At 47.9% G+C, this 1,136,246-nt stretch overlaps 37 protein-coding genes and 2 long non-coding RNA genes across 118 annotated transcripts; 21 read left to right on the top strand and 18 right to left on the bottom strand.

The window, feature by feature from the left end:
* Positions 1 to 235,230: 235,230 nt before the first annotated feature.
* Positions 235,231 to 522,042, bottom strand: EBF1 (EBF transcription factor 1). Of its 10 annotated transcripts, XM_080398542.1 has the most exons (18): positions 521,625 to 522,042; positions 516,834 to 516,952; positions 515,280 to 515,436; positions 514,898 to 514,961; positions 514,578 to 514,633; positions 505,360 to 505,433; positions 498,262 to 498,330; positions 341,700 to 341,781; positions 333,621 to 333,762; positions 310,949 to 311,082; positions 303,078 to 303,204; positions 269,926 to 270,014; positions 250,611 to 250,676; positions 249,831 to 250,008; positions 247,838 to 248,017; positions 243,984 to 244,178; positions 243,549 to 243,617; positions 235,231 to 238,429 (listed from the first exon to the last, which is right to left on the bottom strand). In XM_080398542.1, exons 2-17 carry the CDS (start codon positions 516,923 to 516,925, stop codon positions 243,550 to 243,552), a joined length of 1,773 nt encoding a protein of 590 aa, XP_080254668.1. In that variant the 5' UTR covers positions 516,926 to 516,952; positions 521,625 to 522,042; the 3' UTR covers positions 235,231 to 238,429; position 243,549. The 10 variants fall into 10 exon arrangements, with proteins under 10 accessions (XP_080254668.1, XP_080254664.1, XP_080254665.1 ...); XM_080398538.1 differs by lacking the exon at positions 521,625 to 522,042 and having other exon boundaries at positions 333,645 to 333,762; positions 516,834 to 521,587; XM_080398539.1 differs by lacking the exon at positions 521,625 to 522,042 and having other exon boundaries at positions 310,949 to 311,079; positions 333,645 to 333,762; positions 516,834 to 521,587.
* Positions 522,043 to 535,078: 13,036 nt separating this feature from the next.
* Positions 535,079 to 587,661, bottom strand: RNF145 (ring finger protein 145). 3 transcript variants are annotated; one of them, XM_080398534.1, is made up of 11 exons: positions 584,194 to 587,661; positions 571,210 to 571,423; positions 559,730 to 559,838; positions 553,963 to 554,054; positions 548,806 to 549,041; positions 545,244 to 545,419; positions 542,462 to 542,602; positions 540,955 to 541,137; positions 538,950 to 539,097; positions 537,866 to 538,222; positions 535,079 to 536,717 (listed from the first exon to the last, which is right to left on the bottom strand). In XM_080398534.1, the coding sequence occupies exons 2-11, from the start codon at positions 571,391 to 571,393 to the stop codon at positions 536,274 to 536,276; spliced, it is 2,070 nt and encodes a 689-aa protein (XP_080254660.1). In that variant the 5' UTR covers positions 571,394 to 571,423; positions 584,194 to 587,661; the 3' UTR covers positions 535,079 to 536,273. The 3 variants fall into 3 exon arrangements, with proteins under 3 accessions (XP_080254660.1, XP_080254659.1, XP_080254658.1); XM_080398533.1 differs by lacking the exon at positions 584,194 to 587,661 and adding an exon at positions 580,124 to 580,327; XM_080398532.1 differs by lacking the exon at positions 584,194 to 587,661 and adding an exon at positions 579,744 to 580,008.
* Positions 587,662 to 587,788: 127 nt separating this feature from the next.
* Positions 587,789 to 600,031, top strand: UBLCP1 (ubiquitin like domain containing CTD phosphatase 1). 4 transcript variants are annotated; one of them, XM_080398545.1, is made up of 11 exons: positions 587,789 to 587,880; positions 590,432 to 590,625; positions 591,027 to 591,118; positions 591,531 to 591,616; positions 591,711 to 591,826; positions 592,933 to 593,031; positions 594,002 to 594,039; positions 596,231 to 596,329; positions 596,791 to 596,907; positions 598,260 to 598,387; positions 599,009 to 600,031. In XM_080398545.1, the coding sequence occupies exons 2-11, from the start codon at positions 590,472 to 590,474 to the stop codon at positions 599,034 to 599,036; spliced, it is 957 nt and encodes a 318-aa protein (XP_080254671.1). In that variant the 5' UTR covers positions 587,789 to 587,880; positions 590,432 to 590,471; the 3' UTR covers positions 599,037 to 600,031. The 4 variants fall into 4 exon arrangements, with proteins under 4 accessions (XP_080254671.1, XP_080254673.1, XP_080254672.1 ...); XM_080398547.1 differs by having other exon boundaries at positions 587,811 to 587,880; positions 590,435 to 590,625; XM_080398546.1 differs by having other exon boundaries at positions 587,841 to 587,989.
* LOC308068258 (serine protease inhibitor Kazal-type 6-like) lies at positions 599,138 to 619,886 on the bottom strand. The gene is made up of 4 exons (XM_080398551.1): positions 619,759 to 619,886; positions 617,544 to 617,569; positions 616,593 to 616,705; positions 599,138 to 615,816 (listed from the first exon to the last, which is right to left on the bottom strand). The coding sequence occupies exons 1-4, from the start codon at positions 619,814 to 619,816 to the stop codon at positions 615,771 to 615,773; spliced, it is 243 nt and encodes an 80-aa protein (XP_080254677.1). The 5' UTR covers positions 619,817 to 619,886; the 3' UTR covers positions 599,138 to 615,770.
* Positions 619,887 to 623,167: 3,281 nt separating this feature from the next.
* On the bottom strand, positions 623,168 to 628,733 carry LOC308068257 (double-headed protease inhibitor, submandibular gland-like). 2 transcript variants are annotated; one of them, XM_080398549.1, is made up of 8 exons: positions 627,359 to 628,733; positions 626,876 to 626,898; positions 626,184 to 626,308; positions 625,899 to 625,944; positions 624,862 to 624,989; positions 624,676 to 624,721; positions 623,829 to 623,947; positions 623,168 to 623,351 (listed from the first exon to the last, which is right to left on the bottom strand). In XM_080398549.1, the coding sequence occupies exons 1-8, from the start codon at positions 627,414 to 627,416 to the stop codon at positions 623,306 to 623,308; spliced, it is 591 nt and encodes a 196-aa protein (XP_080254675.1). In that variant the 5' UTR covers positions 627,417 to 628,733; the 3' UTR covers positions 623,168 to 623,305. The 2 variants fall into 2 exon arrangements, with proteins under 2 accessions (XP_080254675.1, XP_080254676.1); XM_080398550.1 differs by having other exon boundaries at positions 623,829 to 623,944.
* A 40-nt stretch (positions 628,734 to 628,773) lies between these two features.
* On the bottom strand, positions 628,774 to 672,021 carry LOC308068360 (ovoinhibitor-like). Its single transcript, XM_080398805.1, has 23 exons — positions 671,968 to 672,021; positions 664,971 to 671,510; positions 664,148 to 664,167; positions 663,165 to 663,298; positions 662,924 to 662,984; positions 662,285 to 662,418; positions 661,785 to 661,836; positions 660,611 to 660,747; positions 660,117 to 660,177; positions 659,183 to 659,319; positions 658,667 to 658,727; positions 657,346 to 657,479; positions 657,209 to 657,269; positions 655,801 to 655,937; positions 655,356 to 655,416; positions 654,876 to 654,991; positions 642,093 to 642,223; positions 641,112 to 641,131; positions 640,201 to 640,337; positions 639,632 to 639,689; positions 639,193 to 639,329; positions 638,546 to 638,606; positions 628,774 to 637,513 (listed from the first exon to the last, which is right to left on the bottom strand). Exons 2-23 carry the CDS (start codon positions 665,023 to 665,025, stop codon positions 637,202 to 637,204), a joined length of 2,217 nt encoding a protein of 738 aa, XP_080254931.1. The 5' UTR covers positions 665,026 to 671,510; positions 671,968 to 672,021; the 3' UTR covers positions 628,774 to 637,201.
* LOC308068364 (serine protease inhibitor Kazal-type 5-like) lies at positions 671,519 to 753,084 on the bottom strand. The gene is made up of 12 exons (XM_080398813.1): positions 731,949 to 753,084; positions 684,647 to 691,514; positions 684,078 to 684,144; positions 682,302 to 682,429; positions 682,078 to 682,129; positions 679,647 to 679,777; positions 678,969 to 679,050; positions 678,384 to 678,451; positions 677,426 to 677,516; positions 675,562 to 675,689; positions 675,131 to 675,194; positions 671,519 to 672,020 (listed from the first exon to the last, which is right to left on the bottom strand). Exons 2-12 carry the CDS (start codon positions 684,763 to 684,765, stop codon positions 672,015 to 672,017), a joined length of 936 nt encoding a protein of 311 aa, XP_080254939.1. The 5' UTR covers positions 684,766 to 691,514; positions 731,949 to 753,084; the 3' UTR covers positions 671,519 to 672,014.
* LOC308068373 (pancreatic secretory trypsin inhibitor-like) lies at positions 714,263 to 731,955 on the top strand. Its single transcript, XM_080398823.1, has 4 exons — positions 714,263 to 725,802; positions 727,264 to 727,304; positions 727,912 to 728,024; positions 730,683 to 731,955. Exons 1-4 carry the CDS (start codon positions 725,748 to 725,750, stop codon positions 730,762 to 730,764), a joined length of 291 nt encoding a protein of 96 aa, XP_080254949.1. The 5' UTR covers positions 714,263 to 725,747; the 3' UTR covers positions 730,765 to 731,955.
* HRH2 (histamine receptor H2) lies at positions 753,084 to 776,363 on the top strand (the record flags this gene model as incomplete). 5 transcript variants are annotated; one of them, XR_013929942.1, is made up of 3 exons in its annotated part: positions 753,084 to 770,743; positions 774,100 to 774,247; positions 776,168 to 776,281. XR_013929942.1 is itself a non-coding variant. In XM_080398811.1 (3 exons), exons 2-3 carry the CDS (start codon positions 769,647 to 769,649, stop codon positions 776,361 to 776,363), a joined length of 1,293 nt encoding a protein of 430 aa, XP_080254937.1. In that variant the 5' UTR covers positions 753,084 to 763,465; positions 769,217 to 769,646. The 5 variants fall into 5 exon arrangements, 3 of the variants coding, with proteins under 3 accessions (XP_080254937.1, XP_080254936.1, XP_080254938.1); XR_013929943.1 differs by having other exon boundaries at positions 774,100 to 774,261; positions 776,168 to 776,216; XM_080398811.1 differs by lacking the exon at positions 774,100 to 774,247 and having other exon boundaries at positions 753,084 to 763,465; positions 769,217 to 770,743; positions 776,168 to 776,363.
* A 31,902-nt stretch (positions 776,364 to 808,265) lies between these two features.
* Positions 808,266 to 812,306, top strand: CPLX2 (complexin 2). The gene is made up of 3 exons (XM_080398821.1): positions 808,266 to 808,373; positions 808,868 to 809,043; positions 809,216 to 812,306. Exons 1-3 carry the CDS (start codon positions 808,343 to 808,345, stop codon positions 809,411 to 809,413), a joined length of 405 nt encoding a protein of 134 aa, XP_080254947.1. The 5' UTR covers positions 808,266 to 808,342; the 3' UTR covers positions 809,414 to 812,306.
* Positions 811,861 to 815,527, bottom strand: THOC3 (THO complex subunit 3). Its single transcript, XM_080398814.1, has 6 exons — positions 815,266 to 815,527; positions 814,698 to 814,854; positions 813,643 to 813,847; positions 813,131 to 813,292; positions 812,940 to 813,040; positions 811,861 to 812,610 (listed from the first exon to the last, which is right to left on the bottom strand). Exons 1-6 carry the CDS (start codon positions 815,446 to 815,448, stop codon positions 812,447 to 812,449), a joined length of 972 nt encoding a protein of 323 aa, XP_080254940.1. The 5' UTR covers positions 815,449 to 815,527; the 3' UTR covers positions 811,861 to 812,446.
* Positions 815,471 to 823,666, top strand: SIMC1 (SUMO interacting motifs containing 1). Of its 8 annotated transcripts, none has more exons than XM_080398796.1 (11): positions 815,471 to 815,671; positions 816,513 to 816,644; positions 817,275 to 818,018; positions 818,258 to 818,478; positions 819,083 to 819,152; positions 819,587 to 819,732; positions 820,155 to 820,352; positions 820,848 to 820,976; positions 821,959 to 822,115; positions 822,196 to 822,280; positions 823,192 to 823,666. In XM_080398796.1, the coding sequence occupies exons 1-11, from the start codon at positions 815,603 to 815,605 to the stop codon at positions 823,425 to 823,427; spliced, it is 2,187 nt and encodes a 728-aa protein (XP_080254922.1). In that variant the 5' UTR covers positions 815,471 to 815,602; the 3' UTR covers positions 823,428 to 823,666. The 8 variants fall into 8 exon arrangements, with proteins under 8 accessions (XP_080254922.1, XP_080254925.1, XP_080254924.1 ...); XM_080398799.1 differs by having other exon boundaries at positions 816,510 to 816,644; positions 820,173 to 820,352; positions 823,207 to 823,666; XM_080398798.1 differs by having other exon boundaries at positions 816,510 to 816,644; positions 820,173 to 820,352.
* A 1,844-nt stretch (positions 823,667 to 825,510) lies between these two features.
* Positions 825,511 to 833,292, bottom strand: KIAA1191. Its single transcript, XM_080398815.1, has 7 exons — positions 833,132 to 833,292; positions 832,860 to 833,050; positions 831,403 to 831,529; positions 829,602 to 829,726; positions 828,259 to 828,365; positions 827,799 to 827,935; positions 825,511 to 827,335 (listed from the first exon to the last, which is right to left on the bottom strand). The coding sequence occupies exons 1-7, from the start codon at positions 833,157 to 833,159 to the stop codon at positions 827,127 to 827,129; spliced, it is 924 nt and encodes a 307-aa protein (XP_080254941.1). The 5' UTR covers positions 833,160 to 833,292; the 3' UTR covers positions 825,511 to 827,126.
* Positions 833,293 to 833,315: 23 nt separating this feature from the next.
* On the top strand, positions 833,316 to 837,026 carry ARL10 (ARF like GTPase 10). The gene is made up of 4 exons (XM_080398816.1): positions 833,316 to 834,322; positions 834,927 to 835,089; positions 835,286 to 835,461; positions 835,914 to 837,026. The coding sequence occupies exons 1-4, from the start codon at positions 834,137 to 834,139 to the stop codon at positions 836,088 to 836,090; spliced, it is 702 nt and encodes a 233-aa protein (XP_080254942.1). The 5' UTR covers positions 833,316 to 834,136; the 3' UTR covers positions 836,091 to 837,026.
* A 281-nt stretch (positions 837,027 to 837,307) lies between these two features.
* NOP16 (NOP16 nucleolar protein) lies at positions 837,308 to 840,027 on the bottom strand. The gene is made up of 5 exons (XM_080398820.1): positions 839,866 to 840,027; positions 839,574 to 839,688; positions 838,823 to 838,892; positions 838,005 to 838,111; positions 837,308 to 837,744 (listed from the first exon to the last, which is right to left on the bottom strand). Exons 1-5 carry the CDS (start codon positions 839,970 to 839,972, stop codon positions 837,601 to 837,603), a joined length of 543 nt encoding a protein of 180 aa, XP_080254946.1. The 5' UTR covers positions 839,973 to 840,027; the 3' UTR covers positions 837,308 to 837,600.
* Positions 840,028 to 840,173: 146 nt separating this feature from the next.
* HIGD2A (HIG1 hypoxia inducible domain family member 2A) lies at positions 840,174 to 840,986 on the top strand. The gene is made up of 2 exons (XM_080398824.1): positions 840,174 to 840,354; positions 840,625 to 840,986. The coding sequence occupies exons 1-2, from the start codon at positions 840,240 to 840,242 to the stop codon at positions 840,789 to 840,791; spliced, it is 282 nt and encodes a 93-aa protein (XP_080254950.1). The 5' UTR covers positions 840,174 to 840,239; the 3' UTR covers positions 840,792 to 840,986.
* Positions 840,987 to 844,419: 3,433 nt separating this feature from the next.
* Positions 844,420 to 849,887, bottom strand: CLTB (clathrin light chain B; the record flags this gene model as incomplete). 2 transcript variants are annotated; one of them, XM_080398817.1, is made up of 6 exons in its annotated part: positions 844,420 to 844,784; positions 845,282 to 845,335; positions 846,232 to 846,343; positions 846,647 to 846,764; positions 848,048 to 848,094; positions 849,704 to 849,887. In XM_080398817.1, the coding sequence occupies 6 exons, from the start codon at positions 849,885 to 849,887 to the stop codon at positions 844,613 to 844,615; spliced, it is 687 nt and encodes a 228-aa protein (XP_080254943.1). In that variant the 3' UTR covers positions 844,420 to 844,612. The 2 variants fall into 2 exon arrangements, with proteins under 2 accessions (XP_080254943.1, XP_080254944.1); XM_080398818.1 differs by lacking the exon at positions 845,282 to 845,335.
* A 776-nt stretch (positions 849,888 to 850,663) lies between these two features.
* Positions 850,664 to 866,542, top strand: FAF2 (Fas associated factor family member 2). 2 transcript variants are annotated; one of them, XM_080398806.1, is made up of 11 exons: positions 850,664 to 850,795; positions 858,052 to 858,120; positions 858,550 to 858,684; positions 859,374 to 859,450; positions 860,535 to 860,673; positions 861,993 to 862,078; positions 862,159 to 862,250; positions 863,682 to 863,859; positions 864,763 to 864,934; positions 865,159 to 865,302; positions 865,775 to 866,542. In XM_080398806.1, exons 1-11 carry the CDS (start codon positions 850,733 to 850,735, stop codon positions 865,955 to 865,957), a joined length of 1,338 nt encoding a protein of 445 aa, XP_080254932.1. In that variant the 5' UTR covers positions 850,664 to 850,732; the 3' UTR covers positions 865,958 to 866,542. The 2 variants fall into 2 exon arrangements, with proteins under 2 accessions (XP_080254932.1, XP_080254933.1); XM_080398807.1 differs by lacking the exon at positions 850,664 to 850,795 and adding an exon at positions 850,833 to 851,263.
* Positions 866,543 to 867,752: 1,210 nt separating this feature from the next.
* Positions 867,753 to 878,441, bottom strand: RNF44 (ring finger protein 44). The gene is given in 14 exon segments (XM_080398803.1): positions 867,753 to 870,768; positions 870,883 to 870,982; positions 871,098 to 871,219; positions 871,348 to 871,435; positions 871,603 to 871,727; positions 871,809 to 871,970; positions 872,168 to 872,344; positions 872,527 to 872,694; positions 873,220 to 873,436; positions 873,838 to 874,018; positions 877,069 to 877,180; positions 877,183 to 877,294; positions 877,296 to 877,430; positions 877,432 to 878,441. Coding segments are annotated over 14 exon segments (1,824 nt in total). The 5' UTR covers positions 877,494 to 878,441; the 3' UTR covers positions 867,753 to 870,705.
* Positions 878,442 to 886,436: 7,995 nt separating this feature from the next.
* CDHR2 (cadherin related family member 2) lies at positions 886,437 to 898,383 on the top strand. Of its 7 annotated transcripts, XM_080398794.1 has the most exons (33): positions 886,437 to 887,400; positions 887,740 to 887,818; positions 888,281 to 888,339; positions 888,763 to 888,828; positions 888,918 to 889,057; positions 889,328 to 889,381; positions 889,617 to 889,706; positions 890,300 to 890,389; positions 890,732 to 890,854; positions 890,932 to 891,075; positions 891,217 to 891,292; positions 891,497 to 891,603; positions 891,683 to 891,913; positions 892,005 to 892,160; positions 892,386 to 892,553; positions 892,822 to 892,883; positions 892,977 to 893,217; positions 893,322 to 893,558; positions 893,837 to 893,906; positions 893,994 to 894,608; positions 894,872 to 894,943; positions 895,228 to 895,277; positions 895,392 to 895,543; positions 895,766 to 895,868; positions 895,949 to 896,037; positions 896,254 to 896,328; positions 896,723 to 896,800; positions 896,886 to 896,946; positions 897,052 to 897,176; positions 897,309 to 897,422; positions 897,590 to 897,667; positions 897,771 to 897,828; positions 898,034 to 898,383. In XM_080398794.1, exons 3-33 carry the CDS (start codon positions 888,294 to 888,296, stop codon positions 898,151 to 898,153), a joined length of 3,891 nt encoding a protein of 1,296 aa, XP_080254920.1. In that variant the 5' UTR covers positions 886,437 to 887,400; positions 887,740 to 887,818; positions 888,281 to 888,293; the 3' UTR covers positions 898,154 to 898,383. The 7 variants fall into 7 exon arrangements, with proteins under 7 accessions (XP_080254920.1, XP_080254914.1, XP_080254919.1 ...); XM_080398788.1 differs by having other exon boundaries at positions 890,932 to 891,292; positions 893,837 to 894,608; positions 895,228 to 895,543; positions 896,886 to 897,176; XM_080398793.1 differs by having other exon boundaries at positions 893,837 to 894,608; positions 895,228 to 895,543; positions 896,886 to 897,176; positions 897,771 to 898,128.
* An 89-nt stretch (positions 898,384 to 898,472) lies between these two features.
* GPRIN1 (G protein regulated inducer of neurite outgrowth 1) lies at positions 898,473 to 903,677 on the bottom strand. Its single transcript, XM_080398804.1, has 3 exons — positions 903,223 to 903,677; positions 901,976 to 902,070; positions 898,473 to 901,772 (listed from the first exon to the last, which is right to left on the bottom strand). The coding sequence occupies exons 1-3, from the start codon at positions 903,508 to 903,510 to the stop codon at positions 900,353 to 900,355; spliced, it is 1,803 nt and encodes a 600-aa protein (XP_080254930.1). The 5' UTR covers positions 903,511 to 903,677; the 3' UTR covers positions 898,473 to 900,352.
* A 2,634-nt stretch (positions 903,678 to 906,311) lies between these two features.
* On the top strand, positions 906,312 to 914,318 carry LOC308068375. The gene is made up of 3 exons (XR_013929944.1): positions 906,312 to 911,820; positions 912,189 to 912,251; positions 912,897 to 914,318. It is a non-coding gene; the product is annotated as an uncharacterized lncRNA (long non-coding RNA).
* Positions 914,319 to 914,410: 92 nt separating this feature from the next.
* SNCB (synuclein beta) lies at positions 914,411 to 918,683 on the bottom strand. Its single transcript, XM_080398822.1, has 6 exons — positions 918,567 to 918,683; positions 918,302 to 918,429; positions 916,781 to 916,819; positions 916,314 to 916,432; positions 915,389 to 915,478; positions 914,411 to 915,160 (listed from the first exon to the last, which is right to left on the bottom strand). Exons 2-6 carry the CDS (start codon positions 918,420 to 918,422, stop codon positions 915,128 to 915,130), a joined length of 402 nt encoding a protein of 133 aa, XP_080254948.1. The 5' UTR covers positions 918,423 to 918,429; positions 918,567 to 918,683; the 3' UTR covers positions 914,411 to 915,127.
* A 301-nt stretch (positions 918,684 to 918,984) lies between these two features.
* On the top strand, positions 918,985 to 921,158 carry EIF4E1B (eukaryotic translation initiation factor 4E family member 1B). The gene is made up of 6 exons (XM_080398819.1): positions 918,985 to 919,849; positions 919,952 to 920,047; positions 920,185 to 920,248; positions 920,451 to 920,564; positions 920,675 to 920,814; positions 920,938 to 921,158. Exons 1-6 carry the CDS (start codon positions 919,713 to 919,715, stop codon positions 921,050 to 921,052), a joined length of 666 nt encoding a protein of 221 aa, XP_080254945.1. The 5' UTR covers positions 918,985 to 919,712; the 3' UTR covers positions 921,053 to 921,158.
* Positions 921,159 to 929,814: 8,656 nt separating this feature from the next.
* On the top strand, positions 929,815 to 943,685 carry UNC5A (unc-5 netrin receptor A). 6 transcript variants are annotated; one of them, XM_080398012.1, is made up of 16 exons: positions 929,815 to 930,345; positions 938,534 to 938,755; positions 938,897 to 939,040; positions 939,116 to 939,219; positions 939,347 to 939,527; positions 939,641 to 939,808; positions 940,000 to 940,164; positions 940,250 to 940,438; positions 941,045 to 941,344; positions 941,443 to 941,530; positions 941,608 to 941,776; positions 941,858 to 942,091; positions 942,202 to 942,351; positions 942,435 to 942,599; positions 942,685 to 942,863; positions 943,089 to 943,685. In XM_080398012.1, exons 1-16 carry the CDS (start codon positions 929,922 to 929,924, stop codon positions 943,252 to 943,254), a joined length of 3,048 nt encoding a protein of 1,015 aa, XP_080254138.1. In that variant the 5' UTR covers positions 929,815 to 929,921; the 3' UTR covers positions 943,255 to 943,685. The 6 variants fall into 6 exon arrangements, with proteins under 6 accessions (XP_080254138.1, XP_080254139.1, XP_080254136.1 ...); XM_080398013.1 differs by lacking the exon at positions 939,641 to 939,808; XM_080398010.1 differs by having other exon boundaries at positions 941,608 to 942,091.
* HK3 (hexokinase 3) lies at positions 943,607 to 948,852 on the bottom strand (the record flags this gene model as incomplete). 11 transcript variants are annotated; one of them, XM_080397994.1, is made up of 18 exons in its annotated part: positions 948,627 to 948,852; positions 948,387 to 948,549; positions 947,912 to 948,060; positions 947,631 to 947,750; positions 947,418 to 947,513; positions 947,234 to 947,333; positions 946,965 to 947,148; positions 946,639 to 946,794; positions 946,288 to 946,521; positions 945,898 to 946,202; positions 945,681 to 945,820; positions 945,414 to 945,533; positions 945,232 to 945,327; positions 945,009 to 945,108; positions 944,691 to 944,874; positions 944,459 to 944,614; positions 944,053 to 944,286; positions 943,755 to 943,933 (listed from the first exon to the last, which is right to left on the bottom strand). In XM_080397994.1, exons 2-18 carry the CDS (start codon positions 948,508 to 948,510, stop codon positions 943,771 to 943,773), a joined length of 2,661 nt encoding a protein of 886 aa, XP_080254120.1. In that variant the 5' UTR covers positions 948,511 to 948,549; positions 948,627 to 948,852. The 11 variants fall into 11 exon arrangements, with proteins under 11 accessions (XP_080254125.1, XP_080254123.1, XP_080254124.1 ...); XM_080397993.1 differs by having other exon boundaries at positions 947,418 to 947,750; positions 948,387 to 948,703; XM_080398002.1 differs by having other exon boundaries at positions 945,414 to 945,820; positions 947,418 to 947,750; positions 948,387 to 948,703.
* Positions 948,853 to 949,952: 1,100 nt separating this feature from the next.
* Positions 949,953 to 989,396, bottom strand: UIMC1 (ubiquitin interaction motif containing 1). 12 transcript variants are annotated; one of them, XM_080398018.1, is made up of 14 exons: positions 988,833 to 989,003; positions 985,845 to 985,965; positions 984,538 to 984,695; positions 977,413 to 977,503; positions 972,095 to 972,219; positions 970,590 to 971,747; positions 966,989 to 967,053; positions 964,419 to 964,507; positions 963,417 to 963,496; positions 959,979 to 960,147; positions 954,373 to 954,451; positions 952,713 to 952,833; positions 950,900 to 950,963; positions 949,953 to 950,457 (listed from the first exon to the last, which is right to left on the bottom strand). In XM_080398018.1, exons 3-14 carry the CDS (start codon positions 984,685 to 984,687, stop codon positions 950,201 to 950,203), a joined length of 2,448 nt encoding a protein of 815 aa, XP_080254144.1. In that variant the 5' UTR covers positions 984,688 to 984,695; positions 985,845 to 985,965; positions 988,833 to 989,003; the 3' UTR covers positions 949,953 to 950,200. The 12 variants fall into 12 exon arrangements, with proteins under 12 accessions (XP_080254144.1, XP_080254145.1, XP_080254146.1 ...); XM_080398019.1 differs by lacking the exons at positions 985,845 to 985,965; positions 988,833 to 989,003 and adding an exon at positions 989,260 to 989,396; XM_080398020.1 differs by lacking the exons at positions 985,845 to 985,965; positions 988,833 to 989,003 and adding an exon at positions 989,010 to 989,233.
* Positions 989,397 to 989,489: 93 nt separating this feature from the next.
* On the top strand, positions 989,490 to 997,175 carry ZNF346 (zinc finger protein 346; the record flags this gene model as incomplete). Its single annotated transcript, XM_080398026.1, has 7 exons — positions 989,490 to 989,607; positions 989,709 to 989,812; positions 989,902 to 989,997; positions 991,044 to 991,194; positions 992,723 to 992,962; positions 995,471 to 995,564; positions 996,874 to 997,175. 7 exons carry the CDS (start codon positions 989,490 to 989,492, stop codon positions 996,977 to 996,979), a joined length of 909 nt encoding a protein of 302 aa, XP_080254152.1. The 3' UTR covers positions 996,980 to 997,175.
* Positions 997,158 to 1,011,033, top strand: FGFR4 (fibroblast growth factor receptor 4). Of its 5 annotated transcripts, none has more exons than XM_080397988.1 (18): positions 997,158 to 997,874; positions 998,861 to 1,004,869; positions 1,005,837 to 1,006,106; positions 1,006,214 to 1,006,303; positions 1,006,451 to 1,006,617; positions 1,006,707 to 1,006,830; positions 1,007,109 to 1,007,299; positions 1,007,413 to 1,007,551; positions 1,007,636 to 1,007,829; positions 1,008,067 to 1,008,212; positions 1,008,472 to 1,008,593; positions 1,008,694 to 1,008,804; positions 1,008,951 to 1,009,141; positions 1,009,548 to 1,009,670; positions 1,009,750 to 1,009,820; positions 1,010,066 to 1,010,203; positions 1,010,276 to 1,010,381; positions 1,010,468 to 1,011,033. In XM_080397988.1, exons 2-18 carry the CDS (start codon positions 1,004,797 to 1,004,799, stop codon positions 1,010,612 to 1,010,614), a joined length of 2,403 nt encoding a protein of 800 aa, XP_080254114.1. In that variant the 5' UTR covers positions 997,158 to 997,874; positions 998,861 to 1,004,796; the 3' UTR covers positions 1,010,615 to 1,011,033. The 5 variants fall into 5 exon arrangements, with proteins under 5 accessions (XP_080254114.1, XP_080254113.1, XP_080254116.1 ...); XM_080397987.1 differs by having other exon boundaries at positions 998,856 to 1,004,869; XM_080397990.1 differs by having other exon boundaries at positions 997,158 to 1,004,385; positions 1,004,764 to 1,004,869.
* Positions 1,011,034 to 1,016,028: 4,995 nt separating this feature from the next.
* Positions 1,016,029 to 1,085,913, top strand: NSD1 (nuclear receptor binding SET domain protein 1). 6 transcript variants are annotated; one of them, XM_080399596.1, is made up of 23 exons: positions 1,016,029 to 1,019,100; positions 1,020,239 to 1,020,936; positions 1,037,225 to 1,037,360; positions 1,040,358 to 1,040,530; positions 1,042,961 to 1,045,541; positions 1,049,040 to 1,049,161; positions 1,049,292 to 1,049,574; positions 1,051,355 to 1,051,482; positions 1,052,554 to 1,052,623; positions 1,053,375 to 1,053,493; positions 1,058,276 to 1,058,419; positions 1,058,815 to 1,058,938; positions 1,059,523 to 1,059,723; positions 1,061,151 to 1,061,330; positions 1,061,662 to 1,061,818; positions 1,062,115 to 1,062,320; positions 1,062,918 to 1,063,030; positions 1,065,667 to 1,065,936; positions 1,067,239 to 1,067,355; positions 1,068,748 to 1,068,889; positions 1,069,325 to 1,069,431; positions 1,072,622 to 1,072,826; positions 1,076,937 to 1,085,913. In XM_080399596.1, the coding sequence occupies exons 2-23, from the start codon at positions 1,020,259 to 1,020,261 to the stop codon at positions 1,079,264 to 1,079,266; spliced, it is 8,586 nt and encodes a 2,861-aa protein (XP_080255722.1). In that variant the 5' UTR covers positions 1,016,029 to 1,019,100; positions 1,020,239 to 1,020,258; the 3' UTR covers positions 1,079,267 to 1,085,913. The 6 variants fall into 6 exon arrangements, with proteins under 6 accessions (XP_080255722.1, XP_080255723.1, XP_080255720.1 ...); XM_080399597.1 differs by having other exon boundaries at positions 1,018,430 to 1,019,100; positions 1,042,961 to 1,045,172; XM_080399594.1 differs by having other exon boundaries at positions 1,018,431 to 1,019,100; positions 1,051,376 to 1,051,482.
* On the top strand, positions 1,053,503 to 1,056,657 carry LOC308068653. The gene is made up of 3 exons (XR_013930047.1): positions 1,053,503 to 1,054,220; positions 1,054,954 to 1,055,316; positions 1,056,135 to 1,056,657. It is a non-coding gene; the product is annotated as an uncharacterized lncRNA (long non-coding RNA).
* A 127-nt stretch (positions 1,085,914 to 1,086,040) lies between the features above and the next one.
* Positions 1,086,041 to 1,089,026, bottom strand: RAB24 (RAB24, member RAS oncogene family; the record flags this gene model as incomplete). Its single annotated transcript, XM_080399600.1, has 8 exons — positions 1,086,041 to 1,086,469; positions 1,086,981 to 1,087,043; positions 1,087,150 to 1,087,200; positions 1,087,623 to 1,087,722; positions 1,087,873 to 1,087,940; positions 1,088,084 to 1,088,162; positions 1,088,259 to 1,088,327; positions 1,088,748 to 1,089,026. 8 exons carry the CDS (start codon positions 1,089,024 to 1,089,026, stop codon positions 1,086,405 to 1,086,407), a joined length of 774 nt encoding a protein of 257 aa, XP_080255726.1. The 3' UTR covers positions 1,086,041 to 1,086,404.
* On the top strand, positions 1,088,987 to 1,090,941 carry PRELID1 (PRELI domain containing 1). Its single transcript, XM_080399602.1, has 5 exons — positions 1,088,987 to 1,089,183; positions 1,089,475 to 1,089,700; positions 1,089,777 to 1,089,890; positions 1,090,154 to 1,090,232; positions 1,090,667 to 1,090,941. Exons 1-5 carry the CDS (start codon positions 1,089,092 to 1,089,094, stop codon positions 1,090,801 to 1,090,803), a joined length of 648 nt encoding a protein of 215 aa, XP_080255728.1. The 5' UTR covers positions 1,088,987 to 1,089,091; the 3' UTR covers positions 1,090,804 to 1,090,941.
* A 107-nt stretch (positions 1,090,942 to 1,091,048) lies between these two features.
* Positions 1,091,049 to 1,092,575, bottom strand: MXD3 (MAX dimerization protein 3). 2 transcript variants are annotated; one of them, XM_080399603.1, is made up of 5 exons: positions 1,092,317 to 1,092,571; positions 1,092,208 to 1,092,237; positions 1,091,986 to 1,092,100; positions 1,091,714 to 1,091,879; positions 1,091,049 to 1,091,637 (listed from the first exon to the last, which is right to left on the bottom strand). In XM_080399603.1, the coding sequence occupies exons 1-5, from the start codon at positions 1,092,526 to 1,092,528 to the stop codon at positions 1,091,528 to 1,091,530; spliced, it is 633 nt and encodes a 210-aa protein (XP_080255729.1). In that variant the 5' UTR covers positions 1,092,529 to 1,092,571; the 3' UTR covers positions 1,091,049 to 1,091,527. The 2 variants fall into 2 exon arrangements, with proteins under 2 accessions (XP_080255729.1, XP_080255730.1); XM_080399604.1 differs by lacking the exon at positions 1,092,208 to 1,092,237 and having other exon boundaries at positions 1,092,317 to 1,092,575.
* Positions 1,092,576 to 1,092,826: 251 nt separating this feature from the next.
* LOC308068274 (lateral signaling target protein 2 homolog) lies at positions 1,092,827 to 1,097,843 on the bottom strand. 3 transcript variants are annotated; one of them, XM_080398577.1, is made up of 11 exons: positions 1,096,201 to 1,097,842; positions 1,095,987 to 1,096,124; positions 1,095,619 to 1,095,854; positions 1,095,440 to 1,095,529; positions 1,095,243 to 1,095,332; positions 1,095,005 to 1,095,106; positions 1,094,664 to 1,094,912; positions 1,094,434 to 1,094,558; positions 1,094,005 to 1,094,355; positions 1,093,631 to 1,093,743; positions 1,092,827 to 1,093,548 (listed from the first exon to the last, which is right to left on the bottom strand). In XM_080398577.1, the coding sequence occupies exons 1-11, from the start codon at positions 1,097,053 to 1,097,055 to the stop codon at positions 1,093,417 to 1,093,419; spliced, it is 2,481 nt and encodes an 826-aa protein (XP_080254703.1). In that variant the 5' UTR covers positions 1,097,056 to 1,097,842; the 3' UTR covers positions 1,092,827 to 1,093,416. The 3 variants fall into 3 exon arrangements, 2 of the variants coding, with proteins under 2 accessions (XP_080254703.1, XP_080254702.1); XR_013929921.1 differs by having other exon boundaries at positions 1,093,516 to 1,093,548; positions 1,093,631 to 1,094,103; positions 1,094,242 to 1,094,355; positions 1,096,201 to 1,097,843; XM_080398576.1 differs by having other exon boundaries at positions 1,092,827 to 1,093,746; positions 1,095,619 to 1,095,821; positions 1,096,201 to 1,097,843.
* Positions 1,097,844 to 1,097,846: 3 nt separating this feature from the next.
* On the top strand, positions 1,097,847 to 1,107,814 carry FAM193B (family with sequence similarity 193 member B). The gene is made up of 10 exons (XM_080398575.1): positions 1,097,847 to 1,099,540; positions 1,101,464 to 1,101,703; positions 1,102,425 to 1,102,647; positions 1,102,845 to 1,103,054; positions 1,103,351 to 1,103,765; positions 1,104,759 to 1,104,954; positions 1,105,361 to 1,105,597; positions 1,106,090 to 1,107,116; positions 1,107,252 to 1,107,327; positions 1,107,432 to 1,107,814. The coding sequence occupies exons 1-10, from the start codon at positions 1,099,214 to 1,099,216 to the stop codon at positions 1,107,526 to 1,107,528; spliced, it is 3,048 nt and encodes a 1,015-aa protein (XP_080254701.1). The 5' UTR covers positions 1,097,847 to 1,099,213; the 3' UTR covers positions 1,107,529 to 1,107,814.
* Positions 1,107,815 to 1,107,851: 37 nt separating this feature from the next.
* DDX41 (DEAD-box helicase 41) lies at positions 1,107,852 to 1,113,318 on the top strand (the record flags this gene model as incomplete). The annotated part of the gene is made up of 17 exons (XM_080398584.1): positions 1,107,852 to 1,108,022; positions 1,108,111 to 1,108,209; positions 1,108,299 to 1,108,458; positions 1,108,542 to 1,108,616; positions 1,108,972 to 1,109,032; positions 1,109,666 to 1,109,802; positions 1,110,057 to 1,110,129; positions 1,110,306 to 1,110,459; positions 1,110,573 to 1,110,709; positions 1,110,903 to 1,111,065; positions 1,111,166 to 1,111,297; positions 1,111,459 to 1,111,530; positions 1,111,820 to 1,111,916; positions 1,112,273 to 1,112,422; positions 1,112,573 to 1,112,644; positions 1,112,835 to 1,112,945; positions 1,113,182 to 1,113,318. The coding sequence occupies exons 1-17, from the start codon at positions 1,107,999 to 1,108,001 to the stop codon at positions 1,113,316 to 1,113,318; spliced, it is 1,854 nt and encodes a 617-aa protein (XP_080254710.1). The 5' UTR covers positions 1,107,852 to 1,107,998.
* A 119-nt stretch (positions 1,113,319 to 1,113,437) lies between these two features.
* On the top strand, positions 1,113,438 to 1,117,123 carry DOK3 (docking protein 3). Of its 2 annotated transcripts, none has more exons than XM_080398589.1 (5): positions 1,113,438 to 1,113,558; positions 1,115,505 to 1,115,795; positions 1,115,908 to 1,116,001; positions 1,116,087 to 1,116,259; positions 1,116,341 to 1,117,123. In XM_080398589.1, the coding sequence occupies exons 1-5, from the start codon at positions 1,113,472 to 1,113,474 to the stop codon at positions 1,117,064 to 1,117,066; spliced, it is 1,371 nt and encodes a 456-aa protein (XP_080254715.1). In that variant the 5' UTR covers positions 1,113,438 to 1,113,471; the 3' UTR covers positions 1,117,067 to 1,117,123. The 2 variants fall into 2 exon arrangements, with proteins under 2 accessions (XP_080254715.1, XP_080254716.1); XM_080398590.1 differs by lacking the exon at positions 1,113,438 to 1,113,558 and adding an exon at positions 1,113,984 to 1,114,125.
* Positions 1,117,124 to 1,117,276: 153 nt separating this feature from the next.
* PDLIM7 (PDZ and LIM domain 7) lies at positions 1,117,277 to 1,133,826 on the top strand. 7 transcript variants are annotated; one of them, XM_080398602.1, is made up of 13 exons: positions 1,117,277 to 1,117,418; positions 1,118,731 to 1,118,837; positions 1,122,421 to 1,122,572; positions 1,122,886 to 1,122,916; positions 1,124,574 to 1,124,594; positions 1,129,385 to 1,129,526; positions 1,129,901 to 1,129,937; positions 1,131,024 to 1,131,082; positions 1,131,221 to 1,131,455; positions 1,131,533 to 1,131,713; positions 1,131,900 to 1,132,020; positions 1,132,485 to 1,132,600; positions 1,132,872 to 1,133,826. In XM_080398602.1, exons 2-13 carry the CDS (start codon positions 1,118,733 to 1,118,735, stop codon positions 1,132,956 to 1,132,958), a joined length of 1,287 nt encoding a protein of 428 aa, XP_080254728.1. In that variant the 5' UTR covers positions 1,117,277 to 1,117,418; positions 1,118,731 to 1,118,732; the 3' UTR covers positions 1,132,959 to 1,133,826. The 7 variants fall into 7 exon arrangements, with proteins under 7 accessions (XP_080254728.1, XP_080254722.1, XP_080254724.1 ...); XM_080398596.1 differs by lacking the exons at positions 1,124,574 to 1,124,594; positions 1,129,385 to 1,129,526; positions 1,129,901 to 1,129,937 and adding an exon at positions 1,123,622 to 1,123,794; XM_080398601.1 differs by lacking the exons at positions 1,117,277 to 1,117,418; positions 1,118,731 to 1,118,837; positions 1,122,421 to 1,122,572; positions 1,122,886 to 1,122,916; positions 1,124,574 to 1,124,594 and adding exons at positions 1,124,602 to 1,125,226; positions 1,128,045 to 1,128,199; positions 1,128,556 to 1,128,592 and having other exon boundaries at positions 1,129,372 to 1,129,526.
* Positions 1,133,827 to 1,136,246: the final 2,420 nt, after the last annotated feature.

Genomic DNA, 1,136,246 nt, shown 5'->3' with positions numbered 1-1,136,246 from the left:
AAATAACTCTGGAGGAGGAAAAAAGTATACAGATCTTGAGGAGCAGGGAATAGGCCATCTGGCTGAACATGCCGCCTGTTAAAATGTACCTTAATCCCCGCTTCCTGCTTTTCTGCCATATGCTTCGCTGTGTGAAAAGTCAGGTACAAAGCGGAGCCCTTAAAAGAGAAGTTTAATTCCTGGTCACCTAAAAAGGTGACTCCTAATTAAATCCAAAAGAGGCATTTTATATTCATCATAGTAGACTTACTCACATCTTTATTTTCCAATAAAATGCACTTGCTCCTCATGTCCTTGTGGCATGACTGATGTCACTTCCCACCCAAGAAGTTTCTGGAGGAAGGACTTTTTCTTCTCCTTTTTTACACAACTTAAAATTTGCTTTACTGTTTTTGATAGTAGAAGTCCAGCACCATTTGTGTCCTGGTGTAGTTAATGTTCTCATTCTCAAAGGAGGTACACCAAGGGCCTTGAGTTGAAATGGAAGTTATACCCTGTGCGCCTGCTTCCTTTGCAGTCAACATTTAATGATTTGTAAGTAGCAATAATATATTAGCAAAGGAGAGAAGATGCTTAAATGCAGTGCTAAGCAATTGCGAAGGCAAATTAGTTTTTGGGTCTGTCACAAACAGGGTTTTATTGATACAGGTTTTGGAACATACTGGACTGGGCTTGACACCGAGGAGCATTCCTTAAACTTTGTGATTGTCAAGCTTCGTAAACTTCTCAAGCTTTAAAAGCAAATCTTCAAGCCCAGGCTAGTTTACTGGTCTTCCTGCAAGTTGGTCCAGACTTTTTATATGGCTTTGATGCTGGAACTTGTGTCTCACAGTATCACAGAGTTAGACCAAGACAGGGACCCCTTGGAAAGGGCTGTTAAGCCCTTTAAAAACTAATGGGAACCAAGGAACTTGAAAATCTGTGAATAAGCTCAACCATCCATACATTGCGTCTCTTGCATAGGATAGTCCAGAAGAGTGGTGGGACAAGCAGGCAGTTTGCCCCAGGTCCCTTGTTTAGTGGGATATAGACGGGGCCACTACACTATCGTATTTCCGAATGTGCAATAGATGGCACGAACTACAACACTCCTTTCCTCCAGGTGCACATGATACAGAGAGCTCCTGTTGTTGTTTTGGGTTCTTTATTTTTAGGTTCAGTAGATTTTACTGGGTTATTTTCCTATCCTGTGAACACAGGCACCAGGTAGTCAATAACAATCGCTCCATTAAAAAGGAAAAATAAAATCTTCAGTGTTAGCTGCACACACTAGAAATAAAAAAAAAAAAAAGGAAGGGGGAAAGATGAAGGGAAAAACAGATGCCAAACATTGTTTTACATGTCACGGAGGCTGCTGTTCTATAGATTCATGTCTTCAAATAAGTGCAAGTAAAATGTTACAGAAAAGGCGCATTGCATTGCATTCTTCTTCTACTCTTTGATATTGTCACCTCTGAAAATCAAAATGCTTATTTGACAGTGGCATTATCTTAAATTAACTTCAGGCTTCCAATCTGAGAACGTTTTGGCCCAAAAAAGACTATTCTGAGGTTACAAACAAAGCAATAGGAGGGCCAGGAACAGAAGACAAATAGGCCTTCTGCACTCCTTTTAGCTACCAGACCTCCTTCGGCTCAAAATCACATTGCATCTGAACCCGTAGCCAAGTGAACACTGGGATTTTAGTCCCAGAAAGAATGAGCTCCAGTTCCTGCTCTCCCATTCCCTGGAAGTGCTTGGTTGGCATTCAGCACCTCCTGGGCTGTACCCTCCCTTAATGCTGCTTCTTCCACTGTCTCCACAAAAAGCAAAAAAAAAAAAAAACAACCCACCCATGTCTTCTGCTCCTAAGCGTTTGGCTTCGAGCACCAGTCACAACTGGTTTGTGTTCCGTGCTTGCTTCTGCCATTGAAGTTTTATTTAGGCTTGATAGTGAGTGAAACAGTCAGGTGTAAGATTTTAAGTCTCCACTCAGACGAATCGTGCACGGTACATGCCAAGCAGCCCGAGTGTTTACAACAGCCTGTGACAGAACATGTTACTCGTTGCAACTTGAGGCACTGCCATAGAAATATGGCACATTGCACAGAAATTGCTTTTGCAACAAGCTGAAAGTTGTGTTATTAGGGTCTGCTACTGGATTAACCCATGGACTTGCAATCTAACCTGATACCAGCAGCGAGGATTTATTACCAGCTGTGACTTTCAGTCCCATCAGAGCTCATAATGAAATCGCAGGGTGTGGGTATGGGTGTTTTTGTGCGTGTGTGTCTGTGTGCATGGTTGCTGTGAGGGACAGAGAGGGTCACCCACCTGTAAGGGAGCTGTGAGCGGGTTCCTGTGGTGTGGCACCGCAGCTGGGGCCCCTTGCAGCATGTAATTTTCTGTGCTTGGGGTTAAAATCTTCTCCAGTGGTGCTCATTCGCAAATTATTTGTGTCACTGGAAGGCACTTGGGGATAAAGGAGGGGTGTAATTTGTGTCTTGGTTACACAGATGGAACCTGTTGAGGTTATGGAATAACTGGGGGTAGTGGTAGGTCCCAAAGTCTTTCCCGTGTAGTTCACCAGCCCTATGAATATTCAGATTACATCCTCTCCACTGATGCTGCCACCCAGAGTGCCAATTTGTTTCAAAGCTGTTAGTGTTTTGGGGGAGATATGAACACCTGTCCAGGGGGATCTGGGCAGAGATACCACCCGTCCAGTTTGTGTATAGCCCGGCAGCCTGCTGACAGATGGCACTGATTTTCAGCCACAGTTCGCCGACTGTCACCAGTTTCTTACCTGCAACTAAAGCACCCAAAAGCTCCGTCCTTCACTGCCACCTAGGATCAGCTATAATTTACCTCTTTTAGCCATGCAAATAGTTTAGAAAAAAGCAAAATATTTCTACTTTTCCTCTCAGCTGTTTGACAGATGTCCCATCACCCCTTCACTCCAATCCTGTGAAATACAAATAGTCATTTCGTTAAGAAATGGCAATTTTTCTCAATTACCAACCTGTGAGTAACCAGATCACCATTGTACCTGGTAATAATGAGCAAGTTTTAATGTAAAAAAAAAAGAAGCCAACTAATGAGGTAATTAACCAGTTATTATATGATAATGACTATGCACTTGCATGCTTGATGGCTTCAATGTAATTAAAAACTTCTAATATGTGCCTGTTTGTGACCTGTAAAACAATTAAGAGGTTCTGAGGGTTTGGGCATTTCTTTCTTTCTTCAGTTTTTATACATAGAGTTTTTCTGTCTTTGAGCCCTTTGATTTGAAAGCAGTAAAATTACATCTGAGACTGAGAAATAGATTTGACTCTATGCAAATTCTTTGGAGGAGTTAGAGGACTGCAGCCTCCACACCAGTGACCATTGCGACCTCAATGACATTGCTTTCCTCAATGGGGAAAAGAGTATCTGTTTTGGATTAAATCACAGTGAGTTAAGAGACACTGTAATTTTAATCTTTGATTTAGGAGAAGATTTAGGCTGCTGCCATACAGTACTTCAATACTTTAATTTAAATCTGAGCATGATTATTTCTGAAATAAGTGGAACTGCTGATGGGTTCAAGTTAAGCATATGCTTAAAATATTGCTGAATCAGCTGGGACCATCTAAAAGGCTGCCCTTTCTTAAACTTTAAATCCACAAAAGGAATAGCCTTCTTCTGAGTAACGTGTACCTTGTTGAGTTTGTATCCTGAATGCCTCTGTCTAACAGCACTGGGGATCAATAACTTCATATTTCTTCTGAATATTTTTTTCCTGTATTTAAGACTGCGCTTGTTGCCACAAGAGTCTTTTTCCTCCTCCTTTAGATGTCCCTCCCCAATTGGTAATTTATTATTATTTTAAATCAGTACAAACATAAACATTGCTATTTTAATTAGGGAGAAGCAAACAGAAGTCACAGGCTATAAGGCACTGCGAGTACGCTTGCTACTCTCACATTTTAATTATTTATTGGAGTAAATAAAATTAAATATTTTCATAGCGATCCAGAACAGGATTTGAAGTAATTACTCTGTCAAATTCATCAAAAATTCCCTCATCAAAATAAAAACCTTGATGTCATTGAATAATTTATAGTACAAATACACAGAAATTGTAAAGTATTATAAATAGAAAACTGCAGGGTAAGTGAACATGAATTAGTTAAGGGTTATGTTTCTGAAAGAGCCTGTCATAAGCTGTATAAATTTTTAATAAGTGTTTTTGAGGCCTAATTTTCAGTGTACAGTATATACCAACAACTACAGGAAACAACCCGAAAATGGTGATTTAGAAACACAGCTGTTTATGGTAGAGGCCAGATTGTGACTCCTCTTCCTGGGCCTTTCTCTCACACAATTTGAACTAATGATGTTTGCCACTGAATGCCGATGGCTTAGCATGAATCATCTGCCTAAATAGCAAATACATTAAGTAAACCTAATTTTTATTATTATGTATGAATACCAAATGCTGGGATGATATCTAGCCTATTAAACCCCCAACTGTTTGGTGAGACATCTGTATGCCGATGACTTGACACCAGCCTGCCCGTGCTCAGCCTCTGATAGGGTTTCTGGTGTGACTGAGGATCTCTTTTCCTTGTGCAGAAGCTGGAAAGAGCTATTGGTCTTCCCTGACACCCACAGGGCCTGATCCTGCAAGCTGCCATCTCCCCACCAAGTGTAAAAGGAGCTGGAAGCACTCAGCACCTTGCAGGTTGATAGTAACTTTTGCATTTGCTCTTGTAATGCCAAAGGTGACTCTCCACTTTACTGGTAGCTAAGGATGTCTCAGAGGCAAAAGCTCTGATCTTGAGTCCCCTGACTTTACTGCTTTTCTTTCTAATCCTATTGAGTTCTGGATCAAAATTCTTTGCTAAAGGCCTCCCATAAAACAAATTAGCAACAGATCTGGACCTTACCATGCTAAAGCCATTGTTTTCAGTGGATCTAAGATGGATACAAATATCAACAGCGTTTTTACAAAACTACCATTGTCAATTCATGGTAGATTTGAAAAATAAAACTTCCTCCTTCCCAGTCAAATGAAACCTGAGATTTATGGTGGGATCTGGATCTAAGGCAGCAAAGGAAACCTGCTGCAGCTCCACTGATGCTGGGGGAGTTCTGGATGCAGCAGTGTAAGGCTGAGGTAAGGCCACTGGAGTCACTGGATTTGTTCTGACTTAATCCCATCCTAATGAAGCCTGGAATTCCTTTTTCACTTTCTTGTTATAAAGGTCATTATGCAAATTCTATTTCTATTCCTAAAAGTAGTTCTGGGAATTGAAGAAAATAGATTTGGTGCCATTTTCTGTTTATTCTATTTTAAGAGGGATCATTTAAGGGAGGTTTTTTTCCTTGGCTTTCTTGTAGCACATCACCATTTTGGTAGACATGTCAGTTCAGATCATATCTGGCTAAAACTTTGTTTTTTGAGAACCAGTAAGAAGCACGCACTTTTTTGATCGATACGCGTTACAGAAATAGACACAGGTAATGATTTTCAGACAGCTAAGCCAAGGAAGCTTTATCAGATGTAGAATATGCTATCTCATTTCATGCATGCATCTACCCCTGGCAAAGTTCTTTCTATTTCTGGGACCTAAAGGGCCTCAGCAAGGTAGTTCTGCTTGTAAATCTCTGCTACATCAGAAAGGTCAATATACAAGATTCAGAGCAGGCACAGAATGACAGGAAGTGGGAGCAGGATTGGAACAAGTTGCAATCCTTCGCTGTTAGAAAATGAAAAGCCATGTACGGAACTCATGGGAACAGTTAGGAAGTACTCAGGAAGCTTTGGAAACCTTTGACTTACACAAACTTAAATGGAGCCTAAATTTTGCATTGTTTCTTTGTACAAGATGAAAAACACCCAGCTTCGATATAGTGCAAGATAAATCTATTGACAGCAGAATAGAGATAGGAATTTATTGCTGTACTGTTTCTCTTCCCAGTCATCACCCAAGATTTTCCTAACTGGCTGCATAAGCAGTGCTACCAAGCATTTTGTGGAGATTTTCAGTGACTCAGGAATTTAGTCCTCAGTGTCACTACTGCCTAATTCTCTGTCTTCCATTCTGGATGATGTGGGAAAAATTTGCCTAGTACCCCAAAGATTATGTTGCTTTACATCAGATTGATATCAAACAAGTTTTTTAATGACTATTTAATTAATAAGAAACCATTTGGTTTTTTTTAAACTTAAATTTTATCTATAATAAAGCTTCCTCTTCTCATAAATCTAGGCTACCGAAGTCTGCATGGAGCACAGAGATGGAGGCTTCGAGGCATTAGTTATTCTCTGGGTCCTTCCTTTCTCTCTGTTTAATAATTGATAGGCACAATCGTTCCTCCTACTTCTTCACTGTAGTCAATAGTGTGTCATCCTCTGCTGTCATCTGAGGTCACCTTCCTGAACTGCTTAGGTTTAGGAGTCAAGTCTGGTATAGACAAGTTAAAACTTTTGATAGTAGAAAGAGATATTCATTTAATATGTTGGTTGCTAATCATTATCAACTCATTTTAAAATGAGAAACTAGCTCGTATAGGGAATCGCTTAATTTCCCTAAGCACATTTGGGTCTCACTTGCTTTAAAGACGTGCTCTTAGCTTGATTTTTCTCTTTGGGTTTGGGGTCTTTAACATTTCCTCTTCTGTTGCTTGTGGTTTCATTGTAACATTATTCTTACCGCTTTTCCTCTTCCATCTATTTCGCTTTCTACTCCACAAGGATATTGTAGTTTTTTTGGACGTCAAATGGAACGACAAAGGGAAAAAATCCCCGCAATTCTTTTTTCAAACTATGAATAGTTTTCCTTTAAAAAAAAAAGTTCTGGTTCATCTGCAGCCAAGTTTATTGGAAATGACAGCTCAAAAGTTCAGTGAGTGAGTGAAGTTCCTAGAGATCAGAAGCCCTCTGCTGTGTCTACTGTTTCCAGGCCTCAATACAAGGGCACCTTTTGGAAGTTTCAAGGTCAGCTGTAGGTCTATTATTATGTTGAATGGAAAGGAAATAATTTTGCACTTGTATCCAACTTCTTGTCATCTTTCTCCTTACCCTACTTGGGTTCTTTGTAGTACTTGAAGGCCTCAGCTCCATCTCTTTTGGCCATTGTAAATGGTTTGATTGGTGTTGGCCATCCTATCCCTTCTTTCCTCTTTATAAAAAGCAAATGATCATGTTGCATTGAAGAAACCATTATTGCCATCAAACAATCTGCCTTAATTTTCACCTTCTCCGAAAGTTTCAACTCCTCATCAACATTTCAGAAGGGAGTAACTGTGTTGGTTTTCAGTGACTCTGAGAAACCCTACCAGTTCTGATCCACACTTTGGATAAGTCATAGCACAGAGACCACTTTGGACAAAGGATGCACTGGTCTTTTCCTTTTATTTTTTCCTCTTTGCTGCTTCTGTTTTTTTTTTTTTTTTTGAAGCATTTGTTCAAGCCCCCTGAAGCTAAGGCAGAGACATGAATCTGTACAAAGTTCCATTAACCAACCATCTCTCCTAACTGGCAACACGGAGCACTCTAGGATAAAAATTGTGTATGTTATGCCCAGAACTGCAGCTTTGTCTTCCTCTGAAGGACTTAGGCTGGTGTGTTGGAATCAAGCATTTGCAGGAAGTCCACCCACAGATATTTTTTCTCAAACATCTCTTGGCAGCTTCTCCTTCGTCTGTGCCCAAGAGAATATTGCTATAGTTGGTACATTAGTCTGGCTCAGCCCTGTCTGACTGTCTGAAACATAACACCAATTCAGCGACATGCTCCTTGCCCTACCTCCCTTTTTCTGATTCACAGCAAAGATAAACGGGACACCAGGACATGTCCCTCTGAGTTACTATTTCTGCCAGTGACTGGTTTTAAACCAGGGCTCAGGATTTAAAAAGTGCTGCTGTGCCCTAAAGCACCTTCTGCATTTTGCTTGGCACACAGAGTTAGCAGCGGCTTCTTAACCACTTGGTTTTGTATATGGTCGCTGGGGCTGAGTGTGGGGCCACAGAGCATCTTCAGCTCTTAGGTCTGTTGAGTTCCTTTGCTTTTATGGAATTACTCCTAACTGATATCAGTGTCACAGGGATAAGGACTTGAGCCTTCTGTCATCCCCAAACCACTGGAATGATTCGCTCTTCAGAGCTTACATGGTGCTTTTCATGTATTATACCTGAAGTGCAGTATACGTTTGTCTGAAAACTAAAGGCTAAAGGCACACTTCAAGTCTGAGAGGTTTTAATTACAGGTCAAAGGGAGCAACAGAGAAAAGAATAAATATATAGAGAAGGAACTGTGTGAGGGACTTGCCTGGCAATAGCAATCATCTTAAGTAAAATGATGGGAAGTGCCTTCAGGCAGCTTTGGTTGTACATGCTTATTTATGACTATCTCCCACTTTCACACTGCTAGAAGCAGTGGCAGCACCTGATCTCAGGGACTGCAGTGTCGTGTGACGATTACTATCCAGAAAGATATGAGAAGGCTCTATAATTTTCCTAGGAGAAAAGAAAAAAATGGCACAAGCTCAGACTGGTGGGCAAGCTTACTGCTACTCTGACATGCCTAGAGTGGTTTGGCAGGTGTGAGGAAGTCGCATTAGCTCCCAGCTACATATCAAGTGGATTTTCAAAGAGCTTGTGATAACTTATAAAACAGAACATGGTTTGGGGTTTGAGTATTTATCTGAGCAGCTGTCTCCCTCTGTATGGGCCTAAGCACTGTTTGACATCATCTAAAGCTGTTTTATTGGCCATTCCAAAACAAACGAAACGCAAATAGGCTTAACACCTTTGGAAGGCAACTGCTTAGTTATTGTGTGGAATTAATTTTGGGCTGGGGATCCGTAAAGCTGAGTCAATATGTTGATCTGAATCTAAGCTGCAAGCTTACCTTTTAACCTGCACTTGTTCCTTCTTCTAATAGAGCTTTTTTTTGAACCACATATTATTGTGCCTTTATTGTCAACTGCCTTGCATGCATTTACATGAGAAATACTGTGGGCTTTTGCTTTGAGTTCATACTGCCTAGGAAAGAGTTTGAAATAAAACCTGCACTTCTGGTCCTGGTCTTCTTGGTTTACAGAGGGATACTCTTGGGCTGATAACTTGAAGATCTGGAGCTCTTTCACATCCTTAGCATCCACTGCCTTTTCTGGAAGGCCTGACCATTGGGCAGCTACACTGTTTTCCCTTGAGGAATCTCAGAGGGTTATACTGAGCAAGTCCTCCTCGTCTCTTGTGCAGCTGCTGCTGAAGTGCTGCTGGGTGCTTTACTGGTGATACCAGGGGCTGTGATGTCTTCAGCTTATCAATAACCTGCATTAAGCTGCCATTGCTTTTAGAACAGCCTAGGCAATGACTGAGAGGATTGACTCAAAGGATGAAAGTTATCTGGCTGGAAGTCTGCTCAGGTCAGACAGATAATACTTACAGGAAGGAGGCAATGTCTGGTGAGCTAGAAGTAAAGGGCAGCAAGGGGAGCTGAATCCTTCCTTCCTATTTGCTGCTTTGATGATATTAAATCTGGTGACATGAAGTATGCCTATTTCCTTTCCTAGGATCTTCCTAGGAAGCATTTTATATCTGGGCTTACAGGCATGGTGCCAAGACATTATTTTCTTATGAAGTATGGTCACTGCTTGTGTTTTGGAATGGCTATGCATCTTGAAGGGTTTAAACTTAGCCTAAAAAATCTATCTCAGACTTTCCAGACCTAAATCTAGAAAGTCAGGTTCATATTTAGAAGGTGCTTGTTTGTTTTGCTATTTTAATTTACTTGATTTTTCTTGTGGTGTGCCCTGAGACACTTCATGTCATCATGCTTTGAGCTGGCAGCTGGGCAGGAGGGGGACATTATGAGTTCCTCAGTGTCTTCATTGTCCTCTATTTCCCTCTGTTTCCCTGGTAAGAGTCATGAGCACCTTTGTATTTCTTTAGCACTCTAGGAAAATAAGAGCAATGTGGTAGTGTAATTTCTTCAGAAAAGAAGTGAACTGTCTGGGCTCCTTGGGCCAAAATTCAAGGAAGAAAATACAGATTTTGGGTGCTTACTGTGAAAAACCTTTAATAGCTGAAATACTGGGAATTAAATCTGGGCGTGACTCTCAGCAAAAATCAGCCATCTGAAAAACCAGGCTCTGGAAACTGAGTGCTGCATAAAGGGGAAACATGCCCAAACTTTCTGAAAGTCTCTGGCAGTGCCACGTTATGGAAACAGGGACCTGTCAATTTGTGTGTTGGTTAGGTAAGGTCCTTGTGTGACCTCCATTCCTGGGTCATCTCAGTACCTTAAGATCTTTTATAATTTTTGTGTTCATGGGGCCAGATTTACATAACAGAATATATCTGATTAAAATCAACAGGATATAACTGATTCCCTAACTAAAACGGTCTTTACACAGTCTTTGCTTGCATTTCTTCTGAAGTCACTTTTGCTGGAATTTTGCAAAGTGCAACCAGAATCCCCCAAAACAGAGCACAAACACATGCACTGGAATAGATATGTGACCCCTTCACCTTGTGTTCCCACATGGCAGCACTTACAGTTGCCACAATGCCACTGCATTGGCTCTTACAAATGATTCTGCCACCCCACACCATGATTAAGTATTGCTGTTATAAACCAGGTACCTCTCATGTTAATAACAACATCTGTTAACTAACAAATTGCTCATTAACCAAGAGTAGCAGTGGATTTCACCAGATTACAGCTCTGCAGGTCTTTTATGAAAGAGCTATCAACAAAATGTTGTGCCTTTCTTATTCTTTAAAGATTCAAAGTAATTTTCTTTTTAGTATTGCGTTTCTTAAAGCAGTGGTTATCCCATACACTTCTGTATTATGTAAAAGCACTGTAAGATGATATTTAAAAAGAACCGGTACTTTCCCTTACCATTTTGCAGAATAAAATGTCTTTTCTATATGCCATCTTTGAATGGATTCCTGAACAATGCACCAAAACTTAGCTATAAACACACTACTGTCATATAACAGACCCTATACTTCATGATATCTACAGGGAATCACTTTTTAAAGTCTATAACATACAGTAGTCTTTTTATATGACTGAATCATATAAAAATAAAAATTGATAAAAAATAGTAATAAATCTGGATTTTATATCATGCACTGAGCAAAGTCTAAATTAAACTACTGTATTAAACCTTCTATGAAGTAGACCTAATTAATTAAAAACACCACGGTGAAGCAATTTAGCCATCAATCTCTTTGCTTAAGTGGGGGATGAGGTACATATGGTAGTTTACTGAGAAAGAAAAATGAAAGACCTGTTCTCTCCAGACTCACATTGACATGATCTAGGGGAGGTTAAATATGAGCTGCTATTCCCAGGGAGACTTCTCCTACAGTTCCTCCAGCAAGATGACTTTCCCAAAGCCCTCAGCAAGTTGGAGTGTGTCACTTATCTCCTGCTTCCAGAACAGCGAGTGGAACAAAGCAGGCTTGCAATGCTTTTCTGAACGAGTCAAATGTTGATTGAAACGGCAGTGGTGCCACAGAAGAGGGATTTCTCTATGAGTGCAGACTAGCTAGTTACATTGCTCATGCAACGGAGTTTGCCAGCACTCCTAGGAAGGAAAAGGAGATGCCAGTGTTTCCTGCCTCTCCAGAGATGTGTCCTGGCCCTAGCAGCATTGCTCTTGCATGCTGGACACTGGGGCTGAGGGTGATACTCAAACTGAGAGGGTAACGGGGCTGGAGGGTGGCCAGCAGTACCCTTTCAGAAAGGCAGCCCAGTGACTTGATGTATCGTTTCAGTTTCCAAATTGTCAGTGCCTTTATAAGAAGGGGGCAGCTCAGGAAACGGCTAGCTGAAAATTTTCCATTCAACCCTCCCTCACCACATTCCCTCCAACTGTCTACTTTGGTTTTGTGAAAAAAAATTGAGATTATTTTTGTTGCAAGCCCTCTGTTTTTCATGGAATGACCAAATGCCCAAGAGATGAAACTTCTAGGATCTAGTTCATTTCTAAATTCAGATTTGATGTGCCTTTTCACATGGCTCCTGCCAAAACAATGGTGATGGAAGAAGCAAAATATGTTGCTGCACATTAATGAATGAAGAACCCCCAACACTGATGAGACCTACTTTTTCAGTCTTTGGCTCTTCACCATCACAGATGCTACAAATAAGAAGAGATTTCCTAGGCCCCTCCTCAACAAGGGCACAGGCATTCAGCTGGGTTGCTTGTGGATGAAGCTGTGGGTAGTGACATGGCTGGGCCTTGGGGGGCTAAGTTTAGGAGAAGATCATGGAGTTTCTTTAATTTTCTTGGGTCCCACAGAGAGAATTGTTGTTTGGTGCTCCTGGCCTTTTTAGTAAAATCATCGTGTTCCATGTGTAGATAACAGTACGCTTAGTATAGTATTTTCATAATTTCCCACTCTTTAATTGGATCCCATTCCGTCAAATCTTGCAGCCTCCCAGGGTGACCATACAGAAAATGAATGTAGCTGTATCACCCCCATCAAGATGCTGCAATTGCCCAAGAGAAAAACTCTTAGCAAAGGCCTTTGCATGGAAGTAGAAATGAAATTCAATAGTATTTGGACTTGGATGTCAAAAAGCGATGCAAATTATAAGCAAGCCATACATTGCTTGATGATTTGCTCAAAACTTCTCAAATATCACATAGTTGGACTTTCTGAATGCTTAAACAGTGGACTGGAAGTTAAGCATCCACTGTGTAACACGTTATCAGTTCCTCGTACCATTCTTTTAATTTACTATTTCTTCATCCACTTGTATCTTTCATGAAACCTTGAATCAATGTGACAATTAATATTGCATGCACATGAAGGCCATCTACCTTTTTCACCTCCCTGCTACTTTTTTTTTTTGCCCCAGACAAGCTAAAGGTGAGGTTTCATGTTGCACTGAGAAGCTCTGATGAAGAGCTGTACCCAAAATCAGATTGACTCCTGCTGTATGCAGAAATCCCCCTTTGGATCAGATGTGTCCTTATGGGATATGTCGATCCAAGTGGTTGATTCAGCAGAAAAATATTAATTTAATTTGTAAGTCAACCAGATGTCTGAGCTGCCCAGTGACCATATAATGAATACATCCATCAAGGAAGGGAGAGGTAGAGGTTTGTGGCTGTAGATAAAGGCTGAAGTGGGATCCTCCTTTTGGCAAGGGCTTTGTATTTGACCAACTTGGCTGTAATGTGAAGATGCACCCATGGAGTACCAAAGATCCCCCACACCAACGCCAGGAGTTAAGCTTGTTTGCAGGCTTTTGAGACAGCAGCTGTATTTGTGGTTGGAGATGCACTTCAGAGCTCAAGTGGCATTGGGAACACTCTGCATAATGTGCAGCCCACTTGAGCTGAGCTAGTGAATATAGGCAGCCGCTGGGAATCACACGGTGGCTCTTAGAGGAAGTCCCAAACCTTGAAGATCTTGCTCATTATTTCATATTCATCCTGTATTCAAGCAAACCCTTCATTCTGTAGAGGAGATTGAAACTAACGAAGGACCCTGAGACTTGGCCTCCTATAAAAAAAAAGTTTACAGGCACTTGTCTCTCAGAGATCCTTTAAAAGAAATTATTCAGTGGTATGTGCTCCTACAGACATGGCCTTTTAGCTCAGGATTGTTATGGATCTAGCATCCTAAAATCAATACTTCATAAAGGGGATTCTAGGTATATCAGCTAGGTCCCTAAGATAAGATGGGATAAATTCCTCATCTCAATAAAGAGAAATAAGACCCTCTTGAGCTTCATTCAAGCTACTTAAAATCTAATTCTCTCCTGTTGGTGCATCTCTCTCTTCTTTGCCTGCTTGGGAAGCCAAGAGTGACAGTTCCCAACTTCGGGGGACGTTGCACACAATGAAACCTGGCAGATGTGTGTGATAAGGACTTGAGTTGGCATTTTTGGAAATATCATAAACTTTTGAAGTGAACTCAGCACACACAAAATGCATTTATCTGGAAATAGTGCATGTAACTCTCCTTTTAGTGTTACCTAACTTCACTGCTGGCAAATCCTGGTGAATAAAAAATAAAAGTGTTACCAGTGCAGCACTGGTCTTTTACATTTATAAACAAGGAAGCCAGAACAGAGGGATCAACAGAGCAGGCTAAAAATGTATCTTAATGCGCCTGCAGGGACCTTTGCAAAAAGTCACTAAGATAAGGGCATTTTGACATGACACAGTGAGCCATGAAGGAGCTACTTTAAAAAGAAACAATACATTTGAATATTCAGACTAAGCACTGAGCAGTAAGTCAAAAAGAAACTACTACACTCAAATCTTCTGCAGCTTAGAGCTAATTAGACCTGTGCCTCGGAATGGCCCGAGCCTCATGCAATGTGGCAATGGTTATGATAATTATATTTTCATCCTGTGTTGGGCTGTGAGTTATATGTATATTGCCTATAAATGCTAATAGGAGCTATGTATGTAAATCCCCTCCTCAATGAGGTGAGATTATGCTCTGATGTATCTTAAGTAGCATGTAAATGCAGCCATTGGGGTGGTGACTGCTCAAGACTGGAAAATGGAGGGCTTTGCAAACCTTGAAAAGGAAGCGATAGCTGTGTGGTCAGGCTGTTTACTGGTGAAGGTGGGAAGGGGCAACCTGAAAATCTGGAATTAGCAGTGATCACACTGATTTCCTTAGCATGCATTTCCCACCAAATGTAACTAGTGGTAGTGATACAAAACCAATATCAATGTCCTATATGTAGTAAGAACTTTATCTGCATAGGTACATACAATTACAGATTTCTAAGATAGCTGATGAATTATATATGATCTACTGATGCTAGTTACGTCACCTGGACTGAAGAAAGTTAGCATTTCTGATTGCATGACCATTCCTTCCTCTCAGCAACTTATTTGCTACCTGAAGACTAATTAAAGTGGTCTGTTGGTGCCTAGCTAGCCACCTGTGCCCATAATGATGTTAATAATACATACAAATGAGATAATGATGTGCAAAGAGACATAGCTTCCTCTGTCCTGTAGTCTGCTGACTGTAGGGCTGCTCACACATTATTTCTGTTATGCCCTGACTTGTACCTTGATGTACAGTGTCTCTAGATCCCTGCTGCACCATTCCTGCATTTTAGCTAGAAACTTCGGGCTTTGTTCCAGTCACTGCCCGGGGCCTGGAAGCAGTCAGTCTTCTGAGAAACATGCAGAAAACTAGATCCTCCACTTTCCCAGTGTATCACCAGCTTTCCTTGGTGTGCCGCGCATCCTTGCTTCTCCAAACAGACACAGATCTGACCTACAGTGGGGCAGGTCCAAACCCATATGGGCCTGAGCAGCTTGGTGCTTTTCAGTAGAAGCCTGTCCCAAAGTGGCTGAAAAAGCCCGGGGGAGGCAGAGGAGAAATTCCCTTTGTTGGAGGAATTTCCCACATCAAGGACCTAAATCAGGCACGTCAATTTGTCACACCACCCTCTGCAGCGTTTGAGAGTTCATAAAGTTTCCAAGCTGTTTTCTGGTATCTGGCCTCAAACAGCAGAGCTGGAGTAAAGAAGGGAAGGTTAGGGTCACACTGTCTTTGTGACAGCTGCTGAGGTGATGGCAGGGGTCTTGGGCTCCTATCCTGGTATCTGCTTTCCATTAGGATGAATCCACTGACCTCAGCAAAGCAACTTTTGATTTGCTCTACTTGTACGTTTGAGGGGTGCCAGGCTCAGAGCCTGTTTAATAATAAATAACAGCAAACCACATACAGGAGGTTTCATGACCTGGATAAAGACCTTTCCAGAGTGTGCTCTGAGACCCGCAACTCCATGAAGTTTGGACTGAAGCAAGGCAGGAGGGGAGAGGCTGGATTTTCTTTTGGGAAGCGTTCCTTCATACAAAGAAATGCGCATCAGCTGAATGGCACAAATGAACTCCAAGGTGAACGGTCCTGAGCAGCACTTGAATAGTAATGTCTCCCATTCTGCCCCTTTCTTTGTATTACTCTGTTCTTATTCTAAGTATTTATTTACTGATTATGAGAAGAAACACACGACCTCACAGGACCCCCAGCAGGTGCTCACAGCCTCCACGGGCTCCTCGAACAACCATGGTATTCTCTCCCTGCCTTATTATGGTCCTTTCTCGAATGTGGGAATGTAGAGTTCAGACCTGCTGGAGTATTTGGGGAGATTGCAAGATATAAATAAGCCAGCTGGGGCTTCAACCCACCAGCTCAGCAACATTATATCGTGCTAGTCTTTGTTTTCACTGTATCACCTATTTTTCGGACCAGCGGTATAACCAAGTTGTAAACTGCACACCTTACAAATCAGTCTATCCTGACATTGCTGGAGCGTTCATTACAAGCTGTAAAAAAACACTAGCAAGGAAGGTTTCAGTTCTGCAGCCCAATTTTCCATTGCAATAACCCAATTAACTGGTGTGTGTTTGTTTTACAAAGCTCTAAGCTACAATAAACCATGCCGATACACAGGCTGCAGAAAGCTTCGTAATTAGGACAAGGTGTACAAATTAAACCACTCTTTTTAAACTTCAAACCAGCTAACTTCTGACATACTGTACTGCTGGGGCTTCTGGGACTAAACCCAATTAACATCTTAGTATTTTATAAGCATCGTTTTAATTGCATTTGTATGCAATCTTCTCTCCAAGAGCCTTTCAAGGTGCTAGCCCTCGTTCAGATTTTATTACTTTAGTGATTTAAATCTCCTCTATCTGTGCTTCCCGTTAATAATGACTAGTGCTACTTCAAATGCCGGCCCAACATAAAACTGAGCTCTCCAAAGAATTATACTTTAAAACAGTTACATTTAACTTTATTATTACATTTTTAATTTTTTTTCTCCCTCTGTTTGAACATTATGCCTTGAACCATTTTATCAAGCTGTCAGTGTAGTAAGTGCTGGAAGAGTGAATGTTTTACTTCTCAGTGCTTTGCTATGGCACAGCCTCTTGGCCTACACATGACTCCGTTTGAGCTGCACGACATTGTCTTGGAAAAAGAGCTTTTCTAGGGGCAGCTTAACCACTTGCATGTCCATGGATTTTCAAGATGCAGGGGGGTGGGGGGGAGGTATAATTTTATGAGAGACAGCAAAGCTGATCCCTCAGGCTGAGTCGCTTTTGTCTTTTTTTAGGACAAGACCTGCCCTCCTTCCCTGCTCATCAGAATTGAGCCCTGTGAAGCTTTACTTATGTTAGTAGTTTTACTGACTGTAATGGGGTTGCTCAAGTTTGGATGAACTGGGCCTTGATGGGAGCAGTGGAACATTCCATGGAAAATCTGATGTGCTCTAAGGAATGTCAATTCCCATCACTATAATTTCTCCCTGTATAAAATTCTCTCAAGTGCTCTGTTTTTCTTTATGCATCTGCTTCTTTGGAAAATGACCTGCATTTCAGAGTTAGGTGGGATTTGAAAAGAACTATAGAAGCATTAAGTAGTATAATGGAATGCCCTCAGCCCAATTAATAAAATAATATATAAAATGTGTCCTGAGATCCTTTTTCCAGCACATTATTATCCTGTTTCGCATTCTTCCAAGGAAGGAAAAAAGAAACAGGAATGTGTTGGATCTTATTGAAATGATGAAATGAATAAAATGTTTATTTTAAAATGCTGGCAGCCAAACTCAAAATATTTTCCTCCTTGCAAAATGCAACTTAGGGTGAATATAGACTAATGTTACTCTCATTTAGGATTTCTGTTATGTGGATACAAATATTGGGTCTTAAAAATGCAGAAGGTTCCTCCTGAAATATTTTGAACCTTTTCACTTGATTGAGTATCTTGTCAAACAAAACTGGCAGCAGATCTCTTGGAACTGCCTGAATCTATGCAGATACGATTTCTATCATGCCCTTATTATGTGTAGTCCATAATAAGGATGAGCATGTATAAATCATTTCTGGCTGGCACTTAGGATGCAATACTCAAAGGAGAAAGACATTTCTGTCTTCAAATGTCTAGCAATTTCTGATATTATACAGTAAGTCTCCCCAGAACCATACAATCCTCAATTCGACGCAGCCCTCTTACGAAAGAATGAGACTTTCATATCTTCCTTGCAAGAGCCACCAGTGAGATAAGAATTGTGCAGTTCAGATGTGTGCTGTGCTTCAGCCAGGGTGGCTATATTGAACTTTCATTTGCAAAGCCTTCGCTAACAAAATTGCACAGAGATGAAGGTTTTTGCCTCTGTCATTCCTATATACAATTATCTATGAGTAAGCATTACGTTATATATAGTAGATTATATAGTTATATATTATAGGAACACATTTCCCATGGAATGATCTTCTATGTGCACACCTATAATGTGCACTAAAATAAACACATATATTGTGTGAATGTGTTTGTGTTTTCTCAGCAGTGATAATCTAGCTAAGCTTTGGTATTGTAAAATGTAATAGCATATGAAATGATAGGTGATCTGAAAAGTTCTAACAAATCATGCCTTCCCCAGATACAGAAATGCAGAGAGCTGGTCAAAACTAAAGAAGCCATTTTACGAAAATAGTATAAAAAGATATACGTCGTCTATTTTCCAGGACTAGATTTATAGTTATTTTACGCTCCAGCTCTTTAAAAAATATTTTTCTGCAACATATTCCAACACCCCCCCCCACCACCACCCCCCGTCCTTCTCCAGAATCCTTTTCAATGTTCTTCTTTTTTTATGGGACTTTCCAGGAGAAAAATATGGGATTTGGAAAACAAATTTTTAAGTAATTTGAAACATCATTCTGATCAAATCTTTAATAACAGTATCAGCAGAAACAGACAGAGGGAATGCCAAGGAAAATGGATTATGTTAATTAAGTTAACAATTTTTAATGACAAATTTTGTTTCAAGGAGTAAAGGTGATTTTTTTTTTTATTAAAAGCATTTTGTGCAAAATATTTCAACCACTCTATAAAAACATAAAAGACTAGATATTTTCTATGAAACAGTTCTTCACTGTAAGATGATGAGTGATATCTTTAGTATTATAGTTATACATAATAAAATGTTTTTTTGTCAGGCTTTATACATTTTATATCTGATTCATTTATACAAAAATATGTATGTTACAGTGGAAAGAAATCTATATTGATATTTTACTTGACAGATTCTGATTGTTTCCTAATATGCAAACAACTAGAATGTCTCAATGAAGGGTTTAGTTGTTAGGAATGTGAAAAGCAGAGGGCATTTTAGACCAGGAGTTCAGTGTATGGAACTGTCAGACTTGATATCCCTGAATTTTAGGTGAATCGGAGCACCTTGTTCCTACAGAGGTTGTTCTAAAGGGGACTAATGTCTTTTGGGAGCCAAGCTCTAGGGAGTGAGGGGCAGAGAGCATGAGAATATTTTATGCAAAAGAACCGTCTGTCGAGAATGGAATAGAAAATTACACTTCTTTAATGACAAGCTTTTTGTAAAATATGGGGAGCCATGGGGAAGCACATTATTCGGTTTTCTTTCTTTCTATACAGTGGAAAATAAGAGGTGTCACAGTGAGTTATCAAGTGCAGTGACCACTAATGCTCCTGTTTAGTGTACAATTGCCTGCCACATTACACACAATCACATGTGTCATTATATTAACTGGGTTTATATACTGTTCACCTGACTTCACCTAACAGTGCTTGCATAATTATAGCAAAAGGAAGAAGATCATTTGCTAAGGGAGGTTGCTTATAATTCTGTCTTCTGCCCTTTTAAAATGATGGGACCACAGAAAAAAGAACAACAAACCCTTCCCCCCGAAAGAAACCTTTATGAAAACTAACACTTTCTTAAAAACCTGTCAGAGGGCAGATCCAAGTCTCATTCATGCCAGTCCAGCGGGTGCTGCATTAGGCCCTGACCTCTTTTGCCTTCCCTGCAGGTTCAGCAGATGGAGTACTTCTCGAGCAAAAAAAAATAAAGCTGCAAGATTTCCACAGCAAAGTACGTACAAAATTGGTGTATTGCATAGCTTTGAGTGCAGTTTTGATAGCACAGTGATAAATAAATACAAACTAATTTGCAGTAATTGACAGAACAATTAGCAAAGCTGCAGTTGCAGAGTCTTTATTCCTGGTGGCAACGGAAAGAACTCAAAGTCACTTTCAGATCTCAGGTTTAATTTGGAACTAAAAAGGCAATCCTTTGTGTGCCAGCTAAGACAATTTTCTGGGAAGTCACTAAGATACAGTAAATGTGGAACCCAGTAATACCATTTCTAGAGCTCCTTTTCAGAACAAAATGGCACTTTCACTGCAGTTAGAAATGCTGATAAGGGTATTCTGGGATTTGAGCTGCAGTTCAGGCTTTGTGGAACAATGGGAAAAGCAAAAATGAGTCTAGTGATGCAGTACTTGCTGGGAATCAATATCCAGCTACTGGTGTGCACCCTGCGAGTGTGTGCACTGATGGCAGCTCCCTGACCTGGCCACGACCCCCTTGTGCTGCGGTGTGTGGTGCACAAAGCCACACCAGACTGGGAGAGCCAGAGCATCCCCAGCTGCCCCTTACAAACAAATCCTCATTGTATGAAGTTCATATGGCTTTATCATACTTCTAGACACTAGGAACAAAGTATCCTGGAAAATGCTGGGAAGCAGAAATCCAAAGCAATTGATGTTTTTTCACTCCTGTTTCCCCCAGAATTAAATGTAGATAGCAATTTCCACACCACAGAGGAATCTGTCATGGCACATCCAGTTCTATGGCAATGGTGCTTCAACCACAGCATGCCCAAGCTGGAGCTCAGTCATTACTCCTGGCAGCAAGTACTATATGTGAGGACACTCAGATTCCAAAATCATCTCCAGTTACACCCTCTCTGCTCAGCAAATGTCAGATGTAGCTCTACCAGTGGTGTTACTAGAGCATTTTGGGCTTCTCTTGAGAAGGCAGCTGAGGACAGGGACAGGCAAAATGTTGCACAGGCACAGAGACTGTGAAAAGCCTGACTACAGTGACCTGGAAGGTGTCTGGGAGAAGCGGCAATGGCCAGCGCCACTGATCCGTGGGTTGTATTGCCTAGCAAGAAGCCCTTTTATCTGCGTTTGTCCTGAGTCTCCACTGCCCAGTCATCTGGCTCCTGTGGTGGGGCTCTGGCTTAACAACAGCAGTGCAATGCCGCAGCCAAGTGCCCTGGCTTCCCGAGGTGTTGACTGGTTTGTGTTTCCAAGTGTTACTTTAAGAAACCCAGAGAAGTTGAAGTGTGAAAGTTTTATGTTACGTGAGAGAAGAGGTCAGCAGGCATCTGAGTTAGAAAGAAACAGTGAGCGTGTTTTATTTCTGAAGCTGATGGTAAGAGCTTCAGAGCCGCTCTTTCAGCAGAGGACTTTGTCCTGCAGACAGTGGGGCTCTTTAAGAAGTGAAGGGGTGGGGGATGGGCGGTGGGGGGTTGGGGAGACCACAATATTTAGTCTGCTACAAAAGCTTTAGTTTCCAAGGGTCAAGATGGACTTTGGAAAGGTCTTTTTATCCAGTACTGTTGACTGTGTGCACACAAGGCTTAGCACGAGCTTCAGCTGTCTTCAGTGAGGTGTGAGAGGTGGCCTGCCTCTCTCAGGTGACAAACAATGACGAAATGTCCTGTTCTGACTCTTCAGGCTGTGAGGAGTACTGCTGGGGTCACCTGGTTTAGAGTGGAGTCAGGCAGAGTAGATACTCAGTCACAAGGTCAGTAATCCATCTTTTTTCACCTTGGTATTGTGTTGACACCTTTGGAAATGGGTGCTGGCCACGTCAGCTTTGCCCCAGACTCCTTCACTTAGGGTGAGAAATGGTGCAAGAAAGCATGTTGGATTCAGCTCCCTTTGGTGGCTAATACCCAGCTTGAAAACAGCACCCCTGGTAAGTGCTCCTGGAGCAGGGGAGGTCAGGGCTGTTAACTTGCTCTGCTACCACGTGAAGACCTTATAGTCATGACACAAATGCAGTGGGCAAACGCACACATCTGCCAAAGGCGTTTCTGCAGCCCTCTCACTGCAACGCTTCGGTGCGATCTTCAAGGTACCACCTTCCATCTCGGCAGGAGCAGCAGAGAGAAGAGCATGGCACTACCTGCACAATTGTTTCACAGTTGTTTTTTCTTTTAAATGTAGCTCTCATTTCTAAGGCAAGTCTTTACAAAGCAACAATTCAGTATTTAGAATACCGAACAGAGCTTTTGTGGCTCTTCTCCAAGCTTAGCAGGCTCTGCAGCCTGGGGAGGCCTGAGCTTGCTTTCTGTGAAATTCTCCCTCTCTCCCACATTATCCTCTTCATTATTTGTCTGCAAAAGGATTACAAAATACTCAGTTATTTCACGTTGGGCCCGATCCAACACCACCAGCTCAACGAACAACCACCTTGCTGTCCTCACTGGGGGCTGGCTCGGCTCTTGTTTGAAATGGCTTGCAAGTCACTTCATCGTCTTGTTCAGAGCTCTTCAGAGGGCACAGCTCATACAATGGACGGTGGCGGTCCAGCAAAACGTTGTGCAAAGGCAAGGGGTGGGTTTTTTTCCCCTTCTGAATGCCTACTCTGACATTTCTTGCCCCCCCTGTCCTGCAGCATGCACTGGGCATTTGTCACCACAAGCTTCTGAACCAGGTGGTGCCTAGAACCGCTGGGGAAGGCAACAACAACAACAAGAAGACAAACAAACACAAAGCCTGTCCCTGCAACGAAGCCTCTCCACCAGGGCTGCTGGAAAAGGGGCTGTCGGGCGCCGTGTGGCCCTTCGCAGGTGGCCCGGGGCCCAAGCCCAGGGGGGATGTGGGGGGATGCGGGAGGATGCGGGGGTATGCGGGAGGATGCCGGGGGATGCGGGGGGATGCGGGGGGATGCGGGAGGATGAGGGGGGATGCGGGGGGATGCGGCTGCAGCGCCGCTCCAGCCGTCCGGCGGGGTGGCGCAGGAAGGCCAATAAGCGGCTTTTTGGGTAAGAGGGAGGCTGCCGGGGGGCTGTCGGGCGGCGGCGGGCCCTGCCCGGCTAGGTGGCGCTGGCAGCCCAGGAACGGCCCCGCCGCGGCCGCCCGCAGCCGCCGGGAGCAGCCCCGGAGCCGGGAGCAGCCCCGGAGCCGGCGGGAGCAGCCCCGGAGCCGCGCTCCCCGCAGCAGCGCGCACACACACACACACACACACACACACAGAGCACCCCCTCCCCCAGATGTGCCCTGAATTATGTATAGGTTTTAATAGATTGTGTCACACATCTGAAGTTATAGGGATTTGATATAAACCCACCATGCAGTAATTATGAGTGTAAAATACATTTGGGGGAAAACATTTTGCAGACTTGCCAAGACTAACAGCTTACAAATAAAGACCCATTCCTGCTCTGGCCTCGAGCTGTGCCCTGGAGAATTTGCACATGCATTTGAAATGAAACAATCCCCATATCTCTGTGTTTACTGGGGGGGGGGCGAAAAACCCCAAACGCTTCCTTCCATAGGTCCTTCTATAAATACGTTCCTGGCACTGGGCAGTTTGCAGTCAGACAGACTGCTGGTCTTTAATGTGTAATAATGCAAGGTTTTTAAGCAAAAAGTTGGCTGCTCAAATTAATTGGTGTCTTATTTTCCCGGCTGGAGCTGCTGTTTGCGAGTGAGTGCCACATGAACGGTCCCACCGTCTGTAGCGTGCAAATCAGGCCTGTGAACAGCAGATCCCACTGTATTACACTGGCAAAGATGGGAGAAGGCAGGGAAGAGACAGACAGGCGACAGAAGGAAGGAAGAGGGGGAGAGAAAGCAAGACAGGACTATCGAAAAGGATTTAAGATGGAAAAAAAACTGAATGGGAGGGTGGAAAAGAAGAGGATGGAAACAGGACAGAAGAGAGTTGAGGGGGAGATAAGAGAGGATTAGAAGAGAGAAATGAACCCAAGGGAGGTGAGGCTGAGCTGGGAGCAGAGGAAGGGCCAGGGTGGACTGTGACCAGGGTCTGGAGTAGGCTGTGACCAGGGTCCATCATTTTGACAGTAGTGTGTGCAGGGCATTGCCTTCACTTCATAGCCTGTAAAGAGTAGCCATGTCTGATGCAGAGGATGGATGCTCTACTGTGATGTTCAAACCATGGTTCATTAACTCCCACGGTATTCATAGGAGCTTTCAATGGGATTTGCAAAAGGAAATCAAGAAAAACAAGTTTACAGCCAGTCAGCTCACACATGCAGCCATATTTTTAGGAACATGTAATGAGAACAAGGTTGAAAACCACAGGTAGAGAATATTCCACAGTGAGGAAGAAATGAGGTTTGGGGATGGGACCACTCTTTTGTGCTCAAGTGCTGTGGCAGACCTCCCATTCCCTTACATGTACCATTTTTGCTTTGTGTATAGCAACATCCCATCTATCACTTTTCTCTCCTCAGGGCTTCCTTCTCCAAGCTTGCCAATATGGTTTCACAGTTACTCAGAGCTCAGGATTTATTTTAGGGATGATCATCCAGTGAACAGAAGTAGCATGAGGCCATGGAACAATCTTAAACCTGCCTGTGCCTTATTTTTGAGGTTCAGGCAGAACTTCAGTGGCACCTAATTCCCATGAGACATCTCTTGTTCCTAGTGCTGCATGTACTGCTGCTGGGTTGTGGCCATTTTAAGTAGAAATGTGAGCACGTGCATCAACACACTTCTTACAAAATGAACGTATCTTTAAATAGAAAATGACCTGTTCGTTGCAATGTTGTTCAGTGGCCAGTTTCTGGCATATTAATACCTTGTTTCCCAATATATTAAACTGCCTTCCTTCCCAATAGGAAATGAAGGATTTCTACAAGATTGCCAAATCCTCGCTGCCACAGTTCCATTTCTTCCCACAGTCTTTGCTGTTGGAGGAGGAGGAAAAAAAGAAAAACAGAAAGAAAGAGAAGGAGAGGGGAGCCTGGTGGACTAAGGATAGAGCAGGAGCTGAGATTGTTTTTTCTGGCTGACACACTTAGTGTTGCTGGTGCATTTGCTGCTTCCTTGAAAGGCCAGTGGGGGGAAAAAAGAGATTAAGGTCATCAAGATAATACAAAGAATATTCAAACTGGAAGCAGAGGGGAAATATAGAAGGTCTGTTTTTCCAATAGTAAGTAATCAGAGTACAGGAGGATGTAATTTGCAGATTAGAAAAATGAACAAAGACTATAAAATTAACTTTATGACAGAGAGGAGAACAGTCCATTTGAAGGGGGGGAATAAACCAACCTCCATAAAGCTTTATGACTGATACAATCAGTATGTTGGTTTAAACTAAATAGGAAATACCAGCAAATAATCAACCATGGGGCAGTCTTCAAGCCCCGGTTGTGTTGTAAGCTGGATTGGATGTGACACACAACCCAAGCCTGGGATTTTGTGGCAGTGAAGTCTCCACAAATTTCCAGTCCTGGCCATGTGGGTGTGCTTAGGGGTGGGGAGCAGGAGGGGAGTGCTAATGTGTGCCAAACCTGTTGCTGACAGCTGTCAATCATCTGTCCTCTCTTCCTCTGGTGACTTTTTTCCAAGCAAACAAAGCTCAACCCTGTAAATGTGCTTCCTTCCCAATGAAATCAAATTGTCTCTCGCACTCATGCCAGCCTGGGAGCAGCTCAGTGGCTGGATTGGAAACAAAAGCTTTTAATTAGCAAGGGGACTGCAAGTTAGTTACAGAGCAGGTTGCTATAACAGGGACCCCGCCATCTCAGTGATAGAAACTGTGCTCAGCTCAGAAGAAACCATAGACATCTTCAAGGAAAATGTCTCATTTTCCTCACAAGAGGAGCTGTCCTCTTGAATCGCTCAGTGATGAGCTCCTGGTCTGGTCCAAATGAATGATGTTGCCAAAGTGGAGCAGAAAGAGATTTTTCTTACATGATCTTCAAATTTCATCCTAACTTTTATTCCATTCGCTGTCATTCTTGTTTCTCCTTTGACTATTTTTTTTTAAGGTGAAAAGAAGGAAAAGGAGGAGTAACTCACACTTGGTAGATTCTGTTGTTCCTGTTATTCACGCCTGTAAATAACATTTCCAGTAGCCTGTGAGCCTATGACAAGTTTTATAGGACTCAAATGCAAGCCCTCTGAGGAGCTGTAACTCCAGAGCCATGTTCTCTGAAGGACAATTCTCTTATGTCTCTTTGCTATTTCATTTTCTAGCAGAGAGGAAAAAATACAAGGGAAATAAACAAATATATCCAAAAAAGGCAAGTGAGGGGCTGATTTGTCCTCTCATGAAATTCAAGGTAAATATTTAGGAGTAGCTCCAAAGGTTTTAATGAAGGTGCCTGGATGTAAAATTGCTGTAAGCTCACTAGTAAATCTCCCTGGCTGCTTAAAAAGGAGGAAAAGCAAGTTTGCTCAAGAAGCAAGTTCGCTCAAGAAGAGAATTCTCCTCACTTGTGTGACAAGTTCCCACAACAAGATGCTCAAATTTAAACAGTTTTTTCTTTTCATTTTAAATAAAGTGCCTGATCGTGAATCTTTGTGATACTGCTGTTCCTGAGGTCTATATACTCTCTTCAGAAATAGAGAGCAAAACTCTATAGGCTTGGGAAAGGTCAAGTGGCCTCAATAAAATACAAACAGATTCCAACAGTTGTTCAAACAATACAAGACAAAAGTATAAAAATCCTGAAGAATTAAATAGTCCTTTTGGTAAGAATGAGAAAGTTCTGCTACTAACAACATTTTTTTCCAATTTGCTTTACATTTTATTATCCCTGGAGATTTTCCTCAGGTGTTAAAAACAAAAGGTGTTAGAAACTTTTTGTGAACTTCTATTTTCTTGACATTTTGGGTTTGTCTTTGTAAAGCAGTTGTCTTCAGCTTTTTGAGTTGGGTCAATTGAAATTCAGGAAAAATCCCTAATAACTTTTTAATTTCCTCATTAAAAAAAAAAAAAAAAGAGAAAGAAATAAACATTCAGCAAGCTCTGTGAAATCCTTTTCAGTTATCAAGAAAAAAAACCAACAAAAAAAATGTGCCTTTGAAAACATGCAACCTGCTTTCTTTGTGCAAAACTTTCAGCATTAGTGGGCTTATATTTAGAATTAAGAATATGATTTTTTCCCATTGAAGTTGGTAAAATTTCAGAGCCACTTTTATGGTAGAGATTTTGAAGCTTTGCTAGTTGTGTTTCATTAAACGACCGCGCTTGTCACATGGATGTACATCTTACTCCTTTAATGGGTCGTCCTGCCCCTTGTGATTAGCAGACGGAAGCAGTTTGATATATTTGTCAAAAAGACTGTCCTTTGTGAGCCAAAATAAAATGAATTCTCTGATATGCAAGAAGTTAAATACTTTTAGACTGGCTTGGCTTGGGATCTGACATCTTTTAATAATACTTATTTTTAGGTGGAATCAGTAGTCAGAGACCTTAAAGGCAAGGGCAAGGTTTCAAGACAGATTTATGCTCTTGAACACTTTGAAAAGTGTATGTGTGTATACACACATGTATCATTGCATTTATAGTACCATGCTGTAACTATCTGCAATACTCCAGCTGCAATGCATCTGAATGCCATGCGGTCTTCAGTGCTTTTCACCTTTGTAGCTCCCTTGGGAGTTGAGAAAGTGCTATTTTTCCTATTTTACAGATGGGAAACAGAGGTTCATGGACAAGTAGGAAGACTGACAGTGTGAGGCATTATGCACAACTTTTCCATGACAAAAACTGTGGATGTTTTTGTCTAGTGATCCCAAACACCGGGCTTCCTCAGTTTGAGACAGGAAGGGTAGTTTAAGAGGCTAAAGAAGTCGCCGGAAAGCTCAAAGTTTACCTGCAAGAGGCAGACCCCTGAAAATGAATAGCAGTGTCAGGTCCCCCCAAACCCACCACTCCCTTACTATGGATGGTCTTTCCAAGGGATGCAGGGGGCGGTGGGGGTGTGCAGACACAGAGGAGGGAAAGGAAGAGCTCCCCTGGTGTCCCAGAGGTCAGGATCTTACCTTGTTTCATAACTTGGCAGTTCTCCTGCTGACCTCAAGAAGTGCTGATGCTCACGTGGAAGAGCACATTTCCAGAAATGACAATCATAAAAGAGGAGAGAAAAAAAAAACCCACCAAAAAACCAAAACCAAATTCCAGTATGTTTTGCAGGAAAGTGTTTTATAGCTCTCCATCTAGACTACCAGGCATGCACCAGGCACTTCTAGGGGCCATTCCCTTGCCTACATTGTGGACACTTCCCAACTGGAGCAACTATTAATACTGACCACGCTGTAGGCCTGGATGTCTCACTGAGAGCAAGTGCTCAAGCTGAGGACAGCGGGGTGTTTGCATAGTGCTGGGCAGAAGGGGTTTGCACCATCTGCAGTGCAGCAGTATGAGGCAAACTGGTGCTCAGTGCCTGGCCGTGCAGCAGGGTGAGCACTGGGTCAGTGCACTGTGGGGATGCAGGACAAAAAGGGTGGCTCCCACGTCAAGAGACTGCAAGCTGAATTCCTTCTTTCTGTCTTTAAGGTACATAGCCATTGCTAATTTTTCAAATTTTTCCCCAACTATTCTTTCCACTTCAAACATAACACGTCTGAATTGTTTGTGTGGAAATGTACACAAACCCAGACTTTCCACCCTGCTGAGATTTTTGCCTCATTTGACAGCACAATGATACTCGCCTATTTTGAATGAACCTTAACAACCCCTCTTTGCTGCTTGATTTAGCCTTTGTTCATACTGTGTTTAGAACTTTGGCTTGACTGAGTTAGACAGTGACTTGCGTGATGAGTTTTCCCACTGAGGAAGCCTCTGAAAGGTATGAAGAGGGTGGGTTAGCACCAGTCCTCCCCACTAACGTTGCTGTTGCCCTCCCCAGTGGCTTGATGTTGCATACGGATGTTACACACATGGCGGAGCATTGCCTGTCGCAGCTGAGTCAGCACAACCGATTGTCTCCAGTCAATCTTCATTTTCTGTAACTGGAGTGGCATTTCAGCCCTCTGTGGCTGGTGGAGGTGACACTAAGAATATGGTCCTTTTGAGGACCAAGGTGGGACCCTGCCCATCTTGGGCTCCATACTGACGGTAGGTGGGAGCCCAGGGAGGGGAACGCAGTCCCCTTTTCTGTTTCATGGTTCATGCCACCACGGGTCAGGGTGCTTCCTCCATGCAGCCCTGTGTTACCCTTGCTAGGTGTCCTGGCAAGCTGAACTGTGATGGTCTAGCCCCTCTGTTTTGTTTGCATTATATTCACATTATTTCCGAACCTTAAGGTTGGTGAGTTTGCAGAGAAACAGATGCTGCTGGTTCTGCTCTTACTTGCTACTTTCGGAGGATGCAGGCAGTGAGCTGAGGCTGTGAAGGGGGAGAGCTGGGTTGTTACTGCCTGCCTCGAAGCCCAGGCAGGCAGTGCTCACTGCAGCATGCAATACGGCAATTCATAAAACGTGACATTCGCGTTGGCGGGACACTGCTGTGAGCCTATTTTACTCTGTGATAAAGACTACATCTGTCAGGGTTCATCTCCTTGTCGCCGGGTCCGTCGGGCAATCACGCAGGGCAAACTTGTTATATGCAGGGGAGAGGATTGGCTCCGCAGCGCGGGTACCCCCAGCCTGTGTTAGCGGATTATCTCTTGGAGGAGCTACTGCTGCAGAGACTCTCTGCATAGCCCAGGTTACATAGAGCCTTATCCTGCTGGGTGCTGGGTGGGATATCATCATCTAAACCTCTTCAGGAACCACTCAACACCGCAATTCCTCTAGGCTTGAAAGGAAAAACCCATTGTGCATTACAAAGCCAAGATTTTAGGAACAAAAATGAACCTTTTAATTGCATTTTTCACTTAGGAATGTGAAGGAATCACTGCGAACCTTGAAAGTTTGATATGTACCAGACCAGTAAATAGATTTGGCTTTGTTTTTTTACTGTTTTGCATACTTTGTTTTTCAAACTTTCACCAGCTCTGCTTTGTTTCAGTTAATGAAATTCTTCTGTTGCAGCACTGGGACTTTTAAAGCATTTTCGTAACCTCCTGTCTTGGTCTCCAAGGTATAAACATTATTTTATAATTAGCCTTCACAACTATGTTATACATTTGAAAAGGAGGAAAAAAATGTTTTTTCCCCATTTTTATATAGGGGAATTACAGTTTCTATCTGGGGACTGAAAGAATGTGTGTGTATGCGCGCGCAGGAGAGAGAGAGAGAGAGAGAGAGATTCAATCTGTTGAAATTTCATCTCCTGCCAGTTACACATGAAATCATCGTTTCGGAGAGAGAGTGGGAAATTACCGAATGCATTAGAAAAATCCTCACTCTGTCCTTAATGAAACTGCATTAAAATATGATGGGAGAAGGAAGACTTGGGGACATTTCTGTTCTACCAAAAAACCACGGGGAAAGAACAGTGACTTTTCACCCCCTGTTATGTAACTTGGCATCAGGCTCTCACTAGCTGATACTGATGGGAACTAATTTGTCTCTTGGCCTTATTCCTGCCAATCCCCTATGGTGTTTTCTTATGGTGACTTCATATCGGAGTAAAGCTGTCACCAAGGTAACCACATGTGCATATGCACAATCAAGTACATGAACTGTGTAATTAAGTCCAAGTGTAAATAATAGCATTCACCATAGTGTACAGTACTTGAGTGATGCTGCTGAAGGAGCCCTCACAATCTGCCTTCTGTAGAGTGTTAGCGTCACATTTTTATAAGATGGGGAAACTGAGTCACGGAGGAAGAGGGGAGCCTTCCAGGTGCAGGGAGAGGCAGTGCATCAGTCGGAACCGGGGAACTCAGTTCCCTGCAGTGTGGGGAGAACACCCAGCTTTTTCCATAGGCACCACTTATTTAATGCAGCCACTGATCTTTAAGCTCAGGTCCTTTGAAGCACTTCTGCCAAGTTTACTCTCATCCAGGCAGAATTTTCTGTGCATGAAATTAGTTGTAGACAGAAAAGCTTCTTCTCCATCCAGCCTGGGAAGGATACACATGGACTCATGTAAGGATCCTTGCCTTAATTTCAGTAAGATTTGGATCCAGTCCCAATGATCTCTCCAGCCTTTGCAGCAGGGAACAGCCCCACACGAAGGGAAGCTGCTTTGAATCCTTTTTGAAGTGGTAGCTTTCCTTGCTGTACTAAATTTTCGAAATATTTTCAACAGAGAGAACAAATCCATAGAAGAGGGATGGCTTAATGGACTTTGAATTTTCTAATAGGGAGTATGCCAAGTCTTTCCCAATAGAAATGTCCCCTTGAATCTTTCATTCAGGTATATGGCAGATGCTTGAGTTACTGTACATTTCCAAAGGTTTGTAGTTTGTTGGTTTTTTTTTCTGTGGAGAAAGATGCTCAGCCAAAACTTAACCTAGAGGGAAGCTTTTACAGATAAAAGAGTGATCCAAGGAAGAGGAATATGTGGGAATCAAGTGGTTAATTTATGTTTTCAGCAATCTCAGAGAGAAAAATACATGTGGGCATGGAAAAATATTAGTCTATCTCTTTTGGAAGCCTCCAAAAAGATTTGTCTGAAGTGTGCATTTAAATGGGAAGGATACAGGTGTTTTCAGAGCTCTTCTAGCCTACAAGCAGGCCTGGGGCAAACCTGAGCATACAGTATAATGTAACGAGAAACATTCCTCCATGCTTCAGTGGGAAAATGCAAACAGGCTCATTTCCTCTTTTGAGGAGGACTTTAGATGAGGCGATCCTGGAGCAAAGTAACCTGTTTGCTGTCTTCCCTGCCTGGAATATTGCGGTGAGAGAGGAGCGAGTGGCACACACTGAGCCACACAGTGCAGCAGCAGCACGGCCACTGTGCTACAGCCAATTCCCACTGCTCTCTGCACCAGTTATCCACAAGATTTGTTGGGTGCCAATTTTGCACAGCTCCCTCTACCCCTCTCTCTTTTCTCTCTGTCCATGCCTGCACATGCACGCGTTGAGCTGCTGTCATTTGGGAACTACCAAAACTTGAAAATAAGTTGCCCAGGTGAGAAGTGCAGCAGAGACCTGAGTCCTGCCTGCCATGGAATAAAGCATCTGTGCTTTGCTGGAGTCTGTCTGGCTTCTGCTCCCCCTCCTCCTCCCACCCCATCCCTTTCAAGGAAATGCTCTGAAATATGTTTTGATTTCATTTTGCAAGTAGTCTGCAAAAAACATTTCAGCCTTTTGTCTAAGTTTGTTTTCTTTGCTAGTTCAGCCTTTAGAAGAAACAACAACTTTCTTTTTTTCTGTACCCATTAAGAATAATATTTTTTTCAAAAGTTTAGGCAGAATCCAATAGCATATACTTCATTGCAAGAGCTAAAATGGGAAGGCAGCTCTTCTGAAAAATCTAGCCTCAGCTGTGACTGCTAAGCTATGCAGGTAACCAGCAAATAATTAAGGCTCGCACAGAAATTCAGTATCAGTTGGGTGACAAAATTCCCTTTCCACCAAAGAGAATCCCAGGTGAAAAGAAGATTATTTTAATTACGATGGTTTTTTTCAGAAGGTTTACAAAGTATTCCCCCTTCACCTCTCACTGAATGATGTTAATAATTCTTGGAAAATAGCAATTGCCATCAACTCTTGCCTTTGCTTTTTTTTTTTTTTGGTTATTAGTTTTGTATAATCCATGACTGTGGATGGCAAAGCAGTTAATATGTTCCCTAAAGCTCCAGCTCTAGGCATCATGTAAATACCTGCTTTTGTGGCAAAGCAGAAAACATGCTGGCAGGGGGAAGAACTCTAGTTAATCCTTGCGCAGCCTTAAATAAAGGCAGGAAAGGATTCTAAATATTTTTCTTCATATTCATCATACTTGAGGACCTGATTCATGGTGTCTGAAGACTTGAGCTTGACAATGCTACATTGATTGTGATATGATTTTTGTGTAATAGAGCAGAAAAAGGACTAGACTCGAATTCAGCTTGCCTAACTAGATGTTGATGTCTTTCATCAAAGAAAAATACTGACTTGCTATTTAGGGTTGCTCAGTTCAGTTTACAGAGCAGCTCTTCTATTTTTAAAAGTTAAAATATCTTTTCGTTTTGCTTTAAAAATAAACCGACCAATAACCAACCAACAAACCAGTAATATATCTAATTTATATAGACATTTCAAAGAACTAAAAGAAAATGGTAAGCTAAGTGTTCCCTTATATAAAATAAGTATTTTCAGTGAAAATTTCCATCTGCTTCTGAAATATAGGAAACTCAAAATTATCACTGGCATTCACACGCCAATTATTGAACTCGATTGCATGATTCTGAATTTCCACTGATTTAATTAAGAGTAACATTTGGCCCTAGCTAGAAGCAATAATAAGTGCCTCTTCATTAGGTGTTTTTGTGGTAATTTCTTAAGGGAAAAGATAGATGCTTCTCAATCTGTCATTTGGTGAACTGTTCTGTGTAATATATTAGAGCCATTGATTAGTGTAATATGGCAAAAAGCAAAGCCTGATTGATCATCCATTGCAGTCAATGGGTGTCTTTGATTAAGTCCAAAAATAGCAATATAAAATCACGGTAATTCCAGGCAATATAGAGACGCACTTCTGGCTTGCATCCCTAATTCCGCTTCAGGGTCTGTCAGTACCTAATCTAGACTTCCTGGGAAGTGGCAATCCCATCTCATGGTGGCTTTCAAGGTTGCAACATTTCCCTTTTGTTCTACAGAGGAAGGAAAACCAGACCAGTTAAAGTCACAGGCACATAACCAAGTTTTGTTGAGGCATCTGTTGGCAGCTGCTAAAGGTCAGGGGGGTTTGTTTCATAGAGGCATGGAGGAGAAGAGCCCTCCCAGGTCAGTGAGTCAAATCTTTGCCTATAGTGGGCAACCAAGTCTTGAAGTCTTGGTCTTCAGCGCTCTGAAGGTGACTTTGAGATCAGAAACCCCCAGAAATGTATCTCCAGGAGACATTTTGGCTTCTGTGACAGTGTTGACATCCGTACACCTCATTTTGCACTGACAATGTCATGACCAGCTCTTCCTTGAACCCTCCGGAGTGCTGTGGGCTTCAGCGAGGCTGTGTGTGGCCACAGCAGGCATTAGCACATCCTCACACAGGATGGGATGTGACCTCTGCGAGCTATTGCCTATCCACTCGGAGCAGTGATGAGGCTCATTATTGCTACATAATTAGTTTATTCAACAAAATTTCAAAAATATTTAACCTGGCTGTTTGCTACTTCATCTCCTGGGTTCAAACTGCTTTGTTTTACATCAGCACTAGTATGAAGGTTATCCCTTTAATCAATGGGTAAGTCATGTTTTTTTCTTATGTGCCATTGCACCTAGTTTTTCACAGAGAACAGAGACACCAATAAGCACTTACAGGCATTTACAAGAGTTAAGTGAATTAGGTGCCTGATTTACTTTGCTGTTCATTTAGGATTAAGCACTTACTTGCCAAGTTGGTTTTGTACATCCTGCTGCATCCCTGACTACCTAAAGACCTTTAAAACTGACTCCATAAGCTTTTGATCTGGCCTCTGTGTTTTTCCCTAAAGTACAAAATGCTCCTTTCTACGGAAGCATTGGTATGTGCTAGCTATCTGTCTGGATGCTGTGTGATGAGGAGGGGAGGGAAATGGCCAGTGACAATGATTTCTCTTGCTGATTGTTTCCCCCCACACACACACATAATTTAAATCAAAATATCTAAACCTCAGACCTGAAACCAACTTCACAGTCTTACTTTGTATGTAAAAATATTCCATTTAAATCAGCAGTAAAGCTAACATGAAAGTGCCAATAAATAATATATGCAAAGAGTTTTTTTTATCAATATATAAAGAAATGTGGAGTTGTGAAGCTGCTGAAAACAAGCATTAGGAAATGTAATGAAGCAAGAATTAGAACAGCATAGTTCCTCTGGCCATTATAAATGAGAACGCCAGGTACCTGGAGAACAGGAAAACTGATGAGTACAGTCTGTTCAGGAGAGAAGGAGGAAAATTTCCCCCAGGAACACATTTCAAATTACTTATTTATGAACTGATGAACTGGGAGACCACCTATAGAGAGACAGGAGCAAGCAGTCTGCTGCAGACAGCTACAGAACTCCAGCTAATTGTGCTGCTGTTTTCTGTTATAACTCCTGCTCTCCAGCTGGGCTTCGGAGGCAGGAAATTTAGGCATTGACTAGAAGTTGCACTTTCCCTCCTTCTTGTCGGCATAAATATATACATGTATATTTTAATCTGCTGGAATAATTCAGCAAAGGCCTGGGAAAACAGCTGCTGCTTTTGTCATGACAGTGTTAGGGAGTTTGTGGGGTAGGGCTTCCAAGGGAAAAGTTCCTAAGCATGAGCCCATTGCTTGACAAAGGTCACCCCAAAATTTGGAGATATTCCTGGAATTGGAAATGTGGAATGTGCCCTTTATTTTCTTCTCTGCATGTCACTGTCAGGATATTAACTACACATACACAGAAATAGAAGCATGCATGCATATATAACAGCTAAATACAACATGTATTAACCATGTAAATGCATGGGGGAGGGTGCATACAGATATACTTCATATAAATTTCCTACATAAATCCCTGCCGGCGGATATTCTTTTCTCTGTCCATGCTCATATATACATAAGCATCAAAATATTATTTCATTTACACTGGTGTAAGCATAGAGTGGCTCCAGTTTGCTCCTTAATACAGAAATCAGAATGTAGCCCAAGTTACAAGATTTTTTAAAGCATATTAGAAAAGAAAAAAAAATAGCTTTAGGTACTTGTTAATGTGATAGAATAAGATAGAGAAGAGATAGTTAGTTTACTGTAAATATTCAGTAGTTGAAAATTAATTTCAGTAGACCTCATACCAGTTGAAGCACAGGAGCTTTTAACAAAGAATTCAGTTTATCAGCTTAGAAAACAGAATTTAGATGTCTGGCTTGTAGGAAGCAAAGAGAGACAGATGAACCGTCGTCAGAGGACCGTGAGGCTCTGATATTATTTGTATGGTTCAACAGTCTCAGCCTGTGTTGTGATTTAGCACATGGGCTCTACATGGTGCTATCCAGTGTTTTGACTCATGACCCACTAAAACTCCCCCAACTGATGGCTCACAAGACATGGCATGTCTGGCCAGCCTTGAGGGCAAATATAGAAGACCAAAGGACTGAGGAACAATGAGCACAAGACCGTATATGCCTTCCCGGAAGAAAGCAAATTTGATTGCCCTCAATGAAAATCAGCCTGAATATCTCACTGCTTTCTCACTGAGGGTACTGTGCTTCCTCAGGTAGTCAGGGACCAGATGACTGAAGGGTTGGTAATCGTATATTGGGACCTCAGACTGTTCCTGGCATTCATGTGGTGGCTAGCACACGTCACAGAGCACTGGTGCAATGTCCTGCCTGCATGAACTGGCTCCTAAGAAGTTGTCTGCTGGATTCGGCACTGGCTGCAGCTTCTAAATGCAGCTGATTCAGGATGCGCTGCCTTTAGCCCTCTGCAACGTGGTGAAGGCAGAGAGTGAAGGAGTGAGAGACATGTCTGAAAGAGGAGGATGCAATCATTTGCCATGTACTGGGTAATAAGGTGTGCCTGGTGAATACTGAAACTTGTACCTTATAGAGGTTTAGAAGAAATGTCAATGATTCAAACCTGCCAAGTACCAAGCATGGTTTCAGTGGGACCTGGGAGTGCTCTGATACAGAACAGAGACTATGTTCCTTTCTTCTTTCCTGTAGGTACATTGGTAAGTCAATATAGAGAAAATGTGCAGTGCAGTTGCTGGGGCTGCATATGTTCCATGAATAGAGAATACAGTTTGCCACGCTGTCATTTATTGTAAAATGCTAACAAGAATGGGACTGGAGTGACACAGTGGATCTATCCCTACTCTTCATTAAGTTAGACACCAAGAACATTTAACAGTTTGCTGCAATAGGACCTAGAAAAACTATTAACCCCAATAAAACCCCTGTAAGGATGTGAAGAGATAAAAGGGAACTTCAACAAAGTGGGAATTTTTATAGAAATGAGAAGAGAGAGAGAAGGGCATCAAGATTTATTGCAAATGACTCTAGTAGCAAGAGGTTCAAGCATTAGCTAATTTTTATTTGCTTCTTTTATCATAGAAGTAGCTGAATTTTAAATAATCAAAGAATCAGTGATGATACTAACACCGCTTCAATGAGGAAACTTAAATTCTTTCATTTTTGCTTCTGTTCTTGAAAAAAATTCCTTCTGCTGAAATGAATATGTAACAGCGTTACACCTCAGTGAAACTTTTTTCTTTCAGTATTCAGAACATTTTGTGAGGCTGATCAATTGGGATTTTATTTTTTTTTTTTAATACTCGACTTGGTTACACTGGCAGGTATTCACAAGTGACAATTATTTCAACATTAATTTGATAGCTCCCGACAGCCTCGGAGATGGGGTAGAATCACCTGGAAGCTGGCATTTTGCATTGTACCACTCTGTCTATATAGTAACTGTCATCTTCCATTCAATATGGTAAATGCTATCTGCATACAGGCTTCTAAAAAGTTATAATTTCTTCTAAGTGATTGAAACTCATAGATCTCTCTTTCTCTCTCCCTTTTCAAGCTACACCTGAGAGGTAGCAATGATGACAGGCTGGTTTAACGCAGCTCTTGCCGAGATTAAGTAGTTGTCAGACAGATATCATTGGAGACTAAGGGATTGCTTTTGGAAGTCATTCTGAATTGCTAACTAACGGGGAGCTTGTTCCTAGACGGGTGTCGATTCTTTTGTTTCCAGGGATTGACACATCTGCAATAACAATGGAGCATGCACTCCTTGCCTGATACCTGATTTGTGCTGGCCACCTTTCTATCTGGAAAAGAGGATCTAATGAATGTCCCTTTCACCACTGATTTGCAAAAGCAGAAAACGCCCCAAGCTGCTATTTTTGGACTGGTGGCTTAAAAAATTTGATTATTTATAGCTAGGTGAATATGTTTGCAGCAATACTGTTCGTCTGTTAGAACAGACTTAAATATTGGATGAACCTATGTGGAGGTTCAACAATAATCTCTCCACTGTCAGCTCTGCCAGTTTTTAAGCAGGCTGTTTGGGAGGAATGTGTGTGTAACTGCCTGTTGTATTCTGCTCACCTCCCGTTTCATATACATCCAGTGACAGACAGCCCCCAATGAACAGGGAGTAGCTGAGGCTGACAGGTCAGCTGTAACACAACAAGTTGTCACTGTCATGGGAACATGGCAAGTGAAAAGTAGATGAAGTTGCCTAGAGGATGTTTTCATCAATTTAGTGTTATATACAAGCTAATAAATCTGCAGACACTCTCACTATACACAACGGGTGTGAGAGAGAAAATGACTGAGCTTTGGCTCTGTTGGCATTTACCGGACTAGCTGCAGTAGCCACTTGAGCTAATAGTGTGAATGATTTAACTCCTTTCACTCCCTGTCTTTCCTAACAAAGTATTTCCCATGGGACTTCAGACTGAAAAGTTTATTTTTAAGCATGGGAGAGAGAGCAACTCTCTAGAGAGCTTCGGGAGTTGCAGGAGGCTGCTTTCTCAGAAGAGGATGAGTTTGGTGGGAGGTAAGGGGATGCCTCCACCACTGGAATCAGAAAAGGTGGCAATTCGTGGGACAGGGAAGAGCTCATTTGCCAGAAACCCTGGAAAACACCCTAGACCCCCAGAACTGCCTGTGTTGGCTGCTTGGACATTCTTATATTGATCAAAATTTCCAGACCCTTGGCATGAGCACTCCCAGATATTAAAAAGGTGAACTCCAGCATAGCAGAAAGTAACACACTGGGGGATACAGATATTATAATAATTACTTAAGGAGCCCTGCTGGATGTTCTGCCATCATTCTGGATTATCTGCAATGTGCATGCTAGTTTATTAAAGTATATTCTTTACAGAACAGTAGAGATTGTTTAAATTGTATAGTGAAGTAGTCTACCTTTATGAACAGCTCGTGGATAATTTGTAGCAAATATTGAAAGTTCAGAGTTGTGCTCTGTTGTGTTAGTTTAATAATTTGTACAGTATAATTTCTTTTTCCTACATGATTGACTACTCATTCAATTGACATAGCGCAAAAATTGAGTGATACAATCAAATAGACAGTTTGCAAGAGGCATTCAGTGACTTTTGAGTATTTATCCTTGTGGATGAACATGGGAAAACATACTGCTCTAGGTTAGATTTCTGTACTGTTGGGTTCAGCCACCACCAACTGATTTGTAGCAGATATACTGAGTAGTATCACTTCTTACGTGTTAGCACTTATCTACCGGAATCCCTGATTATTTCACAGTAATAAAGCATGCTTTCAGCTATAGAAGGGTCTTGACTGAACCCTTGCACTGGTATCATGCAAATAGTTCCATTGATTTAAAATAGAATTTTCTAATATATTCACTGTGGCATTATAACTTTGTTCAAAAGAAGCCTAAAATACCCCATAATTTAAAACTCTTTTATATCTGTAACTCTTGTCCCAGTGTCTTCTTGGTACAGAACCTGTGCAAGCCATTAACTCTCAGTTCAAAGTTATGTACATTGAAGAACTTTGTGAATAAGGCTGAGATAGCAGTTCGATATGTAAATTCAACCTCAGTATCCTCAAAATGCTCTAGTAAATCAATGTTAATGATAGTAGTTTCCCATATAACATATTTAATTCTTCCTCTCCAAAGCATTTTACAAAGAAACTCCATTTTACAGTAAATACACAAAGTACAGAGTACAGGAAACAGAGGGAAAAGGAAATTGGTAGTCTGAAAAAATGGAAATAGGTTTAGAAACAAAAATTTTCACATAAGTGAAAAATTAGAATTTTGAGATTTTAAGAAATGTGACTATCTCTTGTTAGAAAAATGAAGGCTATAAAGCAATTTGGAAAATTTTATCAATTTCTACCTTAATTTTTAAACATAATAAAAATGTGAGAGTACAGGTACTTCAGGCAGAACTATGGTTTCAAGAGGGCATCAGCAGTGGCAACTAGCCACTCCCATTGCCTGTAAACTAGCATTTGCTTTCTGCAATATCACAGTTTTAAAAAAAAGAAAGGAAAAAGCACCCCATACCTTAAAAACAACTGAAAATAAAAAACCCACTACTACCACTCTTTTACACTTACTCACACAGTATTTCCTGTACCTCCCCTGCAATAATGAAGCCTCTGCAAGTTTGCAAAATTATGTGTAAATATGAAACTGACACACTATTCAGAGACTGTTAAATACTGTCGCCTGACAAAGACTGGCTATATACTAAAATATTACTGCTCTGTATAATATTGCACACTATATACTAATCTGCGTATGTCAGTTGACACGAGACAATAAGTATAGTTATTAAAAAAACATGCAAATTACGTAAATAGTCTTAGATAAACCTACACTACCATTGCATTTTGTGACACCAAAAACTGTTCAATCCATCTACTACCATTGCAAATTGTTCCTTTAGATCTCAGTTCCGAGGCAAGAAATGGCATTACAGGGTAATTTGATCTATCATGTGATTATGTCCTCCTAACCATGCCTTTAACACACCAGACTGAATTGTCTCTGTGAGTAACTCCAGTGCCACAAAAGCGTTACACCAGTGGAGGCTTTGTCCCCCCAAAATGTACCAAATCAAGGGCATGCAAAACCCAGCAGATTTCCATTATAACATGCACAAGGAAATGCATTTAAAGCCAGCTGAGCTTATGTATTTTAGGATTCCCTATCAGACAGTGCATGTCAGAAAAGATCTAAGGCCATGCTAACTTTTGCTTGGGTCGCTTTTTCTCCCCACTGGCCTGCAGGCTGAACAGAAACGGTTATAGCACTGACATAAAGACATTTATTCCGCTTGCCCCTGTTCCTGCATTGAGTAAAAAGCAGCTCATGAACCCTATATTTAAACTTTCTCTTCTGATTTTTTTATTCACTGATCCTTCCAGAAAAATCATGTTATGGCAAATGAAGTTTCCTAGGGATTTTTTTTTTTGGCAAGGAGAGGGTCTAAAATAGGTCAGTGACAGATGAAAAATTGCATTCACCTCATATTCATTCGCTGAAGGAGACTGAAATATCTCCTGAGCACTGCTTCAATTTCATTTTCTTATTCTTGCCCCAAGTTTCCTCTGTTAGGACTTTTTTACGACAAGAAATGACTCAAAACTCAATCAGTGTGGGACTTGTATAGTTAAAAACCAGTTTGCCACAACAACAACAAAATGGCTGTTGTTTTGTACCTCACTGATAAATGGATGTCTATTGTTCTTCCACTCTGGAAATTAATAACTGGACCAGTTGCCTTAGAGACAGCCAGGCAGCCATTAGCAATCAGTAAAAATTAATGTACTGCAGGGAATTTAGCAAGGCGATGTGTTTAAGTGTGTAGGGGCACCTTAACCACCCGTCCAATACAGGTGAGTGCCGGCAGTCCCCAAGCTGTTCCCGCTGCCGTGCCGTACCGATGCCTTCAGATACAGACAAGATGTGCTCAACAGCAAGGGGGGTCCCTGCTAGAGCCATAGCTCGGTGAGGAGCACTGTGTTTTCTGGACTTTCCTTGCCTTGAAAGCATGCCTGCTGCTTTGGGCAACGTTGTAATACAGCGTTTTCACGGGGAGAGGTAAATCTGGGGATGCAGAGGGCCCAACACGGCAGCAGCTCTTTGTTCCCCCCCCAGTGCTCCGGCTCTTCCCGTCTGCACGGCTGTGGCTCCTGCCCCATGAAAGGTTCTCTCAGACGGGTTAGCTGTGTTTTAAAAAGTCCCTGAGCGCTTTTAAAACTGTCAGCACCATTATCATTCATGATGCAACTGGTTTCCAAGCCCGGCTTCTGTTTTTCCAGTGGGCAGCTAAAGTCCCCCTAGATAATTACCTTGGTTGTGCAGTAGCTGAGCTGGTGAGACCAAGTCAATTACTGGAGGTGTCTTTGTGCCGTGGATGCAGGGTGCTGTGAGTGCTACCGGTGTGGCCGCTCCGCAGCGGGGGCTGTGCCTGCCACGCTCTGCCTGGCCCCAGGACAATCCTGGGGGATGCCCTGGACACTCCCAGCCCTGCTTTCCAGTACTGGACTGGATTTGCACTGCAAGGAGCCCTCTTCCTGCAAGGGGAGCAGCTAAGGCTCGTGCAGGGTTTGCATTTTGCTCTTGCCCCCTCCTGTTTCTCCATCCTCGATACGATACGAATGTGATTGCAAATGGGTGCTTAGAGTCTGGGAGGGTACGGCTGAGTCTGAACATTTGGTTTCCTGATGATAGCTGCCCTGTCCTGTGGTAGGACAAGCTGTCGTTAAATGATTACAAACTGTAATTAAAAGATCTGGTTTACAGGGGTTCAGACAGATCTAGCGAGGGCATAATCACTGCATCTGCACAAGGCTTCCACTGGCTGCCTTCCTCCTCTCTTCCTTATATCTTTGCAAGGGGGGTTGGCCGCCTTCTGCCTCTGCAGTTGCAGGGGAATTTCACCTTGATGTTGACCGCACGTGGTTCAGGAATATAACAAATCGGCTGGCAAGTGCCCTCCCGAGGGAACTCATTGCAGCATGGGAATGACCACTTTTGTACAGACGCTTGGAACAGAGCTAGACTGATCCGTCGGTAACACACGCATAAGTCCTGTTAAAGTCAGTGGCAACAGTGAGTCAGCAAATGAGAACAGAATCTGATACCTTAATGTCCAGAAGCACGGTTGCTTTATAGAAGTAGGTGAGTAAACAAGAGAAGCGGAGCTCTGTGAAATAACGAAGGAAAAAAAAAAAAAAAAAAAAGAAAGTTTGCAAATGCAAAACACTGAGGAGTTGCTGGCAGTCATTGCTTCCTGTAAAATCTGGCAAATGGGCAGGACGGCTGAATTAAATTATCTTCTGATTTTAGGGGGGAGTTAGAAAATTAATACTAGAGTGTCACCCACAGTTCTTCTCCAGCACAGCTAGAGAAAATGGCATCCAGAAATTCCTGGCCTTGAAACTTAGGGTGGTAGGAAAGGCTATCTCCAAAACTGGCTGATTTTTTGTCAGATGCCATCAATAGATCAGTCATTCAGGGACACCGAAAGGAGTTAGACTAACTAAAGGGAACTTTACCACATCCTACTGGCAAATAGACTGGTCTGAGCAGATAGTCTCCCAACAACCGCATATTTTTTTTTTAGAGTTTCTTGGAAAACTTCTTGTGTCATCGGTGTCAGACAAACCAGATGGGAGTTCTGAGTTGATGATCACATTTTGAGGCTGGAATGCAACATCTGGAGTTGGTCAGCATTCCTAACAAACTGATCAATCATTAGGTGGAACTGATTACTACCATCTCCTCCTTTTACTCTTGAATCACTTAGAATTGTTTTTTTTTTTCTTTTTATGAAAAAAAAGAAGACAGAAAGCATGAAACACAGCTGCTTTATAGGGACTGAGGTTATGTGAGTCACAGTGACTAACCCATTACACATATCTCTTGTTGCAGTATCGAATGGAGTAGGGATGAGATAGATCTGCTCTAGTAAATATAAAATATCATGGGTCATATTACTCAGCAACAGTGATTTTGCAGCAGCAGCAGTTTTAAAGTAAGACCTTTTCAATAAGTCACTATATATAGAAAGATTAGGACTAATGCTACTAGCGTCAGTGTCTGAGATCAGGGTTATTTAGGAGTATGCTAACGTTTGATACAAACACACTCGACACACCATGCTGTGCCAGCCTCGCCACAAGCTAAATCAGAATTGCAAAACACCAAAATAATGTTCCAGCCCCTGAAAAGTCTATCATCTTCCATGCATTTGTCTTCCAGGAAAGAGAAAATGACAAGGCAATGTGCAAACCAGGCCACATGTGTACTTCACTGTCCTCACATGTGTTTCATATATCGGTGCTATTGTCAGACACTGCAACCACTTCCCAAGTGGTGATAAAACCAGCTCCATCACTGCTCTCCAGGAGAACCCCCCATCTTGCCTCTCCCCATGCATCCCAGAGGTGTGCTGGAGGACCACATCTTTTGCATTGCCGGTATGCCACACAGCACAACAGACACACAGTTCAGCGCTGCATGGTCTGTGTTTCCAGCACGTGGCTCTAGAAAGACTGAAAGAACATACACAAACCAAGCCTGATATTTGGGTGGCATGTGCACATCTCCGCTGAGTTTGGACCTGTGTATCCCAGTGGATATTCCTGCACCCAGTATGGTTTGTGGAGGTGCAGATAAACTGCTCAAGAGAAAATGGACTGTGACTGAAACTGGGCAAAATGTCCATTGTGAAAGCTGAACATGACCCCATTTTAGGACTATCTTAATGTAACTCACTTTTGCTGCTTTTTTTTTTTTATCACAAGAAACTCAGGTCGGGTTCATTGCATAGTTCCTGAGCACCGTTGCTATGAAACTTCCTTGCTTACTGTGGCATACATCAGGAATTCCCCACTGAAATCAGGAAAAAGTTTGATTAGGATCTTTCCTTAAGCCAGCTGATGGTTTTTCATAGAAAGTGCGAGCATTTTGTGGATTTTCCTGGATTTAAAACAAAGACCAAAGAAATGTGGTGGTTTCCAATGAGTTTTGCTTTGAGGTTCTGGGTCTGTTCATTATTTCATGCCCAAAATGAAACATGAGAAGTGAAAAAACAGAACTTGTGTCATGAAACTGAACAAAATGTTCCCATGAACTTTAAGTGAAAGAAACCACAGAGTAACCTGCAAGCTTTAGAGAGATGTGACCACGCAACTCACTTCCCACTGCTGAGTCAGGGTTCCCACGCGGTACTGCAGCCCTGGAAATGGACTGTACCCCTGAACCTCTGTGACCCAATCTCTCCCATCTCTCCTTTGTGCTCTTGCCATTAACAATGTGCATTTTGGGAGTTCTGCAAACTCTGAAGCCAGATCTGAGTTCCTGTGTGCTAGTGACTGGATGTGGAGAAAAGTGCTACCCAAACATCAGAGGACTTACAATTTTCCCATCACTAAGCAGTTATCTGGATGATTTTCCTGATAAAGACACAGGCATTTGTTTTGAAAATAGCTGAATACTGATGGCACAAGAGGTTATTTATCTGGTTCTAAAGAAACAAAACAGAAGGAGACAATAATTAACACAGACATATTCAATGACTCACCTAAGGTAAGTCAGGGAGCTTTTGGCAAAACCAAAAGCCAAACTTGTTCCTTGGAGTCCCTGCCTTGTCACAGGAACATCTCTCCAGACACTTTAATTCTGAATTTGATACCGTGCGTTTTCAGTTCTAACACTTTTAACAGCTCAACTTTTCAGACTGAGTAGTATTATAGGAGAACAATAACCCTGTAGCAGTGAAGGCAACTGTAAGCAAGGAAATGCAGTGCTGTTCCTGTGAATTCCTGCAGCCCATTCCATCAGGATCTTCACATGCTAGCTATCCAAGAGAGAGATGAATTAAAACATTTAAACTGAAGTTAGGATTTTCCCAGGGAAAGGAAAAGGGTTATGCACAGTTTTCTCCCTTTCAAAGTGACTTTGTTTGTTTACTATTTTAAAATTATTGCAAATGCTTTTTAAAAAGGGATAATGAAGTAGCAAGGAAGTTGACAAACAGCTGATTATAGATAAAAGCTTCTTAACAGCAGTGTCAGCTAGAGCAAAATGAAGAGAATTGTGTTCAGAGACATTAGCTGGCATCGGCAGCCTGCTTCTCTCCAGAGCTTTGATCCCGTTCATGCGTAAGATGGTGATTTCCCCGAGAGGAGAGCTTGTCCCCACGGTGCCTGACACAAGCATCTGCCTTCTCTTCTAGCATCACCATACACCCACAAATTTCCTGGCTGGGAGTGCACTTGGACAACTCACCCAGGACATCCTAAAGGGCTCTGTGTTTCTGGCAGCTTGGGAATTACAGGATTTAGGATTGACATGCAGAGCAGTGTCTCCTGTAAGAGCAGTAAGTCCTCCACTGCCCCGTTGTGGGGTGTAACAAAGCACCTCTTAGATATGGAACGAGAAGGGTTGCGTGCATTTACTAAAGAAGCAAAAATACACATGAAATGTAAGCAGTAATGTGCACAAACAAGATACAGCCTAGAGAGCACAACACATGGGATTCAAACATTCTTAGTTCAATGGTTTTACACCCCAAAGCTCCTTCAGCACTTGTTGTATTCATAGTCATACTGTACGTGAAATTCATCTGAATCTTGTTTCCTTGGCCTATGGGGTATTTTCATGTACAAATTAGGCTGGCCAACATTCCCTTTCTGCAAAAATTCCCAGGAGTGCAACTTAAATGTTATTAAAAAGCCTAATAAAAGAAGAGTGCACATTTAATAATGTTAGAATAACACAGCCATTGCAGTGTGGTGTGCCTGCAGTTCCAAGCACAGTGAGAATATGGAGGCACTAATGAGCTTATTCAGAAAAAACCCTGTAATTATCAACAGCTAGGAAGGACCATTGATGCCATGCAGAATGCACAGAAACATTTTCAGGACCTCCAGCTTGGACCTTGGCCATGACCTCCTTGTTTGGCCAGGATCTGGGCGCACTCCTGGCTGAACGGAGACTGTCCCGTTCCTGTGTGCAGTCCATGAAAGTCAGTGGCCACCGAGGCCAGTGCACTAGTGCCTCCCCCACAAGCATTAGCCCAGTTTCCCTTATCTGAGCCAGCTGATTACTATCAGTAGATGGTGCAAATTTTGCACCTTCATCAGCTACCATGCTGTGATACTTCTCTGTGCATTTTTCCTTCACCTTCACAGCAACATCTTCTCCTGACATTTATCCTTCCTCTACACCATGCCATGCTTTCCTCCCACTTACATATCCTAGGTTGACTTTTCTCCAGGGCACAAAGTCTTGACGCAAGACCTAGATATCAACTCAGGCCCACTTGTTGGAGGGATTAAATAGAGCACTTTCATGGCATTAATTAGCAACCACTCCTTCAGTAGGAGCAATGAAACCATGTACGAAACCAGAAGGGTGGGTGGTTTTGCTGAAGGGAAGGGAAGAGAAGCTTCAGGGCATGACCTCCTCCAAACCAAGCTTCAGATCTCCATAGCTTCTCCCCAAAGGCTCTATCCACCAGCCCACACCACCTCCCCAGAGCAGAAAGCAGTAAGCAGTATCCTTGGAAAAGTAAAGCCTCATGAACCAAAATTTAATCCACTGCAAATAAATACCCTATATAAGAAACAAACCTTTAAAAAACAAAACAAAACCTGGAACAGCAGGCCAGTATCTGAGGTTTGAATAGAAATGGATTTAGTTTGGCTGTGGCACAATGACAGCAGGAGTGTTCAAAGAGCTGCAAGCCGCACGCAGGGACTCTGGTGGGGACGCTTCCTTCGAGGCAGGAATCCTCCCGCACACAATGACATTGTTATGCATTAAGCAATTTTTTTTTTTTCCTCTTGGGGTGCGGGGGTGTGATGGGAGAGGGGAAGGCTCACTCGCTTTGCGATGTGGTCACGTCAGCCACACTATGTTTGCTTAGAAATGAGTACTCCCCAGTTCAGCACCATGCTGGTGTTTTGTTTTTGGTTTGGTGTTTTTTTCTTCTTTTTTTCTTCTCCTTTTTTTCCTCTTCTTTTCCCCTAGGTTAAGCAAATAACAGCCCCCTCCCCCCCACCAACTGACTCCTTTGCAGGGGGCAGGCCCTACTTGCTGGTATTTCAGACCCTCAGAAAAATCGACAATTTTGAGAAAGCAAAATGAAACACTGGCACTTTACTCCTGCAAAGGAGAGAGAGAAGTGGGGCTGGGGTGGTGTAGAAGGAACTTGCATTTTCTTATTGCTTTTCTAGTTCAAAGTGAAGAAAATACAGAGCAGTGTGACAGGGGAAGGTGCTCTTAGCGGATGCTTCTCTCTAACAGTCCCACGTACTTTTCTGTCCTGACATGCGAGTAGTGGGGCTCCACAGTTCTGACTAGAGTGAGCCCCTACAGCCTCTTTGTCTTGTGTAGCTTCATATGGCTTTTTTCTGCCTAGAACACTTTCTCCCTATCCTCCTCCAGACCTGCTAGTTGTCTTTTGCAGAAAGTCGAAGAGAATGTCTGAAAAAAAATACAGGAAGTTGATCAAGCTGGGTTTGAGTTACAGACCATTAAAGTTCACTGTAAGATGAAATTTTTACTGTATAAATACTGTTAAAGCCTAGACTACCAGCCAAATGTATCCATGAACCATGGGAAGCTCAGGAGCAGTGGAGGCAGGTAAACCTCAGCAGATCTATGCGAGATGCTTGTGCAATGCTTTCCTTGCTTGTTAAAGGAAAAGAGCAGTTGAAGACACTTTAACGTTAAAATTTAATACTATTGGGCTTGGTTACTTTAGGTAGACAAGATGACACTTCTTCCTGTAGGCTTTTTGTGCCTAGTAAAATCCAGCCACTGAGGGATTTTTTCTGCTTTTACATTTCAGCTCTAACATTAACAAATGCAAAGGTAATGAGATTTTCTGTCTTTTTAAAAACTAATTTTGCAAGTAAACTCCCCTGAATTCTTTGAACATGTCGCTCAAAATTTTATGGTCATATCCTCTGGGATTATTTAAAACACTTTAGGTTTGAAGAATATGTTTTCTTTTCAAGTGTTATTTGTAGCGAGTATGGGAGAGAAAGGGTTAATTTTTTTTCTGGGGCTTATATGTAAGTGAAATGACATTTTAACAATCTCTTTAGTATAGCCTTGCTGTGCTGGGACCTCTGTTGCCTGCTGTCTTACTTCTTGGCCTCTAAATAGAGAGTTATTTTCAATTTCTCCAGTTCCTAATGTTTTAAATGGAACTACTGTTCCCCTTAGAGCACCCAGTGGCTGGCTGGAGACCTTTATTGATATATATAAATTACTCCATTCCCCAGGGCTAGCTACAGATCCAATCATATTGAGCTAATGCGCATATAAATAAAAACCTGGAAGTATGGTTTATGGCAATAAGTAGTGCAGTAGAAGTTTATACCATCCTGCAAAGACACCTTGATACATTGCTGATAATCTCTATAATGTATTTAAAGTGGCAGTCTGTAGATTCAAGGCTGAAAATTTCACTCATCAAAGCCATAAATCTCGGTGAGCTTCTGCTGATTGGCCTGGAAAAAAAGGCATTTCCCCAGTCCATAGAAGAGCCAAAATTAAAGGATGTCGGTTGGCCTTTTGGTGGAAGGCACCAAGCAGGGTGATGCCAGTGTGTAAGTCAAGTGCACCTGGCCCAGCAGCTGGGCAAGGTTAAAGAGGTTGCCTGATTACTTTGATGTTTGTCCAGTTGCCAGCTTTTACAGTTCACAGATGATTCTCACTTTTGCATAGAATGATTTGCTGCCCTCTAAACAAAATGACAATAATCTGATGTCCAGCTGATAAAGCTGCCAGCAACTGACTTATTCAGGCAAGCAGTCGTTTCTCTAGGCAGGTGAAAACAAATTTCAAGGGTTAGGTTGAACCTTCAGGCTAAACCCTGAACGGAGCGTGCAGCAAGTAACCGTTTTCCACTCAGGGCATCTCTGGGACGGGTACGGGACCCAGGCAGTCACACCACTGGCCTCTTGCTGCATTGGGAAGGTCACTCACTGCAGCCTCGGAAAGGCGCGGCTACATCTCAGCATCTCCCAGACCTTTCCTGAATCTGGATCTTGCTGGGTTTAAACACCTCAGCTGTTAAATTTCATTATCACTCAAACACACCAACGGTGGGACAGTGACACCCTGGGCAGAGCTGGTCCTTATGACTCACCGGTGTCTCTTCTCTTCAGCAGTGGGCACTAGGGAAGGGACTGTGGTTTTTTTTTCCCCTGCAGCGTCCAGGAGAATGACCATGGTGCCTCATCACTGTGGCTCTGCACAGAAAGCAAGGAGCAAACCTCAAACTGCTGATGACACTAATCTAGTAATTCCTGTTAGTAACCAGGAGTGCCTTGAGCAGAAAAGGTAATAGATGGACCCATTATCAGTGCTTGGGATGGTCTTAAGAAGGCCTGGGGGTGACTGAAAGGGACTGGAAGGGAGCAGGATGGGTACCAGTGTGGCAGCCCGGGCCGTCATGCCACACTTGCTCTGTTTGCTGCTTTGAAGTTGCCAGAAGCAGAGCAGTAGCTTTATTAATAAACCACTGTACCATGGCATGGCAATAGGGTCTTGAGGCAACTTTGGCAGGTGTAAGACAGGGCATTATAAATATAACTGGTGCTCGATGAGCACTGTAAGATACTGCCAACTTTACACAACTTTATTTCTTCATTTTCAGATCCTTCAGGCACCAATTTTACTGCTTCAGAAAAATGATTGTAACTTAAAGGAAAACTCCAGTATGAGTTGTCAAAGCAGCCTTTAGAAATACTTGTCACTCTTTCAGTAGCATAGTCTGTGGAGCTGTCATTGCTGTCTCTGGGTGCTGCCATTTTAATGTCACCTCTGCTTTCCCTCTCAGAAAGTCATGGAGGAACCAAGAAAAAAAAAAGGTTTCTAAGTTCTTGTTAAGTCTCCTGGAGTGTTGAACCCAGCAGAGTCCAATGAATGTGAGAGCTGCAGAGATTTACTCTAGAAAACCATTTATCAGTAGTCAGCTGAATACTTAAAAATTGTACAGAACAATAAAGAAAGGAAATATATCAGGTTGTGGAAGTGATTCTGAGTCTCAGTGGACAAGGTTCAGTGTGTCCAGTGTGTTTAGCCAGGTGCCGTGTCACCATCCTATATTTAATGATCTTGCTGTATTTAAGGGTTTTTCCACATTTACATGTAAGGTGGTTTGACTGAAACTGGGTTTAAAACTTGGTTTAGTTAAACTTGTGCATAGTACGGCATGGCTACTTGCAGAACAATTTAAAGTTAGTGCAGTTTAATTTAGTAAGGAATCATGAAGCCAATTCAATTTAAAACCATTAAAACAATTTTAGAGTGTCTGCCCAAGGGTTTTGCATGTTTTCACTAAATGAGTTTTAAAAATACATTTAGTTAAACTGATGGAACTTTAAGTATCAATAAAGGCTTTATCTTACAAACACTAATGCTTGTCTTCAACGAATTCTTTGCATCTGCTTAGATGTCTGTCTCCAGGATTAGGTCATTATCAGTTATCATATTTAAGAAAAAGATTTATTTTTGATCTCTGCCAAATGAACCTCTTCAAGGAAATGTCTTTATCTTTCTCTCCTGTTTTTGGGGTGAGACGATCTGATCTTTGCTTCCCTGGGCTGAAGTTTATGTGCTGAAAACTCAGTCTTGCTTCTAAATCACATGAACCTGTCCGGCAGGAGTGGGCATGGTACCCAGAAACTTTTTCTCTCAGTCACACAGATCACAGTGGAGGTAAATAGCTCAGGCCAGAGCCTCTTCAAACCAAAGCAGTACCTACTCATCCAAAAGATGGTAAGATCCATACATCTATTTCTCCTCAACAAAACTTTCACCTTTAGAGTTTTATTAAGCCCATTTAATCTCATGGTTGGTTGGAAAAGGTTTGCTACAGTCTCTGCATCTCATTTTTTCTTTTTCTCATCTGGTCCAGGCAACTGACTTTGTGCAACTTATTTTCTAGGACATAATTTTTAAGCCTGGGTCTAGGTTAGGTATGGTGAGAGTGGCTTTTGTAGTCTTAATCTCTGAAATTTTTTCTCCTCTCTGCTGCAATGCTATGAGCTCTGTTGATCGGACTGCATGTACTTAAGGACAATATCAAGCAGATGAAGTGAGATGTATTTATGAAAAATAATACTGCAACTCACTCTTTTATGGTCCCAATTTTTTCTCCACTTCTGAGAAAAAAAAAATGAAACTGAGACAAGTAAATACAAGTTAGAAATTCAGAAGGAGTTTTCATGTCCCAGGATCCTTGGGCTCCCACAGAAACCTTCTGCAAGATCTCCAAGGGATTTGTGTATGATAAATGTTGAGGACAAGGGAACCAGCAGCTTTTCTTTCAATTAGCAGCACAGCAGCAAAAGACTGGAGGGCACCTCCCGAGTCACTGTGTCCAGTGCTTTCTGGTTGCAAACAAACAATGGCACATAATCCCTTTAATAAAACTATCACATTCTGCTTTGAAAGCCACTAGGTTTCGGGGGCAGGAATGATCCCTACTGCTAACCCTGTGAAGCCCAGAACAAATATCTGAGCTCAAGATAATGCTACTTACAACAGGATTAAATCCCTGCTGGGTGCCCTATAGTTGCAACCACAGGGGAACTCTGCCAGTAGCAGCACAGCTTTGGCACTCCATGTCCATGTAAGGGTAAAATTTGCTCTATTCTTCCTCATAATTAGGTGCAGTGACTAGACCAGGCTTTACATTGCATCATACTTGCTTCTATGCAGGGGCAGATGCAGCATGAAACGAAGAGCTGAGGAGCCACGTGACATGGGGACATGTGTGGTACAGACAGCACCGGAGGGATGCTCCATTCCCTTTGGTGCCCTCCAATTCCCAGTGCTCACGCTGGGTAACGACCATCAGTTGGGATTTTGTGCATCATCCTCCTATGAGCGAGGCTAGTTCACGGTCCCAGGAGAGAGCTGTGTGGTGAACGGGATGCAGGCAAAGGTAAATGCCTGCTTTCTGCTAAAGGTATTGCTTCGTCTCCTTCTCTTGAAGGACCTGATCCACATGGCACTGAAATCTGCAGAACTCAGCTCACTTGAGGCAGATTTGGATCAGCGCCTGGGGCTCTTCCGCTGTGGGAATTCCTGCCATGCCTTCTCAGACAAAGAGGGCAACCACATCCTTACATCATGCACGTTGTTTAGTTTGGACTGAGGGAACCAAACTGTCGAACAGGCAAACAAGTGGGCATGAGCCAAAGGGCTGGCAGGAGAGGTGGGATGACCCAGTGGTTAGGCTATAATGGTCCCTATAAGACTATAAGGAAAACCCATGTTCTTTTATGCTATGTGGTCAGTAGCAGTCATGTACTCTCTCCAGTTCAGTGTAGGGAGGGGTGGAGAAAGGTCTTCCGAGCCGTGCCTCCACCGCGGACCCAGAGCAGGAACATTGCATATGTGGGATGCTAATGGGATGCTGCAGCCCCTACAGCTCTGCTAAATGCCCTCCTGCCCTCTCTCCTGGGTGGTGCACAAATGCATGAGGGGGTGCCACCCCACAACAGGAGTGCAGAGAGCTGTAAGGAGGAGAGACAGGCTGGGTGCTCCTGCATATGGCCCAGCATCAGAGCTGAATGCTGGCCTCGCTCATGTGGCTGTGCTGAAGCCCACTCTGTAGGAGTTTAAAGGTGCAGAGTGCAGCAAAGGCAGCTGCAGGGCCATAATGTCACCTCACGCGGGAGCCCACACGGTTTCCTTGGCTGCCAGCTCTCTTTTTGATGCCCTAACCTGCTGACCTGAGCCCTGCCCCTATCTCCTCATGTGCCTTGCGGAGTTGCCACCTGCTTAGTTGCTTTGTTTTCAAAAGAAAAGGTTTTTGGACAAACAGAAGTGCCGTTACTTCTCTTCTACCCTGAAAACCTCAGTCTTGTGGAACCTGCGGGGACCTGCGGCAGTGGGAAGCGTGCACGGGAGTTGCAGCAGTTGGGACCTGCAGACCTGGCCCTGCTGCTGACGGGGCAGTTGGTGAGGGGGCGGGGCAGCCCTTTGCAGCGCGGGGGGAGACGCGTGGGGTGGGAGCGGTGCAGGCACTGGTGGGCTTGCTGAGTTTAAAGAAAGGCTATAAAAATGGGACAGAGCAATGGGTAGGAGATGTTGCCGTGACCACTTGTGTTGAAGATGAGCCATTTAATGCAAGCTTGGTCCAAAAAAAGAGAAACACAAAACCTCACTGACTTCAGCGGGGGACAGTCTCGCCCTGTCTAGGTTTTCATAGGACCCCATCCCACTCACAGTGGAAGGCCTCCTTCAGTTGCTTACATCCTCCACAAGCATTAAATTCATGCAAAAGGGGGTAAGGGGGAAAGGAAATGAATATTGTATACTGTCTGGATTTCAGAGATCCACACTATTTGTATCCTTCAAGCGATCACAAGCAATCTATGAGCAGTCTCCACAAGCACATGCAGACCCAACCATTAACATAATTCTCTCTTTTATTCCTCATCACTGTGGTACCGTATGCTACAGTCTTAAACATTATTTGTTTTATCCACTTTTCAGCATTTTAAGCTCATACTATGCTGGCTAAAAAAAAAATAAATCCCATTTTTATCTCATCTGATTTGATATTCATCTGTCCCTCACTGATTTTTTTCTCCTCCTTTACCATAATTTTGGTTGGTATTTTTTTTACCTTAGAGAACATTGAGAACTCTGTCTCAAGGCTTCCAGATTAGACAGAAGACTGATAGGATAATGATGATAGTATGTTAAATGCTATCTATGTAAATCAGCTCTCTCCATCAATGGATACAAGATGCAGCTACATTAGATCCCTTTTTGACATACATTTTCATTTTTTAAGGAAGAGAATATTGGATTGTTATTAAGCTACTTTAGAAAAATCTTTGCATTACCAGCCACATTACTATTGTGCATAAAGTCATATTAAATTTTGGGATGATGTACAACATCATTTTCTTTTAAAGGCTGCTTTTAACCTCGAAGTATCTTCTTTTTAGCTTCTGCTGAGGGATTTGTTTATGATAACCAATGACTGGGGGAGGGGGGAAAGGGTGTTTTTTATTAAGCTTCTTGTAGTAGATAAATCTGAATTTGCACCTCTGATAGGAAACTGGCCCTGGCTAAGGGAAAAAACTGCTGTTACAACTCATCTGTTTCAAATGCCTGGGAAAATAGCTCAGCAGATAGCCTAAAAGTCAGACTCAGTCTGCCTTGGACTCAGTTGGAAGCCACTTGCAAAATCAAGACCCATTCAGTGGAAAAATCTTGCCAACTAACCCCTCCCACTTCGACTTTTTTTTTCGAAAAAGGCTATTTTTGTTTTCCTCTTTGAACTCATCAATGCAGGAATGAATATGTTCCCAACAATAATAAGGAGTAAAGTGGTGAAAATCAGCTTTGCTTTATTCACGCCTGTAGACGCATGCTGATTTTCAGTGGCAGAGGAACTGGCCAGCTAAAAATATATCATTAAAATCCATTTTCAGCCTGTCAGTAATTTCGGGAATTTCATCTCAAATGTAGAGTGGGCTTTGTTTACTAATTTATACGAGAATGTGCAGGCAACTCTTAATTTTTTAGTTATCTTTGGCTGCGGTGGCCCAGAGCAAACTAAATCCAGATTATCCAATTTTTTCCATAGCAGCAGGACTGATGAGCTCGGATTCCAGCATTTCTTTTCTGCATTCGCTCTCTAGCATCTAATAAAGGGTGAGTGTATTGGTATTTTCTCTGTGGAAGGCATTAATAAGAGCAGTTTCCTCTATCCAGGAATCTATTTTCATAAAACCTGCGTGAACTTCATATCTCTGAGACCTCAGTTGCTCTGTCAAATTTTCTTTGAAATTAACCACTGCATCTTAAAGTTATTAAATGGGGACCTACAGCCATAAACACACGCAGTTACACACAGCGTGATAAATCTCATTTCTCCATTAGAAGAACAATGAGAGTACAGCAGAAAAAAGCTGGTGGTACTGGCGATCAGAGGCAGAACTGCCAGGCTAGCGGTGATCTGAGCGGAGATCCAGCCTAATGCAAACACCGTGTATAGCTGTGCTGTTTCCCAGGCTGGCTCACAGAAACCAGCTGAAGTCTCCCTGTACTTGTGACACTGGTACCCATAAGTAAGTGTTAAGGGTTGGGGTGGGGATTGGAGTGTGATAATCCAGGCTAGCGGTTTCACCTGAAAGGATGGGAGGCTTTAATAGGGCTGGGGTTCAAAATGCAGACCAAGAGTAAAGCAGAGCTAGGAGGGGAGCCCGGCAGAACTGGAGCAAGAGGCTCAGGAGTGTGGTCAGACTGCAGGGAAATGACTTACACATTCACCTTTCCAAATCCACTTACTCTTCTGGAGGTCTTGTCTGCTGAGTGTCCCCGTAAGTCACTTCCTCAGGGGTAAGGTAAGGGTTTGAGTTCGTGCTTTTTTGGGGAGGAGAGCTGTGGCTCAAAATAACTTGGATGGCCCATCAATGAAGATGTAACTATAATTATAAGACAGTTTAGTAGTTGTGCAAAGCATATCTGTGTTCGCACGTTTGTGTGTATCCTTTGGCATATAGCTATGTTTCCGCTGTGTTTTAAGTTATAGGTTAACCTTTTATGCATGCAAAATCTTCAATATATCTCAGGAACACTGAACTGAAGGCTGAGCTTATCATAGCAGGAGATGTTAATTTGTAGCTTTGTGGAGGATGGTGGAGATGTGGGGGTTTTTTGACTGAGCACCCCAGTCTCTAGATCTGAACACAACCCTGCAGTCCTGCCCATTACAGCTGTGCATCCAGCTGTGTGCCTGGGTCACTACTGTGGGCAGGCATGTGTGCACTTAAACCATGGCCCACTGGTGCCATTATGTCAGAAGGGATCAGAGCTGGAGTCACTCTGAAGGCATAAGTATTTTTCTTAACACGTCCTAAATGGCAAAATTCACATTGAATAATTTTGGTAATAAATGGCAACCTAAATATGTCAGGAATGATTTAGTACCTGTGAACCATGTAGCTGAAAATGTAGATGAGGCTAATTAGCCGATTCCTTATCCCAGCTCTCCCTTTCCTCTCCCTCTCCCTCCACCAAAAAAGTTGTGGTTTTTTTTCCCCCTGCTGTTTTCAGAACATACAGGGTTGGGTTACAGCTTTGGCATTGCTCTGGTTATTTTGTCTATGTGTCCTATGCTTAACACAAATAAGTAGAGACAAGAAGCTTGAGAGCAAGGTATGCCGCCAATTTCAGAGTGAGTAACGCAGGCGCTGAGGCAAAAAGGAGGTCAAGAAGAGCATTTGCAGGCAATGCTATGCAAAAAGGATGCTTCACCGCTACCTCTGTGCGAAGCTCCTGCCATTAGCCGCACGACGCTCTTGCGCTTTGTCCAGTTATTATACACAGAGGTGAAGCAGGATCAAAAATCAATTGCTGACTTGGAGAGATTTCTAACGCACCTCTGCCTGGGCCCAAGCTGCATGGTGCAGTCTGTGCTTTAGAGATGTGTGAATAATTAATTTTTCAGCTTGTTCACCATTTTAAGAGAACACAAAGCAAGTTTTCTTCTGAAATAGCTCTCACCACTGTCATCTCTTCTGAAAACTATCACTTTGAATTATGCAAAACATGTTGTTTTGTTCTGTTTGGAAAAAAAATATACCTCTCTATATAAAAAGTCTGAGTTTGAGCAAATTTGGTCTCAAAACCTTCCTGTTGAAATATGGAGCTGTAACATTTCATTTTCAAAATGTCAAACAAAATGATTGGACTTTTTCCTAAAAAATATTGGATAATTTTTTTTTTTTTTTTTAATCTGGAGCTGTGTAACCCTTAGCTGCATTTTCTGGATGAGTAAACTAATTACCTAGGAACTTGTCACTACCTCTGCACACAGACCCAGAGCTCTCACCTGGTTTAGCTGGACATGTGGAGAGCCTCAGAAAGGTGCACAGGTGGGGCTGCAGGCTCATGACCTCTGCATTTCCAATATGCACATCATACAAAAATACTTTCCTAGAGTAATTTGTGATGCCAAGGTGAAGGAGGCTTGAGCTAGTACCTCTCACCCAAAGCACACAGGGCTTGGAGGCATCTATGTATCTGCACCCCTATCATCCCCTCTCCTAGGGAAGGGAGGTTAGTCAGCACCCTAAAAAATACTGGGGTGAAAAAACAGAGACAAGGAAGAAAACCTCTTTGTCTGGTGTGAGGGATTTTTCCTTCCTTGATGGCTTCCCTTTCGGGTCTGACTCTTGCTCACCTGTGTATGACCAGTGGCATAGATAGAGCCTGATACATCTGTCGTGCAGATGTGCAATGGTCCCTGCTGACAGCCAGCAGCCACTGGATTTTTGCTGCAGTGATGCTGCAGCAAGCTGAAAAGAGCATTTTGCATGAACTGGGACCTCATCCTTCTGAACTAAAGGTGCACTCTGAGCCAGAGTAGCATGTTCTGCTGCTCTTCTCCAGTTTTGAGCTTCTCTCAGGCCTGTTCTTCAGCTTTCTGGAAGAAGGGAGGGGGATGAAATAGCCATCACATGGTGCTAACACTAGTTTCTCCCAGGCACAAGAAGTGGCCTGGCTGAGGCATTACAATGAATAAAAGCAGGAAGCAACTCTTGCCAAACAGCTGGCTGGCATAAGGAGGAGCTCTTGCTGGTAGGAGAATTTGGGAACAAATATTTGTCTTGTGCCAGCTCTGCTGAGCTACGCAGCTGATCACGTGTCAGCCCCAGTGCTTCCAATTCAGCAGACTGGAGCAGTGCTGCTGACTCAAAACTGAATCCTGTGTGGGTCACCTCAAAGCATGGAGGTGGAACACACCAGAAGTTTCACCTACCATCTAGATAGGGGAGTGACAATAACCCTGTTGGTATCTGCTCACTGTGACTGTGTGTAATGGATGTGCAAAGCAGCCTGTGGTTTGCCCTGGATGCTGTCCTAGTCCCTGTCACCAGTAACTGCAGGCAGGACCCACTGCTGGGATGCTGCAGCTGGTACTCCCTGGTGCTCAAGGGGACACGCTTTCCTCTGCAACAGGAAGGACTGTGGCACTTTGTGATGCTTCCAGCTTTACCCTCTGCCTGTGCAATGCTGCTGTGTGGCAGGAAGGTGACCAGAGCCCCTCTCTGAGAGGGCTGGGGCTGCTTGCTGCAAGGGCTGGTGGCACCTGCGAACTCCACCACGCCTGGGGTAACTTGTATCCATGTCGGCCCCTGGTAGTTCTTTAACTAGTTGAAGACAGCCACCAGGATCCGTGCTGCCCCAATGCGGGGTCTCTGTGATGGCTTTAGCTCCCAAATCCCAACCGCTGGGGTGAGTGTCTGTTCTGAGCTGTGGGACAGAGCAAGCCTTGGCAGAGTGAAGGGTCTGACTATGAGAGTTCAGCAACGTGCTGCTGCTTCTGTCTCCTGTGATCTGTGCTTCTAGGACCTGAGAGCCTTGACTGTAAACACACAACTGTATCATCTCATCCTTCCCAGAGCATTGTTTGTTTGGGGTCAACTTATCTCCTCTTCAAGAACAGGATGTTTAGGAAAAAATGAAATAAAATATAAAGCCTATCTGTAATAGTCTTAATTGTAAACCAGCCTCTATACTTTCAGACTGGAACCTAATTAATCATTGGCTGTACAGGGAATTGATTAATTGCTTTGGTGCTCTTTACTCATATAAATCTTTGATTTAGTGATTACTGCATTTTGATTTATTGCTTACTACACAAGTAATCAATATTTATGATGAATGGAAAAATTCAAGTACCACCCATTTTGCAATGTTATATATATAATGTGATATATAAACCACATATTGTTTTTAATGTTTCTTTCTAATTATTCAAACTGGAAATATGTTTTTTACCCACAGTGATGTCTGTTTTCTGACAGTATCTTACAATGTTGTAAAGTAGGAGTAACCTTGTTATGACTGAAGTAGTGATAAAGAATCATCCGGGTTTGGGATAGAGAAAACATTCAAAGGGGAAAAGAACTTGTGCAAATAAAAAATTTGCTGAAGAAAAGGCCTCACGCTTTTGCTAAAAACCCTTATAGGGACAGACCTTTTAGTAGTGTAAACTGGTATAGATCCTGGCCTAATTCTCATTGTGTATCTTTCTTCAAAGTCCTTCAATTCAATGTGAATCTGATCTCAGGGATTATTACACAGGAGTCTGACTGTCTGCAGTCCTTCAGAATTACAAACTAATTGTGGGATAAGAGCTATATATAATTTACTAGCTATGGATTTGTTTTCCTGCTTTCAGAAGTCAGTTTACGCTGCCTCCCCCTAGTAGCTGAACATGGTTTGGGTGAGAATGGGACCACAGTGGTGGCAACTCATCAGAAGCCCAGTGAATATGGTCACTCCAGACTCTGGGAGGGGGTAGGGGGTTGGTAGTTAGTGGGGAAGAGCCCCGTTCTGGGGTCTGACAGGGTTCAAACCCCCTGGCAATAAGACACAGTTGATAATGCTTTTGCTCTAATCCCACAAGTGTGAGTAGCTATTACGGTAAAGAGAATCTGCCTGGCCCATTGCCTCTTGAAGGAAATAGAGGGGTCTCATCAGCGTGGACCCCAGCCTGCTCTGAGAGCAGCATCTTCCTGTCCTTGCTGCGGAGAAAGGTACCTCACCAGTGAGTCATTCAGCTGTGAGCCTGGGCTGGGTCCAAGGCCAGCTGAAGTTGATGGAAGGACTCTTGCTGTCTTCAAAGGATCTGCGATCAGGTTTTTGTGCTTGCAAATGCTCTCAGGAAGGGATGATCCCCTCTGGTCCTTTCATTGCCACATGGCTGCTCGTGCAATGGAAGGCCCAGTGGAAAGCTAAAGCAGGTATGTGCCCTTTTTTAAGGTTTATGTTAAGGCTTTGATCCATTTGAGGACACTCACTTATACAGTCAAAGGTCAGACTGGTTCATCCTGAAGCTTTTGGTAGAGCTGGGAAACCAGTAGACATCCATCTCTTTCATTGCTGCATACCAGTTTTATTCCTGTCACACCGGCCGTTGTCCCCTCTTGCAGTAGGGAGCCACCCCAGCTCTTGTGGCTGCCAGCATTTCTCAAGAGGTCTCAGGTCGCAGCAAGTGTTTTGAGGTGTGATATATAGAAAAGGGATGTTCTTCTTCAGGGTTCTCGTGATAAAACCAGGAGGTTTACTGTAATCCTTGCCCACAGGTGGTGGCGGAGTGTTTCTGAAAGGTGGCAAGGATGAAATGGGTAATGAAAAACCTGAGGGCAACTTGTAGACAACAGTCAGGGCACTGCTCTGCCTGTCACAGGGAGTATCTCCTCCATTCTGTTTCTGGCTTGTCTGTCTAGACCAGAAGGTCTTCATGGGAGCCTTTTAGTAGCTCTGTGAGGTACTGATTTTACCTGGTAATTATGAGTGGTGGCATAAAGCACACAGTGAGAAATGCAGCCTCTCAGTTTTCCCATAGTGCTCCCTATTTGTCTTAAACTATTTTACCAAACAAATCTGCTCCCTAATAGAAGGAACTTTGGCATTTTATATAGGCCTATTTATCACCTGGAATACCTCAGTATAGTTCCTGTGATGTTCACATCACTATGGAAAATTAACTTGATACTCATTTAGAAAGGTATGTTGCTCTTCTGGGGAGTTGTGTTAAAAAAGGAGTGAGTCAGTTGGTTTTAAGGTTTCTTTCTTGGTTGTTTTTTTCCCCCCCCCACCTCCTATAGACGTTCAGGTAAAAGTAGATGCTTACCGCAAGCAGAAGGGAGAGAGAAGCTCCTTGTCTGCAGTGTGTTTAGACTCAACTCTCCTGCTCCAAGCAGCCGGTGAGCCCAGCACTTCTCATTATTTATTTTGTTCTGGGGCACTGTCCAAGAGTTATGACCAATGTTCTTGAGATACGGATATATATTACATGTGCTTAGAGGAAACCTATTCATCTGTTCCCTGTCTCTCTCCCCCAGAGCCCGGATTTCCTTGATTGTAAAGGAAGATAAAGCTGCTATCTTGACTTTAAAGACTCTGGGAAGAAATGTGTTCATGATCGCCCTCTCTCCAATGTACTATGCATCCTCTCTGTGATGGACACTATTTTTTTTCTCCCTCCAGCTTCCTCCATGCTTGCCTAAATGGCTGAGAGTTTTCTAACTGAAGTGTTAAGAACCTTTTTCCTCCAGAGACTAATATATTCCCACCCCTTTGCTTTTGGATGAAGAAGGTAGAAGGTCAGTGTCCCACTGTGTTTGTCCCATCTCTCCTGAAGCGATGTTGATGCCCCACTGAGGAGTATTCGTCTGGCACGTGCAACGGTTGGGTTATGTCTCTGGCGAAACAGTTGGTATGTCCAGGTTTCAGGTGTATTTATGGTATCCTACAGGCTAGAAGAAGGCAAAAGGGCCCTGTTTTCCACTGTGTTATTGCACAAGGCATGGCAGCTGCTGCTGTTGTAGCTAGGATGGAGAGCCACAGAAGTCTACATAGGTGGAATTAAAGGAGGGAAGTAAAAAAAAAAAAAAAAAAAAAGGAAACAGAGCTAGGGAAGCTTTTGCAACTGGAAAAAAGATAATAAATCCATGAGCTATGCACAGCCCTAGGGCTTTATGACCATGAGCAGGCATGAGGGAATGACTTGAACTTAACCAAAGCCGTTAATTACCTGGCTGAGATCAAAAGCATAAGTAAGGGAGTATATTTACGATGCACCTTACAGGATATGTTTCAACTTTCTAGATTTTTTTTATTAATTGGTTTGATTAAATAGATTTAAAGAGCCTGGGCAGAGGCTCCTAAATCATACTCCATATTGATCTAATGAAATACTCAATAAATTTGCTAATATGGCTCCTTTGCTTTGTGCAGTCTGAAAGGAAATGCCACTCTAAATGGCGATAACTCAATGTGGAGCCTCAATAGTGACTCATGGCGAGCAGGGAGGATGCCGGGAAAAGGCTCTCCTGTGATTTGCAGGAGAGCTCAGAGTTTAACAGCAGTTCCAGGCTCCTGTCCACTCTGCCCCACACCAGGCTTTCCTACCAATTTTCCATCGTACTGACCAGCTTTTTCTGTGACTTCTAGATTTCACTGACATTCACCAGCTTGCTAAAGCATGTGCGTGTTCAATATATGGCTCAGTTGAGACCTCCCCAAGCAGAACTGTATTTCAGAGGACTCTGCTTTATAAATACACCACACAATGTGTGGTCTAAATAAAATAAATCCCGTGCAGCTCAGGGTAGGTCTAATGTAGGAAATGTATGATGTTTATTCCCTCCTGATGCAATAAATTGAGAATGACTGGATGGAAAGTTTACGGTTTTTCAGCATTCTGTTATATTGATGAAAATCAAGAGTTTGGGCAAGGACAAGCCCTTCCTGCCCCAGGGCAGGAGGTTGTTATCATGTGGTCTCTTTTGGCTGTAGTTTTGCTGGCTGAGGACATCGCCATCTCCTGCTGCTGCCCCCTTCCATAGCTGGCTACTTCCTTAAGCACTGTTCAGCTATTCGTGTGTGGGGATCCTTAGACCTGTTTCTGCCTAAATGTGCTAACTCAGTGAAGGCTACTTAAATGGCTTTACCAAGCTGCAGCCATGTGGGTGCTCCGGCTGGCAGGCATATCGGTAAGGGGGCAAAGAAGGAGCCTGGAGGTGGTGACAAGGCACTAAAAGCAGTGCCTCCTGGTTCAGCCTCCAGCCCCGGCCACATACAGCACCTCAGCTGGGTGACCTGGATTGTTTGACCATTTAAACTTTCTTGAGCTAAACAAGTTAGTGTCCATTTAGCGTGTGGCTGGGAAATGCTAATGCAAACTAATCTGCTAGAAGCGAAGTTTAAACACGTGCCAGTCTGTCTGTACAGAGCTCTGGTAATTTGGAGTTGAATTTCACCAAATAATTACAGGACTTCCCAGTGGTTTGTGTGAGCAACCATTGCTTCTGGCAAATCAACAATTTCATTCATATGTAACTTTTGTGTTATGCTGAAATATAGTTTTAATAGTCTAACAGGGTCCTTAATTTTTTTAATCTTCTCTATAGCTCAATTAATAAATTGAGAACAATATGTTTTTGAGCATTGTGACTCAAAGCCAGTGTATGGCATCAGGGCTCTCCCCGTAAATTGGGCAGACTGTTCAGTCTCATCCAAACATTCATGTGATTTCTCTCTTTCTTACTTATTCTTTTTATTATCTTTTTTCTTTGGCACTTTTCTCCCTTCATCCTCTTTTCTAGGATGAAATTGATTTTTAACTATAAACATAAATCCTAGAGAAGAGATCCCACTGGTGATGTATTTACTAATGGCTGTGAAAATCAGAACCAGAGAGAGGCAGGAAAGGAGGAAGATGGCAAAGACAAATATATTTGGAAACAGCCAACCAAGGAACAAATTAAAAATGCCCTTTGAGTAAAAACAAAACAAATAAACAAAAGAGGCTCCCCTCTGAAGAACGTAACCTCAAATCTTTTGTCTGGCTTTATTAAATCTGCATCCCCGGATCTTGGGAACTGCTTATAACTTTTGTCTGCTAGAAAATAACTGCTGACATTAAGCAAAAAAGTCAGAGCTTTCTTGGTCTCTCAAAACCTACAGTCCTCTCCTGTAGAGAGGTGCGGGTTTGTGATAGGTTGTGATGCATCTCAGATTCTGAGAATGAAAATGAGAAAGGAAAAGGATGAAACGGGTCTTACTTGCAAGATGACTTAAGGCCACAGCTTTGTGGGGGCCAGTGCTGGGGTAAATGCCCATCTAAAGCCTACTTCTGCTTGCACAGCTCTGCAGTCAGTTAACTTTTGCCCAAGGGATAACATGAAGTGTAACTCATAGCCCCAGTGTAGTTCCACTAATATCTGCTTGTTCCAGAGAGTTATGTCATGGTTCCCAAGGTAAGGGATGGCCGTAGGGACTTTGGTGTCCCTTAGTGTGGGAAACTTCTACCTTGTGCATCCATATGCCGATGGATTTTTTTAATTTTTTATTTTTTCTCCATCCTCCCAAGCAGGCAAGTCCTGACTGCATCTGCAGTGAAAAGCCATAGCAGTGGCCCAAGTCCTCTTTGACAATCCCACGGGAGTTGCTTACTCCTGGAGTAAGTGCTGCAGATCTCCTGGTTGAGGTCTTGCCAGTATTTGCCCAGACAGGACTAGGATGTCAAAAGGTATGAATGTTCCCAGGCATTGAGGGTTGGTCAGTAGGCATAAGCAAGTAGGCCCAGGAGAGAATCAAAGGCTCTTGCATGACTTGGTCTGACCCCTGATCTTTTCCTGTTTCGCTGCCTCCTGTTTATTGCATACCTCACGGTGTGTAGCACGGGGGGCTGATGCACCTCCCACATTCATACAAAGCTCTTTCTCCAATGACTCTTTACAGCAGATGTTTCCATGTGTTTAGTTCTCTTCCTTGCAATTTTTTCACCTCCATGAACAGTAAACTACCATGCTTATTCCTTTTTAGATAGTTATATGATACCCATGCTACTGATGCTCCTTGTTTCCCATCTTTGCTTCTGGCTTACAGAAACAGTTATTGCCCTTCTACATTTTCATTCAGTAAGGAAACTGTGGCTCTTTGGAAAATGTGCTAAGATCAAAAGGAGAATATGAACTTGCTACACTGATGCAATCAGCAACGTCCACTGGTGGTAGGGATTGGGAGCAGGATCAGAGTGGTGCTCCTTCCTCCTTTGGTAAGCATGCCTTCATCTCTCTGATGTGCAGCCATTCGATTCCTTTTAACACCGCTGGCTTATTCTGACCGATACTCACAAGAGCAGAAGGGACTTCTTTGTTTCCAAGAAAAAAAGTTGAGGACTCCATACATACCCATACCTAGGTATTTGCTACAGAGGCATCTTAAGTTTCTGACAGGAAAAAATACCCACAGAATACACCTGAAAATAATTTCTGAGTTTACAAGGCAACACGCGGCTTCTCAACACATGATCAAATGTTGCTGTTTCTGAAGGTAAACACAATAAAAGGCGTCTAGGAAAGACTTGGTGAAGTTATCAGATTTCTGCATGAAAAAAACAAAACAAAACACCCCCACCCCCGAACCACTAAGATGCTCTAGCCATGATCTCAGGGTGTGTGGCTGTTGTGTGGGCCACCAGGGGATATAACACCTATGTGGAATGTGGTCCCAAGGAATTCACCACTTGCCTGTGAAAGGAACCAAAAGCTGTAATCAACTTACCCACTGTATTTGCTCCTGCTGTTCACTAATGAGTGAAGACAAAGCAAACAGCACACTTTCAACTCGATCAGACTGAGATATTTACCTGTAGCCAGTGAGTCCCTAATCAAAATTAAAGCAAAACAGGCAAAATTAGCATGTTAGCATTTTTCTTTGTTAGCACTGGAGAAATGTCACTTTTTGCCTGGGGCAGTTTTGGTAGCTTTACCACGAAGGGAAAAGCAATTGTACCAGCTATGTCCCTAAACATTTAGTCCTGGGCATTCAAACATAGTAAGAGTGATGATATGACACTTTTCTATTAATTTATGCAGAAAAGGAAGGAGGCTGGGGACGGGGCAGAGCAGTTCCTTGGCTCAAAGCATAACGTAACTGGCAACTAACAAGCACTTCTTAGTTGTCTTTGATGTATGGATTTCTAACTTTTTTTCTAACAGAGAGATGACCCTTTGTAGAATAATTTTAAGCCCATTGGAAATAGATTTGCTTCTCTTAGTTATAATTTCTGTGTCCTTTGGGAATAATCTTCACAGGCTAAAGATCTGATTCTCTTTCTTGTTTGTTGTGACAATCAGCATGCAAGTTTGGGCTATTTCGCTTCTTTCTCCAAGCCCCCTCTACAGCCAAAAGCAGAAGGTCTGTATTAGTCCTTGGGAAGAGGTCTTGTCTTGGGGGAGGGTGCTCGGTTGCTCAGAGCCCCCAAACTTGTAAGACTTGTATTTAGTTTCCACCTCTGCCATAGATTCCCAGTATCACCTCAGGCAGGTCTCTTCTCTGCTTGGTACTTCAGCTCCCTGCCTGTAATACCAAGACAGCACCAGATCCCAAAGCTTGATAATCAGTAGGTGAGCAAGTGGGACATGATCCAGTAGTGGAGGCTGGTGTTAAATAGATATGCTGATGACATTTTTAGTGAGTAGGCTGAAATTGCTCCTAAGGCTACAAGAGCTTTTGAGTTTGCTGGCCAGTTCATGCAGAAGCAGAGGCATAAGTCAGCCTGACGGAGGAGAAGCTACAGAAAACAACGTGGACTTGGGAAAGCCGGGAATCTGTGTTAAAACAACAGGAAACAGTCCCCGTGCACAACAGTGCTGGCATTCAGAGTGAAGGTAGAGAGTCCCTGCCAGTCTTTAACTCACCAGAAAGAGCTTCAGCACTGCACAGTCATCTACTAGCAGAAAAGTGAAAATAAATTCTTTAGACAGCAGCTAACTGAATTGTTAATAACTAGATAAGGGGTTTCTAAAAAAGTGCCAAGCCCCAGTGCCTCCATTCACAGTGCCAATGCCACAAGCACAGTAACTTGGTGTGTATAACTTGGATCACCTCCGCAATTTGCAAACGTGCAAAGAATAACCATATCTCTGTAAGCAAATACTGCAGAAGTGGTAGCGGCCACTGGTATAGCTGTAACTGAACTAGTGTTACTAGTGCACTTCCAATACCAGCAAAAACATCCTGGAAATTGGAGAATGTGTATCTAAGGCAACTCTTTAAAGCATTATTGCCTGTGCCTAGCTAAGTCTCAACAGCTGGTCTTTTATTATGCAGGGTAATACGGGGTAGGGGACAGTGGAAAACTCAGATGAGGGCTCTGTTTTTGTGAGGCAGGGCTCCTAGGGCAGAATAAGACAGAAACCATTTCTACTGGTGAGTGAAAGGGTGCTGCTGAGTTCATAAATCACTGCGTCTGAGCCAATATCAACCATGCTGAGAGCCCAAACCAGCCCGGACAGGGCAGCTGGGGTGCTTGCTCCCCCTGCCAGGCTGATCCAGCCCAGAAGAGCCCCTGTGGACAGCAGAGAATTGATTCTCCTGTCTTTTGGTGGTGAGCTGCTCACAGAGGCACAAGGTCTACGCCAAATTGCCTTCTTCCAAAACGAAGCCCTGTCTTTATTATTTGTCTAAAATACAGCCCTGGAATCAGCACATCCCTAAATGTTCCCTGTTTTAATATATTTTAAATAACACTGCTGATATAAGGCACTTTTGGAATAACATTAACATCTGGGCTGACCCCGCCTCCCTACCAAGTTTCAGCCTGATGTTAATTAAAACAGGCAAGTTATAAACCCCAGGAAATGGCAGCTGACCCTTGACTATGAATGTAATGCTGTAATAATATGCAGTAAAAAAGAAGCATAGTCAAATTGCTGCCCAGTTCATTCCTAGAATGATGCTCTTGCTCTTTCTTTCTCACCACTGTGCTCCCTCGCTCCCAGAAGTGAGACCATTACCTCACCGGCACCTTTGATGGGCTGCTCTCCATTTTCAGGGTGGTAGGTGGCAAGGAGGCAGCCTGCAAGCTCTGAGTCACCCACAAGGAAATTATCCCAGTGTGACAGAGAAGCTGCCTCTCAGAAATCTGAAAACTGTTTCCTGACAACCTGTGGTTGCTGAGGGTCCTGTGATGCTCTTTGTCAGGACAGAGTTAGCCAGAGCATCCCTAATGTCTGGAAAAATATGGAGGATTATTTTTTTCTTTCTGCTCCGTATTCCCAGCTGGACATGAATGGGGAGGGTGGAGGAGGATGGCCCTGGGAAAGGTGGATATAAACCCCACAGCCGAGGGCAGAGTGGAGGTTTGCTGTGTGCCACCTCCACAGATGCCATCCTGGCTTTGCGCCGGAGCAGCAAGAGGCTGCACTTTTTACTTGCAGGTGTCCATCACTGTAACTGGCCTTTCTTTGGTGGTCCATAGGTGGTGTAGGTGGCTACAGTGGTGAGCCAGCTAACAGCTGAGGGCCAGGGTGGTGAGACAGGGTTGGGGTAGAACTGCAGAAACTCCTCAGATGCATTGCCACATCTCTCCCTGACTCAATATTAGATGTGATTTGGAAGTCATTAAAGGAACATTTTTGTTGTTGTTGGAAAATGCAGTACTGTTGAAATTGGAGTGTTTCCTCTCAAGATGTTACTTTTTGTCAAGCTATGAATGAAAAAAAAAAAACAACCCAACCCAAAAAACCCCTCCCAAAACAAAACAACCAAATCCAAAAGGCTCCTTGCCCTGCAAACCCCTCTGAATAGACCCTACAGGTTTCAGTTCCTGTGGCACATCAGAATCCAGCCCAGCAGCATTCGCAGGGTCCCAGAGAATACGTCCCATTGTTTGTAAACAAATTAAACTTGCTTTGAGCAGATACATTTTATCTTCTCTGTGAGCTGAAGGAACCAGGATATGAGCCTACGAAAGACTGGGTTGTAATGGATACACCCCTGCCCCTTCTCTCTTTGAGGCATGGGAAAGGTCAACTTTTGTCCTCTAAAATGTGTCACTGCTATAAATATGACTGTATAATTTATTGCAAATTGTTTAGCAAATTTATTGCAAACTATTAATAAACCTCCCTGAAACAGCACAATGAGAGTGTGCAATAAACAAGGAAAATATTTGCTTGATTCAAACCACATTGGATGATGTTAAATTAATGTTGAATAGATACATTTTGAAGGCCTAGAGGGATGAGTGCAGCCAGCAAGTGGATGCTGCATCGCTCGCCCAGAGCACACATGTCAGAAAATGTCGGGGAAGTGACCAAACCTTTTTGTCAATGGCTTAAAGCTGAGATAAGCCCCGAGTGTTTAAATTGGCAATTCTAATAGCTACCTGAATCCAATCCAATTCACAGCAGCTTGGCTTGTAAGGCAATCGGTGATACAGTGTTAATGCCAACTAATCTGATAAAAATTGACACAATGACAACGTTGGGCCATTAGTTACCAGCAGTTTTTATGTCTGTGTAAATCCATCGTGTTTTACAAGGTGCAGGGGATTCTGGGAGTCGGGGAATCTTTTTCTTTTTTTTTTTTTTTTTTTTTCTTTCTCTTTCTAACTGTGGAAATAAAGTGGTTTTGCCAGTGAAGCAAACTCATCCTCTTGCTGTGTGTGCTGCCTCTGAGCACGAGAGTGTTAAATGGCAAAATTCATCACAACTAATTTCTATTTGCCGTCTATTAGGCTACATTGTTTTGTCCTCAACGTCAGGTTAAATAATGAACCTCTCGGAATAGAGTAAATTAACCTCCACTTTATGTTCATGTCATTGTCAAATGGAAACATCACTTGTACAAATGAAAAAGATTCATTAGTAAAGCTAATGCATAGGCTCCACTCCAGTAAAAGATAAGAGCGATTGAGGCCTTGTCATAATGCAGTGTCGAACTGCTGGCTTGTTATTTATGATGCCTGCCATAATCTTTGGAGATTATTTTCAGCAATGGTAATTAGCACACAATGCATCAGGAACAATTATGGAACAATGTCTTAGCTTGACAGGTATGCCACCCTGCTGCAGGCGAGCTATGATCCATGAGAAATTCAATCAAATCTGCATGCTGCAGGGAGTTTATTAATATTTCTCCTTCCGAGGCAGTTTGAAAGGCAGCTATGCTTGACCAGCCACCCAAAAATACTTAACGGTGTGATATGAGTGTGCTCCTTGTTAATACACACCTATCTGCACAGAGCCTTCCTATGCACTTACAGCTGATTGAAATAATATCTGTGAGTTTGCTGTTTGCTGTGGTGAAGAGAAAATTGCTACCTCTTCTAGCTGGCCACAGGGCCTCATTCAGGGTAGGTTGTTGCTAAAGGAGCTCTGTAACGAAGTGGCAAATTCCTGAACTGACACAAATCGTGTAAGTCTGCTAGAAGCAGTGGGACTATGCTGATTTACAGCTCCTTACATCCCAGTTTAGGAATCAAAGTGTCCCTGATGAAGGCAATTTTCCACTGAATAGCACAGATGCAACAGCGTGGCAGTTTCTTGTTTCAGGCATCCCAACAACCCTTGTGAAGCCTCTCCAGAGAGATCTGGCGCATCAACAGTGCACAAAGGAGAGATGTGGTTGAGGAGCACTGCACACGGATGGCAAGCGTGGGGCAGTTTAAAGGCTGGACACTAAAGTAAATGATCTTCCTTGGAGCGATGGTGGTTATTTGGCTTTACAGGCAGGATCAGGGTGGAGCAAGAAGTCTTATTTTGCTGCTCTGTTTGAGTTGGAAAGTGGTCTCTTGCCCAAAAAAAACCCCAAACTTCCAATTGCCAGGTGGCTGAATGCACTTCCCACCACAGGATGCAGGAGCCCAGGACCCCAGGGTGGGGCTGTGGGAGTTACCAGCTCCTGTAGAGTTATAGGAGAGGAGTGGGAAGAAGGATGTGTCCTTGGCAGAGCTGGCTTTGCAAAGCTCAAGGTTTGGGTCAGTCTTCCTTCCCACCAGCTATTCACATGATTCATAGCAACACCTCATTTCACCGGGCAGCGGAAGGGTCATCTCTTTTCCCAGACTAACTGGGCTAGCTTAGAGCTCCATAAAAGCCAGGCAGTAGCAGGAGGCAGAGGTCACTGAATGCAGGTAGAGCCTGATTTTTTCTGGGGCTGTAGGAGGTAGAACCCCAAATGCATTTAGGAGTGTTGGCGTGAGTACCAGGAACAACAGATGACATAGAAAGTTTTGAACAAGAGACTCAAAGATTGCTCTCCCAACACTTTTTCTCCTGCATTTAGCTGTTTGTTCAAGCTTTTCTCCATGAAGGGAAATTCAAAGAAGGCTGCACCTCTGTGCCTGGCAAGATCATGGAGCAGTTCCTCCTGGAAACTGCTAAGGCACATGGAAAATAAGGCAATTGGTGACAGCTAACATGACTTCACTAAGGGCAAATTGTGCCTGACAGATTTGGTGGACTCCTACAATGGGGTTACAGCATTGGCAGATGAGGGAGGAGCAGCTGATATCATCTACATGGACTTGTGCAAAGCATTTGACACTGTCCCACATGACTTCCTTGTCTCTAAACTGTAAAGACATGGATTTAATAGATGGACCACTCGGTGGATAAGGAATTGGCTGGATGGTCACACTCAAAGAGTTGTGGTCAACAGCTTGATCTCCCAGTGGAGACTGGTGATGAGTGGCGGTCCTTGGGGGTCCATGCTGGGACTAGCATTATTCAGCATCTTTGTCAGCAACATGGACAGTGGGATCGAGGGCACCCTCAGCCAGTTTGCCAATGACACCAAGCTGTGTTGTGTGGTTTACACGCTGGAGGGAAGGGATGCCATCTGGAGGGACCTTGACAGGCTTGAGAGGTGGGTCAAGTGCAAGGTCCTGCATGTGGGTCGGGACAATCCTGTATCGCAAATACAGGCTGAGCAGGGAATGGTTTGAGGCAAGCCCTGAGAAGATAGACTTGGGGATTTTGGTGGATGAGAAGCTCAATGTGCACATGCAGCCCAGAAAGCCAACGGAATCCTGGGCTGCATCACCAGCAGCATGACCAGCAGGGCGAGGGAGGGGATTCTCCCCTCTGCTCTGCTCTGGTGAGACCCCCCCTGCAGTGCTGCGTGCAGCTCTGGGGCCCCCAACATAAGGAGGACACGGACCCGTTGCAGCGAGGCCAGAGGAGGCCATGAAGGTGACCAGAGGGCTGCAGCACCTCTCCCGTGAAGACAGGCTGAGAGAGAGCTGGAGTTGTTCAGCCTGGAGAAGAGAAGGCTCCGGGGACAATATGCAACCTTCCAATATCCAACGGGGGCCTACAGGAAAGCTGGAGGGGGACTTTTTACAAGGGCACGTAGTGACAGGGCAAGGGTGAATGTCTTTAAACTGAAACAGGGTAGATTTAGATTAATATTAGGAAGAAATTATTTACTGTGAGGGTGGTGAGACACTGGCACAGGTTGCCCAGAGGAGCTGTGGATGCCCCATCCCTGGCAGTGTTCAAGGCCAGGCTGGACGGGGCTCTGAGCAACCTGGGCTAGTGAAAGCTGTTCCAGTGCATGGCAGGATGATCTTGAAGGTCCCTTCCAACCCAGACCATTCTATGATTCCGTATCTTTGCCCTGCTTATGGTGGGAGACAGAACCTGGGGTCACAAGCGCCTTGCCAGCGGATAGCTGAGGCACTGCCTATCTGCTCAGCTGTGCCTGGTCCAGCCTTCTTTGTGCCCGGCTGCTGTCCTGTTCAGTAAAAACAGGTGCTTTGCTTTACAGAGGGTGGCAGAGGATTTCTCAGCCTTGTAAATAAAGACATCCCACTTGGATGGTCAAATCCTGACCTCAAAGAAATCAGGAATAATCCACTGGCTTCAGGAGAGCAATTCACACCCACATCCCTCCAGCCTGACCCAGTCCAGAAGGTGTAATGGGAACATTAGTGTTGGTCTTCCCAGTTTGCTTTCTCTGGGCTCAGGGGGAAGAACTGGCCCTCAGCTGGGCAGTTCCCCAGAGACAAAAGCAGCTTCCAATAAACATGGAGCTTCCCATTTTCAATGCTGCCTTGAGTCTGTCTAACAAGTAGAATGGGCTCTGGTTTGCCTTCGAGAATAAATAGTGCCTGAAGAGATGACTACAGATGCTCTGAAAGAGGGAAAATACTTCCCCCTTTCTGGTCCTCTGCCCAGACATCATTCACAGGAGGAAGCCTCATCACTGTGGTACACAAGCACTTCCCAGTGTGACACATGCAGAGATCGTTTCTAGCCTGTAGGTGCTGTCTGAAAGTGTGGAGATATCTGGGTGGTGGGCATAGTCAATACTAGCATCACTTCACAAGGACAACTTGCTAAAAAGTCCTGCTTAAGCAGGACAGGGCTCAGGTCTGCATTTACAGCTTGCAAACTCCTGAGAGCCAGGACCAGCCACCTGCAGTAGCTGTCAGCCTCTGTAGCTCCAGGTGACTCCAGCTGATCTGCCATGAACAGTTTTTTCCCATAGAATTGCTGCCATGTGGCTGCTCGTCCTGGCACTTACCAGAGCCAGCACAGAGCTAATGTGAATATGTGGCACACGTCGTGGTTGTAGCCACCCCTTGCAGTGTAGATGTAGCTTCTGTGGCTACAACTGATTTTAGTACCTGCTGAATAATCCTTCTGGTATTTTAGAGACAATTTCACAGGCACTGTTGGCTTTTGTCAGTAGCGACACGAGGATCTTCCAGCCAACTTCTAGACCTGCCCAGGAGTGCATGGCAGAACTGTACAAGCCAAGCTGAGGTGAGGAGATACACAAATCACATACCAGTCTTTGGAAATACAGTTGTTTTCAAACTTTATTAAAAAAATAACACTACAAAGCCAGAGCACGCTTTGGCCAGGTCTTGTAGAACTTTGACTTCATGTTTTCTGAGTGTGCAGATTGAGATAACTTCCTGATAAATACGGTTTAACATCTTCTTTGGTTACTAATAGACTGGGGAATACTTCATCATCCTCATTTAATAAAAACGCATGTCTGCTTCTTTCTACATGCAGAAGTGGAAGTGCTAACTGCACATTTCTGTGCATTCTGCATCATTACTAATGATTTATCATTGTCATCGTTTAATGGGCTTATATAATTATTAGGATTTCTTTTGTTCTTAATAATGCTTAAAGATCATTAAGAAAGAGAATTCATGTGCACGTGTCAGCGGGTGAAGAGACACCCTTAAAATAGGGGGAGAGTTGTGGGTGGATGGCAGGAGTGTGGGCTGGTTGCATTTAGCAGCACCGACCATATTATAAAATCATCAGTCAGAAAGGAATTGTTGCTTTTTGTTTATTTTAACATTATTTTCCATGGGGACTGCTGCTAGGGCCTGAAAGGCATGTCTAAGTTGGTTTTTTTATAATGCAAACATTGTTTGGTATTTCTGTTGCACACAAGCTCTTTCCTTCCTCTTGTTTGGTATTTAAATGTATGGATGGCTTGTGATTAGGAGCAGGTGGAGGGGGAGAACAGGACAAAGTGATTTTAAGTCACTCCTCTTTTGTGCCACCATCTGTTCCTAGGCTGGAGTGAAACTGAATGCACAAAAAACTGATCGCCACCATAACTTTTCCAAAGAAAATGAGGATGATCAGGAGAATCCCAAGGGACATAGGCCTGATGGGAGAGGTCACACCCTCCTCCTCTATACCCTGACAGATTGCTGTGCTGCTTTTCTGCTTAGAACAGACAAGCCGCCATTTATTAATTATGGGTTGTTCTGCTGCTGAACTTAAAAATCGGGACCCCCCTGTGCTCGGTGCTGTATTAACACAGAGCTCAGTGGCAGTCATTGGCCCCAAAGACCTTACAGTTTGCATGTAAGAATAAAGAAAACAGATGGATACAACAAACCGACTGCGGGAGCATGAAGTAACCATGAGACAATTATGATCCGTTAAACTATTCAGGTCAGGAAATGCACTGCAATACTATCCTCAATTGAAACACTAGAAGGATGCTAAATGGGCAGAGGGCAGAGTGTAATGATTAGATTTGGGACAATGGATCGAACGTTCTATTGCAGAGACTGCCACAGGATTTTTAATGACCAGTTGTGATCATGGCTTGCGTTTTACATACTACCCAAGGAAATTGTGTCTCCAGTTGCTTTATGCCTTCTTGATGTGCACCTTGTGAAGGCCTGGAGGGCTGGTATTTAACACATTAACTTTGATGAGATAGTCTGCAATAACAAAGCAGCAATCAGCACTAACTGATCACTGCAGCTTACGCATCCCCGAAGTTGAGTACTTCCCCTCAGAAAACAGTTTTTCCTTGCCGTGGTCATCCCTGCAAAAATACCTGCCGCTCCACATACCTAAGAGCACTGAAAATCGTTTGGGAACCGGCTCGGGATGTTCCAAGGGCATTTGCTTAGTGTGCCTGTGTGTCAGCTCAAGGTGAGGGACCTTTAAAGGGCACTGAGAAATACCTGGCTGTGTGTCTGGCTTCTGCAGTGATGGTGCGGTGGATGTGGCACTTGGCAGAAGGAAGCCTGCGCTTATTCCCACCCCAGATTTAGCACAGTGACTGTGCTTGACTTGGATAGAGCCTAAAAGGAGTGCAGCTAGCCCAGAAGCTGGAGGTACGTGAGGTGCATGCAGCTGTCTGCAGGTCTCCTGTGCTGTCCCTGTGCTCTGGGACACCCTAAGCTCTGCATGCTCCTCGCTTGCCTTCTGCCCAGCACCTGCTTGCTTAGTGCAGAGCAACACCAGGCATGGCTGCTGTTTTGCCCAGCAGAAAAGATCCCTATGGACATTCTTGAGGGACTGAAGACAGTACCAACCTACCAAGCTCATGAGTGCTTTCCACCTCGAGGGGGACTGAGGTCCTTCAACAGCTGAATGTTAGTTCCTAGGTGGACTTCTCTGAAGGTGATGCTGGCCTGAGATTTTCAGTGATGCCCGATGCAAACCTCCCGTGAATAAGGACAGGCTTTGAATAATTCATTGGTCAGAGCAAAGCGCCTGCCTGATGCTGAAGGAGCCTGTCCAGACTGCAGGGTTCACTGTGCTTGTACTCACCTTCTGTGAATGTTTGGCTTGGTTCCAGCCTATTGTAGCTCTCCAGTTTTACATCTTTCAATCAGTTATTCAGTGCTCTTTAGACTCCATGTTGGTCCAAACGGCCAAACCCTGACAAAAACTGTTTAATGCTTTATACAAGTATTTTCTTTTTTAACGATTCCGGCCAGAGATGCTGAGTTGAAGAACCAAACTAATTTCATGTGCTTCTCCAACACCCCATTATGACATTTATGACATATTTTTCTGTTTAGAGGGATGATTTTTTCCAGATGCCAGCACATCTAAAACTACCTAATGAGATTTCCACAGATGTAGAGCTTAAAACCATCTACGGTATTTTTATTTTTCTCTCTAAGTGATGCTGCTTTCCAACTGAAACATTTCCCGTATAAAGCACTAGAAACAGTTGAATGTGCATCAGGTTCATAGACAGGAGAGCTTGTTCATTGGAAGGCAGGTATTATGATTGAGTCTTGGCTTTTCTGACACTTGATTTAAAATGAGTTTTATTTTCTTTGGTGTTGGTCAAGATTTAAAGACTAAATTTCAGATCTAGAGTTCAAGGTGGACAGGGAGTACTTCAAAGGCCCTGTAGCTCTTCTGTGCAGTAACACCACCTCCCTACATACAGTGCCTTGCCTTGCACGTTGCCGAGGAGGTATTACTGGCCATGTTTTACGTGGGAAAAGACAGGAACAGAAAGATGAAGTGACCAAAGGGGGAATCTTCTTCTTTTCTGCATGGGTGGGAGAAGCCTCTGATTCCTTGAGGACAGTTAATGCTTTCCTTGTCTTGTATTTTCATCCTTTGCGGGAGGGTGATGATAAGTGGCTTGTGCAGGGTGGACTCTACCCCTCTGCTCCATGCTCTTCTTCCCTTCCCTAATCTGCCCATTTAGGAGGGAGGAAACCAGGCCCACGAGTGTGACCTCACCAGACAAGGTACTGTGCAAGGTCATTTAGGGTCCCCAGAAGAAAACTGAGAATATGTAATGTGGTTATCTGACCTGAGCCTGAGCAAGGCAAGATGTTTATATTGCTGCTGGATGGTCATTTTCACCACTTTTGTTCTTCACACTTTTCTTTCCTAATGCAGCTGATGAGACCCATAGTTTGTTCAGGATCAGGAAAAGCATCTGACTCCATGAGAGCCATTCCCTCAGCAAATATGGAATAACACAGGGAAAGGATCCCGTGTTATTCTGTGGCTGTCACTGGGATTACTGGCTTGGGCGTGATACCCAGGATGTGGAGACATGAGGAAGCTGTTTAACCGTGTATTGGGTGGGTGTGAGTCTTGCTATCTACTGCTTCCCCACATTTCTTCTGCTTTCACACAGAACAATTATTATATTCTTTCAGTGAAGAATGACCCCTATTACACTTAAAATAAATTGCAGCATTGTCTGGAAATATTTAAGCTGAATCTCTCTCTGTCTTGTAAGAGCAGAACACCCACAACCAAGGAAGGGAGGCTGGGCCGTTCCAGCGCTGAACTCAGCCTTGCAGATGTCTGTCACCTGTTTCTAAGGAAATGTGCAAGTGTTTGGGAAAGAGCTGGGCTTCGTTGTTATTGTGGGAATCTGAAACCACTCTGAACTTTGCCCTTCTATCCCCTTTCCAAATTTCTTCTGTTTTTTTACAGAAGAGAAATTGCTAGGCTCATACTTCACTAACTGGTTTGCATTAAGGGCTCTATTCTGCGAAGTGCCAAGTGCTCTTAACTCCTGCCCAAGCCAAAGTTGCTCATGACCTTGCCAGGACTGAACCATGAGATTCCAATTTGGGCCATAAGCTAGAAAGTCAATCTCCAAGTCGTGTTAACTGATCTGTTCAGACAACTCCCCCAGTCCTGGCTGGGGAAGGGTGTCATTCGGCATGACACATGGTATTAATACATAAGAACAGGCTGTACCTGCAGCAGCTTTTCCACTCATGGGGCCCACACCTTTTTCCCTACTAGGCAGTGTGCTGGGCAGGACAGCAGTGAGTAGCATGCCTCCTACCTGCTGATGGGGGCTGCTGAACAAAAAGCTATTGGGCCCTCATGGGAAAAGGCAGAAGCTGGATGCCTGCAGAACAGGAGGGAAAATCTGGTCTGGATCTGGCCCCTGTTTTCTTTCTGAACAGCCCACAGCTAGGTTACTCCCTTTCCACCTTTCACCTGCTGCATGCGACTCTACTGTACTCCATCACTAAAATCCCATTCTTTCAACCCACTGGCTTGGCAGGTCACTGTGCTTCTCAGGAATGTGATTAAGAGAAAGCCTTAGCAAGTGAAAAGCATGGTATGATGCTCATCGAGAGGAATCTTCCCAAAATCATGCATGCTATTGTTATGCAGGAGTCTGTCCTCAGCCACAGAATGTCCTGGAGAAGCTGCTTTCCAGGCTCCAGATTGTGCGGGCAGAGCTCAACCGACTCCACTTCTCCATGGGAAAGAAACACACTGCAGAGTTGGATGTTGTTTTACAGGAGAGGTGCCCCACATCTGGTACAACCTCATGGACACCAATTTTAATAAATTAAGAGCAGGATCAAGACCATCATCCAAATGCTGCATTGGGTGGGACTGCCAGCTGAGATCATTTTGGATTCAGAAGCAGGTTCATGTCCCAGCTAACGAAAGAGGTATGGGTTTACTTGGACTTAAAGCCAACTTGAGTATCTGCCTACCACTCACTCATTGGAATGTTTTGAAACCATCTTGAAGAGGGTGTGAATATTGTGCACCTTTGCATTTCATGTAATAAAATGGTTCCTGGTCAGCTACCCTGTCAGTTAAGAATTACGCATCCACCGCTTTGCACGATTAATCAGATGTCAGGATGTATGTGCTCTCCCAGCATATCATCCCATGGCAGGCAGCAGCATGTTTACAAATGTAGAAAGAAAAAAAAAAAAAAAGAAAAAGCAATAATAGGAAAAAGAATTATTTTTATGTGTACTTGTCTTAAGACATATTTTTCCATTCAGTAATTTGAAAAAAATAACCATCTGGAAAAAATCATATTATGGACAAGGCGTGTCATGACATTTACAGCAAATATTTTTGCTGCTAGTATCAAAACCAGCTCTTTACTCTGTCAAGGGCTGAATATTCGTATACACATAAATGTTCAGTAAATAAAAGGGCCTCTGCAGAAACTCAGCGCTGGGCGATCTTGTGCTTCCAACATTCACATTCTCATTTGTTTATACTTTTTTCAAAACCATATTTTTTGCATCTCAGATGTAAGTGCCTGTAGTTCCTTTTTTTTTGCCCTTTTGGTCTCAGGAGAATGACAATAAATGGCACTACCGTGGAAGAAGTCCTGATGTAAGTAAAGGTATCAGGAGGTTACAAGGTCATGAGCATAAATGAGGCAAAGTTTCCAAGGAAATCACCAAGACGATTTATAATCATGGGCAGCCTAGTTCAGCCAGAAGAAGAAATGAAATGTGTGCACCGTGCACCAGGTTTTGAGAGGGAGCAGAGAAAGAAACCAAACAGCTTCTGTCATCTTCTAGATTGGTTGGGCCTCCTAATGATGGTGCTGGTCCCTGCAAGCCACCCTCTGGCAGCAGTGCTTGGGGTCGAATGACAACTCCCCCCTCTCTGGCACTCCTCCGACTGAGGTGAAAGAGCCTTTATTAAAGCTCAGTGCTCTTTTGAAGTCTGGAGGCTAGTGCATGGTTTACATGGGGTGTAAGCCTTGCACAAGGTCCCTTCACATGGGCAGGCTGTATGTACAGCACCAACTTTAGGTTCTCCGCAGCCTGTGCATCCCACAGGCAGCACCTGGAGCCCATTCCCAGGGTGCTGCAATGTCCAGTATCCCTACAAGTGTCAACTGCAGCCCTGTCCAAAGCAGCAGCTCTGAGGGTACCGTTTCGGTAAGGAACATGCCTTGAAAACGTGAATGGAAGTGAGATATCAGCGTCTACTTTGGGGTGGTGAAAAGAAGGAAATGATGGCTTTGCTTTACAGAATAGGGACAGGGGCAATGGTGACACTGACGGCCGGGTGTTCCCAGGGTGTGGGTGTTTGGATGCACAGGTTTCCCAGAGTCTAACCTCTGTCTGTACATGGGTTATGGGCTGTAATACCCACTACAGCTTGTAATGTCCAATTACATATGTGCTATAAACTCATATACATCATAGGCTTTAAATGTCGCTCTTAAAATACAATTTAAAATATTAAATAAAACTACAGAAATTGTCAGGTAGTACTGATGTATTTATCATATGTATTACCATGCTTTTAAAATCTAAAATGTTCCAGAAATTCTTCCTTTGGTTTGCATGGGTTTTGAACATAACGTACTATTTTACACAAAACAGGAACTTTGCAAATATTATGGTTGATTTTAGGTCTTTTAATTTAATGTTGCCTTTTAACATCTCATGACCACTGTTTCCTAAGGTGCGTCCACAAAACACAGAGGTAGCAGGCAAGCTGTTCTGTTTAGTCCATGCTTACAAACCCTGAGTGTACCAAAATCTCCTTGAAATGGTAACGTGGTAATTCTTAATCGCAACATGTTACTACTTTGACATAAAGGAAGGGTGATTCTTTGTCTGGGAGGAGGGTCAGTGGAAATGAATCTCCTTAACAAAAATCAATACCCCAAAATTTGAAATCAGTTGATGCAACTATCTGCAATTCAACTTGCTTATTAGCAGACCTGACCAATGAGTTCCATGTTCTCCTTGTTGCTAAATTGCCTCCATAAACAAATTGATTAATTGATTTTTTTTTTTTTCCCCCAAGGCCTTTTAGTGTATAAGCAGGTCAGGCAGCTATGATTTCATTTTGCTTGTCTATTCAGTGCTGGCTTTGTAAATCAGTTTAGAATCCCAGTTCTTCACCTCAAAGATCAGTGGTGTCGTCTGCAAGCTCAGATGGAGAGGTGGATCCATGGAGAAACTTCAGTTCTCTGGGAAGATGGGGAGAGAGTGGGACTGGGTTTCAATGGGAGTGGAAACTATCCGCCCTGTCCCTGAATTTGGAGCACTTGGGTCAGAACCTGTCCTGATGGCTTCAAGCCTAGGTTGAAATGGAAAAAAAACCCACCCCAGCTACGGAATAAAAGTTTTTAATTTGGCTTTTACTTCCAGTTGTTTCTGAGCGAGATCTTGACTGAAAGTCTGTCTCAACCGGCTAATATTAGTCTGCTTCGATAATGTGAGTCCAGATTCTAGTAAGAACAGTGTCTGAGATTTTAGAGATGTCACATGTGCCCTAGGCCTCAGTTTGCTGTTAGATTTGTGATATACCTCACCTGCACAGAAAGGAACCTTTGCAGGTCATCCTGGTAGCCCTATTGCTGGGCGCACTTAGGAGCTGGGTCTGTTTTGCTCAGTATGTTACTGCTTGAGAATTCACTGCTGTGTTTTTGAATCTGTGTTCCTGATCAGGCAGAAAGGCAACCAGAGCAAGTCTGTTGCAGTTTCAAAGTCAGAAAACAGGGATATGCCTATGTTACACTAAACAAAAATAATAATAATAAAAAAGGCCATGGGCAGAAGAGGAAACCTAGAGTCTTCACTGGGTCAGCAGTAAGAAAGGAGAAACAAAGGGCCAGGGTCTGGAGCTAGCATAATCACAAGGAAAGGAAGAACCACAGCTGCCTGTTATTGCTAATGATGCAGAATGATGCAAGCTGGTTGCAGGCAACCCCTTTTACAACTTCCTTAAGCCCCATTTCTCTTCTTGTCATTCGACCCTACACGATGGGCTGTTTTGAGAAGTAATAAAAGCATCTTGCTGAATGGCTTTGGAGGCTTGTTGTCACTAGCAGAATATTTAGCTCCTTAGCAAATGTTTTCTGCACTGCTGTTTTTTTATTAATCTACTTGATTAGTCATAGTTGTATTGAACGAATCCCTAGTCTTAAAGCTGACCGGGAAGCAGCGGTGTTCCAGGACTAGGTACTGCAGGATCAATGCAAATGGTAATTGCTACCATGGAGGTATGTGAAAGGTCCGGCTGGTGTGCGGCTTGGCAGGTTGTTGTTAATGAGGGAACAGGTTAACAGGAATGGATAGTATTTTAGGAGACTGGCAAAACGGGCTTGTGTCTACTGGATGTCCTAGGAAAGAGATCAACCCCAAAATGTTTTAGCCAAAATTTGTAATTCTTTTAACCATGAAAGCATACCTTCCCTGAATCTGGCAACACACAACAAATTGGGTATCCTGTGGGTATTTTGGGAAACCAGCAATTTCAAAATATTAATAGTTTGTGTGTTGGCACTTCAGATTACTACTTTACTTTCTGCTCCCCTACACCCCACGTAGATGAAGAAGCCCAAGAAGGCAAGAACATCCATATCTTTCTGGAATGGGTCCTCCTGTACCTCCCTCATTTTTACTTCACCCTGAAAGTTAAAATTGTGGGGTTTGTGTGGTTTTTTTCTTCAGGGAAAAAAAAACCACCACACCCCCCCCCCCCCCCCCCAAACAAACAAACAAAAAAAGCAGAAAGAAAACTAGAAAAAAAGGCCAGTAAAAATGGAAGAAAAACACTAGGGAAATACCAATGATTCCGTCACACTCAGTGGCAAAACCTAGTGAAAAAGAAAAAATAAGAAAAAAAAAAAAAGGCTTAAATAAATGACCCCAAATATTTCAAAGTTAAAAGTTTTGGAAGGGAAAACCATGGTATTTTTTAACAGTTTTTCTTTTTCTATTTGTTTAAATTGGTTCCAGTGTTATCAAATTAGCTTAGAAACATAAGTGTTGGAGTCAAAGAGATTCAAAATGTAGTCTTCTAAACATCAAATTGAATTTCCAGAAGTATTTCATGGTCTTTGGTAAAGAAAGATGGATGCTTTGGGGGAGTCCAGTTTTGGACTAGGCTTCTGGTTTAAGGCTGAAATCTTGCAAACTTGGTTTCTGCAGACTTTGGCTGTGCAGCCGCAAACATCTTGCTCCATTATCTCAATTTGCAAAAGCATCACAAAAGTAGTTGCTCTAATAAGCTGTTGGTCCTTTTCCCATTTTAGGTTAGATGCGAAACCAAAATACTGGTGGCTAATTCAGACCTTGGGATTTGAGCCTGAACTTATCCCAGAATGTAGAAACATTAATCTTCAAGATTTTGGCTTTTACCTATCTCCAGTGAAAATATGTTTTGCATGACTTCATCACTTAGTTAAGTAAATTGAAGGCAGTTAATTCTTTGTTTCTTTCTTTATTCTCAAAATAATTAAAAGTTAATTCTCTCCATAGCTGAAACAATATTCTGAACCAGAAAAAATTAAGTTTTTATTACTAGCAAGGGTTTTGTTATCGATCCTAACAATATAATTATGCCTGTCTTCAAGGTGATTCAAGGTAATAATGCCTTTTCTCCGTAAATTTGAGGTCTCACCAAACATTAATTGAATACCTGCGCTGGTTTTGGCTGGGGTAGAGTTAATTTTCTTCGTAGTAGCTAGAATGGGGCTATATTTTGGATTTGTGCTGGAAACAGTGATGATAATACAGGGATATTTTGTTACAGCTGAGCAGTGCTTACACAGAGTCAAGGCCTTTTCTGCTTCTCACATCACTCCACCAGCGAGTAGGCTGGGGGTGCACAAAAAGTTGGGAGGAGATACAGCCAGAACAGCTGACCAAAGGTCATATTCCATATCACCCCATACGACTCCATTCCATATGACGTGTGCATACCAGCATGTGAAGCTGGGGGAAGGAGGAGGGGGGGACATTCAGAGTGATGGCGTTTGTCTTCCCAAGTCACCACTAGGTGTGATGGAGCCCTGCTTTCCTGGAGACGGCTGAACGTGCCTGCCCATGGGAAGGAGTGAATGAATTCCTTGTTTTGCTTCACTTGTGCGCGTGGCTTTGGCTTTACCCATTAAACTGTCTTTATCTCAACCCATGAGTTTTCTCTCTTTCACTCTCCCAATTCTCTCCCCCATCCCATGGCGGGGGAGTGAGTGGCTGTGTGGGGCTTAGTTGCCAGCTGGGGTTAAATCACAACAATACCTCACCTATGAAACAAGACGGGCTAAAGCTTGTGTGCTATGGTGGATATTAGTATTACATCAGCTTTAAATGTAGGCAAACTGTGGCATAACCTTGCCAAGGAACACCTACAAGCATTGCTCTCTGCATCCTTACAGCCAGCCAAAGAAAGGCATGCAACAGTCCCTGGGCTGGTGCTGCTCTTGCCCTCAGTAGGACCATGCTGGTGGCCTCAGAGGTGGTCTGGATCCCGCCAGCTGGGACAGCCATGGGCTGTGCCCCGTTTCATAGAGCAGATAGGATCCCAGAGCTGAATACAACTGAAGAATGACAGGCCCATGTATATTTAGGAGTAGCAAAAGAAGATCTTCCAGTCTCCATCCATCCTTTCTCAGGCTGTCAGCAAGAAGATCAGTTCATCAACAGGACATGGCATACCCCTCCTACCTTGTGAGGCAGCCATGGCCTTTCCCTGGTACTTGCTAATTTTTTTTTTTTTCTGTCCTCTTGCCACTTTGACCCTTATATACATTTCTTCAGTGTACTAGAAATTTCTTTTATATATCAAAGAAAAGAGCCTTAAAAGATCCCTTCAAATGCCAGAACCTCAGAAACAGTGGAGAAATGTAGCATGACATTCAAGTTTAGGCATGTTTTTCCTTTGACTGCCTCTTTTAACCTCTAGAGGAAAGAGGGACTTTTTAATATGGGTCTTGTTGGGTATTCATTTTCTTTTCAGAGGTAGGGCGCTAACTCTGCCATCCCCAGGAGTGTATGACCTCTATTCCTCAATAAATATGACAGACAAAACCACCCATCATCATTAATCTTAAACTTTATCTCTGATTAGAGCATCAACAAAACAACCTTTTCTTATGCCACCGTTTGATATGCTGGACATATGTCAGAAAGACATGGGCCATCCATATCTTATCTTACATTAAGAAGAGTTATCCAGAAATGTACCTTCATTACTGCGACAGTCATGTCAAAAAGAATCGATTTATTGTCAACGCATCTAACCTAACGATGTTAATGGACTCTTCAGACATCTTCTCCTTCTCATTTGTTTCCTACATGCCTATCAAAGAGACAAAGCAAGATAGTTACCAAGCTCTGGGGAGTGGGGTGTGTGTGTTAAGAGAGTCCGTGACTGCTCCTTGGGCTGCCTGTAATGAAGCGACATGGGGGTGCAGGAGAAGGAATCAGGAGCAGGTTTCTCCAACACTGGGGCAGACCTAGAATAGAACTTCATCTTTCTCTGCCACTGTATTTTCTCCAAGTTTAACAGTTCTTTGGGGATTAGTTAACAATGAGGTTGGTTACTCCACTAGTTAGTGATATCTGGAAAGGATTTACCTGTGTTTCACCACTGCTTATTTACTTGCGGCTCTGATGCAGACAAAAGCTTGAGCTGATGGTACTCAGCACCACTGTGAAGGACATATGTCCTCTGGAGCTGTCAAAAGGTGAATGTTTGATATTGGGCAGAAGTGTTTTCTATGTTGCGTCTTTGCCAAGTCAGTCACTGGGAAACCTATTCTGAGAAAGACTCTGCATTCCTGTTATGAATGAACTCGCCTTTTGCCAAAGTATGACTGGCTGTCTGGTGCTAATCAGTGGTAACAGGATGACCTTTGCAAGTGAATAGAGCAAAAGGCAATTTGTCTTATAGAACTTGTACAACTGTTTTGTTTAATGAAACAACATGATTATAATCTTCCCACAAAGGCACATAAACAATTACAGTAAATCTCCCTCACATGTTGCTAGGTGTTTACATAACTCATCCTTCTCTCTTATCAAATGATGTGTACAATGCACTCCTGACTCTGGCAGAATTTGGATCGCGTAAGCTTAATCAAACCTGATAAACAAATGTGTTTCCTATAATGCTGGAACAGTATCAGCACAAGTCAGCACACATTTATTTATGCACCCAGGTTTTGTTTTAAAAAAGACTTCCAGTCACCAGTGTGCAGTATTTAAACAGCTAGAGGGAGTGCAGAAATGTATGCTATTACTAAGGGCATAGATACTACTCTCTTGGTGCCTGTTACGTTCTTCACTTACTCAGAACTGCCAGTTTTGGATTTGAGTTTGTTATTCGAAAGATGATCGAGAGGGCCAGGTCATCGGTACTTGTGTTTTTTTATTTCAGGTTAAAGCTATCATGAAATTATTTGTTTACAAGCATTTACTAAGTGTACGCTGAAGAAGGCATGTGCAGATGTCTGCTGCCTACTTTGACACTGTCCTGCTGCATCTGGTCTTGGTTCATTCAAATGTCATTTCACAGGGACTGAACAGATCAAACTGCTCACATAGCCCTAAGGTCTGAGTCTTAAAAGTTTTCTTTTTCTCTTTCTTTTCTTTTTTTTTTTTTTTTTTTTTTTGTTCCCACCACTTTATGTGAGAAAACTACAGAACCTACTTTCAGTGCACAGGAAAAAGTGTGTTAATGTGCCAACATCAAGTGAATTCCACGAGTCTTCTATTCATTAAACTCCCAGTTCCTCTGCATATAATTTATGTCAGTTCAGTTATGCTCCTCCAGGGTGTGCTACTAAAAGAAAAAAGAAACAGGTATTTAGCCAAAAAGAGGTGTTTTTGGCTCCAGAAATCAACTTGCACCTACTGACAAAGGAAAAACAGACATGTTTTGCCAAAAAAACAAATAACCAGGCATATTATTTAAAGCCTGCAGTCAGAAGGTATAACATTTACATTGTTCTTTAGTGATTCCCTTTTCCTAACACATACACAAAACAAACAAACCCCCTCCTATTTCTCTCCGTGATCGGACTTGTACAAACACGACCCGGCTCATAATATCTAGTGGTGAATTCATGCTTGTGGAGGACTGGTGACAACTCTGACCCAGACCCTGGGCCCAAATGCAGCGCGGCAGCTGGGAATGATTAACTGCGCCCAGGTTTGGGCTTGGGCTTCTGGATAGTGAAGCTGGGGGGATCGGATAGTGTGAGACAGACCGAGTCCAGAGCTCTTAGCCAAATACAGTAATGCTAAAACAAAGGGCTAAATTACTTCTGCTCACGGAAAAGTACTTTCATGATGAGCAAAACTTTGAGATTCCTGCTCCCCCTCTCCCCTTGTTCTGGCCCCCTCCCCAAAACCAGTCGGGTCCTCCTGGGTTTCCTTGAAGCCCAGGATCTGGGGGCTGGGGAGACCTTGTGAGGCTGATTTGCTGGGAGGTATCAGGTTGCACAGTGCCCTTTGTTAGACTCTCTAAATTAATTATGCTAATTGGAGCCCTGAGATTCCTCAAACCTGCTATGTTAAACTTGTCTGCTTCCTCTATGGCAGAGCCGGGACTGGCGCTGTACAAGACCCTCTGCAGCCCTAGGGATGCAGGAGCAGATGGACACTTAGGGAGAGGGACTGGCTGCTGGGCTGCCTTGTGGTGGGGGCTGAGGAGGAGACGTGCTGTGAGAGTATCTGAACCTGGTTTCTGAGGTCCTGGCTGAATCCATGTTACTTCCCTCTATAAATTCTGGCAGACTCTGAAGCCTCATCTATTAAAGAAAGTGAGAGACAGAGAAACTCCAAAGACAGGCTCTGAGTGGGTGGGAGACTTGATTAATTGCAATGTCAGACAAAAAGAGAAGGACATATTTTAAAGTAACAGCAAGACCTTTCCACTGAAATAAAGTAATTCTTAAATCTGCTCTGCTACATGGGCATTAATCTCCAGGCCCTCCTAGAAAGCCAATGGAGGTGATGAGGGCTGGCAGGGGGAAAGTGAGAACAGGAGCGAGAGTGTAAGCACAGGGAGAAACAGGGCGAAGGGGAGGAACACTTTCCCTTTCTCTGGGGCATTTAATTGACTGGCATTTGGATAAACCCCTCCTGTTGGAGCAACATGCCCTACTCCATCCTCTACTGACCCGTTATGTCTTTAAAGCAAATGCTTTAAATCTGTAAGTCGGGAAACTCCTGAGCTTTATATTTATTGTCTTAGTATTTGGAAGAATCATGTAAACCACAATAACAGGGAGTGCAAATTGTTCAAAATTGTCTCCTTAATGAATTTCTTCCAGGTGAACTCTCTGATATAGCATGTAAGGGGTCAGAGTGCCCCTCCCTTCCCATATGCCCATTCAATAAAGCAGGAGGGAGAAAAGAAACCTTCCTTACTTTTACTAGTTGTGTCCACAGAAGTCCCATCTCTCTAATCTCTCATGGGAGGAACTAAGGAGTAGCTCTTTGTAATGTTTAGAAATTTATAGAGCTGGAGACAGGGAAAGCATTTACTGTTAATGGGTAGCATCATTTGCAACAATTGCCTGTACTTGAGAAGTTACATGGGTAAATCTCACTGAATGCCAAACCCCAAGAAAAACACACTACGGGAGGAAGAAATGTGCTTAGTTTCCAGAAACCTTACCCAAACATGCACAGTTAAAAGGTTAGAGTCCTTTACAGTTTAAATGCCATTTACCTTGCTAAGGTGCCCCGGTTTTGATTTAATTGCCTTTTGATGCTTTTAAGATAAAGCTGGAAATAAAAGAGCATGGTTTGGAGATCATTGGTGTCAACAGGAGTTGCTTAATTCACTTCAGTAGCCTTTGGTGTCAAACTTAAATGAAGAGATCTGAACCGGGATGCAACCTATAGCTCATTGAGGCCAGTGGAAAAACAGACACTAATTTTAATGAATTTTGAACCAGACCAAAACGGACTGCTTGGGTGGGTGAAGTTAAATGCATATGCTGAATCTCAGGGATCAAAGCTTAAAAGCATACTCAGAATGCAAACCTGTATTTAGTGAAAGGCCAGTCATCATCAGACAGATAACTCCTTAGATTTCAGTTCAACTAATCCCAAACGGGTGGAGAGTCAGTTTGGCCAAATATCTGAACATCAGTCACTCCTTCAATAACTATTACAATGCGATCTCTGGACTGACTTGCCGGTTATTAAGATACAGGTTCAGGATGGGCTTCCCCCTATTCATGCTGATGATATGATATGGTATGTACTGTACTTGCTGAAGGAAGTGCAGAAAAGTGCTCTCCTTTAGCTGTTAATCAGCTTACCAGTTCTTGCACAGAAAATGCTGTATCCCGGACTGTGATCCTGGCAAATAACCAAAGGGGAAGTGGATTTTCAGATGCTTATTTTATTAATCTTTAAATATCACCTCGCTAGGGCTCCAGGTGCTGAGTGGTTTATAACACTCTAAATTGTAATCATGGATAATTTTTAATCCTGTGCATACATTCCCTACTGTAGCTGAATGGGGATCTCACATACTGTAAAATGGAGAAGAGCTGCTTACCAGATCTGTTCCTTGTCTCTGGCACAGCAGTACAAAGGAAATTTCCTGCTAAACCATCAAGTACTTGAATGATTTGTAAAATACCATAAGAGTCTGAGAGCATTTAAAAGGAGGAGAAAGATACAGAATCACACGTTCCTGCCCCCGGCACATCAGCCAAGTGGGACCTAATCCAACCACCCCCTGTAGTTAAATGAAGAACTTGACTAATTTTTGGATCAAACCCAGGTAGCGCACTGCCTCACATTAAGAGCAGTTCCACTTATCTTTGGGTTGTATTTTCCTTACTTTGTTTCTGTACAGATGGTTATTTTCTTGAGGGCTGGAGGATTTGCAGACCAACAATACTTGGTATTTTCACCACTATCTTCATGTTTCAGGCACGTTTTTACAAGGAATGTAGGGGCCCTGCATTATGACATTAAGTTTATTAAGTTGGCACAAGAGATATTTACGGAGGACTTTGGCTCACCCTCTTTTCAACATTTATTAACTCAAGGGTACAAGGAGCAGACCTGATCACCTATTGACTGTGGCTTCCTTCCAGCAGAGGGAAGCTGGTATAAGTGATGATTTTTTTGAATTGCGGAAAGGAATGGACATAGGTCTGTTTGACTGAGGAATAAGTGTTGGCGGTAAAGGAATGGGGCTGGCAGCTGGCAGGGTTTGGGGAGATGGGGCAAAATTTCATTGCGAATTGAATTATAAGAGGATCTATGTGATAAAAGGAAGCCTTCTAATGGAGGTTAGTGCTCGCTCCCTGTGAAAAGCCATCAAGGTTTGGATGGCTGGCATTTCTAATTCTGTTAAGTGTCAAAATCGATGCTTGATGGGTCTGCAGGAGCCAGGCGATGGGCATGCCTGTGCTGACATACCGATTTGGTACAAGAAAGGGATGAGGAAGGGACTTCCCCGAATAAGAGTGAGACATCTCTTGAAATTTAATTTGCTTAATAAGGTTTTAAAAGCATTAAAAAAAATTAATTAAATAACAAGACCATTTCTACCCTCCTTCTAAAATAAACCTTGAGCTTCGTTTGCAGTTTTCCACTTGTAAGCGACACATGTAAGCGAAGGGCCTGTTGTTTCAACCCTGGAATGCTCCCAAGCAAATGATGCTTCCTTATTGAAAGCAAATGAAGAAAAAAGAGAATCTGTCAAGGGGAGAGAACAGTTTAATTGGATTAAAACCTATAAGCGTGTACAGTAGGGGAGGAGAGAGCTCCTCTATCCCTGATTCCTGTGGAGAAGGCAAGGAGATTACCGGGGGTGAAGCGAGAGCTATGCAACACGGCACAAGCAGGCATCCAAAGCCTGGAGTTAGCCAGTGCAGGGGCCCCGGAGGAATTGCCGGTTTCTTTTGGGTGGCTGGGGAGTTCTCCCTAGAAAAGGGTGGCTGGCAGTGCTCATTAGAGAGAGTGCAGGTCTCCTCTGGCACGGAATGCAAATTAAGGAGCAATGTTTGTGTTTCATAAGCAGTCAAGTGGTTTGTCCAAAATACATTTTGCATTTTCTCTAAAGGGACAGCTTGTAGATTCAAGCCTGAGATTTCTTCTGCATTTCAAATGACTTACTCTAGCCTTGGTCTTTCATCCCCACACTGTTATTTAAAAGAACACAGAGTTCTGGATTCTTTTTCATCGGCTCTCGGAAAAGCAGAGACTTTTCACGGGAAGGTACAGTTATGCTGTACAGCTAAAGTGGGAGGGTATAGAAAGTCACTTGGTTCGATGTGCTTGGATTAAAATATGGATGAAGAGGATCTTTGCAAATTCAAAGTTTTACTGCAAAGCCATGGCTCATGATGGTCCAGGGTCAAACCATTCCACCAAACTGTTTCTGAGCTTTCAGGCTGATATCTCAGTTCTGGACCCTGTAGGCAAAATTTCTGAAGGGCTTAGCATTTTAAGAGCTTTTCTCAGTGATGGGTCTGGATCCTTGGCAATGTGGGTCCTGAGCCACTTCTGGAATACCACCTGAGACACGTGGTGGACCATGCCAGTGTTACGCTTCTGAAGTGTGGTTCTTGAAGTAAGCTGAAATTTTGAGGCCTGGGATGTGGTGCTGAGTTGATCCTGAAGTGCTGCTACCCCTCCCCCTCCCCCTGCCCCCCCTCCCACTGCCACCAGAAGGGACAGAAAGTAAAACTTGGATGGGCAGTTGCACAGCGAGACAGGGACAGGGAAAGGAGGAAGTTTTGTAGGCTGGGTTGGGGGAAGGGGCTTTGATTTGAATACGAAGAAGCATTTGGAGCCAAACCAGCAGCAGATTGTGGTACCTTCTTAATTCTGTGAGCCACACATGAATGACCTTTTTGTCTGCCTCCGCCTGCCTGCAGTAGGGGGTTCTCCCCCCTGCCTTTCCCCACCACACACACTCATTGATAATATACATGTGCTAAATAGGATTAACTCTCCCTCATCTGCATGAGTTGTTTCTCTCCCTTGCGCCACTCAACTTGGCTTCCCCCTCTCCCCTCCCACACCCTCCAGCCCCCCAGCTCCTTCTGGAGCTCCATGTGGGCCTTGTGTGGAGTTTAGCTCCCTCATTGTAGGGCAGCTGGTAATGGGAGCGGGGCTGAAAAGCCGGCTGTCAGGCTCAGTGCTCAGGAAGAATAGGCGGACGTCTGCTCCGCAGCTTTCCCTTTGATAGACGAGGATAATCCCTGCTATGAGAAGGCTGAGTCAAATGGAAAGGGAGAGTGAGCCCAGCGCCCTCCCACAGCCCCAAAGCAGCACAAATTGCAAATCCTGGGATTTGAGGGGAGAGGGCTCATCCCTCTAAGCACCTTGTGATGAATCCATTTCTTCCCGGAGATGTCTTTTTCTGGGAGGAAAGGGAGGCCGTGAAGCCAGCTCTCTGGTGAGAGGTGCCCTGTGGCAGCCGAGCACAGAGCTGGGAATAGCCCTTGGTGGGAGCTGAGGGCAGGGTGCGGGGGGGCTGTGCCCCCTCCCCTCCGTCCATGCTTCGCTGGGGAGCACTCCTGGCTGCCACGTGCAATTAGGCAGCGAGGGGAGTCTGGGAAACAAAGTCCCTCAAGACAGCCAGGAGCAAGACCTCCCAGATTTCCTCTCCAGCAGGAGCCATTCCATGCTGGAATTCATTCCGTGAATCAGGAAACCAGTGAGGGGACATGGCTCCAGGTGGGGATCCGGGGTGGCAGCCAAGAGGGGAGCAAGTCCCGAGGAAGACGCACTGGTGTTTGAGAGCCTCCTGCACAGCCAGAGCATGATGCTCACACAGCTGGATCAGGAATAGGGTGAAGGAGAGACCCAGTGGGGGAAATATTGCAGAGGTGGGAGCTGGTTGTTTGAATCTCAGTCCCAGTGTGCGAGATGTGATAGTTTATTGGCATCCCGTCAGTTAGGGACTCACCCTAGGAGGCAACCCCCCTGGTTCAAAGTTCCTTTCCATCTCAAGCGGTCTGGAAACTTGGATTCCCATCGCCCAGGTGGGTGCCTCGCCCTCTGTCAGGCACTGGTTGGGTGTCTCTGACTATATCTCACTTGCTGCAAAAGAGTTTTGAAAAGTCTTGATGTTGAGATGTTCATCTGGCAGGAAACGGTGATTTAAAATTAACCCAGAAAGGAGCCTTTTTCTTTTTTGCATCTAAGTGGTATGGGGCTGGCATTCCCTAGCGTGTATCCAGAGGTTTAAGACAATGTTCAGGCAGGATGTTAAATAATTTTATTCACTGATGTTTACAAAAACCCATGGTTTAGGACTTGGGCCAAGTATTACCATGTTGCTTGGTAACACCCATGGCCCACTGAGAGAAGATGATGAGGCAGAGCCAGAACAAGAAACAAGAAAATATAAACCAGCGAGAAACAAGCAGGGCTTTTTAGCTGATCTTTGAATTTCTTTTGCGTATTATATTGAATCTACTCTGTTATTCACTAATGGTGCAGCCAGTCCTTGAGATGCGTAATGTTTATCTCCAGATTAAACACCTTGTTCCCTCACATCTTCCAATGGTGAACATTCACCTCTGCTCAATGAACTTTTCCGATGAAAAAACTTTGGCTTAATGTTTCCGCAAAACAGGTTTCTTGCAAGCTCTCTCTTCTTCCAGCCAGCCTGGGAGGGCACTGGTAAAAAAGCTGCTATCCCAGTGTTTTAGAGTCTGCTCTCCCATATGGGATCCAAAAATGGAGCAGTGTAATAAGCAAATGGGTGGCACTAACCGAGCATTTGAGAACCTGGAAGGAACTTTTATTTCCAATTCAGCTTTCAAAAGAGGCAAAAGGCCAAGGGCTTTCACATTATTTATTCCAAGCCATTTTCCCATCCTTACTTGAGGCTCAAACAAAAGTGGCCCGTGCCGAGTCTTGCAGATGGATTAGCAATCAAGCATACAGCTGCACATACCTGGCACTCAAGCGTTCATGCTAGCCAGCCTCCTAAGAGCCGATCTCATTTTTACTTTTTGGGTGCTGGAATGTTGGAGTGGGTGGAAGGTCCAGGATGTGAGAAGCCTCCACAGATGTTTTACAAGAAGGAAGTGAACCTACAGTTTAGACAATCTGATTTACTTGAATCTCCAGATTGTTTTCTTGGAGGATTATTTGAGTTTTACTGGAATATCTGATGGCAGTTTGGGCCATAGCTTATTTTATTGAAATTGATTTTCCTATGTACTTTTATATAGTCTTCCTCTCCTCCTCTGGAGACTATCCTGATCATCTGGAAGTGAGAATCTGACCTTACTGCATAAGCAATCACAGATATGGCAGCTTGCCTCCAACATAAAAGTCTTCATCATGTCACGAACAGCTTTATCATTATCATCCTAGATATACCTCGGAAGCCTTTCCCTAATTAATTTCAAAATGTCGAGGTTCCTTATTCAGAAAGACCTACCCACTGAATACCAGCTAAAGGCAGCTCAGCGTGTCACCCTGCTGTGTTAATCCAAGGGAGCAGTCTGCTGGACAGCAAGTTCCCCACCAAAGCAGCAGAGTGCTCAAAATACTGACAGCGGTTCAGGTAAAACTCATAGGCTTGTTACAACTGTGAGTGTAACTCTGTTGACAGGCTTGCATGTTGAAACCTGGCTGATAGCAGGCTGGAAACCACACGCACCTCATATGGTGCCACCTAGACAAGGAGTATTGCAGAGGCTGCCAGAGTCGAGTGAGATTTCAACTGAGATTTTGGCTTTGTTCAAATCCAGAAACTTCAAAACGCAAATTCAGGGAACAAGAAACAGAGTAAGCTGGAAACAAAAAGCGTGGGGTTGGATTTGCTCAGAGGAATGTGATGCTGAGAAGGGCAATGGGGCTTCATTGCAAGGGGCTTTCTGCTGGCTTTAGAAATGCCCAGCCCAACAGAAACGCTTTGCCACAGTCTGTACTGGGCAAAGACCCTCCCCCACTGGAAATCCAAGGATTGTATCAAGGTGTACAAGGTGCCCTCTGTGTGGCCAGATCCCTGCCTTTGTCCATGTGCTTTGAGCAGAGGTCAACAAAATGTTGCAGGAAAGATGCTGCATGCCTGTATGCACACACCAGGTTGTAAAAATCTGTGAAACTCTTTCACGGAAAACTAATGGGCAGGCCTCCCTGTAATGCAAAGCAGCCTGTGTTCTGTTTGCACTTGGAAAGCTTGGAAATAGGAGTGAGGTCTGTGTTGGCGCAGGGAAAATCTTGAATCCTCACAGCCAGCAGTGCTGGCAGCCGGAGATGATCATTGTCAATAATACGCAGGAAGATTGTGCTCCATTGTTGCGGTTCATTATTAAATTACATAATTTTCATTTTTTCCATCCTTAAGCTTTACCACTTAAAATGGTTTGTCCTCTGCAATCAAATGTGATCCTTGAGCCTCAGCTTAAAACCCCAATAACAATGAGCATTCTCTGGAATGAAAAAATAGAAAGAAAATAAAGGGGCTATATACTAATTCACTTAAATATATGTGCAGAATCTAACTGAGAGCCTGATACAAAAATACCGAGTGAACTGCATCCAGACCACTGCTTTGAGGACACAGATATAACATCTTGGTGCTGGGGTCAGACTGATTTCATAGCCCAGGAAGAAATACCTCTGGCATGGGGGTGGGCGTCAGGCAAGATAATTTTCTCGGTGACTTTACTAGCTCCCTGATGAGAAATTTGATAATAGTTTAAGCTCCCCAGTGTAGTGTTTGCAATGGACTTCAAGTTTTGACATGGTGGTCCCTGTGCCTCAGCTGGAGAGAGGTAACTTTTAAAGTTAAGTAAGAGTCTAAACCCAGTTATCATACTCCAAGAATTAGTTGCTAATGGCTCCATGCAAGTACCCAGATACATTTTGGTCCCATCCCCCCACCCCATACCAGCAGCTCTCTGTAATACAGGTTCAAGTGTGCTGTGAAATGTTGCTGCAATTCATTGCCCTGAGATTTCAGCTAACCACCAAACGCTTGCTGTACTCAATGCCTTTTGATGTTCTCCTTTTTGAATCCAGTTTCTGCTGGTTTTGTGGGAATTTATATCCAACATCACACCCTTCTCCCCCACTACTAATGACAGGTCTTATGGTATCTGAGTTTGGATTTCCAGCCAAGGTCCATTTCTAGTTATGGAAAATAGTACGTTGCCAGTTGGGGAGATACTGGAAAAATAGACTCCGAGTGCTTATCTTCAGCCCCTCAGTGGTTATCCTTACTTGGTGTGTTCCTTCTCTTGTCCAACTGGGATGGAAGGTGTTTAGATGAGTTCTTGTTGACAGATTAAATACACATCCCCACAGTCTGTGTAGGGAGAGCACAGGGCAGACATCCCACCGTGGTGGCTGGCTGCTTGTGTCCATCTGGAAGAAGTGCCTTTTGTTTTCATGGCCCTGTTGTTCTAGTGTGCCAAGGCCTGAGCTGCAACCTTTTTCTGGTACTTTCACTTGCCAGATCCTGGTCTGTGCTAGCCATTGGGAATTGCATAGATTGCCTCCTTCCAGGCCAAGTCAGAACTGATGAAAATTAGCAATACCGCATTAAAAACAAAACTGAAACAAAGCAATCTTGTTCTGAGGTGCTCTGGACCAATCTTTTTTGTCAGGTAGAGATGACAGGAAATTTCTGAGTTCTCCCAAAAGCCGCATCAGTGATTTTATGATTCTGGAGGTTTTGATTTTTTCTTTTCTGTGGAGGGCGACTGACCTGAACTCAAATACCCTAAGCGGAGAGAGGAAGCAATGGAGTGAGCCTACACACACAAAGGGGCAAGCAGGAGCGAGATTTCAGCAGACCAAGCTGCCGTGTCGCAAGGATCTACTTAAGAGCTAGTGATTCACACTGGAAAAGTTGTTCCACTTTTTCTGTCTTTCTTCCCCCTCCTGCCTCTTTGTTTGGTTTTGTTGCATTGCTCCTGGGACGTTCAGAGTGACAATAAGGCAATTGTTCCTTCATGAACAGGGCTCAATGAAACAGTGCAAAAAAAGCGACATGGCAAGAAAATATGACAAATATTCTGTACTTCTATGCAGAATACTGCCATTTCCCCAGTATGTAATCCTGAGAAAAATATCCATCAAGATATTTATTTTAAACAGGGAGTTGCCATTGTGTTTTTCCTCTTTCTGAAAATATAAAGCTCAGATCTCTCCCTTGCCTGCCCTGTAAGGAGAAAACGCACCTAATATCAATTACGTTTTTAATCTCTAAGACCCAGTCTCCAAATGTGTTTGTGTCTGTATATACACACAAACTGTTTTCCCTTTGTCTTCCTATCCAAAATGCAAAAGCATCTCAGATGTTGTGATTCCTCCAGGTTTTTCCCCCGTGGGAGGATGGAAACATGTAACATTATCTTCTAGCTGCCTACTGCCTGTCTCTGAAATTAGCATTTCAGTGACTGAAAGGTAGTTAGTTTCCACACACACCAAAAAAAAAAAAAAAAAAGAAAAAAAAAAGAAAGAAAGAAAGAAATGGAGGGTTAGTACAAGGCTGACACTAATAGTAATAGGAGATCAGGGAGAGGGTACGGGACATGTTGGATTACTAAATGAAAACTGTGATTTTATCAGACGTGCTAACAGAACAATGAAAGGGGTTTTTACAGAATAAATTAACTCTTTGAGTTTCTGTAATTAGCTACCTCATGAAGGAAAAGCTTCACAGGGCACGTTAACACAGAGTTAATGGAAGGCTCTTTTGCTATCTAAATCCAGGGGTTTTTTTAAGTGTTCTAGTTTTTATTTCTGGAATATTCTCCAGATGAGCAAGGGCAGAGTAGGTGCTATTGGATGTAAAACTGAGGAACAACACAGACGCTCCGATCTCATGTTAATTAATGGAGTCTGTTTATGGCTGTCATGCCAACAAATCACTCTTTGTGCAGAAATTAATCACACCTCCTGCGTGGGGCTGGGGGGCCGAGTGGCTGGGCTTCACCAGCAAAGGCTCAAGCTGAAGTTCTCGCTTTCTGAGCGGGGTAGCGAGGGCTGGGGCTGCGGTTTGGCAGCTGGCTTTGCTAGGCTCAGCTCAGAGAGGCAGGAGTTGGAGGGGCACTAAGGAAAAAGAGTCTAAAGAAAACTTGTCCTTTCTCTTTCTCCTTCTTTCCCAAAAGACTCCATGTTTTTCCTGTGGCTGAAGATGCTCCTGTCCCAAATCAGTAACATGAGGCTTCCAGCCTTCTCCCGTTGCTATTAGCAAGTTCGCCTCTCTTGCTGCTGGGTAGTGGAGAGGGAATATGGTGGAAATCTTGGTCTTGGCTTTTTCTTCCCAGCTGAACTCTTCAGAGCCTGTAGCCAGGGGAAAAGATTTGCTCTGTGCTGCTCTTCTGAGCAGAAATCCTCAGGGATCTGCTGGCTGCCTATGGAGATCAGAGGGACATCCCCAGTGTATGCCAATGTCCCTCAAGAAACTTCACAGATTGGCATTGCTGGGCATCAGTGGCGTCACATCAGACGCAGAGCGGTTATTGAGTGTGAACATCCAAGTAAGGCCTCAAGGATGGACTTAAGTAGTCATACCTGGAAAGGACTTGGTCACTGCCATAAGGCAGATGTAGAGGTGCGAAGTACCTGTGGTATTTTTTTGATGTGTTTCCATCTTTTTATTTAAAAAAGCCTGAAAAAAATCTAACACACCCACACCTGAGCCAAACCCATAGGGAAAAGAGAGTTGGGGGGGGAGAGATTATATCTTTGAAATCTCACAAAAAGATGTTAAGTTGAAGGAGTGAAAAAAAATCCAAACTCTTTTCCTCAACACACTCATTCATTAGGTGCCTTTAAGATCAGGCATTGTACAATCCACCCTGCTCCAGCAGATTTCAGACACCCCAAAAAATAAAATGTCCTGGTAGGGATAGACGAGCAGAGGAATGTTTCTACTCTTGGGTGTTCCAGTTCCAGCTGGGTTCAGATATGGGTGGCAATACTGGGGAATGCTGGCTGCTGCCACACTCTGCGGATGGCCGGTTCATCAGCCTGTGAGCTTGTTCTGCAGTAGGCAGAGTACAAGCTTCTATGTATTTTAGGAAATGAATTAGAAGAATAATAAACTCTCCTGAAGTTTGAAATATTCAGAAGCTAGGTCTGTATGCAAATTTCCTAAATAGACTTACTGCTTTCCTCAGCAAGCTCCTGCCCAGTGGAGGCTGATCCTTGGGCTGCTGGAGTTTCCCCAGTGCTGTCCATGACCCAGGAGGTGGGCTGGGGGTGGGGGGCACAGGCACAGTCTGTATCCCCCCAAAAATATCCCTCCTTGGGAGCTGAGGGGAAGCATGGAAGATGGGATGGGGTGGAGTGGGTGGGATGTCTCCTGTTCTTCATAGGAATCTAATAGTTTCTGACCTGTTGTGTGGAAACAATGACTTTGGCAATCCCTGTTTGGAGTGGAATGCTTTCATTTGGTTTCACCACTCGCTACCCCTCTTGGAAAGCGAGAACTTCAGCTTGAGCCTTTGCTGGTGAAGCCCAGCCACTCGGCCCCCCAGCCCCACACAGGAGGTGTGATTAATTTCTGCACAAAGAGTGATTTGTTGGCATGACAGTCATAAGATCATGGCTTACTGCGGAGCCTAAAATAGATAGATGTTGGTCCCTAGCCTGATGTTACCCAGCGTGGGACTGCACAACGCAGTATATTTTATCCCTGCTGGGATGGTGGCTTCCCAGATGGCCAACAGGGACAAGTTGGGGATCGCTTCAGACTGTCTGAGCTCCAGTTGCAGAGGGGCTGACGTCTGGTAGTGCTGGAGAGTGGGTGAACCAAATTCCTTGCTGTTCCCTTAGCCTTGGATGCTGTGTGGTAGCTGTCTGAACCTGCTGCAGGCACCCTCAACTGTGCTCTGAATTAGGAGTGCTAATCTCCTGGTTTAGGAGGTTTTTGGATGAGCTATCCAAACTCATGGTTACCTTTTAATAATCTATTTCTCTTTTTTATTATTGTTTTGAGGAGGTCCTCCTGCTTTTTCATGGGGGGAGGGAGCTTTGCAGGTGGGAAAAATAGGAATAATATTTATATTTGATGTTTCTTCCTAGCTGATATTTAAACTTGATAACTGGAGCATTCACAAGGAAAAATTAACAGCCTCTGCTCATGAGCTTGCCTATTTAAATCAGCAAGGGGCTCTGCTGGCTGTGGATATTTGGTCTCCATTGGCAGCTGGAGGCTCAGGCGGGTGCAGGATGAGTTCATCATACCCTGCACAAGGAAGACCTTGTCTCCAGAGGTGGGATAGGCCAAGGGAGAGAGCGAGGGCAGAGCCCCTGGGGATGGTTGGTGTGCTTTCCTGCAGACAGTGTCCTCCGGGGTAGGAAATGGGGCTGCTGGCTTCCTAGCACAGATAGTAGCATCCACTGTGCTGGACTCCTACAGCCAGTGTAAAGGGAAACAGTATTAAGTGCCTTTAGCAACTTGGGAAGAAAATTTTGGGAAAAATAGCTTTTGGAAGACTTAAAATAATAGTTCACTTGTCCCCCAAAGGATTTAAAAGTAAATTCTTTTTTAGTGCTTGAATACTCTAAGTAATGGATGGTGTATTTACATGTACATCTCGTGTAGGTGGATGGTGCTGTTTGCTCTGCCTGTAGCCCAGGTGGCATGGCAAGGAGCCAGGCTGCTCAAAAGCAACGGGAGCATCGTGTGGGGTTTGAGCTCCTCTCAGGGTAGATAAGCAGTGCTTTGCTTACAGAGATTCCTTCGTCTCAGCAAGACCATGATTCCGATGCCTGATTTTAGGCACCGGCTTTGGTAGTGGGAGGATCAGCTGCAAGATTTGCAGCTTCCACCAGTGTCCCAGACCCCATATGAAACTGAAACTCTGGAGGATGGTTTGTAGCCTTTCGTGCCACAATTAAGAATGTTGTGTTTAATACTAAATGTGCATTCATTTTTAATCCAGAAGCCTGGCTTTCTGTTCTCAAATAACCCATTTGTAATGGATTCTTCATCCAAGCAGGGGAAAGAAATACTCGGTCCTGGAAGCTAGCTCCATAAAGAAACACAAAGAGTATCTTTCTGAATAGCACACAAGTGTGAAAGGAAACATGCAATTGCTGGAGAAATGGAATCATTTGTACTCAGTGAAGGGAAAAAGAAAAAGAAAAAGAAAAAAAAAAAAGCAAAAGCTTTTCAAAAGGAGATCTGTGACTGAAGCTCTCCAGAACTGTTTAACCTGTTGGGGATATTTAGCAGATGAATTCTGACCCACGTTCTCCACTTTGCTATACCCTGTGACAGAGCGACGCAGCATCTGCCGCTTGTGTTCCTCTCCAGACACACTCACAATGCCGGAGGAAACGGGGGAGAAAATTATGCAAATTGCTCTGAGCAGATTACTTTGACCAGCTGCTCTTCTTCCTCCTCAATCAAAGGTCTGCCTGGGAAAGCCAATCTAGATTATATATGTCAGTCGCATACTCTGAGGCTGAGCCACTGCCTCTTGGTTTCTTTCTCCCCAAACAGGGACATTTCTTACAGTGAGGCAAAATGCAAAGCGCTGGGGATATCAATTGCTCAAAAGAGGGCACAAGGGGATGGGAATTCCTTTTGCTTTTTGTGTGGTAGCACCTTGCCAGGTCGCTTGCTGGTTTTTCAGGGCTATTCCCAGAGAAAGTTGTTCATCTCGACACTAGCAATTATTGAATTTTATTATTAAGCATGATGAAATGTGGCAAAGAGAAAAAAAATGAGCGAAAAGCCTCCCTAGACAGCATGTTCATGGCATGGCCTTAGGTGGTGTTATTAAGCGCATGGGCTGAAAGCTGAGTAGCTTTACCCTATGCAGCCAGGGGTGTTGCTGGCTCTTTTTTTTTTTTTTTTTTTGTTGCTTTTGCAAAGTGAAATTTATTCATGAACACAAACTAGAGGCCAACCCGCTGACGTGTGTTTCGCAAACCAGCCAGACATGGCTCTGACGTTGCTCTCAGACTGAGAGCTCCAGCCGTGTCCGGCTGCTCCAGGCTGAAGCTCCTCTCCCTCCCTGCCCTCTCCTGCCACACACTGCCTACCCTGCGCCTTTAACAATGTTCAGAGTCCAGACGAGACTCCACAGCTTCATAAATGATTAATATATTCTTAAGTTAAAAAAAAAAAAAAAAAAAAAAAAGAATGCTGCTGAACCAGAGAGCACCTAACCCTGGCAGAAAAAAATACAGTCCTGTCACAGTCTTGTGGCAAGCCAGATTTCACTGCATTAAATCACCATTAAGGTGTTCCGTGAGTTTGATGGAAACTTCTTTTTTTTTATCCCATATACAAATCAAAGAAAGTCCCATGTTAGCATGTGATAAAACACACACATATAAATATGTGAGCTGAACCTCGCTGCAGATCCATTGGGACGCATCCTCCAGAGGGTGCAGTTCCAGTAAGAGAGCCCTTACTGTGGTTTAGAGAGATTAATAATTCTTTTGCCCTGGTTTATTTTTTTATTGGTTCTATCCCATAGATTTTTCCCAGTAGATGCCGGAATTGCTGAAGATTTTAGCATTTCAATATACATCCCCTCCCCTGAATTTCTAATCCGTTTCAGCACGGCACTTCAGCAGGTGCTGAAGAGCAGGCATGCACCAAGGCTTGGAGCTGCTTTGCTGAGCTGGGGTCTTGGATCAAGGGGTTTAGCAGTTTGGCTCACTTTTTGCTGTTTTTACTTATTTTGTGTTCACCCGGTTAGTAGGGGAGTGTGTGTGATTAGTGTAAAAAAAAGTTAGTTAAGCAAGCAAATTTAAATGAGAGGGCCAAAGATTCCTGACAAAAACCGTGTCTGTGAAGATGCTCAAGGCAGTCAGCACAAAAGTGCAGACCTTGCCTTGCTTTCCATGTCACATGCTAATGGTGAAGACATTTTAAAAATCTGAATCAGCACAAATTATTTTAGTTTTTAATCGTGTGTTGTGAAAACTAGCTGAAATAAGTTAATGCAACCGAATATAGAATCCTTTTTTCTTCTCTTGGTTTTAAGATTGCTTTTTTAAAGGTGTATCCTGATATTTTTCCAGAGTTTAAAACCATGATTTGATGCTCTGGCATCATCCAGTAAAATTATTATTAGCTGTGTATTTCTGTGTACCACACTTTTAACATTCTGTGCAGAAAATGTTTATAAAAAGGAGACAGTGACAAATAAAACCCACCGTAGGTCTGCCCTATTATTTCTGGCTTGCCCGTAGCGCTTGCCTCGGTGGCACAGGATACGCGCTGACAACAGAAGAGTCTATGGGACTTGCTGCTTCGTCTAATTTCTGTTTGCTGCCGGATAAGTCTGAGCAGCCCCTGTTCAGGGAAAAGTTGCAATTATAGCTGTGATCCTGACACCAGAGTTCACCTGCTTTTCGGGAGAAGTTTACAGAGGTTTGGAAGCTAATGAGCTGCAGCCAAAGCAGGGGGAGCTCTGCAGCTACTTCTTTAGGGGGGTTTAAGTTCCTCGACACTGTGTGTTATTTAGCTTTTCTGGCTTGCTCTGGGCCCACAGAGTGCATGTTCTCCCTTTATTTTTCCAAGCCTTGGCTCTATTCTGCTTTATCAGGACTGTCTTGTACCAAGAATTGCTGCAGTGTATTGACAGAATGAAAGTTACCAGTAAAAAAAACCCAGCCCTTGAGATATGATGAATTAGCTGCAATTTCAGTGGTAAAAGCGGTCTCTCATAGCTGGCTATTAACTACACTCTGGTGAATACATTTTCATGCAAGAGATGGTTTGCTATTTCAAAGGAGTCTCATTCAGACTTGATCAAGTTATTTTCAAAAGTTTGAAGTATTATTAGATGGTAAATCCTACTGCTCAATTTTACAGTCGTATTTTTTATTTGCTGTTGCTTCTCTGTGTACGTTGAATGAAGATGCCTGGGTGGGTACCAAAGGAAAAGTGAAGCTAACTACCCTGAAGAAACGGGGAAAAAATAGAAATACTTTGCTGTTAATCTAGCTTAAAGGAGGTATGACCTTGTATTTCATGGTACTGTGGAGATGCCTGGAAATCACTCCCTCACCAGCAGGCTTGCATTTCAAAGCTGTGGCCAGGATTCTCCTTAGTTTTTACAGAGCACAGGCACTGATGTGCCATTACGGGTCATTTGTTAAAAAAATCTGTTTGCTATTTTTGACACACAATCAAGATTTTGTTTTGTTTTATTTTGGTTTTAGGTTAATAATTGAAAGGAAAAAGCTAGCCAGCAGGATAGCTCAGAAAGTTAAGTAAAATGATTGCCTTTCAGATCAACATCTCTAAAAGAGGAAAGAGCGACAGAGGTTGCTGCCTGAGAGCCCATCTGTGGCAAGTGGGAACCTGAGCAAGCTTGGGAGATGGACGTTACTCAAGAGCCACCGATCAAAACAATTATAATTGGCTATTTGGCAGAGTGGCTAATGAGTTATGTATGAAACAGCTATCCTCTCACCTGAAGAAAGAAGTTTCTTTCCAGATCTAGACTGGACTTGACTGTTTCTGCAAATGATCTGAAGGCATCTCAGATGCACTAATGCCATCGGAAATTTGAAATCTGTAAGGTGTTGGATCATCCTGTATTTACTGTGTCTCTGCAGGGAACCTTAATTACAGAGAGGAAATTACTTGCCAGCATTTGCACTTTCCTGCTTTGCCATTGAATTCATCATGGTCAGTGTTTTCCTTGTCTACTTCCAGTTTACTGAGGCTGTAACTTCAGTGGATTCTTCACTCAGTCCCAGTTAGCCCAGACCAGTGCATGGTTAGGAGATGTCCAAAGGAAAGCTCAAGAGTCAAGTGATTTCTGTTGAACCAAGGGTATTTCAGGGGCATGTTCTTATTGGCTCCATGGTGTATGCATGGTGTAATTCTTATCCACATTCAGTGAGTAAATGAGGGGTGTTAACTTCTAAGCCCTACCTAAATTCTAACTCCTGCCCTCCCTGAAACCTGCAATTTCAGGTGGATAAAATGTACTTCAGTGATCTATGGCTATTTTTTCCTCATGACAGTTCTTTTTTGTCTTGCATCCCAGAATTTACTGCATTTCACCATGAAATAATTGCTGAACAAATCCATAAACGTATAGACAACTGGGTGATCCCATGAGCTCATTATTTCCTGGTTCACACAAGTCTTAAAAAGTTGTATCTTGTTTCCATATCTGGTCTTGGGAAAGGCACTGACAATAGAACACTGCCCAGTTAAGAAGTAGTTTCTGAGCTGACCAGTGCCGCTGTCAGGGGCTGTGGGACACGGGGCTGGGCAGGATATGGAAATGGAGATCTGCTCTGTTGCAGCCCTGCTGCCCCGTCTCCTTTTCTCCTTCTTCTGAGGCATCCTTTGGATCTAAAAGCAATTCTGTCACAGTGGCACATGGTTCTTTCTCTCAGGATGCCTTGTGAGTTGGACCTACATAGTCTGTGTCAAGTTGCTGTCTGTGGCATGGTCAGAAGAACAGAGCAAACAGTGGGAGGGAAGAACATGCTGTTTTGCTCAGCCTGTCACACTGAGGTGCACTATGGTTTGCTTGCTAAGTTCCTCCTGGCTTTACTCTAGCACCGGAGACCAATTAATGTGGATTTATCCCATTTCATTTTCAGATGCACAAGCTGGACTTAAAGCTGGAATCAGTGGATGCAGCTGTTCCCGGCCTTCAGAGAGAGCCTGCTCAACGGGAGCATCAGCAAGGGAGAGTAAGGACAGAGAGGCACTCTGATATCATGATCACTCCTTAACCCACCTCCTTGATGCTTCTGAGTGGGATCACAACAGAAGCAAGGAAGCAAGGAAGCAAGCGTTTCTCTGTCAACTTGGTCCTGCAATCCCCACCCCCACCCCTTCTTTCTCTGCCCCCTTCCCAAAATCCCCAGGAAGGCAGTGAAATCTGATAGGCAGTGAAATCAAAGCTCTGTCCTGTTACCAGGTTACCCACCACTAAATCTGTGAGAGACTTGGGACATTCTCTATGACTGAACAAGTGAATGCTGTGTCCTGGGGGTATAAATCTAATGCAAGCTTGTCAGCATAAGCCTTGTATATTTATGGGAAGCTTTCAGATGAACTGCACAGGATCAGAGTTTCTGTTCAGCTCCAAGACACAGCATCCCCTGGCATGCCTGCGAATGCAGAGGCATGTCCCAGGCACAAGCCACTGCCTCACTGCCTCGCCCTGAAGAGCAGTGATGCATTTGTACTGATTTGTCACTTCTGGAACTGGTGTAAGAGACCCAGAGTGGGAGCATGAAGGATGGAAGTGACACCAGGGTAAGGGCAAGGAACATTCACACTATATTTAGTGCAGAAGCAGATAGTGGTAACAATTGCAGGGATCATATATAATGCAGTAAAACTGTCTACCTGAAATATAAACAAAACCCCTTTCCTGAGGCAGTGTGGGGTCATCAGTTATGTTGACAGTCTCCTCAGCTAAGCAGCCAGGACATCTCATTCAGAAAGCGCGGACAAAGTGTAGGGCACTGCTTATTCCTTTAACGGCATCCTGGAAACAGGGTCTTTGCTCTGCTGCAGCCTAATGAGTCCTCTTCAGACATTTCATGTGGGCCTCATGAGTGCATGCTAGCACCTTTGGTGTTTGCTACACCCTGAACAGCATGAGGGTGGTATACATGCCAGGACGCAGCAGAAGACTGGAGAATTTGACTTAGAGTATGCTCTAAATCTGAGCCACTTGTTCAAAGATATATGCTGATCAACTGTATTGTATCCCAGATCAAAACATTAATTTCACTCCTGGATGCATTCATTCTGCTTCTAGTGCAGTTCCTTTAGCAAACAAAACAGCACAAACCCCAGCAGAATTCAGTCCTGCACAAATATGCCTCAGACCTGAGGAATGGACTCTGCTTTGATCTGCCCTTTCACATATTTTTTTCAGCCCACATAGATCAAACATACTAAAAAATTTCAGCATGCTTTCTATACTGTTTTTTTACCCTTTCCCAAGACATCCATTTTTGGCCACTGTCAGTGAGAAGGTGCTGGCTGGGTCTCAGCCAGTACATCTTTACCTATGTTGCTCTGAGAAGGAAGACTGCCCTCATTCTTTGAGGAGTGGAAAGTAGGCAGATGCCATCCATTGCTTCTCAGGGTAATTCCCACGTTCAGGAGAGCATCATCTTTTCCGGGCAGCACCCACAGTGCCGATAATAGTGACAGAAAGCTCTGTGAGCTGCAGGCTGCTCAGTGTGCTCCCTGTTTCATGCTAATTCTTTACACGGTCTACTTTTAAAAGTCTCAGAAGAATGAAATTCCACTCTGAGATATCCAGATACAATTCAAGAACAAGCCCTTCAAAGTGGTAGATGGAAAGTAAGAGATACAGGGGGAACCTGAGCCCCAGCCTCCGCACACAGGAGGAAGGCATTTGATTGCAGTTTTATTGTTCTGCATGTCAAAACTGACAGACTGTTAGGAACAAGGGGCTGTCTCTGGGGAAAAGCGGCCCATGGCTGGGTTAGCAGCGGTTTCTCTGGGTCCAAGAGTGAGTGGCGGCGAGAGGCTGGGGCTGGGACTGGTGGCAGCCAGTCCCTGAACTGCCAAGCGTTACTGGGGCTTGAACTAGCAAAGTACCCCCTTCCTATCTGTTCCCTGTCTTGGCTACCAGCCCTTCATTTACACTCATAGGAAATTAACTTATTAATTGGAAGAAGTAAATATGATGAGCTTTTGATGCAGTTCAAAGGAGCAATAGCCAGTTTCTTGATTCCCAGGCTGGCAACTGTCCTTCCTGCATGCCCTAGAATCAAAGTGCAGCTCTTGCTCCAGCAACTGTCAGGTTTTTTACATCTTTTGATCAAAAGCCTGGCTGCAGAAAGAAAAAAAAAAAACAAAAACCAACCACCACCCAACTGTTTGGATCTTTTTTCCCTACAATTATTATCACATCCATTACTCAGCAGAAGCCTGGGATGCCCTTTCATTCTTACACAAATACTTTCTTTTGGGATTCATTTAAAGTTTCCTTGTGCATGAAGTGGTCACTTGTCAGCTATCCACCTGAAGGGGTGAGGCAGAGAAAGCACAGTCAGCTAAAAAGGAACCCTGACTTCAAGCATTTAAAATGAATATTGACAAAAAAAGAGGGGGGTGGAGTGGGAATGAAAAGCTTGAAAAATGCTGATTAGGTGAAACCTGACTGCCTCCTGCCTGTGGTAGGAAATGGCATCATTAGGAGGGATGCAACAGGGCTGGCATTATGCAATGCCTGGTCAGGAGCAGCGAATGGCACAGCAGTAACTCCCGCCCAGACCAGAAAAGTAGGGGATTGCCCTTTTGTCTGGCCTGTGAAATTTCAGCCCTGGAAAAACCCCAGGCTCTGGTGGTCCCCAAACTGCATCACACTTGTGGTCCGTGCAACTCGGGCTCAGGTGCTCGCTTGCACAGATCAACAGTAGGAGCCCTGGAGTAGGCACGGCTGGGATAGTTTGTCTCCTTATTGCAGATTACATCAAACCCTGTGTTAGTTAAACCGTAGAGTCTGGTGTTTCTATTCCTTCTTGTATTTTACCTCTTACCTAAGGTGGTGAGTGGTGGCATCACCAATAGACCAGGTGACTCCCCGGATGGAGCAGCACCTCTGGCTGCTGGAGACCTCGGAAGAGACAGGGGTTGGGTACACAGAGGGCTGAGCATCCTGCACGGGGCCTTCCCTCTGCAGGGATGTGATGGGAAGTCGTGATGATCAGCCATTATTGGTTATTAAAGGCCTCTCAGCTAGTGAATGGTGCTCTCAGGCTGGCTGTGTTCACAGTATAAAGGAAAAGCATCAGGACTGGCATCTCCTAGCAGTGCAGTGCTCAGAGAGATGGAGTTAACTTTATTTTGGTTTTTATTTAAATAATCTCCAAGCATTTATCATAAGTCAGGGCCGAGACACTGGAAGGGAAAGCTGCAGCACTGCTTCCCATGTACTCACTTCTGTGCTGAGCAGATCCAGGCCCCTGGGATATGGATTTCAAGAGCAATAAATTCAATCTAAAAATTTAAAGAGGATGACGCAGAAAACTTCAAAAAACCAGACAAACCAGCTCCACACAATAAAAGCCATTTCTCTCCTGACGTCTCTCTCTAGTTACGACATGACACATCAAGGTCAGATACCCTGTCCCACAGGAACACGGCTTTGTACAGGGTGAAAATCGTCCCCTGATGGTGTGTGATGTCTGGTGTTTCATAACGATAAACTGTGCTTATATAAACCCCAGGATTTTCATAGTGGGATATCATTTATAGCCAGCCTTCCCCCTCACAGGGCAGGGAAGCTCTGAGCTGAAGTGCCTTCAGGAGGTAGGAAGTGTCGAAGAGATATTTAACCTGCAATTGCTGATCCCAGGCCCTGTTGTCTATCTCCTATATCATACTGCCTTCCTCATGTAAAGGAGAGCTCACATCTGTAGCTCAATAAATTAGCCATTCATACCAGGAGGTTTCTCTATGGCAGAAGCTGAACTCAACAGCAAGAATAATAATCCATATGTTTGTTATTGTGATCAGCTCCTCTGGAAGATAAAACTTAGAAAGCTCTGCTGGAGCATCATGAATGCTGCAGTGCTCAAGGCCCCCAGTGCTTTCTGTCAAGGAAGGGGATGGGAAAAAGGAGCCCCTGCCTGCCTACAGCATTTCCACCCCACCAGTCTCCTCCACGGCTTGTTCAGCTTCTCTGCCATACTGATTTTTAGAAAATCTCAGGTTTTTTTGCTTTTAATGCAGTGGGTTTTCTCGTGCATAGTCTCCTAAATGAATGCACAGGCTGTTTCTGGCATGCTTTAAAGCTTCATGCATTTTTAATGATTTACAAGGAAAAGAATTTTTTCTCTCTTTCTCTCTCTCTCTCTCTCTTCCCCCCTTTTCCTCCTCCTTGTTTCTTTCTTTTTCTTCAAAAAAAAAAAAAAAAAAAAGAAGAAGTAATGACTTAATACATATCAAGTGGAATTGTTGGTTTGTGGTGACGGTTTTATAATTCCAGGTTCAAGTTTTTTCTATTTAATTATGCACTATAATTCTCATGAACTATAATGCAATAACAAAAGCATGCACCAGAGTTGGCATAAGTCTGTTCTTTATTAGTATGGGTATGGGTACCGTGCTTTATGTGTGAAATAAAATATTTGGAACTAATGCTGAGACTGTTTCTTTAGAATTACACAGAACATGTCTTCCTTTAAAACACTGAAACTGGGTTCTCTGTTCCCTATTTGGCCTGCTTCCCCACTGATAAATTCAATTCTACTTCATTTCATGATGCCTTACTTGTTTGCAACTGCCTTTGTAATACCTTAATTGAATAGAGGGTTCATACATTAACCTGAAGTCCTCTATAGTATCTTAGTTTATGAAGGTTAAAAGTGATTAACTGATGAAAGGCTGCTTGCTGTAAATATTGACATTTCCCCAACCTGCCAGGGTTTTGATTAGCTCCTGAAGTTGCCCTAACATTTTTGTTTATCAGGTTATCTGCAGTTCCAAAAGCTTATAAGCATCAGGACTTTTCTCGTGCCAATAATTGCTGATGTTTCAGACATTGAAGGCAAATGCACAGAAATATATGGCTGAGTACATTCATCACCTTTGAGCAGGAGGGTGTGTGTAATAGTAAGCTTGACTGTAAATATTTGCGCAAATGGGACTAATTTTGCAAAAATTAATTTCTCTTTCTTGCAGGCACTTTATTTCCTTTTCAATCAGTTTTGATGATAATATTTGTAAGTCATTTTGGTTTCTGGAAAGTAGAATAGTTTCTGGAGCAAGCAAGATTGCTTTTTACAGCTGCAAATGGTTTATGTGCAAGATCCTGCCTTGCCCAAAAGCAGCTCAGATTTGACAGCAAGTGCTGGTGAACTTTGTAACATTTGTAGCTGGTATTTTAGAGAATTCCTCTGAAATCTGCCTTTGGTCCCAGCTCTGACTTCTTCAGCATTTCCTTAAGTGTGTCTGGCAATGAATATTTAACCCTTCTGTTTACCAGAATGCTCGTAGAGATTAAAAACTCCTCAATCTGTAAAAAGTCAGATTTGGTGAGAAGGCTACCTTTGAAATGCCTTGTAGGCAGCAAAACAATAGCAGGTAACTTCAGTAACCCATCACGCAGCTTGTAAAGTCAATACTATATATATCACATACTTTTAGCACTTTTTACTGCAAACTGCTCACAGGTGACCTAGGAGCTTCACAAACAGGAGGGGAAACCCTCCCACCCCCGGGAATAATGGGGCAAATTTAGTCAGGGTTGTGATGCGGGGTGGCTCCCTGGGGTGGGAGCTGTGGAGGGGTGCAGGGATGCTGCCACTGGTGCTGGGCTTGCAGCTGCCCTGAGCTGAGGGTCTCCCTCTCCTCTGAATGGCACAGGGGCACAGCAGCAAAGACCCTCCTGGCTCTTTGCCAAGTGGCTTTCAAATGCTGTCAGCTGCTTTGTTTTAAATTAAGCATTGCTATTGTGGGTTCAGGATCCATCCTTTGTATGCTTGTTCCTACCTAGGTATGTTGGGGAGGGGATTGCCTTGCTTTTTATTAGCTTGTGATGTTCATGATTTGCTGAGATGTAAAATCCCCTTGGGTGTGACCCAGCCTGACTTTCCTCAGGTGTTCAGACCATTTCTAGCCCTCTTGCATAAGTCCTGTCCTTGTTGCCTATGCCAGGCTGTTTCTCAACAAACAGCAGCTGTACAAAGAGTGGATGCTAAGAAGTGTTAAACTCTGGTTTCTCTTTTGATTTAAAAAAAAAAATAAATCATAGGCACCTGTGACTTTATTTTTATGGCTTCTTTTCTCATGCAGAGGGGACGTTTCTTAGCTATGATTGGTAAGATGTTCTTTATAACATTAAATATCTGTTTTCATAGTTGTGTTTTACTTTACAAACTGTGACTTGGCTGTGATGTGACCTGCCTAAAGGTGTTTTGTTAAGATTTTCAGAATCCTCAAAAACTATATAATGTAGCTGTGATTTCATCCCTGGCCATGGTAAAGAAATACAGAAGCACATGAATGATGCTTCTGACTTTTCTTGCAAGAGAAACAATTTGTAATCTAAAAATATTTAAGGTAATTGGGTTCTTCTGTGTAAGCGGAATTTCAAGGTTTGGGGCTTCTCTCTCCACACACCCCCACGCCCCCCAACAAGTTACTATGCCTGTGTTCATTTCTGTCATCCTGCTCTGAACTTCACAAGGGCTTACTTTGCACTAGAAGAATGAATGCTGAAAGTATTAGTTATGGCATTCATAAACTTCACCCTTAAGAGCTGCAACACATTGCAGACTTACTTGTAAGTGGACAGGGTATTTCTCAGTGAGTCCCAGAGTTGTGACACCATCAAGGAGCACTTGCAAAGAAAGCTGTGTGCTGAAGCTTGGATTGAAGCATAACATCAAAGAAGAATTCCTTGGTTTTTTTGTTAGGTGACAAATCTAACAATTGTTTAGATTACCAGTCTTTCATTGATTCAGGGCAATGCTCAGTAGACAGTGAGATGTGATGATTTTGACTGAGTTCTGCTGTCCTTCTCCATCCTTGACTGCATTTACTTTCCCACAACTCCTTAGCTTAACTAAGCCTTGCTTGTACACTGCACGTTGTTTCCATGCAACCACAGGGGATAAACATCTGGACACAGACACACTTCAGTTTCATCAGCCAGAAGCATGATGCAAAGGTCTCCAATCCATGCATTGTCCTGTGTCCCTGGAAAAAAGGCAAGTAAATAAAGCATCTTCTTTTTATGTATAAATGCTGTTTATACTGAAATAGTGCTGCATGTTAATAAACACACTATATGGTGTGTTGCTTTAATCTTAAGAGGAAAATAGCTTTAGTTTTTTGCCACTTCATATGTTCCTAAGGGTATGCTGCACATTCAGTTGCTGGTTTACTTCTGATGGGGAAACTTTACATTTTAAGCTCTCCTCGACACCTGTTTCTACTCTCATGCTCAGGCTTTAAAGTGAACCCATGGGCTGAGTGCTGCAAGGATGGAATGGCTTCCTAAATGCTGTCCTTGAGCCTCATATATGTGGAAAAGATGTGTCGCTGCCTGCTCTAAGGGGTGGGCACTGTACTTGGGTGGATAAAGCAAAGGCATTGCCAACATCTGTCTGGCATTAAAGGCAGGAAGATTTCAAAGGCATCAAAGCAGTCAAGTTCCTCTGGAAGTGAATGGGTGTATACCATCTCCTTGAACTCCTTGCAGAACCCAAGCCCTGTTTGCTGGGAAAAGGAAGTGTAACCTTTCGCATCAGCTCCGCCTCCTTCACCTCTTTATGATGCACTGAAAAGTAATTCTGTGCCTCCCTGAAAGATCAGATCTCCCTGAACACCCATCCTGCAAGGGTGAGCCACTTGCATGAGTCATGGTTGTAGAGGCTTCTCATCCTTTTGATTGAAAGGTGTTTAATGACTATCATCATAAATGTATCTTGAATTAGTAACAGCCAGGCAGATGTAGATATTCTGGTGTTGGGTGTCAAAAAAAGAAGGGGGGTGGGGTGGGAAAAGAAAGGCACTTTATGCATCTGAGCCTCCGGAAGGATGAAGGCACAGAGCTGCTGCTCTGCCACGTTGGATCCCATTACAGCTGCAGCAGCCCCATCCAGTCCTGTTACCTCCCCCTGGCTTGCAGCAGGGTGACACCCTGTGCAGCTCAGTTCGCTGCGGCATGGCACAGCCTTCCCTGATGGGATGTATTATTGATGCTGAGGAAATGCAAGTGTTACAAGGGCTTTGTTCAGAGCCGCTGAGCCAACTAACAGTGCAGAAGTAGCTAAAAGCAGGGAGTGCCCATAAATTCACAAATGCACTTGTTTAGCCATTGATTTAGATGTCTGACCCTTTATTCCAGTTGCCCAAACCTCCAGTTGTATTTTTCTTGTATCTGCAATGAGGACTGTAAGTGTTACAGGGAGTCCTGTGGAGAAAGCAGGACCTCAAAGGCAGCTGCAGAGGAGTATTGCCTGTAAAGCTGGCCTCAGAGGTGAAAAGGGGGCAGGGGGGGAAAAAGGACATAAAGATGTGTGTGCCTCCACAAACCTGGTTCTAGTCACCAGGGAGAATCAGGAGCAAAACCTATAGCTGAAGAAATCTGTACGATTTTCATGTCTTGTATAAGATGGTGACTGTTCATGGTGTAAGTTGGCATTAAAGTTTGGAGAGAGTCCCTGAAGGATGGCACAAGTGCCTTGCCATGCTGCCCAGCCACGCTGCCCCTGTCTCTCCGTGTACCTGTCACGGGTGCGGAGCTGGTCTCTGCCGCGTGGCAACGCTGCTTGCTGGAAAGATTATGAAAGTCATAAAAATGTCAGCTTCTGTATTTCAGTTCTGTAAACTACACGTGCACAACACTCCCCTCGCATCCTGTACAATCAGCACGGGTTGCCTTTGGCTTTCTGCTTGAATAACAACGGGGACATCTCCCACCATCCTGATGAGGGTCTGTGGTGCAGACATCTCCCTGCCATTGCTGCCCTCAGACTGTTCTGGATGCAGCTCAAAGGGGTTTTGGGGCAGGAAGGTGTCGCCAGCTGCCACTAAATTAAAATAGGATGTGATGGAAAAAAGTTAGCTGGAGTTTTTAATGCTGCTGGTGCAGCTGCATGAAACATGTATTGCTACTGATTGTTACTGGTGCCGAATGGGCTGGGTATTTCAGGAAGTTACTGCAGTTGCTGGTTTGCTTTGAACAGTATTAGAGCTGTTGTTTCAAAAGATGGCCCTCTAAAATGCATTATTAAAGTAATGTACAGCCGGTGGTAGTAAACCCCGCATTTTAGGGGGTGAATCTTGACAGCTGCCCATGAAAAGCAAAGCCCTACTTTCGTTTTGAAGGGGGGGAAGAGGCAGACGAATACTGTGGAGCACGGACCTGTGAGCGACTGTAGGCACCAGGTCTATCAAACCTCTCAGCGCACACTTAGGTTTAACATCCATCCTTACTTGGCAAAACCAGAAGTGTTTAGGCAGATACTTACTGGTTTTCTGGGCTGGATGCAGGACACAGCTGTGGGTCATACAGGGACTGTGCGGCTGCTCTACCTGTCACGTATCCCTGCATCAGGTAGGGCTTACAGTAAACCACAGCCCCTTTATCCCCCAAAGCAGGGCTTCAAGGGGAGTTGAAGGAGTCGGGAGCATGCGTTAACTGCTGTGCAAAAGGTCAGGTCTTTGGAGCCTGAGCCGCGTTCTGTTAGACTCCATATGAGCCTCTCCATTGATTTCAGGGCTTTGTATTGGTCCCTTATCTGTGATTAAAATTTTTTTCAAATGGAACTTGGCATGAAAGCCAGGTGTGAGTGTTATGTTCCTGGCACAGAGCCAGCGCAGCCCGTGGTCTCCAAAGGTTGGTGGCCTTGGGTTTTGCACTACGTTGCCTATTGTTAGAGCAATGTCCTTCTGTTACGGAATGGTGGTGGCTTTTTTTTTTTTTTTTTTTTTTTTTTTGCTATTTGCAAAAGCGACTGGCTTTGCACACATGGAAGTTTTAATAATTATTCCCAAGCAGCTCTGAGACTTTTTTAACATGGAAACAAGTTCTACATTTCTCGTTAAATTGGTCAAATTTCAATAAAGTCAGGAAAACATCTTGAAAACAGCATGAATATAATTTACAAAGAAAACAATCCAAGCGTTACTGCCAAAGAGTTTTCCAACAGGAAGGAAGAAAAAATTTCTCTTTCCCCCCACACAGAATGACTGTACTGTACGTTAAATTAGTGGGTTTTGGAGTGAAGGAAGCCACCACAGGATCCTCAATGTTAATAAGAGTGAAGCTGGTACCCGATGTGAAGATAGGTCTTACTACTTTGTTATCTTCCTGGGATGGTTGTATGAATCCTGGTTGCCAATATTCATATTCCTGTAAGTAGCTCTATATCGGCCTCTTTATCTTAGGTAAGCTCATTTGCTGTGTTTTTAAATCTAGCAATCAATATTCGCAGACACGCTGAAGTTTGGCAGAGGGGGCCTGGGTTCTTGGCAAACGTTGAAGTGAATGTGATACCCCCTTCCCCTAACATCACATTGTCCTTTAATTAATCTGCTGAAATTGTGTGAACCAAGTGCAGAACCATGGGCTGATGTGCCTGCTGCAAACCTCTCTGGAGTCCTCTGGGCCACTGGTCTTGGTTGGAGGGTCTCATCGCAGGTGAAACCCGTGTCGATTTTCCTACTCAGAGTTCAAAGTAAAAAGATGGGAATATACCAGAGCATTAATAGCAAATTTCACGCTTATTTCTTAACGAAGTAGTTTCAAACATATACATGCCATGCTGCATATACACAGCCATGTGCAGGGGTTGTCACAAACAGGTATTGACTGGAGGCATTATTGTTGTAATTACTTGTACTATCAACTCCACTACCTGAAAGGGAAATGTAAAGCAGACCTAAACTTGTCCGATCATAGAACTGGATGTAAAACTACAACTGTGTCTGGTGACCACATTTTGCAATTTTGAGATGTTTTTGTGCTGACATGAAAAGTAATCTTTCCAAGTTTTTTGCAATATAAAACTCAGACTTCAAGATCAGGGTCTGGACTGATTGCACATTCTCCCCTTCTTTCATTGAGAGGGACAAGTTAGTCCACCCTGAACTTCACAAAATTTTCCGTTGAAATCTTGGGAAAAATCAAGATTATTTTTGCAAAATATTTAAGCTTTGGTAACAGGGTGTTTTGTTGCTTTGTTTTGTGGGTTTTTTTTTTTTTGGTTCCTTTTTATTTTTTTTTTTTTCCTTAAAAAAACCCCAAACCAACAAACCTTTCAGTAGAAACAGTTCCAACACATTTTCTCTGTCAATTTGTATATAGTCTTCCCTTGAGGTTCCTTTGCAACTGATACGAACACAGAGGGGCGGGGGGAGAGAGGCTGTGCAAAACCCACAAACACATTTTTGGAAGTGCTGCGTTTTGCAACGAGGCTGCTGCACTGTTTAGTTTGACACTTTCTGAAATGTTGTGAGGTTTAATTAACTAAAGCACTTCATCATCATTAGAGAAATGGAGTTCTACAAGGTTATTAGTAGACTTTTTAAGGGTGACATCTGTATAGGAAAAATTAAAATCTCAAACTATGTTTCTCACCAATAGCATTGTAGGGAGAAACATGGAAAGGGCACAGCTACTAATTAAATTATTGTGTGCTACCCCCCCCTCCCCCCCTTCACTGTTAGTTTAACAGCTGTGCTCCATCTCTGAGGCATATTTGTCTTTATCTTTGGCCACTTTGTCAGAGTTGGCAGAAGGAATCTTAGGTGGGGTTGTTCTCTTAGCAAATTAAACAATGACCAAAACTTTGCTCATTTCTTCCATGATTATTTCAGATTTCCATGTCTTCATTTTGACTTAGCAATATAGAGGCAGTATCTCTCTGTTCTTGAATATGGAGCAAGGGGTGGGGGCAGCTCAAGGGCTGTAGAGCCTACAAGGGTTTGCCTTTTTCATAAGGGTGTTCAGGGTCTGCTCTATGCACCGTACCATCCACCTACACATAAAAACAATATAGTAAAATGTTTTTACAGCATTTTAAGTGCATAAAAAAGCCCAGGTCTACAGCTTGAGCTCAGGCAGACTAATGCGTTGCTGAGATGGATTTTGTCTCAGCTAGGTGACTATTAGGGGTAGTAAACATTATTTCATATAAGTTATTTGAGGTCCAAACAGTTCCAGTATTTTCTATTTCTTCATTTTAATGCATAACAACCATCAGATGATTTAATTTGTCAATAAACTAAACAAATACCCAAGCCACCTCCATCTGCTGCTGTGACAGAATACAATTAACAGGAAAACCCCAGGCACTTGCCTTTGTTAATCTTTCAAGTCTCCTGGCCAGTTTGGCAAACTTGTGTAAGAAATCTGACTTTGAAGCTTAGGCTTGCATTCCGCCTTGTTTGGTTGGTTGTACCATTCTCAGCCGAGAATGCAGGTGAGGGGGGAAGGAGCAGGACAGGTAAAACCAGCACGAAGAAACACCAGGAGATGAATCTGAGTAGAATTCAAGGAAGCAAAAGCAGGTAGTGGGAGCAGTGGGAGGAGAAGGGGGCGAGGGCCAGAACACGGGACCCTGGATGCTCTGTGTCTTTTGTACAGAAAGTCCCATGTCTGTAATATCCCCGGGACCTAGGTGATGGCAGGGTTGCTTATTGCTGTAACAGATTTCAGGCATGTCCCAGGAAGACCTTTCCATCTGATGTTCAATCAAGAAAAAATGAAGGCCGGGTTCTGACGTTTAAATAGATGCTGGTTCATGTCCCCTGGTATCAGCAGGCCCGTTTGCAGCTGGTCAGTTTGGCTGAAGAGTGTGTGCTTGTTTTGTGCATTGGTTTGTGGCTGATGAGGTCTTGGGCTGAGAAGCTTGATCGCAGGGTGTCAGCCACAGCCTGGGCTTCCCTTCCTTTCCCTTCCCCTTGCAAAACTTCAAAATCAAATAAGCAAAAACCTCCTGGGCCAGACAGGCTAAACCACCTGCAAACTGCTCCAAAAAGAAGAAAAAAAAAAATAATTACTTGAAATCTGAAGATACCTGTGGGTGTGCTGGGCAAGGTTTTCTGGGCTTAATGATGCTGACCAGCAGGTATGTTGTGGTGTAGTGCTGGAGATACCTCAGAGGACTGGAGCAGGACATACTCTGACGCAGCCTTCCTCTGACTGAGATCGATGTAAATCTGCAGGGAAAAGGCACTATCTCACTCAGCTGCTGACAGCCGCATCCCTGTGAGCTATTCCCAGTTGTACACCCAGAGCTGAATGTTGGCGTGTCTGGGAGGATGACAACTGCTCTGGTGCCATGAGAGCTGCCCATCTCTACTAGAAAATACAGTCCATGCCTGCACATGACAAAACCATCCTGAAGTAACCTACTCACCCAGTAATGCTTGCTGGTGTCCCCTGTCACCCTTACCAGTGGCGTGCTGAAATGCTGGGTGAACGTTATGATGATATTTTGGCAACCCCCAATGGAAGAAATAGAACACCAATTTAAAACACAAAGAAAAGGCTCAAAGAATCTATCATTATTAATCCTGCTGTCAGTTTTAATTTTGGGGACATTACCTCACTCAACACTCGTTGGAGAGAGCTGCCAAAACTGGTGATGTCATCATCACCAGGCACATCTGACCCTGGCTGCTGATTGCCAGTGTTGAGTGCAAGTTAATAAATCCCCTGGTACCTAGATACACATTGGAGTTTTATTACAATGCAGGCATTCCGCGATACCCTGGTAATTAAATGGTCTGGGGCGGAAAGAAACCAAGCCACTATTTTCTCCTGTTTCAAGAAAATGTAAAATAGAATTGTCTTTCAGATCAGCTTCCTTCAACTGTCATGTAAACCTGTGTTTTGGTTGTACTGAAAGGCTAGGAGGGAAACTTGGATGTAGGCAGAAATGTGAGATGAAATATAGGTGTGAGATCAGATCTGCTTCCCCAGGACTGGTACTTGCAGACCAAGGTGGCTCCTAAGTTTGTGCATCCAGGCAGAAGCCTGAGGTCCCAAAGCAGCGAGGTGGTGGCTGCGGGACCAGCTCGGGGCAGGGGGTGTCTCTGACAGCTCCGTGTGTGTCTGTTAGTGCTGGTGGCCACCCATCCACCTCTATCAGTCTGTCAGCTTGGCTGCTGCTGTCCTGAAACCCTATGGCAGGAAGAGGGAAGAATAGTTATTTTGTGATCTGGCTGGTGGAGGCTCATATGATGAGAGTCAACCCATGCCAGCCTGAAGCCCCCCTCGCACCATGGTACCTACATGGTGTGGTGCAGGCAGTGCTGTGCTGGTCCCCTGGCCTCCACAGCCACCCAGCCTGCCTTCTCTAAATGCTGGTGTCTCAGGCTCTGAATCTCCTCCCTCGGTGGGTTGCAGGATCTGGCCCAAGGTGCTGGACTGGTCCCCCGATGCCTGGTCTGCCCAGACCATAGCAGCAAGAGCTGGACTTGCCTTCAGGTGCTGAGCTTGCCAGATCTTCCTTCCCCTGGGAGCTTGGGGGAGGATGCTCCCAAATGTGGTCTAGGATGGCCTCATTGTGCAGCCTTGGGGACTTGCAGCGCAGATAGTGAAGGTGAGCTTTGAACCAAGCCTGACAATCAGGGCACTCCACCTCCAAGAGCCAGAAATATTTTGATTTCTAAGGAAAACTGCAATTCTGGCATCTCCCTGTGGACTCAGGAGCAAGGATCCCACCACAGCCATGCCTCTACCTCCCTGCCACCCCTGTGAGCTACTTGCCACGGGGATTCTGGGTGCTGTTCTCTAGCAGAACTGCAGGGTATCCAGGTCTAAGCCCTGCCTGAAGTCCTGAATAGGAGCAATATATATTGCTTATGAGTAATGGATCTGCATTTTTACTCTTAGCCCATCTCCAGACGTAGCCGCAAGATGAGACAAAGTATTCATAGAGTTGCCACATTCCCATGGCAGTAGCAGCGTAACTACTCCCAAATTTATAGAGCCCATTGAATAAAAGAGCAATTGAAGAAGTCATGTTGACGAAGAAAAGCCTTTGAAAGTGGGAGCAGAGCTGGGGACTTTCACACTAAAGAAAGCTTTCAAGTCACGCTTGTTTGGAGCCGACATCTGTTTACCTTTAAAGGTCTATAAATAATATTACCTTTCCTCTTTACTGACTACTGGAGATGATGGTTTGCTTCTGTTTATGGACCCTCTCCTCCTCTGTCTTGATATTGGAGTTATCTGGCTGAGTGATTTGACATCATCATCATCATCACAGACGTTTCCCCTATCTCTATAGTAACAAATGATGATGCCACAAACAGAGGATTGTGCAATCTGTGTAGGCTCAGATGGAAGAAGAGGCAGGGCTGGGAGCTCTGATTTAAACACAAATGTCTCTAATAACAGTAAGGGGAATACAGAAACTTGTTGGCAAAGGAAATGTTTTTTTGTATAAACATTCTCATTTTCCAAGTCTTGCTCCAATGGGAAAGTCACTCCTTAAAGTCCTCATACGTGTATATATGTATGTATTATAAATACACATTCACACACAGATATGCATATTTCTGTGTAAATGAATATATGCAAATGCAGTTTTGTTCCCAGCATTGTGCAGGGAGATATTGGCAGCTCCCTATGCACAAACTCCTCTAACAGATCCAGGATCTACTGTGCTTCACTCACCCTGAGAGCAAAGGTACGGTGGGTCTGCCTAGACCTCACACTCCCTCATCAGCAGAGTGTCCTCTGGATGTCCTCTTTCCCACCTGGGCTTGTTTGTGCCTTGGCCAGACGGGATCAGCAGCCTCCTTGTTCACACTCACCCTGTCTTGTCTCTACCAGGTTTGTCCTGTGGTTAAAGCAGAGGAGGAGAAGCATAAAGGCAGTTTTAAGTCTCTGTCCTCTCAAAAAATTTTTAACAGAACCTAAGAAAATGCCTTTGAAGCACTCTGTGCCTCAGTTGCTCCGAGAAGATGAATCTCATTCATAAGGAGGCGGTGAGGATAACTTCTCTTGTTTCTGAGTGCTCTGACTCTTTGGTGAAGGGCTCCATGGAGACTCTGGAAAACATGCTTGTGGGCATTTCTTCTATGTTTATCTTATTTTTATTGAACATACGAATGCGTCCTATCTAGCACATGTTGTCAGAATCAATAACTGTGCCTTGTTAGCAGTTTTTCCATTTATGGCATATTGTCCTGACATAGCTGTAAAACCTCAATGAATATGGTTTTAATAACCCAATGGTATTTAACGTACAATCGCTGTCTTATTAAGTCTAAATTAAATCCTTACTTGAGACACTTAATTTAAAGTGTGACTGATCTTTTCCTGGCCTGGAAGGAGATACTTAAGTGACACTTCTTCCAATTTGGCCACATGGCTGAGGGGGTGGGATTTAAATAATGTATTTTGATGATACTACTCATCTGGTTAAAGCTGAATTGCATCATTTTATGAACACTCAGAGACAGGATCAAATTAAACCCAACTTCCCACCAAGTTAACTCAGCTGAGCTTCGGAGCTTAGCACTGTATTCAAAACACACACTTATTGTGACTATCCACTCATCAGCATCTGCTTGGCTTTTCCAAAGGAAAAAATGAAGTGCACCATATTTTTCTACTCAGAGCCTCTTGTGGGGTGCCTTTTGAGTTGACAAAGACAAGACTTACATTCTGCTGTGGGCACACTAATAAAATAAACCTAATAAAATAAACATTACATGCAATAACGATGCTACTAAATCTAAGTTCAATGTGTAGCTAAAGTGTTACCCACAGATCTATTTAGAGTGATGTGCTTGGACTTCTTTCCATCCTTTTCCAACCAAGAGTCACAAAAACATTCGCTAAATTGAAAGCATCATCAGGACCAATGGGAGCTCCGCAAGCAACTTTGGCATATGCAAAGCTGAGGAGGATGCAGAGCTCACAGATAAATGATGTGCTGTCACTTCTGCATGCCAAGGCCACCACTGAAGAATGACCAGGCCTGAGGGTTTGGAATAAAAATTCTGAACAAAAGTGCCAGGCAAGGCACTGGGAACTATCTCATACATTGCTTCTTTGCTTTGTGTTTGGGCAACAAAATAATCATTTTGTGGGATTAATGAGAGTTGTGTAGTTGAAGGCGTGTGGGAAAGGAAAGCATCCTTTAGTACAGGCAGATATGGGGCCTTCAGGTTTATGTCTGTAAAGAGAGTGCAGCCAGGGGACTAGGGCACTGCACTGGGAGCCAGAAGAAGTAGGAACGCTGGGCACTGGGGAGACTTCAGGCAGGACTTCAGTTCCCCCATCTGTTCAGCCTCTAGTCCTTTGACAGCATTGATGGACACTTGGGCGGTTCTATCATTATTGTAGTTTGCAGCACACATTCTAGCTGCATCCTAAACTAGTCTCTCTGTATTATTTATTGAAAATTTGAGTTCATTTTTGAATGGAATATTTGAGTTCATTTTTCAGTATAAAGCGGAAGCTTGTTCCAAAAAAGAAATAGGAATGAGAATTCCTAGAATTGCAGAAATCTTTTTATCTGTGCTAAAACTCTGCTAAAAAGGCCTCTTTAGATTTGCCTGCTGTTGTGGCGAATGATGTGGCTCAGCCCCTATGCTGGCTACCGCACTGTGGCTCTTTAGGCAGTTACTGGAAGGATATGGTGGAACGGCCAGAGAATACATCCTCAAGAGGTGGTCTGGACAGGCTGTTTCATGGCTGTCTCCATATCGACCAAATTTGGTGAGTCGTGCTTGCTTGCTAGTGAGCTTGGTGGTGTTGCCCACTTTTAGGACGAATTTGTGCTTTGCAGTACTTCAAGATCTTCCTTTATCAAAGCCCAGGATGCTGGATTTATGGGTTGATGCAAGAGCACCTGTTGTCATTCAGGAGACCAATGGAAAACTCAGGTCCAAGTGATTTCAGGGGAAGGATTCAAAGTGTGACCAAACGCAGAGGTTAAGCATGAGGATAATGTAAGGATATTCCTCCTTTAAAGACCTCAAAGTTATCTGTGAAGCATTGTCATGACTGCTTTAGAGACTTGATTCCATGATGTCAAGTGCTTAGAATTGGCAATACTGCTGCTGTATGCAAATAAAGGGGCAAGACAAGGTCAGTTAGTTGCAAGGGTCTCTCTGAGGTGGCTCACCATGAAGGTGCTTGGAGGTCTGCTGGCCAGGCAGCTGCTGGAGAGTAATCAGTGCTGTCTCTCACAATTAAAAACTTTGGGGTTTTGCAATGCCTATTACTGGGTGTGACCTCACAAGGGGCTTGGGATAAAGAAAATGTTATTGCTGTGTAATCCTCTGGAAAAAAATTTGAAAGCACAGTCTGTCCACAGAAAGCAAGGAGAATGTGCATTTTTTTAACACCACCACCAGTAGAGTCTACACGGAGGGCAGTATAAGACTTCAAGTGAAAATACTTGTTTTTCTATTATGTCTTCCATCCAAGAATTTAACTGCTGTTTGGTTCAGTTCAGTCTTGATGATTGATTTTTCTTGGATGCTGGGGTGAGAATTGTTTTAACAGTTTACAGATGGACAAATGAAACAGGGAGGTGTTCAATGTATTGTCCAGCACTGTAAACTAAGCCAGTGGCAGAATGATTGCATCCCTGTTTGATCCCAGCCAGGTTTGATCCCCTTTTTTCCTTTTGTAAAAATTTGACTTCCTCCCTAGCATGTGTACATTTTAATAGCTGAATCACAGCAGTAGAAAATGATGAGGCTGAAGACACTGATGAAGACCTTTCACAGCAATATTTATTCTTGTTCTAAATCTGGAACAATCCCTATTGCAATAATTCCAGTTCTGTGAGATGTATTAGCTGTGCACTCTTGTTGTTGCTGCTACTATGCCTATGTATTAAACAGTTTTCCAAATAATTTACTGAAGCTCACAAGTTTTAAGAGCTTTTCCAGGATGAAAGAGAAGGGAAAGGAATGTGCTCACCCAGAGTGTTTTCTCTATACCTCTTTTGTCTATTATTAATTAGGAAGGGTTTCAAGTGATAAAACCAGCTTGTTATAAGTCATCCACATGCTAAATTAAAGTGGGCAAACTGACATGGCAGTTAAACCCTCAAAGCCTGAAGTCAATCAATAAAATCTATGGAAAATTACTCTGAGCAAATTAACATCCTTTAATACATAAATGCAGATTTTTTTTTCATGTCTCTGCATAATAACTATGCACAATTCTCCTGTCCATCCCAATCTCATCTCAAGCCAGGCACCACACATTCTCTTCTTTCCACCAGTACATCTTCACAGGACTCCATAAGTCTCCGGAGCTGAGTGCCAGCTGGGGTAAAGCAGCACGTAGGCTGGAAGCCAGGCTGGCTGGGGACACTGTGCCCCAGCAACATGTCATTCAATGGTCTCAGAGTGATCCACTTTAGGAAAACCTACGCAGGAAAGTGTTGAGGTTAATTCAGCTCTTTTTGACAGAGCCAAGCTACAGAGCAGCTATAGGGGACAGGAATGTCAGTGGGTTGGGAGGGGGCAGGAAAGGATGGTGAGTACCTGGAGGCAGGAAAAATTCCTCATGTATGTTTGCTGTGCTGTTACCTGCAGAGTTAGTGCCTGATGCCTCTTGGTACTTGCCTGAATCCATGGCTGAGAGCAGCAGAGAGGAGCTGGAAGAGCAGGCTGGGGACAGCCAGCCACGGTGCCCACCAGCAGCGACCCCCTGCCCTGAACCAGGTCTGTGGTGTGTCCTCTGTTTCTAGTAGATTTTCTCCAAACCATCTTTTTAACTCTTTCCTTAAATTTACCAATCCCAACACCACTGAATATGCATGCCTGGATGCAAACAACTTTGGAGCGCAGAGCTAGCAGATCAGATGGGTTTGCAGGGCAATGGAACTGAATGGCTTCTGGGCGCTAAGGACACATGCCATCCATCTCTCTATGTACCTTTGCAAGCACTCGGCATTAATATCTGAGGGCCTTTTATTGCCACTGAAGAATTTATTCTCAACCGCCACTGGGAGAAAGAGGATTTCATAGCTCTGATTTCAGTTTAAGTGGGAATTTGAGAAACTGAGCCATAAAGTTATTGCTTTCCACTTAGCTCCTGTCTGTGGATATCATCAAAAGATTACAAAGCTAGACAGGTGAACTAGAGAGTATCCCATGAATTTTATTCCCTTCCTAAGCATCAGTGTTTCTAGACATCTAAGGACTCAGTGTATTTAATTGTTTCAGATGATTTGGGCTAAGTCACCAGAGACAGAAAGTGCCAACAAACTAAAGGATTTGAGGTATTTTTAATTGTACGGTCAAAAGCTGACTGTTTGCTGAAGGAGAAAAGAGTCCGAAGTTATGAAATGCAGGAGTTCATTTCCTTGCCAATAAAGCTCTGGAATGGGTTTTCTAGATGTTTCCTATCAAGAAATTGTTCTAATAAAAATTTGTCTTTACGCAAATTGAAATTTTCTGCAGGAAAATTCTGACTTTGCTGAGTTGCCCCCTCGCCTTGGGAAAATTTAAACAGGGCTTCCTGGCTTCCTGCTGGGAAGATTTTTGCCAATTTTATTTTCTGCCTGAAGGGAAAAAAACAAATTGATGCATGTTTTCCGACAGCCAGCAGAGCTGGGAGGAGGAAGGAAAGGCCAAGTGCCCTGGCTCTCTGCCTGCCACACAGCGCAGTCACCTCTGCCCGTTGGGCTGGGCAGGAGAAAAGGGAGGCAAGGGTCCTGGAGGACTGGGCTCTGGAAGCCTACCCAAAATTTTATTGTCGGTTTGAATTTTAACCTATTAAAAAAGCCGTTTTCAAACGTCCTCTAACCCATATTTTTTCATGGAGCGAAAGATGCAGATTTGTTCAATTTTTTTTGGTTTTTTTTTTCCTTTCGAATGGATTTGCATTTTCTGGGCTGCTCCCCTCGCATGACAGCTACAAGAAAGCTGAAAGGACAATTGCTTTTGAGCAGAAGTCTACAATACCTTGGCAGCTGGAATTCCATCAGATAAGCAATATTTGATTAATATTGGACAGTAGGAGGAGACAAAAAAGGATAGTATGGACATATTGGAAAAACACTCACAAGAGCTACTCATGGATTTGCAATATTGCAGTACAGATTGCCAATGTTGCATTAAAATATTGCCTCAGAAGCAATTCCCTAGACCCAGTGCAGGATAAGCTGATGAACAACCCCCTCCTCCGTTCCACACATCTCCTTCAATGATATTGCCACCCATTCCCTCTGTCTATTGCCAGTGGCTTGAGTAAGGTTGGTTCAAATGAATTTAAAGCAGGGATAAATATTGTCAATTCAAATCACGGCTTTGCAGCCTGTCCCCAGGATTGTCCCCAGGGCAGGCATCCCTTGCTGAAACAGGTCATATCCCCTCTTTAAATGAGGGGAACGAGGTGAGGGGTGGTAAGGAAAAGGCAGGAAAGAGAGAAAAGCAGCAAGCAAGCAAACGATTTACAGAGCAAGGACAGTCAAGCTTTTGCATTTCTTTTCTCATTGTAGTTTATTCCAAATCCTGGCGCAGCCTTCCTGGAGGAGGGGGAAGGGTATCGGCTGATTTGCATCTTATGTTACTGCTGACAGTAGGAGGTCTTAATTGGGGCACCAAAGAGCAGGTGTATGCTAACGTTAATCTTCCCTTTCACCTGTCACTCATGCAATGAATATGATCTCTCCCTCTCATTAGCAGCCCTCTGTCACATGCCAGGGAGCTTTGGAAGGGTCCCTCTGAAACTTGTTGGGATTGATTTTGCTGCCTGCACTAGGTTATTACCGCCAAACCCTGGACAACCGCTCCCTAGGAACATAGCCGTGCAGTGGAGGTATGGATGAGCACCGCCTAATAGCCTCAAATCATATGTGCCTTGTGGAAAAATGAACGGTAATTCGTAAATCAGCCTTGTGATAAACAGATAAAGACTGGCAGATTTTGAAAATAACACATCAAGTGCTTGAGTGTTACAGAGATGACCTTAGGAGGAAAGTTAATTTAGCAATTCAATATTCAATTTGGTATTATCTTCAAATGTTGATTCCTGGAATCATTACTCACTCCATAGTCAGGCAAAACTTCCTTGGATTTCAAGGACTCCAGCTGGAGCCAAGAGGAAATTGGCTTGGGAGAGGATGAAATAGTAACTCTAGAATTTGAACCTCCATCTCTTGCATTTCACCTATCACAGCAACAAAAGCCTAATCCTTTGCTTGAGTGAGGCAGAATATTAGGAAACAATTATGGGCGGCCAAGAGCAACTAAACCTGTTTTGTTTTGCTCTTTGTGCACTGTGAACTCCGCGTCTCGTGAGGAACCTGCAGAAAGGACAATGATCTCTGTCTCCCAGCCACGCATTCCTCGCAAAGAGAAGGGAAAGAAGGAAAATAATATTGCAAAGCGTTTATCTAAGCTTTTTACATTCTGCTAGTGCTGCTCTGGAATAAGTTCCACTTTGGTTCATTCAGAGGTGAAATAAATAATTACTGTTGGGGGAAAAAATTCAGATGGTTAAAAAGTATTATATTCAGAGAGCGAGTTAGTTGGCTGTGAGTGTGATCCAGGGGGATGAGCATCAGCTGCAGCCCGTGTTCTGAGTCAGAGCAGAGTCCCGTGGGAATCACAGCTGCTTCAGGGCCCTGGTGCTGCTGGATTTTCTTTAGGATGATGATGGTTGGCCTCTTCTTTTACTTTTATCGTTCTCATCAGTTGTAGGGAGGTGGCTTGCTTTATCATCAGATTCCTTCCAAAAGCAGTAATACTGTGATTCAATATAATGTAAACCAAGAAACAAATGGGAATGACACATTAATAATGTAATTCTAACTGATAATTTGTTTTTTTCCTCGCTGAGATTGGGTCATAGTATGAGACTTTTCTCTTTCCTGAGATTAGGGAAAGAAAGCCCAGTAGTAGTAGCTAATTGCTTAGCCCTTTTCAGGATAAAATACCTCTGGAAAAGCACAGGGAGAAGCCCTGCCTTTCCCTCCAAGAGAGCACATTTGGGAGCAACCTGCCTTGTTCAGACAGTCCATTAGCAATGCAGAACTCTCCTGCCTGCTAATATTGCTCCTGGACACGCTTCTGCAAGGGCCAGGCTGCTGGCAAACACCCTGTTAAAAGCTAGGGTGGTTTTGAAATCTTCCAATATTATTTCTGGTATGAGGAAGAGGCGCCATGTCCCAGCCACCCAGATCAGATGCCACAAATTGCTGTTGCTTCTGCCTGTGGGTCTTTTCCCCAACCCGTGCTGCAAGGGGAGACTGAACAGCCCTGTAGACAGGACAGGGGCTGGTGGTCAGGATCAGGACCCACATTTGCAGACCCCACATTTACCATCATCTACTACTGCTTAACTAGAAAAGATTCTCCAACAGCCACAGCCTAAATTTAATTACACTCCTGATTTGCAAGAGTGTTATTTGAATCAAACTTTCCAGGGTTAATCATGTGTAAAACTGAGGCTAATTATATCCCATAATGGTCCAATCTGCAATAGTGAGATGAAGTTAAGGGGAGGAAAGTGAGCTTTCTTTAGCTGTGCAATTGTCTTTCCCAGGAGCTTGCAGCAGCTGGCAGATGTCCTCTGTGTCTGCATCTTTCATATCAGCTTGGGAAATACCAGAGAGATGAACAGGCATTCTCCTGCTTTCCTGTTGGGTTTATCTATGGTCTTTATGTCTGTGTATGGTCTTTACTGCTACAAACTTACCTGCACTGGTGGAAGGATGCAGGAACTTTATGGCCTTTTTCACATCTAATTTCAGTAGTCCAGTGATGACGTGAGAGCTGCTGACCTGACAAAGGGCTGCAAAAGCACTTTGAGATCAGTAGGGGAGGGTCAAAAACTGATGGTGTCACGTGCTTCCTAAAAGCCCGTGTGAAGGAAGTAAATATTTCCCATTAAAAGTTTTGAAAGAAAGCTTTCGTTTTGAAAATTTTTCAATGTGCTTTTCTCCAATGACAAATGGAAACTTCAAAATCAATTCTGAGTTGATGCATTTATATTTTTGAACTCTTTTATTCTAAAGTTTTGCATTCAGCTGTCCAGCGGAGGGAAAAAAAGGACCTTTACAAGAAGAACCCATGTTCAGCTGAAGGCAGGGGGAGAAAACCTGTGAAGGCAACCCTACTCTGATTGTAATTTCTCCATTGGGCAATGGAAGACATTTTATTTTAAATCCACAACCTCCTTATTGTCTTTCAGTGAATTTTGATAAACATGTTCTTCAGCTCCTGTGTTTGTCTAGCGTCCTATAATCAAGTAATTACCAAAATTATAAGGGATAATGATAGAATCATAATGCCTAAGTGCACGAGGAATAACGTGACTGATTTTAAGCATATGAATATTACAGATTTCATATGCCTGGTGAAGTGGGGCGAGGCAGCACCAGAGTCAGTGAAATACCTCATGTGCTTAATAGTAAGCCTGTGCTTAACCGTGTTCCTGGATGGGGAGTCTAAAATCTGTTATTCCAGTCTGTGAATGTGTTGTCTTGAAATGTACAAGCTGCAATTAAGAGCTATTGGATAATAACTATGCCATGAAAATGTCCTAAACTATTAAAGAGCTGAAGATGATAGTGTGCTTTTAATGTTTCACATAAACCATTTGGGATTTGAGAAACTTTCAGTGCTCATGAGGAAGGCAGAATGTATGCTTGCTTGGGTTAAAGGGAAGGAAGAGAAAAAGCCCTGAATTAAATTTTTGAGCTCGACAACCTCCATTTTTCTACATGTTGCTCAACTCTAAACAGGGGAAATAAAATCAGCTTTGTTCGTGAGCATATGCTTTTGACATTTTTTCTTCTTGGAGCCTGTGAATTATTAATAAACTAATTTCTCTTTATAGTTCAATCTTTGGAGACTTTAAGTGCTCACTCAAATGCACTGAACAAGAGGAATGCTTCAGCTCCAATCATCTCCTGTCTTCTTTGGAAATGCTGGCCTTGAGGTATCTTTGAGTCTTTGAAAGCAATCTTTTATTCAACCAGGAATTTCTGATGGCTTGGAGGTTTAGTCTGTTAATTCTGCCTAATGCCCTGTTTAAGTTCAGGGCGTTTCAATCAGCCGATTTTCTGCAGTTACTTTGCTGAGGGACTAAGAGCATCCCTCTCCCCCTTTGCCACACCCCTTGTTCCTTTGTCACCAAGCGGAAACAAAAACGTTTGTTGGGCTCAACAAGTAAGTAGGGGGTGGGATGATCTAGAAAATACCCAGAGTGGCACCTAGGTGAGATCTCACTGAGTTTTTCAAAGCCAATTTAATACAGGTTGATCTCCAGGATCAGGAGTGCAGGTATCGAAGGGATGCCTGCACTCTCTCTTACAGCCTTTTATTGCTACTGCCTCAGCTAAGGGTTTCTCATGCTGCTGGCATCAGTAGCACTCCCACAAGGAAGCCAGAGGAGCCAGGGAAATCAGGGAAAGAAGGGCGTCAGGGCAGGGCCCCGAAGTCCTGTGCACACCAACCGTCCAGGATTCGGAATAGGCTGCAGTAACTGAGCTGTCCAGTTTTGTTTGCTGCCCTCTGAATAATTTGGACAAAATGTGAACCATAGGGTAAGCCTGTGACATCTACCGCAGAGTGCTAACGAGAACCAGAAATTGCAAGGTTAGGAGCCTTCGCCAATAAATTGTGATCTCCTCTTCACCAGAGCCTGGGCTGAGAGCTGAACAAACTCATTTCACTTGTGATCCTGTGTGCATGTAAAACAAAAGCTCTCGGTGATAAAGCAACATTGTTTGGTCCTTCCATTCTCATGCTTCTAAAAAAAACAAGCAAATGACCGAAGAAGGTCTATATGAAATATAAAAATAGACGGAGGGACTGGGTTACAAGTCACTGAGCTCCATGTGGTCAAATAAAACCAACAATAACAACAACAAAAATGACAGTGCTAAATTAAACTGTACAACAGAATTTCGTTTACCAGAAATGTTTAACTGAAGAAAAACACATTACGCAGTGACCTCATTAACAAAAATGTCCTGTGCAGAGGTGGCTTCCCAGTTAACACTGGGGGGACGAAGATCTGACTCCTGAAAGAAACTGAAAAAAATGGTTAAAGAAAAAACATCTGGGTTTCTTTCACATGTCTGATGTATTTTTCTTCCTTAGTCCTCATTACTGAGGTGATTTGCATGAAAACTGTGGGCCAGACGCTTGCTTTCCTTTACGCTGGGGTAAATCTGGAGCAGCTCCGCCGGGTGATGCAGAGCTCGGTGCCAGCTCGGAGCTCTGGTGGTGCAGAGCCATAGCATTGAGCAGTGACAGGGGTAGCACAGAGGGGCACAGCAGTGTTTGCTGTGCATGATTTATTTTCCAGCTCTCTCTGAGGCCTCGGCAGATTTGCAAGGCTAGGAAAACATGTCCGAACTTGGCAGAGGGAAATATTTGACTTTGCTGGTGTGCAGGGGGATTCCCAGCGAGGGATAAAAGCGATTTGGTTCCAGCCTCCCATTCAAGTTGATGGGATTTGAGCACCTCAGCCCATGAAGGTCTTTGGGAAATTCCAGCCATGAAGGTTAATTGTAAGCCTTTAATTAATCAGACATTCACTGTGGGCTGAAGTGGTCTGGCTGTCTGAGCACCAGCCTGGGAGCCGGGAGGTCCGTAATTAACAGTGCCACTCTCGGCAGCAGGGGAGCGGGGTGACTTTGAGGCAGCTGCAGGTCTCCTGTGAAGGGTGGGTTGTAGGGGACCGGTGCTGGAGATGCTGCAGGGCCAGGGCTGAGCGTTGGGTTGGTGGCAGTGGTTTGTGCCATGGGTACCAAGTCTGTGAGTGGGCTCCATCGGGCTCCCCAGAAGTGATCAGGAGACAGCATTTATCTGTAGAACAAGTTGTAGAACACAGGGGAAAATTTGAGGGTTTTATTATACCTTATGCACTGAAAAATTAGAATACATTGGCAGCTGGAATTAAAAATCCAAACTGGCTAGCTCACTTTGCAAAGCCTTTTGAAAGAGGCTTTTTTTAAATTTAAAAATGCCTAAAAATTAAGGTAGCAATAAATGACATCTCTGCACTTTTTTTTTATACGTGTGAAGAATAATTACAGAACTAACGCAAGACTATATCCTCTGTTGGTCTTCCCTGGCTGGTTAAAGAAACTAACATGTGGCTGGTGCTCCGGTGGTACCTGCAGCAGGGAGGGACTTGGCTCTTTCTTTGCAGAATATGGGCTGAGAGAGAACTTCTGGCCTCCCTCAAACCCGTGGCGAAGTAGCATTGACTTCAGGGGGTCTGGGATTTCTCTCAAGTAATGTTATTAGCAATGTTTCAATACCCTTTAACTTAATAAAAACAAAATGGCAGCACTAACTAGAGAGAGATGCTGACAAGGGAGGAAAAAAGCCATTTCTTTTCTCCCAAAATCACAGGAATACTATATTTTTTTTTCTTCAAACATATGCTGCATTTCTTAGTAAGAGGTAAAAATATGACGTGGGAGAAAATAACTTTCAGTTGATGCACCGAAACATTTTTAACTATCAAAATGATGGAAGCCGCATCCATGAGAAAATCATCGAGGACTCCTAAAACAATATGAGGCCAACAGAAAAAAGGAAATAAATATCCCCATTCCTGGAGGTTGCCTGTTTCTTTAAGCAGCTGTTTCTTGTCTCTGAGGTAACAAAGTTGTCATGTGATGCATCTGTTACCATGGCAATAATCTGTAATTGTGCAGAAAATCCACCAAAGTAGCGTGCAACTCCTTAGTGAATTGGAGGGAGAGAAAAATCACCCCTGTGCAAACCTTGAATTGATGATGTTGTGAAACTGCATTGGCCAAATAGGCCCAGTTTCACCTCCAATGAATTTCCTGTAGTTATTCGCTCTGGTTCTGGTGTCTAGCGTTCGCTCAGTCTTTAAATGTGCTCCTTGCTCGTGCATTCATGGCTGGTAAATGGTGTGCATCTTCACGTGCGCTTCCACCTTCCCCTGTTGCATTCAGGGCATTTTTTATAAAGGGTCTGGGCACTCCTGCTGTTTTGGCCAAGGGTGCAAGAACTGTAATTGTTGAGCCATTCTTGTCAAGCACAGGTGATAAAATGGCATTAAATATCATGCCCTGCTAGACTTGCAATGGGAAGGGGTTTCCTATAATTATTTTATTTTACTCTCCCAAAGGGGCAGCCCCAACATCTGCGTTGTCTCTGTCTCTTCATCAGAATGAGTTGTTCCACCAGTACCTTGGGAACGACTCCCACACACTCTCATGTGCATGCAACGTTTTTATTTATATATAATATACAAATTTAAATAAATCTGCTGGCAGGCCAAGTTCAGTATCCTTTAAAAACCAACTGAAAATAGAAACGCAGAAGGGTGAGAAGATGAAATCTGTAAAACTTTCTTCCCGCTTTAGTCGTAAAATAAACTGCTGGAATTTACAAAGAAAATCCTTGAACATTTTGAGTCATCTGCTCATGATATCATTGGGCTAAAAGTGCTTGCTACTATCCAAATCAAAACGCCAGAGAAATCTCATGAGAATATGCCTCGTGGGCAAATCCCAAAGGGAGAACATCTGGATTTAAAATGCCATTGCCCTATACTTAACCTTAAGCCACTGAGAAAAATGACTATCCTCCTGCTCTCACTCTTGATATGTTATTAGTAAATATTTATACTATACAAGCACCCAAAGGCCTCAGATGAGAGTAGACTTCCATCTTGAGGCTTGTGCAGGCCTAACAGAGAGGAGAGACCCCCCTCTGCTTCTAGGAGCTTGCTCGTTATTTATTTTTCCTTTCGGCTACGGTGTGATAAGCTGGCCCACGCCCAGCAGCTGACTGTGGTTTCATGTTCCTGGCCATTAGATGAGACCTCAGTTCTTCCATATGAAAATAAAAGGTATTGTGTTCAGTGGTGTTAGTCCAACTGAGGCACCTTAGAATCAGTAAAAACTCTCTTAAATTGTTCCCACGCCAACAGTGCTACCTTTGGCTTTGTCTACCCAGCCTCTAATGTAACTCATTTAGCCTGAGTTAATAACATAAAACTGCTTTGTCTTCCCTTGTAGTGTAGAAGGTGTTAATTAGACTGGTGTGGATGATTTAACACCACGTCACACTGAAATTCAAGCATGAACCAGACCTTCCCACAGCCCAGCATTTGCGGTGCGTAGGTTGGAGTTTCCCCCACCCATGTAAGTCCCTGCCTGTATTTTAAGGGCAATGCGAGTGTCTCATTTGCAGAAGTGTACCTGAGGGTGGAAAGACCTTACAGAAAGTATTTTGCTCTCTAGGATGTGTCCCAGCAGTTGAACCCAACCCCACTGAGTGGGCAACCTGAGATCTGCCTTTTTCCAGCCAATTTTGAAAGAAGGAATTGGACATCTGAGTTGTGGGAGCCTCACCAGGTCGTAACCAGAGCCTCCTGCAACCATTTCGGAAGAGGAGAGGTATGACCTCAGTGTAAAACAGAAGGAGCTTCCAAACAGCCATAGGGCCTTTGTTTCATATGGAGAGTTTGCTTCCAGACTCCTTCACCTGGTGGTTTCTGATGAGATGGAAACAAGCCAGTAACACCCTGGATGAACCTTCCCATTACTGACGATGTCCCACCTCTGTGCACACCTCAACACACCTGACAAAGGGAAAACACAATTAACATAATTAATTGAAGCAGGGTGGGGGCTGGCCTTCCTCAATATTTTTAACGAGGAGCAGATCAAGCTGATGTTGTGCACCTGAGCAGCCTGAGCTTACAAAGGTTTTGGGCCAAACAGAAGGGAGCTGGTGGTTGAGATGTGCTGCTTGGAGGTGGCTTCTTTTGTTGTGAAGCTTTGCTTCTGCCTAGGCACAACATGAGTGTTGAGAGGTGCCTGAGAAACTACGTTCCTCTTTCCCTGGGGAAGCTGCAGAAGAGGTAAAGGGGTGGTGTGTGGATGTGCTGAATTTGGGAGGTCTCTAAGGGAAGGAATTGGCTTGGAGCAACACAGGGCTGGGTCTTTCAGGGCTTCTGAGCCTGGCCCCCTAACAGTTGGCTCTACCACAAGGGTCTGCTGCTCCTCTCCTATCTCTTAGCAACTTTTCTGCTGGACATGCTGAAACATTTCACCTCTGGAAAGAGCCTCCTTGAGATGACTCACCGTGCTCCTCCTGTCCTGTGAGATAGGAAAGCTGGTGGCCACTGTGGGAAGCCAGGAAGCGGCAGCCGAGGCAGAGCTGCTCTGAAATAAGTGCTTAGGAATGCTCTGACCTCTTGCCTCACTGAAGCACCGTTTTTTTTTTTTTCCTTCTTAGTCTTCTTTTTTTTCCAGAGAGCACATTAAAAGAGCTATTTGTACATAGCTTTAATCTGTGTGCACACATACATGGATTCAGCCTGGGTGGGGGGAGAGGAAAAGGGATCACAGCTCTGCCAGTTGTAGGCGTTTGGGGCTCTAGACAGCTGTGACAAACTGCAGCCTTTTTACTACCTTAAAAAACATAATGGGCCACTTTTGTAATTTTAGCTGTAAATGCACTTCTGCTGTATCACAGGACAGTGCTTGAGTATGAGAAAAGAGAGAGAAATACAAGAAGTGCAGAAATAATGTGGTGACAGGCCAAAGAACAGAGCTTATAACACACCCACGGAGTGTTTCCTGTGAAAACAATATTCTCCTGGTTCTGTTGGAGATGGTCTTTCTTGCCTGCTTTAAGGAGTAATTTCTTAAAGCTGTGTTTTAGATGTTTGGCTCTTGTAAACTCTTCACAGTTTAATACATTGCTGCTTTTCTGCTTGCTGAGTTTGAGTCACTGGATTAAAATTGTACCCACCGCCACAGTCATCAATATTACTGTCAAAGTCCTGTCTCCTCTTGTCCCAGGCTCTGCCTAATGATGGCAACCTGTGTTCCCGGTTTGTGCTGCATAAATGACTAAAGCAGCTTGTAGATCTCAGCTTTTCCATGATTTGGAAGAAACAGATAAATAAGGTGAGTGGTATGTGTGTAAAAGTGAATTCAGGTGAAGCTCACGAAGTAGCAGGAATCCTTGTGGCATGTGGTCATAGCCTGAAGAGAAAGATGAAAGCTGTGATGGTGTCCGCCTGAGGGAGGGATGGCACTCGGGAAGGGTGTCTGTTAGTGTGCTGCTGCTGCTACAGCAGAAGCTTTGAGTGTCTGCACAGACTGCAATGATTGCTGGATCTCTAGCTGGGATGACATTTTTTCCTGGATGAAGTTACCAGACTTGACGTCACTAGGGATGTAGCATGCAGTATGGTTCACAGGGTAGGACCTCCTAAGGAGTTCTTACCCACTGAGTCCCTGCCCTGATGGGGCTTAAGGTGCTGCTGCACTCCATGTTGCGGTCACAACCCATCGGTGGTGGACATTGCACTGCTGGTGGCACGCTGTGGCGGGAGTGCAGGCCCTGTGGGGGGCAAAAGCTTGAGCGAGGGATGCAACAGCTCCTTCTAGTCTCAAAGTCTGTGAAATGAAAATCAAAGGAAAAAAAGGATTCAAACAAGAAGCTGAGTTGTGGCTGTATTGGGTTTTACGTTGTTGCTTGATGGTCAGTAGAGACTGGCTGGCAGCAAGGCTGGCGGTGTGGTGGAAAAAGGCTCAGGAAGGGCTTCATTAGCACCAACGCAGCATGAGGCCCTGCTTGTAGCTAAATGCTCTGGAAATTTGTGTAGCAAGGAAGGTGGTGGTGTTAGCGGGAGCCTGAAAGGCCAAACCTGAGCTTTGGGAGGCCTCGGTATTTGAATAAAGCCAACTGGGGATGCACCAAATGGAGGTGGGGATGTGGGATCAGAGGAGGAGACTTTAAGGTTGTTTAAATCTTTTAACAGAAATCTCAAGGAGCAACAGCTATAAATGGAAACATTTCACTGTAAGTCAATAAAACTGATCCAGTTTTTGTTAAAAAAAAAAAAAAAACAAAACAAAAAAAAAAACCAAAAAAACACAACACACCCCTTCAAGCCATTAAAACTAACAGTTCAAATTCCTTAAGGCAGCCTGCTACACAGGCTTGTCTTTCCATAGGGGCTTACTGGCAGATTGCACCCGCTGCCTTCCATGCCTTGTTGGAAGGGATGCTGGCTCTTCAGGCATGTATTTCTGGTACAAGTCCTCCTCAAAAAGTGTTTGGATCTGTGTGCCATCTGAATGGTGGTGGCTAAAGCAGCCCATATGGCTCCACATCAGGAGAATGTGGGGCTGGACGTCCTGGGAGGTCATCTCGTCCCCCATGCTGGGACACCAGTTCTCCTCCAAAGGCTGAGTCACTTGCTCGGTTAGGGCTGTGACTGAGTGTTACAGCTGTCCCTGCTGGGCTCGCCTGCACTGCTGGCTGGGGCAGCAGGGAAGAACAGAGCTGCAGAGGGTGGAGGAGAGGAAACTTATTTCTTCTTTCCCAAATGTAGATGTGGATACCTACAGACATCTCTACCCTTCCTCCCCCTGCCTTTCTTCCTGAGCTGTGAGGTTTGGGCATAATGTTTTTATATTGCCTCTGAAATCAATCTGTTCGGTAACCTGACTGAGAATAAGTAATGCAGCTACGTACTTCTGAATAGTTATATGCACACGATCTGTTTGTACGATATGCTCCAGTCTTCCCAACATCTGTTTCTAGCCAGTTGCTATCAGCCCCTTGGTTTTATAAGCACTAAATTCACTCAGGTTTTAATGCGGGGAGGGGGGAAATACAGCCCAAAGAGCATAACGTTTACAAGCATTTCTTGTGGGAGTGGAGACAGGAGGCCAAGTTCTGCTCTCAGACAGAGTCCAGCCTTTGCATTTTTGGGCGGGCCTCTAAAACCATATTTTTTCCTTAAGATGCCTCCTTTTCAGCCAAACTAAACTGATTCCTGTCAACTGTTATCACTGCAGTATGAATGGGTTTGGCATAAAGACTCAAGGGAGGGTCAGTAAGATGGCTTTTCGGGATGCACTTCAAATACTAACTGAACTGTTGTACAGCAGTGTGCCTGCATGCCCTGGCTTCTAGGGGGGAGGGGGGACGGGCAGGGGGACACAAGGACAGGGTGGCTTCATGTTTCTGGTGGCCTAGCCTTTGTGCCTCCTCACCTGGTGTCCACAGAGTGCTGTGGAGCTACGGGGAGATAACTTGTGACTGCCCCAGCAGCTGCAGCATCCCAGGGCCCCTCTCCAGGGTGGGTTCAGTGCAGCCCTGAACATGTAAGAGAAGACCTTTATTTTCCAAAGCCACCTGCTCAGAATCAGCAGAGACAACTAAGGGCAAATTCTTATTAAGCACATATGAGAGTGGATGGTCCAAAAACACAGGGCAGCCTGACAGGCTCATTGAAATCCCTCAGTAAGAAACCCAAGCATCTACAAAACCACTGCCACCGAGCCAGCTGCTGACACAAGCAGCAAACCCATCAATGATGAGATACATAAAAACCACTCAAACCCTTGGATAACCCAAACTCATGTTATCTACACGCAGTTTACAAGAGGGCTGGCCAGCTGCTGGTGTGCTTTTGTAGCCAAATCACCTTTCTACTATTGTGTTATCCTTTGTCTTTTCATCTGTTTGGCATTTACCCTCTTCTCCTGTGCTAAGACTCTAAGGGATGAGAACTGCCCTTAAATAATTTGAATGATTACTGTCCTGAATAATTTGAATCAGATTAAGGCCACTAAAAACTTTAACAAAGTTAATTCTAATACAAATGCCACATACCTGTGGTCCTGTTTACTGTGCAAGGGGAACAGAAGTGCATTTGGGGGAGAAAGGGAGACAGCAAACCCAGAAATTTCTCATACTTTAAGTCACTGAAGGGTTGTGATTCACATATGGATGAAGTTTGGCTCTGGAATAACAAAATGTAGTTATAAGTGGAATAAATCTGGCCCACTAATTCTTTTTCTGCCTGTTTTGTTTTAAAAGACAAACTATCTTCGCTTTACATATGCACATAAAACGTGGGTAGTTGAAACAGGTAACTGTAAGCCTCTGAGAGGGACTTGCTGGGGTTTTTTGGCCAAGCCTTACTGTCTGGAAAGGATCAGAGTGAACAGACACATGTCCTTGTAGAGGTCCTGCCTGTCTGCTCCTGAACTCTGACTGTTAATCGTGTGGCACTAATTCAGATTCTGCAGAATTGCATATAGGTTTCCACAGTTATATTTCTGTTGTTACCAAACACTTGAAGTAAGGCTATTCTGTGCTCGTATAGACAGGAAAAATGACATCATGCTTAAAACCACTAATCCAAAAGCTTTGGAATCTGAAAGACAAACTATATTCTAATTAAGAACAAAAAACAGTGACATTTGAAATGAAGAAATTTCTTGGATTGTTATTATTTTTAAATCCTTCCCAGCTTCCTTCCCAGTCAAAGCTGTGACAAGTGCATTGGAGCTGATAATAAACATATACCTCTGAGGTCACAGCTAGGATTTTTAATTTAAATAAATAAATAAGGATGAATTTTCTGGTCTCCAGGGATCCAGCACTCGGGAATGTGCAACAGAGTCTGCTCTGCAGGGTCAGTGTGGAAGATAGGGGGTTTCTGCTGTTTAGCATAGCTGTTTTTTTCCATTATTTGAAAATACAAAACAGCCTCATTCTATACTTCTTCTCCCTCCAAGGTTGGTAGGTAGCAGCAACAGGCTCTGGGATGGTGATGTTTTGTAGGGATTATTCACTGTGTGGGGAAAAACCAGAATTACTCACAGCAGCCACACTGTTTGAGGAGGTCAGCAGATGTGATCGACTCATCCTGCTAGGGATGAGGAGAGCTGGTTGAGGAAGTGTTGGAGAACCTGTGTTCCACCTGCAGTTGGGTCCTGCATGTCTCTGCTGCTGCACCTTCTGGAAATGAGTCAACTTTTTTTATGGGGGAAAACAGGGTGGAGGAATTCAGATAGTGTTAAAATTAATTTTTTGACACACAAAAAAGAAAAAGCTATTTCTTAATCTGAAACAAATTTTCTTTTAAATTTCTTAGCATTTTGTGGAAATCAAAACAGAAATGAAATATTTAATTCATCCAGAAAAGCTACTTTATTTTTTTCCTTAGAAACTTCTTTTGCAGAAAACTGAATTTTGGGTGAAGAGGAGGGTGTAGTTATTTAGAAGATAGCAACACTTTGAACTCCTGATTATAAATTCCTTGAGAAATGCACCTTCCACCCTTAAGCCAGGTCACATCATTTCCTGCCTGAGGCAAAATCATTACCCAAATGCATCAAAGCCTGCCATCACCTTCCCCCCTCCCCACAATGAGGTCCCCGTAATACCCAAAGATGCATTGCAGAAGCTGGTGTCTACAGAGACACTTGAACCAATGCTGTATGTCATCCCCACTCAGGAAATTCAATTTGAGTGGTCCTTTGATTTTGCGTGACCAGTTACACTGCATGTTAGGCAAATGGGCTTTCCATCTCTGTCCTCTGCCCCTGCTCGCTTTACCGCTGTTCCCATCTGGAGAATAATATAATGAGAATAGTTATAGAGGTTGTTGCAAGGAGTCGCATACTATCATGCACCTGCCAACAGGGTGGATTAACTGTCTGGTTCTTTTAGGAACAGAATAAATCCTGACACATTTTGGAAATGCATCCTCACTTGCTTCTGAATTTGTGTTCTGCTTGGTTTCATCTCAGTCATAGCTGGTTTTCTAAAAGTGCCACTATTCATATTGAATTTGCACCTTGCAGGCACCTGCAGGCTTATTGTTTGGCGTGGACTGGTTTTTATTGATTTGCTTTTTTTTCTGTTGTGTTCTGTTTTGTGTTATAACATTTCATGGTGTAGACAGCAACTTTACGGGGACTGGGCTAGCCTGCTAATTGGTTTCACATCCCTCTTTGAGTGTGAATTTAGCAGGGTCTTTGCAGATTCTTGCTCATTTCTTTTTCCTGCAGAAATGAAAGCAAGAAGTAGCTTGGTAACGTTATAGTGCCATCCTTCCTATGTACACTGAGTACACTACCTCCTGTAGCTGCCTCCGTGCAGAACAGCACAATTGTTTAGCTGCTGAGAGGGGGCAGATGGCATGAGGTCCTCTAGATGAAGTATTCCATGTGGCAGAGAAGGTCTCTTCCAGTGTCACTGGGGAGGGAGAAGGAGCAAGGCTGGTCCCAGCCCTGGATGTTGGCACACAGACACCTCTGAAAGCCAGCGCAGGGGCCTCGGCTGTGCCATGGTGACCACGCAGATCCTTAGTGCCAGGAGGAGCTTGTGGGACTCTTTCACAGCGGGCGTTTCTTGGGATCAAAGCGCTCAACTTATTGTTCTGTCCTTTCACAGTATGGGAGGTGCATTTTTGGAGGCCCTTCGCTGTGGTGTGCAAGGGGCTATATAAGAGCATCACCCCGACTCAGGGCGGCCTCGTGCCTGTTAGAAGCAGCCCCTCAGCCCTGAGCTGGGGTCAGTCTCGTTCCTGCCAGATAAACAAGCTGTCACTCCCCAGTGATCGCTGCTCAGGTTCTGACATCAGTCTTAACTGCTTTTTTCTAACCTTGTCTAAAGCAGACTTTTTAAAAAGTGAAAAACAGATGTCTGCATTTATAAATTACAATTAAGTGATGAAATTATTTATACCTGTGTATTCATTTACTACAGTTACTGTTTTGGAAACTAAATGTGTCCTGACAATATTATGTCTCCGGCTTTGACTTATGTGGCAAGTAGGCTTTTCTAGAGACTATTTAAGAAAATGAATGCTAGGATTATATCACTAGTTTACTTTTGCCAACTAATAATGACAATGGTGCTTGGTTATGGGGAACAAAAGTCAGATGAAATAAGACATCCTTGTAATAGCATATACTGTTCTTCATGGTACTTAAGACACACACGAACAACAATAAAACAACTTTAGGTGAAGGGCCAGTGAATGAGAACACTGGGCTTCATTCTTTTTCCTTCAGAATAAATTCCCTTCTGTCTGCAAGCATCTCATTTGCTGTTTGTACAGAAAGTCCTTTGTTAGTCATTTCTCATTACAGCTATTGATAAGGCTTGTCTAAAAACACGCCAAAGTGCTTTTGTAAGTTAGGTATTTTACATCAGGTACCAACAGCTAGTAATCATATAGTGGGTCTCTCTTAAAAACTTTTTCACTGTTGCTTTTTTATTTAGATAATGTTGCCCTGATACTTACAGGAGGGGGATAGCCTGAATACTTCAGTATGGTATTTGGTCAGAAAAGTGACTGAGAATGCCTTAACTGTTAGGAAGGAAACTAATTAACTTGATTTCAAATATTACTACTTGTACGATATGAATGTCTTGTATTATAAGGACATTTGTTTCAATGAAAACAATATTGAAGACAGGAGCACCTTTCTTCTGTGTTCCTAAGATACTATCACAGCAAAAAATTTAAGTGAATAGTATTTTCTCACATTTATACAGCTTTAATAAATATGTATGAAAATAGTAAAAGTCCATTTATTTATTTATCGTATATATGCAAAGTCACTTCCCTTCCCCTCTAAGTCTGATCTTTCTTGCAAACCTTTGCACATTTGTTTGCAATTTGCAACTTCAGTACTTTCCAGTATTGTCTATCCATTGCCAGTCTAAAATAAGCAGTGATACGGAAAATGATTGTTGGGAATGGTTATTAGCCATTTCTCATAACATGAAACAGTACCACATGAAATGATTGCGCAACAGGCTGTAAACAAACAAAATCTACTTTTTCACACAATGCGTAATTAAATTGTGGAACTCATTGCCACAGGATATCGTAGATATCTAAAGTTCAACAAGCAACTAAGCAAGTGAATGGAAGCAAAGGTTTCTAAAGGGCTATTAAATGACATGACGCAGATGTAGGCTACAGTTCAGGAAGCCCTTAAACCACAAATTTCTTGAAATGTCGAAGATACGGAGAATTTCATACTTGCATCACTTTTTATACACTTTCTTCTAAATGCTCATTACTAGTCATTTCCAAAGACAGGGTATTGTGTCAGATGGGCATTTGGCATGGCCTGGTCCAAGGTTTCTTATGTGTGCCTGTGTCCCCTGGGGAACACCAGTAGGCACATCCCTGAGCACAGGAAGAGGAGCAGGGGTTTTCATTCAGGTTAGCCACAAAGATAATTTTTTCAGGTGTCTATGATCTAAAAAAAAATCTAAATCTCCTTTTAGGCGTATTAGAAATCTGTGAGTCTCCAGCTACCAAGAACCTTGGGCTCTGCTAGTTCCTTTAAGCTCAAGTCTTTGGGGAGAGAAACTGAGATGATGTTACATATCAGGCTGGAAAATGTCTACCTTCTTGGGAAAAGCCTTCAGCAGTGTGTGTGAACCACAAGTGGAAAAATGTGGTGGGCTGGGCTGTGCTGAGAACAAGAGGAGATGGTGACAGCCTGGCTAAATTACTCATTATCTCTGCTTTGGTGGCCATGCTGTGGCATGGAGTCCTTCAGGTTCCAACTAAAGTCAAGTCCCAGGCACTTCAATAGCCCATCTGTCTCCCAAGGGTTTCCTTACTCAGAAAAACTAACCATGGGCTGAAGAAAGAGATGAGGAAATATATGATTCTTTGCTTCAGAAATTTCAGAGGCCCAGAGAAATGAAATTACTTTAAGGAGTATTGGATTTTTCTTAGTTTTTCTTCGTTTTTAGGGAACGTGAGACATTTTCTTTGGCAGTAGTTGTGACGGAGAGTAATGAAGGTGGTATTTGCTTTTATTTTAAAGTAAGACCACATATCTCACTTGAAGAACCAAGATAGGTGTACCAGTCTCCATTCAGTCCATTTTATATTGACTTTAAGGAGACCAATTATGGGAAGCAAGAGACTTTCTCTTCTGAAAATAAACGTTAAGCTTCCCTCATTGGACACAAAGCAAAACAGCTACATTTTCAGGCTCCAGCTGCCAAGGACACCTATGAGCATTTTCCTACCACAGACATTTTGCAGGCAATGTGGAAAACATGTCAAATGCCAAAGGCATTAAAAGAAGGAGCCAATCATGAATAATTCATTTGGAATTCACTATAATGACATTAGTCATAATGAAACCTAAGCTGGTATTAACATGTGGGTAATAGGTACAGCACTTCCTGAGGAATCACTCTTTATTAGGAGGGAGTATTAAGGAGAGCTTGGAAAAGGGGTACTGTTTCTACCATCATGATGCCCTGGTCTAGGGATAGTGGTGCCTGATTGTCTCCAGGAAAATATACAAACTATGTTGGCTGTGATCGCAGTTATGAGGTCTTCAGCCTTCTAGTTTAAAAAGAAATTGCTTACAAAATGACTATATGGCAGCTGCATAAAGCAGCGGTAGATGCGCCAGTAGGAGTTTTGGTTCAAAAGAATAAGTGATCTGATCGTATTTCTGTGCCTTTCTTGTTCTTCTTCCAACAAGCTTCTGTGCAAATGAGGTGGTTTTGTGTTTGCTTCACAGCTGCTGGGGGAACAGAAGAGCCTGTTGTTGCGTGGGGAGAGGAGGGTCGGTGTGTTAGGCTGGCCTTTGTCCTGGCTGGTCTGCCGGAGGGTAGAGCTTGGTCCCCAAAGGGAGGTGACATGCTGCTCTGGCACGCTGGGTGCTGGCATGCAGTCATTCACAGCGTAATTCACCAGGGAACAAAAAGCCTGTACTGTACAACTTTGGTAATGAGGTGATCCAGAATCAGTCAAGCCTTTAAGGATGTGCTTATGCTCTGTTGAAAGCCTGTGATGATCAGGTTTGGGTTTTTTCCCTAGTCTTTGAAATAACTGAGCAGTAGGTGTGTGTTTGGAGTTGAGTGCTCTTGAACTGGGACTGCGTAAGGAGTAATGAAAGTCAAAGTAAATGGTTCACAGGCCACTCTAGTTGAAATGCGCTTGCATAAAGTTGTTATCAGAGTAAATCTGCAGAACAAGATGTGAATGATTCAGAAACAGGTGTAAGGGCTAAACCATTCATTCTAAATAATTTGTTTTGCTTTAGCCAAGACTATTCTAAATCTCAGCTTTGTCCAGTTACGTTAGACCGGCGTTCGCTGAGAGGGCAGGCTTACAGTTCAATTTTCATCATCCCTTCTGTTGCCATAATCCATATACAGTGACCACAGAGCCCTTTCTAGAGATGCCCTGGACTGAGAAGGCAATCCGTTCAGGTAATGAACATCCTGCAAAGTTTAATTATGAGACCTTTGCCTCATGAGGTAGGACTAATTAACCAAAAGACTAAAATCATAGTAGAAGTTAGGAATAGTTACTTAATGCAAGCAAGCCCCACAAGGTGTGTGGTTACAATATCACACGTGTAATCGTCAGGTGTAGCAAAGCACACGGCTCAGCGGGCAAGGCCAGGAGGATGCCACAATGGTATGTTGGAGCCTTCCCTGCTGCATATTATTGTTTGTGCTTACTGTGCGCCGAGCAATACAGCTCCATTTCTTCAGTGTAAGAACTTGCAAAATAAAGGATGGAGGGAAGAAGAGTATTGTTCGTCTTTCCTTTATTTTCTGACACCAGAACTACAGGTCTGAAAAAAACAAAGGGCTTGACATTTACCATTCATAAATTCTGCAGAACAGAGATCCAGGCTCTGAAGCTGCAGGAGTGAAAGAATACAAAGTTCATCACCTGCTGACACTTGTCTTGAAAGGAGAGAGTCAGAGACAAATCCTGCCAGTTAGGACTGAGTGCCCAAGATAAGTGTCAGGTTCCAGATCTTTTGCAGCATGAATAGGATAGGTCTTCTATTGTGAGCCTGCAGAGATGCCAGGACCTGCACATGTCTGGACACAAAAGGGAAAAAGCCTTTTTCTTCCTCCTTGAAGATTATGACTCAGCTGGGCTTGGTAGGGACCCTGCAGACATCACAAGGCTGCCCCTCATCCCACCCTGTTCCACACATACCCAAAGGGCCATCAGCATGAAAATTAAGCTGGTCTGGGTTTGTTTTGTTATTCTAATGTTTTTCTGAAGAGGGTCCCAGGATACAGTACCTGTCAGCACACTGCTTCCCCTGTAAATGCTGAAGGAAGAGCTCTCTGAGAAGAAATTCCGAGTACCTCAGTGAGAACCCTGCTCAAAGTTGCCCACAGATGAGTTTATCCCTATTTGTTAATCATAGTGGCAACCTAGACATTCAAGTGTTTTTGGGGTAAGCCATATGTTTTAGTTCTCTAATGACTTCTTGTGACTTGGCTTTCTGTTCACATCAGGAAACTGAACTTGCTTGGAGGTAACAGACAGATTCTGGGTGGATTTCCCACCACTGGTAAGACTGTGTGTGCAAGCAACACCCTGACTTCATGCTTGAGGGCTCTCTGAATCAACAGTGCTGATGCTCAGGGTGGCCAGTGACTGCTTCCTTCTATCCATCTGCAGGAATGCAGGATTTTCCAAGAAGAACAGAGGGAAATACGTGTATCTCTTATCCCAAGCATTGGCCTATGAGTTATGTCAGGCAAACACACGTGCTTCAGGGAATTCTAGCTCAGGTTATTATGAAGTACTGAATAATTGCCTCTGTTTTACCTTCCTCACCTTCTCTGTTAATGATACAACTTATCCTCTGGGGATCTAAACCTATCAGTGTCAGTAAATCCAGGTAATTCCAATAATAATTTTAAACTTTTGTCTTTCTTTACATTGTCAGGGTTATGGTATAATCTTTTCCTAGATGGCTGTATGATACAGGCAGGGTGTGCTTTGGAAGATGTAGAAACTGGGTGGGGTTTGTTATGGAGTAAGAGCAAACGAGGATTTGGATTTCCTTTCTTCTGAATGCGAAATCTTCTTTCCATTCCCATGGGAATCTGCTAGAACCTTCCCTCTACTACATTCACTTTTCTTAGCTCAGATTGGACTAAATGCTTGAGATCATTACTTGTCCATGTAATTGAGACCTACTGCTGATTACAAAAATCATACATAGCTGTAAACATCTTTAATTCTAATAACTTTAAACAAAATAATTAGTGGTTTAACTAAGTGAGCTTCACAACAACTTTTTAAAATAGGAATGACTTTCCCTATTTTACGAATGTTAATTTGTGGCGAACAGATTATGTGATTTACTGATGGTGACACAGTGAATGTGTAGTAAAGCCAGAAAATGGTTCCAAGACTCCGACGAGGACACGAGCAAGCTGTCTCAACAGAGAAATATTTGCACCAAAAGTAGAGCTCAGCCAAACATGATTTTGGTGTGGGTAGGAGATTATGTTTTATTACATTTGCCATTTTATGGGAAAATTGTAAGAAAAAGCAACCCAGAACATTATTTTAAAGTCAAATTCTCATTTTGAATTTTGAGAATGCTTATGTTAATATTTTCCCATTTATTCTAGTGATTTTCACCAGTGATTGTGTTAGAATTAATTTTAGTTTGAAAGTTGGAATCCTGTTTTCTTTTTCATGCACATGATTTCCAGAGAATGTTTTTTGTATTTGTTTCTTGTCCTAAATTGCTGCATGCTTTCCTCTGCGTGCTTCGAGAGCTACTGTATGTCTCCTTATGATGGATGTTAAGAAAAAGTGATTTTTTTTTTTTAATGTTTGATGAAAAGTTCTTTCAATGGAATACAATGTCTGAAGATAGTGTGATATACATTTAAGACTAGATGTCGTGAAAACGGCAGTACAGGCTAGTGTTCTGTGTGGAGTATTTCCTTCACATTGGTAGTACTTGGGCTGCCTCCTGCTCCCTTCCTATGCTGTGCTAGGCTTCTGGCCTTTTTGGTTCTTGAGATCTGAATTTGGTGATGAGGCAATAATCATGGGTTGACTGATGGATTTACTAGGCACTTCAAAGATGGACTTATTCAGGATGTCCTGAGGAACTGCATTAGATGACCCAAATTTTTATTTTCATTCCCAGTTTTCAAGACACTGTCCCTCTGTGTTGTTCAATACATCAGGCAGGTAAAAATTCTGAACTTTCATTCAAATACATGCAATGTGTCCCTTTTTAAGAAATAAAGAATGTGGCAAATCCATGAGGCAATGGCTAGAACAGCTTGGGAAGAAAAATTCAGGAGACTCACTCCACTAAAATGGAGGTATTTCTATTTGTGAAGTGTTACTGTTCCTGTTATTTTTAGCATGCTTCTTAAAAGGTGGGGTTTTTTTATATTAAGTTGTATATATTGCCGTTGATGCCCTGTAGATTTTTTTTTTTTTTGTACAATGGCATGTGCTAAGGAGCTGTGCCTTGTAATGCAGCGTGGAGTACAGGAATGTATGTATCACTTTATGCAAGTACTTTGGACATCCTCATTTTATTTATACATATCCTTAGAAAAGTGCCACTTTTGGTGCTGCCAGCTAAGAACTGTTGGATTCCCATACTAAGATTTGAAGTATTAAATTAAGTAGACACTGTGCTGAGTTCTAGTAGAACTATAGCGCAAATTCACACAATTTGCATGAGCATCATTAATTTTTCAGTTAATGATGCTGTTTGTTATGCTTACAGATTCCACATGTGCTTTGTATACAGTGCACAAGCATACAAAATATAGGTATCTGGGAGTGCTGCAAAAACATACGTATATGCGCTGTGTTTAAGGCCTTTGAATGGAATTCCTGGGAAATTTGTTTTAATGGTAACACAATGGCTCTAAGCTAACGTAGTCCCAGGTAACTGGCCAACTGCAAGCCAGAACAGTAAAATTACAAACTTCAGAAGCCATCTTAGGAACAGATAACCACATGGCGAAGCTGCACTCATTTGGAATATTACCAGAAACAGAGAAAAGTGTGTAGGCATAATGAAGTATTTCCTGTGCTGTGTATTGTATGTTTAATGGACCACACAAGATTTTACCAGAAAATCCTATTTCACAAATGTTTTAAATCCACAAATGCCTGGTGATGACATAGCCGTAAAATACAGCTTTTAAAAATCCTCCATCAAGGGGATAGGTCCTCTGTTGCTTTATATCAGCAACATTGATTTAAACAATGAAGAATTGATTATAAAATTGGATTCCAAATTGAACTCTGTGAGTAAATCCAGATCTGTGCTCAAACCTCAGTTTCAGCTGGAAGATCTGGACTGTGTTTGGTTTGGGAAACAGAACCTCTGGGTCTTCGGTGAGGTCCTGCTGCCACTGTTAGAGACGCTGTTTACATAAAATTAAATGGAAACAAATCCAGGCATGGTTTAAAGAGAAATCAAGTTTGACTGCATAGCATGTACAGGATATAGGTACCCTGCCAATGCTTAACCATCTTTTGTAACATAAGTAAGTGTTTGTAACACCTTGATGTGTGTTTAACTGTTAAATTTAGGAAACTACATTTCTGTATCAGTGCAGAGTGACAGCTCTGAAAACTTTACATCTCCACTGTTGTGGATACTTCTCAGCCCTGACAGACCACAGAAAGGGGGGACGTGAAAAGGTCAGAGATGAAAAGACAAAGCTACGATGTGCCAGGAGCACGTTGCCTCCCAGAGCCATGGGCTGTCTTGCAGGCGGTGAAATTCCACCAAAACCACTGGAGCTTCCTGGCTTCTGCTCCTTAAGACCACGACATGTATGTTATTGCACAAGTAGTAGCCTGATTTTAGCTCTGGTTCTTGCACTGCTCCTGATGAAGCTCCTCTCAGAGGTAAAGTCATCGATGTGATTCTCAGGTTCCTCCCGAGCCATGAGCTCCTCATAACCTGTCATCTTTAGATGCAGAGTGCTTTGCCTGTGACAGCTGGCTGCATCAAAACCGCTTGGTGTGACATTTTGTTGCATGAATCAAGTCTCTTAACACTTGGCAGGTGGTGCTTGGTTGCAGTTATGTTTGTTGCATGACTTTTAGTTCACTACATTTAAAATGCCTTCCCTCTTTTCTTTGGGCAGTGTATTCCCAGCTCCTGTTCAAAGAGAAAAGGTAGAAAGTCCTTTAGCTAACATGGTTTGTAGGCACGAGCGTGATCCCACTCTGTGGGTGGAAACCGCTGTTCTGTAGCACCAATAAGGCACAAGTCGCCTTTCTTGATATCTCAGGGAAGTCCAGAGGTTGCAGAAATCAGCTTGCCCCATTAGAAAGGGTGACCCTACTGTGGGGAGCTGTAGGAGGGAGTCTGACTCTGCCAGCCCCTCGCTTCGGTGCATCCTCAACAGTTACCAGCGACCTTTGCAACGCAGATGAAAATCTGCTAACCGAAAAGTTTTTATTTTCCTCTGCTGGACTCCGGATCAGTTGTATGAAACACCCCAGAGACCTGCTATGGTGTGGTATAACCAGTGCTGTGGAAGCCTGGGGAGATCTACCTTTCTCCCTGGGAAGCAGACAAAGCTGATGGACTTTTTGGACTTCTGTGCATCGCCAGGTGTGTGTTGCCACTGCGTCACGATGCACAGTGCTTTGGTAGCATTACAAGACTCTGCCAGCGGAGAGGCAGGAATTCATTCCTGACCCCATGAGTCACCCTCCTATGTCATGGAGTGTGCGGTTTCATCACCCTTGCCATTATTTTACCTTTCAGCTGAGTAGTTACAGGTACCATTAATCTGTAAAATAGATGTAGGCAGACAGGAGGACGTCATGTAAGGTCTGCAGAGACACAGAACCAACAGACACACACACACACAAAAAAAAAAAAAAAAAAGGAAAAAAGAAAAGCCAGCTTGAAAACATGACCCCAACTTTTTACTGCCGTACGTTCCACAGAAATGATTTATTGTTGGCATGTACCCATGTCACACTGATACTCAGGACAAAGTAAAAGTCATGGTAGTCACTCAGGCCCTTGCTTCTGTCATTGTATTTTCAGATATTTCAAGGAATGAGGTAATGACTTTAAGATCAAGGTCATTTTCAGCTGCATCAATTATTTCACTTTCTCCTGGCAAAAGCATCTGCATACCTCTGCACAATGCTAACTACCAGGCAAACATTTCACTGGAAAACCTGACTGTTCTCAGCCATACAGAGTGCCTGGTTCATACATTAAATTGGTTTAATCATTTAAACTTTTACCATGTAACTTAGAAACTGGTATGCAGCAACACTGCATGTAACCAATTTAACGCATTTAAAACAAATTTAAGCGGGTTCCAATGTACTTAGTCATTGCTATACAAAGGAGAGACCCCATATTTCAAATAACAAGGCTGCAGCAGAGAGATGACGTTAGTGGTGGGTAATAAGCTGAACTATCTATCAAGATATCAAGTATGAAACAGATGGTGAGGAAAAAAAGGTCCAGATACATTTACAAGCCTTTTAACATGCTCGCCCATTTAATTCACCACAAGGTCACGATTTGATGTCTTAGACATGCAATCTCCTCTTCAGCTAGAAACGAAAGCAGAGTTTAAAAAAAAAGGTCTGTTACAGAAGACTTTGTGGGGTGTAGCCAGTGTTTCTGGGAAGGGGAAATGGCCCATCGTCAAACCTTACAGATCTTTGCTTGCCAGCACTGAATCTTGAATATATGACTTGTAGACCTGTATGCATTGATTCCTCCAGTGGCTCAGTACATTAGGAGTGATTTGCTGTAATGATTCAGCTCTGAAAAATTCATACCCTTCCTTTAGGACAATAATTTTGGGGGTTGGGAATGTTCTTGGTTGTACCTCTTGTGGTTTTGTGTTCATAAAGATTTGTGCTTGATCAGTCAGGTGTTCCCCTCTCCTAATCTCTTAAACCACCCGCTCGCGTATCTGAGCGCTCATCAACAGGTCGTGAAGGTCACCTCTCTTTGGCTTGTGGGGTTCTCTCTCTTACACCCCATCCTCGAATTCTGATGCTGTACAACCTGACTATGTACACACTTTCTCATAGCATAGATTAAAATGTTAAAGAACCTCTAGTAAAAGTTATACTTTCAGTTAAAGCCTTCATTCTAGTAGCTGGGGAATTGATGTCAGATGGAAAATGATTTCCCAATGGTTTGGTTTTGTAGCAAAAGTCTTCAACTTTTATGTAGATAGTCTTTGAAGTTAGAAATTGTTGTTAGACTATCAAATATTGTTTGAGGTGTCACTCATTTTTTTTTTTCCTCTTTCTATTATGGGAATGGGATCTTAGCAAGGAATTATTGTGGTAGAAAATGAATGTATGACTGACACTGGAAAGGAAGGTGTTTATGGGGCATATACAAGGGGAATTGTTGTGGAACCTAGACCTGTCAATATAATCTCGGTTAATTCTCCAAGTGTCTGGTTTCTCACTCAAAGAAGGCAGGGTTAAATCTCCAAAGGCATAATACTTGAATATGTCATCCATGGTGGGGAATATTTTCTAAAATATCTTTCTGCTGGTGTAATTTCATGTTGCTGGTGTATCTGAGTCACACCCGTACATTGAAACGGGGGGTATGACTGCCTTTTGGGCTGCAGTTGGCTCAACCTGCCTAGAGAAATACATGTCCTTTCCCTGTTTTCTGGACAGCTTTGCCATACGCGATCCCTGGCCTCCCACCTCCTGCTTTCTGGCCCTGCACAACTCTTCCACCGCTGCTTTTGTCTGAAGAAGAACTGAGCATGGGTTGGACCGATAGGTGGCACACAGGGAGCTCTGAAGTAGGCTGAAAAAAATTATACAAAGAGAAAATGAAAATAATAATACTTTAAATACCACAGAAAAGATTCCAGTTCTGGGTTAGTTTTTTTTTTTCTTTTTTTTTTTTTTTTCACATCCTCTGGCTTTTTATTTTGCCTTTGCTTTTGAAATTCCAACCAGGTCTGGCTATCCAAACGAGTCATTAACACTATACTGCCTGTCCAAAAGTGAATGTGATCCTTCTGTGCAAATATCTACACGACACAGCTAGTGTCTTAAGTACTTCCATCACGTGTGTTGCTTTAGCATCTCGGGCCAGGCACCAACATCCCGCTCCACTAACAAAATCCTCTTGTCCTAAAGAGCTCGCCAGCAAAGTATGAAATAATAAATCAGATGGTACAGGCAAGCAGAAGAGTACAAGGGAAAACTGAGACAGCAGTCATCAGCACGATGGGTCTTAACAGTATTTTGGTTTAAACAACAAATTTGCAAGCTCCAGGGAATGTCCAGTTGCCCTGAAGTCCTACAAAGAACAGTGCTTTGGATTTTTCCCAGTGTTTTGAAATATATTCAGCATCTTCGGACTTCCCAAATAGAGCTAGAGCTTAAAGCAGTACCTCCAGGAACAGAGGGTTCAGTGACCTTTCCTTTGACTCCTGTTGGACTCAGATGACCAGGAAAAAAAAATGCACAAGCCACTCATCCACGTAAAGGAGATGAGAGCCTAAATTCAGACAAGCAAATTAATGATTGGTGGGATGGGTAAAGGCTAGATGAAATATGAAAGAAAATCTGGGTCCAGGTAACACAATCCCCATAGAACCTGAATCACAAGTCTTCAAGAGCACTGCTGGAGTTTTCATGCCATCCCTGGTGAGCCTCCTTGGGAAAGAGTGCAGTCGGGCTTTGTGCATTTTCACACCTCTAAAAGCACAGGAGACAGTCTATAAAAAAGGGATGGCTGTCTTGAGATTACCCCCCCTCCTCTATGTTCTGAAGGCGACAGAACGGAGTGGATAGCGAGCAACCTGCTTGCCTTGGGTGCAGATGGCTTTAATTGTCATTCCCAGATGTTCTGCCTCTTGAAGGTCAAATTCACCTTGTATAAATCGGGCTGGAACCATCCAGAGAAAGCACAGACATTTTATTTGAAAAAATGTAATAAAAGAATGTCCTTCTTTCTTGTTATTTCCTTCCTTGTAAATTTAAAGGGAACAGATTGAGAGGGAGGCCTGGCTGGCACAGGTCATGGTAACGGTATATAGAAGCTTTTGTCTGGAAGATGTGTGTTCCAATCCAGCTCTATATCACTGTGGTTAAAATATTATATTTTGGCTGGTGTAGCTCAGCTGTAGGTTTCTCGCTGCCGCATCTGACAGCGTCACTTTTTATACATGGCAATACAAAAGCTAGACTCAAAAAAAGAGTTGCTAGATGAAACATTCATTGTATCAGGAAAGGACGTGTGTCATTAAGGCCAGACATGCCGGGAAACCGATGATGCTTTTGCCTAGTCTCTACTTGCTTCGTAGGGGTGTAGGTCGCTTTGGTCTCCAAACTGGCATGTTGTGCATCTTTCTCACAAATGCACCAACCTCCATCCTAAAACTACTTTGGCTGTTTCTCCTTCTTCTTCTTCTACTCCTGTAGGAAGTCTGGTTCGTCAACTCACTCCACTGGGGTTGGAAACGTTTTTCTTCTGTCCAATGTAATTTATTAGCAGACATACATATATCCACTTGTTTTTGTGTCAGTAATGCACAGTGTACTTTTTAAGTGTACTGTAATTAGGTGGAAACATACTGTTATGTCAGGCATCACCAGATGGGGCTTTTACACATAGTCTGTAAAGCTTTTTTTTTTTTTTTTTTTGAAAGCGCATGTGCAAGCTTTGACTCTGGGGAGGACGTACTGCAGAGTTGTTTAAAGTTATTTAGGTGTCTGTAGAGGCAGCTTTAAGAGCATTAAGATGTTACTTTTCTTGAGCTTGGATTAGAACCAGTTACTGAGACAGGAACCAAACTTCAGATTTAGATGTCCTCAGATGTCTCAAACAGCACCAAGAAGGGAGAGGCAGCCAGAATTACTAGATATCTTTTAAAATCTCAGGCAAAACCTATATTTTTCCAAGATGACTGTATATTCCATATTGTCTTACTGCAGATACAAAAGAAATGAATTTTCAGAATTGCAGCCTTGTCCGTTGATGGTTTCTTTGGGCAATTTTTGAAGAAAGGAATGAAAATTATACATGTGATAAATGTGGATTTTAATGGAGAAACAGCTAGAAATTCTAAAGGTGATTAATTAAAGGAAAATTAAGATGCCATTAAGCAACTGTTCAGGGCAATTTCACACTGGAAAATTTACAGATTCAAACACAACACTTTGTAAATATAAGCCATGAGATGAATAGAGAATTTTTATGTGTGACATTTATTCTCTTACTTTTCTTGTGGACTGAGATATTTTGCCTCCATGGTCTCAGAAGTTCTGAAATCCCAACTATCTTTGATTCATATTCCCATACTTTATGCTGCAGGCAGAGAACACTGGAATGAGACATTTGGTGGATAATTCAAGATACTGAGAAAATATATCAAAGAACTATTATGCATGCCAGGTCCTGTACTATAAGTTGTGTTCAGTGCCAGAACAGTCAGTTTGCTGCACACACAGACCCCAAAGTGCTGCCTGACCCCGTGACTGGGAGAGCAGCATGAAAAGCAGTGCAAGTAAACGTTGAAAATCTGGAGGAGACATCAATCTGCAGAGAAAAGGGAGTTTATGCAATTTAATGAGCATGGAGGTATCCGTATGGGAGTGTAACTGAGGCCAAGGTGAGAGTTGAGATGTCCAGCAACTAGAAGAGCTGGGGTTTGTTCAGGTACTTGCTGTTTATCCATGTTCCACCCTTGGTCTATTGGTTGTACTGGTGAATGCATATTTGTGCCGGCTATTTGCTGGGAGGGGATGGTTTAGCTGCTATTGAAGGTCGAAGTCATGGGTCTGTGTGGCACGGTGGATGCTTGTGAGTGGGGTCAGTGTAGATGAGCTTTAGATTAGAGGTCTGAGAAGAAAAAACGAAAAGAAACCCAGCTGCTGTCTTACTGCTCTTTTATGCGTTCATGAAGTGAAGTCTTATGCTTGGGGTGGAAGTTCTTGTTCATGCCAGTTTGCCCTCTGACCAGTGAGTTCATCATGGAACCCAGGTTCCTTTTCTTCCTGATCCTTAAATTGTATTGGGCAGCATGCAGTCCCCCAGCCTTTATCTGGAGACATGTCATGAGTAGAAATGTCAGCGCATATAGTAATACAGGAGGGCTGGGGACTGCCCAAATGGGAGTGGAGCGGTCAGCAAGCGGCCACTGTGTGCGCCGCTCACTGCAGGTCCTGCAGTCACTAATGCTCTACAGAATTGTGCAGAGCACAGGTTTGCTCTTAACGCTGCTTGGCTATGCTAATGTCTTTGCTGAGCTCTCATTACTTTTCTGTGTGTTTCAAAACTGCACTGGGAATGAACTTGTAACTGAAAATTTTTGTACCACAACCAGACTAGCACAGTAGTGACAGATCGGAGCTCACCTTGTTTGCACTGTTCTAGCACTGGGTTAACACTAGTCCCTAAAGTTCCCCAAGATCTTGGTGCAATAATGGTGAAGCCACCATGTGGATACTTTAAACAAATAAGGAGGAAAAGCCAGGATAGAAGGAACTAATAAGTACACAACAAAACTGTTCTGCTCTGCAGTGTGTTTGAGAGGGAGGAAAAAAAAAAGATTTAAAAAATAAAAAACCCAGAAGTAACAGATGTATCTGCCAGAAGTTAAATACACATCTGTTAAGGACGCTCTTCTCATATTTGGGGTCAGAAAAATATGTACAAATGTAGCACCTTGCTGATTGACAGAAAATCCTCAGTTCTGGCACTGAGAATCTTGTTTTCTTGACAGCACTTTGTTTTAAGGCTAGAGGCAGAAAAATGTCTTATGCTTGTCCTTAAACTGGAAGGCCCTTTGTTCAGGATACTTATACCATTTGCAGATAATGATGTGCATTGCAGTTTCAGCTGTCTGCATATGCATTTTTATGTTTTTTTATGACAGCTCTGCGTACTGAACTAAAAGGCCATTTAGAGCTGTCAGGAAGTGACAAGCATTACCCTTTACATTTACAATTCTGTTAGCATGCGTTGTCAGGTGGGCTCACCATTCCACCGACATACGATTTTCTTTGAAACCTATGTATGACTTTAATTTAATACAGCAGTCTCCAAAAAAATAGGAAAAGAGAAAAGAACCTTATTAATATTTCCTTTTCCATTTATCTACTTTTTTTCTTTCAAGTAGTTCTTTTTTCCACTCTTCCCTTCTTTTTACTGTTTTCTTAAGCAAGAAACAGGGAGAGAGACAAAAGTAGTTGTGTAGCCTGGAATACTGCAGCAAGCTCTTCCATTCCAGCCTGTGATGTTACATAGAAAAGAGTTCATTTTTAGTCCGTTGACTTAGGAAAAAAATAATGCTACCAGCATATGCTAAATATTGAACCAACTTCTGAAAGCAGGAAGATCAGAACACCTGTAACTTACAATCTTGACGTGAACTACAATAAATCTATATGACTTTTTTTTCTTCGCCAGCAATATAACAATCCAGCCAAGACCAGTTTCCATCCCTATGGGTCAATTTTGAATGCCCTCGGTGAGCTGTGCCCTGGTCTGTTTTCTGTTGGTTCACGTTGCTGTCTAGTGGTTGCACTGTAGCTAGCCTTCAAAGGTCCTCTTTAGCTTCCAAAAAGTCACTGTCCCCCAACTGTGTTTTGAGCAGGAACTGGCTTATTAATGGGTTAACAAGGTTCCACCTGAGAAAGACCCATTCTTGGAAGCACCAACCATCAGAGCCAGTCTCCCCTGAGGGTACAGTCCAAGTAGATACATACAAGTGAGGGAGGGAAATGAAGGCACAGAGCTGTGAAGAAGGTTCAGCTTTATTCTCAGCTGGAGAGAAAGTGGTTAGGAGCATCCAAGTGACAATTAAAGCAACAATCTCCGTGTGAGCAGATTTTTGGCTGTATTTTTTATATGGTGATGATACGGATATATTATTTAACTGCTGACAGTATGTTCAGTCTCCCACAAGCCCCAGCAGAAGATGCATCCCCAAAAAGCTTGTAGTCCAGGCAGGTGCAACTGTCTAAATTGCAATCCCTGGATTGCACAGATTGGTGTGGTGGTTATTGAGAGTTGTTTGACTCATACCACTTCAGATCGAGTCGTCAGTATTGTATGGCTGGAAGGACTGGGTAATATTAAAAATAACGCAAGTATATTTACCCTAGGATTTCAGTTTGCTTGTTGGATTTGTTCTGAAAGTTTTTTGGGTTTTGGGGTTTTTGTTTTTGTTTTTGTTTTTTTGTTTGTTTGTTTGTTTTTATATTATATGCAGGTCAGCCCAAATGGCAGGGTCATTAGCTCAGCAAATCCGTTTGTTATTGGTAGGTAGTGTGGAGAGATCTGTATGGATGGATTTGTAGTTCAAGAAGGCATCGTAAGAATTAAGGATCAGAGCATAGTGTGCTTTGGAGTAAAATAACACATGTGGCTAAATGCTCAGGCAACTTTGACACTGAATTCCTTTCCTGTCATTGCGTAAAGGCAAACCCTAAACATTATTTTTAAGCAGCTGTTTTTATGCATACTAGCTGACACATCTGAATCCATGTTTCTATACTTCCTAAGCTCTTCATCTGTCTTGAATATATGCTACTGATGTGTTGCATACCCAGGCAGACACAGACTCAGTGAGGTCATCTCTGAATGTAAGCCATCCTCCATTTCTTCTGAGGATCTTTACTTACAATGCCCTAAGGTATTTTTTTCCTGTTGTAGTTTGTGAGTGTGCACGTTTATTTGGGAAGTTTAGGTGAGCAACTTGACTCTGATTCACCTGAAGTCAGTGGCAATATCCATACTTCAGTGGAAGAAAGCCAGATTTTTCAGGCTTGAGGAAGGAAAATGGCAATAAATATCCGACAGGCTAATTGAGATAGAGATTGGTGAAATAATATACTGAAATAAATGATCCAAATGGGCTGGCATAGACAGTGAGAACTGTTATTCTACAGTGCATGCTCAAAGATACAGGGTCACAATCTGAAGTGCTTCAACACCCCTGGAGCTGCTGTGCAATTCCCATTGACCTGCAACGAGACCCTGCGTGGTCTCCTTTGAATGCAGGAGGAAAATAAGTAGTCCTTTAAAATTTCTGACTCTTAGTTTGGTCCCTGCTTGCAAGAGGAGGCAAGAACTGCTTGCACCAGCCTCCTCTGCTCTTGGCTGTTCTTAATAAAAAGTGGAAAATTTCCCATGTATTCATTCCTCCTTCTCCTTTGTCACTATCTAACATTTTGCCCTAACCTGTAATACTCTGCAGAGACCAATTACATTATTCCAACATAGACGTTTTCCATTAACTGCCTTTACAAGGTTTTCTTATTCTCTTCATCGACATTCTGACTTTATATCAAATTTCAGTTCCTTGCAAGTAAAGAAAGAGTCTGTATGTGCTCATAATCCTGTATCTGCATATAAATGTGTATATTGTAGGCAAATATTTGTCTTTACAAGGTATCCTTGAATATGGACCAGATTCCTCCTTTGCAGGTGTCCATTCCTCAAGGCCATGAAGCACTTAATGTTTTTCTTCCTCCTACATTTTTCCTGTGCATTTTCCTACAGCTAATTCTTATACTTTATTTATTGCTTTTCAAGAGGTACTTAGCCTGGTCCTTACCAAAGTCCTGAAGTCATTAAATCTTGATTGTATTCACTAGTTTTTACTTCAGAGACTGGAAATTCTCTATTGGACCTTCCTCTACACACAGTTCTCCAAAACTAGCTCAGAAGTGTGACCTCGAGACGTATTTTCAGAAGTCCTCCAGCACCATTCTTTCCTTTTAGTAGCAGCTCCAGGCTTCGGAATAACTTTTTTAATTGTCTCAAGCTTGTATTTGTCAGAAGCAGTTTGGAGGAAGATTCCCCCAATACTTTGGTGGATATTTTAATAAGATCTTGCAGATGTGAGCAACTATCATACAGCAGGTCACAGAGGAGCACGAAAGGCACTGAGCAGCTCCCCCTCCCTCTCTGCGTGAATATGTATGTGAGGTAGGAAAGGGAAGAGGGGGCTGTGAGAGTAACTCTGTCATGAGAAGACGTGTAAAACCCTTACCAGGTGAAGCAGATTACAAACTCCAAATGGTTCAGCTCCTTAGAAGTTCTGAAGTGCTTATATTTTATTTTCTGGAAGGCACTTGTGCAGTTGAGAGCTGAGAACGCTCTAGGAGACCCATGATACCTAGACTATAGCAGACTCCCCTCACAGAAATGAGGGGAACAAAAATCCGGTTCACTGTTGGTCAACCTCACTGCAGCATCTCTGAAGGTATAACAAGCCCAGGGTAACGTCTATGGATATTTGAACAGTTTCTGATTAGTTGTGTGGGTTGCAACAGAAAACCCCCGAGGATAAGGCAGTATTCATCCTGCTTTTGTGTGAATTGCAGAAGCAGGAGGACCATGTTCTCAGAGGCTTCACAGGCTAATGGAGGACGGGGAGAGTGGAAACCCAGGCACAGAGAGCAGATGCGACTTGTCCATAGTTATGTGAGCAGTGATAGTGTTAGAAGCAGAGCCTGGGTCTTGAAACTTAGGTACTAAGCCATTGCTGCTTCTTGTCACTGACATATCTGTATGCCCTTGGAAGGCAGACCAGTGTGGTGTATTCATATATTTGTCCACAAGAAAGGTGCAATCATCTAGCAGAGGTCCCAGAGCTGGTTGCACAAGTGCTGTCCTGGGGCTGGAAGCAGAGTAACTCCATTCAAGGTGTACCTTAGCCAAGGAGGAGAGCTTGCTCCTTAGGTGCAGCCCCACATGAGCCTGGTTGTGCCAGTTGTGCAGCTGTGGGCTACGTCAGAAGGTGCTCTGGGATATCTAACACCTATGGGGCTCCAGCAGCACAGGGGTCTCCATTGCCCAGTGTGGACAGACCACCAGTCACCTGAGAGCCAGCTATTTCTTAGATAAGGCTCAGGAGTGAGAAATGCTGCTAGAAGGCTCCACTCGGGCCAAACTGAAGTCCCAGAGAGAAAGACCCAAACTGAAGAGAATCCCCCAGTGCTTCCCCTCTTGATTCTTCCTGCTGACTCTGCAGCCTGGTGTGGTCCTAAGTGTGTTTTTTGCAAGGATTAGGACATCTTTGAAGTAGGATCAAGACTGAAATAATGTTTAATGCAAATTTGCTAAAAGCTGGGGTTCTCTCTTCTTGCTGACCCACCAAAGAGCCTGGTTAAGGCTTTCTGTGACATCTAAACCTATTAAAGACAAGTTAAATTTTAATTACATTTCATTTTAACAGTCTGTGCAGGGAGGCACCCATAAACTGTCAAGAGACGCGTGTAAATAGTGATGATGACACAGTTATCAAGAGGTTATATGATCTTTTTCTTGGACACACCAGTTAACTTGCATGAAGTGTGGGGGATTCTTTGCAGCAAATCTGAATTATTCATAGCATTTCTATGGGATCATAGGAATTGCCATGGTGGATCAGATTGCTTGTCCGTCTAGTTCAGTACCCTGTCTCTCACAGTGAAGAGTACAAAACAAGACATTTCAGAGAAGGATCCAAGAAATCTCAGGGACAGCAGTCATGGAATGACCTGCCTATGGGGAAAATTTCTTCCTCCCTGCCTTCCCCTCAGGCAGCTGGTGGGTTGGATATGCCCTGCGGCAAGCTGGCTTATATCACGTATTCAGGTTTAATCCCATTATTTTTATTTGTTATTTGGATTGCAGTGGTTTCTAGAGGAAGTCAGCTGGGTCAGGTCCCCTGATTGTAGGCACTGTACAAACACAAGGAAAATGACAGTCCTTGCATAATGCCATTGTAGTTGCTTTCATTACCCATGTTGTCATCTCTACATATTCATCATTTAAGCTTCCTCTGGAGTTGCTTCAGCAGTTCGGAGGAATTCATCATGCTGTTTCTCTAGGACTCCTTACGTCCTGAAGTAGCTTGTTAGTTAACCACTCTGATTACAGATTTCTTTACAGAAATCTGAATAGAAGCAGCAGGGCACCAGTGGTGGAAGTGCATCAGTGTTTCTGAAAGTTTATTAGTCTGAATTAAAGAAGAAGGAAAACACCCAACCCCAAAACCTGTGATGACATTGACTCTGTCCGGGAGCCTCTTCTCTTCTCTGTAGTGTGTGCTGAATTCTAAAGCTGAAGTGATATTTGCTATAACACATACCCACACCCCAAGCTTGCCTCCCTCATGCGGCCAGCGTGCATTAAGGCATTAAGCTTTGCACTCAATCTTGTTGTTTTGTTCTGAAACTCTTTTTGCACAAAACTTGTAACTTTGTTGTAAAACTACTATATGACATTTTAACACCGCTGTCTAAGAAAAGATATTTCGGCTTCATTTTAGCCACGGATATTGACCTAGTATTCTGCAAAAGAATCTTAATGGGGGCTCTGAAAACCATTTAGTAAATTGTCTACAGGTAAAGCTTTCCGAGAGGACAACAGCTGTCCTGTGCTGCCACTTTCTTGGAAGAAAATCACAGTACGGCACCTTTCCTAAGGGCTATATGCATCTACTTCCAGAATAGGAATAGAAGTGGAGTTTGATTGGATTAATTTTTCTGGTCAGGTTTTGGGGGATTTTTTTGTTTTTCTGTTTCACAGATTAGCCAAATATTTAATTTTAATGTAAGACCAAACCACAGAAGTTGAAATAAAACTGGCTGAACATAACCCAAAGGACTTTCCCCACCTGGGTTTTTAGCTTTTCAATTAGATGAAATGCATATATATTTTTTTTTAAAAGGAGGAAACAAACCTTTTGTGTTTGAGAAATATTTTTTCAAAACCACTAAAAGTTTTGTGGGTTTTGGTGTTTTTTTTTTAGCAACTTTCAACCACTTCTAGTGTCTACAGGTATTTTGCTGGGAATTCTTTTGCAGGGGACTTCTTTCTCAGGTGTTTCATCCAACAGCTTTCTTCATTACAGATTTCTGTAGGCCTCCTGTTGTGTCCATTCAAGGTTATGCAGTTATAAGAGGATGGGGTTTTTAAGCTCTATTACTTAAGTAATATTAGTGCAGACAGCTGATGAAGCAATCTCCTGCCTCCTCGCTGTCATTACATGTCTTGTAAATGGTGAGCATTTGTAACCCTTTATTCCATACGTGAGTTTCAGCTATCAAAAGAAAGAAATTAAACTCAAAACTTCAAATATAACAATTACAAACAAGATGCAAAATGTTTTAGATACAATTTGTACAGGTGGGGAGGGGGATAGAAAATAGCGATGGTCACTTGAAGTCTTGAGAGACATGAACTCCTACAGTAGCTGTAAAATTCCGTTTCAGAGAAAAAGGGAGAAATGAAAAAATCATTCCTTCAAGCCCAGTGGAGCTTTTTCCTACATGAAATTTCAGCAGATTCTGAGCATCAAGTGCACAGACAGCAAATTATTATTTTATAGGTTTACTCATTAAATGACGTGTATTTCCACAGCTTGTCAGAGCAATTAGAGTAACAGATAAGATGGCTGAAGACCCCTTGATGTTAAAACAAAAGGTTGGCATGATGCTCAGAGAGCAACTTCAGAGTGTGTCCTGAGGGACTCTCTTCAGGAGTGTACATGGATGCTCAGGATTGCAGTGGTGGGGCAGGGCTTCCTGGGGATAATGGGGTCACGGGAACATGCACTTCTTAGTTACGACTTTAGGTCAGCCTGAACTTAGGCACAATAATGGCTCAACATTACTGCGCAAAGTGATGGTGTCCAGCCTCTCATACGTGTCATGGGAGCTGGGGCAGCAGGGTAGAGAAAGAATCATAGAATCATTTAGGTTGGAAAGACATCTAAGATCATCAAGTCCAACTGTTAACCCTGGACTGCCAAGTCCATCACTAAACCAGGTCCCTAAGCACCGCATCTACCTGTTCTTTAAGCACCTCCAGGAATGGTGGTTCCACCACCTCCCTGGACAGCCTGTTTCAATGCTTCACCACCCTTTCAGGGAAGAAATTTTTCCTAATATCCAATCTAAACCTCCCCTGGCATAACTTGAGACTATTCCCTCTTGTTCTGTTGCTTGTTACTTAGGAGAAGAGACCAATCCCCACATGCCTACAGCCTCCTCTCAGACAGCTGTAGAGAGCAATAAGGTTCCCCCTGACTTTTCCTCTCCAGACTGAAGAACCCCAGTTCCCTCAGCCTCTGCTGATAAGATTTGTTCTCCAGACCCTTCCCCAGCTCCACTGCCCTTCTCTGGACATGCTCCAGCACCTCTATGTCCCTTTTGAAACAAAGAGCCCAAACCCCAACACAGTGTTCGCGGTGCAGCCTCACCAGTGCAGAGCACAGGGGGATGGTCACTGCCCTGGCCCTGCTGGCCACAGTTTCTGACACAAGCCAGGGTGCTGTTTGCCTTCTTGGGCAAATTTGCATTGCCTGATGGGTCTGGCACACCCTGTTTGGGGACAAATACAGTAAAATCTTTATTTGCTTTAGAAGACTTGCTCTCTGCATTTGTATTTCATTTCTGCCTGCTCATTTTCAGGCACTGTTCTATTTATATCCACATCTTTTGGGAAGCAGAAAATTGCTTTACTTGGACCTTTCAATCATGATCTTTTCCATATGGGTTGATCTTTGCAATTTTCCAAGTGCAGGTAACTCCTCCCGCAACAGCCAGAGCCGTCTGATGGCATTGGGTTGTAAGGAGAAATCTGGTGGTCTGCTGCAAACAGTGGCCAAGCACAGGCTTCAGTAGTCTCTCTTCTTGTCCTCTGGAAAAACAGATTGGCACACTGAATTTATTATATGGGCTGTTCATAATGAATCCCATGCTCACAGATTGCCGGGCTAGTGCAGAACAGAAATTTCTAAACCGTGATCTAAGAATTAGCACTATTTATTTGTATGCTGTAGCAGCCTCAGCCCGGGGCTAAATTCAAGGTCCCGCTGTGATGAGGGCCAGGCAAACGCTCTGTCAGCCTGATTTGCCCCAAAGATCTGCAGCCGAAGGGGAGAAGATGGAGCCAGGGCTGGAGGAAGGCTTGCTGGTGGTCTTGAGAGCACTTGCTGGAGTTCCTCAAAGCTGATTGATCACTCGGTGCTGGCAGGCCTCCTCCTTTCCAGCTGGTAAATGTCATTAAAAGACAGCTATAAATACATTAAATACTTTCCTAATATTACTTTTCCATGTGATCCGCTGCTGCTGTTGCCACAGGGAAGCTGATCAAGAATGTGAGAGGAGGTGATCTCGGCGGCTGCGGGGGTGGGGTGGGGGCTGCGCAGCCCAGCCTCTCCGTTAGGACGTGATCCGCACAGCGCAATAACCTGCGAAGGCAGAGGAGAGTCAGCGAAGGAACATTTGTCTGTTGGTTACTACTCATTGATTACTTAAGACAAAAAAGCTTGGCTCTGGGTCTTTGCTCAGCAAATTATGTCATTCTTGTCTGCAAAAGGGAGAGCTTACAGTACGGTTTCTAAATTAAAGCTGGTGTTTCAAAATTAAAAGCAGACAGGGCAGATGTGCCTAGGAGAAATTTATATCCATATCTTTTGGGAATTGGTTAATCGCTCTGCCAGGACTTCAAATCAGCCTTTCCTGTGTAGGACTCGATTGCACCACACCTATACAAGCCACATTGAATAATGTGGAATTAAAATGTTACCAGATATTTCCTTAACTTTGCCATGTGAAAAATGAGGGCAAATGTTGATGAAACCCAGAAATTCCAGGGCTCCAACAACATGATTTAATATTACTCAAGATGATTTTACAAAGAGAGAAGGAGTTCAGAGTCCAAGTGATCATCTCTAGCTTAATAGGCAGACATGTAAGATACTAAAAGATTGATTAGAAACATCTGAAACTGGAACATATAGTATTACTGATAATTCCTGCACAGATATTGCAAGACAGACACATTTATTTTGGATCTCAGGTACATTATAGTGATGCTATATTGTTTTAGAGTAAAACTTGGCCCGAGCAGGTCAAAGAAAAGTCATTCTTCTTCTCTCTTACTCCAAAACAGACATTTTATGGAAGATGTTAAAAATGAGAATCTGCTATCAATTTGCAGAGTTCAGAATGGACTCATTTGCTGTTTCAGTTATATTTTTCCTATATTTTCCCCTTTAAGAATACCCTAATGAAATTCAGGGTTCATTAGTGAATTGGGATATAAGCATGATAAAAATATTAATAAAAAAATCTGAAGCATTTTCTAAAATAGGATTTTTTTAATAAGGTCAAATATATTTGGAAAATGTTTCACTTACTATAAATGATGTTATATTCTAAGAAAAAGCTAATTTTCTCAAAATTTTACTAAGACCATTGCCTGGAAATGTGTTATATATTGATATATAAGTATATAAATGAGCATACAGTAAACAATATGTACATATGCATTTGTTGACTTCTGATGTTAAACTCCTTGTCTGTTGACCCTGATCACTTGGTCACTGGGGCCAGCTGCCAGTGTTCAAGGGGGGAGCGCGGTTTTATACCAGCCGCTGGAGTGCATTGGCAGAGGGGAAAGTGATTTATCTGTGATAAATGCCCCCTCTATCAGAGATCTGTGCCTTCAGGCCCTTCAACTCCTCCTTGCTGTAGGTGACTGCTGGCTGGAAACGGTGCGGGGTCTGGAGTACCTCTTTAGTAGCCTTCATTACAGACCCCAGCACCTCTGATTTGCAACCTTCAGCAAAGGATGAGGCTTTGCCCCTCTTTTTGAGCATGTCCTGCATGTACATTTTACGTGAGATGGAAACACATCCTTCAGAAACATTTCAATTTTAGGAAGTATTTTAAATATTTTTTTTAAAAATATGTTTTTACAATTGACTGTTTTTGAAATCCCTCCTTAAAAGTTGTGGGGTCTTAGCTTTCTGTCAGAGTACAAATGACAAAGAAAAACACTAATGCATTTTAAACACACCTGAAAGACAGCATAAAGTAGCTTCTTTATACAGCAAAGATATCACAGCTTTGAGGGCAGTTAGCCTGGATCCTTTCTGGGAATCTCTTTTTTTTCAATAATATAAAGTTTGATGAAGTTTCTAGCCCTGCTGTTTCATGAGAATTTGAATTGTAAATCTGTCCCTGCTTCAGGAGTCAGACTAAATAATCCAGCCGTGGGCCCCTGGCCAGTGTGAATGCTGGGAGGGGAAATGTTGCTGTTAGAGGATGAAAAAAAGGAACTATTTCTCCTGTGTTTTTTTTTTTTTTTTTTTTGTATTATTTTTATTTTATTTTTAAATAGCAGCTGTGTGAATCTGCTGATGGGTTTGGAAAGTTGGAAGTGGCCCTTGGGGAACAGGTTTTGAGGGCAGCCTGCAGGTGGAGGGAGGTGGGGGGGGCTGCGGAGCCATGTGTGTTCCCTGCACCCAAAATCACAGCCCGCCATGTGGGTGCCATGCTGCTACACGTGCTGTGCCTCTGTCACTGCCATCCCTATATATGCACTGAGACCTTCAGCACACACCCCTGTGTGCCACATAGCAAGCGGCTGGCATTGAGCTGCCTGTGCGTGGATACAGCTTCTGGCAGTGCATGGTGCCCCAGATGTGGCTTTTCTTGGCAGGGAGGGGTCTGGCCCTGCTCCTTTTTTCTTTTCTGGGGTGTACAGCTCCCCATGAGCAGCCCAAGCTGTACAGGAGCCCCTGCCATCTTCTCCAGGGCTTTGAAAGCACAGGGTCCTGGACCGTGCCGGCGGTGGTGTGTGTTTGGGGCAGAGGCACCAGCCCAGCACAGTTTGTGCTCTTTGAGATGTTGCCCACCAGCAGGTCCGGTGTAAGAAGTGTCCCTTGCTATAGGTGTCAGGGTGCTGCAGGTAGTGTCACTGGGCAGGACAGGGGACAAGCGGGCTCTCTGCTCACTGTGGCTCCAGTGGAGCCAGCTTGCGAATGGGCTTATGGTATGGATCACAAGCAGCCTGATCCTGCTGGCGTATGGATCTGCATTTCCCTGGTAGCATAGGGAGGTCCATAGTGGTGAAGATGCCCCAAAATCCAGGAGCTAAGAAGCCCTTCAATCCCAGGATGCAACACCTCCTCCGTAGGATCAATCTGCTGATGTTGCTGAGGTATGTCCATAGAGCTGCAGCTGTTTTTGTTTGGTTTTGGTTTGTTTTTAAGGGCTTTTCATCACCAGGAGAACTGTCAGTAGGGCTGCTGTGAACACAGGAGAAGTGCAATCACCCAGCTCTACAGCGTGAGCACTGAGTGCTCGTGCTGGCAGCAAGACAGGCTTCAGAAGCCACAGCATGCAAACCCTGGGGCACTGCGCCTCCTGTTTCATCCTTCAGTCTAGGAGAGTAGAAACGTCCAACTGAAGTCTGACGGGAAGAATGCACATGCCCTTTGAGCGGGCAACGAAACCCTGCCAAGCCTTGCAGACTTGAGAGGATGCGGGTACAATACAGACAGCGTAGGGGAAAAAAAACAAAACTCAACCTTCCCAAGGCTCAGTGTGTCTGGAGCACGCGAAGCTGAGGACAAAATGAAACTATCGGGCAGTTTATGTGCTGGTGAGCGTGATGTCGCAAGTTACCCTGTGGCCCCTCTGCTCCTCCAGCAGCACAGGGTGCTGTGTGGGCCAGGCTGGTTGAGGGTACCCAGGGCAGAGCCAATGTCCTGCCTGACGATGCTGTGCCAGCCTGCTCTCAACCTCCACCCTCCAGGAAGACCAGGTGCCACAAAGTGGTGGGTCACAGCCCACTCTCTCATTACCTGGGAGACCTGAGGCAGGACATAAATCAAAGCAGCCCTGAGGGAGCCGTAACTTAAACTAGGGCTGTGCCTTGTAAGGGCCAAGATGTAGGGAGTTTATAGGCAGTCCAGAGTTTTGTGATCATGCCCTCCATCTCCCAGGGGTCGTCTCCTGAAAGTAGAGTTTGGACAGCACAAGGATGATTTCAGACAAGAAAGATTTCGCCAAACTCATAGGGACCCTACTGTTTTCCTAGTCATGTTAGCTGTTTTCTGATAACAATATTATTTGCTGTTGGTCTTATGGGAGTGCCACTGACATCATTAATCAAAACCCCATGCTGCTTACCAGTACCGAAGTATCCGTACTACATCATCAATCATAAATGCAGCGAAGGGTGCACTCTGGGTATCTAAAGAGAGCAGGCGGTAGCATGGTGGGGTGAGGGGAGGGAAAAGGAAAGAGCCTTAATTATCCAGTGGTCTTTGGTCCATCACTTACATTGGAAGCATCTCTACAGCTCTATTCTGGTTGTATCTCCCTTTTAAATCCTTGTAAACAGCAGTTAAGATAGAAAGCTTCATTCCGCCGCACAGGGTACCCCACTGCTTCTCGAGCTATTATTTTAATAAGGCCTATTTTACAATTAAGGCACCATGGGCTTTAAATTACATATAAAATAAAATGTGGAAATTGAAGCATTAAGCGCGTGGCTGCCGTTGGAGGCTCGGCAGCCTCGCATTAAGCAGCTGCCTGTTCTTAAACAGAGTAACAGAAGGTAGAGGGCTTGTGCTACGGAAGGAGACGAACAATAACAGCCCCTTGCCTCTGGGGAAGGCGCTGCCATGGGATCTGCTCAGGGCTGTGCTGCCCCCCGGGCTGGGTGGGGTGACCGCAGCAGTGGGCACCGGCTGGGGACCCCGAGGAGGTGGCTCTTCCCTTCACCCTCCTCCTCCAGCTCTAGGCGAGGTGCCTGGCACAGCCTCGTAAAGCCCGGCAGTTTCAGTTACGCTTGTTGCCATTGCTGCGGTCCGCTGTGATATGAGGAGCAACTCTCGCTCCAGATGGTTGTAAAGGTTAACGAGGAATTTATGCAGAGCTATATACAAATCAGACTGAATCTTCTGGCTGGGAACAACGAGCCGCCGACATAAATTCAGTTTTCTGAACATATGTAGCTTGATCACTAAGGGAAACTGGAGAATGGCAAGCTACTCTGCAGAACGTCACCTCTCGCTGCTGCAGCAGCAGGGAGGGGACAGCGCTGCCCACGGCACAGGAGGGGTCCTGGGGTTTCGGGGCTGCTGCGAAACAGTCGCTTCACCTGGAGCCCCAGAACTCAGCCTCAGGTGTGAGATGCTCAGGGGCCATGGGACATGGGGCTTGTGTTCCCAGAACCAAAGGAGAGGTTGGTGTTTCATGCGTATCCCTCCACGTGGCACTGCCCTTGCATCAAAGCAGTCCAAAGGAGCTGCTTTCCTCAGGGCAGGGTGCGGCCCTTGCATGAAGGGGGAAGGAACCGGGTCTTTGGCTCAAAGCATGAGCTACAGCCTTTCACCCCCTCACTGGTAAAAGGCTCTGGCATCTCCTCTGAAGGAAAGGGAATGATGGAGCCACTTTTCTCTTCCTGTGCATGCACGTAGGCATTAGAAAGGTAACAGCTGGTTGGGCAAAGATAAAATTGTAAAACTTAAAGGATTTACATTTCCAGTGAGCACCTGGGAAGTGCTGTATTAATGTTCAGATTCATTGCAAGTGGGCACAACCCTTCATAGTGATACTCCCTGCCAGTCCCTACAAACTGTGCCTGCCTCTCTGTATCCATGGTGCACAGATGTCCCTGTGCCACCTTGGTAAGGTGGTCCAGGTCCCACACTTCTCCTCTGGCTGTTTTTCACCTTCTCTTCACTTAAGTGCATGAGCTTGGGGCATTTGTCTTCTACCCTGCTCTGCCAAAAGCTCTCTTGCTCCTTTCAGAAACAATGGTCATGATGGCATGGGACTTATGTTTTCAGTTATTTGTCTATTTTTTTACGTTATAAACAGATCAAAGCCGGATGCAGCAGAGGCAGCTAAAGGGATTCCCTGTTGGCTTGTTGCATTCAGGAGCTGATGAGTTCCTCTGACGAGCTGGTTGTGCTGGGGACAGGGAAGCCAGCTGGAATTTAACCTCAGGATTGCATCTCCTCTGCGAGAGCAGGGGAAGGAGAGAGGAGGCTCCTGCTTTGTCTCCTTAGGATTAACCCGGATCACAAGGATGTTGGCAAACAGTCTCCCCACTGAAAAAGAAATGTGTATGTTGATATGATATGCAATAGGAGATAGAGTAATGCTTTTTTTTGGTGAATGTTTCTCAAATTTAGTAGAGTATAATTTTTAATTTTTCTGGGCATCTTAACTCTGGGTCTCAAGTGCTTTATTGAATTAATCTCTTTGCTTACTTAGGCTTAAGGATCTTCTATTTGCAGTTCTCCCCCTTGCCTTGCATGCAGCGGAATGGGGCTGTCAGGACTTTCTTGTGTGGGTCTTTCGGGGGGCACAGGGTGTTATTGACTTGCTGCTGGCTGGGCCTGCAGGAGAGACTGAAATGTGAATAGTTGCTGCTCTGTGCAGTGAGATGATGGCTGGTGGCTTTACTTATAACACAGAAGCAATGAAAATGTTCAGTGCAAGATTGCCTTCCCGATCTGTATAACCTCATGCAATAATGTGTACAAGCAGAAATACTCTGAGCCTGTTTTCAAGCCCATGTTCCCAATACCCTGCCCTGCTTCACTCATCTGTGGGCTTTATCAACCCCTCTGCAGTTCCCTGCCAGTCTCCCTGTGTGGCTTTTCCTCCTGCCGTACAGTCCTACCTGCAGACACCTTGGCATCGGGCATCCCTGAAGTCTGTGGGCATAGATGGCACTGACGCGATTATAGATCCAGTGCTGACCATGAGCACAGGAAATAATTTCAATCCCTGTGTCTAACAGTGGGAAAAGCCTCCCACGACCACACAAGCTGCTTCTTATTGTACAATGCTCTGGGCCACAAACCAGATTCATAAAGAGCCCAGCTCCACCCTGTCTGGGCTCACAAGGCTTTTTTGGCAGCATCTCTGTCATTTGAAGATGGGCTAGGGGCATCCTGGAGAAGACTCCCCGCTCTCAAAGAGGCACCTCCAGTGGGAGTCTCTTCCCGAGGAGTTGATGGCTGACCAGAGGTAGCTCTGCTCCAGCTTTCTCTGCCGCTTTTCCTCTTTTGCATCTGAAGGAAACAGCAGATTCCAGAAAATACCCGACAGCCCTGGCTCCTTCCCCCTGCATCAGTAAGCCCAGGCAGATTTTCACTGGCTAGCATTTCCAACCATACTCCAGTTTACCAGGCTTGAGGCTTGTCAACCCAAACAAGACTGAGGCTTTCCTTCTGCAATATTAAAAAAGCAAAAAAATAGTCATAAATCCTCCTGGCCCTGCTGGCTCACACCACCAAGCTATTCCATGCCAGTCCTATTGTTAAACTGTAAGCATCAGTTTCAATACTGTAATAAAATACTGCATTTGAAATTTTACAGTTCCCCATTAACCTCCTTTCTCCCTCTCTCCCCCACCTATTACATCATCCCTCTCTCTTATCCAGCCTGACATTGCTCTGACATAAAACTTGAAACTTCCCCACCTTTCACTTTTCCATTCTTCCCCTCTTTTTCAGAGCCTTTAGCTGTCACTTGTGCAATAGAACAGCTGAGCCAAAGCAATAAAGTGCCGCATACCGTCCCCGAACAGCCTGAGCAATTTTTGAAGACATCCATGCCAAATACCACTGCTTCCCACACTCGTGCGCACACCCCATCTCGTCCTCAGCCTTGATTCTACCCAGTACATTTACTTGAAAACTGGATTTTTCTCTCTGTGCATGCACCAGCAGCCTGAAAACAACCCTGCTTTCACAACTTCTCCTGCCAGGGCAGTGCTTTGTTCTTCTTTCTGTTTAGTTGTTCCTTTCTGCATGAACTGCCAGGCTTTTACTTAACAATAGGCACCAGGCTTTTTATTCCCAGGAACACCCTGTTTGAGGATGCCTTGTGGTCCCCCAGGACCTGGGCAAATGGCAGCTTCATCATGTACCATCCAAGTCCATCACCATGTGGTGCGCCAGTTCTCTCCATCCTGCAGTCTTCTTCCTCCACACAAAGGTAACCTCCCTGAAACCAGTGAAGCCCCCATAGCAGAGGAGCTAGGCCAGTATCTGATGGCTGTGATCTTCGTGAATTACCTTGTTTCACATGTTCTCTCCTCCTCGCTCCTCTAATTTGTCTAATATGAGCCTGATGTAAGGGTGGGCAGGGGGTAGCACTGCAGCACTGAGCCAGGAGAAGACGTTTCCAGTCCCAGCATGATCCAGTTGGTCAAATTGAGTGGAAATGTTGTCGTTGACTTTGCTGGTCTTTGTGCGATGAGTCTCCTTTGCAGTTACGTCAGCTGAGAAATCTGGGGGCAGTAATAGAAGTGGTCTATGAAGAACAGAAAGTGATTCTGGTTGAATGATGGTCGAGTGTGTTTTTATGTCCAAAGAACCGTGGGGATGTTCACTGCTGGGAACTAATGACGCTGCTGGGTGGCCCACCCGCGTGGACCAGTGCCATCCTTTTTTTGACAGACACGAGACCTGGGGCAGGATGGGGAGCAGTTTGCCTTGGGTGCAGGGCTGTGTGATGGGGTGAGAGTGCCCGTGCCGAGGGTGCTGTGCCGCTGCGAGCTGCCGCCAGCCTCCGGCCCTTCTCAGCCAGCCTGGCTGCCAGTGCCCTGCTATAGAAAAAGCTCAAAGCCCAAACCTAACCTTAGAGGATGCCCTGACAGTGACAACAATGAAGAGTTTGTGAAAATGCTGAAATGAGTCGTCTTCTATTTTGGGGGGTAGTTGTGGGTTTTTGGTTTTTTTTTTTTTTTTTTTTTTTGGGGGGGGGGTGGTTTGGTTGTGGGTTTCTTTTTTTTCTTTTTAACTTTACCTCCTCAGGTTGGTTTTCTTATATGTTTGGTGTCAAATGAGAAGAAATTTTTAAATGGCTGCTATTTCAGTTTTGTTTGTCCTGCATAATAATGTGATTTTCTGATGGTTTTTCCTGGTGTATGAGCTGGGAATATCGAAGACTGGCTGTATTGTGAGCTCTCCCTGTTCCTGCTTTTTATACACACACACACTCTCTCTCTCTCTCTCTCTCTCTCTCACTGATCCGCCAGTGATCTTGAGCCTACCTAGACGGACCGCTCTCTCTAGGGATGTGTCTGCTGCATCTGCCTCAGGCTTTTCCTGAAGAGAGACAACTAATTGGGAAAAATTATGTTGCGTTACGTGTGGCGGCTCTGTGATGTGGACTCTGGTCTGAGGCCTCCCAAACTCGCTGCAAGCTTACAACTTGGGAATGCTGTGAGGGCTTGCAAAGTGTGGAGTATCGGGCAGATGTTTGTGCTTTGTGACCTGAGGTGGAGGATTTTCTGCTTCACAATTAATTAATGAATGAGCCCGGTATGTGGGCTGAACTGTTAACATTAGGTCTGACAACGGACATCCAGGCTTTTCAAATGCTCTAATTGATAAGTTTACTTTTAGAGGCTCAAGGGTCTTATTTACCTTTCAGAGTTTCAGTCTACATGCTGTTTTTATTTTGGGTGGAAAAAAGTGCTTTGACATATAGGTTGAACTCAGCTACCTGCATGCCTGTGTTTAGCTTGCTTTCCTTCCAACCTCCCCAAGGGTGCAGAAGAGAGAGGGGGAAAGATGAAGGAGGCAGTGACTATCAAATTAATTACAGATGCTGGGTTAACTGCAAAAAATAGCAGAGAAGGAGGAAGCAGGGGAATAAAGTCTGACCTCATCTACGCTTTTCTCTAAAAGAAATTAGCAGGTAGACTGTCACAGAGAGGCTGCGAGCGAGACCCCAGCACCGCTCTGCTGGTTTCAGCGGAGGATGCCAAATCACACGATCCGAGATTTAGCCTACAAAGGTTTCATAGGCTATAAATATAATTTAAGACAATGGGGGAAGAACCATATGTTTGGGAAAGGGCAGAGCTTCCCCCAGACAAACAAATACTGAGATTAATCTAAAAATAGCAAAATAAGTTAGGTGACTCCCCAGTTGCTTTGAATTATGTGGCAGGGTGATATTTGTCCTCACATGGAGCTTGTCCCACGTCTCTGACCGGTTGTGACTGAGCAAGGGGACATTGCTGTATTTGTTTTCTTTCTGTTGATTTCAACCAGATTGCCCCTGCTCTGCTTAATGTAGTGCCTGCTGTAGAAGTGGGACAAATATTCAGTCACATTAAAAATAAATCCAGAAATAGCAGCTTATAAATTTGGATTTTTCTCCTATTATTATTTATGGGTGAATCCTGTCAGATGCATAAATGCAATATCTTTGTAGGACGATGCTGGGATTTATATCAAAGGGGTTCTAACATATACTTCATGTACTCAGCTGCAACTATTATAAGCTATTTCATGTACAGCTAGAGACAAATGATCTCTCCCATGTTTGTCTTAACTTAAAATGCAGTTGGGTTGCCTGAATTCACTTCCATAGCTCCTGCGTGGGGGAGGTGGGCAGGAGATTTATGCCCCTTTAATATAATCAATTCTAAGCATATCTTTAGACAAATTATTTAGAAATCTATGCATCGAGAAACACCTCTATTAATTTTAAGATACACCGTTTTATGCATTTTTTATGTGCATTAAAAAAAGGATTAAATTTTTAAAAATAAAAGCCCTTACTCTGTTAAGAAAGCAAATTCTAACAAGAACATTTTGAAATAAAATCCCAGAAGGCAACAATCCCTCCAACAATTAAACTGGGAGAAGGTCCCCTGAGGGCAGACCAACAAAATTTAGTAAAAATAATTGCCGTGCTGGGTCCTTGCTCTATTTTAGCTGAGTATAAGCAGACACACAAAAAATAACCTACTGAGAGCAAGAACATTCCTACATGAAACAGGCTAACAACAGAGCCATGTAACTACCTGGCCACACCACTCGGCTTTTGCTGGCACGGAACACAGATTTTTATACTTCAGCCAATATAAAATAACAATCAGGCTATTTACAAGGCTCTGCCAAATATTAACCTTATATCCAATTCTCTTCAAACCTTTCAAAGTCTCTAATGTGAACCATGCAAGTTCCTCATTACTTGATAATATTCTGTAACTACAATGTTATGGGCTAGTTATATTTTTTAAAAGATGGTGTGTTTATGCAAAGATAATGATGCGGTGTGTTTTATGCTGAAAAACTCGACAATTAATTAATTTATAATCCCCCTTACTCTTCACCCCCCTTCCTCAAAAAAAGAGTAAAATAAAAGATTAATTTGTTGAAGAAAACAGGTTCATGTTTGCCCTTAAGACAGGGGACAAAATTACTTTAGCATGTGTACTGTGGTTAAAACAAGTTAGATGCATGCACGTTCACAACCAGGTGAGAGCTGTTGTAAAAGGGAGTTGAGAATGAAGAAAGCACAGAGCCGGCTATTAAAAACTGAAGGTTACCTCCAAAAAGCAACATCGGGTGTGCAAGGAGCTGTCAGGGTTACTAATTGTGAGAGAAAGGCTTTGCGTCTGGTGGTGGGTAGCACTGTGTGGGAAAGGGGGCACTAGCAGAAGGGTGGTGGGAGGGAGGAGGAGGCACGGAGGGACCCTTTAGACCCCTCTTCTGTGTCAGATGCACACCTTTGTATTAAAAAAAAATACTTGCTGCCTTGCCAAATTTTCTATTGTGGTCCCTTGGAGCTCTTTAATTATTTAAAGTGACTGTCTGCGGGTAGAGAAGGGTGAGCAGGGCAATGGGAGGCACTTGCCCATAGCAGGCCAGCCGGCCACATGCTGCCCCAGCAGCCGAGACGCCGGTGCTGGAGCCACGCAGGTGCCCAGGCAGCCACCCTGGGCCACCGCGGCTGCTCACGGGCTGGCATTGTGCCCTCCCGGCACTGTCCGAAACGGGGACCCGTCACCTGCGGAGGAAGCGCTTCTTCCCACAGCTCGGTGAGATCTTCCTAATCGGGCTCCTCTTTTCTCCCTAAACATCTGTGAATATCATTTTGGAAATAGGTTGTATCGAATATTGGGTTTCTTATTTTAAAGGGAGCCTTTAAGTCTATTTTTTTAGACACATTTTTACCAGCAGTACTTTTAACAATAGGTTACCAGATCCATCACACAATCTGACTAAAAGCCCATATTTATTTCCCTAATTTTATAAACATTTAATAGGTCCTTATTAAACACATCAGCCAGCATGATTTAATAACACAATCAGTCTAGAAGTTCAAGAAAATTGAAAACAGGATTTGAATGTAATACAGCCACAATTACCGGAGATTATAGGCAATCATTTCCATATGTCTGCAATGGGGAGCTGCTAATCTCTGTTTGCGTGGAGGTGATTTCCTCTGGAACACTTCCCAGCCTTCAACAGCGCTAGTGCTGAACAAATTAGATTTGAAAGTCCCCAATTTTATGACTAAGGTAATATACTCTGTGTATTTAGAGAAACACTGATTTCCTATTTTAACTGGCTTCCAAATGCTGGACAGAGACCTCAGCTTCATTTAGTTTGGCTCTGCTAGGTATATGGTAAAATATATATATTTTTTTAAAAAAGGGTCAGCACGTGTATTTTTGGGTGTCTCGGAGATACACCACAAGTTCCCTCCATCCATAGGAGGGAAAGAGTTAGCATCACGATCCAGTGACATCACGGCTGAGGAATGCGCAGCAATTAGCCCTGCAGTACTGCAGGCAGCCTACGGCCAGGGGACCAGCAGCTCCCTCCTGCTAAACTTTAGGAGTCCTAACACCTTATTCCCTGACCTACCGCTTATGAGATCCTGAATAGCGTCACTTGTGTTTTGTGGGAATTCATCTGGTAAACTAGGCTTTTTGTGCGTGGCCTTGGCTCAGCTTTGGCAGTTACTGTTGAGAATAGGACTGCTGTTGGGAAAGATTTCCTGTGCGGAGCGGCCAGGAGCTGGGCTGGTTTCAGTGGGAGCCAGTGACTGGTGGAGATGGGAGAGCTGCGGGGAGCTTCACAGCTGCCAACGTGCCAGCCCCTTTGGGCGATGTCGGGGGGCTGCCTGGCCTGATGGCATCCGAGGCATTTTTAGAATTTATTTTGTCACATGATTCACATTTATGAAATGTTTATGGCAGCTGCATGGTAAAGAACCCAAATAAGAAAGTCAGAAAGGAAATCTGTGCCAGCCAGTAATGGGAGAAAAGCAAAGGGACGAGTAGATTCCCTGTGTGCACGCACACGTTTGCAAATGGCATCACTCATTGCACCTCCCTGTTGCTGCTCCACGGTGTTGTGAGCACTTTGAACAAGCCTCGAAAGGGAGAGATCAGCTCTGCTGGGGAGGGAAGGAAGGGTGCGCAGACAGCTGAATGTCTAGAGCCCTTATCTATTGAGTGTTTGTATTTGCAAAGCTCATAGCATCCTTGTATCACTACAAAAAGCTTTTCTTCACGGGATTTGGCCCTGCAGACTGAGGTTGTCCCTCTGCTATTTCATTAAATCAGAAAGCTGATACTTGTGTGCCAGACTAGGAAATGATAAAGCAGATGCCTCCACTGGAAATGCTTGTTTGTGGCTAGATGATCTCCTTCCTCAGCTGAAGGAGGGAAAAGTGGCCCTTAACAGCCCTAAGTCAGGACTTCAGCCCATACTTAACTCTTATCACTGTTCCGGAAAGGACTTCAGCACATACCTGACTTAAAACTCGTGTTTAAATCACCTTGACTTCAATTCATTCAAGGTGCAGAACAACACGCAATGTCTGGACACTGACTTTGCTAAATATGACACATGGTTTTTCAGTTGAGGGCATGATTAAGGACTTCCCTGAATCAGAGCCCTAATCTGAAATTTAGGTTTCTATTTTGCTGATTTGGGCCTTAGCAAAAGTTAGTACACGTGGACAGAAAATATGAAAAAGTTAAAGGAAGAAGGTCTCTCACACTATTCTTGCTAAAAATACCAATAAACTGAAAAAATCCTTAAAAAAATTCCATGCAGAATAAAGCAATACATAGTATGGAAATACATTATGACTAGGAGTTGGCTTGTGGCAATTGCAAGCAAACTTTTACAGTGACCAGAGCTAGCACTTTCCACCTGCAGTGACACTAGAGAAGCCACGAAAGCGGATTTTGCTACCTGTTGTCCCGATATAACTGCAATGGAAGTTATGAATGCTGAGGTGTCAGGGTGATACATGGCACAAAACCTGCCGTAGACCAATCTTGGCCGTAACAACTGACCCAGACTGAAATTCTATATAATGAATTAAACAGGGACAGGATTAAGTAGATAAAGATAGCAGGTCTGTCCTTTTCATTTCCAGCTAGCACAGAACGGATCTGAACATATAACACAGTATTCATTTGCAAAGCTTGCTGCTATGATCCGTCCTCAGCTTGGTTAGACCAAAAGGAAAGGAACACATTGGTTCTTGTAATAAAATAAATGTACAATCCCTGCACATTACTGCCTTTGTAGTTGCTTTTACCCTAAAAAAGCCCAGCTCTAGTGCACAGTATATTTTTCATCATAAACTTGCTCGTGTATGCATTCCAGATGGCGTGAAGAAGGGATTCAGGAATTCTAGTGGCAACCGCTAGTATTACGAAAATAAAGGTAGGGCCTGGTTTTATGATGAACCTTGATCTTAAGGAGTTTATAACTAGACTGGCTCCAAGTTATACTTGGAATACATGGATACATTTATTACATCAGTGGATTCCTTCACCCACTTAAAAAAAAAAAACAACCCAAAAAAACCCTGCCTTGGGTTTTTTTGAGTGAAGAGGTTGCTTGCAGTTTTAAGATGTTTCATGGCCTTCATTCCATATAAAAAAAAAAAGTTGATTAAAAGGAAGTTGGCAAGACAACAACCCCCGGAATATTGTAATCATTCTCAATTTGGAAACAAAACATTCTCCCACATTCCAACTATCTAGGCTGATTAACTTTGCAAAGCATTACGGTGTACAACTATGCTAACTCATTTTGCTATGTATTTTTGATATGAAATACAATCTTTGCCTTAAAAAGGCCCATTAATAAATATTTGCATCAATACTCAAAAAGATGGCAATTAAGGATGCTAGAGTGGTCTGTTAAGTTCAACTTTTATGGGAAAGGTTTTTTCCTTCTTTTTGTTTTTAAGTCCTTGCCAACAAGAAACATAAGCTCCACCGAAATAGTTTTTAGGAAGAGGGAGGCAATAGGCCCCCATTCAGGAAAGGCTTTCAGCACATGCTTATGTTCCATTGCTTTCACTGGGGTTTAAGCACATTCTTAATTTATTTGTGAACAGAGTTGGGTTTTTTTATGAGGAAATCTTTACAGTGGACACTTTTTTTATGATAACGTGTTTGAGGCTACAGCCTCGTAAACTGGAATAAGGGTGGCATGGTGTGAGGCAGGAACCAAACCTGGGAGACAGAACCAGGGATGTGGGGCTGGGCTGCTGGAAAACAATGTGGGGACAGAGCATCCATCTGGAGGGAAATCAGGGATACGGCTAGGAGCAAAGCCCACTGCGGGTGCAGGTCTGCTGTGTTACAGGGCCACTGAAGGTCGTAGTAATTTCTTGTAGTTTTGCCAAAGAAAGTCTGCTGCAGTTGTCTAGACTATGTATAACCCGGAGGGAACTCGCCCCACCTGAAGGTCATCACATCACCTTTCTGAGATGCACTTTGGTTACAGCAGGCTGCTTCAGGAGATGCTGTTCTGTTTTTCGTGATGAAGGGGGAGCCCAGGTGATGGCTCCAGCTGGATGAATCCCATCCCAGCTCTCTGACTTCATAGCTCTTCTTTTCTGTTTTCATGAAAAAAGGAATCCATCAAAAATGTTTGTTTACCCCTCCAGCAGTGACTGGAGCAAGGAAAGGAATGGCCTTATTTAGTAAATTATTTTTTTTGTTGAATAATTAAGTGCATTACCTTGAAACAAGCTCCTAACGCACCCATGCTACTGAGCACAAAGGAACTGGAAGTCAGTCTGTCTGTCTGCAATGCTTCCTTGGTTCTGATTTGTCTTCTGGGCTGTGGCTTCAAGATTCAAGCACATCTTGGGGTAAGACATAAGCGAGTAAGCTAAACATGAGGCAGAAGCCTTTGCAGTAAATATCCTGGCTTGGGTTATTTTTTTGCTCTTTGAACTCTAAAAGCAGCTATTTGTCATTTATTTGATATCCCTTGACAATAAACATGATGTCTGTGGAGAAATAGCTACTGATAAGCTATCCAATAAGGTCAAAACATGCAAACAAATGACAGCAACAATAATATAAATGTTAACCACTGCATCCCTCTTTTTTACATAACTGTTTAGGTTGTACACTACTGTATTTTTGTTGGAAGCATGTGGTACTATTGCTTCTGCAATAATTTGTCTTCATGCACAGCAAACAGAAAGGATTTCAAGCGTTTTATTTCCTTGTCAGCTTCAATAAATGCAAAACACCAAACAATTTACCTAAAAGAGCAAAATATCAGGACCAAATTTTTCAAAGCTTTCCTTTTTGTTGTTTTGTCATTCAGAAAGCAAACTGTAACTGTATAAGCAGACAAACAAAAAAAAAGTTGTTTGTTGGGTTTTTTTCTGCATAACTTATAAGCTCATTTCCTTTGATTCCTGCAAGTGATGTCATGGAGCCCAGCTGTTGTGTTGCTGCGATGATTTCCCTTACTCATGTTTCACCCAGTCATTTCAGGCCCTAATGGAATTACTTTGAGTGAAACCTGTTTTTTTCATGGTTCACCTCCCACATCAGCTGATACCAGGAACTCCTCTCTGGGATGCATGGAGAGTAGGCACAGGCAATTAAGTAGATTTGAAAGAATGTTATTCTGGTTTGTTTATAATCAACCCCTCACCCCAATGCAGATCAGCACGCCGTGGGCATAGGGGCCAGTAAGGGACGCAGACATAAAATTTAATGTTGTCTAGTTTTCCTGTGCTTGGTTTCTCTGTGGAGTCCAGCAGCCTGGACATGCGTGTGGGCTCCCCAGCTGATGCTGGGGAGAGTTAGAACCCTCCTGTAGATTTTTGGTGTGATGGAGGGAATTTTGATTACTAGTTTTGACCACGTTTATTGGCTATGCTTTGCTAATGAAAACCACTATGCACAGGACTGATTATTCATTCCTACCACTCAGGCACCTCCCCGGACTTCAGTATAGCACCTTTGCCTACTCGTGCAGGGACTTCATCTGGCAAATATTTTCTCTTTAAAAAAATTGGGTGATATGGCTACTATCCTTCCATACCAACACCTAAATGTAACAACACTCCCTGGGTTAGAGGGAATAACAGTTCAGTGCCCTTTGAGTGGTTCAAATCCACGTGTATCCTCTCCCAGGAGACTGTCCAATGCACTCAGGTGTGGAGTTATCTGACCCAAGGTGTAGCAGGTAGGTAGTAAATAACACAATCAGGGACCTGCAGAGCTGTTTTAGACTCAGGATTTTTGGTGCTTGAGACATCATTCATGGAAAAATTAGGTTTCTCTGAAATATATAAACTATGTGTGCTTTCTCATGGAGTAATTGCATGAGCAATGCCTAGATTAAATGCTTGCATACTTTATGTCCTTCACGTCCATCTTTGGCTGACCTGGATTATCAGTTGTGTGGACTTCTAAGAGCTTGAATTTGTGAGACCTTTAGTGTCTTCGTGGAGCCATTTTAGATGCAATATTCAATGAGTGTGTGTTTATATATAAATATATGTGGAAAACTATCTTGTTTTCTTTGCACTTGGGTTTTTTTAGGCTTTTTACTATTGCTGTTATTCTCTACTTGCTGCTAAGATGTTTTCATTTTGCCGTTATTTGTATTCCAATGTTGACTGGAGGCATCAGTGAAGACTGAGCTGACATGCCAAATTGAAGAGACAAAGCGCAGGAAGGGGACCACCGGCATGGGGAGATGCAGTGATAAGCCAGCAAGTACAGAAAATCACTCATCCCGCCTTTAGCTGAGGCACCTGTATTAAGGACACGTGGTTCCTGCAAAGTCAGGGGGGAGACTGGTGATTCCAGAGTGACTTAGCCCCTTCAGAGACCCGAAGGGGAGATGCCTCCCCTTCACCATTAGCAGCTACAGTGATTGAGTCTGACCCGTGGAGCTCAACCTGCTCTAACGTGCTCTTCTGCCAACCCTTACTTAGTGTGGACCCTTCCAGCCTGTCCCCTTCCCATTTACTGTGGGGCCTCCGCTCTGCTTTGCAAAAAAAAAAAAAAAAACCAAACACAACCCCCCCCCCAAAAAAAAAAACTATTAGAAAAAGATGGAGCATGAAGAATTCCAGCCTGAGAGGGGAATGTAAGTGAGTTAATCTCTCCTGGTGAGGAGGAAATGATTTTTGTTACTAGCAAAGGTTGTTTTTTCATTGGCATTTTCCCCCCAAACCTTTCAGACTTCCCTCAAAAACCCAACAGCTTAATTTCTGTAGATACAGTGTTTCACTTTTTAGTTGCCAAATAACCTCACATATTTAATTTTCCAGATTTTTTAGATGCTTTCAGGAAGTTGTCACAAAAGACCCTCCCTGGATAAATTTCCTTTTCCAAGAAATCCACTTTAAAAAAAAAAAAATAAATAACCTAAACAGAACAAAGATGATTCAAGCAGTTTTGTCCTACCCAGAAACAATGCTGCAGCTAAGCTTTGACTGCCTTTTATTAAACTCGGTCAGAATCTTTCTGGCCCTTTTTGTGTGCCAAGGGTGGGGGCTAATGATCCACTCTGCTTTTGCTACAGCTTGGCAGCCTGGCCTGGCTCAAGCAGGGACCCAAACTAGCTGCTTTTCAGCTGTGCCTGTCCTCTTCTCCCCCTTTCCTTTTTGTTAAATGGAAGTTGACGTAACAGAAGAGAAGAGCCTGCCAGGAGGGTGTCAGAGTCAGCAACGATCACAATCAGACGTTGCAATCAGATTGCTCTACCAACTCCTTAGGAAGAAATAACCATCTGTTTCAATGGTTATGGGGGCGGGCGGTAGAATAAAAAGAATAATATAAAAAAATAAAGAAAAAAGACTGAGCAATAACCAGGATTTTGCATGGCAAACAGTGCCTTATTGCCTGTCAGAAAGCATTGAAATAGGGTTTGATAGTGGTGCAAGTTCAGGGCCTTTTGTACCAGAGGCAAACATCCAGCGCTCAGCTAATGTGCAGTAAAATTGGGTACGGTGCATATGACAGTTTAAGTATTTCCATGTTCCTTCTGGGACCTGAGTTGGACAGTAGCCTGGGACATCTATGGAGCGGGCTTAGCCCATCTGGCCAATGGATTTCCAGCCCTTGTTTGCTCCAAAATACACTGTGAAAAGCCTCTTGCTGTGATTGGGAGCGGCTTGGTCTGCTGGGGTAGGTGGGGGTCTGCAGTCCTCCCCCTCGCCTGTACCCCATCCTGCACAGGTGGCTGCCCGGCGGTGGCTGCACATTGCCCTCACTGCATGATGTCCTCCAAGCCCAGTAAATATTCCAGGCCACAGAGCACTACCGTGCATGCAACAAAGGCAAAATTCATTTATTCACTCAGGCAGGTGATGGATAGTCTGTCAATGTTTATACAGTAGACACAAGCCTAATTTTCAGGTATTAGTTGATTAACACTTGAGTCATAGTGTGTGTCCTGTGTCCAGTAATGTGGAACATCGAATGTGTGAAAAAGATTAATAGTGTGCACAGATGTTACTCAGAGGATCAATTTGTCTGGGGTTTGAAGAGGTGGTACCCTGCAGATCAATAGGAAAGGAGAAAATGAGAGTAATATGTTGAAAGAAATCACAGCCGAGTCTATGCATGGCTGGGTTATCTGCTCCAAATACTCCGCTTCTCGTAAAGACTTTCAAAGACTGCAACAAAATGTTAGGCACATTCTCCTGTAAATTTTTTTGTTGTTGTTTCTTACAGACCTACAGCTTCCCCAAATGGCAAGCCCTTAGCAAGGGACACAAAGCAGCCCTTGTGCGATGGGCTGAGCAGCCCAGGAAAACTTTTCCCTGGCATTTTGTATGAAAAACACTTCCCTATATTATAAATAGCAACAGGCAGGAGGGCAATAGAAATAAATGTTGCTCTGTAAATAAGAGAACCAAAGTTGGACTGCAGAAGGGCTCTTTCTGGACAAGCTCAAGTTTTCCTAAGTTTTAAAGGAGAAATGTTATGGTATCTCTTTTCCCTGCTGTCTCCAAGTGCTGCCTGATGGGAGCTGCATGGCAGCAGAGTACCAGGGAGGATGGAGCAGGTTCAGGCACTTGCACCCCCATAGGGGTTACTGTGCTGCAACACTCCTGGGCTGCCCACCCCCTGACCTGCCTGTGCAGAAAGGATATAAGCATCAAACATTCTCAGACCAACCTATAGGGAACCTTTTTCTGCAATGGCAGAACCGTGTCTCGGGAATTTAATGCTCATTTTCCATAGCCGAGTGCTCCCATCCCTTCACTCTGTGCAGCAGAGGGTTACGAGCTGCCCAAGGGTGTTACAGCCCCGTTGCCCATCGCTGGGTTATGCAGCCTCTTGCAGGAGAGCGCTTTGAGATCTAGGAGTCTGTGGAAAGTTCCCCCGCAGGAGAAGGACAGGTTTCTGTTATCTTAAATAGCCAAGAGTGGCTGGGCAAAGCTCTGGAGAGGACACTCCACCAAACTTCCCCGCATCTGTGGGCACAGTGGGGCCCCTCTTTGACCTTTTCCTTCCTCACCATGGTTGCAAGCGATGCAAAGCTGTAAAGGTCTGAAAGGAGGGAGAAATTGTCTGGGGTCTGTTGTCCCGTGGGCAATGCCAACCCCATCCCCTGCCCAGCCGGGGCGAGGTGCGGAGGCTGCACCTCCCTCCCGCGATAGCTGCGGAGTGCAGGGCAGCCTGCCCACGGCTGGCACACACCCTGCCAAGTAACAGCACAGGGGTTCTGCATATCTGTTTATCTCTGTTATTCAGAAACGGTTTCTTGCCACTGAGACAGAAAGCAGCTTTGGACAGAAATTTCAGCATATGATGGGAATGTCAGCACTGTTATGCTCTTTCATATTTTTTTTAAAAGCCTGGCTTTCTGCAAACTGACATATTTACATGCTTGCTTTATAACATTGGCATGGGATTTATGAAATCTCCTTAAAATTAATGTCTATTTCTAACAAATTTAAATTAAAAATGACCGTACCCACATGAGGAATAGGATAGGAAATTTAATTTAAGGGAAAGCTGGGAGTGTGCATATTTCTGTTGCATATATTTCAGACTATTTCTGTTGCAACCTAATAGCATGTGTGAATGAGTGCCTGATCCTTCAAACATAACCTATGGAGGGTTGTACTTGTACAAGAAGTTGCTTTGTGAAATTAGCAGGAAAGCTCAGAAAGTAAGAACTACATTTTGTAGCAGATTTTTTGCAGGTGTGTGAGTTCATCTTCCTGGGGAGCCACTCACCCAAAACAGGAGTAAGGAGGGTAAAGAGAGGGGCCGAGGTAGGGGGCAGGTGCTGGGCTACAAACAGCAGGAGGAAGAGGCAGGGTTAACAACAGGCCGGACAGAAATGCCTTTTCCCTTCCCTGCACGGGTCCAGGTCAGCCACTCAGTGTCATTAGGAGCCCTTTATACGTACCCCTGCTTCGAGAAACAGCCATAGCTTCCTTGCTGAGGATTGGCGTAAACTGCTCTGAACCATCATAAAAACAGTATATACTCATTTTCTCAGCACAGGCAGTAGCAGCTGAGCTTACATGCCCCAGACCAAAGTCCAGAAGCCAGGCTTGGCGATATGTTTCCTGCACAATATATTTATATAGACAGCTAACCCGTCGCTAGTCTGCTGGCAGTTTTGCATTTTCCTTGTAAACTGTTCTTATGTGCTACAACACATCTGGGCATTCTTAATTCTGCCTCTCACTTCATTACCTTTCATAGGAGACTCTGGGTTTACAGCAAAAGAATCAATAGTTTGAAAGTTTTAAAAAGTGCAATATTAAAAATTTAAAAGAAACCAGGAAATCATAGTTTCCATTCAGAGGAGGGAAAAAAAACCCAACACAAAACCTTTTTCTTTAGGTAAGGATCGGGGCTCACAATTAATTATCTTTATACATAGCAGTTTGGGATTTCTTCAGATATTTTACTAAATCTATGTGTGAGCATGTTTGTCTTCCGGAATCCATATTAAATATATTAAAAGAGTTTAGACACGACACGGTTTGCTGGCAGCATTCATGCAAAGTGGACTCCAGCAAACAATCTGTTGCTATTTACAGGACTGGAAAGAAGGGTCCCGGAGCAGGGGGAAGCAGGGGGTCTGTGGGGCACGTCCCGCTGCCCAGCCGCTGCCGGCGCGGCCAGGAGCCCCAGCCCGATGAGGCTGACTTCAGCGGAGGATCAATTCCCCGCTGCAGTATTTCTTTCCCTTGAGCAGATCTAATTGAAATCAGATCTTTGTGCTGTGTTAGGATTCCTCTGGCAAAGCCGGTCTTGGCATTGTTTGCTTTACCATTTTTCCTATTATTGTTAGTACCAATCACCAGAACAAGGCAGCAAGGAACAGAAGAGAAAAGCAACATGCTGTGAAATTGTTGAAATAATTCAAAGGTTTCCACAGGAAACATCATCTCCAAATGCTTGAACACAGCCTCCCAGATATAAATATAGTGCAGGGAAAGGGGGGTGGGGGGTGAAAAGGGAAGGGAGAAAGAGATTTAGTGATATTAAGAGGCTAAAGCAATCAGAGCAATTTGTAAATTATATGGGCAGTCGTGTTCCCCGTGCAACATGCTTCGTGTAGCGCTGGGGAAAGCAGCAGATGTCCCGACAGTGCTTAACAGCCTGGTTTAACCTGGGTCTGTGGTCTGCGGCACCCTCCTTGCTTTGTTTTAAGGAGTATCAGTAGACTCTTTCCATTTTTTTTCTTGGAAAGTGAAAGTTTGAAAAATGAAAGTTGATTACCACACAATAACGTGCTCCGTTCAAAGGGGATCCTTCAGCACGTGCTGAGAGCAGCATCGATATTATCCGTGTATTTATTGATCATCAGCATCTTTCAATCATTCAAGGAAACATTTTGGTTTTAGCAGATGGCATCCTTTCAGTATAATCCATTCAAGCTGATAGTAGCTGTATCATTTTACTATCTATAACGCTAAAATGTGCTATATTTTAAAACGAAAAGTCAATTCACTTATTTTAAGAAACAAAGCAAGCTTATTTTCTAAGCCTGAATAGGCAGGTTAGATTTCCAAATTAGTAATTTGGTTCCTAGATGTAATATATTTGATTTGTAGAAGTGTACATTTTGGGAATGGTTAAATAATTCTATATTAAAACTGGTTTTTAATGGAAAAAATAACTATTCACTTAATCAGAATTTCCCAGAAGCAACAGTTATTCTTTCTGGAGGAAATTCTGTTTTGTATAGAAAAAATGGAACTGCGTTCTGTTTTTGAAACCATCGTTTTGGAGGGTTTGTAGTTTGAGCAAGAAAGATAAATTCTACACGGGAACATTTTAATGAAAATAATTTTTATTCAATTTTGGCTGCAATTTTGTAGTGAGAGGGAGGGGACCTTTCTGCAGCTAGTGCTTCTGAGTAGCCAAAAATCCCCATGCCATCCGTGGGAGTAGCTTACACTTTGGAAATTATATCTTGGATGGGAAACAGCCACGTTTGAAGCACTTGCCTTAGGAAGTTGCCTGACAAGAGCAGGAAATCCATCTCTCCTATTGTCTTCAGGAGCTCAGCAAATTCTGGGAACCCCCAGCACCCCCCACACAGGCTCTCTTTGTCTGTAAACAAACTTCAGCGTGACTCCCCCACCTCCAGCTTTCTAATCCTTCGCATGAAATCATTACCAGCTACTTGCAATGAACATGCCATTCTTCAACTCACAATTGTTGTTGTCAGCTTCACATAACAGTTCATCCCTTTTCTGCTTAATCAGAGGCATTAGATTTCAGGTATTCGTGGAAATGGAGAGGAGGTTTGAGGTTTCCAAATACTTCGTTTAATGAATCTTGTGATATTTTTAACAAAGAGGTCAGAGATACATATTTTCTTCTTTTCCAAATGTTAACAAAATACAGAAAAGAAAGAAAGAAGGGGTGGGGGAAGCAAGTTTCCAATGATTTTAGTCTGGTGACTGGATGTCCTTTGTGCATCTGTTCAAGTATTTTGTGGTTTGCATTTACGTCTGTATTTGCCCAATTTACAGCTTAAAAAAAATCAATAGTAATGTTATATTTTCATGAAACCAGCATTTTTTAACTGAGATCTCATGAGTAAATTAAATTTCATCCAAGCTGGATTGCATCCAAGTTGGATTACAGTTGCAGGCCCCGATCCTGCAAATGCTTATGCACAGGAATATTCCCGCTTAGTTTATACCTTGGTCTGGGACTTGAGAGACCTGGAACCTCGTTCTAGGTTTGCTAAAGACACCCTCTTCCCCAAGACCCCTATTTGCTCTGAAACACAGTTTCTACTATGTACTAAAAAAAAAAAAAGCAACAAAGAGAAAAAATGTGCTAATATTGGCAGTTGACTTAATGTTGGTGTTGCATATAGTTTTCATATATATTTATGAGATATTACTTGCTATGATCATATATGAGCTGTGAAATCAGAAAATATATCAAATATTATGGTAAAACAAGCTTTATTAGCTATGTTCATCCCAGACTGTCCTGAAAACTAAAGTTAGTCTGTGACAGAAAAGCTCCTGTTGAGGATTCACTGCTTCTGCTCTTGTTCTTTGATATCCTGTTGTTTCTCCATCCTCCTGCTCTTGGCATAGGCAGACAAATTAAACAAGAGCACGGCTAAGTTCTGCCATGCAGGGCCCCTCTTTTTAGTCTGTATACTTCTTTGGGCTGGCAAAATGAAGCTGTCATATTACAAATAAATACTAATATTAGGAATACATTCCAGTACAGAGCTTCAAAGAAGCAAATGTTATGTCAAAAAAGAGAACCGCTGCAGCAGGTGGACACAAATGCTACAATGCAACGTACAGAACAAAATTGCCCATGTGGCTGAGAGATGATCTTTGCTGTAGGCAGTTCTCTAGGCTACAACATAAGGTAGTACATGAATTAAGAGAGGCTCTTGAGCCTTAGAGACATTAAATGTGACTTAATATATTTACTGCATGTCAGCTGAGCTACTGTAACTGCTTGTGTATCAACTCTGCCTCAGTGCCTTTCATGCCAGGCTCGGGGAAGCCATACCACCCCGTACCTGCTGTAAGGGCTAAGAGCTCAATACATTGACTGTTGCCATAGCTCAGCTGAGGTATCGTAATTTGTTCTGCCACAGTGATCTGGGCTTGTTCCTGAAACCCTTGTGATCTGTGAAGGTCTCAGAAGTAGCTTGAGGGGAAATGGGGAGAAGGAGTTTTACCCATTTGTTTGTTTGCAGCAAGATAAAATAGCAGGCTGCCAAGCCATCCTTAAAATAGATGTTGGTGAAGAGATTGCCTTCTGAAAGATGTAAATGTCCTAAGAATGATGTTTTTTACTATTCACCATAGTACAGGTGACAGCACTTATAGTGCAGGTGAGGAGAGGTCCCACTGCAATAGACCCTGTGCAAGCAAGGGAGTAAAAATCCAGATCCCTGAAGAGTTCACAGTCAGCGATGACTAACCAGCCCAAGGGCCTGGAAAGTAGGAATGAAACATGCTGCTTAACCCTTCACTGGTCTGGGAAGCATTGTAGTGTGTGGCATGCGCCAAATTTCTTTTGAATGTTCATTAAGGTTAGCACGTTCCTTTGCAGTTTGCAGTTTTTATTGTGGGTGTTCTGTGATGCAGAAAACCCTGATCACTTTGCCCCAAAGTGGAATTGAAGTTCATTTGATCAAGCCCAAGTGCTAGAAAGTGAATATAGCAAATACATAAACAAATACATGCAAAACGGAGACGATGAAATTAATTTCTCTATTCTCCCCAGATGTCTTATAATATTGCTGTCTTTATGAAATTCAGCTCTGTGAGGTAACACAGCTGATCAGATATTGAACATTAGGTATACCAAATTATATGCATATATTCCTTACTAAAACACCAGACATATATCTATGCATATAAAATAACTTCTCTATATAAAGCCTATACATCCGATGCATCTTTTTGAGTGCATTACATTGCTTTTCCTCCTCACTAAACATCAATGACTGCAGGACACAGACCTCCCTTCCAATCAATGTATGCACATCCCCTCCTTGAAAGAAGACCATTATCCTACGGTATTTAGGTGAAGAAGTACACGATAGGATCTTAGAGTGGCTGTGGCAAAAAAGATCCACTGTGATTTATGCAAGGTGCATTGGGAGCTGTCTGATGTGAAGTCAGCAGCTGAAGGGCAATGAATAATTCAGCACTAGGATCCGTCACATCATCTCTCTTCCCATGTTATTGCTGTTTTTACGTAATTGCAAAATGAAAAATAAATTGATGTCATAAAGAAAGCTGCATCATTTGTCTAGAAATACACATAAGAGTTATAGGTACCTTTCTGCTGCTTTGTGAGCCCTGTATGATCTTACTGTGTGCAAAATTAAAAATGTGTCTTTATTAACACCTTCTGTAGGGTTAGATGGGTGATCCATGCAGCATGACATCTTTTACATTGGTGTTAGTAGCCTGCATTGATAGAGAATGATGTCTCTGAATTGCTTCCTGCAAGCACTCCAGTGCCATTGCCCTTGCTCTGTGCCTCCCTAGCCAAGCTTTAATGCAGACCTGGAACTAAGGCGCCTGCCTGTGTCGTATGGGAAATTTTGTTTGTCGAACTGCAGACAGAAATAAAGCTGGGTAGAAGGGTTCACCTGCCTCGGGGGGGAATTTGGAAAGAGGAGTTGTGTGCAACGTTGCATTTTTTTTTACTTTGTGCATCCAAAATAAAGAACCCAACAAAAAGGTAGAATTTGGTCAGTGGGCTTGCTGATTCTGTACAATGTAAAAAGCTCAGCAGGGTGGCTAGGTACATACACACAGAGATATACATAAACACATATATCTCGTGCTTTCATAGAGTCCTTAGTGTTCATAGGAATTGGGGAGCGGAAGAGCCAGGTCAAGGGATGCTTTCCTTGCCTGTAAAATGGGCTGGTATTTTGTAGTGACTCTCAAGGTTTAGGTTGTATGAGAACCTTGAATGCCCCACAATTCTTGCACTTGAGGCTGGAAGTTTAGGTTTTGCCCCTTCAGAGGTACATCTGAAAAGCAGAGTTCAGACCAGGACCAAAGAGACTGGCATATGGACTGGGTAAAGATCTGACTGATTTGTTCTCATTTTATGGTGAAGAGTGCATTATCCATCATTGTGTTTAAGTGTGACTTGTGCTCAATGCCTTTCTTGCTGTTATTATTTTGTGACTGGAAGAAAAAAAACAGCTTTGGTGTATTTCTGCCTTTTAATCTGAATTGTTCCAAAAGATGTCATAACCATCTCCAACCCCTGACTCTCCTGTCTCCCTTACAAAGCACAGTCCCTTCTCTGTTCTTGACTTTGTCCTTGCCTCACTAATGCAAGGCTGGTGTGAGCAAATGCTATTTCTTAGGAAAGTTCTGACTCAACAATGTAAGCTTTTCAAAGAAGAATGAATGCAATCTGTGAACTGAATTGGCAATGCAGGCAGATTAGAGGAAATGCTATGCAATACCCAGATCATGCCATTTTAATATCTAAAGATGATTGCTTTTAGGAAGGAGACAATAGGTTTAGCATAAAGGTGACAAAACATATTCTTTTTGCCTTTGCTCTTGGTAAACAAACTTCTTTCAGAGATGAAATGAAGCTGTATTATGCAACGGTGATGGAAAGGGGAAGACGTGGTACAGGGGCTGTCCTCCAGCTGGTAAGATAATAGGTATTTACCAACAGGAGCCAGTGGGCTGCAGAGACCTGCTGATACCTTTTGTCCTGCAGGGCTTCACATTCTTTAAGTTAGGTTGTCAAAACTGTGTGATTTTTGTTCATTGATATTAGTTGCTTTTCTCAAAGGCCAGGTCAGCTGGAGAAGCCATCAGTTTTAGGGTCAATCATCCCTCAGAAGCAGGATTTAAAGGAGGGCTGGTGAGCGGGAAGAGCAGCAGAGGGATGCTGAAATAAGGGAAGAGACCTAGAGTTAAAGCAGTGTGAGGGGTAATACAGGTTGGAAGAAAATTATTTAACAAACAAGATCTGCAATTCTTAGTAGTTAGGTAAAACACCTCTGCAAAAGAATCATTTGGAGTTCTCAGCATTTCCAGCTGATCATACAAGATCAGATTTTTATCCAAAGCTTCCTTAATTTGTCTCTGTTCTCTTCCAGCCCTGCCTTGGGTAGTGGAGGTTGATATTGGCTTTCTTACCTTTCATACTGATGTTAATCAGTAGAGAAAGGAATGACTCTATTGTATGCTCTGCTTTCCATCAGCTGAAGTAATGGAGGGCTGGGATAGGCTGATTGTAGGAAAATGAGGATAATATAGTTATTATTCCTTCTGGATGCTAGAGAAAAAGTCTTGACAGAAGAATTAAAAAAGGGAAGTGTATAGATCACCAGCTGGATGGTGTAGTAGAGTTTTCTTCATTATCAAATCCTGAACATCATATGTGACTACCCTGTGATGATCTATAGTATCACCAACCTACATACACTGGTTGTTAACCCAGTGTAAAAAACGTGATACTTGATTAATGCTCAGTGGTTTATAATTTCTAAAAACATTGTAATTCTTTGGTTTTGCCTATGGGCTCCAGGCCTTCAGTACATGTGTTTTTAAATGTTTCTCAAGCACAGTGACACAGTGAAACATCATGCACCTCCTTTTTAAAGAAAAAAAATAATAAAGAAAAAGAAGAAGAAAAAAGAAATAAAAAAGAAAGAAACCTAAATAATTATAAAGCTACTGAAGTCAAAGAACTGGAGGTGTTCTAGGAAATTAAAGTTTGCCAGTATCTCAGTAACATGGTGAAGTTTGGCAACACTGCAGGAATTTTGAACTGAGCAGTTTCTTACCAGAATTAAAATAAGACAGAAAAAGTAGAATTTTAAAAGGTCTTTTTTCTCTTATTGCTGCTACAACTGTTTTTTGCGTTTTTTTCCCCTTGGTTTTCTTCCCCCCCACTTCCCCCCTACCTCAGCCTGTTAGTTTAATGCTACAGGTTGGCCCTCCCTGCCAGGTGATCCTCTCTCTTGCTGGTCCTTAGCCCAGGTTCTCCTGCTTTATTCAGTGCTCTCAGGTCTCTGTTGCATTTTCATTCTCTCTGCGGTCCTTCTGGCAGTGTTAGCAAGTGAGCCTCTTCTAGGTCTTGCACCAACATACTTCTCTTCTGCTTGCAAAGGCAGCTCTGCCCCATCTTCCCTTGTCATCTCCTGTTTCTAGCCAGTACTTCTCCCACTGAAGGACAGAATGTAAGTGACCGCCTTTATTTGCACTGGCTTAAGTGACCCTGCACCAAAGCAGTTTTGCTCCTTAACTGCCCCTATGACACAACAAATCGCAGGTCCGAGGCACAGGTTACTCCAATGGTAAGTAACAGGGATTACTTCCCTAGCTCAAGCAAAATATTATTTTTGCCCAGGATTCCTGGAAACTTACTGGTAATTGAAGCAAAGATTTGCGCATATGAGGAACTCTAATCTTTTTCCATGGAAATAAAGAAGTGACAAAGCTATGAAACAAGAAAAGTTTGTAGCTGGCTTCCAAATACCAAAAAAGTGGCAAAGATAGCCACCTACCTTAAAGTGTCCTTTATAATCTCTTTTTAGAAAAAGTGCTTTGCCTTCTTGAAAATAAAATCTCAAGCAAATAACAACCTCCTCCTGCTCACTCCCATACCAGCAATCTTGAATATTTCAGGGATTGTAAATAATGACGACTCAGTTATCTTCATGGAGATGATGTTGTTCTTGAAAACACTTAACTGGGGTCTTGGTTTTAAGGAGAAATATTCCTCAGTGCATTATTGCTGTGAGTTGTAAGTGCTGAGTTTCCAAGTATTTCCAAGCACATGCTTCACATTAAAATGTAGGGGTTTCGTCTAATTTCTCATCCATTAATGGATAAACTCTACTGGGGTTTTGAATGCAAAGGCATCAGAAAAACACGTGGATAATTTATTTTAGTTTATAAGCAAAGTTTTCCTAAAGTCACTTGCGTGTATTGTCTTGTAGCTGGTCAGACAAAAAGTAAACCAGAGCTGTCACCTGAATTCTATTTTATTACATGTACCTTTAACACTAAGGAACTGTATAATCCAATATAGGATGTAGGTGAGAAGAGTCTAATCCAAACCAGTGGCTGATATTGTATTCCTTTTTCTGATGCTTAATTTCTAGCAGTTCCATGAAAAGTTTTGTAGACGCTTTCCTGATGTGGATAAAAAGGTCATTTCAAGTGCGTGTTACCTGGACTGCGCTCCCTTGGATCTGTCTGGGGTGGAGAACAAAGTTTACTTCTATCTGATGCTGTAATTGTTTTGCACAAAATATATAGGGGAGGGGAACGCCCAACAATTCAGCTGTTGTGTTCTTGCAAGTTTAATTTGGAAAGCAATCATATGTTTCCTATAAAGCCTGTTATAGCTATTTGGGGAGGGAACTGGGGAAGGGGTCTTGTTTGTTTTTATGCCCGGATTAGTTTCCAAGGAATGCTTTCCTTTCCGTTTGTCAGATAACTGCAGCACAGTATTGCTGAAAGCAGAACACTGGTGAGTTGACCTAGTCTACTGGTTCCAGTTTGGTGTGAATCCCAGGGATAAGTAAATGCAATTGCTGAAGTCCAGTAAGCTCAGAAAAATCTGCCAGGACCAACCATCACTGAATGAGGGATGTAGGAATGTAGCCTTTCTGCTTCGACAGAATCTGACTGAAGCAGGAACCACAGGAGGCTGGAGCAGAGGCTTTAAGCTGTGACTTTATTGCTTCTGTTGTTAAAATAGAGTATTACCACAAATTGTGCAGCCCGGGTCACTAGCTTTGAGGCTCCAGTCTCAGTCACCACATACAGCGTTTTCATTGATCCTTATCTAGACAAGCAACTTGTTTTGCTGCTAGGATTATAATCTTCTTTAAGACAGAGCATCCCGTGTTCTTTCCTCCAGCGCAAAAATATACTCTAATTAAAAATGTTTCTCAGCAGCTGGCACTGGTGTGCAACACTAAAAGAAGTTCAGCACTTCTGTGGAGGGGAAAGGGAATCCCAGGAACAGAAGAGTTTATTGTCAATCACTTAAGGTCAACAAGAATGCTTTGAGGTTTGGGTCTTTTTGTTCGTGTTGCTAATAAGAGTCATTTAGAATATGACTCTTTCAAGCAAATTCTTTTCCCAGAAAACACAAACCAAATGAAACTGGAACATTTAGTTCAAGCCTGTAAAGTGGCATACTAATTAATCTGTAAAAATTAATTAGTATAAGGAAGAGTAACATACGGTGGACCAAATTCTTTGGTGACGTCAATGGGAGAAGTGCCCGTATACCTGAGGGTGGTGTTTAGATTGCCCTTTGATCTTAACTTCTGGAGCTCAAGTGCCAAACTTTATTAAAGATTAATTCTTAGAGCCCATTTTTAAAGTACAGACAGCCATTCCCAGAAGCAGATGCATCCAGCCTGTGGCTGGGGGAAAGGTGACACTACAGATCTTGCAGAAAGCAGCTTCATAAGGCTGGGGACCTCGGCAGTGCTAAAGTGCAGCTTCAGACCCTGTAATCCCACTTCTTCCAGCAATTAGGCACCTGATTTCTGTTCTCATGAGATGACTAAATGGTGCTGCCCCTTTGTGCACTGAGGAAAAAAGGCAAGTTGCCCTGTCTTATTTCAGTCATTTGTGGACATTTATAGTTAAAGAAACTAGAACAGCATCATCCCACCACATACAGGCATCTTGGATATGGCTCTTCAGTGGGGGTTTGTTAATTGATTTTTTTTTTCTCCCTGTAATTGTTTTACTTTTTTTCTATTGTTCTAAGATACTAGATTTTTCTCTCCGTCAGCTCTTATATGTCACACCCATCTCTGCCCTGGGGGCTGCTGACACCCAAGTGTGACAAATGCAGAATCGGCAGTTTACGTGGCAGTGCCCTCACGGAGGCAGGAAGCTGTGGTATGGCAGAGTGATGATAAAAATTTTTAAACCAGGTTTCCTTTCAGACTAATTCTCAGTTGAGTTTGCAGTTTTGAAATATCTGAAATAAAGCAACTGCCTCCCCTCCCTCAGATGCCGCAATAGGCTATTATTTTTTGCAGAATATCTGAAAGAATTATAAATTTGGATATTTATGTAGTGATAAAGATTTCGTTCTATCATTGGCATAGAATTAAATATAACTTGGCAATATTTGATGTACATGCTGCCATCACTCTTCTGGGTAGTGTTGTTATTCCTGGTTTTCAGATGACAGGCTAGGGAAACCCACAAAGCTCTGACAGAAATCAGGAGTCGAGTGCTGAAGTGTTTTTCTGGGCCCATCTATATCACTTGTCCACAGTGAGGTGGGAAAAGGAGGACTGGTTCCAGGCTGAGAAAGTTTCTCAGTACCTGTCCTGGTGTCCACTCCCTTGAGTTGGGAGCTCCATCCCAGGGAAAGTTCTACCTTGTGATCTCAGGGATTTCTGGTCAAGCAGCTTGGCTACAGGTAGACAACAGAGTTCCTCCTACAGCATTTGGAAAATGGTCCATTACTGGTTTGTGTGCCTGGCATGGAGAGGTCAGATGGCTGAGGCATTTGTGAAATAAGTATCCTTGGAAATCAGAATGGAATTTCTCAAGGATTGCATCTGACTTGAGTAATGACAGTGTTGCCTGGATGAACATGTTGCTAATGTAAAAGAGCTCCCTTTCTGGCCATACAATTTTCTGGTATATGTAATTTTTTTTAATTTAATAAAGAGAGCTTTTATTTGCTCACTTTTGGGATAACGTAACTTTGAGCTCATGACTTTTCCCCCTCCAAACAGTGTCAGGTCAGGGTGGTTTGGGTGATGCTCCCAGTGTCCCAGCAGAGTCACGGCTCAAGGGCTTCTCTTTTCTTTTTTGGCAGTTGGGGTGTGGGATGCTGATCCAACATCCTAGGAGAATGATCCTTTTCTTCCTTCACATATCTCCTCAGCTGCTGAGCAGCTGAAGAGCTGACAGAATTAAATTACATTGCTGCTGCTGCTATTAACAAAGAGTAAAGAGAAACTGTTACATCTGGCTCCACTTCTTTGCCAGAGTCTTCATTTAATTGTTTTCTAATTTGAAGAAAACCACAAATGACAAGATGAAACTGCTAGAAATGTAAATACAAGAGTAAAATTGCTCTTGTCAGATTTCTAGTTCGCAAACCACGGTAATGTGATTCTGCATATCTGACCAATAAATAAGGGTTGCAGCCGAGTGGTTGCTGTAGATTTCTATCTCCAAATTCTCAGTCCCCTCACTCACAGTCAACAAAAATTCTTTCATTTGAAAGAACATTGAACATGCTGAATTTGAGGATCCAGGCTGACAGCTGCAAACTTCTTCAGTGCACGCTCCAGGACAGTGTTCCTCCTTGGCAGTAAATGGGGAATCCAGATTGAGCTGGCTGGAAAAGCTTTCATTATTTATTCTCCGCCACTTATACAATGATTCCCCCTCCCCCCCCATTTCAGTCAGGTAATGGTGGAATATATTTGAAGAATACAGAAAGCTTAATAGGCTGTGGTGTGAAGGGTCATCCGATTTCTAAATGCATGATCAAAAGCCAGTAGTTGTGCTCTTTCCTGAAAAAAACCCAAACAAAATAGTACCACTTAGTCAAAGATTTTTCTCTAATAAATTTGCAAAAAGTTTGATCCTCAGATAAGAAATTTAAAGCAAAGTATTCCTGAACAGATTGTGGGTGAAGAATAAGGTTTATGCTTTGTAAAGTCCTTTGGAACACGTTAGTTTACAAATGGTTTGTTAGTCAAAAATAAGAAGTTGACAGGTAAAATACAGGAATGCAGAAAAAATCTGCAAGCTAATGTTTCTCTTCAAATTAATGTCTGACACTTACAAACTTAGTCATGGTCCTGAGCTCAGCTGGGCACGTTTACGCAGTCAAATAATGAGATCAATCACCGCTAAGGGATTCCCTGGCTGAAAGAAATTCCCAGGGAACTTGAGGACCCTTTATTCCTTTACAAACGGGTTGCAGCCTATGGCGATGGCAGCGCCTGGCAGATAGCTGACCCTTTGTGAGATGTCCTCATTGCAGCGTTGAATGACACCCTTGCCCAAGTTGCTGAAACTCATATATTTTCTTGGAAGCTGCCCCATTGCAGAGGCTAACAACCTTACTGGCTTGATCCCTATCTGCTGCACAGGTCAGCTAGCAGGTCGGTTTGAAGGACAGCTTGTAGGGTCTGCAATGTCATGTGTGGAGGGTTATCAAAATGTTGTTTTTCCAATCTGTTTGGTTTGTTTGCTGTGGAGTTCTTGCAGCAAAGCTAAACATTGCTCGTGACGTGACTTAAACACAGAGCTGCAAGAGGGGAGCAGAGCCCTGGGGGGGCAGAGAGGAGCACAGCCAACAAGCACCAGTAGAAAGTGCAGCTGTCACAGAAGAGAGAGAAGTTAAAGAGGAAAGGGGGGAAAAAAAAGCCTTGACTGTCCCTCAGGGGCAGGGGCTGCTGTCGTTCCAAATGCCGACAGCTTTCCAAACCTAAACCAAAGCTATAAAATATGAAATATAATGAACAAAACTTGGCACCCACCCATGTGTAGCTGTCAACCTAATAAAAACAAAACTATCTGGCAGCTGGCACTTAGGTGCTGGGAGATGCCAGCCCTGGACTCCTGCAGAACAGGTCTTGCCTTTGCTTTCTACTTCTCGATGTTTGCTAGATTTTAAAATGTGCACCAGAGAGTGAGGAAAGAGGAACCTCCATGTCTAGGCAGACCTTGGTCATCAAAATGAGCATCTCCAAACTATGTGTCCCTTCACACTTTCCTGCTTAGAGAGGGCAAACAGAAAGGGAGCGGTGGAGACTGAAGTTACCAACATTTTGGTTCCACGTTCCCTGTCATTTATTTGTTAAGCACTGGTCTAAGCTGTTGAGCTGGCCACAGTGAGTGGAACTGACTTGCTTTTGATGTGGACAATTGGCAGATTTGGTGGCACAAAGCTGGTGAAGGGCAAAACCCCAAATCACGACACTTACCAATTTTCTAAAGGAAATATATATATTAAAAAAAAAAAATTAAAAAAAAATACTAGACCATCTAAGATTCAATCAGAATTGGGATTCATGGGGGGAAAGGAGTCACCAGTCTTTCCTTTCACCAGTGCTGGGGCAAGTGTACAGTCTTTCTATATTAATAATTAATTCCAGACAGTTAGAGAGATGAGTAGGTCAAAGCAGCTGATGATGGCACCCCTACATCTCCACTCTGTGAGAGCTTTACTCTGGATTAGACTTGGACCTGATTAGGTGTCCTCATGTCACACGTGATTTGAAGAGGTCTGAATGATCAGGTACCCATCTGGACTTCATGTTCCACAAGAAGCTGGGCCACATCTGGCGTTCACCTGGACTGGAGCATCTCATGTAGTTTCCTCCAAAAGAGATCCCATGCCTAAGTGGAGAAACTGCCCTGTGACTGAAAGCGATGCATGGTAGGTGGGGCTGGGCAACGGAGTCACTTCAGAGCTGCACCGCTGCACCAGGCTGGCACGCTAGCACAGACAGAATCGGGGCGCTACACAATCGGGGTGCTGCACCATGCTATAAGCAAAGAATACGTTTAAGAGCAGAATGTGTTATTTGGGAAGCAATCAGGTTGCAATGCTTTGGTGTTTTAGCCTGTGCTCACCGGGGAGCCTGGTTCCCCAGCCCTGGCTGAGAGGCAGGCTGCTTTCTGAGCCGACACTAGCACAGTAAGGTACCATGTGTGGGAGGAATCGTGGCAAACCCAGGCCTTTAATTCCGATGTAATCCTAAGATATTATACCTGCTTTGTGCCCCCACACTCCAGGAATAAATAGCTACCTGCAACTGCATTGCAGGCATGTTTTTTTACATTTTCTCTGAAAACTGCTTCTCAGTACAGAAGAATCTACCTTGAGTGTGTCTCACTCCACATAGACAAATTGCTCGGTGGCATCTCCTGTGAATCTCCCCCTCTGTAGGTTAGAAAGTATTTGTTCATTTTTATGAAGGGCAGCCTCTTGATATTTAGTGCAAACAGACCATCCCTCAGGCACCTGACACTCATGGCAAACAGACAAGTCTTTCGGTAAATGACAGTGCCCCTGCAGAGTGGGGAGAGCAGTTGGTTACAGATGTTCAAGGGCAGAGAGTGAAGCTTTCCATTGCAGGGACGACACACTCATGGCTGGGTGCAGCCTCCTTTGCTCGTCTGCCAGCAGAACTGACCATGCTTTAAGGGTCTGGGACTTGTTCCTGTTTTTAATACAATAGGTTCTTTCTTAGCTGCCATGAATTTGTCAGCCATCCCCTCCCAGCTTTCGCTGGCGCTGAACCAATCTGCACGGCTCATCCCACTGGCTCATGGGCTCTGATGGTGATAGAGACAACACGCTTCCTATCGGAAAGGTTGGCTTCATACTATGCACTTCAGCTGTATAGATTATCACGGAAAAAACAGAGATTCTACGGAGAGAATCTGAGAGGATCTCCTGTTGTCATTGTGTACTATGATGTCTGCACTGAGGGCTTTGTAGTTAAGGGAATTCTGCAAACAGGCACTTACAAATGTAGTGCTTCTCTCAGGTCTAAGTAAATATGACACCCAAGGTCCTCTCTCCTCTGAAACGTGTCCACCATGTGCACATACATACAGCATATGCATGCATGTAATCCTGTATAGCTGTTTAGGAGCATTTGCATGGCCTCAGAGGTTTTCAGGAATGAAAGGAAATTTTCATTAGAAATAACCCATGTGAAGATGTGATCTGTCATCGCCAGCCTACAAATGGTTAGTTGCAGTATACGTAAATAGGTGTGCTATGTACTGTTTATCTGGCTCTTATGTGCAATTAAGGTTGCTGTAGAAAGATTTGCTTCCAGTTCACTCTGCCTGTGGGTCTGTCTAATGTCGGCTGAGATCCCTGCTTTATGTCACTCTTTGCAGTTGGGAGGCTCTTACATATCAATATGCTCTTGTGTCAAGATAATGAAGGAGCAACAATGGATGTGTTTGTATAGCAAACATGAAGATCCAGGTGAAGCTATAAGGGCAGCCAATCTGGGTTTAAACCATGGATCCTTTTCACTTACTGGAGTTTTAAATGGTAACCATGTAATTTTTTTTTTTTTCTGGCACCAGAGATTACATTAATTTTTCACACAAGGTATGCTGAAAACCCCAGGAAAGGGAATTTTGGCATGGATATCAGATATGAAATATTGTCAGTGAGGGTGACCCACTGCTGGAACCTGCTTCCATCACTGTGGGAGACTCTGGTCTCATTTTAGCTTTTAGCTTTTAAAAATGTGTTCATATTAAGCTAGTTCTCCCGTATCCCATAAAGGTTAGCAGTGAGAAAGGCACCTTCAGGCTCAATCCAGCCAGCCGGTCCTGGGATGTGTGGAAAATCCTTGAAGAGTCTGTGTCTCTCCACAGACTGCTGAAGGAGATTTAAGGAGTAATTTAGAGAGTTAACTGCTAGAGAGCTGAATTTGGATTATGGCAGGTCAGTCCTGCCCATAGAGGCTTTGCAAGACAAGCTCTCACTGAACCCCTGGTGTCCTGGTTTAGATGTCTGCATCACTGACTGCAAACCATGGGATGTGCGATACAGGACCACAGGCTGGATAACAGCTTGGATAACCAAAATGGCCCGTTCTTCCCTTAAAAGTCTCAGATCTGGTGGTCTGGCCAGTACTGCAGTGTGCAGCTTGCATATTCCGTTGAAAAAGTCAGGACGGAGGGAAAAGCAGCATGATCCACAGAGGTGCTCTCTGAAGCTGCAGATGCTTTTCCAGATAGGAGATCTGCATATGGGGAGAGCTCGAACAATGGACCATTCAGGATGGTCTCTCTGGGACAGCACGCGGGTTGTTTTGGCTGCAGAGAGACTCTCCTTTGGAGAAGATATTCTTTCCTCGCTCTTGAGAGAGTGAGACAGAGTAATGTCACTGAAACAATGCCTCAGAAAGACCTTCTAGGGAGGTTTCTCTTTAGTCTCATTTGAAATGCTAGAAGCCCAAATTTTTTTGTGTGTTTTTGTTTTAATGATACATTCTTGCAAGGATTCAATCTGTCATCAGAGGGTGTATGAAATTCCCTCTGACAATTATGGGGGTTCCACCCATAGATCAAAAAAAAAAAAAAGAAAGAAAAGAGGAAGAAAGAATAGCTCCCTGTCTGTCAGCAGCCCAAGCCCCACGTTTGCGCTGTGCCAAAGGCTGCACAGCATGTAAGTTGTTGTGATCATTCCCATCAGAAAACAAAATTGTTAGCTAGGAACAACTCAAAAGATTTCGCATGAGTAGCGCTTGCACGCACCCAAATTAGTAGCAGGTGTTCCAGCCTATTGTATGTTAGTTTTGCGGTGGAAAGAACATACTGCCAGGTCAGCGATAAAAGGGGTTCATGCCTCTTCCTCACCCCCCTCCATTCTTCAGCTTCCAATCCACGCGGATCCCTGGCTTGGCCATCCTGCATGCTTTCTTGTCATCAGCACCATCAGTAATGGTTTCCTCGCTTCGGGTATGAGTCGGGTTGTGCTCCGTGCCAGAATGCTTTGGAAGGAAATCATTCCGAGTCAGCCTAATGCCATAACAAGCTCTGCAACAGCTGCAGCAGTGATATGCTGGCAAGCTGTGTTGACCTTTTAAAATGAATAAAGAATGACTATTTCCACAGTACATATAACTCTTGTCCCAAACCCTATCTGTGTGCCCAGACAGCACAGGCATGCCACTGAATTTGCAAGGAAGCGTTTTTTATTTTTCCTTTTTTTTTAATGTCACATTTTATCAAAGCCTGTAAAATTATTTTACAAAGGTTAATCCTCTGAAGTTTAAAGTCAAAATATCCCATTCTAGAGGATGGCAAACAGGCTCTGAGAGGTTGAGGAACTTTGTAACGATCATACAGTGCACTTGTAACAGGCATGAGAATAAAACCTGGAACTTTCAGGTCTCAGTTCCCTCTTAATCCAGGCTCCATCCTTTAAAGAAATGTGTAATTGAAGAAACAGGGTGTGTATACACAGTGATCTTTTCCAGCAGCCTGCAGTCTAGAGATTTCCCAAGCCAGAGAATCTGAAACCCAAATCTTGTTTACTAGACTCTTAGCAAGCTCCTCCACAGGTTTCCCTTTCATCCAACATCTGTTGTTGTCCTATAAGCCAGGGTGGTGGTCAGATGTTTGGAGACCTTCACTCCACAGCTGGTAATCCGGCACCATCCCTTGGAGAAGAAAGACTACTGAAAAACTCCAATTAAAAAAGGTTGTATCCCAATTCAGGGGAGACTTACTGGTTTCACCAAGCTCCTGGTTACCTGTCAGCTCACCCAGAGAGATTTTCAAGGTCCTCAGCCCTATAGTACCCCACCAGGGAGACAGCCCTAGGGTTGCATCCATGGGGTACACAGGTTTATTGCCCTGCAGCAGTCCTTCAGGCTGGGATGCTCTACATCCTGCCACATTTCCAATGTTGAAATTTTGGGAGCTTCATTCCAAATTTAAGAAAACGCCAAACACCAAGCTAGCTTTTTCATCAGTGACCTCTCATTGATGAAAGCAACCTGAGAGCCCTCTGTTCTGTACCACTGGCACTGGTTCAGAAACCTGGAAACCCAGCCATTATTTTTTGCTCAGTCAAGAAGCTTGCTGTATGACCTGAAGAAAACCACGTATTTGTGTGTCTTGATTACCCTTGACAAAAAAAGGAGACAATAGCACTTAAGCTCACCAAATCATGGCAATGAAGACAGTGGGGCACTCAAGTTCTGGAGCTGCTTAGAGTTCTAAAATTGGGCTAAGTATGTATTGAATTTTAGCCATTTCAGTGATGCAATAGGAAAAATCCATCTATTGACCCAATGCATAAGAGACACCAAGCTAATGGGAAATAAATATATTTCCATTAGTGTGTCTTCATATTACATCTACATTCAAAAAATGTTGATGAAATTGTTACAACTGCATTGTCAGGAATGTGGACTCATTGGAACTGCTATTTTCTTGCTGGAAAGAGGGCTAATTTAACAAAGTTTTCATCACTAGATAATTTTTTTTAATGTTCCAAATTATCAAAATGCTTGCTTTCAATATTTTCCAAATTAATTTTTTTTCCTGATTTTTTGGAACAAAAAGTCACTCAATGCCTACAAAAATAGTAATAATTAAATGAAACATTTTAAAACTGTTTGAGACAAAATGTTTCACTTGGCCTGAACTGTGTCTCCCACTCGCAGCAATCGTCATATTAGACTTTCATCTCAATTCAGGATACAACTTCTTTTCTAAAACTGTGACTATCTTCATGATGAAAAAAAAAAATAATCCCATGCAATGTTAGTGTCCACATAAGAACACAAAAGCTATTTTTTTATGGAGATGCACTAAAATCAAGGCTGTTGTCGATGGATCATGAAAGTGGGCTTGCTTGTTGATGTTTCCATAATTCTCTAGGAAAACTCTTATTTTCTACCTCAATCTGTACAGGCAAACAATGTCTGCTGGAGACATTGTGGTCCATATGGAGAGGAATGTTGAACCCAAGCCAGATGTTTGTAAACGTTAACTTTGAAATGTGGCACAATACCACAAGCTGTCAAGTTGTGTAAAAGCTTAAGCAAAGACAAAAACAGAACGTAATATTTACCAGATGAGATTTCTCTGTAATCTTGTTGGAATTTTGGGAGTATCCAACTTTCATGGATTTTGAAATGAGCCCTGTATCTTTTTTTTTTTTTTCCCTCTCTTATGAAGAGGGATAAGGAAAAAAAAACCATGCTAATAAAAAGGAAACATCTTACATGGGCAAACAATGGACTTAGAATGTCCTTGGGCAATTTCAGATGGGTATATATTTCCTTGAAGACTGAATCCCATGGAAGATGCACATTTTTGGCATCATGTTTAAAGACTTCTCCTGAAAAAAAAATAAATCTATTTCTGGAACAATTTACTAAATTGGTAGTAAGTAGGACAATACTATAGTATTAACAACATTTTTCATAATGCCTGAATTATTGCTGTAACATACGTTAAAACAGTGCAAAGCTATCCAACATATTTTACATCTTTTGCCAAAAATATTTTAATTCATCCATATAAAAAGATGAGTAAAATATTTCACTACTTGAATTAAAGACATATGACTCAATCCAGAAATCAAATACTAACTCAAGGAGTTCGTATGTTTTGCTCTCTGCTGAGGAGCTTCTTATCGTTGTCAGTTTCCTGGTTTTAATTTTTGTGTGAGCCCCCAATATTTCCAAGGTGCTGTTCTCTACAGCACTTGGCTGGTATCCTAATAGACCTCTTCCACTGCTATTTAAAAACTAAAGGCCTGTCTGTAGATGTGATCCCAAGGCTTTTTACACCGCTCGCCTAGCCCAAGAGAAGCTGGACTCGGGTTAACGAGAAAGTGCTGAGACCTCACCTGGGAGCAGGGAATGGGTATCTGAGGACAGCATTCCCACCCTGCAGAGACGTTATTGCCTCTGAGCCTCAAATTAATAGTGCCTGGGTGGGGGGAGCAACCAGTTTCTGCCATGTCTCAGCTGGCAGAAGACCAATAAAGGATTCTGTCCAGCTGGCATAATTTATTGCAGCCACTGGGCTGCTCAATATCACCCTGGATGGGATTGGCAGGGATTGTGCTGTAGAATCTGGGATGTCTCCAGTGCTTTGACACACCTCCCCGGTACTTCGGTTTGCTGTAAAAGAGATACATAGCATATCTGTTGTGGTGGTGAAGAAAACATTTGTTGAAGGAGTCCCTGAATTGGTGCCAGCAGTTCTGTCTTTTTCAAAATATCCTCGAGATCCAAAAATAGCAAATGCACAAATCTGTGAAGAATGATGGGCTATTTTGAGGGTTTTGTTGGATCTGATTCCCAGCATCAAGGAAACGAGAGCAGTGCATTCTGTTGACTCTCTGCTAAAACATAACTGAGAACAGCGATTTGTATCACTTTATACTCACCAGAATCATAGAGATTGTTGTTTGTGTTGCTTTGTTTTGCTGGTTGTGCCAACAGCAATTGAATTTAAGGACTTCATTTTCCAGGAAGTCTCCATCCAGCTACTGAATCGGTGTGCGCATCATTTGCATGCTCAAACAATAGAATGCGAATATACAAATAGTATTTGTGTGCACAAATCAAGTCATTAGCATGTTAGTTAATTTGCATTGCAAATTGAGTGCCAGACTTGCAATATTTGGCTCTCATTTAAGGCTATGAGATAGAGGAAAAGAAAGAAATACAGAAATCTTGAGGCTTTCTTTTCTGAGTTTTCCAAACACTGTAAAACGTGATTATTGACATTTCTGCAAGTGTATTTAGTTGCATGGAATATACAGCCCATGTGTATATACTCAAACTAATCTACTTCAGGCAGGTGGAGACCCAAGTTAGATGGCAAATATAGGAACATGAGGCAAACTCATGAAGCAAATATAGGAATAAACGCATCTCCAGGTTGTTTACTCAAAGTACATAAATCAGATCTCTGAAATAGCCAGAAATGTAGGATATGATGACTTTGCTTACCGCTGTGTTGAAGCAATACTGAATCACAAAAAGCTTGTCACCTCCCTCCCCCTGCCCCCATCTTCTAGAGCATCAGGATGCTGTAAGATCAACTAACAGCTAAGTAGGTTTTTCAGGACGTGACTGTGGGCACAAAGATCTCCCTCATTCTGAGCAAACAGTAGCTTCCATTTTCCCCAGCAGTTGCTGGTTTGAGATTGTAATGCGAGTTCCCACACAGCAACCCCCCAAGTTCCTGGGTAAGATTTCAGCTGGAATAGTTTCCTTCTAATGGAGCACAGTCCTTTATTTAAATATTATTCACTTGATTCCTTTCCTAAAGACTTTGCCCAGTGGGACTTCCACAAGCAAAATTCTTGTAGGACCGCAGCTTGTGTTTTCCCTGGAAAAATAAGTATTTGTTAAATGATCAGTAAGTCATGTGAGATCAACAGGCAGCTCACTTCCCTTATTTCCAGTAAAAATAACTCCTGGAAACTCTAATTCTAGGAAAGGATTAGGATCATATTTTCTGGTTGTGCTTGACGAAAAGATAGGACTTACAGATTGGATCAAGGTCACGTATCACCCACTTCAATACCCAGCATCCCAGATGTTTTCTCAGGGAAGTGAGGAATCTCTGATGCCTGCAGATGCTGTCCATTTTCCGCCAAGAAAACCTGGGGACATCTAAGTCCCCAGTAGGTAGAAATGGGCATAAAACCCAAACCAAGAAGTTCAGCATCCTTCCTGGAAGCTGTGTGTTTTTAAAGTACTTCGTTAGCACTCATTACCCATTGATGGATGGATGGAAGTGTCTTATTAATGAGGAGCCAGAGATAAAGGTCCAAAATTTCTATGTTTTAAAAGTGGGCAAGATGGTTTATATCACTGCTATAGAGATGAAGGTGGAAGAAAAATGTTCGAGATCAGTGAAGATTTGGGTGTGATTTGCCTTTGAATAAAGGGTTTCATTCATCTCAAGGTGAGCTAATACAGCTTGTGCTAAAAGGGATATACAGAAGGACACTGCAGATGGCGAGTGAGGTGGAAGGAGTGCTGTACTAATGCCTTTAAAATCACTTTCTACAAAGTAGATTTTTAATTTAGAGTTGTTGTCGTAGCTGCTATTTTTTAATAGAAGACTGAGCCAGAAGACACATGAGATGTAATAATTACCCATCAAGACTTGACTTTAAAAAAAAAAAAAAAAAAAGGAAAAACAACAACCTGAAAACAGAAATAGGAGTTGTGAGGAAAGTGGGGAAAATAGGAAATGTAATTCATTTATTCAATGCTGGTATTAAGGGAAAACCAAGGTTAAAAAGAAAGGGGAAAAAAAAAAAAAAAAAGTATGTCTTTGCAAAACTCTAATAGATATGCCAGATCCTCTCTCTTGCTTTCAGCAATTGTGGTGCATATTGTTGGCAGTGGTTCAAAGAAATGAAGTGTTCGTTCCCTGGGAATTGTCTTTCACACAAAAAAAGTAATTAGAGGAATAAAAGAATATGATGTATTAGAAAATGGGAGCCATAACAAACTACCAAGTAAGCTGCCATGGCTAATTCTTCTTAACATTCTTTTAACTGCTCTCAAACTTGTAACACATCCTAAACATTTCACATTTTCTATATCTTGTCGAAAAATTCTGTATGGCCCATCTGATGAGGGCAGAGATGTCAAACATCTAAGTGCGTATTGTGTGTCCTAGTGACAAATATGTTCCCTTGGTGTAGGAAGAGGGCCAGAAGGTACAAAGGGAGAGAGAGTAATCTATTTATAACTTTTACAATGCCTTGTAAGAGGAGATCTTGGGAACTCTTCTCCTGGGGTGGCTGATTGTGCTTTCTCTGATGTGGACTCTGCTAAGTACGGGTAGGAATCCTATTACTGACCACTACAAAGGACTGTGTGGTTTAGTTCAGAATATAAAATTCATATTATGAATGCTGTATGGGGGCGGAGGGGGAGAGGGAAGTAATATTAGCCTTCTGAAGAAGAGGAGACTGTCATGAATCATGCAACAGTGGCTCTCCGGGAGCCACACAAATGGATCAGATTTAAGATTCCTTTCCCAGTGATAAGGTCATCCATAGGGATGCTTTACATTTCTGCAGCACTTCCCAGGTACGGGTCTCAAAGCACTGTGAAGCTCATAAAGGGCTGCGATTTCACAGAACCTGAGAGGCAGGCAAGTGTGAGTACACCCCGGGTCCAAATGTGAGGAAAGGGCAGGAACACACAGAAGCAGAGCAGATCCCTGAGTTGGCACCGGCAGAGCCAGCACCACCCAGCTCTGCCCCCCGCTTTGGGATGTGTTCGGTCAGGGGTCGTTGAGCCCGTGTCTCAGTGCCAGCACAGTATCTATGAGGGTCGGATGGAAGTCTGTGTCAGTGACTGTCCCAGGATAGGGGTTTTGAAAAACTCCAGGGAAATCTGGTGTCTCACATCAGCCACTGGGTCCTCAGGGCTGTCAGTGTCGTTGCCGGTGGTTTTGCATGGGGCTGTACAGAGGAGAGAGAAGCTGCATCCTGATGGCAGCATCCCAGCCATTTTCAGCATGGACCTGACAGCCTATGGAGCCCCTTCCCACCGCCTGCTTTGGACCTACACAGCCAAAGGCCTCCTGGGACAGCTGGGATGTGTCAGCCGAGGCATGTGGGCACCTTCAGCACAGCCCTGGCTATGGCCGCGGGACAGTGGCCGGGGGGGCACCGCTCCTGAGGGATGAGCGCGCCTGGCCAGCTTTGGGCACAACTCCTAGTGATGTTACCCTGTCCATTCAGGATGGATAAAGCAGAAATATCAGACAGAGCCTGCGTGCTGCTTCACTGCCGTGTAACTTCCACTGCTACCACCTACCTTAGGAGTCAATATTGGATACAGAAACAATGACTCCCTGGGAAAAACCTGTAACCCGTGGCTCAGAGTCCCATCAGCTGAGTGCCAGCACTGTGGCAGTTGCATGCTGATACAATATTTCTGTGTGTTTTGGGTAGAGACTAAACACTTTTTGTTGCTTTTTTTTTTTTTTAAACCTGAACTAACGGCAGCAATAATGAAGTGGGAACACGTCTTTACATTAAAGAATATCCTTGATAGTCTGTGCTAACACCATCTGCAACAGTTCATAACTTAATGTGGACAAATAGAAGGATATCATCTTCAGGGAAGGTTATAACTTGCTCTCTCCTGTGGAGCTGAGTCTATAAGAAGTCAGACCATTTTACTAAGAATAAGCATTGACCCAGGAGAGATTTGTAAGTAAACACCGATAATACAATGTGCTTTAGAAAAAACAGCATTTTTCTGCCCCTTGATCTCACTCAGTCTTAAGCCAATTTTGGCAGGTACTGCTGTATTAAGTGGTCAGTACCCCATAGTGGTCACACACTGTTTTACTGGAGGTCTGACAACAGCTATAGGAGAGATAAAATTAACCCTTTGGCTCCAATGGATCTTATTGCCCACAACAGGGAACACATCAAGAATTTCTAGCTCTTGGCCTCATGGGGTTAATGGCAATCTGTTGCTGATTTCCCTGGACAATCAGAGTAGCAAACACTGGGCTTTTTAATGAGCCCCAGAGGACAATGCTGGCACACAAGGCTGTGAAGATCTGGACAAACCAAGGAAAAGTAAAATGAAAACAAACATGGACGTTTATTTTCTTAACTCACCAGTTGCAAACAAAATTTCATTTAATAAACCATGAAATGATTCACAGAGTTTCTGTATATTATTGTAAGAGCAGCTGGGTAATGTAAAAGTTACTTTCCCTCCTCTTTGTTATGCCATCCCATATCCAGTTCTCATCCAAACAAAGCTGTATTTATTTATATGTTAATATATTTATCATCTTACTCCTTACCATGCTTTTCTGAAATGAGTTTAGTTGTGACTGAAGTCATCATCACACGTAGGGTCTCCAACACGGAGAAGCACCAGCGAATTGCTGGGGTTGGAAGGGACATCAGGAGGTCTCCAGTTCAGCCCCCCTCTCCCCCTGCTCAAAGCAGAGCCAACCTGGAAATTGCATTAGGCTGCTCATAATAGAGCATGAAGGAAAAGCTTTTTCTGGTCATGGAATGGGGCAGATTTTGTGGTGAACTGGTGAGAAAACAGTTAGCCGAGTTCCAGTCTGCTTTTTCCCCCCCTATTTGAAACAAACTGGAATTTACATAAATGTTTTTCAATTATCCTAAGGGAGAAAAATCAGCATGTATTTCCTATATCAGGAAATTATCCGTACTCAGAGGAACACATAAAAAAGTGCTGAATTTTAGCATGTACTTGAGTCCCACTGTGGTAAACGAGCACATGCTTTGAGTTAATCTCCTACTGAAGTACTTTCCTGATTCAGGATGACATACTGCTTGTGAACAATTTTTCTTGTACACATCCTTGATGCATACATAATGCTTGGTACCTGATTTTTTACTGATACCCCCTGTTTTGTTTTTGTTCCTTGATTGGATGAATGTAAACTAGTGGAAAGGGCAATAAATCAAGAGACATTTCAAGACAGCAGAGAAAACTCTGTCACTGTAAATCTGTGAATTAACACAAGATATCTGCAAGACTTTTCTGTCGTTTAGCGAACCAAAAATTCTGTCATAATAATTCAGGGGTTTCACTTGTTCATATGTTTAGAGAAGTCATAGCATTTGGTTAAAGCTAGTTTGTAGCAAGCTGCTGTCCAGAACGAGTGAATGTCGGCTTTGTCTCACAAGTTTTATAAGGTTGCACTGAATTATGGTAGAACAATTAGTTGCATTCCAACATGATGAGGTTCTTATTTCTTTCAAAACTTCCCTCACTGCCAAATATGCAAACACATCCACTTAAAACAATACAATTACTATTAGATTAAAAGAAAAAATAATAAAATTCTAGACTCTTCTAGTGAGCATCTCCAAAACTTCCCTGTAGGAGAAGATCAATGGGTGCATTTGTAACAGCTCTGTGTGCTTGAGAATATGATACTGATCTAATTGCGTGGTGTTACTGAAACCCATTTCCACACATCTGGGCATATGAGATAGAACACGAGATACTCCTGTCCTGCCCTTTTAAACACACAGTGATCCCACTGGACTGAGGAATGAAGCAGAAGGGAATTGGTGCTATGTGGCAAATTCAGATAAGCATCGTGAAGGCAATAACACCTGCGATTTCATGCACAATGGCAAATGAATGACCAATTAGCAAGAGGGACAGTGTAATGTGGCACTATAATTACGCTCATTAATGGCACTGCAGGATTATATCTTCACTCTGTGGTTTCTGTCTTTTGGAAGGGAGTAAAGCGTGGCTGAAGTGCGGCAATTGAAGGGGATTTTAGTAGGGATAAAGGTAAAAGCAAACTGGGTACTGGTTTTCAGCTTGTAGCCAGTGAACTGATGGAGCTTCATGGACTAAAGATCGGTGAGAAGCAGCTGTTGTCAGTATGATGCGCCTGTGGTCTGCCACTCAGAAAAGGTTAGGAGACTCCTGGCTACTCCATGGCTATGGCCAAAAGCAGCAGGAAAACTCCTGTTTGCCAAGTGCTGGATGTGGCGATGGCAGAGTGGGCTCGGCGTGGGTCCAGCCCCAGCTTTGGCAGCAGAAATAGGTTTCTTTTTAACCAGGCAGTTAACAGTCACTTTTGCTACCTCCCTCTGAAACACCTGAGCAAACTCAACAGGCAGGCAAGACAAGATGGATGGGTAGTTTAATCCAGTTTTATACACCTGCAGGAGCTGACTCACAGAAGGCTTGTACCTAATCTTTCTATTTGGCATCACAACTCCCATCCCTGTTTCGGTGGGAAATTGTGCTGTTCGGCGATGAGAGACCGAACCAGCCCGATGGACTGGGACCAAGTGGTGGGCAGGACACTCCGGAGACTCCCAGGCTCTGTGAAGGAGCATGGTAACCTTCACAATTCCCAGCCCAAATGACAGCAAGAAAACTTTTCTGGGTCTCCTCGTTCACCTTTAATTTAATTTTTAAACATTTAGTAAACACAATTGTCAGGCTTCTCATTAACTTTGGAATCTTATAGTCATAATTTTTGATACACAACATTACTTACCAATTAGCTTGTCTTGTTCGTTTAAATTTCTTCGCTCATATTTTAATGGGAGCTAATGATGCCTTTGTTGACTTATTTAATGTTATGTAAATGTGGCTATAAACTGTGAAGGGTTTAAAGAGCAGCTCTTTTTTTGCTTACTCGTCAGTTTTCAGAAAATGTTTGGGATTCTCACAATCTGCACACATCACCCTGATGAATAGCAGGAACTAAGAAGGCAAATAATAATAATTCTGTAAGATAAGCAGCGAGAAGTATTGTGTAAAATTTGATTTCTTCTCTTTACTGATGGTTACTCTTTCTTTTTTTTTTTTTTTTTTTTTTTTCAATGGAGCCTAAGGGGACTTTGTGGCAGCTAATCTAGTTTATCAGGATATTAAGAAACTGTTAAACATAGGTGGATGTTTAGATTCTGCCACACTCAGGTTGCCAGTTCATGAGGACAGCTTGCTTAATTTTGCTTCACAAAACAGAACCTCTCATGTGTGGTAGTACAGGGACTTTTAATTCAATGTACACTTCCTCTTAAACTGAGATACACACAAGTACATATGGGTGTATATGGAAAATACTCACACACAAACATACATGTGTATATGACACACACACACTTTTCTGCAATAGGTAAATGTAGTTACCGCTACAAAAAAATACATCTTTACTAAAGAAAGCATTGCCTCTTGCACATATCTCTGACATTTAGCCCTCTGGAGAAAGCAATGCAGCTTATTCAATATCCCCTTTCTTCTCTAAAGCTCGGGACTACTTCCCTTTGTCCCCTTCCCACCGAGCTTTACTGGCTACCAAAGGTCAGCCAAAGGGGATTCCTAGAAACTCAGAGCGAAGCAGGCAGTGCAGCCTGTATTTGGTTACAATTACACTATTGCGTGTAAGAGCTATCCTGATTGCTAACAAACATGTAGAAGGTGGGGAGCAGGGAGGCTTGTGAAACTCTTCAGCAAGGAGTTTGTAACCAATTGAGTACTGATTTCTCAAATCTCATGATAACGCTTTGAAAATGCACTTCAAACATATCGTGAAAATTTAAATGTTTAAATAGTCATTTATTCTAATTTTCCTTTTGATAGGTACCAGCCAGTAGGCATACATTTCAGCAACTATGGAGATCTACAGCACACTGTCTATCAATGTGGATTTTAGCACAATTCACTGTAGATTAGGGAACGATTTTAAGGTCCTTATCAATGTTTCAGGAGCTCCTTTCGTTCGATATTTAACAATTGAGGGCTGAGAAGGAACACTTCAAACCATGAATGAATACGTTTTACTTCCTGTTACTATGTAAGATCTGTTCTAAAGGTTGGGGAGCATGTGGCTGTTTTTCTTTAGAACAGATGCTATTTTTACCGCTGTGGATTTACAGAGACAACAGGTCTAAAAGTACATGTGCAATAAACTCTTTAAAAATTCTTCAGGGATTTGACTTAAAAAAATAAAAGTCAAGCAGATGTGACATTCAAATGATCTGTACATTTTACATGATACATATAAAATCAAAATGCCATATTTTGTCATTGAGGTGTGTCCCGCACTATGTTGTCAAGACTTAAATGTTCCCTACCCTAGTAGTCATCTAATAATGAAAGTAATATTAGCATATTAAATCTGTCATGCCATAACTGCTAGAGAAACAAGTTTAGTGCAGGAGATGTCAGTGATATTATAATAATGCTATCTTTGATTGCCAGTATATTGTTTCTTGGATTTTTGCTTTCTTATGACGATTGTCAACTCTTTTATATGCATTTTCAAACTTCCACACTGTTTTTTGTTAAGGATGTTCTGTTGAGCACTGAAAACATACTTCACTTTTTTACCTAGTATGGCGAACAACAAATATATCTGGATATTTTACTAGCAGAAATGTGGAAATATGTATGTATTCTCTTTGATTAACTGTTTGCTATTAGATGAGTTCAAAAGCTCATGTCAAATGCACAGTGGTGCTATTAGTTTCACTGGTATGAAGTTTTAACAGCATCCATTTGCAGGAGACGCAGTACTCGTCACTGGTGGGCTTTGAAACTCGTTTCAAACGAGCAATACTGAATCCTTTATACCATAGCCCAGTGCTATCCGTACCAAACGTAGCAAATTCTTAAATCCTCTCTGGCATAACAAAACTTTCTAAGACATGTTGTTCTATTTAAGTTTCCCATGAATGCGATAGAAGCTATGCTGATATGAAGTTCGGTTCTGCAATTACTGGGAACTATTATCTTGTACTGTTTGTTGTCGTTTATTTGTGTAATACAGTCACAGTGCCAATTGGTGCATGTCATGTGTCTTTAGCATAATCCCATTTTCACTTCTTTGCAAGCCCATTGCTTTCTGGGGTCTTTCACTGCTGAAAGGTGGCTTTTTGTGAGTACATCATCAGTGTAAAGTTCTTCAAGGCGTGCAAAAATATCTGAGCAGACTAATGCAGACTGCAAAACATGAGTGCCTTCTAAAAGGAATACTGTTACAATGAATGACCCGTAATTGACATTTCAAACATACTTCTCTCCCTCCTCTTATTTTATAATCCAGTTGTTATGTGAAAAGAGGGTGGATTATTTTTTTTTTCATAAAACATCTTTCGTAATAAGCAGATAATAAATTCTGTGGAGGTTACTGTTATGATTTTTCGGTAGGAAATCTCATTAATAAAGGTGATAGAAGGATGCTTAGATATTAGTTCTTGAGGGATATTTATTAATTTTTGTGTTTACTGGAAGCAGATGTTAGAAGTACTGTTCCTTGCTCTCAGATTAAATTCATTCTGCCAGTCTCAGCTGCCCAGCAGTCTCTGGCAGAACGTTATGTAGTTTTGGGGAAAAAAATGGAGTCCCGGTCCGTGGTGAGTGGAAGTCAAGCTTATATAGCCCACAGTTAAATGGAAAATTATCGGGGCTGTGACTGAACATGCAGATTTCACAAGGTCCCAGGAGTTCACATAAATTCAGATCAGTCCCCAGGCTTTTGCTTCTTCTTCAAGTTTGATCTAAAGTGTCTTAATCTCAGGGGTTTTGAAAGTAGAGCAGGAAAACCTGATGAAAACAGGGTTCTGTTAGCAGACTACTTCTAACTGCTCCTGCTGAGGCTGAAAGTTAGGAAATAACAAATTCATCTGGAAGCTTGGTTGAGAGACTAGGATTGCTGTATCACACTTCTCTTCAAAGCGAGAGGGGTGAAAGAGCGTGCAGGCAAGGAGCCTGATGACCGAGAAAGTGCACCACAGATCATAACAAATACAGGCATTGCAGCCTATTTAGGTTACTCGCTGGGAGTAACCATGCCTTTTGTGCTGAGATCACCTTGTATGTGCTGTGTATGTACACGAGCAGACGGGGAGAGGAAGGGAGAAGGCTGTATTTTCTTGCAGGCAGGTAGAGGTGAGGGTGTTTTGTAATCACACACTCAAAGGACAGAGACAGATAAAAAGACTAAAAAAACCACCGCAATTTCTGCTGCCTGTACTGAAAGAAGCCGTCTTACCATAGCTGCCTCCTTTACTTTTTCTGTCCTTTGTTTATACTTCATCACAGAATTCACTTGTGTAACACTTTGCATTAATTAAATCGTGCAAAGGCTAGGCACTTGTGCCTTACCAGAGCTAGAAGCACCCTGTGATTTTAAAATGAGTTGTGTGCAGAACGTACGAAACCCCTGCTATTCAATCTTACTTCTAATACAACAAAATGCAGCTTAGATCTGCAACAGGCCACTGCGCTTCAGACCCAGCCCTGCTTAGCCCACTCCATCTGCAGTTGCTGGCAAGTGAAACCAGAGGCCATTAAGAAAGCTAATGCTTAGCCATTTTTGTTGATGGATTCAGCACTAGAACAATATTTTGCAGGGAAGCTGGACAAAAATGCTGTTAGTTCTCATTAGAGATGGAAGAACTTTGTGAAGCTAGAGGTTTTTGCAAATCAATCATATTGCTTTTTAGGTACACAAACTGAGCCTGACTTCACAAACCATTTTTTTTCCCTGTCATTGAATTCTCAGGGGGTTTCCCCCTCCCTATACCACCGATGATTAATAAAAAGGAAAAAAAAAATATATCCAAATGTTTTTCTAGCTCAGAGGAAACCTGTTCCTTGTGTTAGCAACAGTAATGCCCACCCTTTACAAAAGTAGACCTTGAAGAAAATAGGATAGGCTTTCTCGCTGGTATTTTTACTTCTGTTTTTATCATTTATGCTTTTAATTCTCTCTTTTTTTCCTTTGTGATCACTCTCTGTTCCCAGCTGTATGCTAGCCCAGCTCCTCTCCTTTTGCACCCATGCTTTCCTCACTCATAAATAAATTTCCCATTGAGGTTTCTATTTGAGTCCGATTTCCAGTTCCATTTTTTTCATACAAAATGAGTTTGTGTGTTTACTAAATCTTATGGGTCGTTAAGTGCCATTGTAATAAGGCCTTCGTGGTTAATGTACATATTTTCTAGAAGCCCGTCACGCTGTTGCTATAGCTGAGTACCCAAGCCTCCCATAAGGGGAAACTCAAGATGCAGGGGAGGGAAGGGGTAAACACCAGACAGATTTACTGGGGGGCTAATGGGCCTTTGGAGCCCATAATACTCCTCATCTTTGCAGTGCTGGCAGCCCCTTCCTCCCAGCAGCTTCCCTCTGGCTGCTCGGTCCCATCAGCTAAATGCAGCTGACTGGCCCGTGACCAATACATCTGGCACAGGAGTTGTTGGAGCAGAGAAAGTGCAGCAAATGCCTCTTTTTCTCCTCTCTCTCAACCCTCCTCTCCAACTTGGCTGAGCTTTTCTCCCAGGAGGGGAGCGTGCCTGCCCCTAGGCATACCGTGGGCTGGCTCCATGCCATCTTCTTGGCGTGAGCTTTGCATACCTGACCCAAAAGGTGAGCATGTGGGCAGGCTGGGGAGGTGGAGAGGGGTGGACATGCTCTGCCGTGATATGGCAGGACCGTGGCCATGCAGACGAACAGCCCTGTGTCTGCTTCTGTCAGGGAATAACTCTGCCCACCTCATTGCACAGATCCCGTATATTCTGTAGTAACCCTTACGCATGGTCGCTCCTGGCATACGGATGCAATACACATACTGCACCGCAGTGGCACCGAGCACAAATCATTGGAGGGGGGTGGGGGTAGAACATGCTTCAGCTTTGCAAAATACGCTGTTAAATATTTATTCTAAGTGTATCTGTACCATTGTGTGATTAAACCTTCTCCATTATTCACAGCAATAGATCCGCTTATCATAATGACATGCCATCTTTTGAGCATTAAATACCATCTCCAAGTTGCTGTTTGAGTTTTTTTTCTCCCCCTTTTAAAAAATACTGAGCTATAACAGTCTGTTTCTTACTGAATGAGTTGCCACTCATAAGTGAGCAATCAGCATTATCTAAATAAATGAAATATTCTTCGGGGCTCAACAAAACGCTTGTTAGGTTGAAACTAATCTGTAGGAAATGAATGGCGTTTGTTAGTCTTTGAGAACACAGAAGAGATTCAGTTCGCGTTAGTATTTCCAATAGTGCCAACATAAATGTGCGAGTCTCTCAGATACAGAGCTTGTTATTGTTATCAGGTGAGGGGTGGAAAGGAATGTGGCGTTATGTAATTCAGAATTATTATTTAACACGGAAATAGGCTGCAGAATCCATTCAGAAAAACTAGTTAAAATGTCCAGCGGATGCTCTTTAGGGGCAGCAGAAACAGCCCTGTATGCTGGAGGATCCCAGGATGCTGCAAATCCAGAGTCTGTGGAAGCCACTTGGACTCAGCACCCTGGAAAAATCAGTCCAAAATGTGATTTACTGAGTGGTTGTGCTGTTTCATGTTGTGTGTTTTTCATTATTGTTTTTGCAAGCAAAGGCAGGCTGATAGGAGCTGCTCTCTTGAGGAGCATAATGAGTGTGTGATAGCAAGCTGGCCTGCACTGCCACGGCCCCCGGGCTCTGAGAAAGCTGCACCACTTTCAGACCTCACAAATTCCCAGAGACCACCGTGCAGCTTTATCATAAAACTTCTGATTGAAAACACGCAACATCTCACACTGCTTCACAGCCCGTATTTGGCCCTTTGAACATAGCTTGGACCACCACTCACCCACAAAATGCTGTTCAGAAACAAGCCGTGGACCTGCTGGTTTCACTCTCACCTACCTTCCACTAGCATGGTGCTTTCTACATTGCTTTGTGTTTCATGTTCTGTGTTTCTTTTTATGTCCAAAATAGCTTCTTAAGAGTAACAAGTGTCTTTGTATTTTCGGTCCTTCGTAGACCACATTCCCTGGTAGACTTTTCAAGCCATAGTGAGAGGAGAGATGATCCAGTGCTATGAGTCAGGGGACGGTCTTGCTTGACAAGAGCCTTCTGTGGGACCTTGGCAAGTCATTTAGGCTGAAATAAAGGTACTGGGGAACGTAAGCCAGGTGAGCTGCCCTTTGGAGCTGCTGCTTGCGAAGTGGCTAGCAAGGAAGCTGCCTCTATCGGATGTTTAAATTTAGACTTCTGGAGATGAGCCTCACCTTCAGTAATTAAGAGATGGCAGTTGGAGACCTGGACTGGTTTTTGACTCTGCTGGGGTGAAAGGATCCATTTTCCATCATCAGCTCCTGTGCAGTTCTGAGCTAAGATATTTTCAGTCACAAACTTTTAGGTACAAAAGCAATTTGCAACTTAGAGGGGAAAAGACCTGACATTTTAAAGGCAAACTATCAACTAAAATAAAGTGAAAGGATTATTATGTGCATATGAAGGATGGGGAATAAATGAGATATTTGTAAGTGACATATACAGATTGTTCATGGAAAAATGATTGCTATGAGTAACATGAAAATTAGCACGGTACTGCACTTTGGCATGCTCATGATTTTGCTTCTATCTTTAGAGCTTGCTTTTATACTATGGCCATCTCAGTAGTGCCTGAAGTTTCTCTTCCTCTCTGTTTTTGAAGATATTTCTTTTGGACTTGTGAAGGCATTAGATTATGCTAGGTAGCACAATTCCTGATATTGAAGTCTCAGCACTGACCTGAAACCTTAAAAAGTTTTCTGTCATTCTGAAAAGCCTGAAAATTCAGTTGGAAGAATTTCCTGAAGACCAAGCAGGTGGTGGACCAAGGTGCCCTTCTTTGGCCCTAGATCTATAACACTAAAATGAACACCCGTGTCCAACCCTGTGCCTTCAAAGTTCTGCAGGATGTGCTCAACGTTTAGCAAGGTCTTATCTACCATCAAAGCCAAACTGAAGCACGTCCCTGCACACTTTGTTGAGCAAAGAGCCTTCAGAGGTGTCTACAGCCCCAGGCTAACGGCCTTCTCTTTCCCAGATGTACTAATTTCCACCATTAGTCTGTCCCTCAAAATAAACATGTAGCATGTTTCTTAAACAGGAGGACCAAGCTGGAAAGAGGATGAAAGACCTTAGAGGAGGGAGTGTGAAAAAGTATGGTTATTAGGAGGTCAAAGTCAAAGAAAAATAGAGCTGCCTCGTCTCTGAACAGTGTGTTTGTGCTAAGAACTTCTAGCACTGTTTAGTTTTGTTTTTCTATCTGCCATTGACTGTCACATTTTACAAGTTAAGAAACATGTTATTTCTTTGTTTATTTTGTCAGTCTTAGATAGTCTCTGGAGGGAAATTATATCACTGTTTCAGTGGAATAGATTTAATTTGTTTGTGTCTTGTTGTCTATAGCATCTATCTAACTACTTATCTCTGAAGTTACCTCTCAGTCAAAGGTTTTCTGTTTTGTTCACATTTTAACAGGAGGGAATTTGCACTTGATTGCTTTGAACATTTTCTAAGTTTGGTCAGCTATCTATGTATTTATTTTTCTGTTCTAGTGAGAGAAAATGGGAATTTAAAATGTATGGAGCCAGCAGAGGTTTAGCTGCGATTTGTTTCTAATGTAGAGGAAAATTGCCCAAGTAATCTTATCCCATTCATACAACTAATATGGCTATGAGGCTCTGATGTGTTGAACAGTAAACACCATGCAACATACCCTTAAGAACTGTGGCTTAAAAGATTTCTTATTTTCCATCACACGGTTCTAGCTTTCGATGAATAAATATCAGGTCCTGCTTGCATTAACGTCCATGGGAGTTTTCATGGGTTTAAACAGGAGTAATAGAAGTTCCTAGTTTATAAGCATATTTTATAAAAATGATAGTTATAATGTGTTATGGAGTTAAATGGTACCACTGGGTAGCTACGCGAGAAGAAATATTTCTGATGCAAGCAGGCTACAACAGCCAATTCAGATTGAGAGTATATAAACCCACTATGAACATTTGGGCCAGGGACATCATGCATTCTCCAAGAGATGAGGGCTTGAAATCTGGAATAAATTTTTACTGTACTCTCCAAAAACCAAAAATTGAGATATCCATGCAAGGAAATGCTCTGACCCGTGTGATACACAAGACGTTTTAGATGACTACGGCAATTTGTTTGGGCTTAATATCTGTGGGTCAGCTCACTCACACCTTCATCAGGCAACATGATCTTTGAGCAAACTTTTATATGTGCATCAAAATCCCAGGGCTAGGATTGGAGAAGGTGTAGGAAAGCATGGAGGAAAGAAAGCATTACATGTATCACCTTCCATACCAAACCATAGGAAGTCAGACCTTGTCCCACTATCATCATTAATGCAGTTTTCAACTGGCACATGCTGAAATATTTAATTCTCTTTACGAAAGTCAATGTGAAGCACATAGGCTACGTTTGAATCCCGTCTTTGCAGAATTTTAGGGACTCTCTCCCCTAATCAAATCTTATTAATCAAAATACCTTGTGACATTTGGCTCTGGCATTTCACACCCGATGCCAAGCATGTTGCTAAGTGGCAATTTAACACATTGTCTTGCAGGACTTTTAATGGATCAGACCTCATACAGTGCCTCGTTCTTCCAAAATGGTGGGAGAAACTGGCAGTTGGCTAACCTGGGGCTTTGCAGAAGGGGTGGTTTTAGGCACTAACCCCACCATATTTTATATTTATCTTTTGTAAAATTCTTCCCTGAAAATACAAAATATTAAATGTTGCTCATTCATCTGATGAAACCTACACATTTGACTACAATTCTATTTCCTATATGGCACCTACCTCCTTTGCCATGTCCCCACTGTTCCTTTGAATCTTTTCCAGATCCAGTGGTCATTGAATTTACATTCTTCTCTGGGCTGTTAATGAGTATATTGATTAATACTGGCTCTGGTATCAATCCCTGTGGGAGACCAATTGATACTTCTCTCTCTTTTGACATAAAACCATTGATGATAACTCACTGGCTCCTAGCTGTTGGATAGATTTTTGTCTACCTTATTGTATTATTATGCAGGCTATGCAGCTCCATCCTTCCTATTGAGTTCATGTGTAGCTCTAAACTAACAATTTACTAAAAATCCAACTATGTTACGTCTGCCTTAATTAATTAAATTCTCAGTATAATTGGGCCTGAGCATCTATTCACAGACCTGTACAAGCTATTACATGGTTCTACATAATCTTCACCATTTATTTTAGGTTTTATATCCATAGAATTATGGGATAAATTATGTTGGAAGGGGCTACGGAGGTCGCCTAGTCCAAGCCCCTACTCAGAGCAGGTTCTATTACATCAGGTTGGTCAGGACTGTGTCCAGTCAAGTCTTGAGCACCTCCAGTGGCGGGGGTTACACAAGCTCTCTGGTCAACCTGGTCCCATATTTGATCACTTTCATGGTTAAAAAAAACACCCCACCCTTCCTTGTATTTGATATTCCTTCTGTTGTTCCACCTTGTGTCCATTGCCTCCTGTCTTACTGCTGTGCACCTCCAAGAGGTATCTGACTCCATCTTTTCTGTATCAGGCAGTTGCAGGCAGCAATAGACTCTCCCCTTTATCTTCTTTTTTCCAGGATGAGCAAGTCCAGCTCACACAGTTTCTCAGCTCCAGCACTCAACCAAACTTGTGGCTTCTCTGGGATTTGCTCCAGTATGTCCATGTCCCTGTGGTAACTGGGAACCCCAAACTGGACACAGCACTACAGATGTGGTCTCACAACTGCCAGACAGAGGGGACCACATTCCTAAGACCTGCTGGCTGCTCTTTTGCTAATACAGCCCAGGATGGAGTTGACTTTCTCTGCTGCTTCCTAGAGAGCCAGCCTGCAGTCTGTACTGCTGCATAAGGCTATTTTATCCCACATGTCGAGAATTTTTGGTTTTGCTGAACCTCATGAGGCTTCTGCCAGCACATTTCTCCAGCCTGTCCAGGTCTGTCTGAAGGGTAGCCCTGCCTTCTGGCATATTGAACACTCTCCCGGCTCTTTGGTGTCATCTACAAACTTGCTGAGAGTGCACTGCATCCCATCATGAGGTCATTAATGAAGACATTAAGCAGTAGTGGTCCCAGTACTGATCCCTGAGGGATGCCATGACTTACTGGCTGTTTTCTCTAGAAGCGTGATAGCTGATTTACCTCTCATGGTGGCAAGAACTAACGGTAAGAGCCAGGGACAGTGGAAGGAGCTCACTGGCATCAGCATGTGAATGAGAAATTGTGACACTTCTTAGCTGAAAGCACTCAGGATCTGCCCGGAGAGCTGGGGTTAGGCTGCTAGCTGGCAGCTGAGTCTCAGAGCAGCTAGGTGTTTGGGGGGAGACAAAACTAGTGCTGCCTTGAGGGGCAGATTCAATACCCAGACAACTCAGTGAATCTGTGGTTCTGTAGATTGGGCATTTCATGGTGTTATCACACACCAGTTCCAGCTCCCAAACTGATGGGCAACAGATGCAACAGAGGCTGTTGCCGTCTGTCAAAGGCAGTGTGGACACAGCCCTGGGCTGTCTGTGCTATGGGCAAAGTTCATATTTCCAGTTTTACGTGGACCCATACGCATTGGGACAGTGGAATGGACCCACCAGATCGAAGGACTTCCCAAGACATCCCTGCTGTCCTCTGCAAGCGCAGGCTTGCCTCCTGGACCTGTTGCCATACCAAGCACACTCAGCACAGCTTGCATAAATATTTGCTTACTCTGGAGGCTGTGATGTTGCTCCTTATCCAACTATCTTTCTAAGTGATTATGATGTGGGAAAAGAGCCTTTTCTTAATACCTCTGACACAATAAACATTCAGCTCCAGTAACTGAGGCCCTGATTCAGTGGGAACCCTTACTGGGGAGGAGTGCTTAAGCAAATTATATCTCCACGGAATCAATAGGACCGTGGCATATGCTGAATGTTTAAGCATGTGCTGAAGTGTTTACTATTCAGCCCCTCATTTAGTTCCCATTTAATTAAACAGAATCAGATTCTCAACATAAGTAAATCACTGGAGTTTGTCCCAAAGGAGTTTTCCCAGTTTGCAATAACTGAAGAGTTGATCTAATGTCCCAACTCTACTTTTTTTCAAACATCTAGGTACCTATCTGTCTGTCTGTCTGCCTGCATGCTCATCTGTGCTATTTTTACCTCCTAAGTGATAAACTATTCAAAGGAGAGGCACTGTCAGAAGCAGCCCAGAGGGACACAGGTCTCATTAGTTACAAACGAAGTTCTGAGCCTCTGGTAAATGAAACGAAACTTTTCTATTACTGTTCCTCAAGTCGAAGCTGATACAAGCATCTCTGCTTCTCCTAATACAGGCAAGGATTTCTTTGGAAGTTTCGTGCTTCCACTCCAGATAAAAGCAAGTCATTTGCTTCTTTCATCATGTCACTACTAATTTCCAAACAGTCAAAGCTGCTGCTAATTTATTTACTGAACACTGAAGCCCTGTTAGCAGGGGCTGCTACTGAAACTGCTTTCTGGCCTTCGGCTTTTGTTTGTTGACAGCCTGATTTCCCAGTAGGCCGTTTCCACCTGTGTTTCTGTTGTTTTTAGTGCATGTCTTTCTTTCTTCTTCCCAGTGACTGTCTCCCAAATGGCTCCTGAAGGCTTTTCTCATCTTCCCTGGCTCTCTCATCCCCTTCTCCCTCCCAGCTGCAAGGACTCTCAGCTCTGCTTTCAGTCATTCTGCAGTTAGTGGTTGTCTACACTGCCGAGCTCCCATGGGGCACTAATTTTTGTTTCAAGGACAAGATTCAAAAGAGTTTGCTACACACAGGTTGCAGGGTGCACCTTCAGATGTGCCTTCAAATAGACTTTGGAGATTTGAATATATGAGCTTCTGAAAATCAGTTTTTAAATTGCAAGGGAGGCCTATTAAGTGCTGTAAAAAAATTTTTTTTTTGCTTTTCTATTTTAAAAGCTGCATTAAAAAAATGATTTTTTTTCCCCTTTCCTCTCTCCCATGACATTGGGTGGAAATAGAAATTAGGAGACTGGCATTTCCCTTTAACTTCATGCATATCAAAGGGAGAGAGATGACAGGATAAAATGATTCAGAGAATGGGCAGCGCACTCTGTATCTGGAGGAGCTAGTGAAGAAGCTATTGAGATGTTGCAACGGTTTCTTTGCAACAAGTCGGTGTGCCAGGAGTTTTAAGTGTGCAAGAAAGGTTCTAAGATGATTTCCATGAATTGAAAAATTTGGAGACTGCACAGCGTTGAGGTTTTATATACTATGATTTTCTTTTAATTTTGCTACTTAAAATTCTCTGGCCTCCTGTGTGTGTGTGTGGGGGGGAGGGGTCATATGCACTTCATTTCATACGTAACTTCTGGTTTACACTTACTTCACTGTGAATCCAGCAATGTATGTAAATCTTCCTGAGGTCCATTATGAAAGGGCTCACAACTAATGTCTGTTATACTGGGCTTCAAAAAATCTCCTTTGCTTGCATGTTAAATTCAAGTGGGATTTTATGGCTTCAGTTTTGCTTGAAGACTTGGTTTCTAATGAGTCCATAAAACTCAGCACACAACTGCTTATCTTCTGGCTTAAACCAGAAACTGCGGCTTGAGCGGGGGGGTGTTCGGGTTAAAACTGCTGAGCCTTTGATTTCTCAAACTCGATGCTCACATCCAGTGAGTACTTCAGATATATTTTTTTTTTCACTTTGCCTCAGTTTCCCATTTGTAAAACAGAGGTGGTAAGACTGTCTGACACCAAATAGGCAGTGTGACATTGTTCAGAAATAAATATTGATGGGAAAATTTCCAAAACAGTCCTCAAAGCAAAGCTGGAGGAGTGCGCAGCGAGCCTCGAATGCCCAAAGACACGTGCTGTGCCAGGAAAGCATGCCTGCCCGCAGAACTGCAGGCTGGACATCCAAGCTATAATCCACTGACCTTGAGTGAGTCTCTTAACTCCTGTGTCTCTCCAGTTCCCCAAAATATTACGATAAGACTAATATTTACTTACCTCACCGTCACATAGTCAGAATGAATTAATGTTTATAAAGTACTTGGAAGTCCTCAGGTGAATGGTTTCATAGAAGCGCGGAGCAGAGCACGCATTGTCATTTCCTTGTAGAGAAATACGTATCATTTACATGGGTGTACGGAGCTGTTCACACAAGCATATGCAGTGTCTCATCTCAGTGCACTCAGGTTAGCGCAGGATATAAGAACAAACCCAACAGTCCTTGACAATTCATGTCATTTTGCTTTGAAATGAGTATATTTTCTCTGAGAACAGAGCTTATCATGTAATCTCCAATGAAAGTTATGTTCTGCCTTTTTACAGTTGCCATGATGCAAATGTCATTTGTACTCTCCTTCTTTATGAAAGTTAACGGTTATTTAAGAGATCAAAGTTAATTATCACTAAGGAGATCATTTTTACCTATCAACCCACTTTTGTAACCCCACTATCACAAGTAGAAGCTTTATGCTAATCAGTTTTCTAATTTCCATAAATTACTGATAGAGTTACTTTTTTTTTTTTTTTTAGCATGAAAGTAGATCTGTTGGTGAAAGCTCTTGAGAGGTAAAGAGACAGAGACAAAATGAGGTAAGGTGCATTTTCAAGAGTTCACCAGCTAAATGTGGTACCAAGAAAATAAAACCCAAATCGTTAGTTTCATCACATCACAAAACTTGTAGATGCTACAGTTCCCCTGCACTGCAGAAATCTGATGCACACACATTGTTTCAATTTAACATGGTGATAGGAATGGAATCGAACGTGAGGATCACTGTGTGACCCTATTACATGTGAAGTGTCTCTATTAGAGCTGCAAAGACAGCATGCCAGAGGAGCTGAAATCTGTTGATAGAAACAAACAGATATACCTTTTTAAAAGCAGCAGTCGGAAACTGCAGTGTGATCTAAGCGTGTTCTGCTGGAGAGGGCAAGATAGTCTGTCCTAGGGGAAGATGATATTAAGAAAGAAACCCCTTCCACTCCATCACAACACTTTCTGTACAGTGAGATTGCCAAATGGAAGCTGCTGCTGTGGAAGTTGTTACTGCCATGACTGACAGCTGCTGTAAAATAACCTCAGCTATAGCACGGAAGGAACAATAAGAAATCAAAATGAAACAGATGCGGGTATTTTGGGTAGCACCTTGGTCTAAAAGTTGAGTAAAATAATTGCTTAGTAATTAACAAGCTTGTTGCTATGCTGCCTCAGCCTTTTAGACCGATGCTGTTGAATTCCAGCATAAATTAAACCATCTCCAACTCAGAATCTACAACCTAGAGCTGAAATTGTATCCATGTGTCAATTGAACCACATCGTGCTTTTGGAGCTTTGTTTTGGGTTGGTAACAGAGCAGTTTGTCTTCTGGTGGGCATCAGTAGATTTCTGTTTGACCACTGCTCTCTAGAGTAGGGAGGGACCTGTGCTGTCATTTTGATCATGTTGAAGTCCCAGTGTCTTCTGTCATTGCCATGTGTCTGTGGCATTTTCTACAGCATCCCTCTTAAGCCAGCTGAAGAGCTCAGCTGTTGGTCTAAGTGCCTGAAGCACTTTCCCTTTCCCCAGCTCCAGGAAGCGGTAGGGCAAAGCCCAGAGGGACCACGATCAGTGCCGCATCCCCCCTCTCTGTCACAGGCATCCTGTATCCCTCAGAGCATCGCCAGAGCGGCCCTGCCACCCCAATGGGTCTCCAGAGCAGAATGTAAGGGGCACCTGAACACACCCCAGAAAGAGGCAGTCACAGAGGAAACTGGAAGGACCTTAGCTTGCCCCTGGCTGTGAGTTTTTGTGTCACTGCTTAGTGAAAAGACACACAAAATCATATTCTCTCTCCGTTTTTTACTCGTTGACCTTCACCTCTCCTGCATGCACGCACCTATTTCTCTTCAAACGCATGAGCCATCCCACTGAAGCCAGCGGGACCCTTCCAGTGCTTCAAGTGAAGCATGCATATGCCTGGATCTAGTCGATATTTACAGAAGGCTCCTTTTGAATTGCCTTTTGATTATACACCTGTGTCAGAGGGTTGTCCCTTATTGCATCTGTGGACAGTGAGGATCAGTGTGACTTGTCTCCGTGTGAGAAAGATGGCAAAAGATTGCAAATATAACCTTTAACATTACAGGCCTTTTTTAACTGTCATGTACTACACTGAACTGTGTATTTGTGGTTGAAAGGGAACATAAACTATGATGCAGAGCACTAAAGGATTTGGAAAATGTAACCTTTGAGCGTATGGTTTGGGTTTTATTATCCCATTTATTTATTCTGCTGGATATCTGTAGGATAATATGATCAATGAGTTGGAATCCTTCTTGTTTCTACCAACAACAAATCAAACCTTTAATAGGCCAATAAAACCCCAGGATTTGGAGAGAGGGGAGGAGGGGAAGTAATTGCATTGTTCTGATGCTAACGAGGCACATCTATCTTGAAATAACTGATTAAAGCTGGTCTCGACACGAGGCCCTTGCACAAAAAAGCGTGTTGCTAACGTACAAGGTGTGTAGTGCTGGGGCTGCGGGAACACGAAGTCGGGGTGGCAGCTCTGTGTTTACTGCACGCACTGTGCAAGTGGGATGTGGGAAGCATCTCTGCTTAGGGGGATTTCATCCTGGTTAACCCTTTCTGTACAGCATAGCGACAGGCTCACAGCCCGGTGGGTCAGGAGCAGGCAGGGTTCATGGGGCACGTTGTGCGGCTGATAAATAGTTCCAGAGATGCGTGATTGCATAATGATAGCCACATTCATTCACCTGCCTATCAAAAGCGATGCATTAAAGTTTGAGTTCTCTTCCCCTGGGTCCACGAAGAGACATTTGAGTGTTAGCTTATAGTCTTTAACATTCCTCCTAGCAGTGGGCTAAGTGCAGTGGGGTTAAACAGAGTCCCTTTTGCTTAGTAATCCATTAGCTAATGGGTGTGTAAGCCCATCAATTTTCTGTTTATTCCCTAACCCCATTAGGGTACACCTGCTGTGCATAAAAAATACACCTGACAAATCAGAGTGATAGTTGAGATAAAATAAATATCAAGTGTTGTTATAGCTGATCCATAGTGTTTAAAGCAGAAAGGGCATAACAGTGATTTGTGATGGTGGAACAAAATAGTGCGTGCCGGCTCACAGTAGCTCGTGCAGGTTGATGTAAATCCTCCTGTGATCTTGCTCGTTCACCTGTAGACTCCAGCACGAGACTGCCTCTTTCACCAGCCCCACGGGCCCCTCTGGAGGGCTGGAGTTCACCTTCAAACACCATCTCCAAGCGCCTTCTGGAGATCCACAGCACTGCTAAGTGATAAATTAATTATTTGGGGGAGGGAGGGTGAGAGCTTGCAGGCTGCTCTCCCACGAAGGCAGCCAGAAGCTTCAAATCTGTCTCCAATACCAGGCCATTTGTTTTGTCACTTCATAGGCTTTATTTATTTATTTATCTTACAGCTCGCCTTGTGATTAAAACTGTTGAAACAGCTGTTAGCTGGTAGCAACTTTCGCTGTGCCGTTTCCTGACGTCAATCAGGCGATGGTGGGGCCGCAGCAGTGATGGGAGCTGCCCCGCGATGCTCTGCTGGGGCTGGGCGAGGGGCAGCAGCATCCCCAGCTGCCCCCGGCCCCCCCGGGGCTGCTCCCATCAGGCAGGGACGGTTGCAGCAGCCGCACACCCCATGGCACAAGGGGTAAATAAGGGGATAACAGCAATGAACCTGCAGAAGTCGTTGCCAAAAGCCGTTACTGAAATTTAGAGGTTATCCGAAATTTGGGTAGAATGGGGGGTTTATGTTTAAAAAAAGAAAAAGCACACCATCGCCTCCAGCTGGGGGGCTGATGATAATAAGATGAGCAGGGTTCTTGGTTCAAGGTGGTTGGTCCAGTGTGGAAAATTCCCTGGGGTAAATGAATGGGCTTTGAATGAGCCGGTCTTAGGCTTTATGGACGGGAGCTGGATGCCCTCTGCCATCAGGGTACTGAACAGCTGGGCCAGGGAGAGCAAATGGAGAACAACATGGTCAGAGAGTCACTGCCGTCAGGGATAGCAGAGGTGCAGTCGTGGTTGGGGAAATGTGCACAGAACGCCTCTCAGGCTGGGGAAAGCTTAGGAGCAGGATTCTTGTACCAGGGGCACAGTGTAACCTCAGGTGTGAAGGCAGCCGTGACCACAAACGCTGCTACTCCTTCTGCTGTTGGAGAAAGCAAACATTGTGCAGGCTTCCTGCAATCACATCAGGCACCTCAGGGCTGGGCGTGCTGGCTGTGACAGGCCTGCTGACAGCTGCTCAATCCACAGTTGAGCAAGCTGAAGAGCTCAGCTTGCATTTCAAAAAAAAAAACCACCAACTGAAAGGGAGTGAGAGAGACCAGGTCAACCCAGTCCTGCACTGGAGCCAGCAACTTGCCCAAACGCTCCGTTTGGGTAAGGCGGTGGAGGGAGGGTTTGGGAATCTGGCCTGGGTTGCCCAGACTGTGCAGATTGCCAGCGCCGCTGATGGGCTAAGGAGCAGTGATAAAGTGAACAAAGCAGGTCATTGCTGTTGGGTTGTATTATCCACAGGCTTTGGCATTTTCCAGCCGAGTGCTTTCCTCTTCCTTCCCGGCCCACTGCTGCTATTACTTTTACATCATAACTGTTGAGGAGTGTATCATTCATAACATACCTATCACAGAGAGACTCCTTTTTAAATGCTTAGGGAGATAGAGGGCTACAAACCCTGGGAAATCAGCTATGCCTAATATATTATGTAGAAGTTCTGTAATCATTATTGAACTAAAGTGCATTGAGTAAGTGGATAAAATCAGTCCCACTGTAGCATAAGTCTCCAGAGAGCACAGATAAAAATGCCTCGCACTTAAGTAGAAAAAGGTAACAAAATATTTCCAGTCCCGGCAACTGCATTTTCCCCTCTATATAAATAGGGAACCCTCAGGAGAAGGCAATGATGCAGCAGAGGTTGAAGGCAAAGTTAATGGTGGCAAGGTGGGGGAGCGAGGCAGTGCCTGGGGCAGGCTGACGGTGAGCAATGCGAGCAATGTGAGCAATGCTCTGTGGAGATGCGGCTGAAGGCAGAGCCCTTCCCGGCAGAGGCAGCCAGCGGGGAGGCAGCAGGGCACTGGGCAGGACCTCTGCAAAGCTGGGGGGACAGTGTGGGTCGGGGAGGGAGCAGAGGTGAAAGTTGCAAGACAAGAACCTTCCAGATGAGCCTCTGTGCACTGTTTGTGCTCCCCTTTCCTCTAAACACTGCAGAAAAGTGAACTTTTATGACAGAGTTCATCTTGGGGCTTGCTTCCCAGAGCTTTCCCAGGTTCTCATACAGTGTCCCACCTCAACACACACACACACATCTCGGCATTTTTGCACCTCCTGGGCTGAGCTGTCGCCTTCTTGCAGGGAGGCAGCCTTTCTGGCAAATTTTTCTTGAGGTCATCCTCAACCAGACAACCTGTGCCCCTTCAGAGCACACTTGCAAGTAGCTACAGACATAATCGGTCCCTGCCTTTCTCGTACGCTTGGTCAAGAGCTGCCAGGCTGCAGTGAATCACCACAACATGGTGAGTTTCTCGTACACCAGCTGTAAACCCACTGAAACCCTTGTAAGGGCTTCCAGTGTAAGATACACTTTGACATGAATAAATGTGGGAAAATCAGCGATTCAGATACTTTAACAAAAAAGGAAGCGAACAATTTCATCCCCCTTATACAAAACAGTTTGACTGGATTGGCATGTGTAGGACAGAGTTTCTGTGTGTTTCAGGAAAGGGTTAGGAGATCATCTAAATAATGATTTTGATGGAGATCTTCGAATGTGCATCCACATTAGTGATGAAGTTTGGGTCATCCATTGAAAATAAGGAGAAAAATATGTGTCAGAGCATTGTAATTGCTATTCTTGTTGTAGGCCTACACAAAAAAAAGCCACATGGAATTGCAGTCCCTGCTGTTAGGCTGTGACCTGGGTAGTTATCGGCATTCGCATCCTGGAATGACTGTATTAAAGTTTTCTAAGATGTGTGCTATTTCACATGACCTGCCAATCATGTTGGAGCAGTGCCATAAGCTCTGCTCTGGCTGTATCCTCAAGGGCACCAAAGAGAGGAAGAGAGAAGGGGGTTGCGGAGCTGGAACTATTACTTATTTATCTAAAGTATTGACCTGACCTTCCCTACTGAAATATCAGCATTAGATGCTGGGGAAAAGGGATACCAGAGCTAGCTCCTTCTGGGAAACAGAGGTGTCAAATGAGGCCCAAATGAGGCAGCATCCCCTTGAGATAATGGCGGGGGCAGGGAGGGCAGGCAGGAGGTGGCAACGACATGAAGGAATACAGCTGGTGGGTGGGCAAAGAGGCAGCAACCCAACTGACCAGGTATCTTGCTGAAGCTCTGTGTCGGGCTGCTTCACAGCATGTCTGAGATGTGGTCTTATTGTATGGAGTGGGCTTTGGATGTTCGCTGGTAAGTTTTGAACTTTTTATTAGTACAATGGTAATGAGGTGTGTTTGTGAAGGGAGAAGGAAAGAAGCGAGTAGAAAGTGGCATCTCTGTAGTTTTGCTGTGGATGGATGGAGCTAAGCAAGTAAAGGGTCACAGCTCTAAGATGGTGGGATGGACAGTCCTCGTGGACTCCCCATCACCCGGTCCGAGATATGCACCCAGGCCTGAGCAAGAAAAGTACAGAGTGAAATGGAATTGGGAAAAAAAGCCACTGGGATTCTCCATGAAAAGGAGGGCAACTCTCAATACGATACTAGAAGAGCTTGGCTTGCTTAGCACAGCAAAGCAAAGACTGTAGCAGCATTTGCTGTATATTTCAGAGGAGAGCTAACACAGGTGAGAAGATATTCAAAAGCACAGTGCTGGTGCAGGACGAAACTGTGTAATTTTCTGTGCACTAGAGGAACGGGCTTCAGGGACAACCTCCCTAAAAGAGTAATGAGGGCAAGTAAACTAAGATGCATTTTTGAAAAGCCTCGGGTGATGTGGTGTTTGCTAAAGCTTTTCCAAAACCTTCTGTCCCCTGAAACTGGAGGAGTCTGGAGCTGAGTTGGGGACCATGGACTCTGTGGGAGGCCTCCAACCCATCTTTAGTACAGCAGCACAATGTGTATATTTACAAGAGGACTGGGGAACAAGGGGTAGCTGCTAACAGGAAGGAGCTGAGGAAATCAAGTGTGTAACGTGAAATGTGTCTTTAGCTAACCCATGAAATGGCAGAAGATACACGGGCTGTGATGCTAAGCAGGGTTATGTAAATGATTACATGAAGCAGCTGTGGCAAGAGCCTGTAGAGACAGACTCCAAAGGGAATAAGCAGACACACAGACAAGGCCAGGAAGCAAACAGAGAAGGTAGCTCATTTTGCTGAGGTGTCTTTAAGCTAAATAAAAAATTCAGATGCATGCCCATACAAAAATACAACCAATCCCACTGCCAGATGCAAACTGTTAAGTCAAAATTACTACTACAGTTGCTGAAAAATTAAAGAAGCCACCAGTCTGGAGGGAGCAATAAGCCTGGCTGTGACACACCTTACCCTAAGCCCCCACGCCTACATATTCTCTGTGCTGTAACAGAAGACACTCCACTCCCTTTTAGCATATGACCCACCAGGGGATCTGTGTCTCACTGCAGCTATACCTGAATGTGCACCCTGCCACTGGTCCTCACGTGGTTTGGGCTTTGGGGGCTTTTCTTCTGGCATCAAAAAAGCAATGCATCACCTATAACAGTACTGTCACCCCAGGCGAGCTCAGTTTGGGTTGTCAGATGAATTGGTGGGGCTGACCAGCAGGCTTCAGCATCCGTCTGAACGAGAAGCCTGATGGTTCATGCCATCTTACCTCCCCTAGCACCCGCCACCTCCCCTTCTTTTTCAATGTGGCTGAAATTTCAGACAAAAACATTCTCACTGGATCCAAAGGGCTGGAGCAGTGCTCTGGTTCTGCTGCTCCTAGGACAGGTTGCCTAATATTACATCCTGAATTCCATCTTTAAGACGGTTTTTCAGCCACATGTGACCCAACATCTTCCTAGCAAGCTGAGCACTCCTAGAGCCCTCGGCTGCAGTGAGAGCTGCCAATATTCACACCATTTGAAAGAGAACCAGGAGAATTATCTCAGGCAGAAGAAACAGATCTCTTGTGCTGAAAGAGTAAACACAGTTAGGGTCTGACTTTGCCAACAGCTCTCTTTAATAACTACTGGAGTGCATCTGCTGCCATTTAAGAGCTATCCAACGCTTCACATTGCAAGAAGCCAGTCCTAGCTGCCTACGTTTTTAGCAAATTTATTTTTTTGAAGTAAAATTTAATTTAATTTAAACTGCAACCCCAACATCCCTATTCCTACCTTGGAAATGCTTGGAGCCTTGCCTTAGGTGTGGTGTTTAGAGAGTTTTGATTGTCCCCATACAGGTCTTCTGTATGACAGCCACGCTTCAGGCCCGGTTTAGTGCCATTATGTCAACCTTCCACATGCCAAAGGTAAAGCTCCTTATGGTCCTCTCCTGCCAGAGGAGTACAGAATGAAATTAAATGCCTGGAGTCAATTTAGCAGCTGACGGATTTGTCATTTTGGAAGGGGTAGCAGAATGGAAATGCTTTAGAAGAGCCTCCTTCATGGTCAAGCCAAGGAGCTAGTTACAGCTCAACATACTTTGATACAGTTCTTGGGGCTGGCCTTAAACAGGTCACTTAAGACCTGATCCTGGAGGTGCTGCTTAAATAATACCAAGATGCAAACCTAAATCTCCCTGGGACTCTGGCACTGGATCTAATATGCCTTTGTCTTGAACCTCATGGTCACTGAGTTCAGAGAAACACAACTGGGTACCTAAGGCTCGATAGGCTCCTGAAATGCGCTAGAAAAATACATTGGCCCTTCAGGCAATCATTAGACTAAAGCAATGAAAATAATAACAATAACCATAACAGGACGAGCGTTCAGCGTTATAAGTGAGGATCCTTTGAAATCCAGTAGCGACAGAGGAAGGAGAGTTTCTGTGCACGAGCGTTCACCATGTTTCACTGTGCAATTCCATGAATTTCTGCTTCTCCTTAATTTCAGAAAGACAATTCAGTAGCCTCTGGCTTCTATATTTTATTTTTTCTCATCTACCAGCTAGCAGAAGCAGAAAAATAAACACACAACTAGGAGCTGTATTCACAGACAGGAAGTAACTTTAATTAAATATTGTGAAAGTTGAAAAGTTTTTACAGCTTGAATTTCTGCAAAAAAATTATAACAATCTCTACAGTAGTTAGTTTCTCTAACAATAGAACTGTACAGTGTGTGTGTCTATTCAAAAAGATTTAGATAAGAAGGTGAAAGGTTAGTAGTTTCAGAGATGACTTCATTTTAGCTGCATCCTAGTACAACTGTGAGGAAATAGGCATACTTTATGCAATCCAGTCATTGTGAAGCTTCACCTTGTTAAAACTGAAATCTGAATGTTTCCACTTAAAGCCATATTCTGTAAACAGCTGTATCTTTTACTTTGTAAAAGATAAGGGTGGCACAGGGGAGATTTTTATAAATTCCCATTCATCAGATCACTATAAATAGCTGCAACAAAACAAAACTATGCACATTGTCAAAGGATCTTTGGACACTGGCGTAGAAGACTACAAACATTGATGGCTAAAACTGGTGTCAAAATTGCTATGATTTTGAGTGGAGCTCTACAGGGGTAATTGATGGTGTCACTGGACAAAATATGGCTTTAAATTTGATTACAGTGTCGTGCTGTTGCTTACTATGTGAATTAGAATAATCGCTTGGAATACAGAGAAGCAATTAACTGATGTCTCTCACATTTTCCAGTTTTCTCTCCTTTTATTTTCTCACCATGAAAAAAAAATCCTGTTTTCTTCCCTTCCCCCCAGAGATCACATTGTGACATTCTAGTGAAAACCATTGCAAAATTCATACAGGAAGCATGCACAGTTGCAGCATCGTTGTAAATGATTTCTTGCTCGACTAGAAAAAAGTTATATTGTTTTAAGGTAACAAAACAGTTCTTTTGTGCTTTTCAATTCCTTTTTTTTTTTTTTTTCTTAGAATGTTAGTGATGATTGACAGTTCTGGTGCACAGTACAATGTACAAGTGAAATGAATATGATTTGCATTGTTAAGGCATCCAATCTGCTGGTTTATATTTATGTGAAAGACAGAGAAATATACAAGCAGACTTAAGAAAGAAAGTATTTTCATTGAGTTCTATGAAGTTTCTCCCCATATTTAATGCACAAAAATGCGTCACTCCAAAGAGGAGAAATCCCATGCATATTAATAGAGTAAAACAGCATTAGTTTTTGTTAAGCCTCAAAAGCAAAGGATACATTTTTTTTTTAAAATCTACATAACTAAATGCTACAAGAATAATATGCTACTTTTTGCCATATATTGGAAAAAACTTCTTAACTTACAAATAATACAAAAATAGACAATGGCTTTTGGGTGGAAATTAAAAAAAATGGAAGCATGGTTTTAAACAATACTAAAAAAAACCCAAACAAACTATAAATGAAATGTTTTAAAATCACATTTAAACAGCTAATACAACGGTGAATGACCAAACAAATCAGCACTTTTCACATAGCAAACATACACAATAAAATAAACTTGTAGGGGACAAAAAGCAATGTACAAATTCCAAAGATAAATACATTATTTATATGGATATTTTACAAAATCCCCTTTAAAACAAACAAACAAAAAACAGAAACAAAAAGCTTTTTTTTCTTTAATTAATTTTGCAAGTATGTGCAAGCTAAAGGTAGTGAGCTCTTTTTGCAAAATATGCAGTAAAATTCTTTTTTTGTGATATTGAAAAACTGTCTTAAGACATTAAAATGTATAAATAGAACAACAACTTTGGCAAAAAATCACAAAAAATCTACAGTATTTATAACTACATACAAAACACAACAGCAAAGAAAAAATATCAGGTAATGCATCTTCAGAGCTTTGCTGCCTCTTTGACTAATAGTTTTTAAGAACACTTCCCAGATAATGATAGCAAAATTTTTGTAAAACAGAAGCTATGGTTTTGATTTGAAACCTTCCTAACAGCCCCACCACCACCCACCCCCCCCCAAACTCAGGTTTTCATTTACTATTCAAAAGCAGTTACCTGTTGTTTAATATATTATGATACAAACTGAGGGGGTCGACTGATACAGGAGCAATCCTAGTGGGAGGCTGACAAAAACATTTGCTTTTAGCTTGTGAGGGTGCAGAACCGTGGACCAGCCTGTTCTCAGTCTGCCCTGTTAAGACCGAGTAGGTCGAGGGGAGAGGGGCTGCGCTGAAAACACCCCACGGTGGTGGCCGCAGCCCGTGTCGTTCGGTGGCTGTGCAAAACCCAAGTGGCATTTTATGCACAGCTCAGGTGACACTGAGCTTCAAGAAGGCCACTCATTTGGAAAGATTCTGATATACAAGCTAGAGAGCCACACTCGTCCAGTTCTGCAGTTGTAGCAGTGTACCTAGAGGCACTGGATTTTCAGTTCAAGAGGAAACGTGTTTGTTACTCGCATCCTTACCTTCCTTTTCACCAACCTTTCTTGTTGCGTTATTTACAGAATTACTTAGCCTGATATTAAAGACAGAGGCTACTAATCCCACCCCTCTTCCCACCCTCGTCATCCAAAAATACCAGCTTTCTAGGGAGTTATATCTATTTAATTAGTACATTAAAAATGCATCATATTAGCAAGTCACCACTGGATAAGCAACCTATATGAGCCGACCCTTAATTAAATGGCCATAATTCTTCTACGAAAAACTAACTGGCACTTCTATTCTGTCCCATACAGACTTGTATGTAAATGACACCACTTCATTTTTCTTTACATAGCTTTTAAAAAAAAAATACCATAAATTAAAATTGTGGAGTTCCATTTCTAGTGTCCCTTGTGTAATTGTATGATTTATAAAAGACAAATGGTGTTGAGTTAAATCAAGCCTTAAAAAACAATAAAAACCAGAAGGAAATAAAAGCAAGCCCCCACTCCCCCCCCAAAAAAAAAAAAAAAAAAAAGGTGGATTTTTTTAATCAACATACAATAAATATATCTCCCAGGTATTTGGGATGGACAACTTGAATCAACACCTTGCAATTGTAGATTGTTAATTTCAGTATTTGCAAGGATGGTGATTTTTGTTTTGTTTAAAAATCCGCAGTTATTGTAAGATCCTTCTTTATTTCTTTTTTATTTTTAAAAAGGCCTGAGTAAAAAGTTCCACTCTGGGACTTGTATCAGATTCTCTCTGAAGCAGAATTCAACCTCTTCATTAATAAAATTCTTCAAGGCAATTCTTTCACATGGGGGGAACAATCATGCCAGATATAGCTGTCAGAAGGAAAGGGGAAGAGGGGGGAGAAAGAGAGAGAGAGAGGAAATAAGTTACTTTTGTGCATTATCAAGCAACTTTTAAATCCTCAGAGCTTTTAAACATCTACTAGCAATGTACTTATCTGAACTATGGATTAAATTAATATATAAGTTATCAACCAGTAGAGACAACTATGTGCACAGTAATCATGGGAAGCTTCATTCTGATCAGAAAGTGGTTTAAATCGCAAGTGACTCTGCTGAAATTAGTGATTTTCTTGCAGAAAAAGTGCTCTTCCCCTGATGTCAGAATCGGATCCCAACTTAATTTTCTGATTTTAGCTTCAAGATCTCAAAATGCACTGGGGGCTTAAACCTGACCCAGCCATTGCCACACATTCTGCTACTCTTTAAAGCAAAGCAGATACTTGTTCCACATGAGAGAATGGCTGAGGTCCCACAGGGCACCAGTATTACCGACCTGGCAGGGTGCTTGTTGCGTGAGGCACACCAGCAGTGGGTCATTCTCCTATGCCAGCTTTCTCTTACAAGTTCAATGTTCAAGCCAGGGACATACGTATGTATTTCCAGGTACTCAGAAAAGGACTTAAACTCTCAAATCCAATTTTCAAACTGCAATATGGCATTAACTGGTGATTTGGCAGACTGGCGTCTCATGGGTTTCATGACACTTGTAGCAGACATCACCAACTACATTGAGTGAGGCTTATGATAGTGTTCATTTAGAATGTCTTCTCTTTTGTTGGCCAAGTTGAATCATCAGTATTTCTTTGTTATTATTATTATTCTATGTTGCTTCCCAACCTAATTTTCTATGAAATTACCACTCCTCACACTCCTTAAAACTCAGCAGGTACAGTCTTCCTCATAGTTTGACCTCCAGCTTGGTCTCCCTCTATTTACCAGGGACTCTACGCAGATCAGACATACCAAGTGTCCAAGTGACATACTGTGAGCAAGCACATCATTACAGGAGGTAGACATGCAAGTTTATGATGAAAACTGTAACAACAATGGATCTTAAAAATGCCAGTTGTACGGTTGTTTGCCAAAAGGTAGAAAACAGTCACCTTCATGGGCACATTATTTAAATGCTAGAAGTGCCTGCCATCTCAGACATCTGGACATGTAATTTCTTAAGGAAGAACTCAACCCTGTGACTGGTGCTGATTCATTGTGCTTTAATTACAGCTGCAATTATTTGATAAGAACAGAGCCAAAGTAAAAGACTCACAGATTTGGGGTTGGAGGGGGAGAGGAGGGAAATGTTTTCTGCACAAACACCACCATATGTGCAAGAATTACAAGTCTAATCAGCAAGGGGAGAACAGCTCGAGTAAACTGCACTGATTAAATGAAATAAAATGAGAGGAGAAAGTGAGAATGCAAAACACATCCACATGTTTGCAACAGGCCATCCTCAGAGGTGACATGTTGCAACTATACAGCAGCATTTCGATTCTTGGAATTTATCATTCAGCAATGGTTTTACGCGGAATCACTGGACTGAGTGTTTCTGCTCCAGTAAGGGCTCTTCAAGGAGCTGAGAATGAGGATAAAAGGGATAGAGAGATGACTTAAGTTGCTTTAAGCCCTACAGGAAGACACTTAAGTGAGTAGCATCGAGGACGTGTCTGAGACTTTCCTTGTTGAGGTGTTTCTTGTCGTGGGCTTTTTTTGGCTCCACCATGGACATAATCTGAGGATGCATTTTCACATTATCTCCACAGCTATGCTGTCTCCTTCATCTCAATCGCAGGATGAATTTGATATTGCCTTTTTTAGAATCCTTGCTGATTTAATCAACACTGGGTGAAAAAACCCAGCAGCTTTGTTTAAAAGAATTCTCAAAAGGTTTTACCTCACCAGTGTCTCAGACAATAAGTTCCAAATCCTCACAATTGCGCTGTCCCCATGGTACATGTGACTGAAAATGAAGCCAACCCAAGCCAAGCAATGCTCTCCCTGCTCTGCTTTTGGGATTCTTACACGTGGAGCAGGGTATGGACCCTGAACCACAGACCTCTATGGCATCAATAAAATAGGTGTCCAGCAATGGACACAGTCAACCAGACTGTAGTTCTGCTGTGGCAGCCCTTCAAGGCAGCAACCTGCAGTTAAGGGTGAGAGCGGAATTTTCCCTTCCTGAATATATGAAAGACTCATGTAGGCAGGGACCTGAGACACAGGTTTTGTCCCAGTTCTCCTTCTCGCTCATTGTATTAGATCAAGCAATTTGATTTGTTTCTGTTTCTTACCTGAGGATAACAATTTTTATCCCCATTAGTTATGCACTTGCAGACTTCTGGATGGCAGTTGTTTAGCAGAATACAGGGGTGGGACTGCAGTGCTTGGATGTCGGTGCTGTACGTTACAGCGCAGAGAAAAGCAAACCTGACAACAGTGCTCCCTCCTTTGCTGCTCAAATAGGCAAGTTAAGCGATAGGAACGGGTAGTCTTCCTAGATGTGATGAGTGCAACTGAGCAGAGTCAAATGGATAATTACTCCTCTGTGCATAATACTTAAAACTTTTTTGTCCTTTTCAGCCCTTGCTAAATTCTAAATTTAGCAAAACTGTAAAACAAGATGTTGTTTTGCTTTAGAAAAACTATCTACGCTTCAGAAAATGTCAAAATATTATTCCAACAAAAAAATATTGCAAGCTAAATGATTAATCAGAACCAAATCAATTTCACCAAAAAGTGGTCAAGAGTTGGCTCTCTCAGGACAGCACAGCTGTCCACCCTGGGTCAGAGCCCGAATAAAGGTGACATAATTGCAGCTCCTCCCTTTATGACTCAGACGTTTCCCTGTAGTTACATACCAGCCATGCACCTTTTGCCATTGGAAACAAATAGTACAGCTGCAGATCTTAGCTCATTTTTTTTCAAAGCGTTATTGTTTTTGAAGAGCTCTGAAATTCTGAATTAAATTACAAGGCAAATGGATATGATATCTTTTCTGCCTAAAAGCTTTGATATTTCCATTCTTTCCAAGCCTTCATTTATTTCACTCTATAAGTGTATCACATAAGTGCTGCATCTAGTCATGCAAATTCTCTCAGCTGTAGCATGTTATTGATCCTGAAAACAGAGATATCAGTGGGAAACAGTGTAGGTATGAGATCACACCACCTCCAAAAAGGGAGGGCAGAGAGTAGAAAAACTCCCACCAACAGCCATTACTTCTTGCATCATATACTAATTTGTATTTGCTGCTAGCAGATTACAGAAATAATGTATTTTGAGTTTTCCAAAATTGCATGGCAAAGAGAACAACGGATAAGCCTAGCTGTTGTTTTAGTGAGTTCTGCTGATATCTAAGCTACATAAGGAAAGCTTGATTGCTTTCTGATGTATCCGGAAGCCCAAGAGAGATAAGACAGCCTCCTTATACATGGTTGTTTATTTAAGCAATAAGGCACAACAGGCAGTGCATTTCTGAGTGATTATTACAAGCCTCAGGTGGTGTCAGAAGGCATGGGACTAAAGGCTGTGTGTCTTTAACTCACCAAGAAGTTCAGTGATGACCTAGAAATGAACCATTTCTTGGTGTCTCATTCCTAGTATAAAAACAGAGTTGCTAAATAAAAATTAGGGGGAACACTCAGATCTGTGTGGTTTCTGGGCATTACAGGTGTGGATGTGACATAATGAGGAGGCAATCAGCAAGACCCAGTTGTGTTCAGTGCTCTCAGCTTGTTCCATAATTGTTTTTCGTAACCGAGTATGCGGAATCCAAGAATTCTGTGTCTTGTGAAAGGAAAACAGTGCCTGAAAAAGCTTTCTGCTGTTATTTGCTTTTTCTCTCCACCCGCAACAGCAAGCTGGGACAAGGTAAAGAGAAGAAAAAAACATTAACATGTTCAAAAGCTTCTAGCAGTCAAGTCTTAGCTCCTTTTTTTTATTATTTTTTTTAATTTGGAGGTGAAATGTTTTTAGCTGTTGCCTTTAAAATTTGTAGTATGTCAGCAGTGCCAAATTTTTAAAATGCACAAAACTTAACCTCCTAAATGCTACAGCTCATCTGAGAATTTTGTTGTGTTTTATTCCTGGCACAGTCTGTGTTTATAACAAAGTCCTGACCAAAGGTACCTAACTTCTGCTTACACATTCCTAGTATTTTCACAATTTCTGTGTGCATGTGTGTACATCTGCAAGGATTCCTCCCTCCAGTTCACCAATGTAAAACACACTGAGGACAACTCTTTCCTTCAGTCACAATAGCTCCCAGCTTTTATGAATTAATTCCTTCCACTCTACTTGTATATAGGCTTTTTTGGCTGTTAACGGTGCTATCAACATCATGCCCGCAAGCCCAGTGCTTCTCTTTCCAAAGGCCGTAGAGTGACATGTGGAGCCTGTGGAACAATCCTGCCCCTGCTCTGCACAGCTCCTTATAAACATGGTTTTTAAAATGATGGGTTTTATTCCCGGTTTGATGTTCTTTGGATAATTTGCACAGGGACATGGAAAAAAAACCCAGAGCTCAGGTCTGGGGGAAGCACAATGCGTACCGCACCATCTTTCCCACCTCTGGCACAGTTGGAGGCTGCTGGCTGCATCTGTTTTAGGGAAACTCCTCCGTCTAAGCGAGCATGAAAATATCTCTCCCAGCACACTAAGGCACAGTGAGGTAATTACACAGGAAGGTTGAGGCACAGTGTTGTAAAACAGGCTGAACCAAACAATGAAATGGGCAGTGCTGGCCTTTGCAGCATCCTCGGTTTGACAAGCTTTTGTCTGTCACTGCCTCGGCTTGCATCAACGCTTGAAAACGCATTTAGGTGCTAATGTTGGAATACTTTGTAATGAGAGGGGAAGGGATGCAGAAAGGAGCAGCCCCTTGATACCAACAGTTGAATAGGCTTTCAAAAAGGCCCTGCGCCATTTATGGAATTAATTGGCATAGAAGTACATTAATCGGTGGAAACTAATGTTTGCCCTGGTATGAGTTAAACTGGAAAATGCTGCTGTTAGTTTGTAATGTGTCTTCTATTTATGAAAGGCAAAGGTTTCTGCCAAGCTCTGTAACGGTCTATTTGCTCTCAGTAGGATTTCTGCACAAGTGTACTATGACAAAGGAAAAAAAGGAAGGGAAGATTGAGTGACGTACTTCAGGAGAAGGCCAGCCCCTGGAGAGACCCTGCAGTGGAGTACTTGCTAGAGTCCACAAAAGACTGGTCTGATAAAGGACGACAACAGGGAATAAGAGAGGAAAGAAAGAAAAAGGATGGTATTAGTAAGCTGAAATATTACTCGTTTTTATCATAACAGTAGGTCTGTGCTTTAAAAGACACAGCCTCTCAATTCAGCAGTATTAGTCGAGTTAGAGATAGGGTGGTTGCCAAATACCTGCATGGTACTAGGTGGGCTGGTGGTGGAGTCCAGTTACTCTTTACAGGAGGAAATTTTAGGACAGAGACCACCAGCAATCCCCCATTGTCTTCTATCCCCTTTGACAACTCAGTGTCGCTTAGAGCCTCGCAAGGCACCAGGAACTCGTGGTTTTGAGAGCAGCCATCTACGCTCCAGACTTGGTTTCACCTACCTTGCAGGCTATTGCCATTGGTGCTGGTGCAGGTGGGAGGAGGAGAAGTTTGCGGTCTCACAACAGGCGCAAAAGCACTCTTCTGTTTCACCGCTGAGACCATGTTGGCTGGTGAGAAGGAGAAAATCCCAGAGGAACTGCTACAGTTTGAGGGGAGGCTAGTGGACGAGGCCATTGTTGGACTTGATGGCACAACTAGAGGAAAAAAAGACACCCCGAGAGGCATTCCTTAGCATTAGATAATCAGTAGGCTGCAGAAACAAAAGAACTCTTCTTTTTGGATGCACTGGGTCTGATTTCAAATGGCCAAGGCCTTTACTGCAGTTAGATTTCGGGTTGTTCACAAAGTATGATCGATCACTACAGGAAACCTGCTTGCTTTGTTTTGTTTTGCAGGTCTTCAGAAGCCATAATTCTAGGAGCTTTTAAACACTCACTTAATTCTCTGTCACTGCAACTCTTCATTCTTACAACAGCCCTGCCCTGCCATCCCATTTCAAACTTTTCTAATGAGTGGTATTAGCCAGTGCCTTGGTCTGAAATGGTAACGTCTTTGTGTAGGTGGATAAGAGGGAATCCAGACTGTGTAGGTAACTCAGGGATTACAAAGCTGATGGGAAAGAACAGTGATTGAAGTATGAATCTGAATCTGGAATTTTTAACTTGGAAAGGTTTGAGTTTTTAACTGGCCTCCAAACCCACCATTTTAAGCCATGCTTTCCTTGTAGCAAGATGGTTCCAGAAAGACCTACAGGGTTTCAAGCAAATTTGCAGAAGGTAGAAAGTTCTTAGTGGTGACCCAGTCAACGTGCTTGCCAAAAGTCAGCAAAAATGGTTGGATTTCTTTCCTCTCTCAAACCCTGAAAGAACTAGGGTTTAGAGGAGTTATTCTGAAAGCTGTGAATATATATACACAAACATATATATACATGGAGGCTGTCCAGCATGAAGCAACCAGTGAGATGGCTGCTCTGACAGTTTTATAGTCCTTTGGTCTCCTGGCTCTAGTGTGTTCAGTTTCTGTTGCACAAAAGAATGTGTGGATAACTGACAGAAGTCATGTGTGGGGTTTTTTTTATTTCTCTAAAAGGGAGAAACCACTAGAACCTTTCTCACAATGGCCACAGATGTTTTCCATGTTATAACTACTAGCACTAAAATCAGTCTCCACCTTCTCTGTATCCATCAGCTTTGGGAAAGTTTCTGCTGTGGGGACTTCCTAGGAATTCTCAGTGACATGAAAACCAGTCATATTTCTCACATGACCATTTTATTTATGCACAGGAATGGAGCTGAATTCACCTGAAACGGAGAATTTTGAAAATGAAAGTCTGTTTTATAATGGTCAAGACAATTCTCCCAGAGGATCTATGATCAGCATCTGAATGAATACAGTCAATACAACATTCTCATTCAGAGCCATTGACTGGAATCTCAGCTGGAATAGGTAAGCAATTCTGGTATGCATCAGATGAAGATCTGGCTTTAACTACAAGATTGACTATAATAAGAGTCTTTTCTAAGTAAGTGTAGATCCTTTTTTTTTTTGTTTTTGTTTTGGTTTTTTTTTTTCAAAACTGAATTGATTGTCCAAAATGCAAAGCTTTTATATAGGAGATTCAGTTTGTAAACACATATTTATCATTGAGGTTTTAAGTGAATTTGTTTTTATGAAAATAAAGCCAATTACTTTTATAGGCAGACAATACTGCCAGTTTCCCCTTATCCAACGAAAAATAAAAAGGAAAGGACCAATAGTAAGATCCCATACTTTCATTGTTCATCCTGTTTAGAAACTGCTTATATGCACAAGGAGACTATGAATAATTACATATTATAGAGTAAAATTCCTATAATCTGGGTTTTGCATTATTATTTTACTTGCATTTTACGTAGATAAAAATCACCCTATTTAAGTTCTTATTTGAGAATCTGATATCATATTTGTTAACACTGAGGAAATCAATTAATGGAAATTAAATGTTCAAAGTTTCACAGTCTGACAGATACAATCTTAGTCTGAAGTCACTCTATGTCTGGAAGTACTTGCTAAGGGAGAGCAATCAAAGCACCTAAATTGAATTGCTACTATACAGCAATTAGTTTATTGATTTAATTAAGAATGCCACCTTTTAATTTTCAGGTCATGATTGAAGTATTTTCTGATTCAATGGATTAGGCATTAGCAGAATGACAGATCAACCAAGAAAACCTCCCAAAATATAACTAGAATAGAGGAGCAGGGCTGGGAAGTGAAGTGCTATTCTAAAGAGGACTTTGTTCATAAATATGAAATAATACACTGCTAGAGTATTTTAAATGCATTACTGGCATCTGCTTCCAAAAAGAGATGTCTCATCAATCATGTTATATTATGAATTCAGAGTGCACAGATTCTATGACAGTAAATTCAACTTAATAAGTAAGGTACTTTGTAACATTACATGTTACATTATTATTAGAGTACAAAAATAATAACTGGTTAGCAATTCCCACTTACAAGTACTAGTTATGTGGGTAAATATTTTCTTCTAAATTTGCAGCAGCTAAGAAGCCTTGGAAGTAATTTTTTAAATCAGGGTTACTATTCCGTTTTTAATTCTGAACTCTAGCAATGCGATTCACAATATTTCATTACTGCTGTTACATCATTAAACTTAAGATTTGCTGCGTAAACCTTGGTATGTTCAGTAGTCTGTTTGTCCTGTCCACACTAGGGTCTCAGCCTGTAAACCTATTTATATGATAAGACCTTCTGGCCTGATTCTGCTAGCAGCTTTCTACAGATGTCAGTGGAATCCTTTATCCCACGTGAGTAAAGTCGGAGGAATTGGACAGGTCCTTTTCATTTAATTTTCTCATGTGAATAGGGACTACTGATCTGTGTGACAGGCTGCAGAAGACGTTCATAGGCCTTTACCAATAGAAATGTATTTATATTTAAACAGGTTACTAAACCTTTAATATCAAAATGCAGAAAGTTAGTCCTACACATAAATATTTCCATAACTGGGACTGCAGACCATAAGCTCTTTACACCATGGAATATATGATTTGTATGACTTACGTCTTTGTGGCATTCGCTGTACAGACACTAAAACACAGGCTCTAAGAGCCATTGTCACATTTTACTGACTAATACTAAGCTCTTAGTGAAGTCAGTGTAATACCTACTTACAAAGCAAATGGAGTATAAGCAATCAAGATTAGGCCCAATAGTAATTCATAATTTCTATAAAGGTTATGAACATATTATTTGCTCAGAGGTCTCAGAAACATCATCATGCAGCTTATGGAAATGTCAGTCTTATTACAGTAAACTTTTCTGCCCTTCACATCTTACAGCTGGAAAAAAAAATTATTCCTGCAGCAAATATCCTTAGCTTCCTTTCATACCCACTTCAGCAAGTTGTGTGCTGACAACTGACCATTAATCCACTCCAACAGACCTTAAGTCACCTGTGCCTTCCCTGATTTCTAGCAATGTTGAGGACAAGGTTTCTTATTTACAGAGTATATGTTAAGTTATGAAACTATCAACCCAAATCATGAGAGACATTATCCTTTTTAAGCTCTTATGAGACTCCCTGATGATGATGATAATAATAATAGTGATAATAATAATAATAGTCATAACAACAGCAATAATAATAATAATAAAAACCAGATAAAAGCATTGCTGGCAACACTAATGTCTTCAAACCGCTTCAAAGGTCAGTGCCTTGGGGAGGAGAGAAAGGACCAAGCTCTGTTTCAGTGCTCAAAATAGAAACTAAATATTGAGTATCACAGAAAAGTCACCATCTCCTTCTAATGAAAATATGCAAACTACAGAAAAGCCATATAATACTCACTGGCATAGGGAGAATTGGCAGCAGATCCATTCAGGAAGGTTGGAGAACCGCCTAAATTCGACATTCCAGCATTCCCATAGCCATTCATGCTTGTTGTGACAGAATTATAATTTGTCTGCTGAGGGGTGGTGCTTGGCACATAGCCATGAGGCGACACGCTGCTTGAGTTGCGAGTAAAACCTTTTGTGGGGAGGGAACATATTTAGAAATTGGTATTAGCCCGATGACAGTTTCTTACACAAACAGCTACAAGCAAGTAACTCTGGGCTACCAAGCCAGCAGCCTAGTCCAGCCATGGTGCGCGTGGGAGTGCCAGGGCTGACCACCACTACCACCGAGTAACTCAATTTTATAGAATCAGACTCACGCAATGGTTTGGGTTGGATGATCATCTAGTTCCAAACTCCCTGCCATGGGCAGGGGCACCTTCCACTAGACTAGGCTGCTCCAAGCCTGGAGCACCTCCAGGGATGGGGCATCCACAGCTGCTCTGGGCAACCTGTGCCAGTGTCTCGCCACCCTCACAGTAAAGAATTTCTTCCTCATCTAATCTAAATCTACCTCTCTTTTAGTTTAAAAACATTACCCTTTGTCTTGTTGCTACAGACTCTACTAAAAAGTCTGTTCCCATCTTTCTTAGAATGGTGAACCTTCGCTGCTGGGAGCTCAAAGGGGGAGGAGGGAGCCTACAGCCTTCAAAGCTCCTCAGGCAACCCCCACCCTCAAGCAAAGGCTTAGGTATTACAGGAACACTCCCTCTAGTAGAGGTGTTTGTAGGAAATAGAGTTAAACATGACCTACATTTTCAAAGTGAGGAGTACATAGCAACTTCAGATACGTTAACCCTCTTCTGATGTCGCTCTCATTTAATGCATCTCAAATGAGATGCTCACTGCACACTTTAGAAAATGTAGGGTGTATTTCTCAAAGTAGTGGGATATCCTCAGTCTTTTTGCCCTGGTCTGGTCATCATGTTGGTAGAAAATGACTATCAAATTTGGCACCAAGTTAAAATTTTAATCTCTGCCTAATTGTGGAAAATACTTTGGGGAAAATTAACATGCAAACATGAAAAAAGGAAGATTTGTTTCTAGAAGCACAGAAATAAAAAATGCATCTTCACTCCTAGAAGAAAAAAATGCCAACTTTTCTTCCTACCACACAGTAGATCCATAAAATATTTTAATCTACAAATCACTTCTATTTTTTTAATGTAATGCAAAATAATTTTGTCTGCCTTTCTAGAAAGCAGCCTTATTCTAATACTTTCACATTAAAGTGAATTTTTAAGTTGGATAATAAATAGACCAGAGCAAAGGAGAGGGGAAAATGCAAAGGGTTCTTACAAAAATGTTCTTCACATTTTTTAGAATTATTCTTAACTGTAGGAATTAAAACAATATTGCTGTTACATAAAGTGAAACCCACTTTATTCTAAAAATTAAATAAGCTCTGAAAATGTCTTTGTAAATATTTCTATTTTTTGCTAGTTTCAAAATCTAGAAAAATCTCAAACTCGGGGGAAAAAAAAAATCAGTGCCTATATTATGTCTCTTGCAAAACCAAACCAAGCAGAGAAACATTCAAGGGATACTTTTGTGTTATAAAGAAAAGCTACATCAGCCCAGACTCAGAGATCATCCATGCTCAGGAAAATATATAAGCAAGTACTTAACACTAAGTACACACTAAAGTCGATAGAAATCCTTTTAAAATTAGTGGGATTTAAACACAGATACAAGTGTTACTCTGAGCAGAAGGAAAAGCTATTTAGATGTACGCAGAAGTGCTTTTCCTGATTTGGGGCAAAAGTCACTAAAGGCCCATCTCAGCATTGTGTCACTCAAAAGCTGTGCCTGCACACGGGATGGTGCCTGCCTGGATGTGCTCCTAGCCTTCAGTTCTGAACCATCCCTCCTCCACTGCTCTGCACATGTCCCTGACTCTTATCAGAAAAGGTTCATAGAGAGAGGAAGACGAGTCTTCTCCTGACCCTGGTTGGTTGCTTGTGAGGCTTCGGAAACATTGACAGCTAGTTGACCACTAAAGGAATTCACTCCCATCATTCCTGCATGGACTGACGTGTTAGCAAGGGCGGGGAGCTGGTTGTGATTGCGGGGGACGCTGTAGAGTGCTTCTGCGATGTCTGCTGCTCTTTTCAGGATTATTTCCTGGAGGATAAGAAGGGAAAAAAAGAGTAAAAGTTACCAATGTGACTCTGACAAACCTTTCCTTACACACTAAAATGAAATGCTTCCCTGACCAAAGGCAAACACTAGATGCTTTTCTTTCCCAACCAGCTGGCTGACTGATAGCTAATTCCCATAAGATCTGCTGCCTTCGTGATAAATCCTGGCATCGGTGGTAAGAGAGTTGTTGGAAGTTTCAGTCCCAGCAGCCAGGCTTCTGTGTAACAAGACCAACTGGCAGAAAGGGGCTAGAGCCTAGACTTACTCCACCGTAAAGCTGTCTTTAGGGTAAGATTGAAAAATCCCAGGTGGCAAGACATAACGCATATCATTGCCCGTATTATATAGTATCTGGTCAAAGTGGGCAAATGCCTCCAGGGTTAATAACACACTGCTTTTGCAAGCACTAAATTCACACCCTTTAAAAAAGAAAACAAGCAAACTAAACTCCACTCCAGATATGACATTGCCCTCTGTATTTATTCTTGTCTCACATTGTAGTATCACATACCTTTAGCCTCTGATCTATCTATACATCTAAGAAATAGCCATGTTTAAGAATTGCTGAAGTAGAATGCATTTACCTGGTTATTATGTGGCATACCATAGAGTGCTTCTACTAAATCAGCAGCCCTCTTAAGTATTACTTCCTGTCAATATAAAAACAGATGCATTCCTCTGAGTTCAGTACACTCCTTGTGGGGGAAAACAAATATTAGAATCTTTCATACTCTTCTATGAGTTGCACTGTGTTTTGTGGATCTTTTTCTTTCCCTCCCACCAGGTACTCCTTAATGGTAACAACTCTCAGCAACCACTGAATGGTGTTAAATCACTAGTTCATCCTATTCACACACACGCTTAATCAAGTCAAAAGGTGAGAATCATTGGTGCTGCAAAATAAAATACATCACTCAATTGTCTCTACCATCTGCACTATAAAACACTCATCAGTTTATTGCAGAATACAATCCTGAGGTCATTTACTAGATTACTGCAATCAATGTCATTCAGAGCATGTTATGAATCCCTTCAATGTGTTTATTTTATTCTTAATTGCATACTGCAGGAATTGTGACCTTACCCAGCAGGCCACATTCAAAAGATATCCAATCAGTCCTATGCTACTGGTAACACAACCTTTCAACTTCTTCAATTTGTATCCTGATACGATGGGTCAGGGTAGGATCCATGTACATAAAATGATGCACAAGAGGAAAACACATGTGGTATGAGAGAATGGCCCAGTACGGTGCCGTGATTCCTGGAAAAATTCCCTGCAAGGACAGCATAATTTAAAACAGTCTGGGATTTAGTTCTCTACTTTGGGCATTTTTATTTTTCTCCATTTTTCTAGTTGTTCCTTTTCACTTAATATTTCTTGGAGCATTTTAAACTGGCATTCAAGTAATAACAGCGTTTCCTGTGTTCTTACTTTTTACAGTCTGGAAAAAATCCCTATGAGCAGTCCTGATAGAAAATGTAAAAATGCATTACAGAATTAACCCAGAAGAATTTTTTATTATTATTATTATTTCAAAACATCTAGCAGATTCCCAATTGCCTGAACAAAACCAGTCGAGACTGTCCTTTGAGAAAAACAATGTATTTTTGTAATTCCCAATCCCTAAGTATTGCTCTAATATACTAACACAATCCTATTCACCATGGCATATTTCTGCAGGTAGCTTACAAAAATAGTACCAGTTCTAAGGATTTTACAGTTTTCTACAAAGTTAAACTTTTTAACTTAAAATATTTTACACAATAGCCATATTTTATACCAAAAAGAAACAGTAATGCTCAATTTTCATATACTGTAGACTTTGATCAGAAAATAGAGATATAATTGCATTCATTTTGCTGTCACCATAACCTCTTCAAAAATCCTTGAACAACTCTTCAAATGACAAGCTTTTAGATGCATATTAGCATTTTTTTCAATTTTAAATTCTCTATAATATAAGATAAAATAGTTGTCATACTGCAGTAACTACTTATGACATATATAATGTCCTAAATTCAAAAATGAGATGGAGGATTCTTGTACTCCCAGTAAACATTTAGGCTTACCTTCTGCTGCACACACCCCTCTCTCAGAACACACGTTGAAATTATTTTCCACATAAGAAGTGAGATGTAATATATAATTGATGGATTTTTAAGTCACTGCATTTGAAACAGATCCTGAGGAGTTAAGTTGCTACAGCCTTTTTCTGGTGTGTTTGTTTTTTGTTTTGTTTTCTTTTCTTTTCTTTTTCTTTTTCTTTCTGTTGTGGTTGTTGTTTTGGGATCTTTTTGTGTACCTTGACCACAACAGTTACCAGTACAATCATGGACAGACAGAGTACAAACAAATTCCAGGTACAATCAATCCTTGTTGCTTTACCAGAATCATCCAAACACTAAGTTGCCCTTTTTTGCCTCATACTGGAGGGACAAACTAGAGAAGAATAGAGATGTTACTGAAAAATGTTACCTTTTTCAATCCATGATTTTAGGTGGAAAATTACTGCACAGGTGTTTGACTTTGCAAACTAGGATTTATTTCACTTCAGTAGAAAGTGTTTGCACTATATATTTCACTAACGGAAAATTAGAATGTGATAGAGAGCCCACAAACTGCTTTGGAATATTGTTAACCTAAGCTGTCATTATGCCAAATTACTAAAAAAAAAAAAAAGAAAGTTTAAATAGTCACTTCTGCTCTACCTGACTAATCATAGTTATTTATGTAATGCTGAGCTAAAAACCTTAGAATGCATCTAAAAAGAGATTGAAGACCATGCTAAAAAATAAGGTAATTACATGGAATCTTACAGCCGCTCTACCTAATATCAAATATATTGCATTTCTTAAACACTGGAAGTTCTTTGATGCCATATCATATTGCATGTAAATAAAACTAATTGCCATGGTGGTTTACTGAAATATGCTTGACAAGTAGCATTCAATTTTCCCAGCCAGTCAATGGTTATATTTTTTTCAACATTTTCAGAGTCTGTAAATTTGAGTTTCATACTTTCTCTAACAATATTTTCACACAATAAAAGTATTTCTTTTTTATGACATTTTCAGATCACACAAAGTAGATGTTGCACAAAAACTCCTGTGTCAAATAGTAGTATCTTCTATTCCAGAGCTGACGGTAGTTCTTATAGACACAAACTAGGTTTAAAAATACAAATAAAATGCTAGTAGAGACATTCTCAAGATATTAACTTCTTATTTTCTGAATCCATCTTAAACCCTTCACAGCTCTGCTTAAATTACCATAGAAGCTACTGTTACAACTCGACATACAAAGGAGCCCCAAAAGTCCTCTATAAGTTAGAGCAACAGACCTTGCAAGGTGCTTGGATTGCAGTGACCAGAAAATTGTTCTCACCTCCATGTCATTACGCTCACAGTGAAGCAGCCCCCGAGCATGTTTGTGTTCGGGATCTAATATATTGCCTTTCAATCAGAGCTGAGAGCCACTGAACACATAGACAGAACATGACGAGCAGGTCAGGAAAGCAATAAAGATTTTACAGAGCTGTCCAAGGTGCTAAATTTACTCAATAATGGGTTTGGCACCATAGTGTTAACCTCTCATTTACTACCAGTTTGAGGGACTAAATTGAAGTAGCTGACTTCATTTACCTTGAAATGTATATTTTATGACATTATGTAAGTAGATTGAAAGGGCACTGCAGTTTTAACAATTTAAAGGCTAGAGCATGTTTAAGATGAAGCCCGAATATTTATTGTATATTGCACTTAAACTATATTGTATATTAAAATGCATTGATTAAATTTGTAAAAGGTATTATAAAAAAGGACAGCTAATATAAAAGATCTATATCGTTTAAAATGCAATTGATACTGCATGTTACCACTGCAATGGTGATAGATAAACAGATAGATAGGTGGACAGAGCAGCAGACAGACATATCAAAAAGTGAGTGAAACTCACATTCTATAAAAAGAAATCCCTGCATAAGCTCAAGGTCTGTTATTCCAGATATTCTTTTGTTCACAGAAATTTTTTTTGCCTTCATCTCAGAAGCCTAGATTTTCATAGCAGTAAGTGGGCATCATGTAAGGTCCTTCCAATTGAATATGCAAGTGGAAATATTTCCTGAGAGAGACAGAGTTTGACTAAAGCTAATATCTAATTTATGGGGGCATTTTTCAAGAAAGATCCACTCTTCTATTAAGGCTAAAAGTCTGACAGCTTTTGGTTTAGAATAAAGGACTTTGCAGCATGTAGTTAGAGCTAAAGGGAGGGTCTTCTTGTCTTGCATTTTATTTCAAATGAGCATCATTTTAGTTCTATAAAAATAACAATTGAGCAAATATTGAAGAGAGGAAAGATTAGTGATTAAATACCATGCATCAGAAATCTGCCCTCCATGCAGCTACACACCACAGATCCAGAGTCCATTTTTTGCCCCAAAAGAAGCTGATATTATACCGAGTGATTTTTACTTTTTAAATTTTTGAAACAGGAATGCAGTTAAGTATTTTAATCAAATTTTCTTCCTGAAAATACTAAGGGGTGTTTACATAAGCAAAAGAGGAGGTTGGGTAGTGATGTCTGCTGCAGCTTTGCACATTCCAAGATTATTGTAGGAAAGATTATATAAATCATAGCTGAATGACTGTGGTTTTGAAGCACAAAGACTGAAATTCAGACTGAATCCACTTCTGACAGAACGTACCTTGAACCAACATTACAGCAACTTTGCACATTTTGTTTGTGGCATGCACTTCCTTCAGAAGGCACTCATTAAAATAATGAAACTTGCATTTCAAGTTTTATCATGACAAAATCATTTTGTTCCAGCTTTAAAAAAGATGGGATATTTTTTCTGTTGACAACTCCTTACTTTTCATTCACCAACTAGTGAAAAAATATCCACTCTCTGTCCCAAAAGAGCTGTGAGTCTAGTCAGCTAAAGGGTATCTAGAGTAACTCTTATTCGGCTTAAGTAATTAAATTAGATAATGTTCAAGGTATTTCTTAAATCTAAATGAATTTTGTCAAGAAGAAGCTGACCACAATACATAATACTCATCAGCCACATATTGTATTATTGAGACCACCAAAGGATTTATGTACTTATGGAGGGTGTGGGGGAGAAGCTGTTCTAGCATACTCTGAGGCATTTATCTTATGTGTTGTCTAGATATCATATCACCTTCTAATGCTCTTTAGCATTGTAATACAAGAGAGAGCTCATTCATCTTCTGAGAGGGTACTTAGGGATGATGATGTCATTCATACTTCCTTGACTCTTATGTCTGACCTCCTGGCTCTGCCTTCTAACTTCCTACTCTCATGGCTACTTGCAAGAACACTCCTCTGCAGAGTCAAAACGCTGAACATCAGACTCCAGTTCCCTTCTTTACCATGCAAAGGTCACATTCTGAAATTTCAAGTCAAAATTACAATAATTTGTGCTCAAACTTTTCTTCTGATTTTCAATGGGTGAAACTATATATGTGCTAGTTAAAGATCTGTGTTAGAACTAAGTTTTAAGCATACACATGAAATTTGTCTATGCATTATATTTTAATAGATAAAGATAAAATTGTGAACACCTCTTTCAAGTGCAATGGGAAAACCAGCATGTTGGTAGAGAGCCATTTAGAAGGATGCCACAGATCTAAAATGCCAGTCATCTAGCTTGATATACAAGAGTTTCAGCCTGTCCAGAACCTCCCTTCTCTCCGCATCTACACTGAGCACTGCATTATTGTATCATTTTCAGCAATTATAGTTTTATAAAGACTCATAAAAGCCATTCAAAATGTAAAGATCCTCCATTTACTGTAAAACTGAGGGAACTATGCCAGCCTAATGGGAAGTATAAAATAACAGGGCCATTTCACTAAAAAGGTATTTGTACTCACACAAAGATGAAAACTTCTCTAGCAAACAAGCAACTGAATTGTTTCCATATATTATAATTGAATCATACTGAAGAAGTAAACACCATATAGACATTAGAAAGACAGGAAGGCAAAATGAGAGAGAAAGAGAACATACTTCACTTGAGGGGTAAAAAAACCCCTTCTGTTTACCGCTGCCTATAAGATGGAAGTGCACTGAATTCCTGCCACTGAATTTCAGTGGCAACTTCCAGAAAATAAGTCTACAGTGGGAGCCGGAACCTTAGCTTTTCCAAGCCATTGTAGTCTCATCAGCCTCCACCCAAACTGAAAATCACAGCCTAAATCTACAGCACTAAAAACAGTCATGCATGACCTTACCACCTGCTCCACAATGAGCCAACCTTATAAATAAAATATAGAAAGCCTATATGAGGCAGCAGAAAGAACAAACACTGAAGTGCAAATGCGAGCAGGCATCTAGCCATAAACATTGAGAATCGATGATTAAAACACCTCTTAACCACAAAGGTGATAAATGCGTTGCAATAGGGAAAACACAGCCTATTCAAACAGTCTCTGTTGCAAACTCTGCTGACAAAAGAAGGAACAAAATTATGATGATCACCTGTAAGTCTGTCCTTGCAAGTCTCCCATCTTACCCCTATTATCCTTCTGTTAACGGGGTATTCTTAGATACTAAAAAAAGGTATCAGCCTCTCCACACAACTCATTCTGCTGGTCTTCATTTCCATAAATGATGGGCACATAACAATGGCAACAGAATTAGTAGCTAGCACAGATGTGTACTTCATCTAGATACACAGTAGCCTGGAATAAACTGGCATTAATATAGTTGCATTGGAATAACTTTGAATAAACTGACATTTTAGAGTCTGGATGCTCCCACCATATTATCATCAACTGAAGCATCTGGCAAGTAATTTGGAGAGTTTTGTTGCTAAAAGCTCTGGGGTTCTCTGCTAATGTTAGGTCTCTAAGTCAAAGGGAGAAGAGTGGGGTGTGTGAAAGGAGATACGCAGAACTAAAATCACTCTGCCAGTGCTTAGATCACCTCTTTTGTGGACTTTATCCAACCATGAACGCATGACTCACATCTACGTCCCTCTGATAGCTGTAGAACTTTGATCCTCCCAAGTGCATTTACGGTATGCCTCGCCCTAGACCTCTAAGTTTACCAGAAAAAGGCACTTACAGCGACCTGCAAGAACCTTCAAAACTGTCAAATTTTTACTCATGAGGCCGATCTACCTTCTGTGAATGCAGCGCAGGGCTGGTAGATATTACTATATAGTACTTTTATATCTATCCACATCCTACAACACATTACCTGGTAGCTGGTAGATGTCAGTCATATTTGGGACTTACTAACACTGTCATTAAGAAATCAACACTATGGTAATTCTCTGGCATCTCCTACAGCATTTCCCACAGGTTCTCCTGCAAGATCCCCCTGAGGATCTAAGGACAGATCCCCTCACTTTGAAACATAGCAAGATCACAAAAGCAAACACATTTTCCATGCTGTACCAAAGGCTGCAGTATTTATTGTAGCATGTAAAGGCAGTTCCTCTGCACCACTTTCCAATGACTCACACTATTCCTGTCTATCTAGACAACAAAAAGATTATTCCTGATTTATCCATGAACATATGAACAAACATTCTATTCTTCGATCTGACCTCAAAGGTTTGACACAATGACTTAAAAGCACATTTTGCACTATAAAGTTTCCTCATGTGCCACAGATACCTTCAGTCCCCGGGCAAAATATTCAGACACGTGTAGAAAGCAATCTCAGATAGGAACCTCAGATATTTTTATTTGAAAATTTACCCCAAACTATTTGTACCAGGATCTACAATACTGTGAAGCAGATGTTCATTATTGAGATTAATGAGCTTTTTAGGTTTGGGTCTTTTGTTTTTTTTTTTTTTTTTTGTTTTGTTTTGTTTTGCACATGTAAGATTTTCTGATAATTCTTCCTCTGCTCTTCATAGTATTAACATTCCTATTTTTGAAAACAGCTGCAGATGAGAGTTGCAAGAGAAAAGAAGAAAATAAAAGAGTTATTACTCAAAGTCTTGTCATGACCATTTTATAACCATATATTTTTGGAAAATTGTCAAAGTCCCCTTATGGAAGGAGAAGAATGTTTTGAATTATTTGAAGGGTCTGGACTTAAGTAAACTTAAAAAGAATTTGGAAAAATGAACAGAGACACTAAATTCTGAGACTGTCATTCAAAGATACTGCACAGGCTGGTTTAGAAGCTCTATTTTATAGATCATATTATTGTGCCCATTAGAAAAAAACCCTGGAATGCTGGGGATTAAAAAAAGACTAAATGTGGCTTGTGATTTTGTGTGTGGCACAATGTATCTGTATGAGTGAAAAACATTTTACTTGGCAAATAGACAGGCTGATACCTATTTTTTATAATTTATATACACAAAGACTTTCTAAACACAGGTCAATTTGTATCACTTTTAAATTGTTTTCCCATTAGGCCAATCTAGAAGTTATTGGGTGGCATAATTCACTTGGCTTCATTTAAATCTATAGAGATATATAACTATGTTTGGTATTACAAAGCAAGAATGTTTGCTGAGTTAAATCAGCAGAGCCATCTAGCAATTAAAATGTAAATTGTACATACGTGGTTTGTCCATTTAATTTTCAGAGTTGTTTTTTATTAATGCATTTATTGATACAAATACCTAAATATGCCAACCTAGCTATGTTCTGTAAAAACCAAGTGTTCACCTATATGCAATTAAAGACCCATCCACATTTTCTTCTAATGAAGGGGAAAAAACCTCAACAAACCAAAACAAACAAAAAAACCTCCAGCATATCAGTAAGATTTGTGAAACTCACACTTTTCTGGATTGTACGCTTAAGGTAGGAAACGTTAGTAGTTAGAAATTGAGAGTTCATGTTACTTTTAATAGCAGGAGGAAAACTGAAAAATAAGACACATTAAAATTCTGACCTACACCGATATTCCACTCCGTGCTGCGGAGAGTGAGTGCATAAAAACGTTGAAATAGAGACTGGAATAACTTTGGTAGGTTTTAGTATTACAGTTAAAACACTGCTCAGTCATAACCCCTACAAATGACTACTTTCACTTACATTTTATCATCGGTATAATTAAAAGAAGTCTCATGAAAGGGGCATTCTCATTACAACGAAGGACCACTTCAGACCCAATTGAAATGAAAAGACAGACCATAGATTAGGTGTAGATACCAAGTGGTAATTTCCAGGGAAGCATAAAATGCCAAATGTGTAACAACTGTATTTTATAACTATGTGTTCAAAGGACTTACAGTATTTTATTGTACAAAGAGGCTTTGGCTCAGAAAGACTACTCCAATGAAATGCCTCCTAGAATATATTCTAAAATATTTTCAACTTTACCAGAAACACAAGATATTTTGTTCCTGATATTATTATTTTTAATTTACAGCCTTAAAAATTCAGCTGAAATTATCCAAAGCAGGTGTAAATGTTGAATAACCATGTAATTAATAAACTAAATTTATCCAACATTTCACCGAGATAACACTACCCTTCTGTGTACACCTTCACAGTGTAAAAGCAGAGGCACCACTTTACACAATCCAGGGCTCCTCTTCCAGTGGTGAGTGAAGAGATCACCACTGTCACTCGCCAACAGATTTTATGGAAGTGCTTCAAAACTCGCCACTGATTTTTCAAAATGTATCAATATTTCAGTAACTTTTTTGATTATCAAAAAACTCTTAGCTCTCACTAGTTTAAAGCTGAAAAAAAAGAAGACAATTCATATTATTAAAATATTAGTATTATTTCCTATTGATTAAAAAATACTTTTACACACATTTCACTTGTCAGAAGATCATCTCTGGAAAAATTAACCACCTCTATTCTGTAAAATGTTAGGAGTTCCAGACAAGATGCTATGTCCAGATGAAATTACAGATATAGCATTATTACTAAAGACGCTTAGGTCATTCTAAAGAACAAAATTTAACAGAGTCAAATTCCAAAATTTCTGTCTCTTAGATCTCCCATAATATATGAACAAAATACGTGTTACACATATGTGGCACTGCTTTAAAAAAATGCTTCTGTGTTTTGTTTTCATTCTCCACTCAGCAAGCATATCATTTGTCATCTATAGCCACAAATATATTCCAAAAGCTTCTTTAAAATAAATCCAAAATGCATATCCGTGTTTATACAAGTAGCATGAGATTGCATGCTATTGTACTTAGAGGACATTTCAGTCCAGTTGAGTTATATCAACATAAGTTACATGATTGACTTTTACAACAGAAAGAAAAGGTTGTACTCAAACAACTGTTATTGCCTCGATGGAAAAAAAAATCAATGAAAGTAAAATGAACAAGAGATTTTGTCAGAGTTGCAGTTAATACTACTGAAGAGCTATGGATATTAAAAGGTCAACAAATAAATTAGTCCAAGTGTTATGAAATGAATGATTTGGCTTATAATTGTATTGAGTGCAAATTGTTCACTGCCTATTAGACCAGGTAATTTTTAACCATGGTGCCTCAATTACTGTTCCATAAGCAATAATACAGTTGTAAGAGCCACTGGTTCGATCGAGTGACCTATGAGACGCGCCAGGACAGCTGACTTTGCTATGATGGATCACTGAGCCTGATCTCCAAATGGTGCCAAACCTTCCTTTCCTGTGAGGAGATCTCATAAAAGAAACATTACTGCTTGATTCATTTTACCAAAATGTTTGAGTTTTCTAGTGTCAGCAGTTGAGTATAGATTGTGAAGCTCTGTATTTCTTAGAAGAATTACGACAACAGGCATCCTATTGCTTCCAGCACTCTCTGCTAAATGGCATCATGATGGTTAGGAGGATGCTTTTTCTGCTACTCAATTGGACTGTGTTGTGCGAAATACACAGCAATCATATTTTACATCACCACGTAAACCCCTGCATAACACCTAAAACTGGGCTAGAAATGGAAACTGTAGGTGAGATTATAGACATTACTTCACACTTTTGCAATGCCCTGCATTCAAAGATCTCAAAGCACCGCTTTAATGGGAACAAATTAAACTTCACAACATACTTTCTAGGAAAATATTCTCTCTCCCCCATCTTCATCAGAGACAGCCTTAAAGTGTAGCTGTTTGGCTTAAGTCACAATGGTCTACGGTTACAACCAAGGCAAGTTTTGTAGGGTGAGGTAATATCTTTTATTGGATCCACTGATAACAGGCGAGAAAAGGTGCAGTCAGCATGCAGGAGGCAAGGCTCGGGTGTCCAAAAGCTTCTCTGCTTTTTTCCAGTTATATCAGTTAGTCTAATAGAAGACCTTACCACTCCCTACAAATCCTGATAGCCTTAAACAGGGAAAAGAAATTGATCTGATACTGCTTTCACGATATGAAGTAACATACATGGCGCTTCACGAGAAGGAAAAGCAGCAGCTGCGTTTCCCCATTGCTCCTAAGGGAACGGTGTTCCCTGCGAGCCAGGGCTCAAAATACAGCCAGAAAGGTCTCACCACACTTCCCACAGGACTGGGCCCTCAAGGGCTGTAGCTCCGCAGTAACTACGCCTATCTGCTCTCTGCCCATACATAAACCAAACTGAAGATGCAAATGCAAATCCTGAAATATCAATTAATCGGTGCAGAAGAAACCACAATAATAAAAGCCTAATTAGAATAGATTGTACCACATACAACCAAATGCTGTTTATACTGTCAGTCTGCTATATTTTTGATAAATCACTACATTCAAACAGTCTGTTGGGAGGGTGATTTTCCATTTCATCTCTCCATTGAGCAAAAAAGTGCCATGTGACTGGAGTCTGGATTTCAATTTCACCAGCATACAGTTGAACTGAATATTATTTGGCACAATACAGTGTACAACTGAGCCACTAAATGGCTGATTTACTAAATTATTATTAGATGAGCTCTTGCTGTTCCAAGTGAAAGTGCAGTCACTGTCTCTCTTCATGGTGTGTTCAAATTGTTCTGTGTTTAAATATTCAGCATGAGGCTAATGTGAACTGATGAACTGAGACTACAAACACTCACTTTCAATACAGACAGAGAGACAGAGATGCAACGTATCATGTGGCCTGCAGAGGTGAAAATGATTTATATTTAAGGATGCTGCTGCCTACTTCCATTACGATAAGATAGTCTTAATTAGCTTTGTGTTTGATTCAGGAGTTTGGAAATGTAGCTAAAACCTAGCCCCAAAACCAAACTAGCTGCGTAGCTACAGAGGGTTCTGAATCCTGGGGAAGTGGGACTTGAGCCTGGATCTCTGTCAATAAAGTGCATGAGCTGCCACCATAGTTTCACACATTACTACCTTTAGCATTTGAGTTGCAACTTAAAAGCATCACCTGCATTTCCACCCTCAGCATCAGAACCCCCAGAAAATGTAGAGGACTGACCATGTTGTGTAATGCTATGACTTTTGGAGGCGAGGGAAGATAGGGAAAAAGGAAAATAATAATTTAAAAAAAAAAAAAAAAAAAAAGATGAAAAAAAAAAGAAACAATTTCTTTACTGCCACCTGCTGGAGCTAACAATAACCCTTTGTCCCACCGAAAGAACAAGCATCTTCACTGAGGACAGTTACGGCAAGCATTTAAAATACTGTGATCCCAGACACTTACAGTAGATTAGAATTTTTTATTGGTGCCGTGTTGCCATAACAACATAAAGACAGCAGATGACTTAAGCTAAGCTTGCAAAGCAAAAGGCTGCTCATCTGGCAGTTAAAATGAATACAGTTCACTTCACAAGTTCCCCATATGGACCCTTAGTGTATGGTAATGAGGATACCATATGGTGGGAGAAAATGCACAGAGAACAATTGTGCTCTGCTGGATGAGTGAAGTGAGCAGGAAGTTATGAGGAAACGCAGGAGAGAGATTTGTGCGTGTGCTCTCTAACTCAAGGGTTTCTTTCAGAGGGGGGTTCTCTCTCTCCTTAATCTTCTTCTTAATATATACATGCACAGAAATGACAGAGAAACATCTTGTACGTTTTGCAACATCATTCATCATAAACTGTCAGCTATGTTTGTAAATCAGCTTGGTAAGATCTTAGAAATTTGTAATTCTTAAAAGGTAAAAGTGCTAAGTTTTTAGATGAAGTGCAGGAAAATTTAAGCACTTCTGACAAGTAGAAACATTAGTGGTAATCATTTTAAAAATGCTTGCATCTTTCTGCCTGCATGTTTAGCTGTAAATAATGCCGCAATGAATAAAAGCTTTAAAAAGGGGAGGGGATGATGAAATGGAATAAATATTTTTTATTTTATTTCCAAAAGGATAAAAAGTAATAGGTGATCAGAACCATATGCATGCAAGATTCTGCTGTAAATGTACATATGCTATACAGTAAGCTGTACTAACCAGATCCTAAACCTGGTAAGACAGCTTGCTAAAGGCTGCAAAGTCAATTTTGTACTACACATGCTTCATAAAAGATGAATATAAATGCATTAGTTAGACACGGTGAGCTAAATTAGAAGGTCAGGCAGGGCTGGAAGGGCTGAAATATCACACAACCAATGACTGTAATTACTCTTTTTTTAAGTCTATTAAGTGGTGTTGTTCTATCAAGGCTCAGGGGTATAGGACATGAAGTACAAGATAAAGTAATGTGTATTTATTACTCCCACGGGATCAATTTACTAGATATTTTCAGCTCCGTGGAGCAAAATACACAAATGCAGCCTTTGTTACTTTCTTCAAACTGTGGCTTTTTCCTTCAGAAGCTCTGCTCCTCCAAAGGACCATGTTTACCTGTTTGGTACCTTCCTGGAACCCTCAGTTAATTGTTGTATTTAAAAACAATAACAATAAGGATACAGGAAGAGAGAAACGTGGGGATCCCTCTTACAGGATGTTCAAACAAGTGGTTCAAGTTGCTGAGACGGAATGTGCAGACTAGAAAATCCAATCCCAGGCATGATTTTTACCCCAAGGCAAAGCAGAAATCAGGAACAAAGAATGGCACAGAGCTCCTTGTCATCATGTTAGCCCTGATCTATTAAAAGTTTTGTCATAGATTCTAAATTACACCATCTGCTCTAATCATTTGCTGAGTAAATGCTGACCCACTTATAAAGAAAATTCACTGAAATGTGTATGCACGCCGTTGACCTTCAGAAAGGAAAGGGCTCCTTGCCAGCCATTTGTATGTGGCTCTGCCCTTCAGCGAGCAGCGTGGCTCGGTCTCTCAGCTCTCTCTCATTTCAGAACCTTTGCATATTCCCAGACATACCTCTGACCTGCACCACACCATAAAGGTGATACTTGCATAGCCGCTTCAGGCATCTTGGTCATCTTCCTCTCAATAGTTTTGAATCTCTCTCCCTGAACGTTTTCAGTAGGATAAATTCAAAACCAAACTGCCAAAAAAACTAAACAAGTCCCTCAACCAACTAAATGCCCAAATTGGTAGGAAATGAAAAAAACCCAACTGTTAAGGGTTCAATACCAACCTGAACTCTGGTCTCACATTCTTATGAATTTTACAGTACAGTGTAAAAACCACCAAGCATATCTCATGCCCTCCTTGCTATACAGATGAAGTCCAACAGCTCCTCTCCACATGCTCTCCCTTCCTGCCCGTGGTCTTAGTATAGAATATACTAGGTATAGAAGTCTTCTATAGTCTTAGTATAGAATATACTTAGTATAGAAGTCTTCTAACAGCCCTCTTGTTGCACTGGGTGGGAAAAAAAACCCCAAAATATGTGTTTTCGTAGCTGAAAGTTACTAACTTAAGTTAAAATGCAGTATCTTGAGTTAGCAGATGGAGATCCTTTCTGGAATTTCCATCGGCTGTGTCTGAAGCAGCAAACCTGAGTTGCCCTGACTTCATTGCTCTTCAAAACTCTGCTAGCAAGCCTGGGCCAACCCACCCACATTTAGTGACAACCTTCATTTGCAATATAAACAATATCCATGTCATGATGGATAAAGGGCAGATCTGTGGGATCTCATTATGGAAAAAGACAACTGCTTTTGCCAGCCACTGGTTCCCAATAACCACCTGTCCTCTATGAGTGTCTTAAATGCGGAGGTGGGGATATGTCTGGTGTGTTGTGTGTGTTGTGTATCTAACGAGTGACCAGAGAAAGGAGCTAAAGGGAAGGTGGAACCTGGTTATGTGTGCTGTCTGCTCAGCAGGGAGGCATGTGAGAGACAGAGACATGCTCCACCTTCATCTGCATGAAGAGAAACCAAAAGTAAAGGTCCCTTTCAGGATAAGGGGTGTCCTAGACAGAGCATTTAAGCAACAGACTGGGAGGAAGAGGACATCAGATCATGGAGGGGGCTGATGCAATGACTTGCTTCTCAACAGAGTGAACAGTCTTGAGCTTAATTTAAATACAAGTGATGAGTTGTAAGAGTGGTGGAAATGGCAAATAAATTCTAGGAAATTGCATATAAAGAGGAATCGTTGTTATTAAATCATTTAGGATGGATGTGTTTCAAATCTAGCTCACAGTTGAAACTGTTTTACAGCTATAGCTGTGGAGTTTTAACAAAATTGCAGAATCACAATGTATCTGCCAGGGATTTATTTTAAGGATTGTAGGGCAGTTACATGAATGAACCTCAGTAGACTCAACATGTTGTTGTGATCTGAACTCTTTAGTGATTTCCACTGCAGTTATGTATGCAAAAACCAGCAACACATGTATATTTGTGTGCACATATACAAACACATGAGACGGGGAAATTGCACACACATGTGCAGGCTTATTCCCCAGCTCCACAGGCAGGCTTTCTACTGACTGCTTCTACAGGACAACAGTACGATTTCTTAACATTAGCATCGTGGTATTTCTTTTCACTTCTCCCCAGAGATCTCTTGTTTCCTCTGATCTGCCTCCTGTCTGTATTAGAAAGGAAAGACTATACTGCCCAGCACACTCCTGGTACTTGATCTCACTCCAAGCTTTGGGTGCTAATCCCACCACCTCTGTACTGCCTGTCTCTCGTCGTGGTGCATGTGTTTCTGCGTGTGTGTGTATGTACAGACATGCACATCTGCTAGTCACAGCCCGACACTGGCTGCTTTCCCTGACCTGCTCTGTACAAGAAGGGAACACAACTCTGGCCCATAGCTAGCTCCATAGCCCAGCTGCCAACATCAGCTCCCACTCTTTTTTCTCCAGAAACTATATATTGCATTTTTACTTTAAACACATCAACTGTTGGTCTAGCAGTCCAAAGACCCTAGTTCCCAGGTGCTCCTGTTCTCCCCACTGTGGGAGAACATTCTCTGCTGGAATTTGGCTACTGAAGCACTGGGAGACAGAAAAAAAAAATCAAAATCTCACTTTTTTTCTTTGCCTACTTCCAGCAGATAGCTGGAACATTTCAAAAAATTCATCCCAAGCATGAACAATGAACACTTCTGAAACCAGTCATTCTAAACTAGTGGAGATTAAACTTCTCAAATAGCCTCAATGGTTTTAGAAATGCCTGTTGACACAGATATGGCTGTTACCTTCTCAGCTCATGGGGGTAAAGCATGTGCTAACACTCACCTGATGGTCTCAGCAATTCACCTTGACTACAGGGATAAGTCACACAGCAGAATGTTCTTGGTCCATGGGAAGGACTGCATGCCCTTATGAACACAAAAATTATAACCATTGCTGCTTCTTGAAAGATCTCTAATTCATCAGTAGGTTTCAATGGAATAATGGCCACAAACCCTAGCAGCATTTATAGAAATGTGTTTTGTTTTATTTATTTAATGCATAATACAAGCTTTTTAATGAACAGAAAGTTATGATGAACTGGCAGGACAATGGGGGAAATGGAGGCAAGGATACTGAAAGCTTTAACCACTGCTCTCCTCTCTGCTGTCTCTCTGTCTCTGCTAAATTTGCCCTCTCTGCCCGTGGTTCCACTGTGGAAGCCATATGGCTTCCAACTCTCTTCTAAGTAGCCACTGAGAATTGTCTATAGTGGAATACTGCCAAAGCCCTTCCTGGTTTAATGACATGGGGAAGAGCGCTGCTCACCCAGCACAGAGACTCACTGCGTCCTTGATTATGATCCTGGAGCCAGCAAGCGATGCTGGGAATTGAACCATCAGTGCCTCAAATACAGAAGTCGACATGTGCCAACCCCTGCTGCATTCAGCCTCTGTGCGTGGCATATTAATGAGTCTTGAACTTGAGGTCCAACCTTCAAGCTTGCACAGAAGGAATTACCCAAAGACAAAAAGTTAAAAAAAAAAAAAAAAGATCCTCTTCATCCTGTTTCCCTCTAACCTTGCATAGTGATACCAGCTTCTTCCCTGAGTTTGTTCTTTCCTTAAGCTGTAACTTTTTTTTTAGGCCATCAAATCATACCTCTGCATATATAACCACAATTTCCCTTGATTTAAAGATTTAAAAAAACAACTTGAAAAGATACTCAGAATAAACACATTAAGCAAAGAGGGTATATGAGGGGACAGATGACTTGGTACTAACCCTCACTGTCATACTCCATCCATAAATACCTGCTAAATGTTGGAATCAGGATATGGAGCTAGATGGAGCCTTCTGCTGTTTTTGTGTCCCGTGACACTAGATAGCAGGAGTGTGTGGTTATCAGTGTGGTAACAGCCTCAGTCTAAATGGGAAAGAGGAAGGTGCTCAGCCTGATGGCTGCATTCCCATATCAGCACAAAAGAGCATCGCTGGGGTCCCCCTCAGTGCCACAGGTGTCAGAAGGGCACCCCAATACCTCCAGAAGCTGGGGATGTACTATAGCCCCCAGCTGTGCAACCCAATTTGGAATTGCTCAGTCTTACTTTACTTCAATCTCTTGATTTGGAGGCAAGCCACAGCCATCTACTAATCAGCTGGAACTTTGGGTTCAGGGAAGTTTTGCAGTGTTTCTTTTGGGCTTTGCGAATGCCTAATGCATAGTGAAGGCTGGGCTCTATTTTCTGAGAAACAGGTTTTATCCCCCCCAAAAATATCTGCACATTTGGTAGCAGAGGCACAATGCAGATGAAAGAGCCCCTACATAAGGATGCTCTCTTTCTTTGGAAAGGGTTGCATCTCTGGAGGGAAATTTGACAACCTATGAAAGCTGTGTCCTGCTGCAAATCTATCCAAAAGTCAAAGAAAGGGACAGCTTGTAGAGAGTGAACAGAGCCAATGTAAAATGTAACTCTCCAGGACAGCATGTTTCACTGGTGGTAAGAGGGAAGGACAACACATCATTGACCCTAAAACCACAGTCTACAGCCTTCCTAGGCAAAGATAAAAGGCTTAACAAGCCTGTAAAAATATCACATACTGAATTTTATTTCTGTCAAGATATAAAACAAAGGAAGTTATGTTGTTCATGAAATCTTCTCACCTTTGAGACACTAGAAATTTAACTAATCAAAGCCCACAACAATCCCTGATGAAAGTCTATTGATGGCCAAGGAAGCTACAGAAGAAAGGTCACAAGATTTACCCCACCGCTATACTGGATGTGCATCATTCGAGGGATCTGGCCTGAGGCATCAAACCCAATTTGTTCTGCGTCTCAGGTCTGAAAATTCATATCTTCCTTTCCACCAGTCAAAGGCGGTGGTCTTCAAATAACACACACTTGGCCTATTCGACTCTCCAGCTCACTTAGTAACAGCCATGATGCTATAGTAGATAAAACACATGGTGGAAGTTGGTCACATAGAATAATTTATGTTGGAAAAGACCTTTGAGATCATCAAGTCCAACCGATAACCCTGGACTATCAAGTCCATCACTAAACCATGTCCCTAAGCACCACATCTATGTGGTTTTTAAGCACCTCCAGGAATGGTGGTTCCACCACCTCCCTGGGCAGCCTGTTCCAATGTTTCACCACCCTTTCAGTGATTTTTTTTTTCCCCCAACATCCAATCTAAACCTCCCCTGGCATAACTTGAGGCCATTTCCTCTTGTCCTGTTGCTTGTTAATTAGAAGAGACTGATGCCCACCTACCTACAGCCTCCTTCCCAGCAGCTGTAGAGAGCAATAAAATCCCCCCAGGTCTCCTCCTCTCCAGACTAAATGACCTTAACGTTCCTCATAAGACTTGTTCTCTAGACCCTTCACCAGCTTCGCTGCCCTAAAAACAAAGGCAAGGTGTACGTGCCCTAAATGCACAGACAGCGACTCCAGCTCATGCATGCTATTGCTCAGGGTTCCTGTGGAAAGCACAACACTTTTTCAAATGCCCCACCTCTTTCTCCAGTATATCACAAAATTCACCACAAATTCTCACCAGAGAAAGTACAGTATGGCAAGGTAGCAAGAACAGATGTGAGTGCAGACCCAGACAGCATTTTCACAGTACAAGACAGCAGTACTAGAAGCCTATGTGAACTATTCTGTTTCTTCATCATCTTTTACTTGACAGAAATCAACAAAAAACTCTCACTAATTTTTCTGGGAACAAACACCAAATCACTTCATTATGCATTGCTCTAATTATTTCAGCAATCCTGAAATAAAGCCATATATAATAATTAATATCCTAAACCAATACATGGTGCAACAGCAGCAGACACACGTTCCCTGAAGATCCAAATAACTTGATTTTATCAATGGTGAAGTTCTCAAAATTATACTGGCAAGTACTACTGTGATACCAAAACCAAGAAGAGTCATTCTTCTATGAATAAGCTGTTCAGGTTCCAAAATACCAACCGAAAATGTGTTCTTCGTTAAGTATTTCAGAACAGAGTAAGATTTGCTTTTAAGAAAGGCAACAGCTCTTTGAGTTAGCTGGGACTCAGAAAGTCACAGAAGTCTCATAAGCCTACAGTGACAGTGGCTGACTGGGCTTTATTGATCATGCCTCTGTCTCAGCTCATCCGCATTGGGTACCAAACCGGGACCGTTACATTTACAGATTCTTCCCCTTTCAAACAAAAACATGCAGCAATCAGCTTTACCATATTTAAGAAAACAACAAACTTTGTACTGACCTTTGGCAAGCGTTCAGGGTCACCAGGGTGCCGGGGGATAACCTTCTGTAACCTTTGGAAACCGTAGTCAATGGTGGGTTCGTTCAGAGCTGAAACAACGACAAACAACGTGATGTGACATACGCAGAGCAAGCAGGTGCCGTTGCACTGTAACAATTGGCAACACATTGCAAGACCAAGGAAGGATCCCAGCAAAATTCCCTTTTACTGAAATTGGCACTGACTACCAAGTCTTGGTTCAAACACTGCTTGAGGTTGGTTCAAACAGCAACGCAAACCTTCCCACTTGAGTTCCTAAGTCAAGGTAACTGGAAAAACCGGGGAGGCTGCATACATCTTCTAAAGAGGAAGCAATTATTACCTCTGAAAGCCATGGTGAAATTAATTGTATAAATACTTTGCACCTTATGTTTTCTGCTGGATTTTTCCTGCTTTCGTATTATGAGGAAGGTCCTTTGTGATTGGAAGACAAAAGAAGTAACTATTAGGGAGTCTCTCTTGTTCCAGATTCTATTATGCATTTAATACGTTCCATGTGCAATGATCACATATAATTTTGTTGTGAGCTACAGGCATTTGTCTTGGCAGAGGCTTTATTTTTTACTCATTGTCACCAACTTCAGCAGCCCAGCTCGGGCTCTGATCAGCACTAAACTGATCCAAAAGATTTAATGAATTTAAGAAAGAAAAAAAAAAGTATGTTTTTAGTTCATCTTTCCCCAGTCCTTGTTCAATAAAATGGAGGAGAGAAATGATGGAAGTGGAACACTTTAATCTTCATGAAAATGCTGGTCTGTCTCCATTAATCGAAGCTCTGATTGTGCCAAGCCTTTAAGCACATGCTTATCTGTAAGCACATACTTAAACCCATTGCTTTCAGCAAAGCAAATTTGAGCATATTATGTTTTTTATATGAATGCCTATAATTACAGAGGACTGCACTGAATGACCTCCTAGCTATATTTCTAGTCATATGATCACTTTAAAACTCAGATGTTAGTGAGACTCCAACATGTGCTTAAAATTTCCTAAGTGCTTTGGTGAACTGGAACAACAGTCAAGCATTCTCAAGCATCTCTAAACAACAGCGCATCTTGACTCTCCCATGCCAATAGAGATGATGAAATTTTCCACAGTAATTTGTTTGCAATTTTTTTGAGTTAAATGAAAAAATATTTTTCTCCAATATGGATTTTTATATTTTCAGCTTTTTTTTTTCAGTGGGAAGGAAATATATTTTTTTATTATTATTATTATTGGGTCACTTTAAAATTTTTCTTGTTTTGTCTTAGCTTATTAATAGCAAAAATTATTTCTTGCACAAGGTCTGCCTACAAAATTATTATGAATATATCTTGCACCTTTATGATGGTTTTATTATGAACTCTATTACGTGGCTAGAATGATGCCATCTGATTCTTGCAAAGAGATTTAGCATTGAACTGTATCTCCCAGTCTCACTTGTGTCAGCACTCTCATGTGGCTCAATGATGCTTATCCCACAGCAAGTTGCACAACTCCATCAGTCTGATCAACGTGGCAATTTGTCCACACTTCCACCGTTTAAGTGAAGAGAATGTTTTTTCATACTCCTAATGTTCAAGGTCTTTAGCCAGACCACGTCATTATCATGAAAATAATATCTAATCCCCGGTTTGTTTTTAATTAATTGGTGTTCTACAAACAATCCCACAAAACAGTCCAGTTTTTAAAGAAACTGTTCAATTTAAAGTGTTATTTTCAAACAACATTTCCACAGCAGATGGTCCTATTAGCATCCAGTGTGTCAGATTTTTATATCCACCTGGACTTTCAGTACATCCCACCTCCATAAGCAGGCCCGGCAATGCCACTGGAAATTGAGGCAGAAGGAAGGTGGTGTAGAAGAATCCAAGCCTACCCAAGAGCAGTGAAACAGCAGTGTGTGGATGATGGCCACTGGCAGGAGAGGCACACAGCCCAGCAGAATCTCAACATCTAATATCAGAAAGGAATCTTCTGAGTATGTCCTGAAATTACCATTACGGTATTCTGGTAACATCAGACTAGAAATCTTTCAGGATTTTACTTTCTGGGTGATTGTCAGAAATTTTTTATTGCCCCAGAGTTCATGGCATCCCTCTAGTCTCCTCTATTTTTTTTCACGCGTTTCCTTTTATCAAGAATATCTGAATTTGGTATTTTATTTATATTCACATCATTGTATGGAAGGGGTGGGAATAAGGCTTTTGCCCTGCTTGTGCCCTTTTTGTGTTTTGGATGGTTGGGCCTTTTTTCCACGTGTTTCCTTTCACACCTTGGCCACACGATGTCCACTCTGTTGTGTGGCTTTGCAGAAAATATCACAGTACCTGGCTTTCTAAATTCCTGGTTTCATTACCTTTGAGTTTCCCTACATAGCCTCTTATCATGGACCCATTTAGTGTAGACTTTCTTCAATTTTTGCAATAAATTAATTTACTGCTATTTATATTTATTATCAAAAATAGCTGTTATTTGAGAAGATGAAAAAAAAACCCTACAGTTCTAATTTACATTTCTTTTGCAAATATGCTAGAAGATTTTAGTGCAGTTCTGTCAAATGTGTTTCTTCTCTAATTCAGACTAGTTTATGGCCATTTTCCCTTTACATCCTTTGGGAAAGTAGTTACTAAATTCTACAATATTATAAATGGAGGCCAGTTCTGAAATCCCCCCAGAGATCGCAGTCATTTTCTCATATCTTCCCACACATTCAACACATTTGAAATCCACAGAGTATTTCCTGTGAGTATTTTCTGAACTAAATGACCAAAAAAAATGTTAATTTTATGGTCCAATCTCACAAGGCATCAAGCATCCTCGGAGAGATACTGCAAACTTTCTGCTTCAAATAGCTTCAGCTTTACTTTAGTGGTGGGGAGAGGCTGCACACAGCAATTTGCAGGATCAGGTCCTAAACTGTAGTTGTCAAATATCACTCATTAGTCTATAATCATTCAACACCACCAATCTTAAATAAAATGAAAAAAAGAAATCTTTAGCTGCCTGAACGTCTAACCACAGACTGGACAACATCAGCCCTCCATTCCTGAGTTCATTTATAATCCAAGTCAAATGTAATTAGTCATATCTCAAAGATAAGAACCCTGTTTAAATATTTCACCCCACCTGCAGCATTAGGGCCACATTGGTTTGGGTGTCAGTAGCTGGCAAAACTCCCAAGAAAAGGTGATATCCTGATCTCCCAGCACTGCAGAAGAGCCAGTGCTCAGGTCCCCGTTAGTGGCACCTAAGGTACATGGCCAGACCCCAGCTCCAGGGAAGGTTTTGCCTCTGTCCCCAGCACAAGTGAGCCTGTCCCTGCCTTGGAAGTCCAGTCACAGTAACGCTTTTCGCAGTTGTCTAGTTCAAAGAAGGGTTTTTTTTTCCATGATTGGAAAAAAAAAAAAAAAAAAAAAAAGAATCAATAAGAAATACAAACTCTATTTGTGTTCTTGACATCCATACATTAAAAACAAGCTAACACATACTGTACTTAAAATGCATTCCCATTACCCTAAATTTTAAAAGTACTATTGAAAGTACTACTAACTTTAAAAAACTGTACTAAATTCAAATAGGTCCCAAGGCTAATGGAAGCAATTTGTATACCAACCCAAACTGACTGGCCCACTTTTCAAAATACAGGTATGATAATCTTGTGGTTTTAAAAGGACATTTAAATTGAAAGACTGTGAATTTAGTACATAATTATACCAATAGAACCCTTTAACTTGTCAACTTGTAAATCTAAAAGGCTATCAATCATTTCTAAAGAGGAAATAAACCTTAAAATTCTTTGATTGACAGTGCTTACTTTTTATGTGGAGAAAAAAAAAAAAAAAAAAAAGAGTAAAGTGGCCAGAAATCCATTTACAAAAGTACATTGTTTTACATAGGTGAGTAAAAAGCCAATAATTACACCTCCAAAAGACATATAAATCAAAGTAAGTACTTTTCCCTCACTTACATATTTTAAGTTGCAGTAAACTTCAGGTAACTTTTTATTAAAATACTTTTCCAAATGCAAAGCTTATTGAAGCCATTAATAGAGTAGCATTTTCATTTAAGCTAATATAATCATTTTTGCAAATACAAGATTTAAGCCATTTTTCTCCTTCCAAACAATAAACTTTCAGCCTGTCTCTTGTGTGAATTAACTAAAATTACACCCAGGTGTACAAAATCTGTCTATCTATCCTAGTGTATGAGTTAAGGCACAATATTTATTATTCTTACCATTTTATGAATTACTTCTTAAACCCTTGAGGAAGAACTTTCTTTCAAATTAGACTCTAACAGAATAAGCCATGAAGCTCTTTATGCAGCAACTCTAAAGCCATAGCTCATAAAATCTAAGGCTTTTAATCAAGAAAATGCACAATGTCTATGGAAATAAGGATGTGTACATTATATTCATCTTTTCAAAGTCCAACTTATTTTTCAACAGAAATGCTGCTTATGCCTCTGAGAAAAATGTTTCCACCATAACTATAATTTCAAATCCTGCACAAATAATTTTAATAACTACATGTAGATAATCCACCATCTTTAAAAGTCTCTCTCTCTTTTTTTTTTTTTTTAACTAGTCGGCAGAGGGCTTTTTTTTAATATTTCACATAATGAATTCCTACTGTGTCAATAAAGCTTTGGTCGTTAATTGAATGACTGTCTGATGTATCTGAGAGAGGAATTTGTTTCTGTGGCCACGCTGCCAACTTACAGCAGAATGATCGACACTTAATATCAGCAATTAAAAGGACCTGTTCAAATATCATATGGAATTCGTAGCTTGGGGTAGCATAGGAGAACTCTTCACCAAGGAAAACTCATTCAGTGAATGCACAGAGTAATTGAATTAGACACATTTTAACATTATTATTCAAAGAAAAATAAACACACACTACATAGAAGCATTATGGAAATATTTCAGAACGTAAAACATATCCAGTTAATTTGTTTCCCATGCACTCATGGTTTCATTTATTCCTTTTATTTTTCAGCCCTTGTTTCTTTTTCATTCTGTTTGACCCAAAACCAATGAGAAAGAAGCACTTAGACCTATGAACTTCCCATATGCTTTTCCAGTGGAAAAAGCTGCAAGGAAAGGGAAGGGACACTAAGGGCTCAAATAACAAAAATGAAAAAAGGCTGAAGGCTACAAACAAATTGGCCTCAGGTCCACAGGTCTGACCATCCCTCTGCCAGATGAAAAATCTGGTCCTGATTGTTTTACATGAAAAGCACATGGGAATTAACTGTCCCATGGTGCTTGCTCCTGTGGTGCACCAGGGAGTCGCTGGTTTTCTTAGAAGGTAGAGGAATTGTTGGGAGAGTTTGAGGAAGGTAAGAATGACCTGCAGAAGCGTCGAGCTATAAAGGCTTCAGATTATGTCCAGGAGTTAGAGGCTACAACAGTGGAATGGCAGAAGATGCTTTAGACTCTGCCTTGGTCTGTTCACACATACATTTTTTTTTTTTTAAATTTGGTTCTACCACACAATTAGACACCTAGGACACCTAGTGACAAGTCCTGAACTACAATGTCAAAGAGATGGGGCTTTGGAGTCTACAATGCAGATGTTTTGAGTGTTTTCCTCTCTGATGAGAGAAACTTCATGCCAACGTAAATAGAAGCTGACTCTGTGGCCAAGATACACAGTGTTACTGATCTCAACGCCTCACAGCCATAAAAGAGTATTAATTAATCCATGCAAAAATGCTGCAGCACTGTCACAGCAACGAAGGCCAGGCCAGGAACACATTTAACATGTCTCTCTGTGCCCAGATTAAACGAGGTCAGAACATCTGAAGGCACAGGGAATGAATATTTTAAATAATAAGAAAGGCAGTGAGGAGAGTAGACTCTTCAACAGAAGCCTTGCAGTCTTAGCATCTTCAGAGGCATTTTATAGCTAAGGACCTCTTTTCTCATGGACATTTGGCCTCTTCCTCCATCAACTCAGAAACCCACCTCTGTAATCAGTTCTCTTCCTTTTTAATCTGTACTTCTCTCTGTATTTCCACACTGCTGAGAAACAGCAGTATGGAGTGCAAGTGGCAACGACTGAGAGTAGTCATGCCAAAGGCTGTGGTTTCCCACCCCCCACTTTTACCAAGCACGGACTCTACGAGAAGATGGAAAGCAGGAGCTCCTGCCTCTTGTAGAGGCGAGATGCTGCAGCAGAGCCGATCCAGGGTATTTGCCTTCGCTAACAGCCTGTGGCTCCTGTCTCCAAACTCTGGGTGATTTCTGCTAGAAGCCTCTGTGACTCTAGCAAAACAAAACCTCACGCTGGGAGATAGGGGTAGAGCAGAGCAGACCATACTAATATCAAAGTCCATGTGCCAAAACACCTTACTAAGGCCCTGCTGTGCACAATACTGACAATGGGTGATGTTATAAAGCAACATCTTGACATGGCGTGTTGTAAGCAAACCTGACCCAACAACTCTTATGCACAGTGGCTTCTTTATGCCTGCTCTACAAAGACAGAAAAAAAAAAAATCCACTTCAAAACCCCATCATCAAATGAAAAAAAGTCTGTTTTGCAAATCTCCCTGCAAAGACTATTCCTTTGCTAATTAAAGACTGTTAAATGAAAACATGCAAGCATTTGAGCTAGTTGTTGTTGTTGTGAATTTGGCTTGCTTTTTATAAAGTTTCCTTTCCACTGACTTTCCCTGGGGTGTTTATTCCCACAAGCAATGGAAAATGGAAGCGGGTGGGACAGTGAGAGCCTGCACAGAGAGGTCTGAGCTCGAAAGGCCCTTGCAGTGCTAACTCAGAATTGTCTTGCAATTCTGGTCTCAGTACTCCCGCACTAAAACATAGTCTCGTGCATTGAATTTCCATTTTTAAAATCAAACTGTGATATGATGTCATTTTTTGAAAATTAGATCTAGAAAGAGATAGAGATACCGGAACTGTAATTCCTATATTTTATTGCCATGTCATGCCCTGACACCATGTGTATGCACCAAGCAGTAAGAAAAATGCAGAGCTGAGTCAAATGACAAATCTAACACCTAGATCTCTTGAGTTTCCCTAGTGACTGCTCTTTACTTGAACTAAAAACGCAATAGTCCAGCATTAGAGGCAGCTCCACTGTGTTCATCAGTGTTATTACAAACGTGATAGACAGCGTGATATTTTCTTCCTGATAACAATTTTTCTCCAGCAACTAAGAACCAGAGGAGTTACTCCCTTCCCACCTAGCCTAGTCTCTGCAGCCAGTGGGGCTGCCGAAGATCCAAAGAATGCATGTCTTGAGCCCAATTCTTATATGAAAGTTACAGAATGAGATTACTAGATCTGTCTAGCAAGAATCATGTGTTGGTTTCTCGAAATACATGAACCCTGAATGTTCACTCTGAGCAACCTGCAATCTGGCTTAAAAAAAAAGTCAAAAATTTGTGAGCTTTGCAGTTTCTTCTTCCTCTGACTGCGCTGACCTCTCGTCTAATGGGGAAGATTTGGCCTTAAGGGAGTCTGAAACGGAGTCCAGTTTCAGGCACTGGAATTTAAAAATACCAATTTCAGAACAGGCTGGTAGAATTCACTGGGGATATGTATACAGAGGGTCAGAAGGAAATCAATGCATGTTGGTTACTTCGTCTAGTCATCTAGGTTAATTGATGCATCTTTGGCAGTCATTATAAAAAGGGAAAGAACAGCATTTACATGTGAATATCTTCCTGTTTCTCAGACACATTCTGGTAACGCACATGAGCATGTAGCAAAAAATTTACTGAAAATGGCTAGCTCTCAATGGATTATTCTTTCATTTAAATAAATAAATACATGTGTACACATACACACAAGCATGAAAATGCACACAAGTCAGGATTGAAAATAATGGGTGCCTAAGGTTAGCTAAAAGATCTATATTTAGGTCTACTTAAAAACATTTAAAAAATAAAGACGTTGCATTTATTTTTAAACTGTTGGCTCAGAAACTGCTGCAGAGATGTACCATACAGAGTGTAGGAAATGCTAAAATGTCACCTCATGTAACCTTTTCTTTCATTTTTTACTAAGCATATTTTCAACATCTTTCCTTTGCATGGAATCCTCAAATTCTATAATGTAGGTGTAGCCACCTTTAAAATTTTCATACAGATGATTTAGTATAATGTACAGGATGTTTTTTTTTCTTTTTGTCACCCTTCACAAACTCCTTGGGGTAGACAGCACTGAAAACCATTGTTGGAACATGTTAGTATGTAGAAATCTTTCCTTTTGAATAAACCATATCCCTCTATCACTTTTAACCCTGTTATTTCTCATCTTCTTTTCAGATTATTTAAAAAAAAATAATTATTATCAGGGGATGCATAAATGAAAAACTCAGTGTCCTATCTGAAATGCCAAAACCATTCCTATCAGAAAGCATCTTAGCCTAAATCTGGCTGTCTCTCAAAATTGTAGACTTGTGATGTGCAAGTGCACTATGGTCAGAGCAAAAAGACTCTTCAAGAGAGAAAATGGGAAAAACACCAGCTATCACATCCCAAATCTCTGCAAATGAGATTCACGGAGAAATACAAGTAGAGCTGAATCATAAAAATGAGATGAATTGTGCCTAGCTGTAATGAACATTATAGGTGTGATGTTCTTGGAAGGGACTGACCTCCTGTGAGGTTTAATTTAGGTCTTTAATCCCTCTCCATAACTAAGCTTAAATCCCTTGAGAAAACAATAGTTTCCAAAAATCTTTATTTCTAAACATTAGCTTTGATTTGTCTACACAAAATTGCGATAAGGCTACTCACTCAAAAGCAAAAGGACCATTTTGGCTATATCCTTGATGATATAGCAAATTGTTTAAAATTAAAACAGTTGGGTTTGTTGTTTGCTTAGTTTGTAACATCTAAATAGAAATGTATAATTTGGGAGCTCTCTCAATTTTAGCTGATTTTAGCAGCAGTTATATCACCTGATTCTATAATTGTTCAGGGTTTGGTGTTTGTTTGGTTTTTTTTGCAAAAATTTTAACAAAAACTCTTATCAAGGGAAAAAAAAAAAAAAGAAAATCATACCAGCCTGTCTGATAAACATGTTTCCCTGCCCTCACACCCCAGTGAGCACTGTGACACTATACTTTTATCATCTAGTGTGTGCTCAGAATGAGCTTAGAACAGCAATTGCCAGGAATAGGCAGGCGATAAACTGCATTGATTTAACACATCTTGTTTTCAATCATGCTCGGATTTTCTGAGCACGCATTTTTCCTGTACTCCAGCTTGTAGCTTTTATCTGACGAGCTGATCCCTTTTCACTGGAAAATGAAAAGGTCGCACAATAAGACACGGTTTACTGGAACTTGAGCACGCACCAGGGAAAGTATTTTAGATAAATACTGTCAGACATAGTGGAGCTGAATTTCAACAACACAATTGCTAAACAACAATACTTATTACTCTCTAGAACAAGCCTACAAGCAACTTATGGCTCACAGCGGGGGAGATCTCAGAGTTAGGCTCAATAGTTAAAGAAACGTTATTCAAGCCTGTTTGAAGATGCAGTATTGCTTTTGCCTTGCATACACCGACTAGCCATACCTCAGGACCACACTAAATGCCTCCTCAGTTGCTTTCCTAGGTAATTTATAAATTACAGAAAAGCATATCAACGACTTTTTTCTTTTTTCTCTTTTTGGCGGAAGGGGATTGACTACGTGCTTGATTGAATTTAATCAAATGGGGTACTGGGTGGTGGTAAAAAGAAAATTATCTGTATGCAAAAGTAATTTACCTGAAACTAATTAATTAACCAAGGTGAGTTGCTGAGGAGGTCAGTAAACAAGCAAGGAATAATATGGCATGACCCATCTACCAACGGCCAAGGTACAGTAGGCTTATAACAATAACTCTAATTTATTTTTTGCCTCCCTCTGAAGTGACTGCAATGATCCTGACCAATACAGTACTGGAAGCAAAATATCTTTACTTATTCCTATCAGAAGGAGCAAAGAAATCTTCCAAATTATTCTTTACTGCATTGAATATACCCAAGAAAAGATCTCATCAAGTAAACAGGGAACCTGAATTAATTTTTTGCCCTCGGCCTGAGTGGACTAACACCCTTTTTCCTGCAAAGACTCAGCTGCCAACCCAACGCCAGGGAGGGGGGATTGATTTATCCAGCTCAGCCCCCTCGCAGCACCTCCTTCCCACACCTCGTGTGCATGCATGCACAGAAGGAGTTGCTCTCCCAGCAGCCTTTCTCAGGAGAGGGACCCTGGTTTTCACGAGCCCCAAACAGTCCCCAGACCTCCCCACGCATTTACAGGTATTTCTGCGCCGCTGGCCCAAAGCCAGCCCAGCCCCTCATGAATAACTCGGACTGTGGGTGAGAAGGGCACGTTCAGCAGAGGGATTCCTTCGACAGGCTGCTCTGGCAGCAGTGGGTTCAGCCCCACCGCATCACTCTAAGCGTGTGTCATGCCCTGCAAGCTCACTCACGTAAGCACTCATACGTGGCAAAAATATTGCAAATGGGTGATGTCTGCAGGTTAAAGCAGCCATCCTGCCCTTTCTTTTCTCTCTGATATATCACCATTCATCACTTTTGCTTACAATTATGTAGAGTCTCCCAATCTCTGCAAAGAGAAAACGGGGGTAAGAAACTCCAACCCCTGCTCCAATCTACCCTTTTGGAGAAAGTGGCCACGCTTCTCCAGGTGGCTGGTCACTAAGAGACGGTCAGCTGCTGGCTCAGCTTAGTTACAGCAGCTAAGGAGACACAGGGATACCACCTATCCCTTTAGGAAGCTGCAATACAAAGGGAAGTCCCCCAAAACAAACTATTATCCCCACAACCATCCTTCCCAGTTGTCAGCAATGTCTGTGCAAAACTGGTGTGAAATATTTATGTATTCCTTGCTTCTTCTGAATGTGCTTATTAGTCATTCAGGTCCAGCATAAACACGTTTATTAAATTCACCTTTTGCAACATCCTTTAACCAGTAAAGCAGAAATATTCTGGCAATTTTTCTGAAACTATACTGATACTGGCTGGAAACTCTAAAGACTGGAGCTTAGTTTATATTTTGCATATATATATATCAGCCAAGTCTTCACCTCTAGAGATACACCCATCTTTCTCTGATGTTCTGTTCACATTGTAAGTCTTACAGAAAGAATATGGTAAATATTATTTAAATGACATTTTAAATTATAGGTTTAGATAGAAAAGTCACAAGCAAAGTGATAGGCCTGAAGAAAACTACAAAGTAAAATCCAACTTTGCATGCAATGACACTTTACATTCAGCCCTGTGAGCCTCTCTGCAAGAGAACTCCTACAAGCATTGATTTCTCCCTCTCACCTGGAAACTTTGTTTTTGCTAGATGAGTAAGTTGAAAACCCGTGCTGCATTTTAGGGTTATCTCATGCAACACAGGCAGAATTCTGATATGCCTTCTTCATTAAGTGCTCATAATCCCAGAAATGAAAGTAACTCATTTCTTCCCAGGGTGCCTGTTAACTGAGAAACTCATCTTAATTGAATGCACAGATCAGTTAACCATCTTCAGATTCACAAACCATTAGTGCCCCATTTGCACAGCAGCTTTGCTGGCAGGTCTCCTCCCACCACTGCGCTTCGGGGGGATCTGAGGTTCAGCAGAGGGGAGGTGCTGCAGCAATGAGCAAGCACCATCAAGGGCTTGCTCATGACAAAATGAGTCCTCGGGGCGAACAGGCCTTTGCTAAATTGTCAGCGCTAGATCACCTTGCAAGTCAGTTACAGAGAACAAATACTGCAGCTCTGCTCCCAAATAAGAGGTAAGGAATCTCCAAACACACCTACAGAGAGATCACCGATCTGGAATCTGGAGCCTCACAGGCCTAAGAGGAGGAAGTAAAAATAACTCTTTGTTATCACACTCTTCCCATCTTGCCTTTCCCCCACCATCACAAATTACCATCTAGAATACACCTGGTAAACCAGTGAAGATGAGTATGGAAATAAAAATATCCCAGGTACAACCGTTTGCTTATAAAGCTGATGCTTCAAAAAGAAACTGTAAAAGGTGAGGCAGTGAGGAACCAGACTGAAACTCCCCATCCTGTTATGAAACATTTCCAACAATTTCATATCCAGTTGGAGTGAACCAACCTTTGGTTCTTTGGTAGTCACTGCTGAGTTTAGGATAGGCAGCAAAACATCTCTGCTGGTCAGTAGCACCCCACTCATCCCCCAACTAACGCTGTTCTGAGGGAATTGAAACTTTTCTCCACTCAAATTCTCTCCAGTCAAATTATTTTGATTTGATTTTAAAAAAATATTTCATGTGTTACTTGATTAATTTTTCCTAAGCCAGAAATACAATAATTTCCCTAATTCAAGGCAGAGGTAGAATAAACAGATTAAAGACTACAAGATGAGCAGAAAATAGAGTAGAAGATATAAAGCTACCACCGATAACTAGAAATGATCAAACAGGTTCATAACCGTGCATTTGTGCTTGTTCCAAATTTTCTAGGCATCATTGGCAGCCTGTAGGAAAATTCAGATCCCAGCTCTGAAGCTATCAATAAAATACCTTCAGAGTAGCATGGTATTGCCCATTTTCTCTTGTATAAAACAAATACCTTCCTTCCATCCAACCCAAAACAAAAACCAAACCCCACTGTAACGGATTACATTATTCCGTACAAATCTGTTTCTAGTAGATTTAATGAGAACTGTTGTCATCATAAAAAATTGCCACCAAAATATATGTGTATCATATTAGTATGTCTCAAAGTTCAATACTGACACAAACAGTATCATCAGGTGATAAAAACAAAGATGCTGCAAGCGTGACATGAAAAAAGAGTATAAAAATGTTAAAATCTAATTTAGCAATTTGCAAATTGCCGGTCTAAAAGGAGGAATTTAACATTAATCTTGCTGGAAGTGGCATATTTATCAGCAACTGATTTGTAGCTTTCCAGGCAGTAAGCAATATATATAAATACGCTTCTGGGTCCATCAGCAGTATGCAAGAATGCGCTTAAACAGACAGACTCACTAAGGCCCTGAGTGTGCAAAGTATTAAGCACCTGGCTGCCAGAGTTAATTAGTCTGCGCAGAGCCATGCACTGATGCTGCTGCTCCTGCTCCAAACCAGCTCCATCACAAGTGGCCTGGGGCATCTCTGCTTTCTGTTCTCCTGTGCTGTGTATATGCAATGCAAGAGCGAAGCTTTTTCTTCCTCCCCCACAACCCCCGTGCATGCCAAGCCCACCATCTTGGTATCTAACCACTTGCTGTAAGAACATCTCAGCTCACCAAGGAGGACACAGGAACAGAGGTGGGAAGGACTGGCCTCCTGCACCACCCCTCAGGCACTGCACACTTAAAAGAGGAGCTACTCGTCCTTTGGCCAATAACACATCTAGCTGCTGTGCGAAGCAGGCACAAAGGTTATCAGAAACTGGCTCCATGCAGGGGAGAACTTGCAAAGATGTTCAGTGGCTTGGGCTTCAGGGCAAATCGCTTTGGTTTTGCACTGAGAAGACTGAAGATGCCTGGCAGCCCTCGTGTGTTGCTGGGCTAGTGCCTATACTTGCAGAGTCTGGGGACAGCCAGGGGGGCATAGACCACCCCTTGGATGTCTCTCAAGAAAGGAGATTCCCACCAGTGGAGTTTACTTTGTTGGCGTTGAGTTTTACGTTCTGTGTGGTCTCTTCCCTAACTGAGCAGATGACACACGTTCAGTGGCAAAGGTAATTGTTCAAAATAAATCTAAATTGCAGCTGATTGAGTAAAAAATGGACACTGACAAGATACCATGTCATATTAAACACTAACATGCTTGCATAATTGATTGTCTCAAAAAATGTGCTATTTTTACATCTTTACGTAACAAAGATCTAAGAATCTTCTCCTAAATGAAGCCATATAAAAACATCATCTATATGTATGTGTGTGTGTTGTGTGGCTGAAAATGTGTTATCTGCATCTCCTAGCAGCTAATTTTGCATATGCTGTATATCTGTGCGTACAGAGGCTCAGAAAGGGGACAATCCTTCCTCCAGCCTGTAGCAAGTGGCAGATTATTGCTGGAGCAGATGCAGCTGAGCTCATCATAGCCAAAGCTGGGAAAGCCACAGCATTAATATTTAAGTCTAGGACTGGCAAACCAGTAGATGCTTTCTCCAAATAGCAAAGGGAAATATAATGTCACTTCTTTCTTCCAAACTTTGCTTGTTGCACAAAACAAAAGTGAATGAGCAAAAGAAAAGAGGCAAAAAAATTCCCACAGGATTCTCCTGCTCTACTCAAGACAACTCAGACCTGTCATTCCCCTTTGTTCCTTTTCCTTCTGCAATTTGCCCACACCAGCAGCATGACAGACCAAGTCCCCTTCAAAACCTACTGTTTCAGTAGTTTATCACAACTATAAACTAAACCATGTACTGAAACACATATAAAAGGAAACTAAATACAGCACTTCCTGCACACCTAGAACAAAACTAGGAAAAAATACTTTTTTCCTCAACATTCAAATATACAGAAATTAAGTTATTGGAAAGGGAGAGATGGGACTAATCCAGCTCTGTTTTAAAGCTTGTTATACTGTGAAATACCATATTATTCTACAGGCAGTATTCATCTTACTTCAGCTAATCGTGTATGATGGACACTGACCCACCAAAGTTTGGTGTAAGTATCAGATGGCAGAATTCAGTTTCAAGTATTCTTGAAAAAGTGCTCAGGGTTGATTTTTATTACGTTTAACTGCTAAGCATGCAAATCACTATTTATTATTGGTTAGGCTCTTCAATCCCACTGGATTAAAGAACACATTACATGATTTGGGAAGATGTTTTTTCTTTCAGCATTAAAAGCTCTGTATTTCAATCAGGTTATGGCTGTGGGGCCCTTAAGTTTCAGGGTATTTCCCCAGCAATGAAGATGTATTTTCAATAGCAAGAGTAAAGTAACCTTCTTTGTCAGGTACCTGTGCAGTGGTTTCTTGACTTAGCATAAGAGCTCTTTACACATTACTTGGCATCTGGGCAACAAACAGCCACGAAGCTATAAAATTTAGGTACCTATGCCTATTTAAAAATCCCAGCAGGCACCTAAATGAACTTTCAGGACTCTAAATATAATTAAAATTCTGCCTGTAAGTAACAGAGTCAAAATCAAACAAGAAGCCTGAGACTATAAAAAAAGTTTTCTGCAATTGGATGACAAGCTACTTCCACCAGTACTGTGGCTCTGCAGTTTGCAGTGTCTGGTAAGTGGTCACTAGCAGCATCAGGTGGTATCAAGAACCTGCTATCAATCAAGTTTTAGCTGGCTAAATATGTGAACAATCACAAGGGACAAGATTTAAAATTCATTACTCTGTGCTGTGATGGGCAAGGATAAAAGAGTTACCTGTTGGGCACAACTTTTCAGTAGCCAACTGCATAGGAAAGGAGCTTTGAGTCAATGATTACCTCCCATTCCAAAGCAAAAAAAGTTTTCTAACTTCTCCTTAAGACACTAATGAGTAAAAATGAGTACTATTGCCTTCAAGTAAAACTTATTCTATTGTATTTTTTATTGTATTTTTACTTTTAATTTATTCCCAGCCCTTATGAAATCTTTTGGAAACATGTAACATCCCAGAGAAAAAGACATTTAGTGACTGTCACTAATTTCCCATTAAAATAACAGGATCTACAAAGGAAAGATCAGTATTTTTCAACTTGCAAAGTACAAACCTCCAGGACCTCAGAAGTCCCACAACCATTTCTTGGTGGTCCATGAAAGGGAACTGAGAAAGATGCAAGGCTATTGTCAGCAGGCTTAAAGTCATTGCACAATTCATTGTTCAAAGGTCTGCATTTGTACTGGAAAATATTTAGGTGTCCACAACCCTGAAAAATGTTGAAAAATGTTGAAAAGACACAGCGATAGATGGTTTTTTGGCACAAGCTTTCCTCCCACTGGAAGATTTGCTACATACATTGAGGCACCAGTTTGGAAGACTGTGGATATTTTCTGCTGAATGGGGCCCTTGGAGAGGAAATATTTGATTTACTGCAGAGTTCTCATTTCCCTGAATTGCAAATAAAGTGTAATTTGATTAAATGTAAATGAATTCTACAATACTTTTGGTGGCTTGTCTGAAACAATTGATTGTAATGGGCATCCATCATTTGGCTTGATTTTAATTCAGAGGCAAAAAAGGCAAAATGAGAAAACTAAAGCAGGTGCTACTAACATTCTAGAGCTGCAGCAGTCGAGATTCCTGGTGCTGGACTGTCATTTCCATTGTTCTTGGAAAGCAAGCAATGCAGTATAGGGGAAACGCAACAGCAAAAGAAAAAGAATAATGTGAAACGCATACACAGAAATAGATCTAGAAGAAAATCCAGATTTTTCGCAATGAATTCCATTAAATCAGCTTAAAGAGCATAATTTGTTAAATTTATTTTAACACTGATATTCTAAAACAAATGATTAAGGAAGATAAATACTGTTCTGTGTTTCTCTGTTAGAAGAAAAGCTTTGTTTTTATAGATCACCCAATTCTTTTTTCACCAAGACAGTTTCCAAGTGCACAATACTGGTTTCAGCAGCTCTTGTGGTCTGAAATAATAAAAGAGAAGTGAAATTTTTGATAGTGACACAAGCTTGATGAACTTTTGGTGTCATTTTCTTTAAATGTGGAACTACTCCAACCACAGAGATAATTATGGATGACCAGATTGTAACTGCTTTATTGCTTCTTTTTTCTCATAAATTTTAATTTTGGAAAGTTAAGTGAAAAATGTGGTTTCAGTTTCCTACAAATTGCACACAATTTGGTTTCAACAAGAAAACAGAAAGAGGTGGTACGTTCTTTGGAGTGAATTACGGAGAGAAGTTGTTTCTTTGTCTTTCAGCATCATCAGAATAACAAAATGCAAAATGCAAAAAAGATGACTGAAAAAAAAAAAAAGCAACTGTACAATGTACTAAGAAAAGCACCAAGCAATTCTTTACCTGAATAAGCTCTGAGCAATTTGATAAGGTAATACAATTGCTCTAGCCTTTCTCCCCTCTGTTTTACCAGAATAGTGCTTAAAAGAAATTAAGCTGCACACACGTTACAGCAAATCTTCTAATAAGAAAATGTTGCGTCCATAACCATCTTGCTCTCTCAGAAGGTACCAGCAACTGCCCAAGTGCCATGCAAAGCAGCCCTATTCAGACCATATTAAAAAGGCTTGGATAATTACTTACTAACAAAGTAAGTGCAGAAATGAAAGCCAACAGATGACAAGTCAGTATTTATTTTGCCCAAGAAGTATGTGGGACTCAAATCAGTGTGTGCCTTTACCTACTGTACCCATACCTATAATGACAATACACATATTAGGATCTTAAATCATATGAAAGGCTACCCAGCTTTCCATCAGCAACAATGGTCCAACTGATGTTTTAAAGGAGGTAGAAGATTCCCTAGAGTAGGTAAGAGCAGCAAAAAAAAAAAAAAAAATATATATATATATATAATTGGTCAGCATGGCTATGAAATGGGATGCTGGAGATCAAAATACAAGATGCTTTTAGTCAGGCAGTGAAGACTTACTGGAAGGACTGCAGGTATCACAATTCTTAGAATAATCCCACAAAATTTTGCAAAGGTTGACAATTAGATTCCTAATTTAATGGAGGACTTAAGTATCCTAAAGAGTTTCCTTGACTTTCACCAGGTTGTTTAGCTGCTTCTAAATAAGGATGCTCTTGACACTTAAAGGATACCAATTGATTTGAGTTGCTTTTAATGAAAATAATAGCGAAAATTAACTAGTATGAAAATATGGAGCCTTTATCCGTTTTCGTTCAAATATTTAAAAGTGTGCAGAGCTTCTGGAAAGAAGTACTAAATAAACAAAAGGGATGCTTTTTAAACAAATTTTAGTGCAAAAGAAATTTTTATTACAAGAGCATATGTGTGAAAATCAATTTCCCTGAAAAAAATTCTGGCACTGTACTTTGGGAAAAATAGAAAAAACTTCCCTAAAATATAAAATTACAAAATCTGTGAAATCTAAAGGGATAAAAGTGATTAGGAAATTTGAGAAAATATCTGTGATGACTTTCATGCAGCTTCAGACTTTATTACACAAATCCCTAGGAAATTTTTTTGTAAGAAAACTTTCATAGGCCAACAACAATGTCTCAAACTGTTTTCTAAAAAAAACACATGTATGAGAAACTGCTTAACTGCTCTGCTGACACCCCATGCCATAGCCGTTTCCTGGGTTAGCCATAACACACATTTCTTGTCTGTCCTATCACTGTAATCACCAAAGGCAGAAAAATCCCACAAACATTGTCAGTGCCTTAAAAAGATGCTACACCACAAACACCTTGACCCACAAGAAAATAATTCTCTCAGCGAGTAGAAAGGCACAGTCCTACCTCTTTTCCAGAGGCAAGAGTTGTTTTGTCAGAATTTTTGTCAGATTGCAGTTGTCCCTTCCTGACTGTAGATGCAAAGAGTGCAGGAGAAGAGGGTTTTCTTCACCCCACGCGTCCCCGCAGAGTTGGAACACACACCTCAGTCATTTATCATCATGCCACCTCAACCTGCCAGCTTGACAATGATTTTGCCCCTGGGGTTTCTAAACTAGAAATGTTATTTAGGTTACGAAAACAATTGCACGTTTTCTGCTTCCTGAGCCCGCACAGACCTGCAAGCATGCAACCGAAAGGGATCTTAAACCTGCCAGGGCTGTGCCCAGCACGCAGTTCTCAGCCCCCCTTGCCCAGGGAAACACGCGCCGATGGAGGGAGAACCTGTGCCTGGGAAAGCAGCACACGGGGAGATGCTGTGGCCATCGCAGCCTGCGCTCGCTTCAGCATCAACAGTTCAAGAGCCTTACTGAAGGGCCTGGCAGTTTAAAGAAAGCAATTTTCTTTGGCCTCCGCATTGGCCATAGATTATTTTCCTCCTTTCATTTTTCCTCCCTTCGCCCCGTTCCTTGATCAGAAGTGTCTTTCACTCTCCCCCGCCTCCCCTGTATGGATTAAAGGGGAAAAAAGGGCAAACCTTGCAAGCCCAACAATGCTGAGGATCCAGTGCAGATCCTGCAGATCAATGTTAGCCAAAATTTGCAGGCGGCCTGATCTGTTCAGAACTTGCTCATCTGGTCTGGCTCATATTTCTAGGTAATGTCATGGGGGACGCAGTAAGTTTGCAGGCAAGTGCAAAGCAGCTTCCTCACAGAGCAGGATGCACGTTTGTCTTCACAAGTGCTAAAACGTTGCCCTGTTACAGGAGTTCACTACTTTTTACCTGGCACAATTTCTTACTACTTAATTTTTCTTTTAACATAGGTAAATCTTATCTCTCCTCATTATAAAATTTTTGCTGCTAAATTATTTATGCCAAACAATCAAGTGTGATACCTTTGCAGATGTCAGCAGATAAACAGAAATGCAATGTTGCATGATGGAGTTTAATGCTGTGGAAATGTCGGGGCACTTATTTTAAAATTCCACTGACCTTTGCTGTCCTTTTTTCAATGTTTGCTTATTGCCACAGTAAGGAAACACTGCAATAAGAGCAGGAATTTTTATATGTGGATCCTGAAAGTCAATATTTAAGGGAAGCATGTTTCCTCAATTACACCATTTCTGATTACGTGCTATCAGGAGAGACAGTACAGAGGTACCATTTACACGGAACACAGGCAATACATGTCATAGGGTGAAAAGCGTAAGATCAAAAACACTTGAGCAAAGCCAAGCTACAGGATTGTCATAAGAGGAGCATGGGAGCACAATGTCTGCATGTTGTTACAGTGGGATACTGTGGCATTAAGATATTACAGGTTTGTGGTTATTTTGGGGGTTCCTCTCTTTCCCTGCTGGCAGCCCAGGCTCTGTGGGACCTGTGTAACAAGGCAGTAGTGTCTGTGAAATAATGAGCAGGGGAATGCGGTGCTGTTCTTCCATTGCAATGTTAGGTGCGATGTTGCACACTAAAGCATCGGATCAATACTTCCAGCAGCAAGCCGTTCAATACACCTGAATTATTGCTTCATTTTTCTTCTTATTATAGATGAGTTGTGTTATTATTTTCCCCAAATCGATATTTTACAACCTTTTTTATCCGTTTCTCCATAAATTTTGTGATTACTTTAAACTGGGAATTCCGGTACACTAAATAAGATGCAGTATCTGAGAGGCAGTGAATGTACCAACACGATTTTTTACTGAAGACACTGCTTAAAGGCAGATCCTAATCAATAACTAAGTAGGAAAAATTTTATGTAAGAAAGTTGGACGCAGTGCTACTCTTACAAAATCAAAATTCACATTCCTCGAAAATATTAGCTACAAGAGAAGACTATTTTAGAAGTACAGGGAAAAAGAGGTCTGATGGGCACTTTGCGTGGGAAATTTAATTCCAAACAAATACGCTTTTTACTTCCCCTCAGCTAAAGGGTGACCATAATTCACTGAAATTGTTTCTTACAAAGCAGATAATCCTGTGCACCTTAGAGTGATTTAATTAGCTTCCATAGCTGTCTCCTGCTAAGTGTTTAAAGCATCTGCAAATCAAATCATGTTAACTCATCTGCTGCACACTTTCTTTGTTCTATGCATAGGACCTTCCTAATAGCATTAATAGGAGCATGAGTTTCCCTGGAGAGGGGAGTAGCAAAGTGAGTTAATTACATAGTTATTGTAAAATTGTGTACATTATTCCACAGAACATGCTGGGTAAGTATTAAGGTGCTACACAGAAAATAATGACAATTTTGGGTGATCCCAAGGACCTCAGTGTTGTAATTTGAAAGGATAATGCAGATTCCCACTGAAGTTGGAGGAATTCTACCAAATTCCAAGACATAGTCTGCCTGGCCCAGCTGCTCACGGACTCCAGTGCATGCCTATTCCCTACACACTGGCTACAATTTCTATCCTCACGTTTACTGCAGAATTACAAGATTGAACAGTAGGAGGTACAGTAATCTCCATTCAATGTTTTATAACACTTTAAAAATTTTTAAAGGAAAAAAAACAAAACCCTGCCCTGGGATTTTCTGCTATAAATTCTACAGATTTCTGCTCATATCCATTTGGTCTAATTAGGCAGACCCCTCAAAAAGCAAGTCCAGCAACTTCTTTGGATCTGGGCATCAGCACTACAGTGGAGCAAATAATTCAGAACAAACATCTCCCCCTCACTAACTGTCCAGAGATATCTTTTACTCCAACTAACTTGTTAGCTGAAAGTATTTGTCAAATAGTTTTTCTGATTAACCTTATCCTTACAGATAGATCATGAAAGAGCGGGCTGTTACAAATTTTTGGATTAAATTCTCCATTTATAGCCTATGTTCAGAGAAGGCACCACCCCACCTGTGTGTTTGCTGGTTGCAAGTCAAGCTTTCTCAACACCCAACAGTGAGTTTTACATCCTTTTGTTCAGGCAGAGACACATACACTACGGAAAGTTTACTTCCCATAGTACGCTCTGAGTTTTTCTTAAAACGGACTGTCTCAGCTCACTCACTTGATCAAACATTCACAGGGAGCAAAACACTACAGGGAAACTGAAGGAAATTCATTGCCAAAAACAAATGAATATTCATGGTCCACAGAAATACCCTTATTTCCCAGCTCTAATCAGCATGAACATCTGTGAAAAAAAGTCTAATGGGGGAAATTGGAGAGGGGAGGGGGTCATTTCCATCCTTTCCCTTAGGCTCCAATTTAAAGAAGGTTCATTTGTCTTTTTAACAGAACTTGCAAGCGATGCAAGGATGAACAGTTTTGGTGAAGAAACAATGTGCAGACTGGCCTTGTCTTTGGGAAATTTGAACTAAATTCTTCATTCCAGGCCAAAAGATACCTAGTGCAGATTCTTGTTCCTGTCCCTGACCTGTCAGACCCATGCACTGCCCTGAGAGCCCCTCCATCAATAACAGAGCCTGAGCTGCCAAAAACACCCAGGGAGAATACAGTCTAAGGCAAACAGGCATGGTTCACTCTCTTCTTTTTAAATAAATGACATGCACATTTCAATGCAAGATTTAAGGGAACAAAAAGCACCTCACAATTAAAAAGCTGTAGAGAAAATACTGTTTTTCAGTATGATGGCCACTTGAAGATCTATTTTTAGGAACAACAATGTAACAACTATTTCTAGTAGCTGTGCACAATGTGCATGTCAACTCTGGGGGAGAGTTCTTTTTGGAATGGTGAAACAAGTCAGAGATCTCCATTTGGAAAAAAATTTCCCTTGCAGAAGTGACCTTTCAACATGAATTCATGGTGACTTCTGGCAGTAAAATCTTGCCTTTCATTTTTGCAAATACAAGCTTGCTGCTAGAACTGCCTGAGCATACAAACTACGTATTTTTATATGATGAGTTGTAGTCTTCTAAGGAAAGTACCCCACCAAAACCTAAAGATAGGATATAAGTTAGGAGAAAAAAAAAAAACCACCACAAAACAACAAACCCACAAAAAGGGGATAATAAGCACATGTATTTCAGAAACTCATGGGATTGTAATACTTGGGGCTATAGTTACTTTCCTACACAGCACATAGCATGCAGAGTCACTGAGATTGTAATGTTTCTCACCCAGCTTCAGTCACCCAAGTGCATATTTGAACACTCGTTTAGAGCCCATCTGCAGACAGAGGACAGAGTTTCCTGATGGTGATACACCCACTTCAAAGATGATGTCTGAGACGGTCAAGGAGGTCCAAAGGGAGCTCACTAGAGTGCACTGGATTTCTGTCCCTTATGCAGACAAGGTAAAAAGAGGACCTTATCACACTGAAAAAGGATAAAATCCACCCTGGAAGATGCTGCAGTACTAAAAAGTGACAGCAAGTTTCACAATTATTCATAGACATCATAGGGTTTGCTCTGTAATTTTCAGACTTAAAATGGAGAGTTTGGTGCAACTCTCTGTTTTAACAAATGCATTTTTGCTAGATGAATGTTACAACAGCTTAATTTCCACATGCATTTTCTATCCCATGGGGACTTAAAAAAATACCATTCTTAATCGATTGTGTTGGGTTTTCTCTTGGTTTTGTCTTTTTTTTTTTTAATTAACCCTCTGTCTGCTGGCAATGGGGTTTCCTCTTGTTAACCGCCAATGCTGACACCTGGTGCTATGCAAGAGCAGTTCAAGTCCACAAGTCTTCATGCAGAGAGGTTAACCACAATTTATGCCAACAGGAAAAAGATTAAAAAGTCACATTTGGAAGGGAAGGGATAAGAAGGAAATTAAAGAAGATACTGAAAGACAAAATAACAGCAGGTATGGTCATGCAAATACGTTAGGGCAAACGATGCAAGACTGTAGGGCTTCAAGGGTAACTGCCCCAAATCAGGCTCTTTATTGTGATACTGGATGGATGGTGCACACATCTCCCCACAGTGTAAACTCCCATGAACTACCTGGTGCTTGGCAGTCTAAGCACAGCATGTGAATGAAAGAAGTTCACGCAGAATAGTTGACTTGCTGCAAATCCACAGTCTAATTTACATCATGCTAACATGTTTGTGTACTAATATATTAAATAATTTCTGTCCTACCTTGAGGAATAAAAGAGCTGCATATGCTTGGCTTGGCAGAATTAAGTAAGAATATACAGTTTTATACTTCTGTAATTAACTGCAGAGCTCACAACAGACCAATGGCAAGATCCAATAGCAAAACACCTTTCATTGAACGTAATATAATTATATACAGACCTCAAACAATTGTGCTTGAGATATTTCTGTTGGGCTCGAGATTTTTTTTTTTTGGGGGGGAGGGGGAAGTTGGAGAATTTTGTTTTAAAAAAATGCAGTAGCATTAACAACACAATGTTCTTTCCTTAGCGACATCAGCAATGTGTGATGATCAAGACCTGCCAGAAGGTTCTTGGGAAGTTTGTTGAGATTGTTGAAACTTTTGTGCAGATTGAATCTTAAAGGAAATTCTACTTTGACACCTTAGTCAGCCATTATCATTAAATAAATGTGCACTACTGCCAAATGCCTCAGATAATTTAAAACATCATGGTTACAATTCCCTTCTTTTCTGAGTTGCTTCTTTCTCTCTGTTGGCTCTTGTGGTGCTAGCTGTATCAAGACCATGTCTGCACTGCAGACTGCAATATGTTACATACAGAAACACTCAAACTGACTTTAAATAAAACAACAATGAACACTGCAACCTGCACCAGGAGATAACATTTTGGGCAAGCCCAAGAAGCTACCAGGATTGAGCCTAGTCATACCGGGAAAACTGTTTCCAGCATCTCTATCTAGACACCATGGCAGACCACATCAGTTATGCACTTGATATCTTCATAACTAAGTGAAAGAGACTGTGTGAGTTCTTGCAAGGTAGCAGAAAAGTACAAAGAGCTTCACACTCTATGCAATAAATTGCTCTTGCATCCACTGAGATGAAAGGCTGCAAGTACAAGATTTTCCTTTTATCTATATATTAACAAAAAAAAGTCTGAATCTGTAGACATGAGCTATATTGGGGCACATCTACTCTGTAGTCATTGCTGTCAGCGAGCTTTAACCAGGCTAGATAAGCATTACTGGCTGTTAGGGATGCTAGTACAAGCGCAAAGCAAGTGAGGCTGCCCAAGTCCTGCCTCCGGGGAATGATGGCTGCACACCACACTCCAGTCTGAGCCAGCTGTACAGCATTCACTTGTGTAACAAAATGCCTCAGCAAAATGAACCCTCACTAACAAGCACCTCAAAGGATTAAGCACATCTTAAGGAGGCTATTTTGCAGGTAGTGCTGTGCAAGAGCGTGCCTCAGGCGGCCATGCACTAAATTCCCATTCCGGCTTCCTCGCTGGAGTCAGCGTGCTATGTGCATGGGCACCTCTGACAGTCTAGCCCACAGCTTGGCCATTTTTCAACAACACACAGTAAATCCAGCACACAGTTCCAGGCAGAAATCAAAACCTGCTGTACCCCATGAGAAGCACAGGGAGGATGAGTTAGGTACGTACGTACCCGCAAGGCAGCCAGAATTCCCAGCTACCATCTATGAAATATTTCAGTGGCAACAAGTAGCCGAGGAGTCGGCTTCCTGGACCAGCAAAAAGATAGTGCCTTGTCCCTCTTCCCAGGGGACAGGATCAAAATGCATTAAGGTAAGCAGTACGGCCACTGTTGCTACTATAAACTGTCCATTTCTGTGGCATTTGTCTAATCTGAATACCCATACATTAAGAAACAAGACAGTGAAGCCCCCTGTAGAAACAGAGCACAATTCTGGCTTTTTAGAAATTCATCTCAGCTCTCTGTTTTATTGGCCATTTTTTTAAAAGAGGGAATAATACCTTATCAACTGACATGAGCTAAAAGGAGAATAAAAAAAGATTAACAATTTCAGTCTGGAATAAGAGAGTTTTGAAGCAAAGGCATGAAAATTTAAAGGTTTTGGGGTGGGGATAAAGAAAAGAATTTACAAGGCTTATTTTGTGAACCCAGAGGGTTAATTTATCATGGAGTGAGTCTGGAACTTGAAAAGCAAAAAATGGTTTATTGGCTTTGAAGGTCAGATAACTATGTTATATCATATTCAATAGGGTAAGGTTCCAAGGGTCTACAGGGTTTCATGACAATTGCAGGAATCCTTATAAAGTCTAGTTTATACCTTTATCGTTAATAGCTTTCTAATCCTTTACCGCAAATTTATAGTTTAGAAATGGCAACACATCTTAAAGATTAAAGGTATGTGACAAACAGTTCATGTCCTTTAATAATCAAATCACATAGCTTAGATTGGGGGCTTATCAGGCTTTTTCCTACTCTATGGTTTCATAGGTAGAGAATACTTTATATCCCTATTACATGAATGATGAATGGGACCATTGGTTATGGGCTGTTATTTGCTTGGCTGTAGTCAATATGTTTTCTTTGGACAGGGACTTCAGTGATTTATTTCTCTTTTGGCCTTATCACTTATTAACTCAGGGCAGACAGAAACAGCCAAGGTTGTGAATAAGGACTAGTGCCCATTTAGACTTCTAATATCAGAGAAAATATTCTTTTTAATGATCCAGCTACCCTTTGCTGCGTAGACTCTGATTGCACTTCCCTCTAACTAGAAAATAAAGGTCATATTTCTTGGAAAGTGTATACATAAAATATGCAAAATAATATGTTTCCTTCACAGCCAGCTTTATTCTGACGGTTGCTGTAATTGCTTTCATTTTGCAGCTGTCCTACAGGTACGCTGCACACTTTCAGTGATTGTTTTTTGCAGTGTGTTATGGTGCTGCCAGTGTTTAAGAAATACCAAAGATATGAGAGTTCTGTGCTCCTATTAGCATACAAAAGGGATTTTCCAGTCTACCTCCACCGCCTCCTCACTGTCTGAAGCACCTTTTCCCTGCAATCGATTAGGATTCCTCCCAGCTTCCTTTCCTGAATTTCTGCAAACCAAATCAACAATCCTAATATTCCTAATATCCCCATCAGCCAACTCTGATAACTCTCTGTACTTCATTCCACTGGGCACGTCCTACCAAACTTCAGAACAAACACTTTTGTAACAACATTAACCCTCAAGCCCACCACAAATAATAAAGACTGAGGTTATTTCATCTAGGAGAGCTTGTTTTAAAACAATTGCAACCATTTTTTTTCCCCTCTAAAAATTGCTAGACAGGCCAGGCAGACCAGGTATCAATGCTGACTCGGCAGAGCAACTAAGTTAATGGACTGGAACTCAGAAAGGGCCAGGTTCAGGCTTCAAATAGAGATTTCCTGAGGGCAACTTTCCTTTTGAAGGGCAAGTAAGACCCAAGATCACATCACTGATGTGGGCACCTGGAAGGAGAGAATTCACCAATCCCTCCCTTGTTTTCCCACCTGTACTTTACCTGCAAGCATCCTGGACTCAGCAGTGGTGCCATGAGGACCTAGTTCTTCAGTGCCTATGGCAAACTCCTACAATAGCAGAAAGCCCAACGCACCAGACCCAAGACAGGTCCATCCCTGAGCTCCGCACACCACCTGATGCCGCTGGTGTCCCCACAGCAAGGTCCAGGTGGGAACAAGCACTCGGCATGACAAGATGAAGGGGGAACCTAGTGAACTCTGCATTAGGACATTTTTCAGAGAGCTGTTATGAGAGGTTCTTTGCTTCTTTCCAGAAGCATTATTAAATCCACCAGTACAAGCCTACATTTACAAAGGATTTAATTTCATTCTTCCTTACTTGATTGCACTTATAGTTAGGATTTACCATCTCTCCTCTGTCCTTTGTAGAGTCTGTCTGAGATCAGGATCAGACTTTACCTTGAGCATCCAAAGCACAGGATAACCTGCAGTGGAGGGCTCTCCTGCTTTTAAGAACAGACACCAGCTCTTATTTTAAACCTTATACATTTCTTTGTATTGAGGGATTTTGTTCTGTTCTTCTGTAGCACTCTGTGACTATTTAACTTCAAGACATCTGATACTTTTTATTCTACCACTGCTATTAATATTTACTAGTGAAAGGCAGATAAAAACTGCTGTTAAAAACAAATGGTATTCATTTGCTAGCTACCAGATCTCATAGCTGGTCACTCTTCTGGAGAAGTGATGTGCTCTATATTTCATTTCAGATTAATGATCATCATATCTTTGTGGGTGAAGAATTTTATAAACACATCAGGATAAAACCCAAGACAGCATCAGAGATGCTGGGGGTTTTATTTTATTTTTATTGTTCTATTGATGATGGCCTTCTCTCCTTATTTATACTAATCAGCTATTTAAGTGCTCATGATTTAATAATAAACACACATGAATGAGGCATTGTAAAACTAATGAGGTTGTGTATTACTGATGTTGAGAACAACTGCCACTAGGTTTTAACATTTCTCAGGAACTAACAGATACCCAGCTATGGCCAAGGTTAGCTGGTGGAAGGGTCAAACTTTAGCCTACAGGGATCAAGAAAGGCTCCAGTGGGGCTACAGGAACCTCTTGACAGCCAGCCTGTCTCTCATCACTGCTTCTTTTTTCTTCTTCTTTTTTTTTTTTCCCCCTTTCTTTTTTTTCTTTTTTTTTTTAGTCTACAAACTCCAGAACTCTCCATTCTGAAAACTGATTGCTTCATTGATTGTGTACCTTTTGAACTTTGCATAGTTATTGGTGCCTTCTTGAAAAAAGAAAACTTCCCTAACAAGGGAATCACTGAAATTTACCAGGCTGGAAACTTTAGGGACTGGAGACCACCTTGCAAGTGGTTTCAATTCTGATCAACTCTGTGTATGTGTACGTAAGTTAAACCTCTGCTTCTTGGGCCATGGACTGAGATTTTAAATGGTGATGGGTAGTTTATGGTCTCTTACTCTTAGAGGTATTTGACTAAGGAAATGAAAAGAGAACAATTCTCAGAAGACAACTACCCCTATGCTGCTGTAAATTAAACCATTTAAAGATAAAAACCTAAAAATGAAGCCACCAAAAACTGAGGCTTTTGACAATGTTACCCAAATCATCTGTGATCTGCAAGGCTCTTCCTGTTTGTACACAGACTCAAATGTTTTTGGAAGTAAGTAAAGGGTGAAATGAGGATGGAGCAGGGATTTTTCCACATGAGGCTATTTCTTCTTTGTAGCAACTAGGGGAGTGAAAAGTTCTCTGAGAAGCCCTATGACATTTCAGAGGAAGAGGCAGTTTCCCAGAAATTCTGCGAATATCTTGACCTTCACAGTGCTAGCATTTCTACATCACTCTACACACAATGGCCCACAAGCGTAATGCAAACACTGGTCAGTCTCAGCAGTGCTCCTCTCTGACCTACTCAGCCTTCGTCATAATTATCCTGGAGGATCGGTGCTCAGCATCTGCGTTATTCACACTGCACAGCAAGCCCTATGTGTCTATGTTGACCTTACATCCACCCGTTCCTGCTAGTCGCACTTCTAGAGACATACCATATCCTATAGCTTATAACAAACCCCAAACGAACTGGGGGGCGGACTCGCCTGTTTCTCTAGGGATCCTATCAGCACACAAACGGTTTAGCCCACAGCCTCCCTGCAAAACTAAACCAAATGAAAATGGTCCCTAAATTCCAACCCGTATTCAACCCCATAACCAATTTTCAAAAAAAGGAACCTTTGGGGTATTGCTCAGCCAAGAATCTGAATTAACCCCATATTGTATACATAACCCCAGTGGCAAAGCTATATACTTCTAGCCCCTATATAGTCCTTTGCTCTAGCTTGGGAACAAAAGCACAAAACCTTAAACTGAGCAGGTGGTAGAAGACCCAGCATAACACATGTTTATGGACCTTCCATATGTCCTGTCCAATATGCAGTGAGAAAAATCCTCCCTTCACTTACATTCATGCAGTCCCACTCAAATCTCATGGTTTAGTACCATAGCAAAACTCATCTGTAAAAATCATGCTGTCCATGATGCATTCATTTTTTAAAACTAAAACAAACCAAAACAAATCTCAAAGGCCTGTCTAGGTATCACAAGTTTGCACCAGATCTTATCCCTTATTTTAACTCAACATATGCCCTGACTCACCTTGGCAAACTACCTACGGATTTGTATCCCTGGTGGCTTCTCCCTGTATCTCAGTTTCTCCAGTCCTAAAATAATGATAGTGATACATACCTGACTCCTAAGTTGTGACATGAGGCTTAATTCATTCAGTGCTCGTCATTACTAGAAGGCACTTACAAATGAAGGGTGCCATAGGGAAATACTGACCACCACATCTGGGTATCTGGTACCTGTGTGCAATATGGACTTCTAATTTTATTCCAAAATGAACACACATGCAAGATGTGTTCAGACTTCTGTATTTCTTATAACATTCTCTCAGGAATGTCAAAGCTTAAAATCTAAGAATTACTCTGTAAGTGCATGCTAATGGATTGCTTTGTAGATGGAAAATAAAAAACTTATGTTTTCTTGTAAGCACAGGGTTGACACTGGTTTATTTCTTTCAAAAATACTTATAAAAGCCAGGATTTCTCTGTATATATGTGACCTTGATTCCTAGATGGCACATGGGCTACTTAGAGATCATGTTACTAAGTTATTTGCAGTTAAAGGGGAAAAAAAGGCTAAAATTAATGGGTCACTGGGTATTTTCTTCTGAGAACTTAAGTACTTAACAGTAAGAAAAAAACAGTTTACAGCCAGGTGGCTTGAGGGGATATTTTGTTGAACACTGATTAAAAATAATTTCTTCTAAATGAGACCTGACCACAAAATGGGACCATTAACGAGCAGGGACATTCTCACCAGAAAGGAAACTACGCTTGATCAACTCCTGCACCGCCCACAAACCCCAGGTCTTTTTCTCTCTCACACACTCTTTTTTTTTTTCTTCCCTTTTTCTCCTCTTCCCTTCTCTTGTTCTTAATAGCAGGGTAAATAAGCAGCAAGTGATGCTGAAATGTTTTCGGCCAAAAACAGAGGCCAAACTCCTCTGAGAAAACATTTGGCCTCTGTGGTTTTGTAATATGTTCCAGAACACTGAGTTCACTGAAGAACATTGTGAAAAACTCCCATCGGCTGGAGTGATGCTGGGGAATGTTACTGTATCCCAACTTCCAATTGGTCCATTTCCTGCAGGCCTTGTTAAAAAAAAAAAAAAAAAAAAAAGAAAAGAAAAAAAATAGTGCTATGTGGGAGTTAAAACTAAGTTCTCATGGGAAAAATGAATGGCAAGAAATTCTATCTTTAAAAGAAACAGCTAATCTGCTAGTTTGATTGTTCTTCAAAACTTACAATGAACCAATAATCCTAATTAAAAACACTTGGCCTAGTTCTCTAAAGCATCATAGCTTTTTCTATGCTTCGTTTGTACACACCATAGACTATTAGGTTTTTTTCTAGTGCTCACTAACAAAGTGCTGACTTTGTTGGGATGGCTGAGCTAATTTCGTGAACTCAGTGTGAAACCTTAGCTAAACAAAATTGTGGTAATTTTCCTTAATTTGTAAAAGTGATTGGAGTGCAAACAAAATTTTCCTCTTGGGTCAATCCTATAATTTTCAATTAACTAAAACTAATCGGCAGGCGTGTACTGAACCTGCATTTTGTTTAAAGGGCTGGAAGGCACTTCTGAAGGTCAGGATGCATTAATTGTTTTTATTTTAGTTTCATTTAGTCCTTTTAAAAAAGCCACATTTAAGTTCAGGCTGCCTTTAAAAGGAAAATGCAAATCGTGTGAGGTACGATTTCAGTCACAATAGCTTTTCTGTATCTACCGTAACTCCATAAAACCTGCATAAGTAAGAGAATTGTCCATGGATTGGATCCCCCTTGATTTTATCATTCTTTTGTATTTCATAACTTTCATTTGCTGAATGAAAAATAATGTGATTTAAACAGTAACCTGAAAATGCATATATGGAAACAGTCTCCCTACTGGGACACCTTATTTCCACATTTAGCCATCTGCTTCTGGGTAGACGGGCTAAACTGCTGCCCTCCTTTTTACTGGAAAAGCTAATTAATGATGATCTGAAAAGCTAAACCAAAACGGGTCCAAGCCACTTTTACATTTGAATTGCAAAACAAAGTCCCCCAAAATGTCTTCTCAAAGTCGAGAAGGGCATGTTTCCTCCCTTTCTTCTTCCTCTACATGCATACTTGCCATTTCACCAGTCCATGAGGCAGCCACCCGAGTGGCTTGACAACAAGCCGGACAGCACAACTTATTGTGAGTGAGAAAGTGAGAAGGGAAAGGATTTGTGGTCAAACTGGCCAGAGCTCTGGCTGACACTTTCATGTGGTATACACTGGCAGTTTGCACCAGCTGGCAATTTGACCCTTTGGTTTTTCTTTTTCTTTTGTTCCAATACATTCAAACCCTAAATAACCTTTTTGGTATGGTGTGTTGTTGTCCAATATATGAATTTCCCACACATTGTTGAAATCATAATGATCGCAAATACACACAGCCTCCACAAATGCCTGCAGCTCAGCCAGCAAGGCGATACATGAACACTTTAAGACCCAGTTTAAAGAAACCCAGTGCATAATCCCAACTAGGGGAGAGGGTATTTGAAAAAGACAACAAAGCTTTATAAGGCACCTTTGTTCAACTCGCTCAGTGTTAAGAAAAATCAAATGAGAGCTTTTGCTACCCAGCTGGAGCACAGAAGTCTCTCCTCTGCCTTGAGTCCCTGTGTGTACGTTCCGAGTTGGAGCAATATACATGCCCAGTGTAATTCAGAATGCCTCATAGCCACAACTTTTTGTGATATATGTTATTCTTAAAGTTTTGGGGCCAACCAAGAATGAGGAAAGGAATTACACTGGATTGTGATGAACCACAGTTCAGGCAGTTACAGAAGTAGTCCTGTCTGCATGTGTCAAACAACAAGCACATAAAAGGACAAGCATATCAAAACCCGGAGCAAGGCACTAATTCTTGTAGCATGCGTACCTTCCACGGAATCAGTGACACACAGTCTTTTTGAAACGTTATGCTGCTACCTGATTTATTTCCCAGGCCATTCTTATCACTACTGAGAGTGGTTTAACATTGACAGCACCTGCAATGTCCTAGTGTGGGTTTTTTGTTAATAATTCTTCAGGCCAAACCACTCAGCTTAGTGGCCTCAGTGTGGGCTGCACTGCACCCCAAAATACACGGCAAGTCACTATGTCTGCAGCACCGGCTGTGCTGAAGGCTACTGAGCCTCCCTGGAAGCCAAAGACAAGTATGTTACAGTGAGATGGGCAGGCAAACAGGCAGCTGCTTTGAACGCTTGCAACACTTGGCTGACAACATGAGATGGAGATATTTAGCAGGATGCTCCTTGGAAGGCAAGTTTGTGATTGCACTAGTATGCCTAGCTCTTTATGCTTGCAGTCTTCCTCTGTTTAAATACCTCAATATCTGTTTTTCTCCTTCCTCCCTGCTCCTGGGTAAAGAGATGTCTTACTGCAAGGACAAACAAGCAAACAAAAATCCCACACTGGTATGTTTTCAGATTCACCTCTACAGTCATCCATTTCTGAAATCCAACCTAAAGCGGTACTTTCAATGATGTGCTCAGCCAAAATAATAAAATACAGTACAGTTTTTAATGATGAAAGCAGAAGCCTTAGCAAGTGTGATATATTGCCTGCCCTATTTCTTTACATTATATCTAGTACTAAAGCATCCTTACCTGTGTAAATGAATCTTCCAGGCGTTCCCTTGCAAAATTGCTTAGACTTGTAGGACAATGTGACTTCTACAACCCCTGGGATATGTCGGGGAGGCGTCTGTACACGGATAGCATGAGGAGTAATCAGCTAGAGGAAAACATTGAGAAGGGAGAAGAAAGGGGGAAAAAAGCACTGTTAGATACTGAGCACTTCTTTAATAACACTTTCCTCTCAGATCACAGTAAACAAGCTCTGAAACATGTAATTAACCTGTCAATGTTTGAATACAATCTTGATGTAACCCACACAAAAGCCGGTGACTATAATATTTACAAGAATTCTCCTTCTCAGCCATAACAACATTATTTCTGTTTTCATACATGGCAGGCACGTGCTTCCTAGTACAAGCATTAGCTCAGATTTAATGCAATAACTTCAGCTTACAGCAGCAAGATGCCTGTGTTGGCTCAGGTGAACACTGGGGTCATGACAGTGTCCAACAAATCTGATTGATAAACGATACACAGTTATATGTGTGAACATGGCAGAGCACAAGCCCAGAAAGGCTTTTACATGTACTAGTCCCCAGCTGACATCTGTACACTGCAAAAGCACCATGTGCTGCTGTGTCAATTTTGTATTCATTTTGTGTTCGTATAAATGATTACTGCAGAAATGTAAAGTTTGGCTTTTGAAGGATGCTAGATCTTTCCTTGGAAATGATGGGAGCACTCAAAAGAGATATACCAAATATAACCATCTAACCATCACTTCCAGTCTGCCTTTACTGCAATGACTGACACACATCTGAGACAGCTCCCGCAGATGTGGATTTACACAGTAGTAAGTAGAAAAACTTAATTTTCTTGCTGTTGGGGCTGGAGATCCTGATCTTCTTAAGACAAAAGGTTAGGGTGGGTCAGTGCTGCAATTTCCAGGCTCTAGACCATTTTTGCTCTTTCAAGATTCTGGAACGGATTTAAAACATAGTCCCTGAAATTAACACTAGAGCCATCTAGGAGATCACTGATTTACAGCAGGTTAACTCAAATCTCTGCTTCACTCAGAAACTACAACATTGTCCTCCCCATCACTGAAATGTCCTCTTTTCACTCATCATTCTCCCTCAGACAAGAATAGTAAAAAGAGATACATAGAAAATGTGACATGATTGTGTCCAGCATCCAAGATACAGCTCTGGCACATGGATAATCCTTCTCTAACTGACTGCAGAACATTAACATACTTCTAGAGAGGCAAACAAGACCAAGACCATAACTAGCCTCGACAGTCAGCAAAGCCATGGGCACCTATGCAGACAATCAACTACTCTGTGTTAATGGTTGAATTGTGTCCTGGATTAGGGAGTACATTTTGATAGAGAAAAAGATAAATAAAAAGCTAATTTTGTTCTTATTTTTACTAGGAACCAAATATTTCAAAATTGTAGTAAGGTCCTACCAAAAAAATGGACCTTTAACCAGTTCTTTGTTTAGGGCACAGGACTAAAAAAGCACAGAAGGAGAGTAATATCTGTCAGAGCCATCTGCGTTACTGAGGGAAATGGCATACACAGTAGGAAGTTCTCCACATTTAAAATAAGAAAATTAATATTAAATCAAGTTGAAGATTAAAACCATAACTACCAGCATCAAATGCTCCAAAAGTTTTCCAGACACACGGAAGTCATAAGTCATATGTCATTTTAGAAATGATCATGTAGGAATTGATGCCTTCTTGTTTGTGAGCTCCAAAGAAGAAGTTTTCAGGCTCTGCTTTGAAATCAAGTGATTTAGAAACTTACTTATTTTTAAAAGAAACCTGCTGCTTTTTTTTTTTTTTTTCTAAATTACTCACTCTATCAACTGGGTGAAAAAAAAAACCCACCCAAAACCAAATCCCAAACTTCCAAGGATTGTTTTTTCTTAAATTAAGTTGGCTTACAGTTGGGCTGACCAAAGACTAAAAATCTAGGGCAATTCTCTACACACCCTCAACAGCCAGCAGAGGCAGAAAGCACCACCAAAAAGCCATTTATTTCCACTGCTTTAGGCACCTCGCACGTTGGGATGAACACCTCTCACGTTGGGATGAACTGCTCTCTGTGGAAGCATCTACCTTTCTCCAATGAACCAAGATGACAAGTTTAGACTAGATACTTAACTGTAGGCAGCCAAACATAGCTGAGATAAATTTCATCCTCAAGTGGTTCTAGTTAACTGGGTGAACTGGCAAGATGAGAAAAGTTTCATGACATTTTTAGGGGGGAAATATTTGTAAAAACAGCCAAGGATTTTAATAGTAAAGGTTAACATGCTAGTCTTACTACATCAGCATGTGCCTTGCACCCCTCTCCCCCATTCTGGCATGAGCTATACAGGCAGCTTCTGGTTGTATCTTTGAATTTCCCAGCATTTACTGGTCTGTCACCACTTTAATGTTCTTTAAACATAATTTGTGGCATTTTCCAATACTCATCTTCCTTGGTTCCCAAGAAATGTCTGACCTATTTATGGTCCATTGTTACAGAGAGCTGGGGAGAGTTAAGCAAGTTTCCTGGTTTGTTCTCCACAAACAGTTTGGTTTTCCTTTGTGCTCTGAAGTAAATAAGTTTAACTGTGTTTAAAACCACAAATATACAATAATGTCGCCCACACATTCCCAAAGGGTGAACATTATGTCTGAAGTCCTATGGTTTATGATGCTCAGGATGTATTTTACTCATCTCTTCTCTAGAACTAAAGCTTGGGAGGTATACCAGGAGAGTACCCGTGCCTTTTCCTTTTGCTTTTTCTCCTCAGCAACTGTCATTGACCCTTGTCAGTGACATAGTGCTGAGCTAGAAGGATCTTTGTTCCACATCAGCCTTCAGTTCTCATACACACAGAAAGGAACTGGCTAGCTTGGTCACATCCCAGCAGTCCCCTATATTGCTGTCATACCAAGAAATGGTCTTTAAGGAACAAACAGTGTCCCCTTGCACATCAACACTGGCCCTCTGGAACCCACCTTTTGTCTCAAACTCTGATTCCCCTGCACTACAGTCCAGGACCAGCTCCCCGAATTGAGCTGGCTCTGTTTTGCAATCTCAGTGACCCAATGGGTGCTGCACCAGTCTGGGTACTCCAGGGCCACCCACGGCAACAGCAAACCTTCCCTTGACTTCAACAGCTCGAAGATTAGTGGATGGTTCCTGTCGACACTGTCAACCTGTGACCTGACCTTGGGAACCCACTCCACCTTTTCCTAGCATGTTTTCTCCCCTCACACTGACATAGCCTGTATCTTCTTCAAGACACAACCCATCTCATATCTGCACGTAAAGCATCTGGAAGAGGGGAACTATTAGCTCAAGGGATATTAAAAGTAAAGAGACCACTTCTGGAAGCCTCTGAGCCCCAGACAGGTGGAGACTGGTAGAGTGTTCTGGGGAAGCATCACGACATGCTCACCCTGGTTTTTTTATAGACATCTGTCAGTGCCCACTGCCGAACACAAGACACTGAGCTAGGTGAACCTCCATGTCTGACCCAGTAAGGCCAATTTTATGCCCTAACCTCAGGTAGGAATTCTTAGCGCATTAACAGACATCAAAACAACCGTAGCAATGACATGCCAAGAACTAAGAATTTGTAAAGATGAGTTACATACATTTCTGAACACATTTTTTAATTGTAAATCTTGAGCAAGGCATTAATGTGTGATTTGGACATGAACCCACTGGCCAAAATCCCAGATCCAGCTTCCTCTTCCATTCCAGCACTTGGCAAATTGAGATCTGGAGCTGAACATAAAACTAGTAACTGGATCATTTCTCCCAAGGCATTGTCAAGTGAATTGGTCTGATACTTGGCAACTGCATTAGCTGTTTGATATAAACTCTTACATGTCAATTGGGACATGCTGTGGATTGCATTAAAACCTGAGTTAGAGATCTTCAGAATGGAGGAAGGTGCATGTCCTTCAACGTCCAAAACACATTTGGTTTGAGTCTGTACAACAAGCCTCTTTCTGTGGTTTGCTAATATATTCTAGACATTCTTGTGTGATGCAGCATCATTTCACACTCTTCAGAGTGCCAGGTTACTTTCTTTTTTTAAAAGTGACATTTTATAAGGAGATGTCATTAATCTGAGTCACTAGTTTATTTCTGCATGCTTGAGCTCTGGTTTGTGGTTAGGGAAATGGTGACAATCAGTCATAACTTTAACTTGGACTCTGTGTGAAGAGGACCTTAGGACAGGAATGAAGAAAAATCCTACCAGCTGAAGGTAATGACAGCTTTCAGTGAGAACAGGACCTTTAAGGAACCTATATTTTTAAAAATGACCAATGACTTTGCATGCCTCAATTCTGGGCATCCATATGCTGCTTAATAAGCTTGGGTTTTCAAAAAGAGGGTGCCTTCTCATTTTTTAAAAATGAGTCAGACCTCCAAAATAAGCACTCAAAAACAGAAACTTCCAAAATCAATAATAAACATAAAAAGCAAAATAAAAAACTGTGTCACAGAATTTGATTCGGCAGCATTAAAAAAAAAAAACCACAACCAACACAAAAAAACCCAACCACAAACCAAAAAAAATCTTCTGTTTTTGTGCTGTACAAAGGTGAAAAACTGATGTTTCAGTGCTTCATCTTTTCTTAATACAAAAGAAAAAGAAGTTGTTTCCATCTGACTCTGTACAGCTGGAAGAATGTTCTTGGCAGGAAAATGTTTGAAGAAATAGTTCATTTTAAGCAAATATTGCGGAATATTTATAAGAAACTAATTTTGTCTTCACAATCGTGTATTTGCCCTGAAACTCGACTCTTGGAGTTTCAGCCCCCTAGTAAGAGAGAGAAACAACAGAGGATTTTTATCAGCAGCTCAGATCTGGAATATTTGCAACAACGCACAGACTGAGAACGTAAAAACCTGCAAATAACAACTCCGTCTGGCTGGGGAGTGGACAAACAGACAGGCAGCGGCTCTGGCAAACAGACGATTGCAGGGAGTTGTCTGTCCAGATCCAGCATGTGCACAGAATCTACCAATGTCGTTTGTTGATTATGAAAGTGCCTTGAAAAAAAAAGGCATTAGATAGCCCATTTTGCTGTACTCTAAAAATATCAAGGACTTTTAAAGTCATTTTTATAAAGTAATATGGGAGTTAAGGATTAATTGAACCTACTGGCTTAGGGTATCTGTATTTCTGCACAAAATTAATGTGACAAATTAAGTTTTTATTTAGTTCTCCCTGGCTGAGAAAGGTTGTAATTATGTTAGAGTGTTTACAGCTCAAATATATGTTTAAATAATAAATATGTGTTTCAGAAACCATTTCAAACCTCCTTTTTTAACACAGTCAACTCCATTTCAAGCATATAAATATTTCAATTACAAAACTTGAATACATGTAAAATAAATTAAAAATATATTATTTACATTTCAAATTATTTATAGCATATGCTGCTTGACAGCAACAAATTCAACCTTAAAATGAATAATTTTTTTTTTTTTACTTGTAACTTTGCTTCTGAACTGTGATAGGATTTATATTTTAAATATCCATGCATCTCAGGTACTTACATGGATTTTGCTATAATAAAATCTGAGTAATATAGGACCTTTAAGACAATTATCTTCACAGCACCTCTCCAAAGAAGGTGACTAATCTTATTACTACGTTACAGAAAGAGAATTGAACTTTAAGCAGATTATGTGATTTGCCCAAGGTTCCATGCAAAGTCTGTGGCAAAATGATGCTTAATTTAAATATTAGACTTCACCCCCAAAACCACCTGCAATTATAACCGAAAATAAAGCTAGAAAAATCCATGCAAAAATGCTCTGCAAGACTCACTCTTTTTCTTTAGTTTCCACTTATCTTGTCTTGTTTTGGATTTTTTGCAGCTCCGTTAAAATCATGTTTTCTTTGGGTCCATGAAACAACTTGAAAATTCTACTTGAATTCACTGACTAAATAACCCGGCCAGGTTTGCTGAAAACTGAGCCTGACTGGCAGCTCAGGGGGAACCTGCTCTGGGTTTGAAATAGTACTGAAATTTAGAAGACTGACAGTTCAATTCTATACTCTGTTAAAGTAAAACAAAAATATTTTTCCTGGATACTGAAAATGCACTAGACATTTTTAGAAACAGGAAGGCAAACGAAAGAACTTATTTTGTACTTCATAGGTGGCTAGTAAGTGTAATTTGAAATATTTATAGATGACTATTATTTAGGGATCATTGAGACAGCTCACGTATTTCTGCACTTGTTTAGCATGTTTGTCTGCTTCTCTTAGAAATAATTTCTTTTCCCCTATAGGGTTTTCCATTGCTCTCACAGGTGATGAAACTGAGAAGCAATTCAGTAAGGGAGAGACAGTGGAACAGTTTTCACTCAAAGCGAACTTGCAGCCCGTTATAGCAACAAACTGACTTTGGTCTGGACCCTCTCTAACATTATTAATTTTATGACAAGACCTTGCAACCATCAGCAACAATGTTTTGACCAGAACTAGCTCTCCTGAGATTAGAAACGGCCAATTAATGGCTTCCACTAATAAATAGAATCAAGATTTATAATGAAAGATCCAATCCTGCAGTACCAAAATCAGAGCACTTTCCTCCCAGCCTCTTCACCTTTCCCTGTTAAACGTCTGTAGCCATAATGGCTTCAATCCTAACACACAAAATGCTTACACTGGACCCAGGGGGCACTTTCATGATCACATAAGGGCTTCAGAATAGGGCTTATTTAATATATCTCCTTTTCTGGAATGCCCTTTCACTCACACTTGTCCTCAAGTGGAAGGATGAGAGAGAGAGAGTGAGAACAGTGAAGCCCTGGAAGGACATTAGAGAATACCCTTCATATGGAAAAAATGCTGCCATATGTGCAATGGCATCAGTAGGGAGAATGTGCTGGATATGAATTAAGCTGTAACGTTGATTTAATATTTATAGGATATAAGGTAAAACATCAGAAGATCCTTACATCACTGGGTAAGCATTGCATAGCTATTTTGGAGATGCTGATTTGTCTGTTGGTGTGTGTATTTCAGTACTAAAATAATGAAAATAACAATTTCTTATAAAACCTCAATAATGCTTTCGGAAAGCCATAAATGCAAAACGTAAACCTTTCCTCAGAGCTGTGTTCCCATGCCAGTGAAGCCTGTGGAAACTCTGCCCCAACTTCTACAGCCCTGCACACTGGAAGTGGCCATTTGGGTGATGCTGCCTGGGTTTTAACATTCCACAGGCTTTTGCAGGATATCAGACTCCACATTTAATTATGTGCCAGAAGAAGAGAGGATTTAGGAAACTGGGAGGAACAGCAACAGCAAAAATGGGTAAGAAACAAAAAAAGGGTTACTGTGAAACTACAGAGGCCCCTGCTAGGTATGAAGAATCTGTACTTTCCACTGTGGATACAATACTGTGTATTTGGTTGCTATTATGAAAATGACACACCAAGCATCTACACTTTAAGGATATGTTATTCAGAGGTGCTGAATTTCTGCAATCTCCACCTCAGTGAGCTGCAGCTACAAGCAGCCGGTTTCCCTGGAAAGCAGGATCACCTAAATGTTTGTTTCCTGTGGGCCCTTAGCTATTGTAGTGCTAAATGCAGAATTATTCACACAGGCATTTATCCTTCCCTTTTCTTGGAATAAAAGACACTGTGCTAAATTCTGGGCCAGTGAGAGGAGGTGCAAATCCCCTGGCTATAAATGATCTCTGCCACAGGTAAATTTGACTAATTATTTTCATAAAGCTGAACGAGGAAAGGATGCACATCTCAACATTTGTTGCTGATTTAGCATGTGGCATAGAAAAAGGACAGGCTAGCTATAAGCTAGACAAAGCTATTAGACATTACCGTTCAGACAACACCTACCTCACTCCAAACCAGCATGGTGCCGAATATGACCTGTAACCCATCAAAGAAATTGTCTCCTATGATGATGACAGTGGCACCTCCTGTAGTCCATCCTTCACTTGGACTGATGGCTTTGATACATGGTGTAGCTGCTTTTCAACACACATGAAAAAGAGAAGTATTCTGCTGTTAGAACCAGATTTTAATGATAGAAGACTTGAGAAAAATAAAATAAAAGGAGCTTTCATTTTCCCCCCCTTACTAACACAAAGATTTCAGCAATCATGTTCTTTCTAGTACATGCACATGACCTCAAACTGTATCTTTGGAAGCATTTTTTTTTCTCAATTAATTTGTTTGGGTTTGTTATCTGCATTGGAAAAAATAACTTGTTTTAAACCTATATTAACAAAAAAAAAAAAAAAAAATCACAGCGTGATGGGCAGAGACCAGTTGGAAATCAGGACAAATCCCTATCTTTATTCTATATTAAATGCACAGTTAACCTGAGTTAATAAAACAATCTCCAGTGAGCTTGCTTTATTATCCATTATAACCTGAATTTATCACGGAAACTCCTATAAATATTAAGGCAAATACTGTCTAAATAAAAAAAGGGTGTAACCCTCAGCATTTCTTTAACTGTTCTGTAATCAGATCCAGGTTGTTGTAGTAATAACCACCCTGCCCTGCTTAATGGTATGGCTACTACTACAAAAAAACAACCCAAACCCAAACCAAAATCCATAACCCTGCCATATAGTCATTCCAGTACTCTGCATCTACTGGATAATTAAGTGTGTGCAATGCATTCTGCCGTATTCACAGGGTCCATCCCCACTTTCACTAGCCACTTTCTTGGCACCATCTGTACTAAGCGCCTCCTGAGAGGATATTGAAAACTCAAGCACTGCTCAAAGTGGTAAACTCAAATCTTGGTGTAAGATCTTCTGGTTAAAGACTATCTAAGCAGAAACACACTCAACTTTATATATTGTGGGATAGGGCAATATAAATGTCCACATACTGAATCTCCTCCTCTGCAGCACTGGAGTACATCAGAATTTAACTGTGCTGAAGCAACAGGAATAACATTACCATTAAAAAAAAACCAAACAACTGAATAAGACAAAAAGCCCAGGGTAAGTCTCAGCTGTGGAGTCTCAGGGTGGTCAGATGGGTTGATGAAAAGAAGCAACTCCATCCCGAATGTGACCAACTTCTCCTTGCTAACACAGCACGAAGTGAAAATATGACACCATACCATTAGATAACATTTTAAGTAAAGTAGGTACCTCAACAAATTCATTAGCCATGAAAAACGGATTCCTTAAGGAGCAGCAAAACTCCACCAGTCAACCTCAATACTGGAAGGAAAGATTTTTTCTTTTAGATAGGAACCCAGTCCTCAGCAGAGAGAAGAGGGTGGCTCCTCTGAAAACACATAAAGGACTGCCATTGCCCACGCTGATTTTGCAATGTCAATCAGGTGTCAAACAGCAGGACAGACTTTGTTAGCTGCATATATATATATATTTCTCTCTGCATCTATACCTTTTCTTTTAGGATTGTTGGCATTTGGCTGTGAATTGCTACTTTGTTGAAAGGTTGCCTCAGCTGCTAATTTGGTTTGTTACTCTGAGTATTTGATGACACTCAAGAGAGAGCACTCAGGCACTTCATCAGGTAAGGATTTACTTGGAAGATAGGGTGTGAAATCCACCCACTTGTTAGCACCTTCCAGGACAACACCCTTGCACCCATGAATTACTTAACGTGGCTATGTAGTGCCACAGCCCCTGCCCTACACTCTTCTAATTGTACAGACAGTAAATTAATTCAATCACAGAAACCTAGTTTAAAATGCTCCAGAGACCCTGTGCATCTTTATGATTATTTCGTGAAGTTCTGCTAATGGTTTAGTGAAGTGCTAATTGCATGTGTTGGTGAGGCTGCTGAGAAGCTCCTTGCTCCCAGCCCCTGGGCAGGGTGGGCAGGCGTGGAGCTGGGAAGCCAGAGGGACCTGGAAAAGGAGCCATTGAGTCACCCTTAGCAGTGAGTTTCTGTGGGCACTGCTGCAGACTAGCACCACCGGTGATGGAACGCATGCATGGGGAGCAAACAGACCCCATCCCTACCTACAAAAGGTTGTAAGTGTCAGGCAAAACTTTTCCACTACTTAAGCTGGTGGAGATGCCAGCTCTAGTGAAAAACACAAACACACAGAGGCAGAAAAAAATCATTACCCTACTCCAAACTTGGCAGAGCATAGCCATTAACTTTTACATGAGCTAACAAAAGAAACATCCTAACATTACCGTCATGAAAATGTAGTGCACACACAGAAGTAACTTCAATATGTTTAATTTGGATTCAAGTTACTTGCATAAAACTGTGCATAAAAAACATTGCAAAGTCCAAAACCAAATGCTTTCATTTCAGCCGAGCTCACAGCAACGGATTTACAGTGAAAGCAGCTTTTCAAAATGCCATCTAGCCCTTTCACAGAATCAAACTTTTTCATAAATAAAAATTAAAACCACTTCCAAATTACACACTTTCCAGCATTTCCAGTTGTTTGTGGATGCACACCCCCCACAATAAAACCTGAAGATAATCAGTTTCCCACGTGTCAGAGACTGAGCTACTTTTCTTAAAGACTACAAGCAACATTTTTTTTCCAGAATACCAGTGAATAAAAACTGTTTGAGACCATAAGCCATTAACAGAAAACATATGCAGCCTTCAAAATTATAGAGTCAATTCATCTTTCAAATGAATGCAAGACACTGTTCTGCAGTTACAGGTCCCCACTAAAGGTCTTACTGTTTATCTTGTGATGTTCTTTGCGGTCCCTACATTGCACTCAGAGGTGCGAGGTGCTGCACTGTCTGTGCTGCCTCATGTATTTGATTCTGATACTTTATACATACATGTGCTTAATATCAAATACAAGCCAAGTCCCACGGCAGCCAGGGGGACTTTGAGCAGACACTCAGGTCCTTGTGCTGAACTGGGGCTGTGGGTTGTTCACTGGGACACTCTCGTCTGCAAAGTCAATGTGACCACTCGCATGTGTAATTTTATTTAAATATGTAGCAATTATGCTGAATCAGTGCCTCACCCAAACTGCTGGCAATAGCCCAGGACATCTCCTCTGAGGACAAAAAGTCAGGACTTGGTGGTTTAATAAGCAGGGCAGGTTGGTGCCCTTTGCAGGCACTGCCTGAGAAGCAGTGAGAGCTGCTTCCCAAAAGATTCCAGGGCATTATTTTCCCTTGGGAGCTGTCACAGAAACCAATGGAACTTCCCCACTTTCACCACACAGTTTCTCTTATCTCAAAACCTAAGTGTCTGTAAAGACTGGAAGGGCTGCATGAAGGTGCAAGGGAAGCTGCACTGGAGGGCTGCATCCCAAGGCAGCCTGTGGAGACATGCTGAAGGGGGCATCCAGACCGCCACCTGTTTTGAAGGCACAAAGCATGTTTATACAATGACATGTTGGCAATAGCCAGTGTCATTTGGAGCACTGGCCTTACGAAATCTTTGCCCTTCCCAGGTCTTTTCCTTGGGGCACCAGGAGGGAGGATGGAAGAATTAGGTCCCATTTGCCAGCATCACCACAGGTAACGCTGAGAGGGGAGGGGGGCAAGGCAATGACCTCAGCTCTATTTATGCCCCTGGTACAACTGTCTGGCCAGCTCGGGCCTTTAGCTCTTCATACTTCTTCTGTTAATCATTTGGCAACTTTCAAAGCGCTGTCTGGAAGGTGTTTACTTCTGTGCAATCCTAGAAAAACAGAGCTAGGCACAATAATCTTTTCACCGGGGACCCTGATTTTTCTACATTTTGTTTTGGTCACAAGAGAAAACAAAATTCAGAACATTTCTTTTGCAGAATGCAAAGTTCAAGAATCTCTATCTGGAATTAACTATTACACTTTTTAATATTTCCAAGAAAACCAAAATATTTTGTTTCAAAACATTATCACTTAACGTGCCCTTCTGTAACACCAAAGCATCATTTCTAAAATGGTGTTTTTAAAACAAATAGAAAAGAGTTACATAAAATTTAGGGGGCTTCTGTAGAAAAAGTGATTTTAGTCAAGGTCTAAAACTTCGCTTCTACAAAAAATGCAGGACCAGTTCTAATAAAGCCAATGAAGTGTGTATGATTGATAACATGAACAGATTTTTATGTCCAGAGAAGAATTATAATTTTTTTAAAAAAAGGATAATTACATATTCTCACACATATCAACTTCTTTTTAAAATGAACATTTGGGAGCCAACTAGAACCAGAATGAAAAGTTTGGTAGCCTAACTATCAGATAAGATTTTAAGGGTCTTTGGTGTGAGCATATTGCATTCAGTGCATGTTTTCAGAAGTCGTTGGGCTGAGGAAAGACTAAATATTACTCCTCCAACTGCAGGCGTGGACCTTGCAGCAACTTGCTGAAGGTGATGAGGCCACATCCTCCACCTGCTGAAATGGCCTAACGGTTATGAGCCTTAATGAGCTGTTCTCCTTCTTTGCATAATATCAAGGCAAATCAGTGTTAACACCTGACATGTTCCATCATGCTGCTCCTGCGGTTTGAGTTAACAGAGAGAGGAGGTAGAAGGAGGCACTGCAATCCCAGACTTATTGAAGCCAATGGGAATTTTGCCACTGACTTCAAAGCTAGGGTCTCTGTCAAAGTGTTGGGCTAAAGGCTGGACTTGATAATCTTAAAGGTCTTTTCCAACCTAAACAATTCTACAATTCTATGATTTTAAGGATTTAAGAGCAAAAACCTTAATGACTTTCAAGGGAAACAATGTTCTTTGGAAATCTTCATCTTTTCTCAGAATACACAGTGTTGAAATCTTATCACCTTCCATACAAAGGGTGGTAGGTACCAACTTCAGCACACAGGTAGCAAAAAAGAAAAGTTTTTTGTTGCGTGCTGTGTGTGTCAAGTGTGTTCCTCTACTCCCCCAGCTACTGATATACAGGGGATTTTTCTTCCTTCAAACTGTGACAATAAAATGATTACCCCGCCACAGTTTAGCATAATGGTTCAGAAATGCTTGTGGCATATTGCAGAGTTAAAGTGGAAATTATTAGGTAGCTCTTCTTTGTTATAATAATGATCACTCCACAAATAAAAGCTCTTCTCCCAAAGGTACTGCAAGGCACAAAATGCTAATTCTGAAGATTATGTGTGCGCTTTTATTAAATATTACTATGCCCTGTCTGTTTGAGGGCTTCACTGCTCTGATTGTTTTATGAGTGCCATGTTAATGTCAGCCCCATCTTGCTAGCAGCAGGCACACATTTTAGCTTTTGTATGAGAGTTGATCAAAGGCCACGTGCTGAGGGAATTGCTGAGAAAACACGGACAAGCGATAAAAATCTAACAGATTAATTGGTTTAAATTTCATTTCAGGGCGTTGAACTTTGGCTCAGGACACTAGTACTACACTACCAGGCAGGGCCTAATTACCACATTTCCAATTTGCCTCTGAACAATGCTTGGAAGGGAGAATAATAACAGTACTAATAATACTAATAACAATAATAATAATAATAATAATAACAGCAGCAACAACAAAATAACAGCAATACCATCTCCTCGTATCTTCTTGTACATGTTTAACAACTTTGTGTGCAGGGAATTGCACTAGGAAACCCCTCTCCCCCACATCACCATCCCTCTGCCTCCTGAGCATTTCCACCTGCCTCAAATAGCAACTGAAGACAGAAGAAATAGCAGATGCCCTCAGGAGCATCAAACATCTGAATTTACAGAATCAGTGAGGTCCCAATTCAAGCCCCTCACAAACACACACTGGACATCTCATATTCTTAATTAAGGACCTGCATTTATAAACAAAGAGAGCATTTTATTCCGCAACAGAAATTATCTATTCCATTGATAGAAAACAGAGGCTGGAGGAAAAAAACCCCACACATATTTACTACAAAGTTTATGGGTGGCCTTGGAATAAGGGTTAATTGAGCTTAGAGGTAAATGTTCACTGAGGTGAATTAGTGGGATGCACATCTATCAGCAGGGCTCTGGGACTGCTCTTATTTAGCTTCTGAAATGTATCTGCTCTATGATTAATATCCAGTTTGTACTAGTGACTGTAAGAATGACCTCGCCTGCAGTTTTTATCATGAAGTGTGGTTTCATCCTCCATTATTCCATGGATGAGGCTCTGACAACAGTTGCTACATCACAACAGGAGTTTAAATGATGGGGTGCATGCTTTTATTTTTCTTCTCTTTAAGAGTATTGTGACACACAAGGAGAGTTGCATAAAGGCAGTTAAAATTGGGAATTCAGAGGAAAAGGGAATTTATACCCCATCTTAGAGGAAGTACTGAAAATATCTGGAGTTAAATTTTCCTTTTTTTCCTTGGGTAAAACCTAATTCCAGGTTAAGTATATAAATGACCCACAGATTAACCCATGGTTTATGGGTCTGATCCTGCACCCTGTTAAATGCTTTCGCCAAACTACTGATTTTCAGAATATCAAGACAAATCAGTCATAAGCACTCAAAACCATGACTTCTTATTAAGTTGTGCTTCAACAAAACCACTTGAGTGCTTAAAAACCCAGCTGAAGAAGTTGCAAAACAGGGGCTAGATTTTGTTAAGGTAGTTGGGAAGTCCTCTGGGCAAAGCTGTCAAGAGCTATGTAATGGATACAGAACTAGGGTTTCCATTTCAAAAACCATTCAGGTTACATGTAGACCATCCTGCACAGTGCAGGGCTCATCCAGCCTGACACTAGCAGCAGCAGAGCCAACATACTCATGCCAATGTGCTGATTTCAGGAACTAAGCTGCTATGTCTACTCAGAGTTGCAAACTGTCAAATGTAGCAGTGACTCAGTGCTAACTCTGGGATTTCTAGAGCAGTTTTATATCATCTGGTGGAGATCTTCCCTCAGGTACCTCATAGCTATTGAAATCACGTAGGGTTTGTGACACTCAGCAAGGCAGTGCCCAGGAATGGTCTGAGCCCAAATTCCTTTCCCACAGCACGCTGGAGCTGAAGGCACACAGCACTTGTTGGGATGCCCAAGGCCTTTTTGATCTACACTTTTAGTTTGGCAAGGTATGTTTCTCTTTAACAGGGGAGAAATCCACTATTCCTTCCCTTCTTGAGTTATAAATTTACAGAGATGTTATACAGGGAGGGAAGGGTTACTCCATTCATCATTGTTTATTGTGGATTTTTCACATTAAGCACTTCAACAGATTGACTTTATCTTGGAGGGAGTGGTTTTTTTTTCAGAACTGAAAATTATTGTTTTTCCACAATTTGTCAGTTTGAGAGAATGAACCAAATATTGTGTGTGCATGTGTGTGAGAGAGTTGGGATGGGTTGTTTTGGGTGGGTTGGTTGGTTTGTTTTTTCAAAAATAAGATTCTCATTCCTGAGAAGCAGGAGTTGCCATTGTCTGCCCACCTACTTTGAGCATCCTGAAAGGGTGAACGCTAAAAATCTTGTGTGCTCATGCAATGGTACCGTTCCAGTCTAGTGTGTAGAGGCGTTGCCGGAGCTGTATGCAGCACAAGCAACTGAAGTTTACAGAACCAGCCTGGATTGGAAAAGTCTATAGGACCAGTTAGTCATAGACACTTCAGGGAAAGGGAATGCGGCAGAGTTTTTACATATTGTACTGGAGCATTAAATCTTCACTCTTAAGCTAAACAATGCATTTGCTGTTTATCTTAGTAAAGTGATGATCTTCCTGCTTTCCTTTTTCATATCGCAGCCTGCTCCCTTTCCTATTCTCTCCTGACAATAAGCAGCTGCTGTGCAGGAAACAGGGTAACAGAGGTTTCCCTCTTGAGGAGATAACTCACGCAGCTTTATGCAACACAGGCACGAGGATGTGATGCCCTACTCCCCCTTCCCAGCTCCCTCCTTTACAGCATCTTGATATTTGGGACTTACCATTTGCAAGCTTTAAAGATTAGAACACCCTGCCAAAAATGGCAACCTCCTCCTGGTTCTTCGTGACATCTGCACTGGGTGAAATCACTGAACCAAAAATATACACGCCATGCAATCCCTCCAGGTTGGGGGAAGGGAGGGAAGGTTGCCTTTGTTTCTGTTTTCAAGTAGTGAAATTAAAGGTATTGGCTGTGATTTTCTGCCTAACATTTCGGATGCTTAGTTCCCATTAATGGGAATTGAAAATGTAAATTACCTGGGATAATATTCCACCTACAATCAATACTTAAGCCAGTGTTTCTCTCTTATCCCTGCTGATGCCTCAGCTAGCAAAGTTACATTTCATGGAGTCCTCTGTGTTTCTCTTTCCCTAATGATTTCCAAAGCTCTCAGTTGTTGATCACTGCCTGAAAAATGACTGCATGGAAAAAGGAGGCAATCTGGAATAATGAGAGACGTGTTACAAAGAAATTTGCTCTGTACTTTACTTAAAACATTTCCATAAAAATAATAATTGTTATCTCTATATGACTGCAATAAATGTATTTTCATTCATTCTTCTAAACCCTTTCACACCACAGAGGAAGTTCTGAAGTTCTGATTTATTTGGGGCTTTTTTGCTTCTGTTTTGGTTTTTTTTGTTTTTTTTTTTTTTAATTTTAGGAAGCAACTCCTGGTTTCAAAAAATTAATAAAACAGTAAGAGCCCTTAGCATCTCACTGCAAGTTGGTAAAACTTGACTTCAAAAAGAGAGCTCTGTCATGTTTGTTTGGCAAATAATAAATTCCCCAAGAAAAATGCAATTTCACAAAACACTTAAAAATTTTATTAAATTCAATATATAGGTAAAGCCAAAGGTATAGCTAAAACATGAAGATATATATATAAAATAATACGTATGTTATTATTCTTGAAAAATTTTATATGCACCCTCTCTATATAAATACATAGATAGATAGATATTTCAAGAAGCCTAACAATTTTATTGCGAGATTTTTTGACGCACTGTTCCGATTTTTTATTTCAAGGAAATTTCAGGCAGATTTTAAGCTGTAATTTTTGCATTCATTATTTTTGCCCCAAAGTTGGAAGATCATCATTTTGAGTCAGCCATGAAGAAAATGTAGTGGATAGCCTAAACCAATGCAGCTACTCAGCTCCGGCACTGACATAAGTCTCTGTCATCTTGAGCAGCTTGGTTGCACAGGGGATACACACACAGTAGACCAGAAGAAACATCCAAGAATATTGCAGAGGGTCTACCAAATATTGGCAGCACTTCCAGCTGCACAACTGGGGATAAGTTTGCTCAGACCCAAGCACCAAACCAGTGACTGCTTCAGTGCACTGTCCTTCCTCAGGGAGAACATCTCAGGGATGCACAGGCACATTCTGACCCCAAGCAAGATAAATGCTTTACTATGAGTCCCCAGATTATTGCACCTCAATTTCTTCACTCCTTCCTCCATCCCACAGGGTCACTTGAAAAGGTAGAGGAACAGTGTTCCTAAAAGATGGGAAGCCAAAGGCAATAGCATGCAGGGGACTAAGGTGTGATGTACGCATGGGATTGCACCATTTTATCTCAGTGCGGACTTTAAAAGCTTTGTTAGTACAACAGTGAAAAAATCCTATATGCCTCTCCTGTTTCAGTTTCAATGGCTTCCTACTGATTCAACTACTGATTTAACGCTGATGAAGTTACAGAGCCCATCTAAGCCAGTATGACTATTTTAAAAACAATAAGCATGTCCAGAAAGGAGACTACAGCTGTTTAAGTACACTGAAGTTTAAAAATAGCTGCACAGATGCAATTTCTGAGTGAGGATGAAGGCAACCCTGCGAATGGATGCCCAAAATGTGTAATATAAATCAACCCTAAAAGTTTGTCAAAATAAACATTGCTGCATACCTTGCATACTCTAAAACCTACTTAATTTAACTGACCAGTCCTTCAGTGCTGCTAACTAAGGTCCTGAACCAGCAAAGCATTTTATAGGATGGAACCAGTCATTTGCTTAATGTTAACCCTGTGGTTTACTGTTTTGCTGAATCCCAACCTCATGGACAGGCAGGTGGGTGCTACTTCTGAATTCATGTTTTGTTCACCATCACCCTGGTCTCATTTTCTCTCTTTTATTTTCTATCAGTACCTTAACAAAACTGTAAATGTCTCACAGCAAATCTCTCTAGAGTCAGAACATAGGACTACATAAAAGCTCCTGAGCCACAGCATCCCATCCCTGCAGGGTGTAAAAAGTTCAGCATCTGGAGCACAACAGCAGCAAGTCTTGATGTTCAGATGGACACAGGCACATTATGGCCACACTGGCAAGGTTTAGTCAATAATACACAGAAACTATTCTAGATGAAATGTAGAGTTCAATCTAAATCTAAATTCTCACTCCCCTGGACTAAATATTAGTATCGATTAAACTTTTATGGAATCTTTCACTATCACAAAGAAAAAAACAGAACCCCACCCCCCCAAAATCAGTTAAAACCCCCACTGTATTATATAGCGCAACCATTAGAAAGTTCACCTGAGATGGATTCTACAGCAAAGAATTTATTTCATACTGATAAAAACAAGAGCCCCCACTAAAATTAATTTTTAGTTGAAGTCTCTTTGTTCAGTAGAATTGAGAAAGTCTGCCCACAGCTCACAGTAATCGTCTTTCACAAACAGAACAACCCGCGTAGAAACACAAAGCAGTTGTGGCAGGGACAGGGAGTGCCTGTAATCCAGTTTCTTCAAGGGAAATTCAAGTACCCTAAGAGTTCTTATTCCTCATCTGATTTCTCTCACAAATCACAGGCTGCTCTCTAATGCAATTTTCTGGAGTCTGAGAATCATAAAGTCAAATATGAACAAGTCTAGTGGAAAATCTGTGACGCTAATCTTGGCCTACGTTGTATTTTTAACAGGCACTGAATGTGTGCGCCGGATTATCCAGATGGCCATACAGGAATCATCCTGATAGGATTAAACCTTTGTGCTGAACTCTGCTCCATCTGTTCTCGGAGGTTTGCCTATCGCTATCAGAATACGAATGTTCAGCCCACGTCTAGCACCGCGACTGCAAGCGCCTGTTTACCACACACATGCACACACATATGTAGATGTGCACATACATATTCTTGAGTACTTGATTAGTAATGTGAGATGAAGTTAGTCTGAAATTTACCACTAAAGAAACATATTGGTTTTATTATTTGTTCGAAGAACAAAGTATGCAATATCTAAATTCAAACAAAAGAGCATTTTTGTTGTTGTTCTGGGACTTGTTCAATTCATTAAACCATAGTACTGCCATAAATTTATAGATGAAGGCATGACTAAACATAAAGCAGCAAGGCTCTTCATCTTTGAAATCTATTAGCGTATGAGAATGTATGACACAATTGCACTTTGAAGATATCATGGTTAAATATTTCAGATTAAAAACCAGCCAACAACAAAACACATGTGTGCACACAGCGTTGGTAGCTGTTATTTGTGGCTCAATCTAGTCACAGGCCAAGAACAAAAAAAAAGTAATAATCAGTCCCAGTAAAAGAAAAGCTTATTCCCATTAATGTTGCTTTCTGCTTTTATTATCTATTAATGACAGTCTTCTGCATTCATTGTTGCAGCCTGGCAGATGCAGCAAAGATCCATATTCATCACGTGCAAAAAATTGTGCTCAGGCTGTCTCCGTGACAGGTTACGCAGAGCTGCCAACGGAGAGACCAAGGTCCGATGGACAGCCTCAGGTTTCCAGGCCCTGGGCCAAGGGAAAAGGTAGGGAATCTGGCTCTTCCGTAAGAAAAGCATCCCAGTGATCTTAAGGTTTAACTAAATTGCTGTCCTGGCCAGAAATACACTACAAACTAATGACTACCTGGGATGGGAACAGTGGCTAAGGAAAATAAACAAAATAATGCAACTGTTGTTATTATTGTTGTTGTTGTTATTAGGGAGGTTTGATTCAGAAATGCAATATAATACTCAGCCCGTGTTTGTGATGGCAGCGGGACAGCAGTGGAGGCAATGTAACCTGAATTGCATTGCAAGCAGAAGCTCTGTGATCCCCTTGTCTCCCCTGTGCAGTGTCTTTCAGACTGTTTCATCCCGTTGTTTGTGCTGCTCTGAATGCAGGGTCAAGCACACCTTCGCAGCCATTTAGGCTTGCAAAAACACAAGCATAAAAAAATATTTATAGTTCATAGTATTTGTCCAGCAATGACACCACATAAAACCAGCACACTGAAAATCTGAGGAGTGAATACTTTGGACTCAAGCCTACAAATGCTTAGAGAAGTTTTTCTTTCAATGTGTCTGATAAAGTCATGCTATGTTTTTATTTATTTATTTAGGGCTGTATTCAGACCACCTACCTAAGGCATTACAGCATGTAAAAAGTCAGACTCCAGCTCTGGCTGGGCAAGTCAGTCTGCCTAAACTGGGATCTTCTTTGCGCTATACAATGAGCAGAGATGGGCAGACGCCTTTGGAAGCCTGGAGACCCAGGAGTTCCACACTGGCTCCCAAAAGTACCAAGGGACCTCGGCAAGATGATATGTAGGTAGGAAGCAGCCAGATGCAACCCCGTAAAAAATATTTGGCGGCTGATATTGAACAGGCACCTGACTGGGCTTTCCAGCAGGCATCTCTGCTCAGACTCAGTGCTGAATGAGGAGGCAGCACTCACTGTTGCCTTCAAGGTCACAATCCCAGGAAGGGGATAATTTTCCCCAAAGGGCCTCTGATCAGAGTTGCTTTATCTTTCAGTGCCTCAGAAAGCCAAACCTGGTCATAAATAGTTGAGTGACGTTCTCACCTGAATGTACTGCGGCAAAGCGCGGTGACCTCAAACCCCAACCCACTAAATAAAGCTGCAGCTGGAAAGATGAGCAGCGTTGTGGTCAGGCTTGCGATTTACCTCCGAGTGCTGGCCTTCCCTCTCAGCATGGATCAGGTAGCACCAAACCTATGAATTCCATCTGCAAGCCCAGGTTTTCTGTGAACAGTAGCACGAGCTTTCTGTTCCATCTCCAGCAGCAGGGGAGAGATCTGCTGCCATTTCACAACCCAAAAGGGACCTCTGTGGGAAACGCACTTTGCTTTTTCATGGGATAGATACAGAACCTCTGAGAGAGTTGCTGCAAAACCATAATGATATGGTATTAACCAAACATAATTAATTTTTAATTTCCTTATACATCCATTGCTAACAGACACTTCCAACAGTAGCACAGTAAAAAGCACACAGGTTCCTGCAGCATTTGGGACCAAATTTTTGGAAGCATCCATCTATCCTGTGGTTCCAGTAAGCATCTGATGGAATTTTCAAAGCACCTGGCAGACAGGCATAGAAATTCTGTAGCCAGAGTTTTAAAATTCCCACTAAATATCTATCCACAGCTTTAGGCACCTTGGTGCTTTGAGAGTTAGGATTTAGGTCCAAGAATTTCCAAAAAGATTGCTTTGGGGTACCTACTCTTTTGGGTAACCACTTGACTCTCAAAAATTGATCAGAAAGTCCTAAACATCCACCTCATGAAGGACAGTATCTTGTTAAGCAGCTCACACTGGCCCTTCCACCTTAATTTGCAGATCTAAATGTTTGCATTGCTTTTGAGAAATAGTTTTAAACTGCTAAATTTCAGACAAGTTTTTCATAAAACTTTATTCTTGATCTTTTTAATAAACTTCCTAACCCTATTCGCTTCCCTCAATGAGGTCATAAACCAGTGCTGCTTATATTACAGTCACTTCCATGCTAAAGATTTGTCACAAAGAGAACTATAAATTCATGGAATGAAGGTGGAAAGCAGAAAGGACTAATTGTGAGACACAAAGCTTTCTGGTTATGCTCAGCAAACAGTTTGGGTTAGGATTCTAAAAAACACTTTATGAAGTTGTACTACTGGCTTTAATGAAAGCACGCTTTTTGCAATGCCATGCACTCCTGAAAATCCTGTATTCTGGATCTGGGCCAAACACAAAGCCTGTCTCCATTCCAGTATTAATTATTAGTAGTTTATTTTTATTCTTTACTACTAACATTAATAATTTTCAGATGGCAACCTAGATTAGAATAACCGCTCCAAACATCCCACCCTGGTGGGTTCCATTTTCTGCATCAGTTTCCTGGCTTATGCTGTTAACTTATTTCCTTGGATCTGGGGGAGCTTCGTCAAACACTCGTTTTGCTGGGGAAACACTTGGCAGGCACCCTGCAATGGACAGTAAGGGACAGACTTGAATGCTCACACCAGCCTTCTCTCAGTTCAATGAGACTACGTACAGCCTGAGACGCAAAAAATACTGAGCTCATTATTTGTGAAGCTTTCTAATCAGAATATTCTACATGACAATTTGGTGGAAAATTTTCATCTAAATAAAACTTTGACCTTGAGATTGTTAGCACTCAGCTGATTCACACATGGACACATGGGAACAGAGACCTTTCATAGTCACCAGTTGCTTTGGGGTATTTAAATACTGGGATGCCTAACATGAAACATTTGGAAGTGTCCAGATACCTGCAAACTGCTGTGAATAGCATTCCTTGATAATCATGACCTTTCAGGACATCCACATGAATCCTCAAAAAATCACTAGTTCTTGGCTTTCATTTACAAACCACAATTCACAAAACCCTTTTCCTTTGTACTCTGCCCAAATCAGCAGGGGACTGGAGAGAAAAAAGCATCTTTTCCCTACATAACAACAATAAAGGTATCCTATAATAAAAAGCTAAGTTAAAGGAAATTGTTGAGAAATAATATTAATCATAGTACAATAATACAATGTTTCATCATTTGCTAGTGTGCACATTTTGGAAGGCTGGAAAAACAATGTCTGGCAAAACTTCCCTGCCATACGGTGCAGTATCTCTCAAACATTTCTCTAATCCTAATGTCATTCTTCTCCCCTACGATGCCATTGTATTAGTGACATGGTGGCCAGCATAGCAAATTGAAATGTAATGAATGCTCATTATCTATGAATATTCATTGCCTATTTGAGTGCTACCGAGTGTTCTCCTGTAGTGGTAGCTGTGAAGCTTCTGCCAAACAGAGTAGCTAAGGTTTTTCTACTTGCATGACTGTACTCTGATTCCTCTGAGGTCTGGAGAGAAACCTCAAACCTTCAGAAAGTGGTTGGTCTAACTCTCCAAATAAGAGCCAACTCTCATGGTGGTTGGAGAACTTCCATCTGAAATTTTCTCCCTTATCTGTCTGCTGTTACAAAATAGGGTTTTTTCACCTGCATCTAAATCTGCATCAAATTTTAATGACAGTTTTCCCCGTGTTTTCTTCTTTTTGCAAATTTAGGAACACAGTTCGAAAGCTCCTATGGGAAATTCACACAGTGTGCTCTTTCTTCATCCAGGTACTATTTTTCCATGAATTCATGACATCCTCGTAACAACAGAGGGTAACAACATATCACAGCTTGACATTGTTCAGGTATTCTGGGGGAAGGGTTGTTTTATTTTTCATTTACTTGAAAAACATAAAGGGCAGCTGCTCACAGCTAGGAAATGCCACACCTTATCTTTTTAAAATCCAGGCGTGCCCTGCTTCTGTTGTAGCATTTTTTCCTTTTTCAATTAGACATGACACTAGGTCCTTGATATGGGACTGTCAAGCAGGAATCTTTTCTAACTGTGGCAACTGAACTACCCAAACTTGACTTTTCAGGAGGCATTTCCATGGGCATTATATACCAGCAATCCTTTTTATTAGAGACTAGAATACTTCAAATGGAATCTCTTAAGTCTCCTGCAACATGGTGGCAGCAGTTAGTACATATATGTTATGACATAATGTTTATGTAGTGAAAAAAAAATAATCAGAAACTCACACCTCCGACTTCAAGAAATACCTACAGCATAACAGCAGAACTGAAATTCTGGAAACTCCTTATCCAAATCAACCATTAAAAATCCACTTGGCAAAAAATTGTTTAAATCTTGTTTACATTTAGCCTCAGACTAAAAATAAATTTTGAAAGATCAAAATTGCTGCAGCCAGATATTCTAAGCTTTTGAGTACCTCTCCTTAATGGCTGATTTATGACCTAGACAAATAGAAACAGATGATTTTTTGCTTTCTGTTTTATATGACTGGCTGTGAGAAGGGGCAGCTCCACCTACCCACCCACCCAGTTCTTGTGAAATTCTCAGTAATACTCAACAAGGAAGCAGGAGGCTGGGCCTGCAGATCGCTACTCTGCCCTGGTGAAGATTAAAAAAAAGACATCAGCATAATTCAGTGGGGCATAATTTCGTTAACATAGTTTTGACTACCTAAATTGGAGCTGCACAGATCTGAGCTCTGCTGTGGTTTGCCAACATGATGGATCCCATGATTTGCTCCTGAAGGGACCATCTCGATCACACAGCCTGACATCCTGCGCAGCACCCACCAAAGAGCCTCACCCAGGAATTCCTGGATGAGGAATTACTCAAATCTTTAACACCTCTCCCTGAGCTGCCATACACTTTTTAGGAAGACACCATGTCCTAACTTAACATTTGCAACCTGCAGGAAACCTGCCACAGTTTTGGCAATTTACTTCAACGGTCCCCAGAGTTAAAATCTTGTTGAGATCATATTGAAGTCTTTATCTTCAAATTCTCTCAAGTGAAGCACCTTAACTTTCTGGCCATGTTTTGTCTCTTCAGAAGGACAAATTCTCTAGCTTCATCTGAGTGCACATACTGGACTAATCCAGCCCTGGTGTGCTCGCTTAGAAACATACAGTAAGCCCAAAGGACAGTGAAGAGGTTAATATTATATGCTCGGTAAGGTCAAGCTCCAAGAACACATAACAAGTCATTATGTAAAAAATTGCCTGAATTTATGACTCACTGCATTTATGAAGGAACCGATATGAAAAAGACAACTTGGCAAAAGTGAAGAAAATGATTTCCAGCTTGAAGTTTTGCAATCCTTCAGTATATCAAGGCTCACTTATTGTTATTACTATCCATGTTGTGCAATGTTCTGAAAGTCACATTTTTTCCCTTGTGTATGCATAGAGATGTCCAACAACCCTAGGTATTCTTCCCTCATACAAAATAAATTAGAAAGCAGACGTAACTCAGAAAAACATACAAGATCCCCTCAAGTAGAGTGGTAGAATCCTAATATTTTTATTCAATATTTCCCTTCTAAATAATAAATCAACCCCACTGCATTTCTCTATGCAGAATGATATGGTGCAGCAAAGCTTGTGTGTTTATATTTTTCACATAATCATGAAAACATTAAGTGAAACACTAAGATATAACAAGTGCTTCCACCCATAGATTAAACAAGTCAAACATTAAAGTCTCTTTGTTTAAACCTGGCCAGTTTGTGAATGCAGTAGTCCCTTACTTTGATTAAGAACCTGAACCTATACCATCTAAGGGTAAAATGTATCAAGTTTTGAACATTAACCTTTCTCAGCTTGCTAGTATTTTTTGCTTCAGTCAATATTCTGTCTTGTATTAACAATTCCATCAACTACCATGGGCACATGCAACACCAAGGGATTCAGGGTTAAAATGGAACTGATAGGGGCATCCTCTTCATGACTCAACGTTGTGGCAAAGCCATTTATAGCACAAAAAACAGGTCACAACATCAGATTTCTGAGCATCTTTCAGGAATCGCCAACTGGTGGGCCTAGCACATGCAGCTAAATTCAAGGTATACAATAACCATTCTCAACAATTTTGTTCCAGTCAGACTAGGTAACAATGATACTTAAAGGCACTCAGTCTCAAGGCTTTATTTTAAAGATTATTGTCTCAAAATAGTTCACAAGGGGGAGGGAAACTTTCCTTTTTTATTAACCTAAATAGAAAGCCTCTAGTCAACTAAGACACAGCCTAGTGATCATTTTTGCTTTCAAATCTGAAGATTTAGTGGAAAATCTGTGAACATACCTACTGTGGTGACTATGGGCTCTCAGATTGCCCAGGATAGGCAGGATTGGCAAGAAAAGCTCTTTACATCTTCCACTGTTAACAAGAGGGTCTACCTGATGTACCCAGCTGAGGCACAGCAACTACTACTCTTAATTTGCTGCAGGAGGTTTTGCACCTGCAGACAGCAAACTGTCTGAATCACTCATTACTATCGTGTACTAAAACAACATTGTAAAAGCTTGACTCTCTCACGTACCACAATAGAGTGATCAAATAATCCAGCCATGCACTATCATTTCCAGTATAAGTATAATAATAATGGTTTTGTTATATATTGACCTATTTTAGATACATACACACACACACACACAGATTTATGTATATTTCATAGTAAAGTAATGGCAGGACTTTGCTTTAAAAATCATGGTTGTCTCTGCTTCCATCTTCAAATTCTGACATAGTCTTACAATTTGTCCCTATTTCTACCCTGCATCTTTCCTTCTTTTGCTGCTGTTGAGCTGACTCAGAACTGAATCGCCAACAAACCTCACCAACCACCTAATTCTTCAGCGCTTTCCTATGGAGGAAGAGGAGGAAAGAAAAGGAAAAGAAATAAAACTGTCCCTTTAAAAACTCAAGCATTTAAGCTGCTTGTCAGTTGTCTTCCTGACAAGGCCACTTGAATGTATTCAGGAATATTTGCATAAATGCTCACAGTGAGTTCACCGTGGCAGCTAGCGCTAATGGTACATAAAGTAATTTAGTCACTTCTCTTAGGCATCCTGTCAGGGTGATAAGCACCCCCTCTTTGCCTTGTTGCATATTAGATCATTAGATAATAAAGTGTTAGAGCATGCAAACTGACAGGGTCTCGGGGACTATCATTTTTTGAGGGCATTGCATTCTGCCAGTGAGGAAAAATAATAGAGAAACTGATGCTGCAATTGGCTTTACATTCTTGTAAAGTCATTCAAAGATTTGGGGTAAAAAAGAATTTTTACTTTGCAGCAATATGAGAGTTTTAACTGGAACCTTTGCAGACATCTGCAGTGGTGGACTTCATGCTGGTAAACTTGAAAAGAGTTGTTGCAAACCCTGTCAGAATTCCCCCCTTCCATAAGCTAGTCACTTCAATTGCATTGGCAAGATTTTGCTTTTAAAATTGACACCCTGGAATGAACTACAAGCTGAAATACATTCTACTGGTTGGGGCCTATTGGCTCTTCACTATACATCTTACTTTATATGTACAATTTAGAAAGGTCAACCACACCGGCTTTCTGGTTTACCATAAAAACAAAATAAGCGAGGATCCAACTATTAGTGAATGAAAAAGTGATAATTATTGAAAACCCACAGATTACTGTGGCTTACCCTATTTATGCCACACAGAGATGTATGAAATAATTGGCCTCTGCCAGCTATTACTTTTGAAAGATAGATATATTTATTTGAAATACAAGCTTCTTAACCCACTGGTTTCAAGGAGGACAGTGTGTGGATATGTAACCATGATCGAGGTTCCTAATTATACTCAGAGACAAGCTACAAAAAGGAACTTTCATTTTACTGTCTGACAAGCAAGATATAAATAGACATGTGTTGGATGTCCCAAAAATAATCCAGGCTACCTGCTAATGAGATGGTAAAACCCAAATGTGGAGACACCAGGCTCCTGCGTGGCTCAGGAGATAAAGCTTTCTTTCCAGCTTTTTGGCACCAAAAGTCTCTTTTAGGTGTCACAAACTGCAACTCCACGTTTAAGAGCAACATGTCCCAACACAACTTTGTAAGGAAAAATAATCTGGGTAGTGTCTAACTAAACTAGGCAACCAGCACACGTCTTGCTACATCCTCTCTCCTCTTTTGCCTATCCTTGCACAGCCAGGCTTTTATCTCTATTGCAACTGGATATTTGCGCTGAAAAGCTAAACATCTAGAAAAGTACATGGGAATACATTTGGTCAAGGGCATATTACAGTTAGAGCCCAGTGATCGTAAGTTGCTCACCAAATCAGTGAAGCAGAGACCGACAGCCATGACTACATTAGTTTCCCATCTGACCACTTACAGATACTGCTCAGGTCAACCTGCCTCCCCCAAAAGGGGGCAGAAAAGCTGGAAAGAGGAAAGGTGAACAGTCTCTGCTGCTTACACTTGAAGATAACACCAAAGACAAAAAGTCCAAAACCTGAAGAAAAATAATATACTTCAGGTCTCAAACTAAAAGTAAAAATTAATTTCAGTGGAGGAAACTGTCATCTGTTCCAACGCATCTTAAGGTTTGTGGTCGTTGCCCAAAATTCAATAGCATTAATTTCATTTGAGACATTTTTTATTTTTATTCAAGTTAAGTATTTTAGACATCTAATAACAACACTTAAAACAGTTACTGGATTATTTTTTTATAACTTTTTCCCCCCTGTCTCTTGGACTCAGATGTGCATAGAATACCTGGATTGAAGGTTTTAGGTTAAAAAGAAAGGTTCCCTCAAGCCTTTGGGAAGAGTGTAATTTTGTAGTGTGGAGGTTGCTATTCAAAAGCAAGAATTTACTAGCGGTTGCTTTATGAGGTTGCTTGAGAGGTGCCTGAGAAAGTAGATTAGAAAAGTCACCTTTCCCACAAAATGTACACACACAGATATTTTGCAGATGTTGACTTTTAATGTTAGCATAGTAACTTAGGTTTATGTAGAGACGTAAGCATAGCATTATCTTTTTTTTGTTTCTTTTTGCTAACAGAATCCCTCAGGTAGTAGGAGTGGGAACAGCAGCTGTGATAAAATGAGATGCTATTACACCATGCATGGGGATAAGAACGTTTACATATGAGAAAGTTAAGTATTGCCTTGACCAAAAGCATGCACTGAGAAGACTGCAATGAGGGGTGGGGGTGGGGGGAAAAAAAAGATATATTCCTGCTAAGTAGATGCCAAGTAAAAAACAGGGGTGTTTTTTTGAAAGACTAGACTTAATGGAAACATTAAAAAGTTGAACAGAGAGGTTTCCTTTTGTAAATTTCTGCTTTCTGCTAATTAATAGAGACAGAGTTCGTATATTCTTTAGAAAAATTCAAGAAAAATTATGACAGTGGTTTGTTTATTAAATTAGGTTGTTGGCAGGATGAAAAAAATTTCTATAACATGAATTATGGCTGAAAATGGCTCATAGCCTACATAAAAAGTTAGAGCTAAATAAATACAGATGTAAGTTATGTTTATATAATGAGAAATGCTGCTGAGCTAAGAATTTTAGGTTAGTAAGTGTGAACTACAGACCCGATTCTGCAAACACTTATCAATACCCTCAACTTTACTGACACAAGAAGCCTCATTGATCCCAACAGGACCATATGTGTGCATAATCTTAAATATATGCATAAGTGCTTGCAGGGCTGATGCCTGAAAGCATAAACAGAATAGAAAGCTATTTCCACAAGAATTCACTGAGTAGTAGAAACCTGCTCATTTGCCCATTTCTCAGTATTAATAATTTCTTTTAACATATCTAGTTAACATTTTTCTGAGTGGCATTTGCTTTCCCAGAGAAAATTTTATCTGGTTTCTTCAAACTCTTTGGAAAAATCTATTTAATTATTCATCAGATCCTTGGCAAATATTTGTGAAAGAAACCAGCATAAAGGATTGGTGCCTTCTACACACAACTACTTCAATGGAAGCTGAGGATACACATCTCTTAGAGGAGCAAGCACCTATTGAATTTAGGATTACAAACAGCTTTGAAGACAAAGAGCTATTCTACAGAGCTGGAACAGGGAGAAGGGAGTGAAATGCCCTCTGTTTTTGTTTTGTTTTTCAGTAGTAGTCATCAACTTTAAGGACAAAGAGCAAAACAAAACATTAATCAAATCCAGATTTTTCCAAGTACATTTGCACTCAACAACTCTCATTTTAAGCACCTACAGTCACCAGCAGATGTTCTCTTCCAGGACCAGCTGATTTTACGGAAGATTACTGTCCCTCAGGCTGCTTCTAGCCACGTGCCCCCATCCCACCCTTCCTGGGGTTTATTGTCCTTTCAGAAAAGCCAGACAAATTGCCTTGCACCATTTCTCCTTCAATCATTTCAACAAAATAAGCTAGACTGGCAAAGAGTTATTATTTAGACAGTTTAACTCAAATTAACTTATTTGGACTGAAGAAGACTAGGGAGCAAGCAGACAACTATCTTAGCTGGCATGTCCATGGTGGAGAATAGCCTGCAGCGGGGAGGAGATACAAGCAGCTGTGGCATGCAGGGAAGAGCAGCTTCCGCAGCTGGCACAGCTGGAGCCAGAAGAGAACAGTCATCCATGGCTTGAGTACTCAGATGGATTTCCAAAAGGGCTCTGCTTTCATTTAGGGCAATTCAAAAGAACAGCTGTATCTCCTAGAGAGCTCAGCCCTCCATAGCTAGAAGAAATCCAATCTGAAATTTGGGTGCTGAGCACTTCAGAAAATATGCAACATTCCTTTAGATGCAGAGTCAAAAATAAAGGTAATTTGGGAAAGACCAGACTCCAACTTTGGGTGCTGAATAGATGCAACCAAAAACAAAAAAGAAGAAATCACCACACTTTGCTGACACACAGGAGAGACTCTGCACCCACATTTGCTTGCTGGTTTGTCATTTCACTACATTTACGGTTGACCAACTTCAAAGATTCCCCTTTTGGTCTGGAGGCCAGTCTCTTTAAAATATGCAGTCCAAAAGGTATAAAGTGTTACAGGACAATTTGAAACCACTAGCCAGAGACACAAACCAAATAAATCCACATTTAAAGTAGCAATGCCAACCAATGAAAATGATATGCCTACCATGTTCCAGATAAGAAGGCGTACCTTCCGAGGGATCAAGTCTTCGAGCTCTCCGCCCGTGCTTGGAATTGTTGTGTACAAACATATTGTCCGACACTGCCAACACATGGCCATCAACATTGACTGTTGTAGACACCACGACCTGCAAGCACAAGAACAAAATGGAGGAAAATTTGGAGAGATATATGTATGTTTTTTAAGAAGCACAGAGTGTAATAAACTCAGTTAAATAAATAACAGCTGGGAGCTGTAGAAAATTGCATAGCTATTTCGCATAATAACTGGTGCTTATGCTGTACAAATCTAACAAGAGACGCTATTGATGAGTGGGTCTTTGGCATTGAAAGCTTTTGATGCAGTTTTAAGTCAAATTGCAGAGTTTGTAGCTGCATGGCAGACGGCACACTGTTAACCATCATTTTAACAAGAGGATCTTTATTAAGTATTTTTTTCCCCTATATACAAGGGCAGCTGTGTTTCACCCTAAATTATCCTTCGGTTTCCATGCTGAAGTAGATAGAGCTGTTGACATTGCAAATGAGAATTGATTCAGAATAAAAGAAAACAAAAGTTATTTTGTGAAGCTGTAATGAGAGTTGTTGCATGCCTCCCCCCCCCCACCCCCCCCCCCCCCCACACACACTACTTTTCACTCAGTACAGTCACTACAGGTTGATGAACTCGCCCAAATTTCTCCTGAGCTCTATCTTAGGGAGTACATATAGGTATGTTTGTGTACACATGCATGCTTGACAGTGGGGTCTTGATGTGGAGAACACAACCCTATTCATCCAGCGTTAGAATTATTTGTATTTCTCAACTTATCTCAATGTCAACACCTGGGATCCGGTTTGAGACCAGGGGAGGGAGACAGAGAAGCAGTGCCCTGGAGGCAGGTTCCGACACTTCTGCTCCCCAGAGCAGCCAGGAGCAAGAGAGGAGCCAACTCAGTGGAGCCAAACAGGGAAGTGTTGGGTCCACAGCAGAAGACCCAATCGCTCAGGGCTGCCCAGAGGAACCTCTCACCCTTGAGGCTCAGCAAGCACCATCCTATAGGAAATCCCTGTTCAGGCTGAGGGCACCCAAGCCATGAACCATTGCGGAGGAAATGAGGGGATGCGTGAGGCGAGTCCCTGGCAGAGCCCAGAGCTCATCACACCAGGTCCCCTCCCACCCCACTCAGACCAAGCAACCTCATCGCCTCCTTGGCTTTCATTCAGCCACCCTCTCCCACAGTCTTTTCCCAACAAAGTATGCCATTCCCAGGGTTTTACCCCTGCCAAAGATTTGGCCTTCAGCTGGCTGCTGGTTTGCCAGGAGTCTGCATCGCCTTCGAGAACTTCAACTAAAACAATAAGAAGAAATGACCTACACTTCTCCTTACATTAAACAGGGAAAGGGATTAAAAACTGAAACCCACAGAGATATGTTTATTCATGCGACCTCTTACAACCAAATATAATAATTGTCTGTTAATTGCAGTTTCAGCTCCCACCTCATGCTTCGACATGTGAAACAGCAATCAGCAGCTCCTGTTTAATCCACCTATTATGTTGACTAATTAACTTTGCTCGACAGTTTATTTCTTCCTCCATTATCAGCCCCTGTCAGCCGCAAGCACACTGCCGCAAAGGGGGACCTCAGCCCTTTTGATTGATCACCGATAGATTGACATGCAGATTAATTTAATTAGAATCACCTCACTTGAGAAATGAAAGACAATGGCAAGGGGGCTAATAGATCTGCTCTTATAATGAGGCAAGCCTCCAGAGCCACGGCAGAGGATTTCTGATTTATTTTGCTGAATTCCCCAGTCGCTCTGAAAGGCTCTCGCTTTAATTGTTCTTGGTTTTGAGAGGCTTTAGCCTCTGAAGAGGTGAAATGCTTTACAAGGATTGGCAAACATTGCTTCAACTCTCTCAGGAAGCTGCTGCCTCTCAAAGTTGGTCAAATGGGGACACTTAAAGGATCGCTTACAACAATTCAATTTCATCATTTGAATTGGATCTAAAAAAAAAAAGTTAAAGAAAAAAAATTCCATCTATTTCTCACCACCAATTAACATGCTCAAAAATATAAAGTAAGCAAAGCTGCTAAACTGCCCATAGCTAATCCTGAAGTCTTTGTCTTTAAAAAGAGGAATACAAAAGAGAGTAGATTACATCTAAAGGATCCTAAAACCCTCTGACAGAATGGCATTCCAGGCAATAGATTTTTGTGCATGTTTTAAGTGAAAGATATTAAAATACAGAATAAATGATTCCAGAGCTCTTACAGATGGAAATTTGGGAAAAAGAAAGCACCAAACACTACAGGTAAGTTTTTCTGAAATCAAACTAAAGGAGAAAAAAACCCAAGCCCTATATATAAAATTCCAAAAGGGATTTCAAAAGTAATTTATCCATTGCATTCCTTAGGGATAGAATAAAGTTTATGATATTTTCAATAAAATATGATCTTATAGTAAGTGGCTTAGGGTTTGCAATCTTATTTGTGCACTTGCAACTATTATCAATTCTTTGCAACTGGGATTTTGAGCCACCAAATCCTTAGCTGGCATTGCCTGTCATAGCTCCATGATTTATGCCAGCTCCTTATCTTCTTCTATGGGTCTGCTTAGATGCATATGAAAATTAACATTATTACAATTAATAACAATGGCTACAACGTAAAATATTTTCCCCAATCCTAAAGCCATATAGGTACACATAGATTTCCCACTGAAGCTGATCAATACTGTGCTGAAATCTGAACTTTTGAATGCTTCTAGAAATAGGATTCCAGAAAAATAATGGCTCACAAGTAATAATAGCAAGGTAAGCCTCAAACCTGTGAAAGCTGTATACACCAGTAGCTGTCTCTACACATGCACCTTTCTAGGGAAGAACCTGAGGAAACAATCCTAGTGAGGTCAGTTTCATGTGAGTAGAAATCTACATTTAATTTCCCCCCTCTCAGGTTTCTGAAACTGTTGATGCAACATATTTTGAATTACTTAACAGTGCCTTCCTACCTGCCTCCTGAACAGAGTTTGATTTACTACAAAGAAACCACATTGGTGTGGTTCTTCAGTGTCGTTAGCAGAAGCAACTATAAAAGGAATCCCCAAGAGAAACTGTTTCTAGTCTCAGGAAATGCAGGGGGAAAAAAAAAAAAAAAAAGTGGTTACTCTTATGTATCTGTCTGGAAAAAAAATGATTATTCATAGTGCACCTGTAAGAAGCAGTACATGCTTACTACTCAATTCTTTAAATGCAAAATATCATTAATACAGGAATGCTGAACCAACACTGCACTAACGAAATATTATTGTCCCTGATGATTAAAAGAGAAAAAATATACCTTGAATATTGTGTGCCACGGTTACATACTTGGATTGCTACAGAGCACTTACATACTTACAAGTTCTACTCATATTTTTTAATCTAAAAAAATACTACACTCTTCTCATTTTGATTTTGAAACAACTGGGATATGTTCAAGTTAAAGCACATGCTAAAACTAATTTGTGGAGAAATCATAAAATTAGGGGGAGGGGAGAGCCAAAGTATATGTGGAATGGGCACCGAGGCATCCTAAAACACACACCATAGCAAGAGGGAAAGGCACACTACAGTTTAATAAATGATTAATGAGGTGCTGACACATTAATGTAAGCACAGGGACAACCAGGCCTGCCAAATCTCAAACCTTTCCAAATTTTGTCAACAAAACACAGTTTTAATTTGGGACAGGCAAACATGGAAAATGATTTTGAGCTTTAGCTTTAGCCCTTCATAGATTTCGAATTTAAATCCTGTATCAACACCAGGCAGACAGAGGTATGAAAGAAACACACCAGTTTACAACTTTCTTCAATGAAGTTGGCACTATCAACTGCATTAACATATCATGGCTCTGTGAATTGTTCTGCCTGCCATTAAATAGTTCAGTTTGTGAATACTTTGGGCTTAGTTAAAAAAAAAATAAAGAAATATTCAGACACCAGGAGCCTGGAGATCAAGCTATTTATCCACGTTTAGCACTCGACCTGTTTATTTGTTATAGTACTTCACCTAATATATCAAAATTAAGCATTGCATGACTCCTCATTTTTAACCACAGCCCATTAAGCTTTGCTAACTGATTAAGACATAGCATGTTCCTTGTGCTTTCAATTTTCTCCAATGTATGGTGAGGGATCTGATATTTTTGTGATGTCCCCAACATCTAGCGGCAAAGGCAGAAAAAATCTGATTAATACGATTTTCAGGTTTGAAGCTTGTTGCCAACGTTAAAGTAACTCCACCATTTGCTGCTCCTCCGAAAGCTCTGCAGAAACAGCCAGAGCAACATCTTTATTTCCATCACCACTTGGTGACCTCTTTCTACAATGTGTTGACTTCTTTAGTCTAGTAACTAAAAATCACTCTCAATTTAACAAGACACTTAAAAAGGTGCCTAACTTAAAGCACATAAGTACAACACATTCAGTAATTTTGCTCACGTGCTCAAGGACAGGCTGGGCACTTAATTACCTTGTTGAATTGGGCCACAGCTCTCACAGCTATTTTCCAGCCTCTTTTTTTTTGTTTCCCCTTTCCCTTCTCTGGGGATGGAGCCTTGTATGTCCAAATTCCATTATCTGGGATTCATGAAGCGTCATCTCTGTCTCTTATGCAAATTTGCAGTAAGACACAAGTGGCTTCATTTCAAGCATGAGTGGCAGCATCCCATGGAGGCAAACTAGCAGCCTAGGCCGAGGAAGAAGTTGTGGTAACAGAATGAAACAGCATGGCAATTTCTAACTGACTTTCAAGGTTTTCATAATAAATGAATGTTTGGGGGTTTATGCAGTGACTCAGTCTGAAAAGTTTCCTCTAAATTAAAACTTGACATGTGTCAGTTTGCAAGCAGTTGTGTTAAAACAAGAACAAGATAACTAGGGCACCTGGGTTTCATTAATTACAATAACATACAAAACTGTTTAGGTTGTATAAACGAGTTTTTAGTGCTGAAAAATAAAATCTGTGTCGAGTTCACTCATGTTACTGTTTACTTGGTAGTATTATTATTACCAATAATTGGGGCACTACAGCCCATCCCACTGATACTGATGACTTATTGTGATGAAGAATACAAAACTAGACTGAGCATTTGCTCCATGGGGTTTCTGGAATAAAAAGGATAGGCTGGACAAAGGTGACAATACCTCATATCACCAAATGTTTTGTGCAGCTGGGCTGATGAAACACAGATTAAATGATTTTCTCAAGGACAAGCAAAGAGTCTGTAGCAAGTTGCAAGCTCAACTGTCTTGAATGCCTGCACAGTACTTGACTTCTCTCTGTCTCCTTCTGCTAATAGAGACATAACTAATGCAGCCAGGGCCAGCACTGCTCCAACACACACTTTTGCTGGCACTTGACACTACTCCAGTTGTCACATGCCTGGACATCTCAGACATACAGAGAAATGTATTTCCTTCCAAGCCCACAAATGCTCTTATATTAGTCTTTTTACACTACTATATTTGCACGCAAAGTTCAGGATAAAACTTCCTAATTGATTTCTATATATGAGTCTGAATGAAGTTTCACACACAGGTCACCCGAACCAAGATATAATCTGCCACTTTCCTGTACTTTCTTAACCTCTCTTATACCATATGGTAATCAGACAATTCCCTACTGAAGGAAAAAAATATAAAACCTACTAAGAAAGGAAATTTTCTGCAAGGCCAGTCCTTAGTGCAAGACTTGTGTCCCTGGCCCTTCACTGTTTCTTCTACGAAAACCATACCTGCATTCTAACAACTCCTGGCAACTTTTGGGGACTGATGAATGAGGGACCACAGCCAAAAGATGGACAAATCTCTGGGCAGTCCAGCACAGACAGGGGAATGAAGTAAAGGAAGGGAAAGTCTCCTTTTTTGTGTATGTAAAATTAGTTATGTCAGTATTTCAAAAGTATCTGGAAATACCTTACTCTTATGGCTTTTAATCGGAACTTTGACATAACTATTAGAGACCTTATAAGTCACTGGCAACTTTTCAAAGGTAGCTGATAGCAAACCTTCCACTGACTTCACAGGGGCCCAGATTCCCTTCAGTTTCTATACAGCATTGTATCAAACATCTATGTGTATCATATCATTGAGATATGCTTGGTCCTTTTTATCCTAAGAAATGATAGATGAAGCCTGGTCTCTAGAGTCTGGCTGTCTTATTTTAAGAAGTCTATTGCTAAAAGAGCAACAAGTTCAAAATAAATTAAAAAAAAGAAGAAAAAAAAAAAAAGAAAAGAAAAGAAACAAAAGCAGCTATTGTAAAACAATAAGCCTGGGCACTTAACAGAATGCTACAAGCTTCAATACAACCCTGTATTATAGTATGAGTGTTTCGCTTGGCTGAAAGTGATTAATTTCTTGAAAATGCTAAGGTCACACTAATTGACATGACCTGCGTAATTAAGCAGTCTCTGTTTACACACGGAAAGCTCAACTGCTGTGAAGCTGGGTTTGTATGACAGAATGTCTTTACAAGTCAAGAGATCAACAACCTTTCCTATGTCTTACCTACTCGCCGACACAGGCTCCTGATTGCTGTTCTGAGAGAACATGCAAAGGCATTACCATATGAAAATCAGCCTCAAGGCTGGACAAGCACAAACCCAGCAGAGTGCACATGTTGTGAAGCAAACTCTGACAGGCCCCAGGGGTGACTGCTTGGCCTAAATCCCTGTGCTGGTGTGAGTCCTTTTTCCACTTTCTCTTTCAATGATAACGCCCTCTTGAACCACATAAGAAACATGACGGAGGGAGGAGTGATGGTGTGAGAAGCTGAGGGCTCTGCCATGCTAATGCTAGCTCTTATACTGATTAATTTAATCCCTGTGGCCACATCTCCTCACTTCTGCACTTCTAAGCTCAGAGGGCAAATAACACCCTTCTGCCTTCCAGCATTGTTGCAATTAAACAGTTCAATAACAGACATATGTTCTACATATAAATAATATTCCCATTTACATAGCATTTAGCACTTTTATTTAAGTGTGACAATGCTGGAAAAGAAGCACAAAGGTCCTGAGCTACTGCAGAGAGCAGCCATCTTTTGGAGTTGTCTTCCTCCAGTGACCCATGTAGTCTATGGGACAAATCTCCTATTTCTTCTTCAGAACCCTGAGGCCAGTCCCCACTGACAGACTCTATCATAAACACTGCTCCCATCAAAAGAGAAGGTCCTTTGGCTCTCTACCCTGTATTTTTATTCAGCACATACTCAGGCAAAGCATTATTAGCACAGTCAAAGGACCACACCGTCAGTAAAGGGGTTGGAGCAGCTATTTCCCAGCATTGCCACTACACCACTCTGAAGCCAGCACTGGGGAATGCAAGTGCAGAGCATCTTCCCAAGGGACAGTGTTGTACTTGATCCCAAAAGTAGTCGTGGCCATAGGTGTGTGTAGAATAAAAAAATGTCCTTGGCCATCTGAAGCTATGTTGATACTACAGTTCCCAAGCCCCACTGCCACATGCTGCAACAGTGGGGAAACAGCAGCCCAAAACATCCCAAGAAAGACACACCCAATGGTAGTTTTCTCCAAGTGCTGATTACAGGGATGGATGGACCTTGATTCCATTGATACACATTTAGGAGTCTATAACGTTGCTGAAGTATAGCTGCTGAAGTGTAGCCACAAACCTAATTTTATTAATTGCTCCTATACTGTCCTCTGCCTCTTCCAACAAACATGGTGCTCACTTAGTGTTTACGTGAAAGCAACTAGTTCCCCAGGCAGAACAGAATATCTCAGAGCAGGGTAGCTCCATAACCTATAACAACAGTGAGGTCATTTTGATTTTTCCTTTTCATGCTTTCACTTCCCGTGGAGATGACATTATCTTCAAGAGTTCTCTTGTCCAAAGCAAGAAACCCCAACTACTTCCTGCCAATTCTGCTGTGACAAGAAGTCCTCAGGCAATATTCTGTGACCTTATGTTTTTAGCATCTTCCAGTGAATTACTAGGTTAGTTTGGGTCAAAGTACTTCTGTCCCTAACAGCTGCTGATTTTTAAAGGAGGAAGCGTGTCTGACTGACCTGGAATCGACGCATGTCTCGAGGGTTTCCTGCATTTTTTAGGCAATTTTGGTTACATTTGAGGAAAAATTTCAAGAAGAACCTGTGGAGAAAAAGAAATGGACATTAACATCTTATAACCAGTGCATAGTAGTACTACGTAACATCTGCACATTTGGTCCAACAAAGCCTTATTTACATTAGTATTCCCAACCAGACAAATCATCCCACTGACAGTCCAGAGGGAGCAGAGCTTGCACGGGCCCCAATCCAGCAAAATATGTAAGCATGTCCTAAACATTTAAGCATTAAATTAATAGATCTGTTGTGTCACAGCCATTAAAGTTTGCAGAGTCAGTCCTTGTATCACGCTAAATGGCCAGCCTCACTGTGCCATCCATAGCAGCAAGGAGGTAAGAGACATATTTCAGCACAGCAAAAAGAGGACAGAAAAATGCCAGCCAAGAAATTTCCCTTGCACATAAATGGTGTTTTGTTTCACAAGTTTGCTGTCGTGGGCAAATTTTGATTTAATACAAAAATACTGAAAATGTTCCATACAGTTGAAATCTCCCTTCCACAATTAAACCCAGTTTGTGCATAAAATTCATGCTTAAATAGTGGTTAATGGGAGACCAAAACCCTGAGAGGAAAGGGGGGAAGGCTAGGTTAAAAGACTGACTTCATGGAAAAATGAAATATTTTCAATGCAGTCTATTTCCTGACCATACACAGTTCACTGAAGTAGCTATATGACCTTGACATATATCTCTAAGAAAAGACACTGCATTTTACAAAGCCAAAGAAAAAAGCAAACATTTCACTGAAAATATTTCCTTCAGTGTTATGCATCAGTGGACTGTAAACTCATAAAGACAAGTCAATGAATAATAGTGGGTCTCAGATTCCAGGCTTCCTCCCTGAGAGCCAAAGTTTATCAACATTTTGTCCAAAATAAACCAAAGACTAAGGTCTACTAAAGCTCAGCTGTGCAAAATTTAATCCTATAGCAAGTTTAAAACCTAGCACAACCAGACAGAGCAGCATTACAACTTGCAATAACCATCAGTTGACTAAGCAGAAACTAATCTGACCTGTTTCTATATACAAAACAGAGGGTAGGGAATTGTCTGATCCTGGTTTACTTTTAATCAGAAAGTTAACTTTTGCAAGCTTCCATCTTTTAGCATCCAAACTGAATGCTAGGTCAGCAGAATTTGCACATACTGCCAGCAAGAAAGGCAAAATTGCAGGGTAAACAGCTTCAGAAAATCCTTTTTGGATGAGCAGCATTCTTTGCCCTGCTCTAGTTGTGATGCCACCGCTCAACAAGGCAAGTTTTGGTGCTTGTTCCCCTGTGCCAAGAAAATCATACTAGGCAAATGGCTGCAATGACAAATTGAAACTATCAGGGACTGTTTTCATTACAGAAAAGTGAGGTAATGAAGAGGATTATAAAATGTGATGCTTGGGATTATCAAGGACTGGATCTCCTGACCTAGGAAGTCCCTTCTAGACCTGTGCTTCTAAATAAGAAGCAGCAATCAACATAAAATAAACAGCCGCCACACTTGAACAGGGGATTTGGAGACACCGTGTTTGTTTACGCTAAAATAAAGAGCAGTGTAAGCCATTACATTTTCTCATCAAGCAGGTTCTGATATTCAATAAGGGAAAGTTGGTGCTATTTGTTGTACATGTGTGTGTCTTTTTAAGCCTCTAATGGCCAGCTGTGACAGCCTGACTCAGATTGTGTAGAAGGAGCTGTCAGCACAAATCTTGGCATCTCGAATCCAGACAACTGCTTGCCACCAGGCGAGGGTTTGTACTCGTGCCAGAATGGATTTTGAGAGACAAGCAAATAGGGCATTAATTCCGCCAAAGAAAAACGAAAAGCGGGGAGAGTTCAGGATCTTACACTTCAGATGATGGCTTTCCTGTCAACAGCTCGTCATTTAGCTCATGAGCTATGAAGGGCATGGACATCAGATCCCTCTTGCCCTAAGCTGGCCCTGTCATGCGAAATGCTGGCAGGATCCAGAGACCACCCCTCCACACAAGATTGCTTGCTGAAATAAAAAGCCCAGCCATCTGTTGGGAGGCAAAGACATCCCTGTCAGCTGGTGCCTACAGCCTCGAACAGGCCCTTATGTGGCAAAACCTCTCGGAGCCACTTATGCTTTGGGGAGAAGCTGGCGCTGCCCCGGGTTTGCCAGGGGATTTTTGGTGGCTTTGCCAAGCACCAAGCTCAGCAGCTGCCCGCTTGGTCTGCCGCAGCCCTGGAGCAACACCTAAGCCCTGAGGGGAGCTGGGACATGGAATAGTTAAAAATACCTGTGCTGAAAGGCAGTGTCAGCCATGCAAATGTGGGAAGCACCTTCCCCTTGTGGCTTTGCACAGCATGCAGGCGTGCTGGGCAGCGGAGGCTGGCAGGTTGACTCAAGGGCCCCCAAAGAGATGGAAAGCTCTTTGAGAAACTCTCCGCAGAAACACTGGGCCTTCCCTTCCCTTACAAATTCTGAGCTCACATCAGCTCAAAGGCTTGGAAAATCACTGTGAAATACAAGAGTTGGCTTTTGGGGTTCGCAAACTCTAACCCAAAGTTTTGAAGTCTGACTCCATTTGCACTGCGCTATCTCCACCAAATTCTACAGAAGTTTCACCAAAATAAACTGCAGAAGAAATGAAGCTCATCTATTTAAACCTACAAAAAAACCTCAGGCAGGCAAGCAAGCAAACAAAACTTCCTTTGAATTAAATCAACTACAGAAAAAATTAACTTAAAATAAGAGTATTTTCAGAGGAACTTTCAAGACCCCAAGCTTACACAGCCAAGTTCGCTCACTGCATTTTAAGTAAAAAATCACCAGTTTACAGAACATATTATGCCAAGCGCCATATTTTTATTCCACTGAAAGACAAAACAAACTATAGGCTGCACTTTGTTTTGGAACACACCAGAGCTGGAGTCCTCCTGGCTACGCAAAAGCATCTCACGCTCATCTAGGCAAGCGCCGAGCAGCTCCTGAGCTGGCGTGGCACGAAGCGGCTGACGGTCTCCCCCTGCTTTGGCAGGAGGACAGACACGAACAGATTAAGACAAGGAGTGGAGCGGTTTGATTCATGGGGTTCAGCCCAGTCTCTCGGTTCCTGCTCTAAACCGCTTGTTCAGGTGCTGCCTTTACCTCAAGTCCGGTCCTGCCAACCTTGCTCATTAGCAACACTTCACTCTGCAAATATTTCAGATCAAGATTGACAGGACTGGTCCAGGAGAAGTGCCAATGGAGCTGAGCTCTTTGTAAGCACAAACCTCCATCTCCGTTTGTTTGCATCTAACTTCTTTACAGTGGGTTATTTTTTTCAGTTCTAACTTTCTCTGCACTTGGCAGGGCTGTATAGCATTAATACTAACCACAGAGGATATATAGCATTAATACTAACCACTGGGGTCTGAAATTCATTCCCAAGATGAAAAAAATGTGCAAAACACAGGAGTGTCAATAAAATCTTCAATAAAATCTTCGACTTTCACTCTCTCCAAACTTATGTGATTACTGAACACCAGCTCTTCTGCCACACAAGACTCAGTCATCAATTACACTTATTGCTACCACTGAAGGTTTATTTTTTTGCATGAATCCAGCAAAACATATTTTCTGACTCCCTTCCTGGCTACTAACATTCCTGGTGTGAAAGGCATTTGTGCGTAAGGAGCAGAGAAGCACCAGCCAGTTCCATGTGAGCCAGCTCAGGTCCAGAAACACAGAAACTTTTTCAAAGCGTTTGGATTTACTGACTTGCGTTGCTATTAAATCAAAGGACTCCATGCTTCACCCCTTATCCCACAGAGACACGGCTGGATGGCATGGGAGTGCAGTTTTGGAGAAAGCAAGTTATTTATAGATAACATTTAGGTATGCTGAGATACAGCTCAGTGCAGGCTGCAAAAACACTCAAGGAGTGAAGCTGCTGAGCAGTTAACCTGTGCCATGGCACCATATTACCACAGATCTTTAGGTAACTGCAAGGACCAGTGCAGAAAGACACCCTCCAGCTAAATACAAGCCTCCAGTCTGAATCAGGCCCCAAATGAACATGAACTTCTGTCTGCCAGGCAGAAGCTCTAACAAACGGGGTATTAGCTCTTCTGGGAGTATTCTCTCCTCTTCTCACAACTCAATAGAAAATTTGGTTTTGGAGATGATTTTTTTCCTAACAAAACTGCTGCATTCCCCAAAAGACTTTGATGTCAGCAGGACTAGGCTCTCACCATTACCCTCTACTCTCTGCTAGTGAGGGACTTGTACCCCAGCCCAGCCTGAGTTCCCTGGTTGCCTTTGCTGTCTTCCCATCCTGCTACACAGAAGTCCTGACACTGGCTCCCTCCTTGCTCCTGTTCCTTCCATCCTCTGTTTCCCCCCATTCAGCTGAAGGATCTAGCGAGCATGCTACAGCTGGAGGTCACTCCACCTGGATAAAATACTCCCTGCCGTTCATGTCTAGCTATCTTGTCCACCACACTCCAAACCCTTTGGGTTTGTGTAATACCCTCCCCTGCAGCATCCCTCTCTTTGTCACTACTACCTGCCACAGTGATTTAAATTAAATAAATACACATCAGGAACAGAAATACTAGTAATAAAGATGTAATAGCATTTTGCTCTCCTACTTTTCTTGCCCCTACAAATTAATACCATGTTTATTAAAAATAAACAAAGAGTTAAATTAAAGCAAGCAAGCTCTGACATGATCTAGGTTGGGTCTCCTGTCACTTCCCTGAAGGAAATTTAAAGGAACTTAAACACGAAGGCTTAGCAGTAGGATTTGCTTGCCATTGCCACAATAAATATGTCTGTGGAAGGAGAAAAAAATAGTTGGAAAGAAGACCTGCTGAATTCCTGATGCTGAAGAAAAGCTTGTTTGTTCCCAATACATTGGAGAAGTTGTTCAAGAACAGTTCACCCATGTGAAAATACGACAGCTGTCATGCTGCCAAGGTCAGCCAGACCAGTGGCTATCCAGAAAGTGAGTGCCGGTTATACAACTTAAACCTGGCTAGGGCAAACAAAATTGACAAAATGCACCTTTTCTGAGGTATAAACACATTTGATAGAAGAGGGCAACTTTAGACTCCCAGATAAAGCACAGCAGTAAGTATACATGGGTTTGCAAATTTAGTAAAACCAAAATACATGGGCCAGTGCAATAATTAGCAACTGTCCATCAGATAAAAGGATTGCATGCTCATTCTGTATGACATACCAATTCAGCAGAGTACTAAATATGTGCATAAATTTAAATACACAAGCAGTACTGATGGAGACAAAGGTACTACTCACATACTTCAGTACCTCACAGAACCAGCCCTGCTGTCAGCCTATCTGCTTTCTTTGGTTGTCCTCCCAGCAGAAAAGGATGCTGGGGATGTGATACGACAAATACAGTTGTCTCAAATAACATCTGACGGGTAATTTTATTTCTGGTGAAAACTTGGCATATCAAAAAATACTGAAGCCAATATAGGGGTGAGTCCACAGGTCACCAAGAGACAGACAGTACATGCACTTCAGTAATTTCATTTGCTTCTTCAGGTTTTTCTGGGCACTTTTCACACACTTCTCTCTTTCTCAGTCAGTAACTTCTGCTACTTCTACTGGTAACTAGATCCGGTTAGTAATATGCCACTAAAATAAAAATATAGGTAAAATGCATTGTTTAATGTAATTTTGTTTGGAAAAATAAATTATCAAGATGTAGAAATGTCCCTTTAGAATTTTCAGAAGGACAAAGCTCACTTTTTTTTTCCCTTTCATGTTGACTCTTCTCATCAATACTCCTATTGTACAAAGGAAAATTCCCAAATTTTAAAAAAATTAAGCTAAAATAAAGCATTTAATTTTTCTTGAGCAACCATTTATTCAATTTTTCTACATTTTTAAACTTTACTGGAAGGAAGCACTTTTTTATTCCACTTTGCCAGAGAAAATTTGTCAAAATAATGGAATTTCGTACACTATAGAAAATCTGAACTTAGCACAGCTCTACTAATAACTGCAGAAAAAGGAGGGGGAAAAATTCCTTAGCATTTTAGGTATGAAGATTCCCATTTACTAACAAGTCTATTGTTGCAAAGTTTTATTTCTGGGTTGGTTTGTTTTGTGGATTTTTTCTTCACAGACCTTTTCACATACAACTAACTAGTCATGTCAGGTATTCTATTCACAAAAGAAAAATTAAGACTTACACTGATATTTACCAGTGTGAGGCTGTACATAGAAATCAAACATAAGCACGGGGAAAACTTCCTATTACCCACATGTTCACAGCTGGATTTTACTTGGCTCTTTAGTCAATAAACAGCAGTAGCTACCTTTTGTGGCATTTTTACAACAGGAAATTTATTCTGCAGAAGAGAAATTAAACACCAGATACAGCCATCTAACTCTCTTCTAAACATAACTTTGAGTTGTCAAACATCCTAATTACGGAAAAAAAGAAAAAAAATATCCCAGATCTGCTCTCCCTGGATTCGGTGTTCTCACTGATTTAAAATGGAAGCAGAATCAGACCTGTATTTTGCATTTATGGGACGCTAAACAATTCACTAAAAACAAAATAAAAAAGCCGAAACCAAAATCCTGGAAGATTATTTATTTTACTAGCAAATATATACCTTCCTCCTGAACCACAGAAAAGGTCCAAGAAAGGCAACGTGACACAGAGAATAAGCCTCAAGCAGTCAGAGTCTATTCCCTGAGATTCTTCAGGCAATGCCATAATAATAGAAACAGAATAGTCTACATTATTTTTGTGACTTGCTCTGACTCCTGGAGCCAGCATTGCCAGGGTTTGGTACTATCAATACAGTAAATATTCAGCTCAGCACAGCAAATAGCTGAGGAGGCATCCACATAATCACCAAATCAGAAGGTAGGACTGCCCAAAACAGCCTTAAATTACTCATTGCTCACTTCAGCAAGTGTTCCCAGTCACTTTTCCTCAGGTCTGTGCGTTCTGCACAGTGAAGCACAGCATATCAATTTTTCATCTTGCATCTTCTGGACTTCTCTCGCTTTCTGATACTGAGTTATAATGCATCAGAGAAATTTCGAGTAGTTTGGGAAAGTCTGTTTGGCATTTTCTCCCATGAGTGAGTTAAAATCCCAGAGAGACTGTTTTTGGTTTCTTCTCCCAGACTTTTAATAACAAAAGAAAGAGATAACACCACCAAAAAACAACATCACAAAACAGAATTAAAAATAGTCCTGAGGCAGGTTGGAGTGCTCAGTTTTCTGTAATTTAATTTTGCCCCCGGGTGTGACTTTTTAATATTTTTTTTCTTAAAGTAGTGAAAATCTGAATTTTCTTGTATCTCCTTATTTGTGCCCATCTCCATGATCTAAAGTTTTTATTAAATTCGAACCACAGCTACCTTCCAATCACCAAAAAAAAAAAAAAAAGCTGGAAGGAGTTTATGCCATCTGTGTACATAAACCCATAGTATTTGGTTTATGACAGCTAGATGCAAGACAACTGAGCATACACACATCCTTTACACTATACTGACACGAAGAGCACTGTGTGATAAGCTGTGAGCGCACGCACGCCCATGCCCCACGCACGGCTCCGGTTGTGTGTGTGTTTACACAGCACAGAAGCCTCCCAGCTCTGCCTTTCTTTGCACGCTCCAAATCACAGACTGCTCCTTACTAGCTGATGGGACAGTGCTTTAGCTGAATTGTGACAGACTTTCCAGCATCAGAGTGCTCTACTATCAAGTGAGTGCAGTCACATAACCAATAGAACTTACCCTTATCTATTTAGTAAAAAAGCCCAATACTAAATCGATTCGTTTCCGTTTAGATACTTTTCCCTTCGCTCTTTCCCCATGTCACTCCTGTTTCACCCCTCAAATATGAGGATATAAAAGCAGGATAACGATTTTTATTTTTTACTGAAGATGCTAGACTTATTGGGAAAAAAATACAAACCAGCTCTGCGGTCTGTCATAGTTCACACAATGCCACTGAATTAGCAGCCCTTCCAGAGTCATACTTTTGCTAAAAGAACCTCTGTTCATTGTAAGTGATGACAGATAACAGCATTACTGTTATTGTAATACGATATCAGTATTCGGTTGCCTACTACCTCAAGGTAAACTACTGTAACCTTAGCATGGTTACCAAAAAGCATCAGCAGTATCAAAGTCATAGCATGTCAGAGCGCAGTGTTAATCCAGCCATCTGAAGCTGTTTTCCTCACAGCAGGCACGGGACCCTAAAACTTGTCATATTGAGCTGAGGGTGCTGATGACATACTTCTTTCATCAGCTTACTGAGAAAGTTATAAAGATTGACATGGTAAATATTTCATGTGTGGGAAACACATTTCCCACCTGTCCCTGGATCAGGCACATGTAATCACCTGCATGTAAAATTGTGTGCAACCTGCCTACACATACAATAATTAACGATTCCTCAAATAACCTGACACCAAGAATACCCTTAAGTAACAGTGATGCACCAGTGCCATCATCCAAATCTGCAAAACCCAGAGGGTCAGGCTATTCAAAGGACATGTGTGCGCAGCATACATCCTGGCCTGTCTGAGCTTCTACAGCACTGAGGTGGAGTGCTACTCAAAATCCGTCTGAACAGATGTATCCTTGAATGTCTACACTGGGTGGAGGCATTATGTTACAACGGTGTTCCCTCCCCAGACCTGGCTCAGAACCTGCTCCATTTTGTTCTCAAGATTTTTTTTCTTTTTTTCTTTTAAGTGGAAGATGCTTAATGTTAGAAAAAGCCAGGAGGTCTGCTCAGCCTGATATGGAAATTATTTTCAACCAGATTTATATGCAGGACTGATGGCCTGAAGAGAGAGAAATGAAAAGAAGGATGCTGTCCCATCTCTTATTTACAATAACCAGTAGTATACGACAATAATGAACCAGAAGCACATAAGAAATTAAGAAAGTGATTATTGAGTTCATTCATGTATCAAAATCATTATAAATACACAATTCAAGGAACTTCCAGCCCCAGAGAGATGTAACAGAAACTTAGCACACATGCTGAAGTATGCCCATGAGATGCTGACTCTGTGCAAACTCGGGGGCTCTCAGCTGCAGCTGCTCCACTGCCTTGGGATCATTGCCAGCAAGACAGACACTGCAAGACCGTGGGATTTACTGCTGGGATGACACCCCAGGCTCAGCTTTTGCATCACCAAATCCTCAGCAGAACTGCAAAAGCGATGGACAACTTAGAAATGCAACTATAAATCTCCTGTTCGCACAGTCCTGCTATGAAAAATAGCGGAACTTACCTCACCTGACCCATCTCAGTAATTACAGAGAAATTTTTGCAAAGTGTCAATACAGTGAAAGATTGATTGCATCCCCTCCTAAGACAACTTTTGCTTCAAAAAGCAAATTGTTTGCTTCAAGTAGCAGCAGTAAAGGACCAGGGATGGGGCGGGGGGGTGAGGAGGGAAGGGAGGAGTAACTTAAAAGTTACTAAAAGCAAACTTTTAACAAATTAAAAACTAGACTAAATGGGGAACCTGGTCAGGGTTGGTGACAAAGGACAATCTGACAGAGATTCTGCTGGCAGATTTGGTTTTACTTTTTGTAATAAACTTTTATTGGCTCTCTCACAAAAAAAAAACAAAAAAACCAAAAAAAACCAAACCAAAACAAAAAAAAACCAACACCAACAACAAAAGAAACCTCCAACAATTAAAAGGAATATTTTACAGAAACTAGTAAGGGTGACTCTAGAATTAGCTGCCCAGAAAAAAAATAAATATGCAAATGTATGTTTGTATTTATTCAAGAAAAGATCAAGCACAAAAGTGCTGTGGAAGAAAGTCAAGTGCTGCCTTCGGCTCCTGCCCACAAGCTGGACATTCCATCCAGGGGTTCCCATTGTTCCATGATATTTAAGAGAATAAAGCTCTCACTTCCTTTACAGCAGGGAGTTCTCCCAATGAGGACGGGATCCGGAGTAGAGTTGCTATTTTGAGTGCTGGAAGGAAGCAAAGAGCTGTTCTGTGGAAAGGTGGAGGCACTTGGAGCTGTGCATGTGGTGGTTCAGCAAGAGAAGATATTCCAGCAGCCTTTTAAGGGGATTGTGAACTGGCTCTAGGTATAAAATGCTGCAGATTTTTTTTTTTTTGGGGGGTATAGGCAAGCAACACAGACACTGTAAAATTCATTGTAAGTCACTACAGAAAGGGGAAGACTGAAAGAGAAAGGAGAAAGAGAATTTTTGATGTGATGGTGAAGAGGAACATACTATATGTAATGCTGGAGTTGTCATCAATAAATATTGTGTGTGTGTGCTACCTTTAACATGACATTGAAAGAGCTTAATTAATCTTAGAAATAATGACCTCTGCAGCAAACATGTAGAATCACATCATACCTGCTTATATCACAAGTTTTGGATTAAGTATTTCAGATTTTTTCTTAAAGCAATGGGCCTTAAATATGTAGGAAAAATACTTTTGCTGATGCCCTCTTCTGTGTCAGAGAGATGTGGAAAAGGCATTATAGCCTGCAGCTATACAGTTATCTTTTTTTGCACCCACCCGGAAAGGTGATGCAGCTAACCAGAGTATTTTCTTCTGACAACCATCCAGTGAGGGCACCCAAGCTGAAGGGCAAAACCAAATGTTTCAAAACTGAACTGGTGCTAGTGACAAGTTACAACTGGAGCAAGGTAAGGGCATGAGTTGGCTGTAATAAAATACATTATGCTCATGCCACTGTGTACTTCATTGGTTGGAATTATGAGAAACAGCATATTTAGCACAGAATTAAACAGACCAAAGACATTGTAAGGACAGAGGCACAGCATTAGATACCCCACACAAGGGAGCAGGGAGCAATATGCATTATCATCTTTGGAAAGAAGGTGACCTCTGTTAGCAGCTACAGCCATCTTCCATGGGTGTTAAAACATAGTCAAGAGTTGGGATCTCTCCTGTATTTCTGGATATCTGGCTGTGTCACCGAGATGCCTTTCTGTGTGAAAGCAGGGATGATACCTGTGATCAGGAGCATTCGTATCCACAAATCTCAGAGCATGAGAGTTTACAAAGTCCTATATAAGTACTGCATAATTATTATTTTTCTGTATCACTGTAGAGGAGTAAGGACAGCATCAATGATGGAAAAAAGGTTTACAATGAGCTGTTAAGTAACCTTGCCAGATGGTCAGGGCAGAAAGGTTCAGGTTCTTGTTCACCTATATCATACCAATGAAAGTCACAATTAATTCAGCAGACCAGGAAGTGCTTGCAACTTAACAACCTTTTACTCTTTAAGTCTATTTTATGTTCTATTTTTCATCTTTTGAGAGCAATTGTGCTGGCAACTGGCAAAGAGTAAAGAGGATCAGCAAAAACTTACAGTTGCCCCTCTCTAGCACCTCCTTGGAAAAAATAAATTCTTTATTAATGTAAACATAACTAATAAATCTCACCCAAAGTTTTCTAACTAGACAATAGCTTCAAATTATCAAGAACTCTACATGAGTACTGCATATTGATCATTCTTTTTTCACTCAATTCTGTAGCTCTGACAAAGTTCCACTAAAGACCTAATTGCATTATAATTAACTTAAATGTTGAAACACATTACCCTTTCTGTAATACACACACATCACTAATGAAAAGGGTGAAATCCTTCAAGATCACTGGCTAAACAAAGTGAACTTAGAAGACAACATCAGAGCCTGATCTCAGAGATACTAATATAAACCTAGAGAAAACATGAACTTTCACCTTCTTTAGTAAGGCAAGACTCCAGGCCCAGAGTTAACTAATGCAGGAAATAAAACCACAGCCACATGCCCAATGGCTTGATGAACCTCACTTGCTGAACATACAATAGCAAGTTTTAAATCCCTGCTTAATCTCCAAATAAAAATTAAGGGGGAGTTTGAAGAAATACTGTGCAGTGCCAATGACATCCTTATGAGCAGACACCTGTTAGACAACATGCTAAAATACCCTCACATCAACCTGTCAACAATAACCACCAACTAATAGACAACCCTGAAAAAATAATACTCAGGGCTTAATTAAAAATGAAGAGGAAAATAACAGATAAATGTACATTATCTAAACTAGTTGTATGTGACTTCAGTGTCTATAAACTTAAATAACATTACTCCAATTTCAGAAGTACGAAACAATCTGACTTCAGTGTCTAGAAAATTAAATAACATTACTCCAAGTTCAGAAGTACAAAACAATGTGATTACAACTGAATGACCAAGTTTCTGCCCTCAAAGCTTTCTTCCACCATGCAGAACTATGACAAGCACAAAATCATTGCAGGTTCCTGCTGCTGTAATGAAGCTTTTCTGCCACCCCGGAGCTGAAGTGTTACCTATCTACAGCCAGATTTAGCCCTGGCACCTTCTCAGTCCTCCACCCACTTTTTGCACAGAGTAAGTGCATGGATATAAACAGGCAGGCTTGGCTCACTGTATTTAAGAGAGCATGAAGATCCCTTCATCTAAAAGATTCCTGATGCTCAGTACAAGCAGCTAGCTGGAACTAGCAAGGACACTGAGGAGAAAACTTTTATCTTTGCAGTAAGTGTCTTGGGACTTGTTACAACTACAGGTGGCCAGGCACTTGACTGTGTCTCTCCTGAAAGACAGCACCTCCAGCAACGCAGTACTCCCTAGTGTGACACCTCTTCAGTAGCATCTAAAAGGGAAGCGTACCTCCTACTGAGTCACCAAACACTGCTTCCTACAGTAGCAAGGCTTTTCCTTAGAGGACTCTTATTTTAAAATAAAAATTGTCAGTCTAGTGATGCAGTGCCAATAAATCCATGTGCTTTTACTTTTGTATATTCTGAGGGCTGCTTTTAAAAAATGGGATTCATTACATACAGGTTATAGCCAACCGATGTGTCACAAGTTTTGAACTGATACAATTTTTTCTGCAACTGGACATGGTCTCCTTGATCTCCATCCAGTCATTTAGAAGGCACATTTTACTGTTCACCTACAAGTCTCTTAAAACAAGAGACAAATACAGTCTGTTACTTTGGTAACAGTTTTAGGTTACTTTTTAAATTCCACTTCTAGAGATCACAAAACAATGAAATAAAAATTTGGTTTTTTTTATTCTTTAATCAAAGGAATCTTTGTATTGAATTGTAGGCAATAATGCATTTGAGATACAGAAACCAAGAACGGAAGCAGAGCTGGCAGAACACCCACAGAAATGTCTTGCCTTCATCCCATAGAGAATCATGCTTTTAAAATGTCCAGGCAGAAAATTTTCTAGAATTTTAAATACGTTAATAGTTCAAAGTACTAATGACTCCAAGCCAAAACCCCAAATTGGAAAGTTCCTGAGCTCTGGGCAACATTCAGTCTGCAGTTGTAAAAAGAGTGAAACAGAAATTCAGACGGGAACACGCACACCTTTTGTGAAGGTCCAATTGAGGTTGGCCCCTGTTCAGAAATAACCGGTTCAGACCCCATCCTGGAGACCTGACCCCAGGACCCAGATGTCTCTAAAATAAAATGGAAATGTCTTCCTGAAATGTGAGAGAGGCTGGTTTCTCTCTTGTCGCACTGTCTTTTTCCAAACTATCTCCACCCATAACTTTTTAAAGGACATTGGCAAATGGCACCCCTTAGGCTGTATAAATTTCTGCAGAAGGAACAGCATAATTTTTCTCCCATCACAAACCTTCCAGTCTAATGTTTGACAGCCTAGATCAGGTGCTGTCCAAACATTTATTAAAACATTTTAAATGATGAATATATCCAATTATTACTATTAATGCAGCTAATACTGACTAATGAGGGGGAAACATACTAGCTTGTGTCCCGCAATTCATTACCCCTGCCTTGTCAACAATTCAAAGCCCAAAACCTAATCATCCATACCGGGCCCTGTTATATTTCACACGTCACATTTAATAAGTCACTCAGTGCCTATAAATTAATGTAACATGTCGGCGTTTATGAGTGCGGCTTTGTCGCTGTTAACAAATGATGTGCTGGCCTGGTCTGCTGCAGCTCAGCAGTGACGAATGATGGAGGATGATTTCTCTCCAAACTATAAACTACACACTGGGGACCACTGCAACACACAGATACATGTATATACACGGGCACATGTGTGCACACACATGTACATGCATACTGTGTACGGAAATGGTATATAACACAAAGACTGCACATGCATGTGCCTTTATAGGTGTACTTCATACATTTTGATGCAGAATGTTTTTCAGCCTGGTCATTATATTTTATCAACATATATCATACCTATTCATATATGCATATATATGCACACTAGATACCACACAGTATTACAGGAATGTATATACAACTCTTCGGCAAGTTTACAAAAACCACACCCACTGTACAATTTATTGCAATTTCACTTGCACTAGTTCAAGCCAAACAATTTTATAGAACAATACTGCGTACAGGTGGGGCCAAGCCAGATGTACAATTAGCCTGAATACCTGTAATATTTCCATGCTTAGTGCTTCCATAGCCAGCCACAGCCTGAAACAGAAATGAAACACCGTAGACTTGTATTGCAAAATGTGATGTTAACTGCAGACTGGCACAGCACCAATGGTTTATTTCCTTTTTCTGGAGCAAAACCGATTTTTTCTTTTTTTTAAACACCATGAATACATAACTTAAAAACTTAAAGGCACACAGTATACGAAGAAAAAACGTACATGGGATATACATGAACTTTTAAACACACTTCTTCCTATTTTCATGCAAGAAGTATAAGCATTGGAAAGTAACAGGGAAAATGTCGGTGTCTTTTTGGTTACTTTGGTTGCAGCTGTGGCAGATTCAGGATTGATGAAAGACATCTGGATCTACATACGGCTGCATTAAGTACTATATGCAGTAATAAAACTGCATGTTGCAAATGCACACTGTGGCCAGGAGGGAAGCTGTCACTGGAAGCAGCTTTTATAGAGCTCAACTGGTTTGTGAGCAGCAGAGGAAGATGACAGATAAGGAAAGGACCTCCTAGAGCTGAGCTCCTAGCCCCTAGGAAAGCTAAGTCTTACCAAATCACAGACCAGGACCTCAGTTTTGTCTTTGTCTTTGCAATAAAGCTTTCCAATGGCAATGCCAGTTTTACCCTTTTGTTCTTTTTTACGTCAATGTATCCTGTGTTGAAGCAACAGATTCCTTACAAAACGAAATGTATCTGAATACCCGCGATAATTTGAAATGTTTAACTGAGATGTGAATGCATTGGTGATGAGCCCACAGTCAGTCTGGGAGTGATAGATCTGTGAATTCTCAGGATACTTTTTTGCCTCTGTGGGGAAATGACAGTCTGTAAAAAAGAAACTTTTGTGGGAAAGAGTCACGGAGTCATGTCTAAAGGTCTGCCAGTATGAAAAACATCTTCAGAGAGAAACTTCCAGTGTGTTAAAATATGATCATCAGTTAGTTTATAAATTAAAAGCATCCTTTCCTGGTAAAATAGAAATCTTGCTTGCAAATTTTAACTAAAGTAGGAAAAAAAAAAGAAAGTAGAAATACATTTAAAAGGTTGACATAGAAAGGATAGTATTTTCAGTCACAAACTTCCCTTCTGTCTTGGACCATTGACTCACAAATAGCACAGTGATTCTGGTTGTGGGTTGTTGGGGTTTTTCTAATCCTGGTTTCAAACCAGAAAACACTTGAAAGGCCTCTGGACCTGGAGAAAGGTTTCCTGCATAGGTCTAGCAAAAATCCTATAGAATGTTGCACGGTGAGCCCCTGGGGCTCAAGCCACTGAAGCTAACCACATCTCTGAAGGGGGCATCATGCTTCTAGCAACACTGCAACATAGGAACCCCTGCACAACTACATTGCACTGAATCTGGGACCAGTCACAGCTTTAAATTTGCCTCTTAGGAACAAACAGCAAACAACACATGGAGCAGTGCTGACAGCACTAAGGTCCCCTCTGCCAGCCAGGGCTGGGAGACCTTCCCAAGCTTTCCGCTCAGGCAGCACAGAGATGGGTTTCTCCAGAGGGCAGTTCTGGGCAGGAGCCCAGCACAAGCACTCCGAATTGTCTTTGGAAAGTTTGTCTTTCCATGGCCTCTGTGGAGTGTGGCCAGCTTCCCGTTTTGGGCTTTTCCACTGTGCTCCAGGACTAAGTTGTGCAAATACCCCCTTGAACGATGCCTTCTTACAGAATGGGAAATTTTAACCTTTCTATAAATATTGTCTCCAAAATGTATATACTTAAACCGTGCTCAAAACACTTCAGGTTTCAACCACTGACAAAGGTTTGCTCTTCGCTTAATGTCAGCAACCATGACTCAGTGCTTCCATGTCCTATTGAAGCAGTAAAACTGAACAACAGTGCAGCAAAAAGTCATACTTTCCAAAATCAATCCACCCTGGAAGTGCCATCCAATGGTTAAAGTACTAGACCAGAACAAAGAAGACCTAGATTCGTGTCTCTGCTTCACATACTTTGTAAGCCGCCAAGTTGCTTTTAGGCTGCTAAAGATGCAATTAAGCCCTCTTGAAAGTCCTACTGCACATTTTACTGCATCTTTAGAAGTCAAAACACCTTTAAAAATCTAGCTTTAAATCTCTCTGTGTCTTCTCTTCCCATCTTTAAAATAGGGATCATGACACTTCCCTAGCACACAGGTACTGTAAGGATAAAGACAAAGACACTTTCTAAAAGGTGTCATACATATCTAGGATTCTCTCATGTATTGCTGGCATTAAATTTTTTTTTTAGATATTTTTAAAGACTTCTGATACATAAAGGAGGAAACGATGTAGGATTTCATAGACTTTTTTTTAAAAAAAACATCTCTAAGAATATTACTCAGTACAGGCAGTATCAGTGAAAGAAGCGCACTTACCAATTTGTTTTTCTAGGTCGCGTACCTTTTTATTTTGGCACTTCATACATTTAGACTAATAGTTATGGTAAAATGTTGTTGAAGGGCTTGAGCATCGCTGCTCCTACACTCTATGTAATTGGGCATCACCCCGTGCTGAAGGAAACTGTTTCAGAGGACTGTCTGAGGGCAGCCACGGCACGGCAGGTGTGGCACAGAGCAGCAATGGCCACTTGACCAGTTAAAGCAAAGTGATGCCTTGGTGTCCCTGCCTGCCATTTGCACAGTGTTAAAGGTAATAAAGACCCTGAAAACTCAGGACCACGTTCCAGCCAAACAATAAGGAGACCTTTAATCAGACAAAATAGTGGAGGGCCAAAAACAAGACCCTCAAAATATTAAATATTTTAACAATTTCAGTAAAGAAAATATATTTGTAATTGGCTATTAAAATGCATGTTATTTTCCCTAAAAGCAATATTGTATTTTCAGCACCTAACTCAGAAATTATATGGTGCAAACCCTCCCTCCAAGTAACTCTGTGACAACATCTAGGCGAGCAGAACTTGAGACCATTATTCCCAACGAAAACAAAACTGCATGAGCAGCTTATCTGTACAGCACTCCCCATCACTTTTTTTTTTTTTAAATCCCTTTCTCCTTAGTATCCTGTCATTCATTTACCATCTTTAGTCCTCTCAGTCATACATTTTGTGTGGCAATATCGTATTATTTGTACAGAAATCTCACCTACCAGAGACCTCCAGATACTACTGCAAAACACACAATACATAAGAACAATTTTTTTTTCTCCTTACATTCACATTAAGCTCTAAATGGGCAGGAAGAAAAGTAAAAAGCAAGCTGAGTGCCAACATGAAAGCTTAGTAATATACGCATGCCACAACAGTCACGCTCTAAAAATTTAGAAAACTCCTTGAGGAAGGTGGAGACTTTGCAATAAAGCTATCACACTGGCACTGCTGGAGAAAGCTTTAAAAAAAGGGTGAAAAAAAGTAGAATTACCCTGTTGCACGGGATTCATGGAATCTCTGAAATCTTGAAGAAAAGAAGAGAAATCTGCATGACAATAACATTGTTTCCTTCTCTGAGGGACTCACAGGGCTCACAAAATCGTACAAAAAAGAACACATCTCTTTTCAATACAGCCCATTGTATAGAACGGTGAATGTCACAAGGTTTATTTTATAATGATTTATTATCAAGAAAAATAAGGGCTCAGGCAAAGATATATTTTCTCAAGAATTTATTGTTCGCCAGAATGGTTTGTTTTGCAGAAATATTTCTTTTTGCTCTATTTTTTTTCTGGCAGTTCCTTTTGGCTTCATCCTAGAACTGCCTTCATCCATACTTTGCTTTGCAAGAGCTAAATTTTAAATCTTCACCTCTTCTGCTGCCTGCTGCTCTCAGACTTACCCTGAACAGGGATGCTGCATCTGTAATCACTGCTAAGCCACCACCTTCTCTTCCTTGCACAGTACCTATCTGGCTCCTCCCTTCTGAAACATCAGAGATCACTCAGACCTCTAAAGAGCCAAGAAGGGAGCAATGCACTGCCAATACAAGACTCAGTCCACTGCCACCAGAGACAGCGGTACATGCCTGAATCCCACAGTGAGGATCTCCTTTGCTGAGCTATGCTAGCAGAATCACTGCTGGGGAATACCCAGGTGGCCCAGGAGGACAGAAACAGCCCAAGCCCGTGAGCTGGAGCAGAGGCTGGTGCTGGTGTTTGGGAACTGGCTCCCTGAGAGAAACAGCCAAGCAGAAACTCGGAGGGAGGAACATCCTTCCTGATCCGTGTGTGAGCAGCGAAACGAGTTACACTGAAATGAAGGGCTTTAACCAGCTCCCCTTACCACCGGCCTGCATGAACTAGCACCTCTACAAAAACCCTGGCCAGGTGTGTTTTGCATGATCCTGTGCTATTTCAGTGCCACCACAGACTTCAGCAGTCTTCCTTTCCTACATGTTCTTACTGTACTTCCTTATTATAGCAGAGGGGCAGTTTATAATCTTTATGTACTTAATCCCTATAGCCATCATGACAGTTAAGGAAATGCCAACATTCACTTTTCACAGAGGAGGAAAATAAGTGACTTCATAAGGCCATGCAAAAGCTTTTCAGAAAGGAAGGGAAGGTGTTCCAGTGCACGGACTAGTACTCTGGGTCTGCTAGTGACAGAATTTCTACTCCAGAAATTATTTCTTTTAATTAGAAAAGCAGAAGGATTAAAAAAATAAAATAAAGTCTACCTCAGCTGCATTTTCCACCTAGAACTAGCACTTGGTTCAGAAAGTAGACAAACCAAAAACTGAGCAGGCAAAGAAAACTCCAAATGTATTGAATGTCCAAGCAAATTGATGCAATTCCACATATTCAGTAAAAAAAATAAAGTCAAAAGTATGTCAGAAAAGCTGACAGAATTAATCACAGAAAAGATGAATAGGAAATTTGATGGAAAGAAGATCACTGTTCATGATGAATTCATAGTCAGTGTTTAATTGAGTACAATGAACTTGAAAATACACTTGGTGAATGTCTGCATTAGCTGGACTTCTGAATGTTTATTAGCAGTTAAGATACACAAACTGATCAATAGTGTAAAACAAAGGAGCTCAGGTATGCATGTGTACTCATACATCACTTCAATAAATTATCCTGGGTGTTACAGCTGGGGGAAGGAAGGGGGGTGGATTTAGAACAATCATTTTGGGATCAAGAGCTAAATCATTTCAACCACATCTTGATTTCTGCAAAACTCGGCAGGAATTATGAGGCTTAACAGCATCTCAACAATTAGCATATTATAAATACAAAAATGATATATTAAAGCAAGAGGAGAAAAAGGCCAGCATTTTACACCTACAGTAATATAATTCCACTACTTAATGCAAAGTAACAGGCATTAGAGTGTTTGGGATCCTCTTGTATAGTGTTATCTGTTCTATCAGTAAATGAGACTATGTGAACAGTACAACCTATAAATAATTCAAGGCCTGAGATGGCAATTATAGAACCATGCACAACCAGCATGAATATTTTATGAAGGCTAAAACAGCCCTCAGAATGAATCATGGATAGATGAACACACACACATACACACACACTCAGCTGTTGGCCAAGTATTGCTTCCAGACATGGCTTATATCTGATCCTTAGCGCATCTAAAAAGAAATACCCTGAATACAAAAGTCAGAAGTTACATCTGTATTTTAATATATTAAAAGGTATTAAAAAAATAAAGTGACTGTAGAAAAAAAAATTATATATTGATGAGGGAGAATGTTTGTTTCTTTCCAAAGATTCTGGTAGGAATTCTAAACAACTTTTCCCTATGCACAAAATGTGGTTGACAAAAGCAAACTATGATGTACAAAATAAGGGCCCACAAGGGCTGTGTAGTACATTGGTCTGCAAAATCTGCCCCTAAAGAAGGACTTGCCTACATGAAGATATTTGCCAGTAGAGATATACTGGTATAACTTCCCATATGGGCACTATTATTGCAGCACAAGAGCATTCACATGGGAGTTACAGCAGTATAACTACCCCAGCATAATTATATGGGTATAATTATGCCAGTAAATTTCCCTGTATTAGCAAGCCCAGAGAAAACCTCTCTGTAAGGAGCACAGCACTGCTGTATCCTGTACCAGCACACACCAACGGGCCTGCAGAGAAATACCACTCGGAGCAGAGGTCCCCAAATCCTGCTCCCAAGACAGGGCGCTCAGTGGCACATGAGTAAATTGAGAACACACCAGCAAAAAAAACCCCAAACTTTCACATGCATATCACGCACATAGACACAAAGACATGTATGTGCACACATACACACTATAGATACGTTTATACTATACATAAATATAGTATATAAAAATATACATACTTTTTTTAGAATTTACATTTTAGAACATATGTGTTATATACACTGTCTGATTAGTCCAAAGATCACTTCTTTGAAATGAGGATGTATAATTTCTCCCATTCTCTCACTGGTAAAACTAAAATACACAGTTAAAACACCACCAGCTATTAAAAGAAACTGGGCTGGAACCCGAGTAACCATAAGATAACTCTTCTATGCCAAATATAAACAGATCTTCAATAGTTTGAAGATTTCACATGTGTGAATATAACTGATGAGGCTGGTTTTGGGTGCAGAGCAGTCTACACACATGCTTGAGAAATAAAGATTAAGACTGAAAACAGAAAAACGATAGGGCTAAGGAGGTAGCATCAGATGTTTCTTAGTAATCTTAATACATTTTTGCCCCATCCCCCCCCCCTTTTTTTTAAACTCTAATTGAGTCTTTCATTTGCATCTAAAAAAGGATCTTTTAAGGCTACAATTTAAAACGATGCATTGCAGACAGGCTGCCGAGTCCTCCTGCAAGGATGTGCCCATGAATAGGGTCACAGTGTCACAGACAGCACAGAGAGCACGAACTCACCCATCTCACTGCCTTTTCCTGCATAACCCCTATAATTTTGTGGGTTTGGCAAACGCAAGGGGCAATTGTGTCAGCCAGGGTCAAGCTGCCATTGTGGGGGGTTTGTGGGCAGGACTGGTATCTGAGGAAGAGGGGTTGTGTCATACTGGGCCAAGATACTGCAATTGTGGGTGCCAATTTGGCAGCTACTAGGTGGGTTGCAGTTGTTTTCCAGGGAGGGAAGAGACAGGCATACAGGCAGCTCTGGAAGACGTAGTTTGAACTGAAGCTGTTTCTAGAAGGTTTGGCACCGAGAAGAAAGTGAAGTTAGTTCAAGGAAGCTGGGAGATCGCAGAGGTATGAAGCGTCTGTTAGGATATCTGTAAGGGAAGATGCAGCCTCTAAGGGGATCGGTGCCTTCAGCAACCTTTATTGCCATAAGTATAATATCTTATCCATCAAATAGGTGCATCTTCCTCAGCAGAAGAACCTGGAAAATACGCGTCCCTCAGCATGTATGTCCATGAGAAACTGCTGTACTGGGGGAGGTGTTTCACAGCCTAATTCTGCTTTGTTTGCAACCACTTCCTACCTTAGCCTTTTCTCTCTCACCTGCCCATGCATTTAGAGATGCTGAATTGTGAGTCAATCTAACTTGAACATGATCAAAATGCTGGTACATATGGATCCAGCAAAGCAGAACTGTGGAGTTTGTTTTTTTCTCATTTAAAGACAGCAAATAAATAAAAAAAAAATCATGAACAGAAATGCATACCTTAATACCACAAGTCCAAAGGAAATACTCTGCTAATTGCAAGGGTGTATTAAAGTCATGAACTAAGTAAACTAATTTGCTCTTGGCATACTTTCTATACCTCCCAGGTTTCTGTTTAGAACCTCTGTTTAGACATTTCACAATCTAAATCTGGTGAAGTCTGAAAAAGGCCTTCAGAAGAAGGGGAAAGGAAAACAGGCAACTGGTGTAATAAGCAGCTTTTGGAACTTGATCTGGCTTTCTATTAATTTGCAATATAGATTTGATTTCTAACTCAAAAAAATCTCAATGGTTAATTTCTTATTTTCATTATTTTGACATTTCTGTTTACCTTTTAGAAATGCTATCAGAGGCACAATGTGGCATTGGAAAGCTAAATGCTAACACATGGAGTCCTCTACGACTGCAAAAATTTCTCTCATACTTTTGCAAATACCACAGCCAAAATCAACAGTACAAGTTTGATTTTCTTCATCATGAATTGACAGCTTATTTATCTCTAAGGAAGAAATTTCTAAACGCCTTAAGCTTCCAAACAACTGAGGAAGGATTCTGCTGACTATTCAAAAATATTTGTGCCTCATAAAATTATAAGCTAAATTATTCAATTCTTTGTGTGTTCCTTCCAAAAGAAAAGAAGTATGCACTATGAATTGCAACAGACTTAATGAAAACAAAAGTCAAAAGAGTGGTCTGCCAAAAAAGTTTCTTATTAGCATGGCATCTTCCATCATTTGATATTAAACTTGTGTTTATCCATACTATGCATAAAGTCCAGCTAAACAGACTTCATGGCATCAGCTGATCTTAAATACATATAGACCTTCAAACACTTGGTCAAGTCTCATTAAAGTCAAAGTTTAACATGCTTCAGTATGTGCAGAACAATGATGGATTTACATTAAATGCTCAATTGCTTTCCTGAATTATGGCCTTAACCACTTCATACTCTAGTGAAGGTAAACATGATCCTCCCCATAATGCTGGATAATGCCAATGCTTTATTACAGCAAAGAGAGCACAGGCATTGCCAAATTGCCATTGCCTGCAGCAGCAATAATGGTTTCTGGTGACTGTTAGACAGAGTGAGATGGTACATAAACACTGTCCTGGAGCCATACAGGAGAGAACATAAACTTGCCGCTGCAGTACCCGACTAAAGCAAACCCAGACTCTGTCAGCTGCTAACTGTGCATCACCATCTCCCACGAATGCTGCCTTCCAGTTCGCTAACTGCTTGTTTGCAGTAGAGACTTTATATCAATACACGGGAATAAAAGTATCCAGCAATGCTAACAGATCAAGTATTCAAAATGTGGAATCCAAGTAACGTTTCGCTTGCCAGTAAAACACCCAGCGTAACTCATTCACCCATGAAAAGAGCTGTGTCTGAAGTCATCTTTATTTACAATGTGTTTGTGCCATATGTTTGTTTGGAAAGTGGAGGACGAGTTGGAGTAGGTGGCATCTCTCATAGCTTCCTTTTCACACACTCTGAATTCAGACTCCAAAGGTCTGAGCCTCACAAGGCAGTTACTGAGGAGCAGAGCCAGGCACGCATTTATTTGCACCAACACTACATAACGTATTTGCTGTGAAAGTGGTCTGTTTGCCTGAACTTGCAAATCAGGAATTCCCTATGCAAAATGTTGAGTTAGTCTGTTCTAAAACTGGTGTAACACAGAAAATGGACCATGTGATGCTTGATTTCCACAGCCCAAACTGCAAAGTGGGTATAAAAATTACCAGTCATCCAGGAATACGCTAATAGACTATGAGTTTTTCAGAACATCTAGCTGGTCAAAATTCAGAATTTTTGTTTGACTTCAAAGCCTGCAATTCTGAAGTTTGTTTTAATCTGAAATCAAAATAAAAAACCAGCATGCTGTGAAACACTAGAAATTGCACCTGGAATATCAAAATCACCTTATGTAAGGCATGATAGAAGTACACAATATGGTGGGAAATCTGTCATTTCCTCAGACATCCTGCTGGCCACTGTGATGTATGCCATAGTCAAGTGAAACTTGATAACAGGAAAAAATCCCACAGACTTCAGGTTTTCCTGTTTCAAGCTCTCAGACCACCCTATCCTTGGAGCTAATGGAGAAATCTCAGATAGCAGGAGAGAGCCCACAAGGAAAACATAAAACCGCCAGGAGCAAGGGGTGTCTCCAGCTATGTCATCCAAAGTATCATATAACACTTTCATCCACTTCTTTTTCTAAAGTAACAGACCCTTTTTCACCACAGACTGCAAGTAAAACATCACACCATAAAATTAAATAAGTGTTAAAACCATGTTTGAATGTATTTGATTAAAAAAGCTATTATTGAAAGCAGCGTTCCATCCTGAAACTGGTATTTTTGTAAGCAATTGGATCCAAAAGGGATGGCTTGTTTCTAGGTTACTCTGCAGAGTGGCTGTCTCAGGAGAGATGAAAGAGCAAAGGTAGGTCTTTCCTGTATATCCCGATCGAGATATTAATGGATGTGATGGGTGAAAGCCTGAAGTGATGTCACTGGAGGCAGAATGCACACAGTGTTATATGGATTCCATAATGGAGCAGGAGAGACAAGCCACAGACACGAGAGAGGGAAAATGCTGATGAAAATCAGGTAAACAACAGCAAAATAGGACTTCAGTTGGAATAGAAGCTTTTGTGAAATTGGATAAATGAACACAGTTAAGTCCTCACTGAGGGGACATAGACCATATGAAGAAGCAGAAAAAAATAGCATCTGATACTATAAAATAAGTCCCTACAAGAGACTGCAACATTCAGAGGGTCCTAAACCCACATGTCCCACACTGTGAGCCCATTCAAAAATGGCATCCTGTAGGGCCTTTCTCACCTACCGCAACGCAACACACGTAGGATTTTTGTAAGTCAGCAAAGTAACTCATTTTTGAGGATTGTCACAAAACAACAGGAAATGCATCTTGCAGCATGAATGGTGATCCAGCATAGAAAGGAGATTTTGTGTTGAAGTTATACCTGTGTACACATAAAACCAGTTCCCTGGGGTAAGAGACATTACATAACAACCCCACTATTTACTAAATGTAATTTCTGTTTTACTGAAATAAACGAAGACAGGTAACCACTGTAACTGCAGAATCATAATAATGAACCGGCCAACAGATGGCAGCTGAACCAAATCACCTGATTTAAATAAGATCTGCATTCTCTTCAATCAGGCAAGTTTTGCAAACAGATTTAAGTCAACTGCCAGATAAAAATCAAGCAATTTCAGAGTCATGCTTGCTTTTAATGGTTTATAACTTTATTATGAATTATGTCTCTGAACCTGCATGTTTACAAAACCAAACAGTACTACTGTGGCAACTGAAGGGGGGTATTATCACTCTAATTTTGCTCACCAATGATATCATAGATACAATGAAAATAATGTGCTGTGCATGAATCCAGCTTCTGATGGCAGCACTTTGGTGAGAGACTGAGAAAACACAAAGCAGAAACAGAGTCCTCAGGCAGTCAGTGAATATGAATAATAAAAAAAAAAAAAAAAACCAACCAAAACAAAAAAACACAAGAGAGCTTTCTGGCCTGAGGTTAGAGGCAGAGGTTGGCATTATTTTACATTAGAAACAATTCACATTCAAAACTGTAATTGATAGCAGTGAAGTGTTAGGGAAGAGAGACTGTGGTGTTCAGGCAGGCTGACCTGCCAATCAAACCCAACCTTTCTTTGAATGAATAAAAGCTTCATTGCCCTATTATGTGGATCTGGGCAGGCAGCACTAAAGTACCCTGTTTGTCAAGTTTATGTGCACTGCCCCAAGCTACTCAGACACCCATGCTCAATAATAACTTGAAATCATCAGTGATTTTTGATAGGGTTTCTTTTAAAACATTTAGTGTTAATTTTACTAAGTCCCTGGGACTTAAAGAAAGAGGAGGGCAATATTTCCACTCTGCTTTGTACAAAGACTGACAGACAATTGTGCTGCTGCTATAGTTAAGGTAGAGAGAGGCTGTCGGCTGGTTTGTTTTTTTTTAAACATCTGTGAAACCGTGTAGTCTGAACGCTGCAGGCAATAGCTCCTTATCATTACAGGGAGGAAATGCTTGTCTTGATACTTTTTTTTTTTTTTCCCCCGCTCCTCCAGGCAGGAAAGCTCTTGTAAATAGAACAATTGGCCCTTTGCTAACCATTTGATGGCAGACTTTGGTTTTTCATGATTCCTTTCCTCTCCCAGTTGCTGCCAGTCCATTATGCCCCTTCAGCACCAAATCCAGTGCTGCTCTTACCCTGATGCACTTATGAGGGCTGAAGACAACAGAATTATTTACTGCAATCAAGTTGGTCTTTTTGTTTGCAAAAGGACCACCTTTAGAGGTCTGTTTGCCTGTCTCTGCTGAGAGGTATGGTGAGTGTCTAATGCTGAATTTGGCCAAACTGGTTGGTCACCTAAACCACAGGGTGCTGTTTCTACTCCTTGTTTGGGGAATACCACCTTGACTCATGCAAACCATTAGGAAGCTGATCTTTCAGGAGAGAGGATGGGGGAAAGGTCTGTAAGCAGACAATACACAGGCCTAGGGTGTTTAAGAAAGGACCTCACTGCCCTGCTCCACAATCTCCCAATTTCTTTCCTACGATCCCCTTCCTGCTAGCGGTCTTTATCTCTTAAATGGGAAGTGGGTGTCTGGCCACTACGGAATTCAGGTCAGTGTTTCTGTGCAATGAGCACTGTTAGATCTCTGCAAGGTCAGATGACAGGGGAGTTGAGGACTGATTCCGACACCTCTGTTTGCTGAGGGAAGGGCTGAAAGCTCCTCACCCTGCATATGAACGCTGACAAATGCTCTCCAGGCAGAGGATCTGCCTGCACAGCTCACTCCCCTTTTTACTTGATTAATTTGTGTGAGAACCACTTGCTCTCACAGCCTGTGCAGTTTCTTTTTACACAAAGCCATTTTAATTCAGATGTGCCCACATTTGAAGTTTCTTGTAAAGTTGCAAGAAAAACTCCTGCTGGGAAATTAGTTCACTGTGTCCAGATATTCTTGTTGATATATAAATATGACAAACTACATAGAAATACAAATAAGAGTTCCTCCCAGAGTACAACAAAAAAAATGGTGCCACAACGAGAAAGCTGCCCTCCAAAGCCAGCTCAATTTCGAAACCTGATTTAGCAAGCAAAGTTTCTGATTACATTCAGCCACTACTTTTCCAGTTCTCTTCACAAGTGATTGAGGGGAAAAGCTACTTTTGTAAGTAAAAACTGAATGTTGCAGCAAACAAGAGGGGCAGTAGTCCGTGGCTAGAAGAAGTAGCAAGGAAACCTTTCTTAAAATTCTTACAAAGCTATTAAAGGAGACACAGAAAAGAAAGTGAAGTAGAAATGAAGAGTATTCACCCAACTTCTGCCTTTTAAACCACTGTCCCTCTTCCTTAGCCTATTGTCTCCCAGGTTTTAAATATCTTCTAAGCTGTATTTTCAAAGAGGAAGCTCTGTGTACCAGCAAACAGACAAGTTGGTTGAAAATAGATTCATCAGGCTTCAAAGCATTATTGTTTGCAAAGAGATAGTACAAACATTACTATTTCACAGTACAGCTATGACATTATTAACCTACTGTGCAAGGATTTTATTGCCAGATTGGTTCATTTATCAAAAAAAAGGAAATTCAAAGCACCATAAGGAAGCTAGATTTCAGCAGGCTTGGCTTTCACTTAACGTCATTAATCTATCTATTTACACAAGAGGCAAAAGTGTTCGTTTAGTGGTGTCTCGCAGTTCAGCAGAAGAGCTTTGATTCAGTTTCTGAGCAGCAGTACATCAATACTGCACTTGGCAGAAAAAAAAATAGTATTTTTGCTATTTTTTTTTTTTTTACTTGCAGCGTCCCTTCCCTAGCTAAGTGCTGGGAAGAGGATGACAGTTGCTATATGTGAGGAATGTATATGTGCAGAAATACAGCTAACACTTGAGAGAAGAAAAAGATATTCAAATACTGCAATATACATGTCATTAAAAGAATGGAAACTTTTACATGTAAGAATTTGTGTCTTCATGTCATGATATCACAAGGTAAAAGCAAAGAGTGTGCTGGGAAGAAAACATCGAACAATGACTTTTTTTTAAAAAAAAAAAAAAAAAGAAACTGATGGCAAACATCTCAATAATTCATGAAGAAGCAATTGATTTTTTTGGCTGGAAGGACTGGCTCCTTTCGACTTGTCCTCTCCAGAGAAAAAGCTCATTAACACAGAGGTGTGGGGGGCGGGGTGTGCATGCATGCACGTGTACATGTGTATATTCTGTATGTGTGTGCATGTGTGCACATACTATGTGCATATTTTTATCTAACTTCTAGGCATCTCACAGAAATGTGATATTAAGTTCTTATTTATACAAAGACTAGAGATACAAATGCACAAATACACATACACACCGTGAAGATACCCTTATGGATTTTCATTACTGTATTCAGACTTCCCTATTCCCAAAGACTTTCATGAAGACCCTAAATTACAGCCTTTTAATTGACCCACCAACAAAGCATGCTGAGTGCTGAGATCCCAAGATGCATATAGTATTTTTGCAATACATTATGGGTCAAATTCATTTCAGGTACAATCCCTTTGCAGTGACTACTTATATCTTTTGAGAATGTTAGCCCCCAGAGTACAGTGACAGCAATTACCCCTATTTTCCTGCAGGAAATATTACAATATATCTGAACACTACTGAAAGCCCAGGAAAATATGCTTATAGTCATGGCTCCCTCAGATGCCTAATAATGGAAATTATAATAATGTCTCCAATTCAGCCTACTGGGTTTTGACCCCAACGGTCAAGACATAAGAGGAAAGGTTTGCCTTTTTTTTTTTTTTTTATAACCCTCTGCTTTTATCATTGTTTTAAAGATTTTTTTTATTTATTAAGAGCTTTTGCAACTTGCTGGAAAAGTAGCATGCAGCACCCAGCACTTTATGACTGGCCTTACTTAATCCCACACAGTCAAGGCATACAGAAGTTGCACTAAAGCTGTGACTTCATCCTCATGCCTGGATACTGCAAGTTCACGCGCTTACATATCATGTGTTGCATACGTTGCAACAGGCTGGTAGAAAAGTGGAGACATAAAAAAAAGTTACTAGCCTTAGACTTGAAAGATATACTCTCTGCATGGTGTTCAGAGTATATGTGGTTATTCTCAATGAAGAACATGCAATCCACCTCCTATAGTAACCTGAACTTCAGCTATAGCTCATATGGTCAGAAGGTATTCTAGCAGTGATCCATTACGAGCAGTGGTCCATTAACTCTGTGAAACCAATGAATTTACTCCTCTGCCACCCACCACTTGACAGTTTCCTCCCTAGTTTCCCATCTCCTTCCCTTGCTCCTTTTCTTCCCCTCTTTTCATTTCACCCTCACAGACAGAAAACCCTTTCTGATCAGAGCACTCACCCAGTGAGTTGGGTGGGTGCAGTGTGACACCGCCCACACAGTCCAGATTTTACATGCTCCCACAAACAGGACTGAGCTGTACCCACCCACAACAAAACATTGTTTTCAAAATGTTGACAGCAGCCCACAGTATGGGGGCACTGGGCTATCCAGTGCTCCTCATGCCCAATACCCATTTCTGGACTAAGATGCCTCAGTTCCCAGCTCACTCTCCACTCACAATGTATTCACTTATAATGGGATATATTCCCTATACTGGGAAACTGGTGTGTTGGGGCTCAGCTATTTCTATACAGAACATACAACAAACCCAAGAAGGTATGGATTATTTATCCTCTTTCCCATATATGCCTTACCACAGCAAAGCAAAGAGAGCTTCATCATATTTAATGCACATTCTTCTGGGTATATAACTATTGTCTTGAATTACTTACTTTTAAACAATATGAGGGACCAAACAACACTGCCTTCGATAGTTTAAAGTTTAGCAGCATGTTTTTAAACTCGGAAGATGGGGAATTATTTTGGTTTTCGCCGACTATGAATTGCAAACCCAAATGATTAACCTCTCCGCTGGGCTCCCTGTTTCCAGGGGAAACAGCAGAAAGGACGATTTCTATGCTTAAATCTCTAAATCAGATTGCACAGAGCAGTGCTGGCAGGTGATAGCTGAGCAGAGGATACATCCTTTTGTCATCAAAACCTTACAAATTATTTATTTGATCAGGAAAGAGAGCTGCAAAAGGCATCATATATTGATAGTTACTATTTCAGGGTGGATTGCCATACTTTTCCAGTTGCTGTAAGAATAAAAGAACCACTTTTAAAATACACTCAACCTTCCATACATTGTATTTTTTTGTGTGGATGAACACTGAACTTACAGCTCAGACCACAAAGCTACAACATCTCTCTGTAATGGATTTGTGTAGCATATGATCCCATCAGCTGTGCCCCAGAAACCCTGGGCTTGTTTTTTGGCTTTGCCACTGATCCATTGTGTGAGTTTCGGCTAATCACTTTATCTAGTTGTGCCTCTCTCTGTTCTCTTCTTCCCCACTGTTGTCTGTCTTTTACTGCTTATGTACAGTGAGGATGTCCAAGAACAGGAACTGGTTTCTACTGTGTATAGAAATGTTATTTAGCATCCTGATTTTTGCTAAAGACATTATAAGCTACTTCACAAATAAGTCATAACAACATGCTTATCCATGTATCTATTCATTCATGTACCCTCAATCAACCCCAACTGGCATACTGTGCATTTTGGGGCCCATCTCCTCCAGGGAACGGTTCACAGACACAGAATAGTTTTCATTAGCTGACTTACTGCAAAACGAACACTTTGCTGACCATCATACAAGACTGTAAATAGAAAGAAACTAGTATTTCTATATTTAAAAATCTTCTGATTTTATATTCAATCTCATTATTCTGGAGGGAGCTAGTGTTAGAGCACCCTGGGTTGTAACATTCCCAACCTGACAGATTCAAGATCCCAAGGAGACAAAAAGGATTTCAGATCTGCAGCTCCCTCCAGAAGCAGGGCTTTTCTTGAAGTCTTTCAAAGCATAATATCCACAAAATACTTTCTTCCATAAAGGCAGATGCCAAGAGCCAAGCATCTGTCCCAAAAGCGGCCACACTAGCTATGTGAAAGGAGAAAACAGGAACATGGACAGCATATCCGACTGTGCTCCCCAAGCATCCAGCAATGAAAGTTTCAGGGCTCCCTTAGCCCTCATATTTAATAGGCTTTGTCAGATTTATCCTCCTTAAACTTCTATCTCTTTGAAGTCATTTACAGATTTGATGTCCACAACATCCTGTTGCAATGTGTTCCACAATTTAATTATGCATTGTGTGAAAAAGTACTTCCTCTGTTTGTGTTAAACCTGCTATCTGATCAATTAACAGGGAAATTTTTACTCCCTGTGTTGGGAATTGTGAATACTCATTCCATACTCCCATTGATAATTTGATAGTCTTGATATATCTACCTTCATTCATCTCTTTTCCATCCTAAAGATTCCTGGTCTCTACAGTCTCTTCTCATACATGAATCATTCCACAATCCTGAATATCCCTCTTCCCACCTCCTGCCTCTCGTCACCACAAAGATACCTCCTTCCTTCACTTATTTCTTCTGATTAGGATGCTGGAAAGTGAAATCATATTGGTAAATGTTTTGCTCACACAACTCTTTTTAGTATGTATTTTTAAATTTGGTTCTGCAAGATTTCATTTTCTAAGTATTGGGAGAATAAAACAAATCTTTTCCTTAAAATGTCATCCCTTCTCTCAAACATGAACTTAACTGCTAGGCATTTACAAACAAACCCAAATACAATATTTCAAAAATTACAATATGGCCATTGCAAAATTGCCAATGAATGCAAAGATGCTGAGTGAAGGGTAGGTGCACAGAAGACAAGTTCTTGTAAAATGTAGTTTGACAGCCCCTGGAGTCCAGAGTTTATCAAGGAAGGGATTTTACTAATCTTGGTTACTTTCCATTTCCCTCCTGTAATACAGTAAGGGATGCTCCTTTATTTACTTGTGCTATTTGAATTTGATCCCCTTGATCCCACCATCTTGACAGCCTCGCACTTACTCCCAGTTTTGCATCACAAATAAAGATAATTAGGTTTGTGAGTTACCATGAGTTATTCCACTCTGTCTTGAGCTACTGAGAAGAATTTTTAGCTATTTGTTCCTGACCATGATATCAACAGCTATCTAATGCATAGCTCTGTAGATTAGTTTCTTATGCAAAGAGCTAATTAAAGTTCATCTCTATAAACATGAAGTTCTTGGCTTATCTCCACTCTTAACTGCTACTTTGTATCTATTCTTGACCATTTTGTTGGAGTTGGATCCCTCTACACAGAGGTCAAAATCCATTCATTACCTTTTAGCTGCTGCCTTATATTTAATAATACAGCCAAGGCAGGGAAGGGGATAACAATGCCTTCATGATCGAACTGCATAGTCTACCGTCCATCAGGTGGGGAGACAACAATGTCAACAGAGATGCCACCTGGCTTGGACCTAGACATCACCAACTTCTTCCAAGCAGCACAAAGAAGAAAGGAGAGGCTAAATTTGTCTAAGCACAAATTCGGCATTGATAACATCTCACCTGGAGCAGATGGGGAACAGCATCCAAGTACTGTCTCTGAGTTACAGGTCTCTGGCTACTCCAGAGCCTTGTGCTGAGATTCACAGTTGTTCCTTAATGCATTCCCCTGCTTCCTTCTCCAAACTCCAACTCAGTTTTCCTGGTTTTCCTATGAAGACTGTTGTGAGCATTTCCCTGCTGCAGATTTCAGAGCTTGCAGGGTGCAGTCACCCAGAGCTCCTTTTTCTGGGTTATGATAAATGAGCAACTTCAAAGTATTTTCACCCTTTAGACTTCAGGGACACGATCTGACTTGTCCAAAGCTTCACCTACTCTTTCCACGACTTGCAAAAGTCCTTCCTATTTCTTGTTACTGAATGTATAGCTGAAGCATATCAGTCAATGGCATCTCTCTAGGATTTCCTTTTGTCAGCTGTGAGGGGCAAAGGAGTCTTTCAAAACTTTATAGCAACCTCCTGGTCTTCTGTCAAGAAATTCCTTGTCATCTGTCAGAGGACTCTACTTCGTCCTTAAAGCTTCTTCCCTTGGATGTGAAATATTTCTGACTGTGGGGACTTTGGGCTTTTCTAAGTAGGAAGTTCCTTTACCAGCTGTGCTTATACAATTTTAAAACTTCCCTCTAGTTCATTTTGCAGTCTCAGCTGCCACTTGGCAGCCTTCAGGTTTCCTTACCAGTTTTTTAATTCTCTTGCTCATTTCTGTTGCCTTTTTTTATGCTTAGCATATTGATTACATGAGAACACACACAACTAATTCCTCTTTGGCTGACAGCAAGGCTTGGAGACAGGTTCTTCAGAGCCAACAGTGGGACCTTGCACAGCTCGACTCAGAAGATTAGGACTTGCAAATGCCTTATCTGGACAGCCACAAGATGGGGACAAAAGCCACAGCACCTTCCCTGAATGGGCCATACATTTTTGCAGGCATTGAACTACAATGTACCAACTCCTGTTACTCATTTGCCTCCCTACACTGCAACTTCAAAAATTATCATTTCTTCCAAAATACATAAACGTTCGATGTAGCATTATGGCCACTCTATTCAGCCTTCAGTAAACACAAATATCCAAACATTCTTCACTTCAAAATGAATCCTCTGCATAACGTCAACATTCAGAAATTAATCTCTCTAATTTCCTCTCACACCATGCTGTAGTGTGACGTAACAAAATAGGAAGAGGCAGGGGAATCTGCACCAACCAAAAACCCCAAAACAAAGTAAACCCATCACCAATAAAACTAAAAGCATAGCAAGGATTTTAATACTTGTAACACAAAAGGTTTTCTGTCATCTTCTTTGCCATTCAAGTTCCATGTCTTTTATGCTGCCTGTAAATTTTCCATTCCTGATATGCCATGGGTTTTGGCACGGGAAGAAAGCGCTTGTACCAGGAGAAGATGCAGCAAAACTGGCCACAAGTAGGAAAGCAAAGGAGATGGCTTCAAGCTGTGTAAATGACAAGCAGTGGAACATAAACAATGCTGTCAGTCATGATGCCCTCTTTAGGCTTTTGAGTTAAATGTCAAGCTAACTAGGACACTATACTTCTACGAACTTTTGTTTCAAGTACCTGGCAAACTCCAGCAAAAACCTTTGCATCTCTTTCCACTCACTTAGAGATGTAAGAGTTGCCCCTATCAATCTGAGAACCAATCCCCTACTACTTGACTCAGAGATTGAGGAAAATTTGCCCTAATGTGAAAGGAGGGCATTCGGCAACCTGGGAAATGCAGTCACAAGGGACACAGCAGGCAGAAAATTTCAACATAAGGAAGAAGGCTGAAATAATAGAATTGTGGTCTCTTGGCAAAGATGAAGCAGACAAAAATGTGAACTTGATGAAGCAACTCAAAGTGGAGAATAAGAAGCAGGAAGAAAAGGATAAAGGACTGATTCCAAAGAGAAGAAGTTCCAGCAGATCTTCGAAGAGGTGTTACCGAATGCGAAGACAAAAGACTGATCAGAGACCCACAGCAGGAACCAACAGCTGGAAGAAAATGAACAGATCAGGAAGGAGTATGTGTGATTATCTGAATATGGTTAATGGGGGAGAAGAGGTCCTTGAACTTGTCTAGGGTGAGGTCAGCATCAGTGACGTTAGCTCTGCAGAGCAGTACCATTGTTCTCCCTGAAGCCTTCCCCTTTGGACGGTCAAAAGAAAATAACTGTTTTCACCATCTTCTCTTTTGATTTCAAGACACGATGCTTCAGCTCCAGCTGTTTCCACACCCTGCTTTACATCTATGGTCCATGTGACCTCTTCTCCCTCCTCCACCCCCACCCATTTCCTCTCTGAGCTCTTCAGAACAGCTTATACCAAACAATATTTAGCCCTAATTCATTCTTGCTCCATTTGGTTACTTCTCTCAGCTACAAAACACAAAATAGCTGCACTTCCCTGATGAGACAAACACAAAAACCTAACAAAAATATTGGCACTGTTAATTTTTTCTAACATGAGAGTCAATGCTCCCCCAGCCCCCTCTCCCTCATTTTCAATCTCTATCATATATATTATTAACCACCTTTTTTATTTTGCTGCTTATGAAAAAATACATGGTCGATGCGATCTTGCATCCCTGGGATTAGAAGTTAAGACATCCCCTATAAATCAGTGTAATCTTTGTAACAGGACATTGTTGCATTGAGCATTCCTGTCTGTATGATGCATTTTCAATTACTCTACATGTTTTCTACTTAGTAAGCCAGCTTAATTCTTCGCTATGTCACAATATTAGAACATGTCCCAGGTTAGAAAAAAGGAGCAATCTTAGAGCCCTTGTAAGTTGTTTAGCCTCTGGCACTTATAAATCCAAAAACACAAGGGAAATCCCTTTTCCTTGCTTGTAATATGCCTTTAGATTTATTACTTAAAGAATCTGTTCACTTAATCCTCAGCTGAGGTCAGGGTTCATCTGCATTCTAATAAAGGTTTTAGTAAGAGTAAGACAAAATAAAAAAATCAACGAGCTGTATATGTCTGTATAAGCAAGCAATGCTGCAGATAAAGTATATTCCCAAGCAAATTCTTCACCAAGAAAGAAAACGAAGCAGAAAAAAAAAAAGCAGGATGCTTTAAATTACTCTACACAAATCCAGACCATCTATCTTGGGCTGCTCTCTTCGACAGCTTGGCCAGGGTGGGCAGGCAAGGCAGAGGCTAAAGAGCTCTTTAGGGACCAAATTACTGTTTCAAAATGGGCCTGCTGCTCCAAGTATATGACAATATTATCTGAGAAATGTTACAGACATTGTGTGTCCTTCAGAGTTCTGCTAACACATCTCCTGTGATTGGAGGCATGTGTCACTACAAAAAAAATACAAGAAAAGATGTTCATTATAAATAGACTCAAGGATATCTGGATGTAGAATTAGGAAAATGACCAAAATATGGCTATGAAACTTATTAGCATTTTATGTTGATGATCACGTTTAGATTTCCAGAAAACTAGTGCACAGATGTTTTATGTTGCCTCTGTCTTTTTAGGGGGGCTTATTTAATTCATTGGGTTTTGTGGTGGAACAAAACAGTGCTACAAACTCCCTAAGAGATACAACAAGAAAGAAAGAAGCAAGATGATGCAGAAAAGTTATCTTAGCCCATATTTCTAAGAACCTGGGTGTGAATGAGCACATCTGTGTACATACATCTGTGTGTGCAATGAAAATTATTTTTCATTATTTCAAGTGAAAGTCTCTCTCGTTTTTGAGGAAAGACCTCAGAAAAATGTATACATACCCTGAGTTCTAGCTGATTCCACTGAAATTCAGACAAATCTGAGTCCACTGAAATCACGGCCATTTCTGTATTTATGGACCAAAGCTACTGTAGACACAGCACACATTCTGCACCTCAACTTTTTGATTTAGGAGAATGGCTCTGTCCCACAAGCCTCCCCACAACCACCCCTCTGCAAAAATCTTTAGTGATGTTCCTGGGGTAGTGATGCATGACTCTTTCCAGCAGCAAGGGATAGAAATCTGCTCACCTCGCTGCATCCCATGAGAAGCTATCCAAGTATACTGGTTTTCAGTGACCAGCTCACACACCTGATGCACTCTGAGCCAATAAGAACCAAAGCCTACAGATTTTGTTGTCAAGCCAGAGATACCTGCCTCAAAACACAATGCACTGAGTAGTGTTTGTTTCCAGGAACACAAGCAGATATCTGCATCACAGAAATATTTTAACACAAGCAAATACTCCATATCTGACAAGTATTTAACAGATCACTTGTGCAAATGCTACCAATACAAAATTTATTTGTATTTTGTAGTTTACTGCAAGGTCTTAATCCCAGCCCTGCAGATAAAAGCACCTGCATCTATCTGCACAGCATTTACAGGGTTTCTGTAGAAGAACCTACCACCCTTGGTGCTACAGGTGTTTCATGAATGAATGAAGTCCAATTGCAACTACCAGCACTAACTGACATAATGTTGCTACATAGAATGTTGAAGATGCAAATTCAGCCACATGCAATTTGCCCTTTTTTCAGAGATGTTACTGTATGGAGCATCCCTCATCCATACTATTGTGATATAAAGCATGGCTTCTGAAGTGGAAGAGAGGAAATCTCACATTGCTTCACTTTTTCCTAGATCACCTCCTCCAAACTCCAGACCAAGTTTCTACAGAAAGGTGAGAACACAAATTTGAGGGGACAAGAGAATTCCTCTCTTTTTACTGGGTCCTCCACCTGGCTTTACCTTGCAAGTTCCTGGGCCCTGATCTGGCAGTCTGATACTACATTCAAATTGAAAGTCTTCTGCATCAGCATAAAGAACCCAATGTAGGAACACAGAAGGAGCTAACTTATAAGCTTTCCAGGAAAAGGACTGCATTTAATCATGTTTTCTCCAGCACAAGCCCATTATCTACAATAACAAACAAAACTTACATTCCTGAATTATACCAGGTAGAACAGTCATTTATTCATTAGGTTAGAAAAATTGCTAAGTTGTCAGAAGACACCTACTGTGAAATGTTTGCAGAACTATGTTCAGCTCTGTTTACAAACAGAAGATAAGAGGATTCAGAGGGAAATAAGCATCTATTAGGACTACTTGTTCTGCTGGTATACCATGTTTATTTTCATTTACTTCAGTCTCCAGGAAAAAAAAAATCAACAACTACAAAAAAAAAAAAAGAAAAAAGAAAAAAATCACTCTTCACTAGAGAGGAACTCAGAAATCAGATGCCAAGCTAAGAACACCATTCTACTCCCAGTAGCATCGAAACTTCAGTTCAGCACATGCTGATATTGCAAAGGGCCTTTCCTGCCTTTCCAAAACCAGACACAGAACACATTTAAGATAACCCATCTCCAAATTCAGTTATTTTTTCACAGTTATGGGTAATGAAGGACTGATTTATTTTTTTCTTAATCTGTGATACATGACAAAGCCCACTTCTGTTTTTATACAGATTTATACCATTATAGTGCTCCTGACCTCCATATCACTTCTGTTTATTTACACCACAAGACATTAGGAGCAAGCACATCTTTTTCTTGCTCATGTGTGTGGTCCTCCCTGGCACACAAACAGGTTGAGAGACATTATATTATGATATATACTAACTGAGTACATTATACTAACTGAGTTCTCTTTGTCAGCTGGCACTGGGCCTCTCCAGAGCTGTGTGAGTGCATGAGGAGATGTTTCCATGTCACTGAGAAAAGAACTGATTAGTTGAAAAATATAGGTTATATTAACACTTTGATATGATTATAAATGCAATTCCCCAACTCTTCAATCAGGTAAACTCTTTACCAATAAGAACATTTCCACAGCATATAAGCAAACAGTTTTCTGAGGTATTCCTGATTTTCTGGACATAGTTTAAATTACAGCTCCTCCTGGGAAGCAAATTATTCCTATTCTGGTCAGAGCTCATGCTCCAATCCTAAAAGGAGCTGACTGCCTTCTGTTGGCTGTCTTTCCTCAACCTCTAAAGGCTTAACTCAAGCCACAAAAGTTAGTGGCTGGAAACCAAAGGCAATCACCCTTCTCCCGATTAAATCCCAAATTGCCATCTAAAGTTCTCCACATTCAGCTTTCCAATCCCCTTATTAGACTATTTTAAAAGCAAATCACAGTGGGGTTCCAACAAAGACCATGTCTCATTGTTACAGGCTTGACTGTCAGTAACTAAAGATGTCACACATGCAGAGTGTGCCCTGTGATGAGCAACCATGTCAAAGGAGGTTCTCTGTTAAAACACTGATACTTTAAGAGTGGGATTTTCAAAAGCACTCAGCATTCACATAACTGTTCAATGGCAATGCTCCCCAGTTAGGCCAATATTCAACACTTTTGAAAATCCCATCCTACATGTTTACACAGTCTTTTAATCATTTCTGCCCAGGCTTGCAGGCCCTGGGTGCTGGAGAGAGAAGAAAAGGATTTAACAAAGCAGAAATAAAAATACGGAAAAAAAAATATCTAGGTACAACAACTCCTTTAATAAAAGGTTGTTGCTTTTAAAGGGTAAAATAATTCACATTTTTAACCCAAAGCAGTTAACTGTCAAAAAACATCCACAAATAAAGCAGTACTCCAGCAGCATCAAATAGGCCAGCCTGGGTACACATTTAAAGTCAAAGACTTAATAACTAAATGAAAGAATACTGAATATCATTAGAAATGAAGACAGCATGTTCTGTAATATCAGGGAGAGCTGATTAAATGGGCAGTTTGTTCTACAATTTGGTCAGTGGCATTTTGGCATTAGTATAAATGGGTGAGGATTAAGTCATTTCTCAGCTTTCCTTGGCAGAGTCTTTTATTATTTACACTATTTACTTCAGGGAAATCTTGGCGTATGTCATATTTATCTTGCTGAAAAATGGGCCTGTAAATGCATATCACCTCTTGAATAAAGCAAAGCATTGTGATACTAATTTGGTTCATGAAGTATGTAATTCAGCCTCTTTGCACAGGGGCAACATTTGTCTCCTGCTTTATTAAACAACTATAAAACCATTTTTTCACTTGTACTGAAAGAGGCCAGGCCACTGCCACACACACATTGGCCTTTTGGAGGGCTGCCTGCACATAGGAATTGTCATCTTTCAGCATGCACCCACCACCATCAGTGTGAACACAGACGGGACTGCAAGACCAGAAGGCATGTATAGATCAAGCACTTTCAGCAGCTGGGGATAACAGTGTGGCAAGTCCTCAGTGACAAAGAGAAACTCTCTGCTAACCTCTTTTCTTCATTCCCACAACAATCAGCTAGTCCCACCCAAATTCTCAGTTCAGACAACAGCTCTTGCTGCAAAGGGTTCATCTTACCAGCCCAGCTAACAAGATCTGGGTCCAGAAGGTTAGGGTACAGGGTGAGCACAGAGCCTGCTCACTTCAGGGCGATGATCTGGGGATGATGGCAAGTAAAGCCATGCCATATACTCCCAGAGCACCAACACAGCAAAACCCAGAAGTGTTACCAACTGCACCTTCTGGCAAAAATTCCCTCTCCCACCAGCAGAAATGCACAGCATTGACACCCATGGAATCCAGATTTTCCCATATCATTGCAGACTGCTGTTTTACTTTTTAGCAGTCACATCTCTAATGACCACTTCCACCCATCGAGAGCTCTTTCATGCTTCATTTCAGACTAAGTCCTAAATGAGATCTTCACTACCCCACCTACAACATATGCCTTAGGAGCTCTACACCAGCTTGGTGTTTATTGCCACCTGCAGTATGAAATACATAAAGTGCTGTAAAGGAGAAGAAAAAAAAGAGATGGAGAAGACAAAAAGGCAACCTCCAGTTATGTACTTCTTTTTCTAAAGCAGACATACACAAATGGTTTAGAAGTAATTTGATATTACAGAGCAACCAAGTATGGGGGAGGGAGGAATGATATGTGCAGCTTACAAATGCAGAGAATAAATACACATTTTTAGTGAATTGAGAGTGTTTAAAATAATTTCACAGACAAGATTCACTTATCACCACAGGTGGCCTGTGTAATAGATGTTTTAGTTGAAGATGCAAAAATTCGGAATAGCAGGAATTGTTGATTACAAGCAAGACTGTTTGCATTTAAAATCTTATCAAAACTGATCTTTGTAAGTAAATAATATTAGACTAATCTATTCTCCAAAGGTTATTAAGTGTGTATTCAGAAAATGGCATTGTCGTAGTGTTAATTAATTTGAGTAAATGGGGTAAGGGGGAAAGGAATTGCTTTCATGAAAGTTTCTCATTTCATCTTCAGAAATAAGTTAGAACAAGAGATGATCATAATAATAAATAACTAGGTTTCAAGTGTTGTTTTCCATTAAAAAGATTATGCTAATACTTCCTTTACATGTGAAACTATTATGATTGATATTCTAAGTAAGAGACCAACCAGAAAGAGACCAAAAACCCAAACTAAAGGCAAGAGCTCTGCATCCCCTCATTATCCAAACTGCGTCCCATGCACTGTTATGTACCAGCTTAGGACTCACCATCTGGGTTTTTTCCGAGATGCTTTTGGGACATACGGCATTCCATACAGGAAAAGATCACAGGGTCAAGACCCAAACTACCAACAACCTAGCTCAGAGCCTGCTCCTGATGAGGCAGTCACCTCCCATTAAAAAGAAAGAAAGAGAAGAGGCAAGAAATGATGGGATGAGAGACATTAAAATAAAGCCAAGTGCTTTAGAATTTTAGAGCAAAGATATTGCTTTGATGCCCTTTCATCCACAGCACCCACTTTGTGTAGCTACTTGAGTGACATTGCTTTTGGGTCCCAGGCCAGCAAAGCAAGCACACAAGAATTACTGAGTGCTGTCTACCATTCTCCCCTCCTGTACTTTAGTTTGACAGCCCTTTTTCCTTGCTTGACTTGTTCCAAAATTAGGATGTCATGCTTTCCTTAGCCACACTTGAAGATGATAGAACAGCACCTCTCCTTATCCACAAGCCAAAACATATTACAGTAACAATTAACTAAAGCTGTTAGCTATCAGTCTATTTTTCTCATCTTTGTGCTCCATCCTATTTCTCCATTTTCCTTTTATAAAACAAGCATTCTCTTCAAGCCACCAAGTTCCTACCATCGTGCTGCCTCATAAGCTTCCTATGCTGTTTCCTGTCAATGAATTTCTCTTTCTCTTCAACAAAGATTTTTTACAGGTGCTAGCTACCTGGGATTTGTTGCACCCAGCAGGAAAAGGCACAGGTTGACTGATGGTCATCTAAACGACAAAGACAACTGATACTGCAGGCTGCTTTCCCTGGAGTATTGTCTGGGAAGATGTGGCACTGGTGGTGAGAGCTTGAAAGATTGACTCATGCACCCAGTCACTTTCAGAAAATTACAGAGGACGAAAGCACATATAAAGAAGTGGCATTAAAATGCAATGATGTGTGTGCATATAAGAACAGAAAAAGGCAGTTTTGTCCTAGGAAGTTTTAAGTGCCATTTGTCTGAAAAATTCACGTATCTCAGCCATTAGTTCTAAGTACTACAACTTTCCTTAACAGAGGAGGACAAAAGCCAGATAGCCTCCATGACACGCTTAGCATCAAATACAATGGCTTCTATTAAAGAACGTGGTTCTGTTTTTTCATTATTGTGTTCCATATATATGGAATATGCCATGAAATAATAGCAATAATGCTATGAAAAGATGGTCATTTCTATTGTTACTACAAAAAGAGGAACCAACGATTTCCATTTATCTAGAATATATAGTCATAAAGCCACTATCTGAGAAAAAAGAAAAAAAATAATAATTTAAAAGTGCATTGGTGGGTTTATGCGTTACTTGGTCCCCATGGTCTTGTGTAGATCCCGAAAGCAAACATCTAACGTAGCAAAACCTGCCATGTACTGCTCAGATGATATTAAGGACAGGTACATATTACATCCATCTTGCAGAGATAAGAAGCAGTATAAATACACATAGCAGAAAGTGAGAAAATACAGATCTTTTATCAATCTGTGGTTCAAATCCTGAAACTGCTGCACAAACAGAAGATCCAATCTATGACAGTTTTGCATCCACAGACACTGTATGGAATTAGCTTCTACCATAGTTACTAATGCAATAGATGCAAATTTTTCCTTTCAATTTTTCTATTAAAAAAAATAACATGTGGCTATTTCATGCATTTGCTTTTCAGCTGCCAGCAATCTATTGCTTGCAACCAGCTCGTAGCAATTACAGGCAGTGGCCATAATATATGCATGAATATCCTATATACCATGCTTTTCATATTCTGAACACTGAAAATAATAATAAAGGGGCATGGTCAAGCTGACAATAAACTTTGTAACAGACTGAAATTAAGATTAGGAGTTTTTCAGCAGAAAAACAGCCATAAAATCCTTCCGTAAGAAAAACTTCCTCAAAACAGTGCCTATCCAGTGCCAACCAAATCTGCTCGCTTTCTTCCATGCATCAATGCCACTTCGTTCAGACTGGCTGGCTTTTTCTGCAGTGACCCCATCTTGCCTTCTGTATTATTTAAAAAGATTTATAGCCGGGTGTCTCATGTGGTGAAACATGAGCTCTGACCCTCAGGCTTGGAAGTTGTCAGGCAGAAACATTAATATTATGCCACATTAGGAAAGAAAACTCATCAGTAGCAGCAAACCAAATGACAAAGTGAAACATGATGCTTCTTGTCATACATGACACTGAACAGTTAAACATACCCAAAAAGTTGTGCCCTCTAATGTGTCACCTGCTATGTTGCACCAATGCAACAACTAGTGGTCCAAATTTCAGCTCTTGTGCCTCAGTTAGCGTTGGCACCACTCAGGGTGACACAGAAGAACCTACAGTCACTGCAAACAACAGTCAAATCTCACAGCGTCACGCAAAAACATAAGTACAGACAATTCTTGTCAAAAAGAACTTAACATCTAGATAGTTAGGGTGGAGGATGGAGAGGTACATAACCTACAAGCAGGGCTTTAAGAGTCAGAACTCAGAGATGTGAAATGGCTTCTCCGAAAACGCATTAGAAATCTATGCCGGAGCAAGGCACTCTCCTGAGACCCCATCTAGTAACCCTACACCACAAGACTCTTCTTCACCGAAATACTCTACAATGCTTACATAGCCAGGAAAATAATTTTATCAACAAATGTCCGTGTTTCAAGATAGTGTGCTGCCCACAAAACAGCACAAAAACCTAAACCAAGACTTTAGAAAGGCCTGGCTTATTTTAATGACTTGTAAAATCAGTTGTGATGCTTCATGTTAAAAATAGGCTCAAACAACCTAAGTTTCAGTGAATAATCAGATTGCACACAGGTAAGCAAGGATTTTCCTACCCAAATCCCATAGACGGAGCTTTGGTTTGGCAGAATACCTGAAGCAAGCACACACACATACATGTGCATATCTAGAATCTTTTCTCCATTTCCATACACACTGATGTCAGTAACATGTAAGATTATATAGATTCAGGGTCTGAATTAGAAATGCAGAATTTGCTGTGTCATAAATGTAGTAACTAAAGATTCAAAATATCATCCCCACACATTTTGCTCAGATGTGTGTTTTGTACACAACCATTTGTCAATAATTAATGAAAAAAAAAAAAAAAGAAAAAGAAACTATAAAAGAAAGAGAAGGGAAAAGGATGGGTCAGGAGAAGAATAGGAATTAAGGGAAAGGCAAAGGCAAAATGAGAAACTCTTGCTGTCTCTCTGCTTCTTAGCACTGGTCTCAAAAAGTCCTGTGAGCTTGAGCTACCTTGATGAAATTAGAGGAGTAAAGATGTGTATGTTTAATCACTGAGGCAGATATGACTTTTTAAAAACCATATATTTTATTTAAATATGATTTCCTTTTCATAATAAAAAATGTATTAATATGTACTTTCTGACTAATCTCAGCAATACCTGGTAATTTTCCCATATCTTTAAATATTTCTTAGAACAAATGGTCTCAGGTCTTAGCATATAACATGTGAATGGGTGTATGAGTGTGAAGAAGGTCTTGTTCCTCATTTGAGAATCCAAATTTGCTTTCTCAAGACCTATTCATTTTACGTACCACTTTCTAATGTACAGAAAACAAAAAATGGAGCAGGCAAGAGTTTTCTTCAGACATTAATCAGAGAGGCTCCAATTCTTAAGGCAAAATAAGGCACATGCTGGCATTTCCACCAGCTTCATGTGTTGGTTTTGTACCTTACTAAGTTCTAAAATTCTGGCACGCCAGAACAGCTGTGGAGCCCTATCACAATTTGGACCTCTCCTGATACACAGCTAATACCGTAACTTATATGCACCACTATGCATGGACACAGCCCCTCTTCTTCTGAATGGTCTACTCACTAGATGCATACAGGGATATATATGATGGAGAAGTCTACTGCATCAAAAGTCAAGTATCAAGAGTATTTCTGGTCTTTATAGAGTGTACAAAATAAAATATCATCTTGGTTGCAAGGCCAAAAGCCTGGCTTCTATAAAAGGTATACATCAGCAACGGCTTACATATTTCTTTCAAAAAACATCTGCTCTTTTAATTAAAAGCCTAAGACAGTTTGTGGTGTAGCATGTAAATCCTGGAAGTTCTGGGGTACAAACTGTTACTGTCTAAATATAGCTAATTGAAAAAAACCTTTCCATTATAATCAAATTTTATATATATTCTCCTGACTTTTCAAAAACTCACACAACCTAAAAAAAATTCTGAAAAGTTTGACCTAAGTCACACTCAAAAATACCAAGGTGTGGGGCATGCAAGATTTTCAGTTTCTGAGAAAATGAAACAACATGAATACCGAATTTTCCTGGCTCTTTCCGTCTATCCTACTACACTAGTAGCAGGATACCTACCTTCTGCTACATTCAGAAGTTTTATATACACACCATGAAAAAAAAAAAAAAAAAAAAAAAAGGACTACATTTAGAGAAGCAGGGGATGAGAAGAAAAAGGCATGTAACTAACACAAGAATAGAAGTCCATATTGCCTTGAGATAACAGCACATTTAAGCTATGATTTTTATTAATATTTTTTTCCCCGATTAAATAGGGAAATCCACCTTTGGCCTAGAAAGTGTAAAGACATGGGACAATTTAGAAACGCCTCGTAAGTACAGAGAAAAAACTGGCAGCCAGGAGACAAATGCTAAAATCATGTGCTTTCCAAGCCTGCAGACTTTCAGTTAAATTAATTCTGAATACATTAGCAAATATCAAGAGCATAATCATAATACAAACATAAAGGAAGGGAATATTTTCAACAGATCTGTTATTTGAAAAGCATGGTCAACTGTCTATACAACAACCATAACTATTCAGTTGAAATTTCGCAAATGCTGATCAGGGATACAGTTTTTCAATGATTTTTCAGATCAAGTAAACTGAGAAGTTCAGAGAGACCTACTACATTTTAGGAATTTTTGGCTGAAGGGAGTTTGTCACACCAGTCTACAGAAAGATTTTTTTTTTTTTTTGTCTGGGTATTTCCACACACACATGTACAGCCAGAAAGTTGGGCTTACCACCCAAGAAGGACCCAGCATGCACAAAACTCGAGCAGAGATGAGTGTTGCACAATGCTGATGCCATCTCCTTTGTGCATTTAGAAAAGGCAAGTAAGTCCTGACAAAACTGATCAGAAAGAGCATTTGGCCTAGGGAACTGTGGATAAGGCCAAGACTGTATATGTTGCAATCTGATAGTCTGGGACAGATAAACAGTGCATGCACAGGTCTAAGTTCACAAGGACCAACATGCTGAAATTGTTGATCCTGCAATGAAGTTGCTCTGCATGCATGTTGTAAACCTGTTGTGTTGAACTTGCCACACGGGTAGACTGAATGCGCTACCAAGGAGTGCACAGTAGCCACAAAAAAAAAAAACAGGAAAAATTACATGGCACATGGATTTCACATATGGTGAGGCACTCACCCATGTACACGATATAAAGAATAACGCCTACCCCTGGGTTCAAGACACCGTGTTTCAGAGCCCACACTCTCCTAGCAAGTCTCATGCCAAAGCTGAAGATGCCTCCTCCCCCACAGATGGACTGACACAGCAGAAGCGCCAACAAAATCTGAGGTTTCTTTACAGAAACCTAAGTCTGCCACAGGGCAACTGGCCAGCACTGAAGAGTATTTTACAGGATGGCCAAACTTCTCCAAAAACAGTCGAGTCCATACACTGTACTGGTAACTTAAAAGCTTCCTGCAGGCTCTCAAATGGGTTGAAGTATTTTTTTTCCATGTCTCTCTCTATCCAGCAACCCCCCTTATCCCTGAAAACACCTCTGTTAGATATCTCACCAATAATAAAGAACTCTTACAAAGACAATATAGCCCCTTGTGAATTTCACAGTTTATGCAGAAAATCAAAGTTAATAGTTTTTCAATACTATTTTCATTTCCTGCCTGTGATCCCACTGCAGCAAAGTATTTAAGCATGTGCTTTAAACTTTGTCCTAAAAATGCATTTATGCTCATGCACAAGATGCTTTTCTACCTGGTGTTTTCCCCGACTCCAAAAAGAAGTGCAGAAGAAGGGTAACACAGGATAATTAACATTTGCAGTACACATTCCTTTCATTTGAATTTCACTTTCTGCTCGAAAAGCACACTTGTCATTTCCACACTGCTATTAAGAGTAACTTTCAATCAATATGGCAGTTTAAAAAATGATTTAACATGATATGTAAACAGCCTGAAGCAAATGCATCCACAAAAAAAAAATTGCAAATAGAAACACCAAAGATTTTCATTTCACTCTTGAAAATAAAAGAAACTTGTTCATTTACCTTGTTTTGAAGCAACGTATTTCTCCAAGAAAATATTTTTTATTTTTATTTTTTTAAGATGAATGAGTTGACAGATGTTTTACTAAAATCATTAAGACAAGATGGCAATAATTTCTGGGTATGTTAACTAAACAATTGCTATCTGGATCATGTGATGCATGACAACACAGTTTTCACGTTAGGTGCGGAAGCAATTTAACAGTTTGAAAGTCAATCACGTAAGTATCCTATGCACTAGCTTTCATATTCATAATCTAGAACACCATCAATAAAGGGACAGATACAAATATACCTGCATGTAACTTTAGCAATAGATTTAAGGTAGGTACTTATTAATATCATGAAGATATGATTCTTAATTATCTGGGAGCACAGCCTTATATAGGTTTGAATAATGACATTGTCTCAATGCATGCATAGTTTGTGCTTTTGTCTCAGACGGGTTCATTTTTCACTGGAGGGGAAAGGTTCATATCGCACGAGGGGGGTAACCAGTTGATGTTACAAGGCTGACGATTAGCCCCCTCGCTGTTCCACATGACACTGGGAAGGACTCCAGCAGGCATCCTTAATGCCTGCTTCAGCATCTTGAAGAAATTAATGAACACAGCTTCGATGGCAAAACATTTCAATCAACCCCAACCAGCTGTGCCTACCATTTAAAAAAAAAAAAAAAAAGTAATAATTTATCTGTTTATTTAAAAACAGGCTTATCAAAAGTTTCTTCGAAGGATACAAGTTATTTTGGCAGTGAGAGAGGGAGGAATAAAAAGGAAGAAGGACAATGGTGGTTAGTGCCAAAAGATGTGTGATGGCCCCCGTGTTTGTTGAACAAATTAAGCACGTTCTGGTTTTTCACCTGCTGAAGTAGCAGCAGTGCATATGGCCCAGAAGTTAAAAATAAGGAAATATGCATACATTACCATACTTAATGGAAGACCCTCTCCATTTAATATGCAAATTTCCTGAAATATTACTGAATGCCGTCTGTTCTAAATGAATAAATTTGAATTGCAATTAGAATAATCCTTTATAATTAATGAAAACTGTCAATTTTGGTTCATAAGTAATTTGATTAACAGGATGATGGGACACTTATCAAGTTCACTGGACTGCTAGGGTATGAGAAAGCTGACAGGGAAAATAAGGTGGTCCAGGCACTTAGGCACCACTGGAATATTATCCTAAATTATTGATAACACAAGCTAATGAACTTCAGAAAGTGAACTCTGCATGCTTTATTTAAAGGGACAGTGCACTGGGGTGATAAGTACTAGTTTGGTCATGATAGCCTTCTCCAAAATACAGTCATGCCATTACCCACTCTCTGAAAGGAAGGCAGGGGGGTGGGGGGGGGGGGTGGGCAGGGAAAGATCCACAGGCAACAACACACACCTACTTAAAGCTGAAATTTACACTTTCCAGCTGCTTCCAGAGAGGGAAAAAATGTTCACACCATAAATGTAAGAAAGGGACAATGCAAGCCAGGTGGAACACAGTTTATATAATGTACCACAGACACTATTTTATGTTCTATTTCCATTGGTTAAAAAACAGCACTCGCTATGCCTGGCTTTCCATCCTTCTTCCTATCATCTACCATGCAACTGGCCAGCAATATTTTTTTTAATGTGCTTTTGCTAATTGAAAGCAGGAGAATGTAATGTATCAGTTTCAGTTTTATAAGAAAAGTAATTTTAAAAAACAGCCACTACACACCCAAAAAAACCCCCCAACTCTGAGGCCATCATTTCCCTCAACCCACGTGTTCACTGACATCAGTGTCATTCTGCCACAAATGGGAAAGACGACTGTAGGCCAAAACTCTGAGCTGATACACCACTCCCTCTGTAATTCCATTAACTTCAGGGGTCAGGGAGGATGTAATCCAATGCAAAAGTTGCCCATAATGGCATTTTAAATCAGTACACCCATCAGCACAGACAGGCTGCAATTCTGATAATCAACCTAATGAGCCCAAATGTGAGCAATATAGGTGAACCTTAGTAAAAATATCAAATCCGTGGCAATGTCTGAGGATATTATGTTTCCCAATCAGTTTCGGTTTTGAATGAAAAGTTCAGCTGGATATTCTATCCTGCCACAAAATGGATATGGCGAAATCAGAAGGATACTACTTCTTTTGCCCTCAGTCCATCTTCTTAAAAAGATGTTCTTCTAAAAACGTGCTTGACTCCATAAGCATCATCTACCTCTCTTGTGGAACTATGTCATATTTTATATATTACATACAGCATTTATTGTATGCAATTATTCCACATCACCCTCACGCAGCCAATGGAACAATTCTGAATGCAACTTCAGAGTGAGATCTCTTTCCAAACATCCTGATAGAGCACATCCTGGATACACCCACACAGTATAAATGGAATCCAATGCAATCTGGCCTTTTATACTTCGCAAACAACACAAGTTGAAAATGGTGAAATTGCATGCTGAATGAGACTACCCTTCATCTAAGCACCGGCACAGTGCCAGTGGATTCTAGGAGATAGTTTGTAAAAGCCTGCTATTGTATAACAAAAGCCAGTGTGCATGAGCAAGGTACGTTTTTAAACCATTACAGCACTGAAAACTCAAAACAGATTTTCAACAAATCACTGAAAGACACTTCTGCGACCTAGGGACTAAATCTCTGCTAAATTTCAGATTCATACACACTAATCACCAAGCCACCAGCACTACCTACAGGAAGGCCACAACTGACTAAAGTGTATGTGTTCACGTACTCAAGAACAATACTCCATTTTTTAATCAAAGTTTCTGATAATGTTCAGAACTTGCCTAATGCAGAACATTCAAACACAGGAGGTAACATTTGTCAAAAGTACAAGCATCTGGAAAAGGCTTTTTGGAACTGAAATGCTCCAAACCACAGGTGCTGTTATAGGTAGACATTATTAGAATTCGCAAAGCTAGAAATGAGTTCACTTTACTAACCCCGACCTATATTCCCAAGTAGCCATTTTAGCCTGTTTCAACACAAAAAGATAGTACAGCATTGAGCGGAACCCGACATACCCAAACACTTTTGTGCTCAGATCTTGGTACAGTGCTCATCAGTATGACAAATAAACCACACTACAAAGAAAACAATGCCATAATTGGCCAGTGGGCCAGTTTCCTGTCTTCTTCCCCTGAGGCAATCAGGTCTTTTTTTTTTTTTTTTTTTTAGTCTCATTTCCTAAGGAAACAAGGATCTGTGAGATCACATTGTCTGCTCACAGTCCCTCCCGCTAGTAGTTTTAACCCCTTTGTCCATTCTCTGCATAAGTCGCAAACAAGTAAAGTTTTGATATTTTCATGAAAATGCATGCCTTAGAAGAAAAAGCAGCAAGTTCTTCCATTGAAAGAAAAGCAGGTACAACTCAACTGGACAAGCAGCAAGTGCATCCTTGCACAGCCCAAGTGGAAGGGAGCACAGAATATGAGGAGCCCAGTTAAGGGACAGTTATAAAGGGAGGCAGGAGAGGACTGGATGTTTGCAGCGGAACTTAGGTTCATAGGAAAGAAGTAGGAATATTGGAGGGAGGGCTCTAAAGGTTATGTCAGTGATCAAAGAGCATTATGGTGACACGCAGACATGATAAATGGAGTTATTGTCATAAGGAGCACACGAAACAATACAATTGTAGAAAAAGAGTTTAGTTTCATTAGTTCCACTGTTCATGGAACGAACTCATATTTCAACAAAGCTGTACTCTTTTTTTATATCTGTTCCTACCTTCCCTTTATTGCCCTTTGAAATGTCTGTCTTTTTTTGCATGCTGGTTTCACTACGGCTATGGAAAAGCATCCTTTGGAAGCAGTAAGACACCAGCACACTTGCATAAGAAAACACTAAATTATCAGTCATGCATGTAAACATAAGGAAGGTTACATTTATGTCACTGACTTCACTCCTTAATGGGATGTGGAAATTATGTGCAACTCCATCATGTCCCTTTTCACTGTCTTCCAACTTTCATAAACACTTGCCCCAATCTTCTTAAGAAGAGATCTCCTTTAAGAATCCATCAACCACTTTAGGAAGTCTAAGGGAGCATTATTACCCCAATTTAGGAACAAGATAAATAAGGCAGTAAGATGCCTCCAATTCACCAATGTGACTACAGCAAGACTAATAATACGATGCAAACAGCGAAGTTAAGAAGTCCTGTGACTAGACCACAAGACCACACTTTCCCTAAAAATCTACTGTTCTAAAAAGCAGGAGATCAACAAGCATTACCCACTTGGATATATGAAGGTTGAACCAGGATAATCTGGATAAGTAAGTACTAGCCTAAACAAAACCACACAAAACAATTGGGAAAATCTTCCATTCTGAGTTTGCAGTACCTTTTACTACATATAATGAAGGTGAGTTCCTTATGATTTCATAAAAGCAATAAAGACCCATCTTAATGAGGAAACACTTCAGTTAAAGCACAGCTAAAAGTTCCTAGTGCAATCTCTTATTTTGCTCATTCACACAACATAAGGGAGTTTCATTTAATACAGTTCTAAGTTCTGTAGTAGGGTAAGACTGAACCATCCACTAAACAATTAGCAACAATATCAGAGACATAGCTGAAGGACATACCAACACGTCGGACAGAAAAATGCCTCTGTTACATAAATAGGAAGCATAAATATTATATTCTCCTGGTAGAGCTTCAGAATTATGATGGCAAAGAGCAGTCCCCAGCAGATGAGAAAAAACGTGTTGGGAGAATAACTGAAGTTTGGAAGTTTTTCCCTTGGGTGATATCAGTAACCATTCTATCAAGTAGGACCTATCCATTCTTATTATATCCTTATTATCATGGCATCCAAGAACCATTATCATTTGCTCTTCTTGGTGACTAATGCTGAAACAACCATAGCAAGAGGAAATAGAAAATTAAAAAAAAAAAAAACAACTCCAATGAAGATTTTAGTGGCATAAACCCTTCTGGATACGGATGTAAATAACAAACTTATTCATGCTCCTTAAATATTTTCTTTTTCTTCATTGCTTGCTGAGCTGAGAAAATGAATCATTTTCAAGCTGTTGAGGTTGGGAAGGGAAGGTTGAAATAGGGTGAGTGTTGTACAAGGCTTTGCCCCAAACAAATGAAAGTCTTTGAATGAATTATGGTCTGACTAGTTTCTTTTTTAAGACACATCAAGGCATTTCAGTATGTGTCAATAAAAGCCCACCTGGAGGAAGAAATTACAGAGCACTGGAAAGAACGCCAAGATTACTCAAGTCTTTGTGTTTTCATTTGTTTTAAATCTGTGTGTTGTTAAAACAAATGTAGAAATTAGCCATATGGGAACTTAGTTTTGGTGCAATATCTTCATCTGTCACCGCATTTGGAAAAAAGCGCACACACAACAAGATCAGTGGCCAGGGAGGGAGGGTGAGAACAGCACACAAGGAAACAATGCTGAACATATGCACAGGATTTCGACCTCGCAGCATGGTGACTAATGATTATTTCATAAATATTGAAGCTGTGATGGATTATTATTACTGAAGGGGTACATTTTTAAAGATCATCTAACAGTTATTTTATAGAAAAGTAGCTCACATCTCTCACTGGGACAACCTGCCCTTATACGCAGTGTATCTTAACCAAATGAAAACCACACACTATTTTCAATTCAAACCTTAGACCCAATCCATGTAAGACAGGGGCTTAATAGCTTTCCAAACTCTCATTTGGCCTCAGTTATACAACCAGCTGACACTGAAAATAATTAATGCCCTTTAGGACTCGCATCTGCTCCTATGGTTCCATGTCAAGGTTTTTAATTGGGCTATTTTGGCATTTGGAGACAATGGCAAGGTGAAATAACCTTTCTTTAATATTTCTGAGGTCAGAAGTTAGTCCTGCCAAAGGTCATCCTTCAGGTTCACAAATGAGTCATTTGTATCACCTAATGCAATCTGTGACTTGCAAATTGCACTGGGAGATGTTATAGTGCATTAATTAGTCCATGTGGTGAATACTGAATTCATCATTACCAGTGAAACCTGTGCAGGCGTGCCAATACTCGTTTTGGTGGGTTGCAGTAGCTGATTATATTACATACTCTCCTTCAAACTGTGGCCTTTAATATCAGGCCTTGTTTGCTGCTAAAAGCAAAGACAAGGACAAACCAGGACTCTCCCACTGAACAGTGCAACACAGAAAACTTACATGTCAGGAGTTCCCTGAGTGTGCAAGAAGCCACTCCAGCCCATTCATTTGGCGTCTACTTCACAGATACTGTCATCCAGTACTCCCATAACTGACACCATTGCTGCATTGCACTCAAGTCAGAAGACTGGTTGACACTTTAGAAACTGAGCTGTCCTAGATGCCCTCTGCACTTCTGAGCCTAAAGAGTAGTTCTGATTTTTTTTTGATTTTTTTTTTTTTTTTGTTAGGTTGGCTGGTTGGTTTTCTCCATAGCTGTGGGGATTACAAGCTTTAAAAACAGACAGGCATAAATGGTAATTAACTGCAATTCTCGAGTGACTATGTGTCTACAAAAGCAAGGCCTTCTGCAAAAGCACGATGAAACTGCAAGAGCAGCACTAGCATCTTCCAGTGAGGATCTGGTTATCAGACAAATGTTATGAGTTCCCCACATTTTATTTCCAAAAGCCATGTGTTGCTATCATCTTGTACAGGGCACTGAAAACAAGCTAATGCCTCCAGCAGCTTGACACAGGGCAGAGCCACTCTCCTCAGGCCTGAGGATCTCAACAGGGGCAGAGGTGGAGCTGCTCTGTCACCCCACACATCTCCATGCCCCCAACCTCCCCCTACACTGATGTTCTGTGGCTGGCGCTGTGTTCCCTACATTCCTCGCAGCAGCCTGCCCTGCAGCCCTTCTGCATTTAGGGTCCTTTTTTGCCCAAAGATAGGTCAATGCCAAACCCAAGCCCACTTTATAAAATCAACGATTCAGTCAAGCTTCCTTGTTGCAAAGAAACCTTGCAGAGAATTTCACCCTAAGTCACAGTCTGATCTTTCAGCTGGTTGGCAGCTATTGCCTATAATGAAGGGATTATTAATTTCTGTTTCAAAGGGATAGGAGATCAGGATATGGACACGGCATGACTGTACCATCTGTGCGGTTGACATATATTGATTCATACCATCTTCCCATCTGTCCTTGACACTACAGAGCATCAGAGGTCACAATCAACTCTTTGCTGGAATTCCCCCAAAAAACAAATTCTTATCCAGTTTCCTGTCAAAAAAAGCTTCAAACCACTTTTACAGAAAATGGATCACCTCTTCAGTGTATTATGGAAACCTATGCATAACCCACAGTTTGGCCTTCTAAGTATATACCACACAAAAGGTATAATAATGACCAATATTATCAAACAACAACAAATAGGACCTTCAGTGTCCCTTAATGAAAGCGTCAGGATAAAATATTGCTCCTGAAACAATAAGGGGTTGAAAAAGCTGTAAACATTACTAAAGCTCTAAAAAGATTTCCATACATATATTGCACTAGGTACAACAACCGATCAGAGCAGAAGGTTGAGAAATGTGAAGTTTGGTTGCATGTGCCTATGGAAAGTGGTGGGGAAAAAATGAAAACCTGCAGCTGAGTAAATCATGAAATGTATCAAAGTCTCTGGAGACAATCTAGTTTTGTTTTCATGATAGGTATAATTTTTTTTCCTGTCATCCTATGCAAATTGCTAATAGCTAAGAAATGAAAACTTTTGAAATGACCATTTATGGCTTTTGTCAGTTTAAATATTTCATCTGACATAGCCCAAAATATAACTGGAAGCGCTGTGTGTAATCTAGGCTTAAACAGAACTCATGCAAAACTGTGTTTTCAGTGAGTTACAAGTGTCCCAAAACAGCCTTGGGTTAAAACATGTCATGCTTTTTTCTCACTCCAAAGAACTGGTTGAAGAAAATCCAACCAGATTTGAGCAAGCCTGGAATTTTTAAAAGTCCGTGGTAGAAAGAATGGCAATTACACAATGATTTTGTTGTTGTTGCTGCTGCTGTTGTCACAGCAATGACTGCACAAATTAATCCTCAAACTCACACTTAATAAAATTTAGTCCTCATGCACTGCCTGCCTCTTTGGGCTACCTTACCAAGCTAAACTAAGTGAAATTACAAAAATCCTTACACCACCTTTTTTACATTTAAAAAACTGGAAGGCAAGAGGACAACATCGTCTGTCTGGCTATCAAACTTGAAGTTGTAAGCCCCAGTTTGATTTATGGCCATGGCTAGCACTACTGTACTCTAGTAGTATCAATCTCTTTACTCAAAGCGTTAGCGTAATCCGAAATCTCTTTACTGCTGTTGGGAGTGCAGTAGTGAGTAAGTCACAGCAAAAGAGCTCATGTTGGATCCAACTTGCAATGCCAACATGGCAACTTCATGTGCTCAGCCAAAACAAACATGCCCAAAAAAACCATGCCCATGGATCTGGCCAGCTGGGAGCTCTCAGGTGACAATAGCACCTTGGCAGGTGCATGTCTACCTGGTTACCCATTTGCCAGGACAGCCCGTAGCAGCCAAGGGCAATTTAACCTATTTTACAGCAGCTGTGTAAGCTCTCAGGATATTATTATTTTTTTTTAAACAACTCAGCCAGCTCCTGAAACTCAATGACAGCAATGCACCACTGTTGTGGTTTATACCTGATACCTCCCATCTGCATCAGCTGTGCTCACCCAACTGATGAATTTTATGAATTAACTTTTGCACACATCCATCCAGAACAGGTGACGGCGCACTGGCGTGTGCTGGCTGCATGCCCTTGCTTTCATCTGTGCCACACACCTTCCTTCACCCCTGCCTTGCATGTGCAGGGGCTATTGCCCAGCGCTTCTGCACATCTCTTTCCCTTCATGGTAACGCCTCACTGACCCCACAGCTCCGCCATGACACTGCCACCTCCGCCATGGAGCTCAGCGTCTTGCAACAAGCAAGCCCACTTTCTCGGGGGTAGGGGGCATTTCTGCTTTCAGCATACTAAACCGCAGAAAAACGGGGCGGGGGGGGGGGGGGGGGGGAGGGGGCGTACACCGCAAAACCCATGAAAGGCACGGATGTTTAGGGGCAGAATGGTGCTGGCAACCGCCGAGCGGGCTGCCACAACATGGCGCCTCGGCCAGGCCCGGCGAAGGTTCCGGTCCCCGTGGCCAATAGGGCAGCCGCGGCGCGAGGCCGCACTGCGCTGCCACCTGGCGGCCGCCGCCGTGCACTGCGCCCCGCCGCTCGTCTGGCGGGAACCGCGTCCCTCACAGGCGCCCGCCGCATCTCCACAAAAAGCAGCTCGTGTTTGTCATCCCTCCAGTGCCAGACGTCCACGGTGACGAGGGCTGGGGCTGTTTATACTGTCATGCCCTGTTTCTGGGCAGGAGAAAAGACTATAAACGTGTGCTGTGTGGGCACACATCGACTCGCTCAGGGGCTTCCTCTCCTACATTCAGCCCCTGAGGCCTCAGGGGACCTCACAGTGTGAGGCCAAGGGCTGGTAACGTGAGGTAATGGCATTAATATGAGGTAAAATATTGCCACATTATTGTTAATCTCTTAATAAATGCGTTGGAAAGTTGGCACCATCCATTAATAGCTGCCCAGGGGTCGGAATATTAGCAAACAAGATTTCTCCATGTTAATTTACTGTGGCCTATTCAGATCGCAAAAGGATCTAGTCAGGACGCGCAATCCAGTCAGCTTAAAAGTACACATACGAAATGAGGCTTTGGGATTTACAGTTTGACTCCCTGCCACCTGTTGAGGTTTCACAATTATGTTCTTGTGTGTCCCCCCACCCCAATCCTTTTCTCCTCTGTTCCCACTGAAAGAAGTGTACCAAGAAACAGCGAAAAGTAAAGCCTTGGTCCATCTCCTATGAAAGCTCTGTGTAATATCAGACACTGTATAAGGCTCTAATTGTATTAAACAGAGAACTTATCTAAAATGAAACATTCTGAAAGTACTAGGTGGTTAAGTACCTTGAAAATTGTGTTTCAAGGGTATATCAGGGGATTTGTTTTTGCTGAAGTGGATGAGAAGCCAGCCCTTTCAAGATATTTGCTGTAGACATCACAAGAAATCAAAGTCCTGGAGCCTATAGGAGCTGAGACACCATAGTGGCTGATCAGAGCACAGGGATTTACAGTCACAACAGTTACTGACAACGCATTGTAGGTGCTCTGCAAAACCCCATGCTCTGACTAGCAAACGGTAGCTGATAGACAAGCAAAGTACTAGGACTGCCCTGAAGTACAATGCTAATGAGACTGTCTGAAATTACACCAAATAAACCAGCCAAATAGCAGAAAAACTATTAAAAAGGGGTAAACACCGAACAGGTCAGCTTCCATTATTTTTCACGTCTGAGTCCATGTTATTTCACTTTGTAATGAAAGGATAAGGAGACCTTTGTAGTTATTTTACTGAGGTCAGAGAGGGTGACATGCATCTTGAACAGCCTTCATAACCAAGCAGCAGGAGCATTACTGATCAGCTCAGAGCTCACCTGAGGGGAGAAGCCTGAATTTTATTATCATTTACTTTTGTAAATCTGTTATAATGCCTGCTGGTTCAGTCTAGCAGCTTGGGTACAGCTTTTACCTGTTCCTGTGTTTATTCTGTACATGCTTTTTCCCCATCTCCTTAATGCAAATGAATGCGTTTATGTTTGTTGGTGGTTTGTTTGTTTTTTAATAAAATACATGAATAAGTGTGAAATTACAGATTTTTGTGAATATGAATTTCCTTTACCTTTTCGCTACCTCCAGAGCAATAGGGCAATCCAGGAATCAACTGTCACTTATCCCTGTCACTTCCTGTAACCTTCCTGTCTGGGCACAGAAAAGATAACCTCTGCCCCAGAAGGCTCACAGTCTAAAATGTTTTGTCCCATATAACGTTACTGCAGTAACCCTTTCTGCATCTTCCTTCTCAACCTCTTTGCCATGCATGCTTTAAGAAATAATCTGAAACGCTTCCCCTACCTTCCTTTTTATTGATTCAAAGGGAAGCAAAGACTTTTCAAGGTCAACAAGTGGATGCAGCAGAGTCACAGTAACGGATGTTTGCATCTAGGACAAAACCACCTCCAACAGCTACCCGCTTGCTCTAAGCCAAGGAGACATTCCTACAGCATCTCACAAGCACTACTTCATAAGACAACAAAATCAGCTGACATACTAGCCACAAGCTGGCTAAGCAACCATAACAATGTTTTGCCTCCCATGCAGAACTTTAAGCATTTGCAACTGGCAGCAACCAAACCACATAATTCTCTGTTAAATAAGTTACTGGAAAATAAAAATAGATGAAAGCCCCATTACTTAACATATTCATCCTCACATCTGGATGATAAAATATAATTCTTATGGCAAAATATAATTTTTAGGCGCTATGTTCCCTATCTGCAATTACATCAAAATCACATTAATTGAGCTATAACACTGTCAGGCCCAGCAGCTGGGAGGCACATCCATACATTCTAAAGAGGTGGCCATTAATTCAGCGCTCCACAGCGTGGCAATGAAGCTAGGATGTCCGTTCCCCAACGTGATTTACTGTCTTTCAAGCTGCTTAAGTGGGAACCTCTACAAAAAGATTTAAGTTAAGTGACTCTTATGCCAAGCTGGAGCTCATTTATTATTGAATTAAGTTTTCATTTCTTTTAAAGGGAAAGAGAAATACAGTTTTATTTGAAACAAGGTAAAACAGTTCAAAGAAATCAACTATTACAATTCAGGAAACAAGAATATGTATCTGTGGATGACAGGGGCATTTTGTTTTTACATTGGCATAAAGGTAAATTAAAAAATTATATATATACTTGTAATATAAATGCATATATGTATATGGCTTAGGTATATATATGTATGCATATGCATGCAGATCTGGAAATATATCTAATTATAAATGTAGGTACAGATTACATGTATCTAAAATTTATGAGCCTAGATTCTGCAACTGAACATAAGCTTAATTTTAAGGCTATATATGACTTATCTTAGCACCTTTTTTCATACTGTAGCACTTCCCTCTCTTAAAGAATGTATTTAATCAAGTTCTATTTCAGAAAATGTGTTTTATTTCATAAAAAGAAAAAAAAAAAAAAAGTTTATACCTGATACTCAAGCACCTTAGTTAAATGGGGTAGAAAGGGTGAGGGGTTTTTGTGTCCCGTACTAAAAACTGTGTCTGAGAGAAAAACATACATTTATCCTACTCAAGCAGCAGGTACACAATTTCTGCCCTGAAATTAGAACATCGGAACACAGCAATCAATGCAATATTTGGCCTCTGTCCTCTAACCACATGAAGGAAATATATTGAGCTAAATTTTCTGCCAGCTTAATTTTATAGAAATTAGTGGACTTTATCCAACAAAATACTTGGCATCTCTCATTTGATGGGTAAAATGTGCCAGTGCAGGGAAAGGGAATTTGAGGGAAAGCAGTTACTCGGCGTGCTAAACTGGCGAAATATTTCTGAATAAAGTATACTTTAAAAATAAATAATTAAAATTTGCCAGAACCCCCCTAATGGTGTCATTTACACTCCAGTCACATGAGTCTACAGCACAAGACCCTTTCATAATTAGGAACGTACACTATATAAGCTCCCTCCCTAATTAGCAAATTATGTTGAAAATAGCATCTTGCTAATTAACGGTTATTATGGCATTTCTGAAGCTGAAGCTTTAATTATCACCAACCTAATGATTGTGTACAGAAAAAAACAAGTTTTTTTCTTAAATTATCAATAAGGGCAGGAGATTATTATCAGGCGAATCTGCTGACAGCTGATTAATTTGTTTGATGCAAAGTTGCTGTGTGTTTCATATTATTTTATCGGAGTTGCTGGAAAAAGGTACATAATTTGGTTTCATTAGCAACTACCGCTATTTATCACTAGAAGATACCCCTCCCTTTTTTGTTGTTTGTTCAATTCCCTCTGTGTTTTTGCCTGCACCAGCATCAAAGTCAAGAGCAGGAAGTTTTAATTAAGTGACACTAATGAGGTCGTTGAAAATGATACTTCAGCAATTCAGCATGCTGTTAAATGTGTTTATTCTATAATGTCATCAAAGGTGATTGTTTTCCCTTGTAATAGATAAAATTCATTACCATAAGCATTGTACTTTTGAGTGTTAGAGATACAAAATGCGAGTTAGTCAGGTGTGTCTGTCGCACATTTCATCTCATCTACCTCTGTAAATGAATTTGCATCTAGAACTGTCCCTTAAAAAGGAAATGTAGCATCAGCTGTAGTTGCGAGGGGGTTATTGTTTAGAAATAGCTGGCTTTCAGCAACCTACTTGGTTATGATGATTGTAGCCCTGCTTTTCTGGCTGCTAACCCATTCACAAGTGCATCCTGAAATTCTCTGATTGTAGCCTATTTTGCAAGTCCTAATCAAACTGTTTGAATGAATCATTTCCAGCTTGCAAAAAAACTGTAAAGTAGTGGTACAATTAATACTATGATTATGCAAATCAAGAAGTAGTTACAGAACTGTGATCATCATAGGCTAAGGATATAGCAAGGCGAGGCATGCTTTGTAAGGAGAGGTTGTAATCTGTTAGACCAACTGAACTAGATGGAAGAAACACACTCTTCTTCAGGTCTGAACCGGTCATGGTTATGAGTCTCTGCTGCTCTCTCTTCCTTGCTGGGGGTTTGGGCATGTAGAAATATTCTTTATCTGACCCCACATTTGCCCAGGAAAAAAAAACCAAACTTTGAGATGTTTTTTGAGATATGGTTCCTACAAATGCACCTACAGAAAGTACTAATCCTACAAGCAGAGCTAATGAATAGACATACTCGGTCCTATACCATTTGGCATGAGCAGGGGCTAAAATTCACAGAGGATTCTAGATCTTCCTTTGGTGTAGATAGGCCTTGATATAAACATTGTCTATTCAACAACATAACATCTGGTCTGATCAATCTTCAAATTGTTTGATTCCTTGACACATACATTTCAGAATTTAAAACAAACAAACAAAAAAACCCCTAATCTTAAATTCATTTTGCAGAATTTTTTTCAAAACAGCAGCTGACTCTTAAGTAGTAATCTCAACACAGTAATGGAGCAGTAAGCAGACTTAAATGGCTTCATCTGTCCCAAAGCCTTGCAGTATGTTAAAGACACGGACATTCAGCTTTATTCAGAACATAATCTAGACCACAGTACTTCCTGGCAACCCGCTTCAATGCCAAAATTTCACTCATATGATTAAGAAGGTCAAAATGTCACTCTTCTGCTCATGTGTGCTAAAAAATAAGGAACTAGGTACATGTTACTATTAAGGTCAATAAAAATAACTCACATTTTCACTGAGTATGTTCTTTTAAAACTACTAGAGTTCTAAGATTATGAAGTTTTCCTTATTTAGAATAACATGAAACTCGAAAACTAGAGAAATTAGTTTTATGGGGAAAATTTCCCTTTTCTTCCCTGAAGAATGGAGGCAATAATTTGGTTTTGTTTAAATCAAATTAATTTTTAAAAATTCCATTTGTTTCCAAGAATTTTTTTTAAGCCAGATGCGGCAAAACCGAACAAACTTCAAATAATTCAGAAAGACAAAGCACCACAAATATTTTTCAGTGGCAAAAGACCAATGTTTCCAACAAATACCATTTGGGCACTGCTCAGTTGCTAAGTGAAATACAACATGGCATATGCAGGCTTAATACTGGAAATCTTTACTTACTATTCAAATTCAGAGCTGCCATTCAAAGCTTTGGTCTCTAGTCAGATCCCATTTTAAACACCTGGCCCATACTGTATTGCTTTCCATCTGGCTGGAGAGAGAATGCTCTCAAACTTAATGAGTGCAAAGCCACTAAATTCACCTCGTCCTTTGGCCCTTCCCTGTAGGGTGACAAAGGCGGCCAGGGCCCTTTGCATCTGTCAGTCCGTGTGCAGCCTCTGGACAACCCAAAGAGAACAGCGTTCCCTGACACGATGTTGCAGAGGGATGCTTCATCCCAGGAATATGATTTGTGCCTGACAGAGCAAAGCCACTCACTTCCCACAGTTATTACCACTTGCATTTGCTAACACTGCAGTGTGACACATCAGAATATACTGGAGATGAAAGAGTCCCATCCTTCCTCCTGGAAGTTGATGGCAAAGCTCCTATCGATTTCAATGGAGCAGGACTGGACCTTTAATGAGGAATAAACAGCCCCCAAAGTGATTTTTACAAATATTTACAGTGGCACCATCCAACCATCACAGCTTGTAAGACATGAAAAGAATTTTTGCTTTACAGTCAGGAGCAGGGAATTAGAAATTGCCTGCAAACTCACCCACCCACCCCCACGGCAGGAGCCATAAATCATCATTTTGTCCACACAGAGCAAAAAGCAGGAATCGCAGCAAGATGCAGGGAAAGCCGCCCTTCATGTGGACAGCAGGGGACACGTCTGGGTCACATGACCCCTAACCTTATCTTTATTTTTCCATCAAGCTCTGTGACATTTGTCCTTTTTCATTCAATAAGATGCAGGACTATTTGCCATTTTCAAGTAACCCCATTATACAGTATTTCCCATTGACAGACGTGTCCCCTCAGCGCAAGGTGCTTTAACTCTTTCTAATAGGTTTCTTCCTGGCTTCTGTTTCCCGAGTGGGATTTTATGTTTTGTTTGCTTTGACAAAAAGAAGAAAGGGAAAAAAGAAAGAAAGAAACATACCCCCTGGGAAAGTTAACCTCAAAACATAACATTTCTAAAGCAGGATAAACCACTATCGTAACTGCAGAGGACAACATAATTACAGGCAAAAACATAGAAAAACAGATGTACTGAGCAAGCAGTCTTGGCAGTCCAAAGTTAGAAGGTCAATAGGTTGGGTTGCCTAAATTGTACGTTTTTGAAGCACACATTAGTTTCTTTCTTCAGATTAGCCACTTCAGCATCTATATTTTGTCTGAAATCACAGGTACCTTTTTATCCAAAAATCCTATTTCTCTAGAAATATATAAAAAATACACAAAACTCTACCCCAGCTAGTACAAAATGCTGGAGAGGAACTGCACGTAGAAGGTAACAGTTTGCATCTCCAGCAGGTTTCTACCAAATTCATTATAGCAAATAATTTCAATAAATTCAAATAGCAAAAAATGCTATTTCCTAGTCTGTAATCAAAGCTTGGAGCTGAGTCATCCTATGGTCTTCTTAAGGGGCTCATCCTGGTGTCAGCCTTCCAGGTGGGAAAGGACATCCCACCCTACCCCTTATCTGCCCTCTGCAAATTGCACTTGTCCTCATGGGGCCAAACACCTTGATATCTGAGCTCTGACACATTTATCTTGAAAGCTGGAGGATGTACCCACCTGCTTTTCCCATGACACTTAAAATTTTCTCACCAGCCCTGCTTATCAGTACTGCCACTGCCATTTTTAGTAGACTGCATCTTACTTACTGACTTACTGAAGGACTACTCTTCCCATTTTACTGATAAGAAACTGAGGGCCAAGGAAACTGCGTAAAGGAAGGTATCCTGGCAAAGCAGAACTTTGAAGAGGAGTCTCTCAAGTCACTGATCAGCAGCCTTATGGCTCTTCGCAACTTTCCTCCAACTCCACACCAAATGTGTGTGACCTCCCTGCACATAAATAATTTGATGAGCCTAGGCTTCAAGGTAAAACACCTTTGCAAAGGGGACAGCCCCAGGCTCTTGAATAGAAGACAAGATTAAATATTTCAGGCAAATCCTTTGGTGCCTGCTCTAACCAGTCCAAACCATGCCCTTGCTCATAATAGGTTCTCAGCTGCTCCATTTCAGGATGGTGCTGGTAAAAGCAATAAGAACAGTGCTATATTACAGACACATTTCAAGGGCATCTCCAAGTCACTAAAGTGTTTTTAAAAACCCATGACAAACTTGCATATTATATTAAAAGTCATGTGCTCAACCTGTCAGGTAAAGTCTGAAAAAGAGAAGGGATCTCCCTCTAACAAGACACAAAACCTGGTGGAGCAAAGGTGCCGTTGGTGTCCCCAGACACTCAAGACAGCTTCATTGCCTCTGAAGGGCTAAGTGCCCTCTAGCCATCGTCTGGCTCCCCTCCAGTCCCACCTCTGCCTGCTCCCTTCACCCTACTGAGAAAGGGAAAAAGCAGTGCAGCACGGAGGTATATTCACTGCGGTTAGCTCTTCGCCCACACACAGACTAACCATGGGTCATGGAGGAGGCAGGATTTCAGCCTGAATGCAAACATGAGATGTCGACCAAGAAAATGCCCCACTGGGGTTTTTTTTTCCCATGTGATTATAGGCACATTCAGATTCTCTGAGAAAAATGACGCTCTGTTTGGTCACTGCAGGGAGGAAAGCACCATTGGAGGCAGCGTCACTGGGGTGTCCAAACCACATCTTTAAGGAGGCAGAAGTTTAGTCATTTATAGCTGACTTTAGCACATCGCTGTGCTCATGTGAGTGGATCCACCTCTGTGGCAAAAATCAGACAGAAGCAGCCAATTCTGGTTCTGTTCTTTCCTCAGCTTACATTTGACACACAGCCGTCTCGCATGTAAGCTTACATCATGTACCGTAACACAAGAGGTGATGACAACCACGGGAAGAGGCCTAATACAAATTCTCAGTGCTCATTCTGTGCCAATCCATCCCTGTACCCTCTTGAAAATTGTTCTCCTGCGGACAGCAAGATTAGACAAGAAATACTGGCAAATTAAAGGGAGATAAGAGAAAAGTGAGAAAAATTTTCAATGATATTCAAGGGAAAAATAGATAAAGTAAATTACCAGATAAGCTGCAGATTCATAGGCATTCATTTATTTTCTGGTGATATAATTGAATTTGTAGGCTTCTTTTACAATTAAAAAATAAAACACAACCATAAAAGTTTCGGTTTCATGAGAATGGAGGCATCAATATGTGAACTCTTAAACAATGTTGGAGCTGCTAAGAAGAGTTCTCAGAGAAAGACTGTAATATGTTTATCCTTATCATCCCTGGCTGCAGTTCAATGGTTATGCAGCACTGCAGAGCTGACACATGCTGCAGCCCGCTCTCAGGCTGCACACTATGGCTACATTCCAGTGGTGGGAAGATGTAGTCTACACTCTTTGTCCCCCAGCCATCAGGATTAAAGACCTGTATGAGCTTTCTGCTGCTGCTCCTCCTCCCCTCGCCAACAGGAAATCAAGAAGTGTTGAGGCTTTATTCTGACATGCACACAGAACATATCTGTACTATGGACCCAGAGACCCAAGCAGGGCACAGAATTGCCTCACACTAGAGACACAGACCTACTAAAGTCAGCGTGACTGCCAACGGTTGTTCAACATGCTCCAGATATTCAAAACACAGGTCAGGGACAGATTCTAAAATAATCAGTGCTAGGTTTTTAGTTGCATATTTTACACTGACAAATGGGCGTTTCTCAGAGGCATCACTTCTTGCAAATTTTTCTACAAATTTTTCATGCACCTTAGACCCAAAGTAAATCTTTAAAACAAAAAGAAGACATTCTGCCTAAAAGAGCTACTGGGTGAAGGACTCTAGTCCAAAATGTTTAAAACCTGGACTCAAATACTTGAACTTAGGCATAGCAAAGACTAGAACCATGGTGATCTGTGCACCACAGCAGTTTGCTACAAAGGAATCATCTATTCTTCAAATTATTTTCTCATAAAAAAAAAAAAAAAAAAAACAAACAAAACATGCTTATTGAAAGCTTGAGGTAGAAAATTAAATGGAAAACTTTCAAATTTCAAAGTTTTGCAGACTGGAATTCTTGGCTTTCAGTCAGCACTACTGGACTGGCACAGTTGGGTCCAGCCTTTCCGAGGACCTCTGGAACCAACAGTTCCTCAATTCCTGTTGAAACTCTTATAAACCCACTCCCAGAAGCCTACAGAATGAGACATATGCTCAAAAATGCACAGCTCTTAAAAGAATATGGTACCAGGCATGAATGGCGAGTCTTTTTGGAAGTTCAGACCCACCCATCAAAAGATTGTCACAATCTAGACCTAGGCCAGCCAAATGCACGGCTGGGTCCCTTCTCATTGCTTCATGTCTTCATTTCCTGTCCCTCATCTTCAAGTTTTATTTTCTCTCAACTTCCTGTCATGTGTTCGCACCTTGCAAAAGACAGGATGCAATTTGCATTCACAAACTACAAGGAGACTTTTACTGAACTGTAAAAGTTACGTTGTCTGACATTATTTTAACTGTATCAGCACTAGGCTGATACTCAAAGTTGAAGCTTATTCTATAAGACGCTGTTTGGCTTTCTCTTGCACTTGGTCTCCATCTAGGAAAAGCTAGTCCGTAGACCAGGAATGTAGAGTTTAATCGGCATATCAAAGGATGGCAACATGAAGGAATTCAGATCACTCTAGATGGGATAAGTTTTCAAACATGAAACATATATTACAATGTATTTGGTATCCATGTTTTATTATTCTTTATTAATTTTTTCAAACTTTAAGATGTGCTGCACTTACACTGTAACCATGCCACAATTTCCACTCACATTAACTTTACTACATGCTAGACAAAGGAAAAAAATAATTAATACGTTCTATCGATTATCTACTAATGCAGCTGTGCTGCCAACCCCCATACCTCAGACTCCAGATGTGCTGTATGCAAACAGCACTTGTCCATAATGAGATGGGTTTAAAAATCACGGAACATTAACAGGGAAAGTTTGCAGAATACTTTTCTGCTATTAAATAACATGATCTCCAAGGTGTATTTTTTCCTGAACTATAAGGACTAGAAACTCCCTTTTATAAATAAGGACCTGTAACACTGCAATCAAACAATTTCTTTGTGGTTTAGCAAAAAGTAGGTTTTATTTTAAACTGAACATTCAATACTGATAAAAGGTGCTCTCTGCAACTGAGAGCACCAAAATGAAGAACCTAGCATTTAAAAATAATTCTTACAAACATGGGTCATGCTTCAGTGGCTTGAAATGCCTTATTTGTATAATTTCTCCCACTGGGTGAATACAATTTTAAAAGGAAATGAAGCATTGTAATATAAGCTACATACCACCTATATATACACCTTGTGCTTGCATGCGGGCATTATAAATATTATCAGCAGCAAAAAAAGAGCAGCCAATGCTTTTCCAAAGGAAGACTTTTTTTGTTTCATTCTTTCCTGATCTATTGTTGTGACTCTCCCGTTGATTGACAGGTGGCATTCTTGTCTTTATGGATGGAGAAGCAAAGCCCTTGATGGTTATCGACATAAGGAAATGTCATGTCTGAATATGTTTCAACAGGACCTTTTTTCCCTTCATTTCCTTCTCCTTCCCCTCACTTAATTTATTATATTTAATACCGTGAAATCTCTCAAATATGAATTCATAATCCAAACACTTAATTGCAGTCAGGAACCCAAACCTCACATTTAATTGCCATTAGGTATTAAAAGTCACATTTGCAACAGAAGCGTTCTTACAGGGTAAGGTTGACAAAGTTCCCTTTTCTTTGCATCTATGCATCCAAAGCACCTCTTGGCCTTAAACCTTCCAGACAGTGATGGGAATGTGCTACTGAGTGACAGGAGTAGCTCTGTAACAGACAAACCGTTGTAAATTACGCACCAGGTGTAATTCATTCAAAAACCAGACGCAAGTGTGTGGAAGCAGTAAAATAGCGCACTTTGCACTGAGCTGACATAGTGTCAGCACAACATGAGGGCAATTCACTCAGATGCAGTGCTTAGTGGCATTGCACTCAGTCCTTTCAAAAAAGGGGTACCACCTCCATTTGCATCCAAAATAACTTGCTGACACTCGGTCAGCACGAGGCCTGACTCAGCATCAGGGCTGAGTGCAAGGACTGAGGGAATCGTGCCCTCCCACAAAGCCTAGGTTTGGCTGTGGTCATCTTTATGGCACTTTTTATACCAGTGACACTAACCAGTGCATGCCATTAGTCCACTTCTCTGCTCCTTCTGCCACTGCATATCAGTAACATGGTCCATCCTTCCTTGTCTGGCCCTGAAGACCATCGATACCCTCCACAGCACACTATCCCTAGCAAGACTTACTTCTACCCTGTACAGCATTCCTTGTTTAAAAAACACTGCTCCTTCATGCAATGCACAGGCTTCAGACTCCTCTTAACACTTATTCCTCTCCCCATCTTACACCCTTCCTCTCCTTGCTTTGTCATGTCTGAAATTAATTTGTTACCCTCCATTTCAAGCAGGGATCGTATCTTTTTATCTGCATTGTAAAGTGCCCAAACAGCATAAAAATTGTATCTTTGGTGATGTCAAATAATAAATAATAACAATAGGGCAGACTGGGAATACTTTGTCTGGGATAATGCATCATTGCTCTCTCTACCATGACCCTAATTCATCTGCATAAATTTCCACATGCTTTATATGCATTACGCTAACATTTTGACCACTAACCACAGGGTGAAGAAATGTAACATAGAAGCGCTGGTTTTGTGCAGCCCAAAACAGGTACCTTTAAAAAATAAAGAGCAGGAAACTACACCCCAGAACATGTCTGTCCCTTCAAGTGGATCTGTGTCCCATCCCAGGCAGAGAACCAGAGGTCTGATTGTACTTACTGCTCCATGAATGGTTGTGTCTTGCAATGAGCAAATCTCAGTCTGGTCAACTACCCTTCCTCTGCCATTTTTGCACAAAGAGCTTCACAGCCAGGTAAATTTTCAGCTATTTTCAAAGTCAGGCTCTGTGTCTTGCTTCTATTTAATGAGCAGTGGTTTGGGGTCCAACGTGTTGTGAATGCTCTATTGTGCTCTGAAATAAGGGAGCCAGTTCTTCACAGCAGTCATCAGTAGCTGTGGAATTGCTAAGACATCTTACAAGTTTAGCACTCAGGTTAATATTTCATCGAATTCTGTTACCCCACCTGGAGAGCAGATGCTGCAGGTGGTACTGATGGTATCTGTCAAAGTTCCTGAGCACAACTGAACTTTCCTTCCCAGCTCATTGCCATATATTTCCTGACTTCTTAATCCATATGCTTTCAGGCACGCACAGGGCAAATGCTTCTCCCAAAAGACTGAGTAAAGAATACTTAAGTAATAAGCTGTATTACTTCTGGCCTTCTCTGCCATTGGATTTAATCTCATAAATGTAAAAGGAACGTCTAAGAGCAGAAGAGCCTGCCCAGCCTCTTCTTCTCCATAGCGTGAGTACAGAAAGCAAGTTCAGAGTCTGATCTATGCAGTCTAAGCCCAGCCTGTCTGCAGTACAATGAGTTTTGTTACAGATGCCAGATGAATCCTCCAAACAGAAGAACAGACAGGAAGAGAGACCTGAGCCAGCTCCGAAACAGTTGCATTACTTCAGTTGAAGGAGTATTTGGGAACACAATCGCATGCAGGATGCATGACCATTCCTATTTCTTCTAGTTAAGTACTTCTGGTTTTCCCCTCATCTTGTCATTGAATGTGTTTCTACTCCTTTATAGCCAGCCAAGCTATAAAATTCAGCATGAGCTTGAAGTATACTACATGCTAATTTTGTATTGCCCTAATAATGCTCAGATTTACTGGGATCTATTCTCTCACTGATGCATATTTGTAAGTACTATTAACGTTAATGGGAGTTACCAACTAATTAAAAAGGAGAACAAAATCTAGGCTATAGGATGCAAATTAGAATAGTGCCGTGTTACTTACCTTCCCACTGAGGAATTACAGAGTACAGCAAAATCAAGGACAGTGACTCTAAATTCTGCTGACTATTTGCCATACATTTTGCACCCATGAACTCACAACAAAACAAAATATTTGAAGGGAAATTGCTAGCCAAGTTACTAAAGTCTATCACAAATAGCAAAAGCTCCAAACTAATTCTCAAACAGAGAGAAAGATTTGGAAAGTTCTCATCTGGCTCACTTAAACACACTCAAAGAATGGTTGCAAGGTATAGCTCACAATTAATATTTTAACTAGCTGCTCAAGAGAGTCTGCTGCTCAGTGAGCCTGTGTATTAAAAGGGCATTGTTAGCACACTGGTTGGCTTCTGTGAAGTGAAACAATCCAAACCTACTTCAGTGCATGGAGAGGTTTGGAGAGGTTTTATTTTCATCCTTAAAGTCCAGGGTGGCTTTGGCATAATAAAGGTCATATCTCCTAATCATGGTAATGTTCACACATAGCAATATGAGCTCATTGCAGAGAGCTCCGGCACTCAGAAATCCCCGGTTAGAAGGTGTCACCGATTAAACTATCGCATTTCAAAGGCTTCCATACAGTAAATAGGAAAGAAAAGAAGAAAAGGAACCGTGTCCTTTTGTTATTCAAAAAGCTATGGAGAGCGATAATTAACCCATTTTTGTTGAGAAATCATTTGGACAAAAGTCAAGGGATTGCCACCCTGTCAATTGTTAAGTCTAGATAAGGACATTATATTCCACTGTACAAAGAGTGACTGAAGATAGTGAATAGAAAGTAGGCCACTACTATGACTTTCACTAGTCCATCGAAAAAGAGGTCTACTTTTTCCACAAAAGAGGTAATATAGTAAAAAAATCTCTTCCTACATTAAAAACATAACTACAGTGCTTGTTTTTGCATTTTGTTAAATATTCAAAGGTACCATGCAATTAGCATGTCATTAATGAATAATTAATTACTGCTAAAACAGCCTTCAGATTTTTTTGCAACTAAATTATTTAAAGAGCAAATATAACAATGGAATGCAGCTCCCCCCCTCCTTAAGTCTGTGTTTTCATCAGAGCATGGGTTTATAGATGAATAGGGGTTTATTAACTAAGAGAAAAATTATATTTTGAAACATGGAAAGATTCCAGTTTCCCTTCCTGTTCCACTCCTCTCATCCCCTCAAAGGAACCCAAGGACAACAAGTGATGTGCTCCTTGTTAGCATCAGCTAGGAATTCCTTTAGTTAAAATATCCGAGATGTGCTTCAGAATAAAAGAAGTGTACATTTCCCGCAACAAAAAAACAAACAAACCTAAAATATGTTGGACTAGTCCTACCAGTACTTTGCAGCAGCGTACCCTAAGACTGAGCAAGTGCAGTATATTTTTGTTAATCATTCATCACCAGCTCTAATGACAGTTACTGTATTATTAAAATCTACCCCACTATACAGCCAAGAGTAAAGAGAAAGTAATTTGTTGCCACTTGCAGATATACAGCACTAGTAAGACGTTAGTTTATATTTATAAGCTGCACATCTGTGAATCAGTTGGCCTACCCATCTGTTAACTGCACCAGTAAACAGTAAGTCTGTGAGCTGCGTAATCCTGCATCCATCACAAATTCTTTCTTTAATTGTATGTTTATGCAACAAACCTCCACTTAAGTGTATTTGAGAATGTTTTGAACAGCGATAATTAGTTTTTATGACTCAATACTACTCTTCCTAACACTGAATCAACACTATTATTTTAAATAGAGACAGCACTTTTCTCTGACAGTGTCAAAGCAGGTTTTCTCCATGGAGCAGAATTTGTCCCTACAAAGATATTCTGGGAAAACAAATCTCTTCGCAGTGTTCCAAAGCTGCCATTACAGCATGCAAATATGAACATTTTCATAAACTTTTCTTTTAGAAGTTGGTCCCTGAAATAAAATACATTAAAAGCCCTCAACCCACCACAAAAAGTTGTGAAAGAGCTTGGATTCCACTGGACTGGGTAGCAGGGGCTAGAAGTGTAATTTTGGACATACATTCAAGCCAGATGCAGTACAATTATTAAGATATGCCTGTCTTCAAGCTTGTGAGTCGAGACTACTCACCTGTTTAAACCTAAGATATGCGCTTACATGTACTGCTGATTCCAAGTGCTGTTTCATTTCCAAGCAGATTTATGCTTGGGTACTTCACCTAATTTCTGTAAACAAAAAGCTAATGGAGAAAAAAAATGAGCCATAAAGTTATACCTCTTACTGTATCTCATTTTACTCAGGAAATATTGCATGCACCTTTTTGCATAATAGGGGATTTTCACAGTGTTTTTTTCTAATGGCTTTACAGTGAAGTTGTGTACAATATGATGTTCAAGTTCATAAAGCATTTAGTTACAGCATTTATTTTGTTTGAGGAACTGAAAGCACACTTATCTATGTATCATTGTGCTGATGCAAATAGCAAAATTTTCCACATGATTTAACATCATTTTCTCAGGGTATTCTGTGTCCGACTGCCTGCTACTCAGTAAAAGCTTAGATCAATGCATGGTTGATCCCAAGTCTTGCAAGCCTAAAATCCTTTCATATCTAAATAAACACATAGGTTTACTTAAGGCCAAAAAAAGGACTTAGGCAGAATCTGGAAAGAATCAGCTGGGTAAAAAAAAAAAAAATGCTATTTTTTTTTTTAAAAAAACCCACACGTTTGTGATAATATTTTAAACAACGGGTTACATTTATGTGTATCTTTATTTACTTATTGCCAGGAAGGCATTTCACTTAGTGACTCTTGGAGCAAAAAGTGCCCACCAGTGAATGACGGTGCTCTGCAGAAATCGCCATTGACTGACAGCAGTGACGCCTACTGGCACTGTCGGCCCCAGTAGCTGCCAGAAGCTCCCCTGTAGTTGGTCTTCAGCCACCAAGCTGCTCACAAGTCCAGCATCTGTTCTTTGCTTAACATGACTGGGAGCCGTATGGACACAGTCCTCCTCTCTCATTCCTAGGGGCAGATGCCAGCGTGGTCTTATGTCACTTCCAAGAGAAATAGCCCTGACCTACACAGTGGCCGTCAGACTAACTAGGATCTTCAAGAACAGCAGGCTTAGCAAGCTACAATACTAATTTTTAGAGCATGTGGCAGCTTAAAGAGCTATTTTTCTCAGTAAGTGTTGCTGTGATTTTTGTATGATTATTAGATATCGAGAAAAGTCAGAATCGAAACAAACTTACTGAGGATATGCAAAAATAAAGAGCACAAAAAAAGGGAATCACCCTGTTCCCATCTCCTAAACCCTTTGCCAGTTGAGCACTCCCAAATCCACCAGCCCCACACACCAACAGTTAAGCTTGGCAAGTCACTGGAGCTCAGTGCTAAAAATCATGCAGTCCCCAGCTTCCCTATGAAACTGATGACAAGGGCATCAAATTGATGCTTCTGCCAGAACTGGCCAGAGTACAAAATCTCATTCCTGAGCAGATGTCTGGTAGGGCGAACATTCAATCTCCACAAGGCTTGGACAAAAATGTAGGACAGCAGCACAGAGGTGAAAGAGGTTTGGTGAAAAGAACAGACCCCAAGTCTCCAGCCAAAATATTTCAAAGCAACTTCTGCTGAGGAGACACAATCAACAATTCCAGTGAGAAAGAATGTCGGTTTCAGCACACACAAAAAACCTTCCGCTAACATCTCCCAAATGGAAAAGATATTATAAACATTCACCTCACTCTCCTCCCTCCCTGTCACAGAAATGACCACGATTCTTTACTACACACCTTCAAAAACAGTCCTTTGCAGATGAAAAGAAATAAAATCTAACCTTAAGAAGTACATTCAGAGACCCCCTTTATGCCACCGCTCTGTGTTATGGAAAAATGAAGGTAGAAATCTGTTGAAAAACATTTCCCTGCTGTATTGTGATTGACATCTGACAGTGCTCAGTGGTGTCCTAACTTGGATGAATTTAAATGACAAGCTTTCCTTTATAAGTAACAGAGCTCCTTTTACAATAGAACAGCACGATTACTTCATGGAAGGGAAAAAAAGGAAGAATCAAAGTTTTTCTTCAAATCCCTAGGGGCACCCCTGACCTGTCACCAGGCTACGACCTTCCCTCGTTAATCTATGCAAATCGGATGACTCTAATTTGTGGCACCGATTGCTTTGCCACACCTTTAATTTCAGAGATCAGCTACGGGATGATGCCTACATCACACAGAGTTCAGATCACCTTCATGTTACCAATATTTTTAATGCCATGACAGATGACTTCCCCACCATTCTGGGACAAGGCAGTCCATGTAGCCCTCCAGACTACTTTTTGATTAACATCGAGACAAAAGCCAGCGGTGTTTTCTCTCTTCATTTGTGATTAGCAGCATTGCTGCCGTAAGCATTCCTAAGCAAGAACCCCTGGGAAGAGTATCAGATCCCAGGTCAAGGCACAGACCGCCAATATCACTGTTTCGCTAACAGTCACCCAATCGCTTTTATGGACATAAAAAAAAAAAAAAAAAGGAAAGAGAAAAAGAAAAAAAAGAAAGAAAAAAAAACGGTATTCACTGTAATAAGCACCGGTTCCAACTGAGAGATATTATGTCAAACTCTAAGGCCTGTTTCAAAACTTTCTCCATTCACGTAACTTAATACACTTTGTAAGCCAAAGAGGGCAATATCACAGAAGATGCTCTATGTTCACCTTCCACGTCACACAAAGGCCACGGAAGCTATTTTGTCTGGGTTTAGTGCAGTATGGGAGTTAAACTTTTTGCTTTAAATTGGGTGCTTGTCAAGGATACACTATTTTTTATTTAACCCTAGCCTAACTTACTTTATCCCTAGTTTTATCCCTTTTCTCCTGTAAGATTCTTGTCTTCGTAGTGCTCAAGAAGTGGAGATTTTCATTAATAATGAAAAGTGTGTTAGCTGTTTCTGTTATTCATGTATACATGCATATCTATCCATTCAGAAAGTTACTGAAGGCAAAACTTGAAAACCATTTTCCTGAGAATCAAAAAGCACATGGGAGTGTCATTATTAATAAAACATTCAAAGAATTTAATACATGGCCTATGTGATCCATCTATTTAGTGCATCTAACAATAGTCTGTGCACAATAATTGTTTGCTTATGCCTTGTAATTCTGACGACACTCAAACCTGTTAACCATCTTTTCAAACAAACACTGAAGGTTGCCAGTTGTGACAGATTTGGACTAATGCTGATGGTAGCATGGGAGTTAAAGTGATTTGATAAGCTTGTAGCAGCTTGAGGGGCGGCGTCAGTCCAAATATGTAAACAGCATTGTCAACAACACAGCCCATCAATAAAGGCAGCCTCTCTCATACGCAGTCATTATTAAAATAATAATAAAAAAATAATATTGAAAAACAGGAAGGCAGACAGACAGACAGAGAAAAAGGGGAAAAAAGTTTCTTTGTCCATAGCCACAAATCAATGCCACATAGCATCAAGGTTCACTGAAACACTGACAAGTGTGTCAGGAACACTTGTTTTTAGCATTACTGTATTCTTTACAACTATTAGGAAGCAAGTACAAGGTTATTATAAGCATAGAGGCTAAGCATACAGTGACATACTTCACAAGCTCACTCATGCTTTGTATCAGAGCTTTCTACTTACTGTAGAAGTGGATTATACCATTTTCCCATGCTGATCCAAGTGATCTCACTACTTAAAGAAGAATCCTGGCATACAAGGATCACTTTACCAACCATCACTTACAACATCCCAGCAGACTGTTTTTAAAGAAAAACTCTCATATTTTTCTTCTAATGGCTCTTCTATCGAAAAAAAAAAAAAAAACAAAAAACTGAAAATAGCTTCCACAGGGATTGCAGCCACCGCCACTGGGGAGTCCAAATGCAATTATGGAGCCAATATTTTTTAACGGCTCCCATTCTGATGGCCAATAAGCAGCTTGGTATTCCCCCGTCTCCATCCCCCAAGCAAATTGCTATATATATATCCACTGGCGGGCTGCCAGAGTCTTTGGGGGCTCTGCAACACAAGCGCGCTCAGTGAATCCTGGCCATCTGGTTAGCTGGCTGGATCCCTGCCTCTCCGATCTACATCTCTGGGCAGAACCAGCCCGTGGAGTATCTGGGTATGGGCAAGAACCATTTCAGGGGACAGCCTGCCTGTGCTGATTGACAAGTGACCCATCTCTTTGCTCCATCCTCAAGAGCTTTTATAAGAAAGTGGATCCCAAAGGTCTTTCAGTGTCTCAGGACATACAGAAGCTCTTTCTATAAGGTAGGACCTTCCAGAGCAGACCTCAAGAAGAGACCTGTAAATTAGTGGGTTAAAGTGCTTTAAAATAAACAACAGCTCTCAAAACAAACCCTAAAAGCATCTAGGCCACCATCCAACAAAACACTTAAATGCTCATGTAGCTCTAGGGAGAGAAGGCCGCTCACCAAATATGCACAGATGCTTGACAGCCAGGTTCACTTTTCACAGCTCTGCCCCAGACTCATCTGTAACCTCATATGAGTTGAGCCCTGCCCTGCCCTGCTTCATTTACTCCAGCTGTAAAACTGGGAAAGCCATCCTGAGTTTCATCATTGTGAATATTTTCTCATATATTGGATGTTTATCCAGTGACCAGATACTGGAGTAATGAATTACAGAGATGCTTATACATTTAACTACATAACGTCCAGACTCTTCCTCAAGTGAAGACCAGCCTTAACCCACCAGGTAGAGCCCTTTGAATTTCATTGACATTTCCCCTCTAAGTAAAGGTTTGCTGGGGGATATCTCTTATGGGACATTGAGATATCATGGTGAAAACTGGCTAAAAAAAAAAAAAAAATTCTATCATGCATTCTCTAATGGGCAATCCTCAAATTCTGTCAATGCTTCGGATACTGTGATGTGGTTCAAAGCTAACTTTAGGAGAATTTCAAGTCAATTCAAGGACTTTTCACAAAGGAAACAGACCATATTGGTTTGGTTCCCTTTTTCAGATGCATAAGGAGTCTTTATTATATATTCACATATTAGCAGGAGAGTGATCCTGTGTGATTTAAGAAATAACAACTTGGAAAAAATTGATTTCCAAAGCATTGGCTGCAGTGTTGATTAATATTCAGAGAGGAAGATCTAGTGGATAGGGAAGTGCCCAGGGATTTAGGAGATACACGATGTAGAAGAGGATCCCAGCTTAAATACAGACTTCTTTGGAGAATTGGTTTCATCTCACTTGCAAAAATCTAAATAAAATAGCACGTAACTACTTCAGAGGGGACAACATCCATTAGAATATTTCAGGTAGACTTTACATTAAGGCTGAAAGAACAGGTGTTTCATCCACGATACTCTCACTTTTTCTTTTCCCAATTTGCAGCCTATCAACAGCATAATTATAGGATAAAGAGATTAGTTAATTCAGAAAGAGCATATAGACACCACTGCCATAAGAAATTGGTGTATTGGCCCAAGATCATTCAGGAAAAGCAGAGCTTCACAGCTGCGTTTGCCAGTCCATGGCTAAAGCAACCTCTCAGCAGCAACTATGGGGACACAGACACAGTGAGAGCTGTCCATGTAACTGAATGATGCTGCCTGACACCATTGCCAAGAACTGCTTGAGAACAGGCAAAATTTACCATCACAGGCTGGAGCAACAATGTCTGTTTCCTGAAATTAAATTATTTAGTCCCACTCCCAAGCTAAAACTGCAGCCAAAGCACTCACATGGCCGGTGCAATTCCAGAGAGATTCAATCTAAGGGGCTCCGTGCAGTGACCACTGTGCTTCCCTGCCCCCTGCACCCCACCACCATGCCCTCTGACAGTGCAGATGAAGGGCTGCGTTTCACAGGAATCCATGGTTAGAAACCATTGCTGGCACTAGAGGTATTGCTGCGATCCGCGCATTGAAAAGCATTTCAATTTAAGCAGTAGTGATTAATTGATATGAAGCTGTGTTCCTGCCCCTCCCATGGCATCTGAGCAGATCTTACCTTTGAAATAACAAGGGGTTAAGATTTGCCATGAATGTACCACCTACATTTTTAAGGTTATAAAAATGGGATGCTTACACTTTTCCTAACCCCTCACCAATGACCAGACCCATATGTAAATTTCACACAGTAGTATTTAGTAGCATAATTAATCCCTACTTTATGTTATGAGTAATATTTCCTATTCCCGACCCTGCAACGTCCTTTAAGAAGATCCATGTTCCAATTAGACTAGCCCATCGGCACTCTTTTAATGAGCAGATTAATCATTCAGATGGGTACAATGGTGTCATCACAGGTTTTAAATATGATAATCTACATCCTAATGGTGCTGCAAAAGCCTTGGCTCACAGCAAAAAAAGGTAGGCAAAAATTGGTGATACTTTCTTTTTTGTTCTCTTTCTTTTTTCCGTATGACACAAGACATGAGAATACTTGGGCAATGCAGAAAGCGCAGCAAGAAGGCAGCTTGGAGAGAGGGGCTGCTGAGCAGCTCGATAATTCAGGTGCAATAATTGTTTGCAAGGACAGAGAGATCCTCTGGTCCCTGAAAAACCTTCTGCCAGAAGGAGGAAAAAATTCAGGTCTGTCTTGTCAGCCTAACACATCAGCTCTGCCCTTACAGCCTTTTCTCAACGCTTATTTAAAACCACATCCAAAATGTAAGACTGTCATTCAGAGATTCATTTAATTTTAATAAAAACAGAGGTCTTTTCAGTCATGCCCAACTTTGCCATTTCCAAAGAACAGCCTGGATATTTTTAAAGCCAAAAAGAACCTATTATATTTATTAAAAACAGGAGGAGGAGGCAGGGAGGCTTCCGAACTACATTATATGGGCTCCATTCTGTGCAAAAGACTTGGTATGGATACTCCCATTCAAATGCAATCCATGAAGAGGCTCCTACAGTAATACCATCCTCAAAACTAGAAGCGCCAGGATTATAATGTTGGGACCATACTCTGTCCCTACTCTCAGTGTGACAGTTAAGCCTTACGTGCTGCACCACTCCTTAATTGTGGCTTTGCACTCGTGGGGCTTGTTTTAGCAACAGGTAGAAACATCTGCTTTTCCATCTCTTGAGCTTGCCTTAGTAAGACAAACCTTGCAGAACACCAGCTCCTTTGCAGACATGCAACATCGATTTACACTGTGGTTGATTTTGATGTAGCCGAAAAAGAACCAGCAACTGCCAATTCATCTGCAGGTTGCCTTTTAAACCCAGCAAGAAAAGGACAGTGGTGGATACTTGTCTATGAAAAAGCTAACTATAAACCACAATCCAGATCTGAGGTCCATCCTCTTGTGAACAGTCCCCATGAAGTCATGACCAAAGTCTGAGTAATTCTTTCATCGCTGTCTGAGGAAGAACTGAGTAAGGGATATAAAATTTGGGCTTATCACTAATGTATGTACACAATCTATGGCAGAAGGCAAGTGTAAATTCTGCCTCAAGTTTTCTCACCTTCATTAAAACGCATTTCTAGTACAGAGGAATCTTTATTTCTTATCGTTAAAGCAAAATCTCTTCTTCAGCAGCCAAAATCTGCTCTCCACAGTCACTGTCAACAGCGCGATTGTTTTTTTTTCAAACTGCATTTTCCAGCTAATTGTTATCCAAAGCTGCCTCATTTTACTCAGATATGTAACTGTAGGAATCAGTCATGCTACTCACTCAATTAAATTGTATCCATCTTGGCCCTTCATCTTTTAGGATCTGATCCAGCTCTCCTTGACTACAAAGACAACTGGATCAGAGCCATTTTGCATAAGGTTGGTAGAGGATTAGGTATTTCAGTCAGGTCTTCAGGTGTGCTGCCTGAGCTCAATCTGAAATTGCCTACATCAGATAGGCCGATACAGAAAATTGTTTGCATACAGAAGGAAGCACTGAAATTATAAAGAGCCGTCTCATGCACATGCACTTGCTGGGCTAGGAGACATTACTCTTGCTAATGCACCTTTGCTAATGTCCACATCACAAGGATATTTTTTTTTTTTAGCATAACACTAATGTTAGTTGTCCATTATGGTATCTGGAGTCATAATGGGCAAGGAATCCCTACAGTGAAGAAGCCAAAGGAACAACATTCAGAAATAAATTCCTGCATTGGTTATGGGAATATTGCTGTAGCAAATTTTTTTTATTATTATTTTAAAATAAAAATTTTGCAGTGCATTAATTTCTGCTCATTTTGCAAATTCAGGAAATCATTCACAAGGCAGCACTTTAGAAGCACTTAGGAAAACCAGCATGAACCATCAGATGGTCCCTGCTACGTTCCTCTTAGAGGGACCCCCTTACGCTCACCCTGGCTGGCTTTTCTGCCGCCCCCAATACTGGTAAGCAATGCATGCGTCTGCACCTGACACGAGAGTCTGAGTTTGGCTGTCACTCTTTGCTGAGTCTTTAACGAACACTATCTGTGCAACTCTAGAAACCACATCAAATTGCAGTTTTTCCTGATTTTATAGCAATTTGCATAATAGGTCACCGTTAACACACTGTGCTGAAGGAGAAACAGCTCAACTGAAATCTACCTTGAATGTTTCCATTAAAACATGCTCAATTTTTTCCCTCTACCCTCAGTTCTGTCAGCCCAGGAGTGAATTAAGGAAATACATATGTAAACAACTATAAATAAATGCAAAAAATAATTATGAAATTAGTTCTAGATGCATAATCCAGTGTGATTCATGTTATGTTCCCACTGTGATCCCAGTTCCAGAAGAGTTAATCAACCATAGCAACCTTCTAATCAGAGCAGTGAACTAATGATCCTATTCCTGAGTAATACCAGTCAGATAAGGCTCTCAAAAGGTAGTTAACATCACTTTGGTGGAAAGGCATGACAAGTGCAAGTTCTAGCAGTGAGTAATGCATCATTCATGCCCCCTCTCGTTCTGACATTTTAACGTTATCTTGTTTTACTGTGTCGGCCTAACACTGCCACTGCTGGCAAATTAAACTGTGAACTTACAAAGTGGGTGGCAATAAATACAAATTATGAGAGTTCAAAAGATGTCCCTGGAGGTGTACTGCCAGACATGGAATGTCTCTGGCTTTTCTGTCACATAGCAATAGACAAGACAAAGTGTAGCATGAGCTGAAAAAAAGAATTAACTACATCATCATGAAAAATGAGATGAAAATGAAAAGAAAAAGAGGGAAAGAAAACCAAATAAAAGGGAGATGTAAGGGCAGGACAGGAATGAACAAAAGACCATACCTTTGAAATATAAAACATAACTATTTCACCTTGCAGAACAAAAGCTATGTAAATCAGGAATCAACAAATGCCTCTTAGAAATACAGACCAACTATAAAATGTTGCCAATGTTATTACAAAAGTAAGTGGCTCCTCCTAAAGAAACTGCCACACAAAACCGGTAGCAGCATGTTGTTATAGCATTTGTATCTCTAGCAGAAATTCAGAATATCCTATTGCACTTGCCCACACTAACAAAGATTTCACATTTTGCCTTCACTTAAATACACGAGGTAAAATCCTGCTCTCATAGACAGGAGGGGGGGAAGGAAAAGAAAAAAAAAAAGATTGAGAGAACTGCCTGAGGTGACAAGAAAAATCACAAAAAGCAAGAGCTCCTTGCACAGCCTTATCCCCAGCTTTTTCTGTTTCACGTAGGGAGATAACAGGGGCAGTGTGGCTCCCCCTCACAACCCCCACAACTCTCAGGGGGCTGGTGACCTACTCAGCCCCACAGAGCCAGGGCCCAACTGCACAGTGGGTTAGTCGTACTGCAGATTTGACACAGGCAAAACAGGAAAAAAGTTAACATTTCTTCCTTCCCTCAGGAAGATAAAACTTTACATGCTATTAAAGGGGTCAGAAAAAAACCCGATTTTTAATATACCCAAACCGTGAAGCTTATTCAACTTGGTCTAACACCACTAATGAATCTTATAAAACATTTTATCTCTTCTGCCCATGTTCACAAACCACTCACATGAGGCTTGAAAATCACAATAATATCTTCCCAAAGTGCAGATATCATTCACACCATATGCAGCACAACTCTGTTTATTTTTCCCTATAAACCATTGGTTTCATTGAAACTCATTAGCATCACCTGTGTTAATTACACTAGCAAACTAATCAACAGCTCCTTCTTAATTAGGTTTTCTTTATTAAAGCCGGAAATTACCAAGGAGACAAAAGTCAACTGGGGAAATTATGTGAAAAGGAGTGTTTATGCCAAATTACCATACAAAATATAATAAGGAAAGGAAACTCAGTTTGTTTACAGGAATAACAAACAATATTAATTTTCAAGGTCACTGGCACAATTATTAATTACCTGTCTTACATTTTATTGTGATAGTTTAGTCTGTGAAGGCGGGGGTGGCTCATAAAAAAAAAAAAAAATCCTTCAGAGTGCAGTTGTATTGCATTTCAGCTGCCATGGTCACTGCCTGTGACGTGCAGAGTGTTTTAGGAAGTTACTTTCATGAGCATTTCCCATATGGGCTGGCACGATGGAAACTCTGTAAGGTACATAAAAAGCTCCAAGATTTGACCGTTACCTCCCTTAGGGAGGTCCTGGAGGAAGGCAGAATTCAGCCAGTGAAATCTAGGTTGCTCATCCCTGGTGGAAAGCATTTTGGGGTCCAAGAATGTACCGTGAGCTGCTGCTATTGATCCTACAACCCCACAGCTATGCCATGCTCCCTCCCTTTACTCCCCCTGATACCAGTTTAAATGACTCCCACAGCTCCAGGGAACAGAGCTGGCACGGGCTGAAACAAGCCCCACTCAACATAACCGAGGTTCCGTGGGGAACACTGTTAAATCAATGCTTCTGCAGAGGAAACCTGCTGGCATACGCAGCTTCTGCCCCTCCACTGCCAATAACGGGCTATCAGGCTTCGTTTGAGCTCTGGGGGTCAAGAGCCAGGCCCAACAGCATCCTGCTTGATCTGGTTGGCATTGGACTGATGCCAAGATGAGGTCAGGGTGCTGGGCCACAGAGCAAATGCTGTGGCTACTACTTTAGGAAATTTGCCAGCTGCTTTCCCTTTACATGCCCACCTACCATGAGAGTCCTTTTTGAGCGTTCTTAACCACACTGTATGTTCTCTTCAAGCTTTCCTGTGTGCTTACGCACACGCATGCTCACACTCATACACACAAGTTAGTGCAAGCACTCTGTAGCTCCACAGCTCTCCTAGGACCCCCAAGGAATCATTAGATGTTACCACGAAAGCAGCTGTCGATCGACAAGCTCACAAACTAACACCTGCGATGAAACCTTTCAAGGCATACTGCACCAGGAGAGCATCATGTGCTGATGTTTTGGATCCTCTGAAGCTTCATCTTCTCTCCAGATTAAATACCTTGCAACATATACTGATTTTTCAGCTGACCAATATGAAAGTCAATGCTTGAGCTCTGCATTCTTGACCTGACATGTCAAAGGGAACTACTGAAATAAGCCGTTCATGAACTGTAGATTATCTGCTGTCAATTCACCTGGAAATCCAGTCCCAGCAACCAATTATTCCAAAGTTACTCACTGTGCTGCATAACAGTTCTGTTTAGCTTTTTAAACAAGAGATGACTGATCCCAGCCTTGCACTGTTTGGCATGTCTACGACTTCACAGAACTTTCAGAAACTCCTTACTGATTCCATCGAAAGCTCAGATCCTGCATCATCCTCATTGTCACACTGTTTCCTAAATGGCCACAAACGGGTCCTTTTGAAATTTACTGCAGTTAGTTCAGGGTAACATGCATACATGCTGCTGTTACATCAATTTTCTGTTGTTTTGTGATCACTTCTACACCGATTACAGAAATATATCTAATTGCTAAATAACTCTTTGTGTTCTGTCCTTTAACACATCCTTAGTTAATCAGTCCTTTTCAGTCTTGCTAACACTTGCATTTGGGAAGAATAGTTTTATGTAGTTTAACAAATATCCAACGTCCTTGAAAAAAACTAGCCTACTTCTCAGAACAACTTTCCTTTAACCCAGTTATCTACTATGCTGGCAACATGTCAATCTGCAATAAGTCCATTTATTAACTGTTCAAATGCATGTACCTTAGCTTTATTGCACAGATCTATTACATAATGGGCAATTAACTCATTTCACAGATAGCTGCTTGTAAACTAAGATAATGTGGGTTTCCCATGAGTTATTATTCGTACGGTTCATGGGTTTTCTGTATTTTTTGTGTGTCTTGATCATACACTTTGCAGTCCCGTTTATGACACCACTAGAAGGTACAGCAACCACCAGTGCCAGGACACCTGGTGCACCTGCCCTCTGCTCATGCAGCTTCGGGCACACCAGGGCCTAGGTGCTCATCTGGGGTCCCAGGTGTGACCATAGTACAAATATTTTACTTTCCCCAACTTCTTTGCAATGCCACTTCATTCCAGCTAAATTTGGAAGCGTTACAACCTCTTCTCTCCAGCTCTGGATGGGCTCTTTCCAAACTGACGCTTCCTTTGATCCTTTCCCTTTGTTTCCTCTCGGAAGGAGGTAACAGAGGTGTGACACAGGGTGAAGAGGGGTGGTGAGGGACGGGGTTACCTCCGAGCCAACTCGGTTACCTCAGTCAACTGACAGAGGAAAGAAAAAGGTTATACAAGGCTTTAGGTCTGACTCTGGAAAGCCCTGTATAAACCGTAGTGCTCCATGGAGGAGCAGGGAGAGCTGGGAGGGAAGCGGCAGCCCTGGAGGTGTCTGTATAATCGAGGACATCTCACACAGTCTTTGACAGGAACTTTCTCCTCTCCCCCTGCCCGTGAACATTTTCTCTCAGCTCAGCCCAGTCCCTCCGACGCGCCGACTCCAATGAAAGCAACACCCAGAATCTGCATTCAAATAATTTCCTGGTGAATTCAAATTTTCTGGTGAACCGGGCTTCAGTCGGAGGACGTATCCATCCCTGCTTTGGTCTTTACCATGGGCTGCTGGAGAAAAAAGTCATTCCCTGAATTTTCCCGACTTTCAGAGTACAAGACTAACATGTTCTGCGTATGCCAAGAAACTGGCTGGAAGAGCCCCCAGGTGAATATCTGAACTCTGGAAAGGTTGTGGTGGCTCTTTCGGCCTTCTTCACACCCTGCCTTACGAGGGAGTGACTTGTCACTGCAGAGAAGCCCCTACTCAGCCTCTCCCTATTGGTGAATGCCACAAATAACGAGGTGTTGCCTAGCATGTCGCCCGCTGAACCAAGCCCTTGCAAGGAAGGTAATATCATGCATTGTGACAGGCTGTCGCAGGAAAGAGTTATACATCAGCTGCCCTTTAAAATGGACGATTTTAGAAAAGCATATTGCACCCTAAAGGTGGAGTTTCCAATCGGTGAATCATTTAAGACAGACTATCACATTCTGTTTTAGAAAGAGACAGGCATGTGGAAACGTTCATTTCTTTTATGTTAGTTGGGGGGGAAATAGCCCAGAAAAAAAATCCCCTGTGCCAGAAATGCATCACAGTTGCAACAATTCCAGAATGAGTATTTAAAAGACAATTTTTAAAAGAAGTATATGATTTCCCTGATAAACCATAATGGCTTTTTAGAACCCATCATAGTCTACTATAAAAAAAATCATATTTAAAACACTTTTAAAATATGTGTTATAAAGACATTTTTTAAAATGAACATTATTTACCCAGAAGACCATAATGGTTCTGAAACATATTTTGTAAATCTGTATTCAGGGACTTTTTTTGTTAAAATGGATTTTTTTTTTGGCCCAAGAGTTCTTAAACAGCTTCTATGGAGCTATCAGAATTTATTGTTTTAATAGGGCTGAAATGAAGTTTGGAACATGTTATTGCACATAGAGCAGCAATGTTTTTCAGACAAAAATGAGAAAGAGGAAAAAGGAAAAAAAAGGACGTAGAAGTGGAAGAAGGAAAAGGAATGGAAGAGGGAAACGAGAAGATGGGAGACTGCCCACATGACTGAGATGCTCAGGCACAGAAGAACCACAGTTCTGGTAGCAGATGCAGTGAGGGCAAGGTCTAGAATTCCCAGGAAACAGAGTGGGAAGAATTTCTTAGCTCAAGGGAAAGCACTGCTCCCACAAATTACAGAATTACAACATGCCAGCTCTGAAGGAAATAAAATAAAGGAAACAAAACATTGGTCTGGGTGAACCAGTAGCTGCAGAGCTGACAGCTACCCCAGGTGAATGCTGTAAGAGTGCTGGCACAACAGCATCTTGAGGTTAAACAGCAAAGACTCTTTAAATAGTCTTCTATGTGCCTGATAGGCAAACCCAGCCCACACACTGGTCCGTACGGCGGGCTAATGGTGTAAGAGGAGAAACCCGAATAGCCAGAATGAAGTACCAGAGCCAGCATCCCGCTCGTGCCTGAGCACAACCCTCAGAGGCCACCTCTGACCCACATCAGTGGATCGTTGAGCCAAGGCAGCCTGGCCATGTCCAGGGGAAGGGTCTGCTTCACATTCTACAGAAAGTCTCTGGCTGATACAGAGCAATCATAATGGCAACACTCCCATGGTGCTTCAGATTTTCAAAGCACAGTGCCAGAGACATTAACCGATCTGTCTTCGAAGGCAGCCTCCAGCAGACCCTCAAGAGGAAATTATGAAGGGGATAAAGACCCTCAAAGAATAACCAATTGTTGCTGCATGAAAAAACCCGCAGCAAATAGCAAATTCTACATGTGTGCACAAACGCACACACATACATACACACACACTACAATTTCCAAGAGCCATAGTTGGTGCTACCAGATGACTTTGAGGCACTAGTTTTGATTTTTGTTATCTCAGTACTTTTAATTCTCACTTGGGAAGAAATTATTGTGCCTGGAATGATACTCTGGGGCTAGGAGCCAAGTATTTTGTTACAGGTGTATCAGACTCTAGTTGAAACACCGAGAAACAGTCCTCACTCAATGCAGCCTTTCAGTGACAAAACCAGCTTTGCTCTACTGAGAGAAGTCAGAAATCAAAACGTCCAGGAGTCTGCTGGCTTGCATCTTGCAAAGCTCCACTGCTCAGCCACACCAGGGTAATTCTTGCTTCACGGATGGAGAGTGCCCACGACTGTAACTGCGCTAGGCACAGCGTCTGTGACCAAAGCACTGAGGAAGCTCAGCCACTGAACCAAAACTAGAGCAATTCTGAAATGCTAGCTGCCAACCTGACTTCCCTGCCTGCCCCCCGCCCCCCCCCCCCCCCCCCGCCTTAGGAACTGGAATTAAGCACCAACTAAAAGCTAGCAAACATGGTTTGTACCGTATCATGTCAATATGTCATGAAATCCAACCTCACAATAAGCCTGCTGATACGGCAAAGGGTATTAGTTTAACTAAACTAGTGCAAATGCCTAACGCAACACATTTAAACCTTTTTATTCTGTGTCTAAATGAGATTTAGAAATAAAACCAGGACAGCTCATGAACTTTTTTTGTACAAGCTATGGTCTCTTCCAAGGTCGATATCCATAACTCAGTGCAGCAAGAATTTCTCTGCATGATCCTCTTCTCACATTAGTGTATTGCTGCTGGTGAGAAGGAAGTCACCAGTGGTGTACGCTGGTGGGAACAGCCCTGCTGGAGTCACTGCAAACACACGTTCACACGAGGAGTCCAGCTGCCCTCCCAAGAGAGGGTTTGGTTGTACGTTACAGGCTGGATGTGGTAGTGACAGGGGCACGCTCCCGGGGGGTGCTGAGCAAGAGGTCCCACTGTACCATCCATGGTCTCTTCTGGACTTCAGTTCTCTGCATCTACAAGTCAGGAGAACTGGTGCTGGTGGATGAAGTTTGCAGTGCCCTGCACCAGGAGACCCTCACTCCTCAGGGAATGGGGGGGACACGCGCCTGCAGAGGGAAGACTTCTTTGGCCAGATGCAGCCTATCTGGCTTAAATTCACAAAAGGTAACTTTTGTCACCAGTCTTCCCCATGACACTTCAAAAGCTTAAAATACACTTTGAGGAAGGTTTCAAACACTTTCCCCCCTCAAATCTGTCTACACTTATTCACTGTGGATTCCAGAGGGTTGACCTGGATTTCCTTGCACATTCTCAAACCAAATTATATCAGTCCCAATTAGGTCATCTCCTAGCTGCACCTGCAGCTCAGGACTGCAAAATTTCTTCCCCTGTGTATCTCCCTACAGTTAAGACTGGACAGGGAAGCCTTCTGTGTTAGAATAACAACTATAAAACCATATAACGCAGCCTAAAAATACAATTATAATTGCAATGCCAAAAGCAAGCCAGTCAATACCTTCAAGATTCTAATAGTTTCAAGCACTATTACCTTAACGGTCTCACATCACAGTACTGATTAAAGAAACATTTTGTCTTTTTATCTGTATTCAATGGAGAGTGTAATCACTGGAGCGTAGAGAGCTAAAACATTTATTAGGAAGTATACATCTCGGGTCAGGCGGCAAAAGTCAATGTTGAAGTGGTGAGCAGCAGCACAGCTTTCAGCCTAATTCACAGATCCTGTCCCGTCATCTGCTTGGGATCATCTGCTGCACACAGGACAAGCTCTGGAGTAAGCTGTGCTGCTGCTCCACTCCTCTGGAAAAACACTCGCAGGAAAAGCCCCCTCAGGAGCTTAAACTGGCAGCATCACTCATGGAAGAGGTATTTGTATTTGGCTAAGTCAACAAGAACCGTACGTGGAGATGGGATACATCATCGGCCTTAAATGTTGAGAATATGGGGGGGTTTAAAAAGTAAATGGGCAAATCTACCTTTACGGAAAGTAGCACTGCTCTTCATCTAGAATTTAAAAAATAAAATAAAATAAATTGAGGCTCTGCTCCCATTCTTGTACTGATAAATTTGTTTTCTCTTTTTGCCTAATTGCTTAACAATAAATCCACACTCACTCTATTATCCATAGCCTACTGCAATATTCCTCAGGGCACATGATCAGCAATCAGAAAGCTTGAAAGATGGCCAACATAATCTTAAATATCCCAGTGTATTACCAAATCAGTATTTCAAATTTAGTGGACATACTCAGATATGTTTTCCTCTCTGCAAGAGGCATCATGTAAGTGGCAAACAAGATACAGAAGATCGATTATTTAGCATAATTGCACAATCTAATTGTATGGATTTTAAATGGAACAAGGAGGAGAAAGATTAAAATCATACAGCACGGCAGTATACTTTCACAGAGTGCATGAAATAGATTTTCCCCAATTAGCAGAACAATGGAAATATTTACTGTCAATTCAGTGAAGATATTCTGAAACAAGAGTCAAGCAACATCCAGATCAGCACAGGGCAGGAGCAAATCATTTTATCATTAAGAGGGGAAAAAAAAAAAAAAAAAAAAAAGAAACAAACCAAAAAAACATTGACAACTTACACATTCTGCTCAAAAAGCTGCGCTCCTGTGGTGACGCTTCGTTTCAGAACCACATTTGGGGACCTTATGAACAGATTGTGCTGACTTCCCAGAAGAAAGTAAAACATCCATGTGAACGGGTGGATTTTATACCTGCCTGTGCCCACCCACGAGCCCGCGCCCGCTGGCAGCGCAGCTCCGGTTGCCAAAAATGGAGCCGGTGCAGCACATTCTGCAGCTGAACTAGGGGAGCGGAGGGAGCTCCCTTGTCTCAAAAATTAAGTGAAACCGCTAACCTTGTCATATTCCCCGGGCAAACAAAGGCAGAGGCAGCGCGGCTCCGCTCAGCCGTACCACGGGTTAACTGGCATTTCTAATACTTTTCACCTAGCCCGGCTTGACAGACGCCTAACCTTCGCTGGGGAGTGGAGACAGCCTGATGGGCCCTGGCCATACAGGGGGAAAATTTTTGATGCTTCCCACTTATGACATGATTGATTTTCTTTCAGCGGCCCTTCACTTTTGGATGTGGCGAAGGCTGCCTGCCCGAGCCCCCGCACGCCCTGACCTCGACATATGGCCGCTGTGAGGCTGAAAACTGATGACGGCAGAAACCTAAAAAATCAATAGGCCCTGTCAGTCAGTGGGGAGGCGAACGTCTTTTAAAAACCCAATCACGACATGTACTTGCTGCATGGTGCAGATCTACTACACATTTGAGAACACACTGAATTTCCCGGGTTTTTTATTTAATTAATTTTTAATTTTTTTTTTTTTTAACTTTCTGTGTTAACACACAGTTTACCTATTAATTCTTTCACCTTTTATGCAGGAAGAAAGCAAACAAATCATCCTGTTAGGATGGAATCTCCATGATATTAACAAGAAAAAGAAAAAAAAAATCCCTGGAAAATCTCTGGGAATAGTATGAAATAAATAAAGAGCACCTTTCCGTTGCCAATAAAAACACTGACATCATTATTTTTGACATTATCTGGAAAGAATTTAGATATAAGGAGTTTTGCCGTCTAAAAACATATGAGCATGAAACTGTTTTAATTTCCTTTGCGGGGGGTGAAGTATTGTTTTGTTTTGATTTTTAAAAAAAAACAACTTTTTTTCTAAAATACGAAAGAAAAAAATTGAATTCACCATTGGTCCTACACATCACATTCTTGTCATCCTCTGTGTGCACTGAAGAGAGGAAATTATTAGGCCCACTGAAATCAGCTGGAGATGCTGGTGCTCTGTAAACTGTACTGGGCTGTTGGTACCCCACAGGACTGGACCAACAACACCCAACTGATCACTTTGCTCTTGCCAGCTCAGGAAATAAAAGCGTTTTATAAGAGAGATAAGCAATATAAAGTAGAGTGATTCAGTTTCTGTATCTTACCCCAAAACAGTCTTTTAGAACTCTGGTGAAAAGTAAAGAAAGTCCAACCGCAATTAGAAAAATAACTATGTTACTGGTGGATAGAACCTGTTATACTTCATTGCCTCCCATCAAGAGTGCAAGTCCCAAAGAAGTAATGCCTCCGAGTGATTTACCTAACCTCGCTGAAATTTTAAAGGGATAAGCATTATTTGAAAACTATGTTCTCATGCAGAAAAAAAAAAAAAAAAAAAAAGAAAAACTGAAGGGAGATGTTGGCTGAGAAATTGATGCATTACCAAGATGCATTTTAGAAATCCACCAAAAGTAAGGAAGATTTTAAAAAAATAATCAACACAAATAAACAAAATCTAATGCTGAATTCCCAAACTAAGACCAATTAAAGCTTTCTTTATGACTGCAAACCTGACAAGCTTACAATTTCACCCTGTTGCAGTGGTGTGTGTGTGTGTTTTAATGTAATATTAATGAGCCAGGATGGAGGGTCATAAAAAGTGATAGGTTTTTGCGATGGTAAATTATAAATCGGTATTGATTTTTCCCGGCACTAATGCAGCCAGCTTATTGTAAGACACCACAGGCAAAGTGCACTTTATCAGATTAGACTGGAGCCTGGTATCAAATATACATGAGAAAAAGGATGCATTTGTGACTTGGACTAGACTTTTTTTTTTAATGATACATGAAATTTTTAAGGAAAAAGTCTCAGAATATTAAGAAATTAAATACCATTTTAAAAGATCTCAGATGGTAGCAAATAGATACTAATGTCACATTAGGGTAAACTGTTTTTACACTGATGGAATATAGGTTTATATAGGAATGTGTACGTGAACTAAATCCTGCTGAGATTTAACCATGTGCTTAGTCAGTCCAATTTATGATCATCTCAACTGTTCATGATAAAATAGTTCCTCATTTGCATAACACATCTGAAGAATCAGGCCCTACCTCTGCTTACCACTATATGCCATATCAAGTCACATGTATATACATCTACCCAGTGAGTACTGATTCTGTGTGTGTTACTTTTTACATCCTACACTGCTCTAAAGAAGGGGTTTTAAAGAAAGAAGTTGTTTGTTTCCTCCCCCCGCCCCCCCCCCATACATACCATCCTGGCATGCCAGCCAAGAGCTTTTCCTTGTAGTAATTTTATTGCTTAAATGCTGTGAAGCTTTTCTTTCCCTTTCATCTCAAAATGCATTGGGAGTTGGCCGCGCAGTAAAACTGGGCGTTATTTTTAAAATCAGCTCTGCTTTTCATCTCCTGACCTTTCTGCAGCCGGGATTTCCTCATTAAAACATTTCAGTGACGTGGATAATTGACAAAAAAATTAAGAGGGAGAAAGAGCAAGCAACAACAACGAGAAGGACCACAGTTACTTTCTGCAAAGTTGCCCTGGGTGGGCAGCAAACCAGCACCCCTTTGGCTTCACCCGAGAGGGGAGGGGAAAGGTAGCACAGCAGCTCGGGCCGGGGGACCCTGCCACCCCTCGGAAAACCCTTCGCAGATCCTTCCTCACACTCCAGGCTCTTCTGCTGCCAACAGCCCCCCTCTCACCCCAAACACCCCACCACCCCCCCACCGCCCCGGGGCAGCGCTGGCCCCCAGCTCCTGCTGCCACGCTGGCCCCAGCAGCCAGGGTGTAAAACTCACTATTTTTTCCCCAAAACCAAATGTTTATTGACAGTTTGTCAGCAAACAGCCCCTGGGCAGGCTGCCTGCAAAGGCATGGGCTGAAGTGCACTGTCAGCCTAAACAAGTAACGGGGTGGGGGGTAGGGGGGTGGGGAGGGCGCCGGGGTGTGCTTGGGGAGTATTTTCGGCAGGGAGAGAGGCCTGGGGCCAGGGAGATGGAGATGCCCAGCAGCATCTAAACAAACCCCTTGGAAGGTTTGAATGAAGGAGCATAGAAGACGTCCCTTCACGTTTCACACAAAGGTGCAGGGGGCTGAGGAACCCCCGTGCTGGGCACCAAGGAGGGGTCCCACGGCCGCCAGTGGGGAGCACAGGGAGGGCGGGTGCTCCCGCTGCCCTCATCCCTGTGCCACCACCCCCCTGCCGGAGCACCAGTTCGCAGCTTTTAGCCACTTGGCACTGTGCTCTCAAAATGTTTCTGAAACTATTTACCTTCCTGTGTCTCAATTTTAGTTTTCTCTTAAGCAGACTAAGAAAGAGATGAGAAACTGGGAGAGGAGAGGGATGCTGCTTTTTCTTTCTAATAGATGCATTTGAATACCCGCGAACAACACAGAACATCAAGGCCTCATTGCAGGAAACCCAGCCAGCCCCGCTTTCTGCGCCCAGTCACACCAGCTGCCGCAGGCTTCGGCTTCCCAAAGCCGACCCTGGGGAGCACAGCCCCCCAACACTAAGGATCGAGCCCACAGCGAGTTGCAGGTTCTTATAAAAATACTTATGATTAAACCAACAAAGAAAGGCAAACAGTCCCATTAGCAGATTGCCAGCAATACTGCTTGTCTTGCAGCGATGCATTATATCACAGGATAAAAATTTGAAGCCTGATGTTAACAATCCTTTCTCAGACAAAATTGCTATAAACTTCAATGGAAATTTTGTCACTTTCAGGACCAACTAGGCTTTTGCATTGCAACTCTTCATATGCTGAAAGTAATGAGGAAACTCTTCTTTTTGACAAGACCTCATCAGGTAAAACCTAATAAAGCTAAAAAGGAAATTAGAAAAATGGAAGGTTATTCCCAGAGCACTCTGATCCTGCCTCGGCTAAAGCCAGGACTGGAGACACCTTTAGTCTGAACGAGCCGGATTCCCACTGGCACATCCACCCAGCCACCAGCCACGTAATTCAGCATCGCACCACAGGCACGAGCCGAGGATGTGACAACGCCAGGGACACTTCACGCAGGTCCCACCGAACTCAACGGGACGAGAACACAGAGCATCAAAATTGGGTCCAGGGAAAGCAAAGACCCCTCTGCTACCTCAGTGCAAACTCACTGCGCTCCCAATCGAAGCAGCACTTTTAAAGTTATTGCTATAAATGTTATTAAAGTGAAACAAGCCATTTTTTTAAATGTATGCTAATTCCACTTTATTAGTGATGCCAAAGTCCTCATTTACATTTTTCATAAAAATTACTCAGAGGTTTTTGCTGCTTTAGGGATAAAACTAATAAACAAATACATAAATTAGTATATTTTAATTAAATGTTATCCCATTTACAAAGTAGTATTGTCTAAAACAAACAAACAAAAAAACAACGAAAAAGAAAATCTAAAAAAGCACCTCTAACTTGAAAAATTGTGTTGTATTAAAATATTAGAACTCATTAAAAACTAATTTAAAAATCACTTTACCTAACAATCGTAAAAATTTTGAATTCTGTATTCCAATATGTGTTATTCGTTTTGGTACAAGAGATTACCACTGCAACATGCATTACTATTAGACTATACATATGTTAGAGGCATCATAATGCCCCCAGATTCTGCTAGCAAATAGCAAAGTCAAGCACTACCTGCAAACGTATCGCCATTTCCATTTTAAAATACTGTATGATTTCTACTCTGTAACATCACAGACTGTACACAGCATACACAGACCCACAGTGGCACACGTGTTAATTTGCTTTTAGGTCCATCTATCACATCTGAACATGTTAAAAATACCTATGTATTTTGGGATGGGATATTGCATGCCATTATTACTTCAAAATTATGCTCAGAGTACAATAAAAGGGACAGTTTAAGCATTAAGGTGTGGCTGGAGCTGCAGGGGGAAGTCCAACAGGCAGAAAACAATCACATCTTAATTTAACATTTTAAAGTAGTCTGCAGAAAGAGCTTGAGTATTAAAAAAAATAATCAAATATGCATTAGAAAATATCCACCTCATTAGAAGGTTTTCCGTAACCCTGCTTTCCCTCAGAAGGGACAAATAGACCTAGACGCTGCATTTTCATTACTCTCTATCCTCTGTTGTCATTTTTTCTAAATGTAAGAATATTGCTTTTCAAGGCAGGCATGTAAATGAAACAAGCACTCTATTTGGCATTTTCACTGAAAAAGCTTTGTCTCCTACTTGGTTATGTTTCCTGGAAATTAAAAGATTAAGAAAAAAAAAAAAAAAAAAGAGAGAACTAAAAGGAAACATGAGGAGGTTTTGAGTATATAAATGCACTTTCTGAAAAGGTACATTCATTTATCGGCCTTCCTGAAAGTGTAATTGACTGCATATTCCTATTAAAAGTACCCTACACTATAACCTAAGCCGCTCAGAGGCCGTATCTTCAGGTATCTGTTTCCAGCATCACTGAGCGATAGCGATTGCACAGTGATGGGGAGCAACAGGACAAAGGTAAAGTAATTAAGCAGCAAGCTTGAAGACTACCCACCTTCAGTGCTCTTTGAAGGCACATTTAATTATCGTGGGGATGCAACAACACGGAACAGCACGTGCCATTCAGAAAAATGGATCACAGTGCATGGGTGGAAGGAGCGAGACTCCCCACCAAGATTAATAATCTCTTTGGATGATCCAAAGGAAGCATATGTACAGAGACGTATTTCATTTGTGGGGAGAAACCTCAGGTCATGCAAATGGGGGGGGGGGGGCTGTTTCCATTGAATTTACAGGTTTCTTATCTGCCCCAAAAGAGGAATTTCCTGCAGCTTAAACTCCCTGAATCCTCCCATACTAGAGAACGTCAGATATTCTTATGGGGGGAATTTGGGTTTCTGGTGGTACAACCAACAAGTGAAAACCTCTATGTCCAGTTCCCTGCCACACAGGAATCAATAAAAGACAAGCAAAAAAGCCCTCTCCTGAACTTGCCCAGGCACTTCAAAGGCTTTAAAAATATTTTCAAAGTGTTCTTTTTAAACTGGTAATGCTCATAAGCCACTGTAAGATTAGTCTTAATACAGAGAAGTGACTCATCTCCAGCGACATCAGAGCGCCCAATGTCCTCTCTCACTTTACAGTCAGCCTTATCACCCCCTGCCTCACCCCAAGTCTTCCCCATAAATATTTAAACAAGAAGCAAAGTGATATATTATAGATATCATATTCAAAACCACCTAAGTGAGTTGCTTCAATCCAAGATACACAAAGATGTTTAGGTACCTCAATTTCAGTTTTGATGCTTAACTTTCCTTTCAAAGAAATGGAAAAGCAGGCTCCTACAGACCATCCAAGATCCTCACGTTTTCGCTCCCCTGGCACTAGGTTACTCAATAACACGCTGTTCAGCATCCTAGCCATCATCTCTGGAGCTGTGAACAGATGGACTAGCAACATCAACTCGGCAGAGGAGGTGTAGCTGCCTGGTAAAGCAGTGCTGGAAGATGCATAGAGAAGCTCAGCCCCAAACATCTGATGCTACTAAAAGCCTGCCCCTGTGGTACCGACTCCTGAATTTCCTCTCCCCAAATGCAGTGCAGCTGGATCAGCAGCCGCACAGCTGTCTGGCATCAGAAATTACCCCCCACAGCCCTTCAGGGTGGAAATCCTGGATCACGGCTCAACACTGCTCCTAACAGTTTTATGTGGAGGAGCTCCCAGGGGATGCACTGCTTCTCACAGCAGTTACTCTGAGGTGGCCAGGTCCCCCCCAAGCCTTGTGAAGCTTATAATAAGAGTGAGGATTACCAGATTCTTCATGGTAATTATGAGTTATCCCCCATTTTGTGCACGGATTTCACACTGGCAATCCCCCTTTCCTCTGCCTCTGTCCACATGGCAGGGCTTTGGGGTCATTATCATAGACAAGGCAAGGCAAGGAAAAGGAAACGGGTCTGTCTCTGCCGTGGCCACCAACATGTCCACTTTGTCACAAACTTCCTGAACACAGACCAAATGCTTGAAGCTAGACATCCAAACCAACTGCCTGCTTTTCCCAGGTACAGCTCTGCTTAATTACAAGTAGAAGATTCCCAAATAGTCTTATGTGACTGATGTCACTATAGTGCTACAGCACCACCAACCCCTTTGTTAACAAGTGTTGTACCACCTCCAGCATTCCCAGCAGACACTAGTATGAGAGATTTCATCTCTCTCCTTGCTGATGCTCCACGAGCTAACCAAAACACAACCTTTATATTCACCAAAACCCCCTCTGTTGCATGATAAAGAGAAGTTGCAAAGCCTTGTGAGCAACTATGAATGATAAGAACACTGAGCAGGCAACCTGCGTGGGAGTTTCAGCAGAAAGTCTCCTTCCTTCTGCTCACACCCCATTGACTTCAATGGGATCATTTGTGCACTGGGTGCTTGCTAGAGCACTGTGTTCAGTTGTGCTTGTCATCAGCCCCAGACACCAAATCTCAGTGGCCAGGGCTGGCATTGAACCTGGAGAAATGGAGGATTAAACCGTTCCCTCCATCTCAAACCCATGTATGTAATACTGAGCTTTAAAAAAAAAAATAGTCTTAAGCTTTCTGGACTACCCATCAAAGCTGCAGGCTACCTCAGCAGAGTCCAATGTCCTTACATCCTTCTGACTCTAAAACCAAGACACAAGACACACAGCAAAATGTAAACAGGCAGACACTCCAGCACAGGGAGCATTTCTCTTGCCATCGGTACGGTGCTGATTTCGTAATCAGTCTGGAAGTTTTATTTTTAACTGCTGTACCAAGGTTTTACAGAGACACGATTGTTCTTTTGAAACCTTGCTAATAGGGCTGATCAGTAATACTATAACTATATACAGAGCAGAAAAGCACAGCATAATGAAACTGCACTATGAGAAACTATGAACGAAATATTCTTTCTATAAAAAGCATTTTTAATAAAACATGCAATGACTCCAGAAACTGCTCATCATATCCAGATGAAAAGGCCAGTTCTGCAGTCGGTGGGTGCTCAAAACCTCCCCACCTCCTCCGGGCCCTCACAGTGCTATTATTCCCCTTTGAGAGAGTGCATCTGGCAAAGGGAAGATGGGGATTTTTCCAAGCTACTTTCATGTTGACCACGCACTTTAAAACACTCAGAGCCTGTTCCAAGAAACGAAGTGAGTAGAGATACTCCTTCAATGACTCTTAGGTCAATGTGGTATACTACAGACGCATTTAGGTATTCTGTGCACATTGCCCTGGTTTACAAATTTGGTACCAGGACCAGAAATTCAACTGTGGGTCCCCAAAATTTGCATACATCCCCTGCAAACTGTCATTTCTCTAAGCAAACTACCTAAACGCTTATTTACAAAAGCAGTTATCAATATAGCATGCACACAAAGATTACAGCCAACAAGTGAACACAGATTTTTATGGTGTGCAATCATTTGAGAGAAGTCTATAGTTTCTCCTTCCTAGAAGTTTGTTGTTGAGGACCCACTTAAAAACTGAGATTATTTTTAAGTGCTAGTCCTTAAAACACATAGAAAAAGCCAATTCTGCATGACAGGGTTCTCTGCTGTAAGCAAATTTAATAGCACGGACTGGTTGGTCAAAAGGCGTCAAACAGGCCGTTTTGTCCAGTCTCTGGCTTTTTGGAGTGACAGCTGAGAACGATCTACATGAATCACACTTCCCAATTAACTCTAGGGAGCAAGAAAAAAGCTAAAGGAGCCCGTCAACATACTGACCAAGCTCCAGAGGTGTTTGCAAGTGATAGCATGCTGTTCTTTCTGAGCCAAAAGATTTGCACTTGGTTCCCTACGAGTAATTTTGCCCCATGAACTTTGTAAACGTCCTACAATTTGATCTTCAAATCTTTCTAAGCATTTAAGAAACTTTCATATGGCTCAGCTCCTATTCCTGTACTATTTTAACAACTTAGACCATATCTGTATTTTTTTCTTGTTACCATTGTCTAGAGTTACCTGAACACAATAGTCTTTGCTGCCAATTCAACATTTCTTAGGAGTTTAAAATGCATAAAAAGTTTAGAAGTATTTTTTTAAAGGTTGAAAACTATTAAAACACTTTGCAGACAGACTGCACAACTTAAATCCTTTGCTAGATTTGGCATATCTTTCTAGGTACTCCTCTGAGCCTCCCCGCTGTGCCATGCAAGCACTTCACAGCAATTAGTGGATTTTAACCTCACAACAGTGAGGTGGAGGCACAAAACAGATTAAATGACTTGCCCACATCCATGCCAGGAGCCTGTGGCAGAGCAGTGAGTCACAGGCAGGACAGTCAGATTCACTGTGCTGTGCCCTATCCATAAAAGCCAAGTTTCTTGTCACAGAATTAAGATATTTTTTTCCTTTCCAATTTATATGGGGAGGGGTCAAGAAAGAAATCTTATTATTTAGCACAATTGTAAAAGGGCACAGTCAGTGACCCCAAAAGCTGGTTTATTTTTTTTAAGTCAGTACATTTTAAGTCTGTATTTTTATATAGAAAAAGCCATCACAGATATAATCCACTTAAAAAACACCCTGTGTTTGCTGCTGCTGTCTTTCAAAAGGGGGAAGAGAAGAAACAGACAGAATTGTTTTGTTGTCAAGAAAAATACATCTAGCATAAAATGTTAAGGTTGCCAAGAGATGACAGTATTTGGCAGCATCCTAAAATGTTTGTCATTTTAAAAGTATTTATGCTAAGGCAGAAAATAAACTATCCAACATTTTAGTCACTTTAAGTGATTAAAACAAGTCATTATAATTTTAGTTTAAAATACTCTTGGATAAAATTTTCCCTTACCTAACTAGCTAGTTTTCCTTCCTCACAGAAAGAAACTGTGTGCAGTTTTTTGCTCTTAAAGTTTGTGTCTTAGCTCTGAGAGCTCTTGCGTGATGTAGGTAAAACAAAATGTGGTAGACTTCGAATATCATTTTCATTTTCATTGGAAACATTTTGAATTACTACACTGCTGAACAGAAACAACTGGGAAAAAAAGGCTAGGAAAATTTTAAATGCTCACCAAAAATGCAAGAACTTCTCCTTACAAAAATATGAGTCGGTGCATTTAGTTGTCTAAGTTTATATTTTACCATGAATTTGGCAAATTTTCCTGATAGCAACTTGCCTGACTTCTATTTATTGTACCGTGTTCAGAGTATTTACAAATGCACATTTCTCATGAAGTTGGAAGTAAATTTGGATCTATTTTTTCATTTTATAAAGACATTGATGTGTTTTTTCTGACATGCCTCATGAACTCAGTCAATCACAAGTCTGTCTTAATGGAAACCACATGTCTGCCCAGAACTGTGTAATTACAATGCTAGGATTCTTGGCACTGCCAGGAAAAGGGGCATTGTCAAACCAATTAGAGTTTATTTATTTACATACCATTTCTGGATGAGAATGTTCTTTCTTTTATGCTGATGCTGAGAAAATATATATTTCATGGAGTGGCTGTAATTTTTGCTAGATACTGTTACATTTTGTAGCAATTACATCTCTAGTTTTCAGTTACTTTCCACGTAAGGAAACTTTCCTTTAAACGAAACAGCTGGGAATAGCATCATGAATTTTATCAGCCCAGTTTTCATTTGTTTCAGATGATGAAGGAGATGTGAGGGCGGCTGTTTCCCCGAGCTCTACAGAGTCAGTATTTCCACCCACTTCCACCCCACTATGAGCTTTTCATTGTACAAGATGCCTTATTTGTACATTCATCCTCCCGCAGTATTACCCTTTCTGCACCCCTGCAAACCAGTACCTGCAGCCAGCCCTGGTAAAGCAGCACAGCATGCCGCAGAAGAAAGAAGGAGCAAGGCTCCAGAAGGCGATCAGCAATGCTGTTCTAAGGTAGATCCCTCTGGAACAACATTAAAAAGCAAGTTATGTGTCTCAGGAAAGCCAAATACCATGCAGCTTTGCACTGGGTCCTCCACTGAACCATGCGTGCTGCTGCTGGAAGGTTACAAGCAACCAGAGGAGGCTGTGTGGTGGGAAATGTGTGCCAGGGACACCAAAAAATGGCCAGAGCCTGAATGCTATTGTACCGTGTCTCCCACAGAGCACCCTGCACACCATAACCTCCTGAAGTTCCCTCTGGTCTTTCACAAACACCCTTCACTGATTCAGACCTTCTCCCATGGGCCATCAGAGGCTGCTAAATGGAAAAGAGGGAGGCTGCTAAATGGAAAAGAGAGCCTTTCTGACTAGGACCGGGCTTATCCTGAACAGGAGTACAGCTGCAGCACAAGCACAGAAGGGGGAGAGGCTGCATAAGTACTGATTATTTATGGGAATAAAAACAGGAGTAAAGGGACAAGTTTAAACTGTAAGTTTGCTGGACATCTCTCCCTTCTTCGCATTGTTCCTGTCTGTTTGAGATGGATCATGTGCTTTTCTGGCTACCTCCTTTCCAGGTCTCCATTCCTGCAGTGCTTGGACACCCAGATGTCCCTAATGTCCCCAGCCTTGAATCCCACCCTGGGGAGCAGCGGGGAGTGTAAAGGGACATGCCCAGGACCCAGCGGGATGGCTGTGGCAGAGGAGGGGGGTTAAACCCAGCCCGCATAAGAGCCAGACAGGGTTGTGCCAGGCTGATTTTCAGGGCTGACTCACAGGAGCCCTCTGAGGCTCTTCCTAACACAGAGCCAGCCCTTTCTGTATTTACACGAATCTGCTGTGTGCCATGGTCCTAAACAGCAGCTCGATGTCAGCCGGCCGAGATGATCCCCTCCCGTGGCAGAGGATATCAGAGTCTGCCGTGTGAGACCAGAAGGTATTTAATAACAGAGAGATGTTGGGCTAAAACCCTCCCATCTGGACCAAGCCAGTCCCTGCCGGAATGCTCTCTGGTCACTGGAGGCACCTCCTACCCCGAGGTTGTGTTATGCCCTTCCACTGAAAACGCAGAGGAAGGGAAACAGCTGTAAAAATCTCCTATTTAAAGCTCCTGAAGCTTCAGAGCCTTCTATGAAATCCCTTGTATGGGATTCTTTCTTTTTTTTAATTTGTTTTTAATTGCTGCTCCAACCTTTCATGACTTCCTCATCTTTGGAAAGTTCCAAAGCATTAAAAGGAAACATTAAGTTCTGACGCCCTCCGACATTATTTTTTAGTTTAATCATTTTTCCCCATTTTCCTCCTCTTTCTCTGTACCGAATGAGGGTGGGAAAGAGACAATTAAGGGAAACTCAAAACTCTCAGATGTTTCAAATATGAAAAAGATTAATAAAAGTTTTCCCACACATCGGCAGAGAAGTAGGAAAAACTGTTTTCTTATGAAATTCTCACAGCTGAAATGAGCAAAACATTCCTGGGTTTTGTATTCACCACTCCCCCATTTTTTGAGCCAGAACTCTCTGTTTTATCTTGTGTTCATGCTTGTGTGAATGTCTGTGAGAGATAGAGCCCTGCCCTGATGATCTTACAGTTTATAGCGACCAGACAGATGTGGGGTGAGGGCTGAAACGGCAGCACAGAGAGGGGAAATGACTTGCCCAAGGTCGTGCAGCGGGGCAGTGACTCAAGCGATTTCCAATAACACAGTCGTTTCTGTAAAGGCATTAAGAAATGGTGCTTGATTCACTGCCCCACGCTGCTGCTGCGGAGAATAACACGGTCCCAGCAGCTACAGAGTTGTTACACGGCGCTGGGTCAGGCCAAGCGCTTAAGCAAAAGCTGGCGCCCGTTCAGCTTGGAGGGGAGGAGAGGGGGAATGGAGACGTGTGTTTGAAACTGCAGATCCTGAATATGAGAGGGAGACTCCTGAGATAGGCATTTATGTGGCTATTTTAAGAAGTAATGAAGGTAACCTCTGTCTTCCAGAAAAAGCAAGTGAGGATGAAGATGAGATGACAGGTTGGGCACTGGACAAAATACTCTTTTTTCTGTTATGTCACAGTTTTTATATCCACTGCAGTCCAGATCCCGTGACATCTAGCTCAGCTTTGGGTATTCAGATCCCTCCATCCTCCGTAAATCGGGTGGCCCGTTATCCTGGCCAGGCAGCAAAGCAGGGCAGAACACCTCTTGGTACCACAGCCCTGTCCCAGGCACACAGACGGTTGGCAGGAGGGGGAACCTGGCAGCTTCTCCTCGCTGCAAGCAAACGGCCCAGAAAGAAAAGCAAAGCAAGAAAAAGGCGCCCACAGGGAGGATTTTCTGCCTTCACCAAGCAGGGGACTCCAGGGAGAGACCGGATTATAATCCAAGTTATGTTTTCATCTCTGCACTACTGGCCAGGTGCTGCAGCCCTTGGTTGAGCTGTCTCTACTGAAGCAGGTTCACCATCTCTTCACCAGGACATAGGAAGAACCCTGCCACCTTGCAAAGCAAACCCGTGACAATGACGCGGTAGCGCCTGGATCTCAGTGCTCATTTCAAATTGCAAAGCACAGGAGCAACTTTCCACATGCAATTTCTGATTCTGCTTTCTATTCCTGTTGAGCTGCAGGCAGAGTCTTGCCAGTGAAAAGTGCTATAAACAGCCCTGGCCTAGCTGAAAAAAGCAATATGCCGTCAGTCTGACATCTACCTCGCTTTTCCGCTCATTGTCAGCACTTTGATTGATGGTGTTGTTCATTAATGTGGGACGATTGTCAGCTTTTCCTGAATAAATATAAAAAGAAACAAAGAAATCCCCACCCTTTTCAAGCCAGAGTGAATTATTTCCTATTTTCCTTTGCTGAATTCAGGCATGTAACAGTACACTGCCCTCAAAATATACTGGAGCTTTAACCACAAAGTAGGAAATTGGACTTTGGATAGAGGAACCAAAACTTTACTTAAGTAGTAGGTACAGTAATTAAATTTTACTATTATTTATTTTCCAAAAGAAAAAAAACCCAGTGGTATGCCCTAAAGGCTTCTGCTTTAATACAGTACTTCAATTTTGTGCAAAAAGCTAAAAGAAATCTATTTGGTGAAGACTAAAATGACATGTGAAAAGCAGAGGCAATCACAAGCACCGCAAAAGATAGGCAGAGATTCAATTTAGTACAAGGCTGCATCTTAATTCACACTGGGGAGAAGGGGGAAAAAAAGAGACATGAAAATTCACATACATTTAAAGTTTTTAAACAACGAGTAAGTTCTGTTGGGCCCTCAGCATCCCCAAAATAATACCCATGATATCTTGTTTGCTCAGGAATCTTTGAGGTTTTGTGGAGTGGGACATCCTCACTGTCTTGTCTGTATTCTCATACACCAACCATTAGAAGAGAGGGAGACGCCATAAAACCCATCCTAAACTCTGACTTAACATCTGCCATTTCCACCATCCATTTCACCCCTGTGAGTTTTCCTTGCGCTGGCACCCTCAGCTATCTGCTTGACGGAGTCTTTCTAATCAGGTCATTGCTTTTATCGTTAGCAATAGGGTCATTGCTCAACATCTTTTTCAAATTGTGCGTTGCATCAGTGTGTACGAAACACAACAACAACAACGACGACGATTACAAAATTGTAACTGGGTGTGGGGGGAAAAAGGGGAGAGGAATGTAAATGGGTGACTAATGATGAATTCAACAAATTATGCTTTGGCACACATTTGCTTTAGAAACAACATGCTAACAATAATAATATGCTCCGCAAGAGCTACATTTCTAAAGTTGAATGGCAAATTATTTTGAATACCTCTGTAAAGAACAGGAAACTGAGAACTGTGGAAAAACTGGCATTACGCCACTGATTGAAGATTCAATCTGACTGTAATAGAAGGTGATTATTGGGGACTAGCAGGCAGATGATGGATGATTTCCTCCTAAAATGACAGCTCTGCTGTGTATCAGCAATCCTCATACAGCACAAATGTACAGGTCGGCTTTTGTGGCTTTTTAATTCTTACCATTGTGGGAAATGGATTTCAAACCTGTGGCGAGCTATTTCAGGCTGGCAGGGCACATTTGGATTGTTCCTGTCTTTCTCTTCCCCTCCCTCTCTCTTTTCTTTTCTTTTTTTTTTTTTTTTTTCTTCCCCCTTTCTGCAAACCTAGCGAAAGATGCTCACTGAAGTTTCCCAGCCATTTAGCTCCGGCAGCTGGGGAACAAAGCAGAACCGTGCCATCCTTGCTCCGGCAAGCCCCCAGCTCCAACCTGGTGGGAGCACACCAGGAGGGCAGAGCCGGCTCACCGAGACTCGTGGCAGCCTTCCCTCCCCACCACTGCCCCCACTCCAGGGTAGCCTGAAAATTAAAACACCCCAAAAGTATGTAATACCTTGTTTATCTTCCACCCGTATCCGCTTTGGTGAAAAACACACACACAAAGATAACTCATGCGCTAGAATCTGATACCCTGCCCAGTATTTTGTTTCAAAAATACTCATTAGGGTTTCCTAGAGAGTACGGGCAACCCACCAGCGTGGCTGGGGACCAGTACGGCTGCAACACCAACACACCTTCGGTCTTTCGCTTCAGAAAAAAGGCAATCCAGAAACTCTAACAGGGTTAGAACAAAAAATGTTTTAAGTTCCTTGCATAAAGCTATAAACCCTGTCCAACCCTTTGTTTTAAAAGACAAGCTAATCAATAACACCACCGTTTATTGCTGTGCCCCTCCACGTACTCCCATTAATGATCATGCAGCAAATTTAGTACATCGTGAAATTATACAAAGCAGTTCTAGGAAAGGCTGCCTTCGAGAAGGAAAAAGTGCCATCCAACGAAACCCAGGCCTTCTGCCCCACGTCACAGTGGCCTGGTGTCTAACGACGCCCTGGCTCCCCGCTCCTCACCCTAAATTAGCATGGACATATGTCCTGGTGTCTGTCAAGACCCAGTCCTGACACTCTGCCAGTCCTGCACAAAAGGACGAGGTAATCCACAAGAGCAGTAAATTTATCAATCAAATCCTGTAAGTGTCCCTCGCTGATAACACCAGCCCTTTTTTGAATTTAACGAGAAAGTGTGATCCAGCTCGGTGGGACGTCACGGGCATGTTCCGCCTACAAAAACGCCGTTGTCAATATTCCACAATGTGCTTGCCATTCCCCTGTCTGCAGTCAGCTGGGTGCTGGACTGTGCTTATCCACTTGCTTTTTAAAATGGGGGGGTTCTACACCAAAGACCAAACCCCTCCCCCCAAAACAACGACATACAGCTGGTTAATACTAAGCCTTTTCTTCAAGTAATAAAAAAATAATCATATTTTCGCCTGTATGTAGGTCTCAGCAATGGGCAGGTAATTAATTGTTAATTTCATATATGTGTGCAATCTGCATCTTTTTTTTTTTTTCTTTATAAATGCAATTAGGGATGATGGAATAAAACAAGTAGCCCAAAGATGATGCATAACAACCGCGAATTAAAAATGATGTGGTTTTGCTTCTCTTGGATCACAGGTTGCAGTCACTAACTTTTGCAACAAAACAAAAAATATGTTCTGCTGCTGTTGGGAATCACTGTGTTGTTGCACAAAATGATATCCCAATAGAGTAGTAGTGAGTGTTTATAGTAAAGTAGAGCAAACCATTATCAGTATGCAATGTCAATTTAAATTTTACTGGAACAGAAACCTTTTGACCCCTTCCAAACTTGATCCATTACTAGGTTTATACATGAAAGCTTAGGAGAGAATTAAATTAGAAGGAACATTGCAAGAGAACTGTATTTGCATCTATTGCACTTAAGACTGGAGATTAGTTGACCTTTGGAAAAGGGGATTAAAGCAGTTTCACCATCAAGACAAGACAATCTGTGTTCTTAAGGCAATCAGATTGGGAAGGGTAACAACCTCTGAAAGATGAATTGAACTGAGGAAGAATCCATGCTAATTTGCATGGTTTACGTGTCATTTACAAATGAATTTTGCAGTGATTTCTGCAAAAGGAATTGTACAGTATTTGAATTATTCCATGATTCCTTCACTGCTGGCATGTAAATGTGGAAACTGTGTCCGTTTTTACAATCTAATTTTACAATAGATTAACCTCAGAAAGGGTATCAGTAGATAGTAAAGATGCTGTGCGGGGCACACGCCTGGAACAGCAAAATGCAGTCACAAGGAAGTTTCTTCCTTTTCCATAGAGAAAAATGTCAAGAACAATAATCACCAAACCCCAGTGTCGCAGAAGTGCCTGCTTTCAGTGTCAGCTTTCAGTGCCATGGAAAATCCTCTGCAAATGCCATAGGACCAATATCATTTTGTATCAACTGTATTTTAGGTTTTGGAGTGTAATAGGCTCTGAAATGATCAGTGTCAATACAGTTCCCAGGCAATCAAAAGAACCAAGCAATGAGGCTGCTAAATAGGATCCTATCAATGCAATAAGGTGACGTTGCCCTCATCATCACACAAATCAAAAAAGAACAGGGGTAAAGAGCAAGAGACATGCAGATCTCTTGGGAATCTTTGCTAAAATAAAATATCCCCATTTTCAGATACAAAGACACACACAAGCAAACATGCTTAGGAAGCCATTTCCCAGAATAAAGCTATCCGTCAGCAGGCTTTTAAGAAAGGTGACAGAAAATTTCATGCTGATTTTTTATAATTTAAAGGAGTATTTTGCATTGTCTTATACACAGATTGCCTGTTCCATGCCCATAGTTACAACACCTCAAAAATAACATCAGTAATCCTGATGACAATACAACTTGCAACTTTGCATCATGGAAAGCACACGTTCCATCTCTGGAATTTGGTAGCTTTCTCTGAGGAGGAGAGCAGAATGTATTAGGACTATCCATCTTCTGCACATCTCGAAGCAAGATATGGGTCAGAAAAGCATTTGTTAAATGTATTTTTCCCCCTGAATGACCAAATGGCCATTGCATTGACACCCAAGGGAGTACCTAAACCAAAAAAAGCAGGAGTATAAAAGGAAACACTCCTGCTTAAAGAGGAAAATACACATAAATGACAAAAAAATAAATCTCAGTTTTAACAACAAAAAAGTAGTGTACATCATTAAATTAAGGATGCTGGGGACATGCCAACTTAGAAGGTAACGTTCCTATGCAAGCTGGACACAGATGGGACTCAAGTATTTCAGGTTTGTTTATACTTTTAGCCACAGCAGTCCTGGTTTGTAAGAAGAAAACTAGCTGAGACACGAGTCACTTCGCTGTGCGCCTCTGCAAAGGGCTGAAGCACAGAGATGCAGATCTGGCCATGAGACCCATCTTCTCTGGAAAGAAGCTGGAATTGTCTCACTCCAGGACATCACCCTGGACAGAGGGACAAATGCAAGGACAGGTTTCCAGCTGCTCAGGCATGACAGCTACCTCAAGCCTTCAGCAATTCTCAATCCTATCAGTTCCCCACCTTTTCAGAAGACCTTGGCACCCAAAATGCTGCGTTTTTTGTGGGAAAACGCGGGGGCAACCACCTGAAGCCTAGCAGAAAAACTAGAGCAGGAACTGGCTGACATCTCCAGAGTCATGAGTCAGATTCCATCTCACGTCTCATCTGCTGTCCTCTTCCAGCAAAGATTCAATCATTGAAACATTCTTCAGTGAGGGCACAGGCATCAGATTTAAGGAAAAAGTACATCCTATAATGCACAAACCACTCCAGAACCACCACTTCTTCTCTTAAAATGACTCCCGTCTTTTTAAAGTGAAATTATTCAGTGCCCCTAACTTCACTCTCAGAAAATTTTAATAGAAAATAGTTAAGAGAAAAATGATAGGGAAAGGTGTTGTTTTAGAAACCTAAGAAGTGATGGCTTTCTCAGTCTATTTATTAGATTGTTCTCTGAATGCTCAGAGAATTCACAAAAAGGCGCCCAGTTGTACTTTGCAGTACTGGCCCCTACGTAAGTTTTACAGCAGCTGCAATCATACGATGAGTCCAGCTCCAGGCCAAATGAACAAATAAATAAAATAAAGATGCACCCCTAGGCTGTGTCTGACTTTTCCCATATAACTATCTCCAGGATGCCACCTCTAAAGAACCTCAACTTTTCTTTTATATTCACCTGCAGAAAGCCCCCTTCCTCTCCCTTGCATTAAAGATTCAGCCTGCTCACAGGGACACACGTAAGGGGTCACACACACACACACGCTCTAGTTTATCAGTTACTGATTTACAGCTTGGTAGCACAATGGGCTTAGGCTGACACTTTCAAAGGACCTGGGAACCTCACCCCTTCAGCCTTCTTGGAAAATCACAGTGATGTCCCTCACAATAACAACACACACTTGCTCAGGACCCAAAACCAGTTATTACACTCAGAAAATAAGCTGGGGAAACCAATTAAAAGACCAGTTCAGCATCTAGGTAAAGCAGCAGCAGCAAACCCAGACTCTGTAGGTAGGTTTGAATGTCAGCTTTTTCCCGTGGGAAAAAAATCATAAATTTTAAGCACTGCCAACTGCCCCTTGTTTGTGGCTGATAGGTCCCAGCTGAGGGACCGGGAGCTGCTACGGTGACTGTTTGCAATCCTTACACAGCGATGCTCAAGGAGGGATCTGCAGGGACTGCTGCCGGTTGGGCTGGGGAGCTGTGCATGGGCTGAGAGCCTCAGCTGGTGCTGGACCAGCCACACACCTTAGTCCAGCCTGCCCCCACTCCTCCTTGCTGCAGCACGTGCCAGATTCATGCAAGCCAAGGCTGATAAAAAAAAATGCTGAGAAGGTATGTGTCTCTGAGGATGGTCAGACAGATGGATGTTGAAAACAAAGCTTCTGTGATCTAGATTCCCCACACCAAGAGGAGCAGGCAACAATTAGAGTTGCTAAACACGAGCTAAAGGGGGACAGTAATCCAGCTTGTATTGCAAAAAAAAGCCATGCCAACTTTCAAATCTGTTTTCCCTCTCTGGCAGCTTATTAATTAAATGCCCTAAATACCAACAAAATCCCTTTTTCCAATATTAATTTGAGACCACCTGGAAGTGCGGGGTGGTCGTTCCCACAACCAAAATCCTCCATCCCTTTCCCTATCATCTCCTCTTCACCTGGAGCCACAGTACCAGTGCTTGCACCCCCACGCTGCCGCCTGCAGCCTCAGCTGCACCCGAAGCCGAGCCCGGGCAGCTGGCGGCACGGCCCCCCCGCACGCTCCGCAAATCCTTGCCAGAGATCCCTACGGCTGCGGTTTGAAGCTAAGCACCTAGGAGATCACTTTCACTCCCAATCTGTCAGCCCATCATTCGGGATCAGCTGTGGCCTTCTTGTTAATTGTTCCCAGCTCTGAGCAAGCGGGGATGGGAAACAGGCCATCGCTGATACATGACTCCCGGCTCTGGAATGCTCTTTTACCATCAGCCCTTCGGAGACGGAGTTTGTTGAGTTTAAGTCTCAGCTATTTGCCTAAGTCTGATTTTGGGGAGAGACAGAGGTTTGGCTGTTGTATTTTACCCGCGGATGGGAGCACATGGGTAGAGAGCTGTCAAAAGTTGTGCTTGTTGTTTTAAATATTGGTGTATAGGAGTGTATTGGGCACATTTACATTAATTTCTGATTGCAAATGAGAAAAAAAAGGGTTGAGCGTTTCTAAAAAGACATGTCTAGATCCACAAGGTAAACTCATGGAAGAACGTTCAGTGCCTGAATTTAAACCCTTACATATTATTCCACTGAACATCTGTTGACCATGAAACTTCAGATAACCAACATTAACATATACAGGCTGTTGATTCAAAAAAATAGATTATTCACATGGAATCAGTAAAGCCCTTAAAAAACTATTTTTCTGTTTGGTTTCTTTATCCCAGCAACATTTAAAAGGGAAAAAAAAAGAAACTTTCATAAGCAAGAAACATTTTTTAATGTATGAAAAATGAGACTTTTGGATTAGAAGTGGAATTCCACACAGCATTCAAGATTGCATTATCAGTTTTGTGGCACCCTATTAATCTGCTACAATAAAATACGGGGGTTTTTTAAAGGGAAATTGTCTTTCAAGAAAGGAAAAGCAAAAGGTCCAACCTTGATAGTAAAGCTTGTGCTTGCTGAAAGTAACAGGAAGATCCGTGTCATCTGGCCATCTAATTGAAGAAAGATGCTAAACACAGTGCAGAACCGAGTATAATAAACATGATTTCTTTTCTAACTGAGTGTGGAAAGGTTTTATAGACTTTTTTTCCTCCTTTCTGTAGGTGTGTGTATGCCTACGTAGACATATATATCTATTTTTTATAAATATTATTTAGTACTTATATAAAGCTGTCAAAGAGCACTAACAAACCAGCAGGATTCAATTAGCCTGTGCTTTTCAAAAACGGCCTGAAATCACTGAACGCTCCAGCTCCATCCCCACGAATTTTCCCAGCGCATAATTTCACCCTGTGCTTGAGACAGAACATGGCTTTATAAAAGAAAACCTTAAATATTAATGCATGTTTTGCTAAGGAAGTGGAAGTCGAATCAACTTCCTGATACCCTGAGTATCTGATTTCTAAAACGATCTGACGCTGATGGTGCAGCCCCTCCAGATGTGGGGTGAAGCGGTGCAGCGGAAGCCCAGGTTTGCAGCCCACTGCTGCGTCGGACACAGAGCTCAGCGGACTGCATCCTCTGATAGTATATTTTTGTTAGCTGGCTGCCCGGAAACCCTCCGCTGCTCGATTTGTTTTGTGATCCTGCAAGGGCCTTCCCGGTGCTGATGACAGCCCTGAATTCAAGAGCTTGTTTGCTTTGGTGGGGTTGGGGACCAGCAAATGCCTTGCCATTTCACTTCTCTGCAAGAGAGGTACGGGGGCCTCGTCCTGAAGGATGGAGTCTATTTTGAGAGGTTCTAGCTGCAGCCTGTTGTTCGCCACATACCAAAAAAACAATGCCTTTTTGTTACCGAGCCCGCCTTCTTTTATTGCTTTGTTTATTGATGGGTTTGGTGCAGGACTTTTTAGGAACATTTCCTCATACGAGGAGCAAATGTCACAAATACCAAAATTTGAGTGAGAGAGAGAGAGAAATCCCAAGAGGACTACTGATTTCATTACCTCCATTTTGGCAAAGAAATTTGAAAGGAAAACTTCTGCATTTTACTTTGTTTTGCCTCCTGCCCTCCTTTCTGTAGACAATAAAGTACTAGGGGAGAAACACAGAAAAAAATGCAAAGACATTTGCTTATTCCATCCCAAAAAAACAAAATCATTTTTAGGACTTGGAGAGCAGAAGAGGTGATGTCCATAAAAAGAAAACAACAAAATAAAAACTGTCCCCTTGCCCCTTCTCCCAGTTTGGAGCTGAAACGCAGGCAACTGCTACAGGGAACAGCTTGTTTGCTCCGGAGACAATCACCCGTGCAGCAACCTCCTGGCAAATGGGCCCGTGTGTCGGACCGAAGACGGGTGCACACTGTCCTTCTTGATTCTTTGCTGAACTGTGCCTTAAATGTCACGTCTTAACTCTTTCTGTGTTTACATTCAATATTACCATATTTCCCACACGTTGCTCACACAAGGCTGAGTTGCGGTTCTGCAAGTATTTTCTCCTGCCTCGGTCACACAGAAGTTAATGAACTTTCAGTTATATGTTTGGGTTTGATTTTTTTTTTTTTTTTTTTTTTTTTTGAAGAGTCAAAATGTGTCATTGTCTACCTAAGCATTTCTGATGGCCTTATTGTTATTTCTATGCAGTGGCACTTCATCTGGGAGCTTGTTAAAAGGGATCAAATCCTTCTCTCCATTTTAACCCACTCCTCAAGCCCCGTAAAGCTGAGCCAGCAGCCTCTGCAGATGCTCGGCCACCCATCGCACTGGAACACTCCCCATCACAGCCAGAAGCACCGCACCCTGGGGTGCACATGATCTACCCCAGTACTATCCTATCTACCAGACAAATGCTGGGTGGGAACAGGGGGGGCAGGAAAAGCTGCTGCAAGAACTTGGGGCAAAAAAATTCACAGCTCACATCTAGTTTTGTTTTGCCCTGCAGGGCGTAGAGCAGCAAAACCCTCCCCATTCCTCCGTATCGCTTAACTTCACAAGATCTGGACCTCTGTGTATGGAGCTGTCTTCCCACCTCGCTTCCACAGGCGCTATTCTTTTGCTTGGCAGGAAAGATAGCAATCAGCATAAAAATGTGCTCCATATTCATAGGTCTCGCTCCATAAATACTTAGGAGTGAATTCCTCCTCCGGTTTCCAGAACCCCAAAAGAGAAATAGCGACTGCTCTTTCAATAACATGTGTTGGATTTTGTCATGTTGCAATCTCTAAAAGCGACTGGTTAAAAGTCAATACATGAAATGACACAGCAGTACATGGCATGACAACAGAATCCAATTTAACACAATGTAACATATCAAAAATTTAATTTTTTCCCTTTTCAGATTGGCTTTCTGCTGGCATTTCAAGTATCAAATAGCCAACAAAAATATTTTTAGATCTGGGAGCTGTTCCATTAGTATTGTCTGCAGCACTTCGATAGCCGCTTGCCGCGGCGTTCCTGCTATTGACTGCATCAAGCGCATATGCATGTGCTCACTGCTAATATTGGTTTCAATTTACCAAAGAGAAAAGAAGCCTTTTCCAAACTTTTGTTCTTTTTCATCACAACGTATAAAGTAAATCTGGTTAGTATTTTACTTATGTGGCTTAAATATGCTAGATTTGAACAAGCTGTTCATATTCTCAGCTAATAAACTGATTTAAACTGTAGTGAGTGCAGTCCAGAACACATGCATCTACGGAAGTCACTGATTAACAAGATAACATATGAACAAACCACATTTTTCAGATATTTATTCAAGTGCCTTCCTAAAACTACTTAGCATCCAGCATATGGAAAAATGTGGATTTACGTGGAACTACAGACGCAGGAAAACAGGCTATTCTTGTTTATCACTAAAACAGTACAGTAAAATTAGTGAAATACAATAGGAAATCCACCGCCACCAAGGCAAAAAAGGCTTTTGCTCGTTTACTAAATCACAGATCAAATAAGGACAAGAACAACTGAGCTTCCAGAGAGTCTCCAGGTGCATATCCATCGTGAACGGGTAAATCTGTACACACTTGCGTACGGACACATCCTGACCCTTGCAGCCTTTCCCTCAGCTTAGCCCTCACTAACTCAAACGGGGTGGTTACTGAATGAAAAATTGAGAGTAGGGTACTGTGTGTATTTCAGAAGAATCTGGAGTATTTCCTGGACTACTGAGTACAACATTGGAAAGGTACATGGACTGGCACAACACTTCAAACAAGGCTTTAGAAAGTAAAGGAGACAGGACTAAACACGTGGCTCTTGGCAGCATCATTTTGCATGCTCGTCTCATCCATGGGACCACACTGGGCTTCCACCCGTGGAAGTGGTGATAGCTTCCAGTGGGATGAAGCAGGGAAAAATCTAAGCAATACTCTTAGCCCTGCATAACCACTTAAAGACAGACTTGCATTCCTTAGACCAAAATAATGAAAAGTTCTTCTGTTGCTCAAAAAATGCACTTTACTAAAAACTCATTAGGCCCCATTCATTTATATTTACCTAATTCTCCTACAAAAGCATTAATCTTTGCACAATCCCTCCAAGCATTTACCAGAGGAATATTTAAAACAAGAGATGTCCTGTGACCATAAATGTCATGTTTATTTGTGTTATATAACTAATTAATATCTCAGGCTTCCTGCATGTATCTGGGTAACAGTACTGTAAATATAAATGAAAAATAAGTAATAATTTATGAAACCCAATTTGCATTTTCAAATATAAAATGTGCAAAATCCAACTAATTAGCAAAAGTGAAGGCCAAGGTGTTTCTATAGCAACTATAAAAATGTTTTATATCAGGCTCATTAATGTTTGTGTTCCTCACTTGTTTTGTGGGTATTCCCTCAGACAGAGATTCTGCTTTGCTGTTAAATTCTGATTGCCGAGTACCACTTAATATGTTTGGCAGAGCTCTGGTACTACTTCTTTATCCTGACATTTCTGTCACAGGCTTAAAAAAATATTTGGTGTGCAGTACAAAAAATTATAATAATAATAATTAGAATGGGTTCCAATGGCAAAGGAAAAATAACCCAACGAAACTTCCAAAGAACAGCAAACGATGAAAAACAACCCCTGAGCTTGTTCTCTTTTCTCTCATCTTCAAATTCACCCTTTTAAATCTGACCTGGTACATGTTGTAGATGGACAGACAGCAAAGTTTCTGACAGCTTCCCCGCCTGGGCCGGTGCCAGTGCTATTCCTAGCTCAGCGCCCAGCATCACCCAGCTCAAAGGCCATGCTCAGGAATTCTGATTTTCCCTTTCTAACCCCCACCCCATCCCGCAACTTTCTTGCTTAGTAAATTGAAATGGAGACTCTCATTTCCCTCCGCAGTGTATCCAGATTGATTTCTGCAAGGGAGCGAACCGCAAGGTAGCAAGATCTACTGTAGCACCGACAGCCTTACTCAGCTGATACCTGCCGGCTGCCACAGCCGGCGAGAGGTAGAAAGGTGACAAATGTCCTCATAAAGCTGGGAGAGGGTGGATGGGAGCAAGTCATTCTTCTTTGGTTTAATTACTGAAAATCATTTGAAACCAAGAAGCCCATCACTTCTACGCGGGTTATTTGAATGCAAAATAAACTTAAGCTGAATGGCATAGAGAGGGGCCACCAAATGGCATTTCTTTCCAAGCTGGCTTTAATCAAATGCTAATTGGTGGCCCCTCTGCTCACTATTAGTAATATTTTATGAAAAAGTACAGAACATTAGGTCTAAATTATCACAAACAATTGAGGTCCAAAGCACTGCAGTGTTGACAAAAAAGCATGCACAGTGGCTCCTCGCAGCTGTGGGCATTAATTTCTAATGCCACGTGTGCGATCCCTGTAAATAGTTTAACACCATTAGACTGCATTGCAACTTTAAATGGCCTTAATGGAACCTATAGTGGGTTTCGATTATGGATACAGGGAGAAGTCTAGCCCACTCCTATTACCACTGCTAGTTGTGAAGTACTTGCATTTTATACACCGAGGGCACTAAAATTAGTGTCTTTAGTTCCAAACTGGCCCATCCGGGGGTGCTCACCCGAGTACCACTGCATTTTAAAAGGGGACGTTTTCTGTGGCTGTGCTTCAGTGGGTTACAGCACGAGGCAGAATATTGTGACGCTGAAAGGTGCCTGATCTGCACATTACACTCACCACAAAGCCCCCGTTTCTTCAAAAACCTGTTAACACGAATCTCCTCAAAGGCTTTATTTTGATAGTTCCTGAATGGTGGTGTCACGCAGCTCAATTAAAGGCTGCAGAACCAGCAGCAAACACGCTTCAGTGGCTGGCAGCACAACCGCTCCCCGGCTCCCACCGCTTCCCGCAGGATGAGCTCTGAGTGACCAGCTGCTTTCCCAAATTTGACACCAGGCATATGGAGGAAAGTCAGGCCTGGGGGTAACAAGCTGGGGTGAGCTCCAGTGAGCAATCAATTAGGAGCAGCAGCTCTCCCTCCGCACCGAGACCGCAGCCATTCCCACCGCCCAGCCACCGCTCCGAGTATTTTGCATGCAATAAAACTTGTGGGGAACCAACTCAAGTGAAACTCTTTAAGATATATGATGAGGATTAGCCATAAAACACTAATTAAGGATGGGCTGAGGAATTAATGGGAACCTACAAGGCTCTGCATTTTATTTCCCCATCTAGAAGCATTGCTGCTCTCCATTTAATGAAAAGAGAAGTTGACCAAATGGATTTGGGTTTCCCCCCCTGTTTGGTTTTTTTTTAGCATTATTATTTTTTCCCCTTAGCTTATTTTGTAAGGGCCAGTCAATAAAGAAGGAACACAGCCAGAAAAATCTCTTAGTGAAGGCTCATTACATTTTTCAAGCACAAATAAAGTGTCACTTTAAAAGGAAATCCAGTTACTCTGAAACATTTGTCGCTTTACTTCAGTGCATGTGAAATGAACACAGGGCCCAACGCTGCCCTCAGCTTCTGTAATTTCCTAGCAGCTAGACGCTCAAAGACAGTGCTATGTAAAAATATGTACATAGTTTAATTTATTGCAGAACGTTACCATTTTTCTCATGAAAACAAACAAACAAAAAAATTCTAGCAGCTGGTTCCAATACTGCCCGCTTTGTTTAAATTTATAGTGAAAACGAGCAGCATCATTAAAAACAAACATATTGCTCCTCTCCAAGGATCCTATAGCGCAGCTCACGGAGATGTATAACTTTTGTAAGAGGTCCAGGAGACACTGGCCAGGTTGGAGCTCAGATCTGAACCTCCAGCTAGGTTTTCCAGGACAGAAATAACTAGAATTTTATTCATCAAAATAGTTTTCTGGAAAATAACATATTGGATAGAAAAGAACAGCTTAACAGAAAATTTTCCATTTGCTGAAATGTTCCAATTTTCTGCTGAAAACTAACAATGAATCCTGTAATTGGCTTTGGGAAGCCAGTGCACTGAGGGCTGCCCTCCACCGCCTCTCCCTGCTCCGCCATCCTTCCTTTCCAGCAGTGAGGAGGGGAGGACCAGAGGACAAGAGGATGGATGGAGGAGGGAGAGAAGGGAAGCAAATAAAAACAAACATAATTTTTGTTTTCAGTTCCCTCCTCCAAACTGATAAACGTTGTGAACGTCTTCCAATGCTCTTTCAGTTGAGCAATTAATCAGATGTCTTGGAATGAGACAGATCCTCAGGCTCCTTCAAAGAGGAAATAAATACGATCTTTTCCTCATTCTTTCCTCACGGAAACTCCCTCCCACAGAACCAATCTCCCTGGGCAAAAGGAAAAAGATGGCTTGCGCAAAGCGTTTTGGGATGGGGACAGTATTTTCCTACAGCTGCAGAAATACCCATCGTTCTGCAGGGAGATGGCCATCCGCGGGGACAACCTGTGGGCTGCCTGCAGCCTCGCGGTCCCAGCAAACAGCAGATGAGATCCAACCATCACCTGCCTGCTGGCAAACCCAGCAGCATAAAAGCCAGGGCAAGACTCATTACATCTTTCCTTAGCGCTTCACAACTTGATGTTTGCCTGCTGGTGGTCTGCAAGTGACTGCAAGAGGACTGATAGAGGGTTTCCAGAAAAATAAAAATTATTTGTGTGCTTTTGCAGGCATGCTGATGAGCAAACAGAATGGGGGAAAGCAAAAACAAAGACAAATATTCAAAGTTTAGCCCAGTTGGTACTCGGCTATAAATACAAACATTCTGGCAACAATTTGTAGGATAGTCCTGAGGCCTAACATTTTTTCCAGATAAGACAGAACCAAAAAGGTTGAGGACCAGTATTTAAAAAGTAAAAATAATCTGTTCTCCAGCTCTTTGCATTGGTTATGAACAAAACAAGTCTGTGAACCTTCCCGATAGAAGGAGTCAGCTTGCTGACTCCATTTGTGATAAGAAAGCTAGATCAGCCCAAGAGCAGCTTGTGAGATCTGCCAGAAATTTTACTAACATCAAAATGCCCACTGGGATGACAGCTAAGCATCCTTTGCAGTCCAGTAGCTCTCACCCGCAAACGCTGCTGCAGCTTAGCTTTACACAAGGCAACACTGATCTCCTTGGAATAACTGAGCTCACAGAAACCAAGCCTACAGATGAAGGTCAGAGTGCACGTAAGGACTTGCAGAATTCAGGCCTGACTTATAAAACAGGTAGAATATTCCTAAGGAATTAAAAAAGCTTAAAAATTCCCTCCTTAAAAACGTCCTAGCAGGCCAAAATTCAGACAAATGCTAGAAACTCCTAGAAATAATAATGTGTCGTATGAGCTTCAAGTTCTATCTTTTTCTTTAAAAAAAAAAAAATCACAGAAACGAATTACTTGGAAATTCAAATATAAAAAAGCACCAAAGCCCAAATCATCTCAGAGGACAATGTCAAGACATGGCTCATATCTAACTCCAGGTGCTTTGCTCCTGTTCCTGGGATTCTCTTATTTAATTACTCTAGTCCATGTATGCATTTATTCACTCATTTGCATCCCTCCATTTATATTTAGAACATTTAGGGGATTCAATTACACATATTTTTTCCCCAAAATATCTGTGGGAAATCGGGGGATTCCACTTTGCTGTGCCATGTCACGCACTGTGCCGTTAGCCCTATCACCAGCACAAAAGAAAAACCATGGTATTATTCTGCTTTGAATTTCTCCAACTGCTTTGCTCCCAAGTTATGACTTTAGTTCCCCCCTTGATATGCCATCCTTTATTTATTACAGCATATTTATCTGTGGTGGTTGGGTTTTTTTTTTTTATTGTTGGCCTGCTTTTACTTCTTCTTTAACCTTATTAACCCTTGCTAGTATTTGACAGCTTAACACCCTCCATTACTCTGCAACATTCGCTATAAGAACTGACATGGAACTAATAGCAGCCTTTTTATATCCAATCTACGAGGTCACATGAAACTGCCCTTGTCTGAACCCTGCAAGATTTCCTATAGGTGGTTCTCCTTTTCTGTGGATTTTCTACTTAATATGTCTCTACAGGTCTGTCTGAATGTAAAAAATGGAATCAGATTCCTGCTAACTTTAGTTACTGACAATGTACACCTTAGAATAGGAGTAAGTTTTCCCTTTAATGAAAGCTCCCAGTAATGTGATTTGAAACAACTTTGTGATATTCTTTTCAAGCATTATGTATCACTTTTTAATGGCATACCCACAGATCTTCCATTTGAAGGGATCTTTGATTTTCCCAGCAAAGTGCCAGAATGGCATGGTCACATCCATCCCCTGAACCTCAGCTCTGAGTGTAAGTAGGACATTAAAGCGATAGCATGGTAAGGTTGAGGTGTCTAGCTCAGTTGTTGAGTGTGGGTTGATTAAATGTAATTAACGTAGGTCTCTAACTTCCAAGGACACCCATCACGCTGCACTATATAATACTGAGCTGTTGTTTATCCTCATGACTGGATCTGCTGGAACTTTCCCCCAGCCTGCGTAGTTGAGTCTGCACTAAAATTCATGATAGGATTCTTCAAATGCAAAAGGATGTAGTCAACATACCGGTGCAAAACAGCTGAAGTACTGTATGGCTTGACAGCAGCCGAGAGGGAAAACAAATCGCTGGGGTAGGATTGCTCAGAAGAGATGCAATGAGAACACCAGTTACCTCTCTAGGAGCAGCAGGAAAGAAGGCTCTTTTTTCATGCATTTATCCTTTGCAAGCATGAGAAATTAACTTTTGCTAAGTGGAAAAGAAAAGAAAAGCATGATGAGATCTATATAGCTGAGCAAAGAAATACATGGAGGACAAATTGAAATTTAGGAGAACAGGTTTTAACAGCCTTTCTTGCAGATGTAATACCTGCCTAGATTAGTCTACAATTATCTATTTTAAAATTAAAAAAAGTCTTCCTCCTGTGCAAATCCATCAGCCTTATTATCGCTATTCTAAGTGCAGCAAAGACCCTGGGAACTAAATTCTTCACTTGAAACTTCTTTGGGGAACAGTTCTTAGTTCAGAAGTCCACTGTTTCCCCCACCCAATTTCAATTTAATATCATCTAGAGTGATAAAGTGGGAAGAGACAGACATCTGGTAGAGCTAACTAGTCATTTGCTGGTTCTGTGAAAGTTTGTGCTTCCCAGTCAGTGTCACATATGAGAAATACAGATGGTCCCGAGTTAGAAAAAAAGAAGTGTTGAAACATATACAAATGTTATGAGGACTTCAAGTGTAAAATGTTAACCAGCTGTGAATATGACATCTCTAGTTTTACTAAATCTACTGAGATACATCATTACCGCACATGAAATCTATATATTTTCTGTACTGATGGCACTTCCCTGTTCTCCATTTGCTTCTAGTTTCTGGCCAAAACCATCCAGATGAGAATATTAAAAAGATTAGAGTCCAAAAAGAGAAAGAAAAGTTTTCTCCATTTCTAAGGGTTGTTCGTAACTGTCCCAATAATTTCCTGTGTTATAAGCTGACTGTTTACCAGGGGGAGGGTAGAAGTCACAAACATCTAGAGTTAAAAATAATATATAAACGTTAAAACAAAATCAAAAGGTTACTAATTCACACAAAGTCCTAGAGATTTAGAGTCATCCATTCTATATACAGTTCAGCAATGCATGGAATGCAATAAGACATTTAAACCACAACACAGCAGTGATCTTGCCCTGTTGCTGGCAGCATCAGTTGTTTCCCACACAAGGGCCTAAATCTGACCCTTTTATGAAACTTTTACATTTGCAAAAATAGAACGGTTGGGAAATCTTGGGCACTTCTAGTTAAATTGCAAACAAAATAACTCTCTCTCTGCTGCTGCTTAAGCTCTAGATAATAATCACATATCAAGACAATTACTTCTTCCCCCCAGATGAGTTGTTTTGACAGAGCTTTTCAAATGTTATGTACGGTGCAACCTGAAAGGAAAAGAAAATGTATGTTTCAGGATGTATTAAAGTGTACGAGGGGGAGGAGAGACAGAGAAGGCGACAGGTTCCCCTCCCTTTTCCTCGGACACAGGCGCTGGATTGCCACATCTACCTTTGGCATCTCACGCCGGTTGCGCTGCGTCGTGATTGACACAGGCCAAAGAAATCACCCGTGAAACAACAGACAGATGCATGGCGACCTGGGCAGGGGACGCGCAGCTGCTGGGAGCCGCTGGCTGCACAACCTGCGTATGTGCTACGTTCCCCACCTCGCCTCATCCCATCAAGGGCCTCCTGGGAGAAGGGAAATGGAAAGGATCTTGTATCTCAGGGTGGCGCAGGCAGGGTAGGAGCACTCTGCGGGAAGGTAGCAGTGCTGCTCTCAGCCCTTCCACCCCCTGCTCCACTCTGCTGGGCTGGGAGGAGATGCTCTCTCCCCAGGAGCGGGTTGCGCTGAGGCGAAGAGCCAGTCTGGGATTTTTTGGGGGGTGTTTGTTTTTGATAGGAGTGGAGCAGCACTGGAAGAAAGTCAGCTTCCCTGCCCCCCTTCCTAAAAAGTAACTGGAAGCAGGGACCAGCCTCTCTCATCCTCAGCTGCCAGAAGGGTTTTCTTGTCTATTTTTGCTTTGCCTTTTTTTTTTTTTTCTCCTCCAGAGAAGGCAGGCAAAATGAAAAAGAAGCCTCAATTTTAATACAAATGGGAAAAATATTACACCTCTCAGTAGGGTTTTATGCTCACCCTAGAGAGCATGGGTGACTTTGCAAACCACGGACCCCTGAGCCAGGACCAGGCCATCACTTTGGAGCTAGTGATGAGCACAAGGGTAGGGGAATTCCTACAGTGAACAAAACTGGGGGCTGCAATTGAGATGTAAACCCCCTTCCTTCAGCAGACAGAACTTCTGTTTTAGGATCCTCTTACTAATAGATTGTTTGCCTGTTATTATGGACTTCATCATGACATTAGCTTGCTTTAAAATGTTATTTGTATAATTAGCTTTCCAAATGAGACTGTTCATCTAACATATTTCTTTCAACACCCACAGCAGAATTATCCTAAGATGCCATCATAAACTTTTTTGAATGGTTTTCCTACTGATTTGTGCATCCTGGCCGGGAAGCTTTTACCTGAACAAAGGGATGGTAGCGCAGGAAGAATTTAATTTGTCCTTTCCTATCAGAGATGGAAAGATGCAGTTCTTAATCCTTCTCTCACTGAAGTGGGAGGGCAACATCAAAATGACACCAATTAACAGCAGAAATACACATTAGAACATCCCTTAGAGGAATAAACCCCTTTAATAAAAACTGGGCGTAAAGCAGTGGCATAAGCACATCAGGCAGAATTTGTGTGCCTGAAGTTTAGCTGAAGGCCAAATTTGTGCAGGTGTTCAGGCACCTAAAGACAGGGCTGAATGCCTGCCAGGCGCTGCCACCTCTAGCGGCCACTTTGAAAGCCCCATCAGCGCTACCAGCTGCTAAATCCCTCTCCAAGCTTCCCCTGTGGGCTCAGCTCCTGCCAAGAGCTACCGGCTGGGATTAGCACAGGGAACAACCCTCACAGAATTAAACAGCCCAAGAGGACTCGGTTGTTGGTGGTGGGCCCTGATGGACACCCACCCCTCCAAACACGAGGCGCTCCATGCTCCACTCCTCAAGACCAAGGTGCTGCTCACAGCCACTCCTGCCCGCAAGGCAGATAAATTGACTTCCCGGCAGTTCAATGCACGCAGGCACGTTATAAATTGAAGGTCTGTATGGATGCAAAATTTTCTCTCCCCTGAAACCATGCCTTGCTCCGGGTCGGGATCTGTGCCCGGGTACCCCCTGCACCCCATGGTGCTGCCCCTTCCCAGCTCTGGTGACCCCAGGCACAGTCTGGGACGCACTGTGAGGTCTCCGAGTTGAAGGCTCTGAAACGCTGTTAAATACTATCGCTATCACTCCGTGCTCAGGACTCAGGAAGCTGGCCACCTGGGTAAATGTTAGAGGATCTTGTACATATTATATCCCCATTATTTTCTGACAGACTTTTCCTTCCATTATGCGATACAGGAAAAGAGGTTTAGTATTATAACACCAAGAACATGAGTTTCAAGCTCCTGCTAACTATAAGCCCAGATCCTGGATACACACACACAGAGCTATCAACAAACACAAGGTAGCACTGAGACCACATTAGGTTTTTCCTTTACATTTCATTAAAAAAAAAAAAAAAAGAGGGAAAAAAAAAAAGGGAAAAAAAACCCCTTCACATAGTTTCCTCCTCTTGACCTAACACAAATTCCATCAAACTTCAAAAACAATACTTTGGGATGCTGGAGGATGCAGGCCGGAAACTGAGGAAAGACTTTACACAAAGTTAGGAAATCTTTTTTGGAGGGAATACTTCAAGCTACTGAACAATTTTATCTAGATGACTAGATCTTATGGTAAATGAGTATATAATTAAATTTAAGAGCTACGCTATTGTGTTTGAGGTATATCAGCTCATCAACAAAAGAAGGACTGTTTAGCTATGCTAAAAGCGATATGTAAATACCATCCTCTGATAAATAATTGATTATTGCCTTAATGTTTGACAAAGCCATAAAATGCCCTGCAGATTATGTCCAAAACATTTTAAGGTGATGTGAAATCATTTTTATTGTAATGACAGTGAGCTGTCCATGGTTGACTGGTTTAAATTTTATCTTTTCATGTTAGGAAAGGTTTCTGTTTTCTTTGAGAATTTAATTATCAGAGGGTGTTTAATATGATAGGAAGATTTATGGCCTTCAGGAGCTATCCAAAAATAGTGCTATAAAAATGGACTTAGATCCCATCACAAGCAATAAAGCTGTTACGCAGACTTGATGCTCGCAGTGAAAACTTTGCGTATGAATATATTTTACCATCATGCATAAAAGTTCACTTTGGAGGATTTTGAATTTTGACCCTGAAATGTGACCCAAACTACAGGGTGAGGGGAAAAAAAAAAAGCTTCACAAAAGAAAGCCAAGCTATGCTAGTACGGATGCGTTAGTGTTTATTTTGGAAAATGCTCTTCACTATCCATAAATATTTCTTTTAACTTGTTGCCATTAAGATGCAGCAGGGACTAAGTTTTCCAGGAGGAGATAAAAAGAACAACAAAGATACTCTCGTGTTGTGTAATAATCAGTCCACATTTCAATGAATAAGTAATATTTCTCACAAGCCAAAGTTAGATAGTGGATTTATTTAACCTCTGAGGGTCAGGTAATAAATACTAAGTGAATTATTCAGACCAATGGCTAATCAATACAATTCAGTGATATATTTTTTGTGTTTCATAAAAGGTTGTACACTAAAGGCAGTGAGCAATTATGGAAATTGGGCCCGAGCGGCACTCAATTCTTCTCTTACTTGAAACCCCAGCACCACTACCTTGACAGCAAATCGATTAGTGTGCTAGTGAAGCAGCTCAGCAACCTCTGACCCCTTCCAGCTCTGTCCAACAGCCTGGAGAGTATTTTATATTTATTTTATTGAATTAACCCCCTCTTGCCTGCACACTGTTTTACACATACAGTAATGCGGCAGGAGAAAAACGACAGGCTTTTTTCATTTAAATGCTCCTCTGTAGGTCTGAGTAAGGCAAACCTAACAGACTCCTTTGTTCTAGCTTCAAAACACCGATTTTTGCCACAGCATAGGGTTTTCAAGTCCATCCCAAAACTAACATAATTAACAGGAAGCAAAGAATGTCCTAAGTGTACCCCAGACATTGAATCACTCCTATTCATGCCTGCCTTTGCGCACGGCTACTAACTTTATACAATGCTCAAGTCACTGTTTTGCACCAAAAATAAAAGCTCCTCAATAAAAGTGAGTTAATATTGCTATAGGTATAATATCCTGTTTTACACAGTGTAAGGGAGAACACTAGAGATTAACAGCATTTTCCACCAGGAAATTAAAACTTACATAAAGCTGCATAAAGCGTCTTTTCTGGCCATTTAACTCTATAGGCACTACTCCTGTAGCCTTTGCCCACCAAAGCCCTGTCTGATCCCAGTGGGAGTTTGTGACTATTCAGGGCAATGCAGGAGAAGACGGTTTTAGGTCTACGACCTGCAGAGTTTTCCTTTGCACCGTGCAAAAGGTTCAACACGGACACTTTTGGCGGTGCCGTGGACCAGGAGCCCAGCTATAGCCACCAAGGCGTCAGCTCTCCATTACCTCCTGCCCAGAATTCCAAGTGGAAATGCGAGCCCTGCAAAGAAAAGCATCTTCCTTGCCCAACAAACATTTGCTTAATACCCCAGGTGCCTCATGTCCCCTTCATATACATCACCAACAGGCTTTGAAAATGATGCACCATCTCCTTTTGCAAAAACCTAGGAGAAGCACACAGAAAAGGTGCTTCAGCCACTGCCATCTTACCCAGCCTCAAGCACAGGAATAAAACCATGACTTTCTGTGCCTTTAACTGGAGAGATGAGCTCTGCAGCCCCACAGAGGGCTCTGTGTGAGGTATCTTACCCAAAGTATGAGTCTGTTTACCTTTTCAACACAATCCATAGGAATAAGCAGGAATTGCAGCTATTCAAATGCTCTCTAGATCACATATAAGCAATTCCCCTGGTTCTAGGGAATTTATTCCTAATTTATGCTGACATAGTTGAGAGAAGATTCAGACCCCAAAATTCCTAAATTAGGTTCCATTACTGTTCCCATACTAAAAAGATTTAAACGCCAGGTGAATACTCCAAAACTTGCAAGTATTGCATTCCATTTGTATTATGAACTGTGAGCTAAAAAGTATAATAGCAAGTTGCATGCAAATAACAGGAGAGATTTCTCAGGGAGCAATCAATCGCCAAAAAAAAAAGGGAAGACATGACGCTGTTCCCATTGAGGCAAATGGGAACCAGATTAGGTTTCCACTGTAGCTGGTCTGTTCCACACCAAACAATGATAATCAAAGCAAAAATGGCATTTAGCAAGAGTCCAGAAGCTCGTGCGCTCTGTCTACAGGTCATATTCTGTCATTTCAAGGCTGAATAAAGGCTGCACGCAGAGCAGGATACATCACTTCTAATAAGACTATTCACAGAAAAAGGGACCACTCAGAGTTCACCACATCTGACCATAAGCAGATATACAGCACAGGCTGGAGCAGTGTATTTTATAAAACCCTTATATGCTTTCATATAACACTGCATTGAGTTCTGAATTATGCTTTTCGTCTCTTTTGCTCTCAGAATCCATACAAAAGTGATTACTTCAGTCATTTTTCAATATTACTTTCATTCCTGGAAAATGCATTTTCAAAAGTTATTTATTTTTCACAGCATGTCATGTTGTTATATTATACTAGTTAAAATAAAACCACTGTAGACTTCGGCATGCATTTATGTTTCTCTTCCACTGGTATGATGTAGGATTTTCAGTTTTTATGCTGAATGTATTCTACATATTACATTATCAATCCTTTATCTTAGGTTTGGTGTAGATTTAAAAAACAAGCTGTTAAATCAAGTTACTAAAGTAATTGAGCTATAAAACTGCCGCCTTATTTATAATCACCATTTCCCTCTGAAAAAAAAAAAAGAGTTTTAAAAGATCAGCTGTGGTTTCTGTTATGCAATTTTTTTTTTAAACAACTTTGTGCCACTGACTCCACTTAAAGCCTAATTAAAATAGTGGAGAAAACTTATGTCTCCTACACAGAGTCAGTGGATGGGCTTTATTAGCATATTGCAGGATGCAGGCTGGGACTACCCCTCGTCCCTGGTACGCTGGTGAGCCTTTTGGCCCTGGGTGTAAATCGGGGTGCAGGCTGGGGCTGGGCAGCCCTGCATCTCTGCTCAGTTCTTATCCCTGCCCCAAAATTCACCCTAGGAACCCTTTTCCAAAGATTTAGTTTTGTTTGTGTTTCTTAATATCCAATCCTGGGTAAAGCTGGAATGCAAAAGAACATTCTTTCTGAGTGGAAAAGGGTCTGAAACAGAATTTATTTAAAGGTCAGTCCTTTGCCTGCCCAGCTGATGGACAGCAGTAACCACCTTTCCATTTCTCCGTGGTGACATCTTTGCAACCGATTCAGTTAAACATCATGACAATGACTGTTTATCCAGCTGTTTGCCCAAAAAACCTAAAATCTTCTGGCTCCACGGGTGCTACCTAAGCAAAGCACGATGGCATGGCTGCCCCACCACAGGCCTTCCAGGGGAGGGGACATGGAGGGAGCCTGGGGACCCCTTGCCCCTCTGCAGGATCACTGCCCATCCTGCTGCTGGGACGAGCTGCCTCGGCCACGGAGCCCAAAGCTCGGGTCCCACTGCCCCTAAACACAAAAACCAGTCGTAAATCCCACGTCCCCAGGGCCATGATTTCTTCAGAAGAGGCAGAAAGGGAGAAACACAGCTGGTTGCACAGGGAAATGCCAGAACAGGGAAACCCAGCCCCAAGGTGGCCAACAGAGGGATGAGATGTGGCGTTAATGGACCAGCGGGAGCTGTGGGATGGTTTTGAGACCGCTGAGGATCCCACATCGCTGTGTTACGACACATCTTATAGGCTGTCATCCTGCTCCAGCCTTGTGTCCCCCCTCCAGCCAAAATCTCTGCATGACACTGCCGGTCCCCAACACGCACCAGGAGGGCAGGCAGCACCCTAAACCGTCACCAAAACCCGGCCGTGCATTGAAGGCTCATCCTCCCAAAAAGTGCATTATCGGGCACTAGAGCAGCTGAGTACCTTTAGGAAATCCTGCTCTCATTGCGGTGTGGCTGAATTAGAGGCAGGGGGGGAAAAAATAAAAAATAAATGGAAACGCTTAAATATTTAATACATGGTTCCACAAAAACTCTTGAGTGCAGCTCTGAAATGACTATCTCCTCCACACCCACAGAGGTGGCCGGGGAAATGGCTGAGGGCCAGATGACAGGGGACTTTTTTTCTGAAATAGTGCTGGCAGAGGCCTATCAGGAAATCTTTCAGAATTGCTTTAATCTTTCATTTTAGTTTGGTCTCTGGCCACACAAGTGCGTCCAGCCCTCAGAGACCCTGGAGGTCACTATCTGTGAGTTTTTAAAAACAGGAAAGCCATTACAGAAAAATCAGAAGAGCAAGGGAAAAAAGTACTCGCTGTAAATATGTACATTTTTAATACAACAGAAGGGTAGTTACACTTCTTGTTCTGCTATTGCTTTTAACTGAAAAGGAAGGGAACCTGGAACGTTATAAACACCTTCAGAGTTTTTAGCTCTCTGCCAAAGAATTTGTCCGTTAAACACAACATGAACTATAAATCTGAATTTCAGATCCTGCTCACAGCATATGAATCTATTCTCCCCTTTGATATGCATGTGAAGTTCTCATTGACACTAATGGGAGTTACACGTGCTTATTATGGGATAACTAGACCTCTCAGTGTGAACATATACTTCTAGACAGACAGCTCTGTTAAAATCTATTAAACAAAAAAAAAAAAAAAAAAAAAAAGAGGGTGTAAGAAGAAGATACCGGGGGGGTGGGAGGTGGGGGTTGGAGGAAATCCATTATGGGTGTTTTGCAAACAAAAGTGCCATTTTGTGCATTTCTCATTAGCAAGCAGCTTTGAAAAAACAGACATCTACAGAAACACCCACAGGTATGCCATTGCATACACGTACATCATGCTTCCAGCATGCAGGGATGCATTCGAAGATGTGCACAACCACGTGCGTACCTGTGAAGAAGAGTCTTCACTCAGTCCCCACAAGGTTCAGTGCCAGTCCCAGCCTCTGAGCTAGCGTCAATCAGCTCAGCTCCTGATTTCCACCAAGCCACCCAATTTACACCAGCTGAGTGGGTGACACGGGGTCTACAGGAGTGCTGAAAGCCCCGGGTCTCTCCTTCAGGGTCTGTGTAAAGTAGCTGCTGCACTGAATGCTAATGGGTACAGGAGCGCAGAGCACTGGTATCAGGGAGTTATTTCTTTTATGGGAACATTTCTTTAGATGTGTATTTCATTTTTTAGCTTGCTGGCTAGATGTGTTCGCAGGAACAGCAAATAGAGAGGGAGAGTCATGTTAAATTCATAAACATACACTGTAGAAAGTAAGCAAGCATATAAGGATGGGGTGGGCTGACCCTGGCTGGAGGCCAGGTGCCCCCCAAAGCTGCTCCATCACTGCCTTCCTCAGCGGGTCAGGGGAGAGAAAAGGAAAGGAAAGGTGGAGATAAGGATGGGGACATCACTCACCAGTCACCATCATGGGCAAAACAGACTCAGCTTGGAGAAATTTGTTGAGTTCATTACCCATCAGCTCAGAGCAGGGTATTGAGAAATAAACCCAAACCTTAAAACCACCTTCACCCCACCCCTCTGGGGAAGGGGGCTGGGGTCCGTCTCTCACATCCTGCCCTGCCCCGGCGTGGGGTCCCCAGGCTGCGGGGGGCACCAGCTGCCCCCTGTGCTCCGTGGGCTGGGGGCACAGCCTGCCTGGCCATGGCCTTCCCCGGGCTGCCGGGGAGTCCCTGCTCGGCCCCTGGAGCCCCCCTGCCCCCCTGCCCCGAGCTGGTGCCTGCGGGGCTGTTGCTCTCACGTAGCTCCCTCCTCTCTCCAGCTGCCATCGCACAGGGGTTTCACCCCTCCTTAAACATGCTGCCCCAGAGGCGCTGCCCCATCGCCGATGGGCTCAGCCATGGCCAGCATTCTGGCACTGGCTCCATCAGGAATGGAGGAACCTTCTGGCACCTTCTCGCAGAATCCATCCCTGCAACCCCCCCGCTACCAAACCCTTGCCACGCAAACCCAATACAAAGCATAACATCTGAGTGCATATATACCACACCTGCATTTTTATAGCAGAAATGGGTCTGTGTACGTCTATATATATGCATGTCTAAATATTGGCACCTAGAGAAAAATTTATAAATTGTCCAACCAGACCAGATATCTTCAGCATTTTATTTTTTTTAATCAAGAGCTTTTACTGGAAATATTAGTAAAGGGTCAATTCCTTTCCATGCACCAAGTGACACTTTTGAATAACTGTGTTATGCACAGCGCCTTAAGAAGACTTATAGGACTGTCACAATATTTAACTACTCATTTTTGCTTGCATGATTGTGGTTGATATGACCACAGAATACTGATCTATCCAAAAGAGAAAAATTATAGAGTGGAACAGTGGGATTTATGAATGAGATATCTTTGGCTGCAAAGCAGTCCCATTTATAGCACTCAGCCACCACAAAACTGCTGTGTAATTGGAAGAGAAATTTTTCCCATGTACTGAAGCTATAGTCGAACTGCCAAACAATAAGAGACAGCCTTGTCTGAATTAGAGGATTCACATACCTGATTTTTTCTCCCACTCATTTAGAAACAGACCTTATTTCCCATCTCTGCTCCTCTTAAGCTGAGGCTGGGGGTAGGAAAGCTGCATTTTGCAAGTGCCAGAGCAGAAAGCTGATTCTATTTAAGCATCATATCAGCATAAATGTGTGGACAAATCAGCAGGACTAGTCAGAGCTGCCAATTTTAACTTCCTGAGTATCTGCATGTGAAAACTGTTATTTTCCCAAGGAGGCACATGGGCTTTTGTTATGATTATTTATTTGTATTATAATAGGCCAAGGAAGCCACAGAAGGGCCCTGTAATGTGAGAGGACACACAGACGCAACGCTGCCCCAGTGCACTCGGGAGGCAGAGGGACGCTCCCAGGACAGACGGATGCTCCCAGGACAGATGGGCGCTCACCCACCCACCGCCTCCACGTGAAAGGACCCAGGCAAGTCCCCACCGTGCTCACACAGAGCTTGCTGCAAGCCAGGGGCTCCAGGGCTTCACGTGGCTCACAGTTGCAAAGCCCAACAGGCTAAACCACCCCCTTGCACAGCTCCACAGCACTGCACGGGCTGAGACACACAGAGATGCCCCTCACCTTGCAGATCCACAGGGCAGCCCCCGGGGTGCCAGGCAGGCAGGTGCCCTTACAGGACCAGCCGTCTGATGAGCCACAACTAAAAGCAGCAGCTTGAGACCAGGGACAAAGCAGCCATAAAACAGGTACATTCCTTGCTATAGAAATTGGCAACGTCAACTCCCCACCTTCACAGGCAATGCTGCAGTTCAGAGGCCACCCAGTGGCATGGACCTCCTGGGACCACTAGATTGGGCATGTCCCATGGGGACAGCAGAGCATCATGCCCTTTGGAGAGAGCAGGATGAGCTGCTTTGGCATCGCTCCATGGTTTGACCCCTTTTCTCCTACCTACCCTCTCCAGAGTCCCTCAGGCAGCCTCTGCCCTGGAGGCTGCTGGCAGGGAAGTGGTAACCCCACCAGGCCAAGCTCTTCCCTCCCTGCCCAGGGCCACCGCAAGTTACACCCACAACTGCCACGTAACGGCACAAGGCATCATTTTTACATATCTCTTCACAAAAGAAGAGTTCTCAGACAACCCTTTCCATGAAAACTTCAGGACGGAAAGGAGCACAGAGTGAAATCTCATCACGAGCTCATGCCGGGAAGCACATGGAAGGCGCTGCGGAGTGGCCCTGCCGTCTTACAGCCCCGTCAGAATGAAGTAGTCAGGAAACGGGTTTACGTGCATCATTACAACATGATTACTGCTGGGAGCACCTTCCTGTCGGGGTCCTTCTGACCATATCCCTAATCACACGCGCTGCCAAGGATGCTCTGCACGACCCTCAGATCACAGCACCACAGGAGATGAAGCACCAGCAGCACCGGAGTGACAGCACAGCCAGGAGGGAGAGAAACAAACACCTCAATTAATTGACTGCGGTGATGGTAGGGAGTACATACCACCCCAGACTGGTCCAGGTGGGGTTCCTCCAGCATGAGTTTTGCACCTCTGGGGGTTCCCAGTGATGCTTGTGGCTACTTCAGCTCTCAGACCTGCACTTTTGAGGTGCTCAGTGGCTTTGGAAGCCAAACTGTGAAGTAGTGATCATGGGAATGAAATCTCTGCTTTGGAAATCGCTCCTCCCCTGCCACCCCCCCCCCCAAAAAAAAAAAAATCAACTCTGGGTACCCCAGAAATTCAAGTACTCTGATGATGAGTTGCTCTGGCAGGACAACATTTACTGCCAGCCATCAGTAAAAGAGTTCAGAACGGCTTTCTCCAGCTACCAGTATGTTGGGTCAATTTACATTTTCTCTGTTCCCATCATCCACAAAGAATATCAAAATACAAAAGTACAAATGTAACACAACTTTATGCTTTAACGGGTTTCATAGTTTGTCAAGAGTTCTCTAATCCATTTCAAATTCCCTCTTAACAACATGATTTCTTCTATTTTTTGCATTTGAACTGTGGGTGATTAAACAACAAGCAGCAGAAAATTAATATGTTAAATTCAAAGCCACAAAAAAAATAGATAATCTCATTGTCCAGTGAGAAACCCAGGAATCTTTGAGTTTCCAGGAACAAAAGCTACAACTCACTCAGGCTTAGGTCTTAGCGGAATTAATGTTGCTCAATAGCAAGTACTGATTGTGGGGTTTTTTACGAGCCTACAATACAGAACTTGGCTAATACTTAAATAAATAAATAAACCTTATTTTTATTTAAAGAAGAAAAAAAAATTGAGAGAGGTCACATGTGTCGCAGGAAGCAATGAATGCTATGGATTCGGAACCACATCTGAAAACCTCTTCAAAGTCCCCAGAGAGAACCACAGGATGCTTTTCTGAGTCCCTGCCCCCAGCCAGGCAAATCATAAATGTGAACAATCACTCTTGTTTTTCTGTTAAAATGCACTGGTTTTATCACTGTGTTGTGTTTTTCCAAAGCACACCTTGCACGTAGAAACCCTGGTACAGACTCAGAGTGCCAAGATCTTTCCCTCCCCCATTTAGCAGCACGTATTGATACCGTAACGGAGTTTCAAGGACCTGGACAAGATCCTCTTGACATAATGAAAGGATTTTCCTCCGGGCAATGACACCGTGACCGGACCTTACTCACAGCAATACAGCATGCAGGCAATGTGGAGAGACGAGGACCTGAAGGAGCTCAGATGCTGGCAGAAGTGATGCCAACTATTTATTTGGGGTGGGGGTGGGGGGGTGGGGGGGTGGAAAACATGACTCCTAAACAACTCCTGGAATTTCTGTTTTTAGAGACTTCCCTCTTCCTTGGGTCCTTAGCAGTTTTCCTTACCACAGTGCCCCATCGGTCCAGAGGGATTTTGGGGGAAAAAGCAGACAGGAGGCCACTGATCTCCCTGCCCACAGCAAGGGGAGCAGGATGCATTCCTGCTGTTGTGTTGAGAAGAGCTGGAGATAGGGATTTGCCACTGACAGGAGCAAGGCATCCCATACTCCCTGGGCAAAAGGAGACAGTGGCACCTAACCTATGTCAGGGGCAGGAGCATCTCTCACACGTGTAACATCCAAACAGAAAAACACAAAGACAGGGCTCAATCAGCCTGCGGACAATTAATATTATCGTTGGAGCAGCCTCATATCTCCCACTTTGAGCTCAGCCCCACCATCCGTAGCAGCGAGGCACCAAACTGACAGCCAAAGCAATAACGTTCATGCATTTACATACGCATCTCTTGAATGCCCTATTGATGTCCCTGTGAGAAAGGACTCAGAGAACACTGCAAATTAATGATATAAGAAGCAAAATACGTTCTGCATTTCATGGTTTAAACAAAAAATAGCCTCAGACGGGGAGACACGAAGTAACAATATGATGGCAGAATGAAACATTTTGATCTGCTGAACGCCTTTATAAATATTTGAGTATCATTTATTTATGTTTTCCTTCTTTTCATTGTAAAGCAAGGTTTTCTGACAAAAGCCCTCGTTTGGGGAACACTGTGCTTTATTATTTAACTTCCTAAAAGCAACATCAAAGGCTTGAGTTTAAAGCTTTAAAACAAATGAACTATTTGCAATATTTTAAAGATTTAGAGATGAGAAGAGCAGGAGTTCTCCACAGCCCAGATCTAAAGGCCTCTGTGGTCTGTGCTGGGCAAGGAAGATACAATAGCTCTGCCAAACGCTGGGGGACAAAATCCCTGACAAGTTTTTGCAAGTACCAACTGTATTATGTGCCGTGGGCTGCCAAGATGCTTCAAGTTCAGTCATTCTGCTCCCCACCATTGCATCTCACCTGCAGTCACCCTGCTCTCCTTTTCTAGCCTTCCCACCATCACTGTGAGGAACTGTGTGTGCGTGCTGGGAGTCACCTGAACCACAGGCAGAGGTCCCAAGCAAGGACAGTTTGCATCACTCACATTACTCAGACATTGATCCATTCCTGTCCTGGCACTGCCGTGCTACAGACTGAATGATCCTGCCAGAAGAAAATTAGCCCATGCCAGGTCTGGCACCTGTGCACGTCATGGGAACATGTGGTTGTTACTGGCATTCACACAGCGGATAGCATGACAAATTTCTCCAGTTTTGCAAGGTGTTGAGACAAAGTCTGGAAGCTCTGCTGACAGGAGCTTCCACGCCACCCTGATGGATATGGTCTGTAAGACAAGGCACACAAGGGGCAAGCAAATACACTGCACCTCCAGCATGCAGCCACCTCAGGACACCTTCCTCCATGGGAGCTCTGTGGAACTGCACCCAGGAGACAGAGCTGTGCACCTATCCCACCTCAATCGGTCAGAGACTATTTCTCCAATGAACAAGCCCTGCTCTGCAATACAGACTGTTATGCAGAGGAAACCCCTCAAGGTTTCTAAGTGTGGAGGCAAACACAACACAGCCCCAGGTGTCACCGCTCCTACTGAAGCCAGAAGCTGAGAAACTCAGCAAGCAGTAGATCTGGTCTTCGTTTTATAACCCACCCCATTTATCTCCCTCTAACACTTAAATTCCTTGATGTCAAGGGACTGGTCTTATATGACATCTTCCTGCTATCTTTTGTCTGATCCCAAGCTCTTTGTGGCTGGGACAGGCTGGCTTGTGCTGCACATCTCACGTTCAGACCTCAGCATCACTCATCAAACCTCACAGCTAATAAAAGGACAAGAAAGAGAATTTGCCCTTTGGTAACGCTATGGACCACAGCCACAGTGAGTGTAAATCTGCAGAGCTCCACCAGCTTCAATTTTATATACAATAAAAAAATAAAACTTTCACTAGGTGTTATGCAGTTTGTAAGAAAATCCCCAAATTAATTTATTCTGGGAAAAAATTTCTTTAAGAGAATATTAACTTTCAACCCTATGCCAAAACCATTTCCTTTCTGGTTTGCTCTGAGACAACCTAGTTTAGGTCCTACAAACTTAAAACCCCTCAAACACAGTTATGGAAATATTAAATTCCACCTAAACTGGCTGAAATTATGCAGGCACCTTTAAAAAAAAAAACAGTTTGTGTTTTAAAGCAGAATGGACTCAGCCATCCATTAAATATGACAAGGTCTGCATTTTATTTAGACATTGCCATTAATAATGAAATGATGTATGATTTCCATTCCTGCAGTTCTTCCTTCCCTACACAATCAATTATGCATTTAAGAAAATATTTACTTGATATAAAACTATTCTAATTAAGCATTACTGGTATACTAATATCAGTGTGAACAAATCAGATGATCTTGAAGATGCATGAAAGAATAAGATACTCCACTTCAAAGAGGCATTTAATCCTGTCTGGCAGGAAAAAAAATCCTTAAAGCAATGCAAGGTTCAGTGCAATACTGCAGATATCACCATCTTTTTGACCTAAAGAGGTAAATCCTCCTTGTGAAAGGGTCCTTGGGGCTACTCATGTTGCTAAAGCAAATAGAATTTGACCCAAGAAAAATCACATGTGAAACTGTGTGGATGTGAATGTTGACAAAGAGAAGAAAGATCTCCCCAAAGACTCAGACATTTCCAGGTTGTTCCTGGGTGAAGAACAGCATCCTAAAAGTAAATTTAAGAGTGTTGGCAGTGACCAAAATCTCCTGAGACTGCAAAGATCACTGCTGTCATGGAGAGCACGAGCTGGAGCTTGGGGCTGCCCTTCATCCCCAGGGTGATGATCAGAAACACCTCCTGAGTTCCCCCATTACAAATGTCATTGCCTGATTCCTGGTTAGCTGGTGCAAAGGGCTCTTACCCACAGCTGAGCTGTGCAGGTCACCCAGCTGTGCCCCAAAGTCTGAGCACAAGGAACAAGAAGCACATGGCATTTACAGCTCCTTTCTGCTTCCCAGGGCTCGCTGGAGGCCCCAGAAAGCAGAGCGTAACTCACAGCAGGCTGAGGGAAACTGCTCCAGCCATGCCGGGAAAGCAGCACCCTGCCCGGCCGTAAGCATCCAGGGGGCTCAATCCTGGCTCACGAAGGTGCCGTTGGAGGTGGGAAGGGAAATGGAGAGAAAGTGGCTGGAGGCCAGAAAGCAGCAGTCAAGAAGATAACAATTAGGATGCAGAAGCAGCCAGAGATACGGCATCACCAGAGATTTACTGTGCGTACACACCTCCCTCTCTGCTCCCAATGTACTCGCTCTTTCTTTCTGTCCATATACATACAGTAAATCTTCAGTGACTCCTTATCTCCCAGTCTGCTTCTAGATCCTAATTGCTATCTATCTCTGTCTGCCTGCCACTTCCAGGTCTCCCAGCCTCTTCTCTTACGGCTCCCAGCCCCCAGCAGCCTCCCTGGTTTTCCCACCTCCTCCTCTTCCTCTGGCTGCAGACAGGTTTCTACATGGCAGTTGGCACGGGCAGCCAAAATTCCCCCTTCTCAACTAAACATTACACCCCGAAACACGCCAGAAAACACTCAGATCTCCGCAGCACAAAGCTACCCGGGCAGGTCAAAGCCACAGGGCTGCAGCGGGGCAGGAATTGCTTCCAGCAGAGCTGAGCTTCGCTCCTGCCCCACCAGCCTCCTCCCTTGGCATCCCCACATCACCCAGCCACCCTCCTCCTGCCCCCACCCTCGGCTCGCACCAGCTTCCCAGCCCAACGCCGCTTGGGCAGGCGAAGGGCGCCTTCCTCAAGGCTCAGCATGCCGCCCGCTTGACTTCATTTTTATTTACTACTATTCTTTACTACTATTTATTTATTCATTCCTATTTTTATTTCTCTTTGAACATGCCCAGCTGTGTCATCTTGGTTTTGCTGAAAATGTAAACAAAAAGCAGCATTCAAATGCAGCCTTTCATTGCATGAATACATTTCCCATCCGACACAGCTCCAGTGCTCCCACCCTGAAATTAAAACTTAAAAAAAGGCAACATCATCACTGTACATCACTATTGCCCCCCCAATATTTTCTTTATTCATGCTATTTATTCTTTTTGAAAAACAAACATATCAAGAGTTTTAATAGCTACATTTGCTCTCCGCAAAGCAGGAGGAAAGAAATAAATGTAAATAAAGTTAATTTTACGTTCAATATAGTAATGAAACTGAATGGCTCTGCTTTTCCCTAGCAAAATATCATGCCTGCTTTTACAGTCTATGAGGTAGAATGGTCACCCTTTTTTTTTTTTTTTGCACACTGAGTTCAGTTTTTGTCTTGCGAAATGTAACTTTACTCTAGTGATCTCTAAGCCTGAGGCTTTTTGGTTTGGCTTAACACTAATTATATGGATGCTGAAAAAGGGAATAATCATTGTACATTCCTTACACTTCACAATTTTTCCATGCTTCTCTGTTCCTAACAGAGAAGGAATATTTTCTTTTTTGCAGGGATGACAATTCAAAAGATACAGAACATACTGTGCAGAAGAAAACACCCCCAAAGAATGCCATGTACTGCAATGCCAAAGCAGCATCTGTAATTCTGTCTCTGGCTTTTAGCAAGGGAACGATTAGAGAAGGGGAAAGGAGAGGAAAAACTGAAAGTCAGAGGAGAAAAAAGTGAAAGGAAAAAGTGGAAGACAGAAAGGAAAAGGAAAAGAAAAGAGGGGGGAAAGAAAAGTGAAGGAAGAGAGGAGGGGAAGAAAAGAGGGAAAGGAAAGAGGAGGGAAAGAAAAGAGAAAGAAAGAGAAAGAAAAGAGAGAAAGAAAAGGGAAAAGAGAGAAAGAAAAGGGAAAAGAGAAAGAAAAGGGAAAAGAGAGAAAGAAAAGGGAAAAAAAGAGGAGGGGAAGAAAAAATAAAAAAAGGGGGGGGAAGAGAAGAAAGCAAGAGAAGGGAAGAGGGGGGAAAAGAGAAGGAAGAGGGAAGAGGAAAAAGAAAAGTGAAAGACGAGAAAAAGAAGCAAGAAAGAGAAGAGGGAACGGGAAGGGGGAGAGGAGGGGAGCCCGCAGCTCCGGCGGCAGCGCTTTCCCGGACGGGAGGCACCGCACCGCACCGCACCGCGCCGCACCCACAGCGCCGGCCCGACTGCCGGGAGTCACAGCGCGGAGCCACCGCTGCGAGCCCCGAGTCCCGGCTGCCCGCAGCGCCACTGCTGGCACCGGGAGGGGGAGGAAAACCGGCGGCGTGTTCCCGGCTCTGCTGCCCTGCTCCCCCAAATCCCCACCGCCCTGCCCCCCAAATCCCCACCGCCCTGCCCCCCAAATCCCCACCCGCCCCCGCCACGCTGCGCACCGCTTTCGCACACAGCAGGAATTTAGAGCGCACTCCTAAATTAGCTTTACCATAAATCGTTTAGGCTCTTAAATAAATAAATACCATCGGTCCCTTTTGCCCTCTTTTTTTTTTTTTTTTTTTATATTTTTCCAGCGTGCAACTCTCCATCAGTTTCAAGCCATTGGGACTTCCCTGACAGCGGTAACAGGAGACCCGTTGAGTCTGGATTTGAGGATTTTTGGTTGGGTGCTTGAGATTTTTTCCCCCCTTTCAGCAGCAACATGCTACTTTCAAACTTTGCACGAGGCTTTGGGTTGGTTTGTTTGTTTCCCTGCTTTCAAATGACATGATGATTTTAATCAAAACGGACTGGTTTCTGGGGAAGGCCAGAGCCAACCGGGACTGGGAAGCAGATTGGTTGGGCAGTTTATAGCAGTTCAGAAGAAGGTTTTGTAAACAAACACAGCTCAGAGGTAGAAAAGCAAATTCAGTGGGTGCAATCTTGGCCTCCTCTGCAGGCGATGGCACAGCTCAATGGGGCCAGTATTTTCACATCCACACACAACTTTCCCTCCAGCAAACACAAAACCAACAGAGGCGCAGGTAACGGAGAAAACGGCTCCAAATCTGTGGTATTACTGCCTAAACAACTTGATGCTGTCAGGGCAGAGCAACAGAAACACCAGTGACGACTGAGTACAGGGAAAAAACATCCTAATGGGGTTTTTGGCTGACGGAGTCCTGCCACTGCAAGGTCCTGCAAGCACGGGGCAGCAGCGTGGTCCCCGAGCCGGCACGGGAGGGCTCCCTCAAGCAGGGTCACAGCCCCCCCTTGGTGCTGACCAGGGCTCCTGAACACAAAGGCTTAGTGTTCTGTTACCCCAACATTTCACTTGCAAAGCCTGAGGAAAAAAAATGGAAAATAGGGCAGAACTAGGCAAGATTGCAGGATTGGGCCATTTGGGGTAAATAAGAGAGTAAATTCCCCTAGAGGCGGCGTTATCTGAGGGAGGGCACCAGAACACATCAGTGCTCCTCTGGCCATTTCCGTGGGTCGTGATTTCAGCGAGGAGCCCAAGGCAGAGCCAAGGCAGTGCTGGTACGGGATGTTTCCCAGCGCACGCAGGCAGCGCAGCCAGCCTGGGTCTTGCAGGTGCAAAGCCAGAAGCAGCTGCAGCTCTGTCACACCACGCAGAGGGACACCTGAGTGACAGAAAGAGAAGCTTCTCCCAGGAGGAAGAGATGCACGCTCTTATTATAAAGCACAAATTAAAGTTCCTCTACTTGGCTTAAGCCTGTCCCATTTATTTTCCACACCACCTAACTGCACTAGAACCCATCACCAACCCGATGCTGCTGGAGAAAGGGCCAAACCATCAACCCCAAGAGAGCTCACCACATGAACAATTCTCCAAGGTGAGAAAGGGCTCCCTGAGCAAACCCCCAGCCAGCATCTGGTCCAGGGTGAGGAGAAAAGTGAGGCAAAACCTGCCAAAACCATGGGCCAGATCCTGCCAACGTTCCCACAGCATGGGGCCAGCACAAGGAGCTTCAGCAGAGGTGGCCATCCCATTCCTCAAGTCTTTCTGCTGGACCTGGAGGGCTAAGCAAGCCGAGCTCAGAGCTGGGGTCTGGCATATACCTTTGGGACCTCTCAGAGCAAGGGAGACCCCTCCAGACAGGGAGAGCCCACCGTGTGGACGTTCTCAGCATCAGAGCCATACTCCATCTACCTTTGTCCCCTCTTTACCACAGCACTGGAGCATCAGATTAAAAAAAAAAAAAATCAAAGGGAAAACATTAATAAATAATAATCAAGATCATCTGCAGTTTTAATGATAAGCTATTTAATGAATTATAAAGTACCTATAACTCAAAGTATGAGACTGTACATTGTCAAAACTGGCATTAAAGTGTATGGAGATAATTAAGCAATAATGACCTCCACAGAGGGCTTTTCCTGGGAATTAATGACCAGTCGGGAGGAGCTGATGGCTTAAGGCACAAGCAAGGGCCATTAACCCCATCTGGTCATTAATACTCAGGAAATGCCCAGCTCTGAGGCCATTGTTGTGAGTATATAATAAAATAAAGGGGGAGCAACTATGAGTAGCTGAATTTGGGGGCTGCTCGGAGAGGTGATGTTCATAGGTACTTGCGTTCATGTCCGACCATCAGCCAACCCTGGTATTCCCAGAACCGGCTGCGCTCAGGAGTGCACCCCCAAGACAAACCCACTCTGGACCCTCAACAGCAGCATCTGGGAGTTCTTCCAGCACAAACAGAGCCCACAAGATATCTTTGCAACTGAAAAGAGTAAAAGCAAAATATCCTAACAGCAATGGATGAACAGAGGTTTTCCTTCAGCACAAATTTTGGCTATTAAATCCTCATGCTATTAGCAACTCCAGGGCCCAAGTCTCGGGCTACTCTGTCCAAGCAGCACATCATGTAACATCAGTCATGCTTTGGGGACCATCACAGCAAAACCTGGCCCCTGGTACAGTGCTGGGCAGTTTGCAGCGGGAGCCCACAGGGGCTCCACACAAAAGCAGAAGAGCAGAGCAGCCTCCTTTCAGCCCAACCTGCGGTACCTCTCCCAAAATCCTGACTTCAGGGGGACTTGGAGGAAGCTGAGCATCTTCTGGTGGGGCAAACCAAAAGCTAATGCAAAGGTGACCCTATATGCCAGACTTGCATCCTTCTCACCACACACGGCACCACAGCAGTGGGTTGGCACCAGCTCAGAGCCTTGGCCAGGCACCAGACACCATCATTGGAGCATCAAAGCAGAACCAAATTCCAAATCTCTCCTGCTCCCAGGAAGGCATGGCAGGATTTAGGGGGATGGTCTCCTGGGATAGATGCCCTCATTCTACACACACACGTTGTAAACAGAGGGAGGAATTAGCACAAGGTGTTTTGATGGGGTAATGAAACCCCGCTGCTCCCAGCCCCATGTTTCTACCGATGTCCCCCATCCCCTCTCTGACACCCAGCGAGGGATGGGCGCTTCGTACCTCTGAAACCCCTGAGCCCCCGCTCACATTTCCCCCTGGATGGGGAAGGAGGGGAGGGGATGTCCCTATCCCAGGCCCACAGGCAGGAGCACAGCGCCCACTCCCAGCTGCAATTATCCAACCTTGTTCTAAATAAGCCCACAGGGGAGTGAAGGGACTTGGATTTTCCACTATAGCCCCTCTGGTCATTTATTTACCCCGGTGCCAAATTCTTGCACCGAAAATGCATAAATGTGCTTGGAGGCGACAAGCACAGAACTTGTTGCCCTGTAGGATCACAGCATATGTAAATTTTCACCTACACAAACAAATCCATGATGGTTGTAAATATTTCCAAATTATTCTCTGTAGCAATTGGCGCTAATCAGGCTGTTTGTAAGAACACAGCCGTGATGTTTGTTGGCAAAATAAAGGATCTCTTATAGTTTCTTACAATCTGGAAAGAAAACTGGAGCAGCTCCTCAGTCACAGCATTTCTCCTTAACTGTTTACAAGCGATCAGAATTAAAAATTCAAGTATCTCACTGGCAATACGGAGTTTCCAACAATTATATGTTAAAAAAACTTATCGCTTAGCAGAGGAAAATCACTACATAAGGAAAATTAGTGCTTGTTAGTACATGTAATATTCAGAATCACGAGTAGAATAAAAGCAGCAATGCAGAAACTGTTATCAGCAGAGAGAAAATTATTCAGGCATGCATTTGAGTAATTCTGCATTTTAATTTAACCCTTTGAAACATTAATCAAACCATGGCTAATTATAGGAATTAAGGAATTAAACGATGGAATCTTCTAAAAGATATTATTTAAAAGGCAGTTTATACAATTACTTGTATAGATGTTTGCTTTAAAGAGGGAAACATTTCTACTGTAATGAAAAGGGTCTTAGAAAATTAAATTAACAAGGGGGGACCAGGCTGATATGAAACTAAATTAGCATCAAATGCAAATTACAGGGTACTTAATGGTAGAAACAGGTGCAGAGCAGGTCCCTAAATGAGATAAATGAATAAAACATCCCTCTGCACAAATGTGGAAGCTGACACAAAGTCAATGATATGAATAATTCAGCAGCCTCAACACTGCTGTTGAGGTCAGCTTTCCTTGACCTTTGAAACAGGAAGTAAAATTCTGTCCAAATTTGAGTGACTGGAAATGCAGCAGTTATTTGTTGGGGGGAAAGAAAAAATAAATGGAAAATCCAGATTAAAACCAAAAATACAAACCCACGGTATGCATGTGAGACTGCGAATACATACATATAAGATGATAAATTGAAACACTGAATAAATCCATCAGCAGAAGAAAACATGCAGAAGTGGAAAAGCTCTCAAATGTTAGTGTCACAGTGGCTGCAGAATATTTGTTTCAGCTTAAAACTCTAAAACAATGTGTGTCTGTGAGATACATAAGAGTATTTAGGTCATGGTATGATCTAAGCATGTTCAGAGCTAAATGGTTTCATCTTTCAAAAAATAATGTAGTTGTGCTAAAGAGGATATTAATAGAGTCAAAGTCATTATATTTCGGGTATTAAAGAAATCAAATCATATAGAAATAGCTGTTCAAAGCACAGCAATCAATCATTTTCTTTGCTATAAACTTTTTTTAGTAAAGGATCTGGAAGCCTTCTTTTCTGGACTTTTTACGTAAGCTACCGAATTAGTCACTATTGCATTTCAAACATTAAAAAGTCACAATTTCAAATGTAAACACCCTAACAACACTTTGCAGTGAAACTCAGGCTGTGTGCAAGTGTGTGTGAGTGTGAGAGAACCCTTAAAGCAGAAATTATATGGATTTTATATTGATGCTTTTAAATGTAAATAAACCATAAAAACAAATCCTTGTATTTCAAAGCATGAACACTTCTCTCTCTTAAAAAGACAGAAATCTGGAGCAGCTGCCCTACATCCAGTGGAACATCTCAGAATGCACATCCTCCTAACTAAATTAAGACAATTTCTCACCTTTCCCTATGACAAAATACTGAGCTAAAAGTATATATATTTTGGATATATATGAAAGGTCATATCATTTCTGACTAGACGTATGGTCCTAATTTCAAACTGAATTTGGCACTACAACAGATTAATAAAGTATGACAAGTAACTCATTTCTCCAAGCAAGGAAGAACATCACCCCTGCAGCTTGTCTTCTAGGGCAATGAAAGATGCAAGATAACAGAAGTTACCTCTGCTCTTTCTTTTGTTGTATTAATCCCCTTTTACCTGCTTACCTGTCATCTGCAGCACATGCCTCATACACGGTTATTGAGTACTGGGGGGTAATTTTCTTATCTATGCTTTAGGCAGGTGATGTCCGGGGACGGGACTGCAGGGTACACCCCTGCCTCAGTAAAGTTTTGTGAGGAGTTAAAGCAAGCCCTGGCAGCAGCCACCCTGAAGATGCATATTAATGAGATAAACAAAAATCAGCCCCAATATTGCATAATCCCATGGGGCAAAGCAAGCGCTGGTAATTTGGGGGTTGAGTTCACGACTCTGCTCAGCGCCGGGGTTGTGTGCGAAGTGGCTCCCTCCAAACGCCAGCTCTGAGAACCCAGCTGGTTCTCATTTCCAAACAACCAGTTTCTCTATCCCCAAGTGCTAAAGAAAATAATCCCAGCAATCCATGACTACACGCTTTCACAGGGACAGCAGTGAGAATTTGATTGTAGAGATAATTAAAGTCATTCCTGAAACTTCCAAGGAAAAGAAGGCAGGGGGAGGAGGGGGGCCAACGTGGCCAACGATGCTCGATGCTTGTGTTTAAATTGAACTAAGCAACCAGTTTGGCTCAGAGGAGGGATGGGGGTGGGGGATACTATTTTGGGGGAATTTGTTTTCCTGAAAATTCTCTCTCCTGCACTTTAATAGTTACAATATTTGCAAAGAAAATGTAATAGACTGAGGCAAGTAGGAAGATTACAGTGAGGTTTGGAGCCTGGATGTTCCTAATTTGGCAGGAGTATCCAGAGGGAAACGCTTTCACATTCTGGTAAACTTGAATAAAATTATGTACAGCCACTTCGATTAGAAGGGTTTAAAGGGAAATGATACCATAAAAGCAATAAAACCAACTGCTATCTGCTTCAAACACTGAAAACATCTTTTTAAAATTAATGTTTCCTGCAGCCCTGCCATGAGTTAGGACTGAAATAATTTTAATATTAACAACATTCAAGAGCGAGTCAATGTAGAGCCAGTCACACGACTGGATTAGTCCTCTACATCTTTCCAAAACACTGGACTAATTTACACCACTCCAGCTGGTGTAAATCAGCAGGGTGTCCCTGGCATCAGGAGAGCTGCGAGGCTCTGACCACGCTAAAAAATAATCATAACGACGGTGAGTAAAAGAAAAAACAAACCAAAACAAAACACACTTCCCTCCCAGCAAAGCTAAATTGTACAACCTCAGTGTCACACGTCTACTCTGACCCCCGTCATCCCGAAATCGGTGTGAAATTCAGAGATGGAGAGAAAGAGTTTAAAGCACTTGTAATCTCTCCGTCTGCACTATCTGCCTTGAGCAGGAAGGAGGGATCCGCTCAATGAGAGCTATTCAGGGCCTCTCAATTAACCTGATTAGTTCAGCAGGCTGCTCTCATGAATGACACCTTATCTTGGAAATGAAGGAAAAAAACTTCCTTCCTTCCTTCTGGAGATACCAGCAGCCCCGACAGCCAGAGCAGCGGTGCCCGCCGGGGGCTCCCCCATCTCCCGGGGAGCTGCTTTTGGAGTGGCAGAGCCAGGCAGCCCAGGTGGCCCAAGCAGGCTGGGGGTCCCCCTCTTTCAGAGCCAACTAGGCACATGATGGGATTTTCTGCACTAGTTAACCCTTCCAGCCCCAGAGCCCGGCCCTGCTGCTGCCCCAGGTAAGAGGTAGAGCAGCCGCAGGGGCGAGCCCCCCCCAAACGCTGCCTTGTTTAAGTGTGTTGTAGTCTGGAACTCGTTTCATACGTGACAGATTAATGAGCGATAACTGGGTTACCATGGCAAAAAGCATTCCCAAAATTCTCTTTTGTTTCCCTGAGAACAGTCTCCCCCCCACCTTTTTTTTTTTTTTTTTTTTTGGTGGGGAGGGGAAGGCAAGGGGAGAGTTCCAAATCATGCCACTTATTAGAATAACACAAATATTAACTAACAGCATGTTAGTCTTTCAAGTGCGGATGGCTGTGAATGTCAACAAGGCTGACTATTACATACAAAGTCCAAGAATTAATCAGGGAAAATAGGTATCTCAATTACAATTATAATACTGAAAACTCAAATTTATGAATGCCCAGCCAAGTTTGAAGGCATTTATTAGAAGAAGTCCAATGACTTCGGAAGTATTAATGCACTAATGACACATTAGGGCATGATGTATTAATGTTCTTGTAATTTCTGACAAATTAAGTTACCATTGTCACAGCAGGGCAATCCTTCAGGAAAAAAAAAGAAAGAGAAGTTTCTCTCTCCTGCCATGCAGTACACAACAGACAACAATTTGTATACACATAACGGCATTTAGTGAGTTTTCCTCCCACACCACAGTACAGTTTATTCTGTTTTTAAGAATGCCAGAGCTATTACAGCACTCCCTGTGCTATTTAAAAAAGAGGAGGCAGATGTAGCCTAGGGATTGTCTTGCTTAAACAGCTCCTGGGGGCACAGACCCTCTCACTGTGCCGCTGTACATCCCATCCTCAGCAGCTCCAAGCCCGGCCAGCCCCACAGAGCCCGGAGACCGCTGGAGCCCACTAACACCAGCCCATGGTGCTGACGGGAAACCAAGTCCCAGAGATAAGAAAAAAAATCCAAGTTTTACAGAGTTGCTTTTAGCACACAAACCCCAACTGGAGAAACAAATTCTGTCCTAGATCCCAGAAGAATCCAGGATTACAGAGGACGTTCCTTTGTAACCCAGTGGGACTCCCTCATTTTTCTTTAAAAGGGGCCAAATCCTGATCCCAGCTGTTGGGCAGCTACACAAAACACGTGCAGGTCCTTTCCTCCTCCTGTCTGCAGAACCCCCAGCAATCCATGCCACGGGATGTGCTCCCGTCTGCAGATCCTGGCTGGTGTGGGACTGCGCCAGCAATGCAGGGGCGCACGGAGCAGACGCTACCATCAGATCTTAATAGCTCTGAGTGCGGCTAATTTTCTTCCTCTTCTTTTAGAGCAAAGAACTTTATAATGAATACAGAAGACATTTCTCCTCTTCTTGTGTCATCCTACAAAATCTGAACTAGGTAAAGTGGTTTTTAACATCCACTTATCAAAGTGACTTAACATCTGGGAAGTCAGCCAATGGTTATGGAGTGATGCAGATGCCAAAAAATCCAACTGAAAGATTATATTCAGGGAGATTACAGAGAAGACCTGACTCAACTGGGTGGAAGCGGATGGTTATCCTGGTCAGGAAAGCCTGAGAGTCCCCCTGCAAAATCACGGAGAAAATGGAGGAAAATGATTATGTTTTAATCAGCTTCCTTTTAACCCATTGTAGACACTGGCTGTATCCTGAACCAGTAACTTTTTCCAAATGCAAATTTTGGAATCAACAGATGAACCGTTTGACAAAAGCCAAAAGAAGATGAACAGAAAAATTATTTTCTGTCTCGTGACAGTTATTGAGACAACACTAACAAGAGGAAGATCCTTTTTTTTTATGGCTAGGCACTCACAGTGGGATATCAATTCTTCCAAACATCTACTTTATATAAAATTTATCCTTTCCAGAATCACAATCATGTCACTAGGGGAGTGTCTTTTTTTTTTGTCTTTTTTTTTTTTTAGGATTAATCTTTGAAAAAAATAACCTAAACATTCGGATAATTGAAAGATGCGATTAGCTGAAACAATTTGCAACTCTGATTAGAAAGTCAAGGTGAGAGGAGAGCTGAGAAAACCCAAGTGCTCAGCAAGCCTTCAGCACTCTGGCACTATGTCGTTGTAGCGTCGCCCTTTTTTTTTTTTTTTTTTAAACCCCATTTTTCGTCTCTTTCTAGTCCAGCGTGGCACTAGAAGAGTTAAAGAAAACAATAAAAGAACAACTGAGTGTACAGGGTAGGATTTACTGGCATTTACTTTTAATCTATGGTCCTTTGCTCTGTGGCTTATCAGCCCTATGTCAGCCCTTTTTCCTCCTTTATATTTCATGAGGGGACCCACATGCTGGTACTGAGAGACAGAGCCCAAGTGTCTGTAAGCTTTTTGTCAGGTAAAAAGAGAAGAAAAAGGAAAGGAACAAGAGGAAAAGCAAAGCTAAGAGGCATCTATTAGATGTCACTAGGCTTTTGTATTCATGTCAATGATTCAGGATTAGAGTATTTGAAATAATCTTATTGAGAGAACTCAAAAGCCCCACAGAGGGAAAGCCTGCTCGGTAGCATATGGCAGAGCAGCAGACAATATCTTATTAAGGATGTGTTAGCTAACACCATTACTTTTTATATTACATTACTGAACTATTGTGCCTCAGCCGGTTAGCGAGATGGCATAGTTGTGGAATGCCATTTTGGACGTTACCGCGTTGTTACAAAACGGGAGGGATTTGGCCGGGCATCCAGGCGGGCCAGCAGGGGGGTGGCAGTGGTGATGCTGCTCCCTGCCCCCCCCCCCGCCCCGGACCACTCTGAAGGGGAACCTGCACGTCACCAGCAAAGGGGAAAACGATGTCCCCAAGCGTACTGGTGGCCACGCTACTCTCACTGTCTGTGACACCACGCAGTGCCCACCCACCCTTCCCCATTGCGCTCCCCTCCAAACCTGGGTCACCGCTGCGGGGAAAAACAAGGGGTAAAGACAGCAGCTTCTGCCCTATCTCCAGCCAAAAATCCCAACCTATTGCCAAACTCAGCTTCTTGTCAGATGAAGGGAATTTAATTTTGTTATAGTGAATGCTGTTAGTCTAAAAATCTGTCTTTGCTCTTGGACAAAAGCTTGTAATTGGAGAAATAACTCTTTTTAAAGTTATCTTCATCTGCCTACACCTTTAGAGGCAGCAAGAAACCAAAGACAAAACAGTACTGTTCATAGCATTTCAATGATTGCACTGAAAGGCTCTATATCTGGGTCACCTTACTACTGTCCAGTATATCATTTCAGTGACTTGATATAAAGCCTTTTAATAACTCATTTCATATAGTTCACATCTTAACAGCACCAGAAAATTTGTTTTCACATTTTCTATTTCCAAACACTATTTTTAAAAAGCGGGTAGAAAATTATTCGTTCAGCTTTAAAAAAAAAAAAAACAAACTTTAAAATACTGTCCTTAGCAAAAAAAGTAAACACTCATTTGATACAGTAATATATTCTGATCACAAACTACCTATGCAAAGTTGCTAATGTGACACACTGGGAACTTTGTATGGCCTTTCTGTACTTTTCCAGAACTTTTACAGAAAAAAAAAAAACCAACCATGATGCTAAAGGGAAAGAGAAAAATTCATACCAGTATTTACCATTACTACTACAGAGACTTGCTGCTCTCTAAGAACGGAGTTAAATTCATTTCTAGAAAGTTATCTCAGTCATGATTTACACAGAAACCTACAACTTTTTCTTACTCTTTTAACTTTATCAGTTAGATTTTGTATTAAAATTAAATACTTCCAGCAGGGAGAAGTGAATTTGAATTTAGCACAGTTATTTTTGTAGATATGACCAATTACTTAAAATACATTTTGGTGGCTACAACATGCAAACACTTATGACTACTCACAGGAAGAAAATTACGGATACACCTCAGCTTCTGCAGAATAAAGCTTGGGTTATGTTTTTACCCAATAAACACTGGGATGGAGCTAAGACACATTTTTCATGTTCAGAACAATTTTAGCTAATCAGCATTAAAACTGAGGATGATCTCTGCAAATACATTTTCCTATCGCTCTTACTCATGCATGCATTCCCACAGTGACAGCAAATATGGGAATAAATCAGGTGTTCAGACGGGACAGGAAATTTATCCACACCAGAAACTGTGTGTACATATATATATATGCATATGAGAAAAAGCCAGTATTTTTTTCCAAAAAAAAAAAATCCCCACTCTTGAGAAAGAGAAAAACTGGCACTGAGCTGCGTGGAGCTGGGTAGCCCACTGCACCGAGCACATCGTCCCCGCTGCAGGACACGCTTTGAAGTAGGAGTTCATATTAAGAAATCGATAGGTATGAATAGCACATTTGAAGTTTTGTGATCAGAAACAAAGGGGTGGATCATCCTGCCAGGCCCTGGGCTCCTCATGGGACCAACCCAGCACACTTAGAGCTTTCCTGGTGCTGCCGGAGGTCACTACACAGAGGCAGCCAAACTTTTTAAAGTACTTCTAACCCTGGGTGCCCAAATCCTGCTGTCTGAAGGAGCAGCAGAATAATCCAGGAGGTCTCAGACCTCAGAGTGCTCCTCTGCACAAGCAAACCATAGGGTCTTCAGGATGGGCTTTGAGGACTTGGACAAACCAGTGCAGTCTCCTAAAACTGTTAACCCTTGCTGACCAAGACTGAGATTTTCAGAAAGAGCCCAAGGGACTTGCCAACCTGCCGCAGCCACAGCTCTGAAAGCAGTAGGTGCAGAGCTGTCACCCCAGGCTCACCACCCACCCAGGGCAGAGCAGAGCCATACAGACACACTGACCTTGGGGTGTCGGTGACGCAGATCCACTCAAGTCACTTTTCTGGACTGACAGCATAACTAGCCAAGCCCCAAAGGGCTGTGGGTGAGCACTAAAGACGACAGTCAAACACCAAAAGCAATAGCATAGACTGGTCTTCAGTTTCCCTCATTCGCAGGACATTTAATACAAGCCTGCGTTTTTTATTCTCCATAGAAAAATCTCAATCTCAATTTTCAGACTGTGTCAGGAGAACCACTTGCCTTCAGGAATGGGATCATCTACCCACCTAGAGACTACACAGCACCCAGCACAATGAGCCTTCTTTGCGATAGCAGCCTCTGTTATATCACCATGATATTAAATAGTAATAATCAGGCATAAGATCACAGTGAAATAAAGCCCAAAACACTAGCTGCAGATTCAAAAGGCATTGCTGAGAGAAGCAAGTAACTATTAGAGTAGTGTGAAATGTTTGCAGTGAAACCCAAAACCACATAAAACTTGCCTGGTTTGGGGTTTTATAACAAACTGAAAACTCAGAACAGGTTTGCTGAGAAAATCACAAACCTCCTGAGTGAAGCTGAGACCAAATTAAGGTTTTGCATAATAGTTTTGAGATTATACAAAACTTCTTATACTTGGAGGCTGAGGGGAGAGAAATCAAACAAACAATAAGCAGAAGCTGGTTTGACCCTGACCAAGTTCACTCAACCCCAAGAGCAAAATAAATGAGTTCTGAAGTGGCAGAGATATGTGCCAACCCCAACAGGCTGAAACCAAGAGATTTTTGCAAGAATCCTTGCAAAGCTACCCAGCTCTAGTGATTTCATCACCAGAAAGAGGACTGACACTGCATGCATGAGGAGTGCTGGTAGAGGGGCTGTCTGAATGTCTGTGTGAGAAGCATCTACTGATCAGAGTCTCCCATTTATCTCACAACAGCTCAAAATGCCTTTGGTTGCCTAAGTCATGTGGGAAATGTTTTGGGTAATGCTTCTCAGCTGCATCAATCACAACAAAATCCTCGAGGATGTGTGTTTCAGTCCCTCCCCTCTCAGAAATGTATGGGTTCACAGGCTCCGGGAGCTCACATGAAATGCTCGAGGCCAACTTCTGCACATCTGAATGCCCTGCTTAGAGGCTTAGAGGGTTTAGGCAGCACAGCCTTCATAGACAGCCTGGGAGACATCTCTGTGCAGTGCTGGGGGTAGTCCTCTGTCGCCTAGTTTCTGCTCCCCAGACTCCGTCCCTGCTGGATCAATAATTCCCATCTGGCTCTAGAAGGGACGCGACAACGAGGCAAGCACTTCCCAGTACAAGACTCAAGAGAATGGCCAGATATTCAGGCCCAGGAGCATTTTGTCACTTATGTTGAGGTCTACCAGAGAGCACCACGCCAGCCCTCCCGCTTGCAAAACCCATCCAAGGACCCAGGCCATACAGGACCCACAGCCTCCTGCAGCCCTGTCCCCAGCACGGGCAAAGGAGGAGCAGGAACACCAGCACACACACATTCCCCTGACCCCAGCCAGCCAGGTTCAGGTACCACATATGGCCAGGGGGACCAAGGTTATGAGCAGGACAGGGCAGGAATGGGGACTCCTGCAGAGGAACCACTGCCAAAGCACCCAGCATCATCTGCTGCTTTGCTGTGACACCACTGCTATGATGAGCCCTCGTCCCTGTAGCCTGGGTGGGGATCAGCTGCGGTGCTGAGCCCATCCCCTGCAGCAAAGCAGTCCTCAGCAGCTCCCTCCCAAGCAAAACCTGCCTCATCCTCTTGCCAGCACCCCTCCCAGAGCTGGCCGGCTCTGCCAGCCCGCCTGCATCCCCGTCACCCTCCCTCCAGGCATGGAAAGCTACTGCAAAATGCATTAATCGCCGCATCTACCTAACAAGTGTGTTTGTGGGGAGGATGCAGTGAGTGTGATACAGTCTTCTGTGTCATTTTTCCACCTGCCCGGTATTTAGGATGAAAAGACAATCAGGCCCGTAAAATACAATCCACTACGTGATGACTTGTAAAGCAGTAAAATGGAGACATTGAAAGTCATTCACGCCTCTTTTCATGTCATTGCACAGTGAAATCCTAGCCACAAACATAAAAATTTTCAAGTTAAAGGCTGAAAGATTTCAAAAACATATGTAGGTGAGTTAGCTCCCTTCATAGCCGTGGCAGCTGGGTATGCTGGGGACAGATTACAGAAAGCACCACCAAGCATCCCATACAGGAGGTGTCAAAAGCACACAGACCTTTGAAACACTGGTAGCAGGTCATGCCTTAAAAGGTACCTTGGTGTCACCTGATAATAAAGTGTAGAAAGTACTGCAGCCTCCACTCCACGAGTCCCCACCCTTGCTCCACGGACAAGAGCTCTGATTGCCCTGGAAATGCCTAAACTGCCTCTTCAGAGCCAGAGGGAGCCTCGTTGCTCGATAAATTGCATCCAAAGCAGCATGTGAAGAACTTCAATGTATTGCCAGGCAAGGGTCTGAAGAGACCCTGGTGATGCTCACGCTGAGCTGCTACCTAAGGGCACACGGTCTCACCCCGGGGGACCTCCAGCACAAAGCCCATGGACTTAGACCACAACTGAAGTTTATCTGTCCAGAAGAAGGACAGTGGTGAGATTTCTTAAGTAGGTCTCATCTGTATTGGTAAATCTCAGCAAAGCTGATTTCAGGTCACCGTTATCAGCTTGCTCAAGTACTCTGTGAAGAAGCAAAATTTGGGGGGAACCAGCAACTTCCAAGCGGGCTGTTTCCAGCCCTTTTTCCATGCAGCATCACAAACTGGAGGTATATGGTATCGATCCTAAATGTTGAGATTTTTCTGCCACTATATTTGGAATTGCAGTGGTTATCCCTACTTTATCAGTCTGTAGGACTCCTGTTTACTGGATGAAGCCATAAAAGGTAAAGAAACCCCAGCAGGCATGGGTAACACCCTTAAATATCGGTCCTGACAATGGGAAATTGGGTGGAAAATTTTGGAATGGAATGCTGAGAGAGGAGCCTCTTTCCTGAACCAAGGAATAATATAAAGCTCCACTTTCTCCCCTATGTGACTTTTGTCATTATCATCTTTTCTGATTCTTACAAAGCAAACTTAATTAGGAAGCTCTCTCATTAGTCTTGCAGAAAAATTAGCACAGCTTATGCTAATTACTCCTGTAAAATTTAATAAACTCGTTGAAATGGGAATAGTCTAATGAGGTTTTATTTATTGAACTAAGATAACTGTAAGGAAAAAGGTTAGGACACCAGGATATCCAGAGTGGTAATAAAACTACAATTTATTCAATTTCTTCCCAGGAATTTTATTGCAAACCTTTTAAATTCAAATATGAGTTACAATTTGAAAGTTAAATCAATCTAGAATTTAATTTAATAACAGGAAGTGCTCTGTGTTTTCTTTAAGTGTGATTACAATACAGCCCTGCCACCGCACCTTCAGGACGAATTGTGTGTTTGTGTGGTGACAATAATACCCCTTTTAAAATGAGTTCCTGTTCATCAGAGCTTCATCTCAACACATGTAACTGGATTAGCGATAAAATATACAGGCTATACTAAGAAGATGATTCAGACACACATGCAGGTTTCCAAGAAATTTCCTTGAAATGACTGCTCTATAAGCATAATAGATTTATTTTGTTCTCCAGAGAAAATTCAGATCACTCTACGAGTATAAATTTCTTTAGGTCCCTTCCACTGCTGCATCTGCTGATACTATAATAGAGCAAAGTATAAAGCAGTTTTATACAGGATAAAGTCATATCCTATTTCAAACACAACTACAGACTTTTTCTTTAAATCCCACATTTTGATTAAATAAAAATATAGGATTTACTTTTTATATATATCTAGGGTTTGAGAAAAGAATACAACGTGCATAACTTTGAAGTTGCCAAACAGCCTCTTTGCCAAGTTCACTAAACCACTACAAAGACTGAGCGCGCTCTATCCCAAGTTTCTCTAGCCTTATCAAAGAGAATTAATCAATCCAAAATAGTATTCCAGCATGTAAGAAGAGGATAGCATTTCCATGTAAGTACATATGTCAAAAATCCCATGGATAGATCCTACATTAAATTCTATGTTAGGTCAGAGTCTGTGGATTCGCAGGATTTGAGGCAGGAGTTAGATTAAATCCATAGGCAAGACTTTATCAGAGCGTGAGGCATGTGGGAGTGCTTTAGCCCAAATGGCAAATGAATTCTCTAAGCTCACATGCAAATAAAAATAGCTAAATATGGTTTCGCATCTCAATTGACATAACAGTTAAAAATTGTGCGCATGGAGAAGCGACAATGGAGTACAACTAAACACATGTTCTGACTTGTGCAGGCGTTTTAGTGTTAGAACGATTTTAAAGGACTCGTTTTAAGGTAAAAAAGGCTCCATATAGATCACTTCATCCTTTCCAAACCAAAAGGGGGGAAAAAATGAATAGGATAAATGTCACAAGAAACATCACTAAAACCACTAACTGTATAAAGCACATACTTATTTGGCCTAAATTGTTTGAACTAGCCCCGGCCAAGAAAAGGTTTTAAGTACCCTACTGGGACAGATGCGAAGCGGCAACAATAGAAGCCACACTAATGCAATCCAGGTAACACAATCCTGTTTCAAAAACACGGGGAGGGCTAATTACAGTACTGCTGAGTCAAATTTCTTATACCGTTGCAACCCACAGGAACAGGTCAAAATCAAATGTTATTCAAACCACAGTCATATCAACCTTCTGTATCAAAGTCACAATTTAAAACCAAGTGAAGAACTTAAAAGCTTAACCCGTTCACAAGCCGGGCGTGATTCAGCATAGGTGGTGAGATAGGGTCTGTATTATCATCTTTACGTTACGTTTAGCTTGCATTTTAAAAAAAAATAATCTTCAGAACCGGTACCTTTTGCATCAATTTACGTAAAGACTGATAAACCGATCACTGCTAGGAAGCTAAATCTGTTTTTTTCATGTAACTGTTTTCTTCATTTTGCAGGAAGCACGTAACAGACAGCATCTCTGGCTCTCATAATTTAAAATGATTTGCAACTAGCAGTTTTGCATACTAGATAGTTAAACAAAATATTTCCGTAAACCTGCCATTAGCATCTTAACATCTCACTTTCCAGTACAATGAAAAATTCATGTGAATTTTGTAGCTTTCATGTTGCTCAAAATGCCACTCTAACACCATGTTTATAGTGTTCAACTCTGCAGCGTGCTTATAAAACACATCTCTATACAGCTTTCACTGGGGGTTTTCTTCCCCCCACTTTCCCTGGTACTACCTAATGCTCACAGAAGATGAAAATATGCCTAGTTAAAATAGATAGAGATATCTTCTGAGATTTAAACACTCTCAAGATTACTTATTACCAAAACACTTGCTATAAGCTTCCAATATACACACTTTCTTACCAAATTCAAACGAGAGCTGTAAATCTGGGAGTCTGGACGAGCACAATGCCAGGCAAGGCCCTGCCACAGCCCTGGACCACTCTGCCTGTGGCACCCAACACACCAAACCCTCGCCGCCTTCCTCCATAACACGGATGCTTTGGCACGGAAGATACTTTAAACTTAATATCGCCAACATTAACTCAGACAATAATGCAAGGAGAAGCCCACTATTCTGTGCTCTCGCCCTTATATGTGTAGGTAGTTTCCCTTCAGGGTCCCTCTATTCACAGATTAGTGCAAGGGTATTGCTTTCCTCAGCTGATGACAGACACTTTCAGTGCTTCATGGCCATTTAACTCTTCTAGAGTAACGCTGCATAATAACCTGGTTATCACACATGGCTTCGTACAATGAGTTTGGACAATTAAAATGTAAAAATTACTATTTGGCTACCATTTTGCATAATTGGCAAGCACAAAAACTACACATGGCTCAGAACAACTAAAATAGATGTATTGTACTCCAGTGATTTACCCAGTGATATCAGATTAGCAATATGGATCCGTTTAAAAGCACAATAATTAAGACAGGCTAAAATGAATTAATCAGCTGACAATACAGTCAAAATAGTATTCCAACCAAAGAAAATAAGAGGAGGAAAAAAACCTTACTTTGCAGATCTATTTTTTAACTGGTTTTATGCATAAATAAAAACCTTAAAATGTAGATGGATTGCATCCAACAGAACTACTGTAGCTAAGTGATAATGATTCAAACATTTTTCAAATAAAAGTTAAATATTTATAAGCACCCGACCACATTTCATAAATCACAAACTATTATTATTTTATTCCTGAAGCTTCCCTGGCATAGCATGTGAATTGAGCCACAGAAAGTCAGAAAGAAAAATCTCCTCTTTATGCACATGAATCAGTTACAAGAACTGGAACCCTCCAACGAGCAGGTCGCTCCGTTATCCTCTATACGGCCCTTCCGTGGCAATCGCAATTGCAAAGCACAACTAATTCGGTATCAAAAACAAAATTTCATCCATATATACTCCTAATTCTTCCCCATTAGCGACACAGGGCAGGTGTTTCATTATAATGAGGCGGGGGAGAAAGAAAAATGGAAGGAAACAATAGCAGTCCTTACCTGTCAATTATCACTGGATCTGATGGAGTCTCATTTCTGTTGCCACAGCTTTTCTTGTCACAACAGCGGCTACAGAGCAAAAGTGAAAGGATTTAGTGCGACCATTACACTGTAAAATCATCATTATGAACATGGTAGGTTCAAATTGCCGGCTAGAGTTACCACTCGGTCCCTGCCTGGAAATCAGTCAAATGTAGTGGGTCACATATGGGTTAATTACTATGTTTAACTTCTTGCACAGCTGGTTAGCAACGGAAAATATAAAAAGAGAGGGGTTTTGCCCCTTTCACAAATAATAATTCAAGGATCATCCAGAACAAGGAGACCTGCCTATATGTAGCCTCTTTTCCATAGGGTTTAACAGTTGTCCCACATATACTCGCACACAAAATAAGGCAGCTTTTTTTACCCACTGAGCCTGGGGTTTACGTTTGCTTAATGTTTATGTTACAAGATACTCCTGCTTCTACACAATTCTCAGCTAGCAGGAAACCTCCCCCCGAAATCCAGAAGCACAATTATTCTCCCTCCAAGAAACACTGTTGTTAATGGGGGAGCTAAAATGCAAGCACCATCAGCAGCGGCTTTTTTATGCTCGAGCGTGCCTGTTTCCCCAAGTTTTCTGAGCATGTTAATGATCGCTAATGCCACGGAGAGCACAGCTCCGGCGGCTGGTGCCCTGCATCAGGTCAGATACAAAGCAGGCATGTGAAATATAAGCTCCGTCTCCCAAAGCACTGCTCCATCGCTGACCTCCAGGCTGGGATTCTTTTGAACTAAGGTGCCTCATTGTTTCCTAAGAGAAGTTAAATTGTTGTTTGTGATGATTCCTTGTCAGGGGTTATTGTCCATTAGGAGCCACAAATATATTGCAGGTAAGCTCACAGGCAACATATACATTTCTAATCAGGGTGGGAATCCCCTCTGGTGCATCTAGAGCTGCGGCTGAGCAGTGTGGGGGCTGCCCTGCTCTCCCCAGCAGCCCATCCAGACTGACGAGACCAAGTCACAGCTACATCAGTGAACAAAACCTCGGGCTTTCACCCACCCACCCTCCCCAGGGATGAAACACCCATCTAGAAAGGAAAACTCCTGTTTGCAGATGTCCCTTAACAGAAAATCTAGCACTGGAGTCAAGCTTCCCAGGAATAAATTAAAAACCAACAACAAAACAAAACAAAACAAGAAGCTCCTGGTCTTCCCAAGCCCTCCTTGGTCCCCAGGGACCTGCTGGACAAAGCCTGGGTAGCTCCTGTGGGGTGAGGGCTGCAGGGACCCCATCCCACCGTGGCACCAAGAGACAGGCAGTGAGGACCACCCCATCTGCTCTCTCTGGCCAGACCTGAGTGCATCTCTCCATTCAGTAAACTTCCTGGTAAACCTCAACCACAGGCAACCAGATCTTGGAAACCACCGAGCTGGTTCCAAACGGCATCCCGGGGACCTGCGCATCGCCCTTGTTTCAGCAGCAGCTTTGGGCGGCTGGCAGGAGCGACCACTGCTCGCACTCCCACTCAGATGAACTATTTTCTTTTCCCCAGAAGGTGGAAGAACATTAGGGCAGGAAGAAGCCCTCAGAAGTGCCATGCTATATAAATAGCCCTGTTGGGAGTATGACAAAGGTTCTCTTGTGTCGCTGAACAATAGAGTGAATAATATACAGTTACCCACCAAGATTAGCAATAAAGCAACTAACCACACTAAAGATAACAAAAAAAAGGGGGCCTTTTACAAAAACAGCCTGTTTAAACATGGTTTAAAAAAAAAAAATTGTTTTCAAAGAGAGGAAAATACATAATTCTTTTCACCGCAAAAAGCTTCAAGGCAACTATTCAGGGCTGAAACTTTTCACAGTTAACACATGTGCGGTATCTTCATTTCGGTGGAAGTTACATTGTTTGAGATTGCCAAAAAAAACTGCTTAATTTTACAGCACAATACCACAATTGATCCACCAGAAAATGCAAGAGCCTTGGCACCCAGAAAGTATTAAAATTTAGGAAGGAATAAAATATGCTGTAGGTAAATAGTCATGTGGACGTTCGGGGGGCTTTTTTGCCTATAAAAGGACTTGTCATTGGAGTGCAGCTAGAATGTGTGGGGTGAGAAAATTTACCCACAAACAAGGCAATAAAAACTGCTAATCATTTTTAAATGATTAAAATGTAATTAGAAACAGAGTTGGCACAAGTTAAGACAATGCAGTTCTTGTGACTGAAGCAAATCAGGGCTAGTCCTGACATTCTCACAGCAGACTGGAGGGACAGAAATTGCCACACTTACTCAGGCGAGCAAAGGTTCCCAGGCTCCCAGCCCGAGATGGGCAGATACCACCAGCCCGGCAGCAGCAGGCTCAGAGGCCAGCACCTTCCCGGGGTGCCAGCCCAGTGGAGGAGGTGGCGGCAGCGGGGGCCCAGCACAGGGACACCTCAGTGTCACCTCCCGCCACCGGCGGGGTGGAGCCAGGCACTGGCCGATGGGGAAAGCCTGACTTCGGGAGCAGAGCGAACACCACCTCGCTTGTCAGGTGACCCCCTTCTTTGGGTCGGGCTTCCCAAGGTGCACCCCAATAATCCCAAGGAACAGGAGGAGACCTCACTCCTTGTGACGTGAAAGAGGTACGCAGCTGGCATGTCCCACCATCTAGTGGCTCCGTGAAGTGAAAGGAGGCCCCAGGTTTTCTGTCATGTTCTAGATAATTATTTTTTAAACCTTACCTTGCCTTTTGCATTTTTCCCCCCCCCAACAGCAGAACGCCTCTACCCTCGTTTTTCTACACAGAGAATTAGCATGTGATAGAAACCCTGAGTTGGAGACCTGGTTGCAAGGCACAAGACATGCTTTTAATTCAACTTGCCTCAAAAGCTTTGGCTTTTAGTGCCTACTTAATCTTGGAAATAAGTTCCTAAATGCTCAGCACCCTTTCCCCTTTTCCAGAAGGAATTTTAAAATTCCCAGGAGCTTCTCCAAGTCACCCAGCAACCCTCCATCTCCCAGCAAGGCTCTGTGAAATCACAGGGAGAGGCGCCCAGTGCCGACTTCTTGCAGCCAGGAGGGCAAGGACTTCTCCTCGGTGACACCTCTCCCCCAGCAGGGCAAGGAGCCGTGGTTCAGGCACATCCCATGTTGGCCCACAGGAAAAGCCTAAAAAAGTTGATTTGTTCGGGAGTTTGCATGTTTTTAAAACAGGTAATCCTCGATAGTAATGCAGCCTCTTGCCATCACGACCTCATCCAGCTCCTGCACCCTATCTCTGCCTACCCTGGGTTTCTCTCCCCCTCCTATGGACCATCCTCGCCACCCCCAGGGTTCGTGCCCCAGCCCCACATCATCCTCATCCTGCCCCGCCACAGGCCTCCCTGTCCCCTGGCCACCAGCACTCCCAGTTTTTGTTGCTGCCTTTGTCCTCCCCCCAGCCCTCTGGGGACCTGCTGCCCTCCTGCCATCTTGCTCTGTATCTTCCTCCTCCTCTTCCCTTCCCTGCGCTGGAGCATCGCTACCCCTCGGCTGCCCAGCCCTGCTGCGGGCACGCAGATGGCCTCCTTGTCCCGCTGGCTGGCACCCCCAAATCCCTGCCGTCCCCACCCTGCCTTGGCGGCTAGGAGCATCGCTTGCAAGAGGAGCCCTGCTTTGTGTATCTGCGCACTCGGGCTTTCCGCGGGGACAATGAACAATGAGAAATTACGGGGCGATGGCACGTGGCCAGTGCAAATGCGACTTTCCGATCATGTAGCTGCCAGGCTCTAACAAGTCGTTAGCGAGTCAGTGTGGGAGATTTTGCAGAAGCACCCAGCGAGGTGGGTTCCATCCCGCAGACGATGCGGTCAGGACAACCCCCTGCCCCAACAGGCTTCTCACCCCGAAGCGTGGAGGTACAGGAGCTTCTCGCCAATACAGCTGTAAGATTTTATTTTACACAGACAAAAACCATATTTTACTCCAACCTCATTCTCAGAAATCACTGAACCATTTTAGCTGAAACTTTCCAAAGAAAGTCAGCCTGAGGCTGACACCCTGCAAAGGACATTTCAGCCAGAACAGTTTAAGTTTGGCAAAGCTGTAAGCCACTGAAGGTTTCATAATGGAAATTGTTGAGGCAATATTAACTATAGATGTCCCTCCCCATGCTGCCTACAATACTAATAAATTCCACTGAGGCTGTGAATTCTCCCCAGCTATTAACATTTTCGCCAACAGTGTAGATTTTTATATTTGACAAAACACAATGAAATCCTTTGAAATAAACAGCTACCTGAAGCAAACCTCAGCCGCACTTTCCTACCACAACCAGGACTCTCCTACACATTTGAATTCTTTGTCTTATCCGTGCCATAGTTGTAGTATACTATAAATACCCAGCTTTGTCACATAAATGCAAAGTTTTATTGTGCAGTTAGCCTTGATAGAAAGCACTGCTGAAAGTTGTTTAGAAATTAAATATCTAAAACAAGCTATTTTAAAATACAGAGCCCTCACTATTTCATGTCTGAAATGAAGAAATTTCATCTTAGGGAGAGCAAGCTGTCTTTCACACCATATGGCTAATGGTAGTGCATAGCAATTAGCTGGGCTGATTAATGGGGAACAGACTCTAATTTTATGCTTATAATTGAGGCTGCATTTGCACCCCTGGTGCAAATTCAGCACATCCCAACTTCCACTTACAACAGGCAAGAAATCAAGAGAAACAGAATGGTATGGAGAGAGATTATTTTTTCCCCTTCTAGACCCCTAAAGAGCATCAGATTTGCAATTTAAAAGAGTGTTAGCAGCACAATAGATGACAGATTTGTGCAATAGGGTCAAGCGGCCTGGTAAACAAACAGCACCCTCTTTTTACACATGTATAGGCAGAAAAGGAAATGGGCAATATCTAATATGAGCTGTTAGAAATTTGAATATGTCTCCCCCACCCCACCAGACACACAACGTTTGCCTACTATGGTCAGATATTTTTTTTAATTTTTTTTGCTACCTCTCCACCTTACGGTTATGAAACACAAAGCAAGGACTAGCAGTAAACAAATAGAAGGAGAAGAATAAAGCTCCTGATCCAGTGAATTTTAAGAACAAAGAAAGTGTGAAGTGCTTTAATAAAGGGAAAGTGCACATCTTTCCCCCAGGACAGAAACAATTTTGTTTCAGTCAAAGTATATTGAACGGCCGTAAATCTTTGGTGCAGGTATTTGGTCTTCTGGTTAAAACTCAGCTCTCTATATAAAAGTTTCAATTTACTTCTTACTCTTTATGTTTCTAAAGTATTTGTAAGAAAATTACTGCATTAAAGTAGGTGACCCTTACTCTTGATGGCTCAGCGAGTGGCAAGCGGATGCAATTCCTACCTCAACACCTTGCTGTTTGGGAATCAGGAGGGCACATCACCCAGGGCTAACAGAACATTTAGACTCTGACGCTGTGGGCACTTGAGCATGTGCTTAATTTTACTCACATGAACAGTCCCACTGTTTTACTGGTCTATTACAGGAGAAAAGCAAAGCACACACTTCAGCCTTATCAGGTCAGGGGCCTCCTTTAATATTTCCATGAATTGTTCCTAGCTAGGTATCTAGTGTGAAAGTGGTGCTAATTGGGCCAATGAATTTTAGGGCAATTACGAGTTGTCAGCACGACTGGGTTTCCATTTGGAAAAGGAGAACTGGCTGGGAGTCCTCAGCAAAGCAATGCTGCAGCTCCCAGCGCCAGCAGAAGCTCAGGCACCTCTTGGAGATACGCGCCTGCTGTGACCAGTCTCAGGTTGTGATGGGTTAGCTTTGGTTTCCTGGAAGAAGACAAACCTACTGAAGGAAGCAGCCTAGAAAAATAAGACGTGGAACTAAAATCCCCCAAATCCAGCAAGGACAAAGCTGGGGGTGCTGCGCAGGGTTTCGCCCAGGCTGGCGAAGCATGGGGAGCAGCTCCTTCTCTGCCGGCATCGCAGCGCGCTGCCCTCCTGCAGGGTTTTATCAGGGAGGAGCTGCCGTGGAGGACAAAACAGGCAGATCCCCAAGAATGAAAAAAGACACTTTAAAAAATTCAACTAACAGAGAATTTCCATCTGAATATTATGTCTAAAACTCTCCCCCACCAGAAAACCCTCATCCAAGTTTATTCTCTTAGAAGTGGGTACTAGTTTTTACCCTCAAGTTACTCCTTTTTAGTAAATGAGTTTTGTAAAAGTTACAACGCATGCAATGGCATTTTTACAGTCTTAAAACAACTGATTGTAACAATAAGCTTATGCAAGAACGCCTCGTCTTCCACCAGGGAATTATTTTCTGCCATCGAATAACATGTAACAAATGATTTTTTCAGACATGCAGAAAACACCCACTAACTTTAATGAGACTGCAAGGTCAAGCTCTCCTAGGTGTCGGAGGGGTCTGTGGGAAGATGCTGCCTTCTCTGGGGTAAAAAGGAAGTAGAAGAGGTTTCACCTATTTCAATCAGCCAGAAAAGAGAAGGAAGCAGCTGCAGAAGTACCGTGTTCAGGAGGGAAGTTATCTGACTGTCCTGAATTTAAACGGCCAGCCCCAAGCAGGCATGTTCAGGGGAAGAGAGCACAGGGCAGAGCCAGATCTGCACGGGGAAGCTTAAAGAAAATCATCAAGAAGGCACCTTTTGCGTGAAGGAGCATTGCCTGCTCCGCTCCAGCCGAGCAGGGACCTGGAATGAGCAGCAACCAGGACAAAACAGGCCTCCTGACCTCAAGTCTTAATGTGCACCCAGCAAAACAAACCCAAAAAATTACAATTTTGTCATTTTACTGAGAAGGTTTTGTTGGGAATTGGGGGCAGAGAAATTTATTGCTAGAAGACTATAACTGGCTGTTAATTTTGGTGAGGAGACCTTTTGTGGGCTACAGTGTCCAAATGAAAACTAGTAGCATTCCGTTAAGAATAACTCTTTATAAATAATTGAAAACTAGTGTGATGACTGAGACCTTGCTGCTAATTACACACACCGACCTGTGTTATTTTGGGATTGTTTAATGCAAGAAAGATAAATTTAAGTCCGAAAATAGCTGCAGGTTCAACCTAGATTTTGAGAGACAGATTCATCTTCTCATCACTAATTAACTGGAAGCAGGGTATTTCTTACCTGCACATTATTTCATGCGTGAGCAGAACTCGGCACATTTCTGGGTTCTTGTCTTGGCCTTCATATACTATCGCCTAAAAACAAAACACATTTTTAGCTGTGCATCAAGTTGAGTTTGGAGAAAATAAAAATGCGTTGCCGTAACCGAAGGCGCAGCCGGGGTTGCAAGCGGAGTTGCAGGCTGGAGAGACTGTGTCTCCCCCAAACCTGCTGCAAGACTTGCAGTTGGAAAACAACACAAGCTGAGTACAGCTAAATTCCCTCCTCTCCGTTGCACATCTCTCCAGCAGTGTGTAGGTTGGGGTTTTTTAGTAGTCAAGACAACCACAATTTTCTTTTCAATTCAGAATAAAATATAAAACTAACAGCACTACAAGGGTGGGGGGTGGTGGGGGGGTGGGGGGCGGAACATCAGGGTTTGGTATACTTTGGGTCCTATTCATTTAAAAAAAAAAACCAAAAAAAACCAAAAAAAAAAAAACAGAAAAGAGAGAGTTCATGTATTTTTAATTACAAAAGCTGCACAGCCCAGGCATTTTCCTGGTAGCTCCTCAGAAAGCGCCTGGGCCTGATTCTCCACTTGAACCTCGTGATCCACCGCTTTCGAGAGAGCAACTGAAGTTAGAGGGATATAAATAAGTGGGAAGCAGGCCCTACCAGAGCAGAGGATACCAAAACAAACAGAGGATCAACCAGCTTGAGAAATTTGACTCTGAGATAGCACAGGGAGAACCCTCTAAGTTAAAACGGTGGAGAGGCAGCATATTCACATTTCAAGAAGAGTCTATGTTTGCAACGCTCCCAGCAGCGGAACCAGCAGCGATGGCGAGGGATCGGCATTACACGCTAACTAGGTTAGTGCTGGCAGCCCACTCAGTACAGGCTTTCCATCTGATCACGACGGAGTTATGTTTTCTAACCACCCCTGGTCCCAGGCACCAGCCTCCCAGCAGCAAAACAAGAGTGAAAAGAAGTTGCCTTTGCAACAGCATCTTTGGATAGCACTGAGGTTCCTAAATCTTTTAGGGTGCCAGTCCTGACATGGGATCAATGGTTAGAGCCCCAGCCTTGGAGAGACGTCCACCTCTGCATCTGAGCATCAACCTTGACCTTGGTGTGACCTTTTCAGGCTCTAAAATACAGACCTGAAAAGAAGTTGGGGAACAAACTGCACATAAAATGACATCTGATATGGGTATCCCTAAAGGTAACAGTAAAATAGATACTGAAAATAAAATAAAAAAAGTATGCTAGATGGATGAAATACATTTTATGGAATAGACCACTTTGAAATGGAAATGTGGAAAATACTGAGAAAAAAGAAGTTATCTTAATATACGATGAAGTAAGATCACATGAACTGCTTTCCCAGTCCTTACAAATATAACCCACCAAGGGTAAGAGGGGTTGCATCTGCCAAGGGGGCATGGATCTCAGGGCGCACAAATCTGGAGAAGCATGAGCTGAATTTCAACACCGTTTTAATTGTAATATGTGATATTAATATTATGCATTGTAACATGATGTAATGACTCCATAAATAGTATCAGGAATGGGACTGTGTTGTCTTTCTAGTTATAATTTTTTCATTTCAGTTTTGCTATGTGTGCATTCCCCTAAAACCCAAGAGCCAGTGGGGCGGTTTTGTTGCTGGTAAGACAGAACCGAGGCCACTGATGTCGTTGCAACTAACAGGTACAGAGTTTCTCCTGACTGCTGCCCCCTCATTCCCACTCATGAGGCACAAAACCTGCGGACCCAGCACTTGTGTAAAGGGAACGCAAAAGCTGTCGCAGGCCACATGCAAAGTCCCCACAGCATCGACACCAGCAAACCCCTCTGACCCCAGCTGGGACCCCAGTGCCCTGCTTGGTTGCGGGCCCACACCTTGCGGTACCTCCACATCAGCAGCCAAGAGAGCTACAGAGGGTCTGCAAGAAGCCTAGGAAGACCGCACCACAGTCATCCATGTGTTATACCAGGAGGTGCGACAAAAGCAAAAGATCCTAATTACCATGCATTGAAGGGGAAGATGGGGAGAAGCTTCTTCCAGGCAAAACCAGGGAATCAAAGAAACCCGCTGACACTTGATGGGGTCAGTTAGTAAGGACGTTGCAAAGACTCCAGAAAACCCCAAATCAGGTTCCCCCGACAGTGGGACGGGCCAGGCTGCAGGGAAGCTCACGGCACTTTTTGAACTTCATCAATAATTCAAGAATAATTAGAGCATGGGGGTAATGAGCAGATCTACCCCCGAGGCCTTCACCGGAGACCAAAGCCTCCAGCCCCCATTTGCCTCTAGACACAGCAGGACACAGGGGAACGGCGCCTGAGAGAGGACTGATGGACTTTGCTCGTTCTTCTTAGACTTTCAAATCTTAAAATAAATGTACCCAGTATGGGTTATCTTGTTACTGGTGAATCCAAGGAAGCACTAGAAATGACAAACTAGAGCACAAAATTTACTTTTTTTTTTTTTTTTTTTTTTTTCCCCTCTCTCTTCCTCTTCTCTCCCTGCTGCTATGCTTACTTAACCTCCAGGTACCCGCTTAAATAACTCAACTAAATAGCAATAATGAACGGGCAGAGTCAACACTGTGGTACATAATCACCTTGTCTGTTGTGTTTAGCATCAGTGATCCCTTCTTTGCACGCATGACATTCTTCTGCCTTTCTCTACGTTAAGGATTTGCTTTTCACTTTATTTGCATTTAATTACCGACGTTGTACCCATGCACATTTAGTTTTCTCTGCATTCAGCGCAGATACCACCACATAGCCTATTCCTGCAGGAATCTTTAGGAAATTCGAGGAAGCAGGAGGAACTGCTGAGTTCATTTCTAAGCAGCTCATCCCCAGCTCCTGTTCCTACATCCCAATTTACTCGTGCAAACGGGTACGTGAAGCGCTGTTTACGTCCACGAATGGCTGCCCGAGAGCATTGCAGACACTCCACCGCCTCGCACACTGCGCTGCTCTAAAGCACTAATTCTACAATTAGTTTCAAAAAGGAAACAGGAACTGCTAAAGTTTCAGATCGTTATAGCTGCCAGAAGTATTTTTACAGGAAGGGTCTACAACGTTACTGTTGTGAAAATTTTTAACTGTAAGATTTGAAAAGCTACTCTTAACAAAAATATCTTTCTTCCTTTTTTTCTTTTTTTTCCCCAATTATTATTTTTTTAGGTTCAGGCTTTAAAAGAGGGTGATTGCGGCAGGAATCCTTGTTGCGCTAACAGCGTTGTGATTTTGTCAAATAGGGATCACATTAATGAGAGATAAAGTGAAAGTTACAGTGTATAAACTTAGACCACAGCAGAGCTAAAAATAAGCCTGCAAATACACATCAGGGTTGCACAACAAAACCCCAGCAAAGGAAATGCAAAATTATAGACTTGTTGGGGTTTTTTTCTTTTTGTTTACTTCATGTCGTTTTAACTCAGTGTTATTTCCTAAGTGTTTCAGAATAGCTTTTCTTCTCCTGAACAACTGAAATATTTCCCAAAAAAATTCATCTTTCGTTTTGTACGCCATTACTCACCCAAGTAACCTTTCCACAAGTTGTCCCAGTGAGAAACAATCACTTATGCACAAACGGATTTCAAAATCAGGCCCCAAAAAATTAGTGTCAAAATATAAGACTTCCCCACTTCCATTTAAATACCACTGCATAAAAAGTTAAATCAAATGCAATTCACTGCTTGACAGCGAATAAAAATTACTAAATTGAGCACATCACAGTCGTTCCTAGACAACAAGTGCATCAAACAATTCGCTCAAACTTTTCAGTGACAGAGTTCATAAAAAAAAAAAAAAAAAAAAAAAAAAAGAGGAGTGAGGGTAATACAAAAGGTTAATCCACTTTTTCCCCAGTAAAGACAGCAAGATAAAACAGTGAAAGAGTTGACGAATAAGTTGGAAAAATATAGAGCCTGATTTTGCCCTTAACTATTCCTGAATAAATCCAGATTTATGCTGGTACAACTGAGGGCAGAATCGTCTTGTGGTGTCAGTTTGCCAGTCAAGCAATCCTGCTTTCTGAACTGGATGAAAAACAATCTTGAAGGAATGAGATCATGGTCATTATATTATTCAGTTATGTCATGGCCTTGGTTTTAAAAGAGTAAGAGGAGAGAAATCACCAACATGCACCTAAATCTACTTGCTTTCAAATTCCTGATCTGTTCCGCAAAACAAACTATCTCCTTGACTGAAATAAAGGAGAAAGAAAAATGCGTCAAAATGAGGGTCTTTGCAAAAAAACAGAACTAAAATGATTTGGAATGACGTATACAGCCATACACACAGAAAATAAAATCCTGGCCCCATCGAATTCAATAGGAGCTTTGCAATTGACTTCAGATGGGCCAGAATTTCACCCAGAGAGGATTAGGCTTGTATCCACTATATATCTACAGAGAAAATACTGTGAATTACATTTATTTGGCTTGGAATAGTTAACCCTTAATTAGCCGAGATTCTACCCCTTCCCCAGGCAAAATTTCCACTCATCCCAGTGAGGTTTATCCCGGACAAGTAGCGCAGCGCTGGGTCCCAGGGGGAGGATGGTTAGTTCTTGCTGTGTCTCTCAATGCACAATTCAGAAGCATCTAATTATTTTATCCAGTCTCCCTCTGCCTTTGATACACAGCCTGCTTATCGACATATTCACACAAATTAAATAAATTTATCTCTCCTAATATGTTCATTTTTAATGGTTTTCAAACATTCACATGGAAACAGCTCTAGCGTAAATATCCCAGAACAAATGGCTGTATATTATACAGGAGGGAGCAGTTGGGCTGCCAGACTGGGAATGCACCAGGCCATCTGGCTCAGGCAGTCTCTCCAAAATCCTCAGCTTTGTTTTCACCCTCAGACTCCAAACAACACATTTTCCACTGTGATGAGTTTACATTTTCCCAAACACAGGTCCTGATCATGCATGCAAATTCCAAACTTCTCCATTCCTCTCTGTACAAGAAAATTAAAATCACCTGCGCTTCTGACATCTCACCAAAGGCATAAGAAAGCTGCTAAAATCTGGCGCAATGTAAACTTTCCCCGTCACAGGGGTTAGGTTTTGTTTTATGTTTGTGTGAAATTTCTCCAAGTCTGCTGAGGCTCCTCTGAACTTATTGATAACATTTTTTTTCCCCATGCGAGTAGCTGCCAGAGAAGGGCCATGCTATGTATTCACAGAATAGAGCTGATCAAATATCTGCAGACATCAGAGAATGATATAGAAGTCAACAGAAAAACTATTTGCATCCAGAGTTAAAGTGCTGAAAAAAAAGCAAAATATAAGCAGAGTCTAAGTCTGAAGGAAGGCTCTTTGACTCATGAAGACTCTCAGCAACAGACAATAGCTATCGTGCAAAACTTACGATTTTTAAGATGCCTGAGCCATATTAGCATCCGTTATATCTTATGGATGAGAACGGCTGAAGGAAAACTGGGTGGGGAACAAGTATTTCAGATTTATTTCCTCCATCTTTCCTAATAGTGAAATATCTCAACTTTATGAAAATACAGCTGAAGAAATAGAAGGCATCTCCTCTCTGTAAATATATTAACATCCTTAGACTTGCCTAAAAACTCCAGTTTTATTAAAGCAGACATATCTCACCTTTTGCAGGCAATTGCAAAATGCATCATTGTTAGAGCCAGACCTACTGCGGTAGGAGCTGCTGCTTTACAGAAAGCAACAGCTATAAAGTTTGGGATCCTACAGGGTTTTGAACGCATTAGGGATGCGATCCCAACATAAAATGAGGTGCCAAGATAACATAAAAGAAAATTTAATTAAGCCAGTATTGACGCTGAATGTTGTTACCCTAACGGAAAAGAACTTCCCTGCAACATTAACGATTTGCTTATAGTATTTACAATTTTTGAATGACGAGGGCACATTTTGGAAACGTAGCAATGCCCCTCAAAGGTATGTAATTCCCGTCTTGCCCAGCACTTCTCTGGGGCCACCACCAAAGGCTGAACACATTATCCCTAACATAACTCAAAACGATGTGCTTCGAGACCAGTCCTGCCCAGGTTTCCCTTTGAGAAGTCCCACAGCCCAGGCTACCAGGAGCACACGTGCAGCAAAAGCTTGTGTTTTGGAACAGCGCATGCATGGTTCATACCTGCACCCCACATCTGCCCTGGGATGTGGTTTGCAACAAAATTCCTGGTTACTTCAGTAACGCTAGTCCCCAGCCCTACTTCCCATACTGCATCGCAGCTGACAGAGAACACACACACACACACGTGCGCGCACCAGGACGCGTAGATCCCCACATTCCACCTGACAGGATCCTTGCCATGAGTTTCTTAGCTGGGCACAGCCACGCAAACAAATCCCCAACTTATTCAGACCAAGAACTCTACAGGAGCAGGACCATCTACTATTTATTGCATACACCGCATCCAGCATAGTGAAGCCCTGCCTGCCTACCTGCTGATACAACGCATACTGCTGATGGGACATTTATGGTAAATCTATGGGCAGCAATCCTATATACAGAAACCAAGGGCTGATTTGCAGAACCGGTTTTATTTTATCTTACCTAACTTAACAATCCACAGCTGTACAAAACCTTGCAGTTTATAACTGTGAGACAAAAAGAACGCATTTAAATCTGATGTATCCATATTTAAATATAAATATTTTTTTTTAATATAAAAAAAGAGCCACAGTTACTTTCCTGTATGATCTGGGGAAGCTAAATCATTCAAGCTTTGCTTCTGTGTGATTTTTAATTTGCCACCAGAAACCTCAGAGTAGCTGCAGTTTCAGTCTGGGAATTCACATTATTGAGTGTGTGAATGCGCGTGTGTGAGTATTGAGGAGATACTCGCCAGCTGAAACATGTACACTTCTGCAACAGTTTCATTTAAAAGTAATCTTTTCATTATCCAATTTGTTCTGAGCGTCACGCATTAAAATACTACACCTTCAAGTAGACTGACAATATATATTTAACTTTCATTAAAAATTAAAGAATTTTCAGACAGTCTTTGCAATATTTAATTACAGTTTGATGATTTGAAAGTTACTTGAGCAGCCTCTATATAATTCACTGTCGTAAAATATAAATGATATATTCAACATTTGGGTGAGCTTCTGTCATGTGTTGTACTTTGCTTCCTAATAAGCATTCAGTAACCGAAGCGATCCCAACTTTGAAATAATTTCACTTTCAAAAAGAAAGAATTAAAAAAGAAGAGGAGGGAGAAAGTAGCCCCCGGCCCCCAAAAAAATTCAGAGCAGCACATGCCACAGTTTTGACATGACAATGCCCTATTTTTCATAAGCAATTATCGTCATGCCTAAAGAAATTATATGCATGAAATTAATACGTAAGCAAACATGTTTGTATCTAAAACAGCTTTTCGCTCCCCGTTTTCTAATCTAAGTTCAGGCAGCTTTTGTTCTTAAACCCTCACTCCTCAGCTCCACTGCACTTTCCCCAAAATCTGTAATTTGCACTAACTTTGTTTTTGTAAGACTTCCTGAAATCAGACAGACTTTTTTTTGCCTTCTTCATTGTGAACGTGCTTTAAAGCTACACGGTAGGTTTTACAAATAAACTGTATCTCGGGGTTTTTTTCCCCCCTTTCTCTCCAAAGACCCTCTGATGACTTGATAATAATGAGAGACCAAGAGGTCAAACAGTGCCTTAGGATGAACTCTTCATATGCAAGATGCCTTTGTTAAGAAAATTATTTTGAATCTGCTGCTCTACATGAGTTCAAGGCTCTGTTTTCAACAGGATTATGAGCAGAGGCTTCTGCATTTCCGTAACGATAGGAAAGCTATTTAAAGATAATATTTATTGATAGGCTCTCTCATACGGTCCACAGTGAAACACATAAGCTCCAAAAGGACTAAAAAGAGCTCATGCATCAGGAAGACTTTGTTACTTTTAACACAAACTAACCAATTTGTCCCTGAAAAACAGGGAATGGCAGCAAGCTTTCCAAGATTTGTTACGAAGAAGGGTATGTTGCTCCTGTTTTAATTCCTACAAAGACCGGGTTCTATTTGGAAGCATGTAGTTTTACAGAGTTCAGATATATAGTGGATTGTCTAGTAAAATTCATCCAAGTAGTTCCTTTTTTCTTTTTTTTTTTTCTTTTTTTTTTTTTCTGTTGAAAGACAATCTTCAATAGCAGGAAAAGATGTTTTGGGACCATCAAAGAGAGTTTTCTAAAACAAACTCAGCCCTTAGAGCTTTATGTTTTGCTGTAGACAAGAAACCCAAATACAAGCCAAGAGTTTTTTTCCCTACAGACAACATACAGGGACTGACTTTTCCTATCGTACAAAAAAAAAAAAAAAAAAAAAAGCTTAATGTTTTTCCTAAATAAAATTTCAGCGTTTTCTTTAACAAGCAAAACAGATTAGGAGTGGGAAAACATATCTGAAGGATAAAAAGGCTTAACAACGATCCCAACTATTTAAAAGAAACGTATTATGAAAGTAAAACATTCTGCCAGGAGCAGAAGCAGCAGCTAGAGTAACAAATTTTTAAAAAAGAGAGAGAAGGGGTTTGTTGAGCTAGTGCCCTTGTACAAATGCTGCTTTCCTACAGGAACGTATATTTTACAGGTAGGCACGCACGTTACCGCTCCGTGTGGGAAGCTCAGAGCAGGCTGAAAGCGAGGGTGAAGGCGCTGGGACCTGCCGCCCAACAGCCCTGCTCCGCGCCCCGGGGCCGCTCCTGCACCCCACCGGGCCCCGACCCGGTCGCGCCGCCCGGAGCCCCGGGACCGGCGGCGGCGAGCGCCGGAGGGACGCAGGGAGCCCCGCGCCGCAGCCGCTGCCGGCGCTCGGTGGGCGGCGGGAGGCCGGAGGTTAATTCGCATTAATTAAGCGGCGCAGCCCGCCCCAGCCCGGCCGGAGGGTCGCCTGCGTGTTTCGGAGCTCCCAAGCGCGGCGGCAGGCGGGGTCCCGCGGGGACCCTCCGCGCAGCCCCGACGCCGGGGTCGGTCCCCGCGGCTCGGCCCTGCAGCCCCCGGCGCTGCGCGGAGCGCGGCCGTGCCCCGCGGGAGGCAGCAGCCCGTACCCCGCCGGGGCTGAGCCGCTCCGCTGCAGCGGCGGGGGCGGGTTTCGCCTCCGCGGGCCGCCCCGCCGCGCTCCCGGGGGCCGCCCCGACGGCTGCCACCCCCAGCACACACACCCCCCGCCTCCACCGAGGGCGTCCCGCAGCACCTACCTGCTTGGTCATCGAGTCGATCAGTCGGACGTAGAAATCCTGCTCCGTCCTGATCCCTGAAACAAGGCAGAGGTGTGAGGAGCGGGGCCGGCCGCCGGCAGCCGGGTCTCGCCCGAGGGCTCGGGCCCGCCGGGGCTCCCGCCCGTGTCCCCGCAGCCCCGGCCGCGGTGCACCCAAGCACCGAGCGCAGGGATGCGCGGAGCGGAGGGGAGCCGGGGCAGCGGCTCCGCGGCCTCTGGTGGGCTTTGCAGCCGAGGAGGCGGCGGGAGGGCAGCCAGCGGGGGGTGGTGGGGCTGACACCGGGGGCTCCCAGCCCTTACCATTGCTGTAGAGCAGCTGCAGGCGGTAGTGGATCCCGTTGTTGGTCTTTTCGCTGTTGGCTTCCTGAAGTCAAAGAGGACACGGGAGGCCGGAGGTAAAAGGGGAAAGAAAAAAAAATCTCATATGAAGCTTCTCCATCATTCGCACATCGGATGCCCCCGGCTCTGGACGGGGCAGCTCTCAGCCCTCTCCCCTGCCCCGGACATAGCGAGGGATGAGGGGAGACCCCCTCCCCGGCTGCCCTCCGAGACAGAGGGACAGTAAGGCGCCCGGGAGGCGGCGGTGGCTCCCGGGACGAGCCGGTGCCGCGGCCCCCGGGGAGCGGAACGGGGAGGGCCCGGGAGAGGCGGCCGAGCCCCCGCGGGGCGCCAGGCTACTCACCTTCTCCTTCTCCACGAAGCCCACGAAGGCGGTGCGCTCGATCTCCACGGGCTGCCCCTGCCGGTCGTACAGAGCCAGGACGAAGTGGAAAAAGTTGGACTTCCTCAGGTTGGAGGGAGGCTGCTTCTCGAAGTGAGCCCGGGCCAGACCCACTCCGCTGGGACCAGAAAGACTCGGGTTAGCGGCAGCCCCGACGACGCGGCCTCACGCCACCCCACCCCCCCCCACCCCCCCAGCCGGCTCCCGGGCCCATGCCTTCCCCGCCGGGACCCGGCTGGGCTCCCCCCGGAGCTAAGCATCCCCCCACGCCCCCCGAGGCTCTTCCCTCCGGGCAAGGGGAAAGGCGGTTCACGCCGAAACGCCGCGGAGCCGGGAGCGCGGCACAGCCCCGACCCCAGCCCGCCCCAGGGCCAGCCCGAAGCGCCAAGAGCCCCCCCCGCCCCCCCCCGGCACCCACCAACCCTCCCCGGGGGCCGTGCCCGCTCGCAGCCGGCCCTGCATAGCGGAGGGGCCGCGCTCAGCCCCGCCGGCGCGTTGCCCCACGGAGCGGCATCGGTCCTGCCACTTCTCAAAGTCGGCTCGGAGCTGTCACCCCAGCGCCCATGTGCCTTATCTTTCAGTTTCAGTCCTGCGAGCCTTGCCTCCCCTCACACGGGTGGTGGGTAAACACCGCGACGGCAGCCGAGGAGACAACTTGAAATATTTCAGGGTTGTCCCTGCAGAAACTTTCCCTTCCTTAGAGGGCTCCAAAGGGAGGGTGCGGGGCGAGGTGGGGGACACCGGGGGATGTCAACATTAAACTGATGCCGGCTCCAGGCTGCGAATCCGGCATCAGGGTTTGGGGTTTTGGTTTAGGGTTGGTTCTTTTTTTTTTTTTCTTTTTTTTTTTTTTTTTTTTATCCTGTAGGGAAGAGGATGGGGAGAAGGAGAAATAAGAGGGAAAGCGAGGCTGGGCGCAGCTTCGCCAAATCCACCTCCCGTTTGAAGGGATTTCTTTTTAAAAAAATCTAAGATAAGTGGCAGTGGTTTTGAAAAGGGGCTTCGAATTAAATTCCTCCTCGAGAAAGCTTTGCAAAACTCCCTGCTTTATCGGAGGAGGAGGAGGGAGGCTGCTGATTCTGACAGGGATAAGAAAGCGAGGTAGAGAAATATATTTTGGATACATCCGTGCACAACTCGCTGCTTATCGGAGGAGGAGAGTGTCATTTGGAGATCTTAAGACAAAATCAGCAGCAAACATAGTTTTGCAAACTCCTTCCTCCGCGCGAACACGAGGGGCTAGAGAGATTAAAACCCACCTATTCCTACCTAGTGAAACTCGCCGCTTCCTTTATTATTATTATTATTATTATTATTTAATAAAAAGTCATTCCTACGGGACAGGAGGGGTAGGTATTTAACTGGCGACATCTGCGCGAAACTCACTGCCGTTAGCAGAGCTCCAGAGCCGGCTTTTTGTTGGCGCGGGGGGAAAGGCGCTGCCCGCGGGGAGCTGCGCTGCAGGCGGCTGCGCCCCGGAGCGCGGAGCGGGGCGCGGGCGCGGAGCCTGCCTACCTCTGAGCGGCCGTGCTGGCGTCCAGGACGCCGGCTCCCTGCATCCACGTCCGCACCGCGTTCATCCCCGCGCCGAGGGGCTCTTCCTTCATGCTGCTCCCACTCCGCTGGATGCTTTCCTGAATCCCAAACATGAATCAGAAACAACAGCGCAAATCTTCCTTCTTTACTCAAAAAAAAAAAAAAAAAAAAAAAGTGATGAAATCGCCAGGCGGACTGTTATATATGGGGTTTTTCTCTCTTTCTCTCTTTTTTTCTCTTTCTGCAGCTGATGTCTGGAATCAAAGCAAGTCAGAGAAAGCAAACACAGGCACGCACATTAAAAAAAAAAAAAATCCAGAGGCAATCAGAGCCCGGTTTTGTTGCTGCTGTTTGCTGCGTGTGCAGTTTGTTTGGGTGCTTGGAGGGGCTGGCGGGGTGCTGGGGGCTGGTTGCAGCGCTCGCAAGCCGGAGGAGTACTTGAAGTCCCTTTTGTATGAAGACACCCCTCGGATGGCAGCAGGAAAAAAAAAAAAAAAAAAGAAAAAAAAGAAAAAAAATCTCAGATGGCAGTTTAAGAAACAATAGGACGAACGGGAGCTGCGGCAGGCTCTGCTACATCAAGTGTCATTTTCCAGTGACAAGAGAGGCAAGTTCCCCCCCCCCCCTTTTCCCCCTCTCTCCTTTCTTTCTTTCTTTTCTCCCTCTTTCTTCTCTCCTCTCCCAGCCGAAGCGCTCTCTCCTCCCTCCTTCAGCCGCGCAGGAAGCGAGTTACCGGAGCCGGGCGCACGCCGGGAAGGGAGCGAGAGGGGCGCACCCGCGGCGGCGGCGCGGACGGACGGCCGGAGGGAGACCCTGGGGCTCCCAGTGCCCCCTCCCTCTCCCGCAGCGCCGGGGCGGACTCGCCGTCTCTCCCTATGGGAGCCACTTTGACTGTCCCCGCCGCCGAACACGAGCCCCGCAGCCCCGGCGGGCGGGGGGCGGGGCCGCCGCCGCCACGCCCCCTCATTTGCATCGCGTCACCGCTCCCCCCCCGCCGCGCCGCCGCCAATGGCCGCCCGCGAGTCGCCGCCGCGGGGGCGAGGCCACGCCCACCTCGTTAGCATAGCCCCGCCCCGTCGCCCCGATCGGCCCGGGGGAAAGTTGCCCCGACCCCCCCCGTGTGGGGGGGCATTAATACAAACGCGATCGCGCCTTTGTTCAGCAGCGAGGCGGCGGCGCTGCCCACCGGGCCGCCCCCGAGCCAGGTACCTGCGGGGGGATAACCGGGGGAGGGGGCGGCACGGACACCCTCCGGAGGGGCACCCTGCTCCCCGCCCGGGCCGGCTCCCGGCAGCAGGCCGTCGCGCTCCTCGCTCCGGCGCAGCCGGCGGGGACAAGCGGCAGCGCGTAACGGCCGGGGTGGCCGAGCCCTGCCCTCTCCCCCGGGGCCGCCACGGCCGGTCCCTCACCCGCGCCAGGCTGCCGACCCCCGAGCTCCTCTGCCCGCAGGCGGGGCTGCCCCCGCCCCTGCTCCGGGAGCGCCCCTCCGGCGGTGCCCCCCAGCCCCAGCCCGCAGCGGGGTTATCCCCAGCGCAAACACCGCTGGAAACACGCGTGGGGCCAGACCCGCCCCGGGTCCCGAAAACTTCCCCACTGCAGTTCCCCAGATCCCCGCTGCACCCCTCCGGCCGCCCCGGTTCCTGCCCCGCTCCCGGGCAGCGGCGCACACCATTTCCGAGCAGGACAGTTCACGGAGAGAAGTCCGGTTATTTTCCCCTAGGAAGTCCGATTTTTTTTTTCCAGGCAAACTAATAATAATAATAAAACCAATTCCTGCTCTCACTGGGGAAGCGCTGGGCGGATTGCGCGGCGGCGGAGCGGGGGCAGTGCCCGCCGCCCTCCCGGACCTGCCGCTCGTCCGCCTCCCGCAGCAGCCTCCATCCTTCCCCTCGCAACTCGCCCCGCTGCCCGTGCCTCGGCCACCGCCTCCCCACGGGCTCTGGCCGCGGAAGGGAGCTCGCCGCCCCGGCGGCGTGGGTTATGCCTCCCCAAATACAGGCTTGCGCGGCGTTTGCGCGTAAAGTGAAACAAAACCCGCTGCATCCCGGCAAGTCGGGCTGCTCGCCCTCCCCAGGGCGATGTCACACCTCGGGGGCTCAAGGGGGAGCCCCCGACCCCACTTGAGGGAGGGGAACCTCTGAAGTGTCTGGGTTATCTCTGAATTGCTCCCGTGTCTCGCGTCGTCTCCCGTCCCCACACACACACCGCCCCGTCCCGAGGTGCGGAAGATGCTGCCCCGGGCGCGGCGGGGGGACGCTGGGACGGGCAGCTGCTGCCCGCCCCCTCCAGGGGCTGCGCAGGGCCCCGCGGGAGGGCAGCGGAGCCCACCGGGCCGGGCCGACCCCACAGACGACCCATCCAGAGCACAGCTAAGGGCTCCGACCCGGCCCGGAGAACAGACAGCCCATGTACAACACGCTATAAGCACCGGTATGCAGCTCCATAGGCACCCTCAAGCAGTCTGACAACTCCATAGGACCCTTTTCCAGCCACCTGTACATCACTTGGTATGCAGCAGCCATGAGAGCACACCGCTAACCCTCGGCCAGAGAGCTCTGCCTCCACTGCGGGCACGGAGCCCGCTGCCAGCACCTCGCTGGCAACGAGAAACTGTGCCCGATCCTTGGCTTTACGCGAGTCCACACACAAAACACCCGCAGCCAAAGTACGCTGTGTTCTCGCCTAGGAACCGTTACAGACAGCAAGTTTTCACATTCCCTGCAGATGATGTTTGAATCTTCACATAATGCTACTGTGTCATATCTCGGGGACATGTGGAGGAACACAGCCATACAACCATACATGAACATTTACGCCATAGGCATTGCATAGGAGTACTTTGGCCCCTGCAGTGCTCCGGCTTATTGGTCTTCTTCAGGCTGCTGCTGTATCACTTGTATCGTATCCAGCCTAAATGCCTCCATGGTGAGATACGTTTTGCAATTAAAAGCTATCTGCACCTGCACCGATTGCTCCTTTCCCAGGGCAGGGATCTGCCCAAGGAGGAATAATGCATTTGAATCAATATACCGAGCAGCTGGCAGATTTTGCCCTTCAAATCTGTTCAGGGGATCAGGGGACCGTTTCCATACCTCTTCCCGGATGCTGAAGGGAACAGCATCCCAGCAGCAGTGTGAGGGCACCTCCACTGGGCAGGGACAGCCAGCCAGGATGGTAAAAGTGGCAAGTTCTCCACTACTTCCCTCCTTGTACACACACACCCCTCTGTGCCCAACACGCAGGCAAGCCCCTGGAGGCCCCCGCTGAGGGCCGGGGGAGATGCCATGCCCCACCCTGGGGTTTACGGGTAGTCTCAAAGTCACTAACTAATTGCTGCAAGGATGAAAGAGTTAAACACTGGCTCGACCCCCACAAGGAGGAGTGTGAAAGAAAAGCAGAGCTGAAACAAGGAGAGGGTGAGAAAGTCAGGACTCTGGAAAAAAAGTGAAAAAAAAAAAAAAAAAAGAATATAAAAAGAAAATAAAAAAGACCAAAAGAGCTGGCAGCAGGTGAGGAGACTTCTGTGCTCCATCCACCCTGCAGAGGCCAACTGTAGCATACCAGGGCTTTTATTTTAAAGAATTCCCAGTTGCCTTTAGCACTCACTTTCACCACACCGCCTGGGTCTGGTCTCTGGACCATCGCCACTGTACTCCACTGACTGCAGCAGAGCCGCTCCTGCACGGTACCGCCGTCATGCCAGCTACGAAGCCAGAGCATATCCATGTGGAAAGCTGGGTTTGTCCTTCCCTCAGCACGGCAAACTGAGCTGGAGGACACTCCGCAGCCTGCCACGGGGGAGTCCTTGGTGGGCTAGCGGGGACTCTGCGCTTAACTGTTTTGCTGCAGAAGGAAACTCAGGCACGTTGCAGCGAGGCTTCCCTGCAAGCCCAAGTTAAACGCTCTCGATGTACAATGCAGAATAAAACACACACAGACTTGCAGGCTGCGATTTGCTGCCAGAGGTGAGCAAATGCTTTGCTCCCAAAGCGACTGAGAGCCACGTGGTTGAGCCGTGGGTTTTACCCCAGCGACACAAACCCATAAGCTGCATCTTCACACTGCGGGCAGCAGCAGCTTACAAGCAGGACCAGGACATGGTCACGGTGTCCCGGTCATGACAGATAGCAGGGACAAGGCAATGTTGGGACCCAAATGCCCATGGAAGGGAAAGGAGAAGGAAAGGGCTGGCCCTGGCTTACTTGTCCAATATAGGAGAAAACAGGGCTCCTGGGGAACAGCTGGTTTTGGGGCCTTTAAAGAAGGGGGCCACAGAAAGAGGCTCCACTCTGGCTGGAGGACAAACACCCCTATGAGGCTGGAGACAGAGGTCCCAGAGCACAGGAGTCTCCTGCATGGGGAAAGGCTTCTCCCCTGCCCTGACACAGTTTCCAAGTGGGCCCAAGGCCCCTCTTGCCTCTGACCTGGAGTTTATCCAGGGCAACTCCCTCCTCCTGCCTCCAGTCCCCACTCCCTCTGCTCCACGGCTCCTGGCACAGGGGGGGGCCATCAGGCCCTGCTTCCCTCTGCCCAGACCCCAAGGGAGGGAAGAAGTGGTTGGAAATGGGAATTTCTGAGAGAAAAGCCTTCTGCTCCATCCTCCCTGACCTTTGCAGCTGGACGAGGCACCCCAAAGGGACTGTGCTCCTTCCTGCTCTTCTCAGAAGGAGGAGATGATGAACGGACCCGTGCCGATGGGAGGAAAGGGAAAAGCAGCCTCTCCTCTCGAGGTGGGACTGAAAGCAGAGCACTCGGGGTCTGAGCATGTACCTGCACTTTCTGCTGATGCAGAGGTAGAAGGGACTTGAGGCTTTGGGAACAGCTCACTTGTATCCTCCTCAGCAAAGATGCTTTTCCTGAGTGTTTTCCTTAAGGCCAAAAGACTCCTGTTTCTGTCCAAAGTCTTCGCATTAACAGATAAATCCAGTGCCTGCCCTGGCAGGTGATGACACTGTTCAGCTACTTGGGGTGTTTTATTCCTCCTACTTGGCTTGCTCCTAGGGAGAAAGAGAAGAAAAAGGCTCAAATGACCAAGGGTTGGGATATGATGCTCTGCCTGCCCTGCTCAGGAGGAAGGACCCTGGGTGCCTCTGGGACCAGGCAGGGGGTCTGTCCATAGCACAATGAGAAAAAAAAAACACTTTTACCCAAGCTGCCACGAAGAAGCAGTAGCAACCCAGAGGCAAAGGTTTCATCCAGGAGCTTTCCTCCTCCCGCCTCCCTGCCTTGGTGATTGGGGGCCCTGGGGTCTCCCCACCACCCCCCCAGGATGGGGCAAGGGGCTCTCCCCCCGGGCCAGAGGGAGGCCGCCGGCGCTGGGGCAGGGTTAATTCCTGCGGGTGGGAAGCAGCGGGTCATCGAGGGAAGCGTGTGCCCGCCTGCAAGGGGCCGGGGGCAAGGGGGGACCCACCTGCGGGGGGCGGGGGAGGGTGCAGAACCCCAGGGCAGGGGGCTGCCAGGCGGCAGCAAGAGTCCGGCAGAGTAGACCCTCTCCCAGGCACTCATAGGAAGGAAAAGGACGGGACGGTGGGATACGGCCCCCCCTCTCCTCGAGCACAGCCCCCCCATCACCGCCCGGGGCGGGAGCCCGCCCCCGGCACCCGCGGGAGTGAGGGGCGAGCAGAGCTGCGGAGTTACGTCGAGGGAGCTCCGCACGGGGCTGCGGAGAGCGGAGGGCACCCCACCTCCGCTCCCACGGGCCGGGGCTGGGGGGCCCAGAGGTCAGCCCCCCCCCGGCGCCCCCCTGTCCAGCGGCGGAGCCCCCGCGCCCCCAGTGCCGCCGCGGGGGAGGGGGCGGTGCCGGGGGCCGCCGCGCCGCGTGGCTACGGCGCCACCTGGCGGCCACGCGGGGGAACGCTCCCACCGGCACCGCGGCTGCGGGCACACGCAGCGGGGAGCGGCGGGGCGGGGGGTGGAGGTACGGGGGGAGAGCGCGGCCCCGCAGCCCCCCCCGGCACCCTGGCGCCTGTCTGTCCCACGGGGATCCCGGGGCACCCGCGCCTGATAGCGAATCTAACCCTGAGCGTAGACGGCGCAGAGCGGGGTTACCTGCCTGGGCCTGGGGGTCGGGGGGCTGCGGGCCACCCCGAGGGCGCGGAAGGCTCGCCCAGCCTGGGGTCCTGTCCTCCGTGGGCACGGGCACGGCCCCCAGCCCAGCCGCGAGGCCAGCCGTCCGAGCCGTGCTGCCGTCCGGGGGACAGCCGGCTGCAGGTGCCGCTGGATGGCAGCGCTGCCCAGACCCGACGGCGCCGTCCCCGGAACTCCCCAGCCCGAAACTCACCTTGGGACCCTCCCGGCAGCCCTGCTCATGCCAAAAGGGCAAGCTGGCCCTACACAGGGCTAGCACCCTCCGCTTTCACTGCTAAGAGCAGAGGAAACCTGTTTCTTTAGCCTATCAATGGAAATCGCACTCTGCTCTAGCCAGCTGCAGATTGCCATTCCCTACAGTACTCACACCAGCTTGCAATGCGTTTAAGGCTACCTTGTATTTATTGTGCTTATTCTGGCAGCCACTGGACAGATTATGGTTATTTTATCACACAAAATCTTGCTATGATTTTTACGTTGTTGGTGCAGCAAAGCATGTAAACATATAATCAACCACTATCAGCTTCAGGGAGGTGGAAGTACATGTCCCTCGTTTAGGAGGGAAGGGAGAGCCCCAGAAGCATGCGCTCCCTCCCTCTGAGGGGATGGGTTTAACCATGTTACATGGAATGGATTTAAATATCTACAAAAGTTGTTACACGCTTTGCTGAATCAAGACTGAATACTATCACAAGTATTTTAAGTGGCTCAGGAATCTGTCTCCTTCTACACACTTACATAAACTCTGAGGATTTTGCATCTTGGCATTTTGACTTTAAAGGTTCACAAGCTCTTTTGAAGGGTGTACTCCAAAATCTCCGGCTTTCCCTTCAAACAGGGGAGGAATAAGAGAGAGACAACCTGCTGGCTTGGCAAGCACTGAGCGTGGTCTAGGACCTGATTGCTCAGGATCTGGCTGGATTTTTTGTGCTGACCATTTTGAAACCTGTTTTCCCTGCCATTCGTATTAACATCAGAAGGTCTTAGGTCTTCAGCAGAAACAGAACTGAGTTCATCATCTGGGCTCAGACATCTTGCCTGGAGCCAGAGGCATACCTTTGTCCAGCGAGTTTTTGCCAGAACACAGCACAGAAGTGCTTTGGTTGCAATGAACTTTAAGATACAAAGGGATACTCGCCTTTAGATGGGCTTTGCGGAGCTTCAGACAACTGAAAGTTCAACTCCCTGCCTTGCACGATCCAGAGCAGGGCATTTCTTTGGTTTTACCTAGGTTTGGTCTAGGATCTGTGTGGCTTGACACAGACCACAGACATCCACCTGGACTTCCCACATCCCTTCCTCAAAAATATTCAACCTGTGTGAAAAAGTAATAAAAGTTCTGGTAAAGAGACGACCAGACAGTGCCTGTTACAGGGGAAGGAATTGCCACATTCATTAGGAACTCTGGGTTACCCCGTGTTAGAAAGCCTGCACCTGGTTTTAGGTCTGCATTTTAGCAGAGCTAAAGTGTGCCTAAATACTCGCCTGAATAGAATTTTTTTGCAAGTTGCTGTTCACTACCTAGCATTTGTGCAGAAAATAAGACAGCGTAGTCCTTATTCAAGCACAACTCATGCTGGCTTGCATAGGAAAAGGGTAGCCTGCCTGAGCAGGCATCTGTGTGCGTGTGCGTTTGTTCCATATGCAGACCCATTCATTATGGATGATACACAAATGCTGCTCATGCTTCCCAAGCAGATTGTTATGGTAAGGCTCACATCCCACTGATCTCACTGCAGGGCTTAGGAAGCATTCAGAAGCCTCCCAAAATGCATTACAAACGATGTACGGAGAAATTACTTCCTCCAGCGCTGAAACAGAGTCATTGTCATGGTGTGATAAAGGAACTGTTAAACAGACGCAGAAACAGCACTGGAGCTGGATTCTAGCCAGGGTATTTCAAGCAACTTGTAAAAAGTTCACTGATTCTTTAATAACTCCACCTGGTTAGAGCAGGACCTCTGTTTTATGTGCCTTCCAGAAGATATGTTGCAAGAGAAGTGTGTCTTAGATGATATGAATCAAACCAGTTCCTCTAACATCATGTTGGTCTGGAATAGCTGTTGACCTGATGGAGTGTTAATGGGAACATTTATTTGTTTCTTTATCACTACAAAGATGTCATATATACTTACCCTGCTGCTGCCACTGTTCCCAAAGGGCTGTCAGCACAAGAGCCATTATAACATGACTGCCGGAGGTAATTTTTTTTTTCCCCCTCACACATTATTTCTTCAAATGATTCTGTAAAGAGAGAAAGAACTTGGATACAAAAATTGCTAGTAAAAGAACAGTGCGGTGTGACGTGAGCCAAAGAAGCTTTTCTAAACCCCTGCCAGTCTCCGTTTTTATTGCTTATGGAGAACAACACGCACACAGCCTGGATCCGCCTTGGCACGGGGTGCATGGGCTGCACCTGGCACACTGAGGATGGGATTTGCCACCAGGACTCTCCAGCACTCTCCCAGTTCATGGAAACAAACTGGTGAAGTTGGTTGGCATGGCACTGTGGGACCATGCATGCAGGGGCTGCGTTCAGGTGATACACCCCATCTTTGTTTGTTTCCTATTTCTGGCTTATGTGAGAGCGTTCAGACTTTAACACAGTAAATAAAAATTAGGTAGAAATCCACTGCCTTTACCTGTGGAAAAGAAAAAAATCCCTCACATTTCATTTGTGTTATGCAATGACTTGACAGTTTAAGGAAATTGCTAATGGGACCTTTTACTGCTAGGTCACTAGTTCAAACTTGGCTCTGTCAGTAATGACCGAGAGTATCTGATGAATGTTTGATGACGTGAGATTAAAATATGGGTCTCAATCCATTTATCAGTAGAAAAAACCCTTCAACAACTTGAGCCCCTTAAAGCTAATCCTGATAGGAAAGCCTGCAAGGCTGGAGCGTGAACAAGCCCTCTGCAGCCCTACAGTGGGTCAAGGTCAGGATGGGGGCATGCAGATGGAAAAGCTTACAGCGGTGATGTCTGGGCAGAACCTTTCTGTGCATAAACAAATCACTACTTAATGCACTAAAATACTCCAGTAACAGTACAGTACGAGAGAGCCAGATCCGGTATTGTTCTCAAAGGGAAAATGATCCTGGCGTAGGGGGGAAGATGCAAACATTAGGAAATCCAGGATCAAGAACTGGTTTATACTAAGTGCCAAAACTCAGAAATTCACAATTTTGCAGGCTGAAAAGTTCTATTTGCATACCTCAATATTATAACACTACCGTAAAGATGAAACTCAAATATCAAGGTAACATGTAAGTAGTCAGTAAGTGTCCTTCCTTATTTTTTTTTTCGAGATCAACAGGAAAAAAAAAGTTATCGCCTAATTCAGTACTTTTGAAACTGTCCCTTGCTCTCAAGGAATGTAAAGCCTCGCTGGCAGAATTTGGCAGCTGCTGACAGGCAAAGACCAAGGGCTGTGTCTTGCTCAGACATCACCCACCCCGGGAGCCCAGCCTGCCTCCCAACCCGCGCCAGGGCCAGGTGCACATGCCTGGCGCTGTCTGCAGCACACGTGTGCAAGGTCCAGCTCAGCAACGTTTCCAGGACCTGCTCTGCACCCTCCTGAAGTCCCTCAGTGCTTCTCCTTCAGGACTCAACCTAGAGACCTAGGAAAATAGGGAGACCACAGAGGAAGGCAGGGGGGTGTCTGCCACGGCCGCGTGCTCCCAAAATAAAGCGATGGGAAAAGACTCGCATCCCTTGTAAACTCACCAAGTGCTTGCAGAGCATTTACCAGCCGTTTAGAGTAAAATTAAAAAAGCGTGAGGGCCATCTGGTGGGAGCAGGGCGGGGGTTTGACTTTACCTCATTGTTCTCTGCTTTTTTGCTGTGGGCTACATCCAGCTGCAGAGACTGCTGGCCAGATGCTGAGAAACTGGGGAGCGCTGGAGGGGCCGTGTGAGCATCACTTACCTCAGTAACGTGCCTTGCACCTCAAAACATCCTTTTTTAAGGGAATCACATCTATGATGAGTACGTCACTGTCAAAAAATGTGCTTCTGCCAAGTGCTCCTGCATAAGCCACAGAGGCAGCTGCTTGGGGCCAGGGGCTGGTGCGCGGGGGTGCTCTGTACCTGCAAAAACACGTGAGCACTGACTGCAGCACCTACCAGGGATGGAAAGGCTGGTGCTGCAGGCTGGGAAAGGCTCCTCCGCACCATTTACAGGGCTGGAGCAGGATTTGTTTTCCACCCAGTGAAGCACAGCACTCCCTGAAATCAGCAGTATTTACCTGACCGCTGCAGATCCCGAAGGACTGGGACTCAGCCTGCATCTCTGCCCACCGTTTCAGCGGGTACCATGCATGCTAGATGGGAGTGCTGGAGCGACAGATCCCAAAGCGCAGCCTGCAGACATCACCCCTACAAGCACATTCTCTGACAAACGGGAACAGAGCTGACAGTTGCCTTCATCAAGGTGTGATCTGCCCCTCCTGCTTGCGTTTGGGTTTGGTATCTGGCTATGGACATTTTATTCACCACACTTCACTGACATTTATCACAGAAAACAAACTTACCACCTCAGAGGAATCCAGAGCTTTAACCACCTCCTGACGTCTTGCAAGGGAAAAAGTATCCGTGATGCTGAGGAACGATGTGAACTGCTACCAGTAGCCCTGCTCCTGCTCCATGTGTGCTGGTGCTCGCTTCGGGCACTGCGCAGCCTTCTCAGGCCACACGCTCTGCAGACAGCAAAGCCTGTGCTCCGCGCTGTGCCGGAACAGGGCTTCATGGATTAGTATCTGGGGTAGCCACTTTTTGAACTCAATGCTCCTTCCAGGTGGAAAATTCAAAATTAAGGCCAAACAATTTTTTTGCGTTATACCGGGAGTCTCAGACACGGTAGGAAGGTGCTGGACAAACAGCCTCTAGCCATGCAAAAGGCAGCAGGGCATCTGTATCGCACGAACAGCCAACACACCCACAGAAAACACCTTGCCATATAGGATGCGCCTGTTGAGCTCTGCAAGGTGCGCTCACCCAAATCACGCCCAGCCATTTCCCAGCCACAGCTTCACAATGAGGTGAAACCCAGACTTGACCCTCCAACTACATCACTTGCTTCAACAGTCCCCAAGGCTTTGGAGTCATTATGTATAGTGAATTATATTCTAATTTTAATATTTTCCCCCAGCCATACAACATTTTATACAGATGACCATTCCTGGGCGTCTTTACACATTCTGGGATTTGATCCATATTGATCCGCGCACACTTCTTCTAGGATCTTTTAAGGCTGCAGAAATGACAATTTCCACACTAGTTACAAAATAATTACCCATAATAATTTAATAATGAGCTTTCCCTTTAAATTATTAACATAGGTAGCCAAGAAAATTGTCAATTTTAACAAGTTTAAATTCAAATGATAAATGCCAAATCTGTGTTAAATGAGACCAGCAAATTAGCAATTAAAATATTTATGCAAGATGTATTCAAGGAGCCAGAGAGCAGTCTCCCATTGGAATATTTGACAATAGCCTCTGTTTGCATATCTCAGCTTTAAAACTCTCTGCAAAGGGAAGAGGAAAAAATATCTAAACCCATAATTGAAGCTGGACAGTGTTGCCTGGTGCCCAGTGGGATTTCTGCAGAATCCAAGCAATTCTCAGAATACCCTTGAGTTATGTTGAGCAGAAATCCTGACCCCAATCAAATTATTTCTGTCATATAAACTTTTGTCTCTGGGAAGCTCCAAAGAAAAGGATTGCTTCGTGTCACCTCACTGCTACGTTGCTGAGAACAGTCAACGATGCTGCCTGATTTTTAAGGAAGGGGGCAAAAACCATCCTTCAAGCTGAAAGAGAAATACTGGTGTTGGAGCAGATCTCTGACCCCCTGTAAGTTTAAATCCCATTTTTCCCAGCAAACTTCACAGACACGAACAATTAGCAGGGCATCAGCATCACAGGGAACACGCCAGGGCACATATTCACCTGGGATTTAGTTGGTGAATTCAAACGTGGAATTTCTTTTGTTATTTTTTTTCCCCCAGTAAAGCTCCCCAGGTACTATTTACACTTGCAAAACCCCACCAGAAGGCAGCGGTGGTGCTGAGCCCGCTGGCTGCCCGCTCCCAGCAGCAGTGCCACTCTGCCCTGCCACAACCACTGCCCGCCAGCCCCCTGCCCAGCTCCTCCTGGTTGTCACCCCCTTGCCAACATCCCTCACCTCCCCCCCGCCCACCCGGCTCCATCCATCCTTTTTGCCCTGGTCATCTCTGTCACTGATAAGGAGAGAAGGGAAACCCCTGGGAAGCAACCCCAGGCTTTTGGGGGGTTCGGAGTCCCATTGCACGGGGCTTAATCTCATCCAGATGTTCGTGCAGCGGTCCCAGCACCTTTAGGACGTGTGGTTAAGGGTCAGATCCCCAGGAGCGAGGCACAGGCTGAGTGCCAGTTTTCTGCCGAGGGAAAAGTTTGATCCCACAGTCTGATAGAAAGCAACATCAGAGGAGCATGCACCGACCCCCCCGCCTGCACCCACAAAAGCTCAGCACAAACAGATGCAGAGGCCGCTCGTGGCCGAACCCAGAGGGGACAGCTCAGGAGCCATCAGCGCCCAGACCGACCCAGTTAAAAAACTCCACGAGGGCAAGACTCGTATTTTGTGTTGAGAACAAGCCTGGGGCAGGATTGTGGCAAGATTGCAGCAGCCCAGCAGCACATCACCCGACCCAGCACCTGCCTCCAGGGCCAGGCAGGTTTCAGAACTGTTTATAGTCCTTGTCCACACCAAGGGAAAAAGTGACCCTGCAGCTTCCTTTAACTCTCCTTTCCAGCTCCACACCTTTAAAGAAAAGAAGTCGGGACCTGGAAGTCGCCAAAGCCATCTCGAATGCAACTGTAACTGGTGAGAAACAGCTGCATGGGCCCCCCGAGTTTTTGTGAAAATGCCTCTAACCACTTCAGACGGTCCCCTTCACCATGTATTACAGCTGGATGTGGGAACGTGCACAGACCAGAGCCCCCCCCCAGCTCAACAAGGAGCTGACACACTTGGTTCCACCTTCTGCAGGACTCAAGATGAATGTTTAAGTACATCAAAATATAAACAATAATTCTAGTAATATTCAACAGCTGGGTTTGAGGTTCTCCCACTGATGTTTCCCACCACCTGTGCAAATGAAGATCATTACCAGCCTTTTTGTCCAGCAAGGTAACTAGAACAGCTATACCCAAACACACACGTATGCAAAGATTTTTATCTTGAAAACAAGTTGTATCTTAGCAGGTTATATTTTTTCATTTTTCTTTACTTACCAACATGCACTTTCTAACACGGAGGACCTTTGAGAAATTAATTTCCATCTGAAAACAAACAAGGGCTGAAACAGTTTATAAAGGAACCCATCTTTCAAGGACATTTCCTTTTAAATTGCACAATGTGGCTCTTAGCAAGGAAAATAAATAAAACTTAATCCCTCTACATTCCAGCTGGCATTTTTTTCCCCAAGCTAGAAGCGAACAATCAATTTAAAGAAAACTCAGACTACGGTCAATTAAGGAACCATGTATCATTTCATTTATAAATACCAGGTACCTATTCAATTGATTATTTTGATCTAATTAAGTCAGTTTTACATTTTAAATTCCTAAGAATCATTTTCCCACATCACCATCCTAAGCTTTTCACATCTGTTGCTGCAAAATTCTGCAGATCGTCTGGTCTTTGGCTGTTGTATTAGCTGAGTGAGTTTCAGCTACCAGATTTATTTAAGGATGTGGATTATAAACCTCCAGGAAATGGCAACCACTGGGAAAATATGTGTCTAATTACTTGTAACACATAGAAAATGTTTTTCTTTATTTTTTTTTAGATTTGGGTTGGTTGCTTATGCACAGAAATTGTCTTTCTTTTATTTCTTATCTCTTCACCCAGATTGGTCACCTTTAGGTTTATGTGTGCACCAGATACACTCTCTTAGCAACGTTTAATACACTGCCAGCCCCCAGCCCCTGCTTCTCCCTGGGTTTTCACCACCTTCCCAACCTCCCTTATCCTCCCAACTCCATCCTCTTCACCCTGGTCATCTCTGTCATTGAAAAGGAGAGCTCACCAAGTTTTGCAGGCTACATCTTTCTCTAAAGGACAGCGTGGGTTTTCAAGAGAATACTCAATACCTCAGAGCCACAGAATGCATTTGCTGAGTAGTTTATCAACTGAATCATAACTTTCTTTATAAAAACGGATGGAATTTCCCCGGCCAGTCTCCACGTCAGCACTAGGCGTTCCCAGGCACAGCCATCCAGTGCTGCAGCACTGAACTGCACCAAGGAGAGAAGTCAGCGCAGCTCTGGCCTTGGACTCCAGCAGGATGCTAGTAAGTAAAATAGCCATACCAAAAAGAAAGATGCATTGTCAAAAATAAAACTGGTATCTTCAGGGTGTGGGGGAGCGAACTGTGATCCTTAATGTGATAGAACACGTGGATCACAAAAACAGGGTCCAGTTAATTTCTAAACTCAGCATTGTAACACTGAGAAAAACAGAAAATTACTGACACCTTTATAAGCGCAAGCAAAGCCAAAGAGATTAGTAGGGAAATGTATCTGTCAATCTTTCCCACATATGTTTTTGTGGGGTGACATCCCAGGCGAGACTTTGAATAAGTAATCCTTAACAGGACAGGCTTAACTAATATACAACAGCTCCAGACACTGCAGAGACTGAAAATTCATACTGGAAAATGACCTAAAGGTTTCTTCATACAAATTTACCATGCAGGAGGTAAAAAAGAGCCAGCACCAACCACTGGTTGCCCTCGCAGCCTTCCTCAGAGCAACGTAACGCAGCCATGGCTCAGGGGCTGCTGCTTCTTGAGAACTTCCAGCCCAGCACCAGCCGTGCCCACCACCTGCTTCAAACCAAGGGGCTTCCTGCCCCTGGCTCTCCTGACCCAACCAAACCCAGCAACCTCAGGTCCACGCTGGTTTGGTTACTTTTATCCCGAAAGCAGCTGGATTCCCAACAACATAATATGCTTCCGACAGCCAGTTCTTCTTCCCAAGTGTGGTTTTCTTTGGGTTTTATTTTTGTTTGTTTTCTTTTTGTTTAGACAGCAATATCTACTTTCTTGTATATCTTACTTGCTAAAGATAATCTGATTTTTGAACCAACTGAAATCAAACAGCTAAACTGTCCCTACCAGTTAGGTAAAATGTTACAAGTTCTCAAACATTCAGATAGTTTAAGCCCAAACCCTTGGTTTATTTTAGCAAAAGGATCGAGGTAACTTAGAAATTGAATTTAAAAGACATCAGGAAAGAAGAGGACTCTGAATGAAAGGCTTTCCCACGCTGAAAAACCCTGTGCATTTCAAGAACTCTGCCTTGGCATAGAACGAAGTGTTCCACTAGGAACAAGGAAGGAAATGGATTTTTCTGCAAAATAGCCAAAAGCCAAGGAAGCCAAGAGCAAAGCAAGTCAAACTTAGGCTTTCAAATCAAATTCCTAGTCACAGACTTGTTTGCTCTTCTCATGGAGTCGTCTCACCTTGTGTAAATACACCTCCCTGAGCCCAGAGCAATGGGCTCTGTAAATCAGCAACACTGGGAATACTCTACAGGACCAACTCAACACACACCATCACACCATGTGATCAGCACTCCCATTTCCAACAAAAAACCAACCAGCCATAAAATTCCCAACTGTTCCCATTATATCACCTAGCTGGAAGCATCTTTTTGAGTCCAAATGTTCGTCAATCACACCACCATCAGGAGTCCAAACGAAAATGATTCCAAGCCTCAGCCTACGGTTTATACCCTGATCATAAACACTCAAAAAGCATTTTTTCCCCTATTTACTCATGCGCAGCTGCAGAGAAAAAGAAAATCAACTCAAAGCAAGCAGTGTCCAACAGGGAGTTCTGCACCAGACAAAGCTCAGAGGTCAGGAGCATTCACCCAAACGCTCTGCAGAGCAGAGACAGAAGGTTCACTGCGTTCCTTACCTCCCTTCTCCTCTGTAGCAGCCTTCCCCCTTTTTCTCCTGTTCCCCTCCAAGTTACAGTTTATTCCCGCTACAGGATCCAGCTTGGCCTGAGTTTTGGCAGTTCTCGCTTCATCCCTGAACCTCCCGACCCGTAAGACACAGCCCGCGTGGCTTATCAGTATTCCTTTCCCACCCACCTCCACTCCTTGCAGGCTTATTTTTAGGTTCCTTCTAGAGCCCGCTGTCCCTAGTTTTTCAGAAAATGGTGTTCTGTCAGCATTTTTGAGTTGGAAAAAAGCAAAACCAAAAACAAAGCAAAAATGAGCACGCACGTACACGCCCCCCCCCCCCCCCCCCCCCCCTTGAACTTTCTAGTCCAGCAGATTTTACTAACCAGTTCGCTCTGCCTCATGAACCCTGCAGCAATGCACACTCCACCTCGGCTTGCTCTTACAAACAACTCTTTGTAACGGTGTTGGCACCTAACGAAGGTAGCTTCCACCTTTCAAGGAAAGCCCTGCTCCTATGAACTCTCCAAGCTAGCAGCCTTCCCTCCTTTCTTTCCTCTCCCTCTTGAAAATATCCTTCTTACAGTAAAAAAGGTGCATCACAGCTGTTTTCACCTCCCCCTGCCCCTCTTGCCAGGAACTCCACCAAGACTGCCTGAGCCTCCACATCTTTGAGCCCCTTCTCCAGCACGGAATAGTTGCTTTTGGTTTGCTCCAGTGGGAACCTTGCAGCATCATTTCTCCTAAAAGACAGCACATACATTCCTGATCTGTCAGGCTCATTTCCAGTGCCACATCCGTTTCCAACCTGCAGTCCTGGCAGATGCTGCATTTGTTGAATCTGCTGTGGGCCTGTTGATTCTTAATGAGCAGTCTCCCGGTGCACTTACCTCTTACCGATGTTGGTATAAATCCACAGCTCTTTCCTCTAGCTTTTGCATCACAAATTAGCTATGAATAATTTAGGGTAGAAATTGAAAGGTTCATTGCCAAGAGATCAGTCAGGCTAGAAAACAGCTTCTTGGCCTAAGCATTGAAGATAACCCTTACTTCTTTTGTTACTTTTTCAACACCACTTCTTATATTCATGAAAGCGATGACGTGACATACTGTGTGGGATCGCAATGAACTGGAGCAGATGACCCCTGGGATTTCCTTCTGCCCTCATGTGAATGCTGGGGTGCGCACCAGCTCCTCCCCTCCCTCCCCTGCGCTCCCCAGGAGGTATCCGTGCAGCAGCCCCAGTCCAACCTTCGCTCCACAAGACGGACCAAGCCTAGCTCTTCCCATCTCTTCCCAGGCACCGGGGGTACCACTTGCTTCCTACTGTGGAAGGCAGGGGATCTTACACAAAGGAAAAGCTTCCCATCGCTGGTGTGAGGAACTTCTGGGGACATTATTCTGCACCCAGGGACAGCAAGCAGAGTTCAACAGAGTATCCTTCAAACACATACTCTGAATTGAGGGGAAAGTCTTTGGTTTACAACACTAAAGAGCACTCCATAGCAGTGCTGCCCAGAAAATCCCCGTTTCCTGCCTCCACAGACTTTTAAGCATGGGTAGAATGGAAACAGTCTAAATTGCGTAGACTAAAAGCTTGGACACACACAAAACATGTTTTTGAGGAGGATTCAATTCCACAGAAATACAGGTGTAGAAGACCAGGACCCAGACCGCTGATTAACAGGAGTGAAAATAAAAGAGTACAAGAAAAAAAAAAAATAATCACAATTCCCCCCCAAACACACCCAGCTGTTAATAAAAGCTTTGCAATGATCAGTGAAGCACCTGGTAAATCTGGAGTTTTGATTAATATGCAAGAAAACAAAAATGAGATACAGAAGCAAAGGATGGTGTAACTGATATCCCCATCCTGCCAAGTGAGAAGGAAACAGGCTTGGGTTTTACTTGGGGCTCAGTAGCAGCACTCATGGCTTCCAGGAGCAAACATGCCTTAGTGTTCTTCTGTTGCTCTGCACTGGCCATGATCTGGTGGCAAGGACCAGGGGAGGCCAGGAGGTATCACTAAGACACACAACACTGAAATAGAAATGGAGGAGAACAGGAGCATCAGAACTTCGACTGATCTCCAAGGGGGAGAGCTACTACTGCAGAAGAGCCTCTAAACATACACTTAATTCACAGGATTTTAGTACAAGAATCACATAACCAGGTGTAAAAATCTTCAAATGTAATTTATTAAGACATTCAGCTATGTCTGTCAGTCTACATCCAAATTTACTACTAAAAATAAAATAGTATCACATTTCACATTAGGAATACCGACTTTGAAAAACACTTGAGTCAAGCCTATCGTATAAATAAGTGACTAATTTTCTCTTCATATCAAAATTCACATAAAAAAATTGCCTGCCCCCTACTCCCACCTATTTCCCCACCCCAGTCCCTAGTTCTACTCGAAGCCATGATGAATGTAAAAATTTAAGTATGGACATGTCCTTGTCAAAGAAAAAAGGTGCAAACCTATTAACAGCTTTAAAAGTGGCATTTGCGGAGTCTGATCATACACAGTAATGTACTCATTCCCAAAGTGCAAATATCGCCAGAGTTTAATACTGTTTTAATTCAGCTGCAAGAATTAAACATTACACAGCACAGTACTGCAAGGCCTCTATCTGTGCCCTAAAACTCATCCCACTTTCCTCCCGCACATGGCAGCGGAGGCCAAAGTGTTCATTAGAGCTTTAGTTCACTTCATGCAGCCCAGACTGTGCCCATTATTAGCAAAAGTTTCATATACATCGAAATATCGAAGACTCCGTCATAAAAGTCAAGAGTCACTATAGATTACATGAATTCAAATGCAACTGCCCCACCAAGAACACCCAAAGCATACACATGACGTATTAAGTGTGCTTCCATCTTCTAGTACAATCACTGATGTTGTATCTTTGATTTTTGCTCACGATCCAGAAAAGATTTTGTCAGCAACCAAAGCTGCACCTCAGCCAGAGACTGGCAACTCACTGCACTTAACGCCGCTCAGGTACCCTGGGACGTGGCTCGATGCGACACCCTCTTCCTGCCCAAAACAAAAGCTAGCATTCTGTCAGTCTGTTTACAGCCTCTCACAGACCTCCTGTTCCTCACCTACATCTTGAAAACACTCACTGCAATTTATTTCCAGACATCCTTCCTATGCCCACAGTTCAGAGAGCTTCTGGAGTCATTTCTACTACGTCTCACTGGAGTTACCACTACCAAGCAGCCCATAAAAATCAGCATGGGAGATTACATTTTGACCAGCATTAATAGCTACGCTTCTTTCACAGCTGTGGAAGGATAGGTTTTCTTCTGAGTCAGACTTGGATCTCTGAAATGTGTTTGTTCCCACGTCATCCTTTGTCACCTTAGAGCTGGACACAAACCCTCGGATCTTGAGCGGGGCATCCGTCCGGGACTGCAGTGAGTTCTGCAGCACAAGCTGCTCCCTGGCTGGCCTCGCACCGGCTCGTGTCACCGTCCATGCTTTGAGACCCTTCCATCTCAGCAGAGGCCTCCGGGCCGGCCTGTCCACCTGCGACCTGTCCATTGCTCTCGCTAGAGCTGTCTTTCACATTTGGCCCACTGTCATGTTCAATACCAGGAGGCTCAGCTGCATCTCCAGGGCTGGGATTTTGCTCTGCACTAGGATTTGGCTGTTGAACTGGCTCTGGTCCCAGTCCCGGTAGCTGTGAAGGGCTCTTAAGTTGGCAGTGGCACAGAGGGCAGGTTTCTTGCACATACAGCCATTTCTTAAGACAACCCGCGTGAAAAAAATGGCTACATGGTGTGATTACAGCAGTTTTCATATCCTGAAAGGCATAAAAAAAAAAAAAAAAGAAAGACCATATTATTTGTAATCCTGTTCCTCTCCCCTCACCTCATACACCTAATGGGTCCACTAGCCACAGTCCACAGGCAAGAGAACGTTCCTTCCTTCATACCAGCAAGTCTCCACACGTTCAAGTACACACACAATTCAAACACAGGCCAAGTCTGGCTGCTTGTTATTACAATGTTTAGAAATTAGGCAAAAAGCTTTGTTTATAAAGTCTTATTATAAAAAGAGTTTTTCTAGAATGAGAATCGCAGGATTAGTTGGCTTAAGAAACGATTGTGCAAGTTAAAACACCGCACTTACAGATACAACATGTAACAGCAGCAAATCAGAAATGAAATTAACACCCCAATTACGGCAGCCGAGACCCACATATTACTTAGTCCGGTGCTTCAAACACCATCATTCAATCTGGTACCAGTAGTTTTACTCTTCAAAGAATTTGTATCAAGTTTGGAGTCACTCCAATTCCACACTACTAATCTTAGGATGGTTCTTTCACTGTCATACATAGCTACATTTTCTATCCAAGAGAAAGAGAGACTCTGGAGTTAGAGGTGTGATAAAGATATTACTTTCAGCATTAATTTCTAAGGTCCTTATATCTGCTGGCTTACATTAGAAAGACCCTTAACCTTTTGATAATTAGGTTTCTGTTATAAAGCTGACATTGCACATAAAGTGAAAGTAACAATGTCTGTAGAGACAGAGCTGCTTCTACGGAATAATAACAAATCAGCTACTGAATACACATTGTCTGTCACCATACAAAAAAAAAAAATAATCTTCCACTAATGAAGAAAGGGCACATTTGCTGTTACTGCTCAACCCAAACACCAGAAGTTTCAAAGAAGCTCAAGGACACTGTTTGTTGTGTAACTGGAGAAAAACGAATGAAAGTTTAAACATATCCAAACTATCTCTTTATTCATAAAAACTATCCCAGCAACTGTACTCCAAATCCATTTACACAAAGCAGAAGACTGGGTAATTCATGTAACTTTTTGAGCACAACATTCTCACTCATTAAACGTAAGGAACTTGTTTTACTAGTTGTGGTCTGAACTTGACAGTCTAGACGTATTTCGATTCAAGTCAATCTTTTCACACTTCCATTCATACCTGGTAGCAGATGGCACAGATATCATTGTGTTGCTCTAACTGCTCTTTTGTGGCAACTGGCAGTGATTTTATCTTATTCACAGCATCTCTGCGAAGAAGGAAACTCTTCCATCCCAGTTGGGCCCGCAACCATACGTTGTAATAGGAGTGAATGAAGATGATCACAGAACCCATCACAGTCCATTCACCAAAGATTGTTTCTGAGACACCATACGCCACCACACACAGAGCGACGAGGAATTCCAGCAGCCGGTACGTGCCATTTACATAATAAATCACATCATCCATATTTTCTACGGGTTCTTTCCTGAACTCCTCCACCATGAACAAAACATAAATGAAGAGCGTCCCAAGCACCTGTAACACAGTTGCAAGACCATGAGTTCAGCATTCAGTTCTGAACTGGAGCTTATGTCCTTCCGCACTGTCCACCCTTGCTCTGTACCCACAAGCTCCCAAATCAGACAGAGGGCAGGGCAGGCAAGCCCCAGAGGAGTAAAATTGTTGCTGAACTTCAAGACAAATAAAAGTCACTCTTTCTTGCAAAGCATTTAAGCTTGTTCCCAAGTACTCCCCCTTCTGTACTTTCCTGAGTCCAGAACAGAGCTGAGTTGATTAAAAAAAAAGTGCTATGCATCATGAGGAGTGGTTTTATAAATTTAATAATTAAAAAACCCCAAGTTATAACAAATATTCATAGTACAAAACATTGCCTGTATTTACACTACTGTGTTTGAACATCAGATTACTTTCAAAAGAGCCATGCAACAGTACATAAATAAGTACTCGGGGAAGGAGGGAGTGTGGGGGGAAACCACAACGCTTGTCACTATGATAGTTATGCCCTCAAAAGCCTTTTGACTTTACAATTTGAAATAGATTTCCATTCACCTATGTTCTCTGCCCACCCCAAGAGCTCTTTAGCCTCAGATACAGGATAAAGAAAGAGATTTTTATATCCTATCTTGTACTTCTGCCCTTCCATCATCCACATTCTTTTATCACGTATTTCTGCCCTCTCCCAGAGTAACAGGATCACAGTTAACGCAGGGCTTCATGGCTGGTACAGGGCTAACCTTCCTACCTGAAGAGAGGTTAGAATACTGCTGGAGATAATGATCAACAGCCAGAAATCCATGTGGAAAAACTGACAAATCATGTAGGCCATGTACGCAGGGAACACGAGTAAGAACAAACAGAGGCTGACTGCTCGGAAGTGCTTCCACAGACTCCTGCAAACAACACAACAGATTTTTATTTTTAAAGTTACATTTGAGTGTCAGAATAAGAACAGCCTGACTGCTGGATGTAGATATGTTAGGTGTTTGTGGAAAGCTTTAACTTGTTGAAAGGAGTTTCTATTTTACTTAGGCACAGTCTCATTTCCAGCATGCATACTTACAACACCTACAGTATGAAAAGTTCCCTCTGATCTGACCTTTGCTGTTTTCAGCACAAAGATTATGGGCAAAAATTCACATACAGTAATTGTCGTAATGGGTCAAGTCAGTGGAAGTACCCGAGATACTGAACATTTCAGAGGAAAGACATTAAAATAAAAATATTAAATATACATGTAACTGTTCATACACTCTTCTATATAAACAGAGTTCTCCCAGATTGTATACTTATTACAACTCTTCTACATCTTTTTGCTAATATGCATGGGGCAAAGGTATTTCCTTTCATCAGCAGACTTAACCCTGCTGCTTTTAGCAGTATATTCCCCAATTCAGGGATCACAAAAGAAGAAATGTAGCAGGACTGGAACATTCATCTCTGCCAGTCCTGACTCTGCTCCTATCATTCACTTCTTCCTAATCTCCTCCTCAGCCCAAAAACACTATCAATCTTTTTACAAGCATCCATTCGTGAAGGCTTTCAGAATATCTCCGGTAATTTACTATACTACCTCTACATGTTCTTCAGATTGTATTTTAACCTCATTTAGCACTGGAAGTGAAGTATGGAAAAAGTGAAAGTATTGGAGGGACAGGACACCAGCAGAAACCGGGTTGTTTAACACAGTCTGAAGAAACATCAGAATGCTACTACGAGGTCTGCAATTCTGTGTCTGTGTGCGAGGGAGAAAGGGAGCACTGAAGTGGAATTTATCCTGATCCTAGTTGATTTAGAACTGCCTGTGAGATCTGGCATCATCACAGGCTGCTTGTTTAAGCTGGGCAGAGGCTCCTATCCTGGCCCTACTCCCTTTCCCTCTGTTACTATATTTGAATTTAACGTGCTGCAGGCAGAACACGCCAGTTACAAGTAGCCTCTAAGCTAAACAAACTCTCTACACATAAATAAACCTCTTTTATTTCTTCACTTACAGGTTACAGAAAGGGAAAAGTCATAAGCAATTAAAGATACAAACAGCTTAATACAAGAACACCAGATACCAATACAGCGCTTCAAAACAAATTAATCTCACATGCATCAGAACACTAATGCAAGCCTTCCACCTCTTATTTTCTGCCAGTAAACCCTATCATTTTGTGATCACAGCCTCACAAAAAAAAAGAGGTTTGACAATATCTAACACAAGGTCATTTCTAGAAACTTTGCATCCTCAATAGCTGCCAGAGACCACTGCGTTAGAGGGAAACCTACCCAACTGCAGAGGAGGTTAATGAAAACCATTCTGCAAATCCCCACAATCGAACGTGGGTGGGGACAGCACAGGCACTGGAGTCCTGGATTTGCTTAACTGAAAGCACAGTGCACTGACGCTCTTCCTAGGAAGAATAACCACTGAGCAGCGTAACACTTGGAGTGGGCAGCCAGCAACTGCAGAACAGCACAGCATTGCACAGGCAGGATGGACGCAGTCCTGAGCAAGAGGAGGTGACCAAAGTCATCCCAGTTTGCCAGCATACAGCATGGTAAAAAGTGTTCCTGTGTGCCCTTGAGGGAGTAGGGAAGAGAGGGAAAAGCTAAAGAATTTAGACTAGAAAAAAAATCTGCATACAGAAAAGACAGAGTAACTTTACAAGCTACTAAAAACCCAAATCTGGCCATCAGTCCCCAGTTTATCACCTCCTAAAACAGCATTGAGTAACTTTCAGTTTAGGAAACCAGTCTCTTACTTGTCCCTTGAGGCCCCCAATGCCAAGACAATGGGATCAGCAATTTCCAGCATGGACTGAAGTATGGATGCCACCACAATGAAAAGAATAATACTGAGCAGGAACGCCCGATGCACAACTTGGAGCTCAATCAAACCTGTCTGCACAGCCAGGATCAGGAGTGTGACTCCTTCAGTCATTCCCCTGCAGATGAACACAGTCAAAAGAACAATCAATCACATCTTTGTGTGTCAAAGCTAGTTCAAAAATACATCTAGAAACACCAGGAAATAAACTGTTTCTGCCATAACCCTTCTAATGCCACTGGATGTAGCTTTTACTGATGTCCCTGCTAGGGCTTTATCCAGAGAGGAATCTTTTCCAGAAATGCTGAAGCCTTGGGGGTCAGGAACTAGCAGATTTCAGAACCCTGCTCCTGACTAGCAGCGAGTGGCCTACAACCAGCCCAGCAGGCACCACCCAGCGAGAGAGTCCCCCTGGCACAAAGCACTTTAAGGACCCAAGTTGTGTCTTAAGATGAGGAACCCACCAGTCTCAGTGTTGCCTACACAAGCCCAAAGCAGCCCTGCTACGTCTACACCTGGGCACCAGTCAGGCTCACTCCTAGATCACCATGAAGATCCTCTCCACCTGTTATATTTCCCCATTACCACCCTCTTGCCTGTCCTTTGGCCCTGGGGAAACAGCTTTGACTCAACACCCCAGCTGGTGCTCAGTTTAGGCAAATCAGCAGTTTAGCCATTTTCAGTTTATTTTATACAGCTGTCCGCTTCTTTTTTTGCTTGGAACCTCTGCCTGAATTTAGTACCTCCAAGGACCACAATTCAGCACCAGTAGTTGATGCAGTTCAAGTACAGATCACCCAGAAATGCATGCTTCCCCAAAAGATGCTTTTATGTAGACTGCTCCTGGGCAACCCCAAATTATACCATTTTTGCTTCCACATCTTGAAATCCTCATTTGCATACACTCTGAACTTTATTCGATAGAGTTAATGGAATAATGGAGAAAGGTAGCGTCATACCTAGGATCCCAATTTTATATTAGACAAGCTGGGACAAGCATTAAGAAAAAGCAGTTTCTACATTTTGGCTATTTCCCATAGTAATTTACAGGCAATCCATACAAAGCTGTGTTTTAAGCCTCATAGATTAGCAACGTTTCACACATGACTACAGGGTGAATGAGGAAACAGAAGTATGAAGCATATTATCCAAGCATGTGAAAATTTTCCACTGACTCATGAAAATGAAAGCACTAAGATGATCAAACTGTGCAATTATAAACCCCAACTAATAGCCCTGAATTTGTTAACAGAAGTGAACCATCTCACAAAAAGTCCATTTTCACCTCAAGTGCTTCTAACACACACAGACTGGCCTACAAAAAGCCTGTCAAGGATACCTAGGAGTTCGTAAGTTAAAAAACTACAATGCAACCCATATATTTCTACATATATCCCTTTTTGTCTGCTTCTTTTTAGACCTAGGCACAACAAGGTACTTACCTGTTCATAGCAGGATCATTCATGAATGCTCGGTAACCCTGCAAGTAAAACTTGCAGAGAGTCAGAACTCCCAAAGCAACAAAAGAGACTGTAAAGACCAAGCCCAGCAGCGAGTACGGCGTGCTACAGCATTCGGCAATGCTGGGAGGAGAGAGGGGAAAAGAAACAAAAAGAAAAGGTCTGTTAATTAAAATCTGTGTGATGAGCTCTCCCTTTGTTCTGTTAACTGTGCAAGCTGGTTTTAAAGCAAAATTGGATTGGCTTAATGAAAACATGAAAAGCTCTACACTGCCATGAAACCCTCCTATAAAGAGAGAAAGGTGAGCCTTATTCTGTTCCTTCTTTCCAAGACACAAGTTCACCCCAGCTAACGCTGCTGCGCTACGGTGTTTCTGCCGTCCCTCTCCAGCGCTGTCACACGGTGGCACTGTCCTGCTGCCGTAGGGTTTTCACAACCAAAAGGCAATTTGTCAGCCACAACGCATCCAGGCGGCTTGCTGAAATTTCAGCCAGCCACCAGAAGCACAGGGTTAAAGCGGATGGACTCTTTCAGGCCCTTGACACTCGGCTTCACAACAGTGCAAACAAACACCCAACTGATAAAACACTACTGGGAGACTGGGGGCTTTTTGGTAGCCTTTAGTTCACGGCCGATTCAGGTAGGCAGCATCTGTCTTTCAAAGTGTTGAGCCAGAAGCAGCAAAATAACACAGCGAAGAATATTCACCCTCAGCAGGCTTCTTCCTCTCTTTTGCTACAGCAGTGAAGTCTCAAAGACCGAGACCCCAGCATTCATTTGACAGTGCTGAGAGCACATCTCCCTCACCTTGGGGCTGCTCTTCTGCTGATCCCGGCACTGCAATGTTTGGAGCAGCCTAAGCCTCAGAGAGTACTGTGGCTTCTGAAACATGCCACCACCAGAGTAAGGGGAGCGCAGTGCAGCGCACCCACCACGTGCCCCAACACTAGGGTAAAGAACTGGCTGTCAGCCACAGATGACACCTCCAGAAATCGCGACATGCACCACCCAAGGTAATTTACAGCCACTGCTGGAAACTGGCCCCTAGGCTAGGTCAGTATTTGGTCTGACCTAGTACAGCCACTCTGACCTTATGAAAATCAGACAGCTGTTCTGCACCCCCCCGAGCTGCTCTCACCTGAACTCCAGCTACAGTTTTAAGCACTCATTACACTTAAAGGGTACAGATGCAGAATTCACTCACTGTCATGGAAGAGCACACCTTTTCTTCCATTTTGTTAAACAGCCAGCAGCACCACATTATTAACTGACCTGACAAGGTACTTCAGCTCCCTCTGAAGGGGTAAGAGGCTGTTAGTGGTATTACCTGAGTTCGTGTTTTTGAGATGCAGAACCATTTAGAATTTTTCTACTGTGACAGAGCTGAGAACATTGAGAACACTTACATAGCTTTTATCTATTTTTCCAATTTCAGGGAGAACTTCAGAGATCAACTGATATTCATTCACTCACAGATCAAGCCAACTGCAAGTCTGCAAAGCAAGTTCCCTGTTCTGCCACAAACAGAAATCTAATTATTTGGTGCAGAAATAAACTCAACTTATCTGCAAGGAAAAGAATCACTTCCCCCACCTCTGCTATCTGCTAAATGCAGCACTCTATTGTAACAAAACTAAAATTGCAGCAGAGGGGAACAGGAGGAAAAACTTCAGACAGCACCAATGATTTAGTTAAACAGGTAACATAGTGCTTTTATATAATGCCGTGACGCTGTAAGCAATTTAATACTACATGCAATAAAATCTCTGGAATTTCTCATTAATGATAATTAATTTTGACAGCTTACACTATCACACCATAGACAAGACATACACACACACAGAGGCAAGAAAAAGCCAAGCAATTGTAAAGTCTGATTGGAAACTGTAGTGATGATCAAGTTACTCAAACAAATTGCTACCCAAACAACAGAGCTAACAATGTATGGCCTCTAAAGAATATTTCCTGTGTTATCTGTGTGTTTAGACAACTTTTGCCTCTTTTCTCCCCATCCCAGTATTACACTATCTAATTTGTCTAACCTACCTCCTGCAACACACCCAGTTCCTCTCTGCCCTACACTCCTGCTCCCTTTTCTACGCTGTTTCTAGTTAAACAACAGCCAAAGGCAGACAGATTCCAGCCAGAAGCATCCCTCAAATGCTGCCTTTCTCTCAATAACAGCACTAACACAGGCCTCTCTATTTTACAATCAGTTTTAACAAAGCTTTTAGGAATCTGATAACCTTTAAGATCTTTACACCTCTGCCAAATTAACCTCTGGGCTCAAAAGTTACTTTGGGAGTTGGGTACTTTGGCTGCTTGGGTGACAAGAAGGTGTCTCACACCACAATGATGAAACAAGGCATGGAAGGCTCAGAAAGAGACATGATCATGAATAAGATACCAGCTGGACTGAACTTCAGCTGAAACATCTCAGACTTAAAAGCAACTTGTATACTGAAAACAACTTCTAGACCAAGTGCTAATTATAGCTATTCCCTCATCAAAGGAGTATTTTGCTTTCTTTGGGAACTCTCCCACAGTTCTACTAATGCTGTCTGTTCTGAATGGGATACATGCCTGTGAAAGGCAAGCTTAACAGGGTTTGCATACACGGTCACTATGATAACAACAAATATTTGTTGCGTATCCAAATGCAATAAAGCCAATCTACATATCTAGTCTCTACAAGAATACAAACATTCATTTCAGAAGATAGTCAAAACAGAAAACCCAACTATTTGCAGACTAGTTAATTACCTTGTCAAGAAGAGGAAGAGGAGCCTCTCTCTTGAGGCAGGCTGGTCCCGTGTACTGAAATAGGAATAGATCTGAAGAGCAAATAAGACAAGCCAAAACACCATGAAAAGAACTGGGACGACCAGCTGGTTCCACAGAGACATCCCCAAAGCCAGGAGACCATACACCTCCACCACCTGGGCAAGACAGAAAAATGCAGTTTGTTACTGGTTCACAGCACCTATGATTTGATAACAAAAGGACAGTCAACAATGTAACTACAAGGAAGCTAAGGATAATTCACATGGCATCAGTCATCCCAAAGGAAAAAGAGGATGTACATCAAAGTGCAGTTTGACAAAAGGAGGGCCCAGGTTCAGCAGCAGTGTGTTACCATTGTCCGTCTTGAAGCAGAGAGAAGTACTTGTTCTGCGCAGCAAACTATCAGAACAGCCCTTTCTTGTGAGTAAGTGGCTCGGAGCTGCTGACTGCAGCCCACTCACAGCCAGAGGGGCGACGACACATCTCCAGCTCATGTATAACCCTATCAGACCTTTTTGCTCAGCGTAAGTCACAGCAACATTGTTTTCTCTGTAGCTACTGCCAAGTCACTGCACACACTGGATACTGAAATATAAGCCACATCACTTCAGCACCGTATATCTGCTTTGATGACCTGTTTTTAAGGAAAAACTTAATATCGCAGACATTTTATGTTTAAATACCTCAAAATCATGTACCAGACTCCTAACTGCTCCTAATCCACAAAGTGTTTTGAAATTAATCCTCAAATTATTTCAGAAGAGACTGAAGCTCAAATTACTTCTTTTGTATTGCAGAGACTAAGTTACAATGCAGGGTTTCCAAGAAGCTGGAACTTCAAGTAGCTGGACTTAATACAGAAGGTCAAAAGGAAATCACTCGTAGCTACTATTTCCTCATCACCTGCTTCCCACAACATACAACCCCTAATGGCTAGCAAATTTTAGCAAACGCTAAAAAAGCTGCCTACTTAGGGCTCCATGACAAGCATGAGAGATATTACATTCATGGGCCCCGCTGCAGGATGCTCTGTGGCTGATGGACAAGCAACACGCTGCTGGCAGGGATACGGTGCCAAGCTCCTGCTTTCAGCTTTGCACACAGACTTGTGAAGGAAATGCACCTGCCCTCAGGAGGCTCCCTTGGCCTTACCCTTGGCCTGGGACCAAGGCAAGCGATCCCATGCAGCTAGCTCCTGGCAGAGTGCTCCACCACATCGGAAAAGGGTCAGGCTATTCTGATCATGTAGATCCATAACCATGAGGTATTTCTGGCTCCAAGTAGGCAGCCACGGTTCTGGACCCGCTTTTAAATTATACCATTATACACAAAGCTGCCTCGGCCCACCTGTTAGGGCTGTCTCAGGAAACACTCTGGTGTTTAATATCCTAATATTCACAAAATTTTTGCCACCGATAACCAAACCAGCAATCAAATCCAGCCTAAAATAGTAATAAACTCACAAACACCAGGATGAAGGCATCATTCAAAACTAACAACTGCACAAAGTTATAGCGACGGAAATATAAGTAGGAAAATACTCAAGACAAAATAGCAATATCCTCCTCTGGAATAAGCATACTAAGCTTGATTTGTAGTAGAGTTGCAAGCAAATATATGAATACATTATGAGACTTTTTTTTTTTTTCTGTTGTTTCAGGAACATAGGTAAAGAGCAGCAAGCTCTTTAGAAACAAAAATCCTGTTTCCCCATATGTCAGTACATTACAAAAACCACTCTCACACAACTTTCAATTTCAACCCACTCTCTATTACATGCATTTAGAAAAGCAGCATACAACGCTCTATTACAAACCCAGTGCACCATTATAAAGTTTCTGCCATTTTCTCTGTATTTCCAAGGAAAAAAACTTTATGCCCTCCACATAGAAAGTCGGGAGAAAGAGTATGATCAGTGCCCAAAGGCCACGTACAAGGAATACTTCTTCCTCATAACACTGTAATACAGCCTGGCATACAAAGATTTGAAATACTTGGGGCGGGGGGGGGGGGCACGACAGGGGAGACAAGCAATCCTAGAGATGAGGAAACTTGTGTAACAGCTATATTTAGAATACAGTTCTCACAAACAAACACCAACCCCCGCACCAACAACCAGCAAGAAACCACTACTTACCACCTCACCCCAGAATGTATTTTCAAATTAAAACTTCCATAAGATGAAGTGTTTTAAACATAAGTGCCTAATTATAGATAGATACATGACTAAATCCACATCCAATCTGAATCTGACTTCAGGAAGCTAAACTCTGCATCCATTTACGCATGAGGAAAATGGAAGTGCTAGTTCAAATCTGTCGCAAGTCTTCGAGCTGCAAAGATGTGTGACTGTTTTACCCCAAATGTTACCACTCCAAGTAAACAGTAAGTATAATTTTCCTATTGTCACTGGAAAACAAGGGTATTGAAGCTTTGCCCATTAGGTCATGAATAAGTTTTTAACCAGCAAATTTACAAGCTAGTTACAGATGAGATCAGACCATGCTAGGTGCTGTACAAACACAGAAGGATAATCCTGCTCCACAGACCAATTACATACAAAATAAATAACCAGACAGTAATGATCAGCATGACAGGCTGAGACCTTGGCACACCAGACACCTACTGCTGCCAAGTTTTTGTTTGTGTATTACAGATATGACAGCAAAGACGATTTAAAGACTGCTTTGAAAGAGCTTAACAAGTTTTCAGACTGCTACTGGACTGAAGAGCAGACGGCAGAAAACCAATGGCTTGATTTGAAAAAAAAACAAGTCCAGCAAGTGGTGAGCTGGAACTGTGGGTCAGTCAGAAGTCAAGCAAGCATCCATCTTTTTACACTGAAATATACAGAAAGATGCATACACACACATTTATTTTTATACAAAAAACATGAGGTAATGTTTCTGTACCACTGACAAAGTGTCTTTTCAACCAAGTATATTATCAGATGTCAAAGCATTAACAAAATGGATACATGTTAGATCAGTCTTCTCTGCTTCTGCTAACTCTTTTGTTAGAGGTCTCAGCAATGCTGCTGTTCTAAAAAAAACCACTACAGACCTTTCAAATCACTGTCTGCAAGTAACAATCAAAATCACCTTTAGTGTTACTCCCGATTTAACACTACCATAATTACAAATGCTCTTCATACCAAACGCTTTTCTTGAAATTAACAGCAACTACAATTAATGCATGGGGATTACCTTGCTCAGTTAATGAGGCTGCAAATACATCCATTCTGCCACAGTTTTCGTCTTTTACCGTGGACTTGGGAAGGACTAAGCTAAGTGGACATGCACAGCTGGCCAGCAGCATAATTCAGGCTAATGTCTTAACTGCTCACCCATACAAATTATAAGCTACCATAAATTGAAGAAAGAAGAAGCTATATACAGAAATATATTTAGTTTGCTAAGAAAGCATGAGTGAACACACACACACAGAGCTGCACAGACTACCACCAAAGTATTTTCTTATTTCTTTCCTGCAAAAAAGGCTCAGGCCAAGGAAAATAAAATTTTTACGTTTGCTGTCTTACCTGGACAAGCTCTCTGTATGCAGATTTTGCCAAGTTATAGGGCACCAGAAGATTCGATGCCAGAAAGTAGAGAACTTCCAAACCAGTGAATATCATGGCAAATTTGTTGATGACGACAATCGTTTCCAGAGGGACCAGGCAAAGCCGCGCCAGCAGAGGGAGCATGTGAGCAGAGAACAGCCAGATCTGTTTGGTTTTCATGACGCAGGAGCAGATCGTACATACCACCAGCTGACCTGAAAACGCGACACAGGATTTTATAATCAAGCTGATTCTCCCCTTCAGGAAAAAAAAAATATGCATTTTAAAACGTTATCTTTCCACAACACAGTTATCAATCCAGCATATTATGACAGTTCTAACTAGGACATATCTGTTATGAAACCAGGCTCCTCCATGTCTTTTGCTGGGTCACAAAAGTTCCCATTTTCAAACTACGCAAAGTGCACGCTTTCACTTTAGAGATTAGTGAGATGTAAACCCAAACACATGCAGAATCATACTCAGATTAATATGAAATCCCAGGAATAAATCATGTAGAGGTTAACCCAACAAGTCATCTCGCTTTTCCTTGGCGCCCCCAGCTCAACTTAAATCCCATCAGTATTTGTACACACAGCAGCAGCCTTTCTGAAGCCCAGCTATGCTGCTACTTCATCCCCATCTACGCAAAAAAAAAGTAATCAGAGGTCCCAGATCGCTTTTAAAGCAACAATATTTACACTGTCAGGAGGAATTACTGGCCAAGAACAGCAACAGGAGAACAGCCAGGTCAGAAGCTGAGAGTTCAATAATTTTATAATGCCCTGAGGCAGCTGCTCAAAATTATCACTGAAGCTTGCAAGTGACAGTTAATTAACAACTAAATTCTCTTTAACAGTTGGCAGGGACACAAGCACATCTCTCCCATGGACCCAGAGATCTAGAGGGTGGTATTTTTAGAGGAAACCACTCCAGTACAACTGCTCCCATTAGAATCACTGGAAGTTGTACCCTTTACCTCAGAGGAAATGGAATGGGGCAAAATGCATGTTACCTGGATAGGAAAATTCTCACTCACCGTTTTGCAGCAAGGAAAAAGTTTATTGCGTATTATTTAAAAGCAGAACCTTGTTCACCATCTATATTAGCTTACATCTGAAAGCCACAATACTTGGTACTAAACCCAAGCTCTTATGGTCTGTTTAGGAGCTAGCTCCACTAATGCTTGCACTTCACAAACCTTCCCAAAACCGGGAATCGGCCTTAGCAAAACACAGACTAACAAAATCAAGGCTGGTAACACCTCTAGGTCAGCACTAACTCCATATGTTCACATAAGCTCACTGATCTTGTAAACCCTTCTGGATGGCTGAGGAGAGGAAGCTGCAAGAGGAGAAACAGCAATACCAGGATTTTGCTTTCATTCTGCCTAGCTTCCCTACCTAGGAACGGACTTCTGCTTTCAAAATAACTGCAACTGAGCTGAAAGCCATTTCTGACCTCTACTACTTAAGCATACAAAGTTCTTCCTCCTTCACACTGTCCTCTTTCAAGTTTAAGTTCTACTGTCAAGTTGCTAGGTATATTTTTGAATTAGCAGATGTCTTTTCAGAACAAGCACCCTTGCTCTCATAGCAAGACGCTATCACAGCATACTGGGTCTTAAATGCCTCAGAGAAAGTTACTCCACTAATCTTTTTAGAAGTTCAGACTCCAGCCCTGAAGCATTCTCCCTCTGCTTTGTTGTTCTCTGCCCACACACACGTTGCTACAACCCTATTTAAGATACCACCAGCACACTGCTGTGCTGTAATATTCAGGAGCCTGGCACAGTCGGCTTGCGAGGATTTCTGCGACTCATGGTAACTAAGGCAACCCAGCTTCACACAAAAAGGGATACAAATACCAGCATCCAATATGTTCTTCAGGATTTAGTAAGTGTCATCAGCTGAAATAAAATATTGCGACATCGCCTTAAACAATCAGCGCTCTTTGGGATGACTCTGGAGCTCTCCAATCACAAAATACGACCTCTGACTTAACTCTCATCTCACACAACAGCAAAAACTTGCTTTCCTCCAACAATGATGTGCCAAGTATGCTGCTAAACTCTGACTCTCACACCTTTTTAATTTCAACACCAATCAAAGGCTACTTGTCATGGAAAGGAGAGCTGTATACCCAAGGAAAAACACGGAGCACTTTCTCTGGAGGCCTCAATCTCCTTCCTGAAGTCTGCACCCTGTCAATTCTCAACTCCTTCAGGAAGGGTCTGGAAATGTCTCCAACGGAGCTTTTAGTGACTGGTACTTCCCATTTCAAACTGGGGTAGCAGCTCCTTAGCTCAGGACAGAAAAAGCTCTCTCTGCAGGAAATCATAGTTTATCTCCAAGCAGGGCTGTACACTATCCATCAGTCTTCACAGAAAACACAGCAGGACCAGTCAGAAGAAATTATTTTGTACCTCATATCAAATCATTAAAAGATTTTAACACTATCTGCTAAGACTAGCGAATCCAGCTGAATGTTTGCACTCTGAACTTAAATGCTGTGGACTGAAAACAGCTAACGAACCTGGCAGCTGGAATCCTCCTGCAGGATACCAGGCTCCTCTGCTAAGGGATGAGGCAATAAGGAAGAAATCTATTGCCTTAAGTCCCTGCCCATTCTTTTCCCTTCCCAAATCCTCTACAAATACATCAAATGTTGCTGACAGGTAGCCAAAAGCCTCTCAACTTGTAACCTAATGGAAAATGTGCAAAAAGCCCATGCAGTACAGCCACCATTCAAGCCACTGAGTATGGAACTGTCTTTACTTTCTTTACTTCATTCCCAGTTTTAAAAAGCTGATGTTAACAAATTCCCTGGCTACACCACTGTTACTCAAAAAAAAAAAAAAAAAAAAGGATATCTGAAAGTTAATATACAATCCCATTATTGTGCATTAAGAAAAAGCAAGTAAGTCTTCACGGTACCATCACTTCCAAACCCATGCAGCTTTGTAACACTCACAGCTGACATGCTCACAAAGTGACACACTCATCCAAGGGGCAGTCTTCAAAGACATTTATTTCTTCCACCCAGCACTTAGGAATGTATTAGTAACCCTAATCAACAGTCATCAGACTGAATTAGATGAAGGGGAAGAAATGACCACAAGAGCCATTCAAATAGCACTAATGAATAAAAGCATTAACAAAGATCACATTTGTGAACCAGCTGACATACCGTACATCATCCCCTGAACTCTGACCAGAACTTTTAGGAACCAGAGCTGTATCAGGTAGCACCATTATTCTCCCGTGCACCTGCCCCAGTGCCTTTGGCAACAGTGCTGCAGCACAACACTCTGGCAGAACACGTAAGGAAAATGCAGAGCTAAGCACCTGTATATTAATTTTGCTGTGAAGATGACACAGTTCAGTGCAGTATACTCCTGAGATGTGGCAGACTGCACTAGATAAATACCTTTGTATATAAGGAATTTGAGAAAATTCCTTATATATTTCATATTTCATATTTATACAAAAGATTCTCAAGCCTCAAAGCCTACTGTCACAGGTCTTCCCCAAAGACGACTGCTTGCCATCAAGATTAAAATTACACTTCCAAGCTGCTTTTAAAAGAACAGGGGAAATAATGGGTATATTAAGTATGTTAACGTACACACATTTGCTAGTACAGTCAGACACCTACTTCCGAAAAAAGAATTACAAGAAGGGGACACTTTAGTCTGACATCTGCTACAACCCAAAACTGTACTGGATAGAAACAGTATTATCTTTTTCTCACTTATTTTTAGTTCATATTAAAACCTGGATGAAGCATAATGGGTTTGACTCTTAGTTTAGTTTCTGTTTAAGTGTTACTGAATGACACAATGCCTCCTGACCTCTTCCTGCCCAGGTCTGCCTTCTGCTTTGTGAAGCTCTCTGAGGGATTCTGCTTTATCATGGGACCCTGCATTGCACCCGACAGAGATTCAAAGGACTGATTACAAACATTTTGTTATAGATACACGCTAAAGGCTTTAGTTTGGTGTCACTGGACAAGACATCTAGAAATTCAGAAGACAGAAGAAATGATACCTAAAGATTTCCTTCCCATGAAAAATACCTATGTTATTTCTATTAAAACAAAATAAAAAGCAAAGACAAATGCCGTATTTCAAAGTAAGGATCCAGGCAAACTGGAGATGCATATATTCTGGTAGACCTAACATATTGTAAAGAAGTAAACTCATTTATATCTGCCAGTAGCAGCTGCAAGTAAACAGAAAGCAGCTGAATTTTGCCAACAGTACATGGCTGACTAAATCTGTCAATAATCTGATGAAAACCATAGATCTTAGTAAAAAGAATTAAGGAAGACTCTTCTTCCAAGCTTGTCTCAGGGTTAATTTTAATACACACATAGTGTGCATGTATTCCAATATCCTCTCAGTAGAACATACGGTATGGCATAGCAACCTTAACACTGAATTTATTCTCTTCCAGTCAAAGTTCAAAGGGTAAGGCAACGGTCTAGAAAGTCCAATTCTTCAGGATTTATTTGGGATTTTTAGATATAGAAGTTGTCTCTGCCATTAATCAAACAATTTAAATGTAGCTTTGACTTGTAACCCTTTAAGTCTTTAATCAGAGATATCCCTGGGACTCCACTAAAAAAATTAAAAGGGAAAAAAAAAAAAAAAAAAAAAGGTGGCCTGTAGTCCCATGCACACACTCACAAATCTATTTCACCAGGGTTTTTTGGTAAGAGAATGATAGTGTTCATCTGTAAGGCCAATGAAAAATAAGTATTTGTACAATATTTTCATTGACAAAAGCACTACATGTTATTACTGAAATTTCTACAGTACTTTCCACCTAAAGATTACTGTAAACAATCCAGTCCTGAGTCAGATCGTGAGCAAGAAGAACATAGGGGCAGAGAATGACAAACAGACCTAGAAAATAATTCAAAGCTGCAAGTACGGGAGTATTGGTAAATCAGTGGCATATAAAAAGCCAGACAGGATACACCTAGCCTCCCATGCCTCTTCATATTAATAAGAGCTGCAGCTACTAAAGGTGGTAAGAGAGATTTGAAACCAAGAGATAAAACGTGTGCAGTTTTCAATGAGGAGAATTAAGCAAAGGTCTCTCCTGCATCACAAATATTTAAAGCACTTACCTACTAAAGCAGTCATGAAACGATTCATAGAGAGAGGTTCCAAGTACATTGGCCCTTCATACCCTGATTCCAATTCACTCCTCACATAATCCCTAAAAAAGCAAATCCACAAATAATTAAGATCCATCCGATCAGACAAGAAGCAATTTATTCATTTCCACACGTATGTAACTTCAGTGTATGTCACAGTCAATTAACTACATTACAAAAAGCAGTATTAACACTACTGTTACAGCAGCCTCACTGATGTAAGGATCTGAGGCATGACTTAAGCGAGAGTAAGTATTATTTGTAATCAGACTCACTGTCATAGCTGTAAAAATCCTTTGGGACATCCAAGCTGCTCTTCAGAGCGTGGCCTGAAACTGCTTATTGACAAAGCCTCTTAAGCACCATTCCAATTTTAAGTATCCTTATTAAGTGTTCTTCTTCCTAATAATAATTTCTTTTCCCATCAACTCCACGGGAAAAAAACCAACAAAACTAAATTGAAAGCTTGATAGAGAGGTCTCTGACTTTAATGCTTATAGTATTTTGTACTTAATTTCTTTGCACTGAATTAAAAAACAGGTATAAAAGAAAAGCGACACTCGTGGACTAGTCAAGAACAGAGTTGCTTCATAATCCTTTTATCCAATATCATTCAGAAGTTTAGTTCTATCCTGCAAAACCTGGGGTACCCACCAGATACCCTCAAACTGACAGACTGCTATTGACAGACACAGTAAGATAGTCTGACAACCTGACAGGGTGTTTGTAATTTCTCTCAGAAAAGGCTGGCAAGGAAGGTGGGCTCACGCAACCAAAGAAAAAGGTAAGAACCTGAGGAGCCTGGGCATTTTTCTTCAGTTGGTGATCATCTATCAGCTCTGCCTTCAAGCAAGCTAACACATGCAACAGCAATGGAAGTCAAGCATGACCTTCACACTAAGAGCAAGCGTCTTGCACTTCCAGAAGGCAATCCCGAACAGCACAAAAGTAATTCTCCAGTGGCTTCTCTACTCCCTGCCACGAGACAGCAGGCTGTACTCGTGACCCCTTACATCCAGATCCCCAGCCCCCTTTTCTGCCTTGCCCTGTGACCTTTCAGTCTGCACTCCCAGGATGGCTGCTGCTCCACCCCGCTGTAACACTACTAACTCTGCACCAGCAGCACAACAAAGCCTGTGGCTCCCATCTGGCTGATACTGTCCAGTCACATCTAGCTGCATCACATCCTGGGAATGCCAGACAGACACACTTCATCTGACCCCACGTGGAGCCAGCGGAGTCTGTTTGCTCAAGGGGCATGGAACTTCATTTATTATGTATTTATTTATACCAGTGAGGCAAGCCACACTTGCTGGAACAGATGCAGTCAAAGTACGGGAATCCACAACCAATACAAAGATAGCTCTTTTTATTTCAGCGCAGAAAAATATACAACTCAGTACTACTGGAAACATTCGCTTCTTCCCAGAAATGTGGAAATACACCCTTCTTCTAGTATTAGCTTGCTAAGCCAAGCTAAGGTATTCACAATTTCATTTGCAAAAAAAATCTCTGGAATTCAAGACATAAATCTCAAAGTACTAAAACAAACACTTCAAAGCCTGTTCTTCATAGCTGACAGCCCTGCCTACTCACTGCAGCTTTTCAAGTGTCATAGTGTATGCAAGGTATGTTGAAATGGGTTCTTTAGACTGTAACCTACAATTAAAAACACACGAGGATTGAAAAGGTACCCAAGATGACTGATTCTAGATAGAACTTTCCCCCTTTTTATCAAGGTATAGCTAATCACAAGTGTTTTTTCCACCTTCCAACACCCATCCAGATGTAATCTTTGGGACACAGTTGGGTATTTATTTATTTTTATATGAACCTTCAGAAAACACTTTCTGAAAGCGTTAGCAACACAAACAGGATAAGCCATCAGAGTTACAAAGGGAGAAAAAATTAACACCATTTGCAACATGCTGAAGATGGCTTTTTGTATTAGCAATATCATGCTCCATCCTCACATTTAAGGCATAAACATTGGCTATTTCTAAACTACTGGAATGAAAGCAGTAAAGACATCATCAAGTTTCTTCTGTATCTGTTAGGAAACAGGATACCAACTGTAGGAAGATGACCTTACACAACTTAGCTAAGCCATACCAATAAAGCTGCATTTACAGTTGCTTCCTCAACACCAGGAACATGCATGGAGATGGCCCAGATTCCTTCAAGCTACATTTCTTGCTGTTCTTTATCTGATTCAGTCATCTGCATGGAGGTCTGTACTTGGCTTAATTCTTTTAAGTAATTCTCATTAATTTTTAGGCCTATCAGCTCAGAGAAGCAATGCTTTACGATCTCCTAAATTTTTTAAACAGTATTTGTAGATGCTATCTGAATAAGGAAAGTCAAAGCAATGATTCTCTTATTACCAGTACAAACACAAGGATCTTTTGGCGCAGATGCCAATCAGAAGAGGCCTCGAACAGCTGCAGTGCCATACAAGATGCTGAGAAGAGCAAGTGCCTGCACTCAATTTTGATCAATTAAAGCTGTATTAAGCTGCAGCTTTTACATTTGAGAATTGTTCACTTTACTGCAGAAATGTAAGAAAACAAGAATGCTAAAATGATTATTTACTAGTTAATGAAACGACTGAAACTACGTTATTACTTTAGAAAATTAGGATCTAAGAAAAAAGCTCAGATGACACTGCCTGCTTTTCATTCTGTAGATGCACTCCCAGCCTCATTTAATCAAACTACTGGACTGTTAACGTACACTCAGACAGCCGTGACTAACATTACTCTGAACAGGTAAAGAGATACAGGGCTCAAAAATGACCATTTTTTGTTATTGAAAGTGCAGAAAGTTCTTCAGTTATTAAAAATATGCTTTGTAATTGACTGACATAAGGCACAGTGGTTATCTGACCTAATTGACTCACATTGCTGACATTTACTTTGGTGGATTAATTCCGTTGTCAACATCAAACACACTCTCATAGGCTTTAAATGTCTACAAACCACCTTAAAATTAAGTGTATTTTAAGATTATCCATAAGAAACAATCCAGTCTCTTGCCCTCCTCCCCTCCTGAGTCTTTTCATCTAAGCTCTGTGAGGCTCAACACTTGGAATACAATCATAACAAAACTGCAAAACATGAAATAAGATAACGTAGATTCAATTTTTTTAGCATTAACAGTGTGTTCAATTGCATCATTTCTTTTCCTGCATACCTACCTCATTTATTTCTCCAAATTTTATTGCTGGAAATAGGGGAAAGAAATGTGATCCCTTTAAGCAAGACATTTGTGCAGCTACATATAAAATAAAACCAGCATCCATTCTGCTTGTCAGAAGCTGCAGGATTTTGTTTTTTAAGCAGACCTCTCCTTTTGCCATAAAGGGACAGCGTAGTATCCCCACCCAAATTGACAAGTTAACATGCTACATATAAATGTAGCCATCTTCTTGGACTCTGCAACTGTTCAGAAACATCAGCTAATCGATCTTTACACACTAAGCTAATTCTCAGTCTTGAAGATAAGGAAACAAACCCTTAAGAAGTTAGATGACTTGTCAAGGTCACTCAGACCTGGAAGCCTGAAGTCAGAGCTTAACTATAGAATTCAGATCTTATTCCCAGACTTGCAGCCGAACCGCAAGCTATTTCTGGGGTGGAAAAAAAGCACTGAAAGCTGAAGTCTTTCAACAGTTCAGGATTTCCAGGACACTGCAGAGTCACAAGTGCCAGCTGATTCTGGTCTTGTTCTATAATTTGCATTAACCAAACTGGCCTCAATATGAGACCTCTTCATCTGTCTTAAATAGCATCCCAACTGGTAGCGCATGCAAGTAATTCACAGGAAGTTTTCAGCTCTAAGCAGAATTATTAACAAAAACCACTCAGGACACTTCACACGTGACTACTATTTGTCTTGGTATGATCAGTCTGCTGAAAATAGAAACATCACTTGGAACTGGATAGCTTTGGCAATAAAAGGAATAGCTCCACTAACATTGTATTTGTGTGTTACACTTTATTTTCAATATCAAAAATAATGGAATTCAAAAATTCTTTTGAAAAGCTAATGCAAGTGTCACTCCCCACATTATACAAAGGCTGCTGCTGAGAACCCTTTGCACAGTGCTTCTTTCCAAACCAAGTCAGTCTTATGTCTGGGGAATGGGTAAGCTCACCGAAAACCGTTAGCAACTACATTTGCTTTGCAAAATAGCTAGGGAATACTGCTGGACTATTTGAATCCAAGACATCTTTTAATTAAATATAATTTTTTTTGTGCCAGTTGATGCAAGATTTAATTAAAGTCTTTATTAACTCACTCCAGAAGCATCAAATAGAGAAAGCTTAGTACGAATATGCCAAATAGTCCAAGCAACAGTTATCTAACCTTTCAATGAAGCCTGTCAAGTCTCAAACCTCACACAGAAGTCACAATAAACATTACATAGAAAAAAACCCATAAAAGTTATTAAAATCAAACACAGTGCTACGCCTTAATGTATCAACAAAAATCTGTACTACGTCACTTTCTTTTAACAAATTTAAAGATCCAGAATGGCATAAACATCTCTAGTTGTAAATGTTCTGGACCAAAGCCCTGTATCTGATGGGTATTTGTTACTAGCTTTGTTTTTATTTCAACACAAGCTCTGAAACAACGTTTAGGTTGCTTTTTCTAACAAGTAAGCCTTCAGCCCTATAGGAAACACCCACAAACTGTATCTATAAAAACTCAGGACTCTCCTGAGGATGACAAAAAACCCCTCTTTCCTTCCTACCCAGGCAATAAGAGGCCATAACTCCTCTCCGGCACCCTCGCCCGTTCAGGAAATCATTAACTGCAACTCTCACAACCACAACAGTGACATTCCAGTCACCACAAAACCTTCATTAATACTCCCCTGAACTGCAACATACCCAGTAAGAGATACTCCAGCAAACACTCTGGAACAACAATTTTGATGCAGAAATAATGTATCACCACTTCAATCAATCAAAAGCACATTTTAAGATGTTTCCCATCAGCAGGCACTAAAATAAGTCAGGCTCAAGTCTGTATTTTCAAAACTTCCCATGTAAAGCCATTAATGTGATGGCACTCTCTTGGGTTGGAATAAAAATCTTGTCAGTATGAGAGTTTACATTGGCATTCAACGTATTTAGCTGGAGCCAAAGATAGCTGACTTTGTCTTGTCCAACTCAAAGTGCTCTCCAGACTCCTGTGCTCGGTTTTAGATCCAAAATGCCTGTCTCTTTTCATCGCAAAATACATGGCACAAAGATAAATTTAAGAATAAACTCCACTATTACTTTACTTTTGCCATCTACCGTCACTATTTTCTCTCTCATCCTGTGTGCCAGGATACTAAAAGTAACCTCCTATGAGCTTTGTAAAATGCTCTAGTGTTGAAAGCATGTTAATCAAGCCATTGAGTAACTCAAGATTGCTACACCAGAGGCCTCCGTCTTGTGGTAAGCGCTCTCTCAGGTTAGTGGACATTACACTCCACAGAAAAGTAGCTTGAAATTCCTTCAAAGTCAAATGAAAATACACCAGAACTACCTGACTGCATATCTAATTCCATAAACTTTCAAGACAAAGAACAGCAACAAGAACAGATCTGTTTAGGTGTCTGGCATTGAAAAAAGGCCTCCACAAAACCAGGCCTATCCTATTTATGTAAGATATTAACAAAATACCAGTTAATTTTCTAACTCCCAAACCAAGCTAACAAAATTCATCCATTTATTCTTACCTGGAAATTTGGTGCCCAGCATAAAGCAGCAGTGCAGTCAAGAAGTACAGGTAAAGCTGAACAAGGTGTTGCCTTGGTAAAGTTAGGAGAACAACACTTAAGATGTAACCTGTAACAAAAAGCAGAAATTGAAATTTCAAAAGATACTATCTAACCCCAAATTTCTTAAAATGTGAATTAACACTCAAATTATTCATATCTCTTCAACTACCTTTGTTTTCATTTGGTTTTAAAATTAACGTATCTACATTTTCCTCTCATGAAAACACAAAGCACACAAAAAGGCTGCCTGTCGCTTCCCCCCCCCCCCGGAACAGAGATAGCTTACCAGCTTCTGTAAGATTACATCTAGATGCCAAGAAGCGGACTTGTTTTTTAAACAACACTTAATTAACATAGCCTATGCAACAAAGAGAAAACAGACCTACTAGGTCTTCCTCTTCTTCCATATGAAAGCAAGTTTCAGTGTAGCAGGGGGAAAAAAGCCTATCTACACAACAAACTCAGTCAATTGATATAAAAAAAAATCCTTTTCTTCAGGCAAAGGACACAGATGATTAGCATTACACAATTCTTCCATTGTATCTTAATGATTTAAAGACACTTTGCATGCCCATAATTTGAGATGGGGGGGCCACAGGCTGCTCTCTAGACAAGTAACATTAAAGCATATTCAAGCTATCAGTGTTGCGTAGATGGAGGACAAGACTTGGCACAGCCCAGGATTTGCAGGCATTTACACCAGCAGCCCCTTCACTTCTTGTTAGCATTTAGTAAGACTGTGGAAACAGACCCAATGCAGATACAGCTTTACTCTTCAAAACCACAGCGTGGCTGCTTGGCAGCCTCTCCAACAAGTAGAATAGTGATCCTTTTTTTCATACCTGCTCTCATTAGGATTCTTAAAGCGGTACTTTGAAGTCCACTTCACAACTGGGTGGTACACATCCATCCCCTTTCCCAGACAGACTGCAGGTCAAAAACCCAGCACATGGTGCCCTTACTAATCTTTATTTCCAAGCTCTCCATCACAATACAGTGCACTCACGATCTTTCTGAAGGTCAGTTTAAGTGCCTGGCACTGAAATCCTTTTAGGAAAAAACCCAGCAACAGCTAACAACTTCCCTGCAGCTAAGAACAAAACACTGTAGAAGAACTTATCCTGACACTTACAGCTATACTAGTCAGGTTACATTTAAAGTTCCATCCATCTGTTCAGCCACACTAGGCACAGCCTTTTTAACTTGAGATAAGTATTTTTAAAAAGCTCACGGTATAAATTAACAAAATAATGTAACTCTAGTTTAAGCACTTGTAGTGGGACAACCAGCTACTATGAAACAGCTTGGAAACAGGGTACGTTCCAATATTTGACAGTCAGTATTTATGCAGAAGTATTTCAAAGCTACTTAGTATCTGCCACCTTCAGTAAGCCACCTCTGTAATATCCTACCGCACCAACAGTTCGATGTTCAAGAAGGTAACTAACTCAAAGCGTGCTCTGAAAAAAGGCATCAGACCAACAGGATGCCAAGCAATGATCAATTCAGAGACAACAGAGGACTGGAGTGATGACAGACAGACAAAGCCTATTTACTTACCTTTCTAAAAATAGACAATTTATGTATTTAATATAAAAGATAATCTTTCAAGTAGTTTCATAAAGTAGATGTGACAAGTTGCGCATTTGTCTGAGCAAGTGCCTTTTCAAAAGCCAAAACAATTGATAGTTTCTTTTATTAAAATGAGGTGTCACACAAGTCACCACCACCAGTTTCTGTACAGAATCCATTTGATTATTTACAAAAAAGATCAGAGGGATGGAATACCCCTCCTGTGAGGAAACGCTAAGAGAGCTGGGGTTGTTCAGCTTGAAGCAGCGAAGGCTTTAGGGAGACCTCATTGAGACCTTTCAGTTCTTAAAGCGGGCTTGTAAGAAAGATGGGGACAGACATTTAGTAGGGCCAGTATGATAGGACAAGGGGTAATGGTTTTAAACCAAAAGAGGACAGATTCAGCCTAGATATAAGGAAGAAATTTTTTAATGATGAGGGTGGTGAAACACTGGCACAGGCTGCCCAGAGAGGTTGTAGATGCCCCATCTCTGAAACATTCAAGGTCTGGCTGGACAGACAGGGCTCTGAGCAACCTGATGTAGTTGAATGTCCCTGCTGATTGCAGGGGGATTGGACTGGACCACCTTTAAAAGATCCCTTCCAACCCAAACCATACTATGATTCTCTGATTTTTATTTTGAGCTTTTTAAAGGGGCCTGAAACACAGCACTATCACAGTTAGCTGCTAGTAATGGCTTTATAGAGAATTAACATGCTTCTGGTTAATACAACACAGCAGATTTTCTACATCATCAGTTTTCTTAGCAAACACCTGTATTTTATAGAATTCATCTTCTCTGTTCACCACTTTCCTTCTACCAAACACACAAATGATAAGAGCAGGAACCCCTCAGCAGTATCTCCGTGAGTTCATTTAACTAGTTTGCACCACACCACAGCATCATGTGCGAGCTCCAGCAGCTCTCACACCATCTGCAGACACTTTTAACACCTCGTCCCTGATGTATTCACCACCTTCCCTTGATAGCTTAGTTAAGGACAACTCTCTGCAGAACAACCCACGTGGCACAACCATGTATCATTCTAGCACTTGAGTCGAATCTCTCTAAACCCTTCCTTCTGACTGTAGCCCATGACTCAGCTTCAGGTGGAGAACTAAATGGAGTTTATTATGCATTCTTTTATTCCTCTATTACTCTATAAATAGTCTAAGAATACCTGTTTACTGTATCTGCACTTAAGCTCTGCCATCTCCTCTACCTTATTCTATCACATGAAAGTCTGCTCCCTGGCCACATGATGAGGTACTTGAACGGTGCTAGGATAATTTCTGTAAAAGGAAGACATTTTTGAGGGCAGTAACTGCACTCCAACCCAGCCATGTTGCACAGGAATATTTTAGAAGTGATTGAAGTTCATCCTTTTCTACATCAGCACAACTTTAACTAAAATATATCAGGAGACATTAAAGGAGTGGAAAAAAGTCTAAGTACAAATCAAAACATAAGAAGGCTACTGTCATATCTGTGCCTTTTAAACAGAAGGCTTCCAAACAGCACAGATGCTTGTAACACTGCACAGGGAAACAGCACAAGACAGCCAAGGTTACTGCAGTAGCTTAAGCAATGAGCTGCACTGCTCATGAGTTTAGGTCGGAATTTCAATGTTCACTTTGAAGCAGCCATTTGTCTAATTGTTAGATTTTGAAGAAGGGGAAAGTGAGAGACATTTGAAGTAGTTCCATTTCACTCTTTACAGTTCCCTCTTGTGACTTGATAAGAGAGAGATTTCAACACACTTCATACTGCAATATTTGCATTTTTGCTGCAAAAGCCCTATTCCCAAAGTGGTAGCAACCTCATTTTTATCAGCAGTGCCTCTCCCCTCCACAAAAAAGCAAGCAAATAATTCATTACCAAACCATCTCATTGCCGAAGAAAAGGAAGACAAGCTCACATTCAGACATACTAGCAGTAATATTCTATTCCCTTTGTTCTTGCCCATACAAACGATGTAATAAACAGGATTCTACTTTGAAAAAAAAAAGCAGCATGAAATGAAATTTCTCACAGTAGCTTTCTCATCTAAATCATTACATTCTGTTTTCATTTGCACCTCCTCTGTCAGAAGAAAACATGATGTTGAGAACATTTATATGTCTTTGGAGAGATTCTCCACGCCCATGGATTTACAGTTTGAGAAACAGTCATCTTGCTGGGTAACCTTTAGACATGGGTTAACAGTAACTAACGCCCACTTCCATCCAAAGCTTTTTGAGCTTTACATCTACATGCTATTTTCACTCTTGGGACTGGGGTTATTGTCACTTTTAACTCACCAAGTACATTTCACAAGTTTTAGTGTAAGCAACAGGCTCAGTGAAGCCCAATTCCTGCCCCAGTAAAGAAGCTGTTCTAACGCATGTTTAAAAAGCGGATAAGACAAGAAAGAATAAACTCTTTCCTGAATAAAGTCTTAGTGGCACATAGTGACAGAACACCAAGACACAGAATTGCACCTTTAGGCTTCCAGCTATAAAGAGCACTACAGAAGATACATTCTGCCAACCTTAGGAACACAGAGATACCCCCCCAAGTCAGTACCTATTCAGGAGCACAAGGAAGCAGAGAACTTCTAGTGCCTCTCGTGCAAGATGGTACAGATTTAGGCCCCACTGGAGAAAATAAAACTGTGAAAACAGTAAGTAGAAAAGCCAAGCTAGCCAAGAACACGTGTATTAACTAGCTCATGACTTCATTTACAACTTGTTGATTCAGCTAGATGAAAACCTCTCACTGTGCAATACTCATTGTTACAGTAAGCAGCAGCTCACATACTGCCTTGCAGCAATCTCTAGCTGTGCACCACCAAGGTGCTTCCCAGTTTCTCTCACCCTGTATTACCTCTTTGCCACTCAAGTGTCTGAGTTTTATCAACACACTGCATACAAGGGAGGCTTCTGGAACATGATCAAAGTTGCAACTCATCCTCTTTATGAAACATTCTAGTGCTCATTTGCATGATTACAGATCCCTTGTGTCCACTTCACATAATTACTCACAAGTTTCTTGCAGGTTTAGTCTAAAAATGAGAACTTCGCACATGAAAGAATTTGTAACATTCCTTAATAAACCCACACCATATCTTGGAGTGCCAGAAAGTAATAGCACAATTGCTTGGATTCTATCAGGAAATTAATTTGGGGGGCCCCTAACTTCCCACTTGGCTATATTCTATGAGGGCAAAAGGCCCATCTTACAATGACTTGCAAAGCAACTTGTTGTGAAGTAGCAAGTTGTGAGCCACAGAATACCATCGAAACTCCTGTCTCTCCTGATTCAATGAAGGATCAGTGCACTACTGAGTTAGTCATTTCAGCCTAATGCTTCACTGCCCTCATTTTAGTTTATTCAGACAACTATCTGGCCACAACATGAAAATAACACAGCACAGACTTCTGAAAGACTGCATTTGATATGGCAGAAGTATTATAACTACAATTGGCACTTTTATTTTCAATATGTCTACTTCTCGGGATAATCAATCCCCACACTGGTTACACAACAGTTTACACAGATTTAATAAACTATGTCTAAATCATAGACATACGTTTCAAGACTGAAGGATTTCTAAAACATACACTTTAGAGCTCTTGACAGTTAAAGACATGATGCAGAAGTTACCAAGAAGATTCTATGGCCTCTTCACTAGAGGCTGGCTAGCTCAAGGCCAGAAGGAACCCTAACAGCCACTTCCTTTTAAGTCACTTAAAAGGAGAGACAATAAGCTCTTGTACACACCTAATGCATATTATGCATCCCTTGAAGGATAACTCAGCCAAATGGGGTCTTCTGAATTGATTGGGACAGCTAAGCCATCCTTCTGAGTGAGACTTACTCTTCATCTGCCATTACAAAAGGCAGTGTCACACAGAACCTCTGCCACCATGCAGAATGATCTCTTCTGCATGAGATGTGGCTCCAACACATGGCTCATGCAAAATTCACTCCACTGAAATAAACCTAGAAGCCAAGCCATTCAGAGAGCACCTAATGCCAAAATCCCAAGTCCCAAGCAGCTACCAAGGCACCAGTACTACCAGCACAAAGGGTAGCTTTCATCTAGCCTGTCTCACCACTGCTAACTGAATACCTGTTCAAGGCAGCGTAAGTACAGTAGGCTTTAAGATGTACTGCATTTTTGAGGAGTGATGTTTTTGCATGGTGATGCCAAGGCACACCTCTTCCTCACCCTCCCACTCAGCCAGAGCTGCCTTAACCAGTGTTAGTTCAAAGTACGGAGTTTCTTGGAATGAATAATGTGGCAAATATTTTGCCCTTCAGAAAACACTGAAAAAATTAGTTCTAATTTGAGAAAGCACATGTCCAAATGTACTTGTACACAAGGAAATTAGTATTTACCCAGTCACAACACAGTGCAACTACAAATAGAGATCAGAAATCCTGTTATCAACATCTGCACATCTCAGTGAAAATAATACCAACAAAAGAATTCACTCATTACTTGGGTACTGCCATCAGTTTCAACAGCTGTTTCTTGAACTTTGAAATGCGTAACAGATTGGGCACTATGTATAAATAAATCCAAGAACCGAGTTTCTTACAGAGATCTGCAGCATTGTCTGACCAAATAAAATGGACTTTTGATTCTAGTTCTGTCATATGAATCATAGGCTGTTTCTATAACACAGCGTTATCTAATGATCAGAATTCTGGGACTAATTACAACCATGGAGAACTTGAATACGGGAAAAGGACACAGAAGTGGAAATGTAAAAATAAACAGTCAAAATGTATTCTAAATTATGAACACAAATTGCCATGTTGTCATGAGACTGGTATTCAGTCCATTGAACCTCAAAATTTAAAGTGTCTCCTTTCAAGCAAGCTGCTATTGCCTTTTCTTTTTTTTTTTTTTAAAAAAAAAAAGTGATGTAGGTTGCCAAAAAGATAACAAGTTTATCTGAAGAAAGGACTCATATGCTGAGGACACTGCTTAGTAAAAGCCTACAACACTAAGCAGTATAGGAATAAGCCTCTGGAGTTGGGAAGCAAAAAAAGGGCACACTGCGTTTTGAGCACAGCATAGTGCCCACCCTCTTCTGTGTCTACCAACTGCAGCATACAGTCCATTTTCTCCAAGAAGAGAATATGAAGACCTAGCAAGTAATTTTTTTTAAAGAAATAAAGACCAAGTCCATGTCATAAAACTGCGTTTGGTTAAAAATAGCTACAGTTCAAAATAGCGACGCTCAGAAAATAGTCCTACTACTCATTTATCTAAATGCTGCTGGCAGGAGGGAGACAGAAGACAAGGGACCGCAAACCCAGAGATGCTAAATCTGAGTACCAGCCCATCTTTGTATGCATTAACTGTATTTACACACTTAGTCACACATCCTCACAATTTTGGGAAGTTTGTTTCTTCTTACACTGAAGCTTCACGTGGCCCTTCATATTGTGTTTGTATCAGAGTACTGTATCTTTCTTTCCTCTTAACAGAAACAGCACCACAGAAAAGCAATCCAATAAAAGAGCTTCTAATTAATAAACAAGAGCTTAAAGAAAAGTGAGCAGACCAACACAGGGAGCAATCCACAAACACATGATGGCAGAAAGTTCAGAAGTTTTCTCCTCCCTCAAGTCCCTTTATAAAGGCAGCAATCATAACAAGCAGTTCACACCTAGCAAGTTATGTGACAAAGCAACTCAAGTATTAACCACACATGTCAGGAAACTGTGATTACAAGCAGGGTTGTGAAAAATGACACACCTTCCACCTATTCCAAGTATTTAAATAGTACCCTTACTTTTCCTCAGCAATTTCTTTTTTGGTAATGACAAAGAAGAATATAGTTTAAGATAGGAAACTGCTCTTATTTTTATTCTTAGGTACAAACCCACTACGTATTTAGTACAGTTTTGTGTCTCTAGCATGACAGTGACTTAAATTCCAAGTCTGAGTACGATTACAGGTTAAGCTGGTGACTTTCCTCTTCCCATCTAGCTCAGAGTACTTACCAGTTAGGACAAATAGGACTGCTTTGCCCTTCATTGGAGGAAATTAGGTGGTTTTAACTGTTTCCACCTTCTTCATTAAAAGAATGAAAAACAGTGACTGTCTTCTCAGAGCTACTCTATAGCGCAGAAGAAAGCACTAAAGTCTAGCAGTAGCAGAGTGTGCTAGTCTACCCTACATAGAGGTTTGAGATAAAAGCCATTTTAGTTAGTACAGATCTTTCCCAAAGGAGAGGCAACTTTAAATTTACACAAAATTATTTTAATGAAGTCTTAATGAAACCGCATCATACCTATAGCAGTTGTGGACCAAAAAACTTGGTTTGCTTTCTAAGCTTCTTTCCCACAGATCTTTCAACCTGGTTACAGCCAGCCTATCAACTGTCAGAATGACATCTAGTAATAAAACACACTGCCACAACTTCATCATGTGCTACTCTTCAGTCAGACTGTCTGAATGGGTTACCAAAAAAATTAGTATTTAATATAGAATGACTTGGAGTATTTGGAAAAGTGTCCTGGTACAGTAGTGGTTATGGACAGGATACTCCTGAACACTTCAGAAGAACTACAGAATGCACTTTCATTCATAGGTCACATTTGCAAATAAGGCTTATAATTCAGGATTTTTCAATACTGGTCAACTATTGCTAGCACGTGCACCTGAATTTGGGTTGTAATGCCATTTTAACCATTTCTTGCCTGTTTTCACAGGCAAGTACATACCCAGTAGATATGGAAAACAAACAAACAAAATTATCAAGTACTTCTTTTCATCCCAAGCAGCTCTACTAATTTTAAATTAAGTTTTCAATAAATTATCTGGCAAGTATTCTGTAAGTTGTACCACAAGTACTTCCATCTGTGTGCAATCAATCAAGTTTTAATCTTGAGGTGATCCTGTGACCATCAAGAATGAGTTTACACACACAGAACAAAAACTTTTCAGCCAGAGATATTCCCAAATTGTTGCTTAAGTTTTTTAATGTTTGTCTTTTTAAGCACACTTGACAAACCTAGAAAAGTTTTCAGAAGTGAAGAACAGTTTTAACGGCGATTCTAGAAGGCAATTCATATGCAGAAAAACAGTATTATGAAATAAAACAACATAACACAAGCTTTGTACACAAAAGCTGAAGTGCACGTTGAAGACTACTGCAGGCCATTCATGCCTGCCAAAAGAGTAACCACAGTACCATTTGACAGATAAAAGTTCGTAAACAAAACTACTTTGCCATTTTTCCTATATGAAATCGATCTGTTTACATTCACTGATTCTAACTATAAATTTATCTCAGCTGTTTGCATTGCTTTATGCATATTTTGTTAAATTTCATGCAGTTGAACTTGCGGTTGAGCACTTATCGGGACTGATTATTTTCTTTCACTAAAGCAGATAAGGGCTGTTTCATGAAAAGATATGAAAGGGAAAAGCTGTATCAAAGGACAAATTGCATGCTAGAGGCTTTTATTGTATTCCCAGTACTGCTAACTGGAATGTGAATCACACTAACATACATCACTTCACTCGATCAAAACAATTGGCTTTTCAAACTTCTAAGTTAAATGGATGGAAGAAAACGAGTGCATTTAAACAGAAAAGATATTCCTAGCAACCCTCAGCTCTGAGCAAATTTTCAACTTTGGACCCTTAGTTCCAGGACAAGATTCACTATATCAAGATTGGTAGAGTTCATTGGTTTTTATGGCTCTCTAATCAAATCATTCCTTGAGCATATGCCCAAGATAGATGTACCCAATTTCCTAAGCTGCTAGAAGCACTTCTATGATATGGTATCTTACACTGCCTATATTAGAAATTCAGTGATTGTTTGATATTGCAAAGCTGCCACAGCATTTGCTGATACTGTGTTTCCTGTCAGTGAAACAGGGTCTTTCTTCCTAGAAAGAACAGATTAGCATGTTGAAACATATCCATGGGACCTTGTTATTTAAATTATACACTGGCAGTTAATTTCCCCCATATCTTCAAATATCAAAACATATCTTAAAAGGAGCTTAAATTCTTAAACTTGTGGAAAAGTACTTTGTTTTCCTTATTAATCCAATTCATATCTTTTGATATGTCATTTTAATTAAAGTTATACTGTAAACTGATGCAATTAAATCTATATAAAACTGCATGTGAATTGACTTAGCCCGGCGTCACACTGACACAGCTTAAAACAAAAAAAAACACCAAGGAACTGAAACAAATTAACTTTATTTGGAAAGTACTAGCAAAGTTTTGTCACTGAAAAGTGTCTGAAAAATCTTTTAAAACAAGCAACCTGTTTGATGATTTAGAAGTCCTTCTTGGTCAGCAACTACCAGTTGGAGTAGTAGAAGTAGACACTCAATATTGTGAAAGCAAAATGTGTAAGAACTACTGAGTGATTGTACACCGACACAAAGTCAGAATCCGCTGGTTTGGTACTAAAGTAGCATCCAGGTGAAAAATACTTTGGTAACAATACCTACCCTCTCTGTAGATATTGGTATATCTCAACGTACTGAAGTGAGGACAGGGTTATCAAATGACTATAAAGAGGAGCTGTGTTACAGCTGGAAATTACCCACTGACATCTTGATACTCTAGTGCACAACTGTTAGTTCTGTATTAGAAACTGATCTAATAAATTAATTCCTAAAAGGTACTTGTGTGCATAGAAGTGCATGAGAAAGCCAGCTGTACTTATATACCACCATGGTCCTGTGTCACATTCACCAACAACAAACAAGTACTCCCACAAACATCTGGAAAGGGCATAGAACTGCAACACCAGCTTTTTGCACTAAAAGTACACTAATATCGCAGTGTGAGTAGAGCGGAGCCAGAACAAAGCCGCACGTGTTTTTAATGGCAGTATATAATTTCCAGACAATAGCCATTTGATAGATTAAAAAAAGAAAAGTCACATGGCAACACTCTAGTCAGTCAGGATTAAAAACCTGGACATGCATGCTACTTCAAAAAACCACAGTCCTCTTAACTACTTAACTAAAGGGCGTTTCCTTTAGCTGACTGCAGTACAGCTTTATCCCCAAAGCCATCTACAAGGAAGAAACATTGCAGAGTGGGATAATTATATGCTAGCCATTTCTCTTCAAGCTAGGCGCTACTCAAGCAGACTGTCGTTGGCCATCAACCTCAACAGTCTGGATCCAATCCCTAATTAACCCCATGTGCAGTCACTAGATGAATCACATACCCACCTGGAGAGCAGGTCCCAGAACATCAATCCTTTCATCACCTAAAACCAGACATCTAGCATTTCAGAGCTAGACTTGCAGGCCAAGGTTCAAACCTCAGCTCCCTGAGGTTTTTTGTCCATTTATCTGCAACACAAGGACTTCCTACCTGCTCTAACCCACTCACAGAATATATATGGTTCATACAGTTGTAAACTGAAGAGCCATACTCATGCAGCAGTAAAAGCTAACCTTCTGGTGCTGTGGTCAGTCCAAACTGGCAACATTTTCCCTAGTCTCCTGTTTAATGCCAATGATATAAGTTACAATACTTCTTGTCTGCACAGCATTTCACAGCAGCTTTCCGATTAGTCAGACACAAGCCAAAGTCACTGTGCTATTCTCTCAGGGCATCAATCGTGTTTCCAAACACCAAGTTTGTTCTATTTACAATATCAAGGTTAAATAACAAAGTTCAGTAGAAGACTCTAGACAGGATTTCTTTACTGCTAACATAAACAGTCCCTTAAGCAGAACAGTAATGAATATATTATTGTGCTATCTGTCATAATGAACGTATTATCATGCTATTACCAAATTCTTAAAATTCCTGTAGTAAGTAAAACAGTCTTTACTACAGCAGCGTTTTCTCTTGAATACATGTACACTTACCCACATAATGCATATTAAGGGCCAAGTACTTGTACTGGAAGAGAGGGTTGTTGTGCAGGCTACTTCTTTGGATCTGCTGGAAGAATGAGCTGACATCCCATCTGTACAAGACATCCAACAGCATGATGCTTGGGACCCTTAGGGCCACATTTAATACTGCCTCCAGCTTCTCCTTTGCAGCCATTCTCTTCCCTTTCTGTGAACTGGCAGCAAACTGTAAGTAGCGAAAGACAGAGAAGAGCAATCAGATCAATCTCACTGTACAAACAGCTATTAGGCTCTGTGAACATATGAATGGGGCTTCCTGTATGGCCACAAATGACTGAATGAATCAACTGAATTAAATTCAAATCGAGACAGGACAGCTTCCATTTTTGCTATATAAAGGTCAATTTGCTAGCAATTTTTCCACAGTGATACTGTAAAATGGGGGTGGGGTGGTTAATGACACAAAAATTGTCAAAGGTTGTGCACTGAGTAAACCTTCATTTTTACATGCACTAATTCAGCATCCAAAACCACAGCTGAAAGACCCAACATACTAGGTACTACCTAAACATTAACACGATAAGCTTTAGAAGGCAAACACCAACAAAATTCAGAGATTACTTCCACTTCGCTTAATACTATTTCTATGCTTCTCAAATGACATAACTACCAACTAAAGAGTTCTTAAAACATTTTAGATTCAATTCTTCAGTGCAAATTTAAATAACGTTTTCCAGTAGCTAAGGTTTAAAAAAATAATTTACAGCATTCGGTAACCTCTACAAATTTATATATTTATGGAATTTGAGGGCTATGTGTTTTCAAGATTAGGACTAATAATGCAATTATTCTATTCATTTTAAGGTAATTCACCGCAAGGAATCATACAAACAAAAGACCGTATCTTCACTCCAGAGTATTAGAAGGTAATTTAATTTTGGAGCTTGCCATCAGAGATGATGGATGGTGTAAGACAATGAAGAGTGCTTTTGGTTTTTTTAAAGAGAAAAAAAAAATGCTGGTCCACCACAGCATCTCAAACAAGATTGAGTCACCAACAGGACCATTTCAAAGAGCGTAAGGATCAGTTTCCACATCCTGTCAGAGCACTGCCTTCAGCTGACACTGACAGCCCTAAAGGAAATGTGCTGCTTTAACCACGTGCCACCTGCCCATCCTAGGAACAGAATCCACTCCAGGCTGTTATCTGTTAAGCATCAACTATACACACTGTGTTAGGGAAGTGCAGCTGAAGCATTTAAGGCCAAGGTAGGAATGATCCAGCAAGCTTTTATCCACAAGCAGCCATTCAAACAAATAAAACCAATCACCTACAGCACAATCTGTTCCCAGATGAGGTCAGATTTAAGAAAAGGCTACCAATCCCAATTATTAGGGGGACAATTGGAAATAACTGCATCCCGACCAAAGAAACAAGAAAAATCTGCACTTGGAACTGCACTTTTTAAACAGGACTTCATTCATACTGTCCTTGTGTTAAGTTTTGAAAGTTTTTGCAGTTGTGCAAGTTTTATACTACCAAGCCAAGATAGAAACACAGCATGAAATGAAACATCCTAGCATATAAAAAGCTACGAAATCTTCACTCCTGTATGGACACGCAGACATACACAATCCTCATATGAAGTTTTATTTCTGTTGCTATGGCCAAGATGCTACCACAGTACATGCTGTTCCTACACACACCCAAAGCCAAACTGACACTTGTCAAGGCACGATGACATAAAATTAATTCAGCTCAAGAAGTCACAACAGATCAAAATTGAAATTTGGCTCAGTAAACCACAGGGCACGGGCTTGCTGCTTGTCACTGTCTAGCCCACAGTCTAACTTTTCAAGTTATGTAAATGCAGGCACTTTCTACAGAGCTCTTGCAACAGCTCTACAAACCCCAAAGACAGCACATCCTTCCCCTTGCACAGGAAGCGCCTCCCCACTAGGTCAGGCATCCCACACAATACCAGCATTTCACAATGCTTCCCAAAAAGGTCAGCCAGAAGACTACAAATATTTAGCATGAACAATAAAAAGTATTGCCCAGACAGCTACTATGGAACACTGGCATTCAACACGTAGTGTGAATAAAAGATGGAATTTAAACATATGGTATCATATGAACAAAAGCTGGGAGTTACAGAGATTGTATACAGTTCTGCCAGGCTGCGAAATAGTGAAATACAGGCCCATGCTTGGTATACAGCTTAAATAATTCATTTCAAAACATTTTAAATGTCCTGGAATTTTCAAAAATCTTTGGGTTTGCCAAGTTCACAAAATCAATTAAAACACTGAAATTAAGCCGCCTGCTGTTTTTTTGCTAGGTTACTTTTCCAGGCAGATCAGGACTTAGGGGTGGGCGGAAACCGACTTACAGGATTTCACTTTGTCATAAAAATATCTCTGTAAAGTGACAACAAGCACCTGATTTAAAATGAGATGCTCATAACTGTTAAACCTTTTCCAGTCATTAACAACAACTAAACAGTAGGACAAGAAGGAAATTTTCACTTGAGCTTTCACTTTCCTTAATTACTCCAAATTCAGTATTAGAAGTCTGTGGAATTCTGCAAGTTACCAGAGGTTCAGCACATCCAAATAAAGCTGAAAAAGTCTTCCTCCCCAACTCATACAGGAATACTGGAGAGTGTAACAGAACTGAGGAGTGCAGCATTATATTATCTAAGAAAACAATCTAAATTCTAAACCCTGTTAAAACAAAAGCAAAACAAACTTTGAAAACCACATTATATCGCAATGGATAGGCTATGAGAAGCAGCAACTGCAACTCTGCAGCATATTCTGTCACTGACTGACAAAGCATCCAATACTAATAAGAAACCCTTTAAAATTAACTCCACTAGAAATGCGGATGTGTTAAATAAAGCCTCGGTTGTAATTGCTGCCAAGTTCCAACAGAATGTAATACAGGCAAGCAAAGTCCATTGCTCTAAGCTCATTATGCTGTAAAGAGCTCTCACAATACATTATTCTGATTGGTGTAAAAACAAACAAAAACAAAAAAAACCCACAACATTAAATGTCTAAAACCTTTAAATAAATGATGATGACAATAGGTCAAAGTTGTACACAGCCAAAAAATGGACTTCAAGAACAGGACTGGGAAGGCACTCGTATGTGTTTCGAAAATTTTTCCCCATGAATTCAAACATCTCCCTGTTCCAAATCAGGATAGGAAAAAGAACAATCTTAAAAAGAACTTCAGACTTCAGATCCTAAGTGAGTGCAACCACAGCTACATTTTAAAAATTTCCCATCACAACCGATTGCTCATGGAAACATTTTTGTTTTCTAACACAGTACTATTCAAAATTCCCTCCCTCACCTGACATACCCATTTTGTCAAAAGCGTATTCCTGGTTAGCCTTAAAGAAAACAGTAGAATTAGGAAGGAAAAAGAATAAAAATGTCACAAGTCTGTCCCAGCTCATTCCACGAGCAGAACAGATCAGCAGTAACACAACACCACAACCACCCTCAAAGGTAACACACATTTTCCCTTTAGTAAGTTTTGTTTCTGAAGTTCTGTCATCACATAAAATTTTACCATTTCAGCTGAAGCTGTGAATTATGCCACTTAAACCAGTGTAACCGTTGTTTATGCACCAACATAAATATACATCTGCCACATCACAGGCAGAAAATGCTCACTGTTAAAGCAGTACAGGAGGCCGCAGAAATCTGCATCCATTTATCCAAGTAGGTACATAATTACATTAACAGAGTAGAGTTTCTACATTTAGAAAAGCATTAATTATAAAGTTACTTAACAGTTACAGAAATATGCTGGGATGTGTGCAAATTTAAGAGTTATTCTCATACTAGTGCCACCAAAAATCACCACAGAAAGATACCGTAATTCCAGTTGGGATCAGAATTTCAGAACTAGACTTAATCCTGCAACATTCAGCTTCACATCTGTGAACAAGATGCTTACTCTCCTACAGGACTACAACCCAAAACACTTAGCAAGACTGACTAGAGACCAAAAGAGACAATCTCAACTTCTGCTCATCACATCTATGAAATTCTAGGTACTTTGGATACATCTTTTAACAAGCAGACATTGTTCTGTAGTCTAGTTCCCACCTTAAATTATTTTTCAGTGATACATTCTGAACATTCTGAAACTAAAAACATCACCAGGAAAGGCTTTTATTTTTCTATAGGGTAAACTTTGCTAGATAAACTGGGGGGGGGGGGGGGGGGGGGGAGCCCAAAACAATATACACAACTCCTATCTGTAACTATAGAAAAGTTCAGTATCACAGTTCAAAACCTGCATTCGTGCACTCCCTAGAACCCTTCCTTCTAATATGCCTGTCCTGTTCTTGGGAGCAAAAAGAAAGGAATTTGAAATACAGAAGAAACCCATTCTTCCGAAACTTAAGATTTTATATCATTAGTTTGTGAGGGAGAAAACAAAGAGAAGGAAAGGGAAGGAAGAGGATGAAAAGGTTTATCAGAGGTGCATTTAGAAAAGAACTTCCCTGTATGAGTCTGTGGGAAAAACAAAACACCCAGAAAAACCACCTAGAACTCCAGAGAATGACTCACCGATCCATCAAAACAGCTCTTTCCCATGCAGTCAGCAGCAAGGAAAGCAAAAGATGTCTTGCTCCCATACAATTTAAATTGGCTAATAAGGACAGCACTCAAAAATTTCTGCTGAGAAGGCCAAATACAGTAAGCATACCAAGTGTACTTATAAAGCAGTGAAACATTGCAGCTGTGTACGGTAAACACTATCATTAAGATCTGGTCAGCATTTCCAGTAATACTCAGTTTTTGTAGTTCACTAGACTGAGTAGTTCAGTAATTTCAAGTAATAATCAAACAGTATTTAGCCTTCAATTTAAAAGTCTAACGAGAGTTGGTAAGCAAACTGACATTCGATCTTGCTATGTAAGAAGTTAACAAGAATAAATGAAACTTTTCTCCCATCTGGTCTAACAGTATGTATTGCTATAGAGCTGTTGCAGAGAACTGTTATTTCTACCTAGAAAATAAATTCATTCCTAAATTACTACCCACCCAAGACTCTGAGTTATGAATTAAGGCACAGCGAAGGTTAATCACTTCAAACAAATGCCTAACATACTTTGCAAAAAACAAGTTTTACTGCAAAACAAATTAGGTCAACCTCTTAACCGTTCATAGGGACTTAAGTGAACATGCATTCACATTAAAGGCATATTAAAAATTGACAAAAACTAGAGACAGTTCAGAAGGGGAAAAAATCTACATTTCCAACTGTCATTAGTTTAGCAAGTTTTATATGAAGGAAAAGAAAATCAGTTAAAGAAATGAGGATACGTATTGCAGAGCTGTGAAGTTAAAGTTTTCTTTAAAGATTTATTTCTGGAGCACATTGGTAATACTATGAGCAGCTCTAGTATGCTCTCAATTATACAGCAAGTGTATTATTTATAGGCAGCTTGTAAAACATCCTAGGCCTTTTATTCTTCAAAATGAGCAGGCAAGACCAGGGAACTGAACGAGGGACTAACACAGGTTAACAAAGGCTAACAAATCCACCAGGTATGCAGCAATATTCTTCCTGTGGATTCCTACAGAAGGGCGCTCTGCCTGCATTCAATCAGTTCAAATCTGGTCACACTAAGAGGGGCCACTTGTTTTTTAGATCACAGATTTGCTGAGTTCAGTTAGGCACCTGAAAGACAAGAATCTAATTAATTAAAATAAAAATATAAATAATAATATTTTAAAGTAAAATCTTCAGGGAAAAAACCCAAACTGAATCAACAAAATGAACTGCTCTAAGGTCCTTTTTGACTCTACTGTTTCTTGCCAGTCCAAGGTTTGTTTTATTAACTAGTTATTCAGCTTTTTTTTTTTTTTTTGCCATCACAGCCATGTTTGGAAGCCTACACCTACAAGCCTGCCTAACCACATTTGTATCAGCACATTCTGAGAAAATCTGGGCAGCAATCCCAAAGTGCCTCTGCAGAGGATAGAATACCCAGAGGACCTGCACGCAGTGCATTAATGACAGCCCGAGATGATGCAGTCTGTGACAACCCACCTCAGAGAGCTGCATCACAGGAAGATCAGCCACGCAAATAAAGCTAGTATACCCCATCAACTTCACAAAAAAACCTGCAAACCAAATGTGTTACCAGGATGAAATATATTTCATCCTCCACAGTTGCTCATTTAGTTTTTAGCCATTTCAGATAAAGACACAGCCAACGCTTGGAACCTGCAATGCCAGTAACTAGTTACCTGACTGGTAAGAAGTTAAAATATGACTTTCAGGACTTCTCTAGGTCAATACTGATAAGGTTTCTATTGTTGCTGCCTTAGCTATTTGAGTCACGTAAATAAAGAGCATCAGCTTTCAGGCCTGTGAAATAGGCAGCTTAGCTTCCTGCAGTACCAGACTCACACAACAGAAAGATCAAACAAATTGTGAAAATGCTTAGAAAATTCCCTTTTAAAACCCATTCAAACTCAAGACATGCAACTAAAAATTTTTTCCAGAAAAACTCCGTAAGTTGAAGTACCCACTTCTGAATGTTCCTTTCAAGCACTGAACTAATAAAGCAGCAGGGCTTCTCTAAAATGAAAGGAAATGTTATAAAAGTAAAGGCAGGGAAAAATGGCAAAAAGTCTGAATCATATTGAAATCACTAGACATGAACATGCACTTAAAAAGCAAAATGATGGTGAACTGTCCACTCTATGACCACATGAAACATTACTCTCTGAATCCATTTTTAGCTCCAAATGTAAGTCACCACACAAATTACAAAGAATTTCACAGTACTGAAAGAGAGGCTATCTGCATGACCTCGAAGAGGAAACAAACTCAAGTTTAGCAAACAGCTTAGAGGATGTTTTTGCGAGTGCAACATGAAACACTAAGCAGGCTTATACAGTTTTCCACAACACACCCATTCGTTCACATTTTATTGCCATGATGTGCCTTTCTGCATCTGCACCATGGACTCCAGCTGCTGAACCAGAGTGAGAGACTAATCTCTTTCCATCATATCCAAAGGAAGGAATTCCCCCACTACTGCTCGCAACCTATGTTGCTCAGTTTGTACGTCCATCAGAATTACGTTGCTGTAACATCAGTAGCTTCTTACTGGACTCGACATAAACAAGGGGAATCCTGTGTGGACAAGCAGCTGCTTTACATTGCTCTCTAAGATTTTTGACATAATGGTGGTCAAAGGCAACTATTTCCTAATGCTATTCAATTTAGGTGTTAATTAAATCCTATCACATCAATCCTATGACATTATGGCTCAAAAAAAGAGCAGCTGATTATCATAGTTAGTAAAACTAACAGAAACAAAAAGATACAGTTTCTCATGCACAGGCAGCTTGTTATTTAAGGTAACTGGCAAAAATAAGCCAAGGTTACAGATAAACCAAAGTTACAGGGTGCAATAGCTTAATGGCTCTTACTTTAAAAAAATATTTTTTCCAACATTTAAATCTATCTCCATTAACCTACAAAAGTGATCAAAGAGAGTAATTAAAAATTATTCCCTTCCTTCCCTCCCAAGTCTGATCTCTAAGGGCTTTTCTGTGTGTGTAACGCACCCCAACACAAATATAATTAAAAGTACCCAAGTCCCAAGCCCACAAAACAAGTTAACATAAACTCTTGTACTAAAAACTGCAGAAGAAACAAGTACGGCAACATCTACAGACTTAAAAAGTATTATGAATGAGATCAAAAATGGCTAATATTTATGAGTCAAAGACATTACAGAAAGCTCCTTTTTCATTAGTAAACGGAAGGCACTTTTTGCCTGTAATGTCTACCAATACTTACGTGCATTAAACAAAAAAAAATTTACCTTTATTTTTTACTTTATACCCCCAATCACATTCTTTACGCAGCAGGCCCCTCCTCTACACCCCCAAAAAGGTAGCACAACCAAAAAAAGAATCCCTCCAAGAGCGGCCATCTGCCACAAGTACACTTAGCGCACAGAACTACTCTCGGATCACAGAAAAAACTGCAAATTCTCATCACAAACCTTATTTTAAAAGGCTACAGAAGGTCTCCAAAAAAAACGACTGACAAAAATAGGAAAGAGAGAAAAAGCCCTGTTCTTCACTCTACGGAGAGGCTGCTTCTTACATAAGCATTACCATATGCTTTGGGGCCCGACTCCAGCAGGGAATGACCGGGCACCCCCCCTCCTCCCCCCGGCCCGAATCCCGGCCACGCCACCGCTGGGCTCCCCCAGGCAGGCGGGCAGCCCCCGGCCCCCGCCGGGCGCCTAGCGGGGTCTCCACGCCCGGCTCCCGCAGCCGGGAGGTACAGGCAGACCCCAGGGAGGGAGGGGGGCACCGCGACCTCCACGGCGAAGCCAGCACCTCGGTCGGGACTGCAACACCGAGCAGCTCAGCCCCGGGCTCCAGCCAGGCTCCACCGCCGGGCCGGGCACACGAACGCCTGCACACGAACGCCTGCATGAGGCGTGCGAAGTCCACAACCCCCCCGATCCCCCCGCACGCACACTCGCCAACCGGCGACCGATTGCCCGCCGGCCGCCGGCTACGCCGAAGTCCCGCATTCATCCCCGGCGCTGCAGAAAGTCCCTCGCATCCCGCCCCGGGCCCCGCGCCGCTCCGCCGCCTCTGAACTCCAGTAACCCCGGCACGGCTCGCCGCAAGCCAGCGCGGCGGGGGGAGGGGGGCGCTGCGCACAGGGAAGGTCGGGGCAGCCCCGCCACACACGGGCACAGACACGCGTGCGAGCGGCGGGGGGCGCGGAGGGGCGGCCCAGGCCGTGCGCCCCCGCGGGAAAGAGGGCGGGGGGGGCGCCTCAGGCCCCCGCGACGCGCTGAGGGGCGGGGGAGGGGCACTCGCGTGTCTGAGGCGGCGGGTGGGGAATCACCTGGGCCCGCGGGGTCGCCGCCTCCTCCTCCGCCTCCTCCTCCTCTTTGCTCCCGCTCCCCCGGCGCGCGGGGGGGCTCCGCGCTTCACAGCGACGGCGGCGGCTGGGTGCCCGGCGGCAGAGCGGCTCCTCGAGGCACCATGGCCGCGCCGCGCCGCCTCAGGGCGCCGGCTCCCCGCGGCCCCGCTGACGGGCGGCCATGGCCCCGCTGCCTGCGCGCGCGCGCCGCCCCGCTCCGCGCATGCGCCGGCCCCGCCCACCCACGGCCCCGCCCCGCCCACCCGCGGTGGGGCCGCGCAGCGCACGAGGGGCAGCGCCCCCGCGTAGCGGCTCCTACGCTCCCGCGCTGCGCTCCGCCGCGTTTGGGGGGGGGGGGGTGGTCCTGGGCAGGCGTGCAGACGGCGCGTTTGGAGGAGGAAGCACAGGGTCCGAGCGCAAAGCGCCTTCCCGGGAGCAGGAATTCGGCTGGGGAGGATGCGCGCCCTTTGCGCGCCGCGCATAGAGCGCCCTGCCGGCCCGCGGGGATCGGTGCGGAGCGCTGGCGCAGCTCGGCCGCAGCCGCTCCTCCTTCCTCGGCGCCACAGGCAGAGGTTTGGGTTTAAATTCCAGTGGAGAGCAGGGAGTTCGCTCCGGTTTGGTCCTGGGGCCGCCCGGGACGGGAGTGACTCGTCGGGCAGCTGCGAGTCTGACGGGTGAGTCACGGAAGCCGGTCAGCGACACCTGAGGTAGCGTCTGGGCAGATGTTTAAAAGGCAGCTCTGCTCTTTTAATCCTATTCTTTACTAGCCTTCTGGAACGGAAAATGCTATATTAATTTCAAATACTAACGCTGACTCTGTTTTCCAGTGGTGTACCACAGAATCTACAGTTACCTTTGTTGGGAGATCAACCAGAAAAACACCCGATTTCTTGTTCTTCCATGCTGCCATTTTTCAGCCGGTGACCTGTGGCAGGGCGGCTCCCTCACAGCAGAGCACCCTGTGCAGCAGAGCACCCTCATGCCTCAGAGCCCTTGCATGGAAAGTCTCGCTAATATTTACTCATTCTGAAGAGGTTGCACGGCCAGGCCCTAGCATGCAAGTGCCAAGGAAAAAATTGTGACCCAAGAGAAGTAATGTTTTTTACTTTAATATTTGGGAAACCACGTTGTCTGGGACAGGAAAAAAACTTTGCTGCAAAGAGGAATGAGGGAATACACTGAACTGGAAAATCCTGTAGTTCGCAAGGGCTGGGCTAGCCAACCTAATGATTGCTTTTTTCCTTCCATCTCTAATGAGAACTGGAGCATTCACAGATGCCGGTATTAACAATGTGTAGCCTCAACACAATGTCTTTAACTCTACGAAGCAGATAGTAAAATAAGGGGGTTGGGTGTCTGTCCGCATTCTGCTTTGCAAAATTACCCTTGTCATGAGTACCCAAAGGTTTTCAAAACGCAGAAGAAAAAGGTAGTTTGAACAAGTCTGTGTTAAATTTTATCAAAACCGTGGTAGGGCTCTGCACTGCTGTATACTCAGATGGTTGTATTTGGTGTTAACACTGAACCTGTCTTTTTCCCAAACTCTGGTCAGCCCAGAAGGCAGCAGAAAGGAGACCAAATGGCACAAGTGACGCAGGTCTCCCAGACAAAAGCCTTTGCTCAGGCACCATAAAGGAGCTCAGCTTATCAACAGAAATTTTCACAAGCTTCAGATTTTAATGCTATTTAAAAATAACAGGCTTTTTAATTGTAAAGCTTTTAGTTTAAAACTGTCGATTTGTGCTAGGATTCCTGAACTCAGAAATTCTTCTCCTTAGAACAAATAAATACATGCATGTTTGGCCAAACTAAGGACATGCAAGTTGGGCGTCAGTCTCTTCTCCCAAGTTACAAGTGACAGGGCAAAAGGACACGGCCTCACGTTGCGCCAGGGTGCTTTAGGTTGGATATTAGAAAAAAATTCTTCACTAAGATTTGTCAAGGAGTGGAACAGGCTGCCCAGGGAAGTGGTAGAGTCACCGTCCCTGGAGGTATTTAAAATACTTGTGGACATGACACTTAAGAGACATGGTTTAGTGGTGGACTTGGCAATGCTGGGTTAACGGTTGGACTCGATGATCTTTAAGGTCTTTTTCAACCTAAACAATTTATGTGATTATTATTCATAAGCACTTTGTGCTCTGCTCAGGCTTGTTAAGGTTTATAGAGACCCCTCTGCACAGGGCTTCTCTGATCCACCAAGTTCCTCTCCTCAGCAGTTAGTTTCCTCCTTTGTCACTTAATAGGTCCCTGCATGACAAATGCTTGCAGCTCTTGTTTTATGCATCTTTTTATTAAACATGCTACTATCACTTAATTCTTTTGCTGCATATGGGGTAAACACACTGCTCCAAACCCTGGACTCCTGCAGGGAACATAGGAAAACAATGGCTTCACCAGTCTCCAGCCACCCCATCGTTCTGCCTGGCTCAGCTGACTCACTACTGCATCACTGTTTGATAATCCCTGCCAGTACCCCACTTCTTATCACAAGGAGTATGAACCAGCTGTCATATAAGGCATAAGAATTTCAGCTTCATTTCTAGGGCCTGCTTGTCTTCTCATGCCGTACATGGAAAAAAAAATCATGACTCACTTCTGTTCTTTGTGGGCTTGGTTCAATGCTGACTGAGGTCAGGGGCAATGGTGCAGGACCTCTTAAGTCCTACTGCCTGTCTTCAGTGCTGCTTCTGAGAAAAAAAGACAGCAAGCAGCAAAGAGACACTAATATATATTCACAACTGTAGACAGCAGGAGGTATTTATAGGAGATGGAGTGGAAATTCTTTTATTATTTTAGAATAATTGTATCACGGAAGTATTGCAGCAAATCACAGACGTTCTCACTTCAGTGTGCAAGCAAACGATAGGAACTGAACCCCACCTTTCTTTCATTTCATCATCTCTCAGCATTTAATTCTGAAAATGTGTTACTTCACAGAAGCCCAGGTTTTCTAATGGGCAGATGAGGTATGTGGCATTACCACTGTCTTGACAGGCATGTCTTTTTGAAAGCACCTCAACTTTCTGCTTCATTTCTCTGGAATTTTAAAAGCCCTTCCTGCATTTGACACTGGGTGGCTAAGAATGCTGAATTCAATGATTGTTTATCTCTCATTATTAACAGAGGCGTTTGGATTCCAAACTTTCAGTGATCAGCAACTGAGGACTGAAGGGGACCACTATAGTGACATCTCATTAAAACTTTCAAAAGACCTTCTCAGAGTTCACATAATGCAGAAGCTTGATTCGTCCATGCGGATGGACAAATGCCAGCATCCCAAACTGCTTGCAAAGAAAATCCCTCTTAAGAATTCTCAAGAGCAGCAAAATACACTGCATGCCTAAGGTGGTCAATAACACAAGCAGTTTTATTTGAAGCTTTTTACAAGCCATTGTTTCAAAAAAATATTCATACGTACATATATAAAAGCAAAGGAATGTCTTAACAAATAGGTTATACTGCATAAAGTCAGACAAAAGTTAAATAATGCAAAAATTAGGATCGCCTGTGAAACCTGATTTGGTGCCTCATGTGTATACCTTATAATGCTGATGGCAGCCAACCCCAAAGCTTTTATGTTCTCACAATTTTATCCTGTTCACTAAATGAAGGAACAAATAAACTTTAACTCCTGCAGAAACACATACCCGAACAGGGGAATTTGGAGCATTACTAGATCCCACAATAGCAACAGAGCCAGTGCATCTCTTTCTCTGGTTTACCTACTCCTACTCCATAGCCCCATCTCAGGAATTCCCCTGCTTTTCCCTGCCTGTGACCCTATTTTCTAAATTTCTCCCCATCACTTAGCTTCTCATCAACCCTCATTTTTCCTTTCATTCTTACTGCTTTTCAGAGCTCTTTCTAGCAAGTCAGCTAGTCCCAGTTTCTCAATTTCATATTTATTTTCACTCTCTTCAGGAAACCACTTCTACAGTATCTCTGATAATTACCCATCTCATATGACTACATATATTTTTTACCACTTTCATAACACTGGAGAGTATAGACTCTAAACAAACAGACAGCTGCTGCGACTGACAACTTACCTAAAGGAAAGCCATAGCAATCTCTGTGTTGAGAAGCTAGAGAGCTGGCTGGTGATGTAAGGAAAGTGATGAATCAGGTTTTGTTCAGCAAACAAAAGCATCACAGTTCTCTCCCGAGATCACTTGCCAGTGGGGCATAATCTAGAATACAAAGAATTGAAGTAAATAAAATAAAAATAATTGGGCTGAATAGTGGCAGAAGAATAACAGTTGCATTCAGAAAGTGGAAAATCATACGGTACACTGGTACAAGCCTCTAGTATTTATAGCATCTCGCGGTGCCAACATTAATTAAATAATCCTGAAAAAAATCCTGTAAAGAAACTATATAAATATTATTCTAACCTCCACTTTACTGATAAGGAAGCTTAGACAGAGACTTACTGTATTAGTGATAACTTGGAAATGTGTTTCATTTCAAACTTGAGACATTCCACGTCTCCAGCTGAGCTGCCAGCTACTAAAGCACACCACATTATTGAACGTTGGAAATTCAGCTCTCGGTGTTTCACCAGCGTCACACAGTGACTTGGAATCAGAGCTTGCATTCAAATCCTACATTGCTAAGGCACAGCGGTGGCAGCGTCCAGTAAACCATGCTGCCCATTGTATTAGATTGAAGTGGTCATGAACAGCAGAAGGCTTCCACACACCTCTGCATTGGGCTGGAACCACTTGGATGGCACAGACTTGGAAGAGTTTGACATTCTCAGGCATCACTGCTTTTACCGCCTGCTTAGAACAAATTATAAAACAGAGAAAAGGGACTGGGAAGAAGTTAATAAATAAGAAACTGTTGTAGGAAATGGTATAAAGAGTCAAGAGGGGAAACCAAAAAGTATAACAAAGATTAGGAATAAAAAACACTAGTACCAAGCTGTATTTTAAGCATCCTTCTGTTCCTAGTGAATATGGGCTCTGCTCTAGATTAATTCCTAACATGGGTTCAGTTTAAAAGTGGGGTTGAGAGGCTAGTGCATGTTCAAATGAGTTTTCTGAACGAAAAAGCAATTTGAAAAAAGTTGCAAAACCTTGAAATCTGGTATGTTTGCCCATTCATAGTCTGCATCCCATTAACATCTGAACTAACACTCCACCATTAAAGTCACTGAATATAACAAACATTTAGCATCTTTCAGCCTTGCAATGTCACTACCTTTTGCTTTTGAACTCCTCAGATCACATACAGATGTGATCTAATCTTTCTCTTTAATTCTCAAAGCAACCTTTTGAGCTTTCCACAGAGTTTTCAGCTTTAAATTATGATTTTAGAGGATTCTTACCTAGCATCCCCCAGAGCTGCTAGTGGGAATTTTGCTCTCTTATAATGCAGCTTGAACAGCAATTTAGGAGATGAGTTCCTAGGCTTCAGTAGTTACGCACAAGAACATATTCCTCAAAACGCTCAGAGAAATGCTTGCTGTGAACATGAGGTACTGGAAGAGAGCCAGCAGGCATCAATTTGCCACACAGTCACTTTTTTTATTTCACCATGGGGTATCCCAGGACGTAATGCACATCAAGGTGAAAGGGAACACGCATTTGCCTTGAAATTTCCCCACTGCTTTTCCTTCCTCCTTACGCTGCTAGTTTACCACAGTGTAAACCCAGAGAGCACCACCACAAAACAAACTCCTCAGTACAAAGAAAAGTCTATACCCTTTGTGCTCTGAATTGTAATCACATGGTCTTAGTCAAATTACTTGACCACTTTGCACTTATTAATGTTAGGATTGAGCACCACCATGCGTTTTCACAACTAAGTAAAAGGATATATTTATCTGTGCCACATGAATCTTGTCAGGATCAGAGCACTTTTCAAGTGTCTAGCACAAGGATGTCCTAGTCATAGCTCAGGATACTAAAACTCCAGTATCGTAACAGAAATGAAATATGCATAAATAATTACACTTTTTCATATTACTCCTGAAACAGATAAAAAACCCAAACCCCTCCTGCCTCCTTTTCAAGAGAGCTTTTAAAAAGCCTGCCAGAAAATAAAAAGTATTTTTAAAAAATTACAAATAGAGAGGCAATCACACTATGTATCATTTTCATAGTCTGAATTTTTAGACAGGCCTGGAGGGTGCATAATTTTATGATAGGGTGTGACTTTAATTACTAGTTGCCTCTTTGGAAGCTTTCCAGCAGTACTATAATGTGCTGCCTCTGTGCAGAGGACAACTGTGTGTCATTAAAGCAAAAAAAGCAAACCCTTGGTGACTGGGATACATACATCGTGACAGGCTTTATGTGGATTTATGTGCAGTCAGAAGCTAAACTCAACATGAAGTCACTACAGTAGTCTGCCATTTGTACCATTCTTATGGAAACCAAAGTGCTTTTATGCCAAAACCTGAATACATATCCATGCAGGAAATATATTAAATTCAGAACCACTCAGGAAAGCAAGCAGGCTTCTAAGCAGCTTTGATTTACACTGTACTTCCTCAGTGAGATTTAGTTACACTGGGAATGGCTCCTAAAAGTTACAGCAGCCATTCCAAAGAAACTTCTACTTGGTGCATGGCTGCTTACTTCTGCTCTTTTGTTCCCTTCCCTGTTTGCCACCAAATAAAAAAAAAAAAAAAACAAAACCAAAAAACCTAAAACCAACAACAAAAAAAAAACCCCAAAAACACCCACAAAAAAAAGTTATCTAACCTCTCTAGAGAGCAAGATCTAATATGGAGGAGGACTGAAACTTTCACTTCATCCCTCAAATTTAACATCATCTCCACTGATGCCAAGCGGAACTGCAGCCTGTATCCTCTCCACTTGATTTCACATATGTAAGAAACCAGACTTTACCAGACATACTTTTCCTCCCTTTCAGTATTTCTGCAAAGCAGAATACCAGAGCACAAAAGGCCATCTTTGTGCGAAGTAAGCTTTTTCTCCTGCACCTGTTGTCCATGCACAAGACCACTGCAGATTAAGCCCGTTCCCAAGAATCCCAACATTAGCTGAGGACTGAACCTTGATGCAAGACACAAAACTCTTAATACATCTAAAAAGCCTCAGCTTCGACGCTAAGGCAGCTCTGGATCAGGATCCCTGGGTACAGAGCAATCCCGTTTCAGAGTCAGTAATGAAAAAGAGACGCTGGTGACAACAGCTGCACATGGAAGTCGCCTCTACCGGCCCCCGTGGGCCCCAGCCCCACAGCGGCGATGAAGGGAGCGGGGCCCGGCGGGGCCATGACCGTCTGCATTTCCCCTAGCAAACCCGCAATTTCCTACGTGAGCCCGCCCCGGAGCTCTCCTCAGGCGGGCAGGCGAGGAACGCTGCTCTGCTCGTTAAAGAAGATCTGGCCTCTCCCTCGCCTCACGGCCCGCCCGGTACGAGAACTGGAGGATCCCCCCGCCCTCTCACCACCGCCCGCTCAGCGGTGACCGGGAGCACCGGTGTCCGCACCGGCGGCTCCCGCGGCGGGCCACCCCCGCCCCGCTCGGGGATGACCGTCCCGGTACGCAGCCGCCGCCCGGCCGAGAGCCTGAACGGGCCCCACCGGCCATTGCCATGGCGGCGCTGCCCGCCTCGAGCGGGAAACCCGCGCACTTCCGGGCTGTTGCGAGGGCCGCGCGCTGCCTCCCACGCCCACCCCCCCACCCCCCCGCTTCCGGTGGGCGCCAGTTCCGCTTCCGGTGCGGCGGATCCCGGGACGGTGCCGGTTCCGTTGCCAGGGTGAGGGGCCGCACCGCGCTGCCGAGAGGCGGGGGGCGGATCGGCGGCGCCACTGTGACCCGGTGGGCTGCGGGGGGCGCCGCCGTGCCGCCGATCGCCGGGCAGCCCGGTGGGTCTGCGCCCGGGCGCGGCGGAGGCCGGGCTTTACCGGGCCGGGGGGAGGCAGGGCCGATCGCGGCGGGGACTGAGGGCGGGCGCTTAATTCGACCGGGTCGGTGCCGCCGTAACGTCTGCGGGGTGGGAGCGGCTCCACGGGGCCGGGACCGGCAGCAGCGTGCGGGCTATCCCCGCTCGCCCGGCCCCGTGCCGCTGGGGCAGCCCCGGCGGGAGGGTGGGCGAAGGCGGCCGGGGCTGCCGGGCCTTGGCGGCGGCGGCGGGAGCGGAGCGGCTGCTGGTTTGAACCCCCGGTCCTCGCCTGATGCGGTGTGTAGGGAGCGCTGTGGGCCCGGCCCGTGGCACTGCACTTGCCGTGTTCTGGGGGTTTGTGTTTATGTTGTACGTTGCTTAGTGGAACTGCGAGCTGGGGGTGTCTGTCTGCCACATCTTCCGAGAAAAGCAGGGTAACCCAACAGTTTAACTGCAACAACGAAACTTGAACGCTTTCTCTGACCCAGTGACCTTCCAACCCGTAGACTCTTGGTGGTCCAAGGGGCTTGTAAGGGCCCTGAAGATGTAATTAGCCAAAGCAAACTTCATTTCAGCAAGCTTTGGTTTTGCACGGCATCCAGCCACAGTGATGGAAACTTTGAAAATCCCTGTGCCCCTAATCTATTTTCCTGTAATCATTGATTCTGATGTCCACACTCAATCCCCTTAGTGTTTTGGCATTGAGTAAAGGTGTCTTATTTCTGCTTGGCATTTCTCATAACATTCATCTTGACACGACTCTTAATTCGGTAAGGACAGACAGTTGGTCAAGTGCTCAGCTTTGGAGGGATGATCTTCTTGGTTTAGCACTGGACAGAGACTTGAGAAGTTTTCTTCAAGTTCTTGCCCAATGCATTTTCTTGTAGAATGATTTGAGGTGTATGGTACAGGTGAGAAAACAGAAAAAAATCTCTTCTTTCTGGAAACTTAGTGTAAGGATTACAGATAGGGATAATTTACAGTAATGACTCTATGTATCAACATTGTTTGACACTATGCAGCTTTAACCTCGGTGGAATTTCTTAGTGCTCCAAAGACCCTTTTTCATGAGTCTCTTTCACAGGATAATACCAAGTCCCAATCTGATTGGGGGAGGCCGGGGGGGGCAATATAATTTTTCCTTGATACCAGGTTTCCTCTTCAGTTTGTTTTCAGGGCTCTTAGACAGGGGACTGTGGAAGTGTCGCTTGTAGTCCTCAGCAAGCAGGTTGTTATCTGGCTCTCTATTTCTCATCTGCTCTGAGCTTGATGGATATGCCTGAGCAATTACTTGTTCGTTCCTAACAGGCTATACTGTATAAACGAGAAGTATTTTGTCTGAGAGCAGGTAACCTCTGAGAACACAATGCTAGAGAGGAAAAGGAACCAGATTTTTGGATTCTGAGATTTTTCAGAATTGCCAGACCTGCGTTTCTTCTTGTAATGCATTTCTTGAGGGTTGATAGCCTCAGTTTTTTCCGCAGGTCTGCTTTCTCTTTGTTTTGAATATCCATCTTTTGAGGACAGTCTCACCATTAGTGGTGCAGAGGCCTTCTCTGCATCTCCTGACAATCTGTAACAACCTTTCATACCTTTCTAGTTTCTAAGCTTTAACAGAAAAAAACCTGTTCTTCCTTCCACATCAAGCTAAAAATCTTGATTTTCTGCCATGTTTAATGTAGGACTAAACTGTTAAATACAATTTGTATAAGCAATGCTGTGTAAATTTATTAAAGATAGTATAATTATGGTTGTTTTGTCATCACTGCAATGAAAGTACAGTTCTTACAGTGTAATTGCATTGTGTAAGTGTATATTTAGGCTTTGTTTTCAAACTCATACTTTGATATTGCTACGGTGAGACATGACCTGGGGTGTGTATTACTGCAGGTGTTGCACAGTGAAAGTGAATAGAGAAATCCGATCCTAAAAATGAACTGTTGGGTTCAGAACTATTTTTACGGTTTTCTATATTTTAGGTATTTCGTATTTGCTCTTTTGTTGTTACATATGTAAAGATATCCATGGCAGGTTTGGTTGCATAATTATTGCAGAGGACATTTCTGAGCTTTGAAATGACTTTTACGATACTGCAGTACTCTGCTTGGGTGCTGGTTGTGCAGTGAACAGGCTGTACCTGCACAGAACGCACAGCAGATGAGCATATGCTGGAGCAAACGGTGAATGTGACATTGCTAAATACACTGAAGTAGAACTCGGAGTCTCAATTTTAGTGCTGTTCTTTCTCCCTTATTTTCAACATTTTATTAACGCGCTTATCATCTGCTTATGCAAAGCAAACAGCTCTTTGATATACAATATAATAAAAAATCAAAAAGACTTTAAATATACTGTATCGTTTGTCTTCTGAAAAGAGCAATTCTCCTATTTCTTCCTTACATATCATTGTGTTTTCCTCCTGCAGCAGATTTTTCAGAGAACAATACTGAACATATGCTTCAAGGATGTCTCTCTCTCTCATAATAAAATGGGGCGGACAGGAGTATACGATAACCTCACTATCAGAAGAAGACACGGTGTTGGATCTGAAGCAGTCTCTTAAAGGCCTTACTGGAGTGTTACCAGAGCGTCAAAAACTACTTGGACTTAAAATGAAGGGTAATTATTCATATTTGCTATTTGTTGTGGATATGCTCGAGATGTTTAAGGACAAACATCCTCTAAACCTAGCCAGGATGTGTATACTAACAGGGAATCTAGCTTTGGAATGAACAGGAACATAGAAATTTTATGTCATTGGATATTGTCTATTATTGAGACATCTATCTGGTCATTTTTTAATGGATGTCATGGAACTGCAGCCAATGTATGTTAAAAAACATTAAATTCCTGCTAGCCAGATAATGTATCTGTACATGGATGAGGGCAATAATACAGCTTGGGGTATTCTGATGTTTGACAGGTAGCTTATTTCAATTAAACATTAAATATATTGACATATTTCTAAAACCTCTCTACCCTAGTAAAACAAAAATAAAAATTATCTGCTTGCATTATAGGCAAACCTGCAGATGATGATGTTAAGCTTGGAGCTCTCAAGTTGAAACCAAATACTAAAATCATGATGATGGGCACTCGTGAAGAGAGTTTGGTAAATCTTTTACTTTTTTATTAGCTTAAACAGGAAAAAATGCTTGTGTCTCCAAATTTTTATTTTAAATTTTGAATATTACAGTAATCATTTGAAAAATGGTAGTACAGTAGATTTCTGTTGGTGTTTATTTTTGTATGTAAAGTAAGCTTTTTTGCAGAACTCTGATAGCAGTGTATTCATTAAACTCCTGTATTGTTCTGGACTTGAAGTCCAAATCTATTAGCAGGATATTCACTGGCTTCTCAAATCTGAACTATCATCAGTATACTTTAAAATTCTTTGCACTAGTAAAGCGAAATCATTTTGGTTAAATCGTATTTTTGTCCTGTACTGTGCAGTAACAGAAACTTGTTACCCATTGTTATTTTCCTTCAGTGATCCTAGTTATCTTTTATTATCATTCCTCTAGGAAGATGTCCTTGGGCCACCGCCTGACAATGATGATGTTGTCAATGACTTTGATATTGAAGAGGAAGTTGTGGAAGTAGAAAATAGGTTAGGAGTTTTAACTGTTAAAAACCAGTCGTCCTGTTATGGAATGTACAGTATACCTTTTAATTAATTGTAACTTTTTGCACTGTTACATTAGGGAGGAAAATCTACTAAAAATTTCCCGCAGAGTTAAAGAATACAAAGTGGAAATTCTGAATCCTCCTAGAGAAGGAAAAAAGCTGCTGGTGCTAGATGTTGATTATACACTATTTGGTGAGATTTTATGCAACTTGTGTTTTTCATTTCTTTAAGACATCAGTTTATTTGCCAGTTCACGTTTCTTGACTTTTGCATTACAAATCTGTTTCAGTATGTCTTGTACTTTGGTATGTCTTGCACTGTATAACTTCTGCTTTGTAATATTTTAGGGTCTTCTGTTCATATTTTTAAAAGCACTGGCCTTTTTCAGTGTTGCATATTGTAGATTTTAGTGCAGCAACTATTTACTTTCTGCAAAAAGACATAAAAGAGTAGCAATTTCATATTCTACCCAGATAATTTTTCTCTTGACCAACTTGTATCTTGGGCATCACAGACAGTAGCAGGGCAAGATACTGTAAAATAACGATCTCAGTCTGTACTGACTGACTACACTTTTGGGGGCCGTGGGAGAATAGCTTTAAATTTTATTTCCAGATCATTACTAAACATGCACAAAAACATGTTTTACTTGAAAATTCTGTCGGACAGGTTTTTTTGGAAGTCTGAATTTTCCTTCTGACTTAGTATTCTGGGATGTAGGTGTGTCAAGGCAGCTTGACTATAAGCAATAAATAATAGCTTGCCTTATCCTATTTCCTTAGCTTTTTTTTTTTTTATGAGATTTGTTTACAATCTGAGATTTAAATTCAACCTATTACCAAGTTTAAAAATTTTAGAGGTCTTCTGTGAGCAGAATTTGACAGCAGTTTTCTAATTGGAACCGGCAACATTTGCATGTCCGAAACAAGCTGGATATGTGTTCACAAAATTAACTGGACTAGGTTTGAAGGAATCTTTTCCGTATCTGGACTGTTACAGATTTGTGATATGCACAGATGAACTATTTGGCCTGACTTTTCAAAGATACTCAGGCCCACAGATCTCTGATTTAATTATTAGCTAAGCCCTCAAATACCTGTAAGGATCAACAAATAAATGTCCCCTCTGCTGCTTTTTTTCACCTTCAAAATGGGAATGGTAGTTTGCTATGAATTCATTCATGATTTTGAAGTGCCCTCGTGAAACTCTTCAGGTCTCTGGATAGATAGGACAGTCTAACTAAACTTCAATATCTTCAACTTTAATAATGATTTGCTTATCTCTTATATTCTTTTTAGACCACAGATCTTGTGCTGAAACTGGAGTAGAACTGATGAGGCCATACCTTCATGAATTCCTGACATCTGCATATGAGGATTATGATATTGTAATTTGGTGTAAGTTTTATATTCAATACCTAAGACTTTACTGTAAATTGTCATTCAGAGCAGAGACTCCAGGTGGGAGATTTTGATATTGCTTTTCAGTGTGAATCACAAGATCTAAAACAATACATGAATGCTTAGCTGTAATACCTTCAACAAGAATGTTCACACAGCTATTAGAGCTATTTTAGAAGAATAGTAATTCTTATGTGAAAAAACACCACATATTGCTTACATGAATGGATCTAGTCACAGTAGGAAGCTCAACATCACTTTACTGAGTGTTACTTTGTGTAAACAAGTGCTTGAAGTAACAGAATTGTATAATCAACATTCAGACACTGATAGCTATCTTTACAAATAATCTCAATCCAGACAATAAGTAGTGAACTGCCACATGAACCAAACTCTCCTGTCTACAGGGATGGTTGGTCATTTGCCGTTTCACTTCCTGTCCAGCAGCTGGAGAACAGACTTTAGCCAGTGCAGGGTGTAAACCATATTAAAATCATAGTACAAAATTTAGGTTTTGTAGCCTGGAACAATGCTTCCACATATTCTTAGATCAGTGGGCAATGTTGACACTTTGTCCTTTCCAGGCCTTATGTATTCTTGTCATTGCTTCCAGGAGAAAATCCTGCACAGGTAACACTGTTCCTCAAACCAGGTGTAGCCCACTTACGGTCCTGCAGACTGTAGTTCAGTAACAACTGATCTAGAAAATGGTTTAAACACATCCAGTACTTTGTCTAGTTTTTCATTTGAAAAGTAAGCCTTTCCAAATAAAAATAAACTTCCATGAAGGATCACTGTCTTCAAGGCAGTGAACTAGGAAAGCTGTAAGAAGGATGGATCTTTCTGAAATAAATTTTTTGTAAAAATATGGTGTGTTAAGTGAACAGTTCCTTGGCTTGTTTCTCTTTTGCCTGTCAATGACTTATTTTGATAAAGTATTCTTTCTGTTTTCTCCTCTTTATTTCAGCTGCTACTAATATGAAGTGGATTGAAGCTAAAATGAAAGTAAGTTTTTCTGAAAACGTGTAATTTGTTTCTAGTCTGGCTAGCTATTCAGTACTTGGATTCATGCTTAGTGTTATAGAGCAGGCTAACAACTGGGGAAGTTGTACAAGTCAAAACCTGAGGTTTTAAAATCTTCATAGTAATTTTAAATTATCTTTGTCCCAAAACTGGATTAAATCTAATTTTAGAATTCCATACAAACTATCAGCAGTAAGTGCTAAATTTAGTTACTAAACACAAGTCAGTACCTGCTGAAACTTAGATTAGTCATGCAGCCTTCGCAGCTGCATTCGTCTTACCTCTAATTATAGAGTTCTAGTCTTTCAGTGTAATAGCATTTTTTTTAAAGAAGAGGACAGATGTTGCATGCTGGAGTAGGTTATCAAGAGGAAACTCTTTTCATATTTATCTTGTACCTCTTGCAGCTGTGTGGTTCTGTTGCTTCCTCTGCATTATTAAACATCCGTAAGAGCTCGTCTTTCAATCCTAGTTTCTTCTGCATGTGAATCAGGCAACTAGCCAGTTTTGCACAGCTGACCTAGTGGTAAACATATTTGCAGTCAGGCTTAGCTGTAAATCTAATGAGCTTACTAAGAATTGCTGTATGTTTTCTTGGTGGATTGGGATTTTTCATGCTTATAAATCATACTTGTTTCCATTTCAGGGAAAACTTTTCCAAATTTAAGCTTTTGTATCTCCACTTTTTGTGATAGACTAACCATTTCAGGTTTTAACAGAGCAAAGCACATTTCCCAGTGTTCTCTTCCTCAAAATAATGAATTGCTACAGTTTTTCTAGCTAAAAAATGCCTCAGAGTGATCTCAGAAATGAGAACCTTTAACTAGAACTAGGAAGTTGAGTTCGTGCAAGTAAAATCAGTGTTGAGCCTTACAAACATGGTACTTGTGGCATTGTTACGTCTCTGTTTATGTTGTGTCCATCAGTGTAGTGCTAAGACTCAATCTTGTGGAAAACCATTGTTCAAAACTGGGCTGCTCCCCCTGTGCTGGTCGCCTTTCTAAATTTCTAGGTCACTTTTCCAGCCCTTTCACATGTTACTGAGTCACAACCTTTCTATGCCTACTCCTGGACCTTGATCAGCTGAGATTCCTACCACTAGATGCCAACTGCTGTTTCTCCTTGAACTGATAGCACCAGGGGTGCTTACCTCTAAAGGTCTCACTTTTTGTCAGGGAACAAAAAGTTCTTGGCATTTAAGCTTTTGTTTTAAACTACAAAGGAGGAACAGCATTAAAGAGAAGGGAGTATCAGATAACAGAGTTTAATCTCTCATTTACCATCTATTTATGCCTGGAATTAAAATGGTCTAGAACAGCTAGTTTTTTCAGTTCACACTTTTCATTTGCAAGATTCACTTTTTCAAGTAAAAGCAAATCAGTTAAGTGTGGCTGGCTATTTCCAAGAGAGCTGTTGCAGTGGATATTTTCTGCTTTGCTTATTACTGCTGTTGAATGCACCAGAAACTGTCAGCAGTATCTATGTTATAACATGTCAGCAGATTTTACTATCACTTCTCAGCTTTAGAAAGGATTTGAAATGGAAATTATGCTCTCTCATCTAGTCAAAGTTTTTTATTTCTAGAAAGGATGTTTTCCTTAGAGTCTTTATTTCAGGAGTTATCAGATCTTTAAAGTGAAAACTGACAGATCTCTGACTAACATTGGCTGTCTTGGATGTGGGTAGGAGGAAACGAGAACAATGAACTGTTACTGCCTTTGGGCTGTGACTTGTTGCAACGTACTAGAAGAAACAAAAAGCAGACAGTACACAGTTGCTATCCTTGCTATAAATATTGAGTAAAATTGCAGCATGTAAAACTTGTGAAAGATTATGCATGGAGGTATGGGCAAGACCTATGTATTTTGCCTTTTCCGCAAAGTTGCTTTGATTTTATGCTGACATCAGTTGTTAAGTTTCTGATAGTAAACACTGCAAAAATTAATTCCTATCAGCTGTTTTGTTCTTGGTAGAATGGTGTCCTTTTTTGATTCTCGTTACGTAAAAAAAATTTTAACACCCCCCCCCCCCCCCCGATACCTATTTTTAGTGTGTCTCTGGTAATCCTCAGCAGCTCACCCTTTGACAAACAATGTATTATAATTGTGGTTCAATAAAACCAGCAGTAAAACTGTCATAATTAGAAGCTTTAGTAATAAATCTTTGTCTGCAGGAGCTTGGAGTGAGTACCAATGCAAACTACAAGATAACTTTCATGCTGGACAGTGCTGCCATGATAACAGTGCACACTCCTAGAAGAGGACTAATAGATGTAAGTACCTGTTTTTTCTTGATCTTTTTCTACATGCAACTGACATGTTATCATACCCCTTTGAAATATTCAACAATAAAGTTGTGCTGACGTTTTCATGCAAGAAAATTGTAAGGTCTTGGAAGCATAGATTTGTGGGTTTTGATACTGAAATTCTCTATTAATGTTTTACTTTGAGTAGCACATTTGGATGACGCTGCTTTCTAATCAAATAATAGATAACTGTTGCAAGAAAATCTAGTGCCAACAGAAAGGTTTTCTTGGGGGGGAATGGAGTGTATTTAGTGTGTTCTACTGTTTCACATCTCTTCCCTTGCTAAAGCCCAACTACCTGCTAATTTTTTAGCAACAGAATACAAGTATCCATTCAAGTTTGGACTCAAGTTCCTATAGACTTGTATTTTCATCTCCTGCATATGATCTGATTTACCTCAGGTGCCTTGTATGTGTTATTTTTGCAGGTGAAGCCTCTTGGTGTTATCTGGGGGAAATTTTCAGAATATTACAGCAAAAAAAATACTATTATGTTTGATGATATTGGCCGAAACTTCCTAATGAATCCACAAAATGGACTCAAGGTAATTTAAACTGGAATTTGTTTATTACTACATTTTTCTTATACCTCAAGTAGTACTTTCTCATACTACTCTGCTGTATCATAAAGAAAGGTTATTCCTAACTAGCAAAGATGCATATTTTATGGTATTTTTTTATTTAATTTGCCTTTTGTCTAGACTGTTATCTCCCCAATAGTAGTATTAAATAAGCTTTGTTTCACTATTAAGTGAGCTTTTAAGAGATTACCAAAATCAATGAAATTATGTTGTCTGCTTAAATTATACCTGTGCGCCATAATCAAGCTGGGCATTGCTGACAGGCACCATTGAAATATGTGATGTTCAATCTCAAGAGCAGTTCTATTCTGAAAATAAATCAAACAACAAGTGTTTGTACTTCATGGTAGTATGCCAATGTAATAGCAAGCATTCTGTTCTGGGAAATAATACCTCAAGCCATTTTGATTGCAGAAGAGCAAATAATTCATTTTATAAAATTGTCAACAGTCCTGGTTCTGAACAAGAACGCAACTTAGATTTCTACTTATATATGATGGTACAGTGGTATGGTACTAAAAGAACGCTCATACATTTCTTAAAAAAGAAAATGTTTTCATACGCAGAAATCCAGTATGATATTTCTTTGAAAGTATCCATGGTGTGAAGAGGATAGCAATTGATGAGATCTAGCAAGATATTAATTGGAACTGTACAGTGTTAGGGGAATCAAGACTAGCAAAGATCTTGCTGGGAGAAGATTAACCAGCGAGCTCCCCCTAACTCAGATTTGAAAGATGTTTGTCAAAATGTTAACAACGGTAGACAAGAACATTGAATCACTAAAAAAATGCACAGGTATAACGTATTCCAAGCTTAAAGCAGTTGTCAGATAAGCTTTTTTTCTGACATCTCTTTTAATAGAAGCTATGATTGTAGTCAAATGCTTTTTGTTGAAAGAAAAAAAAAAAGATTTTCTGGTTCCAGTGACCCCAGACGACTCATAAGGCAAAGCTGAAAACCCCTCTCCAGCAAAAATGTCTATGAAATCATATCAGGAAATGTGGCAGTCTATTCCAGATAATTTTATCATTCTGTCTGACTGGGAGGGGAAGTCTTGAAGCAGTGCAAGATAAAACAAATTTCTTCCTGCTGGACAGGCAAGGCAAAAACCCTACAGTCCAGTTTGTATGAATAATAAGACAAATTGGATGTGGCCACTAATGGAAAAGGGTTTTCTTCCTCTTACCTAAGAGAAGTTGTAACTTGGCATAGTACTGAAAATATATTTTAATTAGGTGGTAAATGGTAGAAAATTGAAAGCATTTTTCTAACTTTGAGAAAATGGTTATACCCAGTTTATTTATTTTGTGTAGATAAGGCCTTTTATGAAAGCACATTTAAATCGGGATAAAGACAAGGAACTTCTAAAGCTCACTCAGTACCTCAAAGAAATAGCAAAATTAGATGACTTTTTGGAGCTGAACCACAAACATTGGGAAAGGTAAGAAAAAAAGCCAAAATTCTTTCTTCCTTCTGTCCCTGACCCCACTGTGTTTTGCTTGAGGTTGTTTGTACAAAGTCCGGAAACAACTGAGCTGATGAACTTTGACATCACTTACAGTTTTGAAGGTCCTTTAGTTTGAGCAGAATTCTAATGTGGCTATACTGTTTGGGCTGGCTCCCTACAATGGTAAGATTTTGGCACCAAGGACTGTTTTTCCATACTTCTCCAGTGTTCAGGATTGCTGGTTGTTTTCAATGAGGCAGTTATGCTTCCCAAAGGGAAAAGCATTTTTTAAGGAACCTGGTCCCTGGAAATCTGTCTTTCCACCCCTACAAAGTTAGGCTGTCAGGTCAGATCTCAGGTCCTTTGTTACAAGGCAACTTTTCTGGTGGTTACTTCAGAGGTTCGGCGTGTTACAGTGTGATTCTCGGGTGCTGTGCAGGTTGTGTGGCATTACAGTATTCGTCAGCTCTGAAACAGAAGTCACTGTGTTATGAACAAGAGTTTTCCAGATGCTTAGGGTACCAGTCAGCATCCTGATTCTTGCTAGATAATGATTAGCTGAAGCTGATTTATTTGTCCCTACCTCTTATTTTGTCAAAAACTTTTTTCTTTCAGGTATCTTTCAAAGAAGCAAGGACAATAACGCTAATAAAATTGTGTGGCACTGAATTGAAGGGAACATAACTAAGATCATTGGACTTTTCCTTGCTTTTACGCTAGACTATAATAGTGCTGGACACTGGATCCAATGCCAGAATGACTGCTATACTTGGTCTTCCAGTTGGTTGGTTGTGGGTATTTTTTTTTAAAAGATCACAGCAATAAGCTCAAAGTGGGAGAAACAAGTCAGTTACTTTTTCTTGCATTCTGTTCTGGTGTTACTACTTAAAATACTTTCCTCTCCTTTGCTGCCGAAGTACAACCATAACCATTAAAGACCAAAACCATTCTGAAACTAGAAAAAAAAATTTAGACCAAAAAAGTTGAGTAAGGAGCCAACCTTGGCAGTGTATGAATTGTATAAGCCCTCTATTCCCTCCATCTTTAGAGACAGTCTCCCTCTCCCATTCCAGTATTTAAGTCTATAAATTACAAGTTGTCTAAGTTTGGTATGTATTAGTATGTCAGTGTTTCTCTGTGCAAGACAGTGAGATGAGAAAGTACCACCTCTGTGGCCAATTTACCCCAGTGTGTGAATTGTACTATAAAGCAGTGTTTACTGGAAAACAAAAGGTTGAAGTTTGAGGGAGAGAAACCCACTCTTATTTGGTAAGTGAAAAGCAGTCTGCCTGAAAAATTATCATACGTCAGATAAAGGGTTTAAACCTCAGATGGGAAAGTCACATTCCTAACAAAGCATGAACAAAACCCTTGTTCTCTTCTAGCTAAATCTTGTCGAAGTGCAAACACTGTGTTTAAATACAATATTCAGCCATACTGTTCTTAAAACATCATTTACTTGCGCTGCTTATGCCTGCACTATAGAAGTGTGATGTGACTGCTGTTTGGCATTACCAACAGTTGTGCATTATGCAGTTCATGTATTTGAAAGAAGACTGACCCTTTCAAATAAAAATGGTATATATTGTTCTTAAGGAACTATAGCAGTTGTGTAAATAATAAATACCTTTTTCATAATTTGTGTTGTATGTTGTCTTGAGTATCTAGTTTGCATAATAGAAAAGCCATTGATGGTCTTAATTTTGGGGGGTTTGGGGTGTTTCTTTGGATTCCAGGGACACTGATTTTCCATCGCTAGTTAAGTAAGAGACTGGTATGCGCTGCTACAGATTAGGGCAGTGGTGTCGAATAGTGAAACGCCTAGCTGCCCGGGAAAGGAACCTTGACAGCAAATGTCAGAATGTCAGGACAGCAGATGCAAATGAGCTGTTAAGATGAGCACGCTAGGCTCCGGCTCAGTGACCTGTCACAAAATATACAGTTTCTTACCCGCTGCTCTTTGTGGCTTAGTGCCAACCCAAGCTGCGTTTTAAACTAGTAAACCAGAAACCTGATGCATAAAAATCTTTGTTTTAGATAAGTATGGAGGGTGAATTTCTGAAGTTGCGTCTCTTAGAACTAATTCCTGAACTAGAAGGCTGACTCACTCATGTACGTACGGCGCAGATGTAGTCCCTGAGGTCAGAACCGTGATCTGTTGCCTAGAAAGGCTGCAGCAGCATAGATATTGGAATATAGGACTGGTATGCTGTGTACTAGGATACTTTTCAATTTAAACAATTGAAAGAAGTCAAGGTATAGCACTTGAATCGCCTATAGTTTGTTGTGCTAGCCAGATAGAGAAAAACGATCCAAGGGAATGTATTTAAACATGCGCCTATCTTTTTGCTCAATGTTGGCATACAAACAGAAGCTTTCTAGTGAATGAGCAATATGCCTGCCTTTTGCTTTATAGAAGGAACATTTAAAAAGAAAAATCTTGATTTTTTATTTTTTTGGTCTCAGTGGCACTGGGATTCCATCCCAGAATTTCAGAATATTTACTGATCTGTAGTAGATGTGCACTCCCCTTTCTAGTATGTTGCCATGGTTTGCTATGGAGGCAAAGTCCATGGCCAGATGCTAAAGGGAATAGGCTAGGAAGGTCTAGTATCGGTAACAGAAGAATTGCAGGTTCTGAGGAAGATGAGAGCGGGTCACTCAGCAGCCAAGCCTGCATGCTTCCCCTTTAACCACTGCTGGGTGAAACTTTGGCCAAAACAGCACAGCTCTCATGTTTGTACTACATGACTCCTCTGGGCTATGTATACAATATTACTCTGTGCCAAATTACCAGGATTTAGTACAACTGTAGGAGTAAGTGGCTACTTTTCTGCTTAGCCCCAAAATAATGCTCAAGTTCAGAGGAAAACACCTCTCCTGATTTTGCATTTCTCCTTTTTAATAGAGAAGGCAGTTTTGACCTACTTGTATTTCCAAAGCGTAGTTGAGCCTTAGGAATAACGATCATCAGCAAAGTTTAAAGCCTTGCTGCTCCCTGTTAACATTTAGTTTCCTTTTAGATTGCATTAAGGCCCCTGAAAAGTATTTGATCAATAGCTTCGCAATCTCTGTTAGAAGAAATAGGTTTAAAGCACTATCAAAGAGAGGGAGCATGTGGCTTAATTACAGAGCTCAATTTACCGTTCTGCAAAAATCTGGAAAAGCGTTAAATGGAGTCTGAAACGTCCCAAATATTTTCATGTATCAGTGACTGTACTGGGCTCCCAGTACATGTCAAACATTTTGTATGTTGTTCTGTCTGATTGTTCATACCAAAAGAGACAGTCCATTTTAAAATGAAGTTATTTCTGTAAGCTCTGGATATCTGACAACTCTAATGCCTCACTGTGGCATGAATGCTCATCACTGGAGGTACACGGAGTGACAGCTGAAGCCAAGAGCTGAACTGCAAATTCAGCTCCACAAATCCTGCTGCATGACTGCGAAATCTACAGCTAGTTGCCAATTTTTATTCCTGACTTGACATTCAACTGACAGCAAGTGGATGCCAAAGGGTTTAAGACAATTTTCCACTCTGTCTATTCCGAATATATTTAAGACTGATGTGAGAAGTGCTGAACACTTCCTACCAATACGATGAAGCCTAGGTAGAAACTGTTTCAGAGGGTAAAGCAAAGCACACAGTTCTCTTAATTCATTAAAGCTGCTTAAAACAAGAAATGCTGGATGAAGAAGTGTCAGAGGGCAGAATCCTCTGATGTTTCACTATTGACACTGCAGCAGTTATAGCTGGTGCTGGCTGGCGTTAGCATGGGCGACCACAAGCAGTAAGGTGCTGATGAAGTGCTTTGGCTGGGGGACTGATGGAGAAAGACTTCAGTGAAAAGGAAATACTGAAGGAGAGAATAACAGGACTAGAAGAGAAAAATACTGATTTATCCTGGAGAAGACAAGGTACATCTTTCAAGTGTTATGAGTTTCTCATGTAAGTAAGATTAACAATATCTTGTGACAGCCGTAAGTTACCAGAGTACTGTACTGCCATCTGTGCTTTGAAAGGGCTCTCCACTAATAAGGACATGTTTTAGGTGTACAAGGCTCGAAGATTCAAGGTCTGGAAGAACTGCCCCATGGCGAGAGATAAACAATTTGTTTGGTGTTTCCTATAGAATAGTGAAATGTGGCTGTGATGGCTTACAGTGCTCAGTTTTCCTCTCCTTGCTTTATCTGCTGGACCACACTACTTTAGACCTTTATTTCCCAGCCCAGCTGTATTAGCCCCCATTATCTTTTTGATCCCTGATAATCACACGAGGCTTCAACCCCACCATTCATACATCAGCCTTTTTCTGGCTGTTTTATAATAGAGGATTTAAAAATTATTTCTATACTGATGAGCATTCTCATACATCCCTGCTTTTCATTATTTATGCTTATTTATGAAAGTTTTCTCATCTCTGGAGATACTTTGATGCTGCTTTGATACTGTGAGCACTTGGATGCTCATTTAGTTCTCAGGAGTCTGTGCAGAGCCTGGCATGTCTCCTTGCCACACACAGACACACACAATGCCATGCCATTAATTTCCGTGTCTCTCCTAGCAAATAGTTTTCCCACCAATTCATTTTCAGTTAAGAAATAATGGGTACAAGTCAAAGGGAGCTTGTTCTTGAATTGCATAATGCTCTTAGCCCTCTGGGTGTGGTGGGCACAGCAGAGGGAAGCGCATCATTAACACTGGATTGGAAATTCTTTTTTATTCCAGCTGTCCAGTTGGCATCGCACACCCACTCTGCTCACGCAACATCATTTTTCAAGGTGTTTATATGTCACAGAGGAGCAGCTCTTATGATTTTCACCATGGCAGGGGCCTGGGTTGGCTGCAACTCCTGTGTGCAAGGGGGCAGGGTGACCTGGATCCAGCAGAGCCTGCGTGGTCACTGCTGCCGAGCGATGTGCCCTCCTTCCCTTGCAACACCCCGGGAGATTTTGACTTTGACGTTTTGAAACACTAAGGTTATTACATCAGACTTTTAGTGCCCAAATATCTTCACCTCTTGTGTAAAAGCATTTGGTATTTAACAGTGAAAGCCTTGTTCTTCACTATTTATGCTGTTCTTGAGAGTGTTGTGGTTTAACCCCAGCTGGCAACTAAGTACCACACAGCTGCCCACCTCCCCCGGTGGGATGGGGAGGAGGAGAATTGGGAAAAAGGTAAAACTCGTGGGCTGAGACAAGAACAATTTCATAATTGAAATAAAATGAAATATAACAACAACAACTGAAAAGGAGAGAGTGGGAGAGAGGAATAAAATCCAAAAGGAAAAAAAAGAAAACCCAGAAGTGACGCACGATGCAGTGGCTCACCACCCGATGCCCAGCCAGTCCCCAGCAGCCACCCAAAGACCCTGGCCAGCTCTCCCAGTCCATATACTCAATTTGACCTACAGTATGGAACATCCCTTTGACGAGCTGAGATCAACCGTGCCCCCTCCCAGTTTTGTGTGCCCCTCCAGCCTTCTCATTAGCAGGGCAGGTCCTAAGAAACTGAGAAGTCTGACTTAGTATAAGCGTTACTTAGCAACAACTGAAACCATCAGTGTGTTATCAACATCATTCTCACGCTAAATCCAAAACATGTACCAGCTACTGAAAAGAAAGTGAACTCTATCCCAGCTGAAACCAGGACAAGAGGAAGGCAAGTCAAACTCTGGATCAGAGAATCAAAGAAGTCATAGTTCAATGTAAACGCTCCAGCCAAACACCTCAACCTTCAAATTTGATCAGGATTTTTATCTCCAACAGTCTGAGCTAATACTCTGTTCTACTTGCTACAAGCTCAGCCCCTGGGTTTTGAGTTGGATCTGCTGTGCTTCCTCCTGAACACTGACCACAGAGCCAGACAGCTGGGTGCAAGTGGCTGATTCACCGGCTGCTCAGAAAACTGTTTTAAATTATTTCGTATTAGAAGGAAGCGTCCACAGATTAATATAAAAATTGAACAAGCTCAGCCTTGACACTTGGAGTTATGTTTGAGCATGTTCCCATAGTAATACTGCAGTTAAAAAACGTCCTTCCCATCTTTTTTGCAGTGCTCTAGAATTTTTCCCTCCTTTCTTAAAAGCCTCTTGGTGTGGATGTGTATCATGTCTCCCAGTTTGTGCTTCATTGGCACAGTGGGCTCTAAATGCTCCATGGGCAGCGTGCTGTGGTATCGTAATGACCGAGTGTTCTGTATATTATTGATGTACTACAAGCCCATGGCTCCACTGGTGAGCATCACCCTTTATTCCTCAGGTGTTTTCCCCTAGTTTGGGTCATACTGCAAGAACAAACGGTGGCACAGGAAGAATAATGTAAGCAATTTACAAATTCCAGTAAAATTATCTAAGACACACCTAGGGCAAGCTGAGATGGCTCTAGAATTGTATTTTGCAAAGCTTACTGATTCCTTACCTTGCTTTCTGTATTCAGCCCACATTTCATGACATACGTGGTTATCTGACATTTGTGAGCAGCGAGAACTGCAAGCACCGGTTCAGTAGGTGAGCAGGAGCAGAATTTCAAGCACATGCTTAAAGAGCAACTGATGCACTTTTGGGTCCCTCTGCTGTCCTAATGATGGCTGTTCCTTGAATCAGGACCAAAGTGAACACATTTTTTGAAAAGTGTGAACTGCCTCAGATATGAAAATGATAATGTGTTTTGTTAAATCTGATTATCCCTTACACATGTCACTAGACATAAAAGGTATGTTGTAAAGCCTTTTTCTATAACAAAGGATAACAAAAACTAAATAATGTGTGTCTGACGCTTGAAAAGAAGGAAATTCTGAGCTTCAGGTGTAGGCGGGTTTGTAATTACATCTAAGCAATATCCCAACCCCCAAAACAATGGATTAGTTCAGATAAACACATTCAGGAACTATTAAACTACTTTGTTTTCAATTTAGTGAGTAGCTGCAGCTGGAACAAAGCAGGCAAATAATTGAAAATTCTGCCTTCTTTAAGCAGAATCAAAATACTACACTTTGTATGCACATTTCTACTTTAAATTAGTCCTACATTTTAATAAGTAACCTAAAGCGAATTTTTTTGCTTAATCTGAGATGATGGGTTTGGTCGGTTCACTGAAAAGTATCAGACAAGTCTCTGAAAACATATTTACTTTCGATAAACCAAAACTGAGTAAAATTTAGGTAGGTTTAGTTTTGCAACCAGTAAATTATTTAACACACAGGTTTCTGAAACTGAAATGCACCCATGCAGCTTTGAAATGGTACTATTGTCACTGATAAAACAGATTCACGGCTTGTCACTTGTTACAGCAATCCCTGACAAAGTTTATGACAGTTTGCCTGGTTTTAAACTTAGGGATGCTATAAAATAGTGGTCCAGTTAAACTTACGTCACTGATGCAGAACCATTTGTTACTCTCCGATGCATGGAAAGATGTGTTGGAGCACATAAACCAAGAGCTGCACAACTCGGTGCTGGTCCAGAAGCATCAGCTGGGTGCTGGAAACGCAGCTGGGAGTCAGAGATAAGAGTGAGTTAGGGAAGAGACCGACAGGGAAAATTGCTTATCTGCATCCCTGCTCATCTTGCAGCTAACCCAGGACAGTGTATGCAGAGGTTAACAGCAGTTGGCAAAATGAAAACATCAAAATGAGCACTAGACCTCCTGAGATCAACATATAAAATCCCTTAATGGATAGGTAGGTAACACAGATAATTACAGATCCACACAGCATGACTCAGTCAAGTACCAGGGCACAATTCCAGAAACTACAAAAGGAAAAAAGGTATTACCTCCAAAGAAACGTGAATCAAGCCAGGGACCAGCAACATTACTAAGTTATCAGACTACTTAGGCAGTAAGCAGGGCAAATAGATGCTTATAGGCAGAATTTCCAGCACTGGTCTACCTTGCAGAAGAATCAGTTGAGCTTTACACCCCTTGCCTTTACTGCCTTGCCTTTGCAGAGGGTTGAGCAGAAGCCTGGGGCCAGGCACAGGACAAGCACTGTAGCAAAGCACTAAAGGCTGGGAAGGAAACCAGACAGGAGCTTTCAAGCTAAAGCTTCTGCCAGAGCCAATTAACATGCAACGGCTGGATTGCACCAGCTTTGCAAGGGCAGGAGACGGCACAGAGTGACCTTATCTCACCTAGTAAGGACAGCACTGGGCAGGGGTTTACGCAGCCAGTGTCAGTCTCCCTGGCCCTACAAGGACCTAGCAACAAGTGTATTTGCCCAAACTATACCTTGACCCATGGATCAGTGCTGTTTCTCCCATTCCTAAGTTATGGTGAAACATGGGCACAACAGGACGTTCCTCAAGGCAACAGAGATGTGCCCTGAAAGCGCCAGAGCAAGGCTGGAGGGGTGTCTGCAGGTCCATGCCATCCTGCCTCCCCTCAGCCCCTGCTCACGCTGCAGGGATGCAGTAGCTGGGCAGAGAGGTCCATACCCACAGTCATGTCCTAGAGCCGTGCCATGGACACTCATCTCCCCATGACCATCATGTCTGCTTTCATCCCCATGCCTGGTGTCTGAGACCTCCTCCTATTGCTAGAGAAAGGCCACAGCCACAAAACCCCTAGGGCTGATCAGGGAGGCTTCTGCTCCTTTTGATTCCCTGTTTCAATGCTGAGGGCAGCCGCTCCCCCTTACCTACAAGGCAGAAAATCCAGCAAACCCCTTCAGAGTCAGCACTGCCCAGGAAGGCAGAGAGAACCTCTGACTGCCCCAAGAAGCCCAGCTTTCCTGCTTGCTGGCACAGTGCTTTAGGACGAGGATGCTCCTCTACCCCAGACATCCAGACTGACCCCATTCCGGTCCCTAAACCACACATTCCCTCTTTTTAAAGGGAAATCCCTGACAGTCCTCTCTGGTTCTTGCATTTCCATCACCAACACTGCAGTAACAGAGCCGTGGCACAGCAGGGAAGCTCAAGTGCTTTCCACTTCATTCTCATTAACAAAGTACCATCACCAAGGACTATTCATTTGCTAAGAGCAGGGGTTAAAGCTCATCTCTAATTACACCTTGTCATGCCTCCTGTCTCAACAGCATGGATCTGCTTTCCAGGGGCAGTGAGGTTTGACTAGTCAAAGCTGAATGAACTGCACACAGGCTAGCTCAGCTAACCTTCACTGCCCTGCAAGACTCCGCTCACTGAATTTAACTTCATGCAAGAAATATCAAGGTTTCCCAGTCTGCATGTTTTCTGTAGCATGAAGGCATGTGCAGTTGTGCCAGTGCTTTCCCCTCCAGGCTTAGCTGAAAAGACGGCTTTTCCACCCCAAGGGCTGTCTGTACACCCACATAAATAGCACTCCCTACCATGCTATGTGTGGCTTTATCTGCTCCTTACATTCCCCCTTATCCCTGTCCTATGTTGACTTCCATTTTCCAGAAAGCGGAAACTTATTAATACTTCCTCCATAACACATTTGTTCCCAATATCACCATAAAAATCAAATTAAGAAGCAGGACATGGGCTGCATATTACAGGACATTAACCATTACCCTTTGCTATAGAGTAGGTAGAATTCCCTGCCACCCCACTCACCCCCCCCAACCTATTCTTACTGTGCTGGCAGCAGCAGCACAGCTCCCCAGGAGCCATCCTAGCTGCGCCGCTGTGCCTCTAACTAGGGAGGCTCCAGTGCCTGTTGCGGGGGGGCCTGCAGCAGAGTCCTAGTTTTAAAAACCTACCAGATACAGCTGTTGTTACAGCGAAGTCAACAGTAAAACTCTGGCACTACAGGCACGGGTCCTGGTGCCACCAGCCATGGCTAGTACTGGTGTAGGTAAAGGGCAGGGTCACCCCACTGCCCCCCTGAAGTCTGCCCATGAGGGCTGGAAACCTCCCTTGGCCTTCAGCACCACTAAAGTGCCAACTGCTCCTGAAAACGTTGGTATGATATCCCCCCGCATACCCAGGGAGGGCCCCGTATCCAGACAGAAGGAGCAGGAACTACCTTCTCTCACTGACTCTGGGGAATAGCTACCTTACTGCCTGATGTCACGCTTCCAAATAAACACGGCTGACACTCCTACAGCTCCAGGATGAGCTCTGCACAGACACCCACAACCCTCCTGCAGTCTATATGTGGATGGGACATCAATGGTTTCTCCTGCCGCCACCCCAGTCTCCCTGCTCTTCTCTGGAGATGCCCATCTGATGCCTAATGCCACATACCCTGGAATAGGGACCATTCCCCAGAGCACAGCACTGGGGCTGGCAATAAGTTATCACAACAGGCAAAATTCTTGGAGCAGTGAGCTAATGTCCATACACCTGAAATTTCATATTAAAAAACAGGCTGCAAGTAGTTGCTGCATATCAGGATGCTAGTGGGGATGACAGATTTTGGCCAAACATGCAGATAGAAGCACATATACCTGCAAAAGCCCCTGTTCTAGTTTGTGGGGCTCCCCCTTCAAAAAAAAAAAAAACAAAAAAACAACCAACAAGACCAAACCAAAAGAGCAGATGCAGCTCCTGTTACATCAAAGACCCCTAAGCTCCCTGCCAGGGCACAGGGCTGATGCAAACAGGAGGGCTGCAGCACCAGCACAACTGGAGCAACCGGAGGGGCAAAGCCCTGCAGAGGCAGGAATAAGGGTTGTTGTCAGAGCTGGCAAGGAGGATCACATTTTTGTCTCAGCATCTGTGACGTCTGCTGGGCCCCTGGAGCTACCAGGGGAACGTTTGCATGACATGACCCAGGGCTAATCAGACTTGCAAACAAAACAGGGCCTGGGGCTTAGCCCACTGGAAATGTTTGTCCCCTGCAATACAACATCACGCTGATTTTTCAAACAAGTTTTTGTCCCTGAGTTTTCTCAGCCTTCTCCCTGGATCATGATTTGCCCTCATATTAGAGGGGCTTAAATATAAGTATTTATGTACATTTTTAGTAAGGTAGAAGTTTAGGTCTCACCTAATCACTCTGCATTCCAGGAGCTGGGGCTTTACAAGAAACCACATCAAGAACCGCAGCCTGGTGCCAGCAGCGCCCAAAGCTGAACTGTGCGGAACAGACACGGTACCACGGATCCACCCGGTCTGTGGCAGCATCCAGTGTCCACCGTAGGTACTGCACGCACCCCCACCCCCCCCCCCCTCCCGCAATTTGCTCACAAGAGGAAGAGCATCATCAACCTGCCAGGCCTTGGAGAGACAACACCAAGGTCTGGACCATTCCAGAGGATTAGCAGGACCTGAACAGGCCACCAGGACACAACAGCAGAGCACCCTCAGTAGCAAACAGACCCTGTTAGGGTGGAGGGGGCTTGCACCCACTCTGCAGCTGTGCCATGCCATAGCTGCCTGGGTACAAGGATAGGCAACGGCTTTCTCCTTTGTCACAGCATTAACAGAGGGAAGAGCTTCACAGAGACAGAGTCCTCAGGTGCATTCAGGGAAAAGCGGAGCAAGCAGGCCTGAAGTCCCACCACTAATGCTAAATCCCAATATTTTTATCCAGCAGCAGAGGAAATTAAAAAGATGAGAGACTGAAAAGATGTCCTCAAGTCCCAGAGATGCAAAGCCCAGCTCATCTCAGCTGCATTTCTCTGCCCCCAAACTTCTTCCCCTGGCGTCTGCAGGAGAGGTGAGCAATGCCCTGGGGAAGAGAGCAGTCTGAGGAGTCCCAGGCTGAGGAAATCACTGATTAGAGCCACCTTTAATCTACCATATCAAGGGGACGTGCTCAGACCGTGCCCTGTGCCTGAGCTCTCTGAGAGGTGATGGGCCATGCAAGAGCACAGGGAACTGGCTCAGAGCACCCTGGCCAACAGCAGCCTCAGGGAAAAGGGAGAACAGCAGCTGGGAGGGAGAGGTGGGATCTGAGGAGCAAACAGAAACAATTTACTAGGACAGGTCGCTGTTTCCCTGCCTGCACAGATCTCTGTCACTGTAATTTGTTACAAGAACAGCTGTTTGGCTCAGCAAAAATAGGCTAATACAGACACCCACCCTGAAAACAGGATGGGTACTGCAATCTGAGGAACTGTTGAGTGCGTGAGGGTGAATAACCGTCACTGTTTGTGTACAGCTCTGCTGCGGGCACCCTTAATTTTAAGCAAAATGTCAACAGGTAAAGGCAACTCCGTGGCCGTGCCATGCCTCTGCAGGGTGTCAGGCTCCCAAGGGGGCATTTTGCTCGTTTGAGCAGTGCTGACTTGCTCCCCAGGGCTGGCACTAGGAGGCCATTAGGGCCCCTCTCCAAAATGAGCCTCTGGGCCAGCCCGGAGCATCACCCCCGGCTGCGGTGCCTGTCCCGGCGTGTGCCCGGCGGTCACAAGAGGGAGCCCGGTGCCCGGGAACGGGGCTGCCGCGGGCGGGATGCGCTGGGCAGCGCTGCGCCTTGCCTGGGACCGGGGGACGGAGCAGGTGACCTCCTGCAGCCCCTCCTAGCTCCTCTGCAATGGGGCATCAGCATCATCATCAGGCCAAACTGGAGCATCTGCTTGCCGGTTGTAACTGTGAATAAGGACTAAAGGTAGGTCTAGAAACAGAGGGTGACAGGAGGATGTGTTTACAGGGTGACTCTACAAAAATCAGCCTCCCAAAGGAAGGCACAACATTCTTTGGGAAGAAGGCCAGCAGTATCACAGCCAGCCCTTGACACAATACCAACATTTCTGTTCACTCCCAAATAATGGGCAATTTTAGCTCAGGAAGGGAAGCACCGTTTAACACGGCACCACCACTTGTCTGCATCCCTGGGGAACCCTTACTCCACAAATTGGGTACCAGGTCCAACTCTGCTACAAGCACAGACACTGTTGCTTGGGGCCAGCCTCAGGTGGGTCAGGGCATCCCTCCAGGCCCAGCCGTATCTCAGTTTTTACCTTACAAGTTCCAGTTGCAGCTCCGCCAAAGCCCTGCTCCCTCCAGAGACCTGAGGAGCTGACCTTATCAAAGCTCTTGTCCCTCGCTGCCACATGGGCGTCAAAGCCAAAGAGGTGCCTTGAAGCACCATCTCATCACCGGAGCTTCAAAACAAGCAACTCTTTATGCAACACCTGCCTTTCTATATGGGTAAATCTTATGCCTCCTCTGTTCTCCCTTTACGTATTGTGGTAACACTTGTTTCCCAAGTGCATTTTATAAGCCTTCCCCAGTATTTTTAGAGCAGCCTTATAAGACACCAACACCAGCCATAATTACTGCAGCTACTCCTATGAAAAGCTCCTAAATTACACTGCTTATTTCAGGGGGAAAAAAAACCCCAAACCTTAACCAACAAAACCCCCCACCAACCAAAAATAACCCCAAACACCAAAACTCTTACACCACAAAAAAAACATTCACCTTTTTTTGCCCTGGAGTCAGTAACAACAGCCAAGTGCTTCCCCTGACTTCTGTTTAAATCCTTCAGCTGTGATGGGGATGGGGAGACGTGTTAGCTGATTCCCAGAATCTGTGAGCTGTTTCACCCCAGAGCAGGCTCAGCTGCTCTCTAACCCTTAAAGGGCCAAATACACACTGACGCCTTCCTGCTGCTTCCTGCAAACATCACCACCTACACCTGTTCAGTCCCCTGCAATACTCCTACAGTTCTCCCACTTACTCCCTGAACAATCCTTTTCCTTGTGCCCATAGCTCAGTATTGCCTCCTGTATTCCATTTTTGGCCCTGCCTCAAGACAAAAAAGGCATTGAAAAACTGGAGTAAATTTAGCGAAGAGTCACCAAGAGAGTTGGGGGCTGGAGCACTTGCTCCATGAGAAAAGGTGGAGGGAGGTGGGCTTGTTCAGCCTGGTGAGAAGGTGGCTTCAGGGGGACATAAGAGCAGCCTGCCAGTTAACGAGCAGGTTACTGAGCCGATGGAGCCAGGCTCCTCATGGTGGTGCATGGCTTGGAGATGAGACAGTTGAAAGAAAAGAGGTTGAAACAGGATAAAAGGAAAAATTTCTTTACCACAATGAGAGTCAAACCCTGGGACAGGTGGCCCAGGGAGACTGGGCATGTTCCACCCTTGGGAGTTTTCAATGTGAGACTGGATAAAGCCCTGGGAACTTGATGGGACCTCGGAATCGACCCTGCCATGAGCAGTAGGTTGGACCAAAGTCCCTTCCCACCTGATTCAGCCTGCCTTCCCTTAGGGAAAAGAGGGTGGAATGATAACCAAGTCCAGAGCTTCCTCCCCGGCCAGGCTGTGGGAATCCTGCAGTCAGCACCACCACCCTAAGATCATCCCATGGCAGCTAGAAAAGCCTTGTCAAACACTGTGAATGTCAGGGGAAAAAAGTAGGACAGAGGATTCAAGTGAGTTGCGACAGTGACACGTGCCTATGCTGGGGGAGGAGGAGGAGGAAGTGGTGGAGCCAAAGTTAAATGGGCCAAGAGCCTGGACACAATAAAATATCAACTGCATCACCAGCAGAGTGAAGCTGTGAGAGGGAAATACATCCTTGCCCTCTGCCATATGCATAGCCTGGTCACGGGAGGGTGCTCAGACGTGAGCAACGCCTTCCTTTCAGTAAGAGCAACCATGCACAAATTTAATTCTTGTGTTATTTTAACTGCTGAGGAAGGAATGAGTGAGACGCAGGGAGCACAGGGCCCTTGTTCTGCTGCAAGAGGCAGGTTTGGTAGTAGCCGAGATGCTAGGGCAGCTCCCACCCCAGCCTCTGCCCCTTCTTCCCTGGAAACAGAAAAAGCTGGGAAGATGCTCATGTTCTCTAATAGAAGAAGGATCTCAAATTTATCATGACTCACTCAGCTTTCAAAGCTGTCAAAAAAAACCAAACCCAAACCCAAACCCCAACATAACTTAAAAGGTGAAAGAAGGCAATCAAAGAAAGAATAGTGGCTGAAGGTTTGGATTCTGGTTTCATATGTGTCTGGGAAAGCAGCCAGACACAGATGGGAGTTCAGGCTGTGTGGCCTGTGGCCACTGCCACGCTCCTGTCCTTGCATCCATCAGCCCTGCTGGGAAGGTGAGTACAGCACCCTGAAAACAAGAGTGAGCAGACCTGGCACCAGCAAAGCATCACTGCCTCATCGGTTAACCAGAGCGATGTGCCCGCTCAGCTGGAAGGATGGGCTGTGACAGAAGCGGTCCAGTTCGTGTAGGGCTGCTTCTCTTGGCCTCTCCTGGGGAGGAAATTTTGGGAAGTTTCCCTGACTGGAGGAAATAATTTCCTCAAAGGAGATGACTCCCATTCTCCTTGTCCCTGGCACAGATAGGGGAGATGGTAGCTGGGTCTGCAGAGGTGTTTTTATTTGCTGTTTGCACTGAAAGAGCAAAATACAGGATGGTTATCAAATAGCGAACTTTTGCAGTTTCTGTTCTCTTGTGATCCGTCCTTGTCATCTCAGCCTCCAGATTAAAAACTATTAGGTACAGGAATATGCTGTGAGATTTTTGGAGTTACTGAGGGCCACCTCAGGAGTAGAGGTATACCATACCTCACCCCTCATTAAAATGTTGCTTTCCATCTTAAAAATGAGGTCTGTTTGCTCCCGTGCTTCAAATATGGTGCTGGTCCAGAGCCACACAACATAATAGGATCATCACAGGCTAACTCAGGTAGGAGAGGACATGTGGAGGTCATCCCGCTCCAGGCAGGAGGATTGATGAAGGCGTCCCTCTCACTTTGCCAACACGTCCTTCATGACCACTTGTCCTTGTGCAGGAGATGCTTCTCGCTCCTCTCAATCTTGTTAACATTCTGGATGTCTTGTTGTTGCATTTACTAATGTAACATCCAAATCTGAAACCAAACAAATGCATTTCCCCTGGCTGTACAACCTGGGACACAGAGGGTTAGTCTGCTTCCAAGAAAAGGTGACAGATTTTGCAAGAATCCTGTAGGCTGGGGTGGGAAAAATATCAGGATCAAAGACAGCTAGTCCAAGAGAAGCTCCAAACCCATCCAATACGGAATTTTACCTGCACGGTTCAAGTGTTGGCTGGCTGCCACCTGCACACTGCCTGTAAAGTTACCAAACGACAAAAGATTTGCCAGGATTGGCATCACAAATGTGAGTTATCAGAAGAGAAGCCAGCATTAAGTGTGCTAAGCACATTGCTAAGGCCTCTTTTTTTAGGCATTGCGCCCCAGTTGAGTTCAAAGCATGGATTGTGGCGTGATAGGCAAACACCCAAGCTCCTGTCCAAACAAGGTCCAGAGGCTTGGATGCTCAGCATTTAGGTGCTTGCAAAATATGTTGACCCCTGAGGCTCATGATAAAACCTAAAGCTCCCTTTGAAAGTTAAGTGTTTAACATGAAGGAGCTGGTGTCCCGTTGATCTGCTGCCAATGTTATAACAAGAGGATGCCACCATTATTTCCCTGTGTGACTTTTGCACAGTGAATGGGAAGAGGCTTTTGGATTAATTTTCTCATGTCTGCACAAAGAAGGAGTTTCCAGCCAGCATCAAGAGAGAGGGCAGCAGTGTAAAAGGTAAAGAAAGTAATAAAGTCTATGTGCATTAAAAATTGTAAATAAATACAAATACTTGTGCCTAGAAAATCAAGGTTTGTGTAAGATTCAGGGAGAGTGTATCCTAGAGGTGGGAAGAGGGAGCCCACAGCTCTTCTCCTCCAGGGAATACTTTTTTTGGTAATTATTGACACTTCATACAATCTGGTGTTCTTCTAAATATAATTTTATTAGCATGAGAAGCCACTTGGCAGCAGGAAACTATTGCTGGTGAGTTCACAGTTTCCAAGACAAAGCGTTCTTTTAGAAGGAAGAAGAAGGAGACTGATTTGGAAAGAAAAGCCTTGCAGCTCCTGCCTGAAACCAGCCTCCACCTGCCATCTTCTTGTTGCAGGCTTAAATGGAGCAATATTCCCTAGCCTCAGCTTGCTCGTCTCTGGTTTCCAAAGGAGATGAGGCATACGCAGTCACGCTGTTCACCAGCTCTCCTGTCACCCTCCCACAATAACCCCTGAGAGAGGAAGGAACATGCCTACGGAGGCTGGGTAAAGAATAAAGGCGCCCGCTGTCACCCACCCCCTGGGATGGGGAGAGTCGGGCAAGAGCCCACAGGCGGTTGTGCTGTTTGGCTGCCCGGCCAGCGTGTGCCAGTTTGGCAGGCAGGACAGGCCAGAAGAGCTACGGCTGCTGGGGACGGGAGGACACAGCCCCTGGGAGCCGTGGGAATCGCTGCTCCGGCATGGGGAGTGCCTTGCTTCCCAGGAGGAGGTTGATGTAATAGCGCAGTATAGCAAAGCCACGCATTAGGCTCTAGCACGGCTGTATCAAAGTGCTTTTCTGGGTATTACAGAAAAAGGAATCCAGCCAAAGAGTCGTGCTGAGGTTTATTTTATTGAGCAGAGACGGCGGAGATGAGGGCAAGCTGCTCCCATGTCCGTGCACGGGCATCTGCGGCCATTGCTGACGGGGGCTCAGCAGTTGCTGCTCAGTGACAGCGAGGACTCAGCATTTCCCCAGGTGCTTCAATCTTATTTTCCCTCCACTTCTCCTGTAAAAGGAGCAAGACAGACTTAGACAAAGCAGTGTACGACAGACACAGCAGTGTGGGACAAGGAGCTCATCCATCCAAACAGGACCATTTGCCTGACTCATGTTAGTGAATACCGGTGCCTCACAGGGAACATCAAGCCATTTCCTCATCTCCTTGCTCTTCTCTGATTTCCCCTAGGATGAGGCAGCCTTGAGTTTGCAGCAAATGTTAAGGACTGCTAAGGAAAAAACAATGTTTTGCAAGAACATTCAGTCCAGGGGTGCTGGCTCCTATTGCATCTCCTTTAAAATGTGACAGAGCTCAGGAGAAGAAGAAACTCAGGTTCTTCCTCTGAGCTTTGGTGTCTTGTTCCACAAAGTCCATTCAAGACTTTTCAGGAATAATTTGGCATGGCTCAGCTCCCCCATTCCTCCAGACACTTGTCAGTATCCAGAAGTGTGGGCAGTGAGAGCTGCAGCCTGTGGCACACAGTGGGAAATGTGCATCAATTTAGTGCGTGCAGAAGGTACAGGTGGGCTGCAGTTGCCTCCCAGGCCCCGTGCTGCCTCTCAGTATGGCAACCAGCAGTGTGCAAAGCCTAGAAAGGAATTAAAATTAACTTGCATTCACACAGCTCTGTTCCAAGGAGGAAATATTCCACTTGGCACGTTTCGGGGGCTGAGCCATGCAAGAGGAACAGCCTGGATGCAGGGCCTCCCCTCCATGAAGAACATCATTACATACGTGGAAATGGAGTCAACGCTGTTATTTCAATCCCCTCTACTTTCACTTACAGCACTGCCTTGCAGAAGGCACACTTGTTTCCATATGTGATGCCATCCGTGCCGCAGTGAGGGTTGGACTCCCTCGTGCAGTACACGCTTCTGTTTACAAACTCCCTACAAATCTGCAAAACAAATTTAAAAAAAACCTTTCAGGACTCCCATACTCTTTCTTTCACTTTCCAAATTGGACACAAGGTCACTAAAATTATGCTTTTTCTGACAAGGGGACTAAAGCAGCAGTGATGATACTGCCTGTTTACTGAAAGAGCGAGCCCTGTCAGAAATGAGCAGAAGCAGTGTTTCAGGGGAATTTTTGCTACATGTTTGAGGAGGGAAAGTGCTGTCACTTAGGAGAAGTCTTGATCTCCCAAAGACAGGAGTGGATTAGCCTAGGCATGTAGAAGAAGAGTCAGCACTGATGCTTTTTCAGACATTTGGCACCAAGTTGGCTCACTGCTGCACGGCTTCATGTATCTTGCGAAACTGTGCACTCAGCTCGGTGCTTGCTGAGCTTTCTGCCTTCCCAATGGAAGGAGGAGAAAACCATAGTCTATGGGGAACTAGAAACGGTTTCCAGGAAACGTACAGGTATTCTGTATCTGGACAAGTCCCAGTGATGGACTTTGTTTAGGGAGACAAAACACTCTCAACAATCAATTTTTTTAATGACACGATTGGACCGTGGAGCAAAGTGGACAAAAGTGGTGCTGTGTACAGACACAACCCTGTGCAAGCACCCTAGACCTAATCATGGGAAGCATTTCCCTGGTCTACTTGCTGGTGTGGCCACACGTAACATCCCCTGTACAGTGGTGAACTCCCCAAAGTGTTGAGACTTCTAGGAAGGACCCACCTGCTCCCAGAAGACATTAAAACCTGTTTACCACGCACCAAGATCCTGGTTACAAAAACATTCCTCTAGAAAATGCAGATTCAGTAAGCAGAAACAGCTGCACTAACCTCTTCAATGTCTTGACCTGCTACATCTGGAATAAAAAAAAAAAAAAAAACAACAACAAAATACCAAACAGATTTTACACATCAGCATTATTTTCTGATAGAGGCTGAACTAAAGTCACAAACCCTTTACACAAGCCACAACGAAGCGCACCCCAGGTTTTCCCTACGCTGTCATCCTGAGCGGCGGAGGAGGGGACAGGAAATACATTATCTGAATTGCTTTTCAGTATTTTGCTTTTTTGAAAAATGTTACTAAAATACCACATAATCAGTCATTCAGCTGCTAACTGCACCTCAGACACATCACCCAGTCTCCTGGAAGGCAGCCACTCCCGGGGAAACGAGCTGCCATATCGGATCTGGAGCTGAGCTCAACAGAGATTTTAAAGCCATATTGACTTTTAAGGCTGTTAGGCTCTTACACCTCTGAACAACAAAACCGGCTGGTACTGCTAACAAGAGCGTACTTGGAAAAGGAGAGGGAGACCCTGTGGTCAGCTGGACAGCCACCCTCAGCACAGCACAGCCCAGACACTCTCCCAGAACAAGTTCATCCTGGGCGAGATACAAAGAGACGTCACAGGGTGACACAGAGCAGAACAGGCAGTGCCGGTCAGTAGGAGTGCAAAAATACCCGCTGTAACCACAGGCTCTGGGCTTGAAGCTAATCAGTCCATCCTCTTTATATTTCTTCACTGCAAAGACTGCAGTCAAGCACGTAGGTTGAGTCATAGCTGCAGGACACGGCGACCCCGCGATATGTCTAAGGGGGAGCCTGACACTCCAGGGTGGATTGAACACAGATTTGCAGAATCTGGGTCACAGCACCGTGAGACACATACCCAGTCTCGCCTGGCAGCAGGGTAGCAGAGGTTGGGAAGCGAGGCTGGACCTGCTGGGTCAGCGGGGTCCCCGTGGTGCTGCTCAGGTGGCTCTGGGCAGGAGGGAACCTGGGGCAGGAGATGGGAGGATCTTGTCCTGCACTTGGGCCCCCGCACACTGGAAATCCCAACCAACCCTCAGCCAACCAGACCATTATCCATCAACCCACCCTACTTCTGCCAGTTGTTTTGCCCATTGTTCTTTTAGCCCTAGCACTGCTGTATTTATCATGTCCTCAGGTTAGGCTAGGCTGCCTTAATTGGAAAGTCACTGCTATGGCTATCTGCATATTATTTACAAAATAGCTCATTAAATAGCTTTTATAAATATTACATGCAGCTACAAAAGACACTGTGATGATGTCTCTTGACATCTGTTTATTTTATAGGAGATCACAGAGTTTGCTGCTATTCTGCCTGGCCTTGGAAGGAAGCTTCAGCACTCTGAAGGAGCCCAGTCCCAATTAAGACTCAATTAAAGACAGATGAATATTTCATAATGAATAATGTGTACAAAGTAATTCACCTCTTTTCTCCATGCACAGCTTGCAATTTTCTCAAGTGAATTCTTTATTCAAATTATTCACAGTAAAGCAAGTATAAATAAATCTTGTTCTGCACATTCTTCAATAACTGTTGCCACAAACCTTGCAGAGCTGTGTCATCTGGACGCAAGCAACTGCTAACACTGATGTGACCTATATGTTCAAAAATCATCACTCGGCTTCCCCATACCATCAGAGAGCTGTGTAAATCTCCAGATAAATAAATGCTGGATCCTTTTAATTTGCCCTCTTTGTTCTGACTCCTTGAGGACATTTGAATTTAATTTTCAAGCTTTTCTCTGCGACATAAATGAAAGCTGAAACTTTCATCTAATTACGTTTCCACATCTCCAAGGAAAGCACCAAATACCAGGATGCTTAGGATCAAAACAAGAGCTGATGACCCTGAGGTGAGCGAGTTTCTTCTCTAACTGCTTCAGGAAAACTCTCCAGCGTACATTTGAACCAAAAATTCATAATTACACTGCTTTGGTATATTTGCTGAAAAAGCTGCTTAGAATTTGCTCGCTCTGTCTCCCAGTGACACCTCCGCTGCATTATTCACTGCGGAGGCACACGAGGAGTGGAAATATGTCGTATGAGTGAGCAAGTCCCGCAGATATTTTCTACTTGCTCAGCTTTATCTTCAAGCCTGTCAAGGCTCTCCAAAGTTTGTTGTTGTCAGGAAAGGTTTGGGTTGTTTTTTTTCGGTTGTTGGGTTTTTTTTGTTTGGGTTTTGTTTGGTTTGTTTTTTTTTTTTTTTTCTAGGCTAGGGAAGAGATCACTTACCTGAGAAGAAAGAGAGCAGCAGGAAGCTGAGCAGCACTAAGGCACCTGTTGCCTTCATGCTGCAGGTAGCTCTTTAGTCCAAGCCAAGCGATCTAGGCGGGAGGTGTTGTCTCAGCACCAGAGCCCACAGTGCGCACACAGACCTGCCTCTCTGTGTATTTATGTGCCCATCCGTAGCTGTCCTCATTCCCCACCTTAATTGTGAGAACTTCTCCACTTGGTTTCTAAAGCCATTATTGGTCCTGGCCGTGTTTATGGTGCTTTAGGAATGCTGCCCTGTCCACATCAAACCTAGAAAGGGCTAATTATATGAGTGATAGACGGGCTTGTAATATCTTTTTTTTTTTTTTTTTTTTTTTTGTCTAAATAGTCACAGGATTCTCACAAGGGTGAATTTTCAAAGCGGTGATTCATCGGGGAAGCTGGTAATTTTCATTCTCTGGGCCCTCGCTGAATGCCAGCTCCGAGGCTTTGAGTGCGGCGTGATGACACTCACTAGACGTTACGAAATAAATCACAGCATGAGAATGTGTTGTCTGTGAAACCAATTATACGTTGTTCCCTGGCTATTTTTGAGGATGGTTCTAAATTTGTTGGGTTGGGGTGGAGAAGTGCTCCGATGTGACATTCTCTCATCGCTGTGTGCACAGTCCCAGATAGGACTGCTGACTCTCCTCCCTGAACTATTTAAACTCTAGCTGTCAATGTTTTCCAGTTTTTCACATTCAGAAACATATGTTAGGGCTCTGCTCCCACAGCAAGTGGCAATGAAGGGAATTTGATGGGGAACTGGGAGACCCGAGCTCTATTTCCAGCTGAGCCTGTGCAAGGATTTGTGTTCAGCTGCACCATTTTCAAAATATCTGTTCAGATAAGAATGAGCTTAAAATTTCAGCTTGCTTTCCTAAGGAGACAAGGCTTAGGAGTGCAATGTGAATAGATATATCTGGTTATTAGTTCCCTCAGTAAATTTTGAATCTGCAACTGGTTCCAACCAAATATGACATAGGAGCAAAAAAAAATTATAAAAAATAAATACCTGTTTACACATTTTTCTAGCAGAGAGGAAAGATGCTACTAACGTCTTCAGCCAGCAAGGGAGAGAGTTTCTGCAGGAGAGAAATGTTATGCATGCCCTACATCTGGGGAAGCATTAGAGTTTGCAGCCTGCTAGACATCTTAAAATCCACACGGCAGAGAAATCGTGACTGACAGGTGAATTCTCGGATGTCTATTAAAGGTGAGCTCATGACACAGCCTCTCATATAATTTAGTTATCAAGTCAGTCAGCCGCAGTGCCGTTCAGAACCACGCTTTGTTCTGCCACTCACAGCACTACTTCTTTGCCTTTTCTAGTTTCATACGTCACTGCTCAGGACCACAGCCTGGATGCCTCAGTCCTTTATCTACCCGAACGTTTCGGCTGCTGCAGCATAACTGACTCGCTAAAGCCTTAGCAAATGTACCACAGGGACCAATCCCTTCCGGGCTGAGCAGAGGAAGACACTAAATTACCAACCAGGTTATTATCATTATTACCCCTTTCCACTTCTTTATAACATCTGAAACAGGCCACTTGCTGGCATAGGTGAGGGAATTCTTCTCTCCCTGTGACTTTGTTGAAAATCAGGGATAGAAGCAGTGCACCTGGACCTTGCTGTGCGGTCTAAGGGGTGTCGTTGGGCAAAGTCTTGCTGGTGGCGAGCCAAAGACTCACCGGTGCTGGGCCAGTCTTATGTGACACAAACTTTTCCATCTTCTAAAGAGTGCTTGCTAGAGGCTCGCAGGGCACCTGGGATACAGCCTTATACCCAGTACTTGCCATTTGCCCTCCCTTTCCCTGTAGGTGCGCAGCCTTTCCTTGGGCTTTTCCAAAGCCTTGTGAGCTGCTGAGCAAATACCTGGCTTCCTCAGGCAGAAACTACTACCGCAAGTAGGCTCACCGTAGGATCTGGCTCTTGGAGACCATCTCCTGCTATGGCCAAACTCCACTGTTCTGCAGCCACTCCATAAACCTCTGGGCCAACAAGAAATTATATCAGAGCTCGGTCCTGTGCTGACAGGTCTCTGTTCACATCAATTAGCTATGTAGGTTGTTCCTTAAATATTTTTCACACACACACAAGCAGGTAATCAGTGAGGACACTCATGACTCTCCAGTTTGTCTTTTCTTAAGAGCAGACACAAAGGCTCTATGTGATTTATGTTGCCTGTGCTAATAGAAAAAACCCTGAAAGTAAGAAGTTCCACCCCTCTTCCTAGGACAGAGCACTGGTCCGTGCTAGCACCAGGGGAAGGACAAGCCTCTCATCTTCTGGCAGGAATCACCTACAAAATCCCTGGTCAAGAAATTGTCTATTACAGGAAAAAAGACTCAAAGAAAAGGCTTGGAAGTCACAGATTTTGTCCTAAATATCATCCTTAGCAGCAGATATTCTTGCTACATAACAAGAGAACGGTAGGTGGAGAAAGGAAGAGGAAGGGAGTGTGTGAGCATGGCACTTGGGACTTTTTGCCTGTGCTGTTTGCATATTAACTCCTTGACTCACCCAGAAAGATGGCACATCATCATGAAGATTCAGATATATCATTGCTCCTCCAGTGCGCTCTTTAAGCTCCCACAAAGATGTTATCTACATATCATTTTTCCCAAGCGGAAAGCATCTTGGAAATCCCAGCACAACTTCTGGCCCGTCTTTCCTAGGGTTAGAAAATCCAAGACATTCTCCTGAAGGGCTGCCCTGTCCTACCTCTGCCTCAAATACCCCAAGTGCAACTTTTCAGATCTCCAATAAGCTGAAAGCCTGAGCCCAGTCTAATTTCTCCTTGGGTTCTTCATTAGGCTCATTACAGCCTTGCCCAGCTGGCTGCAATTTTCTGCTGATCAGCACAGTCTCGATGGACACACCCTTCAAGGAAGCAGCAGTTCCTAATTTTCTTCCCTATGAGATAGCCTCCTCCCTGTGCCATAAGCCTCCTTTCTACAAGGCACTGCCAGACCTGCCCCTTGCCCAGGTGTGACCAGGTGGAGCTGATGACAGCCACCTTTCCCCTTCACATTCCCCCAGCACCACCCCCCACCCCACCCCCCATGCCAGGGCTCCTAAAAGGACCAGTTCCACCAAGGCTCAGTGCTGTTACAAAGACAAATCCATTTACGCTCTGTAAGACATTGAAATTAGGAAAGTGGCGGTATTTTTATAGCAGCTTGGTTTCTCTTCTGATGGTTTGGTATGGAGTGACGTACTCTCGTGAGGGCTTGGGCTGGTGTGTGATGGGCGTTACACCTTGCTCTTTATTGTGGTTTGTTTCACAACTTCTCCTGCCTGCCAGATAAGTACCTAAAAGCCTGAGGACCATTACCCCTGCCCTGAAAAAGAAGCAAACAAACAAACAAACACACACCAGTCCGTGGCAAATAGATTGGCCACATTTAATTTATTGATCGATCAAAGCAGACACCGATGTGCGACAGTTGAGGGAGCAGGGAAGAGCGTGTTTGATTGCAGGAAGGGAAAAATCAGGGAGAAGGGCACAACCCCAGCGCTCAGCATTCACCACGGTGTCTGAGGAACAGATGTCCCCGTCTCTGCCTGAAAAGAAAAGAGGGAGACCAAAATTACAGACATGGATCTCAATTTTATAGTCTAACTTCACCCAAATAAGCCAATGCTCTCATGCTTTCCAAGTTATAAAGTACTTCATTTAATGTTTCACCTCTTTCCTGATTCCCCAGGTTACACATTTTCTCATGTTAAAGAGATTTGGGACAAACCCCATAATTTTGGACACCTCCTACCGTCACAATTTAAATCACTGACAGGGAGGGAGTCAGCAATGCTATGAGCCTGCAAATGGGGATCTGGATTTAATTGCAAGGGATGGAGAGGACTCACTCGGGCTTAAGATCTGCAGCGCCTGGGGGGTGACAGAGGAATGAGAGTTGGGAGAGACACGTGGAGCAGGGATGGATTTACCGAGGGGCTAACGGGAGCCCCAGGGCTTCCACACCAGCTGCATGTGTGCCTCAGCTCCTCTGCTTTCAGCTGTGTGGCGAGCTCCATACTTACAAAACTGCGTTGCAGAAGTAGCACTTGTTTCCATAAGTGTTGCCATCGGAGCCACAGAAGGGGTCATACTCTTCGGTGCAAATGGGGTTGACGTCCTTCTGTTTGCTGCACTCAATCTGCTAATTATGGAGCAACAACAGATTTTAAAACTTTTGTTTCCCATATTTTTCTACATGAGTGTTTTATGTTTATTTAATGGTTATGATATGGCATATCATAAGCCATGGATATATAAGCATAAAACAGCTTTTCAGGTGCAAGGCTCTTGTTCTAGCAACTCTGCAAACCCAGAGGCAGAGAATGTGCTTGCCTGGAGCAGCCCGAAATAGGGAGAAGGTGGGGGTAAAAAGTCTAATAAATACTATTATAAATAGTGAGATGGCCGTGCAGATATTTCCAGGCTGGCCCTCCCACTGGCTGCTCCGGGTCAGCAGGCTGGCAGAGGCAAGCATACAAAAAGTGGATGGTCACAGGCCACGCTGCAGAAAGTTCATCCACCCAAGGAATCACTGCTACTAATTGTGCTGGTAGTATCTGACCCTCCTGCTCTCCCTCGGAAGGGATGAGGCAGCGTCTCTTGCCCAGCCAGTTTGCCAGTAAATGAAGGTCTCGGCACCCGCTGACGGCTGTGTTCCCAGGTCAGAGAGGGGACTGCACATCTGAGTCATGGATTTGGTTCAATACCTTTTGACCCTGGCAGACTGTAACTATTTCCCTCAAATCCTATTGCCAGGCCAAAATGCACCAGGACAGTGCAGGCATTTCTACTATTTAGTTATGATTCCGTGAATTTGTGTTGTACAATGTATTGTAGCAGCAGTTAGGGGTGCACATCTCTGGGCTTTACCTGGACGCATTCTCCATCACTCTGCATGTCAATGTCCAGTCCATCCCTTTGGGAAGAAAGTGAGTGAAGACCAAATGAACACCGTGCAGCCACTTCACGAGTCAAACTACCTCATTACGTTCCAAACACCAACACGAGCATCTACTGATCCAGATGTCCCTCCCAAGACCCAGCCCCTTCACTTACGCCACAGCGTGGCAGAAGGCACACTTGTTTGTGTAGGTGACACCGTTGGTGGCGCAGATGGGTCTGTACTCCAGGGTGCAGGGGACTGGATAACCACTCCTTGATTTCAGGTAGCCAGTACAGTCGAGCTGAAACAGTCACAGAACCACATTTCAGTCTCTGCTCCCCTTTGCATCAGTCCTGTGTAACGGAGCACGGTGTGAGAGGCATCTCCCCCTCTCCCCAGAGCTGCAAGGGGGGGGATGCTTCCAGCCCCAGTGTGCTGGAGTTGAAGGAGTACAAACAGCTGAAATCCTGCACGTGATCCTGAATGTCTCTTTTTTTCCTGTCCTGAAGTGGGTTTCACCCCTACTGTCTTAAGGATTTTCACAGTGAATGCCACCATGAAGGATCTTTGCCTAAAGTGCCTTATGCAGCAGCAGCTTTTGCTGCAAAATGGCAGTGTCACTTGAAAATGGAGTTTATGCTCACCTCGGTATTTCTGCAGTTACTCTGAGTGTACTGAAATGGAAGTCGTCATATTATGTTAAATTACACAGCCAGAGTGTTTCTTTACTTTCTCTCTCTAAACTAAAAATAGAGATACTTTTCCGCTTCATGGTAGCTCCATATATCAGTAAACAAACTTTATGATAAATGTTCCGATAGAATTGTTTTTTCTGTTACAAATTTATGATTTAGTCAAAATCCAAACTTCCTCTGGGAATTTCTTCACTTCAACAAGCCTCTAAGTCTAAAGAAAAGTGTTTTGATAATGCTGAAGCATTATTGGAATCAAAAGTTTCCATTCTTAAGTCTGGTGCTATACGGAAGGTAACATTTTAAAACTCACTGATTTTAACCGTACAAACAAAATTTAGAAGACAGTATTGCAACTCTGAAATTCTTTATTTTCATTCCATTTCTGACAGTTTGCAATTGTGTGGTTTTAGTACAGAATTAATTAATTTAAATTCAGGTTTCTGCCTAGCCCTCTGCCATCACATCCCCCACCACCGCGCAGCACGGCCAGGGAAAGAACTGGTTTCAGACCCTACCTTAACGCATTTTCCGTCGTGCTTCTTGTCGAGGTCTCGTCTAACCCTGGAGGGGGAGAGAGGGAAGGAGAGGAAGGATTAATCTGTTCACACCGTATAGTCATCTCGCTCATTAAGCCCCAGTAATTAATCAGATTCAGGAGCTTTGACACAGAAGATTGCGGGCATCAGGGAAGCCAGAAACTTATGAAAAATCTAGTCCACCCCATGATTAGTCACAACCCCGAAGGCTTTGGTCTCCTGCTCGAGCTGGCATTGTCGGTAGCGGGGAGGCTTCGTACTCACAAGATTTCTCTGCAGAGGGAGCACTGGTTGGGGTAGGTCACACCGTCGGTCCCGCAGACGGGGTCGTAGTTGCGGGGACAGGCAAGCTGCCCTTTCGCAGCCAGCCGGTACACGCCGCAGGAGGCCTGTTATTATAGAGGGCTTGTAACGTCTCCAGGTGGAGAGAAGGGTGTGCTTGCCTTACCCGTGGTTTCACAGCCCTGGGAGACTACTGCTGGTCATCTTATCCCTCTCTTGCTCCTCCGTGGTGAAGGGAGGGAGCAGAAAATATACTGTGTTTCTTACAGCATACAAAAGCACCTTTTTGCTATCAAGACTTGCAGAATTTTTGGCAAGAATTGCAGGCAAAAATGATCGTTCCTTGGGGAATCAAGACAGGGAAGATATTTAAGCAGTTATTCAATAGTTGTATAGATTTTCTGCTGGTGCTCTGTGCTGACTCTCACGCTACATTATTAATCACTGTCTTTTTAATCATCAGCATGGTAAGTTATCTTTCTCTGACAAAGTTATTTTCTTATTTTAGGGCAAAGAAGTGGTGTAACATTTAGGGGCACCTTTTCCTTCTTCCTTTCTCGCTCACGCTCCTTTTTTCTCCTCCCTCAAGCCTTCCCTCAGATACAATGTGAGTATGAATTATTCATCTAGACTTAGAAATCAAGACTAAATGACAAAGAAGATGTACTACTCACCCGTTGTCGAGCAATAACAATATCTACAAAAAAACCCAGAGATAATAAAATATAAAAGTTGTACAATGTCCTTGAATAAAATTTGAATTCCAAAATAAATTTGGAATCATCAATTTCCCAACAGAGTAACCAAATACACTTTCTCTTTACTGAGAAATTATTTTTTCCCCCTATGTTTTATCTACTCCAAGTAAACAAGAAGTTATATACTAAGATTTAAAAAAATCAATTATTTGTGAAACCAGAAATTTTGACTCATTGAGGAAGAAGTAGGACATAAACTTTCCTCCTTTTGCAGCACAATTATCCCCACTAAGGCTCATAAGCTTAAATCAGACAAACGCATCCTACTGATCTATAGCATGCATCTGCACAAGGATAAAGTTCATTAAAAGAGAGCCCACATATTACTAAATCATCAAGTCTTGAAAAGGTTCAGGAGGACTAGAGGTACTAGCGCAGACTGTAACAAAAACAACTTACCAGAAAGGCAGCTGAGGAGCACAAGCCCCAGAAGGGCAACGCTTCTTGTTTTCTTCATAGCAGAGATGGTTGTATCGTCTGTTACTTGCAGATCTGTCACTCTGGAGTTCAGAAGATGGTTCTCAGCATTTTCTCTCTGCACTATATATATACATCTCCCTGACCTTGTGAAGTAATCTCAGAAAGTAATTATTTGCTCTGTAAACTAGGAAAACTGTATTGATTATTGAGTTGAGCTCTAAAGAATACTTGTTTGTTAGAGAGATGCCTAGAAGAATTAAACAAAAATGTGAGCTACACCCAGCTTGTTAACAAAGGCGCCCTGCTGTACAATGAGTGATTTGTACTTTCCAAACAAGAGCACTGCCTCAATAGTAGATGTTGTGAAATTATGTATGGAAGTTGGTAAAACAAAAAAAAAAGCCCATTTGTTGAAAGCATTTGAACATGTGCACACCACGTTACATACGCTAGACAGTATTTGGGCTTCAGATTTTTATGGTACAGCAGGGGAGGGGAGGGGAAGGGGGGCAGCAGCAGTGTAGGACACGCTAAGATTTTACAGACATAAAATCTGGGGTTTGGCAGGCATCAGTATGCTTTAAAGATGCTGAGGGCTCAACGAATCTCTCCACACTCTCTCCCGTAGTTTTCTGGTACACTGGATTTCTCACTAACAGGAAGGAAACAGTCATCATCACAACGTGAAAACATTACCTAAAACTTCAGAAGTTTATAAGACATTTCTGTGTAGGAGCAAGAGTTATTCATCTGTTGGCAAAGGGTATGAGTGATTAAGAAATTATGAGAATAAGTAATCTTAAATCTGGACTGGGATAATGTTTCTTCTTATTGGCAGGTGAGTGGTATTCTCTGCAGGTGAAATGGGCTTCTTAGTACCAAAGACATTCAAGAAAAAATTTGCAGTAGCTGCAAACAGAAGGTGAATCCTCAGGCTTCCCCCTTCCCCCTCTATTATATGGCATTAAATTTAGAGTGTCAGCTGAAAGTCGTGTTTTAGGGAAGATAAGTGAAGAATATTGTGCTAGGCTCTGTTAAGTGGCTCAACTCCACCACAAGTGTATAGAAAAACAAACACAGAATATTGCATCAAATATTCTGTATTTTTTATTTAAGGTAGTCATGGAAGGAACTGAGGGACAGAATATGTTTGTGCTTTAGAAGAGGCTTGGTTCATACATGTGGCTTAAAAGGAGCCTGAGTTTTAGATAGAAAAACAGAACTGTTTTTCTTATTATCCTGGGAGATGTTCAAGCCTTGGCACAGGCAGATAAATCATAAAAATATGGCAAAAAGTGTAAAGGAATTGTAGTCATAGGACAGAGCTCACAAGATTTGGCCTGTTCATATCAATGAAATAATTTTCCGGAAAAATAAATGAATAATGCTATTTGGATCTCATTCACAAATATCAGAAATTGAAGGATTCCTTTGAAAACTGTTTCTGTTGTTTTCTTAGCATCCTGAGTGACTTGACTTTCAGATTCCTTGAACTGAATTTGAGCATATTTGGGAGGGAAGCAGCCATCACAGAAGCACTTATATCGATTATTCTCCATGGGCAAGAATGCCAAAGCCTGAAAACAAGTCTTCCTCCGAACTTGCACCAGCCATCCATGGAGATGGCAACTGCTGGCCCGGCAATGGCTAGCGAGGCCACAGAACACAGTCTCTGTAGGGAACCAGGCTTCCCCACAGCCACCCCCAGCTCCGAGACCCCCGTTACCAGGAACTGTGCTGCTTCTCTGGTTGCCTCACCTGCCAGGCTGAAGCTGTGCTGGTCACCCAGGAGCAGTTCTGAATGGCAGGGTATCTGCTAGGGAGTGGCATCCTTCTCATGTTTGGCCAACACCTGCCCTTTGATTAATTAGATCTGCTGGGGAGATCCCCCTCCGATCTGCATGCTGCTCCCGAGGGGCTGGGTGACCAGCCAGGAGTGCTCCAAAACCAGCTCCAGTCATCCCTACCACTTCATAGGGCAGCAGGGAGCAAAAGAGAAGCAAGGAAAGGGTCTTGCCACAGGGTCTATAAGAAAGGGTGGGAGATAATTGGTGGCAGGTAGGGCAGGGCAGGGAGGGCTGCTGGGTTAGGTGTGACAGGGGATTGCACAAGGAGCTCCATTAGTAAGAACCAGAGGGAATGGGACAGAAGTAATTGCAGGGCAGCAGATGGGTTCAAAACAGGCGTTAGGAGCAGTCAAAAACAACTGGCTCCATGCCTTTGGAAGAGTGAGGCTGGAGAAATGGAACACACATGTTGCAAATGGGAAGGGCAAAGTGAACTCACCTGCCAGAAGCCCTCGGTCATATTCAAGAGTATCATGATGATGGGCTCCGTAAAGTGACTTTGGTCATAGGGTTATTTTAACAGTTCTACAGATAGAAGATCCGTAGAAAAGTTTAAATAAAACTCTTCCTACTATTTCAAGTTCTTAGAGGGCAAATGTTCAAGACTGTTATGGCCACATGAATGGGATAAACATTGGTAGTCATATGATGGATCCTCTTGTATTAAGGTAAATTTCCAATAACTCTAGAAATTCTACCCACTTTCTAATCCAGCATTATTTCTTCCCATGGCAGTGATATTTTGCTGTGAATCTTCTTCTCTGGTTTTAAGATTCCCTGTCTCAAGCATGTCCATAATCTACCACACCCCAAAATACTCTTCATTTATGTTCCCTGCTTTAGTTTAAAACTTGTCACAGGCGTCATCTGGCTATAAAGAGAAATGATACTTTTTGATGTTTTTGAAAAATAGAAAAGGTGGATGCATGCATGCAAGACCACGCGTTGTTATTCCAGCAGTGGTATCACTGTCTTTGCTCCCATACCCTGCTGTCACACCCCGCGCCGCAACCAGAACAGAGCGGTGCTGTGCTCCAGTCTATGCTGCTGTACAGACAAATGCAAAATGCGTTTCTTTGCCATGGACTAGCGATGTGGCACGCTGCAAGAGCTCCCAAAACAGGTTGCTGTTCCCAGACCTCTGCACACGGGGGCAGAACTGGATCTTCTATGAGAGCATGAATTCAATTTACAGCAAGCAAAGCCCCTGCTCTAAGCCGCACTCATCTAATATTTCTCCTTGTAGTTCAGCTATCTGACTGCTGCCTGCATATCTCCAGTCTTTTAAGCGTAGATGATATCACAGGCAAGGGTGTCTGCAATAATCTGACTGTCTGGGAGCCGCATACTAACAGCAAAAGGCTGAGGATCCGGCCCTGCACATCCCGATCCCTCAGTGAATCTCAGCTCTGCCTCGCTGCAACGGCTCTGACACAGCCAGCTCCCAAAAATGACGTCTCCAAGCAATTTTCTTTTAAAACATCATTTTATTTTTCTCCGCATCAAGAAAGAATGTAATAACAAACCATTTATCCTGAATGAAGCTTCAGAGAGAAACTGCATTAACGGAAAGGTCTAGACTGGCCTGAGGTATATTTTGGCCAGCAACAAGTAGAACAATACACTAAAACAGAAGCGTTGATATAAAATAGAGCAGAACGAAATAACTACGTGCAATGTGTTAATCAGGTTGTGGGGTAATTGAATGGCATTTCCTAAATTCACAAACATCAGATAATGACATAAAAGTGCTCAGGTACTGCTTAAAGAGTCGTACCATGAAATACCTCGGCCGGCAGGCAATGTTTCCTGCCTTGAATTTCCTGGAGGGAGAGTTAGATTAGTAATGGTGAGAGGATTTTGTGTTGTTGTGGTAGGGTTTTATTGAGCAGCAACAACAAAATTATTTCCAACGAGGTGCCCATAAAAGAGGACTGTCTTCCTTCTATCCGAAGGAGCTGCCCCCCTGGGCCAGGGGACTGGGGGTGCTGCTGGGGTCCTGCTCTGCCCCCAGTCGCTCCTGAGCAATGCTGATAACTCTGCATCAGGGTGGAGGATTTGTCCCCATTCGTTTCTGCTCACAGGTTCCCCTCAATTGGATTTTCCTGTTTCACAGACTGGCCCCTGGGAGGTGCCCTCTGAGGACCGCTGGGATCTCGAGCACAGCCGGGGGCTCCGCTTGTCTCCAAGGCATCATGGCTCCTGGGGGCCATCCTCTTCCTCTCTGCTGCTCCCCAAGAAAGAAAGTGCTGGAGCTGGTGTTCTCCTACCCCCAGCTCCCTCGCTCAGAGGAAGAGGGGACAAGAAGGAACATGAAGTCCCTGAGCCACACACCCCTGGCACTACCTCCCGGAGCCTCCATTTGTCTTGGTCCTAAGAAATTACATCTGACATGGAAATGCCCTCCTGCACAGACCTCCCTCTCACAGGAGGGACATTCCAGCCCAGGGAAGGGGCTTGGCACTAAATGGTTGCAAAGATTCACGTCTTTTGGAAATAAAATGTTTGCCTTCAGAGAGCTGCTCTCTCCAGTCTCTGGAAAGTGACACATTGTCACTTAAGATCATTAACTATTTGACTGTGAGACTGCTGGCTGTACAGCACACCACACTGCCAGCGCTTTGCTGTTAATGAATAATAAATTAACACTATGACTCTGAGCCCTTCCTTTCATCAGCTGAGATTTCCAGAGGCCGAAGATTCTCAAAGGATCCTCTACAAGCCACAGTCGACGTAATTACCTACAAGCAGCAGCTAAGTGGTGGGTGAGGTGCAGAAACGGGCTGCAGCAACAATTGCTGGCAGTCCTCCGAACGTCAGGTCTGTTAGGACCGACTGCCCACTGGTTTTCTGCAATACCTCGCAGCGCTGAGTGTTGCAAACACAAACGTGGGCAGCCAGGTATCTGCCTGCCCAGAAAAAACATCCTGTCCCTTTGCTTTGGGAAGCAGAGCAGATTGCAAAAGCACTTCTCTCACCTAAAGGTGGGTTTCCAATCCTGCTTGCAAGGGGAGGAGATGCAGCTGGGAAACCGTCCTTCTCCACCACTTCTTTTGTGGGCAGAGAAAATTGGGGCTAACCCTGGGAACTGCAACAGGGGTGAGCAGCTCCTGGTGCCAGCAAGACCCTCCGTGCCTCCACATTTTTTTTGCAGAGCAGCCACAAAACACCCCCAACTGCAACGATTGTGGGACTGTCTCTAATTACGTGTATCTTCAGGTTTGCTTGGGACCCCTTCATGCTGCCCCAGCCTACTGCACAGTCATGCAGGGGTGAGGCAGCAGGTGCTTGACAGCAGCAGGGAGGGAGGCAGATAGCTCCCCTCACACAGGCAGTGTCAGTCTAAGATGCTTTTAGTGGAATAAATTTCTTGGAACGTTGCTCCAAGATGCATTTCCAGCCCTGGTTTTCTTTTGGCAAGCTGGATGAAGGCAGATGCCCTCGAGATCTACCCATTGCCTTTGCAGTTGGGTTTGAATTCTTTGTGGATCAGAACAGCGTATTCCCTCTCGCTGTAATTTGCCTGTTAATACTCACACCCCAGGGTTGTTGCAGTGGTGAAATCACACAACATCTTAGGCAAAACCAGAATGAGACATATTATTAAAACAAGACGTAAATACTGATGGGCTATTTTATTATTAAGCAGAAGCCTCAAGATTCCTCAGGAGCTTTCAAGGTTCAGGACAAGGCTTTAGGGGAGCATCTGCCATGGGCAACATCGCCAGGGAGCATTCCTCTTTCTGAGCTGAAGCCTGTCAAGAAGTTAAGACTCTTGAAGATATCTCAAGTGAAAAGTCCAACAGCTAACAGCTTCTCCTGTGGAGAGAGAAATCAGTACCTCAGAGACAGAACATCTGTTTGTCTCTCCCTCTCGTGAAGGATATATCATAGAGGAACTTAAACCAGAAAACTTCTGAACACTACTCTAGCTATTTCCTTTTATTACTAACATTCAAAGACAAGAGAAAGACTTAATTTAAAGGAAGGACAAATAGTCTGGAGGAAATAGACTGTTTGCTAGAAGAAAGCTCTTCAGAAAATTACTTCAGAAGGAAATGAAGAACTCTACTACATATTACCTCTTTATACCTGAAAGAAAGGAATACCTGGCAAATTCTCCCAATAAAACACTAACCCTTGCTAGTAAGAGAACAGGTAAACACAAAATAAAAGAACTTTACTTCTTCAACCACTCTCCAGGACTGATTAGTTAATTCTTTAGACTAATTAGTTAGTTCGTCATTTAGTTAGTAAAGAGATTTATTGTCATACATACACGAATGCATTGCAGAACAAGCATTTATTGCTACATGCTCCACCATCGGACCCACAGTGAGGGGCGTACTCCATAGTACAGACATCTCTGGGTTGCATGTAGTTACTGCAGTAGTCCTGTAGGTAGATGCAACCTATTTTCACAAAAAAAGCTCTGAACAAAAGATAAGTAAGAAAGGTGATGTTAGGAGACTCCACACACCCCCTGAGCTCCCCCCAGTACTGGCCAGAAGCAGATGCTGAGAAAAAGCCCAGGGACAGGGCAGTACAGTGGTACGTTGCCCCCAGCAGTGCAGAGCCTGTGCAACCATTGTAAATGCTGCCGCAGTAACTTGAACAATAACTTGGAAACAAACTGAATACTGCACTACTTGTTGAAAGTGTCATCAGCTGAAAATGGCAATTTCACCCAATAATATCTGTGGCAGATATTGTTCAGACAGCTGGATGACTCAGGATTTTCCAATGCTCGATCACAATGCGATTAGTAAGGATTTACACAGAAACTGCTCTAAGGAAAGAAATGAAGGAATATAGAAAGATCTGTCCCTTACCCACAGCGCATCAGTATAGAAGGGGGGGGGGGGGGAAAGATGGAAATACGATACAAATGCAATTTATGGATTCTCTTACAGTTAAAACTGTGAACTCATGTCCTGAATACACAACTTCCAATTCACTGTTTGTTAACAAATTACTCCTTAGACAAAAGGAATTTCAGGCAAAATTTGGTGTCACATTGTATGTTTACAGTGTTGACTCTGTATTATAAATTTTTCTAAGGAGAGTTGCAACCAAAATGGAAAGGGGTGTGCAAAATGAAAGAAGAGAAAGGCATTTTCCATGGTTCAAAGTATGGAGTAGGACATGTACTCAAAGCTAAGCAATTATTGAGGCAAACAAGGTCATAAAGCTGGGAAGGACACAGAGGCAGCACAGTTTATGCATTGCCACAGTTGTTCTTAAGTACAAGGAGTATTGAGTGAGATGTAACTTTCATAAAGCTTCTACAACTGTTCAGGCTCTCAAATTGCATCTTAGTTCAGGATGACTACAAGAAGCATTCATTTTCAAAATAATTCGTGTTTTTGCAACATTTCAGAGGTTAAATACTGGATGTCTGAGTCTCCGGGTTGTACCACATAGATGTCACTTCTTTCATTATGCATAAACTAGCGCTGAGAGTAGAGCTGTTCCCACAGTTGTTCTTACCCACTCAGTTCTGTTGCTAAAATATTACCCCATAAGTGATAGTCTTTGATGTCAAGTCTTTTCAACACTATCTTTCTAGGAGTAAATAAGTCCTTGTAGAATGAAGCACTTTCCAGTTCTGAGGATGTTTTTGTAGTTTTAGACAGCCAGCTCTTACTCAAAGGCAGAGCAGGAGGCAGCAAAGCTGCTCACCTGGGCTGCAGCAAAGGGCTAGAGCAAACAGCAGCAACACCCTCGCCATCTTCGTGGTGGCTGAGGCACCTGCGTGCAGCAGAGCCGGTGTTCTGCTCATTAAACATAACCTTAATTCTGCCCTCAGGTGGTATCCATGCTTTTACGTACGCACGCATGTTTGTGTGTGTGTCTGTGCACACTCATCTTTGGCTCATCCACCCTTCTTCTAAAGTAACATTCCCGTCTTTTGTCGGGGTGGCAGTCTCGACAGAGGTAAGCTGTGCTGTAAGCCGGGAAGAATGCTTCTTCATCAACGGGAGTCACAAGAAGTTTAGATATGTGAGATACACCCTCTGTGTCATCATTTCAAGTAAAATATGACGGGTGCCTTCTGAAGGACCGTAGAAAATTCCTGCAGGCAAAAGAGCAACTGTGCAAACCTAAACAGCAGCTGCTGTCAGATTTTCTCCGTGTGCACCTATCAGCTCCTATTTATGTGCAGAGCTTTTTCATGAGCAAAAAATTGAATGAACTGCTTCCAGAGAGGAAAGTATCCACATTTACTTTCATGTTTCATCCCAGTAAAGCATCACTAAGATTTAGTGAAACCAGGAAAGCGGTGAACTGGGAAGGTGAGCAGCAGAGTGTCCCAGACACTGAAGGGAGTCCTTGGACTGGACAAGAGATGGAGCAACTTTTATGGGCTTATGCAAAGGATTTACAATTGTTATTTCCCATAAAAGCCATTAACATTGTGCATTAGATTTGCAGAAATGGACTGATAGTCCGATGATGACAGAATGATGTGAGACCCTAGTTTGGATCCTAGAAAAGCTGAACCCGATCTGGAAATTGCTGCTTCATCCATCTGCCTGTCCCAACATAAATCCTTTGTTTTACCACCAAAGCATCACTTTTTTGGACAACCTCATTCCATCAAGGAAAACAAGCACCCCCCTCCCTTTGGCTGCCAGAAGAAATGCATATGGGAGAGATTACTTTTTAGAAGGGATATGCCAAATTTATTTATGTTTCTCTTGTGTGGATCAAAAAAACAATTCAATACTCCAACAGAGGACAAAAGCAAAATAAATTTTAAGGACAATATGCCAATGACAGGTCACACTCTCAAAAAACAGAAGGCTATTTTGTCCTTGGATTGTGAAACACTGCTGAAATACTCCTTGGGCTGGCAAAGGGTATTATGTTATTAAAGACTAAGAGAGAAGACAAGTAGGCAGGAGTAGGAACCACCCCTAGAAGGACATTTATCTTAAGAGACTCAGAGGTTGTTAAAGGATGATTTCAAGATGAGAAAAACCTAGAAATAAGTCATTTGGAGGACCTAGACAAATAGGCAGGGCCCGCCCATGTGGTCTGAAAACTACAGGCTTTGCCAACACACCACCCTGCAGGGTGCTGTGCTTCAGGGGGGGCTGTGCCGGGGGGCCAGGGGTGGGCTCCGGCCGCAGGCAGCACCACCATCAGAACAGGTTTTGCTGATGACGCCTGCACAGGGGAAGCACGCCAGAAATACCTTTGGAGAGATCAGCTAGCATCATCGCTTCAGAGCAGGATTTCAGCCCTTTACAGTGTCAAGTGTCTAAAAGGGTCTGAACACTAATGTAGGCTGACTATCGTTTATGTGCAAAGTCACACAGCTCGGAGGTTTATGTATCGGTATGTAATTTTTTGCCTTTTATGAGAGGGAGGGGAGCAAGATGTTGTTCTTGTTATATCCCAGAGCTATGAGCATGTAAGCTCTTCAGCCTGGCACCATCATTCAACAAATCAGAAGAAAGCGTTTCATGAGACAACACATGAAACAAGACAAAGAAATGTTGCTGATTTGGTTTATTGAGAAAGAAAACCAGGAGTGAGCCGAGTTCCCCAGAGAGCAAGATGAACTGAGGTGAGATCTTTAGTTGGGATTTGCCAGCAGGGACCCTGTGATGAATTTTCTTAGCATTGATACTCAGCATTTTCCAAAGTGGCTTAAAACGAGAGTCCCATTGCTGTCCCTGAAAGCAAGGAGAAGAAAAAATGGATTAAACAGAGGCCTGCCTGCTATAATCCATCCTTTTGCTTGGCTCCTAGAGAAGGTGTCAGATTGGATCCTGCCCCAGAACCAAAGAACTTGCAGATTCAGAGTCGCATTAGCTATTTGATTATTAAGAGACGAGTGAAATTATTTAACTCATTCTTAAGACTGAAAATATTTTGGGAGAAATGATAATGAAACATCAAACAATTTTCTTTGCAACATGCAAGAAAAATTCCATTAAGGTTAACAGTCTTCAAACCATTCACACTAAGAAACCAGACATAGCTCTTTGCATGCTCTAATGAAAAAAAAAAAAATAAAAAAAAAATTGGTTGGCATGATGGCAGGTGCCCTCTCCTGCCCCAAATCCCTAATCACACTGGCCAGAAAGTAAGAAACTGGCAGCTGTGCAAACTTGTGCCTATCGGAGGCAGCTGATAACATGAATGCGAACCATGTTTGTACGTACACGACTGCATTGCAGAAGTTACACTCATTGCTGTATGTTTTGCTGTCAGAGCCACAGACAGGTATGTACTCAAGTGAGCAGACAGGTTTAGGGTAGTCACTGCAGTCAACCTGAAAAAAGAAAAAAAAAAAAAAGAAAAAGAAAAAAGAAAAGAAAAGAAAAAAAGAGGCTAATGTGAAGGATATGAAGGAGTCAATAGCAGAAGGGCTTGAACCCCCAGCTATTGCTGCAGTGCTAATGATGACGGTCTAACTAAAAGTAATTAACTTCCTTGCACAATCTGATATAAACCCAGGTGTCAGTTTCTCCTATGCCAGAAGAATTTAATAATGTAAAAATAGATCATAATTTCCTCTTGGAAGAGATGTATATTGTAACCTGACCACAGCAGTCTCTAAGCAGCAGCAGCTCACTGCAATGAGCCATGCTCATGATCTTATTGTGCTGTGCTCCCAGTCTGGCCAGGAAATTAAACGGACACCGGAGTCTGGAGAAGTGTAGGTGCTGATGCCTGTATAAGGGTCCAGTATCACTCCCATAGTCTTATAACAGGAACATCAGCTCTTAGCTAGATGCTGTGCGAGTGGGATTTTGTTTCTTTGTGCCATGGGTGTTTTGCTAGCTAAGAAGTATTGTAGTGCAAAAAATGTATGTGGCTCCAGGAAGATGCTGAGGAATTTCCTGGGGGAGAAATGTATTGAGGCTTCCTGACCACACAGAAATCACACCTAGCCAAGGTCCATCACTTGAAAATAGCTGGAGATTGGAAGAGTAGAATTCCCATGCATCTCATTCTGCTTTTACTCTCTCCTGCACAATCCTTGTGACCCCTGCTAAGAGCAGGCTCTGCATCAAGCCTGGGCTTGTTGGACCATTGGTCCGACCCAGATGCCGTTCTCTGTTCTTCTCAGTTCTGCTCTGATGGATTGTTTCTGGTACTACTCTTATACTGGTCCCTTCCTGTGCACTCACCCTCTTCCCTTTCTGACATTAACACGGATAACCTGTATTATGTGTGGAGAAAGCAAACCCTTCCCTGTCCTGAAGCACAGCAGTGGTTACACTCCTGCAGATGCTGCTGGTCTGGGGGCTGCTGCAGACAGGGGACTGAAACCCAGTCCCTCACTGTGCAGTTCACTTACTGTAGCAGTTTCCTTCTTACATTCACCATCGTACTTCTTGCCAACACTGGTTTCAGGCTCTCTGGAAGAGAGAATACCCACATTAGGGAGCTCTGCAAGAACCTGCTCTACTGAACCCCACACCCTAGCAATGCTGATCGGCCTCAGGCACGATGTACGGGATACAGGAGATGTCCAGCTGAGGTTGTGTCCACATATGGCTCTAGATACCAGCTCGCTGCCTGGTGTGACAGCCCGCCCAAGTGCTGTTCTATAGCATCATGCAAAGGACAAGGGAGGGTCCAGTGTGTAAGGGCGAAGGAGGAGCTAGGTTGCGTGGCAATGTAGATACACCCTAAGTTAGCTGCTGTCCTCTGCAAGGCAGCATCTGCCATCTAGACCCTTTTAACTTAGTTAAGCAAAGCATTCAGTTCTGCATTAGATCCCCCCCTCTCAGCCCTCTACTTCTCTCTCTAGGTCAAAGGGACAGTTTTCCTTCTAATCACAAAGGAAAATAGGGTCTAGTTACCAGGGAAAGAGGAGGGTCAAAGTCCAAGCACCTTACAGAAAAGGCCTTGGTAGGAGTCCTGATATTTAGCAGGGCAGCTGCCAGGAGTGCTAAACACCCATTGTCTCTCGCAGGAGGGCTCTGCACATGCAGTACTCACAGGTTACGGGCACACAGCAGGCACTCATTGTCGTAGGTGACCCCGTCACTACCGCAGACAGGGCTGAGGTCTTTGCTGCAGAGCAACGCCACTTTGCCTTCCTCATTTGTTGTGTTGGGGTATTTACTGCAGTCCACCTGTGGAGGAAACGCACAAGAAAGCACTGGTGAAGGCTTACTTACGGGAAGCAAGTAGATCTGGTGAGTGTGTCTGTTTGGCCACCTAGGATACCACCACAGAAGGAAAAATGCTTTATCCTGTGTCACTATGATAACAGTTCACTTGAAGATGGCCAATGCAAGATTCTGACATCTCATGTCCTCTTATTTAGTGTTTGAATTCTTCCTTGGGGGGGTGTGGGGGTGTGGGTGCGTCAATAAGCAGCTTTGGCCACTCAGAATTGGGACATGCCCTGGGTTTTGCTCTTTGTTTCACTTACAGGGACAATGTCCTTGCATTCTCCATCGTGGTCTTTGCTTACATTGGCTCCATGTTCTCTGGAGAGGGAATAACAAATGTTAGGAAGTTCAGCAAAGATGTCTTGCTACATCCTAGGCGCTGAAAATATGTAATACAAGGGAAAGCTGACTCTTTATCAGTCAGGCTTACATATATTTTTTGAGAAGGTAGTGCCATCCTCCCTGACCAGCTAGCACTGAGTGGCTGGCAGGGATGTAAAGACCCAGAGAGCTTTAGGATCATTTTGGACAGTTCAGAGCAGAGCATCTCTCCACCCTTTTGCTCTGCTTTGCTGTGTGTGATGAGATGTGCCCTAGGGGCTGTCATCTGCCTGATCCTTGAGCTGGAGAAGAAAAACCTGAATAAATTACACCGGCAAAGAGAGACACGGTGACTAAAGTGATATCTAGGCAACTGAGTGTTATGCAGTGATACCTAAGCTCATTTTGAAGGAATTGACACAAGTGACATATGACAGATCACTGTTGAAATGCGGTGCTGCCAGGAGTCCTAAGCATTGCTGCCCAAGATCTCCTATGCAGTACGTACATGTTGCTGGCACAGAGCAGGCACTCATTGCTGTAGGTGACTCCATCGGTACCACAGATGGGGCTGAGGATCTTGGCACAGACCAGCACCTCTTTGCCTTCCTCATTTGTAGTGTTGGGATACGTACTGCAGTCCACCTGCCAAAGGAACATGCAGCAACAAGGTGAAGAAGACATTTTACATTCGCAACTCTCATTTTGCACGACACAGTGACCAGAACCAACCTGCAGTGGGTTTTGCACTACCACAGCACAAACTTGTCCTGGTGGGTCAGTCTGCTGACAGGTAAATCCTTCCTGCAGAGACGTTCCCACATAGCAAGAGAGGAAGAGGAGGAGGAGAGGGCTATAGCCATGCAGCCTTCCACATGGCCTGAAGGGTCTCCCACACTCACTCAGCATCACTTTACAAAGGCTTATCCATTGGTCCCTCGTTTCTGTGGCCCCTCCAGTGCCCTTCTGTTATTATTCTTTCATTCTCAACACACTGATCACATTTTTTTTTCAGAGGAGCAAGACTAATGAGCTGGTGTTGGAAGCTGGAGTGTCTCATAGTATTTTATTCTTTCAGTAGTTTCTGATACCACAGTCTATCGCTATCAGTTTAGAGACAGTCATATATGACCAGCTTAAAGCTTAGGCTGTTTAAAAGTTGGTGAAAAATTAATTAATCCAAAAATTTTGTATCATTATTACTATGACTACGTTATTAACACACTGCACAGATGTAGAGCCAAGATCAGTATAATTCAGTGTTTTACATGGTAGACTCTGATTACAAGGATGCTAATTTCACACTAGGTGAAAAACAGGTAAGCACCTACAGGCTTGAGGGTTTTCCCATTCCTTTGGTTATGTCTTTACCAGGCCACATACCTGAGAAAAGTGACAGAAAAAAAATCTTCCACTCACCTCAACTCCAAAGGCAGCACCTGGAAAAGGCAGGCAGAGAGTGTGAAAGAAAGCCAATATGATAAGGCCTCAGTTAAAGCTGGAAATCTGGATGTAAAATTCCTATACTCAGGACCAAACTTAATGATTTCCAGTGATTGCTTTCCTGAACTAAATAAACTATGTATGATTTTTTTTCTATGTTAATAACTATAATAGCGTTGCTTGTCGCTGGCTGTGATGAAACATGGTTTTGAATAGCTTTGTTCTTGTCTATTTTGAGATAGGTAGACTTATTAATTGAAAATAGAATAGCTTTTCCTTCCTTATCTTTTTTACACATCCATTTTGACCCTAAAGAGATGTAGTTATGTATCTGAAAAGAAACCTGAGTCAATACAGATAAATGCCTATGCAAATAGTCACCTACAGGATAAGCAAATACATATAGCATCTGTTGTAAGGAATATGCATTTTAAAGAAGCCGAGTGTGAAAAAAGAATTGTCTTTGATGTTGTAGTTTCATCAGATGTAAATATGCATCAGACTCTGGCTTGTTTTCATCTCTTGTTTCTCCATTAGCAGCAAAAGTCTGGCAGGAAAGTTGCCAGGCTCCTGCAAAAAACTTGCCTGTGCCATTACAATATTTTTGTGACTAGTTACTAGAGGTCTGACCACCTCGTGTTGGCCTCGTTTCAAGTATTTATCCATTTGCTGTAATTGCACAACAAGTGTAAGCAGCGTAACAGCATTAAAACAACAGTGTAAACAGCATAACGGCACTAGCTACCAGCACAGGACCCCACTTGCAGTTATTTGTATTTATGACAGAAAACCAGCTACAGCCACGACACCATCCTGAAACCCGCTCCTGCATCCTACATGACACCAACCTACCGAGGCAGCCTAGCTCTTTGCAGGAGATTTTCTCTTATCTTATCCTTTTAAAAGGCAGCCAAGACTCAGGCATTAAGCTTCTGTGGCACCTTGAGAGTTACTCACCTGGGAAGCAGCAAAGCGCAAAAGAGAGAAGCACAAAGGGACCCGCTGTGGCCATGGTGGGTGGAAATGTTTCTAGAGCCTCCTGGCTGCCCGCTCCCGCTCTGCTCGTGAGACGGTCTCTCCAAGGCTGACTGCAAATATATACAAATGCAATGTCTAAACTGCTCAACTGTAACATAAAACAACCAGCAGAATCTGTCACCAGCACAATAAGGCTGGTAATATTTATTGAGGTCTTGACTTTCAGGTAATGGTCTGCATCTGCTAGGCGATTGATTTTGGCTGGACACCTGGTTAATAGCTTGAGACAAGTTTCACATGTTCTCAGTGGTCAAAACCAAACAAACAGCCTTTTAGACAAAAGAAACCTCTTTAGGATTCTGGTAGAAATGTAAGGAGCACAAAATATTGAGGGGAGTAAACAGCGGGTCCTTCATTTGTCTCTGCAGAGTGACATCTCCCATCAGGGAGCAGCTTAGGCAGAGCATGCAGTACTACCCTCTTTGCAGATCAGGCTAAGGGTCTGCTTTCCTTTGGGCTTTTGGGTGGGTTTTTTCCACATCCCCAGGGAGCAGCTTAGGCAAAGCATGCAGTATCACCCTTTTTGCAGGTCAGGCTAAGGGCTTCTGCTTTCCTTTGGGGTTTTGGGTGATTTTTTTCCATATTCCCAGATATTCACTATTAGGTATGAACACAGGTTAGGTGCGGCTTTGCCGTCAACAGAACTGGTTAAGCTTTGTCAGGTGAGTCTGGCAGGACTGTGTCTAACCTGTGAAGCTAATGGTATCCAGCACTGGTTCGATAAAAGAAAGGGCTTCTTGGCAGTTTCACTGCCTGGGTATAGAAGAGCTCTGTAGAAGGCTTGAAAGCAGGTTAAATTCTGTCAAATGCCACTAAGAAACATCACTTGAGCCTTATCGTCAGGAAGCATGCACTTACAGACCTAGTCACAGTTAAACACACTGACCAATTCAGTGTCCTGTCAAGCCATCTTGAGAACAAAAGACACCAAAGGTTTGGGAACCTTTGTACATAGCACCACTGTGCTTGACAGTACAGTAAGTCCTTTCCCCCTACAGATATTTCAGAAAACGCTGCTTAAAATATAAAGTCTGTCCCAATTTTCCTGTCTTGCACCTCCAGCTTTTGAGCCACCTCCAAATTGCTCCTTCGTAGGAGGAGGTCTGGACCTCTGCTATGTTAGTAGGTGTGATTTTGCAGGAGTGGGTTCTGCCTTTAAACTAAGTTTCTCACCGCGATCCCTTTCACAGGTCGGAAATGACAAGCATACCTGGGTTTTTTTGGTCTTGGGAGATAAGCCTTGCGCTTAGGGGAGACTTCAGCACTGTGGGAGCTGCAGAGCAGAAGATGCTTTACAGGTGCTCCTTGGAACACACAAGGCATCACCCATTGACCAAATGAAGTTCAGCTGAAATCATTGACAGTTAGTCCAAGCAATTGTGCTGATGTTTGTTGGTCTAAGGGGTATACTTTGATCCTTAAAAGGATAAATTGCATAGTGCATGGAATCAGCTATCCCGGGCAACGGCGTGTTATGAAAACTGCAGCAGGGCTGTGTGGATATACACATCACATTTTTACCTAAAAGAGATGGGTTTCTTCACAGGGAAAAGCATTAAAATAATTATGCTGCTGGGTTTTTTTCTATAAATTGCAGGGAGCATGCATGAAAATTGTAGACAGGCTTGGCACATCTTCAAGATCTATTGCCCTAACATGCCTTTGGATGGCATCTCTGGAAGCCAAATACTTTTCCCTGAGCGCGCACAGGAGCACACTGAGGCTGCTGCCACATGCCACACTTGGTGCCTTCATTGGTTCATCTGTACAGTCTCTGCACAGTCGGAGGGAGGTACCTCTTTCTGGGTCAAATATGACTTTGCCACCACCTTCTCCAGCCAGGCAGTGAGACCTGTACATTGTTCTCGCCAGCCTTCCCAGCCCCGACCTGGCAGCTCTTGACAGGCTGCCTCCTGCCCGGTGCCTGCACGCTGCTCCAGGCTGCTCCCTGCTCTGGACGGTGCCGTCCTCTAGGCAGGACCAACCTCTCCTCTGACAGGTGGAGAGCACCTTCATGCCGAGGGCTGGTGTGTGTTGCCTGTATACACCAGAGTAAAATTTTCCGCTGCAGCTGCTGGGCTCAGCACTGGGTCTGGCCCTTACTGGCCCCCAGCTACCCAGATTTCCTCCAACCATCACAACGCCCATCTGGGGTTCAGCAGATCCATTCCTTTCACCTACAGACACCCTAGGGATACTGAAGTCTGTGACAGTTAAGTGCTCACTGGGGAACAGCAGTGTCCCCCGAGCTGCTCAGGCACCCCTCTGGGCAAGTCACAAAAACGATACCCAGAAATCATCAGGTTTCAGGCTCCTGCACAGTCTCTGGCCAGCCAGCATCCACAGCCTCCCCACCCAGGCTTACAGCTCCAGGTTATTGCGCCTCTGATAACAGCATGGAAAAATCCCACAGCTGGCTAAGCTCATGCTGTAGGACGGGTTGCTGAGCTCTTCGCTACTCCTGGAAGAACAGTTAGAAAGAGGATTTATTTGGCCTGCAATCCTGCCACTGATCTCATGCTGTAATCCAATTCATTACGGTCTTCTAATTCTCAAAGTCGGATGCAGCATATGGCTAATGACGGTTTGGCTCAAGGAAAACCCTCCCGTGCGCAAAGCCAGCATGAGGGCAGAGATCTGCAAAGTAGCAAAGGCAGTGCCGCGTTTGGAGGTACCCCATGTTATGGTCCTGAGTACTAGAGGGTCTGCAGGCTGGCACCAGGGCGGATTTGGCCACTATACACCATCCTCTCTTACTTACCCAAGGAAATTCTTGTTTTATGTTTCCCACTACAGTTTTTGTCAGTATTGATTTCATATTCTCTGGAAGAATCAAAACTGATTCTCTTAGTGGACATGTTACTTCTCAGTGCAAGTGATACACTGATAAATTAATGACAAATTATTTAATACACTTCTCCAAACTTTCCTGGGTTTCCTCACATTATTTAAACAACAAATAGCTGTTGTAAAAGTGGGAAATAACAATAATTAGTTGTAGCTGTTTCATGAAATTGCCGCTAATCACTCCAAAATGCCTGCTAAATACAATTCAGACTGCAGTTTCCATCTTTGTCTTTCTCTTGGCCGCGGTGTGGCCGGTAACTCCTTGTACTGAGCCATGTGCCTGCAGAAACGGATACAGAGCAAACGGAAGACTTGCCTCTCACCCTAGTGCCTGAAGGCCCCATTTGAAGTAAGCAATAAAGCAAACAAAATCACTAATATGATTAAAACATATCAATATAAAAACATCCATGTGTTTATGAACTTATTAAATAGAGCTTGATTCAGGTAATGCTGGTGAATGTTTCCCTGAGATAATAAGATCAGATGCAGAACTTTGTACCCTGGAGGTGAAGGCTAACGTGGTTTCACATTACTTATGCAATGAATTACAGATACTTGGCCCTGCTGCAAGGACAGATGTTGACACACAGGAATGAATCCAGCAGCAGCCACCAGGCAGGTCAGGGGCTGGAGCACAGGGCAATTCGGGGTAAGCCAAAGGTGCTGGGCTTTGCTTCTTCAGCCTGGAGAAGAGATGGCTGGGGGGGTCACGTTACTATCTGCAGCTCCCTGGTGGGGTGATAGAGAAGGCAGAGCCAGAGTCTTCTCAGAGCTGCATAGAAAAAGGATTAAATTCCGACCAAATATGAGGAATTATTCTTCTCCATGAGAGTGGTCAGCAGTGGCAGGGGAACCAGAGAGGCCATGCATGCTCTTCCTCAGCGATATTGAAAATTCTGCAGAGCAAGGAAAGCCTTGAGCACCGTGAGCTGACTTTGGCCTTGCTTTGGGCAGGGGTTGGGCTAGAAAACTCTAGAGCGCTCTTCCAACCTGAATTATTTTATGTATATGGTACATACATCATGCTCTCCGCTACAGAGATATTTTTTTATATGAAGAAATGCAATACTACTCCATGACCCAGGAAAGAAGCCTCAGTTTTCTTATGACCTTTGCTAAAGGGCCACATGTAAGTGGTACAAAGAGCTCCCAGCACATTTTTACAGGGGATGACCAGTAACTTGTAGAACAAAAAGAGTAGATTGTAATCATTACAAATAAAAAATAAACCAAACCACACTGAACTATTCAAATTGGAGAATGTTTCTCTCAGTGATTTCTCTGTCTCTTCACTTCTGCAACAGCCCAGGCCCCCTACCATCATAACACTTCCCCAGAAGAGCTTCAGCATTCAAACCTACAGCAAAGTTATCTGTACCACAGAAAATCAGCTGCCAAAAGAGCAGCCACATCACTGCTGTGCTGCAGTCTGGACCAGGCACGGGTCTCAGCAGCATCAGCTCTGAGGACATACCTTCACTTCTCCCCTCACCAGCTCGTGCTGTGCTCCAGCTCTAGGCACTTTCTGGATGATGAGGATGTCAGATCGGGGCTCCACTGCACAGGGCAAGAGTTACTCATGTGAAAGCAGGAAAATGCTAGAAGGAGCAGCAGAAAAAGGAGGCACTAAATGGTAGAACATGTGGCTGGACGATGGCCCAGGTTATTGCTCTTTGAAGTGAGCATACTGCAGGGAAGGTGGTTTGGAGGTAATGCAGGAGATGTCATCCTGCAGCTGGTCAGAGAAATCATTGGTTTAATCAGTTTTCCTGACACTTCAGTGATCTCAGCTGTGCATCACTGAACGCTCATTTCATCTTTGCCACAGCCCAAGCAGGAGCAATAAGGAGGTGGCTGTGGGGAAGTAGCAGCTGACCTGGGACTGACACTGTTCATGGATGCCTGGCAGGAGAAAGTCAATCTGGCAACCTCACTGCTAAGGCTGGGAAAGTCTCCTTCAGGAGCTGGGGTCAGGAGAAAATCTTCCAAAGGTAGGAAAAAAAAATAAAATTCAATAGGTTCTTATCTGCAAGGAGACTTTATGTATAACTCAATGCACAGTTAAAGTAGAATGAATAAGCGTGTTCTGCCATGAAAGCAAATTACTTTGAGGTTATATAAACCAGGGGAATAGTTGAACATATCACCGAAAGACAGCAGATAAGGCATTTTCAAGCTACCAGTCATCTAGCAGCATGCACATCATCAGAGTAACACACAGCAGGGGGATCGTGGCTCTGTCCCTTGGATTTCAGACAGCTGCGCAAACCACCAAAGGGCATCGTTGGCAAGCGAGGCTTATAGGCAGAAGTAAGATATTTTAATTGACTAACTAGCAGGGCTGGAAAAAGTAATTCAGTATGGTTGGGATGAGCAATTGCTGCATGCTACTGAGCAGCAAGAAGGAACACAAAGGCTTCAAGGAAGATCGCCTGATCCCTGGACAGCTGCATTCAAGAGCTTGTTTACAGAGGGTTAAGCGGCCCAGATACAACTACAGTACAAAGGTTATGGCGAAGCTGGCTGCAGAGACAGGTTACAATCTCCCTTGAAATACAGGGAACATCTCTTCACAGTCAGCTGCCAAGCCTCATTAATTTATCATAGGAACATGCCTTCGGTGCTCGCTCCCCTCAGTTCTGTTGCATAAGATTGACAGACATGTCTACAGATCACAAAGTGTTCCTGACAAAAGGGTAATTAACCTTCAGTGGTTACATCTCCCTCCTCTTGGTAAGTAACACACCAAGCTTGTGCGTTTGGGGGAGGACTGGCTGTAAATGAGTTATATTTGCCTTTTATGCTCTTGATCAGAACTCAGGAGGACTGGAATAACTGGAATGATTTTTCTGAGCTCTGTCTGGAGTAGTAGGTAACCGAGGAAGAATTTCCTTGAGTAAATGGCCAAAGCTTTGGACTCAGGGTTTTCAGACCAGCCCCAGGGCTGTGAATGAGATCCCCATCAGCCTTTAGCTCCACAGCCCTTTGGGCCAGGATCCGGGATCTGCTTCATGCAAGCTCAGGGCATGGTGAGCTCAGGTTCTACAAAACTTGAAGGAGCTAGAGATGCAGAAGTTTATACACAGATAATGACACGTATGAGAGAGGAATTATTCTAAAGTGTTTTTTAAGTTAGGTAAACATTTCGAGAGTGTGTCACCCTGCACAAACCCTGTATGGGAGGAAGCAACCAGGAGTGCAAAGCAGCTTTTCATGGAGGTGCCAGTCCATTGCTGCCACGGTAAGCTGGAGGCTTCGCTCCCCTATTAACTGCCCCAAGAAACAGCAATGTCTCACATCCCCAGGTAAAGTTTTCTTTCCGTGTGAAACCATGGGACAAGGCAATGCAGAACAGGAGCAAGCAGAGCATCAAACAAAAACACACTCCCAGATCTCCACTTACCAGCCTACAAACTCACAAAAATTCATGTGAGAAATGTTTGGAAAAGACAAACTAAGGTGGTTGCTCTCATTTATGGGAAGAAAACCAGGAGCCTCTGGGATTTGGGATGAATGACGGTTTGCTTTTTAAGAAAGAGCTTGTAAATAAAGCAGCAAAAAGGGATTTTTCTTTCTGAAGGATAGGGTGAAATGGGCTAAGAACGAAAATCCACTGCTCTCCCTAGTGGGAGAGAAAGGGAGAATAGAGACAGTGCACATCAGGGTGCTATAACTCGAACACTTGTCTAGAATAGGAGGAACTGGATGGAAAGAGTTTCTATAGCTGAGGGACTGTTGGCATCATAACAACTGAACACTTCTTCCTCCACTATTAACCTCAAAAAAAAATAAATTTATTCTGCAAAGTTCAGCTTTAATGAGACCACTGGCTGATTCTTTGCAGCTGGACATGGGTGAAGCATCGTTGGTGCTGACAGAAAGGAGCATGCTGCTTTTATTTCTATTTCTATTTCTGTTTTACTATTTCACAGACACTGAGGTAGATAGCAGGACTTACCATCTCTAAACGATTGCACTAGCAAAGTAATGCAGGTATTTACTTAATATGTTAGTACTTGCATGACAGCTGCTATGCTGTACATGATCATATGGCCCCTACATCCCCTGGCTTGGGCACTGTGCCCCATTTGCAACCGGACAAAAAATTCCTGTCTCAGAGGAGCTGAACGCACCGATATCTGCAGAGGTTTTGTGTGTCTCCTTTTCTGGTCTTGAAATAGGTTATGCTGTGCTTTCCTGACGCTGTCAGTGAAGGTTGTTTGTGCACGCTGGCATAGCAAAGAAATATTTCTGCTACTTGTCTCGTATTTTACATCTTTTTGCCATCTTTCTCTTCATACATTTGAATGCAGCCTGTGGAGAATAGCAATATTAGAAAGCTAGCGTTAAATCACTGCCAAATAAAATGTCAACAGAAGGTATTATGCATCACTTACGTCCAATCGTACGCTGCCTGCTCAGCATCCGGCTGACATTATTTGGGATGCTGCCACAGGGAGCAATGGGAGTTCAGGCTGCTTTGGAGTTCGCCTTCCTTCGTAGTCACTGGGATGACTGCTGTTCCTGAGTCCCTGGGTATCCCATGTTCTCTGCAGGGAAAGTCTGCCATTCGAGGCTCAGCGTGACCATTTTCCCAAAGGGGTATGGATGCTGGGAATGTAAACAAAACTCCCAAATTATGCAAGTGGGGGACAGTTCATCTGAGTTAACCACCAACAGTGAAGAGGTTTTACTGTCTCTGGCTCTTATAATCCTATCAGTCAACAAACCTATGCCATCTAAATGTGCTGCATCATTTGGATTTCCACTCTAGCTATTTTCTTCAGCTATTTTCTTTTCTCTGCTAAATCTTCATGATTTCCCCATAGCATAAACAGCAAGTGAAGAGGGAGAAAAGCAGGATAAATTGGAAAAGCACAGGGAGAGGCCAGGGGCTAGGGGACTGTCACTCAGAAAGCATGTTCTCTCCATTGGGCTGACACGTTATAGGCACGGATCCCACATTCACTGGTGTAAGTGAAACCATCTGTGCCACAGATCCGCTCCCGCGCTTGGACCGGCCATCCTCAGCGATGCCACTGGGGCATGTGCTACAGCTTTAAAGGGAAGAGAGAAAAAGAGTCTAAAGCAATAGATTTCCAAACATTCCTTGTTCTTCAGGGGGGCTTGAATGAAATTAAGGTTTTACTTCTATAAATAAAAGAGAGGCGGGAAGCGATACACTGTGTGAACGTTTTTTGTCTGCAGATTTACCGTATGTTTAAACTTACGGGGCCGCACCTTAGCCGGTGAAAATCCATGAAAATCCAAAACGCTCCTTGTCTGAGTGGATGCCTACAGCTGGAGGCAGGCTCTGTTCCGCTGCTGCTCCCTGCTTTTGTCATATCTACTGGTTGATCAGCAGAAAGCAGGCAACCAGAGCCCAGAGCGTGGCAAGGAACCAAATAAAATTGTATCAAACATTAAATTACAACAAGAGAATGAACCTGTCTGAGTGTGAACATATTGATGGATGGAACGAGTAGGTACCAGAATGATATTCCTTTAAATCTAGAGGCCTGGGGATTTTTTTTTAGTTCCCAGTATTTTCTTTGCTAACGGCTGGTTAAATAGACCTGACTGATACAATGAGTTTGTGTAATTATTTCTATATTTCTTTTCTTTTTTGAGAAACGTATAGTTATAAAAGTGGTTAAAAATAATTTAAATATTCTCCTGAAAAAAGAACAGTTTTGAAAATCAGCAGGGTGAGCCTTGTCACTCTCAAGCACCCCTCAAGAGAGTGACAGAGTGTCTAGGCCCATCCACAAGCTTCTCTAGTAAATGCAGCATATGAAAAAATAAAAAAGCTAAAACAAGGCAAATTATCAGCAGACATAATTTTGAAAGGTATAGATTTTTTGGTAAAGTGCTTGAATGAAGTTTAGTGACAGACACCATTGTGCGGTTTGGCTTTTTTCAGTTCACAGATGGGTAAATGCTGATAAATGTTGAAAAAGAATCTTTTCGGCTTACTATGAAAAGACTGTGTATTGTTTTGTAAATCCCACTTTACAATCAGGTTTTAAATGATTCCACCTCATTCTTCCTCCTCTTTGTGTTATAAGAAAAATGACTGTAGACTCAGAAAACATTGATAAGTCTATAAAGATAAGTTAGACAAACAAGGAAGGAGAGAGGACATTTATATTTTTAAGATACTGCGCCTGAAATATGTACTGGTGCATTTACAGGTCATGAATCCTGAGGCTGAACTGTCATCAGTGTGAAATACATCAAAGTCCGTCAGCCCTTGGCGCGGCTCGGCAGCTCAGTCCCTGCTCTCCCAAGCCGGAGGGTTGCAGGGTGCCTGCAAAGCAGCTTGCAGAGCTGGACCAGCTGTGTTTTCAGCAGTAAATTTTAGATGCCTGATGCTGCAGTCATAGCAGGCACTAGAAAGTCAGTTTTTTCTTCACCGTATCCTTGACCGAGGGTATGAGGCTGCACATGCAGCTACTTCTGTTCATGGCAAGAGTGCAAAAATAAGGGTGCACCGAAACAGGACTAAATCCATGCTTGCATCTGATCCTTTTAGTGCCGCTTCCCAAGTTAAAAAACAGGCTTTCCTAGCATGACAGTTGAACGGTTTTTGAGACTAAAGCGACCACTTCGAAGCTGCTCAGGCTTTTGCCCAAGGTGGGTAAGAAAGCCAGCCTCAGGACTGTGCAACGTTATGCACCTGAGAAGCCAGGGAGCAGCAGGCTGAGCAGCACCAAAGCATCTGTCACCCTCACGCTGGAGACTTACTGAATTTGCAGCCTGGCAAGCACTGAGCTCACAAGACGATCTCTTGGTGTTCTCCAGTAATCTCTGTCTATCCAGCCATTCCCCTATCTAAGGGCAAGCAGGCATGCAGCTCAGTCAACCATACCTTAAAACCACCTTTCAAGTCTCTTTAAACCTGGTATCATTCTACCTCTTCTCTAAGACACAAAACTTCAATGCTTCCTCTTGAATGTGCTCACCTTTGCCTGACCATTGCTTCCTCAGAATAGAATCATGTAAGTTGGAAAAGACCATTATGACCAAGTCCAGCCGTTAACCCAGCACTGCTAAGTCCAGCGCTAAACCATGTCTCTAAGTGCCACGTCTACACGTCCTTTAAATACCTCCAGAGATGGTGACTCAGCCACTTCCCCGAGCAGCCTGTTCCAGTGTTTGACAACCTTTTTGGTGAATAAATTTTTCCTAATATCCAATCTAAACCTCCCCTGGCACAACTTGAGGCCGTTTCCAACACAAAGCAGAGAGAAATCATCTAACACACACTCAGTAGTAACCCTGGAACAGCTGAAAAACAACTCTGAGGCACAGAAAACAGCTCTGTCCCTGGGAAGAAGGCTGTCCTACTTTTATAGCGTTATATTGCTATCACAAAACACTCCCCGAGCCTGGGGGATACTTAAACTCCAATGTCAGGCTTTTCCCATTTTCTGGCCCAGTTTTAGTGATTTATTCCATTATATACTTTTACATGAAACCTACTGGCAAATACTGCATGGAAACCTCTGTCTAACGACCACTTTGGCTTCTTCCCTGGATTCCTCTGAGCTAATCTCAACTTTGTGCCTCCTTGAGTTCATGTTTGCCTTTGGTGTCATCAGAGAACGAGCTCCACAGCAGCAGCTTTGGCACAGTTGTGCCCAGCTAATGCCGTTCAGTTGGATCTTGACAGCTTTACTGCAAAGGCTTGCAAAAGCCGAGGTCAGAACTAAGTCCAAGTGAAAGTCTGCCAAAGTCCACAAAAAAAATAAAATTATTCAGGTCTTATCCCTGAGGATAACCAAGTCACACTTAACAGTAAAGCAGCATGTTCTGTTAAAACACCTGAACAGAAAATGGCAAAAAGGTTATATAAACCAAAGGAACGTTTACATTAGGACACAGACCCAAGAAAATTACAATATGCCATTGTTAGTTACAAATCGTCTTGAAAAGTACATGCCAGCCATGGACACTAATGGCACAGAGGTACTACGGCCTCATTCCCTGATACAATACCCACAGTGTCTCCAAGTCAGGAACATTTGCCTTCAGCCTATTCTTCTAGCCCGACAATTCAAAGAGTGACTTTCCAAACCAATCCAAACAATTGTGTTTTTCTCTGGTAAACTACAATGGGACACTGAGCTAGGGAGGCACTAGCTGTAGTCCAGAAGAAATCTTTTAACCCTGAAATATTGGACTAGCAATAGCTTTGGTGACCGGGAGCTAGGGGTAGTGGCTGTACCTATGATGTCAACCGACGAAGGGCAGCTCCTAGGTCCCCCTACCTCCCTGCCATCCATATGGACACCAAAGTGACAGCAACTCTATCACTAGGTCCTGAGGTTTTTGGCCTCAAAAAAAGCAGGCAAAACAAGGCTACCAGGCAGAACCACTTTCATACGACTTGTTATATGTTCAGTCAAAACTGATCACAAGTGAACCTCTGCATACTTTTCCTTCCCAAACAGCTTTAGAAGGCAGGCAGCCTGCAGTGATGTACCAGGGCTGCTCCACACCCCAGGGGTCATTTCTGCCCACCAGACCCAGAGATATTCTGTTGCCTTAATAAATCAAGATATTGCATGAGTGGACAGACACATCTGTTGTCTGTGACCCTGAAGGGAGCTTCACATTCTCCTCCTGTGGATTGTATCCTATAAACTTGAAAACAGGACAGATTCAGTGGAGACAGGCTGGGATCACCTTTCCTGACAGCATCTGCTGCCTTTTTCATGGGACAGGCTGCACAGGCAGTGGGAACCAGGACAGGGGGCACCTCTTGGCTAGGCATCAGTTTCCCTTTCTAGCCCATGGCAAGGAAGTGCCCTTGAGAACAAACCACCACCCACAACCTAGATGCTGCCTGTGGAGTAGGTAGACCATGTTCTTGCACTGGCTATAAGGATAGAGTCCATGATCTGGTCATACGGAGATACTAAAGGTGAGGTGGGACTAATACTGACAAGGAGACTCTGAGGAGTAAGGACGTGCCTGGGAGTTTCAAGGGGAGGTAAGCCCTCAGAGCAGCAATGGCAGTGACACGTGGCAGGAAAAGATTTACCCACATTGTCTGGTAGAGCAGAATATCAATAGAAAAATACATATGCACCACTAGAAGTACTGTGTCAGAGAGGAGAAGGGGCAAAAGGGATGAGACATGGCATTAAGACAGAGAAATGTTGCCGAGTGAGTTTATTGAACAAGTGTTTCAGGAGCTAAGGAAATGAGACAAACTGAAGGAAAGTTGCTGGGGAAGATCAGCCCCTGAGAAATCACATGCAAGGGAGCTTGTCTTCCCAGGCTGGACTCCAGCACAGACTTAGCATTCAGTCAGACTCAGGAGGTCGAGAGTCCTACTGCTTTTCCTGGTGAGAAAAGGAAAGAGAAGTATTAGACACAGAGCACATTCAGAGCTGAAGCCCTATTCCTCATTTCACTGTCCCAAGTGTTGACTCAGTGTTGACTCAAGATAAAGAACAGTCTCAAAAGCCCAAATACTCCCTTTCATTACTGTAATGAAAGGAAAGATGAAAGGTTTTGCACATTTGATATAACACAGTTGGTTTAGTGCAGTACTTTCCACATACCCTCACGAGCTTGTGGGACAGATTGCACACTGGTGAAAATGAGTAAAATATCTCTGACATTAACAAACAAGAGGCCGTGGACAGATCACGGAAATGGGCCCTTTGCATTTTCCCTTAAAATGCAAAAAAACCATCTACTTGTACAAGTCGTGGTGCACCAGGAATGTCTAGTATATGCCCATAAGCAGTTAGTCAAAAAGACATTATGAAAACAGCTCGGCATTCATATTGGTACAGGAATTGGTCATGAAAGGAAGGGGGTTACTCTTGTACGTACAGGTAGGCATTGCAGAAAGTACATCTGTTGCTGTATGTTTTGCCATCGGAGCCACAGTGGGGCATATATTCCAAGGAGCATATAGGAGAGACTTCTTGGAATTCCTTGCAAATCTCCTGCACACAAGAAAATAGACATGAGTTTCTCTGCCTGAGAGCAAACCGTGTCCCCCGAGCACAAGGAATGACACCCCACTGAGAAATGAAACTCTTTGTAACATCATGATAAGGAAATCAAGGTTTCCTCCTGACAGAAGATGTGATCTTGTACTGTTTCTGCTCACTGCCATGTCTTTTCCTGCCTGTTACAGGGCAATGAGATGGATGTTGGCTGTTTTATGGATGAGTGTGAAATTGCCAAGGGTTCTGCTCAGGTCTGCACACCACCGGTTCCCCAGTTGTAACCCAGAGCAGAGGACAGTCCCCCATGAGTGTAACAGACACTGGACCTCACTTTTTGTTCCCATCCTTTCCCACTCACTTTTGAAACCTGCTCTTCACAGCGTCCATTCTTTCTTTTGCCAAGCTTGGTCCGATACTCCCTGGAGGAAGGAGAGACCGTAGTTAGCCGCAACCCTCCCCATTACAACCACAGTGCAAGAGCAAACCTTGCTCCCACGTAGTGCACAGATTTTCAGACAAACGAGCTCAGCATTGCCCGCACAGCACTAACAAGAACATGCCCTTATGGACCAGGCACATGTCTTTTGGAATAACACTCTCGCCAGTTGATGCCTCCCCATTTTGTGGGGTTCTGGGGTTGAATGCCCATGTCAAACAGCAACCAGGGCAAGCAAGAAAGCTTGGAAAGACAGACAGGACCTATACAGTACAGGCTTTCAGAGACCGCCCTTGCACATTACTTGACACTCATGGATCCAACCACCACCACTGCAAATCCCCCAGGGAGAAGGACAAGTACTTACAGGTTGTGGGCACACAGGGTACACTCGCTGGCGTAAGTGACACCATCGGTACCACAGACGGGATTGTAGATCATTGTGCAGGCCATCAGCTGTTTGCCGTCCTCCAGCGTGGAGACTGGGTACTGGCTGCAGTTGAGCTAGGGAACAAAGATGACAAAAGCTCTGGCACAGGCTCTGCTCTGTGCAAGGGCACCCGGGCACACACACATACACTTACGCCTCTACCTGTTAGGATCTGCCATAGGACAAATTATGGTTATATATTAACTCATTCTTCATGGGAAACTAGCAATTTCCTTTCATAGCCTTATGTTAGAGAAGTCTGAATCAAGGCTTGAAGGCAGACATTACTCATTCAGCCTTGTATTCATCATGATGCCCCTATACCTTGCAGAACCTACCAGGATATTACAAAACACAGCTTAAAAATAATCTGCAAATCAAAATGGCGTGATTTATGCACTTCTTGCAAGAGGGCCAACTGTGACCAAGGTGTTTTTCATGGCCCACAAGAATGGAGGGGAGATGTGCTGACAGGTCTTTTGTTGCAAAGGGACGGTTCGGAGTGTTGAAATCTGCCAGTAGGACTGACAGCAGTTGAAGCTGATTTACACCAGTTGAAGAACTGGTCTTGCGTTTGAGCACTCCCAGTTTCTCCACCGTGGTGAGCTCTTCCTCCCTGATTTATGTATCTCACCCGGTCTGAGCACAGAGCGTACTCAGGAAACAAAGGAATGACATTTCGTAGTTTGTTTGTATAGAAACAAAATATCTGACTCGGGATGTTGACTCTTTCAAACACATGCTAATGAGATGGCTTTGTTCTTCTATTCCCCGGTGAGTGTAAATAGTTTAGAGCTGGCCAAATACAGTTAATCTGGTATTTTTACAAGATTCATTGTTGGTATACATTAGATTACATTGCATTTACAAAAAGAACAGAGAGGGGTTTGAACCCCCTCATTAGGGGAGGGATTCATTAAGTATCAGCATTCAAAACACAGGCAATTTTCTAAGCCTTGCAGAACATCCTTTTTGTAAAATGCAAGTGTCCAGAAGGCAGCGGGTACCCTGGTTCTTCTGCATCCCCTTCCCATGTTGCCAAAACAGACTGCTAAGTTTCTGCGGCAGCTATGACAGACTGCTGTGGGAAAGGGATTTCTGCTTGTAAAGCCTTGAATCATTTATGTCACCTGTCTCATAACTCATTCCTCTCCTGTCCTCTCCTCTTTCTTTTCCTGACTGCATCCAGAAAGTGCCCAATATTCCCGCTGCTGGGAGGATGATACTCAGCCTCAGAAGGAAGGACTACACAAGGCATGACCCTTGGTGGAGGTTACACCACCAAAAGCGCTTATTCAATTATGCGGTCAGCTCAAGCCTTTATTTTGCTTTAGGTTTCACTTACTTGGGAAACTTCTTCTATGCACTTTCCATCATGCTTCTTGGCAACGCTGGTTCCGCGTTCGCTGGAAAAGAAAGCAGAGTTTAAAAATGCTCAACAAGTAACTGGTGAGCTCTCAAGGGGTGACCTCCAGGGCTTACATGTTATGGGCACAGAGCGCACAGTCGTTGCTGTAGGTGACCCCATCTGTCCCACAGATCTCACGCAGGATGAAGGGGCAGGCTGTGATAGCTTCACTGGTTTGGGTATCGCTCAGGTAGGCACTGCAGTCAACCTAGGGGGATAAAATAACAGTGCTGGGTCAGTTGCTGGGAGGTGGCAGAGTGCCTCATCTGCAGTCTGCCCACCCTGATCCTCCAGATTTTAAAGGCTTCTGCCAAGCAGAAAATCAGAGGGGTTTTTAGGTTTAATCTCCTGTTAGAAATTAGTCGAGTAATTGTAGTTGGATTTGGTATTGTCTGCTAACAGAGGAAAGAAAGGAACAACTGGCCAAAAGGATTATTCTCCTAGGGTAGTACATATGCAAGTTTTAAAACAAGCCTTTAACCCAAGGAGTCTGATTTAAAGTGTTCGACATTAAGTCCAGCTTGTCATAGTTAACTAAATCTGAGATTTTGTTTCAGCTTTTTCTTAACAGCAGCAAGAACTGTTTCACCAGCTCCTTTTGCAAAAATATTTACAATATATAAAATCTAACAGTTTCAGTATTTGAGGATATATAGGCATGCACCTATTAGAAGTCAGCCTACACTAACATCACTGACACTTCACTGTCATTTTGCATAGCCTCCCCAGTGCAGCGTCTCTTATTATCCATATTTCCCACATGGTCCAAGAGCAAATTAAAGCAAAGACAGCATTTTAACAATGTGTCTTTACTATAGAAAATAGATTGCAGTCCCTCGGGATGCATGAAATTATTTTTGGTGCTTTAGAGCTGCTTTGCATAAGCAGAATAAATGTGTTGAGGTATTATCAGCACATATTGTTACTGTGGAGGATAATAAAGCTATTCCTGTATGCATACCTGACGGCAGATTTTTCCTGGCTGACCAGAGCACAGGGATTTTTTTACCTGCCTGTCTAGCGCAATGGAAATCCTAGCACTGAATGGATATACAGACATCTAACACAGTCTTCTGTCTTCCTCTCCTGCTGTGCTAAAATAGGCTGCATGGCTCTTGGGCTGCCTCTGATGATTTCTGTTCAGAGATCTGCAGTACTGGGACATTTTGCCTCTGAAGTCCCAGCCTGTTCCCATTTTTTCTTGCCCTCACGTACAGCACATTGGCTGCAGCCGCTGTGAGCAGCTAGGGAGAATGACAGCACCAGCACGAACCCTGTACATCACCCCTCTCCATGCATCCAGGAGCCCAGCAGGTGCCCTGAACTCAGCCAGGGTCTTCCTGGAGAATGGAGAGAGCAGGAGATAGCACTTATTTTATAGCTGGTTATACTTACAGGAGTACTTTCTTCCTTGCATCTTCCCTCATGGCTTTTCTCAACATGTGTCCCATGTTTTCTGAAAGAGAGAGGCTGGCATTAGGGTGCTCACTGGCTAAGCCCTGTGACACCCAGGTGCCACCGAAAGCAAATCAAACTCATAGCAAATATATATGGTAAGGGAGACATCTGATTGCCTAAAGAACCAGCTTCTCCCGGTCATTAGCAAGTGTAATCCTAAGCAGTAGTGAAACTATCAGGTCTCCTCACTGTGTGCTATGCAACAGCCCCGTCTGCTCTTTCCTCTGCCCAAATACCACAGCCCTCGTGGTGTGCTCTGACTGAGAGCTGGCTCTCCCACAGTTCCCCCGAGGAGCACAGACAGAGCATCAGGGAACAAAATCGAGGTGATAGGGGCTCGAGGAGGTTGAAAGAGAAAAAGACATACCTACATCTTGGCATCAAAAGAAAAGCCATCTGGAGCACTAACTATGGCTAGTCACTCCAAAAGAGAGTCCTACGTACAGTACTTACAGGTTATGGGCACAGATGCTACATTCGTTGTCGTAAGTAAATCCATCTGTACCGCAGACTGGGAGCAGGATCCTTGGACAGGGCATGTAGGATTTGCCACCCTTCATAATTTGTGATGGGTATTGACTGCAATCAATCTACAAAAAGCAGGAGTGTCAAACCTGGGGAAGTCCTTGTTCTGTAAGAAAAACCCCAGCGTAACCTTCTGCCATGTCTTTTACACTGGGATGCTGAGACAACACTGGTGCTACGACTCGGTTCTCTCAAAACCAGGGTGAGTCAGTTCTGCATGATTCCTCTCGTGCACAGAGGGAACTGCACAGCACTGCATCGTTTGTGAGATGCCAAATCACTAGGGTAAGTAGCTTGGTCAATGCCAAATGCAAGTACGTCAGAAAAGCAAAATAAAAGAGAAAAACATAGTCCCTTCTTCATTCTGCAGTATAGCTATAAACAAAACACCAAAATAGGGAAGGAATTTAGACTTCGCTGACAATGCATTTGAAGAGCATCCTCAAAGGAAGATCTAAGCCCAGACTGACTGACTTCCACTGCATGTGTTGGCATGCCCTAGACACCAGCTCTGGGACTTCTTGGCTGATAGACTCAGATCAAAATTTCTGGAGTGCTCCATACACCAGAATATATCCCCGCCCCAAGGGTTGGTGTAGGTGGGAATTTGTAATGAAAACTCTGTGCCTAGCTCCATGCAGCCCATCTGCCAGGACTGTGCAGGCAAGGAGGGCCCAGAGGACACCCGCCTCAGGACAGATGGGATTTGTAGGCATCCTCAACACAAGGGACTGACCAGACTTAATAGATGTGGAGAAAGCCAGGCTTCAGGCCAGCTCACTTTCAAAGTAGATGTAGCCTCAGGGAACCTTTCAATTGATGCAGCTAAAGAGGAGAAATATGCTTTATGTTGAACACTTACCTTGGAAGTCTCCTGTTTGCATTTTCCATTGTGTTTTTTGCTAACATGGGTCCTGTGTTCTCTGGAAGAGGGAAACAATAAAGGTGAGGAACTAAATGCTTGACTTTTGGTCACAGTCACGTGCAAAATGAAGCAAACCATGGCTTCAGACTCTGGAAGAGTCTATCAGAATAGCTACATTACTTCACTCATTAACAAGTTCATCACATCTCATGATAACATGCAATTTAAAGTAATATTCTTAATTATTCCTTCCTCTGCTCAGTCACTGCCTAGCCCACAGACTACTCCAAGGAGCTGTCATCTGACTTTTCAATGTTTCCTCTCATAAGCACAAAGAAGGTATCAGAAGGAAACTCGAGGTAAATCCAAAACCAACCCAGTTTCTAAGGGACTTGAAGAAATAGGCATAAGCAGAAATGCAGAAGGATGGTTCTGAGGACTGCAAAGCATTGCTGGTTACTTAGGAGGAGTGCTCTACGTATGGGACTTACCCGTTGTGGGCACAGATCCCACATTCATTATCATATGTAACGCCATCTGTGCCACAAACAGGATTCAGGTCCCTTGGACAGGATACTAATACTTTGCCATCTTTAGTGGTTGTTGTTTGGTACTTATTGCAGTCAAACTGTCAAATAAGAAGAATTAGCTTTAGTGGAGCCCTTGCTATGAAAGAAAAGTTGATGCAAAACTTTTCTGTACCATTCTGTATCCCAGCCTCCACTGTTTCTGCAAGAGGACAAAGCCCTGATACACTGAAGTTAAATCTTCAATCAGAAATGAACTTTCTGAATATTATCCTACTTCTCTAGGAGTCAAAAAAAAGGACTGTCTTGGAGAAGGGGTCCTTGAGGCAGAAGAACATATACAAAAATTCTGGGCCCATTCTCAATAAAAAAAAAAAAAAGTCTTCAATTTAGTGGGAAACATTTTTCATCAGCTGGAAATCTGACTAATACTGTGCTGGTTTGTGCTGGTTTTCTCCCCACTTCTCCAGCTCTGTGATTACTTATTACTTAGATACCCTGCAGTTAAGCACTGAGTTTGAAAGCATAGAGGAAAAAATTATTATCTATCAGCTGGAGAATGGACTTTCTACATCCCAGAATTTTGGTGCTGAAATATAGAAGCTTCTTTTCCTGAAGCACCAGACTGTTGGCCTCATACAAATATACAATAAACTGTTCTCTATGAATATGTATGCTTAGTGCTCTCATGAGTCTCACTGTCTGTGAAAGCACCAGCATGGGAGTTTGGAATCCCTGTTGCAAAGGGTGGAAACGCTTGTGACCTCCAAACAGAAAACTGCCAACTTGCACAGCATGTTGGCAAGTAAAATCTTGGGCGTCCCCTTCCCCGGGTACAAAAAACCAGCTCAGGACGTAAGGAAGTGGGCTCTGCAGCACTGACTCACTGCAGCTTCTCATTTCATACCCATCTCTTGCCTCCTTCATCGGCTTGCTGTGGTATGCATGGGGTGACCCACTCTTTGGAGCAGGGAGGGTGCAAAACCCACCCTCACTGTGCAGGAAAGCAAAGCGTGGACGGGGACCCTCATCAGCTTTGCCATATGGTCCTCTTGCAGTTCCCTAGGGAAATCTGTGGGGTTCTCAGGGTTCTATGAACAGCCTTAAGAAGTGGAATTTTGACTTCTATTGCACTTACAGTCTCCTTGCATTCTCCATCATGCATTTTGCTAACGTTGGTGTGATGTTCTCTGCAAGAAAGAAACGCTTTGGTTAGGAAGCCTTGAGAATAACTTTTCCTGTTACGCTCTAGGCACTGCGGGGAGAAAGCAAGGTTCCACCCTGGTGGGACACCACGGCTGCTTGACTTGTCTGAATGCACCCTGCAGATGGTAGCAGCAAACACAGGGTATTTCTGTATCACATGGTAATCAAGTGTGGGGAGTAATTAGGTGTTACAAGTAACACTTTGATTTGTTTGTGACTCTGCTCTGGGTTGTCCTCTGGTTCTTTTGTGATTCCCCTGGTGAGCACAGACAGAAAGCAGGGAAGAAAACTCAGATCGGCTGGACAATTACAAGCACCCTTAAGAATTACAAGATACCTGCCTTAAGAAGGACTAGTGTTATTATAGAAATGTTTCTGAGAACCTGAACTATTGTTAATGATCCAGAAGAATGTTCTATGCACAAGACTTACGCATTATAGGCACAGATCCCACATTCATTGTCGTAAGTTAAGCTATCTGAGCCACAGACTGGTTTCAGTATCCTTGGGCATGCTACCAGGACGTGATCACCTACTACAGTTGATCGGTATGTAGTGCAATCAACCTGTGAAAATAGAGGAATAGAGAAAAAAAACCCTGATATTTTCAATATAAAGACCTAACGCTCCTATGCAGTCTGCTTACTCTCCCTCAGCCTTTGGGAACAAATTCAGCATCAAACTAACTCCACTATCAAAAGCAGAAGCCAAAGTCGGTTCTGTGGGAACTGTCTTCTGCTGAAAAAAAATAGCACAGCAAGAAGGACTGTGATTTGAGTTTTGTGAGGTCCTTCATAAGGTCCTGCTGGAGCTACCTAGGTGGTGAGATCCAGCCTTCAGCCAACACAACATTCTCATTTTATTCCCAATTAAAGAGGCTAGAAGTCTGAAGTAGAAAGGCACAAAGACATGGTATCAGCCCATAAAAATTCTCTCAACTTTGGTTATCATCAGATTTCAATTCCTTTTGGGCTGCGCAGACCACCTGTGCACATTCTGTTTTCTGCTCGTGTGGTGCTTGAACCGTCCCCTTTTACAGCCAGCTGAAGTCTTCCACGGACTTTGCCTTACCGCAATAGGTTTCGGCTTGCATTCGCCATCATGTGCCTTCTCCACACTGGCCCTGTGTTGCCTAGAAGAGAGCAGACCCACGTCAGGGATCGCAGACAACAGCATCGCCTCAAGGCCAGTGGTGTCAGCACCCAGCTAACTCGTATGCTCCTCCGCCCCGTCCATCCTTGGGGATGAAGCTGCCACCCTTACCTTGAACCCCTTGCCCTGAGGCTTCTGCCAGGTTTCCAGCCATACTCACTTGTTGTGGAAGCAGATCCCACAGTCATTGCTGTACGTGACGCCATCAGTGCCACAGACTGGCTTTAAGTTCCTTGGGCAAGCTATCAAGGTCGTCCCATCCTTGCTGATGCTGGAATATTGGCTGCAATCAACCTGCAAAATCAGCACAAAATCAGCCCCAGCATCGGCTCCTCCTGGAAAGAAACCCCCCAGCAGCCTCCCAGCACCGCAGCCACAGTGCCTGCAGCTTCTGCCGGGAGGTTAATGTGAAGTGTTATTCTGAATCTGCTCAGGCAGACAGGAGTGAATCTTCCCTACAGAAGTTTCTGATTACATTTTCCTGCCAGGGTCCGGGGGAGGCATGGCACAGAGGAAGCATTGCTGTGGGTGAGATGCTGCCTAATGAAGGCAACCGGTAATTGGGAGCCCGGCTGTACACCAGAGCCCCTCAGCTCAACGTGTGCTCGTTTCAAATCATGCTGCAGTCTCCGGTGAGTTACAGGAGCCTCGTAACTGCGTGGGAAGAACCTGCAGACAAATCCGTCACACAGACCCTGCTGTTTTCCTCTCTGTGACATAGGTATGGGAAAACCTGTGCAAGGAATATAGTCCTGTGTGTCTTACTGTGTAGACAAAATTATCAAAATCACAGTCTTTGATGCTTTTGAGCATATCGTCTTAAAACATTATTCCTCAGGAGGAGGTAACCGACAGCCTTTTGCTTGGAGTAACTAAATTGTGTCTAAGAGTTAATATAATAGGACTGTATAATTACTTTTCACTTTCTTCATTTTATTTAATGAATTGAAAGTATTGTAAAAAATGAGGGAACTTCTACTTTCTCGTGAAATTTGCAATATCCTTCAGTCATGCACTGACAAATATTATTTGAACAGCCAAGCTTTCATTAGATTTAATCCACTTGCTCATCAGGTAATTACATACTGTTTCCACTCTACCAGAAACCTGGAACTGAACAGAATAAATAGATCTGTAGCTCACCTCAACTCCAAAGGCAGTACCTGAAAGAAAAAAATGGAGACAGAAAAGAAAAAAAAATAAATCAGATTATTGATATGCGGAATAGGTATATGTAAATCTTTTCATGAAACTGTTAAATTCCATGACTGTTGTTGACTAATTTATTTGGTTTAGGAAAACATGGAGTTTTACATGATGCCATTAAATGGTCATTGGATGTATTAAAAGTATAAAGTTTCATTGCACTTTTGAGGGGACATAAAACAGAAGAGAGCACATATATTAATCCATCCCTGAGATGTTACAGGGAAGCAACACAGGTACTTTCAATTCAGTACTCTTGGATTTTAACCTCTTCTAAGAGACTTTATGTTTGACTTTCAGAAGTTTGGACATGCGTGTTTAAGATGACTGTTGACCACTGACACCCTCCATCACCAAACACATCCTTCTCGGTTACCAGGAACAGCACAGTAAACTCACAGAGCAATCCTAGAGGTTGAAGTTTGCATTTATATTGCTCACATGGAAAATGATGCCATTTCTAACAGTTTTACTTTGCCTTATACACAGTACTCCCATGTGTAAGCTCCTGCCCTGCGCTAGGACTGCTCCTTCAGAGATTTGCTCCTACAAACGAAGATGATGAAAATGGTCATCTGTATTGTGGTTTGCTGAAACCTCAGTCTTGAAGCCTAATTTTTTGCTACACTCTCTCAGGAAGAATATTTCTTCATGGAGTAAGACTCTTCTCCACACTACAAGACCCAAATACTTTTACTGAAATTAAAATTCAGTTCTCATTCAGCTAGATCCATCTCTGCAATACCCAGGAAACACTCACCTAAGCAGCAGCAAAGGGCGAGAGCCGCCTTCACAAAAACCTCTGTTATCTTCATGGCAGACAGAGGTACCACTCCAGCGCAGCCTGTAAGCTCTCTGTGAGGGAGAGGAAGATTGCAGGTAGGGGCAGGAATATATAGCTCACCACAAAATCCAGTGGTCCCACCTTATTAGGTAACGTTCCAAGCCTGTCATCAACAGTCAAAGCCAAAAATAAATTTACTCAGCTCTAGATTTCTAGGTAATGATTGACATGGGTGTGTATGCCAGGAAGGGGCCTTTTGTGTGGCTGGAGGGAAGTGCGGAGCATGCCAGGACCCCTCTCCTCCTGGGTGGATCTGCCCCAACCCTGGGCTGCCCCTCTCACGGCTATGGCGCGTCATAGGCTCACATCTAGCCTGCGACTGGGTCGCTGTAATTAGGTCTTTCTCCTCCTCTACACTTTTCAGCTGAGCTGCCAGCCAATAGCCAAACCCCTCGTTATTTAACCTCAGAGCATGATTTTGTACTCTTCACTGCTGTATTTCATCCCAGTTTGAGCCCAGGTAATTTCAGCCCAGAAGGTCACCCTGTGCTCTGCGGGAGAAATTCTGCTCTTCTCCCATTTTAAAAAATCTCAGCAGTGCACTGATCCACTTGTCAACTTTTTCTGTACTACAGGAAAGAGCAAAAATATTGTTTAGTCCTAAAATCCATCTTTTTGGCTGTTCACTGTTAACTCCCATGATACCCAGTGTTCATCTGCTACCACACTCTTCATGGCCAGTTCCTGACCCACCTCGCCAAGGCCAAGTGACACCATCCCATAGGGCATCAGGCCAACCCTTGTGATGCCTGCATAGACTAGATGCACTGTACTTCCTTTAACTAGGAAGTCAGCCAACTTGGCGAAGATTGATATTTGCCCACACATGGTTTTCTTCCTGAAAATTCACTCTGTGCGTTACCCCTTTATACTTGATATCTTTAGTTTTCTTCAAATTTCTCCTGAAGGTTTGCCCACTATTAAGGCAACAGAGCTTAGATTGGTCCTGAGCACTTTTTTTGCCCATCGTTTAAGGAAACTTCTGGCAATTCTTTGGATTGCTCTCAATGCCAGTCTTCCCAACTGGGATCCTAAGTTCTCCAAATTTCTCACTAACATTTCATCTTTCAAATTCTGTACTTGGTAATCAAAATCCTTACTTGCGGATCTATTTTTGACATAATTTAAACAGAGCAAGCTCGTGTTGAATCATCTGAGTTTTATTTTCTAAGAGAAGGACATCTCCAACATCTTTCTCACTTGAAAAGCAAATCCAAAACAACATGATTTGGGGGATTACCTAATGGAAAATTCTCTTTGCTCTCATACCCAGGAGCTCTGCTAATATTAGTAGTTTGCAGTTTGCATCTGCAAAGCTGAAGTCTCCCCAAGCATTTCCAGCTGCATTAATCTCTAATGACATTAGAGAGATCTCTAGTCATATATCTTGTTTTCATCCTTGCTCCCTGATATTCAGCCCAAATGTCTCCTGCCCTGTCTTTTATCCCAGTTCTACCAAATGTCAAGGACTCCAAACCTTTAGGTCAATGCAGGCCTCAGCTACAAGGACCTCGTTCATCTTGATTACAATATCCACCTCTCAGGGCTCATTCCAGCCAAGACTAGCATCAGTTAATGCTTCCTGGCAGAGGAAAATTTATCTTGACAACTTAATTGCCAGCCTCTGTAAAAGCTGTCATGGTCAAGGAAATTCCTGCCAATGTCCACAGAGATGACACCTGAATCTCATCAGAAAGGAGATATTATTTGCAAACCAAATCTACAGTTAAAATAGGTTGACTCAGCATGTTCTGTCAGGATCAAAGCAATTCTCAATTCTACATTTGGGGACTAGCTTGCAATAGGAGACAGATTAAAGGGACAGAACAGCAAACACCTGTCAAGGATCTAGAGAAGGAACTGGGATCTGGAAGACAACACCACAGCTATAGCACATGTCTGCTGTCCCCCACGTCAGCCAAGGCACATAGTGCTCAGCTTTGGGCTCCTGTCCTATGCACAAGGAAGATCCATGCTGTGACCCTACCAGCGAGCCACCTGCTTCACAGAAAGTGATTCAGTAAAGTTTTTTCCACCAGCTGTTTGTCCACCAGGACAGAGCCTTTCAGGACCAGAGCCGAAGGGGTAGCACATCCCACCCAGGGTAGACATGGAGCTGCAGGAGGAGACCACCTTTGGTTGTTCTTGTGTGTTTACATCCTTGTGTTTGTGCAACCACCACTTGCAGCCACATTGTGTTGACATCTACCTGTTTATTTTCCCTTTGTGAGGCATGCCAGGAGAGGGAGGGTTTGCAAAGCCCACCTGGCCGAGCAGCCCTGGACACGAGCACTCTGCTCTTTTCTTCTGCTGCCTCTCCAGGTTACCTCTAGTCCCAGATGCGAATTGTCTGTCACCATTTCTGCAGAATGTCACTGACATGGGCCAAGAAAGGAAGCAAACACTTGGAGGCCAGCAGGCAGTAAAGCCAACTCACCCATTTTTTCAGAAATATATGCAGAAATTGTCCACGCTTCCTATCCTCAAACCAAGTGTGCAGTTGTTACTACACCTAATGCTAAACTGTTTCTCTTGGGAGCTTCAGCATCAAGGAACTGGATTTTTAATTTGCAAGTAGTTGCATTAACATCTTACTATTTTCAGTGAACAATTCGAGTGGAGTTGCTCATACCTTTATGCAGGGGAAAACATTGAAAATTCTCGTGTTGCAGTCCTGGTGGGCAGGCTGGGCAGCAGGAGGACTCCTGCAGCAGACTGGAGCAGGGAGATCCCAAGGAAATGGCCTGGACAAGAGGTCCCTGTGGTAGCAAGACCCTTGCAGGAAAAGACAGATGTGCGAACAGGTGCCAAACAGGAGCCCTAAAAAGAGGAAAGAGAGAGGCCCATTCACCCGTCCCCAGGATAAAAGCAGATGGGCTGTGGAGTAGAAGTTGTGATAATCAAAGCAAATCATGCTGAAATCCCTAGGTACCCATATGCAGCTGTTGCTTGGTGGGACTAAGAATCACAGGGATGTAGGGGAAGCCAGAAAAGAGAGCGTTGAAGCAGATCCAGAGGGGCTTCACTGCACAAATGGCATCAGGCTCTCCATGTCATGACTGACTCAGTCCTTGGAGAAGCAGATGCCCCTAAACTGCAGGATTTCTAGCACCGTCTATTGTGGCAGACTGCAAGAGGTCCCCTGGCTGCAGCACACCATGCTGCCATGCATGGGGTCTCCCTCCGTGGTGGCTGCGAGAGCAGCAGAGAGGTGGTGGGCAGAGCTACCAGGCTCCAAAAGGACAGACTGTAGGGGAGTGAGAAACACCACGGAGAGTTCAAGGTCTGCTGAGGCATCTGCCAGAGTCAATAGTCCTCACTGTACACCAACAGCAGCATCTGCATGCCCTGAAGAATTGCATAAGTACCTGAAACCTTTTATGAAAAATAATAATAATAAAAAAAAAAAGGCAAGAGAGTCAAGTTTCCTGCAGAGAGCAGTGTAACTCAAAACCCAACTGTGTTGCAAGACCTGGAGACCGAAGCTGTCAATTCATCACACCAGCTCTGTAAAACCTCAGAAACTGCTGTGAACCACATGGGGTCTGTGGATATTGGCAAGAGGCACCCTTTATAAAGTGTAATTTACAGCAAACTGAAGAATCCCTAGAGTGCTGGTACCTTTCCAGTTTTGTAGAGGACTGTTTTGGCCTCATTACTGTGTTAGAGGGCACCACAAAGGGTAACCAAGAGCAAACGTAACAGAAAGGGCAATAAATCCCCAAAACCTCTTGAGCCTTTGTTTCCTTCTCCCCAGCAGCCTTGCAGAAATAACACCTGGCATCACTCAGGCAGAGTTCCAGCGCACGCAGCGCTGCTCGGGACAGACACCATCGGCGACCCCTTGGAGCGATTTGCAAAAGGGGGTTGAAAGCAAGAAAGGACTGACCGGGCAGGGTGCTGAGCACAGAAGGGAGTCAGCATCGCTGCCTCTGGCAGGGCTGCTCACCACAGCCCAGGAGGTTTTAGCAAGTCACTGTCCTGCACCTTCTTGGCAGACAGGTTTGGAATCTGATTAACGATCCCTTATTGCCAGCTGTGATTTTTGTGGGTGATATTTTCTGCTGGCAGCAGGAGAAATTCAGGTGGTGTTCAAATACTGACAGAAGAAGCTACTGGGGCACTGTCTTCATCAGTTCATTGCTCTTGGAGCACTGTTAATGCAGGTTTTATGGGTGATTATTTCAAAACTTAAATACTTGAAATCACTACAAAACATAATAGCTTTCAAGTACACTGATTTTCATTTGCAAGGATTTATTTAAAGTCACAAATTGTGCACTACTTTTCTGAACTCATGTAGATGCCCTTGCACATGATTTTGGCTAGAATCAGCGAGAAGACATCATCAGAGAACATTTTTACTGTGTGATATTCATCACTCTCAGGCTGCATAAATAACATTCAAGAATTTACTTGTTTCATCACAGCTCAAAGGCAGACAGACTTTGCATCCCCCAAAACAGCTAACCAGAACCAAACTGGCGACTTTCACCCTGCATGACTGTACTTGGTGGGGGGATTTTCCACATAGAAATAGGCAGTCATAATTTATTTCTAAATCATACTATTTGTTCACGTTAAAAATCAGCATACAAAATATTAACTACTCATGTCAGTTAGCTGATAATAAAATTGGATTTTGTTATTATCAGCAGAAATAAAATGTGTAAGCATTTTGAGAGTTTAAAATCAATTCTCATTAACTACATCAGAAGAAAAGGATTTGATAACTTAATTGGAAAAAAAAATCTATTTCTTTTATGCCAGTGAAATTAATTGGTATTAGGTAAAATCCTGCCAAAATCTGAAAGTCACTTCAGCCTTATCTGCAACAGAAAGTGTTTACAGATCAGGTCACAGCTAAAATGGACTCAAACACTGTGTATGTTCACTCAAGGTCTTCTGGAAATGTCCTGCAATAATGTTTATACAAATAAAGAACATATTTGCTTTAAGTAACAGCTATAAAAGAAAGTACAGAAAGTGCGTGCAACCTGCCAGCAGGTTTCTGTTAACACACCATCACAGGCTCCTGCTTTGCAAATCCCACCCTGTTCTCAGACACATTGCCTGCAACGAGCCAGGGGAGCCCTTGGCTTAAAGACCTGGCTTCATCTGAAAATGGTTTCATTCTAAGGATGGATCAGAACTGTCTGTAAATCAGTGCAGTCACAAAACATCATCACTTTTCCTTAAATAGCTCAAGCCATTCAACACACACAGTCACAGAAGGGCTGAGGTTGGCAGGGACCGCTGGCGGTCATCTGGTCCAACCCCCTGCTCAAAGCAGGACCACCTAGTGCTGGCTGCCCAGGATGGTGGCCAGGTGGCTTTTGAGTATCTCCAAGGATGGAGACTCCACAACCTTGCTGGGCAACCTGTGCCAGTGCTCACTTCTCCATCTCCCCAAGCACCAGGACCCCAAAAAAAGGAACCCTCCCTACAGAAGGTGGCTCCCAAGATGGGCACTGGCTGAACCCTTGTGCAGGGAAGGAGGTTCAGGCCAAGGCAGAAGGGTGACCCAGAAGCACGTGGCAAAGGTCCATGGGCCACCAAAGATGGCTGAGCTTCCTGCTTGGCCAGTTCTGCCTCAAGGATGCCATCAGCACTTCTGCCTTCTCAGAGACAGAAATACTGCTGGCCAAGTTCACATCTCCAGATCCCAGAGATCTTTCTGGCTTGGCAGGGCTCCACACACACCTTGATCGGTGATGTTAGATGGTATCTGCCTCCCACAGCCGCTCAAAATGAAGTGGTCTGGATTTCCCAGTGCCTCAGCTGCAGAGCCTGGAAGAGGGCACTTACTGCAACAGCCAAACTGCCAGCCCAGTATGTGGGGTGCTTTAAAACCAGTTTTCCTCTGTGGGTTTCCAAATGTACACCAATCAAATCTCAGAACAACCCTCTGAGGTAGGTAAGCATCTTTTAATGTCCATTTTACAGGCAAGAGAAAAGGGCTGAATGAGTGGTGAAGCGATGGACCCAAGACCTCACAAAGAGTCAGGAAGAACCTGACCCCGGTCCCTCCTCACAAAACCCCAGATATGCTTTTCCACCCTGGGTTCAACAACTTTACCCGGTATTTACAGCAGCTGGTGCACCCCAGGGGCATCTGTGCTTGCTTACTGCCTGAAGGGCAGGCACTGCAAAGCCAGAGTGGGGACTCATGGGTCCTTCCTGCGAGGCTCAGTGAAGAAAAGTGACATGAAGCTGCTGAGTTATCTTTATTGTAAAGCACATTAAGACACAGCAAGGCGGCAGAAACCGCAATGGTAGGCATGGGCCAGACCTGGGAAGACACCCAACCGGGTACCCACAGCCCTTCGCCCTCCACCTGAGCAAGGACGGGCCCGTTCGCTGCAGAAGGGGATGAAGGCAGCTCTGGCAGTGCTGGGGACTCAGCAGCTCCCCTGATGCTCAACATCAACTCTTCCTTTACTTGCCCTAGGGAAACTGGGGGGGGGGGGGGGGGGGGGGGGGGGGGCGGAAGACAGTTCATTACTATATTCCCAGAAAGCAAAGGGACATGAAAGGGCTGTGAGGAAACCTCAAAGCTGGGATGTTCACATGCTCTGTAGGGGCTCGGGGCCACCCCTGCCGTGGGGGGCAGGCAGCACACTGGTCTGCTAGCATCTTCCCCACTCCACAGGGACAGCTTGGCTGAAAAAACAGAGCCAGGGGAAAAGGAATGGGCAGAGCCCGCCACCACAGGCACTAGAATGTTTGCCCATTCCCGCAGGCTCAGCCCCACCATCCCCTGGCTGCAGCGAGAGGGAAAAGCACGACGCAGAGCCCATTGCCCCAGCCCTGCAGCATGTCCAGGCAAGGCTGGACACTCCAACCCTTGTGCAAGGCAACGTCCAGGGGACAGGCTGGCCAAGGGGGTAAATCACTGCCCCTCTCTCTGTACCTTTGGTCACAGCTGATCTCTGGTGTTTGCTGGCAGTCTGAACTCCGTTAATTCTAGAAGGAAAGAGCAAAAAATTAGTCCATCTCCAAGCATGACCACTGCTGTGTGACACTGGCTGACAGCCCCTCGGGCCAGCTCCACGGCCACAAGAAACAACTGCAGAGAAGCCTGGCACCAGGGCAGGCAGGTTAGGTCGCTGCCAGCCTAAGAAAGACTAATTTTAGCCTGAAGCTAGGCGATTTCCACACCTACTACCTAACTGGGAAAGGTCCTGCTTTTTGTTCTTTTTCGTCCATCCACCACCTTAAGAAGAAGCATGACAAAATAAAGAGCATTGTAAAAAAAAACAGGACTTGCCTATTGCAAACCTGGGAGTTGTCTGTTTGTTAAGAAGCAGATTTAAAAAAAAAAAAAAAGAAAGAAAAAGAAAGAAACTGGATATTCCCGTTCTCCCCTGACCTATGCATTAACGTGAGCAGACCGGTGACTACCACACAGATGATCTGTGGACAAACCTTTGAACAAGTAAAGGAACTGCAAGATATGCAGCATTAAAAGTGAAATGTGCTGGAAAGACCCACAATTAATTCATCCATATGACAGCATTGCAGGACCTACTGGCCAGCTAGCTTACTGAAAAAGATAACCAGGAGCCAGACCTGTATTTATCTTCAGTAAAGCACAACAGGATCAAAGCAAGTTGGTCACAGCACAGATCTCCTAGGTAAGGTGGTGAGCCAAAATGCTGTGGACAGACTCTCTCTGCAGCAAGGTTTTCCCACCAGAGTAGTCCACAGATACACCCTTTAGTGTCCTCTCTCAAACCATACAGCTCCTATCCCTTCCTACAAACATCCTTCCCTGATGGCAATCTGGTCACCAGGCAGGGAGAGTTGCCAGAAACACCTGGAAATGCAGTAGGAGCTTGGCAGGGAGGATTGGCTGCAGACATTGGGCTGCAAAAGCATGAGGCAGCTTGGACACACATTTTGTCAGGCAACCCAGCACTCTCCCTGGATAATTTCAAAATACAACTCAAGAAAATATTACATTTTAGGGCAACAATTTTTTATCTTCCTCCAAAGCCTAAAGAGAGGCCTTTGCATTTTCATTCCGCACAGTGCAAATGTCCAAAACCATTTCTGATGCCAAAAGCACTGCTAAAGCTGGTTTCCTCTGCATTTCAGTAGCATATACTGAGTGTCTGAATCTTCAGCAAAAAAAAGAATTCATTACACCACAAATGACCATGAACTTCAGTACTGAAAATAACATTGCTCTGTACATTGTTCATAAGCTTCCATAAGTTTCCAGTCTGATTCTTCTGGTGACATAATATACATAAATAAAGAATAAATCGTTGTGCGTGGGGGTTTATGTTTAGCTTTTTTTTTGCCCTAAGGAAAAAGCTTATCGCTTTCCCTTTTAATTGCATGCAACTCTCCTTGGAATACTTAACATAGCTACAAGCTGTCTGACTTTCAGTAAATGGCATACTCCTCTAATTGCAAAGGCTGGAGAGCTGTAGCAGCTTGGTAAAACACAAAAAAAAGTAAGGAATTCCAGACTGGGAACAGTTTTGTGGGAATCCTCTCTATGTCTCACTTTCCATGGTATACCCAATCTCATCTGCCTTGGGCAGCATGAGCAGAGTCACCACAGGATTTCGTAGTGCCTGGTTTCCCTGTGCTCCCAGAATATACAAGCCAACAGTGGCTCCATCACTGTTGCGATGTGAAAGCCTCCAGTATAATCACAGGCAAAATTAGTTCTTTCTGCACTATGGTTTAACTTCAAACAAAGTTGAGAGCACTCTGCTGCTTTACAGAAGACGGGAAAAGGAGCTGGGATGTTTATTTTTTAGTGTTTTGGACATCTGCTGGCAACCTGGCACTGAACACAGGAAGGCATGACATGACAGCTATCCCACAGAAAAGCTCTTAATTGCCTACAAATACACTGATAGCAAATCCACGTTCAGAAGCCAAAGCTCCCACCTGAAACTTTACAGACCTTCTCTTTAGCTGGTTCAATATTTTGATTCTCTCCAGGTTTGGAGCAGGAGCAAATCTCAGTATTTCCCTGGGGATGAATATTCAGTTCCTCAAGACTTCACACCAATACAGAGGACAGCCCTCCCCGAGTGCTACAGGGCATCCCATGCACTCAAGAGACCCAAACTGGGAGACCCTGGCAGCAAACCAAAGTGCTGGAGACTGCTGAGCTTCCACTGCTGGAAAGACAAACCACAACTGAGAAATGTTTAACCCATCTGCTATGTGGGATCACACAAGATGTCAAGGCTCAAGACCTTTGCCAAAAGTATGCCAGCTGGTGAATATTTTTCATTTCCGAGCCATCTCCCTGGATATTCTTTAGGAAACGAGCCCTTTATGGTTTATGCAGTTCTGGTCTTCCTGGCCTCACCAAAGTCTCAGGAGGAAAGCCAGAAGTTTTCCCAGATGTGTCACACTCCTACCATACAGCCTAGGTAAAACATGGAGACCATGCCCAAGTTATATATTAAATCCAAGCCCGAACATTTATTTAAACACCTGGACCACAAGCATCCCACTCCTGGGGCTCTAATGATCCTGCTACAGCTGCTGGGGCCAGGCTGGCTCTCCAGCATGCACTTGGAGTGAGAAATGAGATACTACACGCAGCCAAGAGGCACTTCAGGTGGATGTTTTCTCCACCTCTCAGCGACACCCCATTTCAGGGGAAAAAGGAAAAAACAAACCAGCAAACAAAACAGAGGAGAGGGGGCTCCAATAGCCCTCTTCCCTCCCAGCCTGCAATACAACCGAGCCCTCCTAGCCTGAAGGACCCCCCAAGAGGACCCTAACAGGACCAGAGCACACCGTGCCTCCCGGCTGAAAATCACCTGCAGAGCCTGGCTTTAACTCATTAGTTCCGTTCACCTGTTCATTCAATTAACCTGTTAGTTAACCTGCCTGCAGGGTCCAGGTGCTGACCCCCAGCTGCTGCCGACGAGCACAGCAGGGCAGCTGGTGACTGATGGCCATCTATTCATTTTTCACTCTCCGTTGCAGCTGCCTGGATCAGGACCCCCGAACCGAGACGGTGCTGACAGGGGAGTTTCACAAAGGGAAGGGAAAAGACTGATGTTTCCCCAGCCCAGCCGTGCCGTGCTGCTTACCACTTCAGGGGCAGGCTTTCGGCATTCACCTCGGTAGTTTACCGTGATGTAGTTTGAAGCTCTCCTGCAAAAAGGAGGACAAGACACTGCTTATTATTCGCTTGCAGTGCTAAAGCACTCTGCCATCAGCATGACAGTCCTCTGTGAATTCCTTAATACTTTGATACTACTTCCAATATGATGGCATTTATTACTCCCCAAACAATCTTATGATTGGGCAGAAAGGGAATAGGGGACTCTAGAAACTTGTGTATCTTAATTAGCTGTCATCAGACTAATCTCAGGAATTTTGATCTATGTTTGCTTAACAGCAAGGCACCAAGGACATACTTGATAGTGAGTCATGATATATCAAAACAAACACTGTGCTGCAAAAGACACTCGGGAATGGTGGGTGACCCTGTATTACTGAAATCTCTCCGCCTACTCACATGGCAGCTGAACACAAGTCACATTCATTTTTGTATGTTTTCCCATCAGTGCCACAGACTGGTTGTGAGGATTCACTGCAGAAAATCCTTCCACCCTTTACCCCGTGCAGAATTCGATCACAGTCCAGCTGAAGAGAGAAAGAAGTTACATTTGGTGCTATTTCACTTGCAAGACCCTCCTTGACATGACTTACATGTGCTTACAAACGAAGCCTTGTCATGGGGGCCCCTCTGCCCTGCAGCACGTCCACCACACCTCCAGCAAGGCTGGGCTTGTAAAGAGGTAGTGTCTCTTGTTGGACTGGCCAGCCAAGCTTTGGGGACAGATCCTTCCCTGCCCCACTGCCAGGCGCAGACCCACTCATCTGATCCACCTTGGTCCAGGGCAGGTGTATTTCTCTCACCAAGGATGATCCACAAGAGGATGAAAACTTCTGCTATCGATCCCTAGTCCTCCTTATCAGGGCTTCGATGCCATTTTATCTTGGAGAATGAAGATGAAGCCCGTTGACCAAAGTTAAGGAAAAAGCAGTTTCCCCGCAGACCCCCACTGCCTGGGGGCTGTGCGACACACAGCACAGCTTCTGACACCCGCTAAGTTAAGAGACACGAACATATATAACTCATTAAGGGTGCCTTGTTTCCTCTCAAACATGAGAATGGGAACGTGTAGACACAGCTTTCCTAACAAACCACATATGACACAGCCAGGACAAGCTCACAGCACACGGAGTGGCCTCTGGGGACCCCGAAAAACCTTTTGCACTTAGGTCCCCACCCTACAAGCACACCAGGGCGGCTGTTTGCAGAGCCATAGCAAATTTCAAACAGCAGAGGTCAGAGATACCACAGTTTGTTCCCTGGCACACACAGCCCCTTCCTCAGCCTGGCCACCCACCTCAGCTCCCGGTGTTTAAAAAATGATGGAGACAAAGGAGTGAGTAAGGGGTTCCCCATCCCCTTCTCCAGGTGCTACAAAACATGTTGTAACAACTGCAAACGGTGTAACCTGAGGAGAGCTGCAGCTGGGCTGGAGATGACATTCTGCCTCCTGTCCCACCTGGAGATGCAGCATTTTACACAGAACGATGGTTTATCAACAGCACTACAGGGCAGGAAGCACCACAGGGAAGGAAGGTCTCATGCCAGGTGGCACAGGGGGTACAGTGACATTGGGGTGCTGTGGTAGCACCTGCTGGTTAAACATCACTTGCTAATTTTATTAATACACTGCTTCCTCCCTCATCTAGGTAATTACCGATGACGTGAAAGCAGACAATGCTGACTTTTGCAATTCTCTGCTAGATGCCTTCCTACGCACCAGACATTGCTGCCTGCAGCACGACCCATGTGCCTGCACTGCTGCCCGGGGCAGGCAGCCACCCCACTGGAAGTCCCACATCACAGGTCCCAACAGTCAGTGTCACCGCTCCTTTGGCTCTGAGGAATTGCCTGTGACAAAACTCACAGGTGGCCCTGGAAAGAGGAGAGGAGCAGATTTTCTCTGAACCACCTCTCATCAGTCAAGCTCACCAGCATCCACTCCTCCTTCGGTGCTACCAGGAAATACCACTAAGCCCTGAAGCAGACTGGCACTATTATGCCTAATGCTTTCTCTGGAATGCATCAAAATTGCTGTACCTGAACAACCTACCAGGACTTTTAACTCAAACATCCCTTTTCCAAAAGTAGTCAGTGCTAAAGGCTTCAGAAAAAGCTGAGGCAGTTTGTAGTATGGTCCCTCCAGCCCCACAGAAACACACGGAGCTGGTGGAGGCTCAACACCAGCAGAAGAGCATCCTGCAGGAGAAGTCCCCATTCCTGCCCATGCAGCTGACATCTGAGATGCAGGAGGTGGGCTTACCAGCTGGTAGGAGTCTGTGTCTTTGCTCTGTGTCTTACGGCCAGGTGCTGGGTTGCAGTTCCGACCACTCTGAGCCACATTACCTTGTGGGCTGGCAGGGAGAGAAAGCAGAGAGGCAGCTCATCACACCACCCCTCCAAAACAGGGGGAGCTTAGTGTGAGCCCACCCTCCTTGCAGACCCCCACAGCTCTCAGGGAGCTGCTTGCACTACAGCATCCACCCACCCACCAGGACAGGAACAAGCAAGAAGCCCCCCAGTCACCTGTTAATGGGGGGACAGGTGACAGTGTGACAAACCTTGCCCTGTGCTCAGCTCAAATGCATCACCACCCCAGGGCTCTGCACCTGTGCCTGTTGGCATCACATAGTAGATAGGGAGATGAGAGGACTGAACCAGCCAAAAGCAAGAAGTCTCACAGCTTCCCAGCAAAGGCTCTGAAAAAGCAGCAGCTGAGTCCTGCTCAGGTCCAGCAGCTATAAAACAAACAGGAGTGTCTAACCTGCACCCAAAACCCACATGGTGCACCAGATACTGCCTCCAAGCCAGCAGGTGAGGATAAGCCAGGGCCAGGCAGACACGTGTGCCTTGCCAGGAGGCAGGATTTGCTGGGCAAAGGTATCCTGAGAGGGATTTTGAGCACAGCAATCGCTGCTGCTTTGTACACAGCAAAGTCGAGACCAAAAAGGAGCAAACGTTGCATGAGCAACATGCCCCGCTCCATGTGTCTCTTCCCCATCACCAGCTTAACCAGTGGGGAGAAGTGCTGTACTGAGCACCAAACACCACAACATTCAATTCTCCATCCCAGTGTCACTTGTGTGCAACTGAACCATTCCTGCTCCGATTAATCTCCTAACCACCTCTAGGAAAAAACATTGGTGGAAGGGTCATAAACCAGTGCCAGGGCTGGTGGGGCGGTCGGGGGACAGTGCCACCCCAGGTGCTGCTGAACTCACCCTCTGCTCGAAGAGAAGGGACGTCTCTCATTCACACCCTGCTGTGACCCTGAACCACCGCAGTTCTTCTGCAAAAGGGGCAGGATCACATTCAACAACCAAACATAGAAACAACTTTTATACAACCCAAGCAGCAGCAATCTAAATCAGCTCCTGTCCTCCCCTCTTCTCCCAGACCCAGAGAATTACAGGGCTGTTCTTAGGGAAGCAGGTTTGATGCTTGCTCCATACACGCTCGTTGGTTTTAATACCCACCAAATGTTATCATCTGAGGGCTTACAGGACTGTGGGGAGTCTGAACCTGCCCCTTACTTCTCATATAGCATCACACCACCAGGAAAATGAAAGGAGATGTTCTGTCAGGTTCAAACGTGCCCACTTTGTACGCTCACACACAGGTCCATCCCACAAATGAGAGAGGTTTTGCAATACAATCTGCTTCCCCCCCATCGTTAACTGACTTCAGCATCCCAAGCACCATGGTCACCCCAGGCTGACCACAAACAGTACCTGGCCATCAGGATCCCACAGACTGTCACCAGCCCCTTTCTCTGAGCTCAGGGCACACTCTGAGCTCCATCTCACCTGATTTGTACCCTTTGAAGCAAGCGGTTTGTTGCGCTGGGCAGTTCCACCAGACTGACCTCCTCTTTGGGCTTCTTTTTTGCTGGAAGAAAGGGAGAGGAGGAAAACAAAGTGCTATGGCAATGCGAGTGCTGCCAGTACTCAGGGCTGCCCTGTAAGCCAGCATCGTGTCGTTAGGCACCACCTCCCCATCCACAGTCCCTGTTCCTGGTGGTCCTGTTCCTAATTCCCACCCCTAAGCCTTCTCCCTTCTCCTCACCATTCCCACTGTACGCTACATCCTGGATCCAGGTGGCTGCTTTCATATCAGGGCTGCTTCTGCATATGCTCTATGGGAGTAGAGAGAGAGCATCTGGAAGGCAAAGTACACGTGTGGGAAACTCCTCAGGAGCTGCCAGCGCCCGACAGTCCCCCAGGAAGGGGGTTGCTCTCTATCAGCCTTGCTTCTCCTCCTCTACTCCACGCTGCTTCTCACCTGCCCCTGGGCCCTTTGCGTTGAAAGGGAAGTGGGAAGAGGGGCAATAGCTGGAGCCCTACTGCCGGAGCATCTCTTGGAGGGCCACTGGGATTCAGGACTCTCCCAGGCATCGCCCAGAGCAGCTTCACAGGCAGAAGCTGCAGTTTTGCAGCTGGAGATTTCCCTCTTTGCTGTTGTTGCTCAAAGGAAGCTGTACTTACAACTTCTCGGCGCACATGAGACATTTGTTGGTGTGCTGCTTGCCAGAGGAATCCCGGACAGGGTCATTCTCCCTCGTGCAGGACAGTCGGCCACCAGCTTCAAACTGGGAGCGATACTCACTGCAGTCGTCCTGTGGAAGGAAAGCAACAGTTATGGCACCCTGTCCTCCTCACCTCGTTGATCTGATTCTTAGAAACTTGGAGTTTCCTGACAGGATCATATTAAACCATCACAAGTGCATCACAGGAGAGCCTGGGTGTGGGAGAGAGAAGAGGGTGTGCAGTTCCAGCCACTTAGTATATAAACAGAGGAGTGAGTCACAAAAATTATGGGTCCTTCTGCCTGCATAGCACGTGCTGGGAGTTTTCTAGCATAGTCCAGCTAATTATTATCCTCCTTGTTGGGCTATCCAAAGCATGCCAATGATGTGACTGATACAGTAATGAAGTCCCTCCCACTTCCTTAATACACAGCTACAGCCTTTTCCCAGATTGTAGCTCAGATAATTTAATTTACAAAACAAGCAGCATCCCCCAAACCAACTACAGTTTGGCACACGTCAATCAAGAAGCAGCAGTTAAAACATAAAAGCACAATACAAACATACTTAATGGTCCACAAGCAGCGGAAGGTTGTTTGCAGAGTGAATGATTAATTTGTTCCCTGTTCAAAATTGCTGTACAGAAACCACGTTAATTTGCCTCTGTTATGTAACATGGATGTAAACATTCAATCCCCCTAATTTCAACTAATTCAGACACTGCAATAGCCAATTCCAAACAGCAAGTAGAGAGGATAAGTAACTGTATCCCACTTACCCTGTATTTTTTACAAATAGGTTTTAACATTTGCAATTTTCTGCCCATTTCACAATAGGGAAGTTTTTGCTAGCTTGCATTAAGGTCCTTAGCAGGTCATTGACCTCATCCTTTGGTTTGTTCAGAAGTTTCCATCACCCCATCCTCTCTGCCAGGGGAGAATTTCCCTAGCATCATGTCCTGCATCCCATCCAGGGCACCTCAGCTTTCCTACTGGACTAACACTAGCAAAACACTCAGAGTACGAAGCCCCATGTTTCCCTAGAGCCAAACTAGCCACGGGTAGGAGATATATGGTCTGGCACAGGATGAGCCTGCACCTGCTGTGACGAAGAGCCACATTGCGTTGCTCCCATCAGAAATAAATGTCACACCCCGCTTCAGAGGAACTCCCCGAAAGCCTCACTGCTTCACCACATCACCAGTGCGTGCTCACACCTCTGTGCAGTTCAGGCAATGTTTTTGTCCCCCAGCAAGCTCTCCCAGCCCCTCTGTGCCTTGTTCCCTGGGACCAGCCCAGCTCAGCACCCTGGTCATCCACCTCCAAGACAGATCTGCTTTTCCCTAATAGCCTCTCTCAAACAGTCTCCCTTTGAACTAGCATTTCTGGAGCTCTGTTAACTTCCCGACCTCTGCTGCAAAAACCTCACTGAGTACATCTAAGACTTGCATTTTCCTTTTTCATGGCCTGTCGTATCCCTGACCCGCTAGTAAATGCAGGGCTTTCTTGTCCTTTGTCACTTCTAACTGACAAGCAGGAATCCTTGTTAATCACTGACTGTGTGATCTTGCACTGTTATTACATTTTATCTTGTTTCTATTACTCCAGGCCTCAGCACTATCCAATTAGTCCTGAGTGATGTGCTGATCCTCCTCTGCTGATAGTGCCTCCCAGCTTTGCCATCAGCAAATTTCACTTATGCTTCCATTTTTTTCTGCCAAAGTTGTTTGGAAAAACAGTGAAACAGGATTATCCCCAAGACTGAGGCTTAAGGGGACCGCAGCAGCCCCTACCATAGCAGAAATTAAAAGGTAAATGTTGGAAAGTGCTTTTTCTCTCCACTTACAGAGCTGCTTCTGCCAGCAAAGCATCAGTGCACAGGGACATGGTGGCTGCAGGGTGGCAGGGCGAAGGTGGCGAACGGCAGCTCTGTGAGAACAAGGTTTCCAACAAAAACTAAAACTGAGCCACTGGCCCATGGAGATAGCACAGAGCTGAGCTCTCCTCACAGAACACAATAATCTCTTGAGCTTTGCAGAGTTCAGATTTAAAGCTTTTAACCCGGATTTTTCTTTTTCATCTAATTAGCACCCACAGCAGCCCTGGTCTCTCCACCAGGTTTCAGGACAGCAGAGCACACCCAGTTTCTTATTAGGATGAGATTTGCCTGTCCCTAGGTCCACAGGTCAGTGGGACAGACCATAACGTTCAGGCACACAGTTGTTCACTTGAGGGATTCAAGAGCATGAAGAAATAATGAGGGAAAGGGAAGTGGATCTCAAAATTAAATCAGTGGAGACAGAGCAACTGAGTAGAATAATGTTGCCCTTTCTCTATCAGGTGAAAATCCAATAAAGTTTTATATTGACCGGCCTAATACTTTAATCTCACCTTATCTTTTCCTTGTCTGTTCTTAGATAACTTCCGCTCATTCTCCCTTTTGCTGGAAGAGAAGCAAGATGAGAAAGTGAATACCACGGTGCTCCAGAGAGCGAGAGGTTTTCCCCCTGCCATCGGCTGCAAGAGGGGTGAGCAATCCCGTCCGCTGGCATCGGCAGCCAGGTCACTCCAGCAGCCACTTTCTCAACAGAAAAGGCGTTTTTTGATGTACTCACAACTTCTCTGCACACATGATGCACTTATTGCTGTGCTGCTTCCCAGAGGAATCCCGGACAGGGTCATTTTCTCTAGTGCAGGATAGTTTCCCTTTCTTGAACAAATCCCGAAACTCACGGCACTCATCCTATGGAAATGCCAAAAGCATGGTTGACATAGATATGCTGAGAGACACACGTCCCACAAATCCACAAAGAACTATTCACCCAATTAATTACATTTCAAACCCTATTTTGTTTCCTTGAGGCGTAACTCAGTGGAAAACCACAGTCTGCCTGATACATTCTCTTAAACTATAGCATGCAACATAAACCAAATAAATCGATATGTTTAGATGAGCAGATTTGTCTTTTGCATCCAGGGCAGCCTTATTTCTATTTCTATTAGATAAGACATGCAACAGCCTGCCCGAAGGATCTAGTCTTTGCTCTAAGTATAAAAGCTATAATTTCTTAGTGAATTTTGAATGAGGAAATAATTCATTTTCCCATCTCTTGTGAGAGAGCACACTACCAAGAATTTGAAAATCCATACACAGTAAAAAGATGAAGCTGGAGGCATTAAAAAAATAAAAATCCTTGCACACCTCACATTTCCAGGTATGCTAGCATAAGAGGTGGGCATTTTTACCTTCCACTTAACACAATGTTAACGCATTAATTGAACCAAAGCACTCTATTTCACAAAAGTATTTTGTAGCAAGACCTGCTTAAGCCTTCAGCCTGGTCTTTACACTCCTCTGAACAGCTTTCCTATAACTTTCAGGGCACACAAGCAGGTTTGCAGCATAATAAACACGTGCTACATGTGAAGTCTTTAGGTTCTTTTATGCAGCACTTCTAAGGTTATCTGTCATGTGATTTGTAATACATTCCCCCCCCCCCCCAGATAGGGAAGTCAAGCTAGAAAATTACTTGCCAAAAGCCAGACAGAAAATATATGGCTGAATAAAGAAATTCAATGTAGGTCTCTTCCTGACACTGTGAAACTGTCCTTCTGCCTTCAGGACCACACAGTGGCAAGTCAGGTGTTTAAAGAAGATCTCCTTTAGCACAGATATACTTTACAAAACCTTTAAATTACCCAGACACACAAGACCTAGAAAGCTACCCTGCTTAACTAGAAAAAGAGAAGAAAAAAAAATAAAAATCAATGCAACCGACACTATCTGATGGAAGCCAATTCGCTCCTATCTAGGATAAAAACCCAAAGCTCAAAAAAACAACTCCCTCCCCATAAAGACCTGCTATCTAGAAAAACAGCTATGGGTAAAAAGAACTAGCCAGGTGCATCAACGAGATAAACAAGGGACAATTAAAGCCAGCCTGCTCCCACACCCTGCCCTAGTCAGCGCTCACATGCACCATCATTGCTATTAATCATTTGTCAGATGCCAAGGGTGCCTTATAAACAGTCAGGTATCCTCCGCAACCTATACTCTGGGTCAGGCACAGACCATATACGCCGTATCGGTAATTGCCGGACAGGGACTAGATTGCCTGGGAGGAGCTGTGAGGAGGAGGAGTGCGGGTTTCTTTTGTGCTCGTGGATGGCACAAAGCCTCACACTCCTTTCGATCCTCCTCCCGAGGCAGAGCACACGTGTCCTGCTCCCACGGCAGGACCGTTCCCCATCAACCAAGCCAGATTCCCACGCCACCAACAAGGAGACACACTCGGCAAATGGGTGTCAGAGGCAGAAGATGCAGTGCCACCGCATCATGCTGCTCCTGGTGCACCAATAAAGCTGGCTTCAGTAGCAACGTTTCACCTCACCTCTCCCAAGGAGTTCACGTTCCTGATCGCCTCTCCACCACTCCCTTTGTTTTTTGAGTCTCTCTCCCTGCAAGAAAGGGAGGCATGAGTGACGGAGCAGCGTGCAATCGTCGGATGTAAAACCAAAATAGCTAGTGATTAAAGGCCAGTCCTGCCAACCCCACCTCCCCGTTGCGCAAGGCAGCGGGACGGACCAGCACTGGGGCTCCAGCTCAGTGGGACATCAGAGGGACCAGACCTCCGCATTGGGGCATTTTGCTATCCTTTCTCTCTGCCTAACATCCAGGTGTTTCCATCTTATTAAACACCATCTACGAAAACAAGAAACTAAATCCATGCCTGTTTTCACCCTGGATTTGTTCCTCACACCCTGTGGTTTCTCTCCCACAAGTGGTGAGCTGGAGAGAGCTACTGAGTTCATAGGTTTCCTGAAGAGCTGCCAGCTGGTCTGGTCTGTGTGTCCCAGGACTATGCTTGTACACCAGAGCCCCCCTCATCACTACAGGAAGATGCAACATGCTGCAGGCTGGCAGGATGGCCACTGGAGCCAGCACGTGGCCAGTACTCACAGCAGCCTTTGGCACATCAGGCACTTGTTGAGGTCTGCTTTGCCATCTGGGCTGCTGACCGGCTCCTTGTTGGTGGGACAGGAGAACTTCCCGCTGCGCAGAAGTGACCAAATTTTCATGCACTCATTCTGAAAAGCAGAGGAGAACAGTCATGGGAAGCTCCCTCAGAGGTCATTGAGATCCTGAGAATAGTTAATTCACATTTAAGCTTTTTTGGGTGGGCTACGAGCTCTCAATAGCAAATTTGTTCACACCAGGCCTGGAGCTACCACCCCCCTCATCCCCATCCCTTGCCACACACCACGCGTGGTGCAGGCTGCACCCAGAGTCCCGCTCGCAGCTCCCGAGGCAGAAAAGATAACGAGAAAGTTCAAAACCCGTTGCGAGGGCCATTATTCACAGGAAAAGGAATACATATTTAATTTGCATACAGCTGCAAATTGCTACCCGCTGCAGGGGAGGACTCCATGTCATAAAGTTAGTCAAGAGCTGAAAATACAGCCATAGAAGTGCCAGTGGGATGCAAGCGTAATGAATCGACAAGAGTGACTGAAGAGCGATTCAGGTGCAAGACAGAAGCCCAAAAAAGATCAACCCTCTGAGGAAGCAGCGCAGTAATACTGTGTAATGCTGCAGCAACCAGCTGCCCCTTCTGCTGGGTGGCTGAAACGCAGACTTGGGAGAATCAATGAACCATTTATTTTTGGCTACTATGTTTTCCAAATGGGTTTTTACTAAGGAGAGACAAGCGTGTTTGATTAAAACATGAACAGAGCTGGTTTCTCAGTCACTGAATCAAATAATTTTCTGAGACACAAAGGACTCGTTTTAATTCTTTTCATTATCAAACTCGGGAATTATCAGAAGCAGGGGTTTCTGCTGGATCAGAAGCACAATCCTGAAATATCATTAGAAATATAATTCATGCCATTTCTGACTTCAGCTCATGAGATTTCCAGCCCAGAGCTGTTCAGATATGTGCTCAGCACGGTGCACCAAACACGCACTGTCAGCTAGAGCCGTCGCTGTATTACAAAAGTATTGTCTTTAAACATGGAGAAATTAACTGCTTATTCCACCGCTGAAAAAGCATTATGATAGCCAAGTATAGTCCATCTAAACGACTTTGCTCAGAGCATGCATTAAGCAGTGCAGTTGGCACAACAAAAGGAGAAACAGAATAGAAAAGGTTGGACTCGCCTTAATCGATGCTTGGCTGGCAGCGTCTGTGACAGAAAAATCAACAATGAAACCATACAAAATCTTTGAAGGGAAATTTTAAATCAAAAGCATTTAATCAAAATACTTGATGCCATTTCCTAATCCACCCAAATACCTCTAGATAAAAGCTACTCCAATGCGCTATTGTACACCGACAGAAAGGACTGGGCATTAGAGATTTTCTGGAACATTGCACTTTTTGTCATTCAAATGCAAAAGCACATCTATTTTTTACATCTTTGTGCCCTCCTTTACTGTGTTACTTTTCACAGGCTTAAAACCCAAGCTCCACGGATGGTTCATTAACTGTTTCTCTATTATTTTACCCTACTGCCTTAGTAGTTGCATCAAACCTTACGCAAATATTTTTGGCTTTCCTTCATCTTCACTTACAACTGGGGTACCAGAGCTAGGCCATATCACTGTTTGTCCAAAACTACAAATTCCTTTTCAAGGCCCATTCCATTCCATTTGTGGTACTGCACATAAATTACCAAATTAATAATGAGTCAGCAGGCGGGTAGCTGATAGGAGTTTGTTTCTACTAAGCCACTTAGAGCTGGTATAGTAAGTTTCATCCTTTTCTCTTGCATCAACAGTAGCATCACAGGGAACCATCAAGAAATTCTCCATTAGCTCTTTTTCAATAGAAATAGGCAGTAAAGTGAAAGCCCATTGCATCAGGCCTATACTCCTGCTGAAGCCTCTCTGCTGCAGCCATAGGAAACGCATTCCTCAGCAAGTGGTGACAAGAAATTCTTATTTTTCTGAATTCACCAAAAACTGTATTACACTTTTGTTCAAAGTCAAGCTTTTTATACAAAAATTTAGTCCGATTAGAAATTTGTATTCCTCCACTTAAACGACAGGGATTGTGGTTATTCCATTTGTTCTTAAACCGTTAGCTCTACTAAAAATAGACACTTTCACCTATCTGTAGAACTTTACCATTTTCACATGCAAGAGAAAAGGCCATTACCAAGAACGTGCTGTATCAAACAAATACAAGTAGTACAGTAAAAAAAAAAATTATGGTCTGGTTATGCCACTAGGCTTTTTAAAGAACAAGGGCTCTCTAATAGTCTGTTTCACCATCTTTACGGGAGGTCCCAGGCTGTATCCTGTGTCAGTCCCAGATTTCGACATGGAGAACATCAGAAGTTACTAACCTGAGAAGAAGCAGAAAAATGCCAGAGCAAGGACCACCGAAGCACCTTCTATTTTCATGGTGAGGGTGGCAGCTGTTTGCCTACGTTGACTCTATTGGTGCATTGCTCAATGAAACCCAAAGAAAGGGCTCAGGTCAGATCACATATATATAGATGACCAGATTCTCCGCCTTCATTATGACATAATCATCCCAAGAACCATCATTAGCTGCAAAAACCAGTTTGATGACAGTAGCTCTAAGTTCTAATGATCCCATTAACACAATTAATTTCCATAAGGATGGGACACAGTTGAGTCACTCCCTGCGTTTTGTCAAGGTAAGAGAATTAGAGATATCATTTCAGCCTCCCCACACAGCCAGAGGAGTTCTTGCCATCTTCAGGGCTGTTTGTAAAACAGAGGTACGCCAGCTGGCACACCACTAATACCCTTTCATATCTCAAAAAAATAGCTGAAAGTGTTATTAAAATAACTTGCCTCCAGCCGAGACGACAGGAGGTCCAGGTCACTCAAGACCTCTGGAAGTCCATCTGCTTTTATTAAAGCACCTCAGTATGAACCTAAGTGGTAAGCGTTCAGGCAAGGTTGAAAAACATCAAGCTGGAGGCCTCGTTAAAATTCTTTGAGTTCAATGCTACAGTTCAAATAGCAGCTGTGCTAATTATAAAATTATACTGCCAAATCCTCATCCCTCCCCTGTCTCACCGTTGTCTTCAGAAGACATTCCAGTGTTATTGGAAAAAAACTTTTCTCAGCCCACACAGGACCTGGCAGACCATATAGACACTGCTCTTTGAGCAGGTCACCGCTCACGACACGTGTTGTTAATGATGCTAAAGGGTCTAGCAAAGTAGCCCTGCTCAGGTGTCCCCCAAAGAAAAAGATTTTATAAAAAAAAAAAAAAAAAGGTTGTCATCTGTGCAGAGTTTCTCAGGAGACTCAAGAGAGGAAAATAAAGATGACATCAAAGTGTTGGAATGTAATTTATGTGGGAAGAAGCTGTGTGCATTGTTCTCCAGTGAAGAGAGGAGAATTTGGAGAGGAAAGTCATTTGCAAGGTTTGAAACAGGTGAATAAATGAGTAAAGCAGATCAGAGCAGAGGGGCTGGAGCACACACAAGCAGGCTGCAGCTGTCCAGAGGGGCAGGTCAGCACCATCTGAGGAAGAAAACATACTTTTGTGTGACTTATGTATTTGGCCAGACAGGCCAACACAGCTCGGTATAAATCCTTGTGATAAACTGCCGCCACACACTTCTCAGACCAGAACAGTTGTTAGTGTTTACGACAGGAGCCAAAGCCAAGTCCTGGTTTAGCGCGTGGTCATCCCTAACGCTCCTTTTCATCTCAAAATAAAATTGTGTGCAGGTTCACAGCAGAGTTTGGAACAGAGAAGTAAAGTGCCTGAGGTCGTACAGATGGTTAGCGGCAGACCTGAAGAGCTGTGTGTTGCCATGAATCCTGAGATAATTTCTGTATGTGTATTTGGGTATGGAATTAGCGGGGAGGCCAACAGGGAGAGAACGAACCTGATATAGCACGTCTCAGTCAATCCTAGGGAGAGGCTGGAAAAGATCTGGAATGGGAAAAGCAAGAAAAAGCTTATGGTAGTTTAAAAGTGGATAGAACTGTGAATCCATTTGAAGGACAAAACCAAAGTATGTTCTTTGCTACTGAGGGGTCTTCCCATGAGTCAGCCACGAGGTAGTAGGGTTTGAGGGGGGGAGATGCACTTTTAAACAGGTTTTGGTTTTAAAATTTTCTTTTCCCAAAAAAGCTCTATTCCTATAGAAAAGTGAAACAATTCCCCGATCCTAGACAACTGGCTAACCTCCCCATTCCTGAAGGAACTACAGTGGGTATCAGCCCTGGCCAGACTGGCCAGGTGAGAGCAGATCCCAGCCTGGAAGTGGAGACAACCAAAGAGGAGAGACCGACCCGTGTCCCAACCGCAGACAGGCTCTGTCACCACCACATCTCCCTCCCATCATCCCACCACTGCAGCACTCTCTTTACCAGTTATGCCCACACCAACCTGTGGGAAAAGGTCAGAATGGCCCAAACACACCTTGATACCAAAGCCGTATTCAGTAACAAGAAAAAAAAACAAAACAAAGAAAAATAATTTAGGATTTCCCTCCCAATTCTTACTGCTTAACTACAACCTCCTAAAAAAAAAACACCCCACACCAATGGTATGAAACTTGATGTCAGGGGAAGGGGAAAACCCTGCAAAGCCATGTGGTTTGAAGGATTTGCTCCTGTGCGCTTGAGTTACACAAACCTGAGCAGAATAATGACAGATGACAGCAAAAGTGTATTAAACATAAACCTTGCCTGACTCACTTGATTGCCTTTATTGATGGATGTACACGATATTGATGGATTTACACAATAAAGTCTCAATCCTGCACTGGAATCCAGACAGCCCATTAATTTCCATAGGAGTTTGTATTGCAGGATCAGATATGTAGGAGAGATGATCCTGATGCTTTAGCAACAGGTTTGGTACAGTACCTTGCTAATCTTAATTTTAAAATGATGCCAAACAGCTGAAAAGCAATATGCCACTGAGAAAAGCAGCTGAAAGCAAGAAGAGATATCACAGTTAAAGGCTCAGTTAAAGTTTTGAAAAAGTAAACAGCATATAATGATGTTATACCTGGTAGGACAGCTCTCACTGGGTCCATTTTCCACAACATTCTGCTAGAAAAAACAGGAAACAGGATAAAAGCAATCATGGAGGAGCAACTAGGAAAATGCAGGGGGGAAATGGGAGCATAGCATGAAATCTAGGCAAACTCCAGTCAGGTGGAAACACAAGAGGCTGTGAGGAGTCCTAGGTACAAAGTCCTACAACCACCAAGCTGGGCCAGCCCCATGGTAGGCAGTGCAGAGCCACAGGGGACATTTGCCTCTTCCCTCTTCAAGGTCCCAAGGAGAATGGGGAAGGGAGTCCAACAAACAGCTGAATGACTCACACCCCAATTAGCGATGAACATACTTACACTCCCTTTCCCATGATAATTCTCCAACTTTCTGGTGTTCCCACATTTCACTCCTTCAGAGGCTATGCCTGCATAGGAATCTATCTATAGATACATAAAAATGAGATTCCTTGTCCACTCAGAAAATCATTTTTCCTTCCTCTAGTGACATGGCACTGTTCCACAGGTGGGATCACCTCCTTTTAATGTGTTTATCATTAGGGATGGTTTTGTCAAGGAAAAGTCTCCTTTGACAAGAATAGGCAGTGTAAGTGGTTGGGGTTTTGGCGGGGGGGGGGTGGGGGTGGGGGTGTGTGTGTGTGATTGACTGAGTGTTTGTTTTTTTTAAAGCCATCCCTGCTTTGGTAGCTCTTTGTTGTTTAAATGCCAGTCTCCAGCCCAAGCAGCTCTGTGGTTGCCCTCAATGCCTGAGAGCATGAGCTGTGGCAAGCTCCACGTGGAGACACGGAGCTCCATTCTTACCCCAGAGCAAGGCAGTGTTTTGGGTCCGTTTCCACAGCCACCACAGCGGGACCAAGTGAGCCCCGATAAGGATTTGCAGCCCCCATTTCTCCTATTTTGGCACTGCTGCCAGGGGCAGTCCCCTTCACGACACCGTTTCCCTTTTTTATTTTTCCCACTGGAAAACTCACATCTCTACAATCAGTGCTATGGCTTTGGTATCGTCAACATGGTTCTCAACAAGGAACAGGCTGCTTTACCCAACGTCGCTCCTGATTCCTTAGGCCAGACTGGAGAACCAACACGTTCTTGTATTTGTGCTGCCAGCACTGCTCGCTCTTCTTCCTGAGAGCCAGCCAGGCTCATACCGCCCCAACCTTCACAGCCTCACAGGACCCAGCATATGCTCTCCCGGCCGTTTGTGCTCTGCCACCTCTCCAGGTGCCCTGTTCACACCAGCACAGCAGCCCTCGAGACTAGGTCCCATCCCCTGCTCTCCTCTTCCAGAGGAGTAAACACCTTCATAGCCAGTGGATAACAACATTAGCAGGAAAATTAGATGACACATATTTCTAATAAAACTACAGACACACCTGTATTCCCACAGTAGCTGTCCTTTTCTGTCCTGACTGACACTTACCTCCCCACCATCTCTCCTCCCACTCAGAGGAACCCCATCAGCACCCTGCTTAACACTTTAATTCTCTGAAATATTCAAACTCCTCTTTTCCAGCTGATCACTACACCCCTCCCATAACTGAGAGATTCTCAGGGCTAAAAAAGCAGCACAGTTGTTTGGCATATCTAACAAAGGAAACCCAGGGCAGATGGTATTTTGCTTCATACCCAAAGCAGAGCGCAGAGCTCTCAACTTCAGCAGTGTTTCATGAGTTACACCTCCGAAGTGAGACATTTCAAAATGCAGGGACTTCAAAGACACTTACCCATTTTTAATCAGTCTCAGTATTATTAACACTTCAGGTTCAGAGCAAGCAGCCCCTTGCAGCTCACTTTGGGCTCATGCGCAGCTGTCAAATAAGAAATATCAAGGGAAGATTATCGTGTTGCCACATTAACATTGCAAGGGCTGCATCTGCGTTAAGTGTTGCCTACAGAGGTCTGTTCTGCACATCTTGCCTAGTGCCTTGGAAAAGGACTCATCTCTGCTGGCAACCACCACATCCAGATGTCTTCCCACCCTGCAGAGACACCCAACCACGTACCCACCCTGGGCTAGACTCTGCTGCAAGGCCAGCTACAAGTCTCACCCACCTCCTAAGCACAGCTTGGGAGGAACCTCACCTGCACACATCCCCTGCAAGAACAAGGTTTAGGACACTGAACAAAGCTCTTCTGTTTGCACCCTCTTCTGTGACCAAAACCCAGTTGCTGGTCAGCCAACAAACCAGTTAGCCCCAAGCTAACGGAAATGAGTTTGAGTTTCTGGACTGCAATAGTCACGCACCTGAGAGCTCCCCTGTTCATACCTACTGCTGCTGCAGCTCTCAGGTGAGTGCTGCCCAGATCTCCAGGGAAACAAGACTTGGTCATCCTGAAATCCCATCATCACTGCAGGTACCCAAGGTTTCACCACAGTCCTTCCCCTCCAGTCAGAGCAACCTTCCTGAGCCCAAAGCAGAGCTCCACCAGTCTGACCCAATGAAAAATCCTGCCCAAGAGGCTGCTCTCTTCCCACCTGTGGAGTTAGGTATGCAACACAGCCCAGCAGCTGACTCTTCACGCCACCTGGCTGCATCACTGCAAATGCAGCAGCAGTGTGTTAACTCTCAGCATCCTGGTGCGTTATTCCCTCTCCCTGGCAGCTCACCAAGGAGGTGAACTGCTACAGGCCAGGAGAAGAACGACAGGAATTTCCTGATTTCATCCACCTCTGAGAATCAGGTGCACAGCAAGTCCTGTGCGTCCTAGAGCACACAGAGCCTCAGCAAAAAGCATTTCAGCAACATGTCCAGTACATGGCAACAAGACTTCACTGAAAAATAAAACACTTGGAAAAAATAAAAACCTGTGCCGAGTGCACTTAGTGCACCAAAGGAAAGAACATGGATAAACTTAACTTGGATCAGTCACCTTGCAAATCTCCACACCCTGAGAGCATCTAACAACTTCCCTCAGATCCAGCATCTACTGCATCCTTCTCTGGACCCAGTGTCACATGGGTGATGCACTGCCCTGCCACCAAGTTTCTTTTCCTGCCCAAATCCATTCTTTAGCTCTGATCTAAACATCACAAAAAGTATCTTGGGTTATGAACTGTCTCACATGACATCTGTACATCCTCCAGCGCAGAAAGGTCCTGCGTCTTCTTGTCACATCTGTAATGCAATGACAGCAGTTTCCAGCACCCTGTGCTTGAACCAGAGCATGGGACTCACCTTTGCAACCCTTCCTAGGCCATGAGCCACCATGACATGTGGCTGACTGTCCTGGACAGGCCCTTTGCCACTGCTGACTTAGCTTGACAGTGCCAGGGAGGAGGGGGAAATTAATCAGGAAGTGAGCAACAGCAAGAGGTGTATGTCCAAAAGGCAGGGATGAGACCAGCTTTGGGAGATCACAATAACAGCATACAACACATGCCATCTTCAAAGGATTAATGAAACTCTACAGGGTTCCCCTGTCATTATTTGCATTTCACAAATGGATACATTAAGATGCTGAAGGCCACATTACCCTCTGGGTCACACCTATTTCAGTCTATTCATCCCTGGTCTCAATATTGGAACTCATCCCTGTGGTGCGAGACATCCTCCCACAAGTCAAAACAACACTGCTATCCCTCAGGCAGGCCTGGTACAGGAATCAATAGTATCCTCTATGGTCTGATTTGCAAAGCACACCAAACTGGCTGGTCCTATTGATCTCTCCTGGCCTTGAAAACTGATCAGCTCATCAATTCTTCTTCCCTTCCATCAGGCTGAAGGGTACAATACAAGCAGCTTACTGCTGGGTTAGATTTCTTTAATATATACTTACCTTTTTCTAGATGTGAAATGTAACACAGAGGAATCCAGGGGAGAGATCCAAGTGTCTAACACACCACCCAGTCTCATTCCACTCACCAGTCTCAGTCTGGCCATGGAAAGGTCCCACCTTCCAGCCAGGAGCCTCCCCGCAGCTTAACGACATTTGTTCACAGAAGAATGAAGCTGCCCTGGGAAACTGCACTCGCTGGGAGAGCAAAGCTGCTCCCCAAGCCATAACCAATGCCATGTGGGGTTGGAAATGCTGGAACCAGCCTCTGCATTCAGAGGGAGATCCAGCATCGAAGAAATGAGCTCTCCCTGCCGGCTCTGAGGAAGCAGCCTGCCATTCCTACTGTCAACGCTTTCCAGGGCAGTATTAGCTCGTTGAAAACTGTTAGGCTGGAGACTGAGGGAGCTGGGGTTTGATCTACAAGGCCTCAGCAAGTAACATCTGCACAGTGAAAGGATTTTCCATGGCAAAGCACCACCACGTCCCATGGAGCTGCAAAGGACTTGCAGCCTCAGGAGGCCACCATGATTTGCGCTTTGATGGACCTTACCAGAGCTAGCCGATTTCACTGCCATTAACAGTATTTGTAGCTTAGATAAGGGTAATCAATAGCTCATCATTTAGGGCGTAAACTGATCGCCCGCAGGGGTTAGAAAGGAATTCCACTTCATGTGCAGCGTTGCACAACCGCCTGGATTCACTGTGGGTATTTTCCAGCCTCTGCTGAGCACCAGCCATGGGCCACAGCGAGAGGCAAAGCGTGGCACACGGACTGAAAAGCCGGAGTCATCATGTGAAAGAAACATAGCCCCATTGTCTGGGAACAAAGCAGAAATTTTTTCTGACTCTGGCTTCAACTTGTGTATGGAAACGAGAGACAATGACTGTCACTGGGCTACTGAAACAGCAGAATTTCAACAGGGGAAGAAAAATCTGTCCTGTGATGATTTTCCTGTGGACAGCCAGAAGGAGTGCCTGGAGAGCCCATGGCCACAGTGCACTAAGGATTACACAGCACAAAATGACCCGCTTGGGTAACACTGCCCCATCCCGCACTGCCAGCTGGACCCTGCAAGCGCCGCTCCAACGAGGGGTACCACAACCTGCCCCACAGTGAGGGCTGAGCCCTTCGTGTCACCCAGCCACCCTCAACACCCGCCATCCCCACCTGAACAACAAGGGACAGGAACATAGTGTTTTTCCCCTCTGCAAAATTATTATTTATGTTTTATCGGTCGCAAAGGCTCTATAGTGTCGGAATTGGCCGCAGGGTGTGGTGGCCTAAGTGCCAGTGACAGCAGGAGGCCAAAAACATGCCCCATGTGGGTGTTGGTTGCTCTTGTAGTATCACCCCGCCCCTCTCTGCTAATTGCACTGTGAAACTCTGATCTCTACCCTATCCCACAGCCAGCCTGATGGCAGGTACCTTTAGGCATGCATGCGATCCCTCAAGGCACCAGCCATTCCTCTGGAGGAACCTATGGGAAGACCGGAGCCCAGATTTCTCGGTTTAAATTCTACAGGGCACAGAATAAGGCATTTCTGTGCATGTATCTGAAAGAAGACCACAGGGTTGTCACTAGAGGCATCTGCTGCCATGGATTAGGACTAGAACTGCAAGTGACTGGGACTAGTTGCCGAAGAAAACTATCAGCTTTTCACTAAAAAATAATAAAAAATAAATAAGTAACTACAAATGAAAGCAGAATATGTTTGCGTAAGAGCTATGGATTTTCCATAACCTTCTGTTTCTCCTTCCACATGCCCCAAATTTAGGGATCAGCATACAACTGACAAATATTTGCATTTGGCCAACCCGCCCAATTTTTTAATTGAAAGCTATGGAACATCTTCAAGGCACCTGTAGCTATTACTTTCCAGCCACTGTACAACCTTTCCACAATGTGCTGATGATGTGGAAATTACCGGGGAAGAGGAGACTTGTCCCTTTATATGAGAGGTAAGAAGTTTTAAACATCTTTCTAAGGAAAGGGAGGCATGCTGTCAAACAGCATCATTACCTTCAACAGCATCGCTCTGGTAGCTAAAGGAACAGTTCAGCCTTGTCAAAGATAATGGCACAGCCCTTGATGTTTCAGAGGGGACAAGAGTCACCAGAAATACATCAGGATCAGAAGGAAGCTTTAGGTCTAACACACTTAAAGAAACCACCTCCATTCAGACCTCACTGCTCAGCTGTCTCCACTCAGGTACGAAACCCCAAGTTTCAGGCAGGCATTCAATGCGTAACCCTGGAGTCTGCTGCTCTGCACTGTGGCCAAATACTCCAGAATGCAAGTCTGCAGTCATCAAATGCCTTGCAAGTTTGTACCTGATTTTCAGATAATATACTTGCTACTGAACTAACAATCCCTATGCTCTGGCAGGAGAGTTTGCCAGGCCCTTTCTGGCAACAGTACTAGGACACCATGACAAATTCCAGCTAGCATGGCTTCCCTTACACACAAACAGAAGACTTCTGACATTAGTGTCCCACAGCAAAACCCTCTTTAGTGTCTGACGCCAGGACTTGTCTACACATCACCTTCCAGACAGACACCAGCAACTCTGCTCGTGCTGAATTGAGAAGACACCACTCTGGCTGTGCTCTGAACTGCACAAAGGCTGAAGAAACCCCCCATCAAGCATCTGTCCACATGGCCCGTGAGCTGGCACACACCATGCCCACATGCCCAGGAGAACATGCTCCAGGTCCTTCCCACCCCATGAGTGTGGCCCGCCTCTGGACTTCTTCCCTACAGACGTGGATCATGCCTCCCAAAGTGCTAAACCAGCCTCACTGATCTGTGATCTGCTCAGCTAAAGGCACCTTCCAGCGTCTCCAGCAGGCACGGCTGATTGCCATGGCAATCCCAGTCTTTTTTTCCAGCTTTTTTTCTAGAGAAGAGAGAAGGAAGGAGCAAGCCATCTTCCTTCTCTATATCACCAGCGACTGCACCTATGCTGTTGGCTCCCCTTTTTGTTTTGTATTTCACTGGACTCCCACTCAGCCTCTATCAAAGAGGGGGAAAGAACCTTTCCCAAGGAGTCTGTGGGTCTTTTGGTCTCTTTCAACCTGTTTGGTGCTGTCTGGAGCATTCCCTCATCCACTGCAAACTGTCCTCAGAGTTCTTTTGTCTGCTTCTCAAGCACTTCAATGCGCTTCATAGGAATTCAGCACACATTTAAGCCAACCTATTTCCTCAAGGACTGTTATAAAACATGCCTTTTCTATAGGCACCCATGCACACACAGTGCTCTGTTATCCCTGCAGCAGGAATGTGCTCACCATGGGAAGCCCTGAGGTTTACCTGGTTACATTTAACTACCTGTGGCTTTTCACTTGCATTTAATAGCAGTTTCCCACAACACACTAGCCTGTGCACCCACATCCAACTTAATAAGCATCCTGTTGCAGCCAGGTCGCCAGTCTAATGGTGGAGCAGATCAGCTAACTAATACCTAATGACAGCAGTAGCAAGCAAATGTTCACCAGCAGTGATTGATTAGCAAATTGGCTAGTGGGAGTGGCACGTGGCAGACACCAGCAGCATCCCAGAACTGAAGCGAGGCCAGGGAAAGACCCAAATCAGTGCTATTTCATTTTTTTCAAGGAACACACAGATCACAATCTAGCCCTTTTCATCACCAGTCAGTGCCTGGCAGAAGGGTAAAACCAATAAAACTTCAAATAGGCAGCGTGCAGCAAAGGAGCCCAGCTCCTGTTGGTGTTCACCTTGTCCTAAAGGATCTGACATCTGGGCTGTACATACTCCAAGTGTTTGTCCATGGTGGTGCAAGACCAAATACTGCCTTTGCTGGTGGACTGCTAGGATCTCCCAGCCTGTGATCCCTACCGGGGCTGGGACTGTACTCACAATCTTTGTTTTCCAGCTGAAAATATGGCAACAATCCAACACCTGGGCTACAGGAATGGAGCCTTCTGGATAGGATTTAGTAAGTTTGCATACACACTTGCATTTGAACCTTTTGTGGGAGCTGATCATGGAGCTGAGGATGCTGTACACCAGCTGTTGCACACAAGTATGTCTGTACAACACACTTTACATACAGTGTGAGCCATAAAGGAGACCTGCCCTTTGCTGCACTGAAACAGGTTGCTCAGCGACAGACAGAGCCCTGGGGCTGGGGAGCAGGGACCAAGCTGGTGCCTCAGGTAGCCCCCCTTCATGTCAATTAGCCCTTGCTTGTAGCAAGGTAGGTCTCCTGCATTTGCAGAGTCCTTTTCCTTTCTCTCCCTTCTGAATCCATTACATGTGCACTTGATCTCTGTTGCTGCCTGTCCTACCATCCAGCTGCCTTCACTCCAGAGGTTCATCCTTGTGTGAGTAACTGCCTGTCCAGAGGGTCTGTCCATCCATCACTGGCTCAGGACCAGATGCAGCATACAAATCTATCAGTGTCCAAATGCTATTTTCTTCTTGTATTCACTGTCGTGCATGTTTGGTCCCATGGGCTGACTTTAGGGGATACACTTTGCTTTGTTAGTCACAGTCATTGGAGATGCCATGGAGCTTGCTTCCAAAGGTGTAGGACAGCTAATACCTGTGATTCACTCTGGCATTAACACTCCACTACCTCCAAGGAACACAGAAGTGGAAAGGACCTCCTGGGTCATCAAGTTCATCTGCCTGTCGTCACTAGTAACCACATCAGTAGATCAATTAGGACATGTTTGATTGGCCTATCACAGTTAATGGGCTCCTCAGTCTGGCAGAGGAATAACAGGATCCAAAGGCTAGAAGCCACAACTAAGTAACATCAGGCTGGAAACAAGGGGTGATCGTTTAACAGTGCCTGGGTCTGTGCAGGAGGAGAGCAGTCAAGGGCATTCCACATCACTGGCAAATTTTCAGTCTAGTCTGAATGTTTTGTCAAAACAATTTCATCCAGTGTATTTCTGCCCCAAATCCATGAGTCTCTGGGAATCTCTGGACTGCTGCTACATGGCTTGTGACAGGTAACAAAGAAAAGCAGTTTCTATCAGCTATGTAAAAAATATACTTGCTTGGATTTTTTTTTTTAAAGGAATTACACCTTCCCTGGGAGACATCCAGAGGAATCCAAAAGCAGAAAGAAAAAGGTTAAAGAAAACAATAAATCACTGCTCTCTCTGAGTGAAACAAAAATTAAGTCAAAACAATCCTCTGGCTGCAGCTAACTGGGTTAAATCCCACCCTAGGAGCTACACCCATCAGCAGGTTTACAAAAGGAAGCAGTTAAATTGAATTTATTATTTGTTTTCAAGGTATGGCATGAAATAAAAATTGAAAAATACCATATCCATATGCCCTAGGCTTTTTCCCCACATGCTTTTGAAGATGGTCTCCTAGAGATTAGACTGACATCTAAGATAATTGGCATATCTTCAGGCTGGAGATTTAATTAATAACAAATAATAAAGAGTCTCATTTACCAAGAAACCTGGATGACTTTTGTTATATTATCTTTTAACTCAACATGGATACACCACACCATTATTATAGTGGTGTTAGTACCAACTTTCTGCTTGCAATTCCAGGAAAAAACAAACCCAAAGCACAAAAATTGAGGGGAGTTTAAAAATTTCAAGATAAGTAAGATATTTTGCTTCATTCTTGAGCTTTTCTATACTCCACATTTCACACACAAAAAAATCAAAACATCTCACTTCAAAATGATGCAAATCACTGCAACAACGGCAAGTCACTGCAATACCCCAAACACATTAAAAATGAGCACTTGCTTTGCATGGGGTTATGTTTCAGGCTTGTATGGGATGTCTAGACTACATGATTTAGTGGAATTGCCCAGAATTCACAGCACATTCTACACAAGGGATCCTGAATTGGTGGTGAGAATCTAATGGAGGGGAGTTTGAATCACTGAGTGACAGAACATGAATTCGCCTTGCACCGAGCAACAGGACAAACATTAAAGTTTTGCTCAGGAATGGAAGACACCCCTGTAGCTTCTTGCTAGATATCTATAAGACCTCTCAAAAAGCAACAGCCTTGAAAAGTTGTAGAAATCCTAAAAAAATTAAAAAATGTAAGTATTTACACCTGATTATGGTACCGTTCAAGGTAATTTACTCTGTCCTTGCGCAGTGGATGTCTGAAGACCCTTTTCAGACGATCACCCCATTCAGTTTATCTTAATGGGATCACAAGGCCTGAGCAAGGGATCAGCGCAAAGGACTTGAGCTGCATCAGACTTGTTGCACGTGCACAGCTGGACAGCTTTGTGCACATGTGTTAGGGCTGGTCACAGGCAGATCACTTAAGTCTGCACATTATGAAGAGTACCCATGGACCTCAAAGAAAGCACCAAGCCTTGTACCAAGAACAACCAAACCAAAGGTCTGCTGGGTCCAGAGAGATAGCAGTGATGCATGCAAAAACAGTACAGAGCACTCATGCAGACCAGGATCTCAAAAAAAAAAGCCACAACACACACCACCAATCATCTGAGGAGGGAAATGTATTCTCTCATACTAAGAGTATCCCCCTAAAAACAGTGAATTCTGTCAATAGAATGAAAGAGGTTAGTGCAATGGAAACAGATGAGTGAGGACCAGAACATCAATTGCCTGCTGGATGCTAACAGGGTGGTCTCACATCTGGACTGCCCCCTACTCTGAGCTGGGGAAGAACTCATGGTGTGGTCCACATGGTCACCACCAACACAGGATGGAGAGAACAATCTTGAAGGCGAGATTTAGCTAGTAGCTGCCAGGCTGAAGGCCAGGACCAACTCAGTAACACACTCACAAACGTTTCTCCCAGTGCACTATAATGAAATCCAGAGTCATTGCAAGGTTCAGAGTATAGTGCCTTAAAGACAGGCTTGAATAGGTAGAGCCTATACAGTAACGATCCAAGTACTAGACCCAAATAAAAATAGTTCAAGGCTACTGGCACATAAAGAAGTTCTTTTAAACTAAATGTTGTAGGAAAGCCAACAGTTTGACAAGACATGTGGTTTGGGAAAATGCAGTCTCCAGTGGAGAAGTCATGAAGATTTTTTTTATCCTTGAATAAAAGGATAGGAGAGAAGCCAAAAACAGTCAGGGAGGAAACAGCAGACTGCAGCCCCAGCAGACATCCCTCAGGCCTGTGGAGAGAGGGAGAGAACAGAACAAGACACTATGTATGCATTTCTATCCAAGCACCAAGGGTCTAAAAAGCAAGGTGAATGAACAGCAGCGCCCTGGTTTCAGATGGGGCTATTAACAGAACCAGCACCTCAGAAACCTGGTGGAGGGAAGATAAGCAGCAGGACACTGTAATGAGCAGGTACAAATTATACAGGAATGAAAGTAGGCTGTGCAGGTGGAGGAGCTGAGCATCAAGGAGCTGGGCATTAAGGCATACATTAATGAGAGCTTATCAAAAGGCACAACCAACTTAACTGTATCAACAAGTCCCACAGTCCCTAGGATTGCAGTCCCATGCCCAGACATTATAGTATTAGAGTTACTTCATCATCCACCCATCCAGAACAGGGCAAGGACTGCAAAACCTTAAGGGAGATGAGTGAGGCTGTGATGGATAAGAGGACACAAGCACAAGTGATGGAAGATGTTCATCTCCCTGTATAGATGGGATAACTGATAGGATGGAAGATGTCTACATTGAAGATGGGAAGCCACCACTCCCTCCAGAAGTACTCTCCGACCTCTGAAGCAGAGTTTTCTTAAGCACACACTGAGCAGCACCCAGGAACTATTGGATTTGATTTCAAGTATAGTGCCAGTGGCTCTTCACACCTTAAAACTGACAAACTTGAAAGCAGCCTTGCAGACCTGCTACCGTAAGTCTAACTTAAAGAGGCAGCTGCCTAACACCACAGATGCTTGTTCAAAGAAAATTAAAAAGTGAAAGCCAGTAAGGAGAAACACACCCAGGAGGTGGGAAGACCATTTGAAGAAGTCATTAGAGTAAACGTGTATCTTTTAAGGGAACAAAATTAGAAAAAAAGTCAGCATGGGACAATTAACAGTAAAATGAGGCTTTGTAAGTAGCAGCACTGTCCAAATAATGAAAATGTAAAAACAAAGTCTAAAATGTAAAATCTGCAACTGTGCCAAAATACACCAAGGATTCTGAGCAGGATTTTCCAAGTCACAGGCACTAACAAAACACATTGAAGAGCCCATGATCACAGGGCTAAGGGAGCCTCCAAGAAACATTACACTATAGTAGAAAAGCTAAATTAACTCTTATTCACAATAATAAACTGATAAATCCTGGTAACAGAGCCACAGTCAGGGATTAAGTCCCCCCAGCAGTGCCGAAGGGGCTCAAACATGCAATCACCCAGCTGAAGCTCGGTACTGTGCTTTTGGGTAATGAAGTAAACAGAGGCAGGTGACAGACGGGGGAAGACTCATCACAGGTTTCGGGGTGGCAAGTCCTGTCTCATCGGTCCATCAGAGTTCCCCCAAGCATGGGCAAGCAGCAGCGCTGCTTGACACAATGAACTTTTGTTTCTAATGAACTCATTTCATGATCCCTCCTCTAAAGGCTTCTGAAGAACGTAAGGTAGCACGAAGAGCCGCTTCTTTGAGTTAGAAGCGGTTACAAGTGGAAACTGTAATAAAAGGTCAGCTCTCCCAGTGGAAGCGAGACCCAACAGGAATCTTCGCAGCTCAGCTTTTTATAAATTACTCTGAAAAGGCAATTAGCAAAGGGACAAATGGAATGATTCAGAAGAGTTCAAAGCTTCGAGTGAACTGAGAGAAAAGTGTAAGTCGCTCATAACGCAGTGGCTGGACAAGAAAGTGGCAGGCAAATGTAAGTATTGAAAAATGTAGACAGGGGAAAAGGCTAGCTATACTATACCTGTATATTACAGCTTTACATTAGCAACCACTGTCAGGGGGTGTATTATGGAGACATTGTGGGTAAGGTCGCAAATAAATGTCACCTCATTGTTAAGCAGCAATCAGAAAAGTTTAATGCCTGATAGGAACTGTTAAGAAATGGAGAGAGGAAAAAAAAAAATTGTTTCTATCATGCTGCTGCGCAGCTGCATCACTCTGCAAGCTGTGGCCTTCCTTGGCATCATCAGGACAGGGATGTAGGAGCTAGAGAGGGCACAGAGCACCCCTCTCCTGGCCATGGAGAGGAGCAGAAATAGGAAAGGTTTTTATCTAAACTCACAGCAACTCCTACAGTGGAAAACAAGCTACAGAGGGATGTATGGTTATGACAGTCCACAAAATCAGGAGTGACCCAGAGAAAATTAACAGTAGATGTAGTTCAGGATTACTCATAGTGCTAGAATTAAGGGATACTAAATAAACTATCATATAGTAGATTTAAACAAACAAAAGGAAGTTTGTTTTCCCCTCCCCATACAATCTAATTGCATTGTGGAACTCATCGCCCCAGGATGTTGTGGATGCCAAACACATCAAGGAGTCAAAAGTCAATTAAACAAATTCACGGACTGGTCCATCAGTGGTTATTAAACATGATTATGGAGATGCAGCCTCTGGCTGACAAGTCCATAAGCCACATGAAGCTTTATCACAGGAGAATTACTTTGTGCTTGCCCTGTTTATTCCCCCTCAACATCCACAGCCAACCATGGTCAGATCCAGGACCCAGGCACAGGACTTATCCCAAGCTGGTGCAGGCTCTCAGAGCAGACATGGACATTCTCAGGTCTCAGTACATGCGAGTTCTGGTCTGGAGATCTGGACTGCCTATTTGTGCCTGTCCTGAAGTGACACCAAACCTTCTTGAAAACAGGATGGATTGCAAACATATTGGGCTAAAATTTTGGGCTTTAACCCTCAGGAGAATCCTAGGACATGAAATCCAAAATCACACCCAGATGTCAGTCCTTTGTTTGGATGTCATGATTTATATTCTGAGTGATACTTCCTCTTCTGTCTCCCTAACAATGACAAAACAAAGAGCTATAAACAAATCTTGGCTCCAGATGTTCCTTTGCCCTCATTAGTGACCAGCTTGGCTAATGCTATTTCATCAGCCCTTTGTTTCAGGGTGGCAAGCCAACATCAGCAAGTTGAGGACACTTTGATGGGCTCCCCCCCTTGGGATGCGACAAATTCCCAGGACACTCCTGCCCAACACTCACTACAATAACAAGCATGGGGCTGAATTACTGCCCTCGACAATGTTTGGTACGTGGAAAAACTTGTGCTTGCTAATTACCATGATTGCTCCATAAAAATCACCCTCAGGCAGCCGCGTGCAATCCCAGTGAGCCACAGCCCTGCCCCTCGGCAGCCCGCAGCAGCAGCCCAGGTGGAGACAACATTTCCTCTCTTTGAAGAATCTCCCCAGCATTGGAGGTGTCCCACCCACTTGCCAGATCTATTCCTAGACATATCTGTTTCTATTTATTTTCCCACTGACTGTTACGCTGGTGTAAAGAGACAAGGTTGAGAATCACTCAGACCAGACACATAAGCCGGCTACAAAACAAAGATTTCCTTCTTCCTTTGAAGCCTACCGTGCATTATTTTTGATAAGAGGTGCAGCAGATTTATTCCTCTGGTTTGAGCACTCCTAAGCCTCTTTACTAAGCCTGGCAGCGAGAACCTCAAAGCAGATACCAAAGCCTGCAATCTTTTTATGTGTGGTAGAAATAATCCCTTTGCCTGGTGCCTGGGAGAGCTGAACCCTGACATCCACATGAGCTGCTGATGGACCGGCACTTGGGAGCCAAGGCAGCACCAGTGACAGGGTCTCTTCTCCCCGCAGAGCTCCTTCTGTCTGGAGGCAATGAGCCACCACATGCTTTGCTTGTCTGAGCTCCAGCCCGTCTTGCACCAAAGTTGGAAAGAGATCTGCAGGTGTGACCCCAAAGCCCATCAGATCTCCCCATGCCAGGTCTCCACAGGCAGACTTGAGCGGCTTCCTCCCCTCAAAGGACCCTTTACCTCCTGCGATGTCACTCCTACCTTTAGACATTTATGAACTGAAGCATGGAGCCCAAAGAAACCTGTGTGCAAGGGCAACGTGGCTCCCAAAGCCACCTGTACTTCCAGATAAACACGGACCAAGCTAACAAGGTCCTTTCGGCTGGCTGGCTGCCTTGAACTGATGCAGTCAAGCTACAGGAGTCACAACAGCACAGCCAAATCCCCAGTACCAGGGTAATTGCAGATATTTTGAACCAGAAGATGCTGCAAAGGCAGAGGGAAGCTAATCATTAAAGGGATAAATCAAAGGGAAATACTCGGCACTTCACTTTCGGCAGGGAGGGGCTGATCAGCTTTTACTGTGGAGGAATAATGAGTGAGAGGGGAGATCCACTTTCACTTCGCTCCCAGGATGCCCAAGGACTTTCACATCCCTGCACAGAGAACAGCTGCTGTAAGTCTTTGCATCTCATAATGATAGATTCCCTGTTTAAAAATAAATCGGTGCAGCCTGGGATGCACGCCAACACATTTCCCCCAGTTTTCCCACGTCCTACATTTTAAAGGCAGCTGATGAGCTCCATCCTTGCTGATCTTCATCCTTCCTTTAATAACTCCCCATGTTCCCATTAAAACCAATGCATTGCCCTCCTCACCTTTAAATTTCCCCAGAGCTGCGGCCCCCTGCTTTGGCTGCTCTTGTTCAGTTTTGCATCATATTGCGTTACTGCTTCAGCCGCAATAGGAACCTTTGAAGTTCTTTTGGTAACTTCTCCCACAGGCGTCACCACTGAACCCTTTGTGCACCAGGTCTAAAAAAACCACCTCTACCAAGTTTCTCCATCTCCAAAAATACAAGAAAATTAATAGCTCAGGGCCAACTGGAACCAACACTGTTATTCTTCACATCTTAATCTTGACCTTCAGGTTGACATTGCTCCCTAAAACTTACAAAAAGGGACCCGAGGTTTGCAAACAAGGTGCTCAAACACACAACGTTGTGCAACATGCAGGCTATCAAACCTGGGATCTCATTACACCCTCTGCCTCCCACTCTGGATTGTGTTCCCTTGTTACATCTTGTTTCAAATTAGACTGAAAGCTCGTCATGCCAGCAGCAGTGGCTCCCTGTGGCACCACTGCAGCAAACAGAATTAATAAGCAAGGCTAGAGACAGCTCTCAAAAGCATAAAAAAAATAAAGGGGAAAACCAGAGAGATGTGGGAAAGTCCATGCCCCTGCCCTAAATAAAAAACAAGTCTCAAAATGCTCGAGTACCTTCAGGACATACATGAACTGGACTTCTCTATCATGAGCTTCATTTTTCACTTCTAGCCTCAGCACTTCCCATATTAAGTGATAACTTCCCAAGTAAGTGAAAAGATGCTTTGCACAGTCTGAGATATTTTTTTTATGTTGTTTCATCAGCACAGCTCAGATTGAACTAGTCCATTCAAACTGGGTCATTTATGTTGTAGACAACAGGGCACACTCAGCAAGCAGGAGATATAAGGATTTTAGTGGCAAGAAAATAAGCAACCTGTGTTTTGTCAGCAGACTGCTCTGTCCTCACCCAGGACCCCACATCCCCCAAAGCATGGTTTTGCTACTACCTTACTCCCTTGACTTCCATTTTAGGACTTACCTTGGGAATGAAACTATCCCTCCCACAGTAACGGTTGGGGATGTGCCATCCGATCAGCTTTCCTCCTAACTGCACCCAGAGCCCCAGCTGCTGCCCTTCCATTACAGCATACCTAGACCTGCCACTTGCGTAGCTGCCTATCACCTCCTAGGGGCTTACACCAATGGAATCATTTTTCCAACAGCCCGAGGAGGCTGACCTGGGAGTAGTGTCTGTTGCTTATCGGCTGGATTATGGAGAAAGGAAAAATTTGCCACTTGCTGGGCACTGAACGAGCCAGAGGTTAGGGCAAGACACTCTTCACCTTCCCTGGAGCTGAGCCTGAGGTTCAGCCCACTGCACCCCATCATCTCCCTGAACTCACCTGCCAAGGTCTACAATAACAGCACTAAGGTTTGGGAGGTGAGGGAGAGCTTACATTGCACAGCCATTTCACCCTACTGCAGAGGCATTTTCATCCCTCTTCACCAAATGTAATTCCTGTTACAAGAAGCTTTCAATGATGGAAATTCCCAGGCCAAAAAGTCTAATTCTAATACAGCTCAGATGCACAACAGCAGATCAGATGTCACTGCTTCCCAGGAAGCCTTAAGTCCTTTCTGCCCCTGCCCACTCTCCCCAAGAGCATCATCTCTGCAGGTCCGGCTCTCCCGGGCCTAGAACGTGACCACTGGGTTTTGCTTCTACAGGACTTGCTGACACCAAAAATAAAGCCCAAGAAGTGGTTCTGGGGATTTTCTCTAAGTAGGCATGGTGGGACTGCCCTAATGGCACTACCAGTTTCAGAGCAGCATATCCTTAGCCAGCATTGCCATCACTGGCACCATGGACCTCCAGAGAAGATGGCTCTCCAGGTTACAGAGGGAACGTGCAGTGCCCACACGTGAGCACCCTTATTCACAGAAGGGACAGAAAGCAGAGCTGTCATTCCAGGGGAAATCCTCGATTTCAAACAGGATTCATTTTGCTCTCTTAATCACCCTCCATCCAACTGGTGCTCAGGACTTTAACTTCCCCCTCTTCCCCTTTGCTTGCAGCAGTAAAGGCCCACTAATGAGGCCACCATATTTGCATGCCATTTAACTCGGCACTACAGTTTTCCTGCTGGGAGGAAGCATTCCTCTGGCTGGGTGCGGTAGGGCTGTCCAGGAACAAAACCATTTTCTACAGAAAAGGAGGAAGGAGTTAGTTATCTCCTGCCACGTCCCAGAGTTTGGAGTGAAGGCACTTATGGCAACAGCAAACAAGTGCTCAGCAGCACTGCAGTGATGTGGTTTAAGAAAAAAAAAAAGAAGAAAAAAAACTTTCTTGAGCATGGAGCCAAACAGGCCTCAGGCAGTGATGGGTACATGATGAATAATAAACCCATCTGAAGCAACAAGCACGAGTTAACCCAGATGAAGAGCTCCTCATAGTTCCCCCCTCCCCCCCCCGCCGCCTTTGGCTGTTCCTTGGAAAACCCATATGTGTTATGAGGGTGTCCATAAAACAAACATTTGGCTGCTTTCTTGAAGAAACCTTGGAGAGCCCAAACTGGCTGTGTGGGCTGAGTCCTCAGCAGGGTACAGTAACCAAAGCAAAAAGAAACCTCCTCAGGGGCTGCTATAGCATTTGGGATGGGGCAAGTGGAGCAGAAATCTTTGTAGAAAAGCTATTTACATCTGTCTGACCCTTGTAAACCAGGTCCCCAGGCTCTTCCCCACTTGGAGGCATTTGGATGACAGGCTGCAGCAGCAGTTTGATCCTTCCCAGAGGAAAGGAGTGGCGCAGAGCAGCCACAGCTATACCCACCAAGCAGCATGCACCACCTGTGCCAAGGAGCAGGTGGCAGGCAAAGCAGCCCCACAAGGCAGGGAAGGGGACCACAGCAGGCTCCCTACAAGGAGCAGGGCACTGTCTGCAGTGCTGCCTCCTGGCTCGCAGTCCCACATTTGCAGAAGCAGCTAAGGAAAGTGAAAGATACCTGCACCCTCCTCCAGACTCCACCTTCCCACCCCAGCCTTCCCCAACAGGCTGCTCCTCCCTAGGAGGCTCCCCATCATCTCCCACTCAAATCCCTTGATCTCCTTGCCAAAGCCCAGCCTGCTCCAGGAGGGTCTGGCTGCCCAGATACTGCCAAATACTGCAGGGCTGCAGCTCAGCTCTGGGCTGCCACAGGGTCAGGTGGCTCTAGGTCTGGTCTTCCCTTGCTTTGTCCCAAATGCCCATTGGAGGTCCACAAGTTCAGCCATCCCAGTACCACATGCTGACCCCAGACCTTGGAAAGCCAGTCCCATGAGGTACAGAGAAGGAGAATCCCAGGTACTAAAACGAAGAGAGTCCAAGACAAACATTTCTGCTGTTGCTGACATGAGTGTGGATGCACACAAGTGACCAACCCACCCAGCAGCCAGGCATAGCTCTGAGCAGCTCCTGATGCTGGTTTGAAGCCAGGCTCATACAGCTCACTGCCCCTGTGGCTGCCTCCATATTTGCTAGCCCAGCTTTCCCTACCCAGAGCCATCTCCAGTTCTCCCTGCATCATGAGAGGGACAAAATCAGAAGGACCATGAAGGTGGTCTGCTTGCTAGGGACCATGAACAATGGAGAAATGGGATGACAGAGGCCAGACTTGCACATTCCCACATCCAGCAGTCCCCCAGTAACTTTGTGCCATGGGAGGTAGACAAGAGGGTCCACAAACAGTAGCAGGTAAATGTCGACCCACCTCCGCATGCTCTGTCCTTCCAGAATGAAAGTCTGGTCTCATTTAGGACAGCATCGGGAGTGACAGACAGCTTCTGTCACAGCTCCTCATCCTGCAGGATAAAGTCATGCCCTGTCCACTACTTCAGGAAGAGAAAATAGTTTTTGACACCCCATCTTCTTCCACTGTGGACACGCTGCAGTACATAGACAACGCACCACAAGCATGGCAGTGGAGGGCTCATCCTAAGAGCTGGCACACAGACCCCAGGAGCACTCTGTCCCAAACCCAGAGCACTGGCCACCCCATGGCAGCTCCCCTTTCCCTATGGATGGGGCATCCCATCACAGACAGGACTCCCCACTGGGCTCAACTCCCAGCAGGTACCCAACACCACAAGCAGCCAAGCAAACATTGCCTCCTCCTTCTTCACCCTGTTGAGCAACCATCAGTGGGTGGACACACACCCAGGCTAAACACAGCTCCAGTAGCACCACCCCCACCCGCCATGGCTTATACCCAGGTCACCAAACACATTCTTGCTTAGGGTGTGCTAGTTCTCACGCTCACCCCCGGGAGGGAGCCTGCATTGCTCAACCCTCCTCTAGCTCTGGTCTCCCCTACGCTGAACCCGGAACCAGATTTCACTTGTCACAAAACACGCCAGTCCTTGCCCACACAGCTCTGTCCCAAGGAGGGGGAGGATGAGATGCTGCCACCACCACAGCGAGAGCTGACCTGTACCTTGGCAGCCTGTCCCTGCGAGCAGGGACACAGGCTGGCCCAGGACTTAATGGGAAGGGAAAGGTCTTGGTGTTGCAATTGCCATTCTCTCTAATCCCTGTGTTTGGCTGCTCTGAGCACAGGTCAACCTGTGAGGCACCTGACTTCTGAAGGACGGAGGATTTAAGGCTCACACTGCCTCCTCAGCACAGCCTTTACCTCCACATGACACATCTAGCTTTTGCAATCCAGGTTAGCACTCATCTGCCCTATTTCAACTTCAAAGCACTTCACAAACATTAACCAATTAATCCTCTCACCACCCTCAGAGGGAGGTGAGCATCTTTATTTTTATCCATTTCCCCATCAGTGAGAAGGAGAGAGTTAAGTGCCTCTCCCAAGGCCATGCCTAGCTGACTCCCAGCTGACTGCACTTGACTCCCAGCCCCAGGCTGGGGCCACCAGAGGAATGCATGAGGTGCCACTCGGCAACAGCAACGCTGCAGCAGCAGTCGTAGCCACCTGAGCAGGGCTGTCACTCAGCACCTTTGTTTTTCTCCTTGCTCCATATGACTTGGCTTCTTGAGCCCTTTCTGTTCATCATCAGTCAATGACCTGGAAGGAAGATGATCCAAGACAAGCAAGACAGCAGGCCACCAACACAGCCACCAGGACCAGCTGGAAAACCAGGGGCACACGCAATAAGTGTTTAGCAGGCCCGTTAAAAGTCCTACATGTTGCAATAAAGAGCAGAGGCCAGCAGGGATGGTGCCAGGGTATGGGGGACAAAATTCGATGTGACTGAAGCTAGACAGACAGAAGAAATAAGACATGAGCTACTGGCAGCACTTGGCTTTTGCCAAGGACTGAGGCAGAATATTCCAGCTCATTCTGCACTTGAAATCATGCTTGTTCCCTCCAGCTTGCACAGAGCTTGGTTTAGGGCATGCCACAACCCTTGGAGGCATCAGTAAGGTCAAGGAGACAGTCTTCAACAGGGAGACTGCAGGAAGCCAGCATGGTGGCAGCTCACTCTCAAGGTGTCCCCCTCAGCCACCCTTTACATCAGTCAGGGCTCTCTCAAACTGCCAACAAACAGCACAGCAGCCACATTCACCAGATCCATCATGTACCTCCAAGGTGTCACCAGCCAAAAAAGTATTTTGCCACCCAAAACAACTATTTCTTTGTGGAAGACACAGGCTGCGCTCCTCCCTCAGCCAGCAGGCAGGTGGGCAGAGCTCCCATGCAAGGGCACCCAGGTGTGCTCAGAGGGAGGGAAGGAAACACCCTGGTCCCTAACAGCCCCGAGAGACAGCAAGCTGTGGAGAGGAAAAGCAGGGTCCACACCCACACAAGGACAGGTTGCACACCAGACCCCACCATCAGCGGTGGCTGCGTTTGTTACAGCCTTTTCATGGATGAAACTACTCACTCTGGAGAAGGGACCATCTGAGGTGCAGGAGCACTCCCACTCTTCCCGTGATGGACCAGGCAGGGCTGGGAGGTTGCTCCCAGCTCCCTTTCAGTTCAGTAGCAGCTTCTGTCCCCAGGGCTCCTCAGGGCACGCAAGTGAAAGTCCCTTTGCTTTTGCAACACCACTGACCCAGTGGGACTCCTGCTCCACCGCACCAGTGGCAGGGAGAACCCGCAATTGCAGGGTTTACAAGGAAGCGTTGGTTCATTTTTCTCTTTTCCAATGGCTGTGGCTCAGCACTAACTGCTGACAGTTATTCATTACCATTCATCCTGAGGTCCCAATTTGCTCACTAAACCCTGTGAAGATTTAGAGATCCCAAAGCCTTTTGGATGGAAAGGGGCAGCCTTTAAACAACACTCTGCAACGTCAGATCGATACTGGCAAGAGCTGAAATCAGTCCAGCGTCTCACTGAAGCAGCAGGAGAATTTCAGGCAGATGAAATGCTATTCTCTAACTGCAGTTATTAGAGGCAGCGGGGGTAGAAGCCTTACTTCTATTACAGGTACAGTGCCATCCCAAGGGAAAGGCTTTTCTTAGCATCAAGAATCACTCTGAACACCTGTTTAAAATGGCACATATAATGTGCCTCGAATTTATCACTGAGCACAGACCTTAAGAAGCCAGATTTGCCCACCCCTGCAAGGGTGTCCCACCTGTGCCTACAAGGTGGCTGGGAAGGGACCTGGGGAGGCAGTGGTGTGGCTCCCACAGGAGCACCCCAAGGTGCAGTGGAGCCCCAGGACTGTGACAGCAGACAGTGCCACCTGCTGACACCCAGTCCCCATCCTATCCCTCCTGCTGGGGCCCAGGGCACCCTCCCAGCTCACCAGTTATACCTCACATGCTAGTCAGACCCCAAAAGCAGCAGTAATTCTGTACAATATTCTTGACTGCTCATAGGGCCATTCCCCCATTCCATGTGGTTGTGTGGGACGGACACCAAGCTGCTGGCTAACCCACTGTCTGGCCGTGGCCATCAGTGCAGCATGGGGTTTGACACCACATGCCGAGACTATTCTTCAAGGCAAGGAGGAAGAGATAGTGACCTGCGTTGGAACACAGCAAGGAACAGTTTCTGTGTGCGCTTTGATCTTCCTCCCCAGCTGAAAACCTTTTTCTGGCATATCTTTCTTGAGCATTGCCATCATCTATTCCCCTCCTGAACATCTCACCACTTTTGGGGGGCATGGAAAGGAGCCCAAGCTGCTCAGCAACACCTTGGGATGAGCAGGAGGACCACCCCACCCTGTTCATATACCGTAATTAGATGTGCATTTGAATACTGCAAACAGACTGCATGCCCAGAGACCCAAAAGGCCTCAGATAATGGCTGTGGGGTTTAGCTTGACTCCCTAGTGATGCAACACCCTTGCAAATCCTCTATGAACCCCTCCAGGAAGGATTTGCAGCATGGCCCAAACCAGAATCAAAACACAAAGCAAAGCCACCAAGTTAATCAGGACTCTGGGGCCTTCAGGAACTGGGAATGCCCTTAACATTCATTGTAAGAAGTTTCTTAATGGATGGGTGAACTCTTTATCACATTCCCAAATCCATAAGCCTTTAACTTGCTCTTCTTCAGTTTAAAATGTTTGGAAGGTGGAGTCTTCCTCCTCAAGTAATCTACTCCCTAAACCATTTCCAAGCCTAAATTTCCTCTTCCATTAACTGACCACCAAGATCCTTAGGTCACGTCTTCGTTCCTTGACGAAAGAGAAGTGAAAGAGAGGTCAAAGAATTCACTAGGCTGGATGCTTAACCCAGTTTACCAAGTGAAGTTCAAGTTAAAGGGAAAAATCTCCAGAAATAAGAGTGTTTGCATACTCTTTATATATGAACTGCTGTTATTACCAATTATTTACCCTGCAGCAGTCACTACAAGCCCCAGTGCCATTGTGCCAGGTACTAGATAATACGCACATGTTAAAAGGCAATATTCTTTTCTGTAGAAACTGTAAAGAGATAAAAGACAAAAAGAGAGCATCGTTCTCACATGGAAGCAAAACCAGAAATTAATTGACTAGCCTTTATACAATGAATGGCAATACTGAACTGTGCACACTAATTTGTGTATAAAACATGCTTATTAGATATATTAAAGGCCACAGGACACTGCTATCAGTCTGTACAGCTCGTACTACTCAATTCTTACTTATAAAGCATAACCCCAAATCTTCCCTCCTCCTGCCCTGCCTTCCCCTTACAGAAACTCTACTCTAATTTTAGAACTAATTAAATTAAACCTCTGACTCACCACAGATCTCCGATTTAGGCTTACGTGATCTTTGCTACAAGACCTTTCCATGCTGTTATTTGGCAGCACTCCCCCAAACACACCCGACTTTACCTCTTCTGCAGTCTGGCAACGATCATCAGCTCACAGGAACACGCACAGGGCAAGAGCTAAAACCCAAGAAATCCTCTCAAAAAAAAAAAAACGAACAAAAAAACCCAACCAAAACCCATCACCTTATATACCCATGGTTGGTTTGCACGTAGCACAGCAGTGTTGCAGTGCCCTGACTCCATGGAAGGGATGCCCAAGGATTTAATTAAGATGCAGGCCTCACGCCAGAAATCAGGAAGACAGCATCCAAACCTTTCCACTGTTACCCAGTCATCTAACGTTCAGCCAGACCCTGGCTATGCCAGAGAAGGAATAAAACCTCTAAACAATACAGAGATTTAACAAAGTCAATTTGCAAAGAGGGAATGGAGCCCGCCGCCCACACAGCCCCTTCTCAAAATCCTTTTCTAACAAAAATACTACCAACACAAAAAGTAAGAATGACCGTTTCTAAAGAGCCCGCTCTGGCTCTCTTGCTGTGGGAGTTTTTTTGGCAAATACAGAAAGCCGTGCAGGTGCCAGCACAGCAGGGCTCCTCGTAAGCCCGGCACACACCAACAACCTGCCTGCCCATGAGCAGAGGCAGATGCAGACACATCTTTGACGTGAGAGCTTGGTCCTCTGAGAGGTCCACCCTGGAAGGGGAACAGCCTATTAAAAAGCGACCTTTGCTGCCCATTCCTCCCAAACATACAGTTTTGAAACGGAAAAAACCCTATCATAAATCACACAGCAGCTTTCAAATAAAAAGCAGGGCAATCCCTGAGAGTATACTTAGTCCCCTGCTACCCCAAGTCTCATCATTACCTGAAATTCAGCTCAATATAAAAACTCCCATTCAGCCTGCAGATCCTTCAAAGCCCTATCACAGCAGGATCCTCTTCTTCCCAGTGCAGCACCCAAGGCACTTCCCAACGCAATCCCACCACTGCTTACCCAGACCAACCAGCCTCCCCCCATAATCGGGGGTGGGGGGTGGGGGTGGGGAGGGGGCACTTATTTATCATATCAGGAGGAGTCACATGCCTTGGGTCAGCTGAGCTTGTTTCCCAGTCTTTTTCTTTTCAATTTCCCTCCTTCAGTCAGAGTGCTAAGTGGCACAGGAGAACCAAATTCAATTAACAGGATTAATAGCAATTAAGCCCCTGTTGGAGTCACGGTTGTGCTCTTTAGGCCTGGAAAGAAACTACATGTCACTGCAGCAAGATAAGCAGCAGGTGATGCCAGAAGCTTTATTCCCAAGGGGGAAAATGGGTTGTCTTTCTGCAAGCCTCCTCCTTCTCCTCCTTCCCCTCTCTGATCAGAATTTGGCCTAGACGGAGCCAATTTCTTTCCAGCCTGCCCCTGCCGCAGCTCTGCTCTTTGCACAAGGGAGAGCTCAGCTGCCTCTGAACACCAGTTATAGGGTCTGCAAAAACCATCTTGAAGCAGCTCTTTTTCTATGCCTGTATAGAAAAAAACCCAACCATCCCGCAGCATACACGGGAAAGAGCGGAGCACTTGTATCGGAAGCTGAAGTTCTCTTTAGCTGGGCTCGTGTGCGGGACCTGCCCATGGCAGCCTAGCCCCGGTGTGCAGGGAGGCTCTGCCAAGACCCATCCCAGCCATCGGCACCCTGGGATGTTCCCAGTCCTCTGCCCCAGCCTCCCCAGCAAGTGGCGGGGTCCCTGCTTGCAGCCAGGGAAGGAGCATCACCGCCTCACTTCGTAACCACAGCACTTCACGGTGGTTATTTTAGCTACAGAGCAGCTTTCTGGTGTCCTGTGTTGTCCCTTAGTGTTCTTCCTAATTGAGGGCTTTTAACATTAACAGCATTTAGCAGATGTTCTTCTTCCAGCTGAGGGGTGGAGCGGCACTGAATCTTTTATTTAAACTTCTTCTGTAAGCAGTAGAAAGATGACCCACAGCCTAAGCAGATGTCCCTCAAGTGATAAGCCTTTCCCCACTCTACCAGGGGCTCCTTTTAGCCACCGGTCCCATGAATTGTTGAATTTACCAGTCCATACATCATCCCCAAGCAAGAACCAGGGATCTCTGGCTGAGTATTTCCTCCAGGGCCAGACAAGGGGCTCCACGCAGTTTGGTAGGAGCTGGAGGCTCCCAGGTCCAGTGCTGGGCTGTCAGTGTCCTCTTCCCTGCTGTGGGTGAAATACTGGACAAAACCAGACGGGTATTCCCAGGGCTCCAGTCCATGGAGAAGTAGAGCATACGTCTGGCCAAGGAGCAGAGCAGCAGCAGCTGCGAGCTGCGGGGTCTCACCTCGGTGGGTCTTGCTGCACTACACCGAGAGGTGCATGCTGTGTGCAGCAGCCACTGTGCAAAACCAAAAGCGGGATAAAAGGGCAGCCAGTGGGACACGCTGAGGTTGGTGCCTGCAGTCCCTCTCCAGCAAGGGAGGGATCTGCACAGCAGAAAGCTGCCTGGGTCCTCAGAAGAGGGCTAGGATTTACTTTTGTCAAGGCCTTGAATGTTTAGAAGTCCAGAGAGAGGCAAGAAGCAGCGTGCTCCACCAGTGCCCCAGGGAAATTGCAACAGAGTCACCAGCAAAAGCATTCAAAGATCACAAACCAGACCCAGATGATCATGAATCACAGCTTAGAAACCGCAAACGGTTCTTAAGCCTCTTCAAAATAATGGCATTTACCAACAGGCTCGTTTGGGGTGGTTCACATTTTCCAGCCTTGCTCTGAACCCAAGGGACAGAACGGGCTAAAGCAAGAGCAGAGCTCCTCGTGCAGTGCCGGCGCCCCGGAGCTGGGGTGATAACAGGGAGCTGTTGTGACACACGGCACAAATTCATGCTTGAGGGTGGTGCTGGGGCTGTGGGAAGGGCTGTGTGGGAACCCCTGGTGCCGGTGAGGGTGGGCAAGGGGCTCATGACACCCCGCTGGGGCACTGGCTATGGAGAGCAGGGAATCTCTAAGCTGGTTCCCAGCTCCCTGCAAGGGCTCACCTGACTGGAGGCGCACGGGTGAGGCCAGCCCCGCACTTGGCCCTGGAAGTCTGAGGGATGTCAGAACAATTTCGATGGAGAATGCTTCCCCTGTTTTTTCAGCAAAGAACACACATAGGCAACGCTAAGTACACTAACACAGTAAAACACTGTGTGTTCCTTGGCTCAAGTGCATGGGCAATCCTGAGGCTTCAGTCAGAGCAAGACCTGCGTCCCAATAAAGTACACGCAGTAAATCTCCTAGGTGTCAGCAATGTTTTAATCCCCAGTTTAAATATTAGTATAATTGAAGAGCATAAAAGCAGTATCCCTGAAAGCACAGTGTCACCTGGTCCATCACCCTGTCCTCAGAAGGGGCCCAGAGACCTCCTCCAAGGTTTTTACTTCTCCAGTCCACTGCTGTCTTTCTAAGTCTCATAATATTAATTCTAGTTTATAATAATACAGCATCATAAGTACAAAGCTCGGCAACATGATAATTATTTATGACTTATGCTCTTGGCCGACGCTGAGTGTTTATGTAGAAGCTTTAATTATCATTTATGCATCTTTGTTCCACATCCATAAAAATCCCAGGGCTCTGTATGGATGAAAGCTGAATTTATAGGATCCTAGAAATGGCAAAGCCTGGATCCAGTGAGAGAGGCTGCTCCTAACTGCCAAAATGCCAGATCCAGTGAAAGGACATGAATGTCAGCAGGGCACAAAATGCAAAAATGAGACAACAGGTGACAGTTCCAGCAGGTGGAACTGTGGTTCCCAGAGTAAAAAGGACTTGTAGCAGCTGCATCTGTGCCTGATCCGCGTCTGCACCTCGATGGAGATGAGCAGGGAGAGGTCTCTGGATCTGAGGCCCCAGCTGGGTAAGAGGCTGACACGGCAAGTGTGGCAGCACAGATACTCGGGCTCAGGGACGTGGGCACCTGGTGCACACTCCCTCCTGTGCTCTGCAAGGCAGCTGCACCCCAGGCTGTCCAGCCCCTTTCCAGTAGCATCTGATCACCCTCCACATAATATTGGTGGGTACTTAGGGAGAGCCTGACCTCTCACCACCACGCAGCTCTGCACCCACGTTCTGTGGCTCTGCAGTTCAGCCTGAGTAGAGGAACAGCAAAGCATAAAGCTCAGGGATGTCTCAGCTAAACAGGCAGATGCAGAACAGCGTGATCAGCATCATCAGCTGCCTCCAACATGCCTGTCACTGTCTGCTCCTGGCAACCATCTCAGTGCTGGAGAGAGCTTCCCCAAGTCCAGGCATTGCAAGGCTGCCTTGAGCTTGGAAGCAGGCTGGATTTCTTCTTCCAAAAAACACAGAGGAAAAAATTCAGGATGCAACATCTCTGAATATTTCCTACCGAAACCACAGAATAACATGGGAATATCAGCTGGTTTTTAGCAGGAAACCCAAGTTTCTTGCTAAGTGGGGTTTGAAACTATGGGCCAGGGGCTTCCAGAAGCTCAGAAAATGGGAAGGAATGAAGAAAAGAGGATCTTGGCAGGGATGAATAAGGATAAGAAGGAAAAGCATACTGCAAACAGCAGCCACAGGCTTTGGCAGCTACTTCCTCGGGGAAAAAAAAAAAAAAGAAAAAAAAAAAAAACAAGCTAAAAGCTGCTTGGGGAAAGGAGGTTCGGCAATGGATTATTTCTTCTCCATTACCAGAGCAAAAGGACGGCTCCTCATATCCCTGATGGGCCGGACAGTGCTTTAGCTGCAAAGCACCTCGCTTTCACAACCAGGCTGAAAACGTGCAAGGAATGAAAAATAACGTCACATTTATTAGGGAAGCGATTCAATTGCAAAGCTCACCAAGGGACATAGGGAGCTGACTACATGCAGAAATCAAAAGGAAAACCCTTGATTGAAAGGAGATGTTTAGCCACTATGTTCAAAGGCTCCCTAAATCAAAGACAAAATCCTTCTTTAATCAAGGCCATTGACCAAAGCTGAAAGCACACGGAGCTGCTGACAATGCCCTCAGCATCGCCTTTCACGGCAGCGCTGCTGGTGCGGATGCTCTTATACCCCAGCTTCCTTCCCCCAGCACTTCATGTCTGTTGTCCTGGCAGCGGCTCTCAGCGCTCAAAACGAAGCATGGTTTTGTAGGGACAATAAACATCAGCCATCAGCTAAGGCCAAAGCATCACAGTGTCCCTGTTTTAACTGCCTTAAACTTTCAAGGTCTGTCCTTGAGCTTGAGCAGTCCTTAGGAAAGGCGGAAAGAGTTAATTGGGCCTTATCTAATCTCAGCCCAACCCAAGGGTCAACAGCAGTTAGCTGAAGTTTATCAGCAGTGTTTAACCATCATTTATCAGCTTTGGGGAGATTTTATTCAGACAGGTGTGTGGCATGTTGACACACAGGCGGAGTCAGGGAGTATTGCTTTTCCACACCGGAGAGCAGATACGAACAATTAACACAGTGATAATAAGCATACATTTGTTATGGCTAAAGCAAGCAGGCGTAGCACTAGATGCTGGCAGGGTAAGAACTCGCCAAGAATAAATTTCAAATTTATGAATGAACTTCTGAACTAACATGGGTCTCATGGTGCTTCGTGGCAGCGCAGCGTCAAGGAAAATCCATCTCTGGAAATGGGCTCAGTGTTTCCAGCGACTGCTGAGCTTTTCTCTCCCCTTTTTGGTACATTCAGGATCAGAATCCAGCCACAGAAACATGACCAGCTCTAGCCCATGTCCACTACCTTTTTTTTTTTTTTCTTTTTCCTCCCAAAAGCTCACTTCTATCGTTCTGGGAAAAAAGTACGTTTCTCATTTAAAAATCCCTGCATAGCTAACGGCAAGAAGAAATGTTAGAAATGAAAGCCTGATTTCATAGTTTGCATTACTTTTCCCTTCCTTTCCACACCTTTCTGGTTTTTTTAATAGCCAGTTTTTCCCATGGAGCTAAGGAGGCTGAGAGCTCTCTGCTGGAAATGCCTCATCTCCTCTAATTGTCCAAAACGGTACAGTGAGATGGACATAAGCATTTCAGCCTCCTCTAGCCCCATATTTCATTGAAATCAGAAGTACAATAGTGTTTTTCTGAGTCCGGGAGCAAACCATATATCAATAGCCATTAGCAGTGCCAATGGAACTCACAGGAGTAGCTAGAAATGCCAAATCTCTCTGGGGTTGTGATGAAAGTAATTTACAATATTTTTTTTTTGCTTGTTTATCAACTGGATTACAAAGCAATGGAAAGTATTGTAAAAACTTGACAAAATCTCTGACAAAACATTTTCAAGAAATTAAGAAAAAATGTGAAAATATTCTGTGTTTCAGACCTCATCTTAAAAAGCTCCTAGTCTTGGGGACATCGGGTTAGTTGAGGACCATGGAGGGGACAGGCTGTTGCTTCTCTGCCCATTTCTGAAAGCTTCTGTGGAAAATATCAGCTCATTCAGTCATTTTATGACCCTCTGCAAGGACAAGGACTCCACAGCCTTTTTGGTCCAGCAACAGTGTTTGGCCATCTTCATGGTGAAAGTTTTTTCCTACTACCCAGTTGAGATGACCCTTCCTGCAGCTTCTCTCTGCTACCTCCCGCCCTTCTGGGCAGCTCTGGGAGGACTCTGGTGACCCAGCCAGTTCTTCACCTGCTTGCAGCAGCTCTGCACCCAGGCCAACGTGCCCAGAGTTCACCTGGACGTCATCCAGCTTTCTAAAGAGTCAGTTTTCACGTATAATCACTTCAAATTCACCTGGGGGAAAGGGGACCCAAAGGCAATGATAGCTGTGGGCAGACAGGATCTTTTATGCAAACAGGACAGGGCAGTAGAGACCAAGGATCCTTACCAAGAGGGGTTAATACCTCTAAATTAGCTCTAAAATAGAGCTCTGTGTTCAGTTACCCACGCAGGCTCCAAAGCAAGGTCCAGTCCTGGACAAAAGATGTGGGTGGCCCTGGGGAGCAGGGACACAGCTGGCCTGAGCTATGCAGAGGGTCAGATTAAACCAGATCATCCTCCAGGAGCCTGTGACCTGAAAGGAAGGTATATACCATATGCTTCCCATCTTGTTCGGCTTTGTGAAAGAGAGAGTGGGCAGGGGGTGCTGCTTCTGGTTCAGAGAAAAGGTGAGAGCCTTGCTGGAGGAAACTGAAAATTGCTTGCCCAATTATCAGCCATAGCGCTTAATCACTCTGCCCTGGATCAATCTGGCAGCCGCAGGGGCAGTCAGATGTGGAGGCGGGAGGCAGATAGGATTTAATAAAGAAGCAATTTTATGAAGGAATTCTTTGCTTTTGGCATTTTCTGTAGGAGTGGGAAAAACGATGCTTTTTCTCCGGTAATGCCAGGGAAGGCAAGAAGAGCACAGCTCCATGTTTCAGCTCCTGGGTGACAGACCGCACGTACTCCCACTGCCTCTGCATCCCGTGGAGATCCTGCGTGGGAGCCAAGGAGAGGGGCACAGGCCATCAGGGGAGAAAGTCTTGCCAGGAGCCAGCACCCCCTGCACTGTCCCTGACCTGGGACCACTCCTGGGTGGACGGTGGCAGCAGCTGTCCCATCTGCAAGTGACAGAGCCCTGAGGCCACCGCTGTGACCAGAGCTGACCACAGCCCAGAGGTATTCCCACCAGCCACGTGCCATCACCCAGTAAGCCACAGCAGGAGAGGGAAAGTTTTCTGTGGACTGGATCCATGTGGTTTGGTGTCACTGCAGTGGTGGCATAGCACAGGCAAATGGGTCAGGAGCTGGGCTGGGAACTTCACCCCACTCCAGGGAGCTGTGCAATTGCACCCCAGCCAATTTCAGCCAGTAATCCTTACAAGCACATCGCCTGTCCCCAGCATGTTCATCCTGCTCAGGAAGCATTTGACTGGCATTCAGGCATGGCCTCTTCTGAACAACCCAACAAGCCATGATTTATGTGATGCCTTTGTCTTCAGACACTGTTGTCAGCAATACTCATCCTCAGGCAAAGCTGCTGATGCTTGCAGTTTTCCAAAGTTTGCTATCATGGATGCACTGCCCTTGCTGAAGATTAACAAACACAAGTTTTATTAAAGTAGAAATTATAATTTGTTAATTTTCCCCTGTAGCTACGTTCAGCCCCCTACCCAGAAATGAGGGACCCCAGCGGCAACATTTCCAGGATGGAAGAGAAAAACTGATATACTGTCCTGTGCTCCAAAGGCTCTCCTATAGCTGGAGAAAATAAGTGATATTTTCACAGCAGTCACTCACAGAACCCTTTTTCCTAAACTGTCAGAGTGTTCAATATCTTCCATGCACCCAGAGCAACAAAATAGCTTTCTCAGCATTAATGGGAGAGAATTCAAGACAAAAATCACTATGGACCAAATTATGGTTGATTTTTTTTTACTGTAGGAAAAAATCAGTGTTTGAGCAGTATCCCCTGGATACAAGAGCAGCTAATCACTGCACATCGGCTAGCTCTCACCTTGCTGATGCAAAATGGCTTGGTCTGTCTCCCATGCCAGAATGGATCCAGCTGCACCATCCCCCTTCCTCCAGGCGACTTGCAGTTCCCCCTGTGGGCTTCTGCATGTACAACCTTCTCCTCTCCATGGGCACACCACTGCATGGGGCTTGCTCTTCTGCACTTCTGTACAGACTGTTTTCAAAAGCATCTTGGATACCATAAGCAAGATCCTCGTTACACCTACAAGCTCCAGGCCTAGCAAACCCAGCAGGTAACAGAACTTTAGAGATGTTTAGCTTTTAAATCCAACAGAAGCAGCTCTTTGGACCCTAGAGAGCTTTAAGCATCTTAGGAACTGTCTTTTGTGACACCCCTGGGCTTCATATTTGCATCAGCCTTTCTCCAAACTTCACTCATCCGACTCATTGCAGGGCAGCAGCAAACTCCCTACCTGCCTTGACCATCCTGAACACTGAGGGTCCTCCCGTAGGTCCCCAGAAGGTGCCTTCCCTTCATGTATCCCAAGGAATGTCCCCATGACCTCCATCAAGGGACCAAGGCTCAGGGATGCCACCAGCACAGAGCCGTGGTGTGGGTCTTGGCTGCGCAGCCACTCCTTGGCAGCAGCAATTGGGACACTATTGGGAAGGGGCCAAGGGGTCACCCCTCACCTGCACTCCACAGCACTAGACCTCCCACACAGCCCCAGCACCACCCTCAAGCATGAATTTGTGCCGTGTGTCACAACAGCTCCCTGTTATCACCCCAGCTCCGGGGCGCCGGCACTGCACGAGGAGCTCTGCTCTTGCTTTAGCCCGTTCTGTCCCTTGGGTTCAGAGCAAGGCTGGAAAATGTGAACCACCCCAAACGAGCCTGTTGGTAAATGCCATTATTTTGAAGAGGCTTAAGAACCGTTTGCGGTTTCTAAGCTGTGATTCATGATCATCTGGGTCTGGTTTGTGATCTTTGAATGCTTTTGCTGGTGACTCTGTTGCAATTTCCCTGGGGCACTGGTGGCTTTTCACTGTACATCAAGACTTCACAAAAACCAAATTCCAGCCGTGGTACAACAAGTGCTCTTCCAGCCTGTCATGGATGGGCCACCACAGGGAAGTAGGTAGGTTTGCAAATTTTTCTTTCTCCTGCAATGCAATTTTTTGATTCCTTTGCAACACTTAACTATTAAAAAAAAAGTAACTTGAAAGTGCTCAGATTTGCTGAAAGATGATGCAGACATTCAACTTGCTGAAGGAGAATCACCTCTTCCTGCTGATCCACCTAGAGAAAGACCTGCTGGTTCAGCGTACCTCCTTACCCAACGCCCCTGCCCCACATTCCTTGTGTGGCACCAATTTCCCCACCAAGTGCCTTCCAACAGCCAGAAGACACCATCAGTAATTGCAGAGGTCTTCCATCCCACACTGTGTGCGGTGGCCATCACCCAGCAAGGCAACCAAGGGGAAGCTATACCACACCAGCACCTGCTTTGGGGTCTGCATGTCCTCTCCATTTCTCCATGATGGGTGCCTTGCTCGGCGAGTTACACTGCACGGCTGGCAGAGCTGCCTGACTCATTTTTCTCTACTCCTCCAGCTGATGTGTTTGGAGGAACGCACTGCTCTGACAAGGTGACACATCCTGAGAAAGCCTACACTGCTGAAGACATCTCCCTGCTCCTTCTACCAGGAGCACCCAGCGCAATAGCAGTTTGCAGCTCTTTTTCATTCCTTCCCAGTCACATAAGCCCCAAGCATTTCTGTTTGATTTTCCTGAAGGATATAGAAAAGATGTCAATCAGGAGAGAGGAGCCCTGAAATCCCACGTTTCTGAAGGCATGTCATAAACACACAGATGTCAGTAGAGGCACTTGGAAAGGAAAAGCAATTGCTAACAGAAAAACTGCATTTAAAACCTACTGTGACTGCTTTTCAGCTGCAGTAGCTAGCAGCCTATGTTGGATTCTTCTTTTGGCAGAGGCAACTGTTCTTGAATCAGTTGGTTTGGCTCAATTTGTTGTGGAATGATTAAGTTCAGTCCATTGTATTGCATAATCTGGAGTTTCTTCAACCTGCTTCAGTAGTGAAGTACTTAATCTCATACAGCTCTGGGAGGGGTTAGGAACACAAACTTAAATCCATGCAAATGTATCAGGAGCCTAAGCAATAAGAGGATGAAAAGAGAAGTGTCCAGGAGGCCAGAGGAGATCAGTGGCTTGTTTCTGCTTTGATGCCTCCAACTTGTGGAGGAATGAAAGGAGAAAACCATGGCATTATACACACTTGAAATGTCCCAGGAGCCAACCACAGTTCCCATCTTCAGAGCAGCTCTCGTAACCACTGAGGATTTACCCATCAAACTCAAGTTTGGAAATGTGCCTGGATGTTTCCAAGGAATCTGAGGAAAGACGTTTCTGTTTCTGGACAATCAACAACTATCACATTTCCTGGCTACAGCAAGGACCTCTAAACTGAAAAATGTGCAAATAAATGTGTTTTACCAGGAGTGGGCACATCCCAAACAAGGGTAATCAGAGAAACTCTTGTCAGCACTGCTCTATTTATATGTATTACAGATTGAAGAGGAAAATCTTTTCCACAGTTGCCCTGGTGCATAACGATCAGCGCCCTTGCTAAGTCCCCTTCCAGCTTTGGGAAGTGAGACCAAAGCACCTATTGGCACTTCTTGGCTTTACTCAGGCTGCAAACCTGGCACGTGTGTTAGAGGAGTAACAGGGAACAGTGCTGGATCAAGATTAACCTCCTTCAGCTATAAACGATCATACCTCCCTCCCTTGCTCCTCAGAGGGCAATAACACCACATGAATCTTGGTGCCAGGCATGCTAAAGGATTTCTGCTTGCTCACAGAGGTCCAGCAACACCCAGCCCAGCTATGTACAGCTGCTGAGCGGGTTATACCGAAAGCTGGCTTTACTCTCCGAGTTAATAAAACAACAGATGCCGTTAAGAGCAGTTCTTTCAGCCTCATGTTGCAGGTCACCCCAGGGAGAGCAGAGGGAAGCCCAGATGAGAGTGGGGAAACTCTCCATCACCACCGAAGCAAACTCACAAGGATGTGTTTATGGCAGGGATAAGCATCCTCCAGAGCCGCATTCAGACCGGGGTCTCCCTTGGACAGTGGAGCAGCTGCTGACTGAGCTGAGAGTTCTGTCTCACAAACAGCTCCTTGAATTGCTCTTGGCATTGACTTTTTCCTTTTCAGCTAATTAAAAATCTGACTTTGAGTCATAAGCCCCCATTAGTAATAATTTGCTTTGCACTTCTCCAGTGATTTATGGCTGAGATATCAAAGTGCTTTAGAAACATTAATTAATCCTTCTAATACCCAAGGGACTGATCCACTCTCCACAATGCACCATTGGTGGAGTAAACATAGAAAATCTCCAGGGTTTACTCCAAACCACAGCCAGGGAGAGGGGAAAGGAGCAGCATCCGACCCAACAAGCTCGTTTCAGCTGCCTGCCTGCAATCAGAGAGATGTGCAGTCAAAACAGCAGCACGGAATGGGCAGCCACAGGCGAGCCCAAGGCACATCCAAGCTCTCTGCTCTGCAGCAGCAGTTCTTGCTGCTGTCCCTAGCTGTCTGGGGAGGGAAGGGACGCTGTGACACCCCATCTCTGCAGATCATGCCAGGAAAGGCGTGTGCGGACTAAAGCCATCTTCACCCAGAGCCCTGCCAGCGGCAGTGGCAGGGTCATTAATCAAAGCCACACTACTCGTGCTAACACATGTATTTCCCTTGCTGTCCTGCCTATTTCTCCAATCTGCTTCTTGTACAAAGTCACTTTTTCCCCACTTGCAGTGCAGACCCAAGGCTGTTTCTCACACCTGAGATGCAGCTCCAGTCCTCGCCAGCGATAAGGATCATTACCTCCATTGGCTTCAGAAAGGCTTTCATCCTTGCGCACACCAATGAGCCATTTGCCACCTGGTGCTGTCCCTGTACTTTGAATGTTGTCATCACAAGACTATGGGGTGGAGCTGGCCATGCAGCGTGGTGCCAGAGATGGGGAAAGCTATAAAGGTCCCAGCACAGACTGTCGGGAGACGGGAACTCTGAAAGCCTGAAAGTGTCCCGTTTCCTTCTTGCTGTCCCCAGTAAAGCATTACCTTGACCATGAAGGCAACTGGTGTTTTCCTGTTCCTCTCCCTGGCACACTGCTGCTACCAAGGTAAGTGCGACATTTTGCTTAGGAGCCATTTCTTCTCCTGGCTAAAGCTCCCAGGTCCGTTGCGGGGAAGGTAAGCCTGGGAAGAGGCCAGCTGGTGCTGGGACCTTGCCGTGGCCCTGGGCAGGGAATATCAGAGAATGCTGCAGTGGCCAACGTGCATTAAACCAGTGGTCTGTGAGCAAGCCTAAAGCACGGGCTTTAAAAGGGTGCATGGCACCTGCTCCCAACAGCGAGCAGACCTGCTGGGCTGAGACTATCCCTTCAGGGCTAGGATTCAGCCTGGAGCTGGTGATTTCTAGGACGGTACGATTCTTTTAGAGTGCAGAGGTGCTATTCCAGTTTTAAAAAAGCAAACCCAAGGGACAGGAAATGCATCTATGCAAGGGAAAATGCAGCTCTCCCCACCAAAGTCAATGTTTAAGCCAGCTGTGTTTTCAAAATCCCATATGGTGCAGAGGGATGAGAACATGAGCTGTCGCTGCTCTTCAGGTCCTGTTCCCCTGGGATTTCTGCACTAGTGGGTTCATTCCAAACAGGAGGGTGCTTCTGAAACAAGTTCTCCATCATCCTATTTACTGTGCGGCAGCTGCCATTGCAGAGCTGTCTGAGCACAAAATCTGGACTCATTTCAGATGAACTGAGCATGTATAGTGAGCTACAGTTCCTGGGTCTGGACCGGTGCTAATCCAAAGTAAAATCCCTGAAACATTAAACGGTGTGGCTATCAGGTCCTCAGCACCAAACCATTTCACTCTACAGACCCACTGCTTAGGGCCCACACTGGTTGTTAATGTAGGTGTAGTCTAAATCCTCTACGTAGATGACTTCTGGTTCTGTAAGCAACCCAAGGTCTTCCCAGTACTGCCTTTTGCCAAACAAATTCAGATTGTTTTTCAAAATATATCCACCTCATGTTCCATGCATGTGATCCCAGCTGTCAGCTCAGGGCCAGCTTCTTCATGCAGAAGCCCACCAAAGTCGCAGCTTGCTCCCACTTGGTGTGAGACCTCAGGGTCCAACCATTTCTCATTCTAGTAGAGACCTTCAGCAACTTGTCTTTTCCTCTGCTTCCTTGTGGTACAAACCCACTGACATGAGAAAAATCACCCTGGATTTACCCCAGCACCAGTCCAGCATCGACAGGAGTTTCTCATTTACCTATGAACGGGTAATAAGAGATAACAACAGCCACCTTTGCTCCCCTGCAGCTGGCAGGGAAAGTCACTAGAAGTACATCTGGCCTTGACAGTGTTTCTGCTGGGGAAAAGGGACAGATACAGCAGGGAGGGACCTGGCTGCGAAATGGGGGAGATCCAAGGGAAGAAATCACTTGCTGAGACAAAGGTGTTTGAGTGAAGATATATGGTCCTCAGCCTAAAGCATCGTTACTACGTCCCCCTTGAAACCAGCCCGAGCGATGGGTGCTAAGACTTTTTCTCTCTCCCTCCACTCTTTCTCTAGGAAGCGCTGAAGTGGATGGAGCTGCTGGCAAAGGAACAGAGGTGAAGGCTCCTGGTTATGTGTAGCACAGGGGTATGCCCAGCTTTAGTGAGACAGCCCTAGCCCATACACTTGGAAGCCAGCACTGCTAGACACAGTGAAGCTGCTGGGTTGGCAGCCCAAAGGTGCCACTGTCTGGGAACCTCCTTGCACCTGCTGCACCACAGCAAAATCCCAGTGACAACACTGGTTTCCCACTGCATTCCCCCACACTCAGCGGAGGAAAACTTAACAAAGAGCTGAATACTGCTGTTACCTGCCAAAGGGATGAAAGCTCCCCTTACTCTCTGGCTTGCAAGTATGAAGGCAGGTATTGTTGTGGCATAAAAATAAAAAGTAGGAAGAACATGATCAGGTACTGCCCGTGGAGCATTACTTAATTTTGTAACTCCTGAGGGTGCGCAGCAGTGCCAAGTGGAGTTCAGCTGGCCAAGGGACTGCATGGTGACAGGTGGTCCCAGTGTTTCTGAGAGTTCATAGCAGAGCCCTGAGCAAGCTGGGATGGGTTATCAAGATATATAAAATACATACCCCCCTGTGACTGCAAAGCACCTTTGGTAAATTGAAAGCATGTTTAACATTTTCAGCATTACCTTTTTGTGTCTCCAGGCAGCTTGTGGCAATTACGACCTAGGAAAAGGTTGTACAAAGATCTTTGACCCCGTCTGTGGCACAGACAACCTCCTATACGGCAATGAGTGCCTGTTGTGCTTTCAGAACCTGTGAGTATGGGGACCTCCTGCAAGTCTAAATATCACGCAGATGAGGGCTACTACATGTATCTGGGATTTCCTAGAAAGAAAGCTGTTTTGCGTGCAGCTGGATGGAGCACGGGCAGTGAGCCCAGCACATCTGGCATGAATCTGGCTTCCCGCACAGATGCTGCAGCTGCTGCTCTGAGCATGTGGACTCCGTCTGCGAAATAGGTCCATTGTGTGCACAAACTGCCTACAAGCAGGGACTGCATGGCCAAAATCTCCCTACACCTGCAGCTGCCAAGCTGCAGCCATTGCTCGGACTATGCTGGCGGGTGTCCAGGAACTCAGACAAATGGCAAAGTCCTCAAAGTCTGCCCAGATCTAGCATGCAGGCAGAAAAATATTTTTCCAGGTGACCTCAGATGTGTGGTAGCTGAGAAAAAACTACAGGTTTTCACTCCCGCAATTTATAGCTGAGCTCTGCTTTCTGTCTTCTCAGCATATGAGAGGATACAATTTGCTCTGGGTATTTTTAAGAATGAGCCTTATATTTAATCTATGCTGGTGCCAGATTGCACTGTCTTAGCAGAAGGCCAGGTCCAAATGCTAGAGACATCTCTGGCAAGACTTGATTCATTTCATCTGGCTTGGGCCCTAGGTAATTTCAAGTATATTTATATATTGGAAGCACTCTGTGTCACACAAGTGAAGGAATTACTTCCCACTCAATGCTATTAGGTAGTTCGAAAATCTCTGTTGGGAAGATTGAGTCTTATCTGTAGCCAGATGCCCCCATCTGTGGGGCTGAAGGAGCTTCACCCTTGGTTTCACCTGATGACAGCAGGGGCTTTGGGTGATCAGGCTCACATACCCATCTGCCATCCGCAGAGACATCTTTAACAGAAGGTCAGATTCCAGCTTTTCTATCCCTGGATGAATGGGCTTGTGGAGCCAAATCCTGCTTTTAGGAGCATTTCCTTCCAGCTAAATCTAAAGTAACAAGGAACAAGAATCCAGACCACCAGGAAGAAGAGCCTGGACAAGAACTGTTGGTCTGGTTGTCGCCTCTTTCCTTCATTAACCCAGACCACTGCCCTATATTCTGCTCCTGGCCTGCTCAAATGCTGGTTTTACGTTTTAAGGCTGAAGATGATGCAGTCAGGCAGAGACATGCTGAGTAGGATCTCCCGAACGAAGGCGCCATGGTTAATGACCCAGCACAGCATGGCAGGGTGGTAATGACCATGCTGGAAGCCAGCAGCCCAGCACCAGCTGTCGGCTATATTGTGCAACAGATGGGGGTGGGAGGTTCGTCAGACACAACATCGTTAGGGCTTTGGCCATGAACCAAGAGCAGGGTAAAGAGAGCGAGCAAGGCTTCAAAGCCAGCTGCGCAGGGAGCAAAGTGGCATCCAGGATGCTACATTCACCCCAGTGTGGAGCACGGCTTTGGAAGGGATGGAAGACCTCAGTGGTCACAAGAAGGAAAGCTTGGGGTAACAAAAAGAAGACTGAGCCAGTGGTGTATCCAGAGCCAGCCAGGAATCAAGGGAGGGAAGGGATGGATGAGAAGCTGGTGCTGGTATCCACCCTGCACTGACAGGCAATGCAATCCTGGACGTCTTCAAATGCCCCTTCACCCAAGGTCTCAGCAGCTGCAACTGGAAATGTGCTGCTCCTGCGGGTCAAAGCCCTGAGCCTTGCAGCTTCCCTGTAGCATTCCCAAGCGAAGAAGTTTTGGGGTTAGGAACAACAGCCATTTGTTCTCCCGGTCAAGGCGATCTGGGCCAGGCATCATGACGCTGGAAATGCCCGGTGCCAAATGGCTCGGGGGAGAGATAAACGGCATGTCCTCGTCTATAAAGCTTTGGTCCATGGGGAAAAGTCAGGTAGCCAAGAGGCAGGATGAAGTGTCATTTGCAGTTTTGTGTGTGTAACCAGTCTGACAAGAGCTGGAGGCCTGCAAGGAGTCTGGGAATAACTCCTGTGAGAGCATGTGGCAGGTCCTTGCGGCAGCAGTGTCTCACTTGTCACCCTTGGTCACCTCACTGTGACCAGCGTGCAAAACGCTTTTTGCAAAATGCAAAACAGCTTGAAAATCATTTTGCCAGCATTTCTCTATGCACCTGAGAAATGGGTTTGTCTTTCCAAAGATGAGAACATCACGATTCCATATGAAAATGGAACAGTTTGGAGTAATTAAGTCCACTACTGGGGAAAAAATAATAACAATAATTTTCTGCAGGTGCCTTTTTAATATTTTCCTCGCTTTTGCTGCAGAAACAATCAGGAGGGGAGGCTGTGGGCACGTCCAAGCCCAAGCAAGACATGATGGCAGGCATTTGTCTGTAAAAAACCTACAAAACAAAGTCATAACCTTTATCATCAGCAGCCAGACAGGCATTAGAGGTGTCTTGGTGCCATCCTATAGCACAGAGGTGAATTATTCTGCCAAGAGGTGTCAGGAAGCAGCAGCTCTTGAGCTTATTGGAACTAATTAACACATGTCCATGATAACCCTGAACTCCCTGTCAGAATACATGGCCTTACTTACTGTGCATAACAGTTAAATGATGATTTAAGCAGTACTTTCCTTTCTTTCTTTCTTTGTCCTCTGAGCCAGGCTCTTCCATGTATCAGGGACCTGAGGGCATCCTCTAGCATTTTTAACGTCTCTTCCAGGCAAAGAAACACTAACGTGCGCATAAAGAACAGGGGTATGTGCCAAAAGCCCTCTCCACGCTCCAACTCCGCTCAAAACTAAAAGGTGCAACCGTTCTGGAGAAGATAGCACAAATCCATTTGTCGCCTATAGAAAATCCTAATAAAATGGAAGCATTGCCATGTCTTGCACTGGGATTTCTTACACACACAGCAGACCCCTTTCCCTGACATTTAAAATACCTTTCTGAAAAATATGGTTTGTTCTGGTGATGTCCTTAAAGAACTTCGAGCGTATTACTGACAGAGCCCCGGGGACAAGGCTAGGACATGCCCAAGAGGCAGCCAGGCTCTGGCATAACAAGGCAGCTCTTTTTGCATTAGGAATTCTGTTTTCCTTCCCTAAACTTCCAGCCTCCAAGTAACAGATCTTAGCATTCCCATGACTTGTAATTACGTTCATTAAATACAGGGCATTAAAGCCCTTGCTCCAGGGCCTTTGCCAGGAGGAAGAGTCCAACAAGTCATCTCAACGCTGACCCATCTCCAGCCTGTCCATATGCCACTTCCCATCACACACGGTCCCCACGCACCCAGAGCCACCAGCCTCACCCAGCGGGTCACAGCTACCCAGTGCCTCGGAAAAACAAAAAGAAAGCTCCGTTTCTCCAGGCAATTTTTTTTTTCCGCTTCTAGCAAAGGTGAGCTTTTGCTGCTGGCCCCCAGCCGTGCCCCGGCCCCGGGGCGGGCGGTGCGGCGCGGCGCCCGGCGCAGCGGGATGCAGCTGCGAGTCCCCGGCCGGAGCCAGGAGGCGGTTTGGGCGCTGGAGGGCGCTGTTGCGCCGCCGCGGCGGGAGCGGAGCCCACAGCGGGAGCGGAGCCCGCGGCGGCCCGGCCGGGCAGCGGGGAGGCGGCGCCGGGCGCCCCGAGCCCCCGGGGCACCGCACTCCCGCAGCGGGGCTGGGAGCCGCGGGGAAGGGTCAGCCCCGGCGCTCAGCGCCCCCCCGACCCCGGCCCTGACCCCCGCGGCGAGGCTTGCAGCGACCTCCTGCTCCGGCCGGGGGCTGCAGGGACACGGGGGGCCCCAGAGCCGTCGGAGGGATGTGCCTGCCTGGCCCTGCCGCCCCCCTCCCCGGGACGGGGGCTCCCCGCTGTGGTGCCCAGGGACTGTCATGGGGAACCCCAAACCAGCCGGGGGCGGAGCGGCTGGGGCTGGGGGCTGAACCCTCCCGGTGCCCCCCGTGAATTGCAGCCCTTGGGTAAACGGCTGTTTGTATTTTGGGCAAACCTTTAGCAAATCCTGAACTTCACCGTAATTCAAAAGACGTGCTTGAGTTCTCTTTACGTTCCTTGAAGAAGTGGCTGAAACACCAAAAAAAATGCACGATCAAGGTGAGGGAAAGCACTGGCGCTCGCTTGAAATTTCAAACGCAACCAGATACAGCTGGGGGGGGGGGGGGGGGGGGAGCGGCGCAGGCAGCACAGACCCCCCACCCCAGATCTGCCAGCAAATCTGTCTGCGGTCGAGGGACAGATGGAAAACTATTCATTTTGCCCATATATAAAATTAATGCACTACAGGTAGTAGCCCCAAATAGGCTTGGGACTGTAAAATTGCCTTGACATCTTTGCACACCGGGGATCCTGGAAGTATGCTTCCCGCAGCTGGGATATTCCTGATTCTGCTGCAACACGAGAAACTGAGCACAGCTTTTACCTGGCAAGGTCTCTGCAACTGGGGCTGGCAGGAGAGGAGGCTGAGCTTCCTCATACTGTTCACCCAGTGCTCTTGGACTTTGTGGCGTGGCAAAACCCAGCTTAGCTCCAAACTCACTCAAGCTGGTTTCTTCCACCCAGAAGAATGCTGGAGAGATTGCACTGAGGCCACTTTATGCCAAGCAGAACATCTTTCCTGCCCACACCATTTCAGGGAAACATGACCTAGCATTAGCCAAGAGCATCTCATTGATGAAATGAGGTGCTGACTGAGCTTGCAAAACAGCAGGTCACGTCAGCTGGATGGTTGAGCGCAGGCTTCATCTCCCCAGGCACTGTTCTGATAAGAACTAGCATTCCTGCTAAATGTCAGCTACATCCGTCCCACAGCAAGGTCCCTTTCAGGCTTGAGATTACTGGAAGCAGCAGGTCAAGGGCCACCCTGTAGGTACTGTGCAGCAGACACACATGAAACAGAACCAGCAACAAGTTTCCAGGAGGGAACGGTTCCTGTCCATATTCCAGTTTTGGCTTGAACAAGTGCAAATCTGAGGAAGCTTTAGCAGGTGCGAAGGTGTTTTACTGACCCCTAGACTGGGTTTAGTTTTGTTTATGGGAAAATCATCCTCAAAAGCGAGTCTTCTGCCCCCATAAACATTCTTTCCTGAAGCTGAGGGGAGCAGCTGCTCCTCCGCTGTCTGATCGCCCGCAGTCATCTTGCCAGCAGCCAGCACGACTTTTCTGAGACACCAGCATCCTTCCCTGTGCCTATGTGATGCTTCTTCCAGTGCCGGAGATCTGGCAGGGATAGGGCAAAAGGGAAAGTGACAGGAGGAAGGATAATGGCTTCAATTCTTCTTTTCTTTGTCGAAATAGCTGCAGCCTTTCAGGCCATCTTCTAAGGGCAGCGCTTCTGGTGGTGGGTGTTTGGGAGAGCCCTGAACACATTTTAAATTATGCCACTGGGAAAAAACAGGACTTGCCAAAACACAGAAAGGGCTCAGCCATCCGCATCCCTCCTCCTTCCCTTCTGGCTGCTCTCCGAGGGATCAGCCAGGGTAGTGGGAAAGGCCAGGGGGTTTGCAGGCACATGGCAAGTGAGGAGGACCCCGAAGGATGGTACAGACAGTGGGGCTCAGCATTTACTGCCTGGGGAAGCACAGGCACGGAGCAACGTGATGCCTGCCCCCACCACCGCACTGCTCAGAATAACAAGTGTTTGAATGACAAGGGGGGAAATGCCAAAAATAGCTGTGTTGATTGCAGAAGCCGGGGCTCCGCAGAGAGCAAGATACCCGCACGGCCCAGCCCCGTGCCAGCTCCCAGCCCGCCTGCCCTGGGGAGCACCAGCACATCCATGGGACGTGCAGGCGGTTTGCATCTGGCAATGCTTCCCCTCCTCTCCTTCCTCCTGCTATCCGGGGGGCATCTCTCCTGCACTCCTGTGCCAGGATATGCTGTTCGGGTGGAAGCTTGTCAAAGCGGGACTGCATCCTGCTCAATGCCTCCAAAGCAGCTCTCACTACTGCCAAGCCTCAGGAATGTCACAAGGCTGATGAAAACCAGACAGCTAAGGACAGATGGCCCAGGGGAGCATTCTCTGATCAGAAAACCATGTTTCTTTTAAAATCGAGAGTTTCCTGCCAGTAAAAGTTCTGGTAAAATTCAGCCGGGGAAGCCCTTCCCCCTCCACCTCCTGGAACACTTTACTGAAGCTGCTGTCTGGGAGGGATTATCTGTTTCCATTGCTGGTGGCATTTGACTTTATAATGTCATGATAGCAGACTCCAAAGTCAGGATTAAAACTGGACCAAGGGGCTTTAGTGACATGAAGACCACCGCTGAGAAGCTCTGGATTTCTGGCAGTTTCAAGCATTCCTGTTCTCAGGCCTGTTCAGAAGACGCAGCACTGACACCACCTTTGCCCCATTGCAGCCTTGCCTGGCCTTGCTCCACTAAGGCAGCTTCTATTTGAGACATATTTTTCAACATCAGATTTGTTTTTCTAGTCTGAAAATAAGTAGAGCCTTCCTCAGATTTGATGCAGCTGCCAGACAGCACTTTCCACGGGGCATGTTCAGTTCCAGGAGTCTTTTTTTGGGGGAGACCTGAATTAAACCCAGTCTGTCCAGTTGGCAGAGAGCACTTCCCTTTGCAGCTACCCCATGGGAACCCGCCTGCTGCCAGCGAAACTCTCCGTGTGCGCTATGATGCTGCCACGTGCCACCTCCTGGATCTGGCCTTGTGCCAAGGGTGCAGACAGCGGTGTCCCCATGCCCAGGGCACAGCAGAGATCCAGAGCCTGCTCTCCTTCATGGGTCAGACCTGCACACCAGACCAACATAACCACTTCAGCGCGGCTGTTGTGACAACCTCAACAAGAGGTGTCATGAGTGGCAGCAAATGCAAACAGTTTTATCATCGCAGATCTCGAGACAGTTGCCCTGCACAGCGCAGCAGCACCGCTATATTAGAGGTTTACGCTGCCAAGCTTGAGGCTGGAGAAAGAAATACCAATTGGTCCCATCTGAGTAGGAAATGATAGTGTTAAATCTCTGCAAAGCAAAAGTCTTGCTGGAATAGAAGGATGCTTTTAAACTGCAAATTTCCTTTCATCTAAACCAGAGCTCAGGCTACCTAGGGGAAAAGCTGTCCTTGGAAAATGTATAGGAATGAGCTGGAAGCGGCTCTGCACTGACACAGACAGACTGTCCATAGCGCTTAGCGGGGCTGCAGCAGGATCATTACTAAGTAAGTGGACTCTTTCACTGGTGGGCTGAAAGCACCATGATAACCACAGACGTGAAGCAAATAGCCACAACAAGAGCTGCAAATTTGAAGCAAGATCTCAACTTTTGCTTTCTAATGTCTCTGAGCCATTATAGACAAGTCAAATGACAGTAATAGTTTGTATTTCTCTCTATCAAAAAAAGCAAGCTTCCAGAGAATCAGGAGCATCCAAAGCGCTCTGCAGCCAGCAAGGCAGCCCTGCCAATGTTTCTACAGTAGTTTTCTGGCCTTCATCCTGCATCAGGCACACTCCACTTGAAGCAAGGGACAGGAGGGGCTGCAAGCGCCAGCTCCACACGGTGCTGGCATGTGGACGCTGGATTCCTTGTGCTCTGCACACTGTCAGAGACCTCCTGGTGCTGCAGTCGGCACTAGTACTGCGGGTAAATGCGATGCTGACAAGTCCTGCTTCCTTCCAGCTAAGCAGCACAACTCCTGGAAAGCCCCCAGGCAGAGGTCCTGTCCTTCACCTATGCCAGAGCAACAACCTGCTGCTGTAGCACAGCTCAGTGAGGCTGGATTGCAGGGTCTTTCCAAAAACTTAAGAGATTTCCTAGTTGCAAAAGGATGCCACAAACAGAAAATCACATGTGCAGCTTAAAGTGCAATAGGGGCTGCTGGTCTCTGGGAGAAGGTCAGGTCTTTCCTGGCACACCCTGGCAGGAAAGCATGTGAAGATCCACCCCCGTACCTGCTTTGTGGGGTGCTGGGAAGCTCTCCTTTGCTGGCAGATGGTGCTAATGTGGCTTGAAGCCACAAAGACTGGTCAGCGCAAGTGTACAGTTTGCAGGTGGCATCAGTCTCAGGGACTATAATCTGATGCGTTAATCAGAGTCCCTGTATCAGCCCTTTTTTCTGAAGCCAGCATCCATGCAGGGGAAGGGAAATGGCAGCCTTCCCTATACACCCTATAGCACACTCTGGGGCACCGTGTCCCCCACCAATGTCCTCACAGGCGCAGGAGGTGTACAAGTCCAGCAGCAGGATGCCAAGTCCTGAAAGCAAAAGCCAGGACACCTCAAGCTGGGCCCATCAGGGGGTGAAACACAGTGGGGAAGAAGGAGCTGAGGCAGGACTGAAGCAGTTCGCAAGGTACGACTGGAGCAGAGAAAGACGTCCCACAGTCCTTGCACCAATAGCCATGTGCTGGCTCAAAGGCAGTGGATGAGCTAATGCATATGGTAGTGAAATGGCACAAACACCTGATTCAAAGTGTGCCAAAACCAGTGGGTACAGAGGGGCTTTGGATCCAGCCCCAGCAAGACACTACAGGTAGCTGCAGCAGCATCACTGCAGTGGCTATTGGGCTGAAAGCATTTCTGGCTGCTCTGATGCTTGGGCAGGAATTACTCCTCTTTCCTCACGCTGCTCCTGGTCACAAGCACCCAGAGATTTGTTAACCAAAGGGATTGTTCAGTGCACATTACCGAGAGTAAGGGGCTGGCCAGATGTTCCTCTCCTGACTGGTTTGGGACACTGCGCCTGCATCAACGCAGCCCTCTGCAGCAGGGCTCAGCCCCTTTCCTCCAGCTGGCAGCAGAACCCGAGCAGATGAAGCGCAAGGCAGGAGGGGAGTGTAGCTCTTGCCCTGCTACTATGGATGGGATGTTTTAGGGGACAGCACACATGTTCACCCTGTGTGGAAAGCTCCAGGGAACGCACAGGCCAGGCTATCGTGTCTTAAGACAAACCAAGTAGAAGAGCCTGGGGCAGAGCCCGATATTTCTGCCCCTAACCCTTCCGTGGCCACTGAGCACCCCAATGCCCTGAGCTCAGCCGCCCAGTTCAACAAGAGGTTCTCATTCTGGTGCTCAGAAACAGTCGCTAACAAGTCTGAGCTTTTCAGTTTGCCTGACAGTGCAAGAGGTGAGTACAGCAAATAAACTAAGATAGAGTTCAAGGCCAAGGTGTTTCTCTGGAAAAACTGTTTGAAAGATTAAGCATAAACTGGTTCGGTCCCAATGAGTGCCCCATTGTTTCTGCTGCTCCTTCTTACTCCAGAGCCACAAATATCCCCAAGTTCTTGGCAAAGGAAAGCAGCTACCTGGTTACAATTAACTTTCCAAAAAGCAATTAAAAAAAAGTTCACCTCTTTAGGCACCAGGGCAGACAGCGTTCTCGTTCCAGCGCTGACACATGTTCCCTATCCCAATCCAACTCCTTTTAAAGATAATTCGTGCCCTGGAGGCAGTTAATTGACTGCAAAGGCGGGTCCGTGCTTTTCCAGCTCTTACAGGCAAAGTGCGGGCTTTGGCCTAAATAAGACATCTGGACAAGGAAACATATATTTAGAGTTGCATAGTTGAACTGCCACTCTCAGAAATAGGGCTCATGAGAGCAAAGCAACCCCCAGCAACCAGTCCCAACAGCAGAAGCACTTTCCCATGCAAACCAGTTCCTGTTAATGCGGGAAGTAGGTATGTACAGCCACCACAAGTGACGCAATGCATCACTTTCAGGATCTTGCAGCTAATCTAAGCCCGTAATTCTTAGTTGCTCCTGCAAAACACTGCCAGGATGACCCACTGAAATGCAAACAAAGGAAACGAGCTCCAGAGCCACATCTTGAAGTATTGCAGCTGGAGACTGCGTGTGCTGGAAACAGTGTGGTTACAATTCTGAAACCTATGGAGCCTTCCTCATCCGAAATCCTGACCTGTATTATATAATGGCATCTAATGTGTATGTAATGGCCAGAAGGGTCCTAACCAAAGTGGAAGCTGGAAGCACCTTTGTCACATGAGCCTCAGATAGCCCAACCAACATGCTGTCATACACCTGTGGGGTCATTATACCAGCTTCCACACTCTCCTCTTTGCTGCTGCTATTCAAAACATTTGAGTTTGCGGAATCCTTTGAGCAAGCCCTTGATTCCAGGTCACCAACCTGAGACACACACTCTGCGCAAAAGTTTTTGCGTGCACAATTCTGTGTCCTTGCTTGCTTTGCACACATTTGGCTGCACCATGACAAACGAGCCAGAAATCAGTCTGGGGCACAAAGAGTAGCCACACAAGCTGTTTTGCTTCAGCCAAGATAAGGCTAGAGACAAAAAGGAACCTCAGAGGAAAACTAAAAATATCACTGCAAACTTGCAGCCTGGCAATATGTCTAACTGGGCATTGCCCACATCAAGAGGAGATATACCTGTGAAAACCTGGTGCTGGGTAACTTGCTGGACAGGCCTGTAGATGGGACCTTGCACCACCACCTGCCTCTGGAGAGCCGGGAGGAGAAATGTAACAGGAAGCAGCGGGAGGTAAAGAAATGTAATTTTCTCTTTTCTCCCGTTGAGCATGTTGAAGAATAACTTGCCCATGTTGAGACAGATTGTGAAAACCGCCTTGTCAATAAACAGAAATCATGAGGTTGTTGCACCAATCGGAGCAAGAGGTTTTATTTCTGGACCATCAAGGGGGAAATAATTCTTTAGAAAAATCAATGACATTTCAATGAATACATAGGAATGGCTGTTCTAGCCCCAAAGGTCCATCTAGCCAAGCACGGTGCTTCCAGCACAACATGACCTTCATCTGAAGAATGCAGCTCTGCAGATCGCAGGGGCACCATCAACATGAGAGGTGTGGATACGTGAACTGCCACACAAGGGACTGCTATCCACTTGCATGCTGCCAGTTCCCTTGATCCGACCTCAAAATTAGGCTCCTGGGGTAGTTCTCCTGGCAGATCTGTGGGCCTTGCACCGCCTGCACAGCCTCAGGTCCCACCTGAGGACTCAGGGGGACCATGTCCCCATCAGCAGAGCCAGGCAGGAGTTATCTCGGCAGGGAGCTGCTGTCTGGCGGTGGGTCACATCCCTATCTACGTGGCTGGATACACAGGAGCTTAACTGACCCCGGCAACCCGTCTGGATCACATCAGGTGGGCTGGAGGTCTCGATCACACTCTGCCACCCTTCCTGCACCTGGGAGTCAGAAAAATCCTTCTGTGCCGCTGGTTTTCCATGGGGAAACCAGTGAAGTGTCTGGTGTGCTCCTACTCATTTACAGGGAACCTAATTAAACATCAAGAGTTACTTTTCTCTGTTCACAGTTTACGTTTTCTAATCCAAACTCGGCCACCAAAGCCTGTGGTCTCAGCTCAAGACTTTGCCCTTGGAGCTGGTTCTGGCAGCGTCTGACTCTGCAGTTGAATCCTTTCAAAATGCCATCAGCAGCTGTGCCATCTCTCTAATATCATGGTAATAACCACAAGTTAATGCACTCATAAAAATTAAAGCTTGAAGGAGCCTAAGGAGCTCAAAGCATAACCAGCTGGATCAGGTGTTTTTCCAGTTTCATTTCAAAGGTTTCCAGTAATGGAATTTCTACAACTTCCCCAGGAAACCATTTCCCAGCAACTGTGTCTTTCTGGTTTGGCTTATGCTCATGACATCTTCTCCTAGCCATGAGAGACAGAGAGAAAAAAGCATTTTCTTCCTCTTTTCAGTAGCTTTTTTTTACACATTTTAAGAGCTTCACGCTTACCCTGTTTTGCCTCAATCTTCAGTAAACAGTTTTCTTTCTTTCGATCTCTCCTGCTAGGTCAGATTTTCTCTGCTTCTCCCTGTTCCTACTGCTGTCCTCTATTCTTACCCTAATCCAAACCTGAAATATATGCCTGATGCTTAGGGTAAGCTCCAGTGAGCCTTTTCTACCAGCTCTCTCATAGGAGACTTTGACCCACAAAGACCATGCATTATTCAGAGCAGTCCTTTGGCATTTCTGCTTCGCTGCCACACAACACAGCACCGATCATTTCACCTTTATAGCTCCCAGCGAAGTCTGTCAAACCTTGGCCTCGCTCACAACTACTCCTTTAACATCCTGAAAGCCTTCAGAGCTCCTCAAAGACCTGGTGACTTCTTGCTCTTCCAGCCCTAATACAACACACACTTCAACTTCTAAGACTGCCAATATCTCCGCAAAGGAGATGTGAGAACTCGTTTGCCCTCCTGCGCTTTAATTGCTGTCCTTGCCACCCGCAGATCTGCGAAGTCACCGGCCGTGGTGAAATCCTGTGATTCTCGTCTCTGTAAATATTTTCTAAAATTTCATTTCCTTCTTAAGTTTTTAAAAACTAGGCCAGAAAGAACAACTGGGATATTTAAGAATCAGGTTTGCCTTTGGCTTTTTTGATCAAGAATGCTTTTAATGAGCTTAGCTGTCAACATCTCGACTGACTTAATAATGAACGTCTGACATTTCAGTCATCATTCAGAGTTTTTACCCTTTCCCTTCCTCCAGTGCCTGGATGTTTACTTAGAGATCCACTCACGCCAATGTTTCCATTGTGGGCCTGGGAGCCGAAACAGGGATGAAGCTTCTCGTTAGCACCCAGCAGTCTCCCCAGGTCGCTCAGGAAGGCCAGGTGGCAGCAAGCGCAGAGGAGGTGAGGATGCCCAGGGAGGGCAGTGCTATAGGAACCTTCTAAGCAGAACCCAGCACAGCAGTCATGGCTTGCTAAAGCCTGGGCTGGCTGCCACACGTGGGTTAGTGCTAGCGTGGTGCTCCATAGGAGGGAAGTGGGACAAGCTGGGCTTTGCTGGTGCAAGAGCCTTTGCCTTTCTTCATTTTTGTGGGCTCCTATACCAACACACAGGGAGTTTACTGCTTTTTTTTGGACAAAGCAGTGAACCTGCTCTGCAGAAAAACTTGAGCTCGGGAGGAGCTGTCTGGCTTTTAGCAGAGCTCACCCAGGCCAGCTTCTCTGCAAGGTCCCGTGGCTACTGCAGCATCACTCCAGAGTGAGAGAGGGCAAGCAGGAGGGGATGGCTGCAGCCCCAGTACCTCTGCATCACGAAGCATATCTGGGGGTGTCAAAACACATGGGAAGGGACAGCTGGTGCTGAGCCATTGGTTTTCATAAAGCACATAATAAACGTTCAGGTTTTTTAAACTTTCCTCTCTTACTAATAAGGGCCTGGCTCAATGAGTTCTGTGTTTGGGGGATTTTTTCCTTTTTATGTTGTATATGGCAGCCTAATTACAGTCATTACATAGCCTCAAACTATTTAAAAGAAGTTGCTACATATAATTATGTGCATGTAAGTGAGAATAATGCCACATCTAATACTGCGGGACTCGCACTTACACCGGAGGAAGCAGTTCATGCTTTCCCAGCACATATATGGAAGGGTCAACACCAAGGCTTGCACCCAGGCCAAAATGCAAGTTTCCAGCAGCATATTAGATCAGTTGCCCATCACGTCCACCCCACGATACCTGTGTCATGCCCTGTGTTGTTTGTTGTGTTTAGCAAAGCTAGACTGAGTTTTCCTGCAGTGTAATGCTAGCAGGTAATTGCCCACCCCACCAAAGCCACTGCAGGCTGATTTCCAGCAGACCTGCAGCGTGCACTTATCCATTCAAGAGACAGCAAAGAGCTAAATTCCTGGAAGTGTTTATTACGATTGGCTCATCTTGCCAGTCTCGCTGCAGCCTAACAGGCTCCCACCTTTTCTAATGAAAGCAAAATTAAAATGCATGTTGGTGTAGCTCCCACCCAGCTGCTTCCTGGGGCAGCCCACACGGCACTCAGCACCAGACATTTGCAGAGACATGTTTTCCTCGGGTCAGCCCATCACAGGTAGTTTGCTGTAACTTCAGCTTGTTTATTTGGCTGATGGAGATCTGAAATCATCACATAAAGCTCTGGGTGCCCTTCAGTAAACACAGCACCACATCACACACACAAGGGAGATACAGGTCCTCAGAGGGGGATGCACAGCCTGTTTAAGGGTAGGGATGGCTGCGTGCCCAGCTCCATCCATTTACCTCTGTGGCCAAGATCTTTTTCTTTATGCTAGACTCAAGCACCAAGCTGAGATCCTATTTTCATGGCCACGAGCACTGTCCCATCATCTTCCCACTCTGTTTCTCCATCTATTCAACAAATCGCAGCAGGGACTCACTGCCACCTCAGCCAGTTTGTTGCTGTATGCCCTGCTGAAAGCGTAAGCCAATTTGCTATGCAAAGGATAGTACAAAGAGCCCCTTCCATGCAGCAACAAGCAACACAAACCTCTAAACACAAACAAGTTTCTAAATGAGACCAGCCAAACCCAGAGGCAGACACCAGTGCAATCTACAGGGAGAGGCAAATTATTCCACTGCATGCTTGACTGCCAGGAGTAGTTTTACAAATGCATTAATGAAGTCTGGACTGCACTAAGGCGAGGATGTCAGAAATTAATTCCTGATGATCTCCAGTACAGAAGAAGCTCTTCATCTATCTTTCCATCCAAGTTCCTTGGGTTTGTTTCTTTTCTCTTTAGGAATTAAGTGAAAAAGTAATTACATGGACAGAAATAAAACTAGCAAAAAGAGAGTACGAGAGAAAATGCCTCCAGCTGACTGGTGAAAGTTGAGGCAAGCGACGGCTGTAAGGAGGCAGCAGTCTCGCACAGCCAGGACTCCCAGGGCAGAGTTTGGTCAATTAGAGCTTTACCAGCAGCAGACTGACTTAAAAATACAAACACCAGCTGGCCCTGAAGCTTATGTTTTCCTCATCTACCTGTCACTGACAAACACCAGCCTTTGGAAAGCTCATGCTCTGCAAATCATCAGTTTATGCAATTACAGTTTTCCGTTGAACGTCAAAGGTCACTGCTGGGGATGGGAAAGGGGTTTCTGCTCTGAGAAAAGGCACAAAGATGTGCCACATTTACTGGAACAGGAGATATACTTGTCCTTTCACCAGCAGCACACGTGTCCTGGCCACGCATTACCTGCCTCTGGCTTTGCTTTGCTGTAAGCCCTCTCCCAGCCCCCACATGTCCTCTCGCTGGGGTTCACACTGGGACTTCAAGTGAGAAATGTGATACAGTTGACAGAAGCTGTTTGTACAATAGGTCCACACACCTGGAAGCTGTTGAATAGCATCTCAGCTCCAGTGGCCCAAGCGTTAAACAGCAGTCGCTGGAAATGAACATGTGCCCTGGAAGCTTGGGGATCTTGGTAGCCCAGGCTGGGGCTGAAGGGTCAATGTACCTCCTTGGTTCTTTACCAACACTTTACACCAGCTTTGGATTAAAACGATCAGGGGAAAAAAAAAAATCAGGTCCTGCTCTGGAAAAACATCAAAATCAACTAAGCAATCAAAGATAAAAGTGTAACGACCAGTCCTTGGGAACCTGTTTCTCTAGCTCAGATGGGCGGGTGAGAACCTGTCTGGACTCCAGGCTTGGAGCACAGTGCCGAATCTTCCCTCCATGCAAGGCACCGAGCAGGGTGAAGCCCAAGCCCAACAGCCAAGGAAGCACTGAGCAAGTACAGCTGCTTTAAAAGCTTTGCCTGGTGCTATACTTGAAACCTAGCCTTGGCCCACTCCTTGGTGGTATCCCACTGGGGTCATACCCCTTTTTCCTCTCATTTAGCCCTGCCAGTGCATCACAAACCAGGTAAAAGTCTTCCTGCACCGAGTGATTCAAACAAGCTGTGCCTAATAGACCATCTATCTCATTCCTATTTGTTTTGGCATCTTTGACTGTTTTAAATCCCACTTAAAGCTGTCTAACAACCAAGATTACACCAGCCACAACTGCCATAACAAACATATCTGTTGCTATCTGTACACTGGAAACATGGCTTTTTTTTTTTTTTTTCCCCCCGCCACTTTTGCTAGTACAACACTGGCAGCAAATCACACTGAGATAGGACGGTGGGGTGTGACACTAATTATGTTGTCCAAGGTATGACACCAACATTGCCTGCTGGTGCTAGACACTGTGGAAACCTGTACAGGCTTGCAGCACACAGGCATACTGAGCAGGATCCACAGGTGCCCTGTTTAATAGCTATCGCTCAGCACTGCCATCCAATTCTCCTCCAAATAATCAGACAGGCTTGGCTGGTGCCAGGCAAAACAGACATCACCTCTAATATCAGACCCCGCTGCGAGCAGCTCCGGAGGCGCCCAGCCTTCCTGCACAAGGGCAGCATCCGAGCTACAAAGCAAAAGCGTCCGAAAGGATTTTGACAAAGTGACATTTAAACAACAGCTGAAAATTCATCCAACCCACATTCCCTGGTTGCTGCTGGTCTCTGGCTGTTTCCAGTCTCCTGAATGCACGTACAAAGACACCCTGAATCTCCAAAAAGGGCAGGGAGGGTTTTTGGGTTGCAAAATGTAGGGCCATGATTTGTGTCAGTTCAGTTGACATGTGTCAATAAAAGCATCTCCTTCCAAGGGTCCCTCTGCCTGCTTCACACACCCCTTCCTAGGAACTCCTCAGCTGCACAGCTTTCTGCAGGGAAAGCTGTTCTGGAAAGCTGTTCTGTGAAACAGAATTTCTCTATAGAAATGCTTTGATTTTGAAGACTTTTCTTGAAATTTCTGATTTTCTTCTCCAGAAATTTGTTTGTAAAAGTGAATTTTCCCTATCAGTTTTCCATTTCAGAATTATTCTGCCATATATTTCACCAATCATACAAATTAAGATTTATCTTAGATGTAGATGAAAAGTTTTGAAATTCAAATAAAGAACAAAACATCCTAGATTCCTTTAAAGGAAATAGTTCCTTTGAATCAGCCAAGAGTTTGCAGGATTTTCTTTTCAAGGAATTCCCAGGAACTTTATAATGGGATGCTTCCTGCCATTTCACTGGACACATCCCAGACATCCTACCAGAGGGTGCTCCATCTCCTCCACGGCTCTGCCACAATACAGTCCTCACGAATGCTCTATTTCTAAACATTCCAGGACACTCTTGAAAGCATTTGCTCTGCACTCACAAGGCAGCTCTTCAGGCACTCTGACCATCTGTGCGTAGCATTTCATGCTTCGTGAACTTGCATCGAAGAAGGTGGAACAACGAGATAATCCTCAAACCAGCTCTCACAGCCCTTTTTTGTGTGCCTTGCTCCAGATTCGTGCGGTTTGGCTTTGTTTGCATTTTAAGAGCCTTCAAGCAAACATTAGCTGAGAGGGAAAACAGATGGTGCAATCAAACACCAGAATTGTCCACCACAAGATGCACTGCCAAACCTCCCAAACCTTCCTAGGGTGGCTGAATGGGGAAGGCCAGAGGCAAGACGGTTCTTTGCTGCCGCAGTGCTGTGCAAGGAATTGGGTGAAGGACCATTTCTAAAGCTACTAAGTTTCCTTAAAGCAGAAGATTTGAGAGTCCTAGAAAATCAAGGCAGAAGGGCCCAAAAAGCCCACACAGAACCTCACAGGGTCTCAAAGCAGCAACCACCGACCAGCGCCTTCCTCTGTGCACAGCCTTCTTGCAGTGGAAGCAAAAAGCTGGGTGAAACGGCTCTGGAGGCAGGAGGATGGAGGGCTCTGAGAGGGAAACATGGGCTGGGTTGCTGCAGTGCCTTGCACGCAGGGTGCCTTGCAGAAGGCTGCCAGCAGCTGTCACATAAACGTCCCTGCCTCCACCCTGGCCTCCTCCAGCACGAGGGAGCCTGGGGAACACTGAAGTGCTGCAGAAAGGCCTGGGGAAGCAGGAGATGCATGCACCCCAGGCTGCACCTGGAGCATGCACAGCACCGAAGGGGACCAGAGGGTGTTATCAAGGAGCAGAGAAGTGTCTCCCTGCCAGAGCTGACCCCTGCCCATGGGGCTGGCCAGCCAGGAGGGGGGATCGCCTGCCTGCACTGCCAGGATGTGCCCTGTGGCACCCATTCAGGAGCTGCATTAAACTGTTCTGCTTTTTCCAAAGAGCTCCACAGAGGCTCCCAAACATGATTTTTTTTAATATTAGTTACATTCAAGAGCCAGATATTCACCTCCCAGCTTGTGTCAGCAGCATCTGGCCTACAACATAAAAGACACTGGTTTACCAGGAACATGTGAACCTGGCTCAGAAACCCCCAGAACAGACAACTATGGTCTTGGTAGCTTTGCCTCTCCCGACTGCACAAGTCTAGACCCCCGGAGCCAGCATGTGGCTCTCAGCACACCCAGGGCTCTTTTCTTCCCTTTAAAAAGCTTCATCCTTTTTGTGTCTCAACTTGCTTGTTTTGCTTTGTGGTTTATTGCTTTTTTTTTTTTTTTTTTCACCTAGAGTCAGTACAGCAATTCTATCAATCGTGCCACCAACAGTTTCTTTGGTGCAAAATACAGAAGCAAGCATTCATCTTTCTGGACTAGTACAGCACAAGCCACTTTCTCAGTTTCACCACAGTCACAGCATGAGGCCAGGGGGTTTTAGACCCCTCCATGCTCCTGGGGACAAGGACCAAACGTCACAAAGTCCCACTGCCTGCCAAATCCAGGCAGAGGGTGCCAAAAAGAAGCTGCCTGAACATCATAGCCAGAATCTGCACACTTCCCCAGCACTGGCAGGGTGAGGATTAGCTGTAAGCTCTGCACCTCCTCGAGCAGCCAGGAACCGCAGCCCCTCAGCACAAGGTAGTGACAGCACGGCTTCCAGGAAGCACAGGAAGCCCTCACCAAGTTTCTGAATATCGTCCGTCACTTCCAGGCACTAACACACAGCGTTTGATGAGCTCCACAAGACTCGGACACCACCAAAACCCATCCAAGAGCGTTTGGGAAGGGTTATCGGGAATAGCGCATGCTCATCTCTGTTGCGTTCAGCAGTGCCGTCACCAGCACACGAAGTGCCAGGAGTTTGGTCATATTTCAAGGAATGTTTTTCCCTTGATTCCCAGAGAAACTCAGCTTTCCTCTGGGAAGTGAAGTAATCCCAATGCTCCTAGCTTTGCTGCTGCAGAAGAATGTTTGTCTCGTGTTAGTCCTTGATGTGACCAACTCCCTGCCCAAAAGCACTGTCCACCTGGATGGACAGCCACCCCCCTCCTTGCAAACTTCCCTTGGGCCTTCAGAAACACTTCTTGGATCACTCACACCCCAGGGAGATGTTGAAGTGGAAATAACACCACGCTCTCACAAATGGCTCACAGGGAGCAGAGCACCAGTGCTGCATCAAGCCATCGCTGCCTGCCAACCCACCCTGCTCCATACACACAAATAGCTGGGCTAGCTCAGCCCCAGGGCCATTCAGCCCCCAGCACAGACCAGCAGTAGCATCACTTCAGTAAAGAGAGTGAAAACAGGTTCCCCAGCCCTCTAATACCCAGAAATGTCACAGCTGCAGCTCAACCAGCTAAGAGCAGCTCACCAGCCTCACACCTACATCTTGCTGCATAGTACTACCACAGAGGCCCCTAGATGCTCATCTTAAACTCTGCTTCCCCCTACCCTCAGCACATGTCTAAAAACACTGCAGCACATGCTGTGGCCCCTGCTCAAGAGCTCAGTTCTTCTGTGCAATGCAGTGGTTCCCTCCCTGAGACATAACCTATAGGGAGGTTGCACCCCCTAGCTCAAGACACAGAGAACAAATCCCTGCTTCACAGTGACTGTTCAGGGCTGTGGGAGGGACAGTTTTTAATACCTCTCCCAGCTGTGGATGTTTGGTTTATTTCCATAAGAGCTTTCAACGAGCACATCTCTCAAAAAGCTCTTTCCCACAAGAAAGCACCCTGCTCCTTTCTTTTATCTCTGTAAGAAGGAAACAAGATCTGCTAACACAATCACTGTGCTTACTTGCTTTTAAGTCAACAGAATCAGGTGACATATGCCTGCACACAACGCCAGCGCTATGCAAGAGACATTTCCAAGTCATCTGCTTGGGTGCTTTATTCCAAAGTATGTTTGGTTTTTGTGGGGGCTTAGAGTAAAGATGCTTTCAAAATATCCCCATGAATCCCTGGGGAAGAAGGTCGCACAGCAGGTTGTTCGGATGTATTATAGGAACTGTAATCGAAGGCGTAGGGAAAAAGAGCCAGAACTAGGATCCTCAAGCCAAGAAACAGCAGAGCCCCGTGGCATTGCTGCCTCAGACTCTGCAAACGTTTTACAACCCACCTCGCTCTACAACGCAGTGAATAGTGTTTTCCACAGTGCTGCTGTAGGAGCCCGTGCGATTCTGCAGCTCAGGCCAGCTCACACGCAGAAAAAATTCAGTGTCTGTAAACAGAGGATCAGGATGAGAAATGCAGCACACAATGTTCCAAGGCAAGGCCTGGAGCACCACAGCATGGTTTTGATGATGTGACCCCCAGACCTGGACCAGGGGACCCCTGCGTTCCTACATTGACAGATAGCTGAGCAATGGATGTTGAACAGTGATGGGTCCCTGAGCACCTGCTCTGCATAGCACCAGGCACCCCATGATCTTTCACTGTCAGGCTCCTTGGCCCATTAAAAAAAAAAAATTAAAAAAAAAAAAAAACAGCTTAAAAATCTCATGTGCCACAAGAAAGCTAAAGTCTTGACATGCAAGGCTCTCCTGCTGCAGGAAGTACTCAAGGTTAAAAAAAGAAACAGGAGGGGAAACAAAACCAAAAAAAACATAAAGCAAACTACAGCAAAGCTTTCTTTTTTAACATGAACTCCTTCAAACCCTTTTATCGCAGTTTCTCTTGCCCATGTATTTGAGGAAACAGCTTGCTCACTCTCTATCAACCAGGAAAGGTCCCAGCAGCAAGTGCAAGTAGCTCTTCAAAGCTGCATTTTCATTCTTCCTCTGGTCTATCAAACTCCCAAATTAGGCTTATTCCCAGCAATACACCAACAAGACAGATGCATCATCCGCACCTCGGCTCAGTCCAGGCAGAAGCAGATGGCTGCCCTGAGAAATCCCTGCCAGATCCACTGCAGAAAAGCCAAGAGGAAAATGTGATTTCACAGCTGGGACTTGACAGTCTCCCAAAGCAGCATTAATCCACCTCACCTTCCTAAACTCCACCAGGAAATAGCTGCAAGGAAGGGGTGGAGGAGGAAAGAGAACCACTTACGAAGCATCAGCTGCAGGCTAATTGGAGCTATTAGCAAGCTCTTAGGGATCCTTATTAGCCTTACCCAACGTTGCTGAATGAAGCAATCCTGACATCAGCCTTCTGGCTTGGAAAACTGTCTTCCAACCCCAGCTCAAGGAAGAGAAGTATTTAGAAAGGTCAAGCTGCTTAAAATCACAGCTGCAGCTTTCCTAGCTAGCTCTGAGCTTGTTTTGAGCTTATGGAAACCAAAGTCCCAGATGAGTGGACCCACCCTGCATTCCCTTATAAGATCTTCCAGTCAGAGGAGGTCCATCCCGATATCTCATTGAGCTTTCTGCTCTGAGTAACAGCTATCGAGTCATTTTGAGTTGACAGTAGCATGCTGCCCTTGGTCTTCTGAGAGCCAGGGATCGCCAGCCGCCTGCCACAGTGACTGGGGCGAGATGCACTCAGAAGACAAGGCAGCAAGCCCTGAGCCAGGCTCGGGACAAGCTGGCCATGAGTCAGGAAGGATGAAAACAAGTTTTAAATCTTCTGATGTACAAAACATTCATCACTGGCTGCTGCTCGATGTCTTCACCCTGCAAACAGTTTGTCTAACATGAGACATTTCTTAAACATGTCATGCCTTTCAAAGGACATACAGCCAAAAGCTGCATGCCTCGAGCAGAGCTAACCTCCCTGGAGTCACTTACGGTGACATATTTCAATGGTATTTATCATGCAGAAGGGACATCTAAAAGTATACAAATGCATGTCATAAATCACAGCCTCTGATGAGGAGCAAGAGGAAAAAAACCGTGAGATTTAAAAAAACTCTTGGAAATAACTCGATGTGGAGAAAACTTACAACTAAGGGATCTTAGCTATGTTTGCCACAGCTAGTAATACTTAGTAAAATGGGGGCAAAACTCACACAATCAGGATGCCACAATAAATGAAAGCACTTGGAAAATTCAGAACATCCTTAACCAAAGGAAACACTGAACTGCTGTATATCTTTCTCAAGCACGTACACAGTCAGGTAAGATCTTCCATATGTCTGTGCCAGACAAACTGCCTTCATTTGGTGGCCCAGCTGCCCAGTTCACAATCTGTACAACAATTTTCTTTTCAAATAAGCAGAAGCAGGTCTCTGCCATCTCAGTGGATGGGTCTGCCTGAGGTGCCACAGATGGAGGAAACCCAACAGAAAGCCTTAGCTCTTGGGGGTGAGTGCCAGATCAGTACCTGAAAAGCTGAGCGGTCCTCTGAGCTCTGACTTGTTCCCAGTCCATGTAACAACCAACTGCTGTAGTCACAAGGTTGTGAAAGACAAAGATGTACCCTCCAGAATTTGTGGTTACAAAGAATTGCAGTTTGCTTCTGCAATTGCTTTGCAAGATGGTGCCGGTGGAAGCTACCTCTGGGACCGGCTCCACAGGCTGTTGGCTGAGTCGTGCCTTAGCCACCCAAATCAATAAAACTTGCAATGTTAGCAGCACCATTTCCCCTCTTGACAACCAAACACTGTACACCATGAAGGTGTTGCTGCAATCACAGCCACCTACAAGCAGCAGCAGCTGTTTTGGAAGACAAAATGTCATGAAAAGAAACTTTAATTTCATCTTCATTACAGCTCAGCCTCATGGCTTCCAAAAAGCAGTCATGTTCAGCAGAGAAAGCCTGCGTCCAAGCTTTGCTCTCACCATCAGCATTTCCTTACGCATCTTTCAGCCTCCAAGGTGCTGTTATACATCAGGCCATGGCGTTGGGAGGTGGATCCAGCTTGGTGACTTATGCTCACCAAGCAGTCCTGCCAAGTCAGCCTCAGGCTTGTGGGAGGGAGAAGCTGCTGCCACACTCCCAATGCACAGCCATTCTGCTGATCCATCCAGAGCATCTTGGAAAGGAGATGCCACATTCCCTTCTCCGGGACCAAACATCACAGAGATGTTGGGGAAGGTGAGCTGCCAGGAAGGAAAGTGGGTTGTCCATGAGGAAATCTTACCCCCACCACCCTGGGTACCACCGAAGGGGTCTCAGACCACATCATCCCATCCGGCCCTGGGCACAGAAGCTCTCTGCCCACTACTGCTGCAGATTTGTGTGAACCACCCTGCCCTGCAAGGGAACACTGCTTGGTCTCAGGGATGCCTGCAGGTGATGATGTGAAATGTGAATAAGGAAAGCAGTTGTGCAGAAAGGTAATGATCCCTTTGGGATATTCCCAGTTTACATGCAATTACACCAGGCAGCTAAAAGGAGGAGTGCTTGGCAGAGAAGGGAGGCAGATAATTTGCTGGTGTAAAACCCTGCAGCTCCCAGAAGCAATAAGCGATGTAAAGCAGAGCTCACATTTGAGGATGCATATGATCTTCTAGTTTACGTATGTCAGGACATCTGCTACTACGACCTCATACAGCTAAAACTACCTCTGTCTTCACCTGCAGCTGCTGCTGAGTGTAGTGAGAGTAACTCACTGAGCTGAGCCTCACGCAGGGGATTCCACTGCTTTGTGCCAATTTATAGCCAATTCAGGATTTCAGTAACTATTATTTATCACCAGGGCTCCCTGCTAACCGTTACCACATCATTAAGGAGTTATTCAAAATGGGTTTCCAAATTAACAACCCTGCATTCATTTCTTTTATGTTCATTTCAGTTTATGAGGAATGTCAGCAAATCACAGAAACCCACTCAGGGTAAATTACCTGGGGATTTTATGCATGATGGTTTTGCTGAGCTGCAAAGGCGACGCGGCATCGAGCTCGTCATGCTGCTCACAGTGCCTAAGGCACCAGGGAGAAGGAACCCTACCACTTCCAAAGGATGATCCAGTTGGAAAGATGCTTAAACCATCTTGCAAGTACAGATAAGGCTTCCCCATGCAAACTAAACCATGCCCAGGCTGTGCCCCCATCTCCCAACTCCTGTAAGGTAATTCCCTTCTCCCCAGATTTATCATTACTGAATGAGAGAGGAAATGACAGCCTGTTCTTCTTTTGCCAGGGTTTGTTCTCTGAGACAAGAGCTTTTCTCCCTGGCAGAAAGCGAACTAGGGTTTGTTTTGTTTAGAAGCAAAGAAATAGCAGGTCTTGGCTCCACAAATTTCTGGTAACAGTTATGAGTTAGAAAAACAGTTGTGTTGGCAGCAAAGTAAAAGACTTGTCTGCTGAAGCAGCCTTTGGTCTCTGTGGATGTTTCTCCTGATCCCAGGCAGATGGAGAATGTCTCCTACCCTGCAGAAATCCATCAATTTCTGCTCCAGGATCCTTGTGCCAAGTCAGACAGACCTTGGCAATGGGGCAAGAGTCAAAGCCACCAGTTCCCATGAGGAGGGCTGGGAACAGGAGTTTATGTGCAGGCAGCAAAGTCAAAGATGCCAAGGGATGTCACTTGTCTTTGCAGAGGTGGGGAAACAGGAGGGCCTGGAGCACAATGCTGAGGACCAGCTGCTCCGTCACATCAGGGCGGCACCAGTTACAGGTTTCTCAGGGTGCAACTTCACAGCAGTGGTTCCGTACAACAGCATGGGGGTATTTTTAAGCTGGGCTTTGAAGGACGAGGGCTGCCTGATGAGGTGAGAGACAATGCAGGGACATGAAGCAGAAAGACCAGAACCAGAAGTTTGCTCCAGGTGATATAGACCAAAATGAAATTGTCCCTGGCAATGCCCAAAGCTGTGAAAGAGTCATAGGACATGGCAGGGAAGAAGCAGCTGTTTGCTTTTCTTGCAAAGCCTTCTGGCTGGGATCCAGTGTATGCTATGCAAATCCCTCCATTGCAGTAAGGATGGGTTTAGCCTCCAGTACAGGAATGACAAGTGTCTCGCCCGTCATGAGCAGCCAGCCAGGAGCTAGCAAGTAGCTGAGCGGAGCATTGCACAGCAGGGCACAAGCAGCTGCCCTGTAACAGCTCCCATGACAGCCAAAGCGGAGGCAGCACGGGCACAGCCGGTGGGATGACAGCGGCTGCAGGGTGGCAGGACCATGCAGCTGGAGGAGCTCTGCAGCCCTGGTCCTTCCCGGGGCACCAGGGCCAGGAGAGACACTAACAAACTGGGTAGGACACAGCTCCAAATCCCAGGGCTGGCCTTCCCAAAACTGTGGTGGTGTTTGGACAAAAGCTTTGGCCATTCTTTTTTCCTTTTTTCCTTTTTTTTTTTTTGGGGGGGGGGAGGGGGGTGGTGAGGGGGTGGAGTGGGGGGGCACCAGGCCAAATGGAAAAAAAAAAACAGTACTGTCCAGCTGCCTTCAGCCTTCCGTTATCACTCCATCCCTAATGAATCCTCTGGGACCCACGAGCCCCAGATCCTGCACAGCTCTCATGCTCTTTTTCTGCCCTGCATGATGGCCATAGCTGATTTTCACATTAAATTTCCCTGCTTGGAAACAAAGCAGTACAAGGAAAGGCAGGTGATATTTCTTTCCATTTCCCCCTTCAATGTAAAAGAGGGCAAAACTTGCAGAGGTACTGGAGCAGAACAGCCACCAAGCTGTGGCTCTGAATAGTGCTCAGTAGATGGTGGTGGCCCAGAAATAGAAAAGCTCTAGATAAAAAATAAACCGCTGGGACCATTTCTTATCTTGACCCTTGGGAGTGAGGAAGTTCCTTCCTTGTGGTCCTTCTTCCACCACCACGCTGCTACTGGGCCGCCCATCCCCACACTGCTGGCTGCTCTCCTGATGGACTCCGCCGCGTACCCGTCCCTAAATATAAAACCTGCTGGGCGGTGGGTCTGGGGACTTGTACACAGCAATGGCTTGGAGTCTTCTTTAGTGGTTTTGCACCTTTGATCTCAGGAACATGTATTTCAAGCCCAGAAAGGGCTTTTGTGCTGGCCAAGGAAATAACTACATAAAAGGACAAAGAAAGCTGATAAGGAATGGGGAAAAAAGATTGCACTGCAAAGGAAAAAGGCAGCCTACACCTATGTCTTGAAACACCCAAGACATAAAGTAGGAACTGGCAAAGGTCAGGCTGAATTGTCTCTTGCAGCAGATGGCAGGAAAAATAACAAGAGAAGTTTTAGCCGTATACATCAGAGGAAAAGAAGGAAAGAAGAAATGGATTGAATTCCTTTTGAATCAGGAAAGAATGCTGTACAGAGAGGATGGCGTACAGATTAAAGTTGGTCCAAGTGTGATCCAAAACTAATGCATCCTCTTTCCAACGTCCTGTCAGTGTGCAAAGGGCATGAGGATAACAGGAATGAGGAGACGACCGTGGAAATGTCACACCCCTTCAGATCAAAAGTCAGGGCAGCAAGCTCACGTCATGGGCATGGCGGGTTCCCAGCCCCCTGCGCTGAGCGCCTGACACTGAAACCTGCCCATCAACACGTTCACCAAGCATAGGGAAAGGAGAACAGAAAACACAGCACCTCGACTTAAAAGAGGGGAAAATGGCACTCCGCCAACTGCAGACCATTCAGGTGTCCCATGCCACGTGCCAGGTATGGAGCAAAGTCCAAGGGAAGGGGGAGCTGGAGCCTGGAGCATATCAGCCTGTTTTCCAGGGCCCCAAGGATGCCAGACAGCCTGATAATGCTGGCAGATAAGATACTGCCGCTGTACATGGGAGGAATGGAGATCTAATCTACCTCAACTGCAGCAAAGTGTTTGCTGGAGCACCACACCACTAAATCCCTGATAGCCTGGGGGGACGGCGACTGGCCCATGGGTTTCAAGGCGATCTGCACCAGTGCCCAGCTCCCAGGCTGGCAGGGCTACAACTTAAAATCTGTATGATCACAGCTTAAAAACAGGTCTGTGCTCCCAGACCTGAAATGTCCCAGGTAAATGGAGATCCAGAAGCAAGAGTCTTCACGTATCGCTGTGTGAATATGCCAGCTTCACGACTTGGGACAAGCTTTGGTCCCAGCCAAAAATACTGGAGGAACATCTCATTCCCTTCAGCTCCTGCCTGCCTACGGCATACGTGTGAGTGGTAATTCTCCTTCTTGTAACTGAAGCGCTCGACTTCCCATCTGATTTCTAGACATTTCTAGGAAAATCCCCAGCTCTGCTAAGCAGAAAGTCGAGCCTGCAACATGCCTAATCAGCTATGCTAATCTAATGCTGCCATGCAGAGCCAGCACACGCAGCTCCCATCACTAACAGGCTCTTGCTGCATAGCCCAGCAGCTGTGTCAATTTGTTTATGTGAAGTGATTTACCTTTGAATTTCTCACCCTCCTTCCAAGGAGCTGGCACCCCTAAACACAAAGTGCCCCATTGCACCTACTGGTGCCTCTCCAGGCTTTGGAGATGGCTGAGAAGCAGGCTGGGTCTGGGGGGGGGGGGGGGGGCTTAGCTTGCAGAGAGCCACAGGGGAGTACTGGAACAACCACAGCTCTAATTCAATTTCTACCCATTTTCCCTTTTGATTTCACTTCATTATAGATTATTACTTTTTAAACTGAAGCAAACAGAGTTGATTCTGCTTCCAACTGAATTGCCCACGGGCTGGCTCCTCTCCTCCAGCCAGCTGATCCGATTTTTACAGCAAGCTCCTTCTCAACAGACATGTGGTCTTCAGGGAGCAATGCCTCGTTTGGGGAAGAGTCCCTCGTCTTTTACGGAAAGCAACATTTTATTTCCAGTTAGTGGCTGTTTCATGCAGCTTTTCAACTAGATAAGAAACGGCATCCATGTACAGACTTAAGAGAGAGTAAATCCCAGCTTGAATTGAGCAAAAAGTTGGGATCTCAACGTATTTTGCAAGTGAAGACTCCAGAGCAGTGACAGAAAGGGTCATCTCACTTTGATTTCCAACCTTTTCTACAGCCCAACCTACTTGTTATGCTGCAGATGAGCACAAATTTCTAAATAAGTTGTTTCAAAGCAAAACCCGAACCATTCTCCTTTGAAAAGTGTCAATGTGAGACTTCACAAAGATTTCTAAATATAGATACTTCAAAAGAACAAGTGTAATAAGGAGACTGGTCAAAACGTATCCTCTTCTGTGCCTACTGGCAGCTTTGAGGAACTCGTGTTTTCTGATGAAAAGATGCTAAACTGCACGTGTTCTCTGGGCAGGTCCCTGTGCTGCCGCAGCCCCAGCTCACCCACCAGTGGCAACACCATTGCTCATTTGGGCACAGGGGCTGCGCCAGTCCTGTCCCAGAACCAAGCAGGAAAGATGCTGGGTGTGGGATGACAGCCTTACAGCCCTTCCCAGGCCCACTGTGGCTCTCTTCCACTTTTTTTCACCACCTGCCTTGCAGTTCAGGTCCTGCTGTAGGGTACACGTAGCTTGGGACAAGGGGAGTGCAGAAGCTTCACTGGGCTGCAGGACTTGGCTTGGCCACCTGGCCAGGACCCCTTGCAACTGCCCCGTCCCTTGTATCACCTAAACTCGACGAGTCTTCCCAAGGGGCAGAAGACCACAGCTCTGATCCCATCACCTCCTGCAAGGCTGCAAAGGTTACTTTGGGCTCCCCCAAACCCCATCCCCTGCCTCCCCTCAGACACCCCATGCTGCACCAGGGAGAGCCCTGCAGACAGGGAACCAGCGCCTGGGCAGCAATCAGCAGCGGGGACAGTCCTGCCTGTCCTGAGAAAGTCCAGCTGAAGCTCACTAAAAGATTTCTGAGTGGTTTTGTAATGCTTTGAGCTGTTCTGGAGCACTCCCTGCAGACTCCAGCCAGGTTTTGGGGGGAGCGTGCTCTTCTGAGAGAGCTGTTTCCTATTTTTGTCGGTGCATTGAACATAGTCTCTAAATTAAAATCTTCTATTTGAAGTCTATTTTGATCAACTCTGCTTCCTTCAGTTTAAAAGATACAATAAGAATAGACGAGCTCTTACAAATTAAAAGCCTCTCTTGCTTAACAAATTGTCTCTCTGCAATAATTAATTGTCTGGAGAGAGATTCCAGCCCTACATTTTTGGCCTCATTCCAAGCTTTGTAAGGGACAGGATTGGGGGGAGGGCAGGGGGAGGGAGTGGAATTTATATTTGGAAATTTGGTGCCTCACCACACTGGCCCTCATGTTTCCCACACAAGGTAGGACGGGTATGACCAGTCCACCTGGGGCGAGCCTACCCTGGGCACAGCAGTATCTGCTCCTCCTCCATCAACACGACTGTCACCAAGTGCCTGTCACAAGCCTCAGCTTGTGGTTTGCAGAGGGAAGGCTCCAGGCACATTTCACAGCATGCTTTTATTTTTTTTCATAGGTGGTTATTATTAGATGGCAAATCTTTTGCTCTGAGCCGCTATGGCCATTCCCACGTTGACGGTTCCCAGAAGCTCATGGTACGTAGCAATACACAAGTGCTGGGGTGGCTGCTGCTAGTGATGCCTCTGGCCAGGTGCTCCAACTCCATGCTGATTTTGGGACTTTCCAACCTAAACTCCCTTAAGAAATCCCTTCCAGTGTGTGACTATCCGTATGATGTAAATCTCAATTAATCTTAGTGTTTGCAGTCTAAGCCCTTGGCTGCTACTTCTCCTCTCAGGGGTAGGGAGCTCTTGAGGGACTACTCGGTCCTTCCCTGTGACGAAACTGGAAATATATGCAGGTTATGACCTCTGCTTCTTCAAACTCCTGCCAGTTTTTTCTCAGAGGACATGTCCTCCAGGCCTCTATCACATATGCTCCTCATTCTTGGAGCTTTTCAACCAGAAAGACCTCCATGAAGAGGAAGGTCGTAGTTGCCTTTGCTCACCCTGGTAGATGCTCCAGGTTCTCCTGTACACAGGAGACAAGGGAGAGGCTGGTATCAGCCAGGATCAAGCCTGGGACTGTGAGAAGTCCCACCTGCAGCAGAAGATGTTCACACTGTGGGTCAGGGCAGAAAGATCTACTTCTTTATCTCCTCCCACATGCAGCTGCAGTGCATTATAAACCAGGGAGCAGCATTACACAGCCAGCCCGTTGGCACAAAGTTACCCACAGTGAGACATAGAAACATAGAATCATTTAGGTTGGAAAAGACCTTTGAGATCATAAAGTCCAACCATTAACCCAGGAATACCAAGTCCATCACTAAACCATGTCCCTAAGCACCGCATCTACACATTTAAACACCTCCAGGGATGATGATTCCACCACCTCCCTGGGCAGCCTGTTCCAATGCTTGACCACCCTTTCAGTGAAGCAGTTTTCCTAATATCCGATCTAAATCTCTCCTGGTGTAACTTGAGGCCGTTTCCTCTTGTCCTGTCGCTTGTTACCTGGGGGAAGAGATCAATCCCCCCTACCTACAGTCCCTGTCAGCCAGCTATCAAGAGCAATAAGGTCCCCCCTGAGCCTTTTCCTCTCCAGATTAAAGAACCCCAGCTCCCTCAGCCGCTGCTCCTAAGTCTCATGCTCCAGACCCTTCCCCAGCTCTGTTGCCCTATGAGATGGAGGTCACGGTGGTCTGGCCCAGAGGAACAGCACCTTGCAGGGAGGGTGTCACAGCCTCTGTCCTGGCCCGAGCTTGCCCACACCACGGCAAGAAGCCACCAATGAAGTGAACTTCGTGTTGGGGTCTGCGTGCAGAGACCTGCTGGCGCCACGCATCCACACCAGCGCTCAGCTCTTCATCTTGTGCTGGGAGCAGCTCAGCACCACACTGGCTTTGTGGTCCCTCTGCAACTCTCAGCCCTCGCAGGGCGTCCCTGTGCCCCGTCTGCCTGTGCTGGCAGGGCAGGCAGGGCACAGCGCGGGGCCCAGGCAGGGTGTGAGCTGGCAGCAGCAGCCGGCAGCCTGCCTGGGCAATGCCCGTGTCCAGCTCCATGCTCTGAGCTCCATGCTCCTTGCCAGCCCCATGGCTGTCTCGCTGCAGGGGAGCGTTTTGTTAATCCTTTCGTTCCTGCCCCGTGCCCAGCAGCACAACCTCCTGCCAGCTTCAGAGGGAAATGCTTCAGAAGGACCTGGGACTCAAGCAGGCAATCCTTCCCTGCAAAGCGATGGGGCAGGAGCCGGCTTCCAGCCCTGAGAGGTCCCAAACCACCCAAACAGCCTCAGACCAGAGTTCACTGGTCCCAAGGTAAAAGCAGACAGCTCATTCCCATAGAAATTGGCTGCCCTTCCTGACAGAGGGCCCAGAAATGGTGGGAGGGGTCTGAGCAGGGTTGCAACGCAGATCATCCTATCCTCCCACACCGCTCCTGGACCAAAAGCAATGCACAGCTCAGCCTCCTCCACACCCAGAGAGGGCAACAGCTTTGCACAGCCCCAAATTAACCTGCTGCCACAAGATATCAGCCAGGCCATGATCTCAGCAGTGTTTGGAGGGGATTAAATATTTATCTGGAAAACAAGGACATGCACAATTGCATTTGGTAGGATTAATGCTAAATCCCATAAAAGACCCACTCGTCAGAGCAGTAGCTGGTTGCTCCCTTCCTGGGGATGCCTCATGCACCCCGGTGGCTGGACACACGCTGTGCCAAGGCTCCCGCTCTCCTCCCAGCCTTGTGGTCTGGGGGGAATGACTGTCACCTCCCCCCACAGACCTCAGCCTTTCTTTTTCTCTTGACAGTGCATCAGAGAGATGAAAAACCCCGTACTGGTGTCATACAAGCTGCTTTCTCCCTAGCACAGTTAGATTTGTGAGCAGCTGTGTTCAAGTGAATCAAGGGCGCTCCTTGGCCCTTGGACACACTGGAAAACATGTTGAGCCTTCAGCTGCCTGAAGTTGGTCTGCACTAGCGTGTCCTAACTAGTCCTTGATAGAGTTGGAGAGCTTTATATAAAACAAATAGGCCGGCAACCTGGAAATAAACATCTAACATCCTCTCTCTGTGCTAAGAGAAGCTTAAGGAGTATGTCACAGGCTGTGTCTGTAGTCTGACACCGTATCACAGCAGATGGGATCCTGCTAAGCCTCTCTGCAATCAGCGCTGCAACAACCAAGGTGGTGGGAAAGGTCCAAGCAGCCTTTTCTTCTGTGCATGTGTCCCAGTACAGGAAAAGTGCCTTTGGACAGAGATATTCCTGGAATAGTCAAGATTTACAGCATGCCAAAAATATATATGCAAGCAGCGTGTTGCTCTGGAGCTCAGGGGCAGCCCAGCGAGGGTCTCCTGCTGGTCTGCGGGCAGGAGTGGCTCCTTGCACAGCTGCCCAGCCCCTGTGTTGGCATCACTGCAGCTGTTTTACATGTCCTTTCCTTGCAATATTTATTTCCCACAAGTATGTTCTGGTTTACACTGCCCCTGGTAAGGATTATCAAAGATTTGTCACAATTTACCATTTTGTCCAGGACAGCGTTCCACTGGGAAGTATTTTTATTAAAAAAAAAAAAAAAAAAAAAAAAAAAAAAAAAGCATATCAACACATTGGAAAGGTCTCTTTTGTATTTTCACTACATATATAATTCACTGGAAATTAAAGTGTTCAGATGATTTAAGTAAGACACTGGCCTCTCCCATCTAGCCAGGAAGGGCAGCAATCTGTGATGTGGTCAGGACCTTTCCGTGGCTTTTTTAGTTTTGATTTTTCCAGAGAAAACCACCCAGAAGTTATCCCATTTCCCTAATTCAGGATCTTCTGCCAGCTTTCACATGAATGTCTCTGAAACCCAACGGGACACCCCGCTGGCTCCTCTCAGCCTGCACCCAGATGCTTTGTTTTCTGGGTCTTTTTCTACCCTTCTTCCCCCTCCTTTGGCTTTTCCAAACCCAGCCCTGGCTGGGGAGAGCAGCACAGAGCTGCACCTCTGAGCCCCTCTCAGAGCTGAGCTGCCATATGTCATCTCCCAGGTTGGCTGCCACCTTCCAGGCGTAACTTCACCATCTGAGGCTTTTCAGGAGCTCCCATGTTTGCCAAATCTCACATCCCTATTCCTGGAGTCCCAGACTTTCCCTGACTTCTCTTGCGCTTTCCCAGCTCCCAGCATTGCTGGAGCCTTTAGTAACTGCTGCTTTACACACAGACACAGAGAAAGGACGTCAGAAGACCTCTCCTTGCCATTTCATGACTCATTACTCGCTCTGCAGCTCAGCACAGCCCACCTGGGGAATGTCCCACTTTACGAGTGTCTCTGGTTGCCGCCTGCCCCATGCAGCCCGCTGAGCCTGGCCAAGGTGGCTGTGCTGCCCGGGCACACACGATGGGTCCTGACGTCTTCCAGCCACAGCCGCTGCAGGTATTACATCTGCCACTTCTCAGGTTGCTTCTACAGGTGTGCAGTGCACAGCAATCCATGCCGGCGGGAATGTCCCGGCATGGCTCCCTTTGGCTCTAGGTCTGGCTGCTTCCCTGCGCCTCACTGCATGGTCTGCGCAGGCTGTACTTCTCACACCTCCAGCGCTATGTTCTCCAGTTAACTCCGTTCCAGTATGCCAGCCCATACGGCCCCTCAGAAACTCCATAGTCACACACAAGGTCAGATTTTGAGGATCTCCTGTACTCAGGAGTTTGCAAAAGTGGTGGGCTTCCCCATGACCCAGACACCCCTGCAAGTCCAAAGCTGCTCTGCCACTGCATGCCCAGCACCCATCTGCAGAGCTGGGGGCAAGGGATCCAGCCCTGTGACCAAGGGATCCAGCCCTGGGGCCGAGGGATCCAGCCCTGGGGCAGGCACGGCAGCTTGGCCCCAGCTCCAGCCACCAGCCCAGTCTCTGGCTGCTGGGTGGCGTGGGTCAGGGTGCTGGTCTCAGTGGCTGGGGGAGGTGGCATGGTCAGGACGGTGCATCTGTTCCTCTCTGCTGGCTGCCTGTGGGGCTGATGAAGCCGGGTGAGATTTTGAACCCCCAAAGCTCCGCTGAGGTGTTGGGAAGATGGAGCACACCGAGCTCAGAGTCTGCCCCATGGGGCTATCCTGCCCCCCAGGCAGCAGGGACCTTTTATTGGGAGGGCTTAGGGCAAGGGGGCTGGAGAGGGGGTCCTGCCCTCATAACCAGAGCCCTTTACCCCTACAGGCCCCTTCCCATCCTGAAACTTCCAGACGAAAGATCCCTCCTAGAGCAGAGCCAAGCAAGGGGCCCAGGGATAAATCAACACCCCAGCAACTTTAGCTGATGCAGACATTCCTGAGCAGATTTGCATCTTGTTTTGCAGGAGGGATCCCTCCGCAGCCACACGCTGCACACACCAGCCACTTGAGAAGCTTCCAGCAGCCAGTCCATGGCTCTGCCACCCAGACACATCACAGGGCTGCCAATCAGCGGGAAAACTCTCCAGCTCCAGCAGATCATAAGCTTATTAAAGATAGATCTATGCTTTGGTCTGCAGAGATAAACACATCAAAGGCATTTTGGTCTGTGTGCCAGTGCTGCTGGTATCCCCGTTTGGCAGAGATGGAGGATGGGGCGTGCTCTCCATTCCCAGCGCAGGGCACTGGGGGAGCAGCAGGATCTGTCTCCTTCCAGCCTGGGGAGCCCAGGGCCACATTCAGGCTATAAGTCCCTCCCTGGCTATTTGCTTGGGGGACTGAGAAGTAGCTGGTCGGGACTGAAGCACCTCACTCACAGTGCATCACTGCCGGCACTTCCCTCCCAGGGCTGTGCAGACCCAGAGGGGTGGCCAAGCTCTGCTGGAGCTCTGCTAACAGCCTGGGACCTGCCGAGCTGAAGAGGGATAGCTTAAAAGGGGAAACAGGTCCTCACACAGCTGGCCCAGCAGCTGATATCCGCACAGTGCTTTGAAACCCACAGGTGAAAGATTTGAGAGACACAAAAGACTGTCACTGCCTGTTTGTCATTTGAGGTTCCTGCCATCAAATGTGCAGGGGACAATTTTCAGCAGAGGCAAGTGCAGCCTTGCAGGAAAGATGCCCAGCTTGGAGCATCCTTGCCACTGACCTGGAGCACACGAAGCCTCTCCCTGCTGTCATGCAGAACCCCCAGCATGTCGGCACAGGCTCCTCCTGCCACCTTGAGATGCACAAAGAGCAAACTTGCACCCCAGCACTGGCTGGGCTCCAGTTTCCTCCTGCTGCTTCTCAGCCACTGCCCACTTTTTCCTTATCTCTCCCCAATGGAACCCCACAGCCTTGATCCTCCCAGCGGTCTCCGAGCCATCTCAGGCTGGAGCTGTGCCTGCTGTCAGGGAGCTCACACCAACTGCAAAGCCAGGTTTGCACTGGGAGCAAGCAACAGCATCAGACCTCCCGGCGGCAGGTAAGTCATGCAAGCAGCAGAGCACCGTTCAGGAGGAAGGCTTTACACATGGCAAGCAAGCAGAAAAGGCCCTGAAACCGGGGCATTAGCCAGGAAGGTTGCAGTAGCATGCAAGGAAGCAGCAGCAGGAGACAGTGGGCATTCCACAGTCCTCTCCGTGCCTGGCACAGCTCAGTGGAGCCTGACACACCACATGCCCCGCGCACCGCTCACTTTCAGCATTTCAAATTTGCCGGATGATAACCGCAGTGTCTGAGTTCACAGCTCTGATCCCACCCACTTGTGGTCTGACTTACGTTGTAGTCACGACGCTGCCTGGATATTGGTACACGAGGAGGGAGGGAAGGAGGGAGGAGAGGAAAGGAGGCAGCCGCGGATCCGCTCGCCGCACACACTTCTGCCTTCACAAACTGAGCCGTGCATGCCGGGGGAAAGTTGGAGCAGCGCAGCCGCCGAGGGCTCCCGCCTGCTCAGGGACGTGGGAAAGCAGCACCTTTCCCAGGTAAAGCTTTAGCCTTACTTTTCCGTTTGTTGTTAGGCTGGTAAATCACTTTTTAGTTGAGGTCTTAAAGGGGTTGGTGGGTCCTCACTGAGGCTGGGGTGTGCTAAGCACCCTGGAATGGGTCACACCGGTCAGAGCAAGAGAATGTCACTCATCAGGCCCTTGCACCACCATCATTCTGCTTTGCCTGGAGCAGAAGCCTATTTGGGGACTTTTGCTGGCTGTTGCTGGAGGGTACCACAGGAGCCAAGAACATCAGGGTCAGAGGGAGGATGTGGGTGGAGTGTGCCCAGGGCACAGACATCTGCGTGTGTGAAGCATCTCTGCCCAGGCAGCCTCCCCACGAGGTTTGCTGCAAAGCCATCGCCTTGCAGTGAGTTGCCGGAGCCCTTTCTCTGAGCACCCCAGCCCCTCCAGCCAGCCCTCCACACCCCAGCAGCTGGTGGGCATCTGCTGGAGCAGGGGTTTACCCATCTGGGGGCACAGTTGGCTCTGTGGGGCAGAGTAGTCCCAAGCTGGGCTGTAGCACTGGCACAGGAGGGGTGGGTGGTCCCCAGGGGTATGCAGTGTCTGCTGTCCCCCAGCTGGAACAGGCTTTGGCACCGGGCTGAACCTTGCAACTTTTGCTGGGAACTCTCGCAGCTCCAAGCACGCCCATGAGACCAGCACCTCTGTTTTCAGTTTCACCCTTCCTGGGCACCCTCTGCAGAGCAAACTTTTGAAATGCTGACTGCTCAGCTGGTTTCCACGTACCTCTCCAGGTCTTCTGCTTTCAGGGGTCCTGATCTCCCCCTTACCCACAGAGCCCTTATTTTCCTAGGGAACGTGATGGAGGGCTGACGGCCCTGATGGGAATTGTGCCCTGCTCCCCTCAGCCCCTCTGCTCACACAGGAGGCATTAATTGCTGCTCTGTATCAGTCAGGGTTCAGTCTGGGATGGGACAGAGAGAGCACCAGGCTTCAGAAGAGACCAAGGAGCAAGGACAAAAGTGTCTGGGGATGCAGCCAGGCAGGGTCCTGCTGTTCCTCCACAGCCCCAGTTGCGAAGGGGCTCTGCAAAAATGACACTGCAGCTGTCTTTGCACAGCTGTAAGATCACTGGGTGAGCTGTCTTCCCACCCAAATGAGGGCACAGGGCACCTTGGATGGGTGAGCACCCACGAGCAGCACACCCAATAGCCCTGCCCAGGGAGCAGAGGGTAGGTGAGCAATTGCAAGGAAGAGATGGAAACAAGGGAGCAAGAGCTCCAGCAGTGGGACTCACCAAGCGCAGGGGCCGAGGCGTGCTGGGGGATGCTATGGGGTGCAGCACCACATGGGAAGCATGGGCAGAAACACAGCCCTTCCAGAGAGGCTGCTCATAAATTAGAAACAACCCCATAACCTCACCAAAGCCCTCCACGGACAGCAGAGCAAGCTAGTTTCTGCACCACTCTCACATTTGTCCCCTCTCACATCAACTTCAAGCCCCAACTCTGGCACAACTGGTCTTGCCCCATGCTAAGGCAGGCTCATGGCTCTACCAGGGGATCGAAACAGCCTGTTGCCAGGGTCCCTGCAGCTCCAGCCCTGCCCGCTCCTCACCATCCTCAAACATCCTCTTTCAGACCAGAGGAAATCCCAATCCTCCTGCCCATCTCACAGCCTCGGCTGAAGTACCTCTCACAGCATGCCCAGATGTTTAATCTCTGGAAGTACTTGAACATAATTTTAGAAGAAGCCGTGACACTCTGCTGCAAGCTCTGCAGGGCCAGGGAATTTGCTTTGCTCCTAAGTGACTTCTGCCAGCACTTTTCTTGGAAAGAAGCTGACACAGGAGGCAGAGTGACATTTCAGGTCTATCTCAGAGCAGATCCATCCTGTCCCCAGGACAGAGCTAAAAGGCTTCATGCAGAGCTTCTGCTGAGCCCCCAGCCATCGCTGTCAGTGACCTTTCAGGTAGTGGGAAATGTTTCCCAAAAACAGGCTGCCACATTCAGGTGCTTGCCAAGTGCTCCTTTCCACCCATGTATACGCTCATAGTCCCCATGTACCTAGGCTTTTAACAGATTTTAAACAAACCTATTATGCCAGAACTAGAAGCACATGAATGGAGAACAGCAAATGTATTACCTAGGCTGCTGGAGCGGGTGCTGCATCCCATTAGTCTTGCTGCAAAAGTGCACAAAGTGCTGGAATAAATGATGCTGATGGAAAAGATGCTGAAAGATGGGGAGGAGGAATAAAAGGGTAAAATGCAATTTCCCATGGATGAATCACAGCCCCCTCCCCAGAGGAGCTAATTGCCATTTTAAATGGGAAAACAGCGGATCAAATGTAACATGGGCTGCAACAGAGCGGAAAGTATGTATTCAGGCAAGAGAAGGCAGGAATTACTATGAGAATTGTAAGGAGGCTAATGGGGAGATGACAGTACATTACAACAGAAGGATCATTAATGCTCCAGAGAAGGCTGTTAATAGAGTTCCTTAAAGATTAACCTACAGAAATTTTATTTAATAGTTTTCATTAATGATCTTGGCTCAGAAAACAGGAGTTTCTCTAAGAAAATGTACCAGTGAAAAACTTGGGAGAAGTTTTGAACTGGTCAAGGGACTAAGTACTACAGGAAAAGAACCAGGGGATCCAAAGATCGACAGAAACACAACAGGCTGGCACAAGTTCATGTGCTTAGGGACTAACAGCAAAACCTGCCACTCTAAGCAGCTGTAAACACAATAGGAAAAATATCCGGCTTTTAGGGAACCCCAGGATGACTGCAGCAAAACAAATGCAACCTGACAAGTCTTCACAGCAGAGAGAGCGTCCATCAGAGCACCAGCGCCGCTGGAAAAGGCACTAGAAGGATGACCCAGAAGCAATGTCCTGCTCTGGTCCATCACTGTCAGGAGGGTGATTTTGAACCAGGAACAGGTCCAGGCTGTGATGATGAGGATAATCAGATAAACTTAAAAGCTGCCTGGTAAGACAGGGCTGGAAGGGTATCATTTATTCAGGCTACTGCTAGAAAGGCTGCCGTGGGAAACAGCTGCTCTGCTAGTAAATCAAGGAGATGAACTCACTCTGCCAAAACACAACAGGAGCAGAGGACACAGGATCTGGTATTAAAGGTGGCTGCGAGTGACCTGGGCAGAAAACCAGGGGCAGATGTGGAGTCCCAGAAGGCTGGTGCTCCAGGAGAGAGCCCCAAGCTGGGTGCATTGCCCTGGGGACTGCCTGTGATGGCAGCGGGCTGACCCCATAGCCCCCGAGCCTGCTTTTCCTGCAAAGCCATGTCTGGAGGCTGTGATCACATGGGGGAACATTTACTTGAGATAATTTGGCCAAAGGATAGGGGAAAGTCTCCCAAACCTGCAGCTGGGGTTGCAACATCCCCCATCCAAGCTGGCAGGCAGCAGTGCTGCCCTGTCCCATGGAGAAGAGTCCCAGGGGTTTGCAGGCAGCCGAGCCCTGCAGCCCTTGTGTGTCACTGCACATGTGGGTGCAAAAGGGTGCCCAGGCCCAGGCCCTGAGAGCGGCTGAATAAATGGAATATTGCTGGGAATATTTCAGGGAATATCCCTGGGCTCCTCTGCAAGGACGGGGACACCTCTGCCCCTTCCTGTGAAGGCCCCTGCTGGTTCTTTCCACAGCTCAGCCCATGGCTCCATATCTCACTTGGAAATACTTTCTACTCCAAAACCCAAAAAAGTGCCAATTTCTTGCCTTGAGCTAATTAGAAAAAGCAGTAAGAAACAAAACTACTTCTGGCCCGGTCCGCAGCGCAGGGCTGCACGGGGGGCTGCCTGCACGGTGATGGGTGCCGAGTGCCCTGATGTGCCCGGAGCTGGGACCCACCAGCAGAGCCCACGTGAGCTGAGACAGCTGGTGGCAAGAGCAGGTTGTTGATGTGTGGAGAAGCAGCCACGTAGGAGGCTGCGATCCACCCACAGCATTTTCTAAGTGTGCTACTCCCCCTATAATTTATCCTGCCATTTCCACATGTTGGGAGCAATGAAAAAACATCCCTGTCACTTGGAAATACCCTTCTCCGAGAACAACCTGTTCTCGTCATTGCCGTCAGCGGGCAGGCAGCACTCAGCTTGTTCCACACTCCTTTTGTGCGCGAACAAAGAGCTTTCCATGGCAAAGCCTGCGCTGCAGCAGGAGGTGAGGAACCGCTCCACATGCTGCTGCTGCAGCAGAAAGCATCACAGCACTCTCCCGACAGCCTTAAGCTCAGCACCTAAATTCAGAGGACCCCCTGTCTGGCAATGAGTTTGCTCTGCTCAGCAGAAGGCTTCTCGCAGGCTGGTTCATCACTTGTCATTCACTTTCAATTCCTTTAGAAGCAGCAGGGCTGCAGGTATCATCTCTAATCTCACAAGTCCAGTCCCCAGCTCCCCCCCCTATGGCTCCTGGCAATCAGTGGTTATTTACTCATGCAGTCTCCTCAGTATGCTTGCTCCCTTGGCTCCTGTGCCTTTAACCTTGAACCGAAGACATAAATCATCCGAGGAGTATTTCAGCCCACTCTACATTGTTATCTTGCTCTTGCAGGGTGAGTTTAACTTTAAAATCTCACCGCTGTTCTCTGCCAAGGCTGGACCTTTTCCTTTTCTGGAATTTCTAGTGTTTGCTCCATCTCCGCAGCCTGCAGAGAATCTGCTCTACGTTCCTCCTGCACAAGCCTGCGCACCACCAAGGAGGGCTTCACTGCCACTCCATGGGCTGGGGAGAGCCTGGGGAGCTGGGTTCTGTGCCACCCATGGGGCCCAGCACAGCAGGGAGGATGGGGAGACCCATCACCTCACCTGGGAAGCGCATAGGGCAGCGCAGGCAGTTGGGCTCCTCAGCCTCCTCTCTCTTGTCCCTGCAGTGCCTCAGTTTCCCTTTAGGTGCCTTCCCAACACGGGTGTTGCTTGCAAGCACACGGGAACCGAGGCCCCTTTGAATCTAAAAGCAGCGTGGTCCTGGAGATCACTGTAATCAGCATCTAAAAGCTCTTTTGGAGGTTAGAGGGGTCTTCTGTGTTGCTTCTGCCCTTGCAAAATATGACTTTTTGGTTTTTTTACATCCAGACAGAAAAGAGTTATAAAAAGTAAGTCTACAAGGAATGTTCTCCATTCTGTGCCCCTGTCCACGGCAGGAGCAGCTCCATCCAAATTCTCCCTGTAAAACAAACCTCCATGCTGCCCTTCATCTACCGGGAGCAGGACTGATGAAGTTGTCAGAGCCCTTTCCACCTACCTGTGCCCCAGGACACTGCACCACTGACAGATGGGTTCCCCTTTCCTCCCAGGGCCCTGAGCAGAGCAAAGATTCCCTCTTCCAGCTGCAGGAGCCAGCGTGGCTGCTGACAGCAAGGACCAACACAAGGCATGGGGCGCTGCAAAGTGCGGATACAAAGGCAAAGTTTAATGAGATTTATGGCCACAGCTGAGCTTCTGAAATTACGTAGTCATGATTAATCTTGCTAGATTGCGTAAGAAAAGCACATTGCTTTCTCAGGAAAACTCTTTTCTCATATCCTCCCTGTCATTTTTATTGTAAGCCTGCAGGAAGTCCATGCCTCTATAATCCCTGCCCTTCTCCCAACATCCCTGTTACGTGGGCACTGGAGGAGGCCTGGCTGCTAAGGGACTTTCCAATTCAGGTTTAAGTGGGCTGGAGCATCCAGGGAGGTGCAGACACCCTGTTTTTGGAGGGGTTTGAGGGGCAGCTCCAAGGACCTTTGCCTACTGCAGCTCTGAGTTGGTGCTTTCTTTGCAGGTTGTCCTCAGAAGGTGGCAAAGTTCTGCCCCTGCTGAAGCACTGCTGACCACTGTCATCAACCAAACATGCAGAGCACGTGAGACCCCCTGGGACCTAACCCTGTGGTCGCTCAGAGGAAAGGAGAAGGCAAGAGAGGAAAAGGGAGCAGTTGAGACCCACCGGCAGCTGCCACAGGGAATTGGCTCCAGCACTGAGCTCCCAGACAGGACCAATGGGTACAAGTAAGTCACAGGGCCACATCTTTCTCTAAACAGCGTCATTCTTAACACACAAGGCTGAATACATGAAGTGACTCTGCAGTGTTCTCCAAGGTCACTGTAAGCCCAAGGTCACTTTGGAAAGGGCTCTAGGGCTGCCTGGTAGAGGCTTACTGCAAGTAACTTTGGAACTGGTAAGAGCAAGACTGCTCCATCCATGCAACTGCACTATGGATCCGTGTTACAACCATACAAGCTCTCAAAAAAGGATGGACTTCCCCCTGCAGTTGCTGGTTGGGTCCTGCCTTGCCATCCTTATTGTGGTCACTCTCTCCGGCAACATCATCGTCTGCCTGGCTGTCACCTTCGATCGCCGGCTCCGCAGCTTGACAAACTGCATCATCGTCTCCTTGGCCATCACTGACCTGCTGCTGGGCCTCCTGGTGCTGCCGTTCTCTGCCTTCTATGAACTTGCCAAAGAGTGGCCCTTTGGCAGCACTTTGTGCAACATCTATACCAGCCTGGACGTCATGCTGTGCACAGCTTCCATCCTCAACCTCTTCATGATCAGCCTGGACCGCTACTTTGCCATCACCACCCCACTCCGCTACAGCCAGCTGGTCACTCCCTCCCGGGTGGCTGTGGGTTTGGCTGTTATTTGGACTGTTTCACTGATGGTCTCCTTCCTACCCATCCACCTGGGCTGGAACACCAATGGGACAGCAGTCCAAAACACAGTCCCCAACTGCAACAATGAGTGCAGGCTGGAGGTGAACCCGGTGTATGGGCTAGTGGACGCCTTGCTCACCTTCTACATCCCTTTGGTCATCATGTGTATCACCTACTACCGGATACTGAAGATAGCGAGGGAGCAAGCCAAGAGGATAAACCACATGTGGTGCTGCAGCAGCAACACCCCCATGCCACCCATGGTGAAAGAGCACAAAGCCACCATGACACTGGCAGTGGTGTTAGGAGCGTTCATTGTGTGCTGGTTCCCCTATTTCACCGTGTTCACATACCGGGGGATGTGGGGGGACAGCAGGGTGGAAGGCACAGCTATGTCCATAGTCCTCTGGCTGGGCTACGCCAACTCAGCCCTGAACCCCATCCTCTACGGAACACTCAACAGGGATTTCCGAGTGGCCTACCAGCACTTGCTGCACTGCTGGAGGACTGGGGGCCTCAGGAGTTCCTGCCTGCCTACCCTCCAGAAGGCTCGCTCCAAGGGCAGGAGCTGCAGGCAGGGCCAGGACAGGCAGGAGGGTAAACCCCTGAAACTGGAGATGAGGAACGGGATCTTGCTGACCGGTGGAGCCCTCAAGAGGTAAGAGCCTTCTTGCATGCGGGGCTTTGATGGTAGGTCCATCCCCAGAAAGGAAGGCAGAGGTGGGGACCCCATGTTGTCCAGAAGAGCTTTTAAGAAACAAGCCGATGCCCCAGCAGGAGATGCTTGCCCAGGCAACTCTTCTTTGCAGCCACTCAAAAATTCATCCCCAGCAGCAGGCACCCAGCTCGCATCTCCCCATGCTGGCAGCACAGCTCCAGCTTCACGCGTGGCTGGGCCAGCCCTGCAGTCACCACCTGTTCACAGGGAGTACAAAATACCCCGGGCTTTGCCGGGTACTGGGGACAGATTTGCCATCAGAATTTGCTGTACAGAACAGGGTGCAGCTGTTAGCTGTGGCTGTTTCCAAAAACAGGACATGTCCTGCTCTGCAGTGGTGGGCGGCCAGCAAAGCCTGGGCACGCAGCAGAGCTGCGGGGGGCTCAGGAAAAGTGACCACCTGTCACAGGAGAGGGAAACAGGGTGTTATCCCTGGGGCACCCACAGTCAGACTGCAAGTCCAGTCCCTGCAGGAGCCAAGACCAGGGTCCCCAGCTCCCTGCAGAGTGGCTCAGTGTTCCCTTCCCAGCCGCACCACGCACCCTCAGCGTTTCGGCTGTCAGTTTGCATCAGCATGAATTCAGCCAACAGCAAGTTCCATTCCCATCTCTGGAAAAGAGCAAGAATAACCAAAATAAGCTTGGTAAATGTTTTTAGAAACACAAGTACCCACATAAAGTTAGAGCCAAAGATTCCCTCAGCATCACCCCAAGCGTGTCACAGGGGCCAGGACCCCAGAAGAGTGCAGGTGCAGCGAGGGAGCAGGATGGGCAAACTCTGTGACAGGCTGTGGCACCAGTCCCCTCCCTGGGCACCCACATCCCTGCAGGGCTGGGCCACTCGCGCACTGCCTCATTCAGAGGCATTTGCCCACCTGAGCATAAGGAGAATGCCACTGTGCAAACCCCTCAAAGTCTCAAAAGACTTTAATCTAACTTTTGGCAGCGCCTGATAAGCAGCCCAGAAACTTTCCATCCATAGATAAGGAGTCCTTTGACTCTGCTTCCCCAGTGTGCCAGCAAAGAAACCACGCTCATGCTCTCCTGCAGCACGTGCCCTTGCTCCTGTCCCAGAAACACGGTCTCAAGCCACCAAAAGGAGAACATAGGGAGGTGAACCAAATGGCAGAGCCATCCAACAGGCTCAGCTGACATCGTGCCTCCCCTGGGGCTCAGATGTGACTTTACCCAAGGTAGAGGGGCAGCCTGGGGCAGGGGAGTCTGCCTCAGGAGACAGAGAGATGGATGAATGCAAACAAGTACAAGAAAGCAGCTCCTAGGGGTGCCTTTTCAGTTTCCAAGGAACTAATAAAGATTGCAGAGATGTAGCATTTGGTAAACATAGTTGCAGGGTGTATATAAAAACATATGGAAAGCATGTGCCTGGTGTGATAGAGATGCTTCTGCAAACACACAGAGACAAAGAAAGAGTGGTGGTGGTTCCTCACGCAAAAGTGCAGCTCCTGGGGAAACCAGGAGCCCACGCACCAGGGCTCTGCAGCCTTATCACCAAGGGAGAATAATGACGAGGGAAAGAAAAGGGGAAGAAAAATGGGTTTCTGTTCCCTGGGCAGAGGTCCCACTGACCTCCTGGCTTTCCCAGGATATGAGATCCTTCCCCTGGTTCCCTGAAGGGCTTGATTCTGTTACAGGAGTTGCATCTAAAGCCCGTGCTGGGGTCAGCAGCAGCCAAGGGACCTCTGTCCCCAAAATTTCAGCATGTGGGTGCCTGGTGCCAACAAAAGCCCCAGCACAGGGAACCCAGCACATGGCTCCAGACCATCCTCAACCCTGCAGTGTGAAGCTCCCCCACCACTAAAATCAACCTTAATGAGCTGCCCAGCCGGATTTGCTCCCAAAGATGCAGGATGTTGGAGGAAAGAAGGCAAGCAGCAGCTGGTGCTACAACAGTGCAGATATGCATGAGGCACAGGAACAGTGGGGAAGTGAGCAGAAGACTCAAGCATGGGGATGTTTCTTGACCTTTCTAAATTCAGAAACCTCCTTGTCCTACAAACCACTGCTGTGGTTTCTGCTCACAATCGGGTAAGAGTTGCTCAAGCAGTGGATGATCAGTTACTTCTTTCACTTTCTCTGCTTCTCTTCTTAGTCTACTCCCTTCCACAGAAATGATGTGGCAAGGGTTGCGTGGAGCCCCATCCAACCCCTTTTTTCCATAGGCAGATGCATAAATGTCTGCTGTTGGCAGATGATCTGCATCAACTAATACCACACAAGACAGGTGGGCACAGGATTTACCTGCACACCAAAAGCCTGGCAGCCACTTTCACCCTAAGCACAAGCCAAGCTGGTTCCTCTCCCTTCTTCCCTTCTGTGAAGTCTTTCCAGCCATCTGCCCTGGCCACTTTAACAGAAAAAGACCAACACGAATCACCCCACAAACTCACAGCCCCCCCAAATAAGAAGAACCAGAGTTCAGAAGAGCTCTGCTCAGAGCAGCTCCACAGGGTCATTCAGGGGAAAGGGCAACGGGCAGTATAGTGAACCTTAACAGCAATGGTTTTCCTGTTATGAGGCATAGAGAAAAGACCAGCAAACAAGAGTGGGATCACTGGAGAAGTGCAGCCAGTCTCAGGGGCGTCAGGAGCAGGGACAGGGAGTCAGAGTCATCACTGCTTTGGAAATCAAAAAGCCACACGAGCACTACCGCTGTTAAAGGGCTGGAGACATTTCCATGGGTGAGGACCCGGTAGGATGGAGAGTGCAGGGCCAAGCAGGGACAGCTGCTTCTGTCTCCCCACCAGGCACCCAAGAGGCAAGGCCATTCACACAAAACCCCTACAGGAAAGCACTACTTGTACACCCAGCATGTGATGGACCTCAGGAACCTGCCTCATTGCAGCGGGACAGGACTCTGAAGAGGAGCATGCTGAGCACAGGGCACAGCTGTAGGTTGTGAGACCAGTCCCTGAGGGCCAGAGAGGTTGAAAGCCCAAGAGAAGGAGCGTTCAGCACTGACGGGGAGGTATCAGGCAGAAAATAGTGGAGCTGAGAAAGTGGCTTCAGATCACCCTGTTGCACACATCAGCTGTGCTCAGGGCAGCTTGGGGCAGGACCGTGGCCACAGTATATGGGCAGGGAGAAGCCAGTTCCCATAGGAAAGGATCCCTGTCCCAACGTGCCTGCCCCAGCCACCAGCCCCAGGGGACAGACACCAGGCAGGCAGTACCTGGTGTTCCACAGAGCACAGCCCAGCTTGACCAGGCTGGCACTGATCAACTGGTCTCTTTTTCTCTCTTTTCCTTCTGTCTTCATGTGCAATTTAACCCTTTCCAGCACCAGAGCTTTCCCGTGAGCCTCAACCAGCCCGCTGCCCTAGGACCCACGTCTCCCAGCCTTCAGCTCCTGGATGCCTTCTTCCAAAATCCTGTGGGACTGAAAGGACAACACTCAGTTTTCCTCAGGGAGAAACTCAACGGCAGAGGTGAGGGCTGTAGGGTGAGTGTGGGACCAGGGTCACTGGGTGCAAACAAGGGGAGGGGGAGCTCTCCCTGCTGTGGCACCTGCTGCATTTTCCCTGGCCCAGCTGTCCCATCCCTATGGTACTTGGCGCAGAGGGTGATACCATCAGAGGTGCATCCTCACTCCTCTCTCCAGCATCATTTGTTCTCCAAACCCAGCCCCAAGCCCAGGGGAGGTACACAGAGCTGTGCACCCCCCACCTGCCCTGGAGGTGTGGGCTTACACACCCACCCTGCCGTGCTCTGGAACATGTCTGCATCTTGCCTGTCTCTCCACATGCTGCAGAGGCAGCTGCGTTCAGACCGTTGATTTCCAGCATGCTTCATTTTCATGCAAACCTACATTGGCTGCACATAAATTGCCAGCAGCTTTTGCGGGGATGCTGGCAGGGCTCCCAGGGTAAGGGGCTGATGTTGCACCAGACCTTGCCACTCTTTCCCAGTGGTGCTGGGCTGGAGGGAATAGCTGTCATGCATGGGGATGAGCTGTCATGCAGAGAGCCACTTTCTGCAGCCCTTCTCAGAAAAAGCCAGGCAAGGTCACCCTGACCTCCACATGCTCTCCCTCCAACGCTGCATGCTGATAACCTGGGCTCTCCCATATCAATTGTGCTCTGGCAGGGCAAAAATACAGTCACCCACTTGCTGAAAGCTAGGCACATTTGTCCCTGCTGCACACTGAACACTTCTAACCTTAACCAAGGTCATGGTGATGGCGAGAGCTGGTGTTGCCTGCTCACACAAGCAGCTGGGACTACTGCAGGAGAGTGCAGGGCCCTTTGGCTAGGGACACAGCATCAGCCTGCACCTCCTGGAAGGACTCCCCATCAATCAACCGGGAAATGCCATTGCCCATCAGCAGAAAGAGAACAAGAAGTTTGAAGAACAAGGTGGCAGAAGCAGGGCAGGCAGCGAGGTCCTCGCTGACCCCATCAGGCCCTGCTGGGCTGCCAAGTCCCTCGATGCGACACAGCAAAGCACAAGCATTGCTCAGCGGGGGAGGTCGCGGTGCTCCCTGGGGTGGCATCACCAGCACTGCCCCACTGGAAGGAGCAGCACAAAACGCTGAGCCTGGAGGGCATAACAGCTCACAGTGAACTTTCCCAGGGCAGACAAGGCGCTCACCCCCCAGCAGTGCAAGTCCCACAAGGCAGAGTCATCTCTGCTGTTGTCATTGCCCAGCAGCAAGGCTGGAGGGGACACCAATTCTAGTTCTTCTGCTTCATGCTTTCCACTCTCTGTGCTGTGCCTATGGTCCCAAACACATTTAATTTCCATGAGGTAAAGGCAAATTACCAGCAATCCCCTAATCTAATCAACAGAATGAAGCAAAGTCAGTCTGGGGGAGGTTTGCATGAGATCTGAGGTCCTGGTCTTGCCACAGGTTTCCTCTCTGCACCGTGTGGGCGGGGACAGGAAATGTCACCTCAGGTGGGGAACTCGAAGAAAAGAGTCCCTGATCCACATGCAATGGCAGGGAGAGGGGCCACGGGAGATGGAGCACGCAGGAGCAAAGCACTGCCAACCCCAGGACACCAACTTTTATCAAGTTATTTGCAGAGGTGACAACCTCACCACTGCTGGCTGGCCCAAGCGGATGTGAAGAGCAGGTAGAGAAAGCCACAAAGCGATATTACTCAGAGGGATGTCTGATGATGGGTCATGGGGTGACATGAGCCTGCTCAGTTCTGCCCAAATGTCAGTACTTGGCATATAGCCATGCTCTGCTAAGAGCATCCTCACAGCATCACACCACAGTCCATCCCAGGCACAGCAGGTGCTTAATGCAGCATCCCTTATGCTGGGGAGCAGAAACGGTGGGGAGGGGAGGGACCCACCTGCACCCTGCAAAGCCATTGAACCCCCTCTCTGTTCTGCTACAGGATCCCTGCTCTGGCATGCAGCATTTGCTCCATCCCCAAACACTGCTGGAGAGGCTTTGCCTGCCCAAGTTTCTTCCCAGGAGGGTGGTGTGTTGGAAGAGCCCCCAGAGGAGCTGCAGAAGAGCCTCTCGCCTGCCCCATCAGAGCCGTGACACCTCCAGCATCAAGCCCCACACCAGCAGGCAGTGCTACCTGAAGAGCTGGGTCAGGAGCCAGCACGTGCCCCTGGCAGGGCCAGGATGAGGATGCCTTCCCCAGGGCAGTGCATCAGGCTGAGAAGGCACAGGGCAGGGGGAAAAAGGGGCTGTGGCTGAGGTCTTTGTGCCAGACAGACTAGCCTAGGATAAAGAAGGTGAACACAGGTACTACCTTTCCTGGTACTCTGTCCAAGGGATGTATCCACCCCTCAGAGGGGACAGGGGTCCGAGGTGGGGGCGTGATGTGGCAGGAGGGCTACACATGATGGATGTTGGCTGCCACGAGTACCATATGTCCATGTACAGGACGCTCAGTCCTGCAGCACCAGTGCCAAGGCAAAACTGCCTCTGACATTGTGAGGTTTTTGGCCTCACTGGGGCTGTCCCAGCTTCACACCCCCGAGTCAGCCCCACCACAAGAAGGAGAGAGGCCCTGGAGCCTGCTGGGCCATGGGGAGACATGAAGCAGCAGGGATCTGTCCCCAGGCTCTGCCCTCCTTGGCAGCTCACCACCAAGACTGCCAAAGCAGGTTGTTTCTGCACGGAGCCAGCACAGAAGTCATCAACAGTATAAAAGTCTATTTAACACAGAGGGAAAATGAGATGATTGATTTCTTTGGGTGTGCTCTGTCCTGGAAAGAGCCCCCCTGTCCCTCTGTACCCTGCTGTCCCATCCCCAACCCTCTATTGGGACAGCCTTGACACACACAGCACAAGCCCCCAGGACACAGGTTGTAGCTGCCCTGGGCCGGGCTGGCACCCCTCCACCAGAGAGCCCCTTGCCCCGTGGGACCAGCTAGATGATTCCCAACCCAGTCCCCGAAACGATGGGAAGAAGGGGGCAGCAAGCAGCGAGGACCGCTGGGACAACCCTGACGCCCATCACCCCGGGCACAGAGCGCTCATTCTGCACCCCACAGCACCCCCAGGGCACAGCGGCGGACAGGCAGACCCCTGTTTGCAGGATCCCCCCGGGAAGGGAGGGTGCTGAGCCCCCCGGCCAACTGGTTTCATGTGTGCCGGGGCTCTGCCCCGAGGAGGGGAACGTGGCCAGCGTAGAGCTCGGTCTAGGTGCCCCTCCAGCTGCCCCGGGACACCCCTGCGGGTCTCCCGGCTGGGGGGGGGGAGCCTGGCAGGGGCCCCCTGCACGGAGCCAGCCCAGGGAGCCCGACACGCCCCGGTGGGCGCCTGGACCCGGGGGCGCGGGGGTCCCCGCACCGGCGCTGCCGTTCCACCGGCCCCCGAGCAGCCGGGGCCGGCGGCGGCAGCGCAGGCTCGGAGCTCCCCCTGCTTGCTGCCGGGGGCCCGCCGGGCTGCGCCCACCCGCGCACCGGGCCCGGTGCCCCGCAACACCCGCGGCTTCGGGCAGGGCTGCCCCCGAGCGGCACACCGCGCCCCCCCGCCCGGCACACCGCGCCCCCCGAGCAGCCACGGCGCTTGGCTCCAGCCCCCGCCGATTGCACCCCTGCGGACGGAGCCCCTCCGCGGCTGCAACGACCAAATGGCTTCCGAGGGCTGGGGGGTGGGCTGCAGCCCCGGTGCCTCACAGCACCCAGCCCGGACCCCCCACCAACGCCTCAGCAGGCAGGGAAGGACCCGCAGCAAGGCGATGCCCCGGTAGGCACCGTGCCCTCCCCGATGTGACCTGGGGCCAGGGAGCTGCGAGACCCCTGGGGTGAGCACCCACGGCAGGAGAAGTTACCTCATCAGCTCCTTCGCAGGGAGGCGGGAAGCGAGTCCCGCTGCCACACGCAGATTCCCAAAACAGACGAGGCAGGCGGGAGCAGGCCTTGCATCGCCCGTAGCATCCACGCTTTGCTCCAGCTCAGGGAGGAAGAACTGGCAAACACACACCCAAACCCCTGCCACCTATGATAACAATTAGAGACTTATCTAATTGCAAAAATAATTGCAATTGAAGTGTTTAATTACCATACTAAGCAGGAAGAGCGGCTTCTGACTGTTCCAGTAGCACTCCCGATCCATCAAACAAGGTTTGGGGCTTGTTTGGGTGTTGGGATTTTTTTTTTGATTATTAGATTGCAGCCCCGGGGGATGAAGAGATTTGCTAATTAGGGTCTTGGAGAACAGCTACCAATTCACAAACACTTGCTTTTAATTTTGATACTAATGAGGCTGGAAGGGGGCGAAATCCAAAATGCAGAACATCTGTGGCAGTTCCTGACTGCAGTGCTGCTGCCCCGAGCCCCTCACCAGGCCGGCAGAGGCCTGACAGCACTCAGCGCGTGGACGGGTCTGGAGGCCATGGGGATGGGTTGGCTCAGTGCAGGCACAGGCAGCATGAAACTGCTTCTTCAGGTCACTGCTGTCACTGCAGCCACCCTACAAGCTAATCCCAGCATCAATCATCTACCCGATCCCCCCAGGGACCATTGACCATAGGGGCTTTCTCAGCGATGCACTAATCCCAGCCCTGGGGCAGCAGTTCCAGCTCCTGGAGGTGCAGCGGCAGGAACTTCTCCAGGTGACATTTGATTTTGTTCTCCACTAAACTGACAACAAAAGAGAACTTAATTCTCTTTCCAAGCAGGAGTTCTGGGAGGGAAGAGAAACTGCTTAGGAAGCTCCTAACCAACATCTGCTTTCTCAGATAGGAAATATTCCCCCGCTAGCGGTGGGAGCACAGACAGGGACGCCTGCCAAGTGCACAGGGACAACCCCATCCCCCTGTCCCTGTGGGGGACACAGGAGCTCACACTGCCCTGATATATGGGACCCTATCCTCACCCTGTTCCACCAGCCACCCTGGGGACCCTCAGTGCCTGGCAGGGCTTCTCCCACCAAACCACCTTTCCCATCTTTGCCACAGCTCTGGGTAGGGTCCAAGAACATGCAGAGAGGACACGTGGGGAAGGGGAGAAGCACATGGGAGGCTGGAGCAGCTGCAGAGCATCCAAGCGTCTGCTCCCTGAGGAGCGCAGCTGAGAAGCGGTGACCACCATGGGCCGGAGGCAAAGGAGCAGTTTATTTCTTTTAGATAAAAGAGAAACATCAGTAGAATGAGAAAAAAGTGTGTTGAGTTTTTTTTCAGGCTGTCATGTGATTAAACACAGAGGAGACAGAAAGCTAGCAAACAGCCTCAAGCAGTCAAAAAATAGCAAAGTTTGTGTTAGAAATCTCAAGATATTGTTTTCTGGAATAAAATGCATTTTGGGGTCACTCACCGAACAGTTTTGGCTGGGAGTGCAAGCCTTCGGAAGGGTTTTGGGATCCATTGCTTTCCCCCAGATCTAAAAAATACATTTTCATGCCAAACTATCTTGAAATCAAGGAGAAGCGCTCCCTTCCAGCCTGAAGACGACCATGGGGACAGCAGCATGCGGTGACAAGGTGCCCTCCTGGCCTGATCCAAGCCCTTCTCGCCTGGCATTTCCCCACTGCCCATGAGTGCCAAGGCTGGCAGCGCCACAGGCACTCAGCCAGGCTGACCCTGGCCATCGCGGGATGGTGACCATGGGACCAGGAGTGTGGTCGTGGCACTGGGATGGTGGCCATGGGACCAGAGAGGGGACAAAGCCACTAGAGGGCACAAGTATGACAGAAACATGTCCCCAGATCAAGGGACCTTCGGCTCCCCCGGGGGCAGCAGTCCCAGAGGACCGCAAAAACGCCCATCACCCCCCATCTCCAGAAGGTCTGCCCTTAGCTGAGGTCCTGCTGGCCCCAAGGTCAGTGTCCCCCAGGCAGCAGGGTGGCTCTCCTGTACCAGCTTCAAGCTGCCAGTACTGCATAACAGAGATGTGTCCGGAGAGCATCGCCCTAGACAGCCCAAGACCTGCAGCCCAGGGTGGTGGCGGACCGTGCTGCACGCAGGCAGTGCCCCAGCTTGCTGCCCTCTGGCTTGGGGTCTGCACGGCCCCACAACACCCGCCCAGCACCAGTCTGACCCTGCACACCAGCCAGCACCTTCTCACACCCAGAAAAGAGGCTGAAGGGGACCCCCAGGCTCTCTCCCCCACCAGTAATGCACCTTCTCCCAGTGGCCCAGACCCCATTGCACAGGGCTGGCTGTGGAGAGCCAGGTGCCCCCAGCCAGGCAGCGAGACACAGGTCCTGCAAGGGAGCCATCTGGCCATCACCAAGGGCCATGTCCAACATCCTTTTGTCCTTTCTTCTCCTTTCTCCCCCAGAGTGTCCTTCAAGGAGGCACTCCCCTTGCCGCGCCTGCAGCCGGCACCACTTTCATTAAGGCTCTACCGCCAAACCAAACACCATTTGTCAGAGAGACGGATGCCAGAGGCAGCTCTGCTGGAACAGATGCCCCCGTGTCCCCTCCAGCAAACAAACGTTGCAACATCCACCTTCCTGGCGTGTTGCACACAGGCACATGCACACACACGCGTGTGCACGCTGCCCATGTGGGTTTGCTGTCCCCGATGCAGGATGGGGTCTTGGTCACAGGTCACCATCCCCTGGGCTATATTCCTGCTCCCAGCCCAATGGGCGCGCTGGGACTCCCCTGTGGGTGTCAGCTGTTCCCAAAAGTGGAGCCACCCTGTCGCAGCCCACCCACCCACCCCAGGCAGGGCTGGCAGGGTGCTGCCACCTCTGTGGTGTTTGCACACCTGCTGGGGCCACAGACTCCCAACCTGATCTGCTCTCCCTGCTTCCAGCTCCCATTTCAGTAACAGCCACAGCTCTCCTCCCTGCCAGCAGGAACCCAGAGCCACTGGAGCCAGAGGCAGCAACGCCCTCCAACCCCAGGCACACAGGGACTGATGCTGATTAAACGCAGCGCTAGCGCTGATAATTAATTTCTCAGAGGATGAATTACTCGGGAAAGCTCCGGAGCGAATGTTGTTCTTCCTGCTACACACCCATCACGACTACTTGGGCTTTTAAAAAAACTAACAGCAAAGAGGGAGGAAAGAGCATCCCCTGATGAACACCTGCAGCTGTGCCCTGCCTGGGCTCGCAGTGCTTGCCAGTGTCAGGGCCTCTGATGGGTGCTGTTCCTTGAGGTCACGCAGATGCAGGCAGGGTGAGAGGATGCACTGGCACTGCCCATGTCCCAGCACTCAGGAGACCCTCAACACTTGGCTATGGGCTTTGACTGAACTCCCTCCAGCAGGTCCTTATGCTCTTACTCATCCCACACCGTGGGGATCCCTATCTCCTTATGGGACCTGCTTGGGGAATCACAGGGATCTGCACGGAGGGGCACTGCCCGCCCTCTCTCTGGGCACTGCCTATCATCCATGGGGTAGGTGATAAATGCAGCTGTCCCCACCAGGACTGTGGGCTTGGGAGTTTGTCCCATCTGGCCGGTCTCCCACAGCAGCGCGCCGCACGGGTCTCGCCATAGCACAGCTCCCTCTGGGCACTGGCGCCAGGCCACACTGGATGCAAATACAGAGCAAGAAGCCCCTGCAGACAGCAGTATTACGCAGGGTTTTCCATCCCTTTTGCTTAATAGGAGGCATTTTTCTGTTTCATTTCCCTTACCCTTGGAGATGAAACCACCTTTCTGCAGCAAAATGCACCATGCCAAAGAAATCCTTCTCCCTTTCCAGCTCACAAACTCCTTTCCCTCCTCCACTAGCAGAAACGCCCACCCCACAGGCCACCCCTTCCCCAGGGTATGTCATATTGCCGGAGGGACAAATGGTCCCCATGCCGTGTCCTCCCACTGGCACCATGTCCCAAGGCTGCACCGACTCCGGGCTGTTTGGGTCATTCATCCTCATTCCCCAGGCTGACGTGCAGCTGTCCCGTTCTGCAGGAGAGCCTGGCACCCCATAACCCCCGAGTGCAGCAGTGGGGCCACAGCCCCTTTCCCCTGGCAGGAGACAGATATCAGCACCTATGAGCAGATTGATGGGACTGTCATGGGGGACAGCAGTGAGGGCAGAAGGGGACACCTTGGGGACAACAAGGACAGGTACCAAGAGGGCTGCAGGGCTCTGTTCTCTCCGTGTATAAATCTTGCAGATACTTTCAAATACTGCAGAAAGCAAAGAGTACCCTCAGCTCACCTCCCCTGTCCCTCCCTGAGGGCACTTCACTGGCTTGGCCTGCTTCAAGGTTGAACTAAGTCCACCGGTTTTTATTGGGTAATTAAGCTCTTAATTAACAGGCTGGTTTCCCCTCAGAGCTCTGCCAACATCTCTTGGTCCCTCTGGCAGCCGCTCCCCAGCAGGGCAGATGCAGCAGGGCTGGGGGAGCGCTCCCCTTCCCTGGGATGGCTCCAAGAAATTTTTCCCACCTCCTCTGCACTCTCTCCCTGCCCACCTGGCTCTGAGGCATCATGACCCAGCCTGGAGGCAGGACCCTGCCCAGAAAATGTGCCTGGGACACAAGAGAGGCTGACATATGTCTGGGCTCAGTGCAATACTAGGGGAGTCATGGGCAAACAGGGGTGAGACATTCCCACCATGAGTAATGCTTAAGCCTAAACACTCCAAGACTAGAAAACATCCCAACTTATAAGCCTTAAAAAAAAATATCAATATTCAAGATATTCCTGCCTAAAGAAAAAATCTCTCGGCAACCTTCACTGCGGGCAGGTCCCCTCTGTCTCCTTCTCCCTGCTTTGGGACTGAGCAGGGAAAGGAGGCAGCAGTGCCATGCCCTGACCCTGAACTGGCTGGACCATAGGGGACAACATGGGGACTCTGCCCCAGGCTCCCTACCAGCCTCCAAACCACAGAGAACCACAGCAAACCAGCCGTGATGAGCCGCTGTTCTGGGTGAGATGGCAGGGGCTGCCCTGCAGCGCTCCAGCTTTCATGTATTCATCACACGTCGGTTCCCCTTAACCGTGAAAAGAGGGTTATCCTCCCCCTCGGGCAGAGCTGTCGCACTCCCAGCAGGGTTGGGGGACACAGGGGGTTGGCACTGAGTGGTCCCCATCCCGCTGCTGGGCCGGGGTAGCCAGATGGGAGGAGAGAGGCAAATTTGGCTAGTCCAAGTAGAAGCTAATTGTGTTTCATTGAGGTTTTATCTCTGCAACTGGCAACGTGCTCCTCCAGGAGATTTAGTGGGAAGTTGTCTAGTCCCTGCCAAGAAGGCTGTTTTTTTAGAGAAAGCACATTATGCATCAAAGTTGAAATTCAAATCCCTTTTTCCTCCATTCCCAGAGTATATTTATGAGGCTCCAGATATTCCTTGGTACATCGTGGTTTGCAGGATGCCCCCAGACAGTGCAGAAGCCCGGGACCAGCTCAAAGAGCCAGCTGAACTTTTTCTGGTTTATGATATTCCCCTTAAATTGTTGCTGGGTGAGTGGGATGCTGAGAGCGGGCAGGGAAGAAGCTGCTGCCTGTGCATGGCTGCAGGGCTACTGACTCCCCCCCCACACCCCCAGCTTTCCCAGGGCTTTCCCACCAGGTGCTGCTCCTCTCCATCCCAGCCCTGCTGCAGTTTATCCCCCGACCCCCTGAGCCCTCCCCATCCCCTAAACCAGCTGTAGTCTGATGTGTGCAGTCACATCCTGCATGGGGCTGGCAGCAGATCGAGTGTTTTTCCCTAAAGATGCTCTGGTTCTCCTCCCTTCGCGGGGGTTAAGCAGTTTTCAAGCGCAGGCATGCCAGGAGGTGAATCAGCCCAGCCTAGAGCCTGCACTAACGGGCAGGGGGGGTGGGCAGGCGTGGGGACCACAAGGATGAGCACCTAAGGGAGGGGAGAGGGGGCAACGCAGGGCCGCAGCCTCTCTCAGCCAAACCCTTTGGGGTGTAAACCCACCCGGTTTGCTGCAGGCAGGCTGGGAGGGGGCAGGTGGGGGGCTCCTTCTCCAGCCCTCAACAGCCTATCTCAATGTGTCAGGACAGGCCCAGCTTCTGCAGTCGCTGGAAAATCACTCTCCATTTCCAAAAGGAAAAGCAAAGTATAAATCTCTCTCTCAGGCACACGTTTGTTCCTCTGCAGCAAAAAAAAAAAAAAAAAGTGGCGAAAGCTTTAATTTCTGAGCTGGGAGGGAGAGACAACGATACATCAGCAGCACCCCGAGTGCAAAGGAAGAAAACATCAATTCTGGGATTACACCAGCGGCCACCAAGATTTCTCCTTCCCTGGCTGTAACCCAGAAACGCCGCAGGTTTCCCTGCTGGCCCCGCAGCTCTTACCTCTCCGCTGTGTTTGGGGGGAATTCGGACACCTTCGCAGAGATGAGGATGGTTATGGCAGGAGTGTTTGCCCGGAAGGGCTGGGCTGGGGGGGAGGCAGTGATTCCCCACCCCCGGCTGGATTTCACATTCAGAGCGGGCCGGTTGCAGCTCTCCGTTCTCCCCAGAGGTTCCCTTCATAAGAGGGAGCAAATTCCACTTATCTGTCGAGGGGAGATTTGCATTTTAAATATCCCAATTCCAAATGTCACCCAGTTTGATCCCCTAAGCTGAACAAATGCAATGGAGCGGGGAGGGGGCTGGGGGCGGCTCACCGGCGTGGACCGCCGGGAAGAAAGGAAAAACCCAAGGTTAAAAACATGCATGGATGTTTAATCCGGGCTGAGGTTGAAGATGGGAGCAAACATGGCACTGACCTTAGGTATCAGAGGCTTCAACCATTAAGGATTAGGGATTTTGTGTTTGAGATTTTGTTTACACAATAAGACTTAAGACTGCATGGAGTGTAGGTGGATTCTCCCCAATGCCTGCAGAGGGATTAGTGCCTATAAGGCAGCCAGAATGAGCTAAAAATTGGAGAGATCAAAGTGCAAAAAGAGGAATCCCACGTTCTTTGGGAGGGGAGGGGAGGGAAAAAAAAGAGGCCAATGGTCAAGCCTGAGACAATTGTGGCTGCTGGCCCCAGAGAGCCTGGGGAAAGGTATGGAGCGCTCCTCACCCTGCAGCTGCAGGGATGCCAGGGGTGCTCTTGGGGAGCAGCCAGACCCCAGGTGTTTTCCATCTTCTCCTGTGGCTGCAAAACCTCCCTGGCCGGCTCTAGCCCTCAGGAGGGGGATGACCTCAGCCCTTCTCAAACTCCCCTCTGCCACAGGGCCATCTCTGGAGAGCATGGCAGAAGAGGGGTGTCCAGCCTACACCCCCCACTGCAGCACTGGGGCACAGGGGGAAGCTTAGTGCAGGGAGGCGGTAGGTCCCACTCCACCTCCTGGGTCCCCCATGACCAAGGTGACACTGCCTCGTGTCAGCCCATGCCAGACAAGGAGAGGACATGCTCGCCTGGGCCAGGGGAGGGGTCTGCTGAAGCCCTGACCCCCCGGCACCCAGCTGCTCTGCCCACCTGCCTCCACTGCCCAGTCAAGCAAATGAGCCTTCTCACCTTCACCTTATTAAAGCCATGAGCTGATTCGATTAAAACAGGGCACCAACCCACTTCCCCAGAAGGCAAATGGGATGAATGTTTAAGGCATGAAGTTTTCTTGCCCCTGACACCTTATTAACCGCTCCAGACCCCTGCACACAGGCCACTCCTGCCAGCTCCCTCCCTGCCATGTGTAGCAGCTGCCTACACCTAGGTGCAGGTAAACTCACCCAGGTGAGAGCACGATGCATCTGCCAGCCCTGCACTGCTGCACCTTGGCCCCAGGGACTGGGAACCCAGTGGGGTCATGTGCATAGAAAACCAGCCCAGGCAGGGCAGGCTCAGAGCTGCCTCCGGTGCAGGCAGCTTGGGGGTCTCCAGCCACAGCAGCCCACAGCAGCAGGGCTCACGTATCTGCAGGCAGCCCTTCTTCCTCCTTGACATCTGCGGTGACTGAATTTGCTCCACCACTCAGCTTTTTGAGAGGCAGAGGGTATATGCACCCACCTGCACAGCTGCCCTGCATCCCCGAGCCTCTCCTGCGCTCAGGCACAGGACATAAGTTTTATCCTCACCCCCGTCCTAAAACCTGCAGGCAGGCAGGCACTCCTTTGCCACAAATGAGTCTGAAATGGTTCGGAGAACGACTAATTCCCTCCTTTCTTAATGCATGGAAGCTTCTTACGCTAAATCTATACAGACACAATTAGCATTATTCATATTCCATATGCTCCGCTCCCTTGTGATGAATATTAATCTGTTCCCCGCTCCCAGGCATTAGAGATAACGGCATTGCACTGTGCTGCGCTGCGGTGGCAGAGATGGTCTGAAGGAGCAATGCTGCAAGTGAAGGCAGTTTCATTCCCATGTCAGAAAGGGGAAACTTTGCATCTTTTTAGGGGGAGGCTGGTTTTATAACTGCAGGGCTGGGCTGAACCAGAGCATCCTTTCTGCTCCCACTCCCAGCTGAACTGGTCCCCTCCAGAGGCTGCCCCAGTCACCCCAGGGCACATGGTGGGGTTGGGCAGCATGAAGCCCAACCCTCCCTGCACCTTCCAACTCTCCACAGGTTTTGGAGATGGAGTAGGACTCAGGCAGACCATCCTGCCTCTGTCAGCTCACATTTTGCAGCCTTTCTGAGGCCAAAAAGTGGTCACGGGTGTTGCAGGAGCTAAACAGCTATCTCTTGGTGTTCCCCAGTGCACGAGCAGCTCTGCCAGCAGCCCAGAGCTTCCCCACTGCAGCGCCTAGCCATGCCCCCGAGACCAACACAGCCGGACAAGTGCAGCACCTGAGTCCCTTGTCCCAGTCCTGCTCCCAACCCTCTGCACAGCATCTGCCCTGGAAATGGGGCATGGGGCAGCAGCACCCACCATAGCTGCAAAAGGAGCACAAGAAGGGGCAGAGGAAATGATGCAGCAAATGCAGTTCATCCTGCTACTGTCTTGCAGGGACACGGCAGAGGGGGATTTACGATTCAAGGAGCTTTTGCAAACCAGAGCCCATCCCACATGCAGGCAGGGCTGCATGGACCGTCCCCAGCCCTTGTCTGTCTGTCCGTCCTTGTCCTTCATGTGTGGCTCCAGGCCAGGCCCGGGGGTGCTGCAAGCGAGGGGCCTGGGGGCTGCCAATTGAAATGCCATACGTGTGGTGGGGGTGGAAAGGATACAGGCCAAGAGACACCGCGTCGCTATACATCCATTTGCATGCTTAATCCGCTGCTGGGGAGTATAGCGTCAGGTCCCCCATCTGCTCCGCATCTCGCATCATTAGCTGGCTGGTTTCCGAGGCGGCTCTGAGCAGAGGTGGGAGTCGAGCAGAGAGGGGAGAAGGGAGGCTGGTCCCAGCCCTGCGCGCCACCACATACCAGCATCCTGGGGAGCTTGGGGGGATCCTGCCCCTTGCTGGAGCCGGTGGGCAGCACACGGGGGACCAGGACGGGGTGTGGGTGAAGGGGGGGTCAATTCCTACGGTCTCCTGGGATGCTGCTGTTCTCCGAGCTCCCCTGTGGGCAGTGCGAGGGAGACAGGGCATCTCCTTGCCTTTCGCCGCTGCTGCCCACACACTAGCTTTGCCCAGGAGAGTGCCCAGGGCAGCAACAGTCCCCATAGCTGGTCCCTCTCCACAGACAAGCCAGGAGTCACCCACAGCCACCAGCCCATGCATGAAGGAGAGCTCAGCTCTGCCACACGGATCCAGCACATCGACCATTCCCACTGCCACTAACCCAGGGCGATGGCACCAGGGCACAGCCCCTTTAAATCCCTACACTCACAGACCTGGCTGGGACACTGTAAAGGGAAAAATAAGGCAAAGAAATTATTTTCTTCTCTCTGGCGAGCCTGGAGAGCTGCCCATTCCTCAGCAGCGTGCTGCCAGCCCTCCCACGCACCTCGCAGCGGAGGACTGCAGAGGCCAGCATGGGCTGGGGGATGCCAGGGGGGCCAGGGTGCAGTGGGCCCCCCCCATGCCAGACACCCTTGCTCACCAGAATTCCATAGGGGTAGCGAGGCCCACACAGCCCCTTTCGCCCTGGATGCACAGCACATCCATCTGCTCCATTACCTGCCCCATCTGCCCCATTCTCTGAGGCTATTCTCATCTCCAAGCTCTAAAAAGGCTCAAACTCACCCCAAAATCCCTGATGAGCTCCCCAGCTTGGGGCCACAAGGAGGTGCTCCAGCCACCTGTGCTGAGCAAACTGGGGTTTCTCAGCAAGTGGCAATGAAGAGGGGGTCAGAGGGATGGAGGGGCTGGGGGACTGGGGGCGGGGCAGGAGAGGAAAGCCCTGTGCCCCCCCAAGGTCATTCTCCCCCTCCGCTTTCACACCTGGCTGGGTTCCTTCATTACTTACCCAAGCTGTAAATTGTCTAATTTGGAGCACACCATTTATCCCTGATGTGCACTTGAGCAGCCAGATTTTGTTGTCAGGTGTGTAATTAATTTTTTTAATGTGATTTCTCTCCTAGGAAACTGCAAACAAACAGTTCTGGCTTTCAGGCCTGAGCGGCTCAGGCGAGCATTGGGGCAGGGAACGGGCAGTCAGGGAGCTGAGGCCAGACCCTGGAGGATGTGAGGAGCCGGGATTTTACAGCAGCTCCCCATGCTCCTGCTTTCCAGCCGGAGCCGCATCCTTTGGCACAGCCCTCTGCCTCTTCTGACACTGCCATGCTCCCCGCGGGCACCGGCAAGGGCTTGCAAGGGGAAGGGACAACTACTCTCCCTGTTCCCAGCTCAGTCTTCTGGGAATTACCATTTTTTATTAAGACCAAACATGTCCTTGGCTGCTGGGAATGCGATTTGCTCCTGGAATGAGATTACAGTGGCTCCCAAGGAGCCCATATCAGAATCCACCTCACCGTGGTGACGTTCCCATCCACAGCTGGAGGCACTACCATTGCTGGATTTTCCCAGGCATCTCTACCATGGGAAGAGGCTGTGCTCGGGCACAGTATGGGAGGATCCCTGTGGATGCACCACCCTGGCCTCTTTCCCCTCAGCTGGGATGTTTGCAGTTCAAGAACGATGCTGGGCTGTTTTTGCATTGCCCATCATCTCTCACAGGAAAGGCATGAGGAAGAGCAGAGGAGAAGCAGCAGCTGAGGGTGGGTGATTGCACATCCCTGTGACCAGCTAGGTGTGACGTGGGGGATCAGGGTGCCCAGTTGCTGCTCCGCATCCCGAGCCAGAGTGATCCTCCCCTGACAAGCAGCATGGAGAGCCACCTGCTGTGAATGTACAAGCACGTCTCTTCACCTCTCCTGCTGCCAGGGAAGTTGTTATATGATTTTTGCTGCTGGTTTTCCAGATGAAAGGAGGTGAAAATCACCTCCATTAGCTGACAGAGGCAGGTGGGAGGATCTATGTAGAGAGCACTTCAGGGCTGACTCTGCTGTCCCGACCCCTGCCCAGCAAACCCCCGGGCATGGGGTGGCAGTCTGGGGGTGCGAGAGATGCTGTTGTGCCACCCCCATGTGGGGACTCAGGCTGGGGCCAAAGCTGCAGGAGTTTGGGGGCAGCTGGTGCAGAGCAGCCAGAAGACCCCAAAAATGCTCTGCCCTGTGCAGGCTCAGCCAGCAGCAAGGCTGGGGAGCCTACAGCTGGTGACATCCCTGGGACTGGTCCCCTGCACTTCTCTGCTTGCTCTCCCACCAATGCAATGGGTCCCACTGGCAGCAGCTGCCTGCAAAGTAAAGTCACTGCTGCAGCCCCCCCAGAATGAGCCTTCTAGAGTGGGTCTGGCAGCACTGCCCCCCAAGAAGCAGATGCCACCATGGCCACCACAAAACAGACAATGACCTCCCAAGGGGGGATGCCACCACTTGGACCCCCAGGCCCATGGGCCAGACTCCTTAGGGGCTTTTTTCCTGCATATTTAATTCTCTGTTGTGACTTTCAGGAAGGGACAGTGTGGTCCCTGGGGGCCATAGGAGGGGGCTGAGCTCTCTGCTCCCACATCCTGCTGCCTTTTGTGCTTTGAAACTGCCTTCCAAGGAGCTGCTTAGCATTCGGAGCAGGTGCCCATGCTGTTTCAGGGCAAAAACTCTCGTTTGCCTTCAAAAACATATTGATCTTCTGCAGCCTGCCATGAAGGGCAGTGCCTGCCCTCCAGAACGGGACAGCAGGCACATGGGGGCCCAGTTTGACTTTCCCAAATGCAAATGGAATGAAGGGACCCTGGTCCATGCTCCATCCCACAGCAGGACCCTGCCATCACACCAAAGCCCATAACCACTCAGCTCTGCAAGTCCCTGGGTTCAAAGGGAAAAGCATCAAAGCCCTGATGTCTTTGATTTCCCTTCATTCTTTTTTTTCCCCCCTCCTCCCCTGGAGGAGTTCAGCTCCCAGATACTGTCTGCACAAGAGCAGAAATTAAAATCCCCAGGAACTGCTGCTGTCCCTGAGAAATTCCTGGCAGGGGTCCTATCTACTCACTGCCCATGTTTGGCCACTGGCAGGACCATGGGCAGGCTCCATCCTGGCTGCCCCCGGAATCCCCTCCGTCACCTTCTCACCAGAAACTGGCACCTTTTCACACAAGGTTTGGTGCCACGTGAGGGTTAAGCTCATCTGCCTAATGGGAATGGCTGATTTATCTGCCTGCCTTCCCTCTCCTGATAAGGGCCTGGCTTTGGGCTCACCAGGCGGAGGAGGTAATACTGAAATAGCTTCTTTTCTTATACTTCACGTGGGGATTATTATGCTTGTCTTGAGTCGTTGTCGTTCCCCCCCTCCCACTGCCAGCACAGGAAAAATCCCCGGGATGGCATTGTCAGCAGCACTGCCACCAGGCAGGATGGGACTGTGTCCCCTGGCACTGCAGCCCAGCCCCTGGCACCACGGGCTTCCCTCTCCCACCCACTCATAGCGTGTATGTCCTCCCAGGCACCTGTGGTGGCACAGGTAGAGCTGTGGAGCTGAGCATCTCCTCCTGCATTGCACGCAATGCAGCCACTGCCAAAGGGTGAAACCTGTCATGACAGAGAGCAAATTTCCTGCACACCACAAACCCACAGACCTTTGCTTTGAAGTGTGTTTTTATGACTGATTGCAGCTCCCCAAGGCCAGCATCCCCAGCCAGGGTCCAGCATCCGCTGTCCCTGTGGCCTCGGCTGAGGCACTGGCTCCTCAGTGCCTGGCTGAAAAACTCCAGTCTGTGGCATGCACTGTGGCCCTTGGAGACTAGAGTCCTGCAAATGCGAAGGAGAAGCAAGTCTTACTCCAGCCATCCCATGGCCAGCTCCTCCCAGCCACTCCAGGGAAATGACAGGGCCAGTGGTTCCCATTAGCAGGATGAAGGCTGGGGGGAAAAATTATTCTGGATTGTCCCTGTGAGTTCAACAAGGCACACACAGCGCACGGCTGCAATCGATAGTGCCAGGTAGGCACCTGCTCTTGCTCTCACTGTGGTTTGTGTGTCCATCCAGGGTTCCAGGAGGAGGCCTGTGACGTGCCATCCATCCACCATGGCTTCTGCATGGGTGCATCCTTTGCTGGGCTCTCCGAGCTCTATTTCCATCCATAGGAGGCAGAAGAGCAGGGATGCTCACTCATGCATGGCAGGGGTGAGCAGGCAAAGCAGCCATCCCACGGCCAGAGCCTCTCTGTCCCCTCGGCTCCCACGCTGATGGCATGGAGACAGCCCCAGGGACCTTTCGCTGAGGAATGGGGTGGCAGGTAGGGCTTCCTCGGTGTCAGAGCCTGTGGGCTCCCTTCTCAGCCAGGGATGCCCTGCGCACAGAGGCTCCCACCAGAGCCGTGCTCCTGGCCCGCTCCCATCCCCAGGGCTGGCTGCCCTGGTGCTTCACAAGATACCCAGCCCTGGCAACAACAGGAGGAACAGGGTGAAAATCAGAGATTTCCATCCCTCCAGAAGAGGATTTCAGCAGGGAAGGTAGAACTACACTTCCCAGAGTGCTCCTGGCCCTGCCTGCCGCCAGGGGAAAGGCTGAGGGACCCAGCCACCAGCTCCTCCCTGCTCCTAAATTATTCTCCTTATTATGTATTTGTGGTTTTCTGCACTTAACTGTCTGCCTCGTCCACTTAATTGGGGGATTATTGCTACTACCTGCCCATACGCCAGAGCCCAACTCATTACTGGGGCTTATTTATTAGCAGCGAGGCAGCAGAAACGCACCCTGCAGCTCCCTCTCCTCTGGCACAGGCAGCTGGAGGCGATGGAGGAAAGCGAGTGGGGGCCAGGATGAGGCAAGTGATGGTGGGCACAGCTGCAGTTCAGCCAGGGCCAGGTCAAAAACAGCCTCTGCCAGGCATGGGAGCATCACAACAGCCTCCTCCAGCACCTGGCATCAGCCTGGGATACTGCTGCTCTTGGCAAAGCACAGAAGGAGCAGCGAAAGCCTGACTGCTCCTTAAAAGTGCTCCCTGAGCTCAGGAAAGGTCATTCACACAGCGCTGTCCTTTTGCTCACAGTAAGAGACCCCATCTCCTCGCCACAGTGGTGGCTGAGTGACAGCCACATGGCAGGGCAATGCCAACAGCTCGCAGAAGCCCACTGCAGGAGGGCGAAAGTGCCGCTGCCCCGCAAAGGGCAGGACGAGCTAGCAGCACCCCACAGCCCCTCTCCAACCCGCTGCTCCCATTTCCAGGCAGGAGAACCTGGGAAGAATGCAGGACAGCAAGCCTGCATATGCTTTGATAAATAAAACATGGCAAGAAGGCAATCAGTGCTGCCCACTTGGCTGCAGGCAGCTCTGCCTGCAGCAGCTGCATGGGGGGAATTCACAAATGGTGTCACCCCAGCCATCAGGCCGCCAGCCTCGGCGCTGCTCCTCTGCTCACATCCAAGTTTTGCTGCCTCAGCACTGAGGGGGATTGATTTATTCATCAGCTTCTCCATCCCGCAGCAGCCCTGCAAGAATGAGTGGTGCAGTGAGCTGCTGTGCGATGTGACGAGCAGCACAGCAGGGAGCAGGGAGGGCTGACCATGGAGGTGGCACCTGGCTGACCTGCATCCCACCTGCCATGATGCCTGGCAGAGGAGGGACTCTCTGGGGTGGAAAACTTGAGCAGCAAGCTCCTCCAGGGCCACGCTGCTGAGCCCCTCTCAGGCACTAAGTCACAGCCGTCCTGCACCCTCTTTTTAGGATGGAGAGGCAGGACCTCGTTTTTCAGAGGGCGATCAGAGATCCCGATGGCTGAACCAATTGCAAAGACAAGTTGCCAAGCGAGGAGCCAACCCCAGAAAGCACCAACCCCAGAGCAACCCCAGGGCTCGGTGGAAGCTGTTCCACGCACCTACAAACCCAAAGCAAAACCCAGGGAAAGGAGCACTTTGCCTGCCTGCCAAGGAAGCAAAGGGCAGCCGGTTGCGGAGAGGGGTTGGGCAGCGGGAGGATGAGTCCCAGTCCCTCAGGCCAGCGGGGCTCTCAGGAATCCTCTTGGCCATGCTCTGCACCAAGGACCAGATCTTGAACTGGGGTTTTAGCTGCTTAAAACTGCTGGGGACAAGTTCCTGCTCTTTGCCCTGCTCCCTCCTGCCATTCCTTGCTCCATGCAGCAGCACCCAGCCAGCCTGCCCACACCCCTGTCCCGAGGCTCTGCAGTGCCCGGCGCAGCCCCCGTCTCCAGCCCCCCCCATCCACACTGCTCCCCGCAGCTTCTCTGTGAGCCCTGTGGAGCCCAGTAGGCTCCAGCTCTTTGTCACCCCCATCCTCAGGACACCCCACAAGAGAGGCTGGGCAAGGGCTTTGTCGGGTGCAAGGGGAGGTCTCTGATTTGGGGACCACTTCTGGCATCTCAAGAGACCCAGAGATGTCCTGCCTGGAGACCCCTCCTCCGGGGGGGCTGGCAGTGCCATGGGACAAGAAGCAGTGACTGAGGGAGAGAAGTGCAGGGCCCTGGGGCAGGAGGGTGAATACTGGAGGGAATTGCTGGATGGTGGTTCGGGAGGGATGGCCAGGTACTGGGGGGAATCGATGAGTACTGGGGAAATGGGGGTGGCCAAGAAATAGGGAGATAACGGGAGGCACGGCCGGGTACCGGGATGTGGCTGTACAGGCGCTGGTGGTGCCGCTGCTGGGACACAGGGGCATAGCCCGGTACCGGGAGGGATGCCTGCGCACTGCGGGGCAATTGCTGGTTGGGGGGGCGCATAGCCGGGTACCGGAGAGGCTGGCTGGCTAGCGGGGGGCAACCGCGGGGTACGGAACGGGGCAGCTAGGTGCAGGGGGGCAATCGCCTGGATACCGGAGAGGAGCTGCCTGCGGCGCGGCCGGGGCCGGGGGCTGCCGCCGGGGGCGCGGGGCGGGCCGGAGGCGGGCACGGAGCCGGCCCCGCCCGGGAGGCCGTGCGGCGGAGGGGGAGCCAGCACCGGGGCCCCCCCGTACCGCTACGGCTCCCGCCTCCCTTCCGGCGGCGGCTCCTTCCCTGCGCCGGGGGCGGACGGGGCGGACCGGAGCCGCGCCGAGCCCAGGCAGGTGGGTGCGGGGCCGGGCCGTGCCGTGCCGGGGCCGGGGCCGGGGGCGGGCCCGCCGTGCCGCAGAGCCCGGGGGGGGCCGGGCACGGGCACGGGGATCGGCCCGCCGAGCCTCCCGGGGCCGCCGGCTTATGTAACGGGGCGGCGGCCGCGGGGATGCGGGATGCGGCATGAGGTGCGGGATGCGCGGAAGGATGCAGGTGCGGGATGCAGGATGCAGGTGCGGGCTGCGGGTGCAGGATGCGGGGCTGAGCGGCGCGCCCCCGGACCGCCCTTCCGCGAAGCTGGGGGGCGGGGGGGATGCCGGTGTGGAGGGGTGGCAGGAGAAGGGCTGTCACGCTCGGACTAGGCTTTGCATCCCCCCCCTCCAGCCCCTCCGTGCCTGGCGATCCCCTGCGGGGGGGGCTCTGCAGAGCGGGGCCGTGGGCAGGGGGAGGAGGCCACCTGCTCCCCCCACCATCCCTGCCTGCACCCGGGGAGGCTCCGCGCAGCCTTCTGCTGTGGGGAGCTCGTGGTACCTGCCAGGCTCTTCCCACGCCACCCCATCACCGGCTCCCTCCTCCCTCCTGCTCTTCTCCAGCTAAGTCCAACCACTCGTGCAGCCTTCCAGCCGCATAGTCCCCAGTTCCCCGTGCTCCAACTTCTCTGCCCGCTGCATTTTCCCTGCGAGATCCCTCCCATGCCCCATGCTCCAGCCCCTGTCCCCACCGTGCCTCCAGTGCCATGGCTGCAGCACATGGGGCATGTGGCTGCCGTGATCCAGGCCTGGCAACACGCAATGGCACTGCTACCCGCATGGCACAACCGTGACCGGGCAGCTGCTGCCTGAGGCAGGCAGTGCAGTGAGTCAGAGCAGAAAAGCAGGGCTGGCACCTTTGCTCAGGACAGGACTGATGGCTCAGGGCTTCTCCGTGCATCCAGCCGAGCTCTGCAGGTGGTGGCAGCTGCTGGCCGAGGTTGGTGAAGGAGCTGGAGCAATTCAAGTCAAGCCAAGATGCCAGGTTGGCAAAGAGAGGGTGAGGAAGGGTAAGCTGCGCTCAGGGTGCAGAGAGGTGTCCTCCCTGCCAAAACTGCCCTTGTCCTCCTGAAGTTGCAGGACCCAGAGGGTTGCCAGGAGCATGGCCAGGGAAAACAAGGAGCTCAGCCCCTGGCTGGCAGCACTGCTATGGGTGGCCAACCCTCACCATGCTGGGGAAACTGGAGACAGCTCAGCTGAGACACACTGGCACAGAAAAATGTCTCTAAGTCTCCCTTGGCTATGGGCTGAGTGTTTGTTTCTTTTATTGCCTCACATGATAACATTAGTATTGAAACGACCCCATCCAGACAGAGCTATGAACACCTCTGTAGCGCTGGAGGGTGATTGTGGTTCACACTCTGGCTCTTCCCCGGGTTTCTGCAGAGGTTCTGCCAGGCACAGCCCACCAGGCCCGGTGCTCCTTGTCAGGAGCTGTGTCAGGAGCCAAGGGGAGCTGTGTCAGGAACCAAGGGGAGCCACGCTGAGTTGCCCAGCACAGTTTAAGTACCAGAGCTGAGAGGTCCTGGCAGAGGTCCGGTACTGCAGGGAAACCCTCCAGGGAAGAGATGGTGACCACTGGCAGCATGGCATAGTTCTGTTCTCACCGCTATGGCCTGGTGCTCCAGAGGTCTGGTCTGGCAGGTGGGCATAGTCACTGCAGCCCAGGCTGCCGCCTTTCCCACCAGCACCAAGTCCAAGCCCTCGGGCATCATGTGCAGCTGGAACAGCCAGGGCTGGATGTCCCTGCCCAGAGCAGGACCTTCCCAGCAGCCAGAGGATCTCTGCTGTCGCCCACAGCCTCCGCACATTCATGGCCAGACTTCCCCATTTGTTCTTATGCCAGCATCATCCTCGAGTTTAAATGATCCTTCTCCCTCCCTGGTGTTTACTCGCTGGGTGTATTTATAGAGAGCAATCAGGCCTGCTCAGCCAGGGTAAACAAGCTGCGCTCCTGCGGGCTGCTCTCGCGTGAGCGCTCTCTGCTCACTCGTCCCAGGAGCTTTTCCCTCCGCCTCTCCAGGCTCCACAGAGCCTTCCTGGCTGCAGAGACCCAGACCGTCTGCCTTGGCCAGCCGTGGGCTCTCTGGGCCATGCCTCCAGGCTCTCCTGTCATGCTAGGTCACTCAGTGACTAGGCAGGAGCCACTGTCACCTTTTCCATGCCACTCTGCACCATGGGTGCCTGCTCCCCCTGTAAGCAGCCAGGTCAGCGGATCCATCCCTCCCTAGCTGGTGCCACCAGCTCCTGCTGTAACAGTCACCAGAGGTTCAGAAACATTGCTCATCTCAGCCAAATCCCAGAGCCCCATGATGGGGTGACCTAGACCTGCCCCAGCCCGTGGGAAGGTGAAGTCTGCAAGAGGTTTCAAGATTTTTGAGGCTGAGGGTCTGCTTTTTGAAGGCAAGGCAGGTTGGCTCAGGTACAGGACCCCAACAGGGATATGCCTCTGGGGGCTGCCCAGTGCAGCATGGAACCCCGAGCCCTTTGCATCCCTGTGTGAGAGCCAGGACAGTGCACTGCTGGCACCGAGTCCTGTTTGCAGATATTTTCCCCAAGCATCATGGCTCTGAGCCTTCCCTCTCCCGCCAGTGCCTGGACACAAAGCTGATGCCAGCCCTGAGGCAGGTCACAAGAGCATCTCCCTTAGGCAGGAGAAACACTTTGAGATGTGGCCCAGTGTTTCACAGCCCGTGCACCCTACTGCTCCCCTTCCCCAGCCCACCTTCCTCTGCAGATTTTTGAACAAGCTCAGCTATAAAAGCAGGGTGTCGAGAGCTGGAGGCACCAAAGCAGAAGAGCTGTGGACTTGTTAATGGTCTCCTCTTGAGCATTAAGTTTTCCCTGAATACTGTGCCTTGTGTCCAGACCTCAGCTGGATAAAGCATCTCTGCCAATGCCTGGAGGCACCACAGTCCCCAGAGCTGGGGGTGTCCTGGCACCATCATCCTGCCCTGCTCTTCCTTACCCTCCACTTTTGGCTGTGGTCGGTGTCTGGTTGCCTGGACAGACAGACTGAGCTAATGCAGCTGTCCAGGTGAGATGCATCTTCATGGTACTGGCAGGCTCTGCCCATTGCAAAAGCATGGAAAAAAAGCCACTTTGCTCTGGGCCAGAAAAAAAAAAAACAACCCTGCAGGGATCTGAGCAGCACGTCCCAGGATCCTCTGCATCCTCTCAGGTACCTGGGCAGGGGAGCCCTGCTTTTCCCACCCTCGGGGCTTTCAGCAAAGAACAGCTGATTTGCACCCCAGGCCATGGCCAACAAAGCAGGGGACTGATCAAGTCTCAGCCCAGCTCTTCTCCTTGGCACTGAGCTGTCTGGAAACCAGCCACCCCCAGGCACATATCCCTGCAACACTCTGCAGCCTGTCTTACCCTGCTCCCAAGCCTTCCCACAGCCCAGAGGAGACAGCGGTTGTCCCCAGCAAAGGTCACCTTCACACTGCTGCTGAGCCCTTTCCAGGCTGAGCTTTTAGCACTGCATTTTCCAGGGAAGCAGTCGCTGTTCTGGAGTCTCCTCGAGGGTCCCCACTGGGGACCCTCTGCCCCTTTCCCACAGCCCCCAGAGCTCAGGGTCCCCGGGGTGAGCCTGCACCCTCCCCAAACCCAGCACTGTGCCCAGGGGCTGGCATTGTCTCCTGCCCCCGGGGCTAGGACCAGTCATCTCTGCTCTGCAATGCTTTTAAAAATGCAGGCTCCATCCATCCCAGCCCCTGCTTCTCCAGCGTCACTGTTTGCCTGTGTTTCCCCCGGCTCCCTTGGGTCACATATTTATCTCCAATTTGCCAAAGCCTCCCTCCTTCCCCAGGGTGGAGGAAAAGCCTTTGCTCAAAGTCAGGGTGAATTTGTAGCTTCCCCAGGAACCTGCTCCTCAAGTCACAGAGCACAAAACACTCTCATAGCACCCGTCACAGTGGCACCAGCTGCACCGCGGGGACAGACCATGCCAGAAACTGCCAGCGTGGTACCCAGCACACTCGTACCTGCGTCTCTGCACAGCATATGCTTGGGCCAGCACCCCCCAGTAGCACCCCCCCCTGCATCTTCTGGAGCATCAGAGAGGCATTTAAAGAAGGACATTCAGGGAAGGGACAAGATCCCTGGGCAGAAGCTTCCCAAGGTCTGGCAGAAGTGGGGAGCCCAGAGTGGGGCCAGGCTTTCCCAAATTGCAAGGTCTGAGTAAGGGCTTTTGTTTGGTAGCTTGTTTTAACTTGCCATTATGTTCTCTAAAAAAGAAATTCATCGTCTGCAAGTTGAGGAAGGCAGAGTTAATGTGAAATTTTAAAACCTCAAAGAGTTGAGAGCCCTCTAAATATTTAATAACGGCATACAAACTGCCGGGTGTCTGCAGAGATGGCCAGGAGCCCTCTGCCAGCAGCAGAGGTGGTGTCCCTGATCCAGAAGAGGAGCAAAGACCCTGATGGGCTGCCACCTCCTGCAGCCTGTCACCCTCTCTGCACACCCTGCTGGGCTCCCACCCATGAGAAGATGGTGGCTCTTGGCATCAGGTTTCTGCCATCCTTGGAGGTCAGGATGCGGGAGAGTGCCCACCCCGGCCTTTCCTAGCTGGGGGGAGAGGGCAGCAGGCAGTGGTGTGTTCCATCCATCACCCATCAAGTGATTCTGTTTTGTCCACCCTCTCCGGTCCTGGGGCCCCACCATGGAGCTGATCCTCTTGCTGTCGGTGTCTCCTGCAGGCCCTACTCTCCCTGCGATGCCCAGCTGTCCCCACGAGGTCCTCGTCCCCCTGCGTTAGGTGCCGAAGCCTGCAGACACCCAGCACTGCACACACCAAGGTAGGCAACGCTGCCACAGCTCCGCCGCCACAGCTCCTGGGGGGCCATATCGCTCCCCACAGTGTAGGGGGCACAGTGAAGCCATGGGATGGATGGGGAGGTGCAGAGGTACCACCTGGGGCTGCCTCAGTGGACAGTCAAGCCCCCAGGATTGGGGGTCCATCATGGGCATCCTGGCAAGACCCTAGTTCAGGGCAAGAGGCATTTGGACCAGCTCAGGACCAGGCTGAGGCCACAGGAGTGGGGAACAGCTCAGGCTCTGAGGTGGATGCTGTGCACAGTCCTGCCTGGGGACCATGGCAGGTGATGGTGACTGTGGAGCTGGCACAGGGCCAGGGTTGGGTTTTTTTTTTTCCTTTTGTTTTTTTTTTTTTTTTTTTTTGCCTTTGAAAGCCCCCAGATGGGAAAGGTACGAGCCAAACCCCACTGAAAGCAGCCAAGAATGAATTTTCTGGCCAGAGCCCCAGCAGCTCTTGGAGTGGCGCCGTGCCTGTCCGGCGTCACGCTGCAGCGGAAACCCCAAGTGCAGGCAGGCTGGGGGAGGTCTCAGCCAGGGTGGGCAGCGAGCCCCCCACCCACCCCAGCTGCTCCCTAGTGTGGGGGTCTCACCCCCCCAGTGCCCTGAGCCAGGGCAGCACAAGCTCATCCTGCTTCCACCGAGCTGCAGCTTGGCTGGCCCCCAGACACCCAGATGTCCCACCCATGCTGCCACAGAGCCCCCCACCATGCAGCCATCTGCTGCCGTCGGATGACAGGGTGTCTCCAGTGTTGTGGCCCTCAGCCAGTTCTGTTGCCTGGGGCACGGGGCACCTTATCTCCCAAACCTCCTCTCTGATGGGATGCGGTGGGCCTTTCTCCCCCAGGAAGGCAGATGCTCTCCCAGAGCCAGGCTGGGAGTTCAGGTAGAGCAGGACCAGCCGTGACAGCATCCACACTCCTCTCTTCCTCCCGCTCCCCAGCCCTGGTGGTGCAGCAGGGGTTAAAGCACCCTAGGCTCTCTGCTCTCCTCCAGGAGCCCCAGAGATCTTGCAGGATCTTTGCAAGACCAACACCTGTATCAGCACGAGGCTGAATACCTGGGGTGCAGCACCCAGGGTCTCATTTTTGAGGGCACTTTGACTGGAGAGGGAACAGGGGCTGCTGCTGCTCTGCTGTGATCTAGATGCGTAGTCTTGAGCTAATGGTTCCCTTGTCCTTCATGCCTTTCCCCCAGTGGTGAAATGAGGGTGGGTATAACCCCTCTGAGGCTTTCTGCAGGGAGCAGGTGCTCAAATCCCATCCTGACACAGAGCCAGGAGGGGCCCCTTGGGCATCCACAGTCCCAGCCACCTCCGTTGTTTGTGCCTGCACAGGCCCTGCATGTCCCTGCCGGGGCAGCGGGAATGGAAAACAGTATGTGCACAGACTGGCTCCTTCCCTAAAGGCAGTGGCTGGGGTGATGGGGAGGGATGGGGAGGCAGCACAGGAGCTTGGCAGGGCTTTTGTCTGCTCCCCAAGCAGTCCCTGGCATGCTGCTCCCAGCTCCACTCTGCACCAGCCCCCCTCTGTACTGGCCCCTGCAGAGCTGTGCAGGTGTGCGTGCCTGCCATAAATATTGATGGGGTGGACTCAGTGCAAGTGTGGCTTTATGTACAGCAGTTGGGATGTTAATGGTGTAAGGACCTGATGTCTGGGCAGGAGAAAGCTAATGCAGGTGATAGCACCGAGTCTGAATGCACAGTGGTTTTTATAGGGAGTTGGGATCCATCCTGCATGGGGTGGGAAGGTGGGAAGCGGCTGGATGACTAACCCCAGGGCTCATAAACCTGTTTGGGGAATCAGCCAGACCCACAGCAAGCCTAAATCTTCCAGCTGAGACTGCGGTGAGCCACTGTGGCTCCCTCATCCCGCTCCCCGCACAGCCATGCCAGGATAAACAGCGAGGGGCTGCAGTGCCTCTGTTTAATAATGCATGGCACAGAGGCACTGGATGCACGCCGGGAGTCAGGAGCTGCTGGGACTGCAGCACTTGACCGGCGGGGTCCATCCCAGTATCCCCTGGTGCTCATGGAATGTGGACACCTTGGGGCTCTGGGTGGCCCTGAAACTGGGGCTGGCCATCGCAGGGCACAAAGCAGTGATGGCGAAGCCAGGACACTTGGTCACTCAGTGACTGACATCCCAGCCACACTGGATGCTTAGCTGGAGCCTGAGGCTGAGTCGCTGTCCCCTTGGGTGCTCTCACTGGGAGATTCAGCCCCTTCGTCACTCTCTCTTGCACGAATGTAGGCATAAATGGTCTTTTTGGGGAGCTCTGGAGGGCCGAGCAGCTCTGGGAGCACCCCTCCCTTTCTGGCATCCTCCTGGGACACCACCATGCTGGGAACAGCTGGAAGACGTGAGCTCGGTCCAATCCTCGCCTCACCCCTCCTGCAGCCGCAGCCACCCCGGCTGGCATGCTGGCTGCCGTGCCCAGAGCCAGCAAGCGTGTGCTGGGGCCCTGCAGGCACCCGTTTAAACCCAGCTCCTGCAAGATGCCCCCCTGGGGGACGCACACATCCCTCATTGCGCGTGGTGCCGTGATCCAGCCCCACCAGCCATCTGCTGCAGCAGCTCCCCACCACCCACTCCCTGGCCCACGCTGCGCCCCGTGGCACGGAGCTGGGCCGGGACAGGCTGGGGGTGCCCAGGGTGCCCCCCCACCCCACAGGCAGGAGCAGGCGGATGAGTCTGTGGGAGCAATGCTGACGGGGCCGTGGTAGTGATACAGATGGGTCTGCAATACTGATGCCAGCGGGGCTGTGTTGTGTTATTGATGCAGGCGGACCCATGATAGTGATGCAGGAGAGCAGAAAAAGCCGCAGCATCAGCCCGGAGCCCCTCTGGCTGCAGGGGTGCTTTGCTGTGCCCGTGCAGAGCAGGGCACACAGAGGGCAGCAGGCAGGAGCCTCCCCTGCCCGGCCAGCAAAGCCCGGAGCCAGGGACACCCTCAGGGTATGGGGCCAGCAGAAGCCACCCTGTGAGGGAGGCTCCACGGGCATGTTTGGCCTGGTTTCTCTGTCCATCTCTGGTGTGCTCGAGGAGCCCTGCTACCCCCAGCTCCCCGCCCCCGTGCTGCTCCCACAGAGCAGAGCATCGCGGCAGAGCTGGGCTCAAGCCATGGCACAAGCCCACCTCCCTCCCTGCCAGCCCTGGCTCATGGGGCACTCCCATGCCAGCCACAGGGTGAGACCTGCGTTCACACCCCATGCCTGGCATGGAGGGGATAATGAGGGAGTGGGTGCTGGGGGGGCACCCACGTGTGCTTGGGGGCTGTGACCTGCTGTGGGGGCAGAGCAGTGGCCCCAGCATCACCAGGGGCTGGACACAGGCAGCTCTGAGCACCACACGCTTGCACTGAGCACGGCATAACGGAGTGACCCTGGTTCCCCCTTGCCCGGCATGTTGTCACCGGCGGGAGGGACAGCAGGGGTGGCAGGGGCTGTCTCTGCAGCCTGTGCTCAGCCACTGTGCTGGAGGGTCCGGCTCCAGCCTGTCCCTGTCCCTGTCCCTGCCAGGTGCCAGCCCCAAGGGACCACGCTGCTCTTCAGAGGCTGCAGCTGCTGCATGTTTTGTGCTGCCTTTTCCCCTTCTCCCCGGTGCTGTTTTTGTTTTGTTTAAGAGGCTGGGTTACGAATTTTAAACAGGCTCCTGAAAAACCCAATTACCTCCAGAAGACAACCTGATAAAAGCTGCCTAAGTGGCACTGTGGAAATCGCCTTGTGCGGCAGCTGAGGGAAAACCAACATAACAAAGCCTTTGGAAATGGAGTTAACCACTTTTAATCCCTTGGTGCGATGAGAAGGACCAATAATTATTTTCTGCGGAGATGGGGGGTGGATAAGTGAAACAACTGCCCTGTGCTAATGGGTGGCAGCAGGCTGGGCTGGCGGTGCTGCAGGGATGGGTGCAGGTATTCGGGCAGCTGCTTCCCTTGCCCAGGAGCCTTGCAAGAGCCTGCAGAGGCTGTGACCTTGCAGGGTCCCCGTGCGGCTGTGGGGCCTGGGGATGATGCTGGCAGTGGGGCAGGCAGGTGCCACTCAAGGCTTTGATGTGGCAGTGACAATCAGCCCCGTGCCCTTTCCCCGGGTGCCAGTGGGGAGCAGGACAGGCACTGCCGGGGCCCTGGCACCTGCACCGGCTCCGTCCATGCCGCGCTGCCCCCGCAAGCCGGCACGGAGGCGACTTGCAGGACTTGGCAGCACTGAGAGCTTCCTCCTCCATCTGGCCACAGTGCTGCCCCCCCATCCCTCCCATCCTGTCTCCCCCAGCCGCTCCAGGCAGCCACCCAGCAGGTGACGCTGCCCAGGATGATGCCAGGGGACAGCTGTGCCTGAGGAGTGTCCATGCTGGGCACAAGCAGTCTCCCAGCACTGGGAGCATCCTCCAAACACCTGCCAGAGCCAGCTGGGCTCTAGGACTGCAGGGATCCCCTGGGCCCATCCCCATCCCAGGAGCAGGGGTGTCCACAGGGGTGCGCAGGGCAGGAGGATGGAAGCAATGCCCAGGGCTGGTGATGAGCCCCCGTCTGCCCTTCCCATGGGATCCCAGCCGACAGGGCAGAGTTGGGCACTCGCCAGCCCATCAGCTGTGGTCACGCTGCCGGCACCAGCAGCTGGAGTGCCAGGGCGGCTGGCCACAGCTCACGTCAGCCTCATGCTTCCCGTGGCAGCAGGGACGGGGGCTGCTTCACCCACCTCCCCCCAGCTTGGGGACAGCACTCCAGGCCATTGAGCCCCAAGGAGGGCATGCCCAGCTTAGCACTGGGCGCTGGCACAAGGGACGGCCTGTTAGCTTGGCCACAGCTCTTACTGGGAGCAATCCCTGGGCACACTGGGAGCTACTGGGGGAGGATGTGCTTAATGAGCCGAGGCATCTCCAAAGATTGAAAGACTCAAGGACCCATCCCAGGAACAAAAGGAGGCGTTTGTCAGGCGCTGAGAGACGGGCTTGTTAATTCCTCCTGGCTGTCACACTTATCTGTAATGAATTTGTGCTCTGCTGTATTATTTTTAATACAATAGGAGCGGTGCTGCCCGCCCACCGCCCGGCTGCCGGGAGCGCTGACGTCAGCGCCCGGAGCAGGGCTGCTGCAGGACGGATGGACGGATGGACAGATGGACAGATGGACGGGCCAAGCGCAGGCCTGTCCTGCTGCCCACACGCCTGTCCCACCAGCAGCAGAGGGGCAGAGCCAGGCTGGGCACGAGGGCAGGAGGCATTTTTTTCCATGGAGGTGGAAAAAGGAGTTGCTGGTCAAAGCCATGGTGGAAGGAGGCTGAGGGCTCAGGGCGGGCAGAGATGGGGTGCTCCAGGGAGTACTTTGGGGAGCAAGTGCAAGGAGGTGAACAAGAGGGCCATGTCCTTGATGTGGTGGTGTCCCCATGCTGGGACCTGTTTGTGGCAGCAGCTGTGCGCGGGGCAGGAGCCGACAGCGGGTGCACACACGTGGGTCTGTCGGTGCCGCATCCTTGTGCAGGTGCTGGGCTGGCACTTGTGTGCTGGTTTTGTGCCCCCCGCCCCAGCTGCAGGATAGCTCCCCACTGCTGCCCCCCATCCTGCATTGCCCCATCCTCCCAGCAGCAGCACCGGCAGTGCCCAGCAGCACCGACAGCATCTCCACAGCCCGCACTGTCGGGTTTGTGGGGGCAGCTGCAGCCTGTCCCAGCTCCCCGCAACCTCCCACACGCGGAGGCGGGTGGTCCCTCAAATGACCCCGCACCCAGACCCTCTCCAGCACTTTTCTGGGCTGTAGCTGTGAGATTCCCCACAGGGCTGCTCCTCCAGAGCCTCACCATTAAACACCAGCCTGGCTCAGAGCGCTGCTAATCTGATTTGCAAAGGGCTCGTCTTATTTCTAATAACCCAGGGCTGGATTAATTAGGAGGCGCCGGCTGCACCTCTGCGGGGTGGCAGGGTTGGCAGTGGGGCACATGCCTGTCCCCAGCACCTCTCCTTGCACTGGGATGAGGATGGGAGACCTGGGGGGAGCCCTGTCGCACAGCCGGGGGGGACACAGGAGGGGCTGCAGGAGCCTGTCTCCCTTTAGGCAGGTGCAGGGGGGCAGGCAGGGTAGTGCCCCCCATTCCGGGCCCGAGGATCCCCTGCCGAAGGGGGTCCTGAGCTCTGTGGGCATCACAGCCTGGACGCCACCGTACAGCCCCCCGCCCCACTTTGGGATACCCCCGGGGGAGCTGCACCAAAAATCCAAAACAGGGGCCTCCAAGTGGTGGCTGTTGGGGGGTGTGTGTGTGATGATTTATCAGGGACTTTAATTAAACTCCCGCAGCCACCGTGCACTGTGGAGGGAGACGGGGTTCTGCAGCTGGGGGTGCTGGGGGAGGGAGCATGGGGGGGCAGACTGGGGCGCGGGGCAGCTCCGGCTGATTAATGCCTCGTTTCGCCCATTAATTGCCGCGGAGGTGAATCACTGACCTCGCGCAGAAAGCACTCCCCGCTGGGGGGGGTGGGGGGTGGTGGTGTCGTCGGGGGGGTGGGGGTCGTCGGGGGAGGGGGTCGTCGGGGGTGGCCCCGTCTGCATTCTGGGGAGCGGTGCGGGAGCGGTGCGGGGCTCCCGGGGGCCCCGCCGAGCCGCGGGATGTTTCCCCGGGGGTCGTGCGGCGTTTCGCGGAGGGCGAGGGTCTGTCCCGCGTACCCCCGCCGCGGGGGGCCGGGCTGCGCTGTGCCGGGGCGGGGGGAGTCGCCCCGGGCGGGCCCACGCGTGCCGCCGGGGGCGGGCAGGGGCCGGGCCGCGGCGGGGCGGGGCGGGAGGGCGGAGCGGCGGCAGCGGAGAGCGGCGGCGGAGCCGGTGAGTGCCGCGCCGCGCCGGTGCTGAAGGGACAGCGCCGCCGCTGCGGCACCGGGCGGCCCCGGGCGGCGGGCGGGGCCCCGCGCCGCATCCACCGGGGGGGCGGCGGGTCCCCGCGGCACCGCGTCCCCTGCGCGACCCCCCCCCCCCCCCCTCCGCGGCTCCCGCCCTCCCTGTGTCCCTGCGCCCCCCCCCCCCTCCGCCGCGTCCCCGGTGTCCCCTGCGCCGCCGTTGCGTGTCCCTCGTTCCGGGTCCCCCCGCGTCTTCCTTGCCGGCGCACCCCCCCAAACCTGCGGTGCGTCCCCCGGGTTCCGCACCCCCCTGCGGTGCCGGTGTCCCCCGCATGCCGGGTGTCCCCTACGTCCCGTGTCCCCGCTGTCCCCCGCCTTTCCCGGCGCCCCCCCGTGTCCCCTGCGTCGCTGCAGCCCGTGCGGCTCCGGGGTCCCGGCGCCTGCCAGTGTCCCCCCGTCTGCTCGTGTCCGTCGTCCCCCCCCGCGGCTCCGGTATTCCGGTGCCCCCCCGTGTCCCAACGGCCCTGGTGTCCCCTGCACCCTCCCTGCGGTCCCAATGTCCCAGCCTCCCCCGGTGTTCCCGCATCTCCGGTGTACCCCAAGCTCCCCCTGCATCCCCGGGGCTCAGCACGGTACTGTCTGGAGCCACCCCACCCCCCCCACCCCCCGCCAGGTGCCACGGGGTGCCACAGGGCTGGGAACAACAAACTTCCCCGTGTCCTCGTTCGTGGTGCCTCCCACAGCCCACTGCGGGGTCTCGGGGAGCTGGGGTGGGGGCATCCTCGAGGCTGCGGCACCCACTGGGTGAGAGCACACGCACGCACACGCACACATACACCTACCCGCTGCAAACCGCACACCCAGGCTGTGAGCGCAGCCTGCAACCCCACACGCACACACAGGGCATGCAGGGGGCACAGGCACACACACCCCCACACACACACACCCCGCCTGCAATCCCCCACATGCATACACACACAGAGCATGCCAACAGCCTGCAACACCCCCACACATACACACACGCGGCACAGTCTGCAAATTTGTGTGCACACAGCCCCCCCCCCCCCCATCCAGCCTGCAAACCCACGGACCTGCACATACAGCCCCCCCACACACACACAGCCTGCAACCCCTTCACACAGTGTGCAAACACGTACATGCAGCACAAACACACACAGGGCGCACAAACGCAGCCTGCAGACCTGTATGCACACACTCGCCCATGCAAGCCCTTGCACACACATCCGCAGAGCTTGCAAACCCTGAAACTCACGCACGCACGCTCAAAGCTTGCAAACAGGCTGCAAGCCCGCACGCTGTGTGGGCACATGCAGCTTGCAGCCCCACAAACTTATATACAGATGGGTGTGTACCCCCCCTACTTCCCCCCTGCAGACACAGCCTGCAGCCACCCGCAAACACACCTCTTGACCAAACACAGCTTGCACATGCAGCTCGCACACACCCCGCACGCAAACACAGCACACACATGCACAGACCGTCCTGCACATGCAGTGTCCCTGCACAGCGTCACACATCTCCAGCACCCGCAGGGATCACACCCAGAGTCACAGGCTGCTGCTTGCAACCCTGACAGCCCCCAAACACTGTCACAACCTGCCAACAGCCTCTGCTCCATCCCTCTGCAGAGCACATGCATTGCCATAGACACATGCGCACACATGCAGCACCCCGTGTCCGGTTGTGTTGCGCTGGCATCCCCCAGGCAGGGTCTGTTGTCATGGCCCACAGCAGGTGGTGGCATGGTGGGTCCCCATCCTGCCAGCCCCCAGGCAGCACCCCAGGGCTCCCCGGCTCCTGCTGCACCACTGAGGCAGTGCTGAGGTGGAGAGTCCCTGCCTCGGACCCTCCACAAGTCCCCAAGGCCAGCAGGGATGTGAGGAGGGGGCCGGGGGGAGCAGGCACTGCCACTAGGCAGATCTGTCCACCCTCTGCCTGCAGACCCCAAAAGCTCCCTCTGCCCATCCTGGAAAGCATTTGGGGCTGGAGATGCGGAGTCCATCCCTCATGCCTGGGTGGTGGGGACCCTGAGCACTGCACCCCCGACCGTGTCCCTCTGCCCACGCAGGTGGCCCTGGTCGGCAAGCCCGGACAGCAGTGGATGAGCGCTGGGCACTGGCCTAGCCGCACGCACACACCGGCACCATGGACTTTGTCATGAAGCAAGCGCTGGGCGGTGAGTGGATGCTGTCCCCCCTCAGGGTTCCCCCTCCAGGAGTGATTCTGGCTTCCACACCCCAGGGAGCATGCTGGGAGGGACATGGCAGGGGTACAGAGCTGCGGGGAGAGCCACCAGCAGCAGGGAGCTGCTGCCGGAGCCCTCCGGGGCTCCTGTTCCCAGCACCGGCAGCGCCTGGCTGGGAAATCCCAGCTCTCCCGCTGCTAAGTGGGATTCCCTGGCGGGTCCCCTGGGTGCCAGCAACGAAAGAGCTGCTGGTGTCTCCCCCGACTGACGCCAAACTAGGGCAGCACAGCCAACCTGCAGCACTCCGCATCCCCTCAGCCTCCAGAGCCTGTGTGCAGCCAACTCTGGCACGGGTGGCCCTGAGGATGTCCTGGGTCATCCTTGCTGGGGGGCTCCATGCCCTCTCTACCTCTGCAGGGGTTTGGGGAGCAGGCGCTGGGCTGCAGCACCCCTTGGGGACCAGCCAATGGTCTTGTGCTGTGCAGGGGCCACCAAGGACATGGGAAAGATGCTGGGGGGTGAGGAGGAGAAAGACCCCGACGCGCAGAAGAAGGAGGAGGAGAGGCAGGAGGCCCTGCGCCAACAGGAGGAGGAGCGGAAAGCCAAGCACGCCCGCATGGAAGCTGAGCGGGAGAAAGTCCGGCAGCAGATCCGTGACAAGGTGGGCGCACATCTCCCCTGCACCCACCCCTACCCACAGCAGCCGGGGTAGGGCTGGGACAGGGAGCCAGCGTGGCCAGGGAGGAAGGTGGCCTGAGGCGGTGGTGATGGGCACAGGGCAGAGCACGGGCAGTGCCCACAACCTGCCCTGCTGAGGACCTGTGTCCTTGCAGTACGGGCTGAAGAAGAAGGAGGAGAAGGAAGCAGAGGAGAAAGCTGCACTGGAGCAGCCGTGTGAGGGCAGCCTAACGCGCCCCAAGAAGGCGATCCCGGCGGGCTGCGGGGACGAGGACGAGGAGGAGGAGGAGAGCATCCTGGACACCGTCCTCAAGTACCTGCCTGGCCCGCTGCAGGATATGTTCAAGAAGTAACAACACCACCGACCCTGCCATGGGGTGTTGGGGCACGGGCGCCCTCTCCCCTCCAACCCCTCCATCAGTTCCCTTGGCCCCGTGGGGGGGGTGTCCCTGCACCCCCTCCCCATTCCTTTCCCCCTTTGCCCTGACCACACCAAAAACCCGCCCCGTCCCGTCTAGGCAGGGCCCCCCCACCACGCCGTGCCAAAGGGGAGCGGCCCTGGCTGGACAGGGTGAACAGGGACCAAATGCACTGATGTAACCTCGTGGCAGGCTGGGGGCACCCCAGGCCCTACCGGCTCCCCCGGGGTGGCTCCCTGTGCCCCCTGCCCTGCCCCTGCTGCCCTCCCAGGGGACCCCGGCAGGCTTTCGCTTGCCTGCCCTCGTCCCCAGCACTGCCATCCCCCTGCCCTGTCCCGCCCTGGGCCAAGCCCAAAGCACAAAGCCAGGCGCCCTGCCCGCAGCTCCCCCATCCCCGGTCCCGGGAACGGGGGTCCCCCGGGGCTGCTCGGTGTGCCCCAGCATCGGGGGGTTGGAGGGGACCCCCCTCCCCGCATCTCTGGCCCCATAGTTAAAGCCATATCAGTTAGACTGCAATACTTCAGCACCGGGAGGAGCGGGCACCGCGCTCCGCCGACCGTGTACAAAGGCACGTGCGGGGCAGGGACCCCCCTGCCTCGTCCCCCCACCCCGTCCCCGCCATCCCCACCGCTCGCTCGTCTGTGTCTCAGCCCCACTGGCCCCCGTTCTCGCATTAGTGTCTCTGTGCCAGGGTGCGCCCCGTCGCTCCATGCGTCCTCGTGTCCGCTGCTCACACTCCCCACCCGCTCCCCGAGTCCCTGCTGTCCCTGGGGCCACCCGCAGCGCTGAGCCGAGAGCCCCCGCCGCACTGCCGGGGCCCCCACTCTGCCCCCTGCAATAAAGCCAGCACGGGGCTGAGGGCTGCCGGGCCAGTCCCGGGCTGGGAGTGCCCGGCTGCCCCCCACCCAACGCTGGACACACACGGGTCCCCGGGGCCTGGGAAGGTATCCCTGGGCAAGCAGCCCGGGCATGTCCCAGGAGCTGCTGCTTGCACCCCAACGGGGAGACGTGGGGGCATGCCCTCATCCCCGTCCGTCCCTTGCCGCACCGTGCTCCTTCTTCCCCGTGCTTCCTCTGCCACAGCCCCCAGCTGCTCACCAGGGGCTTCCCTGGGAGGCGGCGGGCAGCTCGGGGCCCCACAGACATGCTGTGACCATCCTGCTCGAACTAGTCTTTGACAAACTAATAAAATAAAGGGATTTGTACATTGCTCCGGCCTCTGCTCAGCCATTGCTTCCCTGGGCCCCCACACCAGCTCCCTTGCCCCTCCATCTCCCCTCCAGAGCTGAGACCTGGCAGTTCGTCACTTAAGGAGAGGCCACAGGGCCCAGCCTGGGCAGCACCCAAGCCCAGCCACAGGTGGAGAGAAGCCACACACGGCTCCCAGAGCCCTGCTCAGTCCAGCTGCCTCCCCACACCCCCATGCCCACCCTGCAGGTGCCCTCTCCAGGGCTGGGGACAAGGTAAAAGGGATGGGTACTGGTGGGACCCCGTCCCACAGACATGGCACAGGAGCTTCTGGCCCTTCCCCCTGACTCTGGGACTCTCCTCACAGGATGACTTGACCCTGGGGTACAAGGGCTGTTTCTTGTGGGTCACGGGCACAAGGCTACGGGCAGGGCCTGGGCAATCGGGCACCTCATGCCCCCCAGCAAGGCAGGGCCCCTGGCAGTGCTCAGATGTGGCACAGCCTCTGTCCGGAGCCAGCCTCAGCTTCGACTGATTTGCCATCATTTACTAGCAAACAACTCAGGCGTTACCCAGGCGGCATCAGCAGAGCAGCCACCTGGAAAAGCTCGTGTCAGAAGAAAATATTAGGGTAGGAAATGATAGAGATCTTGCAGGCAAGGTCTCCATCACAGGCAGGCTGTGCCTGCACCTCCTCTGCAGCAACCGTCTCCCCTGCGACCCAGCATGCTGGCACAGGGCACAGGTGGGAAGACAGCCCCACAGCTCTCCTAGGGAGCAGGGACGGGGCAGGCACTCCTTGTCACCCCTGGCAGGGGTACAGGGAAGGGCTCTGCCCAGGGCTGGTGACCGTGGCATTGAACAGGCAGCATCTTCTTCTGGGGCCTCAGCGCTGCTCCATCCATCCAGGATGCTGCCAGGAGAAGGGTTACAGGACTGGGACAGGTCCCTGCGGCTGTCCCCATCCTCTGTGCAGTGTCCTTGCTGTCGCCTGTCCCCAGTGTGGGGGCGCAGCGCCCCCTGGCGGGGTGACAGCGCAGGACAGGAGACAGGGACAGCGGGGGCAGCCCCGCAACACAGACCCCTTAGTCAGGGCCTTGCCATGGCCAAGGGGAAGGGAGAGGAGCTCCCAGGACAGCAGCTCAGCACCCGCTTTCTCCCCTACTTCTGCCCCCAAAGCAGCCACAGGCACCTTCGTTATGGAAGAGGATTTATCAAAATTAGAAAAAACCACCACATGTACAAAAAAGAAATAAATGCCCCAGCTGGGGAAACATCCCCTAACTTGCACTCCCTTACCCTCCCCTTACTGCCCCAGTGCAACGAAGGGACACTGGAAGGGGAAGGGGCAGGCTTTGCTCCCAGGGCCGCCCATACCAGCAGGCCGCTGGGGGCAAGGGGACAGTCACGGCTTATCACTGCTGGGGAGCCTGGCCAGAGCAGAGCTTCTCTCACAAGGAGGGTCCTCAGCAGTCACCTTCAGTGACTGACTTTCTTTGGCCACTTGCCTGTGGAACAAGCCCCCCACACCCCAGACAGGAGGCGGCAGCCCTTGGGTGGCGAAGGGGGCCCTGCTAGCATCCCCCCTGTCCTCCCCAGCACACAAGCTGCTTTTTTACAAATGTTGCCGAGAGCAGTACGCACAGAGCTGAGCCAAAGGTGGCAGCACTGCCAACCAGGCAAGGAGGGGGGCAATCTCCTCACCCCAACCTACACTAACTAAGCACTCTCCCATCCCCGTGAGAGCAGGCAGGCATTGCCTCCCCCGGCGCGGTTTCATTAGGAGTCATTGGGGAGCCCAAAGAGCTTGACGGTGCCTGCCTCCCGGCTGCTGTCGTATTTGCCATCTTTGTCGTCACAGGCGAAGGCCAGCAGCGGCCTCTTCGGGTGCCAGGCCACTGTGAAGGTGGGGGACTCACACTGCACCTCCCAGAGCTTCTCTCCTGCATGGAAAAGGGGCCACGTCAGCCTGGAGAGCCTCTGGCCCTCCGCTGCACGCTGCCCCAGAGCCAAGCACCTGCTTCTTCTCTCCCGCACAAGGCAGAGGAGGAACAAACACTGCTTCCGCGCCTTTTAATCACCTGGCGACAAGGCACAGACATGACGTGCACGTCTACCACACACCAACGAGGCAGAGGCTCCCCCTCACGGCGCTCTGCTCTACACAGCCAGGCTCTTCAGCAGCAGACCGATTCCCCCAGCGCCACCCCAGCTCCACCAGCACTTCTCCATCCGATTCCCCCCTTGCTGTCTCCCAAAAGGAAACTGTTACCTGTCTCCACCTCTGCAATGTCAATGAAGTGATCTTCTGATGCCGATGCCAGCATCTTGCCATCATGGCTAAAGCTCAGTGTCCGCACAGGCCAGTCAAGCCTGCAGCAACAGAGTGAACCACACGGTGAGCCACCTGCCTCACCCTCACTAGAGAGGGGAGGCAAACAGCTTCTGGACAGCACCACCTACCTTGAGAAGCACCTCACACACACCAGTTCATCCACATCCCAGAGGCTGACTAACGCGTCAGCACTGCCCGTAGCAAAGTACTTCCCCATGGGATCAAACTTGATGCAGATGCAGTTTGAAGGATGGGCGTTGATGGACTGAATAGGTTTCAGCTCTGGGTAGCTGCAGAGATCAAGGGAGAGGGCAGGAAGCAGTGAGAGAAGCATAGGGCTCGTCTACAAGCAGGGCTGGCATGAGGCACACCAGGACTGTAAGCAAACCAACTGGTCCAAGGCCACACTCTTGGAAACCTGGAGTGCCAAGTGAACGAGGCAGAGCATCAGGGTCACTCTTGGGAAGCCCAGCCCAGAACTGAGGCAACCACAGCTCCAGGCAAGTGTGTTCCAACCAAAGGGTTGGGAATCACTGGGGTGGGGAACTTGCGTTCCCCAAAAGCAGCAGAAGGACTTGCAGACTGATGTCTGTGGCAGCCAGCCCTGCTACCCTGCCCATCAGCCACCACAGGCACCTACCTGAGAATGTTGATGCAGCCATTCCCGTTAGTGAGGAAGAACATGTTGTTATCATTGTTCCAGGAGATCTCATTCACCTCAAACTTGAACTGTTCCTCAGCTTTGGAGCGATGCGTCTTGGCATCAATGAAAGTTACCACATCATCCTTGTTCCCCACTGCAATGGTCTGTCCATCAGGGCTCCAACAGATGTTGATGTTCTCCCCTGGAGGGACAGAAAAGCAGCAGGCCCCATTTCCACACAACAATCCACAACAGCCATGAGTTAAGCAGACAGGCAGCTTTTATTCCTGATCTAAGGCCATAACCTGCTCCACTAACTCCAAATCACTCCCAAACAGGAAACAAACTGCCAGGTCTGCACTCCAACACACAAACCCTATACAGTAGCTGTCCAGCAAGTATGTATAGTTCTTGACAATCAAACTTAACAGAACTGCAGCTTCAAGCCAACAAGACTACATCGCTGCCCTTCCCATTTCAGCCAAGATGGGACCAGAGCAACCACCAAACAAGGTCCACTCAAATATCCTCCGAATCCAGTGATCCTCAAGATCCAGAAAAAGTGGAAGCCCACAAAAAATACCTATGATGCAACAAGGCAGATTGCAGTTATGCTATCTTACAATGCCATTTCCAGCCCTGGCAACTCAAAATCGGAGATTTCCAAGAACAGAGATGGTATCAGAGTTAACCAGTACACAAATTCAAGTAACTTTCCTGAATCTGTTCAGACTTTTACTTCTACCATGCCTCTCTGCAGATGTGCCTTTCCTCAGTCTCCAGCCTCACAGCCCACAGACTTGAGAGACAAGTACACAGGACATTTTAACAGCCAGCATTGTATTTCAGTAGTTTCTCCAGTCCTGACCCCAGAGTAAATCAGCCCTCACGTTCACTGCTGCTCCTTATGGATGAATGCAACGCAACGATAAAAGCAGTCAGCAAAGATGCCCCGATTGCCAATACCCACAAGACGCATCCAAAGCACGGTACCACTGCAGACAGGTCCAGCGCAGCCAAAGTTCTGCCGGGACCCAACAGCAGGGACTCACCTTTGGTATTGACAGTGGCAATGCACTTGGTGGTGCGGACATCCCAGATGCGGATAGTTTTGTCCCCCGATGCTGTGACGAAGAGGTCAGGGTTGCTGGGATGCCAGCAGAGCTGATCCACGCTGTCCCCGTGACCTCGGTAGTTGTTCTCCTTCACCTGGAGGGAGAGGACAGCCATTGATGGGAGGATGAGGCTGGCTCAGCTCCTGCTCCTGCCCCGGATCCCAGTATGCTGCACCCATACAGCCCAACAGCCCCAGCGCTATTTCAGCCGCGCTCCCCCGCCACGGCCGGAGGGACCCTCCCGCCGCCCCAACCGGGCACCAGCTCCAGCCCCCGACTCTGGCCCCGGCCCCCTCCCGGCACGGACCCCATACCCGCTCCCAAGCCTGGAACCCACCACCGGGGCCCAGTCCCGGTGTGAGACACCCGTCCCAGGCGGGGTCCCCGGTACCGGCCCCAACCACCGGTGCCGGCCCGAGGGCTGCCGGGCTGCCCCGCTACCAGGTGCCCCTGGGTCCGGTACCCACCGGCGGCGGCCCGCCCGCCCGGTGCCGGGGGAGCTCACCAGCCGGTCCTTCTCCAGCAGGAAGACGCTGGCGGTCTTGTCGAAGGAGCCGGAGGCGAGGCGGCGGCCGCAGCAGCTCCAGGCCACCGAGTGCACCTTGGCGCCGTGCGCCGGGAACTCGCGGCTCCGCGTGTTGGCGCGGAACAGCTCCTGCATGGCCTGCACGTAGGGCGACAGCGCCATGGCGGCGGCGCCGCGCCGTCACCGGGCCCGCCGCCGCCCCGCCCGCCGCCGCGGCTGACGCAGCTTCCGCCGCCCGCCTCGGCCGGGCCCGGCCCGAGGCCCCAGCGCTGCCGCCGCCGGCCCGCGGGGGGTGGAGCCGCCGGCCGCTGCCAAAATGGCCGACAGCGTCATCGTCATTAGCGACTCGGACTCGGAGAGCAGCCGCCCGCCGCCGCTCCCCGCGGTGAGTCGGCGGCCCGTGGGGCGGGGCGGGGCCGGGCCTCCCGCCGCGCGCGGCGCCGCTGCCGCTCACAAACATGGCGGCGCTTCCGCCGCGGGCGGGACGGGAGCCGCGGGAGGTCAGGAAGCGTCAGGGGCCGTGGAGAGGCGTGCCCCGCCGCGCGTCCCCGGGGAGCCCGGTCCCCTCGGTCACGGGCCTCGCATCCCCCGAGGACCGCCCCTCCCCCGCCTCCCAGGCCTCGGCCACCTCCCGCCAGCTGGGGCCCGGTCCCCAGGCGTGTCACCCCGGGGGTCCCAGCCCCCTCGGTCGCGTCCCCCCGGGAAGGCCCGGCCCGCAGCCATGGGGAGGCCCGGTTCCCTCAGCCGCGCCTCCAGGCGCGTTCCAGGGCTCAGCCCCCGGGCACCCCGCCGGCTCTAGGCCCGGGCCGTGGCGGGGCGGCCGCCATCCTGTCACCTGGGCCACCCCGCAGGCGGGGACAGCGGGCCGGGGCGGCGGCTCAGGGCGGGAGGTGCGGCCAGGCAGGGCCGTGGGCACGGGGCAGCGCGCTGACCGCGCCACCGGCCGCCGCAGGCCCCGGGCCCGGTGTGGGGTCAGACGCCGACAGCTCCGCGGTGTCCGGTGCGGCAGGGCTGGCGGGGGCCGCGGCCACCCTGTCCCTCCGCGGCTCCACCGGCCCCCCGCAGCACGCCGGGCCTGCTGGGTTTCACCTCTTCCCGAGGCCACCTGCGGCCCCTCCTTGGGAAAGGCAGCAGGTCTGAGTCAGGGTTAAAAATTGGGTTTAAACTGCCCGTAAAACATGTTCCCGCTTTGAGATGCTGAGGGTGGTTTTTTTTTCCAACAGCAGACAGGCTCCGACCCCTCCCAGGCACGTCCAGGTCCGGGGAAGCGCCGTGCCTTGCCTGCCAGCGGCGCGGGCACAGCCGCCTCCCCCACCTGCTCCTGCTGCCCCTCCGACGGCCGGTCCCTGGAGCTCCAGGTGCTGTGGCCCAGCAGGTCCTGGGTGGGAATCCATCCCCGGAGTCTCAAGGCTGCTGTAGCTCTGGCTTGGTGCCACAGATGTGATGGTAGCTCTGTTGCCCACCACTTCTGTCTCTGTAGCGGGTGAGGTCACGCTGCAGGGGTGGTGCTGAGGTTTGGATCCTGCACCGCTCCTGCCAGCGCTGAGCAGGAGCCCCTGGGGATGGGGGACAGGAGCACTCGCTGCATTCCCCGTGCCCTCCCCGGGCACCCCAGCAGGGCTGGCATTTCCCCATCCCGGGAGGGAGGTGAGCAGGCAGCCAGGCTCACTCTGGGATAATGTGAGAGGTGTTTGGAGGGGAGGATGCAGCCGTTTGCCATAAGGAGCCCTGGGGGGAGCAGGGGGGTTTCTTTCTGCCAGGAGCAGGGAAGAAGAGCCTGGGTCAGGCTGGGGCTCTGCCATGTTGCCGGGGAAGGTTGACACCAGAGCTCGGTGCCACTGCACCTGTCCCCTTCGGCCAGGCAGTGGGGTCTCTGCCTCTGGTTTCTCTTCCTGAGCTGGGGCAACGGTGCCGGTATGGCAGAGGTCCCTGGCAGTGGAGGACTGAGGCTACCATCGCTGACAGTGCTGTCCCCTCTGTCCCTACAGGAGATCATTGATCTGACCTGTGAGGATGTAAGCACAGAACAGGCGCCCTGGAGCACTCTTACCATCATTGACCTGACAGAGGACACTTGCAGCCCTCCACACACCACTGGCGGGGCTGACCAGGACCACAAGCAGGTGCCTGCTGCCCTGGCAGCACACATGTCCCACCCACAGCTGTGCTCCACCACAACGCAAGAAACAGAGGCGATAGCGGGGCCGAGCCCAGCAGCACCCTGGCACAGTTCTCCTGCAGAGCCCAGTGCCATCACGGACACAGCAGAAAGCACAGAGAGATGGAGCTGTCTCTCTATCACCTCCAGCCACCACAGTTCCTCTTGCAGCCTGGAGAAGGACTGCAGCAGTACCACTTTTAACAGTGACTTGGGCTCCCTGGCTAGCATGCAGCTGGACTCAGACCTGCTGTCTCTGTCCCCCTCCAGCTTGGACAGCAGCAGCAGCTGGAAAGCCGGTGGCCCAGAGGAAGAGACTCCCCACCTGTGCCAGCAAAGGGAGCTCCCCTCGAGACTGAGCCCTGCCCCAGCCATCCCCACAACCCCAGGGAAGGCGCAGGGGCCTTTTCTGGGAGCAGGTGACTTATCACCACACAAAGCAATTGAGCAAGTGATGCCAGACAGGACCAAGGCTGACAGCAAGGCCTGGCTGAACAAACTGCAGTGTTTCAGGAGGAGTGGAGTCCAGCACCTCTTCCTCCAAGGCATAGCATCCGACAGGGAAACACAGCAGGTAAACAGGGTTTAGAGCAGCTGCTGCCAAGCCCAGCCGGAGCCTGCTCAGAGCAGCCCCTGTGGTAGAGGATGGAGCAGGGGCAGCTCCTGCTCTGCTTCCCCTTTTGAGGGGAGCTTTGCCAGGCATTTGGGATCTCTGGTTATTGCAGTTCCCTTCACGGTGGGCCCTACATCACAGCTGGGTTCCTTTGTGTTGGGGGGAACTGGCTTTTATCCATTGCCTTGCCTTGTACGCAGTGGAAACCTGAGCTCATCCCCAGCGGGAAGCTGAGCATGGTGCACACCACCATGGAGGAGAACTTCCTGGAGGGCACCTTGCATTTCCTGAGTGACTTCGTCTCCCGCCAACACTGTCCCCCCAAAGAAATCGTCTCCCATCTGATCAGACAGATCCTGTTGGACCCTCAGGAAGAGGAGATCCTGAAGGACACCTACATGCTGCTGATGAAGATCCAAATGTACGTGTTCCCTTTGCCGTGGTGCCCTGGGACTGGCTAGGTGCTCCTGGGGGCCTGCTCAGCGTAAAGGTTATGTTCTCTGTGGTCATCACCCACAGAACAGGGAGCTATTTCCCCTATAACCCAGGATGATCCTCCTGCCTCCTGTTATCAGCACAGGCACACCCCTGGCTGTCTGAGAGTGGGTCAGGGACAGCCTGTGACACCGGGGAGCCCTCTGTGACAGAGGATCGTGTTTGCCTTCCTCCTGAAGCGTAGAGCGCCTTCTTCACTGCTGTGACATGGCAGAAATGCCTTCCCTGGGCTGCAGCAGGGGCCACTGTCTGGAGGCGATTGGAGCAGTTTCCCTACTGCCCTCAGGGTTCCCATAGAGGGGCACAATGTTTGGTGAGGCCACAGGCCCAAGAGTCCTGGGCTTTTCCATGGAGTACAGCCCCACAAAAAATGAACGTGGTCATGGGAGGAGAAAGGGAGAGGGTGAAGCTGGAGAGGAGAAGGCAGGGAAGGTCCCTGAACAAGTGGGGGTGGGAAGGGCCGGGGGCTGCTGTGCCTCCAGGCAGATGGTTGGGCAGTTCAGCACAAATGGACAGTGCTGTCCTTGCAGGCTCCATCCAGCCGACACCGCCACAGTGGGATGGGACTGGACGCTGCTGAAATACATTATGGAAGACCAGGTATTTGGCACCGCATGTGTCACATCAGGCAGGGATCATCCAGTACGTGGCGCCTGAGGATAAGCGTTGCCCCAGAGCCTCACATGGCTCTGCTTTGCTGCAGTATGGGCCAGTCCAACATGCAGTTTTATTGCAGTCACTGAGGGCAGTAAATACCAGTTGAGTATCCTGCAGTGCTCCCTTACCTGCTGCACAGCTGTAGGCAGGTTGTCCCATCTGAAGAAGGCACAGCAACGGATAAAGCCTCTGTGGGTCACAGCCGTAGTGCAATGGTAGAACAGGTCCAGCAATGCCCTTAGGACGTTGCTTGAGCCAGGCAGACCCTCCTGGAGTTAGTCCTGAGGTACATCAGCCCATTCCCAAGACAGCCGAATTCCCTGGAGCAACTCACCCTGTGGTTCCACCAGGCTCATACCATTTCCATCTGCCCTCAGGAGAAGCCCCCTGGCTGGCTCCTTTTCCTGCAGTATGTGGTGCAGACCCTGGAGGATGACTTCCAGGAGAACCTGAGGTTGCGCCTGCTGCAGAAGTCGATTGCCAAGAAGGTGCTTTCGTGTGACACGTGCTTCAACAATATCAAGTAAGGGATGCCTCCTCCTCCCTTATTCTGAACCAGATGCTGAGAGGCAGGGGCTCAGGGAACAGCTGTTAAGATTCCAGGTCAGACTTTCCAGGAAACAAGCTTGGGAGCCAGAGGGAATTGTAAGGCCCAAGTATAAAGAACCACGGCAGGTTTACAGAAGCAAACCACCAGAGATGATGTGCAAGGCATTTCCAGCCACAACCTAGTGGGCTTTTCCCAGGAATGAGATTGGATTTGCATTGCTCAGGACAGGACTGAGGTGGCAGTCCTGTTGACAAGCATGTAAATCTGCTGCTCAGTAGAACTACTCCCTAACCTGTCCAAGCAGGTGGGATATATTCTTCATCCTTGGGGTCTTTCTTCAAGCTCCAAGTCTACCTAGTCATAATGCAGCAAGACCGGGCTTATTCCCACTGAAGTTCCTGTTTCTGTCCCAGGGAGGTGGTCAAATGGTTGGTCGCAGCAGTTACAGGAGCTGGGTTCTTCCAGGCACAAGAGCAGCCGCAAGAAACTACATCCTCTTCAGCAGAAGCAAAGACTGAACACAGTTCATCTGCACCATGGCTGGCCAGCACTGACCAGGCAGAGGTGGCTCCACCAACTTTCTTCGCTCAGAAGTAAGCCCCAGAAGTCCTGTCTACCTGCTGGCATTATCCTGGGGCCCAAGTCAGGAAGCCAGCACCCAAGCCAGAGTCTCTCAAGTCAGGGGAATCAGGCTGTACCTGTGACCAGTTTTGCTGGTTCTCCTTTGGGGTGTCCATAGACTTGGTGAGCAAGAGACTTCCTTACCTGGTGGGAAATCAGCTCAGTAAGCATCCTGCGCTTGCACATAGCGTAAGGCTGGAGCTTTTTGCCCACAGCTCAGGCTGTCCCAAGCTGCTCCACCACCACTCAGTACAGCTGCCGAGACCTCCCGAGGGCCCACCTGGGGATTAGCTCTGCTTCAAAGAGCTTCAGATTCAAAAGCCATCAAGAGGCACTAAATGTAGCCTGCTACATTCCCCTGTGTCCCTCACTGCAAGGCATGAGGCTGAACTAAGTGCCATCCCCACTGCTTTACTTTGCAAGCCGAGGGGTAGTATCTCGTAGTGCTGACTGTGTCTTTAACCTAGGGTGATGCTCCTGCTCCAGCGGATGTTGTCCATTGCAGTGGAAGTGGACAAATCTCCCAACTGCAGCTCCTCTAAGATCGCAGATGTGATATTCCCGTTTATACTGCATATTCCCCTGCGGAGCCAAAGGTGAGACAAACATGTGCAAGGCAGCATCCGCCTGTGTGAACAATAGTCTTACTCCCAATTTACATCCAAGTCTGGATGCACAAAGTCCCACAGGGTAGAGAAAGACAAGCTCATTTATGGCCCGTCCAGTAAGAGTATGGCTGTATCTCCCATGGAGATAAAACATCACCAGTTGAATATATCTACTCAGCTGGTGTGTTGCCAAGAACATGATTCTCCCTCTTTTTAAAAGTTGCAGGACCTTAAAACTGTAAAGAGGGTCTGAAATGCAGCACTCTGCATCAGCACAGTCAGGTACTGGTAAATACATCACTGACTCCCAGGAGCAATGGGGTAGCTCATCAGAAATACAATGCAGTTCTTACAGCTTCGCCTTGACAGCGTTTTGTGTGCTTCTCTAAGAAATGCAGTATCTGAAGCCAAAGCACAAGGGCCTGACTGGCTCTAGTGTAGACATGAGAGCACCAGACCTGCAGACATTTCAAACCTGTGTTGGCAAGCCCCAGCAGGCAGCTCTTTTAGACCCTTTTAGCAGGGTCTCTGAGCACACCAGGTCTGATCAAGCCAAACTGAATCTAACCAAGCTATCGCTCCTAGGATATATCCTAGATCCATCTGGCTGCTGACCCCACTTCACACTTGCTTGGCTGTGCTCCCTGCAAGTCAGCAGGAATGGGTAACTTCTACACAGGCGGCTGGGCAGGGTGAAGTGAAGCAGCTAAGCTTGCTTGACAGACCATACTGACCCCAAATTGCCACGGGTCAGGCCTAAGGACAAAAACATGCCCATGGCCAAGCTGCGGAACAAAGGTCTCCCTATCACATCTGGTGGTTTTCCTTCCAGTGCACTGCTGGGCAGCCCTGGCAGTCACCCCACATCTGTACCAGATCAGCACCAATGGGACACCGGGAGCATACTGGAGCAGTTGTTCCTGGTCAAGCTGTGCTGTCTCCCCCAAAGTAAATCCCTTTTGTCTTCCAGGGAAGCTTTCTTTAACACCATGGAGAGCCAGCTCCTGCGCTGCAGACTACTAGAACTTGTGTTCCAGCATAGTTGTGATGTACCCACGACCTTGCCCTTGTCTCTGGCCAAGATCCTGTATTTTCTGAACCACTTCTCTGTGCTGCTGAAATACGAGGTATGAAGCCCAACCTCCCTTTGTTTTGTTTTCTCCTGAGAAAACCTCTTCTAATAACCAAATATTGTATCCTGTCATAGGATGATACAGCAACATGGCAAAGATGGGATGAGATGCTGCAGTACTTGAGTTTGCTGCTCCAGAGCTACCAAAATGTGGTACTGGGTACGTAGCCTGTTCTGGCCTTAATAGACACAATCTCATCAAGAGGCTGCAGTGGAACAGCCAAAGTATTCTTCCTCCTCTCTTCTCATCACTCTTGAGCTCACAGCTAAGACACTGAGTCTTAGAAAGATAATGTGCCTCCATCCATGCTAGTAATTATTCCCAGAAGTCAGAGTAAAGAAGTCTTGTTGCCCCAAGCAGAGCACCCAAATTGCTTTGTCAAGTTTAGCCTCTAAGAAATAGTCTGCTTCCTAAAGGATCAACTCCAGCACTGGGAAGTACACAAGGGGGTGCTCTGTACCCACTGTTGTCTAAGTTGCACACACTTAGTGTGAGTGGAAGAATAGGATGGTTTAGGAGGAAAAGCAGAAGGCAAAGAGATGGTAAAGCCAGGACATATTCCGTACTTAGTAAACTGGGCAGAGAGCACCACCCACAGTAGCCATGAAAGGAGCAGCATTTCTGACCCCAGGACAAAACTCCTCAAATTCCTAGTCTTTTTCCAACTTCAGCTGCTTTAGCTTAGGGTTAAGGCTCTTAGGAACCCACGATCACATGTGCATAGAGTCTTTTTCTCCCTGAAGCCCTAGATGATTACAGTTGTTAAGCTCTTTAGAGACTCTCCTTTGCAGCTGGACAGCTATTCAGTCTGGCACTGGCACAGGAGAAAAGGATGCTACAAGCCCTGCCCCCTCCCCACTTCTTGGGCTCTTTCCAGATGCAGACTGAGCTCTGGGAGGGGACAGTTCCTTACACCAGGCTAGTCTCATGCAGAAGCATCAAGGATAACCATGAGAAGATGAGCACAGTTCCCAGCTATTCCTCCACCACAGCACTGTGCTGCCTGCAGGACGCTGCAGTCTGCCCAGTACGGGTCAGGCAGCCCATTACACATTGCCTCTCCCCACCAGCATTTCCTCTTGCAGAGCACTTGCGGAGCTCACTCAACGAACGGATGGATTTGATCATTCAGAAAGCCAAGCCCAAGCTCCAGGATGGTGATGACATCAGCCATCTGGACATCCAACTGAAAATAGAGGACTCCATCAGCCGAATGCAGCAGGTCCTGGGGCAGCCTTTTCCCCTGGAGATCACAGAGAAATTGTGCATGCTTCGGGAGTTGTTCCTCATTGTCACTGCTACCTGATGGAGACCACCACTGCAGCAGGAGACGCAAAGAACTTTATGTTTCCTCTATAAAACCGGATCAAAACTCCCATCTCCTGCTGCAGTCTCAGGTGTCACACATCACGTGGGTTTGTTTATACATTTCTTTGGAAAAATGTCTGGTTTACATGGTCTCGGCCCTTCCTCTCAAACTTGCCTCATCCTAGTTTTATTAGGTACTTTGTACATTTTTAAAAAAATAAATTATTTTTGTATTTATTGGAACTCTTCCATCTTGGTGCCAGCCCTGCCCAAAGGAAGTGCAGAGCTCCATCAGCTTGTACCTTGGGACATTAGACTGATGCGGCCACAAACTCTTGACAGCAGCTCGCACAGCAAACAAAATGCCAAAATACCTCTTCAATATTAAGGATGATATTATAATCCTTAACACAAAAAAAAAAAAAAAAAACACAAACACCAAAACACTAACAACCCAGATGGGGAATGCAGTGAGGGCATTCACAGTGCAGAGATCCCTAAGCCATGCTGGTCAGTCCTCAGGAGAGGAACATTTCTGCTTCAAATCAAATCAAACTACATGAATTTACCCAAGGTGATTAGCATGTCAAGAGGGAGGACTGAATAGCAGCATCAGCTGAAAAGGCTGTGCCTCTCGCTTCCAGCACTGAAGTGTCTGCAGTCCAGGCAAGCATGCACATTATGGAGATGAAAATTGAATTCAAATCCACTGCCATCCACTCAAATCGCAGCTGAGGTCAGAGAGCAATTGGGCATTCCTACAGAAGCTCTCCTCAGACAGTTCAGCAAGCAGCAACAGAGGTTGGGAGCAGGAGATGCTCCTGTAGCTGCCTCCTTTAGCTGCCCCCCTGACAGGGGACCCTTGGCAGTGTCCTAATGAGGAAAGCAGAGCCTAGGAGTATCAGGCAGCACAGGTAGAGCCAGGAATGCAGTAGTCCTGGTATTAGCGCTGCACACACTGAAGATGTGGTGCCTGCTACACAGCAAGGCCTCACCCAAAAGACTGGCTTTAGTTAGCCCAGAACTGCTTGAAAGGGTCTGACTTGGGGCTCACATCTGCTCCTTGCTCTTTAGGAAGCCACTTTTCAACTGCCAGGTGCAGAACAAACTAACCATTCACATGGCATTGCCCCTCTAATCCAGGAATAAGCCATCCAGGGGACAGTGAAATAATATTTTGGGAGTAGTAGCCAGAAGTATTCCCAACAGTGCAAAACCTTAAGTGCTCCCTGCTCTAGAAAGCTGCTCTTCCTGTATGGTATGTTCATTCAGGCGTATTTTCCAGTTAAAAGAACCGAACTGGATTAGACTTCCATAATTAGACAAGAATCAGCATTCCAACAAGAGGGGTGTAATTATGGATGTTATTTTTCAATATGTTGGTCATATCCCCAAGAACTGTGTTGAAGTAAAAATACAGAAAGTAGTATGATATTCTGGAGAGGACACAGTTAAAACCCCAGCCTTCCCAAACTAAACTGTGATATTAGCCTATGTAACAGAGCCCTGGAGCAGCCTCTACCAGAAATACCTGGGTGATTCGGGATCTATTTAATCACTTTTAATTCTGCTAACACTCTAGGAGCACAGGAAACACCAGTGTTCAGCTCAGGCATTCCCAGCACAGGAGAAACACATGCTCTATCAGCAGTACTTTCACAGCTACAAATACTGTAACAGCACTCAAACCAGAACTTTTCAGAGGGCAGCAAAGCTGAGATGGTCACACCACTGAGAGCTGGGCACCTCTAGGCAAATACCAGCCTGGCTCCTACATAGTACAGGTGCAAACACAGCACACAACCTGCAGGAGACAATCTCTGCAACATGAAGAATCACCATTTGAACAGCTCAAGAAAACATAAAAGACTTCCATGTTTAGTTTCACTTGCACAAGCCCCAAGACAGGACTAAGTCTGGCTTTAAACCTATTTCCCCCTGTCAAAAGGGAGTTTTACAAAGCAAACATTTCATCCTACTGCAAGTGCTGCCAGAGCCTTACTAGGCAGAACCTTGACTCAGTGGACAGCACCACATTCCTGCCACAGGTGCTTTGCCAGCACTAACACACACCAAGGACCTCCATTCACAAGGATTTTATTTTCCAGTAACAAACAAACAAAAAAATAATCACACAGACATGAATACGGACAACAAATAAATTAATGTCAAATGAGAGACTGATTGCCAAGGTGCAAATGAGTAGTGACTGAGAATTGGTTGGGTGGGAGACTTTAAACACATCATTGGCAGTGCTGTTGAAGCTTGAGAGGAAGCAGAGCCACAAAACATGTTTCTTCAGAGGGGAGAACGGCTAGCCAAGTGAGCCAACCCTGCCTCTCTTGCCAGGAGGAATGTTTAAGGCAGCAGAAACCCCAGAGCTCAACAGTTACCAGCTGTTAAGTAACTCCTGTGTAATGTCCTGGCAACAGAGGAGCTTCCAGTACCAGATGCCAGGCTGCTGCTGCCACTTTGCACCACAGAAAGCCTGCTGCTGGCTGAGGGAGCTCTGCAACACAATCATGAGATCAAGAGAGAGACCGGTTTGCTACAGGACAGGTGAAGACTGCAGAGCAACACTGTCTATAATGCTTAAGGGATTAGAAGGTAGCCAGGGGTTCCTTCCACTTTTCATGGAAGCAGGTGTTAGCTGTTCCCAATAACCAGTTCTGAACTAGGCCAAAAGTTACATACATCTGTATCATAGCAGGAAGGAATGTTTAGCCTTGATCTGTCCTCAGTCCTCCCCCAGACCTGCAAAATGCATTTAATGCTGACGAAACAAAAAACCCTACTGAGAAGTGCCCCTGACATCTAAAACACTTCATACAGTATGATAGGAAAAAAAAACCCCACAAATCAGGCAGCACCCAGGGTGCCAGAACATCTGTAAGCCTGTTGTCCAGGAGAAGGCAGGGCAGTGTTGTTTTACAGAAAAAAAAAAAGAGAGGATGATTACTTGGTTCAAGCTACACCAGCTCCGGTCATTTCAATCTTTTTGGAGGAACATAAGGAGCTGGAAAAGATGTTCTTCCTCATTACTGCCAAACCCCATTAGATTCTGCTCCCTGCCTTTCATTAAAAGTATCTTAGAATGGTCACTGCTCACTTTTCCTGTAAAAAAATTCCAAGAACAAAGTACTAGGTGTCAAACTATAAGGTCACACTGGACAGTAAGGGAGTGCCACATTTAAAACTGACCCACCCCATTTGCAGAACAGCTTCCTTCTGGCAGTTAAGAGTCCAGTTTTCAGTCCTTGCTTGTTTTCATCATTTTCTGCTGGTGTTCTGTATACACCAGACATAATCACTGTCTTCCTGAGGGTACTTCAGCACTGAGCAGGACAAGAGAACCAGACTACAGGTAGACAAGCCAGCCTGCTTGCACATGACATGCAGTCCTGTCCCACAAAACGTGGTTCAAGGTTTTATGGTGGTGTAGTATACAAGGAAGCACATCTAGTGCAGCCTAGCAGACCTAACTGGTAGGGATAGAGCAGACAGGACGGTTACATTGGTTTAGTACTAGTGCAGGAGATTTTTCCAAGACTGGCTTTAGGAGGACAGTCACAACAGTTTCCTTTTCTGAGATGAAGAGCTGGAAGGGAGACTTCCATATTTTACTGCAGCACAATGGGACAGAGAAGCAGAGCCTAAGACACCCTGTAGCCTGCTAAAGACACCAGAAGCATTCTTCCTAGAACCCGGTGGGAGTGAGCACATTTAGATCCCGAGGTTTGATATTATGGGAACGTGGAGATTGTTTCCTCCCTTCTGTGACTGGAATGTCCATTTTGGGTGGCTTGAAGGTAACTGGATCCTCTGGCATCCTAGTAGCCTGAGCACGCATCAGCTCCATTGGGGATGGCTTCTGGGCACCCTTATAAGATTGGATGGTAAATCCTCCTGATAAAAGGAAAAAATCACAGGAAGTAAGAGCTAGAAAAATTAGCCAAGTGCTTTTTTTCCCCACTGCTGCCAGGAGTAAGCAGTGTCACAGATGCCTGACACTGCAGAAATCCCACACAAGACCCAACAGCTTCATGTCATCAAAAGTATATTCCACATCAGTGGCTGGCACTTCCAGTTCTGGTTCCACCAGACATCAGAGGAAGAGTAAAAAGTGTCACCTTCACACCCTGCCCTTTTACTGCAGCTCAGTGCAAGTTATTTCTACTTTCAGATCCTTGGCATAGGTTTTACCTAACTGCTTTATATTCAGGCACAGAAAGATGAATAGCACACATTCACAAGGTGGTCCTAGAAAGTAACAAGACAAGCAGGATAAGGCTCCAGAAATATCTAGCAAGTCTGTTGTATGACAGGTCTCCCCTAGATCTTGCAGGGCAGGAGATTTTAGGCGACATACCTGGATCATTGGCAGATTTCTGGATGGCTTTGGGTCCAAAAAAGCTCCATCTTTCAGATGGCAATTTGTCCCCACCAGCTTCTATGCCAAAGTCTGGGCCAGTGATAGAAGTAGAGGATCCCTGACTAAACCAGCCCCTACAGAAAAAAAATAATAGAGATGTATAGAGCATGAGAATGAAATACTTCAAGTGGCCCCACCATGCCAGGAACTTTACATGTTGTTATCAGGGGGCAATTTAAACAATTTGAATAGGTTTGTTACAACCCAAAAGGAAGATATGTATGCCCAAGTTGCACAATCTTTCAGCATTTGGATCTGTCCAACACCAATCCATAGCAGGCTCTGAATTTCATCCCTTAGACAATCCCTCACTGGATACCAAAGTTATTTGTAGCAGCTCCCACCTCAGCAGCCTGTAGGAAACCAACAGAGGCAGTGTCTGCCAGGAACAGAGTACCTGTTTTTATGCTTGGGAGAAGCGTGGGGAGTGCTGCTTGGAGTAGACTGAGCAGAAGAAGTTTGTCTGTCATCTTTTGTCATCTCTCCAGTCTGCATTTTTAGCTTCTGTTAGGAGAGGCAAGAGAAACAGAAGCAACAGAGCCAGTTTTATTGTCAAAATTAGGCAATTGTTTATATCACAGGTGATAAGGATTTAAGTGTCACTTCACCTAAAGTTATACCCTGTATTACAATACTTGCATACACCCCTTTCTTTCCACATCAGATAAGCATTTTAGAAGTCCACTATACTCCAGACACATTCTCCAGGCTAGAAGTAAAATAACACCTATTGCTCACTCTGCAATTCAAATTCACTACCCAACAGTAATGCACTGTTTCCATACCAGATTCACAGGGATGCTGCAGACGTAGCAGAGCTAGCTTATGCATCTGTTCAGCTACCTAGTAAGTCAAAATGCCACAGCAAGCATTTGTCTCCAGCACTTTTCAGAGCAACAAAGCTTTTCGGAACCTCAAGTTCTCTAGTAAGGGTTAGACCAGACCTCACACAGAAGGTACAAGGTCTAGGAGTACCAGACCTTGAGAAGTAATCCACATAAAAAGTATGGCAGCACCACTCTAAGATGAACTGCAAGTGAAGACTACCCCTGGCCATAAAATGAACAGGAATCGGGTGTATGTGAACCAGGTTATTAAAAGTCAGACAGCACAAACTGAACTTTGAAGAAGTCACTTGAGGGCAGTTACAGTTCAAACACCAGCTACACAGGCACCTTCTCAGAAAGCTTCCTGTGGCTGCCCAAGCCACACTAACGCAATTCACCAAGACTGTTACTGAAACTTTGACCTTGGGGGAGTACACTTGGCAAGTTCACTATTAAACTCCAAATACAAGGTTACTGTGGGCAACTGAGCTCATCAGAAATATGTTGGTTCAAGACCTTTGTCTTTATTTCCAGTACGAGGCAAGCCCAATCTCATCTGCTAACTTCCCCATCAGAAATGCACAGTTTACAAGTTCTCTCCGGACAAACAGGTACAACAGTCAACTGCAGGGCACCCTTCAAAGGTACAGCAAGAAACCAGAGCCTGTGTAGGCTCACTTGGAAAGACAACTGTGATTGACATGACTGTGGGATGACAGATTTTCAGTTTCAAAACTATAAAGGCTAATGCTAACTTTAAAATATATGTGGGTAACTTTTTTTACACAATGAGCTAAAAGCCTTCAAAGAAAGCAATTTAAGGAGAGTCCTAGCAACATGCTCCAAAAGTTATGTCGCCAGTTAAGCTAGTACACAACCTACATGAAAAAAGCCAATGCAAAACAAGCCTTACGTGGACTGCCTCAGCCACTCTGTGATACTTGGTCTCCTCAGTAGTGAGGCCTTTGTGGGGAGTGTAGCCAGCATCTCTCAGCCCTGCCTGCTGCTCGAAGCGCTGAATGCTCTCCTGAGTCTGCTCTGGAATGGACAAGAGCACATATTCACACACAAATGCCACCACAAGCAGTTCTAGCAAACAAAGTTAAGCAACCAAATGCAAGACTTTTTTCATCATTCATACATACATGTTGTGATGAGTTGACAGAGGCAGCAAGATGAAGCTAATGAGATCTGAAAACTATCCTGAGTCATAGGGTGAAGCCAGATCAACAGCTATTTGCCCCAAATCACCAGACGTATTACAAATGCAACACTTGCAATTAAGCCCAGCTCAGCCAAGAAGCTACATCACTCCTAATCATAGTTTCCTAAATCTAGGAGACCCCAATAAGCTGGACATTTTAAGTGGCCACCTAGATTCAAGGGAGTTTTTTTGGCCAACAACAACAAAAAAATTAAGTCTTCTGAAAGACTGCCCACACTAGCTGATTTGACAATCACAGCCTTACAGAACAAGCAGTAAAGACTCCCAGTGATTCTAGTTTAGGTAAAAAGCTTGTTCAGCCAAATACAGAGCCAACATCCAATACACTGATATCAACTTCAGTTCTGAAAGATGTAAGTACTTCCCATGCACAACCCCTGCCCCTTCCCAGCATAAGATGCTCACTCCCTCATGGAATAAGAAAAAAGTCAAAATGAATTAGAACACAAAAAGATTACTAGAAAAGCCCAATGTATTTTTTAAAACAGGTAACACTTCCCATGTCAGTAACACTTGCAAGGATAGCACTGTATGTATGAGAAATCTAGAGGACCTTTGTTTATTTCCAACTTTTGACTGAATGTTCTTCCTGGGAGGTATAGAATGGTGCTCCTTATTTACTGCACAAAAACATTTTTAGGCCATCATGGTTTTAACTAGATTAGCATTTTATCATTAGACTACAACAGGAGATGCTTTCCAGAAAGTCCACATTCTGGATATTCTTTTCTGATGCACTGGTTATTTCTGAGCCAAGACTGAAACAAGTTCAAACGTATAGCTATTCCAAAATGCTCGTCTGAAGATCTAGACCTCTCTGGATGCACAGCTTGGAGGAAAAGACAAAGCTCAGATCCCAGCTGCTAAAAGAAGAGGCAGCAGGAACAGATTAACACATGAATAATTCTTCCTGTTGCAAATGGGCATGTCTTCTCCACAAACATAACTGACCTAATTTGATTTTAAAGCATCATGACTTGAGGTTTGTTTTTTTTTTTATTTAAGTGTTACTGTTAGCAAGACAGCAGCTGCTGCTGCTATTAACATAAATGCTAGCAAGTGCTCCATTAGCACAGTATGTCAGCTCTCCAGACTGCTTTGGTTAATTTTAGAGCTTTACCTGTCATTCAGAAATAGCAAGTTAATAAGCAAACATGAAGTAGCAGCAGCTGCCACCTCTGCACTCCAGCAACAAGGTGGCATGGACTGCAGCAGTCTCCTGTCAGGAGATAATGTACCCTGCACTCCTTCCTCATCACCCACCTCCAGCACCTGGAAACACAGAGGCAGTCAGATGTGATCTGTTCCCTAGTTCCTTGCTTCCTTCTAGAAGCATCCTCCAAAGAACCCTCACACAGCTCAAGAGCAAAGTAGGTCTGAATCCACAAACCATCCAGGAACTCTGGTAGTTACCCTGAGGCATTAGCAAGCCAGAGCACTCATGTGCCCACACCTCATTAGCCACCACATTAGAGGTGAGAGCTCTTACTTGTAATGAGAGAGTTCATGATGATATGAGTGGCCTTGGCCTTCACCACAGGCACCTTGTTCACACTTTCAGTGGATGATGACGGAGTTATGACAGGTGCATTCATGTCGGCATCTCCCTCCTCAACCTGTGGAGAAGAAGCAGGGTACAGTTTAAGATGAGAAAGTATCTCATCACAGGACATATCTCTTAACTACTCAAATGAGACACAAGGCCAAGGTGCTCCAGCAGCTATCCTTCATCCCACGGAACAAGCACATGCACTGTTCTCACTACAGCCCAGGCATGTTTAGAGCTTGAACCTCATAATTCTTAGCAACGAACAAGCAACTTCACCCCACATTTGAAAACCCACCAGGCTCAGGGCCAACAATTTTTCAGTCAAAGTACAAAAAGGTCAACAGGAAAGAAACCCTAACATATCTACTTCCATTCTCATAACTGCAAATTGGACTTCAAGGTCAACTGAGCAAGAACTCTTCCACAGACAGCTCAGAAACACAAACTATTTACAGAATGGCAGTCACACAGATTAGACACTGGTGTTCAGATCTGGTTTCCCCCCTATTCCGTTTATCAGTTTCTTGCTCAGTGTGTCTAGTGGTCACATCTCTACCACTGATCACAAGACCCTAGCAACAAAGGACTAGACAACAAACACTAGAAAACAAGTAATCCTGTGAAATACAGACTTCCTCCTCCTAAAACACGAGTTACTGCTCCCTGACTGGCCAGTTTGCTTTTTGTGCCAAACCACAACTTAAGGTTTTCTTCCCTAAGAAAGATTTTATAACAAAGTGAGGTAAAAGTAGAGGTTAAACTCAAATGGACACAAGAGTTGTCTACTTCCATTCAACAACATTTAACTTCAATTCCAGCTCAGAAAATAGCCTCAGTTTGAAAGAGCCGGTCTTGCAATCAAAGCATACCCACGGTCATTCCATAGAACAGTCAGAGTCAAAAGGGACCTTCAAAGGTCATCTAGTCCAGCCACCTTGGTGCAGGCAGGGACACCCTTCACTAGACCAGGTTGCTCAAAGCTTCATCGCAAGTGACTCTGAACACTTCCAGGGATGGGGCATCCATGGCTTCTCTGGACAGTCTGCTCTAGTGCCTCACCACCCTCATCATAAAGAGTTTACACCCAGCCTAAGTCAACCCTTCTGCTCTGGTTTTACTGCGCCAGGTTACAGCTTGCAGCTTTTCCCATCCATAAACGCCTGCCATAAGCGAGGAGGCTCCCACAACATGCCTCCCTCAACCACACTGCAGCATTCCCACGACAGGGCCTGGCAGCAGAACCGTGCCCTGTCCCCAGCTCCTCCGGGGCCCAGCAGGTCCCTGCTGCGGGGGGGGGCAGGGGGCAGCAGCCGGACCGGAGGGCTGCCAGGGCCGGGCTGCAGCGGCACCGGGACACCCGCCAGGCCCAGGCCCCGGGCCAACCGGCCGGCCCGCACCTTCGAGAGCTCCTGGTACTTGCGCTCGGGGATGACCGGCTGCTTCCAGAGGACGTTGGCGCACAGGTCAGCAGGCGGCGGCGTCATGGGCGCCGTGTCCTCCAGAGCGTCGTCGTAGCTGAAGGCCCGCCGCGGCACGCCGATGGGCAGCGACATCTTGCCCGGGCGGGCCCCGCCGCCCTGCTCCAGCGCTGCGAACAGAGAGGGCAGCGCTCAGCGCCGCCGCGGCCTACCCGGGCCGGCGGGGAGCGCGGGGGCGGGAGGGGCCTTACCGGGAGCGTCCGGCTGCCGCGAAGTCATAGCGGCGGCGGCGCAGCGGCTCGGCTAAGGCTAGCGAGGCTGGCCGGGGGGCGGCGGGCCGGGGGGCGGCGGGCCGGGCGGTGCCATGGCGGAGCCTGCTGGCTCCCACCGCCGCCGCCTGAGGGGAGATGCAAGGGGGTGCGGTGCCGCGGGGGGAACTTATAGGCGCGCGGGTCTCGCGAGAGCTGGCCGCGGCGCGCGGGACACGCTGGGATGTGTAGTTGGTACCCGGCAGGGCGGGCGGTGCCGGGAGGAGGGGCGGGGCCTGGGGCAGGGGGCAGGGCCAGTGCCAGGAGGCGGGGCCTGGGGTGGTGGAACCGGGCCGGGGATGGGCCCTGCCGGTCCTTGGTGGCGTGGGTCCTCGGTGGCGTGGGGCGTTCTGCCCGGGGCAGCGAGCCCGGCCCTGCCCGCTCAGGAGCACCCGCCGCCCGCTCCTGCCCGCTCACACCCGCTGCCCAACGGCGCACCGACCCGCCGGAGGGGTGGAGGGGTGCCTGGCCCACCCATGGCGCCAGCAGCGGGGCTGGGGGGCCCTTGCCAGCCTGCTGCAACTGCCCCGCAGGCAAGGCCGCGGGGGGTCCAGGGAAGGGGCCCTGGCCCGGGGCAGGGACGCCTTGAGCCACCGGGGAGGATTAAGGACAACCGAGTCCCATGGGCGCCCGCTGTGCTGGGTGCTAGGCTGCTGGGAGGGGCGGGACCTAGGGGTGGCCCACGTGTCAGCGCCCCCGCTGCCCCCTCCCTCCCTTCCTCCCTCTCCCCAGCGTCCCTTCTCCCCACCATTTCTCCCTCTCCCCATCCATCCGTCCATCTCTCCCCCACCCCCCCGCTGTCGGAGCGGCCCCTTTAAGCGCGGCGCTGACGTCAGAGGCGGGCACAGCTGGCGCTGGCGCTCGGCCCACGGGCACAGCTGGCGGGGGCCGGGGCACAGCTGCGCCGCGGCCGCGCGCTGCCGGTGCCGCTGCCGGTGCCGCCGCCGGATGGCTCCGCCCGGCGCCCTCCGGGACCTGGTGCTGGCCCTGGGAGCCGTCGCGGCCGCCCTCGGCTCCCTCCTCTTCATCGCCTGGAAGATCTACTTCCGTGGCACCGGCACCGGCACCGACTGGAGCGGCTGGTGGGAGCGGGAGCTGCAGGAGCTGCGGGACCGATCTCCCCCCGGCGACGCGGTAAGGGAGGGTGGACCGTGGATCCTGGCCGGGACCCCCGGCCCATCGCGGGGTGAAAGGGCACAGGGTCGGGATCTCCCCGGGAGCCCCGATACCCGGAGTCCCTCACCGGGACCCCCACGAGCCCAGCACGGTGGGGATGGGGCAGGGGGTCGGGATCCCTCCTGGTTCCTCACTCCCCCGAGACCGTCGAGCTGAGGGATGGGCGGGGGGTCGGGATCGCCCCTGGGATGACCTGGAAGGCTCCCGATCACCAGCAGGATCCCTCTGATCATGTGGGGCTGGGGAAGGGGATGCAGGGTCAGGATCCCCCTGGGATCTCATACCAGGATCCCCCAGAGCAGGTCAGACTGGATTCTCCAGAATATTAGGCAGGATGATGGCCCTTGGGGACCCTCCTGCAGCCCATCCTGCTGAGGAAGGGGTCCCTCAGTCTGGACCACCCAAGGAACCCACTGGGATGGAGACAGGGCTCAGGGGCTGTGGGGGGGGTGCTGTCAGGACCCCTTGCTTCAAGGTGGTCCCTCACCCAGCTGCCTGAGTATGAGGCTGCGGGTCCTGGCACCGGCTCCCACCCACCCCACACCCTCCTGTGCCCCCGCAGCTGGACTGGCGGCAGGTGCTGGTGCTGGGGCTGGATGGGGCTGGCAAGAGCAGCGTCCTGCACTACATCTGCAGCCAGACAGCCAGGGAGCGCATCGCACCCACCCACGGCTTCAACTCTGCCCAGCTTTGTGTCGAGGGGCTGGAGATGGACCTGCTGGAGGGTAAGGCTGGCCTGGCCCCACCGTGTCCCCCCAGGGCTGAGCCTTCACAGCCCAGAGGGTCGCTCTGCCTGCCAGCACCATCCTGGGTGGCGGGAGCATCCCAGGTGATGGGAAGCCTGGTTCCCTGGGGTGCTACGGGAAGGTAGCAGCTCCACTTTACCCCACACCGGTGCCTAACCCTGCCTGTCTTCCACAGTGGGTGGCAGCCAGAACCTGAGGGCGTACTGGCCCCACTACCTGAGCCAGGCCCACGTGCTGGTGTTTGTGGTGGATTCGGTGGACAGGTCACGCCTGCTGGTGGCACGGCAGGAGCTGCACGCACTGCTAGCTGCAGAGCCCCAGCTGCCCCTGGTTGTGCTGGCCAACAAGCAGGTGGGTGTCCATCCATTCGTCCATCCCTGCGGCTGGCCCCGGGGCTGTTTCCAGTGAAACTGTTCCTCCACAGGGCCCCCGAGGCAAAATCCTAATACCCTAAATCCACCAACTCTTGCAAAATCTGATTTCTTGGGGCCTGTCTCCTCCAGTCTTCATCAGGAGGTGTGGCTGCTGCTACCAGTGCCCCAGCTAACAAGTTTCAAGAAAGCACCCAGGCAGCAGCATGCAAAATCCCCAAGGGGAAATACATTCCCCAGGCAGGTGACCAACTCATGCCTGGTGCTGCTTTCCATTAGCTTGTGCCAAAGTGACTCCAGTGCAAGAGCAAGGCAGCCCTGCCTGCACACGATCCCTGCGAGGACCGCACAAGCGGGACGGGGCTCCTGCCAGCTAGCAGCACTGCTCCTGGCACTGCTCCCCTCCTGAGCGGCTGCCTCTCTCCCTCTCAGGATAAGAGCAATGCCCTGAGCGCGGCAGAGCTGCAGGAGGAGCTGGCCCTGCACACACTCAGCGGCCAGCGGGAGTTCTTCCTCCTGCCCACCAGCGCGACCTGGGCCAGCCTGAGCACTGCCACCAGCGTTCTCCGCGTGAGAAGCCTGCTGATCACCCTGCTCTCCCAGCCCTGAGCCTGCGTGGGAGGAGATGGGCTCCCACCCCTGGCACTGCTCCTCTTCCATGTCTGCAGCGCGAGGATGGAGGCAGCTGGGTGGGAGCCCTGGAGCTCGGACTCGCTGGCAGCAGGCTGCTGGCCCTGGGGTGTTTGCTCCACCCCACAAGGTTTGGGGTTGAGCTGCAGCACGGCTGCCCTTGGGGAACACAAGCAGTTGGCTCTGCTCTCTGCTGCAGGGAGATGGCAACCACCTCCTCCAGTCTGGGAATGAAATCTCCCTTGGGATGGAAGCACAAGCACAGCTCTTACCTTCTGGTGAGTGGGAATGTGCAGCACAGGGCAGAGCCCCACATCTTCATGGCAGCCGTGCAGGATATTAAATGAATGGGGCTGAACAAGTGAGGCAGCCCTCTCACCCACTGGCATAGATGCGTCATCCCAGGAGGTAGGCTCTCCTTCCTGACAGACATGAGGAGTTACTGCTGGCACAGCCCTGCGCTGCTGCCCCGCCAGAACGGCGCACACTGGCTGCAATCACCAGCTGAGGCTGTCCCTCACCCTGCGGGGGTGAGCATGGTTCTTAATTCCCCCAACTCTGTATTTAAAACCCTGTTTAGGAGAGATGAAGGCAGGTTTTGGCCAGCCCTACACCCTGAACAGGGGTAAAAACAGACCATTTGGTAGGAGCTGCTCTCAGCAGGCATTTGTCCCCCTGCCTGGCCCTCCTCCCTCTCAGCTGCCCCAGGGAGAAGGGAAAGGAGCCAGGCTCAGGGACTACAGGAAGCCCTGCCTGCAGGCTGCTAGGTGAGGCTAAGGGCACTGGTTTCCGGAAAACCGATCATGGAAGCTGGGGAGTACATCAGGGAAAGGGGGTACTTGCTGGCCCGTCTCTGCTGTGAAACCTTTTGTACAGTAGCTCTTTCCTTTTGTCAATAAAAGAGGCTGATCACTCCGCACTGCCCTCCAGCTCCTTGTCAGGATAGGGATCCCCAGCCTGGTCTCCCAAGCTGCAGGAAGGAAGGTCACTTGCAGGGGAAGGAAGCAGCATGTGGCCTTGCTCCGGCCTCTGCTGCCTACAGGACAATCCACAAATCTGCTGTCCACTCCCCGTGGGCCCCCACCCCTGTTGCTGCAGAGGGTGACATGCCAAATACCCGTGTCCTGCGGGTTGGCACCGGGAGCTCTGCAAAGTTGGACTGCACCAAGCGAAAGCCCATGAGCCAGACATTCACACCAGCTTGAAGGAGTAATTTATTTTAACAAGGCAAAAGAAGGGCTGACCACATAGAAAGGGAGCAGCACAACACATTCAGTTCCAATGTCACAAACCACAGCCAAGTCTTTCATGCCTGGTTATAACTACCTCTAATGAAGGTCCTTTCCTCCATCACCAGAGGCTTTGCATAGCTCAACTTGAAAGGCACTGAGCCTGTAAGTAACTGTCACCTGTCTGTCAGTCCCTGCTCGATTTAGAAAATGGTCACATCAAGCCTGTGCTTGCAGGTAAACCTGATAAGAAAGAGCAGTCACTGCACGTCCATCTTTTCCTGCTTGAGTGATGCAATGAAATCCTTGTACTCCTCAGGATAGAAATTCTTGTACACGTTGATCTTTCTCTTGATCTGCTTGGGAGTATCCTGGTAGTAGTTCTTCTCATCTCGAGCCATTTCCTGTGACAAAGGAGAGGGTAAATCAGAGAAGCAGCCCCAAGAGTAAACATTAAACCAGCCCAGCCAAGCTCCAAAGGCACGCCCAGGCCAGTGCTTGACTCAGATGGGGATCTGGCCCAGGTTCAAAGTGCTGCTTCCCCTTAATAATCAGCTGAATGCGAAACAGAATCCAGGAGAGAGGATGAGCAATTCCCATCCTGCAGAAGATCCTGGAGTGAATTGCTCTGGGTGCTCCTCACTCCAGGACAGCCAGTACTTACCTTGTAGTTCTCACCGTGGTTCTGTATCATGTACCGCACATAGTCAATGAGGTCTCGTGAGAGCGTGTTTGACTTCTTCTCAGGTAGACTGGCCTCATATTCCATCTCTAGGCAGAGGACAGAGATACCATGAAGCAGGGGAGGGAAGCAAGCAGCACCTCACACGTCCCCAGCCTCTTCCTAAGATCAAGCCTGGTGGCTGCTGCAGCACAGCTCAGCTGCTTGCACACGCAGGGCTGCTTCCCAGCACGATTGTGTAGGAAAATGAACACGACAACAGCCCTCCGCATAGGCTGCAGGCCTTCAGGACTGTGCTGCAACTCCTTTCCAGCTCACACCACAAGGAGTGGAGCCTTTCTGCCCAAGCTGCAGAAGGTGACTGTTCAGAGCTGCTCAGCCTACCACTAAAAGGCGCAGGGTACTGCAGCCGCAGTTTCTTCTCACCCTGGTGCCACACGCCAGCCCATTTCAGAGCGACAAGAGCCCTCTTGGGGCTGCAGGTGGAAATGCTGCAAAAAAGGCAGCACAGGAATGAAAAGGAAATTGATGAGGACACACGAGAGAAGAGCTGCTGTCCTGGCTCAGCTCTGGCCTGGCTGGAACCCCCAGTTGACTGCCAAGGGGGCTACTCTTCCACAAGCCTGGAGAATAAGTAACCCCCTTCCCTGCCCCTGGCACTGCACAGAGATGAGAGACAAAATAGCCGACAGGGCCTTGGAAGAACCCCCAATCCAATGGCAGTGGTGCAGTTCAGCAGGAAACCTGCCAGGGCTGGAGGTGGTGAAGCGCTCCCTGGAGAGGACAGAAGCAGCACTGACCGTTCACCACGTAGGGCTTCCGCACTATTTTCTTTCCTTGTTCCCGTCCATCGCTTTCCACTTCCATCCCCTGTGTTAAATGAGGGACAAGGTAACTCAAGAAAAACCCATTTGAAAGAGAGCTGTGTCACAATCCATTGCTCCCAATACTCCAAAATGCTTATACAATGGCTGCAAGAACCAGGAAATCTCAGCCGGCTTAAGCAGAGCCTTATTTGCACCACTAAGATAGCTCGTGGGAAAGCCTGTTGCCCAAGCAATACTGCGTGAACAAAGACAAGGGGCAAACAAGGTCACTCCCGGTTCTTCTCATAAGTGTGATGTTTCCCAGGGCCACCTTTCGCCTGGAAGCACTGCCCACCAATGCAGGCAGACCCAGCTGGTGCTGCTGCACCAGAGGCTTTCTTTGTTATCAGAAGTATCTCAGCCACCGGATTTCCAACCCCACCTCTCTGGCAAGTCCCTGGAGACTGACTGACGTTAAAGTCCATTATTTCTCCGTATCATTGTAGTTTGTTCCCACGCCAGGATCTCGGCAAGAAAAGCATACCAATAAGGATAAGAAACCCATCCACCTACAGAGGCTGATCCAGGGCCACCTGCCCCGCGCTCCCAGGCAAGGCTGCTCTCCACACTGCTGTTCCCCAGCCCGGCTGCGTGTCCTGGGGGAGGCCTGACCTTTCGTCCCCCACGAAGGAGCAGCCCCAGCCGAACCCCTCGCCCTTCCCCAGCGGGGCACGGCCACACTTACCAGCAGCTTCTTCTTGGGGATGGGGACGGCCTTGTTGGGATCCTCGGCCAGGCCCATCTCGGCCAGGTTCTGCGCCACCGACTTGGACGGATCCCAGGCATGGCGGATATGCGAGCTGCGGGGGACAGGCACGGCCGTCAGGGGCTGCGCCCACCCCCACCCCACGCACACACAATCGTCCCCCAAGCGCCCACCGAGCCATGCAGCACCCGCCCCCCCGCCTCACGGCGGCGGGCTCACGACCGCCCTGCCCACAGCCCGGGCCCGCGCGTGGCCGCCCCGCAGCTCTCACCAGGCGATGCGCGGGGCGGCGCGGCGGCGGGCGCTGCGGTAGAGCCGCTTGCGATTGACGTTGTAGGAGTATTTGTGCCGCCGGTTCTTCCCCTTCGCCTTCGGCATGGCGGCCCCACGCTGCTGCCGCTACCGAGCGCCGGGCCGAGCCGCGCGGGGCGGGGCCGCGGGGCACCACGGGAAGTGTAGTCCCGCCCCCGCAGAGCCTCCCGGCCGGGGACTTACCGAGGACTACATCCCCCAGCATGCTCCGCGGCGGGGGCGGGGCGCGCGGCCATCCCGTAGCGCTGTCCCCATTGGCCGCCGGGAGAGCCGCTTCCGGGCTACGGCTGCCGGGGAGTGCGGCGGGTGGTCACCTTCCCTGCGGGCCGCAGCATGGCGGCCGGGCCTCCCCCGCCGCTGGAGCCCAGCCCGCTGCCGGTGTTCACGGAGGAGGGCTTCGGGGACAAGTTCCTGCGCAAGACCCGCGAGAACCCCCTGGTGCCTCTGGGTGAGGGGGTCGGGCGGGGAGTGCCGGTGGGGCGCTGAGGCGGGGGGAAGGGCCAGAGGGATGAAGCCCGGTGACCGGGAGGGCCGTGAGCAGTGGGGCGGCCCCTCCTGAGCCCAGAGCCAAGGGGCTGCCCTCTGGGGAGGCTGGCTGAGGGTGCTGTCTGACAAGCCAGCAGCGCTCAGGTCGGGGCGTAGGTGGGAAGGAGGCGGGAGCTGTTCCTCGCAGCCGCTGCCCTGCTCCACTGAGCTGTGCCCGTGGCCTTCTCCACAGGCTGCCTCTGTACGCTCGGTGTCCTGACCTACGGACTGATCAGCTTCCAGAGAGGCAACACCCGTCGTTCTCAGCTGATGATGCGGGCACGTATACTGGCCCAGGGCTTCACCTTTGCGGCCCTCCTGGGAGGCATGGTGGTCACAGCCATGAAATCTAGAAAGTGAAGTTGGACAAGACAGAAGCTGCGGCCCACGGGTGTGTACCTATCAACCTGTACCCCAGCTGGCAGGATGGATTCTCGCTGCAGATGCAGTTTTCTGAGAGACAGTTGTGCAGTCTTGGTGGAGCCAGTGCCAGAGAGGCTCTGTGTTCCAGAGCACTGGAAGCGCAGCTAATACACCTCAGTGATTAACCAGAAATTTGGGCTGTGGCATTTTTTGATTCCATGAGACCTAATGCTCCCACGACACTGGAGGGTGGGGCTCACTGAGGCTCTCCACTCCCATCAGGCCTCCTGTCCCAGCTTGGTGCTGTCACAGTCTGTTAAAACTGTGTCCTGTGTGTCAGAGTCTGCACTGAAGTGTGGCATTAGTCAGACAGTGAACCAGCATTTGAGAAATGAGCAGCCCAAGCAGGCAGGAACAGGTCTGTTTATGGCTTGATCCTGGCAGGACAGAGTTCATAAGCAGGAGGTGAGTTGTCTGGGGAGAATATATAATCTGTTTGGTATAACCAGTGAGTAATAAAATGAATTGCAGCAAGATTCTGACTGATACGGGCTTGCAGAGCATTGAGAAGCCAGAACAGTAAACAGTGTAGGAAGGAAAGGGAGCAGGCACAGCTGCTTTGGAGCTGTGATGATGCAAGCAGTACACAAGAGAGATAACTCCCTGTGAAAACAAGTTAGGAATTCACATTTCCAGAACAAGGCCTGGCCGCGTTCTCTGGGACACACTGCTGCTCCGGCTGGGGAGTCGGTTCCTGCGCAGCTCACAGCTTCATGGGAGCTGGACCTGGCTGCTGAGAAGTGCCCTGTTCCCAGAGGCAGCTGCACTGCCTGTGTCACCACAAACATTGTCATGGGTAGCTCCAGTTCCTGCAGTTGGTGTTGGATCGTTCAGATCGTACCGGGGGTGTTTGGTGAGTGAAGAGGCAGTGCTCCTCTGTGTCAGGGCCACAGAGCCAGGGGGACGTGGGGCTGTTGGCTCTGTTTGCTGCAGTGGTTTGTACCTACCAGTAGGCAGGGCCTATCTCTGTAGGGGAAGGGGGCACAGACACCCCTAACCGTGCTGCAGTGCATCCTCACATTGAGATGCCTGGGATGTTTCCAGGCATTGCTTTCTGGGTGTCTCCATGTTGGTGCTGCACCCCAGCGCCCCTGGCCTGCAGTGGCTTTGCAGCTTTGCTGAGCACACTGTGCCCTTACAAGCTTCTCTGGAGGACAGGCTGAGGGATAAACCCGCTTCTGCCCGCAAACAAGCACTTTGATTGTTCTGTCCAGGGAATTGTGCCAGCGGGCCTCAGCAAGGAGAGAGGGAAGGCTCTTGCCCAGCAGAGCTGACTTCTGAGATGCAAGGGTGGGGCACAAGCCATCGCCAGCTCGGAGCAGGGTGAGCTCCACCTTGGCACCAGGGAGCCCGGGGCCCTGCCCACCTTCCCTTGTCGGGTGCCTGCTTGGCACATCTTTCCCAGAAGCAGCCACTTTTGGCTGCCTCGACAGCACTTCCAGCCTGGCCAGCTTGGGGCAGGGGCGTGAGAGGCTGCTGAGGGGCAGAGCTGCAAGTGTGGTGCCCAGCAGTGTGGAGATGGGCACAGTGGGCTGGGGAGCAGCTCCCTGGGCAAAGAGCAGAGCCCTCTGATGCTGCTGCCGCTGCTGCTGCTCTGGCCTAACGCAAAGCCTGTGGCCCTTCCCCCTGCTCCTATTTTTTCCTGTAGGACATGGTTCTCCTTCAGCCCCATTCTTTCCACAGGAAGCTTTATGGCTGTGGGTTTTCCTAAACACACGCGTGTTGCTGAAGCAGAGAGAAAACAGTGCCTTGCAGGACTGGTGGTAATAGGTTTATTGTAACAGGTAATTTGAACAGTCACAGATACCAAAGCTGAGGGGATGTAGAACAGCTGTGGGCATGGCTCCCCAGGAGCTGGCTGCCCCTGCCTGACATGGGGTGCACAGCAGCTGGGGACCCAGGGGCCTGGCTGCCTGCAGGGGCTGAAGAGACAGGGCAAGGGGGCTCTCTGCCCCCAGGAAGCAGCCAGAGGTGCTTTCTGCTGCTCTACAGTAAAAGGCAGAGGCAGACAGCTGAGTCCGAAGGTCTCTTGCTATCCTGCATTGGTGTCTAGTCTGCACTGCGGCAGAGCTGCCTACACATGCCAGAGCATAGGGGGACAGGGTAGGAGTGATCAGCCCTACAGACAAGGGGGCACAATGCCAGCACACACCACCAAGTGACTCCCTCCACACCTATGTCCCGTCCCAATGCCCCAGAGCCAGGGGTGCCTGGTCACACAAGGGCTGCAGCAGCAGGGCAGGTGACCTTCCTGACTCGTGGAGCCATAGCTGCAGGGCAGGAGAGGTCTGCGGACTTGCTTTTCCACTGAGCAGGGCTCTGCAGTGAGGCTCAAGCAAACGTTTTGTGGGCCCTGCTCCGCATCCCCCTGGCCTGCTGCTGCGAGCCCTTCCCAAGCCCCCGGCAGGTCAGACCTGAGGCACAAGTTCAAGGCTGCCCTGCAGCAGGGTGGGCGCAGGCCTGCCCCTCTCTGGCTACCCAGGAGGTTTGTGGGCTTCAAGGGCTGGGCCTCTGAGCCAGAGGGGCTGGTGCCGGCCCTGCCAAGCAGAGGAGAGAAAGCTGGTGTTTGGGCTGGGAAGTGTGTGCCTTGGGTGGGGAGCAAGACTGAGGCATCTCACCATGCTGCCTTAGGCATGCAAATTCAACCGGGGCTAGAGAGAAGCCACAGAAGAGCTGCAGACAGATGCCTGGGTTGCTCTCTAGGGACAGTACAAGCCCTAGCGCCAGAACTCTGCCCAGTCCTGCTCGGGGCCCTTGGGGAGCTAAGGGCTCGACCTGCCCCACAGCAGCTGGACCTTCCTAACTCCTCTGCAACCACACAGCCTCCATCTCCCATCTTAGGAGCAGAGGAAGGAGCAGAGCCAAGGACCCACGGAGCCTAGCACCTCACATTCCCAGCTGCTGGTGGTCTTGGGGGAGGGACAGAAAACATCCTGTATGCTCACCCCATGGCCCCTTCCCAGTGCCCTGCTCCACCATGCTGCCAGGCACCAGTGGCCCCACAGGACAGATGGGACACTGGGCACCGCAACTGCTGCCCAGAGCCCTACCAGCTTTTTGGGATGCACAGTCAGGCTGGGGAGAGTTCTGCGGGGCTTGGGGCAACTACTTTAAGTCTGGCCTAGCCTGGGTACCTGCACTGACACTCCTCGGTCCCGGCTAGCCTGGCAGCAGCATGCTGCGGCCATACTCCCCAGAGGACCTAGCAGTGTGGAGCTGAGTCAGGGCTGTTCCTCCACCCTCCCAGCCCCGCACCAGCTCTGCCCTAAACCCCGTAGGAAAGGCAGACAGCAGCCCAGGGTCCCACTAGGATCACCGCCCCAGGGTTAGGACCCAGGCCCAGACACGGGGCTGCCATGCCTGCAGCTGCCCAGTGCCAAGACAGTTGCAGGCAGGTTTATTCCCAACATAGGGGTGAGGTGAGGAACACGGGGCGAGGCGTTCCCCCTCTCTCAGCCAGGCCCCTGGAAACAACCTCCACAGCCCAGGCCAGGGGCTCCCCGGCTAACTCAGCTCTGCCACCCAGTGTAGCTTCCTGGGGAAATGCCACAGTAATAAATAAGTGTAAAAAGAGATCGATGCACCTTTTAAGCAAAGGAAAACCATGGGGAGAGTTACAACCAGTGACTCGAGCACAGCCGAGGTGCACACCAGGGAGCAGGGGGCAGACAGGGCAAGGCCCCTCCTGGGCTGGCCCCATGAAGCCACCCGGCTCTGTGAGCCTGGCTTTGCCCTGCTGCACTCGTGCCAGCCGGCAGCTAGCGGGACAGGGGTGTCTGTTTGAGGGAGATGAGCACCGAGCGCATCCGCGAGACATCCTTGCTCTGCTTGCTGCTCTTGGGGTTGAAATCACAGAGCTGGGCCACCTTCTCCCACTCGGAGCCTGGGGTTTCCTCCTTGGACTCCTTCAGGAATGCTTCCTCTGAGGCCCTGTGGAGACATTGAGGGTTGTCACTGGCAGAACTGCTTCCAAGGAGACCCTCCCCCCTCTGTCTGGAAACCCCTTGTGTCCCCGCTTCCTGTCCCCTTGTTCCAGCTGATGAGCTCAGCATCCTCTGCAATCTAGAGACACACGATGCTCAAGGCTGCTGTTGGCTGCACTCGCCCAAGACACCATTCATCCAGGGGCACTGGGGTGTCTGCCTGCTCCCAAGACTCCTCCACTCCCAGAGCCATCTCCCAAAAGGCACAAGACCCCACCGCTTTGCCTCTTCAACCAGGGGCCCCACAGGGACATTTCCAGGAGCTCCACTTGACTCCTAAGACTTCACCATTTGGAGATGCTAGGCTGCATCATCCTCCCTCTGGGAGCTCACCAGGGCCTAGTACCTCCCACATCCACCCCCTTCCCTTGGCTGGGCAGCCAGTGCTGGGGCCAGGACCCCCAGACCCTGTGGGGCAGGATACAGTCTGTAAGAGGCACATACACATAGCCAATCACATCGGCGTCCGGCTGCTGGTAAAAGGCTTTGTCAGCGATCCTAGCCCCGAGGCACAGACAGAGAGAGAGCACAGAGCGGACAGGCAGGCAGAGGGTTAGAAAGAGAGAAACAGAAAGGGGGTTAGCATCCTCCCACAGAGCATGACGCACTCATCACCGCATACATGGCATCAGGAAAACCTGCCAGTGACGGCCGGGCTGCACAGACAGTGCCCCGACCCTGCCCTGATGCGAGGCCCACACAGGTGGGCAGGAAGCACGGAGATCCCAGGGTGGTCACAGCCACGGCAGCTCTGCACAGCCACCAGAGCGACCCAAAGCCTGGGACCTCTCCCCTTGCCTGGCAAAGCTCCATCCTTGTAGGGCTGGGCTGGCCCCTCACTTCAAGAGGGACATAGAAGCGCTGGATTATGTCCAGAGCAGGCCAACAAAGCTGGTGAAGGGTCTAGAGAGCAAGTATAAGGGGCAGCTGAGGGAACTGGGCTCATTTAGCCTGGAGAAGACTCAAGCGGGATCTTCTTGCTCTCTACAATTACCTGAAAGGAGGCTGTAGGCATGTGGGGGTCAGTCTCTTCTCCCAGATAACAAGCGACAGGACAAGAGGAAAGAGTCTCAAGTTAAGCCAGGGGAAGTTTAGATTGGATATTAGGAAAAATTTCTCAGAGAAAGGGTGACAAAGCATTGGAACAGGTTACCCAGGAAGGTGATGGAATCATCATCCCTGGAGGCGTTTAAAGCATCTGTAGATGCAGTGCTTAGGGACATGGACTTGGCAGTCCTGCATTAATGGTTGGACTTGATGATCTCAAAGGTCTTTTCCAACCTAAATAATTCTATGATTCTATGAAAAAAGGCCCCCAGACATCCCAGGAAGGCAGATGTGGCTGCACAGCAGCTCCCGTCACAACCCTCGTGTCCACGCTGACCCCAACATACCGGTTGTTTGCCCGGTTCTTCTCCATCTGCTCATTCTGACGCAGGTTCCACTCCTCCAGGTCCTTCTTGGCCTTTTCACGCCATTCCTGCTCAGTCACCTTCGATGCCGCATCTAAGGCCAGAGCAAGATAGACTCCATCAGCCAGACTGGCACCCACTGGGTCTGCTGGGCAGTCCCTCAGCAGGCAGGACAGCTGCAGCCCCCCAGGCCTGTTCCCAATCCCGACTAGTACGGTCTGAAAGGCATCACTGCCCTCAGGACAGCACATCTTGGGCAGGGGCACCCACATGGCATGGGACACAAGACATCTCTCTGGGATGCAGCAGGGTCACCGCCAGGTGAGGGACCCCAAAGGCTCCAAATGACACATCACAAGGTGCTACGAGCATGGCCACACACAGCCTTGGATCTCACCCAGCTCTTCCAGGCGCTTCTTCTGCTCCTCCCTCCACTTGCGGATGCTCTCAGGTTCCTGGGTCAGCCGGTCAGCCTTGGCTATGGCTGCATAGGCATCCGTGGGACCATTGGACTCCTATAGGACATGAGCACCGCACCATCAGCACCCGCTCTTCCCACAGCCCAGCCCAGCCACCTTGAAGGACTGGCAGCAGGGGAGGACTCCACACTCCCAGCGTTCAGACAAGCCAAGATAGGACAGAGGGAGGGTGATAGCCTGGGGTATCTGGGGCAGCATCCCCAAAGTGCTGCTCAAGCTGCTCTCCCAGCCCCAGGCCCTGTCACCCAGAAAGACTTCCCAGCGTTCCCCTCGACTTGCTGCTCACTGCCAACACACCTCTCACATCCTCTGGGCAGCCCCACAGCAGAGGACGGCCACAAGCTTTGTGACATGCTTCCCACCAGCACCAGGCTTCCCTGGCCCCGACTCAGGCCGAGGCAGCCCCAGGACTGAGTGCTGTCACAGGCTTAGCCTCAACAGATGGGGAGCCCAGGCGAGAGGCAGGGCTCGGGGAGGTGCTGCTCTCTGCTTGGACACCAGCCCACAGGCAAGAGCCTCCCTCACTCCTCCGAGCCCAGCTGCCTCCACAGCTCCCGCCAGGCCCAGCACCACACTGGCTCAGCACCCCTCCTAATACCTTCCGCTGGCTGAGATGCCCAGCCTGACGCTGAGCTCAGCAACGGGATTACGGCTTTCCTCCAAGATCCCCAATCTAATTAAGTCTGTCCCGTTTCTGATGTGATTACCATCCGGTAAACTAGGCACGGGCAATGCACATGCCACACTGCTGAGCACCAAGTGGGGTAAAGGGCTTACCAGATGCTGACACAGCTACTCCTGTAGCCAGCAGAGCTGGGCTTTGGGGGAGCCGAGACCTAGGTGGGTGGCCCCCACAAAACACTCTTGGCCATGGGACAAGTGGGTTTAATGGGAGATGCTAGCAAGTCAGCAAAGCAAGTGTCCCATAGCAGCTTTGCTCTGGCCTCTGCCAAAAGGTGCTCCTGACTGCCTCAGAGCCCCACAGGAGCTACCCAGGCTGGAAAGAGGAGGCTTTTGTGGGGAATGGAGGATCTGTCATCTGCTGTCAGGGTGCAGGCACTCCTTCAGGGCACACGCCACCTGCAAACAGATTTGGGGCAGGTCATGGCAGGTGGGACCAATCTTTTCAAAGAGGGGTGAGAACTGAGCAGCCAGGACTTCCTCATGAGACCCAGACCTTTCCAGGAGCACCGTAGCTGTTCTGCAGCTGGACAGTAAACTCCAGTCAACCCTGAGGGCAGAGCAGTGGAGTGCTGGCCCCATACTCACCCGATCCCCCTTTAGCACCACTGGGCTGGGGCAAGGGGCTGAGCTCTCACCTGAAAGACATCTCCATTGACAGTGGCTCCTCCATTCTGGAAACCAGCTAAAGAAAAAGGAAGAAAGAGAAACACAGCTATGGCAGCTACAGGTGATCCCAGCAGGGCTGTTTTTCATGAAACTGAAGCAAATCAGTTCCTGGGAGTCCAGCACACCCCCCCCATATGTGGGCCAGGACCCACAGTCTCCTGTCCTTGGTGGGATACAGTCAGCATGTCTTTATCTCCCAGATAAGCCTCTCTGGGCATTTATGTCATTTCAGTGTTTTCACTGTTTTTTTTATCTTATCTGAAGATTAGGGAAATGGTTCCAGGCACAAGGCTGGACACAGGCAGGTGCTAAAGACACAACAACCAACCCCAACCTCCAAGCGGCCCGGCAGAGGCTGCCGATGGACACAGACAGCTGACCCAGAAGCAGTCGGCCAAGCGCCCAGCAGTGCAGGGCTGCAAAGGGAAGGCAACCATGCCAGGGACAGGGCCCACAGAAACACTGCAATGTGCTCCAACAGAAGAGGAGGGCGTGCATGTGTACTGAGGCCCTCAAGAACTCACCTGGGGGGATGCCCCTGGGACGAGCGGCAATGTTAGGGCTGGGAATGAGGCACCACCAATATACACAGCCGGGGTACAGCCCCATCTGCCTCCCAGCCTCAAAGAACACTTAGAGCTGCACAACAGGGTCACAATGCCAGCGCCATGCAGGGTCTCCGCTGCCAGGAGAGAAGAGGCTTTGGAGGCATACTCCAGACCCTGAGTGCTTCCCAGTGACAAGCACAGGGCTTCCACAGTCAGCTAGCCACAGGCACAGGCAGCTCAGGCAAGCGCTGTCCCCACAGCGCTCGCCCCCACGGTGCAGCTCCGGCTACACCCAGCTCCAGCCTGTCTGACTGCATTTATCACTGCGGCTGCCAACACCTCTCCGGGCCCGGGTCTGCCTCCGCAGCCCTGCGTGCAGAGAGGTGAAACCACTGCTCCGCAGCCAGCACAAGGAAGCCCTGTGGGCCTGGGTTAGGGAAAGGAGCCAGAGTACTGTGGCAGCAGCGTCCCTATGTCCATGCAGAGAGCAGACCCCTGAGCCCTGCTCCTGCAGACTGGAGGCAAGAGATCAGGAGTAGCGCTTTCTACCTGCAGGGCCTTTCCATTCCGCACCCCAAAGCGCCTTCCTGTCTGCGGGGACAGTGACAGGGCTGTCGTTGTGCCGCAGCTCCACCTGGATGCCCCTCACATTGCCCCAGCTGGGGGCACCGAGACATGGAGACAGGGATCCATCCAACCCAGGGAACCCTGCCTGCGCACATGGGGGACAAACTGCCCCGCTCAAAGTCCCAGCTCAAGATTCACACCACATCTTGAGGTTTGAAAGGGAACCCGAACAGGTTTGGGACCAAGCACAAGCCCCAGAGAGCCCTTGCTGGGATGCAGGGCTGGTCCGCTGGGCAACCCCACCACCTGCACCCATGCAGGTGCAGCATGGACCCCATCACTCACTGGGGACAGTGCACATCCCGGGGGAACCCCGGTCCCACGGGGGGTGCAGCCCTGGGGCAACCTCAGGGCACGGGGGGGTGCAGCCCCTGACGCCCTCGGGGGTGGCAGCTCCCCCTGCGCCCCGCCGGCCCTGGCCGTGCCCGCCCGGCTCAGCGCGGCGCTCACCCGTTTCCGGCGGGGCCGCCTGCCCGGCCGGGGCGGCGGCCGATTCGCCGTCGGTCGGCCCGAAGCCCTCGTCGTTCTCGATGCCCGCGATCTCGCTCTCCTGTTGGGCCAGGAAGGCGGCGGCCGGGTCCTCCTCGGCGCCGGCCCCCTCGGACGAGGAAAAGAAGCCGAAGTCGTCGGCCATGGCCAGCCCGCCCGCCCCGCTCCCACTCCGGCTGGGCTGGACTGGGCCCGGGCGGAGCTGTCACTGCGGCGGCGGGCGGGGCGGCCGCGCTGACATCAGCGGCGGGGCGGCCCCGCCGGGCGCACCGCCAGGCCGAGCCGCAGCCCGCTTCCCCGCTGCCGCCCGGAACCGGTACGGGCCGGGCACGGCGCCACCGCGGGCATGGGGGGCCGGGGCTGCTCGGCCGCCTCTCGCCGGGCTCGCAGGACCGCGGCCCCAGGGCGCCGTCCCCACCCACGCGCGCACCCGTAGCTCCGGGGTGGGAGCGAGCGACCCCTCGCAGCCACCATCTTGACTGGCGGCCGCCATCTTGGGTGGAGCCAGCGCCGGCGGACGGGCGACCCAGTGGGACAGGAGGTGCCCGGGCAGAACCGACCCGGTGGCTGACAGGCCGCCGCGGTGACGGGCGCTCAACCGGCTCTCGAGGGGCCCCGGCTTCACATCCCGCCTCGGGCCCCAGGCCCCCACCCGCGGGACCCGCTCCCACAGCCAGAGGCAGCCTCCCCTCCCCGGCCAGCTCCGGAAACGTCGGAGCGGCTTTCGGCACACTTCGGAACTGTTCGTGCGCCCGCCGGGGACAACCGAGAGCGGCAAGCCCCCTTGATGAGCTTCGGGCACTTCCGGAGAAGTCCGAGAGCACTTCGGCTTCCTCCGGGACGCGCTCAGGCATTTCCGGTTGCGGCCGATAAACGGCCATCGGCGTTGTAGCGGTGCCTCGCGCGCGCCCCGGGAGGCGGGACGGAAGTGCGGGCGGGAGACGTCAGTTCCGGAGAGTGACGGAGCGGCGGGTCAGAGGCGGCGGCAAAATGGCGGCGCCTGAGGAGCGGGAGCTGACGGCGGAGCAGACTGAGAAGCTGCTGCAGTTCCAGGTGCCGTGTGGCGGGGGTCCGTGCCGGCCGGCGGGAGCGATGGAGGCGGCGTGCGGGCACGGAATGGGCTGAATTGGGCTTGCTCCGCCGGCGCTGGGGTCCTGCCCGGCCTGTGCCGGGCCGGGCGGTACGAGGCTCGCAGAAAGCCGGGGCTGGCCCCTCCTGGAGCGGGTCCGGCCATGTGGGAGTGTCGGACCGGGCCCGAGTTGGGGGCGAGAGGAGAGACACGCGTGGTCTCGGCCCCGATGAGGGCAAGGGTGCTCCCCGCTGGGGAGAGTGAAGCCCCTGTGTAGGGCTTGGGCTCGCTGGGCTTAGGGCTCGCCCGGGCTGGGGCCTCGCTGAGGGGCCTGCCGGTGCTGTGCTGGCCTGAGTGCTCCATCAGGAATGTCGTTCTGTCATCGCTAATTGGGGAGACAGGAAGCGACTGCTGAATAAACCCCACTAACTCCATGCGTGAAAAAATCGTTGGTAAGTCCCGGCCGTTTTAATTGGCTAATCTGAAAAATTCCCTTTCTTGTCGTTAGTGGTGAACGGGAGAGCCTTTCCTGGCATCATGGGAGGGTTAGCCAGTGGGTTTCTATGGAATGTGGTTTCTCAGAAAATTGTTTCTAATGATCAGGGTTTGGTAATGCCTACTGAGGGGAGGCCGCTGGGGATTGTAATGATCTAATCTCACTGTCTGCTGCATAACGTGGGCTGGGTCACTTAACCCTTGGTTTGCCAAGGCCTCAGGGCTGTGCAGCAGCTGAAAAAATAATAATTAAAAAAAAAACCAAAAACAAACTGGTGATGTAGTTTCTTGGGGAGAACACAGTGCTGTAGAGTTGAAATACTTGGGGTTGCTCAGTGGGAAGTAATTAAGCATGCTGGCCAATGAAAATTATCTCCAGGTGTCTTGGGTTTGTTTCTGAATTGGAGGGCATCATGTGGTGTCCCTGGGATTGCAGAGTGCTTTTACAAATACAGTATTTACTTTTAAGAGTGTTTTTTTTCCTGATTTTGTTGCTTCATGTTAAGTTGTTAAGACTGTGCTTCATATTTTTTGGTGTGATGTAACTGTAGAATTATAGTGTTTGAAGGAACTTCATAGGTATCCAGCCCTGCCTTCCACAGCTGAGATAGGTGCAGGTGTTCCTCGTCGTTCCATACAAATACTTGCCAAGCCTTTACGACTGAGCCAGGGGGATTCAACAATGTCCTGAATTAATGTGTAACAGTGTTTTTCCATTACTGTAGCTATGAGGAAACTTTTTTTACAGCTAAATCCTCTAAATCTTTGCTGCAAATTAAGCTGTTTGGACAATCTTAAGTTACAGGCAAAGGAGGCAAAGCAATGTTACAATTTCCCTGGTAAGTATCTGAGGTTTAAGCCATTGCCTTACGCTGCATGCATATATGTCCTCCAGCTCCCAGTCTGTTGCTCTAAGATACTGCAGTACTTATTAATCTACTGAATCTGGACAGATAGGACCAGCTGCACTCATCAGTGTCCCTGTTGCTATTTTCAAAACTCAGTGGGCAGCTGTGAAATTGAAGAATCCTGTTTCCTAATGCTACCTGGTGTTGCCATGGCCAGTGGGCTGGGGGCTGGAGGGGAGGGAGGCATTTGTGTATTAGACCAGCTTCCTGTTGAGCCCTGGTTAGAAGTGGAGGAAAATATTCTCTAGAGTATAATGGGGAGAAATTTTTCAGTTGAAGACTGCTACTGCCCAGAGCCTGATGTGAAAGCCATAGTCCAGGCGGCTTCAATACCAGGATTCTCATTGTTCTGTCCCCTGGAGTATATGGGATTAGCTTTTCAGCAGAGCTTTGCTAATGAAGGACTTCAGTAGTGATTCCTCCTCCCTTGGTACTTAGCACCTGGCTGAAAGGGGCTCAGGTGTGTGGAGTCCTGTTTTTTCTTTGAAATGAAATGAGGTAAATCAGTCCACCTGGAAAAGATTTTTTTCCTTGTTTCCTTTAGATGGACTCTTTTAAATGGCATTTCCTGGAGAGGAGATGCCTTTGGAGAGGATGGCTGTCTCACTAAAATAATTTTTACATCGCGATTACTGGAGAACACTGCTAGTTAGCTTGTCACCCTTTCAGGGATTCCTGCTGTCTTTGCAGGGAGCATCTAAGGGTTTTCAAAGGTAACTTCACACTTTTGTTGTGATGCACTGTCATAAGTAATTTCTGTGGCAAGGCAATTGTATTTCCATAATATTCTGTGGTAGCAGGGCATTGTATTACCACAGAAGGTGCAATGCCGCTGCAATGTGAGTAAAGCAGGAGAGCAGACTAGGAAAGAAGGGAATGGCGATAACAAAGATGGGGTAGGTGGTAGCAGAAGGCTCTCAGTGTTAACAGTTAAATGGAGAGCCAGAAAGGAAGCATTAAGCAAGAGCTGTAGAATGCCATTCACCCAACAAACAGCTCTTCTGGGTGAAGATGCTGTTGCCCAACACTGTTTATCCTAATTCTGCTGGAAACTGCTTCTTCCAAGGTAGAAGTGAATGCCTGCTGTCCTGTTTGTGGCCCAGGCCATTAGGGTTACAGTTTAAATACATGCTTTGCATTAATTCCACTGATGTTTGCTTGAAGTGTTTAGGCAGTGCTCATATGAACAGCTCTGCTGGCAGAATGGTGCAAGTATCAGCTTCCTTCCTAAGGACAGGGCTGGAATGGGACAGTTGTCTGCCACCCTGGTATGGCAGGTTAATGGAGTCAAAAAAAAAGTACCAATATGGAGTGATAATTGGGATAAACTTGAAATAAAAGCAACAAAGCACTCTTACACGCTTTCAGCTTCCCATTTACTGCCAAAGCATTGACTAATGTAAAGGAATAAAAGCATCTAAATTTCTCATCTGTCAAGACTTGGCTGTCTTGACATCTGTAGAGAGAAACTTGATGTGAACAGTTTAAGAAAGCTGTGGAGATACAGTTCCATTTGGGAAACAGAAGAAACAGCAGAGCAGCTTTTGTAGGATCTTGTTATTGATCTGTGCCCATTACACTCGGGCTGATGTCTAATGTTATAATATGCTAATGTAAAGTAATGGAGTGTTATTTGCAAAGAAAGTTAGCACTCACGATACCATCTCTAACTTCAACTGGGGACAATAAAGTGCTCAGGACTGAAAACATCTCTGATTTAAAGAGGAAGGAGTAAACAAGAAACTCCAGGCATCTTTCCTATTCCGTTGTGTATTGATCAAAACCCTCATAAAGGCATTTGCTGTAATACGCAAAGAGAAACTATCTCAGTAAAGCCTTTTTTTTTTTACTGCTTGAAGTCAGATGTTCTTTACCCTTGGAAACATAATTCTCTGGAATTTGGCAGTGGGTTGGGAATTAAGAGCAGTGCCAGTTACAGTTCTGTGGATTTGTCTCTTACGCTGCATTTCCACATACAAGCGTATCTGCAGAGGGAACGGTTTCATAAGTCCAGTTACAACCTTTGTCCGCTCAGGGGTATTCCTTCTGCTTTTGAAGCCTGGAATTGCACTTTCCACTACTTCAGTGTTGAGAAGATTTTAGCATTCTGATCGGTCTCAGAGGTGAGAGATGCAAATAATTATATCCAGCAGCAGCTTCAGTATATTTTAGGATAGCACTCTTTGAGTGGTGTTTGAGAAGGCAGTGTTGGAACTTCCCTGGCATTCATGGTACTTGATTTTTTTTTCTTCTTTTGTAAATATTATCCACTGTATTAAGCTTGGATCTATGCTTATTTGAAGGTTTGAGGGTGCTAGTTTAATGGGGTTAATTTTAACGACAGGGGGCCTTCTTTTTTATTACTTACTATGTCTGTGTAAGAGAGATGCTCTTTGAGAAAGCTAATGAGAAACTACAGTGAGTAGGAAATTAGCAGTTAGTGACTGATTTGAAGATACTGTTTGTTCTCTTACCCTTAACTATGCTAAGAACATGCTGTTTGTCTGACACGTGAATAATGCAGTTTGCAGTTAGCCACCAGATTCACCAGAAATGCTGTAACTGGTGCCGTGGAAATGATGTGGTGTTTCAAGTTTCTAATCTGTTTCTTTGACCAAGGTGAAATGGTGGCCACAGAAGGTACAGAGATAACAGTCTAAATGGTTGTTGAGAGTGATGATGAACAGTATCGGTGTTTACCAGCAAGTGTCATCTGTGTCATCTAAACTGACAGTTGAACTGTTTTCCTGCAGTTCCTTACATCGAGTGTGAGTTGTTCTGAATCTGTATGTGTCCTCCAGAACATCCTGGAGCTGTACTGTGTCTGTCTTACAGAGCATTTTATCAGAGTAGCATTTAAAAAACTTGCCTTTACAGAGGCAATTTCTTTTTCCTGCAGTGTTTAGTTGTGCAGCTTCATGGATCAGTAGAGTGGTGGGAGCGCTAGGCATGGTGCTGCTGGGGTGGGTTTTTCACTGCTATTTTGTGTTGAGAGCAACTGTACTAAGATGCTAAGAAAAAAAGTAGATCCACCTCTGTGAAGAAGTGCTGTTGTAGAAGATTGAGGTCTGACCCACAGTGTAGTGTGCCTGTCCTTGTATTGATGGTTGGGAAGGGGTGAAGATAGCTGGCCCCTAGTTGTGTCGGTGGAGCTCGGTAGGTTTTGCAAATACTGCAGTGATTCAGTGCTCATTAAATGCTTGTTGATAGTTCTGCATGGCTGTTACTTCAGTGCTGCTTTCTGACCTAAAACTGCTAAAGCATTTTGCATAATTTAAAAAGGATGGAATGTTCAGTCATGGAGCCATGTTATTAGAGCTGAGCGATAATCCAGGCATTTAGAGACAAAGGTGTGAATGAGTTTCTGAATCTTGCAAATTTTGCAAACCAGCAGAATTTCCAGGGTGTTAAGGAATGGTGATCAGAAGACTTCAAGGCTTTGAAATATGCACATTGTGACTCCATTGTTAAAAAAAAAAAATAAACAAGTAATTGAGTAAATGGCAGGTGCCTGTTAAGATGTACTTCTAAAAGATGAAGTATATTCTGTAGGAGCTTGGGGTAAAAAAATCAGAATACAAAACCTAAACTTTACTCAGTGAAGCACGTATCTAAAGAAAGATAGTTAAACAAAAACACTAAATAGTGAAGCTGATAGCAGTTTTTTGGCAGCAACAGCTGAATTCACAGAGCTTTATTTCATCTATGAAATTCACTTCTGTAGTGTTCCTTTGCAAGGCTTGTTGCAGACTTTTTAATAAATATTTATACACCACTGGGCAGTGACTGAGCAACTGCAATTACCTAGTTAATGCCAGCAATGCTTTGAACAGTCCAGTTCTGTACAGCAGAATGAAACAAGTATTTTTGCGTAGTAAACTGAGGAGAAGGTAGAGACCTGTGGAGACTTCATGAGAAAGAAGCCAAAAAGTGCTCAAAAGTTTGAACTGAGCCTGGAGATTGAATAGGGCATTTGTCCACGGTGTTACTCGGGTGGAAATAGCATGTGGAATGCATGAATGGGGGCAGGGAAGGGAATAGATGCACCATCCTTCTCCAGTAAAAAACCAATTTGGTGCATTCTTAAATGGTCAGCTTGTCAAGACTGCCTCAGGGTCTTTTAAATGAAGCAAGGAATGGGGGAGATGATGAGCAGGGTTTAATAGGATTGTTAACAATGGATTGGATCACAAGGTGTAATAGAAACTCTGCACAAGCATTTATATAGAGTCACTGTTTTGTGTTGGCAGTCTTTGTAGGTTGCCTTCTGTAGAAAAGCAATGCTTTGTTGCATGACAGACACAGGGAGCAAAAGTTCCCTGCTCTTTGCCAAACTCCTGCATGGCTGAGATCGTCTCAGGTGCTGCAGAGAAGAGTGTGTGGAACCAGCAGGCAGAAGACAGGCAAGGCTTTTGTGTAGTTCAGTTCACACAGCCTGTGTAGGTCAACAGGCTTCACCTGCCGCAGTGCGTAGCAGTCCAGTGGGAAAGCAGCCTGCTGCACTTCTCGGCTTGGTCCCCGAGCCACCACGGGAGGTGCACCCTCTGTAGTGTTACACCAGCTGGCTGGGGAGGTGTCTGAAGAGAAATCCACCAGGTGGGAACATGAAGCATTAAGAATCTGTGAAGTTCTCTTGTCAAGAATGACCTTGCTGGAGAACTTGCCATATTTCAACCGTTTCCTTATGTCACCAGTGCATTTTTGTTTAATTTGTTACACTGCATGTGATGATTTTTGTCATTGCTTCTTCCATCTTGGGTCCAAGCTAAATAACTGCTTCTGAAGGTATAACTGTTTTTTTGGCTTTCTGTAGCCCAGTTACAAAAAAAACAAAGAAACCAACAACAAACCCTTTTTAGTCCTTTTAATTCTAAAATAACAGTTTCCTTCAAAAATGCCAGCACTGTTAGTGGTGTTGCCTGTAATGATCTTTCACCAACTGATTTAAAGGATTGTTAAAAGGGCAGCGGCAGCACATTTGTGGCTTTGTGCTTTCCTATGGAAGTGTGTGTTTTGGCTCCGTGGTGATAGGTGCAGTAATACAACCCTGAAATGTCTGTCCAAATGCTTCACAGTGCATGGTGTGGGGAGAGATGTGTTTGTGGCACAGTGACAGGGATGTTTGCGTCAGCAAAGAATTGTCTCCGTTCAAGAGGTGCTAATGTACCTTCCTGCAGTAACAAATACCATAGTTTGATCTCTTGTGCAGAAGTCCTGATTGGCATGGGGTTAAAATACATCTTCCCAAACTTTGATGTGAGAGTCCAGTGGCTTGGAGGCCTGTTGGTGTGTTTGAACTGTCTGTTTTGAGTCTTGTCTGTGGTGGACTGGAATATTTTTTTTTTTTTACTATAGAATCCCCCATGATGCTGGAAAACACTACCTTTATTAGTGCCTGGCTCATTTTGGTTTTAGTCTCTGTTTATGCTTGCAGTGGGTGAAGCAATGGTCATCTTGTGTTTTCAGAAATGCTTTGCCTGCCTTTTAAGTTGATGCTTTGAGGTGATGTTTGAGAGCACTGCCCTGGCATATCCTTTCAGAGTGAACTTGTGGGCAGTATTATGTTAGATGCTTGACTGGGCTGAGTGCAGCTGCAGTAACAGACCTTGGGCACTGCTGAGAGCTGGCTGATGCCAGGAGAGTGCAAAGGCCTGTTGGAGGCCGCCTGTGTGTTTATGAATTTGGGTTGGCTCAGGTTGCTCTGCTCTTAGAGGACAGAGCACTTTCAAGAGAGTATTGTGGTAACTCCTGTCTGTGCTCATGTGTTGCAAAGAACAGTAAAAATAGTAATAACAGCATTTCCCTGGTACTCATCTACTCTTATTCTCCTTCTTTAGGACTTGACTGGCATAGAGTCCATGGACCAATGTCGTCACACACTGGAGCAGCACAACTGGAACATAGAGGTACCACTGCAGATAAGATTTATAGAGAATTCGAAGTACCTGGATTAAATGGTGTACTCTGTGGGGAGGTGGGGCCCTACCAGATAGATTTAATTTGTCAACTCCTGAATTTACACTAATAGCTCTTTATAACAGTATCTTGATACATCTGGAGAGCTGGTTTTAGAGGTACACAGCAGAGTTGTTATGCCTGTGAACAACCACTTGACTGGCGCATTGTGTAACTTCCCACAGTGCGTGTGTGCAGGCTGCTGTGGAGGAGGCTTTCCTTACAGAAAGGAGTATCAGTGGTTATGGTTTGTAATGAGCTGTGCTTGTCTAGTGCTGTGGGGCTGTGGACAAATAAAACCTACTGTTTGTGTCCAAAGTATAAAAAAGTTGATGGCATCCTTAAATGTCTGAAGTCACCCTTTTTGCTCTTTGTCAAAGGCAGCTGTACAGGACCGACTGAATGAGCAAGAGGGTGTCCCAAGTGTCTTTAATCCTCCTCCATCACGGCCATTGCAGGTCAATACAGCTGACCAGAGGATCTACAGCTACATTGTCTCAAGGCCACAGCCAAGGGCAAGTTATCTTACAGCAGATTTTGTCCTGCTTCTTGCTTGACTCTGTGAAAAACAGAATTTGTAAGCAGGGAAAGGAATTTATTTTCTGTGTATGCTCTTACCTCCTTTCTAAATATTTTATCTTCTGAAAACAAAATGTAGGAGCTGTTCCTTCAGCCTCAGTTGCTACTGGGGATATTTTCTCCATGGTGTGATTCACAACAGTATGAGGTGGCCACCTTTGTGTCATAAAATGTCTTGCTGTGGCATAGTAAAGCTTTTTGATCAGTTCAGTTGAAACAAAGGACTGTCCCCTCCTTATGGCAGTGATAGTATTTTTTAGAGCCCCCTTAAAATGTATGTTAACTTGAATACAGTATCCATTACTTAGATAAATGTCTCGCAAACAAATTTGCATGAGTACCTGTACGACTCAATACTGTTAATCCCTTTGTACCATTAAGAAAATTAGCACAGAATAAAAGCGTTGCTGCTTGAATAGTCAGTGACACTGGTTTTCTGGTGTCACATTGAATGCTGAATGAACTGTGCTAGTCATTTAAATTTGATGTGTCTGAAGCCATGAAATACTGCTGAGCTTTTTTGCGGTGGTTAGAGCACTGATACTCCCATGTGTGCCTGTGTGCTTGATGGTGATGGACACTTTGCTTTAGCAGGCCTGTTCTGATTCTTTGTTTGTAATTACAGGGCCTATTAGGATGGGGTTACTACTTCATAATGCTTCCATTCCGGTTTACCTATTACACATTACTTGATATATTTAGGTAAGTACTTTTTTTGTGCTGACTTATGTATTGACTGTGTCAAGGCACACTAGCTTAGGTTTGGTTGTACTGCTGTCACTTGAATCTTCAATGGCAAACTTTCCATTTATTTGCTCAACTTTCATTATCTAGAGCCTTGTAAAGTTTAGTAAGAAAAAAATCTTATTATGGAGAAAAAGAGCATCTCAAAGGCCTTGTAAATTAAATGCTTTTGTGGAGTTTTAACTCCATGCAGCTTTGCAGTTTGAGTGCGTGCTAAAGGGATGCAAAATGGTGTCGAGCTGTCTGGTATTCTTGGACAAACAGCTTGGTTGGAACCATGTCCCATTGGGCTGGGCTACAGGTTAACCTGCCCTAATCCCTGTATGTTATTTGGCAAAACCCAAACTGTAAATGTCTCTGATTTTTCCCCTTTGTCTGTTGCATTTCTCCATTTACTGCCCCAAAAGGCTAGTTCATCTTGCCTCCTTACAACATTGATAGAGAGAAAAAGCAATGTTGAAAGGTGATAAATATGCAGCAGTCCTATCTGCATTGTTTTGGCAGTTTCCCTTGTTGTATTACTCCCACCCCCCAAAGACTTTTCCAAATTTCAGTGTAACTTCTGTGCATCAATAGAAGTAAACAACATTGGTATCTGCCTTGCAGTTAAGCTTTTTCAGCCTTAGAGAAATGACTCTTTCTTCCATCTTCATTGGACTCCTAGTGTAACGTTCTCTTTAGCAGAAAAGCAGTTTTCAAAGTTACCTGGACAGAACTGTGGCTTTTAACAGCCTGTCTCTTGACTAGATTCCTCAAACCTCATACTGTTGTGGCTTATGCCTGATGTTTCAGAAGTAGAAACTGTTAACTGCACAGAATTCGGATACTTGTTGGTGCTTGGCATGAGATGCTTGAGGATTTTCTGTATCAATGGTACCAGTTTGGAGCTGGTGGCAGTTTAGGTTGTGATTATAAATGTTCAGGGGGTTCAGCTGTGACTTTTTTCAGTCATATGAATACCAGTGACTGTCTGTGGCAAAGAAAACCTGTTCTTCAGAAAGTCAGTAAGCTGAATTTCCAGTGTCCTTTGCTTCCTTCCTAGGTTTGCTCTGCGTTTTATACGCCCTGATCCTCGTAGTCGGGTCACTGACCCAGTGGGTGACATTATTTCATTTATTCATATGTTTGAGGAAAAATATGGGAGGATACACCCTGTCTTCTACCAGGGAACTTACAGCCAGGTCAGTGTCACATGTTGGTGCATAGATCCTGGGGAGATGGAGAGTGGGGATTTTGCCAGATGGTATCAGGGCCTACTTGGCAAAATCACTTTTAATCTAAAAGCCCGGCATTTGTCCCCAAACTCTCTAACATGGTAATGGAGAGCTAGTGAACAAGTGTACTGGAAAACCAGTGTCTGTCAGGCTTGCTGATATGCCAAGCCTGCAGAGTTGGAAAGCAAAGCTGCTCTGACTGTTCCTCAGCCGTCTGTGTGGAGCTGTAGCCAGCAGCTATTCTTTGTAATCCTGCCTTTGTTTTTACAAAACTGATGCAGTATACCAGAGTCTGTCCTTCTGTTCACCAAACCGGGATTGACTGTCTTAGCTTGTAGTATAATGCAACTTCAGAACTTGGTGTGGGACTTCAAAATTGAGAGAGGGAGCCCCTGAAGAAATGATGGGAGGTGAGAGTTCCATGTGTTAGATTTGGGCTGATGGTGCGCTCTGTAAAAGAGGGACATCCCAATGGGTGCTGCCTCTTCTGCAGCTTCTCTCAGCCTAGCCAAGGGAAGGGCCTCCTGCAGTGCGTCCCAGCAGACAGTTGACCAGCACTGCTTCCTGAGTGCTGGAGAAGAATGTGGAGTCTGTATCCGCTCCGCACTGTGCGGCAATGGAGCTCACCGCCTCCACAGTTCTTCTGGGCTTCTCTGTCTTGCCTGGAATCCTAACTTAAATAACCACAGAATGGTTGGGCTACCAAAACTCAGTGTCAGTAAAACAAGGAGCTTATTGTGCACTTATCCTCTAGTCTTGTTAGAAAATGATTTTGGGTGGATAGAACCCAGAGACTGTAGATGCAAAAAGGGGGCTGGGGCTTTTTTGCTTGTATTTTGTTGAGAGAGGACTGCAGCATTATTAAGTTACCTTTTTAATAGCATTTTCCTTTGCTGTGGTCTGAAGATTGTGTCCTGTACAGGCTAGAGTGGAAAGCTTAGCCCTGGCTGCTGTGAGTTTGAGGGATGGAGAGTTCTTCACTGTCAGCTGAGTTTGGTGAGGTGGGTGGGGGGTGTCGATCTGTGCAGTTGCCTGTCTGGCTTTGCTCAGAGTTGGATATCCCTCAAAACCACATCCTGAAAGGAATGTGAAAGAACACCATTGTAGCCCTCTTAAATGAGGATGTAATCAGAAGGTCTGACAGGTTCATCCTCCGCTGCTGCCTTCATTAAAACCACGCTGGTGGCAGAGGAATGGCCCAGGTAAATGTTGAGCTGTGCCACAAAGTGCTGTGGATGCTGCTTTCCCCTTGCCTGTAACTTTACCTCCTCTGCTCTTATGCCAAGGCACTGAATGATGCAAAGCGGGAGCTGCGCTTCCTGTTGGTTTATCTTCATGGAGATGACCACCAAGACACAGATGAATTCTGCCGGTAGGTAGGAGAGTTTTCCAAATAGTTATCTCTGTACTTTAAATGCAGCTTCATTCACATGATCTCTTCTCATCCCCTAGCAATACACTGTGTGTACCTGAGGTGATCACCCTCATAAACACTAGAATGCTCTTCTGGGCTTGCTCAACCAATAAACCAGAGGGATACAGAGGTGAGTGTGTCCCTCTTGGGCTTTACCTACCCCTTCCCAACTCTGGAACAAGCCAAAAGCTCTTTGAAAAATGTGTGAGAAACACACTGGGTTTTGTGCAAGCAGACACAGAACTTCAGGATTGCATGGGGAAACACATGTTGGTTGGCCTGTGATATCTCAGAGCCTGTTTGGATGCCAGGGAAATACCTTCTGCTCTTCACCTCCATTGTTTCATATGTTTCTGGGCAGCCCTGGATGTGCAGATGTGTGCTCTTTGTTGCGGGCATTCAATCTGTTTTCAGTCTGCGGTTAATGGGAGTTGGGGGTGTGTTGAGGATTAAACCTGAGTACAGAAAAAAGTACCTAACTCACTGTGCCCTTAACACCGGCTTGTATTGTGCCCGAGGCCAGGAGCGACTTGTTAGGTGCATTCTTTCCCTTTCAGAGAGAGTCATCTTTATTCCACACCCAGTCTTTGTCTCCTCAAAAGTCCACAGTGAGGTCCTCTGAAGTGCTGTCTTTCAGAGCTGTTGACACCTGGCCTGCCAGCATTTTGGTAGGGTTTTGCTGCAAATGGAGCCTTTTTGCAAAGTTCTGTTCATGGCTCCTGTGTCACTTCTTCTGACCCTTCCTGTTTCATGGCAGGAGAGGCTAGGAGTTCTGATACTAAATCTGGGTTGGTTTTGGCTTCATAATCCAGCTACCAGTTACAGACACCTTGAAAGAATGGTTTTCCACGGAAACATTTCTTTACTGCTGTTTCATTGCTGCAATGCTTTGTAGTCACATCCTAGAAAGCAGAGCTGGAAAGAATTGTTGCCTTTCATTTAATCCACGGGATGCTCCGATTTAGTTTGGAGGGCTCCATTGATAGTGATAGCTCCAAATAGCATGATGTGCTGTGCATGTTTTAAGGAAGAGGTGGTCAGCAGCCATGTGTGAACAGTAACTTAAAAGCCCCTGATCTGCTTAATTCCCTTCTGGCAGAGACAACATAATTTTGCTCAGAAAGGTCCAGGATGAACACTCTGCCATCTTCCCCATGATGGTATCTTCCAGAGTCTGGCCATTCTTAATCATCTCAGCAAGTGTTTCCCTGTGCTTGACCTGTGTTTTGGTTTTTTTTCCAGTTTAAATGCAGGGCTTTTTGTCCCATTCTGAATGGACACCCAGAGCAGTTGACTTACTGCTTGCATTAAAGAACCTTTTTGGTTACTTGAAAGCTTGTTTTTTTTCCCCTTGGTCTCTATGCACTGAGCCACTTCCTCACTTTGCTAATCTATGGGGTTTAGTTTGATGAAGTGGAGCCTGAGGGACTTCTCTGCACTGGAAGAGATAGTGGCTGTTGAAGCTGCTTTCCTAGGCCCTTGGTGATGCAAAGTGTTTGCTGTACCCCTTGCTGACCTTTCTGGATAGGGCAGTTATCGTGATGTTGTACCCATTTCCCAGTCTCCCAGGCTCTGCGAGAAAACACATACCCATTCCTGGCCGTGATTATGCTGAAGGATCGCAGAATGACAGTAGTTGGGCGGCTAGAAGGCCTCATCCAGGCTGATGACCTCATTAATCAACTGATGTTCATCATGGAAGCCAACCAGACATACCTGGTGTCTGAACGCCTAGAAAGGTATGGTGGGAGCTGAGCTCCATTAACGCAAACCTTGTGGAGGCAGGCTCTGCTCTTCCCCCTTCCTCCCTCTAGACACCACATGTAGGCAGGTAGCTCAGCATCTCCCATTCTGTAGCACAGCCCATGGGCTCTCCTCTTCCCAGTGGGATCATTGGTCCATAAATTCAGGTCACCCTGTAGCTAGGGAGCTAGATGTGTTGCCCACACAGGCCTGCTACTGAAAGGTGGGTGTGAGCGCGCTGTTTTGTGCAGTTGGAGCACACCCTTAGCGTGCTGGAGCTTTGCAGGTAAAGCTTGGACAATAGCCAGTAGGAGCCAAGTGGGAGCAAAGGCATTGCAGGCAGGAGGAGAGCTGGTGTCTGCAGCCAGTCAGTGAGCAAGTGCTGCTGCCTGGGCTGGCTGTCCTGAATTCTGACTGTATTTCTGGTAACGCCTCATGAGAGTGAGCTCCAGCCTCTGATAACCCTGTAGGGATTAACAGCGTGTGTCCAAAGTAGGGTGCCGTCTTCTGTGGGCCTCTCCTCTGCCCTGCAGTCTTGGTGAGGACCCAGTAACATGTTTTGATGCCTCCAGTTTCTGATGTGCAAGGAGATAAAACTATGGAGAGTCTCAAGTATGATGCAGAAATCTTGAGCACTGTTTATGTGCCGTCTGTCCGCTGTCAAGCTGCAGTGGGTGAGAGGTCTCTTGTGTTCAGTTAATTTTCACTCAACCTAGGGAAAGTTTGTGTGCTAGGGACTGCGGAGACTTGGCTTGCCTTTCAGGGGCTCGTGGTGCTCTGAATGAGGCACTACCTGATGTGTGTGCCTCTACGAGTTTGAGGCTGTACCTGTACCCTCAGCTCTGATGCCTCCACTTCAGGGCCTACTAGCCCTGACCACTCCCTGCTCATGTTTGCAGGGAAGAGAGGAACCAAACCCAAGTTCTGAGACAGCAGCAGGATGAGGCATATCTGGCATCCTTGCGTGCAGACCAGGAAAAGGAGCGCAAGAAGAAGGAGGAACGGGAGAGGAAGAAGAAGAAGGAGGAGGAAGCGCAGCAGCAAAAACTAGCAGAGGAAAGGCGGCGACAGGTGAGAGCAAACTGACTGCTGGGGAGGCTGCTGTGCCCTTGTGGGATGCTTGCAGTGTGTAAGAGCGGTGCCTGCGGTAGGGCTTTCTTGTCAGATTTGAGCTGCTTGTCTTGCTTGGGACTTGAGGCTCCTCTGAGCCTCTTGGGGCAGCTGTGCCGCAAGGGACAGGCATAAAGGTCAGTTTGGTGCACGCCTGTTGCTCCTGGTCCCTCCTTACTTTGCAGACGCTGCAGGAGGAGAAGGAGCGAAAGTCCGAATGCCTTCCTCCCGAACCACATCCCGATGACCCAGAGAGCGTTAAGATTGTTTTCAAGCTGCCTAACGATTCCAGAGTGGAGCGGCGATTCCACTTCACGCAGTCATTGACGGTGAGCTTGGGTCAGAGCTGATGGTCTTCCCAGAGTAAAAGAGGATCAAGAGATTCTCCAGGTGGTTCAGCAAAGCTTTGGTTCTATTGCACTTTGTCAAATGATGATGTTTGGTTGGGAGCCTTAGCAGGTGGAGTTGTTCCTGGGTAAGGAGGGTGTCATGGGGTCTGGTTCTACCAGCTTAGAAGAGAGATTAGAGAAAAAAATGGAAGAAACTCCCCCCCACCCTTTTCCTGAAAAGCTGAAACTCTTGTTGTTCCTTATTAAATAATGGTGTAGAAAGAACCAGGTACTCTGTGACAAGTCCAGTTTCATGTATGCTAAGAAAATGGCTGTCATGTGTCTACAGTGCAGCAATGGTGCAAATTTGGTAACCTTCTCCCCCTCCCTGTCCCCCCTGAGATGCCATGGATGCAATCTGGCTGTGGCATTGCTCCCCCAGTTGGCAGTTATTTCTGTGCTTCTTTCCCAGGTGATCCATGACTTCTTGTTCTCCTTGAAAGAAAGCCCTGAAAAGTTCCAGATTGAGGCCAACTTCCCTCGCCGCGTCCTGCCCTGCCTCCCCACAGAGGAGTGGCCCAACCCACCCACGCTGCAGGAGGCTGGACTCAGCCACACGGAAGTCCTCTTTGTGCAGGACCTCACGGACGATTGACACTTTTCCAGAATACACAGAATGGAAAGAGAAATTCATATTATTATTATAATACAATATTTTTTTTAAAAGACTGCGTACAAATGAGGGATCAGAGACCACATCGCCTGTGCCAGCTGTGCTCTGTGTGTGCACACCCTCACACACCCATGTACACAGCCATCCCCTACACTTGGAGGGCAGAGAGGGAGGGGAGCTGGCGTTGCCCCCTCCGCCCTCCCTGGGGAGGAACAGGAATGGCAGCTCTCGGTAATTATTGCTTTTATTGACGACAATAATAATAAAACCCCAAGAACCTGACATCTTGTGAAGATTTGATACTCTGCTGCTCCTGACAGCCGGAAGACCAGGCACCTGAATGTGCTGGGAGTGGGGTGGGAGGGAAGGGCTGGACAGAATCTCTTCAGCTTCCCTCTGTGTATAAATATCTTTCTTCTAATATTTCTCTTGCTTTGTAATGACCAAAGGAGAATGGGGTTGACTATAGTATTAACTTTTTGATAAAGAGCTGGTTCAATTCTTACCCGTGTGGGGTCTTGCCCAGGGTTCTTAGCCTGTGTAGTATAATAAACTCTGCCTCTAGCATGTCTGTGCCAATGCTTTCTGCCCGGGCCCTCTGCCACAACCAAGCATGGGGAAGGGAGTTCCAGCTGCTGTGGCTCTACAATAGGTTGCTGCTCACAGCACGGCGGCACGCTTAACTCCTGGCCTTGAACTGGTAATGTTGTGCCAGCAGAGCTGCTGGTGTGAGACAAACAGGAGCGTGTGCCATGGGGGCAGGCAGCGCTGTGGCTGCAGCTGTGCTGCCTGTGGCATGAGCCACAAGCTGAGGCTGGGTGGGAGGGAGATGGCTCTTCCTTGGCTCGAGGGCTGCGTCAGCCCTCCTACATCAAGTTAGAGGTGGAAAAAACCTCCACTTGTGAGGGGGGGTGTAAGCCTCGGGGCTTTTGCCCCCACCAGAGTCTTGGTCACAGCAGTGGAGCAGTCCTGTCAGCTCCTGCTCCAAGGGGGAAGTGGTTCCTTTTCTACCTGCTGGTCGCCTGTTCTGGACAGGTAACTGTGCATGTGCCTGGAGGGAGCAGGGAGGTCTCTCCACCCCCATTTCCGAGGCCTGCAACCTGCAGTAAACCAGCCATCTCTCCTGGTGGCTCTGGGGCCTGGCATGGCTTTTCAACGGAGAACTGACCGTTTTCCACCCAAAGCAGGAGCTGTTCCCTTTCTGGCCGTAGAGCCCTCTGGGGCAGCGCCCTTGCTACCAGCCTTGGCTGCCAGAGCTCCAGCAGGGGCAATGTGTCCACCCTGCTCAGCCAGAAGTGCTGGGCACGTGGCTATTGGGGTGCTGGGGCCGGCTGGGCTGGGCTGGTTTCCCACCCAGCAGGGAGCACAGGGATTGCTGTGGGCATGCTGGGGGGGTGGGCTGCCAGAGTGGAAGCTGCTCCCCCCAGTGTTGCTGGAGCCAGCCACGAAGATGCGCTTGTCCCAGGATGGCAGCTGGGAGGACTTTCCATCTCCGTGCAAGCTGTGAAGGATCTCCACGTGGGAACGAGGGGGGCTGTGGTGCTGGGTCACAGACCCCTCTTGCTCCCACCCTTGGGCTCCCCTGGCCTCTCATACGAGCCCCATCTCTGGGGGCTCTGTACCCTCCCTCCACCTGCTCGGTGACTGCCTCGGGACCCCTATCCCTGACCACCGTGTTGGCCTGGCCTCTGCCACCCCGGGGGACCCCGCAGGGCTGGGCCGGGCTCCCCCAGCCCCCCTCAAGCCACTGCCGAGACAAGAGCCGGGGCACAGCATGTTGGTATACATCATACATTTATTAGTGAATATCCCTCTCAAAATCAGCCACAACATTAAAAAAAATAATGATTGCACTACTTGGTCAAGCAGAACTAGCAACTTTCATTTTAAAAAAAGTACAAATCTGTTAAAAATTTCAATCAGTATAATACACATATATATAATACAACATACTAGTTATGTTAAATGCTACAAAACCAATATGATTCCAATGGAATGGAAAACAAACAAACACTTTTAGAGCTTTAAGAACCTTTTTTTTTCTATATATTAGCCTTTTTTCAAATACATACATGGGAAAAATGAGGTAACTGTAAAATGTGCAAGTAACAGAGCAAAAAAAATTATATATATATATTTATATATATATATATATATATAAAAACTTTCTAACACAGAACACACGTCCTAGCACCTTCCGGGGAGCCGCGGGGGCCGCGGGGGTCCCACCGGAGGGCCCGGGGACTGGTATAATAGAACAGTAAACAGTCCACTATCCCACCACAGGAAATCATTGGTAAACAGTGGTATCTACAGCGCAGTCAGCAATCACAAACACCCTAAATAATTGTTTTTTAGTATTTTTTTTTGTAATTTTTTCTTTTTGTTATTTTTTTTTAAATGATACTTTTAGCTGCTCATTGGAATAAATTCTGCAGCACACGAGCTGTGAGCTTTCGAGTCGCCGTCAAAGGACCGTAAGGCTTTCCTGGCTCCCTGGGCACCGCGAGGGCGGGAGGGGAGGAGGGGGGCGTCTCCGGGGGCGCGAGGCCGCCGCGCGGCACGGGGACTCCTTTGGTTATCTGTCACTGAGTGAGGGACGGGGAGGGGGCCGGGGTCCTGCCCAAGGGGCACCGAGCCCAGCGGTGCCAGCGCCCACGCCACGGCGGAGCTGGTGGTGCCGGGCCAGGGCCCTCGGCCTCAACATTTCGCACCGGAGGGCGGCCGCCGGGGAGGCTGGGAAAAGGGAGGCAAGGGGGAGCCAGCCAATAGCGACACGCCACTCGCTGACCCCCCGCAGCTGACTGGCTGGGTAGAGACTGGGCCCAGCCCACCAGCGTGCTGCGAGTGGCCTGCGATTGGCGGAGGCGGTGCGCAGCCCTCTGCCAATCGGGAGCAGGCCTACCTCAGCGGCGCAGTGATGGGCACCGCTCCCCGGGCCTATGGCGTGGCAGCGCAGGGAGAACCGTCCCGCCCACCCACCTGCTGGGCGCGGCCCCTCGCCTCACACCCAGCCCCGACGAGGCGGCCAAGGCCATGCCGGGGGCCAGCCCCGCCGCCTGCCCCCCGCCCCGCGGGGAGCGGCCCCCCCTTCCCACCCCGTCCCCTTGCACACGCCGCCACCGCGGGCGCCCCCCATGCCGCCGCCTCCCGCTCGGAGGGGCGCAGACCCCACGGGGACGGCCCTGAAAGTCTCACGGTCCTGCTGTGGCGTTGCGGACATGTGCAGTACAGTGCATGGCAGTATCAGCTGAGCACGAAAACCCCTCTCCCCACCCCCCTCACCCCACAGCCGGCTAGACGTAGCCAAGACCACGTTCCAAGCTGGTCAGACATGCATGCATATTTGTGAACATTTACATAGGGCTGGCGTCCGCGCTCGGAGGCTCCCAGGCGTCGGCAACGCGCACCGCGAGGGGAGGGTGGGCCTCTCACCGCTACCCTCCGCCACCGCCTCCCGTCACCCTCCTCGCTAATTAATCATGCAAAACAACGGCCACGCGGGATTGCTGGAGCCGGGCGACGGTGGCTTCTCTCCCTGGGCCTGCACCAACGGGGCACCCGCGCGGCCAGCCCCGTGCGGCCGGGAGGATACGGTGGCGGGGGCTACTCACAGCTCCCCCCGCGCCAGCCGGGGTGGCACTGAAAATACACCATGAGGTTACAGATAAACACCCCCCCTTGCTGCGGGGGCCGGGGGCACCCACCGCAGCCCAGACGGCCCCCACTGCCCAGCACGCCGTGCCGTCCAGCCAGCAGGACGGGGGCGTGGGGCCATTTTGATTTATGGCGGTGGGACAGAGAAACAACAGCGGGAGCCGGGGCCAGGCGGCACGCTGGGGACACCGCATGCCCACGGCTGCCAGGTCCCCCCCTGCCCCAGGCCCTGGCTGCCTCGCGGGATGCCACACAGGCCCAGTCCCGGTCGCTGTGCTGGCCGGCCATGGGGAATGAACAGGGAGAGGGGCCGGGGCCGTGCCAGCACCGGCCTCCCACCGGCGAAAGACCCCAATCAGCCAGGACCCTCCGGGGCTCCCCGGGGCAGCTGAGGTGGGAGAGGGGCTGCGCCGGGCTGCGTGCGGGAGCGGGGTTGGAGGCGTTCCTGCTCCGGCCACGCTGCGGGGCTGCTGGTGTCCCACCTTGGCCACGCTCTGCCAGCCACCTCCTCCGGCTGCCCGGCTCAGGGTGCTGCCGGCACCAAACCTGCAGCGCTCCCTCCTCTCTCCTCCCCGCATCCTCCGCAAGCAATGCCGAGGGGAGGAGCCGCCCGCACATCACTGGGTCAAACGGCCACGGAACCAAAAAACGTGATGGAAAAGGAAACGGAGGTGGAGGGGAGGGAACCCTACCACAAAAAAACAAAAAAAGTGAGTGACAAAGGGAAAAAACACTAATTCCCTAGCAGAGTACAAAGACCTGGAAAGTGATGGAGGAACAACAGCGTCTTTGGAGCACGGGAGGGCACGGCCACGTGCCTCCCGCCTCCAGCACAACACGATTCGGGGCCCTGGGAGCGCAGCGGGCAGGCGTCCGGTCGAGTCCGTGCCCTGGCGGGGAGGAGGAGGGCTGGCCGGGAGCCCGGACTGCTCAATGCTCACCACATCCGAGGAGAGGCTTTGGGGAGGAGGGGTAAGCGCAGGGTCAGGCCCTAGCAGCGGGCAGCGGCCCCCGCCCCTGGCCCGGCGTGTCCTCATCCTCTAACGAATTGTGCGGCACAGCGCCTGCCAGCCTCAGTCCGCCTCCCGCTGCACCTCCGACGCGTCTGCCCGGCAGATGGGGCACGTGCGGTTTGCCTGCGGGTGAGGAGGGAGAGACAGGGGCAAGTGAGCAGGCACCCCACGGCACCGAGGCCAGCCGCTATCTGCACCCCCCGCAGCACTGCAGAAGCAGAGAAGCACAGGCAGTACCTTTAACCATTTGTCGACACACTTAGCGTGGAACTCGTGGTTGCAGGGCAGGACGCGGAGAAGCTGCCGGGCCTCGAAGTCGCTGAAGCACACGACGCACCTGGGGGAGGCAGCCATCAGTATGTCCCTGCCACAAGGCCCCGGCCCCCAGCCCCCTGCCAGGCACACCCATGCTCCCCCACCAGACACCCCATCTGTGCCCTCGGCTCACTCACAGGGTCTGCTCGGACTGGTGGCTCTCAGGGTTGAAGCGGTAGGACGGGAGGTGCTCGATGTCTGCTTTGGTGAGTCCCCGCGGCTTGGCCTCCCCCAGCCGCTCGGCCAGGTTCAGCAGCGCCTGAAGGAGACGCAGAGGCCGGCTCAGCTCAGCTCATGCCCCGGCACAGCACCCACCCTGGCAGAGCCATCCCCAACCTTCCCCAGCTCCGCCATCCCATCACCCCACAGGAAGCAGAGCTGACACACCTCGTAATTCTCCATCTCCACATCATCCACGTCCAGGTCTAGGCTGATCGTGGGCCCCACGGCTGTCGGCGACACAGGAAGCATAGAGCTGGCAGGGAAGGACGGGGTGGTCAGCGTGGGGCGGCAAACCCCAACCTCCACCCTGGCATCCCCAGGGGGATGGAGTCACCTGTGCCAAGGCCGGGCTGCCGCGTCCCCATCCGCAGCGTCACCCCCACCCCACACATCCCACCGTACCCTCACCCCAGTACTCACAGGAAGTAGGGCAGGAAGCTCGGGTAGTACGGGGGGGGCGGCGGCGGGGGGGGTGGCGGGGGCAGCGCCTGCTGCAGCCGGTACCGCTGGGTGTTCAGCCGCCGGGGCATCATGTGGGGGTATGGCTGCAGGGAGAGATGGGGCACTCAGAGCTGTGCCAGCCCCATGGTGTGTCCCCCTCACCCCTCCACAAGACAGGGACTCACCACGCCAAATGGCAGTTCTTGGTGCAGTGGGTCGTGGGGGAGGTAATGCAGCGGCACAGAGGGGGACAGCGTGGGAGCGTGGTGGGACGGGGGGTACGTGAAGCCCGCGATGGGGTGCTGCTCCCCTCGCAGGTCCACGTCATTGTCTATCCTCTGCAGAGGCTGTAGGGGAAACAGGCTGGGAGGGGCGTCCCAAATTACACCCCCCCGCCCCCGACACTAGCAGGATAAAGGCACCCTGGGCATCCCACCCATCACCCCCAGCTGAGACCCACAGGGACTGTAGAAGACCCCAAGGTGGTCTTCGTTGGGCCACAGGGTATGGAGTGTCCCCAGCCTGCACCCCCACCCCAACTCACCATGCGCGGATGCTGGGCTTGGAGAGGTACAAACTGCCCCAGGGGGGCCATGTGGGGCGGCTGGTGTGGGGGCACTGGCGGCGGCGGAGGGTGCAGGATGTAGTGGTCGCTGGAGATGATGGGGGGGAACGTCTGGTAGGAGACGGGAAGCTGTTGCATGGCACATGCCTGGATCAGCTGTGGGGGTGAGAGAGAAAAACAGGGGTCAGACACCTGCTGTGGGCATGGCTACACACCTGCCCCCTCCCCAGGGCCTCCAACAGACCCTGTGCCCCGGCTGGGTACCCACACAACCTCCAGGCACCACAGCCCAGGCTGGCCCCAGAGATCCCCTGTGGGTGTCCCCTGCCATGACTCACCGGGGGCGGGAGGCAGCAGAGCGGGTAGTGCTGTCCACTGAACATCACTGAGCATGCTGGGAGCTGCTGGGTGCTGCACCCAGGGATGTGCTGGCCGGCGTGGATGGGGAAGCCTTGCGTCGTGACGGTGGTAACCGTATAGGAGAGAGGGACAGGTCCCTGGTGCACCTGAGGACAAGGGGCCAAAGGCACAGTCAGGGTACAGATCCAACTGAGCTGTCCCCATCCCGGCGGGGTGGCAGCAGGGCGCTGAGCACCCAGCGCTGGGACACAACCACCCGGCACCTCCGTTCCACTGGTGTGGCCAGGGGAGTGGGGCTGAGTGCAGCCTGGGTTTGAGGTGGGTTTTGGACCCCTCTTCGCTCCCCACAGACAGGCTGGCACAGCCTCTAACCCAGGACTGCCACCACAGATGATGGTGACCATTCTGATATGAACAACCCTAAGAGGGGACTGTCCCCAGACCCTGGGAGCAGGGACCGCCCTGGGCACACCCAAGTTGGCAGGGGGACCCCAGAGTTTAAGTGCTCAGCAGGCAAGAGCACCAGCAGCCTCAGGGTTGGGTGCTCCCATCAGCAATCAACTGGTCAGAGGGGACCCAGGGACATGTCTTAGGACCGCTGCCCCAGACACCAGCGTGGAGTCACCGTAAGGTCTCCCCTTAGCACTGGGGCTGAGGGCTACGGCACCTACCTGGTCATGCAGATCCACCATGAATGGGTTCTGGTGGGGTGGGTGAGCGGCTGGGTGAAGCATTCGTGGCGGCGTGCTGGGGAGAGCGTAGGCACGGGGCTCATCTACAGGGATGTGCGGCTGCTGGGGGAAGGCAGGGTGCAGCTGGGGCTCATCCTGGCCCAGCAGGGTTGCCAGAGGTCGGTCGCGTCGTCCCCACTGACGCCTGGCAGGGGGGCTGCGGGGCCACCGCAGGAGAGAAACAGAGCAGGAGTGACCCCCTGGCCAGGGGCACCACAGCCCCGGGCAGAGTGGCTGTGGGCAGGTCAGTGCCAGCCCGGCTGCCGGAGCAAGATGCTCAGGGCGTTGTGCCAGGCCAGGCTCCTCGTCTGCCTGTGGAGCTCCAAAAAGCTCCTCTGCTCACCCTGCACATGCCCCCCTCGCCATGTCCTCAGCACAAAAGGGATAAAAGGGACCCCAGCTCCCTGGGGACCCATCGGCCGGGCCAGGTGGACGTGCTTCCCTGCCGCGATCTCCCCCCAGGCCCCCCCAGGAGCCGCTGCCTTGCTCCAGCAGGACCACGGAACCGTGCCCACACACCATGGGTGACAGGGCGTCGCACCACCCTGCACCCCGTACCTTCGCTGGAGGTGGTCGGGGCTGCTGCAGGGTCCCCCCGAGAAACGGCGCTGGTTAAAAGGGGCAGAGGGCGGCCGCCTATTCACTGCCAGTTCCCATGGTCGCATTGGTGACGTCGGGAGGCGGATGGGCACACGGGACCTCAGGCTCCAGGTAGGGCAAGACACCAGCACCTTGGATGCTGCGAGAAGGACAGCGGGTCACAGCACTCTGACCCCTGGGGCTGTGCAGGGCTGCAGAAGCCCCAGATCCTCCCCACACCCCAGGTCCGGGCAGCAACGCCCCCCCCCCAGCATACTTCCCCACCACCTGCTTTGGGAAGAGGAAAGGGAACAGAGGCACAGAGCAACGCTGGGGCAGCCACTGCACGCGTGGACATGCTGAGGGGGATGCAGCCCACCTGGCTCCTGCTCCTGCCCCCTCCGCGCTGGGAGCCCTGCCACCCACACCACACAAGTGACTGAGCCACCCCAGAGCCACCGTCCCTGCACAGCTCAGCCTGCTGCTCCCTCCCCTCAGGGATGGTAATGCAAATGACTGGAGCTCTTGCTGCTCTGGGACCTAGACCTGTGCCCACCCCACCTCCTAGAGCCGAATTCGTCCCTGAGGGGGGGGCAGCAGGGGCTAGGAAGAGCCCATTCACCCCCCACAGTTGCCCAGTTACTGTCCCTCCACTGCATGGCCAGAGCCACCTCCCCATGGAAGACACAGACACCAAATGAGAGAGAAGCACTTGTTTTTGGCACAGAGAAAAAAAGCAAGCAGCGAAGGGCCCCGTGGCTGCGGCAGCACCCCAGGCTGCTCACTGGCCAACAGGGAGCCTGAACCGGGGGGTGGTCCAGTGTGTCCTTGGCCAAGACAGGCTCCAGTGCTGCTCTAGGGGCTGCTCTCTCTTGCTGGGCTCCTTCACATCCTACTCTGGACCAATGCTGCTGCCCCAGTGACAGGCACAGGGGACTGGCAGGGGACACGGCAGCTCACGGCCCTGCTCTGGCTCAGTCTGTGTGTGTCAACTCCCTGCTACACACAGGGCGAAACTGCACATCCCCGTGGAGAGGGGGACATGCGTGGGCTGCAGCTGAAGCCGGGCAGGCAGCTCCACTCTGCCATCCACCTCCACAGGCAGGGAGGGGGTCAGTGGGAACACAGCCCATGCGGACCCTGCCCCACCTCCCTTCCTGCACCCAGGGTGGTGTCCCCACGCCAGAGCCCCCCTCCCACCACACACTTCAGCCGCACAGCCCCAGTGAAGCTTGGAACTTTGCAGAGGAGATATCTGCACACAGGGCTACTTTTTCCCCAGGCTCTGGTTCCCCTGGTCCCAAAGGGGCCTTTCCCTGGCTCCATGTGGGTCCAAACCCCCTCCAAGAGGCCTCCACTGGGCACCCTCCCACTGCCCAGCAGGCTCCTCTGCCAGCCTCCCTCGGCCTCCACAGCCAAGGCCAGCAAGTGGGAGTAGCCATGGCCTTGGCACTGCACCCCACGTGCCCTTAAATCCAGCTTGCCTGCAGGCTGGTGGTGCACCCACCCGACACAGACCCTTCTGCAACCCTTCTCCTCCTCCATGCTCATAGCAGAGGCACACTGGGGCCGTGAAGGGCACCTCGAGCCCAGGGAGCACTGCTCAGCCCCAGGAGAATATGGGTGATGGTGGTGGGGTGTCTCACACCAGCAGAGCGAAGCTACAATATCACACCTGGGGTGACAGGCATCACCAACTCCTGCGGGAAGTCACTGGGGCAAGCCCTGTGCCACACACCAGTCTCTTCTGAACCTCACCCCCATCTCTATACCGTTCTGAGTGCTGAAAGCAAATTACTCTCTGTTTCAGGGGAAAAGGAAAAAAAAAAAAAAAAACCCAAAAAACTAACAACCGAAAGCCACTGGCTGAGGCCCCCCCAGGAGCCTGTCTGTGGCTGCCGCTGGGGAAGGGGCCGTGCTCAAGGACAGGGGTTTGCCCCACGGGTGTTTTATGCTGTCCCCAAGCCTCATGCCAGGTGCCAGGCACCCTGCCGGGGGGCTGCGGGCCAGGCTGCCGCAGGGGCCCAGGTCTAACCCCGCTCCCCAGGAGTCTCCCCGAGGTGTTGCTGCTTCCAGTTCCGAGCACACGGTACAAAGGCCCTGCGTGACCCGACGGGCACCTTCCAGCCGAGACACCCCAGCGATGGGCTCGGGGACAGGGAGCGCCTCCGCACAGGGACACTAAATCCACGCAGGGGCTCGCCTGGTGGCAGGACCCCCGGAGCAGGGGGGCTGCCCTGGCTCCCAGGACACATCTCCCGCAGGCAGGATGTCCCCAAGTCACCGGGACAGCCGTGACCTAGGGGCGCAGGGCTGGCATGGCCCCCCGTCCCTGCCACAACCGGGAACCCCCACCCAAGGCACCCACCCTCCTGTCCCACGCAGGCACACCCGGCTCCCTCCCTCACACCCGTGGCTGGGAGCCAGCGACCACCCCGGGCAGGGTCACCGTGACCCTGCGGAGGCCACCGCCGCCCCGCAGCAAAGGGGACCCCGGGCCCCGCAGCCCCTCGGTGGGGCGGGGGGCGAGGCGGCTCCCGGGCCCCGCCGAGAACAAAGTTAGCAGCGCGCCAGCGCTCACGCCCGGTGCCATCTGCTCGGGCAGCGCCGGGCTCCGGGGCTGCCGGGGGAGCCGCCCGCCCGCCGTCGCCTCTCCGGGGGTCCTGCGACCACCGTGCCACCCGTCACCGGCTCCGTCCCGGCACCCCGGACTCCCCCGCAGCCCCTTCCCCGCCGTTCCCATCGCGAACGCCGCCAACTCCCCCCGGGAGCGGGGTCACCCCTGGCCCCGCCACACCGGCAGCCTCTTCGGAAGCCGCCCCGCCGACCCCGACCCCAAACCCCAGCCCAGCCCCTGGGGTCTCGGGGACGGCGGCGGGGCGGGCGGCACATCCCGGAGCGCCCCGGCGGGGCACCCCACCTCGCAGCACCCCAGGAGCGCACCCCAGCCTTGAGCCCCGGGGGTGCGCCGCCCGGCCGGCAGCCCGCGCCCCCCCGCCGCGGCAGCGGAGCCCCGCCGGTGCTGGTGCCGGGCGCGGAGCTGTGGCTTTAAGAGCGGCCGCTCCGGGGCCATGTGCTCGGCGCCAAACAAAAGCAATAACAAAGGCGGCCGCCGGGCCCCGCCGCCGCCGCCACCGTTGCCCGGGGCAGGTGCCGCCGGGGGTCCGGGGAGCGGCCCCCGCTCCCCCCTGCCCCCCCGCCCGCACCTACCTGCACCGATGGCCTGGGCCGCCGCTCCGGTGCCGCTGCGGCACCCCCGCCCCCTCCCGCCGCTCTTTGTTCGCCAACGCCGGGCCCGGGCCTGCCCCTCCGCCCGCCCGCCGCCGGCCCTCCCTCCCGCCCCCCGCCGGGCCGGCCCCCTCTCCGCCGCCGCTGTTTCCGGTGCCTCTTTGTTTTCCGCGGCGCGGGGCGGCCGGGCGGCCACGGCGGGCCAGGGCAGCCGCCGCCGGGCCGGGGCGGGATGGGGCGCAGGGGGGGTGCCTGCCCCTTTAAGAACCGGCGGCGGCGGGACGCACCGGACAAGAGTCACAACACTCGGAGGCCCCGGGGGCGCGCGCGGCGGGCGGGGGGGGGGGGGGGAGCGGTGCGGCGCGCGCGCGCCCCACGTGACCAGGCGTGTCACGCTCCGCAGCCATCTTGGAGGCGCGGGGCCGGGCCGCCACGCGGGGCAGCGCCGGGCTCCGCGGGCCGTGTCCTAGCAACGGCCCCGGCCCGGTACCGGCCACACCGGGCTCCGCGGGGCCGCGCCGAGGGCGCCTCGCCCGCCGCTCCCGGCCCCACCAGGCCCCGGTCCGACGGGCTGGCAGCTACGTGAGTCCGGCGGGCCGGCAGCGCCGTGCGCTCCCGGCCGGCCCCCGGCACCGCGCTCTGGCTGCCTGGTGAGCGGAAGGCCCGGTCTGGGGGAGGCGACGGCAGGAGCATGGGGCTCCCCGCCGCCCTCCCGGGCAGGGGCGGCAGGATGGAGAAGCCGCTCCCCTCCGGCTCCCAAAGACCGAGCCCTGTGTCCGCACCGGCGGCCTGCCGGGCACACGCGGCTCCCCCCGGGCATCTCTACCCAGTTCCAGCTTCCAGGCACCGGAAAAGCCCCTTTTCCTTCAGAAAAGCCTCCAGCTCTCTCCCCTCGGCTCAACAAGGAGCAGCAACTCCTCGGAGCACCGCCTGCAGGTCTGCTGAGCAAGCCGCCCGGCTGGCCGCTGCCACGGGGAGGCTGTGCCGCCGGCCCCCGCATGCCCCCGGCCGCGCCAGTCAAACCTCCGTGCTCCAGAGAGCGCATCGCGGCGGCTCTGCTGAGAGCCAGATGCTGCAGCCAAGCCAAACTTCCCCGGGTTACAAGGCACACTTAGAAATTCCCAGGTAGGCGAGTCAGCCACCCGGCAGCCCTGATGTAATGCCTATAAACCAGCCCTCCCCTGACAGCTGGGCTTTAAAGTGCTGACAACCAAAAGGGAGCTGATTAATTTGTAACATCGCCCCTTTCAAAGGAAACCTCAGAGCAGTGGCAATGATTTAATGATTCAGTAGGCTCATCATTGCAACGAGCGGTTGGATTCAGTTTTGCCCCAGCCCAGCCCCATGCCCAGCTCCCTCCAGGTCCCTCTCAAGGCCAGTTCACCAGCTCTCACCTCTGAATCCCAGTGCACAGGATGAACCGCACCAGCCTCGAGGACCCCCTGGGACATGGAGCATCCTGGGGCAAGCTCCTTCTGCCACAGCTGTCAACAGCACCACAGCCAGCTGCTTCTGTCCCCATGGCAGGGGACACACAGGACTAGAAAGCAGCATGGCACACCCCTATGACAGGGTCAGAGCCATGTGCTCAGACAAACACATGTTTGAAGGAAACAGCCAAAGGTGTGAATCATCAGCTCAGATCTGAATGATCACCCCTCAAGGTCTGCTCCACTATGGCCTCTTCGCTTCAAGAGCTGGGGACTAGAGGGAAGAGGAGGAAAACAGCACTCCGCACTTTGACCTTGTCACTGTTTGCAGGCAGAGGCAGCACCGCACCTTTACAAGGCTGCCAGGACACGGTCTGATCCTGGGCAGAGCACTGACAGCAGGCAGAGGCCACAGATGGTGAAGATCAGTGCAGACACTCCCTTCGGACCCGCTCCAGCATCACCAGCTCCTCCATGGCCAGCAGCTATTGATGTCCTCAGGACAGCATCAGGAGAAGCCGTCAATGGAGCATGGCTTACCAGCGAGGCACTCACTGGTCATGCTCCCTGCCCAGTCGGGCTGGACTGTTTCTGTGGCAGAGCCACGTCCAGCCACGCCATATACAGCCGTGCTGAGCCCGCCTAGCCAGCTCCTGTGAGGGCATCCATGAGGCACATCCAGCCGCAGGGTTACAGCACATGGAAGCGGCTCAGCCCACACCTGCCCTGTGCCGTCTCAGGACCACAGCCACACACACCGCCACCAACATCACACTGCCCCAGCCTCGGAGCTCTGCCTGGAAGGGCCATGTGAGGAGCCCAAGTGACACCCTCTCTGGTGCTACAGCAAGGCTGGCCATGGACAGCAGCACTGGTCAGTGCTTCTAGGCCAGGACAAGGGATCTGTGACACGCCACGTAAGCAGGAACCCCACGTGCCAGGCAGCAGCCTTAGAAAGCTCTCTACCTGTGGGGGCTACTCAGGCTGAACCCATCTACTCTGCAGCCAGCAGGCAGCCCATCACATCCCTCAAGAGAGCCAGGGACCGGCAGAACCAAAGCCTCCCCGAGCCCAGGCTCTTTAAGACACCATCTGCTGCCACAGACGGGCCGCCTCCCTTGCCCCATATATAGGTCAGGTCTGTCACCAGATTAGCTGGGGTGATTCGAGTGGTGTGAGCGCGTCTCCCACTGGAGGTATGCTCTACCCTGCCCTCTTCCCAGCACCCACTGTGCCAGCAGCTTGTCCCCACACTCTCCCTGGCCTCTCCCCCAAGTCTGGGGAGAGGAAGAGGTCCTACACCCTTTTCTCCCCTCCCCAGTGCCTGGAAAACAAGTGAGAAGAAACCAGCACTAAGTACCCAGAAGCTCCCAGACTGCAGGAGGGCAGCAGGAGTGTCCCCTCTCTACCCAAAGCCTGACACAAGCACCAGGGGACATGGGACACCCCAACATCAGCAGCCACCGCAGGGTGAAGTGCTTCTCCGCTGGGTAGACGGGGGGACAAGCTCCCTCCCTGCTCTGCATACCCCAGTGGAGCCAAGTTCGCTGGGAGCGGAGGCAGGATGCCTCTGCCGTGATCACGCAACACCCACTCACACCCCCAGACTGACAGCACTCCCGTCAAACGCCTCCAGCCACACACACGTGGAGGATGCTAACATGAGGAGCGAGTAGCTGCACAGGCAGCGGAACTGATAACGCTCAGTTTCCTGTCGATCTCTCCCATGTGGATTCTCTGATGTCTAGTAGCACAGCTGAGCTGCACTGCAGATGGAGAACTAGCAGCATCTTCCTCACCAAGAGCCAAAGCCTGTAGCAAGCCAAGACCTTTGAGACAGCTACCACACTTGACCCCTACCACAACTGACACCATCCAGCAAGTTCAAAGCAGAGCGGAGACAACTCACAAATAAACAGTAACCTTGCACAAGCCTTCATTTCCTTCAGGACAGGGTAAATAATCTGCAGAGATATCTCCACCTTCCTTTGTTTGTCCTAGAAACACCAGCACAACCTGAATAGCATGACCAGAAGGCTGCTGGTGCAGCAGCCGGATCCAGCTCAGGTACCTCTGTAGCTCAGTGGCATCAAGCAATGGGTTGTGTCCTCTGCTCTGCTGGGTGGACTCTTCTTCCCCGGCCAGAAGCATGCTGAACCACGCTCACCTGTGTCTGTCCTGGCATCCTGCAGCAGCTAGTTCCACAGCTCAGTTGCACGTGGGTGAGGGGAGAAAAGCCAATGTCACCCCATCTGTCCCCAACCTGCTGCCCAGGCAGCCTCCCTGGTCCTCCACTTCCCTTCTGCCATGAGGCACTGTGGCTCAGGACTCTGTACTCCTCTACCCTTCACGTTTTAGTTCTTTCAGACAGCTCTTTCCTAAAACAGACCCAATCTCTCCTCAGGCAGAGCCAGCCCACGAAGCAGGGATTCAGCCCGCCTCCCCATCCCCAGTGTCCCTGGGAGTCCCCAGCTCACCTCCACCTCTCCTCAAGCATCCCTCCGAGTCCAGCCTGCTGTCTACATGCTGCGGACAGTGTTAATAGTGTCTGCCAAGTGAGCAGCCAAGGGCAGGAGAGGCTGGGCTCCAGACACCTTCCCCACTGCTCCCGGCTGGGCTCAGGCAGAGCGGCTTTGTCTGGTGTTGCGGCTCCAGCAAAAGGATACGGGCAGAGCCAGAAGCTGGTGGACAGCAAAGAGCAATTTCGTTACCGCTCAGCAAAACGAAGCGTCTCTTGAAAGCGCTAGTGACAGTCAGGAAGTTGGGCTGGGTGTTTTGTTTTGCATTTTAAGAAGCCTGCAGGGACACCAACAACCTACAATGATCATTTTCAGAAAGAAGCTCAGAGAAACTCAGGATTTTCAGCAACCATTTACCCTCTTTTGTCCTTGATTTAAAATTTGCCAAGAGGCTGCTTACAAGATGCACTGAAACAGGCAGCGACCACTGCCTTAAGTGTAAAGGCGGCTTGCTGCAATACCTCCCCAGTACATCACTCAGAGAACCCCACACCAGCGCCTGGGGCTGGTTTTAAGAGCAAAAACACGACTTCAAAGCTGACAGCCCCTGTGCACAAAGCGCGACTGTGCGGTGACAACAGAGCAGCCTGGGGCACAGGAGCCGGCTGACCTCTGCTATGGCTCTCGCCGACGGATTTTTATTGTTCACCGCTCTCCCAAAGCGCAGGCACAGAGAGAAAAGCAACTAAGACATTTGGCTCAAAATGCAAACCCAGTCAGGGAGCCCCACCAGCACAGCAGGGAAAAGACAACCTGCTGGAGGGGACCGCAGCTCAGCACTGCCAGGCTGGGGGGAGGGAGGGCCAGAGCACGGGCCATCCCTCCCCAGGAGGCAACAGTGAGAGGTGCCAGAGCCCTGGGTCACCACAACACAGGCTCAACAGAGAGGAAAGCAGCTCCTAACACACAGCACCACAGGCCAGTCCTCCATTCTGCACGGTCGAGCTGAGCTCCCTCATCCTGCTTTCCAGGGTAGCCAAGGAAAGACCACAGCTATAGCTCTGCAGCCAGCGAGGCCAGGTCTCCAGGGACTGGGCTGCAGCTGGAAAATAATATTCCCAAGGCCTGTCATGTGTCATGACTGCTGCTTGCTGGGGACACTGCTCACCTCGCCCTCTGCCATGCACACAGCAAAAGCCAGGAAAGCCTTCCCAAACCACCCCGCTCCAGAAAACCCAGACATCTCGTATTGGACACAGGCCCCCATGAGCTGCTTGTGCTCTCCAGGAAACGGCTCCTGCCCTGAAATGCTGAGGACTCGCCAGGTACAAGAGTGAAGGAAAGGATACGCACCCTGGGGTGGCTCTGCTGCCCAGGGAGTTGGCAGGCTGGCTTCCCCCAGCACCCTTGCAAGCTGACAGCACGGATCCATACTGCTCCCCTCCAGAACTGACCTGTCTCAGGGAGCCATGCAACATCTTCACGCAGCTCCGTGACCACAGGACTCAGGGCCTGGCTCTCCCGAGTTCCTGCCACGCCAATGTCAGAGGGCCTGTGGGAGGACTCCCCAGCACCAGCAGCTTTCTCAGACATTTTAGCAGCCTCTGGAGACATCAGACTGGCATGGGCTGTGCCTGCCTGGCAGGTACACAAACCCCTTGGTCAACTATTCACCTACACAGGACAGGTGACAAACCACGTTTCTCCAGCTCACCCTGATCAGGGAGCCAGGGGATGGTGGGAAAATGCTGTGCACTGGCTCCTCAATTCAGAGATGAAAAACCATAAGCACCCAAAAGCTCCATGCTTTTCTGCTGAAAATCAGCACGGCGCTGCTCACCGCTGGCTGCCTCACCACCACCTCCCCAGCCGTGCCCGCGGCTGGCCTCACGTGATGTTGAAGTGGATGCACACAGTAGGAGTGGCTGTAGTGACAGCGTTACAGCTTGTGTCCGACACACAGCTAAGCCCAGCAAATCCCAGCGCTCTGCAGCTCTCATTTACAAACCCCACACGCTCTGCGCAGGTACACAGGCTTCAGTGAGAGCTCAGTGCCCACAGGCCCAGGGAAATGACACCTGGAGGGAGACAGTCCAGCAAGCACAGGGCTCCTGAACCCTCTGGTGTCCACCAGTGTGAGGACAGCCCCACGCCAAGCCCCAGGGACAAGGAGAGCTCTTCTTACACCAGCCCCTGTTCAGGCTGGGAGCCCACCTCCCCAGGGCCAGCCCCTCTGCTATTTCAGCACAGATACTCCCACCGGGGAAGCAGGAAGACCTGGCAGGACAAGCAGGACTTCGCCCTGTCCTGCTCTGCTCCAAGCAGCTTCACTCACCGCTGCTGCTCTGGGGTGGCAGGACTTCACCAGCTCTGCAGACACCTGGAAGAAATGCTGTGAGCTGAAGCCCCAGGCCCTACCTGCCAGCTGTTATTTCATTCCTCTAACAGGTCCATAAAACAGGGATAATTAAATCTCCCCTAAACTCTCTTCCATTTAAAATAAAAATCTATAGTCCCTATTTCATTAGCTGGCTCTGGGTTTTACAGCTTGATCAATTCCCCTCGCAGAGCCACGGTCCCAGGCAGGCAGACATAAACACACAGCGGGCAGCTTCCATGGTGCAAATCAATGGGGATTCGCAGTCTCCTCTCCCCGTTCTTTGTTCCTCGCTCACCAAAGGGGAGCCACACAACATGGCAGGTAGGGACAGCGCATTTCACCACTCAAGGGAACATCACTGCCATGCATGGCTTCCGAGGTCAGATTTAGTAGAGGCAGCAGTGATGCTCCCCCTCCAGTGAAGGGAGGGCCCAGCACGGGGCCCCAACACCCTAAAGGTGAGGCAGCTCAGCAAGCACACAGGCAGGGTGACGCCTCTCCACTCACTCCAAGGTGAAGAAGGACGAGACTCAGTTCTCACAGCTGATGACTGGGGCCAGGGCCCTTCTCAAGCACCAACCAGGAACCAAAAACAGCCGCCACTACTCCAACCTCCCTGCGCACGAAGCAGAAAAGACTTGTCCCAGAGACCTGAGCACACAGGCTCACCATTTCCTGCCCTTCCCAGCCCTCCACTGCTGCCCTGCCACATGCCGCCTTCCCCCAGCCAACGTGCCAGGCCGGTGGCTGGAGCAGCCGGGGCTCCAGATGGTTCTCGCCACCCCTGCAAGCCTCTCCCTCTGCTGCGGCGGGGAGCTCCTGGCAGCAGATGGAGGGACCACAGCAGCAGCGAGAGCCGCACAGACAGTGGACAGGCAGAGCGCCTGCCTGCCCATGGATCAGCACACTGGGCAGTCCTTGCCCTGGGCCAGCACCCAGGTGCCACCCAGCACCTATCACACCATTTCCCTCTGCTTCAGACACACATCCCTCCCTCCTGCCTTTGCTCAGCCAGAAAGCAGCGAGATGCCACAGTCCCCATCCTGCCGGTGCCAGGACACACCGTGGAGGCAGCCCCAGCCACACAATGCCAGTGATGGACAGACCACAGGCCTGGGCCCAAACTGCAATCTCCACCAACCTGCCTGCAGGCAGGCCAGCATACTGGTACCTGCCGGGGTACGTCACTGGGACACAGGAATAGCTGCCAGCCAGAGTGCTCAGCTCCAAGCAAGCTCTGGGGGGACAAAGCCCCGTCCCTGCACGGCTGTGTGCAGGGAGGGTGACACCAGAACCTCCCAAATGCACCCAGGTGGCTCCTGCCTCACCTCCCATGCCAACACCTGCCCTGGCTCTACTGGCACCGCCGCCCGATGCAGAGGGGCACAGAGGGGTGCGGAGGGGCTGCGGCTCACCTGCTAAACCAAACCCACTGCCCAAGGGGCATGACACCGCAGAGCACGGCTCCCACTGCCTGGCCAGCCTCAAAGCAAACACCCAAAGGTGACAAACAAAGGCACCCAGCAGGCACTCTGCATTAGCAGTATTTTTAGACACCGCTATGGAGCCGGCCTTATTATTTTCATTGCAACGTGCATAATTACCCACCATGCACCGCAGTGACATCAGACGCAGCCCGCTCCCCTCTGACAGCCAGCGAGGCCGGCGCCCGCTCCTCCTCCCCGGGCTCCCGGCCTCAGGGACTGAGCTGCCCACCCCGCAGAGCCCCGCACACCTCCCCGGGCACGGCCTGCCCTGCGCAGGGGGCCTGGGGCGCAGGCAGCGGAGCAGAAATGGGTGCAGGTGGCAGAGGAACCGAGCGAGGCAGTGACACAGGGTGGCAAAGAGACGAGCACGGGGCCAAGCTCCACATCTGCAGGCAGGCGCAGCCAGCTGTGCTGGAGCACAGGACCAGCACCGAGCTTGGGGCTGAGATGTCAGCGCAAAACCGCGCCTCGCAGGAAGTGGGGCTGTCCCCGTGTGTAGGGACAGGACAGCACCCGTGGGGCCTCGGGCTGCCCACGGGGCTGAGCTCCCACCCAGGAAAGCAAGTCCTGGAGCACATCCCACCTACCCGCAGCCCGGCGCCACGCACCCTCTGCGGGACAGGGCTGCCACGGGCGCCACGCACCACCCGCACTCACCGCAGGGTCGGTGCCACGTCCCGTCCCGCTGCCCCGGGAGCCGCCACCACCCCACCCGTCCCTTGGGGCTTATTTGTCTCCTACCTCTCCCCCACTCACAACTTTCTGAAGAGTTTTGCCGCTTTCCATCCGCTCCCCTCGCACACGCCGGGGGCTCGCCCTCAGCCGGGCCCCGCTCACCGACCCCGGGTCGGGCAGCAGGGCCCGGGGGCTCCGGCAGCGGCGGCCGCAGCACCGCGGGGTGCCCGGCGAGGCGGGGGCGCAGCCGCGGCCTCGGCAGGAGCCACCGGCTCACGCCCAGCCGGAGCCGCGGGAGCCCCCCGAGGAGGCGCTCCGACCGGGGCAGCCCCCGCGCTGCCAGGGAGGCCCTGGGGGCGGCAGGGCTCCGGCCGGTGCCCCAGGCAGCGCCACCGCGGGCACCCGCCCCCGAAGGGCTCCCCGAGAACCGGGGGCTCCTCCCACCGGCGTGAGGCTGCCGGTGCACCGGGCCCCGCTGCCCTCTGCGGCCACCTCCCCCGAGCCCCGGCAAGCAGCGCAGCCCCCGCCCCCGCGCACCGGGCCCTGCGCTCGGCCCCGGCCCCGGTACGCCGCGCCCCCCCCCCGCCTGCCCGGCCATCCGCCCCCTCCGAGCCACCCCGGCCCGGCCCGGCTGCCCCCCGCCGCGCACCGGGCCCCGCTTGCTTCTTCGCCCGTCGCACCGGGCTTCGCCGGCCCGCGCATCCGTCCCCCGAGCACCGGGCCCGGCCTGCGCCCTGTACGGGCTCTGCCTGCCGCCCTCCCCGCTGCCCCGGGGCCGGCCTCCCCACCCCGCTGCACCAGCTCTCCCTACCTCCTTCCCCAAGCCCCGGGCCCAGCCCGCCGCCTTTTCCCGGTGCACCGGCCCTGCCCCGCGCAGCCCAGGCCCGCGGCCGCCGCCGCGCCCCGCACCTACCGGAGGCGCGCCCCCAGCGCTCGCGGGCCGCTCGGTGCCTGCCCCGGCCCTGCCTGCCGCTCAGCCCGCTCGCATGGCGCGGCGGCCGGGCCCGCCGGGCTCGGTGTCCGTCCCGGTGCCGCTCCCGCTCCGGCCTCGGCCCGGCCTCAGCCCCGCCTCATGGCGCCCCTGCGCCCGCCGCCCCGATGGAACCGGCCGCGCCACCACCACCACCCCGCGCCGCGCCGATGGGCGCGCCCGCTCCCCTCCCGCCGTACTATGCCCAAGCGCGGCGCCACCCAAACCGCGCTGTATGGCGCTCCGGCCGTAATGCTCCGAGTGGCAGCGCACACCAAAGCCGGACCGGGGCTGTGCTGGGGAAGATATCCCGGGCCAGCCCTTCGGAGCAGTGGGGCGTTCCGGGACAGCCGCGGGCAGTTTGTAGAGGGGTGTCCAGCACCAGCCCCGGGGGGCTCAGCGGGTTAATCCTGGGCCAGCCCAGGGGTCTCCAGGAGTACCCCCAGGCAGCCCATGGGGTGTCTGTGGGGGTGTCCCGAGGCAGCTTTTGCATGGGCTGGGGGGGTCCTCGACCAGCCCTGGAGGGGCTTGCTAAGGGGGATCTCCCAGGCTGGGCCCCTGTAGCCCCTTCTCTGCAGGCTCCCTGACCCAGGTGTGCAGTGAGATGGGGACCTCGGAGCAGGCTGGGTGGCTGGGGGAATCCCAGAGCTTCCCGGCCATCCAGACCCCGTGGGTTCCCCAGGGAACAAGGCTGAAGGGAGCCCGATGCCACAGAGGTGGGGGTCCCACAGGCCCAGGGCTGGCCATGTCCCTCTCACCGCCCGCCACCTCCCATCCTTCTTCTGCCTGAATGGAGCTGCACAATCCACCCTTGTCCCCAGTGAGTCCCAAGTAGGTCAGGGAGGCTGGTCCAAGCCCCTGCAGAGGGGAGTGGGTGGCAGAGGGGTGCAGAGGGCCCCAGGCACCCACCCAGGTAGCTGCACCACAGGGTTGGTGCCCACCCCCTGTCCCGGTGGGACCCTGGTGTCCCCAGCCCAGGGGCTGTGGGGCATTTCCCCAGCCCCTCTCCAGTCCCCTGGGGCGGTTCAAGATCCCTCTGCATCCCTCCTGGGAGCCGGAGTCCCATGGGTGCAGGTTGGGGTGGCTGAATCGTGGGGGAAGGCACTCAGTGGGGGGACCTGGGGGGCTGGGGAGCGAGCGTCGAGCTGGACTGGGCAGGAGCTGGGGGATGAACACAAGGAATAAGGAAGATGAGGGAGGTATCTCTCACCCCTTAATTGCAGTTAATAATTGATGAACGTGTTTACTGCAGGAGGCAAAGGTCTCTGGTGGTGTCAGGGTGCGAGCGCAGAGCAGCCTGCCCAGCAGCATCCCAAGTGACGCAGCCACAGGTAAGGGATGTCGGCCCCTGCCCTGGCCCCCATGGGCACTGGGGTCCGGTCTTGGAGGGAGGCGGGGGTGTCTGTTGGCTGTGGGGCTGCCCACAGGCCGTGACATGAGGAGGGGGACACCACCATGATGTCATGGATTGCTCTTGGGCTCCAAGCGCTGCTTGGAGAGGCTCAGTTGACCCCAAACAATGGAGCCTCCAGCCATGCCCAGAAGAGGCTCCTGGGGTCCCCAAGCACCCCTATGATCTCCGGCACCTGGAGGCCAACCCTGTCCCCCTGTGCCACGTCCCCAAGAAGCCTGTGCTCGGTGATGTGGCACAAAGCCTGGTGCTTGCTCACCAGCCTGGCTCAGCAGAGGGGACTGTCCCCCCCCCAGCTCCTCCTGTGCCATCCCCCGGAAGGGATGTGGGGTGGCTGGTGGCAGCAGGCAGCCGTCAGCCTCAGGTGCTTGTTCTCCTACAGGCGTGCAGGCAGGATGGCATGGAACTCACTGGTGCTGCTCCCCTTCCTCCTGGTGACAGGTGAGGACTTTGCTCGGCAGCTGGCACGGGTGGATGGGAGGCTTTGGAGGCTTTCAGCCCCCCGCATTCATTCTGAATTCCCTGAGGACAGCTAGGACCCCCAAAACAGCTGCCCACCCCAATGGCACCTTGGTGACCCAATGACGGCCTTGCTGCTCCACGGCAGGCAGAGCAGGCAGGCAGCTCCGCAGTGTGGATCACATCTGGCATGGGTGCTGCAGCTGGAGTTGTCCTCCAGCTGGAGGTCTGGAGGTGGGAGGTGTGGGATGATCACGGGGAAAGTGAGGGCTGGTTCGTTCACCTGCCTCACCTGGAGACCAAATCCACGGCCGGGAGCTGGGGTTGGAGCTCAGTAGGTGCTTCTGGGTGCAGGGTGCTGGCGGAGCTCGGTGCAGGGGTGGTGCTCAGCCCATCTCCTTGTAGTTTCAGGCAACGCAGCTCCCTTCTTCAACATGTCCTTTGTCTACGTGCCTGAGGACCTGGAGCTGGGTGAGTGGGGAAGTCTCGCAGAAGCTCTGGGGTGCAGGAGGAGTGGCTGGGGGTCCTTGGGCAGGGGCTGACACTGCCTGTGCCCCCAGGCCAGCATGCTTTCCAGCTGACAGCTACTGACGTAGACGGGGACCCACTCACCTACAGCATCAGTGGGCCAGAGGCCTTCTACTTCTCTGCTGATGCCCAGACAGGCAACGTGATGCTGAGGAACACCCTGGACCGTGAGGTAAGAGCAGAGACCAGGGCAGATGTCCCTGCCTGAGCTGGGCAGCCTGTGGTGGTGAGGACAGAGGGCAGAGCCATGAGCCCTGTGGGAGAGCTGCTCACAGTGCTACTGTGGGTCACCCCCTGGCCCTGGAGCCCAGCTCTGGTGGGGGGAAAGCCATGTGGGAGAAGCATCCCACCCAGGGATGGTATGTGGGAGGGCACTGAGGCTTAACCACCCAAGGACTAAGCTCCACCTGGCCTGACCAAGTCCTGCCTTGTGTTCCCCCAGCTCCATGCCAAGCTCACCATCACCGTCAGGGTGTCTGATGGGATGAACGACGCAGTGAGTGCTGGGGCATGGGCTGGGTGGCTGACGTGGGTGATGGGAACAGGGAAGGGAGCAGGGTCTCAGTGGGACTGTGGATGAGGCTCGGTAGGGAAGGGGGTTGGAGGTGGACTTTGCCCAGGGGTGGGTGATGCTGGCTGGCTTCGGAGCCATGGTGGCCACAGGGTGCCAAAACTGCACCCAACTCTGCCAGGCACCATCTCCCACACCCATCACATGTCCTCCCTGGTAGGTCTCCAGAAAACTCACAATCATCGTGGAGGACCGTAATGACAACGCCCCGGTCTTCCAGCACCTGCCGTATGAAACATCCATCCCCGAGGTACCTCCCTGGGACCTCCTGGCCCCTGTGGGCAGCAGGACAGGGGTGCTGGGTGGCTCCTGTGGCATGAGTGTGCTGGTAGCAGGACAACAGTGCACCAGGAATGGGGTGACCCCCACACCTGGGTGTGTGGTGATGGTGGGCATGGGCATGGGGCAATGGTGCAGCCCGCACGGCTGACCTGGGAGCACTCCATGCCGGGGCAGTTCCCGGCAGGTGCCTCTGTGACAGTCCAAGGCACTGACACATGGATGGGACTCTGCCCTTGTGATGAGTTTCTGACCAGGGAGTGCCCAAGCTGCCGCTCAGCCCACACCAGGGTGAGGCAGGATCAGGGTGCAGACGGGGAGTGGGGCTGAGCTCAGCTCCCCCCCAGGGCTGGGGGGCAGGCTCTGCTCCCAGGGAGAGTGGCAGGGGGGATCGTGCCTAGCATGAGCAACGGCAGTAGCTCATCCCTGCGTGGGGATGCACTGGGCAGCCCCTGGAACCCTGTGGGGCCAGACCACCCCACAGGAGGACTGTCAGGGGCCTGGCCCAGCACCAACCCCCCTGCTCTCCTGGGTGATGCCACAACCACCCTCCTGTGTGCCCAGAACATGAAACCCAACAGCACCATCTACACCGTGTTTGCCAACGACAGCGACACAGGGAACGCCTCCAAAGTCAGCTACAGCATCGAGGAGGTGAGCACAGTTCATTGCAGAGTGGGGCATGCCATACCCTAAAACCACCCCTGAGCCACCCCTGTGGGACAGAGGTGCTGGGGGGCCCGGACAGCGGCAGCCCCGTGGCTCTGCAGGAGCAGGGGTACGTGTTGGGTCAGGAGGGGGCTGGCTTTGCACCCGCTGGGCAGTGGGTGCAAGGTGCTGAACAGTTGCAAACTGGGGATGAGCCAGGTGATAGGGGGTCCCCACGGTCCGTGGGCCAAGCTCGGCAGAAGGGTGGGGGTTTAGCTCCCGTCTCTGCTGGGGGACCTCTGCTCCCTGCCTTGGTGGCACGGTGATGAATTGATGTCCCCTGCTCAGGTGATCCCAGACAGCATGAAGAATCAACGGCTTTTCTACATCCTGTCCAACGGGAGTGTGATGCTCAATGGCTCACTGGACTATGCCAAGAACACCTTCTACCAGCTCAAGATCCTCGCCATGGTGGGGGCCAGCTGGGCTGGGGGAGCGGGACTGCCAGGTAAGGGGGCTGTGGGACTAACAGGTACTCTGCTCCCCAGGACAGCGGGGGCATGCTGCACAATGAGTTGATCTTCCAGAAGAGCTCAGCCTACCTGACCCTGACTATCCGTGACCTGCCCAACCTGGACCCACGGTTTCTCAATGAGCCCTACTCCGGCTCTGTGCCCGAGAACTGTGCCCTGGTAAGGAGCCCACCTACCCCGGTGGCATGTCCCTACCCCTTGCCCTCTCTGGGGGCTCTGACACCCCAGGGTGCCGGACCACCAGGCATGGGTGCTGCTGGAGACATCCTAGGTCCTGCCCTGATGGCCATGTCCCTGCAGGGCACCACTGTGCTGACCGTCACCGCTATGGACAGAGACACAGGGGTGAATGATGAAATCTCCTACAGCATCACCAGTGAGTGATGGGGCAGGGCAGGATGGGCAGGGGGTGAGCAGCAGCAGGGGGGGGATGGGTAGGCAGGGTTATCAGGCAGCAAGGGGCACCACAGAGACTGGTTCTGGGCTCCCAGGTGCCGCCAGCCTGCCTTTCTGGCAGAGAGAGGGCCAGGCCTGCGTTTCTCGGTGGCTGCAGCTGGTTCCTGCTGTCCCCTTGCCCTAGATGCCAGCATTCCCTTTGCTATCAATGACACAACGGGCATCATCACTGTGAGCGGGTCCCTGGACCGTGAGCAGCTGCCAGGCGAGGAAGTGCTGCTGGAAGTCATGGTGAGTAGGAGGCAGCAAGGGGAACCCCATCTTCATCCTCTCCCCGAGCCCCTCCAACCTGCTTTCTCCTCCTGTCCAGGCACGTGAGAAGAAGCTGGACATCCACGGCAAGGTGGCCCAGGCCAGCACCCTGGTGACGGTCATGGTGACCGATGTCAATGACAACAAGCCCCAATTCTACCACTGCTCCCTCCCCAGCTGCAACTTCTCCACTGGTGCCCAGAACAACTTCAGGGGCAACATCATAGAGCACTCCTCCTCCAGACTGCCCGTGTCCAACCTCAGCATCGTTGCCCATGACCCGGACAAGGTGGCAGCCTGCCCAGGGAGCTGGGCCAGGGTGCAGGTGTCTGTCCTGCCTGGACTACCCACCCTCATTCCTGCGTTTCTCTCCCTGGCAGAGCATCAACAGCAATTATGGGCTGTACCTGCAGGGCCCGAATGCCAGCGCCTTCACTGTCTCCCCCACAAAGATCGTGGGCACAGGGGAGGTCCAGCTGCTGGTGCAAGACCCGTCTTCTGTGGACTACGAGATAAGCCATTTCATGGTGGTGCAGGTGGGACCTGTAGTGCTGGCTTGCCATGGGGACAGTCCCAGCTCCCTGCATATGCCAGGGTACAGGGGACACATAGCCCTTCTCCTGCAGGATTCAGAAGCCAAAGCAGAACACGCCTTTGCCCTGGCAACTTGTTTGGTGCAGGGGGGCTGGGCTGGAGTGTGAAAAGTCTCTTTCTCATGTTTGAGGAACCGTGGGAGACACTGTCGCTTCTCTGTCCTGCAGATTGTTGCTAATGACACAGGGAACCCCACAAACTGCTGCTCCACAGCCACCGTGACCATCAGCATCACTGACAGCAATGACCACATCCCTGAGTTCCCCCAGAGCACCTACAGCCTAAGCGTGATGGAGAACAGCCCTGCTGGCACCGTCATCTCCCCAAACATCACGGTCAGGCGCTGGGCAGGGAGCAGCCACAGTTTACATCCCCCAAGCAGGATGCTGGGCACCCCTGGCTGCTAGTGCAGTTTGTGTTGAGGGCACTGGTCTCTCCATGCACACAGAAAGGAGACAGTGACAGTGGGCCCACAGGGTGTGGGACCTCGTGCCCATCAGGGCCATGTTTTTGGGGTGCTCACTGCCAGCAGCCAGTGCCCCAGAATCATCACTGCTCTAGGGGCTGAAACAATTTGACCAGATGCTTCCTTCTCTTTTTTAGGCCTATGATCCGGACAGTGGTGCCTGGGGCCAGATCACCTACCAGCTGCTCCCAGAGAACATGTATGTAGGGGCACAGCCATCCATGACCGGGGCATCATCCTGGCGAGGGGGCTCCAGGCCTGAGCGCCAGTGACGGTTCTGTGTATGCTGTAGCCGTAAAATCTTCATGGTGAACACCACGACTGGGGCACTGCTGGTGCAGAATGGGAGCTTGCTGGACCGGGAGACTCGTTCCATCTACCACGCCAACCTCCAGGCCAAGGATGGGGGCAACCTAGTGGGCACCACAGTGCTGGAGATCACTGTGCTGGATGACAATGACATAGCACCCATCATCACCGGCTCCTACTTCATCTCAGTGGAAGAGGGGCAGAACGTCAGTACGCGGATCCAGGTGTGCACCAATGGAAGTGGAGGGGATGATGGGGGTTGTCGGAGAGGAGCAGAGATTGTCCCCAAGGTGCCAGACAGCCCCATTCCAACTGCTGACCTTTTCAGGCCATTGACAACGACGAGCCTGGCAATAACAACAGCAAATTAGGCTTCAAGATCTTGCCAGGACCGTTCAGTGACAACTTCACCATCGATGCGGCCACAGATGAGATACACAGCAAGGAGCCGCTGGACCGCGAGGCCTTGGAAGATGCGCGGGGGCAGATGGTTGTGACGGTGGAGGTGTACGACCACGGCGTGCCGCAGCACACCATCGCAGTGAACGTCACCATCACTGTGGGGGTGAGCCTTGGGCACAAGCGGGGACACACTGGGGCAGGCAAGGGCTTGGAGATGGGATGAACGGGCAGGGAGGGAATGTTGGATCCCTGGCCGTGGCACAGGCACCGTGTCCCCAAGCTCTCTGTGGAGGCAGGTGAAATAGCTGATCCAGGGAGGCAGGAGAGGGTTTGTGTGCCTCCTGCCTGTGGGCAGACAGGTGCCCACACTCCTGTTCCCAGCCAGCTCTTGGGGACCCTGTTTCCTGGAGCAGCTATAACCGTGTGCTTTGTCTCCTGCAGGACGTGAATGACAATGCACCCGTGTTCCTCAGCCAGTCCTATAATTTCTCAGTCTTTGAAGACTCTCCAGGTAGAAGTTGCGTGGCCAGGCTCATGGGACCAGCAGTGGTCCAGAGTCAGTGCCTGCTGGCTGCTGAGTGTCTGTCTCCATCTGCAGGATCCCTCGTGGGTGAGGTGGAGGCCACAGATGCCGACCGAACAGAGATAAATTCCCGCATTTCCTTCCTACTTCAGAGGGGCAGTGGTTCCAGCAATTTCTTGATCCGCTCATCCTCCCTGGGGCCAGGGCACTACAGCGGGCAGCTGTCCGTAGACCCTGACATGTCCCTGGACTATGACACCCTGCAGCAGAAGTTCTTCTCCTTGGTGGTGCTGGCAGAGAACACAGCTGCGGACAATGTGGGGGACAAGGCCAACGTCTCGGTGGTGGTCCACATCCTAGACATCAATGACGAGCCCCCCACTGTCCTGCTGCCCTCGCTGCAGGATGTACGCGTGAGCGAGAACGGCACGCAGCAGGGTCTGGTCCACACACTGCTCGCCTCTGACCCAGACACCAACCACTCGCTGGTCTTCAAGAAGCTGGCAGTTGCCTGCTTCAAGGGGGCGAGCAGCGCTGGGGAGGTGTGCTGGGACTGGTTTGTGCTGGCACCCAATGGCTCGGTGCTGGTGAACAGCTTGGACATTGACTATGAGTTGTGTGACAGGGTGGTGCTCACGCTGCGGGCTGAAGATTTGTACACCGAGAAGGGCAACCGCTACAGCCAGAACGGTACGACACCCACTCCCTGCTCCTGCCACCACCACTGGGCGTGATGGGTGCTGGGACCTGCCTCTCCCACCTCCTAGGAGGAGCTGTGGGGAGTAGGGCAGGAGCCAGGTGGTTTGGCAGTGGAGGGAGGGTGCCCCCAGCACTTTTGGTCCCTGCCACCAGAGACCTGTGCCTGCTAGGACAGGGCTCCCATGGGAAGCGGAGGAGGGTGCTGCAGGGCTGCTCTGTTGGTAACTGGAGCTCTGCTTTTGGGACATTTGCAGAAACCCTGCAGATCCTCATCACTGATGTGAATGACAACACGCCGCTCTTCCTGCCCATCTCGGAGACCTTTGGTGAGCAGCCGGGGTTGGTGTGTCCTGTGGGCTCCTCTCTGCACCCGCATATGCTCTGCCACACTGCTCAGCAGTGGGGACCTTCCCCAGCCAGGACAGGGCTGTGAGAGGTGCAGGGGCCAGGCTGGGGTTACTCCGTGCTTTCCATGAAGGCTGTGGGGCTGAGGGCAGTGGGGGGATGCTCGGAGCTCTGCTGAGCCCTGGGGCTGCATGGGCATGGGGTCTGCAGCAAGCCTGGCTGCACACCAGCATGACCAGGCTATCCGCCTGTCTTTCCCCGGCAGTGGTTGTCCCTGAAATCTCTCCTGTGGACCTTCAAGTGGCTACCGTGAAGGTGAGGAGCTGTGTGCATGTGTCTGTCTGTCTGCGGAGCTGGGCTTGCCTGTCTGCACCGCGGGCAGGTGGTGGCTCTTCCCATCTGTGTTCCTGCCACACTTTGTCCCTGCAGGCCACGGACGCTGACTCAGGGCTCAAAGGAACCATCACCTTCTCCATCGTCAGCGTGGTGCTCGTGGAGGACAATGGGGCCAGCCGGCCCTTTGAGAACCTCTTCAAGGTGGTGCCAAAGCCCGAGCAGGACGGCTACATCGGGAGCATCCAGTGAGGCCATGGGTCCAGGCCAGGGCTGGGGGAGAGCAGCTCGGCTCCTGCCTGCTGGGAGGCAGACCTTCAGGCAGGGCCAGCACAGGCTGGAGAGGGGACAAAGCTATCCTGGGGTCCTGCCCTGGGCATGGTGGCAGGGTGGAGCTTGGGGGATGGCAGTGCCATCCTGGGGACATCCTGTGCAGCCCAGTGGAATTGTTGATGTCCCTGTCCCTGCAGGGTGGCCAGCAACCTCGATGGCTCGCTGAAGGGGCAGTACCAGGTGACAGTGGAGGCTCAGGACTGTGAGGCACCAGTGCACAGAGCACAGACCACGCTGAATGTGAGTGTCACCCCCATCCCCCCATCTGGGGACACGCTGCACCCTGCCCAGCCCCACTCACTCCTGCTTTCCACATGCAGATCTTCACGGTGGATCAGAGCTACCGTGTTCGCCTCCAGTTTCTGGCAACAGTGGATGAAGTCCAGACTAACTCTGAAAAGATCAAAGTGTAAGGGCTGCCAGGCTGGGGCTGGGGGTGCACGGCTGCGCAGCAGGGGACACAAGCACGCTGGCCGTGTCTCCCAGCTTCATGAACCATGGATGGGACAGGGCAGGCAGGTCCCCACCACAGCTGGGGGTTGCAGGGGGTCCAGCTGCTTTCTACACCCATGGGCACAGCAGCAGGATGCCAGGCCCAGCCTCCCTCTATCCCTCTTGTTCCTAGGGCACTGACCACTGCGACCAAGGCAGGGGTCTACGTGGTGGCCATCCGGAGCATGGAGGACACCCGCACCTCCCAGTGAGTTGGGCTCTGCAGGTGGTGGGGAAGGAGATACACTGGTGGCATTGCGGGGGGATCACCCAGGGGCAGGGCACCACGTACAAGGTGTACAGGCAAGACCTGTACACCGAGAAGGGCAACCGCCACAGCCAGAACAGTATGGCACCCACGCCCTGCTCCTGGCAGCACCACTGGGCATGGTGGGTGGTGGGACCTGCCTCTCCCACCTCCCAGGAGGAGCTGTGGGGAGTAGGGCAGGAGCCAGGTGGTTTGGCAGTGGAGGGAGGGTGCCCCCATCCCATGGATGGGACAGGGCAGGCAGGTCCCCACCACAGCCGGGGGCTGCAGGGGGTGCAGCTGCTTTCCAGCTGCAGCACCGCAACCTGCTCACCCCATCTCTTTGATCCCACAGGGTGGAAGCCAAGTCGGTGATGGAGGCATACTTCGTCTACAGCAATGGCACTGCCCTGGACGTCAACCAGCTGAGCATGTGTGTGCTGGGACGGGGGCCACGCACAGGCACTGCCACGTGCCCGCACCGGCGCTGCCGCTCACGCCTCCGCTTTCCTTGGCAGGCTCATACAGTCTGACCCGCTGGGCCTGGCTGAGCTGGTGAACTTGGGCCTGGCTGTCATCGTGAGTGGGGCTGGGCAAGGGGCACAGGGAGAGGGCTCCAATGTGGGGCTGGGGGGAGGGGAGTCTCCTGGCTGGGGCTGTGCCCTCACCCCTGCTCTGTGCCAGGGCCCCGGCGAGGTGGCAAAGCCCACCAGGGAGACAGAGTTCATTGGTATCATCGCAGGACTGGCAGTGTTCCTGCTCGTCTTCATCCTCATCATGACCCTGGTCTTGGTTCTCACTACCAGGAGGTAACTGCACTGCCCTCATCCTCACCGGTACCCCCAGACACAGACCCACCCTCCATCCCCCTCCTGCCTGCCCCATCGCATGGCCCAGCTCCCCCTGCCCTTCCCACCCACCCCATTCCTGGGGCTTTGCAGCTACAAGAGGAAGCTGAGTGCGATGAAGGCTCTGAAGGTGGCCACAACATACAGCCCTGCCACTGCCCAGCAGGGAGCAGGCATCCCTGGCACCAACCAGTACAACGCAGAGGGGTGAGTGGGGGGCTCCCTGCGGCAGAAGGGAGGAGCCCAGGCATGTCCCCCCCCCAGGGGCTGCAGGGCTTGCTATCACACCCCTCATGCCCGGGGGACATGGCTGCCCGAGGCTACCCCTGCAGCCCCATGGGATGGTCACTCACCTGCCACCCATCCCTGGCCAGGGCCAACCCCATGCTGAACCTCTCGCTCGATCCCTCCCACGACCTGGGCTTCCACGAGGACTCCAGCTCTGTGACCAGGTAAGCTCTACAGTCAGGTCCCAAAGACCAGGGGGCCATCACCCTCCATACCCACTCTGCCAGTGCTTGGACTCTCTTCTACCCCCCATCCTCTGCTCTCCAGCGTGAATTCCCTGGATGAAAACACAGTAAACGCACCCAGGGATGACATCAGTGCCAAGGTAAGTTTGCGAAGAGCTGCTGATGCCCAGCAGGGAGTCCTGCCACTGCATGCCACATCCTCTCTGCTGTGGTCTCTGGGCTCCTGGACACTTTGTGTCCCTTCCACCCCATCCCCTTGACAGCCCTCAGCTCCTGGGAAGGACAGGAATATCCCTGTCCCCCATCTCTGTCCCCATCCCCTCTGACCATGCTCTCCCCCTGCAGCAGGACGAAGTGCAGCTGAAGGAACCCACTGACAAGGAGGTGCTGGTGGCCACCCTGAACCTGAAGGAGCCCACCAAAACAGCGTACACCAACATTACCTTCACCACCACGGACTTGTGAGCAGGCACACGGGGTGCAGCAGGGCCAGAGCAGGACTCGGGCAGCTACTTTGATGATGTGTTCAGAGGCTGGCAATAAATCTGTCCCACAGGGGTCATGGTGTCCTGTGGCCATCAGCCCATCTGCCTGGGGGCTCAGCCAGCTTGGAGTCATCCCTCCCAGCACAAGGTGCCAGTTTCGGGCCAGGCTGGTGCCAGAGGGGAGGCGAGTGCCACCATGGGGCTCAGCCTGGCTTCTTGTCCCCAGGACCCTTCCCTGGGCTGTCCCACTGTCCACTAACCCCGCTCAGACTCAGGGGAGGGAGGTGCAGGCAGCCCAGTGCAGAGGTTTGTGCAAGGTTTTATTACCCAACATCCACATTGACAGGTTGGTCCTCCCACCCCCTTCCTCCCTGCCACCCCCAAAAAAGAAATGAAGAGGGGAAAAAAAAGAAGTAGGTGATGACGCCTCAGCACCGGTGGGCTGGAGCTCGACAGTGTGGGGCTGGAGGTGTGAGACAGCCCAGGGCAGGGTAGCAGCGGGGTGCCCCAAGGTCTTCCCCAAGTGGCCACGGCACCCCTTGAGCACCCCAAGGCACTGAGCAGAGCCAGCTCCTGGCGAGTGCTGCAGCACAGAGCAGGCACTGGCCACCGCACTGGCTGTCGGCTTCAGCGAGCCCTTCGCAGCCCCCCACAGGGCAAGAGGCAGCCCAGGATGTACAACGGGGATTTGGGGGGGTGGGGGTGGGGCAAGACTTGCCCCTTAGGCAGGGGAGGCGGCTGCACTGGTGACCCCAGCACCTCGAGCCCTACTGCACCTCTGCCCAGAGGGGATGGTGCAGCTCCCCAAGCATCCCCTGTTTGCATCCCTCTATCAGGCACTGGGCACAGGCCTGGGCCCCCACTCGCTGTGGCACTGTGGGGCTGGTCCTCTGCATGGGGCCAGGCTGGAGAGGCCAGGACCCACGTTTTGGCAGGATGCAGCAGTGCTGCTGGCCACAGGGATGCTCACCCCGCTGCATGCCAGCCCTTCACTCCCAATTCTCTCCAGCCTTACAGGGTGCAGGCAACGTAGGAAAAATGTTTGAAAAGAGGGTCACGGCCCTGCAGGCCACCAGGGAGGAGGTGGCTCCAGGTAGGATGTGCACGGCTGAAAGTGTCTCTTAAAAAGCTCCAAAAATGCAAACACAGTTCGATAAAAGCCCCCCTCCCCCCACCCTGTAAAACCCCTGCTGTAAAAAGTGGTAGCGCTTTGCAGCTGCATCCCGGGCTGCTGTCAGAGGAGAGCAGTCAGCGGGCTGGAAGGACCCACGTCGGGACACGCACCCACATCCCCGGTGCGCGGGGGCTCTGTGGCACCGAGGTGGCTGGACGTGCCCAGTGGCAGGGCAGGCTTCACATCATCTCCACTGCCAGCTGTGGTAAGAGTCTGCCCTGGGCTCTGGTGGCTGCTCCCGGGTAGGGGGAGCTGGGGGCCACGGGGACAGTCTCCTCAAGCGCCTCCAGCCACGGTGACAGGAACGAGCAGCTCTCCACCACAAGCGTGGCCCCAGTCTTTCCCATTTGAGATCTGTCCTGGTGGCCCACGTGGCCACATCCTCCCAGCTCCGGGGCACCCATGGCACGGCAGCGGGGCAGAGAGAACAGGGCTGTAGTGGGCTGGGCTGAACGTCCCTGCCCTGCGCAGCCATGGGGACCTGCGTGTGCGTGGCCATGGGCTGCTCAGAGCATGGCAGAGCCCTGGGCAGGCAAAGCGGTGGCACGGCAATGCACCAGCATCTCTCCAGCATGGGGAGCAATGCTGCTGCCCGGCGTTTGAGCGAGGTCAGAGTTCAGGACAGCCAGCAGTGACCTACCCGTGCCCACCCTGAGCCACCTCCGGACCTGTGCCACCAGCAAGAGATGCCCGGGAGCAGCTGCCTCCAGCTGGAAGGAGCCACATGCTTCCTTGCACTGGAAAAAGTCACCAAGCGCAGACAGGGTACCAGCCTCACGTCCCAGGGCACCTCCACAGGGCTAGGCTGGCAGGAGGGACCCTGGGCTGGCAGGGGGACCCCCAGCAAGGACATGCCTTGCCCCAGCGTGCCGTGCTCCGTCACCGCCCCAGCCCCAGGAGCCCTGCACACTGGTAGCAGGTGTCTCAGGACGCCGGGGCAAGGCCCCCTCCCCACCTCCCCAAGAAGCCCAGTGACACCCCCACCCCACCGGCACAGGCAGCGACTCACTCCATGGCGGGGCCGGCGCGGGAGCAGCACCGGGGCCGCCGGACATTTTGCAGCAGAGCGCGGAAGACGCTGGGCTGCCTCTTGGCCTCGCCTTTGCGGGGGGCTCCCTTGACAGAGCCGGTGCGGGTGCTCTGCGGGGTCATCACCACCTGCCGCCCATGCTCCTCGATCTGCTTCTCCAGGTGCTTCTGGATGGCCATGCCCAGCACCTCCACCTCCATGGAGGCCCCATACACCTCCCACGTCATCCCCTTCTCATCCCAGCTCACCTCCCGGATGGGCTCTGGAGCCTCCTCTGCCACCGTCCCCTTCACATGCACCTCAGGGTATGAGGCTTGCGGGGACTTGGCTACTGGTGTCATGGGCCCAGTGGCCACCGAGCGGGTCTCCACGGGCATGGACACCTGCATCTCTGCGTCCTTCTTGGAGGGCTCCAGGCGTGGGGCGACAGCAGAGCCCAGCTCCCTCTTGGGAAAGGTGAAGGCAGCAGCACCGCCGGGGGGGCTCATGGGGCTCAAAGCCACCGACACCAGGGACGCCCGGCTGTCCACTTGCGTCCCCATGTCCTGTGTCCCGGCGTCCTGCGGTGGGGTCACCTCAAAGGAGTAGGACTCGCAGAGCAGCTTGGTTGCCTGGGGCTGCTGGCTGCTCCCGGCGCCCACAGCCTGGGCTGGGCTCCCCTCAGCCCTGCCCTGGCCCAGGGCGGTGGGGCTCGGCCCTGCCTCGCTCCGGCCGCCACTCGCCGCAGTGCCGGCGCTGGGTGGGTCCTCCATATCCCCCTGGGGCCGCTTGGGAGCCTCGTCGCCCCTCGGCTGGGGCACAGCACCCAGCGATGTCCCTGCACCACCCTGGGGCTGCTCCTGGCTTGGAAGCTCAGCTGCTCTGGCACCTGCGGCAGGCTCCAAGAACGCCACGTGTTTGGCAGGACCTGGCGCGTTCCCCATGTCCTCGCTGGGTGCCTTGAGGCAGGGCTCGGGCAGGGTGGGCGCGGGGGCCATGTTGTCCTTCTGGGTGCCAGGGACCCCCATGCCCATGGGACCACAGGCAAGCACAGGGCCACTTGGTCCCCCACAGCTCCCTGTTGCTGCCGTCACGCTCGGCTCCGCATTGTCATCTGGGAGAAGCGTGCTGGGAGCCAGTCCCGTCGATGATGGCACCTTCTTCTCTGCTGCTGGGCCAGCCGTGGTGCCCTGGGCCTCCGGCTCAGCCACGCAGCAGGTCCTCATGGCACGGCCCCCCACGGCACAGCCGGAGCCGGGCAGGCACTCGCCAGCAGGTGGGCAGCCAGGGGAGCTGGCACCAGGCTCGCAGGTGTCCTCAGCTCCAGCCTGGCGGCTCAGTAGCCGCAGCCCCTCAGGCTCCTTAGCGCTGCCCATGCCCAGGGAAGGCTTCTCCCATGCTAGTCCCGCCACAGGTCTGCAAGAGAGCGGACAGGGCAGTGAGAGGGGAGCAGCGCACAGACTCCCAGCCCCCCTCAGTTGCCAAGTATTTTTTTTCCATGCCACCCATGACAACAGGTTGGGTGGCCGCCCAGAGCATGCACCAGCCCCTGCACAGCCAGCGTGGTGGCACGCAGTGCCCAGCCCCACGGGAAGGGAGGAACAGCATCGGCTGCCTACCGTAAAAGCCAGCCTTCCCCCGGCACAGCCAGACCGGGAGCAGGTTCCAGGCGCTGCAGCAGCTGCTGGAGCCGGGGGAAGTGGTCCGGGCAGCCCTGTGGAGAGAGCAGCAGCTGAAGTATAGCCCTGGGCACAAGGCTGAGAGCCTGGAGGGTGGGCTCAGCACCCCCACCTGCCAGTGAGGAGCTGGGCACAGTGCGGGGTGAGAGCCAGCCAGGCCCATGGGCGTCGGGGGGGCTGCAGGGCACGGCAGGGGTGCGGGGCAGCCAAAACCCTTCCCTGTGCTCACTGGGACCAGCATCCCAGAGCTGGGAGTGATGTGTCCCCCGGCCATGGGAACCCGGCTCTGCGCCTACGCCCCATGTCAGGGTGTGTTGAGCTCCCAGCCACACCATGTGGAGCTGGCTGCAGGCAGGCACCCCGCCACGGCAGGGGGACACAGGCAGGCGTCACCCAAGCGGCCCCAAACCCTACCCAGCCCCGTGGGGCAGCCCGGCAGCAGGAGCACGGCAGGAAGCCCCCAGCTCTGCCAGTGCTCTGAGTCCCTCCGGAGCTGGGAGCACACGTGTCCCACACCTCCGGCCACGGCCACTCGTGGGTCCCACGGCAGGCAGAGCCGAGCAGACGTGGCTGGCACCGAGTCAGTCCCCGCCAAGGGAAGAGGCAGGAGCGGGGACCAGGCTGGCACCCACTCCCGCCAGCAGCGCTGGGGCCCGGAGGCTGTGAGCCCCCCGCCCCCATCTTCCCACGCAGCACCCCGTTCCCGGGGGGGGCCGCACCGCCCCACAGCCCCCCCCGCCCTGACAGCACCCCACGTCCTGCGGGGGGGCTGGGGTGCTCGGCCCGGGGGCTAGGGTGCTGCCCCGGTGCTGTTGCTCCACGGAGGAGCTGCGAACCCCGGCACGCGCGCGTGCAGACACGCGTGTGCACACGCACCGGCACGTGCACACGCACAGACACGCGTGTGCACAGGCACGTGCACACGCACAGGCGTGCACACGCCAGCACATGGCTACGGGCACACCCGCACGCACGAACACGCGTGTGCACGCCCCGGCCCCGCTTCCCCGGCCGCGTCCTGGACAAAGCCGCCCCCGCGGCAGCCCCAGCCCGGGGGAGGCCACCCCCGCCCCGGGGCCCGTGCCGCCGCCATAGCCGCCCCCCGCCCCGGGGGTGCCGGTACCGGGCGGGCGGCGGCCGCAGTGCCCGGCCGGGCCCCGCCACGTGCGCCCCGGGGCCGCCGTTACCTGCGGCGGCGGGTCCTCCAGTCCGCTCCCGCCCCGTCCCGTCCCGCTCCGCTCGGCTCCGGCGCGGCGGCGGCAGCGGCGGCGAGCATGCGTGGGGCGGTGGCGGCGGGGGCGGTACCGCGCCCCGGGCCGCTCCCCCCGGCTGCCGCCCGCCCCGGCGCCCCCGGGCAGCGGTGGGGAGGCGAGGGAGGGCCGGCTGCCGCGGGGAGCGTGGGGTCCCGGCGTACCTCCCCCACACCCCACGGTGCCATCGGTGTCACCCCGCCGGCCCGCCCTGGGAGCACCCATCACCCCCTAGCATCCCGCCCCGTATCCCCCGGGGACGGTCACCCCGACACCCCCCGGTGCGCAGGGGCAAAGCAGGGCACATGGTCGGCACCGGCCCGGTCAAGGGGTCCTCAGCCCTTAGCGTGGGTCCCGTGGGCGGGTGTGACAGCGACACAGAGCCCGGTCCCTCTCCTACCTGGTGATGGAGACGGCCGCTTCCCTCCCAGGCATCACCGGGGGGGCTGCACCCCCACCAGCCCGAGGGACAGGGACGACGTGCCACCACGGCAGGGATGGAGGTGGGCTCCCGCGTACCCCTCGCCCAAGGGGGGAGGGGGGACGGGGAGGGGAGAACGTCCCCGTCTCCCTCCCGGCAGCGCCTGCCTCTGCTCCCGGGCTCAGGCTTTGTCTAACTCCTTCCCACGCATTCCCGCTCGCGCTGCGGGGGGGAAGGCGGCCTGCTTGCCTTGCCTGCACCCCCCCCCCAAACCCTCCAGCACCCCTCTGAAAACCCCCCAGCTGCCCCTCCTCACCCTATAGGGTCAGGATCCCCTCCCTGCCCTGGGGATGTCAGCATTGGGGCAGGAACTACAAATCTATAGGGGCAGGGGGGTGCTAGCATTAACCCCAAGATGGGGTTCCCCGTCTTGGGGCTAACATTGGCACACACACATGGACCCTATAGATCTATAGGGTGAGGCCAGCACAATGGGAGCTGACACACACCTGGTTGCTTGGAGACAAGGGAGGTTGGAAATGCTCCTTCCAGTAAACAGCCAGGCTGGAACAAAACCCCGAAGGCTAAAAATAGGGAGGCAGGATATGGAAATATAATAAAAAGCCTTGTCTTCCCCCCCCACGCCGGGGCAGAGCAGGGCACCCCCATCTCACTGCTGGGCACCCTGACGGGTGGCCACGGTGGATGGTGTGGGGGTGTATTGCTGCACCCATCAACGTGTGCCCCCCCCTCAAGGTGCTTGTCCCTGCCCATGGTTCTGTGTGCTCATCCCAGTCCCACAGCATTGACTGGGCCCAGTTGCCCATCTGCAGCATGGGGAAGCGCAGTGTGGGGCATCAGTATGGGTTTACATCCCATGCTGCCCTGTGTGGGATCAGACTCAAGCCTGGGCACAGACCCTGGGAGGCATAAGGGACGACATGGGCAGGATCAAGTCCTGGCAGAGGAGGAGACCAAACTGCCCCCCATCCCCTGGCTGGGACTTTGCCGCAGGGCAGGGGGCTACAGGGAGCTGCGGGGTCACATCCTGCTGGTATTTGCTTCCACCTGCTGCTCTCAGCTCTGCTGGCAGCCACTCTCCCCATTCCCATTGGCATCTCGGCACCCAGCAAGTCCCCATCCCCACCAGGGCTGGCTGGGGGGGTCACAGGGAGCATCCTTCCCTGTCCCACAGGCAGCCTTCATCCCAGGCCAGCTGCCTCCTCCTCCTCTTCTCCCTGCCTGGGCACCTCGGGGCTGGCAGGAGAACAATAGCGAGGAGGATGAGTAAAATGGTCCCCATTGCCTTGGCAACACACTCCCGCGCTACCAGCGCGCGAGGACTCAGGCAGCTGCCTGAAAAGCGCATTCTCCCTTGGCGGAGGGGGCTGCCGGCACAGGTAGCATGGCAGCCCCCTCCCTCGGCGCCACGGCCCACCTCCCACGCCGGCACGGGCAGCGCCACGTGAACACGGTGGGCTCCCCCACAGCCACCAGCATGCTGCCGGTGCCTGCACACGCTGGTGCAAGCAGGTACATGCAGCCGGCACACAGTGTGGCCCAGGCCTGCTTCCGTGCCGGCTGGCCGGCTGGTGCCCGGTTGTGCGGTGGCACGCAGCCCACAGTGCCTGGCAGGGGAACGTGCCCCCTCCGGGGCTGCCCGGCAGGAAGGCGATGGGTTTTTCATGGCCACTCGCAGCCACGCCGTCTTCACGCGCGGCTGCCCACGTTAATTGCAGGCCTGGAGGCCACTCTGGAGCTGATGGGGTGCTGGCAAATGGGAGCGGCAGGGGATGCCCAGAGGCACCAGGATCCCATGGCAGACCGAAGCTGCACATCCCATGCTGCCCCCCAGGCTCCCCTTTCCAGGGGAAGCGCTGCCAGCAGGAGGATCCTCAGCGTGCCCAGAGCTGCCAGTGCTTTGGGATGACTTGGTTACCTGGAGATCCAAAGGCACTGAGCACCCTAAAAATAGTGCTGCCTCCCCAGCGGCCTTGGCACAGAGGTGCTGGGGAGGGGACCTGATCCTTGCCAGTACCCTCTGCCCTGGGTGCCCCAAAACACAGCCCATGGCTGGGGTTGGCCTGCCCCAGCCCTGCAGGGTGGGAGGGCACCACAGCCCTGCGGCTGAGCACATCGCCCTGGATGCCCCTGGGTACAGGCAAGGACCTGGCCCCGGGGCCAGCGGGGGGGCACAGCCAAGGACAGGGACACAGGGAGGCACAGTCCCCACTGCTGGGATGGCAGTGTGGGGCTGTGCAGGCCCCGGGAGCAGGGTGGGCAGCACACAGCCCCATGGCCCCAGCTGGTGCCCCTGACCCCACACCATGTCCCGGCTGGCCACACTCCCGAGCTGGCCTCGCCCCTTTGGTCCATCTTCTCCCTGCGCAGACCCCAGCCCCATCTTCCCACCTCTCATTGGCCAGAGAATCAGCCAATCAGAAGAGCCCTGAAGTACCCACCCCGCCCAGCCCACTCTCCACAGCGCCCCCTCACGGCCGTCTGCGTGGGGATCAGCCAATCAGAGAGCCATTTGCTGAAGGGCGTGCCCTCAGCCACCCAGGGCAGGTCTTATTGGCTGCTGCCAGGGTGGCGGATGGGGGCAGCAGGGCGGTGGCTGGGCCGCAGGGGCACCATGGCAGTGGTGGGGCAGTGCTAGGGCACGGCCAGCCTGGCAGCGGGCAGCCCCGATGCCCCCAAGCTGTCCGTGGTGGAGGTGGGAGCGGCCCAGCGGGGTGGGCTGCCCGGGGTGCAAGGGCTCCTGGAGACCATCCAGTGCTGCAGCCATGTCCTGGAGGTGGCTTTCCCCCTGTGCAGGGACAGCAGTGCCTGGGAGGTGGTGTGGGGCTGGCATGCCCAGCACAGCCAGCACTGCCTGCCCTGCAAAAGGGGTGAGGCAGAGAGCTGCAGCCCCACTACATGCTTCTCCATCCTTACCCAGCCTTGCACGTGGGGCTCTGATGGGCTGCCCCCGCCCGGCTCAGGGCACGGGGAGCCTGACATAGAGGGTGTCTACGTTAACATGGTGGTGGTTGGGATGCATACAGTTGTGCCCAGGAGGATGCCATCCATGGACGCATCCCTAAGAAGAATGAAGGATGACTGAGGCAGGTGGCTTTGCCAACCTGATCTGCAGCCCAGCTGCTCACAGCAGAGCACAGGAGCAGCGTGGCTGGCTGGTGCCCTTGTGTGCATTCATCTCCTTATCCTAAACACCATATACTTGCTGCCCTAAACACACCTCAACGCAACAACAGTTGTTCCGAGCCTGAGGGGTCTCAGCCTCCTGTCCCCTCACCCTTAGCCTGAGGCTTTCACTTGTGCTGTGGCTGCACTCTTTGAGGTGCTCGCCACAGCAAAGGCCTGTGTCTGCTGGTAGGAACCTGCTTTCCATTCTGTGGCGATCTGGAGAAACAGGTCTAGCTGAATGCTGATCGCCTATTGCAACTAGATGCTGTTGTTTCAGAAGAGTCAGAGCCTTTCCTACAGTGCCTCTGTGCCATTTGTGGTAAAAAGGCAGGGACTCTTCACTTCTGCTCTCCTTTCCCAGGGGTTTGTTTCAGCAGCTCAATCGGTGTCAATGAAGTAAAAGCCCTGGCTGCATTAATGACATACAAATGCGCTGCAGTGGGTAAGTACAAGGGGAATGTAAAGCATGTGGTGACTTGGACATGGGATGGGGCCGTGATACAGTGAGTCAGAAAAGCTCATTAGATGCTTTGAAAATCAGAAGTGCTCTAGAAGTGCAGGATGTTCCCCTGGGCACGGATGTGCGAGGGCAGGGCTTGCTGTGGCTGGAGAATACGCCACTGGCAGTCTGGGATTGTTCGTGTTAATCAGGGAGCGTCAAGCATCGTGCTTCTCAGATGCAGTCTCTGTGCCTGGGTTGTCATGGATTCAGCTCTGGCTGGTGGCGTTTGTGGCAGGCTCAGGGTCTATATCCTGTCCTGCCTTCAGCTCTGCTCTGCAGAGGCTGCACGGCGTTGCAGGGGGGGCTGTGTGTGGCGTGGGGAAGCAGTGGCCCCTTGCCTGGATTCACCAACAAGGTCATGGTTGCTGGAGCAGGTGAGCTGGCAGAGAACATTTCTGCCTTACCTTGTCTTTTCCAGACGTTCTTTTTGGTGGTGCCATGGCGGGTGTGAGGATCAATCCGAGGAAAGAGTCGGTGAGTTCACTCCTCTCCTTCCCCCGCCGACAGCCCATAACTCACGCTCCATTTGCACAGCCCTCCCTCTCTGTGCGCATCACAGCAATGCACTCTGGCAAGTGGGGGGAGACGTTTGTAGTGAGTAACACTCACCCAGCAACTGCGAAAAGCAGCTCTTGGAGGGGGGAGAGGGGTGGCAAACTCTGGTTTATGGGTCAGTGCATGTGACCAGAGGCACGCTGAAGGAGCCTGGAGTAGAGACGTTCCTGCTGCTGCCTGCTGTGCTGGGGGAAGGTGCAAATCACCAAGGGGCTGGAAGGGCAGTGAGCAAAGGGACTAGGAGTTCACACATCTCTTTTTTTCAACCCAGGGACCCCAGCTGCTGTAATTAACTCCCTGGAGACGTAAGGGTGTGCCCTGTACAGGCAGGGCAGGGCAGCTGCCGGATGCTGTACCATGGCTCTGTGATTTTTCTTGGGGCCTGTAGTAACAGCTGTGTTTTGTTGTTCTTGCACAGGAACATTAGCTGGAGGAAATAATGAGGCATTTTACTGTAGAAAAGGCCAAGAAGGGATTTACAGGGGAGAGTGGTTTTGTCCCAGGTCTGTAAGTGGTGTGTGGCTTGCAGGCAGGGGAGCAGGCAGCAGCTGCCTGGCTGGGCAAGCACAGAGGCTGCCACTGCCTCGCTGCCTGTCCACAGCACTCACACCCCTGTGCTCTGCTGTCCGTTCACTGCTTTGCTCTGCCCGTGCTGTGAATTTGGAGCAGAGGGAGCCTCGTGCAGTGCCAAGCATGGCAGGGCTGGCCCAGGCTGCCACCCAGCTACTGATGAGCTGGGGTCTCACGTGGGAGTTATCCTCCATTCCCACCAGCAAGCGCAGCCACAGGGAGGAGTGAAAGTTTCTCCTGCCTCAGTGTGTGATAGAGAGCTCAGTGGGTGCTGGTCACAAGGCAAAGACCTTTACATTCTCTCTTTACTTGAAAATATTGGGAAAGGACAAAGCAAAGACTCTGTGAAAGCCAAAGCTGTTCATGCCTGAGAGAACCTGGGGACACCCTGGGATATGGGCAGCACCACGCTTTGGTCAGGGGACTTGCTGGTGTGCCCAAGGCCATGACCAGCCTGCTGAAACCACCTGGCTGTAACATGCCATTGGTTGGAGCAGATCAATTGAATTGCAAAGACAGGATTTGACAGATTTTTTTACCTCCACAGGGCCCGGGATTGACGTGCCGGTCCCTGATGTCAGTACTGGGTAGTGGGAGATGTCCTGGATAACTGACACATACACCCACACACTGGGGTACCGGGTGAGCTCTGAAAGTGCCGGTTTGGAGCCTGGAATGCCATGAGCACTGTGAGGGTTTGTACCGAGAGGCCCATGCCAGCAAGTTGCTTTAGGTTTAGCTGTGGCTTAGGGGAGCGTGAGGGAAGCTGAGGCTTGGGGAAAGTCCTCTCTAGAGGACTTGCACCAGACGAGACCTTAACCTTCTCTCTTCCCATCCCAGCCTTGCAGGACATAAATGCCCAGGTGCGTGTGACAGGAAAGCCCATCAGCCAGGGTGGCATCCATAGGTGACACCCTGCCACCGGGCGCGGGGTCCTGCATGGCATTGAGAACTACATCACCAACACAGACTACATGGGCTGCATCGGCCTGAGCCCTGGCTTCCCTGGCAAGACCTTTGTGCTGCAGGTGAGTGCTCAGCCTAGCTAGAGCTTTGAAGAGGACAGTTCCTCAGGACCTTTCTGCCCCCCCTTTCCAGGAGAGCTTGCAGTCTCAGCTCCTGCAGTGCTGCCTGGACATGACTTCCCAGAGCTCTCCACACTCTGTGACAGCTGGCACTCATTTGAGCAGTGTTTCAGACCTGCTGTGTGTGGATCATTTTCTAAGAGCTGATCCCTTAGAAACGCAAACCAGCAGCCCAGGGGCACTGTGCTGCTCACTCTCAAGGCTTCTCTGTAGCCACCCAGTCACTCATAAAATAGAAGCTGCGACTGACCTTCACCTGTGCATCTGGCAGAGCGGAGGGGTGGCACGACACAGGGAGCTCTGCCAGACCAGATAGAAAGAGCCGACCCCGATGACAACTTCACGTTTCTGTCACCTCCAAACCAGCCACAGCAAGCGGTGATGTTACCTGTGGTGAAGGTCCTGCTTGTGGGTGCACCCCCCATCTCTTCTGGGTGCTCTGTGGGTCTGGCCCGCGTTAGCTTTGCCTTGCCCAGCAGCCTGGGAGCTCGCTGGGACTCTGAGGGTGCCAGCCATGCCTTTTCCTTTCTTCTCCCAGGAAGGACCTTCCCTTCCCTGCTCACAACTGTGGTGAGGTGCTTCCCCCTGCTGTAGCTCCAGAAGCTCCTGCTCTCTGCCACGCACTGCTGCCCCAATCCACTGCCCGCTCTGCCCACAGCTGCCTGTTTCCTGCTGTTCCGGCCGCTGTTCTCTGCAAGGCAGAAATAAATCTGGAAACGGCACAGCTGAAGCCTTGCCTGCAGCCGGCAATCCGCGCTTTCTGCGAGCGCTCGCTCCCCAGCGCAGCTCCCTGCCGCGGGGAAGAGGCTTTGAACTGAAGCTGCACCTGGAGCTGCTGCCCACAGTGCCCTCGGGAATGGCCCTGCCTTTGCTCATCCCTTTCCTTTCCACACATCTTTCTGCTTCACTGGTACGGCAGAGAATGAGAAGGCTAAAGTCCTTGGCTATTGTGTGTATAATTTTGCTGTGTTTGGAGACTGGTTTTGAGGTCTCAGGAACCAGGGGTGCTATTAGGAGCTGTACCAAGCTGGCAAGCGCTTTGGGGCAGACAGTGCAAAATCGTCTGTTCCTGTAAGAAGGGCTGAGCTACCCCCATGGCCCTGCCCTGTGCCGTGCCATGGCAGCTGACTGCTCCCCCTCAGTGTGAGGTGCAGGAGGATTGTTCAAATTGTGCCTAGATGCTGCATGGTGCCCACCAAGGTGTCACGGTCCTGTTAATTGTTCCGTGCGAAACATGAGGTCTGAGCTTTGCTTATCCTGAACAGCTCTGGTAGGGAGGCGAGTGCCCAGATCCCTGCCACCAGAACTGGCCTGGTGGGGAGGATCCCAGCAGCAGGGAAAGCAGCCTGTCACTGCTTTTTTCTTTTGTTTCTTCTGCCTGTCTCCCCTCTGCTCTGCTTGTGCTCTCAGATCATTGCAGAAGCTGCCAATGGCCCCACTACACCAGCAGCACATGAGATATTCCTGCAAAAAAACATCCTGGTCATCCTGGTATGACCATACACACACACACATGGGGAGATGGTGGGCTCATGGCTATTAGGGCCACATGGCATTAGCTGCATTGGTGTGGATCAGGCTGGGCTTTGCCAGGCTCTGGGATCAGGCAGCATTGATGGTGCTGTCTCGGCCTGTTCCCTGCCTTGCCCCCAGGTCCTGAGCACCTCAGGTGCTGGTTTCCCTCCTGAACCCTCCTGGTTCTTGGCTGTAGCAACAACAGGGGGCTCCGGGCCAGCACCAGGATATCCTGTGGCCACTGACGGGCCAACAGCAAACTGTGCCACATCACATGGGGGGTCACAGCAGCTGGTGTCTCTGCTTAGTGACACTGCAGAGCCACCGTGGCTCTAAGATTCAGCCATCCAAGTGACCTCAGGACATTGGGCTCTGGCCCAAGGGTACGGGGAGGGACCCAAGGTAGAGGAGGAGAGATCTCCAGATCAGCTGTGGGTCTCAGCACCCTAAGCCGCAAATCTGAAAAGCGTGTACTGCCCTTGGCAGGATTTGTATGTGAATGCAGGTGGTGTGACTGCATCCTTCTTTGAGTGGCTGAAGAACCTGAACCACATTAGCTACAGCTCTTCAGCTTCAAGTACGAGTAGGAATCCAGCTACCACCTCCTGCAGTCAGTTCAGCACAGCTGGAGCAGTTTTGGCAAGGCCAGAGGGGAGATCCCCATCATTCCATCCCCAGAGATCCAGTCTCGTGTGACGGTAAGTGCCTATAACTGTGGAGGGTTGTCCTGGCTCACTTGTTTCACATTCCCAGATGCTCCTGTCTGCTGCCCCAGTGCTGAAAGCTGAGCTTGTGTCACACACAAAGCTCCCCATGCTCTTATCCCACTGATGGAGGGGATGGGGTGGAGATGCCATGTGTGGTGGTACAGCCCTACCATCTGAGGGTGCTGCTGGCTGCTTCGGGGAGTCCCTTAGGAGCCTGGAACCAGCTGCAGAGGTGGCAAGCCAAGCTTGCACCACCTGTGGTGCTGCTGCACCAAGCAGAGGGGATGTGTTTGATAAATGGGTTTGGGGGGACAACCTCTAGCCCTTCTCACAAAGGATTTACTTGTTCTTTCTATCAGGTTGCCTCAGAGAAGGACATTGTGTATTCGGGACCAGCCTACACCATGGAGCAGTCAGCCAAGGTACCTCCAAGGGCTCTTTCCCCACCCATCCCTGCTCTTGGGTCCCTTTCCTCACTGCAGAGGCTCTGGGCTGTATTTGAAGGTTGCCCACCCACAGCACCCCATCACTACTCCTGGCAGGTCAGCTTGAGGCCTGGGTTCATCTTCATATCCACACTTTGGGTAAAGCCTCATGCTCAGCAGCATCCCTTGTTGTTACTGGGTCCCTGTCCCACTCCCTGTTCCCACCAATCCATGTTCCCACCAACCTATGTGCCCTGTTTCCAGGGCTGCTTACACGAGCCAGGGGTGCAGTGCTGGGTGGGGGGTTTTCATGCCACCCCTCACGGAGGTGGCTATGTGCCACGCTCAGCAGTGAGAGTGGTGTGTGTGGAGCCCACCCGTGGGTGCAGGGTCTGTCCCCAGGGGAGTGCTGTGGGGGAGCAGTGAGAGAACATCTCCAGAGCCCCTTGTAGGGGGGTCCAGGTCTTACAGAACAGTCCCCTTGGTCGTTTGGTGCAGGGGTGACCTCTTCCCTCTTGGGTGCTCCCAGGTCCTGGCCTGTGCTTGCATGTGTGGCACTGCCTGCACCCTCCTCCCCGGGTCCTCTGCCCCCCCCTTGCCCCCAGAGCCTCCCAGCACACACCAGCTCTCCTCTCTCTCCAGAAAATTATGACTGTGGCTGCAAGGTACAACCTGGGCCTGGACCGGAGAACTGCTGCCTACCTGTGTGCTCTGGAGAAGGTGCTCACCGTGTACAACCAGGCCAGCTTCACCTACTGACACAGCACCTGGTAGGGCTGCCCCGGCATCACTGACAGCCGCACGGTGAGGGTCACAGTCCTGCAGTACAGGGGGTGCTCAGGACACTGTGTGCTGGACAGAGGGGACACCCTTGTCTCTATAAATGGTTGGCTGGAGCACTTTCTCTCCCTGCTGCCGGACTCTGAGCTCTCCTGGGCAGGGGGCTGTCTTCCCTCACACCCCTTCTGCCCCAGCCCCTTTACAGCCCCCTGGGCACTGGGGGAAGCTGTGCTGATGCTCGTTTGGGTCTGTTTGCCCATGATTGGCAGAACTGGACAAGGGAAGAAAAAAAACGCAATTAGCTGTAGAGGAGGGGACAACCCATGGCACAGCCAGCCCCAGGAACAGCTGTCTTGGTCCATTTAGTAACACACGCTGGGCGCTGCGAGCACTGCTGCAACTGGCGCATACAGAGACAGCAGAGCCAGGGTGGGGATTTGCAGGCATCAGCAAACCTGTTGTGTGTCCATGCTGACTGCTGCAGCTTCACTCTTTGCTGGCAAAGCTGGTGAGCTAGCACTGGCGGGGATTTAATCTGATATTCATGGGAGGGAGACTCAGCCCAGCCTCTCACCCCAGCCTGTGCTGCAGTCAAGGGGCTAGAGGCCGGCTGGGTACTCAGGCTGGGTTGGTGGACCCGTCCTGGGGGAGCTGAAGGCCCAAGGACTGCGCTCGGGTGGGCACAGGACCCACTGCTGTGGTGGACATCATGTAGTGCTGTGTTGCAGTCATCTTCCCTTGAGGTTGTCACACTGCAGCCGAGCGAGCTGTGGGTGCTAGCCATGTCCCTGGCCCCCTGCGGGGAGCAAGGTTACATCAGAAAGTAGGGACAGCAGAGGAGAGGCTCCCCTTTGCTCTGCGCTTCTAGCACAAGATCAGGGTGCGCCTCTGGGAGGTGCCTCATGAACAGCAGCACATCCTGCTGCAGGGAGGACGGGGGAAGCCTGTGCCCAGCACCTGAACCCCCTCTGCTAGCACAGCCAGCATCTCCTGGCAGGGAACCCCTGCTGAAGCCCAGGACTATGTCTAGCCTTGTTCTGGCTTGCGGTCCTCAGCCCCAAAGGCCCCCTGCATTCACCTTCAGATGCAAAGCACCGCAGCCAGCACACAGACAGGTGGCACAGGGACACTGCCCACGTCCCAGCCTCAGCTATAGCGCAGCTGGAGGCTCAGGACACAGTGACCTGCTGCTGACACAGCAGCAAGCAGACAGGAAGTCATCTTGTCCTAACAAGGACCCAGTCCTGCCCGCTGCCGCAGCCAGAAGGAGCCAACTAGTCTGCCCCAGCCCCTCATTCCTCTTCCCAAACTAGCCCTGTCACCAAAGCGCAGGACCACCCCTCTCCCCAGGGAACCCACAACCAGGACCAGGGGGCTACAGACAAGAGTTGGCTTTATTCACAGAAACGGGGGCAGCTGTGTCACTGGCAGCTGCCCTCGTATTGCACATCCAGCAATGGGGGTGGGGGGGATATCCATGCCACGTCACAACACAGCGTCGGCACTATGGGACCTCAGGGGGGGCGCAGGCACCGTCACCATCCAGCAGGCTGGGGAGCGGGTTTGGGCGCCAAGGGTTCACGAAGGCAAAAGACCCGTCCACACATAGATAGAGATATATATATAAAAAAAAATAGTTCCACGATGACCAGAGCAGAACCACAGGGACATGCGTGCAAGCAAAATGTACAGCAGCCCGCGAGCAGGTAAACATGCTTTGTACAGACACAGACACATCAGGACGCAGCCAGGGTTTATGGCGCTGGGAGGGATACAGAGCGATAAACCCGGGCTTCACAGACGCACGCACGCACGCACGCACACCAGCCCCTGCAGGCAGCACGCACAGCTTGGGCACGCGCTAGGGCTCGGGGGCTTAGACACGGCAGGTTTTTCTCACTGCTAGACATGGTACAGCGACACAGACACGGTCCCTTGGAACGGAACTGGAGGAAGAACTCGTGAGCGAACGGGGCAGGGGCACCCCTGCTCCTCCCTGGCACGCCAGCACTGGCCAGGGCCGGCTGGGGAGGAGCAGGGAGCTACCGGCGGTTCGTTGTGCTGCTGGTGGAAGAGGCAAGGACGAGGGTCCATTATGCCTCTGGCTCGTATTCCTGGTATTCCTCCTGTGGGATGGGGGGAAAAAAAGCCAGTGAGAGAGCTCAGGTGGGGCACAGAGCCCCTGTTCCCCCCAGCCCCATGCCAGCCTGCCCGTAAGGCTGCAGGGCTAAGTGCATGGGGCACCTGAGAGCAGGTAGGCTCCGGGCTTTGCTCTGGACAGCAGTGGCCACCGGTGCGCTGAGCGCTGGCACACCATGCCCTCTGTGGTGCCCTGTGCCCCCCTGTCTCCTCACCTGTGGGGGCTCCTCATAGTTCTCCCCCTCTGGCTCCAGCAGCGGCTCGACCAGCGGCTCCTCAACAGCCTCCTGGGCCACCTCCTCTGGCTGGGGGTGAACCAGGGGGTCAGTCCAACGCACACAGCCCCCCACAAAGCATCCACACTCCCTGCCCCTGCCAGACTGGGGGGACATGGCAGAGACCAGCAACACACCCAGGACACTGGGGGCTCCATGTGGGGGGCACCAGTGGGACCCAGTGGGCACCCTGGCCACACACCAGCCCACCTAGCTGGGGGATGACAGGCAGGGGTCCGTGGGAGCAGACCGTGGCTGCGCGCATCCCTGCCCCACTCCCAGCCTCAGCCCCAGGCAGGCCATGGCTGCTGGCACATGGGGGCTCCAGGTGCTGGCAGGCCTGTGGGAGCATCCTGCATCCCTAGCCGGGGAGGGCGGTGCTGGGTAACCCCTCCCCGGGGCTGGCAGAGTGGCTGGCGGGAGGGAAAGGGGGACAGCCGATCCCCCCGTGCAGCAGCAGCGGTGGCCTCATTTCTTCAGCTGATGCTATTTTGGGCTAAGCTGGAAGCCAACAGCTCATGGGGGTGGTGAGATGCGAACCCGCTGCCCCTCCCCGTCCCTCCACTCCCGCAGCTGTCAGGTCACCTCGCAGCTGCTGGAGCGATGCATCGCGGCCCCGCGCTCCAGGCCGCCATGCAGGAGCCCACGCATGCACACGTCCACAGCAGCCACGCATGCAGCCAGCACGCTCGGGGCAGCGACATGTCCCTGCCCTGGGCACAGGCAGGGCAGCTGGGGATCTGCAGGATCCCTCCCATGGGGCTGGGGAGTAGCCAAGGGGCTCCCCACCAACCCTGGGGACGTCCCAGCCTCCCCGTGGGCCTCCCCGTGGGCATGGCAGTGGCCTGGGGCGGGGGTGTCTCACCTTCAGGTCCGCAGGGAACTCCTCCTTCTTCACCAGCCCAGTGGCTGCTGCGATGTTGCCAGCGCCCGAGAACGCAGCTTCGCCCAGCTGGGACGCCTGCTCCTTTGCTTTCTCAGCCACTGGAAGAGCCACGGGTGCCTGTCAGTGCCCCCCCCGTGCCAGGGAGGGGTGCCCGGCCGCTGCCCCACGCCCCACGCCACACGGGGGGCTAGCAGGTTGTCGCTGGGCAGGATCAGACCCTCCCCATCTCCCTGCCAGGGCGCTGGGGAGGGGAGGGGGTCAGGATGCTGCTCTGCAGCTGGGCAGGGAGTGTGAGCAGCCTCCACAAATCCTTCGTTGCGGGCCCTATTATGTAAGAGGCTTTGGCTGGGTGACATCAGCCCCTCAATTAGCCTCTGATCTCGTTAGCAGCGCAGCACTCTTGGGGCCAGAGGGGTACGGTGGTGGGGAGCTGGAGGGAACCGTACCTGAGGTGACGCCTTGCACCACACCTTGGGTTTTACTCCCTGGGGGTAGAAAGAGACAGAGATGGGGTTAGAGGGGCCAGCGGCCAGGCGGTGCCACGCGCTGTGCCTGGGACCCCGGCAGGGCATTGTGAGCTGGGGCAACATCCTGCCCACGCCCCAGCCCAGCCGCGCCAGGGCAGCTGGGGGGCCAAGCACCCACACGGCTCACCACACGGCTCCGGTCCCTGCAGGAGCCCGAGCTGGGCAGCATGGGGCCACCACCACATGCCACGAGGGCAGAGACCCTGGGGCCCAGCGCCGTGCTGGGGCACAGCCCCACGGGGTGAACACCAGCCATGCTGCTGAGCAAAGCCTCCCACGGGAGCTGGGATCCACACCCAGAGCTGGTGCCAGCACGGCACGGGCAGCCCCACAGCTGGCACAGCCTGGGGCCAGGTGCCGCCGCTGGCCATGCCGACCCTGCCAGGCTGCTTCAGGCAGAGCAACACCCGCAGATGACAGGACACCCCACGGGATGGGTGCAGGGTGCCTGCGACAGGGGGAATAGCAGAGGCTGGCTAGCTCCTGCAGGATGGGGCCTCGGGGAGCTTCTTGAGCCGCTGGATGCCCATCCAGAGCACGCACTCCTGGGCAGAGTGGGGGTCCAGGGCAAGCACCCACCACCACCACCCAGGGAAACAGCTCCAGGGCCTCAGCCCTCCCGCAGAGCTGGTGCCCTCCGGAGCAGGATGGAGCCCCAGCCCTGCTCCCTCCCTCCTGCTGCAGGCAGGGGTGGCCACAGCGCCCTGCCCAAGCAGCCCAACACCACAGCCCAGAACGCAGCCTGCCCGGGGGCTGCCTCCTCCCTGCCAGCGGCACCTTCTAGGATTTGGCCCCGAATGGACCCGAGCCCCGAGGGGCAGCGCAGAGGGACCCCCCAGCCACCAGGCTGGGTGCAGGGGAGATGCCAGCAGAGCCGTGGTGTGGGATGTGCTCCTGGGCACGACCTCTCCAAGGGGAACAAACGTGTCCCCAGCCCCCCTGGTCTGAGCCGGGCACATCCCAGCACGGCGGTCCCCTCCTCCATCATGGTCCCTCCACGCTCCTGCCCCAGAGCATCCCCGGCAGGGAGCCACGGGGCACTCGGGCTCAGACCACCGGGAGCCCCAGGGGGTCCGGTCCCCGGGGGTCCCATCCCCTCAGCCTGGGGACTTGCCAGGTCCTGCCCCTGCCCGCGGGGCCCAGTCCTCCCCCCCGCAGATGCCCCGCGGGCAGAGCACTGCAGGCACCGGCCCGCTGCCCCGGGGCACCCCGCCGCAGGGGGGGTCCCGGTGGGGCAGTGACAGGCGGGGGCGGGGAGCGGGGCCGGGGACAGGGACAGGGGGGGCCGGCGGGCAGACGGGCAGGAGGACGCAAGGGCAAACGCAGGAGCTGGCAAGGGCAGGCAGAGGGGCCGGCGGGGCATGCAGGGGGACGGGCAGGGATTAGCCGGGAGGCAGGCAGGGGGCAGGCAGGGGGCAGGCAGGCCGAGCCGGCCCTTACCGACATAGAGGACCCCCTCCTTGGTCTTCTCGGCGGCCTCGGCCACCCCCTGCTTGGTCTTCTCGGCGGCGGCGACCACCCCCTCCTTGGCCTTGGACAAGCCCTTCATGAACACCTCCATGGCGGCTCTGCGGGGAGAGGCCGCACGGCTTCACCCCGCCCCGGCCCCCCCGGCCCGGCCCCGCTCCCGCCCGCCCCGCGCATCCCCGCGCCCCCGGCCCCGCCGCCCGCCCGCCCCCGTCCCCGGCCCCGCTGCCCGCCCGACCTGGCTCGCTGGCGGCGGGGACGGGCGGGCCGGGCCGGGCCGGGCCGGGCTGCGGCGGGGCGGGCTCAGTGCGGCTGTGCCGGGGCCGCGCTGCGCTGCGCCGCGCTGCGCCGTGATGCGCGGGGGGGACCGCGCCGCGCCGGGCTGAGCTGTCCCGGCCGTGCGGGGCCGTGCGGAGCCGTGCCCCGCCGTCCCCGCCCCGCACGGCAGCGGCACCCCCGGCCCTGCGCCGGCTCCTGCCCGCACGGCTCGGCACCCCCGGGACGGGCCCATCGCGCCGAGCCTTCTCCCCATCCCCACCCGTCCTGATCCCTTCCCACGCTGTCGTGCCCCGGTCCCCATCACGTCCCGTTCCCACCCCACACTCTCCCCATTCCATCTCCTCCCGATCCTGATCCCATCTCGTCCTGATATCATCCTCTCCCCTCTACAGGCTGTCCCCATCTCTGTCCCCTCCATGTTCTACCCTGTCCCTACGATATTCCCGTCCCCATCCCATCCTGATCCCATCCCCTCCTCATGGCCTCTTCCCACCTCATCCCACCCTGTCCCCACCCCATCCAATTCTGATCCCATCCCCTCCCCATCACATCCCACACTCTCCCCATCCCATTCCATTCCCATCCCCTGTTGTTCCCATCCCATCCTACCCTCATCCCATCCTCTCCACCACATCCCATCCCAAACCCCCATCCCGATGCTATCCCACGTACGTGCCTTGTGCCACACCATCTTGATCCCATGCCACGCTGTCCCCACCTTACCTCGTCCTGCCCCCCATCCTGATCCCATCCCACCCTGATCTCCTGCTCTCATCCCCCAGCTCCCTGCCCTAGGGGGGGATCCCCCAATCTCCCTGCTCCCCGGGAGAGGCAGGCCTGGTACCCCCTCCCCAGCACACCACCCTCCCACCCCACCAGCTGCAGCTGGGATGGCTGCCTCATCCCGCCCACCTGTGGCCACTTAAGAGCCAGGGCAGCTCAGGGGAGCCTGTGCTAGCCAGGATGGCTACAGGGGAGCAGGTGAGTGCTCTCCCTGTGGGCTGGGCCTGGCAGCAGAGTCTAGGCAGCCCCACCGTCCCCTTGGGGCTCCCAGCTGTGGGATCTGTGTCATGGGGGGGGGGGCTGGGGGGCTGCAGGCTCCCTGATGGAGTGCCTGTGGGGCTCCTCGGGGCTGTCCCTCCTTCCCCAGAGGAGGCAAGATGAGCGGCATCAGCGGCAGAGGGCTCAGCAGCGAGAACTGCTCCTGGCAGAAAGCCTGGGCAAGCACCCTCTGCAAAACAGGTAGGGGGGGTGGGCTGGCCATGGGCAGCCCCTCCTGGTGCTGGGAGGGAGGTCCCAGGGCTGGATGGGGGCTCCAGCATGGCTGACATCCCCCCTCCCCAGGTGGGCACTGTGGTTCTTCAAGAATGACAAGAGCAAGATGTGGCAGGCAAACCTGCGTCTCGTCACCAAGTTCAGCACTGTAGAGGACTTCTGGGCGTGAGTGAGCCACAAGCGGGCAATATGCTCCCTCCGGAGAGGCCCTGATGAGGGGGTCTGGGCTAGAGGAGAGTGCTTAGGGGTCCCTGAGGCACCTCTTCTCACCTGCTTCTGTGTCTTGTCTCCACCCGGCACAGGCTGTACAACCACATCCAGCTTGCCAGCAAGCTCACATCTGGCTGTGACTACTCCCTCTTCAAGGTGTGACACCCCGGCCACTGCAGTCCCTCCTCAGAGCTCCCTGCAGCACCCAGCATTATGGGGCCACACTGGGTGCCAGTGGGGCTGGCAGGGTGTCCTGGCCATAGGGTGGGAGGGGAAGGCTGGCTGGGTGCTCACAGCTCCCTGAGCTAGCTCTGGCCAGGTACTTGGTGCCCCTGACCATCCCCTTGCCCATCCCTAGGATGGCATTGAGCCCATGTGGGAGGACAGCCAGAACAAGCGTGGCGGGCGCTGGCTCATCACCCTGGCCAAGCAGCAGCGGCACACCGAGCTGGACCGTTTCTGGCTGGAGACGGTGAGTGTGGTCCTGCTTGGGCTGCCCCGCTGGGTCCTGGCAGCGGTGCTTCCCCTGTCGCGGTGTTGAGCCCTAGTGGGGACTGTCCTGGGCTCCCCTTCTCCCGGCAGTTGCTGTGCCTCATTGGAGAGATGTTTGACGAGTACAGCGATGAGGTGTGCGGAGCAGTCATCAACATCCGTGCCAAGGGGGACAAGATAGCCATTTGGACTCGGGAAGCAGAGAACCGGGAAGGGGTCACCCACATTGGGTAATGCAGCTTTGGGGCGGGGGGGCTGCGCAGGGCCAGGTTGGGGGGGATTGGAGTCCCTGGGCAGGAAGCCTGTGGGAGAAGTGATGCTACCCCATTCACACAACCCCTTCCCTCCTCCAGGCGTGTCTACAAGGAGCACCTGGGCTTGTCACAGAAGGTGTCCATCGGATACCAGGCCCATGCAGACACAGCCACCAAGAGCAGTTCCCTCACAAAGACCAAGTTTGTGGTGTGACTGTGGGGGGAGCAGGGCACTGCCCACAGGGTCCTCCTGTCCTATTCCACAATGAATGCCTGCAGCTGAGCATGGTCTGTGTGTCCAGGGCTGAGCCAGGGTTCTGGCACCCTGGGTTGGCTTTTTCTTGGGGGGGGGGGGGGGGGGGCTTCCTGGGAGGGGGGACAATGCAATGCCATATCCTGTACCCACCTGCTGGGTGAACAGGGCTGGGAGCACAGAGTTGGCATCACTGTGGGCTTGGGGCACTGTGTGTGTCCCAGTGCTCCTCTCCCTGGGGCTGTGGGGGTGTCCCTTTGCTCTGGGGGCCCTGGGTAGCCCTCAGGAGGATGCTGGGCTCTGTCCTCCCCTGGCCCAGACATGGGCACAGCTCGCTGCCCTGTGAGCCTGGGTGTGGGAAGGGGGTACCAGAGCCCAACTTCTCTGGGTCAGCTCAGCATGGGGAGCTGGTCCCCATCTTTCCCAAGCCCCTGCACATTGGTGGGACATGGGTCTGCCTTTTTGGGAAGACCAGCTCCCTAGCTGCGGGCAGCCCAGTGTCCTCACAGAGTTGGTGCTGGGGCTGTGGCACAGCATCCTCCTCATGCTGTTTGCTCACATCCCTGCCACAGGCACCTGCAGCACAGGTGGTATGAAGCTTATTTGCTTCCCAAGGGTTTATTGGTATCAGACCCGCTGGCTCACAGCCCCAGTCCGTTGAGCCCTGGGAGTTTGCTGGTTCCTCCTTTCCATGGCCCTTACCCCCTGTTGTCCCTCCTGCCTGTCCTGGCACTGGCTGCAGAAGAGCTCCCTTACTCCTCTCCTTCCTGCTCCAGTCCATGCCCTGTCCTTTAATTTTCTATTTGTGTTTTTGATCACTGGGTCTGTTTTCCATCCTCCTCCTCTCCTCCATTCAGGTTCTTGAGGTGGAGGTGCCTGCTCACCTCCTGACAGTGTGGCCATGGCACCCTGGGACCGTGGCTGTCCGCAGTGAAGCCCCACCAGCTTTCAGGGAGATGCTGAGCCCTGCCGTGCTCTGGGCCACTACCCATGGCTGCACATAGCTGTGTCCCTGGGACTTGGCTGCCCTTCTCTGGGGCCACAGGGGCAGCTGTGCCAGGGCTCTGCCTGCCCTCCACCACCCCGTGTTGCCCCCTGTGCCAGCCAAGAGATGCTGCCAGAGCAGGGAGGGGGGAACTTGCCCCTGGCACGCAGCATGCCAGGCAGCATCCCCATGTCCTTGCATCATGTGCTGGCCCTGAGCTGCCTTTCTGCGCAGGACAAAGGGGACAGGACCCTGCTGCCCTCCCCTGTAGGGCACCCAGGCCAGGGGTGCTGCAGGCAGCACCCACCCCACGGCCGGCAGCAGGACCGGGGGGGCACGGCTGAGGTGTCTGCAGGCAGGGGGGTCGGGGGCACTGAAGAGAGAAGGCGGGCGGGGCGCTGCCTGAGCTGCCTGCGCTGCCTGCCCCTCGCCACGCGATGGCGCCGCTCGCCCGGCCTTGGCCAGCTCGGCACGGCAGCGCCGGCAGCCGGCCCTGGCGGTGGCCCGGCAGAGCTGCCCCCCACCCCCCGGAGAGGGGCCGGCAGGAGCGAGTGGGGCACGGGCTGCGGGGCTGCCCTGGCTGAAGCTGAGGCCGGGGGCTGGAGGCACGTGGGGTGCCGGGACCCCCCATCCACCGCACTGTTAATGGCACCTGTTTGTGCCACCACCCCCAGCAGCGGCAGCGTGAAGTGGGTGAGGGCCGGGGGCTGCCTGTCCCTCTGTCCCTTCAACCTGCTCCACTGCCTGGCCCGGCTCCCACCGGGGGCTGCCCCCCAGGCCAGGCTGGCATGCTGTCCCTGTCCCCTCACTGCCGTCCTGGGTGCAATGGGGTGCCCTGTGCCCCGCCATGCCGGGAGGCCAAGGTTACCTGGGGGAGGCGGGGGGGCTGGTGACAGAGGCTGTGGCGCGGTGCCGAGGTTCATTGCCATTCACGTGCAGCCGCGGTGGGGTTTTGTTTGATTGGAAAAGTAATAGGGGCCATCTATCTCCACGGCTTTATGGGCTCAAAGCAGCCCAGCCAGCTGGGGGGCTGGCAGTGCCCCCCTAGAGCCCATCCTTTGGTGACATGATGGCCTCCATCCTCAGCTCCTGCACTTCAGGGTCCCTACTTGGGGGGCAAAGGGGGGTGGGAGGCACTCGGGGACCCCCTAGATAGGGACAGCAGTTGTCAGGAGCCACTGAGCGAGCACAGCAGTGCCAGGGCTGCCCCCAGCCTGTTTCACGCTGGGCAGCTGTCCCAGCTGGCAGCCAAGCTGGCAGCCCTGTCAATAATCGTAATTAAAAATTAATACTAATCAAAAGGGAGAGGCAGATGGCAGCAGACATGCGGCAGGGCTGCAGGTGGGGGCAGGGGGCAGTGAAGGCATGAGGGCTGGCAAGGACAGAGCTGGGGGACGAGGGGTTGCGTTGGGCAGGAGATACAGGTCAGGGTGCTGTGGGACCCAGTGGGGCTGGGGAGGATGCGGGGTCAGGGACATACATGGCACCACAGGGATGGGGAATGTGGGGCTGGGGAGGATGCGGGGTCAGAGACTTGCATGGCACCACAGGGATGGGGAATGTGGGGCCAGGGTCGCTGTGGGGCATAGCAGCATGGCGCTGGGCTGGTGCAAGGATGGTGACCCGTGTCCCCTTCTCCAGGCAGGCAGTGCAGGTATGTGGTGCTGGGTGCCCATGCAGGGTCACCTTGCCGGCAGCTGGTGCGCAGCCAGGGCCAGGCGCCGCTGGCCCACGACTCAGCTCAGCAGGCTGCCAGCACAGCCTCTTCCTACGCCACCGGCTCTGGCAGCTCCAGCAGCAAGGACAGATCCTTCCCCGGGCACGCACCTGGTGCCAGGATGGGTGCAGACACCCATCCCGTTGCAACCAGTGGGTGCTGCAGGGTTAAAATCCCCCGAAGTAACTGGGGAAGGAGCTGCTGGCTCCGTGGCTGGCGTGTGGGCCGGGAAGAACAGGCAGCGCTGGCTCACTGTGGGAGTGGGCAGGCAGCGCGGCTGCTGGCGCTGGGGCTGCGCCACACTGTTCCCATGGTGTCTGCGCCCACCTTCCTGCCCCATCACCCTCCTGGGGCCATGAGGGTGCTCTGGGCCCTGGTAGGGGGGACATGGGCATGCAGGGGACCTCCATCCCTGGGTACCACTAGCATCCTCTGAGTACTCCTGGGGGGGCAAGCCCCCATGAGGTGCCCCATGCCTTCTCTGCCCACCCTGCCAGGCCCTGGTGAGGGTGCAGGCTGAGCTTGTCCTCCATCCAGAATCAGCATGGCATGTGAGGAGGGGTACGCAGGGTGAGGGGCACCTACAACACAGCGTTCCTATGACAACCTCCATGGAGACAGCAGTCAGTGTGGGAGGTGTGGGAGGCAAGGGGCCCATGGACCCCTTCATGCTTGGTCTCCCGCACCAGGCAGGACACAGCAGGGTGCAGCAGAGGGGCTGCACCCATGGGTCTTGCTCCTGGTCTTGGGCTCTGCCTGCTGATCCTGTTCCCTGCCTGCTGTCCCTGCAGTGTGGAGCAGGCAGGCATGGCAGGGCTGGTGCTGCCTGCCCATGCTGGGCTGCTGCCCTCCGACAGCTGGTTTGCACAGAGGGCTGCAGAGCACAGTTTGCACAGCTGGGTTTGCACGGTGGGGTTGACGTGGTGGGCTTTGTGTGGAGAGGTTGGCACGGTCGGGAAGGGGTTAAGTGCCTGCAGGGCCATCCCCAGTGCCAGCAGCCGAGGAGGTGGAGAGGGAACATTAAATCCTGCCCTGTGCTGCAGGGAGCCTGTACCTGAGAAGAGCCCCTTGCTGTCAGTTCTCATCTGGATGACAACCAGGCTCCTGCAACATGGCTGAGCACTCTCCGTCCCCGCGGGGACGGACTGGCACGTCCTGCTTGGCAGAGGCAGGCGAGGGGAGTGGGAAGGTGGGATGGGGACAGGGATAGGCATGGGGACAGGGACAGGACATGTGTGGCCACAGACCTGCAGGCATCAGACCTGCAGGTATGGCTGCAGCACAGTGCTGTAGCAAGCTGCAGGCAGCGCCCTGCCGCTGGCAGAGCTGTCCCCACCACCCTGCCCTGTGTCCCTTGCCCATGACCCCTTTGGGATTTGCTCTGCTGGCCTTGTACCATGGCCTGGGTGCCCCTCGTCTGTGTGGCACATGCCCGCAGGGTTTTGTCCCCTCCCAGGCACCGTGCCCATGCTGTCCCCAAGCCTTCAGCACAGGCACGGTGCAGCCCTGTCCCTCGCCTGCACCGGCCAATGCCGCCAGCTCTAAGGGACCAGCTTGCGCCTCCCTCAACACAGATGCATCCCAACAGCTGCTAATTGAGCCCCCCCACCCCGGCTTCATTAACACCCCCAGGTCCTCCCAGCGTGGCAAAGGGACCGCTCACTCTCCTGGCTCGGGGGGAGCAGCTGCAATCCCCAGAGCTGCTGGGGCACAGGGCACACAACAGGCAGTGCCACCGGTGCCTGTCCTTCCCCTCCTGGCCCTGTGAACCCTGGTGTTCCCTTGGAGTGGGCTGGTGATGCTGCAGCCCACAGCTCCCCCCCCCCGCCCCCGCCAGCACCCAGCTGCAGGGTCAGGGGGGCTGCCAGGCTCCCTACCTGGTTCCCTGCCTGGCTCCCTGATTGCCCACCCCAGTGCCACATCTCTGGCTGGGAGGGCTGGTGTTTCCCAGGCGGTCGATGCGTCCATCGATCCCACGCAGCTCCGTCGGCTGCTCTCCCACTGCCCTGCTAATTAATTGTCTGCTGCTACTGCTGCTGCGGGAGCGCCAGGGACTCAGGGTGCCTGGGCTGCTTGCACCCTGCCCTGCCCCACACATGGTCTTGGAGGCCCTGCAGATGGTGGCACCCACCTCAGACCCACACCTGACCCACCTGTGCTGAAGAGCAGGGGATCTGTGTCAGGCTGGGGAGGGGGCTTGTAAGCCCTGGGCTGGGGTGAGAGGCACAAGGAACTGACAGGGGTAGGGGCCAGCATATGGCCACTTCCAGCCCCTCCGGCTGCCCCTGTCCAGGACACCCTCCTGCTGCTCGCAGCCATGCCAGCCCCCAGCCAGGCGTGGGGACAGGGATGGGGACAGTGACGCTGCCTTTGTGCCAGGCTATAATGAGATTTCTGCTTGGCTGCTTGGATAGAAAATCCCAGCCAGAGGATGCAAAGAGCCCCTCTGAGTCCCCACAGCCTCCTGCCCCTGCGCAGCCCAGCGCGTATGGAGGTGTCCCTGCCCCAGCACCCACACTACTGCCACGGGGGGCATCAGCACCAGCTCTGGCCGGGAGCACCCACTGAACTGGCTGGCACGGGGCACCCATGGGGTGACAGGCCAGTGCCTTCACTACCTGTTCACCCCACTCCCCCTTTCCCAGCCCCACACTGCCACTGGTGCAGCCACCCTACGCCCAGGCTGGGGGTGCCAGGCACAGCCCTGAGGACCCCAGCCTATGTGCCACTACCGTGCCCACCCTGCTGTCTGCCCAAGCACAGACACCCAGCACTGCTGGCCCCAGTGCTCTCCAGTGAGGTCCTGGTGCCATGGCACTGTGGCCACAGGACCTGTGTATGCAGGGTGGCACTGCGCTGTGCCCGAGCCCCTCCAGCCACCCTGTTTTCTCTCTTGGCAGCAGCAAATCCATCTCCTTAAAAAGCGGGGAGCAGCTCTTCAAGCGCTGGGGGCTGCGAGAAGCAGGCTGTGTTGGGATGGGCTGTGCCACACATCTTAATGGAGCTTTTCCCGCCCCCGGCACTGTGCGCCATTAATCTACTCTTGCAAATGGCTAATTTTGAAAATCCTCTTATCAGAATTAGGTCCTCAACATCCATATTTATTTACTTTTCATTTTCATAATCTTTCTGTTCCTTGCACGGCTGGGGTTGCTCTCATTGGCTCCGTTTCTGAGCATCCCTGTGTAGGACGAGGCCCAGGATATCCAATGCCATGCCGTGCCTTCCCATGCCATGCTGTGCCATGCTCTGGCACATGTCCCTCGCATGGCACTTGTGTTCCTCCCACCTTCAGCTCTGCCATCAACATCACCAGTACCTGTGCCCACTCCCTGCCGGAGCACCCTCCTGGCCCCAGCACCCTACACAGCCTGGTCCCTGCCCAGCACCGAGGGCCTGGCCGCATCCTGCTCATGGGGCCATGCATTATGCATTGTTTATTCATCAGCACCTTCCCCGTTTGTAACTCAATTAGGCAGACGGCGGTTTTGCTAATACAATGGTGTTTAATATTCGACTTCCTTAAATACCACAAATGGATAGGGAGGCAGTGTGCAGGCAATCCATTATACATGAGCTCAAATATCTATTTAAATATTTGATGGGAGTTTAGAAAATCTCATGGCTGGCCTTGCCCACACCTGCTGGGGCCAGGCAGGAGGTCGGACACGGCATGGGCAGGGGCTCTGCTGCACCCAGCAGTGGGTGGGAGCTGCCTCGCCTGGGCTGGCCTGCTGGACACGTGGCCTGGGGCATGTGGTGAGGGGGAGCGGTGCCAGCATGGTGACACTCCCAGGGAGGTGGCAGCTGCAGTTGCGGAGCATGGGTACCATCGCTTACCAGGTGATGCCCTCCCTCTACCTCCACCCCAATCCAGTTTCTTTCAGGAGAAAGCCCTGACACAATGGCTGTAGCACGTGGCTGAGCCATGACCGTGGTGTGCTGGAGAGGAGAATTAATTTTTAATTCCGTCTTAATTACTCCGAGTAATAATCCATTTACAGCATCCAGTGGGGCTGGCACTTCCAGCATCCCCTTGGGGCTGCGGCCATCATGGGACGCCCAGGCGCTGAGCATGCTGTGCTGGGGGCACTGGGCTGGCTGAGCACCAGGCTTCTCTCCTTGAAGCCCACAGCTCCCCATGTGCTGCAGCCCCTCATGACACGCTGACAGGTGGTCAGGGGTCCCAGGCGCCCCCACAGACCTCATGTCAGGCTGGCATGGCCCTTTGGCAGCGGGGCTCAGGGCTCTGGCTGTGGAGTAGGATCTGGCTCACCTGCCCCCTCAGCTCCTCCTCGGCAAGAGGGAGAGCAAGTGGAATTGAAAGTGATGTCCCCAATCTGTATTAATTAGTGTCTATTAATTCATCAGTGCGCCCTGCTACTTCCCCACTGATGGCCTGGCCATGCCAGCCTGCGCCACAGGACAGGGTGAGACCATGTAGCCTCGGCACGGCACCCACGTGGCACCGTGTGTCACAAGCACATGGTGAAGGAACTGGGTGAAGCCAAGGCAGGACTGGGCACCACTGGTACCCCTGGGTGAGCGGTAGGACAGGGTGGGTGTGGTGGGCACCTGGGTGGTAGGAGCATTGTTGCTGGCACTGCCAATGCGGCACCAGCAGAGGTAGCTGGAAGTTGTCCCGGGAGAGTGGCACAAGGAGCAGATGGGGCTGGCACCGCACGCAGGGCCCCAAGCCCCCTCCCTGCCAAGGTCCCCCAGGGCAGCGCCTTGCTGTGTACCCCCCCCAGCTCTGCCCCGCTGCCTGGCTGGGGGGTCTGGCCACTGCAGGAGCCCAGGCTGGGGTACCCGGCACTGCAGGGGAGTCAGTCCCGGTTCCCATGGCAGCCCCCCGGGGAGCTCATGTGAAGCACGGTGACTTCAGCAGAAGCAGATGGAGCCGCAAGGAGTAAAAACATCCTGTTTCCATGCAAATGCCATCAGTAATAATGAACCAGCCTGAAGGAGGGTGGTTATCGATGGATGTGCTGGGGCTCTGCCCGCCGGGATGGGCAGGGATCTCCTTTGCCAGCTGGCCCCCACCAGTGCCTGTGCGAGATGTGCTGGGGCTCAGGGCACTGCCTGGGACAGCACAGTGGGATGGGAGTGGGCACCCTTTGGATGCCACCCTGCATGTGCTGCCCAGCCTGCGCTCGTGGCCAGTACACAACCATATTGGCACTGGAGGTGCCTGGCAAGGGGTGTGCTGGTGGGAGATGGCTCTGGCCTCACTCTGGGGCTGTGCCGGTGGTGGCCTCGGCTCTGCTCAACACCACCAGCGCTGGGCTGGGGCAGATGGAGGCCAAGGCACAGCCGGTGATGCCTGGGAGAGCCATGCTGGCTTCGCACCTGCTTCAGCTCTTGAAGGCATCAGAGCAGTTGTTAATTGTTCCTGGAGCTGTTAATGAAATTATTGCTGCATGGAGCTGGGAGCCACTGCCTGGCCCTCACCGCTGGGGACAGGGGGCTGATTGGCACGGCAGGCACAGGCTCTGGCTCTCATGTGGTTCAGGGCACCTCAATGCAGCCTCACCCCCCTCTGCCCCCCATCCCTTACCCACCCTGCAGTCTGCCCGCTGGTGACAGCAGTGCTGCTTGCCAGGCACATCAGCTGGGTGGATGGATGGCAACGGGGAGGGAAGGGGCCACATCCTGCAGCCCAGAACCAAATCCCCTGGCTGAGTGTGGGGTACCACGTATGGCAGTGAGGTGGGGTCCCACGAGTGGTACATGTTCCCACCAAGATGGTGGCCCTGCTACTGTGACATTTTCCAGCTTAAGGCACTGCACCCACCTGCCGGACCTGTGGTGGCTTGATGCTGCAGAGGAAGGTACCGGCAGGACCCTCTTCTCCTGGGTTTGTGCCCCCCCTGCCCCCGCCGTGGGGTGCCAGGCTGGGCTTGGGGACATCGCCTGGCCCAGGTCTGCAGCAGGGGCTTGGGGCAGAGAGGGCTGCGGGGCGGGTGCCGTACCAGGGGGGATGTCTGGGGGGGGGCGGGGGGCGACGCCGCGCTGGGAAGGGGGTTGCACCGTGCTCGGCGGGGAGGCAACGCAGGGGTGCCGCGCCGGGGGCTGCCGCGCACGAGGGAGGGTGGCGGGCCCCCCGCGCCGGCCCGGGGCGGGGCGGGATGCAGAGGGGAGATGCAGCCGGGGGGGAGCGTGGTGCCGGTGGTGCGGAGCGGGGCGCGGGGCGGGGGGCGGCGGCGGGGGCGCGCCCAGCTGTTGCGCCGTCCCTTCCGCGGGCGGGTCCGCGCTCGCCGCCCCGCATTGGCGGCGCCCGGGCGGAGCGGAGCGGCGCGGCGGCGGGCGGCAGCAGCGGCGGGGCCGGGCCGGTGGCGGTGGCGGGGCCGGTGGCGCCATGGCCCGCTGAGGGCGCCGCGGAGCGCGGCCCGCCCTGCTCCCTCGCCCCGCGCCGCGCCGCGCAGCGCTCCGCGGGGCGCGCCATGGGTGCGCGGCCGCGCCGCCGCCGGGCCCCCGCCGCCGCCGCCCCCGCCGCCGCCGCGCCGGGGCCGCTCGGTGCCCTGCTCGCCGCTGCCCTCCTCGCCGCCGCCGGTGAGTCACCGCGCGCCCCCCGCGGGCACCGGGTTCCGGGGGTGGGGGGGGGACGGGACACGGACACGCGCGGCGGGGAGCCGTCACCGGGCGCTGGGCAAGGTCACCCGGGGAGCGGGAGTGCTGCGGAGAGCCGTGTGCCCTCCCGGGGACGGGGCGCGGCGGGAAGCGGGGACCGGGGACCGGTCTCTGTGCGGGGTGTCCGAGCGGCTGTGCGGTACCGGGGGGTCCCCGAGATGCCCTCCCGGGCAGGGCGCACGCCCCCCGCCCCACGGCAGGCACTGCCGCCGCCCCCGCCCCGTGCCCACGCACGGCCGCACACGCGTGCCCAGCCGGCGCTGCCCCGGAACGGGTGGCTGGCGCTCGTCGCCTCGCCGGCACGGCTCTGCCCCCACGGGGCCCCGCCAGCACCGCCACGCGTGTCCGCAGCGCATCTGCCCCACGCACGGGGTCCGTGCCCCACGCACAGCATCCCTACCCTCGGCACGGGGTCCCTGCCGCCACACGGGATCCCTGCGGCGACACGGGGTCCCTGCCGTCTCCATCACCTGGCCGGGACACGGGGGACCGTGGTGACGGGGTAGCCCGCATGGGTGCTGGCACGCCGCGGGGGTGCACGGGGGTGGCCGTGGCACGGGGGGTGTGCGGGGCTGCAGCGGTGTCGCCGCAAACGCGAACGGTCCGGAGCCCGGCGGCCCCCGGCGCTTCCCCCCGCCCCGAGCAGGAGCCGGCGAGGGGAGGGCAGCGGCCTGTGCCGGACCCCCGGGGCTGAGCGGCACCGGCTGCCGGGCCGGGGGTCGGGGGACCGGGGGGTGCGGCGGGTGCCCGCGGCTGGCGGCGGCTGGCAGGTGTCACGGCAGTCTGGAAGTGGCGGCTGCAGACAAAGGACCGGGCTGGGGGCGGGGAGCTGCGCGGGGCTGGACGTGCGCTCTGCGGGGGGTCTGGGGGGGAGGAACCCCTCCGCGCCCGAGGGTCCCGGCCCACCGACCCTCCTGCGGGCCACCGGAGACGTCCGTTAGCTCCGGCTCGGTGTACCGGGCGGGCACAGCGGGCACTTGGGAGGAGGCAGCCCCCCGTGCTCTCCGCACCCATCTCTCCCAGCCGGGCACCCCCAGGGACCCCGCGCCCAGTGCTCCCAGCGTGGCCCCGTCTGTGGGGGTCACTGCAGAACTGGTGCGGTGGGTGGGCACCCCTCGGGTGCAGGGGACCCCATATGCAGGGGGCTGTGGGGACCGGCCCCCAGCAGCGCATGGAGTACTGCTGTCCCCATGGCATCTGTGGGGTGGATGGATGGAAGTGGGGGGCAGTGGGACAAGAGGGGGCAGTGGGACAGGGGGTGCACCGGGCCACCCCATGTCGGCTGTGCGGCAGGAGGTGTGGGGGGGCCCGGCAGTGCCAGCACCGGCTCAGGGCAGTGCGGTGCGGGAGCTTGTCCCTGCCACTCGCTTGGCAGGCAGCTCACAGCGGCCACGGCGCGACGGAGCCCAGCCACCTGCGCGGCTGCCACTCGACACAGATGTGGCAAGGCCGGGCCTCTGTGCACCGGGTGCTGCTCCAGCCCAGCGTGGCGTGGCACGGCGTGGCAGGGCAGGGCACCTCTTCCCCGGGGACACAGAGCCACAAGTTAGGGATGGGGGAATCCGGGTATCCAGGCAAAGGGCCCCTGCCTGCTGCCGTGGAGCAGCATCCCTGGTGCTGTGCCAGCTGCCTGCTCTGCTGCCAGTGCCCGCCGGGAAAGGGGGAGAGCAGCAGCAGGGGCTGGGGCTCACCGGCAGGCAGCAGTGAGGGACAAGGACCCCAGGCGTGGGGACTGCCCTGCTCAAATGCTGTGCTGTCCGGTGGGTAAGGGCACAGGGGCAGAGTCCTTCCCCAGAGCTACCCCTGCCCAGTGCTCTGGTGGGCCCTTCCCCTTGGCACCTGTGGCAGCTGGTGCCAGGTCCTTGTGCATCTCCTGCCCCCAGGCTGGCCATTGCCCCACGTTGGCTCCTGCCTCAGTTCCTCTGGCCAGGGCTGTGGGCTCTGCTGTCACCATGCATGAGCCACATGGTGCTGCCAGCTTCACCAGGCTGCTTGGGACCCTCAGGTGCCCCATAGCCTGGCATCACAGGTCACTGCATCCCATCAGTGCCCCACAACCTGCACCCGCCTGGGCACTGGTGCCTCCACGGGGCAGGCAGGAGGGCAGGGCAGCGGGCAGGGCTGGTGCACGTCGGGCAGCCGGGAAGCTGCCATGCCGGCTGTCAGTGCGAGCGTGCGGCAGACGCAGCCTGCCCAGGGCTGTTTGTTCTGGCTCAGTGCCACGCGGGGATGGCACTACATCAAACTGTGCAGCGCCTGGCAGGTGCTTGCAGGAGGGAACCGGGGCGCTGGCAGTGCTGCCAGGGCCTTGGCATCCCTGGAGCCACCGTGCACACCTCACAGCCAGGGTACAGCTGAGCACCTGTCCCACCTGACTGGCTGGCAGCACCCAGGACCACCCTGGCACTGGTGCCAGTGCCTGAGGGATGATGTCACGGGGACAGCATGCCGTTCGTGTCTCACCATGTCCTACCCTGCACCCAGGGGTGCACCCTTGGTGCCAGCAGTGCTCTGTGTGCCGTGTGCGTGCCTGCCTGCAGGCAGGCTGGGGCGGGCAGGCAATGGACTGGGCACACTGGTATTCTGTCCTTATCCAGTCAGGCCCAGTAGTTGCCCAGTACCCCTTGGCCCTGCTACCTGCCTGCTCTCTGGGTGTTTCTTCCAGGTGTCAAGTAGGTTACAGCTCACCCTGCCTCCCCACAACCCTGTCCTGCCCAGGCTCCTGCCTATAGGATGGGGTTCTTGTGTCCCAGCCCCCTCTGGCCAGCCTTTGCTGCCACAGGGTTGTAGGGTGCTGCGGGTGCCGTCACCAGCGTGTGCCACCCACGGGTGGGAAGGGGAAGAGGCTGCGGGGCTGGACCTGGGAGCACTGCCCGGCTCCCCCCCACCTCCCCTCCCCACTCCGGCAGGGACGCGGGGCTGAGGGTGACCTTGACACTCTTCCCAGCAGGGCCAGGGCTCAGCGGGAGTGTTTGCTCTTCACTGTCAGTTGAAGGAGAAAGCTGCTCAGCTCCCCAGGCTCAGGACCCCAGTGACAGCCCCAGCATGTGGGTCTGGGCCAGTCGTGACCCCTCCATCCCAGTGCCAGGCTGGGCTGGAGGAGCCCTCCACCCTTCACCAAGCTGGGGCCAGGCGGGGCTGTCTCCCTGTGCAGTGCTGGTGACAGGGGCTGGCACAGATTGGCACGGGTCCTGTGGGCATGCTGTGGGGGCTGTGGGGCTCAGTGGGCACCTGGGGCTGGCAGGGAACAGGGTTCTGTGTACGCCATGTGGCCAAGAGGGGACCGCCTCCATGGGTGCCCGGGGAATGGTGCCCAGCACTGGGTGCCAGGGCTGGTAGCCCCCAGGCAGTCATAGGTGGTCCCTGGGGAGGGGCTGCCACCCCCGGCTGCCTTTTCTGGCATCACTGTCCCCAGACCCTGGGCACGGGGCACCACGGGCCAGGCTTGGACATGGCTGGGGCCACGCAGCCCCCTTGGTAGGTGCTGGAGTGGGGCAAGGGTGCAGCCCACCGGGAGCTCTGCCCACCCTGGCACATGCTAATTGCATGTAATGGGGAGAGTGTTATCAGCTCAAATCCGTAATTAGGCAGCTCTATTGTCATGCAAACCCGCCTGACTAATTCATTCATAACTAGCACTCGCTTAATCAGCACCCAGACACTGCCATGCGCTCGCCAGGAGACAGGCACCCTCTGGACCCCGCCACCTCGACCAGCCTCTCCCGCGGCCGTGGGGCTGACATATGTGGGGCACATGCCTGGGGGGCCAGGACAGTGACTGGCTCATGGGGATGCATGGGGAAACTGGGGACGCAGTCCTGGGGCAGGCAGGGAACCCCCCGGGGTCACTGTGCGCATTAGAGCACAGGGGACGTGTTGGCACTCTGTGCCCATCATCGCATTGTCCCCAGTGCTCGCCACGCACCAGACTGGCCGGGAGCCAGGCTATGCTGCCGGGTGTTGGCATCTGACCCTGCTGGCTCCCTGCCCAGCTGCGGCTGGCATCAGCATCCACCTGGCATCACCATGGGGGCTGTGTGGGTGGGAAGGTGGGTGCAAGGGGAGCATTTGCTGATGCCCAGATGCTCCAGGTGAGTGTTGGAGCAGCCGTGGGCAGCTGGGCAGTGCCAGGTGATGCCACAGCCCCTGTCTGGAGGTCTCTTGGAGGCAGCACCAGTTCATTGTGGCTCAGAGCCAGTCGCTCCTGGTAGGATGGTGCCCAGTTCAAAGCCTCAGACAAGGTTTTTGGTGAGTTGTGCCAGCTCCCCTCCTCTGTGCCCTGCAGAGAGCAAAGTGCTGTCAGCAGGGACCCCTGTGTGCAGGATGGTGAGCAGGGCTGGCACCCCCAGGTTCCTCTGGACACCTGTGGGCACCCTCTGCCCTCCCCTTGATGCCCACTCTTCACTCGTTTAGGCTGGTGCAATCAGCAACAATTATTGCTTTAATTGCCTGCTGCTGGGGTGCAGGCTGGGTGCCGGCAAAGTGCGAAGAAATCTTTCATGTTAATGGTGTGCCAGGCCTGGCACGGGCACGACGGATGGGGTGCCAGCTGGGATGGAATACGCTGGCTGCAAAGCCCACGGGGTTTGGGGAGGTCCCTGGAGGGGGGCACAGCAGGGCAGTAGAGGAGGTGCCGCCGTCAAGGTCCCCGCTCCGCTGCAGGGACCCCCAGGGCAGCAGGCAGGGGTGCAGACAGGGCATGGGGGCAGAGGGAGGCTGGGGCTGCTGGGGACGGCTCGGTGCCCTGCTGGGGACAGCCGTTACACTGGGCCCGGCTGGGTGGCAGCATTCGGGGTGGACCCGTGCCTTTGGAGCACTCTCCCACTGCAGGCAGCTGCCTGATCTCTCCCAGGGGCAGCTGTGCCGAACCCACATGCTGGTGCGCCGGTGCTGGGGCTGGCGCTGCCGCAGCCACCGCCGGGCAGCCAAGAACACGCTGACCTTCCCGGCATCTCCCTGCAGTAGGCACCAAGGCGCCTGGCATGCTGCTGTTGGCACCGGCGGGGAGCGTGGCACCAGCACTAGGTCAGGATTGGGCCCTTGGGGACCGGAGGGATCAGGCTGGGGGTGCACCTGCTGGTGCCTGGTGGGTCCTGGCAGGACCCCCTCCCCGCTGGGCAATGCAGCGTACTGCAGTCCCTCTCTACTCAGTAACCAGTACACCTGGTGTTTCTGATGCTGGGGGGGCCCAGGCACTAGGACGAGGGGCTGTGTGGCCACCCAGGGTGGCAGCGGCTGTGGGGCACAGGGAGCTAGGGGGGCTCTGTACATGGGGAGGGGGCCGGGAGCTGTTGGGGTCTGGCAGTGGTGGGGTGAAGGTGGGTGCTTGGAGCCCGTAGCGAGGGTGTCCCCATCTCCTCTGCACCCCAAGGTGGGTGCTGCAGCCCTGCACCCCAGCTCAGCCCCCAGCCCCCTCCCACTTCATCAGGCCTGCCTGCACACTCGTTAGCCCACGTGGGTGGGGGATAATTGATAATAAAGCCCTGCTTAATGCACTGGCTTTACCAGCCATGATTTATTGGTGCTGTAGCAAACCGCGCTCCCAATTACCCCTTTGGCCACCGGGAGAGCGGCTGGCCAGGGCTGTGCCTCTGCCACGGCGGGGGGAGTCCTAGGGGTGAGTGGGACCCAGCGCCCCACTGTGCCCCTGGTTCCCATTCCCCATCCTCGCCGAAGTTCTCCGGTTCCCTTTGCCAAGGTGACATAAGCATCTCGCCTGTTTCCATGACAACGCAGCGGCAGGTGAGCGGCGAGGCCGATGCGGAGCCGGCACAGCACCGCGTGGGGGGCCGCTGCCCACGGGGTGCCCACGCTGCACCCACGGGCTGGGGGTGCCCACGCTGTGTGGGGTGTCTGTGGTGTGAGAGGTGCCCATGCTGTATGGGGTGTCTGTGGAAGGTGGGGGCTCCTGGGACATGGGAGGGCCCATGGTGCACAAGATACACGTGGTGTTTGGCACAGCCGTGCTGCGTGGGGTGCCCACAGTGCATGCAGTGCGCATGGTGCATGGGGTGCCCATCATGGATGGGGTGCCTGTGGTGCAGGGGGCACCCAAACCACAGCCCCTGTGTTCCCTCACCAGGGCCCCCAGGCCAGCTCCAGCCTCCCAGCTGTGCCATGGCTCCATCCATGGCTGCACCACCGCGCAGAGCCCCACCAGTGCCGGGCACGGTGCCCAGCAGGACAGCATCGAGCTGGAGGGCTCTGTGGGGTGCCTGGTAGTCCCCTGGCTCTGCCGCTTGCTGCATGTCCCCAGCTTTGTTTGTGCCCGTGGTCCCACCCGGCCCCCAAGGCACCTGGCACCCCAGTTGGGGTGAGGGGGCTCAGTGCCCATCCTGCCTCCCACACCCATTGCTGCTGGCCCCAGGCTTCCCGCACCCCTCTGCTCAGCCGTGATGGATGGACAGGCAGCTTGGCAACTGCTGTACTCATTTCATGTGTGATTAAAAGGCTGGTCCCCGCAGCACCGCTCCCCTGTTCACCCGACGTGCCTGCCGCAGCCACCCAGGCAGGAGGCAGCGGCGGTGCTGTGCAGCGGCAAACCTGGTATGTAATAAATAAATCGGGTTGCCTTTCTGCCTATCTCAGCTCCCTGGCTGGAGCAGCATGGAGCCCTGCGTGTCAGCATGGGAAGTGCAGCGTGGGCACCCAGGGGTACCCGAGCGCGTGGCGTGGCAGAGCCATGGGTGCTGCGGCGAGCCGTGCTGCAGCTGGCACTGGGGACAACAGCCCAGCATGGGCTGGGGACCGCAGCGCCTGTCCGCGCCGTGACCCCCCAGGCTGGCCCCAGGCTGCGGCTGGGGGGGTCGTTAAACCAGTGAAATATGAAATGCCTATATATCCCCGACAGGGGTTTTAATTAAATTAATTGCCAGCGACATTGTAAAAGTGCTGATGGGGTAATAGCCAGCGCGTTATGGTTGCCGTTTATCTTCCCCGCGTAAATTAGCTGCTGCACCTTGCCCGTCCCAGCGGGCGTCGCAGCGGGCTCACTCAGCGCCCACTCCTTCACTTGGAGGGGCCTGATCCAGCTGGGGGGAGCAGCGGGACTCGGAGCCCCCCGGGGGAACTCAGCCAGGGCCCAAGGGACCCCTGTGTCCCCAATGTCCCTGTCACACAGGTGGCTGTGCCAGGCGGGAGCCAGCCAGGGTGGGCACAGGCAGTGGGGGTCCCGTGGGCAGTGGGGGTCTCACAGGCGCATGGGGAGCGGCGAGTGGTTGCCAAACCAAGGCACTTAATTACTGCGCATTCCATCCCATTTAATTGCTTATTAAATCCTAACCAGCCAATTAGCAGCAGCAATTACAGCTTCATTCAGTGACACAATCGCTATTTTATCGTTTGTTAATCAAATGCTTATTTAGGGCCCTGGTTTATTAACTCTTTCTGCAGCAGGTGCTGGGGGGGTGGGAGGGGCATGGGCACCTGGCCATGTTCGGGCTGGGGGACATGGGCACCATGGGACCGTCCTACATGCCACGGCCCATCACTGCTGTCCCAAGGACCCTGCCCTTGTGCATGGCACCCACAGCCTGCAAGCAAAGCTGGGGGATGCCTGACCGCCCAAGAGATGTGTGTGCAGCCCCAAGCCACCCTCACCACCCTGGGGACACTGCAGACGGACAGCCCCCGTGTGCCATGCCTGTGCCCATTACTGGGTGGGTGGGCCTGGCACAGGATGGGGCACACTGCTGTGCCACCCTGCCGTGTCCCCAGGGCACGGGATACACACCCCAGCACTCACCCTGCATCCCTGTGCCCCTCCAGGGCATGGTGGGGCAGGATGTGGCCCCCAGGTGGCGCCTGGCAGCATGCTGGGGAGGGGGGCCAGCGGGCACCCGGGGAGGCATGAGCGATGGCCCTTGTTGGTCACACTACATTTCCTTTTCATTAGTGCTAAGTGTGGACATGAGGGATCGGTGCGGGTTCAGTGGGCGCAGCCGCCACGCGGCTGCTCTCCCTGATGGATGGCGGCGTGAGGAGGGGGCTGTCGCATTGCTGGCCAGGGGGACGGTGATGAGGCACGGGGCCACCAGCACGGGGCCACGCTAGCCCAGGCGATCACCCAGCCCGGGCACGCTGGAGGTGGCCGAGCCCCCTCTCCCCACAGGTGCTCAGCAAAGCGCGACTGTGGCCAACCCAGTATCTGGCGTGTCCCCGGACCTGCTGCCACACTTCCAGCTGGAGCCGGAGGACGTCTACATCGTGAAGAACAAGGCGGTGAGCCTGGCCTGCCGCGCTACTCCTGCCACCCAGATCTACTTCAAGTGCAACGGCGAGTGGGTGCACCAGGGCGATCATGTCACACAGCACAGCACTGACCGCAGCACCGGTGAGCACTGGTGGGAGGGATGGCGCTGGCCCCCGTCACCGGGAGCCATGTGCAGTGCTCTTGGTGGAGGGTTGCATGGCGCTGGGGCTGCGAGGACTGTTCCCCGTGTGCTGGTGCTGACGTGCTGCCCGCTGGTGGCAGGGCTGCCGGTGATGGAGGTGCGTATCGAGGTCACCCGTCAGCAAGTGGAGAAGATCTTTGGGCTGGAGGAGTACTGGTGCCAGTGCGTGGCCTGGAGCTCCTCTGGCACCACCAAGAGCCAGAAAGCCTTCGTGCGCATCGCCTGTGAGTGTCTGCGGGTGCCCGGATGGCACGCGGGGCGCTGGCCCTGGCCCCCCCCTCACCCCTGCGCCTCCCCAGATCTGCGCAAGAACTTCGAGCAAGAGCCGACAGCCAGGGAGGTCTCCATCGAGCAGGGCATTGTGCTGCCATGCCGCCCTCCTGAGGGCATCCCCCCCGCCGAGGTGAGTCCCTGTGGGCCAGCAGGGCAGGACGCAGCCGAGGGTGCCCCTTGCCCATGGGGATGCCATGTGTGCTGCCCGAGGGGGTGGCCTGTCTGGGCACCCAGTGACGTCCCCATGCCCCACGCAGGTGGAGTGGCTGCGCAACGAGGAGCTGGTGGACCCAGCGTTGGATGCCAACGTCTACGTGACACCGGAGCACAGCCTTGTGCTGCGGCAGGCTCGCCTGGCCGACACTGCCAACTACACCTGCGTGGCCAAAAACATCGTGGCGCGTCGCCGCAGTGCTTCCGCTGCCATCACTGTCTACGGTACAGTCCTGCCACGCTTGTCCCCACCATGCTGCCCTGGTGTCATCCTCCCCGTCCTGTCCCTCCCCACACCCCCTGTCCTGCGGGGCGCTGACGGGTCCCTCTCCACCCAGTGAACGGCGGCTGGTCGACGTGGACGCAGTGGTCGGGCTGCAGCACCAGCTGTGGACGGGGCTGGCAGAAGCGGAGCCGGACGTGCACCAACCCCACGCCCCTCAACGGGGGGGCTTTCTGTGAGGGCCAAAATGTGCAGAAAACTGCCTGCACCACCCTCTGCCCAGGTACCCACCCTGCCCAGGGCGCTGCCGCCACCCCTGCTGTGCCGATGCTGCACTCCCCACTGCACCCATCGCAGTCCCTGTCCCCCTGGGGTGTCTCGTCTTCCCACCCCCCCCCGTGTGTCCATCTCTGCCGGCCCTGGGGCAGGGGAGGCGGGTGGCAGAGGGGTGCTGACCCCTGGCTGTGCCCACAGTGGATGGTGCCTGGTCGGAGTGGAGCAAGTGGTCAGTGTGTGGGGCCGAGTGCACCCACTGGCGGAGCCGGGAGTGCTCGGAGCCAGCGCCGCGCAACGGGGGCCAGGACTGCCACGGACCTGAGCTGGACACCCGCAACTGCACCTCTGAGCTCTGCAGCCACGGTGAGTGCGGCAGGGACGGTGGGGTTGTGCCCTGTCACTGGAGGACTGGGGGTGACCATGCGTGCTGACGCCCTGCCCCGTGCAGCCACCCCCGGCGCGGAGGACGTGGCGCTGTACGTGGGGCTGGTGGCCGTGGCCGTGTGCCTGGTGCTGCTGCTGCTGGTGGGGGTGCTGGTGTACTGCCGCAAGAAGGGGGGCCTGGACGCTGATGTAGCCGACTCTTCCATCCTCACTGCTGGCTTCCAGCCCGTCAGCATCAAACCCAGCAAGGCCGGTGAGAGAGGGCTGCGGGGACGGGGCTGTGCACCCACGCTGGGACATGGTGTCCCTCGGGACCTGGAGGTGGCTGTGCCCCCAGGCGGCTCTGGGCAGGGGCTGTCTTCCCCAGGGTATCCCTGGCCCTGGCTGGGGGCTCTGTGCTCCGTGGGGTCCCTGCAAAGGGGCTGTGTGCCCCCTGAGCTCCCTAGCCCTGGGTGGGGGCTCCATGCCCTAGGGGATCCCTGACCTCGGGACAGGGACGCTGTGTCTTAAAGGGTCCCCGAGTGCAGGGTCAGTGCTTTGTGCCATGTAGGGTCCCTGGCTGTGGGTGGGGGCTCTCTGTCCTGTAGGGTCCTTGGTCCCTATAGAGCTTATGCCCTGGCTCGGTGCTGTGTACTCCGGGGACCCCAAGGGTGACAGTGCCCCGAAGGTCTGTGCCATGGGGCAGGGGCTTGATGACTTTTGGACCCCCAGGGATGGCTGTGCCCCACAGAGCCCTTACCGTGAAGTGGGGGCTGTTGTGCCCCATGTCCCCCGGGGCAGCTGTGCCACTGCATTGCCGGCGGGGACTCCCCAGACCCCTCCATGCCCTCGCACCATGGTCCCCTGCTCTGTGCCACAGACAACCCCAGCCTGCTCACCATCCAGCCCGACCTCAGCACCGCCACCATGACCTACCAGGGCTCGCTCTGCCCACGCCAGGACGGCCCAGCCAAGCTCCAGCTGCCCAACGGGCACCTGCTGAGCCCGCTGGGCACTGGGCGGCATACGCTGCACCACAGCTCGCCCGCCGCCGAGGGTGCCGACTTCGTGGCCCGGCTCTCCACCCAGAGCTACTTTCGCTCCCTGCCCCGTGGCACCAACAACATGGCCTATGGCACCTTCAACTTCTTGGGGGGGCGGCTGATGATCCCTAACACAGGTACAGTGTGGGGGGGCACAGGGTGCTGGAGCATTGCCCAGTGTGGGTGGGTCCCAATGGGGCTCAGCCCCCCACACCTGCACCACCCCCCCCCCCAGGGATCAGCCTGCTCATCCCACCCGATGCCATCCCACGGGGGAAGATCTACGAGGTCTACCTGACCCTGCACAAGCAGGAGGAGGTGAGGTAGGTGCCAGGGCTGCAGGGGCAAGGGGCTGCTGGGGGTAGCCATCCTTGCTCAGCTGCTCCCGTTGCTGCCCCAGGCTGCCCCTGGCCGGCTGCCAGACGCTGCTGAGCCCCATCGTCAGCTGTGGCCCCCCCGGGGTCCTCCTCACCCGCCCTGCCATCCTGGCCATGGGTCACTGCGTGGAGGCCAGCGCTGAGAACTGGAGCATCCGGCTGAAGAAGCAGTCATGCGAGGGCACGTGGGAGGTGAGCGCTGGCAGGGGGCAAGGGGATCGGGGTTCAGGGGGATGCCCATGCCCGGGGTGCATCTCCACCTGGGTGCCGCAGGACGTGCTGCAGCTGGGTGCTGAGCCATGCACGGAGCTGTACTACTGCCAGCTGGAAGCGCAGGCTTGCTACATCTTCACGGAGCAGCTGGGGCGCTTCGCCCTGGTGGGGGAGTCCCTCAGCATGGCGGCCTCCAAGCGCCTCAAGCTCGTCCTGTTTGCACCGGCCGCCTGCCCGTCGCTCGAGTACAACATCCGTGTCTACTGCCTCAGTGACACCCAGGATGTCCTCAAGGTACCGGGGGTCCCCAGGCAATCCCCCCATCCTGGCTTGGAGTGATGTGCAGGCAGGGCTGGGCTTCCAGGCTGCAGCATCTCCTGCCTGACTGCTGTCTGTGCTGCCAGGAGGTGATCCAGCTGGAGAAGCAGCTGGGGGGGCAGCTGATCGGAGCCCCCCGTGTGCTGCACTTCAAGGACAGCTACCACAACCTGCGCCTCTCCATCCATGACATGCCCAGCTCCCTCTGGAAGAGCAAACTCCTTGCCAGCTACCAGGTGAGGAGCCCAGCTGGGAGGGGGAGGGGACAGGGAGGGTGTCCCTGCCGCTCTGACCCCACCACCCCCACCACCCCCCGCAGGAGATCCCCTTCTACCACATCTGGAGCGGGCTGCAGCCCTTCCTGCACTGCACCTTCACCCTGGAGCGCCTGAGCCCCAGCACCTGTGAGCTGGCCTGCAAGATCTGGGTCTGGCAGGTGGAGGGTGACGGGCAGAGCTTCACCGTCAACTTCAACATCGCCAAGGTGAGGGCAGGGCTGGGAGACGCTCCTGGGGGTGACCCCGGGCTGGGCTCACATCCCCACCCCCCATCCTGGCACTCTCCCCTAGGATGCGAGGTTTTCAGACTGGCTGGTCCCCGACAGTGAGGTGGGCGCTCCAGCCCTGGTGGGCCCCAGTGCCTTCAAGATCCCCTTCCTCATCCGCCAGAAGATCATCAGCAGCCTGGACCCACCAGGCACCCGGGGAGCCGACTGGAGGACACTGGCCCAGAAGCTCAACCTTGACAGGTAGCTCAGGATGGGGACAGTGCTGGGGAGGGGGACAAGGTGGCGTGGTGGATAGGGACAGGGGGCTTCTGGCTTCATCCTGCACCTCTGGAGGGATGCTGGAATGCTGTGGGACCCTGGGAGTGGGATGGTGCCAGAAGTGAGGCCAGCACTGGGCTTGTCCTGGGGTGTGGAGCCATCCCTGTGCTCTGATGTGGTCCCTCTGTCCCCGTCCCCCCCCCGCAGCCATCTCAGCTTCTTCGCCTCGAAGCCCAGCCCTACGGCCATGATCCTCAACCTGTGGGAAGCGCGGCACTTCCCCAACGGCAACCTCTCACAGCTGGCCGCCGCCGTGGCTGAGGTGGGCAAGCAGGACGGTGCCCTCTTCGCCGTCTCTGAGGCCGAGTGCTGAGTGCGGCGGGGGCCCCAACCCCACTCCCAGGGGACCACCGCCATGGGGCAGGAGGGGTCCCTGGCCGGCCCCCGGGCCCCCACTGCCCCACAGCCCACAGGGAGGGCTGCCTGGCCCCCTCGCAGAGAGGGACGCCCGTGCCCCACGGCAGCCAGGCCCCCAGCACTGTGGTGGCGGGGTTCAGCCTGGCCCCGGGGACCCCGTGGCGGGCGCCGGGGGGCACTGGGTGTGCGTCGTGCGTGCGGTGCCGTCGTGCTGTCTGCGTGTGGGGCCAGCTGCCCCCAGGCCCCGTGCCGTGTTGTGTAAAGACCGTTTTTTTAATTCTGTATTAAGTGCATTCAAGTATTTACACTTGGCCTTATGTACATAGCGGTGCCGCGGGCGGGGGGTCTACCGGACGTGAATGTAAATAAATTCGATATATATTGCTACGTGGGGCTGTGCCCGGCCGTGCGCTGCCCCCCCCCACCGTGCCTCCCCCCCCAGCAGGACTCGAGAGGTGCAGAGCAAAGTGCTTTATTGGGGTGGCAGCAGGGGCTGTCCCCAGGGCTCGGCCCCACGGCAGGCCACAGCCGCCACGAGCGCGGCCCCTTTCCCTGAGCCGTCCTCTGACTGCAGGAAGGTGACGGTGCAGTTGGGCGCCAGGTCCCGCAGCATCTGCTGGAGGTGCTGGGAGAAGCTGGGGGCACAGGAGGGGAGAGCGAGGGCTGGTGCCTCTCACCCCACACACCCTCTGCACCCCCCTCCGGACCCCTGCCGTAGGACAAGGGTCCCCAGTGGGTGCCTGGCCCCACTCACCACGGGTGCATCTTGTACAAGGTGCCATCCACCCCCACGGTGACAGCCAGCTGGGCCAGGCCCCGGTTCTCCCGCATCTTCTCCACCACGGCAGCCAGGCCAGCAGCACAGAGCTGGGCTGCCCGCAGGGACGCTGTCTGGCACACCTCCCGCACCAGCACGCTGTCCTCCAAGCTGGCCTGGAGTTCCAGGTCCTGCAGGATGGCCCGTACCTGCCGCAGGGCCAGCCCATCGCTGCCCCAGACCAGCGGCACTGTTAGCACTGCTGTCCCCAGCCCCATCCCACGGGCTGCGAATGACATCACCCTGCAGGTGCCCCATTGTTGTAGTGTGGCCCCTCTCCTGGGGGTCTGGCTTCCCACCCCCCACCCCAAGCTCAGGAAACCCACCACAGCCCAGCACTCACATCTCGATGGCAGAGAGGAACTTGGTCTGGAAGATGCCCTTGATCTGGAGCTTGGGGCAGGGCTTGCCACGGAACAGGAGCCGTTTCTCCACCAGTGCCAGCAGGATGTGGCGCACGATCTCGCCCAGGTACATGCCACTGATGAGCTTCTCGAACCTATCGCAGGCAGAGCCTTAGCTGGGCACAGCCACGCTGCAGCCAGCCCCAGCCCTGCCCTGTGGCCCTCACCCACCTCTGCTTGCCTGCGTTGATGGTTTTCTCATCCACCAGCCGGTCGAAGTCAGTGAAGATGTCATCCAGGCAGCCATTGTCCCCAAAGGCCCCCCACTCCATGTTGATGCACATGCGGCCCTGCTCCCCCTCCACTGCGCCCACGTTCTGCATCTCCTCCATGTAACAGGCGTTGGTCCCTGTCCCTGCAGGCCCCACGCTGGTGTCATGCCCACCGCAAGCCCTGGCAGAGCTGCAGGACACGCCGTGGCCATGCCACGTGGGCTGGGGTGGTGGGTGAGGGGATGGGAGACCCCCTGGGTGCAGAGGTGCTCCTCACCCACGATGAGGCCAATTTCACATTTGGGGTCCTCATAGCCACAGGACATCATGGTTCCCACCGTGTCATTGACCACAGCTACCACCTTCAGCCCTAAGTGCTGCCAAACCAGAGACGGGGACACATGCGGCTTAGTGGCACCCAGCTGGCTCCTGGGGCTGGCACCACCTGGGTGCAGGGTGGCACCCTGGGGACAGGGGATGGGCCCCCAGCCCTTCCCTACCTGTTTGCGCTGAGCAGCCTCCTGCAGCAGCTGGACCACATCCTGCCCCATGCAGCCCGAGGCGCTGAAACCTTTGGTCCAGCTCAGTAGCACTGCCTGCAAGAGACGCAGGAGTGGGGCTGGGCGGCTGCCTCACACCCCAGGGCCCTCCCCCTCCTCTGGGGCTGGAGCTGCCCCCTCACCTTATCCAGGCCCAGCTGCTGGCAGGGGAAGGAGAAGGTAAAGCCAAGTGGCAGGACCTGCTCTGTCAGGTTGTGCTTCAGCTGGAAGTCCATGATGCACTCGATGATGTGGTCGAAGAGCTGCGGAGAGCGGCTGTGGTCAGCAGTGCCCAGGCTGGGGTGAAGCCTCAGGGGCTCTCCCAGCTGCATCCCAGGCCGGTGGGCAGTGAGGAGGGAGGCAATTCCCACCCCCTTGCCCAACCCTTGGCCGTGGGTGCTCAGCCTCACCGCCTCGCCACTGCCCTGCGTGATGGTGGTTGGGATGACGTAAATCTTGCTGGCCATGTGGATGCCATCCTCCGCCAGGCGCACCAGCAGCACTCGGAAATTGGTCCCCCCCAGGTCCAACACCAGGAATTCACCTCGCTCTGCAGGAAGCCAGCACGGGGCATCAGCAGGGCCAGGGCCTCCTCGGCAGCCCCTTCCCTAAGCCCCTGGCTCTCACCGGTGCCATTGGGTGTGCCGCAGACGTAGGTGGGCAGCATGCGGACAGAGGCATTGGCGTTGCTCTCCCAGCCCAGCCCCAGCTCCATCTCTTGCCTCATCAGTGCCTGGACACGCTGCAGGTCAGCACGGCTGAGCCGCAGCGGGGCCAGTACCTGGTCCACCTCATGGCGCTGGGCTGCCAGGCGCAAAGCCACTGCTGTCACCATGGCTGCCCCCCACCCAGTCCCATCGATTGAGGGCAGAAGAGTGGCCATGCACTCAGGAGCCAGCAGCCCTGTCACGCTCTGCAGGATCTCCCCAAATCTGCCAAAGGAAGAAGAAGATGGCAAGGGCTGGGCATGAGGCATCCCACTGGGATACCTTTCGGGAGCCCGTTGGCCCTCCTCACCTGGTGTGGCCCCGGTACAATTCACTGTCCACCCCCACATTGACCACCAGCTGCTTCAGCTCCTGGCTCTGGCACATGTGGCTGAGGATGGCAGCCAGCCCGGCGGCGCAGAGCGTGGCGGCACGGCTCACCACCGCCTGGCAGATCTGCTGCACCCGGCAGCAATCCCGCTCGCTCGGCCGTAGCCCCAGAGCCTCCAGAGCCCTCCTAGCCTCAGCCATGCCTTCCTCATTGCTGCAAGGGAGAGCAGAGCACCAGCTTATGGGGCCACCAGCTCATGGCTGGGGGCACTCACCCATTACCCCCCCCCATCCTCCCACCCACGGCAGCTCCTGGTCCCCAGACACTTACTCAATGATCTCCAGGACCTGCTGTATCTTGAGCACATCCTTGGTCCTCAGGACAGCAACGTTGCTCCCAATGAAGAGCGCTTTCTCAGCAGCCAGGGCAGTCAGCACATGCCGGACGATCTCCCCTAGGTACAGGCTACTCACCAGCTTCTCAAATCTGTGTGCAGCCCACAGGGGGGTCAGTTGTCCTCCCCTGGCACCCCTCGACCCTTTGAGAGCACCCAGGAGCGTTGCAGGGAGCCATGTGCTCCTGTTGGTGGAGCCTGACACACTCGGGGATGGACAGGGAGCCCCAGGGACCCTGCCCTCGCTGGGGGGTAAGAGCACCTCTTCTCCCCGGGGTTGGAAGATTCCTCGTCCACACACTGGTCATAGGGGGTCAGGATGTCACTTAGGGTGCCATCATCCCCAAAGCAGCCCCATTCGGTGCTGACACACATCTGCCCGCTAGTCTCTTCTGCCATCTCCACCTGCTGTGCCATGGCCATGAAGCAGCTGTTGGTGCCTGTGCCTGCAAGGGGCAATGGGGGTGAGCACCAGCGCAGCCTCCCCTGCCAGCACCCCCAGCTCAGGCATGCAGGGTGCCCACCACTCACCCACAACCAAGGCGACCTCACAGGGTTTCCCTGCCATGCTGCAGGTCATCATGGTGCCCACAGTGTCGTTCATCAGGGCAACAACGTCCACGTGGTAGAGCTGGCCAGGAGCAATGCAAGAGCATCGTCAGCCCCTCCACAGGGGCAGCCCCCAGCCAGGCCCCCCCACCGCACAGCCCCCCACCTCCTGCTTGTTGATGGCCGACTGCAGCAACTGCACAATGTCCTTCCCCTCCACATCACTGCAGCTGAAGCCCTTGGACCAGGAGATGAGCTCTGCCTGCAGAGAGCACGTGGCCAAGCCATTGGCCTCCGGCACCAGGCCAGCTCCTCTTCCCCCACCACTGATGTGCTGGTGGCTGCAGCCACAGCCCCAGGACGGGGCTGTCCCACTCACCTTGTCCAGCCGTGTGTGCCTGCAGCTGAAGGGGAAGACAAAGCCCAAGGGAAGGCGATGCTGGGGGCTGCTGATGCCAGCCAGGAACTGACGCACACATTGTGCAATGAAGTCAAAGAGCTGCAAAGGCATGGCTGGGGGTGACCAGCTGCTCCCCTTATCCAGCACCCAGGCGGTGGGAGGCAGCCTGGAGCCCCAGCACTGACGCGGAGCCCAGACAAGCCTCTGTGATGCTGGGCAGCCCAGCACTGGCCACTCTCTCTGCCATGGCCTGTTCGTACCGCTTCCCCCTTGCCCTGCATGATGTCCCCTGGCATGCTGAAGATCTTGTACATCACTTGGGGGCTCTGGTTTCCATCGCCCAAGAGGGTCACCCACATGGTCCGGACGTGGCTCTGGCACAGCTCCACCACCAGCAAGTCGCCTTTCTCTAGGGGGGAGTGGAGGTGGTGTCAGGCAGAGACCTTCCTTGTGGCAGATTCCCTAAAATCTGCTCCTCACCCTGTCCCAAGGACAGTCACTCCCCTATGGGGGAGGCTTTTGACAACCTGAGACCACTGCAGGGGCCAAGAGAACTACCTCCTGGCATCTGCCTCTGCACTGGGGACTGGCAGAGGCAGCGTAAGGGCAGCTCATGGACCCCGTAACTGACCAGAGACGGGTGCACACAACCCCAGCACCCCTAGGGCCAAGTCCAGCGAGGTGTGTGGGACTGCAGGTAGCAGAGCAGCCTGTCCCCAGGCTGGGCTGCCTTACCGGTGCCATCGGGTGTAGAGCAGATATAAGTGGGCAGCATCCGCACGTTGGCCTGTGTGTGCGTCTGGCGGCTCAGCCCCTTGTGCATGGCCTGCAGCATGCGGCCCTTCACCACCTGCAGCATCTCCAGAGGGATGGTGAGTGCCAGCAGGGCTCGTTGTACCTGGAGAAGGCTTGTTAGAACAGCTCTGAAGGGCAGGGGATGTCTCTTGCTGGGCACGGGGCAGGGATGGGCCTTACCCGTGTGCAAGGGGGACCATCATTGTGGTGGCCCAGCTGACGGCTCACTGAGGACCTGTGTGGAGGGAGGTGGCGTGTCACCCACGGAGCTCTGGCCCGCAAGGAGGGCAGGACGCACACCTGCCCCTGCCAGGTACACAAGCGGGGCTGGGGGGTACGTCCCCGGCTCTGCCTCCCGCCTCCCCTCTGCGCCCCTGCCCCACGGGGCCGCGGGCTCAGCACGGCCCTGGAGGGTCACTGCTGGGGCTGGGGGGCAGCTGTGCCCCACGGCGGGCCGCCCCCGGGGGCTGTGGGAGACAGGGGCTGCCCCTGCCTTGCCCTGCCTGCCCCTCCTGTCCCCTGCAAAGGGCTGGAGGTCGGTGCGTCCCCTGCCCGGGCACGGCGAGGTGCCCCCCGGGGGTCGCGGGGGGGGTGCTCAGCCCCATTCCGGCCCGGCCGGGCCTCCCCATTCGCGGCCGCGCTCGGCCGCCGCCGGGCCGCAGCCCCCTCACCGGCTCAGGGCCGCGCGGCCCCCCTCCTCCGGGCGCAGACCCCGCCGGGGGAGGCCGCCCGGGCTGGGGGCGGCGGGGCCGTGCTCCCGGGAAGCCCCCGCCGTGCCGTGCCGGCCGGGCCGCGGCGGGGGGCGGCGGCGCTGGGGGGCGGCCATGGCGGTGGGGCGACCGTTGCTAACGCCGCTGCCGTCGCGCTGGCAACAGACACGGCGCCCGCCGGCGCCCCGCCCCGCCATTGGCCGGCCCGCCGCGCAGCTGGCCAATGGGCGGCCCCGCAAGCACCGCCCCGGGGCGCCCCGTGGGAGGGGCCGCGGCCCCCGGCCGGGCAGCACCGCCCCCCGCCCCACGGCGCCGCTGCGGCCCGAGCCTCATTCGCCGCTGTGCAGCCGGCCGTCCCGTTAACCGAGCGGCGCGGTCAGGAGCCCCCCACGCTCCGCTCCCGGTAAGGGGCTCTGTAGCAGGGCAGGGATGCTCCCGGGAGGCGGGGGAGCGTCCTGCCCTTGAAGTTTCCCCGCCCCGGAGATCGGCCACTCGCGGCCGAGGGAAGGCACCAAGGACATGGGGACACCGCGGTCGTGGCTCCGCTGGTCTCTGCGTCCGCTGACTGCGGCTGTCAGCCGGCACCAAGGTGCCCTCCGCGGCTCTCAGCTGGGAAAGGCATGGATGTGACGCTGCACAGAGCACTGCAGCTCCCTGCCCGGGGGGGCCCGAGCTCACCCCCTCCCCAGAGCCCGAGGACCAGCCTCGGGAAGTGTGATTTTGGGCACCCCACACACTGTTCCTCCTCTTCTCCCTCCAGCACCTCCCCTTCCCCAGAGAAAGCCAGCACAGCTCCTCCGTATTGCTGCAGTTTCATAAAAACATACATAAATATATTTCCATTTCTTTAACAGAAAGCAAAGCTGCACAGGCACCTGTAAAACACACAGTCACTTCTCCACCCAGCACTCCCTGCACAGGTCATATAAAACATAAAAAAGGGGGATCGGAGAGATAGGCTGTGGGTGAAGCAGGGGTACGGTGCCACGCAGACCCTCACCAGGGTGCAGGGAGCTGCAGGGGGGGCCTGCTGCACCGCTGGCCTCAGAACTTGTGCTTTCTCCGGCGGCAGCCTTTGGTCTGCTGCTGGCTGCCCAAGTGAAGAGCCGCGTGTGGCTTCTTGTCCACAATGCAGTCCATGGCTTCTGAGAAGGAGACGCTGGGTTTTTCAGGGGAGATGTTGAAAGGTGCGTGCCGAAGGGAGCTGGGGTGGTCTGCCAGCGGCCCCCCGGCTCTGGCTGAGAGCGTGGGAGGGGACTGTTGGTCTCCTAGTCCAGGGAGGGGTCCCCCCGCATCAGCACCTGCAACAAGAGCACGTCAGCCCTGCCTGGCCACCCTCCCGTGCAAGCCATGGCCAAGGGGAGGAGGGTGCTGCTGCATGCATTTCTCCCCACTTGTCTCCTCCAGCCCTCGGATCAGTGGAGGGAAGCGCCAGAATGCAGGCAGGGACAGCAGCACCCTGCCACCCCCCAGGGAGCTGGGCATCTCTTGGTGCAATGGGCTCAGCACACACCCCTACCCCCAGCCAGGGCTCTGAGCACTGACACAGCTCCCACAGGCAGAGGCAGGGATGTGTGCAGCCAGCTAAAACCACAGCCTCCTGCTCTGCTCGGGAGGAACTGAACCCTTCAAGGGGAATTTGCTGTCCCAGCACAGCCCAGGCTGAGCCAGGACCAAAAGGGGAGAGAGCTGGGAAAGGGCAGCCCTGACCCATCCAGGCAAGCACAGAAAGCAGCTTCCCACCTGCAGACTTGCTCTCCGAGAGCTCCAGCATTCTGAGGAGTCCCTTCTCCTGCCTTCCAACATCCTGCCAAGGAGAGGAGAACCGCCGTCACAGTGCTGCCGGGAGGGAACCCTGTAGCCAGGGTGGCCCCGTTCCCCCAGCCCATGGGGCCAGGCTGGGCACAAGAGGGAACTGCCAACAGCAAGGGCACTGCCCCAGGCCCAGCCCAACCAGTGTCCAAGCAGAGGCAGCCGAGAGCAGTTACTAGAGCACAGCCCGGTACAGCGGGAGGCCAGGAAGCCACCCCCCCTAGCCCAGCCGGTGAGTACGGGGGCTGTAACAGAGAAACGTGGGCACCAGGTGCTCTGCCACAGCTTGGGCACATTCCCCAGCACCGTGCCTCTGGGGGCTGGCTCCATCTCGTTCTGTCCGAGGGGACAGGGGCTTCATGCTGGAGGGAAGGGCTGTCCTCCAGGACACAGCCAGAGGAGGAACACAATCTGTGCCTCCTCTCAACCCCTGGAAAGGTGCAGCTGCGCTGGTCGCACAGGCTAAGGGAAGACCACTTGGCCTGGCTGCTTTGAGCCTTGCTGGCCCAGCAAAGTCCCTATCCTGGCTGCTCCCTGCCCCCAGAACTGTTCTGGAAGGCATTGGCATCCCAGCTGTGAAGTTGGAGATGCAAAGCATCCCCAAAATGGGCCACAGCAGGAACCTGCAAGCCCAACAGTGCCACCAGGAAGCTTTGCAATGATCCAGCCCACAGCCAGGCATGACCTACTCCCCCAGTGAGCTGTCACCCCGGCACAAGGCAGTGCCAGAGCAAACACAGAGGGGCCCCAAAGGGCTGCCTGGCTCCAGTACCTTTCTCCCAATGCCCTGTCCCCGTGCCTGCATGCAGGACCCCACATACCAGCTGGCTGTGGGGCACAGGGACAGAGTCAAACAGCCCCCACAGAGCTGGTCACATGCAGGAGCAGCCCGTGCCCTGCAGTACGCTGAACCACACAGCACTTGGCTGTATCCCAGCCAAAATCATCAACCAGAAATCTCATCATTTGCATCTGAATCCCCAAAGGGCTGAGGCCTGTGATGGATTTAAGGGATTATAGGAAACCAAGACATCATGTTGCATCTTCATGCTGAGAATCACATTTCTGAGCGCAGGCAAAGCTGCGGCACTAGAGCTTTGCCTGTAGGAATCAGCGGGAAGGCCTGGAAGGACCCTCTCTGCACTCCCCCAGTACCGCCACCAGCAGGAAAAAGCACGGTGGGGGTCAACACCTGGCAAATGACTGAGCCAGCTGCCACCCACACTCCTGCCTCCCACCTCCTCTAGCAAGGCACGCTCCCCGCACCCAGCACACCTCCACCACGCTTGCTCCCCCACATTTCTCCCCAGATACTGCAGTTTGCTCCCAGCACCGAGTGGTTCCCCCTGCTCCGGCTCTGAAGCCTTCCCCGTGGGAAAAGGCTTGTGGACAGAGTCAGATATGCTTGTCAACCTGACACTGCCCTCCACTCCATCTATATTCAGCCAAGGAAGCCTGCAGGACTGAGGCGCGCTGTCTGGCAGTGGGACAGCCCTGGCTGCCTGCCTGCTGGAGAGGTTACTGGCAGCAATGCTGGATTAGCTCACCCCTGGGACCAGTCCATACTCTCGCAGAGCGTCGTGGGAAGGAGGGCAATGAGTTCTCTGGCCATGGCAGCCCACAGGGACAGGCAATCCTACACCAGGTTAGCTCATCCCATCAACCAGGGAAACAGCTCCTGCTGCCAACCCAGCCCCAAACCCAGCGCAAAGCAAAGGAGATGCTCTGCAAGGTCACCCCTCACCTTGGTGCTTCGCAGCCTCCTGGTTCCCTGAGCTTGCCTAGCAGCCTGAAGGCAGCTGTCCACATGCCTCTGATACTGCAGCAGTGGCACCAGTGACTTACAGAGGTAGCACTTCTCACACCTGCCAGGCAGCAAAGGACAGAGCACCGCATTAGGATTCGCCCTGCACTGGGCTCCCAGCCACCAGCAGTGACTTTCCTTCTCCAGGCCACACCACGGAGAAGACATGTCACCAGATCAGGTCTCACCCAGTGGGGTCAGGCCAGCACCAATCGCAAAGACTGAGTGGTTATCAGTTTTCCCTGCCTGTTCCTCTGTATCCTGCTGCTGCAGCAGCAGGACGGTAATCAAATCTGCTCATCTAACTAACTATCTCAAACACCACTGATTTCTCCCCAGACATAAAGCACCCTGTCAAAATTCACAGAAATGAAGTGCGAGGGCTTTGCAAAGGGGAGTTAAATTCTGCCTGAAAAGCAAACCAAGTGTGTTAAATCAGAGAGACATTTTACCAGGGCTGGATGAACTTGTCTGACTAGTAAATCAAGTCTTTCTCTGCACTGTCTCCATTTTACATCATGCCATGTTGGGAGAGGAATGCAAAGCACGAGCTCCTGCTGGGGGGCTGGCACAGCATGTTCCTCAAAACCCTTCATTTGTGTAGAAGACGCCCAGGCTCATGCAGGACGACTGAGTATGCTTGGGAAGAAAATCATCGTGGGTGAAAGGAGATGAAGGTCAGGTGTGGACTTAAACAGCTACACTCACTTCCATACCAGCTCTCGGTGGGGACTGAACCATGCAGAAGAGGGCACGGATTCTTCAGGATGGGAGTATCCACCCAGGAAGCTGCTCAGGACTCACCATCTCTAAGAAGAGACGAGCCCCCAGGGACCAGCCCCAGCAGCATTGTGTTCAGTTTGATAAGCAGTACTCCCCTAGTAAAACTCACCCCAGGCTCTCAAATGCGTACGGAGAGCCCCCATCGAGCAAAACTATGCAGTACTTTTCCCCTATTTTCTTTCCAGTCAGTGCTGATTACCCAGATAATGTGTCTAAACAGAAGCTGTCCTCTCTATAATTAGCCTAATTCCATTAGTGATGTTGCCATCCACTGTTTGTAACAGCAAAATTGCTTCCATAGCAGGGATTTTACTGTCAGATCCACTCTTATGATGCTTTGTGTGGGTGGCAGGAGGAGGGGCTGCATGGGAAGAGATTAAACAAAGCCACTGCTATTCTGAAAGTCTAATTTAATTAAGAATATCACTACAGGTGCCATGTTGACAGCCTCCCTGTCCTAGCCTCTTCTTTTCCCGGGGTTACCAAGCTCAAATCTCCCATTAGAAGCTGGCTGAGTTAGCACCATTTTAGCTACAGCTCCCCCCACAGCGGCCAGAGACCACGCATCCCTGACCCACCATGGATTGGGCTGAAAGGAAATCAGTGCAAAAATAAACGATCTGAGAACAGCAAATTCCTCTTGCTTCAGTTTAAATATAGCCAGCACTGCAACAAGAGGCACTGAGGGAAGGCAATTTCTTCGGGAAATATTGCTATAAGGCCAACAGCCAGCATTTATACAGGAACAAAGACATCCACAGGCAAGCTAGAACGGAAGCACAGAAACAATCTCGGAGAAGCAAGCATACCTACTTACTTGTCAATATCTAAGGACGTTGGGCCGCTTTCACCCCTGGCAGCTCTACTTCTTGCCTCCCTCTGACGCTGGGTGAGCACTAGAGGAAAACCAGAAAGGGTTACCTGTCATCCACCCAAAAACCATACCTAAACCGTGTCCAAATGCAACAAGTTTCAATCGCTTCCACTCAAGGCTGCAGCAGAAGCGATGGTAGAGGCAAAGAAATACTAGACTGGGACGAGCAAGGTCTTCCTCCACGCAGAAGAGGTTTTTTCTTTTTTCTGGGGAGATACTGAAGAAGTTACCTTCCCCAGGCTCAGAGCCAGCTAGCCATTTCACACTGTAACTTGTCTTCTGCCAGAAACAGCTGGATAAACAGTATGCACTTTACAGTAATTTTAAAGCTGATGCACAGCAGCACAACAGCCTGGGAGAAGAGTTAACGCAGCTGCTCCAGCAGCACAGCACCGCTCCCCGCCAAACTAAGCACCCGTGCCTACTGCAGGGGAGGGAGCATGGCAACTGTGAGCTCGGGGGGGAAGGAGAGCTCAGGCGGGGGCTGTGCGGAGGCACCAGCCCTTCTGCAGATGTGGCAGGAAGAGCGAGCCTTGCCAGGGAGGGATACAGCTCACGCTGGAAAGGGCAGGTTACAACAATCAGCCTACACTCATTGCTTTTTCCACCGTCCACGTGAACCAGGGGGGATCTGTACTATTATCTGCATACAGCTCTGCGAGGCCTCGGGATGAAGATCTCTACCAGGGCTAAGCATCGGTGGTGCTACTCTCCAGCGACGGCAGGGAAGAGCCAGCTCCAACACACGTGGGTAGCTAGTGAGATCCTGTCTGACCAGCATGCTGATGACAGGTCCAACAATTTCTGTTCCTTCAGCACGCCCAAGCAGCCTTTCCAAACCTGCTCTCCAGGCATCTGCAGGGAACACGTTGGAGCGTTGTCTCTTTCAGTCAAATTCCTCTCAGCCTATTCCTGTTGACATGCCACCAGCAAAGATCCTTAGGGAACATATCAGATAGCTTCACTTGCTTCACCAGGGATGTTCAAGACTCCAGCTCCAAAACAGATGTTGCAGTAAACACTCCTGGGCAAGCTGGCTAAAGGGACAATGCATGGAGCGATTTTACAGCCTGGTAACATCGCTTCCCATACACTCATTAGGAGAAAGGTCTGAATCCAAGGTATAGGTATGACAAACCTGTTATTGTTGGCCTATCTTGTGATAAAGGGACAGACAAAATTTTGTGTGGAACAAAGAGAATCCTTCAGAATTTTAGCAAAACCCCATTTCCAGAGTGTTACACACCCCGGTATCTATCCACGATGCCGATACAACACAGCCTTTCCCTTAGCAGCAAACACTGATCTGCAGCCACAACCAGCAAATGCACTGTGAGATGCTCAGGAGCTGTTGGGGCTGACATCCATGCTGAAGAAACAAGCTCGAGCATTTCCTAGGACGTGGGTATTGTCTCGTAGGCGATGACTGGTACCAACAGCTCATTTCTCACAGGCACTGAAGCGGATGTCTCTCCTTAACTTAGCCTGGCCCAGATTCGAAGTGGCAGCCTGACTAGGAGGACTGATAACCATGGCCACCCCCCAGGCCATCCAGCCTCCCAACAACCCAACCAACACATGCATTTGACATGGTGGTGAAAGCTGCTCTCCAAATCAGCGTGCACTTGTTAATATTCCTTTAACACTGTCTCGGGAGCCTTGTGCACCAGCTTAGGTGTTAATCAGTTCTATTTTCTTCCAAAAGCAGTGAACACATCTGGCATAATGGGCCCATTAGAGATGTCTGGGACCAGCTCTGCAGCTGCCCAGGGGAAGACCCTCAGCTGTGCTGCTGGAAGCAGAGGCACAGGAGAGAGAACAGGGCCAGCTGGTGAGGCACAACCCCTGCCAAAACACACCGGCTGCCCACAGGAAGGGGGTTCAGAACATGGGGAAAAGACTTGCCATAGGGAAAATCCCCACCACAGAGCAGTGCTGACCCGCTGTGCAACAGGAGCCTCGTAACTCTCCCAGATGCAGTGCGCTTCACTGGGTCACACTCTGTAGCCCAAGAACAACCTTTTCCGTAGCTCAGCATTTCTTCTGGTTGACAAGTCATCCTTAGCCTGCTTGGCTCCGGCTCGCACCCTGGGGAAGAGGAGCAAACCCTCCCCAGCACACCCCTACTGTCAGCAGGCCCACCCCAGGCACCTCCTGGGGCTGCCAGGTCGGGTCAGGGTGCAGAGCTGCGAGGCCATAGTCACCAAGCTCCTTGCCTTGCTGCATGACCCACCTGTGGTTTGACCCACCAGCTTCCTCCCCATTCTCAGTACCAGCCGTACCACTTTTTGTGCAGGATCCTACTAGCGGCAGGCTTGCCAGCACCTTGTCCTTTCTCAGAAGTGATGAAACTTTCCTCTGCACCCATTCTGCTACTCTTTCTGCTGTATCAGTGCCACTTCTGCTGATGTCACAACCTTTTTAACAGCACCATTGCTGCTGCTGAAGACTGACAGCTGCATCAGGTTGCATTTGAGGCTTTGGGAGGAAGGGATATATGAAATCCTCATTTTCCTGGGCTCACTTGGGAACTGAGAGGCTGGGAGCATGTGGATGGAGGCCAAGAGGAATAGAGTATGTCACAAAGCTCCAGACTATTTTCTGTACTCAGCAGCGGCCAAGACTCGCTTCCAAGCTGAGACCAGTTGATTCCTGCATTGGCAGCAGCAGGCGGCGATGGATGCAGTGACTCTAGCAGAACACCCCTCTCACACAAGTGAGCCCTTCAGCCGAGTGCATGAAGGAAGAGGGAGCTGGCACAGCACTTCCACAGCTCCACTTGTTCACTTGGAACTAACACCAGTCACTGAGCTGGAAACTCAGGACCTGAACCTTCCTCAGCCTGGTACAGTAGCTAACGCAACAGCAGGCTCTTCGTTTTTATTTACTCAGACCACAGGAAAATGGAAATTTTCATGATCAGATTTTCATACTGCCCAGGTATGTGGTGGTCTGGGCATCCAGCCAGGGCAACCATGTACACACAGGGGAAGCAACTCTAACTCCTCTTACCCAGGCTAACTCATTTGAAAACCTGTCCTTAAACACCAGCCAGACTGAGTTGGCCTCCTGATATATAACACTGAAATACTTTGGTGCATGATTAGAAGAGGAAAGAAGTACCACCACCAAGAACCCCTCCTTTTGTAATTTTAAAATGAAAAACACTGACAGCTATAGTCTGCAGGACTGCATAATCTGCAATTCTAGAGACATCAGGAGCAAATCCAATTAATAAGTCCAAAGACAGACCAGGAACCCCTGACCTAGTGCACCGAAGGAAAACAGAAGCAGTCTTAACAGATCAGGGCATGGGTTAGAGGGCAGAACTTTGATTTTTCTCTCACACAAGGCTGTTGCTATGCTCTCGAGGAAGCCAGCAGCCAGCCAAGAGCACACAGTGCTGCAGCAGTAGAGAACAGCTTCTGGACTCACACAGGAGCTGACATTTGCTTCAGAAGACAATTCTCCCACCTCTTTTTTCTCCCCATGCATTAGCTTTACCTATGAATTTTGTGCTAGTGATGAATGCCAAGGTAACAGCCCTGGAAACAGAGTCCTTTTGTACCTGCACAGCTGTGCCAGGCTACTGTCTGGCCTCTGCTCAGAGCTAAACATCACCCCTGCCTATTCAACCCAAATCCCACTGACCAACCCATCAGGTGAATCCTCTCCGGGTGGCTGTTGACATTCTACAGCTGCTGGGAATTGGAGCACGGTGCCCCGCAAGCCGGAGCGAGCCCCAGCAGGCAGGCAGGATTCTGCCCTGCATTACGTGCTTCTCTAAGTCCAGGAAACCTGTGATCCTGCAAAGGGTCTTGATACAAACAACACAGGCATCACAGACTGTTACGGCCAGTAAAGTCTGGTGTCTACAGGGAAAACACTAGAATGACTGGCAATAGCAACCCCAAATTACCATGATTTTGTCCCAAAACCATCGCTCTGCTTAGAGCCATTATCGTAGACCAAAATCCCTTTTATTCCAGGCTAGTATTCTTATGGGGGGGATTGTTCTGAACAATCCCGAACAGCAGAGTAGCAATTCCAAAATAACTACTCTTACAAAGATCCCCAAGGAGACCAGTCTGGAAGCAGAGTGGAGAGGCCAGCCTTGAACTCTGTCCTGCTGAAAGCCAACACCAAAGGAAAGAACAAATTCCCTCACACTGCCAAAGAATTCAAAGCCTTTTCCTGATCACAGTCAGGATTCCCCAGGATCAATGGATATACTCACAGTCCAGCCACACCAGGGACCCGATTACCACAGGGCCAAATACATTCCTGCTGAAAGGCATACTAAAAATTCTGCTCCATTTTGTAGGGTGGGTAAGACCTTTATCAGTGTTGAGGATGGGAAAGGAACTGATAATTTGCAATTTGCCCGAACTGAACACTTTGCATTAGTAGCTGGTTTGTGCCTGCAGAGAGAACTCCCCACCAAAATTAAGCACCAAGAAGTATCAGCACCTACTCTGGCTCCTGTTAGGTTGACAGGACCCATGTCATACTCCAAAAGATTTAGTATAGCAGGGGATCTTGTATTCTAAAACTAAACCAACTCTGCACTGTTACATGGTGAAACTTCCTCCTGCTGAGGAATGCAGAAGTTACAGTTCTTTTACTACCTCCGATTTGCTCAAATTGCTTAAACATCATAGATTTAGGTTGCGTTTAATAACCCAGTATGTAACTGAAAATTATATATTCACAACCTGAAAAGTTAATCTTATTACAAGCTACTACTTTGATATTACCTGACATTGTGCTAACACAGACTTTACATTTCAAACAGCAGCTAAAACATAACTTATTGAATATGTTGATAACCAACCCGTGTATTTGTTCACTTAAGCTCTACAAAGGTTGGCTATGGAAAACTGATACAGAGAAGACTGCAAAGAGGATTAATATGGGCATTCTGACCATGCTTCTGTGCCTCACTCTTCACAGGAAGGAGAAAAATCCAAGCTCCCAGATTGATAGCTATAACTCTGCAATTTTGGAGGAACAAGAGGGAATTTTCTCTGCAATCTCTCGCAGCTGAACGAGCCATTTTTACACATACAAACGTCAGACTCATTGCAGAGCACAGGTCATGCTTGGAGTGCTACAGAACATTCTCTCTTCTTGAGAACCCTGAAGGATGCTCACCTGCATGGCTCAAGAGCCTGCCATTTTCTACCACTGGCAGATTCTCTGCAGCTCCTCCACAAAACACACAATGTCTTATGAGTACTGCTTGAAGCATCCAGGGCTAGATCCTGGGGCAAAAGTTAGCTTATATACTTTCCAAAGAACTAATAACGTGATGAATTATGAAGTCAGAAAGATGTCTCTGTGCAGGAGATTCTGGAAACACAGGAGCTTCCAATAACACTCTCCTGGCCAGCTTGGAGATGGAACAAGGCAGAGTGAATAAACCTCCATACACACCACTCTATGCATCAAGTATCCAAAGAACGACAAGACTGCAGCACCTGGCCACAAGTAACAGGAAAGGGAGATGAGCACAAAGAGCAAGAACACAGAAACAGTGCTTGGCAGACCTGGTCTGTCCTCACCAGCCTCCTCTCCCCCAATGCCGTTGCAGTACATGGCATGCAGCTCGATCTCAGTAGCTGGAAAACCCTGGTCACATAGCGGGCAGGACACATGGTCAGCAGCTGTAGGACTGCACTCAGACACAGTCCTGCCAACATCACCATCTCCACCAGCCTAGGAAGAAGAAGAAGAAAAAATTAGCCAGACACTTAATTGTGTCATTTCTCTTTTTTTTGCTAGGTGCAGAGCTCCATGCTGTCTGGTAGCTACTCACCCTCCCACAGACTCAGTTTTTCTTGGAAAGTTTCATTCTCCCTTCATCACATACTGGTCAGAAATAACACCACTGGCTGAGTAAACTGTGCAGCACTAATAACTAATTCTTCTTCCAAAGGCAACATGTCCTTCTGAATCATGGTGAAACCTCCCTGCACAGCCGTGCACACCGTTTAAGGCAAACATCACTTGTACTACCGCAGAAAAATGGCAAAGCTTTCATTAATCAGGAAAGCTCAGAAGCGGAACTGATGGAAAATTCATGGGGCAAAGCAAGAGTTCAACACCTGACTTGTGCTCATCAGTTTCTGGACATGATCCACGCTACACAGGCAGCACTGTCTGGGAACACAGCTTCCCCCAGGATGAAAGGAGGCTGCTGTGCTCTTAGGGAGTCCGGAGAGATCACCAAGAGGCTCCTCCTCTCTAGAGGAGGTGACTGGAGCAGTCATCAGAGGGGACACAGATCAAGGAGAGAGGCAACACCTTTAAAAATCCATGTCACAAAATTACTAGCAGTGGCTTTTCACCAGGGCAAAAAGTCAAGAGCCCATGTTCGTTCTCCAGGTGCCATTACCACTTAGCAATACCCTTTTTGCATTAGTTACACAGCTGCAAAGGTGCTCCGCTACCCACCTGCAGAGACACAGCCTGCTCCCTATGCTACTGATGCTCCCAAGACACAGCAGACTGCTGCCATCTCACTCGTAACTAGAACTCTGCCTAGCCAGGCTTGCTACAAGATTTCTCCACATTTAAGAACCTTTCCTTCCTCGAAATGATAAAAAAAAAAAGTTCTTTAAATATTAACCGCTTAGAAGAAACTTGTAAGAAAATAATACAGGAGAGAGTTTTATGTTCTTAGGGCTAAGGAGTGACACGTATACATTATACAGCAAAACTGCCGTCTGCTTCCCTCCAATGGTATTATTTCAGGGAAGCAGTAATTGGGGTCAGCCAAGACATTCAGTGCCACTGGAGCACTTTGTCGTATTACTTAGTTTATTACTTGCTTTTCCAAACGAAGGTCGGATCCTGACTTTTATGTCCTAAACAGGGGGGTGCTTTGTTGACTCAGAGGAGCTATGCAAAAAATTGCAGGACTGGACCTTACACATCAAGAATCCAACTCACAAAACACATTTCTCACAGACACTGGCTCGAAGGCTACAGCACTGAGCCCCAGGAACACTTCTCATTTCCAAGGAGGCTCTCCGCCCTGGATTTTTGTGGAGGAGTTGCCACAAGAGTTCCTCCAGCTGAACACAGGCTGCTGAAGTACATCACTTACAGCATTAGCACTTGTACCTCGCTCTCACATCTCAGTGCCACTACATCTTGTGAAATCCTCACTGTGGGGCGTCACACAGAGGAGCCATTAAAAAACAAGATGTGTCAAATATGAATGGTCAGATGAAACCTGCGTTATCCTAGTCAAACACACAGGAAAATGGGAAAAGCAGCCAGCACTGCTCCTTCTAGCTGCCATTTTTAAAGCAATCTTAGGAGATCACCAATTCTGCACACCCTGTTTGCCTACATTCAGCAGTAAACTACTAATTTTAAATGGAAATGCAACATTCTGTAACAAAAGACACCACGGTCCCAAACCTGCTTGTACAAAATCTTGCTGTAACAGCCTGGAAAACCTCAACTGCGGAAGCAACCAATCACCCCTGTCAGAGGCAGAGACTGTTGCCTCTCCTCTTTAGCAGAGGAAATTGTCTACAAGACATAGTACTTGCAGCCAACAGCCAGCCAAGAGCAATGCTAGAGGCTGAGCTCAACAACAAGACTCCTGTGTCCTGGCTCTACATCTGCCAGGAAGAAGTCAGTCCCAGCGGTCTACACTAGCTTTATGCTAACTGCTGATGCACATGGTAGCTGTTCCTGCTGTCTTGGAGGGCTGCAGGCTCCGCAGTGGTACCTGCTGCCAACGATAATGTTGTCAAACAATCCCTAGGAAGCCCCACCTCACCACTCCTGAACATTGTGCCGATCACCTTGTCCTGTCTAGGCAGAGGTGTGAGACCTGGGGCACCCTCTGCAAAGCACAAGGGACAGGGCAGCGTCCTGGCCGCAGCAAAATGGGTCATGAATGTGCTTCAGTGGCTGCAGCTACCCAGCTCAGCACAGGACCGCTGCCTCTCCCTGCTGCAGTCTCTAATTGACTGAGCAGTGCTTTGAGATACCTGCAGAATGAAAGGCACACAACAGCAGAAGCTGGTTTATTAAGAGGCCTGTGACAATGAGACATCGGAGCTGCAGACGCACTGTACAAGCTGCAGACTCCCAGAATGAGCTTTCCACAAATGAATCCTCTTGTCAAGAGCTGTACGATTCTGTATTCATGTACCCTGCCAGAGGAGCACTTGGCAACCCCTTTGATATCACTCTCTAAATTAATAGACAAAGGGAGTTCTATCAGAAGCAGGAACTGAAGTCAGATGTTGGTACAGTGACAGCTGCAAAGCAATTGCTGTGCAGGTGTGACAACAGGGGGAAAGGAGCCACACAACAGCGCACATCTGCATCAGGAGGTAAGAGGATGGCCCCACCACTGACTTACTATAGCTATTAACTACTACTGCACTGAAATCAAGGTTCCCAGGCTCAGGTCACTGCCTGGACTGCAAACCACCGCCAGCCCTCAACACTTCCATGTCATCTTTAACCCAGCCCAGCCTCTGGGTGAACCTCTCCTCTTAGCCTCTTGGAGATGGTCTGTGGAGAACAAATACCGAAGTTCAAAGGACTGTGGAAAAGCATGTCACAACACGAGTGACTGAGGTTTACTAGGACTCCCCTCACAGCTCCTGGGGCCCCTTCTGCATCACTAACATGGGCAACAGCACTGCCGTCCACACTGATGGCATCCTCCAGTGTAGCAGTGCGTGTGGGATAAAAGAAAAAGCTGAAATTGGTAACAACTCTCCAGCTACAGGACTGAAAGGCTCTAGAAGCAGCTGCACTCAGTCCCCAGCCAAAAGGGACTAGCGTTACGAAGCAGTGGAAAAAAGTGAAGAGGGAACAGTTTGTGAGGATCCCAACGGCAGCAGCCCAAGATCCCAGCTACCCAAGGGGAAACGCCAGCACAGCTCAGCTGAAACACGGTCTAGAAGGCAGGAGAGGAAACAGGACCCTTCCCCAACTTCAAGCTCTTTTACCTGCATAGGTTCATCCCCGCTGCCCGAGCAGAGCTCTTCTCTCTCCACTTCAATAGCTTCCAGTGGACTCGGCTGGATCTCTGCAGAAAAACACCTCCACGTCAGCACAGGTTTGCAGCCCCCAATCTCCTCACTTGTTGATGTAACTTAGTCCATTTCTTAACAGTCTTGTCACAGTTTCAAAACATTTTTTAGACTTGCCACAAATGTTTCAGACAATGTGCAACAACACAGCCGGATGAGGGGTTAAAGTCACAGCACAGCAGTGTGAAGACAAAGCCACCGAAGCTTTGTGGCTTCATGGGGAGTGAGACTAGACAAAAGGAAAGTGCCTGGCACACTTGCTGGGATAGAGACAAAGCAAGAATAGAGTGCTCTCTCACTTCCAGACAAACAGAGCTCCTGTTCTGCGGTCTGTCTTGCAGATGCACCATCTTTAGACCTCCACATCTTCCCTAGCAACAAAATATGCCTCCAAGCACCACCATGACCTCTCTCTCTACAGCTGCTTGTGAACAGGAGCAGTCTCTTCATCAATTTTTCTCACTTAAAACCCTGGACTGGAAAAATCTCAAACGTAGTAGGAGAGACCAAGGAAGAAAAACACACTGATCCCAAACATGTTTAATTAATGCAAGACAAAAGTTATTTCAGCTCTCACACTGTACACGTATCTTGGCACTGAAAAATCTGAAAATTTCTTGATTGCACCTCTTGAAGAGACCACTCCTAACACCTTGTTTTGAGTGACTCCTCCACAGCAATGTACATCCTAGTGTCTCTTCAGCAGCAAGTCCTCAGCAATCTCTGGTCACTGAACTGTCTTAGAGGAAGTGGGTCCAAAAACAGAGAATCAGACTAATTTATCTGGATAATTTCAGCCCTGACAAACACAGCTGGGAAAGAAATCTCGGTTTGTTCAAGTTACTTGAAAATTCTCTTCTTTTCTCTGAATTTTCTAAGTGTGCAACTTTTGGTGCAAAATTCTCAAGCACCTCTTACCTGGGCAAACAGATATCTCTTCATCAGCAGAATTTTCTGTGCCAGTATCTGGGCTCCTTTTACCGCCAAGTGGGGTCAACACAGAGATGCTGTTCAAAATATAAATATAATATAAATCTCCAATCCAGTAGGTGTGACAGCCACACCCACCTGTCTCACACAGTTCAGAACAGCAGACTATGCTGTAATTTCCAAATGGTCAATATCTAATAGCCAGAAATGACCAGGATAACAGCAAAATATGGGTCTAAAATGCTGTCCTAAACAGAAATTCCAAAGGGAACATTTTTTCTTCTAGAAGCCCTCGACAAAAAGGCTCAAAGGGTCCCTGTTTCATGTCAGGGGAGTAAAAATACCTGCTCACAAGTGTGGGACTCTCTTGATTCTTTCTACTCTTAGAAGATTTGGGAGTTGTGCAGGTACCAGCACCGTGCCTCTTTCTGTCTGGGGGAGACAACCCTCAAACAGGAAAGACACAGACTTGATTTATCCTGCATTCCCCCCTCCCTCCTCACACTGCTAATTTGCTTCCTTACCGCTCTGCACAGCAGTCAGAAGCAGCATGGATGCAACACCAGGCAAGGCTTCCCTGCAGCAAAGTCCTAACAGCATTAGCACGGCTGTTCCTCCAGGCAGCACCAGGTATCACTCCTCCCGTTTTGACCTTCGGATTCCTCCTTTTTTTCCTGCCCCCACACTCACAGTGTCTTTCCGAAACAGGCAAGCATTGCTGAGTAAGTCTGGCACCCATGCTGACACACTCAGCGCTTTGCATGGCTTTCTGATTAGTCTGATCAAGTATGCAAGAACACACTTTAAAACATGAATCCCCATACTGACAAATAAAAGATTTATTAAGCTCAACCACAGGCCTTAGAGAGGAGAGAACAGCCACTGCTGATTTATGATAAATAACAAAATTGTGATAGGAAATCACAAGTGGCTTTTCTCTCTAAATAAAGCATCTCAAAGCATTTGTTATGAATCCAGGCTGAGCATGTTTTACTCTGTGTCTAACATCAGGGCTCACTTCAAAAGAACTCACGCAAAACAACTTGCTATGACATTTATAAAATGGGCTAATCAATTTGAAGTCAAACCACATTTCTTGCTACACCAACTATCTCCTGGTAACAAAGCCTATAATCATTTATTAAAACTCCAATCTACCATGCTCTGCACAAAGTGTAAAACAATCAGGCAGAGTGGCCCGCAGAAAACAAAGCAGCCTATTCTCACTGCCGCTGCTTCCTAAACTGCTTCACTACCTCCAGACAGCTCCGAGCTGTGTTTTCCTATTAAGTGCTGCTGAGGCCAGCCGGTCGGGGTGCCTGAGCCTTACCCGAGAGAGGGCTGTGCTGGCAAATTACCAGGAGCCAGATGGCAACACTTAATGTGCACAAAACTGCAAAGCCTGCAGCCATTTCTTGCCTTGCTGCAGATGTGCCAGCTGCTCAAGGAGGGGCCGCAGCACCCAGGTGCATCCTGGCACCAAGGTGGGCAAGCCAGGAGCTCCTGGGCGGCTTGAGGTCCCTCTCTTCGTGTTCAGCCCTGGCCTCTTCTGTCTTAAGCAGGCGGGAGGCCAGCACTGCGGAGCGCACACCTCGGTGCCTTCTACGCAAGCACACAGGCTCAGACCTCGGCTGTCACAGACTCATCAGCCTCAGCAGCAACGGTAGCTGCAGGTTCCTTCTGCTCCCCAAGGCAAGCTTTAAGCTCGTTAGAAAGGTGCAAGCAAGAGGGATTTTCGTACTCTGCATATTGATATTAACTGCTCAGGACAAATGCCGTTAGATCAGAGGAAAGTTGGCAGTTTTGTTCCAAAGCAGGTTTAAATTATAAAACCCAGCAAATTAAAAACATGGCATTATCTGGCCTCTCTTGTAACTTGCTCCTTGAATCCTCTCCCATTTGCCCTTTTTCTCCCACAGCCTTTGCTGCAGAATTGCATCCCACAGGAAAGGGAAGAAAAAAAAAGGAAAAGAGGAGTAGGCTTAAATCTGAAGAAAATCATGTTGACTTGTCCCACACCTGTCATCTGCTGAAGTGGCTTTTCTGGAGCACTGCACTCTATCTTTGGCTGATAGGCAGTGCCGTCTGGCTTCCTCCTCCCTTCTTTCCTCTTCAGCAGTAAGGCAAGAACATAAAAATACACACAGAAATCCAGTAAACCCTCCACCACGCTGCCTATGTGCCTTCCCAGACAGACCATGTGACTGCATGGCTGTAACTCACCTTCAGCTCACCTACCCATCTCCACAGCTTTACTGCACCATGTCACATTAGCTTCAGAGGGCAAGGATCAAGTCCTCGTCTTGTACTAGAAGGCACCTTGCACATTTTATAAAGTAACAAGTGTAACTGATCTCCCCATTTGTGTCCCATCTCTTTCCCTATTTCCAGGGCTAACTAACAGCAGCTACTACAGCCAGCCTTTCCAGCAAGCCCTGCTGCCAGGTCCTGCAGCAAGCCCCAGCGAGACTGCACCCCAAATACTCCAGGGAGAAAGGAAGAGCCCACATCACTGGAGTGAGCCCATGAGTCCCACGGTCTGAAGTCACCCTACTCACCCCTGTGCAATTTGCATGGGCTCCCCATCTTCACGCACATCCTCTGCAGGCAGCACCTGGGAGGCCTGGAAAGGAAAATTCTGATATCATATAAAACAACGTACACAGTTAACTAAGATCTGCTGGGTCATCAGATTCTGTCCATGACATTGCACCCAGTCTGCTATGCATATTTTTCTGAAAATGGCTAAGTACCCATCCTGAACTAGTCTGGTTTTTCCCCTCCATCACCCTGGTAAGGTGTTTCAGCAGCTCCTTGCAACAATGCCTGGCAGTACGTTCTGTTACCTTGCTGCCAAGCCATGTTCCTGGACAGTCCATGCCCATTCGTTCATGTCATCCTTCTCTATCACCCTCCACACTCTCTGCCTGTTCCCAGCATCTAGCCTGACACACTTGTAAGCAGCAATTGTAGCTCTTCTCCATCTCCATTTGTGCAGAGCTAAACAACCCAATGATTTTAGTGTCACCTTACACCTCCTCACACACCCCAGCAGCCTTCACCTACTCCAGTTTAAAATCTATTTGCCTGAGCCAGGATGACCTGATCAACTGGTACAGCTGATGTTTGACCATGAGAGGTACTTTTCTGAAATTCTTTATGGGTAAGATCTGTTGCATTTTTCTTGACTGGGAAATCAGCTGTCCCATCAAAGAGAGGGAACAGATTAACCTGTGCAATCTACAGCTGGCAAATCCGTGTGCATTTTATCCCATTTTTCATTTAGCTCTATGACTCCACTTATTCTTTCCTTTAAAATTTGTTCAAAAGCCTTATGCACTGCCAAGGTCAGGCTAACATGCCAGTCATTACCCAGATCCCTTTCTTCTTCTTCAGTGTACGTTACACTTGCCGTTCTCTAATCAGGTGGAATTACAATGGTTTATTGGCAGTCCTTGCTGTCAGGCCTGCGATTTCTCATGCTACTTCTCAAAGAAAGCCAAGGGGTTTTCCTCCCCCTTTCTCAAGTCTATTAAACTCTCAAAGTCTGATTTCCACCATAGGTTTCAACTTTGATCAGCTCCACTCCTGGATGGCTGATGTACTTCCCCAGCAAGCCCAAAACAAAGCCTCCTGTCAAGATTTCCCTAAAGTGACTCCAACCCCCAAATATTCTGTTTTATCTGTGCTGTTCCTTACATCATCAACATAAAATATCACACCTCCTCCTTTAAATTTATTTCTCTTTTTCCTGAACTGTGCATATCTTAACAACACCGCTACCCTGGTCAGGAATGCTGGGCCACATTTCTGTTTTTCCTAGTACATACGTTATAAAGTATGGCACTAATTTAGGTCACCAGACTCTAACTCTCCAGAATTGGGTCTTCCCTCTGAATCTTTTAAAGACCAAGAGTTCCCTAACCTTATTTGAAAGGCTATGAAGGAATTGATTCTATTAGCACTGAAGTTTGTTAGTGCAGGTTCACAGGCTATGATGATTCCTGACAACCAGGATTTGCTCTGTGCAAACACCCCTTGGCTGCAGGCGACAGTTGCAGCAGTTGGCCACTGCCAGGGCAGAACTCTGCCTGCTCCAGGTGAGGGTTTTGGAGCAGGGGTAGAGGCAAGCTCCCTCAAGCACATCATTTGCACCTGCATTTCACTGGTACAATACACGGCACACAAGGCTTTTTCAAGGACAGCTTTGAGTCCCCATGTATGGTTTCTAGCATTGGCACAGCCTAAAATCTGCCACCAGCCCCACTAGCAAAGCAGTCCTGGTGGCACTGGGGGAGCCCCAGGGCAGTACAGGCAACAGGGGTCTCCAAGCGATGCAGCACATTAGGGACACAACCACTCTGGGCCCTTGCTTTGTCACTGCCAGTAGAATTGTATTTGATAGAAGGAAAAAAATGGAGACAAGGCACCAGCAAACATCAAACATATCGATCTTGCAAGTAAATCACTTGCGCTGGCCTCAGCATGCGACTGCACAGAGAGGCGAGAGAAGGGAGCAACCTCTCAAGCCATGTGTGATAAAGCAGATGAAAGGGCATTTAGAAATCATTTTCTCTCAAGTAAATAAAAGACTGGAAAATTTTGGGCTAGGGTTGAAATTCTAAAGTCTGCTCCCCCTCCCACTTCCTTATTTTTTCACCTTAAAAATATCAGAAAGACTACATTACATACACATTATAGCTCTTTGAGAGAGCACTTGTGGTCAGGATGAGTACATTGCAAGTTCCCACTCAGCACCACTAAAACCTCTTTTCTCTGAAGAATTAATTAGGTATTAAACAGATAATAAAAAATACCCCACAATTTTCAATACTGATTAAAACGTCACACCCTTCCCAGCTGCTGTAGCTTTCCAAGGGTTTTAGAGCACACCTCCAGAGACCTGCAGTCACCCCAGTCCTCCAGATGAAGACCTCCACTTCAACAGAAAAAGACAGAGACGAAAAAAAAGCAGTTTGCCTTAAGAACCTTTCAGGTCTTTTGTATCTATCCTAAAGAAATGAAAAAGGGCACAAGTCGGTTTCTTTCCTCTGCAGGTCACCTCTAAGGCTTGTTTAAATCCGTATCTGCTAAACCCAAGCTGAAGCACTGTCATGAAAAGTCACATTTCAGCACAGGCTGCTCTGCTCTTTTTCTGCAACCAGAAAATGCAGACATGACGTTTTTCCTAAGTGTTCAATATTACAAGACAGAATATAAATATCACAAAACAAGTTAAGTATCTTTCTAACACCAGGGTAAATGATCAAATACACTTGAAAACAGGAACAACAGAGCTGAGGCTTCAGTCATAGAGAAGATAAAGTTATACAATGATCCGGGAGTGAAGTCATTATGAAAAATGAGGGTTGGAAAAGGCTGACACAAACCTAAAATACAGCAGTAATAAATACTTCATCTGACTAGCAATCTGTTTAAACTTAGCAGTGACAGAAAGCTGCCTTCCGCTCCAACAAGAGAGTCCTGACGGAGACAGAGGCTGACACCTAGCGTCTAGCAGACCCAACAAGCAAGCCGGAGAGGTGCCCAACCACCAGAACAAGGACGACGAGCATTGCCGTGATGACAGATCACCCATGACAGGCAGAAGACGCCTGTGAGCACGCAGAGCCTCTCCCGGCCAAAACTGCAGGACCACTAGGGAAAAAGAGCACTTGCAAGGGTGAAGCACGCGCAGACACAGATGAGCATGTAGGTGTAAAAAGGAAAGGCTACACTGCAAGGACAAAAGCCACATGTCTGTTCGCAAAGGAAAACACAGAGCTCTCCACGTTGCCATGGGTTTATAAGCTGGTTTGCCAGAGCTGGCGGTGGTCAGCATCACCTCTGTGCTCGCTACCTTGACACACTGCCAGGCTACACCCTTTTGAGAAGGCCAGTCAGCTGGAAGTCTTTATCTCAGTGGTGCATTAATGGACGACTGCCAGGCTGCATGATGGCCCCTACCGTTTGTGAGCTGGGTATCAGCCTGTACGCTTTGCCTCTCCCTTTCACTGTAAACTGCAGGGCTAGGGGAGGAAGACTCTAAATTTTAAGAGGAGCTTTAAACAGCAATGCCTGCTTTGCAGAAGGGACTGAACCCTAAAATGGGCAGAAGAGCAGGACTGCTCAACATCTGCTCAGTGGCGAAGCTCTTACCTGGCAGTAGCTGGTGGTAGGTTCATCATCAGAAGTGGAGTTCTTCTCTTCTTCAGTGCTATGCCCTGGACTCTCTGCCTCCCTCCTCTTTGAAGGAAGGAGCCAAGTGATGCTCTCAGACTCCTTCTGCCCATCTGGGTCTCCATCTTCTGTACCATCAGCAACCCCATTCTCCCTACTCATCTGCTCTCCTTTCCCAAGCTCATTTTGGCTCAAGGAAGAACTGGGCACAACTGGGTTACCAAACTCCTTCTTATGCAATAGCTGCCTCTGAGCCTGCTTCAGGCTCTTCTGGTAAACCTCCAGCTGACACAAGATGACTTTGGTGTACTGGTTGGGGTCCACCCCTTTGGGGCAGAAGGGGATGCCCCAGTAATAGTGCACTGTGTCTCTGGTCTCCTCCTGCTTGTGCTTCTCCTCCGCCGGATTCAGTACGCAAAGCTCAGGGGTACAGTCAGGCACCTCATTCTGCTCCGCTTGCTCTGTGGAAACATCGACTTTGGTGGTGTGCCCAGGCTGTGAGGTGTGTTTGGTACCTGCTCCTCCACCACTCCTCCTGGGGCTGCCACACTGTTCTGCGGTCCAGCTCTTCCTAGGTGTGGCTGAGCTCCCAGCACCACCTTCTCCTGCAGAATGGCGAGTGCAGGACAGGCACTGCTCTTTTGGTTCATGGCCTGTTGCTTTGGAAGAGCCGGAGGGGCTTGTGAACAGTCTCCGAGGTGTCAGTCGCCAGGAGCCTGAAGTCACCCTGCCAAAGGTGGGACTCAAAGAGATGAGGTCCTCTCTGAGAGCGCTGGGTAACATGTTACTAGAATCACTTTTTGCTGATGAGGAAGGCTTCTCACTTGACCTTGTCACAGGCTGGCCCTTCCCCGGAGACACGATTATGCTGGATACTAGTGAGCTTTCGACAATTTCCTGGCTTAACCTCCTCAACACTACCAGGGGGCTCCGGGCGACATCCATCTGTCCTTTCCCATCAGCTCTGGTGCTCTGTGAGTGGGAGCTGCACTCAGAGCGAGGGGTGTCAGGGCAAAGTGCCAGATCTCCCAGGATCTCAGAGCCTTCTTTCTCAGCAGGCTGGCTTTGGCCTTGTGCGCCCAGTGCTTCTGCAGACAACTGAGGGGTTGCATCAGAGGAATCCGAGGGCTGACAGCTCTGAAAAACAAAAGGTTGATTCTCCAAGAGGCATGTTGTCTACCAGCAGAGCATACCAAGGGCTCCCCCAGCACACTAGCAGCCGTCACCTGGACTCTAGACACACAGGCACACCCCTGATCAGAACTGTGTACCCCAAAACAGATGACAGCTGGAGTTAAGACTTCATACGCCCCTCTCACTAGGAATGGTACAAAACAACTACTCTGCAACTGCTGTAGTTCCAGCTCATGCTGGAAATAGCTAGGCCCCCAGTAAAACCTTCTTTTGTGCAGTGTGGCAAAGCAAGCACAGAATGCAATGCTGCTGAAGAACTCCAGTAAGCCTCTTCACAGAAGCACACTTACATTAAGGCTCTCAGCAATGGCCTTCCTCAAGAGCTCCTCCTCTTCCTCTTCTTGACAGTTCACTTGTCTAGCTTCTTGCTCACTCATTTTCAGGGCCAGTGCAAACTGTTCCTCTTCAGTCATCTCTACAGCAGAAGAAATAGGGTAATGTCAAGTCACAGCTGCAGGTATATGTAAACACCCAAGCTATACCCATCATGTTGGGAGAAACGTCCAAGGGTGCCGCCTGCCCAGGACGAATGCAGAGTAAAACATCTAAACTTCAGCTTTCCCAAAAACGTGCCACCAAAACCAGAGCAGGCAAAACTAAGTGAAAAAGATAACCCAAGTCAGGAACTTCAGCTAGGGTTTCTACAGCAATCTAAACTCTGACTCCCTGGGTATATTAATAGCAACAGGACTTTTCATTTGCTCTCATCAAACAACACACCCTACAGCTGCAAAACACATGTTCAAGGAGAGGGGAAAAGGACAGATCTCCAAAGTGTGCTCATTTTTATATCAGATAGGCTCAGCAGTAAGGTAAGATACAGAACCCATCTTAATACACTTTTTTACTAGCCAAATAGCACACCTCACTACCTTCTGACACGCAGATACCTGCAATACCACATGAGACCTACCTAAGAGAAAGAGCACTACGTGTTGTTCACCCACCCCGAGCCGCAGGTGGAAAGCTCTGTGAAGGATAATGTTACTTGCTCACTGGTATCATGGAGGATCTTTCACATGCATACATCCCCCTTCTTCTCACATCACCACTTCACTGCATCACTAAGTCAGTCATGCATGGGAAACAGGTTTTCTACAGTTCTAACTGCTATTTCAGCAGAAAACATCTTCCTGAAATATTCCTCACTCAGAGCAAACCAGAAGCCGAGACTGGCTATTTAGAAACTAAGCAGTTAGTTACTTTGGAAAACACTTATTTACTTAGATTCGATTCAACACTTTCACCACGCTTAAAATATACAATGCCTGCAGAATGGAGTGCAGCTTGAAAAACAACTCAACAGCACTCTCAGGAGTTGAAAAAAATACATCTTCTCACTTGAAACAAACTGACAGATTTCCTTCAAAACCCGCTCCTTCCTTCAGGCAGAATCCTGCACGCGCCATCTCATGCATGAACCAAAAGGCTTGCTCTCTGATGGGCTAAAACATCTTTAAGGCACACAATTTGAATGGGAAGGCTGCCCAAGCACAAAACATGCCTTCACTGCAGCCACTTTCGGAAACAGACAGTTCCCAGGATAAAGATGTATTCAAAAGTTGCAGGCTCCCCTTTTCCTCTTCCCACCAGCTGCCACCAAAATACAGCAGCACAGCCTCCCTTGAAGCAGCCTGGGATTGCACTGGTCTTAGCACAGACTGTGCATCACGGCACTGCTGCATTGAGGTGCATCCATACAGCAGCAGGCTTTGCTTTGCCCTTCCCCCAGCTCGTTGCTAATAGCAGGCTGGTTCTCCCCCACCCAAGCAGGATTTGAAGCATTTTTGGACTGTTCTGATTACCAGCCGTAGATGCCTTTACATGTCCTACTAAATCAGCACTTAGATTCAGGTCGGGGGTTTAGTTTTGTTTCTTTTTTTTTTTTTTTTTTAATTTCTTTAAAAATTAAGAAAGAGGTTGAAGCGAAGGCAGACTGCAGTGCACTCGGGGATCTTTTGTCCTTGGACAAAGTCACTCTATGATGTTACAGCCAGCAGGGACCAGGGGAAAAAAAAAATAATGCATCCTTTAATGGGAAGCACACAACAGTCCAGTGTATGAAGAAGGCTCCCATCCCCAAGAAAAGCAGTAACACACAGTACTTCCACAATACCTAACACCTCCCAAGCATTCAGTAAGCGTGTGCTGATTTGTTTCCCTGCCCAAACCATAACAGCAATCATGCCAGATCCTGCAAACTCTGACACGTGCAAGAAAAGCAGCGCACGTGATCAGCGCCCCACAACACAAGACTTTCCACGTGCTTAAATTAAAACGGGGGCCTAAGCGTTCACCAGTTCAGGCTATCAACATCCATGAAGCTTAATAAAAAGAAACATTTTTTGGCGAGTTACTACTGTACATTTTGTTTTCTTCTCCCTCTCTGGCACAGCAATTTCCCCTCTGGGGACAGGGAATGTGCCAGACAAATGCTGCCTCTGGCAAAGAAACCAGAGACAAACAAGATGCACTTAGTGTATGTTCCAGTTGAGTAGGTGCTCCTGAGATGGGGAAATCTCGAGTTTAAATCCACCTGGCATTACGGTGGGGAGAGAAAAGAGCAGTTCTGCTCATGCCTTCCAGGAGACCTGACCTGCTTTAAGCTGAGTGGTCCAGAGCTGACGGTATTTTGTGCTCCACATCTGATCTCAGCATCGTGTGTTTTATTAAACTTGATGTTGATTGCACCGGTCATAATTTACAATGATTAGAAATCCAGAGAGCTGCATTAGCCCCCAACCGGTGTGTGCAAACAGACCTCTGGAGCGCTCCAGGCGCAAGCACTGAGCGTGCAGCGGAGGCGAGCCACACTCCAGGAGCACACCGGTGGGGCAGGGGAGGAATGGCCCCTCTCTGTCTGGACAGACATGCTCTGTTCCACCCAGCTCACACACACGGCACACCTCACAGAAGCCCATTCCCGCTGCCAGGTGGGGAAACGCCTGCACCTCCGGCTGGGAGCTGTGTCTCACACTAAAATCCACTCGCCTTGCATCCATCCCAACACAGCATGAAATCCCAGTGCCTCTCCAGGGACCAGGGTATCCAAGAAACCCACAGATGGGAAGGAGGGGTCAGGGAGAAACCGTTTTTAAGACATTGCAGCCCTAAACAAATTAAACCATTTCAGAGCCTTTTTAAATGCTAATATGGCAATTTGCTAAGCGATTTATGTTCCATTTTGACATTTGCAAAGTGAATTAGATGCAAAACCCCACTAGTTGTAGTTCTACTTAGTAGCAAGAGATTTACTCAAAAATAACAGAAACGGAATCTCAGTATTTCTACATATCCAAAGTGCAATTACAGTAAAAACATTCAAATGTGCTTTAAAGCACCGACTTCCTCCGGAAAAAGAGAAAGAGATTTCTTTAGGTTTTGTATTTCCATTTATCCTGTCAGGATGAAACGTCACAGATATATTTTAGTTATGGCTTTAGGTTAAAATGAATAAAACCACAACAAAGCAAAAATGGGAGGATACGCTTTATAACCAGAGCCTACAAATATCTGAAATTTTCCAGTTTTGAGGAGAAAGAACTTGCTCTACCCAGAAGCACCGAATCTTTACAAAAGACAATTTGCCTCACAATTCAAAGAATTTATTTAAAGACACTGAGAAAAATAATTACTACTTCAAATCCTAATTTGCCTAAAAGCAAACACCTAAAGCCTAATTATAGCTTCCTATAAATGAGAGAAAAGACCCACCATCACATATGCTTAAACAAGCAACTGCTCTCTGACCGAGCAGTGCTAGGCACCCCCAAGCTCCTGCACTTCAAGGAGGCAGACATGCACACACACACAAAAAAAAAAAGGGGAAAAAAAAAGGCAGCTTTTGCCCCAGGAGGAGAAAAACTATTATCAGTAATTTCAACATCTAGACACACAGCAGAACTCTTCCATTATACAATGGATAGAGAGCCAACCCTGTCTCCTGCGGATTTTCTGGAGCATGCCGAACACCTTTCACACAGCACCAGCTCCCAAAACCCAGCACACTCAACAACGTAATGAGGACATCCAACTCCAGCAACTCCCTGTTCTTAGCACCGTATGTTTGGCCACATTTTTATGGAATCTCCAAGGTGGGGTTTCAGCTTTTATTTGGTGTTCTATTTCTTCTGGGAGAAACAGAAGAAAAAGAAGAAAAAAAAAAAAAAGAACGAACTCTTCCCCATTTCTGACTTTGCTATCTTACTTGTTCAACACAGGACATGCACAGTGGGTTTCAACTCCCACAAAGAGCCAGGATGTTTCATGCTATGGCCTTAGGCCTCTATTAAAAACAATTTAATTCACACAAGCCCTGTGAGGACTGACAAGCCCAACTGCTGCTGCTTGCAGAGCACTGGCGTGCTCCATTTTGCTCAGTGATTGCTTTGGGTTTTGCAGGAGACAACATCTCTCCCATTTTAAAACGTTCTGAATTTAACATGCTAGATGGACTCCTGCCTTGCAGAGCACAAGAACGTGAGTGCAGATCCGCTGGGGCAGAGAAACAGTCGGCCCGCCTGGCTGCTGTAACAAGTGGTGCTGTACGGGGAGTACAGGGAAGCCTCGCCACACTCAGCAGTCCCTTCTGCTTGAACATCCCCGGTCTTCAGAAATGCTGCTTGCAGAATATGAGTGGAAACATGCCAGCCTGTTCCCTTTAGCATCTGTTTATAGACCTATTATCCATGAATTCATTTAATCCCTTATTAGAGCTGCTGATACTGACCCCTCCACAACCTCCTGTAACAAAAATTTCCAGGAATCCACAACATGCTGTGTGAAGCATTACGTTCCTTCACCCATTTTAAACATATCTCCTGCTACTTCCACCAACTGCACCCTGGCTGTAGGAGCTAGTAAACAACAGCTCTGCGTTCAGCCGAGGCACTGCCTTCCTGATGTGAACTTTGATCCCACCTTCCTCCCCAAACAGAGCCACCCCAGGCTTTCCAGTCTGTCCTCATAAGGCAGCTGCTCCATCCCCTTCATGGCTTGGGTTGCCCTCCTCCGGAGGTACCATAATGTCCTTGAGATGCAGAGACCAGAACTGAACACAGTGCTGATGTGGGTGCACCAACACCTTATATAACAGCAAAATGACATAAAACAGATCTCTTGTTCTTAACATCCTTCCCTATGATGCCCAACGTTGCTGGCTTCTCCAGCTGCCCCCATGCTACAAGCCAATAATTTCAGAGAACTGTCAGCTGCAACTCAGATCTTTCCTGAGCTGCGCCTGCCGGGTCAGAGCATCACAACGTTTCAGGGAAAGACAGCAGCAGAGGGGCCTGAACAGAAAAGCAGTTTGTGACTGACAGTGCTTTCAAATCAGCTTCAACCAATCTTGAAACCCAGTGAGGTACCGACACCCTCGCACACTTATTTTGGAAGCATACCAGTCTGCGCACACACTGCCTGGGGAGAAAACAAGTGACAGAGTGCCTATTCAGAAAGGCAAATTTTACCCCTGAGAAGGGTCTTCTCCGAGAGCTGCGCATCCCCAAGCCACATCACAGCCTTTCTGCAAGGGAAATAATCTCTAACACAAACAGCAGAAGCTGCTCAGCACCAGTCTCCAGCACCCAGCCCCACACTCAAGACGTACGTGCAATTTTTCTTTTAGCAGCAAACTTCATTCTATCCAGCTGCTGTTTTGTTCTCTTCTTTTGCAATCTGCTCTCTTCCTTTGACTCCTGCTGTAATGGAAAAAAATACGGTGAGCACATACAATATGTAAGAAATACTACCAGCCCCCCTCCTCTCCACTACTCAGACACAAACACTGGTTCAAGAACAAGCATCTATTTGTGTGAAATTTGAATTTCAAACATAATTCAAACACATTCTGTAACTATTAAAAGCTGTGTGATAAGCATAATGAGCAAAAAGAGTTACAGACTGACATAAACAGAGAAGTAGTAGAGACAATAGACTTCATGCCAGTCACTACCATGCACTGCACCTGCTGCCCATGATTTTAGAGATAATTTGTTTGGCCTTCCTAAAACGTTGGTATTTGTAAGCACTCAGAAAAACAAAACCTTTTTATAACTGAACATCACACCCCTGTAAGCCAGGACTGTTTCCTGCCATGCAGCTTCTAGTACTCTGCCCAGACAATTTCAGGTGACCAAAACTAGAATCCTAGCCATTTCTGGGGACTCAGGCTAATACACCCCGAGGGCAGGAGAGCCAGCTGTTATTTACTCCTCATGCTATTATCTCATATTGCCACAAGTGTTTAATTTTTGAAGCTTGAATACTTCAGAAGTTTGTCGTCTCAAGGCCTCCCAGAATAACACCCAGACAAACAAGCGAAGTACATGCTGCTTTAAGCACACGGTCTGCAACCAGAATGGTCACAGGCTTAATTGGCACACATTTATGCAAGCTGCTGTCCTAACGGCTTAAGTGAGGGCGTACACATTACTGAAGGCTGGCACTGGACCACTTCCAATTTGTCTCTCTAAATCAGGTAGGATTAGGATCAAACCCAGTGTTTCAGGCAGAGACCCAAGCCTGACGGGGACAGGGCTTCCTATGGCTCTGCCTGCAGCTGCAATTGTTTTGGCTGTTCACGAGACTCACAAACTGGCCACACGCCTCTGCCTCTTACCTCTTGTGCTAGGAGGGGGGCTTCAAGGCAGGGCATGTGGCTTGGGCTACTTTAATGCTAACAGATATGCTGCTTATTTTCAAGTGTGATCAGTTTCTGCTGTCTGTTGCCTGTGTTTCCGAACCTGTAAAGTCCTTTGGACTGTACCTCTATGCTGAGTTTTATTCAAGACATCTCCAGCTCTAAGTGTTATCTGTAGATTTTATTAGTGTATATACACCACTTGCTCCCTCTTACAGATCATTAATGAGGATGTTAAAACACACAGAGACCTAATATTGATCCTTTTGGCCTCAGCTTTACATTTCTCCCAAACGAGCCTCTCTTCTGTCCATCACCAGCTTTTGCCGACAGTCTTTTAGCAGGATTTCAATCCAGGAATGTTACTATCTAGACCAAATTGAATTATTTATCCAACTAAGATTTTGCAAGACGTACTATTAAGTGGTTTCCTGAAACCCTAATACATTACAGCTTTTACATGCCCTAATACCTACGCATTCCTCACTTCCACTGATTTAAGAATCAGCTCACAACAAGGCAGCAATCATGCTCGGCAAGTGCATACACACACCCATGCTCACACCCAAGGGTTTTTTTCCTTTGACTGACTCCTTCTCTTCCCCACTCAGCCTGGCTTTCATGCCCTGTTTCTAAGGTCTGCCGCTGGGTCTCCAAAAGGCTGCTTCACAGCCAGGTTCTCTCTTGCCAGAAGCTGGATGCCTAGCTCACACTCAGCAGGTGAAATCCTCTCTCTTCCAAGGCCCTGGCATGTCACCCCTCTCCAGTTTTCCACAGGCCACAGGTTCTCCTACTCCAAACTTCCTTGCCTTTGTCTGCAGCAGCCCCATGCTGACCTTGCGGGCAGCCCACACCTAAGGGAGTGGGGAGACGTCTATGGGATCACACCACGATCAAGCTAGGATTATACGCTGGAGGAGGTTAAGCAACGGCTCTCCCACTCTCCCCAGAAGCCATGTCTAACAGTGCTAAACCTACTCCAGCTTGACAGGGGCAATTTAATCCTAGCAGGCCCTGTAAATCCCCAGCTCTTCTCTCCAGGCATCAATCTTCCCCTCATCACTCTTGCACTTGCCGGAAGGTCAACCCTGACACTCTCATCTGCAGCTCTCTTCCAGGACATGGATGTGATTTATGAGCACACCAAACTTTACACGGCTGCCAGTGCCTGCTCTGTGCACAGAGACACACGTTTACAGTATGCTCACCATGGGACAAGACAGGGCTCAAACACCTCTGGGGCTTTGGAGGGGAACAGTGTGCCCAGTGCCAGGCGGGCTGCCCAGTTTCACCGCACAGCTGAGTACGTGCCTTGGTTCCCCATGCTGGGTCCTGAAGAATCTCAACATTTACAACAGCAGCAGGAGTAAAATTATTGCAGGACACGTGTTGTACGAACCTCATACATTTGAGAAAGATGTTTAAATTGCTTAGCAGCATTCTACCAAACAGCCACAGTACAGCAAACCGCTGAAGCAAATCCAATTAATCCTGATGGGCCAAAATATACACACACATCTCAATTCCAAGAATTCTTAAATCTTCTTTATTTTTAAACCCAGAATTTAAAACACACCTTTTAATTAGGATTTATGGCTGTTTGTACCTCTGCTGGGAAAGAGCCTCACAGGCCCTGGAGTGCTCTGCATAAATGCAGGCATGGATGGTAGAAACAGAAGGGGCCAAGAAAATTCAGGGAAGACAACAGGCCTTGCTCTTTCTGACCCAACCTTTTAATGCTCATCTGTCTACAAGGATAATAGGAACTCAAGGGGGCACTCAACCAACTGCCTTTCTAATAAGATCACTAGTCCAAAAATAATCTTAATCAATTAAAATATTCCCAAACTGCAGCCAATACTCCTAGTTACAAGGTCATCTCCAACACACAACTTCCAGGGGAAACTAATTATTACAGCAGAGACAAGGTGGGAGCTGTGCACCTCTGCTCAGTGCCAGCCTGGATAGCATCTCCCTCTCCTTTGCCGTCAATTTAAAGCATAATGGCCAGAAGGAATCCAAATTCTCTTCCTGTGTGTCAGGCTCTGCAGTTTAATTTATGATGCTCTCTTATGAGCAATTTCACTGTCAGCATTGTACACAGATCAAGAAAAAGACAGATTTCCAAAGTTCCCTACACATTTAGGGGAAGGCAGACACTATTCTTCTTCCTTGCTTTTTTTTCACCTGCTTGGTTTCACCAGACAGCAGGAAATCAAATTCCCATTTTAAAAATGCTTTTGCACATACTTAAGAGAACCTGACTCTGCCAGCAGAAACAGATACAGCTCCACTTGCTTCTAAAAGCCCGTAAATGGAAGCCAGTAGCCAGCCTCCCACATCCTGCTCCCTTGAATCCACACCATAAACCACAGAAATCAGCTTCTACTGACTCAGGGAAGGAAAGGCAACGGAAGAATGTCTCCATAGCTAACAGTGCAGACTGCAAAGTCAAAAGGTCTGGGTAATTTTACCGCCCAACAGCAGTTGGGACCATCTAACAATAGGGCACAGCCAAACACCACACGTCCTGCATGGGAAATATGCAGCTGAAAACCAGACTAATTTATTTTTAAAAGCCAATTAGATGTTGGAAGTGCCACGTTCAGCTCTGGCCAAGGCTGCTGGTGAAATTAATATCACACCCTACTTTATTAGTCTCTGACTTCAGTTCAGAATCTGTTTCAGCTCTGCTCTGTCTTTCAGCTCATTAGAACAAACCTGCTGGAAGTGGAGACTCAAACAACAGGACACAATGGGGGCTTGTGCCAGACAAGTAGTTCCTTACACACAGGAGGGAGGCCTCTGCAGAGAAAAGGGCTTTTACCAGGCTGTGAGGCACCTGGATTCAGACCAATCTGATCTCCAAGGAGCAAGTGCAGCAGAACCACGAAGCCTCCTTGAGAGCGTATTCACACTGTGTTCTCCTCTGGGAACTGGAGGCACCGGATCCCCTGGTACCACTGCAGAGCCCATGGGGACAGCAGAGTGGTGCAGCAATATTCCCACATGGCTCTGCTTCCCTCGGATGGTCAGTAGTGTGAGGTGGGCACTGCCATCCTGGCTGTGATGCTTCCAACGCCATCCTTTCCATAGCAAGATATCCCTCAAGCCGTGCCTGGTCCCAAGGTGAGTGCCCACAGCCACAGCTGCGGAACAGGACAGGGTTGTGGCTGGGTATTCCGGCCAAAGCCCAAACACAGCTCCCTGTTTCTATCAAAACCAGTACCTAATCTGCAATATCGATACATACTGCTATTTACCCAGACTGTGACTATCTCCAAACACAGGAATACTCAGGCAAAGGCATGTTCCACACCAAAGGGAAGATGGGCCATGGATGCCATGCAGAAACAGATGGCACCATCACCCTCGAGTCTTGTCTATGTCCCCCCCAAGGGCTGGCAGAGCTGATCAACCTGGCAGAAAGAGCCTATGAGACTTCATGCAAACTCTACAAGTGGAGGCAGGTACGCTCAAAGCTCCCAAAGGATCTACCCAGGAAAAACAGACCCTTTCAAAAGGTTCCAAAAAGCTGCTGAGCTGCTGTGGGATCAATTTCACTGAAGGCTGCAGATCAGTCAAATAGCTTAGCACAACTACTGGGCCTCTGGCAGTGTTCGATGTTCATGCTTGGTTAGGCATCCTGCTGGGTGACAATCACCTTTCAGACATGGCTTCAGAAAATCTTGGGGGTCAAAGAGTCTTTACCAACAGCCCGATTCAAGCAGGATGTTCATGAGACAGACCAGGAATTGCTATGCTTGGACAGAGCATTGTCGGGCACTATTTGAAATACTGTGGTTTTGTGAATGACCACCCATCCTCTGGCATGGGCAAACAATTCCCTGCAGGACTTAAACAGTCAGGGGAGACAGGAACCTGCTCATTTGTCATGTCTGCATTTTTAAAAGATAACAGTCCGCACAAAGAAGGTCATCTCCTCTTGTTTCCACAAAGCCAGAGAGACTGTCCTTGTTTTGTCTGACCCTTCCCAAAAAAAGAAAGGCGTTACCTGAATCCAACAATTATACACAGTAGATATCAGAAAGCCCCATATCCAGAAAATTTCCTTCTGATGCAGCATTGCAGATGTCACAGCACAGACATGAGCAAAGAAAGAAAACTTGGCAAAATAACATGGATGAGCTTGATAATCCAGCATGACTGAAAAATTCCTGGGAGAGGCAGTCTGCCAAAGATCATCAAAAGTGAGAAGCTGGAGGCTTTCCAGGTGCAGCTGCTACAAGATCTGCTGGTCTGGAAGCAGAACCAGAGACTTGTTCTATAGATACCTGCCAAGAGACTGCCAAGGAAGAAAGCCATCGAATCGATGATGCCCAAATTGTCCTTGTAGCTTTTGATTCATAAGGAACCATGTCCTAACAGATGCAAGATTAATTGAGAATGTATTGTTCTCTAAAATTGCTATTGATCGAAGCTTCCCACACCTCCTCTTGAACACATAACAAGGTCTTACTAGAGCAAGAACAACAGTTACAAGGTTCAAAATTGAAATTCAACTTGATGTACACTGAAGAGCTGAGACAGTTACAGAAGCCAGACAGTTATTTTTTTGAGATTCCAAGTAAATCACATTTTTGGGTTTGATTTTGCAGAAAACAACACGACAAGAGACTGTGGCACTGGATCTGGAAGCTGATGACTCACAGAAAGAGACTGAACTGAATAAATCCACTCATTCAACTGACTGAACTGTTGTCACTTAAACAGAACCTAATTGGCTCTTTAACAGCCTCTCTGAGCATATCCTTTTCTGTAATATGACCGATTATTCCATCAGAATTTATTGTTTATAGACAAACTTACAGAACAGTCAGGGAGCCTAACCTTTTTATAGATGTGTTTTAAGAGACGTTTGTTTCCTCTTTTTCAGATACGTGCACATTGAGATGAATAATTGCAGACAATAACAGGTCCTGATCTTTTATGTACTGCAGCAGCTCTTATAGCTGCTGATTTCTTTTTTCCTTATAGGTTTCACAATAAAGGCCAGTGATGCAGCAGACATCTGAAGTTAACTTAGCATATTGCAGAGCTAAGGGTTTAACCCCACCGAACTATTACTGCCATATGTTCCATTTCTTTCAGGGACTTTCCCAATGGGAAAGAACTCAGACAATGTGAAGAAAAAACATCCAATATCATTTGCCCTACAGCTTCTTACTGTTTATTTCTAGTGCTTTTCCCCTCTTCACATGATAATCGCCTTATTGTACAGAAGCATGCTGCAGATGTGGGAGTGAAAGGGACTTGATTCAAGATCTACAGCTTGAGAGTGAACCAAAATGCTTTTGAAAATGGTGGAATTACAAAAAGCAGCTTAGGATCTCCAATCACCAGCAAGACAGAGTAAAGCTTTAACAGTCACACATAAAAAAATGGTTCTAATAATTTCCTCTCGTGTACCTCACTCAGTTGAGGACAGATTCTCAGGACTCTGGGTTTCCCCCAGGCGGGAGGAGCTCCTCATCCAAACACCAATGTAACAGACACAGACATTTCAATCTCTTAAGGGTAAGGTTGATGTTTGTAAGATGATGCTACAGATCTGAGCCTTTATGTCTTAGCTAGGCACATCCACACTGTGGTTCATCTTTACACCCTATGGAAGTGAGTTAAAAACTCAGGCTTCTATAATTCAGGATCAGTTTACCAGACACCAGCTGTGTCTGAGCTACTCACAAGCCTGTGTTCCGAATCATTTTCTTATCTATTTGCACATAATACAGAATCATGTTTCTAAGGTTTAGCTGGAAATCAATCAAATAAAAATTATGAAAAAAAAGATTTGTAAAGGGATTGAGGAAAGGTTACTTTTAAATTACGTTTCAAATTCAGTTCTGAGAGGATTTGGTTATCAAATCCCAGACTCATAACTCACCCTCATGAAGCACACCATTCATTTCCTAGTCAAATAGGATTTGATTCATCTCCTATGTAAGGAAAGGAACAGCACAATACCCTCTGCGCAAAGCCTGACCCCAGCATGTACAGCGTGGGATGCTTGGGCACTCTCCTGCGACAGCAGGGCCCTGCACAAGCTCTGGACACCACAGGCTGACCACTGACCTCTCCATCGCTGTCAGATATAACAATAAACGCATCCACAAAACTGCGCTTCTTCTTGGTATTGGCTGGGTTCCTCTTCTCTTCCTCCTCTTCCTCCCCATCCTGACCTCGAGAGTCCAGGCCCTCTGTGGGCTTCTTCTTCCTCGGCATCCTTCACTCTGGAACAGAGGGAAAGATTAAAAGCCATTTGTTTCCTTCCGATTTAAGATTTCTCCTAACAGCCATCCTTTTTTGGGTATTTTAAAGCAAAATACCCCAGGCATTAGAACCTTATTACAAAGCATGGTGGATTTAGCGTTACTGGGAGCCACACGTACTAGTCACTACTCATCTAGCTAAGAATACTTTATTATAGCTGATTGCTAAAAAGGGTTTCAGGGGAAAAGCAATGCAGACCAAAGCCACTCTGAATGCCCTTTGCTCTAAAGCAATGAGGCTTTCCTCTTAAAGCTCATGAGCAAACTCCTCCAAAGCATCACTTCACAGCAGGCGTCCCACCCTCCAACACAAACCCGAACTTCCCCTCCTCAGCTGTGGAGCACACTCCTTCACTGTCTTGGTGCAGAACAAACCAGGCTGTGGCAGCAGATCAAGCTGAAACTTGCATGCCAGAATGAGAAGCCACCACAACACAGCCATTTGTCAGCTTTTATATTCAACAAAACAAGGAGGAAAGGCATGTTCCTCAAAGGATGCTGTTTTGCTCTCAGCACAGTAGCTCAGCGGAAGGCTGCACCAGCACTACAAAAAGGTAAAATGCAGGCGATAGCAGTAGGCAGTTTGGAAACAAGACAACAGGTTTATCTCACAGCCTGGCTTTCTCAATGAGCATCAGCCTTCGGAAGTCCTCTGTGCAGACATGCCTGAACCATTCGTATTAAAGAAGGCACTTGACAAGCAGGGAGGAACCTGCTGAGCATTATTAGTGCAAACCTGAGTGCTCTATGAACAGCACAATTGAGGGCAGGTGCCCACACAATGCAAGCTAGTACTTCAGCATCTCCTTTCCCTGCCAGCACACAGACTGTCAGAGGGAGATGCACAGCAAGCATTAGCCACTTTGATAAAAAAGGACTCTGACAAGAGGATCAGGAAGAGATCTCAGTGAACAAGTGCAGCAGAACGGCACACAGAGTTAAACCACCCCTTCCTGTCTATGTTTGCTGTTCACCAAATAACAACATTTGATGCTTCCCAAACTGTGATGTAAAAGAGCCTTACAAAAGCAGGCTGAGCATGATCAGCTCTGTTTAAGTTAGAATTAAACATGTGCAGAGCAGTTAAGCAACAAGCCCCTCGTTACACACCAGAGAACGGCAGAGCTGGAAACACAAGTCAAGTTGGCCAGATCCCAGACCAGTGTCCTTCCACAGGATCATTCTGCCTTCTTTCAAGATCACTGAAATAGCCCAAATGTGCTGCTTAGATCTAAAATAAGAGTAAGAGAAGATGCAAGAAAGACCCTACATCACCCAACATAGAGCCAAACCCTTCTCTGTAACACCACAAAATTGCAGACAGCTGCTGTGTGTACAAACACTAAAGAGCCAGAAGTTAAAAATCCCTGTCAGCACTGAGAACAGCAGTGCACTGCTCCATCTACAGTCCGAGGCATCAAGGTGAGGCTGAGCAGAATACATGCATTCCCTCCCTGCTATCTGCAGCCTTCCAAAGCTCCCTTAGCCCCTCTGCTTCCCTTCCTCTGCAAATACATGTACACACATGCCTAGAGACAAAAGATGATTATCCCAGTGAGTCATATTTGCACCGAAGGTTTGCTGACCTCTCTGAAGACAGAATATTGTACAAATGGCACGCACAGCTCCAGAAGTGACTGCAGTCCACAAATGTTTGTCTGTTCAGGAAGGGGAAATAAAAGCAAGTGCTGCTTTTGGAAAACCACTGGCTCCTGCAAAACAAAGCTGTTCTGCTCCAGCTGGGCTGAACTCTGGTCTTGTTAGAATATTCCCATCATACCTTCCCCATTTTTTATCTTTTGCTCCTGATTGTCTCTTTGCCCTCTGCTCAAAGAGATGAGCCAAGCCTCACACCCAGCTGCTGAGAACCACCCCACAAAGGGTATCTGTCACCGTGGGGAACAGTCCCTTATCAGAAGAAAACCACTTACACAGATAGGCATTTTGGCAGGGCAATGGGGAGGGGAGCACTGGCGAGGCCTGCACCTCCAGTACATGAGCCTACACAGGGCCACACTGGTTTTGGAGAGACAGCCTATAAACCTTTTTACCACCAAAACAAAAACAAACAGCAACAAGCAACTGCCATGCTGTCTTCTTTTCTTTAAATCCACGCTGCTATCACCAGCTCTCCTCTGACTCTGTGACACATCTTCTGCTTGATGCACTATGCTAAGTAAGAGCTCACTGAGAAATATCAGCTGGAGTTATGATGAGTCACTTACCTTCAACATTTAAAGGAAAGAAAAAAAATAAAAAAATATGTAAGATATGTAACCACACAACTCCCACAACGCTTCTGAAAATGAAGGGACTGGTGGCAAAGAAAAATCTCTGTAAATGTAACTAAGGGAACAAGACAAGTAAGAGATCGCTCATAGCTGTGCTAGTCTGAGGCTATGAGTAGGAGAGCAGTAATGGCTTTTATTAGACAAGCTGGTATAACTGAAGGAAGAAAACACGCATCACAGCACGTGTTTTACCTACTCCTCGGGTACGGAAGTTCAGCACAGAAGCTATATTTTCCTTTTAGCACTCTTAGAAAGGACAGTTGCCAATACCTGAGATGGCAATACCTGCCTTCATGCTCAGCAAAAAAGGCCAAAGTCTGAATTATCCAAAACTATCTTTGCAGTTTGGCTCACAGACTTGTTTTCCAGTTGTCCAGGTTTTTTTCCAACTCTGAATTTAAGAGAATTTATTTGTAAATGCTCTTGACAGCAAAGGTGACCTCCTGACAAGGGACTCACACATGCCACGCTTCTCCAGTCACATTTTTAGGGATATCCTTGAAGATCCCCAACTTGTGATTATTTGTCATTTTCCCTCTCATCTATCATTTTGATGAATCAGAAAGCAATTACCGACAGAATAATTCTAAATCTTGACACTGCAGCTACAGACCTGCCAAGCTGTGACAGCTTGAAAAATGCTTGAAAATGAAGCCAAAAATGAATGACTCTCATCCCCGGATGAGTTTCTGAGCCATTTGAGACACAGGCTGTCGCTTTGTAAACAACTCCCCCCACCTCAGGAAGAAGAGGCACGACGCTCCCCGGCAGCACCGCAACGTGGCTCCATGTTCAGGCAGGTCAGCACTGCACACCTCCCTGGAAATATCATCCCTGGACCTCCAGCTCGACCCAGCACACAGGGCCCAGCTGATGCTCTGCGCCAGCAGGACATGAGGGCTGACGATGCCCCAGGGAGAGAGGAACTGTTTACAGGATTTATCCGTTGATGGAGCTGGCTCTTCACAAGAAGGGACACGGGGACCACAGAGGCCACACATGCCCAAGTGCTGCGCATCTGTAAATGCCGCTGAGCTCCGCAGGAGATGCCAGCTCCTCACCTGCCCTCTAGACCAACCCAAGCAAGTCCCACACACAGCACCTCTCCCTCCCAGCACCCACCTGAGACCCTCCTGAACCCCTGCCAGGGCCCTGCAGCCACACCGACCAGGCCGCCCCCCTGCCAGGGCCCTGCAGCCACACCGACCAGGCCGGGGTCAAAGAGCTACTCCACAAGCACCACCCTGGGTGAAGCACAGGGGTTCCCAGGCGGGAAAGGGGCGAGCTCAGGAAGAAGGGGATCAGCCCCAGGAGGGGTTAAGCGAGGGGGGGGAAGCATGCTGGCGCTGCCCCAGGAGAAGGGGAGGGAGCCAGACCCAGCAGGGGGAACAGGAGGGGCAGCGGCTGGCCCCGGGCCCCACCGGGAGTGCCTCAGGGGGTGAGGCCAGGGCAGAGCTCTGGGGTTGGTTTTGGGGTAGCCTCCCCAGGGGACAGCCCCGGGAGCGGAGTTCCAGGGTGCCCCCTGGGCAAGGGGCACAGCGCCGGGGTCCCCTCCAGGGCAAGAAACTGGGGCACAGGCCTTGAGGGGGAAGGGGCACCCAGGGGACAGGGGGCCGCTAGGCGCCCCGTGGGGTTCAGCCCTGGACCGGCCTCAGGGGTCGGTCCCGGGCTCTGCCCAGGGAGGACCGACGGCCCCGGGCAGGGGGATGCGGCGGCCGGGCCCAGGAACCCCGCGGCGGCCGGGGGCGAGCCCCGGGGCGGCGGGCCCGGCGCGGTGCGGCAGGCCCCGCAAGGCACAGGTACTCACCGGGCCCGGGCCTCCCACGGGCCGGCGCCGGCGCCGCGCACCCCGCCGGGCCGCCCCGTTGCGCGGCCACAGGCGGCGGCGCCGCTGCCTCCCCACCGGGCCGCCCCGCCGCGCCGGCCCCGGTCGGCGGGTCTCTCACCGCACTCAAGTTGGCGGCGGAGGCCTCATTGCCCTCACCCAAGATGGCGGCGGCAGCTTCGCGGCGCGTCACGCGGCCGTCGACGCGCTGAAGCGGGAGGCGCCATGTCGCGGGCGGGCCCGGCACGGAGTGGCCTGTGGGCCCCGGCGCCTCGTCCTGAAGCGCAGCCGGAGGCGCTGGCGCAGTTTTCTCGGCCCGGTGCCGGGCGCTGCAGGCGGAGCAGCGCGCGCCGGTTCCCTATGAGGAGGCTAGCACGGAGGGGGAAGGGGGGCACCATTAGCCCCCTACCTGCGAAGCGTCCGCGTCTCAAAAGTTACCCCTGCGCTTAACACCGCCTCCGCAGCACCCACTGTGCCGCTCAAACGCCCACAAAGACGGCGGACGGCGGCGCGCACCTCCCTGCCCACAACCGACATGGCCACCGCCGCCTCCCTTCGCGGGCAACGCGAGGACGCGCACCACTCTCGCGGGAGTCCGCCCCGCCTTTGCTAGGGGCGGGGGCTCGGGGGCGCGCGCGGATGGTTCTCGCGAGAGCGGCGGTGCGGGCGGAGGGGGGGGCGGGGCTGGCGGCGGCGATGGCGGACGGGGCGGGTAGCAACGGGGACGCCGCGGGGCTGCCGGTGGGCAAAGAGGCAGGTGAGGCGGCGGGCAGCGGGGGGGAGGGGGGCGGCCGGACGGGGCGGGCAGGGCCGCTAACGCCGCTAACGCCCCGGTTGTGCCCTCCCCCCCCCCTGCAGTGGACCGGCTGATCCGGGAGAACGGGCACATCTTCACGGAGGCCCAGTGCAAGGTGTGCAGCGCCCTGCTCATCTCCGAGTCCCAGAGGCTGGCCCACTACCAGGTAGGGAGCGGGGAGCCGCCGCCGCCCGCCGCCGGGCGCCGCGGGGTGCTGAGCGGCGGGGCGGGCGGGTTTCTCTCTGCTTTCTCCAGAGCAAGAAGCACGCCAACAAGGTGCGGCGGTACCTGTCCATCCACGGCGCCGAGGAGCTCGCCCACGGGAAGAAGATGCGGCTGGACGCCAAGCAGGTGAGGGGAGGCCGTGGAGCCCTTTGGGGCCTAAACACCGTCGAGTGGGACCAGGCGGTTGCGTGGCCTTGGCACCTGCATTGAATAATCAAAGAAGACCCTCTTGAAGATGCTCTCGGAAGGGGCACGGTGGGAGCTGAAGGTGAGAGCTTGGTGCCAGCTGTGCCACCAGGCCTTGTGTCGGCAAGCACGGTGCCTGCTGCCCTTCCCATTCAAACAGCCTCTGTGAGTATGGCTTCCCTGTTTAAACAAACACACATTGCCATTTAGTGATAGTCTTGCTTGAAAGGACAGGGAGAAGTGAACAGGAGCAGCAGCTTGTCAGGAGTATCATTGCCTGACCTTTCCCGTCACAGAAAGCACATAGGGTTGACCATCTACTGGTATTCTCTTTCCAGAGCGATCCTTTTTTTACTTATTCAGGTTTCTTCGGCCAGTAGCTGGAGCCTGTTGGTCAGTAAAGGCACCACGTTCCGCTCGGCCATCTGTCTGCCCCGTGACTCATTTGGGAAACAGATTCTACTCTTATGATTCCTTCAGCTTTAATCCCTAACGCTCCAGCATTTGCAGCGGGGAGGTGGGGGATAAAGGCAGATGCCTTCGCACATAGTGTTAGGCTTAGAAATGACTGCTGCTGCCTGCTCCACTGGGATTGTGTTGCAGATGACTGAGCTGATAGCGATGTTTATGTTGCTCATTTCACACCTTGCAGAGTAAAAGGCTGCCTGTTCCAATTCTGACAGCCACACACTTAACCTTGTCCTTAATTCATACTGACCAGGGCTGCCCCTCTGCCTGGAGTGGCTCAGTAATGGGTTAAAAAAAAGTAATCTGGTGCAAGAACACTCCAATGAGGGAGAGGATGAATGCTGCATCATGAAAGTCTTACTCAGTCACACTTCTTCAATCTAATGCCCTAATGTCTCTAATTACCTCGTTTTCTTCGTCCCCCAAACCTTGGTGTTTCTTCTTGTAATACAAAGGTTGGATGAGGTGACCTGCAGACATCCCTCCCAACCTCAGCCACTGTGATTCTGTATGCACAGGACAGCAAGCAGGAAGGCAGCAATGGGGAAGACAGGAACAAGTGTTGTCCCATCTGCAACATGACCTTTTCCTCTCCGGCTGTGGCAACATCTCACTACTTGGGCAAGACTCATGCCAAGAACATGAAGCAGCAGTCCCCCAAAGTGGAAGGTATGACTGCAGCACCTTCGTGTTGTACCGAGGGGCTGTTCAAGCAATGAAAAAGTTGAGAGGTTCGTTGGACCCCAAGTGTAAGCTCTTGCATGTGCATATTCTATGAAACAGAGTAAGCCAGCAGCGTACGTCCAGAGACACGGCCTCTCTTAGCAGCCTGCTTGGTGGACTGGCATTGGGAAAAAGTGGCGTGGTTTTTTTGTTTTGCTTTGTTAAGGAGAAATGCAGCTTGCAGCAGCATTGTACCCATCCCTGCATGCAGGGACTGGAAGAGTGCCACTCTTCAGGATTTTAAGCTGTAGAAATGCCCATCACAAGATACAATGCTCAGCTTACAGGGAGTGAAGTGACTGGTGAAACTCCAATACAGCAAATTTGTCAGGGCTGCTCAACTACAAAAATGCAACCTCTGAGTTTCAGGGAGTTGTGAGCTGCAGATAGCTGGGGCCTGGCAGAGTATAGCTGGGAAGCATCAGTATGTGCTTGTGCAGACCTTGTGCTTTTTCCATGGCACCTGTCGTTGAGTGCTCTCATGATGGGATACAGTCCAGGCAGACCTTAGGTCTGACCCGGTGCGGCTGCCTGTGTGTCCCATCCGTTTGTGAGCAGATGGAAAGGCCTGGTGGGTGGGGAAGGAGAGCCTGGGGTGCCATGGCCAGTCAGGACAGAGGGAAGCGCAGCCTTTGCATGCACCTAAGGGTGGCAGCTTGTGCTAGCTCCGAGCTGGGATCTTCCAAGCAGAAAGTGTCTGTCCCAGGGTGCCTTTGCTAGGTTGTGTGCACACAGGGAAGCCACCTCCGGGGTCAGAGCGACCCATGGGATGTTTTTGTTTTCAAAGCCCTTGCTTTTGGGTGTGAGAGGAGCCTTCAGGAAAGGGTGGATGTATGTATGAGCAGTCTGATGTGTACCTTCTGTTTCAGCATGAGAGGAGCTCTCTGGTCATTAGAAGGTTCCTTCCTTGCTCTGGTCTTTTGTACCCCATAATGAGAGGGTGCAGGTTTCTCCATCAGACAGGAGAGCCGTTTCTCTGTGTGGATTCACTGCGTCAGACCTAGTCCTGTTCATGCTATTTCTCAGGCAGGGCTCCTCATGACTTCGATTCAGGATCAAGTCCTGCACCTGCACAGTGTTTCCAGAAACCTACCCTCCTTTGCTGACATGGGCTTGTACCCGTGTTTTATCTGGGTGATGACAGTAGTAGGTGGAAGCTCATTCATGTCCAGTGTTTCTTGAATACGGCCATGCTTATGTTAAGGAGAAACATGCAAATCTGTTGGGTTTTTTTAACTCTGAAAGTTTTTCTGGCCTATTCTGACTTATCTTACCACATGCCTTTCAATTCTGCAGTGTTAAGGGAAGAGGTAGGAGCAATGTGAATTTATCTAAATGTCTAATGTTCTTTGTATAGGTTTTGGGTGTTAGGTATAGTGGGTTATTTTTTTTAATGCAGGTTTTGGGGAAATAAAGTGACTGTTTTTTACCTCTGAGTTCTGTGACTGACCAAGAGCTTGAATTCACCCTACAGAAGCAGTGCCCTCACAGAAGCATACTGCTACCCTCCCCACCTCTACTGTGTCTTCTAACGAAGAGAACAAGGACATTACTGACCCAGACAAGTTCTGTAGCCTCTGCCATGCCACTTTCAACAACCCCCTTATGGCAAAACAACATTATGTAGGCAAGAAGCACAGAAAGCAAGAGACCAAACACAAGCTGATGGCACACTATGGCCGAACCCCTGATGCACCAGCATCGTCCTTCATGGGTGAGTTCTCAGCAGGCAGGCTAATAAATAGCAGGGTGGGAGAGCAACGGTATGTGTCTGACAAGTCCATGCAGAGGGAGCAGGGGAGAATTTCTTGTGATGAGGATCTTGATTATACACAGTAAGATTGATTCGGTCAATGTTATAACCCCCTGGCAGTAAGAGGGGTTTCAGGCAGTGACTGCTCATGATGGTCTTTGGGTTGTGTTTTGCAATGTTGTCCAATCAGGAGCATGTCCTTTTTATTCTTGGTGTGGATGATCTAGGGATTTTGGCCGGTACTGTTTCTAGCTGGGTGATTACATCCAAAATGGAAAGATAAAAGTTGCATTTGATGCTTAAAAAACATCTTTGGAGGAGAGTAGCCAAAGATGGAAGAAATAGGTTTTAACTACACCTGCTGCTTCAAAGCACATGAAAGCCAGAGAGATTTCTCCCTGAATGCCTTTTTGCTTCTGTGTGGGCACTTCCATCTGATGAACTAATGCAACTCTCTCTGGAGCAAGCAGGAATGTGGAAGAAAAAAAAAAAAGCGCTATTAAGGAGGAACTTTAGGCAGACAGTTAAAACTCATTTGGCTTATGATCTGCTGCTTGTAAGCCCTTCTGCATGATGAGAGCCCTTGGAGCCCAGTGCAAGCATTAAGACTTCACTGTAGACTCCCTTGTTCCTCCCAGCAGCCTTCTGTTGGACCAGGAAGTCTAGTACCTACTGGATGCTTGAGGTAAATAATAAGCAGGCAAATCATCTTAAAATCTTCTTCAAGGGCTTCTTTCTTTGTCATAAAAACCCACACAAGCAGAAGATTAATTATTCTCATTCTTTGCAGGCCACCTTTAGATACCGGTAGCACTTAGGAGAAATGAGGCTCAATTATCTAAGTAATATTCTCTCCCACATTGCATAGTCGCGTGGGAGATGGAAAAGGTGCTTGGTATCTAGTGTTACCCATCTGCTCTTTACCTAATTAGTGGGGTCTGATGAATGGTTCCACTTCACTGTGACTCAGGCCCTGACAGCGGCAGAAGCCCCAGCCCAGGCAGGCTGGGTAGGTGGACAGTGCCCTTTCCTGTATGAGTGATGTCTCCCATGAAGTGCCGGCAGAACCAGAGTACCTAAAGACACATCTTCATGGCACTTCAGCTGTTCAGGCGAGGTTCCAGAGCCTGGGCTGTAGTCCGATTGCTTAGATATGATGGGCTGCAGTCAGGGATGCTTTCTCCTGCTCTCTTTGCCCATTTTTATGTGCTAACAGCCATGCCTGTCCCTAAACTTTTCTCTGCTGGGATCTGGCTGGCAGCAGGTAAAGATGTGGTTTTTGCAGTGCAACACTGAGGTGCTTGTGTGCTTGAAGTTCCTCTAGAAACCACCCAGCTGGAATGCAGGAGCGCGGTTTAAACAACTTTGCATACACACCTGTTTGCTGGATTCGCAACAGAGAGATCTTGACCTTGACTGTGCAGGGAGGCAGACCCGAGGGCTGTGGCAGCTCCTCTGGCCTCTCCCACCCAGGTCCAGCTCTGTTTCGAGAGTTGAATGTCCCACTAGAATCTGAAGTCTCTGAGGTGCAGTACCTGGGTGGGGAAATGTCTGCTACATCACGTGTTGTGCTTCTCGCTCAGTGATTATGCTGCTCTGCACCCCTCGGGTGAGTCTCCCCTTTCACCTTAAGGAAATGTTTTCTTTGTGAGACTCGCAGGCAGAGCCCTTCCCCAGCAAGTCAAAATTCAGGAGCACTTAATATCTTGAGGACAACTGCCAGGATTTTCTCCTGTTAGAGACTCCTGTGCTGAGCTGTGCTGCCCTGCTTGCTGCTCGCCTTCCTGGTATCTGTGACCTCCCGAACTTTCATTCCAGCTGGAGTTGTCATGTTACACAAAACCATTGATCTGTCTAGTACAGCTATTGTTGGAAACCTTTTTTTTTTTTTTTTTTTTGGCAGTTAACTGATACACAGACTGTAACCAAACTGCTTGAGGATAGAGCTTAATATTCTCAGTTGGCACCTCAGCAAGGCTTAGCAGAATGAGCAGAATGCTGTGTTGTGGAACTGGACATTGCATGTAATCTCCTCTGGCTAGTCTTTTTTATTGAAACCTTACAAATTAGGTATCTCCCTCATTTTCTGTTACGAGATGTATACATCAGGAGACGTGGGAATTTGGGAGATAAGTGGAGTTGCAAAGGCAGTATAGCGTGAGGTTTGGTGTCCTAATGCTGACACTCCTACTGTGCCTGATACTGTGAACTGTTTATAGGAAATGTGTCTTTGTTTTTATAGATGAACAAACCAGGAAAACTTTTCATAGTGATTCCCTTCCAGTGACTGACTGATACCTGGTGGGGTAGTGGGATTCTGTGATCTCCCCCTGCTCAGGCTATTGACTTGGTATTTGTCTTTCTTTAGCAGTTTTTTAACACATCCAATGATTGATTATCTCACTTGTTTCTAACTCAGGCACCAAGTTGTTGGCTAGCTGTCTGTGCTAACATTGATGTCTGTTTCAGCTGGGAAGGGGTACCCCTGCAGCACATGTAACATAGTACTGAACTCCATAGAGCAGTACCAAGCTCACATCAGTGGCTTCAAACACAAGAATCAGTAAGTAATGTTCTTGTCTAAGCATGTTTCCAGCCTCGCTGTTCAAATCGATGGCTTAAATAAAACTTGAAATGTAGTTTTCGATGTGTATTTCCAGCTCCCTTGCAAGCAGAACAAGAGGGTTTGTGCAAGCTTGCTCTGTTTATCCCGAAGGTGATTCACTTCGGCAGCTCCCTCTGCACACAGCTCTGGGATGCTGCTGAAGTACAAGTGCCCTGCAGTTGCTTTTGGTTCGTGATGTGGACCTTTGCAGTGAGGGCGTCCAGCATTGAGCTGGTTTCTCTTAACAACTGAGACTTTAATTTAATTAAAGGCTGGCTCAGTGGAGATCTGCTTGTCATTCTAATCTCTTTTGGGATTGCTTGTCTTAAAATTTGACATGTAGTCAGCATGCTCCAGAAACCTAGGCTATATTCCTGAACTTGCTCTCACAGCTGGCAAGTTAAATAATGGCATCCCCAGCACATGTGATTAATCTGAAAAAAAATAGAAAAAAATTAGGCTGCCAGATGATTAACACAAAAAAATACTTATTCTGGACACTGTGAAAGTTCAGATCTCTAATTTCAAAGCCTTCACTAAAAGAGGCTCAGTAATGAGCATGGGTTGACTAGAGAGCTGCTTAGAAGAAACAGGTATCAGAAAACCCTACCTGAAGCAAGGACAGACTCTTAGCCAAATTTCCCAGAGAGGACAGGAGGAAAACTGGGATCTCTTGTTGCCCATCTGTGGAGTAACAGCCCCATGGTCCCTTGGCTCTCTGGAGTACTTGATTGGAGTACACGTGCTCCATCTGTCACCCCAGGAACATTGCAGCTCTTGAGCAGCACAACTGGCTCAGTGAATAGCAAGTATCCCATTCTAGATAGATAACATTGAGGATGTTCCAAACACACATGCATAAATGTTCCCTTTAAGGACATGGACATTGTCCAAGTTTTTTCAGCCACACAACTCCCTTTCAGAAAGCTGCTTCTGGATTCAGTCACTGAGTCCTGTTCCAGGCCAGCTTCTGCAGTCTGAAGAGAGGCAAGATACTTGCTATGTAATGGAAGCTCTTTAACAGTCCTTGAGCTGTGCAATTCTTGAGCTAATTCTACCATGCTAAGGTGTCTGTTTACACACAGGCATGGAAGGCAAGGATGCACTTGGAAGCTTTTCTGGCAAGTTGTTGACTTGGCTGCAGTAGGCTGTTGCTCCACTGGCAGCCGTGCCTGCTGAGCAGTGATTGCAGCTGGCAGATTTCAGAGCACTTCTGACATTGTTTCCTTTTTTTCCTTCTCTTCCTCTTGTTCCCTTCAATATCCAGGATGCCAGGAGCAGTGCCAGTTGTTGGACCGTTCCCGCCACAGCAGTACGTCCGGGAAGAGTCAACTGCCCCAGGAGGCTACAGTTATTTCAGCCAAGACTTCTAGAGCAAGTTGCAGCACTGTTCTTGGAGTTGTTGGTGGCCCAAGAACACACATCCTTTGCCAGCCCACAATGGTTTCATTATCCCTCTGGATAAGCAAAGCCCTACCCTCCTGTATGCACCCGTTGAGCAGAACGGGGACTGAATCTGTCAGAAAAAGGATCCAGCTGGAAGAGACTTGCTAGACAGCAAATACTTCACTCCCTTAGAGTAGTTTTCATTGTGTAATTGCTTCCTGTGAAGGTGGGTGCGGTGTGAGAGGAATTGTGTATCTGGTATAAGGAGGGTTTGGCAACAGGCTGGTAGTGGCCACCTCCTCCCTCACCAGAGCAAATAATGGATTCCTGCACCTGGAGGGCAAGCGTCCCATGCTCAGAGGTGGCTTTTGCTGGAGGAGAGCTCCTAGACCATAGAGTGCAATGCTTATGCAGCGTGGATGGGACACAGTGCAGGTTGCCTGGCTTTGTACAGGCCTAAAATAGGAAGTACCCAGCATAGCATCTCTTTCCATGCCTCCTCCAGCCAGGTTTGTGTGCAGAATTTCATGAGCCACTGATTACCATCAGAGCCTTTCGCAGTACCGCAGCTACTGGTTCTGGAGCTGGGTTGTTTGGGTCTGTCTGACAAGTAGTTACAACTTGTGGTGTGCAAACTGCTGCTGGTGGGAGTGGAGAGCTGCAAGAGGGGTTAGCACTCCTGGCTTTCCTCAGCCCTCTGCTCTGAGGATTTCCACGTGGAAGGAAGTAACTGTTTAGCCTGGTTTCCTATGGAAACAGGTGTATGTGATCATTCACCATGTGTGTCTTTACCCCCTATGATTTAAACCAATCTCAGCCAAACTTGGCAGCGGTGGAGATCTCCAAGATCTGAATGCAATCAGCAGAGGAAGGTGGAACAGGGTGAGTTCATCTCTAATTCTGTCGGGTCTGCATGGAATTGCAGCGTTTTCCCTACTGCCACCAAAATACTCTGGGGAAGGAGAATTTTAAGGCAAAAGAGAATAAATCTAGATGCAGCAGAAAACTGTAGTATAAGTTGGTCAAATCTTTAGGTGACTGAAAAGCTACAAAACCCTTGGAAACCTGCCTTCATTAGACACTACTTGCCCAGCCCCTCTCTTCAAAGTTCTTACACGTTTGTACCATCCTGGAAAAGGATGTTCTGTATTTCAAACCTGGAAATTAAGACTGATGGTCTCTTCATGGTGCTAATGTACTAGATCTGTTAGAAAAGGCCCCAGAAGGAAGGGCAGGCATCTGAGACTGCTCTGTGTGTTGGACAAGTTCTTTAGATGCTTTGCCTGAAGCTAAGGCATTGCCCGTTCTCTGCTAGCCCACCGCCAGAGCCATGTGCGTTGGGCTGGCCTCATGTTCAGTGCCAGTGCTCTGAGTCAGGCGCCCCGTGGCTTTATCCCGGCATCAGTGCCTCCGTGGAGCTGAGGCTTTGCTAGTCTGTGGCAAATGTCCTGCTTTTTCTTCCACGGGGCAGCAGGCTGCGGATGTGGCCCCCCTGAGGACTCCCCTGGGCGGTGGGGCTGGCAGGAGCACGGGTGACGCTGCAGGCACACTGCACTGCCAGGGTGGGCTGAGTCAAGCCGCTGCCTCCTGTTGTGCAGCCCCAGCAGCTGCTGGAGGGTGCTGTGGGGCCCTTGGCTCCCAGCGATGTGTGCCAGGGGAGCAGCTGACGCCTTCGCAGGGCTGAAAGCCATGCTGTAGAGGCACTTCCAAAATCCAGCGTGCATGCTGGTCAGGTTAAGCAAGGAGAGAGGGAGTTGGTTGCTAATCCTGGTGCTTGGAGTGAGTGCCTTCCCTTCCCCACTCCAGGCTGTGCATGAGCTTTGTTTTTCTTCACCCTGCACATAATCTGCCATCTTCCCGTAGGACAGGCTCCTGCTGGTCTGGGTTCGCCTTCCTAATGTTTTCCAGTCTTGCTCCACTGCTGAGGTCTGACCTTAGTCTCCTGCTACAGAGGGAGTCCTTTTAAACCTTGCGAGCTGATCAATGAGCAGAAAACCGCGATGAAGGAAGTATTGTGCGCCTGATAGCCCTGGATGGCCTCCAACTCCGATCTCTGCTGCTTAGCTCTCACCCTGTTGTACCAGGGCAGGTGCCCGCTAGATGTGCTACGCGTCAACACCAAGAGGGATCCATTTCCAGCACTGCCCAGTCCAGTGTGTCACTCCTGTCTGTGTACTGACAGTTTTGCCTTCCCCTGTACACAGTGTTTATGTATCTGCTGTTTCCCTAAGGTGAAGCTCTCCAAATAGAGTGTTTATTACTAGTTTTGGGTGCTGTCTCTCTGCTAGAGCACTTCCTGGGATTTTGCCATGCTTCAAAGCAAAGAAAAGGATGCAGACACCTCTGAAATATTTGGAAGGGGTAGGAAGTTTGTGTTCCCATCTGCCCTCCTCGAGGCCGTGCTGTCATCCCATGGCACCCTGAGGTCCAGACAAAGCGGGTAAGTGCTTTCCTCTGCTCTGGCAAGTCAGCGAGGCCTTGGGCACGCCACAGTCACCAAGGGCAAGACAGGACAGTCTGGGCTGGGAGGCTGCTGGCACTTCTACAAGGTGCCAAAAACATCCGTGACTGCCGCAAGACGCCAGGCTGTTCCCTGGCACTGCCGTGGTGGCACAGGAGCAGCGTGATAGCTGCTGCTGTCTGTCCGAGGGCAGCTCACTCACTGGGGCAGGCTCGGGTGCTTATGTCTGGCTGTCCTGCTCCTCCACGGGCAGGGCTGTGGCAGAGCCCAGGGGATCGGTGTCCCTGGGTGCAGTGCTGGGCCTTGTGCTGGCACTGAGGGTAGCACTGCCATCAGCCACGTGGGTAGTGCTAGGAGGGACAGGCTACGTCCACCTCCCATGGTGCATGGCTCTGCTGGAGCAGTGTGGCTGCTGCTGCCAGCCTGTCCCTTGCTGACCCTTTCCCCTCCTTGTGGCAGGGCTGTGGCATGTCTGGCAGGTCCCGCCCGTCTGTGGGTGCAGGCAGTCCCCGGGACAGGTGCAGGGGAGGAGACGGTGGCCGCAGGGCTGTCTGTACCCCTGCCCCATCTCTTCCCCAGTGGCAGGATGGCTGGCAGCAGCTCTGCCAGGACAGCCACAACCAGGTGGCCCTGCCAGCCATGCTGGAGGCTGCAGTGCCTACGGCAGATCTGTGCCAGCCCCGTCTTTTTGCTCCAAGCAAAAATCACCGGTGCCCGTCCCACTGCTGGACTGCTCTTGGGGGGCCCAGCACCTGTGGGCATCCCTGGGTGTGATGGAGCTGGAGCCCAGCTGTGGGGCCAGAGCCACACATACCGGGGGAGGCTGAGGACGGAGCATGGCCCTTGTCCCCGAGGCTGCACCCCAGTGCTGGTGCTGCCGGCCCAGTGCCCCTGCTGGGCTGCAGCCGGAGCTGCCCAGTGTGGCTCTGCCCTGCCGAGGCCTCTGCAGGCAGCACCGTGCCAGCCCAGGGCTCCGGCTGCCCACGCCACGCCGAGCCCCAGCGCCTTCCGTGCTGGCAGGCACAGCGCGGGGCATGGAGCCACCCGCCAGCCACGTCCCCCGCAGAAGCACTGCTGTCCCCTGCCCATGCCGCAGCCAGTTCCATGGAGCCAACTGCTCCTCCGGCACCGCGTGGGGCTGGGCCCTGGGACCCCCCCTCAGCTGAGGGGAGCTCAGCGCCGGCCGCAGCCCCAACCGCTGCCATCCCTCGTGGCCCCGCTGGCTCCAGCGAGTAAATCAGGTGCAGATGTGAAGGCAGGGCCAGGCGCCTGCTTGCAATTAGGGGCTGGGAGCATCAGGGTGGCCCCGTTCATGCCTTGCAGCCCCCTGCCACGGCCACACTGCTCCCAGGAGCAACCCACCATGCCCCGTGGGGGACAGAGCTGTCAGGCAAAGCTCCTGCAGGTTCGACCCCCAGATGGGCACTGCGGTGCCCAGCCCAGTGCATGGCATGTGCCATGTCCCCAAGGGGAGCAACATCTGTCCTGGCCCCTTGTGCCCCATTCCCTGTGCCAGCTGCAGCCCCAGTGCTACCCAGCACAGCCGGGACGGGACGGGGTGGCAGGGCTGCCCAGCCAGCCCCAGCCCCATGTGCTCCCAGCTCAGCCCTCTGTGCCCAAATCTGTGGGTGCTCCTGCGCTGCGCTGGGGGCTTGGCCAAAGCCCGGGGCCCCGGTGTCCCTGTCCTGCAGTCCCTGTGCCGGGCCCCACCTTCTTGGCTCCTCGGAGGGAGCAGCAGGTTCATGTTTGCCAAGTTCTGCCTGGTTAAACCTTAACTGGGCCAGGTTGCTCCATCGGTCCCTCCCTGCCAGAGATAAGGACGAGCAGGTGAGACCAGGGGCTGGTGGGGAGCGCTGCCCCGAGCCTAGCTGGTCACCTCTGCCGCAGGACCTGGCCCCTGCCGGGCATCCAGCCTGGGGTGGGCTGCCTGCCCCTCCGGCGCAGTCCCTGCCCGCCTCAGCAGGTCCCCACTGATACAAGGGCAGCAGGTCGTGGCCAAGGATGAGAGGTGCCGTGTGTCAAGGCTGGATGGAGCCGGGAACCCTTGTGCTCAGGGCTGGCCCGTCCCCTCAGTGCTGGGGCATTCGCATCACCCTGGCACGTGGCATCAGCTTGCTCAGCCTCAGCCCCTGGACCCCATGCACATACAGGGCAGAGGGAGCCGGGGACCCTGCGCCCCAAACAACAGCCGTTCAGGGAAGGCCAAGAGAAACTTCCAGGAGGAAAGAGCCCCCCAGGCTCTGCCCCCCCCACAAGCCACCGGTGCTGCGTGCACTCATGCTGGCCACAGGTGCCACCGCAGCGGGAGTGGCGTCGAGCACTGGGGCCAGGCACAAGGGGCGGCTGTGTTCCCGCAGCCCCGGCTGCCTTCCAAGAGCAATATTGTTGGCACCAGGCAGGCTCCCTGCGCCGGCAGCGCATACACGGGCCTTTCATGAGGGGAGCGGGGATGATTTACTGCCTGGGGGAAGGGGCAGGGGTGGGAGGATGGAGCCCCAGCGTGCTTGCCCCGGCACCCAGCCTCTTGTGTGTGCTCACTGCAGTGGAACTCTGTGCACGCAAGTGAGGCCGAGGGTCTGGCCAGGGGGTCATCTCTCCTCAGGTGGGCATGGAGGGGAGCGGGTCTCCCTGCCCCATCTGCACCGTGCCCACCCATCTGTGGGGCCTTAGGGACACACTCCCTCCCTGGGCACCCTGCTGCATCTGAGCTCCCACCCTCTGTGGCTCAGTGGCCGGAGGGGCACATGTCCCTTGTGGTGCCACAGCTGATGGGAGCAACCCACATGGCTGGGAGGACAGGGACAGCAAAGGAGGGTGCTGAGGCAGGGGTGCACCTGCAGTGTGGGGTGCCAGCACTGGCACAATCCCCCCTTGTTGAGCTACTGGCGTGGCAGAGGCCGTGGCGGTGCTGCTGGCAGTGGGTGGCAGGCAGTGGGGCTGCGCTGCCGTGAAGGGTTTTTTGTTTGCCATCAGTTGCTGTTATAAATCAAGCCAGGCAGCCCGACCCAGGCCCAGCGCTGCCCCACAACAGGGAGGTGACTGGTTCCCAGCCACCCGCAGCACAGCCCCATCGTGCCCCAGCCCACACCCAGTATCACCCTGGCCCAGCAGGGATGCTTGGTGTGATGCAGGGCGAGGTGCGGGCACTGGTCCCTTCACCCTGCTCCCACCCAGCGCCATACTCGGCACTGCGGGACCTGGCCAGGGTATGGGAAATCTGTCCGTGCCCATCCCAGGCTGTGGCTCCCATGGGTTCCCCAAGTTTCAGCTCTCCCCTGTTGTTCCCAGTGCTGGGAACAACCTTTTTTCTCCTGTTTTAATTTGGTTTCAGTTCGAATTAAGCTGAACCCAACATTTTTCTGTGCTTCCAGCACACTGTAAGCTCTGCAGGGGCGGCCGCTGCTCCGTGAAATTGATGTTCTCGTCCGCTTCACGCGCCGGCAGGAATGAACAGCTGCCGGGGGCTGCCAGCCCCTGGGACTGCTCCATGTGCCCCTGTGCCCTGCGGGGGGGACCAGCACCCCAGGGTGGGGACCAGTGCCCTAAGTGGGGAGCAGCGTTGGGTGGGTGGTGCTATGGGAGGTTGTAGCACCAACCTGCCCCTGCAGTGAAACCACGTCGCGCTGGGAGTTGCCGGTTTTGCACCCCAGTGCAGCATGGACAAGGTTGTGCCCTGGCTCTGGCAGCATGGTCCTGTGGGGTGGGAGGTGACAGTGACAGCCGTGCCGCACTCACTTGACCTCAGGATCCGTGCTAAGCATAGGCACAGCTGCATGTGGGGCTCACCATGGCCTTGGCAGGTCTTGCTGGAAAGCTGAAATGGCAAAGGAGACAGCGATGCAGCGAGGCAGAGCAGCTCTGGGGCTGGATCCTGACCATGTGCTGGGGGCAGCCTCTGTCCCCACTTACCGGTATCAGGATGCTCAGGGGAAGGTGTGCCTGGGGACCATGCTGGCTTGGAGGCCGGGCTTCCCCCTGTGCCCAGGGGTCCTGCGTGGGCAGGCAGGGTCTGCCCGCCCCAGTGCAGGCAGGAGCGCAGGGAAAGCGAAGGCAAAGTGTTTATGGGTCGGATTAGGGTCACCCCAGCCCTGGCTCGCAGCCTCGCGGTGTTTTACGACGCTCCATTATGGGCTCCTAATGAGGGTCACAGCCGCTTTATGGCACCGCAAGCGATAACGCTGCAACTAATTGCAGCACAATTAGTGAGCGGGCTGCCGGGCACCCAGCAACGCGCTGCGCCCAGGGCCACCCGCCGGGGTGGGCGCTGCCGCCGTGGAGCCCTCGGCATCCCGGGGCCGGGGGCCTCCCTGCTCCCGGGGTGCCACGGGGGTAAGCGGGGGCAGAGGCGGCTTTGCCCCCAGCCCCCCGGCCGATGTGCGGCTCCCGGCCTGGCGGCTCGACATGTGGGGTCTGCCTGGGGTCGGGGCGGGGGTGCAGCCCCGGGTGCTTCGCAGCCCCACGCGTTCCCCACCCGCGGGGCGATGCTGCGGCGCCGGGGCCGTGCTGGGGGGTACCCAGGGGCCGCCTCTCGCTGCTGGGGGGGGGGCGGGATCGCCCCCCCCCCTCCCGCTCGATGGCGGGTGGGTTTGCAAAGGACCTGGCGGCCGGCGGAGCGGGCCGGTCCCCCCCGCTCCCCCCCCGGCGCCCCGGGCGGGGCGGGCGGCGCCGCTGTAACCCGAGCGCGCCTACAAAGTGCCCGCGCCCGCCGCCGCGCCGGCACAGAGGGACGGAGCCAGCCCGGAGCGGGACCGGGATCGGGAGCTGGAGCGGAGCCGTCCCCAGCCCGGAGCGGGTCCGGAGCCGTCCCCAGCCCTGCCCGCCATGGGGCCGCTGTGCGGGGCGCGGCGGCGCTGAGCCCGCCGGCCCACGGACTTTGCCCGGGCCCTGTCCGCGCTGCGCGGGCGGCTCCGCCGAGGGAGCCCGTCACCGCCGGTAACGCCGCCGCCCGCGACCCCCGCGCTCGGGACACCCCGGACCCCTCCAGCCCCTGCAGCCGCGCCCCCCCGTGCCTGGTTAACCTCTCCCAGCGCCCCGGCCGGGCAGCGGCTGGCTGGAGGGGCCGCGTTCCCCGCACCCAACCCGGGGTGCCGTGTCCGTCCGGCCGTCCCCGCCTCCTGTGCCCCCCCCCCCCCCTCCCCGGCCCTGAGACGGGGGGCTGGAAAGGGGTCTCACCCTGCCCAGGGACCCCAGTGCTCCGTCTGCCCTCCATGCGCACCGCCCCTCGGCGTGCCTGCCCGGGGGACCTGCCGTGCCCCGGGGACCAGCCCCCGCCTGCCCGGCCCGCTCATCCCGGCCCTGCCTGTCTCGCAGGGCGGGGGCCGCCGCGCCGGAGGGGCCTGGAAGATGCGACCCCTCTTGCAAGTCCTGCTGGGGCTGCTGCTGGCGGCTGCTGCTCAGCGCAGGACGATGGAGCCAGGTACGGCTGCGGGGGCGGGGGGCTTGAGGATGGGGCGGGGTGGGATGGGGGTCATGCTTTCTGGATGCTTTCCCCGACCCCCAGCTGGGCAGCGAGCCCCTGGGGCTGGAGGCGCTGGCTGCTCGCCCTGGGCACAGAGCCCCACAGCTCTGACCTCGGGGCTGGGTGGGGGGGAGCTGGGGGCACCTGGCTGGCAGGGGCACGGCACGGGGGGCCAGTGTCTCCATCACCAGGCATGGGGGTGTGGAGGCTGGAAGGAGCAGGGTGGCTCCAGACACGGTCCCTGCGTTATGGGGGCTCAGCTCGCTCGGCAGACAGGCGCTGCAGGGTTGGACTGCGTAAACGCTATATGGGCTTGTGGCTGTTGTGTGTGGCTCGGTCCGTGCCTCTCAGTGGTGGTTGCAGGGGAAGGACATGTCCCAGGGGACCAGAGCCCCATCTACCCCACATCCACCCTGTGATGGCCACACAGAGGGCTGGGACACACTTGTGTCCCCCCAGGTCCCCACGTGCGGGTGGTTGGGCTGGGGTGGGTATGGCTGTGCTGGCAGTTGGGCTGTTTCTGCCCTCCATGTGCACATGCCAGCTGCTGGCCATTGGCAGGCAGGGCACCGCTGCCCAGCCCGGGTGTTGTGGGGGTCCCAGCTGTGCTTGAGGCATGTGGAGGTCTGGTGGCACATAGCCAGGAGGGTTTGGTGCCCTCATTTAGTGAGGCAGAACAGGCTTGAGCACCCTGCGCCACTGCTCCTGCAGAAGGACTGTGGCATGTGTGGCCTTGGATGGGGACACTGCTTCGTGTCCCTGTGCCCCAGGGCAGAGTCCAGCCCTCTGCCTGCCCACAGAGTGGCAGAGCTAGGCACCAGGCAGTCTCACACCACATGCTCCCCACGCTGGGGTGGGTGCATAGTAGGGTCCTGCTGTCTGGGCGGGGTGAGCACTGGGGTGGGTGCTCACAGGGTCTCTCCAGAGCTATTTGAGAGCCCGTTGCTGGAGTCAGAAGAGGAACATCTCCTGCTGGACCCGGGCAATGCATTGAAGCTGTACTGTGACGCCAATCAGAGTGGTGCCAGCATAGTCTGGTACAAGGAGTCCCGGCTGCTTGTCCCGGGGGGTCGCATCCATCTCCAGCAGAGCCTGCTGGAGATCTCGGAGGTCGCCTACGAGGATTCAGGGTTCTACGTGTGCCGGGTGCGGGGCACTGGGGAGATCCTACGCAACTTCACCATTTCCGTCGTGGGTAGGAGCCCCGGCAGCACCCAGCTCCCCCCTGGGGGCACCAAGGCAGCCGCTGTCCACCCAGCCTTGCAGGCAGGGTTGTCCTTCTTAATCCGTTTTCCTTTGCAGACTCGCTGGCATCAGGGAATGATGATGAAGACAGCGATGGGGACAGTCCCCACGGAGACCGAAATGAGGAGCCTGTCTACATGCACAGAGGTCAGTGCCACCCCAGGCAGGAGAGGGCTGCTGGAGCAGGTCCAGGAGCATGGGGCACTGCTGCCTCCTGTGAGCAGCACAAGCAGCTCCGGCAGCCTCCGTGCTGCCCTGTGGCCCCCTCCCACTGTACATCCCGCAATTCCCCAGCTCCATACTGGACTCACCCGCACCGGATGGACAAGAAGCTGTATGCAGTCCCCGCGGGGAACACAGTAAAGTTTCGCTGCCCAGCCTCGGGCAGCCCCAGCCCCAGCATCCGCTGGTTCAAGAACGGACATGAATTCCGGGGGGAGCACCGCATCGGGGGCATCCGGGTAAGGGCCAGGTCCCCCCCACCGCAGCCTCCCCTCGTGGGATTCCGCTCCCCAGTCACGTCTCACCCCCTTACCTCCCGCCTCTGCAGCTCCGGCACCAGCACTGGAGCCTGGTGATGGAGAGCGTGGTGCCCTCTGACCGCGGCAACTACACTTGCCTGGTGGAGAACAGGTTTGGCAGCATCCGCTACAGCTACCTCCTGGATGTGCTGGGTGAGGGCTCCTTGGTGCAGTGCTGGCCTGGCTCCCCACTCCCCCTGCGCCTGGGGGCATGGGGAAGGGGGTGGAGGAGCCTCTGTTGGAGTCCTCTCTGCTGGAACAGCCCATCTGTCCCTTGCACCCAAGGGACACGGGGATGGAGGCCAGGCTGGGGTTGCACTGGTTAGGGTCGGGGAAGGGCTCTCCATGGTTCACAGCAGGTGGAGATGGAGGAAGGAGCCTCTGCTCTGGGCCACAGTGTTGGTGACATTGCTCTGCTCTCTACTGCGCAGAGAGGTCCCCACACAGGCCCATCTTGCAGGCTGGGCTGCCCGCCAACACCACAGCCCTGGTGGGCAGCGATGTGGAGTTCTTCTGTAAGGTCTACAGTGATGCCCAGCCCCACATCCAGTGGCTGAAGCACATCGAGGTGAACGGCAGCAGCTACGGTCCCGATGGGGTCCCGTACGTGCAAGTGCTCAAGGTAACAAGGGCTGGAAGCACCCAGGTCCCAGATAACCCACCTTAAAGTGGTGACAGGAGGTGCACATTCCCTGAGGAGGAGAGATGCTGACCATTCATCCTGCTCCCTGACAGACTGCAGACATCAACAGCTCCGAGGTGGAGGTGCTGTACCTGCGCAATGTCTCCGTGGAGGATGCTGGCGAGTACACCTGCCTGGCGGGGAACTCCATCGGCCTCTCCTACCAGTCTGCCTGGCTCACTGTCCTGCCAGGTAAGGGTAGTGGTCCAGGTGTGGGAGCTGGGACCCCTGGCACACAGGGGCCATGGCTCAGGCCAACTCATTCACTGCCTCCAGAAGAAGAGCTGGTGCGGGAAGCTGAAGCCCCTGAGGCCAAGTACACGGACATCATCATCTACACCTCGGGCTCACTGGCCGTTGCCATGGCCATCATCATCGTGGTGCTGTGCCGGATGCAGACTCAGTCGAGCAAGCAGCCCCTGGAGCCCATGGCGGTCCACAAGCTCTCCAAATTCCCACTCATCCGACAGGTGGGTGCCGAGCTGGAGCCCTGGCAGCGCAGGGGGACCTTAGTGACTGACTGGCTCCGTGAGTGCCACTTGTGCCCGTCACACCTTGCCCTGCCACCAGTCTTGGAGCTGCCCTCCCCACTGCCTCCTGCAGCTCCCTCACCCCATTGCTCTGAGCGAGGGTCTCTAAGCACTGTTTGGTCTCTGGCCCTGGAGCACGGGGCAGGATGGCTGAGGTCCCCTGGGCTCTCTCCGCAGTTCTCCCTGGACTCCAGCTCCTCTGGGAAGTCCAGCACATCCCTGATGCGCGTCACTCGTCTCTCCTCCAGCTGCGCCCCGATGCTGGCCGGGGTCATGGAGCTGGACCTGCCCCTCGACACCAAGTGGGAGTTCCCTCGAGACAAGTACGGTGCCACGCAGGGCAGGTCTGGGTCTGGGGACTGCTCTCCCCAGCTGCCCCTGGGACAGCAACACATGGGTGACATATGGGGAGGTCTCCGGGTGTCACCAGACACCTCAGCACTGCCATAGCCCAGGGCACTGGGACTCAGCTGGGAAGGAGGGGGGCAGCCATGCTGCCTCTGCCCCTGGGGGTTCAGCCATGTGGTGGTGGGGAGCGGGGCCATCCCTGTGGTCCCTCAGCATTCTACCTGTCCCTGCCAGGCTGGTGCTGGGCAAGCCCCTGGGGGAAGGCTGCTTTGGCCAGGTGGTGCGGGCAGAGGCTTACGGCATTGACAGAGACCGGCCGGACAGGGCTGTCACCGTGGCTGTCAAAATGCTGAAAGGTAATGGCTCTCCTGCCAGTGTCCCAGGCACAGAGGTGGCATCAGTACCAGGCTGCAGTGCCACCCCAGCTGGCACAGTGACACAGCCCTCCTTCCCCAGACAATGCCACTGACAAGGACCTGGCTGACCTCATATCCGAGATGGAGATGATGAAGCTTATGGACAAGCACAAGAACATCATCAACCTCCTGGGAGTCTGCACGCAGGATGGTGAGGGGGCTGTGCGGGCACGGTTTGGGCAGGGCATGGGCATGGAGTGGGAGCAGGGAGCGGGGGCTGTTGAGGACAGTGGCATGCAGGACGCTGGGGAGGGAGAGGGCAGGGCAGGGGCTGAGTGGAGTGGACACCCTTCCCAGGGCCGCTGTACGTGATTGTGGAGTTTGCCGCAAAGGGCAACCTGCGCGAGTACCTCCGTGCCCGCCGCCCCCCAACACCTGACTACACTTTTGACATCGCGGCAATGCCCGAGGAGCAGCTCTCCTTCAAGGACCTGGTCTCATGCGTCTACCAGGTGGCCCGTGGCATGGAGTACCTGGAGTCCAAACGGGTAGGGCTGGCACAGCCCGCACCGGCTGCCTGTGCTCAGCACAGCTGGAGGGGCATGGTGGTGACGGAGAAGCTGTGTGTCCCTGGTGAACCTAGTGTCCCTGTGGAGAGGGAGCCCAGCCCCTTCCCCCTGTCTGTCCAGAACTTCCCAGCCACATCCAGCAAAGCTCTGGGCAGCACCTCCCCAAAACCATGGGGTTTAAAGCCTGACCCACCTCCTGGGTGTCCCCCATCACTGCACCTGTCACTGCAGCCAGCTGGGTTGCCACCAGAGATGTGGGGAAGGGGGGCCAGCAGTGCCAGGGGGTTGTGTGGGAGGGGAGCAGCAGCTCTGGGTGTGGGGAGGGGACACAGGGAGCTGCAGCTGCCGTCTCACACTCCCTGCGGATGACGCGCTCCCCCGGCAGTGCATCCACCGTGACCTGGCTGCCCGCAACGTGCTGGTCACAGCAGAGAGCGTGATGAAGATTGCAGACTTTGGCTTGGCCAGGGACGTCCACGACATCGACTACTACAAAAAAACCAGCAACGTGAGTGGGGGCCCTGGGAGAGGGTTGGGGGGTAACAAGGAACCCCAACCAGGGCTGAGAAGGGGGTTTGCTCCCGTAGGGTCGCCTGCCAGTGAAGTGGATGGCACCTGAGGCCCTGTTTGACCGTGTCTACACCCACCAGAGTGATGTGTGAGTCCTGGGGCTGCTGGGGGCTAAAGGTGCTCTCAGGTGTGGAATGAGGATTCCATCGGTCTGGGATGAGGCAGCACCCCTGGGGTTATGCACGTACTGGAGGGTCCCCGTGAGTAGGACGGGGTACTCCATGGGGACTGCAGCAGTGGGGCACATCTTTCCCACGAGTGATGCCACCCTCTCACCTGCTCGGGGAGGTTCCTAGGACATGGGTGACCACCCTTTGCTATGTGTGATCCCAGGTGGTCCTTTGGGATCCTGATGTGGGAGATCTTCACGCTGGGTGGCTCCCCCTACCCTGGCATCCCTGTGGAGGAGCTCTTCAAGCTGCTGAAGGAGGGGCACCGCATGGACCGGCCATCCAACTGCACCCATGAGCTGTGAGTAACCAGCCAGGTGGGGTGGGCAGAGGGCACGGTGACACCTCGCTAACACCCCTTTGCCCCCCCCAGGTACATGCTGATGCGGGAGTGCTGGCATGCCGTGCCCTCGCAGCGCCCCACCTTCAAGCAGCTCGTGGAGGGGTTGGACAAGATCCTGGCGGCTGTTTCAGAGGAGGTGAGTGGTGGGGGGTCCGGTGGATGGTGGGCAGGTGACACGGGCGCTGAGAGCACCGGTGCTGACGGCACCATCTCTCCCTGCAGTACCTGGACCTCTCCATGCCCTTTGAGCAGTACTCGCCCTCCTGTGAGGACAGTGCCAGCTCCTGCTCCTCCGATGACTCTGTCTTCACCCACGACCCGCTGCCGCTGGCTCCCCGCCTCTTCTCATACCCCAGCGTGAGGACTTAAGGGTGGGCAGGGAAGGGTGATGCTGAGGCCACCTCTGCCCTTGTGGGGAGCAGGTCTGGGTTCCCACAGGTTCCCTGCTTTGCCAGGTGTGAGCGGTGGGCGGGCAGGGTGCTGAGCCACAGTGCTGGGGCAGGGTGTCCCTCTCTCTGGCCTCCGTTTCAACGCCTTCAGCCTTCAGTCCTGGCTGAGACCTGCCTGGCATTGCAGGGCAGTGGGAGCCAGAGCCTCTCCAGGGTGGGAACTGCCTGGGATGCCCATGGCATTGCCCCGGGAGCTGGGCTTTGGCCAGTGCTTCAGTGGAAGTGTCTCTGGGTAGGAGCCCTGCTGCCTGCCGGGCTCCTGCTGCATCTGTACATAGCCACAGAGATGAATATTTATGTACATGAAATATCAACCTGATAAATTATTTTTTTGGAATAGACCCCAGTGCAGTTAATGGGCCGCTTCTGGGGGCGAAGGGCACAGCTGAGCTGGGAAGGTGGGTCAGGGGCTGCCTCCTCGCTGCCTCCTCGCCCCAGCCAGCACAGGGTCCTGCGAGTGCTCCCAGGGGACACGGAGGCAGTGCCACAGGTGCAGGAAACGATGTCCCCACTCCCGTGCCTCCAGGCCCACTCCAGCACAAAGCACCCTTGCATCTGTTCCCCATTAGCCGCTGCTGCACTAAGCCACCGTGAACTCCGCTACCAGCATCACGCTGAAACTGATCCTCCAACTGCTGTGGGCTCCCAGGCTGGGAAAGTGCTCTGGGGCCCAGCCCTGCACACTGGGGACCCCCCCACCCTCCCCCCTGCTGGGGCCAGCCCTGGGCCTACAGAGAAAAGTGAGTTAGGGGCTCTACAGTGCCTCCCTGGAGCCCCCATGCCTCGGGAGCACAAGCTGGGGGGCTCCAGGCCCTGCTTTCCCGTGCCTGCTTTGCCCCCCCCCTCCCCTCTTTGCTTGCCCCGCAGTGCCCAGCTCTGCCGGAGTGTGGGCAGGAGGACTGCAGCTGTCTCACCCTCTCCTGCCAGCCTGCTCCCTGGGTCTAGGGTTTCATACAGGGCCAGGCTTTGCTGGCCATTAGCCCCAGGATCTTGTTTCCTCCTCCAGCTCCTAGCTGCACTCTCAGCCCCCCAGCCTGGAAGCTGGCTCTCTGGCACAGCCTGAGGAGGAGGGGGCTGGCAGGTATCGTGGGGCAGGACCTGGGGCAGCTGGAAAGAGGCTTCCTCTGTCCTGCCCACTGCTGCGATGGTGCTGAGGTCCAGATGGTGCTGGGGTCCAGGCTCCTGAGGGATGCAGCTTGTGGCTGCCCTTGTGTGAGGCAAGGCTCAGCCATGGGTGCAGCCGTGGGAGCCCAGCAGCTTGCAGAGCCATCCTGGGGTCCCCTCCTCATCACAGCCCCTCGCAGGGCTGCTGGGGGGAGCCTCCATCCCCAGCCCTGCTCCCCTCTCTGCTGGAATGAGCCCCCAGCTCTGGCATGGCAGGCGGAGGCAGACAGCCCACTGGCAGGTGTGAAACCTGTCGGTCCCAGCAGCCTGCCTGCCCAGGAAGGATCCCAGCTGTCCGCTAATGTGCCAGAACCAATGCATTTCCCACAGCCCTGAATGGGACATTCACATGCTGGAGGGCAAACTGCCCAGGCTGCCCACAGGGGCTGCCCTGCTCCTGGCCAGGACCAGGGGTGAACACAAACGGGTGCATGGGGAGGGGGCTGTGCCCAGCTTGTCCCCACCTCACTCCAGACTGGGGTCTCTGTGCTGGGGGGCAGCACAGGGGGTAGGCAGTGCCTGGTACCCGGTATGGTTTGCATGGTTCTTGCTTGCTGGACACTGCCCTTCCCCTGGAAAATGGGGGCACAGCCAATTTCAAAGGGTGAGGTGAGGGTGGGTTCGTTAATCTGTAGTGGTGGTGGGGGGGGGGCACAAGAGGACATCGTGAGTGGTGACCTGCCACCCCCTGCCATAGCCTCATTTCATCCCCGCTCACTTTGCAAGCATGCTGTGGGTGCAGGCAGTGCCTGTGGATGCAGGCAGTGCCTTATCCCCACAGCACAACCCACCCCAGCTCAGCCCAGAGATGCTTTCAGGGTCTTGGCAGTGCCCAGCGCAGTGCCCACCCACCTGCCCTGGCACAGGGGGCTGGCCCTCACCCCATCCCCAGGCACCAGTGCATCCCCAGAGCTGCAGCAGTGGGTGCCAGCGGGCTGTGCCAGAACCAGTTCTGCTGGGTGCAAGGGCAGCCGGGGCCATGGCCGGGCAGGGAGGCAGCCTGGGGCGCCCTGCAGACCCACGACAACTGGAGGCGGTTTTTATTGTTTAACATTCCTGGTATTTTCTGTCAGGGCTGAACCAATTGTCTTTAATCCGCCAGGCTCTGCTGGCCAAACAAGTGTGGCTGAGCCACCAGCATCCTGTCCGCACGAACAGGCCCCTTTTGTGAGGGGGATTTAGCATGTAGCCCAGTAAATCCCGCTGGTTTCCTGAGGCAGTGTTCCCACACCCCCACACCCCCTCTGCCTGCCCCCCAGCCCCCAGGCCCTGGCATCGCTCCCCAGCCCAGCCGTGCCGGGGGGCACCCTGCCTGCCCCAGCCCCAGGGCCTGGTACCTGCTGCCTGACCAGAACCTGCCCACCCAGGGGCTGCCTGTCTCCCCCAGCCGGGGTTCCCCCTGCATGTTGCTGGGGTGTATCTGTGGGTCTTCTTGGGATGTGGGCTGTCAGCAAGGCTGAGGAGCTTCCCAGGCCGCCCCTTCCCCCCCTGCACTGCTGGTCCTGTGAGGATGCTGTGGTCCCTGGGAAGATGCTGTGGTCCTGGGGGAGATGCTGTGGTCCTGGGGGAATGCTGAGCCCCATGGGAGATGACATTGGCCCGGGGTGGGTGGGGATGCCATAGTCCTTGGGGGGCATACTGAGTCCTGATGAATATGGCTCTGGTCCTTGGGGGGGATGCTGAGTCCTTGGAGAGACACAGCACCCCAGGGGCCAGGACACTGGCTGATTCCTCATTCCAGCTCGGGGATGTGGCTCCCAGCCCCACGCTGGGGGATGAGATGCCTTTGCTTAACGACTCTGTTGTAGGGCCCGGAGCTGCTGTTGTCTTTTCTCCCCAAAACAAAGGCGACAGAATTTTATCTCCGGGGAGAATCTGGCTTTTGTGAGCTGTAGAAAGCCTCTGCCCCCGGGCAGGGAGGGATGAGGTTGGGGGGTGAAAGGCACCAGGCTCCTGCCTCCCCCACCTGGCACTGCCCCTCTGCCTGCTCCTGCCTGCCATATCCCACTACACCCTGCTTGCCGCCTCCTTGTCCCATGCCTGTGCCACATGTGTGCCACCGGTGCCCAGGCAGCGAAGAGGAGGGAAAGGTACACATGGGCAAGCGGGCAGGAAAAGGGGGCCCACGGGCACCCACACGTGGGGGCACCTCGTGCTGCTTCCCTGAGGCAGGGGCCTCCTGCCCTCTCCAGCCGAGGAATCCCAACACCAGCATTTGCCACATCCCTGGGTGCTGCAAACAGAGATATGCACGCCCACAGATGCAGGCATGCATCACCACCCACCCACCCACCCACCCCCAACTCCTGCACACACTCCCATCCATGCACAAGGCCCTGCACACACACCCTCCCGTGCACACACACCCACGCACCCCCCTCAGGCACTTCCCCCCAGGCATCGAAACACACTCCCCCACCCTACGCATGCATCCACCCTCCCAGCCAAGCACACCCCACGCACAGCCCTCATGCACACATACACCCCCCCCTTCTATGCACATGTACACTGCCCCCCACCCCCTAAACACCCGTTCACACACACAGAGCCATGCACACCCATGTACACACCTTCATTCACCTCACACCAATGCACACAGCCAATGCACACACACGCAGTGCACAAACCTCCATGCACACACCTCCATGTGTATACATGCACATATATGCAATACACACACCTTCATGCATGCACGCACACACAATACACACACACCCAATGCACACTCATGCACACACACAATGCACGCACCTTCATGCACGCACACACAATGCACACACACACTCAATGCACACATTCATGCACACACACAATGCACGGCACCTTCATGCACGCACACACAATGCACACACACACTCAGTGCACACACTTTCATGCACACACACAATGCACACACCTTCATGCACGCACACACAATGCACACACACTCTAAATGCACACACTTTCATGCACACACACTGCACACACCTCCATGTGCACGCACATAATGCACACACCTCCATGCAGACACACACACACCCCTCCATGTGCACGCACACGATGCACACACCTCCACGCAGACACACACACACAGTGCACACCTCTCCACGCACACACACGCACCCCCTCGGCTCTCCCCGCACCGGGCAGAGTTGAGCCGCCAGCCTCAGCGCCGGCAGCGGGCCCCGTGCTCCAGCCGGCCAGGCCAAGCTGGGGGTCCCAGCGAGGGCGGGTGGGGGGCTGGCGGGTGCGGGGCTGCCCCGCGGCGGCCCCTCTCCCGCCCGCAGCCGCCGCGCAGGCCGGGCCGTGGCTGCGGCGGGCGATGCCGGGCTGCGAGCCCCCTCTCCTGGCCAGCGGGAGCAGCGCTGCACGGGGCGTGCAGAAATGGGGCCGCATGGCTGGGTGGCCCCCGCCGCACACCCACGGCTTTTCGGGTGGTGACAGTGGCTTTCGCGGCAGGCCAGCCCCGGGACTGTGTTGGAGAAGTGACAAATTCAGCTGTAAAAAACGGTCTGTGGTGTAGGAAGGTATCCTGGCTCCGCTCTCCATGCCATCACCCTCCCAGATGGATGGGGCTGGGAGTGGGGCAGGGCAGGAGGCTCAGGCTGCAGAGCTGCTCCGTGTCCTGATGTGGATCCCGCTTGTACCCGCTCTGGGTGATGGGGACCAGGGTGAGAACGGCTCCCACCCCATGGGCACGGGAGCCTGGTGGACCTGGCTCTACCTTGGGCAGATGTAGCAAAGCCCAGCGAGAGCTCAGCCTTGCTGCCCAGCGTGGGGGCCCTGTACACCCCCTCCGCTGGGGATGGGGGGCAGCACGTCTGCCTGAGGGCTGCAGGAGCAGGGAGGTCCTCGACAGCAGCTGCAGCACCCAGCCAGGCACCCTGGACCTTGGTACCTCAGGGACTATCCCCATGCTGCATGTGGCTGGCATGCGTACAGGTCTCCAGGTGACCCCGGCCCAGCGACAGGGCTTCCGTGGAGGGCAGTGGAGCTCAGCAGTGATGGCTCCTGTCCCCAGCAGCCTGTGGCAGAGATCCTGCCCCCTGCCCACTGCCCTGGCGTGTCCCGGGGCTTGCTCCTGCCTTGCCCGTCCTGGGGGCAGCCCACCCCAAGGTTTCGAAGGGGCCACGGGAGCAGCAGGGCAGGGGGGCTGCGAGGCCCTGGGCAGCCGGGGTCTCCCCGGCAAAGCGCCGAGTGCGGGCACGGCGCTGCCGGCACCGAGCCGGGCTGAGCCCCGCCGGCTGCCCCGGTTCTCCGCCGCTCCCGCCCCAGCGGTTTCCAGCCCCGCAAACCGCTTCCTGGGGGAAAGGGGCCCCCGGCCAGCCCTCCGGGCAGGATGCTCTCCTCTCCTCCTCTGCTTCCTTCCTCTCCCCCGGCCGGGCCAGCCCTCCCCCTGCCCGCCGCACCTCCTTAACCCTTTCGCCCACGCTCCCGGCCGTGCGCCAGCCCCGCGGCCACGGCTCCCAGCCATCCTCCCGGCCCTTTGTGCGGGGCCCCGGCGCTGCTCCCCGGGGAAGGGGGCTCCCCACTCCCCCCACACCCCGCGACCCCGCAGCGCCCAGGTCCCTGCCGGGGGCCGCTCGCACCGCACTCAGCCCGCCCACGGCTCCCGTGGGACCCGCAGCTCCCTCCGCAGGGGGTCTGGGGCTCCCCGCCGGCCGGCCGTGACCACCCGGCTCCCCCCCGCCCGGGGAGAGCGAGCGGGAGCCCCCGGTGCGGAGCCGCGCTCCCTGCTGCACCGCGGCGGCGGGGAGCGGCCATGGCAGTGCTGCACCGCGGCTGGCCCGGCGAGGGGGCACGGCGCCGGGCTGTGCATGAGGACCGGGGCCTCCAGAGGGAGCCCGCAGCGCCGTGCGGCTCCGCGGCCGCGGGCCTGGCCGGCTCCGGGCCTGACCGGCTGTGGAGGCCGCGGCGTGCGCTGGGGAGCCGGGCCGGGAGCGGGGGGCTCGCAGGCTGAGCTGGCAGCGCGGAGCCCACCCCGCTGCGCCCGCTGCCCGCCGCCCGCCGCCCGCTGCCCGCCCGCAGACAAAGCCCCGGGCAGCGGCGGGGTCGGGCTGTGCTGCCCTGTGCCACATGCCCGGGCAGGGCCGCGGTGGCCCGGCTGCCATGTGCCCACTCCCCGCCCCCAAGAGCGGGCGCTGGGGGCAGGGACCTTCCTGCGGGCGCTGGCAATGGCAGGGGGAGAGGTGACACAGCAGGTGGGGAGTGCATCTGAGGGCATCCTGCCCGGTACCTCCCTGCACCGGTAACCACAGGGCTGTGGGGAGCGGCACCGGGATGGCCGCAGGGTCCCGCCGGAGGGTACAGTTCCAGCCCACCAGTGTCCTGTGGGATTGTGCGGTGCCACATTCCTAGGAGCGGAGGGCTCAAGCCAGAGGTGGCACCAGGTCAGCCACTGGGCCCAGGCTGGGACATGCCCTGCCGGTGGCCCTGTCTCTCCCCGCTCTGCCAGCCCAGGAGAGGGCAAATGAGCAGCGTGAGGGCAGCTGGTGATGACCAGCGTCCAGTGTGCACCTCCTCTGCTTGGGGACAGTCCTAAACCTCTCCCCAGGCCAGCCCTCGCTTGCTGGGTCTCACTCGCTGGGTCTTGGACACCAGGCTATGAGAGACACGGCACAGGGCCCTGCCCGCCCCCAGGGGGTTATAAATAAACCATTAGCTTTATTTTGGGAACGTGGCGGAAACGTGCATGGCAGGTTGCTCCAAAGAGAAAGGAGGCAGGTTGGCTGCCAGGCCTTGGCCTGGGTGTGCCGGGGTGCGGCTGCTGCTGCTGGAGTGGATCCCAGGGAGACGGGCTGTGCTGGAGGTGTTTCCCCATTTAGGTGTAAAAGAGGGACCCCAGCCATGGCCCCAGCTATGGCAGGTGCTGCCCCATCTCTGGAGGACCGCATGGACTCCAGGCCTCCGCGCCTGGCTTGCACGGCACTGGCACAGCACAGTCCCAGCTCCCATGTGTTGCCGCAGCACATGGGCACCGGGCACGATGGCCTGCATTGGGTTGGGTGCCATCAGCCGAGCTGCGGGCTAGGACCTCAGAGGGACAAAGATGTCACAAGCAGAACCTCTGACTGTGGTGCTTCCTGTCAAGTTACCCCACCCTCCGTGGGTGTGCTGGAGCAGCCTGAGACTGAACATGGCAGTCTCTCCATGGTGGCAGCACACCTGTGGGGGGAACAAGGGGGTTGGCGACCTCGGTGTGGCTCCTCTGGGGCAGATGCTGGGAAAGGAATGGTTGCCTCATGGCTAGCTGCAGACAGGGCAGGAGGGATTGCCCAGGCAGGGCCAAAGGGGCAGTGGAGGACACCGGGAACCCTCGGAGGAGCTGCCAGCACACGTAGGCAGGGAGGAGGCAGGGTGCAGGGCTGCCTGCAGGCCTGGTGCCACTGCTCTGCCGAGATGCCAGCCCATAGCCGCCCCAGGACGGTGTTTTCGGCGGGAGAAGGCTGCACCCTGGCCGGGCAGCAAGGTCCAGGCAGCGGGTGCTGCCGCCTGCCTGAGTGTGCAGAGAGGCTGCTCGGGGGCCCCTGCCCGGCGTGGGGGGCGGGGGTGGGGGGGGGCAGTCCGGCGCCAGCACGGCCAGGGGCTCCCGCACGGCTGGGCCGGGGAGGCGGGTGTGTGTGTGTGTGAGTGTGTGTGTGTGTGCGTGTGTGAGTGGGGGTGCAAACAAAGGGCAGCGGCAGGCGGGGGGCGCGGGTCCGCCCGGGCAGCTCCGCGCCAAGTCCCGCCGCGGCACCCAGCTCCCCGCCCGGCACCCCGGGGGGTGGCCGGGCCCTGCCCCCCGCGCGGCCTGGGCAGCACCGCCCCGGTGCCACATCCCCGCGCTGCCCCGGCCGCTGCCCCCCGCACGGCCGCCCCCGCCCCGTGCCTGCCCAGCCGTGCCGGTGCGGCGGCGGCGTGGCGCGGCGCCCGGACCCGTGCGCGGCTGGCGGCGGAGACCCCGGCCCCCATCTGGAGGTAGCGACGAAGCCGCTGCCACCCGCTGCGGGGGCCCCTGGCCGGCCGAGGTGGGGTGGCGGGGCGCTGATGGCGGCCCGGCCCGGAGGAGCGGGCGAGAGCGGGGCCGGCTGCGCGCCGCTCGGCGGCGGGAGGGCGGGCGGGAGCGCGGCGCTCGCTGTCCGGGAGCGGCGGAGGCCGGCGAGGACAGCCAGGCCGTGGGCACCCGGGCGCCGCTCCCCGGCGGGCGAGGCGAGGCGAGGCGAGGCGAGGCGAGGCACGGCACGGCACGGCGAGCCCCGCGGAGGGCGACGGCCCGGCACGCCGGTGCGCGGGAGAGCGCCGGGGGGAGCGCGGCCGGGGCGCCGGGCCCAGCCCGCGGGGCGCGGCGGACAATGGCAGGGGGTAACCCGAGCCCGGCGGGGGCGGGCGGCAGCCCGCGCCCCCCACCCCGCTGACCGCCCGCTGGGACAGGGGCCGGGGACAGGGCCGAGGCGGGGCGGGTGGCCCGCACCGCCGGGCAGGAGGCGCCGCCCGCCTGGTGCCCCGCCGGGGCGCAGGGCCCGGCCGACTCCATTTTGTTGGCGCCCGCTCCGCCGCCGCTCGCAGGCCCGCGGCCTGCCCGCCGGCCCCGCGGCCGACTAGGCCGGGGGAGGAGGGGGGAACGCGGCGGCGGCGGCCGGCCGGGGCGCGGGGACCCGCAGGTGAGGCGCGGCCGGGCCGCCCCGTCCCGCCCCGTCCCGTCGTGGCGGGGCCGCCCGATGCCCCCCCCCCGCCTCCGCCTAAGATGGAGGTGGGGGCGGCGGGCCCGAGGGCGCGGGGCCGGCCGGGCCGGGCCGGGCCGCGGCGGGGAGCGGGGCTGCGGCGGGGCAAGGCCGGGCCTTGGGGCGGCCGGTGGCGGCGGGGTGCGCCGGGGGGGGGCAGCAGTGAGCGCCCCCTCCCCCACCCCCCCCGGGCGGGCAGCGCGCGGGGGAGGGGGGGGGGCCCGCTGTGTGTGTGGGGGGCGGGGTGGGGGGGGCCCCGCGCGGGCGCGCGCTGATTGGCCGCCGCCGAACCCCAAGAGCGGCCGCGGGGGGCGCGCGCGCAGGCGCGGGGCGCGCGCCGGCGGGATGGCGGCGGCGGGCGCGCGCATGCGGGGGAGGGAGGAGGGAGGCGGCGGAGGAGCGCTGGCGGGGCCTGGCCGGGCCAGGTCGGCGCGTCTCCTTCTCGGCTCGTACCGGGGGCAGGCGGCGAGCCGGCCGCGGCGGCCGCAGGTGAGCGGCGCCCCGCGGGGCGGCGGCGTCGGGCGAGGCGGGCGGCCCGCGGCCCGGCGGGCTAGTGTTGGGCGACGGGCCGCGGCCTGGGCCTAGCGCGGCGGCGACGGCGGCGTCGGCCCGCGCGGGGCCGGCGGAGCGGAGCGGGCCCCCGGGCGCGGCTGCCATTTTGCGGCGGCGGCCGGGCTGACCCCATTGTGCTGTGCCCGCAGGTGGATGCCCGCGGCCCGGCATGGAGCAGGCCTGCGAAGTGAGCCGGCGCAGCTGCCTCGTCCCCTTCGGCACCTCGCTGGCGGCCGCCGAGGCCAAGGGCGGCCCCTTCGGCGAGGGCCGCGGCGCCGAGCCGCCCGCCATGCAGCTGGCCGCCGCCAAGCCCGTCTACGGCCAGGACCCCTCGTCCTGCTACATCCCGCTGCGCCGGCTGCAGGACCTGGCCTCTATGATCAACGCTGAGTACCTCGGCGGCGCTGCCGACGGGGCTGAGGCCTTGCCCGACCCCGGCTCGCCGTCCCCCCGCCTCCCCGCGGCGCAGGACCCGGTGGCCGGCGCCGACGGACCCGGCCCGGCGGCCGACGCGCCCCGAGGGGCCCTGGCGTTCCCCTTGCTCCTGCGGGACGGCGGAGAGGAGGCGGAGGAGGGCGCCGAGACGCCGGAGGAGGAGGAGGACGACGACGACGACGACGAGGAGGAGGAGGAGGAGGAGGAGGCGGCAGCGGACGGGGAGGAGGAGGAGGCGGCGGCCGAGCCCGGCTCGCGGGGCCGCGGCCGCCCTGGGCCGCAGCAGGGCCCCGCCAGCCCGCTGCCGCCCCGCTTGCAGCCGGACGAGCTGATGCCGACGGCGGCGCCGGACGGCGGCCCCGGGGAGAAGCTGGAGCCGTCCGCCACCGGCGCGGCGGCCGCCCTGCAGCTCGTAAGCACCGGCGGGGCGCGGGCGGGCGGCGGGGTGGGGTGGGGGGGCGCGCCGGGCGGAGGGCCGCGGCCGCTGCCATTTTGCGGCGGAGGCCGGCGGGGCCGGCCCGGGCGCCCTCGCAGCCGGCACCCTCGAGGGCGGGCAGCCATCTTGCCGAGGGGACCCTGCCGAGGCGCGGGGGGGGGGCGGGCGGCCCCGGGGCCGCGGGCTGTCAGCGGGCTGTGCCGCGCACCTGTGCCCGCCGCGGCTCCCGGGAGGGACAGGCACCGGCCCGCCGCCCGCGGGCGGCCGATCGCGGCGAAGTTGCGTGGAGTGGGCTGTCCGTGTCCCGTCCCCCACCCCGTTACAGGCGTGGGGTTCTGTGTTTTTTTGGGTTTTTTTTTTTTTGTTTTGTTTTGTTTTTGAGCGTGCTGGGGCTGACGCAGGCAGGAGGACAGCTTTCCCTTCTCCTGCCTGCACGGGTTTAACGCTGTCAGACGGCCCTTTGTCTGGGCCGGCTTGAGGTGCCCAAGCCGTGATACCTCGGCGATGGCCAGGGAGGGGCTGTGTCACGGCCTGACACACCTCACGGGCAGGAAACCGTGCCTCTCATGCGGGCTGGCTTTTTTTTTTTTTCCTTTCTAATTTCTCTACACTCACAAATTCCTTTACTTTGCTTTCTAATACGCTTAATAAGAAGCAGAGCGGCTTGAACTTTCAGACTTCTGAGTTAGATGCGTTCAGCTTTTTTACATAAAGTTCTTTTGAATGGAGGCATAATTTTTTGGATGCTTTGCAGTTTGACTGTTTGCACACACATGTTTATTTCTTGCAGTTCGGTAGTTTTAATGTGCATTTCTTAAATATGTTTTTGCAAACTTCAGGTTCCTTACTGCAGGATGCTCGGGGTTTAAAGTATTACTCGATGCAGGGTGTGAAAATTAACTCGTGACAGCACTGACACCGAAACCATCTCACTTTCTTTACTTTCAGTAGAGCCACTGATGCCCGACAGATGCTGCTGGTGCATGCAGCACCTGGGGAGAAACACTTGCTTTCTCCGGTGTTCATTTGGGAACATGCCATATTCCTGCTGTGTGCCCCGGGAGCAGTTGTCACGGAGTGCCCATGGACGGAGTCATTTCAGGAAGATGCTGATAGCTGCTTAATTTGCTTGTGGTGCAGTTAGGCTCAGCTCTGGCTCTGGGTAGCTGGTCATCTTGAGTGTTCTTTGGGAAGAATCCGTCTCCTTGTGGATACTCGGTCTTTAGTCTTTGGGGGTTAAGACGCTGCTGTGGGTCTGAGGTTTGTGCGTCTACTTAGCTTTGTTTTGCAGAGCAAAGCGGGGATCTCTCAGCAGACATGTGCTCGGTGATGCGGTTGTGGGAGGGTCTCACTTTGTAAACAGAAGCTAGCAGAGGTACTTTCACAACATTTGCCTTTGCTATCAGTGGCTTTACTATGTGCTGCACAGAACTGCAGCTTGTATGATGACAAAACTGTCTTGGGTGTTTGAGCCTGTTATTTGAATATGCAACGAGGGGTTGACTTCACTAGTATTGCCTTCCTGTCTGCTGTAGTACAAGGTTAGCCTTGCTGAATTGTTTTGGTGACTTAAAAGCATAGCTGTGTTCAGAAAAAAAAATGCAAAGAAAAGTATTTTTTTAGGCAGCCTTGGATCCTTTTTGAGTCTTGCATTCTTCCCTTAGGAAGTGTGGGTTGTCCAAGCGGTCCTTCATTTTAGCCCTGCCGTTTGTGGGATGGGAAGAGATAGGGATTTGTCTCTGTGCCAAGTTACCATTGAGGCAGTTAGAATCTTTTAATTGTTGAACATGACATAGTAGCTAGAAATAACCAGGCTTGCTCCTCAGATCATGTATTCATGCAGGCGTTTAATTCTAGTCTCGTTTGTATATGAGTAACCGGAATTCACTTTTTTTGAGAGACTGCTAAAACTTAAAACAAAAACCCACCCCAAATCAACAATCACCAATGCCCAGGAGTCTGCACTGTTATTTTCAGCGTGGCTTGTCATGGCTGCACTAATTTTTCAGATATCACCTTTACTCAACCCGATGATGGGGCTCTTCCACCTTACAGCAAGACTTTCTCAGAGCCTTTAATTTTTGAAACTCAGGACTTTGAGTATGCCCACTGCTGCTCAAACAGCCTGCTTCGACAAGAGAAAAGTGTGACAAGGGGAAAGTGTGCGTGTATCTCAGACCTCCGTATCTGCCCCTTGTAAGTTTAGAATTTTTCACTAGATCATTGGAAATTGGCTTTGAAAAGGCTGATTTCCAAAATGTCAAGAGTGCTTCCAGCAGAAGGGCCAGCATTTGGTTTAGTCTTTAGTGGAATGCAAAGTCCAGCATTTAAGTAATGCCTCTAGGTAGGAGGGATGGTGGCAGGTATTGTTTTGCATGGGGATTTGTTAATGGCCCTGTCATCTGTTGCACTCAGACAGGGCCCCAAACCGGCCAGAGGTTGCTCAGGTAGCATTCAGTTGTAAAGAGGGATGTGCATATTCGGAAGTGAAGTTATTTTAAGTGTCAAGTTAATCTTAATTAAGGTTGACTGAAGTTCTACATACTCCAAACAGCTACTGACAGATTTTGTGTTGGAGACAAGGAAATTATAGCAGTGGTTCTTGGGTCTTGTTTCTGCTCCAGAAGTGACAATACAGTGACTGCCAGCTTATTTCCTTGTTCACACGTTGGGTTATTACCACTTAAATTGAAACGGGAAGTAATTTTTTAATCTGTTTGTTCTTTACCATCTTGACATGAGCTTGTCTTCAGCGCTGTTGTAGAGCTCCTGGACAGCATTTTGTGGAGCTGGAGGGAGCATGGGCCCAGGCTCCAGCACTGGGGAGGGTGGGTGCAGCCATGTAAGGTCTGAGTACTGTAGTTCTTGCTTGAACTCGGTTGCTGAGGAATTGGAGCAGGTGGACTTGTTCCTGGCAGAACTCTCATGCTGAAATTTTTGCTTTTTTTGTGTATCTTTTGGTGCCATGTAACTTGGTTTTCACTTTGCCATTTTGTTGGTTTTTAATTGCTACTCGCACAGTATGTTAGAGTCATTTGGTTTGCCAAGTTGAGCACCGGGAAGCAGAGAGTTCTTGGTTTCAAGTATATCTGTGCCACTTTTTGTGCTTGTATGTTACACGCTGTAGGACCCTGGGTTACGCATGCACAAGCAGTTTTTTCTACAGGGCCCTAATGGCTTCAGGCTGCGGGACGTGCTGAGCTTGCGTGAGGCATTTGCTCAGTGTTGCTTTTTGTTCTTCTCGTACTATTTCCTTGTTGTCTAGCTCCACACTGTAGAGTGTGATGGTTGGGTAACGGCAGTGAGGAAATGAAGCACAGGGGAATCCAGAGCCAGATCTTTCAGCGCTAAGGATGGCTACTTCCAGTGGCTGGGTGTAAGGAATGAGTAGGGCGTGTGTGTAGAGCTCCTGAAAGGTTTTTGCGTTACCAGAACTACACCATATTTTACATGTTAAAAGTACTGAGGGCCAGCGAAGTCCTCTCTTTTAAGCCTAGAATTAATCCGTGATGAACTTGAGTTCCATTGCAATCTGCAGCTCTGGGAAACAACTCTCATTATAAAATGTTTGTGTCCCTATGTGAGAGTTACTCTGGGCTTTCATTTATTAACTGACATGTCTAGTGCCATTTCTCTCTTTGCTAAAAATAAAATAAGGGAACCAATGCCACGTGATACTTGCTAGTCCTGTAAATATTTCTGAAAGAATCTCCTCCTACTACAGACTGTTGATTTGAAGTGTAACTAACTACTGGTAACGTTATATCCCTGAGATACAATAGGCATGGCGGTGGCTTGTTTGAGCAGGGAACATAAATTTCCTCAGCCAGTTGACATCTTCCTGGTGAGAAGATTAATTCTGTGGCAGTCTGTGCTTCCAGCAGGCATGGTCTCCCTCTGCGTGCACCTGGTAAGAACAGGCTTTGGGTGAACTGCTGTCGCTGTGTGTCTGATCTTGTGCACTCCCTTCTTTGCCACTAAGGTTTACACTGTTTGGAAGATGTTATTTTTTTTTCTCAGAAAAGGGCACGTAGCTGGATCTTACCTGGTTGTGCAGTCTGCTGGCATGCACTGGGCCCCTGTACTGAAGCACATCTGTGTCTTGAATAGTTCTAAACTTACCTGCAAGGGACTTCAGCTGTGGTAGGCATCCAGAACAGTGGATATTTCCACAGTTAGGGCACTGTCCTAGGCTGTGTTACTGCTCAACCGTAAATTTTTGAGGTCCTTAATGACTTTTAGTGCTTTCATGATGTGACAGTACTGCATTGCCTCTTTGCCGTGGTGGTGTGAGCGGGTGTTAACATGCTGCCCCAGCAGGACTGTATTCCTTAAGTGTAAGGAGCAGCTCACTTTGAGTGATGGCAATTTTTTGAACAGTTTGTAGGATCTAGAGCTCTTCTGCACAGCGGATTGGGTCTATGAAAGTATGGATGTGCTGGCTACCTGTCATGCCATGTGAAATTTGAGTGATTGATGCCTTTGAAGTTCATATGGGGCCATGCAGCTCTCAAGCTGAACATACCTGTCTGAAATCACAAAACCAGAGGTGTTTCTTGCAGTTTGGACAGTCTTGAAGGCAAGGTTTTGCTGAATGTAATGGTATAAACCTGTATGTCGCTTCTGCTTTCTCTATTTAAACAACTTTTAAAGCTAGGGTAAGAGAGACTTCATTCAAGCAATGTCCTGGTTAACCTACTCTCTGCAGTTATAAATACTTTCACGTCTCTAGCGAAGACTAGAGGAGTGTAGACTTCACTGGGCCATTAAGCAGTGCAGTTCTACTCTGTACAGCGTGGCACGCTTAGTATGTCACCTGCTACTGTTACAGGAAAAAATGGCCAACAGTAGCAACAAAACTGGCTTTTACAGGTGCTTTTTTTAGGATGTATGCTGCCTCTCGAGGCCTGTGACCTGTTCTGACTGTCTTTGTATTTACTGGCTGGTGTGATACCTTTTGGAAAAGTGCGTTTCCCAGGACTTGAACCTTTTTTTTTTCTAAGAAATCTTACATTGTTGAGGGTACAATGATTCTAGTTCTGCTGTTGCAGCTTCTTCTAAGCCCTTGTTAAAATCAATGGTAGCGGCTCAGTTTGCTGTAGCAATAGTGTTTGTCTTCAGGGCAACACACTTCTGTTTTGTGTGGAGTCGGGGATTTGTTGATTGCCTCCTGCAGTGTAGCAGCTTCTTGTTGCACCTCATTGCACCCGGTTCCCAGAAGTGGGGTTAAACTGTGTGATGTGTAACAATTACTAAGTTGTATTATATTTTTTTTTAATTTCCTCATGTTAAGTGAACAAATCTGTAGCTCACTGAAGAGGTGTCTTCAACTCTGAAAATGATTAACAAGCTACTTGAGCCCCGCCCCCCCCCCCCAAAAAAAAAAAAGTAGTATGTTTCAAGTTATAATTGGGACAGTATTTCCTAAAAAGACATATTCTTAACTCAAAAACCAGTGTTATGGGTGATGATCAATTTTGTCTAGTTGCTTAGAATATGCCTCTTGTTTTTCTTGCCTGTGACTGATAGCTTCTTGTATGTAGTAATTTTGATTTTTTTTTTCCAGTTATTTGTTCTGGCATTTAGACAGGCACAGGGAATAGAAGCACCTGAAGAAAGAAACTCAATCCTAGCAGGGGGCCTTTCCCTGGGAATTTAAAAAAAAATAATAATCAAGTTAATGCCATTTTTAATACCAGAAAAATATGACCCATGTTTTGTTCTGTCTGCACAGAGCCATCTGTGCTGTGCAATGCAGTTTTTGCTCGGTAAAATGGGAGTTAAATCCTTTATGTTGGGTAAGACATTGCCAGGATTTCCAAGTTAATGGGTGGAAAAGGTCTGTAAGAGAGTCTGCTTTGAATTAGAGCAGCAGTTTTCAACCTCTATTGATTTGTGGACCCCTAAACACTTCCCAGGTGCAGACTCTTGTCTAGTGAATTTAGACCTATCAACAATAGCCCTGCTTGCTTTCATATAATTTCATGGCATCAGAGTATTTTTTTGCAGCTGAAAGTTTGCAGACCACTGAGTTGCAGAACGCGTTGCTCATGTTAGTTGCAATGTTTGACCTGCGTGAATTTTGTGTTGAGTCAAGTGTAATGTTGCATTTGTGCTGTGGGTCGCTTCTGGAGCAGGCAGGGCTGCCATCTCCTGCCTGACTGGCTGTCCTGTGTTGCGAGAAGGGGTGATAAAAGTTGCAGTTTGCTTTGCTCAAATAGTTGCTGGAAGTTGTGTTACATTGGGGTGAGTGCAGTGTTACCAGTTAAGGTCAAGCTGGTGTGGGAAACTGCAAGGTGTGGTGGTGACATCAAAGAAATGGTTTGGCACTAGTAAAAGGGGTTTAGGGCTTCTCAGTGTGCGGTGGGACAGGATTGTGCCTGGGCACTGGAGTTGCTCTACCAGTGCTCTGGGAAGGGCTGCAAAGAGCAATTCATGGTTTAGCCTGTGGGGAGGTCAGTCAGGCACAGGTAGTTTCTGGGTTTGGAGATGCTTGAGCATAGTCCTTGCAGTTGTGCCTGGGGATTATAGGGGCCTTCTTGCTAAGTTTGCAAGGTTTCTCGGTGGTGCAGGATTGGGGTGCCAGCGGGGAGCATTAGCAAGGCCACATGCAGCACACAGATGTGTGTTTGGGCTCCCTCAGGAATGTGTCACGCTCCTCCCAGCGAGTAGCTGCAGCAAGGGAGTGGAATGGTAGCACCAAGGAGTTCGGTGTGCCTGCAGAGTTGTGGTGCTGTGCAGAGACAGACTGGAAAGTGGAGAGTTGGGTGTCTCACTGGTACAGTCCTGGGTAGGAGCGTGGGTGTTACTTTGGCTGACCTGAGTGGATGCTCCTGGCTGCAGCACCCAGGGGAGGGGAGGATGCTGCTGTGGATGGGAGGCAGAGGCTGACACTGCTGGCAGGTGCCAGCTGAAGTTCTCTGTTCTTGTTAAATGAGAAATCTGGTTTCGGTGTGGCTGCTCACAGTAGCTTTGCAGCAGTGATTAAATGTGCAATAGCGATAAAGATTGACTTGGTGCACATCCATCTCTTGTGTCCAGAAGCACTGATGAAGCTAGGAGGAATTTCAGCAGTGTTGCTTTGCTTCTATTGAAGGATGGAGAAGCACTCGTTAAAGTTGACATGTTGACTTTCTGTGGTTACCATTAAGATTGCATCAAGATTTATCTCATCTGGGTCTTTGGAAAAATGGGAAAAAGAAATTGAGAGAAAAGTCCTTGTGTATCATCTGTCTTTCCCAGCACTCATGAGGGTAGGTCTGGCCATGGCTGGTTCTGTCTCTAGCACAGCCAGAGCAGCAGGTTTGTACTAAGCTGACCCACTCAGCTGGTTGCTGGGTTTGGTGGTAGCCTCAGCTGTGAGGGAGCTGCACAAGCTGTAAATGGATGGTTTGTCTGGCAGTCAGCGGCATCGGCTTGGGTGCTGAGCCGCTGCTGTGGCTCTGCGTGAAGTGGCGGGTGGAAGGGGCAGCACTAGTGATGTGGGAAAGGGAGCGGGGCTGGGAGTGCTGTTAGTGACTGAGCCACAGGGAAAGGGCAACGCATCTCCAGTCCCGCAGGCTTCCCCCTGTCCCTCTCCACCCTCTTCCTCGGGGGGGGGGGTGGGTGGGTGCAGGTGGGTGAAGTGCTGTGGTAGGGAGCAGCAGGGTTGCTAAGCAAAGCTTTGTGCAAGTTCTCGATAGGGAGCTTGTTCCATGGGTTACATCCAGTGTGGGATAGCTGCGATTGCTGTGGGAGATGGCACATTCACGCTGCTGTGGTCTTCAGGAAAAAGTTTTATAGGTAATAAAATACCAGTGTAACTCATAAGAACTTTCTAGACACTCATCACAACTAATGCATTGGGGACTTCTTTTTTTTTTTTTTTGTTTTTGGACATGCAGAAATTCACTTTCTGAGTGTGAGAAACCAGAAGTGTTGAGTTGGATAGAGCAATCCAACAGTATCGCATACTAGCCAAAGGATGGGGTGCCTTTTGGTTTGCTATTTTTTAGGAAAAAGTGAACAGATAATATCTTGCACAGTAGTATCTCGGCACACTGGATTCCTCCAGCTTTTTTCAGCTCCTGTAGGGCCTCTGGTGCTGAGCATGCCACGAGGCTCTTGCCCTGGGCCCTGCTCGAAGGTTCCATGTTCCTCCAGTCTGGGAGGAGTGTGTTCGTGACTTTTCCTCCCACTGTTGGTGGAAAGATAGAAACCTGACTGTTGCCTCATGCAAGAAGGGCAAGGAGCAGGGTAGTTATCTCACTTTTAGTAGTTTCTCTGTTCACCCTGATGTTACTTTGTTGTTCAATTTTTCCCAAGCACCTATTCAGACTTCTTACTATTTCGGCTAATGTGGCAGTCTCCCACAGATTTCTAAATAGCAGTGAAACAAGTCCGATTCTTCTTAATTTTAGTTGGCTGTCCTCTCACAGTATATATGGGGGTATGTTTAGGAAGCTGGATGTGCAGCATAAAGATTAGGAAACCTCTCTGAAGCATAAGTTTGCAGGACCTGATGGTAGAAGCATGAACCTCCCTCAGGGCATGGCTCTAAGTGTGAATAGATACAAACAAATAAATAAGTACAAGGTAAGTTTATTGCACTGCTAGTGTTCAGAACTTCAGATTGCATTTTTGGTAGGGATTCATCAAAAGCAGCTGAAATCTTAAATGCAAATTAAAACTGAATTTTATGTGAACAGAACATTTACAATTTTTTGTTTTGGAAAAATGGTTCAGTTGGACAGGGAGAATGTGCATGCTGAATACCACCTCATTTTGAGGAGGTTATGGTCTTTTGTAAGTGGCATCTTTGCATTTGGGCTAACAAAGTGGGATTGTACCTTCACCTTCTGTGGACGATCCATAATTTCTGCAGAAGATTAAATTTGCAAACCCATGTTAAATGTTTGTTGCTTTTAAAGAAGCATCTAAAATGGAATAAAAAAAAAAAAACCAACAAAACCCCAAAAAACCCCCAAACCAAACCAACAAGCAAACCAAAAGAATGAACAAGCAAGTGTTAGTAGTTACAAATTTAATTCAACCCAAACTCCCAGTTTTTAACCGTTGAGGTTCTAATGCAATATTCACTTTGTGCTGCATGTACGTGTTCTCTAGTAAGCAGAATGAAGCATTACAGATTAAGCTGTAATGGATACAATTTACGTATATAAATTAGAATAACCAAGTTTTATTTTGCACAGTTTGAATCAGTTTTTCATTTCAAGGGTTTAGAAACTTCCTGTCTGAAGATGAACATTGTGTTTATCAGATGTCTTGCTTGTTCACAATTTGTTTGATAATATACAGAGGAGCACAAAAGTAAGGCTGAAAAAAGGGGCAGATCTGATGACCTGGTTTCAGTTTAGGTTTTTATGCCAGTTCTCTGACATAAGGTACTTGTGATATTTTTTCTTTGTGAGACATAGCTTGGGTTTTGGTAATGCCTGCAGTTCCTCTTGCTTGAAACATTTAGTGCTGGTTAGAAAAGCCAGATTTAAAGAGAACTTGGTTTATCACTTGAAATGTATGCGGATAATCAAGTGTTAAAGAGTCTTTCCTGTTTCAGGCTCCTGGCAGTGGCTTGAAATCTTTTGTATGTTTGTGTGTCTGTGGATTTCTCTCCACCAGGGATCTGGTGAGATCGTACCCCTTCTTTCCTGCTTCTTTCTGCCTTCCTCAAACCTTGCTGTCCGGTGTGTTTCTGATTATTAGGATGCTGAAGTGCTAAAGCTTTCTATTGTACTGCTGTTCTATCCAGTCCATAAGGAAAAAGATCTCCATTAAGAAAGTGAAACAGGGATGCTGTTAACCAGTTACCTTGGTATTCTCCCATCAGTACATTCTTTATTTAAAACCCAGATGTTTGTAACTCCTGAGCTTAATAGAAATGCTTCAGGATATATGAATTACCAAATGTAGTGCAGTCAGATCTCTTTAATTTAGCCTTTCACGGTAGTTCATATGTACGTAGCACCCTTTGCATTTATAGGCTGCTGCAGCCTGGAAAACGTACTAAAAACTTGCCAAAGACAACAAATATCCGTAGGCATGTAGATAACAGAAGTTTGGCTTGTATCATAATCTCTGCTGTATTTTTTGCTAGTGAATATTTAATTAGTGAGTATTTAACACTTCTGCGTGATAATGGTCCCAGATAAGAGGTAGTATACTTTTTCAGATGTGAATGTAGGTCAGATGCCTGTTTGCTTTTTGCTGCAGTGCTGAATCTGAAGGAAGACTGGAGCAGTGCAGGGGACAAAGGGCATGTCCCCTGGTCCCCAGCAGTGCAGGCTGCCTGTGGGTTTCCAGCAGGCTTCTTTGACTTCTGCGTTTGACTTGAAGTGTCAGTGTGATGATTACTGTGGTGAGGGAGGTGATGGCTTCAGCAGATACACCATGCAGGTGTTGTGGTTTGGGTGGTTTTTGTACATAACTTACTCCCGTTGGGCTTACCTTCTCCCTGTGCAGGGATTTATTCCTATAAGTTTTTTCACAGTGGAGCACGGAGGGCTCCTGCTCTGCCTGCATGAGTGCAGGTTCAGCATTGCACCCTCTCTCTATAAGGGCTGAAAGCTCATACGCTCGGTAATGATACTTTGTGTGGAGGAAACTTTGATTGATGACGCTTTTGCTTGGCTTCGAATACTTACTAAGCTACAAAGTACATATAATTTAATATTCTTTCCATTTTATGGTTTTTTCAGCCAATTTGGTTTTGATTTCAGAAAAACTTACTTAAAACCGGGATCTTTGCAAATGAGAATTTATTTTTTGGCTTTCATCACAAGCAGTTACTAATTTCAGTTCTTGACTTTGCTTCAGTGTTGTTCTTAATCTCATCTCCTTTTTATCTTTTGCGTGCAACATTCACCAGTAAAAATTATTTCTCCAATTGCTGTCTTTTTTCCTTTATCTGTATTTATTCATTTCCCAGTGCATGAGTGTTGGAGCGGAATGAAATAATGAACAGTGGATCACTTAGACTTCTTTCCAACCTCCCACCCTTAGGAGCAGGATGGTCGTAGGAATTGTTAACTATCTCCGACTGTCAGCAGCAGTTACTGTATGAGAGTTGCAGCCATCGCTGCTTGATTCTGTGACTGGAGTTAAAGGCTCTGGGCCCCCTGCTCGTGAGAGGAGCTGTATGGGCTCAGGACAGAAGGATAAGCCTGAGCTCAGAGGGCTGAGGTTGAAGCTGCTCTGCTTTGTCTTAAACTGTAATTTTGGATTTTTTTTTTTTTTTTAAGTAATAAAAAAAATATTTCAAAATATTTTTGGAAAATTTGGAAAAATGAGGTTGAACTTTAGCTGCAGGGAAGTGCTTTTAGGATACTTTTAGCAATGCCCTTCCAGACTGGTTCTGGGAGTGCTTTTAATAGAATTTGCCCCAGTTGCTGCCCCTCCTTTGCAAGGGCAGAGGGTAAATGACCTGTTGTATGATGGTGAAATGGCAGGAGTTGGGAGTGGCATGTCCTAGGCATGGCACACTGGTGACACCAGCCATGTGATTAGATTGTTAGTAGATCCTGCTTTAAGCAGACTGTTTTGCCCAGGCTAGTCCAAGTGTCTTCAGATGTCATCTCTGCCTCAAATTTGCTTTGTTAGATTTTTTTTTTTTTTGTGCTAGTACGAAGAGCTGTTGGTCTTCAGCCAGTTCAGCCATATCTGGGGGTGGGTTGTAGGAATTAGGTGAAGTCCTTGCCATCTCATCCTGTTCAGGAGAAAACTAATGATCAATGAACTTTAAGGAAAAAAAGGTGGTCACGAGGGAGATGGTGGACTGACCATCACCAGGGTTCCAGTTCTGACTAGTAAGGAGTAGATACTGGGAACAGCCTGTTTGTAATCCTGGGGGTAGATGGGCTGCAGGGAGGGGCAACCTCATGCTGGAATGAGAAGGTTTGAAGAGAGTACTGGAAGCTTACGGGGCAGAGTTGTTGCTGCCTTCTGCCCCTGGCGCAGATGTATGTGCTGGCTGGTGCATGGGGTGTGACTTACCTGGCAGCTACTAGTGTGGTGAGATCTGCTCACGAGATATCCTGTGCTCCTGCTGCAGGGCCCTGGGCAGGTATCGGCTGCAGCGGAAAAGGCTATTAGTGTCATTGTTTATACTGTATTGTTCAATTATCATTTGGATTTGGCTGCCTCCTTTTATTTTCTTCCTTGGCTTTGATTCTGTCCACTTTGTGCCTGAAACAGGCTTGGCAGGATCTTCCTTCATTATTCTTGGAGGTCAGTGGCTTCCTTCTTGCTTTTCTCCATCCTCACGCACAGTCTCTTTTGCTGCCCCAGCCTTTCTCCAAAAGCATGTTCTGTCCGCTGCTTCATTGAATAATATCATGTTTATAATTTAAGTCGGGAATAAACTCCAATAGGGCTGTTTTGGCTAAGCATTTCTGTCACGGCTTTCCAAATCAGGTCTGAGTTTCAAGTGTGCAGGGCTACGATGGCTGCAGCTCAGTGTCTGGTCTCTGAACAGCTGGGCTTTTTGGATATACAATATCAAAAATGTTGGCTTGTGATAGTAGATGTATATCTGCCCCTTTGCACGCAGTTTGTTTGGTCTTACTGTGGCTCTGCCAAGCTGGTTGCATCCCCTGTCTCACTGTTGGGCACGTGGCTTGTCTGCTGCTGTGCCACACTGCGGTGGAGGTGACGGTGGAGGTGACGGTACTGCTCCAGCGCTGCAGGAAAGTTGCACCCCGTGGCTGTCAGCATATGCATGTGTTTGTGGACTTGTGCTTTGTGACACTTCTTCCCTCAAGATTAATGGATTGAACAGGAACTTCAAGTGATGTAACAAAGAACAGATAAGTGTTATTTTTGTCACTTTTTAACTTTGTCACTTTTTAACGATGTGGTTATTTTAAAGGGCAGAAGATTGGTGAGAGACAGTTGAGGACTGATAGTATGTGTACAATAATAAAACCACTTAGAAAAGTAAGCTTTCTTTCTTGGTATGTTTCCTATTTGCCTTATGGTGAGAATTTTAGGAGGGCAGAGATGCTTGCTTTCTATTAGAAAGCCTCCTTTCTCATGAAGCTGAGCACAGACTTTCAATATTTCACTTGGTGAATTGCAGACTGGTGTGTTTAGCATAGTACAAATTCAGGAGCTGACTTTCAAGGTAGAAATGTTTGTGTCATCCTGCTGCTGAACCTTGGCTTGTGACCCCTTCCTCAGTGATTAGTGGTCATTTGGGGTCTTGCATGGGTGGAGAGAGCTTGAGTAAAAACATTGGAAAAAGAAATCCATGTCCTCACCAAAAATAGCACAAGGTGATCTGAAATAACTGCGTATTGTCTAGAGTTTAGGCTGTAGCTTGTCCCATCTGAACAGCAAATTAATGCCAAACATACCAGCTCCCTTCAGGAAAATGTCTAGATAGATACAAAGCCTGTGGTGTTGCTCACTGACAGAGCAAGGCACTGTCCTTCCTTTTCTTGCTAACTCAGTCTCTTCCCTGCTTTGAATTTCTTCAGTGTATCAACACTGGAGTTACAACATGGTACCTACCTGGTATGCAATGGCTCACAAGTTTTTTTTATTTAAATGCTTGAACGTCTCCATGCTCTGTAGGTAAACAATGCTCTCTGACCATGTGTAGGGACTACATCTGAAGTTCATTGTTTTTAAAAAAACAACAACTTGAGCTTTCCCTAGCTCACAGAAAAATCACGGTTACTGCAGGGCTGAACTTTTTGGCCATCAGGCTATATTAGCAGTTTGATCTGGGCATAGTAAATGTTAACTGTAATAGGAATGAAATTTGTTGTATTCTTACCCAAGAAATACATGCTTTGGGGGCTGTAATTCTGGCATCATGCAGCAGAGTTTAAAGAAAGAGTCTTACTGTACCTAGAAATGGTAATAACTGCTGCTTTCACTCCTCTACTAGTTTCTTTCTTTAATGTTACAAACCTTAAAACTCCTTAGCAGAACTTTTTTTCTATGGATATGTAAAGGCATCTCTGGCCAGGTGGTGGGATGTAGGGAGAGTAGACGGGGAAATAGTAGAGGACTGCAGCCTGCTGCAGTGTGTCCTGTTACAAGGCTTTTTCTCAGGGACACTGGAACATGGCTCTTCTGATCTGCCTCTCGACCCACTGGTGGAGCCTTTGGTGGGCAACCTTGAGGCCAGTGTCTGACTACTAATGCCTTAGAAGGGAGAGAGCAAACAGAGGAATGAGAATGGTTGCTGGCTGCTCGGAAAGAGAGGTAACTGTTTAAGCATTGTCTGAATAGTTCCTTGAAAGCCACATTTTCAAGAGAGGCTGAGTGGGGTATTAGAGGGTGACAAAGTTGATTTAAATGCAGACTTGCCTCTAGGCAGGGGGTGTGGGTGTTCCTCAGGTGGATCAGTGTGAATGGCTTTGGCAAATCCCCAGCCTAGTTTTACTGTTCTGTCGAGCTGACTGTGCTCAGGTTACAGTTGTCAGTAAGATGCACATACATTGTACTGTGCACTGCGTTTGAGATGATCAGTTATGATATACGTATGCTCCTTAAAGCCTAGGGTTGGAAGATGTGTTGCAAAAGTCACGTTTACAGGAAGAACAGAAGCTGGAAATGGAGAGAAAAAAAAAGGCAGGGGTGGTGGTGGTGGAATTTGCATCTAAAAGTGCATCTGCTTTTTAAAAGCACCAGTAAAGGTAGCTAGCACCTCTGCTCCTGTGCTCACAGGTGCGTATTTTTGTTCCAGAAAGCCTGTGTTTGTGTCATGGTGGAGGTGTGGAGGCTGCAGCAGGCAGTGACAGAATGAGGGTCTGCAGCCCTCTGTATGGTGTCTTCATTCCATGTTCCTGAGCTCCTGCTCAGTGATAAGTTACTGCGTGGTTTTTGATGGTTGAGTGAGAAGAATTTCAGCAATGTAGTCTGTAACATCATTACCTGCTTTTTTCATGTAACAGAGGGGTTTATCCTTTTGTATTGTCTTTAACCACATGAAGAAAACCCATAAAATTCAACCTGATGCAGAATATACCTTTTATTAGAGAGGCCTGTTGTGTTTTAGTTGCTAGGATGTTAAACTGTGAATTGCAAGAAACTACCTTGGGAAGGCTGGTGAGCAGGACAGAGAAGTGAAGTGAGAAGGTGTGTATTTGTGCTGTGACAGCTTTAATGAGGAGTATATTGCCGCTATTTACTGGCAAGGATACCTGCAGCACTTTAGAGCTCTTAAAATGCTGAACCCACTTGGGATGTGCGTTGGCTGGTGCTGGTAAACAGACAGGATACCGTGCAGCTGGGCATGGGGACTCCAGTGTCCTGTGAAAACCTATGGTACCTCGTCTTGTCTCCATTAGTCACACCACTGGTAAGCTCCTGGTTCCTCTTTTTGGCAGAGGTTCTGCTCGTAGTGCAGCATCCAGGCAGAGAGCGCGTGTGCTTAGCAAACAGCACAGGACCTGCTCTCTGCCCTTCAATAGCAAGACAGAAATGCCATTAAGCAGCATTAGAAATTTTTTTTGTGTATTGAAATATTTTGACGTTCTTGTGATCACTGCACAGCCATGGGAAGCAGAGGGGGTTTGGGTGACTGTACACTGCTGATACTTGTGAGCAGTTTTTGGAGACAGGCAAAGTCTGTGTGTGTGTGTGTCTCCTAGAGGGGGGATGACTGCTCTTGTGCTCATTTTCTCCTGTTTTCTAGTTTTGGGGCAGAGCAATGGCAGCTCTGTGCATATAAACTAAAAATTAGGATTTAAGTGTTTTTTTTCTGATTGTGCCTGCTTTTGATTTCAAGTACTTTATGGTGAAGCTTTTTCCTGAGCACATCTGAGAAGCAGGGAGGTTATTAGTTCGTACATATCAACTGTTTCTTTTTGCAATTGATAAACACTTAATTTGCTGTTCTCATCACATTCTTCCAGTTAGGAGTGTGTCGTTGTCTCTTACTACTACTTTTTTTTGGTATGTTGCAACCTTTGAAATGAACAAATCTGTGTTAGTGAAGTAATGGAGGCTAGTAGTGACTCTAAATATTTACCTGCTCAAATGTGTGATGTTTGAGTGTAGTCACATACCAGAGATCATGCTCCTTGCTACAAAATCACAAAAAAAAAGGTCTCAAACCCTGGTTTATTGTTTTGTTCTTTCAGAAGGATGAGGAGAACCATAGTGTTCTTTGAAGGTGTAGGAGCCACTAAGTAAAATCAGGACTTGCTTTTTAATGTAAATGTCTCTGGTGGCCAGATGCACGAAGGGGGGAGGCAAATCTCTTTAAAAGCATCTGGAGCTTTAGTGATTTCTTGTGTTCTGTTTTTTCCTAAAGATCCGAGCCAAGAAGAAACCCACTCCAGTGAAGTATGAAGTTGGGGATCTTGTTTGGGCCAAGTTCAACAGACGCCCATGGTGGCCATGCACAATTTGTCATGATCCAGTGCTGGACTGTCACTCAAAAATGAAAGGTACTATATCTACTCAGACCACGAAGTGGAGGTGTTGTGTATGACAGGGTGCTGCAGTTTTTAATTTAAAAAACATTTCTGGCCCTTGAAAGGAATGAAGAAATAGACTGTACTTCAGAAGACCTGGATCTATAAAGCAGGTGTAGATCAGGGAGGTGACAGGAGGAAGATGGGGTTGAGGCTGATGGAAGTGGCACAGATAGCTGTTGGACATGTAAGCTTTTCTTCTGAGAGTACAAGAAGGATGAGTAGCTAGACTGAGCTCAGGGCAGTGCACAAGAGCAAGCAGCCTCTCAAAAAGAAGATACAGCAAAAAAGGAGGTGGATCAGAGAGGTGAGGACAGAGACATGCAGTGGGTGGCCAAGCAGAGCTGGGAAGCTTGGAGTGTGTGTGGACACGGAGAATCGGCCAGGCCTGGAGAATGGGGGTCTGGAGAGGCTGAGAAGTGAGGTGTGGGGCAGTGCAGTGTAGCTGCTAAGTGACTGAAGGTGTGATGGGAGTGTGTGAGGAAGCAAATTTTTTTTTTGGTCTTGTTTGGCGCAAGGAAGCAAGGGGCTGTTTATGGGGAAATATTGGAAAAACCTGGAGATGGAGCCACATATGTGAAAGTTTAGGGCATAGTGTGTCAGTGAGACCAAGAGCCAGCTGAGTGTGAGGGAAAGAGTTTGGGGAAATAACAGAGCTGTGCTTGCATGAATGAAGGGGAGAGCCAAGAAGGAAGAGAGTTTTACAAGCTGAAGGCAGAGAAATGTAGGTGAGTGATAGAGACAACAGAGGGGAGGTGATTGGTTTGCTTTTAGGATCATACTGGCTGCCATGGGGAGACTGTCACAAATGGAAAGAGGCTTATTTATTTGCTCCTGGTTTCCCCTTCTGTTTTCTTTTTTTTTGTGGGCAACTGGAAACCACTTGAACTTGTACCATCTGCCACTGACAGCTCTGTAGACTGGTGAGGTTGCCACTCACCAATGTATTTCTCTCCAGTTTTTGTGGCCCTCGCCAGCCTAAGAACTAAGTGCTGAGAGAGAGTAGGCTATTTTTTTTTTTTTTAATCCCCCCTGAGCTGCCATCAGCTCAGAGCCCTCTAGTATTTCTCTAGAGACGTGAAGTAGCTTTTTCTACATTGTGCTCATGTCATCCCGAAGTCTGGTTGCTGTAGTAGTCTTACTTGCTATTTCTTCCCCTTCATCCTTTGGGAGGCATTCATCCTGATTCTAGATAATACTGAATGTGCTGTTTTAAATAGTCCCTCTCGAGTGCTCAAATTCCTGTCAAATATGTTGCCAGAAGGTATGCCAGACATACTCTCCCCCTGCATCCCTCCCCATGAAGTTTTGGACAGGATTTAATGTATATAGCTGTCCAGTAATCCCTTCTCAGCCTGTGTATGAGGATTTCTAATAAAGGAATTCTGCAGGGAGGAAACATGCTATTAACAAATTCCAGCAAGGTCTGATCTCCAGCTACATGATAGACTCTCCCATCATGTTTTATCCACATTCAAACCAATAGAGCTCTGGGGAAAATTGCGTTTTCCAGTTGTGGCTTTATGTAACCTCCTAGTCATCCTTCCCTGATGCTGAGGTGGCAGAATTGGGTGGGTCTGAACGCTGGGCAGGGGGAGCTGCCGGGCTCTGTGTGCACCACAGAAAGCTCGGTCCTCCTGCCTTGGCTCTCCTGTTGCCAAGGGAACGAGCCCTTCAAAACAAGGCAGGTCGCTTCAAACTCATCACTTGTGCAAAAGCCTCTTTTCTTGGGTTTGAGGCATGGCGTTTTGTTTCAAGCAGTTTGCCTTTTCTTAGCAAGCTCTTGACTTGGAAGAATTTTTGGAGCTGGAAGATTGAGGCTCAGTGACTTGAGTCCCAGTACTGTGAATGGGACAGATGAAGTCTGTCATCTTTGCCCTTGGTTTGATGTTGCCCCGGTCATTACTTGTCATCCTCCCAGTGGTCTTGGTCAGAATCTCAATGTCACCATCTTCATAAAGGCCAGGGTGCCCCATTGTGCTGACACTCCTGGAAGAGGCAGCACAAACCAAATGGGCTGTGAATTCTAGGTTCCCGGTTCAGAGGGTGAAGGTGTTGCCGGGAGCATGTGAAGCACACATTGCAGCAAGATGCAGGGAGAAGTTTAGATCTCTTGTTTCAAGCCTGGTTTGCTCTGTTCTAATGCTTTTAACCTGTCCTTTTTCATCAGCACCTCCAGTACTAGTTCAGTTCTTAATTGTACCATGTCTGTTCATCATTCTCACACAGAAAGCAGCTTTTGAAAAATCTTTGGTTGTGCCGTTATGATTGAGTTTCTTCTCTTGCTCTGCACATTCGTGCCCAAAGTATGGAGAAACTCATTGCAACTAACGTTTTGTCATGTTGCACTTAGTCCTTGTAGAGTGTGTGTGCATGTGTGTACTTAAATAATGTTATTGATGTTTTATGTCCTAAATAAGAGCTTGTTTGGTAACAAAGCATTGAACAAGATGTGGTATATCGTGGTGGGAGAGGCTCAACCTGTATGAGTAAATCCTGTCCAGAAGGATGTAATTTCTGGGTGTTGCCAGCACACTGTTGTGTTTTCCCAACGGTCAAGTGGACTGGGCTGTTTAATCATTAATCAGGGAGTTGCAAAAATTAAATGTCCTGCCTAGTATGTTGCATGTCTCAAGGGAAAAAAAAACAACTGGATATTTTTGCAAATTTCTTTTGCAGCCAAGCAGTAGTCTTTGCTCTCTAGGGAGATGACCCATCTTAGACCTGTTGTTTGTAAGAAAAAAACCCAACAACATAAAAATGGAGAGTACCGAGACAGAACATAGCAGAGATCAAAGGGGGTCTCCCTTAGTTCTGGGTAGAAATCCCTAGAACAGGCGTTTGTGTGGGAGTATTATTAAGCAAAAAGTAGTTGAAATTAACTGTCAGGTTGTTACCGCTTTGTGATTCTTTGTGTGTCTTTATTCTCTTATATGCAAGGGGTTAATTCTTTTTAATTTATCAAAATAGTTTCCAATCGGAGACCTTACCGGGAGTACTATGTGGATGCCTTAGGAGAACCTTCAGAGAAAACCTGGGTTGCTGGGAAAGCTATTGTCCTCTTTGAAGGAAGACATCAGTTTGAAGAGCTGCCTGTTCTTCGGAGAAGAGGAAAGCAAAAGGAAAAAGGTTACAAACATAAGGTGAAAGATCTGTTTTCTCTAATATGTTTTTGATCCTTTGAATCTGCACAGCACAGAGTATTCCTTTATGCCTGGAATTACACTTTGACAGCTTTCTTCTGTGGCAGTGACTGCAGCAACGTGGCCAGGGACTTGCAATGAGCGTAGTTTATAAGCTGCCAGGAGTTTCTAAGTTCTCTTTTTTTATGTCAGGGTGTGGCCTGAAGCTTTTACTGCCCTAGACAGCTCAAAGAGGAGTCAGGTCTGTTGGTGCGCGCTGTGGAGCAGCACAGCCCTCTCCTGATGTCTATTACAGCACGCATCTAAATAACTTCTGTGCTCTCTGGCAGCCTCTTTTGGCTGATCTGAAGCAGAGGTGGAGCTGCACGCTTCACTAGGTCACTGACTCAGATAAAGCAGCGGGGTTTTTAGTCCTGCTTCAGTAATTTTCTTTGTAGAAACCTGTTAGGACTTATAATTTGACTTGGAAAATGCTTTGTCAGTGAGCCTATGGGAATGAGTTTTGTGGCTTGTTGCATCAAAGGCATCAAGGTGCTGGAGCACGTCCAAAGAAGGGCAGCGAAGCTGGTGAGGGGTCTAGAGCACAAGTCTTAACCGGGAGTGGCTGAGGGAACTGGGGTTGTTTAGCCTGGAGGAAAGGAGGATCAGGGAAGACCTTGTCATGCTCTACTGAAAGCTGTCTGAAAGGAGGTTGTGGCAAGGTGGGGTTCAGTCTCTTTTCCCAGGTAAAAACTTAGAGTATAAGAGGAAGCATCCTTATGTTGTGCCAGGAGAGGTTTACATTGGATATTAGGAAAAATTTCTTCACTGAAACGGTAGCCAAGCACTAGAATGGGCTGCCCAGGGAAGTGGTTGAGTCATCATCCCTGGAGGCATTTAGAATACTTGTAGATGTGGTGTTTAGGGACATGGTTTAGTGGTGGACTTGGCAGTGCTGGGTTAACGGTTGGGCTTGATGATCTTAAAGGTCTTCTCCAACCTAAATGATTCTACAATTCTGTAACAGCCCTGAGCAGTTGTAACCAATACACAGGGGTCTGGCCTAAGCCTTTAGGAAGGTGACTGGTGAAATTAACTTTTTAGAATTGCTGAAGTGAAGAAGTACAGAGGCAGCTGTGTTACTGTAAGAGAGCAGATAGTAATGCTAGGTAATGGTGTCTGGTTTTTTTTCTTTTTCCAAGAGGTTTATTAGCAGTTGTGTACTCAACCTGTGTTAGTGCAGAACCATTACATTATATGTGCTCTTGCAGATGTGAGCCCCTGGGTTTACTGCTCTCATTTGGTTTTCCTTTTCCAAGGTCATGTTCAGTATTGGCCCTAAGGACTTCTCTCCTTGTGTTCCCAGCCCCCTAACAACTAGTTACACACTCCCAAGTAACTTTTCTGGTCCTGGAAGTGCTGCATGGCTAAAATGTCATCCTATATGTAAATGGAAGGGCCAGTGTAGCTGCAGTAGAGGGAATCAAATGTTCGCTGCTTGCATAAACTTCTGGGTTTGCATCTGTGGAAGCCAAGATCTGATGCAAAACTGAGGGTATTTGGCTGGTTTGCTATCAGGTTCCATAAACTTTTTAATCTGCTGAGGTGAGATTTTATTGGTGTGGGTTTTGAGGGTTTTTTTTAAGGAAAAGTGTAAGAAATTTGAGTTGTCCCTCCTGTTTTGGTATTGGTTTTAATTTTAGGAGTGTTTGTGAAACCTTCGGTTTGCAGCCAAAAACTGCACACAGGTAAGAAATAAGTTTCTTGCTGATTTTAGATGCTAGAAGAGGTTCCTGTCCAGTATGCAGGGTGCTTTTTGTTTTGTATTAAAGATACAGATTAAAGCTGGGAGACTTCTTGGTAATGGACATCTTGAATTTGCTAGAGTACATTTTAGATGTGTGTGTATATGTCACGTTTGTACCAAGGTGGATTGATGGAGAGGGAAGACTTGAATCATACTGAGAGTTCAAGGGATACAGGAAGAATCAAGAATGAGCAAAGCAAATGTGTCTGCTCAAATGTTTTGAAGAAAATGATGCTGCTTTTGCCTTGAGAGGCTTTTGTTGGCTGTTGCTTTGCGTTTCTGTGCCAGAGATCCATGCCATATGCATTCCCCTTTACAGGCTGTTGTGTTCAGGGTGTGCTGGGATGCCGGGACATCTGGTTCCTGGGAGGCCTGTGCTTGCAGGGACCTTTTTGTTGTTTTGGGAATGCACAGGGATTTTTATTAGGTTCAGCAGGTGTGCAGGATACTTACCCAGGAGCAGTGTTTTCTGTGTCCACTAGACACAGTCTCTGGGAATTTATGTGGTTGTCTTAAAGACACAAAATGTAGGACTGTCACTGTTCTGTGCCATGTGTATCTCAATCTCGCTTTAGTCTTGTTGGTTATCCACTCAAATTTTTTCTTTTTTTTTTTTTTTTTTTTTTGTCTCCTCTAATTTTAAGGTTCCTCAAAGATTTATGGCTAAATGGGAAGTCAGTGTTGGACAGGCAGAAGACATTCTTCTTGGGGGGCCAGAGGATCAAAAGTGCAGCCAGAACTCCAGCGAGCTGGACAGTGAGAAGGAAGCACAGTCGGAATACTATGCCAATGGCCCTGGAGCAGAAAGGGACAGGCGGCTGAATGGCTGTTTTAAATCCTTGGCATTTGACTCCAGATACCGAGCCAGTGAAAAAGGAAAATTGCACATTAAGCCACACGTGAAAAAAAGCTCTGACAGCAGAAAAAGGACTAGAGTAAAAAAGAGTGGTGCAAGAGGGGAAGCATCTAGGGGAGAAATCAAAGCAAAAATGCCAGAGCGCATAGTTAGAAACATGATTGTTGGGGACCTACCAGATAAACATGCCTCTCATGAACTTCGCCGGATTGCCAGCAGCTTAACAGCATCCAGTAGTACCAGGGAAAATCATTTGCTTTCCTCCTTTGGAGAAAGACGTTTTGAAATGACATCTTTGAAACCAGACTATGAGAATCGTAAAAGTGATGCTCTGAAGAACACTCTCCAAGGGGATTTGTTTTCCAGTGCATCTTTGGAGAGAGAAAAGAGCTCCCTGGGCATTTTGTGCAGTTCCAAATTACAAATACACTATTCCACATCTGATGCTGGTATTGAGAAAAAGCAAGCTGAATCGGATTCATCCTCTTCCCTCTCAGATGGTGGGAACAGTGACGTAGATACCATGGACCAAAGTTCAGAGAGAGCCTCTAGCGCTCTTGAAGTTAGTGATTCTTCAGATAAAGTGGAGAGGGAGTTTCCTATGACGTCAAGTGGAAACATTAAGCTTTCCATGTATCTTTCTCAGAAGAGCAACAGAAGAGCCAGGAAGAAGTCATACAGAGATCGCAAACCTCTGGGAGGTTCAGTAACCAGCAGACTTGATGCTGAATTTGCAGATGGGGAGCTTGAAGTAGGCTTCTCTGATGCTGAGATGTCATTGACGGCTCTTGAGTGCTCCTCAGATGTGAGAAATGACAATCTTTCCCTAGCAAACAAGCACACTACTCCCCAAAGTGTTTCCAAGGACAGCTCCTGGCCTGCTGTTGCAAATCAAGCAATCTTAAAACCGAAAAGTATGAAACTGCCCCGCATCAGGACTATAAAATGCAAGCATAAAGAAAAAGTTGCTGGGTTGGAGCCTTCTCTTGCAGAAGAGGAGGGTGGTGTGAATCGCTGCTCTTCTGATACCAAAGGTTTCTCTGGCCTTCAGAGAGATTCTCTTCAGAGAAGTGGAAAAGTTGATGGTCAGAAACTGTTAAACAACATGCATGAGAAACCCAGGGATTCTACAGAAATAGAAACGGCGGTGGTGAAGCACGTCTTGTCAGAGCTGAAGGAGCTATCTTATCGGTCCATAAATGATGATGCTAACGACTCTGGTGCTCCAAAGGCCACAGTACCTTTACTTTTCTCTTCTGCCTCTGGTCATGGTTGTTTGCCTATTGAGCCAGATTACAAATTCAGCACCTTGTTAATGATGTTGAAGGATATGCATGACAGTAAGACAAAAGAGCAGCAACTGATGACTGGTCAAAATATAGTCCCATTTCGAAATACCAGCACAGCTGATGGTTCTGGAAGCAATTCTGCAAGTGGTCTGAAATCCTTGTCTCTCATAGGTCCCCCATATAAAATAGAAAAAAATGGAGATTGTGCCCAGGAAACAGTAAATCCAAACTCCACTATAAGCACCTCCTCTTTTTCACGCAATCCTCCAACCAAGTTGACAGGGATTGGTACTAGTAAAAGAGAGCCCGCGAGTACTGCTGTTTCTGGGACAAACGGCACAAGTTGTGTGTCCAAACGCAACTGTTCAAAATCTAAGCAGTCATCAAAGCTTGGAGATAAAACAGTTTCAAACAGAAAGGACTTAAAACCAGGAGGGCCAAGTAAGTTGCTAAGTCGGTTATCCAGAGATTCAGGAGAACATGCATTCCGCGTTCATGGTTCGGTTACCAGTCCTCTAGGTAATGAAGCAGAAGATACTGAGAGGAAAGAGTCTGTTGATTTAACAGAACATTCAACTGATGAAGACTCTGCCTGTTTATCTGATGACAATTTAGATCGTATTGGAAGGAGACCTGAAGCTGGTAGAAATATTGAGAGCTGCACTTCTGCTGAAAATGGGGAGAGTCCAGACTTGGATTCAGAGGCAAATAGTGAGAGCTCTCTTGGTGATGAGTCTAATGTTATAAATCACGTAGCACCCAAAAAGAGATGGCAGCGTTTTAACCAAAGCAGTGCTAGATCTAATAAGCACATCAGTAGATCTAGGGAACAAGGAAACTTGGAGAGTGCCTTTGGCCTGAATTCTCGTGGCTTTTCACTGAAGGGAAATGAGTGCTTGGGACGTAGGCATTCCCCTCATTCAAAGGTGCGTGAGGGAGACCTGACAGATCAGGACTATAAGAATCATTTAGACTTAGTTGAGAAACGTTTGAATGTATGTGGTAAGCCAAACAACAGTGTGATGGACTCAGAAACAGAGCTTGGCAACTTTGCTCCCCAGTCTGAATTCTCTGCACAAGGTAAGGGAGCTGGACTTGCGCCAGAGTGTGTATTTGTATACATTTTATACTTTTTCATTTAAAGCATAAGTTACGGAACTTGGGGCTGTTTGACAACATTGGATGTACACATCTGAGCTGAAGAAAGTGTGATACGTTGGTTTTGGGTTCTCTGTAAGCATGGAGAACAAAGAAAGCAGAGTCAAGATGGGATTTTGCTTAACTTTTTTGTCAGAAAGTTCAAATACATTACAAATCATTTGTTCCTCCACAGTGAAAGGTAAAATAAGCATCCTTGCAAGCCTGGAATTAGTTTTTTTTAAAAAAACTTCTACCTTTGTAATATGTTCCTTAGAGTGACCTGCTTGGTGTTAGCTGGATCGATCAGTGCTAGAAAATTGTGGGAAACTGAGCCTCAATTGTTTTTTTGCTGGTGCTGTTTGACATGGTGTCTGTCTTTGGCTTGTTCTATAGGATTTCATCGAGGTCTGTGTTGGGGGTTCTTCTGGCATTTTAGTATGGAATTTTATTAGCTGCTAATAATGAATCGGGGAACACCACAGATTTCCTAATTTACAGCTCTAGTGTGGCTGAGGGGTTAAGGGGAGAGCAGAAGAGGGGGAAGCTGCCGGGGAGGCTGGGCTGGAGAAAGACAAAAAAAAACCCCAAACCCACAAAAAACCAAAAAGTGTGTGTGTGTAGGGAATAGGTCCCCCAAAACTGTTCAACACATACCATGCTCAGGCTTCTGCAAAGAATCTGGGGAAGCAGATCTTAATGAAAACAACAGAATTAGGTTTTTACATAGATTTCACCAAACTAAATTGCTCTAATCTATTTGCAATATCATAAATTAATATAACTTGAGAGAATTTTGAACGTGTATACACTTAACATGTTCCCCCAGTGCATATCTTTGTGTATTTTGCTGCTAGTGGTTGCTGGAGGTTGCCTACACCTCTGTTTTTTAGTGTGGAAAAGGCAGCTCCTTGCTTACTTGTAGGACCTGCCCAAGGCAAGTCACAGCAGGCACAGAAAACAAGCCCATAGGGTGTAATGCATGGGGTAAAAGTTCTGGTTTGAAATCATAACCAGCTTAATCATTCACTGACTGCTGGCTGTGGCTGCGTGTTTTTGAGGACTTTAAGTCTTCACAGAACAGGCGAGAGGACGCGTATTTTTCTGGGGCTGTCAGGGCTCTGCTGCAGGAGTGTCACAGCCCGCTGGAGGGAGTGAGTTCCTCATTTGCACCAAGATGCAACTAACCTCATGGTGGTTTTGCAATTGAAGTGCCCTCAGTATGTTGCTACATGAGATGAAGATGCAAGTCTACGGAGAGAGCTAGAGAAGAGCTGGTAACAGGTAGTAATATTAGGAGAGAAGCAGCAGAGGAATGCAGCAGGCTCCTGGGCAGAGTGGTGTTGGAGAGGAGCACAGAGCTGTCCTGGTGCTGCACAAAGGGATGCAGTGGCAGTGAGAGCCTTGGCTTTGCTTGCAAAAGTGACAGATCGGCAACTGCAGTGTGATCTTAACTCCCTTGTCCTAAATAGCATATAAGCCTTCAATCACACTTGAAGCTCCTCTGTACAGGTGTGTTAGGAAGGCACTGGAGCCTACGTGAGCGACAAGCTGTTTGGACTGCTGTAACATCCCCAGTGTGCTGGTGGTAGTGAGTAAACCTCTAGTGCTGTGAAACCCATTCATGGAAACCAGTCTTTTTGTATCAGGCAAAGCCAATTACTTAGAAAGTAGAGAGAATGGTACTGGAAGGTTGCTGTAACTGCAGTTTACAGAGGAGGAGTTGTTTCTTCTGTTTGCCAGTGCTCTGAGAAGGTGTGGCTAATCCTTGTCTGCAGCAGGCAGAGTATCAGCATCAGAGATGGTAACAGATTGCAGTCACAACTGTGCGATTTCCACAGAGCTCAAGCTATATAAAGTCTTCATAGCTGAATGGCAACTTTGGGCATATTTTCGCTATAAACTTTGGGGTGCAATTTAGAGCAAGTAAGGCAGAAGTGAAGATTGGTGGAATTTGCTGATGTACAATGTTTTTATAAGTAATAGTTTCATCAGGTTTTTGATGTGCCGGTGCCAATCTGACTGCATTTGGGATTCACTTTGGGAAAAATGTGCAATTAAGTCAGTCCTTCTGGCACAGGGCTGTGGGCTCTGCGTGACTTTGGGGCCCCAAATAGTTGCCTGGTGAGGATACTCATCCTGTAACTGGTTATGTGCTGAAATGTGTATTTTATCCAGACACCTGTGTGGAGCAGTAATAGAGGCTGAAAATCGTTGTTTGAGAAAGTTGTTCCTTTCTTCTTTCGGCTAAGTTTGATGCTTTTGTGCTTGTTTAACCACAAAGCCACAATAAAGCGTAGCAATCTTGTCCAGCATCCCTGTTCTGAAGTGTTGCACTGGAATGCTTTGTTAGAAAATGTTTGTTTTAAAGAAGAAAAAGCCACCTCCTACACATGAAAAGAAGCGAAGAGAATATTTACTGTTTGTTCCTAAACTTCCAGGAGACTGCAAAAGTTTTTGTGACTAGGAGAAATCTTTTGGCAATATTATTTGATAATTTTGAAAACTAAAAAAGGGGAAGAGTCAGGTATTCTGGGAAGTGAGAAAAGCTTCCATCATCTTGCTTTTGCGGCTTGCTGGGTAGAGATGGTGTACAGTGTCAGGGTGCTCTTTTTGGTGGGTAGATTTTTGTTGGGTTTTTTGTTTTTTTTTTTTGTTTGTTTTTTTTTTTTTTTTTTTTTTTTTTTTTTTTGAGTTTGCTGTGCATTGTGGAGTAGCATGGGTGGTTAGGTTTGTGTTGAGGAAATACCTGTTACTGTGGTTCCCTTGCAATGATGCAGCATTGTGCAAACACAGACACATGAGCCCTGAAGAGCTTGCAGTTGCTGGCGAGAACTGTTCACTCCCTGATCTCATTGTGAAATCTATTGTCAGGAAGCAAAGCAGTAAATGGGCTTGCAGTGGCAGTTGTAGTGTATGTAAAAATATGTCAGGGAGGAGGGAAAGGGAAGGAGTTAGGCTTATGTTGTACTAGGGAACTAGTGACTGAACTGTATTATGGGAAAACTCTTTTCCTGAGCCCCTGCCCTAAAACCAAAGGAGTTTGTGTTAACAGCAAAGGTAGCAAGATGAGCCCGAGTTGCTAACAGTCTTAGATTTTGGTAAAAGTACTGCAGGAAGCTTAGATGTAGTTTGTCTAGGGAGACGTTGGGTGAAATTCCAGGATTCTCTCAGATATTTAATGTTTTTTTGATTTCTTATCTGAACTGCTTGAAGTCTCTTTGGTCCTTAAAAATCCCACCTGTCACGTCAGGATATTGTGAAAATAGGAAGCTCAAAAATTATGAGGCTGTATCAAAGAGAAAAACGTATCAGGGCTCTTTGCACATGGAGCTTCTGGAAGGGAAGGCAGGAACAGCTATTACCTACAGATCACGAGGAGAATTTTGTCTTGTGACCATCTCGAAAACACAGTCTTGAAGCTGCTTTCCTTTTTCTTAGTACATTCAGAGAGGAAACGCCTTAGGAAGCCAAGTAAACGGCTTCTGGAATATGCAGAAGAATATGATCACTTATTTGCACCCAAGAAAAAATCAAAGAAGGGCCAGGAGCAACTGCAGAAGGTAGGTGAACACTAATGTGCTCTTCATGGTTATTACTCTGGGGCTCTGGTCTGCATGCTTTTGATGATTTCTTGCTGTGTGCAGTGCCATGCAGGATGAATGTTTTCACCAACATGTTTCACTATGCTAGGTGAATTCTGTGGCGAGGTCTGAATTTGAAGGAGGTCTTCCTGCACGATGTAGTCCTGACAGAGATACCCAGCAGGGGCCAGGTTCTTTGATTTCAACTCCATCTTCAACCAAAGGGTCCCCTCCCATCCTTGAAGCAGAGTGCTCCTTCTCAGAACTAGGATCCCACTCCACTGATCAGCTTCTAGAAGAAACTACAGATTTTCCAGAGCTGGTGCTGTCATCTTCAGATGTTTCTGAAGTTTCTGCTTCTCCAGATGCAGAAGAGAGATTCCTGAAATCAGGTAAATTAGGAGGCTGTGTGATTCTGTTCCCATAAGTGATGTGTCAAGTTGAGCAGAAATTGTTGCTTCAACCAGTGTGAAAAGGTTTGTAGTTGTTGATGTGTTAGTGTGGTTTTTGCTTTGCTTCGTTCAATGACCTTTACTGGTGCTGGGAAGGGAGACAGGGCAGGTGCGGTGGGTGATCCAGTGAGCTGGATGATTACACTTAGCTATTAGCTTTCTGTAGTGTGTGATGGTCCTCCTTGTGTCCTGGCACAGAATACCCCTTTGTCCAAATGAAGGAAGTCGTAGCTTCTTCTCATAGTCCTGGCCTTCTGTGCCTGCAAGCAGGGGCATTCCTTTAGCTTGAAGGTCTCTTGCTACTGTTACAACCCTTCAGATGAATATTGCTGTGCTGAGGTTGGTATGCAAAGTCTAATCTGCATAGCTTGTGGGGTGTCTTTTTGCTTCTTGGTGAGCTCAGAGAATTGTAGCACAGAAATCCCTCTGGAAACACTTTTTTTTCCCGTAGAGGTTCTAAGCATCTGTAGAAATTGTCAGAGACTTGTACTAGCAGCAAGCCAGGGCCTTAGCTTTTGGTAAGGCACAGTGTACAAAGAACAAATGTGGTCTGATGGACCTTCCCCCTTTCCAGCAGTCAGTGTCAGGGTCTACAAATTTGCAACACATTCATTCTCTGGTAGTGTCTAAAGCCATTTCCAAGGTGAAAGTCCTGGTAGCACTGTTCCTCTAGTAAGGAGGCTATGGTGAAAAAATTAAACCAAGTAGAGTGAGAGGTATGGTCACTTGGAGGTCAGTTAGCCAGTTATGCGTGAGAGCGGAGGGATTGCCTTTGGGGGCTTGTGGGTGTCAGATGGAAATGGAAAGTTGGAGACGATTAAAGGAGGAAAAACAGAGGATGTGAACTTGAGGTTGGAGATGCAGGAGAATAGTACAGGGTGCAGTAGTAGAAGCAAACATCCAGCATGCAGAGATTGCTTACCTCTTCCCCCTCCTGAGAAAACTTGCTTCTTGCTGAAGCACAGGGAGCCTAAGCTGTGGGTACAGGCTTGCCTTGAGAATGCTGCTGAGTTGTCCCTGCATAAGGTGTCTGATGTGTAGGCAGCGCGGGCAGAGGTGTGTCACAGGAAGGACACAGCTGAGGCTGATAAAGCAGGCAAATGAACAGGGTAGGATGGGTAGCAGGCTGTTTCTGTGGAGTGTCTTGCACTCATATCATCATCATCTCCAGGTCTTTCTAAGTAGATACTGTTGCCAAAATTAATGTGGATGCATCTACGTCTAGCAGTTTGTTACTTCCCTGAGTGCCAGCAAAAAGCCTGAGTAGGAAATGGTGCAGGTTACAGCTAGTTTGGAGTGTCTTTTCGCTGGTAGTTTTAACTGGGAGCGTATCCTTTAGCCTGGTTGTTATGTGCAGCATGAGTGCTGGTGGGAGTGGCGTGGGAGTGGAGGCAGGGCTGTATTTGTCAGTGGTAGGACTGGCCTATGCCAGATCAAAGTGACTGGGAAATTATGATCTGAATCACACTGCCAGGATGTTACCTGCTGGCGTTGACTTCATAGTCTCTCTTCTGTGGGTGGATTTTTGTATTACTTAGAGGTATGCCTGAAGGTCATGGCAGACAGGTCTGTTTTTGTGGAAGTTGTACAGAAACACGAATGGGGAAGGAATGGGGATCTTTGGCCAAAGAGCTTATCATCCCAAAGACCAAGGTGAAGTGGATTGTTTTGAACAGTTGTCTGACATTTGCTGAACGGTGTTAGTCTGACTGAAGAGAAGAAAACCCCTGTTTCATTGCAGGAAACTTTGAAAGCAAGCGTCAAAGGAAGCCCACTAAAAAGCTCTTGGAATCCAATGATTTGGATGCTGCCTTTATGCCAAAGAAGGATTGGACTCCCCAAAAGAAGGTATTTCCCTTCTAGCTCTTTTGAAAGCCAGCCTAGACAGCAGACCCTGCTGAATGAGACACGGTACAATGGGCTGTGGTTTTTTGTTGGCTGTGGCCCAGCAAAGATCCACCCTTCCCAAAGGTGCTGGTTGCTGTGTTATGATGAAGAAATCTACTGAATACAGATGTGTTCCCTGCCCCTCCTGACTTCTAATGGGGATTGGGTAGTTTTGGCTGTAAAATCTCTTCTCTTCATTGATTTATATGGAAAAGGAGTCAGCTGGATGCTGGCTAGGAAGGTGTGAGCAGAAATATTCTGTGCAGAGGCTTTCTGTCACTGTTAAGCTGCAGTGTAGCTTGAGCTTGAACCTAGGCTTTGTCCTTTTCTGTCAGATTTACTCTGAGTAGTTTCCTTTGTTACCTTCCCAAGTGAGCTGGCAAATGGTACCTAAGTGCAGAGCTTGTAGCAGGATGGAGGCTTGAGTTGTATCACTTGTAATATACAGTGCTTGGTGCAGATTTTTAAAGAAAACGCTGCTCTTCTCCACTAAATACTCGATATTCAGTGACAGGGTTAGGAAAAAAAAACCAACTTGTAAAGAATTATTTCAGGTACCTGTGCCAGACCTGTTGCCACTGTTTCTAAGGTTGATTAGTAACAGTTTTCATCCTTTCCTTTTTATCTCTGTGTGGCACAGTCTTAATGCAGTTATCATGGTTGCAGTAGTTTAGAGGCCAGCGTATTTCAGTCTTAAGCTCCAAAAAGTGTGATGCCAGAAGAGTTGCTCTTCCCAGCACCTTACAGGGTGCTAGCAGCCTTTTTGGGAGAGCTCAGAAAACAGTGGAATGATGCTGGTGAGCATAAGACACAGCAGACTCAGCATTCCTCCCTGCCCAGAGACTGATTTTTCCACATGGGATATGTCACACACACCTCCCAAATATTTTCTTGTAAAGTCTCTAATCACCGATGAATTCATTACCTGATCTGTAAGTTACAAATTGCAGTCATTTGTAAAGGCTCTGAGTGACTGTGGAACGTGCATTTCTGGTTTCCATCTGGTGACTTGACTCTGTTGTGTATTTGTAGGGTACTGGCCCTTCGGAGAGCGACAGCTCTGAGCTCTACTCACCAGCTCACTTCTTGGACCTGGGAGACGGTAAGTGAAGGCAGGGCTGTGGGGGTAGACTGCTGATGTTTGGATCAGTGCTTGTGGCTGTGCGTGTGTGAGGGCCTACAGAGGGTGCTTGCCTCAGCTGAGGCAGTGGTGCAAGAAATGGGTACCGAGATTGTTTACCCATGGTCCTGTTACGCCTTTGATTTCCCTGTGGAAAGTGGAGATGGTGGGCTCGTATTTCCATGAGATGATGTTTGCTTCTCATTCATAGTCTGGGTGCTTGAAGGAAGCTTACCAGCACGAGTCCTGTACCAATATGCTGTCTTTTGCCTGCTGACATGCTGTGACCAGGCTCAGTGGTGGCTGCCCTGTCCCATGGATGATTCTGCATTGTAGTCCCTCCCTGTCTGCCTTCCTGTTGCATTGGGATCGACATGAGGAAGTTTTTGTTGCAGTGTGGTGGCAGGAGGTAGTTGTCAGCATTCGATTAGCAATGTAAGCTTTGCGTTGATAGCATTTCTTCTTTTCTGCTGGATCTGTCTCAGGAAAGTCAGTGATACTGTTCAGCAGCCTAGCAAAAGAAGCTTAAACCAGTATGAATCAGTGGTCTTCTGATAGCTGCAGGACAGAGGGCAGACTGCTTGGAGACTGGTATTGCCCCAGCCATTGTGCCCTGAAAGACAGTGGCACCCAGCCTGAAACTCTCAAAAAGGGTGTAGAACTTGCTGGTGGCACTGGTAACAAGTGAATTATTTCTGCATTTTCCTTGACTGGTCTTTCTGTTGCATCCCAGCTTCTGAAAAACTCTTGGAGAAGCAGCGGAAGCGGAAAAGACAGCGCCATCCCTCTGCTGCAATGCATTCCAAGAAGGAGAGAAATGAGGAGGGGCTGGGGGAGACTCCACACTCTGAGGTACTGTTGGGTCTTCCTACCTGCTGTCATCCCTGTAACCTCTCTGCTGTTTCCCAAGGTACTTTGCAGAGCCTGGACCAGGTCCTCTTTGGCTGGCTGGCGTGTCAGTTGGGAGTTTGTCCCACTGATGTAGTTGCATGAGCTGGGGTTGAAGCTTAAAATACCACCTTGATGTAGTAGCTATTTTGTGATGACTGCTTAACTCCGGCTCAGTTTTTAAGCTGCTACCCAGCTAATTCTCTTGGAGAGAGGCTGTTCTGATCTGATGGAACAAGGTTTTGCCTGGCATCTTGCTTTGCACCTCAGAAGGTCTAACTGCTGTAAAAAGTGTTCTCTGGTGGTGGTGGGAGTCTCTTGCCCTTTTACGCACCAGTACGAAGCACAAGCACTAGACTGTGGACTTCAACCCCTTCTTCCACTTGCACCTGCACGCCAGGGTGAGCAAGCACCGTGTTGGAGGGGATGGGGGGGACTGTCTGTGACTGCTCACAGGAGCCTCCAGCAGGAAGGGGTAATTGGGGCAACTCCCTTCTACTGCATCCCAGTAGAGTCGGCATAAAAATATCTCTGACAAGCACATTTTGCCTTTTAGGAATGAGCCAGGTATCACCAAGTGTAGGGGAAGCAAGACTTTTCCTGGGAGAGGCGGGACACCTGGGCCTCTCACCATCGCCTCTCACTTCCAGTGGCCCAGGTTCAGCAGCAGGCTGTTCTGTCAGGATAGTCAGTATGTATTTCAGGAGCCAATTATAAACATATATTGTTGTATTATTTGTTGTTACACAGCTTCCAGGAGAGCACAAACCTCACACTGCTTTCTCTGAGCAGTGCCAGCCACCCTACTGCTACTGCTTTTTGAAAAGGGCGTTGCTGATGGGGGTGGTTAAGTGGGGTAATACCCCTGGGCCATGCAAGCCTTCCTGTGATGTGTTAGTGCTCTTTCTGAAGTGTGCTCACCTGGACTCGTGTTTCATAGAAGGCTGTACAAATACCTTTGCCAATGCTGGGTGGGGGGAAGTTGACACTGACTGCTGTTAGGTACCCGCTAAGAGACTGGCTCAGCTCTGAGCCAGCAAATTCTCTGTCAGTCTTTTAGAAGGAAGAGGGGGCAATTCAGAGCAGCGAAGTAGCTAGGCCATGGCTCTGAATCCTGCATCCAGCATTCCCTGCAGAGGAGGCCCAGGGAGTCTTAACTGCCTCCAACCTTTAGACATCTGAGTTTAGTACCTGGTTAGGTATATGTAAACCATGCCAAAAATTGCAATGTTTGGCACCTTTTGCCAGCATCCCATTTCTCTGTGATTGTGTCTCTTGAGCCGCTGTGGTGAGAGCGTTCACCCTTTGGCTTAGGTGAGTGCATGGGTACTGGTGAGTATTGGGTGCTGTGGAGATGCAATTGTGCTTACATGTGGAATGTGAACCATGCTGGTCCCTAAGTGACTTTCCATACACCTTGCAAGGATCTCCACTTTGTGCTGAACAGTGCTAGAAGAAATAGACAGTCTGATGATACAGCGCAGTGAAGCCTTGGATCCAGCTGCTTTCAGAGGAAAAGGCAGCAGAGGAAAGCTTGTCTGCCTGGGCTGAACTAAGCAGCTTTCTCTGTTCTTGCCTGTCTGTGGAGTGAGGAGTGCAAGTTTACAACATCAGGGTAGCAAGAGACGGGGATGGAAAATACTGTTGAAATCGTTGTCAAGGCAAGGTTGTGAGCCAAGGGCAGGCTGTGCCAAAGAACAGGCCAGGCTTTTGAGGATGTGCCAGATACAGCAGCAGAGATAGCTCTGGAAGAAGACCCAAGATGAGAGACCTGCCCTCAGTAGGAGGTATGTAGTTTTGCAGTGCTCATGCTACATGCTGGGTAGGGAAAGGAGGGGGAATGGTGTGACAGGTTCTTTTGAGTGATGGCCTTGAACGTTGATTCTCTTCTCCCTTTTCACAAAGCACAAGTATCTGGCTTTGCCCATCCTGCCTAGCTCTGACATTCCCTTCCCTATGATGTTCTGGGAGCATTGATTAAAATAAGGCTAAGATCCTGGCCTGTGACATGTGCAGATTGGCCAGCTCTTTGTGGAACCAAATAGGATGGGTTTAGGCTGAAAAAGCAAGGCTTGAGCATGCTGTGCCACACTGGGCGGTGTGGGCCCGGTTGTTAAGGTAGCAATGATGCTAGCAAATGCTTTCAGATCTGAAGAGGGAGTTGCTGCTTAATGTTATATGACTCCTGGCTTCATTTGAGTCTCCCATTCTATTAACATGTGAAACACAGCCATCAGGATGCAAACCAAGGAGTCCTAGTAGACAGCAGCCAGAAGGATGGAAAGATGAATAAGTTCTAAATCCCTCGTACCTCTGTTTGCAGCAAATCTGCGTATGTCCCGTCCCCGTCCCCCCGCCCCCCGCTTTGAAAACACTATATTGAAACCTTAGCTACAGCAGGAAGCTAGTGCCACTACTGACAGGATGGGTGGTGCTTGTTCACCAGCACCCTGCCCCTCCTGACAGGGACCTCAGTGACCATAAAGAGGGGCTGAGCTCATTTTGTGCCTGTAACACTGGGGCCCCAGCAGAAGCAGAAGCTAATAGCTGATGTTGTTTGCCCATACCAGTAGCTGATTAACCCTGCTCTTGTTCTTCGTTACAGTGACCCCTGCAACCCTGAGGTCACTGCTGAGCTGAGCAGAAGAGGGAGCACCTATGTAGGAATAGGAGGACCTGAGCTGTAACCAGTCCTTGGAGCACTGGTCGCCGGTGCTGCTTCTGGAGCATTCCAGGAGCCAAAACAAGTATTTGGGCCAGAGGGCTGCCTTGCAGCAGACTACGTAATTCCTAGCAGAAATAAAGCTGTAGGAGCTGAAATAGCATAGCACTTAGCTTGAATAGATGCTATTGTGTATGGAGGCAAAGGTGGCCGTTGTCTTCTTGGATGATTTTTTTTCCAGTGCTGTAGAGACCTTTCTCTTCCCTCTGCCAGGGCTGTGTAGTAGGGTGGCAGCAGTTTATGTGCTCCTTATCAGTATTCCTGCAGGCTGCATCACTGCCAGCCTTCTAGTGAGATTGTGATCATAGTCTAAGGCTGTACACCATATAGTGTGTTGGACTGGCAGTAGTTTGTAGCTGGGACTGATTTTTTTTTTTTGTGCTCAATAAAGGCAATTTATACTATTCATCTTTGTATTGTGTGCTTTAATACACTGTCAGTGCACCTGTGCGTCATTGCTCCACAGAACTCAAATGTTTTTGAAATGTAGGCTTTAAAATGTCCCCAAATAAAAGCAGCATACTGCTGCATTTGGGGATGGGGGGGGAGGAAATAAAAAAATAATAAAGAAAAAGAAAAAGGCAAAGGAAGCATCGTTATCTGACCAGAATACCAGCTCCAGGTTTTTTTACACTTTGGGAGATCTTTATGTCTGTTTGCCCAGACTAATAATGTTTGAGGTTACAAGCTTTACAAGCACCACAACTTGGACTGACGCTCCTCCCACACACAAAGTGGTTCGAAGCTCCCTCTCGTGATCTTTAGCTGGACACTGGGTGCCAAGCAGGCCTAAGGATATGAGAGTGGTGGCTGCTGTTCCTGCCAGCAGTTTGAATTCCTCACAAGGTGTTTCAGTTGTACAGTTTGTGTCTGGGCATACACTGGGTATGGCTTGGTTACCCAAGGAGGAACTGGCAGCTGCACACTGAGATCACTCAGCCAGCTGCAGTGGGCTGTGATATTAAAAAATAGCAGAGTCTTTAAATGTTCTTCCTCAAAGCACTTGGCTAAGGGCATCACTTTGGTGCAGCATTCATTAATGGCCCTTAAGGTTAAACCACTCTGGAGTGGCATCTGGGGCTGGTGAGACTATTGAAGTGTTGCCTAGACTGTACCTGAGAGCCTGGTGGTGGCAGGATGGCGTCCTTAGCTTTTAGTTGCCTGTCCTGACAAAAGTGAGGGCCACGTGCAACTCCAGGACAGCACTATCTTGTAGAAACAAGTGTCTCTAGGATATCTGCTGCTCTCCTTCCCTCTAACAGTGTCTGGGCAGGTTCCATGGACACATCGGAAGGTGTCCTTCCACCTTGGGAAACCTCATGGCAGGGCCCCTGACTTGGCCCGTGAGGGTGCGGTTGCACCGTTATCATTTAAACGCCATCTCAGCAGGATGCTCTTTCACCAGTAGGTGTTAACAGTCAGTGCTGTGATACCTGTACAGGACAGATGCTTGTGAAAGACTCACCGGCCCTGGCAGGATGGTGGTGTAAATGCCCTGCTGCACTGTTCGCTTTGGTGTCGGCCAGTTAGTTCATACTAACACAGGCCTTGAGTACCTGCCTGTATTTAACATGGGTCACGACAAGCTGAGAAATGCATGGGGAAAAGCCTGGCTCGTTTGCTGGGTGACAGTTGCAATAAAGATAATGTGAAGTTTGTCATTTGCATTTCCAGTGCAAGCAGACATCAGGATGCAGGATGCTTCAGACTATTCCAGCCTACCTGATTTGTTTCTATGCAGGGCCATACCTTCCTTTCTCAGCCATGACTCTTAGAGAGGAGTTATGCGCAGGGAAATAGTTGTGTTCAGTACTGTGTATTTTTTAATCATCTCGTAAACTAAGAGCTCTTTCCTTTCTTGTAAGTCTTTTGGTGAAACTGTATGGGGGATGTTCTTTCCAGGGTGGGTAACACGCACAGACCAATTATCAAACCTGTTACATGCTCAATGGCTGAATTTGTAGTTTCCAAGTCAGGAGAGGAACTACTGACAGCCCTGATTCTGGATTTTTTTTTTTAAAAAGGGGGAGACATCGGTTCACGGAACTGCTGCAAGCCCCAAAGAGGGTAATGAAGAGGGGTCGGAGAACGACCATGGAGTGCCTTCGTCCAAAAAAATGCAGGGGGAGCGTGGAGGAGGAGCAGCTCTCAAGGAGAACGTGTGTCAGGTAATGTTCTTGAAGGATCTCTTTGAAACCGTACCACTATACAGCATTTTTGTGTAACTTCTGGGACATGCTGGTGCCCCAGCTACCCTAGGTAGCCTCAAGGTGCTTATTGTAGATTAACCCCCTTGTGCTCTGAATTGAATCTTTCCTCTGTGATTTTTTCTCCTCCTGCTAAAGTTCGCAGATGTTAGGATGATGTAACCAATGCAGAATTCATTTTGGCTGATGCATGGTAGCAGGCACTGGATGGCAAATGGCAGTGATGATGCACAAACCGCCTGCATTAACAGACAAAAGGAAAACAAGTGTTTTTCCACAGGGGTGTCTGCTGTTTGTCTGGGATGCGTTGGGAAAGGAGTTCACTCAGAGTTGACATTGTGCTTCTTTCCCTGTAGATCTGCGAAAAGCCAGGGGAATTATTGCTGTGTGAGGCGCAGTGCTGTGGTGCTTTCCACCTGCAGTGCCTTGGGCTCTCCGAGATGCCAAAGGGCAAATTCATCTGCAATGAGTGTTCCACAGGTACGGCAGCTTTTGTGAGTGCAGAAGGACAAGAGTTGCTTGCTGCATGCTTACCTGGCGCTTCTTTTGCTGGAGCAGTGTGCCTGCAGTAGGGCTGTTAACTAGTTCTCAGTCCTCTGATTATTGGTTTGATGTTTGATAATGACTTTCTAATTAATTGGTCTTGCTGTTGATTCTAATTGGTCTTACTGTTGATTCGGGCATGTGGGATGTGAAGAGGTGAACGTCCAGGATCTGGTGGGAAAGAGAAGGAGAAATTTTGTATCTAGGAATAGGGAGAGAGAGATAGTGGGACAGATGAGTCTGGAGTAGGCTGGAAAGGGTGAAATGTCTAAGTGGGATTGTTGATTTTTGTCTGTCTTATTTTTCCCCAGCCTGAAATCACAGCTGTAATAATGTTGGGTTTTTGATTTGTACTTTTATGGCAACTGCAGGCAAGAACAGCCTGCTGCAGAGACCTGTGCTTTGGGATAGGTACAGCAGGCTGGGAAGTTGTGCTCTGCTAATACACAGCCTAGTGGAAGCTCAGGTCTTCATTTAGCCCTTTTATGTGCCTGGTGTTATGTCTGTTGCTCTTTCTCCAGGGGTCCATACCTGCTTTGTGTGCAAGAGCTGCGGGGAAGATGTAAAACGGTGTTTGCTGCCCCTCTGTGGGAAGTATTACCACGAAGCATGCATACAAAAGTATCCGCCCACGGTCATGCAGAACAAGGGCTTCCGATGCTCCCTGCACATATGCATGACTTGTCATGCTGCTAACCCAGCAAACATCTCTGCATCTAAAGGTATCAAAATCGTCTAGGGGATGTAGTTATTTTCTTTGTTTCACGTCCACTGTGCAGTTACCTAGCCCACTAGATCTTCCTGTTGGTTCCCGTCCTTGCCACAGGGCTTGCTGTAGCATTTGCCGAGGAGCAGCTTCTCTCAGGGGAGTGGAGGGGTGGTGTCGGTGCGTGAGTATGTGAGGCTGCTGCTTGTCAGCACTCCTGATGGTCAGGCATAGCAGCTAAAATGTTCTCCTCTGGCCAGATGCTTAGATGCCTGCACGTCCAGCGATGCCACATGCCTCTCTGGGTTTTTTGAATTAAGTCTCTGGAGCTGTACAGACTCCCTCATGTTTTTCCTACCTACGTTTCACTGTGGCAGTGCTGCAGATGGTGTCTGCTTAGCAGCACTGGCTATCAAGGCAACAACATAGAGAGCAGCATAGCGAAAACTATGATATTATTAAAATTCTCTGGGTTTTTGTAATGCAGATTCTCATCTTGTAGTAGTGACACCCTTGGGTTGAGCTTCTCAGGCAAACATTTGTTTGAGCTGTTTGCAGCAATACCTTTGACCTTTCTCTCATATGATTAAGCTTAAAACTTTCATGTGATTGCCTTGCATATTTGGTTCTGAAGCTGCCTTTCTTTAAGTCTTTGGTGTCTTAAGATGAGTGACGATGGGACCAGCTCTATTTTTATACTCAGGAACTGTGTTAAAGTTGTCTTTCCCCCCCTGCCCCATATCAATATTTGGTGTAAGGACAACAGTCAGGCCTAAAGCCACTAGCTGACTGCTTCCCCACTGAACCTCAGCGTTGTGTTCCTCTGACTGCTGCTTCTTGGTGGTCAAATTTACCCCTTTCCTCACACCTCTTCTCCCTATTACAGTCTCTTGTGAGGAACTGAAAACAGCTTTCAAAAATCTTGGATAGATTAAGCCTGTAGGCAATTCTGAGTTCTCTGTTCAAGAATTTCAGGGGAAAATTTGATGAAGTGAAGAGGCAAGTGTCGGATGTTTTCAGAAGCTACATGGATTGGTTTTGTTATGTGCAGCTAAGCACTCAGAACACACCCTCTGCGATTACTGTCAGAGCTAATTTACTAATTATTTGTGTATGATAGGAAGCATTTCCAGTCTGTGAACTCTTGAACTGTTTTCTGCACAGCATGCGGGAGGTTTTTCACTTCTAAATAATAAAAATGTATGTGTTATATACAAATATATATAAAATATATTTATAATTTTATATGTTTTTAATGTATATTAAACATTAAACAATGTAATAGGAATCTAGTGAGTGATGTCATGGACGGTCTATAAAAATCACCCTTTCCCAAATATCACCTGTTTTGCTCATTTTAAGCTTAGGCTAGTTTTGGCAGGAAACAAAAAAAATCACCCTCCTTTAGAGGTTCACTCTGTTCCTGACATCTTGTGGTGCTAGGTCGCTTGATGCGCTGTGTGCGGTGTCCAGTTGCATACCACTCCAATGACTTCTGCCTCGCTGCTGGGTCCGTGGTCCTCGCCTCCAACAGCATCATCTGCCCCAACCACTTCACTGCACGGAGGGGCTGTCGCAACCACGAGCACGTCAACGTCAGCTGGTGCTTTGTCTGCTCGGAAGGTGAGACAGTCTGTGCTAGGTCCCCTGTCACCAAGGAATGCCTTGATAGAAAGTCATTAGAGCAGGCAGAAGCTTTGCCTGTCCAGAATGTGCCAGTGAGAACTGCAGAGAACAAACTGCCTTCCTGTTCATCCCCATTTGAGTCCAGCTTCAGGCTAGGACTTTTTCTGGATCCTTAGAGTGGTTCTTTTTGCAGCATGAGTAGGGCACAACATTTGAAAAGGGTTTGCAGAAGAGCATCATGCCCTTTTCCCAGCTGTGTCTGTCTGGAAGTGTGGAGTCCAGGGCTTCTGCACAGTGACTGATAAATTCCTCCTCCTTTTCTTTGCAGGGGGCAGCCTTTTATGCTGTGAGTCATGCCCGGCTGCGTTTCACCGTGAGTGTCTAAACATTGAGATGCCAGAGGGAAGCTGGTATTGTAATGATTGCAAGGCAGGCAAAAAGCCACACTACAAGGAAGTAGTCTGGGTGAAAGTTGGGCGATACAGGTAGGTGAAGGTAGAACAGACTTACCCCCATGTCTTCTTCATGCAGTGCTCATGGTGATTGAGGTGAGAAGCTGCTCCTCTCTGCAGGGTACAGTGCAGCAGCCTGTGGCTTTTTTGCATGCATGTAGCAGTTGGTAAAATGGGTTCTTTCATCCTCCAGTAGCCTCTGGTCTCCCCACCAGCCTTGCTGATAGCCCTCACACACTTTTTCCCCGTGTCTCCATACAGTAGCATACTTCTCAGGTGGTTGCAAGTGGGGAAGCCAGAGGTTTCATCTGTCCTTGCCTGCGTTGCAGGTGGTGGCCAGCTGAGATTTGCCATCCTAGGACAATTCCTGTCAACATCCAGAAGATGAAACATGACATCGGTGAGTTCCCTGTGCTGTTCTTTGGCTCCAAGGATTACCTCTGGACCCACCAGGCCCGTGTGTTCCCTTACATGGAAGGTGATGTCAGCAGCAAAGACAAGATGGGGAAGGGCGTCGATGGCATATACAAGAAAGGTAACTTGTCTTCATCCAGGGAGTTATATATTCTTTTTCTCTTCGCTCCCACTTGGAGAAGTAGCATTCTGGTAACAGAGAAAAATGTCGTCTTAGAGCTAAAGTGAAATTAAATTTATAGAATGAGCTGCTGCTTGTCTGTCATCCAGTGCACTCAGAATTTTCATTGGTCTGACTCCTAGAGAGGGAGAAGGGTGTGCAGATCTTGAATGCTTCTCCAGCTCTGATGTAGCGGCTCTAAATCCAAGTGAGTTGCTGCTTTGTCAGTTTCCATGTGTCTAATAAAGCCATTATCTGTATAGAAAAATGCACTTGAGAGCTGTGAATGCAGCTGCCTGACACCTCTTCCCAAAAGCAGGCAAAGCTAGCTGACAGTTTGGATGCTTTATCACCCATGGGCAGGCCCCTTACCGTAACTCCTGTGACTGTCCTGCTGCATTGGCCTTTTCTTCACCCCCGACAGTGAACCTCTCTGCCACTGAAGTACATGGCCAGGGAGGTTTGCTTGTAGGACTGGGAGCACTGGGTGGACGTTGGCAGCCCGGCTCTGTCTGAGCAGAGAGAGTTCCTCATAACACAGCCTGTTCTCTCACTTAGCTCTACAGGAGGCTGCAGTAAGATTTGAAGAGTTGAAGGCACAGAAGGAACTAAGACAGCTTCAGGAAGACAAAAAGAATGACAAGAAACCTCCTCCCTACAAACACATCAAGGTGAGGGCAGGTAGTGGGGGGACAGGTGCAGAACAGAAGTCTTGAGCTCTCGGTGCACGTGATTTACAAGTAGAAACATTTCTACTGGTTGGGCATCTTGCTGCATTTGAAAGTCACTTTCGTCCTCTTGGCGTCTTCAGTCATCCTCCACAGAAGGATTCCTGTATGCACAGAGCTGTATGGAAGCTGAACACCAGTAATGGAGGTACTCTGATTTACTGGAACAGCTCTGGACATCTCAGTGCTGTTCATTGTCAGTTTCGTGGTCTGAAGGAAGTGTCTGTCCACCTTGAGAACTTAGGGGAGAGTGCTAGTATGCTAGCTAGTGCTAGCGTACAGTATGCTCATGTACCGTATGCTACTGATGGCAAGGTGGGTGTCCCAGGTGCTGCAAGATAGAGGATGGTCAGGGTGCAGTGGAGCAGAGCTGCGTGAAGTATCTTGTTTCATCTCTGCTATTGTTTTATATCTTTATCTGTATCAGTTGGTGACTGGACAGAAATACTAAAGCAGATGGATGAGCTCGAATATCAGCTCTTTTGCAGAGTCTTGGGGAACGCTTCATGTTTAGGGCTGTGTTTTGAGGTAGAATTGGGACAGCAGTAGAAGTTCTACAGGATGGAGGTGACTTGAGAGGGGAGCTGGGGCCAAGTGGGTGCATATGCTTGAGATGTGGCTCCAGACTGATCAGAAACCAGGGACTCGGGGACTGTTCTTTTTTTCATTGCATCTGTCTGCTCCTTCCCTTTTTCATGTGGCAAACTATGAAAGCTTAAATGATTTCTGGCACTTTTTGTTTCTGGCTAGAATTTCTAGGCAGGCAGGTATATCCTGCATGAGATACTATATGTACAGTGTAAAAACCACAACTGAATGCTGTGGCAGCAGTGTGGGCCAGGCTGCTTCAGTGGAGGAAACACAGTTTCTCATTATAGATATTTTTAAGCCTGTCTCTGGCTGCAACGTGAAGGAACTTTGGAAGCAGTTTGGAGCCTTTGAAATACCCTTTTAATATAAATAATAATGGCCATGGTTGTTAGCTATGGCAGCTCTTCTGAGGTCTGTATGCAAGTTGTTTGTCTCTGTGAAAGCAGAGCAGTTTGCAGGAGCATACGGTGAACTGGAGAAGACTTCAGGGTGGAATGGCCAGAGCTGGCTGTGTCCGCTCCCGTGCTGGCCGAAGGAGATCAGCACCCTGGGGGTCCATCCCAAGGAGCACCAACACGAAAGGCTGCTGTAAAATACACTTGGGATCCTTCGTCACATCAGGATTGTGGCTAGTCCAAGCATCGCCCTGTTTTGGAGCTGGTTTTGTACTAGCAGTGCCTCAGAGAGTAGGGAAGGCTTGCAGGACACGTGTGCGTGCTCAGACACTGTGGTCGCTTGGAGTGGCAGTGCCAGAGCCAGCAAGGGCACCTCTGTCTGCCTGGTGGTGGGCTGACCTAATCGTGTGAGTCTCATCACTCTTAATGAGGTGATGAACTAACAGCCTGAGTAAGAGATGGGAAGCAGCAGAGAACAGAAAAGTGACGAGGAAGGTTGAAGGTGGGAGGCAGTATTAGGATGAAGGAGAGGCTGTGCTGAAGAGATTAATCAGGGGTTTCTGCAGAGTTTGCTTTTGAACAAAAAAAGGAGGATCAGGGCTAGGGCAGCCTCAGGCAGGCTGCCAGCATGGCAGCTTTGCTCTGTGGGTGGAACTAGATAAATTATGTGCAGGCTGGAATAGTTTTGCTAAGTGATCCCCTCCTTTCTTGTTCTGGGAGAGGAAAGGGAGCCGATGGTGTTGCTCACCTGGGCAAAGAACAGCGAGGAGCTTGTCTTCAGCGTCTCTCTTCAAAGTCCTGATTCTCTGTTGCCTGCCTTTCAGCGTTTGCTGCCTTTAACCAAAACCAAAGGACCTTGCTCATGCCACAGACATGCCAGTCACTTCTTAACCTGGTGCTACGCTCTGCTTCCTGCTGGAGTGGTTTTTAGAGAGCTCCTTGGCTTAACTCTGAGGTTGTTTTTGGGCCTTCCAACCCCAGCCTACTCTGTTTTTTCTGCTTTTTCTTTGATTTACATCTGCAGGACAGTTGGGTGGCCTGGTGCCTAGGTAGACCCTCTGTACTCTGTCATGGGAATGCCAGCCTGGTTCTCATAGTGACAGCTGGGCGCACAAACCAGCTTGAAGGTAACAGATTCAAAAAACCAGGGCTGTAAGGAAAACCCGTAGCTTTTTCCTTAGAAAAGCACCTGACACTTAAAGAGACTGGAGAAGGTGTCGTTTCACAGAGAAGACGGTTTGGTGTCGGTCACAGGTATGGTGTGCACCCAGCAGGAGGTCACATGGGCTGGATGTAGGCACAGTGGTGTTGTCAAGGGGACATTTGGCAGCCTCTCCCCGCTTTAGGGTCATAGAAGACACACTGCACCAGGTAGTGCCTATGGGGCCCTGCATCCTCCTTAGATGTTCCCTCTAACTGTATATATAGTGTGCCCAGAAGTACATATGTGCCCTGTACTGTGTCCTTCAGCCCCTTGCTGTAATTAACTAGCACTGCAACCTGTCAGCTCGTAGGCAAGGATTGAGTGTAGAAGTGACTAGCGGGATAAACTGTGTTGTTCTTAAGAGCTAACGTCCTTCATGTGCATTCAAGGTGAACCGGCCGGTGGGTAAGGTGCAGATCTTCACTGCAGACCTGTCTGAGATACCACGTTGCAACTGCAAACCAACAGATGAAAACCCGTGCGGTCTGGACTCCGAATGCATCAATCGCATGTTGCTCTATGAATGCCACCCCATGGTCTGCCCTGCCGGGGAGCGCTGCCAGAACCAGTGCTTCTCCAAGCGGCAGTATCCAGAGGTACAAATTTTCCGCACACTGGCACGAGGCTGGGGCTTGCAAGCCAAAACAGACATCAGAAAGGTACATGCTCTGTTGCTGTGTGTGATTTTCTCTTGCCACTTCTCCCTCGCTCAACATTGGTTTTGACAGATTTGAAGTAATGGCTAACTTCCCTAATTTGGAGACGACTTCTTGCCATAGAATGCTGTTTAGGAAAGAAATGGGTGAATTTAGCTTTTCCAGTCCTGACAAGAATGTTTTGGTTCAACTAACCAAGAAAATTGTTTGCATGTTGATGTCCCACAGGGTGAGAAAGATGATTGCTCTGTCTGCTTGTATGGATCATGAGCTTTGAGTACACCAGAACACTGACCTAAAAACAGTGCTCAGGATTTCCGGATGGGGAACAACGATTATACCCCCCCCCATTCTTGAATAGCCAGGCTTTTCCAGCATGGGAATCTTGTATCAGAAACTGAAACCAGGGCTTGGGCCTTACAAAATGTTAATATCCTGGAGATGGCTGTTATTATTGCTGAAACTGTTATCTCCAGCTAAAACACTTCTATATATATGTTTTTTCAAATCCAGAGAATAGTAATTCTGTGGACACACGTCTGTGCTGAATAAAGAAGGAAGAATGTTAAAAGCAAAAAGAACCCCAAAGCTAAAAAAGAGAAGTGAAACAGAGGATAATTAGCATAGTAGGAGAAGAATGTCTGAAAAAGGCCTAGGGACAACATGCTATGGGAGAGGGCTTGATAGCAGAAGGAAAAATGTGAGTCCGTCCTGTTTAGGCTTTGCTGCCTGCTGTGACACAGGTGAAAGAATCTCTCTGCTATTCACGCATAACGTGCCTGTTATGTTTCATTTTCAGCAGACAGCCTGGAAACTGCAAAACTCAGTTAAATGGAGGCGCATATTAGCCCCACTGCAGCAGAGCTGGCATTCCCTTTGACCGTTGAAGTACGGTCTCTGCGGTACTTCACTGCAGGGGAACTCCACGGATTCACTGCAGGAGCAGGTGCCCTAGGTGCATCACGCTGCTCGGTGTGGTTGGTCCTCGAAGGGGTACTGTTTCCAGCTGGAATGCAGTTACACAGTGCTTTGAGCTTTGCAGCAAAGAGCTGTTCTTCTGGTTTGCTTTTATGCTGTCCTTGAATATTCTTTCTGTAGCACGAAGAGTAATCTGATAGCTGTTGTTGCTTAATTTATTTCAAGTTATTTGTTGAGCGTGTGAAATGGATGTATGATTCAGTGAAGATTATAGGTCAAACTGGCTGCAAAGCACAGAAGATTTTTATGAAAAGGTTTCCACAAAGGAAATAGGAATTAAGTTTTAGCACAGAGGTGGGTATCAGCTTGTTGTTTTCTCTGTGGCAGGGTGAATTTGTTAATGAGTATGTTGGGGAGCTAATTGATGAAGAAGAGTGCCGAGCCCGAATCCGCTATGCTCAGGAGCATGACATCACCAATTTCTACATGTTGACACTGGATAAGGTATGTGGAATGCATTTCTATTGCCAGGATCCTAGACAAAAGTAAAATGTATCAAGCAGGGCATGATAGCGGTCTTCTCCAGGAAGTAAAAAGGTACTAAGAGTTGCTGATGAGCTGGCCTGCATTTCCATTGAAGAGGAGACTAAAAGAACGGACATAACATGCAGTTAGAGGAGCTTCAGGCTGGATGTTAGGATTTAGGGAGAAAGTCTGAACCAACAACTTTGGAGTTCATTCAGAACAGGTCGGGCAGTTGTCTGAGTATTGTAGATCCTGCTTTGGCGTAACAGCGTGAATTTGGCAACCTCGGGATCCCTCCCAGCAGCTGAACCCTGGAGAGTCCAGAACTGGACTGATGTGTGCCAGAGAAGGCATTGGCCTTCAGATGTACAAGTGTCAGGCACAGTGAGACCTTCATTTAAGTTGAGATCCCGTGTCTTGCTGATCTAAGTAAAGGGGTGGAATTTGTTACACCCACAGGCTCCTCAGTGAGTCCTGGAGGCCAGGCTGTTGGTATGAGGTCCTGGCTTTCAGAGGTAAGTAGTTATGTCAGCTGTTTTTCACACTTTGTCGCTCAGCCTTGGAATAATTAGAAAGAAACCATGAAAGCAGGCATGGGAAGAAGCCGTCAAGTGTGGGACAGGATAGCAATATGATTGCTTTCCGTCTCTCCCCTGTTCTTGCTGGAAATCACACTGACCATATCTTTTTCTCCTTGTCTGACTGATCAGCAGGAGCAGGGTCAAAAGCAAGTGTTAATATCTCCCTCATTATTATAAAACCAAATCTTAAGTTGCAGCTGCCCTCTTCTCTCCAGCATGGTCTAACAAATGTAGTGTGCTGCACAGAAGCGTACCTCACACATTGCATACTGTTCCTATTTTCTTTCTGTACACTGCTGTACAAGGAATAGGAACTGATACTTTTCTTTGAAGCAGAAGTTGGGGTCTGGAACCGCCAGTGCTGCCTTGGAAGTGTGCTGGTGTAGTGTTTATCCAGTACTGACACCGCAGGGAGAAGTAACTACCCAGAAAGCAGCAGCAGCACTTCCCTGGCTGTTCAGGACCCGTGTGCCTTTGAAGAGGAAGATGATGTTGTGCAGGAGGCTGTATTGCTGTATGATCTGCCAGCCCCGACCAGACATCAGTGTGTGAAGCTGGCTGAGTGTCTGTTGATTGCCCAGGCAACACAGCATCACCTGTCACTGAGCTCGGCTAAAACACATGTTGGAACTCAGGTGCTTTGCAAGCATCACCAGATGCCTCTGCTGTCATACTTTTCAGTACTGAACAATGCTTTCTTGGTATACTGGTACCTGGGCTGCAGTGGCTTGAGCAGGAGACAACAGTTTGTTAAATATGTTTTTCTGTTTTGTTTTTTTTTCAATTCCAGGATCGAATCATTGACGCTGGGCCAAAGGGCAATTACGCTCGGTTCATGAACCATTGCTGCCAGCCAAACTGTGAGACTCAGAAATGGTGTGTGAATGGCGATACTCGGGTCGGGCTCTTCGCAATTGTAAATATCAAAGCTGGTAAGGAGCCCCACTCTTGTCACTACCTGCAGTTAAAAGTGTGGGAGTGTTTGTCTAAGGAAAGGGGATGGTTTGTAGCTCCCTGGGAAGATACCTAATTTTTGTTTTCATATAGGCATTCATGAGACTTAACACCAGCATTTTACATAACGAAACATGTACATCCATGTTATAAATGAAATTTCATTATAGTTCTGATTTACAGGGCCAAGAAATGGAATTAAACGTGGTTTAGCTGTTGTATGTGGTAGGAACATGGAGTTGCACTGAGTTTTCAGTCCACACAGATCTGTGGGGAGATAAATAGTTGGTAACATTGTTGTAGTTGTGACAGTTACTTGTGGCATTGTATTTCAAAAGTACTTTTTACTTTAGCAGTAAGGTTCTGCCCCATAGTTCATTACAACTTGCTTGGTTTTGATCTGCTTGTGCCAGGGACTGAGCTGACTTTCAACTACAATCTGGAGTGTTTGGGAAATGGAAAGACCGTTTGTAAATGTGGTGCCCCAAACTGCAGTGGCTTCCTAGGAGTACGGCCAAAGGTATGATGCCTCCTTTAAGCTTTTGTTTTTCAAAATCACCTCTTTGCATAGATATGTATCACTTGTTGCAGGAAGGGCAATCTGCTTTTGGTCTGGCCATGAGAACACTTGAAATGAGTTGAATATTCAAGTTTTCATTCTAAGAGAGCAGATCTTAGAACTCAGTTGTTAAGAGTTTCTATAAATAATGACAGGAAATTGTATCTTACACCAAAAGAGTAAATAAAAGATTTTTTTTCAGAATTTTCTGCTTATTATCATGGCAATTTCCATTGCACTAGAGGAGCAAAGGACAGGCATGGGAAAGACCTAACATCGGATAACCAAGAAACCACAGCTCAGCCCATTTTCCAAAGTAAAGGCCTGAGTAAATTGTGAGCATGCATGGAAAGCCAGCAAACTCGCATTCCTCCAGACTGGAATTTCTTTAGAGCCAGAAGGCTTCTACATCACCATCTTTGCTGTAATAAGAAAAGTTCCTGGTTTTTTTCCTTCTTTTAATTAAGCAACCTGAGTTTACAGATCAGACAGGAATAAGAAATTTGCCATATCTGTAGTAGAAAAAGCACTAGCTTTTAGAATTCCCTGACTTTTGAGAGCTTCGGTTTTTAACTGTAATGTTGAGTAACAGGAATTGATTTCAATTACCTCCTTGTGTGAGCTGATTCTCACTGGGAAAAGGAAATAACAGGAGCAGTTGGCCGAGTTCCCAGCTGTCACCAGCTAAATCTATGTCTCAGCTGTTGGTTTGTTTCAAGAGCTTCACCAAATCAAGTCTATAATCCCTGTGCCCTGGCATGTGGATACTGGCAGCTTACCCAGAGTTAAGGGTTAAAAGCTCCAGCAGCACAGTTGTTAAGCCCTGTCAATATATAGGGAAGGTTTTACGAATTCTCCAAAGAGCTTAGTTCTGCAGGAAAATTAACTTACAATAAAAAAAACCCACACCAAATTGATGTCTTCAGAAGTTGACAGATGAGGTGAATTACACGTCTAATGTATTTAGTCCTTTTTTTGGGTTGCGATTTAAAGTTCAATTGATTTTGTGCTGCTCTTATGTTATACATGGCTTGACTGTCATTTTTGCCCTGAAATTGCAGGTTCCATGATGGAAATCGGAGAAACGTGCCCTTTAGTTGGCATTAATGTTCCATTGTGATGCCTGAGGCGACTCATTCCATCTTGATGAGATGGGATAAGAAACAATACCCAAGAAAACAGTACCTTGGGTTTTCTTTTTTTCAAATTCATTCCACAATAGATGCATTTTTAAGCTTCCTGAAGATACAGCAAGACAAAACTGATTATACACAAGTTCACTCTTAAAAGTGACCTTTCTAACTGGAAATGTGGAAGAATGCTTGGGAGTCAATTGTACTGCAGTGAGCAAGTGGGAATGGCTTAGCTCAGCTGATAGACCTTGTTTAGACATTCAAATTAGCTGTGAAAGGTTTTTCTTGTTCTCTTTGTAATTAGATGGCTGAGGTGCTAAGCGCTTCGATAGGTGGAATAGTTTAGGTGGAGCGATTTCACTGCCTGCATTTTCAATGATAAGAAAGGCCTGACTTTTCTCCATTGTCAGTGGGGATGATGGAATGAAAACAGAAATATCCACATGTGAAGGGGAAGGAAACAATCGAGATGTAACTCCCTGGTGGTGGAACAGCTGGATAACCACCGCTGTGGAATTCTGAAATTGTAGGTCTGGAAACAAATGTTTTTAAATGTTTTGGTGGTTTTGGTTTTAATCTTTTAAGAGTGATGAAAATAGTGCCCCACATTTATGCAGAATAAAGGATGCAAAAATTGCCTAGGCATTGTCTCAGCACACAGAGATGTTCTGTGTGAAAAAGGACATGAAGATACGTGGAAAAATAGCATAAAACGTAGCTCATTTCTGTTTATCTAAACTAAACTGATAGTGCCTTAATAAAGTCACTGACTGGGGACAGATAGCATCATCTTTGTGTAGTTGGGTGTTTGGTGCAACGGGAGGCTTAGCCTGGAGAGGATGGGCCCTGGGGATCAGGAGTGGTCTGAGACCTAATGCAAAGGGAGGGGGGGCAGGGAAGGGGGGATGGCGTTGGACGAAGCCTTAGGCCAGAGAAGAGAGTGCTTAAAACATTTAGATGCCAATCTCTGGACCAGTTGTTTCATTACTGCCTGTAACACAGCTGTTGAAAGCATGATAATTTAACTGGTTTTACGATGTGGGAGAGGGAGAGGATGGGCAGTTGCAAAGGAATAATGGGAGTGTAACTGGGAATGGACTGGAGGTCAGAGATGTAGTATGCCAGAGTACACGCTGAGGGTAGTAGCAGAAAAAAATCTGCCATGAAATGGTCATCAATGAGCAGTCGTGGTGGAGGTGGGCTGTTGTGCCATTCAGCAGCCGCAGAACTCAGCTGCTGTTGCGACACAGCTGCAAAAGAAGGCAAATGCGGGTGAGAGTTCAGGAGGGATTTCCTATTCTTTTGGAGAAGTGTTGGCATCCTTGTACTCGGCCTGTTAGGTGTCATCTGAAGTTGCATGTATAATTCTGTAAATCATGGTTGGGAGAAATAAACTCAATAGGGGCAGAGAAAAGCCAGTAGGAAGATTGAGGCTGCAGACTGTGAGAAGGAGAGTGTCCCCAATGGTTACTTCAGAGAGAGAGAAAAACTTCCACCAGAAAAGAGCAGCATTGACACGAGAATAAATGGGTCTAAACTGATCACAGATAAATTCAGACTGAAAATGGAGAGATGAGTCGGGAACACCAAAAAGTGCTGGAAGGCCTGTGAGAGACTCCTTATGAGTCATAGGTGCAAGGAGACACAGCTGCTTTGACTGAGGACCTGAAGAGTCTGTGAGAGGTGACACTAGCTCAGTGGCTCCAGGCACGCCCTGGCACCTCATTCTGCTGTTGCTAACTGTACCTATCCTGTGTTTAATCAGGCTTTGGGGCAGGGCTCCCAGGCTCTTTTTTTAAAAAAAAATAATCAACAAAACAAAACCAAAAAGAACTGTTTGCTGTAGTAAATTGGTTGCCAAATATTTAGAAGCACTGTAGAGATGCTTCAGATATGTCTCAGGTATGGCTGGCAGTGGGATTTTTATTTGCAGGGTTTGCAGTTATCTCCACTGTAGCAGGAAGGGAACAGATGGAAGGGGCAGAGACCTGCATTAACAGACGTTGTCTCACCCGCAGAGTCAACCCAGCCTCACCGAGGAAAAGTCCAAGAAGCTAAAGAGACGGCCGCAGATGAAGCGCAGGTCACAAGCGGAGGTGATGAAGGAGCGAGAGGACGAGTGTTTCAGCTGCGGGGATGGAGGGCAGCTAGTTTCATGTAAGAAGCCAGGCTGCCCCAAGGTGTACCACGCAGACTGCCTCAACCTGACCAAGAGACCTGCAGGTCAGTGCTCTGCACAGCTGGGCTCAAAGTGTCCCAGGCGCTGCTCATCACCTTGCACTGACTTCACAGCATCTTAAAATTTAGAGAAAACTTGCTCACTTGAATAGACCTCGTGGCCCACACGACACAACCCTGGTTTGCACCCCACTGTGACTGCAAAAAAGTGAATTAATTGCTGAAGGGAGAGCTGGTCCTTGCCTGAGAAAGAGGTTCTTGTGAGCTGACCCCATCCTCTGGGCCTGGCAGGGGACAGTCCCAACAATAGTTGAAGTATTGATTCCTTAGATTGACTGTTCTCCCAAAGTTGAAGACAGTTGAGTGAGTGGAATGGTGAGGAAAAGCACTGAGGGAAAATCAGAATTACAGAAGAATGTGTTAGATGGCTGAATAGCCATGAGTTCATAGTTAAGGAAGGGAACAGTATCAAAGCATAGCCTAGTTTGTGATGAAATCAGGCCAAAAATTAGAAGTAGAAAATATTCAAAAAGTTGGGTGCAGAGAAAGAAATAGGCTCCTTGTGTGAGTAATAAAACAGCTTTGAGTTCATTAGTAGCTCAGGAGATGTAAAGTAACATCTATTAGAGGGAAAGATTTAAGTTGCATTTAAAAGTTGTAAGGAAGCTGGTTCCCCTTTGTTGTTTCCATTTGTGTTGGTTGCTAAAGGAATTCCTACGCCCTTTAATGAGTGTTCAGGTTTAACCAGTGCTCAGAACGGGAAGAAGTCTGACTTGAGTCTTAGTAGGCTGGTTAGCCCGATGTCTGCCAAGGCCAGCAGGATAGAAAAGCTGATATGGGATCAAGTGCCTAAAGAATTAAACGGTAAGAATATAAACAATACTAGATAACAAGTTTTTAGGTAAAACAGCTCTTCAAACCTAATTTAGGTTTTTTTGCTAAGATAATAGATTTTGGTCATAGAAGCAAAGACATTGAAGTAATTTGTTTAGGGGGCTGTAAATCTTTTGATTTAATACTGAAAGCATTATCATAGTTAGAAATTCTCTGTTCAGCTCTGTACAGTATTTTCTGAACACATCGGAGGCAGGCTGAGAAACATGGAATCAAGCGGTCTCTGAAAGTAACTGCCAGGAGTCACTGCGACAGAATGTTTCTGTCGGCGCTCCAACAGGGAGCCAGAAACGGGTGTTCAGCACCTCTAGCTGCAATTTGGCAGAAGGTGTTAGAAGGGTTAGTAGCATATTTCATAGTTGACAGACATAGTGGTGTTTGTGTGAATAGGGAATTCTATATATTGAATAGAATATAGGGCATTTTTATATATGTCCTAATACTCACTATGTATATATAGTGAATAGAGACAATAGGGCATTTGTACAGAAGAGCTTGGGGTTGTTCGTTGAACAAATGCTGTAACAGAGCAATGTGAAAGCCAAGGGGAGTGCAGGTCATTCCTATGAACATCATCATTCAGGGTGAGGGAGTCCTGAATATCACCTTTCTGTCCATTTTTTTGTGCTAAGACAGGGTGCTGTAAGTAGCACCCTGGCAGGTTGTCCCATGCTTGAAAGTCTCCAATAAAGGAAAATCCAGCCTTTAGCCTGTTCCCCCGCTTTCCATTTAAGAAGTTTCTCCTAACAGCCTGACTTGGAAAAATAAAAAAAGATTGCTATCTCTTTGCTATCCATTTTTTTACATACCAGGAGACTGTCTCCCTAGTCCTTTTTTGGCTTAAGTAGACACAGTCTCTTCTTGCAGCTCTTACTTTCTAAAACTACTGTTCTGGGTCTGCTCTGGACTGTGTGCCGCTTGCCTACACCTTTTTAAAACTGTGGTAACAAAAGTATTTGAACAGTATTGCAGCTGAGGCCTTGATAACACCAACAAGAGAATAATTAAATTTTGTGTTTCACTGAAAATTTTGCATGAAATGAGATTTCATTTGTTTTTCAAAAATAACTTCTATATTTATGTGACTTTCATAATTTGCCCTATCATCCTTGAGTCCTTATCTTGATCTTTTTCACATATCTGTTTTATTTCTTCCTCCTGCTGACCTGCTTTGCACTGGTCTTTATTTAATTGCACCTTCTTGGTGCAGGAGCATCTGTCCAGTTTAAACTCTGAGCCTGTCTAACCATATTTTTGCAGTCCCTCACAGCTTTGTTGTTGTCTACCCATTTCTGTAAGAGTATTTGCTGTTCTGCTTCCAGGAATTTAAATTAAAATACAGACTAATACAGACTTCTGAATGATGTCATTGGAAGTGCCTCCTCAGTTTGCCAGAAGAACATTAATAGCTGTTTTTGAGAATTATTTTTTGTCAGCTGTAGCCATTTTACTCTTCTTACATCTAGGCTGTTATTTTCATAGCCCCCTCCTTTGAGTATCATGCAGAACATGAAAGGTTCAGCACTTTTTACTTCAAATGTTTCCTCTGCCATGGGCATTGCTGTTGAGTAATTGAAATTTCCTGCTTGTTTGCATGTTACTAATTGTGTGATCTTACTTCCGAGAGCTCCGGGCTGTCTCTGGAGAGGCTGCTTATTCATTAGGCCTTTTATCCTGTCAAAGACCATTAGAGTGGTTTGATAGGATTTATCCTTCCTGCAACATACTGGCAGGTTTTGACTTACTTTATTTTCCATCTGTACAAATGACCTCTATAATAATAGTCCCAGAGTCTTTCCAGTGGCCAAAGTGAGTGTTGAGCGTGGCTCTCTGTGTTGCTTGTGGTGCGGGGGGAGCAACAACAGCCTGTGCCTGCAGCACTGAACGGGGAAGGGAGAAAACCACATGTAGTGGTAAACATCCCCACTCTGAAAAGGATGCTGAAAAATTGGAAAAGACACAGAAAGGCTGCGTACATATTTTGAGACTGGAACAGGAGCCTTGGACTGGCTTCAGAGGAGGGGAAAAACATGTTATGTGTTACCTTCAACCCCAGGGGAAAAGCAGTGTGATATAGGAGAGTGGAAAGTTGCACAGCTGCATCAAGAAATGCCCACAGTTGCTCAGTGCCGTGCTGCAGTCGTGCTCTCTTCCAGCCTCCCTGGAAAAGAGCTAGTAGCCAAAGCCACAGACGTCTGAGCTTGGTTCAGTGAGGCTGGGAAGGACACTGGCCCGGCGGGTGTCCCCGGCTGCCCTCCATCACCACTTGTGCTCTGAGTGCAGGCTGGCCTGTGCGAGGGCTGCTCTGCAGGGAGCTGCCCTTCACAGCAAGGCAGGGAGTTGGGGGGGCCATGGGGTACTGGGGGAGCGTGGAGGCAGGAGGCATATTTGGAAAGGCAGCCGTGCTGGTCCTATGGTGAGAGGTCAGGAACTCAGTATCGTGTACCCTGGGTGCAAGTGTACATGTGTACATGAACTGTTCCTTGTGTACATGAACTGCTGAGAAGTGTTTGGTAAGAGACAGCAGCAGCCTTGACTGGGAGAGCAGGGGGCTGAACCAGTGAGGTCATCTACAAGTGAAAAAAGCAGCAATCTCTGAAGTCTATTTTTCCCCTCCATGTTGGTGTTGATACTGATGGGGAACAGATTCGGTGTGGAGCTCCTCAGGGAGCAGCTTGGCTTTGCTTTAAGCAGTGTTTTTATCATGGCCATACACAGAGGGTGAGGTAGGTACCTTTGTGTACAGAGACAATAGAAACTTACTCCCTTGTGATCACTGCCCTCTCACTTCTTCTTTCTGATAAACAGGAAGGGAGGTTATTGGCCCAGGATTAACAAAGACTTAGAAGAACCTGACTGAAATCTTCTGAAAAAGTCTGCTGTGTGCATTATACAGAGATAACACTGTTGTTGTCTGTGTAAATCGGAGCCACAGAGGTGTGCAAGCTGGGGATGTCTGCTCCTCTCTAGGTGCCCATACCAGTTAGCGTTGTGCTGGAGCCAGATGGGCTTTTGGTCAGACCTGGCATGGCTTGCGTTTGTCGTGATTATCATTGCCCTTGTTGTTTCTGAGGATGCAGGTTCCTATTAACTGCCCGCCAAGCCTGGGTACTATGGCAGAAACTGAGGAGAACATGTAGAATTGTGTGGGAGTATTACAGAGGTGTTCCTGCTCTCCCTGGAGCTCCTTTGCAGCAGGCCTTTTCTCTTCCCCTTGTACCACTCCTAAGGTATGTCTTTTCTCCTGTGTCTGTGCTGCAGGAAAATGGGAGTGCCCATGGCATCAGTGTGATATATGTGGTAAGGAAGCAGCTTCCTTCTGTGAGATGTGCCCCAGGTCCTTCTGCAAGCAGCACCGGGAAGGCATGCTCTTCATCTCCAAGCTGGATGGACGTCTGTGCTGCACAGAGCACGATCCCTGTGGGCCTAACCCTCTAGAGCCAGGAGAAATTCGTGAGTATGTGCCTCCCATAGGAGCCCTGGCTAACGGTGAGGACACCCAGCCACCGGAGCAGCCACCTGCAGACACAGACCTGAGCATTCAGCCTCTGGACAGCGTACCTCAGTCTGTGGCACTCAGACTGCAGTCACCAGAAAAGCCCCCAGCTACCCTAGCACTGAGGCTGCCACCATCGGACAAGCCCCCCACCACCCTAGCCCTGAGGTTGCAGCCGTCAAACAAGCCCCCCACTACCCTGGCCCTCAGGCTGCCTTCACCAGACAAACCACCGGCCACCCTGGCGCTGAGACTGCCACCGTCAAATAAACCCCCCACCACCTTGTCACTGAGGCTGAAGCCATCCAACAAACCCCCCACCACCCTCTCACTCCGGCTGCAGCCTTCGGACAAACCTCCCACCACCCTGTCGCTCCGCTTGCAGCCATCGGACAGGCCCCAAGCTGCCCTGTCCCTAAGGCTGCAGTCAGAGAAGCAACCCATCATTGTAGCGCTGAGGCCTCAGCAGCCCGACAAACCTCCCACCAACGCGGTGCTCTGGCCACTGGACGAGTCCTCCAGTGATGCCTCACAGCCTCACTTGCCAAGCAAATCTCTGGGAACTCCACTGTCATCAGACAAGTCGCTTGTTACTGCTGGTGCCTTGCAGCTCCAGCTGTCGGATGAGCCTCCTGCTGCCCCCGGGGTTTTGGGGTTATCAGACAAGTCTCTCATTGACACCAGGACCCAGCAGCCTGAGCTGCTGGATGAGTTCCCAATGAAATGCCTGCATCCTCAACTGTCGGACAGACTTCTCGCCACGGCGGGGACCCTGCAGTCCCAGCTGGTGGATGAGCCTCCTGGGGCCGATCAGCTTCAGCCACTGGACAAAGCCTCTACCCAGAGTCTGCAGCCTCAGCCTGTGGAAAAGGCTCCCAGCTCCGTGGTGCCGCAGGTCCCAGCACCAGAGATGACTCCTGGTCCTGGGGTGCTGTGGCCTCTGCCCATGGAAAAAGTCCCCAGCTCCCCGGTCTCCCGGATCCTGCCTACGGAGAAGGTTCCTGGATTGGCTGTGCCACGGCCCCTGCCTCCAGAGAAGGCTTCTTTCTCCGGGGCGGTGCGAGTCCCATCCACAGAGAAGGCTCCCAGCTCTGGGGCACCCCGTCCCCTGCCTCTGGAGAAGGCTCCTGCCTCGGGTATGCCGCGGATCGTGCCCACAGAGAAGGCTCCCAGCTTAGGGGTGCCGTGGCCCCTGCCTCTGGAGAAAGCCCCTGGCTCCCGGTCACCACACGTCTTGCCCATGGAGAAGGCTCTTGGGTCGGGGGCCCTGCGGATCCCGCTCACGCAGAAGGCGCTCACCCCTGGGGTTCTGCGTCCCGTGCCTCCGGAGAAGGCTGCCGACGCTGGGACCCTGCGGGTCCTGCCTCCGGAGAAGGCTCTCGGCTCTGGGGTGGCTTGGCCTCAGCTCTTGGAGAGGCCTCTCACTCTTACAGCCCCGTGGCCTCAGGCGTCAGACAAGCTGGCTGCTGCCGTGGCTCCTCGGCCTCAAGCCTTGGACAAGCCTCTGGCTGCGTCGGCTCCAAGGCTGTTGCTGTCGGAGAAGGCGCTGCGGCCCGTCGATCAGAACGCTCAGCTGAAGGAGAGGGGAGCCCCAGCTATGGACCTGAGTCCCCAGCAGAAAGAGAGGACCATGTTAGCTGGTGAGCAAATCTCTTGGTCTGCTGGGAAGGTGGTGACGCATGTCGGACAGGTACATTGGCCTTCGGAGAAACTACAGACGCATGAGCAAACCCACTGGCCCACTGCAAAAGCCCTGACACCTGCAGAGCAGCCTCCCCGGACAGCAGAGAAACTACCAGAGCCAACCCTTCAACCCAGCTGGGAAGTGGCCTCGGTCCCCGCAGAGCAAACCCCTTGGACATCAGAGAGATTGCGTGCATTTGAGCAGACCCCTCGGCCAGGCAGAGAGGCACCGGTGCCCCCGGAGCAGATGCAGTGGCTTATCACGAACGTTCAGACAATTGAACAGATTTCTTGGCTGAGTGGAAAAGTACAGACTCCTCGGGGGCAGGACCCTTTGCCTGAACAAAACACAGCGCTAGCCCGTAACCAGGATTCTGTTTGTCATGAGTTGGCCGACTCAGAGCCAAAGTGAGGTTGGTGAATATGGGAGGCAGGTTTCAGTCTTTTAATGTTTAGGGAGGGGGAATCTTTGTTTGTTTTTTTTTTTTTATTCACTTCCCTGAGCCCAGCCCCTAACCCATGCACATCCCATCCGTATTCTCTCGTGACATGAGCAAGGACATTCTCTTAAGTCTGAGTGTGGCCCAGCTGAAGGGAGAGAGCATCAATGACCTGTTCTTCTTCCTTTTACAAATGGTAAAGCTGAAATAAAGAGTCCACTCTGGGTAAAAAACTGCAATTCCATTGAAATGGTCACATTACTGATCCAGCGTGTTCGAGCTCCAGGTCTGATCCGTAGGCAGGTTCCCAGGTACAAGCTAGGGGCCTTGCTTTTTTACTGTATTTAGAGGAAGCAGGTGAGTCAGGCTGCCCTGGGACTGGAGGTGTTTCAGGGACCAGGCAGTGAGCAGTCAGGTATACACCCTTGCCAGACTCTGTAGAAGCAGGGAAGGGGTTTATCTGTCGTCTGCCCAGGTCTCTGTCCCTGCAGGGTGTTGCTTTGTGAGGTTTGTCCGTACATTCGCTGGGACGTGCTGCATGCGTAGTTCACTGAAGGACAGGTATCGTCTCCAGCTGAGCTGGGAGAGGAGCCCGCTGTACTCGCTCCGTGCAGTTTTCTCCAGCAATACACAAGATCCGTTCAGGCTCCTTTGTACGAAGCTGCGAGTGGCCAGACCTGAGAAACAGGGGATCTGAAGGAGGTCAGGGAAAAGACAGATCTTGGAAGAAGCCATCTGGCAGTTTTTTCATTCTTGTGTCTTAATCTTTTAACACAGGACACACGGAGTGTTTCCTGCACTTGAAAACAGTGTGACCTATAAATCAGCAATAGCAGAGTAGGGCAGAGTGGGTTTCCCCAAGGTGCTGAGCGCTGCCCTGGCAGGGGGGTGGTGCTCCCTTCCAAATTTCCATCCAGTCTCTTCTTGACTTCTGTCGTCACCGTGAGCCAGCAGACTGAGCAGTCTTTTCTCCCCTTGCCTCAGACATGTTCAGGACGTGTTTGCGTCATACCTGGTCTTTCCAGCAGCAGGACGCTGCCGAGCTGCAAGTGAAGCCTGTACCGTTCGCTAGACAGCAGAGAGGCAAGGGTGCCATAGCTGTATCGGGACCCATCTCAACACCTTCCCCTTGGGTAGCTTCTGGCTTAACTTTTCTACAACCAAAGGAGACTTGAATTAACTGGACTGTGTTGGTGTGCGTGTGTGTGTGTGCGCATGTGTGTCCTTCCAACTGAATAGTAGTTCTCACACTGGAACACTGTGGGCTCCAGCAGCTGGCTGGCTTTCTTTTTTCTTCTTCTCCCTTTTCCAGTTAAGGAGATGTTTAGTACTTGGTGGTCATCAGGCTGGTGTCCAGACTAGGCCTTCTGCAAGCTCTTTACTCAAGCATCGAGGCAGAAGTTCGCTTAGCCTTGGTACTCGTGGGACAAGCGGTGGAGTCCCAGGGACCTACAGAGTGGCATCTTGGGACCACCGGCACCCTGGCAGGCAGGAGGATGGGCCCCTGGGCAGCACTGCTCAGGCTGGATGGGGTCGACATCCTGCCAAGGAAGCACTGCTGACCAGCACGCTCTCCCGCTCTCACAACACATTACCTCTGTGGTTTGCCTGAGCTCTGCCGATCCGGGTGCCGCAGTCTTGGCTCTCCACGCCTGCCACCAGACCATTGCCAGCTCCAGTGTATCCTTCTCCTTACAGGCAGATCTGAAGGTCCCTCCCTGGAAAGGGAGCATTCAGTTCCAGGCTGACCCTCTCCCTCTAGCTTGGGAGCAGGTCCTTGTTCCCACCTGGCCTGCAAGTGCCTGCTGCTCCCAGAGCAGGCGGTCATTGATCTTTGCGGATTTCTATGAAGGGAGGCAGACACTTGTACCGAGACAAATCCCAACCCATTCTTCTTTCCTGATGTACGCACCCCACGGCAACATCCTGCTGTAAAGGCCAGGTGTGCTGGGCACGAGAGGACATTACCAGTGCTATGGTGCATCTCTTCTCTAGTCCGAATCATTTCAGATCCTTTGTAGAATAGCTAGCAACTTCGAAAAGCTTTATGGCTTATGGAAACTTACTGTTTAATGTTGTTTTTTTTTTTTTTTTCCGGGAAGACTGGCAGGTCAGTTCCTGCTTGCTGCTGAAACTGGGGAAATGCAAGCAGCTTGTGTTTCTGCGTGACTCCTGCACAAAGGGAATCAGGACAACTCCTCAGAACCATTGAGAGAGAAGATAATCTAAGGGCATTCATTAACTTTTTTAAACAAATTTAAAAAAATAATGGTAATGACGTTCAGTATATTAAGTATTTATCGTGTGTGAGAAGGAAAATAAATCTTGAATTTGCATTTATAGGCCTTCCCATGAGCTGGACTTAGTCATGTAGATTGTGTAAGTAGGGTTACCTCCGTGCCAGCCACCCAGCCAGCTACAGCTGTAACCAGAAAGGTGTCTGCACTGCTCTGTCCACCTCCGCTTCGCATTGTCACGTGTTAACTAGTTACTTGTTTCATGAAAAATAAACTGTGAATATTTTTGGTGCAGGCTTTTTTAAATCTGTATAATGGAGAAGTTCTCAATGAATTCTCGTAAGTGCAGGTTTGAAAAAATCACTTCTATAAATCGTGTGCTCATGTAGTAGGGTGAGGTTCACGGCAGCAGCAGCCTTTCATGCAGCAGGCTCTTAGCCAAAAGCTTTTTTTTTTTGAACAGTGAACGTGGATTGAACTGTTGCATGGCATTTCAAACCCATAGCCTTATTCCTTGCATCTGATCATACCCCACCTCTCTTCTTGTCTCCCTTCATGCCTTTTCCATAAGGATCCAGGTTTCTGGCTTGCTACCTTTCCAGCTACTGTCGGAAAGTTGACTTTAGCATAGCTGGGAGGCTGCTCAGTAAAATTGGCATTTGGAAATGTCAAGGAATCCAGCAAGCTGCTCTTCCCTTCTTGCCCTTTTTGGGCCCCTGAGCGATACTGTCAGATCAGGAGGGCTTGTCAAGTGTATTGGGGGGCTTGCAGAGAGGGTAGTGGTGCTGTTAGGGATGGCTGGCTGTGCTGGGTCACCTCAACAAGACAGGCGAGGCCTGACCAGGCGTGGAGATGGGTCACGGCAGCCCTGCCCTGCCCAGCCTGCCTTCATTGGCAGGGAGCATGAGCTGAGGAACAGCTCTGGGCAATAAAACCCTGCAAAGGATTTGTGGGCTTCTTCAGCACTTGAGGTGACTCTTGCTGTTGGTGGCAGCTGGTAGCACTGCCTTGGAGAGGATGGAAGGGAGGTGTCTGTACCAGAGTAGTTGGGTTAATTTTCTGCAGTTCATTGTTGCCTTCAGAGTTCAGCCGGGGGTAGAGGAAAGCAGCAGATAGCACGTGGCCCTGGCAGACCGCTCCTGCAGGAGAGAGACTGCTGCAGCTCTGGTCCAGCCTCCCCAAGCCCTTGTACTGGGCTTGGCCAGCTTAGCTGCAGCTCCGTGGCCGAGGCCACAGTGCGGTGGAGGGATCTGGTCACCTGGCAGCTGCCAGCCTTGCGTAATTGCACCCAAGGTGGGTAAGAGGTGACTGTTGTGTTGTGTTGATTCCCTCCTGTGGAGAGTTGCTGAAGCAGAATCAAGGGTGTAATTATTTCTGCTCAGAGCTGTGTCCCTTTCTTTGCTGTCTGTGGGAGGCTCACGGAAACTTTCCAAGCTCACAAGCCCGTTCCCACTTGTAGGAATGGCTCTTCCTTCCTAGTTCTGAAGGGTGATGGAGGGTTTGCTCCCATGCAGATGCTTTGCTGGTCAACATCCTTGCTGTCAGGACAGCCTGTCTCCCCCTGCTCAGAGCAGTGGGCTGGGGTCACCTGCTGTGGCCTCTGTCCCATGGCAGGACCCGCTTTAGTGGTGGATTTTGACAGTGGACAGGAGAGCCACAGTCGGTCTTTAGTGATGAAGGAGCTCTGGTGAGGTGATGGCATGGTCAGGGACTCCCGTGGGCATGGGCTGCCTGCCCAGGCAGGTGAGGAGGGTTGCAGAGGGGCCAGTGCAGGGCCTGTGGGGGTGTGTGGGCAGGAGGGGAGTGGGCACAGGCCAGTGTCCTGCATGGCTCGTTCCGTCTGCTCCAGCTTGCTGGGCTGGCACCTGATGTCGGCCAGGGCTTTGGTAAATCTAGCAGAAAAGTGACCGCTGTAAGGAATAATCCCCTATTGCACATGTTCTGATACTAACTAGCTCATGGTAGCTTGCTTTATTGCTCTTCTCAAGTTAAATCTTGGTGCAGACTTCCTCTTTAACAAAAAACCCCACAAGAACCAGATTCACTTCAATGCACAAAGTATCCAGGTGGTACTGTGGGAGCATGCTTTGTAATTCAGGGTGAAACCCCCTCCAGACAGGCTTTGCTTTGAAGGTGTGGCTGTTAAAATTCAGGAGATAGGAGGGCTGGTTAAACCAAAGGATGGTAACTGATTAAGCTGAGGCAGTATGGATTGGGAGGGTGCTAGAAGAGCTTCAGCTCAAGTCTGGCAGAACAAAAGGAAGAAAAAGCAGCCCTAACCCTGATGCATCTGGGCAGTGGTTTTACCTGAGCACGCTGTGGGTGTGCGCTGCTCCTACCTGGATGCCACAGCCAACGTTGTGACAGGGCAGGGGGAGTTTGAGAAACCTCAGACCTTCAACACCTTCCGTTTATTTTTTTATTTCAGCCTTAACTTCTGATTTTGCTTGATGTTTGGAATAACCATAATTGTAACCTGCTTGTAATGTGCTTTGCCCTAAATTACTGATGAGGCTTTTCGCCTTTGCCAGCCAGTGAGTGTTAAAGCGAAGTGGCAAACTGTGCAGCTACTCTGAAAGTACAGAGGGGGCCAGCAAGGGCTCACGCTGTGTTTGGTCGCCCGGGCTTTGTCTGCTCTAATTACTCCCCTGTGATAGTGATCACGCCAGTGGCAGCATTTACAGCCTCTCCCAGCAGCGCGGCTGGGCTGATGGGTGCTCCGGGCTCCCAGGGCCTGGGAGATGGGATGCTGGAGCTTGGGGACTGCTCCGCCGCTTGCCTGGCTTCAGCAGGAATCTCACCTGCAGGGTGGCAGTGCCCTCGCCTAGCAGGAGGTGGGAAAAGGCAAGGTTTCTGCTCCAGGTCCTCCGAAAGCGATCTAAGCAAAGTCCAGTGCAGGGGGACAGCGTGCGTGAGCTTGGGCTGGAGAAGTGGCAGTGATGGACAGTCCCTACAGCACTGAATCTACCTCCTAGGGAAATCTGAGAAATGGGTGTTGCTATGTCCTATTTCAAGGTAAAGTTTTAATCGGTTTGCCCTTGGCGAAGCACTTGGGCTATTGTGGTGCTATTGTAAACCGTTTGGCAGCTTAGCACAGTAGGGCTGAACTCACGGCTCCTAGCCCATGGGCTGGAGGTTTCTTTGCAGGCTGAATCCCATCCCCTGATAGCTGGGGCTGGGCTTTGGCACGTCTGATGGAAACAGGATGAGGCGTGACTCGGTTCCTTCAATTTATGATGGTTCTTGAGACTCAAACCAGTGTGCCAGTGGGGCCCCGTGGGTGTAGGGAGCAGTGGAGCCACGTGAAGCAAGGCAGGCGTCCGCTAACTGCATGTTCTTTGTGTCCGTTTGGTACTGAGCTGGTTTCAGTTTTTGTTTTTTTTCTGATGTTTCCGAGTTGTTGACTTCAAGGAACTGGGTTTTGTGTATTTTTTTAGACACTGGGAACTTGTTAAAAGGAAAAGCAGCAGCACCGGGAGGCTCAAGGTGGCGTGTGGCTGGAGCTGAGGGTGGCCCCAGCCGACATAGGTGGGAGGAGGGCAGATGTGTCGGCAGCAGCTGGCGCAGGGAGCGGCTCCTTCTGCGACGGGCAGGAGAAGCCTTTCAGCAGCAGCGCTCCCAGCCCTGCTTAACTGCAGTGCCGAGTTCACTGCCCCGCCAGCCTGCTCACCTCCCAGACACCAAATCTGTCGGATACCACGCGCCTGGCTTTGAATGTCCCCGGCCACCCTCCAGTGCCATGTGCTTTCGGCTGGGGTCCTGGCTGCCGGCTAGGCTGGGGGTCCCGGGGAGGGTGGCCCTAGCTGCCTGCTCCCCCTTGCTCACTGCTTGGGGACGGGGAGGAGGGACGTGGGGGACCACCCCTGGCAGCAGCGTAAGTTGCGCTGAAGCCACGAGCTTTGCTCGGAGGGCAGGCAGCCTTGGTGTGAGCAGCCCCGTGCTGCGTTCCTCCTCCACCGAGGCCCGCTGCCCGCAGGGTGCTGGAGGGAAATGCAGCGGGAGGCAGGTGCCCAGCGGAGGCAGGGACAGCCGGAGGTTGGTGCGGGTGGGCGCTGGGCCGGTGGCCGGGGTGAGCACTGCGTGGGGGATGCATGGGTGCTTGGTCCTGGCTGGGACTCATCTGTCAGTTCTAAGCAGGGATGCCAGAGCGGGTGAGAGAAACCTACATATTTCCAGCATGTATATTATTTTTAGAAGAGGGAGAGGGGAGAGTCTTGGACCATTGATTACTTTCATTTTGCTCCCCTTAGACTGTTGGCTGTGTATGTGAAACTTAAAATGAAAAGAGGGTTGCCCTGCCCAGGTGCTCCCAGAACATGTACTGTAATTCTTTGTATATAGAAGAAAAATTACTGTAAAGTAAAGTTTAACTTTACTCTCGATGTCCTCTTGTGGTTTGTCTTGCCGAGCAGGGGGGTGGTGGTGGGAGCCCGGCTGCGTCCAGACACCCAGGGCAGGGATGGGAGAGCCCCGACAGCCTCATGACAGCGGCGCAGGCAGGGCGACAGCTCAGACCACAATGCGGTTTATTTACATTGTACACCTCGAGAGAGAAGACACTTAAATAAATCTGCAAAGAACGGGGCAGCATCTCTGAGAGTGAGTTAACGGCCACCGCTGGGCCACAGCAGTGACTCAGGGAAGCAGCCCCTGCAAATGCCGGGGGGCAGGGAGAGGGTCCCCAGGGGTGAACGTCCGCAGCTCCCGGCACCGCATGGCAGCTCTGCCACTCCACATGCCAGGAGAGCAGCCTGCGGGGCTGTCACTGCTGAGGGGCCCGTACAGCTAAAACACAGCAGGTAAAAAACCCAGAGGAGTCTGGCACGTGCTGGCTGCCCGGCCGGCAGCAGCGATTCCCTTTTGGCAGGAGGTCTCAGTGGTGGCAGCAGCTGTAGAAGTAGGCACCGCTCCTCTGGCCCAGGTCAACACCCTTCTCCTCTGGAAGAGAGCAGGGGCAGCAGGCTGCCGGCACGTCCGCACCACGATGCCACATGGGAGCCCAACAGCTGCCGGTCCCAGGTCTGGGCCCTGGCAGGTCCCTTGGGGAGGGGTTTGGTGGCCCCGCAGAGAAGCGGCCAGGTCACAGCCGCGGCGTGGCCCAGGGCAGGAGGCGTAGCTGGGCTGAGCACGCTGCGACAGGCCTGGCGCAGAGCGCAGCACCGGTCCCACAGCCAGGCAAGGCTCCCGGCTGCCTGCTCGCCAAGGGCCACCTGTGGCCCAGTTGGGTGGGCACGCAGAGCCTGGTCTGAGTGGGATGAGGACACTGTGATGGGACCCAAGCTCTGCAGGACAGCCCCAGCACAGAGCCACAGTGGCCCCAGGGAGGGTGGAGGTGAGGAAGGGCCCTGCCAGACCCCACAGCGCTCATCCTCCACACCCTACCCAGGGGCACCTGCGCCCCCCACCATGGCAGAGGGTGCTTGGGGTGGGACAAATCCTGCCTGCTCACCTGTCATCACCTGGAAGGCAGTGAAGTGGACGTAGTCCTCAGCCACCTTCTGAAACAGCTCGTCTGAGGGGAGAGTGGGCAGGGTGGGTGTGGGCAGCCCCCCTGCTGGGCAGAGCGCCCCTGGCCCGGCTTGGGTGGGGGCATGGCCGGCAGCAAGGGGGCTACTCACCCACGCACTGGCCTGTCTTACTGGAGGTCTCGAAGAGCTCTGCCTTGATCTCTGCAACGAGGGCCCAGGTCAGTGCCTGCGGCGGGTGCAGGATATGGCCCCGCGGGCTGGGCTCCCCCAGAGCCACCCCCCAGGCACAGCTGCCGACAGCAGGCTGGCAGCGGCCCAGGGCAGGGTTCTGCGCTCCCGTCCCCTCGGCCCAGCTGGCCACCTGCCTGCCCCTGTCAGGACACGCCGTGCCCAGGGAGGTCCCTGGCAGAGCCGGAGCCTCACCACGCAGGGAGCCCAGGCGCCTGGAGCCCCCAGATCTGCCGTGGAGCCAGGGTGAGGGCAGAGCCCCCTGCGCCGCCCAGGCACACCTGGATGCAGGAGCTCCATCCTGCCCACCCCAGCCGCTTGGTGCTGCAGGAGCCCGGGAAGGGCCGGCATTGCCCACCACCAGCGCCACGGCCCCACGAAGTGCCCCACCGTACCATCAGCGTAATCCTGCACATCGTGGAAGTCGACACCCCGCTTCCTCCTGTCCTCCTCCAGCAGGTCGCTCTTGGTGCCGCACAGGTAGATCCGGCAGCCCTGCAGCAGGCAGAGGGGTGGGAGGGACGTGCCCGTGGGCCCACCACCGGCTCCCCTTCCCTTCCGGCCAGGCTCCGCAGCCCCCCGCCACCAGCTCCCCTTCCCCCCCGGCGAGGCTCGGCAGCCTCCGGCCCCCCAGCCCAGCCGTACCTCCTCGCAGTTCTGCAGCTCGTTCACCCAGAACTTGGCTCGCTGGAAACTGCTGCTGTCGGTGAGATCTGGGGGAGAGGGGTCAGGGTCTGCCCCCCCCCACCTCATCCCCCACCCCCCTGCTGCAGCCCCTGACCCACTGGTGCCGCCACCACCCTGGGACCTCCACAGCCACCGGCTCCTTCCCCATCCCGCGGCACCGGGCCCTTACCGTAGCAGACGACGGCAGCTCGTGCCCCACGGTAGTAGATGCGGCTCATGGCCTCATAGCGCTCCGAGCCGGCCGTGTCCTGGGGGTGACAGGGGGCACTCAGCAGGCTGGGGGGGGTGGGGGGTGTCCCGGGGGTGGCAGCGGGGCGCTGGCACAGCCCTGACCCCGCACTTACCCAGATGCCCAGGGTCACCGTCTGCTCCCCCACGGACATCACCTTGGCCACGAAGGCGGCCCCGATCGTCTGCAAGGGAAGCGGGAGCGCTGGCACCGGCCGGGATGCGGCGGGCCCGGGGCTTAACGGGGGCACCAGCCTGGGAAGGACCGGCCCGGGGGCTCAGGGGTTAACGGGGGCACCGGCCTGGGGAGGACCGGCCTGAGAGCTTGGGGGGTTAAAGAGAGGACCGGCTCGGGGACACGGCGGCGGCGGTTAACAGGGGGGACCGGCTCCGTGGGGTTAACGGGGAGACCCGCCCGGGGACACGGCGGGGGTTAATAGGGGGACCGGCTCGGGGAAACCGGCTCGGCCACACGGAGGGGGCTAACAAGGGTCGGGCCCGGGGGCGCTGGAGGGGCGCGGGGGGGGCACCATCCCGGGGACGGGGCCCGGACCAGGAGGGGCCCGGCGCGGCGGCGCCGTGCCGGGGCCCGGCCGGTCACTCACGTTCTGGTAGGGCCCGGGCCGGAAGCGGCGGTGGGCGCAGCGCTCCACCAGGCTGCTCTTGCCGACCCCCTCCTGCCCCAGCAGCACCACTTTGGCGTCCACTCGCCGCCCGCTCATCCTGGCGCCGCCGCCGCCGCGGGGCGGGGCCACAACCGGGCGGGGCCACAACCGGGCGGGGCGGGGCCGGCGCGGCGGAAGCGCGCGGGCGGCGGAAGCGCGCGGCGGACCGGCGGAAGCGCGCGGCGGGGCCTGGCGGGGCGGGGCGGGCGGAGGCCGCATGGCGGCCGCCGAGCAGGCGCGGGCCGGAGCGGGCAGGGCGGCGCGGGCCTGAGCGGCGGCGGCCCATGGGGAAGTACTGCGCCAGCCTGGGCGTCCTCAAGGGGCCCTGGGACCAGGTCTTCGCTGCCTTCTGGCAGCGCTACCCCAACCCCTACAGGTGCGCCGGGGCCTGCGCCTCGGGGCTCGCTGGGGCCCTGGGCCCCGCTCCGGGGCCTCCGCCACCCGGGCCTCCGCCACCCAGGACCCCGCAGGGTGGCGTCCCCCCCTCCCCCAGCCCTTTCCCCGGGCGCCCCACGGGGGCAGGCCCCCCCGCTCCGGGGTCCCCCACGCCAGCAGTCTCCAGCTGGTTCCCCCCCTCGTCCTTGGCACCGCAGCCCCGGTGGTTCCCAGCCCCGGGAGGGTTGCCCGGGAGCGGGGCCTGACGCTCTCTTCCCCCTCCCCGGTTTAGCAAACATGTCCTGACCGAAGACATCGTGCACCGGGAGGTGACAGCGGACCACAAGCTGCTCTCCCGGCGGCTCCTGACCAAGACCAACCGGATGCCCCGCTGGGCTGAGCGCTTCTTCCCGGCCAACGTCGCCCACTCAGTCTACATCCTGGAGGACTCTATTGTGGACCCCAAGAACCGAACCATGACCACCTTCACCTGGAACATCAACCACGCGCGTCTCATGGTAGGTGCTGGTGGGTGGGCGTGCGGCCGGGTGGCAGCGCCGGCCGGTGCCCACAGCCAGGCTGTGCCTCGTGCAGGTGGTGGAGGAGCGATGCGTGTACCAGGTGAACCCGGAGAACAGCAACTGGACCGAGGTCAAGCGGGAAGCCTGGGTCTCTTCCAGCCTGTTTGGCGTCTCGCGGGCTGTCCAGGTGAGCACTGCCAGCTGCTCGAGCAGCACTGCGTACCACGTCTTTGGACAGGCCTTAAAGCTACTGCTTCCCCCCCCCAATCCACACCTTCCCCGTTCTGGTTTTTCCACCCCTTTCCCCTCATTCCCCCCATCTTCATGTGTTCTTGGGGTGCCCAGAACACCATTGCTGGGTCTTTTGGACTATTCAAGCTGGACAAAGCCACAGGGACTGCATGTGATCAGGGAGCTGGGCTTGCACCTTCACTGATTTTTCCCTTGCAGGAGTTTGGTCTGGCCAGGTTCAAAAGCAACGTGACCAAGAGCACTAAGGGATTTGAATATGTGCTAGCAAGAATGCAAGGTGAGCACCCAAGGGCAGGCTGGGGCTGACAGGATGGGTCTGTTGGAGTTACAGGTCACACTGGGAACACTCCAGTTGATGAGCAGGTTGTGGCTTGAAGTAATCAGAGTGTGTAATCCTCACCCCTTGCCTATGCCCCTGTCTTGGCACAACCTGCTCTTCGAGCAGCCAGGCAGCACTTGCAGGGTTGGGCAGGGATGGTGTGCAGGCAGGAGGGGAACATAACGCGGCAGCAGTCACGTGCCTGCAGTTCCCCTTTGCAACATGCTGTGACGCACGCAGGCTAGGAGTGCCGGGCTTGTATTCCCCCGTGCGTGGGGAGGTCGCCTCCATACCAAGGTGACTGGGCCAGTCTAGCTTGCATCAGTCGGCGCTCCTGTGCTGGGGCAGGGCAGGGGCCCACTGGGGCTGGGTTAACAACTTCCATGTTACAGGAGAAGCTCCGTCCAAAACACTGGTGGAGACAGCCAAGGAAGCAACTGAGAAAGCCAAGGAGACAGCTCTGGCTGCTACAGAGAAAGCCAAGGACCTGGCAAGCAAGGCTGCCACCAAGAAGAAGCAGTACGTGTGAGGGGCCGGGCACCGGCTGCACCAGAACAGATAGGAGCCTCCTTAGATTTTATATTTTTTAAAAAACTGTACAAGTCTGACAATCAGCTGCTGTTAGACCCTTTCTGAGATGTAATTATCATTAAAGAATCAACTCCCACCTGATTTGGCTGAGGCTGGCCTGGTTAGAGCAGAGCGCAGTGCTGCCCTCCACTCTGGGGATCCAGCTCTCTGCCAGGGAGCTGGGCTCACAGGGGAGACGCAGGCCAGGGTTTCACCAAGTGCCTTTACTAAAATAGTGTCGGGTACGTACAAGAGGGCGGAGCAGGAGCGTGAAGGCAAGTTGCTTAATGCACTAGTTTCCTCTTCCTGGCTCTCCAGGGGCAGAAGAACTCCCCAGTAGCTGTGTCTGCTGGGGGTGGCGCGGCCCAGGCAGCCCCCAGCCTACCCGAGAGCGAACGGCAGGGGGAGGCAGGAGGGTGTCCCCATGGCAGCCGGGCCCTCGGCACCTCTTGCAGTGCATTGCAGTGCACAGTGGGTGCCACGGTGCGGTGCCAGCTCCAGGCACCCAGCACCACGGCCGCTGCCACTCAGCAACCTGGCTGCAGGGGCCCAAGCTGGACACTTGTCCCCACCTGCAGCCCCCTTACCCAGGCAGCCATGATGAGGCCGGCAGAGGCTGTGCTGGTGGCAGTGGCAGACAGGGAGGAGGCAGGCAGGCAGCGCAAGGAAGGCAGTACATGCTGTCAGGATTTGGGACTGTGGGGGCTGGAGTAGCTATGGTCCCTCCCAGTGCTGAAGCCGGACAGGGGGTCCCCGCTGAACACCATGCCATCCACCTCTATCTCAGCATCCTCTGGGTACCAGGGGGAGGCCGTGTCAGGCCCCTGGCGGCCTTTCCTTCCCTGCCCACCCTCCTTCCCTTTGCTCACCTCCCTCAGAGGGCTCCGAGAGCTGGGATGAGTCCAAGCTGTCAGCCCGTGCCCGTTCCCCGCTGGCAGGTGAGAGCAGCCGTTGCAGCCGCTGCTGCAGGCTCCGCTGCTGGTTACGCAGCCGGTCCTTGGCCCGCTGTGCGCTCAGCTCCTGTTTCTCCAGTCTCTGCGGGGATCCGGTGAGCTGTGAGCAGGGCTCCGAGGGGCAGCCCCATCGCTGCCTGGGGCCCCTCCGGCTGGTGCCCCAGCGGCACCAGGGCCACCACCCTCACCTGAATGTGAAGCCGGGCACGGTGCAGAAGGGTCAGCGTGGTAGGACGGTCCGGCCCTGCGCCCACCGGCACCTGCTGCTTCAGCCGCTCCAGGCAGCACCGGAGCTTGGCTCTCCTGCAGCCGGGCCGGAGGGGACACTGCGGTCAGCCCCGGGGGGGCGGTGTGCACGGGCGTGGTCACCCTCTGCCCCGCTGCTTCCCCCCTCCCCTCCGGCCCGGTACCTGTGCTTCTCCAGCGCGTTGTGCACCGACCTGCGGGAGAGCCCCCGGCGATCAGAACCGGAGATCAGGACCGGCGGGACCGGCCGCCCCCTCCTCCCCGCCCACTCACCTGACGCTGGCCACGGCCCGGCGGGCCCGCGCGGGGCACAGCGAGGCGTATCGGTGCTCGGCCTCGGCCAGGCACGGCGGGTACCGGGCGGCGCCCGCCCCGCGCTCCCGCCGCTCCAGGAACTCGGCCGCCCGCAGCAGCACCTGGATGCTGGTGGCCGCCGGCTCCATGGCTGGGGGGGCGATGGCGGGGGGCGCGGGCCGAGCGTTCATTGGCTGCTGACCGCCCCGCGGCGCTGACGTCGGCTCGGCGGGGAAACAAATTCGGGCGGGAAAGCGCGTGCTTCAAATTTGAATCGGCGGGAGGGGCGGGGCACGGCACACCCCCAATAGGCCACGCCTCCACCTCTAGGCCACGCCCCGAGGGTGCGCCGGTGTCCGTGCTCGCCCGGGGTGGGGCGGAGGCGCGCGTGTGCGCGGTCACGCGTGTGGCACGGAACACGCGTGTGCGTCCACGTGAGTCAGGCGGGCAGCGCGCGCCCGATCCGGGGAAGCGGGTGCGTGCGCGCACCCAACCCCCCCCGCAACCCACGCGTGTCCCCCGGCCGCCTGCCCCACCCCAGCCCCCCAGAACCGCCACATCACAGCGCCCACCCGGGCGGGTTTCTCTCTTTATTAAAATCCATCGGGCAGGGGCGGTGGGGAGGGGAGTACCGGGCCCCGGGGGCGAGGGCCAGCCGCCCTGGGGCGGGGGCCACGGCACAGCAAGGCACGGCCCCGCGGCACCGCCGTCATGTGAGGGCTGTTTGCACCGTCTCGGGCCAGGCCGCGGCGGGAGACTCTGCCCCGGCCCCAACAGCAACCAAAGTTCATCTGGAAAAGAAACCACCGGCACAACGCGCGTTCCCAGCCGGGGGGCCGGTGCACGGCGGCGGGATGCAGCTCGCCGAGAGCCGGGCACGGCCGCGGTGCATCGGGTGAGGCGGTCCTGTGCCCACTGCGGCCATGGCCCCGCTGGCGTGGGCCGCCATCCATGGCGGGGGGTCCCACCGCTGTGCTACCCAGCCCCAAGGGGACTCGTGGGGTCACGGAGCTGCCCAGCAGCCCCAGCACAGCCCTTTCCCCCCGCGGTTTGTGGCCGTGTGTCGGGCACAGGGGCCCTCACCGGCTGCAGTCACGCCGGGGCGCGGGTGGGAGGTGTGTGGCGTAGCAGTGGGTGCAGACACGCACGGGTTTTGGCTGGCCGTAGTGCGGCAGTGCTGCGGTGTGCGGCGAGCAGCGGGCACAGAAGATCTGCCAGGAGAGGGCCAGAACAGGGCTGAGTGGAGCCGGGCCCCCAGGGGTCCCCACAGACCCCGCTCCGGCCCCCTCCTACCTTCCCGCAGCTGCGGCAGTGGTGCCTGCGGCGCAGCAGGGTGAAGGGCGAGCTGCAGGCAGAGCACTGGCTGCACGTGCTGTCCGGCACCCACTCGGGCAGGCGGCGGGCACCTGCTGGCCAAAACACATTGGTAAAAGCCCCCCACCCCAGCCCCCATCATGGCCACGGCCCCAGGATCGGTCCCAGCCCATTGCTCCTGGGTGTCCTGGGGCTGCTGCACTGAGCCAGCCCCAAGCAGGACACAGCAACTGTCCCTGTGTGCCTGGGGGCTGCCCAGGGCAGCTGGACACCCCCCCCAGGCAGGATGGGGGCAGGATCAGCCCCAGCCTTGCCCCCTGCCCCAGAGCCATGGCACCCCAGCAGCCCCTTACCTGCCCTCCAGAGTCCAGCAGCCTCCGCAGGGCTGGAGCACAGGGGGCAGTCAGCCACACGGGGAGCATCTGTCACACATGGGTCACCGTTCTCTTCCTCTGCGGGAACAAGGGCTGTGGTGGTCCAGCCAGAGCAGGCCACGTAGTCCCCATGCCCGGTGCTGTGGCCTTGTGTCACCAGTGCCGGGCGATGGGCAGGGCAGAGGGGCCATCCCTCATGTCCCTGGGGGTACTCACGGCTGGCACTCGGCTCCTCCGAGGGCTCTGCCTGTGAGGTGACGATCTTGAAGACTGTTTTCAAGATGCTCCGCAGGTCGCTGGCAAAGTTGGTCTGGAGCTGATCAGCCACGCCTGCACCAGGAAAAAGGGGGGTCAGGGTGCTGGGGGATGGTCAGGGTGCTAAGGGGGGGTGGCAAGGGGGTCACTTACCCGAGATGCAGACGAAGAGGGTGTGCAACATGTCCTTGGTGCTGCTGTAGTGAGAGCGCAGCTCTGAGCAGTGGGCACCCGTGGCATTGAGCTCTGTCCCTGGGCTGCTCCCGGGGGGCTGGGGGCTGCACAGAGGGGAGGTGACGGTTACCCCTGGGGTGGCACAGAAAGTCCCCATCCCAGTGGGCAGGGATCTGCCATCTCATCCCTGCTCCCTCCCCACCATATACCCCCACCGCCAATCGGTGCCTGGGTCGTCCACTGAGCCGGGGGGTCCTAGCAGCGTCGTGCAGGTGTGGGGGGGTTGGGGGCTGCAGGGGACCTCCAGGAGACCCCAGGGAGCAGTGGGGTCTGCTCTGGGCACAGCTGCCCCCCACGCTGGGGTGGTGGTTGGACCGCCGTGATCCTCTGGTTCAGCTGTGCACAGGCTCCTCTCCAGCAGGCAGAGCTCCTCCACCGACAGCACCCGCAGCAGGTCCCTGCAGCAAGGGGAGGGCACCAGCCCCACGTCACGGCCCCGCTGCTGCCCTACGGCCCCACCCATGGGTGCCCATTGCCCCTTGCTGCATACCTGATCTTCTTCAGAAGGTTGTAAAAGGGGCTGAAGACCCGGGACATCTGCTCAGGGCTCTGCTCCAGGCTGAGGGGACCGTCAGGGTAGATGAGGAGGCCACTGCGAGAGGACAGAGCCCAGCTCATGTCAGAGGATTGCCCGGGACCCCAACTCCTCAGGAGGAGAAGGGGGTGCTACAGGGCAGGGAACACCCAGCTGCCCCTGGTCACCCCCTTCTCCAGGAGGCTGCACCCACCTGATAATGGCCAGGCGAGGGATGGTGAACATGAGCAGCGGTTCGTAGCCATCAATCATCTCCTGAGTCAGGTAGCCCAGGCGCAGAGCTCTGCGGGGGGACACAAACCCTTACAGTGGGGCAGAGCCCCAGGATGCTGCCCTATCCCCGGGGCTGGGGTCCCTGCCACCCCACCCCTGGCAGGCGGCGTCCCTCACCTCTCCACCGTCTCACAGAAGAGCACGATGATCTCCTGCTGCCTGTAGATTTCCTCAGGTGACTTCACTGCCACTAGTGAGGACACATAGCTGGAGAGATGGGGGAATTGTGAGGCTCCTCTGGCCCTGGCACAGCCCCCCCCAACCCCACCCCCCAGCACCCTAATCCTGGCCCCCACCTCAGCTCGAACTCCGCGAAGAGCTGGTCGAACTGGACGAGTGCAGCCTGGACGGGCTCAGGGTAGGAGCCAGGCTGGCTCAGGCTCTGCTCCCGCAGCACCGTCCGCACCAGCTCCAGGCTGCACAGCAGCTTCCTGGCCTGGGGCCGCAGCTGGGCCCTGTCCGCCTCCTCCACCTCCAGGAAGGTCCCGGCCAAGAGACACTGCTGGGACCCGAGACCATCAGGAGCCAGCACCTGGCGCAGCAGGGGTGCACCCCAGGGCTAGCCCATGATGGGCTGCACCATCCTGGGTGGTGCCCATCGCCTCTCCCAGCCTGGAGAAGCTGGACCCCATCACCCACCCCGGGACAGCACCCCCAGGCTCACCTCGGCAGCAAACAGCATGTGGTTGCCCAAGTTGTCCACCAAGAGCTCCTCAGGGAACTTCACCAGGTAGTCACGGCTGTGTCGCTGTGTGGGGATGCACTCCTCCATGATCTGCTCCAGCACGGCCAGCAGGTGAGCCTGGGGAGGGCAGGGATGTCACCCGTGGCCACCTGGAGAGACCAGGGTCACACCGGGGCCCGGGCAGCCCCCTCACCTGGCTGAGGTGGAGCTGGTTAAGGAGCACCAGGTACTGCTGCGGGTCCAGCTCAGCATCCAGCCCGTTGATCTCGGCCACCACCTGCGTCACCCTCTCGTCAGCAAAGAAGAACTGGGAGAGCAGGCGGGGGTCGGAGCGCTGTGGGGAGAGCAGAGGGGTGATGGTGGGAGCGCCCCGCGGCTCCGGGTGCTGGGACAGGGGGACCCCAAGGCTCCTCTGCCCGCAGCCCGGCAGGGTGGGCGCTGCTGGGGTTTGCTCCCCGGTGGCCGGGCCCTGTGGGGCAGCCCCACTCACTCGGGCAGGTGCGTGGGACCCCCCCAGCGGCTCCGGCTCGGCCGAGCTGTGCCGGGGGCGGGCGGGGAGGCAGGCGGCCCCCGGCCGAGCCCTCCCGGGGAGCGCCGCCGTCCCCACCCACCCGTGCCTCAGTTTCCCCAGGGGCAGAGCAGGATGAACAAGCTCGGCCGCCTCCCGGCGGCGTGGGCACGGATCCCTGCGCGGCTGTAAACACCGGCTCAGGTGAAAGGTCCGCGGGGAGCCGGCAGCCCGCAGGTCCGCCCCGCCCCGCGCCCCCAGACGGCCGGTGGCCGGGGGGGAGGGGGAATCTCCTCGCCCCGGGAGCGGGCGGCGCCGGGACGGGCTCCGAGCGGTCCGGTCCTGCCCGCTGCCGCCCGCGCCCCCGCCGCGCCCCCAGCCGCGGGGCCGGGCACCGCCTCGCGTTCCGCCCCGGGGACCCCCGCCGACCCCCGCGCCCGGTGCCGGCGGAGCCCCCGGGCAGCCCCGACGGGGCGCGGCGCGGTCCCCCTCGCTCACCTTGGGCCGGCGCAGCCAGCGGCGGAGCGCGGCGGGCAGCATGGCGCGACCCACGGCTCTGCCGCCGCCCGGCTCCCCGCGCCCGCCGCTCGCCGACGGGGCGGGCCGGCACCGCGCACCGCCCGGGGGCGGACCGGGGCGGTGTCCGCCCAGCCCCGGCACCGGGACGACCCGGTGGACCGGCCTCCGCTCCGCCCCGCTCGGCCCGCGGCGGGACCCGGGGCTCTCCCGCTGCCGGGCGGCGGGAGGCGGCAGCCGCTCGACGGGCCGGTTCCCTCTGCGGAGCGGGTCCACCGGGGGCGGGCAGAGTGTCTCTGCCGGCCGCCCCGGTCCCCCCTCCCGGTGCCGCGTCCCGCTCTCGGTTCCTGGCTCCAGTTCCCGGCTGCACTCGCCGGGTTCCCGGTTCTCCCCTCCCAGTTCCCTGGCCCTCCCCTCCCGGCTCCCTGGCTCTTCCCTCCCGGTTCCCCTCCCCCCGCAGCGCCCGAGGCCCAACCTTCCAGGAACGGGGACCCCCCCAGAGGCCCAGCCCTGCCAGCCCCCTTGGCCTGAGCATCCCTGCGCTGGTGGGGGGGGACACCGAGGGGGGGCACCGGCAGGCACCCGCCTGCTCTCTGCTGACAGGTGCAGGGTGTGGAGCGCAGAGTGGGGTGCTGCAGCTGGAGGGGGGCAAAAAAGCCCCTTGGTGGGAGCAGGAGGGGCCAAGTGGCCAAGGAGGAGTCCCCAGAGGTGCTCCGGCCACTGGGCACAGCAAACCACCCCGGCCGTGCCAAGGAGGTGGCTGCCTCTGTGCCCGGCCAGGCCTGGCACCGCTGGCCACAGGATGTGGGCGCTGATAATTCAGGTGGCTGGAAGCCTAATGGGGTGGATTCACAGGTAAAAAATCCACCCAGGATGATTAAATAAACACGGCGGCACCACCTTGGCTTGAGGAAGTCCCTGAGTCATGACGGCCCCGCAGCGCCTGGGCTGAGCCAGCCGGGTGCTGGTGTGGGGCTGGCCCTGGCGCTGGCTGGGGCTCCTCGTGTCCCCACAGGGCCCTGGCGCTGGTTTCAGCCGGGCAGCGTGTCCTGTGCCCCATGGCTGGGGGTCCCTGTGCGCAGTGAGCCAGAGCCCTGCCTGTCCCACAGCTGCCTGCAGTGCTGCCGCAGCATTTTTTGGGATGCAGTGGGCTTTCCTTGGCAGCCAAGTGTTCCATGTGTCCCTGTGTCACCAGCACTGCGCTCTGCTCCACTGCAGGAGGGTAGCTCCGGTGACATGAGGTGCAGTATGGAGAAGGCCTGGCGTCGTGCAGACCAGTGCCGTGGTGGGGGGTTTAGGGTGACATGTGGCACCAAGGCTGGCAGGGAGCAGAGGGGCTGAGCCAGCCCCCAGCTCTTTTAGGGGAGCACCCTTGGGGTAACCTAGACCTGAGGGACCTGGTGTGCTGGGACTGCACAGCGGGGCAGCAGACCCCCGTGGGCAGCCTGGGGTCAGGCAGCAGTGGGAAAGGCAGCGGCTGGGCTGCGCTGCACGGGGGCCGTGGGGAGCCCCGCGCTGGGACCTGGGCACAGGGTGCAGCACGCAGGGTTTGTCCTGCCTGGGCAGGGTTGTACAGCTCCAAGAATGCTGTGGTGCTGAGCCCAGTGCTGCACGGCCAGGAGGCACCCAAGGTACTGGGAGAGCACGGCACCACGGGGATGGGGTGCAGAGGGGCTGGAGGCTCGCACAAGCACCGTCTCCCACCAGTGGGAAGGCTGGGGCAGTGGGCAACGAGCGTGCTGCTCATCCACACTGCACCGGGGGTATCCGTGTGTCAGGAATGGAGTCCAGGGGAGCTGCAACCCGTGCGTGGGCCCAGAGCTGTGTATCTGGTGTCACGCTGTGCTGCAGATGCTGTGGTGCTGAGCATGATGCTGCGCAGCCGGGATGCACCCGGGGTACCAGGGGAGCTCTGTTAAGTCAGGATGGGCGACTGGAACCCACACGTGCCTTGCGGGGCACCGCACCACCGGGAAGGCCGGGGCAGCACAGGCAGCGTGCTGCTCATCCTCGGTGGGGCTGGCGGGGTGCGGGGAGCCGGTGTCGGGGGCCCGGACGCCCCGAAGGCAGCGGCGCTTTTTAGGACCCGGGGGAGCGGGAAGCGGGGAGGAGCCGCGGGTCGCGACGGCGCCACCACCGTGCCGCCAGGTGGCGCTGCGGCGCGGCGCTGCCCTCTCACAAAATGGCGGCGGCGGCTTCACCTCGCCGGGCCTTTCCTCCCTCCCTCCTTCCCCCCGGGCAGGGGCCGGACGGGCCGTGCCGCCATATTGGCTGTTGTCCTGGCTGCGGCGGGCGGCGGGCCGCGTTCGCCATGACTCGCAGGCGGAACAAGGCGGCGGCAGCAACAACGACGGCGGCGGCGGGTGGCGCCTCCGGGCCTCGCCGTGAGAGGGTGGGGGGTTCCGACGCTGGTCCTCCCCCTCCTCCGCCGCCGCCACCGGAACCGCCCGCCCCGTCTGAGGTGGTGGCGGCGGGCAGCAGCGGGGAGCCGGGCAGAGCCACCGCTCAGGTACCGCGTTAGGCCCTGCGGCGGGGAAGGGGCTGGCCCGGAGGGGATCTCGGTCGGTGCGGGGATGGGGCAGCGACCGGCGCCCCCCCCTTCCCGTCCCCTCCCCGGCCCCGGAGCATCCCTGAGGCGCCCCGCCCTTGGGGCTCTGGCGTCCCCCATCTCCTTCCTCCCGGCTTTGGAGGGTCCACTGCGCCTTCGGGGGTGCTGGGGGGACGCGCTGGGGCGAGCGGGGAAGGGGGGTGAAGCCCAAGCCCCTCTCCGGGGGCGCCGGCTGCCTGGGGCCGGGGGCGCCGCTCCCGGTACCGGGGGCGGGCGTGGGGCCGGGGTGGGCGCGCGGGCAGCGCCTGACCTTGGCTCTGCCGGGCTGGGTGGCGCAGCCGGCTGGTGGCCTTGGACTGCGGGTGCGCTGAGCTGCGGAGCGCCTTTGGGACGCCTCTGGCAGGTGGCCGGGATGTCGGGGACTCCCACTGGTGTGTGGCATCCTGGGGGCCCATCTCTCGCCGCGGTCAGGGCAGGCAGATCTCTGCCTTTCCAGAGCGGAGTGAATCGGCCGGCGAGCCTGTCCCCCGCCGTCACATGCTGCTGCCCCTGGCATGACCAGCCGCGCACAGCGGCGTGAGAGCAAAGGGCTGTCCCAGCCCCAGGGCCCGTGCATCCCTTACCCCGTCCGTGCGTGCAGGGAAGCCTGGCAGGTCTGTCCAGGAGACCCGTGTGCGCTTTGGGGGGCAGAGCCCCGGGCTGCGGGGCAGACACGCATGCTGTGGTGTGCTTCAGGGGGTGTTTCCGCAGCTCCTTCTTGCGGGATGGTCCCGGCCTGCCATGGGGCGATGGCAGGTGGCTCCAGCATCTGCTGACAGGCTGCGGGCCGGCTCCCGCACCTCTTGCTGCCTGACATCCCTCTGCGCCTGGCTGCTGCTGCCTGCTCCGGGTCATGGGCAGGGAGCCCGGGGGTGGCCCCAGGTCTGGATGTGCTGAGCAGGCTGGGGAGGGCCATCGTCTCACCCGCTGTGTGCGGCAGTGTCCCTGTCTGCCCCTGCCGAGACGTGCGGTGGCCTGGAAGCCCCCTCCTCCCTGTGGCTGGCTGGGCGGGTGGGCAGGGGAGGTGTGCCCCCCCCCCCTCCCCCCGCTCTCCTTGGCCTCTGACCTTTGCTTCACCTTGAGCCTGGGAGACGCCATCTGTTTCGCAGCAGCAGTTCAATGTGCGCTTCATTGTCGCGGAGCCCCGCTGCGGCGGCAGACAATGGGGGCCCCCTCACCCGCGCCACGCTGGGCTCGTCACGGCTGTCAGGCTTCCATCGAGCCTGTGGGCTGCAGCCCGGCTCCAGCCACAGCACCGGGTGCGAAGCCCCGACCTGGCTGCCCCGTGCAGGGAGAGTGCGAAGCAGTGCCGGGGGCTGCACCCCACCCCAGCGCATCTGCGCTGCCGGCTGCACAGAACAAAGAGGCGGGTGGGAGGGCCTGGGGCTCTCGGGTAATGCAGTGGGGGGTCTGAGATGGGCGAGGAGGGAGGGTTGTGGCTGTGAGACCCTGTTTTGTATCCCTGTGTGGCGATTTCTATGGGTCTTTCTTTGCCCTGTGGGTCCCCTTGGTCCTGCTGTACCAGAGGTGATAGTGGGAGCCGCTGGTGGCTTCCCAGCCTTGCTTGGTGGTGAGACTGGCTCTTCAGCACAGTGTGATCTTCCCAAGGGTGCAAAATGCTCTGGCACATGGCAGGCCGGCAGCAGCTGGGCAGCCCGAGGCTGCTCTCCTCCAGTGTGAGAAGGTGCAGTCCCACATATAGCCTACAAGAAATTCTCCGGTTTGGTGTCGGCGTGCTGAGGTCTTGTTTGCTGTCTCATCTGCCCCACACCTGCTCCAGCCTGGGGCCCTGCCATGTGGTGGATCACACCTGGGGTGACTCATGGTCTGTGTGTCCTTCTGCAGGTGCTGCCCACCGCCAACCAGTCAGTGCAGACGTGCTGCCTGCTCTGTCACCGGGAGCGCAAGGACTGGGGAGGGCCGTCCCACAATGGGCTGGTTTCCCCGGGCGAGAGACTGCCACCGGACTTCGTGCCAACGCTTGTGCAGAACCTCCTGGGAGAGATGCCACTGTGGATCTGCCAGAGTTGCCGGAAGAGCGTGGAGGAGGAAGAGCGGCGGGCAGTGCAGGAGCAGGCCCTGGCGGTAAGCGGTTATGGAGCTGAGGTTGGAAAGGTTGGGGCTGTAGCTCCTGGGACGGCAGTGCTGACCACCCTATGGCACTGGCTGGGGGTACGGGGCTCCTCCTCACTCAGAGCTGAGCACCTTAGACATCCCAGCTCCCTACTCCCTGCAGCCACGCTGCCCTCCCGAGGGCCACTGATGGCTCCTCAGGGAGAGACCACGGCGGAGCAGAGTACAGCACCATGGAGGCTTGTCTGGCAGTTTGTGTTGGGTTGAGCTGCCTGCTTGGTGAGGCCAGCAGCGCCACTGCTGCTCTGCCAGCCCCGCTCCACTATGTGTTGTGCTGTATCCCCTCAAGCCCCGAGGCTGCTCCCTGCCGTTAGGCAGGTCTCTCTGGAGTGGCAGCGTATGCCAGGGCAAGTGCCTGCCCGTGCATGGAGCTCAGGGGAAGAGGAGCCCCCTTCTGCTTGGCTTTCTTTAACTGTGGCCTGGTTTGAGCGGGACCAGAGCAGGCGTGTGCCCCTTGGCACGGTCTGGCCATGCTGGCAGGGGCCCTGGGAGCCGGGCTGTGTTGCTGTTTGGCAGATGGGCTGTTTGCCACCCCTGAGACAGTAACGGGAGCAGATCCCATGTGCTGAGCCCCTGCCTCAGGGCAGTGGAGGGGGTCTTGATGGCAATGTCATGGGGCTGAGGGCCTCCCCTCCCAGCCCACTGCTGCTTCACTCTGTGTTTTCCTTGCCAGGTCTCGTTATCCCACACATCCTGCAAGTCGCAGTCTTGTGGGGGTGGCTCCCACTCCTCTTCCTCCTCCTCGTCCTCTTCTTCCTCCTTGTGCCACGGAAACTCAGGGGACTGGGACCCCAGCTCTTTCTTGTCTGCTCACAAGCTCTCGGGCCTCTGGAACTCGCAGCACACCAATGGGGCCGTGCAGGGTAGCCCCCTCGGGGCCCCCCCTGCTGCACTAGGTGAGTTGAAGCCAGCTGTGGGGTTGAGCAGAGCTTTCTGCCCAGTCCTTGGTTTAGGTGGTTTCCTTGTGGGCACCCAGCTGGTGGCCAGGGGTAGGCAGGCTGGGCCTCTGAATGCCAGTGCTAGCAGGACGCCTGGGTCCCTTTGCAGAGGCAGAGGGTGCTGGGAGCTGGCCCTAGCTCTGCTTTTCTTCCAGGTGACAAGCACCCTGGCCTCTCTCTCTCTCCGGAGTGCACCAGCCAGGCGTCTGCCATGGCGCCAGGGCTCAAGGCCTGTCCCTACAGCCACGCGGCCTCTCCCACCTCCAGCAGCACCGCCCCGGGCTCGCCTCTGCCTACCTCACTCGACTTCTGCAAGACGCTGCCAAAGCAGTTCAAAAGCATGTGCCGGAGGGCCACCCCGCCAGGTGGGTGCCCAGGGGCAGGGCCAGCCTTATCCTCCCAGCCCTTGCAGCCCCTGCTGTGGCAGCACCTTTCCCCTTGCTCTGCTCACCATGGGGCAGGGCTGAATCCTGTGGGGGAGATGAGGTACCAACCTTGCGAGCAAGGATGGCTTCTAGCCTAAGTGCCCTGCTGCCAGGGGGAGGCAGGGTTTGTCCCATGGAGAATTGGCCTGCGCAGAGGTGCTGGGTGGCTTTGAGCATGGCCCTGGCCCGCGCGGGACAGCTGGTGTCTGACTGTCTCTTATCTTGCTCCTCTGCAGGTGAGGCCTTCCACTCCTCAGAGCATCATCAGCACTCCGACCTCACTGCTCCTCCCAACAGTCCCACCGGCCTCCCCTCCCAGCCACCAGCGCTGATCCCTTCCAAGCAGACGCCTGCCCATCCGGGGCCTTTTGGCTCCCCACCCCACGTCCCACTGGGCACCTCCCCACAGGCTACACTCTTCCCTGCACCCAGCACACAGGCAGCAGCCCTGAAGCCGGTGTCTGAGTCACCTCCCGCTGGCACGGTCTCGCACAGCCCAGGGTCGTGTAAGAGCCCTCACCTGCCCCCTGCCAACGTGCCACTGCTGAAGATGCCGCCTCCGCTGTCGGGCTGCACTCATCCCTGCAATGGGCACTGCAGTACTTCACTCATCCCTCCTCCCACCTCCCACCAGCTGCCCAGTACGAACAGGTGAGTAGAGGAGCCCTGCCTGCTTCCAGCCTCTCCTTGCTGGGCAATGTGCCCTTTCTCCCACCCCTGCCCGTGGATGCTCTTTTCCCTGTGGAGGGACCGGCTGCCCTGGCGTGGTGGTGCGGAGAGCAGCTGTCTTTGTGGGCCAGTTCCACTGCTGCAGACCCCTGGTCTCTGAGGGTTGAGCTCTTTCTCTCCCCACGTGTCTTCTCCCTGCGGTTGTCCTTTAGTACTGTGGTGCAGAAGAGACTGTGCTTGCTCCTCCTCCAGCTAAAAGACCCAAAGGAACCGCCCGGTCAACCTGCTGTTGGCCAACAGGACCTTTGTCAGTGAGACCCGTCGGGCAGCTGTGGCACTGAGCAAAGGTCCTCGAGAAGATGAAGCCTGTGGACTTGTTCTGCTCGCCTGTTCCCCTGGCCCTCTCTGGGCTGCCTGTGCCCTGGAAGAGAGCACGCTGTGTCGCGGGCGCTGGTTCCTCTCCGCTGATTAGCGCTCCCTGCGGAGGGCCAGCCAGGTCCCGAGCTGGAGCTCGAGGAGTGGTGCTGAGGGCCGTGCCCTGGCCTCCCTGTCTCTGAGCTGGGTAGTCTGTGCCTGTGGGAGCCGGGCCTGCCTGCACATGGGGATGTCTGGCAGCTGCATGCAGTTCCAGCGTTTCTCACCTGTGCTACCTGCCGCCCCCAGTGAGTACCGCTCCCTGCCCTGGAATCAGCTTGTGGCCTGGCAGAGGGACACTGCTTTCTGGAGCTCTAGTGTGCCAGCCTCCTGCCTGCCAAAGGCCCTGGGGGGCGAGGAGCTACAGATGTCTTCTGCCATGGGCTCCTCTGGCATCTCTCCCGGAGGAGGAAGATGCAGGGAAGGGGGTTTGACTGCCCTGCAAATCCTTCTGCTCGGGCACAGGCTGCCCTGGGAGGGGTGTTCCTGCACAGGTAGTGTGGGAGTTTTTGAGGCCCCCTGGCTCCCGCTCACCTCTCGCCCTTCTCCCCTTCTCCTCAGGGACCCCTCTTGCAAAGGGCACAAATTCCCAAACGGTACCAGCTGCCACCCGCCACAGCCATGCGAGGCAGATGAGGGGCTCGGGGAGGATGAAGACAGCAGCTCGGAGCGCAGTTCCTGCACCTCCTCCTCCACCAACCAGAAAGACGGGAAGTTCTGCGACTGCTGCTACTGTGAGTTCTTCGGCCACAACGCGGTGAGTGAGGGGCTGGTCTGCAGGCACCCCCGGTCCTTGCACTCCGCTCTGCGGTGAGATATTACACAGCTCGCGTGCTGAGAGCGCGGAGGTGGGCAGGTCTGGCCGTGGCTGTTCCCTGCTGGCATTGTGCATCTCCCCCTCCCTTCGTTTCCATCCTGCCTCATCGGCCTGCTGGTCCCCTTGCTCCTGACTTGCAGCCACCTGCCCAGCCCTGGGGCTTGGTGCAGCCAGCCAAACCCTGTGGCTTTGCGGTGGAAAAAAGTTCAGTGGGGGCTGTGCCGACTTGTCTCGCTGAGACCTCGGGGAGGGGAGCAGCTGGGGAGGTCGGTGGGGGACTGGTGGGGGAGCCAGGGCTGTGCTGGCTTCGCGTGCCTGTCTGACTGACAGCGCTCGCCTTCCGCAGCCCCCGGCCGCTCCCACGAGCCGCAACTATGCTGAGATCCGGGAGAAGCTGCGTTCACGCCTCACCAAGAGGAAAGAGGAGCTGCCGCAGAAACTAGGGCACAACAGTAGCTCGGGAGAGCCTGCTGTGGACCACCGCAATGTGGATGAGCTATTGGACTACATCAACAGCACAGAGCCCAAGCCCTTGAACAGTGCCAAGGCAGCCAAGCGGGCACGGCACAAGCAGAAGAAGAAGGTGAGGCTGTGCAGAGGGTCAGGGCGAGATTGTGTCCCTTGCAGGGCTTTGCCTTCTCTCCCTCACATTCATTTGGTTTCTTGAACTCTGTATCCTTTGCCCTTTCCCCGAGGCGACGGTGGTGCCCAGCTCTGTGCAGGGCTTCTCCTGCCTCTGTTCCTGCAGAGGGTGGCCCAGCCCTCCTGGGTGCTTTGGTCTGTGCTGTCCGAACTGCTCCATGCCACATCTCTGATAAACGCCATGCATCTGTGGCTAGGAAAGGCAGTGCTGCAATGGTGCCTCATGCCCAGAGCAGTGCCTGCTGTGCAGCGTGGTAGCTGTTGCAGTGCCCACACGGGACATGTCACAGTTTGGGGGCTGTGGAAGACGTGGGGTGGCTGCGCGGAACGCTGGCCCTTGGGTTTGCTGTCTGACAAAGCTGGTGCGTGGCTAGTCCTGCGCCTGGGGCTCAGCAGCCCAGGCCACCCGCTCCTCATGGCACCTGTGTTGCAGGAGAAGGAGAAAGCCCAGCTGGAGGCAGAGGCCCAGAAGCGGGCAGAGCGTGCTCCTGCAGCCAGCCAGGCCAGGGAGCTGGCTGAGGAGAAGCTGCTGGAGTGGCCAGAGCTGGAGCTGGAGCGGGTGAACAGCTTCCTCAGCAGCCGGCTGCAGGAGATCAAGAACACCATCAAGGACTCTATCCGGGCCAGCTTCAGTGTCTATGACCTCAATCTGGATGTCAATGACTTCCCCAAGAAGGCAGCTGTCCTAGAGCAGAAGAACCTGCTCTCCAACCTCAATGGCTCCTCTGACCTGCAGGATATAGACCTGGCCCTGGCCCCACTCAGCCTGGGCCCCGCCAAGAGCCATGCGCTGCTGCGGGGCGAGCTGAACCCCCGATGGGGTGAGGGGCCCGGGGAGCCGCCGCTGGCCCCGGCGGGCGAGAACGGCGTGGTGAAGCGCCTCAGCGCTGTGCCCAGCCTCTCCCGCATGATCTGGGTGCAGTCCAAGGCTGCGGACTCTGCCGTGGACAGCAGCGGGCTGAGCCTGGAGCCCAAGGAGGGACAGCAGCCCAAGGGGCTGGAGCCCCTGGAGATGGTGCCCGTGGGGAGCCGGCAGCGGAAGAACAAGCGGCAGAGCGGGCAGACGAAGAAAGGGGAGGGCGCTGCCATTGCGCATGGCGGCCAGGCCCGGCTGGAGAGCCCTGGTGCGAAGGGGCAGGTGCTGGGAGCCAAGCACCCTTCCAAGGCTGGCGCCCTGGAGCCACAGCGGGTGGGCGACTGCATCGAGCCGGGGGAGAACGGCAAGGGGCAGCCCTGGGGCTGTGGCAGCAGCAGGCAGGAGAAGGAGAGAAGCGGCGAGTGGAAAGGCCGGAGGGGAGAGGGGAAAGCAGAGCTGCCGGAGCTGGCGCAGCAGCAGCTGCCTGCCCTGGCTGCAGGGGACCGGCAACTGCCTGCCCCTGCTGCCCTGGGGGGCTCCCCCCAGCCCAAGGGCAAGAGCAGGAAGAGCCGAAACAAGGTGGAGAAATCCAATACCTCAATCGGTGAGTGCTGGGAGCACTGCTCAGTGCCACCATCTTGGCAGTGGCCCCTTCCCCACCTGCCCTGCCAGCCGCCAGCCCCCTGCCCATCCTCTGCCGGTCCAGCGGTGCTGACTCTCTGCTCCTCTGCTTTGCCAGATGACGTGTTCCTGCCCAAGGACCTGGACGGGGCAGAGATGGACGAGACTGACAGAGAAGTGGAGTATTTCAAGAGGTGAGGGGGCAGTCCTGGAGGGGGGCAAACACTGCCGGGGGGCTGGGGGTGCTGGCAGAGGGGCTGGTGGCTGACAGCTGACGGGGCTGTGCTCTCCCTGCCAGGTTCTGCCTGGACTCGGCCAAGCAGACGCGGCAGAAGGTGGCGGTGAACTGGACCAACTTCACCCTGAAGAAAACCACTTCCAGCGCGGCCCAGTGAGGGGTGGCTGCCGCCCCCCACCCACGGCCGCTCGCCTCTCCTCACTGTGCCCCCCCCGCCCCGCCGGCCCCCGCCTCGCCTCGGTGGGGTCCCCTCCTCCGCGGGGGGGGTCCCCGGTGCTCTCCTGCCCCGCGGGGACCCCCGGGGTCCCCCCCATCCTCCTCCTGCCCCCCCCCGCGGGGTGACCCCGGCCGTCCCACCCCCCTCTCCGCGGGCGCCCGACTTCCCGTGCCGCGGGGAAGGACCGTGCTGGACCCAATAAAGAACTTTTTAATTTTTTATTTTATTTAAACCCCGCTGCCTGCTGCTTTCTGCCGCGCGCGGGGAGCCCGGGGCGGCGCTCCCGCCACGGCCCGCTAGGGGCGCGCTCCGCCGCGTTGCTGGGCAACGGCGCCCGGCCTCGGAGACGTCACTTCCGGCGCGCGGGATTCTCTTCCGGGGCGGCGCGGCTGTTGCGTGGAGACGGCGCCATGGAGCCCGGGGCTGAGCGGAAGGTAGGGCCGGGCCCGGCCGAGCCGGTACCGGGAGCCCCGGCGGAGCTGGTACCGTCCCGGGCCCGCCTCATCTCGCGTCTCCCCACAGAGGCAGCGGGAGGAGGCGGCGGAGACGTCCGACCTGTCCGGGGAGGAGGATGAAGACTACGTGCCCTACGTGCCCGTCAAGCAGCGCAAGCAGCAGATGGTAACGGGGCCCGGCGTTGCACGGGGAGGGCTCCGAGCGTCCCTTCCGACACGGGGCCTCTCACTCCGCCTCGACCTGCTTTCTTCCAGCTGCAGAAGCTGCTGCAGATGCGGCGGAAGGTGGTGTCAGAGGAGGAGCAGCGGGACAGCGGGAGCGAGCAGCGGGGTGATGAGGATGACATCCCCTTGGGGCCCCAGTCCAATATTAGCCTCTTGGACCAGCACCAGCACCTCAAAGAGAAGGCGGAAGGTGGGGGAGCGGCTGGCGGTAGAGTTGGGTGGCTTTGAGGTGGCAATGAAACCTCCTCACTCTTTCCCTGACTCTTCCTCCAGCTCGGAAGGAGTCAGCCAAGGAGAAGCAGCTGAAGGAGGAAGAGAAGATCCTGGAGAGTGTGGCAGAGGGCCGAGGTAAGTGGCAGGACCGCTGTGTCTCAGAGCTGTCAGGGCAGCAGTAGGGGTATCATTGGCCTTGCAACATGCAGGGATGTTCATACCCAGGGATGGGACAGGAGGTCACAAGGGGATCCCTCGGCTGGCATCTGACTGCCTGGTTTAGCTAAGACTTTGCTGTGGCAGGCCCTAGGGCATGGTAGACTGCAGCACTTGGTATTGCTGTACCCCGAGGGTCTGTCAGGGATACTGCTTTCCCTCCTCTGTCTTGGACATGATCTCCCAAACTGTTTGCCCTAGTAGTTCTGTGCTGAGGTTAAGTACATCGGGAGATGGAGAGTTTGCACTGACCTCGTCGGTTTTGTTCTTGCAGCTTTGATGTCAGTGAAGGAGATGGCAAAGGGCATCACCTACGATGATCCAATTAAAACTAGGTACGTTTCATGGTACAGAGGTGGTCTTCCTGAAAACATCACTTCTCCATGGCTGAAGGGAACTAGGGGCCATACTTGTAAGAGGAGCATTGCTCTGTGGCCACTGGTTTGTCATTTACTCCACTTTCTGTTGTTGTAACCACTGTATGTAAGGTCGGAGGCTGTTGAGTCACCTTGGATATGAGTCACCTTGGATATTGTTTTATATACAGTAAGGTTTGCTAGAGTAATGTTAAAGATCCGCCTCAAGTCTTCTAGTTTAAGTCTTGGAGGTAACTAAACTAGAGAAAGAGACAGACATACATATGTAAGCATACAGAGCCAGAGTTGCTCAGGGCAGTGTCAGAGAGATGATAGAGATGTGTCCAAAAGGTTTTGGCATGTTCCATCCTCCATCCATAGACTGTTCTCAGCTGTTAGCTTGGGACTTACTGAGACTGGAGAAATATTTAATGCATGGATCTGGCTTGAATCTGCTCCTGTGCTCACACTATGAAGCCCTTTGGGGTTATCTGTTTTCCCTGGTGGGATACTGGACCCCAGCAGGGAGTTCCTCTGGGTCTCTGTGGTGCTTGCTGGTTCTGGAGCCCCAGCCTCATTCTGCACCATGACCTTCCTCTGTTGCCTTTGCAGCTGGAGAGCACCTCGTTACATCCTGGGCATGTCGGAGGCACGGCATGATCGTGTGCGCAAGAAGTACCACATCCTGGTGGAGGGGGAAGGCATCCCGCCTCCCATCAAGAGCTTCAAGGAGATGAAGTTCCCAGCAGGTGGGCCAGGAGAGGAGCTTGGCAGGGCGGCAGGCAGTGTTCTTCTGGGAAATGCGTGTCAGCGAGTGAAGCTGTTGAATCTTTAACGCTTAGTGGGCTCACAGCTTAAATTTCTAACAGTGACTGTATCTCTTAGTTGTTGGCCTGAGGGGTGTTTGTCACTGGTGGAAGAACTGTGGCTGGGACATGAGTAGGAGGGAAAGAGGGGGAAGACTTCAGGTCACGAATGCGTGTGTGCCTTTTTCTCCTCACAGCTATCCTGAGGGGTCTGAAGAAAAAAGGAATCCAGCAGCCAACACCCATACAGATCCAAGGCATCCCCACAATGTGAGTGCTCTGTCCCCATCCCAGAGTGGGAAGCAGTTGCTCCCGACAGCCCACCCAGCAGTGTGAACCAGGCGCTCTTCCCTGGTGACAGATGCACCACATCACCTTGCTCATCCCTGGAGGTTTGAGCCGTTCTGTGATGCTCCTCCTCACCATTGGCCCCATTTCTCTGCCAGCCTCTCTGGAAGGGACATGATTGGCATTGCATTCACTGGCTCTGGGAAGACCTTGGTGTTCACCCTTCCGGTGATCATGTTCTGCCTGGAGCAAGAGAAGAGGCTGCCGTTTTCCAAGCGAGAGGGACCCTATGGACTCATCATCTGTCCCTCGGTGAGTGTTGGGGGAGTGGTGACCCACAGGAGGAAGCTTTGATTGATATGTAGTGGCAATCCCAGATCCTCCCTACACGGAGGTGTGGGAATGAGTGAGTTTTGTCTCTCTAGCGGGAGCTGGCCCGGCAGACCCACGGCATCATTGAATACTACTGCCGCCTGCTGCAGGAGGACGGCCTGCCCCCGCTGCGCTGCGCTCTCTGCATCGGGGGCATGTCTGTTAAGGAGCAGATGGAGACAATCAAACAGTAAGACCTTTGGGGAGGGTGGGGGTGGGGATGTATGTGGGACTGGAGCTGGGCTCTGTTTTCTGGTAGGATGGCACCCTGGCTAGATGGCTTTAGGAAAGTGTGGGGATGAAGGCGATGTGCCAAGTGGGTGTGACTTTTCCTATGTGTCCTGCATGGGTGTGCCTGACAGTGGCCTTCTCTTGGCCCACAGTGGTGTACACATGATGGTGGCAACCCCTGGCCGCTTGATGGACCTGCTGCAGAAGAAGATGGTGAGCCTGGACATCTGCCGTTACTTGGCCTTGGATGAGGCTGACAGGATGATTGATATGGGCTTTGAGGGGGACATCCGTACCATCTTTTCCTACTTCAAGGTACTGAACTGGCACAGTATGAGCACGCTGAAGCTCAATTGCTGCACCTAGCTGGTTGAGTGAGTGCTAAATCCTTGCTTGCACTGTGTTTCCTGTGCAGGGCCAGCGGCAAACCCTTCTCTTCAGTGCCACAATGCCTAAGAAGATCCAGAACTTTGCCAAGAGTGCCCTGGTGAAGCCCATCACCATTAATGTTGGACGAGCAGGTGCTGCCAGCCTGGATGTTGTGCAGGTGAAGTAGTTGGGTGCTCCCCCATGCCTGTGTGGGAGGTCAGCACCATTCACTTGATGCCTCCCCCTGCTAGGAGGCTGGCCCTCCTTCCCAACAGGTTAAGGGATACCAAGCAAGGGCAGTTCCTCCACTGCCTGATCCCTCCCTGTACTTGCTCCTAGGAGGTGGAGTATGTGAAAGAGGAGGCCAAAATGGTGTACCTCCTCGAGTGCCTGCAGAAGACCCCGCCACCTGTGAGTAATGCACTCTGGCAGCATGGCTGGGGGCAGCGTGGGCATGTCACAGCCCCGGGGCATGGGTGGAGCTGGCAGTGGGGACGGGGCTGTGATGCCCCAAGGCTCTGCCATCCGTGGGGTAGGCCTGTGAGCTGTGAGTCGTGCTCCACGGATGAGCGGGTCCTGGGCTCAGAGCTGTTGCGTGTTCTGCTCAGCAAGAGGGAATGGGTTTCCCAGGGTTTGTGCTGGTGCCAGCAGTGCCAGCCCACAGAAAGGCGGCTCTTCCATGATGTCTGTGCTGCCGCAGGTGCTGATCTTTGCAGAGAAGAAGGCGGATGTTGATGCGATCCATGAGTACCTGCTGCTCAAGGGTGTGGAGGCTGTGGCCATCCATGGAGGGAAAGGTCAGTGAGGGTGTTGGGGAGGCCTAGGCTGCGATGTGGCCCTGCCTGACCCCACTCCTGCCAGGGTTGTGTGTAGCCACAGAAGGTCCCAGCCTGCAGCAATTTGTGATGGTATGAGGAGGGGCTGAGTCAGTGTCGGGAGCAAATGCCATGTTGTATGTACCAGGCATAAACACAGTGGAGGTCCCTATGGGACCTAGAGGTCCCTCTGGCCCTTTATTTGGGGAAGGGCTGCATAGATGCTTTTTGCTGGGGGAGCCTCGGCTGAGCAATGCTTGGCTCCGAGGCCATAGGGCTTGCTGCAGTGAGTAGGACTGGAAGCTCTGTCCTTGATCTTCTCTGCTGGGCCTTTGCAGATCAGGAGGAACGGACAAAAGCCATCGAGGCTTTCCGGGATGGGAAGAAGGATGTCTTGGTTGCCACCGATGTCGCTTCTAAGGGCCTGGACTTCCCAGCCATCCAGCATGTCATCAACTATGACATGCCAGAGGAGATTGAGAACTATGGTAGGGACTGGGTCCTGGGGGGACCAACATGGGCATGGAGGGGTGGGAGGCCTGTGAGGCTCTGTGTTTGTGCTTCTCTGCAGTGGCTGGGGGCAGGATGGTCTGTCACGTTGCATTCCCCCAGGCCTGATCTTGTCTTTTTCTCCACAGTTCACCGTATCGGGCGTACAGGCCGCTCAGGCAACACTGGCATTGCCACCACCTTCATCAACAAGGCCTGTGGTGAGAAACAGTTGTGGGGCTGGGGGCTGCCGATGGAGGAGGCAGCTGGGTGATGGAGCTGCCTCTGCCTCAGCAAGGGGGCTGTTCCTGAGCAAGCAGGGACAAGTTCTGATGGCCTGTGGGGGACAGGTGGTGGTGTGAGTGCTCCCCGCCCCTGTTTGGGCTGTGTCTGATCCCTCTCTGCCCCTAGATGAGTCGGTGCTGATGGACCTGAAGGCCCTGCTGCTGGAGGCAAAGCAGAAGGTGCCGCCGGTGCTCCAGGTGCTGCACTGTGGGGACGAGACCATGCTGGACATTGGAGGTGAGAGACCATGGGCTGGCACAGGGACCTCCCTCAGGACTGCTGAGGCCAGAACCCCCAGCCCCTGGGGCAGTTCCTGCCTGCCGCGGGGCTGGTGCTGCCCGCCCGTGAGGGCGGCTCGGTGCTGCAGCAGCAGAGGAGATGCTGTTGTAGCCCCTCTGCTTCTGGGGGGGCTGGGGGGGTAGCACTTCCCTGGTGTGGCACAGCTCCCCTTGACCTCATCCCTCCTGTTGCAGGCGAGCGGGGCTGTGCCTTCTGTGGCGGCCTGGGCCATCGTATCACCGACTGCCCCAAGCTGGAGGCGATGCAGACCAAGCAAGTCAGCAACATCGGCCGCAAGGACTACCTGGCCCACAGCTCTATGGACTTCTAGCTTGGGGAGTGGGCTGCCCAGCGCTCCCCCTGCACAGGCCCGAGTTCCCTTTCTGACGGGGCAGTGCCTTTCCCAAGCCCGGGGGCCTGTCCTGCACTGCTGTGGCCCCTTTTCCAGGCATTTGACCAGCAGGGCTGTTGCCAGCTCAGCCTGATGAAGCTTCTGCCCCGGGAGGAAATGTGTGGAGCTGTGCCGCAACAGCCTTTAATGTCAGCGGTGTGTTGGGCAAGCGGCAAGCAGGTAGCAGTGCCTGAGGGGAGGAAGAAGCCTGAGGTGGGGCAACTGGCCTGTGGCCAGCTGCCTGCTGCTCCTGCCACCCCCCTGCAGTGGTGGTGCCAGGGGCTTACATCACTCCTCTCCCAAGCCCCTCAATTCCTCCAGAACTGTTTGCGTTACCTGGTTTTGTGTATCCTCAGCTGCTGGCTCTTCCTGTGTCCCCCAAACACGCTCCGATGCAGCCGGGGCGAGGTGGAGTGTGCTGTGCTCCTGTCGGGCGGTCCCCTAGGTGCTTCCTGTGCTCCGCCTGCGTGCGTTCTGCCCCACTGCCCTTGTGTGAGGGGGAGGGTGGATGGACAGACACCTCCCGTGGCCCAGCCTCTGCCCCTCATCCCACACACTAAAAAGGGGAAGTCGTTGAGAGAAGGAAGTCTGCCCCATGCAATTGCTTCGGCTGCAGCAGTCACATTTTCTCCGCTGCTGCTAGCCTGAGTCCCCCATCCTTGTGCTGGCTGTCAGGGGGGCACTGGGCTCATGGAGAGACCCGTGAAGGATGGGATCCTCTATGTGCAGCACTGCAAATTTGGAAAGGTAAAGGGTGGATTTGGGGCTGGGTACAGGGTTTGCCCTGATCTGTCTTGATGCCTGGGGCTGGGCCCACAGCAGCCTGCTGAGGGGGGACTGGAGCCAGACCCCTCGGAGCTGCCCGGAGGGGGGCCCTGGGCTCTGCAGTCCCAAAAACGGGGCTCTCCCCGTGGCCGAGGGGACTCATCCATGCAGGCACCTGCTCAGGCTCACCCCTGTGCGCAGGGTCCCTCTTCTCGCTTGGTCACCATGTGATTCACAATGAGGCAATAAACGTGTTGATGAGGTGCAGCTCTAGCATATGTGTGGGAGAGGGGCACTGGGGCCGCGTGTGGGATGTGTCTCTGGGCCCAGTCTCCATCAGCCTGGCCCTGTGGGGTCAGCGCCATCTGTGGGGCACCCCTCGTGCCTTGGCCTGCTGCCTTGAGCCCTCGGGGTGGGCACTGAGTGCTGCAGCCCTCTGGGCATGGTATGGGCGACAAGGTGGGAGTCCCTGCAGAGTTGAGCCAGCACCAGCGAGCTGTGGGATGGGTATTGGGGAAGCGGGTCCGGCTGGCACGCTGGCCATGCCTTAGTGGCATCCCCTCTACGACAGTGGGGCAGCCGTGGCCACGCAGGGGGCTGCAATCAGCCCCAACCTCCCCGCTGAGGGAGAGCCAGGTCCTGGAAGCCAGACGGGCAGGCCCCGCGTGCATAGCACCAGTGCCCTGCTGCGTAGGAGGCGGGCAGGCTGGCGGTGGTGTGTATTTTGGGTGCTTGGCTGAATCTGGTTTCTGCAGGGTGGAGGCTCTCTGCGCCTCTGAGGTGTGTGGGGGCACGCGCCCCCTCTATCCCATGACAGGCTGGGAAGGTGTTGGTGCTGCAGAGCCTCCCTTGGGAGGAAGCGGGCGGCTAGCTGCAGGCTCTGGCTGTGCTTGACAGATGTGAGGCTGCCAGCAGAAGCCTCAGCAGCTCAAAATGGCTTTAATTTGCATCAGGGTCTGTCCTGAGAACAGCTCGAGAGCTCAGCTGCAGCGGCGGCAGGCTGGCACTTGCAGCAGGGAACAAAGAGCAGGACCTGGTGCTCGGCGAGCTGGGAGTGAGCATGACTCACGCAGAGAGCCACGCAGAGCTCGCTCAGGGCAAGGCCCCCCCTCAACTCAGCTTTGGGACTACTCCATCCCACAGCTCTGGGGGTCCATGCTGGCCCCAGCTCTCTGTGCCCTTCCGTAGCACCCGGTGGGTGCAGGTTGGGACCCCCTTGTGCCCCCCCGCTGCCCCATACAGCTCTTCCTGAGCACTGCTGGCCCATGCACATGTAGACATGGAGGGCAGCGCTGTCGGGACACAGCAGGCATCTCTTTGCTGACCTTTTTTCTCCTGTCTGTGCCCTTCCCATGCCCCAGAGGTCCTGGAGGAAGATGCGAGCCCAGCTCTTCGCCGCCAGCCCCTCTGGAGTGGCCCGCATGGAGAATTTTGACGTGCGGGATGATGGCATGACGTTGGAGAAGACCTTGCAGCGGAGCACCCGCCGGGTGATCCGTCTCTCGGACTGTGTGTCTGTGGGCCCAGCGGGCATAGAGAGCTGCCCCAAAGCCACCGCTGCCTTCTACCTCACCACGACAGAAAAGAACTACGTGCTGGCAGCTGAGCAGCGGGACGAGTGGATCACCCAGCTGTGCCAGCTGGCCTTCCAGGTACTGTGCTGCTCCTGCCCCAGGTGAGCCGGCGGGCTCCAGGGCGCATGGGCAGGTAGGGGAGCTCATGCTCCCCTGCGCCGGGGACCACACTCACATCCCTCTGTTTCAGGGTACAAAGGACATGGTGCAGAGTGCTGCCAGGACCCAGCCTAGCCCTGCTGTCCCCATGGAGGAGAATTCCCTATACTCTTCCTGGCAAGACCGTACGTGGAGGGACAGTGGATAGGGCTGGGGTGGGCTCCAGCTCAGTGCTGCAGTGCTGACCCCCGCTTTGCTCTGCTCCTGTAGTGACTGAATTCCTGGTGCTGGTGGTGCAGACGGATGCAGCTGCCCGCTGCGGCTTGCACGGGCACTACCTGCTCTCGGCCCTTCCGCAGAGCCTGACGCTGAAGGACCCGCAGTCCCGCCAGCCCCTGCTCACCTGGCCCTACCCCTTCCTCCGCAAGTTTGGCCAGGATCAGGTGGGTGCCCCCCTCCCTCCTTGGGGCTGCTCACTGCCCAGGGCTGGTGCCAGCATCTCACCCTGCCCTCTGGTCTCGCAGATGGTGTTCTCCTTTGAGGCCGGCCGCCGCAGTGACTCTGGCGAGGGCACCTTCACCTTCAGCACCCCACGGGCCCCAGAGCTCTGTCGGGCTGTGACCGCCGCCATTGCCTGCCAGCAGCAGGGCAAGGACACTCCAGACCCCCAGCTCTCTGCACAGGGTCTTGAGCCCCAGCCCTGGGGCGCTAAGGCTGAGGAGCCCCAGCCCAGCCCACCCCTGGGGGGTGCAGAACCTGCGTCCCACCCCCCTGCCAGCCTCCTCTGCTTCCCCTCACCAGAGCCAGAGGGCACGGGCCCCATCATCTATGCCTCCATCGCCCGGAGCCAGCAGCCCCTCTTTGTGCTGGGGCAGCCAGGCGCCAGCGAGCCCTGGGCCGCGGGGAAGCCACCCCCTGAGCATCTCTATGAGAACATCTTCACGGCGGAGCTGGGTCCAGCCAGGGAGGAGGAGGAGGAGGAGGAGGAGGAGGAAGGGCAAGGGCGGTGGGAGCTGGAATGCCGCCAAGCCCCCGAGGGCCACAGCAGTGAGGCAGGCCCCCTCTACGACAACCGGGCTGCCCTGGCTCAGCTCCCCCGGGGCAGCCCCCAGCCTCCGGAGCAGCGCTGGGGCCGTGGAGGGCAGGAGGCACTGCCAGGGCCCCGTGGGCACAAGCCCCAGCGCAATCTCCGGGCCAAGCTCGTGCGGCTGCTCAGCCGGGAGACGTCCGGCCCGCGGGACTGGGCCTGAGCCGGGGCTGAGCGCCCTTCGGTGATGCGGTGCCGTGAATAAACAGCCTGGGCCGGACTCGGCTCTGCCGGTGCTGCGGGGGTGGGTCGCGGGGCCGGTGCTACCGGGCCTCGCGGGGGCAGCCCGCGTCTGCCGCCAGGGGGCGCCGCTGTGCCCACCCCGGTAGGTAGGCGCACGCGTTGATTGGCCGAGTCGCCCGCCGGCTCCGCCCCCTCTCGATCCTATATAAGGCGGGACGGGGACGGGGGTGGTGCCCGAGTTCGAGCCTTGTGGCTGCCTGCTCGGCTCGGCTCCCCGCTGCGGCGCCGCCGCCCGCTCGGCCCCGCTCCGCCGGGGACCCGGCCGGCCGCGGGTGAGTCGGGGGGTCGGCGGGCCGTGGCAGGGCTGGGGCCTTCGTCCTCTGCTGGAGGTGTGGGTGCATGAGGGGTGCAGCGCTGAGGCCTGGAAGCGGGGGTGGGGCGGCTGGTCGGGGTCGGGCCCGTATGAGGCGAGGCCGGGGACTCTGTGGAGCAGGGCTGGGCCTGGGGTCCCCGAGCCTGGGGAAGCGAGGCCGTGTGGGGCGGGGTGAGCAGCGGGGCCTGGGGCCCCGGCGGGGCAAGGCTGGCGGCCGGGCCCGGCGGCTCCTCAGCAGCAGGAGGGCTGCCCGACCTGGGGCTGCTGGGGACCCCAGCCCCGCGGTGGGGCGGGGGGGCTGCGTGCTCCAGGCCACCCTGGTTCCGGCGCCGCGGCGGGGCTTGGGCGGTGGGAATGCCTGACACGCAGCCTTCCCCGGCGCTCCCGAGTGGGGAGCGGGCTGGTGTCGTCTTACACGCCTTATATAGCCCGCACCGGGCCGGGAGCGCGGGGGCACGCCGGCCCCCGGCCCTGCCGCCTCCCCGCCGGCAGCCCGCATCCCTGCGGGGCGCGGGGGGGAGCCCGGGCCTCCGGAGCTGGCCTTTTCCCTCCGCCTGGCAGCGGCAGGAGGAAGGTCCTTGGGGGGGCTTCGCGGGGGTCTGGCGACTCCTTCCAGGTGCGGGGAGGCCGGGGCTGGCCCGCCTGCCCGGAGGCTTGGTCGGCTGACAGCTGTCAGCGCAGCCCTGGCAGGCAGCGGAGCGTCGGGATTCCCAGTGCCTGGCTCCGTGCGCGGAGATGGGCTCGCTCCCAGGTAGCATCTGCTCGGCCGGCTGCTGGAGCGCCGGGCTGGCTGCTCTGCCAGGTGCCTCGGGTGGCATCACGCAGCTCCTGTGCTGCTGCTGCTAATTCACCCAGCAAAAACGCTTCTGGTTCCCATCCTTACGGACCTGCTGTTGCTTCCCCATGGTTTGAAACAGTCTTGACTTTCAGCAGCGTGAGTGCTGCAAGGGAGAGCACGTCTTGGGTTTGGGAGGAGGAGAGCAGAGCCCACGGGTGCTCCACTGCAGGTGTCAGTGGGGCTGTGCACGGCTCTCTGGTGCTAGTCAACATTACCCTGGGCCCCTCTACTCTGACGCTGCTGGAGGAGATGCTGATAGACTTGGGGTGCGTCTCTAACCATAGTATAGGATGGCTGGGGTGGAGCTACTGCTGGAAACACGACCTGTCTTCTCCTGTCCCATCCTGCCAGGCACCAGGCCCCCTCCTCACCTGCTCTCTCTGTGTTGTTCCTATGTACTCTGACAACAGGATCACCCCCTCTTCCCTTGCAGAGATGGGTGATATGGAATCCTACAAGGTGATGCTGAATGGGCCAGCGCCCTGGGGCTTCAGGCTGCAAGGAGGAAAGGATTTCAGCATGCCACTCTCGATCTCCAGGGTAAGAGAAGCTGAGACTGGTGACATCCATCCATCGTTCCTCCTGCCTCTGTGGATGCGAGGCCACGGTGGCTGCGTCCAGGTGGCTGAGGCAGAGCTGTATGGGGGATGCAGATGAGCCAGGACCCCAGGAGTGCTGTGTCCTGCCCTGCCTGGCTCCACACAGCCTCCTTGGTGCCTTATCAGCTGCAGCTGTTCTCCAGCACGGGGGTGTTCCGGGCAGAGGACCGCAGCAGGGATGTGAAATGTTGTACAGACTCTGCAGAGTCATTCTGGCTGCTGAGGGGGGTAGGGGAGGCCCCTTCCGGAGCATGCCCACCGCAGGGGGAGGCAGTCTGCTCTCGCCATCTCCAAGCTGTGGGGCTGGCCTCCCAGTCTGCACCCTGACACTGGGCTCAGCATCCCAGGACCTGGCTTGTGTCCGTTTGCCCTCCCTCCCGCTGTACGGCAGCTAGTTCTGCACCCGAGCTGGCCCCCAAAATGGGCAGGGAGGGGAGGAAGTCTGTGCTGCTGCCTGCACTGGGATGTGGCTTCCTCCACAAAATCATCTCTTTTCTCCAGCATAAATGAGAGTTGTGCTGCTGGCTGGTTGCGATTGAGGCACCTGGTGCAAGCCGCTTCTGGTGCGATGCTCACCCAGATCAGGTCTGGCCCCTATGTGTGTGTGGGTCCCTGTTCCCCGGTGGCCAGGTCCCCCTGGGTGGGTGCTGGCCATGGCTCTGGCCACGCAATTGCCTTATAAGCCTTGGAATGTGACTGTGTTGTCCATGCTGCTGACGCTCTGGCAGCTGGCACCGAGGCTGCTTCTCAAAGGATAACTTTGCTCGTGACACCGAGCGCTGCGTGCAGGGCTTATCCTCAGCAGGAGCCTGGTACCGCATGCCTGCCCTGGAGAGCGTGGGTCTGCAGCACCCCGGCTCAGAGCACAGACCCTGAGGGCACCGTGCAGGGCTGGTGTTGCCAGCACTGCTGCCCTGGGGCCTGTCGATCTCTGCCGAGCACGCAGAGACGGCTTCAGCGAGTTTGTTGTCTAAAAAATGTTTCTCTTGGCTGTGAGCCAGCGCTTAACAAAGGGTCTGGTCGGATGGAGGAGCCTTCTAGGGCAGGGGCCTCTAAAGCAACAGCCCCGCTGTATGAGGAGGCCAGTGCTACCCTCAGGGCTTGGGCAGCGCTGCTTTGGCAGGGCAGGCAGGAGCAGCGAGGACATCCCAGGGGATGTAGCCAGCTTTTGGGGGCTCTCTGGTGAGGCTGGGCTGTGTGGCGTAGCAGTTGGCCCTGTTTGATGGGAAGGGATGACCCTGCACTGTTTTGCATCCTGGAGGCATCCCCAGCTCAGAGCACACCACCTCGCTCACTCTCTGCCGGCTCTCCTGCCCAGAGCATCCTGCTGTTCTTGGCCACTGCTTCCCTTGAGCAAGGGCGTTGCTGGCAGGGCAGGCTGTCCTGCCAGGCCTGGGGCTGCCAGAGCAGGCTGCAAGGAAGTGTCCTGCCCTGGCTTTGAGGGCTGCGGCGGGGCCCTGCTCGGTGGGGTGGGGGAGCACGGAGGGAAAGCAGCACCGAGTGTGCTTCAGCTCTTGGCTGCGTCCATCACTGTGACACTACTGGGTGAGCTGCAAGGCCGCTTTTGCTCAGCGGTCAAACAAAAGAGGTGCTGCCCTGGGCCTCTGTGCATGTGGCTCTCGTGGTAAGGAGCTCTGCCAGGGTCCTGACACCTTGGCTAGGCAGGCAGCGAGACCGTGGTCCTGAGCTGCTTGTGCTGGAGCCAGGCTGGCATCTGGGGAGTGGGATGGTGTGTGGCATGTCCTGGCATCTGCTAGCTGGGGAAGAGGAGAGACCCTCAGCGCTACAGGTGGGAAGGCACTGGAAAATGCTGCCTGGGCCCTTGTGCAGGTGCCCCACTCCCCTCCATGCTGGCCGAGGCCATGTCTGGGGCACCCGGTGGGCACCTTGCTGGGTGCAGTGACAGAGGCATGGGGAACAAAGGACTGGCTGGGTGGAGAGGGCAGGAAGGAAGCCCTGGTTAGCGGAGCTGGGTGGAAAGTGGGAGTGCTGGCACTGCCATGGCTCCCAGCTGAGCTGGCACCTGCCAAGGGGGTTTCTTGGTGTGCTGGCGCAGAGGGGGAAGGGGAGCGTGGCGGGGCTGGCCGGGCTGGGTGCGGCTGTGTGACGCAGCCTACTGTGCTCTCCCCTTCCCGGGCATCTGTGCGAAAACCTCTCCCAGCTCCCGCTCCTGCTTCCAAACCCACGCAGGCGCTCCACGCCTTCCCCAGCCCTCAAGGGCAGCAAGCTGGGGCCTGCAGCAGTGCGACCAGGAGCCGGCCAGCACCACTGGCTGCCCAGGGCACCCTCCCATGCCGGGCAGGAGCGGGCGCTGGGTGGTGCGGGGGTGCCCGTGTTACGCTGGGGATGGCAGTGGGATGCAGATGGAGCCGGGTCACGTCCAGCCCAGGTGTGGGGTTTGGCCTCACGTGGAGAGCCGGTGCTGGTGTGGGGAAAGGGAGCACATCTCTGGGGTGAGCCAGACCCTGCACACGGGCGGTGGGGGCAGGGGCTCGGCGGCAGGGTTTTTTCAGCCCTCTGACAGTGCTGGGAATCTGGCTCGCTCCTTTTATGTTCATGTTGAGCAGGACTTGAGGAAATACTTGGTTCACGTCCAAGCGCCTCGAGTTCTTCCGTGCTGGAGGAGCAGGAATGGCTGCAGCCTGCCCACGTCTGTCTGTCTGTCAGTGCCTGGGAGCTGTGTGTGGTGCTCGGGGCCCTCCTTGCCTTCGGCTGTGCGTCCCTGGTGGGAGGGGAGGGCAGCCTGTGCTTCCCAGCATAGGGCTGATGTAGAGCCGTGCTGAGGGCAAGGTGCATCTTTGGCACTGTGGCTGGGCAGGGGAACCTGTGGCCATGCTCCCGGCTGCCCCGGCGGGGTGAGGTCTGGGGGAGCAGCGTGGGTGGGGGCGGGTGTCTCCCTGCCCCGGGGGACTCCTGCTCCTCTGTGGGAATGAGGTAATGTCTGCGCTTGCTGGCACCAGGAGGGGAATGGGACTGGGATGGGAGCACAGGCGGCTGAGGGCAACGCCTGGAGGGTGCCTCCCCTGTGCCCCACTCACCCCAGGCGAAGGGCTGGACATGCCTGTGGTTTGCAGCAAGACGTGGGCTGGCCGGTGGGCTCTGACTCACTGCGCTCCCATCCCGCCCCAGGACCACGGGGATGGCTCCAAGGGGCAGCTGGGCCTACTGCTAAGGCTAAGCTGGTGCCATCTCCACTGTTTGGTGTCACTGGGATGGGACGGGACCCCAGGATGCTGGCATAGCCCCGAGCTGTGCCGGAGGGCAGGGACTGGGCAGTGCTGGGTGCCTTGCTGCTGCAGAGGGGAAGAGGCTGTTCTGGGCTGATGCACTGAAAAATGGGGGAGTGATCCATGGGTCCCTTCCTCCCCCTGGTCAGGCCTGTATGGGTGTCCTAGGCTGGGCTGAGCCTTGCACAGGGGAGCCTGGGCCACAGCAGAGCCCAGTTCTGAGGATGAGGGTGTTCCTCCGCTCCCAACGCTGCTGCTCAGCTGGCCTGTCTCTCCCTGACTCTGTCTGTCCTGCAGCTGACACCAGGTGGGAAGGCGGCCCAGGCTGGCGTGGGAGTGGGCGACTGGGTGCTATACATCGATGGGGAGAGCACCAGCTCCATGACGCACATTGAGGCCCAGAACAGGATCCGCGCCTGTGGGGACAGGCTCAGCCTCACCTTGAGCAGGTAGGATTCACAGGTCCTGCAAACCTGGGGTCCTGGTGTGGCTGGAGCGGAGCCAGGGCCCACTGCCCAGTGCCATCCCTTGGTACCACCATCTCCCAGCATCACTTCTTGCTCAGAGCCTGGCAGCCCCTGGCTGGGCCCAAGGTTTGGCTGGATGAGGCTTAGCCTGGCTGCTGGCCCTCACCTGTGAGCCATGGGGCAGTGCCAGCCAGCCGTGGCTCCTCACGGGCAGGTGCTACATCCCTGGGGTACCAGCGTCCCGGTGATGGCTGGGCTGGTTCCAGCACCTCCCTGGCTGTCTTCTCTCTTGCAGAGCCCAGAACCACCTGGGGAAGCCGCAGAAGGTACGTGTTGCTCCTGGTGCTGCAGCAGCAGCTCAGCCTTGTCTCAGGGGAGGGGAATCTCTGAGCATAGATGGACAGATGGACCTTCACTCCTGGGGCCTGCAGGCTTCTGAGAGACTGGGATGTGTTTGGAGGGCTGGAAAACTCCCCACTGGAGGAGCAGCTCTGCCCCCTGCACTATGGCAGATTGGAGGGAGCGGGGTCTGCCCAGAGGGTGCCTGGGTCCTGGCCGCTGCCTGTCTGTGCCCGCGCTGGTGCTGGGTGCGGGCAGGGGTGCAGGGGAGGAGGCCGGGCAGCTGCAGCACGGCCTCAGGGCCCCATGTTTGCTAGTGCTGGGGAGCGCCCTGACGCAGAGAGGCAAGGCTGGGGCTGGTGACTGGTGGCTCCTGGATGGAAGCCACCTGCACGCGTTCAGCTTCATGCCACAGAATGGTTGTGATCAGTGTGTGCATGCACCACCCCACCTTGGGCAGCAGCAAGCGTCTGGGGCACTTGCTAATCTTCCAGTAACCCTTGGGCCAGGTTTGTGACCTGCTGTCACTGGGCCCCATGGAGAGAAGTGCCAGCCTGGCAGAGCCCAGTATCTGAGGTGCACGTGCTATCCAGCTTTCCTGCCTAGCTGCCTGCTGTGCTGCCTGGCCCGGGGCTGCCCCTTGCATGCTGCTTGACATGTGAGCCTGTGTCTGTGTGTTTTGTCTCGCTCAGGACTCACTCCCCTGCTCTGAACCCCTGAAATATAACTTCGCTCCCAGCACCGCCCTCAACAAAACAGCTCGGCCCTTCGGGGCCGGCTCGCCTCCGAACCCACGGCCTGGGCTGGTGACGAAACCCGTGACGTATGCACCCCTGGCGCCCACCTGCACCCCCCAGCACAATGGGTATGTTGCTGTCCATCCTGCTCCCCGAGGACTGGGGGGAGCCTGCTGCCCAGCCCTGCTGCGCCTTGCAGGCCAGGCACCCGTGGGTGGGAGCGGGTGACGGTGGCCGTGCTGGGGTCCCCCACAGCTGGTGCTGAGGTGGTACAACAGGACTGTCAGTGTGTGGGGACACAACCACGCACGTGCTGGTCCCTCACTCCGGGACATGTCAGCCCGTGGGGAGTCCTGCAGGGCGTGACACAGTGGTCACAGCAGGACACTTGCTGGCATCTGCAGTAGCAGGAAGGCAATGGCTGCGTTGTGGCCACCAGCCAGTGCTGCCTGGGGATGTCCTGCTGGTCCCCAGGCTGCTGGAACGGGCTGGGCAGAGTGAAGCCTTTGAGCCCTGTGCGGCACTGTCTTCGCCCCACTTGCAGGGAAGGAGCTTGTGCCTCTGCAGGCTGCCCACCTGGCTGTGGTGTGTCCGGCAGCTGCTGGTCCCTGCACCTCCTGCCAAGAGCTGCCATGATGCCCTGAAACTGGGCAATCGGGGACGCGCAGCCCTGGCTGCCCTGGGCAGCTAGGCCTGGTCTGGGGGGCTGTGGGAGGCATGGTCTGGTCCATTGGTGTCTGTCCCAGTGTGCTCCCGGCCCTGGGCAAGCTGGGCATGAGTCTCAGGGGTAGGGGGACTAGTGCAGGCTGTAGGTGAGCTCTGGAAATTTCTTGGGTGCTGTGGGTCTAATTTCACCTTCCTTTCTCTTTCTTTCTCTCCTCCCTTTCTCTTTCCCTCTCTCCTACAGGTGCTGAGCCTTGACAAGTCAGTAAGCCTTTGGCCTGCTCTCTCTGTCCTCCCTGCATGCCTCTCCCCTGCTAGTGCCCTGTTCTCTGGGGCAGGACCAGCCCAGGGACGGGCAGCATGTGCTGCTCTGCTCGTGTGGGTGGGTCACTCCTGGCAGCGAGCTGTCCCTAGCCTGAAGGGCGAGTGCTGCCTGTCCCTGCCAGCTGCTGCGGCCCTGCAGTGTCCTCACGTGTGGTCCCTTCCTTCTTTGAGACATGTCTTGGCTGGGCGAGGGCTGCTGGGCTGTGCTGGGCACCCTGCCCAGGGCCAGGCAGGCAGGCAGCACTGCCATGGGCACAACAGGTGTGCACTGGGCTCTCGTACAGCTCCTCTGCTGGTGATTTTTTTGACCTTGGCTTATTCTTGCCCTGTCCTTTCCCCTCCTGGCCCTTGGGGCCAGTCTCGAGACTGCTAGAATGGTGGTCAGTCCTCAGTCGGTCCTTAATGGGCCTGTCCTGCACGGAGGAGGAATAGGGGGTGTGGGGAGTAAGGCAACATGCGGAATCTCAGGTACTGGTGTGCTATGGGTCTGTGCTGGGGGAAGCGTGCAGGAGCCCCAGGGAAGTGATGGTGTGGGGATCTGCCAGATTTGACAGACAACAATGTCACTCGCAGGCAGCCGCTGGAGCCCCCCAGCACCCCCACATGCGACCCTGAGAAGTTGCGGCTGATAGAGGATGCTGAGGACTGGCAGCCCCGCACCGGGACCTCCCAGCAGTCCCGCTCCTTCCGTAAACTGGCCCAGCTGATGGGCACAGATGGTAGGAAGTTCCTGCAGGGCCGAGCGCTGCTTGGCTGCCCGGAGGTTTCCAGCTTTGCCGGGACCACGGCAGCTGGGTAAAGGCTGTGGTGCCTCATGGCAGCAGAGCATTGGTTTTGGCCTGGTGTGACCCCTCTGGGGCGACTGAGTCAGCGGGAGCTGCCCGGGCTGTGTGTGGGCTCGTGGTGATGCCGCTGGGCCGGGGCCGTGCTCTGCCCCACGGCCGGGCAGGGCTGTGCGCTGGGGCAGGGGTTGGTGGGCAGGGAGGTCGGTTTTCTTGGCTTTCCCTTCCTGCTGTCCCTGGGCCTTGGTTGCCACAGACTGACTCTGTCTCCTCCTCTCTCCTGCTGCGCTCAGTGGAGGATCGTGAGGATGAGCTTGTTAAAAAGCCCAGGTAAGAGCAGCGTGTGCCAGGCGGCAGCAGGAGCCGTGGGGTGCCCGCCCGGGGCTCAGCCCACCTGGCTGGTTTGCATTCGCTGCTTGCAGTGGCTCTGGGGAAGCTCTTTGCCCTGTTGCTGTTTCTTTTCTCTGCTCCTTCTCCTCTTTCCCTCTCCCCAAAGCTGAGCTGTTGGTGGAGCCACAGAGCCTGCCCTGCACTTGCCCTGCAACAGGCACTGCCAGCGCTCAGCCACTGCTCTGACCCTCACCTGGGGAGGGTCCTGCCTGGGCACCCAGCAGCCAGGCAGGCGGTCCCCAGGCAGGGTGTCCCCAGGCAGGGTGTCCCCACACTGGGCATGCCAGGCAGGACCTCCTGGGCCCTGCTGGCACCGAGCTGAGGAGGCCAAGCTGCACCGTTGCTTCTTGAGCAAATGGGATCTGCAGGAGACTGGTGGCACTGGCAACACCTTGCTGGGGGTGTTGGGAGGTGCTGGGCAGTGCCTGGACCTGGGGCACGATGTCCTGTAATGCTGGTGTGGAGTGGCCGAGCAGTGCTGGGTCAGTGTCACCGGCTTTTTCGTGGGGCCGGGGGGTGGCCGGGAGCCTGGGCTGGAGCGAATGCTGCCGGCTTCCGTGGGGCTGGGGCTGTGTACAGGGGGATGCACTGAGCCACGGGCCAACCACTGGCTGTTGTGCCGCCCGTTTTCTGATGCCGCTGGGGTGTCTGTGGGTCTGGCTGGGGCATGGAGGAGCAGTGGTGAGTGTCAGGGTCTGGCGAGGAAGTTGGTGTGTGTGAGGGCATCTTTGGAAGTGCTGCCCTGTGTTGCAGTGCCGGGCAGAGTCCGTGCATGGTGCCAGCTGAGCGCCTGCCCTCTGTCACTCGCAGGCAGCCCCCACAGCTGCTGGAGCCCCCCAGCACCCCCACATGCGATCCCAGGAAGTTGCGGCTGATAGAGGATGCTGAGAACTGGCAGCCCCACACCGGGATCTCCCAGTCCTGCTCCTTCCGCAAACTGGCCCAGCTGACGGGCACAGACAGCAGTGAGTTCCCACAGGGCTCGGTGCTGCCTGGTGGTGCTGGACTCTGCTGGGTAGCCAGAACCTGGCAGAGGCTGTGGGGTGATGTGGCACTGGGGGCTTGATTGTGGCACTAGGGTCTTGATTTCAGCCCCAAGTCAACTCTTCATGATGGCTGAGTCAGCGGGAGCTGCCCGGGCTGTGTGTGGGCTCGTGGTGATGCCGCTGGGCCGGGGCCGTGCTCTGCCCCACGGCCGGGCAGGGCTGTGCGCTGGGGCAGGGGTTGGTGGGCAGGGAGGTCGGTTTTCTTGGCTTTCCCTTCCTGCTGTCCCTGGGCCTTGGTTGCCACAGACTGACTCTGTCTCCTCCTCTCTCCTGCTGCGCTCAGTGGAGGATCGTGAGGATGAGCTTGTTAAAAAGCCCAGGTAAGAGCAGCGTGTGCCAGGCGGCAGCAGGAGCCGTGGCGTACAGGGCTGCGTGTCCCGGGCAGGACTCTGGGCATGGCTGGCGCTGAGCCGGGGAGGCTGAGCTGAACCGCGGCCTCTTGGGCAAACGCGTTCTGGAGGAGGCTGGAGACACTGGCAAACCTTGGCTTAGGCATGTTGGGAGGTACTGGGCAGCACCTGGACCTCGGGTGCAAGGGGCCATGAGCCTGGTGGGGCCGGCAGGGTGGCCGGGCAGCGCTGGGTGAGTGCCACTGGCTGGCCCTCGTGCTTGCTGCTTGCAGTGACTCCAGGGAAGCTCTTTGCCCTACCACCGTTTCTTCTCTTCATCCTCTGTCCTCCTGTTCTCTCCCCAAAGCCAAGCTGTTTGCGGAGCCACAGAGCCCACCCTGCGCTCACCCCGCGACAGGCACTGCCATTGCTCAGCCACTGCCACAACTGTCACCTTGGAAGGGTCCTGCCCCAGCTGTCCCCGAACAGGGTGTCCTTACAGTGGGTTGCACCTGGACCTGGGGCATGATGTCCTGTGGGGCGGCTGCAGGGCTGGTCAGGAGTGAATGTTGCTGGCATCTGTGGGGCTCGTGCCTCTGTGGGGCCACGGCTGCGTACGGGAGGGATGCGCGGAGCTGAGTCAATCGCTGACTGTTGTGCCGCCATTTTTACCAATGTCACAGGGATGCCCACGGGTCCGGCTGGGGCACAGGGGAGCAGCGGTGAGTGCTGAGATCTGGTGAGGGGGTCAGCATGTGTGAGGGCACCTTTGAGAGTGCTGCCCCGTGCTGAAGCAGGGTCCATGTGCGGAGCTGGCTGAGCACCTGCCCTCTGTCACTCGCAGGCAGCCCCCGCAGCCGCTGGAGCCCCCCAGCACCCCCACATGCGACCCTGAGAAGTTGCGGCTGATAGAGGATGCTGAGGACTGGCAGCTCCGCACCGGGACCTCCCAGCAGTCCCGCTCCTTCCGTAAACTGGCCCAGCTGATGGGCACAGATGGTAGGAAGTTCCTGCAGGGCCGAGCGCTGCTTGGCTGCCCGGAGGTTTCCAGCTTTGCCGGGACCACGGCAGCTGGGTAAAGGCTGTGGTGCCTCATGGCAGCAGAGCATTGGTTTTGGCCTGGTGTGACCCCTCTGGGGCGACTGAGTCAGCGGGAGCTGCCCGGGCTGTGCGTGGGCTCGTGGTGATGCCGCTGGGCCGGGGCCGTGCTCTGCCCCACGGCCGGGCAGGGCTGTGCGCTGGGGCAGGGGTTGGTGGGCAGGGAGGTCGGTTTTCTTGGCTTTCCCTTCCTGCTGTCCCTGGGCCTTGGTTGCCACAGACTGACTCTGTCTCCTCCTCTCTCCTGCTGCGCTCAGTGGAGGATCGTGAGGATGAGCTTGTTAAAAAGCCCAGGTAAGAGCAGCGTGTGCCAGGCGGCAGCAGGAGCCGTGGGGTGCCCGCCCGGGGCTCAGCCCACCTGGCTGGTTTGCATTCGCTGCTTGCAGTGGCTCTGGGGAAGCTCTTTGCCCTGTTGCTGTCTCTGTTTCCTCCTCTTCCCTCTTCTCCCTAGAGCCAAGCTGTTGGCAGAGCTGCATGATGGGCACTGCCAGCGCTCAGCCACTGCTCTGACCCTCACCTGGGGAGGGTCCTGCCTGGGCACCCAGCAGCCAGGCAGGCGGTCCCCAGGCAGGGTGTCCCTGTGCTGGGTGTGCCCCAGGCAGGACCCATTGGGCCCTGCTGGCACCGAGCTGAGGAGGCCAGGCTGCAGCATGGTGTCCTGGACACACTGGGTGGGGGTAGCTGGTGGCACTGGCAACACTTTGCTGGGGGCGTTGGGAGGTGCTGGGCAGTGCCTGGACCTGGGGCACGATGTCCCATGGGGCAGTGGAGCAGCTGCGAGGCTGGTCGGGTGTGAGTGCTGGCATATTCACGAGGGCCCTGTCTGCAGGGCTGGCTGTGTGTGCAGGGGGATGCACTGAGCCACGGGCCAACCACTGCCTGTTGTGCTGCTGTTTTTTTTCAATGCCACAGGGATGCCCGTGGGTCTGGCTGGGGCATGGAGGAGCAGCAATGAGTGTCAGGGTCTGGTGAGGGGGTCAGCATGTGTGAGGGCACCTTTGAGAGTGCTGCCCTGTCCTGAAGCAGGGTCCATGTGCGGAGCTGGCTGAGCACCTGCCCTCTGTCACTCGTAGGCAGCCCCTGCAGCCGCTGGAGCCCCCCAGCACCCCCACATGCGACCCTGGGAAGTTGCGGCTGATAGAGGATGCTGAGGACTGGCAGCCCCGCACCGGGACCTCCCAGTCCCGCTCATTCCATAAACTGTCCCAGCTGGTGGGCACAGACAGCTGTAAGTTCCCACAGAGCCCAGTGCTGCTTGGCTGCCCAGCGGTGCCCAGCTTTGCCAGGGCCACCTGTGCCCGGCAGAGGCTGTGGGGTGACATGGCAGGAGGGGCATTGGTTTTGACCCCGCGCAGACCCTCTGGGGAGCGTGAGTCGATGACAGCTGCCCAGGACTGTGCATGGCACAGGTGGTATGTGGGCTCGTGGTCAAGCTGCAGAGCCGGGGCCATGTCCTGCCCCACGGCCGGGCAGGGCTGTGTGCTGGGGCGGGAAGACAACGGGAGGAGAGGCCGGTTTTCCTGGCTTTCCCTTCCTGCTGTCCCTGGGCCTTGGTTGCCACAGACTGACTCTGTCTCCTCCTTTCTCTCCTGCTGCGCTCAGTGGAGGGTCATGACGATGTGTTTGTTAAAAAGCCCAGGTAAGGGGAGTGTGTGCACCAGGGTGGCAGCAGGAGCCGTGGGGCTGCATGTCCTGGGCAGGACCCGTTGCGTGTTGCTGGCACCGAGCTGGGGATGCCGTGGTGTCACAGACACAGCGGGTCGGGGTGGCTGGTGGCACTGGCAAAACCTTGCTGGCAGTGTGGTCATGTTTGGGCAGCACCTGGATGGGGGGGCATGATGTCCTGTGAGCCTGGCGTGGGGCTCTGTGACAGCCGGGCAGAGCTGTGTGAGTGCCACTAGCTTCTCCCTGTGTGGGGACAGGGAAGGGAGCTGGGCCTGAGGTGGGGGGTCTTGTTCCTTGCCCTGTGCAGATGGGCACAGGTGGTGCACAGCACCCCTTTTTTTGCCAGTATCTCTCCGTAATGCCTCTGTTGGGCATTGTGGGACTGTTGGGTCCCAGCTCTGCCGCAAATAAATGCTCCTGGTTTTGTAGCTGTCTCCTTGTCTTTGCCCTGGAGAGATGCAGAGCCGCCAGCTCTCCCTCTGTCCCTGTCCCCTTTCTCAGGTGGGCCATGATTCTCTGGCTCTGGCTTGCCCTGCCTGCTTCTAGGCACAGTGCTGGCAGCCTGCTGGGGGACACAGACCTTGACCCTCCCAGGACCAGCCTGGCCCTGCCTAGCAGGCAGGGATGGCAGAGCCCTGCCTGTCCACAGCTCTGCCAGAGCTGGACCCTGGGACTCCCTGTGCTGGGTCATGTTCAAGCCCCTCCACACCCCAGTGAGGCTGGGGACAGCCATCACATGTGGGCAGGCAGCCAGGATCTGTGGTCCCCAGGGTCCCTGGTCAGTCTGGAGTAGCCCAGAGCTGCTGCAGCAGACCCCAGCAGACCTGTGCTCCCTCCCACTGCTCTCCAGACCACCACAATGGTTGCCAGAGACCCCGGAGATGCTGTGTCTTTGCAGGGCTGAAAGCACTTTGCTTGGTACCCCATCACCAAACCAGCTACCGGCTGGGCACAGGGGCTTGGCCAGCTCCTGCCTGCTTGTCAGGGGGCAGGGTGAGCCCGCACGCACAGGCCCAGCAAGGGTGAGCAGGGCAGGCTGGATTAACTGTGTGTTCTGTAGCCAGGTCTCCGTGCTGGACCCATCCCCAGGAGCAGCGATGAAGACTGACCCCGGACTGGGTGAGTAAAACGTTGCCTCTGGGCTCAGGTGGAGAGGGGCAGCAGTGCTGGGGGATGCTACTTGCCCAGCCACTAGTGCTGGGAGAGGGCTGCCAAGGGATTGGGAGCACTGTCCTGGAGATGTGTGTGTGCATGCAGCCCCCAGGGCTCCTGCTGCGACCCCTGGCCCTGCCAGCCGCCCACCCTGGGCTGTGGACCCCTCCTTCGCTGAGCGCTATGCTCCAGACAAGACGAGCACAGTGGTGAGCAAGCACAGCCAGCCGGCCACGCCAACCCCCATGCAGAACCGCAGCTCCATCGTGCAGGCAGCTCAGCAAGCCCCCGAAGGGCCTGGCCGCACGCCCCTCTGCTACAAGTGCAACAAGGTCATCAGGTGAGCCCTGGCCGCCGTCAGCACCACACCAGTGTCCTGGGCCCTGGCGTGGCTGACGTGGCTCTGTCCTGCTGCAGGGGACGCTACCTGGTGGCACTGGGACATTACTACCATCCCGAGGAGTTCACCTGCTGCCAGTGCAGGAAGGTGCTGGATGAGGGTGGCTTCTTTGAGGAGAAAGGCTCCATTTTCTGCCCGAAGTGCTACGACACGCGCTATGCACCCAGCTGCGCCAAGTGCAAGAAGAAGATCACTGGGGTGAGTGTCCCTCAGCCTGCCCCACACCTCCTGTCTTTGCTCCCCACTCACCTGTGATCGTCTGGCTCCGTCCCTTCCTGTCCTGATCCCACCCCATGGGATCCCTTGTCCCTTTCTGCCCTCGATGGGGCTTCCCTGTGGCATAGGGTGGTCCTGCCCCCCCAGCTGACAGCAGCTCCTCTCCAGGAGGTCATGCACGCGCTGAAGATGACCTGGCATGTGCAGTGCTTCACATGTGCCGCCTGTAAAACTCCCATCCGCAACCGTGCCTTCTACATGGAGGAGGGACAGCCCTACTGTGAGCGAGGTAGGACCCAGAGATCCCATGTGTCACCCTGCATGGCCTTGGGGCACCAGGCATCATTGGGACTCAGCAGCTGCTCACAGGGGTGGGGGGTGAGCTGCCCTGCCCTGCAGGGCTCCCCCTGGGCCGTGGGGAACATCGGGAGCCCTCCATCCCAGTCCTTCCTGGCTGCTGGGTAGTGCCATCGCTCCTGGGTTGCCATGGCGATGATGGAGAACGTACATCAACGGCGAGTGCTGCACCCTGGGAGATGAGGTTTACCTCCTTTCTGCAGCCTGGTGGTGGCTGGGGCCACCCTGCACGGCACAGGCATCTCACCCAGGTGCCTTGGGCATTGTCCCCCCAGGGCTGGCAGTGAGCTGTCCCCAGGCTGTGCCTGTGGAATCCTGGCTGAGCTGCAGCCCTGCTCCCCTGCGATGAGGGGCTGTGTGGGTGAACACTGACCTGGGCTCTGCCTCTCCTCGCAGACTACGAGAAGATGTTTGGCACCAAGTGCCGCGGCTGCGACTTCAAGATCGATGCTGGGGACCGGTTCCTGGAGGCACTGGGTTTCAGCTGGCATGACACTTGCTTCGTCTGTGCGGTGAGCCGTGTGCCTCCCTCTCGGCTGCTGGTGGGGTCCGTGGCTCTCCCTGGCAGTTGTGCCCTGTGTGGGGTACACCAGCAGCACAGGGGGTCCCTGCTGCCGCGAGGTGTTCCCCACCTGGCTCTGTGCTGGTGGCTCGGGACCCTGCTCTGAGCTTCCTGCTCCCTGGCATCTGTGCAACACCAGTGCTGGGCCCTGGGCTGTTGCGGGGAGACCTGGGGGCTGACTCAGCACCCCTGACCTGACTGTCTGGCGCTCTCCTCCCCAGATCTGCCAGACCAACCTGGAAGGGAAGACGTTCTACTCCAAGAAGGACAAGCCGCTCTGCAAGAGCCATGCTTTCTCCCACGTGTGAGGGACAGGAGTTCAGCTGTGCCCACGCATGCCCCTGGCCCTGCATGCTCCTCTCCCCCAACGCCTGCTGCCCCCAGGGAGCCAGGCTGGGCCCTCACCCCATCCCCTTGCTCCTGCCTCTCTCCTGACAGCTCCTGGCCTGGCTCCAGCCTTATAGCTGGTCTGTGCCCCACGACTGGCCCTAGGAGCCCCAGGAAGGGGATGCTGCATGGGGATGCTGCCCCCAAGCCATGCAGTGTGGTGGCTGCGGCCACGCTGAGGCTGGAGTGGGGGAGGATCTGGTACAGCAGGGCTGCTCCCTTGCCTGGCTGGGGCCCAGCTGCCTGGCAGCGTAGTGCCAGGGCAGGGATGCTCCTAGCACATCACCGAGTGGGTGAGGACCAGCCCCCTGCCAAGCTCTCCCCCACTTTCCCTGCTGTGTGCTTAGTTTGTGGGGCTGGAGACCTGGCTCTCCTGGGCCAGGACCCTCCCTGCAGCAACCCACTGGCTGCCCCACAAACTGTTGTGGTGGCTTCCTACCCTGGCCACACGCCGGGGTGGGTGGTCTGTGTCTCATGTCCCGTTCCCCCCCCAGCTGGCCTGCTGCTCCCTTGGGGCTGATGTGCAGGATCACCCCCAACCCGGCTGTGCCAGGGAGCAGGGCAGTGTGCCAAGCCCACCCCAGCCGTGGGCTGGCAGTGTGTGTTGGTGGCCGGCTGGCTGGTGGGCTCCTGCAAGGCTCAGGCACGGCTTCCTACCAAAGAGTGCTCTGCCACTGCCATCCCGGGCCTGTATATTCCTCCCCCAAACCCACACTCTCCAGTTGGGCTGCTGCTGATGTAGCCACGGTGCTTTTAGTGCCTTTAATAAACACTTCTCTGCAAGTGCCAGCTGTCTCCAGGCCTGAGGTTTTGCAGAGCGAGGTGTGGCTGGCTGGGAAGGTCATGCTCAGTCCTTGCCCTGCTCCCCCCGGGGCCTGACTCAGCTCCTTCCAGCTTTCCAGGGAAAATCTTTGCCTTGAATTTCTCCTCTGCCTGTGTCGTCCAGGGCTGGACCCATCATATACCTGCATTGCTCCTCTGGCCTCATAGCAGGCAGGACTGCTAATGGAGGTGGTAATTAATCTGGGGGGCAAAGCTGCAGCAAGGGGAGAGGCGGAGGTGTTGGACCCTGCAAGGGGGTCCCCGCTTACCCTGTGGTGTCCCCTGCTCCCTGCTGTGCCCTGGCCCCGAGTCCTGCACAGGGGATGGGAAGGCGTGGGGCACGCGTGGGCCACGTGCACCAGCTCTGGGCGTGCTCCGGCATGGAGCAGCCAAGTGCTCACTCATGTGATGCAGCTGCTGTCCCCAAGGCTGGGAGCGAGGCCGGGCCGGGACCTCTGGCTGGAACAGGCTCGGGGCAGCGGGTGTGGGGAAGAGCTGCTCCTCCCACTCTGCTCTGGCAGCTGGAATGGTCATTAATAATTGCAGCTCTTGCCGCGATGAGCAATTGTAAGGAAAATTGTCTTGCTAATCTACTAGAAGGTTCTGGGCAGGAGCTGGCTGCGGGAAGCCAAATGCCTCTTGGCATCACCCAGAACCAGCTTGTGGCTGCGGTGCCACATCGCCCTGGTACCAGCTGCGGGAGGGAAAAACCCCATCAAAGGCGGAAAGTGGGAATGATGGAGGTGGGCTGGGACCAGGCTGGGTGCTCGGGCTGGGGCACATGTGGGCGGTGGGATGGTCACACAGAGAAGCAGCAGGATGTGGCTGTGAAAAGGGACAGAAACAGCCGGCGCCTGCCTGGTAGGGCCAGGATGAGCAGGATGTGGTACGTGCCCAAGCTGAGTCCCAGCTGTGTGGCCAAGGTCAGGGAAAGCGCAGGCGAAGGTGAGTTGACCGGCTGCATGCGAGCAGCCACCGAGCCAGCCCTGGCTCAGCCGGGGCAGCAACGCATGAGCGGAGGGCAGGGAAGGGGCAGGGGGAGGCAGCCATGCGGGACAGAGCCTGCTTGTGCCTGCTCAGCCCCGGGGTACCCGGCCTTGGCTCAGGGCCAGGGCAGAGCGGCGGTGCCACAGCCAGCCTGCCGCTTGCAAAGCCTGCGCCCCCCGCGCCCAGCGGGGGCTCAGCCCCTTCTGGTTGGCACCCTGTTGCCTCTGGCCCCTACTGACAACGCCTCTACCACCCAAGACGCCTCCATGCTTTGCTGAGAGCAGCTGTTGCCCACCAGCTCTGTGCACCATGCGAGGAGCTTGTGCACAGGCAGCGGAAGGAGGGTCTCGGGTGGGCTGCGGAGGTGGAGCTGGGGGAGGGGCTGTGGCTGCGCTGCTCTGAGAACAAAGCCTGGCAGCAGCAGGCTCAGGGCTCCCACCGTGTCCCCGAGCGGGGTCCCACCACATCCACTCCCAAAGGCAGCTGAGCTGCTTGCGGGGCGCCTGCCGCAGCCCTGGCCCCCGCGCCGGCCCTGGCAGCTGCTCTGCAGCTGCTCGCAAACTCTTGCAGCCTCTTAGGGCGGCTCTGGCCTGGCCTGGCTTGGAGATGCTGGTGCAAGGGGCACGTGCAGGCGTGGGGGAGTGGGCAGCACGGGCAGCGCCCTGTCCCTGTCCCACTGAGCTTGGAGGTCTCATCTGCAGGTTGCTCCAAAGGGCTTTCTTTGGGAAGGGCCATGCCAGCATCAGCCCCAACTTGTGGGGCTCAGTCCCTGTATGCTCCCCACTGCCGCTCTGGCATGGAGACCCCCTCAGCGTGGTTCTGGTGGGGGCTGTGGGCTGTGCCGGGGGTCGGGGGGACAGGGAGATGCTGCCTGCCCTGGCAGGAGTGTGCGGACCCAGCCGGGACCCCTGGCAGAGCCCTGTGCGGGTCAGTGCAAAAGCAACTGTGGGTTCACATGGAGGCAAAACCTCCTGGAAAAGGCACCATTGGGCAGAGCCTGGCAAGGTCCCGAGGGCACGGGGGGGGGGGGGGGGGGGGGGGTTGGGAGTGGCAGGGCTGGAGGAGCAGGTGGGCAGCAAAGGGGCCCCCACAAAGACTGCGCCCACGGGCACCTCACACTGCCCTGGTGCTGCAACCTTGGTGACAAAACCTCAGGGCACAGGGTCTCGGGGAGCTGGGGGCACAGGATTCCCGACGTGCCATGTCCCCAGGGTGGAGGGGACATGGGGCAGGGTGGGTTGTGGCATGCAGAGCAGCACCCAGCACACGAGGTCCCCAGGGCGCAGGGTCCCCGGGAGGGGGTAGCACAGCACACCGGGACCGAGGTGAGCCCAGAGCGCAGGACCACTCGGGGTGCAGGTTCCCAGGAGGGAGCTAAGCTGGGCTGCAGGTTCCCGGGG

The sequence above is a fragment of the Falco punctatus genome (genome assembly GCF_963210335.1).
Source record: "Falco punctatus genome assembly, chromosome: 8".
Classification (NCBI taxonomy): Eukaryota; Metazoa; Chordata; class Aves; order Falconiformes; family Falconidae; genus Falco; species Falco punctatus.
Note: the sequence above shows the minus strand (reverse complement) of the source record. Positions and strands in the feature narration are given on the sequence as shown.

Coding starts and splice junctions, on each gene's coding strand:
- FAF2 (XM_080398806.1), top strand. CDS start 850,733: ATGGCGGCGCCTGAGGAGCGGGAGCTGACGGCGGAGCAGACTGAGAAG. Junction 862,079..862,158: donor GACACAGATGAATTCTGCCG/GTAGGTAGGAGA, acceptor CTCATCCCCTAG/CAATACACTGTGTGTACCTG. Junction 864,935..865,158: donor CAGAGGAAAGGCGGCGACAG/GTGAGAGCAAAC, acceptor CTTACTTTGCAG/ACGCTGCAGGAGGAGAAGGA.
- UIMC1 (XM_080398019.1), bottom strand. CDS start 984,687: ATGCCGAGGAAGAAGAAGCCCACAGAGGGCCTGGACTCTCGAGGTCAG. Junction 972,220..977,412: donor TGCTAAAAGAAAAATTGCAC/GTACGTCTTGAG, acceptor CTTCTGCTGTAG/AGATGACTGAAGAGGAACAG. Junction 971,748..972,094: donor CCATTGCTGAGAGCCTTAAT/GTAAGTGTGCTT, acceptor TTTGTTTTTCAG/AGCTGTCAGCCCTCGGATTC.
- PRELID1 (XM_080399602.1), top strand. CDS start 1,089,092: ATGGGGAAGTACTGCGCCAGCCTGGGCGTCCTCAAGGGGCCCTGGGAC. Junction 1,089,184..1,089,474: donor CGCTACCCCAACCCCTACAG/GTGCGCCGGGGC, acceptor TCCCCGGTTTAG/CAAACATGTCCTGACCGAAG. Junction 1,090,233..1,090,666: donor TGTGCTAGCAAGAATGCAAG/GTGAGCACCCAA, acceptor TCCATGTTACAG/GAGAAGCTCCGTCCAAAACA.
- LOC308068364 (XM_080398813.1), bottom strand. CDS start 684,765: ATGAAAATTTGGTCACTTCTGCGCAGCGGGAAGTTCTCCTGTCCCACC. Junction 682,130..682,301: donor ATCATGTGTGCAGAGAAGTT/GTGAGTACATCA, acceptor CTTCTCTTCCAG/CAAAAGGGAGAATGAGCGGA. Junction 675,195..675,561: donor GACTTGTGTTCAGCTGCCAT/GTGAGTAGGCGG, acceptor TCCTTTTTGCAG/GAGAGCTTCAAACTACATCA.
- MXD3 (XM_080399603.1), bottom strand. CDS start 1,092,528: ATGAACGCTCGGCCCGCGCCCCCCGCCATCGCCCCCCCAGCCATGGAG. Junction 1,092,238..1,092,316: donor CGGGCCGTGGCCAGCGTCAG/GTGAGTGGGCGG, acceptor GCTCTCCCGCAG/GTCGGTGCACAACGCGCTGG. Junction 1,091,880..1,091,985: donor GTGCCCGGCTTCACATTCAG/GTGAGGGTGGTG, acceptor GGATCCCCGCAG/AGACTGGAGAAACAGGAGCT.
- KIAA1191 (XM_080398815.1), bottom strand. CDS start 833,159: ATGACTTCGCGGCAGCCGGACGCTCCCG. Junction 828,366..829,601: donor GAGTGGCTGAGGCAGTCCAC/GTAAGGCTTGTT, acceptor CTCTCCTAACAG/AAGCTAAAAATGCAGACTGG. Junction 827,336..827,798: donor GAAATCTGCCAATGATCCAG/GTATGTCGCCTA, acceptor TCCTTTTATCAG/GAGGATTTACCATCCAATCT.
- LOC308068274 (XM_080398576.1), bottom strand. CDS start 1,097,055: ATGCTGCCCGCCGCGCTCCGCCGCTGGCTGCGCCGGCCCAAGGTGAGC. Junction 1,096,125..1,096,200: donor ACCAGCTCCACCTCAGCCAG/GTGAGGGGGCTG, acceptor TGCCCTCCCCAG/GCTCACCTGCTGGCCGTGCT. Junction 1,095,530..1,095,618: donor TTCGCGGAGTTCGAGCTGAG/GTGGGGGCCAGG, acceptor CCATCTCTCCAG/CTATGTGTCCTCACTAGTGG.
- THOC3 (XM_080398814.1), bottom strand. CDS start 815,448: ATGGCGCTGTCGCCCTACGTGCAGGCCATGCAGGAGCTGTTCCGCGCC. Junction 814,855..815,265: donor TGCTGGAGAAGGACCGGCTG/GTGAGCTCCCCC, acceptor CTCTCCCTCCAG/GTGAAGGAGAACAACTACCG. Junction 812,611..812,939: donor CATTGCAGAGGTGGAGACAG/GTAACAGTTTCC, acceptor TTTTCCATGCAG/GAGAGAAGCTCTGGGAGGTG.
- UBLCP1 (XM_080398545.1), top strand. CDS start 590,472: ATGTCTCTCTCTCTCATAATAAAATGGGGCGGACAGGAGTATACGATA. Junction 593,032..594,001: donor TTATGATATTGTAATTTGGT/GTAAGTTTTATA, acceptor TCTTTATTTCAG/CTGCTACTAATATGAAGTGG. Junction 594,040..596,230: donor GGATTGAAGCTAAAATGAAA/GTAAGTTTTTCT, acceptor CTTTGTCTGCAG/GAGCTTGGAGTGAGTACCAA.
- FGFR4 (XM_080397989.1), top strand. CDS start 1,005,284: ATGTCCCAGGGGACCAGAGCCCCATCTACCCCACATCCACCCTGTGAT. Junction 1,006,304..1,006,450: donor GCCTGTCTACATGCACAGAG/GTCAGTGCCACC, acceptor GCAATTCCCCAG/CTCCATACTGGACTCACCCG. Junction 1,007,552..1,007,635: donor CTGGCTCACTGTCCTGCCAG/GTAAGGGTAGTG, acceptor CACTGCCTCCAG/AAGAAGAGCTGGTGCGGGAA.
- LOC308068257 (XM_080398549.1), bottom strand. CDS start 627,416: ATGAAGAAAACAAGAAGCGTTGCCCTTCTGGGGCTTGTGCTCCTCAGC. Junction 625,945..626,183: donor TCCCTCTGCAGAGAAATCTT/GTGAGTACGAAG, acceptor CTCCCCCTCCAG/GGTTAGACGAGACCTCGACA. Junction 623,948..624,675: donor GTGATGGAGAATGCGTCCAG/GTAAAGCCCAGA, acceptor CTCCATAATTAG/CAGATTGAGTGCAGCAAACA.
- FAM193B (XM_080398575.1), top strand. CDS start 1,099,214: ATGGCGGCGGCGGCTTCACCTCGCCGGGCCTTTCCTCCCTCCCTCCTT. Junction 1,103,055..1,103,350: donor CCGGAGGGCCACCCCGCCAG/GTGGGTGCCCAG, acceptor GCTCCTCTGCAG/GTGAGGCCTTCCACTCCTCA. Junction 1,104,955..1,105,360: donor AGTTCTTCGGCCACAACGCG/GTGAGTGAGGGG, acceptor CGCCTTCCGCAG/CCCCCGGCCGCTCCCACGAG.
- SNCB (XM_080398822.1), bottom strand. CDS start 918,422: ATGGAGGTGTTCATGAAGGGCTTGTCCAAGGCCAAGGAGGGGGTGGTC. Junction 916,820..918,301: donor GGAGGGGGTCCTCTATGTCG/GTAAGGGCCGGC, acceptor TTCTACCCCCAG/GGAGTAAAACCCAAGGTGTG. Junction 915,479..916,313: donor AGTTCCCTGCGGACCTGAAG/GTGAGACACCCC, acceptor GTTCACCCCCAG/CCAGAGGAGGTGGCCCAGGA.
- EIF4E1B (XM_080398819.1), top strand. CDS start 919,713: ATGGAGTGCCTGTGGGGCTCCTCGGGGCTGTCCCTCCTTCCCCAGAGG. Junction 919,850..919,951: donor AAGCACCCTCTGCAAAACAG/GTAGGGGGGGTG, acceptor CCCCCTCCCCAG/GTGGGCACTGTGGTTCTTCA. Junction 920,815..920,937: donor GAAGGGGTCACCCACATTGG/GTAATGCAGCTT, acceptor TCCCTCCTCCAG/GCGTGTCTACAAGGAGCACC.
- CPLX2 (XM_080398821.1), top strand. CDS start 808,343: ATGGACTTTGTCATGAAGCAAGCGCTGGGCG. Junction 808,374..808,867: donor CATGAAGCAAGCGCTGGGCG/GTGAGTGGATGC, acceptor TGTGCTGTGCAG/GGGCCACCAAGGACATGGGA. Junction 809,044..809,215: donor GGCAGCAGATCCGTGACAAG/GTGGGCGCACAT, acceptor GTGTCCTTGCAG/TACGGGCTGAAGAAGAAGGA.
- DOK3 (XM_080398589.1), top strand. CDS start 1,113,472: ATGAAGCTTCTGCCCCGGGAGGAAATGTGTGGAGCTGTGCCGCAACAG. Junction 1,115,796..1,115,907: donor TGTGCCAGCTGGCCTTCCAG/GTACTGTGCTGC, acceptor CCTCTGTTTCAG/GGTACAAAGGACATGGTGCA. Junction 1,116,002..1,116,086: donor ATACTCTTCCTGGCAAGACC/GTACGTGGAGGG, acceptor CTGCTCCTGTAG/TGACTGAATTCCTGGTGCTG.
- LOC308068258 (XM_080398551.1), bottom strand. CDS start 619,816: ATGAAGGCAACAGGTGCCTTAGTGCTGCTCAGCTTCCTGCTGCTCTCT. Junction 617,570..619,758: donor GCTGCTCTCTTTCTTCTCAG/GTAAGTGATCTC, acceptor TTTTTATTCCAG/ATGTAGCAGGTCAAGACATT. Junction 616,706..617,543: donor CAGGTCAAGACATTGAAGAG/GTTAGTGCAGCT, acceptor TTTGTTTTGCAG/ATTTGTAGGGAGTTTGTAAA.
- LOC308068360 (XM_080398805.1), bottom strand. CDS start 665,025: ATGAAGATAACAGAGGTTTTTGTGAAGGCGGCTCTCGCCCTTTGCTGC. Junction 661,837..662,284: donor GGGATCTGTGCCTATAATGC/GTAAGTCTTGTG, acceptor TCTTTCTTGCAG/AGAACATCACACCAACGTTA. Junction 639,690..640,200: donor CTGCTCTGTGCCAGCAACAT/GTACGTACTGCA, acceptor TTCCCTCTCCAG/AGAACATGGAGCCAATGTAA.
- CDHR2 (XM_080398788.1), top strand. CDS start 888,294: ATGGCATGGAACTCACTGGTGCTGCTCCCCTTCCTCCTGGTGACAG. Junction 890,390..890,731: donor TCAGCTACAGCATCGAGGAG/GTGAGCACAGTT, acceptor TCCCCTGCTCAG/GTGATCCCAGACAGCATGAA. Junction 896,329..896,722: donor GAGGACACCCGCACCTCCCA/GTGAGTTGGGCT, acceptor TTGATCCCACAG/GGTGGAAGCCAAGTCGGTGA.
- PDLIM7 (XM_080398602.1), top strand. CDS start 1,118,733: ATGGGTGATATGGAATCCTACAAGGTGATGCTGAATGGGCCAGCGCCC. Junction 1,124,595..1,129,384: donor TGCTGAGCCTTGACAAGTCA/GTAAGCCTTTGG, acceptor CAGCCCCTGCAG/CCGCTGGAGCCCCCCAGCAC. Junction 1,131,456..1,131,532: donor AAGTGCAACAAGGTCATCAG/GTGAGCCCTGGC, acceptor GTCCTGCTGCAG/GGGACGCTACCTGGTGGCAC.
- NSD1 (XM_080399596.1), top strand. CDS start 1,020,259: ATGGAGCAGGCCTGCGAAGTGAGCCGGCGCAGCTGCCTCGTCCCCTTC. Junction 1,037,361..1,040,357: donor CTGTCACTCAAAAATGAAAG/GTACTATATCTA, acceptor TTATCAAAATAG/TTTCCAATCGGAGACCTTAC. Junction 1,053,494..1,058,275: donor GGGAGACTCCACACTCTGAG/GTACTGTTGGGT, acceptor TTTTTTAAAAAG/GGGGAGACATCGGTTCACGG.
- EBF1 (XM_080398535.1), bottom strand. CDS start 516,967: ATGTTTGGGATTCAGGAAAGCATCCAGCGGAGTGGGAGCAGCATGAAG. Junction 515,437..516,833: donor GCCAGCACGGCCGCTCAGAG/GTAGGCAGGCTC, acceptor TTCTGGTCCCAG/CGGAGTGGGTCTGGCCCGGG. Junction 250,677..269,925: donor ACCCTGAACGCTTGCCAAAG/GTCAGTACAAAG, acceptor TTATATTGACAG/GAAGTAATACTTAAGAGGGC.
- RNF145 (XM_080398532.1), bottom strand. CDS start 579,800: ATGCGGGACTTCGGCGTAGCCGGCGGCCGGCGGGCAATCGGTCGCCGG. Junction 571,424..579,743: donor TCGGTCGCCGGTTGGCGAGT/GTGCGTGCGGGG, acceptor CGCTACTTACAG/TTTGCTGCCAGTTCACAGAA. Junction 545,420..548,805: donor CATACAGAGAGCTTGTCCAG/GTAAGACAGCAA, acceptor TGTCTTGCCCAG/GTGGTGGAGGTGTATGGTCT.
- NOP16 (XM_080398820.1), bottom strand. CDS start 839,972: ATGCCGAAGGCGAAGGGGAAGAACCGGCGGCACAAATACTCCTACAAC. Junction 839,689..839,865: donor GCCGCCCCGCGCATCGCCTG/GTGAGAGCTGCG, acceptor TGTCCCCCGCAG/CTCGCATATCCGCCATGCCT. Junction 837,745..838,004: donor ACCACGGTGAGAACTACAAG/GTAAGTACTGGC, acceptor CCTTTGTCACAG/GAAATGGCTCGAGATGAGAA.
- HIGD2A (XM_080398824.1), top strand. CDS start 840,240: ATGGCGGCCGGGCCTCCCCCGCCGCTGGAGCCCAGCCCGCTGCCGGTG. Junction 840,355..840,624: donor GAACCCCCTGGTGCCTCTGG/GTGAGGGGGTCG, acceptor CCTTCTCCACAG/GCTGCCTCTGTACGCTCGGT.
- SIMC1 (XM_080398795.1), top strand. CDS start 815,603: ATGGCCGACAGCGTCATCGTCATTAGCGACTCGGACTCGGAGAGCAGC. Junction 816,645..817,274: donor GCCGGTCCCTGGAGCTCCAG/GTGCTGTGGCCC, acceptor CTGTCCCTACAG/GAGATCATTGATCTGACCTG. Junction 820,353..820,847: donor CCAACTTTCTTCGCTCAGAA/GTAAGCCCCAGA, acceptor TCTTTAACCTAG/GGTGATGCTCCTGCTCCAGC.
- GPRIN1 (XM_080398804.1), bottom strand. CDS start 903,510: ATGGGTGCTCCCAGGGCGGGCCGGCGGGGTGACACCGATGGCACCGTG. Junction 902,071..903,222: donor TGGAGGACCCGCCGCCGCAG/GTAACGGCGGCC, acceptor CTCTCTCCACAG/GGCTGCCCGGACCACTTCCC. Junction 901,773..901,975: donor GGGGAAGGCTGGCTTTTACG/GTAGGCAGCCGA, acceptor GCTCTCTTGCAG/ACCTGTGGCGGGACTAGCAT.
- UNC5A (XM_080398008.1), top strand. CDS start 929,922: ATGCAGAGGGGAGATGCAGCCGGGGGGGAGCGTGGTGCCGGTGGTGCG. Junction 939,528..939,640: donor CGCTGCCATCACTGTCTACG/GTACAGTCCTGC, acceptor CTCTCCACCCAG/TGAACGGCGGCTGGTCGACG. Junction 940,165..940,249: donor CTCTGAGCTCTGCAGCCACG/GTGAGTGCGGCA, acceptor TGCCCCGTGCAG/CCACCCCCGGCGCGGAGGAC.
- ARL10 (XM_080398816.1), top strand. CDS start 834,137: ATGGCTCCGCCCGGCGCCCTCCGGGACCTGGTGCTGGCCCTGGGAGCC. Junction 834,323..834,926: donor GATCTCCCCCCGGCGACGCG/GTAAGGGAGGGT, acceptor GTGCCCCCGCAG/CTGGACTGGCGGCAGGTGCT. Junction 835,462..835,913: donor TTGTGCTGGCCAACAAGCAG/GTGGGTGTCCAT, acceptor TCTCCCTCTCAG/GATAAGAGCAATGCCCTGAG.
- LOC308068373 (XM_080398823.1), top strand. CDS start 725,748: ATGAAGGCAACTGGTGTTTTCCTGTTCCTCTCCCTGGCACACTGCTGC. Junction 725,803..727,263: donor GGCACACTGCTGCTACCAAG/GTAAGTGCGACA, acceptor CTCTTTCTCTAG/GAAGCGCTGAAGTGGATGGA. Junction 727,305..727,911: donor CTGCTGGCAAAGGAACAGAG/GTGAAGGCTCCT, acceptor TTGTGTCTCCAG/GCAGCTTGTGGCAATTACGA.